Here is an 880764-nt window from a genome sequence, read left to right on the forward strand (position 1 = left end):
TACTTGATCTTTCGGCTGCCTTTGATACGGTCAATCACTCAATTATGCTAGACCGACTCAAAGACATTGGTATTGCTGGTTCTGCCCTTGACTGGTTCCGTTCTTTCCTTAGCAATAGATTATTCAAAGTTAAAATCAACAATAAACAATCACTTCCATTAGATCTAACTTGGGTGTCCCACAGGGCTCTGCCCTTTCACCAACACTTTTCAATATTTATCTGCTTCCGCTCTGCTTCCTCCTTACCAAGCTGAAAATCAAGCAATTACATCTATGCGGATGATATCCAAATTCTCATTCCAATTAAGGAATCGTTACTAAAATCCCTTACTTTTTGGAATAATTGCTTTAAGGAAATCAGTTCTCTCCTTTTCCAGCTTAAACCTAGTTATCAACAAAGACAAAACTGAATTCCTAATCATCTCTCATGAAAAAACCTTCATGTACAGGGAGACAGTTTTTTCACCAAGATGATCAGTCTCAAATTGATAACCAATCTCTACCTAACTTCCCTTCAACAAAACTAGACAACATCATTAAGACCTCTCACGTAAGAGATCTAGGAACTCTCCTGGACAACCAGTGAACCTTAAAAGGTTTGTCAACAATACAACAAAGGAGTGCTTCTTCAAAACTTCAGGTCCTCTCCTGCACTTTTATGATTTCCGTCTGGTTCTACAAGCAATCATACTCACAAAAATCGATTACTGTAACTCATTATTGCTTGGGCTCCCGGCTATCACCATTAAGCCCCTACAGATGTTACAGAATTCAGCCGCCAGGATTTGACCAACTCCAAAAAGAGGGACCATATCACTCCCATTCTCTACAACCTTCACTGGCTCCCTATCAAATATAGAATCCGCTACAAAATGCTGACCATCATGCACAAATCAGTACACAATCTTGCTCCAATCGACCTAACTCACCAAGTTCGCCCAAATAATCCTCACTAGGCCAATGAGAAGAGCTTATCAAGGCACTCTCTTCGTCCCCTCAAGCAAAAACATCGCTAAAGATCAGGGCCTTCTCTACCTCAGGACCCACTCAGTGGAATAATCTCCCTTCGGACCTCAGACAAGATCCTTGCCCAATATCCTTCAAAAAAAATTAAAAACATGGTTATTCAACCTTGCATTTCCAGAATCTACATTTTAATTAATCACTTTCTTTCTTTAAATGCTTTAGGACATTTATGAATATGCATTGTATATATTTTTCACTGGTCAGTTAAAAAGTTAACTGTGTGTTTTGCCTAGTTTTATTATAATGTATGTTCTTAGTTCCATGTATCGCCGAACGGGCAGTTTTCTTGTTCCTTGTAAACCGGTTTGATTTGTATTTAATGCAAGAAGATCGGTATTATAAAAACCAAACAATAAATAAATAAATAAGACTTGGCTCTTCCGACAGGCCTACCCAGAATAATGTCTCCATCTACCGCCTCCCCTTTAACTTCATGAACAGTCCTCATATAAGTGGTACTTAAGTTGTATATAGACTTTTGTAATTAGCCTATCTGTTACCGTTTAAAGTTAATGGTTTTACTTCAATACTTTCTGCACTTTGTAATTACTCTCTCCCCCTTCCCCTCCCTGTTGATTGTATTTTCAGTCTTTTAATTGCAATGTAAACCGGTATGATGTTTGCATACTAATGCCGGTATATAAAAGTTTTAAATAAATAAATAAATTTAATATTTATGCCATTTCTTCATCTCTCCACCCATTGATCCTTTTCACTTTTAAATTCAGTATACCACTTTGGACTTCTTTCACTGATGTATCTGAAAAATGTTTTGTCACCTCGCTTTACCTCTTTGGCAATCCTTTCTTCCGCTTGAATTTTTGCTTTCTGTGATTACTTTCTTTATCTCCCTCAGTTTCCACCAGATATTCTTCCTTGTGTCCCTCTCTTTGGGATTCTTTATATTTCTTGAATGCTGTTCTTTTAGCTTTTATTTTGTCTGCCTACCTCCTTTGAGAACCAGATAGGTTTCATTTTTCTCTTCCTTTTCTTTACTTTTCTAACATATAGATAGTTGCCTTGGTAATTGCTCCTTTTAGTTTGGTCCACTGTTGTTCCCACATCTCTCTTATTTATTTATTTATTTATTTTTATCTTTTATATACCGACATTCTTACATCAAATGCAAATCATACCGGTTACATTAAAAACAGAAAATGCAGGAAATATATTTCCATAAGTCAAATACAATGAACATTTATAATAAAATTTGTTAACAAGCCATAAAAAATGTTAATTAACAAAACAAATGAAAGAATTTTAAATGAAGCACAAAGGGTTGCATGAAGGGGTGCACAAAGGGGAGAACCCCTTTGTCGTGCCCCTTCGGCACGCGGCTCCTGGTGGTGAGGCGCTTTTTCAAACTGCCCACGGGAGCTCTCAGTGACGTTGGGGGGGGGGGGGGGGGGAAGCGTGGTCACACATCTCAGTCACACATCTCTTGTTCTCAGCCTTCTAGTTCTTCCTTCAGGTACATCCCGATTTCATCAAAGTCTATGTTTTGAACTGCAAAACTCGGGTCTTTGTGCTTCTCCTCAGTATCCTATTTGTAATATGAAACCATACCATATGATGATCACTGGTGCTGAGGTGGTCACCTACCTGGACATTAAAGACATTATCTCCATTAGTGAGAACTAAATCGAATATAGCTCCTTCCCGCGTGTGTTCCATTACCATTGGTTTGAACAGAGCAAGGTATCCACTATCTCTCTCTGAAATAGTGAAGAACTGCTTTATTCACTGTAAAATTGAAAGAAATCACTTCCCAAGCATGTTAGAACCAAGTTTTCAACTGTTTTTGTACATATAAGTGAAACCTAAAAGAGTGGTTTTTCTCACTCTGAAATGGTGAATATCTGTTTCTTTCAGAATAAAATAGAAGAAATGAGCTGAAAAGCATTCTATAAACTGTTTTTAGAAGTATTAAATCTTTGTGCATTTAAAGCTACTGTAGTGCCAATAGTAAAAAAGTGTTATTCTCAGTTTGTAAAGCTTAGTTTTGGCCAAAAAGTAAAAGTATTACTTCTCAGCTGTGAACACTGGAAAAAACTGAGTCTTTCAGTCCAAAACAGCTAGAATTCATCTCTCCAGCATGATAGAAAAACTTTAGAACTGTTTAGATCTCTGACGACAACAGCAACTTTTAACTGAAACCTAAAAGTGTTTTTCTCACTCTGAAAATGTGAACTGCTTCAGTGTAAATTTGCAAGATGTCACTTCCCAAGCATGACAGAACCAAGTTTCTGACTGTTTTGTACATCTCTGTTGCAGTCAGGGAAGCTGCAGTCCAGGTGTGAACCCTTGAACCGAACTACCCTGGTTAGAGTAGCTTGGGAGGCGGAGCCACAGGCACGGGTCTTCACCCGGGAACCAGGAAACCCCCAGGAGGAGCCCATAGGGTCCTAGAACCTTGGGACTTAAGAGCCACAGGCACAGGTCCTCACCCGGGAACCAGGAACCCCCCAGGAGGAGCCCGTAGGGTCCTAGAACCTTGGGACTTAGGAGCACAGTAACAGTCTCTATAGAGAAGGCCTGGGCAAGAGTAATCACAGAGTCCAGCAGCAGGAAACAGGAAGGCCCGGCGAGAGCGGGGCAGTAGATAGAGTCAGTAGCCTGCTGAACAAGCAGTAAAGAGCAGGCCCGGGATCCGTAGTATGCCGTGGAGCGGAGCAGACAGGTAACAGGAACAGAGTCTGTAGTGGAACGTAGGCTGTGACCTGCTGAAGGCAGGACCGGGGTCAGTAGCATGCAGAGAGCCAGACCGGGCAGAGAGTAAGGAAGACAAAACCCGAGTCAGGCTGACAGCCAGTCGATGCAGTCTCAGGTGCAGGCCAAGATCGGAGGCTGGCGGCAAGCAGGAGCGGAGTCGGGCACAGCTGAGGTCAGTGGCAGGCGGAAGGCCGAAGAAACGGAGTCAGGAACAAGCTGAGGTCAATGGCAGGCGGCAGGCAGAAGCGGAGTCAGGAACAAGCTTGAGGTCAATGGCAGGGCGGCAGCAGAAGCGGGAGTCAGGAACGAGCTGAAAGTCAACCGGGAAGCAGAACAGCAAGAAACGCAACTAAGAACTACTAACAGTAGCGACCCCTCGTTGCAAGGCAATGAGAAGGCAGATGAACGCCGGTTAAATCAGGCTTGGGGCGTGGCGCAGTTAGCCCAGGCGGGGCCAGACTTTCCGGTGATCCGAAAGTCCATAATGCGCGTCCTCGCGCGCTGGCGCGCGTGGCTAGCAGCGAGATTGACCCCAGTAATGGCGGACGCCCCACGGGCCCAGCAGAGCCGCGGAAGCGGCGTTCCCGGCATCGGATGGTGAGCTCTAAGTTCAGCAAAAAGAGGGGAAGTGGTGGAGACCGCAACAGTAACCCCCCCCTTTACGGCCCCCTTTTGAGTGGACGGGGTTCTCTATGATGGCTCCCGGTGTAACTGATGCAGGAGATCCTGTCTAAGATCTTACGGCTGGGCTCCCAGGTGTTATCTTCATCACCAACATTCCCTTCCCAGGCTAGCAAATACTCCCATCTGCGATTGTGAAATCGGATGTCCAGGACGTCCCGTACTTGGTATGTAGGATCATCATCAACGGTTTGTGGTTGCAGGGTCCGAGGTGTATGGTGATACCGGGAGAGGACCACAGGCTTGAGCAGTGAGGCGTGAAACCACGTTGTGTACTCTGAAGGAAGAGGGTATTCCCACTCGTTCAGCCACTCGAAACGGACCACAGCAACCTTGGGGCGAATCTTCGTGAGGGAAGTCGAAGGTGCAGGTTCTTCGTACTTAGCCAGACTCTATCCCCAGGCTGAATGTGGGAGTCTGGCCGATGATGGCGATCGGCCATCTGTTTAGCCTTCTCGGCCGCTCGGAGAATCTGTCTACGTGTCATGTGCCACAATGCCTGGAGTTGCTGGGCTGTTACTTGAGCAGCGGGTGAGGCACTGGGAGCCTCTAGCAGGAGTGGTGGGTCGTAATGGTTTACCATATACTAGATGGAACGGAGATTTGCCCGTGGCGGCATGGACCTGGTTGTTATAGGCAAATTCGGCCCAGGGTAAGAGCTCAGACCAATTGTCTTGCCTCTCATTAATGAAGGCCCGGAGATAGGTTTTTAGAGTCCTGTTCATTCTCTCGGTCTGTCCGTTGCTTTGAGGATGAAAGGCTGTGGAGAAACTAAGCTTAACCTGGAAGCATTTACAGAGAGCTCTCCAGTAGCGGGCCACAAACTGCGAACCTCTGTCCGAAACGATATCTTGAGGCCGTGAAGCCTGAACACATGTTGGGTGAACAGGTGGGCCAACTCGGGTGCAGAGGGAAGCTTAGGCAAGGGAACCAGATGGACCATTTTTGAGAAACGGTCAACCGTGACCCAGACGACCGTATGTCCCTGGGAGGGAGGCAGGTCAACTATGAAGTCTGTGGCTATATGGGGCCATGGTTCAGTGGGAACCAGAAGCGGGTACAAGAGACCATATGGGGAGCCAGAATTGGGTTTCTGGCGAGCACAGGTAGGGCAAGAAGCCACATACGAGGCGACGTCTCGCCGGATGTTGGGCCACCAGTAATACCGGTTAACAAGCTCCAGGGTCCTTTCTCGTCCAGCATGTCCTCCGATCAAGGAGTCGTGGGCCCATCGTAATGCAGTCAAACGGTCCCGGCGAGAGAGCACTGTGCGGTCTTGAGAGAGGATGGTCATGGCAGAGAGCCGAATCTTCGACTCGTCCAAGATGAATTGTGGTGGGTCAATGTCCTCCTCGGCACAAGAGGTGCGAGACAGGGCATCTGCCCGAAGATTCTTAGCAGCAGGATGGTACTGTACAACAAAGTCAAAACGACTGAAAAACAAGGCCCAGCGGGCTTGGCGGGGGTTCAGTCGTTGAGCCTGGGTCAGAAATTCCAAATTCTTATGATCCGTATAAACGGTGGTAGTGTGCAAGGAACCCTCAAGCCACTGTCTCCATTCCTCGAAGGCGAGTTTTATCGCCAGCAACTCTTTATCCCCAATGGAATAATTAATTTCAACGGCTGAGAACTTCCTGGAAAAGTACGAGCAAGGCAGGAGTTGACCAGTATCAGAGTGCTGGCTGAGAACCGCTCCCACAGCGATGCTGGAGGCATCGACCTCCACGATGAATGGTCGGAGACAGACATCCAAAAGGAAGGCCTCCTTGAAATCGGAAAAGGCCGCGACAGCAGCCTCCGGCCAGTGCTTGACATCTGCTCCTTTCCGGGTCAAGGCTGTAAGAGGAGCCACACGGTGAGAGTAACGTGGAATAAAATGTCTATAAAAGTTCGCAAACCCCAGGAAGTGCTGAAGGGCTTTAAGGCCCGTGGGCTGGGGCCATTTCGTGATGGCGGTTACCTTTTCTGGGTCCATGGAAAAGCCAGCTGCTGAAATGATATATCCCAGGAACGGTAGAGATTTAGCTTCAAACACGCATTTCTCAAGCTTGGCATATAAATGATTGGCCCGGAGGGCCTGAAGGACCTGGCAAACATGCTGGCGGTGGGAGTCTATGTCCTTGGAGTATATGAGGACATCATCCAAGTAGACTATCACATGGGAATGGAGCATCTCTCAAAGAACCTCGTTCATGAGGTGCTGGAAGACGGTGGGGGCATTACAAAGCCCAAAGGGCATTACGAGGTACTCGTAATGCCCATCACGTGTGTTGAATGCCGTCTTCCATTCGTCTCCTGGGCGAATACGTATGAGGTTATAGGCCCCTCTCAGGTCCAACTTGGTAAAGATGCGAGCTCCTTGGAGACGATCCAGTAGTTCCGGGATGAGTGGCAATGGGTAGCGATTTCGCTTAGTAATGGCGTTGAGACCACGATAGTCAATACACGGTCGTAATGAACCATCCTTTTTGCCCACAAAAAAGAATCCAGCACCTGCCGGAGAGCGGGATGGACGAATAAATCCCTTGGCTAAGTTCTCGGAGATGTACTGGGACATCGCCTTAGTCTCTGCTAGAGAGAGAGGATATACACGGCCACGAGGCGGTGTAGTACCGGGAACCAGATCAATGGGACAGTCAAAGGGTCTGTGTTCCGGGAGAATCTCCGCCATCTCCTTAGAGAAGACATCCTGAAAACTTTGGTAAGCCTCAGGCAGGAGATGTGTGGAACAGAGATGCAGAGCGTTGGGAGGACGAGGAAGCCGCAAACAGTGGTCAAAGCAGGCAGAACCCCAGCTAACTAGCTGGAAGTCATCCCATCTGATGACGGGGGAATGCTGACGGAGCCACGGAAGTCCCAGCACCAATGGATGCACGGCTCGTTCCAGGATGAGTAAAGAAATCTCCTTGGAGTGAAATAGACCCGTCTGCAAGGTTACAGGTCTCGTAGAGCGAGAGATAACTCCAGGCAACAGGGTCCCTCGGATCGAAGAGATGCGTAGAGGAGGATTCCTTGGTTCAGTAGGCAGGCCCAGTTGTTTCACGAGCTCGGCTACAATAAAGTTCCCCTCGGCCCCAGAATCGACAAAGGCCCGAATCTGGATCTCCCCACCGGGGTACTTGAGGGTTACAGGCAGAGTGCAGAGAGGAGCGGATCCGGTAGCGCCTAGGTGTAGCTCCTCGGTGTAACCTAGGCACGGGCGTTTCCCGGACGCTTAGTGCAAGATGACAGGAAATGTCCTTTACCTCCACTATAAAGGCAGAGGCCTAGCGAGCGCCGACGGCTCCTCTCTTCCGGAGTAAGTGGTGACCTGCCCAGCTGCATGGGTTCAGAAGCAGGGTTGGCAGCAGGAGAAGTCCTTTGCAGCGGAGACCTGTGTAGGCGTGGCTGACTCCTATTAGCCGACCAAGTCTCTCTGTCACGCTGTTGAAGACGGCGGTCAACCTTGCCTGCAATGTCCATTAAGTCATTCAAGTTCTCAGGAATCTCCCGTCTGCCAGTTCATCTTTAATCCGACCAGCCAGACCTTCAAGGAAGATCCCTTTTAAACATTCCTCCTGCCAAGCCAGTTCCATGGCCAGGGTCCGGAAGTTGATAATGTACTCCGCTACTGGACGTGTGCCCTGTCGGAGATGCAGGAGTTCAGACGCTGCCGTGGACTGGCGTGCAGGGTCATCAAAGGCCAGGCGAAACTGAAGAAGAAACTCCCCACAAGGGGGAAGCCCATTCTAGTGCCTTGCCATCCAGTAGAGAAAAAATATAGGCCACTTTAGCCGCTTCAGTGGGAAACTGGGTTGTTAACAAAGTGAACCGCACTTGACATTGGTTCAGGAACCCGCGGCAGGACTTACTGTCCCCAGCATACCTGCTAGGGGCTGGCAACTGTGTATTGGGAACAGCGACAGATACAGAAAGCCCTTGGCGAGTAGAAGCTTCTAAACAAGAGACCAGTTGATCCACAGTGGCAGCAAGAGTATCAATACAGTGTTGCTGCTGTTGAAGGCGCTGCGCCATTCCAGGGATAGCCTGCAGGCTGGGAGACTCCGCTGAGTCCATGGCCTTGCAAACTGTTGCAGTCTGGGAAGCTGCAGTCCAGGTGTGAACCCTTGAACCGAACTACCCTGGTTAGAGTAGCTCGGGAGGTGGAGCCACAGGCACAGGTCTTCACCCGGGAACCAGGAACCCCCCAGGAGGAGCCCATAGGGTCCTAGAACCTTGGGACTTAAGAGCCACAGGCACAGGTCTTCACCCGGGAACCAGGAACCCCCCAGGAGGAGCCCGTAGGGTCCTAGAACCTTGGGACTTAGGAGCACAGTAACAGTCTCTATAGAGAAGGCCTGGGCAAGAGTAATCCACAGAGTCCAGCAGCAGGAAACAGGAAGACCCGGCGAGAGCGGGGCAGTAGATAGAGTCAGTAGCCTGCTGAACAAGCAGTAAAGAGCAGGCCCGGGATCCGTAGTATGCCGTGGAGCGGAGCAGACAGGTAACAGGAACAGAGTCTGTAGTGGAACGTAGGCTGTGACCTGCTGAAGGCAGGACCGGAGTCAGTAGCGTGCAGAGAGCCAGACCGGGCAGAGAGTAAGGAAGACAAACCCGAGTCAGGCTGACAGCCAGTCGATGCAGTCTCAGGTGCAGGCCAAGATCGGAGGCTGGCGGCAAGCAGGAGCGGAGTCGGGCACAGCTGAGGTCAGTGGCAGGCGGCAGGCAGAAGCGGAGTCAGGAACAAGCTGAGGTCAATGGCAGGCAGAAGCGGAGTCAGGAACAAGCTGAGGTCAATGGCAGGCGGCAGGCAGAAGCGGAGTCAGGAACAAGCTGAGGTCAATGGCAGGCGGCAGGCAGAAGCGGAGTCAGGAACGAGCTGAAGTCAACCGGGAAGCAGAACAGCAGAAACGCAACTAAGAACTACTAACAGTAGCGACCCTCATTGCAAGGCAATGAGAAGGCAGATGAACGCCGGTTAAATCAGGCTTGGGGCGTGGCGTAGTTAGCCCAGGCGGGGCCAGACTTCCGGTGACTGTACGTCCATAATGCGCGTCCTCGCGCGCGTGGCAGCAGCGAGATGACCCAGTAATGGAGGATGCCCCACGGGCCCAGCAGAGCCACGGAAGCAGCGTTCTCGGCATCGGAGGTGAGCTCTAAGTTCAGCAAAAAGAGGGGAAGCGGTGGAGACCGCAACAATCTCTGAGGAGAAAATGCAACTTTTAAGAGAAACCTAAAACAGTGGTTTTTCTCAGTATGAAATAGTGAAGATCTGCTTCATTCACTGTAAAATTGCAAGAAATCAACTCCCCAGCATGTTAGAACCAGATTTTCTCTGAGGAGAAAATGCAACTTTTAGTGAAACCTAAAAAAAAGTGTTCTCACTCTGAAAATGTGAAGAACTACTTTATTCAGTGTAAAATTGCAAGAAATCACTTCCCAAGCATGTTGGAACCAAGTTTTCAACTTCAAGTTTTCTCTGTGGAGAAAATGCAACCTTTAAGTGAAACCTAAAAAAGTGGTTTACTCACTTGGAAATGGTGAAGATCTGCTTCTTTCAGAGTAAAATTGCAAGAAATGAACTGAAAAGCATTCTATAAAATAGGTTTTTAGAAGTATTAAATCGTTCTGCACATTTAAAGCTATTGCAGCGCAAATAGTTAAAAAATGTTACTCTCAGTTTGTAAAAGCTTAGTTTTGGTCAAAATAAAAATATTTACTTCTCAGCTGTGAAAGTTGGAAAACTGATTCTTTCAGTCCAAAACTAGAATTCATATAGAAACAGAAATGACGGCAGAAGAAGACCAAACGGCCCATCCAGTCTGCCCAGCAAGTTTTCACACTTATTTTTCTTCTCATACTTATCTGATACTCTTGGCCCTTAGTAACTTTATGGTTCTATTCCAATTCCACTCCATCCATTGCTGTAGAGAGAAGTGCTGGAGCTGCAATCTTAGTGAAGTATCTAGCTTAATTGGTTAGGGGTAGTAATCGCCATAACAAGCAAGCTTATTATTGTTTGCTTATCCAGACTATGTAATTCAGTCCTTGGTTGGTTGTTGTCTGAATATAAATCATTCCCCCTGCCGTTGAAGCAGTGAGCTATGCTGGAATTGCAGTGAAAGTGAAGTATCAGGTATTATTTGGTTTGGGGTAGTAACCACCGTAACAAACAAGCTACGCCCCGCTTTTTTGTGAATGTAAATCCTATTTTCCACATTTCCTCTTGCTGTTGAAGCATAGCACAATGTTGGAAACGCATTAACCGTGTGTATGTTTATTGAATAAAGGTATTATCTCCCGGTAGTAGCCATCATTCCCGCAAGCTACCCCATGCCTCTTCTCTTCATTCACATCCTCTAGACCAGTGATTTTCAACCTTTTTTGAGCCGCGGCACACTTTTTACACTTAAAAAATCCCGGGGCACACCACCAACCAAAATGGCACAAAATGACACTAAAACAGTACATATTATACATATGTTTAAAAATATAGATTCTAAATGTATCTATACTCATTCAGTGTGAAACCTGGGCCTGTTTCGATGAACACAAAAGGGATATCCTGGCAGGAATGGTGGAAAGACACACACGAAGCTCTTCCTCAACAGTTCTCAGTCTCTCCCTGTTTTTAGTTTTTATGGCAGTCAAGCTTGAGAAGCCCAGCTCACATAGATATGTGGTTGAAAATGGGAGCAATGTCAAAATAGCTTTGTTGGCCAGAATGGGGAACTCCTTGGCAACAGATAACCAAAAACTGTCTAAAGGAAGATCAGCAAAGTTTAGCTTTAAACCGCGATCTTGCTTCAGTTCAATGAGTTCCTCTTGCTCCTTTAAAGTCATGTCCTTTCCAGCAACGGATAATGAACTGTATGGGTCCCTAACCCAGTCAAGGCATTCTGTGAAGGCTGAAGAGAAATAAAACGACAATTTCTCCTCAAGAGTTTTCAAATGTCTGCCAATCACCTCGCACATTGCAGCAGTGTTGCCATCATGCAGTTTCTCGGTGAGCGGGAACATCTGAAGGTTGCCACCCTGAACATGTTGTTGCCAGAGCTGCACCTTTAAACGGAATCCATTCATTTTATCAGTGCTTGTAAGCAGGTTTTCATTTCGGCCTTGCATCCGTGTGTTCAGTTCATTCAGATATTGAAATATATCAGCCAGGTATGCCAGCTTTGTACACCACTCATCACTTGCAAGCAGCTTTGAAAAATCGGACCTCTCGTTTGTCAGAAATATTTTAAGTTCCTCTCGCAACTCATACACACGGGCCAGCACTTTGCCGCGTGACAGCCACCGGACCTCCGTGTGGAGCAATAAGATTTTATGTTCCGCTTCCATTTCTGTACACAAAGACGCAAATAAGCGACATCGCAAAGGTCGCATCTTCACAAAGTTCACTATGGGGCGGATTTTCAGCGCCCTGCTCGCCTAAATCCGCCCAAAACCGGGCGGATTTAGGCGAGCAGGGCCCTGCGCGCCGGTAAGCCTATTTTACATAGGCCTACCGGCGCGCGCAGACCCCGGGACTCGCGTACGTCCCGGGGTTTTCGGAGGGGGGCGTGTCGGGGGCGTGTCGGGGGGCGGGCCCGGTCGACGCGGCGTTTCGGGGGCGTGTCGGCCGCGTTTTGGGGGCGGGTACGGGGCATGGCTACGGCCCGGGGGCGTGGCCGCGCCCTCCGTACCCGCCCCCAGGTCGCGGCCCGGCGCGCAGCAGGCCCGCTGGCGCGCGGGGATTTACGTCTCCCTCCGGGAGGGAGACGTAAATCCCCCGACAACGGTAAGGGGGGGGTGTAGACAGGGCCGGGTGGGTGGGTTAGGTAGGGGAAGGGAGGGTAAGGTGAGGGGAGGGCAAAGGAAAGTTCCCTCCGAGGCCGCTCCGATTTCGGAGCGGCCTCGGAGGGAACGGGGGGAGGCAGCGCGGCTCGGCGCACGCAGGCTATACAAAATCGATAGCCTTGCGCGCGCCGATCCAGGATTTTAGTGGATACGCGCGGCTCCGCGCGTATCTACTAAAATCCAGCGTACTTTTGCTTGAGTCTGATGCGCAAGCAAAAGTAGGCTGTTCGCGCGCCTCTTAAAATCTACCCCTATGCGCACAACATCATCCAACACAGGAACTAGATCTGCTGGTAAGGTCTTTGCAACGAGGGCCTCACGGTGCAAGAAACAGTGGGTAACAAGAACATCTGGGTTTCTTTCTTTAACCCTACTTACAAAGCCTTTGATGCGCCCGACCATGGCTGCGGCTCCATCAGTGCAGACACCTGTGCAGTTTTCCCATGTAAGCCCACTTTTATCACGATATTCCGATGTGACCTGGAATATTACCTCTCCTGTTGATTTTTCTGGCAGTGCCTTGCAAAATAGGAAGTTTTCTCTAATGGCTTCTCCATCCACAAAACGCACATTGGCCAACAGCTGACAATGTCCACTGATATCCGTCGACTCGTCAAGTTGCAAGGCAAATTTCTTACTGATGCGCACCTTTTCCAAAACAACTGTTTCAATGTCAGCAGACATGTCATCAATCCGTCTGGAAATTGTGTTATCAGAGAGAGGCACTTTAGCTATCTCTTTGGCTGCGTCAGGGCCAAGCATCTCATTTACAATAGCTTTACAAGCTGGTAGTATTAATGTTTCTGCCACAGTGTGAGACTTTTTTGATTTAGCTATGAGTTCAGCAACAAGGTAGCTAGCTTTGAGGGCTCTCTCATTTACCTGTGTGCTTTTTCTCAAAAAAGTTGCTTCTTTCTCATTGTTTGTACGTAAGCGTACAAAATACTCCATCGGCTTGTTTTGAACGGAAGAGTGTTTCGTTTGGAGATGGCGTTTAAGCTTGCTTGGCACCATGGCGCTATTGGATAGCTTCTCACCACACACCAAGCACAGTGGTGTTGGTGCTGTCGCATCCCCAGTGAAAGTAAATCCAAATGAAAGATAGCTTTCACTGTATTGCCTTGAGCTCACCGTCTTGTCTTTTTTCTTTTGTCGACCTCTCATACTAGGGCCTTCATCTAGGTCAGAATTGTGTCCAGGGTCCTGTTCGGCATTTGCCTTTTCCATTCTCAAATACTTCTCCATCACTGCTGAGATAGTGTGCGCAGCCACACACTAAAATAGAAGAGTATTACATTATCTGCCACACTTAAAGGACCTCTGCCAAGCATATACTGCAATATAAAGGGGTACAATGAGAAATACTATGGTCATGAGGCCAGAGTACAAGTACCAGCTCGGTGATGTCATTAAGTCGCGCGAGCGTTCAAAGCTCGCGCATGTGTTATTGTACACGGCTCCTACACTGTAGGAAGCGTGACTGCGCATCGTAGGGGAACAAAACACAGGGGCAGGGCCGGTGCAAGGGTATTAGGCGCCCTAGGCAAAACGTCAGCTATGCCGCCCCCCCCCCCCCCGCCTCCACACACAATTAACTTACATTGTGCATTAATGAAAATAACGAAGTCTGTATTTATAACAGAACACTTATTTGACATTTTTATGCCATGTAAACCATTGAGATGATTTGTCTTATCGACGGTATAGAAACTCTTTTATAAATAAATAAATAAAAATATATAAAATAAACATAAACCAAAGCTATACTTGTTGCTCAAACAAAAAAAGCAGACACATCACATAATATTAAATAATTAAAATGGCAGTCAATCAAGAAAAATGAACTTAAAAAGCCATCTTTACTTACCCCCTCCAGCAGCTCTCTTACTCTTCTTCCATGCAGGCTGTAGTACACACCAGAAGCAGCAGTAGTGGCTAAGCTCTATACCAGGGGTCAGGAACCTTTTTGGCTGAGAGAGCCATAAACGCCACATATTTTAAAATGTAATTCCATGAGAGCCATACAATATGTTTAAAACTAAATACAAGTAAATGTGTGCATTTTATGTAAGATCACACTTTTAAAGTACAATAAGTCTCTGAAAATATTACACCAGGCCTTAAGACACCAATACATCTCCTATTAGGAAAACGGACCAAGTCAGGCTGCTATAGAGTCCTACACAGAAACAACACGCCAGCAGAAAACCTCACCTGAATCACGTGCTGTCCCTCACCTAACATAGAATAAAGAGACCAAAACGCATAACAAGAAGCATGCAGAAAAAACTGAATTGGAAACTGCAACAAGCCAGAGTCTCTGTATGCAGTGTAACAAAGGAAAAAAGAAACATCACCCATCCTTATAAAACAAATCAAGAAATATAAAATCATCAGCAGTAAAACTGTACTAACAAAAAGAACATATTTCGAAACAGCTGATGAGTGGAATATCCAATAATTAAAAACTCATATAAAACATTTCCAGATACCAACAAAATATTTAAAAATAGCAGACACAAAGACCCAGTAATGAAAAATAATAAGGATACAAAAATTTTTTTGCTCTGCATACCTGGGAACATTTGATATCCAGGTGTCCTGAGATTGTTCTGAATTAGCAGGAGGTGGGGTGGTTTGCTTGGAACTTTCTCCTCTCTCAGTCACATACCAGCGCTCTCTCTCACACTGGCTCTCAATGACACACCTATACACACATGCTCTCAGTACTCACATATATACATGTTTTTTCTCTCTCATATAGGCTCTTAATTACACATTTACACACATGCTGTCTATCTTTTCACGCTTACACACACACAGGCTTTCAATCACATAAATACATGCTGTCTTTTTCTCTCACACACAGACTCTCATTCACATGCTTACAAACATGTCCTCTCTTTCTCTCATTTACACACAGGCTCTCAATCACATACTCACATGCTCCATCACCTAAACCAGCTGTCAATCAGACACAGACACACATGATCTCTCTCTTACTTATACACACAGGCTCTTAATCATACATACACATGATTTCTCTCACACACAAAGGATCTCAATCATACACACATACTCTTTCACACAAACTTACACATACAGGTTCCCAATGGTAAACTTACATTCATGCTCTCTCTCTCACAGGCAGGCTCTCAATCACAGACATACTCTCTTTCACATACACAGGCTCTCAATCATTCACATACATGCAATCTCTCACTCACACACACAGGATCTCAAACACACATGCTTGCTCGTTCATTCACTATCTCTCTCCCCCACCCCGGGAACTAGCAGCAGCAGCAGCCTCCTCCCAACGCTAACCTCTTCATTTTCAGCCCTCGCGGAGGCGGAGTCCCATCGGCCGCGGTTGAAACTCCATTTTCCTCCGAGCCGCGCTGCAGTCTTCTTCCCGTCGGACACTAGCGTGGCCTCTTCTTCCCGCGCAGGCACCGGCGTGCTCTCTTCTTCCCGCGGCCCGGAAGAGGAAGTGGAGAGCATCGGGTGCCTGCGCGGGAAGACTCCCGCGCAGGCACCCGATGACTCCCGCGCAGGCACCCGGCTGACTCCAGTCGTGCCCGGCGTGCTCTCTTCTCCTCCCCCCCCGGAAGAGGAAGTGGAGAGCATCAGGTACCTGCGCGGAAGAAGAGACCACACTAGCGTGGTCTCTTCTTCCCGCGCAGGCACCCGATGCTCTCCACTTCCTCTTCCGGACCGCGGGGGGGGGGGGGGGGCGGGAAGAAGAGAGCACGCCCGGTGCCGCTGACTCCAGCTGTCCTGCCGCGTTCCGCCCGGGCTGACAGCAAAGGACTCACATGCTTGAAAGCGCGGCTCTCTTAATTTTACCGGGGCAGTGCCGCCCCCGGGAAGCTGGCGCCCTAGCCTAGGCGACCGCCTAGTTCGCCTAGTGCTTCCGCCGGCCCTGCACAGGGGGCACTATAGTTTGGGGAACTTTCCCCGCGGCACACCCGACCATGTGTCGCGGCACACTAGTGTACCGCGGCACACTGGTTGAAAATCACTGCTCTAGACTTTATGGGGCGGATTTTAAGAGCCCTGCTCGCCGGTGCGCCTATTTTACATAGGCCTACCGGCGCGCGCAGAGCCCCGGGACTCGCGTAAGTCCCGGGGTTTTCCGAGGGGGGCGTGTCGGGGCGGGCCCGATCCGCGCGGCGTTTTCGGGGCGGGATGTAGCGTTTCGGGGGCGGGCCCGGGGGCGTGGTTACGGCCCGGGGCGGTCTGGGGGCGTGGTCGCGTCCCGGCGCGCTAGCGGCCTGCTGGCGCGCGGGGATTTACGTCTCCCTCCAGGAGGCGTAAATCCCCCGACAAAGGTAAGGGGGGGGTTTAGACAGGGCCGGGGGGGTAGGTTAGGTAGGGGAAGGGAGGGGAAGGTGAGGGGAGGGCAAAAGAAAGTTCCCTCCGAGGCCGCTCCGATTTCGGAGCGGCCTCGGAGGGAATGGAGGTAGGCTGCGCGGCTCGGCGCGCGCCGGCTATACAGAATCGGTAGCCTTGTGTGCGCCGATCCAGGATTTTAGCGGATACGCGCGGCTACGTGCATATCTGCTAAAATCCAGCGCACTTTTGTTGGCGCCTGATGCGCCAACAAAAGTACGTCAAATTGCGCTTTTTGAAAATCTACCCCTAAGTATCCATAGTGTTTATCCCATGCCCCTTTGAAATCCTTCACAGTTTTAGACTTCACCACTTCCTCCGGAAGGGCATTCCAGGCATCCACCACTCTCTCCATGAAGAAATACTTCTGAGTCTTCCACCCTGGAGTTTTTTTGCAACAGAAAAGCTTTGTCGTTGACTTTGGATCATTAAAACCTTTCAAGTATCTGAAAGTCTGTATTATATCCTCCCCTGCTCCTCCTTTCCTCCAGGGAATACATATTTAGATTCTTCAATCTTTCCTCATAAGGCATTCGATGAAGACCATACACCTTTTTGATCGCCCTTCTCTGGACCGCCTCCATCCTTTCTCTGTCCCTTTGGAGATACGGTCTCCAGAACTGAGCACAGTACTCCAGGTGAGTACTGTGCTCATTTCAAGGGGATAATCACTTCCCTTTTCTTACTCGATATTCCTCTCTCTATGCAGCCCAGCATTCTTCTGGCTTTAGCTATCGCCTTGTTGCATTGTTTTGCTGACTTCAGATTGTTAGACACTATCACCCCCAAGGTCTCTCTCCTGGTCCATGCACATCAGCCCTTCACCACTCATCGAATACATTTCTTTTGGATTTCCACACCCTATATGCATAACTCTGCACTTCTTGGCATTGAATCTCAGCTGCCATATCTTCAACCAGCCTTCCAGCTTCCTTAAATCCCGGCTCATTCTCTCCACTCCTTCCGACGTGTCCACTCTGTTGCAGATCTTAGACAAACCTTACCTTCTAGCTCATCCACTTGGTCCTTCACGAAGATATTCAACAGGACTGGTCCCAACACCGACCCTTGCGACACTCCGCTCATCACCGCTGTCTCTTCCGAGTAAGTTCCATTTACCATCACACATTGTCTTCTGTCCTTCAACCAGTTTGCTATCCAGGTCACCACCTTGGCACTCACTCTCAAGTTTCTCATTTTATTCACTAGTCTCCTGTGCAAGACCATATCAAAAGCTTTGCTAAAATCCAAGTAGATGAAATCTAGCACTCTTCCATGATCCAATTCCTTAGTCACCCTATCCAAAAGGTCTATCAGATTCATCTGACAGGACCTTCCCTTGGTGAAAACATGCTGCCTCTGGTCTAGCAATTCTGCTGTTTGTAGATAGTTCACTATTCTTTCCTTCAAAGACTCCAATACTTTTCCCACCACCGAGGTAAGGCTAACCGGCCTGTAGTTTCCAGCCTCCCCTCTGTTCCCATTCTTGTGAAGAGGATCCACCACCGCTCTTCTCCAATCACTCGGCACTTCTCCCATTTCCAGGAATCTATTGAACAGGTCACTCAGCGGAGCCATCAGCACATCTCTGAGCTCTTTCAGTATCTTGGGATGAACATCATTAGGCCCCATGGCTTTGTCTACTTTCAGTTTTCCTATCTCTTTCCATATATTCTGTTCAGTAAATGGAGTTTCATCCATTCCACTCCCCTCCAGTTTCTTGTTAACTAGCGTCTGTCCTTGTCCGGGGTCTTCTATAGTGAACACCGAACTGAATTATTTGTTTAATATTTCTGCCATTTCTTCATTTGTTTCCGCCCATTGATCCTTTTCCCTTTCAATTTCACTATACCACTTTGGACTTTCATTGATGTATCTGAAAAATGTTTTGTCACCTCGATTTACCTCTTTGGCAATCCTTTCTTCCGCTTGAATTTTTGCTTTCTTGATTACTTTCTTCATCTCCCTCAGTTTTACCATTCTTCCTTGTGATCCTTTATATTTCTTAAACACTATTCTTTTATCTTTTATTTTATCAGCCACCTCCTTTGTGAACCAGATGGTTTCATTCTTTTCTTGGTTTTCTTTACTTTTCTAACATATATAGTAGTCGCTTCAGTAATTGCTCCTTTTAGTTTGGCCCACTGTTCCACATCTCTCGTTTTCTCCCATCCTTCTAGTTCTTCCTCCAGGTACTTCCCTATTTCAACAAAATCTGTTTTTATGAAACACAAAACCCTGGTCTTTGTGCGACTTCTCCATATCGTATTAGAGATGTGAAACCATACCTTCAGCATGATAGAAACAACTTTAGAACTGTTTTTTAGATCTCTGAGGACAACAGCAACTTTTAAGTGGAACATAAAAAAAGTGAAAATGTGAAGAACTGCTTTATTCAGTGTAAAATTGCAAGATGTCACTTCCCAAGCATGACAGAACCAAGTTTCTGAATGTTTTGTACATCTCTGAGAAGAAACTGCAACTTTTAGTGAAACCTAAAAAAGTGCTTTTCTCACTCTGAAATAGCAAAGATCTGCTTCATTCACTGCAAAGTTGCAGGGAATCGCTTCCCAAGCATGTTGGAACCAAGTTTTCAACTGCTTTCTTCATATCTGAGGAGAAAATGCAACTTTTAACTGAAACCTAAAAAAGTGCTTTTCTCAGTCTGAAATAGCAAAGATCTGCTTCATTCACTGCAAAGTTGCAGGGAATCGCTTCCCAAGCATGTTGGAACCAAGTTTTCAACTGCTTTCTTCATATCTGAGGAGAAAATGCAACTTTTAACTGAAACCTAAAATAGTGGTTTTCTCAGTCTGAAATGGTGAAGATCTGCTTTATTCAGTGTAAAATTGCAAGATGTCACTTCCTAAGCATGACAGAACCAAGTTTTCAACTGTTTCTGAGGAGCAAATGGAACTTTTAAATAAAACGTAAAAAAGGGGTTTTCTCACTCTGAAATAGTGAAGATCTGCTTCATTCAGTGTAAAACTGAAAGAAATGAGCTGACAAGCATTCTTTAAGCTTGTTTTTAACTGTATTGAATCTCTGGGCACAGTTAAAGCTTTGGTAGTGCCAATAGGAAAAAAACTGTTATTCTCACTTTGAAAAAACTTAGTTTTGTCAAAAAATAAAAGTATTTACTTTTCAGCTGTGAAAGTTGGAAAAGTGATTATTTCAGTCCAAAACAGCTAGATTTCATGTCCCTAGCATGACAGAATCAATTTTGAACTTTTTTTTAATAGATCTCTGATGACAAAAAGCAACTTTTAAGTGAAACCTAAAAAAAATGGTTTTCTTACTCACATGTGCTTCATTCAGTGGAAAGTTCTCATTGTGCTGGGTGACTCTGTCATCAGAGGCACTAATCTTCCCTCTTAGTGAGGGAAACACTACAGTTAAATGCCTTCCAGGATCATCAGCCAGCAGAAATGCTATTCAAATAGCCAAAGTGATCAAAGAAGAAAGCTAAAGTTGATATTGTCATCCATCTGGGAAAAAACGACCTTGCTAGAAAAAGCATCCAAGCGGTACCGAGAGATTTCCAGTCTCTAGCGAAGCAGATTAGTCACATGGCAACAACCACCGCCTTTTCAGAAGTGTTACCTGTTCAGGGAAAGGGGAAGGAGAGGCTAAGCCATATTAATAGCTTCAATGTATGGCTCAAATCCTGGTGTAAGGAACAAAGTTTTGGATCTATTGGGGGCTAGGGCCGTGTACGGAATAATAAAAAGCTATATGTCAAAGATGGCTTACATCTGTCTGTGGCAGGTAAAAGGATCCTAAGAGATAAATTCAAATCCTATGTCATAAGGCATTTAAACTAGAAGCTAGAGGTGGCAGAAAGAAATTACCCCCAAATACAAAGGAAAGGGTGAAGTGGATAACAAAACTCAACTAAATAAGGCACAAAAGGAGTCCAAGAAAAGCAGTAACCTGAATGAGAAAAGCTGGAAAGCTATGAGCACAAATGCTCGTAGTTTGGGTAATAAAATCCCAGATCTATAAGCCCTAATAGTAGAGACGAACTTGCACATTGTTGCTGTCACGGAGACGTGGTTCACAGAATCTCACGATTGGGATACAGCAATACCGGGTTATAACTTATTAAGGAAGGACAGAGAGGACAGGAAAGGGGATGGAGTGGCTCTGTATTTATTTATTTATTTATTTATTTATTTAAGGTTCTTTATATACCGCCATTCGTTTAGTAACATCATGTCTGTTCACATTCAACAATGTTTAGCAGCAGCGCTAGAACAAACAGAAATTAGCATTAAGAGTTTATAATAGCGATAAGACAGAGCAGATGACAGATTGATACATGGCAGTGCAAACAGGGAAGGGGTAACTGAAAAAACTAAGGTAGCAATAAATAGATAATTACATAGAATAATAGGAGTCAAATTTATAGAGATATTAGTAGGAGCACTTTAGGTAACTCAGAAGGATAAAAACATATTTACAAAACTTAATCGCAGGTAAATGCATGGGGGGAAATGCTGAATCTGAAGTTGGGTACTTTATGTAAAGGCTGTATTTCAGAAACAATATCCAAGCATCTGAGCTGCAAGGAAGATGGGGCAAAGAAGAAGCACTATGGGCCGACCTAACAAAAGATGATGGGGCATCCATTTTTTATTGGAGTGGTTTACAGGCCTCCATATCAAATGGAAGAGCTTGACAGAGATCTGGTTGAAGACATCCAAAAGATGGGAAAGAAAGGAGAAGTGGTGATTGTTGGAGATTTTAATATCCTGGATGTAGACTGTTGAGTTCATGGACCCTTGGGCCGACTTGGACAGATGATGACACACTGTGGAAGGTACACAGTGGGTGTCGAAGCCGGGAGACGGCACAGGCAGGAGACTAGGAGGATCTTCACCACTGGAGACCCAAGGTCCCGAGACCTGGGCCACTTGGACTTAGGAGCGGTCTCCAGCAGGTCAGTTTCCAGAGGATGGAGAAGCAGAGCTGGAACCAGGAGGCCATTTGGAACTTCACCACTGGAAGCCCGTGGTCCCCCGGAGAGGAGCTCGTGAGGACCTGAGCCACTTGGACTTAGGTGAGACCTCCTGGATGAGAGCCAAAGTCAGGAACTAGTGGACGAAAGCCAAAGTCAGGAACTAGTGGATGAAAGCCGGAGAGAATTTTCGAAAAAAGTAGGAACATGGTAGGGGTTTGCTCTTAGTGGATAACTGGCTCAGGACAGCCCCTACCGCAAGATCAGATGCGTCTACCTCCACGATAAACTGACGCTGCTGATCTGGATGGTGGAGACAGACATCAAGAAGAAAGGCTTCCTTCAGCTTCTGAAAGGCACTTATTGCCGTCAGGGACCAGTTCTTAGCATCGGCACCCTTCCTGGTAAGGGCCATAAGCGGTGCCACCATCTGGTATAAACTGGCGATAGAAATTAGTGAAGTCCAGGAAGTGTTGTAGGGTCTTGACCCCTACTGGTTGTGGCCAATCTCGAATGGCCGCCACCTTATCAGGATCCATGTGGAAGCCTGTGGACGAGACTATGTATCCGAGGAAAGACAAGGATTCCTGCTCGAACTGGCACTTCTCTAACTTGGCAAAGAGATATTTGTCCCGAAGTTTCTGTAGCACTTGCCGCACTTGTACGCATTGCGTAGACAAGTCTTTCGAATACCCCAATACATTGTCGAGATACACAATGACAGAGGTATGCAACATATCCCTCAAGACCTCATTCATAAGGTTTTGAAAGACCGCAGGGGCATTGCATAAGCCAAAGGGCATGACCAAATATTCGTAGTGTCCATCTCTAGTATTGAATGCGGTCTTCCATTTGTCGCCGGGTCGTATTCGTACCAAATTATACACACCCCGGAGGTCCAGCTTGGTAAAGACCTTAGCCCCTTGAAGCCGATCTAGTAACTCAGGAATCACGAGCAAAGGGTACCTGTCCCGCCGTGTGATGGCATTGAGGCCGCGGTAGTCGATGCAGGGTCGGAGTGACCCATCCTTCTTGGCCACAAAGAAGAACCCGGCCCCAGCAGGAGAATTAGAGGGCCAAATGAAGCCTCTCTCCAGGTTCTCCTGAATGTATGCAGACATGGCTCGGGTTTCCGGGAGCGACAAGGGATAAACCCGTCCTTTAGGAGATGTAGTGCCCGGGATCAGGTTTATGGCACAGTCAAAGGGCCGGTACTCCAGGAGGAGTTCAGCTTTCTCCTTAGAGAAGACATCTTCATAATCTTGGTACTGTGGCGGGAGTGCCATGTGCGTGGTCAGGAGAGGCACAGTGGGATGAATACCTGTCAGGCAGGAGTCAAAGCAAGACGGGCCCAAGGATGCGATCTGAAGTGTATCCAAGTGTATAACGGGGGAATGCTTCTGCAGCCAGGACAAGCCCAAGATGATAGGGTGAATGGACCTCTCCAATATAAGAAAAGAGATTTCTTTCACGTGTAGGAGACCAGTGCGAAGGAGCAAGGGCTTGGTGCAGGTAGAAATACTCCATGGGAGTAGAGTACCATGAATCAAAGATACCTGGATAGGAGGAATTCGGGGTTGGACCCCAATCTGCAACTGCTGGACGAGGTCTGCGAGGATGAAATTCCCTCCCGTTCCGGAGTCGATCAAAGCCAGCATATCAAAGGTAGCCCAGGGTGTAGATGAGGGTAACCGGTACCATGCATGAGGAGGTATTACCTAGGGTCAGCTCCTCAATGATCCCTAGGTTCTGGTGTTTCCCGGCCACTCACTACATCGGGCGAGGAAGTGCCCCTTGCTGCCACAATATAGGCACAGGCTTTGAGTCTTCTCTCTTCCTGCGAGATCGGACCTCGACCCAATTGCATAGGTTCAATGCCTTGGTCTCCAGGAGAGGCAGATGAGGGGGGTACCAGTCGGGGAAATGTAGACCCCGAGTTATTGGGTTTACAACCGGACCTACCTTCCCAAAAGAGGCGTTGGATTCGGCGGTCCACCCGTCCAGCCAGATTAATCAGGCTATTCAGGTCATCCTGAATGTTCCTCGCTGCTAGCTCATCTTGGAGTTGTGAAGAGATACCTTCCAAGAAGATGCCGTGGAAGTTGTCTTCCCTCCAGTCTAGCTCGGCTGCCAGGGTACGGAATTCCACCGCATACTCGGCAAGAGACCGATTGTCTTGGAGTAGTTCAGTGGTGGCAGTGGGTCTACAAGAAGGCTCGTCGAAGATATGTCGAAAGGCTGAGACAAATAGTTCCAGGTTCCCGAGAAGGGTTTTTTTGCGCTCCCATAGGGTAGCAGCCGAGGCCAGGGGCTTCCCGTCTAGCAAAGAGATAATATAGCTGGTTTTAATCTGATCCATAGAAAACTGGGAAGGCAGTAAATTGAATCGGATGTAGCAGTGATTGAGGAATCCGCGGCAGTACTTCGCTTCCCCTGAGTACCATGAGGGTGCCGGTAGCTGAGTGGGTGTTGCCGGTCTGGGATCAGCCGTGGCAACCTGCGCAGGAGGTACAAGTGCAGGTGCTCCATCAATCCGATTGGCCAGCCTATCTACGGTCACCATCAGAGTATCAAGACAGACTTGTTGCTGCAGATGCTGGGCAATTCCGGGGACGGCATTTAAGCCCGCCACATCCGCCAATGGCCATGGCCTTGCAAACTGTTGAGTTTGTGGAACCTTGGGCCGACTAGGACAGATGATGACATACTGTGGAAGGCACACAGTGGGTGTCGAAGCCGGGAGGTGGCACAGGCAGGAGACTAGGAGGATCTTCACCACTGGAGACCAGAGGTCCCCCCAGGAGGAGCCCGTGAGGACCCGGGCCGCTTGGACTTAGGAGCGGTCTCCAGCAGGTCGGTTTCCAGAGGATGGAGAAGCAGAGCTGGAGCCAGGAGGCCAACTGGAACTTCACCACTGGAAGCCCGTGGTCCCCCGGAGAGGAGCTCGTGAGGACCTGAGCCACTTGGACTTAGGCGAGACCTCCTGGACGAAAGCTGAAGTCAGAAATCTGTCAATGAAAGCCAGAGAGAATTTTCGAGAAAAGTAGGAACATGGTAGGGGTTTGCTCTTAGTGGATAACTGGCTCAGGACAGCCCCTACCGCAAGATCAGATGCATCTACCTCCACGATAAACTGCCGCTGCGGACTTAGACGAAACCTCCTGGATGAGAGCCGAAGTCAGGAACTAGTGGACGAAAGCAGAAGTCAGAAGTCTGTGGACAAAAGCCGAGGTCAGAACCAGTGTACAGAAGTCGAGGTCAGAAGCCAGTGGACGGAAGCCGAGGTCAGGACAGCAACTAACAACTCTTAGATAAGAGAGAACCTTGTTGCAAGGCAAGGGTCTAGCTGCAGGGTTTAAATACCCCTGCAGCGTCGGACATCATCCCTGGGCTGTCCTCCGTTTTCCCATGCTGACCCCTTTAAATAGAGAGCCCCTGTGCGCCAGCATGGCACCGCGGCAGGAGTCAGGCCGGGCCTTACCGACCGGGGAGACGTTCCAGTGGCCCGGGCCAGCCCTGTGGTAGGTGGAGGGACCGGGGCATGGCCTGGGACCCGTAACAGTAGTCCCCCTCCTACGCCCCCTTCCCGGGCGCTTGGGCTTTGCAGGATGATCCAAGTGCAACTGGCGGAGAAGAGCCTTTTCCAGGATGTTAGAGGCCGGTTCCCATGTATTCTCCTCGGGACCGTAGCCCTCCCAGGAAAGGAAGTACTCACATCTACAATGGTGGAAATATACATCCAATACGTCCTTTACTTGGTAGACCGTGTCTTCCTGGGCCGCGGGAGTGGCAGATTCAGGGATCTTGCTGTGGAAGACGGACAAGACCAATGGCTTGAGTAACGTATGAACCCTGAGCGTTGAGGGAAGGCGAAGCCGGTAGGAGACAGCACCCACCCATTCTGTGACTGGGAATGGGCCAATGTACCTTGGAGCCAAGCGCATAGAAGGAACCCTCAGGAGAAGGTGTTTGGTACTTAGCCATACCTTGTCGCCGGGAAGGAATGCAGGAGCTGGATGTCGCAGATGGTCGCGTACCTCTTTGCCGTGACTGCCATGCGTTGATGTTTCTCCCGAGTAGAGTCCGAGACTGTTGGGCTGTGAGTTGGGACTGCCAATGGCAAAGGCAGAGGAGGTAGGAGACATTTCGCATAGAGGGAGGCCTACCAGTGGCCGAATGCCTATGGTGGTTACAGGAGAATTCTGCACAAGGGAATAAAGCCACCCAATCATCTTGTAGATCTCCCACGAAAGCTTGGAGGAAGGTTTTCAAGGTCCAGTTTGTGCCACCGCTTGGCCATTGCCTTGGGGATGAAAGGCGGTCATGAAGTCCAATTGGTCCCCAAATTTCTTACAGAGTGCTCTCCAATATTTATCCGTGAACTGTGAGCCCAGTCGGAAGCAATATGGAGAGGAAGTCCGTGTAGGCGAAAGATGTGCTGGGCGAAAAGACTAGCAAGCTTGGGTGCTGTTGGTAACTTAGTGAGGGGGACAAAGTGGGCCATCTTCGAAAACCTGTTGATCGTGACCCATACCACTGTTTTCTCTTCTGAAGGTGGTAAGTCCATGATGAAGTCGGTCGACAAATGGGTCCATGGTTTGGTGGGGATAGGCAAAGGTTGAAGGAGCCCCCACGGATGACCAGTCAGCATCTTTTGTCGAGTGCAGGTTGGGCAGGAGCTGACGTGAAGACTGACATCTCTCCTGACCTGATGCTACTAGTAATATTCGGTCAGCAGATCCAAGGTCTGAGCGACCCCCAAATGCATTGCGGTCAACGAGTCATGAGCCCATGACAGCACCTTCTTGCGCAGGGGAACCGGTATGACCATCTTACCCATAGGGACCACCTCTGAAGTTGCAAGAAGGACCTTGGCTGGATCAAGGATATAATGAGGCAGATTAGGGTTATCCTCCATTTCTGCCGTGCGAGAGAGGGCGTCAGCTCTAATATTCTTGGAGGCTGGCCTGTACCGGAGGAGGAAATTGAATCTGCTAAAGAAAAGTGACCATCAGGCTTGTCGAGAATGAAGGCGTTGGGCTCGACACAAGGATTCCGTTCTTGTGGTCCGTATAGTGCCGCCACTCCTCCAGTGCAAGCTTGATGGCCAGGAGCTCCTTATCACCGATACTGTAATTTCTCTCTGCCGGAGAGAATTTTTGAGAAAAGTAGGAACATGGTGTCAGAAGCCAGTGGACGGAAGCCAAGGTCAGAAGCCAGTGGACGGAAGCAGAGGTCAGGACAGCAACTAGCAACTCTTAGACAAGAGAGAACCTTGTTGCAAGGCAAGGCATGGGTCTAGATGCAGGGTTTAAATACCCCTGCAGCGTCTGACGTCATCCCTGGGCTGTCCTCCGCTCTCCTGCGCTGGCCCCTTTAAATAGCGAGCCCCTGTGTGTGCCTAGGTGGCAGGGCCAGGCCTGGAAGATCGACAGTCTCCCTCGAGGAGGGAGCACTGTGGCAGGAGCCAGGCTGGGCCTTGCCGACCGGGGAGACATTCCAGTGGCCCGGGCCGGCCCCGAGATAGGTGGAGGGATCGGGGCACAGCCCGGGACTGTAACATGGAGAATCCCTTCTGCAGAATCTAACAAAGGTAGAGAGATAGTGGATGCCCTGTAAGAGGCTCTGTTCAAACAAATGGTAATGGAACCCACAAAGGAGGAAGCTATACTTGATTTAGTGCTCACCAATGGAGATAATGTCTCTAATGTCCAGGTGTCCTCAGCACCAGTGATTATCAAACGGTATGGTTTCATATCACAAATAGGATACGGAGAAGAAGCACGAAGACCCGAGATTTTTTGTTCAAAAACACGGACTTTGATGAAATGGGGAAGTACCTGGAGGAAGAACTAGACGGCTGGGAGAACAAGAGAGATGTGGAACAACAATGGACCAAACTAAAAGGAGCAATTACCAAGGCAACTAATCTATATGTTAGAAAAGTAAAGAAAAGAAAAAGAAAAATGAAACAAAATAAAAGCTAAAAGAACAGCGTTCAAGAAATATAAAGGATCCCAAAGGGAGGAGCCCAAGGAAGAATATCTGATGGAACTGAGGGAGACAAAGAAAGTAATCAAGATGGCAAAACGGAAGATGGAAGATGGAAGAACGGATTGCCAAACAGGTAAAGTGACAAAACATTTTTCAGATACATCAGAGAAAGGAGAAACGTCCAAAGTGATATAGTGAAATTGAAAGGTGAAAAGGATCAATGTGTGGAGAGAGATGAAGAAATGGCAGAAATATTAAACGAACACTTCAGTTCAGTGTTCACTAAAGAGGACCCTGTAGAAGGACCGTCGCTAGTTAACAAGAAACTGGAGGGGAGTGGAGTAGATGTAACTCCGTTTACAGAAGAGAAGGTATGGGAAGAGCTTGCAAAACTAAAAGTTGAAAAAGCCATGGGGCCTGATGAGGTTCAAACCAGGATACTAAGGGAGCTCAGAGATGTGCTGGCGGGTCCGCTGAGTGATTGGAGAAGAGCGGTGGTGTTCCCGCTTCACAGAGTGGGAGCAGAGAGGAGGCTGGAAACTACAGGGCGGTTAGCTTCACCTCGGTGGTAGGAAAAGTAATGAAGTCGCTGCTGAAAGAAAGAATAGTGAACCAGCTAGTCGGAAGAATTGCTGGACCAGAGGCAGCATGGATTCACCAAGGGAAGATCCTGTCAGACAAATCTGATTGACTTTTTTTGATTGGGTGACTAGGGAATTAGATCGAGGAAGAGCACTTGATGTCATCTACTTGGATTTCAGCAAAGCTTTTGATACGGTCCCGCACAGGCTTGTGAATAAAATGAGAAGTGTAGGAGTGAGTGCCGAGTTAGTGGCCTGGATTGCAAACTGGTTGACAGACAGAAGACAATGTGTGATGGTAAAAGGAACTTACTCTGAAGAGAGCGGTGTTAAGCGGAGTGCCACAAGGATTGGTGTTGGGACCGGTCTTGTTCAATATCTTTGTGAGCGACACTGCGGATGGGATAGAAGGTAAGGTCTGTCTTTTTATGGATGATACTAAGATCTGCAACAGAGTGGACACGCCGGAAGGAGTGGAATGAATGAGACAGGATTTAAGGAAGCTGGAAGAGTGGTCGAAGATATGGCAACTGAGATTCAATGCCAAGAAGTGCAGAGTCATGCATATGGGATGTGGAAATCTGAAAGAACTGTATTTGATGGGGGGTGATAATGTCTAATGATCTGAAGTCGGCGAAACAATGTGACAAGGCGATAGCTAAAGCCAGAAGAATGCTGGGCTGCATAGAGAGAGGAATATCTAGTAAGAGAAAGGAAGTGATGATCCCCTTGTACAGGGCCTTGGTGAGGCCTCACCTAAGAACATAAGAACATAAGAAATTGCCATGCTGGGTGAGACCAAGGGTCCATCAAGCCCAGCATCCTGTTTCCAACAGAGGCCAAAACCAAGCCACAAGAACCTGGCAATTACCCAAACACTAAGAAGATCCCATGCTACTGATGCAATTAATAGCAGTGGCTATTCCCTAAGTAAAATTGATTAATAGCCATTAATGGACTTCTCCTCCAAGAACTTATCCAAACCTTTTTTGAACCCAGCTACACTAACTGCACTAACCACATCCTCTGGCAACAAATTCCAGAGCTTTATTGTGCGTTGAGTGAAAAAGAATTTTCTCTGATTAGTCTTAAATGTGCTACTTGCTAACTTCATGGAATGCCCCCTAGTTTTTCTATTATTCGAAAGTGAAAATAACCGAGTCACATCTACTCGTTCAAGACCTCTCATGATCTTGGAGTACTGTGTTCACTTTTGGAGACCTTATCTCCATAAGGACAGAGACAGGATGGAAGTGGTCCAGAGAAGGGCGACGAAAAAGGTGGATGGTCTTCATAAAATGACTTATAAGGAGAGACTGAAGAACCTTGAGGAGAGAAGGAGCAGGGGTGATATGATACAGACTTTCAGATACTTGAAAGGTTTTAATGATCCATGGAAAAAAATCAGTAGAACAAGGGGACTTGATTTGAAGCTCCAGGGAGGAAGACTCAGAACCAATCTCAGGAAGCATTTCTTCACAGAGAGGTTGGTGGATGCCTGGAATGCCCTTCCGGAGGAAGTGGTGAAGACTAAAACTGTGAAGGATTTCAAAGGGGCGTGGGATAAACACTGTGGATCTATAATGACTAGAGGATAGGAATGAAGAGAAGAGCCATGGGGGTGGAGTACTGGAATGGAGGCTACTACCTGATGATTACTACCCTTACACAATAAGCCTTCGCAACTCCAGCATTGCCCTCTGCTTCAATGGCAAGGGGAAATGTGGAAAAGGGGATTTGCATTCAGATAACAACCAACAAGGACTGAACTTCACAATCTGGGTAAACAAAGAAGTATGGGGGTAGCTTGCTTATTACGGCATTTACTACCCTAAACCAATTAAGCCTGATACATCACTTTGAATACATATACAGCACTGCTCTTTGCTTCAACGGTAGGGGGAAATGTGGAAAACAGGTTTTACATTCAGACAACATCCAACAAGGCATTGATCTGTGCAGTCTGGGTAACCAAGCATCGGGGTAACTTGTTCGATGCGTCAGTTACTACCCTTAACCACTAAACCATTAAGCTCACCTTTGATGCAACTCCAACATTACTCTCTGCATCAATGACAGGGGATGGCAGGAAATTTGAATCAAACAGTTACCAACAAGGGCCCTGAACTTGGTGGTAAATGAAACAGATAAGTATGGGAAAATAAGTATGGGAGCTTGCTGGGCAGACTGGATGGGCCGATTGGTCTTTTTCTGCCGGCATTTCTATGTTTCTATGTTCTATGAAAAGCATTCTATAAGCTTGTTTTTAACTGTATTGAATCTCTGTGCACAGTTAAAGTTCCGGTAGTGCCAATAGGAAATGTGTTCTTCTCATTTTGAAAAAACTTAGTTTTGGCCTAAAATAAAGCAAATGTTGCTTACCTGTAACAGGTGTTCTCTCAGAACAGCAGGATGTTAGTCCTCACATATGGGTGACATCACAGGATGGAGCCCTGTATGGAAACCTTTTCTGTCAAAGTTTCTACAAAGCTTTGACTGACACTGGCACACTGAGTGCACTGAGCATGCTCAGCCTGCAATTATCCCTGTGAGTCACAGGTGTCTCCCTCAGTCTCGTCTTATAGCTAAAAGCGCAAGCGAAACTAAAATAAAAGTAAAAACGTATACAGACCCAACTCCGCGGGTGGCGGGTGGGTTTCTTGAGGACTAACATCCTGCTGTCCTGTGAGAACACCTGTTACAGGTAAGCAACATTTGCTTTCTCACAGGACAAGCAGGATGGTAGTCCTCACATATGGGTGAGTACCGAGCTGAGGGTGCCCGAAAGTGCACCAAATGCACCCAAGATGCATGAAGGGCGCAATGACGGGGGTGGAATTTGGAACGGAGGGCATCCTGAAACCCTTAACGGGTTGGTGGAAGGATGTTGGGTAGTTAAACCGAAAAGAATAAGAGAAGATGGGCTGGCCAAGCATAGAGCATGCCTATGCATGGCCAGCATACCTGCGAAGGTATGGAGAGAGCTCCAGGTTGCAGCCTGATAAATATGTACAAGCATCAGCGGCCGAGGGGAAGCTATTGAGGCTGGGATGGACGTAACAGAGTGTGTTTATACATAGTGTTGTAGTGAAATGCCTGCTTGTTGGTAGGAAAAAAGATACAGTCCGTCAATTAGGAGGAATAGGTCTGTTTGCCCACTGGAACTCGCAGCTTGACTCTTGCCACAGAAGGAAAGAGTTAGGTGGAATTCCTATGCAATGTAGTGCGATCTAGATAGAATGCAAGTGCAATATTATTGTCCAAGAAGTGGGAAAACCCTCTAGCTTTGGTGAGAGAGGTGTTGGGAAAAATGGGTAGAGTATATTCTGAGTAAGGTGAGATGCAAGGTCTTAATTAATAGCAGGTAATGGCCTTCTCCTCCAAGAACTTATCCATTCCTTTTTTAAACACAGCTATACTAACTGCAATAACCACATCCTCTGGCAACAAATTCCAGAGTTTAATTGTGCGTTGAGTGAAAAAGAACTTTCTCTGATTAGTTTTAAATGTGCCACATGCTTTCATGGAGTGCCCCCTAGTCTTTCTATTATCTGAAAGAGTAAATAACCAATTCACATCTACCCATTCTAGACCTCTCATGATTTTAAACACCTCTATCATATCCTCCCTCAGCTGTCTCTTCTCCAAGCTGAAAAGTCCTAACCTCTTTAATATTTCCTCATAGGGAAGCTGTTCTTCATTCAGTGTAAAATTGCGAGAAAACACCTCCCAAGCATGCTAGAACCAAGTTTTCGACTGTTTTGTACATCTCTGAGGAGAAAATGCAACTTTTAAGTGAAACCTAAAAAAGTGGTTTTCTCACTCTGAAAAGGTGAAGATGTGCTTCGTTCAGTGTAAAATTGTAAGAAATGAACTGAAAAGCATTCTGTAAGCTAGTTTTTAACTGTATTGAATCTCTGCACAGTTAAAGCTGCTGTAGTGCCAATAGTAAAAAAGTATTATTCTTAGCTTGAAAAACTTAGTTTTGGCCAAAATAAAAATATTTACTTCTCAGCTGTGAAGGTTGGAAAAGTGATTCTTTCTGTCCAAAACAGCTAGAATTCATCTCCCCAGCATGATAGAAGCAACTTTTGAACTGTTTTGTAGACCTCTGATGAGAAAAAGCAACTTTTAAGTGAAACCTCAAAAAGTGTTTTTTTCACTCTGAAAAGGTGAATATGTGCTTCATTCGGTGTAAAATTGTAAGAAATGTACTGAAAAGCATGCTATAAGCTAGTTTTTATCTGTATTGAATCTCTGTGCACAGTTAAAGCTACTGTAGTGCCAATAGTAAAAAAGTGTTATTCTCAGTAGCAGAGGGGTGTGCCCACCATGAGCAAGGGTGCACGGCTGATGCAGAATTGATAGACTAGACCCGAACTGGAAGCTCCAGAGACCTCAGGGAGGTCACAGTTCAAAAGGTCCTCTGGGCAAGACAGGCAGCAACTGTGGGTCTAGTCAAGAGGATGCCGTTGTTGGTTTCCAAGCAGGTTGGTGTGATGGTCACAGTAGGCCGGAAGAGAGTGTCCAAGTGCAGCGCAAGGGTCAAAGCCAGAATATCAGTCCAGGAGAAGTCAGCCAAAACAAGGATCAATACCAGGATGAGTCTGAGCGTTGTCAAGACTAGTGAGGGTCGATTCCAGGTGCCAGACAAGAGAATTGTCAGGCAGGCAGTGGTCAGTTCCAGGCGACAGGCAAGAGAACGGTCAGGCAGGCAGTGGTCAGTTCCAGGCGGTAGGCAGAAGAATGGTCAGGCAGGCAGTGGTCAGTTCCGGGCGTCAGACAGAAGAATGTCCAGTAGGCAGAGGTCAGTCCGAAGAGGTACTAAGAACATAAGAAAATGCCATACTGGGTCAGACCAAGAGTCCATCAAGCCCAGCATCCTGTTTCCAACAGTGGCAATCCAGGCCATAAGAACCTGGGCAAGTAACCCAAAAACTAAGTCTAGTCCATGTTACCAGTGCTATGACAGTGGCTATTCTCTAAGGGCAGATTTTAAATACTTGCGCGAGCGCGTACTTTTGTTCGCGCAGCAGGCGCGAACAAAAGTACGCTGGATTTTATAAGATACGCGCGTATCTTATAAAATCCGGGGTCGGTGCGTGCAAGGGGGTGCACATTTGTGCAACCTGCGCACGCCGAGCCCAGCACGCGCTGCCTGTTCCCTCCGAGGCCGCTCCGATTTCGGAGCGGCCTTGGATGGAACTTTCCCTCACCCTCCCCCCACCTTCCCCTCCCTTCCCCTACCTAACCCACCCCCCCGGCCCTATCTAAATCCCCCCTTTACCTTTGTTGGCAAAGTTACGCCTGCTGAAAGCAGGCGTAACTTTGCGCACGTCGGCCGGCTGCCCCGCTCCGTGGTCCGGTCCCGGGGGCTGTTCCAGAGGCCCGGCCATGCTCCTGGAACGCCCCCGGGCCGAAACCACGCCCCCCCCGTCGCCCCCCGCCGCGCCCCGCCCCCTAAACGCCCGCGTCATCCCGCTACGCCCCCGCCACGCCCCCGCCAGGAAGCCCCGGGACTTACGCGCGTTCCGGGGCTCTGCGCGCGCCGGCGGCCTATGCAAAATAGGCGCGCCGGCGCGCGCAGGGGTTTTAAAATCTGCCCCTAAGTGAACTTAATAGCAGGTAATGGACTTCTCCTCCAAGAACTTATCCAATCCTTATTTTAAACACAGCTATATTAACTGCACTGACCACATTCTCTGGTAACAAATTCGAGTTTAATTGTGCGTTGAGTAAAAAAGAACTTTCTCCGATTAGTTTTAAATGTGCCCCATGCTAATTTCATGGAGTGCCCCCTAGTCTTTCTACTATCCGAAAGAGTAATAACCGATTCACATCTACCCGTTCTAGACTCTCATGATTTTAAACACCTCTATCATATCCCCCCTCAGTCGTCTCTTCTCCAAGCTGAAAAGTCCTAACCTCTTTAGTCTTTCCTCGTAGGGAAGTTGTTCCATTCCCCTTATCATTTTGGTAGCGCTTCTCTGTACCTTCTCCATCGCAATTATATCTTTTTTGAGATGCGGCGACCAGAATTGTACAGAGTATTCAAGGTGCGGTCTCACCATGGAGCGATACAGAGGCATTATAACAATTTTCCGTTTATTCACCATTCCCTTTCTAATAATTCCCAACATTCTGTTTGCTTTTTTCACCACCGCAGCACAACTGAACCAACCAATTTCAATTTGTTATCCACTAGGACACCTAGATCTCTTTCTTGGGGTTGTAGCACCTAATATGGACCCAACATTGTGTAATTATAGCATGGGTTATTTTTCCCTATATGCATCACCTTGCACTTATCCACATTAAATTTCATCTGCCATTTGGATGCCCAATTTTCCAGTCTCACAAGGTCTTCCTGCAATTTATCACAATCTGCTTGTGATTTAACTACTCTGAACAATTTTGTGTCATCTGCAAATTTGATTATCTCACTCGTCGTATTTCTTTCCAGATCATTTATAAATATATTGAAAAGTAAGGGTCCCAATACAGATCCCTGAGGCACTCCACTGTCCACTTCCTTCCACTGAGAAAATTGTCCATTTAATCCTACTCTCTGTTTCCTGTCTTTTAGCCAGTTCGCAATCCATGAAAGGACATCGCCACCTATCCCATGACTTTTTACTTTTCCTAGAAGCCTCTCATGAGGAACTTTGTCAAAACGCCTTCTGAAAATCCAAGTATACTACATCTACCGGTTCACCTTTATCCACATGTTTATTAACTCCTTCAAAAAAGTGAAGCAGATTGTGAGGCAAGACTTGCCCTGGGTAAAGCCATGCTGACTTTGTTCCATTAAACCATGTATTTCTATATGTTCTGTGATTTTGATGTTTAGAACACTTTCCACTATTTTTCCTGGCACTGAAGTCAGGCTAACCGGTCTGTAGTTTCCCGGATCACCCCTGGAGCCCTTTTAAATATTGGGGTTACATTTGCTATCCTCCAGTCTTCAGGTACAAGGACACAGGAACACGAGGAACCGCTGGAACAGTAGACACTGGAACACACGGGGGCAAACTAGCACGCCAATGGTGTTGACCCGATTGCCAAGGCAAGGTCCTGGGGACAGGACTTCACTATTTATACTCTGGTCGAGTGGCATCATCATTGGGCGCCGCAGCCAGGTTTCCCGCACCTGGCCATTTAAAGTGCTGAGAGGTCCGCGTGCGTGCGCTAGGACGCCGAGCCCTGGCACAAGGAGCACTGAAGGCCGGTAGACCCTGACACGCCTGGCGGTGCTGTGTGGGCGCGAGGCACTGGAGCAGCAGTGAGAGAGGATTACCCAGACCAGCTAGAGCAGGGTGAGCAGGCCCGGCGTGGCACTAGCGCGGCCGGGATGTGCAACGGTATCCCCCCCTTCTAGGCCCTCCCCCTTACCGGTCTGGGCTTCTCTTGATGGTCTCTGTGGAATTCTTGGAGCAGGGTCTTATCTTAGATGTTTGTGAGACGGTTCCCAAGAGTTCTCTTCTGGGCCGAAACCCTCCCAAGATAGGAGGTACTCCCAATGACCTCGTCGGCACAAGACGTCAAGGACCTCCTTGACCTGTAGGGTGTCTTCCGGTTCTGCAGTATGTTGTGTAGGAGAGGGAGGCCTTTGGGGAAGGCCAGGAGAGGACTAAAGGCTTAAGCAAGGACATGTGGAACGGTGTTGTGGATTCCCATGGAGGCAGGGAGTTGTAGCTGTTAGGTGACTGCTCCTATGTGTCACAGGATGAATCTAGGAGCTAGCCGTTGAGACGGCAGTCATAGTCGAATGTGCTTGTACTGAGCATGACTTTCTGGCTGGGTTGGAACAGTGGTGCAGCTCGACGGTTGAACATCTGTGAAACGCTTGGCCCACGCGGCTGCTTGGCATAGACTTTCCTTCACTTGATTCCAGAGTCTGCATATTGTTTATGCTGTAGACTGGGCTGCAGGCGAGGGTACACTGAGTGGAACCAGCAGGGGCAAGCGTGGTTGGCGGCCAAAGACTACCGCAAAGGGTGAGACATCATGGCAGAGGTGACATGGGTGTTATGGGACAGTTCTGCCCATGGCAGATTGACCAATTATCTTGCTGAGCGCAGGAATGTTTTTAGGGAACAAATTGTCCCTTTCAACTTGGTCATTTGCTTGCGTATGGTAGGGCCGATGTCAAATTAAGTGTAATGTTGAACTTTTTACAAAGAGATCTCCAATATCTAGCAGCAAATTGAGGTCCACGATTGGAGACGATTTCCTGTGGTAGTCCTTGCAAGCGAAATACGTGGGTGAAGAAGAGTTTAGAGAATTTGTATTTATTATTTAGCTATTTACATTGATCTGTTACCACTTGGTCCTGTTCTCTCCTTTACCTCAAGTTCTAAGTTCCTACAAAGTTAGCCTTGTTATTTTATACCCACTTGTTTGATGTAATTTTCCAATATTGGTTCTGTGTAAACCGAAGTGGTATGTACTAGTACATGAACTCCGGTATATAAAAGCCTTTAATAAATAAATAAATAAATAAAATAGTTCTGAAGCTTTGGAGAATATTAGTATATCGTCGACCCGATTGTCAAGGCGAGGTCCTGGGGACAGGACCTCACTATTTATACTTTGGTCAAGTAACATCATCATCGGGCACTGCAGCCAGGTTTCCTGCGCTTGGCCCTTTAAAGGGCCGAGAGGTCTGCACGCTTGCGCTAGGGGACTGGGCTGATGTCAAAGAGGGCACTGAGCACCGGCGCGAGGAGCGCTGAATGCCGGTAGGCTCTGACAGGCCCGAAGATGCCTGCGGGTGCTGCGGGTGCGAGGCACTGGGAGCAGCAGCGAGAGAGGACGGACCAGGGACGCTGGAGCAGAGCAGGGTGAGGCCTGGCCATGGCACTAGTGTGGCCGGGACGCGCAACAGAAATCACCTCCCAAGGATGCTAGAACCAAGTTGTCAACTATTTTGTACATCTCTGAGGAGAAAATCCAACTTTTAAATGAAACCTAAAAAAGAGGTTTTCTCACTCTGAAAAGTACAGAAGTGCTTCATTCATGGTAAAATTTTAAGAAATGAACTGAAAAGCATTTTATGAGCAAGTTTTTAATGGTGCACAGTTAAAGCTACTGTAGTGCCAATAAAAAAAAAAGGGTTATTCTCAGTTTGAAAAAGCTTAGGTTGGGCCAAAAGTAAAAGTATTTATTTCTCAGCTGTGAAAGATGCAAAAGTGAATTTTTTTCAGACTAAAACAGCTAGAATTCATCTCCCCAGCATGATAGAAGCAACCTTTGAACTGTTTTGTAGGTCTTTGAGGACAAAATGCAACTTTAATTAACACCTAAAAAAAGTGGATTTCTCCTCACTCTGAAAAGGGAAGATGTGCTTCATTCAGTGTAAAGTTGCAAGAAATCACCTCCCAAACATGCTAGAACAAAATTTTCAACTATTTGTACATCTCTGCGGAGAAAATGCAGCTTTTAAGTGAAACCTAAAAAAGAAGTTTTCTCACTCTGAAAAGGTAAGAAATCACCTCCCAAGCATGCTAGCCAAGTTTTCAACTGTTTTGTACATCTCTGAGGAGAAAATGCAACTTTTAAGTGAAACCTAAAGAAGAGGTTTTCTCACTCTGAAAAGTACAGAAGTGCTTCAATCATGCTAAAATTGTAAGAAATGAACTGAAAAGCATTCTACAAGCAAGTTTTTGACTGTATTGAATCTCTGTGCAAAGTTAAAGCTACTGTAGTGCCAATAGTAAAAAAGTGTTATTCTCAATTTGAAAAAGCATAGGTTTGGCCAAAAGTAAAAGTATTTACTTCTCGGCTGTGAAAGTTGGAAAATTCTTTTCAGACTAAAACAGCTAGAATTCATCTCCCCAGCATGATAGAAGAACTTTTGAACTGTTTTGTAGGTCTCTGAGGACAAAATGCAACTTTTATGTGACACCTGGGATGAAATATGGCCGAGGGCATCCTGAACCCCACTGGGCAGGCGGAAGGGTATTGGTACGTCACGTTGTAAATAGGTTGCACAAGACAGACTAGCCGAAGATGGAATCTTGCCTACCAGCTTTGTCTAAGCAATAATGGCCTGTAAAAGTATGGAGAGAACTCCAGGTGGCAGCCCTGCAAATGTCAGGAAGCGGCACCGATCGTAGGTGTGCTACTGAAGTCGCCATGGCCCTCACAGAGTGTGCTTTAACACAGTCTTGAAGTGGAATGCCCGCTTGCTGATAGCAAAAGGATATGCATTCTGCCAACTGGGAGGAGAGAGTCTGCTTACCCACAGGCTGCCCCAATTTGATGGAATGGAAAGAGACAAACAATTGAGTGCTTTTCCTGTGGGCAGAGGTACGGTCTAGGTAGAACGCTAGAGCCCATTTGCAGTCAAAGGTAGGCAGAGCCTGCTCTCCTGGATTGGAATGGGGCCTGGGAAAAAAGGTAGGTAGTATAATGGATTGATTGAGATGAAACTCCAAAACTACCTTAGGCAAGAATTTAGGGTGAGTCCGGAGTACTGCCCGGTCCTGCAGAAGTTTAGTGTAAGGCGGATAGGTAACTAGAGCCTGCAATTCACTAATTCTGCGAGCGGAAGTGATTGCCAAAAGGAAAATCACTTTCCATGTGAGATATCGAAGGTCACAGGTTTGAAGAGGCTCGAATGGTGGTTTCATGAGCCGACCCCAAACTAGGTTAAGGTCCCAAGAAGGGGCCAGAGGACACAAAGGAGGCTTGAGGTGAAGCAAGCCTTCAAGAAGCGTGTTACAAGGGGTTGTACTGATATGGGAACATCCCCGACACCTTTATGGAAGGCGGCTACCGCACTGACATGCATCCTGATGGAGGAAGTTTTTAGACCTGACTCTGATAGGTGCCAGAGATAGTCCAGAAACTTCGTGATTGGACAGGTAAAGGGATCCATTTGTAAGAATAAGATTTTCTCGTGGAAGGCTTCCATGAAACAATCAGGACATAGGAAACTGGTTCAGAAAGGTTAAGTGGCTGAAGGATTAACCTTTCAACATCCATGCCATGAGGGACAAGACTTGAAGGTTGGGGTGGCGTAGGCACCCATCGTTTTGAGTTATTAGAAGCGAGTCCTTTCCCAAGGGAATGTGCCTGCGAATAGAAACATAGAAATGATGGCAGAAGAAGACCAAACAGCCTATCCAGTCTGCCCAGCAAGCTATGCACTTTTTTTTTTTTAAATTTCTCTCATACTTCTGTTACTCTTGGCTCTTAGTAACCTTTTGGTTCTATTTCCCTTCCACCCACACCATTAATGTAGAGAGCAGTGTTGGAACTGCATCCAAGTGAATATCTACCATAGTTAGGGGTAGTAACTGCCGCAATAAGCAAGCTACACCCATGCCTTTGTTTACCCAGACTATGTAACTCAGTCCTTGTTGGTTATTGTCTGTATATAGATCCACCTTTCTACGTTCCCCCTGCCGTTGAAGCAGAGAGCTATGCTGGATGTGTGTTGAAGTGAAGTATCAGACTTTCTCCCCTGCCGTTGAAGCAGAGAGCTGTGTTGGATATGCGTTGAAAGTGAAGTATCAGACTTTCTCCCCTGCCGTTAAAGCAGAGAGCTATTTATTTATTTATTTATAACTTTTATATACCGACATTCAAATGAATATCACATCGGTTTACATTCAACAGGGGTAACAACATAAGCGAAGGACCGGTGAAATAAAAGTTACATCTACCAGGGGTTTCAAGGAACCGGGATGGATATGCATTGAAAGTAAAGTATCTGGCTTATTTAGTTTGGGGTAGTAACCGCCGTAACAAGCAAGCTACTCCCTGCTTTTTGTGAATGCAAATCCTTTTTTTCACACTTCCTCGTGCCGTTGAAGCTTAGAGCAATGTTGGAGTCGCATTAACCATGTGTATGTTTATTGAATAAGGGAATAATCTCCAGGCAGTAGCTGTCATTCCCGTGAGTCACCCACTCTTCATTCACGTCCTCTAGACTTGATGGATCCAATGGATCCACAGTGTTTATCCCACGCCCCTTTGAAGTCCTGAGAGATACTGAAGTATTGGAAACCACACTTGGCGCAGCCAGTGAGGTGTTATCAGGATCATGGTTCCCTTGTCCCGAAGTAACTTCACGAGAGTTTGAGAGAGAAGTGGAAGCGGAGGGAATGCATATAGGAGACCAGTTGCCCATGATAGGGAGAACGCATCTCTTGGCTGATAGTGTTGGCTGCGAGTGAGAGAGCAGAAGTTGTCTACTTTGCGATTTTGAGGTGACGCTAAGCGGTCTATTTGAGGATAACCCCATTGTTGGAAGATCGAGTTCGCTACTGAGGGGTTGAGAGACCACTCACGCGGTTGAAAGGTGCGACTCAGCTTGTCTGCCAACACATTGTCCACTCCCGGCAAGTAGGTGGCCCTGAGGTACATCAAGTGGGAGAGGGCCTCTGCCCATATCTGTGCAGCTTCCTGACACAGAACGTAGGAGCCCGTCCCTCCCTGTTTGTTGATGTACCACATGGCCACCTGGTTGTCCGTCTGGATCAGGATGACTTGATTGGAGAGGCGATCCTGAAATACCCTGAGAGCATATTTGATTGCTCGAAGCTCCAGGAAATTTATTTGGTGTTTGGCTTCCTCTGGAGACCAAGATCCTTGTGTCTGCAGATCGGCCACGTGGGCTCCCCAGCCAAGGTTGGAAGCATCGGTGGTGAGAGTTATTTGAGGGTCTGGATCCTGGAAGGGTAAGCCTTGGAGGAGATTGACCTGGTTTCTCCACCAGGCGAGAGACTGACGCAGTGAGTCAGTTACGTGGACAATGGTCGGCAGGTCCACTGTGACCTTAGAGTCCACTGCATGACAAAATACTAATCAATACACTAAAAGAATTAGGACTCAATAACAAAACAATAAACTGGTTTGAGTCAAACAATAGATGTTTCCAAGTACAAATAAAAAAAACACTTTCAGACAAAGTCAAACTTCAAACAGAAGTCCCACAGGGATCAGCCCTGTCTGCAACACTCTTTAATATTTACTTACTTCCAATATGTCACCTACTAGCAGGACTTGGAATCATACATTACGTATACACAGATGATATACAACTACTGTTACCCATCATAAACACCATTGAAGAAACAATGAAACTAGCCAATATGTATCTTGAAATAATCAAACAGCTCCTAAACCAAATGGAACTGGTAATAAACATCGACAAAACTGAATTCCTACACCTAGAACGAAAAAACATACATCCTATACAACCTACAATCGCAATCAAAAACAATCAAGCTGTGGAGTTAGCAATTAAAGTATGGAATCTAGGGGTAATAATTGACCCTGAGCTAAACATGAAACAACACATCTCACAGAAATTAAAAGAAGGTAACGCCAAACTAATGACCCTGAGAAGACTGAAACCCCTGCTAACGCTAAACAATTTTCGCACAGTTCTACAGGCAATGATATTCGCAAGCACAGACTATTGTAACTCCCTGCTATTAGGGCTACCTCAATCTACGATCAGACTACTGCAAATATTGCAAAATTTCGCTGCTCGAATTTTGACCGGCAAAAAAAAAGTGACCACAATACAGGAACACTTATTGAACTACACTGGCTTCCAATTGAACAAAGAATACAATACAAGGCACTGTGTATAATTCACAAACTAATCCACGACAACAAAGCCGACTGGCTTAACACAGCACTGCGCGTACATTTATTTATTTATTTAACATTTTTCTATACCGACCTTCATGAAAAATTTCATATCAGATCGGTTTACATGTAACAAAGGGTATAACTTAAACAAGAACAATTCACTAGAAGCGGAAGTTACATATAACAGGGGTAGATAACTTGGGGCTAGGCTAGTCAGAGGTAAAGGACAGTGTAACTGAGGAGAACTAGAAAAGGCAATGAAACAAAAGAAATGGCGGCTTAATTATAATGTCTAAACATGGCGAGGCATTAGCCGGTAAAGCAGAGTCCTGTCCGGTTGACAATTAATGGCTTAGAAAGTTAGGGGAAGGCCTGGAGGAAGAGCCAGGTCTTAAGTTTTTTTCGGAAAGTTCGAGGGCAAGGTTCTAGTCTGAGGTCAGTGGGCATATTGTTCCAGATGGTTGGACCTGCTGTAGAGAATGCTCGTTCTTTGGTGGATGATAGTCGCGTGGCTTTTGTTGGGGGGAACTTGCAGGGTACCTTTGTATGCTTCTGTACATGTCCCGCACAGAAACCTGAGATCTGCTAACAAGGTTCTACTAACTGTCCCCTCGGTTAAATCAGCACGCCTCACTCAAGTAAGGGAAAGAGCACTGTCACTGGCTGGTCCTTTGCTATGGAACACCATGCCCTCGAAATAAGGCTGCAGAGAATTTTGAAAATTTTCAAAACCAACCTGAAAACCTGGCTCTTTAAACAAGCTTTTTATAAAAACAAAGAGAAGGAGAAAAACAGTTGAGAGATAAGGATGCACCAAGCAAGCAGTTGTTATTTTTAACCTACACATGCATATTAATGTTAGATTTGAACCACTTAACAGTTTATTAACCAACAGATAGGCTTAACTTAAACACAAATTGAATATGTGCCATACTATGATGGCACATGTTCAATTTGTAATCTATACCACTTATAATTTTCTTTATCGTGCCTTTTATGTAAACCGTTGTGATGGTTTTCCAACTTAATGATGGTATAGAAGAATTTTTAAATAAAATAAATAAATAATTCATGGCCAAGCGGGCCATTGGGGTGACCTGAACTGTGGATGCCATGTGTCCCAGGGGGATGAGAAAGTGGTGTGCAGTCGCGGAATGCTGAGACTGCAGCTGGTGTGCAAGAGACACGAGAGTGAGAGCTCGCTGTCAAGGCAGAAAAGCCTTTGCCTGCAAGGTGTCCAAGTCTGCCCCAATGAACGATAAGGTTTGAGATGGGACTAAGTAGGATTTGTCGTAGTTGATGAGAAATCCTAGCGAAATTAGAGTGTGTAAGGTAAGATGTAGGGACAACAGAGCAGCTTGCTGAGTGGGAGCCCTGATTAACCAATCGTCTAGATAGGGGTAGACGTGAACACCTTGAGTCCTGAGAAAGGCTGCAACTATGACGAGGCATTTTGTGAAGACTCGTGGTGCAGACGCGAGGCCGAATGAAAGCACTCGGTACTGATAGTGCTTGGGGTCTACTAGAAACCTCAGGTATTTGCGATGGGATGGAATTATCGCGATATGAGTGTATGTGTCCTGAAGGTCTAGAGAGCAGAGCCAGTCTCTTCTTTGTAGAAGAGGAAGAAGAGAGCCCAAGGTTAGCATTTTGAACTTCTCTCGCTGGAGGTACTTGTTGAGGGTACGTAGGTCCAGAATTGGATGAACACCCCCCGATTGTTTGGGGATTAGAAAGTATCGGGAATATAACCTTAGGCCGTGCTGAGAGTAGGGCACAGGTTCTATTGCCTTGGACTGGAGGAGGAGGGAGACCTCCTGTTCCAGAAGGATGGAGTGATCAGATGTTCTCCACATCAGTAGAGGTGGGGAGTCCGGTGGAATGGAGAGAAAGTTCAGATGATAATCCTGAGCAATTATCGCCAGGACCCACTGATCTGAGGTGATCGAGTGCTACCTCTTGTTGAAATGGCACAATCGACCTCCCACTGGTATGTGGGGTAATGGAAGCTGGCTACTGTTCTCTATGCAGGAGTCAAAAACCGGAAGCAGGGCCCGGCTGAGGAGCTGCTTGAGGTTTTTGTTTTCGTGTCTGATGAGACTGGGCTTTTTGAAACGGTCTCGTAGAATGGGTTCTAGTTGGTGGCGGGTAGGATTTCTTCGGGTGGAAGAATGACTTCTTAGAGTCTTTCCGGAAGGGCTCTTTTGAAGAGTACTCAGAAGGCATCAGAGAGAGCTGTCTTAGGGTCTCATGATGGTCCTTGAGTTCTGCCACGGTTCGCTGAATCTGCTCACCAAACAGATTATCTCCTACACAAGGCAGGTCTGTCTTGTACTTCAGGGCGAAGGTCGGAAGACTTGAGCCAGGCCCATTGTCTTGCGAGATGGCAGCTGCAGATACCCTGGTAGCAGTGTCAAAGATATCGTAAGATGATCTGATCTCATGCTTGCCTGCCTCAAAACCCTTGTTTACTAGGGTTTGGAGTTGATCTTGAAATTGCTGAGGCAGGGAGCCTGTCAAGTCTTGTATCTGCTTAAATAAGACCCTATTATATTGGGTCATATAGAGCTGGTAAGTGGCAATTCTGGAGATGAGCATTGATCCCTGGAAGACATGGCGACCAATGGCATCTAGAAATTTCTGTTCCTTGCCTGGGGGAAAGGAAGTGTGAGGTTTTGATCTCCTTGCTTTTTTCTGGGCAGATTCTACAACCACAGATTGGTGATCCAATTGAGGTTTGTGAAATCCTGGAGCTGACTGAACAAGCTAGGTGGTGTCAGCTTTCCTGTGGACTGGAGCAACAGAGCCAGGATGTTCCCAGTTCTTTTTGAGGAGATCCAGAAGAACCTGGTGGATAGGGATGGAGGTTATTTCCTTGGGAACATCCAGGAATTGTAGCAACTCCATCATTTGATGCTATCGTACTGTTCCATCTGTAATTGGAAGGGAACCCATTCAGACATCTCCTTCACAAAATTTATAAAGGAAAGGTCCTCTGGAGGAGAACGCTTTCTACTTTCAGTAGATGAAGGTGGTGAAGGCAAGTCATCGGTGTTTGGTGAAGAATCATCAGTCCAGGTATTGTAGGGATCAGCACCTGCTCCTCTAGGGGCTAGAGGAGCACGGGCCGGTGGGATCCCTGAAGGTCTTGGTCTAGGCTCCAAAGGACTTGAAGGAATAACTGGAGGCACCAATGAAGGCATCGAAGGCACCGGCACAGGCATCGATGGATGGCTCGGTGGAGCCGATGGACGTATCGGCACCGATGGGTGCATTGGTGGCATCGACGGACGTGTCAGCATCGATGGCTGAGGCATTGGCAGAACTCCCAATGGAGGGATGCGGATCGGTGTTTCTCCTCCCGATGACAAAGCAAGAGGGGAGGGCACTGGAGCCATCGGTGGCCTGGGGTCCATTGGTGGAAAAGCGGCTATGAGCATTTCCATCCTCGAGAGCAGCAGTGCCAACGCTGTTGGAATCGGGTCAGTGATCGGTTCCACAATCGGTACCGGTGTCGGTGCCGGAGGAACCTGGAATCGATGCATCGCCTTATCGATGGCCTCCAGTTCTTCTCGGAGATCTGGAGCTAGCAGCCCTTGCTCCGGAACAGAAGAACGAGGCAGAGGCATAGCCGGAGGGACTACCGTTAAAGGCGGAGTCACGGCTCCCGATACCCTGTTGGGTGAGGGTTGCCTTGGTGACCTGGTCGCCGAAAAGTTCGGTGCCTTTTCTGGACGGGGTTTCTTCGACGGCGGCTCGGACGATGATTTCGCTCCCTCGATGGTCCGAGACTTTCAATGCCGGTGGCGATGTTTATCTCTACGATCCCCACGATCCTGAGGGGGAGTAGAGGAAGACGTCGATGCCGGCGCGAAGATGACAGTGCCAGTTCTGACGACGTCTATGCAATGGACGGCGTCGGGGTTTGAGCATGGAAGAGAAGTTCCATCTTCTCCATTCTAGCCTTGCAACCTTTTGGTGTCATTAGGGCACATTTGGTGCAGGTTAGGACATTGTGCTCACATCAGAGACACATTACACAGACTTTGTGAGGGTCTGTGATGGACATGGTGCGATTACAGTCCGGGCACCGGCGGAACCCCAACGCCATGGCCATGAAAAAATTGAGCCGCGGTACAGTCGGCGGCCAGTAGGCCACGAGGGCCAAACTCGACGGTAATCGACGGAAAACAGGCAAAAATTACCGGAATACCGCGGCTTGAAAAAGTTGAAGGAGGGACCCCTGTGTGGTAAATTAAATTTTAGTAATTCCATGAGGAAAATTCCTGTCAGGAATCTCTACAGAGCTCCTTAACCACGTGGCTACTGCTGCGCAGAAAAAAGAAGACTAAAGGGGGACCCCTGCTGGCTGCAGGGTTAGTGCCATGCTGGGCATGCCCAGTAGGGGCCAGTCAAAGTTCTGGAAACTTTGACAGAAGTGTTCCGTGATTGGGCTCCATCCTGTGATGTCACCCATATGTGAGGACTACCATCCTGCTTGTCCTGTGAGAACGGGAGCGCTCCCTAGTGTTCCTTCCTTCAGATTCCCAACATCTACATATGGAGTAATTCAGAATGTGGTAGACATTTACGTTAAATCCTACTGCCAGGCTTGCATACTCTGGATTTTAACAACTGAACCATCCCTGCATACTATAGTGTTTTAACAACTAAAACCCACTTTTAGTGTCTCAAAAATAAATGAGGTTAGGGGGAATAAATATTTATTTCGGACTTCAGTTTAGCACCATATACAAATTCTATCAGCAGTTGTGCAGTTTAACAAGGATAACTAATTAAAATGAAATTAGCCTTTCTTAGAGATTTATTTTGTTTCCATTCTCTTATATTAAAGCCATTTTTTGTATTTTCAATGAAACACATATGTATCTTCCTAGAGTCCTTTTCCTGTTGAATACCTATATTCAGGAAATTAAGCAACTACATTGTTTTGGACTAAATGTAGAAATTAAATGCATGCTTTATCGTTGGACTTTGATTCAGTATATCACAGAGTCCCTAATTGATCCTGTGTGATTTGCTCACTCTTCTCTTGCAGGTCTACCGTCCTGCAATGCCGAAATATATCTGAAAAATATCAGCACATCCTTTTTCATTCAAAAACTGATAGAGCTGGCCCAGATCCATGTGATTTCCTCTAATGCCATGCACATCAAAATGTTTTTCTTCAAAGACTGGAAACTTTTTCTGCTTTTGTATTCCAATGGTTAAGTCAGCAGCTGCACCAAGGAAGGGAATGTCTTCTCTATGACGAATTAAAATTCTTTGCCATGTTAACCGTCTGATTCTGAAAACAATATTATAGAAATTCATTAGTTCTTAACATTTAACTTTACAATAAAAAAATAAGATGGTCAAGTCTTATTGTAATATTAAAAATTGGACTGTGAGGCACAACAGATAAGTCTGAAAAACACTCATTAGGGGTAGACATCATTCTTGAGTGCTCCAAATGATACAACTCTTGTCTAATTTAAATAATGAATAAGAAACTGGTAGCAACAGAATATCCTAATGGGAGCAGAAGCAAAGGCAAATGAAAATTGTACCGCTGGAAAACAAATTTAAAGGTGCAGTACGTACTTCTGCTTTGTTTTAGCTTTAAAATAATAAGGAAAGTCAAAGTTCAAGTAGGTGCATTGGACTTATGATATCAAGGGCCTTGTTAAATAATGAGAGGAAAGAGCTCCTAAATCACTTCTGATCCTGTCTGTCCTCTTCTACATATAACTTCTGGTACTGTTCACTTTTTTCTATTCACATCTCTAGGATGTAAGGGACTTAATCAGAGAATTACAGAAGAGGACTATGAAAATGTTCAAGAAAGGAGGAAGTGCAGTTTTGTCTGATGTTTAGGCATTTTTTCTCTGAAATAGACTCAATCCATAAAAGTGATTCATAAATGAAATAAAACAGAATATAATAAACTAAGAACAATTCCATAAGTAGAATCTACTTTCAGCATCTCCTCCACCACCTTCCGTTCCTATATTCTTGGCTCCTTTCTGTTTCCATCAGGTTCACAGTATCTTTTGCAGGTGTGGAAAATGGGACGTGCATGCCAAACTGTGAAATGAGAGGAATGGAAAAGCTCAAACGGAGAACGAATGAGACTTATAAGGATAAGATATAGGTTCCATTCCGTGACTAGTGAAAATACAGGCGGCTTGATGAGTGGATAATCCATGGTAAGCTGACTCAGAAGGGGTTTACCGTTAATCAGGTATCCCCACTCCGAAACGATACACCAATTGGAACAGAGGTGTACCTATGTGGAGGATGTCTGGGGAGCAGAATCCGAAGGAGCAAGAGAAAAGAGTGGTGTAGATAAAAGAAAAAGGGTAATACCCTTTTGTATGCATCATGTGGTAAATCATGCCATTTTGAATGGTAGGATTTATGTGTGGAAGGTTTTGTGACGCTACCAGTACCTGAGAACATCAGTGAGTCTACGATTTGAGACTGACTTGTGAGAAGGCGAATTTGTTACTGGTGTGATAGATTGAGAAGTATGGGAAGCATACTGGTCTCGGCCAGGACGTGGGTCTGAGGAACAGTGAACCCTGTCCCGGTTCAGCATTAGAAGAGTGCTGGCTATGAGAGGCAGCGGAAGAGACACATATAAGAGGCCTTTGATGGATGAAAGGCGTCTATGGGAATGCACTGGAAACATGTGTAGGGAGTAGAATCTGTGCACCGTATGGTTCGATTCAGACGCAGAGGGCAAGTTCGGTTGACCTCAGCGCTAGAAGATTTTTCTCGCTACACATGTATTCCGAGACCATTCGAGAGGATGGAAACCTATATGGAGAAGGTCTGCTAGTGCGTTCAGTAAGTCTCTTAGATAAGTGGCCTGAGGATGCATGGAGTGAGCAAGGGCCAAGGGTAGAGCTGCGCCACTTCCTTGCAGAGCAGCTAAGAGGTTGTGCGTGCTTGTGTGTTGGAAAGCACATTGCCCCTATGCTGTCTGTCTGTATGCACAAAGATTTGTTGCAGAGGCAGTATTGGAAGGCATAAGGGCATAACTGATGGCTACAAGCTCCAGGAAGTTCATGTGAAACTGTGCATGGAGTGAAATAGACGCATATTGGGTTGAGAAGATTTTAGATCAAACTTTACAACCCTGAGTAAATGCGAGCATGAGCAGGATTAGACTAGGTTTTGGTTCTAGATCTGCAATATGGATGAGGGACGAAAGCGGTTGAACAGCTTAGACTCACTGATAATGGAATTTCACTGAATCTAACCCATAGCAGCTTTGGATCTATGAGGAAAGTGCATAGTGAAAAAAAACCCATGGCCCGACAATGACAGAATTGAGGGGCTGAGGTTATGGAATATGCAAGCAGGGACATAGGAATATGCGTGCAGGGACATAGGAATTTATTAGAATGTTTGCGCGGTTGCTGGACAGGAATGTCGTTGTGACTGTGGTGTCCAGAAGTGTTGTATAAGGGATTTATGGCAGTGACAGTAATCCAGGTAGTAAATTTATAGTGAGTCATGAAGAAGTTAGAGCTCCTTGCGTGGACTGACTGTGGTTATGCAGCTGTCTATGCAAGGAAAAGCGTGAATGATGTTGCACTCCGAAGAGAAACAGCAGTCACCGATAGTGATTCAATGAAATACCCCAGTTGCCGAAGCTGGTGCAACCGGCAGAGCTTGGGATTGTAATATTGTTGACTCACCATGAAGCACATAGAAAGATTAGAGGTAATGTACTTACTGCGATATGGAAGCATGGTGACGAGAGATACCATTTTACCTGTGCCTTCTGAAGAAAGTTGGTATTTCTGAGGTCCAGGATGGGCGGAGAGTAACTACTTTCTTTTGAAAGAAAGAATAGTGTAATTAAAACTCCCCAACCCCCAACCCCCCTCCCTCCTGCGCTTTGCAGCGTCTGGGGGAGTGTACAGTGAACCTTGGTACAAAGTGGGGTGGCCGCTCTGATATCCTGCAAGTTGGGAGACCCGGAGGAGTCCAACTGGCGGGGCTGATATAATCTGGATATCATGTAACCTCCCACGGGAGCGTGAGCGGTAAAGTCTTACCCGCATTTCTGTGTGCTGTACAAGGAAACATTGAGACCTGTCGCCAGGCTTCGAGGTGGACTTGCACCTGAGGTAGTATTTGCTGGATCTCGTGTTTAGTAGATCAGCAAATGCATCTGGAACGTCGGTTCTGAATTAGGAACCAGAAGCCAGAGTATTAATCAGTACAGAGTCCCGTTGCTGACAACAGAAGGATGTCCTGATGCAATCCCAAAGAAATGATAGAGAGGTTCTCTTGGTATTGTGGCTAACATACAGGTCTATCCAGTAAAGTGCGGCCGCGTTTACCCCGCTCCTAACCCGCGTTCTACTCACTTTCCGGCCGCGTTAGCCCTTCCTGCGATCCACAACCCCCTTTAACCTACTCCTACTGCGTCCTAAAATCCCCGGGCAACCCCTTCCGCACGCGGCATGTATATTGCATGTAAACGAGCGAATTAGCTATTCCCTAGCATCCAGTAACCCGTGCCCCGACTATCGCTATTTTACCCTGCTGTTTTGCCGCGCGTTTAACCTGCTAACTTACCGCCTACCCTTACCCCTGCGTTAGAGGCAGGGGTAAGGGTAGGCGGCAAGCTTTCCCCCAGCCCCCGCTCACCTGCCCTGGCCGCGTCCATGGATGCTGGTCTCCGGGGCAGCCCCAGTCCTCTCCCCTCCTCCTGAAGCAAAAAAAAAAAAAAGCGAAAAAAAAAGTAGCAAGAGAGAGAGGGGAGAGGACGGGCAATCCTACGCTCGGCGACTTACTTTTGCAGCCCCCCTCCGGACATCGTGGCTTCCCCGTGCCAGTCCCCCTCTCCCCTCCTCCCGAAGCAGGGTGCGAAAAGCAGCCTTGCTCCGGGAGGAGGGAAGAAGCGACTGGCAGTGTAAAGCGGCGAAGCGACTTACTTTTTGCACCCCCCTCCGGACATCGGACGACCTCTCCTGCCTCCAGCTGCTCGCGAAGATGGACGCCTGCTCGGCCGCTGAAGATGTGACATCACATGCCGTGACGCCAAACGTCGTGACGTCACGTCTTCAGCGGCCGTGGAGGCGTCCATCTTCACGAGCAGCTGGAGGCAGGAGAGGTCGTCCGATGTCCGGAGGGGGCTGCAAAAAGTAAGTCACTTCGCCGCTTCGTACTGCCAGTCCCTTCTTCCCTCCTCCCGGAGCAAGGCTGCTTTTCGCGCCCTGCTTCGGGAGGAGGGGAGAGGGGACTGGCAATCCCGACTTCCTGGTATCTGTCATTTCAAATGACATTGAAATGACAGAATACAGCGTGGCCGTGAAGCGTTAGGCTCACGCACCCAGGATACTGTATAGGCACTCTATACAGTAAAATGGGTTGCGCTGGCCTAACGCTTCACGGACACTTCTTAGATGCAGCTTGCATTTGCAAGCTATTTACATACAGGATCGAGCGGTAGGTGAGCTGCACTGTGCGTGCGGCAACCGCGGGTGTGCCGGGCACTAACGCAGCTCTTCCTACTGCTCGTTACTGGATAGACCTGATAGCTGGCAATAGCGATATGTGACACTAATACGGTTCTTGGAAGGTAGATGACCTAGAACTTTTCGAACCATGTGGCCCGAATTAGAGAACACATCTCAATGGGAATGCCGCAGAAGCGAGATTAGAGTACTTACCATCCGGCGTGGATCGCCGAAGGACGAGCCGGTGAAGATTGCTGGCTCCGTGGATTTCAGGAGTCATCGAGGTGTAGCCTGTCGGACATAGATGTCCGTCTCAGCTCTGAAACCTGGTATGGTAGCGCAGATATAGATGAGATAGGCTGGGCTTGGCTGGCGCTACCACAGTAATTTGTGGAGGGCCACAATCCCACACAGATGTCAGTGGGGCATGCCTCGGGAACAGGGGAGCCATTTTTGACTCGTGAACCCAGCCCTTGTCGCAGCGGCTTGATGTCTCATGACGCCAGTGCAGAATTCTTCGGAACTCATTCTGGTGTTTCTGGAGCACCAAGGACTGCCAGCATTGTGCGGAACAGTGGCGATGGCAGTGGTGATGTTGCTCGGCCTGGGCATTCTCCAGCACCGAGAAGGATAGCACCGATGTACTGGATGGCATCGGTGGCGGACGGTCACCGTGTCGGTGACAATGAGTTCCACGGTGCTCGGCCCGGTCTTTCCCCAGTGCCAAGGTGGATGCCCTCGCTGTCTTGGATGGCGAGTGATGACGAACTGTCAGCCTGCCTGCACTGCTCCTGGCACTATGTAGTGTCGTAGGCTAATACGGGGCTTTAATAAGAACCCAAAGCATGGAGCACTGTCTTTAGGCGAGGGCATTACATGGAGGTGCTATGTCGGTATTGATGGTGTTGATGGTGGCTGAAGCGGCCTCGAGGGTATCGTCAAAAATATATATATGAAAAAACATCGATGACCCGGGCAGAGCAACGATAACAGTGACGGAAGCACTGACGGCATCGGTGTAAACATCTATGGAAACGTTGTGGCATCGAATAATCGAAAAAACATCGTTGGCATCAGAAAAATGATACCGGCATCGACGGAGTCGATGACCACATCGATAGGAATATTGAAGACACTGATGGAAACGACGTGGGCGTCGACGGCATCGATGTATGGAGGCGGGCACCAACAGCATCGGTGGCATGGCCAAAGGCATCAACGGTATCGATTGGATCGACTCGGGCACCAATGGCATCGATGCCACCGACATGGGCATTGATGGCACAGACATGGGCATTGATGCCATCGATGGAATCGACATTGGCATCGATGGAACCAACATTGACATCGATGCCATCGATGGAATCGACCCTGGCATCGATGCCACTGATGGAATCGAACCAGGCATCGATGCCATGGACAATGGCATTGATGGAAATGACCCTGGCATTGATGGAAGTGCCCTGGGCGACGATGGCATCGACCCAGGCATTGAAGGCACCGACACAAAGGTGTGCGTCGATGGCATCCACCCAGGCGATGATGGCATCAATGAAACCCAAGGAAAAATCAGTGCCATGGATGAAAACATGGATGGCACTGATAGAAATGATGCAGGGACCGATGGCATCAGTGTACCGCGGGGGAGGGGTACCAATGGCATCGAAGAATCCAGGACAGTCTGAAAGGGGGTACCGACAGTAGCAATGGGGGCATCGACTGAGTGAGGATACCGAAGAAATCGAAGGACCTGAAATCGACAGGGGCCCTGGCGGCAATGGAAACCGTGGAAGTCCCTGTCCCACTAGCGCTAATAACCAGGCAGAGTGTCACAGAGGGACACTCACCAGCTATGTGTGGCTAACTGAAAACATAGGGAGAGGGAAGGCCACAGTCGGTTGGCAAGCCAGGGAGGTGACAGGAACTGACCGAAAAACAGGGCATAGTACTCACTGAGCGTTGAATAAATGTACGCAAAGAGAGACCCGTGCAGGGAAAAAGTGTTTGTGAAGTAAAAGTGTTTCCGTGTAGAAAAAATGTTAGAACTTCTCTCAGAGCTCCTAACCGCTATGCTTACTGCAGAGCGGAAAAAAGAAAACTGAGGGAGACACCTGTGGTCACAGGGATAATTGAAGGCTGAGCATGCTCAGTGCACTCAGTGTGCCAGTGTCAGTCAAAGCTTTGTAGAAACTTTGACAGAAAAGTTTTCCGTACAGGGCTCCATCCTGTGATGTCATCCATATGTGAGGACTACCATCCTGCTTGTCCTGTGAGATTAATATTACCCAGAAGAATGAAAGGATGGATCGGTAAAAATGGACTTTTATTGGAACTTGCCCGACTCTGGCCGAGTTTCGCTCTGCCGAGCTGCCTCAGGGGCTTGTTGAGCCAGAAACTTGGCTCTATATACTTGTGCTGATTTCCTAGGATGAAGGAATATGAGTGAACACACCGAATCCTGGCTTGTCACTTGTAATTCATCAATCACTTGTGTGAACAGTATTGAAGCAATTCTTTGTTGAACTTGCACCGGTCACATACTGCTCTGACAAACACTGCAAGACAGTGTTTGTCAGAGCAGTATGTGACCGGTGCAAGTTCAACAAAGAATTGCTTCAATACTGTTCACACAAGTGATTGATGAATTACAAGTGACAAGCCCGGATTCGGTGTGTTCACTCATATTCCTTCATCCTAGGAAATCAGCACAAGTATATAGAGCCAAGTTTCTGGCTCAACAAGCCCCTGAGGCAGCTCGGCAGAGCGAAACTCGGCCAGAGTCGGGCAAGTTCCAATAAAAGTCCATTTTTACCGATCCATCCTTTCATTCTTCTGTTGTTCGTCACATTGGATCGGTTACCGGTTTGCTTCCTTGGACCATTAATATTACCCATGCAGACGTTGAAACTTAGAGCAGAACCTGGATCATTTTCCTTTGAGAACTCTTTAGCTTTTTCCTACTTTCTGTATATTTCATGCTCTAACAATGACATTCCTGCGTACTGGAGATTTTAGTTCCCACATATCTGTACCTAGGAAATGTCTAAAACAATTCCTCTTTTATGTTCAAGAAGTTATGGGTCACACGCTCATATGAAAGGATAGAAAGGAGTCTGCTATCAAGAGCCACAATTAGCCTCACTCCAGAAGCATGCGTACTATATTTAGGAGGCCCAGTGGCCAAGGACTGTTACTTTTGCAATAGAAATTAAAGCAAATGAAGACGTGGCACTATAGCATAAGCTGGTTTCAACACCATGCTTTCTAATTCAAGTTTGTGCTCTGACACAGATGTATAATTTGAGTGAGATGTCTTTTACATTTTAATTTATTTATTTATTTATTTATTTATTAAGGCTTTTATATACCGAATTTCTTGATACAAATCAAATCAATTCGGTTTACAATGAACTAAGTAGAATATACAATTAACCAATCAACAAGAGATACAGAGCATACAGTTACATTATAACAAGGAAGCCTTAACTTGGAGTAGGAAAATAAAGAAGGGGTGAACGGAGCAATAAATATATAAAATAGAATAAATACTATATACAGTGGAGGGGGCTAGGAGCCAACCTCTCTTTAATGGATATTAGGCATGAAAAATCTGGCAAAATTTTGTTTACAGAGATGTGTGGTGAACAATTCTAGATCAGGCAATGGAGTTTGTGGTGGGGAAGGCTTGGCTGAACAGCCATGTCTTTAGTTTCTTTTTAAAAGTTGTTAGACAAGTCTCCAGTCTGAGGTCCGGAGGCATGGCGTTCCACATGGAAGGGCCTGCTGTAGAGAATGACCGGTCTCTGATGTTTGCGTGGTGCACTAATTTGATTGTAGGAAACGTGTAAAGATCCCTTGTAAGCATCCCTTAAAGGCCTGGCTGTCGAGTGCAGTCTGAGAGGATGAGACAGATCAAGCGGGGTTTGATGGTGGATATTTTATGAATGATTGTGAGAGATTTATGGAGGATCCGGAAGTTTACTGGGAGCCAGTGGAGATCTTTTAGAATAGGAGAAATATGCTCTCTCCGATTGGTATTTGTCAAAATCCTTGCCGCTGCATTTTGTAGCAGCTGGAGCGGTTTAATGGTAGAGGCTGGAAGACCATGCAGGATGGAGTTGCAATAGTCAATCTTAGAGAACAGAATGGCTTGGAGGACGGATCTGAAATCGTAGTGGAATAGGAGCGGTTTGAGTTTTTTGAGTACTTGTAACTTGTAAAAGCACTCCTTAGTAGTGTGTTTTATAAAATGCTTTAGGTTAAGGTGACTGTCGATTAAGACTCCAAGATCTCTGGCGTGTGATATATGTGGAATATTTTGTGATTGGAGAAGTATGGGACTACCTTCTGGAGTAATTAGTAAGAGTTCGGTTTTAGAAGTGTTGAGCACAAGGTTGAGGCTGGATAAGTAGTGGTTTATAGTTTGTAGATGACTTGAAAAAAATTTATTTTTTTCAAGTCAAAAATGTAACTGTTCATGCTTTAACTTTCCTATGCATATATTAATCAATTTTCTTTAATAAGACCCTGCTCATAAGGACGGTAACTTTCAAAGGGGTGTGCAGGCGCACAGTGACGTGGATGCATCAGCCATGCCCAGGACACAGCTAATTTATAACATACAAGCACATACATGCATGTTATATAATAGCTTGGGTGCACATATGCATGCACCCTATTTTGTAATTGGGTGTGCACAGCTACGCATATCTATGATCTGTGCAAGTGGAGGAATTTTATAACCGGCATGCAACCACACCATGACCAGTTTCATCATTTCACCCAGTGTAGAGCTAAGTTTGATAAACTCTCCCTGGTTTAATAGCCTGCATTCCCCCCAGACCCTTTAAACCCCTCAGGGATAGCAATTTTTTTTTAAACTTACACCTCCTCCTTAGCAGAAGTAAAGTTATGTGGCACTGGACCTGGGCACATAAGTATTTGTACACACATCTCTTGGACCCATCCCTGAAGGCTCATGTCTTTCCTAAACCACATCCCTTTTTGTATTGAAGTGAGATATTCACGCATTGGGAGATGTACACCCATGCCCTACATGCATGCACATCTCCCAATTTTAGCTCACACCAGGCTTTTAAAATTCACCTCTAATAGTTTAGCACCCATTTGTACAAAGTATTACTACATAAAATGTAAGTAATAAAAGGCTAACCTTGTCCAGAACTCTTCACAAGTACTCTGTAGGCCTTCTACACAGATAACACCAGGTTTTCCTGGCATACTAAAACCAGACAGGCTCAGCTCCTTGGCCCAATCTAAAATGCTCTTCCTTTTTTGTTTATTGTAGATGTGATGACTGTATATCCACAGTCGAGTGAAAATGGCATCTTTGGGTGCTACAGTACTTGTTTCTGATCCAGAGGAAGGTAAGGGCTCCTTGCTCAAATACACAGCAGCATGATCTTTAATCCATTCTGTTGCACTCAGAACGCAGACATCTCCATTGCAAGTGTTTTCCAAGTATGTATTCAGATCAGCATTTAGTTGAGCCTGCTGTGCCCTGAACAGCAATGGTGATCTAGAGAAGAGTAACAAACAGTTAACATCTGATACAATTTTAATTATTAAAATTATTTATATACCACTTATGTTCAATCCCTAAGATAACAGATAGGATGTGAACTAGTAATGTCCATATGTTAGACAAATACCAAACAGAGGTGGCCAAATAACAATATACAGATGCATATTTCATCTAATCCATAACCTCCAGAATATTCAGGCCACTTTGCTTACAGCTACTCTCTGTACCTAGCTGGCTCACATAAAATTTAAAAGTAAAATACCTATAAAGAGCAGAACATATTCAGAACAGTGTTCATGCACAGATCTATGCTGAGCTTTATTAGTTAGTACAAAGAGAAAATAAATGTTCAGCATCTCCAATGGCAGCACTGACATTATTAATTCTCTAAGCACATCCACTTCAATGGACTCAATTACTCATGTAATGAGCTTGTATACAAACCATCATCCAACGTCTGAGCACAAGTAGAAAATATTAATCAACCTCTTTATTTGGAGGGAAAGTAAGAATAATGGAGGAGGCAATTCCCTTTCAAACAGCAAAAGTGAGTTTGGGATCTGAACTGTATTTTTTTAAGGTTTTCCTGAATGTTTTAAGTGCAGAGAACATATAGCATATCGGTAGGAATCCTGTACATAGATATACACACACCCATTTGTTCTGCATTTCTTCACTCTTAATTTTGTTGTTCGGTGCATGGGATCGGAGAGGAAGAGAGGGAGTCCAGCATTTTCTCCTGCCCTTTGAGTTGCCAGTTCAATTGGAGAGAGATCCAGTGTTATGACCCTTTTTGTCCTCTCCCACCTCACTTAACCCTGTTATTATAGAGACAATCCTCAGCTGGAGCCATACACCAGGGCTCCTTCTGAGACTGCAACAAAAGGCCCTAAATATGGCCACTAGGTGTCACTGTTGAATAATGGATGAGATTCTCTCCCCTCAGGGACTCTGAACGCTGCCTCCACAACATTCCCAGTCCTGACTGACATGCAGAGTGGAGCAAGTGACCTAGGAATCAAACTAGATTCTCTATATGCCAGTGTACAACACTGTCTTGGAGTTACTTGGCCAACCCCTTACTCCTTTTTCATTCTCTTGCTTCTGTTTCTACCTATCACATTTCTCTCTGCTCTCTTTTCTTTCAAGTCCCCCCTTTCATTGCCATTTTCCCTACCAGCCTTCCCCTGTTTCATCCTCTTCCTTCTAATTTCATGGTCCCGGATTCATATCTCTCATGGCTGTAATACAGTGCGACTCTTGTCCATTGAAAAGTAATATTAATACCGGTAGTATCTCCAAACACTATCTCCAGGTTTCCATCATGCCCTTCTTTTCATTCTTTCATTTTTTCTTACACTCTCACAAGTGCACTCCATTGCAAACTTCTCAGACATAAACATTCACAAACCTAATAAAAATCACAAGCCACCAACAAAATATGTCTCTTTATTACAATGCAAAAAATATATTTGTCCCTTCCCAGAGGCAGTCTGGAATCTGGAGTGATGTACTTGCTATTTGGAGTGGCTGGGATGTACTCCTACTCCTAGAGGAGAAGTCCATTAACGGCTATTAATCAAGTTTACTTACAGGTCTATCCAGTACCGAGCGGTAGGAAGAGCTGCGTTAGTGCCTGCGGCACCCACGGTTGCCGCACGCACAGTGCAGCACACCTACCGCTCGATCCTGAACACTAATTTTATGTAAATGTAAACCGCGTCTAAGAAGGGCCCGTGAAGCCTTAGGCCCGCGCAACCCATTTTACTGGATAGAGCGCCTATACAGTATCCTGGGTGCGCGGGCCTAACGCTTCACGCCACACTGGTATCTGTCATTTCAAATGTCATTTGAAATGACAGATACCAGGAAGTCGGGACTGCCAATCCCCCCTCCCCTCCTCCCGAAGCAGGGCGCGAAAAGCAGCCTTGCTCCGGGAGGAGGGGAGAACCTGACAGCGGCGAAGCAAAAAAAAAAAAAAAAAAGCGAAAAACCAAAACCAAAAGCAAAAAGTAAGTCGCTTCGCTTCTTCCCTCCTCCCGGAGCAAGGCTGCTTTTCGCGCCCTGCTCCGGGAGGAGGGGAGAAGCGGCGAAGCAACTTAATTTTGCATCCCCGATCGGACTTACTTTTTTTGCAGCCGTCCGGCCATCTGAAGAAGGTATCGTGGCTCCCCTGCCTCCCGGGGGAAGATGGATGCCAGCACGGGGGAAAGCGGCCCCTGTGCATTCAATTGGCTGCTCAAGACGTGACGTCACATGCAGTGACGCCAAACGTCGTGACGTCACGTCTTCAGCAGCCACTTGAATGCACAGGGGCCGCTTTCCCCCGTGCTGGCATCCATCTTCCCCGGGGAGGGGAAGATACCTTCTTCAGATGGACCGGACGGCTGCAAAAAAAGTAAGTTTAGGCAGGAGAAGTCCGATCGGGGATGCAAAAGTAAGTTGCTTCGAAGCGACTTACTTTTTGCTTTTGCTTTTGGTTTTTTTCGCTTTTTTTTTTGTGCTTCGCCGCTGTCAATTCTCCCCTCCTCCCGGAGCAAGGCTGCTTTTCGCGCCCTGCTCCGGGAGGAGGGGAGAAGTGACAGCGGCGAAGCGACTTACTTTTTGCTTTTGTTTTTTTCGCTTTTTTTTGCTTCGGGAGGAGGGAGAGGACTGGGGCTGCCCCGGAGACCGGCACCCATGATCGCGGCCGGGGCAGGTGAGCGGGGGCTGGGGGAAAGCTTGCCACCTACCCTTACCCCTGCCTCTACCGCAGGGTCAGGGTAGGCGGTAAGTTAGCAGGTTAAACGCGCGACAAAACGGCAGGGAAAGATAGCGATAGTCGGGGCGCGGGTTACGGGATGCTAGGGAATAGCTAATTCGCTCGTTTGCATGCAATATCCATGCCGCGTGCGGAAGGGGTTGGCCGGGGATTTTAGGACGCGGTAGGAGTAGGTTAAAGTGGATTCAGGATCGCAGGAAGGGATAACGCGGCCGGAAAGTGAGTAAAACGCGGCTTAGGAGCAGGGTAAACGCGGCCGCACTTTACAGGATAGACCTGTTAGGGAATAGCCACTGCTATTAATTGCATCAGTACATTGGGATCTTCTTAGTGTTTGGGTAATTGCCAGGTTCTTGTGGCCTAGTTTTGGCCTCTGTTGGAAACAGGATGCTGGGCTTGATGGACCCTGGTCTGACCCAGCATGGCAATTTCTTATGTTCTTATGTTAAGGCAGATCATCAGAATGTCCTGGTGAGGTGAAAAGACAAGGGGAATGCAATTATACTAAAATGCATGAAAGAATAACAAAGGCAGGACACAATTAAAAAAAAAAAAAAAAAGACATGCATCATAATATACACTACTCAGGAAAGACAGAAAGCAGTTAAGCCTCTAAACTAGTAATGCATTTTATTGACTGTATTTTCACTGATGTATTTGTTTATTTTGCATTATGTACCTATTGTAGTTTTGTTAACTGCTGTAACCTAAAAACATAGGCCTTTCCAGCGCAGGCAACAAAGCACAGAAAGGAAATGCTACCACATTCAACATATATACATAGGTACAACAGGGAATTGAGAAGTGGGCAGTCTTATTGTAAATATTGGACAAAATATCATGCACAACCAAGTCCAGTGAACTCAGCAAGGCCACACCAGTGTGTCAGAGACACAAGTCAGACTCATCATGAACCACAAGCGCCAGGTACAGAGAAATACTCACAGGATAGATCTCCTCCATTATCTGCATATAGCTCTCCAGGTCCTAGTACTTCTGGAGGTCAGCTCCTGCTTGGCATTGATAACTCCATGAATATTGAAAGGCAACCCAAATGATGTGAGGGTCTGTGCTAAAAACCCAAGAAGAGAGGCGAGACAGGGTGGATGTATCTTTTTACGTGCCGCGGTATATAAAAAAAAAACCGCTGGATAAGACAGAAACATGTAAATTAATGCATAAGAAGCAAACCTTTTCCAAAGGAAAGCGGTCATGATATTAAGCTACAAAGGGATAGACTTAGGAACACTCTAGGACAGTGGTGGGCAATCTGTTTTTAAACAGGGCTAAACTACTGGGCCAGGGGTTCCCCCTTAGAACTTTGAAAATGAGGAAGAAGAATGGTTACAGTGGCAAGTATGCTGCACAGTGAGAGAACCAAAGTGGCAACCATACCAATAAAAATAATTCAAAACAGTTAACAAACAGGATAACAGCAAATAGTTAAAAACTCATAAAAATGTTCGAAACACCCATATAATATTTCAAAACAGACATCAAATAATACCCATAATTAAAACTGGTAAGGATTTTTAAAAATTCACTGTTCTCCATACCTTTGAAAAGAAAATAGGTTCTTACCTGCTAATTTTCTTTCCTGTAATACCACAGATCAGTCCAGACAAGTGGGTTTTGCCTCCCTAGCAGCAGATGGAGTCAGAGAAACAAAACTTTGCGGGACTGCTACATAACAGAGAGTGCCAACTGCAGTCCCCTCAGTACTGACCTATACCCAAGCCAAGATGTAACCCCAAAATCCCTTTATCGGGCTAACAGGGAAAACTATAGGGTCAGAAACCCCCAAAAACTGGAGCCCAAAAACTCCCAAAAACTAAATTTGAAAAAGCCAAACCATGATCAACAACTGCCCAAATACCCTGAAAGGCAAACCAACTTGAACCATCAGTTGGCAAAAAACAGTCTTTCAGCAGTGATGGGATGGGTCTCTGGTCTGATCTGTGGTATTACAGGAACGAAAATTAGAAGGTAAGAACCAATTTTCCTTTCCTGAACATACCCAGATCAGTCCAGACAAGTGGGATGTACCAAAGCACCCCTAGACTGGGCGGGAACCCAAAAGACCCGCACGCAGAACACTCTCACCAAAGAGCGCTTCTTCCTGCGCCCTCAAGTCCATGCGGTAATGACTGGTGAAAGTTGCAATGAGGACCTTACCGCAGCCCTACATCTCCTGAGGTGACAGCAACTGACATTCTGCCTTGGAAGTGGCTAGCGATTTTGTGGAGTGCACCTTCAGCCCCGCTGGAACTTGACGGCCCTTACAAATATAGTCCTGCAAATAGACGCTTTCAACCAAAGGGAAATGCTAGCCTTAGAGGCCTTCTCTCCCTTCTTCCTGCCCCCATATAGGACAAAAAGGTGATCAGAGTGCCGGAACTATTTGACAGCTCCAGAAAACGCACAGAGCTCTCTTCACATCCAAAAGATGCAGCTCCCTGCCCCTGGGGGAAACATTAGACCACTCTGGAAAAGCCGGAAGGCCTACCGATTAACATGAAAGAAGGACATGACCTTAGACCAAAAGAGGGACCATCCGCAAAGAAAGCCCGTCATGGGAAATCCACAGAAAGGGATTCTTGCAAGATAGAGCCTGTAACTCTGAAACCTGTCTGACTGAACAGAAGGCCATCAGGAACCTACCTTCAGAATCAAAGCTTCAGTGCTGCTCTCCTCAAAGGCTCAAATGTAACCCCACACAAAACTCGCAAGATCAAATTAAGGCTCCAAACTGAGAATAACTTCCGGACTGTAAGTCATAAATGCTTGACCTCTTAATAAACGAACCACGTCAGACGCGAAGCCAAGAACCTACCTCACCATCTGTCCCTAAGAGAGCCCAAAACTGACACCTGAACGCGAATCGAACTATAGGCGAGACCTTTAGACTAGCCCTTTGCACAAATTCCAAGATGAGAGGAACCTCCAATGAGAGGGCTGCACCTGTCTCCGAAGTCACCAAGGCTCAAACGCCCTCCAAACCTGAATATACGCCAAAGTGGCAAGTCAATGAGCCTGGAGAAAACGTGGAAAAAACCTGCTCCGAATAACCGTCCAGGCGCAGCCGCCACTTCTCAAAAGCCAAGCCGCGAGACAAAAGTGATCCTCTCAATCTGAAGATATGGGCCCCTGACATAGCAACTTTGGTAGATGAGCCAGCCGAAGGGATCTGACCACCGCCAGATGCACCAGATCTGCAAACCATGGACACCACGGTCACTCAGGTGCTACCAACACCACAGAACCGGGATGCGCCTCTATATGCCTCAGAATTCAACCGACCAGAGGCCAAGGAGGAACCACATACAGCAGGATCCTCGACAGCCAAGGGCACACTAGAGCATCCAGGCGCACTGAACCAACCTCTCTTCTGCGACTGAGGAACCTCTCTGTATTTGCGTTGAACCGTGTCGCCATAAGGCCCAGTTGGGGAACACACCACCAGGCACAAATGCAGTTGCAAGCCTTGTGGGAAACTCCCATTTCCCCCAGATCCAGTTGCTGCCTGCTGAGGAAGTCTGCCTCTTAGTTTTCCACCCCTGTGACATGCGAGGTTGCTATTTCCTCGAGATGGCGCTCTGCCCACACAAACAAACACTGTGTCTCCAGAGTTACCAGCCGACTATTCGTCCTCCCTTGACAGTTGAAGTACACCACTGTTGTCGCATTGTCTGAAAACACGTGAACCTGCGTCCGTGGTGACCAGCACCTAGGCTGGGGGTTTTAGGTCCATTCCCTTCATCAGATTGCACTGAGACAGCCACCAATAGAAAGCAGACCTGGATTCTCTCAGCAGGGCAACGGCAGATGATATTGTACTGACAACAGGTCCCACCTGGGCAACAGAGCATGCTGCAGAAGTCTCATGTGTGCAAATGCCCATGGAATCAAATCTAACGTAGATGCCATGGAACCAAGCACTTGAAAGTAATCCCAAGCCATTGGGAATGTAAGACAAAGCAGGTGTGTCACCTGTGCCTGCAACCTCCTCACTCGATCTTCCAACAAGACACCCTGCCCTTCCTAGTATCGAATAGAGCCCCCAGATACTCCAAGGATTGGGTTGGAACCAGATGGCTCCTTGATATATTTATGACCCAGCCTAGTGATTGCAAGATGTTCATCACCACTGAAACTACCTCCTGCACTCATCCTCCTACTTTGCTCGAATGAGCCATTTGTCCAGGTATAGAAGAACCAGAACTCCTTCCTTGCTCAGTGCCGCAGACACCACCACCATCATCTTGGTGAAGGTTTGAGGAGTCACCAGTCTGAAAGGAAGGGCCTGAAACTGAAAGAGTTGACCCAGCACTATAAAATGGTCCATCTGAAGATACGCGTCCATCCAATCCAGGGACACCAGGAACTCTCCTTTGCGGACTGCTGCTACAACCATGCGCAGTGTCCCCATACGAAAACGCAGCACCTGAAGGGCCCTGTTCACATTTTGCAGGTTGAAAATGGGGTGGAAGGTACCCTCCTTCTTGGGAACCATGAAGTAAATGGAGTACTTGCCCTGCCCTTGTACCTCCTGCGGCACAGGCACAATGACACATAGATCCAGTAACCTCTGCAGCGTCCACCACACAACCTTCTGCTTGCTGCGAAAGACCACGTGAGACTCAAGAAAGGACTCCCTAACTGGGCACAAAAATTTAAGAATGTTGCCATCTCTTATGACCTCCAGGCCCCATGGGTCCAAAGTAATCCTGGTCCACTCCATGTAAAAGCTGGATAAGCTTCCCCCTACAGCTTCAATGCAGGAGTGGGACACCTTGGCTTCCCTGTGTTGACTTTCCACCACCGGCCCCTTGACTGGCACCATCCCTGGCACCTCTACGGCCTCCACGAAAGGACTGCTGGCAGTTGCCCGATGGCTTCACACACACGGAGGTGGTCCTACCAGGATGAAATCTCCTCAAATCCCTGATCCGTGTTTGAGGCGGAAACACCTTCTTACTAGTGCGCTTATCCTCAGGCAGCCTGTTCCCCTTAGATTCCCCCAATGTCTTCATCAGCTGATCCAAATCCTCCCCGAAGAGAAGTTTCCCTTTGAAAGGGAGATTACACATCTGAGCCTTTGACCACATGTCTGCTGACCAATTGCGCAGCCACAAAAGCCTGCGAGCCGCCACCACCGAGACCATACTCCTGGCTGATATGCGAACCAAATCATATAACACATCGCCTACGTAAGCCACCCCAGCCTCTAAACAAGCTGACTGCAGGGCACCATCTCCTGTCGAAGCCAGATCCTGTGCTTTCTGCACCCCACACAGACAGGCCCTCTGCATCAAGCTGGCACAAACGGCGGCCCAAAGACTCAGGGCAGGGACCTCAAACATCCGCTTTAGGTGAATCTCCAACTTGCGGTCCTGCACTTCCTTCAAAATGGCAGCCCCCACCACCGGGATGGTCGTCTTTTACGTGACCACTGACATTGCAGCATCCACCTTCGGTACCCAGTGTCTCCAAAGTCTCCTCCATCAGGGGATATAGCTACCCAACTTCCTGATCTTCTTAGGTAAGGGGAAGGCACTCGGGGGGTGGGGGGGGGGGGGGAGCCCATCCAGGAACAAACTCACCCCCTTGCTATCCGACTCCTGAGTCACTTTAAACCCCAATTCCTCCAAGCCTGGGGAATAAGAGGGCATAGTTCCACTTTCTTAAATAAATGGACAACTCGAGGATCATCCCCCCCTCCAATATTTCATCTGGATCCAGGTCGTCCTTAGCTACATCTGGTTCCACACCAGGTGCCACAGCCACATCAGTGTATGGAACCACGCCCTGGTGGTCCAAAGGTACATCCTGTGGATCATCCATGGAGTCCCCCCCCATCCCTGGGGTCCACCTCAGACTCCACCCGATGCAGTCCCAGGCGATGCAGTAGGTCCCCAGATGCATCTGCGGCCCTCTTAGGCTTCTTCTGCGCAGATAGGGGAGGCCCGACTCTCGCCAGCTTCCTCTTCACCCCCTTCCTTGCCAGGAAAGCTTTAAGCAAAAATCCCTCAGGGTCATCCATCCCCTGCTCCATGCTGTCGTCAGAGTCCCCCCTCATCAGAGTCCCCTGACCCATAGGAGAAAACGGGGGAGGGGAATCTCTGGGTTCTCTAGTTAAAAAAAGACTCTTGCCTACGGCCCTCCGCGGATCCAGCCATCTTACAGGGCCCCCCCGGCTGCCAATACCGATGTCCCCCCCCGAAGGGCAGAAAATCCACTTCCCCAGTGCACCCCTGATGAGGAACCTTCCTCTCCCGAAGCACAACCAGGACAGAGGGAGTGAGAATTCAAGCGTGTAAACTCCAGTCCACAAGCATGGCACACTTCTCTGCGCGGTTCGTGCGCCACACCATGTGCTCCTGCAGTGATGGCCACCCTGCGGCTTGCAAATCCCGCCGGCCTTAATCGCCACTCTGGTGCACGCCTTTTTTTTTCTTCTTAACAATGCTGTGCCATTTCCCGTGGCGCGGAAAAATCAGCCAGGCACTGCCATGGAAAAGACGGCTGCTCTCCGGCCTCAGCACAGCCCTCAGAGACGCGCGTGAAAACAAAAACGACCTCACCAACTGCTGCTGCGCCTCCCCCTGGCCACTAATGCCGCTCCCCTGGTACACATGCTGACCGGCGCAGTAGTTACCTTCTGTCTGCCGAGGCCTGCAGCCTTTGCTACGTCATGGCCGTAGCTTCCGCCCCCCAGCAACCAGGTGTTTGCCTTTCTGCTCCTTTCTTTCTTTTTTTTTTTTTAACTTTAAAATCACAGATACAAAGGCAAAAAACACACACAGGGGTATTTCCCTGATTCCAGGGGCTTGCAGACAGGTCTTGGAGGCCACACACACAATGTTTTCTCTCACTCACTTTTCTTCCCCTTCAGCAGCAGTCTCTGCTTCAACCCTCATGGCCATCCCAAAAGTGGCCCTGATGAGAGAGCCATGTCAGGCTGCTCCTCCTAATCTAACACCCCACTGGCCATGCAGCAGATTCTGGCAGAACTGTGATGCTCCTCCTCTTCCTGCCCTCTGACCTTGTTGATGATTCTGGTTGGGTCATGTTGCCCTCCCTACAATGGGGGACATCACTACCGGCCACCCACACCTGAGTCGATGTTATCAACAAAAGCCCACAATGTCAAGCCATTGTTGATCTGATTCACATTCAAAAAACCCCCTTTTTTTAATTATTTTTCCTAAGATATTAAGTCATTTGATAGCTCACAATCTGTGAATCTTGTCAATAAACCTTGTTCAAGCAGGAGGTCAGCGGATCTATTGTCTGACCCGAACCAACCTCACTGCTAAAAACTAAAAGAAAATTTTTAAAGAGACGGAGGGCAGGTTTCATATATATGAGTATCAAACCCCAACCAGGGTGTGCTCAATCTTGTGCATATAATCATAAACCGAAGCCACCACCGTCCAAATTTTTTTAGAGAGAACACTCTGTGCAACCAATTCTAATTAAGTCTTCGTATCCAAAAGTGAGAAAAATTTCTATGTTCTACTTTCTTTTGAAAAATTATCAAAACGCAGATGACTTAGCGAAATGTGTTGAAAAAGTCCCGACTTATCTGATGGTGAAAAGCCCTCTTTTGAAAAATTATCAAAACGCAGATGACTTAGCGAAATGTGTTGAAAAAGTCCCGACTTATCTGATGGTGAAAAGCCCGACGTAGCCACGTTTCTGGTCTAGGCAGACCTTTCTTCAGGGGATGTTGTCCTATATAAATAGTAGCCGGTGAATCAAAAGCCGTAAAGTACGGATCAGACTTAATGAACATAAGTCAAAATTGAACACAGGCACTCTGACAGCTCCCATAGTGACACATTGTGTACAGCAAGGACATTTATTTAATATGCTGAAATGGACTGTGATAGACCATGTGCCAATATCTCCGAGAGGTGGTGATCGTGAAAGGTTATTAAATAAGCGTGAAGCTTTTTGGATCTTTACGCTTAAAACCCAGGCACCCCATGGCTTAAATGAAGAGCTAGAATGGCTCTCATTAATCTAAATTCATGTCTATGATGTGTTTTGTTGCATTTCGGAAGTTCAGAATGCAATATTGCATAGGGTCTCAAATTCAATATAGCATTTTAACGATTAGTGAAATGCATTCATTAATTGACGTCATTACGCCCACAGCAACGTACGTTGTAATTGGCAGCTCATTCATCTGTGCACCGGGTTTAAAAACAGAGGGAGTTAGCAGACAGCGTCTCTACACCGCTGAACGCATTCATGGCGTCTGTTTGAAGAAATGATTGATTTTCCGCAGAAGGCTTTTGATTCACCGGCTACTATTTATATAGGACAACATCCCCTGAAGAAAGGTCTGTCCAGACCAGAAACGTGGCTACGTCGGGCTTTTCACCATCACATAAGTCGGGACTTTTTCAACACATTTCGCTAAGTCATCTGCGTTTTGATAATTTTTCAAAAGAGGGCTTTTCACCATCAGATAAGTCGGGACTTTTTCAACACATTTCGCTAAGTCATCTGCGTTTTGATAATTTTTCAAAAGAAAGTAGAACATAAAAATTTTTCTCACTTTTGGATACGAAGACTTAATTAGAATTGGTTGCACAGAGTGTTCTCTCTAAAAAAAATTTGGACGGTGGTGGCTTCGGTTTATGATTATATGCACAAGATTGAGCACACCCTGGTTGGGGTTTGATACTCATATATATGAAACCTGCCCTCCGTCTCTTTAAAAATTTTCTTTTAGTTTTTAGCAGTGAGGTTGGTTCGGGTCAGACAATAGATCCGCTGACCTCCTGCCTGAACAAGGTTTATTGACAAGATTCACAGATTGTGAGCTATCAAATGACTTAATATCTTAGGAAAATAATTTAAAAAAGGGGGTTTTTTGAATGTGAATCAGATTACATAGTGTGATTCCCCCAAAAATTGTTTTGGGTGCTTTTTCATATTTGGTATAAGCCATTGTTGATGACATCGCTGCAAGGCACAGGGAGGCTGGAGATAATGGGGCAAATTGAGGACCAGAAAATGCCTGTCATCGGGCCAGGTTCGGCCCGTGGGCCATAGTTTGCCTACCCCTGCTCTAGGAGAAAGGGTGATGAGGGCCAGGAATATCCTTCTAGAGGAGGTGGTAGCGACAACAACAGGCAACTGACTTCAAAAAAGCACGGGATGTTCCAGATGAAACTGACTTTTTTGAAGTCAGTTGCCTGTTGTTGTCGCTACCACCTCCTCTAGAAGGATATTCCTGGCCCTCATCACCCTTTCTCCTAGAGCAGGGGTAGGCAAACTATGTAATGAAGCACTGGGATATCCTGCACAGAACTATGTATCCTGCACAGAACTATGTAATGAAGCACTGGGATATGTATCCTGCACAGAACTATGTAATGAAGCACTGGGATATCCTGCACAGAACAGCAGTGTTGTGCTCAGGCGGAGTCGTGGACCCTTGGGCCGGCCTGGAGGTTGGTATAAGGAAGGCCGGTAGGTGGAGTTGGTGAGGAATAGCAGAAGTCTTCACCCGCGCGGTGCGGTACCCCCCAGGAGGCACCCGTAGGGACCGACTGCGGGGACTCAGGCGAGAGACGTTCGGGGGTAGCTGGTATAAACTGGAACAAGAGCAAAGGAGGACCAGCAACAAGAGTTCAGAGTCTATGATAATCCCTGAGAAGGGTAAGAGGCCGGATGGAGAGTCGGGCACTGGCTGGCAACAGAGATAGGTGAGCGTGCCAAGCCTAGCGGTCAAGGTCCAAGCAGGGCCAGGGTAGGGGCCAAAGGCCAGCAGGAAAATCAGGAGCAAACCGAGGTCGAACCCCAGGGGTCAGCAGCAAGACAGGAGTCCAAGGTCAGAAGGCAGACCAGGGTTGGAGCAGGGCAGAACCAGGAGCGTCAGGAACAAGCTGGGGTCAAAAGCCAAGAGTCAGCAGCAGAACTGGAGTCCAACGTCAGTAGGCGGACTGAGGTCGAGGCAGGCGGCAAGCAGGAGCATCTGGAACAAGCCGGGGTCAAAAGCCAGGAGTCAGCAGCAGAACTGGTGTCCAAAGTCAGTAGGCGAACTGAGGTCGAGGCAGGCGGCAACCAGGAGCGTCTGGAACAAGCCGGATTCGAGAACCAGGGATCAAGAGCGAGACTGGAGTACAAGCAGCAACTCAAGGCACAGAGGAACTGTGTGAACCTCGTTGCAAGGCAAAGTGAGGAAGTCTTGCGTCTGCTTATATACTGTAGCTGATGAGTGACCTCACCTCGGGGGCGGAGCAGCACTTCCGGGTACCGGGGCTGAAGGACCCAGCCCTCGCGCACGCGCGAGGCCATCAAGATGGGCAGAGTCTGGAGAGGCTTCGGCGGCGTTTCCGTGAGGCAAGGCTGGAGCCATGTGGCTGGACCCCGGCGGGCCAGGCGTCCTTCTCCGTGACAGGAAGAAGGCAAGAGAGCCCAGGCTTGAGTGGAGCGAGGCCAGAGCCGCGCGGGGAGTCCTCACGGGGAAACACAGGAACCATGCTGTCCGGTAGTCTGGAAGCAGGGTGTCCCCCTCCGCGGTCCCCGGGAAGGTAAGAGGCCCCGAGCCCGACAGGGGTGGAGGTGGTCAAGACCGCAACAGTACCCCCCCCCCCCCTCTATGCCCCCTCTTTCGGGATCCAGGTTTCCCGGGATGTTCCAGATGAAATTGTTGGAGGAGAGATTGTCCAAAATGTTTCGGGCAGGTTCCCAGGTGTTCTCTTCATCTCCACAACCCCTCCCAAGCTAGGAGGTACTCCCAACGTCGGTTGTGGAAGCGGACGTCTACGACCTCACGGACTTGGAACGTTGTATCATCAGTCACCGCGGGGGAGGTGACTTCTGGAGGCTTACGATGGTATCGAGAGAGCAGCGAAAAGTGGAAAACGTTATGGATATGCATAGTGGATGGGAGTCGTAGTCGATAGGAAACTAGTCCCACTCTCTCGGCTACATGAAAAGGCCCACAAAACTTGGGAGCAAGCCTTCTAGAAGGCAGTTTGAGGTGGATGTGTTTGGTGCTGAGCCAGACACGATCTCCAGGCTGAAAGGTTGGTGCTGGGCGTCGGTGTCGATCAGCAAACCCGTTTAGTAGTGCGAGAAGCGGCAATCAATTTTTCTTGGATGGTTTTCCAAAGACCTTGTAGCGTTGAGCCGATAGGTGTACCGCTGGAGAGCTTGTGGGAGTAAGCAAAGGTAAACGCGGCTTTAATTGTCGTCCATAAACAACTTGAAACGGAGAATCTCCCGTGGCTGCGTGGGGCCTGATTTTGTACGAGAACTCAGCCCACGGCAAGAGCTCGGCCCAATTATTCTGTCTCTCGTTTGCGAAGGCTCGGAGGAAGGTTGTTTTAAAGAACGGTTCATCCGTTTGGCTTGGCCGTTGCTTTGAGGATGGAAGGCCATGGAGAAGCTAAGCTGGACCTTAAAGCACTTACACAAGGCTCTCCCAGTACCGGGCTGTAAATTGCGGTCCTCGGTCCGAGTCGATATCCACAGGCAGCCCATGCAGACGGAAAAATGTGGCGAGCGAACAACAGAGCTAGCTCGGGGGCTGACGGGAGCTTAGGCAAAGGCACAAAGTGGGCCATTTTAGAAAAGCGTCGACTGTGACCCAAATCACGGTGTTCCCCAGAGAGGAGGGTAGGTCCACAACAAAGTCTGTCGCTATATGTGTCCAGGGTTCCGTGGGCACCGGGAAGTGGTTGTAACAAACCCCAAGGAGCTCCGATTTAAGGGTTTTTGCCTAGCGCAGGTGGGGCACGAGATGACATACGTGCGCACGTCTCTGCGCACGTTGGGCCACCAATAGTAGCGATTCAGAAGTTCGAGAGTTCTCTCCCTACCGGCGTGGCCTCCAGTAAGGGAATCATGGGCCCAAGTTAGCACTTTCTTGCGCAAGCGTTGGGCACAATGGTTTCGGTCTTGAGACTGGATGGTCGTAGCGGCTATGTGGACCTTGGCAGGGTCCAGGATGAACTGAGGAGGATCAATGCCTTCTTCTGGTTCTGAGAGCCTCGACAGGGCGTCTGCTCTGACGTTCTTGCTGGCGGGTCGATAGTGAAGAGAGAAATTGAATCAACTGAAGAAGAGCGACCCACCTAGCCTGTCGAGGGTTCAGTCTTTATGCTTGCGAGAGGAATTCGAGGTTTTTGTGATCGGTGTAGACAGTAATGGGATGGAGTGCACCCTCCAGCCACTGTCTCCATTCCTTGAAAGCTAGTTTAATTGCTAGGAGCTCCTTGTCTCCTATGCTATAGTTACATTCAGCGGGCGTAAATTTCTTAGAGTAGAAGGAGCAAGGTAGTAGTTGTCCCCCAGGAGAGTGTTGACTGAGGACGGCTCCAACAGCGAGATTGGAGGCGTCCACCTCCACTATGAATGGACGTTGGGGATCAGGGTGGCGGCAAGCAGGTGTCAGCAAGGAAGGCCTGTTTGAGATTTTCAAAAGCTTGGATAGCTGTATCGGGCAAAGTCTTAGCATCCGCTCCCTTGCGAGTTAATGCTGTGAGGGGGAGCCACTAGACGTGAGTAATGCGGGATAAAATGTCTGTAGAAGTTGGCAAACCCCAAAAATGTTGCAAAGCTTTAAGTCTGTGGGCCGGGGCCAGTTGAGAAGGTGGAAACCTTTTCGGGGTCCATTTGAAGCCGTAGAGGATACTATATATCCCAGGAACGGCAAGGACTCACAGTCAAACATGCATTTTCCAACTGACATACAAATGATTGTCCTTAAGGACTTGAAGTACTCGACGAACATGATTATGGTGGGACTCTAGGTCCTTGGAGTAGATGAGGACATCATCAAGATATACTATAACATAGGAGTTTAACATCTCTCTCAGTACCCTCATTCATGAGGTTTTTGGAAGATGGCCGAGCATTGCATAGTCCAAAAGGCATTACCCTATATTCATAATGCCCGTCTCGGGTTTTGAAGGCCGTCTTCCATTCGTCGCCGGGGCGAATGTAGACCAAGTTGTAGGCCCCCCTAAGGTCGAGTTTGGTAAACCACTTGGCTCCTTGTATCCTGTCCAGTAGTTCTGGGATTAACGGAAGGGGGGTAGCGATCCTTCCTTGTGATAGCGTTCAACCCCCGATAGTCTATGCATGGTCGGAGGGACCCATCTTTTTTGGGCAACGAAAAGAAGCCCGTTCCGGCAGGCGAGCGAGAGGGGCGAATAAAACCCTTGGCTAGGTTCTCCGTAATGTACTGTGACATAGCTTGAGTTTCTGGAAGCGAGAGGGGGTACACGGGACCCCGAGGCGGAGTTTTCCAGGAAGTACATCGATAGCGCAGTCGAAGGGTTGATGTTGGGGAAGTAGCTCTGCTTTCTCCTTGGAAAATACCTCGGCTAAGTCTCTATATGGGTGCGGGTGGTAGTACCGCAGTATTTAGCAATGAGACTTGACGTGATTGGAGTCCTTTGAGGCAATGAGGTAAAGCAGTACGGACTCCACTGCGCAAGTTGAAGGGTGTCCCACTGGATAACTGGGAGTGACGCTGAAGCAAGGGTAACCCGAGGACGATGGGGTGCACAGCTTTCTCCAGCACGAGAGCGTAATTTCTTCTGAATGAAGAATTCCAGTCTGGAGCATCAGAGGCGTAGTAGATTCTGAGATGATCCCAGGGAGCATGTGCCGCGGATCGATGCGGACACGTAGCGGTGGGTTTTGGGGTGTAGTGGGCAAATTCAATTGCCGTAACCAAGTCGGCAGGATAAAATTCCCTTCTGCTCCTGAATCAATGAAAGCCATGGTGTGAAAATACCTCCGGGGTATATCAAGGTTACTGGAACTGTGGCATCGAGGAGCTAGCCCGCACAGCCAGGAGTAGCCCCCAGAACCTCCTAGACTCGGGCGTTTCCGGACGTTCCTTGCACCGTGTGAGGAAATGTCCCTTGCCGCCAAAGTAGAGGCAAGTCCTTGGGTGCGGCGTCTTGTCTTCTATTTTCTTCTGGCGAAAGCGGGGAGCGACCTACTTGCATGGGTTCCTCTGAGGCGGGAGCGGCAGCGAGCGTCTTGGGCGGAGATCTGGGAAGGCGTGGTCTAGAAGACGTGGGGGCCACTGGTGAGAGGCTTGCGAAATGAACGGCTTTCTCTTGCCCGTTGCTGGAGTCTCCGAGTCCACTCGACCTGCCAAATCGATGAGGTCGTTCAGGTCGTCAGGAATATCTCTTGCAGCTAGCTCGTCCTTGATCCGACTTGCTAGGCCCTCAAAGAAGATACCCTTTAGACTGTCCTCATGCCAGCCCAGTTCTATGGCAAGCGTGCGAAAACTCAATGGCGTATTCCACCAAAGAGCGGGAACCTTGCCGCAGTTGTAGCAGGTCAGAAGAGGCGGTCGCCAAGTGAGCAGGATCATCAAAGGCTTGTCGCAGGTTTTAAAACAAACTGTTCCAAATTGTGCAAGAGAGGGTCACCACTTTCCCCACAATGGGCGAGGCCCAGTGGAGCGCCTTTCCGTCGAGAAGGAGAAAATATAGGCGACTTTTACAGAGTCTGAGGGGAACTGAGCAGGCAAGAGCGAGAAGCGGACGTAGCACTGGTTTGAAGGAAACCCCGGCAGGCTGTGCTACTCCCAGAGAAGCGAGTTGGAGCAGGGAGCTGGGTGATCACTGCTAGGCTTCCAGCTGGCGTTGGAGGTGGAGGAGGAGGCGGCTCTGCAGTGCCGGGTTCCAGTCGAGTGGTTAGCTGTTCCACAGTGGCAGTCAGTGCCTCAAGACACTGTTTTGCTGCTGCTGTAGTCGCTGTGCCATGCCATGGAATAGACTGCAAGCTAGGCCCTCTCCGCCGGGTCCATGGCCTTGCAAACGTTGCGCTCAGGCGGAGTCGTGGACCCTTGGGCCGGCACTGGAGGTTGGTATAAGGAAGGCTGGTAGGCGGAGTTGGTGAGGAATAGCAGAAGTCTTCACCCGCGCGGTGCGGGTACCCCCCCAGGAGGCGCCCGTAGGGACCGACTGCAGGGACTCAGGCGAGAGACGTTCGGGTGGTAGCGGGTATAACTGGAACAAGAGCAAAGGAGGACCAGCAACAGGAGTTCAGAGTCTATGATAATCCCTGAGAAGGGTAAGAGGCCGGATGGAGAGTCGGGCCCTGGCTGGCAACAGAGATAGGTGAGCGTGCCAAGCCTAGCAGTCAAGGTCCAAGCAGGGCCAGGGTAGGGGCCAAAGGCCAGCAGGAAAATCAGGAGCAAACCGAGGTCGAACCCCAGGGGTCAGCAGCAAGACAGGAGTCCAAGGTCAAAAGGCAGACCGGGGTCGGAGCAGGCAGAACCAGGAGCGTCAGGAACAAGCTGGGGTCAAAAGCCAAGAGTCAGCAGCAGAATTGGAGTCCAACGTCAGTAGGCGGACTGAGGTCGAGGCAGGCGGCAAGCAGGAGCGTCTGGAACAAGCAGGGGTCAAAAGCCAGGAGTCAGCAGCAGAACTGGAGTCCAAAGTCAGTAGGCGAACTGAGGTCGAGGCAGGCGGCAAGCAGGAGCGTCTGGAACAAGCCGGAGTTGAGAACCAGGGATCAAGAGCGAGACTGGAGTACAAGCAGCAATTCAAGGCACAGAGGAACTGTGTGAACCTCGAGCAAGGCAAAGTGAGGAAGTCTGGCGTCTGCTTATATACTGTAGCTGATGAGTGACCTCACCTCAGGGGCGGAGCAGCACTTCCGGGTACCGGGGCTGAAGTACCCAGCCCTCGCGCGCAAGGCCATCGAGATGGGCGGAATCTGGAGAGGCTTCGGCGGCGTTTTCGTGAGGCAAGGCCGGAGCCATGTGGCTGGACCCGGGCGGGCCATGGTGTCCTTCTCCGTGGACAGGAAGAAGGCAAGAGAGCCCAGGCTTGAGTGGAGCGAGGCCAGAGCCGCACGGGGAGTCCTCACGGGGAAACAGTAGTCTGGAAGCAGGGTGTCCCCCTCCGCGGTCCCCGGGAAGGTAAAAGGCCCCGAGCCCGACGGGGGTGGAGGCGGTCGGGACCGCAACAAGCAGTTCAGCCCCCAAGTAGCTGCACCATGACTACTTTGTACTTCTAAGAGAGCTCAAAAGTAACCTTCATGGAATGGCGATTGTAAACCAAAACTGTGCTGGTATAATAGCAATAGGCTTCCAAGAGGACGGGGTGATTTGTCTAGAGACACCATAGTTAAAACCCAAACTTGTATAAGCATCCAGAAGCTGGATGTTTTCCAACAGCCTCACTAACCTTGATGGCTGTGGGGACAATTACAAAAATTGGTAATAAGACACAGAAGGAGGCCTGGGAGTTGACTTGATTTAAATATTGGTCTTCTAAGAAAACACAGTTGAAGATGACAAGGCTTGAAATGGCCCTAACCAATGGAGGTGGTGGAGGCCATGGCTGTAGCAGATTTTGGACATGCTTGGGATAGACAGAAGGCAGTAGTGGTAAGAGGATTGAAAGCACATAAAAAAGGAAAATAGAATGGTGTTTGAAAGAACAATATGCACAAATTTGTACACTATGCTGTACATGAGAACTTTTGTACACACAGACCACAAAATACTAAAGAAAACATTGGCAGAGAGCTTACGTAGAAGATTAAGAAGGTGGTGGTGGTGGGGGGGGGGGGGGGGGGGGAGTTGGTATAGGGTTGCATATAGGAATATATATGCATATCTACCAAAAATGGATGAATCTCAACTGCATAGACTGGATGGGCCTTTTTTGTCTTTTCTGCTGTTATTTACTTGCCTGCTCCTAAATCTGTATTCCAATATGCTGGAGGCAAAGTTACATCTCTGAGTCACCTAGTCCAAGAAAAGATGTGGACTGAGTCCATCAAATGCAAAACAAAACATTAGGCTATAGAAAAGATTCACTCAAACTCTAACAAGGTGATAAAGAGCATCAGAGGTTAACAATCTCATAATGCAAACACTGTTCTAGGATTCATGTATCAAAGGGTTTTCCCATTTTGTGTCTATGGGAAAAATGTTTAGTACATTTGGCTCTTATGTTTGATAAATACTGTACGGTTATCTGTATGTAAAGATAAATTACCTGACAGTAATCTCTGGAGGAGCAGCAGGGTAATTAAAAGGATAAGCACAGGACAAAGAAAGCGTCTCCTGAAACATAAAGATAAAGCTGTATAGATGGTGTGTACAGTTTTAAAACCAAATAACATTAATGACATTATACTGTGTTACAGAGAAGCCTAACAAACAGAAGAAAGTTGCCCTACAAAACTATCTACCAAGTTTATTTACAGTATTTAAGATGAAATTATGATTTACCTGATAACTTCCTTTCCTTCTGCTCTACCAGTCCAGAACATATTGGTTCTGTCCCTCATCAGGCAAAGATCTTTTTTTTATGACATCACATGTAAGTATGTCATGAATAGAACCAGTATAGCCAATATACTACTGTCATAGCTAAATCCACAGAACTCTAACAATATCAGAATATTAACTTAAATATAACCTATTATTTAATCAATAATATGAAGACAATTTTTTTTCTCCTATGTTAACCGTTTTCCTTAAAGAAAATGAGAAGCACTCTTTTCGTCAATAAGCAGCCATGATCTTAGGGTTGATTGCCATCTGGTTGCAATGAATGGACTTCTCTTAGCAAGTAGAGTTTTTTTTTGGCTCTACTGAGCATCTGTGGAGGTTCATTAGTCTTTTTCATCTGCACAAAAGCCATGGACAAGATTTCTCTCTCCCAGTGTTTCGCTTCACGGTGTGGTTTTTCTTTTCAAGAGTTTTTCTCTCATTTGCTTCACAGCAGTCCTCGAATGGAGAAAACTACTTACCTATAATTTTTCGTTTTCCTAGTGTAGACAGATGGACTCAGACCAGTGAGTATGTGCTCCTCTGCTTGCAGATGGGAGACGGAGTCAGATTTCAAGCTGACGTCATCCTGGGGTACATATACCCTGCACTGACCTCACTTCCTCAGTATCCTCCTTGAAAAGCCATTGTTGATTATATATTTTGCATAACTTTGTTTTATACTTATTAAACTTGATTAACTGATTCAATTGATTTGAAAAACTGGAGACCGCCAGTGCACTCAACTAAGTCAATGCCGACACCAGCTAACTGAGGGTGTCTTGAACTGAGGGTAGGCAACGGCTTACCAGTATTTGTTTAGTCTTGAGGTTCGCTTTCCCAGGTCCTCCTTCTCTGGGGGCAGCCGTGGGCAGGTAAGTAATTTCTCTATTTCCTAGCATGTAGCCAGATGGACTCAGACCAGTGGGATATACAAAAGTTACTCCCGGTCACTTAGTACTGCCCACTTAGTACTGCCCTTGTGAAGGCTGCGTCTTCTCGGGTCTGAACATCTAGGCGGTAGAACCTGGAGAAGGTGTGTAGGGAAGACCACGTTGCCGCCCGACAGATCTCGGGGACGATAGCAGCTTGGTTTCTGCCCAAGATACTGCTTGGACCCTAGTAGAATGAGCCTTAACCTGTAGTGGTAATGGCTTCCCTGCCTCTATGTAGGCTGCTTTGATTACTTCCTTGATCCAGCGGGCTATGGTTGCCTGTGAGGCTGCTTCTCCTTGTTTCTTCCCGCTGTGGAGGACGAACAGGTGATCTGATTTGCTCATTGGTTCCAATCTTTTCAGGTATCGTACCAGGATTCTACTGACATTTAGGTGGCGAAGAAGGCTTGAGTCTTCAGAGTCCTTATTTTCAACAGGAGATGGTATGGAGATGGCTTGGTTCAGATGAAATTTGGAAAACACTTTCGGTAGGAAGGAGGGAATGGTGCACAGTTGTATGGTTCCAGGAGTGAATCTAAAGAAGGGCTCCCGGCAGGATAGTGCCTGTAGTTCGGAGATAGCCGAGCTGAACATATTGCCACCAGGAATACTGTCTTCAATGTTAAGAGGCATAGTGACAGACAGCCTCCGCTAGGAAGTCTAATACCAGATTGAGGTTCCATTGGGGCACTAGTCACTTTAGGAGTGGCCGAAGTTGCTTGACCCCTTTTAGGAAACGGGTCAAATCCAGATGTGCTGCTAGACGGATACCGTTCACTTCGGCTCTGAAGCAGGAGAGGGCAGCTACTTGGACCTTGAGTGAGTTGAGAGACAGTCTCTTCATCATACCGTCCTGTAGAAACTCCAGGATCATGGGGATTCTGGCTGTCCGCGGGAGTCCTGCGGTCCTCGCACTAGGCTTCAAATATTCTCCAGATACATATGTATGTCAGGGATGTGGAGAACTTGCACACTCATAGAAGGGTGTCAATCATGGGTTTCGAGTAACCGCGCTTCTTCAGGCGAGTCCTCTCAAGGGCCAAACCATAAAATAGAATTGAGATGGATCTTTGTGAAGGATTGGGCCCTGCTGGAGAAGGTCCCTGTGTGCAGGTAGGCACAGAGGGCTCCCGGCAAGGAGTCTTTGCATGTCTGCGTTCCATGGGCATCTTGGCCAATCTGGCACTACTAGTAGGACTAGTCCCCTGTGGTGTTCTATCTTGCGGATGACCTTGCCAACTAATGGCCATGGGGGGAAGGCGTACAGTAAGACTTCCTCTGGCCAGGTCTGGACAAGGGCGTCAATCACTTGGGAGTGTGGCTCTTGTCTGCAGCTGAAGAACCTGGGGACTTGGGCACTGATGTAGGTGGCCAGTAGATCCATGGCTGGTAGGCCCCAGCGATTCACTAACAGTTGTGGTCGACAGCTTCCATTCTCCTGGGTCCAGACTCTCTCTGCTGAGGAAATCTGCTGAGATGTTGTCTTTTCCTGCGATGTGGGAGGCCGAGATCCCTTGTAGGTTTATCTCCACCCATGCCATGAGAGGATCTATCTCCAGGGACACCTGCTGGCTCCTGGTTCCTCCTTGGCAGTTGATGTAGACCACCATTGTGGCATTGTCTGACATTACTCAAATCGCTTTGTCTTGGAGTCTGTGGTTGAATCGCAGGCAAGTTAGTCTGACTGCTCGAGCTTCTAGGCAGTTTATGTTCCATCCTGCCTCTTCCTTGCTCCATTGACCCTGGGCCGTCAGTTCCTGACAGTGGACTCCCCACCCTTGCAGGCTCGCATTCTTGGTGAGCAAGATCCAGTTCGGTGGGGATAGGTTTACTCCTCTGCTTAGGTGGTCTTCCTGTAGCCACCATTGAAGCTGAGAACGTACTTCTGCTGGAAGTTGGAGGCGAATTGAGTAGTTCTGGGACAGTGGGTTTCAGCATGAGAGCAAGGATCGCTGGAGTGGTCGCATGTGGGCCCTTGCCCATGGAACGACTTCCAGGGTTGATGCCATGAGGCCTAGGATTTGGAGATAGTCCCATACTCTGGGGCGCGCATTGGTCATCAATCGTCGTAGCTGTTCCATCAGCTTCCTTCTCCTCGGGGGAGGAAGAAAGACTTTGTTCTCTTTGGTGTCGAAACGGGCCCCCAGGTACTCTAGGGACTTGGAGGGCTGCAGACTGCTCTTGCCAGTGTTCACGACCCAACCGAGCTCCTGCAGTAGGTTCTTGACGTTGCTGGTCACCTGCTGGCTCTCTTCTGAAGACTTTGCCCTGACCAGCCAGTCGTCCAGGTAAAGGTGGTTTAAGATTCCTTCCTTCCTTAGTGTTGCCGCCACGACCACCATGATTTTGGAGAATGTTCTGGGGGCAGTTGCCAGGCCGAAGGGTAGCGCTTGGAACTGGTAATGGTGACCCAGTATCACAAAACGTAGAAAGTGTTGGTGTTCTTGATGGACTGGAATGTGAAGGTAGGCTTCAGAGAGGTCCAGGGAGGTCAGGAACTCCCCTGGTAGTATTCGCAGATGACGGTTGATGTTCTTGAGATCCAAGATGGGCCAGAATGGTCCTTCCTTCTTGGGAACGATAAAATAGATGGAATAGTGCCCCGTATTTTGCTGGGGCGCAGAAACCTGAGTTATTGCCTTCAGGCTGAGTAATCTTTTCAGAATGGCTTCCATTGCCAGTCTTTTGGTATGGGAGTGGCAGGGTGACATGATAAATTTGTCCTGAGGAATGCTGTGGAACTCCAGAGTATCCTTCTCAGATGATGTTTAGCACCCATTTGTCCGACGTGATCTCGACGCATCTTTGGTAAAGAGGGAAAGTTGACCTCCTATTTCCTATTCCCGTGGATGTATCGGCCCCTTCTCATTGGGTGGCACGGCTTGAGCCTGCCCCTTGGTCTGTTGGTTCCGAAAGGACTGGGGCCTTCTGGAGGGACAGGGTGCTTGGACCTGCGAGTTCCTAAAGGGTTTAAAGCGTTGAGAACCTCTGCCTCTGGCTCTTCTGGGCGACGGGCGCTGGGATCTTTTACCCCTGTCTTCCGGTAGCCAAGGCAATGGTGATTTTCCCCAAGTGCAAGGTGTTGCATATAGGGAAAAATAACCCTTGCTTTAGTTTCACGATGTTAGGTTCCATATTAGGAGCTACCACCCAGGAAAAGGATCTAGGCATCATAGTGGATAATACTTTAAAATCGTTGGCTCGGTGTACATAAGAACATAAGAAATTGCCATGCTGGGTCAGACCAAGGGTCCATCAAGCCCAGCATCCTGTTTCCAACAGAGGCCAAAACCAGGCCACAAGAACCTGGCAATTACCCAAACACTAAGAAGAATCTATGCTACTGATGCAATTAATAGCAGTGGCTATTCCCTAAGTATAATTGATTAATAGCCATTAATGGACTTCTCCTCCAAGAACTTATCCAAACCTTTTTTGAACCCAGCTACACTAACTGCACTAACCACATCCTCTGGCAACAAATTCCAGAGCTTTATTGTGTGTTGAGTGAAAAAGAATTTTCTCTGATTAGTCTTAAATGTGCTACTTGCTAACTTCATGGAATGCCCCCTAGTCCTTCTATTATTCGAAAGTGAAAATAACTGAGTCACATCTACTCGTTCAAGACCTCTCATGATCTGAAAGACCTCTATCATATCCCCCCTTAGCCGTCTCTTCTCCAAGCTGAACAGCCCATACCTCTTCAGCCTTCCTCATAGGGAATGTTATGCCGGTATGTGGAACCAAGGCCGACGGCCGCTTACCTTGAGTAGAGGTTCTCGGAACTGGAGGCTCAGCGAGTACGTTGGGTAGAAGACTTCAGATAGTCCAGGTAGACCAACAGCGAGACGGGATCCAGGCAGGGTGATCCAAGGGTCAGGTTGAGAGTAGCGCAATCCAGTCACAGTCCGGTTCGAGGCAGGCGGCAAGCAAGCAGGAACCAAGGCAACAAATCCGAAGGCAGGCGGCAGGCAGAATAATCCAGTAACAGTCCAGGTCAAGGCAGGCAGCAAACAGGAACCAAGGCAACAAGTCCGAAGGCAGGCGGCAGGCAGAATAATCCAATAACAGTCCAGGTCACGGCAGGTAGCAAACAAGCAGGAACCAAGGCAACAAATCCGAAGGCAGGCAGCAGGCAGAGTAATCCAAAGGGCGGTCCGGGTCTGGCAATCAACAAGTAGCAGGAACACAGCAAGAACTCTCCAAACGCAATAGTGGCCGAAGCAACACAGAAGAGGAGAAGCTCCCTTAAATAGACCAAATCTCCCGCGCAGCCCGGCAGCTCTGTCGGCGTCTGATGTCAAAAGGGGGCGTGGCTAAGGCTCCGAATCGCGCGGAGACGCGCCGCGGGAGACGCCAGTGTCAGGAGAACGCCGACTCAAACAGGAGGTAACAGTACCCCCTCTGCAAGACCCTCCTCTCTTCTCCCGAGGTCTGGGTTTGAGAGGAAAACGTTGGTGAAACTTTTTAAGCAAACGAGGGTGCCTGTAAGTTATGAGCAGGTTACCAAGAGTTCTCTTCCGGTCCAAAGTTTTTCCAGGAAATTAAATATTGAAGTTGTCCCCTACACCTTCTGGAATCCAGAATGTCCTTTATTTCAAATTGATTATCATTCTGAATTAAGTGTAGATTAGGTCTTCTCTTCCTGGAGGGCCAAGACATAATTGCAGGTTTGAGTAATGACACGTGGAAAGTGTTGTGAATCCGCAAGGAGGACGGTAAAGAATGTCTATAGGTGACAGCATTAATCTGTTTCTCAATCGGGAAAGGGCCAATAAAGCGAGGAGCAAATTTTAATGATGGCATGCATAAACGAAGATTGCGCGCGCTCAACCACACGAGATCTCCTGCCTTGAGTTGAGGGGCAGGACATCTCATCTTATCCGCTTGGAGCTTCATTTTGGCTGCATTTTGTAATAATAAGGTTCGTGTCTCCACCTATACCTTGGTCATGGATGCGATGGTTGTGTTGGCAGCCAGACAGTTAGAAGACATAGCAACAGGTAATGGAAGTCGTGGATGTCTCCCAAAGACTATAAAAAAGGGAGACCTCCCCGTGGCCTGGTGCAAATGATTATTATGACATATTTCTGCCCAGACCAACAGGGAAGCCCAGTTGTCTTGTCGCTGATTGACATAGGAGCGAAGAAAGGCTTTCAAAGATTGATTCGTCTGTTCTGAGAGTCCATTGGTTTGGGGGTGATAGGCAGAGGAGAATTCAAGTTTGATTTTTAGAAGTTTGCACAGTTCTTTCCAAAATCGAGCCGTAAATTGCACCCCTCTATCCGAGACAATACTGAGAGGAAAGCCATGAAGACGGAAAATGTGTTGCAGAAATAGATGAGCTAATTCTGAAGCAGAAGGTAGACCAGGCAGCGGAATGAAATGAGCCATTCTAGAGAAACGGTCCACCACCACCCAAATGACCGTATTGTTGTTCGAAGGTGGAAGATCCGTGATAAAATCGGTGGCAATGTGAGTCCAAGGTTTCGTGGGAACAGGTAATGGTTGTAACAGACCAAAGGGCTTTCGTCGCGGAGTCTTCTGGGCTGCGCATACCGAACATGATTCTACATAAGCCTTAATATCTTTCTCCCACTGGGGCCACCAATAATGTCTGGACACCAGCTCCTTGGTTCGTGAAATTCCCGCATGCCCAGCTAATTGAGCGTCATGCGCCCAACGAAGAACTTTCAACCGTAATTGTTTAGGAACCACAGTCTTCCCAATGGGAACAGTGAAGGTGGCAGCCAATTGTATGAGTGCAGGATCTATTATGTATCGAGGAGGTTCAGGTATATCTTCGCGATCAAAACTTCTCGAGAGGGCGTCCGCCCGCAGATTCTTTTGGGCAGGTCGGAAATGCAGAACAAAATCGAACCTGCTAAAGAAAAGTGCCCAGCGGGCTTGTCGAGGATTAAGTCGTTGAGCTTTCGCCAGGTATTCTAGATTTTTATGGTCCGTGTAAACAGTCACACTATGTCGGGCTCCTTCTAGTAGATGACGCCATTCTTCAAAGGCCAGTTTAATCGCTAAAAGTTCCCGATCTCCTATGGTATAATTTCTCTCCGCCGATGAAAACTTTCTTGAAAAAAAAGCACACGTTACCAGATTCTCCTCGTCTGTAGTTTGTAGTAAGACCGCACCCACTCCTACTGCAGAGGCATCTACTTCTAGGATAAAGGGTTTGGAGGAGTCGGGGCGCTTGAGACATGTATCCTTAGTGAACTCCTTTTTTAATTGGAGAAAGGCACCGACCATTTCTGAATAGACGCTCCTCTTTTAGTAAGGGCAGTAAGAGGCGCCACTAGAGAAGAAAAATTCAGAATGAATTGTCTATAATAGTTGGAAAAGCCCAGAAATCTCTGTAAAGCCTTTAAACCTATGGGTTGTGGCCAATTCAAAATGGCTTTAAGTTTGCTCAGGTCCATGGATAATCCTTTGTTGGAGATGATATATTTATTTATTTATTTATTTAGCATTTTTATATACCGACTTTCCAATAACAGAGTTACTGATCAATTCGGTTTACATATTAACAGTAACATTGACAAGTAAATGTCTTACAATGAACAGGTTGGTATAACTTGGATAAGTATATATGGGGTTAATAACATTTTAAAAGATACATTGCCTAATGTAGGCATAAGTAAGAGATACAGTGCCTAATGTAGGTTAAATAAACAGTTAGTAATTATAAGAGTGGGATATGATCTTTGACTGCCAAAGTTTACGTGAGCTCTATGGAGGATCTAAATAGCTCACAATATATCCCAAAAATGGTAACTGATCTTTATGAAATACACACTTCTCTAATTTGGCAAATAGTTTATGTTCTCTGAGGCGCTGCAGGACCTGTCTCACATGTTGTTGATGCTGTTGCAGGTTGTTGGAAAAGATTAATATCATCTAGGTAGACAATGACATGAGAATAAAGGATGTCACGAAAAATGTCATTGATCATGGCTTGAAATACAGCTGGAGCATTACAAAGCCCAAATGGCATTATCCTGTATTCGTAATGTCCATCATGAGTGTTAAACGCCGTTTTCCATTCATCTCCCTCTCGTATTTGAATCAAATTGTAGGCTCCTCTTAAATCCAATTTGGTGAAGATTTGAGTTCCTTTAATCCGGTCAAAAAGTTCTGAAATAAGAGGAATAGGATATCTATTTTTCTTGGTGATGTTGTTAACACCCCGGTAGTCAATACAGGGTCTTAACGACCCATCCTTCTTTTTAACAAAATAAAAACCCCGCTCCGGCTGGTGTTGTGGAAGGTCTGATGAAACCTCGTGCTAGGTTCTCCTCAATATACTGTTTCAAGGCTAATGATTCGGGTTCTGATAGGGTATAAATCCTACCCCTGGGAGGGATCTTCCCGGGAAGAAGGTCAATAGCACAATCGTACTGTCGATGAGGTGGTAAGGACTCAGCTTGTTGTTGACTGAAGACGTTCGCGAAGTCTTCATAGGGACCGGGAATACCGGACGAGAGTTGTGTAGTAAGAATTTGACTCCTCTGAACCTTTTTAGACAATTTTGAAAGCAGAACGGACTCCAACTGTCAAGTTGTAAAGAGGCCCAATCCAGTCGAGGTTGATGTGTCCTTAACCAAGGTAACCCTAAGATTATTTGGTTGACAGAGGCTGGAAGAACATACAGCTGAATGCGTTCCTGATGAAGAACTCCGGAATTTAACAAAACGGGTTTGGTAATGTGAGAAATCCAAATTCCCACAGCCTGTCCAGTTACCGAGGTAACTGAGAGAGAAATAGGTAACGGTTCCACAGGTATATGATGGGTTTTTACCAGACCTTCTTCAATGAAATTGCCGGCCGCCCCTGAATCAATGAAGGTCTGAAGTTGAATCGGTTGATCCTTAATGGTAATGGTAACTGGAACTAGTAGTTGGGGAGAGGGAATGGTGGGACCCAGGGAGGCCTCTCCTACCCGACCTAGGTCCAAGAGTTTCCTGACTTGTTGGGACACTTGCTAATGAAATGGCCGGAACCAGCACAATACATGCAGAGATTCCTCAACCTTCGCCGCTGACGTTCCTCAGGAGTTAATCGGAATCTATCGATCTGCATGGGTTCCTCAATGCTCCTGGATGCTTCAGTTGGGCGCGGAGTGACGACAGGTTGCTGAAATGTGGGAGCCAGATGGAAGGTCCTTCGAGTGGCAGTTCGTTCCCGTGCCCTTTCTTAAATCCTTAAATCCAGACGAATGGCTAGTCAAATCAGTTCCTCCAGAGAGTCTGGAGGATCCCTGCCAGCCAGTTCATCCTTAATATTCTCGGCCAGCCCTTGTCGAAATATGGCGGTGAGACTATCCTCACCCCATGCGAGTTCTGCAACCAAGGTTCGGAACTGAATGGTGTATTCCCCCACTGAACGGGAACCTTGTTTTATTTGTAGTAAGTCATTGGCTGCCGAGGTAGAACGCCCAGGTTCATAAAAAATGAGTCGAAATTCGTTCAGGAAGCCATCCAAATTATTAAGAATAGGATCGTCTCTCTCCCACAAGGGGGAAGCCCAAGCCAGAGCTGGACCCTCTAGCAATGACAAAATAAAGGTAGTCTTATCCGATGGAAACGAGGATGGTTGCAATGAAAAGTGCATTTGGCATTGATTAATGAAGCCCCTGCACAATGCTGACGTTCCATTAAATCGTGGCGGAAGCGATAATCGGATAGGATTAGAAGGCACAGTGGTATTCGTTACTGGGAAGGCAGGAGCGTGAGCCAGTGCATCCATACGGGCGACAAGACGATCGAGTACCCCTGTTACTTGATCGAGGACCCCTTGTTGCTGTTGAAGCCAGGAGGCCAAACCTGGAATGGCCTGCAGAGCGGTCAAATCGACTGGATCCATGGCTTCGGCCAACTGTTATGCCGGTATGTGGAACCAAGGCCGATGGCCGCTTACCTTGAGTAGAGGTTCTTGGAACTGGAGGCTCAGCGAGTACGTTGGGTAGAAGACTTCAGATAGTCCAGGTAGACCAAGAGCGAGACGGGATCCAGGCAGGGTGATCCAAGGGTCAGGCTGAGAGTAGCGCAATCCAGTCACAGTCCAGTTAGAGGCAGGTGGCAAGCAAGCAGGAACCAAGGCAACAAATCCGAAGGCAGGCGGCAGGCAGAATAATCCAGTAACAGTCCAGGTCAAGGCAGGCAGCAAACAAGCAGGAACCAAGGCAACAAGTCCGAAGGCAGGCGGCAGGCAGAATAATTCAATAACAGTCCAGGTCAAGGCAGGCAGCAAACAAGCAGGAACCAAGGCAACAAATCCGAAGGCAGGCAGCAGGCAGAGTAATCCAAAGGGCGGTCCGGGTCTGGCAATCAACAAGTAGCAGGAACACAGCAAGAACTCTCCAAACGCAATAGTGGCCGAAGCAACACAGAAGAGGAGAAGCTCCCTTAAATAGACCAATCTCCCGTGCAGCCCAGCGGCTCCGTCGGTGTCTGATGTCAAAAGGGGGCGTGGCTAAGGCTCCGAATTGCGCGGAGCCGCACCGCGGGAGACGCCAGCGTCAGGAGAACGCCGACTCAAACGGGAGGTAACAGGGAAGCTGTTCCATCCCCTTTATCATTTTGGTTGCCCTTCTCTGTACCTTCTCCATCGCAACTATATCTTTTTTGAGATGCGGCGACCAGAATTGTACACAGTATTCAAGGTGTGGTCTCACTATGGAGCGATATAGAGGCATTATGACATTTTCTGTTCTATTAACCATTCCCTTCCTAATAATTCCTAACATTCTATTTGCTTTTTTGACTGCTGCAGCACACTGAGCTGACGATTTTAAAGTATTATCCACTATGATGCCTAGATCTTTTTCCTGGGTGGTAGCTCCTAATATGGAACCTAACATCGTGTAACTACAGCAACGGTTATTTTTCCCTATATGCAACACCTTGCACTTGTCCACATTAAATTTCATCTGCCATTTGGATGCCCAATCTTCAAGTCTTGCAAGGTCCTCCTGCAATGTATCACAGTCTGCTTGTGATTTAACTACTCTGAATAATTTTGTATCATCTGCAAATTTGATAACCTCACTCGTTGTATTCCTTTCCAGATCATTTATATATATAAATTGAAAAGCACCAGTCTGCTGCAGCAGTCAAAAAAGCAAATAGAATGTTAGGAATTATTAGGAAGGGAATGGTTAATAGAACGGAAAATGTCATAATGCCTCTGTATCGCTCCATGGTGAGACCGCACCTTGAATACTGTGTACAATTCTGGTCGCCGCATCTCAAAAAAGATATAGTTGCGATGGAGAAGGTACAGAGAAGGGCAACCAAAATGATAAAGGGGATGGAACAGCTCCCCTATGAGGAAAGGCTGAAGAGGTTAGGGCTGTTCAGCTTGGAGAAGAGACGGCTGAGGGGGGATATGATAGAGGTCTTTAAGATCATGAGAGGTCTTGAACTCGGTTGTTTACTCGATGTGACTCGGTTATTTACACTTTCGAATAATAGAAGGAGTAGGGGGCATTCCATGAAGTTAGCAAGTAACACATTTAAGAGTAATCTGAGAAAATTCTTTTTCACTCAACGCACAATAAAGCTCTGGAATTTGTTGCCAGAGGAGGTGGTTAGTGCAGTTAGTGTAGCTGGGTTCAAAAAAGGTTTGGATAAGTTCTTGGAGGAGAAGTCCATTAATAGCTATTAATCAATTATACTTAGGGAATAGCCACTGCTATTAATTGCATCAGTAGCATGGGTTCTTCTTAGTGTTTGGGTAATTGCCAGGTTCTTGTGGCCTGGTTTTGGCCTCTGTTGGAAACAGGATGCTGGGCTTGATGGACCCTTGGTCTGACCCAGCATGGCAATTTCTTATGTTCTTATGTTGCTGGCTAACTATTCCAGTTCGCTTTCAAATAGGAGAGATCCTTTGAAGGGCATCCTCGTGAGATTTGCTTTAGAGGTCGTGTCAGCAGACCAATTTCACAGCCATAACTGTCTTCTGGTTGCCACTACCGAGGCTACTCCTCTGGCTGAGGTACGCACTAGGTCTGAGCTTGCGTTAGTCAGGAAAGCTGCTGCAGGTTCCATAGTCTCGCCAGTATACATTCCGGAGTTATCTACCTCTCTCTCTCGAGAGGAGCAAACAGGAACGTGCCACCAGCGCGCAGCAGGAGGCAATCTGCAGTGTCATTGCTGTTGCATCGAAGGCCTACTTAAGGATGGACTCCAATCTTCTGTCCTGAGTGTCCTTCAATGCAGCCCCTCCCTCAATGGGACCATGGTGTCCACCTTTGGAAAGCGCAGACATTCCTTGGCTGCTGGTTCCAGAGGGTACAAGGCTTCCAAGGCCCAACCTCCTTTAAAGCTGGCCTCCGGAGTATCCCACTCCAGGTCAATCAGTTCCTGGATGGCCTCCATCATAGGGAAGTAGCATGAGGCTTTGCGAACGGACACCAAGATGGGGTTCTTCTTTGGTTCTGCCATGGGGTCTGTGCCTGGAATACCCAGAGTCTTCAAAGTCTGGGAAACAAGGGCTGGTATTTCCTCCTTGTGGAAGAAACGAAGCATGGTTCAGGCCTGGAGGGATTTCTCCTTCTTCCAGGGAGCCGTCATCATCATCTGAGGTATCTGGGTCCCTGTCAGGGAGACTCTTAGGCGAGGCATTCGAGTAAGGCCAGGAGGATTTTGTGCTTCCGGCAGGGGTTGAGCCTGTGTTGCGGCAGGGGTTGATTGCGCCTGTATAAAGGTTTGCAGCCCCTGGAAAATTTCCAACCAGGAGAAGGTCCCTGGGTCCATGTTAATCCCAGGTGGAGCTGGAGTAGGGGCCCCTGAGGAGCCTTCCTGTGGTGCAGGCATCTCGGAGTTGCCTAGGTCCGGTCCAGACCCATCCTCTGGCAGTGAAGGACCAGGCTTTGGTTCCCCCTGGGCTTCTTCACAAAGCTGACACAGGCAGGACTCCAGTTCAGGCTGCGAGGCTCTTATGTGGCAGGCAATACAAAGAGAGCGCCTTCTGACCTTCTTGGACGCCGGTGCCATTGAATCTATGCTTGGGCGCACAAATTAGTTTCACTGCGTGTGAGAATAGTGCGCCTCCGTAGTTATGCGCATGGTGAGAATTTGTGCGTGGCCATAGATATGCGACCGGAGTGCACTCCGGTGTGTGCGCGACTAACTTGTGCGCACGGTCCAGTTGTGCATGGGGCTCAGATGTTGTGCGCACCGCTGTGCCCGACTCTATGGGATGCGTACAAATTATGCGCATTGGTTGCAGGACTGTCCTGCGCATCAGCTGCAGGACTGTCCTGCGCGTACCGCCAAGGGGAAAAGAAGATGGCACTGATGACCCCTGTGTGTAAGATGGCGCCCCCCCCTTAGGGTCTCCACGTGTTTGGACCCTTGCACCGCATCGGGGCCTAGCCTAACCAAGGCTGCTCAACCCAATCGGTGCTTCCTTTTTACCTCGCCGAAGGCAGAGTCGGTACGGCGATCCGAGCTCTGGAGACCGGAGACCTGAATTTAAAGTTTCCTTCTTACCGCTTGTGGGGGGAGAGGGTTTTACCTTCACCGGTGCTCAGATGTGTACCCGCTGCCTTTCAGCCACTCCAGAGTGGCTGAACCGATTGGTTCAGCCACTCTGGAGGCTAAGTCCACGCCAGGACCAAGGCACACTTCTGAGGGATATCGGCGATCACCTCAGGAATTCTCAACTGGGGGAGGGACCATTAGGTATCACTGCAGGAGAATGGGGCTCGATCTTCTTAAGGTAATATTATCTTTTTGTTGTAATTTTCCTAACACTGTGCTAGTGTATGGGATAGTGTCCGCATCTGGTTAGGAGACGGAGTGATACTGAGGAAGTGAGGTCAGTGCAGGGGTATATGTACACAGAATGACGTCAGCTTGAAATCTGACTCCGTCTCCCATCTGCTAGCAGAGAAGGACATAACCCACTGGTCTGAGTCCATCTGGCTACAAGCCAGATGGACTCAGACCAGTGGGTTATGGAAATAGCACATCTAAAAAAAAAAACAAAACAAAAGGAAAAGTGAAAACTTTTCATCGATGATGTCCACCGCTAAAAAATTAGTAAGCAGTTTCAAAGCCTGTGTGTGCAGGAGGCTGATGACTGTAACAGATATTCACGACGAGTGCTACCGCTGTCTGGGTCCTCAACATGAACAGTCAGCTGGCCAAGCATGTGCCAAAATGTCACTACGAGCACAGAGGAAAAGAACAGATAAAATAAAGGAGCTGCATTAGGTCCAAGGAAACATCAGTCGTTCCTCATCTAGGTCACCAAGCAGTGCGCCGAGCATCAGGTCTTCCCTGATGTTACTGCCTAGGTAACCCGAATCCCAGCACAAATGGAAGGATACATGGGCCTCTCCAAAAACAGGAGAACTGTCGACTCAGGCTTCGACTCACCACAAAGAAGCAAGTGAACTGAAAGCCTGTAGCACTGGATAAACCATTTTATTAAAATGTATTTATCACCTAACACTGATAGCCTAAGCGATATACAAAATAAAACCAAAGGCTCCGACTGCCCACATTGCTTTGGAAAAGCGTTGAGCACTGGTGCATGCCTCAAACAAATTGCAGCATGACAAACGCTTGAAGAAATCTGAGTTGGCCCCACCGATTGTCTTGCTCCTGGTAAATCGGATAGACTGAGCACATAGAAGCATACGGCGCAAATTGCCTTGGATGGGCACCTCTATGCAAGCAGCACGACATGCATCAGATGCACCGAGCACCTTGAAGCATGCAATCTGAAATGCCTCAGATGCATAAGAAGCTAAGTGATATTCTGCTGAATTCACCAGGGCATCGCCCAACCACTCTATCTTTCTCGGAGCAATCTTCGACACACAAGGATCAAAACCAACCATGGGCCTCTAAGATATCCCTCTCAATGGGGAGAACCAATTACGATCCAATCAATGTCACAAATTCTTGCTGCAGCTCTACCAATGTCATATCTCACTATGACATAATCAACACAAACATTTCCAATTCGGAGCACTGAGAGGAGAGGATCACCTTGCTGGTGGCTGAAAGGAATCAGTAAGTTTTGCTTGGGAAATTTTTTTTAAAAGTATTGGGGAGAAGTAAACTATTGGGGTATAAAATTTGGTGTGTTTGTGTGTTTATGCTTTTAATAATCAGTAAGACAGTTAATAAACAGAAGTTAGTGGTTTATTTTTAAATAGTCTGTCAGTAAGGCTGCTAATAAGCAGAAGCTAGTGAGTTTGAATTTCCCAACCCTCCCACCCACCCCTAACTCATCTTTTAATTTATAGGCAGGTGCCACTTTCACACTAAAAAAAAAAAAAAAAATCAGCCTTTTAACTTCACTTCACAAACTTCCCATACCTTATTGAGAGTTTGATCATTCTCCTATAGGCCACTACCAGACATATCACACTAATACATTTAAAGGACGCTAATTAGACACATTCCTACTCCCATAGCAACCTAAAACTTAACTAGGAATTGAACAAATTTGAGATAAAGGCAGCAGTCCAGCAGCAAGAGGGGGGCCTCCCAGTTGTATGATTTTTTACCCACCGGTGAGAAGTTGTACATGTGCATCTGATGCAAAGAGCTCCTGTCAGAGAATGAGTCCGATCTCTGGAGGCTAGAGTGGCAGACCTGGAGATGCTGAAGCAGACAGAGGGGTATATAGATGAGACCTTCAGGGACATAGTAGCCAAGTCCCAACTTCAGACTGGCAGCCCTGTGGTGCTGTCTTGGAGGAAGCATCAACCTGGTGCAGCAGAAAAGCACCTGCTCTCCAGGTGGTGTACTGTCTTTTTGCATCAAGGATGTGTCTACCAGTGCTACTGCCCAGGAGGGAAGGGGTAGGTCGGCCGTCATAGTTGGTAATTTGATTATTAGGAATGTAGATGGCCGGGTGACTGGTGGGCATGAGGATAGCCTGGTAACATGCCTAACTTTTGCGAAGGTGGTGAACCTCATGCGTCACGTAGATAGGATTTTAGACAGTGCTGGGGAGCAGCTAGCTGTCGTGGTACATGTGGGCACCAACAACATAGGAAAATGTGGGAGGGAGGTTCTGGAAGCCAAATTTAGGCTCTTAGATAGAAAGCTGTAATTCAGAACCTCCATGGTAGCATTCTCTGAAATGCTGCCTGTTCCATGTGCAGGTCCCCAGAGGCAGGCAGAGTTCCGGAGTCTCAATGCATGGATGAGACGATGGTGCAAGGAAGAGGGATTCAGTTTTGTAAGGAATTGGGGAACCTTTTGGAGAAGGGGGGAGTCTTTTCTGAAGGGATGGCCTCCACAATCAGGGTGGAACCAGACTGCTGGCGCTAACCTTTAAAAAGGAGATAGAGCAGCTTTTAAACTAGAACAAAGGGGAAAGCAGATAGTTGCTCAGCAGCACATGGTTCAGAGGGAGGTTCTTCAAAGGATACTAATGATGCATGAGAATTAGGGCATCCAGACAGTGAGGTTCCAATAATAAGAAAAGTAGTCCAAGTGCCTGTAATTAAAAACGCACCTGACCTAAAAAATTCCAATTTATCCCTATCAATTAAAAAGCAGAATGAAAATACAAACAAAAAACACAATTTGAAATGTTTGTATGCTAATGCCAGAAGCCTAAGAAGTAAGATGGGAGAATTAGAATGTATAGCAGTGAATGATTACATGGCATCTCAGAGACATGGTGGAAGGAGGATAACCAATGGATTGGACAGTGCTATATCGGGGTACAAATTATATTGCAATGAGAGAGAAGAGCATCAGGGAGGCGGGGTGGTCCTTTATGTTCGGGATGGCATAGAGTCCAACAGGATAAAGATGCTGCATGAGACTACATGCACAATCAAATTTTTATGGGTAGAAATCCCTTGTGAGTTGGAGAAGAATATAGTAATAGGAGTAAACTCCCGTCAACCTGGCCAAGATGGTGAGACGGACAGTGAAATGCTAAGCAAAATTAGGGAAGCTAACCAAATTGGTAGTGCAGTAATAATGGGAGATTTCAATTACTAGAAGTTTAAGAAGTAAGATGGGAGAATTAGAATGTATAGCAGTGAATGATGACATAGACTTAATTGGCATCTCAGAGACTTGGTGGAAGGAGGATAACCAATGGGACAGTGCTATACCAGGATACAAATTATATCACAATGACAGAGAGGAGCACCCGGGAGGCGGTGTGGCACTTTATGTCCGGGATGGCATAGAGTCCAACAGGATAAACATCTTGCATGAGACTACATGCATAATCAAATCTTTATGGGCAGAAATCCTTTGTGTGTTGGGGAAGCCTATAGTAATATTTATTTATTTATTTATTTATTTTGTATACCGACATTCGATCGAAATATCACATCGGTTTCCAGATAACAGGTTGAATAGGGCGAGAACTGCCCTATTTTACATTGTAACAAGATAACAATTAATTAATTAAACAATTAATACAAGAAACATTAACAGCTGAATATACTTAAATGTGGGTATAGAGAAATGGCCTATAGCCTATATACAAAATGTACAATGTGATTTGGTTACGAGTAGAGAGGGGACAGGGAGGAGGGAGTGCAGGGAGGGGGAGAGGGAGGGAAAGGAGGGGGGAGGGGAGGTGAAGGGGGGGGGAGGGGGGGTTATGCGTTAGTGCAGGGTAGTAGTCAAGCGGAGAGGCTTTCAAGAACATGTATTTTAGGATGTTGGGGTTCAGGAGGGAAGGCTTTTAAGAACAGCCATGTTTTGAGCTGTTTTTTAAAGACTTGGGGTGAGGGTTCGTATAGGAGTATACTACCGTCCACCTGGTCAATGATGAGACGGACAGTGAAATGCTAAGAGAAATTAGGGAAGCTAACCAAATTGGTAGTGCGGTAATAATGGGAGATTTCAATTACCCCAATATTGACTGGGTAAATGTATCATTGGGACAGGCCAGAGAGATAAAGTTCCTGGATGGAATAAATGATAGCTTTTTGGAGCAATTGATTCAGGAACAGACAAGAGAGGGAGCAATTTTAGATCTAATTCTCAGTGGAGCACAGGATTTGGTAAGAGAGGTAATGGTGGTGGGGCCGCTTAGCAATAGTGATCATAATATGATCAAATTTGACTTAATGGCTGGAAGGGGGACAGTAAGCAAATCCACGGCTCTCGTCCTAAACTTTCAAAAGGAAAACTTTGATAAAATGAGAAAAATAGTTAGAAAAAAGCTGAAAGGAGCAGCTACAAAGGTAAAAAGTGTGCAAGAGGCATGGTCATTGTTAAAAAATACCATCCTAGAAGCACAGTCCAGATGTATTCCACACATTAAGAAAGGTGGAAAGAAGGCAATACGATCACCGGCATGGTTAAAAGGGGAGGCGAAAGAAGCTATTTTAGCCAAAAGATCTTCATTCAAAAAATTGGAAGAAGGATCCAACAGAAGAAAATAGTATAATGCATAAGCATTGGCAAGTTATCCGTCAACGGCCTCCCAACACACACAAAACCACCCTCCTCACACCCCCCCCCCACACATGCCAAATTTATTTACTTCCCAGGCCCTCACAACACACACAAAACCTGACAGAAGTCCGGGAGGCTCCAGCGGGGAGCCAGGACCAGTCCGGGACACATCTCCTGCACTACGGCCATCGGCTGCCAGCAATCAACATGGTGCCGACGGCCCTTTCCCTTACTATGCCACTCGGGGACACCAATGGCGGCAGTAGCCCATGTGACATAGTAAGGGCGAGGGCCCCTCGGCGCCATTTTCAGGACTGGCAGCCGGCAGACCTTTGCCCTTACTATGTCAGAGGACCTACCGCTGCCATTGCTCCACCCCACTGACATAGTAAGGGCAAAGGGCCGTCGGAACCCATTTCAGTGCTCGCAGCCGACGGACCAACGCCAATACATCGCTCCTGGACAGCTCCTGAACGTCCTCTCCACCGACTGACATTTTTATCAGGTCTCGGGGGGTCTAGAGGGCGGGGGGTGGTAATGAATTTATTGCGAACATCTTGGGGAGGGGTCACAAAAGGGGGGGGGCAGGTTTCATTCATTCAGCAACTCTGGGGGGGGGCAGGGGGGCTACTGTTTTTTGCAGGGCTGGGGGAGGGGGGCAGGAGAGTCTGGGGTGGTTAGTTTAAGAGAACTTTTCTCATAGGTTTGTTTTTTGGGGGAAGGGGGAGGTTCACACACAAATACATACACTAAACTTGCACGATCTCAGGAATGCACCAAAATAGCCCTCCCCAGACCACAAAACAAATTTGGAAGTGCAAATTTGGTTAGGCACTCCCCTATTTGGCTACATAACGTGCATAGACACCCAGGGACAGACCACATGTAGCACCAACAATTTTAATTTCCCAGGTCTTGGGAGGGGGCAGGAGGGTGGGGGGTTATTATTTGATTTAAAGGGTTGGGATTGGGTTGTTTTTTTTGGGGGTGGGGGGGTTCCCACAGAAATAGAAAGACAAAGGTTTTCTGATCTGAAGGGTAGGCAGTAGGCAGGGGGAGGTGACAGTGAGGGGAGGGAGAATGAGGGGGGAGGTGTCAGGGAGGGAGAATGAGGGGAGAGGTGAGTGTGAGGGGAGAGAGTTGGAATGGGGACAGGGGAGGGAAGGGGGGGGGTGAGTGACCAAGGGGGAGGAGGATAAGTGACTGAGGTAAATGAGCAAGGGGAAAGGGGAGGGAGGGTAAAGAACCTGACTCTGCCACTGCAACGCGTGGCCGGGTACCACTAGTATATTTATAAATGTTTCTGTATTATTAATTTATTGTTTTATGTTAATTTATAGTTTGTAATTTTGTTAACTTATTGTTCAATTACTTAATTCTGTCCTATCTTCCGACATCCATGTTTTTACTCTCCCTGTTTTAATGTAACTTCTCTTTTCCACTTATACGTTAATTGGTTTTTCCCTTTGTTCTAATGTAAACCGGTACGATAAGACCTGGTCTTGAGTGTCGGTATAGTAAAAGAAGTTAAATAAAATAAATAAATAAATAAATGATCTGGAAAGAAATACACAAGTGAGGTAATCAAATTTGCAGATGATACAAAATTGTTCAGAGTAGTTAAATCACAAGCAGATTGTGATAAATTGCAGGAAGACCTTCTGAGACTGGAAAATTGGGCATCCAAATGGCAGATGACATTTAATGTGGATAAGGGCAAGGTGATGCATATAGGGAAAAATAGCCCATGCTATAGTTACACAATGTTAGGTTCCATATTAGGAGCTACCACCCAAGAAAGAGATCTAGGCATCATAGTGGATAACACAATGAAAACGTTGGTTCAGTGTGCTGCGGTAGTCAAAAAAGCAAACAGAATGTTGGGAATTATTAGAAAGGGAATGGTGTTGCAGTCTGGGAAGCTGCAGTTCGAGAGTGGACCCTTGAGCCGAACCACCCTGGGTAGAGTAGCACGGGAGGCGGAGCCACAGGCACAGATCTTCACCCGGGAACCAGGAACCCCCCTGGAACCTTGGGACTTAGGAGACACACGTATGGATCTTCACCCGGGAACTGGGAACCCCCCAGGAGGAGCCCGTAGGGTCCCAGAACCTTGGGACTTGAGAGTACAGATAAGCTCTTCACCCGGGAACCGGAACCCCCCAGGAGGAGCCCGTAGGGTCCCAGTCCCTTGGGACTTATGCACAGTGTCAGTCTCTATAGAAAGGCCCGGGCAAGGAGTAGGCACAGAGTCCAGCAGCAAGGGCCAATAGGCCAGGGAGCACAGAGCAAGCGGGAGCAGGGTCAGAGTCAGTAATGTCTTGAATGGTAACTTGCAGGGTGCAATATGAGAGCCAGCAGCGAGTAGGCCTGAGCCTGGCAGGAAGCAGAAGGTAACAAGACCCAAGACAGTCTGGCAGTAGAGAGAACAGTTCCAGCCCAGACCTGCGTAGGACGCTGTCCGGAGGACAGGAGCGCAGCAGCTGCGTTGGAGAAGCCGTGGACTGAGGCAGGCGGCAGGCAACAGCTGAGTCAGGAACGAGCAGAGGTCAGAGGCTGGCGGCAGGCAGAAGCAGAGTCAGGAAAGAGCAGAGGTCGGTGGCTGGCAGAAGGCAGACGCAGAGTCAGGAACGAGCAGAGGTCGGTGGCTGGCGGCAGGCAGAAGCAGAGTCAGGAACGAGCAGAGGTCGGTGGCTGGCGGCAGGCAGAAGCAGAGTCAGGAACGAGCAGAGGTCGGTGGCTGGCGGCAGGCAGAAGCAGAGTCAGGAACGAGCAGAGGTCGGTGGCTGGCGGCAGGCAGAAGCAGAGTCAGGAACGAGCAGAGGTCGGTGGCTGAAGCAGTACAACGGAAGTGCAACTAAGAACTACACACTGTAGCGACCCTCGTTGCAAGGCAATGAGAGGACTGAAGAACGCTGGTTATATCGGGCTTTGGGCGTGGCGTGGCCAGCTCAGGCGGGGTCAGGCTTCCGGTGAGCGTACGTCCATAACGCGCGTCCCCGCGTGCGCGAGGGGCAGCAGCGAGACGGCCCAGCAATGGCGGACGCCCCGAATACTCAGCAGAGCCGCGGAGGCGGCGTTCCCTGCCTCGGAGGTGAGCCCTGATTACAGCCAGTAAGGGGAAAGCGGTGGAGACCACAACAAATGGTGACTAAAACGGAAAATGTCATAAGGCCTCCGTATTCCTCCATGGTAAGACCGCACCTTGAATACTGTGTACAATTCTGGTCGCCGCATCTCAAAAAAGATATAGTTGTGATGGAGAAGGTACAGAGAAGGGCGACCAAAATGATAAAGGGAATGGAGCAGCTCCCCTATGAGGAAAGCCTAAAGAGGTTAGGACATTTCAGCTTGGAGAAGAGACGGCTGATGGAGGTGTTTAAAATCATGAGAGGTTTAGAACAGGTAGATGTGAATCGGTTATTTACTCTTTCAGATAATAGAAAGACTAGGGGGCACTCCATGAAGTTAGCATGTGGCACATTTAAAACTAATCAGAGAAAGTTCTTTTTCATTCAGCACACAATTAAACTCTGGAATTTGTTGTCAGAGGATGTGGTTAGTGCAGTTAGTATAGCTGTGTTTAAAAAAGGATTGGATAAGTTCTTGGAGGAGAAGTCCATTACCTACTTTTAATTAACTTGACTTAGAAAATAGCCACTGCTATTACTAGCAACAGTAGCATGGAATAGACTTAGTTTTTGGGTACTTTCCAGGTTCTTATGGCCTGGATTGGCCACTGTTGGAAACAGGATGCTGGGCTTGATGGACCCTTGGTCTGACCCAGTATGGCATATTCTTATTTTCTTATGTTAATTTCCTTTCCTTTATCAGCTAAGTCACAATTTCACCTTACTAGTCCTTCTACCCCACCAGTCCAAAATATATTGGGGTAGATTTTCAAAGGGTTGCGAGCGTAAGATACGTGCGCAACTCCTGAAAACCTACCCCTGCCTCCCCCTGCACGTGCCGAGCCTATCTTGCATAGGCTCGGCGGCGCGCGCAAACCCTGGGACACACGTATGTCCCGGGGCTTCGAAAAATGGGCGGTCCGGGAGCGGGGGCCGTGGGCGGGCGTAGCTGTGTTCGGGGGCATGGCCGAGTGCCCCGACACAGCGGCCTGTGTCGGGGCCTGGCCAGCCAGCGCGTGCAAGTTATACCTGCCTCGGGCAGGCATAACTTTCTCAACAAAGGTAGGGGGGATTTAGTTAGGACTGGGGGGTGGGTTAGGGAGTGTCAATAATTTCTGGACTCAAAGCCAGGGCAACAAGAACACTTCAACTCAGCAAGAGGTTTAAAATTTAGTTTATTTTGGCTTTGTAAAGAAGAGTCAAAGACAAGTGTTCCTGGGAGATGCTATATGCCCTCTATCTGTAATAACTAGCATCTCAATGAATATATGACATGCCCTGACTTATATAATCAAAATACAGCACTACCGAAGTTTCCAGAATCATGTAACTGCCCACAACCTCATTTACAAAAACACATGATGCTGTTGTCATGACAATCTATCATGTATAGGAAATGCTGGTGAGGACATCCCTCAACTGAGAATTCTTCTAACCCTGTTCATCCTCCCACCATAAAAGTTCCTTTATCAATCTGGCTTTGATGGCCTTTGTTCTTCTGTTCTTCTCTTGATATTCTTTGTTGTGTAAACAAATCGCAAGTCTCTGGCCTGAATAGGAAGCTCAGCATGAATTCCGTTTTCTGGAGCCAGGACTTAATTAAAACTGTAACTTTAAAAGAAGAATCTTTTCACCTGGCTCCTGTCCGTTGAGATATGCATTTGTAAGACAAAAGCTTGCATCCTGGTTTCATGCGAACCCAGCTTCATTGTATTATGAAGTAAATGTTGCCATTGAATAGGCCTCTTCCTGTTGGTGCCAGTAGATCTATCTCAGGGACATTCTGCAAGTCATGCTCAGAAAGGCACTCAAAGTTCATTCACCTCTGACAGGCCACAGTACAGCAGAGGCATCTGGGTATTTTTCCTTCCTAATATTGTGTATCTGATCAATCATATTCTTCATTTCCCTCTTGGAACACTGTTAATGGACATGTGTTCCATCAACCAGTCTTCGATGATGAGCCATGACAAAGGAACTTAAAGTGTGTCCTAACCACTAACCTTGGTATTGATCAGGTGTAGTGCATAGTTGTGTGTCCCTCTAGATTCCTAATTAATATGAATGATACTCCCACAAGCATTCACTAGTTAATCAAACAATAACATCCTAACTAATTTTCACTAGGTAGCTATTAGCTCTATAATGGAGCTATACAAATACCTGCATTATAAAAAGAACCTACTTCATAATAGCATGATCACATATGTTATCTTTCAGAGTCAAGTAATTACATACTAGTGGTATAACATATAAAGATAAGTACACAGAGAGACCAGTATGAAAGTACTATGTTTCTCATATAATACTAGGTATCCTGGGCAAATCTTTTCAAGGAGTACTCTTATTATGAACTACTACCCAGGATAATATTCATTAAAATGGCAAACAGGGATTGCACATTACCAGAAAAGTAAAAGAAACCAATAGAATAGAAGAAAACCAAGAATCAATAGAAAAACTCATACTGTGTTGTGCATACATGATGTGGGATGAATTATAAAAGTGTTGCAAAGCATAAGACATATTCTAGTCATATGCTGCAGTGATGGAAGATCAAATACAAAGGCATATGCATGATAGGCAAAGGCATAGCAAAAGTCCGAAACATCATACTAATTCTGTAGGGTATTTATAGTGCTATCCAGTATTATGACAACAACCTGTAGCAGTGAAAGCCCTCACTGTAGAGACAGTCCTAATTCACTTGTGGCAGTCATATGTCCAAGAGATAATACAGCTGTGGATGGCAAGGTTTCTAAACCAATGTCAGTCGAGGGGTATTAGTTATTAAGGTAGATGATGGCTAATAATACTGCTTCGTCTTCAGATACTTCTAGAGAAGTGGGGCTAAAACCCTCCTTAAATGATGGTAAGTCTAAGTGTAATTGGGAATAATCATAAAAACAAGTAAAAGCTGACACTATGAGAAAGTCTTTAGCATATTATGTGAACTAAAACAAAATAATGTACTTTGCAGAATTGATAAACCATCAATGTGAGTCTTTGCACAGGGAAAGGAAGGAATGTCATACAAATAAAAGACAGAAATAAGGAAAATTATATCTTCCCCTTTGGAATCCTAAATGGAAACAAACTAGCTTATAAACAGAATATTTTAAGTCACAGATAGGGTTTCTAGTAAAAGGGCCAAGATAAGAAGAAAAGAACAATAAACGATTAGTATACTGCAGATCCCCATGACAGAGCTCCTCATATGTAAGGTATGTATTTCTTTCAAGGAGAACAATCTCATAATAAGCATCACAGGCTACACTAGTAAGAAATCTTTGTGAAAGAGAGTGAAACAGTCATTAGGTAAAATCTAGTAAATAGTGTCATAATACAAAGATATTCAAAGACGGGTTCAGCGAAGAAGTTAGAATAAAAAAAAAATAGAATATTGAGATATTAAAGATCAGCAAAGTGATTACCATAAGAGCAAGCTGCAAAACAAAAGAATAGGAATAGCTTATAACTTATGCTGGTGTGGAAGAGAAACATATATAGATCTCCCTCTTGAACCCTGAATTATCATATTGAAATCACACTGAGACACAGCACCCTCTATGTGATCAAAGCAGCTTCCATAGATAAAGATAGAAAAACCTAGTACATATGCATTTAGCTGATTCAGCATATAAGTATTATAAAGTCTAAGACTGGAAAATACTACTTAACTTGGAACATACAAACTAATAAAAACAGCATCACTTCGAATAATATCATTAACTTGAACACCTAAGTGCTGACAGAGAATGAAAGAACCTAAATTCTGCATAAAGTCATTCCCACAGAACAAAGAAAAAAGCAAAAATCAGGTATAAATTGTAAGCCTTGCAGTCCATATAATATGTAAGAACGTCTGTGACCAAGAATAATTTCTGCATTCAGTGCGTATATAGTTCTTTTAGTAGGATTCAGTGATGGCAGAGTAGAATCTCTTAACTCCTTAGATTAGATGCATGTGTTTGAAGTCAAACCTAAATAAAAGTACACAAATCCGATTAAGTAGTAAGAAAATACTATTAGTCACGTACTCTCCTATATTTAATTTGCCAATAATCCCCACATTATTTCAAAACATCATGCAATGGTCCAGACCACAAACATAAATACTCAGACTGTACATTAAAACATATATGTCACAGCACTGACCACATAATGCATTCATTCATTCATTCCTCATTTTACACATGTAACATAGAACAGACAACATGACAAACTTTGAGCTCAAAAAGAAAAAGTACTTGTAAAAAATATAAAAGAATTGGATCGATCCACAAAAGAAAAAAAAACTCAGGATGAAAATTAAAATAGATCTATTCAAAATTGAAAAAGGAATCAAACTGGAAAAAAACTAATCTTCATCTCCCATAGAACAGAGACAGATGTGCTTTGTGCTTGGGTACCTGAAAAGAAATCTAATATATGACAGTTAATATAATGAGTAAAAATAAATTTAAAAAAATAACATTACAGGTTCCTTAAAAGTCAAACTGCTGTTATACCTTAATTCAGAAAAAAGCAGTCATAAAGCTACTTTCCTTTCTATGTTAGTTCACCTCTAGGAGGCGCTGTCCCCTGTGATAAGAGCTACTTCCTTTTACAAATCTAAAATCCCCCTTTTTTTTCTATGCTTGTAAACTCCTACCTCGCTTTCTAAAAGAGAAACTTAAAACAGACAACTTTGCACTTAATTAGAAGTCATTTTACTTTCCATCCAAATATGCATATGTTCCACAAAGTTCATAAGAACATAAGAAAATGCCATACTGGGTCAGACCAAGGGTCCATCAAGCCCAGCATCCTGTTTCCAACAGTGGCCAATCCAGGCCATAAGAACCTGGCAAGTACCCAAAAACTAAGTCTATTCCATGTAACCATTGCTAATGGCAGTGGCTATTCTCTAAGTGAACTTAATAGCAGGTAATGGACTTCTCCTCCAAGAACTTATCCAATCCTTTTTTAAACACAGCTATACTAACTGCACGAACCACATTCTCTGGCAACAAATTCCAGAGTTCACACTACCAAATCCTGTAAATACCCTAAATAAAAATACGAATCATTTCCAAAAGCACAGACATATCAGCTAGGAGTCTGGAAGTCTGCAAAATAAAAGGATGGCACATACTAATATGCATTAACCAAAAGTTTTTCTTACTGGCACACAAAATAGATAATAGGCATTGCTGCTTAACTCTCTGCTGTTCACCGTCTCACAATCTTTCTCCTTTACATATCGTCTAACCAGGCCACAATACAAACGGTCAATACCTGAACTCCCATCAAAATAAACCACCTAATTCATTCCCTTTCTTCTAAAAGTTAGCATCTAATGAGGTATAATCAAAACTGAGAAATATCTATCATCCTTACTGCCGCATAAAGTTCATACATATTAGTGCCTTCTGTTTGTTTCTGTCCTGTGTTTAATTTAAAATAGCTCATATCTGCACACAATTGTTCAAAAGCAAACCCATGATAAAAGATTTAAATGCAACTGACCCACATTTTTATTTCTCTACTTCTACCAAAACATTCTAAATGTCCCACCACACAGCCGTTTGCATATTCATTCTTACCTAACTATATCATCATAAAAAGAAATCTCTTCCCTCTTTAAAATTACGTCATCTCTCATCCCTAATATTCACTTTCCCCATACTTTCAGCACAAATTTCTGTTTTCACATTAAACAGATCAATTCATTAGTCCCTCTTCTATCACCTTTGCACTCCATCCTGTAACATACTCAAACCTCAAACCTCAGCAGAACTGTACAATTCATTTTAAAAGTGACTCATTCCCATGTTTTTTTTTTTTTCTTTCTTCTCAAACACATTCCTAAGGGGGGGTTCACCTCCTCTCCCGCCAAACAACTGTTACACTCAATGAATAGGTTAGTTAAGTGACAAAGCACTTAAACAGATCATTTCATTAAAATGGCATCGCTCTCTTTTGGTATATCTATAGATTGTTTTCCTTTCTATCTCTCTGCCTATGCACCTGACCAAAGAAAAAACAGCCCTTTCCAATGATTAATCAAAGCTGATTTTGAATGGCTTTAAATAAACACAGTTTCATGCTTTCTAAATGTAACCCACTGCACACTGTACTAAGATCTCTTCACAATAAACCCTCATTACTAACACAATTCTAAAAATGTAGATGCCAATATGAGTATCTCTACATTCCTGGTAAGAAAATATGTATTAAAACTAGCTGGACAAACCGACGAGCCACTTGTTCTCCTTCTGCCAGCATTGCTATGTTTCTATGTTTACTGTAAACATAAGATACATTGTAACAAGCAAGGGAGGGGAAAAGAAAAACAGCATAGAACTGAAAGATTCCTTTCTCTATTTAATGAACTGCAGCAATTAATTCAAATGTCCCTATATTCCACACTGCCAGCAGTTCACAAATGTCCAGATTTAAGTTCAACTACAATCACTAAACTTTTTTACAAGGAAACATTGTACACAAAATCTTAACTTATATAAATAGATGCACACAGACAAAAAATAGGCTTCCTTGTTAAAGCTAATCAAAGAAGGAAAAGAAAGAAATTAACCACATGTAACCTGCTGTAAAAGATTAAAGCCGTTAGCACCTTCCTGTACAAACAACAAACAACCAAACTTTGGTAAAAATCCACTAACTAAAAACTCTTTATCATACTAATAATAACTTTCAAAGTTACCCAATTTAACTTATTCCCTCTTCTTCCTTTCGAAGCGACTGTACTGCAGTGAAAAAATCACTCCCGTACTCTCCCAGGTGTAACTTGAAACTGCTACCTAGCCAGAAACCATGCGGTCTGAGGACAAAAGACCCCTGTTGCTACCGAAACCTCTGTTTTTACAACTGTTCATTCTGAAGAGAGCATAACTTAATCTGGATTTTAATCAAATCATCAACTCATGTCCTGTATCCCTAACATATATTAAAGAACATTTTGCAAAAAAAATATTCTGAACCCGATGTACCCTGTACAACAAATAAAATAAAAACATTGATACTTACAGATTTTTCCTTTTTTTTTGTTTTTTCTCGTTACATACTCACAAAATGGATCCTGCAGCTTAAAACTTCATTCCACATCTTCTCTGAACTCATAATACTCCGGGATTACCTCCAGCCCACCTGGGAAACTCATTATCTTTGAATGGAAAGCCAGATTAAACGTTCAAGAACCTAGTATACTTTTGTCCACCAAAAGTAATACTACAGCTAATAATATTTATAATAACAACAGCTATTAAAGTCCCACCTGGGGTGCCAAAATGTCAATAATTTCTGGACTCAAAGCCAGGGCAACAAGAACACTTCAACTCAGCAAGAGGTTTAAAATTTAGTTTATTTTGGCTTTGTAAAGAAGAGTCAAAGACAAGTGTTCCTGGGAGATGCTATATGCCCTCTATCTGTAATAACTAGCATCTCAATGAATATATGACATGCCCTGACTTATATAATCAAAATACAGCACTACCGAAGTTTCCAGAATCATGTAACTGCCCACAACCTCATTTACAAAAACACATGATGCTGTTGTCATGACAATCTATCATGTATAGGAAATGCTTGTGAGGACATCCCTCAACTGAGAATTCTTCTAACCCTGTTCATCCTCCCACCATAAAAGTTCCTTTATCAATCTGGCTTTGATGGCCTTTGTTCTTCTGTTCTTCTCTTGATATTCTTTGTTGTGTAAACAAATCGCAAGTCTCTGGCCTGAATAGGAAGCTCAGCATGAATTCCGTTTTCTGGAGCCAGGACTTAATTAAAACTGTAACTTTAAAAGAAGAATCTTTTCACCTGGCTCCTGTCCGTTGAGATATGCATTTGTAAGACAAAAGCTTGCATCCTGGTTTCATGCGAACCCAGCTTCATTGTATTATGAAGTAAATGTTGCCATTGAATAGGCCTCTTCCTGTTGGTGCCAGTAGATCTATCTCAGGGACATTCTGCAAGTCATGCTCAGAAAGGCACTCAAAGTTCATTCACCTCTGACAGGCCACAGTACAGCAGAGGCGTCTGAGTATTTTTCCTTCCTAATATTGTGTATCTGATCAATCATATTCTTCAGGAGGGGAAGGGAGGGGAGGGGAAGGTGGCGGGGGCCAGAAAAAAGTTCCCTCTGAGGCCACTCCGAGTTCGGAGCGGCCTCGGAAGGAACGGAGGCAGGCTGCTCGGTTCTGCGCGCACAGGTTGCACAATTGTGCACCCCCCTGCGCGCGCCGACCCTGGATTTTATAACATGCGCGCGGCACGCATTGTTGTGGAGCGCTAGGAGAGCGATCCCACTCCTGGGAGATGTGTGTGCCCTTGGGCCGCGGCTCGACGCCAGAGAGGTCTGAAGAGGTGCCGCGGGAGGCATGGAATGCCCGAGCATGGGTTGGACGGAAGCAAGCTGGAGTGAAGACTGGAAGACAGGCCCTCCTCCGGGCCTGCATGCTTCGGAAGACCCAACAACGCTATGTTGGTCTTGTGAACAGTCCTCCGACCGTTCCCAGCCCTTTCGGACCTGCCGCAGGGTACGGCATGAAGCGGCAGGCCGGATGGAGGCCAGGGCAGCGAAGACTGGAACATGGATGCAGACGATACTCAGAAACGAGGTACTGGAAATGCAGACGTAGACTCAGGCACAGGTACTGGAAGTGCAGACGCAGACTCAGGCACGGGTAATGGGAGTGCAGACGCAGACTCAGGCACGGGTACTGGGAGTGCAGACGTGGACTCAGAGACAAGGTACTGAAGGTGCTGACGTAGACTCAGGAACGAGGTACTGGAAGTACAAACGTGGACTCAGAGACAAGGTAGTGGACGTGCTGACGTAGACTCAGGAACGAGGTACTGGAGGAAGAGACGTGGCGTCAGGAACGAGGTATGATGCATACAGGAGACTCAAGGGCGAGGTAGGAGACTGGCAACATGGAGCGCCCTACACAGCCCACCCGTGGGGCTGGTCACGGACCACAACAGGGGTTGCCGCAGGATACCAGGCTTTCAGAGAGTTCAGGAACAAGGTAAGGCTTTCTCAAAGGCTCAGGAACGAGGTGCATGGCTTGCATCATGAAGCGCCCTACTTAGCCCGCACGTGGGGCTGGTCACAGACCACGACATGGCTTGCCGCGAGGCACCAAGACATCTTGAAGACACAGGAACGAGGTGCTAGCTTTCAGGAGATTCAGGAACAGGGTAAGGCTTTCTCACAGACTCAGGAACGAGGTGCATGGCTTGCATCACGAAGCGCCCTACTCAGCCCGCCCATGGGGCTGGTCACGGACCACGACATGGCTTGCCGCGAGGCACCAGAACATCTTGAAGACAAAGGAACGAGGTGCTAGCTTTCAGGAGATTCAGGAACAGGGTAAGGCAGATTGCTGCACTCCTGGCAGCCTATAGCAGGGTTGCTGCGCACCAGCAGCCAAAGGCAAGGGTTGCTACACACCGGCAGCCTAAAGCAGGGTTTGCTGCACACCGGCAGTCAAAGGCAAGGTAAGCATCATCTGAACTGGAACACGGATACCGGATTCGAAGACAGGCCAAGGGCAGGAACAAGAACAGGCAAACATCAGGGCTGGTACATCAAGCAGACATCAGGACTGGAACAGCAGGTAGACATCAGGACAGGATGAGGAGCTCCGACAGAGATCAAGCAACACTAGACCTTGCAGAAGGCTGGAACACGGACAACTCCTGGAGCAAGGATGGTAGAGTCCCAGGAGTGACCAACTCCATGCGAAGGCAAAGTCAGACTGAATGCTGGGCCCTTTAGTAGGGCTGATGATGACAACGCCCAGGGAGGGGCCAGCAGGGGGCCACACCTGGCTGGCCCTAGAAGAGGAGTAGAGAGGCACGCGCCCGCGCCCTAGGAAGCTGGAGAGGCAAGCTGGAAGCTGATGGCGTCCTCCCGGCCACGTGGAGAATCCAAGGAAGCCAGGCAGGCAGTGGGGCAGCCCTGCCCTGAAGGTAGAGAGGTGGCAGGCTGCTAGCAGCTCCCAGCCGCGAAGACTGAAGCAGGAAGGCAGAGGTGAGGTAAGCTGGCTGCAGGCACCGGCAGGGACGGCCTCCCTGCTGGGCGAGAACCCCGGGAGCGGCAGAGCTCGCCGGGGAGAGCCAGAAGCAGCAGCGGGGGTCCTGACCGCGAGGGAGAGCTTGCGGCGGGTTGGCCCCGCTGCAAGGAGCAGAAGGCGGCTGGAGGGGAGCCCGGAGGCCACGGAGAGACAGACGCGGTGGCAGCAGCATCAGCGGCCCGACTGGCCTCATGAGGTAAGAGCCTGCCCGCGCTCCTTGCAGGCAGGATCGCAACACGCATGCATGTTATAAAATCAGGCGTAGATTTGTTTGTGCCAGGTTGCGCAAACAAATCTGCGCCCACGCGCAGGTTTTAAAATCTGCCCCATTGGAAGTACCAAAGCTCATTTAAAAAAGGTTTTGTGGCTGATAATCCTGCTTTTAATACTGAGGCACCAAATGTGGCGTTTTGTCTAGCGTGAACATCCGATCTATACTGCCTTGCAAATGGACTTAAAATTGTCCATGTTGGCCTCCTTGCAAATGTCAAATGGGCCTAAATGACACTTAGCACTGTTAGAGGCACCCTCTCCCTTATGTGAACCACTAAATAATACAAATAACCTCTCTGACTTATAAAAATCTTTAATCATCTCTAGATAACTTAAGATCTCTTTACATCTAAGAACTGTAGACTCCATACCACCTCTACCAATTCCTTTCGTTAAATGCTGGTAGCACAATCTTTTGTTTTAAATGAAAAGAGGTTATCACCTTTGGTAAAAATGAAGGTATTGGTCTTACTATCATTGAATCTCTAGTAAATTTTAGAAAAGGATCATGACAATCCAGCTCAATATTGGGAAAAGCCAGAAGTTCAACTGACTGATTCAAGTGGAAAGCTGAGACAACCTTCGGTAGGAACAAGAGACCCATTCTGAGCGAGACCCCGGAATCAGAAATTTGTAAAAAAGGTTCCCTACAAGAGAGGGCTTGAAGCTCAGATACCCTCCTAGCTGAGCAGATAGCCACCAAAAACACCGTCTTCAGAGTTAAATCCTTTAAGGTGGCCTTCTTAAGAAGTTCAAAAGGGGCTTCACAAAAGACCCTTAAGACTAAATTAAGGTTCCAAGATGGACAGACCAGACGAACTGGGAGATTCAAATGTTTCGCCCCATGGAGAAAAACGCACTACATCCGGATGTGCCGCCAGCGCCGCCTCATTAAGCTTGCCTCTCAGGCATCCCAAGGCCGCAACCTGCACATGAAGGGAGTTAAACAACAACCCTTTGCTAAGACCTTTCTGCAGGAAAGCTAGAATCTGGGCCACCAAGAACGGATTTCCTGCTTGCCACACCAAGATTCGAAGACCTTCCAGACCCAGATGTAAGTTAAGGAAGAAGAGGTTTTCCGGGCTCAAAGCAGGGTGGTAATAACATCCTCTGGATATCCTTTCTTTCAAAAGCCAGGACGCTAGACAAAAGCGATCGGCCTGATAAAAAAATATAGGACCTTGACAAAGCAGGTTCAGAAGATGACTGAGCTGCAAGGGACCGTCCATAGTGAGGTTGATCAGGTCTGCGAACCAGTGTCTTCGAGGTCATTCAGGAGCCACTAGAATCATCCTACCAGAATGAATCTCTATTCTTTGAAGAACTTTGCCCACCGGAGCCATGGAGGGAACACAAAGGAGAAGTTTGTGTGGCCAGGGGAGTACCAGGGTGTCAACCCCTTCCGCTCCATGTTCTCTTTTGCGACTGAAGAAACGCGGAGCCTTGGCATTCATTTGAGTCGCCATCAAATCCAGATGAGGACCACCCCGTCTGCGTGAGATGAGGGACATCGCTTCCAGGGACAGCTCCCACTCGCCAGGGTCTAGCCTTTGGTGGCTCAGAAAGTCTGCTTGCACATTGTCAATCCCTGCTATGTGAGATGCCATCAGCAAGTCAGATGTTGTTCCGCCCAGGTCATCAGCAGCTCCGCTTCCAATGCTACCTTAATCTGATTGAAGACATCCACAGGATAGCAAAGAAAGGAGAAGTGGTGATCGTTGGAGACTTTAATATGCCAGATGTAGACTGGAGAATCCCATCTGCAGAATCTAATAATAGTAGAGAAATAGTAGATGCCCTGCAAGTAGCTTTGTTCAAACAAATGGTAATGGAACCCACGAGAGAAGGAGCTATACTCGACTTAGTGCTCACTAATGGAGATAATGTCTCAGACGTCCAGGTGGGTGCCCACCTCAGCACCAGTGATCATCAAACGGTATGGTTTAATATCACAAAAAGGACACGGAAAAGAAGCACAAAAACCCAAGTTTTGATGTTCAAAAACACAGACTTTGATGAAATGGGGAAGTACCTGGAGGAAGAACTAAAAGGCTGGGAAAACGAGAGAGATGTGGATCAACAGTGGACCAATCTAAAAGGAGCAATCACCAAGGCAAGTAATCTATATGTTAGAAAAGTAAAGAAAAGCAAAAGAAAAATGAAACCTATCTGGTTCTCAAAGGAGGTGGCTGACAAAATAAAGGCTCATACTCATACCAGCCCCCTCAACATGCACCCAGACCCGGCAGCTTGCAAATAACATCGACAGCAATCATCCAGCCTCACCAGCAATCAACCAGCCGCACCAGCAAGCATCCAGCCTCACCAGCAATCAACCAGCTGCACCAGCAAGCATCCAGCCTCACCAGCAATCAACCAGCCGCACCAGCAAGCATCCAGCCTCGCCAGCAATCAATCCAGCCTCACCAGCAATCAACCCAGCCTCACCACTAAGCATCCAGCCTCACCAGCAATCAACCAGCCGCACCAGCAAGCATCCAGCCTCACCAGCAATCATCCAGCCTAGACACCATTCACCCAGAGTGTCCAATACCTAAAGCACCATTTTCAACATTACAGGACTGTTCCCAACCAATTGAGCCACAATAATGCACCTCTGCACCATACCTAAAATCTGGCACAAATTCAGAAAGCACACAAAACCTGCAATTAATAACATCACACGACAACAAAGACTATTACCAATAATGATCTCATCGATAACACAATTCCTAGGACTCTCTTTATTTACCTTAACACTATTCAACGCTCAGTCGCTCTCCAAAAAAATGGACATCCTCAGTGACTACCTCATAGAAGCCAACCCAGATATCTGTGCAATTACAGAGACATGGCTAAAACACACAGATACTGTACTCATAAATCAACTGCCCATACAATCTTACGACGTATTCTCCGTCCCAAGACCCAAAAAAAGAGGTGGAGGTCTCCTTCTTGCAGCAAAAAAATGTCTTAATATTACCTTACAACTTACCAACTCCTCCAACAAACTAGAATTCTCCCTCTTTAAATCTGAACAAATCCAAATAGCTTTAGTCTACGCACCACCAGGAACCTTAGAATTGGATCCCTCTCTACTGATAGAACTTATAGCCAAACACATAAACGCAGACAAACCTGCTATAATCCTCGGAGACTTTAATTTACACGTAGATGCTTCTCCACAATCCATCAACTGCCAAACAGTTCTTTCCTCTCTCAACCATTTGGGCTTTATTCAAATTATCAACAGTTCTACACACAAGGCAGGCCACACTCTGGACCTCATCTTTATTAACGAACCCTTTAACATTCATACCAACCCCACTTGCTCACCAGTTCCATGGTCAGACCACAAAGTTATCCACACAACCCTCAATGTCAACAACCCACCACCTCAAACCACTAACAAAACCACCATCCACTTCAGGAAACCATGCTCTCCAGACATACTCAGTGAAAAGATGTCTGAAGCATTAAAGCAACTAGATCTCACAGACGCAACAACTGCAACTACCTCCTGGATCAATATTAACAATAAAATTGCAGATCAAATCTGCCCAACTACAACCAAAACCATACAACCTACACTAGACAATAGGAAACCTTGGTTTACACCCGAAATTAAATCCCTTAAACAATCTCTTAGAAAAAAAGAACAAAGCTGGAGAAAAAACCCAACCACTTCAACACATGCCATCTATAAATCGCTCCTCAACAACTACAGGAATACAATCCTTAGAACAAAGAAAGAATTCTACGGAAAAAAAATACACCACTTTATATTCGACTCAAAGGCTCTCTTCTCCTACGTGTCCTCTTTAACCAAACCATCTCCGCCTACTATCCCAGACCACCAAGCACTCAACAAAGCAAACGAACTAGCCAACTACTTCAAAACAAAAATCACCAACCTTACCCAATCAATCACATCCAACAGCCTTACCCTAACACACCATCTCACATCCTTGCCGCAACAAACCACAAGCCTGGATTCATTCGAGCTCACTTCTTCACTGGAGATTGAAAACACACTCAAAAAATTCAAACCTTCCTCCCATCCATCAGACCCAATACCTACAAATCTCCTCATCGCCATTCCAAACACCATCTCAAAACCAATTGCAGAAATTATCAACACATCCCTTTCTCAAGGTTTAGTTCCTAACCAGTTAAAATTGGCAATACTGAAACCATTACTAAAGAAACCAAATGCTTGCCCATCAGACCCAGCTAATTTTAGACCCATCGCAAACTTACCACTTATCGCCAAACTGATGGAAAAAATTGTCAACAAGCAACTGTCAGATTATTTGGAAGATCATAACATTCTATCCCCAGCTCAATATGGATTCCGAAAACGCCTAAACACCGAATCGCTCTTACTATCTCTCACTGACACAATCCTCGTTAATCTGGAGAATAAACAATCTTACCTGCTCATTCTTCTGGATCTTTCCGCTGCATTTGATACGGTAAAACACTCTACTCTAATAGACCAACTAGCAAACATAGGGATTAAAGGCACAGCCCTTAGATGGTTCCATTCCTTCTTAAGCAACAGATTCTACAAAGTAAGGATAAACAACAAAGAATCGCATCCAATCCTGACAGAACAAGGAGTCCCACAAGTATCATCACTTTCACCCACCCTCTTCAATATCTACCTCCTCCCTCTCTGCCATCTACTCTCAAACCTTAAGCTTACCCATTACCTCTATGCAGACGACATACAAATACTCCTTCCGATCACAGAATCCCTTCAAAAAACCATCACGTACTGGAACGAATGCCTACAGCCCATCAAAAACCTACTCTCAAGCCTCAACTTAGTACTGAATGCTAATAAAACCGAAATGCTCATTGTCTCCCAGGATCCACACACAATCTCTTCCAGCCTCTCTCTACCAAACACAAACAACTCATTCTCATCTGACGTCAGAGACCTTGGAGCATGGCTTGATAATCATCTAAACCTAAAAAAGTTTGTAAACAATACCACAAAGGACTGCTTTTACAAACTGCAAGTCCTCAAAAAACTTAAACCCCTCCTTCACTTCTCCGACTTCAGGCTAGTACTGCAATCCATCATTCTTTCTAAGCTCGACTACAGCAAACTCCCTGCTTCTAGGTATACCCGCCAACACTATCAAACCATTACAGATGGTTCAGAATTCAGCGGCTAAATTCTAACTAGCACTAATAAAAAAGACATAATCACCCCAATCCTTCGGAACTTACATTGGCTCCCCATTAAACAAAGGATACTCTATAAGGTACTCAACTATCATTACACAAAGCGACAAACAAACTAGCCCCCATCACATTAAGCCTCTGAACTCCAACCGCACACTTCCTCCAGACCAATCAGAAGCGCATACAGAGGAACACTGCATGCTCCGCAATTAAAATCATCATTGAGCAACGAGCGCTATCCTCAGCAGGCCCACACCAGTGGAACACGCTTCCCCAGATCTTAGACTAGAACCCAGCCATCAAGAATTCAAAAAAAGACTGAAGACTTTTCTCTTCCAACAAGCTTTCCCAGACGCTTAATCTTACTGTGACTGACAGACTTCCTAATTACTAGGTATCCCCTATTATGGACACTGTATCAAATACTACTATTAAGAATCTGCAACTGGACAATTATCCTGGAGCCTCAAAAATTCACTTATTTCATATATTTATTTGGCATTGCTTATTTTTATATTTATTGCTACGTTAAATAGTTATACTTCTTATATATAAAATATTATATTTCTTTATTTATTTCCAGTTAAACTATTATCACTTTATTTAGTATTATGTTAAATTGTCAACCAGTTATACTGTTCCATATGTTCTACGGTTCCATGTAAAGCGCCGCTCTCTTTTGAGCAGTTCTTCGTTTTATGTAAACCGGAGTGATTTGTAGTCTCTACAAGAACTTCGGTATATAAAAATTAAAAATAAATAAATAAATAAAAGAACAGCGTTCAAGAAATATAAAAGATCCCAAAAGGAGGAACACAAAGAAGAATATCTGGTAGAACTGAGGGAGACGAAGAAATTAATCAAGATGGCAAAAAGTCAAGCGGAAGAGAGGATTGCCAAAGAGGTAAAGAGGGGTAACAAAACATTTTTCAGATATATCAGTGAAAAGAGAAAAGTTCAAAGTGGTATAGTGAAATTGAAAGGTGGAAAGGATCAATGTGTGGAGAGAGACGAAGAAATGGCAGAAATATTAAATGAATACTTCAGTTCTGTGGTCACTAAAGAGGACCCTGGAGAAGGACCGACACTAGTTAACAAGAAACTGGAGGGGAATGGAGTGATGTAACTCCATTTACAGTAGAAATGTATGGGAAGAGCTGGTGAAACTGAAAGTGGACAAAGCCATGGGGCCTGATGAGAAGTTCATCCCAGAAGACTGAGGGAGCTCAGAGATGTGCTGGCAGGTCCGCTGTGTGACCTATTCAATAGATCCCTAGAAACGGGAGTGGTGCCGAATGATTGGAGGAGAGCGGTGGTGGTCCCGCTTCACAAGAGTGGGAACAGAGAAGAGGCTGGTAACTACAGACCGGTTAGCCTCACTTCGGTGGTGGGAAAAGTAATGGAGTCACTGTTGAAAGAGAGAATAGTGAACTATCTACAGTCGGGAGAATTGCTGGACCAGAGGCAGCATGGATTTCACCATTGGAAGATCCTGTCAGACAAATCTGATTGACTTTTTTGACTGGGTAACCAAGGAATTGGATCGAGGAAGAGCACTCGATGTCATCTACTTGGATTTCAGCAAAGCTTTTGACACTGTCCGCAAAGGAGACTGGTGAATAAAATGAGAAGCTTAGGAGTGAGTGCCGAGGTGGTGGCCTGGATTGCAAACTGGTTGACGGACAGAAGACAATGTGTGATGGTAAATGGAAACTCCTCTCTGAAGAGAGAGCAGTTTTAAGCGGTGGTACCGCAGGGATCGGTGTTGGGACCGGTCCTTTTCAATATCTTTGTGAGCGACATGCGGAAGGGATAGAAGGTAAGGTATGTCTTTTTGCGGATGACACTAAGATCTGCAACAGAGTGGACCACGCCGGAAGGAGTGGAGAGAATGAGACGGGATTTAAGGAAGATGGAAGAGTGGTCGAAGACATGGCAGCCTGACATTCTATGCCAAGAAGTGCAAGTCATGCATATGGGGAGTGGAAATCCGAATGAACTGTATTCGATGGGGGAGGGAGAAAGGCTGATGTGCACGGAGCAGGAGAGAGACCTTGGGGTGATGGTGTCTAATGATCTGAAGTTCGGCGACGAAACAATGTGACAAGGCGATAGCTAAAGCCAGAAGAATGCTGGGCTGCATAGAGAGAGGAATATCGATTAAGAAAAGGGAAGTGATTATCCCCTTGTACAGGTCCTTGGTGAGACCTCACCTGGAGTATTGTGTTCAGTTCTGGAGACCGTATCTCCGAAGAGACAGAGACAAGATGGAGGCGGTCCAGAGAAGGGTGACCAAAAAGGTGGAAGGTCTTCATCAAATGACTTATGAGGAGAGATTGAAGAATCTAAATATGTACACCCTGGAGGAAAGGAGGAGCAGAGGTGATATGATACAGACTTTCAGATACCTGAAAGGTTTTAATGATCCAAAGACAACGACAAACCTTTTCCATAGGAAAAAAATCAGCAGAACCAGGGGGTCACGATTTGAAGCTCCAGGGAGGAAGATTCAGAACCAATGTCAGGAAGTAGTATTCTTCACGGAGAGAGTGGTGGATGCCTGGAATGCCCTTCCGAAGGAAGTGGTGAAGACCAGAACTGTGAAGGACTTCAAAGGGGCGTGGGATAAACACTGTGGATCCATAAATCAAGAGGCCGTCAATAAAGAGTGGGTGGCTCGCCAGAATGATGGCTACTGCCTGGAGATAATACCCTTATTCAATAAACATACACATGGTTACTGTGACTCCAACATCGCTCTAAGCTACAACAGCAAGAGGAAATGTGGAAAAAAGGATTCGCACTCACAAAGTGGGGAGTAGCTGGCTTGTTACGGCGGTTACTACCCCAAACCACATAAGCCTGATACTTCACTTTCACAATGCATATCCAGCATAGCTCTCTGCTTCAACGGCAGGGGAGAAGAAAAACTGATACTTCACGCATATCCAGCATAGCTCTCTGCTTCAACGACAGGGGAAGAAGAAAAACTGATACTTCACGCATATCCAGCATAGCTCTCTGCTTCAACGGCAGGGGAGAAGAAAAACTGATACTTCACGCATATCCAGCATAGCTCTCTGCTTCAACAGCAGGGGAGAAGAAAAAAGGATTCGCACTCACAAAGCGGGGAGTAGCTGGCTTGTTACGGTGGTTACTACCCCAAACCAATAAGCCTGATATACTTCACTTTCAATGCATATCCTGCTTCAACGGCAGGGGAGAAGAAAAACTGATACTTCACGCATATCCAGCATAGCTCTCTGCTTCAACGGCAGGGGAGAAGAAAAACAACCAATAAGGGCTGAATAACACAGTCTGGGTAAAACAAATAAGCATGGGTGTAGCTTGCTTATTGCGGCGGTTACTTCCCCTACTACCCATAACTAATCAAGCTTGATATTTCACTTGGTTGCAGCTCCATCACTGCTCTCTACATTAATGGTGGGGGTGGAAGGGAAATAGAACCAAAGAGCTAAGAGAAACAGATAAGTATGAGAAAAAAATGTGAAGCTTGCTGGGCAGACTGGATGGGCCGTTTGGTCTTCTTCTGCCGTCATTTCTATGTTTCTATGTTTCTACCTAATGACTTCTGGTTCCTCCCTGGCGGTTGATATAGGCTACTGTCGTTGCATTGTCCGACAGAACCTGCACCGCCTGGTTGCGTACAAGCAGAAGAAAACTCTCTAAGGCTAGGCGATTGATGGACCACTGTGCCTCTTCCGTCGACCATTGGCCCTGGACTGATTGTGATTGGCACACTGCTCCCCAACCTGAGATGCTGGCGTCCATAGGCACTATCACCCACTGGGACACCTCGAGGGCCACCCCACATCTCAAATGTCTTCAGACAAGCCACCAACCAAGACTGGACCTGGCGGACTCTGTGAATGGTAAAACCATCTTGAAGTCCTCAGACATCGGATCCCACCGGGATAGCAACGCTTTCTGAAATGGCCTCATATGAGCAAATGCCCACGAGATGAACTCCAGGGTGGACGCCATGGATCCAAGGACTTGCAAGTAATCCCATACCCTGGGCACCGAAGCTGTCAACAGACACTGAACCTGCAATTTGTGTATGCATTCCTCCATAAGGAAGACTTTGCCCACGCGGGTATTGAAGTGTGCTCCTAAGAAGTCCAGACACTGACAGGGACAAAGATGTCTCTTGGCCTGTTGACGACCCAACCTAGAGACTGTAGGCAGAGCAAGACTTTGTCCACTGCCTGCTTGCAGAGAGCCTCCTAATGGGCCAGTCATCCAGATATGGATGAACAAGGACTCCCTCCCTCCGGAGAGCTGCTGCCACCACCACCATCACCTTGGTGAACATGAGCGGAGCTGTAGCCAGGCCGAAGGGGAGGGCACAGAACTGAAAATGCTTCCAAGTATCCTGAAGCGGAGAAACCTCTGGTGATCCTTGTGGATCTCGATATGCAGATACGCCTCCTTCAGATCCAGAGAGGCCAGGAACTCCCCCATGCTGACAGCCGCAATGAACGAATGCAGGTTTCCATCTCAAAACATGGTATCCGTAGGGTCTTGTTCACCTTCTTCAGGTCCAGAATCAGCTGGAAGGATCCTTTACTTTATTTCGTTGTGCCCAAAAAGAATGTCTGGTTCCCCGCTCTGTCTGCGGCACCGGACAATGGCCCCCGGGCTTTGAATGGTCTGATGAACCACTTGAGATTTCAAGGGGGAGCCACAGGGAGAAGTAAGGAACAAGTCTCACAGAGGTCGAGCAAACTCTAAATCGTAGCCCGTGTTCGATGACACTTAGAACCCACTGGACCTAAGTATCTTGACAAATTCCACGTAAAAAAGGGACAGCTTTTCCCTTGACCATAATTTCTCAAGTGCCGATTTTCTGATTAATTTTAGATGCTCCTTTAAGATTTAATATGTTCTTATTTAGTTAAATGTTTTACTAAGTATTTTATGGCTATGATTGTTATTGGAAATTCAAATGTTTTTTTAACTGTGCTATTGTTAATAAGTTGTAAACCGATGTGATGTTTTCTACGAACATCGGTATAGAAAAAACAAATAAATAAATAAGCCGTCCGCCAATCACTGGAACGGAGGAATGGGTCAGCTGTAACTCATTGAGAGGACTTGGATACGAGGGACCCCTGACCAGACCCGTCACGGCTCGGCATGCAACCGCGAAAGGTCTGGGACCTCCCAAAGGTTTGTCTCTGGCCTCTTCCAGGTGTCCTACTCTGGTGGAAGTGCTGCTGGCCCTGGAAATGAGAGCTTATCTTCCGGCAGCTTGTGAACTTTATTGGCCCCTAAGGACTTAATCAGCTGCTCCAGGTCCTCACTGAAAAGAAGCTTGCCCTTGAAAGGGAGCACGCTAAGCCAGGCCTTCGAAGAAACATCAGCCACCCAGTTAAGTAACCCCAACAGCCTCCTCGCTGAGACCGCTGAGGCCATGGTCCTAGAGGAGGTACGAAGAAGATCATATAAGGCGTCCACTCCATATGCTACCGCTGCTTCCAGATGTTCGGCCTGGCCCACCTCCTGAGGTGGTAGATCTCTGGCACTCAGGAGCTGCTGTACCCACCTCAGGCTCGCTTGGATGATAAAGCTACTGCAAATGGCAGCTCGAATGCCGAGGGCCGACACCTCAAATATCCTTTTGAGATGCACCTTGAGCTTTCTATCCTGTAGGTCTTCAGGGCCGCCGCCCGTCACCGGAATGGTGGAGCACTTTGTGACCACCGACACCGAAGCATCCACTTTAGGCACCTTCAAGAGCTCTAGAACCTCCTCTGGGCAAGGGATAAAGCTTGTCCGTGGCCCAGCACACTCTACAAACATTTAGGAACCTTCCTGGGTGGCTCTTCACCTGGTCTGGGCTTACAAGACTTGCCTTGGTGATGCTGACTGGCCAGACAGGCTTTGTGCATTTAAAGCACAGTCAGTGGTGAAACCAGTTGGGCCCCTCAACTCCCCTCCAGGGAATTGGGCTCATCCTCCGAACTGTCATGGAAGGAGTCCTGAGGATTCTCAGGGCTCGCGGCAACCGGCAACAAGTCAGGCGGGAGATCCCCCCACTGCCATTTTAAAATGGCTACCATTCCCACGCTAAGCGGGAACAGATCAGCCGCAAGCTCTGACGTCCCCGCTACAATCCCCACCGCTCCGGGGAGGCACCTTGAACAGATGTCGGATCGGGAGAGCCTCAAGGACGACTCCCCACAGGCCGAGCAACTCCAACCGCACAGCATGGTTGGCAGGAGGAGCAAGGGGGGGGCGCTGAGAGCAAAGGAGAGACCCAGGAGCTGAAAACATGCAAGACTGCACCGCCTTACCCCGATCGTGCACTGCAACGAGACCACAGGAAAACCAACCCTGCCATAATCAATCCTGCCGTTGACGGAAAGCAAAAAAAGGCTGTAGTACCTCCAGATCCTTTTTTTTTTTTTTTTTTAACTACCAGGGCTAGGCTGCTCCGGTTCCAACAGAAGGAGAAAGGAGAGCTAATAGGGCCACCAAACCACCCTCCAGCTATGCCTGCTACCAGGGGGAATTGTCCCACCGGGACCTGCCAGTCCCCTGGAAGGCTCAAAATCCTGTTTGTTCTGCTTGAACTACGAAGGCCCAGCAGATAAGCTGACACTGTAGATCTAGATTTTCTTTCTTGTCTGGCTTTTCTTAGTATATATTTTTTTCTTGGAAAACGAAGATACTCAGAACTGCAGGCTTTGCACCATCTCCATCTGATGGAGACAGAGAAATATAGAGAAATACTGAGGAGATGCAGGTTGCACACCGAACTATGAGGGGGTGCTCTCAAAGTTTTTCTCTGTCTCCATCTGCTGGAAGGGAGGCAAAACCCAGCAGTCTGGACTGATCCAGGTACATACAGGGAATACATAATTTCTGTATAAGCTGAGTTCTGTGCCCCGTAGGGCTGCAGCTCTGTTTTCTTCAGCTGTCACTTCAAGCCTGGATGGAACCCATCTTCGCCAGCCCAGACAACAGTGGGCACCAGCTTGCCAGATACTAACTGTTCTGGGACACATGGCAGCATCCATATATGTGGTCGCACACACGTCTACACATGCATCGCCTACAATAGGGCCTAAAGTCACAATGGATTCAATTCCTTCATCCACTGTCTATTCCAGTTACCTTGACAGACAGTATGAAAAAAGACAACCTGTGGTTGCTTTTTCCGTCAACATTACAGACAAGCCCGCCCCTACAACCCCTTCGACATCAGATAATACTCACCACAGATTTTTTATCCCCATGAGTGGGAACTAGACCAAACAGAGAAGGGCTACCAAAATGATAAGGGGAATGGAACAACTCCCCTATGAGGAAAGATTAAAGAGGTTTGGACTTTTCAGCTTGGAGAAGAGACGACTGAGCGGGGATTTGATAGAGGTGTTTAAAATCATGAGAGGTCTAGAACGGGTAGATGTGAATCTGTTATTTACTCTTTCGGATAGTAGAAAGACTAGGGGGCACTCCATGAAGTTAGCATGGGGCACATTTATTTATTTATTTTATTTATTTAAGGTTTTTATATACCGGCAATCATGAAAACATATCTTGCTGGTTTACATAAAACAGGAGTGCAGTAAGTACATCAAACTGGAACAGAGGTGCCCGAAGGTGCAGTTACATTTAACAAGGGTAGCAGAACTGGGATGAGGAGGAAGAGAGAGATAAATTAGTAACGATAAACAATATACAGCTTAAATACTATGTACAAAAAGGATGGTTGAGGGCTGCTTGCTTTGAGGAGGCGATAGTGAAGTCATTATATTGTGTCCGGGAAAGCTTGCTTGAACAGCCAAGTCTTAAGTCTTTTTCTAAAAGTTAGGAGGCAGGGCTCCTGTCTGAGATCTGAAGGAATGGAGTTCCATAGGAGAGGGCCAGCTGTGGAGGTGGCACGATCTCTCAGTGTAACGTGTCTGGTAGTTTTCGCGGGGGGTACTTGGAGGGAGCCTCTATAAGCGTCTCTAGTGGGTCTTGACGAGTTGTAAATTTGGAGAGGGATTTGCAGGTCAAGGGTGGTGAGTTGATGTATGGTTTTGTATATGACAGATATGGCTTTGTACATGATTCGGAAGTGTACTGGTAACCAATGAAGCTCTTTGAGGATGGGAAATATGTGTTCTCTTTTCCTGGCGCCTGTTAGTAGTCGGGCTGCTGAATTTTGTACCATCTGAAGCGGTTTGGAGTAGGATGAAGTGAGACCTAGCACTAGTGAATTGCAATAGTCTAATTTCGAAAAAATGACTGCTTGGATGATCGTTCTGAAATCTTGAGCATGGAACAGAGGTCTTATCCTTTTTAGTACCTGGAGTTTGTAGAAGCAGTCTTTGGTTGTTTTGTTAATGTACGCCTTGAAGTTCAGCCGATTGTCTATTATTACTCCTAAGTCTCTAACTTGTGTGGTAGGTAGGTTGGTTGGAAGAGTATTGTTAGAAGTGCTGTTCTCAGGAGATATGAGTAGGATTTCTGTCTTGGAGGAATTTAAAACAAGGTTTAGGCTGTTGAGAAGGTGTTTGATTTTTTGAAGGCAAGATTTCCAGTAGTCAAGAGTTTTCGAGTATGTGTCTTTGATGAGGATGATGATTTGAATATCATCTGCGTAAAGATAATACTTTAGATTGAGGTTGGTGAGAAGTTGGCAGAGTGGAAGAAGGTAAATACTGAATAAAGTCGGTGATAATGATGAACCTTGTGGGACTCCTATGGTAGAGTCAAATCTTGTTGATTCCTTGTTTTGGAGTTTAACCTTGTAACCTCTGTTGTTGAGAAAGGTTTTGAACCATGATAGAACGGTGTCGCTGATTCCTATGGATGACAACTGGTTAAGGAGGATGGCATGGTTGACAGTGTCGAACGCTGCGGATAGGTCCAACAAGATCAGTAGCAATGAATTACCTTTGTCGAGACCCAATATGATATAGTCTGTCAAAGAGGTAAGGAGGGATTCTGTGCCTTGATTTTTTCGGAAACCGTGTTGTGGAGCGAAGAGAAGTTTGTTGTCTTCAATGAAGTCTGAAAGTTGAGAGTTCACTAGTTTTTCCATGATCTTGGCGATGAAAGGGAGGTTAGCTATGGGACGGAAGTTGTTAGGGTCCTTCGGGTCGAGGTTAGGTTTCTTTAGGAGAGGTGTGATTGAGGCTACTTTGAGATTGTCTGGGAAGGTCCCTTGGGCTAGAGAGCAGTTGATGATGTCTGTCAAAGATGTGGCGATGGTGTCTGGGATAGATAGAAGCAGTTTGGTGGGGATGTGGTCCGCAGGATGAGAAGTAGGTTTCATTCTTCTCAAGATGGCTTGTATCTCAGTAGAGCAGACAGGAACAAAGGTATTTAGGCTGATGTTTTTGTAGGGAGGGTGTTGGTATGTCGGAAGGGCGGCGGTATTGGAAGGCAGTTGGGTTAGAAGATTGGTGATTTTGTTTTGGAAAAACATTGCGAGTTCTTCAGCTTTGGATTGTGCTAGATTACAGGGGATTTCTAGGGGTATGGTTTGAGTGAGACTGGAGACGTAAGCGAAGAGAGCTTTGGCGTCGAAGACCAGGTTGTGAATCTTAGATGCATAATAATCTTTTTTTGATTTTGAAGTGAGGGCCTTGTATTGGTGTAGTGTGGATTTGTATGAGGAGATGGTGCTGGCACAAGGGGTTTTGCGCCATATCGCTTCTTTCTTTCTTAAAACTAATAGGAGAGAGTTCTTTTTTACTCAACGCACAATTAAACTCTGGAATTTGTTGCCAGAGGATGTGGTTTGTGCAGTTAGTATAGCTGTGTTTAAAAAAGGATTGGATAAGTTCTTGGAGGAGAAGTCCATTACCTGCTATTAAGTTCACTTAAAGAATAGCCACTGCCATTAGCAATGGTAACATGGAATAGACTTAGTTTTTGGGTACTTGCCAGGTTCTTATGGCCTGGATTGGCCACTGTTGGAAACAGGATGCTGGGCTTGATAGACCCTTGGTCTGACCCAGTATGGCATTTTCTTATGTTCTTATGAGGGATGGAAGGCAAGAGCTGTATTCTGCAAGGCCCAGGAGGGAAGGGAGAAGTCTGCCATGCAGGACTTGTGCAAAGGTATTACTGCCCTAGGCGAACTGTACAGCCTTTCGCAGGGCTCCCCAGTTGCACCTTCTACACACACACAATTAAAATTATGAATTTATAATAGATTTTACATGAAAAAGGACATTCAAAGTATAACTTGAGGTAAAAAAATAAATATTACAACATGAATATTATATTTACTTGTACTGATGTGGTGCCAACCAGAAATCCTTTTGAAAAAGTAAAATAAAGACATTTGGAAACCATATGGTTTCCAAACCACACAACCTCGCTCAAGGAGTACCCCAAGGCTCATCTCTATCCTACTACTAACCTCACCTTTCCCACCCATGTTCGGAGCCTCGGCGTATCCATTGACTGTCACCTCAACTGCAAGAAATTCATCAATAATACCCTCAAAGACTGCTTCTACAAACTGCACACCCTAAAAAGACTTAAACCTCTCCTACATCTCAATGACTTCCGCACCATATTACAAGCCCTCATATTAACGAAAATAGATTACTGCAACTCCCTGTTATTAGGCTTGCCTAAAAACACCATACAGCCTTTACAACTCCTCCAGAATGCAGCCGCCCGAATACTCACCAACACCCACAAAAATGATCACATAACTCCGGTTCTCAAACATTTACATTGGTTACCCGTAGCATCTAGAATTGCCTTCAAAGCCCTCACCCTAATACACAAATCTCTTCACAACCAGAACATGCACTGGTACAAAGAACACTTCTCATTTCACAACAGCAATAGACCCACCAGAAAACAATATCTAGCTACATTACACACCCCCTCACCTAAGCTTACTAAACTCCGCACCACAAACGAAAGAGCCCTATCCCTAGCAGGCCCGCTTCTTTGGAACAAGCTACCTACCTCCCTCCGCCAAGAAACTTGCCCAAAAATATTCAGGCAAAACCTGAAGACCTGGTTCTTCAAACACTCTTATACCTAATATACACACATTCACTCTCACCCCCCTCCCGCAGACCTGGGTCTCCAATCCTAGCTCCTCAATTACTTCTACCCCTTATATTCACACAACCACTCTAACCCCACCCCCTACAACTCCTAACCTCTCCCCCTCCCTCTCCCCCCACCTATTTTCCACCTCCTTTTCACCCCCTCCCTCTACTCTAAACTACCTCTTCCCCCTCACCCCCCATAAAGTGAATTTATCAGGACTACATATTGTATATAAAAAACTTATATATATTTATTTATTATTTATTTATTTAATGTCTCTTATATACCGATGTCCGTTTGCACATCGCATCGGTTCACAGTAAAACATGAACTTTATGGGCGAAGCCCTTACAAGGAACAGATAAATACAGTTAACTTTAGGGCATAGCCCTTAACAAAAACCAAGGAAGAAATACATTGGAGGGGGGTATTGATTTACATACTATAACCTATATATATGTATATATATATATATAAATAAATATAAACATAAATATTATAACATTTCAAGGTACCAAAATCAGAGGCAATTCGTAATCCAATATTCAGGCCGAGTTCACAAGTGTGGATTGGGGTTATCCATTTTGGAAGGAATTATGTGATGGGGGGTGACGTAGGGTAGGCTTGCTGGAAGAGCCAGGTCTTTAGTTTTTTTTTGAAAGTGGGTGTATATGACTCCATGCGGATGTCATGAGGTAAGGAGTTCCAGATAGTGGGACCAGCTAGAGAGAAGGCTCTGCTTATGGTGGAGGAGAGTTTGAAAGCATTAATGGGTTGGGAACGTAGGGTTCCTAGGAGAGCTGTGCGGGTGGGTCTGTTGGAGGTGCGAGGGGTGCGAGGGGTGAGTGGAGGGGTGCGAGGGGTGAGTGGAGGGTTGATCCAATTGAGATTGGAGTGTAGCAGACTTTTGTGGATGATGGAGAGTGCCTTATAAAGAATTCGGGAGTGTATAGGGAGCCAGTGTAGAGAGATGAGTATGGGGGTGATATGGTCCTTCTTTTTGGAGTTTGATAGAATACGAGCGGCAGCATTTTGTAAAAGTTGTAAAGGCTTGGTGTGTGAAACGGGGATGCCAAGGAGAAGTGCGTTACAATAGTCTATTTTGGATAGAATAATAGACTGAAGTACAGTACGGAAATCCATGAAATGGAGAAGAGGTCTGAGTTTTTTTATTGTTTGAAGCTTATAATAACAATCCTTAATGATAGAGTTAATGAATGATTTAAAAGTCAGGTGATTATCTATAAGTACACCTAAATTGCGAACCTGTGTGGGGAAAGAGGAGGATGAGTGTGTAAGTGGAATGTCTGGAAGAGGTTGCTTGTTAGATATGATTAAAAGTTCAGTTTTTTTGGGATTTAAAGCTAGATGCATGTCATTAAGAAGTTGGGTGATGGAAGAAAGGCAGGATTCCCAGTTATGTAGGGCAGTTTGGAGGGAGTCGGAAAATGGGAAAATGATTTGCACATCGTCAGCATAAATGAAATGCTTGATGTGCAGGTTGGTGAGCAGGGTGGTGAGAGGAAGCATGTATATATTGAAGAGGGTAGAAGAGAGGGAGGAGCCTTGGGGAACACCCTGAGGCAGACTAATGGGGTCAGATTCTTTATTATCCACAAAGACAGTGAAGAAGCGATTTTGGAGATATGATTGTATCCAGGAGAGGGCATTGCCGGAGATCCCAATACTCCTGAGGATGTTGAGGAGGACATCGTGGTTGACTGTGTCGAACGCAGCCGAGATGTCAAGCATGGCAACCAGATAAGAGGAACCTGAGTCAGTCCCTCTGATGAGAGTATCATGAAGGGAGAGCAGTAAGGTTTCAGTACTGAGATGTTTCCTGAAACCATGTAGTGTGGGAGGGAGGATATTGTTTAGTTCAAGGTGATCAGAAAGACGAGAGTTGACTAGTTTCTCGAGGATTTTAGCTAGGAAGGGGAGGTTAGAAACAGGTCTGTAGTTAGACAAGGTAGCGGGGTCGAGATTGGGTTTTTTGAGTAGTGGTTTCACTACTGCTTGTTTTAGGAAATTTGGGACTGAGCCATGTTCTAGTGAGCAGTTCAGGATATTTGATAGAGGTTTGGCAATTACTTTGGGTATTGAAAGCAGGAGTTTCGAAGGAATAGTTTCAGAGGGATGCGATGAGGGTTTCATCCTTTTAAGGATGTTTTCTACTTCGAGGGAGGAGGAAGAGTCGAACGAGGAGAGGGAGACTGAAGCGCTAAAAGTCGGTAGGCAAATATTTAAGTTATTATTAGAGAATTGAGTTGTGATGGCGGAGACTTTATTTTTAAAAAATTGGGCTAATTCATTGCAGCGATTTTTTGAAGAGTTAGGAATTTGTTGTGTGTGGGAGGGAGAGGTGAGTTCAGCTACCATAGAGAAAAGGGCCTTGGGATTGTATTGCAAGCCATGTATTTTTTTGGCGTAGTATTCACGTTTGGTGTGAATGATGGAATTTCTATATTCATGCATGCGTTGGTAGTAGATTGTTTTATTAGAGGGGGATTGTTGTTTGCGCCAGGATCTTTCAGCAGCTCTAAGTTGTGTTTTAAGATTTCTGAGGTACGGATTGTACCAGGGTTTTCTATTTCTGTGGTTCGGGTTTACAGTTTTTGTTATTTGTGGGCAATGCTCATTGGCAATGGAGAGAGTAAAGTTGACCCAGGTGGAGAAGGCGTTTTCTGGGGAAGAGAGGTCAATTTTTTTTTCTAATTCAGCGCATGCTTGTGAGATGGTATCAGTGGAGCAGGCTTTACGAAATTTAAAAGATAATGGCTGACGTGGTACGGTGGTAGAACTTTGAGGAAGAATAAGTTTAGTCTGGATCAAGTAATGATCTGACCAGGGAACTGCTGTGCAAGAGGGTGGATTGCTGATGTTAATGGGGGAGTTAATAAAAATCAGATCAAGTGTGTGGCCAGCTTTGTGTGTGGGAGAGTTCACAATTTGATGGAAACCCATAGCTTCAAGGGATGATATGAAAGCTTCGCAGGCCGGGGATTGTGGGGAGGTATCAACGTGTAAATTAAAGTCACCTAGGAGGATCGTAGGTATATCATGGGATAGTGAGTTTGCAATAAATTCAATGAGTGGGGATGAGTCTTTCTCTAGAAGCCCTGGGGAGGTATAAATGAGACAGAGCTGGAGTGTGTTGGATTTGAAAAATCCAATTTCGTATTGAATTGGAAGATCGCATTTTTGGGCCAATAGTTGTAAGTCCTTTTTAACAGCTAAGAGGATGCCGCCTCCTCTCTTCTTTTTCCTAGGGATTGAGAAAACATCGTAAGTATCTAAGGGTAATTGGTTGATGAGTGGTGTGTCATGCTGTTTGAACCAGGTTTCAGTGACAGCGCATATTTCTGGTTTCGAATCAGTGGTTTCGAATCTGGTTTCGAATATAAAAAAATTTGTTCCCAATCACGTGTATATATACCTCCTTTAATTGTGGATACCCCCCTATATATCAGAATCTCCCCCTCCCCACCCCTATATATCAGAATCTCCCCCTCCCCACCCCCCCACCCCCGTTTAGATAACCTCTTTCATGTATCACACTTTTATAATTTTACTTATATAATCTAATCTGTTATTTGTATGCTCTGAATGTTCCATATTTAATTATCTAATTACGCAAAAAATTGTAAAGCCTGTTGCTCAGTTCTGTTATATGTAAACCGACGAGATGTTCCCAACGTTCGTCGGTATATAAAAGTTACTAAATAAATAAATAAATAAATATGGTATAAGCCCTCAGAAAGCCATGAATACATAAATTACAATATAGTAAACCTACCATACCAAAACCCCTCTTTCTCTCACACTCACACAAACACACGCGCGCGTGCTTACCCTCCCCTGGAAGTACAAGTGACCGTAGCAACCACTACCTCCTCCAAGCCCCACACCCATTTATTGAGGCTAAGGGGGCTGATGCTGCTCTACCTCCTGCTTCTGAACCTCTTCCTGGTCCATGCTGCTCCTCAATCAGACCCCACATAGGCTTGGTGCTGTTGCTACTCCTCTATCTCCTACTTCTGACAATGGCATGGCGTCTTCTTCTCTGCATGACCCAGAAGAAGAAGTGCTGTGGGGTAGGTCTGCACAGGAAGAAGAGCGCATGCCATCCCTCAACCCCCAACTTGTAGTATTCAAGGCAGCTGCCTAGTGCTGCCACTGGCTATGCTGCTGCATTCCACCTGGGCTGTCAACATTTTCAAGTTCAAGTGGAGAAGTGTTCAGTCTCAGGGGGTGGGACAGAAGGAAGAGCTATTGAGCCACTGCAAGACCGGAAAGCGCAGAATTCTGCCGGTGGCAGATGGTGACACACAAGTTGAGAATTGTTTGCTAAAACCAACTCCATATAGGTATCATCTACTTCAGCACAAACCTCCAGGAATGAGACTTTTTTCCAGCAAAGAGCACTTCAATGCTACTCTTTAGAAAAATTGTGCACAGCTAAGGATTTAAGCACTGTTGCCAACAATTTATTTTATTATTTAGATTTATACTCCACTTTTTGCAGCACTTCAAAGCAGATTACATTCAGGTACTGTAGGTATTTCCCTATCCCCAGAGGGCTTACAATCTATGGGGGTCATTTATCAAAATGCGATAAGGCGTTTTCGCATGCGTTAAGGGCTTATCGCATGCGAAAAGCCCCGTTAACGCATGCGAAAACATGTTTAACGCATGCGATCGCACCATATCATATGGTGCGATGCAAATTCATAAAACAGGAGGAGTTAGGGGCGGAGAGTGGTCTGGGTTAGCCTGTCTGCGAAGAGCTATCGCACAGCCGTAATGCCGATTTTAACTACAACTCTTTGAATTGCGTTAGGCTGTGCGATAGCTGCCGTGACCGTGCGGTAAGGTTTCATCGCCCTTTGTGATGTCTCCCATAAGGCCTATTTCAGGTGAATTGAAGGGGAGAGAGAGAGAGAGAGAGACTGGCCATAATGTCATGGCCCATAGGTAGGTATTTGTATCCCTATGGTAGGCCCACCTAGAAATTCGAGGTGGGGATTAGGTAAGAGTGTAGGGGGTTAGGGGCCACTTTGACATTGTACATGACACCTACGAACAGAACAGTGGTCTCATGAAGATTTGATGACATTTTGAGTGAGGAAACTCACTCCAAGATGAGATTTAGGCAAGGTTCTCTCAACCTAGCTTGATGGACTCTCTACCTGGGTAACATCAAGCTAGATTGAGAGAACACTGCCCAAATCTCATCTTGGAGTGAGTTTCCTCACGGCCATCAAATCTTCACAAAAGACCACTGTTCTGTTCGTAGGTGTCACGTAGAATGTCAAAGTGGCCCCTAACCCCCTACACTCTTACCTAATCCCCACCTCGAGTTACTAGGTGGGCCTACCATAGGGATACACATACCTACCTATGGGCCATGACATTAGGGCCAGTCTCTCTCTCTCTCTCACACACACACACACACACACCCCATTAACAATGGAAATACAACAGGTCGGCACTTATCGCAGAATCTGAAAAGGGTATCGCAATTTGCGCTAACTTAGCTCTTCGCACAGGTAATTAGCGCAAATTGTGATAAATGCTATATTAGCATAAAATACGCCCCTTTTGCTATCGCATGCGGTACTTACCACATTTTCATAAATCCAGGCCTAAGTTTGTACCTGAGGCAATAGAGGGTAAAGTGACTTGCCCAGGGTCACAAGGAGCGACAGCAGGACTTGAACCCTGGTCTCCTGGTTCATAGCCCACTGCTCTAACCACTAGGCTACTCCTCCACTTCTTTTTTTTTTTTTAATTCTTTATTTATGAATTTTCAACTTACAATAAGTATCATTCAACTTTTGCGAAATTCAAAAAACTTTGAATGTCCTTTAAGTATACAAGATATACATAATAATTTCCATATAACAACAACTAAACCATATATATGACATTCCTGTATACAGTTACTAAAACAGTGGGGAGCTCTGAGCAAAAATATATAGATAAAATTAGAAAGTACTCTATATATAACAGAATTGGACTATTCTTCATCCCAACTAATAATTAGATCACGGTAGTATTACCCTCTTTTGAGTTCCTTCGCTCTTCCAGATATTTCTCTAAATGAAGTGGGTCGTAATAGACATATCTAACCCCGTCTACCCTCATGACACATTTACATGGAAATCTTATCGTTATTTGTATTCCATACGTTTTTGCAATATTAGCCAAGGCGATAAATCTTTTTCTTTTTTCTTGCGTCTCCTTAGAGACGTCTGGATATATCCAGATTTTCTGGCCCAAGTAGAGAGAGGATCTCTTTATCATAAAAGCTTTTAAAACTCTTTCTCTATCCAGAGAGTTCTCAAATTTGACCAAAAGAGTTCCTCTTGATTCTACTTGGGCTGAATAAGATGTCTCAATTAACCCAGTAATATCCAGGGATTTATCTGCCTGATCTGAAACATCTAGTTTCTTTTCATTTACAAAATATGCATTAACTACGTGTGGAAACTGGTCAGGTTGCCATGACAAAATATCCTGAAAATAGTTTTTTAATTGTTCCCTAGGCGCAACCACCTTACACCTAGGGAAATTAACAAACCTTAAATTTGTATACCTAACCTGATTTTCTAACACTTCAACCTTTTTACTTAAAACTGTTTCACCTTTAATTATTGAGGCTTGTACCATTTCTACAGATAATAACTTCTCCTGCACTTTTTTGATTTCTACCCCATAGTTAATTACCATGGGGTTTATATTTATCAATACATTTTGCATCTCTTTTATGCTATTATTTAATATTAAAATATTATTTTGTAACGTATTCATAGCACTCCATAAAGTTTCCACAGTCACTGTTTTCTGATTACCAGGAAAAACGTCAGATATTTGGGTTGAAGGGGATATATTAACATAAGCCTGGTCGGCGACATTTCTCAATGAGGGACTTATTACCGATTCTATTGATGATATTGAGATCCTGGGATTAACCAAGTTCTCTACAATCACTCCTTTCTCTTTAAGGGGAAGGATCCCAAGTTCCTTTCCCTGATCTTTATTTTGTAGTTTCATATCGCTAGCTTCCGCCTCCAACAAGCTCATCTGTAACATCGGAGTCCGTATGTCAGATGAGCTAGGATCCCTAGCGATAGTACTACTCCCTGGAGGAGGAGGTGTAGTTGGCGCCCCGGGACTTAAGCTCACTTCTCCCAGTAGAGGTGGAGTTTGCCCTCCTACCTCCTCTACAACGGGATTCTCCAGGGTTACTAAGTCCAAAGGTGAATAGAAGTTTGTCAAAATTGTTTGTAGTGGGGAGGGGTTAACTGGGGTTGAGGCATCCGGGCGAACCCTTCCCTTCCGCTTGGTGTGTGGCATAGGTCTCAATTAGCAATGATTAATTCAACAACAAATTGAAATTTCTACTCACTGTTCCTGTTATAATTCAAATCAATTCAAAAGCGTTCGAGAGACTATCCGAAACTTATATCACCTTCAAAATCAAGGAGGTAGGGCGCCTTCTCGCCTTCGCCGGCCTAAGCCGACCCAAGCCGCTGCTTAGGCAGCGCGTGCCGACGGTGGCGATGCGCCGTCTGCCCACGTTCTTATGGGCAGTCGCAGTCCTCCGACGTCACCAAAGCTCCTCCTTCTCACAGCTGAGATGGGAGGGTCAGGTCCTCACTCCGTGCTTTACGGAAGAGTCTCTGGATGTTTTAAATCAGTTCTTTTCTCCAAAAAGGGTAGGTGATGATGTTCCTCGCAGTCTCTCGCTCACCTGGGCTCCCAAGCAATGCGCCGTCTGCCCACTTTCTTATGGGCAGTCGCAGTCCTCCGACGTCACCAAAGCTTCTCCTTCTCACAGCTGAGATGGGAGGGTCAGGTCCTCACTCCGTGCTTTACGGAAGAGTCTCTGGATGTTTTAAATCAGTTCTTTTCTCCAAAAAGGGTAGGTGATGATGTTCCTCGCAGTCTCTCGCTCACCTGGGCTCCCAAGCAATGCGCCATCTGCCCACGTTCTTATGGGCAGTCGCAGTCCTCCGACGTCACCAAAGCTCCTCCTTCTCACAGCTGAGATGGGAGGGTCAGGTCCTCACTCCGTGCTTTACGGAAGAGTCTCTGGATGTTTTAAATCAGTTCTTTTCTCCAAAAAGGGTAGGTGATGATGTTCCTCGCAGTCTCTCGCTCACCTGGGCTCCCTACTCCTCCACTTCTGATATGAAACTCCACTCCACTCCAATCCTAATATGAAATACTGGATTGTTATCTTGAAATTAATGTCATTTTTGAATGAAATATAGTCATTGCTGAGTAGTCTTTATATTGCTGGAATAAAATCATAGCATACAAATAAAACAAAACCATACAGCTGGTTGAAGGAGGAATGATCATATAGCATACCATCTCTTAACTTTTGTATGGATAGCAATATAATGGAAGTTGCTAGAAGGTACGAGAATGTGAAGAAGATACCGGAATGTGCAAACGAATCTTAAAAACAGACAAAGGAATGGATCCAGCTTCTGCGCATGTCACAAACTACACGAGGAACAGTGTTAATATCCCTAGTAACAAGGCAGGTACATGTGTGAAAAATTTACTAATTGGTCAAGGGATAAGGGGTGGGTATACGCAGACACCTGCTGATTGGCTGAAGGAAAACCCTTATAACGTTGTGCACAGACGTTAGAACAATGGGTAGAGACTGAGCTTGCACCGCTTGATTGTGACTCTCACTGCTCCTAAAGAAACCACGCCTTTCTTTACAATAAATTTCTTAGATTGACTCTTAGAGCTGGTCTTTACTAGTCTTTCTTTACCGAGGTTTTTAAACATATGGTGCCGTGACACTCAGATTCCCAGGAGGCCTTGCGCAAACCGCCGCGGGACGTCTGTCTCAGGTATCGGGCGTGTGGCGGCCGTCCAAGTCTACCATCTAGTACCAGGTGTTACAAGCATGGCTGGTATCGGTAAATAGCACGTGGGAGCGGTGCTTTCTTCAGGGCCCTGCGTGTGGCCGGAGCTTGATTTTGTTTTAATAATCTTACTCCAAGACGTCGGGATCAGGTAAAGTTTTTTTTTTCTATTACAGTTGATTTCTCTATATCTTAGTTTCTGCTCTCTGCCTTGCTTGCCGGCTTCTCAGTTCATTGAGCGTGCTGGGCCCCCACCTTTTTGTAGGCGGGTCCCTGCACAGCGTGGCTAGTCTCAGTGCTCCGTGTTTATTTTATAATTAGTTTTATTTGTTTTGCCTTTGGCTGTATAGCTGGCTCAGCGTGTGCTCCGGCAGTCTCATGATATTCTGCAGGGAGCTAGAGATCACTCTCCTAGTTTATTTCGCGGATGTTTGTATGTGTGCATAGCCCCCGTGGGCTAGTTTGAAAGTTATAATCTGTCTGCTCTGCAATTACGGTTCTGGGGAAAGACTATTCGTTACAGTGCAATTTTCACAATTAGTTTCAGTATGCATTTTAATCCCTTACCGCGCCTCTGTGATTTTAGGAAGCCTTGGTAGTCTTCATTTGGAGTCCGTTCGCTAGGAATTTCTTTGTGTCCAGTGGAGAGGGAAATAGACTCGTGGTTTCAGTGTAACTCCTGTAATTTCCCGGTGTCTTTCAAGTGAGGTGGCCCCCACCTCAAGAATTCTTTTTGTGTCAGGCAGTGCACAGGACCGCGTGCTGCCTGCTGGGAGTTGCAGTCTTAACGTGGCGTGAGTTGGCCCTCCCTCGGCATTCCTTCGTGTCAAGCTCAGTGTGTGCGCGCGCGCGTGCTGTTCTGTGGGCGTTACCATCTTGGAGGTGGTTCGCCCTCACCAGAAAGGGGGAGACCCCTCCTTCCTTACCATTCATGCTGCAAGATCTTTCTTAGTGTTACATGCTTTTCTCTTTATGACACAGTTCTGAAACAAACACAAACATTCCTTTTCTTTCTGTTTATCTAGCGGCATTTCTCTGCTTTGTGCTTGTGACCACGATTTGTTTATTTCAAGCTACTTTCATTTAGTAGTTAAATCATTAGCAGAGGACTTTTTACTTTTCTTTCTTTCCCAGTTCTTTAGGTGATAATTTCCAGCACTATAGTCTAGGCTCGCCCCTTCAGTGGCTGTGCGGAGGAGAAGAGAAACAAAACCTGCCTGAAACCGAAAGCAGGGGGTCCATTGAAGGGGCATCCTGTGGGACGGCCTGACAGGCACAGGAGAAAAGACAGATTCCATTTTCATGAATTCTTAGTTTAGTTTACTTACAGTGTCCCTAAGCTGAGATTAGAATTCTTTTCTTTTTCTACTTCCTGCTTTTCTGAGTCAAAGTGTTGCTTTTGCCATTAGTGTTTTAGCTAAAGAACAACGTGATTTGTTTTCTGCTACTGCTCTATACAGGGGTCCATTATTAGGGTTTATGGGCAGGTACTGCAAGCACATTTGGTATTTGGAACATTATCTGCTGGGAAATTTGAGAAGGTGCTGCAGATTTGCAGAGATTAGTATTAAAGTTTCAAGCCTTGAGTCAGTAAGAATGTTTAGTTTCATTTTACAGTGCAAAAGAAAAAAAAAGAGAGAAATCTTTATCTTGTCAGTACAGGGAATGCAGACAATTGAACCGACATTACTGGAATTATGGAAGAAAAAGGAAGGGAATTGAGATTGCCTTGAAGGAATACGTTTTTGGGACATTGAGAAAGCATACTGAGATTTGGTCATCACACTGGCACACTCAAGGCACATCCCTAAGCCTTTCCTTGCAAATTTAAAATTAATAGTCAAAATTAACAATGTTTTGTCATTTCACAGAGGAGAGAGATTTCCCCAGAAGCAAAGGAGTTATCTCAGTAACAAAGATTCTGTTGCAGGTCTGTATTCTAGAAGGGAAAAGAAAAAAAAATGAGTGGAAGCTGAGTATTAATGAACACAGTGCCTCCTAGAGACGCAGCAATATAAAAGAAATAAGGTAGCTTTATGCCTGCAATTTGCTGAATTAATATCAGAATGTTTAGTTTCAATTGAGCTATAATTTCTCTGACCTTTATGTTGCCAGATTTTACATTTCCCCAGGTTAATCACAGATGAAAGATTTGAAGATTGTTTGAAGATTACATTTTCTCCTTTTTCCCAGTTTTTCATTTTTAAACAGATCTCCTTTTTGATTTTTATTCTTGTTTTATTCTCGATTGATCTAGACTCTAATTATTTTTTCACACACTTTTTGGCCTACTTTTATTTTTGATCAGGGGTTTGAGCTCATCAAAAGAAATAATATGTTACTTGTTGTTTGTTTTCTGTGTTGTGTGTCCTTGCACCTGCAGAGTGAATGAAGTTGTGTGTCATAGTTTAATGTTCTATGTAAATACTGATGGAATTTTCTCCCTGATTAATCCAAATTTGTTTTGCTCTTATGTTAGATTCTGATCAAGTACAATACCTAGTGCTGAATTGAAAGGCTGTGCTTCGATGTCACTGAAGTGCACTAAGCCGAGAGAACTGTTTGCCCCACATGCGTCATTGAATTCAGAGATTATCCCATCCTTATAAATGCATCCCTAGTTGAATCGCCATAAATTTCTGTTAGCCGAGATGTCTGTTCCCTTTCTAGGTGTCCACTTAGGAAGTGGAGTGCGCTCTATTAATGACGATCTAGTACAGGGGTCAGGAACCTTTTTGGCTGAGAGAGCCATAAACGCCACATATTTTAAAATGTAATTCCATGAGAGCCATACAATATGTTTAAAACTAAATATAAGTAAATGTGTGCATTTTATGTAAGATCACACTTTTAAAGTACAATAAGTCTCTGAAAATATTACACCAGGCCTTAAGACACCATACATCTCCTATTAGGAAAACGGACCAAGTCAGGCTGCTATAGAGTCCTACACAGAAACTACACACGCCAGCAGAAAAACCTCACCTGAATCACGTGCTGTCCCTCACCTAACATAGAATAAAGAGACCAAAACGCATAACAAGAAGCATGCAGAAAAAACTGAATTGGAAACTGCAACAAGCCAGAGTCTCTGTATGCAGTGTAACAAAGGAAAAAAGAAACATCACCCATCCTTATAAAATAAATCAAGAAATATAAAATCATCAGCAGTAAAACTGTACTAACAAAAAGAACATATTTCGAAACAGCTGATGAGTGGAATATCCAATAATTAAAAACTCATATAAAACATTTCCAGATACCAACAAAATATTTAAAAATAGCAGACACAAAGACCCAGTAATGAAAAATAATAAGGATACAAAATTCTTTTTGCTCTGCATACCTGGGAACGTTTGATATCCAGGTGTCCTGAGATTGTTCTGAATTAGCAGGAGGTGGGGTGGTTTGCTTGGAACTTTCTCCTCTCTCAGTCACATACCAGCACTCTCTCTCACACTGGCTCTCAATGACACACCTATACACACATGCTCTCAGTACTCACATATACACGTTTTTTCTCTCTCACTTATATAGGCTCTTAATTACACATTTACACACATGCTGTCTATCTTTTCATGCTTACACACACACACAGGTTTTCAATCACCTAAATACATGCTGTCTTTTTCTCTCACACACAGATTCTCATTTACATGCTTACAAACATGTCCTCTCTTTCTCTCATTTACACACAGGCTCTCAATCACATACTCACATGCTCCATCACCTAAACCAGCTCTCAATCACACACAGACACATGATTTCTCTCACACACAAAGGATCTCAATCATACACACATACCCTTTCACACAAACAGGTTTTCAATCACAAACTTACACATACAGGTTCCCAATGGTAAACTTACATTCATGCTCTCTCTCTCACAGGCAGGCTCTCAATCACAGACATACTCTCTTTCACATGTACAGGCTCTCAATCATTCACATACATGCAATCTCTCACACACACACACACACACACACACACAGTCCCCCCCGCGGCCCGGAAGAGGAAGTGGAGAGTATCGGGTGCGTGCGCGGCAAGAAGAGGCCACGCTAGTGCGCTCGGCATCGGCCCGAAGAAAAGAAGACTGCAGCGCAGCTCGGAGGAAAATGAAGAGTTTCAACCGCGGCCGATGGGACTCCGCCTCCGCGAGGGCTGAAAATGAAGGAGGTTAGCGTTGGGAGAAGGCTGCTGCTGCCGCAAGTTCCCGGGGTGAATGAGCGAGCAAGCATGTGTGTTTGCTCGCTCATTCACTCTCTCTCTCCCCCACCCCGGGAACTCTTCTTGCTGCGCACGCACCCGATACTCTCCACTTCCTCTTCCGGGCCGCGGGGGGGGGGGGGGGGGCGGGAAGAAGAGAGCACGCCGGTGCCGCTGACTCCAGCTGTCCTGCCGCGTTCCGCCCGGGCTGACAGCATTTTAAGCCCGGGCGGAGGAGGACCGGGCAGCAGCTGGGTCAGCGGGAAAGTGTGGCGAAACTTGTCTGCGAGCCAGATGCAGCCCTCAAAAGAGCCATATCTGGCTCGTGAGCCATGGGTTCCCGACCCCGATCTAGTACGATCTCTGGTGTCCCTCCCTGTTCCACCCCTCACGGTTACCCAGACTCGAGCTATACTGGGCTTACTTAATTTTTGTCGTTTTTGGATTCTTGCCTTTAGTCAAAAGGCCCTTTTCCTGTACAGTTATCTACAAAACAAGCAAAAGGCTCCCAGCCTGTACATTTCATTGCTCGAGACACATCCCGTCTGAAAGCCCTCATTACCGAGGCTATGCAAGCTAATACCCTATTGGCTTACCAACATACCCAGTCTTTGCACCTTTGGGTCATAGCTGGACAACATACCTGGTCTGCCGTTGGCACACAAGATCAAATGGAAGCTGTTATCTTCCTTTCTGGTAAATTTTCCCCAGTCGAATTAGGTATGACTACTTGCGAAAAAGGAGTGGTCGCCTGCGCTGCAGCACGAGAAAAATTGAATCACTATATTCCTTACGCCACGGTGATTCTTCATACTCGACATGATGTTAGCTTTCTTCTCACTCCTTCCCAAATGTCTTTAACTGCCTCTCGTACTGGAAAGTACAAAGCTATTCTCACCTCCTCTGCTACTACGCTACAGCCATGGGGCAAGACAGTGCCTGCCACGGCTACTTCTTTGGACAAAATACTATCAGCCATGGATCCTTTTGACACTTCGCCTCACACTTGTACCTGGCAGCTTCCCGAACCAGACGACCTTTCTTTACTTGCCACTCCCTGCGAAACTGGAGAATATTGGTTTACTGATGCTGGAGGAACCCTCCTGACGTCTACAGGTTTTGCTGCTCTTCAACTCTTACCTCAATCAGATACGGTTTTGGAAAAATACGTGTTTTCACTCCCCTCAGACACGAGTGTACAAGAAGGAGAATTAATTGCAGTTACATGGTTCTTGGACCACCTGCTGGAACACCATTATCCATTGGTCCCTGTCACTATTTACACGGACTTGCACTACGTTTTTTCTTCCGTACACTAACACCGTCACAAATGGAAGAAGAGAAGGATGACGACAAGTACAGGCACCTCTCTCAATAGTATACAGATATGGCAGAAACTGTTTACATCTCTTGAAGAATTTGGTGGCAGCGGAGAACATGTTGCGACTACATGGGTCAAAGGTCACCAGAAGCCATCATCATTATGGGAAGCGTTGGGAAATTACCTAGTTGACATGGAACTCCAAGGTCTTAAACAGCATCAACAAGACAATATGCCCAACCCCTATCGCATCATGGTAACTACATGTTCTAAAGCAAGAGTTGAAGCACAAGCTACGCACCCTCATGGTCCACTTTGGGAGGATGAGGAAACACCCTTGTGGTATCCAGAAGATGTACCCTCTCCCCTGCAAACTGCTTATCAATTCCAGCAAGAAGCAACTGGTGCTGAAATTGACAAATGGATACGTGCTGGGGCAATGCCTATCAGTCACCCCAGTGAAGATTGTTTCCTGTATACCCATCCATCTGGAAAGCCTTGTTTATCCTTAGCAGCGATCAGACACATTGCCTCCAGTTTACATTTGCCAGCTCATAGGCCAGCCACACAGCTCATGCAAGACTTATTGTCCGCATATATGCCATGAGACCGTACAAATGTATCATATTTGTACAGGTAACATTCCACGAAGAGGGCCCCTTATTAATCCTGGACATATTCCCTGACCGCAAAGTCCAGGCATGGAATGACACTGCGATTTTACGGACATGGGAAGCAGAGAGCTCCGCCATCGTTTCCTTTTGGTTTGCGTTGATAGGTACTCACATTGGATAGAGGCTTTTCCCTGCAGAAGCAAGAGTAGTGATGCGATGGCAAAAGCGTTGTGCCAAGAAATTATACCGTCCATGGGTTTCCACATCGCATAGTCACTGACAACGGCACCCATTTTGCCAACAAGCTGGTGGACACCATCATACAATTACTGGGATGCCACCATCGTAGAGTGGCTATTTATAGACCTCAGAGTAACGGTCTTGTGGAACGATACAATGGTTTATTGAAGACACGACTACAGTTACTGATGGAACAAACTGAGGATTCATGGTTAGATTTTCTACCATGGGCATTGTTGTATTTGCGAAACGCACCTCTGTCCGAATTACGCTTATCACCATTCCAATTTCAGACAGGTAGGATTATGCCTTGGGTAACTCCTAGTTCGGCTATGATGGACCTTCTCCCCATATATTGGAAAAATCTATGTGCTACTCTGACCTACATGCATTCTTTTGCAGGAACCCCAGATGATCAACGAAACGATCTCGATCGTCTTCCATCAGTAAAAGTGGGGGACCTTGTGTGGCGAAAGAATTACACGTATAAGAGTTGGAAAGATCCTGTGTACGTAGGACCATTCCCGGTCTCTGCTACTACCTCGACAGCTGTCAAGCTAGGACAAGTCACGGTGTGGACTCATCTAAGAGACATCCACCCGCAGCCACAACTTACTGACCTCGAACTTGACACAGACTCTGAAGAACAGTTGCCCCCTCCTGACGATTTGGACTGAGACAAAGACAAACTTAAAACGCCGGAATGTTCTACCAACCCCTGTTCTCTCTTTTGATTCCTGGATGTGTGTATTCTGGTTCTGTTTATCATTCTTACCCTCCCTCAGCCTGTTCCTATATTTCCAATTTGGTATTCATGTTCTGTAACCAGTAATAATGGTTTGCTGTTCCTATATGTGGTCCATTTGGATGGGCCTGTTCCTACTGTCTATGTACAATACTGACCCTGATTGTGCAGCATGCATCACCATAACGATAGACGGCATAACCAAAACTTCCACCCTATTGTACAAGTCCCAATACGAATGTGAGGGATTATCACTCCACACGATTACAGCGTATGTACAGCTGGAAATACAATTACTTGCTTTGACCCCACTGAAAAGCCTGTCCAGCAATGGATACAAGTCCATAAAGGAGATACTCTTCAGGGTTTATTTATGGCATCAGCCCCTTTGTCCCCTACTGACGAGCCGGTATCCTTTATTTTTTAAGTTTGTACCCTGCCCGCGTCTTGGGATACGTCCTATAGATGTGGCAACGATTTGGCCTGGCACCATACCTACATGCACAACCACAAGTATGTATGCCCTAAAAAATGGCCATACACTGGTTTTCCTACTTCTCACTGTGCCAAAAGTAAGGCTGACTCTTATTGTGCCTATTGGGATTGCGTGGCCTTCACCACATGGCATACTACTTATAAATTTGCTTCCTTAACGCTAGTACCGAGCCTGTCAAACTGTGCCTTAAATACCTGTAACAAGGTTAATTTTACCCTTTTCAACCCATCTGAATTCCTCCATAAATGGGGTAACATTTTCGGTATCCGAATTTATGCCACAAGAACAGACCCTGGAGGGCTCTTCTATATTCAGAAGGTTACTACTCGTAACAGTCCGTTAGATCATTCTGCTATTTTTAAAGAGTTTTACCAATATGTCCAAGAACCTTTTCCTGTGTCCCCTATCACCCGAAACCTTTTCATTGACCTTGCCAATGCTATTACCACCTCTCTAAATGTTTCTAATTGCTATGTTTGTGGGGGAACCAATATGGGAGATAACTGGCCTTGGGAAGCGAAAGAATGGGATTGGAAAACACCCTATAACGTCTCCAGTGTTCAGTTACCACCCAGATATGGGAGAGCACAATGGGTATTAGCCTACCCCATCGTTGCAGCATGGTGCATTCATAGATCATATACAGCACTACATACTATAGCTATGGGTAACTCCTCTTGCTTGTCGCAATCTTCCCTTACCCATACTGCGAAAGCTCACATAATTATTTCTCATTGGCCTAATTCTTCTGTAACCCCGAACTTTACTGGTTGGGAAATTGAACCTTTCCGTTCCCTAAGAAATGGACTAACTCCCCAGAGCTGGTATGCTCCAAATGGCCTATACTGGATATGTGGTATCTAGCACATACTTCCCTACCTAAAGGATGGTTTGGCACCTGTACTATGGGCACCATTCGCCCCTCATTCTTCTTGATTCCCCTAAAGATGGGTCAATAACTAGGGATGCCCCTGTACAGTACTTATTCAGAATGACGCAAAAGAGAGCTTAAGATAGGTAATTGGAAAGATGACGAATGGCCCCAGAACGAATTATAGCGTATTACAATCCAGCCTCCTGGGCTCAGGATGGCTCTTGGAGTTATAGAACTCCAATTTACATGTTAAATCGTATTATAAGATTACAAGCTGTTGTTGAAATAATTACTAATGAAACTGCTAAAGCGCTGAGAATACTAGCTGCACAACAAAAGGGTTTCCGGAATGCCATTTATCAGAATCGTCTAGCGTTAGATTACATATTAGCTTCAGAAGGAGGTCTATGTGGAAAATTCAATCTCAGTAACTGCTGCCTACAAATCAACGACAACGGTGAATAAATCACCCAAAACATGGTGTCTCTTGCACATGTGCCCGTACAAACTTGGAAAGGACTGGATGTCACTGATCCTTTTGGATCCCTTGGATCATGGTTCTCGAGATTAGGCTCAGGTTTGAAAATTCTAACTGGCTCAGTATGTACCATTGCCTTACTAGGACTAGGACTCAGTGTCTGTTTGTGTTTTACCCTGCCTCTGCATCTGCCTATGAAGATGTCAAGATTGAGTGTCTGAAATGTTGGTAACCCAAACGAGTGCACAAATTATGTTGATCAAGCTGAGGACTTTGAATTTACTGCTGTGGATTCCAATAATACTGATGTATAGCTTCCCCACCGAAAATGAGGTCCATCTGGGAAAAAATGAGCACAGTGGTACGAGGATGGGTAAGTCAGCCACTAAGGAATAGCCTTGGTAAGGCAGGACAACCTAATACAGGCGATGTGCGACGCAGACAGATGTGAAGGGTTCCTAGCGAAACCCTTCAAGGGGGGGAATGTATGATAGGCAATATAATGGAAGTTGCTAGAAGGTACAAGAATGTGAAGAGAATACCGGAATTGCAAACAAAACTTAAAAAACAGACAAAGGAATGGATGCCAGCTTCTGTGCATGTCACAACTACGTGAGGATCAGTGTTAAAATCCCTAGTAACAAGCAGGTACATGTGTGAAAAATTTTCTAATTGGTCAGAGATAGGGATGGGTATACGCAGACACCTGCTGATTGGCTGAAGGAAAACCCTTATAACGTTGTGCACAGACGTTAGAGACATGGGGGTAGAGACTGAGCTTGCATGCACCGCTTGATTGTGACTCTCACTGCTCCTAAAGAACCACGCCTTTCTTTACAATAAATTTCTTAGACTGACTCTTAGAGCTGGTCTTTACTAGTCTTTCTTTACCGAGGTTTTAAAACACTTTCATCAAAACACACTTTTAATATTGTGAGTTATCTTATACCCACATCTTTGCTTGCTTCTTTTATGTTCGTTACCTGTTAAACTTCTGTGTCAGTTCAGGACTGTGGGTCTGACATTTAAAATGCTTGCAGAGCTCTGCCCTCTCTCTCCTATTTGATTAGTCCTTTACTAGCCATCGTGTAACATTTATTCCTTCCACCGTTTGCTATTGCTGTCAGTCCCCCCGCATCCACTTTCTCTTTCTTTCTCTTAGTAGACGTTTATCACTAGAACAAATTAAGTAAGCCAAATGACAACACAAATCTCAAAACCCATTTTACTGTCTTTCATATAATTCCTATCCATCCTCACTTTGTATCATTGCTCATACACTATACAGTTTTGTGATATGCCTTAGAATAAGGAACCATATAAATGCCAATAGCAATGGATAAGCTTTTGTTATTTGGCTTCCAAGTTTTAAGTAAGTTTTAACAGTGGGGATAAACCCAGACTGACTGGCTCAACCCTACCTCTGATGACCTAGCACTAGTTGGAAACCCTGGTCTTGCTCATGGAAAACTCAGAAATTAAAGAAAAGGAGAATACATTACCTCACGCTGCATCAGCAATCTCCAGTTTTACCTTAATTAGGAATTGAATTTTTAAGATGGCAATAAATGAAGTCTGCTTTTCAACATAATCCCTCATTCTGCTAAGGGCCAGGTGATCTGTCACAACAAATTCCTTTTCAGTAGGGAACATACTAAAAGCAGTTCTAATTCAGAAAGCTGGCTCTGCCTCCTCCAGCCCTGTCATGGTTGGTTGTTTCTAAACAGTAGAAAAAAAGAAATGTGGCAAATTAAACGTACATAGAATATAGGCTTATGCAGAATACAATATCAATCTGATGACTGAGTGAGTTAATTTTTCTCAGGCCATGAAAAATAATGGCTAGGTTATTTTTACATTATTTTATTTAATGGTCATCTCACCTTACCCAATGCACTCTAGGGAAGTAACAAACAAATACTAATACAACAACATGAAAAAGAAAATGTTAATAGTATAAACAATAATCCAAATTCAAATCTGCAGCATATTCTAACTCCCCACTTTCCCAGCAGCATACCTCCCCTTTCATGTAAATGCGTCACTAAAAAGCCAGGCCTTCACTGTTTACCTAATAATCTTCTAAATCCTTAAATCAAAAGGCAAATGGCCCAGCAGAAGAAGAAAACGTCTGTATAGGGACCTATGTATACAGATTTTATTTTGGCTGGGCCTTTGTGTTTATTACAAAGAACTAAAATCTTTACCCGAAATGATGTGGCATTTTTTTTTTGCACTAGCTCCTGTTTCTGTTCTTGTAATAAACACTGATAAATTTCCTGAAAAAAATAAAAACTGTAAATGAAGTAAGTATGGGATATAAAAGCAAGTTTGCTTACCGTAAACGGTGTTTCCGTAGATAGCAGGATGAATTAGCCATGCTGTCATGGGAACTGTCTATCAAGGCCCGGGAGGTGGAGTTTCCTTAAGCAGAGATAAAGCTTTGCTTCCTCTGCGGCTACACATGTGTTCCCGCCACAGGAAAGTAATAGATTCTCCTCAGTCTGTAATTAAGCTTAGGCGTAGCCATAGAAGAAAAAAGGTTGACTAACAGGGAGGAGGGTGGGTCAGCATAGCTAATTCATCCTGCTATCTTTGGAAACACCGTTTACGGTAAGCAAACTTGCTTTTTCCCATCGATAGCAGGGCTGAATTAGCCATGCTGTCATGGGAGTTCAAAGCTCCCGATCACGCTATCTTACTTGAGTCATTCTTGTGCGTGATCAGACACTCCTCAACACTCATTATTTCCCTCTCCCTAGTACAGTGTCCCCCCGCCCCCCTACACACCCTCCCTCCCTCACCACCCCATCCTTTTTATGGCTTCCTGATATTCAGTCACCACCTCTCCTTCCCATCGCCACCACCTGCCCCCTTGTACAGTTCCTACCCCACCCCGCCTCCCCTATGCGCTTCATCCCCCACCCCGCGCTACCCCCCACTCTGTCGCCTCTTGTATATAATTAATTTATGTCCAACCTGGTTAACCACATGTAATCTCATTTAATAACTGTGGCGCCCGTTGGCTCTACAGTAAAGTTGTCACCTTTTAACTTCCTATCCTTCCTCCATCTATCATTGTAATTTCCTTTCTCAGTTGTCTGTAAACCGACATGATGTTTTTTTTTTACGAATGCCGGTATATAAAAGTTATAAATAATAATAATAATAATAATAAATAATAAATAATAAGTGGTAGTCGACCCCTTGTTTCATTGTGTAATTCTTCTGTCCTCTTTTTTTTTTTAAGAGGATAAGGACTGTAGTACAGCTCGACCTAACTTTGCATCAGTTATTGATTGTTGGTCTAAGCAATAATGAGAAGTGAATGTGTGAAGAGATGACCACGTAGCCACTTTGCAGATGTATACTGGTGGAACATGGCGGAGATGTGCTATGGATGTTGCCATAGCTCTAACTTGATGAGCGTTTGGAAAAGAAGGTAGATTTAGATTTTGTTTGTCATAACAAAATTTTATACATTGCGCTATCCAGCTAGATACCCCGCCAATATCCGACGCTTGTCAGGTGGAGACAAGATCTAGCACCAAGAGAACACTTTCACTAAGGACAGGCCATGGACAGTTCACAAAGTTCTGCCCCCCATGTTAAATTTTCCTATACTGTGTTCCTTCACATCAAGCGTATCAAACGTAAGTGTGTCCTGCTCATTTCACTTCTCTCGATCAACGTACCTTACAGTATCTGCATTTCATAACCTATGTTATCTAAATGCCTACCTACCATGTTCAACTGCTTTTAGTTTGTTATATTGCATTAATGTCACGGTAGGGCTCCGGTCAGGAGTTGAGAACACCACTAACAGGGGTGTCTCTGGATGGAGAGAGGCAGGGTTGCAGACGAGTCCAGATGCTGGCTGGTGCAGGCAGGAATGAATGAACCCTATGGGCAAGTGGGAAGGTGGAATAGGCAAATGGAGTTTCACACTGACTGGGGATACCTAATATCAGATGCATGAAGGTAAGGGTGAACTTAAGTACTGATACTGCATGGAGGTATGTATGAATGTGAATGCAGGTACAGGTGTACAGGAAACTGGAACTGGGTGCTGGTAAGGATGAATTCAGGAAGCGTGCAGGTAAGAGTGATAATGGCTGGATGTATAAGTGACCGAGAAGAGAAAACAAGACTGACAGAGAACGGTACAGACAAACCAGGACAGCACTGACAATGAACATAAAACACATAGGTCCGAAGGCAGCAGAGCAGGGCAAAGGGCCCGTAGGCCACACACACACCCTGTAAGCAGAGGGCCCGTAGGCCACACACACACCCTGTAGGCAGAGGGCCCGTAGGCCACACACACACCCTGTAGGCAGAGGGCCCGTAGGCCACACAGACACACAGAAGGCAGAGGGCCCGTAGGCCACACACACACACAGAAGGCAGAGGGCCCGTAGGCCACACACACACAGAAGGCAGAGGGCCCGTAGGCCCACACACACACACAGAAGGCAGAGGGCCCGTAGGCCACACACACACACAGAGCAAGGCGAGTCAGGTCAGAAGGCCCGTAGGCCAAACACAGCAAGCAAGGCAATACAGAACAGGACAGAAGGCCCGAAGGCCAAACACCGCAAGCAAGGCAATACAGAACAGGACAGAAGGCCCGAAGGCCAAACACAGGAGGCTAGAGCAGGGAGCCCAAGTGAGCTCGATGCTGAAGCGCCGATGGTACTGCTAGACAGGGTTATAAAGACAAGAGTGGTGTATAGAGTAGACAGGAAGGAAGGAGTGGGCCAGCCAGAAGGACATGCTCGAGGAGGACCTCTAGTGGTGAGGCGGCTACAAAGCAGGCATAGCCGTAACAATTAAGCTATTCACCTGCATCACTCTTATCAATTGCTTTCAGCTGTTAAATTGCATCTCATATACTCCATCTGCACTACTCCGACCAAGTGCAATAATTTGTTTAAGTTGCTTCAATCTGTTCATTTGCATTACAGTGCATGCATCTGCATTAACCTGCTACAATTGCTGTAAAACTGTTTAATTGCATTCTGTGCCCGCATTTCACAATTTGTCCTTCTATCCAATACACCTCTACTAGCACCTCACCCAATAATGCCCCCACACGCTTACCTCTGTCCCCCCTTTTACCCACTCGGACGCCCCTCAAAACTATCCCTCCCCCCCTACAGCCACCACAACACTCAAAAAAGGCGTCTGACCTCCATTCCCATATCCCCCACCTCCCACGCCCTCACCATCTCCCTCATTTCTCTTCTACTCATTAACGCCCAATCCCTAAAACAAAAAACACACCTTATCCACGATATTCTAACTGACTCCAAACCAGAAATCTTTGCAGTAACTGAAACCTGGTTCAAACCCTGCGACACCCCCTCATTAACCAACTACCTTCGGAAACTTATGACATTTTCTCCATCCCCCGAAAAAAGAAAAGAGGAGGGGGCCTACTCCTCATAGCCAAAAAAGAATTCAAGCTCACCTCACAAACCTGCAATATTCCCAACCAGTATGAAGTAGGCCTTTTCAAATCGCAATCCCTACAAATCTGCCTTATATATACCCCCCCTGGTCTACTAGAAAAAGACCCCTCCCCCCTCATCGAATTCCTCACCATCTCCCTCTCTCCCGACATCCCCACGATACTCCTTGGCGACTTTAACCTGCATGTCGACTCCACCCCACAGTCCCCCACATGCAAAGCCTTCATCTCATCCTTAGACGCAATGGGCCTTACCCAACTTATCCACTCCCCAACCCACAAAGCTGGTCATACCCTTGACCTCATTTTCACCAACTCACTCATCAACATCATCCACTCCCCCACATGCCTCCCTGTCCCCTGGTCCGACCACTCCATCATCAACACAACTCTCTCTCTACAAACCCCTCCCATCTCCTCTCCTCCCCAACCTAAATCCTTCCAATTTCGTAAAACCTGCCCTATAGATACCCTGGCCACGGCTTGCTCAAACATCCCAAACCACATTGACCTGGCGACAGCAGATAGTGCTATATCCTCCTGGACAGAAACCACCCAGAAAATCGCCGACAACTTATGCCCAATCATTCAAAAAACAATCACACAAACCAAATCATCTAAAAAACCCTGGTATACCCAGACACTCAAAACCCAAAAAATCCAGCTTAGAGCAGCAGAAAGACACTGGCGCAAACATCCCACCACTGCCACAAAAACCATCTATTACCAACTCATGCATACATATAGAAACGCCATTCAGACAACAAAAAAGGAATACTATGCCAAGAAAATTCACCACCTCCAATTCAACCCACAGGCACTATTTACCCTAGTCTCGAATCTTACCAAATCTAACGTGTCTACACCCCAAGTCCCCTCCACACAGACCCGATGCAATGAAATTGCCCTCTTCTTTAAGAACAAAATATCTAACATCACCGCCAAGTTTACCCCCAACACCAAAAATTCCCCTAACACTAATAGTATAACCCCCCCCACCCCACACACACCCAACATCCTCTCTTCCTTTGAACCCTCATCAACACTAGAAATAGAAAACATCTTAAAAAAGATGAGACCCTCCTCCCACCCTTCAGAAACCATCCCTACTAAACTACTATTCGCTATTCCCAAAACAATAGCCACCTCCCTCTCCAAAATCGTGAACTGCTCCCTCGAACACGGCCTGGTACCTAACTCCCTGAAACAAGCTGTGGTCAAACCCATCCTAAAAAAACCCTCCCTTGACCCATCCAACCTCCGTCCCATCTCCAATCTCCCTTTCCTCTCCAAAATCATTGAGAAACTAGTTAACTCCCGTCTCTCTGACCACCTAGAACAATCCAACATACTCCCACCAACACAATATGGTTTCCGAAAACACCTCAGTACAGAATCCCTACTCCTCTCCCTTACAGATACCATCATCAAAGGAATGGATGCCGGTAACTCCTATCTTATTGCCATGCTAGATATTTCCGCCGCATTCGATACCGTAAATCATAACATCCTCATCAACACCCTCACCAGTATAGGAATCTCAGGTACTGCTCTTTCCTGGATAAAGTCCTTCCTCCAAAACCGCACTTACACAGTCCTCACCGACAACTTCACATCCCCCCCTGTTAACCTCGACTGTGGCGTCCCCCAAGGATCCTCCCTCTCCTCCACCCTATTTAACATTTACATGCTCCCCCTCACAAACCTCCTCTCCAACCTTGGCATTACACACTTCATCTACGCAGATGATGTGCAAATCCTCATTCCCTTCACAAACACTGTACTCACTGCTCTCCATAAATGGAACACCATTCTCGCCTCCATTAACCAACTCCTCACCGACATGCACCTAGCCCTTAACCCGCAAAAAACTGAACTCCTCCTCATCTCCTCTAGACATGCACCCAGACCCTGTCCCTCCACTCTCCAGCCTCCTAACTTTCTCTCAGACACAAGAAATCTGGGTGTTATACTTGACAACCAACTAACCTTCAAGCCATATATCAAATCTATCCTTGGCAGCTGCTATTTCAAACTCCAAACCCTCAAAAAACTCAAACCCCTTCTCTACTTCCACGATTTCCGCACAGTACTCCAATCCCTAATTTTTTCAAAAATAGATTACTGTAACGCACTCCTACTTGGACTCCCTGCCACCCACATCAGACCTCTCCAACTCCTTCAAAACGCTACTGCACGCATCCTCACCAATGTCAACAAGAAAGATCACATCACCCCCACCCTCATTAATCTCCATTGGCTTCCCATCCACTCATGAATCATATACAAGACCCTTACCCTCATCCACAAAAGTATTACTAACGAACATTACAACTGGCTAAACCCACCTTTCATCCCTCGTACCTCCACAAGACCTACCCGCTCCTCCCTCCGTGGAACTCTTATTCCTCCCTCCATAAAATCCACAAGACTCATCTCCACCACTAATAGGGCCCTTTCCCTCGCAGGCCCATCCCTGTGGAACTCTATGCCTCTCGATCTACGTACCGAAACCTCCACACCCACCTTCAAAAAGAAACTCAAAACCTGGCTCTTTCCTCCCAAGCATACCCCCAATCATCATCGTCACCCACCAACACCCTAACCCAACTTCCATCTTGTACCAACACCCCCACCACAGGACCTACACCCTCCCCCTCGAAACAACCGCAAACCCCACATGTAACATCCTGCACATAATAACTTCTCACTTAGTAGAACCCGCACACATCCTCTCACCTCATCCACTGTTGTTTATGCGCTTATTCAATACTTGTATAAAACCTTTGTACATATCACTTGCCCATTGATTCCCTGTACATTTTTTTTTCTTTTTTTTTTTCCTTATGTATCTGTTTTTCACCCTCCCCCTGCCCCCTCCTCTGTCTCGATCACCCCCACCCCTCCCTCCCCTAGTTATTTAGTTATTACTCCGTTACTACGTTTATGTTACACACTGTTCCTTGTAAAGGCTTTTGCCTATATATATTTTGGTTGTAAGTTATCTGTAAACCGGCACGATGTGCAAACGGTTGTCGGTATATAAAACTAAATAAATAAAATAAATAAATAAATAAATGTGCTATGGATGTTGCCATAGCTCTAACTTGATGAGCATTTGGAAAAGAAGGTAGATTTAGATTTTGTTTGTCATAACAAAATTTTATACATTGCGCTATCCAGCTAGATATGGTTCGTTTGGTTATCGGAATTCCTGGTGCGTTAGGGTTAAAGGAAACAAAAAGTTGAGCAGCACGGGGAGCAGACTGTGTTCTGTCTTTGTAGTACCCTAGTGCACGTTTGCAGTCAAGCGTGTGGAGCATAAGCTCTCTGTCGTTTGAATGAGGCTTGGGAAAGAATGTTGTAATTCTATAGTTTGATTTAAATGGAATTGCGATACTACCTTTGGAAGGAAAGTTGGATGAGTTCAAAGAACTGCTTTTTGGTGGAAAAATTGCAGATATGGAGCATAGTGAACTAAGGCTTGCAATTCACTGACTCTTCTTGCATGTTGGTGTTTGAGGTAGTTGTGGGTGGATCCTTGGGCCGGTGGCAGATGACCACGCCCCCGGGGGAAGATCCTGAGAGGGACCACCGGTCAAGCTCAGAGTATGGAGACAGACACACACTAGTTCTTTTATTAAACAGTATATTGAACCACCAGAGGTGGCAGTAGTGAGCTGGAAGTGCCCAGCAGGGCTGTAGTCCCTCAGATACTGGAACAGCGATCCTGGATAACTGAGCTGTAGAGAAACTGAATATAGTGAGTAGGCAGAGTATGCAGAGTTCAGGAACAGAACCTTGATGGTAACACACACACAAGTCTCACTTAAAGGGCTTAGTTTTAGCCCTTTAATTATTTCACCTGTTTTACCCTACGTCTTTTTCTGATTGGCTCTTTTTGAATTCATATGTAGACTTAAAAACATCAGTCTAAAGATGGCGGGTCCTTTGGTTTGCCACATAGATGGTCGATTCTCCAACTCTGTAAGCCTTTATTATTTGAACTGTTTGTTTTGGATGTCGGCGTTTTGGCACTAAATGGGGCAGATTTTAAGAGCCCTGATCGCGTAAATCCGGGTGGATTTACGCGAGCAGGGCCTTGCGCGCCGGTGCGCCTATGTTCCATAGGCCTACCGGCGCGCGCAGAGCCCCGGGACTCGCGTAAGTCCCGGGGTTTTTCGAGGGGGGCGTGGCCGATCGGCGCGGCGTTTGGGGGGCGGGCCCGGGGGGCGTGGTTTCGGCCCGGGGCGGTCCGGGGGCGTGGCCGCGCCCTCCGGAACCGCCCCCAGGTCGCGTCTCGGCGCGCTAGCGGCCTGCTGGCGCGTGGGGATTTACTTCTCCCTCCGGGAGGCGTAAATCCCCCGACAAAGGTAGGGGGGGGGGTTTAGATAGGGCCGGGGGGGGGGTGGGTTAGATAGAGGAAGGGAGGGGAAGGTGAGGGGAGGGCGAAAGCGAGTTCCCTCCGAGGCCGCTCCGATATCGGAGCGGCCTTAGAGGGAATGGCGGCAGGCTGCGCGGCGTGCGCCGGCTACACAAAATCGGCAGCCTTGCGCGCGCCGATCCAGGATTTTAGTGGCTACGTGCGTATCTACTAAAATCCAGCGTACTTTTGTTTGCGCCTGATGCGCCAACAAAAGTACGCGAAGGCGCGCTTTTTAAAAATCTACCCCAATATGTTCTTATTCCAACTTTCAGTGTTTAAAGCCCCTGAGGAAGAAGCCTTCAAAACACCAGTGGTGTCAGGCGTTCAGCAGAGCAGAGCTGACGAGCTCTGGGCTCTAGCTTATGTCTTTGGAAAAGATAAATTTTCTATTCCACAAAAAGTTTTATCATTAAGTTGGAGTTGATGTTATATACTTTCAATGGTTTAAAAACTTAACAAAAAATCTTCAAAAAAAAGTTTGTTTTCCTTAAGAGAACAGCAGTTTGAAACGTAATTGAAAAGGGCTACCCCGTCATTAAAACTGGATGAGCAGTCACACTTGTAATAAGTGTACAATAGTTAAAATGCTGTGGCAGCGAATGTGTACAAAAGCTCATATATGAGCTGATTCCATAAATTACGTTGAACTCCATGGATCCGGCACAACTCAGTGCTTTGCAGACCATACCGGGCCTGGCCCAGCGCATTGTGGAACAGCAAGACGCCTTGGAGAAACTTACTTCAGCGTTTCATCAGCTACACACACAGAAGATTCAAGGCACAGCTTCCAACCAAGAAGGTCAGTTACAGGAGGTAACTTTAAAAACTGCTGTACCACTGGCGGCTCCTATCCGCTTTTCCGGTGAAAATCAGAAGGCCCGGGGCTTCTTAAACCAGTGCTGCATGCACTTTGCCTTACGGCCATCTTTATTTCCAACGGCTCTTTCCAAGACCACCTACATCCTTTCATACCTGGATGGTAGGGCCTTGTCTTGGGCATCTACCTTGTGGGAGCACAAGGACCCCATTTTGCAGGACACAGAAGGATTTATGGACTTGTTTAAATCCATTTTCAACGACCCTGCTCGTACTGCCGTAGCTGGTTCTTCTTTGGTGGAATTGAAGCAAAGCAGCAGATCATTGGCTGAATTTGCCATAGAGTTCAAAACTCTTGCGGCAGAACTTCGCTGGGACCCCAAATGTCTCAAGACACTCTTTTGCAGAGACCTGGATACCCGTTTAAAAGACGAGCTGGCTGCTGGCAAAACACCTGACTCGCTGGACGAATTAATAGCCTTGGCCACTCGGATTGATCATCTGCTCCGGGACAAGGTGAAGGAACTCCGGCTCAAGGTGTTACCTGGGTTGAAACAGGCTAGTGCCATATCTGCACCTCGGATGGTTCCAGTAATTCCTGCTGTAGATAAAGATGAACCAATGCAACTTGGTCATGGACATTTTACTTCCAAAGAGAGAAGACTTTGGAAGAAGCGCGGTCTATGCATGTACTGCGGTCAGCCCGGCCATATTGTCGCTACATGCTCCATTCGTCCGGAAAATGGACGGGCCTAAGTCCTGCAAGAGGACTGTTCTTAGGCCATACCGCGCCCACTCCTCCGCTTTCTCTTCCAGTCTCTTGGACTCACGGACCGGTCATGGTTCAGACTCCTGCCCCGATGGACCCAGGGGCAGAAGGCAACTTCAATCTCAGATGTCTAGTAGAAGACGTGAGGAGTCCCTCCATCAAGCTGGAAGATCCACTACTGTGTCATCTTTTGAAGTGGTCTATGAACGTTCCCCAACACCGCCACTTCCACTCATACTCAGCAAAATTTCTTCCAAAAGATCCACCTGTCATCAATGCAGAAGACAACTTAGAATTCAAAGTCGAAGAGGATCTGGATGTTCGTATGAGGCAAGACTTTTGAATACCTTCTGAAGTGGAAGGTTTCGGCCCCAAAGAAGATTCTTGGGAGCCTCAGACCAATATTCTGGACAAAGAGATGCTTCGTCAGTTCCACCTCGCGCATCCTTCAAAAACTAAGCCTGGTACCCGAAGAGTTAATCGCCCTTTGAAGGGGGGGGTACTGTTGCGACATTCGCTGCCCGACATCTCCACTCCGCCCTCCTCACCTCCTTGGCGACTTCCACTTGCTGAAGTGGAAGGTTGGCTGCTGCGGTGTCATTCTGCCGTCTTCGGAGCAGCTCGACGCTGGAATCCACCATGTTTCACAAGGGCCTAAGGGCGCGCACGCGCGCGGCATGGCCCCGACTGATGTACCAGCAAGGCGCGAACCTCAGGGGCGTCCCTTTGAGATGACATCATCAGTACCCGATATATAAGGTCTTAGAAATCACTAACGAATCGAGTTAGCAAGAGGAAAGGACCAGTTTCGCACTCTCCTAGCTACTCTGCCTCCTCGGAATTACCAGGGGTACCCGCTCCTCGGGGGCCTCGCTCTCTCTTTGTTTTTCATGTCACAGTCAGGAACTGGCACTTGCTCCTCGAGGGCCCATGTTCCCAGACTGGTTGCTGAATACTTACTCTGCCTGGAAGTCATCACTGCCTACTACACCAGTGAGTTACCATCTCTCTCTCAGAGCTTTCCCTGGAACCAGGTACTCGCTCCTCGAGGGCCTAACTCATTCCAACACCTGGACTACTTCTAGAGAATATTGTGTGAGTGTTACCATCAAGGTTCTGTTCCTGAACTCTGCATACTTTGCCTACCCACTATATTCAGTTTCTCTACAGCTCAGTTATCCAGGATCACTGTTCCAGTACCTGAGGGACTACAGCCCTGCCGGGCACTTCTAGCTCACTACTGCCACCTCTGGTGGTTCAATATACTGTTTAATAAAAGAACTAGTGTGTGTCTGTCTCCATACTCTGAGCCTGACCGGTGGTCCCTCTCGGGATCTTCCCCCGGGGGCGTGGTCATCTGCCACCGGCCCAAGGATCCACCCACAATTACCTCAAACACCAACATTGCAGAAGTGACTTCTGTTAAGAATACCACTTTCCAAGTTAAGTATTTTATGTGAGCAGAGTCCATGGGTTCAAATGGTGGCAACATCAGTTGTTCTAAAATTATGTTCAGGGGGGAGACCGGGAAGGAGTGCAGCGAGAGGTTCCTGTGTGGCTGTCTGGAGGAGACCGGAGGCCTGTTGGGGCTGGAGAAACCCCTGAACGCCGACGAGGCAGGCCGAGGACACGCCCCCTGTGACATCATCAAGGCCGACGCCGGAGGCATAAAATTGCCTCCCTGAGATTCCTAACCTTGGGAGACCGGGAAGGATTGCAGCGCGAGGTTCCTGTGTGGCTGTCTGGAGGAGACCGGAGGCCTGTCGGGGCCGGAGAAACCCCGGAACGCCGACGAGGCAGGCCGAGGACACGCCCCCTGTGACATCATCAAGGCCGACGCCGGAGGAGGCTTAAAATCACCTCCCTGAGATTCCTACCTTGGGAGACCGGGAAGGAGTGCGGCGAGAGGTTCCTGTGTGGCTGTCTGGAGGAGACCGGAGGCCTGTCGGGGCCAGAGAAACCCCGGAACGCCGATGAGGCAGGCCGAGGACACGCCCCCTGGGACATCATCAAGGCGACGGCGGAGGAGGCATAAAATCGCCGCCCTACGGGGCGCAGCCGCCGCCGGTGCATCGCCGAAGCCACACACGCGGCTTTGCCCAGGAATATTGGACCTCTGTATCAGTGACCCACTACCCTCTTCATCTCCACCAGGGGATTTCATTAAGCAACGATCCACTCAGCTAAGTACCTCAAAAACTTTATTTTTTCTGAAGTTTTTCTTGTGATATGCCTCACTCTGTCCGCAAACGAAGGGCTAGAGAGAGGCCTATATTAGATCCATTAGCGAGTCCGGTGTTGGGCCCTATGGACGCCTACATCAGAAAGGGAGCTATAATACCAGGTGCTGCTTCACTTGAAGGAGTGCAGGAAGGCACAGCACCCCTTCGTGACTGGGAGATCTCACTATCCCCAGATCAGAGGTCCCCCCCTGAGAATCCTGCAGTGTTAAGAACTGTACCATCTAAGGACACTCTGGCACCAGTAAAAAATGGTGTCCATGATGTAGTTCTAGGGTCAACTATGGATCAAACTGCAGAGATGGCCATAAGGCTATTATTCCGGAGGGGGAGGTTATAGATGAGTTGCTGATGTCTCAGGAGAATATAATAAGTTGTCATGTTCCTGAAACTATTTCAATTGATAGACCATCTGAATTCTCTTTGGAAGTTATATGGGAAGCCTTGGTTGTGTTAAATAAAAATGTCACATTACAATTAAAACCTATAGTGAAAAATATAGAAATATTGGAAACCAAGATTAATAGAGTAATACTTAAGGATAAAGTGAGAGATCAGAAAATTGAGAAAAATGTTCGGGATTTAAAAAAAATATCCCTTCAAAATGAATCTACTAGATAAGGGAGCCCTGACCGACGTGCCGCAAATGCGCAGTAGAGAGCAGCTCTACCGCGCATGCGAGCATGTCGGTCAGAGCGTGCCTGTTAAAATTGGCGCTGGAGGAGCAGTAGCGGCGGCCCGAAGAGCTGGAGCGGCAGCGGCCCGAAGAGCAGGAGCGGCAGCGCCCCGAAGAGCTGGAGCGGCAGGAGCGGCGGCGGCCCGAAGAGCTGGAGCGGCAGGAGCGGTGGCGCCCCGAAGAGCAGGAGCGGCGGCGCCCCGAAGAGCTGGAGCGGCGGTGGCCCGAAGAGCTGGAGCGGCAGGAGCGGCGGTGCCCTGAAGAGCAGGAGCGGCGACGGCCCGAAGAGCAGGAGCGGCGGTGGCGTGCGCGCAAGGGGAGGGATGGACGGAAGGACCCACGGAAGGACCCCCCCAGAGATCTTCCGAGGGGGGAGAGGGGAGGGGGAGAGAGGAGTGACTGAGGGGAGAGGGGATGGGGGAGAGAGGAGTGACTGAGGGGAGGGGGAGAGAGGAGTGACTGAGGGGAGGAGGGAGGGAGGGGTGACTGAGGAGGGAGGAGTGACTGAGGGGAGGGGGGAGAGAGGAGTGACAGGGGGGGAGGGAGGGGGAGAGAGGAGTGACTGAGGGGAGGAGGGAGGGGGACGAGAGGAGTGACAGGGGAGGAGGTAGGGAGAGAGAGGAGTGACTGAGGGGAGGAGGGAGAGGGGAGGGAGGAGTGAACTGAGGGGAGGGAGGAGGTGACTGAGGGGAGGAGGGAGGGAGGAGTGACTGAGGGGGGAGAGAGGTGTGACTGAGGGGAGGGGGAGAGGAGTGACTGAGGGGAGGGGGAGAGAGGAGTGACTGAGGGGAGGGGGGAGAGAAAGGAGTGACTGAGTGGAGAGGGGAGGGAGGAGTGACTGAGGGGGAGGGAGGAGAGAGTGGGGGGAGGTGGGAGGGAGAATGAGGGGGAAGGAAATGAACCAAAAAAAATGTTAATGTAGCCCGTTATTACGGGCTTAACGGCTAGTTAATAATAAAAGAGAACCAATTTTTGACTAGGAAAATGGAAAACTTGGAAAATCAATTACGAAGCAAAAATTTAAGATTGATAAATTTTCCTAAGTCTCCAACTCTATCAGCAAAAGAAATGTGGAACAAATTTGCTTTAGAATTTCTTAAGATCCCACAACAAGCACTTCCTTCCTTAACTCAGATATATTATGTTCCAGCTTGGAAAATTGATTCCGAGAAGGAACAGGAATATCAGTCTGTAATACCATTGAATATCATTGAAATTCTGGAATCCACTAATGAAGAGATGGCTCAACCAGCCACTATGATAATTTCCTTTCTTTTAAATTCAGATAAAGAATGAGTTCAGAAGCTGTTCTTTACGAACATAAAAGAAATATTTTGCCAATTAGATGTTAGAATGTTTCCAGATGTTACAAAAGAAACACAAAGAGAAGAAAAGAATTTCTAAATTTAAAATCGAAATTACTTCAAATGGGTGCACTTTTTAAACTAAAATTCCCATGCAAATGTTGTATCACATTTAAGAAAGTAAAGTATTACTTTTTCCAACCGTCTCAATTAGTGAAATTTATTGCTACTGAACAGATTGAGTTAAATTTAGAGACAGAATAACAACTCTGTAATATAACGTAACCTCTCTGTATACCGAGGATGCAACCCTAGTGTGATCGTTTCTTACTTCTTGAATTTTATTGTAATGTAGATGCCTTAACAATTATTTCTGGTCTGTAATCCCCCATTATTGAGGACTTAGAAATATTTGGTTTTTGCATTAGATTTTCCTCATATACTAGTAGTATAATAGTAGTCATGATTGTTATGCAAACCATATATGTACTCCAAAATATGTTTGATGTATTTTGAAGAAAATTATGAGAAATAAAATAATTTAAAAAAAAAATTATGTTCAGGTTCCACGGAACTGGTGGTTTAACAATTGGTGGGCAAAGATGCATGAGGCCTCTGATGAAACGAGACACCATGGGGTGAGTGGATATAGGCTGATTTTGGTATGGCCTGTGGTAAGCCGCTATTGCACTAAGATGAACTCTGATTGAGGAAATCGCCAGGCCCGAAGCACATAACATATAAAGGTAGTCTATGAGTAGCTCCGGGGAAAAATCCAAGTGGGGGATTTTATTAGATGTGTACCACTTGGCATAGCATTTCCATCCGTAATTGCGCCTAGTTGATTGTTTTCTAGAATCTAACAACATTTGTTGGGCTGTTGCAGAAATGCCTTGTTCTTCTAATAGGACCCGTTCAATCTCCACGCTGTCAAGTGAAGAGAGGTGTGAAGTGGATGAAGAAGTGTACCTTGTTGCTGGATCATAAAATCTGGCCGATTTGGTAGACGGATCGGGTCTGTGATTGAAAGGTGAAGGAGATAACTGTACCATGGCTGTCTTCCACAGTCCCAGCTTCCAGAGGCCCCACACCCTTTGCAGTAGAGGAGGACCGGAAGGCTCATCTGCATACTGCTCCCCAGCATCCCTCGGGAGAGGGGTCCAGAGGTCACCGCAAGCGATCCAGGGATTGACTTCCACAGCCCCAGCTTCCAGAGGCCCCGCACCCTTTGCAGTAGAGGAGGACTGGAAGTGCGCGCTGTTAGGCGCGTGAATCTCAAACCCTTCCATTAACTGAGCGAAGAATAATTTAACGGTGGTTAAAGAGGATTGGTAAGTATAGCTTTCAGAAATTTTTGGGCTTGTAAAAGTTTGGTGAAAGGTGAAATTAAGGGATATTTTCTTTAGAGTTTCTGTGTGTCTGAGGTAATAAGAAAACCAGAGATAGTTAATTCTAGTGTCTGTCTTTCCCACCCAATAAACCAGTGATGGCCAACCTTTTGAGCTCAGTGTATCAAAATTCATAAAAAACCCGAGCATAACTCGGGCGGTGTGTCACTTCTAGAAAAATCCATAATTTTGTGATATTTGTAGCTCTAATTAATAACAAAGTTATAATTTTAATATATGTACTGTATTTATTAATAAAGCAAAACCAAATAATTCTTTACCTTACCTGCTTAGTGACATTTTTGTTGCTGAATTTCATTGGCTAAATCTTCAATTGAAGGTTGGTATTTCGTACACTTCAAGCCCAAGCAAGCGTTACAAACTTCATCTGTCAGTCTGTTTCTTTTATTGGCTCCCATTCATTTTCTCACACTCCCTCCCCATCCCCCAGGCATGCACACATTCATTCTCACACACACAGACCCCCAGGCAGGCACCCATGCATTCACACACATACACGCCCAGGCAGAGTCCCATTCATACACATGCACACACCCCTCTCTTTCTTTTGCCAGCAACCTCAGAACCTCTCTCATTCCTCTGCTGCCACTGTCACTGCTGCCACATGGCTATTGGGGAGGTGCCGATTCCTGCTACTGACACTGAAGTCCATTCTGCTGCCTCCTCTGTGCAGGCCCTGTGGGCTTCCACTTTCTCCATGCTGATCTCGTACATTGTGAGATCAGTAGAGAAAGTGCTATTCTTGCACATTCCCAAAGATTACATGTGCCAATCACTAAAAAGTAATCTATATTTTTTTTTTGCCTTTGCTGTCTGATCTTAGTTTTCTAATTGGTTGGTCACATGCTTTTTTCTTCCCACCTTCTCTTTCTTATTTTTTTTGCCAATTCCTTTTATATTGTCTTTTTTTCTGTTTCTTTTCTCTCCATCTTCTTCCCTCAGGGGAAGAAGATGGAGAGAATGAGTCAGGTTCTCATTCTCACATGCATTTCTTTCTCTCATACACACACAGGCTCTCACTGTCACATGCTCTCTCATACACACAGTTTCTCACTGGCACATGCTGTCTGACTTACACACCCAGGCTCTCTCTCACTCACACATGCTCAAGCACAGGCTCTCACTCTCACATGCTCTCTCTCATACAATCATTCATACACACATAGTCTCTCACTGGCACATGCTGTCTGACTCTCACACACACAGGCTCTCTCTCACTTCCACATGCTGTCTTGCTCAAGCACAGGCTCTCACTGTCACATGCTGTCTCTCATACAATCATTCATACACACACATAGTCTCTCACTGGCACATGCTGTCTGACTCTCACACACAGGCTCTCTCTCTCTCTCACATGCTGTCTTGCTCAAGCACATGCTGTCTCTGCAAACATTCAGTTCCTCACTCTCAAACACAATCTCTCAACTCATCTCATACACGCATACACACACACACACCCTCTACAGACCCTCAGCCTCTCTCTCACCTCTGGGCCTCCTCTTCGCGGGTTGCCGCAGGATGGGCCCTGCAGCGGTCCTGATCTTCTCGGGCCGCGGTGGCCCTGCTACCGGGCCTCTTCCTCTTCTCGGGCCGCTGCGACTTGGAATTTGCGGCGGCCCGTAAGCACAAGTGCTGCTCCTCTTCTGCACGCGCTGATGCTTCTTCTCCTTCCTGCCAACGCGACTCCGGCAACGTTTACTTCCGGGGCCGCACAGGCAGGAAGGAGGAGGAGCATCAGCGCGTTTAAATGCGATCTGTTTCTTCTGGCCGTGGTGACATGAACCTCACCATGGCCCTGCCTATCGCTGCGCTGAATGAGCCTCCCTGTGCCCGGGGGCATTGGGGAGGGGGGTGGAGGGGTCCAGAGGGTGGGGGATACTAAAAAACAAATTTTAAAGGGTCGGTGCAGCCGAAAAAAAAAAAGGCTCGGCACAACCGATAAAAAAAAAAATTCCCCGATAGTCCATGAAACGCTGCGCGTGTCAGCAAAAACGTCTGGGCGTGACACCTCTGACACGCGTGTCATAGGTTAGCCATCACTGCAATAAACCCTTGATTTTTAGACACGAGACATGTTCTCATTAAAAATCAATCAGGGTCTTATCTAATCATACTACTGTATGTAACTTTCGAAAGACAGTGTCTAGTACCTCCTGTGGAGGCCCTTATTGAAAGTTTAATCATCCCCTTGTAGGACACTAGTTGATTAATTAGTATATTTACCTGTAAATTTAAAGTACTCTCATTCCAACTCCCCTAGTATCCTAAACTTAACTAGGAACTCAATAAAGCTAAGATGAAGGCAGCAGTCCAGCAGCAAGAGCTGCTGGACTGCTGCCTTCTTTCCAGTCTTTTGCATTCAGTGTCACATGCATGATTTGTTACCCGCCGGTGAGAGATTGTATGTATACACTCGGTGCAAAGAGCTCCTGGCTCTTAGGGAACGAGTCCGATCTCTGGAGGCCAGAGTAGCAGACTTGGAGGAGCTGAGGGAGACAGAGAGGTACATTGATGAGACCTTCAGGGACTTAGTAGCCAAGTCACAAATCCAGTCTGGCAGCCCCAGTGCTGCCATGGATCAGAAAGGTCTCCCAGCAGGAGAACATCACCCTAGTGTAGCAGGAAGTGATCCTGTAGCAAGGACCTGCTCTCCAGGTGATGTATTGTCCTCTCGCACTGAGGACAAGTCTCCCAGGGCTAATGCCCAGGAGGGAAGGATTAGGCCAGCCATCATAGTTGGTGATTTGATTATTAGAAATGTAGATAGCAGGGTGGCTGGTGGACGTGAGGACCGCCTGGTAACTTGCCTGCCTTGTGTGAATGTGGCAGACCTCATGCGTCACCTAGATATGATTATAGACAGTGCTGGGGAGGAGCCGGCCGTCGTGGTACATGTGGGCACCAACGACATAGGAAAATGTGGGAGAGACGTTCTGGAAGCCAAATTTAGGATTTTAGGTAGGAAGCTGAAATCCAGAACCTCCAGGGTGGCATTCTCTGAAATGCTTCCTGTTCCACGTGCAGGTCCCCAGAGGCAGGCAGAGCTCCAGAGTTTCAATGCGTGGATGAGACGATGGTGCAGGGAAGAGGGATTCAGCTTTGTAAAGAACTGGGGAAACGTTTGGGGAAAGGGGAGACTTTTCCAAAAAGATGGGCTCCACCTTAACCAGAGTGGAACCAAGCTGCTGGCATTAACTTTCAGAAAGGAGATAGAGCAGCTTTTAAACTAGTACAAGGGGGAAAGCCGACAGTTACTCAGCAGTGCATGGTTCGGAGAAATGTATCCTTGAAGGATACTAATGAAACAGGAAATTTAGGGCATCCCAACAGAGAGGTTCTATTAAAAGCAAACATAGTCCATATGTTCCTTGTTCTACCTTTTGCTTAATTGTTAAGAACTTTGATTTTGATGATTTTATTTTTGTAATCTCTTAGCCTCAGGTACAAAAATTTTAGATTGTAAGCCCTTTTAGGGGATAGTGAATTACCTATTGTACCTTATTGTAAACCAATGTGATATCTCTTTTTGAAATGAACATTGGTATATAAAAATCGTAAATAAATAAATAAATAAATATGCCTATACGTAAAAAATCACCGAAGCTAATGATTTCCGAATTATCCCAAACAACTGAAAAGCAGGTTGTTAATACAAACAAAACACACACTTTGAAATGTCTGTATGCCAATGCCAGAAGTCTAAGAAGTAAGATGGGAGAGTTAGAGTGTATAGCAGCAAATGATGAGATTGACATAATTGGCATCACAGAGGAAGGAGGATAACCAATGGGACAGTGCTATATCAGGGTACAAATTATATCGCAATGATAGGGAGGATCAACTTGGTGGGGGTGTGGCACTTTATGTCCGGGAGGTTATAGAGTCCAACAGGATAAAAATCATACAAGAGACTAAATGCTCAGTAGAATTTATATGGGTAGAAATCCCATGGGTGTTGGGTAAGAGTATAGTGATAGGAGTATACTACCGTCCACCTGGACAAAATGGTCAGACAGATGATGAAATGCTAAGAGAAATCAGGGAAGCAAACCAATTTGGCAGTGCAATAATAATGGGAGATTTCAATTACCCCAATATTGACTGGGTAAATGTAACATCAGGACTTGCTAGAGACATAAAGTTCCTGGATGTAATAAATGACTGCTTCATGGAGCAATTGGTTCAGGAACCAACAAGAGTGGGAGCTATTTTAGATTTAATTCATAGTGGAACGCAGGATTTGGTGAGAGAGGTAACGGTGGTGAGGCCACTTGGCAACAGTGATCACAACATGATCAAATTTAAACTAATAACTGGAAGGGGACAATAAGTAAATCTGCAGCTCTAACACTGGGAGGTAGATCTTCAAAAAGTACGCGATTGCGTACTTTTGTTCGCGCACCAGGCGCAAACAAAAGTACGCTGGATTTTATAAGATACGCGCGTAGATCCCTGAGGCACTCCAATGTCCACTCCCTTCCACTGAGAAAATTGTCCATTTAATCCTATTCTCTGTTTCCTGTCTTTTAGCCAGTTTGCAATCCACGAAAGGACATGCCCTCTATCCCATGACTTTTTACTTTTCCTAGAAGCCTCTCATGAGGAACTTTGTCAAACGCTTTCTGAAAATCCAAGTATACTATATCTACCGGTTCACCTTTATCCACATGTTTATTAACTCCTTCAAAAAAGTGAAGCAGATTTGTGAGGCAAGACTTGCCCTGGGTAAAGCCATGCTGACTTTGTTCCATTAAACCATGTCTTTCTATATGTTCTGTGATTCTGATGTTTAGAACACTTTCCACTATTTTTCCTGGCACTGACGTCAGGCTAACTGGTCTGTAGTTTCCCGGATCGCCCCTGGAGCCCTTTTTAAATATTGGGGTTACATTTGCTATCCTCCAGTCTTCAAGTACAATGGATGATTTTAATGATAGGTTACAAATTTTTACTAGTAGGTCTGAAATTTCATTTTTTAGTTCCTTCAGAACTCTGGGGTGTATACCATTCGGTCCAGGTGATTTACTACTCTTCAGTTTGTCAATCAGGCCTACCACATCTTCTAGGTTCACCGTGATTTGATTCAGTTCATCTGAATCATTACCCATGAAAGCCTTCTCCATTATGGGTACCACCCCAACATCCTCTTCAGTAAACACCGAAGCAAAGAAATCATTTAATCTTTCCGTGATGGCCTTATCTTCTCTAAGTGCCCCTTTAACCCCTCGATCATCTAACGGTCCAACTGACTCCCTCACAGGCTTTCTGCTTCGGATATATTTAAAAAAGTTTTTACTGTGAGTTTTTGCCTCTATAGCCAACTTCTTTTCAAATTCTCTCTTAGCCTGTCTTATCAATGTCTTACATTTAACTTGCCAACGTTTATGCTTTATCCTATTTTCTTCTGTTGGCTCCTTCTTTCAATTTTTGAATGAAGATCTTTTGGCTAAAATAAATACAAAGGAAGACAACCATAACCATATTGTTATGCTCAGGCTTGTGAACCCTTGGCTGACGGGAGGATGGTATACCTTTCGGAGGGTCCGTAGGTTCTCTCGTCAGGTGGCGAGGCAGAGCAGAAGACGGGACCAGCTGACCCTTGGCACTGAAAACTGAGATGACTGCGGAGGCGGAGAAAGAAATGGGAAGAGGCGCTGTGTCTTCACCACTGGAAGTTTGTGAACCCCCAGGAGGAGCCCGTAGGGACCCAGACCACTGGGACTTAGGTGGACCTTTGAGAGGTCAGGGTGTCGGTGCAAGGGCTGACTGGAGCTTCACCCTGGAAGCCCGCGGTCCCCCAGGGAGATGCATGTAGGGACCCGGGCCGCTGGGACTTAGGCGGGCCCTTGGAGACGGTAGTCCAGAAGGAGTCCTGGGTCGAGTGCCAGAGGGTCGTCGCTCACCAGTCCGAGGTCACACACCGAAGGATCACCACTTGCCAGTCCGAAGTCACACACTAGAGAATCACCGCTTGCCAATCCGAAGTCGAGCAACAGAGAATCACCGTAAGCCAATCCGAAGTCAGGAACCGGGAACACCAAGACGAAACAGGAACAGGATCCAAAGCTCAAGGAACTCACCGAAGCAAGCAGACTAGACAGCGCTGGAGGACGTTGCCAAGTCACTGGATGAGCAGAGGAAGTCTCCCTTTATACTTCCCCTGCTTAGGCTGCTGAGGAACAGATGAAGCTTGTTAAAGGGATCAGGTCCCTTTAAATCAGTGGAGGAGGCGCGGCCTCGCGCCTAAGGATGGCGGCGGCCATCTTGGATTTTCTCCCACGGAGGAGAGACGCCGCTGGATGCCGCGAGGGGGGAGCAGGACGGCTCCCCCTGCAGCGAACAACACCGGAGGCCGCGCGGGAGCGACGGCCCGGATCAGAGCCCTACCCCAGGGCTCTCGCAGCGAAGGAACGCCGCGGACAAGGTAGGGGGCCGCGGTCATGGCGCGCCAGGGCCGCGGAACACAACAGTACCCCCCTCTTTAGGGCGTCTCCCCGGAGGCCTGGGTTTAGCTGGATGGTCCTTGTGGAACTGCTCCAGCAAATTCCGGTCCAGGATATTAGCCAGTGGTTCCCAGGAATTTTTCTCAGGGTCAAAGCCTTCCCACGCTATCCCATTTCTTCTTGTGTTTCCTCACATCTAGGACCTCTCGAACTTGGTAGGTGAGGTCATCTTCAAAGGCAACAGGTTGCGGGGTCGGAGGCGTGCTGGAAGGCCGTGATAATACCAGAGGCTTCAGTAGGGAGACGTGGAACGTGTTGTGAATCTTGAGAGATGGAGGGTGACGAAGTTGATACGAGACCGCACCTACCCGCCGGATGATGGAAAACGGCCCAATGAATCGTGGGGCCAGTCGCGATGATGGCATCTTCAAGCGGATGCACTGCGTGCTTAGCCAAACCTTTTGGCCCGGCTTGAGAGGCGGGTACGGCCTTCTGTGCTGGTCAGAATATCTCTTAGCTGCCTGGCCGGCCTTGATCAGGGCGCGTTATGTGGATATCCATAGATGATGCAACTCATCAGCAGAGAGTTGAGCTGTTGGAGATGCAACCGTGATGGGGATAGGCAGTGGTGGGTGTGGCTGCTTCCCATACACTATCTGAAACGGGGAGGATCCCGTAGCTGCAGAGATATGGGAATTTAGCGCAATTTCGGCCCAGGGTAGCAGGCTAGCCCAATCATCTTGTTTCTCATTAACATACAGACGAAGGAATTGCTTCAAGGTCTGATTAGTTCTCTCTGCGAGACCGTTGGTTTGTGGATGGTAAGCGGACATGTAATCGAGGGTGACGTTGAACTTCTGGCAAAGAGCCTTCCAGAATTTGGCGGTAAATTGAGGCCCTCGATCAGACAGGATGCTTTTGTGTAGGCCATGAAGGCTGAAGATGTGCTGGACGAACAGCTGGGCCAGCTGAGGGGCAGACGGCAATCCTGGCAAAGGCACGAAGTGCGCCATCTTGCTAAAGCGGTCGACTACCACCCATATTACCGTGCTGCCATTGGATAAGTGGCAGGTCCACCACAAAGTCAGTTGCCACATAGGTCCACGGTTCAGAAGGAGCGGGTAATAGCTGAAGTAATCCTGGGGTCGAACCGGAGATCCTCTTGTGGCGAGCACAGGTCTGGCAGGACTCTACATATGCCCAGACATCCTTATGTACCTTTGGCTACCAGTAATACCGGCGCAGGGTCTGCAGCGTGTGGGATTGCCCTGGGTGGCCGGAACAGCATGAATCGTGAGCCCAAGCCAGCACTTGTTTCTGTAAGCGTGGCAGGACCAGAGTTTTCCCAGGCGGAATGGTTGTGGTAGCCGACAGGAAATATGAGATGGCTCAATAATGTACTTGTGGTCTCCTCAGAACCTCCATTGAATCAAATACCGTGATAGGGCGTCGGCCTTAATATTCTTCCCAGCCGGTCTGTATCGGAGAATAAAATTGAAACGGGTGAAGAACAGGGCCCACTGGGCTTGTCGTGGGTTGAGCCGTTGTGGCCCGATGCAAGTATTCTAAATTCTTATGGTCTGTTGAAGACCGTAAACTGGTGTTGTGCCCCTTCCAGCCATGGGCGCCACTCTTCTAAAGGCCACCTTGATGAGCCAAGAGCTCCTTGTCCGCCGATTGGCATAGTTTCGTTCAGCAGGTGAAAACTGGCGGGAGATGAAGGCACATGGGCGTAGTTTATGGCCTTCAGATGCCTGACTCAGACGGCCCCATACTCCCACCCGAAGATGCGTCTACCTCGTGAAGAAGGGACTTTGCGGATCTGGATGCCGATGCATGGTTTGCTGCATGATGGCCTCCTTAAGGCGATGAAAGGTGGCCTCTGCTGCCGGAGGCCAATTTTTGGGATCCGCGCCTTTCCGGGTCAGGCTGTCATCGGGGCAACAATGGAGGCATAGTGAGGGTAAAGGAGCGGTAATAGTTTGCGAAGCCCAGACACTCTTGGAGTGCCTTGAGCCCGGACGGCTGTGGCCATTCCCGAATGGCGCTTAGCTTCTGCGGATCCATGTGGAATCCTTGGGCTGGAGACCTATATATCCCAGGAAGGAGAGATTCCTGCTCAAACAGGCACTTTTTAAGCTTCGCATACAGCTTATGTTCCCAGAGGCATTGTAAGACTTGGACGACGTGCGCCGGTGAGCGCCAAGGTATCGGAAGAAAATCAGGATGTTCGTCCAAATATAACACCACGCATTGGTACAGAGGTCGCGGAAGTATCTCATTCATAGTGTCCTGGAATACTGCGGGGGCATTACAAAGCCCGAACGGCATCACCAAGTACTCATAGTGGCCGTCAACGGGGTATTGAAGGCCGTCTCCATTCATCACCTTCCTTAATTCGAATGAGGTTGTAAGCCCCTCGGAGGGTCCAACTTGGAAAAGATCCTCGCACCCTATAGCCGGTCAAAGAGTTCAGAGATGAGGGGCAAGGGATAACGGTCCATGATTGTTATAGCTGTTCAAGCCTCAGTAGTGAATGCAGGGGCGGAGTGTTCCATCCTTCTTCCCGATGAAGAAGAAAGTCCAGCCCCTGCGGGGGACTTTGACTTCCGGATGAAGCCCCTCTCCAGGTTTTCTCTGATATACTCACTCACGGCCTGCGTTTCTGCAGGCGAAAGGGCATAGCTGCGTCCTCGAGGAGGCTCAGTGCCTGGGAGAAGATTGATGGCCGCAATCGAAAGATCGATGAGGCGGGAGAATCTCGGCCTTTTGTTTAGAGAACACATCCATGTATAAAGCATAAGGGGCCGGCAGGCCTGAAAGACTGGTGAGGCCGTGGAGCAGCAGACTGGGGACTACGGATTGAAGACATTTTCATTACATTACTACTGCTTGAACCCCAACGGGTCAGCTGTTAGGTCTTCCAAATTCAAACTGGGGACCGTGCTCTTGGAGCCACGGAAGGCCCAAGACATACCGGGTGCATCGAGTGCTCCAGGACGTGGAATGTCATCCTTTCGCGATGAAGGAGCCCGACCCTTAACAGGTAGGTTCTATCATGTGGGTCACACGGCCTGGGAGGGGTCTCCCTTGGATGGAAGAGATGACCAATGGAGCAGGGATGCGGGCCAGAGGAATTTTCAGGTGCTCCACCAATTTCTGCCATTATGAAATTGCCCGCCGGCACCTGAGTTGACCAGGGCTAACGTATGGAATCTCACCCGTGGGTGACGTTAGCCGCCACTGGAACAGTCCAATGGAGGTGCAGACGAAGTTGAGCCTGGGAAGAGGCCTCCTCCTGGTCCTAGGCATGGGAGTTTTCTGATCGCGCAGGGCATGCGGCTATCCGGTGGCCCGCTGCGCCGCAATAAAAACAGAGATCCTTCTTTATTCGCCGATGGCGTTCGCGAGAGGACAACTTCCCTCGTCCCATTTCCATGGGTTCCTCGGCGGGTGCCTGAAGGGCTTCCGATGTGCCTTTGGGCACTGCCGGAAGGTGAAACCTCATTCGGCGATCCACTCGGTTAGCCAACTCTATCACGGCATCAAGACTGTCTGGAAGTTCTCTCACTGCTAGCTCATTCTGAAGGCACGAGGCTAGCCCTTCCAGGAAGATTCCGTACAGGCAATCTTCCCTCCAATTCAGTTCTGCGGCCAGGGTGCGGAATTCCATTGCATACTCGGCCACTGTCAGAGTGCCCTGTCCGCAGTCGGAGCAGTTCCGAAACTGCAGTGGATTTGCGGATGGGTTCGTCGAACATCTGGCGGAAGGCAGAAAGAAACTGACTCAAGTCCTCGAAGATAGGATCCTTTCTCTCCCACAGATGAGAGGCCCAAATCAAAGGCTTCCCGTCAAGCAAGGAAATAATGTAGCTGGTTTTGAGCAGGTCACTGGGAAACTGCGCCGGCAGCAAGGAGAAACGGACCTGGCACTGGCTGAGGAATCCTCGACACAACTTCACATCTCCGGCGTATCGAGAGGGCGCCAGGAGTTGAGCTGGAGTTACATGTTCCAGGTCACCCCTGGAGGTCTGGGTGGTGTGTCGCTGAGTAGCGCGGGCTCCTTGAGCTCCAGGCGGAGACGGCAGCGTAGGATTCATAGGCCCTAATGCCTCAAGATGTTGGGTTAAGCTCTGCATGGTGGAAACCAGGGCGTCCAGGGTTTTCTGCTCGTCCATCAGGCGCTGGGCCATTCCCGGAATGGCCTGGCGAGTGGATGCCTCTGCTGGGTCCATGGACTTGGCAATCTGTTATGCTCAGGCTTGTGAACCCTTGGTCGATGGGAGGATGGTATACCTTTCAGAGGATCCGTAGGTTCTCTCATCGAGTGGCGAGGCAGAGCAGAAGCCGGGACCAGCTGACCCTTGGCACTGAAGACTGAGATGACTGCGGAGGCAGAGGAAGAGACGGGAAGAGACGCTGTGTCTTCACCACTGGAAGTCTGTGATCCCCCCAGGAGGAACCTGTAGGGACCCAGACCACTGGGACTTAGGTGGACCTTTGAGAGGTCAGGGTGTTGGTGCAAGGGCTGACTGGAGCTTCGCCCTGGAAGCCCGCGGTCCCCCCGGGAGGAGCCCGTAGGGACCCGGGTCGCTGGGACTTAGGTGGGCCCTTGGAGATGGTAGTCCAGAAGGAGTCCTGGGTCGAGTGCCAGAGGGTTGTCGCTCACCAGTCCGAGGTCACACACCGAAGGATCACCACTTGCCAGTCCGAAGTCACACACCAGAGAATCACCGCTTGCAAATCCGAAGTCGAGCTACAGAGAATCACCGTAAGCCAATCCGAAGTCAGGAACCGGGAACACCAAGATGAAACAGGAACAGGATCCAAAGCTCAAGGAACTCACCGAAGCAAGCAGGCCAGACAGCGCTGGAGGACGTTGCCAAGTCACTGGATGAGCAGAGGAAGTCTCCCTTTATACTTCCCCTGCTTAGGCTGCTGAGGAACAGGTGAAGCTTGTTAAAGGGATCAGGTCCCTTTAAATCAGTGGAGGAGGCGCGGCCTCGCGCCTAAGGATGGCAGCGGCCATCTTGGATTTTCCCCCGCGGAGGAGAGACGTCGCTGGATGCCGCGAGGGGGGAGCAGGACGGCTCCCCCTGCAGCGAGCAACACCGGAGGCCGCGCGGGAGCGACGGCCCAGATCAGAGCCCTCCCCCGGGGCTCTCGCGGCGAAGGAACGCCACGGACAAGGTAGGGGGCCGCGGAACACAAGAGTACCCCCCTCTTTAGGGCGTCTCCCCGGAGGCCTGGGTTTAGCTCAGCGGTTCTCAACCTGTGGGTCGCGACCCCTTTGGGGGTCGAATGACGATTTGCTAGGGGTCGCCTAAGAGACCATCGGCAATATGGGATTTTTGTCGCTCCTCGAGTCACTCCCTCCCCTCACCGGATGCAGTAAAAAAGTTCATTCTGCGCTCCCTCGCTCCCCAATTGGCCGGTGCTGGGCAAAAGGGGCTTGCTCCCAGCACCGACCAATCGGGCAGCGCACCTTCGCTCCTCGAGTCACTCCCTCCCCTCACTGGATGCAGTAAAAAAGTTCATTCTGCGCTCCCTCACTCCCCAATTGGCCGGTGCTGGGCAAAAGGGGCTTGCCGAAGCAAGCCCCTTTTGCCCAGTACCGGCCAATCAGGCAGCGCGCCCTCACTCCTCGAGTCACTCCCTCCTGCTGTAAATGTTGGAAGAGGGGTAGTCTTATACGGCGAGTATACCACAAACGCTATATTTTAACTGTAAAAGTTGGGGGGTCGTCTTATACGCCAGAAAATACGGTATATACAGTACAGTTACTTAGGCCTATGAACGAAAATAATTTTACGGTTGGGGTCGCCACATAGTGGGGAATTGTATTAAAAGGGTCGCAGAACTATAAAGGTTGAGAACCGCTGGTTTAGCTGGATGGTCCTTGTGGAACTGCTCCAGCAAATTCTGGTCCAGGATATTAGCCAGTTGTTCCCAGGAATTTTTCTCAGGGCCGAAGCCTTCCCACGCTATCCCATTTCTTCTTGTGTTTCCTCATATCTAGGACCCCTCGAACTTGGTAGTTGAGGTCATCTTCAGAGGCAACAGGTTGCAGGGGTCGGAGGCGTGCTGGAAGGCCGTGATAATACCAGAGGCTTCAGTAGGGAGATGTGGAACGTGTTGTGAATCTTGAGAGATGGAGGGTGACGAAGTTGATACGAGACCGAACCTACCCGCCGGATGATGGAAAACGGTCCGATGAATCGTGGGGCCAGTCGCGATAATGGCAGCTTCAAGCGGATGAACTGCGTGCTTAGCCAAACCTTTGGCCCGGCTTGAGAGGCGGGTATGGCCTTCTGTGCTGGTCAGCATATCTCTTAGCTGCCTGGCCGGCCTTGATCAGGGCGCGAGCAGCACCGGAGGCCGCGTGGGAGCGACGGCCCAGATCAGAGCCCTCCCCGGGGGCTCCTGCGGCGAAGGAACGCCACAGACAAGGTAGGGGGTCGCAGTCGTCGTGCGCCACGGCCGCTGAACACAACACATATTAAGGGTAGCAATATTTACAATCTAAACCAAGCAACTGACAAACCCATTACAAAAATTGTTTTTCCTGTGTGAGCAGCTTCCATAATTTAGACGTGCTTTGCTTTTTGGATTGAGCCATAGAAGCAGTCCTGTATTTTATTCACACTGTCTGCACATCAGTATCTTGGACCATAAAAGTGGGGGCCTAGTGTTGGCTGTCATCTGAATCTCATTCCCCTTTTTTCCCCTTGCCATCGAAACAGAGAGTGATTTTACAGTTGTCACAAACTTCAGGCCAGTTGGTTAAGAGTAGTAATCCCTTTGCCTTCTGTTAAGGGTGTTATGGTCCCGGGCCGTGTCCCTGTCCCTCCACTTACCTCGGGGCCGGCACGGGCCGCAGGAACTTCTCTTCGGCCGTCTAGGCCCGACCTGACTCCTGCTGTGGCTCTCCCTTCGCGATGGAGACGCCGCCGACCCGACGTGCTTGGCCCCGCCCCCTAGGCGCGCATGCGCGGGGGCTCGAACTTTTAAAGGGGCCAGCACGGGAAGAGGGAGGACAGCCCTTGGATGATGTCAGACGCTGCAGGGTATTTAAACCCTGCAGCTTGGCCTAAACCTTGCCTTGCAACGAGGTTCACTCTCTTGACTCACTGGTTGCTGCTCTTCGGACTTCTCCTGCTTCTGTTTCCTGGCTTCCGACCTTGGCTCGTCCTCTGACTCCGGCTTCAGCTTCCGTCCCTGGCTTTGACTTCGGCTTCTGAGTTCTGGCTTCCGACCTTGGCTCGTCCTCTGACTCCGGCTTCAGCTTTCGCCCCTAGCTTTGTCTTCGGCTTCTGACTTCTGGCTTCCGACCTTGGCTCATCCACTGACTCCGGCTTCAGCCTCTGCCCCTGCTTGGGCTCCAGACCTCTCGTTTTCCTCAGGGATCCTGTTCTTCATCTGCCTGGAGGTCTTGCCTAAGTCCCAGAGGCTCGGGTCCTCACAGGCTCCTCCCGGGGGGACTGTGGGCTTCCAAGGGTGAAGACTCTTCGGACCTCCTTGGCTCAGCCGCTTCGTTGGACTACCTCTTCAGGGCTTCTATTCTGGTCCTCGGTCGCAGAGGATCTCACCTAAGTCCAAAAGGCCCGGATCCCTACGGGCTCCTCCTGGGGGGGGACCTCAGGCTTCCAGTGGTGAAGCCTTCCCAGGACAACCTCTTCAGCGCCACCTCCCGGCTGTGACGTCCACTGTGGGTCCTCCACAGTGCATTACCACCTATCTCAGCCGGCCCAAGGGTCCACTAATCTAACAGATTGCAAGGCCATGGACCCGGCAGATGCCCCGGGCTTGAAAGCCATTCCGGGTATTGCACAGAGGTTGCAACAACAGCAAATCTGCATGGACTCCCTGATGATGACCGTGCAGAGATTAGCTGACCGGATTGATGGAGCCGCTGCACTCAGCCCCCCGGAACCCGTAGCTGTGGCCGATGTCGGACCGACCACGCCCACACAATTGCCAGCACCCTCACGGTACTCCGGGGATGTGAAGCTATGCCGAGGATTTCTTAATCAAAGTTTCATTCGGTTCAACCTACTGCCAGCCCAGTTTCCCACGGATCGGATCAAGACTAGCTACATTATTTCATTATTGGATGGGAAACCCCTGGCATGGGTCTCTTCACTATGGGAGCGTCAGGACTCCCGCCTAGCTAACCTGGTGCAATTTGTCGCCACCTTCCAACAGATCTTCGATGAGCCCTCCCACGGGCCTACGGCCGCCTCAGAATTACTTCAGTACGCCAAGGTAAACGGCCTCTTTCCGAGTATGCAGTAGAATTCCAGACACTTGCAGCCGAGTTGAACTGGGGGAATGACAGCCTTCATGGCATATTCCTGGAGGGTCTCTCCTCAAGACTCCAAGATGAGCTGGTGGCCAGGGATCTATCGGATGATTTGAATGGTCTCATCGATTTGGCAGGTCGCATGGACTGCCAGATCCAATGCTGGTTCCGGGAGGGGAGGTCCGCTCAGAGACCCGGGAGCTCTGGAACCACACCTTCCCGACCAGTGCCCTCCTCTTCTGCCTCACCGGGAAATCAAGATGCAGAACCCATGCAGTTGGGCTGGGGCCCAATTTCTCAAGAGGAAAGAAGAAGACGTCGTGTCCAGGGTCTGTGCCTATATTGTGGTGGCAAGGGACACTTCCTTGCTCGGTGTGGTGAGCGTCCGGGAAACGCCCGGACCTAGGGATAGTCGGGGAGCTAACCCTACGTAACACCACTTCTGCCTCCCCGTGTACTGTTCCAGTGACCATACTCCTTCCCGAAGGGAACTTTGATACACTAGCCCTGATTGATTCTGGAGCCGGGGGGAATTTTATCCTCGGGGATTTGGTCCAACAACTTCAGAATGGGGTCCAACCTCAAAGACCTCCCGTCCGTGTGCCTTCCATTCATGGGACCCCCCTTCCAGGGACTATTTCTACCTGTACCAAGCCCCTCAGGTCTCCTGAATGTGGAGGAAATCTCGTTCCTCATCTTGGAAAAGTCCATGCATCCGGTCATTTTGGGGCTACCCTGGCTGCGGAAGCATTCCCTGGTGATCCGTTGGGATACTCTCCAGGTTGCGTCCTGGGGTTCGTCTTGCTTTGACAGCTGTTTGACCGAGGTTCCTCGACTTCGATACCTCTCCTGACCGCTCCTCTGGCGCTGCCACTACAATATCAAGACTACATAGATGTCTTCTCGAAAGAGAAGGCTGAGCTCCTTCCAGAGCACCGACCCTTTGCCTGTGCTATCAACTTGATCCTGAGTACCACGCCGCCACGAGGACAGGTATACCAGTTGTCGTTCCCAGAGAAGCGGGCCATGTCCATGTATATCCATGAGAACCTGGACCGAGGGTTCATTAGACCATCTAACTCCCCAGCCGGAGCCGGGTACTTCTTCGTAGCAAAGAAGGACGGGTTTCTCTGACCCTGTATAGATTATCGCGGCCTGAACAATATTACACGACGTGACCGATACCCACTACCATTGATCCCGGAACTACTGGATCAACTACAAGGAGCCAAGGTGTTCACGAAGTTGGATCTCCGTGGGGCATACAACCTGGTGAGGTTTCGACCAGGTGACACGAGGGACGGCCACTACGAATACCTGGTCATGCCCTTCGGCCTCTGCAATGCTCCTGCGGTTTTCCAGAATTTCATGAACGAGGTATTGAGGGATATGTTACACATTTCGGTCATCGTTTACCTGGATGACGTGCTGATATAATCGAAGGACCTGGATTCGCACCACAGAGATGTCCGCAGGGTGTTGCAGAAACTTCTGGATAACCGGCTCTTTGCCAAGATGGAGAAGTGCCAATCTGAGCAAGAGTCCCTACCCTTTCTCGGGTATATTGGGTCCTCCACGGGTTTCCATATGGACCCTGAAAAAGTAATGGCCATCAAGGATTGGCCTCAACCTGTGGGGGTCAAGACGCTTCAACGCTTCCTGGGCTTCGCCAATTTCTACCGACAATTTATACCCCACTACTCCAGGATGGTGGCTCTGCTTACGGCCCTCACCAAGAAGGGGTTCGACGCTAGAAACTGGCCTACAGCTGCGCTACGAGCCTTCCAAGAACTGAAGACAGCCTTCCTTCGAGACACATGTCTCCATCACCCGGACCCCCCAACGTCAGTTCATTGTGGAAGTGGACACCTCCGACATGGCGGTCGGAGGCGTCCTGAGTCAAATATCCGGCAGCGGTAGATCCCTGCCATGTTCCTACTTTTCCTGGAAATTCTCACCCGCAGAAAATAATTATGGCATAGGAGACAAGAAACTTCTGGCCATCAAGAAGACCTTCGAGGAATGGCGCCAATGGTTGGAAGGAGCCCAACACCCCATGATCGTTTATACGGATCTCAAGAATCTGGAATGTCTTTGCCGCGCCCAGCGCCTGAACCCCTGACAGGCTCGGTGGTCCCTCTTTTTTAACCGCTTCAACTTTCTCCTCCGCTACAGGCCAGCATCCAAGAACATCTGGGTGGACGCCCTTTCTCGTATGGCGGAGATGGAAGATACCCCTAATCTGCCACAATACATACTCGACCCAACCAAGGTGCTTCTCGCGGCATCCAACGTGGTTCCTATGGGGAAGATGGTAGTACCAGTTCACCTCCGGAAGAAGGTACTGTCTTAGGCCCATGACTCTCTGACCACAGGTCACCCAGGGGTAGCTAGAACCCAGGAATTACTTTCCGAGTTCTACTGGTGGCCCCAGTTTAAGAAGGATGTTTGGCTCTACATCAGCTCCTGCCCGACCTGTGCTCAACAGAAGACTCCTACCAGCCACCTCTGGGGTCTTCTTCAGCCACTGCCTATCCCCACCGAGCCATGGACCCACTTGTCCCGGCCTTCACTGTCGATCTGCCCTCTTCAGAAGGAAAGACAGTGATCTGGGTTACGATTGACAGGTTCTCCAAGATGGCCCACTTCGTTCCCCTTGCTAAGTTGCCTACAGCACCTGAACTCGCGAACCTGTTTACCCACCACATCTTTCACCTTCATGGACTCCCCCGACAGATCGCCTCGGATCGGGGCTCGCAATTCACGGCACAATATTGGAGGGCGCTTTGTAAAACGTTGGGGTCCAGCTGGATTTCACGACTGCCTTCCACCCTCAAGCTAACGGCCAAGTGGAGTGCACGAACCGGACTTTGAAAACCTTCCTCCGGTCCTTCATGGGTGATTTATAGAATGATTGGGTGGCTCTGCTTCCTTGGGCGAAGTTCTCATACAACCACCACAAACACTCGGCTACCGGCAGTTCTCTTTTCTATATGGTGTATGGGAAACATCTTCGACCTCCCTTGCCCTTGCCGTTGGTAGTACCATCTCCAGCCGTGCAACTCACGGCCCAACAGTTATGAACGCTACCCGACAGAAGCTGCAACACATTGCAATTATCGCTAAGAAGTACGCAGACCGCCTACGATGTCCGGCTCCAGCCTTCCTCCCCAGGGATAAAGTATAGTTATAGTGTTATGGTGAGAGAGGTAACGGTGGTGGGGCCGCTTGGCAATAGTGATCATAACATGATCAAATTTGATTTAATGACTGGAAAAGGAACAGTGTGCAAATCCAAGGCTCTCGTGCTAAACTTTCAAAAGGGAAACTTTGATAAAATGAGAAAAATTGTTAGAAAAAAACTGAAAGGAGTAGCTACAAAAGTAAAAAATGTCCAAGAGGCGTGGTCATTGTTAAAAAATACCATTCTAGAAGCACAGTCCAGATGTATTCCACACCTTAAGAAAGGTGGAAAGAAGGCAAAACGATTACCGGCATGGTTAAAAGGGGAGGTGAAAGAAGCTATTTTAGCCAAAAGATCTTCATTCAAAAATTGGAAGAAGGATCCAACAGAAGAAAATAGGATAAAGCATAAACATTGACAAGTTAAATGTAAGACATTGATAAGACAGGCTAAGAGAGAATTTGAAAAGAAGTTGGCTGTAGAGGCAAAAAACTCACAGTAAAAAACTTTTTTAAATATATCCGAAGCAGAAAGCCTGTGAGGGAGTCAGTTGGACCGTTAGATGATCGAGGGTTAAAGGGGCACTTAGAGAAGATAAGGCCATCGCGGAAAGATTAAATGATTTCTTTGCTTCGGTGTTTACTGAAGAGGATGTTGGGGAGGTACCCGTAATGGAGAAGGTTTTCATGGGTAATGATTCAGATGGACTGAATCAAATCACGGTGAACCTAGAAGATGTGGTAGGCATGATTGACAAACTGAAGAGTAGTAAATCACCTGGACCGGATGGTATACACCCCAGAGTTCTGAAGGAACTAAAAAATGAAATTTCAGACCTATTAGTAAAAATTTGTAACTTATCATTAAAATCATCCATTGTACCTGAAGACTGGAGGATAGCAAATGTAACCCCAATATTTAAAAAGGGCTCCAGGGGCGATCCAGGAAACTACAGACCGGTTAGCCTGACTTCAGTGCCAGGAAAAATAGTGGAAAGTGTTCTAAACATCAAAATCACAGAACATATAGAAAGATATGGTTTAATGGAACAAAGTCAGCATGGCTTTACCCAGGGCAAGTCTTGCCTCACAAATCTGCTTCACTTTTTTGAAGGAGTTAATAAACATGTGGATAAAGGTGAACTGGTAGATATAGTATACTTGGATTTTCAGAAGGCGTTTGACAAAGTTCCTCATGAGAGGCTTCTAGAAAAAGTAAAAAGTCATGGGATAGGTGGCGATGTCCTTTCGTGGATTGCAAACTGGCTAAAAGACAGGAAACAGAGAGTAGGATTAAATGGGCAATTTTCTCAGTGGAAGGGAGTGGACAGTGGAGTGCCTCAGGGATCTGTATTGGGACCCTTACTGTTCAATATATTTATAAATGATCTGGAAAGAAATACGACGAGTGAGATAATCAAATTTGCAGATGACACAAAATTGTTCAGAGTAGTTAAATCACAAGCAGATTGTGATAAATTGCAGGAAGACCTTGTGAGACTGGAAAATTGGGCATCCAAATGGCAGATGAAATTTAATGTGGATAAGTGCAAGGTGATGCATATAGGGAAAAATAACCCATACTATAATTACACAATGTTGGGTTCCATATTAGGTGCTACAACCCAAGAAAGAGATCTAGGTGTCATAGTGGATAACACATTGAAATCGTCGGTGCAGTGTGCTGCGGCAGTCAAAAAAGCAAACAGAATGTTGGGAATTATTAGAAAAGGAATGATGAATAAAACGGAAAATGTCATAATGCCTCTGTATCGCTCCATGGTGAGACCGCACCTTGAATACTGTGTACAATTCTGGTCGCCGCATTCAAAAAAGATATAATTGCGATGGAGAAGGTACAGAGAAGGGCTACCAAAATGATAAGGGGAATGGAACAACTCCCCTATGAGGAAAGACTAAAGAGGTTAGGACTTTTCAGCTTGGAGAAGAGACGACTGAGGGGGGATATGATAGAGGTGTTTAAAATCATGAGAGGTCTAGAACGGGTAGATGTGAATCGGTTATTTACTCTTTCGGATAGTAGAAAGACTAGGGGGCACTCCATGAAGTTAGCATGGGGCACATTTAAAACTAATTGGAGAAAGTTCTTTTTTACTCAACGCACAATTAAACTCTGGAATTTGTTGCCAGAGGATGTGGTTCGTGCAGTTAGTATAGCTGTGTTTAAAAAAGGATTGGATAAGTTCTTGGAGGAGAAGTCCATTACCTGCTATTAAGTTCACTTAGAGAATAGCCACTGCCATTAGCAATGGTTACATGGAATAGACTTAGTTTTTGGGTACTTGCCAGGTTCTTATGGCCTGGATTGGCCACTGTTGGAAACAGGATGCTGGGCTTGATGGACCCTTGGTCTGACCCAGTATGGCATTTTCTTATGTTCTTAAGTACGAAATATCTTCGCCTGCGGCTTCCCTCCATGCGCCTAGCCCCAAAGTACGTCGGTCCATTCCCCGTCACGGAACGGGTGGGGGCAGTTACTTACCGCCTCCACCTCCCACCTACGCTCAGGGTCCACAATGTCTTCCATGTTTCCCTGCTGAAGCCGTTGGTTCTGTCCATCTTCCAAAGGAAGACCCCTGCACCGGCCATGCCTGAGGCACACGAGGATTCAGTCTACCAAGTCAAAGAGGTCCTAGATGTGCGATTCCTCCACAGACGTTGGGAGTACCTCATCTTGTGGCAGGGTTACGGTCCTGAGGAAAATTCCTGGGAGCCGGCCTCCAACATACTGGACAAGGACCTCCTCCATCAGTTCCATTTGGATCATCCTGCTAAACCTAGACCTCTGGGAAGGGGGCGTAGAAGAGGGGGTACTGTTACGGTCCCAGGCCGTGCCCCGGTCCCTCCATCTACCTCAGGGCCAGCCCGGGCCGCAGGAACTTCTCTTCGGCCATCTAGGCCTGACCTGGCTCCTGTCGTGGCTCTCCCTTCGTGAGGGAGCCACCGCCGACCCGATGCGCGTGGCCCCGCCCCCTAGGCGTGCACGTGGGGCTCGAACTTTTAAAGGGGCCAGTGCGGGAAGAGGGAGGACAGCCCTCGGTGACGTCGGACGCTGCAGGGTATTTAAACCCTGCAGCTTGGCCTAAACCTCGCCTTGCAACGAGGTTCACTCTCTTGAGTCACTAGTTGCTGCTCTTCGGACTTCTCCTGCTTCTGTTCCCTGGCTTCTGACCTTGGCTTGTCATCTGACTCTGGCTTCAGCCTCCGCCCCTGCCTGGACTCCAGCTCCAGACCTCTCGTCTTCCTCAGGTATCCTGTTCTTCACCCGCCTGGAGGTCTCGCCTAAGTCCCAGCGGCTCGGGTCCTCACGGGCTCCTTCCGGGGGGACCGCGGGCTTCCAAGGGTGAAGTTTCTTCGGAGCTCCTGGGCTCAGCTGCTTCGTTGGACTACCTCTTCAAGGCTTCTCTTCTGGTCCTCGGTCGCAGAGGATCTCACCTAAGTCCAAGAGGCCCGGAACCCTACGGGCTCCTCCTGGGGGGACCTCGGGCTTCCAGTGGTGAAGCCTTCCTAGGACAACCTCTTCAGCGCCACCTCTTGGCTGCGACGTCCACTATGGGACCTCCACAGTGCATCACCACCCGTCTCAGCCGGCCCAAGGGTCCACGAATCTAACAAAGGGTAATAACTGCTGCTCTATGCAGGTTACCTACCTGCACCCTTTTTTTTTCATTTCCAACCTCCAGTCTTTAGGGATCCACAGTGTTTGTCCTATGCCCTTTTGAATTTGTTTACTGTTTTTGTCCTCACCACCTTTTCTGGAAGGGCATTTCCTGATGTTCGTTCTGAGTCGTCCCCGTCCCCCCCCCGGAGTTTCATTTCATGACCCTTAGTTCTACATTTTCCTTTCTAAAGGAAAAGGTTTGAAGATTATGCATCATTAAAACCATTCAGGTATCTAAAGGTCCATGGGGTCGATTTTAAGACCTGCGCATACATGCACGCGCCAGCGCACGCATGGTATAAAATCCGTTGGCCTGTGCCGGGTTTTAAAATCCACACGCGCATGTGCGGCGGGGAAGGGGGATTTTAGCAAAATATGCATGGCGACGCAATCGGGCCTCCCCCAGTTCCCTACCAGTCCACAATTAAGGAGTGGACTGGGAGGGAACTTTCATATCCCTAACGCTACCCTTCTTTCCTCTTCCCCGACCCGTAACCTAACCCTACCTATCCCTAATTTTTTTATGGGAGCAGAAATAATCTCCCCGTGCTGGCATGTGCTTCCCCGGGACAGCAGCTAATGGTGTGTAATGGGGATGACGTGCGTGGCTGAGCCTATTCTAAAATGCACGCAAGGCCCAGCCACACGCATAACCCCCATTTTTTACACGCGTGGTCCTTTTAAAATCGGGCTGCATATCATATCTCCCTAGGAGTTATTTGCCACAGTGTGCTGAACTCTAGATGATCTGCTCTCTTTACCAAGATCTGCATAATATTTTTACAAAGCTCAAAATTAATTTCCATTTTAAAGAATGGTAGAGTCAAGCTGTTGGGCCGATGCAGTATGGTGCGCTCGGCCGAGCACACTGTTAGCCCTCATTTGGCAGCACGTTTTCCACGCACTATTTTTACCCCTTATACAGTAAGGGGTAATAGTGCGTGGAAAACACGTGTCCAAACCCTCACCCCCCCCAAACTAATAGCGCCCGCAACATGCAAATGCATGTGGATGGGCCTATTAGTTATTGCCGCGCGATACAGAAAGTAAAATGTGCAGCCAAACCGCACATTTTACTTTCAGAAATTAACACCTGCCAAAGGTGAAGCCGTCACCGGGAAAGTGTACAGAAAAGCAGAAAAAACTGCTTTTCTGTACACCCTCCGACTTAATATCATAGCGATATTAAGTCGGAGGCCCCAAAAGTAAAAAAAAATTAAAAATAATTTTAAAATCTGCCCGCGGATTGGAAAACGCACGCTCAATTTTGCCGGCGTCCGTTTTCCGAACCCATGGCTGTCAGCGGATTCGGCAACCGATGCCGGTAAAATTAAGCATCGGCTGTCAAACGCGCTGATAGCCGCCGCTTCTGCCAATAAGTGTCCCTAGCGCCTCCTTATTAGCGCGCGCCCAGGAGAGTGGGCGCTCGCCTCGGAGTGCCGGTTCTCCCGCGCACTTTACTGCATCGGCTCGTGTATGAGGCTCACAGCTGTCAGTCGCAATCCCACTCCATTCCAGCTTGAAATTTACTGTCTATACCTCCTGTCATTCTCTAAAAGGAAGGCAATCTGCTCTAAAAGCACTATGGATGATTTTTAAAGTTACTCTGCGCATTTTAGTACTCTGGCATTGGGAAGAAGTCATAGCTATGAGCATGCAGTGGTCATATAGCTGCTTGTTTGATATTTGAACTTTACCCTTTCTATTAAGTAAGAACGTGATCAAGTTCAGAATCTTCTTGCATAGCAGAGCTTCTACTTATCGTTTTCTACTTGAACAGCATCTCTGGAATGCCTTCTGCGGTACAAACTCAAGGCAGGGGAAAATGGACAGAAACGGGAGAGATGTGGGAAGTGACGGTTCCACTGATTGTGCCATAGAGATTAACAGTACAGAGAACGTCCGGAAACGCAGGCATTGCCGCAACCCTCAGTCTCTATGATTTATAGGCGGGTTAGTGAGCATAAGCACCCTGGGAAAGTAGCGCTCGGGTATTTACCAGAGGTTGCACCTCTAGAGGGAGACCGCGGCCGGGCAACGTCTTTTTCTATACCCTTATAATGCTCGTTAGACTCGTAACAAGAACACTTTTATTGGTCTTGCCTGATGTGGATGATTGCCGAGAAGGCAGGATCGGCTCCACTGTAGTCAGTTGATTGGGAAGCGGTAGAACGCCCCGCCCCCTCCTGGCGTGCCGCTAGCTGGGTAGGTTGTAGCACGGGTCGGCGACAGTTAGGGAGGGATGAGCGCATGAGTTGCACGTGAGTCTTATGGGGCTCTGATTGCGGCTTAAGTTGCTTCCCGCAGCTGTAACCGAGGTAGAAGTCTTCGGGGGCTGGGGTTAGAGGTCGGCCTCTTTACGCGCGTTCTCGTGGGAGTTGTGATTTTTTTTGTTTCTTTCTACGGCGGGCGCTGGATCTTGCATTTTTGTTCTTCAGGCCTGCGAGTTGTGGACGGTCTCACAATGGGGAAGAAAAGAAGCAGGAACAGAATGGCGCAGCCCCCTGAGTGTGCAGATATCCTGGGTACGGATCCGAGTACCCGCCATCCTCACAGCAGCTCATGTCTCTGTTTTTGGCAAATAAAGTACATAGAGCTACTTGTAAGGATTGTACGAACTTAAGTAATGTATAGATCTGGTCAACTGATGTGAACATTTTTACAGTCGCACCATGGCTGTGAATAAATAGCCATTGTGGTGTGGCATACAGTAACAAACATGTTAATGTTTTCATTATAAACATTAACACAAGCAGAAAGTGAAATACAAGATATATATAAGGCCCTGGCAACATGTGGGGACAACAAGCTTTATTTTTTAGAGATTTTCTGCAGTACTAGCCCTATGTTTCTTTACATTCTTAGAAAATATAATTTGTATTTTTAAGCTTTATAGAATTAGATTCATGATAATGAATACAAAGCTTAAATGTGCTTGGATTCAGTTTGCTGCTATTGTTAGCAGCTGAGATGAGCAAGAGATCGCTAAAATTACTTTATAAATTAGAAGGGGGGAAAAAGCAAAAGTAACTAGTAACTTTTTTTTTTTTTTAATTTCAACTAAACATTTATACCATATATTTTGCAGAACCTGTTTGCAGACATATTCGCAAAGGACTGGAACAAGGCAACCTTAAAAAGGCATTGTTGAATGTGGATTGGGACATATGTCAGGATTGCCAGACTGACAACAAAGCAAAATACAATTCAGAAGAAGAACCTGCTGAAAGTTATTCAGTCTGGTTATGTCTAAAGTGTGGTCATCGGGTACATGTGTATATATTTTAATCATTCATCAGCACTTAATTTATTTTAAGATACATATTTGTGACGGTTTACCCTACATGTTAATGCTGTTCATAGTGTAGCTTTTCACAATAAAAAAAAAATCTTCATTGATAAAATTTGTAGAAAGCAGCCAGCATTGCAAAGCTGCATTTTGATTGGCTGGCTGCTATTTTGTAGTTATTCAGAAAACTGGAATTAGTTTTGTGAAAGTTGTAATTAATTGCCATAACTTAATTATAGATTATAGACTTGATATTCTGCCTTTTTCCACAAGTGGCCTCAAAGTGGATTATATTCAATTTAGATCAAACAATTTACAAATCAAATAATGTACCGTGGCGATCATATTTACAGAAGGAATAGCAATGGACTCCTGGGTATGTGACTTCAAGTTCTTACAGGTCTATCCAGTAACGAGCGGTAGGAAGAGCTGCGTTAGTGCCCGGCGCACCCGCAGTTGCTGCACGACGTTTGGCGTCACGGCATGTGATGTCACGTCTTCAGCGGCCGTGCAGGCGTCCATCTTCGCGAGCAGCTGGAGGCAGAAGAGGTCGTCCGATGTCCGAAGGGGGGTGCAAAAAGTAAGTCGCTTCGCCGCTTTACACTGCCAGTCCCTTCTTCCCTCCTCCCGGAGCAAGGCTGCTTTTCGCACCCTGCTTCGGGAGGAGGGGAGAGGGGACTGGCACGGGGGAAGCCACGATGTCCGGAGGGAGCTGCAAAAGTAAGTCGCAGAGCGTAGGACTGCCCGTCCTTTCCCCTCTCTCTCTTGCAGTTTTTATTTTTTGCTTCGGGAGGAGGGGAGAGGACTGGGGCTGCCCCGGAGACCAGCATCCATGGACGCGGCCAGGGCAGGTGAGCGGGGGCTGGGGGGAAAGCTTGCCGCCTACCCTTACCCCTGCCTCTAACGCAGGGGTAAGGGTAGGCGGTAAGTTAGCAAGTTAAACGCGCGGCAAAACGGCAGGGTAAAATAGTGATAGTCGGGGCGTGGGTTACTGGATGCTAGGGAATAGCTAATTCGCTCGTTTGCATGCAATATACATGCCGCGTGCGGAAGGGGTTGCCTGGGGATTTTAGGACGCGGTAAGGGTAGGTTAAAGGGAGTTGTGGATCGCAGGAAGGGCTAACGTGGCCGGAAAGTGAGTAGAACGCGGGTTAGGAGCGGGATAAACGCGGCTGCACTTTACTGGATAGACCTGTTAGTTAGAAGTTAGCTCAGGGCTGTGGTTTCTGGTGGGGTGGTATGTGGCACAGGTTCCCAAACATTTCCAGGGAGATCCCCAGCCAGTCACATTTTCAGAATATCCGTAATGAATGTGCATGTTGTGGAGTCAGTGCATTGAAACTTCTCATTCATATTCATTATGGAGATCCTGAAAACCCACCTGGACTGGGGGCCTTCCAGCTCCAGGACAGATTTGGGAATCACTGGTATATATGAGTGATAAACATTGCTTATGCTAATTCATTGCCTTCTTTTTAATTAAATTACAAACTATTGCACCTATTCAGACTTTTGTCATGGTAGAAATAATATCCCTAATGATAACATCATGTGTATCTTGCTTCTTTCTAGCTGCACACTACTCAAATGTGAAATGTCTGTAGTGATTTCAAATAACACTTACACTTGTAGAAAAATAAATTTGATTGCAAAATAGCATTAAGGTAAAATTTAATTTGATTGAATTCAAATCCTAAAATCTTAACTCCTTTCAGAAAAAATAACTTTAAACTGCAATTTTCTAATTCCCAGACAACCATGTTCAGATGGTGTGATCACATTTTATATATCTTGTTTCTGTACAGAAGAGGTTTAAACAAGCTACTTTAGAACTTTTGTACACCATGTGGAAATTTTACTAAAAAAAGACTCCTTTGCAGACATTAAAAAATGTGTGGGAAAATTTAACTTTCCTTTTCTAAAATGTAAGGGTATGTTTGCATGACCATATTTTCTAACAGTGATCCTCCAAAGGATTTGAAGAAGGTAGTTTTCTGGTTAATCTAATGAAAGGTATTGGCTAGAATTTCCTGAGACTTCTAGTACTATCCATGTAATGGTAATAATTTATTGGCTTATGCTTACATGCATTGCAACATTTCTAATGCATGCTTTTTTGCTATATGCTGTTGACTATTATTGCAGAGTTGTATTTTATTTTTCTTGCTGTCAGGGCTGTGACAGGAATTCTCAAGACCAACATGCCTTAAAACATTATTCTATACCCAGATCAGACTCACATTGTCTGGTTCTTAGTTTGGGAGACTGGAATGTATGGTAAGTTTCTTACTTACATCTACATCTATCTAGGTTCAAGGGTTGATGTGAAGGCCCAGCAGCACTGTGTACTGTGATGTGAGAAACCAGAGCTTTATTCCAGATTTCTGGTCCTCAAGCTGGGTGGGGATGCTGCAGAGGCAGAATTTACTGCCCCTGGTGAGGGAAAGTACTTGGCTGTCTTAGTATAGTGACAGGATAACCAGTCAGGATTGATGCTGGATGAAGCAGAAAAGACTAACAGGAAAAGTCCCAGGTAACCTGCGAATAATGAGTTCTGGTGAGCCAGAAGGATGTCAGGAAAAAAACCCCCATAACAATGAGCAGTAGGAATCCGTTGTGTAATAAAAAAAAAAAAAAAATAAATATATTTTAAATTGATGTGAAGTGCAACCTAAGTTGCAATTTTTTCTAAATTATATACCATATTTTTCGCTCCATAAGACGCACCTAGGATGTAGAGTGGGAAAATTTAAAAAAAAATAAAATAAATAAAATGGTGTGTTAAACCGGCTTTGTTCCCGGGCGTCTGTGCATCTCAAGGAGCAAATTAGGCAAGGGCATAAAATGTTGTTTTTGTCCCCATCCCAACCCTTTACATTTAATTAACTACAACCCCCCCGCCCCCCACAAGACTTGCCAAAAGTCCCTGGTGGTCCAGTGGGGGTCCAGAGCGATCTCCTGCACTTGGGCCATCTGCTCCCAGAATTCAAAATGGAGCCGATAGCCTTTGACCTTACTATGTCACAGGGGCTACCGGTGCCATTGGTCGGCCCCTGTCACATGGTAGGAGCACAAGATGGCGCCGGCTGTCTATTGCTCCTACCATGTGGAGGGCCGACCAATGGCACCTAAGGTAAAAGGGCTATCTGCCATTTTGACTACTGGCAGCCGACGGCCCACGTGCAGGAGATCGCTCCCGGACCCCTGCTGGACCACCAGGGACTTTTGGCAGGTCTTGGGTGGGGGTTTGTAATTTAGTTTTTGGGTTTTTTTTTTGTGGTTTTTTTTTTTTATATTCGCTCCATAAGAAGCACAGACATTTTCCCCCCACTTTTGGAGGAAAAAAGTGTGTCTTATGGAGCGAAAAGTACAATACAAATGACACACATTGTTCCAGATAGTATGTATATTACAAATCACTATGCCTTTTCAAAGTCCTAATTCATTATTCCCTGTACGTACCCAGATCAGACCAGACTCCTGGATTTTGCCTCCCTGCCAGCAGATGAAGTCTGAGAGAGATTTACTGACACTGTACATAACCCAGTGTGCTACCTGCGGTTCTTCAGTATTTGTCTCCAGCAGATGGTAGATGGTGCAAAACCTGCATTCTGAAAGACAAAATTAAAAACTGGAAATGTGAAAATTTGAAAAGTAAGTTACAGAAAGACATGTATTTTTTTTTTTTCCCCTCCCAGGGGGTTGCAAGGTTCTGGTGGGGCTGTCCCCCCCTGGTTTGAGGCAGACTCACCCGGGAGTGCCATGGGGTGGACATCTGGTGGTCCAGATCCCTTATCCCCTATGAGGTAGCAGTAAGACTGGCTGTTAGTTCTAAAGGAAAACAACAAACAGAAGGATGCCACAAAAGCGTCTTTTCCAAATTTAATGAAGGAGACGTGAAATATAATACAAGTGCCCGACTCTGGCCGAGTTTCGCCACCTATGGTGGCTGCCTCAGGGGCTACAAAACAAACATATAAATTATTTAATAACATAAAAATAAATTAAAAACATGAATGATTAAAACATTTTTTAAAAAATTAAAAAACTTATGAAAACACAACATAAATATTAAATAGATAAAATGATAGTAACAATGGAAAAGATAAATCATCAAAATATGTGATGAATCCATAAATAGATAAAATAATGACAATGGAGTAAAATATTAAACATATATAATGAATAAAAGAACACTGAAAACAACACCATCTCAGAATAGACACAACAATACTAAAAAAATTGTTTTTTACTAAAGCGACTTCGATACTAAAAGACTTAATCGGGTTCTACCTGAATGTTTCAAGAACCGTAATCACGTGATGGTCCGGATATTGTCAACACTGTACTTTCATTTCTATTAAAATGTAAAAAGATCAGCTCAACATTCGAAAGAATAAATATATTAATATATAAATGAGGGTCAGCTATATGTTGTATTAGTGTGAGTAAGTATCTTTTAAGAACACAACCTTATCCAAAGCAAAATATTCAAAGGAAAAAAATAAAAAATAAAAAAGGATTGAAACAATGGAAAAAATAGAGAAATAAATAAAAAATAAACCAGCAGGCGCGTATTTTTTATTTATTTCTCTATTTTTTCCATTGTTTCAATCCTTTCCTTTTTTTTTATTTATTTTTTATTTTTTATTGACAATATCCGGACCATCACGTGATTACGGTTCTTGAAACGTTCAGGTAGAACCAGATGAAGTCTTTTAGTATCGAAGTCGCTTTAGTAAAACAATTTTTTTAGTATTGTTGTGTCTATTCTGAGATGGTGTTTTCAGTGTTCTTTTATTCATTATATATGTTTAATATTTTACTCCATTGTCATTATTTTATCTATTTATGGATTCATCACATATTTTGATGATTTATCTTTTCCATTGTTACTATCATTTTATCTATTTAATATTTATGTTGTGTTTTCATAAGTCTGTGTGTTTAATTTTTTAAAAAATGTTTTAATCATTCATGTTTTTAATTTATTTTTATGTTATTAAATAATTTATATGTTTGTTTTGTAGCCCCTGAGGCAGCCACCATAGGTGGCGAAACTCGGCCAGAGTCGGGCACTTGTATTATATTTCACGTCTCCTTCATTAAATTTGGAAAAGACGCTTTTGTGGCATCCTTCTGTTTGTTTTCCTACGGTTTCGCTGGATCGCCTACCCTGCTGTTTTTTGGGTCCTTCCCTGTTAGTTCTAAAGGACATCCTCTGTTGCAGGGAAGTATTATTGCCTTTTTATGAATAAGCGCTGACTCTTCAAATTTCTTTAAAAAAAAAAAAAAAAAAAAAAAGTCCGTATTGCAGAGCGGGCGTTTTTAGCCTGTTTTATTTCTTGCTGCTTGGTTCTCTGGTCTGCCTGACTCCTGGCTTGAATCGTGGTGTTAAGCGCGCAGTGATTGCTTCAGCGGCTATGGCATGCAACCGTTTGTGCCGTGCATGTGGGAGTTCACAGGCCTGACTGAATCGCAGGGGCCTTTATTCAGGGTGTGTTGCAGGTGATGAAGGCACTTTAGAGGCTCTCCTGATGTGGTCTAAAGCGGATGCTGCCTCTGCGTCATAAAAACCGATGCAGAATTCTTTCTAGCTGAGCGTGGGAATGGCAGCCATTTTGAGCCATGCAGCGGGGTCGGTGGCAGTATCGATGGGGCACAGAGGTCTCCAACACTTTCCCTGGCATTGTCTGAGGTTTCCATGGGCTAGGAGAATGGCGTATTTGTGGATTTTCCCCTAAATCAGAATTGTGAGGAAGAGGGAGATGTTCCCCTGGACCAGGATTTGGATGAATCCCTATCTTTTTCTGAAGACTTTGTGCTTTTAAGCACAAGGCCTATTTCCTAGCGTGTAGCAGATGGACTCAGGACCAATGGGTTTAGTGTACTCGTGCTAGCAGTTGGAGACGGATCAGATTTCAATCTGACGTCAGCACCTAGTACATATAACCCTGCAGGAAGTGCAGAAGATCAGTATTTTCCGTCTCCAAAGCAGTTAGGAGCTATCTCACGCTCGCTGAGCGTTCTACCAAACAAATTTAAAGAAATATCCTACCTGAAGACGAGCCCCGCATTCCTGCGGTGATACCCTCGGGTCCCTCCCCCAGTCGAGTTTCCCGAGGTGATTTCCGTGGTCCCTCGGAGGTAAGAACCTCGGTCCGGAGCCGTTCGCGGTGAGGACTTAGCCCTCGAGCGAGACGAGTTTGGGCGCGGCTTAGAGGCGGCGGGCGCACATCCTCGAGCGCAGCGGTGAAGGTAATCATCCTCTCCCCCCCGCAGCCGGAGACCGCCCGGGTCGCAACCGGGAAGCGCCGAAGACAAGGTAAGGCGTACATCCTTTACTTACTGGTCTCCGAGGATCGAGGATTAGCAGGGTCTGCCCACGTGGAGACCCTCCAAGGAGGTCGCCATCTTGCTTGCCTGCTCGCCGTCGCCATCTTGTCTTTGTTCGCTGCCCTCCGCCCGCTCGAGCGCTCAAATAAAGCTAAGTGCTCAAGTAACGGGCACGTATATTAGGCGCCCATTAAGCTAGGCGCCCAAGGATTGGGCGCGTATCATAGGCGGCCAAGGTTTGGTGCGTATTATAGGCGCACATCCTTAGGCGCACGTTAGTAATCCTCCGCGCTTAAGCCTCGCGCACATTACTAAGCGCACATCTACGGCTGGGAGCGCATCGGCGCACATAGATATCCGACGCAATGGATCGCACAAGAGCCCACGCGTCCGCAGAAGCGGCACCTCCAGAGTCAGGCATAATTGCTCTAGGCCTCTGCTCCGCATGCAACCTCAGAGCCGCACAGAGTGAGGAAGCAGACGCCCTAGGAGCTCTAGCCCACGGCCAGTCTCACCCAAGATTAAGTGCTAGCTCCTCAGGAAACACCCCGGACCTAGCAGGCCCCAGTGAAACCATCCCTCAGACGGGGACCCCCAGAGACCTGGCACCCCTCAACTTAGAACCGGCCTCGCTCTCCTGGGTGGAATTATTCAAAGGGATCCACGCCTTTGTCAGGATGCAGTCTGAGTACCAAGCAGACCCATACCCACCGGAAGACCCTCATGCCCCAGGACCCTCGAGGCCTAGGCACAGGCTCCCACCTCCCAGAAGCCCCACATACGGGGAAACGGATTACTCCGAGGAAGAAGTCGAGCCCCTCGAGGAGGGAGAACTTCCCTCGGGGACAGAGCCGCATCAAACCATGAGACGCTTCTTCGTAAAGGAGGACCTCCCGGACCTGGTATCTCAATGCCTATCGGAGCTCGCTATCCCGGGCCAAGGCACCCCAGGGGAACCTAGAATGAACCCCCTGCTAGAGGGCCTCCGACAGACGGCCCACCATTTTCCCCTCCTACAGGCGGCGCAACAGCTAATCGACCTGGAGTGGAATGCACCAGAGTCCTCATTCAAAGGGGGTTGAGCCTTATCCACCATGTACCCCCTGGACCCAGCGACCAAGGAGCTGCTAGCGTGCCTCAAAGTGGACACCATAGTTTGCGCAGTCGCTAAGCGCACCACCATACCAGTGGAGGGAGGGGCGGTCCTCAAGGACGCACATGATTGGCGCCTGGAAGCCATACTGAAACAAGCCTTTGAGGTGGCAGCTATGTCCCTTCAAATTGCGACCTGCTGCACCGTGGTGACACGTTCCTGTTTATCTCAAGCCAGGAACAACACCCCGGGAGAAGACATGGAATCAGCTCTCTCCTTCCTCACAGACGCTGCCTCCGATTTGGTACGCACAGTAGCCAGGGGAGTGTCATCCTCAGTGGCAGCCAGGAGACAACTCTGGCTGCGAAATTGGTCGGCCTACGCCTCCTCCAAGACACGCCTTACAAGAATGCCCTTCAAGGGTTCCCTCCTGTTCGGCAGCGAACTGGAGAAATTGGCCAACAAATGGGGAGACTCTCCATTACCTCATCTGCTAGAAGACAAGTCAAAGAGAAACCAGCGCCCCTTTCCCAGGCCATCCAGAGGCAGAAGCTCACAGCGCTTCAACCCTTACAGGAATACCTACCAAGCACCTCGTCCTCCTGCCAGAAACCAGTCCTTTCGGAACAGGCACAGCAAGAGGGGAACCGGCTCGGGTTCAGGTCCCAGCCGCACACCACAATGAGAATCAGCCGACCCATCCAAGGGAAGAAGCCATAGGGGGCAGACTAACCCTATTCTACTGCAGATGGGTCGAGAGAACTTCGGACAAGTGGGTCCTAGCCATCATCCGAGAAGGGTACTACCTAGACTTCCTTCGAACCCCTCCGGACAAGTTCGTGGAATCTCCCTGCCACGACCCCCGCAAAAGGACGGCAGTTGAGGCTACGCTGACCAGACTCCTCACCCTACAGGCCATAACCCCAGTGCCTTCACGGGAGATAAATTCTGGACATTACTCCATTTACTTCATTGTACCCAAGAAAGAGGGCACCTTCAGGCCCATCCTGGACCTCAAGTCAGTCAACCGACACCTAAGGGTCCCAAGATTCCGCATGGAAACCCTGCGGTCAGTCGTACGTGCAATACAGCCAGGATAGTTCCTCACAGCCCTGGACCTGTCAGAGGCCTACTTGCACATCCCCATCCATCAGGAACACCAGCGCTACTTGCGCTTCAAGGTCCTGAACCAACACTTCCAATTCCGGGCACTACCCTTCGGGTTAGCCACCGCACCGCGGACCTTTACCAAGGTAATAGTAGTGGTAGCGGCGACACTCAGGAAGGAAGGAATCCTCGTCCATCCCTACCTGGACGATTGGCTGATCAGGGCAAAGTCACCGGAGGAGAGCCACCGAGCAACCAACAGTCATAACTCTACTGGAAAGCCTAGGATGTGTAGTCAACACGAACAAGAGCTCCCTACAGCCATCGCAGTCGCTGGAATACCTAGGAGTCCAATTCGACACCAAGGAGGACAAGGTCAGCCTGACCCCCACGAGGAGATCAAAACTGCGGAACAGACTCCAGACCTTGCTGAGCGCCACCCGGCCCACAGCTTGGGATTATCTACAAGTCCTCTGTCTAATGGCATCCACATTGGAAGTGGTACCATGGGCGAGCTCACATGAGACCTTTGCAACTCTCTCCTATCTCGGTGGAGTCCACGATCGCAGAACTACACCGTACATCTACCCCTACCGACCAGAGTGCGGACCCAGCTAAGGTGGTGGCTACAGTCCAACCACATGAGCCGGGGATCAAGAATATCCTCCCCAACCTGGACCCCGCTCACCACAGATGCCAGCCTAAGCGGATGGGGAGCACACTGCGAAGAGCTAACCGCCCAAGGGCGGTAGAACAAAGAAGAGTCGGGGTGGAACATCAACCGACTAGAGGCACGGGCAGTCAGGCTAGCCTGCCTGCGATTTGCCCACAGACTTCTAAACAAAGCGGTCAGAGTGATGTCGGACAACGCCACCACGGTGGCATACATCAACAGACAGGGCGGAACTAGAAGCCAACAGGTATCCTTAGAAATAGCCCCCCTGATGTCCTGGGCGGAAGCAAATCTCCAGGACATCTCCGCCGTCCACATCGCCGGGAAAGACAACACCACAGCAGACTTCCTCAGCAGAGAAAGTCTAAACCCGGGAGAATGGAAGCTGTCCTCCACAGCCTTCAAGATGATAGTGGATCGGTGGGGGACTCCGGAAATGGACCTGCTGGCGAACAGATCCAACACTCAAGTACCCAGATACTTCAGTTGCAGGCGAGACCCACAGTCATAAGGGATCGACGCCCTGGTACAGATCTGGCCACCGGGGACCCTGCTATACGCCTTTCCCCCATGGCCCCTGCTGGGTGCAATCATTCCCAAGATTCGGCGACACAGAGGCCTAGTCCTTCTGGTGGCCCCGGACTGGCCAAGAAGACTACTGGCAGGGAATCCTCTACCCCTGCCTCCACACAGGGACCTACTACAACAAGGCCCCATCCTCCACGAGGATCCAGCTCAATTCTCTCTTACGGTCTGGCCATTGAGAGGGCCCGACTGAGGAAGAGGAGATACTCTGGGTCAGTAATAGATACCCTCCACCGAGCACGCAAGTTCTCCACATCTCTAACGTACATAAGGATCTGGAGAGTAATTGAAGCCTGGTGCGAAGATCACAGCACCAAAAAAAATGCCAAACAGATGATATTATCGAAGCTATAACAGAAGACCTCCATAAATTAGATCTCTCAGATGCCAATACGGCTTGTACCTCATGGCATAAACTCACCAGCTGCATTTCTAATCGACTCTGTCCTCTACTAACGAAAGAAAGCAGCTCTGATATAAAAGATAAAAAACCATGGTTCACATTGGATCTTAGAATGATGAAGCGCGAACTCCGTAAACTGGAGAAGATATGGCGTAAAAACCAAGACCCAACACATCTTCAAAAATTCAAATCTCTACTCAAGTATCATAAAACAACTGATGAAGCAAAGAAAAACTACTACACTTCTAAGATTCATCAGTACCAGTTCAACCCGCGTGCATTATTCCAATATGTTGCTAACATTATTACCCCACCATCAAATAGCAAACCAGAAAATGACGATAAAAATAAATGTGAGAAACTAGCTACATACTTCTATGACAAGGTTTCTAATATCATGGCGCGCTTTACTACACATCATCCTCAGGCATCCCTGCTACCCACAAGCACAATGATCACCTCTCCATCTCTCGCTAATTTTGAAAACACGACTGCATCAGAAATTGAAGCTATTCTAAAAAAGATAAAACCTGCATTGCACCCTATTGATATCATGCCGACAAAAACACTCCTTTCCATCCCTACAAGAATTGCTCCTCCCATTTCCAACATTATAAACAAATCTATATCGACTGGTATTTTCCCTACACAACTCAAGCATGCAATAATAAAGCCCACGCTCAAAAAACCAGGTCTGGATCCATCTGAATCCGCCAATTATCGTCCAGTCTCAAACCTTCCTTTCTTGTCAAAAATCATAGAGAAAGTAATCAACAAACAACTCACTGACTATCTAGATGATAACAGATTACTCTTCCTGTCACAATATGGATTCCGTAAGAACCATAGCACTGAAACGCTTCTAGTATCCCTTTCAGACTCTATTCTAAAAACACTAGATTCTGGACAATCATACATTCTTGCCCTACTTGATGTTTCCTCGGCATTTGATACGGTGAATCATAATATCCTCTTGACACTCCTCTCTCAAATCGGCATCACTGGCACTGCGTTATTCTGGATCCAATCTTTCCTGAAAGACAGGACATAGTGTCAAGTTAGGATCCCAAATATCTAAACCCAGAAATCTTCTACAAGGTGTACCACAAGGTTCTTCGCTTTCATCAACTCTGTTCAACATCTACCTATCCCCTCTCTGTCGACTCCTAGCAAAACTGAATCTCCGTCATTTCATATATGCTGATGACGTTCAGATTCTCATTCCTATCAACGATTCCCCCTCTAATGCACTGAAAACTTGGGAAGCAGCCCTGGCTGAAATAAAAAAGCTTCTCACAGAAAATTTCCTAGCAATAAACACGTCCAAAACTGAACTCATTGTCATCACGCCACACAATAACATTTCCTCTAACTCTTCCCATCTCACAACTTCAGTCCTTCCCCAACTACAGCATGTCTGCAGTCTTGGCGTCATAATTGACAACCATTTTTCCTTAAAGAAATTCATCTCGACCACTATCAAAAATGGTTTTTTCAAACTTCACACTCTAAAAAGAATTAAACCCCTCCTACATCCACAAGACTTCCGGACTGTGTTGCAAGCTACCATACTAACAAAACTTGACTATTGTAACGCTTTACTTTTAGGTCTCCCTAAAAACTCTATTCAACCATTACAGATGCTACAGAACGCTGCAGCACGATTAATCACTAATACCCGCCACCATGATCACATTACACCTGCTCTCATGTTCCTGCATTGGCTGCCTGTAGCTTCTAGGATTATCTTTAAAGTTCTCTCCCTTATTCATAAGTCGGTCCATAACCAAGAGATGCAATGGTTCTCGGAGCATTTCGTTTTTCGTACCTCCAAGAGACCAATAAGAAATATCAATCAAGCTAAACTGGCATCTGCACCAATGAAACATATCAAACACGTTACCACAAGAGACCGCGCTTTCTCCATAGCTGGAATTAACTTATGGAACAAGATGCCCACTGACCTGCGTCTGGAACACTGCCATAAAAAATTCAAGCAAGGACTGAAAACGTGGTTGTTTGAACAAGCCTTCACACTATGATATCTGATTAATCCGAATTGACAATTAATATTCTACCCACATTAACTCCCTGCTCCTTGTCCCTACGACCCTATATTTTTCCCCAAAAATTTAATCCCCTCTCTGTTCTCCCGCACTATCCCTGATTAGGATCCTTCAATTAGTTTCAAAATAATAGAATATTCCTTTGTTCAATTTACGTCCTGTGGCTTCTACCAGCTCTATTATTGAATATTATGCTCTAAAGTTGTTGTGTGTGTTCGTAAATGATTTTTAGATTCTTCCGAAATCATTTTTTTTTTGTATGTAAAACATTATATTAATTTATGGTTTACTAACTGTACTGCCTGTTATCGTATATACCTGTTATCTGTAAAGCCTGTTGCTAATTATTGTTAATTGTAAACCGCGGTGATGTATTTTTACGTACTGCGGTATATAAAAACCCCAAAATAAATAAATAAATAAAACCAATTTCCGCTAAAGTTACCATAATTTTGGAGTTCTTACAGAATGGACTTCAGAAGGGACTGTCCCTCAACTCAATCAAGGTTCAGGTGGCAGCCCTGTCCTGCTACGGTCCCAGGAGCGAGGGCAACAGCATTGCCACGCACCCAGATGTTTCACGCTTCCTGAAAGGGGTCAAACACATTCGCCCGCCACTGAAGTGGCCAGTGCCCCTGTGGAACTTCAACCTAGTTTTGGAATTCCTAGCGGGACCCGCCTTCAGACCCCTCCGGGGCCTATCTCTCCATCTACTAACCCTTAAGATGGTGTTCTTGCTGGCCATATGCTCGGCCCGCCGCATCTCAGAGCTACAAGCGCTGTCCTGCCGTGATCCATTCCTCAGAATCACCCCAGGGATCATCCATCTACGCACGGTTCTCTCCTTCTTACCCAAAGTAGTCTCACACTTCCACTTCAACCAAACCATATCATTGCCAACCATGGAAGGTTTGAAGAAGTCGGAAGAAGGTCGATCCCTGCGCCATCTCGACATCGGCAGATAGCTATCCAGATACCTGGAAATGTCGGAACCAGTACGAAAGACGGACCATCTGTTTGTCCTTCACAGCGGGAAGAAGCAAGGGGAAGTGGCCTCACGGGCAACCATTGCCCGCTGGATCAAAGAAGTCATCAAGGCGGCCTATGTAGAAGCGGGAAAACCACCACCTCTACAGGTCAAGGCCCACTCTACCAGAGCTCAGGTGGTCTCCTGGGCAGAAACTAGATTAATGTCGCCTGCCGAGATCTGCAGAGCGGCAACGTGGTCCTCCATCCATACCTTCTCCAGATTCTACCGTCTGGATGTTCAGGCACGGGAGGACACAGCATTTGCAAGAGCTATCCTAATAGGACCTCGGGCAGCCTCCCACCCAGTTCAGGAGTAGCTTTTATACATCCCATTGGTCCTGAGTCCATCTGCTACACGCTAGGAAATGGAGAAATTACTTACCTGATAATTTCCTTTTCCTTAGTGTAGACAGATGGACTCAGCAGCCCACCCTCGGCTGCCGTTGTACATGGTTGTTCATCAAATCAAGGTAAGTCATGTTTTTCCTTACATAGGGCATCCACCCTGCCGGGTGTCGACGCTTTCCGGTTGAAGATACTGGCGGTCTCCAGCTATAGTCAATCAACCAGTTCAAATAATCAAAATTAATCAAATTTTAACGTTGCACCTAAATTATCAGAGTTAAACTCATTAAGTTAATCAATCACACATATATCCATACTGCTTTGCAAGGAAGAATACTGATCTTCTGCACTTCCTGCAGGGGTATATGTACTAGGTGCTGACGTCAGATTGAAATCTGATCCTTCTCCAACTGCTAGCACGAGTACACTATACCCATTGGTCCTGAGTCCATCTGTCTACACTAAGGAAAAGGAAATTATCATTTCTCCATTTGCCTTGAAAGTCTGCGGGGGCGGGGTTAAGGCCAGCACTAAGGCGGTCTACCTCTAAACCGGTGGCTGAGAAATCTGTTCCTCCCAAGAAGGTCCATCGGGATGGGAGTTCATATGGCTTTTGTGCCTTTTTGCCTCGCCTATGGATGATTTATTTTATTTATTTATTTAAAAACTTTTCTATACCGTCGCTAAGTTTTATATACAATCGCAACTGTTTACAAATAGGCACATAGACTAAGGTAAGTAAACGTAGGATATCTTACATTCTAACAGGTGCCAATAAAGTTTGGTTACAATTTCATAAATAAAATCATTATTTGAGTAATGTTGGTCAAGTCCAGGTATATTATTGAGTTACTATCGCTTTGAAATATTACTTCTTAAAAGTAGGATTGATTAAATTCATTCTCATCATCTGCATTGCCTTGTACTTTCATTCTCTACCCTTCACACTCTTTAGTGAAGGCTTTTTTAAAGAGCCATGTTTTTAGATTTTTCTTAAGTTTTGAGATTATTCTGTAATCTGAGTTCGGGTGGCATCGTGTTCCATAGTATGGGCCCAGCCAATGATAAAGCCCTTTCTCTCACTTGGGTTAATTTTGCTGACTTTACTGAAGGGATTGTTAGTAGTGCTTACTGCTTTGTTTGCTGAGCGGAGGTTTCTTTGTGGAACGTGTACTCGTAAGGCTGTGTTTAGCCAGTCTGCTTCTTTATCATATATTAGTTTGTGTATGGTGCATAAGGCTTTGTATTTTATCCTGTATTCGATGAGTAACCATCGAATACACTGCTAGAGTTTCGGTTATATGGCCCCCTCCTCTTTTTTCCCGTTAGTATTCTGGCTGCAGTATTTTGAAGTATCTGGAGTGGTCTTATCGATGTGCTTGGGAGTCCTAGTAAGAGTGCATTGCAGTAGTCAGTGCTAGAAAAGATAAGTGTTTGCAATACTGTTCTGAAGTGGGCAGGTGTGAGTAATGGTTTTGATCTTCTGAGGACCATAAGTTTTGCGTAGCCTTCTCTTACTTTTATAGATATGAGTTGCTTCAGGTTGATTTCTGGGTCCATTATTACTCCCAGATTCCTTACTTTTTCAGCTAGCTCAATTTTTTGGTTATTTCTTAGGGTTATCGGTGTTTGAATGATTTTAGTATGTTTTCTCTCAAGGTGAAGGAATTCAGTTTTGTCAATGTTGATAACCAGTTCCATCTGGTTTAGTAGTTTGTTTATGTCTAGGTACATGTTAGCTAGACTTAATGTTTTTTCAATTGTGTCGTCTATTGGTAGAATTAATTGAATGTCGTCTGCGTAAATGTAATGTATTATCCCTAGGCCTGCCAGCAGATGACATAAGGGTAGCATATATATGTTAAAGAGGGTAGCAGATTTGGGAGATTCTGATGATTGAGGATCCCCTGGGGAGGTTCCAGAGGGATCCTCACTTAGGGTGCCTGTCCCAGGGACAGGGGCCAATCTGGACATCACGGAGGACCAGTAAGAGGTTCCTGTGGCTGAAGGCGATGATTCAAGGGTCGTGTGTCTTTTCTGCAAAGAAGAGCTTTGGCCCTCGATTTCGCAGGTGCTTCAGGAACTGGGCATCAAGATGTCTTAGGAGGACTCTAATTTGGAGGGAGCAGATCCCGTTTTGGACAGCCTGCATGGTCCAACCAAGGCTTTCTCATTCCACAGGTCAGTGAAGAAGCTAATTCTTTGCGAGTGGGATATGCCAGCGTCTGGTTTGAGTTGGCAGAGCTATGGCAAAGCTATACCCTTTGCTGGAGCTCTTGGCTTTTCCCAAGGTGGATGCCTCTGTCTCTACAGTAACAAAGAAGACCACAAATCTGGTGGTGGGTTTGGCGGCCTTGAAGGATGTGTAGGATTGCAAGCTGGAGCTTCACCTTAAGCACATCTTCAAGGTGTTGGCCCTGGCTATAAGGGTTGCAGTGTGCAGCAGTTTGATGCAGAGGGCTTTCCTGCGTTTGGTCCAGGAATTGCAAGAAGCCCAGGTCTCTTCAGATGTAGCCCAGAAGGCAGAATGTTTGTAAGCCGCTGTGGCATACAGGGCAGATGCCTTTTTATGACCTTATTCGAATCAAGGATCAGTGTCTGCTCGGCGGCTCTTGTGGATGCAAGATTGGTCTGCAGATGTTTGGTCCAAATTGCAGTTTGGGGGGGGGGGGGGCCTCTTCTTTTTAAAGGGAAACTCTCTTGTTTGGAGAGGACCTGGAACAAATTATGAAACACCTGGGAGAGTCCAAGGTTTATAAGCTTCCGGAGGAGAAGCCAAAGAACAGGGTTGGGTTTTTTTTTTCTGGCTCGGGGCAAGTTTCGAGATCAAAGAAGACTTTGGCAGTCCAGAGGTTCTGGGGGCTCCCAGAAGCACTTCTCTGGAAGGCTTCACGCTCCGTCAGACCTTTAGAGGTGGTTGGAGGCCATTCTGAGACAATTCCGGAGCGAATACAGGAGCCTCTTAAGTCCTTGCAATGATGCAGGGCTGGTCCACTCTCCGGTTCCGGGGGTAGGAAGGTATCTGACTCTTTTTGAGGAGGGGACCAAGATTACCATGGACTGGTGGGTGCTGGAGGTGGTAAGAGACAGCTATGCTTTAGATCTTGCTCGTCCCATATTTATTTATCAGGTTTTATATACAGTCATTCGGCTTCCAAATAAAGCCATCATAACGGTTTACAAACATGGGAAGGTTACAGACATGCTAAATTAAGAGACATTTTTGCACAGATTTTTAAGCTTCTAAATAAATCTAGCACTCCGGATTGTACTAAGGGGTGCACAAAGGGGAGTACCCCTTTGTCGCGCCCCTTCGACGCGCGACGCCTGATGGCATGGCGCCGTTTAACGGTCTGAGGCCGGCTGTGCTGAGGGGGGGGGGGGAGATGGGATCTCTTTTCCCTTCCTTCTCAGTTCTGAAGCGATGTTTCTCTTAGACCGTGCTATGTCTAAGGAAGCTGGGCACCATAGTTCCCATGCCCAGAGAGGAACAGGAAGGTAGGCTTATCTATTTTGTAGTGCCAAAGAAGGAAAGGTCACTGCATCAGATTCTGGATTTGAAGAAGGTAAATGTGGCACTCGGAGTGCCTCTGTTTTGGATGGAGACCCTAAGGTCGGTCATTGCAGCTGTGTGCAAGGGGAAATTTCCAGTGTCCCTGGATCTGACAGAGGCATATTTGCATATTGCAATCAGGAAGGATCATTTTTATTTTATTTATTTATTGAAAAGTGTTTGTATACCGTCTTTACAAACAGTGTTTAATCAAAACGGGTTACATAACTAAATAAAAAACAAATGTAAATAAAGATTTAAATTTAAAAGAACATAAAGATTATCAAATTATGAAAGCTCAAAATTACAAAAATATATAATAAAAATCTAAAACAATGAATAGTTTACATAAAAAAAAAAAAAAGAATCAATATATAATAATGTTGTGCCCTGTGTGATGGAGAAGTAGTTATGTTATTTAGTGTGTGATATATGGAAAGCAGATTGAAATAAATGTGTGTTTAGGGATTTTTTGAAGTGTTTGGAGTTGGATATGGATCTTAAAGAGTCTGGTAATGCGTTCCATAAGATTGGTCCAATGACAGAGAATGATCTTTTTCTGGTGATGTCAAGACGGGCCTGTCGTGGTGATGGGATGTCTAAGAGGTTTTTGTCCAGTGATCTTAGATGTCTGGTGGGTTTGTAAATCCGGAGAATGGAACATAAGGTAATTGAATTAGGAGTGTAGATGAGAGAGTGTATAATGGACAGGATCTTGAATTGTATTCTGTATTTAATTGGTAACCAATGTAATGATTGAAGTATCGGAGTGATGTGATTTTTTATGGAAGAGTTTAAGATACGTGCTGCTGCGTTTTGGATCAGTTGAAGTGAGTGAAGTGTGTTATCTGGGAGACCTATATAAAGAGAATTACAGTAGTCAAGCCCAGAAAAGATGAGTGATTGAAGTATAGTCCGAAAATCGTGAAAGAAAAGTAGAGGACGAAGCCGTTTCAAGAGTTGAAGCTTATAAAATGAATTTCTGGTAATTATGGATATGTGTTGTTATAATGAAAGATCTGAATTAATGGTTATACCTAAATTTTTTGCAGATTTGGAGATGGGGATAGTGATACCGTTAAATACTAATTGAGGGGGGGGGGACCTATGGATGAATCTGTAATTGATGAGAGGTGGACTATTTCTGTTTTTTTTGGATTTAGTTTTAGTCTATTGTGAGAGAGCCATGTGTCAATAGTCGTGAGGTATAAAGATACTAAGGATAATGTGTGAGTCCAAGAGGTGTTGTATGGTACCATAAACTGTATGTCATCGGCGTAGATTTTGAATTGTATGTTTAGTGAGGCTAAGATGCGGCAAAGAGGTAGTAGATAGATGTTGAAGAGAATAGGGGATAGAGAAGAACCTTGTGGAACACCCGATGCAATAGAGTATGGTTCAGAAGAATGATTGTTTATATTGACTTGTTGAATGCGATCAGACAAAAATGAAATAAACCATTGTAATACAGCACCAGAAATACCTATAGATTTGAGAATGGAGATGAGAATTTGGTGATCAACAGTATCAAAAGCCGCGGAAATATCTAAGAAAACAATGATGTGATCTGTGTAAGAATCAAAAGCCCGAAATATAGTGTCAAATGAAGTCAACAGAAGAGTTTCAGTGGAGTGACCCTTGCGAAATCCATGTTGGTTTGTGTGTAGTATGTCATTTTCAGACAGATAATTTGATAATTGAGATAACACTACTGATTCAATCAGCTTAGCTAGGGATGTTAATGTAGCAATGGGTGTGAAATTGTTAAGATCAAAATCATCCTTTGATTTATTTTTTAAAATTGGAAGTATGGAGGTTTTTTTGAGGGAAGATGGAAAGAAACCATTTTCTAGAGATTGATTTACTAATAGTGCTAAAAAATTGCTAGCGTGAGGTCCTAAGGCTTTGAAAAAGGTACCAGAACACGGATTGTCAGGTGAGTTAGAGGGGTTTTGTTTTCTGATAATGGTTTGAATAGTGTTTTCAGAAACTGGTGTAAATTCGGACCATGTATAAGTAGATTCAAGGTTATTGTAGGAGGGAAATGGTAGCTTGGAGAGTTGATTTGAAATGTCTGTGACTTTTGATTTGAAATGATTAGCAATTTTATTACATAGAGCCGTGTCAAAAAAGGTAGAACATTCTTTTTGGGTGGTTGTTAGAGTTTTTACTATATTGAATAGTATGTTAGGGTTTCCATTAGCTTTGGCAATTTGATTTGCATAGTAAGATTTTTTTGCTAAATTAATGTTTTTATTATATTGACCTGGTAAGGAATAATATGCATTTTTTGTTTCAGGGGTTTTATTCTTCCTCCATTTGCGTTCTAGTTTTCTAAGTGAAGTTTTTAATGAATGCAAAGCTTTTGTATACCAGGGAGCATTTGTTTTGTTTTTTTTTGTTTGCTTGTATTTTTATTGTTTTTAAAGGAGCAATTGAGTTTAATGAAGAAGAAATAGTAGAGTTCCATTTATCAATGGTTTCCTGAATGTTAGGAGCAAGTGTAGTTGGTAAATTGGGTACTACTGTATCGAGGAAGGTGTCTATGGTAGTGAACTTTCGTTTGACTATGGATTGTGAATCCTTTTTGTTTAATGTTTTTGTATGAGTGATATTAAGGGAAAAATTGATTAAATAATGGTCTGACCATGGTATTGCAGTAATCTTGGTTTTTTCCGGGATATTGGAGAAAAAACTGGAATTGATAAAAACCAGGTCTAAGGTTTGACCTTTTGTATGTGTAGAGGATTGGATAAGTTGTTCCCAGCCCAGGCCTGACATGGCATCCAGAAAAGCATTTACTATGAGTGAAGGGCGTGTAATATGTAAATTAAAATCGCCTACTATTTATTTATTTATTTATTTAGAAACTTTTATATACCGGTATTAGTGGGGACATCATACCGGTTCACATATTAACAAAAGATTTAGAAGTACATTTCAACAGGGGAGGCGAACTGGGCAGGGGGTTAACCTAGAGCAGTAGGGAAAATAGATTAAACAACAAGAAATCAACAAGAGGTCATAACAAGAAGACAACAATGTACATTGTGATTAGATTCCTTAATATAAGGAAAAGGGCGGTCACCTAGGGGGTATGAGCAATAGAGGGAAGGGAGGGTCTATAATGGTTTTGCTTAAGTCGACTGGAAGAGAGGCTATTAGCTCAATGAAACTTGATAAATCAGATTGTAAACATCCTGGTGGAGAGTAAATAATACAGATGTTTAAGAAAAAAGTTGTTATGAGTAGTACTTCATGGCGACCTGAGACAGTGAGCTGTTTTTTTGTAGGTGAGAGTGAGGATTTAATAATGGCTAAAATACCACCACCTCTTCTATACAATCTAGGTTCTGAGAAAGCTGAGTAACCTGATGGACATAGCGAGTTTAAGAGTACAGTATCGGTTTCTGAAAGCCATGATTCCGTTATTAAAAAAAAGTCAGGGTTATTTTTCAGTATTAGATCTGACAGTATTGGGATTTTTTTGCGCACGGATTGTGCATTACACAACATAAATGAGTAAGTTATAACAGACATGGTAAACAAGGTTGATAATACAGTGACTAAGGAGTTTCTAGTACAGAATTTAGAGTTACCTAGGTTAAGAGTCTTAAAAGATTTTCTTGTAGCTGGTATGGGTCCATAGTTTCCGTTGCCAGTGAATGTTGGAATAGACATGATGATTTAGAAGTAGTCTTTGAACGATAAGGAGAATTTGTAGTTAGATAAGTCTCGGTGCGAAAACGAAGGGGCGAAACAAAGGGGCAAGCCCCTTTCTCGCGCGACGCCAGGAGGTCACTGCGGTTTTAAGTGGGTAGGTCGCTCCCCGATGTCATGAAGGGGGCGGGTCTTCCAGCCACTGAACGCAGGAGAAACAGCGTTTTTGATGCATCATCAGCAATTTCTCCGGTTTATGATCCTAGGAGAGCATTTTCAGTTTTCTGCCCTTCTGTTTGGCTTAGCAACGGCTTCACGGATGTTCACCAAGGTCACGGTAGTAGTGGAGGTGGCCTTGAGAAGGGAAGGTGTGCTGGTCCATCCGTATCTAGATGACTGGCTTATCGGAGCAAAATTAGAGGATCTATACCGGCACGCAGTGCAGAAGGTTCTGCAGTGGCTACAGTTGTTAGGCTGGAAAGTGAATCTGGCAAAGATCCATCTCATTCTGTCCCAGGTGTTGTATCTGGGGGCTCATTTTGATATAGACAAGGGAGAGTTTCTCACAAAGGTCATGATTCTGAAACTGTAGTGTCAAGTGGGATGTTTGGGGCTTGCCATGCCCAGGGTGTGGGACTACTTGCAAGTCCTAGGTTCTATGGCATCAACCTTGGAGCTGGTGCCTTGAGCTTTCGACCATATGAAGACTTTTCAAAGAGCCCTTCTCTTCTGGTGGAATTTGGCAGTTTATTTCCCCTTCCACTGGAGGGGAAAGGCAGGAGCAGATTTTCATGGTGGCTACTTCGGGCCAATGTGGAACGGGGGGGGGTAGAATTGGAAGTCCTGAACTGGATAGTCATCGCTACTGGTGTCAGTCTTTGGGACTGGTGGGCAGTGTTAGAATCAGTTGGCACAGGGTCAGTGGTTGAAGAGTGAAGCTTCTTGGTCTATCGATAAGTCAGAGACCAGAGCGGTGAGGTTCGCTTTGCTTGCCTTTCTGCCACTGTTATGTGGTCGACTGCGGCAGCACATATCAACAGGCAGGGCGCGATCAAGAATCGAGCAATAGCTCAGGAAGCCCAGAACTTGATTCTGTGGGTGGAGCAACATTTGGAGATGATAGCGGCGTTGCACATAGCTGGGAGAGAAAATGTTCAAGCGGATTTTCTAAGGCAAAGAATTTTGGATCTTGGAGAGTGGAAGTTGTCTGGGGAGGCCTATGGCTCTCATTCGTGACAGATGGGATTCCCTTCAGATGGAGTTGATGACGACCAGGCTAAATTCCAAGGCTCTACGATTTTACAGCCACCGAAGAAAATATGGAGCGAAGGGTGTAGATGCCCACATGCTGCCCTGGCCGCAGGGAGTTCTGCTCTTTCCCCTATGGCCTCTGATAGGCAAGGTGCTGAGAAGGATAGATAAACATCCAGGGGAAGTGGTGCTGGTTGCATCGGAATGGCCTCACAACTCCTGGTTCCCAGATCTAATCAACATGGCCTTATACGGGCCGCTGAGGTTCACCTACCTATCAAATGTCCTTTGCCAGGGACTGATATTTTCAGATCAAGCGGATCCCATTTTGTCTAGTGTCCTGGCTTTTGAGAGGAGGCAAATTAAGTAAGAGAGGCTATCCTGAAGCAGTGGTTACCACCTTATTGCAGGCCGGGTGTACTTCTACCTCTTTGGCGTATGTAAGGGTTTGGAAGGTGGTGGTGTTTCCTGTGTGTGGCTTTCAGTGTGCATCCTCTTCAGGATTCCATATCTCATGTTTTGTCTTTTTCTTCAGGAAGGTTTGGTCAAGGGGTTGGCCTTTAGTTCCCTGAAGGGCAAATGGCAGTAAAGTGCAGGGCTATTCTCTGTCGGGACACCCAGATGTGGTACACTTTTTTTTTTTTTTTTCCTAGTAAGAGAAGAATTTACGGCCCTCGGTAAGGAAGACTTGCCCTGCATGGAACTTGAATTTGGTTCTTAAAGCGCTATGTGAGGATCCTTTTGAACCACTTAGGGTGACTTTAAAGGATTTGACTCTTAAAGTGGTGTTCCAGGTGGCTATCTGTTCACACAGAATCTCAAGGCTTCAGGCTTTGTCATGTCAGGATCCGTATTTGCAGATCCTGGAGTCCAGAGTTTCGTTGCTCAGTTCCATCATTTTTGCCTAAGGTGGTTACACGTTAATCAAAATGGTAGAACTTCCAGCTGTCCCGAAATTGGACAATTCTGAACCTCATGCACAAAAGCTTAAATGTCTGGATGTAAGGCAGACTCTGGAGGTATCTGAAGGTCACGAATGAGCTCCGTAAATCGGATCACATTCTGTGAAGTGGCCCAGAGAAGGGCTGTCCAGCTTCTAAAGCTTCAATTGCTTGATGTCTTAAAGAGGTGATTGCATCCGCATATATTTCAAAGGGTCGTGTTGTACCTGAAGGTTTGAGAGCTCCTTTCGACGTGTGCTCAGGTGGCCTCTTGGGCTGAAGCTTAGCTGGTTTTGCCTCTGGAAACTTGCAGGGGAGAGACTTGGAAGTCCCTGCACACTATCACAAGACACTATCGCTTGGATATCGGAGTTCCGGCTTCAGGAGGTTTTGGTGAGTGTTCTGCGAGCGGGACTCTCCAGGTCCCACCCAGTCTAGGGGAGCTGAGGTACATTCCAGGAGTCTGGACTGATCTGGGTACATTTTATTATTTATTTATTATTTTTTATATACCGACATTCGATCTCAATTGAGATATCACACCGGTTACATAAACTGGCTCTTAACTGTTTTCATTCCTTTAACACAGATCAGTCCAGACACCTATCCATTGAGATTGGGAGAGTCCGCCATTCGTTCTTATATACTGCAGAGTTGGCAGAAGGTTATTCTGTTCTAGGAGTTGACCTTTTCTTTGATCTGAGTTTTCCAGTTGGTTGGTAAGTCGCCACCCTCCTGTTTTTGTTTATGGTGCTCATCTTTGTGGCTTGGGTACAGTTCAATACTGAGGGACTGCGGGTAGCACACTGGGTTATGTACAGTGTCAATAAAACTGTCTATCTGCCGGCAAGGAGGCAAAGCTCATTTCTGTAGTTCCACAGATCAGAGTCCCGCCAACTGGAGGAAAGGGAATTTTGGGGAATCTGCTCGATCTGTGATTCGTAATTACTCTGAACAATGGCACAGGTTTTGTTAGTCCTACACAGGTTGTTGTGTGGATAAGGTTCACTGTTCCAGTACTATAGGAATGAAAATTAGCAGGTAAAAATCAATTTTCCTTTTCATTGCATTTTTTGTATTATAAAATTAAAAACTGAAAAATGTTGCTTGCTTAAATATTCAATCCCTTCAGACTAGTACTTGGTAGAACCACCTGTTGCTGCAACAACAGATTTAAATCTGGGTAAATTTTCTACCAACTTTGTGTTTACTGTTTGGGAGTGATTTTTTTTTGCCTACTTTTCCTGGCAGATTTGCTCCAAGTTGATTGGATGATGCTTATGGACTGCAATTTTCAAATGTCACAGATTCGATTGGATTGAGGACTTTGACTTAGCCATTGTAGAACATTGACTCTTTTGTTGTTCAACCGCTCCTGTGTTACTTTGGCTTTGTGCTTATGGTCATTGTCCTGATGAAAGGTGAACTTTCTCCCAAGTTGGGTACTTGCCAGGTTCTTATGGCCTGGATTGGCCACTGTTGGAAACAGGATGCTGGGCTTGATGGACCCTTGGTCTGACCCAGTATGGCATTTTCTTATGTTCTTAAGTTGGGGGTTTTTTTTTTTTGTTTGTTTTTTTTTTTTTAGCAGACTGAAGCAGGATGTCTTGCAGTATCTCCCTATATGTTGCACCATCCAACTGTCATTCAGTTTTAACAAGATATCCATTCCCCGCTGAGGAAAAGCATTCCTGTTGGGTTTGTGGAATCTTGGTCGAAGTGGTGATAACTCCTCCCACAGGGAGGGGCCCCGTGGGGAACCACAACGATTGGCTGGACTCTAGTAAGCAGACACTGAGAAAAGAAAGCTTTACTATACTGCTGTTGAGTTGAATCTTGCCCAAGGAATGGACAGTGCTGTAGTTCAGAGATATCACAGTACAGCCCAGACAGTCTGTGTAGTTGATGGTCTCACCCAGATGTAGCAAAGGTCCGGTAGTGTTTCGCAGCGCGGGATAGGCCATCAACCTGAAGGGTGGAATGAGGAGAGCTGGAGCATAATGATACTCAGTCCCAGAGAAGGGCAAACAAAATGGTGGTGGGTCTTCCTCAAATAACTTGTGAGGAGAGGTTGAATGTCTTAAATATGTATAACCTTGAGAGAAGGTGCAGGGGAGATCTTCAAACCTTTCAGGTATCTGAAGGTCACACGATGAAACTACAGGGAGGAAGACTCAGAACCAATGTTAGGAAATATTTCTTCACAGAAAGGTTGGTGGATGCCTGGAATGCCCTTCCGGAGGAGGTGGTGAAAACAAAAACAGTAAAAGATTTCAAAGGGGCATCGGATAAACACTTTGGGTTCCTTAAGGCTAGAGGATGTGAATGAAGAAGAATGCATGGGGGTAACTTGCTGGTGTGGCTGTTACTACCCTTAACCAATAAGCCTTTATACTGTTGATGCAACGCCATCATTGCTCTCTGCTTCAATGGCAGGGGGAAAAGAGGAAAACGAGAATTAGAATCATACAGCAACTGACAAGGACATTGAACTGCACAGTCTGGGAAAACAAGTATGGGAGTAACTTGCTGATATGGCGGTTACTACCCTTAACCAATAAGCAACTCCAACATTGCTCTCTGCTTCAATGGCAAGAAGTAATGGTGACTCAAACAGCAACAAGGGCCCTGACTTTGACAGCCTGGGAAACTGATAATGATAAAGGTGGCTTGTATGGCCAGCACTTACTACCATAAGCTTGCTGGGCAGACTAGATGAACTGTTTGGTCCATTTCCGCCGTCATTTCTATGTTTCCATGAGTCCTGTTTTTCTTCTGAGTTTGTGCTACTCATGCACAAAGCTTACTTGTCCAGGAAAGCTGCAGGGCGGCAGTCATCTTGGCCTGAGGAGTCCTTTGGACTGCAGCCTGGGGAAAGACTTCTTGGCAGACTCGGAGGGTCTTAGGGGTAGCGGCTGGTCCGACTAGTTCAGAGGTAGACTGAAAACTCGGAGAAAGTTGTTCCAGTAGCTGTCGACCCAGATGTGGGTACTGCGAATGCTGGTCATTGCGGAGCCGGATGAAAGGCTAGATCAAGCCTGATATGGAAAGGGACAGTCTTGAGGTGGTGTGTCTCTTCTGCAAAGAACTGCGGCCCCTGATTCCCCATGTTCTGAAGGAGTAGGGAATCAATGTTCCACGAGGAATCTGATAAAGAAGGGGTGGTCCCAGTCATGGATGGCTTAAGGGGTCCAGCAAAAGCCTTTCCATTTCATAAATCAGTGAAAGTTAGTGGTCAGGGAGTAGGACACTCAAGAGTCTGGCCTAAAGGTTGGAAGATGCGATGGCTAAGTGGTATCTGTTGCCAGAAGACATGCTTGAGCTTTACATAAGAACATAAGAACATAAGAAAATGCCATACTGGGTCAGACCAAGGGTCCATCAAGCCCAGCATCCTGTTTCCAACAGTGGCCAATCCAGGCCATAAGAACCTGGCAAGTACCCAAAAACTAAGTCTATTCCATGTAACCATTGCTAATGGCAGTGGCTATTCTCTAAGTGAACTTAATAGCAGGTAATGGACTTCTCCTCCAAGAACTTATCCAATCCTTTTTTAAACACAGCTATACTAACTGCACGAACCACATTCTCTGGCAACAAATTCCAGAGTTTAATTGTGCGTTGAGTAAAAAAGAACTTTCTCCGATTAGTTTTAAATGTGCCCCATGCTAACTTCATGGAGTGTCCCCTAGTCCTTCTACTATCCGAAAGAGTAAATAACCGATTCACATCTACCCGTTCTAGACCTCTCATGATTTTAAACACCTCTATCATATCCCCCCTCAGTCGTCTCTTCTCCAAGCTGAAAAGTCCTAACCTCTTTAGTCTTTTCTCATAGGGGAGTTGTTCCATTCCCCTTATCATTTTGGTAGCCCTTCTCTGTACCTTCTCCATCGCAATTATATCTTTTTTGAGATGCGGCGACCAGAATTGTACACAGTATTCAAGGTGCGGTCTCACCATGGAGCGATACAGAGGCATTATGACATTTTCCGTTTTATTCATCATTCCTTTTCTAATAATTCCCAACATTCTGTTTGCTTTTTTGACTGCCGCAGCACACTGAACCGACGATTTCAATGTGTTATCCACTATGACACCTAGATCTCTTTCTTGGGTTGTAGCACCTAATATGGAACCCAACATCGTGTAATTATAGCATGGGTTATTTTTCCCTATATGCATCCCCTTGCACTTATCCACATTAAATTTCATCTGCCATTTGGATGCCCAATTTTCCAGTCTCACAAGGTCTTCCTGCAATTTATCACAATCTGCTTGTGATTTAACTACTCTGCACAATTTTGTGTCATCTGCAAATTTGATTATCTCACTCGTCGTATTTCTTTCCAGATCATTTATAAATATATTGAACAGTAAGGGTCCCAATACAGATCCCTGAGGCACTCCACTGTCCACTCCCTTCCACTGAGAAAATTGCCCATTTAATCCTACTCTCTGTTTCCTGTCTTTTAGCCAGTTTGCAATCCACGAAAGGACATCGCCACCTATCCCATGACTTTTTACTTTTCCTAGAAGCCTCTCATGAGGAACTTTGTCAAACGCCTTCTGAAAATCCAAGTATACTATATCTACCGGTTCACCTTTATCCACATGTTTATTAACTCCTTCAAAAAAGTGAAGCAGATTTGTGAGGCAAGACTTGCCCTGGGTAAAGCCATGCTGACTTTGTTCCATTAAACCATGTCTTTCTATATGTTCTGTGATTTTGATGTTTAGAACACTTTCCACTATTTTTCCTGGCACTGAAGTCAGGCTAACCGGTCTGTAGTTTCCCGGATCGCCCCTGGAGCCCTTTTTAAATATTGGGGTTACATTTGCTATCCTCCAGTCTTCAGGTACAATGGATGATTTTAATGATAAGTTACAAATTTTTACTAATAGGTCTGAAATTTCATTTTTTAGTTCCTTCAGAACTCTGGGGTGTATACCATCTGGTCCAGGTGATTTACTACTCTTCAGTTTGTCAATCAGGCCTACCACATCTTCTAGGTTCACCGTGATTTGATTCAGTCCATCTGAATCATTACCCATGAAAACCTTCTCCATTACGGGTACCTCCCCAACATCCTCTTCAGTAAACAGGTGGATGCATTAATGTCAGTGGTCACTAAGACCACCACCATTCCAGTGGCTGATTCAGCTGCACTGAAGGATATGCAGGACAGAAAATTATAAGTTCATCTCAAAAAGATTTTTGAGGTGCCTGCGTTAGGCATACGAGCTGCAGTATGCACTGGTTTTATGCAGAAGGCTAGCCTGCGCTGGGTACAGCAATTGCAGGCCATGAGGCAGCTGCATCTGAAGCTAAACAGGTGGAGTGTCGAGGCAGCAGTGGCTTATGTGACTGTCTTGTATGACCTAATTAGAATTTCTTTAAGAATTATGATGGCTGTCTCAGCCAGGTGTCTCCTTTGGTTGAGGTTGGTCGGCGGCTGTCTATTCCAAGTATCAATTGGGAGCATTGCCTTTTAAGGGAAATCTCCTATTTGGCGAGGACTTGGGAGAGACCTAGGGGCATAGATTGCCAGAGGATAAGCCGAAAGAAGGAAAGGGGTCCTTTTTCTGTGCATTCCCGATTCCAGCCTAATAGATTTATACAAAATAGGGCTCCAGCAGGGGCCCAGAGACAAGAGGCTGGGAGAAAGTCTTGGAGTCGGTCCTTTCGCAGGAGAAGAAAACCAAATTGGGATGGCCTTGGCCAGAGTTCTGGTAGAACTAAATCCTTGCAGTGAAGTGAGGACAATCCATTCCTCTGCGTCTGACCCCTTTTGGTTTTTTTTTTTTTTTAAGGATTGGGCCAAGGTCACAACAAAGTAGAGGGTCCCAAGTGTGATAAAGACTGTTACAATTCAGAATTTGCTTAACTGCTAAGACTTGTTTATGGACTCGTGTTCCAGTCGCCAAGAGGAAGGTGGTCCAAAAGACCATAGATCATTTGCAGAGGCTAGGAGCCATCATTCCTGTACCTGTAGGGGAGCAGAGAACAGGAAGGTGATACCAAAAAAGGAAGGATTCTTCCATCCAATTTTGGATTTAAAGAAGGTAAATGTGGCTCTCAAGGTCCTTTCCTTTCAGATTGGTGACTGCTCATGTACCTTCACCAAGATGAATGGTGGTGGTGGTGGTGGTGGTGCTCAGAAGGGAGGGCATATTAGTTCACTCATATCTGGACGACTGGCTCATTAGAGCAAAGCCAGAAATCTTCTGCAGACGGGTAGTGTCTTAGATTCTGCGGCATTTGAGATTCCTGGGCTGAGTGGTGAATCTAGCAAAAAGTCATCTCACCCCTTCTCAAGTTTTGGATTTCTCAGGAGCACACTTCTCTACCAGAATAGAGAAGGTGTTTCTCACCAGGGATCTCGGGCACAAACTACAGATGCAGGTTCACAGTCTGTTAGAAGCTACAGTGCCCAGTGTCTGGGACTACCTTCAGGTTCTAGGCCTTATGGCATTGACTGGAGTTAGTTCCTTGGGCTTTTGCACACATGTGGCCTCTGCAGAGGTCTTTTCTTTCTCTGTGGGATCCATTGTCAGAGCAGTTTCATCTTCCTCTGCCACTAGAGGGGTCTGCCAGGTCCAGTCTTTGTGGTGGCTTGGGCAGGCCCACCTGAGTCGCAGGATGGACATTCCAATTAGGTGATAGTTACCACAGATGCCAATCTCATTGGATGGGGAGCGGCATGCCAGGATTAGTTGGCCTGGAGTCAGTGGTCCAAGGATGAGGCATCCTGGTTTATCATTTAGAAATGAGGTCCGTGCATTTCGTGTTACTTGCCTTTCTGCCTCTTTGAGGTCACCCGGTATGAATCCTGTCCAACAATGTGACTGTGGCTTACATCAATTGGCAAGGGGGATCCAAGAGTCGAGTTGGTAGTTCAGGAGTTTTCACTGGGCAGAGCAACATCTGGTATTGCTAGCGGCATCCCACATAGCCAGGGTGTACAACATTCAGGCAGATTTTCTCAGTCAGCAGTGGCTGGACCCCAGAGAGTGGAAACTGTCAGAGGAGGCAATAGTCTTGTCTGTCACAGATGGGGATTCTCCATATGAACTTAATGGCGTTTCAGCAAAATGTCAAGGCACCTTGTTTCTATAGTCACAGATGGGCACATGGAGCAGAAGGAGTCGATGCCCTGGTTCTACCTTAACCCCACAGGATTCTTCTGTACATGTTCCCCCTCGTGGCTGCCTTTGGGCAAAGTTCTACGTTGGATAAAAAAAATTATCAGGGAGAAGTGATTCTGGTGGTGCTGGAATGGCCACAATGACTCTGGTTTGTGGACCTGGTCAATCTAGCTGCAGAAGGGCCGTTGCAGCTCAGTCACCTACCAAAGCTGCTTCATCAGGGTTCAATATTTTTGGATCAGATGGCTCACTTTTGTTTCGTGGCTTGGCTTTTGAAAAGAAGCCTTTAAGGTATAAAGGATAAGGGGTAAAGCTAGTGCGTCCAACCGCGGGTTAACAGTGCGCTCCGCCGGAGCGCACTGTACTGTATCGGCCTGTATGTATGTTGCCTGTGGACCACCCATAGTCCGTGTTCTCTGCCTGCAGCTACTGGACAGTTCGTTTTAACATCTCACTGAATTTTTTTTAGATGACAATTTTGAAATTTTATGGGCTTAGTTGATTAGCCTTTGTACTCGTTCTGGGTTTACCTTGATTTGCACAATACAAAGTAACCTGAAAGGTATAGCAACAATAAAGGAATGACAATAACACTCTCACATACAATCAATAATCAAAAAGAGCGAATCAATATAACATATATTTATATTTTAATCATATACAAAATTTCAAAAATTTGCTTTTATACAAAATTCAATATCTACATTCACCTATCTATTCAAAATTTAATGTAACCTACAGACACTAACATAACATGCCATACTGAGTCAGACCAAGGGTCCATCAAGCCCAGCATCCCGTTTCCAACAGTAGCAATCCAGGCCATAAGAACCTGGCAAGTACCCAAAAACTGTCTATTACTAGTAATAGCAGTGGCTATTTTTTAAGTCAGCTTAATTAATAGCAGGTAATGGACTTCTCCTCCAAGAACTTATCCAATCCCTTTTCCAAACACAGCTACACTAACTGCACTAACCACATCCTCTGGCAACAAATTCCAGAGTTTAATTGTGCGTTGAGTGAAAAAGAACTTTCTCCGATTAGTTTTAAGTGTGCCACATGCTAACTTCATGGAGTGCCCCCTATTCTTTCTATGAGCCGAAAGAGTAACTAACAGATTACCATCTACCTGTTCTAGACCTCTCATGATTTTAAATACCTCTATCATATCCCCCCTCAGTCGTCTTTTCTCCAAGCTGAACAGTCTTAACCTCTTTAGTCTTTCCTCATAGGGGAGCTGTTCCGTTCCCCTTATCATTTTGGTCACCCTTCTCTGTACCTTCTCCATCGCAACTATATCATTTTTGAGTTGCAGCGACCAGAATTGTACACAGCATTCAAGGTGCGGTCTCACCATGGAGCAATATAGAGGCATTATGACATTTTCCGTTTTATTCAACATTCCCTTTCTAATAATTCCCAACATTGTTTTGCTTTTTTGACTGCCGCAGCACACTGAACCGACTATTTCAATGTGTTATCCACAATGACACCTAGATCTTTCTTATGTGGTAGCACCTAATATGGAACCTAACATTGTATAACTATAGAATGGGTTATTTTTCCCTATATGCATCACCTTGCACTTATCCACATTAAATTTCATCTGCCATTTCGATGCCCAATTTTCCAGTCTCACTAGGTCTTCCTCCAGTTTAGTTAAATCACAAGCAGATTGTGATAATCTGAACAATTTTGTATTATCTGCAAATTTGATTACCTCACTCATTGTTTTTCTTTCCAGATCATTTATAAATATATTGAAAAGTAAGGGTCCCAATACAGATCCCTGAGGCACTCCACTGCGCACTCCCTTCCACTGAGAAAATTGTCCATTTTAATCCTACTTTGTTTCCTGTCTTTTAGCCAGTTTGTAATCCACGAAAGGACATCACCACCTATCACATGACTTTTTTTCTTTTCCTAGAAGCCTGAATCATAAATTATTTTCCTATTGCTGAGTCATAAATTATAAAATATCCTAAAACAAATTGGTCTTTCTCTGCCATCATTTCTATGTCAATCGGCCCATCCAGTCTGCCCAGCAAGCTTCGACTCTTAGTTTCTCATGCTTATCTGTTTCACCAACCACCAACTTCAGGGCTCTTGTTAGTAACTGTTTGATTCAAATTTCCTGTCATTGATGCAGAGATAATGTTGGAGTTGCATCAAAGGTGAGCATAAGCCTTATGTTTAAGGTTGTAACTGCCGCATCAAGCAAGCTACCCCGATGTTTGTTCACCCAGACTGTACAGATCGATGCCTTGTTGGATGATGTCTGAATGCAAATCCTGTTTTCCTTCCCTCTACCGTTGAAGCAGATAGCAGCACTGTATATGCTTTCAAAGTAATAAGCAGCTACGCCCACGATTGTTTACCCAGATTGTGAAGTTCAGTCCTTGTTAGTTGTTGCCTGAATGTAAATCCTCTTTTCCACACTACCCCTGCTGTAGAAGCAGAGAACAACGCTGTGTATGCATTTGAGTGATGTATCAGGCTTAATTGGTTTAGGGTAGTAACCGCCGTAATAAGCAAGATACCCCCATGTTTATTTATTTACCCAGATTGTGTAGTTCACTCCTTTTTGGTTGTTATCCTCTTTTCCACATTTCCCTTTGCCGTTGAAGCAGAAAGCAATGTTGGGGTTGCAATAACCGTGCAAGGGATTTTTTGAGTAAGGGTGATTACCACCAGGTAGTAAACATACCAGCAAGCCACCCCCATGGCTCTACTCTTCATTCCCATCCTCTAGCCTTTATGGATCCCCAGAGTTTATCCTTCGCTGCTTTGAAATTTTTCACCATTTTAGTCTTCTCCACTTCCTCCGGAAGGGCATTCCAGGCATTCACCACCCTCTCCGTGAAGAAATACTTCCTGACATTGGTTCTGAGTCTTCCTCCCTGGAACTTCAAAATCGTGACCCCTAATTCTATTGTTTGTTTTTTTTTCCCCATTGTAAAAAGTTTGATGTTGACCATGAATCATTAAAACCTTTCAGATATCTGAAAGTCTGTATCATATCTCCTCTGCTCCTCCTCTCCTCCAGGATGTACATATTTAGGTTCTTTAATCTCTCCTCATAAGTCATTTTATGAAGACCATCCACCTTTTTGGTTGCCCTTCTCTGGACCGCCTCCATCCTGTGTCTGTCCCTTTGGAGATACGGTCTCTCTCTATGCAGCCCAGCATTCTTCTGGCTTTAGCTATCACCTTGTCACATTGTTTCGCCGACTTCAGATCGTTAGACACTATCACCCCAAGGTCTCTCTCCTGCTCCATGCACATCAGTCCTTGGCCTCCCATCAAATACAATTCTTTCGGATTTCCACTCGCCATATGCATGACTCTGCATTTCTTGGCATTGAATCTCAGCTGCCATATCTTCGACCACTCTTCCAGCTTTCTTAAGTCACGTCTCATTCTCTCCACTCCTTCCGGTGTGTCCACTCTGCAGATCATCACATTCATACAACTATCATACAAACCACATCTCTAAAACCTTCCTGATAGATGTTATCTAAAATGTATTACTGGGACAAAGAGATCAATAATATCCCCCTAGATGACTTTAGGGAACTGTTTCTTTATTTTCCAGGGATTCGTCTTCTGGGATTTTTTTCATAAAGATCTGATGTTTCACATACATTTCTTCACTTACCTTGATTTGGCCAGGCTCCTGTGGATCATGGATCCTGCAGCGAAGCTTGCCAACTGTTTTGAATTTGGCTCACTATTTCGTTTAGAGCAAAAGCCTTTTTTGAGTCTTTGTAACCAGTGAGCACATTTTTATGATAGTGGCATTTCATTATGTATACAGGCTCGTTTAACTGACCCTTTCTATTCTGCCAGTGGTAAGCGCGCTCTCAGAAGCCCCTCTCTCCAAACTTCTCCGTTTCGCTGAAGCGGCATTCTTTTTTTACTGGCTCAGCAGTTGCTCCTTGTCCCTACCTGATGGAACTTAAATCCTCCTCAAAAGGTGTCTGTTACTAAAAAGGAAGTTGTTGTTGGTTCGAGTTCAGTCAAATAGATGACACAAGGTTCTCCAATTACTAAGAAGGTCGTTATGAGCGACAGTTCAGCTGTTGCTAGGACGTGACAGCATTTTGAAGCCACCACATGAGACAGCTGCTGCAAGAAATGGAAGGCTTCATTAAGAAGTGAAGCTGCTCAAGTTTTTCCGGAGGAAGCTCTTATAGAAACATAGAAATGACGGCAGAAGAAGACCAAATGGCCCATCCAGTCTGCCCAGCAAGCTTCACACATTTTTTTCTCTCATACTTATCTGTTTCTCTTAGCTCTTGGTTCTATTTCCCTTCCACCCCCACCTTTAATGTAGAGAGCAGTGATGGAGCTGCATCCAAGTGAAATATCTAGCTTGATTAGTTAGGGGTAGTAGCCGCCGCAATAAGCAAGCTACACCCATGCTTATTTGTTTTACCCAGACTATGTTATACAGCCCTTATCGGTGGTTTTTCTTCTCCCCTGCCAATAAGCAAGCTACACCCATGCTTATTTGTTTTACCCAGACTGTTATACAGCCCTTATTGGTTGTTTTTCTTCTCCCATGCTGTTGAAGCAGAGAGCCATGCTGGATGTGCATCGAAAGTGAAGTATCAGGCACATTTGGTTTGGGGTAGTAACCGCCGTAACAAGCCAGCTACTCCCCGCTTTGTGAGTGCGAACCCTCTTTTCTTCTCCCCTGCCGTTGAAGCAGAGAGCTCTGCTGGATGTGTGAAGTATCAGTTTTTCTTCTCCCCTGCCGTTGAAGCAGAGAACTATGCTGTATATGCATTGAAAGTGAAGTATCAGGCTTATTTGATTTGGGGTAGTAACCGCCGTAACAAGCCAGCTACTCCCCTCTTTGTGAGTGTGAATCCTTTTTTCCACATTTCCTCTTGCTGTTGAAGCTTAGAGTGATGTTGGAGTCACAGTAAGCATGTGTATGTTTATTTAATAAGGGTATTGTCTCCAGGCAGTAGCCATCATTCTGGCGAGTCACCCACTCTTCATTGGCGGCCTCTTGTGTTTATGGATCCACAGTGTTTATCCCACGCCCCTTTGAAGTCCTTCACAGTTCTGGTCTTCACCACATCCTCCGGAAGGGCATTCCAGGCATCCACCACCCTCTCCGTGAAGAAATACTTCCTGACATTGGTTCTGAATCTTCCTCCCTGGAGCTTCAAATCGTGACCCCTGGTTCTGCTGATTTTTTTCCTACGGAAAAGGTTTGTCATTGTCTTTGGATCATTAACACCTTTCAAGTTTCTGAAAGTCTGTATCATATCACCTCTGCTCCTCCTTTCCTCCAGGGTGTACATATTTAGATTCTTCAATCTCTCCTCGTACGTCATCCGATAAAGATCCTCCACCTTCCTGGTCGCCCTTCTCTGTACCGCCTCCATCTTGTCTTTGTCTTTTTGAAGATACGGTCTCCAGAACTGAACACAGTACTCCAGGTGAGGCCTCACCAAGGACCTGTACAAGGGAATAATCACTTCCCTTTTCTTACTCGATATTCCTCTCTCTATGCAGCCCAGCATTCTTCTGGCTTTAGCTATCGCCTTGTCACATTGTTTCGCCGACTTCAGATCATTAGATACTATCACCCCAAGGTCCCTCTCCTGCTCCGTGCACATCAGCCTTTCCCCCCCCATCGAATACAGTTCATTCGGATTTCCACTCCCCATATGCATGACTTTGCACTTCTTGGCATTGAATCTCAGCTGCCATATCTTCGACCACTCTTCCAGTTTCCTTAGATCTCGTCTCATTCTCTCCACTCCTTCCAGCGTGTCCACTCTGTTGCAGATCTTAGTGTCATCCGCAAAAAGACAAACCTTACCTTCTATCCCGTCTGCAATGTCGCTCACAAAGATATTGAACAGGACCGGTCCCAACACCGATCCTTGCGGTACACCACTTAAAACCGCTCTCTCTTCAGAGAAGGTTCCATTTACAATCACACACTGTCTTCTGTCCGTCAACCAATTTGCAATCCAGGTCACCACCTCGGCACTCACTCCTAAGCTTCTCGTTTTATTCACCAGTCTCCTGTGCGGAACCGTATCAAAAGCTTTGCTGAAATCCAAGTATATGATATCGAGTGCTCTTCCTCGATCCAATTCCTTGGTAACCCAGTCAAAAAAGTCAATCAGATTTGTCTGACAGGATCTTCCTCTGGGGAATCCATGCTGCCTCTGGTCCATCAATTCTCCCGACTGTAGATAGTTCACTATTCTCTCTTTCAACAGTGACTCCATTACTTTTCCCACCACCGAAGTGGTGGTTAACCGGTCTGTAGTTACCAGCCTCCTCTCGATTCCCACTCTTGTGAAGCGGGACCACCACCACTCTTCTCCAATCACTCGGCACCACTCCCGTTTCTAGGGATCTATTGAACAGGTCGCACTGCGGTCCCGCCAGCACATCTCTGAGCTCCCTCAGTATCCTTGGATGAATCCCCTCAGGCCCCATGGCTTTGTCCACTTTCAGATTCTTTAGCTCTTCCCATACATTATCTACTGTAAATGGATTTTCCTCTGTTCCGCTTCCCTCCAGTTTCTTGTTGTGTAGAGATGGTCCTTCTCCAGGGTCTTCTTTAGTGAACACAGAGCTGAAGTATTCGTTTAATATTTCTGCCATTTCTTCGTCTCTCTCCACACATTGATCATTTCCACCTTTCAATTTCACTATACCACTTTGGACTTTTCTCTTTTCGCTGATGTATCTGAAAAATGTTTTGTCACCATATTTTATCTCCTTGGCAATCCTCTCTTCCGCTTGACTTTTTGCCAACTTGATTAATTTCTTAGTCTCCCTCAGTTGAATCAGATATTCTTCTTTGTGCTCCTCCCTTTGGGATCTTTTGTATTTCTTGTATGCAGTTCTTTTAGCTTTAATTTTGTCAGCCACCTTCTTTGAGAACCAGATAGGTTTCATTTTTCTTTTGCTTTTCTTTACATTTCTAACATATAGAGCAGTTGCCTTGGCGATTGCTCCTTTTAGATTGGTCCACTGCTGATCCACATCTCTCTCATTTTCCCATCCATTTAGTTCTTCCTCTAGGTACTTCCCCATTTCCTCAAAGTCTGTGTTTTTGAACTGTAAAACTCTGGTCTTTGTACTTCTTTTCCATATTCTTTTAGTGATATTAAACCATACCGTTTGAGCACTGGTGCAGAGGTGGGCGCCCACCTTGACATTAGAGACGATATCTCCATTATTGAGCACTAAGTCGAGAATAGTTCCTTCTCTTGTGGGTTCCAATACCATTTGTTTGAACAAAGATACTTGCATGGCATCCACTATTGCTCTACTGTTTTTAGATTCTGCAGATGGGATTTTCCAGTCTACATCTGGCATATTAAAGTCACCAACGATCACCACTTCCCCTTTCTTACCTATCTTATGGATGTCTTCAACCAGATCTCTGTCCAGCTCTTCCTTTTGATTTGGAGGCCTGTAAACCACTCCAATATAAATGGATGCTCCATCATCTGTTTTTAGGTCGACCCATAGTGCTTCTTCCTTGCCCCAATTTCTCTTAAATGCAGTGCTCTTCACAGAGCACTGCATTTAACCCATAAGTAGCAGCAACGGTGGAATTCTCTTCCAACTTTTTCAATTTCCTGCACTAGGCATGCCAAGCCTTGCAAAACAAGGGAGACTCTGTGAAAGCTGCAGCAAGGTTTGCTTAGTATAGCTCGATGCTAAGTGTCAGAAATAAAGAGACTAAACTTAAGGGGCCAAGCCCAAGTTAACAAGCCAATTTTTACCATTCAGTTTTTGATAGAAGAGGATTTGAATGATAGTTCCTGATCCTAGGAGGAAGAGGATTCTGTCAGGCTATTTCATAGGGAAGAAATGCCTGCCCTAATTTCACAGGTAACATCAGCTCTAAGGCTGGCGGAGGAAAGGGTAGAAGAATACCCCAAATGAGACCTAATTTTAAAAGGTTTATGCAGATTGTTGTCGTCTTTCCCCTCACATTTAGAGATTGAGTCCATGATGTTGACTGAATGGGATTCTCCTGAAGCTGTTCAGACGCCCAAAGCTTTTCAATAAGCTTTATCCACTGTCTATAGAGTCATAGGAATGCTTTCCAAATGCCGGCAGTGGTTACAGCTGTTGCCCAGAGGGGCTGCCTTAAGGGATACCGAGCGAAAAATTGAATGAATTCTTAAACACACATTTTTAGCACATTCCATCATATTAGTCAGCTATATGCACAAGCTATGTGGCAAGGGCATTAACTGAGCTGGATCCAGCATCTTATTGGAAGAAGAGGTGGCTAGATTGGAGTCTGCTACTACCTGTTTGGCAGACGGCTGACACCCTAATATACAAGCTAAGTCCTCGGCACTGTTTGTCAGAGCCAGGAGATTGCTCTGGCTTTGTAACTGGGCTGCAGACACATTTTCCAAGGCTTGTCTGATTAGGTTGCCTTTTAAGAGCAATTATAGTTTTGGCAAGGAGTTGGATAGACTGATGAAAAGTCTAGGAGAAACCAAGTCTCATAGACTACCAGAGGACAGATCTAATCCCAGTTTCTAATCTTTACAAGGATGCAGTCAATATATTGAAGCCAGGAGATTTAGACCTCAAAGAGGTATTCCCAGTGTTCTGCTAAGGGGGAAAAAGAAGGACCCCTTTCTTTCATGGGGCTAGAAAGCCACTTGGAGATTTGGCACGGCTTTCAACCTCAAGCCTGTCCTCGCAGTGAGGCTCAGGGAGTTCACTCCTTTACTTCTCCAATAGGAGGAAGATTACTAGATTATCTGAGTGGATCCAGATAACTTTGGATTAGTGGGTCCTAGTTCCCTGTATGTACCCAGATCAGTCCAGACTCCTGGGTTTATGCATCCCTGCCAGCAGATGGAGACAGAGAAAGTTTTATTGACGCTGCTTCATAATGCCTGGTGTCACTTGCAGTTCCACATTATTTCTCTGTCTCCAGCAGATTGTGGTTAGTGCAGAAACCTACAGTTCTGCAGTCTGGCGAGTTCTTTATTTTTGTGAGCCTTCCTCCCAGGGGTTTTTGGGTCCTGCAGGATCCTTCCCTATTTGGTCGAGGTGGATGAGCTGTTGGTCGGGGACTTTTTTTTTTTTTTGTATGCTCGCTCCGTTGATCCAGGGGTGTAAATCTGGTGGTCCAGATCCCTCCCTTTCATAAGGCTGATTAGGCAGCTGTTGGCTCAGGGCAGGGCTTTGGGCAGCTTGCCTCTCCTGTTTTGAACTTCTGGCTATTTTTTGGTTACAGCTTCCTCTCCTTTAAATTTAGCTGATCTTGAGCTGGAAAGCTCTGTTTTCCATCCTTAGAGGTTTTTTGCCAGTTAGATGAAGCTGTTTTCGAGATAAGGCTTCAGGGCTCCGGCTGATGGCTCTCCTCCCTCTAGTTGGTTGTTTGTCTGTCTGTAGCAGGGGACAGGTTCTTTCACTTCTCCCACTCATTCCAGCGCTTTGAGCTCGGCAGGGGGGCCTTTTCTCGCCATCTAAGCTATGCTCCATGGCTCGGTGTGATGCGGTGCCAGCGTGTCTTAAGCCACTTAGGACTCTGTGCGGCGTGTATTACATAAGAAAATGCCATACTGGGTCAGACCAAGGGTCCATCAAGCCCAGCATCCCGCTTCCAACAGTGGCCAATCCAGGCCACAAGAACCTGGCAAGTACCCAAAAACTAAGTCTATTCCATGTAACCATTACTAATGGCATTTTGGGGGGAGAGGGACCATCAGAGTCCCCAGCAGTCGCAAAACAGAGGAAATGGTGTAGGCTCTCCCATGATGGCTGATTGAGAGAGAGAGGACTGACGGGCATTTTCCCCGAGGCTTTCCCTGGTCCACCCAGGCTCCGTGGAGGGAGGGGGGGGGGGGGAGATGAGGAAACTGGTTCAGATCTGCCTAATTTTGGGTGCTCTAGTGCTAAGGCCATGCAGTTTCCAAAGGTTCTTAGCTCTTGGCTGATTCGTCCCGCTTCAGGATCCTTATTTGGCGCAGCAAGCAGGGCTGGGGTCCCGTCTTGGCCTCTTGTGGATCAGGGCTTGGCTTCTAGACCTGATCAGTCCTGTGGTAACCAGCCTTCCTTGGTGCAGTGTTTTGAGTCCTGTTCGGGCCGATGAGGACTCGGATGACTTGGTTGAGTCGCAGGAGACCCCTGGGGATTCGGGGGTAGTGTTGATGCTGGACCCAGGGGGCTGATCAGGGAGGGGGGTGACCCCAAGGTGCTCCGCTTTTCCGGAAGGAGGAATTTAGGTCCTTTGATCCCTCATGTTCTAGAGGAGCTTGGGCTAAAGGTTCCCCAGGAAAACTCAGGCATGGAAGGGGAAGATTCTGTCCTGGATGAGCCCAGGGGGTCCTCCGAGAGTCTTTCCCTAACGTAAGTCTGTGATAAAGATGGTGGCTCGGGAGTGGGGAGCTCCCGATTCCAGCTTGAGAGTGGGAAGGGCAGTGTCAAAGCTTTATCTTGCCTGAATAGACAGAGCTCTTTTCCCTTCCAAAAGTGGATGCTGTGGCTTCAGCAGTCACAAAGACTATCCCTGTTGCTAGTTCTGCAGCTTTGAAAGATGTTCAGGATCAGAAGCTGGAGATTCACCTCAAAAGGATCTTTGAGGTGTCAGCCCTGAGCCTGCGGGCCCCCATCTGCCCCAGCTTAATGCAAAGAGCTTGCCTGCACTGGATGCAATAGCTTCAGGATGGGCAGGCAAAGTCTGGTAATGAGGCAGCTAAAGCTGAGCACTTGGAAGCCTCTGTTGCGTACGTGGCAGATGCTCTGTATGATTTAGTGAGAATTTCGTCTCTTATTATGGAATCAGTTATGTCAGCCAGGCAGTTATTGTGGCTGGGTAACTGGTCGGTGGAAGTCCCAATTGGGATTGTTGCCTTTTAAGGGATGTCTCTTGTTTGGAGAGGATCTGGAACGCTTGATGAAAGATCTGGGAGAGAATAAGGTGCACAAGTTGCCAGGGGACAATTCTAAGGGCAAGCAGTCTTTTCAGTCTTGTTTGCGGTTTCGTAATGACAGAAGGTCGTGTCATGCGAAAGGAGCCTCAGCTTCGCAGAAGCAGTTCGCTCCTTGAGGCAGTCCTTTTGAGGCAGTCTGTCTCTTCAGAGCTTCCACAGGAAGTGAGGCTACGGGAACTAAATCCTCACAATGAGGGCAAGGCTTGTCCACTCCATCGTTCCCTGTATAGGGGGTTGTCTAGCACGATTTTACGAGCAGTGGGCTTAGATCACTCAGGATCAATGGGTCTTCAGCAAAATAAGAGACGGTTGTGTGTTAGAAATTGCTTGTCCCGTACATGACCTGTTTCTAGTCTCCCCCTGCGGGTCGTTAGAAAAGTGTCGGGCGGTTCGGGAGACAGACAGATTGCAGAGATTAGGGGCAGTGATTCTGGTTCCTCTGGACGAACGAGGCAAAGGTCTATATTCCATTTACTTCATAGTTCCAAAGAAAGAAGGCACTTTCTGCCCAATTCTGGACTTGAAACGGGTAAATGTGGTGTTAAAAGGTCCCGTGACTTTGAATGGAGACCCTGTGGTCTGTAATTGCAGCAGTGCGCAAAAGAGGAGTTCCTGGCTTCTTTGGACCTGACGGAGGCATACATACATATCCTCATTCACTGGGATCACCAGCATTTTATAATGTTTATGGTACTGGGTCAGCATTTCAGGCTCTCCCTTTTAGGCTGGCCACAGCGCCACACACCTTCACCAAGGTAATGGTGGTGGTGGCAGCAGTTCTATGGCGCCAGAGGGTGCTTGTACACCCTTGTCAGGGCAAAGTCTGAAGACTACTGTCACACCGCAGTGCAGAAGGTGATTCATACTCTGGAATCTCTAGGCTGGGTGGTGAATTTGGCAAAGAACCACCTAATTCCGTCTCATACTCTCTATCTGGGAGCACGGTTCGACACACTGAAAGGCAAGGTGTCTCTGACAGAGGAGAGCATGTGCAAGTTACAGAAGCAAATTCGGCACCTATTGACTTTGCAAGTACTCAGAGCCTGGAATTTTTTGCAGGTGCTGGATTTGATGGCTTCAACAGTGGAGTTGGTACCGTGAGCCTTTGTGCATATGAGACTGCTACAAAGGGCTCTGTTGGCACAGTGAAAACGTTATCGGAGGAATTTCATTGGCCTGTGCCTCTCAAAGGTTATGCGCAGGGCAGTCTGTCTTGGTGGCTGCTTAACATCCAATCTAGTACATGGTGTCGATCTGGAGGTCCAAGATTGGGTGATTCTTACTACCGATGCCAGTCTCTCTCTGGTTGGGGAACAGTAGGCCAGTGACAGTCGAACCAGGGCACTTAGTCAGTGGAAGAAGCCTCTCTGTCTATCAATCGCTTAGAGATCAGAGCAGTGAGGTTAGCATTACTTGCTTTTTTTGCCTTTGGTTCGAGGCTGGTCGGTGAAGGTCTTGTCAGACAATGTGACGACCGTAGCATACATCAATAGTCAGGGAGGGACCAAGAGTCAAGCGCTGGCCCAGGAGGTGCAGTAATTAATTCTTTGGGTGGAACAATACTTGGTCCAGATAGTGGTGTCTTTCAACGCAGGGGTTAAGAATGTTCAAGCGGCTTTTCTAAGTCACAGTTTGCTATATCCAGGGGACTGGGAGTTGTTACAGACAGCGATGCAGCTCATCCGAGAGAGGTGGGGCTACCCCATGTGGATCTAATGGTGACTCGTCTCAATGCAAAGGCAGACCGCTTTTACAGCCGAAGACGAGAGTACGGGGCCGAGGGAGTCGACACTCTGGTTTTTACCCTGGCCTTGGGGAGGGGGGGGGGGGGGGGAGGGAGGAATCTGCTTTATGTATTCCTCCTTGGCCTCTGGTAGGCAACGTTTTTTTACATCATATAGAGAGACACCCAGGTGAAGTGGTGTTAGTAGCCCCAGAGTGGCCACGTCGGCTATGGTTTGCGGATCTGGTCAACATGGCAGTGAACGGACCATTGTGCTTGTCATCTTCCGCTCCTTCTTCATCAGGGCCCCATATTTTCAGGCCAAGCCGATTTTTGCTTTTGTCTAGTGGCTTGGCTTTTGAGAGGCAGCATTTGAGACGAAGAGGGTACCTAGGGGTGGTCATTGCTAGTCTTCAGGCTAGACAGAAATCTGCTTCATTGTATGTTCGTGTCTGGAAGGTTTTTGAGGCCTGGTGTATAACTAAAGGAACACAGGCCTTAAAGTCTTCGGTATATCAGATTTTCTTTTCTGCAAGAAGGTTTGGTTAAGGGCCTAGCTTTTAGTTCTCTAAGAGTTCAGGTAGCAGCTCTTGCCTGCGAGGTAAACTTGGGGATTGCCTGATATCTTCTCATCCTGATGTGGTTAGGCTTCTTCGGAGGGGGTTAAGAATTTGTGACCTCCGGTGAGGAGAGTTTGTCCATCCTGGAATCTTAATCTCATTCTCTGAGGTTTGTGTGAGGCATCTTTTGAACCTCTTAAGGATTTGACTCTGACAGTCGTTTTTTCTAGTGGCCATTTGTTTGAGAAGAATCTCTGAATTGCAGGCTTTATCTTGCCGTGATCCATTCCTACAGATTTCGGACTCGGGAGTGTCTTTGTGAACGATGCCTTCCTTTCTTCCGAAGGAGGTCTTGGCATTTCATGTTAATCAGACTGTGGAGCTTCCGGCTTTTCCAGAGCTGGATTCTTCGCGCCTCATGCGTGGGAACTTAAGCTGTTGGATGTCTACAGAGCTTTGAGATATCTCAAGGTAATGCATGAATTTAGGGACCCTTACTTTTTTATATATTTATAAATGATCTGGAAAGAAATACGAGTGAGATAATCAAATTTGCAGATGACACAAAATTGTTCAGAGTAGTTAAATCACAAGCAGATTGTGATAAATTGCAGGAAGACCTGGAAAATTAGGCATCCAAATGGCAGATGAAATTTAATGTGGATAAGTGCAAGGTGATGCATATAGAGAAAAATAACCCATGCTATAGTTACACAATGTTTTAGCTTTAGGTTATAACCTGCTTTCTTCCAATATTATTTATTTATTTATTTATTTATGGTTTTTATATACCGATCTTCTTACATAATATGTAAATCAAATCGGTTTACAGGGAACAGTTGAAAAGCTTGCTTGTGGGCAATTACATATAACAAAGAACTTTTTAGAGTAACATATTGTATAACTTTTTGAGTAACAATTAAACATAAGATAAAAATACATGGCTAAACATGAACATAAGAACAAACTATACATGGCATAAGAAATTCTTATATGTCTAAATCCAGGGGGGGAGAGAAGAATAGAGGGAGGGGGATGGGGGGGTTATATAGTTGGAGCGGAGAGGATGTAATAAGGGTTCGTTGAAGCAGCTTCTTAGAAATCATGGAAATGCTTGGCTGAATAGCCAGGTTTTCAGTTTTTTCTTGAATGATTGGTGGCAGGTGACTTGTCTGAGTTCTGGTGGTAGTGCATTCCAAAGTGAAGGACTTGCTGTGGAGAAAGCCCTATTTCTTAGTGGAGTTTTGGTTTGAGGGATGATCAGGGTGTCTTGGTAGGCTTTTCTGATTGGTCTTGTTGATTTAAAGGTACGGAGTTGATGGGTGAGATCGATAGGTGCTATGTTGTTTAGGTATTTGTGAGTGAGGGTCAGGACTTTGTAGGAGACTCTGAATTTAATTGGAAGCCAGTGTAGATTGTAAAGAATGGGCGTGATGTGGTCTCTCTTGTTAGAGTTGGTCAGGACCCTAGCTGCAGAATTCTGTACCATCTGGAGAGGTTTGATGGTGGAGGCTGGTAATCCGATTAGTAGCGCGTTGCAGTAGTCTATTTTGGTCAGGATAATTGATTGCAGGACGAGGCGGAAGTCGTGAGCGTGAAGTAATGGTTTAAGCTTTTTCAGTACTTGTAGTTTGAAAAAGCATTCTTTGGTTGTGTTTACAAATTTTTTGAGGTTCAGCTGATTGTCTAGCAGAACGCCTAAGTCTCTTACGTGGGATGTATTTTTAAGGCTGTCTAGGATTGGTGTAAGTGGATTTTGATGAGCGGTGTCTTTTTGTTGTTGATCTGTTATAATGGGTGTGATCTCTCTTTGGATGAAGTTATCTTCCTGTGAGATGATGAGGTATTCTATTTTGTCCTTGTTGATGACTAGATTGAGTTCGGTGAGGAGAGTGCTAATTTTTTGAAAGCATTGTTCCCAGAACATTAGAGATAGTTGAATGGATTTCCTTATAGGGATGAGGATTTGTATGTCATCCGCGTAAATCATGTGTTTGATTTTCAGTTTGGATAGGAGGAAGCATAGGGGAAGAAGATAAATGTTGAAGAGGGTAGGGGAGAGAGATGAGCCTTGAGGGACTCCCGTGTTAGAGCTGATTGCCTGTGATTCTTTGTTATTGATTTTCACTTTGAAAGATCTGTTGCTGAGAAATGAACAGAACCAGTCTAGGGCCGTGCCTGAAATACCGATTGCAGCTAATCTGTCAAGTAAGATAGTGTGGTTGACCGTATCGAAGGCTGCAGAAAGGTCGAGGAGAATGAGGAGGTGAGGTTGTCTTTTTTCTGAGCTTAGGAAAGCTGAGTCCATGAGGGATATCAGCAGAGTTTCTGTGTTTAGTGTTTTTCGAAATCCATATTGAGAAGGTGCCAGAATTTTGTGATCTTCCAGGTAGTCCGTGAGCTGTTTATTTACTATTTTTTCTAGGATCTTTGAGATGAAGGGAAGATTAGCAATGGGACGGAAATTCGCTGGTTCCTCTGTAGACAAATTTGGTTTTTTTAAGACAGGTTTCAGTATAGCTTGTTTGAGGGAATCTGGTACGATACCTTGATTAAGTGAGCAGTTAATGATTTCTGCTATGGGTTTCGCTATGGAGTTGGGTATTGATATGAGGATGTTTGATGGTATAGTATCCAGAGGATGCGAGGAGGGTTTGAGTTTCTTAAGAATGTTCGTGACTTCAAGTGATGTGGTCATCTCGAAAGAGTTGAGTGATGCTGAGGTCTCGAAGGATTCCAATCTGGTGTTCTGCTGAGTCTGCAATGGGGTGGTGGAAGAGTTTGGCATGTGAAGTTTTTTGGTGAGTTTGATGATTTTTTCTTCGAAGAAATATGCGAGTTCGTTTGCTTTGGAAAGCGCTTTGTCGTCTGGAAAGGATGGAGGGGGGGGGGTTTGGTGAGGGCGGAGATGTAGGAGAAGAGAGCTCTGGAGCCAAATATAAAGTGGTGTATTTTTTTTGCGTAAAAGTCTTTTTTTGTTTTGAAAATGGTGTTCCTGTACTTGTTGAGTGTGGATTTGTAGATTGCTTGGTTCTTGGAGGTGGGATTTTTGCGCCAGATATGTTCTTTGTTTCTAAGTTCTAACTTGATGGCCTTTAGCTCAGGTGTAAACCAGGGTTTTCTGTTGTCTTGATCTTTGTGTATCACCTTGGTGGATAGAGGGCATGTTTGTTCGGCTACTTTGTTGGTGATGTCTTGCCAAGAAATGATGGCTGAGTTCACGTCGGAGAGATTGAGCTGTAGTAGTTCTTTATCCAGGGAATTGGAAATGGTTTCTGCTGAGCATGGTTTCCTGAAGAGGATTTTGGATTTGTGGAGGGAGGGTGGTGGAAGCTCTGCTGTCTTGAGGTTCGTTGTTATGATAAAGTGGTCCGACCAAGGTACGGGCGTGCAAATTGGAGGGGATGATGGGGCTATGCCTACGTTCACAAAGATCAGGTCCAAAATGTGTCCGGCTTTATGGGTGGGGTTATCTATGATTTGTTTGAAGCCCATGTGTTTGAGAGCGGAGAGGAAATTTTCACAGTTGGGGGAGCGTTTGTTCGAGTCCACATGTAGATTAAAGTCTCCCATTATTATAGCTGGGGAGTCATAATTGATGTTTGGTTATGAATTCTATAGTGGGAGATGGGTCGGCCTCTAATTTTCCTGGGGGGGCATAAATGAGGCATATTTGAAGTTGTTTGGATTTAAAGCATGCCCCTTCAAGGTTTGAGTTTGAAAGGGAGTGTTGCAGTGTTATCTTTAGGTCTTTTTTTGTGGCTAAGAACAGACCACCTCCTCATAAAAGTGGGCACGCCTTAGATTTAATTTTTGCAAACATTGAGATCTCTAAAATACAGAAGCCCGCTATCAATCCAGTTCCTTGGTCTGACCACTTTTTAGTACACGCCAATCTTGCCTTCTCTAATTATGATAAAAGATATGAATAAAAAAAATCTTCCATTACAGAAAACCATATAACATAGATTTACTGGCTGATGAACTAACAGAAGCTTTAACAAATAGTGAAACAAGTAATATTGAATTGGCTACAAATTTCTGGCATACACTATACATGAAATAGCAAATAAAATAAATCCTCAAAAAATAAAAGTATTAAAAGATTCTAAAAAACAAAACCCTTGGTACAATAACGACTTGAGACAAACTAAATTAATACTAAGAAAAAAATGGAGACAATGGCAAAAAACCCAATCGATATTAGATTTAACCAACTATCGAGTCTTTTTAGCATATTACAAAAAAAATGATAAATAAGACTAAAAGACAATATTATAATGCCAAAATTCAAAGATTTGCCAACAATCCTAAAACTCTATTTGATATTATTTCCAAACTCACCAATGATCCATTGAAAAGTGGATCTCTGCCAGAATCACGCTTTTAAGATATTTATTTGATTTTACTTTTCACCATCCAGACACCACACTGAATTTTTCTTAACATACACCTATCATACATCATTTTTATTTTAGGTTTATTTATTGTCTAGCTTTTGATTTATACGTACACACTACCAAGATCGTATCTCCATTTTATTTATTTATTTATTTTACATTTTTATATACCGCAATTCATGTAGCAAAGTTACATATCATTTCGGTTTACATTATAACATTAACACGGAAAAAAGCTTGCGATTACATCAAACAGGTAGATGAACTTGGAACAGGAAAAAGACTTAGGGATGAAAATACAATAAATATTAAACGGTGGAAGGGGGGAGGGGTGGGTGAAATGAAAGGCTGAAGGAAAAGTTAGTGGCGAGCATTAATGAATGGAAGATAAGTGTAATAATTTTAAGTGTATGCCATGTAAATAGTATGTATACATACATACATTACTGTGTATAGTTGTGACATAATATATAGTGATGACCCCTTTCTTATTGAGGTGAAGATTCATTTTGTTTTATAGTTGTATTATGTTTCAATATGATTTAATATCATTTATTGATTTTTTACAATTTTAACTTATAGAGGTCAGATGTACATTTTATTTGTTGTTTCAATTTTATATGTATGTATGTCATTTTATATGTTTTTTATTAGCCCCTGAGGCAGCTCTTTGAGCGAAACTCGGCCAGAGTCGGGCAAGCTTCAATAAAGTCCTGTTTACACCGATCCATTCACTTGTTTTCATTGCTGACAGCCATCTTGGATCGGCTACCGGTTTGCTTTCTTGGACCAATAACGACTTGAGACAAACTAAATTAATACTAAGAAAAAAAGAAAGACCATGGCAAAAAACCCAATCGATATTAGATTTAACCAACTATCGAGTCTATTTAGCATATTACAAAAAAATGATAAGACTAAAAGACAATATTATAATGCCAAAATTCAAAGATTTGCCACACTCCTAAACTGTATTTGATATTGTTTCCAACTCACCAATGATCCTTTGAAAAGTGAATCTCGCCAGAATCACGTTGTGATGAAATAGCTATTTTCTTTAAAACAAAAATGATAATTTGATCAACGCTTTAGAACAACATCCCTCCCAACTATCAATATGCCAAAAAGGGGGTTTAGCACAATGGTCTCATTTTGAATTAGCCACAAAATTTGAAATCGAAAACTTGATAAAAAATATGAATCCTGCTAACCAACCCCTAGACACAATTAACATGTTAACACTTAAACAGTGTATTGAACCAATTAGTGCAACCTTATTAGCGATAGTTAACCAATCTCTTACGAAGGAAGTATGCCAGCCCCATTGAAAAATGCAGTCGTGAAACCAATCTTGAAAAAATCAAACTTAGATCCTTCTATTTTAACTAACTATAGACCTGTTTCTAATTTATCTTTTTTAGCGAAGCTAATTGAGAAAGTGGTAAACCGACAATTAAGTGAACATTTGGAAAACAATGAGATTCTTTATACATCGCAGCATGGTTTCCGTAAATTATTCAGTACCGAGACATTGTTATTATCTTTAACAGATTTGGTCCTTAGAGGATTTGATAGAGGTCAAAGCTTTATTCTTGTATTGTTAGATCTTTTGGCGGCTTCGACACAGTTGATCATAACATTCTTCTTCAGAGACTTCATGATATTGGTTTAGAAAACACCACCCTAAAATGGTTCAAATCATTTCTAGAGAGCAGGACCTTTACCATTAAGATAAAAAATACCATGTCAAATAAGATAAGATTAACAACTGGTGTCCCACAGGGTTCGGCATTATCAGCCACCCTGTTTAACGTATATTTATTGCCTTTATGTCACTTATTAACAGGCCTTGGTTTGACCTATTATATTTATGCTGATGACATCCAGTTATTAATCCCAATAGAAAGTATTCTTGAATCAAGCTTTAAAATGGTAAATATGTATTTGAAAATTATTGGCCAGTTACTTGTACAATTAAAACTGGTTTTAAATATTGACAAATCTGTTTTTATGATTTTAGATTGAATTTTTTTCTTGATTAAAATTTTTTCTATTTCCTAGCGTGTAGCCAGATGGACTCAGAACAAGTGGGTATAGTGTGCTCGTGCTAGCAGTTGGAGTCGGATCTGACGTCAGCACGGGTACATATACCCCCACAGGAAGTGAGGCAATTCAGTAATTTCCGTCTCCAAAGCAGTTTGGAGAGCCTGCACGCTCGCTGAGCGTGTTTTCCAATACTACTTTCTATATTCTACTTACTAAATTTCTACAGGAACATCAAGCCCCGCACTCCTGCGGTGATACCCTCGGGTCCCTCCCCCAGTTGAGTTTCCCGGGGTGATTTCCGTGATCCCTCGGAGGTCTAGGCCTCGGTCCGGTGGCCGAATCGTGGCAGGGATCTAGCCCCCGAGCAAGAAGGGCTTGGGCCAGGACCAGTCTCAACCGAGGTTTGCTGACAGTTCCCCAGGGGCCACCCCGGATCTAGCGGGCAGTCTCGAACAACCTGGGATCCCGGGGGACCTGGTACCCCGACGACTAGAGACCGCTTCCATTTCCTGGGTGGATCTCTTTAAGGGGATCCATGCCTTTGTACAGATGCAATCAGCTTCCCGTCCAGGCCCTGCTGCTGCTGCTCCAGCTGATCCTGCCCCTGGACCTTCGCACCCTTATCGTGGGCACCCGCCTCCGGGCAGTCCAGCTCAGGCGGACCCTGATGGTCTCGGAGGACGAGTCCGAACCCCCCGAGGAGGAGGAACTTCCCTCGGGGATTGAGCCATATCGTACCATGAGGCGGTTCTTTCCCAAGGAAGATCTCTCCAACCTGGTATCTCAGTGCCTGGCGGAGTTGGCTATTACAGGCCCCAGCACTACGGTGCCATCTACGCAGAACCCTCTGCTGGAAGGTCTTCGTCCTACAGCCCGCCATTTTCCCTTCTTGCAAGCAGCACAGCGACTGATAGATTTGGAATGGGCTGCACCAGCGGCCTCATTCAAAGGGGGTTGGGCCCTGACGGGCATGTACACCCTGGACCCGGCAATCAAGGAGATGCTGGCGTGCCCTCAGGTGGACGCCTTGGTGAGCGCTGTGGTCAAGCGCGCTACCATTCCAGTTGAAGGGGGGGCGGCCCTCAAGGAGCCTCATGACCACTGGACGCCATCCTGAAACAGACCTTTGAGGTGGCAGCTCTATCTTTGCGGACCAAGCAGCATAAGAGGGGAGCCGGCTCGGGTTCAGGGCCCGGCCGCGCCTCCCAATGAGAATCAGCCGATCCATCCGGGAGACGGAGCCATAGGGGGCAGGTTAACCCTCTTCTACCCCAGATGGGTCGAGATTACATCGGATCAGTGGGTCCTCGCCATCATTCGAGAGGGGTATTTTCTGGACTTCCATCACCTCCCTCCGGACAGGTTTGTGGAATCTCCGTTTCCAATCCACAAGAAGGCAGCATTGGAAGCTACCCTGGCGAGGCTCCTGTCCTTGAAAGCCATAATCCCATTACCTGCATGGGAAATGGATTCTGGGCATTATCCATTTATTTCATGGTACCTAAGAAAGAGGGCACTTTCCGGCCCGTATTGGACCTCAAGTCAGTCAACCGATACTTAAGGGTCCCGAGGTTTTGCATGGAAACTCTGCGCTCAGTCAAGACCGCAGTACAGCCAGGAGAATTCCTCACGGCCTTAGACTTGTCAGAAGCCTACCTGCATATCCCGATCCATCCGGATTATCAGTGCTACCTGCACTTCAGGTTTTGGGACGCCACTTCCAATTCCGGCTTTGCCCTTCGGGTTAGCCACTGCGCCGGCGGACCTTCACCAAAGTGATCGTAGTGGTAGCAGTGGCGCTCAGACGGGAAGGAATCCTTGTCCATCCCTACCTAGACAATTGGCTGATCAGGGCGAAATCACGAGAGGAGAGCCATCGGGCAACCAACAGAGTGATCGCCCTTCTGGAAAGCCTGGGATGGGTAGTCAACCTAAACAAGAGTTGCCTTCAGCCTTCCTAATCACTGGAATACCTGGGAGTCCAGTTCGACACCCAGGCAGACAAAGTCAGTCTCACCACCAAGAGAAGGTTAAAACTTCAGATGCGTCTCCGGTCCTTGATGGGAGCCAGCCGGCCCATAGCTTGGGATTATTTGCAGGTTCTCGGCCTCATGGCATCCACCCTGGAAGTGGTACCCTGGGCAAGAGCCCACATGAGGTCTCTACAACGCTCCCTGCTCTCTCGATGGAGCCCCTGCTTCCGGAATTACTCCGTGCATCTACCTCTACCAGCTAGAATGCGGACCCAGCTACGATGGTGGTTGCAGTCCAACCACATGAGCAGGGGGTCGAAGATGTCCTTCCCCACGTGGATTCTGCTCACCACAGATGCCAGTCTGAGCGGATGGGGAGCACACTGCGAAGAACTCACTGCCCAAGGGCAGTGGAACAGAGAAGAGTCAGGGTGGAACATCAACCGTCTAGAGGCACGGGCAGTCCGGTTAGCCTGCCTGCAATTTGCTCACAGACTGCGGAACCGGGCAGTCAGAGTGATGTCCGACAACGCCACCACGGTGGCATACATCAACAGTCAGGGTGGAACCAGAAGCCGCCAGGTGTCCCTAGAAATAGCCCCCCTGATGTCTTGGGCAGAAGCAAATCTACAGGACGTCTCCGCCGTCCACATTGCCGGGAAGGACAACACCACGGCAGACTTCCTCAGCAGAGAAAGCCTAAATCCGGGGGAATGGCAGCTGTCGCCCACAGCCTTCCAGATGATTGTGGATCAGTGGGGGATTCCGGACATGGACCTACTAGCGGACAGGCCCAATGCTCAAGTACCCAGATACTTCAGCCGCAAGCGAGATCCGTTCTCTCACGGGATCGACGCCCTGGTTCAGCCATGGCCTCCAGGGACACTGCTATACGCATTTCCGCCGTGGCACCCTTATCCACAAGATTCAGAAGCACCAGGGCCTAGTGCTTCTAGTGGCACCAGACTGGCCAAGAAGACCCTGGTACGCGGACATGAGAAGACTACTGGCAGGGGAGCCTCTTCCCCTGCCTTCTCTCAGGGACCTGCTACGTCAAGGTCCCATCCTCCACGAGGATCCGGCTCAATTCTCTCTTACGGTCTGGCCATTGAGAGGGCTAGGCTGAAGAAAAGAGGTTACTCGGAGCCGGTTATAGATACACTCCTCCGAGCTCGCATGTTTTCAACATCCCTCACCTACGTAAGGATCTGGAGAGTGTTTGAAGCCTGGTGCGACATTCATGGCACCAATCCACATGCGACCACAATCCCTATTGTGTTGGATTTCCTGCAGGATGGGCTTCAGAAGGGTCTCTCCCTCAGCTCCATCAAGGTCCAGGTGGCTGCGCTGTCTTGCTATGGTCCCCGGAGGGACGGCAAGACTATTGCCATGCACCCAGATGTTTCCCGCTTCCTGAAAGGAGTCAAGCACATTCGTCCGCCACTGAAGTGGCCAGTGCCCCTGTGGAACCTCAACATAGTTTTGGATTTCCTCACGGGATCCACTTTCAGACCCCTTCGGGGCCTGTCTCTCTCCGTTCTCTTAACTTTGAAGATGGTGTTCTTGCTGGCTGTGTGTTCCGCACGCCGTATTTCAGAACTACAAGCGCTGTCCTGCCGTGATCCCTTCCTTAGGATCACTCCAGAGGCTATCCATCTTTGCACGGTTCCATCCTTCTTGCCTAAGGTAGTCTCACAATTTCACCTCAACCAAACCATTTCCTTGCCAACCACGGCGGGTTTGAAGAAATCAGAAGAAGGGCGTTTACTACGCCATCTCGACATTGGCAGATTGCTGCCCAGATATCTGGAAATGACAGAAGAAGTACGAAAGACGGACCATCTGTTCGTCCTTCACAGCGGGAAGAAACAAGGGGAAGCGGCCTCTTGGCCCACCATCGCCCGCTGGATTAAAGAAGTTATCAGAGCGGCCTACGTAGAGGCCGGGAAGTCACCACCTCTACAGGTCAAGGCTCATTCTACCAGAGCCCAAGCAGCATCTTGGGCAGAATCTAGGATGCGGTCTCCTGCCGAAATATGTAAAGCGGCGACATGGTCCTCACTCCATACTTTCTCCAGGTTCTACAGTCTGGATGTCCAGGCCAGGGTGGACACAGCATTTGCGAGGGCGGTCTTACGTGGTCCTCAGGCAGCCTCCCGCCCAGTCCGGGAGTAAAGCTTTTGTACATCCCACTTGTTCTGAGTCCATCTGCTACACGCTAGGAAATGTAGAGATTACTTACCTGATAATCTCGTTTTCCTTAGTGTAGACAGATGGACTCAGCATCCCGCCCGGCTGCTGGTATACATGGGTTTCACAGATTCAAGGTAAGCCATGTCACTTTCTTACATAAGAGCGTCCCTTTTGACAGGTGTCGATGCCTTCCGGTTGGGAACGCTGGCGGTCTCCAGCTACTATCAATCGGTCAGGGGAATCCTGTTTCACTATTTCATTGATCGTCAGTACACATATATCCATAACAGCTTTTGCAAGGAAGATTACTGAATTGCCTCACTTCCTGTGGGGGTATATGTACCCGTGCTGACGTCAGATCCGTCTCCAACTGCTAGCACGAGCACACTATACCCACTTGTTCTGAGTCCATCTGTCTACAGTAAGGAAAACGAGATTATCAGGTAAGTAATCTCAACATTATACTAGATGATCAAACCTGTTTTAATTTAACTGATTCCGCTAGAAACCTCGGCCTGATCTTTGATTATGAATTAAATTTTAAAGCTCACATATCCCAAAAAGTCAAAGAAGGTTTTAATAAATTAAGGCTTTTAAAACGTTTGAAACCAATACTTTCTCCATATAACTTTAGATACGTTTTACAGATGTTAGTGTTTTCAGGGTTGATTACTGTAATTCAACAATGCTGGGACTTCCTAAATCCACTACTCGACCCCTTCAGGTAATCCAAAATGTTGCGGCAAGGATATTGACGAACACAAAGAAAAGTGAACACATTACACCAATATTGAAATCATTACACTGGCTGCCCGTGGAATTTAGAATTAAACACAAGACTGTATGATTCATAAAATCATTTACGGAGATAATACGGATTGGTTGAATTCAACTATTAAATTACATTTACCTCAACGAGACCTAAGATCATCTAACAAAGGCCTGTTATCAATACCTACAGTCAGATCAGCACACTTGAGCGAAGTCAGAGAAAGGGCCATTTCAGTAGCTGGACCGAAGCTTTGGAATAGTCTGCCACTAAATTTGAGAATGCAAGATAATCTGAAGAAGTCCAAAAAAGATCTTAAAACATGGTGTTTTTTACAAGCATACAGAGAATGCCCAAGAGTTTTTATAAATCTATAGCAGCTTTTATGGTCTCTTATTTCTAACTTTACTTATGCTATTTTAGTTTTTAAATAATTTCAATTATTTTATTTTTATTGATGTTTTATTGTATTTATTTCTGTTTTCTTAACTGTCTTTAATTTATTATGTAAACCGTTAAGATAGAAGTTTTTGTTCTGGGTAACGGTATATAAAAATTGCACAAATAAATGTTAGGTTTTTTCTATTTTTTTTTTTTAAATTCTTTATTTATTGAATTTCCATTTTTACAAAAATGAAAAACAAATTTGTATTCAATTCCCTTAACAGGATTGAATTTTCATGGAAACACTAGGCTTATAAACTATTGCAGTACAAAATAAAAAACATGATAAACTTTTCACATTCCTAGTTTCCTAGTTCCCTTTAAAGACCAAAAAATTATTGGAGCCTGTTGAGCAAGCCATAAACATAATAACCATACGTAGGTCATATTACAAATAAACAGAAGTAATGCAACATTTTAATAAATCAAACATACTCTTCAATTGGAGGATTCTGGTACTCCATCCTGGGATCTGCGTTCCTCCAAGAATCTTTCTAATTCTAAGGGATCATAATAAACATATTTTGTTCCATCTACCTTCATAAGACATTTACAAGGATTTGTTTTTCGTTTTTGTAAAAATGGAAATTCAATAAATAAAGAATTAAAAAAAAAAAATGTTAGGTTCCGTATTAGGTGCTACAACCCAAGTAGCGATCTAGGTGTCATGGTGGATAACACATTGAAATCGTCGGTTCAGTGTGCTGAGGCAGTCAAAAAAGCAAACAATGTTGGGAATTATTAGAAAGGGAATGGCGAATAAAACGGAAAATGTCATAATGCCTCTATCGCGCCATGGTGAGACCGCACCTTGAATACTGTGTACAATTCTGGTTGCTGCATCTCAAAAAAAGATATAATTGCGATGGAGAAGGGTCAGAGAGGGCTAACAAATGATAAGGGGAATGGAACAGCTCCCCTATGAGGAAAGACTAAAGAGGTTAGGACTTTTCAGCTTGGAGAAGAGACGACTGAGGGGGATATGATAGAGGTGTTTATAATCATGAGAGGTCTAGATCGGGTAGATGTGAATTGGTTATTTACTCTTTCGGATAGTAGAAAGACTAGGGGGCACTCCATGAAGTAGCATGGGGGCACATTTAAAACTAATCGGAGAAAGTTCTTTTTTTACTCAACGCACAATTAAACTCTGGAATTTGTTGCCAGAGGATGTGGTTAGTGCAGTTAGTATAGCTGTGTTTAAAAAAGGATTGGATAAGTTCTTGGAGGAGAAGTCCATTACCTGCTATTAAGTTCACCTAGAGAATAGCCACTGCCATTAGCAATGGTAACATGGAATAGACTTAGTTTTTGGGTACTTGCCAGGTTCTTATGGCCTGGGATTGGCCACTGTTGGAAAACAGGATGCTGGGCTTGATGGACCCTTGGTCTGACCCAGTATGGGCATTTTCTTATGTTCAAGTCTCATTCACCTCATTTTTATGGAGTGGGTTCGAAGAAAGGTACTCTGGCTTCTATGGCTACCATCGTGAGGTGGTTCAAGGAGGCTATTGGGTTGTCATACATTCTTGAGGGACGTCAGGTACATGAAGGTTTGCGGCTCACTCTCCAAGTCGCAGGCAGCCTCGTGGGTGGAGGCTCAGTTGGTTTCACCCCCAGGAAATTTGTAGAGCAGCGACTTGGAAGTCGCTGCATACTTTTGCAAGGCACTATCGTCTAGATATAGGGGATCCAGAGACTGTCATTTGGTGAGAGTGTCTTGTAAGCAGGACTCTCCAGGTCTCATCCTAATTAGGGAGCTTTGTACATCCCAGGAATCTGGACTGATCCAAGTAGTATAGGGAAAGGAAAATTGGTTCTTTCCTTCTAATTTTTGTTCTTGTAGTACCACCGATCAGTCCAGAACTTGCCTGATCTATGGAGGTGGAGAGTCATCCACTCAGCTGAGTGGAGAGTCATCCACTCAGCTGAAATTTATGGATATACCATTTTTCCATGATATAGTATACAGACTTGTTGGGAAAAGTTTTTTTTTCTAAATTTTGTTATGTTTGACTATTTTTTTTGTTTTTTTTACAAGTTTTGCAGTGTCTTCTGCTTGGGTACAGGACAATACTGAGGTGCACCAGGGATTATGAAGCAGTAAACATAGAAATGACGGCAGAAGAAGACTAAATGGTCCATCCAGTCTGCCCAGCAAGCTTCGCATTTTTTTTTTTTTTTCCTCATACTTATCTGTTACTCTTGGCTCTTAGTAACCTTTTGGTTCTATTTCCCTTCCACCCCAACCATTAATGAGAGAGCAGTGTTGGAACTGCATCTGTGAAATATCTAGCTTACAGGCCGATACAGTAAAGCGCGGCTGTGTTTACCTGGTTTTAACACACTTTGGATGCATGTTTTGGACGCGTAAGGCGTACCCGCGATTCAGTATCTGCTTTTACGTGTGCTTACCGCTTGCCGAAAAGGACGCGTATCCATTTCCGCCCGCCGCATGTATATATGTTAATGATCGGATTAGCTATTCCCTCCGATACAGTAATGTGCGCCTAAATTATCGCCCTTTTAGCCAGCTTATTTACCGCATCTTTAACCTGAATATTTACAGCCTACCCTGTCCCTGGCGTTAGATGGGAGCCGCGCCAGGCTAGGGTTAAACTGTACGTCTCTGAGGCTCCGGACATGGACGCCTCTACAGACACCGGAGGGATGGGCATCCGCTAGGCGTCCTGAGGCTCTGGGGGTCCAGCGGAGACATGGATGCCTTCTATGGATAATCTCCCTCCTGCGTCTAGAATAAGGCTGTAGTAGATGCAAGAATACAAACTTGAGAATACACAGTATTGCAGATCCATATATGCACCTGTTAAATAATTTTATGTGCTGCCAGTCAAACTGTACACCAGAGAATCTGTACTGGGAAACTTGGATGTCCGGCCGGGTGCTCAAGGCAGTGGGGCCTACAGGCGGGAAGGTCCATGAACGGAAGCCGCGACCTTGGACGTCCAAGGTCGTGGCGTCCGTTCATGGACCTTCCCGCCTGTACCCAGGCATCCATGATCGGAGGCACCACTGCCTTGAGTGCCCAGCCGGACGTCCAAGGTCGCGGCTTGGACGTCCGGCCGGGCGCTCAAGGCAGCGGGGTCTGTAGAAAAGAACCATCCACTTACCTGGTGGAATGACTTTTCAAATGACAGGTACCAGCGCACCCTGGATACTGTATAGGCACTGCATACCGCTCTATACAGTAAAATGGATTGCGAACGCCTACCGCTTCATTGATGCGCTTTGGATGCTGCTTGGATTTGTCTAATTTGAATACTGAATCGAGCGGTATGTGAATCAAAATATGCGTGCGACAAACGAGCGGGCGCCCGGCACTGCCGCACTGTTATGCGTCCTTACTGTATCGGCCCGTTAATTAGTTAGGGGTAGTAACCACCGCAATAAGCAAGCTACACCCATGTTTATTTGTTTACCCAGACTAAATAATCCAGTCCTTGTTGGTGGTTGTTTGTACAGAGATCCACTTTTCCTTCATTCCCCCCTGGCTGTTGAAGGCAGAGAGGTTATGCTGTATTGCACTGAAAGTGAATGACAGCAGAAGAAGACCAATAGGTTGCATCCAGTCTGCCCAGCAAGCTTTCACACTTATTTTCTCATACCTATCTGTACTTACTACTCCGACCCCGAGTTCAGGGCCCTTATTGGTAACTTTTTTATTAATTCTAATGTCCTTCCACCCCCGCCTTGATGCAGAGAGCAGTGTTGGAGCTGTAATCAAAGTGAAGTATAAGGTTTATTGTTTGAGGGTAGTAACCGACGTATCGAGCAAGTTACCCCGATGTTTGTATACTCAATGCTGCTCAGATCAAATGCCTTTAGATGTTGTCTGGATGTAAATCCTATTTCTTCATTTCCCCCCCTGCCGTTGAAGCAGTGAGCTGCGCTGGATATGCATTCAAAGTGAATTATCAGGCTTAATTTGTTAGGGGTAGTAACTGCTGCAATAAGTAAGCCACTCCCATGCTTATTTGTTTATTCAAACTGTGCTATTTTATTGGTTGTTGCTGAATGCAAATCCTCTTTTTTTTTTTTTTTTTTTCCCCCCCCACATTTCCTCTTGCCGTTGAAGCATAGAGCAATGTTGGAGTGGCATTAACACCGTGTGAACGTCTAGTGAATAAGGGTATTAATCACCAGGTAGTGGCCGTCATTCCCACAAGCCACCCCATACCTCTTCTCTTTATTCCCATCCTCCAGGCTTTATGGATACACAGTGTTTATCCCACACCCCTTTGAAATCTTTCACAGTTTTGGTCTTCACCACTTCCTCCGGAAGGGTGTTCCAGGCATCCACCACCCTCTCCGTGTCAGTGTAACTTTCTCTGTCTCCATCTGCGGGCAGGGATGCATAAACCCAGGAGTCTGGACTGATCCGTGGTGCTACAGGAACGAAAATTAGCAGCTAAGACCCAGTTTTCCTATATCATGTGCAATGGTTGGTTGGTTCCCCAGTTTTTCATTTCCCAGTGTGAGAACATTTTATAATTTCACTGGCTTTTTCACCAAAAAAAAATAGAGGTAATTCATACTATTCTCTTCAAATGAAAAGGTTTACATGCAGTTTGCCCAGTACCTATCAACGAGCAGCGAAAGGGATGTTCCATTTATTTTTTTTTTTTTTATCCCCAAAGGATGGCACCTTTCACCCAATATTAGATTTAAAGGGTGTGAACAGCAGCCTATATGTTCATTGATTCCACATGGAAAATCTCAGATCAGTAATGGCTTCAGTAAGAAAAGGAGTTTTTGACTTCTCTGGACGTGAAAGAAGCGCATTTTCACATTCTGATGAGAGAAAACATCCAGAAATTTCTCCAGTTTTTTTGTATTTTAGGAGAGCATTACCAGTTCAGTGCTCTACCTTTTGGTTTTGCAACAGCATCACAGACCTTTTCATAGGTCATGGTTGTAGTCACAGCCGATTTAAGAAGACAGAGAATTTGCTGCAAAAGGACCTTATTTGGACAATTGGCTGGTTCACAGCAAATCTTATGCGGAGGGTATGGCTTCAACTGACAAAGTAGTTTCTCTGCTTCAGAGACGGGTGGATCATCAGTTTTGGAAAAAGCCAATTAAAACCCTTTCAAAATTTAGAACACTTAAGCGCTTAGTTTAGCACTTTAGAGGGATTAGTAACCTATTATTTTATGATTGAAATTGTATTTGTTTAAGATTGTAAACCGATGTGAAGGTTAGGTCCCTACACTGGTAGAGAAAAAATTCTTAAATAAAATAAATAAATAAATTAAACATCAGAGAAGAGGATCTCAAAGATGTGCTTAAAATTATGGTTTCTATGTTGAACTTAATACCATGGGCAAGGGCTCATGTAAGACCACTTCACTTCAACTAGCGCTGCTTACCCACTGGAAGGTATAGTCTTAGGGTTACTATGTACATCTTTCACAGAGAGTAAGGGAGAGTTTGCATTGGTGGGCCAATTTTAGGAACTTAGGTTTCCTATTGGAGGGCCCAGATTGATTCTCATCACAATAGATGCCAGCTTATCAGGCTAGGGGGCACATTGCCACAGTCCCTGCAAGAAAAGCAGTGGTCAGTAAATAAATTAAAAAGCAGAGCAATCAGGCTGGCCCTTATTCACTTCCAGAATATAGTCAAGGGTCATGCAGTGCACATTCTCAGCAAGAATTCTGTGGCAGTAGCCTTTACAAACAAGAGGGGAAAACCTGAATCAGGGAATATTGGAGGAAACTGATCTTCCCTTTGCTTGGGCAGAGGAGAATTTGTTCAGTCTGTCCTTGGACATTCTCGTCCTGAAATATTATCTCGGCACAAATAGGATAGACTCCGGAGAATGGGAACCAAGTCTGGAGGCATACCAATGATGGTGGGGAAGTCTGCTGTTGGATTTAATGGTGTCAAGAAAAAAAAATGCAAAAGCCCTAAGATTTTACAGTTATCAGAAAGATTATGGCAGTGAGGCCATAGATTTGCTAGTTCAAACTTGACCAAAGGAGGGGATGTCTTTGTTTTTCCTTCTTGGCCACTAATAAGTTGTGTACTGAAGAAAATGAGGTGGTGGTGGTGCCAGATTGGCCTCTCAGATCATGGTTTGCAGATTTTAAGACTGCTAGTCGACAGTCCTCTGCGCCTGCCAGCAAGCAGAGTCTTGTTAACAGGAACCAATTCTGATGGCAGACCCTTCTCATTACTCTACTGCTTGACTCTTGAAAAGGCAAAGCTAATTAAGAGGATACTCTCCTTCAGTTATTAATACATTACTGAAGCCAAAGAAGGTATCCATTTCTCTAACTTAAAACAGAAGATGGAGATGTTTTGAAAGTTATTGCACTGAAAGCAGTTGCTCTCCTTGACATGCTCAAATTTGTGATTTGCTAACCTTCTTGCAAATTGGGCTCAACAAGTGACTGTCTTATTCTCTTAAGGTGAAAGTTGCGGCGACTTCCTGTTTTCAAGGGAAAGTAAGAGGCGTGTTGCTATTGGCTCAAAGATTTTCCTTATTTTCTACAAGGAGTGAAGTGATTTGAGGTTTCAATCAGAAAGAAAGTTCCATGTTGGAATCTTAACTTGGTTATATATGCTGTAACTGTGGCACTCTTTTGAGCCAATAGAACAGGGGTCAGGAACCTTTTTGGCTGAGAGCCATAAATGCCACATATTTTAAAATGTAATTCCATGAGAGCCATACAATATGTTTAAAACTAAATACAAGTAAATGTGTGCATTTTATGTAAGATCACACTTTTAAAGTACAATAAGTCTCTGAAAATATTACACCAGGCCTTAAGACACCAATACATCTCCTATTAGGAAAACGGACCAAGTCAGGCTGCTATAGAGTCCTACACAGAAACTACACGCCAGCAGAAAACCTCACCTGAATCACGTGCTGTCCCTCACCTAACATAGAATAAAGAGACCAAAACACATAACAAGAAGCATGCAGAAAAAACTGAATTGGAAACTGCAACAAGCCAGAGTCTCTGTATGCAGTGTAACAAAGGAAAAAAGAAACATCACCCATCCTTATAAAACAAATCAAGGAAATATAAAATCATCAGCAGTAAAACTGTACTAACAAAAAGAACATATTTTGAAACAGCTGATGAGTGGAATAATCCAATAATTAAAAACTCATAAAACATTTCCAGATACCAACAAAATATTTCAAATAGCAGACACAAAGACCCAGTAATGAAAAATAAGGATACAAAAATTTTTTGCTCTGCATACTTGGGAACGTTTGATATCCAGGTGTCCTGAGATTGTTCTGAATTAGCAGGAGGTAGGGTGGTTTGCTTGGAACTTTCTCCTCTCTGTCACATACCAGCACTCTCTCTCACACTGGCTCTCAATGACACACCTATACACACATGCTCTCAGTACTCACATATCACATGCTTTTCTCTCTCACTTATATAGGCTCTTAATTACACATTTACACACATGCTGTCTATCTTTTTCACGCTTACACACACATACACAGGCTTTCAATCACAATAAATACATGCTGTCTTTTCTCTCACACACAGACTCTCATTCAATGCATTACAAACATGTCCTCTCTTTCTCTCATTTACAACACAGGCTCTCAATCACATACTCACATGCTCCCTCACCTAAATCAGCTCTCAATCACACACAGACACACATGATCTCTCTCTTACTTATACACACAGGCTCTTAATCATACATACACATGATTTCTCTCTCACACAAAGGATCTCAATCATACAACACATACTCTTCACACAAACAGGTTTCAATCACAAACTTAACACATACAGGTTCCCAATGGTAAACTTAAATTCATGCTCTCTCTCACAGGCAGGCTCTCAAATCACAGACATACTCTCTTTCACATATACAGGCTCTCAAATCATTCACATACATGCAATCTCTCTCACACACACACACACACACACGCCCCCCCCCGCGGGCGAGGAAGTGGAGAGTATCGGGTGCGTGCGCGGCAAGAAGAGGCCACGCTAGTGCGCTCGGCCCAAAGAAAAGAAGACTGCAGCGCGGCTCGGAGGAAAATGAAGAACTTCAACCGCGGCCGATGGACGCATTCACTCTCTCCTCTCCCCCACCCCGGGAACTCGCGGCAGCAGCAGCCTCCTCCCAACGCTAACCTCCTTCATTTTCAGCCCTCGCGGAGGCGGAGTCCCATCGGCTGCGGTTGAAGCTCTTTATTTTCCTCCGAGCCGCGCTGCAGTCTTCTTTTCTTCAGGCCGATGCCGAGCGTACTAGCGTGGCCTCTTCTTGCCGCGCACGCACCCGATACTCTCCACTTCCTCTTCCGGGCCGCGGGGGGGGGGGGCGGGAAGAAGAGACCATGCCGGTGCCGCTGACTCCAGCTGTCCTGCCGCGTTCTGCCCGGGCTGACAGCATTTTAAGCCCGGGCGGAGGAGGACCGGGGAGCAGCTGGGTCAGCGGGGGACCGGAAAGTGTGGCGACACTTGTCCGCGAGCCAGATGCAGCCCTCAAAAGAGCCATATCTGGCTCGCGAGCCATGGGTTCCCGACCCCTGCAATAGAACATGTTACTTTAAAAGATCTGACTTTGAAAGTTGTTTTTTTGGTAGCAATAACTTAATGAGGAGAATTTCTGAATTACAATCGTTACCTTGCTGCTTAACATATTTTAAGGTTTAAGAGGAAGTTGGTGGGCTTGAAACTTGTCCCATCATTTTTGCCAAAGGTGATATCAGTTTATGTGAATCAGAAAATTATTTTACCTTCATTTAAAAGAACAGATTACAAAAGGTCAATGGACGCGTTGCAGTTTTTATATGTAAAAAGGTGTATGTTGGGATATTTGGTAACAAAGAATTTAGAAAGTTAGACTGTGCTCTTTGGTGGCCCATGAAAGTGTCTAAATCTTGTCTCTTTGGTGGCCCATGTCTAAATCTATTTCTTGCTGGATTAAGTTCTACTTACTACAGAGAAAGGAAGTTCCAAAGAGTTTAAAAGTGTGCAAGCTTCCTCTTGGGTTGAGTTTGGAGCAGCAAGTCCCCTGAATATTTGTAAAGCAGCTACTTGGGCAACATCGAGTGTTTGCTAAGCTTTATAGGCTTGATGTTTGTCAAGCAGGAATGCCCATTTTGGGGCATCAGTATTGAAGGTGAGTTCAAGATCTACCCACCTGTAATATATGGGCTTTGGTACTTCCCATATGTTTTTGGACTGGTGGAGCATAGGACAAGGAAGGAAAAATTAAGACTTGCTTGATAAGTAAAGGAAAGAAAATTATGTTCCACCAGTCAAGAAGCCCACCCAGGAAGAAAATATAAGTAGCTGCCAATTAAAAAAAAAAAAAAAAAATGTAATAAGGGGGAATTAAACAGAAGTCTGTTAAACTTATGCCTATTTTGGTGGTATTAAATTATTTTTACACTTTTTCTTAAGTGTTTTTTTTTTTTTTTGCTCATCGAGCTCATTAAATATATTTTAATTGTCAAATTTTCTAAAGCATTGTGCTGCAAAAGTTATTCTTAATAGAGATAATCCAGTAGAAGCTCATGGCCAAATCCAAAGTTGGCTTTTATTTTATTTATTTGAAGAGTTTTATATACAGACAACCATTTGCACATCGTGTCGGTTTACATGTAACTTACTAACCAAGGTTATATAGGCATTGCCTTCACATAAAACAGGTAACGAAAAGATGCAATAACAAAGAGACTAGATAAATTAGTGGGAGGGATTCAACTGGGAGGCTTTGACAAAAGTATACTGGCTATGGGTGTTCCGCAGGTGACATACATAAGGATGTACAACTCTGCTTTCAGGAGCTGGATGAGGGACAATACCCTCATGTTTCTTGACTGGTGGAGCATAAGTAAAGGAAAGAGAAAATTATCAGGCAAGTCTTAATTTTCCACATATTTCATCTCTGTAAACTTGGAGCTTTCACAGCACAGGGGTTGAATAATTAACGCAAGCAGCATTTTTCAATTTAAATTTTTTTATTTATTTTATTATTATTATTATTTTTTTTTTTTACAAAAAATGCAGAGAAATAATGAATTTTGACTTTGAAAATTTACTTTGAGTATTTTGGTTTGCAATAAAAATAGTCTGGAACAGTGTAAATGTCATTTGTAATCCACAACTTTTTTTTTTTTTTTTTTTTAGGGGGTCATATTTTTGCAGGCCACTGCAATTTGCTATCATATCATTTAGTACTGTATACATATTTAGAATGGAAACCACAGTTAAGTTCTTTCATAGTTGTGTATACATATAGCCTAGGATTTAATCTTTTGATTTTTGAGCTTTTGATTTGTATATAAAATGAAACAGTGTTTAAGAAAGTGTTCCCTGTACATACCCGGATCAGTCCAGACCAGTGGTTCTCAACCTTTTTTCTGTCGGGACACGCCTGACAGATGGTTCTCACATGAGTGACACACTGACCCCATGATCGTCACGGGGCTAGATGTAAAAGTACAGTTTGCATCCACGGGAACCCCCCTGACCCACAATAATGGATGTAAAGCAGAGTTATGACATTCCCCATACAACTCGCCCTACAAAAAAGATGTTCTGGTGTCATCTCAGTAACAGCAACTCAAACTCCTTCTACTTCCAGGCTCAATGCATGTCCTCTTGAGAAAACACAACAAATAAGACTGATAAAACTCTTACATGCTAGTAAAATATCTCATCTCGGTAACAGACACAGAACCGACCTAACATACTCCCAGGATCTGTAGTAATGCACATAAACTAATCCGCACACAGTTACACCTGTATTATGGAATACACTCAAACAGGAGCAACCCTATCTATGAAAAGGCAACACTATAAATATTAAATCAGGCCCTAAAAACCAATACACCTCTTATTAGGAAAACAGAACTAGCAAGCAGCTATAGATCCCCACACAGAAATAATTGTAAAACTATACTAATAAGCAGAATAAATGTTATCCCAGGACAAGCAGGATGCTAGTCCTCACATATGGGTGACATCATTCACAGAGCCCTAATGCGGGAAGAAACGTCTGGTAAAGTTTCTAGAAGCTTTAACTGGCAGCCTGGGCTACTGAGCATGCCCGGCATGCCATGATATTCCCTGCCACAGGGGTCTCACTTCAGTCTTCTTTTTTCCGCGCTGCTAACGACATCGCGGGTCACAGGAGGCCCTGTGAGGTTTCCTCACAACTTCACAATTTTTTGTGTAAAATTTGCCCATCGCGGGTCTCATACACTCTGTCACCGGCTGGTGACAAATACCTTAATTTTCGCTAAAGAAAATTCCTATCTTCCATCGACGGATGTCGACCGAGAAAACATCAGGCTTCAAAAAGTGCCCGGCCTGCAACCGAACAATGTCCATAACGGACCTGCATACCGAATGCGTTCGGTGCCTTGGAGGAGAACATGACATCGCTGCCTGTTCAAAATGCCAAGAAATGACGGTAAAAGGAAGAAAACTCCGCCAAAAACAAAATGGCACAAATTTTCCAAATTCAATCAGGGCCTTCACCGACGACGTCCACAAAATCATCGCCGGTAGGCCTCACAAAGAAGATACTGATCAAGAAAAGACTACCGGAGGGTTCGGGGGATGCCTCCTCTCCAACACCGTCCACATCGACAAGGTCGGTATCTGAACCATGTTCCAAGCATAAACACAGACGGCATCGATCGATTCTGCCGCCGGAGGAACCGATCCATAAGAAGCAAAGAATTTCCACCACTTCGGTGCCATCGGTTCCAGAATCTATACCGTCGACATCGCAGCAAGTATCAACTCTGATTACTGACTTGACTGCTTTAATTAAACAAATAGTCACTGATGCCTTGCAGCATCAAATTCCGGCGTCATCGCCAATGCCGACCACCGTGTCGATACCGACCACCGTGTCTATGCTGGCGGGATCACCGATGTCTCTACCCTCGATACCGGCTTCACAGCCGATGCCGGCGACTCCACCGATGATGCCGACACTTCAGTCGATGCCGGCATATACGCCGATGTCAGCGATGACTTCATCGATTCCGCTGATGACTTCTTCGATGACAGTTCCATTTTCATTACACGCACCATCAATGTCATCGGTTCCTTCACAAATTCCGATGCCCACGATGCCTGCCAGGCCGATTTCATCGATGATTCCAATATCGATGTTCACCTTCAATACTTCATCGATGCCACCTATTTCACAATCGATGTCTCTACACAATGGCACCGTCTAAAGCACCTGTGCCAAGAAAAACATCTTCCACTCAAAAGTCATCGGGAAAATTTAAGCACTCTTCATTTATAGCTCCAGACACTTCCACTTCTGAAGCACAGTTACATAACATCCTCACTAAGAGGAATCAAGACCTCCTGGCCTCATTGCCCATAGCACCTGGACAAGAAGAAGAGGACAGAGCATTCACCGGATCCTCAAGATCCCTTACAAGGACCTTCAGGGGTTCCTCCACCTCAAAGGCCGGAACCTCCTCAGTATCACCTTCTACTTCTGATACTTGGTCAGATACAGAATCTGAGCATTCCTCAGAGGATTTCTTGTCTGAGACTTCTCCACCTCAAGCCAAAAAGCAGTCACCTCCAGAGGACCTTTCATTTTCCTCTTTTATTCAAGAAATGTCTGAGTCCATACCCTTCCAACTCCAGGCTGAAAAGGATGAGAGGCAGCAGACGCTTGAAATTTTACAGTTTGTAGATCCATCTAAGCACAATCTAGCCATTCCAGTGCATGAAGTGCTATTACAGCTTCAGCAGAGGATATGGGAACATCCATGCACAACCCCTGCTGTAAACAGGAGAGTAGACTCTACTTATCTCGTTCAAGCAGCCCCAGGATTTGAGAAACCTCAACTTCCTCACAATTCCCTGGTTGTAGAATCTGCTCAGAAAAAATCCCGCAGATCCAAGACTCATGCCTCAATCCCTCCAGGAAAGGACAGTAGATTTTTAGATTTAATGGGCAGAAAAATCTACCAGGGAGCCATGCTCAACTCTAAAATTGCTGCATATCAGCTCTACATGACGCAGCACCAGAGGAATCTCTGGAAACAAATTGAAGAGTTTCTACCCTCTCTGCCTCAGCAACAACAGGAGGCAGCACAACAGATTATCCAAAAGGGTTTAGATGCTGGAAAGCATGAGGTAAGGGCAGCCTATGATGCTTTCGAAACATCATCTAGAACAGCAGCATCCGGCATCAGTGCAAGAAGGTGGGCCTGGCTAAAGGCTTCAGATTTACGCCCTGAAGTCCAGGACAGAAGAGTGGGTGACTCGCCAGAATGATGGCTACTGCCTGGAGACAATACCCTTATTCAATAAACATATACATGCTTACTGTGACTCCAATATCGCTCTAAGCTTCAACAGCAAGAGGAAACATGGAAAAAAGGATTTGCACTCACAAAGAGGGGAGTAGCTGGCTTGTTACGGCGGTTACTACCCCAAACCAAATAAGCCTGATACTTCACTTTCAATGCATATACAGCATAGTTCTCTGCTTCAACGGCAGGGGAGAAGAAAAAACTGATACTTCACACATCCAGCAGAGCTCTCTGCTTCAACGGCAGGGGAGAAGAAAAAAGGATTCGCACTCACAAAGCGGGGAGTAGCTGGCTTGTTACGGCGGTTACTACCCCAAACCAAATGTGCCTGATACTTCACTTTCGATGCATATCCAGCATGGCTCTCTGCTTCAACGGCATGGGAGAAGACTGATACATCACGCATTTCCAGCATAGCTCTCTGCTTCAACGGCAGGGGAGAAAAAAAAACTGATACTTCATGCATATCCAGCATAGCTCCCTGCTTCAACGGCAGGGGAGAAGAAAAACAACCAATAAGGGCTGTATAACATAGTCTGGGTAAAACAAGCATGGGTGTAGCTTGCTTATTGCGGTGGTTACTACCCTTACTACCCCTAACTAATCAAGCTAGATATTTCACTTGGATACAGCTCCATCACTGCTCTCTACGTTAATGGTGGGGGTGGAAGGGAAATAGAACCAAGAGCTAAGAGAAACAGATAAGTATGAGAGGAAAAATGTGTGAAGCTTGCTGGGCAGACTGGATGGGCCGTTTGGTCTTCTTCTGCCGTCATTTCTATGTTTCTAGATTAGTAGACCTTCCATGTCAGGGAGATAATTTGTTTGGCATCAAAGTGCAGGATGCCATACAAAAACAGGTGACAGCTCACCAGTTCCTAATCTTACTAGGCCACATGGCTTCAACGGTTCATGTCACTCCTATGGCGAGACTTGCCATGAGAGTAACCCAATGGACTCTTCGATCACAATGGATCCAAGCCATTCAACCACTACATTATCAAATCCAAGTAACCCACCAACTACGCTCCTCGCTACAATGGTGGACAATCAAGGACAATTTACACAAGGGCCTACCCTTCCAAAAACCGGTCCCTCGGATAACATTAACTACAGATGCATCCACCTTGGGGTGGGGAGCTCACATAAACTCTCTTCAAACTCAAGGAACTTGGACAAAACTCGAAGCCACATATCAAATCAATTTTCTGGAACTTCGAGCTATACGTTATGCGCTGCATGCGTTCAAGGACTGCCTTTCACACAAAACTGTGCTGATCCAAACAGACAATACGGTAGCCATGTGGTACATCAACAAACAGGGAGGTACGGGCTCGTATCTCCTTTGTCAAGAAGCTGCACAAATTTGGGACTGGGCCTTGAGTCACTCAATGTTCCTACAGGCTACTTATCTAGCAGGAATTCAAAATATACTAGCAGACCGACTCAGTCGCCAGTTCCAACCACATGAGTGGTCCCTGAATCCCTCAATAGCGACCAAGATATTCCAACGTTGGGGACAACGAACAACAGACCTCTTTGCGTCGCATCTGAATCACAAAGTGGACAACTTCTGTTCCCTACACAAACAGAAGAACCAGCCAGCCAAGGACACTTTTGCTCGCCCTTGGAACTCAGGCCTACTATATGCATATCCTCCAATACCGCTTATCACCAAGACGCAGGTGAAGCTACAACAGGATAAAGGGTCCATGATTCTCATAGCCCCATATTGGCCTCGACAAGTATGGTTTCCCACACTGCTAGACCTTTCAGTCAAGGATCCAATACGCCTGGGAGTAGCTCCCAATCTCATAACTCAGGATCAGGGTCGGTTGCGACATCCCAACCTTCAGTCCCTATCCCTGACTGCATGGATGTTGAAAGCTTAATCCTACAACCACTCAATCTTTCAACCAATGTTTCTCAAGTACTCATAGCTTCACGCAAACCTTCCACAAGAAAGAATTATTCTTTCAAATGGAAACGGTTCACTTTCTGGTGCAAGCAAAATAATATTAATCCCTTCACTTGCCCACGATTTCTCTTCTAGACTATTTGTACCATCTTTCAGACTCTGGTCTTCAGACTTCATCAATCAGAGTACATTTGAGTGCAATCTCAGCTTATCATAACAAGATAGGAGATGCGCCTATATCCACACAACCTCTCGTCAGTAGGTTTATGAGAGGTTTAACTCACCTTAAACCACCAATTCGGCCTCCAGTCACAGAATGGGATCTGAATTTGGTTTTAACAGGATTAATGCGTTCTCCTTTTGAACCCATAGTTTCCTGTGATCTTAAATTCTCACATGGAAGACTATCTTCCTCATAGCCATTACATCAGCTAGAAGGGTTAGTGAGTTACAAGCACTTGTCACGTATGAACCGTATACAAAGTTTCTCCATGACAAAGTGGTTCTCCGTACACATCCAAAATTCCTTCCTAAGGTAGTTACGGAGTTCCATTTAAATCAAACCATAGTTCTACCCACATTCTTTCCAAGGCCTCACTCTCACCAAGGAGAAAGAGCTTTACACACTTTGGACTGTAAACGTGCATTGTCTTTTTATTTGAATCGCACTACATCCCTGAGAAAATCCAATCAACTTTTTGTCTCTTATGATCCAAATAAGCCAGGTAAAGCAGTGGGAAAGCATACTCTATCCAATTGGTTAGCAGATTGCATACAGTTTTGCTATGAAAAAGCAGGCCTTCCTCTCCAAGGGCGAGTAAAGGCTGAATGAGTAAGAGCAATGTCAACTTCAGTAGCACATTTTCGTTCAGTGCCAATCATTGACATCTGTAAAGCAGCAACATGGAGTTCTCTTCACACCTTTGCAGCTCATTACTGTTTGGACAAGCAAGGATGACAAGATTCAGCCTATGGACAATCTGTCTTAAAGAACTTGTTTCCAGTTTAATCCCAGCTCCTTCTACAACCAACCTGCTGTGATCTTCGGCTGCATCATTTCCTCAAACGCATCACTGCTACCTGCATGGACAATGACTCAGCCTCTAGCTTGCTAATCACCCATATGTGAGGACTAGCATCCTGCTTGTCCTGGGATAAAGCAAAATTGCTTACCTTGTAATAGGTGTTATCCCAGGACAGCAGGATGTAGTCCTCACAGAACCCACCTGCCACCCCACGGAGTTGGGCCTCAGACTTTTATTATTTTACTTTGCTAACGCTTATTGCTACATACCAGACTTCAGTGAGACCCCTGTGGCAGGGAATATCATGGCATGCCGGGCATGCTCAGTAGCCCCAGGCTGCCAGTTAAAAGCTTCTAGAAACTTTACCAGAAGTTTTCTCGCATTAGGGCTCCGTGAATGACGTCACCCATATGTGAGGACTACATCCTGCTGTCCTGGGATAACACCTATTACAAGGTAAGCAATTTTGCTTCTCAAAACAGCTATGAACAGAATAACATCCAACAATTAAAAACTCATTAAAAACTATTAAACCTTCTCCAAACACCAATAAAATATTTCAAAAAAAGCAGACACATCACATAATATTAAATAATTAAAATGGCAGTCAATCAAGAAAAATAAACTTAAAAAGCCACCTTTACTTACCCCCTCCAGCAGCTCTCCTACTCCTCTTCCATGCAGGCCGTAGCACACTGCAAAAGCAGCAGTAGAGGCTAAGCTCTATACTCATGGTCCTCTTCCTTAGTGCCCATGTCTCTCACACACACACACACACACCATACCAGTCATGCCCCCAAGACCAGTTTCTGTGTCTCACACACCAATCATCTCCCAGTCTTTGACAAACACACACCAGTCACCTTCCTGAACAGTTTCTCTCATGCCATACACACACACAGGCTTCCCACTCCCGTGTTCTACTTACATATACGGGCTTCTCACTCTCATAATCACTTTCTCTGTCTCACACACACACACACACACACACACCAGTCTCTCACTCCCATGCTTGTTCTCTCCACATGCACAAGCTTCTCATTCCCATAATCACTTTCTTTCTCTCTCACACACACACCAGTCACCTGATCTCTTTCATGCATATACACACACAGGCTTCCTACTCCCATGTTCTTTCAGATATTCAGGCTTCTCACTCCCATGCTCACTCTTCACATGCACAGGCTTCTCATTCCCATAATCACTTTCTCTCTATTACACACACATACACACACACACACACACACCAGTCTCTCTCTCATTTCCATGCTCGCTCTCCACTGCACAGGCTTCTCATTCCCTGAATCACATTCTTTCTCTCACATTCACACACACCAGTCTCTTTCTCTCACACACACAGTCACTTTACCAACCAGTCTCTCTCTCTCTCATGCATGCACACACACAAGGCTTCCCACTCCCATGCTCTCTCTCACATTAATCAGGCTTCTCACTCCCATGCTTTCTTTCACACAAATCCCCCCCCCCCCCCAACACCAGGTTTCTTACTCCCATGCTTTCTCACATACCCAGATTTCTCACTTCCATGCTTTTTCTCTCTCACACACAATCAGTCACTTCCCTGACTAATGTCTCTCACTCTCACATACACATCGGTCATCTCCTTGAGCAGTCACTTTCATTGTCTCTCACATATACACATACATCAGCTCTCTGACCAGTTTCTCTCACTCACACACATGCTGGCTGCTTCTCTCTTTCTCTCAGTCACTTCCTCTCCCCCGCCCCTCCCCGAGCACAAATGGTAGCTGCAGCAGGCCACCTCCTCCAGCCCCCGCAAGCCAAGAAAATAGAATCCCATCGGCTGCAGGAGGCTCATGCTGCTATCTCCTTTCCCGATTACTGTCTGCTTCAATTGCTCGGGGGCCGAAGCTGCTGCTGCTGCTGCTACTTTATCATGCAGCACGGCTCTTTCTCCTTCCTGCACACCGCGTATCACTTCCTGTTCCGGGTCATGGGGTGGGGGGGGGGGGGGCAGGCAGGCAGGCAGGCGCGGGAAGAAGAAAAGGCCAGCCATGGGTGCGACAGCTTCTTTTAGCACTGCTGCCGTTCCCGCTGGACTTGAACGTGTTGATAGCCCGGCGGCAACGGCAGCAGGGAAGAGAGAGCAGCGGGAGAGACCAGGAGCACGCGACACACCAGCCGGTGCTTGGCGACACACCGGTTGAGAAGCGCTGGTCCAGACCATGGGTTAAGCCCCCGTTCCAGCAGTTGGAGACAGACCAGAGTTCTGAGGCTAGCCCATATAAGGACGGAACCCACCCAGGAACCCTCAGTATTAGTCTGTCTCCAGCAGTTGGAACAGCTCACCCTTTGGTTCCCTGTTTAGCTTGCCCTCTCTAGTCTTTCTTCTTCTTCTTTCTCTGGGGCAAGCTCACGCAAGTACATTTACTTTACTTCTTAATTGTTTTAAAAAAAAAAAAAAAGAGAAGTTTTCCTTTTGTCAGTTTTTCTCTGACTAACTGTGTCAGGGCAGATAGTTTTGTCTCCCTCGCTCTTGGGGTTCCTAGGGGGGCTGTGCCCCTTGATATTTCTGTCAGCCTAGGTTCCCTTCCCGGTGACCTAGTGTGGGTGATACTGGTGGTGCCAGTCCCTCTCCCCACTTTACTGCTGCCATGCCCCGAGATGCACATACCTCAGTTGAGCCTTCAGGGATGACTCTCATGCCCCTGCTTCTGTGAATTTTTTTATTTAAAAAAAAAAAAATTAACTCACTTTACAGTATATATATGTGTATGTGTGTGTGTATGTATATGTATATATATATATATATATATATATATATATATATATATATATATATATATATATATAATTTATTTAAATACATAAGAGACAGCAGTTTTTATTTTTGTGTGGAGGGAGCGGGGTTCAATCTCCTGCCCAGCTCCTCGGCGGCTGTTTTTCCTGCTCGATGCCGTGGCCATCTTGTTTAGCCTGTGGAGAGTCGGCCTCCTGGCTCTCCCGAGAAGGGGTCTGTTCTCGGTGCATTTCAGGGGGTGAGGGCTCCTCCATCGAATCACCACCTCTTCGACCTAGGGGAAGGGCTCCCCGACTAATTTAAAAGCCGTTCCCGTCCTGGGAACGTGTGGCTCCGGCAGCCATTTTGGGGATTTCAAAGGAAACTCTTCCTGCTTCCCCGGGGGCTGGGGACATGAAATTCCTCCCCCCCCCCCCCCCCCCCCCCCGATTTGAGCCCGGTTTGCTCTCGGGGGTGTGTGTGTGTGTGGCTTGGACACCCCCCCCCCCCCCCCCCCCCCCCCCCAATTAGTAATCCGGTCTGGCCTCGTTTTTCCTCTGAATTTGTGTTATTAATGCATGATTGTTACCTAGCCAGTTTACAGAGGGAGGTGGGCCCCCCCTCCTGTTTCCCCCCTTCCTAACCCTCCTAATTTTCCAGTGTCTTCCCCTGACGTTCTCCCAGACCCTCAGGGCTCTATTAGGATTCATGTGGACCCCCTCCCCCGGTAGACCCCCCCCCCCCCTTTAGAGGGTGACGATCCCCGGGTCCTGAGTTTATTTCAGTGGGAGGAGCTGGAGCCTCTTATTCCCTTCGTTCTGCAGGAATTGGGAATTGATGCCCCCCCCAGATGACTCTGTGGTGGCGGCGATGACACCAAACACGGACCCGGTCCTGGCGGGACTCAGGGCTTTACCGCATACCTTCCCTTTTCATCCTATGCACCGCCTGCTCCTCCTCTGGGAATGGGAGTCCCCAGAGACTGGTCTTCGTGTTGGAAGGGCTATGGATAAATTGTACCCGCTCCCTGAGGACTGCCTGGACGTTTTAAAAATTGCTAAGGTGGATTCTTCTGTCACCGCTGTGACAAAGCGCTCTACCAATCCCGGTAGTGGGCGCTACAGCATTACGAGATGTACAGGATCGTAAACTTGAATTTTATTTAAAATGCATTTTTGAAGTCTTAGCTCTTTGTGTCCGGGTGACAATTTGCAGCAGTCTCATGCAGCGGGCAAGCCTTAGGTGGATGCAGCAGTTACTCAGCACCCAGGACTGCAGAGGCTGAGCAGGCTGAACGTTTGGAAGGTGCTATTGCCTATGGTGCGGATGCACTATGATTTGCTTCGGGTCCAAGCTAAAGCTATGGTTTCAGCAGTATCTGCCAGACGTCTTCTCTGGTTACGCAATTGGTTCGCTGATACTTCTTCTAAGGCTCAGCTGGGCACTCTTCCTTTTTAAGGGCAAACTGCTTTTTGGTGAGGACCTGGAGCAGCTTATTAAGTCCTTGGGGGAAAACAAGGTCCATAAGCTGCCAGAGGACCATCCCAAACAGTCCAAGTCGTTCTTCCCGACTCATACTCTATTCAAGGGGAATCGCCGTTATGTTAACAGGGCCCGTGAATCCTTTCCCAGGGGAGGGGTATCCAGGCCACAGTCTTGGTCCCATTCCTTTCGTGGCTGTCGAGGTTTCCGAGACGGCCGTCAGCAGTCTACCACCTCTAAGTCAGCTCCCCAATGAGATTCGGCCAGCCCATTCCTCCGCACGAAACTTAGGTGGGCGTCTTTCTCTTTTTCTCGGAGTGGGCCAAAATCATTTCCGACCTTTGGGTCCTCGATGTGATAAAACATGGCTTTTCCTAGCGTGTAGCCAGATGGACTCAGAACGAATGGGTATAGTATGCTCGTGCTAGCAGTTGGAGACGGATCTGACGTCAGCACGGGTATATATACCCCCACAGGAAGCGTAGCAACTCAGTAATTTCAGTCTCCAAAGCAGTTTGGAGAGCCTGCACGCTCGCTGAGCGTGTTTCCAATCTACTTTCTATTTTCTATTTTCTTCTTACTAAATTTCTACAGCAACATCGAGCCCCGCACTCCTGCGGTGATACCCTTGGGGTCCCTCCCCCAGTTGGAGTTTCCTGGGGTGATTTCCGCGATCCCCCGGAGGTTTAAGACCTCTGTCCAGTGGCCGAATCGCGGCAGGGACATAGCCCCCGGGCGAGAAGGGCTCGGGCGTGGCGAAAGAGGCAGTGGACGAGGCAGCGGGTGCATTTCCTCAAGCACGGCGGTGAAGGTACTTGCCCTCTCCCCCCGCAGCCGGAGACCGCCCGGGTTCCAGCCGGGAAGCGCTGAGGATCAGGTAAGGCGTACATCTTACTTTTTGGTCTCCGAGGAATGAGGATCGGCGGCGTTGCCTGCATGTGGCACACCGTGGAGGTCGCCATTTTGTCTGCCTTGTTCAGGTATTGAGCGCCTATGATAGGCGCCTGTCTCTGCTTCAGCGCATATGGGATATCATTGAGTGCATATTGCATACTACTGAGCACATATTGTATATCATTGTGCGTATATTGCTGACCGCAGACTAATGAGCGCATATTGGATAGCATTGAGCATCCATTGCTGACCACTAATGCATATTATTGAGCGCCTGTGGTATTAAGCGTATATTGCTGCCGCATATTATTGAGCGCCTGTTGTATTCAGCGCCTGTTGTATTAAGCGTATATTGCTGCCGCATATTATTAAGCGCCTGTTGTATTAAGCGCATATTGCTGCCGCATATTGTTGTGCGCATATTGTATTTGGCGTATATTCCTCAATGGAACAGAACGCCTCAGCATCTTCAGCGGCGGCGCCTCCTGATTCTGGCATTAAAGCCCTTGGCCTCTGCTCAGCATGCCAGCTTAGAGCCACGCACAGTGAAGAGCCAGACTCCCTTTGTGCCCAATGTGAGGAGGCCGTGGGAGCCTCGGGCCAGGACCAGTCTCAACCAAGGTTTGCTGACAGTTCCCCAGGGGCCACCCCGGATTTAGCGGGCAGTCTCGACCAACCTGGAATCCCGGGGGACCTGGTACCCCGGCGATTAGATACCGCTTCCATTTCTTGGGTGGATCTCTTTAAAGGGATTCATGCCTTTGTCCAGATGCAGTCAGCTGCCCGTCCAGGCCCTGCTGCTGCTGTTGTGGCTCCTGTGGATCCTGTCCCTGGACCTTCACGCCCTTATCGTGGGCAGAACCTCCTGCCTCCAGACAGTCCGGTTCAGAAGGACCCTGATGTTTCACCGGATGAGTCTGAACTCCCGGACGAGGGGGAACTTCCATCAGGGATTGAGCCATACCGAACCATGAGGCGGTTCTTCCCTAGAGGATCTCTCTGACCTGGTATCTCAGTGCCTGGCGGAGTTGGCTATTACACGTCCCAGCGCTACGGTACCCTCTGCGCAGAACCCCCTGCTGGAAGATCTTCGTTCTACAGCCCGCCATTTTCCTTTCTTGCAAGCAGCACAGCAACTGATAGATTTAGAATGGGCTGCACCAGTGACCTCATTCAAAGGGGGTCGGGCCCTGACGGGCATGTACCCCCTGGCACCGGCTATCCAGGAACTGCTGGCGTGCCCTCAGGTGGACGTCTTGATTAGCGCTGTGGTCAAGCGCACTACCATTCCAGTTGCGGGCGGGGGGGGCGGCGGCGGCCCTCAAGGAGCCTCATGACTGGCGACTGGACTCCATTCTGAAACAGACCTTTGAGGTGGCAGCTCTGTCTTTGCGGATCGCAACCTGCTGCACAGTGGTGACGCGCTCCTGTTTGTCACAGGTCAGGAACAATGCTCCAGCAGCAGACATGGAGTCAGCTCTCTCGTTCCTCACGGATGCTGCATCAGACCTAGTCCGGACAACAGCCAAGGGGATTTCATCCTCCGTAGCCGCCAGGAGGCAGCTCTGGATCCAGAATTGGTCAGCCGATGTTCCTTTGAAGACACTCCTCACCAGAATGCCCTTTAGGGGCTCTTTCCTATTTGGCAGCGACCTTGATAGACTGGCCAGCACATGGGGCACCTCTCCAGTACCTAGACTGCCGGAAGATCGGTTCAGAAGGAACCAGCGCGCCTTTCCAAGGCCCTCCAGGGGTAGAAGCTCCCAGCGCTTCATTCCCTATAAGAGTCGCTATCAGGCACCTCGTCCTCAGGCCAGGAATCGGACCTTTCGGACCAAGCAGCGCAAGAGGGGAGCCGGCCCGGGTTCAGGTCCCGGCTGTGCCTCATAATGAGAATCTGCCGATCCATCTGGGGGACGGAGACATAGGGGGCAGGTTAACCCTCTTCTACCCCAGATGGGTCGAGATTACGTCGGACCAGTGGGTCCTCGCCATCATCCGAGAGGGGTATTATCTGGACTTTCATCATCTCCCTCCGGACAGGTTTGTGGAATCTTCATGTCCCATACACAGGAAGGCAGCATTGGAAGCTACCCTGGCGAGGCTTCTGTCCTTGAAAGCCATCATCCCAGTACCTGCCTGGGAAACGAATTCTGGACACTATTCCATTTATTTCATGGTACCCAAGAAAGAGGGTATTTTACGGCTCGTATTGGACCTCAAGTCAGTCAATCGATACTTAAGGGTCCCGAGGTTTTGCATGGAAACTCTGCGCTCAGTCAAGACCGCAGTACAGCCAGGAGAATTCCTCACGGTCTTAGACTTGTCAGAAGCCTACCTGCATATCCGGATCACCAGCGCTACCTACGCTTCAAGGTTCTGGGACGCCACTTTCAATTCCGGGCTCTGCCCTTCGGGTTAGCCACGGCACCGCGGACCTTCACCAAGGTGGTCGTAGTGGTAGCAGCGGCACTCAGTCGGGAAGGAATCCTTGTCCATCCCTATCTAGACAATTGGCTGATCAGGGCGAAATCACGAGAGGAGAGCTATCGGGCAACCGACAGAGTGATCGCTCTTCTGGAAAGCCTGGGATGGGTAGTCAACCTCAACAAGAGTTGCCTACAGCCTTCCCAATCACTGGAATACCTGGGAGTACAGTTCGACACCCAGGCAGACAAAGTCAGTCTCACTGCCAAGCGAAGCTTAAAACTTCAGACGCGTCTCCGGTACTTGATGGGATTATCTGCAGGTTCTCGGCCTTATGGCCTCCACCCTGGAAGTGGTACCGTGGGCAAGGGCCCATATGAGACCTCTACAATGCTCCCTGCTCTCTCGATGGAGCCCCGCTTTCGGAACTATTCCACACACCTACCTCTGCCAGCCAGAGTACGGACCCAGTTACGGTGGTGGTTGCAGTCCAACCACACGAGCAGGGGGTCGAAGATGTCCTCCCCCGCGTGGACTCTGCCCACCACAGATGCCAGCCTGAGCGGCTGGGGAGCACACTGCGAAGAACTCACCGCACAAGGACGGTGGAACAGAGAAGAGTCAGGGTGGAACATCAACCGTCTAGAGGCCCTGGCAGTCCGATTGACATGCCTATGATTTGCTCACAGACTGAGGAACAGAGCAGTCAGTGATGTCCGACAACGCCACCACGGTGGCATACATCAACCGTCAGGGCGGAACCAGAAGCCGACAGGTATCTCTAGAGAGAGCACCGCTGATGGTTTGGGCAGAGGCGAATCTTCAGGACATCTCTGCCGTCCACATTGCCGGGAGGGACAACACCACGGCAGACTTCCTCAGCAGAGAGCCTAAATCCGGGAGAGTGGCAGCTGTCACCCACAGCCTTCCAGATGATTGTGGATCACTGGGGGATTCCGGACATGGACTTACTAGCGGACAAGTCCAATGCTCAAGTACCCAGTTCAGCTGCAAGCGAGATCCGTTCTCACAGGGGATCGATGCCCTGGTTCAGCCATGGCCTCCAGGGACTCTGCTATACGCTTTTCTTCCGTGGCCTCTGCTGAGCGCCATCATCCACAAGATTCAGAAACACTGGGGCCTAGTTCTTCTAGTGGCAGGGGAGCCTCTTCCCCTGCCTCCTCTCCGGGACCTTCTACGTCAAGGTCCCATCCTCCACGAGGATCCGGCTCAATTCTCTCTTACGGTCTGGCCATTGAGAGGGCTAGACTGAAGAAAAGAGGTTACTCGGAGCCCGTGATAGATACACTCCTCCGAGCTCGCAATTTTTTCCACATCCCTCACCTACGTAAGGATCTGGAGAGTATTTGAAGCCTGGTGCGACACCCAATGCACCAACCCACGTGCGACCACAATTCCGATTGTTTTAGATTTCCTGCAGGATGGACTTCAGAAGGGTCCCCCCAGCTCCATCAATGTTCAGGTGGCTGCGTTGTCTTGCTACGGTCCTAGGAGGGACGGCAAGACCATTGCCAAGCACCCAGATGTTTCTCGCTTCCTGAAAGGAGTCAAGCACATTCGTCCGCCACTGAAGTGGCCACTACCTCTGTGGAACCTCAACCTTGTTTTGGATTTCCTCGTGGGATCCACCTTCAGATCCCTTCGGGGCTTGTCTCTCCGTTCTCTAACTTTGAAGATGGTGTTCTTGCTGGTGGTGTGTTCAGCACGCCGCATCTCAGAGCTACAAGCACTGTCCTGCCGTGATCCCTTTCTCAGAATCACTCCTGAGGCTATCCATCTTCGCACGGTTCCTTCCTTTCTACCTAAAGTGGTCTCACGATTTCACCTTAACCAAACCATATCCTTGCCTACCACGGAGGGTTTGAAGAAATCTGAAGGGCATTTAGTACGCCATCTCGACATAGGCAGATTGCTGCCCAGATATCTGGAAATGACACAAGAAGTACGAAAGACGGACCATCTGTTCGTCCTGCACAGCGGAAAGAAACAAGGTGAAGCGGCCTCTCGGCCCACCATTGCCCGCTGGATTAAAGAAGTTATTCGAGCAGCTTACGTAGAGGCCGGGAAGTCTCCGCCTCTACAGGTCAAGGCTCATTCTACCAGAGCACAAGCGGCATCTTGGGCAGAATCCAGGATGCTGTCGCCTGCAGAAATATGTAAAGCGGCGACATGGTCCTCCCTCCATACCTTCTCCAGGTTCTACCGTCTGGATGTCCAGGCCAGGGAGGACACAGCATTTGCGAGGGCAGTCCTACAAGGTCCTCAGGCAGCCTCCCGCCCGGGCTAGGATTAAAGGTTTTGTACATCCCATTCGTTCTGAGTCCATCTGGCTACACGCTAGGAAATGTTGAGATTACTTACCTGATAATCTCCTTTTCCTTAGTGTAGACAGATGCCCAGCTGCCAGTGTACATGGGTTTCACCGATTCAAGGTAAGCTGTGTCATTTGTTTACATAAGAGCATCCCCTTTGCCAGGTGTCGACGCCTTCTGGTTAGGAATGCTGGCGGTCTCCAGCTACTATCAATCGGTCAGGGGAATCCTGTTTTACTATTTTCACTGAGCATCAGTACACACATCCATAACAGCTTTTGCAAGGAAGATTACTGAGTTGCTACGCTTCCTGTGGGGGTATATATACCCGTGCTGACGTCAGATCCGTCTCCAACTGCTAGCACGAGCATACTATACCCATTTGTTCTGAGTGCATCTGTCTACACTAAGGAAAAGGAGATTATCAGGTAAGTAATCTCAACAATGCATTAGAATTTGCCAGATACCTGCCGGATCTCTACCTCGTTTCCCCTTGCGGCCGTTCCAAACAGCCTGCGGTTTGTCACACCTTGTTGACTCTTCAGGAATTGGGGGCAATTCTTCCAGTTTCCGGTACACGAAAGGGGCGCCGACCAGTATTCAATTTACTTCGTTGTTCCCAAAAAGGACGATTCCTTCTGTCCCATTCTGGATCTCAAAAGGGTCAATCAGGCCCTCAAGGTTCCCCGTTTCAAAATGAAACCCTGCGAGCGGTAATTGCATCAGTTCGTCCCGGGGAAGTTCTCGCTTCCCTAGATCTGAAGGAGGCTTATTTTCACATCCCCCATTCGTCAGGAACATCAGAAGTTCCTTCGTTTTCATATCCTAGGTCAGTGATGGCCAACCTTTTGAGCTTAGTGTGTCAAAATTCATAAAAAAGCCGAGCATAACTCGGGTGGTGTGTCACTTCTAGAAAAATCCATAATTGTGATATTTGTAGCTCTAATTAATAACAAGTTATAATTTTAATATATGTACTGTATTTATTAATAAAGCAAAAACAAATAATTCTTTACCTTGCCTGCTTAGTGACTTTTTTGTTGTTGAATTTCGTCAGCTAAATCTTCAATTAAAACACTCTCTCCCCCTCCCACACAAACTCTTACTCCCCTGGATTTTCTCATACACACTCATGCTCTCACACTCACTGGCTCCCTCACATACACACAAACCCAGGCAGGCTCCCATTCATTTTCACACCACTCCCGCTCCATCCTCCAGGCAGGCACCAATTCATTGTCACACACACAGACCCCCAGGCAGGCACCTATGCATTCACACACATACACCCCCAGGCAGAGTCCCATTCATTCACATGCACACACTAAAGGCAGACCCCCCTCTCTTTTGCCAGCAACCTCGGAACCTCTCTCATTCCTCTGCTGCCACTGTCACTGCTGCCACATGACTATTGGGGATGTTACTATTCTTGCACATTCCCAAAGATTACATGTGCCAATCACTAAAAATATATATATTTTTTTTAACCTTTGCTGTCTGATCTTAGTTTTCTAATTGATTGGTCACAGGCTTTTTTTTCCACCTTCCCTTTCTTATTTTTTCCATCTTCCCTTTCTTATTTTTTATTTTTTTTTTTGCCAATTCCTTTTATATTGTCCTTTTTTCTGTTTCTTTTCTCTCCATCTTCTTCCCTCAAACAGTCAGGTTCTCATTCTCACATGCATTTCTCTCTCTCTCTCACACACACACACACACACACACACACACACACACACACACACGCTCTCACTGGCACATGCTGTCTAACTCTCACACACACAGGCTCTCTCTCACTCCCACATGTTGTCTTGCTCAAGCACATGCAGTCTCTGCAAACATTCAGGTCCTCACTCTCACACACAATCTCTCAACTCATGTCATACACGCGCGCACACACACAGACCCTCAGCCTCTCTCTGACCTCTGGGCCTCCTCTTCGCGGGTCGCGCAGGATGGGCTCTGCAGCGGCCCTGCTACCGGGCTTCTTCCTCTTCTCGGGCCGCTGCGATTTGAGTTTCGCGGCTGCCCATAAGCGCAAGCGATGCTCCTCTTCTGCACGCTCTGATGCTTCTCCTCCTTCCTGCCCACGCGGCTTCGGCAACGTTTACTTCCGGGGCCGCGCAGGCAGGAAGGAGGAGGAGCATCAGCGCGTTCAACACGATCTTTTTCTTTGGGCTGTGGTGAAGTGAGCCTCACCACGGCCCTGCCTGTCGCTGCGCCTCCCTGCGCCCGGGGGCATTGGGGGGGGGGGGGGGCGGCTGGAGGGATACTAAAAAACTAATTTTAAAGGGTTGGCGCAGCCGGAAAAAAAAAAAAAGGCTCGGCACAGCCAATAAAAAAAAAAAAAATCGATAGTCCTGAAACGCTAGGCGTGTCAGCAAAAACGGCTCGGCGTGTCACCTCTGACACGCGTGTCATAGGTTAGCCATCACTGTCCTAGGTCAACACTTCCAGTTTCGGGCTCTCCCGTTCGGTCTCGCCACTGCTCCCCGCACCTTTACCAAGTTCATGGTGGTCGTTGCAGCAGCCCTCCGCCGAGAAGGGATTTTAGTCCATCCTTACCTGGACGATTGGTTGATAAGGGCCAAGTCCGTCTCTCTCTGCGCGCTCGCGGTAGACAGGGTCTTAGCCCTTCTCTCATCTCTCGGTTGGATAATCAATTACTGGAATTTTTGGACGCTCTTTTCAACACCTGGATCAGGAAAGTATTTTTCTTTCAGACTCGCGGACAATCAATCTGATAGATCAGTTGAACAATTTTGTGTGTCTTCCTCTTCCCATGGCATGGGATTACCTCCAGATCCTAGGGACCATGGCTTCCTCGATCGATCTCGTCCCCTGGCGTTTGCTCATATGCGTCCTTTACAAAAAGCATTGTTGTCCCGTTGGAAGCCGAAGTCGGAACAGTATCGGGAGATTCTCCCTCTCTCAGACTCTTCCATCGCCAGCTTACAATGGTGGCTCTTCCTGGCCCACCTTCTCAAGGGAATGCCTCTTTTGACTCCCTCTTGGGTCATGGTAACGACAGATGCCAGTCTCTTCAGTTGGGGGGCTGTCTGCCAATCTCAAACGACTCAAGGGTTCTGGTCCCTGTCCCAGTCTCGCTGGCACATCAATCGCCTAGAAGCCCGAGCGGTTCGTCTGGCCCTCAAGTTTTTTTCTTCCTCTGATTCATCACAGAGCTGTCCGGGTTCTATCAGACAATTCTACCACAGTAGCTTACATAAATCGGCAGGGGGGAATTCGAAGTCGTCAAATGGCGTTAGAAGCCAGCAAACCTTTTCTCTGGGCGGAAAGGCACTTGGATCGCCTGGCAGCTTCCCACAAAGCGGGGAAGAGAATGTTCAAGCAGATCGAGATGTCGTCAACATCTCGATCCTGGCAAGTGGGAGTTATCAAACGTAGCGATGGATCTAATTGTGCGCAGGTGGGGCCCTCCTCACCTAGACCTCATGGCGACGCTAGCCAACACCAAGTCTCCTCGGTTCTTCAACCAGTGGAGGGAGCATTGTTCAGAAGGGGTGGACACGTTGGTTCTCCCCTGGCCCTCCGTTCTTCTCTGTGTTCCCACTGTGGCCGTTAGTAGGGAAGGTTCTTCAGAGAATAGAACTCCATCGCGGTCCGGTTATTCTCGTGGCTCCCGAGTGGCCCCGACAGCCGTGGTTCGCGGCCCTGGTGAATCTCTCGGTGGACGGACCTCTTCGTCTCGATCATCTGCCCCATCTTTTGCGGCAGGGTCCCGTATTTTCCGACCAGGCGGATCGCTTCTGTCTAGCGGCATGGCTTTTGAACTGAGACGTTTAAGACGCAGAGGTTATAAAGATGAAGTTATTGCCACCCTTCTCAGGGCCCGCAAACAATCAACTTCCCTTGCTTATGTGAGGGTTTGGAAGGTTTTTGAAAATGTCTGTCTGTGAAGAGTTGGGTGTTTCGGCTCGCTCGCCTTCTGTTGCGGTTTTACTTTCATTTCTTCAGTGTGGTCTTTCGGTCAGCTCTCTGCGTGTTCAGGTTTCAGCTCTTGGTTCTCTCCTGGGCACCATTGAGAGTTGGCCGGTCGCCTCTCATCTGGATGTCGTTCGTTTTCTCAGAGGCGCTAAGCATTTAAGGCTGCCTGTCCGGTCTATTTGTCCTTCGTGGAATTTGAATTTGGTGCTTCGAGCTCTTTGTACGACTCCGTTTGAGCCTCTTCATCATGCCACTCTCAAGGACTTGACTCTCAAGACAGTTTTCCTGGTTGCTATCTGTTCAGCCAGGAGAGTGTCTGAGCTTCAAGCTCTATCTTGTAGAGACCCTTTCTTGCGTTTTTCAGACTCGGGCGTTTCTCTAAAGACTGTACCTTCTTTTTTGCCTAAGGTTGTTTCGTCTTTTCACATTAACCAGTCCGTTGAACTCCCCGCTTTTTCGCCAGAGGATCTCGAGGCATCTGGTAATAGTGATCTCCGTCGTCTTGACGTCAAACAAGTCTTATTGCATTATCTTGAAGTCACTAATGTTTTTCGGGTTTCCGATCATCTTTTTGTCCTGTGGAGTGGTCCCAGTAGGGGGAAGCAAGCTTCTAAGGCTACAATTGCTCGCTGGTTGAAGGAGGCTATTTCTTCAGCCTACAGTTGCAAGGGCCAACCAGTTCCTGAAGGCCTTAAAGCTCATTCTTTACATTCTCAAGCGACTTCTTGGGTGGAGTCTCAATTGGTGTCGCTGCAAGAAATATGTAGGGTGGCTACATGGAAATCTCTTCATACATTTGCTCGTCACTACCGACTCGATGTTCAGGCTCCAGCCTTTGGTTGGCAGGTGCTTCAAGCGGGACTGTCTGGGTCCCACCCTCTATAGGGAAGCTTTGGGGACATCCCATGGTCTGGACTGATCCGGGTACATACAGGGAAAGGAAAATTAGTTCTTACCTGATAATTTTCGTTCCTGTAGTACCACGGATCAGTGCAGACACCCGCCCATTCTTATTCTGTCCGCTCGAATTTTGTTCTTGTTAATATTGCTTTTTTGTTTTTTTCCTTCTTACAGGTTTTTTCTCTATTTTTGTCTCCTGCATCATCTTTCTGGGATTTACTGTTAGGCACTGGAAGCATCTTTACGATGATCAGGGGTAGTTATACAAGAGTGTTTTAGTCACACAGTTCATTCAATTGTTTTGTGTTAAATTATATTTGCTATTTATCCTGGTACTTGCTTGATCTTATACCTTTTCTGCTTTGACAATAGTTATACTGAGGGTTCCTGGGTGGGTTCCATCCTTATATGGGCTAGCCTCAGAACTCTGGTCTGTCTCCAACTGCTGGAACGGGGGCTTAACCCATGGTCTGGAGTGATCCGTGGTACTACAGGAACGAAAATTATCAGGTAAGAACTAATTTTCCTATCTCCTCCATGAAACTTCTACTAAGTCACTTTGATTAATTGGCCCAGCAACTAACTGGTGGTGATGTCATTCAAGACAGTTTTTTATCCCAGTTTTGTCCTGTTCCCTCTCAAGATACGTAGTTGGCTGCAGCACTTCACTTTAGAAGAGAAGTCCTAATGCTACTCAAGCTGGTTTCTGACAACTCCCAATGACATTCCTATACATAAAATGCTGCTAGATGTTCACTTCAGTCCTAACAACGTTTTTGAAAATGTATAAATATATTTACTTTGGTTCTTTTTGAGGCTAAGCAGTACATTTTGCCTTTTCTGGAGTCAGGTGCTACATGTGTGATAATGAAGTCCCATACAGCAGTTCGAATCGATTAGGTCAACTTGTGGACTATATAAAGAAACAAGCTCTCACTGAAACTCCTAGTACAAGTAAGTCATGTCTACAATAGGTGAGATTTTTAATATCAAAATTTCTTCACTAGAACTTATACTTAAGATCTTGTGAATTGGTCATGTGCTACACATCTTCTCATTTGGAAACTGTTCATATTTTTTTCTACAGGTTTTAATAAAGTATAGGTTTTATTCTTTAGAAGCTGTTCGTGTTTGAAGGTTGCATCTAAAACAAGTTTTTAAAATTTCATGCTGTAAAATATATGGTCTATTCTACTTGTCTCACCAATCTAATGACGTGGGCGGAAGCATCCCTGCAAGGGATCTCAGCTTCCCACATCATGGGAAAAGACAACGTCACTGCAGAGAGAGTCTAGACTAGGGGTAGGGAACCTATGGCTCGCGAGCCAGATGTGGCTCTTTTGATGGCTGCATCTGGCTCGCAGACAAATCTTTAATAAAAAAAGTAAAAATCTTAACAAACCCCCCCACCCTCCTGACACCCCCCAAGACCTTCAAAATTAATTTACTACACCCCCCCCCCCCAGACCTGCCAAAAGCCCCTGGAGGTCCAGCAGGGGTCCAGGAGTGGTCCGGGAGCGATCTCCTGGACTTGGGCTGTCGGCTGCCAGTAGTCAAAATGGCGCCGACGGCCCTTTGCCCTCACTATGTCACTGGGGTCGACCAATGGCGGCGGTAGCCCCTGTGACATAGTAAGGGCAAAGGACAGTCTGCTGCCAGTAATCAAAATGGCGTAGACGGCCCTTTGCCCTCACTATGTCACTGGGGTCGACCAATGGCGGCGGTAGCCCCTGTGACATAGTAAGGGCAAAGGACCGTCTGCTGCCAGTAATCAAAATGGCGTAGACGGCCCTTTGCCCTCACTATGTCACAGGGGCTACCGCCGCCATTGGTTGACCCCAGTGACATAGTCAGGGGAAAGGACCGTCGGCGCCATTTTGACTACTGGCAGCCGACAGCCCAAGTCCAGGAGATTGCTCCTGGACCCCTGCTGGACTACCAGGGACTTTTGGCAGGTCTTGGGGGGGCATCAGGAGAGTAGGGGGTTGTAGTAAATTAATTTGGTAGGTCTTGTATGTCTCTCACGGAATTACATTTTAAAATGTGGCGTTCATGGCTCTCTCAGCCAAAAAGGTTCCCGACCCCCTGGTCTAGACCTAGGGGAATGGATGCTGTTGAAAGCCTTCCAGTTTATAGTAAACCGCTGGGGAACCCAGCCATGGATCTCCTGGCAACCCATTCCAACTCCCAAGTTCTTCAGCCGCAGACAGGAACCGCATTCCCGGGGAATGGACGCCCTCATCCAGACCTGGCCACAGGAAGACCTGCTGTACGCCTTTCCCTCATGGCCACCACTGGGCGGGATTATCTGCAAGACAGAACACCACAGGGGCTAGTACTTCTATGGCCCCGGACTGGCCAAGAAGGCCACTTTACGCAGGCATGCGAAGACTTCTTGCGGGGAACCCTCTGTGTCTACCTCCACATGGGGACCTTCTCCGGCAAGGACCGATCCTCCACAAAGACCCAATTCTATTCTCTCTTATGGTCTGGCCAATAAGAGGACTCTCCTGAAGAAGAGCGGATACTCTAGGTCAGTGATTGACACCTTACTCAGAGCACGCAAGTTCTCCATGTCTCTAACTTACATACGAATATGGAGAATATTCGAAGCCTGGTATGAGGACCGCGAGATCCTTCCGTGGACAGTCAAAACCCCCATAATCCTGGAATTTCTGCAGGACAGCTTGAAGAAGGGGTTGTCTCTCAACTCCCTCAAGGTTCAGGTGGCGCGCTGGCCTGCTTCAGAGCCAAGTGGACGGCATCAGTCTATCAATCCATCCAGATGTTTCCTGCTTCCTAAGAGGGGTCAAACAAATCAGACCACCATTAAAGTGGCCAGTGCCCCTATGGAATCTCAGCCTAGTACTAGACTTCCTAGTGGGAGTTTCCTTCAGACCTACTCGCGGTCTGTCACTATGGCTCCTGACCTTGAAGACTGCATTCCTAGTGGCAATATTTTCAGCCCGTTGCATCTCTGAGCTTCAAGCACTATCCTGTTGAGAACCGTTCCTCAGGTTCACACCAGGATCCATACAACTACGCACAGTCCCCTCTTTTCTTCCTAAGGTGGTTTCTCAATTTCATCTAAACCAAACCATATTGCTACAATCTCCAGACTAACATAAGGACTCTGAAGACTCATGCCATCTTTGCCACCTAAACGTCGGCAGACTCCTAGTCAGATACCTGGAAAGATCGGAATCTGTACAAAAGATGGACCACCTATTCGTCCTTCACAGCGGGAAGAAACAAGGGGAAGCGGCCTCGCGGGCAACCATAGCCCGCTGGATCAAAGAAGTAATCAAGGCGGCCTACATAGAGGCAGGGAAGCCTCCACCTCTACAAGTCAAGTCTCATTCTACTAGAGCCCAGGCAGTGTCCTGGGCAGAAACCAAGATGCTGTCACCCACTGAGATCTGTCGGGTGGCGATGTGGTCCTCTATATATACCTTCTCGAGGTTCTACCGCCTGGATGTCCAGGCCCGGGAAGACACATCATTTGCAAGGGCAGTACTAAGTGGGCCACTGGCAGCCTCACTCCCGGTTCGGGAATAGCTTTTGACCATCCCATTGGTCCTGAGTCCACCTGCTACATACTAGGAAATGGAGAAATTACTTCCCTGATAATTTCGTTTTCCTTAGTGTAGACAGATGGACTCAGCATTCCCGCCCATGATTACCCCAAACTCCGGAAACCTCGGGTGACAATCCCGGAGAGCAAGACAAGCATGGGTAAGCCAGGTATTACTCCTAGTTAGACACCCATAGTTGCTGGGTGTCAGTGTTTTTTTGGTTGAGTACACTGATGGTCTCCAATTTGGAAATCAGTTTAACCAGTCCTAGTTAATCAAGTTAGCCAAGTTATTAAGACACACAGGGCCGGAGGAACCGCTAGGCCTGTGCCTAGGGCACTGAGACTTAGGGGGCGCCGCGGCAGACAGCAGAATTTTGAAAGGGCAAAAAGTGCCCTTTCAAAATTCTGCCAGCCCCCGACTCACCCTGTAAACTGTTTACTAAACAAAATGGCACCGGTGACCTTTAGCCCCTGTCACATGGTAGGGGCTACCGGTGCCATTGGTTGGCTCCTGTCACATGGTAGGGGTTGAAGGCCACCAGCACCATTTTGGTTAGTGGCAGCCGAGGTCCCGGGAGCGGCAGATAGCTCCCGGGCCCTCCACTGGACCACCAGGGGGGGGGGGGGGCTGGCAGAATTTTGACAGGGCACATTTTGCCCTGTCAAAATTCTGCTGCCTGCCGCAGCACCCCCTAAGTCCCGGCGCCTGGTCTCCGGGTGCGCCGATCTTCCTTTCTTCGGCCATGTGATCAGCTAGACCGGCTGCATGGAGCTTCTTTCTGTGTGTGTGTGTGTGTGTGTGTGTCAGGCCGATACAGTAAGGAGCGGTAGGAGGAGGTGCATTAGTGCCGGGCGCGCCCACGTTTGCTGCACGCACAGTCCGGATCACCTACCGCTCGATACTGTATTAAAATTGCATGCAAATACTAGCCGTGTCCATGAAGCGCAATCCATTTTACTGTATAGGCGCTTATACAGCACCTATACAGTTTCCTGGGTGCGCTGGTACCTGTTATTTCAAATGACATTTGAAATGACAGGTACCAGGAAGTGGATACAGGAGAAGGGCTAACTGACCCCCTAACTCTCCCTGTTTAATGTAACGCTCCCTGTTTAATGTAACTTTACTTTCTACCTTGATGTTAATTGGTTTCCCCTCAGTTACATTGTAAACCGGTACGATAAGACCTAGTCTTGAGCATCGGTATAGTAAAAGAAATTAAATAAATAAATAAATAAACTCCTCCCCCTCCAGGACTCCTTCCTCTCAACAGGCCAGGCCATCCTCCCCCTGAGCCCCAGCCACCCCCTTAACTTCCCTCAAACTTTCCGCCAGTCCTTGCTCACCTGCCCTGGCCGCATCCATCTCCCGCGCTGACAGCTCCGGAGCAGCCCCAGTCCCCTCTCCCCTCCTCCCGGGGGCAGCCGGCGGCGGCGAGAGCGGCTTCGGCAGCCCGGCGCGGATCGAGCGCTCCCTATTCTCTAAAAGGTAATGCGTGCACGCCGTGACCTCGGACGTCCAGCTGGGCGCTCAGGTCATGGCGTGCGACGTCCGAGGTCACGGCGTGCACGCATTACCTTTTAGAGAATAGGGAGCGCTCGATCCGCCCCGGGCTGCCGAAGCCGCTCTCGTCGCCGCCGGCTGCCCCCGGGAGGAGGGGAGAGGGGACTGGGGCTGCTCCGGAGCTGCCAGGGCAGGTGAGTGGGGGCTGGCGGAAAGTAGGGGGGAGTCAGGGGATGGCTGGGGCTCAGGGAGAGGATGGCCTGGCCTGTTGAGAGGAAGGAATCCTGGAGGGGGAGGAGTTAGGGGGTCAATCAGCCCCTGGGGCTGCTCAGGAGCTGTCAGCGCGGGAGATCGGCATCCATGGACGCGGCCAGGGCAGGTGAGCGGGGGCTGGCGGAAAGTTTGCTTGGTCTTGTCCCGGGGAGTTAGGGGGTCAGGCAGTGAAGCGGGGCTGGCTGGGGCTGCTCCGGAGCTGTCAGCGCGGGAGATGGACGCGGCCAGGGCAGGTGAGCGAGGGCTGGCGGAAAGTTTGCTCGGTCTTGTCCCGGGGAGTTAGGGGGGTCAGCTAGTGAAGCGGGGCTGGCTGGGGCTGCTCCGTGGCCCGTGAAATTTCATCTCGGCTTGCCTGATGCTCCACACTAATGTAGGGGTAGGCGGTAAATTAGCAGGTTAAACGCACGGCAAAACTGCAGGTTTAAAAAGCGATAATCGGGCCGCGCGTTACTGTATGTGAGGGAATAGCTAATCCGATCGTTTACATCTCATATACATGCCGCGGGCGGAAAGGGTTACCCATTGATTTAAAGAGGTGGTAAGGATGGGTTAAAGGGGATAGTGAGTTGCGGGTTGGACTAATGCGGCCAAATTGTGAGTAGAAAGCGGGTTAGAAGCAAGGTAACTGCGGCCGCACTTTACTGTATTGGCCTGTGTGTGTGAGAAAGGAATGGAGCTTCTTTCTGTGTGTGTGTGTGAGAGAAAGATATGAAATTTAATGTGGATAAGTGCAAGGTGATGCATATTGGGAAAAATAACCCATGCTATAACTACATAATGTTGGGTTCCATATTAGGTGCTACAACCCAAGTAAGAGATCTAGGTGTCATAGTGGATAATACATTGAAATCGTCGGTTCAGTGTGCTGCGGCAGTCAAAAAAGCAAACAGAATGTTGGGAATTATTAGAAAGGGAATGGTGAATAAAACGGAAAATGTCATAATGCCTCTGTATCGCTCCATGGTGAGACCGCACCTTGAATACTGTGTACAATTCTGGTCGCCACATCTCAAAAAAGATATAATTGCGATGGAGAAGGTACAGAGAAGGGCTACCAATATGATAAGGGGAATGGAACAACTCCCCTATGAGGAAAGACTAGAGGTTAGGATTTTTCGGCTTGGAGAAGAGACTGTTGAGGAGGGATATGATAGAGATGTTTAAAATTATGAGAGGTCTAGAACGGGTAGATGTGAATCGGTTATTTACTCTTTCGGATAGTAGAAAGACTAGGGGGGCACTCCATGAAGTTAGCATTGGCCACATTTAAAACTAATCGGAGAAAGTTCTTTTTTACTCAACGCACAATTAAACTCTGGAATTTGTTGCCAGAGGATGTGGTTAGTGCAGTTAGTATAGCTGTGTTTCAAAAAGGATTGGATAAGTTCTTGGAGGAGAAGTCCATTACCTGCTATTAAGTTCACTTAGAGAATAGCCACTGCCATTAGCAATGGTTACATGGAATAGACTTAGTTTTTGGGTACTTGCCAGGTTCTTATGGCATGGATTGGCCACTGTTGGAAACAGGATGCTGGGCTTGATGGACCCTTGGTCTGACCCAGTATGGCATTTTCTTATGTTCTTATGTTCTTTCTGTGTGTATGTGTGTGTGAGAAAGGAATGGAGCTTCTTTCTGTGTGTGTGTCAGGCCGATTACAGTAAAGCGTGGCCGCAGTTACCCTGCTTCTAACCCACTTCTAACTCACAATTTGGCTGCGTAAGTCCAACCCGCGATTCACTACCCCTTTACTCATCCTTACCGCTTCTTTAAATCAACCGGTAACCCTTTCCGCCCGCAGCATGTATATGAGATGTAAACGCTCCGATTAGCTATTCCCTCCCATACAGCAATGTGCGCCCCAATTATCTCCTTTTTAACCTGTAGTTTTGCTGCGCGTTTAACCTGATAACTTACTGCCTACCCTTACCCCTGCATTAGTGTGGAGCGTCAGGTCAGAGAGACGAAATTTCATGGGCAAACGACCCCCTCACCCCCCGGGACCCTTACCCTGGCGTTAGTGTGGTGTGACAGCAATAGGCAGACTCCGGTCAAAATCCCCCCCCCCCCCCCCCCGAAGCAGGGCGAAAATCGGCTCGACATGTCATTAAAACAAAAGTAAATAAAGTATAATAAAAGTAAACTTACTGCATGAGAATTTTCTTTGAACAGTCCTCTCTCCCCTCCTCCCGAGGCGCGCACTGCAGCTCCCCTGCCTCCCGGGGGCAAGCGTACGGGCGAAAGTGAATGAATGCACGCCTGTACGCAGCGGGAGCCGGCGGGCGTGCATTCATTCACTCACCTTCGCGGACATGCATGCATTCATCCAGGTGGAGGGAGCCGGCGGCGAAAGCAGCTTCCAGCAGTCCCCGCTGGTGAAGGTGAATGAATGCGCTCCTGTGCGTGCAATTTGCGTTCGCTAATGCACTGCCTTGAGCGCCCAAATTGCACACACAGGCGTGCATTCATTCACCTTCGCCGCCAGCTGCCCCTGGGAGGCAGGGGCGCTGCAGTACGCACCTCGGGAGGAGAGAGAGGACTGTTCAAAGAAAATTCACATGCATTAAGTTTATTCTTATTACTCTTATTACACTTTATTCACTTTTGTTTTAATTTTCGCGCTGCCTTGCTTCGGGAGAGGGGGGGGAGAGGACTCGCAATCCCCCCTGGTACCAGTCATTTCAAACGTCATTTGAAATGACAGGTACCAACGCACCCAGGATGCTGTATAGCGCTCTATACAGTAAAATGGATTGCGCGGGCATAAGGCTTCACGGACGCTTCTTGGACGCGGCTTGCATTTGCAAGCTATTTAAATACAGTATCGAGCGGTAGGTGATCCGAACTGTGCGTGCGGCAAACGCGGGTGCGCCCAGCCGTTAAGCACCTCTTCCTACCGCTCCTTACTGTATCGGCCTGCCAGTGAGAAAGGAATGGAGCTTCTTTGTGTGTGTGTGTGTGTGTGTGTGAGAGAGGAATCTGCCTGTTTAAAAAAAAAAAAAAGAAAAAAAAGAAATGTGATAATACATATACCTCAACTTTTGTGCCGGTAGCGCAACTTTTGAAAAGTTGGATGAAAGATGAAATTATCAAAGTGGGTAGAGACAAATACTAAAGCAAAAAAAAATTAAAAAGTATTTAAAATGTTCATCTCAGCAAAATCACAAATTTAACATACTGATGCCAGGTGGAGTTTTTGGTTGTGTTTTTTTTAAGCATAATTTAAGCATGAAGAGATGGAGCATGTGGCTGTGAGAGGGCATGTGTTATGACTGTCCAAATCCGGAAGTGGATCCTTAGGCCGACCGACCCGGAGGGAACGGTCGGGAGGCAGAACTCACACTGGGTAGACGAAGCTTCACCTGGAAACCCGTGACCCCTCCAGAGGAGCTGTGGGAGCCCGGGTCGCTAGGACTTAGGAGTCTTCACCCTGGAAGTCCGAGGTCCCCCCAGGAGGAGCCCGTAGGGACCCGGACCGCTGGGACTTAGGTGAAGAACCGAAGAAACCCAGGGAAGGAGAGTGAACCGGAGTCAAGGCGGCAGGCAAGCAGAAGTCAGGGTCACGAACCGGAGGTCAAGGCAGGCGGCAGGCAAGCAGAAGTCAGGGTCACGAACCGGAGATCAAGGCAGGCGGCAGGCAAGCAGAAGTCAGGGTCACGAACCAGAGGTCAAGGCAGGCAGAGATCAGGCAGAAGCAGAACCGCAAGAGCAAGCAGAAGTCCAGGAAGCAGGCAAGAATCAAGGTCAGGCAGGCAGAATCCAAGACGGGCAGCAGGAATCAGGAACCAGGTAGACAGAACGGCAACTAGTACTTCAAACCTCGTTGCAAGGCAATTAGAAAATCCCCGGTCCCCGGTTTAAATCCCCTTACCCGGCGTCTGATGTCATAGGAGGCGTGTCAGCACATCCGGGTGCTGACGCTGAAAACGCTGGCCCCTGCGCGCGCGTTCCCCCGACGAGGGGAGGAGTCTTCGGCGGTGTCTCCCTTGTGGAGATGCTGCTGCCATGCGGCCTGGAAGGCCGCGAATCGGGCGCTCTGCGGCGCGGTCCTCGGCGTGGGAGGGAGCGGTAAGTGCACGGTCACCACCCTAATGACCGGAACTGTAACAGTACCCCCCCTTTTATGCCCCCTCCGAAGAGGACCGGGTTTCCCGGGATTATCCAAGTGAAACTGAGTCAGCAGAGACTTGTCCAAGATATTCCTTGCAGGCTCCCAGGAGTCTTCCTCGGGGCCACAGCCCTCCCATGCAAGTAAATACTCCCATCGACGATTGTGAAAGCGCACATCCCGTACTTCGTGTACTTGGTAAACAGGTTCCTCAGGAGAAGAGGTTGCGATATCATCAGGAGTAAGACGATGAAAACGAGAGTACACCACAGGTTTCAAAAGGGATACGTGAAACACGTTGTGGATACGTAACGATGATGGGAGGCGAAGCCTATAGGACACCAAGCCTATTCGTTCAGCCACGGGAAAAGGACCACAGAATTTGGGGCACAACTTGCGAGAGTGACCTGGGAAGTGAAGGTTCTTGGTGCTTAGCCATACCTTCGTACCGGTCAACAATTCTGGTGCGGGACGTCGATGACGATTCACCACTTTCAGTGTCCTTTGAGCTGCTGTGGAGAGTCGCTGCTGAAGAGTCCTCCAGAGTTGATGAAGCTGGGTGGCCAATGACTGGACCACTGGGGATGGAACATCCACAGGAAGTGGAACCGGAGGTCTGAGATGACGTCCAAAGACTATCCGGAACGGTGACTAACCTGTGAAGGAATGCTGGTGATTATTGTACGCGAATTCAGCCCACGGTAGAAGGGAGACCCAATTGTCCCTTTTCTCAGAAATGTAACTGTGAAGAAATAGTTTGAGGGACCGGTTCATTCGTTCGGTCTGTCCATTACTTTGTGGGTGAAACGCGGTGGACAGATTCAGCTGAACTCCAAACTTCTTACACATGGCACGCCAGTAGCGAGCTGTGAATTGAGACCCACGGTCGGATACTATGCTCTGTGGGAGACCATGAGCTCGGAAGATATGTTGTATAAATAGGCGTGCCAATTCTGGAGCAGATGGAAGTTTGGGCAGGGGTACTAGGTGAACCATTTTAGAGAACCGATCCACGGTGACCCAAATCACTGTATTACCCTCTGACGGAGGCAAATCCACCACGAAGTCCGTAGCGATGTGGGTCCAAGGTTCCGTGGGAATAGGCAGGGGTTGTAGAAGTCCCCAGGGCTGACCAACGAGAGGTTTTTGTCTGGCACATACTGGGCAAGACGTCACATATTCGTATACGTCCTGTCGCACCCGAGGCCACCAGTAGTATCGGTTTAACAGAGATAAGGTCCTTTCCCGACCGGCGTGGCCTCCTGTGAGAGAGTCATGGGCCCACTCCAGGACCTTCCTTCGATCACGTCGAGGCACTATCACTCTTCCAGGAGTGGAGATACAGGTGCTGGCAAGGAAGATTTTAGCTGGATTGATGATGTACTGCGGAGGGTCATCCTTTTCTTCAAAGATGGTATTACGGGAAAGTGCGTCAGCTCGAATATTCTTCGATGCTGGTCGGTACTTGAGGATGAAATCAAAACGACTAAAAAATAACGACCAGCGAGCCTGCCTGGGGTTAAGGCGCTGGGCTTGTGAAAGGAACTCCAAATTCTTATGGTCCGTATACACCGTGACCTGATGTTGAGCTCCCTCCAGCCACTGCCTCCATTCTTCGAACGCCAATTTGATGGCCAGGAGCTCCTTATCGCCGATCCCGTAGTTGCTCTCGGCCGGCGTAAATTTTTTGGAAAAATAGGAGCACGGTAACAAATTCCCAGAACTGAAGTACTGGGACAGAACTGCTCCTACCGCCACACTGGAAGCGTCCACCTCCACCACGAAGGGACGTAGCGGATCAGGATGGCGAAGACAGGTCTCCAACAGAAATGCGTCCTTTAGAACTTGAAATGCTTTACAAGCTTCAGGAGTCCAGTGTTGCGTATCAGCTCCCTTCTTGGTTAGGGCGGTCAGTGGTGCTACAAGCCGGGAATATCCTGGGATAAAGTGCCTGTAAAAGTTCGCGAAGCCTAAAAAGCGTTGTAACGCCTTTAAGCCCACGGATTGAGGCCACTTCTTAATAGCAGATACCTTTTCGGGGTCCATACTGAACCCAGTAGCGGAGATGATATACCCCAAAAAGGGCAAAGAGTCCTGCTCAAAAAGACATTTCTCCAGTTTTGCGTAGAGGTGCTTATCCCTGAGAATCTGAAGCACTTGTCGAACTTGACGTCGATGAGTGTTCAAATCTTGTGAGAATATGAGGACATCGTCCAAATATACTATAACGCAGGAGTTGAGCAGATCCCTAAGGATCTCGTTCATTAAATGCTGGAATACTGCGGGAGCATTGCATAAGCCGAACGGCATGACCAAATACTCGTAGTGTCCGTCCCGGGTATTGAAGGCGGTCTTCCACTCATCCCCGGGACGGATACGGACCAAGTTGTAGGCCCCCCTTAAGTCCAGCTTTGTAAAGACTCGCGCTCCTTGGAGCTTGTCTAATAATTCTGGAATCAAAGGTAACGGGGACCGGTTCTTTCTGGTAATAGCATTCAAGCCCCGATAATCGATGCAGGGTCGCAATGAGCCATCCTTTTTAGCCACAAAAAAGAATCCCGCCCCTGCAGGCGATTTGGATGTCCGAATGAATCCTTTGGCGAGGTTTTCCTTGATATAGTCCGACATGGCTTTGGTCTCAGGCTGAGAGAGGGGATACACCCTACCCCGGGGTGGCACTGCACCGGGAAGAAGCTCGATAGCACAGTCGAAGGGACGATGGTGTGGTAGTAATTCCGCCTTTTCCTTAGAGAAGACGTCGGAAAAGTCACTGTACGGATCCGGAAGTAGTGGCCCGGTGTGTGCCAATGGGACGGGTGGAACCACTGTAGACTTAATGCATGACTGGAAGCAATGGGAGCTCCATTGCGTGATCTGTAAGTCCTCCCAGCGAATTACTGGAGAATGTTGCTGTAACCAGGGCAGACCAAGAACTATTGGATGTACTGACCTTTCTAAGACTAGGAACGAGATCATCTCTTCATGTAATAGTCCAGTCTGGAGAGTAATCGGAGTGGTGGCAAGGGAAATGCTACCAGGCAAAGGGGTTCCATGGATGGAGGTAACACGTAGTGGGGGTTCACGGGGTTGCGTGGTTAATTGAAGCTGCTGCACAAGTGCGTGAGTGATAAAGTTACCTCCAGCTCCGGAGTCAATCAGGGCCCGTGTCTCAAAAGAACCTCCTGAGACCTTCAGGGTTACCAGTACTGTACATTGAGGAGCAGCATTGAAACAGCCCAGGAGACACTCCTCCTTCACTCCTAGGCGTGGGCGTTTCCCGGCCGTTCCTTGCATTGAGAAAGGAAGTGTCCCTTTCCGCCGCAATACAGACACAATCCCAATGTCCGGCGGCGGCGTTTCTCCTCTTCGGATAGCGAAGTTCTTCCTAACTGCATAGGTTCTTCGGATGAGGGTTCAGTGGAAGCCCCTGTGGACCGAGGCGCCAGAGTGAGTGGCCTCGAGAAAGCAGGAGCCAGTGGCGACATACGCCGGGGAGGGCATACCTCCCTGGCTCTTTGTTGCAAACGCTGATCAATGCGTCCAGAGAGTTCAATGTGTCAAGGTCCTCAGGGAGGTCTCTGGCGGCCAGAACATCCTTAATGCGACCTGCCAGGCCTTCAAGGAAGATCCCTCGAAGAGCATCATCACGCCAGCCCACCTCTAGTGCCAGCGTGCAGAATTCTAAAGCGTACTCCGCCAGAGTACGGGCTCCCTGCCGGATCTGTAGTAGTTCAGAAGTCGCGGAAGTCTGGCGAGCGGGTTCATCAAAGGCTGCTCGAAAGTTAGCCACGAAGTGATCCAGGTTAGTGAGAGTGGTATCGCTCTTCTCCCACATGGGCGATGCCCAGTTCAGGGCCTTGCCATCCAGCAAGGAAAAAATGTATGCGACCTTGACGGAATCCGTAGGGAATTGGTTAGGAAGCAAAGCAAACCGCACAAAACACTGATTTAGGAATCCGCGACACCCCTTGGCGTCCCCTGCATATCGTGACGGAGCAGGAAGCTGCGTGGGTGTCTGGAGCGTGACGACTGGAGCGGGTGCTGGCACCGGAACTGGTGCAGGGGGTTCGGCATCCATACGGGTAGCCATCCGCTCCACCGTGGCTACCAAGGAATCCAGCACCTGTTGTTGCTGCACCAACCGCTGAGCGAGCCCTGGGATGGCCTGAAGACCAGCGAGATCTGCCGGATCCATGGCCTTGCAAACTGTTATGACTGTCCAAATCCGGAAGTGGATCCTTAGGCCGACCGACCCGGAGGGAACGGTCGGGAGGCAGAACTCACACTGGGTAGACGAAGCTTCACCTGGAAACCCGTGACCCCTCCAGAGGAGCTGTGGGAGCCCGGGTCGCTAGGACTTAGGAGTCTTCACCCTGGAAGTCCGAGGTCCCCCCAGGAGGAGCCCGTAGGGACCCGGACCGCTGGGACTTAGGCGAAGAACCGAAGAAACCCAGGGAAGGAGAGTGAACCAGAGTCAAGGCGACAGGCAAGCAGAAGTTGGGGTCACGAACCGGAGATCAAGGCAGGCGGCAGGCAAGCAGAAGTCAGGGTCACGAACCGGAGATCAAGGCAGGCGGCAGGCAAGCAGAAGTCAGGGTCACGAACCAGAGGTCAAGGCAGGCAGAGATCAGGCAGAAGCAGAACCGCAAGAGCAAGCAGAAGTCCAGGAACCAGGCAGCAGGCAAGAATCAAGGTCAGGCAGGCAGAATCCAAGACGGGCAGCAGGAATCAGGAACTGGGTAGACAGAACGGCAACTAGTACTTCAAAGAAGGAACCTCGTTGCAAGGCAATTAGAAAATCCCCGGTTTAAATCCCCTTACCTGGCGTCTGACGTCATAGGAGGCGTGTCAGCACATCCGGGTGCTGACGCTGAAAACGCTGGCCCCTGCGCGCGCGCGTTCCCCCGACGAGGGGAGGAGTCTTCGGCGTCTCCCTTGTGGAGATGCTGCTGCCATGCGGCCTGGAAGGCCGCGAATCGGGCGCTCTGCGGCGCGGTCCTCGGCGTGGGAGGGAGCGGTAAGTGCCCGGTCACCACCCTAATGACCGGAACTGTAACAGCATGTGTGTGATTGAGAGCTTGTGTGTAAGTAAGGGAGAGCGAGAGCATTGTGTGATTGAGAGAGACTGGCCAGAGAGGTGTCACGTGTGTGTGTGAGAGAGACAAGAGACTGGTTGTGGTCTCTAAGGAAGAGGACTGTGAGGACAGCTTCAGCAGCTACTGCTGCTTCTGGTGTGGCCTGCAAGGGAAAGGAGTAGGAGAACTGCTGGAGAAGGTAAGTAAAGGTGGCTTTTTAAGTTCATTTTTCGTGATTGACTACCATTTTAATTATTGGGTAGTATGTGATGTGTCTGCTGTTTGAAATATTTTATTGGTGTTTGGTAAAGCTTTCAAAATTTGCATGAGTCTTTAATTATTGGATATTCTATTCAGCTGTTTTGAAATTATTGTATTTGTATGATTTTATTATTAATGATTTATATATTTATTTATTTATTTATTTAATTTCTTTTCCTATACCGATGCTCAAGACTAGGTCTTATCGTACCGGTTTACAATGTAACTGAGGGGAAACCAATTAACATCAAGGTAGAAAGTAAAGTTACATTAAACAGGGAGCATAAAACCTGGGCAATGGAAGACAGTACAGAGTTTAAACTAAGAAACAATTAGAGAGAGATAAATATATAAATCAACAAAAACTGTAAGATACAAAAACATAGGTTTATCCTAGGCAGTTATTAGCCTGGTATGTCCAGAGGGAGAAGGAAAGGGTGAGGTTGGGTGGGGGGAAGGGATTGGGGAGGGGTGGGGGAGTGAGAGTCAGTGATGGTTGAGGAGATCCTTCAGTGGTAGGCTTCTGCGAACAGCCAGGTTTTCAATTTCTTTCTGAAAGTTGAATGGCATTGTTCTTGGCGTAAGTCTTGTGGAAGTGAATTCCAATGTAGTGGACCTGCTGTTGAAAGAGCTCGCTTGTGAATAGTGTTGTGGACCGATGATTTGTTGGGGGGGGCCTTGAGCGAACCTTTGTAGGCAGTTCTGATCGGTCTTGCGGAAGTATGTAATTCAAGTGGGAAGGTGAGTTGGAGAGTGGATTGCTGGTAGACTGATTTGTGGATGATGGTGAGAGCCTTGAAAAGTATTCTATATTGGATGGGCAGCCAGTGTAGAATTTTTAGTATTGGTGTGATATGGTCCTTGCGACGAGTGTTTGTAAGGATCCTAGCCGCTGCGTTTTGCAGCATCTGAAGAGGTTTGGTGGACGAAGCGGGCAGACCAAGTAATAGAGCGTTACAATAGTCGATCTTTGAAAACAGTATGGCTTGAAGCACCGAACGGAAATCCTTGAAGTGTAAGAGCGGTCTAAGTTGCTTCAGGACCTGTAGCTTGAAGAAGCATTCTTTGGTTGTGGCGTTAATGAATTTTTTGAAATTCATTCTAGAGTCAAGGGTGGCCCCAAGATCTCTGACCTGGTTTGCTAATGGGATGCTAGCATTATTTGCGAGGGGGTTGTTGTCACAAGGGGAGATAACCAGTAGTTCCGTTTTGGAAGTATTTAGGACCAAATTGAGACTCGAGAGCAGAAGGTTGATGGCGTGTAAGCAGTTGTTCCAGAAATTTAGAGTAGAGATGGGGTCTGAGATGGGGATTATGATTTGTACATCGTCCGCGTATATAAAGTGGGTGAGATTGAGACTATTGAGTAGCTGGCATAAAGGGAGTAGATATATATTGAACAGGGTAGGGGAAAGAGACGAACCCTGAGGTACACCTTGGTTTGATGGAATGGAGTGAGATTCTTTGTCATTTATTTTGACTTTGTAGTGTCTGTTGTTCAGAAAGGATGTGAACCAGAGCAGTGCAGAGCCGGATATGCCTATTTCCATTAAGCGGTTTATGAGGATAGTGTGGTTTACAGTGTCGAACGCGGCAGAGATGTCGAGAAGGGCTAGCAGGTAAGATTGTCCCTTGTCAAGGCCCATCAGGATGTTGTCCGTTAGAGAAAGAAGGAGGGATTCTGTGTTTAGGCGTTTCCTGAATCCGAATTGAGAGGGGTAGAGAATATTGTGGGAGTCAAGGTAGTCTGTGAGTCGGATGTTGACAAGCTTTTCCATTAGCTTGGCTATAAAAGGTAGGTTTGCAATGGGGCGGAAGTTTGCAGGGTCGGCTGGGTCCAGGTTGGGTTTTTTAAGTAAGGGTTTAAGTGAAGCAATTTTTAAGGAGTCCGGGACCGATCCTTGATTGAGGGAGCAATTTATGATGTCTGCCAGCGGTTTAGCAATGGTGTTAGGGATGGTGAGAAGTAGTTTGGTCGGTATTTGGTCCAGAGGATGAGTGGAAGGTTTCATTTTCTTGATTATTGATTCAATTTCCAGGGAAATCCAATATATCTGGATTTTATTGCTTTGTTTCATGATGAATGGTGAAATTAGTTTTTTCCATTGTTACACTGTATAGAGTCTGGCGTGATGCGTTTTACAGTTCAGTTTTTGTCAGCACATTTCTATTTATACTTTGTGGCTTTATTCTGTATTTGGTGAGGGTTTGTGTTCTGCATGCAAAGACTGAGATGAAGCATTCTTCTAGCATGTGGTTTCTCTGTAGGGATCTGTAGTATCTTGGCCTGTCCTGTTTTCCTGATAAGAGGTGTATTGATATTTTAGATTCTGGTGTAATATTTGTGGTATTCTTTTTCATAGGTGGGGTTGTTATTCTTTGAGTGTTGGCAAATAGTACTGTGTTGATACGGGAGGACCATGCCAAAATATATCACAATAGGTATGATGCCATATGAATTCCAAGATGCGAAGTTTTCTTGTCAGCATCACAACAGTGCATGAAATTATCACAACTTGTATATTTATTTTACCTCAGAATGTCATTTTTCATGTAAAATGTTATAAATGCATAATTTAAAATTGTGTATGGGGAGGGGGCGCAGACTGAAAGGTTTGTCTAGGATGCTTTTCGAGGAGAATACTGAAGAGCTAAGCTTCCTGCATGGGTATATGTAGGCTGACGTCAGATTGAAATCTGACTCAGTCTCCCATCTGCTATCCAGTAGTACACTATACCCATTGGTCCTGAATCCATCTGACTACACTAAGGAAAACAAAATTATCAGGTAAGTACTTTCTCCATTGGAGTAGTCATTGAAAGCCTGCAAAAACAGACGAGTTATGAGGGTTTACCTAAATTTAGCAAAGTCTATCTTGATATGAAGACTGAGGGAAAGCAAGTTCCAAAAGCTAGGTAAGAGAAACTTATCTCGCACATCATTTCAAGTGTAATTTATTTAGCAGAAAGAAGGGTATAGAAAAACGCTAAATAAAAATAAATAAACAACTCTAGTTGATAGGAATGAAAGTTTTTACTAGGGAGATATGGACAGAGGACGTTTGAGAAGTAAGAAGGTATGCTCCAATGAAGAACCTTTAAATAAGGAATCTGATTTTAAACTGGATGCGGGAAGAGCCTGGCTACCAGTGAAGGTTATATAACAAAGGAGAAATATGATTGAATTTATTTTTTGCCAAAGATAGCTTTGGCAATGGTGTTGTGCACTGTTTGGAGTCTTCTGGACAATGTCATCAATGTCTAGGAAGAATCTTAAGTCTGATAAGTTGATGTGAAAAATAAAATCTTTGGATGAGGCTTGAAAAGTGGGTGGAGAAGGTCAGGTAAGAATCGAGCCTGATTAACAAGGTGGTGACTGAATCCTTCAGAACTATAAGGAAGCCTGCCTAATAGGAGAGGGGAGGATACTCTGTTTTGTTGCTGATGAATCACATGGCCTTCAAATTAGCTGGGTTGACTTTTTAGCTTGAAAGAACCTAACCAATTGATGACTTCTGTCAAACACAGATTAAATTTTTCCTGGAGATCTGTTGACTTAAGATCAACGTTGGTGACAATTTGGATGTCATCAGCATAGAGAGAACTTCTGAAACTTAAACTCTGGATAAGTGTGGCAAGTAGAGACAAATATAAATTGAAAAGGATGGGAGAAAGCACTGAATCCTGGACAAATTGCAAGTCTGGTACTATTCCAGCAAACTTGATATGTTCTATTTTCAATATGTGATGGATGGGCACACTAGACGGGCCATACAGACTTTTTCTGCTAACATGTTTCAAGGAAGAAGACCATTCGATCCATGGTTTCCTCGGTCTCGGCCCGTTGATTGTTGTGGCTACGAAACTGGTCTGCGGATGTGTCTTCAAAATCCTATTTGGGGTCTCTTCCTTTTAACGGCAAGTTGCTCTTTGGCAAAGAACTGGAGGATATGATTCAGTCTTTGGGTGAGAATAAGGTCCACAGGCTGTCTGAAGACAGATCTCGGTCTAGAGGATCTTTTTTATCCAGATCCCGCTTTCAGGGGGGTCTCAGGTCTAGAACGCCTCGAACGGCCATTTCGTCCTTTCAGCAAAATGCTGCCTGGCCGCATGCCTGGTCCCTGTCTTTTCGAGGTCAGTGTTCCGGTAGACCCGGTACCTCCCAGTCTACCCCAGGTGGAAAATCTACGCAATGATGGGCAGCCGATCCATTCCTTGGTTCCGATGGTCGGGGGCAGACTGTTTTTCGAGGAGTGGACCAAGATCACTTCGGACCAGTGGGCTCTATCTGTGATAAAACACGGCTATGCTTTAGATTGTACACGCCGTCTGCGCTCACAGTTTCTGATATCCCCATGTGGGTACGCAGCGAAGCATGGGGCGGTAAAGCAGATCTTGCGGTGCCTTCTCGCTCTCTGTGCAATTGTCCCTGTTCCCCGGTCAGCTCAACGTCAAGGATGTTACTCCATTTATTTCATCGTGCCAAAAAAAAGAGGGGTCCTTCCTGCCCATTCTCTATTTAAAGCAGGTCAACCGGTGTCTTCGCATTCTGCATGGAGATCTTGCAGTCAGTCATTGCTTCAGGTCGGCCAGGAGAGTTTCTCGCATCTCTGGATCTGACAGAGGCGTATTTACATGTCTGGATCCGAGCGGATCACCAGAAATTTGAGGTTTGCTGTTTTGGGTCAGCACTACTAGTTTCAAGCCCTGCCCTTCAGTCTTGCTACAGCCCCCAGGACGTTTACCAAGATAATGGTAGTGGTGGCGGCTCAGCTCTGCAAAGAGGGGTTGTTAGTGCATCCGTATTTGGACGATTGGCTGATTTGGGCAAAATCGGAAGTACTTTGTCAGCGAGTGATCCAAAGTATACTGCAGTTGTTGACTACGCTAGGCTGGGTGGTGAACATGGCCAAGTGTCATCTTGTCCCTTCCCAATCCTTGGAATTTTTGGGGGCTTTGTTAGACACCCGTCAGAGGAGAGTTTTTTCCTAACATCTGACCGCGTGGTCAAATTGCAAGGGCAAGTGCGAGCGTTACTCTCCAAGCATCCTCCGAAGGTTTGGGATTACTTGCAGGTTCTAGGTTCCATGACTTCAACTCTGGAATTGGTTCCATGGGCTTTCGCTCACCTGCGTCCTTTGCAATCAGCTTTGCTTTCCCATTGGCATCCTGTTTCTGAATAGTTCCACCGGTCCTTGCCGTTGATAGTCCACTCGGTCCAGTCTGGATTGGTGGCTAGTCTCGGACAGTTTGACTCGGGGAGTTCCCTTGCTGGTTCCCGTTTGGACAGTGGTCACCATGGATGCCAGCCTTTCCAGTTGGGAAGCAGTTTGTCTGCGGAAATCTGTGCAGGGTCTGTGGTCCCCGGAGGAGGCTCGATGGTCAATCAATTGCCTGGAGACCAGAGCGGTCCGACTGGCATTACAAGCCTTCCTCCCGATTCTCAAGGGGAAGTCGGTCAGGGTGCTGTCCAACAATGCAACCACGGTGGCTTACATCAATCGCCAGGGAGGTACCAAGAGCCGTCCAGTGGCAGCGGAGCGGAGCGGAATCTACTCAGCATTGAGGCGTCCAACATAGCCGGGGTCAACAACGTTCACGCGGGTTTTCTAAGTTGCCATCTTGATCCCGGAGAGTAGTTGCTGGTGGACAAAGCTTTTCAACTCATCTGTGACAGGTGGGGAACACCTAGCATGGACCTGATGGCGACATTAAAAAAATGCCAAAGCTCTGCGCTTCTATGCCCACCGAAGGGACACAGGAGCAGAAGGAGTGGATGCCCTAGTGCTGCCATGGCCGCTGACGGTACTGCTTTACGTTTTCCCTCCTTGGCCTCTGATCGGCAAGGTGCTCAGGCAGGTAGAGGCACACCCGTCCGAAGTGATCCTGGTGGCTCCTGAGTAGCCGCGCCACCCGTAGTTTGCGGATCTGGTCAATTTGGCGGTAGAGGGCCCTCTGTGGTTCCCGTGTCTGCTGAATCTTCTTCATCAGGGGCCCGTATGTTTCGAACAGGTCGATCGCTTCTGTCTAGCGGCATGGCTTTTGAGAGGCAGCGTGTAAAACGCAAGGGATATTCTGATGCAGTGGTAGCTACTCTGAGATCACGTAAGCCTTCCACTTCCCTGTCTTATGTACGAGTCTGGAAGGTCTTTGAGTCCTGGTGTGTAGCTTGGGAGATTGTGCCCACCCAGATGTCCGTATCAGATGTTTTATGTTTCCTTCAGGCAGGGTTAGCTAAAGGTTTATCGTGCAGTTCCTTGAGGGTGCAGGTGGCAGCTCTGGGTTTGCGCGGCTCCATTCAGGGGTTACCGTTGGCTGTGCATCCTGATGTCTCTTGCTTCCTTAGAAGGGCGAAACATTTACGCCCTCCAATACATCAACCATGTCCGTCCTGGAATCTAAATTTGGTTCTTTCCGCTTTGTGCTCAGCACCATTTGAACCTTTAAATCCGTCAGTGCTAAAGGACCTCACGTTGAAAGTGGTGTGTTTGGCTATTTCCTCGGCTTGTTGAGCTTCAGGCCCTGTCCTGTTGTGAGCCTTTCTTTCGGATTTCGTATTCTGGTTTTTTCCTTGCAAACAGTTCCTTCCTTTCTTCCAAAGGTGTTTCCGCATTTCGTTTGAATCAATCAGTGGAGCTTCCGTCCTTTTCAGATATGGATAGTTCAGATCCACTGTCTAAGGCAGAGCTTTCCAAACTTTTCATGTTGGTGACACACTTTTTAGACAAACATAATTTCGGGACACAGTAATTCAGTCTACTAGCAAACCGGAGGTTAAAGGTTAAACGAATGAAATGTATTTCGACAATTTATGTATGTTTCCTTAAATATATACATAATAAAATGTTTCACGACACAACCTATCTTGTGAAAACCTTTCATTTATATTAAAACTATATAATATTCCAAGATTAATGTTATTGTTCTAATTTATGAGTAACAATAATAAAACAAAGTTATTGTGTTATTCAATTTACCTATTTAATGAGATATACGAGCTTGATTGGATGAACACAGATTTGAATATTTGGTGTTAATAAGAAAGTCCAAAGGGTCTTCTGCATAATTTTAAAAAGCTGGCCAGTTTCACACTATATAATTATTTGATAGCATTCATTCAACTAATTCTATTTGGCTATGAGAGTGAAGTCTGGAATTTATAGGAAGGGACAGAATGTCAATATAAATCCTGCACCTCCAGGTCTGTAACTCTGTGCATCCACTGAAATTCCCCCAAACAATGGAGCTTGGATGTTTCCCTTACAGCTCATCATAGTAAAAGATATTTTCAAATGCTGGTGTCACCTCACAGTAACAGCAACACAAACACCTTCCTCTGCCAGGCACATTGTGAACTAAAATAAAACCTCGCAAAAAAGACACTCAAAATCTATACTGCAATCCCATTGTAACATAACAGTAATAACACCAAGGACTCAAACAACAATACCCCTACCTGTGAAAACGCAAAGGTAAATATTACACTGGGTCCTAGAATACCAATACACCACCTACTGAGGAAACAAAACAAACCCGATTGCTATAGATCCCTATGCTAGCAGAATCTCTCATCATGGTCACACACACACAGAGCAGAGACAGACCCTCACCAAATACAGAATACAAAATAAAGGAGCACAAATTAAACAAAAACTGAAATGGAAACCCCAAGAAGCCAGACTCTGTGTATTAACAATGGAAAAACAGAACCACCATTCCTCATAAAACAAATAAAATAAAAAAACAAAGCATCAGTTATAACAGTAAAACCATACTAATAAAAGAATATTTTAAAACTACTGATAAATAGAATTTCTATTAATTAAAATCATATACATTTTTTACAATTTCCCAAACACCAATAAAATATTTCAAAACAGCACATTTTTCAAATAACACCCAATAATTAAAACTAGTAAGGATTTTAAAAAGCCCCTGCTGTCCATACATGGGAGCTCTTGATTTCCAGTCACCCTGATATTGTCCAGGATTAGGAGGTTATCCTCTCACACACTCACATGTCCATTCTCTCTCACACATACACTGTCACATACATACACATTCATGCTCTTATACCCACCATAACCTCTTGCTCTCACAGACACTGACACACTCTCAGGCTCTAAGACACTCTCTCCCCCTCCACACACAAACTCTTACTCCCCTGGATTTTCTCATACACACTCGCTCTGGCTCCCTCACAAACACACACACCCAGGCAAGTTCCCAATCATTCTCACACACTGAAACTGACCCCCAGGCAGGCTCCCATTCATTTTCACACCACTCCCTCACCATCCCCCAGGCATGCACACATTCATTCTCACACACACAAACATACACCACACACAGGCCGGCATCTATTCTCACACATACAAACCCCAGGAAGACACCCATACATTCTCATGCACTGACACACCCTCAGGCAGGCACCCATGCATTCACACACATACACCCCCAGGCAGACTCCCATTCATACACATGCACACACTAAAGGCAGACCCCCTCTCTTTCTTTTGCAGCAACCTTGGAGCCTCTCTCATTCCTCTGCTTGCCACTGTCACTGCTGCCACATGGCTATTTGGGAGGCGCTGATTGCTGCTATTGGCACTGAAGCCCATTCTGCTGCCTCCTCTGTGCAGGCCCCGTGGGCTTCCACTTCCTCCATGTTGATCTCGTACATTATGAGATCCGCATGGAGAAAGTGCTATTCTTGCACATTACCAAAGATTACATGTGCCAATCAGTAAAAAGTAATTTATTTCTTTTTTTTTACTTTTGCTGTCTGATCTTAGTTTTCTAATTGGTTGGTCATAGGCTTTTTTTGTTCCACCTCCCCTTTCTTATTTTTTTGCCAATTCCTTTCATATTGTCTTTTTTTTCTATTTCTTTTCTCTCCATCTATCTTCTTCCCTCATACATTCAGTCAGGTTCTCATTCTCACATGCTTTCTCTCTCTCTCACACACACACACAGGCTCTCACATGCTTTCTCTCATACAGTCATTCATACAGTCTCTCTCTTGCACATGCTGTCTGACTCTCACACACCCAGGCTCTCTCTCACTCCCACATGCTGTCTTGCTCAAGCACAGGCTCTCACTGTCACATGCTCTCTCTCATACAATCATTCAAACAGTCTCTCTCTTGCACATGCTGTCTGACTCTCACACACCCAGGCTCTCTCTCACTCCCACATGCTGTCTTGCTCAAGCACAGGCTCTCACTGTCACATGCTCCCTCTCATACAATCATTCATACACGTCTCTCTTGCACATGCTGTCTGACTCTCACACACCCAGGCTCTCTCTCACTCCCACATGCTGTCTTGCTCAAGCACAGGCTCTCACTCCCACATGTTGTCTTTCACACACACACGCTGTCACACACACATGCTGTCACACACACTCTCTCTCTCTCTCTCTCTCTCTCTCTCTCTCTCACACATATGCTGTCTCTGCAAACATTCAGGTCCTCACTCCCACACCCAATCTCTCAACTCACTTCATACACTCACACAACTCATCGGGCCCTCAGCCTCTCTCTTACCTCTGGGCCTCCTCTTCACGGGTTGCTGCAGGATGGGCTCTGCAGCGACCCTGATCTTCTCCGGCCGATCGCGGCGACTCTCTGATCTTCTCGGGCCGATCCGCGGTGGAGACCTGCTACCTGGCCGCCTCCTCTTCTCACCCGCTGCAACAATGCTGCTCCTCTTCTGCACGTGGCTGATGCTCCACCTCCTTCCTGCCCGTACGGCTCCGGCAACATTTTTCTTCCGGGGCCCGCGCGGGCAGGAAGGAGGCGGAGCACCTGCGTGACATTTTTCTTTGGGCCGTGGTGACGTAAACTCCACCACGGCCCTGCCGATCTTCCTGCTGTGCGTCTCCGGCACACAGCACAGCGATACTTTACAACTCAGCCGCCAGTGGGATGAGGTCCACCGGCGGCCGCATTGGCTCCCACTTACCGGTGTGTCACATGCACCGGGCTTGCGCGACACACCGGCACACTGCAGGCGACACACTAAGTGTCGCGACAACACTTTGGAAGCTCTGGTCTAAGGACTTAAAGAAGTTGGATGTGTGCAGGACCTTGCTACGTTATTTAGAAGTCACTAATGATTTTCAGTTTTCCGATCATCTGGTTGTGCTATGGAGTGGTCCGAAAAGAGGTAATATGGCATCTAAGACCACAATAGCTTGGTGGCTTAAGGAGGTGATAAATTCTGCATATTTATGTGGTAGGCCTTTACTGATAGGGCTACAGGCGCATTCTACACGTTCTCAAGCGGCTTCCTGGGCTGAATGCTCTCACATTTCGCCGCATAAGATTTATAGAGCGGCTACATGGAAATCCTTGCATACTTTTTCAAGGAATTACAGGCTGGATGTCCAGGCTCCAGGTACGTGGGATTTTGGAGAAGGTGTGCTCAGAGCAATAATACTTAGCTTTAATTTTTATGAAGTTCAATGAATTTCTCAGTTTTAGTCTATGTTGAACATTGTAGCAGAGTACTAGTTTCACCCTCTTTGCCCATATAAATTGTTCTCATAGAAAATGTATTTAAAAGCTTATTTTTTTTATTTTAGTTTCCAAAGAGCAAGAAACCAAAGATCTTGAAAATAAGAAACTGGAAAAAGACAGTAAAAATGAATTGGAGAAGGAAAAGAAATCTGGGAAGGGCAAAGCGGAAAAGGAAGCATTGCTTCCCCCAGGCAGCAGAGGAGTGTTGAAGGGGCTCAGTAATCAGGGGAACACCTGCTTCTTTAATGCTGTTTTACAGGTAATTATGTGAATGTTAGTAAAATATAAAATATTCTGTGAAAATGTATTAAAATGAAGGGTTTTTCATAGTATTCTGATTAAATCTAAGAATAGAAAGGTCAGGAAAGCTCATGTGTGCAGTTTTTTTTTTTAAATAAAAAATGCTATGCAAGTAAGAGGGACACTGCAGATACTGTGGGGGAAGGGAGCAGTACTATGGGAAAGTATTTTGGCTTTTTGGGGTCTACTTATGTGGAAATAAAGGTGACGCAAAAGCATGGCATTAGCTAGGCATATATTTTGTGTTTAAATACACAGGATCTCTGTTTATAACAGCCTTCCAGAAAGTGCTGATGCAGGAGATTACTTTTTTTAAGCAGTGCCTTGTTAGTCTAATTGTGGGATCGATTCTAGATGGTTTTGATGGGCTAACACAGTACTCTGCTTTCTGAACTCTGTTCCATCTTTAGATACTTTCTGAAAGGTTTCTGATGCCCGGCAAAAATTCACTTTTTAGATAAAGTATCGTTCCCTGTACATACCCAGATCAGTCCAGACTCCTGGGTTTTGCCTCTGATGGAGACAGAGAAAGTTTTACTGACACTTATCACAAGGTGCCACCTATCTCTCTGTCTCCAGCAGATGGTGGAGGTGCAAAGTATGTAGTCTTGAGACTGGGGGGAGGGGAAGAAAATTTTGTTAGCTAGTTTGGCTTGCCTCCAAGGGGGTTGCCAGGTCCAGGTGGGGCCATCCCCCCTGGTTTGTGAGGCGGCGAGCAGGGGGTTGGGGACCCTTGTTTGCTCGGTCCCTTCTGAATGGACAGGGTGGAAAACTGGAGGTTTCAGTACCCTCGCCCTAAAGAAAGAACACAGCCTGCTTCCACTCTTTTCAGGGAAGTGCTTCTTGTTCTTTACTTGCGCTGTTTGGTAAAGTTTTATAAAAATAAATAAATGTTTGTGGTAAAATCTCTGAAGTAACCGCAGCTCTGCTTGCTTTTTCAGCATCTGGGTTTTTTATTTTTTTTTTGCAATCCTCAGGAAATCATTTTTTATTTTTAGCGCAGCTCGGCGCCATGATTTCTATGCTGCGCTGCTCTATTTGTGGAGATGAGCATGCGCCTCTCTCGCGAGAGGGCCGGTGTTCCAGATGTCTTTCTGGGTGAGAGAATGCTTCGGGTAAACTTAAAACCTCTTTGGCCGTGAGGCTTCCTGCAGCGAGGCAGCTGGCAGACTACCCCTTCCCCCCCCCCCCCCCCCAGCACGGGAACGGTGGACATTTTGTCTTCTTTCTCCGCTGCCTCGCACTCCATGGAGGGGGAGTGGGATCATCTTCCTTTTCTTCTGACTTTTGTGCTCCTCTTGCATAAGGCTTTTAAAGCCAGGAGAGCCAGGGCTGGGCATGGTGATTCTTTACACTCGAAGCCAGTGAAGAGGGCCAGAACCTCTCTAGCTCCTACAGCTATGAGGATTCAGCAAGTCCCAGGTGCCCTAACATCTTCTGAAGTGGCGGACACCTCCTCGGACGCTTTAGAGGGGGGGGGGGGATCTGCGGGTGCAGGCCAGCCTGTCTCAGATCTGGGGTTTGCTGACCAGGGTCTGTAGAAGGAGATGATCCCAAGGTGGTTTGGTTGTTCCACAGGGAAGAGCTAGATCCCTTAATCCCGGCAGTCCTGCAGGAGCTGGGCATAAAGATCCTGCGAGAGCAAAAGTCTGAGAGGTGTACCCGGTCATGACAGGCCTCTGGGGTCTGACAAGATCTTTCCCTTCTCATCAGTCTTTAGGGAGTGCGATACTCCTAATACAGGCCTGAAGGTCAGCAGAGCCATGGATAAAGTGTATCCTTTGCCAGAGGAAATGCTGGAACTCTTGAAGGTCCCAAATGTTGATGCATCTGTATTCATTTCTATGTTTCTATTCGCTGTTACCAAGAAGAAGACTATTCCAGTTGCCAGTTCTACACTGGCTATCCATAGAACACAGAATCAAATACAAAGCCCTACTAATACATAATGAAAAGGCAGACTGGCTGAACACAGCATTACAGGTACATGAGTCCACACAGAAACCTAAGATCAGCAAACAAAGCACTCTTAACCATTCCTTCAGTCAAAACAGCGAGACTAACCCAAGTTAAAGGGTTTTATCCTTAGCAGGTCCTACACTGTGGAACACAATGCCTCTAGAAATTAGATTACAAAGAGACCTCAAAACCTTCAAGAAAAGTTTAAAAACCTGGCTTTTTAAACAAGCCTTTTACAAAGAGACGGGAGAATAGAAAGTATATAGGAATAGGCAGAAGAGCAACGGCACACAGCACTATTATCAAAATGTGCATATAAGTTTACCTCACAGCTAACTTAATAGTAATACACAGAGCATGTGAATTTTACCTGTGAATAAGTATCTTACAGATATACATGGTCAAGATCTACATCACTAAACAATTGAGAGTTTATTTTTATGACATAATGTAACCGAACCTTTTTGGCACCTGTTAGAATGTACTATAGTACACTTTCACCTACATGAATTTGTGCCTGCATGTAAACCGTTGTGATGGTATATAACTTGACGGTATAGAAAAGATTTTAAATAAATAAAGGACCTTCAGGAATTGGAAACTGGAGGCGCACCTCAAGAAGATTTTTGAGGTGTATGCTCTGGGCATTTGAGCTGCGGTCTGCAGTAGTTTTATCTGGTGTTAGGATTCGTGGACCCTTGGCCAGAGGTGAAGGTTGATGCTACCTGAGGGGGATGGGCCCCACAGGTCCTCACTGGGAGGCAAGGTCAGCTGCAGCAAGGACACGACTATAGGTTCAGTAAAGTGAGAACGTCCTGCGTCACTGCCACGTGATTGTAGGCACCAGTCCGAAGGAGTCTCAGAGCTTAGGCAGGGCTGAAGGTACGATGTACCAGAGAAGGAAGCTCCAAGGCAGAGGTGCACTGGGCAGGCCCCGGGGAGCGCAGAGACAGCATCTCTGAAGGAGTAATGCGGAGACTGTCCCAAGGGACAGGACAGCGCAGCAATAGTCTCTTGATGATGTGGCGACTGCCCCGAGGAGCAGGGAAGTGTAGGGATCTCTGAAAGGCAGTGCTGAGGCACCCCCGAGGAGCAGAGAAGCAAACAGGACCTCTGGTGAGGAGTGCAGGAGCTACCCCGAGGAGTGAGGAAGCCTGGAGACCAGGTCTCCTGAAGGAAGCTCCAGCAGGCCCCTGAGGAGTAGGTACACGAGCCAGAGTCCAGAACCGCAGGTAGAGATCCAAGGCAGGAACCACAGCTCTAGAGACATAGGAACAAGCACCAGTGAGGCGAAGGAACTCGCCGCCAGTCTCCGGTATAGTAAGGTTAGAGGCTGTCCCAAGGAGGGCAGGGAAGCGTAGAGATGGGAATCTTTTGAAGGCAGTGCTGAGGCAACCCCGATGAGCGAAAAAGCGAACCGGCAGGACCTCTGGTGAGGAGTGCCTCTGCCACTCTTCGGGGTCTGCCCAGCGCACCTCTGCCTTGGAGGTTCCTTCTCTGGTGCATAGGCCAAAGGAGGTGCTTTAATATCCCAAGGTGATGTCATCAGTCGGGGGACAGCCCAGAGATTCCCGCCACTGGTCTTTTTCAAATAGAAAAGAGATGGTACATGCGCGCCTAGGAAGGCCTGGAGTCAGAGCGTGGGCCGGTGGCGTCCCAGCTGCTATGAGGAGCAAGGAGGACCAGGAACAGTGTGGCGACAATGGCTGGCCAGAGCCATGAGTTCCCCTGGAGTGGAGGGCCAGGCATCGCAGGATGTGAGTTGAGTCGGCTGCGGGTGGCTGCAGCAGACTGTCATAACATGTGGAGAGCTGGTCTGTGATGGGTGCAGCAGTTGCAGGCTGACAAGTCCTTGTCTGAGCCTGAGACGCATCAGAAGGAGCGGCTTGAAGCTGTGGTGGCCTATTGTGCTGATGCATTGTATGGTCTGTTCCGGACGTCCTCTCGGAAGATGATTTTGGCTGTTTCGGCCGGCAGGCTCCTCTGGCTGAGGAATTGGTCGGCAGATGTCTCATCCAAGTCTCAGGAGCCTTGCCTTTCAAGAGGAAGCTTCTGTTTGGTCGGGACTTGGAGAAAATGATCAAGCTTCTAGGGGATAACAAGATTCATACATTGCCAGAGGATAAGCATAAGCTCAAAAGCTTTCATTCACATCCCCAGTACAGAGGAAATAGGCAATTTCGGCCTACCAGACCATCAGGGAACTCTCAGCACCAGTTCTTGGGGAGGCAAGTGTACTTTCGTGGGAGGAGGCCTGGCAGAGATGGTTTCTCCTAGGGTGGCGGTGGAAGAGCCAAGTCCACCCAATGATGCCAGGCTGATCCACTCTTCAGTTCTTATCATAGGGGGCCAGTTGGCTCTGTTCTACGAGGAGTGGACCAGAATCACCTCAGACCAGTGAGTCCTAAGTGTGATAAGACTACGCTTTAGAACTTGCTCAGCCACTCAGTCTTGTTCCTAATCTTTCCGTGTACTTACGAGGAAAAGAAAATCACAGTAAGAGAAAACAGTTTGTTGCCTTCGCTGGCTAGGAGCCATTGTTCCTGTCCCCATGAAAGAGGCGGGACAGGCCATTACTCCATTTACTTCATAGTCCCCAAGAAGGAGGGCGCCTTTTGTCCAATACTCGAAAAAGGTGAACATGGCTTTGACAGTTCCTCTTTTTCGGATGGAGACTCTGTGCTCAGTGATTGCCTCAGTACACAAAGGAGAGTTCCTGGCATCTCTAGACTTATTTATTATTTATTTAGGACTCTTATATACCGATATTCTTGTAACAAGTTACAAATCAATTTGGTTTACATTGAACCATAAAACTGCGCAAACTAAGGCATTACATTATAACAAGGAAGCCAAAACTAGGGATCAGACACAACGTTAACAGGGTGAATAAATGGGTAAAACAACTTTAGCGGTCTAGCCAAGTCTAGAGCTAAATGTAACTGGCTCGATGCCTAAGGGTGGGACACCGGGCCTTGGAAATCTTAAGAAGTTTGGAATGACTGATTTAAGACCAGCAATGTCCGGGGGGGTGTTCTTCTGGTGAGCAGCATCCCGGCTTCAGTGGTGAAAGCGGCTCTATTGTTGTACTGAGTCAGGGAAAGCTTGGATGAATAACCAGGTTTTGAGTCGTTTGTTTTTTTTTTTTTTTAAATGAAATTGAAGACTTGACCGAAGCCTACTTGCACATAGGCATCTGGCCAGACCATCAAAGATAACTGAGATTCATGATCCTGAGGGAACATTATCAGTTGCCCTCTGCCCTTTGGTTTGGCGATGGCACCCAGGACCTTCACCAAGGTGATGGTTTATTTATTTTATTTATTTAAATCTTTTCTATACCGTCATTAAGGTGGGTACCGTCACAACGGTTTACAGTAAGGCACAAAAAGTAATGCTATTAAAATCTAACAGTTTACACAGGTGCCATAAGGTTCGGTAACATAGTTTTTAATCAATGTTAGTTGTTAATGAGAGTGATCACTATCATGTCCAGGTCAATTCTATAGCATTTTGTGTCTAGGACTCATTCTATAAATGTAGCTTATCCTTTAGTGATGAATTCTATTAAAACATACACCCTTAGTGATTCTTGTTTGTGTGGGTGTTTTGTATCTTGCACTGCAGCTTTCCTTAAGGATGGGGTCTTGGTTCTGTTGTACTTTGGTCATTGAAGCATGGGCCCTTTGTCACTGTAAGAGATGACACCTCCCACAGGGCGGAGTCCTGTGGAGACTTGCAGTGATAGGCTAGCTCAAGGCAGAGATGGACACAGAGATAGCTTTATTGTACTGCAATGTAGATGGTAACCCGAAGAACGGGTGATGATTCCAGCTAGGAGAGGAGACACCAGATGGCAATGTTCCGTCTGTAGGTTGCAGGGTGGAAAAAGCAGTTCCACAGTCTCGCCATTCCGCAGTGCGGGGTAGGCCGAAGATCTATGGAGAGAGAGAGAAGACAAAGCAAGACAGAACTGAAGCGGCAGTACTCACTCTGATGCTGGTAGTTGTAGTAGGAGAGCCCAGAGGAGTGGAGATCTTGGACGAACATGGCCCCCAAGGAGCGGGTACCATAGGTGTCCTGGTAATAGGTAGGCAACCCCAAAGGGAAGACAGGAGCAACGCAAGGGCCCCGAGGAGTGGGTACCTTAGGCGTCCTTGTTGGTAGCAGATAATCCCAGAGGGTAAAGAAGAGCGAGGCAAGGCCCCCGTGGAGTGGATACCTAAGTCGTCCTGGAGCGAGAGTACACAGCGGGAGCGTCTGGTAACGTGGAGCGATCAGCATGGAGGATACCCTGCTAACTCATATTATTTATTTATTTATTTATTTATTTATTTATGGTTTTTATATACCGGAGCTCCTGTATACAATACATATTGCTCCGGTTCACAGAGAACAGTAATAATTACTGCCGGGTGGCAGTTTACATGGAACAGTTTACATGGAACAGTTTACATGGAACAGTTTACATGGAACAGTTTACATGGAACAGTTAACATGGCCATTTACATGGAGGAATCGTAAATGGAGTTTAAATACCCATGCTAGTGATGTCATGCGGTGGGGACGCCCCCGAGGTTTCCCACCATGACGCACGTAAGATGGGGATGCGCGCGCACCCTAGGTGACTCCTGGAGGAAGATGGCAAATGCAATCGCCCATGCCGGCCTGGGGACGCTGGAGGGTTTGGTGTGGAGAAGTGGAGGCAGCCAACTTATCAAAATGGACTGAATCAGGCAGAAAAAAGGTGAACAATAGAGGGCACAGCCATCTGCGACCGGGCGCAACAGGTTCATCCCTACCTGGACGACTGGTTGATTTGCTCAAGTCAGAGTCTCTGTGCCAGGAGGCAGTGGATTTAGTCCTCTGTCAACTACTTTCTTTAGGGTTGATAGTCAAGTCATCTTTCCCCTTCCTAGACTTCGGAATTCCTGGGGGCACATTTTGATACCAAGGTGGGGAAAGTCTTCCTCACCGAAGAGCGGATTTTCACGCTGCATGCTCGGGTCCACAGGTTGTTGGAGAAGCAAGTGCCCAGGGTTTTTGGGCTTACTTACAAGTTCTCAGGTCTATGGCTTCCACTCTGGAGTTGGTTCCATGGACATTTTGCTCATATGAGACTACTATAGTCGGCTTTACTATCCCGCTGAGACTCGTTGTCAGAGTAGTATCTGTTACTTCTCCCACTTATGGAAGTTGCCAGAAACAGCCTCTCGTGGTGGCTCCTTCCGGAGAACTTGAGAAGAGGGATGGATCTCAATATTCCGATCTAGACGATTGTCAACATCGATGCCAGGCTCTCCGGATGGTGAGTGGTATGTCAGAGCCAGTCCATTCAGGGCCAGTGGTCAATGGAGGAATCTCATTGGTCCATCAGTGCAATGTCCCTCATCAGACGAAGGTTGGGCACACCGTGCATGGATCTGATGGCGACTTATCAAAATGCCAAAGCCCTGCGGTTCTTCAGAGTCGAAGGGGGAGCGGAAGGAGTGGATGCCTTAGTTTCTGCCTTGACCGAATGACATCCTACTGTGTGTTTCTGCCTTGCCGCTGGTGGGCAAGGTCTTACGATGCATAGAGGTTCATCCAGACAGTGTGATCCTATTAGCACCAGAGTGGCCGAGGCATCCTTGGTTTGCAGACCTGATCAACCTAGCAGTGGATACCCAGGTATGGCTAGCTCATCTCGCCGAAGCTGCTGCATCAAAGCCCCGTATTTTCCAATCGGGCGGCTCACTTTTGTCTCAGGACTTGGCTTTTGAGAGGCAGCGTTTTGAGAGCCAAAGGTTCTCTTACAGTCCAGGAAGACTTCTACCTCCTTGGCTTACCTGAGGGTTCAGATTCTGTATTTTCTGCAGAACGATTTAGTAAAGGGCTTATCCTTCAATTCCCTCCGAGTTCAGGTAGCAACCCTTGGCTCTCTCTGAGGCAAGGCTCGGTGTTCTAATTTAGCTGCCCATCTGGGATATGGTACGTTTTCTCTGGGGATCAAAACATTTGTGTCCTCTGGTTCGGAAGCCTTGTCCCTCTTGGATCCTTAACGTAGTCTTAAGAGCTTGTGTGCGGCCCCGTTCGAACCTTTGAGACAAGCAACGCTAAAGGATCTCACTTTGAAAGTTTTGGATTTAGGTGGAGCTTCTGGCTTTCCCTAAAGTGGATCCGTCAGCGCCACAAGCAAGGGAGTTGATTTGCTTGGATGTGAGGTGCGCATTACTCCGGTACCTGAAGGTCACAAATGATTTCCGCATTTCGGCTCATCTGTTGTACTTTGGAGGTGGCTCAAGGAAGCAATTAGCTCTGTGTATATCTGTCAGGGTCTTCCTGTCCCGAAGGGGTTCAGGGCGCATTCTGCTTGTTCCCAGGTGGCCTCCTGGGCCAAGTGTCAGCATGTATTACCGCAAGAGATCTGCAGGGCAGCTACTTGGACATCTTTACACACTTTTGCAAGGCACTACCGTTTGTATGTTCAGGCTCCAGGAGCCATGGCTTTCGGTGAAAGTGTGATTTGAGCGGGTCTCTCACAGTCCCACCCTGTCTGTGGGAAATTTTGGTACATCCCAGGAGTCTGGACTGATCTGGGTATGTACAGAAAAAGGAAAATTGGTTCTCACCTGCTAATTTTCATTCCTGTAGTACCACAGATCAGTCCAGAATCCCGCCCACTGGAGGAAAGGGAATTTTGGGGAATCTGCTCAATCTGTGATTCGTAATTACTCTGAAGAATGGTTGTTGTGTGGATGAGGTTCGCTGTTCCACTTTTTCTTGTCCGCTTCCCTCTGCTCATCCAGGAATCTTAATTGGTTTTTGTTCCATTTTGAGCTTGGGTACAGATTAATACTGAGACTGCAGGTGGCACCTCATAAGTGTCAGTAAAACTTTCTCGTTTCCATCTGCTGGAGGGGAGGCAAAACCCAGGAGTCTGGACTGGTCTGTGGTACTACAAGAATGAAAATTAGTAGGTAAAAACCAATTTTCCTATAAAAATAATTGAAGGCATCCAAAGTGAAGCAGAATACAAGAACTCATGCTGACACAGTGCCAGGTGAAGCTGAAGAAATGGAGACACTTTTTCAATGCTAAAAATTCTTGCTAACTTCACCAAAGGTTTTTAGATTAAATTAATTCATCTTTAAAATACATTAAATCACAAAATGTTTAAAAGCCCTGGGATTGCTGAGGCATGCAATAGCACCCCAGCTGACTGTTTTCTAAGTCTTCAGTATCGACATGCTGGTAAGGCTGATGAAGGCAAATTAGATTTCAAACACACAGTAAGCTCAGAAATGTACTTCCCAGTCCTTAAATTGCGGAGCGTAGGTGTAACATCCAAAGTACTTCTTTACCTGTAGACCTTGTAGCTCATTAGGGAATCTTTGCTCTGCCCTGAGGCAGGCCAGTCCACCCTGGTAGGTTTTGCACTTCCACCAGTAGATGGAGATTGGAGACAACTGATTTACTGACATCACTGACATATAACCCTGCCCCGACATAAGCCTGCCAGTATTCTCAGTCTCCAGTAGATGGTGGACATGCATCTCCCTAGTGGGGATTGCAACAACGGATGTGAGTTTCCTGTGGTAAGCCCAATCTGGGGCTCTTCCTAACTTGCGTTTTTGGAGCCTCTGCACCTTTGCCAGGTTTAGGCTCGAAATAAAGAGGAGGAATGGGAGAGCTCAGCAGTGAAGGCTTGTGCCCTCTTCCCCCTCTTAGCCATCGGCCCAATCATGGATTCAGTTGGCAAGATCTGAGATCAGGTTAAAAAAAAAAGTTGGTTGGAGGGGGGCGGTTCTTCCTTTTGGGCCATTCCCCCCCCCCCCCCCCCCCCCCAGGGATGATGCAGTTTATTTCCTTGTTATGGGTTTAAGTGAGTACAAGCCTGGGTAATCAGTGGCAATTATTTATCTGGGCTCAGTGCTTCCAAGTTAGGTGGAGGTAACGAGTCATTCACTAAGGGGCGGATTTTAAATGCCCTGCGCCGGTGCCCCTATTTTGCATAGGCCGCTGACGCGTGTAAGTCCCGGGGCTTTTAAAAGGGGGCGTGTCAGGGGCGGGACCGGGGGAGTGGCACCGGCCCGGGGGCATGGTCGAGGCCTCCGGACCAGCCCCCGGGTCGGATGACGGCGCGCGCGTAGATTTACGTCTGCTTCTAGCAGGCGTAAATCGAGGAACAAAGGTAAGGGGGGGGTTTAGATAGGGCCCGGGGGGGTGGGTTAGGTAGGGGAAGGTGAGGGGAGGGTGAAAGAAAGTTCCCTCAGAGGCCGCTCTGATTTCGTTGCGGCCTCGGAGGGAACGGAGGCAGGCGGCTCGGCGCGCGCAGGCTGCCCAAAATCGGCAGCCTTTCGCGCGCCGATCCAGGATTTTATAAGATACGCATGGCTACGCGCGTATCTTATAAAATCCAGTGTACGTTTGTTTGCGCCTGGTGCGCGAACAAAAGTACGCGATCGAGTATTTTTTAAAGATCTACCTCTAAGTTATGTGTAAAGGTATAATCACTTGTCCACAGTTTGCTTTTCTAAAGATGTTCAAATGCAAAAAAACACATAGTGACATATAATATATTATAATCTTTGTTACAGAGAAAATTTCCCAAACAACTTCTATCTAAAAATTTCAAAAAACAGACCCAAGGAATACCCTCCTAAAAATCCCAACCTATACATTCATACCATTCACACTTCTTTTCACACACACATCCTCTAAAAACCTTGTTTTCCCAACATCTTTTCCTCTATATTAAATTTTTCAAATATTCTCACATTTTCAAAACGAACTTTTCCAGAAAAAATTCCTTGTTGCATTGATTATTTATAACTGTCAAACGATCACATTCTTACTTTATATCAACTGTTTTGTCATTCTCATATTCTTTTCATCCTCCCGATCTTTCTTTCTATGTCCTCTTCATCCTCTCATCCTCTCAACATGTTTCGCCTTTTTACAGGCTTCTTCAGGAGAGCATTGAAGACTTTTTTCTGCTGATCATAAACCTCCAACATTATTCGTTTTTAATGGTATGCCCATACAGGTTTCATCTACAATAATTAACAATTTTACATAAGAAAAATACCTCAAACTTTAACCAAAAAATCATCTTTTCCTAGCGTGTAGCAGATGGACTCAGAACTAATGGGTATAGTGTGCTCGTGCTAGCAGTTGGAGATGGATCTGACGTCAGCACGTAGTACATATACCCCTGCAGGAAGTGCAGAAGCTCAGTAATTTCAGTCTCCAAAGCAGTTTGGAGCTACCTCACGCTCGCTGAGCGTTTTTCCAATTCTAAACGACTAAATTCATAGAAGAATCCTACCTGAAGACGAGCCCCGCACTCATGCGGTGATACCCTCGGGTCCCTCCCCCAGTTGAGTTTCCCGAGGTGATTTCCGTGGTCCCTCTGAGGTAAGAGCCTCAGTCCGGTGGCCGAATCGCGGCGGGGACCTAGCCTCCGAGTGAGAAGGGCTCGGGCGCGGCATAGAGGCAGCCTCGGTCCCGATCCGTTCGCGGTGAGGACTTGGCCCCCAAGCGAGACGAGTTCGGGCGCGGCTTAGAGGCAGCGGGTGCACTTCCTCGAGCGCGGCGGTGACGGTAATCACCCTCTCCCCCCGCAGCCGGAGACCGCCTGGGTCGCAGCCGAGAAGCGCCGAAGATCAGGCAAGGCGTACATCTTTACTTTTGCTGGTCTTCAAAGAGCGAGGATTAGCGGCATCTGCCTACGTGGAAGCCCGCCAAGGAGGTCGCCATTTTGCCTGCCTGCACGCCATCGCCATCTGCCCTGGTTTGCCGCCTCGATCTAGCGTTCAGACCAGACTAAGCGCACAGGCAACGGGTGCGTATGTTAGGCGCCCGAAAGTAATTTGGCGCATATTATATTGTTTAGGCTCATGTTGATGGGCGCACATTGATGGGTGCACATCTTTCACGCATATTACAAGGCGCATACTTTCGGCTGGGAGCGCACCGGCGCATAGAGATAACAGACGCGATGGAGCGTATGAGAGCCCAGGCGTCCACAGAGCCGGCACCTCCAGAATCAGGCATAAGAGCTCTAGGCCTCTGCTCAGCATGCCACCTCAGAGCCACACAGAGCGAGGAAGCAGACTCCCTATGTGCCCAATGTGAGGAGGCCCTGGGAGTTCCAGGCCAGGGCCGGTCCCAGCCCAGATTAATTGCCAGTTCTTCAGGGAACATCCTGGATCTAGCAGGCCGAGGTGAGCAGCCGGGGAACCCTAGAGACCTGGTGGCCCTAAGGCCAGAACCTGCTTCGCTCTCCTGGGTGGAATTATTCAAGGGGATTCACGCCTTTGTCAAGATGCAGTCTGATCCCCGAACGGACCCATACGTACCGGATGACCGTGCCCCTGGACCCTCAAGACCTAGGCACGGCCACCCGCCACCCGGAAGCCCCACTTATGGGGATTCAGATTGGTCTGAGGAAGAAGGCGAGCTCCCCGAGGAGGGAGAACTTCCCTCTGGGATAGAGCCGTATCGAGCCATGAGACGCTTCTTTCTTAAGGAGGATCTCCCAGACCTGGTCTCTCAATGCCTGTCGGAGCTGGCTATCCCGGGCCAAGGCACCCCAGGGGAACCTAGAATGAACCCTCTGCTAAAGGGCCTTAGTCAAACGGCTCACCATTTTCCCCTCCTACAAGCAGCACAGCAGCTTAATCGATCTGGAGTGGAATGCACTGGAGGCCTCATTCAAAGGGGGTCGGGCCTTGTCTAGCATGTACCCCCTGGACCCGGCAACCAAGGAGCTGCTGGCGTGCCCCAAGGTAGACGCCATAGTTTTGTGCAATTGTGAAGCGCACCACCATTCCAGTGGAGGGAGGGGCGGCCCTCAAGGATGCACATGACCGGCGCCTGGACGCCATTCTGAAACGAGCCTTTGAGGTGGCAGCCATGTCCCTATGAATCGCGACCTGCTGCACCGTGGTGACGCGTTCCTGTTTATCACAGGCTAGGAACAACACCCTAGCCTGTGATGGAATCAGCTCTCTCGTTCCTCACTGATGCAGCCTCCGACCTAGTCCGTACGGCAGCCAAGGGAGTGTCATCCTCAGTGGCAGCCAGGAGACAGCTCTGGCTACGAAATTGGTTGGCCGACTCCTCCAAGACGCGCCTTACAAAATGCCCTTTAAGGGATCCCTCCTGTTCGGCAGCGACCCTCGAGAAACTGGCTAACAAATGGGGCGCCTCTCCATTACCCCGTCTATCAGAAGACAAGTCAAGGAGGAACCAGCGCCCTTTTCCTAGGCCATCCAGAGGTAGAAGCTCTCAACGCTTCAACCCCTACAGGACTAGCTACAAGCACCTCGTTCTCAGACCAGGAACCAGTCCTTTCAGACCAGGCACAACAAGAGGGGAACCGGCTCGGGTTCGGGTCCCGGCCGCACCCCACAATGAGAATCAGCCGACCCATCTGGGGGAAGAAGCCATAGGGGGCAGGCTAACCCTATTCTACTGCAGATGGGTCGAGATTACTTCGGACCAGTGGGTCCTCGCCATCATCCGAGAAGGGTATTACCTGGACTTCCTTCGTCTCCCTCCGGACAAGTTTGTGGAATCTCCTTGTCCACCCCTCAAGAGGGCGGCACTGGAAGCTGGAAGCTACCTTGTGGAGGCTCCTGTCCCTAAAAGCCATAATCCCAGTGCCTGCATGGGAGATAAATTCTGGGCATTACTCCTTTATTTCTTCGTACCCAAGAAGGGGGGCACCTTCAGACCCGTCCTGGACCTCAAGTCAGTCAACCGGCACTTAAGGGTCCCAGGATTTCGCATGGAAACTCTGCGTCAGTCCGAAGTGCAATACAGCCAGGGGAGTATCTCACATCCCTGGATCTGTCAGAGGCCTACTTGCATATCCCAATCCATTGGGATCACCAGCGCTACTTCGCTTCCAAGTCCTGAAACAACACTTTCAGTTCCGGGCTTTACCCTTCGGGTTAGCCACCGCACCGCGGACCTTTACCAAGGTAATAGTAGTGGTGGCTGTGTCACTCAGGAAGGAAGGAATTCTCGTCCATCCCTACCTAGACGATTGGCTGATCAGGGCAGTGTCACCGGAGGAGAGCCACCAGGCAACAACAGAGTTATATCTCTTCTGGAAAGCCTAGGATGGGTAGTCAACACAAACAAGAGTTCCCTACAGCCTTCGCAGTCGCTGGAATACCTAGGAGTCCGATTCGACACCCAAGGAGACAGTCAGCCTGACCTCCAAGAGGAGATCAAAACTCCGGAATCATTTACAGACTCTGCTGAGCACCACCCGGCCCACAGCTTGGGATTACCTACAGGTCTTCGGCCTAATGGCATCCACTCTGGAAGTGGTACCATGGGCATATGAGACCGTTACAACGCGCCCTCCTATCTCGGTGGAGCCCACGATTACAGAACTACACCGTGCATCTACCTCTACCGGCCAGAGTACGGAATCAGTTACGGTGGTGGCTGCCAGCCCGGCCACACGAGCCGGGGGTCAAAAAATGTCCTCCCCCAACTACAGATTTATTTATTTATTTATTTAAAAATGTTTATATACCGCCTTTACAATTCAAAAGAATTAATCAAAACGGTTTACAACCAAACATACATAATGAACAAGCTATAAAATAAAACAAATTAAAACTAACATTAAAATAATAGCACAATAAACATTCATGTCCTACGACTTTAAACAGTAAAATTGGATTGAATGTATAATATTATTTCTTATGGGTATTGTCTGTTTGAAAGTAGATAGTGACGTTGTGAGAGATAAGTGAATGTTAATTTTATGGGTTAGAGAATAGGCTTTCTGAAATAAGTAGGTTTTTAGTGATTTTCTAAACTGTTGTGTAGAAGGAGTAAGGCGGAGGAAATCTGGGAGTGAATGCCATAAAACAGGGCCTGCTACTGAAAAAAAAAAGCCCTGAGCGGCTGGGGAGCACACTGCGAAGAGCTAACTGCCCAAGGGCGGTGGAACAGAGAAGAGTTGGGGTGGAACATCAACCGACCAGAGGCACGGGCAGTCAGGTTAGCCTGCCTGCGATTTGCCCACAGACTTCGAAACAGAGCAGTCAGAGTGATGTCGGACAATGCCACCACGGTGGCATACATCAACCAACAGGGCGGAACCAGAAGCCGACAGGTATCCTTAGAAATAGCCCCCCTGATGGCTTGGGTGGAAGCAAATCTCCAGGACATCTCCGCCATCCACATCGCCAGGAAGGACAACACCACGGCAGACTTCCTCAGCAGAGAAAGCCTAAACCCGGGGGAATGGCAGCTGTCATCCACGGCCTTCCAGATGATTGTGGATCAGTGGGGGATTCCGGGCATGGACCTACTAGCGGACAGGTCCAACGCTCAAGTACGCAGATACTTCAGTCGCAGGAGAGATCCTCTATCCCACGGGATCGACGCCCTGGTACAGCCATGGCCTCAGGGGATCCTGCTATATGCCTTTCCCCATGGCCCCTGCTGGGTGCCATTATACACAAGATTCAGCGCACAGAGGCCTAGTTCTTCTGGTGGCCCCGGACCGGCCAAGAAGACCCTGGTACGCAGACATGAGAAGACTACTGGCAGGGGATCCTCTACCCCTGCCCCCTCACAGGGACCTGCTGCGACAAGGTCCCATCCTTCACGAGGATCCAGCTCAATTCTCTCTTACGGTCTGGCCATTGAGAGGGCTCGACTGAAGAAAAGGGGATACTCTGGGTCGGTAATAGTTACACTCCTCCGAGCACGCAAGTTCTCCACATCACTAACTTATATAAGGATCTGGAGAGTATTTGAAGCCTGGTGCAAAACTCGCAGCACCAATCCACATGCTGCTAAAATCCCCATCATTTTGGATTTCCTGCAAGATGGGCTTCAGAAAGGTCTGTCCCTCAATTCAATCAAGGTTCAGGTGGCAGCGCTATCCTGCTACGGCCCCAGGAGTGACGGCAACAGCATTGCCACACACCCAGACATTTCACTTTCCTGAAAGGAGTCAAACACATTTGCCCCGCCACTGAAGTGGCCAGTGCCCCTGTGGAACCTCAACCTAGGTTTTGGAATTCCTAGCGGGACCCGCCTTCAGACCCCTCTGAGGCCTGTCCCTTCGTTTATTAACCTTGAAGATGGTGTTCTTGCTGGCCGTATGCTCAGCACGCCCCATCTCAGAGCTACAAGCGCTGTCCTGCCGCGATCCGTTTCTCAGAATCACCCCAGGGGCTATCCATCTTTGCACGGTTCCTTCCTTCTTACCCAAAGTAGTCTCTCACTTCCACCTCAACCAAACCATATCCTTGCCAACCATGGGAGGGTTGAAGAAATCGGAAGCAGGTCGAATACTGCGTCTCGACATCGGCAGGCTGCTGTCCAGATACCTGAAAATGTCGGAAGCAGTACGAAAGACGGACCACCTGTTCGTCCTTCACAGTGGGAAGAGGCAAGGAGAAGCGGCCTCACGGGCAACTATTGCTCGCTGGATCAAAGAAGTTATCAAGGCGGCCTACGTAGAAGCGGGAAAACTGTGGGAAATATGCGCTTGCCAGCAAGCCATTTCATCAGGGTTTAAACACTAACTTCCCTTCTCCCTGACATTTGCCTGAATAAAAGCATCACTTGTGCTTAAGTCTCTGCCAAGGAGAGAATACCTGACTTCATGTATTTCTCTGGCTTATAATTAATCCTGATAGCCTGAAAGTAGGGGCTGGGTGTTCCCTAGTCAGAGGCAGGACAAAAGTCAGGAGGTATAGATTTCAGCAGCCAATGAAATGATCCGTGCACACCCCCTGAGCCAAAGCCAATAGTGTAGGGACTCGTCTGTTGCGATGGGAAAAGTAGCCAATCATTAATGACAACATCATCTGCCTTTGTATGAATGTACAATAAAGGAGAGCGCCAAAGCGTGCTCCAGCCCCTTTTGCTGCCTGCGATGAAAGCTGCCTCAAGTGTCTTCTTTGCCTCCATACTCTACAAAAACCACCACCTCTACGGGTCAGGCTCACTCTACCAGAGCACAAGCGGCCCCTGGGGCCAGAAACTAGGATGCTGTCCGCCTGCAGAGATATGTAGAGCGGCAACGTGGTCCTCCATCCATGCTTTCTCCAGATTCTACGGTCTGGCGCCAGGCCAGGGAGGACACAGCATTTGCAGGGGCAATCCTAAACGGACCTCGGCAGCCTCCACCCAGTCCGGGAGTAGCTTTTGTACATCCCATTAGTTTCTGAGTCCATCTGCTACAACGCTAGGAAATGGAGAGATCACTTACCTGATAATCTCGTTTTCCTTAGTATAAGGCAGATGGACTCGGCATCTCCCGCCCGACTGCCGATATACATGGGGATTCACCGATTCAAGGTAAGCCATGTTTTCTTACATAGGGCATCCACCCTGCCGGGTGTCGACGTCCTTCCGGTTGAGAACACTGGGCGGTCGCCAGCTACTGTCAATCGGTCAGGTTAATCATGTTCAGTTAATCAATCGGTCAGTCACACATATATCCATAATGCTTTGCAAGGAAGATTCTGAGGCTTCTGCACTTCCTGCAGGGGTATATGGTACTACATGCTGACGTCAGATCCGTCTCCAACTGCTAGCACGAGCCCACTATACCCATTAGTTTCTGAGTCCAGCTGCCTACACTAGGAAAACGAGATTATCAGTAAGTATCTCTCCATTAAATGACATTTTACAAATTTTTACCTGTGTGTCCAAAGAACATTTGAATGCATTTACAGATACATTCCCCGACCTCTCACTCTTCATGTTTCCTCAAAGGAGTTCCCACAGGAAAGCTGTTGCCTACGTATCCGTGCTTCATTCTTTGTTACCTGCAGTGAATTAAATCAAGTAACGTCTCTCCAAAAATCTCTATATTCCTCCCCAAAAATTCTATCCCCAAAAAGGAAGAGAGATATTCAGAAACTTACCAAATTTTCAAGAGGACACCACAAGCGTTCAAACCACTGTACACCATCAAGCGAATCAAAGGGATGGAAGACTCCTCCCCTCCTAACCTCTGAATTCTTTTCAACCAATCAGAGCAACCCAATCTAATATCCACCTCCTTTCCTACTCCCTGCCATAATTTAAAAGGGACTATTACGTTTACATATTCATCAACCAAATTCCAACCATTTTAAAGGGACAATGCTGCACCTCTCCAAACATACCCATCGCACATTTCTTTACTATGACCAAAAACCCAACCACCTAGAAAACAAACGCGATCCAGTCAATTCTAATCATTTAATCCATTTGGCATAAAAGTTTTTTTAAAGAGAAAATCCATCTCTGCTTTGCTTGCAACAACATTTTATTCAAGTTGCCACCGCGTCTGTTTTTTATTTCTTGGATTACAAAAAACCAAAGATCCTCAACCGAATGTCTGTATTCACGCCAATGCTTCACCAACGGGGCAGTTTCTACTTCATTTCGAAATCTACTACAGTGCTCTAAGATCCGGGTTTTGATTTTCCTTGATGTTTTGCCCACGTAAAGCAAACAGCATGGACGTTTTATAATGTACTCCACTGACACAGATTGACAAGTAGTAGCTGTTCTTAAACTTTTTCTCCCCGAAACCGGATGGATAAAAAAAAACTGCAACCGTTAGACTCAAATTTGTACACAGGTGATGTCCCTCCCGTGACACTGTCCAGATTTTCCCTGCATGTCAAAATCGGAATTGTACAAGGATGTCCCTAAGATTCTTAGATCTCCTAAATGAAACAACGGAGGATCTTCCATTCCCACAAAACCCACTGACCAATGCCAATGGCTCTTTTTAACTTGGATCACAATCACCTACCCTATTCGAATAGGGTAGAATGCAACCAAAGATCAGGAATCTAACAGGCTTTCTAGGAGTTAATAAAGGTCCCATTGATGTAACATGCCCTTTTTATAGGCTTTCTAATTACCCGGTCCGGGTACACCCCTGCACTGAATCTCTCCTGCAAATCCTTGGCATGTTTTCTTAAATACTGACACATCGAGCAGATCCTCCTAACCCGAAAGAACTGCCCCAATGGAATGTTTTCTCTGAATACGTTGGGATGGAACTTGGTGAATGCAACAACCCATTCCTGTCAGCGGCCTTCTGATAAAGCTCAGTCACAAAAAAAAACCATCTTCTTAGCCACTTTCATATCTAGGAAAGGAAACCCATTTTGTCTGAATATCACAGGTGAATTTAAGGTTTACATCCTGCCCATTTAAAATGGTGGAAAAATTCTTCAAACTCTGCTCTAGATCCTGACCATATTATAAGGATGTCGTCAATATAACGACAAATCTCACATGTTTGTACCAAAGAGAGGAATAAACAGATTTCTCCTCAAAGGCTGTCACGTACAAACATGCGAGATCTGGGGCCATTGTGGCCCTCATTGCAGTTCCATGAACCTGCTGAAAAAATTCGTTTTTAAAACAAAAAATTTCTAGTGAGAGCAATAGCTTGCCAAATCCACCAAAAATGTGTAGGGACCTTCTTTTCAACCCTCATTTCCAAATCCTCTGTTATCAAACTAATGGTAGCTCCTTGAGGGCTACTGGAATATAGGGATTCAATATCCATAGATATAAGCAAAGTTGATTCTAATCTAACGGGAAGAGAATTTAACACGTCTATTAAATGAGGACTCCTTAATATAACGATCTGGCTAATGGGATGATAATAGAAAGATCGGGAGGATGAAGAGGAATATGAGAATGACATAACTGATATAAAGTGAAGAATGTGATCATTTGACAGTTATAAATCATTGCAACAAGGAATTTTTTCTGTTTGTGGAAATGTTAGTTTTGAAAATGTGAGAATATTTGAAAAATTTAATATAGAGGAAAAGATGTTGGGAAAACAAGGTTTTTAGAGGATATGTGTGTGAATGGTATGAAATGTATAGGTTGGGATTTTTAAGAGGGGTATTCCTTGGGTCTGTGTTTTTGAAATTTTTAGATAGAAGTTGTTTGGGAAATATTTTCTCTAACAAAGATTATGTCACTATGTTTTTTGCGTTTGGAATTTTGTGATGTATTATTGATTTGCCAGTGTAGTTGTATATTTTCTAAAAGATATTGGCATTTGATGTCGGGGCAGGGCTATATTTGGTGGATGTCAGCAATTAGTTGTCTTTCTGCTGGTAGGAGGTGCATAAACCCACAGTGTGGTTTGGCCTGCCTTCCTTAGAGGAAAGAAATTATCAAGTAGAAGTAATTTTAACCATTTGTAGCACAAATGCTTGCAGAATTAATGTGCAATGTGTGTGGGCAGAAAAATGGCTTCAACCAGTGCTTGTTGTTTCCTTGTGTTCCTGGGGGAATTCTGCAACCAAAAAAAATTAAAAATTCTGCACATACAATTTTCTAAATTCTGCACATTTATTTGTCCTAATAACAATATTTTTTGCAAACTGTCATTCTGCATTTCAGTGCAATCCAGTATTTACATTTTTCTCACTTAGCAAGGGTCTGTCGTGCCCTAGGCAGACCAATGTTATTAATGTCCCTCTTACAATGGTAGATATATAGTCATTCTCTTCCCTTCCCCGGCCCCCCAACTCCTCGTGATTAAGCTGTACTGATTCTTGCTGTGATAGCACTCGAGTGGTGGGTATAGCCTGGATTCTGCAGAAGCACAGAATTTCCTCCAAGATTAAATCTGACTAAAAGTGTGAGCAGTGAGGAAACCCATGCATGCTTTTACCCTACTGAGGGTTTTCATTTTTCGCCTAGGACAAAAGCAGGATGGCTGACATCATCAGATGGAGCCAGGCATGGAAAACTTTTTTCAAAGTTTCTAGAAGCTTTGATTGGCACACTGAGCATGCCCAGCATATCCATGGAAGGTCCCCATTCAGTCTCTTCCGCAATGCACTTGCCTCGTGGTTTTGGAGCTCAGCTTCACAAAAAGTGTGGGTTTTTTGTTTGTTTTGTGTTTTTTTTTTTTTTTTCCCTGTTTTTTTCCCCGTCCAAGAATAACGCCGCCCCCCCCCTCTCCGGGTGGTTTTCTACCTTCTGTGCAGTCCCTCTTCCCAATGCATTGCTTTTCTGCGGCCCATTGGCCTCAAACTGCTCACTGTTGTTTTCTCATGGTGGTGTCCAGTTTTTTGCCGGTGCCCAGGGATCACTGGCCAGTTTTGGCTTTCAGGAGATTGGATGCCAGTCTGGCTTTCGGAGATTGGATGCAGTGCATGCAATATCTCATGAATATTCTGAAAACCAGACTGGCCACGTTTCTCTGAAGATTGGGCTAGGGGACACTAGTCCTAGATTGTGTTGATTAGAGATGTAAACATTACTTTTAATTTCATTAGATATTTATATATTATGTCCTTGTTCATTGATTTTCTACATGCAGTTTGAATTTTCTTCATCTTTCTCCTGTTTCCCCGCATAAGAATTTATACCAGACATCAATTCTGAGAGAGCTTTTAAAAGAAGTTAAAATGACTGGAACGACTGTTCAGTATGGAATCGCTGGACATCTTCCTAACTGTATGTAACATTGTACAGCATAGCAAGTGTTAGCCAGTGGTTTCAGATTGTGGACTTTGGTTAATAGAATTCTTTGTTTTGATGATTTTCACGAGGGATCTAATTTCATTTTTGTTTTTATATCCCACTAAATCCAAACCCATAGAAACAATACAATAAGAAAAGGAAAGAATATAACATTAAACAATGCAATACACAAAACCATTTTAAAATGGAATTAGTTACATCCCTCAGACAAAAATGTCCCTCACTGCGTGGCTAAGGGTAGCAAACTAATTTTACTAGGTAGTGTAGTAGCTTCTGGAATGAGATGTTTTGTCTTGTGGTCAGACGACTAAGAAAATAACTCACTGTGTCTTATGTGAAACTGAAAAGATATCTTTTTCTGTATAATATATGCACAAAACAGGTGCTTATGAGAATGTCTGAGACAAATAACAGAATATATATAGTATGACAGCACAAAAAGCAAGAGTAACTTTCCCAGCTAATACTGTATAATTATATACAAAAGCCTAGTGGAAGCTGTCACCTTTTCTGTAAAAGTCTCCAGCCCTCCTAAACTGTGAGTCAGCTAAGCAAGTTCTCAGTTTGGAGACGTCCGTACTGGAGATCTCTATTGGTGCGAGATTTGTAGCATTATCTGTTCAGAATCAGCTCTCAGCGGGAGTCTCTCTCAGACTTTTTATGCTGGGGTTATATGCCCTTTGGAATAGGACATGCACTGTTTGAGATGTCTTTGTATAACTTTCATGAAATATGCGTATGTTCTATAAGATTGTGGACTTCTGGTCTTTATCTTCTGCTCCTAATCACCATATTGTGACCACTAGCTTTAAACCCAACACATTCTGTCCTGGGTAGTTGCCAGATGTTTTAGCTCTTAGCACCAGTATTTATTTTATATAACGTTTTTATATACTGATATTCGTGGGAACATCATATTGGTTTACATATAACTTGCCACAAAAGTACATTGAACAGGGGCGGGGATAAGAGCTTAGAACAAGAACAAGGTAACTATAATTTGAAGTAGCGGCGGCAGAAGTTTTGCTGGTTTAGGGTGGAGCGAGCATTGCAAGTGGCGGCGGAAGATATTTTGCTGGTGTAGGGGGAGACTGGGTGGAGGAAGAGACATATGGCATGGAGAGATCCAGGGTGAAGCACTGGGAGGAGGTGGGAGGGGAATAGGTGGTGTGCAAAAAGGGGAGGGATGAGAAAGGGAAGGCGGTGCGGTAGGGGAAACTGCACATAAAGGTGTAAATGCTGAAGGCACGAAAGTTTAATCTGGGAATGCTTGTTTAAAAAGCCATGTTTTTAGCTTTATTAATTTTTGGGTGCATGGCTCAAGTCGAAGGCCTGGCAGCATGGAGTTCCAGAGGTGGGTCCTGCAATAGAGAAGGCTCGCTCTTTTGTGGATATCAGGTGACAAGTCTTGGGGGAGGGGATGTGTAGGGTGCCTTTATATGCTGTTCTGGTGGGGCGATTGAAGCCCTGAGGTGGAAGGAGTTGTCAAACCAGCATATGTTGTTGTTGTGAATGATTTTATATATGATAGGTTTTTATAGATGATGCGGGAGGCAATCGGAAGCCAGTGTAGTTCCTTAAGTATTGGAGTAATGTGGTCAGTTTTCAAGAGTGTTGGTTAGTACTCTGGCTGCTGTATTTTGAAGGATTTGTAAAGGTTTGATGGAAGAGGCAGGGAGGCCTAGGAGTAGGGAATTACAGTAATCCAGTTTTGTCAGGATCATAGCTTGAAGGATCGTACAGAAATCATTAAAGTGGAGGAGTGGTTTGTTTTTTGGGGTTTTTTTTGAGGACGTGGAGTTTGAAGAAGGAATCTTTTATAGTTGCGTTGATAAATTTTTTCAGGTTTAGTTGGCTGTCTATGGTGACGCCTAGGCTACTTGCATGTTGTTGGAAAGAATTTGGAAGTGCGGAGGGGTTCATGTCAGGGGGATGCTTGGTGATTTTATGTTGAGTGATAATGATGAGATCGGTTTTTGCAGGGTTCAAGGCTAGGTGGAGGTTGGTGAGAAGGAGGTTTATCGCACTGAGGCAGTTCTCCCAGGTTTTAATAGACTTGGATAGGGAATCCTGGATGGGAATGAGGATTTGGACATCGTCTGTGTATAATGAAGTTTGGTAGGCCAAGATCTGTGAGGAGCTGGCAGAGGGGAAGGAGGTAAATATTAGAGTGTGGATGAAAGGGAGGACCCTTGGGTAAGTTGCGTGGGAGTAGATTCAGAATTTCCAATTTTGACTATATAATGCCTGTTCTCTAGGTAGGAGGTGAACCAGTGAAGGGCTGATCCAGTAATGCCGATTTCTGTAAGGCGTCTGATTAGTATATCATGGTTAACAGTATCAAAGGCTGCGGAGATGTCAAGTAGGGCCAGGATGTAGGCGTGACCATGGTCTATTCCTTTGAGGATAGTGTCTGTGAGGGAGAGCTGGAGGGTTTCCGTGTTAAAGAATTTTTGGAAACCGAATTGGCTGGGTGATAGAATGTTGTGTGTTTCTAGGTAGGCTGAAAGTTGGGTGTTAACAACTTTTTCCATGATCTTGGCAAGGAAGGGAAGGTTGGAAATGGGTCGGTAGTTAGAGAGGTCTGAGGGGTCAAGGTTGGGTTTTTTTTAGGATGGGTTTAACTACAGCTGACTTTAATGCGTCAGGAACTATACTAGGGGTTTGGCGATAATGTTAGGGACATCTAGCAGAGCTTTGGTGGGAAGAGTGTTGAGTGGGTGTGAGGAGAGCTTGAGCTTCTTTAAAAATGTTTCAATTTCTGAGGCAGAGGTGGTGTCTAGTGTGTCCATGGCCGTGTTGGGGTTATGGTGGAGGGAGGATTCTAGGGGGGAAGGGGAGGAGAAACGAAGCAGGAGTTTAGCTATTTTGTTGTGGAAGAATAGCACGAGTTCTTCGTTTTTGGCTTTGGATTCCACTTCAGGGATGGGGGGGGTGCTATTTTGGTGAGTTCAGAAACATATGCGAAAAGTGCCTTGGGATTATGTGGGTAATCATGAATTTTTGCTGCATAGTTTGTCATGTTTAGTCTTGAGGATGGTGATGCTATAGGTGTGTAAAGAGGACCTGTATAGGGCAAGTTGTGTTGGAGAGGGGTTCTTGCGCCATTTTCTTTTGAGCAGTCTGAGGTCAAGTTTTAGTTTTTTTAGGAGTGGGGGGTGTACCATGGTTTTTTTTACGTGTAGTGTGTGATTTACTTCCTTGGACGTGATGGGGCAGAGATTATCGGCTATGCTTTTTGTGATATTGGTCCAGGAGGAGAGGGCTAAGTCTGGGTTGGTGAGGTCTAAGTTGTAGAGAGAGTTAGCGAGGGCTGAGGTTAACTCATCTTTATTATAGGGTTTCCTGAAATAAATGTTATTGTTGTGTTTGGGGGGGGAGGGGGAGTTATTGTGGACATCTTTATGGATAATTGGGCTTTTATGAGTGCATGGTCAGACCATGAATGGGTGTGCAGGATGGGGGAGTTGATGAATATGAAATCGAGCGAGTGTCCTGCTTTATGCGTGGCAGCATTGATTTGCTGAAAGCCTATTGCGTTAGTAGAGATTCACAGGATGAAGAGGGAGGGGTGTCTTCTACATGGAGGTTAAAGTCTCCTAGGATGATGGCTGGGGTGTCTGTGTTCAGGTTGACTGTTATGTATTTAATGAGTGGTGACAGGTTTTGGTCAAGTAGGTTTTGTGGGGCATATACTAAGCATATTTGCAGTTCTCGAGACTTAAGAGTCCGATTTCTAGACTAGGCGGGGTGTTGGTGTTTATGTGTATTAATTTAAGGTGATTTTTGGCAGCGATTAGTAACCCTCCGCCTTTTTTTTTTTTTTTTTTTTGGGGTCTAGGTATAGAAAAGAGATCATAAGAGTGAATAGGGAGATGGTTAAGGAGGACTATGTCTGAATGTTTTAGCCAAGTTTCTGTGAATGCACATATGTCAGCTTTACAATCAAGGAGGAGGTCTTTAAGGATGGGGGCTTTTTTACCCAGTGATTGTGAATTGAAGAGGATGATAGTGGCGAGTCTGAGAAGTTGCATAAGAGGGGAAATTGTGATAGGTATGAGTGATTTGCAGTATGCTATGGGAGTGATGTGGAGTGGTGCGTGTTTGTGGGTTCTGTGTTTGAGAATTGGAATGGGGTATATTTCCATGGTAGTTTGCTGTGAGTGGAGGGAAGCGGGAAGATTTCTGGTGAGGCAAGGAGAGCAGGGGTTGATAGAAGGGGTCAGGGGTTGCAAAGATGACGAGTTAAAGAAAAAAAGGGGGGGGGGGTTCGTGATTAGATTCTTAAGTCTTGCTGGTGCTGAGTAAAAGGGGGGGGGGGGGTGCTCAGAAGAGAGTGGCTGAAGGGGTCAGCACGAAGGGGCGCACAAAGTAGTAGTAAAGCTTGTGCTGGGTGACCTTGAAGTTTGCAGGCTTCAAGTTAGAGACAGGGAGGGTAGTATAGCAAAGGAGGAACCTGCCTAACATCCCACAAGCTTGTATTTTCTTTATCTTTTCTTACCAAAAATATGCACAATAATGGACTCTGTTGTACTTTCTGTAATATGAGGGAGATAAAGGTGGGTACCAGAGGAGATTGCAAAGCATAAAGTAGAAACTATCTTCACTGAACACAAAACTACATACAATCCTTATAAACAAATCATAATTTTGACAGTATGTTTCTGTCATAAAGGACACAATTATACACTAATATAGGTAGTTGCATTTAACTGCTCAAATTCTGGATGATCCCTCGAGGAGGGAGGTATTGACATACACTCATGCTGCTCAGCCTCTTAAACCTGAAAAGAAGTGCTACAAATCAAACTGTGGATGCGATATCTTTATTAAACTAACAAAGGATGTTGTAGAAAATAAGTTTTCAAGATCTTGCAGGCCTGGCCTTGAGCACACCCCAATATCATTTTTCAGGCCCTTCCAAATAAGTTTTGGGGTGTTTGAACGTATCATAACTAGCAACTGATTAAATTTAATATGCTTTTTCCTCCTCATTCAGATCAGTCCAGACAAACAGGTTCTGCTCACCAACTGGCATGTGGAGACAGGCTTGCTGATGTCACCCCTTATATGCATCTGTGCTGACACCAGCCTGCCAGTATTCTGTCTCCCACAAACAACAAGACCTTGCAAATTCCCCCTCTAACAATACCAAAAAAACTGCTACTATGGGGAATACATATGATGTGTTCTAATGTGCGGTAGCACTTATGAGTGTAATAACCACATAATATTTTAGCTAATGCATACAGTCTTTAATTTCAAAAGTTTCAAGACGTTTTTTTTTATTATTTTTTAAAATTTTTAATCTTATACTTCAATAATAGTGCTTCGGCACTGGCTTAAGTGATGGTTCACGATGTGCTCGCTCCTTGTCTGTCAACCCAACTCACTCACTAGTGTGAACATCCTATGAGTCGGGGCAGTCTGCCTGACATCGGCCGTGTTTCGACATAATTTGTCTGCTTCAGGGACTTAGGAGAGCATTAGACAAATTCAGACAATGCGACAACCTCAACCGTCAAGGAGGAACCAAAAGTCATCCAGTAGCCTTGGAAGCGGAGATGCTGATGACTTGGGCAGATCAGTATCTAGCCTTGTTGGCGGCATCATACATTGCGGGGACCAACATTGTGCAAGCGGATTTTCTGAGCCGCCAAAGGCTGGACCCCCGGAGAGTAGGAGCTGTCATTAGAAGTGATGACCCTCATCTCATGAAGATGGGGTGCTCCTCATCTGGACTTGATGGCGACTCAAAAGAATGCCAAGGCACCCCGTTTCTTCAGTCGCAGAAGGGGTCGATGCCCTGGTACTCCCTTGGCCAAATGATGTTTTGCTCTGTTTCCGCAATGGCCTCTGATAGGCAAGATTCTAAGATGAATAGAAATTAACCCAGGGAAGGTAATCCTAGTGGCTCCGGAGTGGCCCTGACGACCCTGGTTTGTCGACCTAGTCAACCTTGCAGTGGATGGACCGCTGTGGCCCTGACGACCCTGGCTTGTTGACCTAGTCAACCTTGCCAGTGGATGGACCCCTATGCCTGAGTCATCTTCCAAACATACTGTGTCAAGGCCCTATATTTTTCGACCAGGCAGATTGCTTTTGTCTAGTGGCCTGGCTTTTGAAAGGAAGCAGTTAAGGAAGAAGGGTTATCCAGAAATATTACTACTCTACTTGGAGCTCGGAAGACCTCTACTTCTTTAACTTACGTCAGGGTATGGAAGTTCTTCAAATCTTGGTGTCGCGAGCAGGGAGTCCTTCCTCATCTGTCCTCTGTGGCATAGATTCTGGCGTTCTTACAGAAAGGCCTTAGTAAAGGGTTGTCGTTTAATTTCCTCCTGGTGCAGGTGGCAGCCTTGGGATGCCTAAGAGGCAAGATTCATGGGGCGGCACTGGCAGCACATCCTGATGTGGTGGTTTCCTCCAAGGAACAAAGCATTTGAATCCCCCAGTCTGTCCATTATGTCCGTCTTGGAGCCTTAATTTGGTCTTCAGGGTCCTGTGTGAAGCTCCTTTTGAACCTCTTAAGAAGGCCACCTTAAAAGTTTTAACGCTGAAGGTGGTGTGTTTGGTCTTGATCTGCTCCGCTAGGAGGGTATCTGAGTTTCAAGCCCTCTCTTGCAGGGAACCTTTTTTACGAATTCCTGATTCCTGAGTTTCGCTCAGAACAGTTCCCTCATTTCTACCAAAAGTCATTTCAGCTTTCCACTAATCAGTCAGTGGGACTTCCAGTCTTTCCCAGTATAGAACTGGATGTACCTCACGGTAGGGAATTGAGGTGACTGGATGTCAGGAGGGTCCTCTTGTATTATCTTGAGGTCACTAATGCTTTCGGGTCTCGGATCATCTTTTTGTTCTATGGAGTGGGCACTAAGAAGTGTCATAAAGCGACCATAGCCCGTTGGTTGAAAGAGACCATTTCTTCCATTTTATATTTGTTGTGGACAGCCTGTCCCTGATCATTTGAAAGCACATTTGATCTGGTCGCAGGCTGCTTCCTGGGCAGAGAGCCAAGAAATTTGCAGGGTGGCGACTTGGAAGTCTCTGCACACCTTTGCCAGACCACTACTGTTTGGACGTCCAGGTGCCAGATGTTGACATTTTCGGGAGCAGTTTCATTTGAGCAGGACTCTCAAGGTCCCACCCCAGATAGGGAAGCTTTGGTACATCCCAGCAGTTTGAATTGATCCTGGTACGTACAGGGAAATGAAAATTGGTTCTTACCTGCTAATTTTCGTTCCTGTAGTACCACGGATCAGTCCAGCGCCTGCCCATTGGGAGTGACCAGGATCTTCTTGAGTCCGCTCGATCTGTCATAATGGTATTTTATTTCAGACACGTTACAGGCTGAAGAAAGGTACAGGTTTCTCCTTATGCTGCTCACAGATTTCACATGTACATAGTTCGGTCATTTCTTTCTTGTCCTTTGCTTGACCTACATGTTGAATAGTTGCATATTTTTGCTATGGTAGTATTAATACTGAAGAGATGCAGGTGGTAAACGGATTAAGAGGGGATGCTCTCGAAGTTTTTCTCCATCTGCTGGAAGGGTAACAAAACCCAGCAGTCTGGACTGATCAGTGGTACTACAGGAACAAAAATTAGTAAGAACCAATTTTCCAATGTCCTTTTGTGGATTACAAACTGGTTAAAAGACAGGAAGCAGAGAGTAAGGTTAGATGGTCTGTTTTCACAGTGGAAAATGAAACAGTGGAGTGCCTCAGGGCCTGTACTTGGACTGTTGATTTTTAATACATTTATAAATGATCTGAAAAGGGGTAAGACAAGTGAGGTAATCAGATTTGCAGATGACACAAAATTATGCAGCATAGTTAAATCTCAAACAGATTGTGATAAACTGCAGGAGGACCTTGTGAGGCTGGAAGATTGGGTGTTCAAATGGCAGATGAAATTTAATGTGGACAAGTACAAGGTGATGCTTATAGGAAAAAATGTATAGCTGCTTTAACTACATGATATTAGGCACCAATATTAGGAGTTATCACCCAGGAAAGGTGTCATAGTGGATAATACATTGACGTTATCAATTCAGTGTGCTGTGCCAGTCAAAAAAGCAAACAATGTTGGGAAGTATTAGGAAGGGAATGGCGAATAAAACTGTGGATGTCATAATGCTTCTGTATTGCTCCATGGTGAGACTGCATCTTGAATATTGTGCAATTCTGGTCACTGCAACTCAAAAAAAAAAGATATAGTTGCACTGGAAAAAGTACAAAGAATGACTAACATGATAAAGGGGATGGAAAGGCTAAAGAGGTTAGGGCTGTTAAGCTTGGAGAAGAAACAGCCGAGGGGGATATGATAGAGGTCTACAAAATCCTGAAAGGTCTGGAACAGATGATAAAAGGACTGAGAGGCATTCCATGAAGTCAGCAAGTAGCTCATCTAAAACAAATCAGAGAGAGGTTTTTCACTCAAAGCATATTTAAGCTCTGGAATGTATTGCCAGAGGATGTGGCTACCACACAGGCCGATTTAGTAAACTGCTCGGTAGAGGGGCTTGGGCACGCGATTCGGTATGCAAATCAGGGTCAGCGCTAATAAGGAGGCAGCGGTTGTCAGCGGGTTTAACAGCTGACGCTTAATTTTACCGGCATTGGTTGTCGAACCCGCTGACAGCCACGGGTTCGGAACATGGATGCAGGCAAAATTGAGCGTCCGTCTTCCAACCCGTGGGCCGAAGGCAGACTTTTTTTTATTTTATTTTTTTTATTTTTGGAGCCTCCGACTTAATATCGCTTAATTTCTGCTTTTCTGTACACTTTCCCGGTGCCGGCTGAAATTAACTCCTGCCAAAATTTCTGAGAGTAAAATGTGCGGCTTGGCTGCACATTTTACTTTTTGAATTGAGCATGACTGACTAATAGTCTCATCAACATGCATTTGCAGTATACTTGGATTTTTAGAAGGCATTTGTCAAAGTTCCTCATGAGGCTTCTAGGAAAAGTAAAAAGTCATGGGATAGTTGGTGATGTCCTTTCGTGGATTGCAAACTGGCTAAAAGACAGGAAACAGAGTAGGATTAAATGGACAATTTTCTCAGTGGAAGGGAGTGGGCAGTAGAGTGTCTCAGTGATCTGTATTGGGACCCTTACTTTTCAATATCTTTACAAATGATCTGGAAAGAAATACGACGAGTGAGATAATCAAATTTGCAGATGATACAAAATTGTTCAGAGTAGTTAAATAACAAGTAGATTGTGATAAATTGCAGGAAGACCTTGTGAGACTGGAAAATTGGGCATCCAAATGGCAGATGAAATTTAATGTGGATAAGTGCAAGGTGATGCATATAGGGAAAAATAACCCATGCTATAGTTACACAATGTTAGGTTCCATATTAGGTGCTACATTACCCAGAAAAAAGGGGGAGGTCTCCTCATAGCTGCCAAAAAATCTCTTAACCTCACTCTTCAATCTATCAATATAATTCCCAAACTGGAGATAGGGTTTTTCAAATCTAAGTCGCTCCAAATCCTCCTCACTTACGTTCCCCCCGGACTTTTAGAACAAGACTCCTCTCCTATGGTGGAAATCATAGCCAAATACGTAAAACTATATTCTCCAGCCATAATCCTTGGAGATTTTAATCTTCACATCGACGCCAGTCCTCGATCTTCTAACTGCGAAGCCTTCCTATCAGCCCTTTCAGACATGGGCTTCAAACACATCAACCAACCCACAAATAAAGCAGGTCATACTCTTGACCTTATCTTCACAAATTCCAACCTCATTCCACTGTCACCCCCTCTATGCCTCCCGGTTCCATGGTCAGACCATTTCATGATCACCTCCACCATCAAGTCATTGACAGGATCTTCTGCCCCCCTTCAGACGACCACTTTGTACTACAGGAAACCATGTCCTTCAGAAGACCTCGGCAACTCTCTAATCAAAGAACTTCCTAATCTGGATCTATCTAACCCCAATTCTGCTATTACCTCTTGGCAAACTATTACTGAAATGATAGCTAATAACTTATGCCCACTGTCTAAAAAAAAACTATTGATCCTTCTCGAAAAAATAAACAGCCATGGTTCTCTAAGGAGCTCCGTACCCTGAAGCAAAACCTAAGACGGAAAGAAAAAGAATGGAGGAAGAACCCCAACCCCCATTCTCTAACCATATACAAAGCCGCCCTCCACCATTACAGAACGACAACGCTTCGAACAAAAAGAGATTTCTATGCCCACCATATCCACGATATGATATTCGACGCAAAGGCTCTTTTCTCGTACATATCGGAACTCACCAAAACTGCTCCCCCTACTATTCCAGACGATACAGCCCAATCGAAAGCCAATGATCTGGCCTTATTCTTTCAGAACAAAATCTCAAACACCCTAGCTAAATTACCTACCAGCCCAAACTCACTGTCTCCGGATACCCTCCACCGACCAAACACAGACATAAGCTTGGAATTCTTTGATCCTACCCACACTATAGAGGTGGAAAATCTGATAAAAAGAATGAAACCTTCGACCCATCCTCTGGACCAAATCCCCTCCAAATTTCTGATTCTCATACCAGAATACATCTCCAAATATCTAGCTGATATTATCAACTGTTCCCTCTCACAAGGAATATTCCCAGACACTCTCAAATTGGCCACCCTTAAACCCATACTCAAAAAACCGAACCTGGATCCGGATGACCTCAACAACTACCGCCCCATTTCAAATCTTTCGTTTGTAGCCAAGATCATGGAGAAAATTGTAAATAAGCAGCTTTCAGATTATCTGGAGGACCATAATATTCTACACCTTCACAATACGGTTTCTGAAAAGAACAAATTCACATCTGTTTTGACAAAGGACAATCATTCCTCCTAGCCCTTCTTGACATCTCTGCAGCTTTCGATACTGTAAATCACAATACCCTACTAAACCGGCTATCAGATATAGGTATTGCAGGATCAGCTCTTAGATGGTTCGACTCCTTCCTTAACAGAGGCTATAAGGTAAAAATCAATAACAAGGAATCCTCACACACTAACACCCCATTCGGAGTTCCCCAGGGCTCCTCCTTATCGCCCACCCTGTTTAACATCTACATACTCCCTCTCTGCCATGCACTCTCAAATCTAAAACTTAAGTTCTGTATATATGCAGACGATGTACAAATTTTAATCCCCATATCCAAGTCACTGGACTCAACACTCAAATTATGGAACTCTCATTTACAAACGATCAACCATCATCTTTCAAGCATTAACCTCGTGCTCAACACTTCCAAGACTGAACTATTGCTAATCACCCCAGAAGGCAGTCGCTTTCATAACCAACTGCATTCTAACATACTAATATCCCACACCCGAGATCTTGGAGTCATAATAGATAGTCACCTGAACTTAAAGCAATTTATAAAACATACCACAAGGGAGTGCTTCTACAAGCTACAAGTACTCAAACTCAAACCGCTCCTATTCCATTACGATTTCAGATCTGTCCTTCAAGCCATTCTTTTCTCCAAGATAGACTGCTGCAATTCCATCTTGCAAGGTCTACCGGCTTCTACTATAAAACCTCTCCAGCTGCTCCAAAATGCAGCGGCGAGAATTCTAACAAACACTAATCGGAGAGCACATATCCCCCCCATTCTAAAAGACCTTCACTGGCTCCCAGTAAACTTCAGGATCCTTCATAAATCACTGACAATTATCCACAAAAATATCCACCATCAGACCCCAGTAGATCTTTCACACCCTCTCAAACTGCACTCGACGACCAGATCCTTAAGAGATGCCTACAAGAGATCCTTACATGCCTACAAGGGATACTTACATGTTCCCCCAATCAAAATTGTACACCACTCAAATATCAGAGACAGGACATTCTCTACCACAGGGCCCTCCATCTGGAATGCCATGCCTCCGGACCTCAGGCAGGAAACTTGTCTTCTAACTTTCAAAAAGAAATTAAAGACATGGCTATTCTGCCGAGCCTTCCCCACCACTAGCCCAACAGTCTGATTTAGAACTTTCAAATCGCTTATGTAAATAAACGCTAATCATGCTCACAGGTCATCGTGAGGTTGGCTCCTTGCCTCCCTCCCATATTCCATTGTATATAGTAATTTATCTTCGTTCTCCCCCTCTTTTTTTCCTTATCCCAGTTAAGGCATCCTTGTTATAATGTAACTTTATGCTCCTTTAAATTGTCACTTGTTGATTGGTTGGTTATAGTTCTGCTTAGTTCGATGTAAACCGAGTTGATTTGATTTGTATCAAGAAAGTCGGTATATAAAAGCCTTAAATAAATAAATAAAATAACCCAAGAAAGAGATCTAGGCGTCATAGTGGATAACATATTGAAATCGTCAGTTCAGTGTGCTGCGGCAGTCAAAAAAGCAATGTTGGGAATTATTAGAAAGGGAATGGTGAATAAAATGGAAAATGTCATAATGCCTCTGTATCGCACCATGATGAGACCGCACCTTGAATACTGTGTATAATTCTGGTTGCCACATCTCAACAAAAGATATATTTCCTAGCGTGTAGCAGATGGACTCAGAACTAGTGGGTATAGTGTGCTCGTGCTAGCAGTTGGAGTCGGATCTGATGTCAGCACAGGGTACATATACCCCCGCAGGAAGTGCAGCAATTCAGTAATTTCCGTCTCCAAAGCAGTTTGGAGCTACCTCATGCTCGCTGAGCGTTTTTCCAAATTCTAACGACTAAATTCCATAGAAGAATTCTACCTGAAGACGAGCCCCGCACTCCTGCTGTGATACCATTCGGTCCCTCCCCCAGTTGAGTTTCCCGAGGTGATTTCCGTGGTCCCTCGGAGGTAAGAGCCTCGGTCCGGTGGCCGACTCGCGGCAGGGACCTGGCCCCCAAGTGAGAAGGGCTCGGGCGCGGCTTAGAGGCAGCCTCTGTCCCGGTGAGGACTTGGCCCCCGAGCGAGACTGGTTCGGGCGCGGGTGCACTTTCTCGAGCGCGGTGGTGACGGTAATCACCCTCTCCCCCCGCAGCCGGAGACCGCCCGGGTCGCAGCCGGGAAGTGCCGAAGACAAGGCAAGGCGTACATCTTTACTTGTGGGTCTCCGAGGAAGCGAGGATTAGCGGGGTCGGCCTACGTGGCAGCCCGCCAAGGAGGTCGCCATTTTGCCTGCCTGCTCGCCGTCACCATCCACCCTGGTTCGTCGCCTCGCCTCTAGCGCACAGGCGACGGGTGCATATGTTGGGCGCCCGAAAATAATTGGGCGCATGTTTCATAGAAGCGCACATTGAAGACACCTTGATTCACGTTGATAGGCGCACGTCGATAGGCGCACGTTGTTAAGTGCACATTAGTTGGCGCACATCTTTCGCGCATATTACAAGGCGCATACTCCGGCTGGGAGCACACCGCATAGCGATAACAGACAAGATGGAGCGTAGGAGAGCCCATGCATCGGCAGAGCCGGCACCTCCAAAATCAGGCATAAGAGCTCTAGGCCTCTGCCCAGCATGCAACCTCAGAGCTACACAGAGAGAGGAAGCAGACTCCCTATGTGCCCAATGTGAGGAGGCCCTGGGAGTTTCAGGCCAGGGCCGGTCCCAGCCTACTTGCCAGTTCCTCAGGGAACACCCCTGACCTAGCAGGCCGCGGGGAGCAGCCAGGGAACCCGAGAGACCTGGTGCCGCTAAGGCTAGAACCTACTTCGCTCTCCTGGGTGGAATTATTCAAGGGGATTCATGCCTTTGTCAAGATGCAGTCTGATCCCCGAACGGACCCGTACGTACCGGATGACCCGGCCCCGGGACCCTCAAGACCTAGGCACGGCCACTCGCCACCCGGAAGCCCCACTTATGGGGATTCAGATTGCTCTGAGGAAGAAGGCGAGCCCCCCGAGGAGGGAGAACTTCCCTTGGGGATAGAACCATATCGGACCTTGAGACGCTTCTTTAAGGAGGATCTCCCAGACCTGGTCTCTCAATGCCAAGGATGGGCCAAGGTCTCTCAATGCCCGGGATGGGCCAAGGCACCCCAGGGGGCACCTAGAATGAACCCCCTGTTGGAGGGCCTGTGCCAAACGGCTCACCATTTTCCCCTCCTACAAGCAGCACAGCAGCTAATCGATCTGGAATGGAATGCGCCGGAGGCCTCATTCAAAGGGGGTCGGGCCTTGTCTGGCATGTACCCCCTGGACCCGGTGACCAAGGAGCTGCTGGCGTGCCCTAAGGTAGACGCCATAGTTTGCGCAATTGTGAAGCGCACCACCATTCCGGTGGAGGGGGGAGCGGCCCTCAAGGATGCACATGACCGGAGCATGGACGCCATTCTGAAACTAGCCTTTGAGGTGGCAGCCATGTCCCTACGAATTGCGACCTGCTGCACCGTGGTGACGCGTTCCTGTTTATCACAGGCTAGGAACAACACCCCGGGAGAAGAAATGGAATCAGCTCTCTCGTTCCTCACTGACGCAGCCTCCAACCTAGTCCGTAAGGCAGTCAAGGGAGTGTCATCATCAGTGTCAGCCAGGAGACAGCTCTGGCTACGAAATTGGTCAGCCAACTCCTCCTCCAAGTCACGCCTCACAAGAATGCCCTTTAAGGGATCCCTCTTGTTCGGCAGCGACCTAGAGAAACTGGCTAATAAATGGGGCGCCTCTCCATTACCCCGTCTACCAGAAGACAGGTCAAGGAGGAGCCAGCGCCCTTTTCCTAGGCCATCCAGAGGTAGAAGCTCTCAGCGCTTCAACCCTTACAGGGCTCGCTACCAAGCACCTCGTTCTCAGACCAGGAATCAGTCCTTTTGGACCAAGCACAACAAGAGGAGAACTAGCTTTGGTTCGGGTCCCGGCCGCACCCCACAATGAGAATCAGCCGACCCATCTGGGGGTAGAAGCCATAGGGGGTAGGCTGACCCTCTTCTACCGCAGGTGGGTCGAGATTACCTTGGACCAGTGGGTCCTCGCCATCATCCGAGAAGGGTATTACCTGGACTTTCTTCAGCTCCCTCCGGACAAGTTTGTGGAATCTCCTTGTTCACCCCTCAAGAGGGCGGCACTGGAAGCGAACTTGCGGAGGCTCCTGTCCCTAAAAGCCATAATCCCAGTGCTTGCATGGGAGATAAATTCTGGGCATTATTCCATTTATTTCATAGTACCCAAGAAAGAGGGCACTTTCAGGCCCGTCCTGGACCTCAAGTCAGTCAACCGACACTTACGGGTCCCCAGCTTTCGCATGGAAACTCTGCGATCAGTCGAGTGCAATACAGCCAGGGGAGTTTCTCACATCCCTAGATCTGTCAGAGGCCTACTTGCAATATTCCAATCCATCGGGATCACCAGCGCTACTTACGCTTCAAAGTCCTGAACCAACACTTCCAGTTCCGAGCTTTACCCTTCGGGTTAGCCACCGCGCCGTGGACCGTTACCAAGGTCATAGTAGTAGTGGCGGCGTCACTCAGGAAGGAAGGAATTCTCGTCCATCCCTACCTGGACGATTGGCTGATCAGGGCAAAGTCACCGGAGGAGAGCCACCAGGCAACCAACAGAGTTATCTCTCTTCTGGAAAGCCTAGGATGGGTAGTCAACACAAACAAGAGTTCCCTACAACCTTCCCAGTTGCAGGAATACCTAGGAGTCCGATTCGACACCCAGGAAGACCAGGTCAGCCTGACCTCCAAGAGGAGATCAAAACTCCAGAATCGTCTGCAGACCCTGCTGAGCGCCACCTGGCCCACAGCTTGGGATTACCTACAAGTCCTCGGTCTCATGGCATCCAATCTGGAGGTGGTACCCTGGGCGCGGGCTCATATGAGACCATTACAACGTGCCCTCCTATCTCGGTGGAGCCCACGATCACAGAACTACTCCATCTGCCTCTACCGGCCAGAGTACGGAATCAGCTACGGTGGTGGTTGCAGCCCGGCCACACAAGCCGGGGGTCAAGAATGTCCTCCCCAACCTGGACCCTGCTCACTACAGATGCCAGCCTGAGCGGATGGGGAGCACACTGCGAAGACTTAACCGCCCAAGGGCGGTTGAACAAAGAAGAGTTGGGGTGGAACATCAACCGACTAGAGGCACGGGCAGTCAGGCTAGCATGCCTGCGATTTGCCCACAGACTTCGAAACAGAGCGGTCAGAGTGATGTCGGACAACGCCACCACAGTGGCATACATCAACTGACAGGGCGGAACCAGAAGCCGACACGTATCCCTAGAAATAGCCCCCCTGATGGCTTGGGCGGAAGCAAATCTCCAGGACATCTCCGTCGTCCACATCGCCGGGAAGGACAACACGACGGCAGACTTCCTCAGCAGAGAAAGCCTAAACCCGGGGGAATGGCAGCTGTCGCCCACAGCTTTCCAGATGATTGTGGATCGGTGGGGGACTCCGGGCATGGACCTACTAGCGGACAGGTCCAACGCTCAAGTACCCAGATACTTCAGTTGCAGACGAGATCCCCTCTCCCACGGGATCGACGCTCTGGTGCAGCCATGGCCTCAGGGGATCCTGCTACATGCTTTTCCTCCATGGCCCCTGCTGGGCGCCATTATACACAAGATTCAGCAGCACAGAGGCCTTGTTCTTCTAGTGGCCCCGGACTGGCCAAGAAGACCCTGGTACGCAGACATGAGAAGACTGCTGGCAGGGAACCCCCTGCCTCCACACAGGGACCTGCTGCGGCAAGGTCCCATCCTCCACGAGGATCCAGCTCAATTCTCTCTTACGGTCTGGCCATTGAGAGGGATAGACTGAAGAAAAAGGGATACTCGGGGTTGGTAATAGATACACTCCTCCGAGCACGCAAGTTCTCCACATCACTAACTTATATAAGGATCTGGAGAGTATTTGAAGCCTGGTGCGAAACTCGTAGCACCAATCCGCATGCCGCTAAAATCCCCATCATTTTGGATTTCCTGCAAGATGGGCTTCAGAAGGGTCTATCCCTCAATTCAATCAAGGTTCAGGTGGCAGCGCTATCCTGCTACGATCCCAGGAGTGACGGCAACAGCATTGCCCCACACCCAGACGTTTCACGTTTCCTGAAAGGAGTCAAACACATTTGCCAGCCACTGAAGTGGCCAGTGCCCCTGTGGAACCTCAACCTAGTTTTGGAATTCCTAGCTGGACCCGCCTTCAGACCCCTCCGAGGCCTGTCCCTCCGTTTATTAACTTTGAAGATGGTGTTCTTGCTGGCCGTATGCTCAGCCCGCCACATCTCAGAGCTACAAGCACTGTCCTGTCGCGATCCGTTTCTCAGAATCACCCCAGGGGCTATCCATCTGCGCACGGTTCCTTCCTTCTTACCCAAAGTAGTCTCACACTTCCACCTCAACCAAACCATATCCTTGCCAACCACGGAAGGTTTGAAGAAGTCAGAGGAAGGTCGAATACTGCGCCATCTCGACATCGGCAGGCTGCTGTCCAGATACCTGGGAATGTCAGAAGCAGTACGAAAGACGGACCACCTGTTCGTCCTTCACAGCGGGAAGAAGCAAGGGAAGCGGCCTCCCGGGCAACCTTCGCCTGCTGGATCAAAGAAGTTATCAAGGCAGCCTATGTAGAGGCAGGAAAACCGCCACCTCTACGGGTCAAGGCTCACTCTACCAGAGCGCAGGAGGCCTCCTGGGCAGAAACTAGGATGCTGTCTCCTGCAGAGATATGTAAAGCGGCAACGTGGTCCTCCCTCCATACCTTCTCCAGATTCTACCGTCTGGATGTCCAGGCCAGGGAGGACACAGCATTTGCGAGGGCAATCCTAAACGGACCTCGGGCAGCCTCCCACCCAGTCCGGGAGTAGCTTTTGTACATCCCATTAGTTCTGAGTCCATCTGCTACACGCTATGAAATGTAGAGATTACTTACCTGATAATCTCGTTTTCCTTAGTGTATGCAGATGGACTCAGCATCCCGCCCGGCTGCCGGTACACATGGGGATTCACCGACTCAAGGTAAGCCATGTTTTCTTATATAGGGCATCCATCCTGCCGGGTGTCGACGCCTTCCGGTTGAGAACACTGGCGGTCTCCAGCTCCTATCAATCGGTCAGATTAATCATATTCATTTAATCAATCGGTCAGTCACACATATATCCATACAGCTTTTGCAAGGAAGATTACTGAGTTGCTGCACTTCCTGCAGGGGTATATGTACCACGTGCTGACGTCAGATCAGTCTCCAACTGCTAGCATGAGCACACTATACCCATTTGTTCTGAGTCCATCTGCATACACTAAGGAAAACGAGATTATCAGGTAAGTAATCTCTACATTTATATGTAATCAGTTGAACCAGTTCAAGGTTAATCAAGTGTAATCAAGTATTAAGCAACATATATCCACTCTGGCTTTTCGAAGAGAATACTGAAGAGCTGAGCTTGCTGCACGGGTATATGTAGGGGACGTCAGCTTTGAAATCTGACTCAGTCTCCAATTTGCTATCAGGAGAGCACAATACCCATTGGTCCTGAGTCCATCTGACTACACAAAGGAAAAAGTGTTCAGTTATTAGTGGTTCCAACTTTGCATGAATTTAAGCATCACGATGCTTGTGTGTGTGCTTTTTCTTGCATTGGACCTTTTATGTAATTATCTGCCTATTGAATTGTGCGACGAGAAGGACATACTTTTTAGAAAGTTAAAGCCCTTTATTTTACAAAAACTTTTAAATGATTTTTTTTCAGTCTTGTACTAGCAGTATTCATGTTTTATGATAAATATGTATATTATGTTGATCATTTTATTTATAAAGGTAGTTTTTGTAATCTGCACTGAACAATATACTGGAAGTTGTGGATTATATGAACACTAAAATATATAGATTCTCTTCAGGAAAAAGGATTCCTCCAATCCAAGAGAAATGCAGTAAGGTCTCTTCATCAGCTAGGTTGATCTTGGACTTTCTTGGGCATAAAATAAATAAAATATGGTTCCTATGACTTGTTCACATGTGAGATCTTCAGTGGGGCTTTTGAAACCAAAGGGATCAGTTCTATCAATCTTTATGCCATCAAATCTAAGTGACCCCTGGGATGAGGACCTCTCTTCAGTGGTGATTGAATCCAGAAGTTCTTATGTATTTCACCAGATCAAGTGATGATCTATTAACGCCTCTATCAAATGGCGGGAGGGCTTGTATCAGAACTATAGACACACAAGACTTCTGGTCCCCAGTGGAGCGTTGTCTAATGAAACTGAGCCATGCATTAAGCTCTGAGAACTTTCACTTTTTCTTGGGAAAGAGAATTTTAATAGAGACATTCAGGTGGCCATATTTTTTTTTAACTCTTTATAGGTTTATAAACTTACACCAAAGGAATTTTGTTCAAGAAAAAATATAATCTAAGATCTGATATACATAGTAATCAAAGTTGTAATACAGATCATATCAAGGGGAGAATATAAAAAGAAAAGTAAAAAGAAACAGTGGCAATCTAAAGATTGTAGGCCTTCTGATGGTACAAGTCAGGATACAATAAGCTGATTTTTCTTACTCTGCAAAAAGCTTTCTAGCTGCACAGGATCATAAACATATTTATTCCTTGGAGCTTAATAAAACACAGGGAAACTTCAAAGGAAACATTGCCCCAAGGATAAGTATACTCTGCTTATTCAAAAGAAATATTTAGCATTTTAACTTGGTCTCTCTTACATCGGGGAAATATAGCAATTTTTATGCTCTAAGAAACAAGTATCTTTTTTAGTCTAAAGAAAAGTCTTAATTTCATACATATATCTGCTTCAGAATTATATGTCACTAATAAAATAACTATCATTAATAACATACTAAGACTCTTCTAAAATTTCTGAAATACTCTTATTCAGTGGCTGAACTCTTATCAGGTGTAAATAACCTCAAAAAGTAGGCACATGCTGGAGCCTGCCTGTTGTGCTACGGTTCTTTCCTGCTTCCCTCTAGCCTGAGGAGGACAGCTACATCAGGGGTCCTTGCCAGAGGTACAAAGATAATTGTCCCAGTGAGATTTGAGCCTGCCTGTCGTGCTGCGGTTCATTCCTGCTTCCCTCTGGCGGAGGAGAACAGATACATCAGGGGTCCTTGTCAGAGATACAAAGGCACATGCCCCCTTAAAGAACGTTTCTTTTTATGTGTGCAAGGAGTAATGGGGAAACAAAAGGGAGGGAAAGCTTGCTGGATCCCCACTGTCTCTATTGGTGAGAGGGCCTATGGATAGCCATCTATTCCTGAACATACCCAGATCAGTCCAGAAAAGTGGGTCGTGTATCCCTACCAGCAGGTGGAGTCAGAACAATTAGAACTTTGGACACTGCTACATAATAGAGATGTGAACCGGAATCGGTTCGGATTCCGGTTCCGATTCACATGTGGGTTTTTTTCAATCTGGTCCGATCGCGGTTTTGTTTATCGGCTGCGCCTCAGCCGATAAACAAACACCCACCCACCCCCAAAAACTTTTTACAGGTACCTGGTGGTCCAGTGAGGGTCCCGGGAGTGATCTCCCGCTCTGGGCCGTCCTCCCGCTCCCGGGCCGTCGGCTGCCACTAATCAAAATGGCGCCGATGGCCTTTTGCCCTTACCATGTGACAGGGTATCCGTGCCATTGGCCGGATCCTGTCACATGGTAGGAGCCCTGGATGGCCGGCGCCATCTTGTGCTACTACCATGTGACAAGGGCTGACCAATGGCACCGATAGCCCCTGTGACATAGTAAGGGCAAAGGCTGTCTGCGCCATTTTGAATACTGGCAACTGACAGTCCGAGTGCAGTCGCTCCCGGACCCCCGCTGGACTTTTGGCAAGTCTTGTGGGGGTCAGGAGGGTCCCTCAAGACTTGCCAAAAGCCCTGATGGTCTAGCGGGGGTCCGGGAGCGATCTCCTGCACTCGGGCCATTGGCTGCCAGTAATCAAAATGGCGCCGATAGCCTTTGCCCTTACTATGTCACAGGGGCTATCGGTGCCATTGGTCAGCCCCTGTCACATGGTAGTAGCACAAGATGGCGCTGGCCATCCAGTGCTCCTACCATGTGACAGGATCCAGCCAATGGCACGGATACCCTGTCACATGGTAAGGGCAAAGGACCATCGGCGCCTTTTTGATTAGTGGCAGCCGACAACCCGGGAGTGGGAGGACGGCCCGGAGTGGGAGATCACGGGAGATCGCTCCCGGGACCCCCACTGGACCACCAGGTACCTGTAAAAAGTTTTTTGGGGGGTCGGGAGGGTGAGGGAAGCTAAGGGGTTACTTTTAAAGGGTCTGGGTGGGTTTGGGGTTGTTTTTGTGTGCCGTTTTTCCCACCCTTCCCCCAAAGATAAGGGAACCCCCACGATCAATATCGTGGGGTTTTCCTATCGTTTTGGGAGAGCCCCGATTTCTGACTATTTTGAAAATATCGACGATATTTTCAATCGTCCGAAGCCCGATTCACATCCCTGCTACATAACGAGAGTGCCACGTGCAGTCACTGAGTATTTCTCTGACTCCAGCAGGTGGTAGAGATACACTCCTGCAGTCTTCCTAGTTTCTTAGTTTTTTTTTTTGTTTGTTTTTTTTGGGTTTTTTTTTGTTTTTGTTTTTTTAGAGTTTAAAGATTTTTTTCTTTTGGATTAGGTCGCGTCCTGAGGGGTTAGGCACCTTCATGGGCCATCCCTCAGTGGAAGCTGGGTATCCAGGGGGGTTGGACAACCCTGTCTAGGTCTTGCTTGCTTCAGCTTGGTGGTGGAAGGCCAGGGGCTCCTGACTGCTCCTCACCAAGGCTGCTTTACCCTGCTCTCTTTTCCTCCTGCACTAAATTTGGCTCTGTAAAATTTTTTATTTTTTTTTTTATTTTTACAAAAAAAAGTTTAGCCGGCGGCCATCTTTCTCCTCTGAGGTAAGGAGTCTGTGCAATGGGGGACTGCCGGTAGCGTTTGTTTTGGGAGTTTGGCAGCGTGTTCTTTCAGCTCCCGGGGCTCCGAGGTGTTCCCTGAAGGGAGAGAGGGTGTGAGTTTGGGGGTTGTGCCAAGTTTCGCTGTGTTTTCAGCACTGCCCGTGCTGTTTGGGCTGCCGGCATTGAATTTTTTATTTCTTCCCACGCCGACGGACAGCACGCCTTTTTCCGGCAGCGACTTTTTCCCTCACAGTTCAACCGCGTGGCTGCGCGGTCTGTGTTATGGGCCTTCTCTCAAAATCGCTGGCCTGCCCCGCGTGTCCGCTGCCTGCGCCTTAAGCATAGAAGGCTCGTCGGGGCTTGTCAACCCTTCCTGTGGGGGGGGGGGGGGGGAAGTGCCTTATGCTGCCGAGTGGGGGGGGGTGGAGATTCTCCACCCGTTTTAGTCCCGGGGGGGGGGGGGAGTATCTTGCGGGCGATGTCAGCCCCTGCGATTCTGGGGAGGGGGACCTAGAGGGGTTTTCCCCTGAATTCATTTTACTCATGCACCAGGCCTTTCTAGCTAGAAGGCATGCAGCGCCTAAGAGGATTCAACAGCCAGTGAATCTGTCAGGGCCCCCTGGTAAAAAGACATGGGTTGCGGATCTGCAGCAGCATCTGGGGGAGCAGCTTCACCAGATGGGAGACACCCTCCAGGTGCCACAAGATCCAGGTGTGGGGTTAGGTGCTCGAACAACTCCGGGGGCAGACGCAGTCCTCATTCAGGATCCAGGGGACGTTGATCCAGATGGTGACTATCTCACGCCCGCTGAGGGAAATGATCCCAGCATGGTCCGTCTTTTTAAGCGGGACGAGCTGAGGCCCCTAATTCCCCAGGTCTTGGATGTTCTGGGTCTTAAGGGTTCTCAGGAAGAATCTGACAATGAAGGGGTTAATCCTGTCCTTGATGGCATTCGGGGTCCTACAACCTCTTTCCCGTTGCCCAAGAAGGTCCGCAAGCTGGTAACCCGCGAGTGGGATGCTCCGGATGCGGGGCTGAAGGTTGGCAGGGCTATAGCAAAACTATACCCCATGTCTACAGATGTTTTAGACCTTCTGAAGATTCTGAAGGTGGATGTGGCAGTCTCTGCAGTCACAAAAATGACCACTAATCCGGTAGCGGGGGCTGCAGCTCTGAAAGACACACAAGACTGCAAACTGGAGATCCAGTTGAAGCGGGTTTTTGAAGTTGCCGCTTTGAGTCTTCGGGCGGCAGTTTTGCTCGAGCTTTATGCAGAGTTCATGTGTCTGTGCTGGGTTCAAGACTCTGCTTCCACATCGGGGTCTGGCGGCAATGGGCCGCTACAGGCTGCTCGTCTGGATGCGGGCATTGCTTATGTTGTGGATGCATTTTATGACCTGGTGCGCACTTCGGCTCAAAGTATGGTATCGGTGGTGGCGGCGTGTCAACTCTGGCTGCACAATTGGGTGGCAGATTTGTCCTCTAAGTCCCAGTTTTGTAATCTCCCCTTTAAGGGCAAGCTCCTTTTCGAGGATGACCTCGATAAGTTGGGCAGAATGGTACGAGTGTTCTCCGACAATGCCCTGCTCGGGGAATCCAAAACAATAAATTGCCACAAGATAGATCTTCAAAGAAGGTTTTTTCCTCCTCGAGCCTCATTTTCGAGATTCTCCGCCAGTATAGAGTCGCCAGATATACTATGCCTTCTGGTCCTAAACAAACTACAGGACACCAGCAGTCCTTTCGCAGTGGTTGCTGCTCCGGTAGGGACTCTGGAAACCTCGGTACTGGAAACAGTAAACCCTCCCAATGAATCCACGAGCACCCATTCCGTTGTCGAAGCTGTCTGAGGCAGATTATACAACTTTTACACAGAATGGGCAAGGATTACCTCTGACAGCTGGGTCCTGGAAGTGTTCAGAGATGGCTACGCTCTAGAGTTTTCGTGACCAGTTTGGGAGGTTTTTGTGGAGTCCCGTGTGGCCTCCCACATCAAGTGCAAGGGGGGGGGGGGGGGGGGTGCAGGCGACCCTGCAGTGTTTTCTTGAGCTCAGGGCTATTGTCCTAATTCCAGAGGCACAGCAGGGACAAGGCCAGTACTCGGTTTACTTTGGTCTCAAAAAAGGAGGGCACGTTTTGTCCCATACTCTATCTGCAGAAGGTAAACCATTGTCTTTGGATTCCTCATTTTCGAATAGAGACCCTGAGGATGGTAATGGCGGCGGTACAGAAAGGGGAGTTTCTAGCGTCGCTGGACCTCACGGAGGTGTACCTGCACATCCCAATTCGGTTCAGTCACCAAAGGTTTCTGCGCTTCAAGGTCTTGGGGCAGCACTTACAATTTCAAGCCCTCCCATTTGGACTCGCCACAGCTCCTCGAACTTTCACCAAGGTGATGGTGGTGGTTGCGGCCTTCCTTTTCTAGGAAGGAATTTTAGTCCACCCTTATCTGAACAACTGGTTGATCCGCGCGAAGTCTCAGGACGACTGCGAGAGATCAGTTCGCATGGTGATGTTCATCTTACAGTCCCTCGGGTGGGTCATCAATGTGCACAAGAGTCACTTGGAACCCACCCAAGACCTGATTTACTTGGGAGCTCGGTTCGATACCTTGCCCGGCAAAGTGTTTCTGGCGACAGACAGAGTGACAGTTACAAGGCCAAATCCATGCCCTTCTCTGGAGAGAGAATCCGACAGTCTGGCATCATCTGCAAGTCCTAGGTTCATGGCATCCACCTTGGACTTGGTTCTGTGGGTGTTCACTCACTTACTGTTACAGCGTGCGCTTTTGTCGTGATGGAGTCTGATGTCAGAGCACTTCCACCTACCAATGCCGCTGCTTCCAGAATCCAGAGTCAGTCTGTCGTGGCTTTCAAGCGACAATCTGGAATGGGGGGTGGACTTGGACACTCCGAATTGGCTGATGATCTCCCCTGATGCCAGTCTATCTGGTTGGGGACCAGTGTGTGCAGACAAGTCCGCCCAAGGCCTCTGGTCGCCAACGGAAGGATCCTGGTCTAGCAATTGTCTCAAGATGTGAGCTGTTCGACTTGCCCTGCAAGCATTCCTACCCTGGATCCAGGGCAGAATGGTACGAGTGTTCTCCGACAATGCAACGACGGTGGCTTACATCAACAGGCAAGGCGGGACGAGAAGTCCCACAGTAGCGCTCGAGGTGCGACTCCTGTTTGCCTGGGCGGAGCATCATCTCAGGGGGATTGCCGCTTCTCATGTCGCAGGAGTAGAGAACGTTCAGGCAGACTTCCTCAGCAGGCAACAGCTTGACGCAGGAGAGTGGGAGCTGTTCCTCGAAGCGTGAAACCTAATCTGCGCAAGGTGAGGCGTACCACAGTTAGATCTGATGGCAACACAGGCGAATTTGAAGACAGAATGCTTCTTCAGCCGTCGACGGGAGAGCGGCTCGATGCTCTGCTGTGCCCTTGGCTCACGGGAATTCTACTGTATGCCTTCCCCCCCATGGCCCCTCATTAGTCGGATTCTCCGTCGGATAGAACTCCATCCAGGCAGGGTGGTTCTCGTAGCGCCAGAGTGGCCGCGTCGCCCATGGTTCACGGATCTAGTTCGCATGGCTCTAGAGGGTCCCTTGCAGCTTGTTCATCTGCCGCATCTGCCGCATCTGCTTCAGCAGGGACCCATATTTTCGGATCAGGAGGATCACTTCTCTCTCGCGGCTTGGCTTTTGAGAGGCGACGTTTACACTTGAAGGGTTATTTCGAACAGGTCATTTCCACGCTCCTGCAGGCGGGACACCCAGCCACCTCTATGGCCTATGTTAGTCTGGAAACTGTTTGAGATGTGTGCCACCAGCGTTCTGCAATCCGTTAGTGGATGTCCTGTGGGTCCTGGAATTTCTGCAACTGGGACTCGCTAAGGGGTTACCATTCAATTCCCTTCATGTTCAAGTGGTGGCTCTGGATGCTTTGATTGGAAAGTTTAACAGCTGTTCGCTTGCAGTGCACCCAGATATTGCTCTGTTTCTCAAGGGGGTTAAGCATTTATGACCTTCCGTCCGTTCTGCGTGTCCAGATTGGAGTTTGAACCTAGTGGTTCGGGTACTATCTGGTCCCCCTTTCAAGCCTCTCCACAGAGCTTCGCTGAAGGATCTGACGTTGAAAATGGTCTTTTTGGTGGCCATTTGCTCGGTTCGTCAGATTTCAGAGTTACAGGCGTTGTCGTGACCCTTTTCTTCAGATCTACGACGATAGGGTGTCATTACGCACGGTTCCGTCCTTCGTTCCGAAGGTTGTATCGGCCTTTCATGCCAATCAGACTATAGAGCTTTCTGGGTTCCCTCAGTGGTAGCGGGAGTCCTCTCAGGGCAGAGACCTTCATCTTTTGGACGTGAGATTCATCTTATTGCGGTACCTGGAAGTTACCAATGACTTTTGGCATTCCGATCATTTGTTCATTCTCTTTGGTCCCAAAAAGGGGGACAAAGCATCTAAGGTGTCCATCTCTCGTTGGATTAAAGAGGTCATTTGTTCGTTATACATAGCCCGAGGGCTTCAGGTGCCTTTGGGTCTCTGAGCTCATTCCACTAGGGCTCAGGCTACCTCCTGGGCAGAGTGTCAGTTGCTGTCGCCTCAGGAGATCTGTAGGGGGGCGGCTGTGTGACAATCTATTCACACTTACACGAAACATTACCGACTGGACGTTAAGGCTTCTGATGAACCGTCCTTCGGGGAGAGCATGCATTGTGCGGGTATTTTGGGTTCCTGCCCAGTGTAGGGTGGCTTGGATACATCCCACTTTTCTGGACTGATCTGGGTATGTTCAGGAAATGAAAATTGGTTCTTACCTGCTAATTTTCGTTCCTGTAATACCACAGATCAGTCCAGAGGCCCACTCCTTTCTTCAGAAACCAAAAGACTGTCTTGGTCAGAACCTGCTTAAGTTTTTTGTTTTTTGTTTTTTTTTTTTTTTTTTTATTGTTTGAAGCTCCTTTTTGCCGACATGATTCGTGGAGCAGTTTTCAGCAGTTGTTCAGTCTAGTTTTTGCCAGCGACGAAGTGGTAGTCCGGAAATTTGGTTGGGTGCTACCCTTCGTTATTTAGTTCTGTTAGCATGGGCTTGGGTACAGGTCAATACTGAGTGACTGCAGGTGGCACTCTCATTATGTAGCAGTGCCCAAAGTTCTAATTGTTCTCTGCCTCCACCTGCTGGTAGGGATACACAACCCACTTTTCTGGACTGATCTGTGGTCGAAAATTAGCAGGTAAGAACCAATTTTCATTTTTGACCTGGTAACCACGTGGGTAATAACTTGCATGAGACTTCAGGTGAGGCCTCTCTGAGCCTTATCGCTTCTTCCCCACTGGAGGTTTGTAGTTTTGGGAACTATGAATATTTCTGGAATGCCCTTGGAGGGTTGCCTGTAGACTTACCACCTGCTGAAGGTGGGAGTGTGTTCCTATTACAATCCCAGTCCAGTCGGAGGCTATCCCTAACTGCAGATGTGTGCAGGATGGCACATCATCTGTCAGAGGAATTGATAACAGTTGTTTCCATCTGTGCTCCAGTTAAAATGAATTCTCTTCCGTCTGAGTTAAAAGGAGGTATGATTTCTGAACCAGCTGAAATAACATGGAGGGATGTTTGGAAAATAGTGACTTGAATCGAAGTGAATCTTAATCTATCTATTTCCCAGTTGTCCTCTTTTTTTATTTGGGGGGGGGGGGGGCAGCCTCTGAGTTGGATAAATGGATCATTAGTATTGAGAAACAAAATACCTCATTAACTGAGTCAATAGTGAGCATAGAAGCTGAATTAGTGGCTAATGTTATCTTTATATTCATTATAGAAAATGAGGGAAAAAATGTATGTATACTCAACTTTCCTAAAACCAGGTTAATATCTCTAATTGAGCTGTTAAAGAAATATACTAAAGAGGTATTACAAATAGTTCAGGAGAAAATTGTTCTTTCTAAATGCTTCTATGTCCCCGAGTTTAAAAAGCAAGTAATAGAGGAAGGAAATATAGATGTATTTACGTCATTTAATAGTTCAAATTTATCAATTTTTTTGACTAATTCACAGGACACTATAGTAACAAGAGCTATATGGATTCTTTTTTTTGTAGCTGAAGTAAATAGAGAATTTCCTAGCGTGTAGCAGATGGACTCAAAACAAGTGGGTATAGTGTGCTCGTGCTAGCAGTTGGAGACAGATCTGACGTCAGCATGTGTACATATACCCCTGCAGGAAGTGCAGCAACTCAGTAATTTCCGTCTCCAAAGCAGTTTGGAGCTACCTCACGCTCGCTGAGCGTTTTTCCAAATGCTAATGACTAAATTCATAGAAGACAACGCGCCCTCCTGTCTCTGTGGAGCCCACAATCACAGAACTACACCGTTCACCTACCTCTACCAGCCAGAATGTGGAATCAGACACGATGGTGGTGGCAGCCCGGCAACATGAGCCGGGGGTCAAGAATGTCCTCCCCAACCTGGACCCTGCTCACTACAGATGCCAGCCCGAATGGATGGGGAGCACATTGCAAAGAATTCACTGCCCAAGGGCGGTGGAACAGAGAAGAGTCGGGGTGGAACATCAACCGACTAGAGGCACGGGCAGTCTGGCTAGCGTGCCTGCGATTTGCCCACAGACTTCGCAGCAGAGCGGTCAGAGTGATGTCGGACAACGCCACCACGGTGGCATACATCAACCGACAGGGCAGAACCAGAAGCCAACAGGTATCCCTAGCAATAGCCCCCCCTGATGACTTGGGCGGAGGCAAATCTCCAGGACATCTCCGCCGTCCACATCGCCGGGAAGGACAACACCACGGCAGACTTCCTCAGCAGAGAAAGCCTAAATCCAGGGGAATGGCAGCTGTCGCCCACAGCTTTCCTGATGATTGTGGATCAGTGGGGGACGCCGGGCATGGACCTACTAGCGGACAGGTCCACCGCTCAAGTACCCAGATATTTCAGCCGCAGGCGGGATCCTCTATCCCAGGGGATCGATGCCCTGGTACAGCCATTGCCTCAGGGGATCCGGCTATATGCCTTTCCTCCATGGCCCCTGCTGGGCGCCATTATACGCAAGATTCGGCGGCACAGAGGCCTAGTTCTTCTAGTGGCCCCGGACTGGCCAAGAAGACCCTGCTACGCAGCCATGAGAAGACTACTGGCAGGGAATCCACTTCCCCTGCCTCCACACAGGGACCTGCTGCGGCAAGGTCCCATCCTCCACGAGGATCCAGCTCAATTCTCTCTTATGGTCTGGCCCTTGAGAGGGCTAGACTGAAGAAATGAGGATACTCTGGGCCGGTAATAGATACACTCCTCCGAGCACGCAAGTTCTCCACATCACTAACAGATATCAGGATCTGGAGAGCATTTGAAGCCTGGTGCGAATCTCATGGCACCAATCCACATGCCGCTAAGAGCCCTATCATTTTGGATTTCCTGCAGGATGGACTTCAGAAGGGTCTGTCCCTCAATTCCATCAAGGTTCAAGTGGCAGCGCTATCCTGCTACAGTCCCCGGAGTGACGGCAACAGTATCGCCACACACCCAGACGTTTCACGTTTCCTGAAAGGAGTCAAACACATTCGCCCGCCACTGAAGTGGCCAGTACCCCTGTGGAACCTCAACCTAGTGTTGGAATTTCTAGCAGGTCCCGCCTTCAGGCCACTTCGAGACCTGTCCCTCCGTTTGTTAACCTTAAAGATGGTGTTCCTGCTGGCTGTATGCTCAGCACACCGCATCTCAGAGCTGCAAGCACTGTCCTGCCGTGATCCGTTTCTCCGAATCACTCCAGAGGCTATCCATCTTCGCACGGTTCCTTCCTTCTTACCCAAAGTAGTCTCACACTTCCACCTCAACCAAACCATATCCTTGCCTACCACGGATGGTTTGAAGACGTCTGAAGAAGGTCGAATACTACGCCATCTCGACATTGGCAGGCTACTGTCCAGATACCTGGAACTGTCAGAAGCAGTACGAAAGACGGACCACCTGTTCGTCCTTCACAGCGGGAAGAAGCAAGGGGAAGCGGCCTCACGGGCAACCATCGCCCGCTGGATCAAAGAAGTTATCAGGCAGCCTACGTAGACGCGGGAAAACCGCCACCTCTACGGGTCAAGGCTCATTCTACCAGAGCGCAAGCAGTTTCTTGAACAGAAACTAGGATGCTGTCGCCTGCAGAGATATGTAAAGCGGCGACGTGGTCCTCCCTCCATACCTTCTCCAGAGTCTACCGTCTGGATGTCCAGGCCAGGGAGGACACAGCATTCACGAGGGCAATCCTGAACGGACCTCGGGCAGCCTCCCGCCCAGTCCGGGAGTAGCTTTTGTACATCCCACTTGTTCTGAGTCCATCTGCTACACGCTAGGAAATGTTGAGATTACTTACCTGATAATCTCCTTTTCCTTAGTGTATGCAGATGGACTCAGCATCCCGCCCGGCTGCCAGCATACATGGGGATTCACCGACTCAAGGTAAGCCATGTTTTCTTACAATAGGGCATCCACCCTGCCGGGTGTCGACGCCTTCCGGTTGAGAATCCTGGCGGTCTCCAGTTACTATCAATCGGTCAGCGTAATCCTGTTCATTTAATTGATCGGTCAGTTACACATATATCCATAAAGCTTTTGCAAGGAAGATTACTGAGTTGCTGCACTTCCTGCGGGGGTATATGTACACGTGCTGACGTCAGATCCATTTCCAACTGCTAGCACGAGCACACTATACCCACTTGTTTTGAGTCCATCTGCATACACTAAGGAAAAGGAGACTATCAGGTAAGTAATCTCAACATTGGTGTTGCGCCCATACTTTCAAAGGCAGAAAGTTTGTGGGGTAGTTATGAAGGTATTTCCAGATGTTGCACGTGAGACACAGTTACGTTGGAGAGGGTTCTATCCTTGGTGGCTTATTTTTCTACCTTCATTGATCCCTCGCATCTGGAACTTTTTATAAAGGATAAGTCTAATAATGCTTCTGCTGTAGTGGTATGGATTAGATTGATGGATTCAGGAAATTTAGCTGAAGCTATGTTTGTTTGTATTTTTTCTTCTTCTTAATAGCTCCATGACGTGGACTAGGAGTGTTTGAACTAAGTTTTATGATTTTCCTTTATATAATGAATTTTATAAAACTTAGATCTTTGTTCATCCTCTCTTTCTTTGATAAATTGGTATATCTGAAAATTCCAATAAAGATTAAATTATAAAAAAAAATAGGCAAATGATCCTGAGCGATATTCAAAAATTCCAAATAAAAATTTTGTAACATCTCTAATGGAGGAATTAAAGAAGATCTTGGAAATTTTAAGAACCTCAAATTCAAAGTTTATTGAAAGATTACCCACATTTTCAATTTTTTGAGAAAATATCTTATTTTTGTTGACCAGAAAGACCTGATACTCATGTAATACAGAAGAAACATAGAAACGACGGCAGAAGAAGACCAAACGGCCCATCCAGTCTGCCCAGCAAGCTACGCACTTTATCCTTTTTTATTTTTTTTCTTCCTTTTTCTCTCTCACACCTGTTACTCTTGGCTTCCAGTACCCTCCACCCCACCACCAATGTAGAGAGCATCTCCGGATCTGCATCCAAGTGAACATCCAGCTCAATTAGGGGTAGCAACCTCTGCAACAAGCAGGCCACACCCCTGCCCCTGTCCACCCAGACTATACGATCCAGACCGCGTTGGTTGCCTTCCACACTCCCCCTGCCGCTGAAGCAGAGAGCCATGTGTTGAAAGAGAAGTATCAGACTCTCTCCCTCACTGAAGCAGAGAGCTACACTGGACATGCATTGAAAGCAAAGTATCGGCCCAGCTACACCTCGTTTCCCTGTGAATACAAAATTTTTTTTTTCTTCCACATTACCTCTTGCCGTTGAAGCCCAGAGCCATGATGGAGTCTCATCAACCTTGTGCATGTACACTGAACAAGGGCATTATCTCCAGGTAGTAGCCCCATTTCTGCGAGAGCCACATTAACTATCAACAAATATTGAACAAGCCTAATAATTGGCAATACCTATAGCCTATGACCTCACCGTTAATTTTACATACTCTTACCCACCCTGGTTTTTTTTTTTTTTTGGAGATTGCAGCCCTCCATCCTTCCGCTCCGTGAAGGTGGAACATCAACCTCTGGCATCCCACTCCGTGAATGCCTCTGTGGCTACTTCCGCTCCGTGCAGTGTTTTGCTGCCTCCTCTTTATACACGTCCTCTAGACTTGATGGATCCACAGTGTTTATCCCACGCCCCTTTGAAATCCTTCACAGTTTTGGACTTCACCACTTCCTCCGGAAGGGCATTCCAGCCATCCACCACTCTCTCCATGAAGAAATACTTCCTGACATTGGTTCTTAGTCTTCCTCCCTGGAGCCTCAGCTCGTGACCTCTGGTTCTGTTGATTTTTTTTCCGACTGAAAAGGTTTGTTGTTGTCTTTGGATCGTTAAAGTTTTTCAAGTATCTGAAAGTCTAGCATAATTTTCAACCTACTTATCAAAGTGTTACTTTAACATCAGAGTGTTACGCCACTTAGGTAAATAAAGTTCCAAGGGATGAGAGCACAAGGGATGAAGAGGAGATGACAGATTTTTCAAGATGAGTAATTGCTAATTATACCATATCTAAAGTTGCAGCCGAAGCTGGAACAATGTCCACAGTTGAAGTTAAAGATGACCCAAAATCGGACAGTTACTGGAATCTCCCCAACAGTAGCAGACACAGGTATGGATATCCTCACCAAACCTGCATCACCTCTTGACCCAGGAGACGAGACATCCAATGGCTGCAACAAAGAAGGACCTTTGTGACTCGATAATTCAGCTGAATGGTAGGAGCGGAGGAGGAACCTCCAAGCTCTTGAGGCACAAGAGACTTTGCCCCTGAAAATGAAACATTTCAAGCGTGGATTGCGAAGAGGGGGCAACTGAAGACTTAGAGGGGAAAGCATGGAAGTGTCCTTCTCTGGGGGGATCGAGAGAGAGGAACATCTATCGCGCCTACCTGCTGAGCCTGCTTGGACTGAGACGGTGAGAGGGAAAACAGCTGCAACGGAGAGTGATTGAGCTGGCTGACGTCATCACTTCAGGACCGCGGGATATATAAAAACCCGCAGCTGAGCGGCGCGCAGCAGACGCCAGCGCGCGGCTTTGACCGCCTTCGATTGCCTCTGTCTCCGACTCCCTCTGGTAGACTTTGCCTAACAGGAAACTTTTTTGAGTTTTATATGGGTAAGAAGCGTAAAGCAAGAGTCTATACCTCCTCTCCAGCCCCAAACAATATTGGGCCTATGGATGCCCATGTCAATAGGAAAGTGCCACAAACAGACTGCGAAAGTGCCACTCTTGAAGTGTCCCTGAGTCCGGGCAATGGCCAACTACACCTCCGCAACCTCCAGGAACTACAATGGTGGAAGGAACTATCGAGGACAGTCAAGTAAGTGTGAATAGGGAAGAAGGTCATGCCTTTTCTCCCGAAAGCCCTTCTGATGGAACACAGCAAAGAACTGTAGATAGAACCACACTAGGAGCTCCTTGTAAGAATCTGTTGAGCCCTAAAGAGCCAACAGATATTACGTTGAGAGATTTGTGGAAGATGTTGGTCAGACTGGACTCCAATGTCTCAAATGTGAATGAATCCCTTACTTCTCTTGTAAATGTGAATAAGTCTTCAATTGAAGAACAAGGAAAAAAATTGTCAGAATTAGAATCAGCTATGAAGTCTATAACTGGTAATGTTCATAATATTCAAAATGCTGAAAATATGCATTTTGTAGATAGTTTATCACTACATTCAGAACTTGAAAATATAGAAAATATATTGCGTATTAAAAATCTGCGCCTGGTTAATTTTCCGATAACAAGGTTATTGTCACCATATGAAATGTTTAAGAAAATTTTAATAGAAAATCTTGCATATGAAGCTGATAAGATTCCAACTATATCTAAAAAAATTTATTTTCCTTTACAATTCAGAACTTCACTAGCTGGAGATCTGGAGAAAAGTCCATGGATTTCTTCATTTTTAGAGGAATCTCTGGACATTATAAATAAAAGAACGACTTTATTTGTTTTTCTCTCTTGAGAGAGAGAAGGATCAGGTTTTTGAGAAGTTCTTTAGGAACAAAGAGTGCTCCTTTTGTGTGCAAAGAGTATATATATTTCCTGATGTCTCGAGACCTACACAGGCACGTCGAAGACAATTCTTAGCCCTGAAAAGTAAAGCCCTAGAGATTGGGGGCTACCTTTTATTTAAAGTTTCCTTCAAAATGTTATATTAATTTTCAGGGAAATAAATTTATATTCTCAGACCCCTTACACTTGGAGACATTCCTTGTAGATAAATCTGAGACAGAGAGCTCAGTAACAACTTAATGAGGCCAAAAGAAAAATCTATTGATATCCCCTCTCCTTTCAGAGTTATTGAGTGATTATATGAATTATAATATGATCCCCCCGTTATAATTTCTTGTTCAACATTTGTTTGATTTTCAGAAATGTATATTTGAATTTTTTTTTTTCAATTTATACTTTAGTAAATTTCTCATACATTATTCAATGAAAAGAAAGTAAGAATTCTAGGTTACCATATCTTCAGTTTGAAAAAATAAAAAATAAAATCTATACACATTCCCATTATTAAGTCCACATAATGGGGAGCTTACCTTTTAAGAAAACAAAACAATAAATCATAATATCTTATGAAATTCAGGAGATTCATCATTTTAACCAGTTTACAATCTATCCATTTTCAGGTTAATTACAATGCCTTCAACTACCTTTATCTATAAGATAGGTTTCTAGATGAGAAGGCTCTAAGAAAACAAACTTATTTTTTTGTAGTGTAATGATACACTTGCAAGGAAATTTAAGAAAGAATGTGGCCCCTAGGGCCAACACTCTCTGTTTCATCGAAAGAAATTGTTTCCTTCTCATCTGTGTGTTCCTTGATACATCGGGGAATACTTGAACTAACTTACCACAGAACATAAAACTTTTGTTTTTAAAGTATTTTTGTAGGATCAGATTTTTATCCTGTTCTAATACAAAGGTCACTATCAAAGTTGCCCTAGTGGGAATTTCATCTTCGGAAGCCTCTAAAAAAGATATTAAATTTGGGCTGTTAGCTACTGTGCCTGACACCAGCTGTGTGTATTTAAAGAGCTGCACAGATACAGTCCGTCCCAGCCATTGTATATTCATTCGTGTTAAATCTCCAGTTCTTCCTGTCCTTTATTTCCTGGCTACTCTAGCCCCCAAGTTTTATTCTCCATGTTATTTGTATCTGCGCCTCGGCCTTCTTGTTTTATGGTTCTGTTAAGTTAACCCCTAAGTTTGATGTAAACCGGCCTGATATGAAGCTTGTCATGAAGTTCGGTATAGAAAAATGTTAAATAAATAAATACAGAGACCGGGAGCCTTGCTGAGGAGAGCCGTACCTGCAGGGGAACGAGGGCTAACTGGATTGAGCTGTGAGAAATGTCTCCCGCCCCTGCCTGACGTCATCTGTGCCTGACACCAGCTGTGTGTATTTAAAGAGCTGCGCAGCGCGAGGGCGCGGCTTGGAGGAAACTTTTTGAGGAGGAAGTGCCCTTCTCTCTGAATGGGGGAAAAAGCGGAAAATGAAGCTAGTAACATCAACTCCGGTGACGAAAGAGTTAAGAGGTCCGATGGACACACATTTAGTGCGAAGGGTGAGCCAAACCTCTAAAGAGGCTCCCCAAGATTTATCTCCTTCGTCAGGGGCTACTGCTAGTCCTGCCCAAGGCCAGTTATCCATTAGTACCTCAGGAAGTGTGGGGGTAAATACTTTAAATACCCCCACCCTGGGAGAAGTAATAACATCTGAAGATAGAGAGAAGAAATCTCAGGAACAGACTGCAGTCAGTTCTGGAGGAGTAGAGGAAGAGGTGACTGTGTCAGATCCAGAGAATATATCTCTTGTAAATATCTGGAAGGCAATTACAATATGGAAAGGAGATTATCCCAGTCCATGGCCCAATCTACAGTTTTCTGTAATGAAATTAAAGGGAAACTTGACGACCATGGAAAAAGAATAGATCAGATTGAAGCAACGAATGTTGTATTGAATTCTGATAACTGCATTACAGACTGCAGGGGCCACCTTTGTGAAAGACTCTTTGTTGATATTTAAAAACATGGAGGGGTTGGAAAATAATTTGAGAAGGAAAAACTTACATTTTTTAAATTTTCCCTATACAAGATTATTATCCGCGCAAGAGTTATTTAAAAAATGTTAGAAATATTATGTATTTCAACTGAAGTGCTTATATCAAAGATATATTATTTATCTAATTCTAGAAGAGAAGGGCTAGCCCCAGAAGGTGAAATGGATGTGTTAGTAGTATATTTGAATTTTTTATTGGATGTTGTATAACAAGACTTCCTTTTTTATTTTTTGAAATTATGGAATATATAACAAAAACTTTCAATTAAGTGTAAATTGGAAAAAAAAAAAGTGTCCCCTCCTCTCTTCTTATTTCCCATGATGAAAGAAAGAGAATAAAGGAGGCCCAAACAGAAATCTACTCTAAGGGTTTCATGGCTTCGGTGCACCGGTGTATTTGAAGGAGCAGGAATTCCCTTCAGATGACATCAGCCAGCATTGCTCTCCTCAGTCATCGGAACCACTGGTGAAGGCCTCCAACTCCCACTGCTCACTGTAGGACCAGTGCTTTTGAAAGGGAAGGAGTCCCCGTCAGATGATGTCAGCTGGCACTGCTCTCCTCCATCGTTGGGACCGCTGGTGAAGGCGGCCAGGTGGCCATATTCTGCATAAACAGAGGCGCAGGGGCTGTCAAGCTCTCTGCCAGGAGGCCCTCCAAATCTGGTCATGGACAAGTCAGTCACAGTGCCCATCTATGGATAACTTAGCTTCCAAGAATTCAGAATACGCTAGTGGACAGAGGAGTTCCAAATGATCTAGTGGCTGGGGAAGGTCAATGATAGACCTGTTTGCCTTAAAAGACAACAGAAGTAAGAGTTCTGCTTCATGCATCCAAACAAGTACAGATTAGCTCCTTGTTTGTGAACTAATATTTAAGGCCTGTCTACTTCCCACAAATACTTTTATCTTATTTCCTATTGCAACTTCCTGTGTCAAATGTTTGACATATGCATTTGATTGGTCAAGAGGAATTATTTTCAGGCTGATGCAGTATACTGTGTGCTGGCCACAGCACACGGCTCAACACACGATTGAACGCATGTTTTTTTTTCAAGGTTCTTATTGAAAATATTGTTTTTTACGTTACGTTATGCTTTACACTCCTTGTTATTTGTAAACCGGGTTGATGTGATGCCTATCATGAAACTCGGTATAACAAAAACAATAAATAAATAAATAAATAAATAAATAAATAAATGTTTTGGATGCGTGTCCATAACCCTAGATTCAAAACAGGTTAGCGTGTCCAAAACGTGTTCAACCAAGCACATAGCTAATAGTGCTCATCACATGTAAATCCATATTGATGAGGCTATTAACTATTCCCCCCCCCCCCCCCCCCCCGATTAAAAAAAAAAAAAATGCACAGAAGCTCACTCTTTTACCCTCAAAAATGAACATGTGCCCCGGAGCAGATATTAATTCTTGAGGAGCCCAAAAAGATTATAGAAAAGCAGAAAATACTGCTTCTCCCAGGACAAGCGGGATGGTAGTCCTCATGTGGGTGACGTCACTGGACGGAGCCCTGTCACAAAAAACTTTTCTGTCAAAGTTTCTAGAAAGCTTTGGCTGACACTGGCACACTGAGTGCTCTGAGCATGCCATTATCCCTGTGTCCACAGGGGTCTCCCTTCAGTCTTCTTTTTTCCGTGCTGCAGTTAACTTCGCTTTCAGGAGCTCTATGAGAAATTTCTCACAACTTTTCCTCACGGAAACACTTGGTTTTACTTCACAAATAATTTTTCCCTACACGGGTCTCCCTTCGTGCACATTTCATCGACGCTCGGTGAGTACTGTGCCCTGTGTTTGTTTCTTTCACCTCACTGTTTCCCCAGCTTACCAACTGAACTGCGGCATTATCTCTCTGTTTTCACCCTCTGTCAGCCCCACAATACCTGCGAGTGTCCTTCCTGCAATCCTCCAGGTTCTTCGGGGCTAGAGGGATAGGGACGTCACAGTTACTGTTGCTGCCAGGGCCGCCGTCAATGCCCGCATCGATGCTGTCGCTACTACTGAAGCACCTAATTAATATCCTCGACTAAACAATAAACGCTCCATACTCTGTGTTCTAAACCAGAGCACCATGTACTTCTTGGACAATAAACAGTACCAGGAGCAGTGCTGGCACGGTGACAGTCCATCACCAATTGCCATCCAACATAGCAAGGGCATCTTTCTCTGAGCTGGGGAATGACCGGGCCGAGCTCAGAGGGATACAGCCAGCACTGATATGGATTCCACGTTCGGTGCCAGCACTTATACCGCACTGGTATCAATGTCCATTGAGCCAGTTGCGAAGTGGGCCTGGCTACATGAGTCCCGGGCTCCTCTGTACCCGAGGTGCTCCCCATCGACATCGGTGCCGGGTACTGAGCCACCACAAATTAATGTGGAAGCACCAGGAACGCCTAGCCTGTCTCCTCTAGCTGCGCTACCATACCATCTTACAGAGTTGAGTCGGACGTTTAAGTCCTTCAGGCTGTCCTCGATGCCTCCTGAAACCTACTAACACCAGAACCATTGATATTCACCCCAGAGTGGCACCACCTCCTTGCGATACCTACCAACGACAGCCTAAGTCATTGCCACTCTCATCCTTCTGAGCCTCTGCCACGATGGGCACTTAATATAAGAACATAAGAAATTTCCTGGCGTGAAGCCAGATGGACTCAGAACGAATGGGTATAGTATGCTCGTGCTAGCAGTTGGAGACGGATCTGACGTCAGCACGGGTGTATATATACCCCCACAGGAAGCGTAGCAACTTAGTAATTTCCGTCTCCAAAGCAGTTTGGAGAGCCTGCACGCTTGCTGAGCATGTTTTCCAAATCTACTTTCTATTTTCTACTTTCTACTTACTACAACTTCTACAGCATCGAGCCCCGCACTCCTGCGGTGATACCCTAAGGTCCCTCCCCCAGTAGAGTTTCCCGGGGTGATTTCCGTGATCCCCCGGAGGTTTAAGTCCTCGGTCCGGTGGCCGAATCGCGGCAGGGACACAGCCCCCGGGCGAGGTTCGGGTGAGGCTTATGAGGCGCCTCAGTCCCGGCGTGGACGAGGCAGCGGGTGCATATCCTCAAACGCGGCGGTGAAGGTTTTTCCCCTCTCCCCCCGCAGCCCAGAGACCGCCCGGGTTCCAGCCGGGAAGCGCCGAGGATCAGGTAAGGTGTACGGCTTTTACTTCTGGTCTCCGAGGAACCGAGGATCGGCGGTGTGGCACGCCGTGGAGGGCGCCATTTTGTGGCCTTGTTCAGGTATTGAGCGCTCGTGATAGGTGCAGATCTATGACTAAGCGCATATTCTATTCCTCATTGTGCGTATATTGCTACCCGCTTATTACTAAGCGCATGTTGAATACCATTGAGCGTGTATTGCTAACCGCTTATTGCTGAGAGCATATTGAATGATATTGAGCGTGTATTGCTAACCGCTTATTGCTGAGAGCATATTGAATACCATTGAGCGTGTTTTGCTAACCGCTTATTGCTGAGAGCATATTGAATACCATTGAGTGTGTATTCATGACCGCATATTGCTGAGCGCATATTGAATACCATTGAGCGTGTATTCATGACCGCATATTGCTGAGCGCATATGGCATATCATTGAGCATATATTGTTAGCTGCATATGGCTGAGCGCCTGGTATATTAAGCGCATATTGCTGCCGCATATTATTTTTGTGCGCCTGTTATAGTCGGCGCATATTGCTGATGCATATTATTATTGTGCGCCTGTTGTATTAAGCGCATATTGCTGCCGCATATTATTAAGCGCCTGTTGTGCTCAGCGCATATTGCTGCCGCATATTATTATTGTGCACCTGTTGAATTAAGCATATATTGCTGCCGCATATTATTAAGCGCCTGTTATATTCAGCGCATATTACTGCCGCATATTGTTCAATGGAACAGAACGCCTCAGCGTCTTCAGCGGGAGCGCCTCCGGCATTAAAGCCCTCAGCCTCTGCTCTGCATGCCAGCTTCGAGCCACGCACAGTGAAGAGCCAGACTCCCTATGTGCCCAATGTGAGGAGGCCATGGGACCCTCGGGCCAGGACCAGTCTCAGCCACGATTTGCTGACAGTTCCCCAGGGGCTACCCCGGATTTAGCGGTCAGTCTCGACCAATCGGGATTCCCGGGGGATCTTGTACCCCGGCAATTAGAGGCTGCTTCAACTTCCTGGGTGGATCTCTTTAAGGGGATTCATGCCTTTGTACAGATGCAAACGGCTTCCTGTCCAGGCCCTGCGGTACCTGCTGTTCCTGTTGTTCCGGCTGTTTCTGCGGTTCCTGCGGGGGCTGCGGCGGCTCCTGCGGATCCTGTTCCTGGACCCTCACGCCCTTATCGTGAGCGGGACCTCCCGCCGCTGGACAGTCCAGATCAGTCAGACCAGGAGGTTTCACCGGACGAGTCCGAACTCCCGGACGAGGGGGACCTTCCTCCAGGGATTGAGCCATATAGAACCATGAGGCGGTTCTTCCCTAAGGAGGATCTTTCGGACCTGGTGTCTCAGTGCCTGGCGGAGTTGGATATTACAGGTCCCAGCGCTACGGTGCCCTCTGCGCAGAACCCCCTGCTGGAAGGTCTTCGTCCTACAGCCCGCCATTTTCCATTCTTGCAAGCAGCACAGCAACTGATAGATTTAGAATGGGCTGCGCCGGCGGCCGCATTCAAAGGGGGTAGGGCCCTGACGGGCATGTACCCACTGGCGCCGGCTATCCAGGAGCTGCTGGCGTGCCCTCAGGTGGACGCCTTGATTAGCGCTGTGGTCAAGCGCACTACCATTCCAGTTGAAGGGGGGGCGGCCCTCAAGGAGCCTCATGACCAGCGACTGGACACCATTCTGAAGCAGACTTTTGAGGTGGCAGCTTTATCTTTGCGGATTGCGACCTGCTGCACAGTGGTGACGCGTGCCTGTTTGTCACAGGTCAGGAACAACGCTCCAGCAGCGGACATGGAGTCCGCTCTCTCGTTCCTCACGGATGCTGCATCAGACCTAGTCCGAACAACAGCCAAGGGGATCTCATCCTCCGTAGCGGCCAGGAGGCAGCTCTGGATCCGGAAACGGTCAGCCGATGCGCCTTCAAAGACACGCCTCACCAGATTGCCCTTTAAGGGCTCTTTCCTGTTTGGCAGCGACCTTGATAAACTGGCCAGCACATGGGGCGCTTCTCCAGTACCTCGACTGCCGGAAGATCGGTTCAGAAGGAACCAGCGCGCCTTTCCAAGGCCCTCCAGGGGTAGAAGCTCCCAGCGCTTCATTCCCTACAGGAGTCGCTACCAGGCACCTCGTCCTCAGGCCAGGAACCCGTCCTTTCGGACCAAGCAGCGCAAGAGGGGAGCAGGCCCGGGCTCCGGTCCCGGCTGCGCCTCACAATGAGAATCCGCCGATCCATCTGGGGGACGGAGCCATAGGGGGCAGGTTAACCCTCTTCTACCCCAGATGGGTCGAGATTACGTCGGACCAGTGGGTCCTCGCCATCATCCGAGAGGGGTATTATCTGGACTTTCATCATCTCCCTCCAGACAAGTTTGTGGAATCTTCCTGTCCCACACACAAGAAGGCAGCATTGGAAGCTACCCTGGCAAGGCTCCTGTCCTTGAAAGCCATCATCCCAGTACCTGCCTGGGAAGTGAATTCTGGACACTATTCCATTTATTTCATGGTACCCAAGAAAGGGGGCACCTTCTGGCCTGTATTGGACCTCAAGTCAGTCAATCGGTACAGGTGCCAAGGTTTCGCATGGAAACTCTGCGCACCGTCACGACCGCAGTACAGCCAGGAGAATTCCTCACGGCATTAGACTTGTCTGAAGCCTACCTGCATATCCCGATTCATCCAGATCATCAGCGCTACCTACGCTTCAAGGTTCTGGGACGCCACTTCCAATTCCGGGCTCTGCCCTTCGGGTTGGCCACGTCACCGCGGACCTTCACCAAGGTGGTCGTAGTGGTAGCAGCGGCACTCAAACGGGAAGGAATTCTGGTCCATCCCTACCTAGACGACTGGCTGATCAGGGCGATATCTCGAGAGGAGAGCCATCAGACAACCAACAGAGTGATCGCCCTTCTGGAGAGCTTGGGCTGGGTAATCAACCTCAGCAAGAGTTGCCTACAGCCTTCCCAGTCACTGGAATACCTGGGAGTACAGTTCGACACCCAGGCAGACAGTCAGTCTCACTACCAAGAGAAGGTTAAAACTCCAGACGCGTATCCAGTACTTGATGGGAGCCAGTCGGCCCAGTCGGCCCATAGCTTGGGATTACCTGCAGATTCTCGGCCTCATGGCATCCACCCTGGAAGTGGTACCTTGGGCAAGGGCCCATATGAGACAGTTACAACACTCCCTACTCTCTCGTTGGAGCCCCCGCTTGCGGAACTATTCCACGCACATTCGTCTGCCACCCAGTTGCGGTGGTGGTTGCAGTCCAACCACATGAGCAGGGGGTTGAAGATGTCATCACCTACGTGGACTCTGCTCACCACAGATGCCAGCCTGAGCGGCTGGGGAGCACACTGCGAAGAACTCGCCGCACAAGGGCGGTGGAACAGAGAAGAGTCAGCGTGGAACATCAACCGTCTAGAGGCCCGGGCAGTCCGATTGGCATGCCTTCGATTTGCTCACCGACTGAAGAACAGAGCAGTCAGAGTGATGTCTGACAACGCCACCACGGTGGCATACGTCAACCGTCAAGGTGGAACCAGAAGCCGTCAAGTATCTCTGGAGATCGCACCACTGATGGCTTGGGCAGAGGCGAATCTTCAGGACATCTCCGCCGTCCACATTGCCGGGAAGGACAACACCACGGCAGACTTCCTCAGCAGAGAAAGCCTAAATCCGGGAGAGTGGCAGCTGTCACCCACAGCCTTCCAGATGATTGTGGATCAGTGGGGGATTCCGGACATGGATTTACTGGCGGACAAGTCCAATGCTCAAGTACCCAGATACTTCAGCCGCAAGCGGGATCCGTTATCCCACGGAATCGATGCCCTGGTTCAGCCATGGCCTCCAGGGACTCTGCTATACGCCTTTCCTCCGTGGCCTCTGCTGGGCGCCATCATCCACAAGATTCAGAAACACCAGGGCCTAGTTCTTCTAGTGGCACCAGACTGGCCAAGAAGACCCTGGTACGCGGACATGAGACGACTACTGGCGGGGGAACCTCTTCCCCTGCCTCCTCTCCGGGACCACCTACGTCAAGGTCCCATCCTCCACGAGGATCCAGCTCAATTCTCGCTTACGGTCTGGCCATTGAGAGGGCTAGACTGAAGAAAAGAGGTTACTCGGAGCCCGTGATAGATACACTCCTCCGAGCTCGCAAATTTTGCACATCCCTCACCTACGTAAGGATCTGGAGAGTATTTGAAGCATGGTGCGACACTCATGGCACCAATCCACATGCGACTACAATCCCTATTGTGTTGGATTTCCTGCAAGATGGACTTCAGAAGGGTCTCTCCCTCAGCTCCATCAAGGTTCAGGTGGCTGCGCTGTCTTGCTATGGTCCCAGGAGGGATGGCAAGGCCATTGCCAAGCACCCAGATGTTTCTCATTTCCTGAAAGGAGTCAAGCATATTCGTCCGCCACTGAAGTGGCCTGTGCCCTTATGGAACCTCAACCTTGTTTTGGATTTCCTCGCGGGATCCACCTTCGGACCCCTTCGGGGTCTGTCTCTCCGTTCTCTAACCTTGAAGGTGGTCTTCTTGCTGGCGGTGTGCTCAGCATGCCGCATCTCAGAGCTACAAGCACTGTCCTGCCGTGATCCCTTTCTTAGGATCACTCCTGAGGCTATCCATCTTCGGACGGTTCCCTCCTTTCTACTTAAAGTGGTTTCACAGTTTCATCTTAACCAAACCATAACCTTGCCTACCACGGCGGGTTTGAAGAAATCTGAAGAAGGGCGTTTTACGCCATCTCGACATTGGCAGATTGCTGCCCAGATATCTGGAAGTGACACAAGAAGTACGAAAGACGTACCATCTGTTTGTCCTGCACAGCGGGAAGAAGCAAGGTGAAGCGGCCTCGCGGCCCACTGGATTAAAGAAGTTATCAGAGCTGCTTACATGGAGGCTGGGAAGTCTCCGCCTCTACAAGTCAAGGCTCATTCTACCAGAGCACAAGCGGCATCCTGGGCGGAATCCAGGATGCTGTCGCCTGCAGAAATCTGTAAAGCGGCGACATGGTCCTCCCTCCATACCTTCTCCAGGTTCTACCGTCTGGATGTCCAGGCCAGGGAGGACTCAGCTTTTGCGAGGGCGGTACTACATGGTCCTCAGGCAGCCTCCCGCCCAGGCTGGGAGTAAAGCTTTTGTACATCCCATTCGTTCTGAGTCCATCTGGCTACACGCCAGGAAATGTTGAGATTACTTACCTGATAATCTCCTTTTCCTTAGTGTAGACAGATGGACTCAGCATCCTGCCCAGCTGCCTGTGCACATGGGTTTCACCGATTCAAGGTAAGCCATGTCATCTGTTTCCATAAGAGCGTACACTCTACCAGGTGTTAACACCTTCCGGTTGGGAATGCTGGCGGTCTCCAGCTACTATCAATTGGTCAGGGGAATCCTGTTTCACTTTTCACTGAGCAAATTAACTAACTGTATATAGTAACAAGTGGTACGGACAAATTCTATTAAAAACCAATCTTTATTCTACTATGGTCAAGAATTTAAACAATATTTTTTATATAGAGACGGAAACCTCAGAACTGGTAAACCTTGTTATTTTTTACAATGGTTTTTTAAGAACCAGTAAGTTCGATCATAGGTTTCTTGTTGTCTCTTTTTTATGTTTTTTCTTTAAAAAGATTTTTAGCTTGTATGTATCTTATTTAACATGATTTTCTAAGTATTCGGTAAGGCTTGACATATTGTGTTGGAATGAACTTCCCTTACGGTTTTGTGTTACCGTTAATAGCACAGCCTGTTGTTTTCTTGCTTGTGAATTTCAAGCATATTCGGCTAGTGTGCCATGAATTAACCTTGATGTATATTTAATCCAAGTCTCTTCACTGGGAAAGTTCTTGTGCTTTTTCACATTACAAAAATGTCTTTTGAAAGCGATGTCCGTATCAACTTGAGAGTACAGCCCGGATTAGAACAGGCAGAATAGCTTTTGTGACTCTATGCCTTGAACAAAATGACATAAATTTGAAGAGTTATTACTTTGCTACATTGTAGAAGGCAAAGTAATAAGTCTTTAAATTTATGTCATTTTGTTCAAGGCATAGAGTCACAAAAGCTATTCTGCCTGTTCTAATCCGGGCTGTACTCTCAAGTTGATACGGACATCGCTTTCAAAAGACATTTTTGTAATGTGAAAAAGCACAAGAACTTTCCCAGTGAAGAGACTTGGATTAAATATACCTCAAGGTTAATTCATGGCACACTAGCCGAATATGCTTGAAATTCACAAGCAAGAAAACAACAGGCTGTGCTATTAACGGTAACACAAAACCGTAAGGGAAGTTCATTCCAACACAATATGTCAAGCCTTACCGAATACTTAGAAAATCATGTTAAATAATATACATACAAGCTAAAAATCTTTTTAAAGAAAAAACATAAAAAAGAGACAACAAGAAACCTATGATCGAACTTACTGGTTCTTAAAAAACCATTGTAAAAAATAACAAGGTTTACCAGTTCTGAGGTTTCCGTCTCTATATAAAAAATATTGTTTAAATTCTTGACCATAGTAGAATAAAGATTGGTTTTTAATAGAATTTGTCCGTACCACTTGTTACTAAATACAGTTAGTTAATTTTCCATTTGATATATTAGAGACTAGCTGGTCCCAATTTCTTCGTTTATCACTTTTCACTGAGCATCAGTACACACATCCATAACAGCTTTTGCAAGGAAGATTACTAAGTTGCTACGCTTCCTGTGGGGGTATATATACACCCGTGCTGACGTCAGATCAGTCTCCAACTGCTAGCACGAGCATACTATACCCATTCGTTCTGAGTCCATCTATCTACACTAAGGAAAAGGAGATTATCAGGTAAGTAATCTCAACATTGCCATGCTGAGTCAGACCAAGGGTCCATCAAGCCCAGCATCCTGTTTCCAACAGAGGCCACAAGAACCTGGCAATTACCCAAACACTAAGAAGATCCCATGCTACTGATGCAATTAATAGCAGTGGCTATTCCCTAAGTAAACTTGATTAATAGCCATTAACATTAACCTATGTTTTAATCTAATGTAATTATCTTATTTCTACTACTTCATTTTTCTCCTCTTTCACCCCATCCCTGTTTACATTGCCATGTATTATTTCTTCCTTTGCTCTAATTTAGCGTTGTTATAATCTCCTAATGATCTTTCCTTAAGTTGAATAATTAATTGTAAAGCACTGCCGCTAACTTCTACCTGTTCTAGCGCTGCTGCTAAAATATTGTTGAATGTGAACCGACATGATGTTACTAAACGAATGGCGGTATATAAAGAACCTCAAATAAATAAATTAATTAATGGACTTCTCCAAGAACTTATCCAAACCTTTTTTGAACCTAACTGCACTAACCACATCCTCTGGCAACAAATTCCAGAGCTTTATTGTGCGTTGAGTGAAAAATAATTTTCTCAGATTAGTCTTAAATGTGCTACTTGCTAACTTCATGGAATGCCCCCTAGTCCTTCTATTATTCGAAAGTGTAAATAACAGATTCACATCTACTCGTTCAAGACCTCTCATGATCGTAAAGACCTCTATCATATGCCCCCTCAGCTGTCTCTTCTCCAAGCTGAACAGCCCTAACCTCTTCAGCCTTTCCTCATAGGGGAGCTGTTCATTTCATTTTGGTTGCCCTTCTTTGTACCTTCTCCATCGCAACTATATCTTTTTTGAGATGCGGCGACCAGAATTGTACACAGTATTCTAGGCGCGGTCTCACCATGGAGCGATATAGAGGCATTATGACATTTTCTGTTTTATTAACCATTCCCTTCCTAATAATTCCTAACATTGTTTGTTTTGTTTGCTTTTTTGACTGCTGCAGTCAATGATTTTAAAGTATTATCCACTATGATGCCTAGATCTTTCCTGGGTGGTAACTCCTAATATTTATTTTTATTTATTTAGTGCTTTTTTATACCAACATTCATGACACAGATCATATCGTATCTGTTTACAAAGAACAAGGGAAAATAACGTTAACATAAACACAAGGATAACGAAAGTTACAATAAAACAGGGGTACTCAAACTGGGAGGAAGAGGAGCCAGTGGCAGAGGTAACTCGGAACTAAACAGAAAATTATTTATAACAGTAATGGGGTGCTTTTGCATAGGGGGCCTTGGCGTGCGACTGTGACTGGGGAGGACCCAGATTAAGGGAAGGCTTGTTGAAAAAGCCAAGTCTTGAGTTTTTTTCTGAACGTCAGTAGACAGGGTTCTTCTGAGGTCAGGGGGCATAGCATTCCAGATGTTTGGTGCCGCTGTCGAGAAGGCTCGTTCTTTGGGTGAATGGATAGTGGATTTGGCTGGGGGGGATGTAACTATCCCCTGTAAGCTTCTCTGATGGGTCTTGAAGAGGTGTGGAGTATGAGTGGGTATTGGATATTGATAGGGGTCCGGTTGTAAATTATTTTGTGAATGGTAGTGAGGCACTTGTGTAAGATTCTAAAGGTTACAGGGAGCCAGTGCAGATTTTTAAGGATGGGTGTGAGGTGGTCTCTTCTGTTGGAATTTAAGATTCTCGCGGCCGAATTTTGAAGAATCTGAAGAGGTCTGGTGGAAGAGGTGGGAAGTCCTAGTAGAATGGAGTTGTAATAGTCTAATTTAGAAAATATAATGGCCTGGAGTACAGATCTGATAGTGTAACTACAGCAAGGGTTATTTTTCCCTATATGCAAAACCTTGCATTTGTCCACATTAAATTTCATCTGCCATTTGGATGCCCAATTTTCCAGTCTTGCATGGTCTTCCTGTAATGTATCACAATCCACTTGTGATTTAACTACTCTGAATAATTTTGTATCATCCACAAATTTGATAACCTCACTCATCGTATTCCTTTCCAGATCATTTATATATATATTGAAAAGCACCGGTCCAAGTACAGATCCCTGCGGCACTCCACTGTTTACCCTTTTCCACTGAGAAAATTGACCATTTAATCCTACTCTCTGTTTCCTGTCTTTTAACCAGTTTGTAATCCACGAAAGGACATCGCCTCCTGTCCCATGACTTTTTAGTTTTCTTAGAAGCCTCTCATGAGGGACTTTGTCAAATGCCTTCTGAAAATCTACCGGTTCATCTTTATCCACATGTTTATTAACACCTTCAAAAAAATGAAGCAGATTTGTTAAGCAAGACTTCCCTTGGGTAAATCCATGTTGACTGTGTTCCATTAAACCATGTCTTTCTATATGCGCTATGATTTTGATCTTGAATAGTTTCCACTATTTTTCCCGGCACTGAAGTCAGGCTCGCTGATCTATAGTTATACTTCCGCTTCAGCACCGATCCCTTCGAGACCTGGTCACTAAAATAAGCCAGATGTTCTCAAAAGGTTCTAGGTAATCACATCTTCCAAGAACCATATGGGTGTCACATATTGCTATTTCTAGCCATGTTTGACACAACACCAAGGGAACCTCTCTGTCAGCAACACGGGATTGCTTCGAGATGTCCTCCTGTTGCTAGTAATGGGCCTCTGTACTCTATAGTAACCTGGCTTCCAGTCTCTGAAGTCCAGGATAAACTAGCTGATCTGCCATGCAAAAAGTCAAGCAGACAGTGCTTCAGTGGCAAGCGCACCAAGAGACCTACGACAGCTCTCTACGTTTCTTGCACAGCAGAGAGACCCTAGAACAGGGATGGGCAATTCCAGTCCTCGAGGGCCGCAAACCAGTCGGGTTTTAAGGATATCCCTAATGAATATGTACGTGAGAGATTTGCATGTACTTTGCCTCAGTCGTATGTAAATCTTTTTCATGCACTTTCATTAGGGATATCCTGAAAACCCAACCGGATTGCAGCTCTCGAGGACCTGAATTGCCCACCCCTGCCCTAGGAAGACCTTTTACTGCTCATGCTCTCACCTGATACCAACGGTCGGACAGGCTCCTAGATTCTTCAACCTTGCCAGGCAACAGACGGGCCATTCAACTGAGAATCAGGGCTCGGGGCACCGTTCACTGGGTGCGACAAGGTGGAGGATTTTAATCCCGCTATGTCCTTCTTTCAACAGAAAGCAGGCGATCTCCGCCCATCCTGCACCTCAGTAATCTCAACATGTTTCTTCAAAAAGAAAAGTTCAGAATTGTGCCTCTTGGCACCACGCTTCCCTTACTACAATAAGTGGGTTACCTCTATCCTCTGGTCTTTCTATGTGCTTCATAGTGAGTCAACAACATTTCAATACCAAGTTCACTATTCGAGCTAGATTAGACTACTTGTGTATTTCACCAAATGCCTAGCAGCGACTGCCGCTTATCTACATAGAATAACAGCATTCATGCCTTTCCTTGCTTGTACGACTACCTAATAAGTCAATCTGAGCAACAAGCTAAATTCTCTGATACTATAAATCTTCTAAATTTGCCTGGGATTTATGATCACCTACCTAAAGCCCATATGGAGCAGACTTCCTGCCCAACAACCGCGCAGACATCCTGTCAAATTCTCCACATCTCTGCGTGCATGCAACATATCCTCAGCCCATCAATTCTTTCATTGTTGGGCCACAGGGGTTTTACTATCCTCGTCACTCATGGCCAGTCTAGCCATGAATAAGATTCAGTGGATTTTCAAATTTCAGTGGCTCTAAGCAGTTCAACCACTTTTGTCCCTGATCCATATCACCAATCCAGTACCAAATCCTCCGATGATCTTGGCCACGATCGCATTCATCTTGGGTTGAGGAGCTTGTATCAACACCCTCCAAACCCAAAATGCGTCTACTCCGCTCCATGAACATTTTTACATAAACTTCCTGGAGCTGCTAGCCATGCGTTCTGCTTTTCATGCCTTAAAATACTGCCTCTGACACAAGCCTTTATACATACAGACAGCATGCTGGCAATGTGCTATTCCAACACACAGCCAGGAGGCTGCACAGCTCTAGCCCTGGGCCCTTGCTCACTCCATGCACCTACGACCCTCTTTTCTGATAGGCATATCGAACGCTCTGACAGGCCATCTCTATAGTTGTCTCCATCGTCACGAATGGTCTCTGAATCCATGTGTAGTGAGCAAAATCTTCTAGCACTAAGGTCAACCAATTTTGACCTCTGCGTACGAATCAAACCACAGAATGGATAGGTTCTACTCCCTACACATGCATCGAAATGCATTACCAGGGATGCCTTTGCTCGCCCTGCAACAAAGGCCTCCTATATGTGTCTTATCCAATACTGCACATAAACAAAACTCTGGTGCGGCTACAGCAGGACAGGTTTCCAGTGATTCTCATAACCACGTCCTGGCCTTGACAAGTATGCTCCCCATACATCTCAACCTATCACTCCAGTAACCAATTTGCCTGCCCACCGGTCAGTCGCATAACACAGACTCACTGTTCTCAGGTAACTGGTAACTTCACAACAGCCTTCCACATGTAAATCTTACCATTCCAAATGGTCACGATTTACCAGATGATGTGCATAAAAAGGTATTAGCCCCTTTTTTCTGCACCACTCCATCTCTTAGGCTATCTAGCATACCCCTCGGATTCTGGTCCCCAGACATCCTCTGCACGGGTACACCTCAGTTCCATTTTCACTGTACCACCTGGAAGTAGGGGATGCCCAATTAACGGCTCAACTCCTTATGAGTTGGGGTATCATGACTTCTCTACAGATTAAGCCTCCTCTATGATCACTGATTGCAGAATAGGGCCCACACATAGTGCTTACAAGACTCATGTGTTTCCTTTGGGAGCCTTTGCATTCCTATAACTTTAACATTCTACCATGGGAAATCCTTTCCCTCGTAGCATTCACTTCTGCTAAAAGGGTCAGTGAGTTGCACGCCTTGTTGCATACTCACCCGACACTAGGTTCCTCCATGACAGAGTGGTCCTCCGTACTCACCCTAATATTCTTCTTAAGATAGACGTAGCCTCTCACCTTACTCAGAATACACTCTGCCCATTTTTCCCCAAGGACTTTCTCTCTCTCTCTCTCCAGGGCAAGAGGATTTTCCTCACCTTGGACCTTAAGCGTGCACTTGCATTCTATCTAAACTGCGCTGCACTCCATAGAAAACATACCCAGCTCTTTCCTCCTTTGACAAAGTCAAGCTGCGAGTTCCAGTGGGCAAACACAGTCTGCTAGTCAGTTGGAGAGAATGTATCGAATTCTGCTATGAAAAGCAGGCCTTCCTCTCCAGGGGTGAATGAAGGCACATTCTCTAATGAACATTGGTTCTTAGTCTTCCTCCCTGGAGCCTCAGCTCGTGACCTCTGGTTCTGCTGATTTTTTTCTGACGGTGAGGAAAATCCTCTTGCCCTGGAGAGAGAAAGAGAGAAAGGCAATAGCAAAAGCCAGAAGAATGCTGGGCTGCATAGAGAGAGGGGATATTGAGTAAGAAAAGGGAAGTGATTATCCCCTTGTACAGGTCCTTGGTGAGGCCTCACCTGGAGTACTGTGTTCAGTTCTGGAGACCGTATCTACAAAGAGACAGAGACAAGATGGAAGCGGTACAGAGAAGAGCGACCAGAAAGGTGGAGGGTCTTCATCGGATGTCATACGAAGAGAGATTGAAGAATCTAAATATGTACACCTTGGAGGAAAGGAGGAGCAGGGGTGATATGATTCACACCTTCAGATACTTGAAAAACTTTAACGATCCAAAGACAACGACAAACCTTTTCCGTCAGAAAGAAATCAGCAGAACCAGAGGTCACGAGCTGAGGCTCCAGGGAGGAAGACTAAGAACCAATGTCAGGAAATATTTCTTCACGGAGCGAGTGGTGGATGCCTGGAATGCCCTTCCGGAGGAAGTGGTGAAGTCCAAACCTGTGAAGGACTTCAAAGGGGCGTGGGATAAACACTGTGGATCCATCAGGTCTAGAGGAAGTGTATAAAGAGGAGGCAGCAAAACACTGCACGGAGCGGCAGTAGCCAAGAGGCATTCAGGGAGTGGGATGCCAGTGGCCAGTGGTTGGTGTTCCACCTTCACGGAGTGGAAGGATGGAAGGCTGCCATCTCCAAATTTAAAAAAAAAACAAAAAAACAGGGGTGGGCAAGAGTATGTAAAATTAACGAAGTGTTCATAAGCTATAGGTATTACCAATTATTAGGCTTATTCAATGTTTGTTGATAGATAATGTGGCTTTCAATGCATACTTCATTTTCAATACATATCCAGCATAGCTCTCTGCTTCAACAGCAGGGGAGAAGAAAAACTAATACTTCACGCATATCCAGCATAGCTCTCTGCTTCTACGGCAGGGGAGAAGTAAAACTAATAGTTCACGCTTATCCAGCATAGCTCTCTGCTTCAACGGCAGGGGAGAAGAAAAACAACCAATAAGGGCTGAATAACATAGTCTGGGTAAACAAATAAGTATGTGTGTAGCTTGCTTATTGCGGCGGTTACTACCCCTAACTAATCAAGCTAGATATTTCACTTGGATGCAGCTCCATCACTGCTCTCTGCATTAATGGTGGGTGTGAAAGGGAAATAGAACCAAAGGTTACTAGGAGCCAAGAGAAACAGATAAGTATGAGAAAAAAAGAAGTGTGAAGCTTGCTGGGCAGACTGGATGGGCCGATTGGTCGTCTTCTGCCGTCATTTCTATGTTTCTATGACAACATCGGTACCACACTATCTTTCAGTACCAGTTGCCGACATTTCCTAGGCTGCAACTTGTAACTCTATTCACACATTCGCTTACATATGGAAGTCTATCAAGACTGTCTTGAAATGCTTCCTTCCGCTATATTCCAACTCTTTCTCCAACCACCTGCTGTGATGTCAGGCTGCCTCATCATTGCCAATAGCACCCCAATTATTGTGCCTGTGCATGGGTTATCCGCTATTGGCCTGGTGAAATATGAGTCAGCCTGTAACTTGCTAATCACCCACTTGTGAGGACTACCTTCCTGCTTGTCCTGGGAGAAAGCAGAGTTGCTTACATGGAACAGGTGTTCTCCCAGGACAGCAGGATATTAGTCCACACAGAACCCACCCGCCACCCCGCGGAGTTGGGTCCACATACGTTTTTATTATTTTTATTTTTCGCTCACACTTTTTGCTACAAATGAGACTGAAGGGAGACCCCTGTGGACTCAGGGATAATGGAATGCTGGGTATGCTCGGTATACTCAGTGTGTCAGTCAAAGCTTTCTAGAAACTTTGACAGAAATGTTTTCCGTGACAGGGCCCCGTACGGTGATGTCACCCACATGTGAGGACTAACATCCTGCTGTCCTGGGAGAACACCTGTTATAGGTAAGCATCTTTGCTTTTGCTGTAGTTCTTCCAACTTAATATGGTGATATTAAGTCGGAGGAACCGAAAAAGGAAAAACTTAAAAAAAAAAAAAAAAAAAAGTGTGCTGGTAGTCAGGTTAGGAAAAGGGAAACTCAATAAGTGTCTCTTTTCTTAACCGGTGGTTGTGCACAGGTTAGGGAAAATGGACACTCATAAAATTGAGCGTCCGTTTTTCTAATTCATAGACAGCCACCTCTCCTGGGTGCCCACTGCCGAGGAGGTGCTAGGGGCGCACAGTTTCCCCTGGTGCCTCCTTTTAACCACGGCATCCCATTTAAATAGAACATCGGGCACCCTGGAGCAGTGCATCAGCGCACATTAGAGCAGACGCTCTATCATGAGCACCCATTTTCCGTATGCAGATATTACATTGGCCTGTTTGTATTCTAATTGCCCAAAGGTTGGAATTACACTGACTATCCCAGTGACTGTTCTACATTTGCCATCTGAATCAGGCGTGGTCATTTTCCATATACTTTCTACTCTTCAGCAAGCTGCAACATGTACAATAAAAATATAATCGGGACTTCCTAAGTATTGATTCCCTAACTTGTTTGGAGGTTGAGGAAAGAAACGGATGTGCATAATTGTAGTTACATTAGCTTTCTTAAGGTATTTGTAATGTGTTAAATTCCTACCATAAGTTTCTAGAGTGGTATCAACCCCACTTTTTGCTGCTTCTGAACTTTCTGATCTACACTCAAATAAATTAAATACACACAAATAAGATTATCTGCCTTTTTTATATTCCTCCTCCCAAAAGAAATATCATTCCAGATGTTAGATTGACCTTGGTTACCTTGAGACTAGCCTAGAGCCTCTACCTCTGATGCTCCTAACCCATAGTTCCATGGGCTGGACTGCATGGGACCACTTAAGACACAGGGTGGAGGTCAGTGATATTGGAGCTTGGAGCATAATATTGTCATTCTAAATATAACAAAGGGGGGGGGTGGAATGTAACAGTTAGCTGAAGACAAGACTAGTTGGTGGTGGTGAAGAAACAGATACTAGTACAAGGCAAGACCTTAGTCTGGGTCAAAGGTCAGCATTAAGTTTTGTTTGTGCCTTCTGGGCTCAACTTAAGGAAATCATATGATTTAAAAGAATCCAATCTTATTAGTATCTACCATATAAATGGGCTTGGACCGACGTGCCGCAAATGCGCAGTAGAGAGCAGCTCTACTGCACATGCGTGAGAGCACGTCGGTCAGAGGGGAGCCCAGCGGGCGGCTGTCTTGGAAGCGGCGAGGAGCGGTGGCGGCAGCAGCCCAGAAGGTCTCTGGGGGGGGGTCGTCTTTCTTGTGCACGGGGTTAAGCAGCGGTGGCGGCACAGATACAGAAATGGGAGGTCGCCGGGAGTGTGTCTCTCGCGCGCCTCATCACTGAGCCCGGTGGAGCGGCGCGCGCGAGAGAGATCCCTGGAGACCTACCATTTCTGTGTCTGTGCCGCCGCTGCTTCTTCCCGCGCGCGAGAGAGAGGCCCCCCGGAGACCTCCAATGGCAGCGGTTAAGTGTCAGGTGGGCCAGAGAGAAGAAGAGGGAGTGGAGGAGGGCTAAGGGAGAGGGACAGGGTTATGGAGGAAGTGGGAGGGGAAGGAAGAGGATGTAAGTGGGGAGGGTAAAGTTGTGGAATACAGAAAAAGGGAGTGGAGGAGGGCTGAGGGAGAGGGAAAGGGTTGAGGTGGGAGGGGAAGGAAAGGGAAGATGAGAAGGGATGGAAGGAAGAGGATGTGAGTAAGTGGGAAGGTTAAAGTGTAGAGAAAAAGAGGGAGTGGAGGAGGGCTGAGGGAGAGGGGGGAAGGGAAAGTGAGTGGGGAAGGAAAAGGGAAGAGGATATGACTGAACAAGTGGGAAGGGTAAAGTTCTGAAGAAGAGAAAAAAGAGTGGAGGAGGGCTGGGAGAGGGAAGGAGTTGAGGAGGTGGGAGGGGAAGGAAGAGGATGTAAGTGGGGAGGGTAAAGTTGTGGAGTGTAGAAAAAGGGAGTGAAGGAGGGCTGAGGGAGAGGGGAGAAGGGGAAGGAAAAGGGAAGAGGATATGACTGAACAAGTGGGAAGGGTAAAAAATTCTGGAGAAGAGAAAAAAGAGTGGAGGAGGGCTGGGAGAGGGAAGGGGTTGTGGAGGAGGTGGGAGGGGATGGAAGGAAAAGGGAAGTTGTGGAGAACAGAGCGGCTCTAACCATGCCCATCTGAAGGATGGCATCTCGCCCGTTTTAACGGGCTTAATGGCTAGTATATTAATGGCTAGTATAACATTTCTAGAAAACAGAGGATACAGAGTCAAAATTCATAATAAAGAATCCCAATACCACCCTTCTAATAGAGGAGTGCCGCAAGGATCATCACTTTCACCCACCCTTTTCAATGTCTACCTGCTACCACTCTGCCAACTACTTACAAAATTAAGCCTGAAACATTTCCTTTTTGCAGACGACGTACAGATCGTAATCCCTATAAAAGAATCAATCTCAAAAACAATGGAATACTGGGACAGTTGCCTATTAGAAATTGAACTTCTCCTCAACAGTCTAAACCTTGTACTCAATGCTTCGAAAACAGAATTCCTGCTCATATCACCGGAAAACAATAACACACTTCCTAAACCACCCACACTCCTTCAAACAACCCACCTAAGAGACTTAGGAGCCATCCTAGAGAATCGTCTCAACCTCAAAACATTCATTAACCAAACCACCAAAGATTGCTTCTACAAATTACATATCCTGAAAAGAATAAAACCGCTGTTTCACACTCAGGACTTCAGAACAATCTTGCAAGCAATAATCTTTTCCAAACTAGATTATTGCAACTCATTACTATTAGGCCTCCCAGCTTCTTACACCAAACCTTTACAAATGGTTCAGAACTCTGCAGCCAGAGTCCTTACAAATTCCAGGAAAATTGACCACATTTCACCTATTCTCAAAAACCTCCATTGGCTTCCGATCCACTATAGAATCATGTACAAAACCATTAACATCATTTACAAAACTATCAACCAACACACGCAACTCGACCTAAAAATACCACTTAAAAAATTCACCTCCGCCAGGCCTATCAGGGAACACTACAAAGAGTCACTCCAAATTCCAAAGGCCAAAACCTACCAACATAAATCCTTGAGTCTCAGAGCCTTCTCATCAGCAGGTCCAGCTCTCTGGAACTCGATCCCACCTGATTTGAGACAAGAGCCATGCTCTTTAACATTTAGGAAAAGACTAAAAACTTGGCTTTTCAAAAAAGCATTTCCAAGCCTTGAATAAAACCTCCTCTCACTAGCACTAACTCGTATGCAATAATGGAATGTAAACACGAATCAACCAACCTCAAACCCTCTCTCACTAATTCCTGCTGAATATTTATCATACTATTACCATTCACAACTGTGTCATATTTATTCATTTGATTACCTATGTACCGTTTCATAGTCTTATTTTTTCACTTGCTATTCTAATGTATCAATAGGCTGAAATGTAAATATTGTGCTGTTCAATTTCTCCCCTTCCATCCCAAGTTTATTTTCCTTGTTTTTTGTAACTTTCCCTCTCCCTTTTTCTGATTCACTGTATTTAAAGTTCAAGGTTCTTATTGAAAATATTGTTTTTTACGTTACGTTATGCTTTACACTCCTTGATATTTGTAAACCGGGTTGATGTGATGCCTATCATGAAACTCGGTATAACAAAAACAATAAATAATAATAATAATAGTATATGAAATAAAATAATACTAACCAGTTGGAAAATGATATGCAAACAAACTAACCCCCATTGGTATGTAAGATTAGGAGCAGTGATGAACTTAACTAATTGTAGCAGCTCTAACTGAGCTGGGAGTTTCTTCGAGAACAAGCAGGATGGTAGTCTTCACACATGGGTGACAGATGGGTCCCCAACATGGAAAACTTATGTTAAAGATTCTAGAACTTTGACTAGCCAAACTGGGCATGCCCAGCATGCCCTATACCACATGTCCATGCAGGGTCGCTCTTCAGTCTCTATTTTTCCGTGGAGCTGCAGCATCACTCTTTGAGCGTACTTTGGCTTTTTACCTTCCTTTGGAAAACATTCCAGTTTTTTCAACTTGAATGTAATTTTTTCTTCACTGCATTCACCAGGTCCCTAGAATTCCTAGTAAGGGTTTTCAGCATTTATTGGTAAGTTTTTTTGTTTTTTTTTTTGTTTTTTTTTCTTTCACAGCTGGTGCCCGCATGCCATTGATGCCAGTTGCCATAGATTTTGATCTTGTTTCCAGTTTTAGTCCCATCATGGCTGCATCTGGATTTAAGCGATGCCTGAAGACCATGTCCATTACAGACCTCCATGGGCATCACACGACGTAACTGCTGGGGTTGCCGTAAATGTGCCCAAATGACTCCAAAAGGATGTCGTCTTAGTCTTTGATAAGATGGAGCACCTGTTCAGGTTGAAGAAAACTGAGCCATCGGCATCGAAGGACCATGGAGCCACAAGGGACACTGAGCCATCTACATAAGAACATAAGAAAATGCCATACTGGGTCAGACCAAGGGTCCATCAAGCCCAGCATCCTGTTTCCAACAGTGGCCAATCCAGGCCATAAGAACCTGGCAAGTACCCAAAAACTAAGTCTATTCCGTGTAACCATTGCTAATGGCAGTGGCTATTCTCTAAGTGAACTTAATAGCAGGTAATGGACTTCTCCTCCAAGAACTTATCCAATCCTTTTTTAAACACAGCTATACTAACTGCACTAACCATATCCTCTGGCAACAAATTCCAGAGTTTAATTGTGCGTTGAGTAAAAAAGAACTTTCTCTGATTAGTTTTAAATGTGCCCCATGCTAACTTCATGGAGTGCCCCCTAGTCTTTCTACTATCCGAAAGATTAAATAACAGATTCACATCTACCCGTTCTAGACCTCTCATGATTTTAAACACCTCTATCATATTCCCCCTCAGTCGTCTCTTCTCCAAGCTGAAAAGTCCTAACCTCTTTAGCCTTTCCTCATAGGGGAGTTGTTCCATTCTCCTTATCATTTTGGTAGCCCTTCTCTGTACCTTCTCCATCGCAATTATATCTTTTTTGAGATGCGGCGACCAGAATTGTACACAATATTCAAGGTGCTGTCTCACCATGGAGCGATACAGAGGCATTATGACATTTTCCGTTTTATTCACCATTCCCTTTCTAATAATTCCCAACATCCTGTTTGCTTTTTTGACTGCCGCAGCACACTGTACCGACGATTTCAATGTGATATCTACTATGACACCTAGATCTCTTTCTTGGGTTGTAGCACCTAATATGGAACCCAACATTCAGCTCGATACAGTAACATTCAGTTGAAGATTTCTCGTCTGTAACGAGCTCGCTGCGCACAATTCGGACGCGTAAGGCAAACCAGCGATACAGTCTCCAGTTTCGCGCGTCCGTAGCGCTTCTTAAAACAGACGCGTAACCCTTCCCCACCCGGCATGTAAATGAACGAATTAGCTGTATAATGAAGGAATTAGCTATTCCCCTCCGATACCGTAACGCGCGCTCAGGTTATCTCATTAGTAACGCACTGTTTTGCCGCGGCCGTAACGTGTTAGTTTACCGCCTCCCCCTAGTAGGAGTTAGGACAGTGAGTCTAGTAACAAATCCATCGACACCGCTTAAGACACTCAAAAACAATAAAACACAATAAAAAAAAAAGCGATACAGAGATGATCGAGAAAATGTAATGATGTGGGACACACAAAACCTGTCAGAAAAAAAAATAAAAATTTTTAAATACCTGTCGGAGGGCCGCGTGGGTCCAGGCGGCCGGCGGGGGCGGGAGCCGGGTGGTCGCGTGTTAAATCTAGGCCGCGGGCGGGTGGGCGCCTGTTCCAGGCGGCAGCGGCGGCGGGGGGACACGCGTTAGTTCGAGACGGCCGGTGGGCGGCAGGTGGTCGCGTGTTAAATCTAGGCCGGGTCCGCACAGGCGCGCATTCATACACTGCCGGTGGGGGCTGCCCCGGCAGCCCCCACCGGCAGTGAATGAATGCGCGCCTGTGCGACCCCTGCGATTCGGCGCTCAAGGCAGTCACATGCCGTGACGTCACGGCATGTGACTGCCTTGAGCGCCGAATCGCAGGGGTCGCATTCATTCACTGCCGGTGGGGGCTGCCCCGGCAGCCCCCACCGGCAGTGAATGAATGCGCGCCTGTGCGACCCCTGCGATTCGGCGCTCAAGGCAGTCACATGCCGTGACTGCCTTGAGCGCCGAATCGCAGGGGTCGCACAGGCGCGCATTCATTCAGGCGGAGCCGGCCGCTTTCGCCGCCGGCTCCTCCGCCTGGATGAATGAATGCGCGCCTGTGCGACCCGGCCTAGATTTAACACGCGACCACCCGCCGCCGCCCGCCCGCCGGCCATCTCGAACTAACGCGTGTCCACCCGCCGCCGCCGCCTGGAACAGGCGCCCACCCGCCCGCGGCCTAGATTAAACACGCGACCACCCGGCTCCCGCCGCCGCCCGCCAGCCGCCTGGACCCACGCGGCCCTCCGACAGGTATTTAAAAAAAATTTTTTTTTTTTGAACACTCAGGTTTTTACCTATTTTTGGTATTTTTTTTTTTTCACTTCATGGTGCCTGTCATTTCAAATGTCATTTGAAATGACATTTGAAATGACAGGTACCAGTGCACCCTGGTTACTGTATAGGCGCTGTATTAAGCGCCTATACAGTAAAATGGGTTACGCGGGCATAACCCTTCCCTACCGCTTTAAAGCCGCGGCATGCATTTGCATGCGATTAGAGGAGAGTATCGGGGAGTTAGTGAAGAGAACTGTGCGTGCGGGGAGGAAGGGTGCGCCTGACACTGCCGCACTGTTATTACCGCGGCCTTACAGGATCGACCCGATTGTGTAATTATAGCATGGGTTATTTTTCCCTATATGCATCACCTTGCACTTATCCACATTAAATTTCATCTGCCATTTGGATGCCCAATTTTCCAGTCTCACAAGGTCTTCCTGCAAGTTATCACAATCTGCTTGTGATTTAACTACTCTGAACAATTTTGTGTCATCTGCAAATTTGATTATCTCACTCGTCATTTTTCTTTCCAGATCATTTATAAATATATTGAAAAGTAAGGGTCCCAATACAGATCCCTGAGGCACTCCACTGTCCACTCCCTTCCACTGAGAAAATTGCCCATTTAATCCTACTCTCTGTTTCCTGTCTTTTAGCCAGTTTGCAATCCACGAAAGGACATCGCCACCTATCCCATGACTTTTTACGTTTCCTAGAAGCCTCTCATGAGGAACTTTGTCAAACGCCTTCTGAAAATCCAAGTATACTATATCTACCGGTTCACCTTTATCCACATGTTTATTAACTCCTTCAAAAAAGTGAAGCAGATTTGTGAGGCAAGACTTGCCCTGGGTAAAGCCATGCTGACTTTGTTCCATTAAACCATGTCTTTCTATATGTTCTGTGATTTTGATGTTTAGAACACTTTCCACTATTTTTCCTGGCACTGAAGACAGGCTAACCGGTCTGTAGTTTCCCGGATCGCCCCTGGAGCCCTTTTTTAAATATTGGGGTTACAATTGCTATCCTCCAGTCTTCAGGTACAATGGATGATTTTAATAAGTTACAAATTTTTACTAATAGGTCTGAAATTTCATTTTTTAGTTCCTTCAGAACTCTGGGGTGTATACCATCCGGTCCAGGTGATTTACTACTCTTCAGTTTGTCAATCAGGCCTACCATATCTTCTAGGTTCACCGTGATTTGATTCAGTCCATCTGAGTCATTACCCTTGAAAACCTTCTCCATTAAGGGTACCTCCCCAACATCCTCTTCAGTAAACACCGAAGCAAAGAAATAATTTAATCTTTCCGCGATGGCCTTATCTTCTCTAAGTGCCCCTTTAACCCCTTGATCATCTAACGGTCCAACTGACTCCCTCACAGGCTTTCTGCTTCGGATATATTTAAAAATGTTTTTACTGTGAGTTTTTGCCTCTACAGCCAACTTCTTTTCAAATTCTCTCTTAGCCTGTCTTATCAATGTCTTACATTTAACTTGCCAATGTTTATGCTTTATCCTATTTTCTTCTGTTGGATCCTTCTTCCAATTTTTGAATGAAGATCTTTTGGCTAAAATAGCTTCTTTCACCTCCCCTTTTAACCATGCCGGTAATTGTTTTGCCTTCTTTCCACCTTTCTTAATGTGTGGAATACATCTGGACTGTGCTTCTAGAATGGTATTTTTTAAGAATGACCACGCCTCTTGGACATTTTTTACTTTTGTAGCTGCTCCTTTCAGTTTTTTTCTAACAATTTTTCTCATTTTATCAACATCGGTGGGACGGTCTGTTCCGTCAGCACGGTCTGTTCAGTCAGCACTGTTAACTATTAGAGGCGCTGGAGACTAGCGATCATTGGGCTGAGCTCCTCCAGCTCGAGGATAACAGGTTCCTCGTCATCAGCCTCTGCACCAGGGAAAGGTGGTGCTGGGCATCGAGGGACGCTGAAGAAGCATTGGCATCTGTCTCTGCCATGTACAGTGCCAGACATAGGGATGTGCCAGCTCATTTATTTATTTATTTGTTTTTATATACCGGTGTTCGATTTACATATCACATTGGTTTACAAATAATTTGAAAGGTACAGGAAGGAAGTCCTTTCCTTTTGATAGGTACAGTAAATGATTAGAGAAATGTAATAAGATGTTATAGCAGCAACATGGGTAAAAACAGTGCCAATAATTGAAACCATCGGCATCAATGGAGGAATAGATTGCACTTATAATAGTAGAGTAACAAAAAGGAATAGTTATTATAAATAGTAATATAATAGCAATAATTAGCATTATAGTAACAGAGTAACAGCGATTATCATTAGGTATATTTTGTATCAACGACAGTAATAGGGGGATTATCTTAATGGAGCTGTGATGCTCCCAAAGCGACCCCGTGGTGAGGTGTACCAGTCCTCCATTGATGCCGAGAGTCCGCAACAGTTTCCACTGGTCCTTATGCCAGTGACTGATCCTCTCAGTTCTGAAGAGGATCTAGCCACCAATCCTTCCTTCCAGACAGTGTTGGATTTGGCAGTGTTTGAGGAGGAGCTCAAGCGGTGACTACAGCTGACAGTCGAGCGGGCAGTGTAGTAAATCAGTACTATGGCACTAACTGCACCAGAGCCGGTACCATCCGTCTTGGAGCCGCTGTTGGAGAACTTCCATGTGCTCATTGGCACATGACCGACCCAGCTGGTATCTGTTCTCAGGTTGGCGTTGGTGCCCGTCGGGGCATCGCAGCCTCCCCCTGCTGATATGATGATAGTGGCAGGTTCCTCTGAGGAAGCTCCACCTAGGGCAGCTGAGATGCCGAGGCCTGCAGCCCCCCTGTCCAGCTCTGCCAGTGCCTGCACCTCTGGACAAAGGCTGAGCATCCAAGGCCTCTTCCCTGTACGTACCCAGATCAGTCTGGACTCCTGGGTTTTGCCTCCCTTCTGGCAGATGAAAACAGTTTTGCTGACACTGCCACATAACCTGGTGTACCACCTGTACTCCTTCAGTACTTCTCTGTCTCCAGCAGATTGGTAGAGGTGAAAAACCTGCAGTCTGTAAATTAATAAAAAACAAGTATATAAATATAAATATATATATATATATATATAAGTAAGAAAAATAGAGAGGAAAAAGGAAAGAAGAGGATTTCCTCCCAGAAGGTTGGCAGGTCCTGGTGGTACCATCCCTTCAGGTCCAGAGGTGGACCAGCAGGGGATTGAGGACCTTTATTTGGCTCAGTCCTTTCTCTGCCAGGGGTAGATAACGCTGGGGCCAGTACCCTTAGCCCCAGGAGGCTGTCCAGAGCCTGCTGCCCATCTTCAAGGGAAGTGCCCTTTTAAAGTTTAAAAAAACCCAAAAGGGATGATTCTTTATTTTTTTCTTGTAGGGGGGGGGGGGGGGGAAGATCACAGGCAGCCTGACAGGAGCAAGTCTGATGGCTCTTGCTTTTTTTTTTCTTATTTGGCATCCTCTGCGCAGCTGTCGAGGTGTGCAATCAAGCCATCAGGAACTATGCTGCATGGCAGCCAGTGCTCCACATGTGGTAAGGCGCATATACATGCCACGAACTGGTGTTTCCTAGTGTGTAGCAGATGGACTCAGAACAAGTGGGTATAGTGTGCTCGTGCTAGCAGTTGGAGACGGATCTGACGTCAGCACGGGTACATATACCCCCACAGGAAGTGAAGCAACTCAGTAATTTCCGTCTCCAAAGCAGTTTCGAGCGCCTGCACGCTCGCTGAGCGTGTTTTCCAATACTACTTTCTACATTCTAACTTACTAAATTTCTACAGAAAACGAGCCCCGCACTCCTGCGGTGATACCCTCGGGTCCCTCCCCCAGTCGAGTTTCCCGGGGTGATTTCCGTGATCCCTCGGAGGTCTACGCCTCGGTCCGGTGGCCGAATCGCGGCAGGGATCTAGCCCCCGAGCGAGGGCTCGGGCCTGGCTGAGAGGCGCCTCGGTCCCGGCATGGACTTAGCCCCGAGCGAGACGAGTTCGGCGGCTTAGAGGCAGCGGGTGCATTTCCTCAAGCGCGGCGGTGAAGGTATTTCCCCTCTCCCCCCGCAGCCGGAGACCGCCCGGGTTCCAGCCGGGAAGCGCCGAGGATCAGGTAAGGCGTACATTTCTTACTTTTTGGTCTCAGAGGTACGAAGATCGGTGGCGTTGCCTGCATGCGGCACGCCGTGGAGGTCGCCATTTTGTCTGCCTTATTCAGGTATTGAGCGCCCATGATAGGCGCCTGTATATTATTGAGCGCATATTGCTGAACGCGTATTGTTGAGCGCATATTGTATATTATTGAGCGCATATTGCTGACCGCATATTATTGGGCGCATATTGTATATTATTGAGCGTATATTGCTGACCGCATATTAGTGAGCGCATATTGTATATTATTGAGCGTATATTGCTGACCGCATATTATTGGGCGCATATTGTATATTGAGCGTATATTGCTGACCGCATATTATTGGGCGCATATTGTATATTGAGCGTATATTGCTGACCGCATATTATTGGGCGCATATTGTATATTATTGAGCGTATATTGCTGACCGCATATTATTGGGCGCGTATTGTATATTATTGAGCGTATATTGCTGACCGTATATTATTGAGCACATATTGTATATTGAGCGCATATTGTTATTGAGCGATATTATTGGCAACATAAGCGCCGGCGCCCTGCATTCGCAAGACGCGATGGAACATTTAAACATCCTGGCGTCTCCTGTGGCGGCGCCTCCTGATTCTGGCGTGAAAGCTCTCGGCCTCTGCTCAGCATGCCAGCTTAGAGCCACGCAGAGCGAGGAGCCAGACTCCCTTTGTGCCCAATGTGAGGGGGCCGTGGGAGCCTCGGGCCAGGACCAGTCTCAACCGAGGTTTACTGACAGTTCCCCAGGGGCCACCCCGGACTTAGCGGGCCGTCTCGAACAACCAGGAATCCCGGGGGACCTGGTACCCCGACGGCTAGAAACTGCTTCCATTTCCTGGGTGGATTTATTTAAGGGGATCCATGCCTTTGTACAGATGCAGTCAGCTTCCCGGCCAGGCCCTGCTGTTGCTCCGGCTGACCTTGCCCCTGCCCCTGGACCGTCTCGCCCTTATCGTGGGCACCCGCCTCCGGGTAGTCCGGCTCATGCGGACCCTGATGTCTCGGAGGACGAGTCCGAACCCCCGAGGAGGGGGAACTTCCCTCTGGGATTGAGCTATATCGAACTATGCGACGGTTCTTTCCCAAGGAAGATCTCTCCGACCTGGTTTCTCAGTGCCTGACTGAGTTGGCTATTCCAGGCCCCAGCACTATGGAGGCAGCTACGCAGAACCCCTTGCTGGAAGGTCTTCGTCCTACAGCCCGCCATTTTCCCTTCCTGCAAGCAGCACAACAACTGATAGATTTGGAGTGGACTGCGCCATTCAAAGGGGGTCGGGCCCTGACAGGCATGTACCCCCTGGACCCGGCGATCAGGGATATGCTGGCGTGCCCTCAGGTGGACGCCTTGGTTAGCGCTGTGGTCAAGCGCACTACCATTCCAGTTGAGGGGGGGGCGGCCCTCAAGGAGCCTCATGACCACTGGACGCCATCCTGAAACAGACCTTTGAGGTGGCAGCTCTATCTTTGCGGATCGCAACCTGCTGCACGGTGGTGACGCGTTCCTGCTTGTCGCAGGTCAGGAACAATGCTCCGGCGGCGGACATGGAGTCTGCCCTCTCGTTCCTTACAGATGCCGCGTCCGACCTAGTCCGTACGACTGCCAAGGGGGGGTCTGATCCTCAGTAGCAGCCAGGCGGCAGCTCTGGATACGGAACTGGTCAGCCGATGCTCCTTCTAAGACTCGCCTCACCAGAATGCCCTTTAAGGGCTCTCTCCTGTTCGGCAGCAACCTTGATAAACTGGCCAGCACATGGGGCGCCTCTCCAGTGCCTCGACTGCCGGAAGACAGGTTCAAAAGGAACCAGTGCACCTTTCCAAGGCCATCCAGAGGGAGAAGCTCCCAACGCTTCACTCCCTATAGGAGTCGCTACCAGGCACCTTGTCCTCAGGCCAGGAACCAGTCCTTTCGGACCAAGCAGCATAAGAGGGGAGCCGGCTCGGGTTCAGGTCCCGGCCGCGCCTCCCAATGAGAATCAGCCGATCCATCCGGGGGACGGAGCTATAGGGGGCAGGTTAACCCTCTTCTACCCCAGATGGGTCGAGATTACGTCGGACCAGTGGGTCCTCGCCATCATCCGAGAGGGGTATTATCTGGACTTCCATCACTTCCCTCCGGACAGGTTTGTGGAATCCCCGTGTCCAATCCACAAGAAGGCAGCATTGGAAGCTACCCTGGCGAGGCTCTTGTCCTTGAAAGCCATAATCCCAGTACCTGCATGGGAAATGGATTCTGGGCACTATTCCATTTATTTAATGGTACCCAAGAAAGAGGGCACTTTCCAGCCCGTATTGGACCTCAAGTCAGTCAACCGATACTTAAGGGTCCCGAGGTTTCGCATGGAAACTCTGCGCTCAGTCAAGACTGCAGTACAGCCAGGGGAATTCCTCACGGCCTTAGACTTGTCGGAAGCCTACCTGCATATCCCGATCCATCGGGATCATCAGCGCTACCTACGCTTCAAGGTTCTGGGACGACACTTCCAATTCCGGGCTTTGCCCTTCGGGTTAGCCACGGCACCGCGGACCTTCACCAAGGTGATCGTAGTGGTAGCAGCGGCGCTCAGACGGGAAGGAATCCTTGTCCATCCCTACCTAGACGATTGGCTGATCAGGGCGAAATCACGAGAGGAGAGCCATCTGGCAACCAACAGATTGATCGCCCTTCTGGAAAGCCTGGGATGGGTAGTCAATCTAAACAAGAGTTGCCTACAGCCTTCCCAATCACTGGAATACCTGGGAGTCCAGTTCGACACCCAGGCAGACAAAGTCAGTCTCACCACCAAGAGAAGGTTAAAACTCCAGACGCGCCTACGGTCCTTGATGGGAGCCAGCAGGCCCATAGCTTGGGATTATCTGCAGGTTCTCTGTCTCATGGCATCCACCCTGGAAGTGGTACCCTGGGCAAGAGCCCATATGAGACCTCTACAACGCTCCCTCCTCTCTCGATTGAGTCCCCGCTTCCGGAATTACTCCGTGCATCTACCTCTACCAGCCAGAGTGCGGACCCAGCTACGGTGGTGGTTGCAGTCCAACCACACGAGCAGGGGGTCGAAGATGTCCTCCCACACGTGGATTCTGCTCACCACAGATGCCAGCCTGAGCGGATGGGGAGCACACTGCGAAGAACTCACAGAACAGAGAAGAGTCGGGGTGGAACATCAACCGTCTAGAAGCAAGGGCAGTCCGGTTAGCCTGCCTGCAATTTGCTCACAGACTGCGGAACAGGGCAGTCAGAGTGATGTCCGACAACGCCACCACAGTGGCATACATCAACCGTCAGGGCGGAACCAGAAGCCGACAGGTGTCCCTAGATATAGCCCCGCTGATGGCTTGGGCAGAGGCGAATCTCCAGGACATCTCCGCTGTCCACATTGCCGGAAGGGACAACACCGCGGCAGACTTCCTCAGCAGGGAAAGCCTAAATCCGGGAGAATGGCAGCTGTCACCTACAGCCTTCCAGATGATTGTGGATCAGTGGGGGATTCCGGACATGGACCTACTAGCGGACAGGTCCAATGCTCAAGTACCCAGATACTTCAGCCGCAAGCGAGATCCGTTGTCTCACGGGATCGACGCCTTGGTTCAGCCATGGCCTCCAGGGACCCTGCTATACGCTTTTCCTCCGTGGCCCCTGCTGGGCGCCCTTATACACAAGATTCAGAAGCACAAGGGCCTAGTTCTTCTAGTGGCACCAGACTGGCCAAGAAGACCCTGGTACGCGGACATGAGAAGACTACTGGCAGGGGAGCCCCTTCCCCTGCCTCCTCTCAGGGACCTGCTGCGTCAGGGTCCCATCCTCCACGAGGATCCGGCTCAATTCTCTCTTACGCTCTGGCCATTGAGAGGGCTAGACTGAAGAAAAGAGGTTACTCGGAGCCGGTGATAGATACATGCCTCCGAGCTCGCAAGTTTTCCACATCCCTCACCTACGTAAGGATCTGGAGAGTATTTGAAGCCTGGTGCGACACTCATGGCACCAATCCGCATGCGACCACAATCCCTATTGTTTTGGATTTCCTGCAGGATGGGCTTCAGAAGGGTCTCTCCCTCAGCTCCATCAAGGTTCAGGTGGCTGCGCTGTCTTGCTGCGGTCCCCGGAGGGATGGCAAGACCATTGCCACGCATCCAGATGTTTCCCGCTTCCTGAAAGGAGTCAAGCACATTCGTCCGCCACTGAAGTGGCCAGTGCCCCTGTGGAACCTCAACATAGTTTTGGATTTCCTCGCGGGATCCACCTTCAGACCCCTTCGGGGCTTGTCTCTCCGTTCTCTCACTTTGAAGATGGTGTTCCTGCTGGCAGTGTGTTCAGCACGCCGCATTTCGGAGCTACAAGCGCTGTCCTGCCATGATCCGTTTCTCAGAATCACTCCAGAGGCTATCCATCTTCGCACGGTTCCATCCTTCTTGCCTAAGGTAGTCTCACAATTTCACCTCAACCAAACCATATCCTTGCCAACCACGGCGAGTTTGAAGAAATCAGAAGAAGGGCGTTTGCTACGCCATCTCGACATTGGCAGATTGCTGCCCAGATACCTGGAAATGACAGAAGCAGTACGAAAGATGGACCATCTGCTTGTCCTTCACAGCGGGAAGAAACAAGGAGAAGCAGCCTCTCTGCCCACAATCGCCCGCTGGATTAAAGACGTTATCAGAGCGGCCTTCGTAGAGGCCGGGAAGTCACCACCTCTACAGGTCAAGGCTCATTCTACCAGAGCCCAAGCAGCCTCTTGGGCAGAATCTAGGATGCTGTCGCCCGCTGAAATATGTAAGGTGGCGACATGGTCCTCCCTCCATACCTTCTCCAGGTTTTATCGTCTGGATGTCCAGGCCAGGGAGGACACAGCATTTGCGAGGGCAGTCCTACGCGGTCCTCAGGCAGCCTCCCACCCAGTTCGGGAGTAGCTTTTGTACATCCCACTTGTTCTGAGTCCATCTGCTACACGCTAGGAAATGTTGAGATTACTTACCTGATAATCTCCTTTTCCTTAGTGTATGCAGATGGCCTCACCATCCCGCCCGGCTGCCAGTATACATGGGTTGCACCTATTCAAGGTAAGACATGTCATTTCTTACACGAGAGCATCCCCTTTGTCAGGTGCCGACGCCTTCCGGTTGGGAATGCTGGCGGTCTCCAGCTACTATCAATCAGTCAGGGGAATTCTGTTTCACTAAGGCATTGATCGTCAGAACACATATATCCATAACAGCTTTTGCAAGGAAGATTACTGAGTTTCTTCACTTCCTGTGGGGGTATATGTACCCGTGCTGACGTCAGATCAGTCTCCAACTGCTAGCACGAGCACACTATACCCACTTGTTCTGAGTCCATCTGCATACACTAAGGAAAAGTAGATTATCAGGTAAGTAATCTCAACATTTGTTCCCACTGCCTCTCCGGCGGATAGGGCAGCTTGGGAATGGCCAAAAAAGGGTTGGGGAGGCATCGTGAGACCGCAGGGCTTGCGGGTGATGCCAGAGCAGCAGCAGGCTCCTTCCCGGTTAGTATGGGAATGGTGGCCATTTTGGCTTCCCCCACGGTTGCCTTTGAAGCTGTGGGGGGAGGGGAATCTCCCTCCACCACTGTCCCTGACCGATTGGAGTTCCACGGAGAACTGGGGGGTCCAGGAGCCTCTGTCAGGGGTAGATGAGGATCTCCTGGGGCAGGATCCTGATGATCCTGCAGTTTTTTTTCCTTCCAATTTTGTTCTTTTGATACATAAGGAATATCTTGCCAGGAAGGCGGCAGGGTCCCATAGAAGGAAGGGACCTTCTGCCTGATTTTGGATCTAAAAAAGGTCAACGTAGCTCTCAAAGTTCCTCGTTTTCAGATGGAGACCCTGCATTTGGTGATTGCTGCAGCACCCAAAGAGTTTTTGGGCTCTCTAGATTTGACCTAAGCATACTTACACATACTGAATCATCCGATGCCTGAGGTTCATGATTCTCGGGACATATTTTCAATTTTGCACCCTTCCCTTCTGATTGGCGATGGCTCCGAGAACCTTCATCAAGGTGATAGTTGTGGTGGCGGCAGCAGCTCTCAGGAAGCAGGGCATTTTAGTTCACCTGTAACTGGACAATTGGCTTATTTGAGCAAAGTCAGAGATTTTTTGCAGGTGAGCAGTGGCATTGGTAGTGCAGCGCTTAATGTCCCTGGGTTGAGTTGTGAATCTGTCAGTCGGCTAACTCCTTCTCAGGTGTTGAATTTCCTGGGGGCGCGTTTTGACACTAGGATCAAGAAAATGTTTCTCACCAAGGATTGTGTCGGCAGCCTGCAGAGGCAGGTTCACAACTTGTTGGACAGTGCGGTTCGCAAGAAGTATGGGATTACCTGCACTTTTTGGACTCTATGGCTTCCATGTTGGAATTAGTTCCTTGGCATTTGCTCATATGAGACCTCTGTAGAGCGCATTGCTTTCCAGGTGGGCAGGATTTTTTTTTTTTTGTAATTAACTGTTTATTCACAGGATAACAAAGAAATGCACAACAAGAAATACACTAAAAGCGCTAAGAGTACAGGAAGTGCAACAGATCCACATAATCATCCCTGTCTTCTGTTCAGTACCCATAAATGCCCCCCAAGCCACCCCAACCCCTCCCCCCTTCCCTGGAGAAGAGAAATAATCGAACATATTATGTTGTGCAAGAACAGCATATAAAAGCAATATGTCACGGACCACAAAGATCTTCTAGTGCTTCTTCCCACAAGCACTAACCCACTCCCAGGGACACATACCCGAAATAATCAAATTATAGCAAGTACAAACCACTCTGTGCCATTGGGAAGACAAGATCAGACAAGTACTTGATGTGTCAATTGCCATTTCCGATACCACTTTCAAGGCTCGTCAAATCAGGCTAAGTGGACGTATTTAATTGCAGTCAACTTTTCCATATAATAAACCCAGTGTAAACGTCTCAGCACACTATCAAACAGGGGAATGTGGGCACTCCGCCAATCCCTAGCCAGGGCACCCCTCGCCTTAACAAAAATACATTGGAATTTAGACAAAGTGGCCACAGGGAAGTTCAGGAGCACAATCTGAGGAGACAGGGTCACGAAGGTGTTCAGCACAGCGCACAACCACTCCTCTATCTACCTCCACAGGGGTTGCAGGGCCGAGCATTTCCACTAGATGTGGCAATTAATCACCCATCTGCCAACAATTCCTCCAGCATTGATTACTGCTACTAGGGAACATTTTATACAGCTTGACCGGTGTGTGATACCACCGAAATAACATTTTGTAGCTGTTTTTCAGTATAGAGGCAATTATGGTGCTGTGGCTAGTCCACAGGAAGCACCGATCCCAGTCTTCTGCAGGAATGCCAGACTCTAGATCGTTTTCCCATGCAAGAAGGAATTTGGAGGTATAATCCCGTACCATATTAAGTATACCATAAAGTTGGGAAATAATCGCTCTTATTTTATGTGCCTTATCCACAGATACCTTTGAGCATATCCACCAGCATGGCTTTAGAGTACACAAAATGTCGCAGTTAGCCATAGACAAAGTAATCCATGGGTTCCAGTTGAAACTGAACCTTAAGTTCATCAAAGGGAAGCATGGCGTCTCCGCGCCAGATCTGTCCTAGGGTGGTCAGACCTTTCTTAGCCCAGTGAAAAAACACCTTCCCATCCCTCCCAGCAGGGAAGGCCTCACAGCGGCAGATAGCCGAAGAATAGACATATTGCCTGGGGCCTACAATATGAAAACGCCAGGCTCTCCAGATTGTTATAGTGTGTGCCGTGCATGGGGATAATACAACCATATATGGTGGCTGTTTGCCGGGGGACCAAAATCCTTCTCGCATCCCCTCCTCTATCGTTACCTATTGCTTACGAGTAGTCGTGTTATGAAATTCTACAATCGCCTTAAGCTGGGCTGCAACATAGTATTTGAGAAGGTTAGGAACACCCAGTCCCCCGTTAGTTTTAGGTTGGTACAGGACAGTTCTGGACACCCTCGGGGGTTTCCTTTTCCAAATAAACAAAACTACTTTCTGTTGCAGGGCTCAAATATACCTAGAGGGCACTGGACATGGCAGCGTTTGAAAGAGAGATCCAATTTTCGGTAATAGGGACATTTTTACTGCTGCAATCCATCCCAGCCAGGACACTGTTAGCTGGTCCCATCGTTCTAGCTCAGTTACCAATTTTCTGAACATGTTTGGGTAATTTAACTGGAATAATGTCTCAAAATCGGGTCCAAGCAGAGGGGGGTTCAGCCAGATATTTTATTGCTTTAGAGGCCCATTGGAACGGGAAGAGAGACCTCTAAGCCACTGAACAGCCTCCTGGCTAAGGAAAACAGTCAACAGCTCAGATTTAGCAATGTTAATCTTAAAACCAGATACCTTCCCATAATCCATTATTTTCTGGTCCACAGAGGCAAGGGATTGGTTGGGATTCGTGAGGGTAAATAAGATATCGTCTGCATATAAGGTTATCTTGTGTTGTGCCCCCCCTATAAAGATACCTTGAATTGTTCTGTTCTGCCTAATTCTTTCAGCTAACGGCTCTACCCAGAGAGCAAATAGGGGCGACAGAGGGCACCCCTGCCGCATGCCTCACCGAACTTCAGTCTGCCGAGTAACCCCCATTGATTTTAAAGCATGCTGATGGTGAAGCATAAAGCACCCGGACCCAGCTAAGAAAATGTACATCAATCCCCATCTAAAAAGGTGTCTGAGAAGCTTTATCTACCGTTACCTCTTTGAGAGTTGGCCAGGTGCAGTCTCTCATGGTGGCTTGGTTGGGACCCCTTAAGTTGGGGTGTAGCCTTGGAGGTTCCGAATTGGGTTGTAGTCTCAACCGATGCCAGCCTCTCCATTTATTTTATTTATTATTTATTTAAGGTTTTTATATACCGGCATTCATGAAATGATCACATTATGCTAGTTTACAAATAAACAGGGGTGCAATAATACATCAAAAACAGAAATAATGTGTCGAAGAAAGCAGTTACAATTAACAAGGACTATTGAACTGGGATCAGAGGAAATAAAGATAGTTTAGCAGAGACTAAATTATATACAAGGAGAAAAGGTACAGCTGCTGTGTTGGATATGTTGATGGGAGCTGTGTGTCACTCAGTCGGCACAGGGCTGGTGGTCAGCGTAGGAGGCGTCTTGGTCTATCAGTTGCTTAGAGACCAGCGATGCGGTTCATGTTGTGTGCCTTTCTACCTCTCTTAGACAGATGGCCAGTAAGGATTTTGTCAGACAATGCGACAGTTGTGGCTTATATCAACTGACAGGTGGGTACCAAGAGTCGGGCGGTGGCCCAGGACTTAATACGTTGGGCAGAGCTGCATCCTGAATTACTGGCGGCTTCTTATATAGCTGGGATAAACAATGTACAAGCAGACTTTATCAGGCATCAGCTGGATCCCGGAGAGTGGGAGTTGTCAGAGGAGTTATCCATCGCAAGTGGGGCATCCCCTACGTGGACTTGATCGCAACTCAAAGGAATGCCAAGGCTCCATGCTGCTTCAGTCGCAGACGAGAACACAGAGTGGAAGGGGTTGATGCCTTAGTTCTCCCATGGCCACAGAGGCTTCTCATGTATATATTTCAGCCATGGCCGCTGGTGGGCAAAGTATTACTGCAAATAGAGATTCATCTGGGAGAGGTGATTCTAGTGGTGCCAGAGTGCCTCGGCGGCCCTGGGTTGCGGATTTGATCAATCTAGCGGTGGATGGACTGCCTCGCCTTGCTCATCTTCCCAACCTACTGCACAAAAGTCGTATATTTTCAGATCAGGCAGCTCACTTCTGTCTCGCGATTTGGCTTTTGAGAGAAAGTGTCTGAGGGGGAAAATGATATTCCGATGATGTCATTTTCCCTCTGCTGCTGCTAGGAAGACCTCAACATCCTTAACCTATGTGAGGGTGTGGAGTTATTGAGACTTGGTGCGCAGAGCAGGGGGGTTCAGCTTACTCAAGCATCTGTGGTGCACATTTTGCCCTTCTTACAACTGGGTTTGGTGAAGGAATTGACTTTTATCTCCCTCAGAATCCAGTTGGCGGCATTGGGCTGTCTTAAAGGCAAGATATCTGCCCTAGCTGCACATCTAGATGTGGTGTGTTTTCTCCGTGAGGCGAAGCATTTGCAGTCTCTGGTGCAGAATTTGTGTTCCCCCTGGAGCTTTAACTTGGATCTCAGGGGAGTGTGTACGGCTCCGTTCGAGCCACTTAGGTAACTATGAAGGATCTTACCTTAAGTTGTTTTTTTGGTGGCAATTCATTACGCTAGGAGAATTTTGGAACTACATGCTCTCATGTTTTTCTGCAGATTAGATTCTGGAGTCTCCTTGCGTATGGTTCCTTCCTTTCTTTCAAAGGTGATACTGTCCTTTCATTTGAATCAGTAGAGCTACCGGCTTTCCCAAATATGGACGTGACTGCACCTCACACGAGAGAATTGCACGTTTCAGATGTGAAACAAGCCTTGTTGCAGTATCTTAGTCACTAATAGCTTTTGGCTATCGTATCATCTTTTTGTGCTGTGGAGTGGTGCAAAAAATGGACATAAGGCTTAAAAGTCCACCATAGCGCAGTAGTTGAAAGAAGCGATAGGTTTGGCGTACATATGTCAGGGTAGCCCTGTTCCTGAAGGGTTATGGGATCACTCTGCTAGGTTGCAAGTAGCATCCTGAGCCAAATGTCAGGTTTCACCATGAGATTTGTAGGGTGGCTACTTGGAAGTCGTTGCACACTTTCGTCAGACATTTGTATGTCCAGGCTTCAGATGTTATGGACTTTGGCGAAAGTGTAGTTCAACCGAGTCTCTTGCAGTCCCACCCTGTTTAGGGAAGCTTGGGTACATCCCAGGAGTGTGGACTGATCTGGGTACGTACAGGGAAAGGAAAATTGGTTCAGAGTCCTGCCCAGTTGATGGGAGAAATGGAGAGTCTGCCCAATCTGTTATTGTAAATAGACTGAAGAATGGTACAGGTTTCATTTGGTTTCTTCTGTTAAGGGTGGAAAGGATTGTTCCCATTATGGGGTTCCACATCCTACTGCTTATTTAGGGGGACATTGTATGTGGGGATGTTTGTTTATATTCAGTGGTATCTTGGCTTGGGTACAGGTGGCACACCAGGTTAATGGCAGCTATAACAAAACTTTATCTGTCTCCATTTGCTGGTAGGAAGGCAAAACCTAGGAGTCTGGAATTGATATGTGGTACTTCAGGAACACAAATTAGCAGGTAAGAACCAATTTTCCTTTTGCAGTTTACTGTAGGTTAAAATCACTTTAAACTTCTCCTTTGAGATTTATATGCTATCTTGTCATATTCAAAAAGTGTGCTTTATTTTCTTATAATTCACATTGAAGGGCCTCTGCCAATGTAATAGTCAAGCATGGGTGCCTCCCTGATTTACAAAGAGGAAGTGCAATCATGAATTTTTCACCAAATCTTTCTAATTAAACCACAATATGGGTTCAGCAAAAATAACTTGGATACGGGTCCTCCCTATAGCATTAATGGCCTTGAGGGCATCACCACATTCAGAGAGGAGTCACTGTATTTGAGATAATTATTGGTAGGCCGATGACTACCAGTCATCCTGTTCCAAAACTTTCTACTACTCATATTTTCTCAGGAGTTTCTGAATCATCTGTTTACCTTACAGAAAGTATTGACTTCACACTGGCAGAAAGTTTGAACATTTCTTCCACCAGTGGACTCTGTGCTTACTGAGAGTGTGAAATCAGGTGATTTTGTTTTTCTTCAGATTTTTCAGTGAGAATTTTCTGACCTCCAGGTTAAGGCGGCCCTTGTATGTACTGTAAACTTCTCATTCTGCTGTGGAATTAGGACACCTTATATGGGTACATCTATCACACTGTAAGAAAGTCTACAGTGCTGAGTTAACAGGAAGTACCTAGTCATTGACTTTGTATCCCTGGCCCTTGCTACCACTTAAAGACTTATTCTGGCTCTCCAGGAACATGATATTGCTTCCTCTCCTGATTTGTTTGCACTCCACATTAGCATAGCCATATTTGGACCACATGGGCAGACTTACCTGGCCTATACTTATACATTGCAAGAGTCTCTGAATCTTTCAGATTGTTGGCTTTGCTACCATCTGAAGCCAGATGGCTTTGGGTTTACTCAAATTCCTTTTAATGAATCCTCCATCCTTAACCGAGCTACCTACCTTGCATCCACTGCTGTCTCTGTCACCTATTCTAACCCTTATGCCCTGCCTGTACGCACCAAACAAGCAGGCTGAGAATTCCACACTTTGTATTGATATGACAATGACCAACAAGAATGGGTCTTACTGTGTGATGGAACTTCTTGCATATATGCTTTGATCTTAAACTAAACATGACTGTTCATTTGTACAAGGTCGACAACAAAATGGTGGCCTTTCCAGGAGCACATCCTTCATATTGTTGAGACTTTCAACACAAGTGTCCCACTTATCCTTCATGCTTTAATAGGACTCTGCCCCATTATGATTATGGTGGGGGTAGTGGTTCTGTACTCTCCAGTTGTACCCTATGGAAGCCAGAAACACCATCCAAGAGGACATTTTCCACAGGTTATGGCACAACCTCAGATGTGTAGTGGTAATTACCCTCCTGATAGGTATGCCCCTTCCCCCATGTTCCTGCGTGCCAAGGCTTACATTGAAGCACAAGATTGCTTGGTATTGGGCCTTCCTGTTGTCACCGGAGGAAACACCTCAAAAATCTAACCTGTCACCTCTGAGGTAAGCAGAAATGACAGCTTGTTATCTGTTTGTAATACTTAAGGACTGTTCTTCTTTACACCATGGGGAGCAGTAAAGACTATTTCCTTTAATACTCCTGCTCAATTCTCCTTCGGATATGTCGTCTCTATGTTCTTCCTGAACAAGGATCATCGTAACTGGCTTACTTCTAAGAGAAGACAGCAGGCTCTGCAGGACTTTCAATTGGAAAACTACCCTTTTCATCATATTTTAAGGATTTTTTTTTCCTGGTTTAGAAATGTTTGAACTTGAAAATATTAAAAAAAAAAAAAAAATCTTTGCCACTGTAGAAGTCACTATGAATGAGACAATGAAAATTATAGGATTAATGCAACAAGAGATCAAGTCTCTTAAGCAGTTTTGGATAATCCTGTATTAATAATGATGGAAGCATTAGAAATCAGATGCAGACCATAGATAATTTGCTACTTTACTGACACCAAGAACCTTTCCTGGACTTTTGGGGTTAAGGGAGAATCTTGGGAACTTTTGGTCAGAGGTTATTAATGATGCTTATTATTGTGATTGTATTTCTTCTCATTTTGTGTTTATCAGTTCAAGGTATATTAATGCTATGTAAAAGAAGCATCCCTAAAATAATGCTCTCAGCAACTCTTGCAGTGCCCCAGAACACCTCCCTAAATGAAGAATTTGGTAAATTATGTGCTATGAGTGAACATATATTAGAAGTCTGGTATCCTCCCACTGTTCTGGACTAAAATAGTTAAAATGCTTTAGATCCTTTTCAATAAAGAATTTCAGGGAGATCACGTGATGTGGTGAGCTGGAAAGACGTCTCCCTGGCCAGCTCCAAGGCCCACTCCACACACTGCGCTCCATCCGAGCCCGTTCACTACTAGATCGGGGATTTAAATGCAGAAGGGTGCAGAGCATATGTCCATAATTAAATATATGCAGAAACTGAACTCGCCAATGGTGACTAAGGGCAGCAAAAAGGATAAAGAAAAACCAAGAACGACTCCTCCCAAGATGGCTGCCACCGGAGAGGGTGAGTTTGCTTCAACAACTCAGGGGCTTACTATAAAAGACATAAAGGATGCGATACGCGAAGCCCTTGAAAATAAATTAGATAATATCACGGTACAAATTGGGGAGGTTAAAGAGACTCTAGCCGAATTGACACCACGCATTGAGCACATCGAAAATCGTATATCTAGTATAGAGGATGACGCGATCCAGATGGAGCGTAAGATGGCTGACGCTAGAAACAAATAAAAATACTTCACGAAAAATTGGAAAAACTAGAAAATAGAAACCGCAGAGATAATCTCTGCTTCCTGGGCTTCCCAGAAAGTGTGGAAGAAAAATCTCTTTGCGATCTCTTAGAGGAATGGCTCCCAGAAGCGCTTACCCTCCCACATCTGAAGGGTAAACTCGTGGTAGAATGAGCTCACAGGCTGGGGGTTAAAAAAGACGGCCAAGCCCGCCTGCGCCTAGTAATCGAAAAAATTATGAATTCCGCCCATAAATCAGAACTATGGAGGGCGTCCTGTGGTAAAAAAGTATTAACATTTCAAGGCCATCAAATCCGCATATTTCAGGACTTCTCGGCTGCAGTTTCTGAATTGCGGAAAAGGTTTTCCCCAATCTGCACCCATCTGCACACCCGAGGAATGAAGTTTTCATTACTTTTTCCTGCTCGCTTACGCATTTGGCATGCAGACCAGATGCATACCTTTTGATACGCCAACCTCCGCGCAATCCTTCATTGACAAGCTGAACACTAACAAGGGAAATTAACTATAGAACATGCTCCGGATATGGTAACACATAAGTACACTTGCGAGTTGGGAGGGGGGAGGAAGAAAGGAAACAGAGAAATTCCAATGACAGAAAATAGGGTAACAGATACAGCCTGACTATGGATGCGAATGGTGCCGGCCATGTTTTAGGAAGAAGGGATACGCAAGCACCCCACCAAAAGCTATACTTTCTTTTTAATCTTTTCTATACCTCCAAAATGGTGGTAGGTGACCATACTGATGGATAATGGTGGGAAAGGAAGAACCAGGAAGTGGGAGTGAGTGAATGTTAGGGTGGAGGGGGGGGGGGGGGGGAAGAAGGGGGAAAAAATAATAAACATAAAGAGAGGAGATGGATAGTTTAAACAGCAGAGACAGAGCGAATGGATCTCAAAGGCATTGGGGCAACAACTTTGACACTCCGCACCCAAGCCCACACGAAGGACGAAGTGAAGAGAAAAACGGGGCCTAAATCGCACGCCCGGGCACAGATAGTAACCCACAAGCCTCCGAGCATTAGCACACATGGAGCACACTGTTTCCGTAACAACGGGCAGCCGGGAACAACAAGATCCCGCAGAGCCAGGAGGGGATAAATAACTGGGCTAGACCCAAATAAAAAAAAAAAAAAGGGAGCCCGGAGAAACTGCAGTACGCCTCCGCCAAGAACTTGGGAAAGTGAAATTACCGGGATGCGGGGCCTATATGGGGCGGATGAGTATAGCATGTTGCTCCCTTGGACGCGCTGTGGGCTAAACACGCTCTGTCGGCAGAGGCACGATTCGGCCGAAGCGAACGGGAGAGGGTTCTCTCCGGACATAGTAAGAATTTCAAAGTGAAATATATTTCTGCTTTAAACTTTTGCACTATGAGGTCCCAGAAACAGCGTGAGTTGTCTGGTACAAGATAAGGATAGACAAATGTTTCATTGCTTCCCTTGTGATTAAAAAGGGAGGCTATAAACATAATCTCCCTCAGGATGTTTTCAAGGTTATATCAGCTTTCCCAGAGTAGTTAGGAATGCAAATATCTTCACCCTTCCATCTTCAAACAAAAAGTACCAAGATAAAAATACATTTTATCTTGGTAAGAAAATGTATTTAAAGTGGATTTCTCAGGTTTTTTTTTTTATATCTAATTCTATTATAAGACTGAAGAGGGTACCCCACCTGGTATAGGGCATGCTGGGAATGCCCAGTGTGGCAAGTCAAAATTATAGAAATTGACATGTTTTCCATGTCGGGTCCATCTAATGTTGTTACCCATGTGTAAGGACTAACATCCTACTGTCTTCGGAGAACACCCGTTATAGGTAAGCAATTCTGTTATATCCCAGGACAAGCAGGATGATAGTCCTCACATATGGGTAACGTCACTGGACGGAGCCCTATCACGGAAAACTTTCTGTCAAAGTTTCTAGAAACATTTGACTGGCATACTGAGCATGCCATGATCCCTCGAGCCACAGGGGACTCCCTTCAGTCTTCGGTTTTCCGTGCTGCAGTTAATTCCTCACACAACAAATTTGAGAGAAAAAAAGTTTTAAAAAAGCTCTCATTTCATCCCCTACATAGGGGTCTCCCTGTCTCCACCGGCTGGTGAGTACAGTTTTTTTTCCCCATTTCGTTCTGGTTAAAATACTTTTTCTGTCAGAAAGCCGTCGAAGGCTGTCCGGTCTACATTATGACAACAGGCTTCAAAAAATGTCGAGTGTGTCCTGTGCTTGGGTGAGTCTCACGATGTTTCTTCCTGCCCTCAATGTGCTGAAATGACGGCCAAGGGCAGGAGAGCCCAACAGGAGAAGATGGAACATCTCTTCTCTTCTATATTCAACTTATCCCGTCGACTCAGTCGTCTCCAGCTGGAGCATCTAAAACGTTAGTCGTTCGAAAGCTTTGCACTGACGGCTCCGGAGACGGGCTATCAGTGACCCCGTCCCAGGCATCTGTAAAATAGACATCTGTGCTTGAAAAGTAAAGCACAGTATCTAACTTACCACTGATCGCAAAATTAGTAGAAAAATCCATACAAAAACAGCTTGCTGAACACTTAGAGAATAACAATATCCTGTATCCATCACAACACGGTTTTCGCAAAAACTATAGTACAGAAACGCTACTACTCGCCCTTACAGATAATGAGAGGCTTTGACAGCGGTAAACAGTACATATTAATGATGCTTGACCTATCAGCAGCATTTGATACTGTAAATCATAACATACTACTAAACCTATTAGAAGAAATAGGATTAAGTAACAAAACAATCGAATGGTTCCAATCATACCTAGATAAGAGATACTACCAAGTTCAAATAAGAGACGTAATGTCAAATAAAATAAACCTTCAAGGAGTCCCTCGGGGATCAGCCTTATCGGCCACCCTATTCAACATATATTTACTACCGTTATGTCACCTACTAGCGGGTCTAAGCATCTCACACTACATTTATGCTGATATCCAAATAATCTTACCCATTGATGACACAATTGAAAAGACACTGAACATAGCAAACATGTATCTGGACATCATCAAACAATTACTAAACCAGATGGAATTAGTGATTAACATAGAGAAAACAGAATTCCTACTCTTGGAACGCAAAAACATTGAAATCATCTAAAACCCTATCATACTCAAAAACAACCAAAACATTAAACTTACAGAGAAAGAGAGAAACCTCGTAGTGATAATTGACACAGAACTTAACCTAAAACAACACATATCGTCAAAAGTAAGGGAAGGATACGCCAAACTCATGACCCTTAGAAGACTAAAACCTCTACTTACAACAAATAACTTCCGTTCAGTGTTACAATCTCTAATTTTTGCTAGCACTGATTACTGTAATGCCTTCCTACTTGGATTACCAAACACAACGATTAGAGCACTCCAAATAATGCAGAACACGGCTGCTAGAATTCTAACTGGTAAAAGAGACCACATCACTGAAACCCTAATGGAATTACACTGGTTACCCATCGAGCAAAGAATACATTATAAAACCATATGCACCATACATAAATTAATACATGATGAAAAAGCTGATTGGCTGAATACAGCCCTCTGCATACACGTCCTTAACAGAGAAACCTGAGATCAGCAAATAAAGCTTTACTAACCATCCCCTCAATTAAACAGCTAAACTAACCCAAGTAAGGGATAGAGCTCTTTCCTTAGCAGGTCCTATGCTATGGAATGCCATGCCTGTCGAGATCTGCTTACAAAGAGACATCAAAACCTTCAGAAAACATTTAAAAACATGGCTATTTAAACAAGCATACAACAAAGAGAAGGGAGAGTAGAGCACAGGGAAAAGAAAAGCGATCTGCAGAACACTCAAACACACTACCCCAATCTACACGGGTATATTTCTACATTTAATTTTTAAATATGTTTTAAATATGTTTGCTCACCACCACAGAATAAGATTGTATAAGCTCTCATTTTTTTAAAACCTGTTACAATAAAGAATGGACATGATATAACACATCCAATTATGAGTAATTATAACAACTATGTTACCATAAAGTTTTGACACTTGTTTAGTGATATAATTTATTATCTGTTTCCAATATAAATATTTGTGGCTTATTGTAAACAGTTATGATGGTACCTATCTTAATGACTGTATAGAAAAGTTTTTAAATAAATAAAAGCGTCTGCATCGATGGACGTAGACGCCAGAGGCCTTATTGTTGCCGAGAGAGTCATCACCGAAGAGGTCTCATCTACAAGAGCCCATCAATACCTTCGAGGCCTACTACTCCAAGGCGATCCCCACCAGTAAAGGTGCCGGGTATTGAGCCACCACAGGGACCTGTGGAAGTGCCGATTTACGCCTTCTCTGCCAACACCTGTAGCTGTTCTAACTTCACCAGCTATAAGGGAGGAACTGGACGGTTTTATCCGTTAGGCAGTGAAAGAAGCTCTCTGGGATCTTCGGCCATCGACACCGCTGGAACCAATGCCCATGCCATCACCGATGCTGATACCTATGCCAATTCTGTCGAAGCTCGATGCCCTCATTGGAGCTCTTCCGGTGCAACCATCGGCACCTAAAACTCCGATTCCCGTCGGTAACTATGATGCCTCGGGGGCTTCTCCGCCATCTGAACCCATACCAGGGCCCTGTGGAATTTCTCGGCTGAGAATTTCAATATCTCCATCGATGCCTTTATTTCCTCCATCGATGCCTCCACAGAAACCACCGATGCCATAGATGCCTCTTTTTATACCTCATGCCTTCTCCTTCATGACGCCCTGCATTGGACACTTGGGATGACAGAGACACAGACACTTCTTCAGAGGACATCTTGTCTGAGCCGTCCCCACCTGAAGAAAGGAAAGTCACCCCCAGAGACCTCTTTTACCAACTTTATAAAGGAGATGGCTGATACTATTCCTTTTCAACTAGTATCAGAAGAAGATACCAGGCAGAAGACCTTAGAGGTTCTGCAGTTTGTGGACCCTCCTAAGGGAGGTACTAGCAATCCCAGTGCATTGGTGGACCTGCAACACAGACTGTGGGAACACCCATGTTCAGTACCACCGGTGAACAAAAGAATGGATACCACCTATCTGGTGCAGCACATCCCTGGTTATCAGAGGGCCCAACTCCCACACCAATCTGTAGTGGTACAATCCACCCAGAAAACATCAAAGCGGATACGCCCCCACTTATCGACTCCTCCTGGCAAAGAACAAAAGTCCTTACACTCTAGGAAGAAAAGTTTTTTTTCCAAGGTTCAATGCTGGTCTTCAGGATAGCGTCATATCAATTGTATATGACTTGAGTATCAACGTAACCTCTGGAAACAAATGCAACAGCTTGTGGAGTCTTTACCTCAACAACACCAAGACTCAGTAAATGAGATCATACACAAAGGTCTGGAGGCAGGAAATCACGAAGTACATGCTGCCTATGACAGTTTTGAGACCTCTTCAAGAATAGCTGCAACCGGAATCAGTGCACGTCGCTGAGCCTGGCTCAAAGCTTCTGACCTCAGGCCTGAAGTTCAAGAGAAGCTAGCAGATCTGCCTTGTGCTGGTGATAACCTTTTTGGAACAAGGGTTCAAGACGCAGTAGCACAGTTAAAAGAACATTCTGAAACTCTGCGTCAACTCTCTGCTATCCCACAAGACACCTCATCTGCCACACGTCAGACAGTGAGAAAGGACACCAGGAAACCCTACTACAGACCACGAAGGTACTATCCACCAGTACCCGTGGTAGAGCATCCAGACCAGTGCAGAGATCTCAGCCTAGACAACCGAGAGCTTCTAGGCCTCAGCCTCCTCATCAGGGTTTTGAAAACCTGCCAGAGGACAGCAGCCACTCCACCAACCCGATCCCAGAGTTACCAGTGGGAGGTCGGGTCTCTTTCTTTCAGCCCCATTGGTCAAACATCACAACAGATCAATGGGTACTATCAATTATAACACAAGGTTTCCATCTGGATTTTCTCACAGTACCAAAAGACTCTCCGCCAAAGTCTCTTTGGATACACAAAGATCATATTACTCTTCTGCAAGCAGAATTATCCACCCTTCTGAGAGCCAGGGCCGTGGAACCAGTTCCTTGACATCAGCAGGGCAGAGGATTCTACTCCCGCTATTTCCTCATTCCAAAGAAAACAGGCCTGCGCCCCATCCTAGACCTCCAAAATCTCAACAAATTTCTATGGAAAGACAAGTTCCAAATGGTCTCCTTAGGCACCATGATTCCCTTTCTTCAAGCAGGAGATTGGATCTTCAAGATGCATACGCTCACATTCCAGTATTCCCTCCTCATCGCAAATTTCTGCGTTTCCTAGTGGGGCATCAACATTTTCAATACCGGATTCTACCATTCGGACTTGCCTCAGCATCCCGAGTATTCACAAAGTGCCTAGCCGTGGCAGCAGCCCACCTACACAAGGAAAGCATACATGTCTTCCCTTACCTAGACGACTGGCTCATCAAAACCCAATCACAACAAGGAGCTCTCAACTCTCTCTCAAGCTCACAATCAACCTACTCCACTCATTGGCATTTCTAATCAGTTACTAAAAATCCCACCTCACGCCATCTTGCCTACTGCAGTTCATCAGAGCAGAGTTGAACACATCAATATCAACAGCCTTCCTCCCAAAGGACTCCGCAGAGACACTCTCCACATTAGGGCGATCTCTGCGCACAAGGGACACTGCAACAGCCCATCAGTGTTACCATTTCCCGGGCTGGCGGGGCTGTCCTCCAGGGTCGGCGGGGTTCCACCTCCGTCCCCGCTGTTCACGTGGCGCCGGCGGCGCGTCTTCCCTCTGCACGGGCCCGACGTGTTCCGGGAACGTCCGTGGTCAGGGCCGACGCCGCGGGCAAATCTCGCGCTACTACGCGCCATGGACACGCCCCCTGACGTCAGACGCCGGCCAGTCGCGGTTTGTGCGGGAAAAGATTGAGATTTAAACAAGCTCCCTGCTGAGCCCTTCGCTTCGGCCACAGTGCGCTTTGGTGAGTGTTTTGTCTCTGCCCTGCCTGTCGCTACAGCTCTTGACCCGGACTGCTTCGTGGATTCTTCTGCCTGCTGCCTGCCCTGACCTTGGTCTGCCTTTTTGGATTCCTGTCTGCTCCCTGTTTCCTGGATCTGGTTTGCTCTGGTACTCCTGTCTGCTGCCTGCCCTGACCTGGACTCTTTCATCGGTTTACTCGGTCTGCTGCCTGCCCTGACCAGGACTTATTCATCGGATTACTCTGCTTGCTGCCTGCTTTGACCTGGACTGATACTTTGGATTATTCTGTTTGCTGCCTGCCTTGACCCGGACTGACCCTTGGATTATTCTGTTTGCTGCCTGCCGTGACCCGGACTCCTTCCTTGGATTATTCTGATTGCTGCCTGCCTTGATCCTAACTGACGCATTGGATTCTTCTGCGTGCCACCGGCTCCGACCTGGACTGTAGGATCTTCTGTTCCTGTGCCTCCCAGACTCAAGGTAAGCGGGGTCGACCCAGGTTCCACTTAACCCTCGTAACAGTTGGCCGAAGCCATGGAACCAGTCGACTTGGCCGCACTCCAGGCAATTCCCGGGATGGCCAACCGTATTCAACAGCAGCAAGGGGTTCTGGACCAAGTTACAGGGGTCTTAGATCGGCTGGTGGCCCGAATGGATGCGTTAGCCCATACCCCGGCTATTCCTATAACCAGTACTGCAGCAAGTCCTACACCTATTCGGATTCCTCCTCCGCCTCGCTTTAATGGCACTGCCACACTGTGTCGAGGATTCATTAATCAGTGTCAAATGCACTTCTCGTTACAGCCCACTTCCTTTCCCAACGACAAAACCAGGACTACCTTTATTCTTTCCTTGTTGGAGGGACCCGCCCTGGCTTGGGCTTCTCCTCTTTGGGAGAGGGATGATCCCCTTCTCTCTAACCTGGAGCGATTCTTAAAAGAATTTCGCCTTATTTTTGACGAACCCGGACGTTCTAACTCAGCAGCTAACGAATTACTTCACATCAGGCAAGGATCTCGATCTGTGGGTGAATACGCCATCCAGTTCCGGACATTAGCCTCTGAACTCGCTTGGGGAGAGGATAGTTTGTTGGCAATTTTTCGACAAGGTCTAGCAGAGAACATTAAGGATGAGCTTGCTGGCAGAGACCCTCCTGAAACCTTGGAGGGCTTAATTCGTCTGGCTATCCGACTAGATTTGCGTTTCCAGGAAAGAACACGTGAGTGAGCTGCTTCCCGAAGGACCTTTCGCCTAGCCCCCACTTTTCAGCAGCCGCTTTCGGTTCAACCTGCTGCAGAGGCTTCGAGCTGTACTGAGGAACCCATGCAGATTGATAGGGTTCGCCTAACGCCGGAGGAACGTCACAGAAGGAGAACCAAGAATCTCTGTCTCTATTGTGCGGGCACCGGCCATTTCGTCAATAAATGTCCCAACAAGGCGGGAAACTCTCGGACCTAGGACGGGTAGGAGAGGCCTCCCTGGGTCCCACTGGCTCCTCTCCACAACTACTCCTTCCTGTTACCATTTCATTTAAAGAGCAAGTACATTCGGCCCAGGCATTCATTGATTCAGGAGCGGCAGGTAATTTTATTCAGGAGCAACTGGTTAAGTCTTACCAGATTCCGGTCAAACCTCTAGACATTTCCCTCTCTGTTACTTCAGTCTCCGGGCATTCTGTAGGTATGCGAATCTGCTACATCACCGAACCCATTTTACTTACCACTGGCGTTTTGCATCAAGAACTCATCCAGCTATATGTATTTCCATCTTCTGTCAATCAAATCATTTTAGGTCTACCCTGGTTACGGACTCATCAACCCCTGGTGGACTGGGCTTCATTGCAACTCACCTCTTGGAGTCCTTTTTGCTTTCAGAACTGTTTAACGTCTATCCACAGAACCTCCATCCAGACTACGCAACTCTCTCCTAATATTCCTGCTCCCTATCAAGACTTCCAGGATGTTTTCAGTAAACAACGAGCTGAGACCCTGCCACCTCACAGACCGTATGATTGCGCCATAGATCTTCTTCCGGACAAGATTCCACCCAGAGGGAGGATTTATGCACTGTCAGAGCCGGAATCCGAGGCATTACGGCAATACATCAAGGAAAATTTAGCTAATGGGTTTATTCGACCATCTACATCTCCTGCTGGAGCAGGGTTCTTTTTTGTCAAAAAGAAGGATGGGTCGTTACGACCCTGCATCGACTATCGAGGTCTCAATAGCATCACGAGGAAGAATAAGTATCCAATTCCGCTTATTTCTGAATTATTCGATCGCATTAAAGGAGCCCAAATTTTTTCTAAACTGGACTTACGTGGGGCTTACAACCTGATAAGAATTCGCGAAGGGGATGAATGGAAGACGGCGTTTAACACCCATGACGGCCACTACGAATACAGGGTTATGCCGTTTGGCTTATGTAACGCTCCAGCCGTTTTTCAGGATATGATCAATGACATTTTTCGGGATATGTTGTACTCGCATGTCATTGTTTACTTAGATGACATTCTCATTTTTTCGGAGACCTTGCAACAACATCTACTTCATGTTCGACAGGTGCTTCAACGTCTTCGTGACAACAAATTGTTCGCTAAATTAGAGAAATGTGTTTTTCATGTACCCGAGTTATCATTTCTGGGATATATTATCTCCAATAAAGGACTATCCATGGACCCCGATAAACTGAAGGCCATTCTGACTTGGCCTCAACCTGTGGGCTTGAAAGCCTTACAACGGTTCTTGGGCTTTTCTAATTATTACAGACAGTTTATTCCCAACTTTTCTTCGTTGGTTGCCCCCCTCATGCTGCTTACCAAAAAGGGAGCTCCGACACATACGTGGCCTGCTGCAGCAGTACAGGCCTTTCTTCAACTCAAGCACGAATTCACTAAGGATTTATGCCTCCGGCGCCCCGACTCCACCAGGCCATTTATTCTGGAGGTCGATGCTTCCGCAGTGGGGGTCGGGGCGGTTCTTCTGCAAGCAACCGACGACAACCGCTTGATGACCTGCGCGTTCTTCTCCAAGAAATTTTCCCCTGCAGAGAAGAACTACACCATCGGGGATCGCGAGCTTCTCGCCATTAAGCTAGCTCTGGAGGAATGGCGTCATCTTCTAGAGGGCGCTCGGCACACAGTTACGATCTACACGGATCACAAAAATCTGGCGTATCTGGCTACGGCTCAGCGCCTGAACCCACGACAGGCCAGATGGGCGCTTTTCTTCAGCCGTTTCGATTTTGTCCTCCATTTTCGACCGGCCCCAAAGAATGTTCGGGCCGACGCGCTCTCCCGCAGTTTTGATCTGGATGAGACTCCGGACCCGCCTCGTTATATCATAGATCCAGCTCGCGTTCAGATAGCCGCCACCTTTACTGTTCCGTTGGGGAGAACCGTGGTTCCTAAACGCCTGCGCCCCCGGGTCCTTCACTGGGCTCACGATGCCCGTTTAGCAGGTCATCCCGGGATTGCCCGGACCAAGCATCTCCTCTCCAGACACTATTGGTGGCCCCGCTGGGAGAAGGATGTCAAACGGTATGTGGATTCCTGTCCAGTTTGTGCAGCACAGAAGACTCCCCGACGAAAACCCTTCGGTTTGTTGCAACCTCTACCCATTCCTGCTTCCCCGTGGACTCATGTGGCTACGGATTTCATTACGGATCTGCCAGTCTCTGAGGGTAATACTGTTATTTGGGTAGTAGTAGACCGTTTCTCCCGGATGGCGCATTTCATTCCCCTACCTGGACTACCCTCTGCCTCCCAGTTAGCCCGCCTTTTTATTCAACACATCTTCCGCTTTCACGGTCTTCCCATCAGTATTGTTTCTGACAGGGGGGTACAGTTTACTGCCTCATTTTGGACTAATTTATGCAAACTTCTTCAGGTCAAGCTTGCCTTCTCATCTGCCTACCATCCCTAGTTCAATGGTCTCACTGAACGGACGAATCAATCTCTAAAGACTTTTCTGCGTGCCTACGTTAATCAAAGACAGGATAATTGGGCATCTCTTCTGGTTTGGGCCGAAATGTGCCACAACAATCTCCCGTCTCAGGCCACTGGGAAGTCCCCTTTTTTTGTGGTGTTTGGTAGGCATCCTCGTCTTCCTTTGCCTATTGAAGGGTCCTCCAACTGTCCTGCGGTCAACGCTGCTATTGAATCCATGTCCAGTCTTTGGACGGAGACTAGGGCCTTGTTGCTCCGGAACGCGGCCAAGATGAAAACCCAAGCGGATAAGGGACGGTGCATGGCTCCCTCTCTTCAGGCTGGAGATTCAGTCTGGTTGAGCACTCGCAATCTGCGACTACGTTTACCCTCCGCGAAATTTGCTCCTCGCTTCATTGGACCTTTCCCCATTGAGAAACGGATAAACTCTGTCTCCTACAGACTACGTTTGCCTCCGTCCTTACGTATCCACAATGCTTTCCATATCTCCTTACTGAAACCTGCTGTCATGACTTGGCCACATAGGAAGCGTACGGTCAATTCCAATATAGTTCAAAATGATGATCAATTTGAGGTACAGGACATCCTGGATTCTAGAAAAGTGAAGGGGCAGTTACAATATTTGATCTCTTGGAAACACTTTGGTCCAGAAGAAAACACGTGGGAACCTGCGGGCCATGTGCATGCTCCCCGATTACTTCAGCACTTTCACCTTCGATTCCCTCTCAAGCCCGGTCCGCAGAGGCAGAGAGGGGGCCCTTGCAGGGGGGGTACTGTTACCGTTTCCCGGGCCGGCGGGGCTGTCCTCCAGGGTCGGCGGGGTTCCACCTCCGTCCCCGCTGTTCACGTGGCGCCGGCGGCGCGTCTTCCCTCTGCACGGGCCCGACGTGTTCTGGGAACGTCCGTGGTCAGGGCCGACGCCGTGGGCAAATCTCGCGCTACTACGCGCCATGGACACGCCCCCTGACGTCAGACGCCGGCCAGTCGCGGTTTGCGCGGGAAAAGATTGAGATTTAAACAGAGCTCCCTGCTGAGCCCTTCGCTTCGGCCACAGTGCGCTTTGGTGAGTGTTTTGTCTCTGCCCTGCCTGTCGCTACAGCTCTTGACCCGGACTGCTTCGTGGATTCTTCTGCCTGCTGCCTGCCCTGACCTTGGTCTGCCTTTTTGGATTCCTGTCTGCTCCCTGTTTCCTGGATCTGGTTTGCTCTGGTACTCCTGTCTGCTGCCTGCCCTGACCTGGACTTATTCATCGGATTACTCTGCTTGCTGCCTGCCTTGACCTGGACTGATACTTTGGATTATTCTGTTTGCTGCCTGCCTTGACCCGGACTGACCCTTGGATTATTCTGTTTGCTGCCTGCCATGACCCGGACTCCTTCCTTGGATTATTCTGATTGCTGCCTGCCTTGATCCTAACTGACGCATTGGATTCTTCTGCGTGCCACCGGCTCCGACCTGGACTGTAGGATCTTCTGTTCCTGTGCCTCCCAGACTCAAGGTAAGCGGGGTCGACCCAGGTTCCACTTAACCCTCGTAACAATCAGCTTCTAACTCTGCTGGGCCACATGATGTCTACAGTTCATGTCACTCCCATGGCCAGATTAGCCATGAGAATAACACAATGGACATTAAGATTACAATGGATCCAAGCCATTCAACCACTATCGTCTCCATTACAAATAACCCACCAGTTACGTTCATCTCTCCTCTGGTGGGCAAACACATACAATTTGCGGAAAGGCCTTCCCTTCTAGCAACCAATTCCGCAAATAACTTTAACTACAGATGCATCCACCTTTGGTTGGGGAGCACACATAGACCACCTCCAAACTCAAGGGACTTGGACAAAACGTGAAGCAATGTTTCAAATCAATTTCCTGGAGCTTCAAGCTATACGCTATACTCTACATGCGTTCAAGGACTGCCTTTCACACAAGACTGTTCTTATACAGATGGACAACACAGTAGCCATGTGGTACCTGAACAAACAGGGAGGTACGGGCTCGTATCTCCTTTCTCAAGAAGCCGCACAGATTTGGGACTGGGCCCTGACACATTCCATGTTTCTTTGGGCCACTTATCTGGTGGGCATTAACAGCGTAATTGCAGACCGCCTCAGTTGTCAGTTCCAACCTCATGAGTGGTCCCTGGATCCTTTAGTAGCGACCAGGATATTTCAGCGTTGGGGTCAACCAACAGTGGACCTCTTTGCATCCGAGCTGAATCACAAAGTGGACAAATTCTGCTCCCTGCACAACAGAGAAACCAATTAGCCAAGGACGCCTTTGCTCGCCCCTGGAATTCAGGTCTTCTATACGCGTATCCCCCAATACCACTAATAACCAAAACTCTAGTGAAGCTACAACAGGGCAAAGGGTCAATGATATTCATAGCCCGTATTGGCCTCGACAAGTGTGGTTTCCCATACTTCTCGACTTCTCGATCAGAGAACTGATTCGCCTGGGTACAGCTCCCACTCTCATAACTCAGGATCAGGGCAGGTTGTGCCATCCCAACCTTCAATCCCTATCTCTAACAGCCTGGATGTTGAAAGCTTGATACTGCAACCACTCAATCTTTAGTTACTGTCTCAAGTGCGTGTAGCTTCACGTAAATCTTCCACACGAAACTCCTATCGTTCTAAGTGAGCACAGAAAAGTATTGACCCTTTTTCATGCCCCATTGCATCTTTATTAGACTATCTCTGGTACCTTTTCAGACTCTGGTCTCCAGACCTCGTCAGTAAGGGTACATCTAAGTACTATCTCAGCTTACCATCATACAGTAGGGGATGCACTGATATCAGCGCAACCCCTTGTCAGTAGGTTTGAGAGGTTTAATTCACCTTAATCCCCCATTACGGCTACCAGTCACGGAATGGGACCTTAATGTGGTACTAACAAGACTCGTGCATTCTCCCTTTGAACTCATGGATTCCTGTAATGTCAAATTTCTTAATGGAAGGTTCTCTTCCTAGTAGCTATTACATCTGCTAGAAGGATTAGTGAGTTACAAGCACTTGTAGAAACATAGAAATGATGGCAGAAGAAGACCAAGCAGCCCATCCAGTCTGCCCAGCAAGTTTCACACTTTTGTTTTTCTCATACTTATCTGTTACTCTTGGCTCTTAGTAACCTTTTGGTTCTATTTCCCTTCCACCCCCACCATTAATGTAGAGAGCAGTCACTTGTCACATTCTCACCCTATACAATGTTCCTACATGACCAAGTGGTACTCCGTACACACCCAAAATTCCTTCCCAAGGTAGTTACAGAATTCCCACTTGAGTCAGTCCATAGTCTTGCCCACAGTCTTCCCAAGACAGTCTTGCCTCACAAATCTGCTTCACTTTTTTGAAGGAGTTAATAAACATGTGGATAAAGGTGAACCGGTAGATGTAGTATACTTGGATTTTCAGAAGGTGTTTGACAAAGTTCCTCATGAGCTTCTAGGAAAAGTAAAAAGTCATGAGATAGGTGGCGATGTCCTTTCGTGGATTGCAAACTGGCTAAAAGACAGGAAACAGTGAGTAGGATTAAATGGACAATTTTCTCAATGGAAGGGAGTGGACAGTGGAGTGCCTCAGGGATCTGTATTGGGACCCTTACTTTTCAATATATTTATAAATGATCTGGAAAGAAAGACGACGAGTGAGATAATCAAATTTGCAGATGACACAAAATTGTTCAGAATAGTTAAATCACAAGCAGATTGTGATAAATTGAGGAAAATATTGTGATAAATATGAGGAAATCAATCACGGAAACCTGGTTAAAAAGCTCCGACACCCCCTTGTTGAACCAACTACCGACACATCTCTATGACTTTTCTCAATCCCAAGACTCAAAAAAAGAGGGGGCGGTCTGCTCCTAGCCACCAAAAAAAACTCAATCTCTGCCAGCAACCAGTCAAGACCTCCTCCAAAAAACTGGAACTAGGTCTGTTCAAGTCAAAACATATTCAAATTCTCCTAGTATACGCCCCGCCAGGATTACTAGACTCTGATGCCTCACCCTTCATAGAAACCATTGGTAAACACATCAACATAGATTTACCAGCTATGATACTGGGGTCCTTCAATCTGTATATAGCATGTACATTACTCCTGCTTTTTGTAAATTAACCCTGTACTCCCCTGTTCCCAGCATACTCATTAGCTCCAAGTTACTGCCCTGCCCCTTCCCCCTCCTCCCCCCCAGTTAAAATATCAGTTACAATGTAAAGCCCTGTTGGCTGATTTTGCTGTTGTCTGGAAACCGATGTGATGTCTCGTGCGAATGTTGGTATAGAAAAATGTTAAATAAATAAATAAAAATAAAAGTCGACGCCGCCCCGATTTCTCCCAATTGTGAAACCTTCCTCTCCACACTCCGGGCAATGGGCTTTGAACAAATTATCAATAAATCCACCCACAAAGCAGGACACACACTCGACCTCATCTTCTTAAACTCATACCTATCATACAACAACGTTCCAGACTGCACCCCTGTCCCCTGGTCCGACCATTCCCTGATATCAGCTACTCTCACGACTCAAGTAAACCCTATTCAACCTCAACCTCATTCCACCATCCACTTCAGGAAACCATGTGCCTCCGACACGCTCAGTGAATATCTATCCAAGGAACTCCCTAACCTGGATATCTCCAACCCCAACGCAGCCCTTCTATCCTGGTGCTATATCACGGAGTCAATAGCTAATAAACTTTGCCCCAAAGTGACGAAAACTATCAATTGGACACAAAAAAGAAAACAGCCTTGGTTCTCACCAGAACTTAAAACGGATGAAGCAAGACCTCAGACACAAGGAAAGCATATGGCGGAAGACCGCCAACACCACAACACTATCCGATTATAAAAGCACCATGCATCTTTATTTATTTATTTAGGGTTTTTATATACCGACATTCTCGATATACATATCAAATCAAGTCGGTTTCCATATAACAAAACTGTCGCCGGTAAGGCGTTACATTAAACAATAGACAAAGTATTGAACAGAGAACGTGCAGCGTAACATTAAACAATCAACAAATTATTGAACAAAAGAACGTAGATCAATAAATATTAAATATTAAACGTAAAAAAGATATATAAAATAAAATAACTATGGGAAGAGCATGAGCTGGAAAGCTGATGCTTCAAGAGATGGTTTTTCATAGCAGGTGGGTGGACTGTCCAGATAAGGTCCTGAAGGTCCTAAGGGTATAAAGTCGGTAGTGGACTTTATATTGTGCTATTTTGCTCTTTGACCTGTGTCGATCTTTATAAGATCTCTCTTTAACAAGCAAAAAAAGACTTATGCCAGCAGAATTCATGATATTCAATATGATGCCAGGGCCTTGTTCTCCTATGTATCCCAACTCACTAAACCCTCTGCCCCCACCATCCCAGATGACCAGGCCCAATCCAAAGCAAATGAGCTAGCACACTTCTTTCAGGACAAAATTGCAAACACACTAGCGCTTCTCCCCACCAACCCAATCCCCCCAGCCCTAAACTCCAACACTACATTGCACCTTGGAGCCACCCTCGACTCCTTTGAGCCCACTACCCCCTTGGAGATTGAATCCACCCTTATGAAGTTGAAACAATCCAGCCATCCGACGGATCACATCCCAACTAAACTGCTGCTCCTCATCCCAGGCGCTATCTCAAGAGCTTTGGCTGACAACATAAACTGCTCCCTAGCCCAAGGAATATACCCGGATGAGCTAAAAACGGCAGCCCTCAAACCCCTCTTGAAGAAACCCAACCTGGACACAAAAGAACTCTCCAACTTCCAACCCATATCCAACCTCCCTTTTCTAGCAAACTTCACAGAGAAAGTGGTGAACACAGCCCTCAGACTACCTGGAGGAACACAAAATCCTATACCCTTCACAGTACGGCTTCCATAAATCATCCAGTACAGAAACCCTCCTCGTCTCCCTATCAGACCACATCCTCTTGGGCCTAGACAAAGGGCGGTCATTCCTGCTTGTCCTCTTGGACATCTCAGCAGCGTTCGACACCGTGACCCACACCATCCTTCTAAACCGCCTCTCAGACATTGGATTAACTGGAAACGCTCTCAGATGGTTCAACTCCTTCCTCAACAAGAGGAGCTTTAAGGTTAGAATCAATAACAAAGAATCCCCTAATTTCAAATCAACTCTAGGCGTCCCCCACGGCTCTTCTCTATCCCCTACCCTCTTCAATATCTAGCTGCTCACAAACCTTAACCTAATACACTACCTCTACGCAGACGACGTTCAGATCTTGATCCCTATAAAAGAATCCCTTCCAAAAATGCTTACCTACTGGGAGAATTGCCTTAAGTCCATTAATCGCCTACTCACCAGCCTGAACCTGGTTCTCAATGCAGCCAAAACAGAAATCCTTTTTATCTCTGCTTCAGGTTTGCTCCCTCTGCCCCTCGACCGCCACGCCGCACGTCGCCCACCCAGGCTCAAGTCGGCCCTCCCTACGCGATCGGCGCCGGCCCATCAGGGCCAGGGGAAGTGGACCCGAGACCAGCCTCCCACGAGGCCACCGAGGCGGCCCAGACAAACTCCCTCAGGCGAGGGATTTCAACTCTAAAAAAAACCCAAACAAACCCGCGCAGCCCGGTAAGCCCTCCCCCGGAAGTCCCGATGTCACGACCGGCTTACCAAAGCCCTTTAAAGGGCTCAGACGGCTCCAGGCGTCGCGCGCCTAAGGAGCGCGACAAAGGGGCCCGCCCCTTTGTGCGCCCCTTAGTGCACACCTGAACAGAGAAATTGAAATATCGTACCCCGACTACGTCCAGAAACCAACAGACACCGAACCATAGCAACTCCTTCCACTACCCCCCTCAAACGTGCATCCAACTACTCAACCATCCTCTCCAGCATGCACTCAGCCACGCCAGCATCCATCCAGCCTACAGTCGCTCATCCAGACACGCCAGCATTATTTTTCCAGCCACGCAAGCGTGCACCCAAGCACACTTCCAGCTACTCCAGCGTGCATCCAGGCATTCATCCAGCAACGCTAACATACTTCCAGCCACGCCAGCATTCGTCCAGCCACTCCAACGTGCTGCTAGCCACTCTAGCGTACACCCAGCTATTCCAGCGTCCATCTAGACACTCCAACGCACCTCCAATCACTCCAGCATTCAACCAACCACTCCAACGGATATCCAGCCACTCCAGCACCCACTCTTTATACAACCACACCACAGAACATTCCATCCTCCCCCAGCAACAACATTGTCCTCACTAAACTGTTTCTAGAGCTCATCCTGACCTCATCTAGAAACCTCCAACTCTGTTCCTCCACTCACACACTATGATTCAAGCATTTCCCATCCCCATTCTCCCGCATTCTTTCCTTAGCAGAGATAAACCACCGATTCTCAAGCATCAACGCTCAAAGAGATCATTGATCCCTATCATGACGTCACCCCTTACTCAACTCCTGGGTCTCTCTCTAGTTACCCTATCACTTCTCAATTCCCAATCCCTCACAAAAAAATCTCATATCCTCAATGAGTACCTCCTAGACTCTCAACCTTCGATCTGCGCCATCACGGAAACATGGTTGAAAAACCCAGACACTGCCTTAATTAACCAATTGCCACTACAAATATACAACATATTCTCCATACCCAGACTAAAGAAAAGAGGAGGAGGAATTTTGCTAGCTGCAAAAAAAGAATTGAAAATATCTCATCAACCTGTGATCTCAACGACCAAACTAGAAATTGGGCTATTCAAATCGAACATGCTACAAATCTGTCTTATATATGCCCCACCTGGGCTCCTAGAGTCTGACCCCTCCCCGCTCATCGAAATCGTCACCAAACACATCAACACAGACGCCCCGGCCATCATCTTAGGGGACTTCAACATACATGCTGACTCATCATCTCCTACCCCCAACTGTGAAGCCCTCCTATCCTCTCTCCAAGCCATGGGCTTCAAGCCAATTATAAATAAACCCACCCATAAAGCTGGCCACACTCTGGACCTCATTTTCATAAATGAACCCATCTCGCCCAATACTACTCCCACCTGCACCCCCATCCCCTGGTCAGATCACTCATTGATCACTACAGAACTATCAATAAAGAGAAAACAGACTCCCTGCATTCCCAAATCAACAATATGGTTCAGAAAACCATGCTCAATGGATGACCTTAGCTCAAACCTGGCCAAGGACCTACCCAATCTAGATCTCACCAACGCCGACACTGCTATGTCATCATGGCTAAACATCACTCTCTCAGTAGCTAACAAAATCTGCCCTCTAACTTCTAAAAAAAAATCAACCCAGCTCTTTCTTTTTTTTTAATTTGTAGTTTATTAATTTTTTAAACATTTTACAATGATAAAAAACAAAGAATATTTATGGATTACAAAGGCAATTTCAACCAACATTCAAAGAAAACAATTCTATTTGTAATTCCAATTTTCATAGTCCACATTATAGGGGAGCTTACAAAAAAAGAAAAAAGAAATTATAACTGAAATCACAATATTGTGTTTTTGGAGGAATAACTTTTTTCACCAGTTAATTCACCCCAACTGGAGCCATCAATATGTACTCATCCCCCCTTATCTACTAGAAATACTTCTAGGTGTGCAGGTTCCAAAAAAATAAATTTATTTTTAAGAAAAGTGACTATGCACTTGCATGGGAATTTAAGAAAGAAAGTGGCCCCAAGGCCAATTACTCTCTGTTTTAGTGCTAGAAACTGCTTACGCCTCAACTGAGTACTTCTGGAGACATCCGGAAATATCTGGACCTTTTGGCCACAGAAAGAGAAATCCTTGCTTTTAAAATAACTCTGAAGGACTAGATTTTTATCTTGCTCTAAAACAAAGGCCACTAAAAGAGTGGCCCTCGTTGAAATATCATCCACAGATGCCTCCAGAAAAGCTGTTAAGTTGGGACTATCTGTGGTGATAATATCTAGTCCCCCCTCCCGTGGATCCTCCTCTCTTTTCATACTAGGCAGGTAATAACATTTAGATAACAAAATATCTTTTGGAATACTCAAAACTTCTTTAACATATTTTTTAAACATTTCTTGACCTGAAATCAGTCTAGTATTAGGAAAATTCAATACTCTCAAATTTTTATTTCTCATAAGATTTTCAATCCCTTCTAGTTGCTTATAGATCATTAGGGAGTCCTTCATAAAAGTGGTCCCTGATGTTTGTAATGACACTATTTGTGTTGAGGTAGTTGCACTTGCTGTTTCCAGCTGTTCGATCCTCTTACTGTGGGCATCCAATATACTTCTAGTCTCCTTGGTAAAATTGGTTGATTGTACCATGGACAAAGATAGCATCTTTTCCATTTTATTGACGGCTTTCCAAACATCCATCAAAGTTATTTTATCAGGATCTGGTATCTCTGTCTCTAATTCAATAGGCAGAGATAGTTCTTCCTGTCTAGATGGCGTACTCCCTCTAATGGCTGGAGATATTAACACCAGTTCTGGGTTAGCAATATTACTAGCCCCATTTTCTATAGAGGGAGTGTTGGAGTCCTGGTTTTGGGCAGGGCTATTAGAGGCTCCGGAAGAGAAGGAAATATCAGGTATTACCTCTCTTGAGGTCTGACTAACCCGTCTGAGTATATGTTGGTCCATCGGTCCTCTGATCGTGTTTCCAACGGGAGTCGACGCCATAGGTCTTATTTTCCTCTTTTTTCCCATTGGTGGCTGAATTCAGCGGATTCCTTCCAGGAAACAAAAATTCCCCTTTGGCGCGCCCCTTTGGCGCGCGGCTTCGGCAGCGCGCCGGCGGCTGCGCGCCACTGCACACCGATTTAAATGAGTGCAGGAGGCAGGGAAAGATGACGTCACCGGAATCAGCTGTGTTCTCAATCGGGGCTGGTCCCTCTCGCCCGAGCGCTTTTCAGCGCGGCTCCTCCGTCGGTAGGGCTCCCGTCCTCTGCCGCTGCACACCGATTTAAATGTGTGCAGGAGGCAGGGAAAGATGACGTCACCGGAATCAGCTGTGTTCTCAATCGGGGCTGGTCCCTCTCGCCCGAGCGCTTTTCAGCGCGGCTCCTCCGTCGGTAGGGCTCCCCAACCCAGCTCTTTCAAATAAGAAACCTTGGTTCTCTACAACTCTAAAAAATCTCAAACAAGACCTACGTCACAAAGAGCAACGATGGTGCAAAGATCCCTCACCCTCCCTTCTAGCCAATTATAAAACCGCTATGAGCATCTACAGGATCACCTTACTTCGCACAAAGAGAGATTTCTATGCCAAAAGAATACATAGCTTCATGTACGATCCAAAAACACTATTTTCTTATGTATCAGCCCTCACTACACCAGTCACACCATCTGTCCCAGAAGAAGCACAAAACAAATCCACAGAACTGGCTCTATTCTTTGAGAAGAAAATTCACAACCTACTAGCACCACTGAATAATGCGAACACCCAACCTCCACCCATCTACAAACCATCCCCCTCTTCTCACAAACCACTTCTAGAATCATTTGAACCCACATCTTCCCTGGAAATTGAATCTTTAATCAAGAAAATGAAGCCATCGTCACATCCATACGATCAAATACCCACCAAACTCCTGCTTACAATCCCAAACATCATAACCAAACCACTAGCAGACATCATAAATTGTTCCCTGACACAAGGATACGTTCCAGACTCTCTTAAAACTGCCTCTCTAAAACCTTTACTAAAGAAACCTAATCTGGATCCAACCAACCCTTCAAACTTTCGCCCCATAGCAAACCTTCCCTTTATCGCCAAACTAATGGAAAAACTAATCAATAACCAACTCACAGACTACTTAGATTCCTATAACATCCTCTTTCCGTCGCAATATGGTTTCCATAAACACTTAAACACGGAAACGCTCCTACTATCTTTAACTGACAACATCCTAATGGGTCTAGACAAAGGCCAATCCTACATTCTGGCCCTTCTTGACATCTCAGCTGCGTTCGACACGGTAAACCATGCAATCCTCATCAACCGCCTAATGGAAATTGGCATCACAGGCTTGGCACTTAAATGGTTCGAATCATTCCTCAATAATAGGAAATACAAGGTGAGAATAAATGATAAAGAATCCCAACCCATACACTCCAACCACGGCGTCCCACAAGGATCCTCGCTATCTCCCACTCTGTTTAATATTTATCTGTTACCTCTATACCAGCATCTAGAGAGCCTCAACCTAACTCATTTTGTATATGCAGACGATGTACAGATCTTAATCCCTGTCACGGATCCCACCACTAGCTCCCTACACTTCTGGAATAACTGCCTCAGCTCCATCAATAGTCTACTCTCAAGTCTCAAGCTTGTCCTTAACACCTCCAAAACAGAACTTCTATTCATCTCTCCTAAGGTCAACAACCCCCTTACTCTCCATCTCTCACCATTTGTAAACCACGTGAGAGATCTAGGAGCCATGCTTGACTCCAGAATGAACCTCAAAAAATTAATTAATACCACCACCAGGGAATGCTTCCATAAGCTTCACGTCCTGAAACAAATAAAACCTCTCCTTCACTTTCAAGACTACCGGTCAGTACTACAAGCGATACTATTTTCTAAGATAGACTACTGTAACGCGCTCCTCCTCGGACTTCCAGCCGCCTCAACGAAACCACTACAGATGCTGCAAAATGCCGCAGCAAGGATCCTTACTAACTCTCGGCGCAAAGACCACATCACACCAATACTAAAAAACCTACACTGGCTACCTATAAACCACAGAATAATGTTCAAGACCTTAACCATCATCCATAAAAACATATATCACCGATCTACTCTACAACTCAAAATACCTCTCGAACTTCAGGTGTCCACAAGTCCGATCAGATCAGCTTTTAAAGGATCGCTCCATGCCCTCCGCTTAATCCACTAATCACACTTCCATCCAGAAACGAACCTTGTCCATGGCCGGACCATATTATTGGAATCTTCTCCACCCAGAACTTCGACAGGAACAATGCCCGTTTTCCTTCAGAAAGAAACTAAAAACGTGGCTGTTCACCCAAGCCTTCCCTTAATGGACACCATTCTAACAGCACAGCTATGCAATCCTTTCCCACTTATCCCCCCCCCCCCCTCCTTCATTCGCGACTGCAGTGTGAGAGACCTATAGACTTATTTATTGTTTAAGCTTGTTACATTCGTTCCTATGTGAAACTTCGTTATGTTAAAACTTAGTTATTTATATCTTATTTTGTTAATCGTATGCTTTTGCTCTCTACTCTCCCACTCTGTAAACTCCCTGTTCATTGTAACTATCTTCATAGTTTATTGGTTACCCCTCGTTTCAATGTAAACCGGTACAATAAGACACTAGTCTTGAGTATCGGTATATCAAAGGTATTTTAAATAAATAAAAATAAATAAATCCCCCGACCACTCGGACAGCACCGATCAGACAGTCCATAACCCCCAGACCACGCAAGTAAGAGGCTTAGGAGTAATTCTTGATAACCATCTGAAGTTAAAGAAATCAATCAACAACATCACCAAGGACTGTTTCTATAAGCTTCAAGTTCTGAAAAGACTCAAACCCCTTCTTCATTTCCAGAACTTCAGAACTGTTCTCCAGTCAACACTTTTCTCTAAAACTGACTACTGCAACACTCTCCTCTTAGGGCTCCCGATCTCCACCACCAAACCAACAGAATGCAGCAGCCAGAATCTTAACCAACACTAACCGGGGAGCTCATATCACACCCATACTCCGAAACCAGCACTGGCTGCCGATAATATACAGAATTTTGCACAAGGCACTCACCATAATAATAATAACATTTCTAAATCCCTCTTTATGTCCTATCCTCGCTTCCTCCTTCCCCCCTCCACCCCTCCCCCCTCTTTCCCTTTAATCTATATTTTACCGATTAAACTACTTAGTCTTTACTCTGTTAATTATTTATACACTAGTTCAAAATTATTATTAACTTGTTATTTGTACTACGTTTCTCTTTTCATAGTTATTTTATATTAGTTCATAATTATTACTACCATGTTCTATGTACAACGCTCTGACATTTTGTTTTGTTTTACTGTAAACCGACGCGATATCCTTGGATGAACGCCGGTATATAAAAACTATTAAATAAATAATCCACAAATCCATCCACAATCAGCTACCTCTAGACCAGAGCTTTCCAAAGTGTGTCGCGACACTTTAGTGTGTCGCGCAAGCCCGGTGCACGTGACACACCGGCAAGTGGGAGCCAATGTGGCCGCCGGTGGACCTCATCCCACTGGCGGCTGAGCAGTAAAGAATCACTGTGCTGTGTGCCGCAGACACACAGCAGGAAGATCGGTAGGACCGTGGTGGAGCTCACCTCACCACGGCCCGAAGAACAAGGTCACGTCGAAACGTGCAGATGCTCCTCCTCCTTCCTGCCCACGCGGGCCCAGAAGGAAAATGTTGCCGGAGCTGCACGGGCAGAAAGGGGGAGGAGCATCAGCCGTGTGCAGAAGAGAGGAGCAGCGTTGTTACAGCATGCGAGAAGATGAGGAGGCCCGGTAGCAGGGCCCCCACCGCGGATCGGTCCGAAAAGATCAGGGCCGCCACCGCTGCGATCGGCCCGCGAAGATCAGGGACGCTGCAGAGCCCGTCCTGCAGCGACCCGTGAAGAAGAGGCCCAGAGAGTGTGTGTATGAGATGAGTTGAAAGATTGGGTGCGTGTATGAGGTGAGTTGAGAGACTGGGTGCGTGTATGAGGTGCGTTGAGAGATTGGGTGTGGGAGTGAGGACCTGAATGTTTGCAGAGACAGCATGTGTATATATGTATATATCCATAAATGTATATATCCATAAAGAGTCATTACTGCACAATGTAAATAAGTTACCTCTGTAAAGATTTTTACTCCTGTCTATTCTTGTCTCCTTCCTACCCCAGTTATACCACCCTGTTTTATTGTAACTTTTGCTTCCTACTCACTTGTTAAAAGAACAAAGTTTTGTTTCTGCACCCCCTGTTATTTGTAAACTGGCATGATATGATCTTATCATGAATGCCGGTATAGAAAAACCTTAAAATAAATAAATGTGAGAACCTGTATGTGTGTGAGAGAGACAGCATGTGATAGTGAGAGCCTGTGCTTGAGCAAGACAGCATGTGGGAGTGAGAGAGAGCCTGGGTGTGTGAGTCAGACAGCATGTGCAAGAGAGAGACTGTATGAATGATTGTATGAGAGAGAGCATGTGAGAGTGAGAAGCCTGTGTGTGTGAGAGAGAGAGAGAGAAAGCATGTGAGAATGAGAACCTGACTGAATGTTTGAGGGAAGAAGATAGATGGAGAGAAAAGAAATAGAAAAAAAAGACAATATGAAAGGAATCGGCAAAAAAATAAGAAAGGGGAGGTGGAACAAAAAAGCCTGTGACCAACCGATTAGAAAACTAAGATCAGACAGCAAAGGTAAAAAAAAGAAATAAATTACTTTTTACTGATTGGCACATGTAATCTTTGGTAATGTGCAAGAGTAGCGCTTTCTCTATGTGGATCTCACAATGTATGAGATCAACATGGAAGAAGTGGAAACCCACGAGGCCTGCACAGAGGAGGCAGCAGAATGGGCTTCAGTACCAATAGCAGCAATCAGCACCTCCCCGATAGCCATGCGGCATCAGTGACAGTGGCAGCAGAGGAATGAGAGAGGCTCAGAGGTTGCTGGCAAAAGAAAGAAAGGGGGTCTGCCTTTAGTGTGTGCATGTGTATGAATGGGAGTCTGCCTGGGGGTGTATGTGTGTGAATGCATGGGTGCCTGCCTGAGGGTGTGTCTGTGTATGAGAATGTATGGGTGTCTTCCTGGGGTTTGTATGTGTGAGAATAGGTGCCGGCCTGTGTGTAGTATATGTGTGTGTGTGTGAGAATGAATGTGTGCATGCCTGGGGGATGGTGAGGGAGTGGTGTGAAAATGAATGGGAGCCTGCCTGGGGGTCAGTTTCAGTGTGTGAGAATGACTGGAAGCTTGCCAGGGTGTGTGTGTTTGTGTATGTGAGGGAGCCAGAGAGAGTGTGTATGAGAAAATCCAGGGGAGAAAGAGTTTGTGGGGGTGTGTGTGTGGAGGGAGAGAGAGTGTCTTAGAGCCTGAGAGTTTGTCAGTGTCTGTGAGAGCGAGAGGTTATGGTGTATGTATGTGACAGTGTATGTGTGAGAGAGAATGGACATGTGAGTCTGTGTGAGAGAGGATAACCTCCTAATCCTGGACAATATCAGGGTGACTATAAATCAAGAGCTCCCACGTATGGACAGCAGGGGCTTTTTAAAATCCTTATTAGTTTTAATTATTGGGTGTTATTTGATATATGTGCTGTTTTGAAATATTTTATTGGTGTTTAGGAAATTGTAAAAAATGTATATGATTTTAATTAATAGAAATTCTATTTATCAGTAGTTTTAAAATATTCTTTTATTAGTATGGTTTTACTATTATAACTGATGCTTTATGTTTCTTGATTTTATTTGTTTTATGAGGAATGGTGGTTCTGTTTTTCTATTGTTAATACACAGAGTCTGGCTTCTTGGGGTTTCCATTTCTGTTTTTGTCTAATTTGTGCTCCTTTATTTTGTATTCCGTATTTGGTGAGGGTCTGTCTCTGCTCTGTGTGTGTGTGTGACCATTATGAGAAATTCTGCTAGCATAGGGATCTATAGCAATCTGGTTTGTTTTGTTTCCTCAGTAGGTGGTGTATTGGTATTCTAGGACCCAGTGTAATATTTACCCTTGCTTTTTCACAGGTAGGGTTATTGTTGTTTGAGTCCTTGGTGTTATTACTGTTATGTTACAATGGGATTGCAGTATAGATTTCGAGTGTCTTTTTTGCGAGGTTTTATTTTAGTTCACAATGTGCCTGGCAGTGGAAGGTGTTTGTGCTGCTGTTACTGTGAGGTGACACCAGCATTTGAAAATATCTTTTAGTATGATGACCTGTAAGGGAAACATCCAAGCTCCATTGTTTGGGGGAATTTCAGTGGATGCACAGAGTTACAGAACTGGAGGTGCAGGATTTATATTGACATTTTGTCCCTTCCTATAAATTCCAGACTTCACTCTCATAGCCAGATAGAATTAGTTGAATGAGGCTATCAATAATTTTATAGTGTGAAACTGGCCAGCTTTTTAAAAATACGCAGAAGACCCTTTGGACTTTATTAACACCAAATATTCAAAAGCTGTGTTCATCCCATCAAGCTCATAATCTCATTAAAGAGGTAAATTAAATAACACAATAACTTTGTTTTATTATTGTTATTCATAAATTATAACAATAATATTAATCTTGGAATATTATATATTTTTAATATAATGAAAGGTTTTCACAAGATAGGTTGTCGTGAAACATTTTATTATGTATATATTTAAGGAAACATATGTAAATTGTCGAAATACATTTCGTTCGTTTAACCTTTAACCTCTGGTTTGCTAGTAGACTGAATTACTGTGTCCTGAAATTGTTTGTCTAAAAAGTGTGTCACCAACATGAAATGTTTGGAAAGCTCTGCTCTAGACCTTCAGATCCCATTCAAACTACACACATCCGCAAGACCCAGCAGCGAAGCATATAAAGGAACCCTTCAAGTCCCACCAACTAAATCCACGCGTCTAACTTCCACAAAAGAACGTGCATTCTCCACAGCCGGCCCAGTCATCTGGAACAACTTGCCGACTGACCTAAGAGTGGAACCCTGCCTTCTAACATTCCGAAAACAACTTAAGACCTGGCTTTTCCACCAAGCCTTCCCTTAAGATCTAATATATCAACATACTTCTCACTCAGACACAGCTCAATTGGCTAGACTCTGGTCCAGCCCCATATGTATTCTACCTCTAGTTTTTGCTATCCTTTTACTTCCTGGCTACTTTAGCCCGCAAGTTCAATCCCCCTGTTATATGTAACTGTGCTTTGGCCTTCCTGTTATATTGTTATTTAGTTAATCTCTAAGTTCCATGTAAACCGGTTTGATATGAATCTTTCATGAATCTTTTGATATGAATCTTTCATGAAGACTAATAGCCACTGCCATTAGCAATGGTAACATGGAATAGATTTAGTATTTGGGCACTTGCAAGGTTCTTATGGCCTGGATTGGCCACTGTTGGAAACAGGATGCTGGGCTTGATGGACCCTTTTTCTGATCTAGTATGGCATTTTCTTATGTTCTTAAGACCTCACTCTCACCAGGGTGAGAGGGTTTTGCACACCTTGGACTGTAAACATGCACTGCAGTCCATAGGAAATCCCCTCAACTTTTTCTTTTGATAAAAACAAACCGGGTAAAGCAGTGGGCAAACATAAGAACATGCCATACTGGGTCAGACCAAGGGTCCATCTAGCCCAGCATCCTGTTTCCAACAGTGACCAATCCAGGCCATAAGAACCTGGCAAGTACCCAAAAACCAAGTCTCTTCCATGTTACCATTGCTAGTAATAGCAGTGGCTATTTTCTAAGTCAACTTAATAGCATGTAATGGACTTCTCCTCCAAGAACTTATCCAATCCTGCACTAACCACATCCTCTGGCAACAAATTCCAGAGTTTAATTGTGCGTTGAGTAAAAAAGAACTTTCTCCGATTAGTTTTAAATGTGCCACATGCTAACTTCATGGAGTGCCCCCTAGTCTTTCTATTATCCGAAAGCGTAAATAATCGATTCACATCTACCCGTTCTAGACCTCTCATAATTTTAAATACCTGTATCATAGCCCCCCTCAGCCGTCTCTTTGCCAAGCTGAAAAGTCCTAACCTCTTTAGTCTTTCCTCATAGGGAAGCTGTTCCATTCCCCTTATCATTTTGGTAGCCCTTCTCTGCATCTTCTCCATCGCAATTATATCTTTTTTGAGATGCGGCGAGTAAAAGCGCACTCAGTGAGAACAATGTCAACCTCAGTAGCACACTATCATTCAGTACCAATAGCTGACATATGTAAAGCTGCAACGTGGAGTTCTCTTCACACCTTTGCAGCTCATTACTGTTTGGACAAGGAAGGAAGACAAGATTCAGCTTATGGACAATCTGTCTTAAAGTACTTGATTCCAGCATAATCCCAACTCCTTCCACATCCAACCTGCTGTGATTTCAGGCTGCCTCGTTTTTTCCAACAGTACACCAGTTGTTATGCCTGTTGCACAAGTTGTTTGCTGTTGGTCCAATACACGAATGACTCAGCCTGTAGCTTGCTAATCACCTATATGTGAGGGCTATCATCCTGCTTGTCCTGGGATAAAGCAAAATTGCTTACCTTGTAATAGGTGTTATCCCAGGACAGCAGGATGTAGTCCTCAAGAAACCCACCCGCCACCCTGCGGAGTTGGGTCTGATACGTTTTATTTTATTTTTGCTAACGCTTATTGCTACACACGAGACTGAAGGGAGATCCCTGTGGCTCGAGGGATCATGGCATGCTGGGTATGCTTAGTGGGCTTAGTATGCCAGTCAAAAGTTTCTAGAAACTTTCCATGATAGGGCGCCGTCCACTGATGTGACCCATATTTGAGGACTACATCCTGCTGTCTTGGGATAACACCTATTACAAAGTAAGCAGTTTTTGTTTTACTCTACATTGTTTTGTAAGCTGCTCCTTATAAAATATCTTATAATTTATTTTTCTCTTAACTGGATTAAAGCCTGGTTATTTATTTAAAATTTTTTCTATTCCGTCATTTAGTGGTATACCATCACAATGGTTTACAGATAGGCACATAAATAAGTTTGGTTTGGTTTATAAATTAACTAGTAGGTGCCAATAAATTTTCGGTTACATGAATCAAATAATATACGTTATATGGATCCTGGATTGGAAATTCCAGTTATATGATAGAATATCCATACATAAGATTTATTTTATTTTATTTATTTATTTAACAGTTTTTTTTATACAGACCTTCATAGTAAATAACCATATCGGATCGGTTTACATTTAACAAGGGTATAACTGGAGTAACAATTCAAGTGCAACGAAAGCTAAACAATAGGTAGGAATAAGTCAAAGTTACAATCAACAGGGAAAGAGAACTTGGAAGCTTGCAACAAGCTGGAAAGAAGATAAGGCAGGAGATAAATATACAGTGTTACCATAGAGCGTACAGGTTGAAGCTTAAAAGGTGCTTTAACCTGGAAGTGTCTGATATACTGTACTCTCTTAAATTAATACTTAGGTATGAGAAAAAAATAATAAAGCAAGGATATCTGCTATTTGGTGGCTTTTAACCTTGTGTAGGAGTTTTTTCTTTAGTATTCCTTACTCCTCACTCTCACTTTGAAAAGCTTTTTTGAAGAGCTATGTTTTTAAATTTTTTTTGAAGAGTTTTAAAGCTCTCATTTATCTTATTTCAAGTGGCATTGTGTTCCATAATATTGGACCAGCTAGGGATAGTGCTCGCTCTCTCACTTGCGTCATTTTAGCTGTCTTTACAGAAGGTATGGTTAGTAGAGCTTTATTGGCTGATCTGAGATGTCTCTGGGGGACATGAGGTCGTAGTGCAGTATTTAGCCAATCAGTATTTTCCTCATAGATTAGTTTGTGGATTGTGCATAGTGTTTTAAATTGCACTCTGTTCAATTGGCAGCCACTGTAATTAGGCAAGTGTTTGAGTGATGTGATCCCTTCTGCTTTTTCCAGTTAGTATTCTGGCTGCAGAGTTCTGTAAGATTTGTAGTGGTCTTAATGTTGTATATGGTAATCCCAGGAAAAGAGTGTTACAATAGTCTGTGCTAGCGAAAATATAAGTGCTTGCACAACAGTTCGAAAGTGTGCTTGGGTTAATAGGGGTTTTAGCTTTCTAAGGACCATTAGTTTGGCGTAGCCTTCTCTAACTTTCAATGATATGTGTTGCTTAAGGTTGAGTTCATTGTCTATTATTACACCTAGGTTTCGGGCTTTTTCAGTTAGTTCCTCTAACTGATCCTTTTTAAGTTTGATAGGATTTTGTATTAATTCAGTGGTTTTTCGTTCAAGGTGTGTGAATTCTGTTTTATCAATATTAATTACCAGTTCCATTTGGCTTAGTAGTTGTTTAATTATATCTAGGTACAACATTGCTAAGTTTAGTTTTTTTTTCAATTGTTTCCTCTACTGGTAGAATTAGCTGAATGTCGTCAGCGTATTTGTAATGTATGATGCCTAGTCCTGCCAAGAGGTGGCATAGAGGCAGCATGTAGATATTAAATAGTCACCGAAAGTGCTGACCCCTGGGGGACCCCAGTCTTTAGCTTGATTTTGTCTGATATTGTGTTTATTTGTACCTGAAAAAATCTATTGTTTAGGTAGGATCGAAACCATTCAATTGTTTTGTTTTGTAGTCCTATTTCTTCAAGCCTTTTTAGTAGTATGTTATGGTTTACTGTGTCAAATGCTGCTGACAAGTCTAGTAATATCATAATGTAGTGTGTTCCGCTGTCAAACCCTTGTAGTACATTATCTGTTAGAGAGATTAGTAATGTTTCGGTGCTATAGTGTTTTCTGAAGCCATATTGTGAGGGATAAAGTATGCTGCTGTTATCTAGATGTTCTGCTAGTTGCTTTTGTACCGTTTTTTCTATTAATTTAGCAAGCATAGGTAGGTAGTTACTTAAGACATTTGGGTCACCTGGGTTTTTTTTTCTTCAGTATTGGTTTAATTATTGCACCTTTAAGAAAGTCTGGCATTAGTCCTTCACTAAGTGATAGGTTAATTATTTTTGCTATAGTGTAGGAGGTTATATCAGTTAGTTTTTTTATGTCCATGGTGGGAATGGTGTCTATTTTATGTGGGGCGGGGTTCAAATGTTTTATCATGGATTCCACTTCGCTCTGGGATATCTTGTCGAATGTGCCCCTGGTGTCACATCTCTTTTGTGCATCTTAATTTCCTGCTTAGTTAAGATCGGAATCTTCACTTTTAGGTTAGTGATTTTATCTGAGAAATATTGTGCTATTTCATTGCATTTATTTTCTTGTGGGGTTTGGGGGCGCCTCTGTTTTATCATTAGTCAGATTTATTACTATGTTAAATAGTGCTCTCGGATTGTTTGTAAATTTCTCAATTTTTGCGCTAAAGAATTGTTTTTTTGTGTTGAGAGCAGGCTTTTTAGATTGTTCTGATATATTTTCTTTACCCTCTGTTTTTTGAATTTATTGGAAAATTTATATTTTTAATATTGTATTTTGTTTTGATTTCAGTTATTTCTTTATTTTTCACTGTTCTTTTAAATTCTTGTTTTATGATTGTAAGACACTTTCACGTCAGGCGATTAAGAAATGATTAAACTAAAATCTGTTAATAACAATTTATTTTTTTTTGTTCATACCCCAGATCAGTCCAGGCAAGTGGGTTTTGCATCCCTACTAGCAGATGGAGGCAGAGTGCCACCTGCAGTCCCTTAGTATTTGTCTCCAGCAGATGATAGAGAGTAAACCTGCAGTCTTATAGTTTAAAAAAAAAAATAGAAAAGTGTTAGATGATTTGAAGACAGAGCTCCCAGAGGATTTAGGTTCCTTTGTGGGCCATCCCTCTGGTTGAGCAGGAAGAGCAGGGGGTTGGAAATCCCTAACCAGGCTCAACCTTTGATTCCAGGGGGAGGGAAAGCCAGGGGTCCTGGTGCCCTCGCTCCCACTGAGGCCTTCTCACCCGGTCTGGCCGGCTGCAGCTTCCAGGAGTACCCAGAAACAGGAAAGTATAACTTGCTTTTAGTTTTCCTGGGTTGCTCAGGAAGCTCTCTTTAATTGAAGTAAAAAAAGAAAAAGAGAGAGGCCTATTTCTCTGTTGGCTCGGCGTTGGGGAGAGTAGGGAACAGCACTGCTCGTGCTATTTTTTTCAACACCCAGAGCTGGGATAGCGGCGGTGGCTTTCTTTTCTCCCCCTCGAGGTTATTTTTAGCTGTGGGCCACGTCCTTCACTATTCCGGCTCCCGCTGAGCATGGGAAAGCCTGTTGGGCCTGCGGGGGGGTGGGGGGTGGGATCTCGCCTCAATGTGTGGCTGTTCTCTGCCTCTAGAGGTGAGAGAGCTTCATCTCAGGGGGCAGGCGTTGCATACGTGCTGCAGACCCTGCACAGGAGGCCCCAGGGGGAGTGAAGGAGACTGTGGCCATCTTAGCTCCACGTGGCAGGAGCCCTGCCATGGATGGGGAAGGCAGGGACTTCATCCCCTCCCCCCCCCCCCACCCACACACACTTTCTCCAGTGCACCAGGGGAGAAGTGAAGCAGACCCAGGGGAGGATCTGGCAGCTGCAGAGCAGAGAGAGACCATGTCAGATTTTCCATGGATTTTGTTTTATTACTGCATGAGGCCTACCTCGCTAAGAAAGAGCTGGTGGGTAAGCGGCCAGCCATACAGAGATCCCAAGGCAAGGCTAGGAAGTATCGAGTTGATGCACCTCCAAAGTTGGGGGAGGGGGCATTTTGCATCTGCTGGGCCTGGATCGATCGCCAGGGGAGGAGGATTCCTCAGAGGGGACCCACAAGTTGACCAGGGTGCGGATCCTGTGGCTGGTCTGATGGGTGGTGACCCGGATTCAGATAATGTCCCCCTGATGAAAGAGGATGACTCAAGGGTGGTCAAGTTATTCCATAAGGAGGAGTTGTGGCCTCTCATCCCTCAGGTTCCGGAGGAGCTGAGGATTAAGGTTGCACAGGAGGATTCAGACAACGAGGGGGTAAACCCGGTGTTGGAAGGGCTGCATAGACTGCCGCAGGCATTCCCTATTCCAAAGAAAGTGAAGAAGCTGATCGGGAGTGGGATTTCCTGGCAGCTGGATTGAATGTGTCCAAGGCTATGGCCAGGTTGTGTCCCCTGCCGGAGGACATCTTAGAGCTGTGAAAGCTTCCAGAGGTAGATGTGGTGGTGTTGGCAGTGAAAAAAAAATTACCTTTCCTGTGGCAGGGTCGGTGGTCTTGAAGGATGTCCAAGACCATAAGCCGGTGATCCTGTTAAAGAGGCTATTTGAGGTCTCAGTTCTGAGCCTTAGATCTGAGGTCTGCGTGAGTCTAATGTAGAGGGCTTGTTTGTGCTGGGTGCAGAAGGCATAGGAGAAGGCCGCTGGGACATCTGCTGATCCTAGTCAGGATGCTCGGTTGGAAGTGGGGGTGGCCTATATGACTGATGCACTTTATGATATGCTTCACACTTTGGCTAGGAATATGGTGTCGGCGGTAGCCATGCAAAAACTCCTGTTATGTAATTGGTCAGCGGATGTTTGCTTTGAAGGGGAGATTACAAAGCTGTGCTTTTGAGCAAAGTTGTTGTTTGGGGAGGACCTGGAGAAGTTGATGAAGCATTTGGCAGATTCTAAGGGAAACAGATGGCTAGAGGATAAAAAGAGAAATAATCTCCTGCCTCGCACTTGTTTCTGTGAGAAGTTTTCGATCCAGCAGAGGTTCTTCTGGATCCACGTAGAAGCAGGGTTTAGGAAGACAGTGTTCGGGGAAGTCAGCAGTAGATCAACCAATGATGGTGCAGGACAGGGTTCCAGAGGTACGGTCCACTCCTCCCTGGTGGCTGTCTGAAGAAGGTTATCCCGTTTTTACGAGGAGTGGACCAGGATCACTTCTGACCAGTAGAATGTGGTAAGGGATGGCCTCACCTTAGAATTTTCACAACTCCTTAGAGGCCTTTGTGGTATCCCATTGTGCTTCGCCCGTCAAGCAGGCAGCAGTGCAGGACTCTTCTGCAGCTGCAGTGATTGGAAACCATCCCGGTGCCGCAAAGGGAGCAAGGTCAAAGAAGGTATTCCATGTACTTCGTGGTCCCCAAAGAGGAGGGCTCATTTCGGTCCATTCTATACCTGCAAAGAATCATGTCCTTGCGCGTGCCACGCTTTCAGGTGGAAACGTGGACGGTGACTGCAGCGGTGCGCAAGGGGAAGTTCTAGCCTCCTTACATCTAATGGAAGCATATTTCCACATTCCCATCAGAACAGACCATCAAAAATTTCTTTGCTTCACGGTGTTAGGAGAGCATTTGCAGTTTCAGGCTCTTCCCTTCTGGATAGTTATGGCACCAAGAACATTTACCGAAGGAGGTGTTGTGGCAGCGGCCCTTAGAAAAGGGATACTAGTACATCCATACCTGCATGATTTGTTTATTGGGGCAAAGTCACAGTTCGGTGAGTGTTAGAGCGCTTGAGGTCCCTGGGCTGGGTGATAAACCTGGCGAAGAACCATCTAGAACAGTCTCAGTCATTGGATTATCTGGGAACACATTTTGACACCTACGTAGGCAGGGTGTTTCTTACCCCAGAAAGGGTGATCAAGTTCATCGTAGGTGATTCGCCTGTGCGACCTGCTGGTCCCCAAGGTCTGGGATTATCTTTAGGTGCTAGGATCCATGGCTTCTACACTGGATTTGGTGCGGTGGGCTTTTGCACATATGCATCCTCTTCAGCAGGCACTCCTGTCCCGTTGGAATCCGTTATCGGAGAAATTTCACTGCAGTTGCCGCTCCAGGAGGAATCCAGGTCCAATCTCTCTTCGTGGCTGTCACGGCCCAAATTGGAGAAAGGGAGTGGATCTGGAAGTTCCGGACTGGATGGTAGTGACCACAGATTGCCAGCTCAGTGGTTGGGGAGCGATGTGTCAAGGATCTGCAGCCCAAAAGTAGTAGTCTCTGATGGAAGTGTCCTGGTCAATCAACCGTCTGGAAACAAGGACGGTCCAGAGGGCGGAGTTCTGTCCTCGGATTCGGGGACGGATGGTACATGTGTTCTCAGACAGTGTGATGATGGTGGCCTATATCAGTCAACAGGGTGGAACGAAGAGTCTCCTGGTGACTCGGGAAGTTCACAAACTTTTTGCCTAGGTGGAACTTCATCTAGCAGCATTTGCAGCTTCTCATGTGACAGGTGTGGAAAATGTACAGGCAGATTATCTCAGCAGACAACAGCTGGACCTAGGAGAATGGGAGCTGTCAGCGGAGGCCTTTGTGCTCATTCGGAGCAGGTGGGATGAACTCCAGTTTGATCTCATGGCAACGAGGAAGAATACCAAGACGGCCAAGGTTTTTAGCCACTGGAGGGAGTTCAGCTTCATGAGGATAGACGCCCTAGTTCAGCCATGGCCAGGAAGGCTCCTGCTATGTCCCCTCCCATGGCTGCTCATAGGTCGGGTGCTGCGCCGCATCAGGAAAGAGTGATCCTGGTAGCACCTGAGTAGCTGTGCCATCCATGGTTTGCAGATCTAGCAGCAGATGGGTCCATCCAGTTTAGTCACCTGAGGGAAGTGCTTCATCAAGGACCCATCTTTTCGGAACATTCTGTCTAGCAGAATGGCTTTTGAGAGGTGGCATTTCCATTTAAAGGGGTATTCAGAGCTGGTGATTTCTACTGTTCTGCAGGCTAGAAGATCCTCTACATCTTTGGAGTATATATTAGAGTTTAGAGAGTTTTTGAGTTCTGGTGTGGGGTCCATGGCATTGATCCTTTGCAGGTGAATGTTGCCCAAGTCTTGGGGTTTTTTTTTGCAAGAGAGCTTGTCAAAGGGTTTAGTTTATAATTCTCTCCGAGTCCAGGTGGCAGTCTCAGGGGAAGGTTACAAGGATGACCCTTGGCTTCTCATCCAGATATGTGTTTCCTTAAAGGAACAAAGCATTTGTGGCTGTTGCGACCATCTCTGCCCGACGTCTCCACTCCGCCCTCCTTACCTCTTTGGCAACTCTCTCCTGGGTTAATGGAAGTTTGGCTGCCGCAGCGTCATCTTGCCGACCTCCTCCGGCATTCCTGGACCGGCTAGAAGCTGCCTTCTGCCATATTCTCCTGAGGCCTAAGGGCGCGCGTGCGGCGCGGCCCCGACTCAAGTACCAGCAGTGGCACAAACCTCAGGGGCGTCCCCCTGAGATGACGTCATCATCTTTGGATATTTAAATGTCTTTCATTTCGCTAACTAATAGAGTTAGCAAAGGGATTCATACCTAGCTGCCTCCAGGAATCATTGCGGATGGGATTCGCTCTCCACCTACCTTGCTACTCTGCCTCCTCGGACTTTACCGGGGTACCAGCTCCTCGGGGGCCTCGCTCTTTTACTTTTCAGGTCACAGCCTGGAACCGGTACTGGCTCCTCGAGGGCCCACGTTTCCGGACCTGCTACTGAATATAACTTCTGCCAGGAAGTCACCGCTGCCTACAACACCAGTGAGTTATCATCTCTCTCTCAGAGCTTTCCCTGGAGCCAGGTACTCTCTCCTCGAGGGCCTACTTCATTCCAGCTCCTGGGCTGTTCTAAGAGACTACAGTGTGAGTGTTGTTATCTAGGTTCTGTTCCTGAACTCTGCATACTCTGCCTACTCACTATCTCAGTTTCTCTACAGCTCAGCCTTCCTGGGATCGCTGTTCCAGTGCTTGAGGGACTACAGCCCGGCGGGCTCTTCCAGCTCACTACTGCCATCTCTGGTGGTTCTCAAGAACTGTTTAATAAAAGAACTTGTGTGTGTTTGTCTCCCAACTCTGAGCCTGACCGGTGGTCCCTCTCGGGATCTTCCCCCATGGGCGTGGTCATCTGCCACCGGCCCAAGGACCCACCCACAACTATCACGAGTAATAACAGCGGCCTCCAGTCCGTAGGATGTCAGTCCTGGAACCTTACCCTGAAGTCTGTGTTCCTGGTGGCTATTTGTTCAGCAAGACAAATTTCAGAGCTCCAGGCCTTAATATGCAGGGAGCCCTTTTTGCGGATTTCAGATGATGGTGTTTTATTTCATACTGTTCCTTCCTTTTTGCCAGGGTCGTGTCAGCTTTTCATGTTAGCCAGTCGGAGTTGCCAGGGTTTTCACAATTGGCGTCCGATTCTCCATATGCAAAGGAACTTCATTTTTTGGATGTGCGTCTGGTTCTCCTAAGATATCTCAAGGTGAATAATGGATTTTGGAGATCAGACCATCTCTTGGTGTTCAGTGGACCAAGGAAGGGTTGCAAGGCGACTAAGAGTATGATTACTCATTGGTTGAAAGAGGCGATAGTTTCGGCCTATATTTGTAAAGGTCGGTCAATCCCTGAGGGATTGCGGGCTCATTCCACTAAGGCACAAGCAGCTTCCTGGGCTGTGTCAGTTGGTATCTCCGCAGGAGATTTGTCTATCAACAACGTGGTCCTCTTTGCACACTTTTATTATACATTACTGTTTAGATGTCAGAGCCCCAGAGAAGGTCTCCTTTGGTGAAGATGTGCTGCGTGCATGTCTTTCGGGATCCCACCCAGTGTAGAGGAGTTTGGGTACATCCCACTTGTCTGGACTGATCTGGGGTATGAACAGGAAAGGAAAATTGGTTCTTACCTGCTAATTTTAGTTCCTGGAACACCACAGATCAGTCCAGACTCCTGTCTCATTACAATTATAAGTAATGTTTTTGAAAGACCTCTGCTGATTCTGGATGTTGCTGGTGATGCAGAATTTTTGTGCTGCAGAATTATAAATAAAATTTTACATATTTCTCAGTTTTTTTGAGACTCTAATTTCATTTTCTTGGCCCTAGTTCAGGGGTCAGTTTGGGAGAGATCCTTGGAATTTGAGGTTAGACATCTTGGCTTGGGTACAGATCAATAATAAGGAACTGTAGGTGGCACTCTGTTAAGTAGCAGTGCTTGAAAATCTTTTATTCTCTGCCTCCATTTGCTAGTAGGGATGCAAAACCCACTTGTCTTGACTTATCTGTGGTATTCCAGGAATAAAAATTAGCAAGTAAGAACCAATTTTCCTTTGATTAAACAAGAACACATCTTGATATGAAATGTCACGTTCATCAAGGATGGGGGAGGAAACAAATATTAGCTATACTGCTGGATAAATGAAGTAGAACTAGTCCAGACTGGTTTCTTGAAGTAGTATAATTATGATGTAAAACTAAAACACTAGTCAAATTATATTTTACTGAGTATTAGGGATGTGCATTCGTTTTTCACGAATTAGAAAATATCAACGTTATTGTCTAATTCATTATTGTTTGGTAGCCCCGAAAAACAAAACATTTTGCCGAAAATTCGGCAAAATTCATATTTCGTGTTAGTGCGCACTAATTCCAATTATTGCGCACTGTTTTCTGGCTAACAAATTCCTCTGAATTGATACTTTTTACTTTTTAAGTTGCATTTTTTTTAATGTGCACTAACATTTAGTTACAGCGCACTAACACATACTTAGTGCACTGTAAGTTCTATTAGGGCACACTAACGGGTCTTAATGCGCATTAACATCTAGCTAGTGCACACTGTCTAGTTCGGTGTAGTGTGCACTAACTGGTTGTTAGTGCACACTAGCACACCGTCAAATTGCTGAAAAAAATCAAAAATGACCCGTAGGAAAACAAATTTTTCCACAAAGCGCCTGACCCGAAAGCTTAAAACGAAGCACATATCTACTGAATATATGTAAAATCTGTGATAAACCAAATCTTTGTTCTGTAGGAACCGTTAGTGGTTAATCTTGAGCAGATACCAGGACCACTTACTACAGCTGTGTGTCAATTTCTTACTGAAATGCAGGAGACAAAAGAAGCAACTGTAACTCCTAAGGAACTCTTCTCTCAGGTCTGTAAAAAGTAAGTATCTACATGTATCATATGAGGCGCTAAAATGTTTCAGTAAGTGAAAACTGTTGGAGATTTTTTATTGTGCCTATGACAGTCAAATTTAAATTTCAAAGTAAAAAAAGGCTAAAAGAAATACCAGACTAGCCCTTGTTTACAGCTGTAGACCATTGCTTTGCAAGTATTATGTTGCATGATCTCTTTCCCTTTCCTGGCCAGCAGAAAGAGCAGTGTTTTCTTAGCTGTCTCTGCTAGCCATTTCCATTTTGACGTGTGACAGTGTGGGACCTACCAGCATTACATATTCAAGCCTCTGGTTGAAGCTGCCTGGCAGTAGAGCAGCGCTTCGCTTCGTACCTGTGCTGCCTTCTCTAGTCAGAGGGAGAGAGGATAGTAGAAATGGGATTTTAAAAAAAAATGGAATGTGTGGGCCGGCTGAAGGAAGAATAAAAGTCAGGAAGGAGTATATGAGAATAGCAGGGGTGAAGGAGAGGTGTGAAAAGAACATAGAACGAGTGTGAAAATATCACCTAGGGTGGGGGGAGAGGAGCTATGTGATTTCTAATGAAAATATGCCATCGTGAGATTTTGGTTTGGTATGCCGCAAGGATCCAGCCAACTTAAGTGCTATGAAATGAAGGCCGAGAGAGGCTACTGCTATAAAGCATTTTGTGTTTTGTCTTCAGAGCAGTACGATTTAAAGGATACCAGCAACAAGATAGCCAGGAATTGCTTCGCTACTTACTGGATGGCATGAGAGCAGAAGAAATACAGGTCCACTTTTTTTTTTTTGAATTTTTTATTAATTTTTTTTTTTTTTTAAGTTTACAGTTTTATTTCTTGATATAGATTGACAGTGGTCCTTGGCTAAGGACATATACCAGGGCTCTAAATCCAATCAAAAAATAAATGGAGGCAGGAAGGGCTGACAAGGTGATATCTTTGGGAAGCTCAGCAGCAGGGAGGAGCCATTTGCTGAGGTCAGAACATTATTCTCTGGTTTGGGGATAACTATTGAAAGAATTCTGAAGTAAATTTTTGTAACTTTTAGAGAATAAGTGCTGCAGTCATTAAAACACGGAAGGATTCTGCTGAGAAAATAGAAGAGGAGGAGCTAAAAAAGAAAATGAAAGGTAACTATATTGCTAGAGCTATATGTGGATTAAATACTCTTTCACTTAGGAAATGACAGTTCCTGTTCATACCCCAGATCAGTCCATTCAAGTGGGTTTTGCACCCCTACCAGCAGATAAAGGCAGAGAATAAAAACTTTTCAGGCACTGCTACTTAACCAAGAGTGTCACCTGCAGTCTGGACTTAGTTTAAAAAAAAAAGACATGGTTAGGAAAAGAGAAGAAAAGAAGTGAAGACTGGTGCTCCCAGAGGTGTTAGGTTCTTTCGTGGGCCATCACTCTGGTTGAGCGGCGGGGTTGGTAATCCCTGGCCAGTTTCGACCTTTGATTTCCAGGGGAAAGGAAAACCAGGGGTCCTGGTTCTTTTGCTCCCCTTGAGGCCTTCTCAACTGCCCTATCAACTGGACCCAGAAGCAGGAAAGTATATCTTCAGTTTTTATATTTGGGTTGCTAGGTGACTGTCTATTTTTTTTAAGTGTAGTGCAGGCCTTCTTTTGGCAGTCAGCTGAGCAGTGAGAGTAGCATCTGGGTGAGAAGGGACGCGTTCGCAGCTTGGCTTCAGTACTGGGGCCGGGACAATGCTGGTAACAGCATCTTAGTTTTTTTCTTCACACCTCAATGGAGCCTTGCTATGTATCTGCTGTGCCTCTAGAGGTGAAGGGGCCTCTGCAGAGGGCTCAGGAGGCGGACGCTGCACACGCTCTGCAGGCCCCATCCAGGAGGCCTGTAATGGATAGGGAGTTCAGAGACACCCCTCCTCTGCTTTTCCAGTACAACATGGAATCTGGAGAGGATAGAGAAGAGGCAGGGGAACCAGGAGAGTACCTGGTGGAAAAGGAAGACAGTGAGTGTTATGGGATTTCCGCAGATTTTGTTGCAACTTTTGAGGCCTGTCTTGCTAAGAAAGAAGCAGCAGAAAACGGTCAGCCACCCAGAAGTCCCAGAGCTCAGCTAAGAAGCCTCGAGCTGAGGCGTTCCCCCACCCCACCCCTCCACCCCAGGTTGAGAGGCATTCTTCACTTGCTGGGCTTGGGATGTTCAGGAGTGGAGGAGAACTCTTTGCAAGGTTCAGAGGAAGACTCTCCTCAGGAGGATTCGTGAGATGTCCAGGGTGCTGATCCTGCTGTTCCAGTGGGCAATGACTCTGATGCGGAAGGCATTCCTCTAGCGGAAGGGAGCTATTCTAGGGTGGTGAGATTGTTCCATAAGGAGGAGTTGTGGTCTCTCATTCCCCAGTGACATGGTGTCTAGGTCCCCTGTACCTCTTTAAAAAAAACCCCAAAAAAAACCCCAAACATGACTTCTGCTGCATTTTTTTTTTCTTTTCTCTCCTTCATTGACATGGCATATTTATCAGGCTGGGAAGATAACCAATTCTTTAATAGATAAGACCTTCACCATTATTGTAGTTTAGGCTGGCAAAGCTTCCAGAGCTGGGGTTGTCATTGGCAAAAGACTTCAGATAAAAAAAAGAGTTTTCTGCTTTTAAAAACTTAGAGACACATGGCTATTGCAAGCAGTATTTACACATCTAGTCATTAGGAGTTTAAATGCTAAATGCTTATGAGTTTATGGCATTTCTTTACTTATGAATTGAAAGTAGAAGTATGTAATCAGTTTCTCTTCTGCTAATAAAATAGATAAATGCTTCTAATTCTAATTATTTATTTAATTAGTTGAATAATGGTAATGCAAAACAAAACACTCAGCTAGGCTAAGCATATATGATGCAAACTTATATTCATTTATCTAACGCTAATGAAATTTTATAGCTAAATCTCCTGGCCATGTAACCTTACTTATATACACTGAATATTGGAAATTGTGATTTTAAGTAAGAAAATACAGAAGGCCATGTGTCTGAGAGATGGCTTGACCTATATTAAAATAAAATCAGTACTTAAATATTTGGACCATGAATCCGTGAATTTTCAACAAGTAAAAGGTATATATACAATGCGGTGTAAGCACTCAGGCTGCTATACTATCCAGAGTACGGTATGCTCAAGATCCTGGCAAAAGTAATCATATATGGTAAGAAACCATCTTTTATATCTGTTTCTATGACATGACTTGATCAATTAAATACTTTCCTCATGTAAAATAAAAATCATATTATCCCAGGACAAGCAGGATGCTAGTCCTCACATGTGGGTGATGACATTGATGGAGCCCTATGCGGGAAAACTTTCTGTAAAAGTTTCTAGAAACTTTTGACTGGCCCTGTGAGGCCACTGAACATGCCCAGCATGCCATGATATTCTCTGCCACAGGGGTCTCTCTTCAGTCTGTTTTTCCGCGCTGCTCCCTGAGTAAAAACTTTTTTTTCTCATTTTTTCCTCATTTCATCGACGGCTGTAGATAGAAAATAACTACCAGTTTTAAAAAATGTCCTGTCTGTAATAGGACAATGTCCATTACAGACCCACACCTCGAGTGTGTCCTTTGTTTGGGAGACAAACATGATGTCTCAACCTGCCCTAAATGTGCAGAGATGACTCCCAAAGGAAGAAAACTTCGCCAAGAGAAGATGGAACATGATTTTAACCTACAGCTTCTGCCTTCTCCCTCAACATCAACAAAATCTTCTCCGGCCCAGTTTCAAAAAGAATAATATTGAAAAAACGTCATCCAGAGGGGTCTGGAGATCATCCATCGCCATCGACTGTATTGACAAGGTCAGTAGTCAAACACAGTCACAGACATCGGCATACATAGACTCCAGCGGCGCTTCTCTCCCCGGAGGAACCGAATGCTAAGTGGCTTAAACTACAGGAAATACTGCTACCCTCGACGCCGGGGCCTTCACCTTCCAAAGAAATACCGATAGTCGAACCTCCACAGGGCTCTGTAGAAGGGGTATCTATGCCTCCACCGCGTTAAGCTGCTCTGCCTGCACCAGCTGTTCCACAGGAATTGTCTGATTTTATCCGGCAAGCGGTGCTCCAGGCCCTTAAAGGAGCAGATGCCTATTCCAGCACCGATGCTGGTCCCTGGACCGATGCTGGTACCATTACCAATGCCGGTGATTGCACCGAAGCCGGTGACTACACTGCCGATGACTCCGATGCCGGTACCTATACCGATGCCGACGATTCAGTCTATGACTGTGCCTACACCGATACCAGCCAAGGTAACACTGGCACGACCATCGATGACACCGACGCTATCTTTGATTCTGGCCCCGATACCATCGATGCCAATCTTACCTGAAGAACCTGGACATCCAGAACTGACACTCTATCAGCTCTTAATGAAGAGATTTGATGAGGTAGTCTATGCTCTTCCTCCCAAGCCTCAGAAAGAGCAGCCTGAAGGCATACCCTTCGATGACCCGCAACCAGGTCCTTCGGGAATTCCTCGTCCACCTAGACCTTCTCCACTTTCTTCACCTAGAGAAGATCCATATGATACTTGGGACGATGGACAAACAAGACACCTCATCTGAAGATTTCATGTCAGATCCTTCACCTCCAGACCCAAGAAAGAAATCTCCACCAGAGGATTTGTCATTTACCAATTTCATACAGGAAATGGCTGACACCATACCTTTCACTTTGGTTACAGAAGATGATTCAAGGCAACAAACGGAGGTTCTCCAATTTGTAGACCCTCCAAAGCAAGTAGTGGCCATACCGGTCCATGATGTCCTCCTGGACCTACAACATCGGCTTTGGGAGCATCCATGCTCAGTGCCTGCTGTAAATTAAAAAATGGACACAACATATTTGGTGCAGTCTGCTCCTGGGTACCAAAAGTCACAGCTTCCACACCAATCTGTTGTGGTAGAATCTGCACAAAAGAAGTAAAAAAGAATCAGACCACATTCTTCAACTCCCCCAGGAAAAGATCACAGGTTCTTGGATTCCCTGGGAAGGAAGGTTTAATAAGGAGCCATGTTGAATTCTAAGATATCTTCTTACCAATTATACATGACTCAATACCAAATAAATCTGTGGAAACAGATGCAGGAGTTTATACCATCATTGCCACAACATCAAGAAGCAGCCCAGGCAATTATCCACAAAGGGCTGGAGGTGGGCAAGCATGAGGTCCGTGCTGCCTATGATGGCTTTGAAATAGCATCCAGAGTGGCTGCATTGGGTATAAGTGCAAGACGTTGGGCATGGCTTAAAGCAGTGATGGCTAACCTGTGACCCGCGTGTCAGAGGTGACACGCCGAGACGTTTTTGCTGACATGCGCAGCGTTTCGTGGACTATCGGGAATTTTTTTTTTTTATCGGCTGTGCCGAAGCTTTTTTTTTTTTTTTATCGGCTGCGCCGACCCTTTAAAATTAGTTTTTTAGTATCTTTCCTCCCCCAATGCCCCCGAGTGCAGGGAGGTTCATGCGGCGCAGCAACAGGAAGATAGACAGGGCTGTGGTGAGGCTCACGTCACCACGTCACGAAAAAAAAAATAGCGTTTAAACGTGCTGATGCTTCTCCTCCTTCCTGCCGAAGCCGCGTAGGCAGGAAGGAGGAGAAGCATCAGCACGTGCAGAAGAGAAGCAGCGCTTGCGCTTACGGGCCGCCATGAATCCCAAGTCAAAGAGGCCCGGTAGCAGGGCCGCTGCAGAGCCCATCTTGCGGCGACCCGCGAAGAGGAGGCCCGGAGGTGAGAGAGGCTGAGGGTCTGTAGAGGGTGTGTGTGTGCGTGTATGAGATGAGTTGAGAGATTGTGTGTGGGAGTGAGGTCCTGAATGTTTGCAGAGACAGCATGTGCTTGAGCAAGACAGCATGTGGGAGTGAGAGAGAGCCTGTGTGTGTGTCAGACAGCATGTGCCAGTGAGAGACTGTGTGTATGAATGATTGTATGAGAGAGAGCATGTGACAGTGAGAGCCTGTGTGTGTGAGAGAGAGAGAAAAATGCATGTGAGAATGAGAACCTGACTGTGTGTTTGAGGGAAGAAGATGGAGAGAAAAGAAACAGAAAAAAAGAGAATATAAAAGGAATTGGCAAAAAAAAATAAGAAAGGGAAGGTGGAAAAAAAAGCCTGTGACCAACCAATTAGAAAACTAAGATCAGACAGCAAAGGTAAAAAAAAAAAAATTACTTTTTAGTGATTGGCACATGTAATCTTTGGGAATGTGCAAGAATAGCACTTTCTCTATGCGGATCTCACAATGTACGAGATCAGCATGGAGAAAGTGGAAGCCCACGGGGCCTGCACAGAGGAGGCAGCAGAATGGGCTTCAGTGTCAGTATCAGCAATCGGCACCTCCCTAATAGCCATGTGGCTATTGAGAGGTTCCGAGGTTGCTGGCAAAAGAGAGGGGGGGGGGTCTGTTTTTAGTGTGTGCGCATGTGTGAATGGGACTCTGCCTGGGGGTGTATGTGTGTGAATGCATGGGTGCCTGCCTGGGCGTCTGTGTGTGTGAGAATAAATTGGTGCCTGCCTGGAGGATGGAGCGGGAGTGGTGTGAAAATGAATGGGAGCCTGCCTGGGTATTTATTTGTGTGTATGTGAGGGAGCCAGTGAGTGTGAGAGCATGAGTGTGCATGAGAAAATCCAGGGGAATAAGAGTTTGTGTGTGGGGGGGGGAGGGGAGAGAGTGTATTAATTGAAGATTTAGCCAATGAAATTCAGCAACAAAAAAGTCACTAAGCAGGTAAGGTAAATAATTATTTGTTTTTGTTTTATTAATAAATACAGTACATTTAATTAAAATTATAACTTTTTCTTATTAATTAGAGCTACATATATCACAAAATTATGGATTTTTCTAGAAGTGACACACTACCCGAGTTATGCTCGGTTTTTTTTATGAATTTTGACACACTGAGCTCAAAAGGTTGGCCATCACTGGCTTAAAGCCTCAGACCTCAGGCCTGAAGTCCAAGAAAAATTGGTTGACCTCCCATGTCTTGGTGATAACCTTTTTTGGTTCCAAGGTTCAAGATGCAGTTGCTCAATTGAAAGAGCATACAAAAACCCTGCGACAACTTTCATTGATTCCTCAGGATCCGGCCACACAGTCATCTCATAGGCCTCAAAGAAAAGAACCTAGAAGACCCTTCTACCGACAGAGGCGGTATTACCCTCCAACATCTAGGAGCAGATCTTCTAGGCCGCAACAAAGACCTCAGCCCAGACAACCTAGGGAAGCTAGGCCTCAACCTCCACCACAGACGGGACCGACTGGCTTTTGAGATTTTTCCCAGAGACCAAAGCCATCTCTCCAATCCTCATCCACAGCTTCCAGTAGGAGGTCGAGTATCCTCCTTTTACAACCATTGGGTGCAAATAACAGGCCAATGGGTACTCGCAATAATATCTCGATGTTACCAACTCAATCTAAGAACATAAGAAAATGCCATTCTGGGTCAGACCAAGGGTCCATCAAGCCCAGCATCCTGTTTCCAACAGTGGCCAATCCAGGCCATAAGAAACTGGCAAGTACCCAAAAACTAAGTCTATTCCATGTAACCATTACTAATGGCAGTGGCTATTCTCTAAGTGAACTTAATAGCAGGTAATGGACTTCTCCTCCAAGAACTTATCCAATCCTTTTTTAAACACAGCTATACTAACTGCACTAACCACATTATCTGGCAACAAATTCCAGAGTTTAATTGTGCGTTGAGTAAAAAAGAACTTTATCCGATTAGTTTTAAATGTGCCCCATGCTAACTTCATGGAGTGCCCCCTAATCTTTCTACTATCCGAAAGAGTAAATAACCGATTCACATCTACCCGTTCTAGACCTCTCATGATTTTAAACACCTCTATCATATCCCCCCTCAGTCGTCTCTTCTCCAAGCTGAAAAGTCCTAACCTCTTTAGTCTTTCCTCATAGGGGAGTTGTTCCATTCCCCTTATCAATTCCTCTCAATTCCAAAAGATTCTCCTCAGAGACCTTTTTCCCTAAGCGAAAATCACATAATTCGACTAAAAGTAGAATTATCCACCCTTCTGAGAGCCAGGGCTGTAGAGACGGTACCCCGGACTCAGCAGGGCAGAGGATTCTATTCCCGTTATTTCCTCATTCTAAAGAAAACAGGCGGCCTACGTCCCATCCTAGACCTCAGAAATCTCAACAAATTTCTGAAGAAAGAAATGTTCAGGATGGTTTCTCTAGGCATCATGCTTCCACTTCTTCAAACAGGAGATTGGCTTTGTTCTCTGGATCTTCAAGATACTTACGCTCACATTTCAATATTCCCCCCTCATTGCAAGTACCTGCACTTCATGGTGGGTCATCAGCATTTCCAGTACAGAGTACTTCCCTTCGGACTCTCCTCTGCTCCCAGAGTATTCACCAAATGTCTGGCAGTAATAGCAGCACACTTACACAAAGAAAGTGTCCATGTCTTTCCCTATTTAGACGACTGGCTCATCAGAAGTCAATCTCAACAAGGAGCTCTGGCTTCTCTCAGTCAAATAATTGCTCTACTTCACTCCATGGGATTTCTCATCAACTATCAAAAGTCCCATCTCATTCCATCTCACCTGCTTCAGTTCATAGGAGCAGAATTGAGCACCATCCTCTCAAAGGCTTTTCTACCCGAGGATGGAACAGAGACACTTTCCCCTCTGGCAAAATCGATTCATTCAAAGAAACAAACAACAGCTCATCAGTTTCTAACCTTACCAGGCCACATGGCCTCCACAGTTCATGTCACTCCTATGGCATGGTTAGCTATGAGGGTAACTCGATGGACTTTAAGAGCACAATGGATCCAAGCCATTCAACCACTATCCTCTCCAACTCAAGTAATCCCCCAACTCCGTTCATCTCTACTTTGGTGGGCGAACAAGGGCAATTTGCGTAAAGGCCTCTCCTTCCAGCAACCAGTCCCACAGATAACTTTAACTACAGATGCTTCAACTTGGGTTGGGGAGCTCACATAAACAATCTCCAAACCCAAGGTACTTGGACAAAACTCGAAGCAACATTCCAAATCAATTTCCTGGAACTTCGAGCTATACGTTATGCTTTGCATGCATTCAAGGACTGCCTTTCACACAAGACTGTTCTGATCCAAACGGACAACACAGTAGCCATGTGGTACATCAACAAACAGGGAGTTGCGGGCTCGTATCTCCTTATTCAAGAAGCCGCTCAGATTTGGGGCTGGGCCCTGACACATTCCATGTTTCTCCGAGCATCTTACCTGGCAGGCATTCACAAAGTAGTGGCAGATCGACTCAGTCGCCAGTTCCAACCACACGAATGGTCCCTGGATCCCTTAGTAGCGACCAGGATATTTCAACGTTGGGGGCAACCTACAATAGACCTCTTTGCATCACACCTGAATCACAAAGTGATTCAGGAAAACTAACTGAAGTGTAAATCTCTACAGGAACTGTTTTGTACTAATTTACCTTAGAAGCACATTATAAATTAGAAGGGAAGAGCTCAGTAACCCACATTCCAGTGGGAACACTGAGAGGAAAGGATCACCTTGCTGGTGGCTGAAAGGAATCAGTAAGTTTTTGCTTGGGACATTGTCTTTTTTTTTTAAGTATTGGGGCAAAATTAACTATCTGGGAATATTATTTATTGCGTTTGTGCCTTTAATATTTATTTATTTATTTAAATTATTTTACTATACCAATACTCAAGACGCGGTCTTATCGTACTGGTTTACAATAGAACAGGGGAAACTAATTAACAACTATATAGAAGGTAAAAGTTACATCAAAATAAATACAAAATAAATACATAAATACATAAATAAATACAAAATAAATACATAAATTATAGTTCTGTTTTTAAAAGATTCTACTTGTTTTATGTTCAAATATTTATATACTTACCTTTGTTAAATGTATAACGCTTATATAACCCTGTTAAATGTATAACGCTCCGGCGTAAGTTCCTGTTCACTGTACACCGACGTGATATCTTTGAGCGGCGGTATATAAAAAATTATAAATAAATAAATAAATCAAACAGGGAGCGAAAAACATGGGAGCTGGAGGACAGGAAAGATATTTTTAAATGATAACAACTGAAGAGTGGTAAAATGGTTATTGAAAACAATGAAAAACAAAAGAAAGCGATACATACTCAGCTAGATTAAGCTCGGCTGTAGGTTAATCTTAGGCAATTATTCACAATTATTCATAAATCTTGTGGACGGGGGAAACATGGAGAGGTAAGCAGGGGGGGAGGTGGCATGGCAGGGACGGGGGGGAGTCAGGGTGAGAGTCAATGTGTTTGATAAAAGGTTCCTTCAACGGTAAGCTTGAGTGAACAGCCAGGTTTTCAGTTTCTAGTCAGAAACTAGTTAATAGTCAGAAAGGCAGTGAATAAACAAGTTAGACTGTTTGTATTTTTAAATAGTCAATAAGGTAGCTAGTAAGCAGTAGGTAGTGTGTTTATTTTTAAAAGTCTTCAGAACTGAGTGTTCTGCAGACTTTTAAAGAACTGAGTGTATTTACAAATTGAGTGTTTGTATTGAAAAAAACAAACACAAAAAAAAAAACACAACCCAAAATGTAGCCAGATGCTAGAAATAAGCTAGGAGCAGTGTATACGTAAGTAAAAAAGTTGAATAGTTCAGCTCAGTTACTCACCTTGGAAAGGTGTTGAGGTAGTGTGATTGGGTTTGAATAGGGACCAACATTTGTTAATCAAGAAATCAGTGAGTCACTCTGGCTGACTAACTGAAGTTAGTTAGTTAGTTATTTATTTATTTATGGTTTTTATATACCGGAGTTCCTGTATACAATACATATCACTCCGGTTCACAGTTAACAATAATAACTACTGCCGGGTGGCAGTTTACATGGAACAAATCTTGGAACAGAAAACAGAAAATTTGGTCTAAGTAAATAAGAAAAAACAAACTAACTAGGTTCAACTATAAACATATAAATAAGGCAATTTATAATCTTGGATAAATAAAGCATAAGGATAAATACATTAGAACAAAAGGACAGGGTTTGTTTTGTTTTAGATCTTAGCTCTCTGGGAATGCTTGCAGGAAGAGCCAAGTCTTTAGTTTCGCCTTAAAAGTAGAATGGCACGGCTCAAGGCGGAGGTCTGGTGGAAGGGAATTCCAGAGGGACGGGCCCGCCGTTGATAGAGCGCGTTTTCTCAGGGAGGATTTTGCGGGCTGGGTAATCAATCTGTTTTGGTATGCTCTTCTAGTTGGTTTATCGGAAGTATGTAGTTGCAGCTTGAAGGTTAAGTTGAGTGGGGATATGCTATGAAGGGCCTTATGCATCATCATGCTGCTTTTGAACTGTATCCTGTATTTAATGGGAAGCCAGTGAAGGTGCTGGAGGATCGGGGTGATGTGGTCTTTTTTTTTGGCGTTGGTGAGAATTCTTGCTGTGGCATTTAGTACCTGTGGCAGTTAGACTGTTTGTATTTCCCAACCCTCCCACCCCTAGCTCAACCCTTAATCTATAGGCAGGTGCCACTTTCACAAAAAAAAAAAAACAACCCCAAAAAAATCAACAAAAACTTTATTGAGAATTCGATCAGACCCGGGTAGGCCACTACCAGACACATAGTGAATTCACTGATAACATTTAAAGGATGTTAGACACATTCCTACTCCCATAGCAACCTAAAACTTAACTAGGAACTGATCAAAATTGAGATGAAGGCAGCAGTCCAGCAGCAAGAGGGGGGCTTCCCAGTCTTTTGCATAGTGTCACATGTATGATATTTTACCCACCGGTGAGAAGTTGTACATGTGCATGCGATGCAAAGAGCTCCTGGCTCTCAGAGAACGAGTCCGATCTCTGGATGCTAGAGTGGCAGACCTGGAGGAGCTGAGGCAGACAGAGAGGTTTATAGATAAGACCTTCAGGGACATAGTAGTCAAGTCCCAACTTCAGACTGGCAGCCCTGGAGCTGCCTTGGAGGAAGACGGTCTCATGATTGGAGAGCATCAACCAGGTGCAGCAGGAAAGGATCCTGTAGCAAGGACCTGCTCTTCAGGTCCTTTCGCACTGAGGATATCTCCCCAAGGCCTACTGCCCAGGAGGGAAGGGTTAGGTCGGCCATCATAGTTGGTGATTTGATTATTAGGAAAGAGGATAGCTGGGTGGCTGGTGGGCGTGAGGATTGCCTGGTAACATGCCTACCTGGTGCGAAGGTGGCAGACCTCACGCGACACCTAGATAGGATTTTAGACAGTGCTGGGGAGGAGCCGGCTGTCGTGGTACATGTGGGCACCAACGACATAGGAAAATGTGGGAGGGAGGTTCTGGAAGCCAAATTTAGGCTCTTAGGTAGAAAGCTTAAATCCAGAACCTCCAGGGTAGCATTCTCTGAAATGCTCCCTGTTCCACGCGCAGGTCACCAGAGGCAGGCAGAGCTCTGGAGTCTCAATGCATGGATGAGACGATGGTACAAGGAAGAGGGATTCAGTTTTGTTAGGAACTGGGGATCCTTTTGGGGAAGGGGGAGTCTCTCTTCTGAAGGGATGGGCTCCACCTTAGCCAGGGTGGAACCAGACTGCTGGCGCTAACCTTTAAAAAGGAGATACAGCAGCTTTTAAACTAGAACAAAGGGGAAAGCTGACAGTCGCTCAGCAGCGCATGGTTCGGAGAGAGGTATCTTCAAAGGATACTAATGATGCATTAGAATTAGGGCATCCCGACAGTGAGGTTCCAGTAATTAGAAAAATACTCCAAGTGCTTGTAACTGAAAACTCACCTGAGCTAAAAAAATTCTAACTTATCCCTATCAATTAAAAAGCAGAATGAAAATACAAACAAAATACAAACTTTGAAATGTTTGTATGCTAATGCCAGAAGTCTAAGAAGTAAGATTCTGTCCATTATGCACACTCTCATTTACACTCCCAACTCTGTTACCTTATGTTCTATTCTTCGAATATACTAACCTGCTAGGCACTTAAGATCACTGGACAAAAACCTTCTAGATATTCCATCACCGCGACAGGCCCGTCTTGATATCACCAGAAAAAGAGCATTCTCAGTCATTGGTCCAATCCTATGGAACGCACCACCGGACTCCCTAAGATCCATATCCAATTCTAAACATTTCAAAAAATCCTTAAAAACACATCTGTTTCAATCTGCATTCCATATATCACTTACTAAATAACATAATCTCTCTTTTCCCATGCTTGCAAATAAAATGGCGTGACATTATTATATATTGATTTGTTTTACATTAACTAATTATTATTTTTAGATACTTTTTTATTTTCAATTGATCATTTTTGTAATTTTATGCTTTTTTATAATTTTGTTTTTTAATTTCTTTGTTTACATGTATTTTATTTAGTTATGTAAACCATTTTGATTAAACATTGTTTGTAAAGACGGTATACAAATACTTTTAAATAAATAAATTAGAATGTATAGCAGTGAATGATGACATAGACTTAATTGGCATCTCAGAGACATGGTGGAAAGAGGATAAACATTGGGACAGTGCTATACCGGGGTACAAATTATATCGCAATGACAGAGAGGAGCAGCCGGGAGGAGGTGTGGCGCTTTGTCCAGGATGGCATAGAGTCCAACAGGATAAACATCCTGCATGAGACTAACTACAAAATTGAATCTTTATGGGTAGAAATCCCTTGTGTGTCCGGGAAGACTATAGTGATAGGGGTATACTACCGTCCACTTGGTCAAGATGGTGAGACGGACAGTGAAGCTAACCAAATTGGTAGTGCAGTAATAATGGGAGACTTGAATTACCAAAGGAGACACTGGTGCAAGACAAATCTTATAACCACCAAAAGTTTCAATATTTCTCACAGGACAAGCAGGATGGTTGTCCTCACAAATGGGTGACATCGAGGATGGAGCCCACCATGGAAAACTTCTGTCAAAGTTTAAACAGAACTTTGACTGGCCCCTACTGGGCATGCCCAGCAAGGCACTGACCCTGCAGCCAGCAGGGGTCTCCCTTCAGTCTTCTTTTTTCCGTGCAGCAGTTGCCACGCGGTGAAAGGAGCTCTCTTACCACGTTCCTGACAGGAATTCGGTATTTTTCTTTCCGAAGAAAATTTGCCCCTCAGGGGTCTCCCTTCGACAAATTTTTGTCACCTCCGCGGAAACCGGTAAGTTTTTTGCCTTTTTTCTTCGACTACCGTCGAATTTGGCCCTCGAGGCCTGTTGGCAATTACCGAGCCCGCGACTAAATTTGGCCTTAAGCCATGGCGACGGGGTTCCGTCGATGCCCGGATTGTACCCGGACTATGTCAATCACAGACCCCCATAGGGTTTGTGTTTTGTGTTTGGGTAGTGAGCATGATGTCCTGACTTGCACCAAATGTGCCCTAATGACACCTAAGGGTCGCAAAGCCAGGATGGAGAAGATGGGGCTCCTCTTCCATGCACCCACCCCAACGCCATCGATAGCATCGACGTCATCGGAACCGGCACCGTCGAAGTTGCACCACCATCGTCAACCCTCCGGTGACCGTCCACCATCGATGACTTCTCGGCCGTCGACTCCTGTCCCCTCCCCGGATGGGCGAGGAGACCGGAAGGACAAGCATCGCCATCGACGGCACAAGTCTCGGCCTGTCGAGGATCCACAGTCATCGACCTCTGAACAAGCCGAGCCACCGACTAAGAGGCCTCGTTCAGACTTGGCACCGTCCACGTCTCGTTCGCAGGCATCGAGGAAACCCTCACCCTCTCGGGGTGTGGGAGCCGTGATCCCACCGGTTACGGTGGTCCCTCCGGCTCTGCCTCAGCCTCCCTCTCCCGTCGAGCCGGGTATTGTTACCCCTGGTCTCCGGGCAGAACTGGACCGGCTGGTCCAGGAGGCCATCGAGAAAGCGATGCAAAGATTCCAACCTCCATTGGCACCATCTCCGGCACCGATTCCGGCACCGCCACCGGCATCGACCCCGGCACCGACTCCGCCACCGAGGAAGGAACCGACCACCGAACCTTTGGTGGAAGCGCTGGCACCGCTACTACAACGTATGGAGGCACTTGTACATGCCCTCCCATCGATGATTCCAGTAGCACCGACAGCGCCATCGTCTCCGACTGGATTTTCATCGGCGGGAGAAACACCGTTCCTGATTCCCCCTTCCGGGGTGGTCCCATCGGTGCCTTCTCGTATATCTCCACCGATTTATCCTTTGGCTCCATCGGTTCCAAGACCGGCACCGACTCCATCGGCAGCACCGAAACCCTCGATGCCGTTCCCAGTACCGATTGTACCACCGGTTCCTCCAAGGTTTCCTTCGATGCCTTCGGATCCTCAACCAGGTCCATCGGGGCTTCAACCCCCAAGTGATCCCTATGATACCTGGGGTGATGATACATCTTCTGACACAGATTTACCATCACCGCCTTCTCCTACAGAGAGTAGAAAAAGATCTCCTCCAGAGGATCTCTCCTTTATTAATTTTGTAAAGGAGATGTCCGAAATTGTACCTTTTCAGCTGCAATCTGAGACCGATGACAGACACCAGATGATGGAACTACTTCAATTTTTGGACGCTCCAAAAATCATCGCTTCCATCCCCATTCACCAGGTGTTTCTCGATCTCTTAAAGAAAAACTGGGAATCTCCTTCATCTGTATCACCAGTTAACAAGAAGGCTGACTCCACATACCTTGTCCAGTCAGCACCAGGCTTTCAAAAGCCTCAACTGGATCATCGCTCTGTTGTGGTGGAGTCCGCACAAAGAAAAGCCAAGCGTCTCAAGCCACACTCCTCCACTCCGCCGGTCAAGGACAATAAATTCCTAGACAGTGTGGGACGGAAAGTGTACCATGGAGCTATGCTGATTTCTCGCATAGCCTCATATCAACTCTACATGACGCAATATAACAGAGCCATCCTTAAACAGATGCAAGATTTTGCTGACACATTACCTGACCAATACCAGCCACAGCTTCAGGCCCTTCTTAACAAAGGGTTTGAAGCGGGGAAGCACGAGATCAGAACAGCTTATGACATCTTCGATGCCTCCACAAAGGTTTCAGCTACTGCCATCTCGGCCAGACGTTGGGCTTGGTTAAAGTCATCCAACCTTCGCCCAGAGGTCCAGGATCGTTTAGCGGATTTACCCTGCTTAGGGGACAATTTGTTTGGAGAACAAATTCAGCAAATAGTAGCTGAATTGAAAGATCACCACGAGACGTTGAAACAACTTTCTTCTGTTCCGTCTGAGGTTTCCTCCAAACAACCACTTAAGAAGGACTCTAAGAAGTCGTTCTTTCGGCCACGTCGTTACTACCCTCCCATCGGCCAGGCCTCGTCCAGCTCGATCCTCTACTAGGCCTCAGCCGCGTCAGCCTAGGAAACAAAGGCCTACTGTAGCCCCTCCTCCTGGGCCTGCGGCTGGCCTTTGACTCCCCTGTAGGGAACACATGCCAAACCCCTCTTCCAGACATTCCTGTAGGAGGTCGACTGTACCATTTTCTACGACCTTGGTTGCAGATCACCTCAGATCAGTGGGTGCTAACAATTATCGCACAGGGTTACCACCTCAACTTCATAACTCTTCCGGCAGACTCCCCGCCTCTTCAAGCGTGGAGTCTATCCACCCATTTGGCTCAATTACAACAGGAAGTATCTCTTCTTCTGCAATCAAATGCTATAGAACCCGTTCCTCCCTCTCAACGAGGCAAGGGATTCTATTCCAGATACTTCCTAATACCAAAGAAATCAGGGGGACTACGTCCCATTTTGGACCTTCGAGCCCTCAACAAATACCTTCAAAAAGAGAAGTTCAAAATGGTAACCCTAGGCGCGCTGCTCCCTCTGCTACAAAGAGGGGATTGGCTGTGCTCTCTCGATCTCAAGGACGCTTATACCCACATTGCGATCACACAATCCCATCGCAAATATCTGCGGTTTCTCGTAGGCCACGACCATTATCAATACCGTGTCCTACCTTTCGGTCTGGCTTCTGCCCCACGAGTCTTTACCAAATGTCTCGTAGTGGTAGCAGCATTCTTAAGGAAGGAAGGTGTCCACGTCTACCCCTACCTGGACGATTGGCTAATCAGGGCCTCCACCCAACAGATAGCTCAATCCTCCCTAAAATTGACAATTCAAACACTCCTTTCCTTAGGGTTTCTTGTCAATTACGAGAAATCTTGCTTAGTCCCATCTCAAACCTTATTCTTCATTGGAGCAGACTTGGACACCTTACAGGCAAAGGCTTACCTTCCTCTTCAGAGGGTCCACACCCTAATGTCCCTGGCTCGCCAGCTCCAGTCTCAGAACACTGCCACGGCTCGCCAGTTCCTCATTCTCCTAAGACACATGGCATCCTCGGTTCAAGTCACTCCCATGACCCGACTAGCCATGAGAGTAACACAATGGACTCTACGACACCAATGGATTCAAGCTTTTCAGCCTCTGTCCTCCATAGTCACAGTCACACAAGCGCTGCGCCTATCCTTAACCTGGTGGACGACTCAGGTCAACCTCCTTCAGGGCTTACCTTTTCTTCCACCGGATCCGCAAGTAATCCTAACCACCGACGCTTCTCACATCGGTTGGGGAGCCCATGTGGACGACTTTCAAACCCAAGGGTTGTGGTCCAAAGAGGAAGCCGAACACCAGATCAATTTCCTGGAACTTCGAGCAATCCGCTATGCGCTCCGCACTTTCAAAGATCATCTCTTTCATCAGATAATCTTAATCCAGACGGACAACCAAGTGGCCATGTGGTACATAAACAAGCAGGGAGGCACAGGCTCCTTCCTTCTGTGTCAGGAAGCTGCGCAGATCTGGGCGGAAGCCCTCTCCCACTCCATGTACCTCAGGGCCACTTACCTGCCGGGAGTAGACAATGTATTGGCAGACCAGCTGAGCCGTGTCTTCCACCCACACGAGTGGTCACTCGATCCTCTGGTAGCGACCTCTCTGTTTCACAAGTGGGGTTCTCCCCGCATAGACCTCTTTGCGTCCCCTCAGAACCACAAAGTGGACGATTACTGCTCTCTCATTCGGAGCCAGCACTCTCAGCCGAGGGATGCATTCTCCCTCAAGTGGACAACCGGTCTGCTCTATGCATTCCCTCCACTCCCTCTTGTGTCAAGGACTCTCGTGAAGCTACGCCAGGACGGAGGAACCATGATCCTGATAGCACCTTACTGGCCACGCCAAGTATGGTTTCCAATACTCCAGGATCTCTCCATCCGCAGGCACATTCCTCTGGGAAAGGACCCGCATCTGCTCACTCAAAACGACGGATGCCTCCTCCATCCCAACCTCCAAGCCTTGTCCCTGACGGCATGGATGTTGAAAGGTTAGTCCTTCAACCATTTAACCTTTCAGATTCCGTTTCTCGGGTCCTGATAGCTTCACGAAAGCCTTCCACAAGAAAGTCTTACTCATACAAATGGAAAAGGTACACATCATGGTGCACTTCTCAGTCCCTTGATCCCCTTTCCTGTCCAATCTCCAAATTCTTGGACTATTTATGGCATCTCTCTGAATCAGGTCTTAAAACCTCTTCTATCAGAATGCATGTCAGTGCGGTAGCCGCCTTCCATAAGGGTATTAGGGGTAATCCTATTTCAGTGCAACCCCTAGTAACACGCTTTCTTAAGGGCTTACTCCATCTAAAGCCACCCTTGCGTCCTCCGGCCCCATCCTGGGACCTTAACCTGGTTCTTGGTCGTCTAATGAAACCTCCTTTCGAACCTCTGCACTCCTGTGACTTGAAATATCTCACTTGGAAAGTGTTATTCCTTTTGGCTGTTACTTCAGCTCGCAGGGTTAGTGAATTACAGGCCCTAGTTACCTATCCGCCTTACACTAAGCTCCTGCAGGACCGGGCGGTACTCCGCACTCACCCTAAATTTTTACCTAAGGTAGTTTCGGAGTTTCATATCAATCAATCTATCGTACTACCTATCTTTTTTCCCAGGCCCCACTCAAACTCTGGAGAGCAGACCCTGCATACCCTAGACTGTAAACGGGCTCTAGCTTTTTACCTAGACCGTACAGTTTCCCACAGGAAGAGCACTCAATTATTCGTCTCTTTCCATCCTAATAAGTTGGGACAACCTGTGGGTAAGCAGGCTCTTTCTTCCTGGTTGGCGGACTGCATTTCTTTTTGCTATCAGCAAGCTGGCATTCCTTTTCAAGACCGTGTTAAAGCACACTCTGTGAGGGCCATGGCGACGTCAGTGGCACACCTTCGATCGGTGCCGCTTCCTGACATCTGCAAAGCTGCAACCTGGAGTTCTCTCCATACTTTTGCAGCCCATTATTGTTTGGACAAGGCTGGAAGACAGGACTCCATCTTCGGCCAGTCTGTCTTGCGTAACCTTTTTCCACCCTGATGTACCAACACCCTTCCACCTACCCGGTAGGGTGCGGATGCCCTTTCCCAAATTTCTCCTCAGTTGTTGTGCCTGCTGCACACCGTTGGGTACATTTGGTGCAGGTCGGGACATCCTCAGCTCGGTACTCACCCATTTGTGAGGACAACCATCCTGCTTGTCCTGTGAGAAAGCAAATGTTGCTTACCTGATGTAACAGGTGTTCTCACAGGACAGCAGGATGTTAGTCCTCACGAAACCCGTCCGCCTCCCCGCGGTGTTGGGTTCGTTTTATTTTTACTTTCTAGGCACTGCCTGTAGCTTTGAAAATCAGACTGAAGGGAGACCCCTGCTGGCTGCAGGGTCAGTGCCTTGCTGGGCATGCCCAGTAGGGGCCAGTCAAAGTTCTGTTTAAACTTTGACAGAAGTTTTCCGTGGTGGGCTCCATCCTCGATGTCACCCATTTGTGAGGACTAACATCCTGCTGTCCTGTGAGAACACCTGTTACATCAGGTAAGCAACATTTGCTATATCTTTTATTATAGTTCCAAAAAGTGAGATGTGTCAATATTATAGAGGCAACTCCGTAACTCATATACAATGAATTATGACGGTCCCCCGACACGGTCCTGTGTTTCGCTAGGCTGCATCGGGAGGGACCATGAGTACAGTAAATCTATAATATAAGAGAAATATAAATCAAATATAAAAATGTGGTGGAACAGGCTACTTATCAAGATCCACAAAGCAGTACACATACCTTTAAAAGTGATACCCAGAGCGCAAGCGCCCTCACAGGTGAAAGCCATTTAAAAAAGGAAAAAGGCGCGAAAACGGTAACTCTCGCGAGAGCTGTCAGAGCCAGCAGGCCCCGGTGGATCCATTCAATCAGTGAACACAATTAACTCAATAAAAAAGATTCCATTCAATCTCTTTGTTAAGACCATTAGGGGAAACTGTGTCTAAAGTAAAGATCCATCTCTGTTCCCTCCGACCAAGGATCTCGGGGAAATCACCCCCCCAAGGGGGGCGGTGCACCACCTCGATGACCGTGAAGGAGAGATCAGAGATGGTATGGCCACATTCAGACCAGTGAGAAACCAGGGGCTCATCCTCTCTATGCAGGCGAATGTTAGAACAATGTTCTATCATACGGGTCTTTAACATTCGCGTTGTCTTGCCCACATAGAGAAGTGGGCAAGGGCATTTAACAATGTATACAACACCTTTCGTCAAACAGTCAGAATCTGATCGTACATATCGTACATCCCGTAACCGGCCAGTTACGGGATGTACAAAGGCCGAGGTAGTCTCTGTGTGGCTGCACATGGTGCAGTGACCACACGGACTATGAGTCACATCAGTATTAAGTGAACTGTCAGATACCAGTGAAGCCATATGAACCAAGCGGTCCCGCAAATTTTTGCGATTCTGACTATTTGACGAAAGGTGTTGTATACATTGTTAAATGCCCTTGCCCTTGCCCACTTCTTTATGTGGGCAAGACAACGCGAATGTTAAAGACCCGTATGATAGAACATTGTTCTAACATTCGCCTGCATAGAGAGGATGAGCCCCTGGTTTCTCACTGGTCTGAATGTGACCATACCATCTCTGATCTCTCCTTCACGGTCATCGAGGTGGTGCACCGCCCCCCTTGGGGGGGTGATTTCCCCCGAGATCCTTGGTCGGAGGGAACAGAGATGGATCTTTAGACACAGTTTCCCCTAATGGTCTTAACAAAGAGACTGAATGGAATCTTTTTTATTGAGTTAATCGTGTTCACTGATTGAATGGATCCACCGGGGCCTGCTGGCTCTGACAGCTCTCGCGAGAGTTACCGTTTTCGTGCCTTTTTCCTTTTTTAAATGGCTTTCACCTGTGAGGGCGCTTGCGCTCCGGGTATCACTTTTAAAGGTATGTGTACTGCTTTGTGGATCTTGATAAGTAGCCTGTTCCACCACATTTTTATATTTGATTTATATTTCTCTTATATTATAGATTTACTGTACTCATGGTCCCTCCCGATGCAGCCTAGCGAAACACGGGACCGTGTCGGGGGACCGTCATAATTCATTGTATATGAGTTACGGAGTTGCCTCTATAATACTGACACATCTCACTTTTTGGAACTATAATAAAAAATATATATTGAAACTTTTGGTGGTTATAAGATTTGTCTTGCACCAGTGTCTCCTTTGACTTGCGGATGTGCAAGGTTTTGCTTCTTCTTTATTTAGACTTGAATTACCCCAATATTGACTGGGTAAATGTATCATCGGGACACACTAGAGAGATAATGTTCCTGGATGGAATAAATGATAGCTTTATGGAGCAATTGGTTCAGGAACCGACGAGAGAGGGAGCAATTTTAGATTTAATTCTCAGTGGAGCACAGGACTTGGTGAGAGAGGTAATGGTGGGGCCGCTTGGCAGCAGTGATCATAATATGATCAAATTTGATTCAATGACTGGAAGAGGAACAGTGTGCAAATCCAAGGCTCTCGTGCTAAACTTTCAAAAGGGAAACTTTGATAAAATGAGAACAATTGTTAGAAAAAAACTGAAAGGAGCAGCTACAAAAGTAAAAAATGCCCAAGAGGCGTGGTCATTGTTAAAAAAAAAAAAAAAAAAAAAAAAAAATATACCATTCTAGAAGCAGAGTCTAGATGTAGTTCACATATTAAGAAAGGTGGAAAGAAGGCAAAACGATTACTGGCATGGTTAAAAGGGGAGGTGAAAGAAGCTATTTTAGCCAAAGATCTTCATTCAAAAATTGGAAGAAGGATCCAACAGAAGAAAATAGGATAAAGCATAAACGTTGGCAAGTTAAATAAGACAGGCTAAGAGAAAATTTGAAAAGAAGTTGGCTGTAGAGGCAAAAACTCACAGTAAAAACTTTTTAAAATATATCTGTAGCAGAAAGCCTGTGAGAGAGTCAGTTGGACCGTTAGATGATCGAGGGGTTAAAGGGGCACTTAGAGAAGATAAGGCCATCGCGGAAAGATATTAAATGATTTCTTTGCTTCTGTGTTTACTGAAGAGGATGTTGGGGAGGTACCCGTAATGGAGAAGGTTTTCATGGGTAATGATTCAGATGGATGAATCAAATCACGGTGAACCTAGAAGATGTGGTAGGCCTGATTGACAAACTGAAGAGTAGTAAATCACCTGGACCGGATGGTATACACCCCAGAGTTCTGAAGGAACTAAAAAATGAAATTTCAGACCTATTAGTAAACATTTGTAACCTATCATTAAAATCATCCATTGTACCTGAAGACTGGAGGATAGCAAATGTAACCCCAATATTTAAAAAGGGCTCCAGGGGCGATCCGGGAAACTACAGACCGGTTAGCCTGACTTCAGTGCCAGGAAAAATAGTGGAAAGTGTTCTAAACATCAAAATCACAGAACATATAGAAAGACATGGTTTAATGGAACAAAGTCAGCATGGCTTTACCCAGGGCAAGTCTTGCCTCACAAATCTGCTTCACTTTTTTGAAGGAGTTAATAAACATGTGGATAAAGGTGAACCGGTAGATGTTGTATACTTGGATTTTCAGAAGGCGTTTGACAAAGTTCCTCATGAGAGGCTTCTAGGAAAAGTAAAAAGTCATGGGATAGGTGGCGTGGATTGCAAACTGGCTAAAAGACAGGAAACAGAGTAGGATTACATGGACAATTTTCGCAGTGGAAGGGAGTGGACAGTGGAGTGCCTCAGGGATCTGTATTGGGACCCTTACTTTTCTTTTTTTTTTTTTTTAGTTTAAATTTCTTTTATTATGTTTTCAAAAATCAGACAGAAACAAATAACAGAAAATAGCGCCACATTATGCATCAGTAACAGAAAATGTTCAGCGAAACCATAAACATGATACAGCATCATAATCATAGCAATATCCGAATGCGCATTACCAAAATTATAAACCAAAGTCCGAGACAGAGAGAAAGAAAAGAAAGAATAAGAAAAAAGAAAAAGAAGAGGAAAGAAGAAGAAAAGAAAAGAGCGAAGAGCACCTGAGGAAGCACTGAAGAAAGATACAGAAGTACCGGAGATTACTGGTGAAAAATGGAGTAAGGCCAAGAGAAACATTATAGAGAGTTAATGTAGACGTCAAGCGGTTTCCATACTTGAGCCCATTTACCAAGACGACCAAATTTAACAGCCATAGCTCGTTCATACTTAGTATAGAGACAAACCGTATTCCACCAAAGAGGTTCCGACAGCAGATCACTCCGTTTCCAGTTTGACAAAACATTATGCTGCCCAATAGTGAGGAGGAAATCTAATAATTTCTGTTGGGGTAGTGGGAGGTGTAAGTCTGGGTGGGCTCCTTTGAGTACCACCATGGAGTAAGAGATAGGAAGGCGCAACTGTAAAATGGAAGAGATTTTGTCCCAAATCTGATTCCAAAAAGTAAGTGTAAAGGGACAATCATATAACATGTGTGATAGTGTCGCCTTAGGGGCAGCACATGACCAACATTGATGCGAGCTGAGAAGGCCGGCTCGGTGGAGTTTCCATGGGGTCCAAGTAATTCTATGGAGTGTAAACAAAGAGGACTGTGTCAAACTGGAAGAGAGGGAAATGCGGGAGGAGACCTTCCAAATGTAGTTCCACATTGGTACAGTAATTTCAAAACTGATATCAGAGGACCATGTCGCCCTAAGAGTGGAGGATGGGACCCCAGAGAGGCGACCAATAAGTTTATAAAGGCGTGATGCTAGATGTCCCAAAGTGCCATATTTTTGATAAAATGTCCATAAAAAAGGGACCTTTTCTGAGCAGGAGGAGTACAATTTAGTATCCCGTATAGCAGCTTGCAATTGCCGCCAAGCAAATTGTTGGGTCAATGGTAAGCCAAATCTCTTATGTAAATAAGCGAAGGATACTAGCTTCCCAGCCTGCGCCACTGAGGAAAGTGTCCAAATATTACAGCGTTGCCATATGGGCCAGGATGGAGGAGCATCTCCAACTTTGATGAGGGGATTACGCCATAGGGGGGCTAAGCTGGAAAATTTCCAGCCAGCAGAAGCAGCTGGTCTCCTAGCATCCATGTCTGAAAAGGCACGGTGCAGTGAGCGCAGTATAGGATTGGAAAAGACAGAAGGAGATGGGGCCGTCCCTGGAAAACAATAGGTAGGCAAAGGATCCAATAAGGTGCGTTCAATTAAGAGCCAACGCGGGAGGTCGACATGCTCCCGTTCAAAATCAAAATAATGATAACCTTGTTGTAGCATAAAAGCTAAATGATAAGAATGGAAATCCGGAAAATTCACTCCACCCAGTTGCCTATCCCTCTTGAGTTTGCCGAGTGCAATGCGAGGAGCCTTATTATTCCAGAGAAATTGGGTTAAAAGTCTATCTACTTGCTTATAAAAATCAGCAGAAAAAAAAAACCGGGATCATACTCAAAGTGTAGGTAATTTTTGGGGCCAATATCATTTTGATGGTGTCAAGCCTACCCCACCAAGTTAAGTGGAGGGGGGACCATCTTAAAATGAGATCTTTAATGGTTCTTATAATGCTGGATTCCCCAGAAACCATCGTCTCTTGGGGATCAGTGAAAAAAAGTATCCCTAAATATTTGAGTTGCGTGGATTTCCTTTGAACAGGAAGGCTATTATAGTCCAATACAGAGGCCAAGTGATTAAGCGGTAACAATTCAGTTTTATGCCAGTTGATTTTATAACCAGACAATGATGAGTATACCGAAATTAAAGCAAAAAGGTGTGGGAGTGAACTTTCCGGTTCTTGTAAAAACAAAAGAACATCATCCGCATAAGCAGAAAGTTTAAAAGTGAACGATCCAACAGAGACCCCTTGAATATGTTCAGATTGTCGAATTGCTGTGAGGAGAGGTTCCAAAGCCAGGTTAAAGAGTAGAGGCGAAAGGGGACAACCCTGCCGAGTACCTCTATGGAGGGAGAAAGTCGGGGAAATTTGTTGATTTATGTATAGAAATGCCTGAGGAGAGGTGTATAAAAATTGTATCCAGGACAAAAAAATAGGGCCAATTCCATACCACTTCAGGGCGGCAAGTAAAAAAGGCCATTCTACACGATCAAAAGCCTTTTCGGCGTCTAGTGATACAGCCACCGTTGGAGTAGAGGAAGAAAAAGCTGCTTGTTGAATATGCATGAACAATCGAGTATTGTTAGTGATCAGGCGGTTCTTAATAAAGCCAGATTGATCGGGGTCAACTAAAACTCCCATAACTCGGGAAAGCCGGGTAGCCAAAATTTTTGTGAATATTTTGTAGTCCGTATTTAAAAGGGAAATAGGGCGATAATTTGCTATAGATGTCTCGTCTCTACCAGGCTTTGGAAGGACCACCACGCAAGCTTGTGTGAAAGAGGAAGCAGAGTCTTTATGAAGAAGAAAGGAGGAGAAGTACTCATGTAGATGGGAAGTCAGATTCTTCTGAAAAAAGCAATAAAAGTCCGTCGTGAAGCCATCAGGTCCAGGGGCCTTTTTCAATGCCAAAGAATTGATCGCAGAAGCTATCTCAGCAGGTGTTAGCGGTGCATCCAAGGATTCCAGTTGTGCAGGAGATAGACTCGGATGTTGAAGTTGTGCGAAAAAATCTTGGAACATTACAGGCGTAGGTGAGACTTCTGATTGGTATAGATGCGCATAGAAATCACTGAAAGCTTGTAAAATATCCGTATCCTCTGATAGTAAGTCGTTAGAGGGAGAAAGAATCTGCGATATCTGTTTCTTTTCCGATTTCTTCTTTAAGTAGGACGATAACAGATGACCACATTTGTTATTACTCGCGTAGTATTGTGCTTTCATGTGCGAAACATGAAGTTGGACTTGTGAGCTGAGCAAGGTATTATATTGATATTTAGCTTTGACCAATGCTGCTAAAGATACTGAAGATGGGTGTCTAATATGTTCTGACTCAAGGGACGCCACTTCCTGATGCAAAGTAGTTAGGGCCTCCCGTCGTTGCTTAGACCGGCGAATAGAGAAGCTAATAATTTCCCCGCGGATTGTAGCCTTGAAAGCTTCCCATACTGTGGCTGCCGAAACTTCTCCCGGCCTATTGTTATGAAAATAGTCAGAAATTTTTTCTTCCAAGAAAGGCTTGAAGTCAGGATCTTCTAAAAGAGAGGAGTTGAAACGCCACTGTCTGTGTATCAATTGAGGATAATGGAGATTACAAGTGAAAGAAATGGCAGCATGGTCAGACACCACAATAGGATATATGCGCGTATCCAAGACTCTTGGTAGCAAAGATTTATTAATGAGAAAAAAGTCTATCCGTGAATATGAAGAATGAGGGGTGGAGAAGAAGGTGAAATCTTTCCCAGTAGGATTATGCAATCGCCAAGGATCCACCAAGCCATATGTGGAGATAAGATGTTGCAAAGTTTTGGTGGATTTGGAAGTAGTAAGTTTAACAGCGGACTGTTTGTCTAGAATAGGATCCAACGGTTGATTAAAGTCACCTCCTATGATGTACGATGTAGAGTCTAACTGAAGCAGGTTCACAAAGACTTCCTGAAAAAATTGTGGTGTATCAAGGTTTGGGGCGTAAATATTGAGGATAGTAAATTGTTCATTCTGGATAGTTAGGCGTAGCAAATTCCACCTGCCATCTGGATCCGCCAATTGATCTGAAACCACCGCAGTTAAGGCTTTATGGAGAAGGATAACAGTGCCTCTTTTTTTCTTGACCGCTGCACTGAAGTATACGTGTCCTACCCACTGTTGTTTAAGCTTTAATGCCTCAGTTGCGGAGAGATGAGATTCCTGTAAAAGCGCAATGTCCGTTTTGAGGGACTGAAGATATGTAAGAATCTTCCTTCTCTTAATTGGATGGGAAAAACCGTTGACGTTCAAGGAAACTATTTTGAAAGACTGAATACTAGTCGCCATTAGCGCATAGATAATAGACAGGCCAGCCACATAATGTACTTAAACAACCGGTATACATTTGAGTATATATAAAAGAGTGCAAAAGCGATTTCCCAGGTGCGGAGAGAGTAAAAGACAAGAGAAAAAAAACATAAGTACACAAATCGGTCCATCAATACCGTAGGAATGTACTGAGGCAAAAATAGAGAGGACAGTGTTAATTCACACTGGCTTCACGTAGAAAGTAAAACGGGCCTCAAGGCAGGCCAGGGTGACGCCCACATCCCTCGCTCCCAAAACATGATTCCGCGCAAATATAGGGATCACAAAGGGAACAAAAACATCGCTTATCATACGGGCAGCAGGCACACTATTAGGCCAGCAAACTGAGTAAGCAGGTACCCTGTTATACCTGTAGTCCAAAGGAGACTTTAAGGAAGCTGGCAAAAACAAAACGACATTCAGGTCACCATAGAAGCTGCAAAATCAGAGGAAGATAAAAATTCCTCCAGGACTTGTGGATCCTGAAAAATTTGAGTTTTATTATTTAGGGTGACCCTCATTTGAGCAGGATACAGTAAGCCATATCGCGCCCCCAAGGCTTGTAAACGTGGCCTCAAACTCAGTAAGGCTTTGCGCCGGTGAGCGGTAGTTTTGGCCAAGTCAGGGATAAACAAAATGGATTGCCCTTGATATGTAATTGGGGCTTTAGCGCGAGCCGCAGCAAAAATCTGCAAAACCTGTGGATACCGCAAGACTTTGAAGATGATAGGTCTCGGGAACTTAGAGTGCCTCACGGGCCTAGAAGGTATACGGTGGGCCCGTTCCAGCTCTAGTGGTTGCTCAAAAGTCAATTGCAAGCAGGTGGGAATCAGGGTCCCCAAAAAAAACATGAGATCGGTACCTTCTGCTCCCTCCGGAATCCCTAATATTCTAATATTGTTGCGGCGATTTCTATTAGATAATTCTTCCACATCAGTTTGGAGCTGCGCCACAGTTTTTGTGAGTTCCGGGAGAGATGCGGTTGTAAGGAGCAAAGAGGATACTTGCGTTTCTGTGTCGTCTAAGCGCAATTGAAATCCATCCATCCGGGCAGATAAGGTTTGCAGGTCTGTGCAAATCGCAGTAGTGTTTTCAACATTAAGTTGTAGCATGTCCTTCATTTGCTTGAGTTCCGCTAATACCAACTCTGCCGACGCCATATTTTTCCCCGGATTGATCTTGTCCGGTGTGGGGGGATCTTGTTTCTGTCTCTTTGTGCCTGCAGCAGAAGCGAATGCCGCTTCAATCTTCCCCGTTTTAGTCACTGCCATGTTCAGAGAAAAATTGGTCCCTCGGTAGCAGAGAAAAAAGAATTAGAATTCGACCAAAAAGAGCTTTTTGGGAGCGAGGGTGCACGGAGCTTTAGGTGTGGGCGGCCATCTTGTGCGCTGCTCAGGAGCGCCCCCCGGGACCCTTACTTTTCAATATATTTATAAATGATCTGGAAATAAATATGTCAAGTGAGATAATCAAATTTGCAGATGACACAAAATTGTTCAGAGTAGTTAAATTACAAGCAGACTGTGATAAATTGCAGGAAGACCTTGTGAGACTGGAAAATTGGACATCCAAATGGCAGATGAAATTTAATGTGGATAAGTGCAAGGTGATGCATATAGGGAAAAATAACCCATGCTATAATTACACAATGTTGGGTTCCATATTAGGTGCTACATCCCAAGAAAGAGATCTAGGCATCATAGTGGATAACACATTGAAATAGTCGGTTCAGTGTGCTGCGGCAGTCAAAAAAGCAAACAATGTTGGGAATTATTAGAAAGGGAATGGTGAATAAAACAGAAAATGTCATAATGCCTCTGTATCGCTCCATGGTGAGACCGCACCTTGAATACTGTGTACAATTCTGGTCGCCGCATCTCAAAAACATATAATTGCGATGGAGAAGGTACAGAGAAGGGCTACCAAAATAAGGGGAATGGAACAGCTCCCCTATGAGGAAAGACTAAAGAGGTTAGGACTTTTCAGCTTGGAGAAGAGACAGCTGAGGGGGATATGATAGAGATGTTTAAAATTATGAGAGGTCTAGAACAGGTAGATGTGAATCGGTTATTTACTCTTTCGGATAGTAGAAAGACTAGGGGGCACTCCATGAAGTTAGCATGGGGCACATTTAAAACTAATCTGAGAAAGTTCTTTTTTACTCAACGCACAATTAAACTCTGGAATTTGTTGCCAGAGGATGTGGTTGGTGCAGTTAGTATAGCGGTGTTTAAAAAAGGATTGGATAAGTTCTTGGAGGAGAAGTCCATTACCTGCTATTTGTTCACTTAGAGCAGGGGTCGGGAACCTTTTTGGATGAGAGAGCCATGAACGCCACATATTTTACAATGTAATTCTGTGAGAGCCATACTAACTACAACCCCCCCACCCTCCTGACTCCCCCAAGACCTACCAAATTCATTTACTACAACCCCCTACTCTCCTGACGCCCCCAAGACCTGCCAAATTAATTTACTACAACCCCCCATCCTCCTAAACCCTTCCCCCCAAGACTTGCCAAAAGTCCCTGGTGATCCAGCAGGGGTCCAGGGCTCGCAGACAAATCTTTAATAAAAAAGTAAAAATCTAACAAAACCCCCCACCCTCCTGACGCCCCCCCAAGACCTCCAAAATTAATTTACTACAACCCCCACCCTCCTGACCCCCTCAAGACCTGCCAAACGTCCCTGGTGGTCCAGCAGGGGTCCGGGAGTGATCTCCTGGACTTGGGCTGTCGGCTGCCAGTAGTCAAAATGGCGCCGACGACCCTTTGCCCTCATTATGTCACTGGGGTCGACCAATGGCGGCGGTAGCCCCTGTGACATAGTAAGGGCAAAGGGCCGTTGACACCATTTTGATTACTGGCAGCCGACGGCCCTTTGCCCTTACTATGTCACAGGGGCTACCGCCGCCATTGGTCGACTCCAGTGACATAGTGAGGGCAAAGGGCCGTCTGTGCCATTTTGACTACTGGCAGCAGACAGCCCAAGTCCAGGAGATCGCTCCTGGACCCCCGCTGGACCACCAGGGACTTTTGGCAGGTCTTGGGGGGGTCAGGAAGGTGGGGGTTGTAGTAAATTAATTTTGGAGGTCTTGGGGGGCGTCAGGAGGGTGGGGGATTTTGTTAGATTTTTACTTTTTTATTAAAGATTTGTCTGTGAGCCAGATGCAACCATCAAAAGAGCCATATCTGGCTCCCGAGCCATAGGTTCCTGACCCCTGACTTAGAGTATAGCCACTGCCATTAGCCAGGGTAACATGGAATAGACTTAGTTTTTGGGTACTTGCCAGGTTCTTATGGCCTGGATTGGCCACTGTTGGAAACAGGTTGCTGGGCTTGATGGACCCTTGGTCTGACCCAGTATGGCATTTTCTTATGTTCTTATGTTCTGCGCTCTGCACAGACAAGATCACCAACTAGCCAAGGGTGCCTTTGCTCGCCCTTGGAACTCAGGCCTTCTATACGCGTATCCTCCAATACCGCTCATAACCAAAACTCTAGTGAATCTACAACAGGACAAGGGGTCCATGATACTCATAGCCCCGTATTGCCCTCGACAGGTATAGTTTCCCACACTTCTAGACCTCTTGATCAGAGAACCAATTTACCTGGGTGTAGCTCCCACTCTCATAACTCAGGATCAGGGTTGGTTGTGCCATCCCAACCTTCAATCCCTATCCCTGACAGCATGGATGTTGAAAGTTTGGTTCTACAACCAATCAATCTTTCCACCAATGTATCTCAATTGCTTATAGCTTTACGTAAACCTTCAACACGAAAGAATTATTCTTCAAAATGGAAAAGGTTTACTTTGTGTTGCAGCCAAAAGAACATTGATCCTTTCTCCTGCCCCACAACTTCTCTACTTGACTACTTATGTCATCTTTCAGACTCTGGTCTCCAGACTTCATTTGTATGAGTACATTTAAGTGCAATCTCAGCTTACCATAACAAGATGGGAGATGCACCAATATTTATTTACTTATTTATTTATTTATTTATTTTTAATTTTTATATACCGAAGTTCTTGTGAGAATTACAAATCACTACGGTTTACATAAAACGATGAACTGCCCAACAGAGAAAGGGGCTTTACAATATCCATACAGAGAAAGGGGCTTTACAATATCCATACATCCCCTTATCAGTAGATTTATGAGAGGGTTAATTCACCTCAAACCACCAATTTGGCCACCAGTTACAGAATGGGTCCTGAATTTGGTCTTAACAAGACTCATGTGTTCTCCTTTTGAACCCATGAATTCCTGTGATCTTAAATTTCTCACATGGAAGACAATCTTCCTCATAGCCATTACATCAGCTAGAAGGGTTAGTGAGTTACAAGCACTTGTCACGTACTCACCCTATACAAAATTCCTATGTGACAGAGTGGTTCTTTGTACGCATTCAAAATTCCTACACAAGGTAGTTACGGAATTCCACTTGATCCAATCCATAGTGTTACCCACTTTCTTTCCAAGACCTCATTCTCACCAAGGAGAACATGCTTTACATACCTTAGACTGCAAGCGTGCGCTAGCATTTTACTTAGACCGCACTGCAGTCCACAGGAAATCCACTCAACTCTTTGTATCTTATGAGCCAAACAAACCAGGAAAAGCAGTGGGTAAACATACTCTATCCAATTGGCTGGCAGATTGCATACAGTTCTGCTATGAAAAAGCAGGCCTTCCTCTCCAAGGGTGAGTAAAGGCACATTCAGTAAGAGCACTGTCAACTTCAGTAGCACACTATCGTTCAGTGCCGATTCTTGACATCTGTAAAGCAGCAACATGGAGTTCTCTTCACACCTTTACAGCTTATTACTGTTTGGACAAACAAGGACGACAAGATTCAGTTTACAGACAATCTGTCTGAAAGAACTTGTTTCCAGTTTAATCCCAACTCCTTCTACATCCAATCTGCTGTGATCTTCGACTGCCTCATTTTCAACAATACTTCACTGTTTCACTAAAAATGACTCTGCCTCTAGCTTGCTATTCACCCACATGTGAGGACTAGCATCCTGCTTGTCCTGGGATAAAGCAAAATTGCTTACATATTGCTTACAAAATTGCTTCATATTCGATTCAAAAGCTCTTTTCTCCTACGTCTCCTCTTTAACCAAACCATCTCCTCCTACTATCCCAGACCACCAAGCTCTCAACAAAGCAAACGAACTAGCCAGCTACTTCAAAACAAAAATCACCAACCTTACTCAATCAATCACATCCAACAGCCTTACCCTAACACACCATCTCACATCCTTGCCGCAACAAACCACAAACCTGGATTCATTCGAGCTCACTTCTTCACTGGAGATTGAAAACACACTCAAAAAATTCAAACCTTCCTCCCACCCATCTGACCCAATACCAACAAATCTCCTCATCGCCATACCAAACACCATCTCAAAACCAATTGCAGAAATTATCAACACATCCCTTTCTCAAGGTTTAGTTCCTAACCAGTTAAAATTGGTAATACTAAAACCATTACTAAAGAAACCAAACGCTTGCCCATCAGACCCAGCTAATTTTAGACCCATCGCAAACTTACCACTTATCGCCAAACTGATGGAAAAAATTGTCAACAAGCAACTGTCAGATTATCTGGAAGATCATAACATTCTATCCCCAGCCCAATATGGATTCCGAAAACGCCTAAACACCGAATCGCTCTTACTATCTCTCACTGACACAATCCTCGTTAATCTGGAGAATAAACAATCTTACCTGCTCATTCTTTTGGATCTTTCCGCTGCATTTGATACGGTAAAACACTCTACTCTAATAGACCAACTAGCCAACATAGGGATCAAAGGCACAGCCCTTAGATGGTTCCATTCCTTCTTAAGCAACAGATACTACAAAGTAAGGATAAACAACAAAGAATTGCACCCAATCCTGACAGAGCAAGGAGTCCCACAAGGATCATCACTTTCACCCACCCTCTTCAATATCTACCTCCTCCCTCTCTGCCATCTACTCTCAAACCTTAAGCTTACCCATTACCTCTATGCAGACGACATACAAATCCTCCTTCCGATCACAGAATCCCTTCAAAAAACCATCACGTACTGGAACGAATGCCTACAGCCCATCAAAAACCTACTCTCAAGCCTTAACTTAGTATTAAATGCTAATAAAACCGAAATGCTCATTGTCTCCCAGGATCCACGCACAATCTCTTCCAGCCTTTCTCTACCTCACACAAACAACTCGTTCTCATCTGACGTCAGAGACCTTGGAGCATGGCTAGATAATCATCTAAACCTAAAAAAGTTTGTAAACAATACTACAAAGGACTGCTTTTACAAACTGCAAGTCCTTAAAAAACTTAAACCCCTCCTTCACTTCTCCGACTTCAGGCTAGTACTGCAATCCATCATTCTTTCCAAGCTCGACTACTGCAACTCCCTGCTACTAGGTATTCCCGCCAACACTATCAAGCCATTACAGATGGTTCAGAATTCAGCGGCTAGAATTCTAACTAGCACTAACAAAAAAGACCATATCACCCCAATCCTTCGGAGCTTACATTGGCTCCCCATTAAACAAGGATACTCTATAAGGTATTCACTATCATCCACAAAGCGACAAACAATCTAGCCCCCATCACATTAAGCTCTCAACTCCAACCGCACACTTCCTCCAGACCAATCAGAAGCGCATACAGAGGAACACTGCATGCTCCGCAAATAAAATCATCATTGAGCAAACGTGCGCTATCTTCAGCAGGCCCACACCAGTGGAACACGCTTCCCCCAGATCTTAGACTAGAACCCAGTTATCAAGAATTCAAAAAAAGACTGAAAACTTTTCTCTTCCAACAAGCTTTCCCAGACGCTTAATCTTACTATGACTGACAGACTTCCATCCCTTAACTATGGACACTGTATAAAGTACTACTTTTAAGAATCTGCAACTGGACAATTATCTGTGAGCTCAAAAATTCACTTTAAAAAAAAAAAAAATTCACTTTATTTCATATATATATTAGGCATTGCCTATATTTATATTTATTGCTACGTTAAATAGTTATACTTCTTATATAAAATATTATATTTCTTTATTTATTACCAGTTAAAATATTATCACTTTATTTAGCACTATGTTAAATTGTCAACCAGTTATACTGTTCCATATGTTATACGGTTCCATGTAAAGCTCCGCTATCTGTTGAGCAGTTCTTCGTTTTATGTAAACCGGAGTGATTTGTAGTCCCTACTAGAACTTCGGTATATAAAAATTAAAAATAAATAAATAAATAAATACATTGTAATAGGTGTTATCCCAGGACAGCAGGATGTAGTCCTCATGAAACCCACCTGCCACCCCGCGGAATTGGGTCTGATACATTTTATTATTTTATTTTTTGCTAAAGCTTATTGCTACATACGAGACTGAAGAGAGACCCCTGTGGCAGAGAATATCATGGCATGCTGGGCATGCTCAGTGGCCTCACAGGGCCAGTCAAAAGTTTCTAGAAACTTTGACAGAAAGTTTTCCCGCATAGGGCTCCATCAATGATGTCACCCACATGTGAGGACTACATCCTGCTGTCCTGGGATAACACCTATTACAAGGTGAGCAATTTTGCTTTCTTTAAAGAACATATCTCAGACTGAGTTATTGAAATGGCTTTGATCTCATAAAATAATTAACTGAGCTCAACATAATGCCATCATCTCTGAGGAGCACTGATGTGTTAAACTGTGATATGGGGTTCTAAGGTAAAAGAATAACCCTTAAGGGAACTCCTTATTAACCTTTCTCTTACTTGGAGCTACCTATCAGAGCAGAACTGAAATAGTTTGGCACCCCAAATGTATGTATTTTTATTTATTTAGGAATTTTTATATACCGACATATACTTGGATTATCACATCTGTTTACAAATAACATGAACTTGGCATATTAGCGCTTTACATGTAACTAATCAAATAACAAATAACTGCAAAAGAATGAAATGAACACTTAAACTTAGCATATATCGAATGACGAGAACTAGTTACAGAGTTTACATAGGAGATATACAAGGAACGGGTTGTAGGGGTGGGGAGATGAGGGGGACCACTTAATACTCAAAGTTCCCGGTATGTACCCGGATCAGTCAGGACTCCTGGGTTTTGCCTCCCTTCCAGTAGATGGAGCAGAGAGAGTTTTAGAGGCTCCGTCTCATAATCCGGTGTGCCACCTGTTACTCTTCAGTATATCTCCAGCAGATGGAAGTGGTGCAAAACCTGTGGTTCTGTACCTGAGCCTAGAAAAGAAAAAAAGAAAATAATTTCTGTGCAGAGAGAAACGGGTCTCCCTGGGGGTTGTGAGGTCCTGATGGGACTATCCCCCCTGGTTGTAGACAGGAATGAGCAGGGGTTGAGGGTCCCCATCAGTGTGCTTCTCTGTGCGCCAGGGGTGATAGCTGGGGGACCAGTTCTCTCTCCCCCTTTTTTCAGCCTGCAGACTCTGCCAACTCTCAGGGAAATATTTTTTGTATTGTTTCTCGTTCCCTGCCGGTAGTCGAGAGTTAAAAAAAAAAAAAAAAAAACCGAGGGAACCAAGCAGGGGCTCCTTGTTGCAGGAGCGATTCATCGTGGGGGGGGGGGCCCGCCCATGCGAGGGATCGCACTTTAGGCAGTGAGGTTTTCCACGATCTTCAGCCCTCCATACCCCCGGTGTCTACCTGGCACTCTAGGCGGGCCTTGCCATATCCTAGTTATGCCCTGTGGAAGCCGATGCTCCACGTGTGGGGAGCGACTCCCGAGCCGCGCTTCAGTGGGACTTTGCCGTGACTGCCTCCACGGAAGGGAAGGACCTTCCGGCTCTCCCATGGCGGCTCCCGGCAAACAACGCATTGCCGGGCTGTTGCCTGCTGTCTGAGTCTGATCCGTTCCCTCTTAATGTGGGAACGGTGGCCATCTTAGGAGCATTTCGTGTAGCGAAGAAGACAGCGATAGGGGGAGGGGATCCCCCCCCCCCCCGAGGCTTTTTCTTGCTGATTCAAGCCCTGATGGGGCCTGGGGGGCCTCGGGTGAAATTTCCGACGAGGATCAGGACCTGCTCATTGGAGCTGCGAAGGGGGCCCTCCGGGTTTTCTCAGGAGCTTTTGTTGATGCATCAGGCCTTTTTGGCCAGCCATGCCCACAAGAGAGGGGCTCCTGGGATCAGTTCACCAGTGGACCCTTCTAAGAAACTACCCAGGAAGCCGGAGGCCTCTCTAGCTGTTCGGGTCTACAAGATGCATACTCCCGGGTGCCGACGCTAGAGGGCTTGGACCTGGCTGATGGTCGTGATACCTTTTTCTCCTCCCCCCTTAGGGACTCCTGATGCCGGGGATGAAGGGGGTCAGGGGTTCCTCTGCAGGGGGATGAGCCTAAGGTGATGCACTTGTTTCAACGCGATGAGCTGGCCCCGTTTAATTCCTCGTTCCCTGGCAGAGCTGGGCAATTGCACCCATGGTGGCAGATCAGACACACTGGATCCGGTTTTGACGGGTTTACAGGGTCCGCCTGCGACTTTTTTCTCTGCATGAGCTGATGAAGCAGCTTATGATCCAGGAGTGGGACACTCCGGAGGCGGGCCTCAGGGTTGGCAGGATGATGGACAATATCTATCCGTTACCAGAAGATATGTTAGAGCTGTCGAAGGTTCCGAAAGTGGACGCATCAGTCTGCAGTCACGAAGTGGACTACCATTCCAGTCGCTGGGGCAGCAGCTTTGAAAGATGTTCAGGATTGAAAATTGAAGGTGCTCCTCAAATTTAACTTTTGAGGTCTCTGCTCTTGGCATCTGAGCAGCAGTCTGCAGCAGTTATATGCTGCGGGCAAGCTTACGGTGAATGCAACAATTGCAAAGCACCAAGGATCTCTCGCCCCTGGAGGCACAGTAGGCAGAGAGGTTGGAGGCGGCCGTGGCTTATGGTGCCGAAGTCCTGTATGATGACCTTCGCACTTCCTCCAGGACTATGGTCTCAATGGTTTCAGCTCGGAGGCTTTTGTCGCTCCGCAGTTGGGCGGCTGAAGGGAAGGGAAGTTCTTTTTTGGAGAGGACCTGGAGCAGCTGATAAAGCATCTGGGGGATAACTAGGTGCATAAGCTCCTGGAGGACAAACCTCGAGCTCACAAAAGTTTCCCGACTCGTCCTCACTTCCGGGGTCAGCGACTCTTTCGTCGGAGCAGGGCACCAGGCGCAGGTCAACGCTAGCCCTTAGGTAGGTCACAGTCTTGGTCTCGGTCCTTTCGAGACCGCAGACCAGCCAGGGAGGGCACCTCCCAAGGTTCCAGTGGAGTTAAGCCCCCGTGCAATGAGAGCGCGCCTGCCCATTCCTCTGTTCTGCTCATCAGGGGCCGATTGGCTCTTTTCTACCAGGAGTGGGCCCACATCATGTCGGACCAGTGGGTTTTAAGAGTGGTAAAACACGGTTATGCATTAGTTTGCTTGTCTGCTAAGAAACCTGTTCCTGGTGTCTCCCTGTGGCTCCCTTGCAAAGCAGCAAGTAGTGCAGCATACTCTCCAAAGGCTCCCGGAGCTTGGGGCTATCGTTCCTGTTCCCGTCAAGGAGCAGGTTCAAGGAGGGTACTCAATTTATTTCGTGGTACCAAAGAAGGAAGGAACCTTTCGACCAATCCTGGACTCGAAACAGGTGAACCGAGCCTGAAGGTGCCCCGGTTTTCGAATGGAAACTTGTTCCGTGATCGCGGCAATGCGAAAGGGAGAGTTCTGGCGTCTCTGGATCTAACGGAGGCCTACTTGCATATAGACATCCGCGAACCTTCATCAAGGTCATGGTCGTCGTAGCAGCTGCTCTGTGGAAGAAAGGGATCTTGGTCCATCCCTAATTGGACGACTGGCTGATTCGGGCAAAATCGGGGGGAACTGTGAGGTGCGTCAGTGCTCCTTCGACTGCGCTCTCTGGGTTGGGTTGTCAACCTAGCCAAGAGTCACCTGTCTCAGTCTCAAGTTCTGGAGTTTCTGGGGGCCTGGGCAAGGTTTTCCTTTCAGAGGAGAAGATCTTCAAGTTGTGTGTTCAAGTTCAACACCGTTGCAAGCCAGAGGGCCCAGGATCTGGGACTATCTACAGGTTCTCGGCTCCATGGCTTCGACCTTTGAACTGGTCCTTTGGGTGTTCACACTCATGAGTCCCCCTCCAGAGTATGTTGCTTTCCTGCTGGAATCTCTTGTCGGAACAGTTTCATCTCCAACTCCCTCTTCTGGATGTCGCCAGATCCAGTCTCGAGTGGTGGATGGCTCAAGGCCACTTGGAACGCGGGGTGGACCTCGAGATTCCGCAATGGATAGTGGTGACCACTGATGCCAGTCTCTCTCCAGGTAGGGAGCTGTATGCCAGTCACAAATGGCTCAGTTGTTGGTCCTTGGAGGAGGCGTCTCGTTCAATCAATCGTCAGATACGCGAGCAATGAGGTTAGCTCTCGAACGGCTTCTACCACTACTGCGCAACCAGGCTGTCTGAGTCTTGTCGGACAATGCGACAACTGTGGTCTTCATCAATCGAAAGGGTGGTACCAGGAGCCGATAGGTAGTACTCAAAGCGCAGATACTGATGTCCTGGGTGGAACGTCATTTGACGATTATAGCGGCAACAGACATTGCAAGAACCACCAATGTAGAGGTGGATTTCCTCAGCCATCACCAGCTGGACCCCGGAGAATGGGAGCTGTCTGGCAGCACTATGGACTTGACCTCTCTCATGAAAATCTGATGGCAACTCGCTTGAATGCCAAGGCACAGCGATTCTTCAGCTGCAGAAGAGAGCACGGGGCAGAAGCAGTGGACGCACTTGTGGTTCCATGGCCTCTGAGTTCTCCTTTGTGTTTCTGCCGTGGCCCCTGATAGGCAAGGTGATGTCACCCATATGTGAGGACTAACATTCTGCTGTCCTGTGAACATTTGTTACAGGTAAGCAACTTCTGCTTTCATTTACCTAGACGACTGGCTCATCAAAATCAGTCACAACAAGGAGCTCCCAACTCTCTCAAGCTCCCAATCAACCTACTCCACTCATTGGGATTTCTAATCAATTACCAAAAATCCCACCTCATGCCATCTCACCTACTGCAATTCATCGGAGCAGAGTTGAACACATCAATATCAACAGCCTTCCTCCCAAAGGACCACGCAGAGACACTCTCCACATTAGCACGATCTCTGCGCACAAGGGACACTACAACAGCCCATCAGTTTCTAACTCTGCTCAGCCATATGACTTCTATAGTTCGTCACTCCCATGGCCAGATTAGCCATGAGAATAACACAATGGACATTAAGATCACAATGGATCCAAGCCAGTCAATCACTATCATCTCCAATACAAATAACCCACCAGTTATGTTCATCTCTCCTCTGGTGGGCAAACACATACAATTTGCGGAATGCCTTCCCTTCCAGCAACCAATTCCGCAAGTAACTTTAACTACAGATGCATCCACCTTCAGTTGGGGAGCACACACAGACAACCTCCAAACTCAAGGGTCTTGGACAAAACTCGAAGCAACGTTTCAAATCAGTTTCCTGGAGCTTCAAGCTATACGCTATGCTCTACGTGCGTTCAAGGACTGCCTTTCACACAAGACTCTTCTTATACAGACAAACATGGTAGCCATGTGGTACCTGAACAAACAGGGAGGTACAGGCTCGTATCTCCTTTGTCAAGAAGCCGCACAGATTTGGGACTGGGCCCTGACACACAATACGTCTCTCTGGGCCACCTATCTAGCAGGCATACCCAACGTTGTTGCAGATCGCCTCAGTCATCAGTTCCATCCCCATGAATGGTCTCTGGATCCCTTCGTAGCGACCAGGATATTCCAACGCTGGGGTCAGCCAACCATAGACCTCTTTGCATCCAAACAGAATCACCATGTGATGCACACAGAAATGTATTGACCCATTTTCCTGCCCCATGTCATCTTTATTAGACTATCTCTTGCACATTTCGGACTCTGGTCTCCAGACTTCCTCGGTGAGGGTACATCTGAGTGCCATCTCAGCTTACCACAAAGGAATAGGGGATACCCCTCTATCATTGCAACCCTTAGTCAGATTTATGAGAGGTTTAATTCACCTTAAACCCCCATTACGGCCTCCAGTCGCAGAATGGAACCTTAATGTAGTACTAACAACACTCATGCGTGTTCTCCCTTTGAACCCAAGCATTCCTGCGATGGAAAGTTCTCTTCCTAGTAGCCATTATATCTGCTCGAAGAGTTAGTGAGTTACAAGCACTTGTCACATACTCACCCTATACCAGGTTCCTACATGACAGAGTGGTCCTATGTTCTCACCTAAAATTCCTTCCCAAGGTGGTTACGGAATTCCACTTGAATCAGTCCATAGTCTTGCCCACGTTTTTTCCAAGACCTCACTCTCACCAGGGTGAGAGGCTTTTGCACACCTTAGACTGTAAGTGTGCACGTGCATATTACCTAGACCGCACTGCAGTCCATAGGACATCCACTCAACTCTGTTTCTTTTGATAAAAACTAACCGCGTAAAGCAGTGGACAAACAAACTCTCTCCAACTGGCTTTCACACGAGTTCTGCTATGAAAAATCAGGCCTTCCTCTCCAGGGACGAGTAAAGGCGCATTCAGTAAGAGCAATGTCAACCTCAATAGCACACTATCATTCAGTACCAATTGTTGAAATTTGTAAGGCTGCAACATGGAGTTCTCTTCACACCTTTGCAGCACATTACTGTTTGGACAAGGAAGGATGACAAGATTCAACCTTCGGACACTCTATCTTAAAGAACTTATTTCCAGTATAATCCCAACTCCTTCCACATCCAACCTGCTGTGATTTCAGGCTGCCTCATCTTTTCCAACAGTACACCAGTTGTTGTGCCTGTTGCACAAGTTGTATGCTGTTGGTCCACAACAAATATGACTCAGCCTTGCTAATCACCCATATGTGAGGACTATCATCCTGCTTGTCCTGGGATAAAGCAAAATTGCTTGCCTGTAATAGGTGTTATCCCAGGACAGCAGGATGTAGTCCTCACGAAACCCACCCGCCACCCCACAGAACTGGGTCCGATAAGTTTTTTTTTATTTTATTTTTTGCTAACTCTTATTGCTACATACGAGACTGAAGGGAGACCCCTGTGGCTCGAGGGATCAGGGCATGCTCAGTGGGCTCTGTGTGCCAGTCAAAAGTTTCTAGAAACTTTGACAGAAAGTTTTCCATGATAGGGCTCCGTCCAGTGACATCACCCATATGTGAGGACTACATCCTGCTGTCCTGGGATAACACATATTACAGGTAAGCAATTGTGCTTTTTCCTGCCTCAGTTAACAGGTGTGAACAGGTTGCTAGTGAGTCTTGGATTGCAGGAGATCCTTTTTCAGAAGGGTATTTCCCAGCTACAGCAGTTGAGGTGGCTAATTTAAATTCTAATCAGTGTAAAAATGAAATCAGATTAATGAGAAGTATTATAAGAGATAGAAGGGCTGTATTAGGCACAGCCACTGTAATACCAGGTGCTGGAAGAACTGGATATCAAGGTCATGTAGGAGGATTCGGACAACGAGGGTGTGAACCCGGTAAGGACGAGCTGTGTGGACTGCCAAAGGCAGTCCTTTGCCGAAGACCTTTGCCGAAGAAGCTGATTGGGAATGGGATTTTCCCGAGGCAGGTCTGAAGATGGTCAGGGCTATGGCAAGGTTTTATCCTTTGCAGAAAACTCTTTGGATGTTTGGAACATAAGAAATTTCCATGCTGGGTCAGACCAAAGGTCCATCAAGCCTAGCATCCTGTTCCAACAGAGGCCAAACCAGGCCACAAGAACCTGGCAAAGCTTCCAATGGTGGATGCAACTGTATCTGCTGTGACCAAGAAGACGACCGTTCCTGTGGCAGGGTCGGCGGCACGAAAATATGTCCAGGACCAGAAGCTAGAGATATTGTTAAAAAGGCTGTTTGAGGTCTTGGCTCTGAGCCTTAGAGCTGCGGTCTGTGCTAGCCTAATGCAGAGAGCTTGTTTGTGCTGGTTGCAGAAATCACAGGGAAAAGCCTTCGGGGACCTCAGCCGATTCCAGCCAGGAGGCTCAGTTGGAGGTGGGGAGTGGCCTATGTTGCAGATGCCCTGTATAATATGGTTCAGACATCAGCCAGAAATATGGTGTCCACTGTAGCCACCCAAAGCTGCCTGTGGTTATGTAATTGGTCAGCAGATGTGAGGTAAAAAGTGCAGCTTTGTAATCTCCCCTTTAAAGGAAAGCTGCTGTTCGGGGAGGATCTGGAAAAGCTGATGAAGCATTTGGCGGAATCAAAAGGGAACAAATTGCCCAAAGATAAAATGACGAAGAAGACAGTCATAACCACTTTTTGGAAGCTTCCAAACCTCCATTGTGCGCTCGCTTTCAGGAAATAAACTTTCACTCCAACAGGAGTTCTTCCAAATCCACGCAGAAGCAGGGTTCAGGAAGGAACACGTAGGCCAGCCAGAGGTAGCTCCTGACAGGGTTCCGGAGGTGCTATGTCCTTCCAATGAAGGTGAGCTGGTCCACTCCTCCCTGGAAGCTGATGGAGGAAGGTTGTCCCGATTTTATAAGGCATTGGACCAGTGGGTTCTGGAAGTGATAAGGGACTGCTATGCCTTAGAATTTTTGCACCCCCATCAAGGTGTGGGTGCACATCACCCGTCAAGCAGGCAGCGGTGCAAGACACGTTACTAAAGCTGCAGCGCTTGGAAGCCATCGCCCCAGTTCCTCGGAGAGAACATGGTCGAGAAAGATATTTGGATTACTTCATGGTTCCCAAGAAGGAGGGTTCCTTTCGGCCCATTCTAGATCTGCAAATGGTCAATGTGTCCTTGCATCTGCCACATTTTCGTTCGGAGATGCTGCAGATGGTGATTGTACAACGGTGTGCAAGGGGGAGTTTCTCACATCCTTGGATCTAACAGAAGCATACCTGCACATTCCCATCCAATCAGACCATCAAAAGTTTGTTCTTCGTAGTGTTAGAAGAGCATTTTCAGTTTCAAGCGCTTCCCTTCAGCCTGGTGACCGCACCAAGAAAGTTGACGAAGATGATTGTGGTGGTGATGGCAGAAGGGGAAGAATCCTAGGTCATCCGTACCGGGACAGTTGACTCATTCAAAGTCAGAGATGGAGTGTCTGTTCCATTTGAGTTACGGAGCGCCTAAGGTCCCTGGGTTGGGTGATAAACCTGGCAAAGAGCCTCCTGGAGCTATCTCGGTCATTAGAGTATCTGGGGATGTGATTCGACATCCAGTTAAGCAAAGTGTTTCTTACCCCAGAGAAGCTGATCAGATTGCAGTTGCAAGTTGTTCAGCTGCTGAATCTGTATGTTCCCAGAATCTGGGATTTATAAGTGCTAGGTTCCATGGCATCTACCCTGGAATTGGTGCCATGGGCCTTTGCTTACATGCGGCCTCTCCAGAAGGTGCTCCTGTCCTGTTGGAATCCATTGTCGGAGGAGTTTCAGCTACCATTGCCATTCCAGGGTGAATCCAGATCCAGTCTCTCATGGTGGCTGTCGTGTCCCAATTTGGAGAAAGGAGTGGATCTACAGGTTCTGGACTGGGTGGTTGTGACCACAGATGTCAGCCTTAGTGGTTTGGGAGCAGTATGTCAGAGATCGGCAGCCCAAGGGCAGTGGTCACTGGTGGAGGCATCCTGGTCAATCAACCGTCTGGAAACGAGAGTGGTTTGCAGGGTGTTACTTCTGACTTCCTCGGATTCATCAGCATGTGGTGCGCATGTTCTCGGTCAATGCAACGACAATGGCCTACATAAGTTGCCGGGGTGGAACGAAGAGTCGTTTAGTGGTTCAGGATCAGGAGCGATTTGCCTGGGTGGAGCGATACCTAGCAATATTAGCGGCTTCACGTTTATTTATTTAATAGCTTTTATATACCGTCATTAAGTAAAATACCATCATAACGGTTCACAAGAAGGCACATAAAACATTAGGTCATTACCAAAAATACTAAAAACAGTTAAAGTGCCAAAATCTAAAAATCAATTACAAAGCTTTGTTTAATATAAATAACTTCAAATAAACTCTTCCTTAAAAAATTAAAATATTTAAAACATTAAACATTAAAAAACATTAAAATTAAAAAGTATAAAGGGGGAGCTATACGCCACGAGGCAAGATGACTGCTTAATCCTGCAGCTCCCGCATACCCTCACCTCATTTATTTATTTTATTTATTTAAGGGTTTTTATATACCGCGGCACGTTTGGAACATCACCTCGGTTTACAGTATAACATAAAGCAGCAACAAGCTTTACAGAAAAAAAACCAAAAACCATGTATACATAACTGGTAGCAGGCATAAAATATAAGTACTTGGATAAAACTTAAATATTAAACCATGACTGCAAGATGAGCATAAATACAGATTATCATCGATACTGATGAGTATAAATACGGATAAGCATAAGTGAAGCTAAGCAAGTCTATGATTTCACTAGCAACGTGGCTTTAAATAACTGTTAGATCTAGCTCTAGCAATTCATTAAACTGGACTGATGACCACGAAGAAAAAAAACAATCTCCAGAAATTTTCCTTTACTAGAATGCGGCAGAAATGAAAAAAACAGGTCCTGACATAGACTACATGGCGGGAGATGGATCCGAAACAGAAGCACCGATTCTTTCACCGCAAACTGCGCCGGAATTTGTCCCAACTCTCTCTAATTGCCTACTAAATCACTCTTAAGAGAGTGGTTTATAGAACTGCGCACCGAGATGAAACAGCATAACGAAGATCTGTTAACATCCTTTTCTGAGCTAAGGGAAAATTTCATGGCTCTAGGGCACAGAGTAGATGAGCTCGACCTCAGAGTGTACAGCCACGATTCTGCCATAAATACCTTAACAAAGCAGAAACCCACGTGGAAATCGATTACGTTCTCTGAAAAACTAGAAGATTTAGAAAACCGGACCCGGCGTCTCAATATTCGGCACCGAGGGATCCCAGAAATAACAGGTTTTTCAGATAGTATGGCCACCGTGAGATCTTTCTGTGCCTTCCTCCTTGCACAATTACCACCTGTGGCCGAGATGCCTGGGGATCTGGAGGCCTCCTCTCTCAAAATTGAGTGAGCACATCGAGCCCTAGGGGTGCGCCGGGACAACAGACCGAGAAATATAATTTAAAATTTTCTCAGCTACGTTCAGGAAGAAACCATCCTGGCAATAGCGTGCAAAAAGAAGCAATGGGAATGGAATTCCCTTGAAGTCTCTGTTTTTCAAGATCTCGCCGCAAGTACTTTTTTTTTTTTTTTTTAAGATTTGAACTGAGGAATATCACTGCGGCACTGCGGCGTGCAGAAATAAAATATTGGTGGAATTTTCCCTTCGCCTTAACTTTTCAAACAGATGGCGCAACCTTCCGATTGAAAAATGCAAACGAAGCCCTTGATGTTTTTTGTCAGGCTGGCCTTGAGCTTCCTCCACTTGCACAGGTGGAGATGACTTCTAGCCCACGTGCAGACGTGGCTCCAAAATGGCAGCGAGTAGAGCGACCGAAAAGGCGTGCGGCTCAACAGCCACCAACTCAGGATAATTTATCAGAGCAGGGATGATCTAAACTTAAGCCGTGAGCTACCCTGCATAAGGAAAATTCTTCGCATTATAAGACTGAGATGTGAACTATGTACAGAGTTTAATACAGCGTTGTGATTGCTTATAAGAAAATAGTTATGAGGGATGTTGCTTAAAGTTTAATGTTCAATTATCTGTTTGAGGTGGGGGATGAGATGTTTGTCTTGGGTGATGTGCTCTCCTAGGACGGAATCCGTGAAGAAGGGGTAACGGATTACAAAAAGAGGGGACTGTACTCTGAATAGTAGGGGAGGAACAGAATGCTTAAATATGGTACTATGCAGTGATAGGCTCTTTATATGCCAAAACTTCCTTAAATATTCAGGTTGATGCGAGCATATCAAGTAGCTGAATCAGTTTCTGATCTTTACATTATCTCACCAACATACAGTACATAAGAAATGATTCATATTGCCACATTTAATGTAAAGGGCTTAAATACCCACAGAAAACACTATTTGCTCCTGAAAGATTTGAGAAGATTGAATATTACTGTAGCCTTCTTACAAGAGACTCATATTCGAAAGACATGAACATCTGCTTTCCTTGAAGGAATATCCACATGTGTATTTAGCAGCAGCAGGGAAACAGAAACATAAACATAGAAACATAGAAATGACGGCAGAAGAAGACCAAACGGCCCATCCAGTCTGCCCAGCAAGCCACGCAGTTCATCCATTTATTTCTTTATTTATTTTTTTTTCCCACCCTTTTTCTCCCTCCACCCTTTTTCTCCCTCCCACCCATCCCTATTGGCTTCCAGCACCCTCCGGCCCCAACTCCCTTCCACCCCTCCTCCATGCAGAGAGCAGCGCCGTATCCGCATCCCAGTGAACATCCAGCTCAAACGGGTAGCAACCGCCGCAACAAGCGGGCCACACCCCTGCCCCATACTCCTACCCACCCCTGCTTTGTTTGTTTCTTGTTTTAGTTTTTTTTGGAGATGGCAGCCTTCCGTGAAGGCAGAACACCAACCACTGGCCACTGGCATCCCGCTCCGTGAATGCCTCTGTGGCTACTGCCGCTCTGTGCAGTGTTTTGCTGCCTGAAGGTGGAACCCCAACTACTGGCCACTGGCATCCCGCTCCGTGAATGCCTCTGTGGCTACTGCCGCTCTGTGCAGAGTTTTGCTGCCTGAAGGTGGAACACCTACTGGCCACTGGCATCCCGCTCCGTGAACGCCTCTGTGGCTACTGCCGCTCCGTGCAGTGTTTTGCTGCCTCCACTTTATTTACGCCCACTAGACTTGATGGATCCACCGTGTTTATCCCACGCCCCTTTGAAGTCCTTCACAGTTTTAGACTTCACCACTTCCTCCGGAAGGGCATTCCAGGCATCCACCACCCTTTCCGTGAAGAAAGAGAATAGATATGCTGGGGTGGGGATTTTAATTTCTTCAGCAATCACCTATGATACCTTGGCACAAGTAATAGATGATAAAGGAAGATTTGTCTTCCTTAAAATCAAATTGGGAAAGTCTATCTACTCATATCAGTTTATGCTCCTAATTATGATCAGGCAATTTTTCTCCCATGGATTAAACACGTTCTAAAGTATGGGGAGGGACACATAATCGGGGGGGGACACGACTTCAACCTTACCCTTAACACTGAGTTAGATAATTCCTAACCATAGTAGTGTTGCGTCAGTCGCTGCTCGACACACTCACTCTGCCCTCTCTACCTCTGTGGCGACTCCCTCTGGGTCTGACGGGCGGCTGCAGCTGCGGCATCTCCATGTCGTCTCCCTCCGGTGTCCCTGGACCAGCTCGATGCTGCGGATCCGCCATGTTGCCTGATGACGTGCGCGCTCCGACTTAATGTACCAGCAAGGGCACGAACCACAGGGGCGTCCCCCTTAGCTGACGTCATCCGCTTCCAATATAAAAGGTCTCAGTATTCACTAACTAATCGAGTTAGCAAAGACATGAACTCTGATACGAATTATTCCAAGCTACTCTGCCTCCTCGGACTTACCAGGGGGAACCCGCTCCTCGGGGCCTCGCTCTCTTTTCTTTATTTCAGATTGCAGATAGGAACCGGTACTCGCTCCTCGAGGGCCCATGTCCTGAATACTCTGAAGATTCTCTACTTCCTGGAAGCTATCGCAGATACAGACATTTGTGAGTTACCATCGCTCTCTCAGAGCTTTCCCTGGAACCAGGTACTCGCTCCTCGAGGGCCTAACCCTTTCCAGCTACTGAGCCTCTTTAAGACCTTATGTGAGACTGGTTATCTAGTTCTGGCTATGAACACAGCATACCCTGTCTACTTACTATCTATAGTCTTTCTACAGCTCAGCCACCCTGGGATCGCTGTTCCAGTACCTGAGGGACTTCAGCCCTGCTGGGCATATCAGCTCACTACTGCCACCTCTGGTGGTTCTACTAACCTGTCTAATTAAAGAACTATCTGTCTGTCTCCATAACCCAGCCTAGCCGGTGGTCCCTCTCAGGATATCCTCCTGGGGCGCTGTCATCTGCCATCGGCCCACGGATTCACCTATCTACCTTCCTCTACAGCTGAGTGCCCTCTCCAAGCACTCTGCTGGTACAGATTGCTACTCCTTCCATCAGGGGTCTTCAGCAACAGTTCATAACAGATTATCTACTCCCTTTACAGGAACTGAGCATATCAGATTGCTAACTCCTCCTTCCACAGGAGTAGATTCACATCAAGATTACTATCTCCGCAGTCTATACCCTAACAAGATTGCTAACTCCTCCCTCTCATGGAGAAGAGCATTACAGATTGCTAATTCCTCCCACCAAGGGAGCTGATTCATTACAGATTGCTAACTGTAGTTAATTGGTTTCCCCCTGTTCTATTGTAAACCGGTACGATAAGACCTGGTCTTGAGTATCGGTATAGTAAAAGAAGTTAAATAAATAAATAACTCCAGTGGATCTGGCTTTAAATTGGAGAAGCAGTACTACTGGGAATCCAGCTTAAGGTATGGAATGTCAGTAACCCATGGACCCGGCATACCTCTCCGCTTTGCAGGCTATACTGGGCCTGGCTCAATGCATCTCAGAACAGCAAGAAACCTTGGAGAGACTTACTGCAGCATTCCATCAGCTTCACACACAGAAAATACAAGGCACAGTTTCTACACAAGAAGCTGTCCCACTGGCTGCGCCTATTTGCTTCTCCGGAGAACTCCAGAAGAAGTGGGGCTTTTTGAACCAGTGCAGCTTGCATTTCACCTTACAACCTTCATTGTTTCCCACGGGTCTCTCTAAGACCACCTACATTCTGTCGTATTTGGAAGGGAGAGCCTTGTCGTGGGCATCTACCTTGTGGGAACGCAAGGACCCTATTTTTCAGGACATAGAAGGATTTATGGACTTGTTTAAATCCGTTTTTGATGACCCTGCTCATAATACTGTTACCGATTTGCTTTAGTGGACTTGAAGCAAGGCAACAAATCATTGTCTGAATTTGCCATAGAATTCAAGACTCTTGCAGCGGAACTTGGCTGGGCCCCGGATGTCTCAAGACTCTCTTCTGCAGAGGCCTGGATACCCGCTTGAAAGACGAGCTGGCTGCTCGCCAGACACCTGACTCGCTGGAAGAATTAATAGCCTTAGCTACTCGGATTGATTGTTGGCTCCGAGACAAAGTAAAGGAACTCCGGCCCAAGGTGTTAACTGGGTTGAAACAGGCCAGTACCCCTGCACCTCGGATGGGTCCAGCAATTCCTGCTGTTTGATAAAGAAGAACCGATGCAAATTGGTCGTGGTCACTTGACCTCAAAAGAGAAGATTTCGGAAGAAACGTGGCCTGTGCATGTACTGCAGTCAGCCCGACCATGATGTCTCTGCATGCCCCATTTTGTCCGGGAAACAGACAGGCCTAAGCCCCGCAGGAGGACTGTTCTTGGGCCTTACTGCATCCTCTCCTTTGCTCTCTCTCCCGGTCTCCCTGACCTATGGACCAGTCATGGTTCAGACTCCTGCCCTGGTGGACTCGGGGGCAGGAGGCAACTTCATTACTAGATGTTTAGTGGAATACTTGAGGATACCTCTCATCAAATTAAAAGATCCACTACTGTTGTCTTCCATTCATGGGGAGCCCTTGCCAGGCGACGTGACTTGCAAGACCGTATCAGTTATGCTTCGCACCGGAGCACTCCATACGGAAATAATCTCCTTCTTTGTATTAGAAAAGGCCATGCACCCTATCGTCCTGGGGTTACCCTGGCTGTAAGTGCATCAACCCCAATTTGACTGGGCATCCCTGGATCTCTCACGATGGGGCCCAGAATGTCATGGGAAATGCCTCAACGAAGTCTTGTCCATCATTTGCATGCCTACGACTCCAGCGATGCCAGGACTGCCGCCTGATTATGCATCCTTCGAGGATGTATTCTCCAAAGAAGCGGCTGATATTCTTCCTCCACATAGATCCTATGACTGTGCCATAAGACTGAAACCCAATTCGGAACCACCAAAAGGACGGGTGTACCCTCTCTCAGCTCTGGAGAATAAAGCAATGTCTGACTACATTGAAGAAAATCTCCAGAAAGGGTTTATTCGACCATCAAAGTCACCAGCCGGTGCAAGCTTTTTCTTTGTAGGGAAGAAGGATGGTACCCTACGTTCATGTATCGACTATCGAGGTCTAAACGAAATCACGATCAAAGACCGTTACCCCTTGCTGTTTGATAGGCTGCAAGGGGCCAAGTTATTTTCAAAACTTGACCTGAAGGGGGCCTACAACCTCATCCGCATTCGAAGTGGCGATGAATGGAAAACTGCTTTTAATACGCGAGACGAAAATTTCGAGTATCTTGTAATGCCATTCGGGTTGTGCAATGCACCCACTACATTCCAGAATATGATGAATGACATCTTGCAGGACCTGCTATACAAGAACGTGGTGGTCTACCTGGATGATATACTAATCTTCTCCCAGGATGTGGAGACCCACATTGCAGATGTCAAGCAAGTACTCTACCGTCTCTGTGAACAGCGGCTGTACGCCAAAGTTTCGAAGTGTGAATTTCACAAAGACTTGGAGCTTTTTCTAGGCTACATCGTGTCTAAGGAGGGTTTTCAAATGGACCCCCACAAACTTGAAAGTATCCAGAATTGGTCTCAAACCACCAGCCTGAATGCTTTTTGAGGAGATTCCTGGGGTTCACCAATTATCGCAGCTTTATTAAGAACTATTCTTCTTTGACTGTACCCTTGACTGCGATGACCCATAAGGGTGCCAACGCTTCAAAATGGTCACCGGAAGCCATTTCCGCGTTCGAGAACTTGAAGACTGCCTTCTCCACAGGACTGTGCTTGCGGCATCCAGACCCCAATAGACCCTTTATTCTCGAAGTGGATGCTTCGGATGTGGGGGTAGGGGCTGTGTTGAGCCAAGCGGGAGATTCCAAGACCTTACGAACTTGTTCATTCTTCTCAGGAAGATTTTCTCCAGCCGAGAAGCTATAAAGCTTGCATTTGAGGAATGGCGGCCATGGCTCAAAGGCGCTCAACATCAAATAACGTCTTCACGGATCATAAAAACCTTGACTATCTCTGCCACGCACAGCGTTTGAATTACAGACAGGCCAGGTGGTCTTTATTCTTCAACCGTTTTGATTTTGTGCTTAAGTATCGACCTGGAGATCGAAACATTAGAGCAGACGCGCTGTCTCACTCCGTTTCACTCAGAAGGATGTGCCTGATGAACCACAGCACATAATAGATCCAAAGCAGATATCTCTAGCAACCAGCCAGTCTGTTTCCGCTGGTGATGCTACCATCTCTCATCCAGCATCATCTACTGGAGAGTCATCTTTAGAATTGGATTTTGGACATTCTTCAACATCACCACTTCCACTGAATTCTTCAGTGACGTCCACAGCAGCTCCACCCATTGCTGCTGATATCATCAATAACATTCTGAAAGATTCTTCCAGATCTCAAGATCCATCTGTTACCATTGCAGAAGACCAAATAGAATTCAAGATCAAAGAGATTCTGGACGTCTGTAACAGAGGCAAGAATTTTCAATACCTATGATTTGGGAAGGCTTTGGCCCCGATTTGATTACTTGGGAGCCTCAATCCAATATCTTGGATAAAGAGATGCTTCATCAGTTTCACCTCGCGCATCCTTTGAAACCTAAGCCTGGTACCCGAAGAGGAGATCGCCCTTTGAAGGGGGGGGGTGCTGTTGTGTCCGTTGCTGTTCAGTGCCCTCATTCCGCCCTCTCTACCTCTGTGGCGAATCCCTCCGGGTCTGATGGACGGCTGCAGCCGCGGCGTCTCCATACAGTCTCCCTCTGGTGTCCCCCGGACTGGCTCGACGCTGCGGATCCGCCATGTTGCCTGATGACGTAGGGCGCGTGCTCCGACTTATGTACCAGCAAGGGTGTGAACCACAGGGGCGTCCCCCTGAGCTGACGTCATCTGCTTCCAATATAAAAGGTCTCAGTATTCGCTAACTAATCGATTTAGCTCGGACATGTTCTCGAATTTGTCCAAGCTACTCTGCCTCCTCGGACTTACCAGGGGTACCCGCTCCTCGGGGGCCTTGCTCTCTTTTCTTTATTTCAGAGTGCAGATAGGAACCGGTACTCGCTCCTCGAAGGCCCATGTCCTGAGTACTCTGAAGATTCTCTACTGCCTGGAAGCTATTGCAGATACAGATATTTGTGAGTTACCATCGCTCTCTCAGAGCTTTCCCTGGAACCAGGTACTCTTTCCTCGAGGGCCTAACCCTTTCCAACTACTGAGCCTCTTTAAGAGCTTATGTGAGATTGGTTATCTAGTTCTGGCCATGAACACAGCATACCCTGTCTACTCATTATCTATAGTCTCTCTACAGCTCAGCCACCCTGGGATCGCTGTTCCAGTACCTGAGGGACTTCAGCCCTGCCGGGCATATCAGCTCACTACTGCCACCTCTGGTGGTTCTACTAACCTGTCTAATAAAAGAACTATCTGTGTCTGTCTCCATAACCCAGCCTAGCCGGTGGTCCGTCTCAGGATATCCTCCTGGGGCGCTATCATCTGCCATCGGCCCAAGGATTCACCTATCTACCTTCCTCTACAGCTGAGTGCCCTCTCCAAGCACTCTGCTGATACAGATTGCTACTCCTTCCATCAGGGGTCTTCAGCAACTGTTCATAAGATTATCTACTCCCTTTACAGGAACTGAGCATATCAGATTGCTAACTCCTCCTTCCACAGGAGTAGATTCATATAAAGATTGCTATCTCCGCAGTCTATACCCTAACAAGATTGCTAGCTCCTCCCTCTCCTGAAGGAGATTCCTATCAGATTCATAACAAGTAGACAGAATAAGAACACCTCTGGGGAAAAAAGCTAGGGCACTTTTAAGCACCCTTATGAAAGAATGGCATCTGGAGGATGTTTGGCACCATCGAAATCCCACTTCTAGAGCTTATACCTTTTTCTCTAAACCGCACAACTCTTACTCTCACATAGATCTACTGCTGGTAGATACATGTCTAATTTCTAAGGTCAAAATCCAAAGGAACAAATTAACAAGATTCTGCCAAAGTATATTTATATCACGACGAGTGCAGAATAAGTGTCACTTAGTCCACAGGTGTCTTCCAATATATTTATTATAATATCTTCATAATATTACAAAGAGCGGCAACTCCGTTCTGTGTGTTCTGAATTACAGCATATTAGGTCCCCCGACACGGACCCGCGTTTCGCCATGGCTGCTTCGGGAGGGATGTAAATTTCACACAATATCTGTTAATAAATATAAAACAAGGACTAAGTGCATAAGGCCAGCTAACCGACAACAAGTTGGTAAATGCTAAGTATACACATACCTGTATATATCTGAAACAAAGTATACACATACCTGTATATATCTGAAACATCATTTAACAAGGAGCGCAAGGTAAAATGGAGTATTGGGGCTTTAAAGCTGTCGAAAAAGGTGCCAAACTGTTCCACCAATCAAAAACCCGAAACCCCCGAACCAATCAGGATGAAGGACCTGTGTGACTTAGGTAAATAAATGCCATTCTATTTCTTTGTTCAATCCCCGAGGGGAGATAGTATCCAATGTGTATATCCATCTCTGCTCTTTACGTGACAGAAACTCAGAATGATCCCCACCACGAGATGGATTAGCCACCACTTCCAGAACAAAGAAAAACAAATCTGTAATTGAATGTGAAAGGCATGGCCATGGGGGCAACCATGGCCCCAAGTTTGGCGTGCCTATATGTATCTGATTTTGAGACTACCTTTGTTTCCCTGTACGTACCAGGATCAGTCCAGACAGCTGGTTATGCCTCCCCTCCAGCAGATGGAGTCAGAGAGAAAACTGAAAGCACCCCCTAGATATACTGGTGTGCCACCTGCGATCCCTCAGTATATTCTCTGACTCCAGCAGATTGAGAGGCATAACCTGCGGTCCTGCCCTGGTCAGTGTGTTAGTACTGGGGAAAAAAAAAAAAAAAGGGAAAATTTTATTAGACGGACAAGATCATTTGGTTTCTTTCTCTCTGTCCTGTCTGTTTTGTGTTGGTTTGTTTGAGCGCAGCGCGGTTTTGGGCTCAGTGTGGGGCAGGCACATAGGGTACTACCCTATGAATGTTCCCGGGCTAGACGGTCCTTGAGGCTGGGGGAGAGCTTACCGGTGGGCCGGTCACCCTCCTCCCCCCCAATTCCAGGGGTCCCGTCCCTGAAGGGGGTTTAAAAAAAAAAAAAAAAAGGCTGTGTCTTTTCAAATTTTGTTTGAGCCACTTCAATCCTGTTGGAAACAGGCAGTGGGTTTGTTCTTTTCCACCCCGGCCTGCCAGAGCCTCTACGGACCCCGGAGGGGGTGGCTTAGTCACCCGGCGCGCTGGGCTGGTGAGGGGTTTTCACTCACCTCGGTTTTGGCGCCTTTTTCTTTAGGGCTCCATTTTCTTCCCACGATGCCGCGATCTTCGGCCTATGTGGCCTGTGCTGGAGCGGGGGTGCGACTCTCCCGGGAGGGCCTCTGTCCCCGATGTCTCCCCGGGGACGAGGGACCCTCCCGGGGGCCGAGCACTGCCCGCAGCGATCTTTTATTGCCTTCTTCGCCGTGGCATCGCGGCGCTTCTTTCAGCCGTTCTCCGGCCCCTCCTCCCTCGGGGAGGAGTGCGGCGGCCATCTTGGCCACGTGGCAGACAGACTCGGAGGCATCGGAGGAGGAAACCTCCCCTCCTCCCTCTCCGGGTGAGCGAAACCTGCGGTCCCCGGCCGATTTGGGAAGCCCCCACCTCCCCCCTCCCTCAGGGGCCATTAAAAAGAATTTAAAACGGTCGGTGCCTTTTTCTTCCGATTTTGTGCTTTTGATGCACAAAGCATTTTTACAGGCTGAATCAGGTTGGGAAGCAGAGGTCCCTTCTCCCCCCAAGGTCCCTAAGCCTACTTTGCCCCAGGGAAAACCGACGGGCGTGGGGTCCTCCGGGGCCAGTGTCTCCCGCCCGCGGGGGGGGGCTGGCTGAGGGCACAGGGGACGCGGAACCTATTCTGGGTCCCCAGGAGCCTTCGGATTCGCTAGCAGCGGATGAACAGATGCCCGTTGAAGGGGATGACCCCCAGGTGCTGAGTTTATTCGGCAAGGAGGAGTTAAGCACCCTTATCCTCCATGACTTACCGGAGCTTGAGCTGATGGCACCCCCCCCCAGGACGCTGACACTTCCACAGGGGATATCGCTATGGCGGGGCTTTGGGCCCCTCCTCAGACCTCCATCACAAGGTGTTACAGATTGTTTCAAAGGAGTGGGAACTACCAGAGTCTTCCCTGAGGGTCACTCGAGCTATGGAAAAGCTATATCCCTTGCCTAAGGAATCTCTGGATCTCCTTAAGACGCCTGCGGTGGACTCGGCTGTCACGGCGGTGGTTAAACATACGACTATCCCTGTTACGGGGGGTATAGCTTTGAAAGATCTCCAGGACCGTAAGCCGGAGATATTGTTGAAGCATATCTTTGATGTGGCAGCTCTAGGCGTCCGGGCAGCGGCGTGCAGCAGCCTCGTGCAGAGGGCCAACCTGCGATGGGTTCAGCAGTTGCTGACCATGCAGGAGCTTCCTCCGGGTGAGGCTGAGCAGGCTAATTGCGTGGAAGCCGCGGTCGCTTATACAGCGGATGCCTTATATGATTTGTTGCGCACTTCAGCTCGCATTATGTCATCGGCGGTTTCAGCTAGGAGGTTGCTGTGGCTCCGTCGTTGGTCGGCGGATGCCACCTCCAAAGCGAGGTTAGGTTCCTTCCCCTTTAAGGGCAAGTTACTCTTTGGTGAGGAGCTAGATCAGCTTATAAAGGTCCTGGGCGACAACAAGGTATATAAGTTGCCGGAGGATAAGCCGCGTCCATCTCGGGCGTTTGGGAACGCTAGGGCTCGTTTTCGAGGTCAAAGGCGTTTCCGTGCGGGAAGAGGTGGTGCTTTTCCCCAGCGGCAACAGGCAACGAGAACCCAGTCCTGGTCTCCTTCCTTTCGCGGCAGGAGGCCTCCACGTGGAGGCGCCTCACAATGTTTCGCTGCCAGCAAGCCCGCACAATGAAGGTGCGCAGGCCCATTCCTCCGTTCCCGTTATCTGAGGTCGGCTGTCCCGGTTTTGGGAGGAATGGGTCAAAATAACTTCGGATCAATGGATCCTCGACGTGGTTCGGTACGGCTACGAGTTGGATTTTGTACGTCCCCTCCGGGATCTCTATATGGTATCGCCGTGCGGCCCGTGGGAGAAACAAATGGCCGTAGCTCAAACGCTCGATCACCTACAGGCTCTGGGAGCAGTGACTCCGGTCCCGCCGGACCAGCTCCGGACGGGTCGATATTCCATTTACTTTCTGGTTCCCAAAAAGGAGGGCACCTTCAGACCAATCCTGGATCTCAAGGGAGTAAACAAGGCCTTACGAGTGCCTCGCTTTCGGATGGAGACTCTACGGTCTGTTATTGCGGCCGTCCACAAGGGAGAATATTTGGCTTCTTTGGACTTGACCGAGGCTTATCTCCACATTGGAATCCGAGAGCGTCATCAGCGATACCTGCGGTTCAGCGTGCTAGGGTCCCACTATCAGTTTTGTGCCCTCCCTTTCGGCCTGGCCACCGCGCCGCGAGTGTTCACCAAGGTGCTAGTAGTGGTCGCGGCTTCTCTCCGTCGGCAAGGAGTACTCGTGCACCCTTATCTCGACGATTGGCTCATCCGGGCAAAGTCGCATGCGGCAGTTTCCCTGGTAGTGCGTCAACTTCAGTCGTTGGGTTGGGTAGTCAACTTCGCGAAGAGCAGACTCGAGCCGACCCAACAATTGGAGTTTTTGGGCGCTCGGTTCGATACCTCGGTGGGCAAGGTTTTTCTTCCTCATCAACGCATGCTCAATCTCATGGCACTGGTGCGGCGCCTGTTGGCTCTCGTGACTCCCACGGTTTGGGATTATTTACAGCTCATTGGTCATATGGTATCTACTATGGAGATGGTACAATGGGCTTTTGCGCATATGCGGCCTTTACAGAGAGCACTTCTATCTCGTTGGGATCCCAGATCAGAGGATTACGGGATGGAACTCCCTTTACTGGAGGAGGCCCGCTCCAGTCTCTCCTGGTGGCTCACTCCAGACAACCTGCTCCAAGGAGTGAACCTGGAACCCCCATCTTGGATGGTGGTGACGACGGATGCCAGTCTCTCCGGCTGGGGGGCGGTCTGCCAATCCCGAGCTGTTCAGGGTACCTGGTCAGTGCGCCAGTCCACTTGGTCCATCAACCGCTTGGAAACCAGAGCGGTACGTCTGGCCTTGCGTCGCCTCCTTCCCATGGTAAGCGGACGGTCGGTACGAATTCTGTCGGACAACGCGACCACAGTGGCGTACATAAATCGACAAGGAGGCTCAAAAAGTCGTGCGGTAGCGACAGAGGCGGCGTTGTTGATGGCGTGGGCGGAACGCCACGTGTCGCGCCTAGTGGCCTCCCACATTGCCGGCGTGGACAACGTTCAAGCGGACTACCTCAGTCGACAACATCTAGATCCAGGAGAATGGGAGCTTTCATCAGAGGCAATGTGTCTCATCACTCGGCGGTGGGGGACTCCGCACTTGGACCTAATGGCGACTCGGACGAATGCGAAGGCGGCGCGTTTCTTCAGTCGAAGAAGAGAGCACGCGTCGGAAGGAGTGGATGCACTGGTACTTCCGTGGCCCCGTCACATCCTTCTGTACGTGTTTCCACCGTGGCCCCTGGTGGGGAAAATGTTACGACGCATAGAGTCCCATCAAGGTCCGGTGATTCTCGTGGCTCCGGAATGGCCGCGTCGTCCGTGGTTCGCGGATCTCGTCAACCTGGCGGTGGACGGTCCTCTACGGCTAGGTCATCTTCCCAATCTCCTGCGTCAGGGTCCGGTAGTTTTCGAGCTGGCGGCTCACTTTTGTCTGGCGGCTTGGCTTATGAGCGGAAGCAATTGAGGAGAGGTTATTCGGATGCGGTGGTGCCTACCTTGCTTCGGGCGCGTCGGTCTTCTACTACGCTTGCTTATGCTAGAGTTTGGAAGGTTTTCCATGATTGGTGCGCCGGTTTGGGTATAACACCTAAACGTTCGACCGTTCCTCAGATCCTCATGTTCTTACAGGAGGGCCTGAGAAAGGGTTTGGCGTATAATTCGCTTCGCGTCCAGGTAGCGGCTCTGGGATGCTTGAGAGGTCAGGTGGAAGGGTCTTCCCTTGCGTGTCACCCAGATGTAGCTCGGTTCTTGCGCGGTGTTAGAAACTTGCGTCCTCCTCTTCGGCTTCCCTGTCCTTCCTGGAACTTGAACTTGGTACTCCGGGGCTTGTGTGTGGCCCCGTTTGAGCCTATTCAGTCGGCTTCGTTGAAGGATCTGACCCTCAAGACGGTTTTTCTTGTGGCTATTTCCTCGGCTCGGAGAGTGTCGGAGCTCCAGGCTCTTTCTTGCAGAGAACCGTTCTTGCGTATTTCTGATTCTGGTGTTTCCTTACGAACCGTGCCTTCCTTTTTACCTAAGGTGGTCTCGGCGTTTCATGTCAACCAGACGGTTGAGCTACCCTCCTTTTCTGCAGAGGACTTGCGGTCTCCTCAAGGTAAGGACTTACGGCGTCTGAACGTCCGGCGAATTCTTCTGCGCTATTTGGAGGTTACCAATGATTTTCAAAAGTCGGATCATCTCTTCGTGTTGTGGAATGGGCCCAAGAAGGGTCTTCAGGCATCTAAGGCTACGATTGCCCGCTGGTTAAAGGGGGCCATTGCATCCACGTACATTGGCTGCGGTAAGCCTGTTCCGGATGGGCTTAAAGCTGATTCGTTGCGTGCTCAGGCGACTTCGTGGGCAGAGAATCAATTGGTCTCTTCCCAGGAGATATGTAGGGCGGCCACTTGGAAATCTTGGCATACGTTTGCCAGGCATTATCGCCTGGATGTCAGGGGTCCGTCCTCACAGTCATTTGGCAGCAGCGTGATTCGAGCGGGACTCTCAGGGTCCCACCCCAGTTGAGGCGGCTTGGGTACATCCCAGCTGTCTGGACTGATCCTGGTACGTACAGGGAAAGGAAAATTAGGTTCTTACCTTTGCTAATTTTCGTTCCTGTAGTACCATGGATCAGTCCAGACGCCCGCCCACGGTGTTCTGGGAGTCCGCTCGTGTTCCATTTTTATCCTTTACATTACAGTTGGTTTCCACACCACAGATGAAGTGTGCTTTTTCACTGTACAATTGTCATTGTTTTCTGTTGACTGTACAACTTTGGTGTTCTATTTGTTTGTCTGTGTTTAAGGAGGTTACTGTTTGATCTGGCCTCTAGGTTGCACTGCATTCAGTTGAGTTGTGGAAATTTATTGGGGGTGGCATTTGCTATGGCTCGATTCTTACTTCTGCCTTGATATCACATATACTGAGGGATCGCAGGTGGCACACCAGTATATCTAGGGGGTGCTTTCAGTTTTCTCTCTGACTCCATCTGCTGGAGGGGAGGCATAACCAGCTGTCTGGACTGATCCATGGTACTACAGGAACGAAAATTAGCAAAGGTAAGAACCTAATTTTCCTTTATCCCTCAGAATGGTCCCAGTTTATTTGTGGCTACGTTACATCGATGATGTCTTTTTAATTTGGTCAGGTACGGATGTTCAATTCTTCATGTTTATGGATTGGCTCAATAATTGTAATACACATTTACAATTTAATTTTGACAATCCTACACAAATTTCATTCTTAGATGTAGTTGTTAGATGTAGTGAAAATGCATTTTGTACCACGATCTTTAGAAAAAAGACTGACCGGAATACATTGTTGAATTTTGCAGTTGCCATCCAAAACTATTAAAACACAATATACCTACGGGTCAATTCCTTAGGTTGCGGCGGCTTTGTACTTTGAAAACAGAGTTTGTACACAAAGCTAAGCAGATGGCACAGCGGTTCAGGGAGAGAGGGTACCCTTATAAAGTGGTGAGAAAAGCTTTTAAATGTGCCTTGAATGTTAATAGGGATTTGTTATTTTTACCCCATACTCCTTCTACTGCTGTTGTGACTAATTGTATGTTGCCCTTTTCCATCTCTAGTAAATCAGTAACGGACATCGTCCGGAAACATTGGAATGCCCTTGCTTTAAATTGGATTTTTCAGGGCCCCTTGAGGTTTACTTACCGCAGGGAACGGAACCTTAAAGATATGTTGATTCATTCAGAAACCCTGATCGGATGTCCGTGGGTCTACATGAGCCGTGTGGGCAATGCACGGTCTGTACACACACTGATTCCATGTCTAGCTTTTTTCATACTTGGCAAAATAAAACTTATCAACTGAGCGGGAAATCTAATTGTACCACTCAAGGGGTAATTTACGTCATCCAATGTCCCTGTTCTAAATTATACATCGGTAAGACATCACACATGGTGAAGACTAGGATTATGGAGCATCGCTCCAATATAAAACATTCTCGTGAGAATACTCCATTGGTGGATCATTGGATACAGCATTCACATTCAATTACAGATTTGTTTTTCTTTGTTCTGGAAGTGGGGCTAATCCGTCTCGTGGTGGGGATCATTCTGAGTTTCTGTCACGTAAAGAGCAGAGATGGATATACACATTGGATACTATCTCCCCTCGGGGATTGGACATAGAAATAGAATGGCATTTATTTACCTAAGTCACACAGGTCCTTCATCCTCATTGGTTCGGGGGTTTTGGATTTTTGATTGGTGGAACAGTGTGGCGCCTTTTTCGACAGCTTTAAAGCCCCAATACTCCATTTTACCTTGCGCTCCTTGTTAAATGATGTTTCAGATATATACAGGTATGTGTCTACTTTGTCTCAGATATTTACAGGTATGTGTATACTTCGAATTTACCAGCTTGTTGTCGGTTAGCTGGCCTTATGCACTTAGTCCTTGTTTTATATTTATTAACAGATATTGTGTGAAATTTACGTCCATCCCCGAAGCAGCCATGGCGAAACGCGGGTCCGTGTCGGGGGACCTAATATGCTGTAATTCACAACACACAGAACGGAGTTGCCGCTCTTTGTAAATATTATGAAGATATTATAACAAATTTAGTGGAAGACACTTATTCTGCACTCGTCGTGATATAATTTCTAAGGTCACCAATAGTGAGATCGAACCAATCACCTGGTCTGATCATGGCCTGGTTTGGGTAGAATTGAAAATTCAAGAGGGACATGGGGGACAATCATTTTGGCATCTCAATGCCTCTCTACTCAAACAAAAAGCATTTATCAAAAAATTAACAGCTCACTTCACTGAATTTTATCAGCTTAATAGCAACACAGTAACCTCACAGAGATGTCTATGGGAGTTCTCCAAAGCAGTGATCAGAGGACACTGTATAGCTAAAGCAGCGGCTGATAAGAAGGAAAAGGAGAGTCATCGTCTTTCTCTTTTGAAAGAAATCGACTCCCTCACTAATCAGCATTTTAAATCCTAATCTGCAAGAGTTTATGAACAACTTAATGAGGCTAGGTTTAACTTAAATACACTAGATGATACTTATAATCTTGAAAGGGTTAGGCAAAAATATTATGAGGGAAGCACACATAGCCCAAAGTATAATCACAAAAATAAGAGATACTACTGGCAAACTTACTACAGACCCCACAGGCATTAGAAAGTGCTTCACAGATTTCTATGCTTCATTATACAGCTTTAATGTCAAAATTCAAGACGCGGATATTACAGCGTATTTGGCTACCATGGAGCTCCCCTTGCTATCCCCAGAACAGCAACAAGCTTTGGATCGTCCTATAACTATTGAGGAAGTAAAAATGGCGATTAAATCTCTTAAAAATGGCAAATCGCCTTGATTGGATGGACTTCCTGGAGAGTACTATAAGGCAGTGGTTCTCAACCTTTTTTCTGTCTGGACACACCTGACATATGGTTCTCACATGCATGACACACTGACCCATGATCGTCATGGGGCTAGATGTAAAAGTACAGTTTGCATCCACGGGAACCCCCCCTGACCCACAATAATGGATGTAAAGCAGAATTATGACATTCCCCGTACAACTCACCTTACAAAAAATATATTCTGGTTCTGGTGTCATCTCAGTAATGGCAACTCAAACTCCTTCTACTTCCAGGCTCAATAGCCCTACTTATGAAAAGACAGCAGTTTATCACCAATGCATGTCCTCTTGAGAAAACACAACAAATAAGACTGATACAAACGCTTACATGCTAGTAAAATATCTCATCTCGGTAACAGACACAGAACCGACCTAACATACTCCCAGGATCTGTAGTAATGCACATAAACTAATCCGCACACAGTTACACCTGTATTATGGAATACACTCAAACAGGAGCAACCCTATCTATGAAAAGGTAACACTACAAATATTAAATCAGGTCCTAAAAATCAATACACCTCTTATTAGGAAAACAGAACTAGCAAGCAGCTATAGATCCCCACACAGAATTGTAAAACTATACTAATAAGCAGAATAAATGTTTCAAAACAGCTATGAACAGAATAACATCCAACAATTAAAAACTCATAAAAACTATTAAACCTTCTCCAAACACCAATAAAATATTTCAAAAAGCAGACATCACATAATATTAAATAATTAAAATGGCAGTCAATCAAGAAAAATAAACTTAGAAAGCCACCTTTATTTACCCCCTCCAGCAGCTCTCCTTCATGCAGGCCATGGCACACACCAGAAGCAGCAGTAGAAGCTAAGCTCTATACTCATGGTCCTCTTCCTTAGTGCCCATGTCTCTCACCCACACACCATACCAGTCATGCCCCCATGACCAGTTTCTGTCTCTCTCACACACACACACCAGTCATTTCCCAAACAGTCTTTGACACACACACCAGTCACCTTCCTGAACAGATTCTCTCATGCCATACACACACACACAGGCTTCCCACTCCTTGTTCTACTTACATATATGAGCTTCTCACTCTCATAATCACTTTCTCTGTCTCACTCACACACACACACACACACACTCACTCACCAGTCTCTCACTCCCATGCTTGTTCTCTCCACATGCACAGGCTTCTCATTCCCATAATCACTTTCTTTGTCTCTCACGCAAACACACACAAACACACACCAGTCACCACCTGATCTCTCTCATGCATACACACACACAAGCTTCCCACTCCCATGTTTTCTTTCAGATATACAAGCTTCTCCCTCCCATGCTGTCTCACACACACACACACCCAGGTTTCTCACTCCCATGCTCACTCTCTTCACATGCACAGGCTTCTCATTCCCATAATCACTTTCTCTCTGTTACACACACACCAGTCTCTCTCTCATTTCCATGCTCGCTCTCCACTTGCAAGTCTTCTCATTCCCTGAATCACATTCTTTCTCTCACATTCACACACACCAGTCTCTTTCTCTCACACACACACCATCACCTTACCAACCAGTCTCTCTCTCATGCATGCACACACACACACAAAAAGGCTTCCCACTCCCATGCTCTCTCTCACATAATCAGGCTTCTTACTCCCATGCTTTCTTTTACACACACACACACACACACATACACACTGCCCCCCCAACACCAGGCTTCTTACACCCATGCTTTCTCCCATACCCAGATTTCTCACTTCCATGCTTTTTCTCTCTCTCACACACACATCAGTCACCTCCCTGAGCAGTCACTTTCATTGTCTCTCACATACACACACATCAGCTCTCTGACCAGTTTCTCTCAATCACATACAGACAGGCAGGCTGGCTGCTTCTCTCTCTTTCTCTCACTCACTTCCTCTCCCCCCCCCCCCCCAGCACAAATGGTAGCTGCAGCAGCCTCCTCCTCCAGTCCCCTGCAGGCCACGAAAGAAGAATCTCATTGGCCGCGGGAGGCTCATGCTACTGTCTCCTTTCCCGATTATCGTCTGCTTTGATTGCTCGGGGGCCAATGCTGCTGCCGCCGCTGCTATTTTTCCACGCGGCACGGCTCTTTCTCCTTCCCGCGCACCGCTCTGTGTATCACTTCCTGTTCCGGGTCACGGGGGGGGCAGGCGCGGGAAGAAGAAAAGGCCAGCCGCAGGTGCCACTGCTTCTTCTAGCACCGCTGCCGTTCCCACTGGGCTGGAACGTGCTGATAGCCCGGTGGCAACGGCAGCAGGGAAGGAAGAGCAGTGGGAGAGACCGGGAGCACGCAACACACGTGCCGGTGCTTGGCGACACACTGGTGTGTCGCGACACCAGTTGAGAAGCGCTGCTATAAGGCATTCTCAGAGAGCTTAGCCACGCATTTAGTGGACCTATTCAACTACATCCGAGATGGAGGTACTTTTTATGCCCAATCCAATACCGCTGGTATCACAGTGTTGCCTAAACCAACTGTACTATGTACAGTTGGTTTAGGCAACACTGTACATAGTCACTTTCAATGGCTCAACCATCCCAATTAACTGCCATGCCATAAATCTAGGTGTAACCATAAATACAGACTTATCAATGAAACAACAAATTTCCTCCCTAACAAAGAAATCATTCTACAAATTACAGCTTCTGAAACGTCTTCGTCCTCTTCTTTTCTATCGTGATTTCAGGACTGTTCTAACAATCTCTTATATTTTCTGGTCTAGACTATTGTAACGCTCTATATCTAGTCTATCTGACTCATCAATTCACCCGCTACAATTAGTTCAAAAATAGTGCAGCTCGCTTATTATCCGGTACCCTCCATTCGCAATCACATTACACCTATCTTACATTCCCTTCACTGGTTACCCCATATAAAATACAGGATAAAATAACAAAGTAATCTCAATCATTCATAGTTTAATTTACAACTCTACAATCCACTTGGCTTTGCACCTTACTCCTCCGCATTTACAACCCCACCCGACACTTAAGATCACTTACTCAAAATCTCTTAGACATTCCATCACCACGACAGGCCAGATTAGATATCACCAGGAAAAGAGCTTTTTCTGTTGCAGGACCATCTCTCTGGAACTCTTACCCAACCCACTCCGTTTAATATCAAAATCCTCATCATTTCAAAAAGGCTTTAAAAAACATTCTTTTTTCAACAAGCATTTAACATTCCCACTAAACATCTCCCCGATCAAAAATGAAACTCCATCCCCTAAATTTCTCTCATCAGATACATATTACATTATCGTCTCTCTTCTGTTAACCCATCCATGTTCTTTCTAGGACATTACAATTCGATAAGTTGCTACCCCCCCCTCTCCTCCCCCCCTCCATCCCTTTTACCCTCCCTACTCTTTACCCACGGCATGTTACCATTATTATTATTTTGTTATTTAATAATTTGTTTTAGCTAACATTTATCTAGCTATTTAGTTAAATTTATGTATTTTAAGTTTATTTTAGTTATATTTTATTTTTACTTTATTTTAACATATTGTAAACCGTTTTGATAAAATTTTATTTTAAAAAGCGGTATATAAATACTTTTAAATAAAATAAATAAAAGTACAGTGGTTTTTTCAACTGTTTTTTCAACACTGTACATAATACAGTGGTTTTTTCAACTGTACTATGATTTTGAGTTCAAACGTTTCTTGTATTTATACTGTATCTACACTATATTATAATATTACTATGTTCAATTGGCATTCTGTTCTATTGTTCCATGTAAAGCCCCTACCCCTTTTTTGGGCATTTCATTGTTTTATGTAAACCGGAGTGATTTATATTTCTTACAAGAACATCGGTATATAAAAATTAAAAATAAATAAATAAATAAATAAACCAGGCAGAGATCTCACATTATGCGGCTCATATTGGCCAATATCTCTATTCAACCAAGATTTAAAGCTAATGGCAAGGATATTAGCACTAAGATTAAATCATTATTTACCCTCTTTAATCCACTCAGATCAGGTGGGTTTTGTGCCCCAAAGAATGGCTGCAGACAATGTGAGGAAAATTTTAGATTTAGTATGGTGGGCAAAAAGAGAGAATATACCAATTACACTCCTCTCCATCGATGCAGAAAAGGCTTTTGACATGGTCATTGGCCTTTTTTGTTTCAAACTCTGATCAAAATGAATTTTGGCCCCTTCTTTTTGCAATGGCTTTCTCAATTATATGCCAGATCACATGCCATGGTCAAGGTGAATGGCGGATATAGGGACAGCTTTGGTATTTACAGGGGGACCTGACAGGGATGTCCGCTCTCCCCGCTTTTATTTGCCATATTCTTAGAACCCTTTGCAACTAAGGTTTGGGAGTCATCCTCCATACTGGGGATCCCATTAGGGGACTATAATTTCAAACTTTCCCTAGTTGTGGACGATAATATGTTTACCTTAGCGGACCCTAATCATTCTTTAACAGGAGTAAAGAACTAGTGCTATTCAGCAATGTCTCGAGGTTCAAGGTAAACTTTGAAAAATCTGAATTATTAAGCATAAATTTAAATCGAATAGATATCCAAAACATTACTCAGACCTTTCCTTTTCGTTGGGCCAAAAAGTCGCTTAAATACCTGGGAATTCATATTAACGCCAACTTAAATGAGCTCTATAATCTTAATTATATACCTTTATCAAAAACCATAGACAAAGATTTGGACAAATGGCATAAGGGTTCATTTACATGGCTAGGGCGCATAGCTATAGTTAAAATGAACATCTTACCCTGATTTCTATATTTATTTACCACACTGCCCATATTACTGCCATCTGCTTTTTTGCAGAAAACACAAAAGAAAATTTTAGATTTTATATGGCGGCGTCAACCACCCAGGGTAGCCAGGCGCGTTTTATATCAAAATAAACAAGGTGGATTAGGAATGCCTGATTTCCAAATTTACTATGCTGCTGCCCAAATCAACGCTGTAATTGATATAGCCAGGGTGTATATTCCCAAGCAATGGGTCCAAGCAGATCAAATTATGATTGGACTGATGCCGATAGGATCCCTTCCATGGCAACCTCGACAGACATGGCAACATACAAATTTGTATACCTTGGTCACTAAGGACCACTTTGGTAACCTGGGACAAATGGAAGAGAAAGATAGTGGGGAATTATTCTTATTACTACCAAACTCACTTGTATCACAATACAGACTATCGGTCACCAATCTGAGATTTTTCAGGTATGGAAATTAGCAGGTATTACTGCCATTGGCAGCCTCTTTCAAGGAAGTGAACTAATGACAGTGAATCAATTAATGGATAAATATACACTATCGCCGACAGGTTTTCTTGCCTACGCGCAAGTCAGGCATTTCATTAAAAAGATTGATAGCCAACAGACACTATGAGGTACCTGGTGCCTTTTTGAGAACATGTGCCTTATAGCTAACATATTAACTAAAGGAGTTTCAAAAATCTATCAGCTCTTAAATATAACAGATTCTTCCACCTTTAATCATCTATCAAAATGGGAAGTGGATTTTGGAGAAACTATATCCCCTAAGATGTGGGAAGTTATTTTCCATAACGTAAGCAAGTGCTCTATATCAGCAAGGCTGCAAGAACATAGCTATAAATTACTTTATAGGTGGTATCTAGACCCTGAAAAATTACATAAGATTTTCCTTACAATACCTTCCACATGCTGGAGAGGCTGTGGTGATACTGGCTCCTTTTTCCATATTTGGTGGAAATGTATAAAGATTCCTCCCTTTTGGCAAATAATCACACCATGGATGAATCAATTATTCCAAGTGTCCTTCACACTAACTCCACTAATAGCTTTACTAAATGGCCCTATAGATACCTTAACCTAAATATCAGCAAAAGCCGCCTGCACAGTCATTGCTCAGCACTGAAATCTGTAGATGTCCCAACTCTGCAGGAGGTAGAGGCCAAACTTCAAGTTCACCGTTGACTAGATTTGACAGCCCTACAACATGATCGGGTGGCCTTCCATTTCAAGGTTTGGCAACCACTATGCGGATAAGCTTATAAAGGCTATAAATCCAATATGCTTAATAGTTACTGTTCTCACTTTCTTTTGATAATCCCAGGAACCCAGGGAAAAAACTAACTTATGATTTGTGGGGAAGGTGACAGGAAATGAAACTCCTCTCAGGATGTACCATTATGTAATGTTCTGTATACTATTGTGTGATACCATGGGGTAGATTTTCAAAAAACGTGAATAGGCGTACTTTTGCTGGCGCATCAGACGCAAGCAAAAGTACGCTGGATTTTAGTAGATACGCGCGGAGTCGCATGTATCCGCTAAAATCCTGGATCGGCGCGCACAAGGCTATGAATTCTGTATAGCCGGCGCGCGCCGAGCCGCGCAGCCTACCCCCGTTCCCTCCGAGGCCGCTCCGAAATCGGAGCGGCCTCGGAGGGAATCCTCTATTCCCTGTACGTACCTGGATCAGTCCAGACAGTGGGTTATGTCCCCAATCCAGCAGATGGAGTCAGCACAAGCTTTGAGGGGGCGTATCCATATATACTACTACCCCCTCTGCAGGAGTTCAGTATCTTCTGACTCCAGCAGATGCGAGTAGGGGAATCAGGCTTCCCCTCCTTTTCCTTTTTCTTCACTTTTCTTGCTTGATTATGGCTTGTTGTTGTCTTTTTCTGTGGATCAAGTTTGTATCAAGTTTGTATTAAGTTTAAAAAAAAAAAAAAGGCAGAGTTCTTTCAACTTCTGGGGAGTGGCTTATCTTCCTTGTCTCTTCTCTGCGGCCTTGCTGTTTATTTCTCGTTGCAGCCAGGGGTAAGTTTGTTTTTCCTTTGTAGTTTTTTTTTCCTTCACAGCTCAGCCCCCGGTGCCCGCGAAAGCCGGTGGAGCCGGCCTCTTCGCTCTTTACTCCCTCACCCGCGGCCATTTTACAGCTCCTCATGGGCTGCTAAGCCATTTAGGGAAAGATGTCTGGGGCGGGTCGTGTGGCCGGGAAGGCCCCCCCGCGGCACCCTCCTCTATTTTCGGACAGCGGGCAGTGCGGGCCGACTGGGCCCTCCCGCAGCGGCGCTTTTGTGCGCGTGGCCCCCCCCGTGGCTTTTTCTTTTCTCCTACAGCGATCCCGATGCCGCGGCCGTCCCGCTGAGCGGCCTGCGGAGACCCGGGGTCCCGGATTTCCCGGGAGGGCATCTGTGCACGATGCCTTCCCAGGGGGGAAGGTACCTCACAGTCCCTGACTGATTTCTCTTTTTTGCCCGAGCGGCGCGGGCCGGCCACTCCGCCATTTTTGGCGGGAACGGCGGCCATTTTACATTGTGAGCGCCCTGAGGCGCAAGCCACGAGGGGGAACGGATCCCTGGAGGCCACGAGGGAGAACGGATCCCTGGAGGACTCTACCAGCGGGGGTGTTCCCCCGATTTTGGTGCAGGAACCAAGCACCCAGAGCCAGGGAGCAGGAACCAAGCCGCCCCCGAAGCGCACCCGAGCAGGCCGGGGTTCTCTCCGGAGTTTATCCTGCTCATGCATACCGCTTATCTGCAGGGGCTGGAAGCACCTGTGGGACCCCCCCCCCCTCCTAAGATCCCTCGGATGTCGCCCTCGACGCCGGCCCCCCCCGACCCTCCGGGAGTGGGGGCCTCCCGCCTTCCTACCCGGGTCCGATCCACGCCCGCGGCAGTGGGGGCGGTGCCAGACCCAGCGGGACATGGACTTGACCTCCCGGACGGGGGGACAAGGGGACAGCACGCAGGAGGGGGATGATCCGCGTACCCTACGCCTCTTCCAGAGGGAAGAGCTGGACGACCTCTTCCCGCAGATCATCCAAGAATTAGATTTGGACCCGCCACCAGACCCGCCTGCCCCAGTAGCTCCCGCTGTCGTCACTTCAAGGAAGGGAGATCCTGTCCTGGCGGCAATCCGGCTGAGGGCTCGGGTTTTTCCCATTCATGACTCGTTTTTACAACTTCTCACCAGGGAATGGGACACCCCGGAGGCCTCCCTGAAGAGCAGCCGGGCTATGGAAAAGCTGTACCCGCCTCCCCCGAAGATTCTGGACCTCATCAAGGTCCCAAAGGTGGACTCCGCAGTGTCGGCGGTCACGAAGAGGACGACTATCCCAGTGACGGGAGGTGCGGCGTTGCGGGACACACAGGATCGTAAGTTGGAAGTTTTCCTTAAGCGGGTTTTCGAGGTCTCACTCCTCACGTCTCAGAACCTGCCGTCCGATGAGGCTGCCCAGGCAGATCGGCTAGAAGCTGCAGTGGCGTATGGGGCGGACGCCTCGTACGACCTTTTTCGGGTCCTCGCAAGATCCATGGTTTCGGTAGTGGCAGCACGACGACTACTGTGGCTACGCAATGGGCGGCTGATACGTCCTCTAAGTCGAGTCTGGGCTCTCTTCCCTTCAGGGGCAAGTTCCTCTTCGGGGAGGATTTGGACCAGATCATCAAGTCCCTGGGGGAGAACGCTGTTCATCGGCTGCCGGAGGATAGGTTTCGACCATCCAGAGCATTTTCTTCTTCTCGGACCAGAGCCAGAGCGCAACGGCGCTACAGGGGATACAGACAGGCGGGCTCCCGGTCATCCGCCCCCAGGTCTCAGCCCTGGTCGTGCTCCTTTCGCGGGCGTCGGCCCGCACGCACTACTCCCGGAACCGGGAACCCCTATACCAAGTCTTCACAATGATGCAAGTCTCGCCCACTCCCCTGTCCCCAGGATTGGGGACCGACTAACGTATTTCTACGCGGAGTGGGCACGGATCATCTCGGACCAGTGGGTCCTGGATACCATAAAACACGGCTACGCATTGGAATTTGTCCGCCCCCCGCACGGAAGGTTCATCTTTTCCCCCTGTGGCTCGGACCTCAAGAGAGGAGCGGTGCTGCTGACTCTGGACAGACTCCGGGAGATAGGCGCTATTGCGCCCGTGCCCTTCGGAGAGGTGGGCTCGGGCCACTATTCCATCTATTTCGTCGTACCAAAGAAGGACGGTTCCTTCCGGCCTATCCTAGACCTCAAGGAAGTCAACAAATCCCTTCGAGTCGTTCGGTTCCGCATGGAAAACGCTCCGGTCAGTGATTGCGGCGGTGCATCGGGGGGAGTTCCTCTCCTCCCTGGACTTAATGGAGACCTACCTGCACATTCCCATCTGCCCGGACCACCACCGTTTCCTTCATTTCAAAATTCTGGACCAGCATTTTCAGTTCACGGCTCTCCCGTTCGGATTGCGGCAGCGCCGCGCACCTTCACCAAGATCATGGTAGTCGTGGCGGCAGCTCTCCGGAAGGAGGGCATCCTGGTTCATCCTTATCTGGACGATTGGCTCCTCCGGGTGAAGTCATTCGATCATGGACGCTCAGCGGTGACTCGAGTAGTACGGTTTCTACATTCCCTGGGATGGGTAGTGAACTTCACCAAGAGCTCCCTCATGCCCTTGCAACGCTTGGGTTTTTTTTGGGGGCGACCTTCGACACCCTACTGGGCAAAGTTTTTCTGCGCCAGGACAAAGCTCAATCCTTGCGGGATCACACACGACGGTTCTCTGCGTTACCAGAGCCCACCTCCTGGGACTACCTGCAACTCCTGGGAGTGATGGGGTCCACCATCGACCTTGTACCTTGGGCTTTCGCGCACATCAGGACCTTACAGTGGGCGCTCCTCTCCCGTTGGAAACCAGTATCGCAGGACTACCAGATGATTCTCCCGCTCCTGCAGAATGCCAGGGACAGTCTGGGCTGGTGGTTGGATCCGCCGAACCTAGCCCGTGGCGTGTCCCTCGATCTGCCAAATTGGGTGGTGGTGACCACCGATGCCAGTCTAGCAGGCTGGGGTGCAGTCTGCGATCGAAGCGCCACGCAGGGGACGTGGTCCACGGTAGAGGCGAAGTGGTCAATCAACCGTCTGGAAACCAGAGCGTTCCGGCTAGCTCTGCGACATTTCCTCCCGCTTCTTCGGAACCGGGAAGTCAGAATCCTATCGGACAACGCTACCACCGTGGCCTACATCAACCGACAAGGAGGCACGTGCAGCCCGCAGGTCGCGCTCGAGGCGGCGCTGCTGATGCAATGGGCGGAGCGTCATCTCGTCCGGCTAGCGGCCTCGCACATCGCTGGTGTGGACAACGTCCAGGCGGACTTCCTCAGTCGTCAACTGCTGGACCCCGGAGAGTGGTCTCTCTCCGACAAAGCGATGCAACTTCTCGTCCATCGGTGGGGGGCCCCCCACTTGGATCTGATGGCGTCCGCTCTCAACGCCAAGGCTCCACGCTTCTTCAGTCGCCGGAGAGAGCGCGGCGCGGAGGGAGTGGATGCCCTGGTCCTCCTGTGGCCGCCACATCTTCTGCTCTACGCTTTTCCACCATGGCCCCTGGTGGGCAGGATGCTCCGCAGAATAGAAAGCCATCAGGGGACCGTGGTTTTCGTCGCCCCGGAATGGCCCAGGCGACCCTGGTTTGCAGACCTGCTACAGCTGGTGATCGACGGGCCAATCAGGCTGGGGCACCTCCCCCAGCGCCTACATCAGGGCCCGGTATTTTTCGAGCAGGCAGAACTCTTCTGTCTTGCGGCCTGGCTTTTGTGAGGCGCCGCCTCTGGCGTTGGGGCTACCCGGAGGCGGTAGTATCCATGCTATTGCGGGCACGAAAGACATCGACGTCGGCGGCCTATGTTCGAGCTGTGGTGTACCAGCCAGGCCACGAGACCCGCTAAGGCTTCTGTACCTCAGATCCTTCAGTTTCTACAGGCGGGGGTGGAAAAAGGGCTCGCCTATAATTCACTACGGGTTCAGGTGGCCGCCCTTGGTTTGCTGTTGAGCGATGGGGGCTGTCTTCTACAGTATCCTGACATTGCTTGTTTTCTCCAGGGTGTCAAGCATATGCGTCCTCCGTTACGGGACCCTTGTCCCTCCCGGAGTCTTAACCTTGTGCTTCGCTCCCTGTCGGGACCACCGTTCGAGCCGCTGCGCAGCGCAACGATAAAGGATCTCACTCTCAAGACTGTATTTCTTGTGGCCATCTGTTCCGCTCGACGCATCTCAGAGCTGCAGGCTCTGTCGTGTAGAGAGCCCTATCTCCGTTTCTCCGACTCTGGAGTTTCGCTTCGCACCGTTCCCTCCTTCCTTCCGAAGGTGGTTTCTGCATTCCATGTGAACCAGACGGTGGAGTTGCCGTCCTTCTCTTCCTCAGAGCCGAAGTCTCTCCATCTCTTGAATGTCAAGCGCACTCTGCGCCTCTATCTGGAGGCTACAAATGAGTTCCAGACCTCTGACCATCTCTTTGTACTCTGGGCCAGTCCTAAGAAGGGGTCTCAGGCTTCGAAGACTACCATTGCCAGATGGCTGAAGGCCGGCATTGCTGCTTCCTACATTGGGTCGGGTCGGACTCCCCCACCCGGAATCATAGCGCATTCTACACGTTCTCAGGCGGCTTCCTGGGCGGAGGTTCGCTCGGTATCCTCGCAGGAAATTTGTAGGGCAGCCACCTGGAAATCGTTACACACGTTCTCGAGGCACTATCGTCTGCACCTCGCCTCTTCAGTCTCTGGACACTTTGGCGAGCAGGTTCTCCGAGCAGGCCTCGCAGGACCCCACCCGATTTAGGGAAGCTTGGGTACATCCCACTGTCTGGACTGATCCAGGTACGTACAGGGAAAAGAAAATTATTACTTACCTGCTAATTTTCGTTCCTGTAGTACCATGGATCAGTCCAGACGCCCACCGCGTTTGGGTTCTTGATCCTGCTCAGCTCTGCGCTACTTCTTGCTCGCAGTGTTCTGTGTCTTCACAGTCGTTTCTTTTCGCTGTTTTTCACAGCTCCCTACAAGTTGGTAGGATGTTTGCAGTTACTTGTTGCGGTTACAATTGTTTTCATTATCTGTTTCCACAAACTTGATCCTTCGGGGGTTTCTACTCTGGCTTTGATATACTCGATACTGAACTCCTGCAGAGGGGGTAGTAGTATATATGGATACGCCCCCTCAAAGCTTGTGCTGACTCCATCTGCTGGATTGGGGACATAACCCACTGTCTGGACTGATCCATGGTACTACAGGAACGAAAATTAGCAGGTAAGTAATAATTTTCTTACGCCCTCCCCTCACCTTCCCCTCCCTTCCTCTACCTAACCCACCCGCCTGGCCCTGTCTACACCCCCCCCTTACCTTTCTCCAGGGATTTACACCTCCCGGAGGGAGAAGTAAATCCCCGCGCGCCAGCGGGCCTGTTGCGCGCCGGGACGCGACCTGGGGGCGGGAACGGAGGGCGCGGCCACGCCCCCGGACCGCCCCGGGCCGTAGCCACGCCCCCGTACCCGCCCCCAAAACGCTGCCGACACGCCCCCTAAACGCCGCGACGACCGGGCCCGCCCCCGACACGCCCCCCTCGGAGAACCCCGGGACTTACGCGAGTCCCGGGGCTCTGCGCGCGCCAGTAAGCCTATGTAAAATAGGCTCACCGGCGCGCAGGGCCCTGCTCGCCTAAATCCGCCCGGTTTTGGGCGGATTTAGGCGAGCAGGGCTCTGAAAATCCGCCCCCATGGATATAATAGCTCTCCAAGTGGTATTTCAAGATCAGAAGTTCATTGACATTGTGATCTTAAGACTACTATGATTCATCCTCAGCCTGTGACGGAAGTCTCCGAAGCCAGTACCATAGTTTGAAGATTGCAAGATGGACAAGCAGGAAAGGGGTGGGTGGGATAACGGAACAGGAGAGAAGATACCACAATACAGACTTTTGTTTGGGATGCTTAAGAATTGCTACTTTTGATATTGTTTTAGCAACTGTTTAATTCCCAATATGTTATGTACAATAGCATTGCACTGTATTGAATTTGAAAATATTAATAAAATTTAAATTAAAAAAAATTAAAGTATAAGAAAATAGTAAACAAATACTAATACAAGCCATAATCCTATTAATTTTTTTAGGAGCTAACGTGCGCAGCCTTTCATTTCTTGTTTTTATTTTCATTGCCAAATGCTTGTTTTAAAAAGCCAGGTCTTTAACATATCTTTAAATAACTTGTAGTTTCTTTGAACTCTTAACTCTAATAGTATAGGGTTCCACAACTTATGCCCTGCTAAGGACAGAGCTCGATCTCTAACCTGCGTCAGTCATGCTGTTTTCATTGAGGGAACAGTTAATAAAGCCTGATTTGCAGATCTAAGATTTCTTTGCGGCACGTGCAGGCGAATAGCAGTGTTAAGCCACTCTGCTTTGTCATCATAGATGAGCTTATGTATCAAGCATAATGCTTTATATTGAATTCTTTGATCAATTGGTAACCAATGGAGGTCTGCCAATGTAGCTGTGATATGATCCCTTCTCTTTCCTATCAATACTCTTGCTGCAGAATTCTGCAGTATTTGAAGTGGTCTCAATGTGGTATAAGGTAGTCCCAATAATAAAGCATTGCAATAATTGATACTTGCAAATATGTTTGTAGTACTGTTCTAAAATTAGCAAATGTGTGGACAATGTGCAGGTGGATTCTCAGCAGGCAACAGCTGGATCTGGGAGAATGGGAGCTGTCAGCAGAGGCCTTTGCCCTCATTTGGCACAGCTGGAGCTCATCCCAGTTCAATCTCATTGTAACTCAGAAGAATGCCAAGCTGATCAGATTTTTCAGCTGCTGGAGGGAATTTCTTTGAAGTATCAATGCTCTGGTACAGGCGTAGCCCGTGAGACTTCTGCTGTATGTATTTCCCCCGTGGTCACTCGTCAATTGGATGCTGCGACGCATCGAACAACATCAGGGAAGAGTGATCCTGGTGGTGCCGGCATGGCCGTACTAGCCATGGTTTGCAGATCTGTTTCAGCTGATAGCAGACTGTCCTGTCCGGTTAAGCCACTTGAGGGCTCATCTTTTTGGAGTAAGCGGCTCGCTTCTGTCTAGCGGCCTAGCTTGTGAGAGGCAGTGCTTCCGCTTGAAGGGGGTATTCAGAGCCAGTGATTACTACTCCAGGCTAGAAGGTCTTCTGCTTCCTTGGTGCATATTTGAGTCTGGAGAATGTTTGAGACTTGGTGAGGGGTCCATCTCGCTGATCCTTTGCAGGTGGACATTGCCCAGGTCTTGGGCTTTTTGCAAGATGACTTGTCAAAGGGTTTAGCCTATAATTTTCTCAGAGTCCAGGTAGCAGCCTCGGGCTGTTTCCGTGTGAGGTTTCAAGGGCGGCCACTACCGTCTCATCCGAACATAGATTTTCTTATATCCATAATACTACCTTATATAACTATTATTTGTATCTAGCTAGTTATCTAATTAAGCTGTTATACTGTATCAGGACATCATAAGGCTTGCCTTAGACCACTAGTTATATGTAAACTGATGTGATATGGCAAATCGAATGTCAGTATAGGAAAAATAAATAAAGGAGCAAAGCATTTGCATTGTCCGGTTTGTAGGATTTTTCAGTCTTTGAATCTTAATCTGGTTCTTCGGGTACTGTGTGGGCCTCCTTTTGAACCATTAAGGAGGGCATCTTTGAAGGACCTCAACTTGAAAATTGTTTTCCTGGTGTGATTTGTTCAGCTAGGGAAATTTAGGAGCTACAAGCCTTATTGTGCAGAGATCTTTTTGCAGCTTTTGGACAACGGAGTTTCGTTGTGTACGGTGCTTTCCTTTTTACCTAAAGTCATGTCGGCCTTTTATCTTAGCCAGACTATGGTATTACTGGGCTTTCCGCATCTGTTTATTTAACCCTGTTAAATGTATAACGCTCCGGCGTAAGTTCCTGTTCATTGTACACCGACGTGATATCTTTGAGCGGCGGTATATAAAAAACTATAAATAAATAAATCTGACGTCTGGTTCGCCCCATTCAAAGGAGCTTCATCTTTTGGATGTGCGTCAGGTCCTATTGTGGTGTCTCAAAGTTACTAATGACTTTCGGAGGTTGGACCACCTTTGCCTTATTCAGTGGACCAAAGAAGGGTTGCAAAGCAGCTAAGAGCACGATTGCAAGATGGTTGAAGGAAACAATTATTTCAGCCTGTATTTGTAAGGGTTGATTGGTCCCGGAAGGGCTGCGGGCACGTATTACTATGGCACAAGCAGCCTCTTGGCAGAGTGTCAGTTGGTTTTTCCACAGGAGATTTGTCGAGCAGTGACTTGGTCTTTCCACACTTTTACTAAATATTACTGTTTGGATGCTAGGGCTCTAGAGGAGGCCACGTTTGTTGAACGTGTGCTGGTCTTTTGGGTTCCCACCCAGTGTAGAAGGGCTTGGGTATATCCCACTTGCTGGACTGATCTGGGGTATGCACCAAAATCACAGAACATATAGAAAGACATGGTTTAATGGAACAAAGTCAGCATGGCTTTACCCAGGGCAAGTCTTGGCCTCACAAATCTGCTTCACTTTTTTGAAGGAGTTAATAAACAGTGGATAAAGGTGAAACCAGATTAGATATAGTATACTTGGATTTCAGAAGGCGTCTTTTGACAAAGTTCCTCATGAGAGGCTTCTAGGAAAAGTAAAAGTCATGGGATAGGTGCGATGTCCTTTCGTGGATTGCAAACTGGCTAAAAGACAGGAAAACAGAGAGTAGGATTAAATGGGCAATTTTCTCAGTGGAAGGGGAGTGGACAGTGGAGTGCCTCAGGGACTAGTCTTGGGACCTTTACTTTTCAATATATTTATAAATGATCTGGAAAGAAATACGACGAGTGAGATAATCAAATTTTGCAGATGACACAAAATTGTTCAGAATAGTTAAATACAAGCAGATTGTGATAAATTGCAGGAAGACCTTGTGAGACTGGAAAATTGGGCATCCAAATGGCAGATGAAATTTAATGTGGATAAGTGCAAGGTGATGCATATAGGGAAAAATAACCCATGCTATAATTACACAATGTTGGGTTCCATATTAGGTGCTACAACCCAAGAAAGAGATCTAGGTGTCATAGTGGATAACACATTGAAATCGTCGTACAGTGTGCTGCGGCAGTCAAAAAAAGCAAACAATGTTGGGAATTATTAGAAAGGGAATGGTGAATAAAACGGAAAATGTCATAATGCCTCTGTATCGCTCCATGGTGAGACCACACCTTGAATATTGTGTACAATTCTGGTCGCCGCATCTCAAAAAAGATATAATTGCGATGGAGAAGGTACAGAGAAGGGTTACCAAAATGATATAGGGAATGGAACAGCTCCCCTATGAGGAAAGACTAAAGAGGTTAGGACTTTTCAGCTTGGAGAAGAGACAACTGAGGGGGGATATGATAGAGGTGTTTAAAATCATGAGAGGTCTAGAACGGGTAGATGTGAATCAGTTATTTACTCTTTCGGATAGTAGAAAGACTAGGGGGCACTCCATGAAGTTAGCATGGGGCACATTTAAAACTAATCGGAGAAAGTTCTTTTTTACTCAACGCACAAACTCTGGAATTTGTTGCCAGAGGATGTGGTTAGTGCAGTTAGTATAGCTGTGTTTAAAAAAGGATTGGATAAGTTCTTGGAGGAGAAGTCCATTACCTGCTATTAAGTTCACCTAGAGAATAGCCACTGCCATTAGCAAATGGTAACATGGAATAGACTTAGTTTTTGGGTACTTGCCAGGTTCTTGTGGCCTGGATTGGCCACTGTTGGAAGCAGGATGCTGGGCTTGATGGACCCTTGGTCTGATCCAGTATGGCATTTTCTTATGTTCTTATGTTTTTAAAGGAAAATTGGTTCTTACTGCAGAAGTTGAATGAGTGATTCAGAATTTGAACAAAGTTATACATAGCTTAAGCTATTTTGAGAGCGTAAGTTTTTTTTTCATTATCCTAAGTTGAGGGTTCAGTTTTGATGGGGGGTTCCAAGTATTCCTTAGCTCGCTCTAGAGGGAGAAATCCTTAGTTTGGGAAGTAGTCACCTTGGCTTGGGTACAGGTTAATACTGAGGGGGACTGCAGGTGGCACTCTGTTAAGTAGCAGTGACTGAAAAAGTTTTATTCTCTGCCTCCATCTGCTGCTAGGGATGCAAAACCCACTTGTCTGGACTGATCTGTGGTATTCCAGGAATGAAAATCAGCAGGTAAGAACCAATTTTTCTTTCCAGACAGGTTTATTTTTTATTTAGTTTTGAATTCAGTTTGGTGTAGCCACAAGATTGGCACTCATTCTGGGGCAGTCTGAACAGATACTTCAAAGATTTACTTGGAATTTGAGGGTGTACTCTAAAGTCAGACTAAGGCATAAGTGGGAGAAGTTTACAACCTTGAATCGGTCCTGTGATTATCTTGAAGTCTTCCTTATTCATTGCTAAATCTCTTCTGTAGGTGATGAAAAATGGATGTCTGTGAACATGATGAAGTGGATTTGATAACTTTTTTTCTTTTTTCCACCAGAGTATGAAAAGAAAAGGGCAATTCCAAACTTTGTGGATCGAATTTTTGGTGGTGAACTGACTAGTACAATTATGTGTGAGGAGTGCAGAAGTGTAAGTGAGTCCGTGCATGGATAATTCTCTAATAGTTTTATTTACAAATGGAAGCTACTGCTCACAAACCAACTGCAGTGATGCAGAAGTGGCAGAGATGTGATGGAAGAAAAAGACTATATGGCCTTTCTAGTCTGCCCATCTGCCCAACTAATTTAGCTTTATAGTTCCTGTTCCTCCCTCAGATCTTCTGTTTATCCCATGCTTTCTTGAATTCAGATACTGTTTTTATCTATAACACCTCCACTGGGAGGTTGTTCCATACATCTGTTACCTTGGCTGTAAAGAAATACTTCCTAAAATTACGCCTGTCATCCTTATCCTATACCCTTGTTTTAGAGCCGCCTTCCCATTGAAAGAAGCTTGCTTCCTGTGCATGAAACATTTGAGATATTTAAACATCGCTATCATATCTCCTATATCTCACCTTTCCTCTAGGGTATATATGTTCAAATCTTTGTCTATACCCATAAGCTTTAAAACAAAAACCACTGGTTTGAAAGTCCAAGATAATTAAAATGTTCCTGTTCAGTTCCCAGATCAGTCCAGCCACAAAGGTATTGTTCGCTATCATCAAATGGAAACAAAGAAGAAAAGCTTTACTGACACCGCGCTACTTATATTAGCATTCCAATCGCAGTCCCTCATCTGTCTCCAGCAGATGATAGAAATGTAAAACCTGCAGTCTATAGTAAAAAAAAAAATGTTTTAAATGTTCAATTGGAATTGTACTCCCTGGAGTGTTAGGTTCTGGGAAGGACCATCCTTCAGGTTGAGTGGGCAAGCAGGGATTGGTGACCCTAAATTCCACCCCCCGCTGCTCACCCTTGACTCTCAGATAGTGCTGGATGTCGGCGACAGCAAAGTATCCCTTCAGCTTTTCTTTTCAGTTGATTAAGCTTTAAAAAAACAAAACAAAACAGAGAGAAGGCGAGCTCTTAGTCTCATGTTGGGAAAGCAGTCCGGTGTGGCTCAGGGAGCAGTTCGGGGTCTGGGTGAAGTGGCAGCAGGCTTCGTGGAGTGACTGGGGATCAGTTGGACACCATGGAGCTGCAGTGGGGTGACCAGCAGATAGCGCCAACAAAGTCTGCAGGAGCAGGCAGTCAGCATGGTAGCAGCCGTGGAGTCAGTGAGACGCTGCCATGCTTGTGGAGATAAGATGCGACTTTCCTCATCAGGACTGTGCAAGTAAGTGCAGGTTCAGTGGGGAAGACTGTTCCAGCACAATGACGGCAGTCGTTGAAGGGAGGCTGTCCCAATTGGTAGTGTCTGGTAAAGCTGCTCTCTCCGGCAACACAGGAGCGGCAGCCATCTTGGAATCTGTTCCTGCGTCTCAGGAGACAGGGAATGGGCCTGCTTCTCTTTCCTTCTCCCCAGCCATGTCTGATCGAGAGAGTGCCCGAGAAGATTCAGAGGGTGCTGAGGAGTCCCTGGGAGGTGATTCTGACTCTGAAGAGGATTTTTCAATGGAACTTAGGTCTTCAGCACTGCCAAATTGGTTAGCTTCCCTGATTTCTCTAAGCATTTCATCATCTGTCTGACCATTTTGTCCAGGTGGACGGTAGTATACTCCCAACACACATGGGATTTCTACCCAAATAGATTCCACTGAGCATTTAGTTTCTTGTATGAGCTTTATCCTGTTGGACTCTATAACCTCCTGGACATAAAGTTCCACACCCCCACCAAGTTGATCCTCCCTATCATTGCGATATAGTTTGTACCCTGCTATACCACTGTCCCATTGGTTATCCCCCTTCCACCAAGTCTCTGTGATGCCAATTATGTCAATCTCATCATTTGCTGCTATACACTCTAACTCTCCCATCTTACTTCTTAGACTTCTGGCATTGGCATACAGACATTTCAAAGTGTGTGTTTTGTTTGTATTAACAACCTGCTTTTCAGTTGTTAGGGATAATTCAGAAATCATTAGATTCGGTGATTTTTTACATATGTTTGCTTTTAATGGAACCTCTCTGTTGGGATGCCCTAACTCTCCTGTTTCATTAGTATCCTTCAAGGATACATTTCTCCGAACCATGCACTGCTGAGTGACTGTCTGCTTTCCCCCTTGTTCTAGTTTAAAAGCTGCTCTATCTCCTTTTTAAAAGTTAGTGCCAGCAGCTTGGGTCCACTCTGGTTAAAGTGGAGCCCATCCTTTCGGGAAAAGTCTCCCCTTTCCCCAAAGGTTTCCCCAGTTCCTTGCAAATCTGAATCCCTTTTCCCTGCACCATCGTCTCATCCACGCATTGAAACGCTAGAGCTCTGCCTGCCTCTGGGGACCTGCACGTGGAACAGGAAGCATTTCAGAGAATGCCACCCTGGAGGTTCTGGATTTCAGCTTCCTACCTAAAATCCTAAAATTTGGCTTCCAGAACCTCTGTCCCACATTTTCCTATGTCATTGGTGCCCACATGTACCACGACAGCCGGCTCCTCCCCAGCAGGTGCCATTTTCACAAAAAAAACCCAAAAAACACCAACTTATTGAGAGTTTGATCATTCCCCTGTAGGCCACTACCAGACATATAGTGAATTCACTAATACATTTAAAGGACGTTAATTAAGACACATTCCTACTCCCAAAGCAACCTAAAACTTAAGTAGGAACTGAACAAATTTGAGATGAAGGCAGCAGTCCAGCAGCAAGAGGGGGGCTTCCCAGTCTTTTGCATCGAGTGTGAAGCATCGAATGTCTTGCCTCACAAATCTTTTTTTTACCTGCCGGTGAGAAATTGTACATGTGCATGCGATTGAAAGAGCTCCTGGCTCTCAGAGAACGAGTCCGATCTCTGAAGGCTAGAGTGGCAGACCTGGAGGAGCTGAGGCAGACAGATGTATAATGAGACCTTCAGGGACATAGTAGCCAAGTCCCAACTTCAGACTGGCAGCCCTGGTGCTGCCTTGGAGGAAGAAGGTCTCATGATTGGAGAGCATCAACCTGGTGCTGCAGGAAAGGATCCTGTAGCAAGGACCTGCTGTCCAGGTGGTGCATTGTCTTTTCGCACCGAGGATATTTCCCCAAGGCCTACTGCCCAGGAGGGAAGGGTTAGGTCAGCCATCATAGTTGGTGATTTGATTATTAGGAATGTAGACATCCAGGTGGCTGGTGGGTGTGAGGATCGCCTGGAAACATGCCTACCTGGTGCGAAGGTGGCGGACCTCACGCGTCACCTAGATAGGGTTTTAGACAGTGCTGGAGAGGTGTCGGATGTCCAGGTACATGTGGGCCCCAACGACATAGGAAAATGTTGGAGGGCAGTTCTAGAAGCCAAATTTAGGATCTTGGGTATCAAGCTTAAATCCAGAACATCCAGGGTAGCATTCCGCCGCATCGGAAATATCTGTGCTTCGTGGTAGTAGCCCAGCAATGTTTCCAATACAGGGTTCTTCCCTTCAGGCTTTCCTCCGCACCTCGGGTCTTCACAAAGTGTCTGGCAGTGGTGGGAGTACACTTATGCTGCAGGGGAGTACATGTCTTCCCATACCTAGAAGGGGAGTACATGTCTTCCCATACCTAGATGATTGGCTCATCAGGAGTTCCTCGAGGGAGGGAGCCCTTCAGTCCCTGACCTTGACAGTAGGGCTCCTCCAATTGCTGGGGTTCCTAGTCAACTTCATGAAATCTCAGCTGGATGCCATCCCAGCGGCTCTGTTTCATCGGTGTGGATCTGGACACATGGTGGCCAAGGCTTTCCTTCCCAGCGATCGCATAGCCACCCTGGCTGGTTTAGCCAGGTCCATTCGTCGCTGGCAGATGGCCTCAGCTCGACTGCTCTTGAGGTTGCTGGGTACATGGTGTCCTCGATGCACGTCACCCCAATGGCCTGCCTGGCCATGAGAGTTACGCAGTGGACACTGGTCACAATGGCACCAAGCCTCTCAGGAACTGTCGGCATTGGTCCGGATAACTGCTTCAGCTCTCCCTTCGCCTGTTGAGCACAAGAATTCAACTTGAGCAAGGGTCTTTCCTTTCAGCCCCCTGCTGCCCAGGTGATCCTGAGCACGGATGCATCCAACCTAGGCTGGGGTGCCCATGTCAATGGCCTCCGCACCCAAGGGGTGTGGTTGAAGCCCGAAGTGAGATGCCAGATAAACTTCCTGGAACTCTGGGCGATGCAGTTTGCGCTCTATGCATTCCAGGACTGCCTGGTGAACAAGGTTGTCTTAATTCAGACGGACAACCAAGTGGCCATGTGGTACATGAACAAACAGGGGGACATAGGCTCTTATCTCCTCTGTCAAGAGACAGCGCAGATCTGGGCCTGGGCCCTGTCATGTGCCATGACCCTGCGCGCGGTGTACCTGGCAGGGACGGAGAATGTGGTGTACCTGGCAGGGACGGAGAATGTGGTGTACCTGGCAGGGACGGAGAATGTGGTGGCGGACTACCACGAGAGGTCCCTGAACCCCTCTGTGGCGAACAAAATCTTCCACCAGTGGAGTCAGCCGACCATGGATCTCTTCACGTCCTCACAGAACCACAAGGTGAGTCGCTTCTGCATAGTGTGTCACATATATGATTTTTTACCCACCGGTGAGAAGTTGTATATGTGCATGTGATGCAAAGAGCTCCTGGCTCTGAGAACAAGTCCGATCTCTGGAGGCTAGAGTGGCAGACCTGGAGGAGCTGAGGCAAACAGAGAGGTATATAGATGAGACCTTCAGGGACGTAGTAGCCAAGTCCCAACTTCAGACTGGCAGCCCTGGTGCTGCCTTGGAGGAAGAAGGTCTCATGATTGGAGAGCATCAACCTGGTGCAGCAGGAAAGGATCCTGTAGCAAGGACAATGCACCACCTGCTGTCTAGGGGGTGCATTGTCCTTTTGCACCGAGGATATCTCCCCAAGGCCTACTGATGAGGAGGGAAGGGTTAGGTCAGCCATCATAGTTGGTGATTCGATTATTAGGAATGTAGACAGCTGGGTGGCTGGTGGGCGTGAGGATCGACTGGAAATATGCCTACCTGGTGCGAAGGTGGCGGACCTCATGCGTCACCTAGATAGGATTTTAGACAGTGCTGGAGAGGAGCCAGCTGTTGTGGTATATGTGGGCACCAACAACATAGGAAAATGTGGGAGGGAGGCTCTGGAAGTCAAATTTAGGCTCTTAGGTAGAAAGCTTAAATCCAGAACCTCCAGGGAAGCATTCTCTGAAATGTTCCCTGTTCCACGCGCAGGTCCCCATAGGCAGGCAGAGCTCCAGAGTTTCAATGCATGGATGAAACGATGGTGCAGGGATGAGGGATTCAGCTTTGTAAGGAACTGGGGAAACTTTTGGGGAAAGGGGAGACTTTTCCGAAAGAATGGGCTCCACCTTAACCAGAGTGGAACCAAGCTGCTAGCACTAACTTTTAAAAAGGAAATAGAGCAGCTTTTAAACTAGAACAAGGGGGAAAGCCGACAGTCACTCAGCAGTGCATGGTTCGGAGAAATATATCCTTGAAGGATACTAATGAAACAGGAGAGTTAGGGCATCCCAACAGAGAGGTTCCATTAAAAGCAAACATAGTTCATATGCCTATATGTAAAAAATCACCAAAGCTAATTATTTCCGAATTATCCCAAACAACTGAAAAGCAGGTTGTTAAAACAAGCAAAAACCACACTTTGAAATGTCTGTATGCCAATGCCAGAAGTCTAAGAAGTAAGATGGGAGAGTTAGTGTATAGTAGCAAATGATGAGATTGACATAATTGGCATCACAGAGACTTGGTGGAAGGAGGATAACCAATGAGACAGTGCTATATCAGGGTACAAATTATATCGCAATGATAGGAAGGATCAACTTGGTGGGGGGGTGTGGCACTTTATGTCCGGGAGGGTATGGAGTCCAACAGGATAAAGATCATACAAGAGACTAAATGCTCAGTAGAAATCCCATGTGTGTTGGGTAAGAGTATAGTGATAGTATATTCCTATTGTCCACCTGGACAAAATGGTCAGGCAGATGATGAAATGCTAAGAGAAATCAGGGAAGCAAATCAATTTGGCAGTGAAATAATAATGGGAGATTTCAGTTACCCCAATATTGACTGGGTAAATGTAACATCAGGATTGCTAGAGACATAAAGTTTCTAGATGTAAAATGATTGGTTCATGGAGCAATTGGTTCAGGAACCATCAAGAGAGGGAGCTATTTTAGATTTAATTCTTAGTGGAATGCAGGATTTGGTGAGAGAGGTAATGGTGGTGGGGCCACTTGGTAACAGTGATCTCAAAAAAGGTATAGTTGCAATGGAGAAAGTACAGAGAAGGGCAACCAAAATGATAAAGGGGATGGAACAGCCTCCCCTATGAGGAAAGGCTGAAGAGGTTAGGGCTTTTTAGCTTGGAGAAGAGACGGCTGAGGGGGGATATAATAGAGGTCTTTAAGATCATGAGAGGTCTTGAACGAGTAGATGTGACTCGGTTATTTACACTTTCGAATAATAGAAGGACTAGGGGGCATTCCATGAAGTTAGCAAGTAGCACATTTAAGACTAATCGGAGAAAATTCTTTTTCACTCAACGCACAATAAAGCTCTGGAATTTGTTGCCAGAGGATGTGGTTAGTGCAGTTAGTGTAGCTGGGTTCAAAAAAGGTTTGGATAAGTTCTTGGAAGAGAAGTCCATTAACTGCTATTAATCAAGTTTACTTAGGGAATAGCCACTGCTATTAATTGCATCAGTAGCATGGGATCTTCTAGGTGTTTGGGTAATTGCCAGGTTCTCGTGGCCTGGTTTGGCCTCTGTTGGAAACAGGATGCTGGGCTTGATGGACCCTTGGTCTGACCCAGCTTGGCAATTTCTTATGTTCTTATCATAACAGGATTAAATTTAAACTAATAACTGGAAGGGGGACAATAAGTAAATCTGCAGCTCTAACACTAAATTTTCAAAAGGGAAACTTTGATAAAATGAGGAAAATAGTTAGAAAAAAACCTGAAAGGTGCAGCTGCAAAGTTGTGTTCAACAAGCTTGGACATTGTTTAAAAATACAATCCTAGAGGCGCAGTCCATATGTATTCCACACATTAAGAAAGGTGGAAGGAAGGCAAAACGATTACAGTCATGGTTAAAAGGTGAGGTGAAAGAGGCTATTTTAGCCAAAAAAAAATCCTTCAAAAATTGGAAGAAGGATCCATCTGAAGAAAATAGGATAAAACATAAGCATTGTCAAGTTAAGTGTAAAACATTGATAAGACAGGCGAAGAGAGAATTTGAAATGAAGTTGGCCATAGAGGCAAAAACTCATAATAAAAACTTTTTTAAATATATCCAAAGCAAGAAACCTGTGAGGGAGTCTGTTGGACCATTAGATGACCGAGGGGTTAAAGGGGCTCTTAGGGAAGATAAGGCCATTGCAGAAAGACTAAATGAATTCTTTGCCTCCGTGTTTACTAATGAGGATGTTGGGGAGATACCAGTTCCGGAGATGGTTTTCAGGGGTGATGAGTCAGACGAACTGAACGAAATCACTGTGAACCTGGAAGATGTAGTAGGCCAGATTGACAAACTAAAGAGTAGCAAATCACCTGGACTGGATGGTATGCATCCTAGGGTACTGAAGGAACTCAAAAATGAAATTTCTGATCTATTAGTTAAAATTTGTAATCTATCATTAAAATCATCCATTATACCTGAAGACTGGAGGGTGGCCAATGTAAGCCCAATATTTAAAAAAGTCTCCAGGGGCGATCCGGGTAACTATAGACCAGTGAGCCTGACTTCAGTGCCGGGAAAAATAGTGGAAACTATTCTCAAGGCCAAAATCGTAGTGCATATTGAAAGACATGATTTAATAGAACACAGTCAACATGGATTTATCCAAGGGAAGTCTTGCCTAACTAATCTCCTTCATTTTTTTTATGTTAATAAGCATGTGGATAAAGGTGAACCGGTAGATGTTGTATATTTGGATTTTCAGAAGGCGTTTGACAAGTCCCTCATGAGAGGCTTCTACGAAAACTAAAAAGTGATGAGATAGCCGATTTCCTTTCGTGGATTACAAACTGGTTAAAAGACAGGAAACAGAGAGTAGGATTAAATGGTCAATTTTCTCAGTGGAAAAGAGTAAATAGTGGCGTGCCTCAGGGATCTGTACTTGGACCGGTGCTTTTCAATATATATATAAATGATCTGGAAAGGAATACGATGAGTGAGGTTATCAAATTTGCGGATGATAGAAAATTATTCAGAGTAGTTAAATCACAAGCAGACTGTGATACATTGCAAGAGGACCGTGCAAGACTGGAAGATTGGGCATCCAAATGGCAGACGAAATTTAATGTGGACAAGTGCAAGGTGTTGCATATAGGGAAAAATAACCCTTGCTGTAGTTACACGATGTTAGGTTCCATATTAGGAGCTACCACCCAGGAAAAAGATCTAGGCAGTGGAGAATTTATTTATTTTTATTTATTTATTTATTGGTTTTTATATACCGACATTCATCCAAGATATCACATCGGTTCACAGCATAACAAAAACTTACGCATGTAGGGCGTTTTACATAGAACAGGCATGGGTAGAATGGACATAATAAACGGCAACTATAAACGGCAACTGGGGGTGAGAGGAGAACTATATAGAGAAGAACTATGTGCAGGGGTTAAGGGGGTCATTTTCAAAGGAGTTACGCATGTAAATGTGACATGCTATCGTAGCAATTTTCAAAAGCTATTTACTCGAGTAAAGTGCACTTACTTGAGTAAATCCTATGGACAATTCAATGGCATATATTGTAGCAATTTTGAAAAGCCCACTTACTTGAGTAAAGTGTATTTACTCGAGCAAAAACCAGTTTTGCTCGAGTAAATGCTTTTGAAAATCTGGCCCTAAATGCATTGAACTGTGAAATTATATATGTAACGGACAGTACAAAGGTTGCATATGCGACAAATGTGGAATGCTAAAGCTAAGTGTGGTATAAATTGCTGATAGTATATCCGAATGAAAGAAAGAGATAATTAAAGGATAATACTTTAAAATCGTCGGCTCAGTGTGCTGCAGCAGTCAAAAAAGCAAACAGAATGTTAGGAATTATTAGGAAGGGAATGGTTAATAGAACGTAAAATGTCATAATGCCTCTATATCGCTCCATGGTGAGACCGCACCTTGAATACTGTGTACAATTCTGGTCGCCGCATCTCAAAAAAGATATAATTGCGATGGAGAAGGTACAGAGAAGGGCTACCAAAATGATAAAGGGAATGGAACAGCTCCCCTATGAGGAAAGACTAAAGAGGTTAGGACTTTTCAGCTTGGAGAAGAGACAGCTGAGGGGAGATATGATAGAGGTCTAAGATCATGAGAGATCTTGAACCAGTAGATGTGACTCTGTTATTTACACTTTTGAATAATAGAAGGACTAGGGGGCATTCCATGAAGTTAGCAAGTAGCACATTTAAGACTAATCGGAGAAAATTCTTTTTCACTCAACGCACAATAAAGCTCTGGAATTTGTTGCCAGAGAATGTGGTTAGTGCATTTAGTGTAGCTGGGTTCAAAAAAGGTTTGGATACATTCTTGGAGAAGTCCATTAACGGCTATTAATCAAGTTTACTTAGGGAATAGTCAGTCAATAAGGCAGCTAGTAAGCAGTAGGTAGTGTGTTTATTTTTAAAAGTCTGTAAGGCAGCTAGTAAGCAGAACTGAGTGTTTGTATTTAAAAAAAACCAAACCACAAAAAGTAGCCAGAAGTTTGAAATAAGCTAGGAGCAGTTTATACCTAAGTAAAAAGGTTGAAAAGTTCAGTTACTCACCTTGGAAAGGTGTTGAGGTAGTGCGATTTGGTTTGAATAGGTACCAACATTTGTTAATCAAGAGAGCAGTGAGTCACTCTGGCTGACTAACTGAAGTTAGAAGAAAGAGATCTAGGCGTCATAGAAACATAGAAATGACGGCAGAAGAAGACCAAACAGCCCATCCAGTCTGCCCAGCAAGCTTCACACATTTTTTTTTCTCATACTTATCTGTTTCTCTTAGCTCTTTGGTTCTATTTCCCTTCCACCCCTACCATTGATGTAGAGAGCAGTGATGGAGCTGCATCCAAGTGAAATATCAAGCTTGATTAGTTAGGGGTAGTAACCACCGCAATAAGCAAGCTACACCCATGCTTATTTGTTTTACCCAGACTATGTTATTCAGCCCTTATTGGTTGTTTTTCTTCTCCCCTGCCGTTGAAGCAGAGAGCTGTGCTGGTTATGCGTGAAGTATCAGTTTTTCTTCTCCCCTGCCGTCATAGTGGATAACAGATTGAAATTGTCGATTCAGTGTTCTGCGGCAGTCAAAAAAGCAAACAGAATGTTGGGAATTATTAGAAAGGGAATGGTCCATAAAACGGAAAATGTCATAATGCCTCTGTATCGCTCTATGGTGAGACCGCACTTTGAATACTATGTACAATTCTGGTCGCCGCATCTCAAAAAAGATATAATTGCGATGGAGAAGGTACAGAGAAGGGCTACCAAACTGATAAGGAGAATGGAACAGCTCCACTATTTATTTATTTTATTTATTTATAACTTTTTTTATACACACGTTCCTGTAAAAAGATACAAATCACATCTGTTTACAATGTAACTACAACATTTGCTCAAGGGCGATACAGAGTAGGGATGTGAATCCTTTTTCCAAGATTAAAATTATCGTCCGATAATGTTAATATCATCTTAAATTGTTATAGAACACAATACAATAGAAATTCTAACGATTTATCGTTAAAAATCGTTAAATCGTGTTAGTGCGCACTAACGGGAGTTAGTGCGCACTAACTCCCAGTTAGTGCGCACTAACTCCCGTTAGTGTGCACTAACAGAAAATGATACAAATTGACACTTTCCAGGTCAGTAAAGGTCACTTAGGAATGAATATGTGTTCCTATTGGCTGGCTGTGCTCTTATCTATTGATGTTACCAAGGTTCCCACTGAGGTGTAATGGTTGGGGGGATGTGAAATGGAAACAGTTGGAAGCTTGACAAAAAAAGTAACGTTATGATCATCACTCATGTGACTAGAACTTGTTTGTTTATTATTTTTGTTATTTTTGTTAGGAAGCTCCCCCCTGTCTGTGAAGCCAGCCTCTCACTAGTAATTCAGGGAAGGAGCTGTCTCACCCTTCACCATCCCCCCCCCCCTCACCAACACACCATTCACTGGCTGGGACATGGGGAGGGGAGGAGTGAGGGTCAGGCAGCTCCCTCCTGTCTGTGAAGCCAGCCTCTCACTAGTAATGCAGGGAAGGAGCTGTCTCACCCTTCCCCATCCTCCCCCCCCCCCTCACCCACACACCATTCACTGGCTGGGACATGGGGGAGGGGAGGGGTGAGGGTCAGGCAGCTCCCTCCTGTCTGTGAAGCCAGCCTCTCACTAGTAATGCAGGGAAGGAGCTGTCTCACCCTTCACCATCTTCCCCCCCTACCCACACACCATTCACTCGCTGGGACATGGGGAGGGGAGGAGTGAGGGTCAGGCAGCTCCCCCCTGTCTGTGAAGCCAGCCTCTCACTAGTAATGCAGGGAAGGAGCTGTCTCACCCTTCACCATCCTCCCCCCCCCCCCTCACCCACACACCATTCACTGGCTGGGACATGGGGAGGGGAGGAGTGAGGGTCAGGCAGCTCCCTCCTGTCTGTGAAGCCAGCCTCTCACTAGTAGTGCAGGGAAGGAGCTGTCTCACCCTTCACCATCCTCCCCCCCCCCTCACCCACACACCATTCACTGGCTGGGACATGGGGAGGGGAGGAGTGAGGGTCAGGCAGCTCCCTCCTGTCTGTGAAGCCAGCCTCTCACTAGTAATGCAGGGAAGGAGCTGTCTCACCCTTCACCATCCTCCCCCCCCCCCTCACCCACACACCATTCACTGGCTGGGACATGGGGAGGGGAGGAGTGAGGGTCAGGCAGCTCCCCCCTGTCTGTGAAGCCAGCCTCTCACTAGTAATGCAGGGAAGGAGCTGTTTCAGCCTCACCATCCTCCCCCCCCCTCACCCACACACCATTCACTGGCTGGGACATGGGGAGGAGAGGAGTGAGGGTCAGGCAGCTCCCCCCTGTCTGTGAAGCCAGCCTCTCACTAGTAATGCAGGGAAGGAGCTGTCTCACCCTTCACCATCCTCCCCCCCCCCCCCCTCACCCTCACACCATTCACTGGCTGGGACATGGGGAGGGGAGGAGTGAGGGTCAGGCAGCTCCCTCCTGTCTGTGAAGCCAGCCTCTCACTAGTAATGCAGGGAAGGAGCTGTCTCACCCTTCACCATCCTCCCCCCCCCCCCCTCACCCACACACCATTCACTGGCTGGGACATGGGGAGGGGAGGAGTGAGGGTCAGGCAGCTCCCCCCTGTCTGTGAAGCCAGCCTCTCACTAGTAATGCAGGGAAGGAGCTGTTTCAGCCTCACCATCCTCCCCCCCCCCCCCTCACCCACACACCATTCACTGGCTGGGACATGGGGAGGGGAGGAGTGAGGGTCAGGAAGCTCCCCCCTGTCTGTGAAGCCCAGCCTCTCACTAGTAATGCAGGCAGGATAGGGCACTGCATCAGGAAGATCACAACACCCCTGGTGTCAGGGTTAGGGCACTGTGTGCAGGAAGATCACAACACTCCTGGTATTAATAGGGATAGGGCATTGTTGTGTACATGAAGATCACAACACCCCTGGTGCCAGGGTTAGGGCACTGTGTGCAGGAAGATCACAACAGCTCGGTATTAATAGGGATATGCACTAGGGCACTGTGTGCAGGAAGATCACAACACTCCTGGTTTTAATAGGGATAGGGCACTGTGTGTACATGAAGATCACAACACCCCTGGTGCCAGGGTTAGGGCACTGTGTGCAGGAAGATCACAACACCCCTGGTATCAGGTTAGGGCACTGTGTGCAGGAAGATCACAACACTCCTGGTATTAATAGGGATAGGGCACTGTGTGCAGGAAGATCACAACACCCCTGGTGCCAGGGTTAGGGCACTGTGTGCAGGAAGATCACAACACTCCTGGTATTAATAGGGATAGGGCACTGTGTGCAGGAAGATCACAACACCCCTGGTGCCAGGGTTAGGGCACTGTGTGCAGGAAGATCACAACACTCCTGGTATTAATAGGGATAGTGCACTGTGTGTACATGAAGATCACAACACCCCTGGTGCCAGGGATAGGGCACTGTGTGCAGGAAGATCACAACACCCCTGGTATCAGGGTTAGGGCACAAGTTCTAGTCACATTGACTGATCACATTACTTTTTTTGTCAAGCTACCAACTGTTTCCATTTCCCATCCCCCATATCCTGTCAGTGGGAACCTTGGTAACATGAATAAATAAGAGGGCAGCCAATAGGAATACATATTCATTCCTAAACTGACCATAACTGACCTGAAAAGTGTCAAATTGTATCAATTTCTGTTAGTGCGCACTAACGGGAGTTAGTGCGCACTAACGGAAAAAACGATTTTTAACGATTTTTCAACGAAATAATCGTGCCTAACACGATTTTCTTCTCCTGCCACACGATTTCAATCGTTAAGACGATATGGCACACGATTCACATCCCTAATACAGAGAACAAGAGTGACAATTAACTGTGGAAAGGCTCATAACATACCAAATCATAAACTAAAATGTCATCTCTAAACAAATGAGATGATAAATGAGAGAAACAATCGAAACAATGCACTGGACTATGTACTCCACACGGAGTGTCAGCTTGAAAGAGTCAGGCTGAAGTGAGGGAGAATTAAGTGACTGGGAAGGCTTGGCTGAATAGCATTGTTTTAAGTTTTATTTTTAATGTAGATGGGCAAGGCTCTTGCCTGAGGTCTGGAGGCAATGCATTCCATTGATGGGGTCCTGCTGTCGATATGGCGCGCTTTCTTAAGGATGTTTTCGCTTGAGGGGCATACAGAGTGTCTTTGTAGGCACTTCTGATAGGTCTAGATGAGGTATGTGGTCTAAGTTGTATATGTGTGTTGAGAGATGTGAGGTTGTGTTTCGCTTTGTGTATGATCGTGAGGACTTTGAAGAGAATCCTGGATTTGATGGGTAGCCAGTGGAGGTTCTGGAGGGTGGGGGTGATATGTTCCCTTTTTTTTGGTATTGGTGAGAATCCTGGCTGCTAAGTTCTGAACCATTTGAAGAGGTTTGGAGTTGCCGGGAGACCGAGAAGAAGGGAATTGCAGTAGTCTAGTTTCAAGATAGATATACAATTCTGGTTGCCGAATCTGAAAAAAGATATAATTACGATGGAGAAGGTTCAGAGAAGGGCTACCAAAATGATAAGGGGAATGGAACAGCTCCCCTATGAGGAAAGACTAAAGAGGTTAGGAATTTTCAGCTTGGAGAAGAGACGGCTGAGAGGGGATATGATAGAGGTGTTTAAAATCATGAGAGGTCTAGAACGGGTAGATGTGAATCGGTTATTTACTCTTTCGGATAATAGAAAGACTAGGGGGCACGCCATGACGTTAGCATGTGGCACATTTAAAACTAATCGGAGAAAGTTATTTTTCACTCAACGCACAATTAAACTCTGGAATTTGTTGCCAGAGGATGTGGTTAGTGCAGTTAGTATAGCTGTGTTTAAAAAAGGATTGGATAAGTTCTTGGAGGAGAAGTCCATTACCTGCTATTAATTAAGTTGACTTAGAAAATAGCCACTGCTATTACTAGCAACGGTAACATGGAATAGACTTAGTTTTTGGGTACTTGCCAGGTTCTTGTGGCCTGGTTTGGCCTCTATTGGAAACAGGATGCTGGGCTTGGACCCTTGGTCTGACCCAGCATGGCAATTTCTTATGTTCTTATGTAAGGCCATGGCAAAGAATTTGCAAATTACTTCTTGCTGTTGCCTGGTAGCTCGAGTTGGTTTGTATCTCTCTCAAGATGCAAGGAGCGGGATCTGATGGCAATTTTTGATGGAACCAGGAGTCACATTCTTGGCCAATGCTGACTGTTACTTGGTGCAGATGGCCGCTAGAGGGGTGGCTTACATGACAGCAGCTAGGTGCCAACTGTGGCGGCAAAATTGGTTGACAGACACTATTTCTAAGTTCAGTCTCACAAGATTACTCTTTTATTCAAAGTGCATTGGAGAAGATGAAGAATAACTGGGGCGAATCCAAGGTTCCTCAATTGCTAGAGAAAAAGGTAGCATTGCATCCTTTTGTGGTGAGGGGCCTCTCCAGAGATTCCTGTGGGTTTCTTCCTTACTCAACGTTCTCGTCCCTTCGGAATATCTCATTCCTTTCAGCCTAAGAAGCCTCGTAAAATGCGGGCTCCGGGGCTGGAGTATCCCGATCTTCACAATGGTGTGGGAGCTCACCTACTGGATCAGGAGATAGGCAGGTGTCTATTTCTTTTATCAAAGGTGGGCACAGATTGATGGACCAGTGGGTCCTGGAAGTGGTAAGAGATGGCTATGCTCTAGAATTTCTCCAAATTCCTCCAGATGCATTTATGGTCTCTCCATGCAATTCTATACAGAAGAGAGTGGCAGTGGTGGCTACATTAAAGAGGCTGTTGAATTTGAAAACCATAACTCCTGTTACCAGATTGCTATAAAGTACAGGGCATCATTCCATTTTTTTTTTTTTTTTTGTTGGCCTGAAGAAGGAAGAGGGGTCATTTCGGCCCATCCTGGATCTGGAGGGAAACAGTCTATATTTGTGTGTGACTCATTTCAGAATGGAAACTCTACGTTCTGTAATAATGGCAGTTCAAATGGGAATTTCTCATGTCTCTCAATCCATCAGTGTCCCATCTATATATTCCCATTCACCAGGAACATCAATATTTCCTATACTTTGCCGTTCTAGGATGTTGTCACCAATTTCAGGCCCCTCTTCTTTGGGCTGGCTACTGCACCTAGGATCTTGTCCAAGGTCATGGTGATGGTAGTGATGTGACTGCGCAAGGAGGGCATTCTGGTCTGTCCATATCTGGATGACTGGTTGATTCAAGCCAGAAGTGAGGATGAGAATCACTGGCTCCTTGCTTCAGGAGCTAGGCTGGATGATGAACTTGGCCAAGGGCAGTTTATGGCCATGTCAGACGTTAGTGTTTTGGCGTGCATTTCGATATGGAGCTGGGGAAGTGTTTCTACTGGAGAATCACATTCAAAAGTTAGGCTCAAGTTCAGTCCCTGAGCTGAGCTATTTGCCCGATGGTGTGGTCTTACCTGCAGAACTTGGGATCAGTCGAAGCCACATTCCCCTGGGTGAGGGCACACATTCAGCTCCTTCATTACACGTTACTTTCGCAATGGAATCCGCAGACGCAGGAGTATACAGTGAGACTCCACTTGCCTTTGGAGGTGAGCGTCCAATTGCACTGGTGTTAAAAGTGGATCATCCCAAGAAAGGGGTTTCATTGGAGACATCGGACTGGTTAATGCTCATGACAGATGTGAGCCTTCTGGGTTGGAGGGGCTCATTGTCAAGAGTTTGTCGTGCAAAATCGGTGGAATGCCGAGGAGTGGCAGTGGGCCATTAATCAGTTGGAAGCACGTGCAGTTCAACTGGCATGCCTGTGGTTTGCCAAACATCATGGATAATGTCTGACAGTGCCATGACATCGGCCTACATCAATCGTCAAGGTGGAACCAAAAGTCAACAGATGTCAGTGGAGGTAGATGTGCTCATGATGTGGGCAGAACAGCATCTCCAGGACATATCCACCTCTCAGATTGCCAGGAAGGATAATGTAACGGACGGTTTCCTCTGCAGGCAGGTCTTAGACCCAGGAGAGTGGGAGTTGGCAGACAAGGCCTTTCAATTCAGTGTCACGCTGGGGTCGTCCATACCTGGATTTACTGTTGAGCTCCAACACGATGGTACCATGGCTCTTCAGTCACAGAAGAGATCAGAGAGCACTGGGCATGAATACTCTCATTCAGTTTTGGCCGTGGAGCAGGGTGTTTATATATCTTCTCGCCATGGCCAATGATAGGCTACTGGTGCCTATGAGACCTTAATCTGGTATTGGGTTTCTTGGTGTTTCCTAGATTTTGGCCTCTACATCATCTTTCCTTGTGGTTACTGATTTTGAAAATGTTTTTTTCTGGTGGCGATCTGATTGGTGAAGCATATTTCTGAGCTACAGGCTCTTTCTTGCCATGGACAGTCTCTGAGAATAACTCTGGGGACGTACAGCTTTGGACTGTACCTTTCTTTTTACCAAACGTGGTATTGGAGTTTCATTTGAATCAGTCTGTTTTCCTATCCACACTGGACAGGATTAGAGATGAGCGGCATTATCAAATTGCATGCCTTGGATGTCAAGTGGTATCTGGTGCAGTACTTGAAGGCTACTCGCTCACTGAGGAAGACTGACTGCTTGTTCTCCATGGTGGAGGTAAACAAGGAGAACCTGCGTCATGGGCTTATAGTAGTCCGTTGGGTTAAAGGGGGTCATCACGACTGCCTATGTGGATGCAGATGTCCCATTGTCTAGTCAGGTCAGGGCACATTTTACTAGAGCTCAGGTGGTCTCATGGGCAGAGATTATTATTGTCTCCTGTTGAGAATTGTTGGGCACCAACATGATCCTCCCTACATACATACTTTCTCCAAGTATTACAGTTTGGATGTTAAGGCTCAAGATGATATGGCCTTCGCGTGCGGTGTTGACGGGAGCACAGGCAGCCTCCTACCTGTTTTGGGAGTAGCTTTGGTACATCCCTCTGGTGTGGATTGACCTGCCTGAGTGCAGCAGAAGGTGAAATTACTTCTTACCTGATAATTTCCTTTCCTCAAAGGAAAGCAGGCCAATCCACAACTATCTACTTTGGTTTGATTTCAGTTCATCATTTGGGGATGATTTAGAGTGTTCCTCATTATGAGTGATTTGACGGACAGGTAATTGGAAAAACCAGTTCCTAAGATCAGATGATGTTAAATGTTTACTGAGCTAGTTCTTCCCAGTTGGCTGGAAGTAATGAGTTTTTGACTGTTAATAGTCATATTTCAAGTATAATCAGTTTGTCCACAGTTTGGTTTTTCTAGAGATACTGGCAAGCTGATGTCAGAGCAGGGCTATATTTCAGTAATGTCAGTTTTTTCCATCTCCTGGTAGGAGTGCATAACCCACTGGTGAGGATTATATATATATACACACACATATATATGTGGCAAATGGTTCAACAGCTGATTGGTTGGTGAGAGACTGACACACACACAATGATGATGCCGGTAAACACAGTATATAAAATGTCTAAATATTTTGTAAACCATTGTGTTCTTCATTTGGAATGACAGTATATACATCTCTAAATAAACAAGAAGACTAGGTGTCTTCTTATTTGTGTTGTCTGTCATATTAGGGCTTCTCAGCCTGACCTGGTTTCTAACTTGTCAGTGCTGCTCGGATGCTCAGGGAGAGTTGTCTTCCTCGGATTTTGCTAAGCCTGGCTCCTCCCATCTGATGATGGGTTGGTCACGGCCTTGGCTGAAGGGATGCCAGACCTTGGTTCTCCCATGATTGGCTCCTCCGCAGGCGAGGGCAGTTCTGTAGGACCAGCTCCAGTTCCTTCTGGGCTTGGTCTGGATCCGGTTGCTTTTTCTTGGGTGGAATTTTTTTCAAGGCTTACAAGCTTTTCTTCAGGCCCACTCCTCAGCTTCGCACATTTCAGACCCTCAACCCAGTGATTCCTCCCTCCTCCAGTCCTATGCTTAAGCGCCAGAGCTCATCTCTGATCCCTGCAGATGTTCCCAACAGGAATCCAGATGGCACTGATGATGAGGTTGATCTTTTTCCCCTGAGCGAGGGGGAAATTTCTCCAGGACTGGAACTGTATGGAACCATGTTGCCGTTCTTTCATAAAGATGAACTGCAGGCCCTGATTTCCCAGACTTTGAAACAGCTGGGTGTCTCTGGTTCGGATGCCATGTCTGAGCTGAGGAAGAATCCCATTTTGGTTTCCTTATGTAAAGCCTCTTTTTTTTTCCCCCTGTGATGGATACCATTCAGGAATTGATTAATCTGGAATGGGACGCCCCAAAGGCCGATTTCAAAGGGGGTCAGACACTGGAAGGCCTGTACCCCTGGATCTGGCTGTGAAAGAGTGTTCGCTTTTTCCCAAAGTGGATGCACTGGTATGTGTAGTCTCTAAGTGGGCAACTATCCCCCTAGAGGGAGTAGAGGCCTTGAAGGATGCTTGTGCTGAGGTGATTATTAAGCAAGCCTTTGAGGCAGTGGCAGTGACTTCACAAATTGTTTCCTGTTGTGCAATAGCGGTGCGATCTTGTCTGCTTCTCTCTCAGGAGGTTGAGTCTGGAGAGAATTCCAGAGCAGTTATGGAGCCCACTGCCATCTTTTTAGTAGACGCAGGCTGTGATTTGGTCCGTACCTCGGCCAGAGGAGTGGCTTCGGTGATAGCAGCCAGGCGTCAACTCTGGTTGCAAAATTGGTCAGCTGACGCAGCCTCCAAAGCTAATCTTACCAAGATGCCCTTTAAAGGGTCACTCTTGTTTGGGAGCAAATTGGAGAAACTGGCCAATAAGTGGGGTGAATCTCAAGTTTCTCCATTGTGGAAGATATACAATGCCCCTTTGTTATGAGGGGTCATCTCCAGGGTTCGAATCTGTTTCGGCCCATCAGAGGGTTGACCTTTCAGCAGACTCGGCCTTTCGATAGGTCTATCCTTTCATCCCCGACAGCCCAAGAGAGGAGTGGGCTCGGGTGGCAGACCTTCCCGAGCTTCCCAATGAAGGTTTGCTTACCCCCCTTCGGGAACAAGAGATAGGGGAATGTCTCTCTTTTTTTATTTTAAATCAGAGGTGGGTCGAAATCACTTCGGACCAGTGGGTCCTGGAGGTGATACAAGAAAGATATGTACTGGAATTTCACAGTATTCTTTGGGACTTGTTCATGGTATCCCTTGACACTCACCACAGAAGAAGCAGGCACTGGAGTTCACGCTTCAAAGGCTCCTCAGGCTGAGGGCTGTGGTTCCAGTGCCTACATCTCAAGGTATGGGGCAATATTCCATTTATTTTGTTATGCCCAAGAAGGAGGGCTCCTTTCGTCCCATCCTGGATCTCAAGAGGGTCAACTGTCATTTTGAAGGTGACTAATTTTTGCATGGAAACCTTACACTCTATGATAATGGCAGTGCAATCGGAATTTCTGACCTCCCTGGATCTGTCAAAGGCTTACCTTCATATTCCCATCCAATTGGAGAACAGCTTTCTGCGCTTTGTGGTGTTGGAACGCCATTATCCGTTTTGGGCTACTGCTCCCAGAACATTTAACAAGGTTATAGTGGTTGTAACAGTGGCCTTGTGAAGAGAAGGGATCCTGTTGCACCCATCTTTGGACGACTGGCTGATTCGAGCCAAGTCTCAGAAAGACAGCCACCTGGTGACACACAAGGTGATCTCATTGCAGGAACTTGTTTGTGTGGTGAACCTGACCAAGAGCAATCTTCAGCCATCCCAGTCGGAGTATCTGGGGGGTCCAATTCGACATGGGGCAGGACAGATTTTCAGATTCAGAAATTGATCTCAAGTGCGTAAGTTGGTGAAAACCATATGCCGAAAGGAGTGTTCCTACCTACAGGGGCTCGGCTTGATGGTGCCGTGGGTGAGGGCGCATATGCGTCCTCTTTAGCCCTTTCTGCTGTCTTGTTGGAACCCGCAGTCTGGGACTATGTGGTTCATCTCCAGTTGCCAGTGGAAATCTGCTCCCACCTCCAGTGGTGGTTGCAGGAGGATCATCTAAGAGAGGGAGTTCCCTTGGACTCTCCTCCCTGATTGGTAATCACGACAGATGCGAGTCTTCACTATTGGGGGGGCGGGGGGGGGGGCTCACTGTCTGGAGTTAACAACCCAAGGGCATTGGAATGCCAAAGAGTCCCACTGGAACATGAATCGCCTGGAAGCCAGGGCAATATGGCTGCCATGCTTGCAGCTCAGCCACAGGCTGCAGGATCAAGCAGTTCGCGTGTTTTCTGATAACACGAAGACAGTTGCCTGCATCATTCGCCAGGGAGGAACCAAGAGCCAGCAAGTGTCGCAGGAAATAGGCCAGCTTATGGAATGGGTGGAAGGTCACCTTCAGATCTCAGCCTCTCACATTACAGGAAAAGACAACTAAGAGTGGACTTTCTAAACAGGGGAGAGTCTTGACCCAGGAGAATGGGTGTTGTCAGCTGAGGCGTTTCATCAGATTGTGGATCGCTGGGGCCTTCTGTTCCTAGACCTGCTGGTGACTATTTGCAATGCTGGCAACTCCTCATTCAACAGTTGCTGGAGAAATCCGTGGTCCCTGGGAATTGATGCTCTCATACAGGTCTGATCAGAGGACAGATTGATCTATGCCTTTCCTCTGTGGTCCTTGCTGGGCAGGATAATTTACAAGATTGAAGGCCATGGGGGCTAGTATTCCTGGTGGCACCGGAATGTACCAGGCGTCCATGGTATGTGGATTTGTGAAGGCTCTTGGTGGAGACCTCCCTTCACCTTCTGCCGCACAGGGATCTGTTGTAGCAGGGACTGGTTAAGAACATAAGAACATAAGAAAATGCCATACTGGGTCAGACCAAGGGTCCATCAAGCCCAGCATCCTGTTTCCAACAGTGACAATCCAGGCCATAAGAACCTGGCAAGTACCCAAAAACTAAGTCTATTCCATGTAAACATTGCTAATGGCAGTGGCTATTCTCTAAGTGAACTTAATAGCAGGTAATGGACTTCTCCTCCAAGAACTTATCCAATCCTTTTTTAAACACAGCTATACTAACTGCACTAACCACATTCTCTGGCAACAAATTCCAGAGTTTAATTGTGCGTTGAGTAAAAAAGAACTTTCTACGATTAGTTTTAAATGTGCCCCATGCTAACTTCATGAAGTGCCCCCTAGTCTTTCTACTATCCGAAAGAGTAAATAACCGATTCACATCTACCCGTTCTAGACCTCTCATGATTTTAAACACCTCTATCATATCCCCCCTCAGTCGTCTCTTCTCCAAGCTGAAAGTCCTAACCTCTTTAGTCTTTCCTCATAGAGGAGTTGTTCCATTCCCCTTATCATTTTGGTAGCCCTTCTCTGTATCTTCTCCATCGCAATTATATCTTTTTTGAGATGCGGCGACCAGAATTGTACACAGTATTCAAGGTGCGGTCTCACCATGGAGCGATACAGAGGCATTATGACATTTTACGTTTTATTCACCATTCCTTTTCTAATAATTCCCAACATTCTGTTTGCTTTTTTGACTGCCGCAGCACACTGTACCGACGATTTCAATGTGTTATCCACTATGACACCTAGATCTCTTTCTTGGGTTGTAGCACCTAATATGGAACCCAACATTGTGTAATTATAGCATGGGTTATTTTTCCCTATATTCATCACCTTGCACTTATCCACATTAAATTTCATCTGCCATTTGGATGCCCAATTTTCCAGTCTCACAAGGTCTTCCTGCAATTTATCACAATCTGCTTGTGATTTAACTACTCTGAACAATTTTGTGTCATCTGCAAATTTGATTATCTCACTCGTCGTATTTCTTTCCAGATCATTTATAAATATATTGAACAGTAAGGGTACCAATACAGATCCCTGAGGCACTCCACTGTCCACTCCCTTCCACTGAGAAAATTGCCCATTTAATCCTACTCTGTTTCCTGTCTTTTAGCCAGTTTGCAATCCACGAAAGGACTTTTTACTTATCCTAGAAGCCTCTCATGAGGAACTTTGTCAAACGCCTTCTGAAAATCCAAGTATACTATATCTACCGGTTCACCTTTATCCACGTGTTTATTAACTCCTTCAAAAAAGTGAAGCAGATTTGAGAGGCAAGACTTGCCCTGGGTAAAGCCATGCTGACTTTGTTCCATTAAACCATGTCTTTCTATATGTTCTGTGATTTTGATGTTTAGAACACTTTCCACTATTTTTCCTGGCACTGAAGTCAGGCTAACCGGTCTGTAGTTTCCCGGATCGCCCCTGGAACCCTTTTTAAATACTGGGGTTACATTTGCTATCCTCCAGTCTTCAGGTACAATGGATGATTTTAATGATAAGTTACAAATTTTTACTAATAGGTCTGAAATTTCATTTTTTAGTTCCTTCAGAACTCTGGGGTGTATACCATCCGGTCCAGGTGATATACTACTCTTCAGTTTGTCAATCAGGCCTATCACATCTTCTAGGTGGTGGTTCGTCACAAGGATCCAACTCTGTTCTGTCTTATGGTTTGGCTCTTGAGAGGGCTCGCCTGTTGAAGCGTGGTTATTTCTCTGTAGTGATTGACACCTTACTTTGTGTTCGCAATTTCTCCATTTCCTTGGCTTATGTGCGGGTTTGGAGAGTGTTTTGAGGCCTGCTGTGAGGAGCCTGGTTTTCTTCCTCGTTCAGTTAAGATCCCACTCATTCTGGTCCAAACTTAGATTGTAAGCCCTCTGGGGATAGGGAAATACCTACAGTACCTGAATGTTATCAGCTTTGAAATGCTGAAAAAAGTGTGAAAAGCGGAATATAAAAATCTAAATTTAAAAATTAAAAAAAAAGTGCAAGTTGTGGCTCTTACCTGTTTCAGGGGCCAGGTGAATTGTGTTTTATTGTCATCTCACCCTGATGTGATCCGTTTTTTGAAGGGAGTGAAGCATCTTAGGCCTCCCTTGAGGTTGCTGGTTCCCCTGTGGAGTCTTAACTTGGTGCTGGATTTTTTGGTGGGCCCTACATGCCAACCGCTGTGTAGCCTTTCCTTGTGGTTGTTGACCTTGAAGACTGTGTTCCTGGTGGGTATATGTTCAGCGCATTGAATTTCTGAACTGCAGGCCTTATATTGCCAGGAGCTGTTCCTTCGGGTGACTCCACCCTTCGTGCCCAAGGTAGTCTCAGAATTTCATTTGAATCAGTTCATCTTCTTGCCATCCCCGGATAAGGTCAGAAAGATGGAGGAGTATAGTCTCTTGTGCTCCTTGGATGTCAGACTTGTGTGGTATCTGGAGATTTCTGAACCTTTTCAAAAGATGGATCGCCTGTTTGCTCTCCCTGGCGGGAATAAGCAGGGCACTCCAGCTTTGTGGGCTACCATAGCTCACTGGATTAATGAGGTAGTCACGGCCACGTATGTGAATGCTGAAATGCTCCATGAAATGCTGTTGCCTACTCCATGAAATGCTGTTGCCTACTCAAGTTAGGGCTCATTCCACTAGGGCTCAGACAGTGTCATATGTGGAGGTTAGTTTGTTGTCTCCCGTCAATATCTGCCGAGCTGCGATGTGGTCCTTCTTACACACTTTTTGCACATGCGGTGTTGACTGGACTGCGGGCAGACTCCCACCATATTCGGGAATAGCTTTGGTACATTCCATTGGTCCTGAGACTATCTGTCTACATGCTAGGAAATGGAGAAATTACTTATCTGATAATTTTGTTTTCCTTAATGTAGACAGGTGGACTCAGCTTCCCAACTTTGGCTGCCACATGTATGTCAGTAGTCCTCCTGTGGGGCTCTGGATCCCAAGTGAATTCTGGTAAGTGTTCATCTAGTAGGAACTAGGATGGTTGGGGTACCTAGAATCTTTCGCAAGTTCAGTGTTTATGGTTGGTTGAGAACAGTTCTGGTTACCTGTTTTTAATCATGTTTTAATCAAGTGTTTTTTTTTTTTGCTAAGTTTTTTTTTCCACATTTGCTTTTGAAGAGAATACTGGCAGGCTGGAGTCACTGCAGGGCTATATATACTGGGACGTCAGCTTCTTCCATCTGCTGGCAGGGGAGTATAAACCCACTGGTTCTGAGTCCATCTGTCTACACTAAGGAAAATGAAATTATCAGGTACGTAATTTATCCATTGTGAGTGCAAAAATTCCAGATGTTCCTATAGGGACATGAGCAACCCTGCTCTTAACTATCTAACATAGACTGTCAATATGAAAATTAAAATTATAAACTCAGTATGGGCAATAAACAGTTTTATCTGGTTCTGGATGCTAGTTGTTCATTGTCTTTTTTTTTTTTTCTTTCATGCTAAATAGCAATCCCAATCAAAAAGGAGACATACAGTAATCCAAAAGAGCTCTATGTGATGAGGGTGAAAGGCTGTTTTGCAAGGACCAAAACAGGGACCTTGGAGTGATGGGGTCTAGCAATCTTAAGATGGTGAAGCAATGTGACAAGGCGATAGCTAAAGCCAGAAGAATGCTGGGCTGCATAGAGAGAGGAATAACCCGTAAGAAAAAGGTGATAATCCCCTTGTACACGTCCTTGGTGAGGCCTCACCTGGAGTACTGTGTTCAGTTCTGGAGACCGTATCTCAAAATGGACAGAGACAGGATGGAGGCGGTCCAGAGAAGGGAGACCAAAATGGTGGGGGGGGGGGGGGGGGGTCTCCATCAAATTACTTATGTTAGGTTGTAGGACCTAAATTTGTATACCCTGGAGAAGAGGAAGTGCAGGGGAGATATGATACTGACCTTCAGATATCTAAAAGGTTTTAATGATGCAACATCAAAAAACTTTTCTGTTGGAAAGAAATCAGTACAACTAGGGGTCATGAAATGAAACTCCAGGGAGGACGACTCAGAGCCAGTGTCAGGAAATATTTCTTCATGGAGAGGGTGGTGGATGCTTGGAATGCCCTTCCAAAGGAGGTGGTGAAGACAAAAACAGGGAAAGAATTCAAAGGGGTATGGGATAAACACTGTGGATCCCTAAAGACTACAGGATGGAAATGAAGAAATGAGTGCATGGGGGTAACTTCATACTGTTGTAACTCCATCATTGCTCTCTGCTTCAACGGCAGGGGGAAAAGAGGAATCGGATTCAGACAGCAACTAACAAGGACCCTGACTTAAGGTCTGGGGAAACAAACAAGGATGTGGGTAACTTGCTGATGAGGCTGTTACTACCCTTAGCCAATAAGCCTGATACTTTTGATGCAACTCCAACATTGCTTCAACAGCAAGAGATAACGGGGAATTGGACTCAAGATAGCAATAAATAAGGGCCCTGACTTTTACAGTCTGAGAAACTAAGTATGGGTGTGACCTGTATGGCACGGTGGGCTTACTGGGCAGACTGGATGGAGCACTTAGTCTTTATCTGCCGTCATTTTCCTGTTTCAGTAACCGAGATCAGTCCAGACAAGTGCATCCCAACCAGCAGATGGTGGCATAGAATAAAAACTTTTGAGGCACTGCTAGATAACCGAGAGTGCTACCTGCAGTCCCTCTGTATTTCTCTGTCTCCAGCAGATGACAGAGGTACAATCCTGTAGTTTGAGATAAAAAAAAAAAAAAAGGAAAATTAGGTTAGAATTAGGACAGAAGAGAAGCAGAAGATTTGAGGAGACGCTCCCTGAGTTACGTACCTTCGTGGGCCATCCCTCAGATTGAACCGGGCGAGCAGAAGGGATGTGCATTCATCGGCCATTCGTTTCATTCATTTTGGGCCATGTGTTTATATCTCCCGATCGGCATGTACATGCTCAAAACTTCCTGTGGACGTCCACATGCATGGACCACCGGTTTTGAGCATGTACATCCCATTTGGAGATATGTGCACAGTGATGGAAATGAATGGCCTAAAAAAACCCAAATGCACATTCCTAGTGAACTGGGGATTGGCAATGCCTGATCAGCTTTAGCCCGCAGCAGCCAGGGGTCTGAAAACCAGAGGTTCTAGTTCCCCTTTTCCTCCTAAGGTCTTCTTCCCTGAAGTGTCTCCAGCAGTAGGAAAGTAATTCTTCTGTCTGCGTTCCTTCTTTTTGCTAGCACTGTCTTTAAAAAAAAACCAAAACAAAACAGCTAGCAGCTGAAGGGCCGTCAGATGGGCTGTCACACAGCAGACCATCGGGGAGGAAGAGGCTGAGTATTTGCTGCTCTCTAGAGCTTCAGACAGTGTCTTTTAGCCAGGGGAAGCTTCGGGGCAATGCACTGAGTGGATGGTTCGTGCTATGCTTGTATTGATAGTGTTTTCCGAGCTAGGCAGTCTCAGCCGCGTGCACGCATAATGGTGCCAATGCAGTCTCTCAAGCGCAGGAAAACATGCCGGGTCTGTGGCTCCAATCGCATGTGGCTCAATTCAGCCGCATTCTACTAGGAGTGTGCTGTGAGAGGGGAAGAAATCTCCACAGGATTTGCTGGAGCTAGAAGGGTCACTCATTCCCCCAGCCCAGTGGGGGAAACTCTGGGAGATGACTGCTTGACAAGCAAGAAGACAGCCTGCAGCAAGAGGCAAACAGTGTTTCAAGAGCCCAGAGACTCGCCTCCCCAGCTATCCCCTGCAGTTCAGTTGGAGAAGACTCAGGGGAAGGAGAGTCAGTTGGAGCAGCCCATCCCAGTTGGAGGGGATGGGAATGTGAAAGATTTTTCTACCGATTTTTGTCCTCCTTTTGCACAAGGCCTCTCTGGCCAAAAAGAGTGCTTGGAAGTAAGCGGTCCCTGAGTCAGCAGCCTCAGATTCTCTCTATGAGACCGAAGGGGTCCCCATCTAGGTTGGCCAAATTGGTTTGCTTCCCTGATTTCTCTTAGCATTTCATCTTAGCATTTGTCTTAGCCTACATGCACCCAGAATTGACTTCACAAAGTACAGAAAGAGCACAAATTGTAAATATGGAGACAAACTGGAATGGAAAACCAAAACAGCCACTCTGCATGCAGGATCTGCAATAATGCACACAAACTAATCAGCACAAAGTTACACCTGTATTACGGAACACACTCAAACAGTAACAATCCAAGCTATGAAAAGGCAACACTACAAATATTAAACCAGGCCCTAAACACTAATACACCTCCTATTAGGAAAACAGAATAAGCCAAGCTATTAAAGATCCCCCACATAGAAATAATTGTAAAGCTACACTAATAAATGTTACAAAACTGCTGATGAACCGAATAATATCAAACAATTAAAAACTCATAAAAATTATTTTAAATTGTCCAAATATCAATAAAATATTTCAGACTAGCAGACACATCACATAATACCCAATAATTAAAATGGCAATCAATCAAGAAAAATTAACTTAAAAAGCCACCTTTACTTACCCTCTCTAGCAACTCTCCTACTCCTTTCCCTTTCAGGCCAATAGCACACACTAGAAGCAGCAGTGGCTGCTGAAGCTCTGTCCTTGCGGTCCTCTTCCTTAGGGCCCACAACCAGTCACTCAGTCTGTTTCACACGGACCAGTAACCTCCCTGACCAGTCTCTCTTCCTCACACACACCAGTCACCGCCCTGACCAGTCTCTCTTCCTCACTCACACCAGTCACCTCCCTGACCAGTCTGTCTCTCTCTTTCTCACACACACACACACCAGTCACCGCCCTGACCAGTCTCTCTTTCTCACAGACATACCAGTTGAGAATCGCTGCTCTATTTACTTTGTGATTCCCAAGAACGAGGGGACTTTTTGGTCCATCCTCTACCTGCAAAAAATCAATGCATCACTGCCAGCGCTGTATGGAAACATTGGGAACAGTAATAGCTGCAGTCTGTCGAGCTTTTGGCCTCATTGGACGTACCCATATGCGCAGATTATTAAAAATTTCTTTGGTTTATGGTGCTGGGCCAGCATTTCCAGTTTCAAGCCCTTTCTTTCAGATTAGCAACAGCTTCACAGACTTTCACAAAGGTGATGGTTGTGGTAGCTGCGGTGCTCCAGAAAAAAGGAGTTCTAATTTATCCATAACTGGACGACTGTCATGTGTGAGTGAAGTCAGAAGAGAAATATTGTCGGTCTATTCGGAAGATACTGGAGATGTTGCGGGCTCTGGGCTGGATGGTGAACCTAGCCAAGAGTCACCTAGTCCCGGCCCAAACTTTGGAATACCTGGGGATGAGATTTGACACTGGGCTGGGTAAGGTCTGTCTTACCTCAGAGAGGATTGTGACGCTGCAGGCGCAGGTGAACTGGCTGTTGTGGATGCCCATGCCCAGGGCCTGGGATTATCTACAGGTTTTGGGTTTTATGGCATCTACGTTTGATTTGGTGCCATGAGCCTTTGCCCATATGCATTTGCTCCAAAGGGCATGTCTGTTGGAATCTGTCGGAGGTGTTTTCATCAGCCCTTACCACTGCAGGATGTTTTCAGAGCCAGTTTCTTGTGATGCTATTGCAACACAATTTGAAGAGGGAAATGGATCTGGAGGTGCCAGACTGGGTAGTGATGACCACAGATGCCAGACTCATGGCCCAAGGGCTGTGGTTGCCAGAAGAAGCTTCCTGGTCTATCAATCATTTAGAAACAAGGGTGGTGCACAGGGCGCTGGAGGGACTCCTTCTGCAGGTCTGGGGGCGAATGGTAAGAGTGTTTTCGGTCAGTACAACAACAGTGGGCTGTAGCAGTCGGCAGGGCAGGATGAAGAGCAGAACTGTGGCTCTGGAGGCTCACTAGTGTGCCTGGGTGGAACCATAGCTGGACTGGATTGTGGCATCTCATTTGGTCGGAGTGGACAATGTGCAGGCAGACTATCTCAGCAGACAGCAGTTGGATCCAGGAGAATGAGAGTTGTCGACAGAGGCCTTGGACCTCATTTGGGCCAGGTAGGGCAATCCCCAACTAGATCTGGTGTTGCACAGCAATGCCAAAGCGCAGCGGGTCTTCAGTCGCAGAAGAGAGAGGGGCCGAAGGGATCGATGCTTTGGTAGTTCCAGGGCCAACAGGGATTCTGCTGTCCGTGTTACTTGGCTGCTTATAGACCGAGTGTTGAGGTGCATAGAGCGACATTCAGGCAGGGTAATTCTAGTAGTGCCAGATTGGCCATGGCATCCATGGTTTGCAGATCTGATTCATCCAATTGGCTTATCTGCCAGGCCTGCTTAGGCAAGGGCCTATTTTTTGGATCAGGTGGATTGCTTTTGTCTTGTGGCTTGGCTTTTGAGAGGAGGTACTTAAGATCTCAAGGGTACCCGGAGTCTGTTTTAGCTACCTTGCTGCAGGCAAGAAGGCCTTCCACATCGCTGGCTTATGTCAGGGTGTGGAGTGTTTTGAGTCCTGGTGTATGGAGGAGGGCCTGGCTCCGCTATGGGTAGATGTTCAGCACATCTTGGTCTTTTTACAACAGGGCTAGTCAAAGGCTGTGTCCTATAATTCGCTTCAGGTACAGGTAGCGGCCTTTGGTTGCCTTCGGGAGAAGTTGCAGGGAAAACCTATTAGCTTCTTATCCTGACGACATACATTTTCTTAAGAGGGCCAAGCATTTATGGCAGTCAGTAGGGGGCACTCCATGAAGTTAGCAAGTAGCACATTTAAAACTAATCGGAGGGGGTTCTTTTTCACTCAGTTCACAGTTGGGCTCTGGAATTTGTTGCCAGAGGATGAGGTTAGTGCAGTTAGTGTAGCTGGTTTAAAAAAGGGTTGGATACGTTCTTGGAGAAGTCCATTAACTGCTATTAATAAAGTTGACTTAAGGAATAACCACTGCTATTACTGCATCAGTAGCATGGGATCTACTTAATGTTTGGTTACTTGCCAGGTACTTGTAGCCTGGGTTGGCCACTGTTGGATACAGGATGATGGGCTTGATGGACCCTTGGTCTGACCCAGTATGGCAATTTCTTAATTTCTTAGTATGAAGGATGTATCCCTTGTGAGGGCTGTGTTGTCCTCTGTTAGAGCCTTTGTGTAGGGCAACACTGAAGGGCCTATCCTTGAAAGTGGTGTTCCTCGTAGCGATTTGCTCCGCCAGAAGGATTACAGAACTTCAGGTGTTGTCTTGCTAGGAGCTGTTTTGATAGATATCAGCGGATGGCATTTCTTTGCAGACTGTTCCCTCATTTTTGCCAAAGGTCATTTCTTTGTTTCACATCAACCAGATGGTGGAACTACTAGCCTTTCCAGATTTGTCAGCAGAGGGGAAGCGCATGCGTAGGAGCTTCATCTTTTGGGTGTGTGGCAGACCCTGATGCATTACCTTAAGGTCACTTGCAGTTTCTGACGTTCGGATCGTGTTGTTGTCTTGTTCAGGAGCACAAGCAAAGGAGCTAAGGCGTTGAAAGCCACTATTGAAGTGCTTAAAATGCGAAAAGCGGAATATAAAAATCTAAAATAAAAAAAAACAAACTATTGCTCGGTGGTTAAAGGAGGCTATTATGTCAGCCTTCATTTGTAAAGGTTGTAAGGTTCCAGGGGATTGCGGGTGCATTCTACTAGAGCGCTGGAAGCCTCTTGGGCAGAGTGTCAATTGGTGTTGCTGCAGGAGATCTGTTAGAGCAGCAACTTGGACGTTGCTTCACACTTTCACCAGGCATTACTGCTTAGATGTGCAGGCACCAGAGGAGGCAAGCTTTGGGGATAGCGTTCTGTGAGAGGGTCTTTCGGGTTCCTGCCCAGTGTAGGGGAGCTTGGATACATCCCACTTGTTTGGACTGATCTGGGGTATGAACAGGAAAGGAAAACTGGTTCTTACCTGCTAATTTTCGTTCCTGGAATACCACAGATCAGTTCAGAGATCTGCCACTAGATTCTGAAAGACTGATATGGTTACAATAGGTGTTTTCTGCAGAGCTTATTTCTGTATATACTAGTTGGACTGAAAGGTTTTTGGTTCCTTAGAGGTGAGGGCTCCGCTTCAAAGTGCTCCAACCCTAGTTTTCGTGATCGCCCTAGTGAGGGGGAAGTTGTTAATAAATTTGGGAGTCTGCCTCTACTTTGGCTTGGATACAGGTCAATACTGAGGGACTGCAGGTAGCACTTTTGGTTATGTAGCAGTGCCTGAAACGTTTTTATTCTCTGCCTCCACCTGCTGGTAGGGATGCAAAGTCCACTTGTTTGGACTGATCTGTGGTTTTCCAGGAATGAAAATTAGCAGGTAAGAAACAATTTTCCTATCTTTAGGGCTTCAGCTACAATTAAGAAATAACCTTTTTTTCTTTTAAGGTGTCTTTGGTTCATGAGACTTTCCTGGATTTGTCTCTGCCTGTTTTAGATGATCAGGTAAGTTTTCAGAGCTTATTTGGATAAAAATGGAGATTGTCAAATTAAGCAGTAAGACACGATAGTGAGCGTTGATAATGGGAATTATTCACTCTCCTCTCATGCCAAATGTCACAAGAGAGTACAGTGCTGTTATGCAAGAGGATGCAACTAATTGCTACATATGCTCTTTTGAATTGCTATAATGTTGTTCCTTATTCTGCTAGCCTAGTCCAGAAACATGAGTTTATGCCACCCTGCCAGCAGAGGGAGGCAGAGCACAGCTTTTCAAGTGACGACATGGCTGGTATTAGAAGTGGTACAGCCCAATCTCTTGCCAGTATTCTGACTCCAGTTGATGATGGCATATGCTGGACTGGTACAGCAGGATTCTTAGGCTCTCAAGGGTAGGTTTTAGGCCTTCCATGGTTAAGAAAACTGTTCCGCTCAGTGGCCATCAGTAAGTGTGCTGACTACCCTGGTTAAAGTGAAGTCTTGAACATTTATTTATTTATTTATTTATAACTTTTATATAACGACATTCAAATGGATATCACATCGGTTCAAATACAACTGGGGAACCAAAAAACTAGTAGTGAGAAAGGAAGGATAAAGTTACAATTAACAGGGGGTCATAAGGAACGGGGAGAGAATGCGGAACGGTCTAAGGGACCCAGTGAGAGTAAAAGCAGGAAGGATACAGCAAATTTACAAATTTGTTGAGATAGCAACTATATTACAAAATATATTTACAAAAACTGTATGACAGTCAAAAGGCCTAGTGGTTGCAGCAAATTGTTATGACAATGTATAATGTTTGGGTTTACCAGAGATAGCTATAGGAATGTTAGGAGGATAAAGGTTAAATGGATGGAGAAATGGAAAATGGTAGGGGTGCAGAGACTGGGATGGGATTAAGTGAATGCTTGGTTGAATAACCAGGTTTTTAACTTTTTTTTAAAGGTGTTTGAGACTTTTAGGGCAACAAGCTGTTTTCTTCCCCCACCTGAGCAAGCTGTGGATTGGGGGTCCTAGGGTATTTTTTGGTTGAGCAAGTCTTAGGATGTTTCCTGGTGCTGTTGAGCTCAGAGATTTTATGGGGTGCAGAAGAGCCTCTCAATTTAGTTTGTTTTTTCATTCTCTCTCTCTCCCCTCACCCCCTTTTCTGAAATTCTCAGGCTTTTCTCTGGTGGCTCAAAGGCAGAGCACTAGTCTCCTGTCCCAGCATGCCATCAGTTCAGGGCCAGCTAGTTTGTCTTTGTCTTTATTATTTATAAATCGCCTACTGCCGAAGCACTATGGGATCTTCCAGGTAATAGCGAGCTGGATTGGTTACTGTCTGAAACAGGAAGCTGGGCTAGATGGACCTTGGTCTGACCCAGCATTCCGTTTTTTATGTTCCCCTTGGATGTAATTGGACTAAAGCTGCCAGTGTGGCCAGGGGAGGAAGAGGAAGAAAACAGCAAGAGTCTTTTCTTTGTTCTGCTGCTCGCTGCTGCAGCTCCCTTTCTCAGTGGCTCTAGAGAGAAAAGCAGGAGCATGGTTGCTCTGCTTTTACCTGGCCTGCCTACCTGCCTTGGGTGGGGGAGAGTGGGCCTAGGCAGTCACAGGAGTCTGGGGTGGGGGATGTAATTGTTCTGCAGAGGCTGGATCTTGTGTGGTGGGAGAGTTGGTTTCTCTTTTTCTAATAATATGAACTGTCAAACCAGTGTTGTTGCTGTGGATGATGCTGGGGGCTGAAGCGTCTTGAGAACAACAGGCTCCTCTTGTGATTTCCCTGCATTTGCAGTCTCTTGTATCGGGGACCAGTGCTGATGGAAGATCCAACTCCATTATGTCTTACTGCCTGGACCTTGAAAGGGCTTGTTTGCACAAGAAGGGATATCTAGTTTTAGTGACTTCTACCATGCCGAAGGTCTGTAAGACTTGAGCCACTTTGACATAGTCTCACCCTGGCACAGTTATTTTGACCATCCTCACTTTCTTGCAAGAGAGGCTTGTAGGGTAGAAGAAGACTACAATAGATTAAAAGACTTAATTTATAATCTGACAACATGAATTCATTAATTTTAAGGGAGCAGTTGCTTACACTTTTGTGAGGTAATCAATCAGTTTTATTGTAGCAGCATAAGTATACAAGGTTTAATGCAGTACAGATTTCTTTTGTTTTTGTTTTACAGAGCAAAACATTGTGATGAAAGGTAAACAGAATTTATACATTATCTCCAAGCCAACTTTGCACTTGCTAATTATGCAATTGCCAAACTAATTTATCCAGCTGAAAGGTAATTAAGCCAATTTTATCTCACCCTTAGCCATTGTGGATCAAACTCCTGAAGAAGTCCAGGGTCTGCCTCAACATGCCATGGGGATAATCCAGCGAGAGTCCCCTTGCAGGCAGATGACAGAACCCCCAAAGGTCTCACAGACATCTTTTTGAGAGATCAGCAGGAATAAAGTAAAAAAGTTCTTAGCTTTAGTTCTTTCAAGGGATCATCGCAAGACTACTGCTTCTCAGTCACAGAGAAAGTTGCTGAGCCTGAAACTCAGTCTTGCAGATTTAGTGAACTGCAACAGTCAAAGTTCTGGGAAAGAAATCCTTTAGCAGAGGTTCTTTGGGGAAATCTTTGGCATAGAATCTGCAGTCTGTGTAGTTCAGAGTCCTTTTCTTTGTTTGGAGCCTCATTTCCTGTATCTACCCAGATCAGTCCAGACTCCTGGGTTTTGCCTCCCCTACAGCAGATGGAGACAGAGAAGTTTTGACGGACTTCGCCATATATACCAGGATGCCACCTACAGTCCGTCAGTATTTCTCTGTCTCCAGCAGATGGCGGATGCAAAACCTGCAGTCTGTAAGCATACTTAAAGTTGGATTAGGGTTTTCGGGTCTCGGATCATCTCTTTGTGCTCTGGAGTGGCCCCAGAAGAGGTAACATGCCTTCAAAGTCCACTATTGTCCGATGGTTGAAGGAGGCTATCAATTCTGCATATTTGCTGAGGAGTAAGCCTTTACCCAAAGGGCTTCGTGCACATTCTACTCGTTCTCAGGCAGCATCGTGGGTGGAATGTCAGCAAATTTCGCCACAGGAGATTTGCAGAGCGGCTACCTGGAAATTGTTACACATTTTTGCCAAGCATTACCGGCTGGATGTCCAGGGCCCGGGTGCGGGCGGATTTGGAGGTGGTGTGCTAAGAGTGAGCCTCTCCGGATCCCATCCCAGGTAAGAGAGCTCTGGTACATCCCAGGAGACTGGACTGATCAGAGTACGTACAGGGAAAAGAAAATTGGTTCTTACCTGATAATTTTTGTTCCTGTAGTACCATGGATCAGTCCAGAGTCCTGCCCATTTGGCATTTGCAGGTAATGGAGAGTCCGCTCTTCAGCATTTCTTTTGTTTAGTCTGCAGATTCATTTTGTTTACCGTGTCTCACGGGTTCTGTTCCCACTTGGGGGTTAGTGAACCAGTTTAAGTTGTTAGGTTACTGTATATAATTAGTTTTCCTAGCGTGTAGCCAGATGGACTCAGAACAAGTGGGTATAGTGTGCTCGTGCTAGCAGTTGGAGACGGATCTGACGTCAGCACGGGTACATAAACCCCCACAGGAAGTGAGGCAATTCAGTAATTTCCGTCTCCAAAGCAGTTTGGAGAGCCTGCACGCTCGCTGAGCGTGTTTTCCAATACTATTTTCTATTTTCTATTTTATTTTTTCTACTTACTAAATTTCTACAGGAATATCGAGCCCCGCACTCCTGGGGTGATACCCTCGGGTCCCTCCCCCAGTTGAGTTTCCCGGGGTGATTTCCGTGATCCTTCGGAGGTCTAGGCCTCGGTCCGGTGGCCGAATCGTGGCAGGGATCTAGCCCCCGAGCGAGAAGGGCTTGGGCCGGGCTGAGAGGCGCCTCGGTCCCGGCGTGGACCTAGAGGCAGCGGGTGCATTTCCTCAAGCGCGGCGGTGAAAGTATTTCCCCTCTCCCCCCGCAGCCGGAGACCGCCCAGGTACCAGCCGGGAAGCACCGAGGATCAGGTAAGGCGTACATCTCTTACTTTTGGTCTCCGAGGTACGAGGATCGGCGGCATTGCCTGTATGTAGCACACCGTGGAGGTCGCCATTTTGTCGGCCTTGTTCAGGTATTGAGCGCCCATGATAGGCGCCTGTATACTATTGAGCGTATATTGCTGACCGCATATTATTGAGCGCATATTGTATATCATTGAGCGTATATTGCTAACCGCATATTATTGAGCGCACATTGTATATCATTGAGCGTCTTTGCTGACCGCATATTATTGAGCGTATATTGTATATCATTGAGCGTATATTGCTGACCGCATATTATTGTGCGTATATTGTATATCATTGAGCGTATATTGCTGCCGCTTATTATTGAGCGCATATTGTATTAAGCGTATATTGCTGCCGCTTATTATTGAGCGCATATTGTATTAAGCGTATATTGCTGCCGCATATTATTGAGCGCATATTGTATTAAGCGTATATTGCTGCCGCATATTATATTAAGCGCATATTCTTCGGCGCTGCATTCGCAAGCCGCCATGGAACATTCGAACACCCCGGCGTCTCCTGCGGCAGCGCCTCCTGATTCCGGCATGAAAGCTCTCGGCCTCTGCTCAGCATGCCAGCTTAGAGCCACGCACAGCGAGGAGCCAGACTCCCTTTGTGCCCAATATGAGGAGGCAGTGGGAGCCTCGGGCCAGGACCAGTCTCAACCGAGGTTTGCTGACAGTTCCCCAGGGGCCACCCCGGATCTAGCGGGCAGTCTCGAACAACCTGGGATCCCGGGGGACCTGGTACCCCGACGACTAGAGACCGCTTCCATTTCCTGGGTGGATCTCTTTAAGGGGATCCATGCCTTTGTACAGATGCAATCAGCTTCCCGTCCAGGCCCTGCTGCTGCTGCTCCAGCTGATCCTGCCCCTGGACCTTCGCGCCCTTATCGTGGGCACCCGTCTCCGGGCAGTCCGGCTCAGGCGGACCCTGATGTCTCGGAGGACGAGTCCGAACCCCCCGAGGAGGGGGAACTTCCCTCGGGGATTGAGCCATATCGTACCATGAGGCGGTTCTTTCCCAAGGAAGATCTCTCCGACCTGGTATCAGTGCCTGGCAGAGTTGGCTATTGCAGGCCCCAGCACTACGGTGCCATCTACGCAGAACCCTCTGCTGGAAGGTCTTCGTCCTACAGCCCGCCATTTTCCCTTCTTGCAAGCAGCACAGCAACTGATAGATTTGGAATGGGCTGCACCAGCGGCCTCATTCAAAGGGGGTCGGGCCCTGACGGGCATGTACCCCCTGGACCCGGCAATCAAGGAGATGCTGGCGTGCCCTCAGGTGGACGCCTTGGTGAGCGCTGTGGTCAAGCGCACTACCATTCCAGTTAAGGGGGGGGGGGGGCGGCCCTCAAGGAACCTCATGACCGGCGACTGGACGCCATCCTGAAACAGACCTTTGAGGTGGCAGCTCTAGCTTTGCGGATCGCAACCTGCTGCACAGTGGTGACGCGTTCCTGTTTGTCACAGGTCAGGAACAATGCTCCGGCGGCGGACATGGAGTCAGCTCTCTCGTTTCTCACGGATGCCGCATCCGACCTAGTCCGTACAACAGCCAAGGGGGTCTCATCCTCGGTAGCTGCCAGGAGGCAGCTCTGGATACGGAATTGGTCAGCCGATGCTCCTTCGAAGACACGCCTCACCAGAATGCCCTTTAGGGGTTCTCTCCTGTTCGGCAGCGACCTTGATAAACTGGCCAGCACATGGGGCGCCTCTCCAGTACCTCGACTGCCGGAAGACAGGTTCAAAAGGAACCAGCGCGCCTTTCCGAGGCCCTCCAGAGGCAGAAGCTCCCAACGCTTCACTCCCTATAGGAGTCTCTACCAGGCACCTCGTCCTCAGGCCAGGAACCAGACCTTTCGGACCAAGCAGCATAAGAGAGGAGCCGGCTCGGGTTCAGGGCCCGGCTGCGCCTCCCAATGAGAATCAGCCGATCCATCCGGGGGACGGAGCCATAGGGGGCAGGTTAAACCCTCTTCTACCCCAGATGGGTCGAGATTACGTCGGATCAGTGGGTCCTCGCCATCATCCAAGAGGGGTATTTTCTGGACTTCCATCACCTCCCTCCGGACAGGTTTGTGGAATCTCCATGTCCAATCCACAAGAAGGCAGCATTGGAAGCTACCCTGGCGAGGCTCCTGTCCTTGAAAGCCATAATCCCAGTACCTGCATGGGAAATGGATTCTGGGCATTATTCCATTTATTTCATGGTACCCAAGAAAGAGGGCACTTTCCGGCCCGTATGGGACCTCAAGTCAGTCAGCCGATACTTAAGGGTCCCGAGGTTTCGCATGGAAACTCTGCGCTCAGTCAAGACCGCAGTACAGCCAGGGGAATTCCTCACGGCCTTAGACTTGTCAGAAGCCTACCTGCATATCCCGATCCATCCGGATCATCAACGCTACCTACGCTTCAAGGTTCTGGGACGCCACTTCCAATTCTGGGCTTTGCCCTTCGGGTTAGCCACGGCGCCGCGGACCTTCACCAAGGTGATCGTAGTGGTAGCAGCGGCGCTCAGATGGGAAGGAATCTGTGTCCATCCCTATCTAGACGATTGGCTGATCAGGGCGAAATCACGAGAAGAGAGCCATCGGGCAACCAACAGAGTGATCGCCCTTCTGGAAAGCCTGGGATGGGTAGTCAACCTAAACAAGAGTTGCCTACAGCCTTCCCAATCACTGGAATATCTGGGAATCCAGTTCGACACCCAGGCAGACAAAGTCAGTCTCACCACCAAGCGAAGGTTAAAACTTCAGACGCATCTCCGGTCCTTGATGGGAGCCAGCCGGCCCATAGCTTGGGATTATCTGCAGTTTCTCGGCCTCATGGCATCCACCCTGGAAGTGGTACCCTGGGCAAGAGCCCACATGAGGCCTCTACAACGCTCCCTGCTCTCTCGATGGAGCCCCCGCTTCCGGAATTACTCCGTGCATCTGCCTCTACCAGCCAGAGTGCGGACCCAGCTACGATGGTGGTTGCAGTCCAACCACACGAGCAGGGGGTCGAAGATGTCCTCCCCCACGTGGATTCTGCTCACACAGATGCCAGTCTGAGCGGATGGGGGAGCACACTGCGAAGAACTCACCGCCCAAGGGCGGTGGAACAGAGAAGAGTCAGGGTGGAACATCAACCGTATAGAGGCACGGGCAGTCCGGTTAGCCTGCCTGCAATTTGCTCACAGACTGCGGAACCGGGCAGTCAGAGTGATGTCCGACCGCCACCATGGTGGCATACATCAACCGACAGGGTGGAACCAGAAGCCACCAGGTGTCCCTAGAAATAGCACCCCTGATGTCTTGGGCAGAAGCAAATCTACAGGACATCTCCGCCGTCCATATTGCAGGGAAGGACAACACCACGGCAGACTTCCTCAGCAGAGAAAGCCTAAATCCGGGGGAATGGCAGCTGTCGCCCACAGCTTTCCAGATGATTGTGGATCAGTGGGGGATTCCGGACATGGACCTACTAGCGGACAGGCCCAATGCTCAAGTACCCAGATACTTCAGCCGCAAGCGAGATCCGTTCGCTCACGGGATCGATGCCCTGGTTCAGCCATGGCCTCCAGGGACCCTGCTATACGCCCTTCCTCCGTGGGCCCTGCTGGGCGCCCTTATCCACAAGATTCAGAAGCACCGGGGCCTAGTTCTTCTAGTGGCACCAGACTGGCCAAGAAGATCCTGGTACGCGGACATGAGAAGACTACTGGCAGGGGAGCCCCTTCCCCTGCCTCCTCTCAGGGACCTACTACGTCAAGGTCCCATCCTCCACGAGGATCCGGCTCAATTCTGTCTTATGGTCTGGCCATTGAGAGGGCTAGACTGAAGAAAAGAGGTTACTCGGAGCCGGTGATAGATACACTCCTCTGAGCTCGCAAGTTTTCCACATCCCTCTCCTACGTAAGAATCTGGAGAGTATTTGAAGCCTGGTGCGACACTCATGGCACCAATCCACATTCGACCACAATCCCTATCGTTCTGGATTTCCTGCAGGATGGGCTTCAGAAGGGTGTCTCCCTCAGCTCCATCAAGGTTCAGGTGGCTGCATTGTCTTTCTACGGTCCCAGGAGGGATGGCAAGACTATTGCCACGCACCCAGATGTTTCCCGCTTCCTAAAAGGAGTCAAGCACATTCGTCCGCCACTGAAGTGGCCAGTGCCTCTGTGGAACCTCAACATAGTTCTGGATTTACTCGCGGGATCCACCTTCAGACCCCTTTGGGGCCTGTCTCTTCGTTCTCTAACTTTGAAGATGGTGTTCTTGCTGGCGGAGCTACAAGCGCTGTCCTGCCGTGATCCCTTTCTTAGGGTCACTCCAGAGGCTATCCATCTTCGCACGGTTCCATCCTTCTTGCCGAAGGTAGTCTCACAATTTCACCTCAACCAAACCATATCCTTGCCAACCACGGCGGGTTTGAAGAAATCAGAAGAAGGGCATTTACTACGCCATCTCGACATCGGCAGATTGCTGCCCAGATATCTGGATATGACAGAAGAAGTACGAAAGACGGACCATCTGTTCGTCCTTCACAGCGGGAAGAAACAAGGAGAAGCGGCCTCTCGGCCCACCATCGCCCGCTGGATTAAAGAAGTTATCAGAGCGGCCTACGTAGAGGCCGGGAAGTCACCGCCTCTACAAGTCAAGGCTCATTCTACCAGAGCGCAAGCAGCATCTTGGGCAGAGTCTAGGATGCTGTCGCCCGCAGAAATATGTAAAGCGGCGACATGGTCCTCCCTCCATACCTTCTCCAGGTTTTACCATCTGGATGTTCTGGCCAGGGAGGACACAGCATTTGCGAGGGCGGTCTTACGCGGTCCTCAGGCAGCCTCCCGCCCAGTCCGGGAGTAAAGCTTTTGTACATCCCACTTGTTCTGAGTCCATCTGGCTACACGCTAGGAAATGTAGAGATTACTTACCTGATAATCTCGTTTTCCTTAGTGTAGACAGATGGACTCAGCATCCCGCCCGGCTGCCGGTATACATGGGTTTCACCGATTCAATGTAAGCCATGTCATTTTCTTACATAAGAGCGTCCCCTTTGCCAGGTGTCGACGCCTTCCGATTGGGAACGCTGGCGGTCTCCAGCTACTATCAATCGGTCAGGGGAATCCTGTTTCACTATTTCATTGATCGTCAGTACACATATATCCATAACAGCTTTTGCAAGGAAGATTACTGAATTGCCTCACTTCCTGTGGGGGTATATGTACCCATGGTGACGTCAGATCAGTCTCCAACTGCTAGCACGAGCACACTATACCTACTTGTTCTGAGTCTATCTGTCTACACTAAGGAAAACGAGATTATCAGGTAAGTAATCTCTACATTGGTTTGGTACCATTCTGCTTTGTGACTGACGGACTGTAGGTGGCATCCTGGTATATATGGCAGAGTCCGTCAAAACGTCCGACTCCATCTGCTGGAGGGGAGGCAAAACCCAGGAGTCTGGACTGATCCGTGGTACTACAGGAACAAAAATTATCAGGGAAGAACCAATTTTCCTTTGCCTATTCAGTTCCATAGGATCCAGTTGTTGATCTTGATTGGATGTTACCAACATCTAGAACAGCGCTTCTCAACCGGTGTGTCGCTAAGCACCGGCAGGTGTGTTGCGTGCTCCCGGTCTCTCCCGCTGCTCTTCCTTCCCTGCTGCCGTTGCCGCCGGGCTATCAGCACATTCAAGCCCAGTGGGAACGGCAGCGGTGCTAGAAGAAGCTGTGGCACCTGCGCCTGACACCCCCCCCCGTGACCTGGAACAGGAAATGATACACAGTGTGGTGCGCGGAAAGGAGAAAGAGCTGTGCCGCGTGTAAAAGTAGCAGAGGCGGCTGCAGCATCGGCCCCCGAGCAATCAAAGCAGCCGATAATCGGGAAAGGAGACAGCAGCATGAGCCTCCCACGGCCGATGGGATTCTTCTTTCTTGGCCTGCGGGGGCTGGAGGAGGAGGCTGCTGCAGCTACCATTTGTGCTCGGGGGTGGGGAGAGGAAGTGAGTGAGAGAAAGAGAAAGAAGCAGCCAGCCAGCCTGTGTGTAAGTGAGAGAATGTATTTGATTGAAAGCATGTGTATGATTGAGAGAAACTGGTCAGAGAGCTGATGTGTGTGTTTTATGAGAGAGACAATGAAAGTGACTGCTCAGGGAGATGACTGATGTGTATGTGAGAGTGTGAGACATTGGTAACGGAGGTGACTGATGTGTGTGTGTGTGAGAGAGAGAAAAAGCATGGAAGTGAGAAATCTGGGTATGTGAGAAAGCATGGGAGAGAGAAGCCTGTGTGTGTGTGTGTGCATGCATGAGAGAGAGACTGGTTGGTAAGATGACAGTGTGTGTGAGAGAAAGAGACTGGTGTGTGTGAATGTGAGAGAGAATGTGATTCAGGGAATGAGAAGCCTGTGCACATGGAGAGCGAGCATGGAAATGAGAGAGAGTCTGGTGTGTGTGTGTGTGACAGAAAGTGATTATGGGAATGAGAAGCCTATGCATGTGAAGAGAGTGAGCATGGGAGTGAGAAACCTGGGTGTGTGTGAGAGACAGCATGGGAGTGAGAAGCCTGTTTCTCACAGGACAAGCAGGATGGTTGTCCTCACAAATGGGTGACATCGAGGATGGAGCCCCAACCACGGAAAACTTCTGTCAAAGTTTCAGGAACTTTGACTGGCCCCTACTGGGCATGCCCAGCACGGCACTAACCCTGCAGCCAGCAGGGGTCTCCTTTCAGTCTTCTTTTTTCCGCGCAGCAGCAGTAGCCACGCAGTAGAAGAGCTCTTAACCACGTTCCTGACAGGAATTTCAAACTCTTAGTTTTGAAGAAAATTTGCCCCACAGGGGTCTCCCTTCGACAAATTTTCGGTCCGCGGAACTTCGGTAAGTTTTTGCCGTTGTTTGGTCGACTTCCGTCAAATTTGGCCCTCGAGGCCTGTTGTCAGTCGACAGTCCCGCGGCTAAATTTTTGGCTTTTCGCCATGGCGTCGGGGTTTTGTCGGTGTCCGGACTGTACCCGAACTATGTCAATCACAGACCCCCATGGAGTCTGTGTTTTATGTTTAGGGAGGGAGCATGATGTTCTGACTTGCACCAAATGTGCTCTAATGACACCAAAGGGTCGCAAAGCCAGAATGGAGAAGATGGGGCTCCTCTTCCACGCTCGTACCCCAACGCCATCGATTGCATCGACGTCATCGGAACCGGCACCGACAAGGTCTCATCATCATCGACAACCCTTCGGTGACCGTCCGCCTTCGGTGACCTCACGGCCATCGACTCCCGTTCCTTCCCCTGATGCTCGAGGGGATCGAAAGGAGAAACATCGCCATCGACGTCATAAGTCTCGGCCTGTCGAGGAATCGACGTCATTGACCTCCGTACAGACCGAGCCACCGCCAAAAAAGCCTCGATCAGAGGTGGCACCGTCCACTCCTGTTTCGCAGGCACCGAGGCAACCCTCACCCCCTCGGGGTTTGGGAGCCACGATTCCACCGGTGACGGTGGTCCCTCCGGCTCAGCCTCAGCCTCCCTCTCCCGTTGAGCCGGGTCTTGTTACCCCTGGTCTCCGGGCAGAACTGGACCGGCTGGTCCAGGAGGCCATCGACAAGGCGATGCAGCGATTCCAACCTCCTCCGGCACCGGCACAGAGGGTGGAACCGGCCACCGAGCCGATTGCAGCAGCACTGGCTCCGTTGCTAAACCGGATGGAAGCGCTCATGACAGCCCTTCCACCGGTGATACCTGTGTCACAGACACCGGCAAGACCGCTGTCACCGACAGGTTTTTCATCAGGTGGAGAAACACCGTATCGAATTCCCCCTTCGGGGATAGTTCCATCGGTGCCAAGTCGTCCCTTGCCACCGATTTTGTCCTCGGGGGCGATACGCACCTCTGCTCCACCGAGGTTTCCGATGCCGGCACAGATTCCATCGAGACCGACACCGGTTCCTTCGGTGCCCGCACCGATACCAACACCGATTCCATCGAGGATTTTCTCGATGCCCTCTGTGACTCCAACCAATATTTCGGAGCCTCAACCTGGGCCCTCAGGGGTTCAGCCCCCTCGAGGTCCTACAACTCATCACCAAGATCCTTATGACACTTGGGGTGATGATACCTCTACTGACACCGATGATTTGCCTTCACCACCCTCTCCTGCAGAGAGTAGAAAGCGTTCTCCCCCTGAGGACCTCTCTTTCATAAATTTTGTGAAGGAAATGTCAGAGTTGGTTCCTTTCCAACTCCAATCTGAACAAGATGACAGGCACCAGATGATGGAATTGCTCCAATTCCTGGATGCCCCTAAAATCATCACTTCTATTCCCATTCATCAGGTTTTTCTAGACCTCCTTAAAAAGAATTGGGAATCTCCTGGAACTGTTTCCCCGGTCAACAAAAAAGCTGACTCTACATATCTTGTACAGTCAGCTCCTGGTTTTCAAAAACCTCAATTAGACCACCATTCCGTAGTCGTAGAATCAGCTCAAAAGAAAGCTAAACGACTGAAGCCACACTCTTCCATGCCTCCTACTAAGGAAAACAAATTCCTAGATAGTATAGTTAGGAAGGTATATCAAGGAGCTATGCTGATTTCCAGAATAGCTTCTTATCAGCTTTATATGACTCAATATAATAGGGTCATCCTGAAACAGATGCAGGAATACACGGATGCCTTGCCTGAACAGTTCCAGCCACAGCTTCAATCCCTCCTAAATAAAGGATTTGAAGCTGGGAAGCACGAAGTAAGAACAGCTTATGACATCTTCGATGCTTCCACTAGAATTTCTGCCACAGCCATCTCAGCCAGACGCTGGGCTTGGCTTAAGTCATCTGACCTGCGACTAGAAGTTCAGGAAAGGCTATCTGATTTACCCTGCCTAGGGGATAATTTGTTTGGTGAGCAAATTCAACAAATTGTTGCTGAATTAAAGGATCATCATGAGACACTTAAACAGCTCTCATCTATTCCTCCTGACTTGCCTTCTAAACAACCGTTTAGGAAGGACTCCAAAAAGTCTTTCTTCCGGCCACGAAGGTATTATCCCCCTTCAACCAAGTCTAGGCCTGCAAGGTCTTATCGTAAGACTCAACCTCGCCAGACACACAAACAAAAGCCAACAGCAGCTCCACCACCTGGCCCTGCTGCAGGTTTTTGACTTTCACCTGGAGAGCATTTACCAAACCCCTCTTCCAACTATACCAGTAGGAGGACGGCTGTGCCACTTCCTAGGAAGGTGGCAACACATCACCACAGATCAATGGGTTATAACAATCATTGCACAGGGTTACCACCTCAACTTCCAGTCTCTCCCTCCCGACTCCCCACCTCTGCAGGCGTGGAGACACACCGATCACTCTGCTCTTTTAGAGCAAGAAGTTTCTCTTCTCCTACAATCAAACGCTGTAGAACCCGTTCCTCACTTACAACAAGGGCTAGGGTTCTACTCCAGGTACTTCCTGATCCCAAAAAAGTCGGGAGGACTTCGTCCAATCCTAGACCTTCGGGCTCTCAACAAGTACCTTTACAAGGAGAAATTCAAGATGGTAACCCTGGGCTCGCTACTCCCCCTACTACAAAGAGGGGATTGGCTATGCTCTCTAGACCTGAAAGACGCATATACCCACATTGCGATCACACAATCTCATCGCAAATACCTGCGTTTTCTGGTAGGCCAAAACCACTACCAATACCGAGTACTACCTTTTGGCCTGGCATCCGCACCACAAGTCTTTACCAAATGTCTCGTCGTGGTAGCAGCATTCCTCAGGAAGGAAGGTGTCCACGTCTACCCCTACCTGGACGATTGGTTAGTCAGGGCCCCAACCCAGCAAATGGCTCGGTCCTCCCTGACTCTAACAATTCAAACATTACTTTCTCTAGGGTATCTTGTCAATTACGAGAAATCCTACTTAGTCCCATCTCAAACCTTATCCTTCATTGGGGCAGACTTGGACACCTTACAAGCAAAGGCCTACCTTCCTCATCAAAGAGCAATAGCTCTTGTGTCCCTAGCTCGCCAGCTGCAGTCTCAACACACAGCCACTGCTCGCCAATTCCTCGTTCTCCTGGGACACATGGCCTCCTCAGTCCATGTAACTCCCATGGCTCGTCTGGCCATGAGAGTCACACAATGGACTCTAAGACAACAATGGACTCAGGCTCTTCAGCCTCTGACCTCCCTTGTTACAATCACAAATGCACTCCGGCTGTCTCTTGTCTGGTGGACAAATCAATTCAACCTCCTACAGGGCTTGCCCTTTCTTCCACCAGATCCCCAGGTAATCCTCACCACCGACGCTTCCAACATCGGTTGGGGAGCCCATGTAAACAATCTACAGACTCAAGGATTCTGGTCACTAGAGGAAGCCAAACACCAGATAAATTTTCTGGAGTTGAGAGCAATCAGTTATGCTCTCAGGACTTTTCAAGATTGCCTTTCGAATCAAGCAATCTTAATTCAGACAGACAATCAGGTGGCCATGTGGTACATCAACAAGCAGGGAGGCACAGGCTCCTTCCTTCTGTGTCAGGAAGCTGCGCAGATTTGGGCAGAAGCCCTCTCCCTCTCCATGTACCTCAGGGCCACCTATCTGCCGGGAGTACACAATGTACTGGCAGACCAGCTGAGCCGTGTCTTCCAACCACACGAGTGGTCACTCAATCCTTCGGTAGCGACCTCTCTGTTTCACAAGTGGGGTTATCCCCACATAGACCTCTTTGCGTCCCCTCAGAACCACAAAGTGGACAATTACTGCTCTCTCATTCGGAGCCAGCACTCTCGGCCGAGGGATGCATTCTCCCTCACGTGGACAACCGGTCTGCTCTATGCATTCCCTCCACTTCCTCTTCTGTCGAAGACTCTCGTGAAGCTGCGCCAGGACAGGGGAACTATGATCCTGATAGCACCGCACTGGCCACGCCAAGTGTGGTTTCCCATTCTTCAGGATCTCTCCATCCGCAGTCACATTCCTCTGGGACAGGACCCGCATCTGCTCACTCAAAACGACGGATGCCTCCTCCATCCCAACCTCCAAGCCTTGTCCCTGACGGCATGGATGTTGAAAGGTTAGTCCTTCAGCCATTCAACCTTTCAGATTCCATTTCTCGTGTCCTGATAGCTTCACGAAAGCCTTCCACAAGAAAATCTTATTCATACAAATGGAAAAGGTATATATCATGGTGTACTTCTCAGTCACTTGATCCTCTTTCCTGTCCAATCTCTAACTTCTTGGACTATTTATGGCATCTATCAGAATCAGGTCTAAAGACCTCTTCCATTAGAATGCATGTCAGTGCGGTAGCCGCCTTCCATAAAGGTATCGGGGGTGTCCCTATTTCAGTACAACCCCTTGTAACACGCTTCCTTAAAGGCTTGCTTCATTTGAAGCCACCTTTACGTCCTCCGGCCCCATCTTGGGACCTTAATCTGGTTCTTGGTCGCCTTATGAAGCCACCATTCGAACCTCTCCACTCCTGTGACCTGAAATATCTCACATGGAAAGTGTTATTCCTTTTGGCTATCACTTCAGCTCGCAGGGTTAGTGAATTACAGGCCCTAGTTACCTATCCGCCTTACACTAAACTCCTGCAGGACCGGGCGGTACTCCGCACTCACCCTAAATTTTTACCTAAGGTAGTTTCGGAGTTTCATATAAATCAATCCTTCATACTACCTATCTTCTTTCCCAGGCCCCACTCCAACTCTGGGGAACAGACTCTGCATACCCTAGACTGTAAACGGGCTCTAGCTTTTTATCTAGACCGTACAGTTTCTCACAGGAAGAGCACTCAATTATTCGTCTCTTTCCATCCTAACAAGTTAGGACAACCTGTGGGTAAGCAGGCTCTCTCCTCCTGGTTGGTGGACTGCATTTCTTTTTGCTATCAGCAAGCTGGCATTCCTTTCCAAGACCGTGTCAAAGCACACTCTGTGAGGGCCATGGCGACTTCAGTAGCACACCTTTGATCGGTGCCGCTTCCTGACATCTGCAAAGCTGCAACCTGGAGTTCCCTCCATACCTTTGCAGCCCACTATTGTTTGGATAAAGCTGGAAGACAGGATTCCATCTTTGGCCAATCTGTCTTGCGTAACCTTTTTCCAACTTGATGTACCAACACCCTTCCACCTCCCGGTAGGGTGTGGATGCCCTTTACCAAATTCCACCCCAGTTGTTGTGCCTGTTGCACGCCGTTGGGTGCATTTGGTGCAAGTCAGGACATCCTCAGCTCGGTACTCACCCATTTGTGAGGACAACCATCCTGCTTGTCCTGTGAGAAAGCAAATGTTGCTTACCTGATGTAACAGGTGTTCTCACAGGACAGCAGGATGTTAGTCCTCACGAAACCCGCCCGCCACCCCACGGTGTTGGGTTCGTTTATTTTATTTTTCGGCACTGCCTGTAGCTATAAAAACAAGACTGAAGGGAGACCCCTGCTGGCTGCAGGGTTAGTGCCGTGCTGGGCATGCCCAGTAGGGGCCAGTCAAAGTTCCTGAAACTTTGACAGAAGTTTTCCGTGGTTGGGGCTCCATCCTCGATGTCACCCATTTGTGAGGACTAACATCCTGCTGTTCTGTGAGAACACTTGTTACATCAGGTAAGCAACATTTGCTATATCTGAAAGAGAACATGGGAGTGGGAAGCCTGTGTGTGTGTTTGCATGAGAGAGATCAGGTGACTGGTGTGTGTGTGTGAGAGAAAGGAAGTGATTATGGGAATGAGAAGCCTGTGCATGTGGAGAGAACAAGCATGGGAGTGAGAAGACTGGTGAGAGTGTGTGTGAGACAGAGAAAGTGATTATGAGAGTGAGAAGCCCGTATATGTAAGTAGAACACGGGAGTGGGAAGCCTGTGTGTGTGTATGGCATGAGAGAAACTGTTCAGGAAGGTGACTGGTGTGCGGGTCAAAAGACTGTTTGGATGATTGGTGTGTGAGAGACAGAAACTGGTCATGGGAGCATGACTGGTATGGTGGATGTGTGAGAGACATGGGCCCTAAGGAAGATGACCATGAGTATAGAGCTTAGCCACTACTGCTGCTTCTGGTGTATGCTACGGCCTGCATGGAAGAGGAGTAGGAGAGCTGCTGGGGGGGGGGGGGTAAGTAAAGGTGGCTTTTAAAGTTTATTTTTCTTGATTGACTGCCATTTTAATTATTTAATATTATGTGATGTCTGCTTTTTTTGAAATATTTTATTGGTGTTTGAAGAATTTTTAATAGTTTTTAATTGTTGGATGTTATTCTGTTCATAGCTGTTTTGAAAAATGTATTCTGCTTATTAGTATAGTTTTACAATTATTTCTGTGTGGGGATCTATAGCTGCTTGCTAGTTCTGTTTTCCTAATAAGAGGTGTATTGGTTTTTAGGGCCTGATTTAATATTTGTAGTGTTGCCTTTTCATAGATAGGGTTGATCCTGTATTCCATAATACAGGTGTAACTGTGTGCAGATTAGTTTATGTGCATTACTACAGATCCTGGGAGTATTAGGTCGGTTTTGTGTCTGTTACCGAGATGAGATATTTTAACTAGCATGTAAGCGTTTGTATCAGTCTTATTTGTTGTGTTTTTTCAAGAGGACATGCATTGAGCCTGGAAGTAGAAGGAGTTTGAGTTGCTGTTACTGAGATGACACCAGAACCAGAATATCTTTTTTGTAGGATGAGTTGTATGGGGAATGTCATAATTCTGCTTTACATCCATTATTGTGGGTCAGGAGGGTTCCCGTGGATGCAAACTGTACTTTTACATCTAGCCCCGTGATGATCATGGGTCAGCGTGTCATGCATGTGAGAACCATCTGTCAGGTGTGTCCCGACAGAAAAAAGGTTAAGAGCAACTGATCTAGAAACACAGGATTGATGGAATGCAAATGTTAACTGAGTCCAGATGCATATGAATATTCTCACTCGGAGAATAAAGTTCATCAGCAGACATGTGCCGAACACTGCGCATTCATAGCTGGTTTCATGGCTGGATACAAAATTTTCACCAAGGGCATGTTGACAGTTCTTGTCCAGGGATCTCCTCTCACATTGTGAGGTGCTGACAGATGTCTGATATAGAAGAACAATCACAGTCCCATATGAAGTTGCCAAGATCATCATGTGACTGAAGATTCCATCTTTGTGTTTGGCCTGCCTTTTTTTTTGTTCAGTCTGCAGGCCTGAAGTTCAGTTAAGCACATCCTTGTTTAGGGTCATTGTCATTTATCTTATAGGCTGTGGATAAGGAATTAGCCCTAAATCCCCTAAAGGTTGAGGGGGCTATGGCAGCTTCTTATCCGGATATGGTTTGCTTGCTTCGAGATGTCAAATGGATTTGTTCTTCTTTCAGGGCTCTGGTGTCCTAGAGGAATCTTAACATGATCTTTAATGTACTTGTAGGTTCCCCCTTTGAGTCTCTTAGGCATGTGTCTTCAATCTCTGAAGGTGATATTTTTAATGGCCATTTGCTCAGTTAGGGACATTTCGGAATTGAAGGCTTTGTCTTGCAGGTATCCCTGTTTGATTTTCTTAGCGGAGGCATTCTTCCTTTCACCTAGTACCATTTTTCTTGCCTAAGGTCGTCTGAACCAGACAATTTCTCTAGCACTTTCCCTGTACGTACCAGGATCAGTCCAGACTGCTGGGTTATGCCTCCCCTCCAGCAGATGGAGTCAGAGAGAAAACTGAAAGCACCCCCTAGATATACTGGTGTGCCACCTGCGATCCCTCAGTATATTCTCTGACTCCAGCAGATTGAGAGGCATAACCTGCGGTCCTGGCCTGGTCAGTTTGTTGGTACTGGGAAAAAAAAAAATTGGGGGACAAGATCAATTAGACTCTTCCCTTCTCTTGCTGTGGTTATTCTTTTCTTCTGTCTGTTTTTTTCTCTCAAGGGAGAGTATTTGTTGCACAGTGCAGTTCGGAGCTTAGAGCGAGGCAGGCACAGAGGGCACTGTCCTCTTAAGTTTCCCGGACTAGTGTGTCCCTGAGGCTGGGGGAGAGCTTATCGGTTTGCCGGTCACCCTCCCCCCATTTTCCAGGGCTTCAGCCCTGAAGGGGGTTTAAAAAAAAAAAAGTTCTTGCTCTGGAGCCACTTAAGGCCTGTTGGGGACAGGCAGTGAGCTCTTTTTTTTTTTCTTTCAGCCCCGACCTGCCAGTGCCTCTACGGACTCCGGAGGGGGTGGCTGGTTCACCCGGCCCGATTTGCTGGTGAGGTTCCCTCACCTTATTCTTGGCGTGCTTTTTTCTCTGACAGCTCCATTCCTGCCGCGATCTTCGGCCTGCACGGCCTGTGGGGGGGTGGGGGCACGACTCTCCCGGGAGGGTCTCTGCTCCCGATGTCTTCCCGGGGGCGAGGGACCCTCCCGGGGGCCGAGCGCTGCCCGCAGCGATTCTTCTCTTTCCTCAGCGTCGCAGCTCCGGGCAGCCGTTCCCCGGCCCCTCCTCCCTCGGGGAGGAGAGCGGCGGCCATCTTGGCCACGCGGCAAGCAGACCCATCAGCATTGGAGGAAGAAACCTCCCCTCCTCCTTCTCCTCCCGACCTGAGCCCGCGATCCCCGCGAGATTTGGAGGACCCTCGAGCCCCCCTCCCCCCAGGCTCCATGAAAAAAGATTTAAAAAGGTCTGTGCCATTTTCTTCCGAGTTTGTGCTCTTAATGCACAAAGCTTTTTTGCAGGCAGAGTCTGGCTGGGAGGCGGAAGGTCCCTCTCCCCCGATTGTCCCCAAGTCTTCCTTGGACCAGGGGAGCCCACTGGGGCTGGGGTCCACCGGGGCTCATGTCGCCCGCCCGCGGGGGGGGGGGGAGGGACTGAGGGTTCGGGGGACGCGGGGGCCGCTCTGGATCCTCCGGGGGCACCGGATTTGCTGACAGCGGACGAGCAGGGATCCGAGAGGGGACGACCCCCAGGTACTGCGATTATTTGGGAAGGATGAGTTAAGTTTTCTCATTCTCCATGTCCTGCAAGAGCTAGAGCTGACAGCTCCGCCTCCGAATGCGGACACTTCTACGGGGGATATTGCTATGGCAGGCCTTCGGGGCCCCCCCTCAGACTTTCCCCTTCCATCCCAAAGTTTTGCAGATTGTCTCAAGGGAATGGGAGCTGCCGGAGGCTACGCTGCGGGTGAACAGAGCTTGGAAAAACTATATCCTTTGCCCGCGGAATCCCTGGATCTTTTGAAGACGCCCACGGTGGATTCGGCTGTCACGGCCGTGGTCAAGCACACGACTATCCTGGTTACAGGGGGAATAGCCTTGAAGGATCTCCAGGATCGCAAGCTGGAGGTCTTGTTGAAGTGCATTTTTGACGTGGCGGCCTTGGGTGTCCGGGCAGCCGCGTGCAGCAGCCTCGTACAGAGGGCCAACCTGCGCTGGGTCCAACAGCTACTGACCGCGCAGGAGCTTCCTCCGGGTGAGGCGGAGCAGGCAAATTGCGTTGAATCTGCAGTCGCTTATACAGCGGATGCTCTATATGATTTGTTGCGCACCTCAGCTCGCATTATGTCCTCGGCAGTTTCCGCAAGGAGGTTGTTGTGGCTCCGTCGTTGGTCGGCAGACGCCACCTCCAAGGCGAGATTAGGTTCTTTCCCCTTTAAGGGCAAGTTGCTATTTGGCGAGGAATTAGATCAGCTCATTAAGGACCTGGGAGACAACAAAATTTACAAATTGCCTGAGGATAAGCCTCGTCAGTCTCAGTCCTTTGGGAATGCCAGGGCTCGTTTTCGGGGTCAAAGGCGATTCCGTGTGGGAAGAGGTGGTTCCTTTCCCCAGAAGCAGCAGTCCACAAGGTCCCAGTCCTGGTCTTCTTCCTTTTGTGGCAGGCGGCCTCCGCGGGGAGGGGCCTCGCAAGGTTTCGCTACCGGCAAGCCCGCTCAATGAAGGCGCGCAGACCCATTCCTCTGTTCCTTTTATCGGAGGTCGGCTGTCCCGGTTCTGGGAGGAGTGGGTCAAAATAACTTCAGATCAATGGGTTCTCGACGTTGTTCGGCATGGTTGCGAGTTGGATTTTGCATGTTCCCTCCGGGATCTTTTTATGATATCGCCGTGCGGTCCTCCGGAAAAACAGCTGGCTATAGCTCAAACCGTCAACCACTTGCAGGCTATGGGAGCGGTGGTCCCGGTCCCGCCGGACGAGATCAGGACGGGTCGGTATTCCATATACTTCCTGGTTCCCAAAAAGGAGGGCACCTTCAGACCAATCCTGGATCTAAAAGGTGTGAACAAAGCGTTACGCGTGCCTCGTTTTCGGATGGAGACGCTACGGTCTGTTATTGCGGCCGTCCACAAGGGAGAGTATTTGGCTTCTTTGGACCTGACCGAGGCGTATCTCCACATTGGAATCTGAGAGCGTCATCAAAGATACCTGAGGTTTATGGTGTTGGGGTACCATTACCAATTTTGTGCCCTTCCATTCGGGTTGGCGACCGCTCCGCGAGTATTCACCAAGGTTCTCGTAGTGGTTGCGGCTTCCCTCCGTCGTCAAGGAGTTCTTGTACATCCCTATCTCGACGATTGGCTCATACGGGCAAAGTCGCAAGCGTCCTGCAAACGGGCGGTTTCCTTGGTGGTGCATCAACTTCAGTCGTTGGGTTGGGTAGTCAACTTCGCGAAGAGCCGACTCGAGCCGACCCAACAGTTGGAATTTTTGGGCACTCGGTTCAATACCCTGGTGGGCAAGGTCTTTCTTCCACATCAACGCATGCTCAATCTCATGGCACAGGTGCGGCGCCTGATGGACCTTCCCACTCCTACGGCTTGGGATTATTTACAGGTCATTGGTCATATGATCTTAAATACCCTCGCCCTCCTTCCTACAAATACAATTCCTCTCAAGTCAGGAGAGAATTCCAGTTCTCTAAATAGACCCAGTTTTGACTGTTTCGAATCAATCTCCACTAAAGAGATCGAATCCCTTCTAAAAAGACAGAAACCATCTAGCCATCCGGCTGATAATATTCCATCGAGACTCCTGCTTCTCATCCCAAACTCGATCTCAGGACCTCTGACCAGCATCATAAACAGCCTCCTAACCCAAGGAAGTTACCCAGACAGTCTAAAAACCGCTTCACTTAAGCCCCTCCTCAAGAAACACAATTTAGACCCAAATGTACTAGCTAATTTCAGACCCATCTCTAACCTCCCATTCGTCGCCAAACTAACGGAGAAACTGGTAAACACACAGCTTTCTGATTATCTGGAAGATCACAAGATCTTACACCCATTGCAATATGGTTTCCGTAAATCACGCAACACTGAAACCCTCCTCATTTCACTAACAGACCATATTATTATGGGGTTAGACAAAGGACACTCCTTCTTACTAGTCCTATTAGACATCTCGGCGGCCTTCGACACCGTCAACCATACCATCCTATTGGATCGCCTAGCAGATATCGGCATCTCCATATCTGCTCACAACTGGTTCAAGTCCTTCCTCAGCAATAGGACTTACAAAGTCAAAATCAACAATAAAGAGTCACCCCTAACAAAATCTAACCTTGGCGTACCACAAGGATCTTCTTTATCCCCAACCCTCTTCAACATATACCTCCTCCCCCTCAGCCAACTGTTAACAGATCTCAACCTAATTCATTATCTGTACGCAGACGACGTACAGATTCTAATCCCCATAACAGAATCAATCTCGAAAGCGCTCACCGATTGGAATAACTGCCTACTATCCATCACCAGTCTACTCAACAGCTTAAACTTGGTCCTCAATGCCTCTAAGACAGAGCTTCTCCTCATCTCCTCAAACGATAACAATATCTCCCAACCACCACCACTAAACTCTCACATCACCTGTAAGCAGGTTAGAGATCTTGGGGTGATTTTAGACAACCGACTAAACCTAAGGAAAATGGTCAACACAACAACTAAAGACTGCTTCTTCAGATTACAGGTCCTAAAACAACTTAAACCACTCCTATTCTTCCATGACTTCAGGACAGTTCTCCAAGCGCTACTGTTCACCAAAATAGACTACTGCAGCGCCCTTCTACTAGGACTCCCCAAATCCACTACCAAACCTCTGCAGATGATTCAAAATGCGGCAGCAAGATTGTTGACCAGTACCAGCCGCTGCGAACACATCTCACCCATACTCAGGAACCTTCAATGGTTACCAGTGAATTTCAGAATTCTATACAAATCAATCACCTTAATCCACAAAACCATCCATCATCAACTTCAACTTGACCTGGAAATACCATTCAAACTCCACTCCTCTAACAGACCAACTAGAGATATTTACAAAGGCACTCTCAATGTCCCCCCCACTAAAGCCACACGCCTCGCTACGACCAGAGACAGAGCCTTTTCGATAGCAGGCCCATCTATCTGGAACAGCATCCCATCAAATCTCAGACTGGAGCCTTGCCTTTTAACTTTTAGAAAAAGACTTAAAACCTGGCTCTTTCACCAAGCCTTCCCTGACCACCAGTCAATTACTAGTTGGCGTTCATTCCTACCCGGTCTGGCACTCTGTTTTCTCGTATAAAATGGACTCTGAGGGAGGACGTGATGACGTCACCGGCGAGCACGGCGGCTTAAGCAAACGCTCCCGGCTCGACCCTGTACTTTTTTGCATTAAAACGCGGCGCTCATAACTTTTTATCTTCGCTATTTGCCGCTCTCGACCCCCCGAGGTTTCGTGATGGCGGGGAAGAGAAAAGCTGTTAATTTAAAGCAATTCTCCTATGACAAAACGGAGCCTGAGGCCGGCGCACCAGCGGAGGAGCAGGCCCTTGTGGGGGAAATGGCGTCTGAGCCCGATCATGCGCTTCCACAGACGCTCGATGACTTACCTTCGCGTTCGGAGCTCCGGGAGTGGTTTGTGGAGCTCCGAGCAGATATGAAACAACACAAAAGCGAACTGCAGTCCCTCATAACGGATGTTAAAGAGGATTTGGCGGCCCTGGGCCGCCGGGTCGACGATTTGGATAATCGGATGGACAGGCAGGAGGAACTCATGCGGTGCACAGGAGAGACTCTCAGAGCTGGCAGCGTGGAGCGCATGCACCTGGAAGAAAAGCTGGAAGACCTAGAAAACAGGTCACGACGCAATAATTTGCGTCTACGGGGCATTCCAGAGACGCCAGAATTTTCTGACTGTAGGGAGGTTGCCATACGCTTGCTTCGCTTTATAATGCAGTCGGCGTCCCCTGCCAGTTCTGAGGGGGAACAATCCTCATTTACTTATAATATTGAACGAGCGCACCGCGTGCAAGGACCCCGCACAGGAGATCGGCCTAGAGATATACTGCTTTGCATGCAAGTCTTCCGGGAGAAGGACAAAATTTATTTAGAGTCCAGGAAGCAACGAGAATGGGTGTGGGAAGGCCATAAGGTGAGCATTTATGCGGACCTGGCGGCCTCCACCCTTCGTAAGCGGTTCGAGCTGAGGGCTGCAACATCAGTGCTGCAGGGGAAGTCGATTCGCTATAGGTGGACTTTTCCCTTTGGGCTTCTCTTCACAGTAGCCGGAGTCTCTTACCGGATCAAGAATCTTGCAGAAGCAAAGGAGGCGTTCACTAAAGCTGACATCTCTAATGATCTTCCTACCAGCCGTCCAGAGGAAATGCCGTTTCGAATGACTGCCACACCGGGATGGCAAAGAGTGGGCAACAATAAGCGCCTGGCGCGACAGAAGTCTAATCTCGCTCACCACTCTCGAGAGCCAATGTCTGATTCATGACTTCAAAGTGGCTGGTTATTGCATAATGTATTAAGATTATGAGTTGCATGATTTTTTCCTAAGTACAGGTTGTTTATCTCATAGCGCATGTACTAGGCTGGCTTTGTTCTGTTCTCAATGCCTTTTTTCTTAGCCCCATGTAGACCCAGCTTGGGCAGTGCGCGAATCTTTGTTCATTACTTAGCCGGATGAGCTTTCTGCTTTCTGCTCTATGGTACGATCACGTTCTCAGCATACAGGTATCCAGGGAGTGGATACAAATGGTCTGGGGGGACTGGGAAGGGTGGGGTTTTATTCCATGGGTTCACAATGTTTCTTGCTGATTGGACTACAGGTGTCAGTGTCTTGGAGAGATTGGAGGGCATATGCTGCTTTGGACTGGAGGTGGGGAAGGGAAAATTATGAATGGCTTTGAGGGTATGGTCCCTTAATGTTAAGGGCCTTAATTCTCCCAAAAAGCGACAATTACTACAGAGAGATTTACAACAACAGAATGTTTCCATCGCTCTAATTCAGGAAACTCATATGCGCAAGCGCCACGAAAGGTTATTACAATTCGCTGGGTACCCTCATGTATATTTGGCGGCCAGCACTCGAGGCAGTAAATATGCTGGGGTGGGTATTTTGATTGCCAGATCTGTCACGTACGACTATATTTCTCATATCGCAGATCCTGGTGGAAGGTATATTTTATTAAAGTTAAAATTGGCCCAGCATATATATACGATTATTAATCTTTATGCACCAAACACGGATCAGGGGTCTTTTCTACGATCCCTCGCTGACAAGCTGCATCCCTTTGTTGAAGGGCGGATTATCTGGGGGGGTGACCATAACCTGGTGCGCAATGCGCGGCTAGACACTTCCCACCGTACAAAAACCGGCAGCTGGACTGCCTCATCTGAGTTATCTACTGTATTGTCTACATGGGGTTTGGTAGATATTTGGAGATCTCGCAATCCCTTCTCCAGAGTGTATACCTTTTTTTTCTCACCCCCACACTTCGTATTCCAGAATTGACTTCTTTTTAGTTGATAAGGGGTTACAGAATCAGGTCCTGGATGTGGGTATTGGTGATATTACCTGGTCAGATCACGCCCCTGTGTGGGTAACATTGACACTCGCCCCTGTAGATAATGGGCTGCGCTTCTGGAGACTTCGAGAGGATCTATTGGGGGACGCAGAGCGGGTCAAACTGGTTAATGAATACCTCCGGGAGTACTTTCACCAGAATGAGGGTTCGGTGTCAGACGCCGGATCGCTCTGGGAATGCTCTAAGGTGGTCATCCGCGGTAAACTCATAGCGTTAGCTACAGCGGAGAAAAAGCAAAGGGAACACCGTAGGGCAGAACTACTCGGTCAATTGCACCGGCTGGCCCGCCAACATGCACTTTCCCTGAATGCTAATACACTAAAACAGTTGGGGGCTGTTCGGACAGAACTTAATTTGCTCGATGCTGCGTGGGTTGCCCATGCTCTGGAACGCACAAACCAGAGATTCTTTGAAGGTTCCAATAAAGCAGGGCGCATTCTAGCTTGGCAGTTAAAGCAACGAGCTCTGCAGAATAACATAGCCCAGATTAAAAACTCAGAGGGGAAGTATGTTACCTCTAATATAGAGATTAGGGAGTGTTTTACTAAATTTTACGAAACCCTCTATAAAAGGGATGACACCATTCATGATCAGTCTGTTGAGCAATACCTTCAGGCTTTGGTGCTCCCTGACCTAACAGTGGACCAACAGGGCATTTTAGATGACCCGATTAATTTGGCAGAGGTTCAGACGGCTATTCGAGACCTAAAGGCCGGTAAAGCACCAGGCCTTGATGGCTTTTCGGGGGCGTACTATAAGAAATGCAGTACAACCCTTCTTACTCCTCTAGTGAATTTTTTTAATAGCTTGCGTGAGGGCGCTTCCTTACCACCACACACTAATACAGCGGGCATAACGGTACTAGCCAAGCCTGGTAGGGACCCCACCCACTGTAGTTCCTACCGCCCAATCTCTCTAATTAACCTCGACCTCAAGATATTGGCACGGGTCCTAGCGGCCCGCCTTAACTTAGTTTTGCCAGGGTTAGTGCACAGGGATCAGGTTGGGTTTATCCCGCAAAGAATGGCGGCCGATAATGTTCGCAAAGTTACTGATACTATGTGGTGGGCCAGGAAGCAGGACATCCCGTTGTTATTATTGGCCATCGACGCAGAGAAAGCGTTTGACCTTGTGCATTGGGACTTCTTATTCGCTACTCTGCAGAAAATGCATTTCGGGCCCATGTTTATAAAATGGATACGGGTACTTTACCATCTGCCCGCCGCACGCATAAAGGTCAATGGGGGTTATGGGGGTGCGTTCCCAGTGCAGCGGGGAACTAGACAGGGGTGCCCATTGTCGCCCTTGCTATTTGCCCTTTTCCTGGAGCCTTTTGCGGAGCGAGTGCGTACCTCCCCGCAAATTACGGGTGTTCAAATGGGGGATTTACACCTGAAACTCTCGCTTTTTGCGGATGACATCCTCATGACTATTACCAACCCCACCACCTCTCTGCGGGCCATTACAAATGAGATTCAATCCTTTAGTGCGGTGTCTGGTTTTAAGATTAACCTTGATAAATCCGAACTCCTTAATGTATCGGTTGATGCCGGCACAGTCAGGAAGCTACAACAGCAGTATCCGTTCCGATTAGCTGCCACCTCTCTTAAATATTTAGGGGTTCACTTAGGGGCCAACATCAATGCCCTCTATAACCTCAACTATATTCCCCTGCTAGGGAAAATAAGAAAGGATTTACAGGTTTGGGATAGCGGTCGGCACTCTTGGATGGGGCGTGTAGCCATTGTTAAAATGAATATTTTGCCCAGATTTTTATACCTGTTTATTACTCTGTCTATATATCTCAGCTCCGCTCTCCTGAGGTCTTGGCAAAAGATCTTATTCGATTTTATTTGGCGCAAGCGACCCCCGCGAATTTCTCGTCGGCTATTATATTTGCCCAGGGATCGGGGAGGCCTTGGAATGCCTGATCTAGAAAAGTATTATGTGGCGGCTCAACTTTTGGTTATTCTGGATAGTCACAGGGTGTCCACTGCCAAACAGTGGGTAGCGCTTGCTGATCACATTATAGGAGGGATGCCATTATCGGCTCTGTTTTGGCAGCCCCGTTTCACGTGGTTGAACGCAGAACTCCTCACACCATCCACACATACCACCATGAGATTATGGGCTAAGTGGAAGAAGCTTGTGGTAGGAGCATGCCAATATTTTTACTCTACTCATGTATCTCATCTGATTAACTTCCCAGCTGGGCATTATACCCCTGCCTTTCGGAATTGGTATGCCCGAGGTCTTACCAGGATTGAACACTTTCTAGGGGGTGGTGTGGTTTTAACCTGGCCGCAACTTCAGAGTACGTATCAGTTGCCCGCTACGGACTTCCTAGCCGGCTATCAGATCGCTCACTTCCTAAATAGTGCGACTGTCTCTCCCTCCATAGCACAGGGTAAAACTTTAATGGAACACTATTGTGCAGACATTGATAAAAAGAGGGGAATGGTCTCCAAGCTATATATTCTTCTCTCCGGGGGTGATACGAGGCCTTTTCCTCACACTCAGGCCTGGGAGAGGGATCTAGCGAGGGTCATTACGGTTGAGGAGTGGCTACAAGTATACACTACTGTCAAAAAATGTTCTATTTCGGCGAATGTTCAGGAGAATTGTTTTAAGATGGTTACCAGGTGGTATTTGACACCTCTTACCTTGCATAAACGTTACCCTAATCTTAGTGCTATGTGTTGGCGTAATTGTGGGTCTCAAGGCGACTATCTACATATGTGGTGGACCTGTCCCATGGTACAAACTCTGTGGTCCCAAGTGGCTCATTGGGTGGAACATATCTTGCAGGTCACGGAGCTCCTCAATGCTGGATTCATGTTAATCAATTTACCACACAAAGAACTGACCAAGCCACAAGCTCTATTGTGTCAACAGGTATTTATTGCAACCAGGATGGTACTTGCACAACATTGGAAGCAGTCGATAATTCCTGCCCTTCCACGTATTCAACAAAAGGTTCATTACTTGTGTCGAATGGCGGCGATAACTGCAGAGATTCATCACACTAAGTCTACTTTTCAAACCACATGGACACCGTTCCTGGACTGGGAACAGTCTGTTTCTGATTAGTCTTGATCTACACCGGGTCCATGACTCTCTTTTCCTTCTGGCCTTGGCAGACTCCGTCTATCCTTGACTTCGGGAGTCCAAGATGTGACAAGTCTTTCTCACTATTCATAACTACGAACTCATGGAAGAGGGTGGGGATCCGGGGGTAGGGGGTGGGGGGTTAGGGGGGGAAAGTGGTCATGGGTAACGTTTCTAATGTCTGAAACTGTTGAAAGACAACAGATTTGCCTTTTTGTTGTTCTGTTGGTCTTGACTGTTTGTTATTCTTTCAACTTAATAAAATATAAATTTAAAAAAAAAAAAAATGGACTCTGAGACGTTCAGGTTATAGCACTGTTTAAGTTTCTTTAATTTGTTCACTCTATGGTAACAATACTTTACCGGCCTTTCTTCTTTCCAGCTTGTTGTAAGCTTCCAAGTTCTACCCCCCTGTTGATTGTAACTTTGACTTATTCCTACCTATTGTTATCTTTTGTTTACTTGAATTATTACTCTAGTTTTCCCTTTGTTAAACTGTAAACCGATCCGATATGGTTATTTACTATGAAGGTCGGTATAAAAAACTGTTAAATAAATAAATAAATATGGTGTCTACTATGGAGATGTACTGTGGGCTTTTGCGCATATGCGGCCGTTACAAACAGCGCTTCTTTCTCGGGATCCCAGATCCGAGGATTATGGCCTGGAATTGCCCTTGATGGAGCCGGCCCGCTCCAGTCTCTCCTGGTGGCTAACTCCAGGCCATCTCCTGCAGGGAGTGGACCTGGAGCCTCCGTCCTGGATAGTGGTGACGACGGATACCAGCCTCTCCGGCTGGGGGGCGGTCTGTCAGTCCCGAGCAGTCCAGGGCACCTGGTCAGCGCTCCAGTCCACTTGGTCCATCAATCGCTTGGAGACCAGAGCGGTACGTCTGGCCTTGCATCGCCTCCTTCCGATCATGCGCGGCCGAGCAGTCAAGATTCTGTCAGACAATGCGACCGCAGTGGCGTACATAAATCGGCAAGGCGGCACAAAAAGTCGGGCGGTGGCGACAGAGGCGGCATTGTTGATGGGCTGGGCGGAACAACATTTGTCGCCCATCGAGGTCACCCACATCGCCGGCGTGGACAACGTTCAGGCAGATTACCTCAGTCGGCAGCATCTAGATCCAGGAGAATGGGAGCTGTCGGCAGAGGCGATGCATCTCATCACCCAGCATTGGGGGACTCCACGCTTGGATCTGATGGCGACTCGGCTAAATGCGAAAGCGGCGCGTTTCTTCAGCCGAATACGGGAACACGGGTCGGAAGGCGTGGATGCGTTGGTGCTCCCGTGGCCCCGTCGCCTCCTTCTTTACGTGTTTCCTCCGTGGCCCCTGGTGGGGAAAGTGTTACGGCGCATAGAGGCTCATCAAGGTATGGTGATTCTTGTGGCTCCGGAATGGCCGCGTCGCCCGTGGTTTGCGGATCTCGTCAATCTGGCGGTCGACGGTCCACTACGTCTGGGTCATCTTCCCAATCTTCTCAGTCAGGGCCCTGTATTTTTTGATCTGGCAGATCACTTTTGTCTGGCGGCCTGACTTATGAGCGGAAGCAGTTGAGGAAGAGAGGTTATTTGGACGCTGTTGTTTCGACTCTCCTTCGGGCGCGCAGGTCTTCCACTACGCTTGCTTATGCTAGGGTTTGGAAGGTTTTCCACGACTGGTGCGCTGCGCTAAGTATTTCGCCCAGGCGTTCGTCCGTGGGTCACATCCTTTCGTTCTTGCAAGATGGCCTGAAGAAGGGTTTGGCGTATAATTCGCTTCGAGTTTAGGTAGCGGCGCTGGGCTGCTTGAGAGGCAAGGTCGAGGGGTCTTCCCTTGCAAGTCACCCTGATGTTGCACGGTTTTTGCGAGGTGTTCGGAACTTGCGACCTCCTGTGCGGGTTCCCTGTCCTTCCTGGAACTTGAACTTGGTACTCCGTGGCCTGTGTACGGCACCTTTTGAGCCTATTAAGACGGCTTTGTTAAAGGATTTGACTCTCAAGACGGTTTTTCTAGTGGCCATTTCCTCGGCCCGTCGTGTTTCGGAGCTGCAGGCTCTTTCTTGCAGAGAACTGTTCTTGCGTATTTCCGCATCAGGAGTCTCCTTACGGGACCATACCTTCCTTCTTGCCTAAGGTGGTTTCAGCATTTCATGTTAACCAAACGGTAGAATTGCCTTCTTTTTCGGAAGAGGAGCTGCAGTCTTCTCAAGGTAGAGACTTGAGACGTTTGGACGTCCGTCGGGTTCTTTTGCGCTATTTGGAGGTTACCAACGACTTTAGAAGGTTGGATCACCTTTTTGTATTATGGAGTGGACCCAAGAAGGGACTTCAGGCGTCCAAGGCTACAATCGCACGCTGGTTGAAGGGCGCTATTGCGTCCACGTATATTGGCTGCGGTAAACCTGTTCCTGATGGGCTTAAGGCTCATTCATTGCGTTCTCAAGCGACTTCGTGGGCAGAAAATCAATTGGTCTCTTGCCAAGAGATATGCAGGGCGGCCACTTGGAAATCATGGCATACGTTTTCCAGGCATTATCATCTGGATGTCCGTGGTCCGTCTGCACAGTCCTTTGGGAGCAGCGTGATTCGAGCGGGACTCTCAGGGTCCCACCCCAGTTAAGGTGGCTCGGGTACATCCCAGCAGTCTGGACTGATCCTGGTATGTACAGGGAAAGGAAAATTAGTTTCTTACCTGATAATTTTTGTTCCTGTAGTACCAAGGATCAGTCCAGACGCCCGCTCACAGTTCTGGGAGTCCGCTCGTCTTCAATATTCTTCACTTGCAGATTATATTCGCTGCGTTTGGAACAGTTTCCATGGTAAGTTTGTCATTCTTTAGTGTTGTCCTGTACACTCTTTGGTGTCATACTTGTTATACCTGGTTTTCTATGTCATCAAGGAGGTTTCTGTTTGATCTGGTCACTGAGTTTAAAAAAAAAAAAAAAGAGGAAAAGAAATTCTTTGGTGGCACTGTCGGAAGTGGTTAATTCATTACTTCTGTTTTGATATCGCATATACTGAGGGATCAGAGGTGGTACACCAGTATATCTAGGGGGTGCTTTCAGTTTTCTCTCTGACTCCATCTGCTGGAGGGGAGGCATAACCCAGCAGTCTAGACTGATCCTTGGTACTACAGGAACGAAAATTATCAGGTAAGAAACTAATTTTCCTTTTTGCAAAAGAGGAATATCTTGGGAAGAATAGGTCCCTTTACTGCTTAGAGAAAGGAGACCAAAACGTTAAAGGGGTTGAAACATTTCCCTTATGAGGAAAGGCTAAAGAGGTTAGGACTGTTCAGCTTGGAAAAGAGACAGCTGAGGGGGATTTGGTAGAGGTCTACAAAATCATGAAAGGACTTGAACATGTAAATGTAAATCTGTTATTTACTCTTAGACAATAAAAGGACTAAGGGGTACTGCATGAAACTAGCAAGTAGCTCATTTAAAACAAATCAGAAAATTATTTTTCACTCAGTGCATAATTAAGTTCTGGAATTCAATGCCAGAGGATGTTGTCATGTCAGTTAATGTAACGGGGTTTAAAAAAGGTTTGGATAAGTTCCTAGAGGAGAAGTCCATAAACTGCTTTTAATCAATAAGGAATAGTAGCTTGGGATCTGTGTAATGTTTGGGTATGAACTAGGGCTTGAATACCAGGTGGAGCAAGGTTATGAAGTGTCTTAAAAATAAGTGTGAGAATTTTAAATCCTACTTTTCACTCCACCAAAAGCCAATGGCGACTGGCTAACACTGGAAATGAAATTTAACATGGACATGTGCAAAGTGATGCATATAGGGAAAAATAACCCTTGCTGTAGCTACACAATGTTAGGTTATTTCTCCTAGGACAAGCAGGATGGTAGTTCTCACAGATGGGTGATGTCAGTTCCCTGTACGTACCCGTATCAGTCCAGACACCTGGGTTCATCTCCCCCTATCAGCAGATGGAGAGAGTAAAAAACCTCGCTGACACCGTATCTAAGCAACCATGCCACCTGCTGTTCGTCAGTATTTCTCTGTCTCCAGCAGATGGCAAAGGCTGTTAATTGACTAATTTTTTTCAGCTAATTTTTTTCTTTTGAGCCTTCCTCCCGGGGGTTTCTTTTATTTATTTTTTCCTAGTGTGTAGCAGATGGACTCAGGACCAATGGGTATAGTGTACTCCTGATAGCAGTTGGAGATGGATCAGATTTCAATCTGACGTCAGCCCTAGTACATATACCCCTGCAGGAAGTGCAGCTCTTCAGTATTTTCCGTCTCCATAGCAGTTAGGGACTCTACTCAACGCTGTGCTAGCGTGCATAATCTTACCAAAGAAAACCAAATTAAGAAGAAAATCTTACCTCTATAGACGAGCCCCGCTCTCCTGCAGTGACACCCGTTGGGTCCCTCCCCCAGTTGAGATTTCCCAAGGTGATTTCCACGATCCCTCAGAGGTAAGCCTCGGTCCGGCAGCCGCACCTCAGTGGGGACCTAGCCCCCAACATCGGGTGAGGCTGAGAGGCAGCGGGTGCAACCTCGAGCGCAGCGGTGAAGGTATTTTCCCTCTCTCCCCACAGCCGGAGACTGCCCGGAACGAAACCGGGAAATGCCAAGACAAGATAAGGTAGAAATCTATTTAAAAGTCTCCAGTCTCCGAAGCTCGAGGAGACTCACTGGTCGCCAGCCGGGACCAGTGCCGCCAGGTTGATCGGCCCTAGCAGGGCTAGACCCCAGTCAGATCCAAGGGCCCTCCCATGTGGAGACCCTCCAAGGTGGTCATCATATTGTTCGTGTGGTCGCCGTCACCATTTTGGCTCTGTTTGCCGCCCTGTCCACCATTTCGATCCGTGTGCACAGAGGCGAGCCGTGCGCACAAATACCTTGTGCGCACAACGTCGCACGCACAAGTACCAGGACCACAAGCGACGCGCCTAGCCACGCGCTTACTGTGCCAGGCGCATAATTTCGACCTGTGCGCACATCTCCCTGCATGCGCGCACCAAACCTATGCGTGCAACTTCGACACACACCGGAGCGCACAACTGTATTGTACGTGCACAAGCCATGGCACCACCGGAAAATAAACTCAAAGCTTAGGGCTTTTGCCCAGCATGCCACATTCCCTGTACGTACCAGGATCAGTCCAGACGGTGGGATTATGCCCGCTGTCCAGCAGATGGAGTCAGAGCAAAACTTCCCAAGGTATGGGACTATCTCCAAGTTCTCGGCCTCATGGTATCAACCCTGGATGTCGTTCCCTGGGCAGGGGCCCACATGCAACCACTCCAGCGCTCTTTACTGTCATGATGGAACCCACTGTCCCAGGACTATTCAATTTGCCTCCAACTACCAGCAGAGGTACGTTCTCAGCTTCAGTGGTGGCTACAGGAAGACCACCTAAGCAGAGGGGTAAGCCTATCCCCACCGAACTGGATCTTGCTCACCACAGATGCGAGCCTGCGAGGGTGGGGAGCCCACTGTCAGGAACTGACGGCCCAGGACCAGTAGAACAAGGAAGAGGCGGGATGGAACATAAAGCTCCAGCAGTCAGACTAGCGTGCTGCAATTCAGCCACAGAGTCCGAGGCAAAGCGATTGGAGTAATGTCTGACAATGTTACAACGGTTGCTTACATCAACTGCCAGGGAGGAATCAGGAGCCAGCAGGTGTCTCTAGAGAGAGACCCTCTCATGGCATGGGTGGAGATAAACCTACAAGGGATCTCTGCCTCCCACATAGCAGGAAAAGACAACGTCTCAGCAGACTTCCTCAGCAGAAAGAGCCTGGACCTGGGGGCATGGATGCTGTCGACCACAGCCTTCCAAATGATTGTAAATCACTGGGGCCTCCCAGCCATGGACCAACTGGCCACCTCTTTCAGTGCCCAAGTTCCCAGGTTCTTCAGCCGCAGACAAGAGCCACACACCCAAGGGATCGACGCTCTCGTCCAGACCTGGCCAGAGGAAGACTTACTGTATGCCTTCCCCCTCCATGGCCACTACTGGGCAAGGTCATCCGCAAGATAGAACACCACAGGGGACTAGTCCTACTAGTGGCCTCAGGTTGGCCAAGACGCCCATGGTATGCAAACATACAAAGACTCCTTGTGGTGAGACCTCTGTGCCTACCTCCAAACAGGGACCTTCTCCAGCAGGGCCCGATTCTTCATGAAGATCCATTTCTGTTCTCTCTTACAGTCTGGCCCTTGAGAGGACTCGCCTGAAGAAGCGCGGTTACTCAAAGGCCATGATTGACACCCTGCTTCGCGCGTGCAAGTTCTCAACATCTGTCATTCATATGGATCTGGAGAATATTCGAAGCCTGGTGCAAGGAACGTGGGATACTCCCTCGAACGGCCAAGATCCCCATGATCCTGGAGTTCCTACAGGATGGTATGAAGAATGGGTTGTCACTCAACTTCCTCAAGTTCCAAGTGGCAGCGATCTCTTGCTTCAGAGCAGAAGTGAACGGAATCCATCTAGCAGCTCATCTGGATTTGACCCGTTTCCTAAAAGGGGTTAAAGCAACTTCGGCCACCACTAAAGTGGCCGGTGCCGCTATGGAACCTCAATCTGGTATTAGACTTCCTAAGGGTCTTCCTTCAGATCATCGTGCGGTCTGTCACTACACCTCTTAACATTGAAAACTGTATTCCTGGTGGCAGTATGTTCAGCTCGTCGCATCTCCAAACTACAGGAACCGTCAGGAACCATTCCTTAGGTTCACTTCTGGAACCATACAGCTGCGCACCGCCCCTCCTTCCTACCAAAAGTGGTTTCCAAGTTTCATTTGAACCAAGCCATCTCCCTACCATCTCCGGATGAACATAAGAACATAAGAAAATGCCATACTGGGTCAGACCAAGGGTCCATCAAGCCCAGCATCCTGTTTCCAACAGTGGCCAATCCAGGCCATAAGAACCTGGCAAGTACCCAAAAACTAAGTCTATTCCATGTAACCATTGCTAATGGCAGTGGCTATTCTCTAAGTGAACTTAATAGCAGATAATGGACTTCTCCTCCAAGAACTTATCCAATCCTTTTTTAAACACAGCTATACTAACTGCACGAACCACATTCTCTGGCAACAAATTCCAGAGTTTAATTGTGCGTTGAGTAAAAAAGAACTTTCTCCGATTAGTTTTAAATGTGCCCCATGCTAACTTCATGGAGTGTCCCCTAGTCTTTCTACTATCCGAAAGAGTAAATAACCGATTCACATCTACCCGTTCTAGACCTCTCATGATTTTAAACACCTCTATCATATCCCCCCTCAGTCGTCTCTTCTCCAAGCTGAAAAGTCCTAACCTCTTTAGTCTTTCCTCATAGGGGAGTTGTTCCATTCCCCTTATCATTTTGGTAGCCCTTCTCTGTACCTTCTCCATCGCAATTATATCTTTTTTGAGATGCGGCGACCAGAATTGTACACAGTATTCAAGGTGCGGTCTCACCATGGAGCGATACAGAGGCATTATGACATTTTCCGTTTTATTCATCATTCCTTTTCTAATAATTCCCAACATTCTGTTTGCTTTTTTGACTGCCGCAGCACACTGAACCGACGATTTCAATGTGTTATCCACTATGACACCTAGATCTCTTTCTTGGGTTGTAGCACCTAATATGGAACCCAACATCGTGTAATTATAGCATGGGTTATTTTTCCCTATATGCATCACCTTGCACTTATCCACATTAAATTTCATCTGCCATTTGGATGCCCAATTTTCCAGTCTCACAAGGTCTTCCTGCAATTTATCACAATCTGCTTGTGATTTAACTACTCTGCACAATTTTGTGTCATCTGCAAATTTGATTATCTCACTCGTCGTATTTCTTTCCAGATCATTTATAAATATATTGATCAGTAAGGGTCCCAATACAGATCCCTGACGCACTCCACTGTCTACTCCCTTCCACTGAGAAAATTGCCCATTTAATCCTACTCTCTGTTTCCTGTCTTTTAGCCAGTTTGCAATCCACGAAAGGACATCACCACCTATCCCATGACTTTTTACTTTTCCTAGAAGCCTCTCATGAGGAACTTTATCCACATGTTTATTAACTCCTTCAAAAAAGTGAAGCAGATTTGTGAGGCAAGACTTGCCCTGGGTAAAGCCATGCTGACTTTGTTCCATTAAACCATGTCTTTCTATACGTTCTGTGATTTTGATGTTTAGAACACTTTCCACTATTTTTCCTGGCACTGAAGTCAGGCTAACCGGTCTGTAGTTTCCCGGATCGCCCCTGGAGCTCTTTTTAAATATTGGGGTTACATTTGCTATCCTCCAGTCTTCAGGTACAATGGATGATTTTAATGATAAGTTACAAATTTTTACTAATAGGTCTGAAATTTCATTTTTTAGTTCCTTCAGAACTCTGTGGTGTATTCCATCCGGTCCAGGTGATTTACTACTCTTCAGTTTGTCAATCAGGCCTACCACATCGTCTAGGTTCACCGTGATTTGATTCAGTCCATCTGAATCATTACCCATGAAAACCTTCTCCATTACGGGTACCTCCCCAACATCCTCTTCAGTAAACACCGAAGCAAAGAAATCATTTAATCTTTCCGCGATGGCCTTATCTTCTCTAAGTGCCCCTTTAACCCCTCGATCATCTAACGGTCCAGCTGACTCCCTCACAGGCTTTCTGCTTCGGATATATTTAAAAAAGTTTTTACTGTGAGTTTTTGCCTCTACAGCCAACTTCTTTTCAAATTCTCTCTTAGCCTGTCTTATCAATGTCTTACATTTAACTTGCCAATGTTTATGCTTTATCCAATTTTCTTCTGTTGGATCCTTCTTCCAATTTTTGAATGAAGATCTTTTGGCTAAAATAGCTTCTTTCACCTCCCCTTTTAACCATGCCAGTAATCGTTTTGCCTTCTTTCCACCTTTCTTAATGTGTGGAATACATCTGGACTGTGCTTCTAGAATGGTATTTTTTAACAATGACCACGCCTCTTGGACATTTTTTACTTTTGTAGCTGCTCCTTTCAGTTTTTTTCTAACAATTTTTCTCATTTTATCAAAGTTTCCCTTTTGAAAGTTTAGCACGAGAGCCTTGGATTTGCACACTGTTCCTTTTCCAGTCATTAAATCAAATTTGATCATATTATGATCACTATTGCCAAGTGGCCCCACCACCGTTACCTCTCTCACCAAGTCCTGTGCTCCACTGAGAATTAGATCTAAAATTGCTCCCTCTCTCGTCTGTTCCTGAACCAATTGCTCCATAAAGCTATCATTTATTCCATCCAGGAACGTTATCTCTCTAGCGTGACCCGATGATACATTTACCCAGTCTATATTGGGGTAATTGAAGTCTCCCATTATTACTGCACTACCAATTTGGTTAGCTTCCCTAATTTCTCTTAGCATTTCACTGTCCATCTCACCATCTTGACCAGGTGGACGGTAGTATACCCCTATCACTGTAGTCTTCCCTGATACACAAGTGATTTCTACCCATAAAGATTCAATTTTGTATTTAGTCTCATGCAGTCTCATAAGGACTCTGAAGACTCACGCCTTCTTCGTCATCTAAACATCGGCAGACCACTGGTGCAATACCTGGAAAGATCGGAACTGGTGCGCAAAACGGATCGCTTGTTCGTTCTTCACAGCTGGAAGAAGCAAGGAGAAAGGGCCTCGCGGGCGACCATAGCCCGCTGGATCAAGGAAGTAATCAAAGCAGCCTACATAGAGGCTGGAAAGCCCTTACCTCTGCAGGTTAAGGCTCATTCTACTAGGGCCCAAGCAGTTTCTTGGGCAGAAACCAAGCTGCAGTCGCCTGCCGTGATCTGTCGGGCAGCGACGTGGTCCTCCCTACACACTTTCTCCAGGTTCTCCCGCCTGGATGTTCAGGCCCGAGAAGACGCAGCCTTCGCAAGGGCACTACAAAGTGGGCCACAGGCAGCCTCCTGCCCTGTCCAGGAGTAACCTTTGTACATCTCACTGGTCCTGAGTCGATCTGGCTACATGCTAGTAAGTGGAGAAATTACTTACCTGATAATTTTGTTTTCCTTAGTGTAGACAGATGTACTCCGCATCTCACCCACGGCTGCCCCAGAGAAGGAGGACCTCGGAAAATGAAACTCGAGACTAAGCAAATACAGATAAGCCGTTGCCTACCCTAGTTCAGGACACCCACAGTTATCTGGTGTTGACGTTAATTGGTTGAGTGCACTGGCAGTCTCCAGTTTTTGAAATCAGTTCAATCAAGTTTAATAAGTTAATCAAGTTATTTAAGCAAAGATATATCCACCATGGCTTTTCGAAGAGAATACTGAAGCTAGGGTTACCTCAAGGGTATATCTAGAGTGACGTCAGCTTTGAAATCTGACTCAGTCTCCCATCTGCTAGCAGAAGAGCACATAACCCACTGGTCCTGAGTCCATCTGTCTACACCAGGGGTCGGGAACCTTTTTGGCTGAGAGAGCCATGAACACCACACATTTTAAAATGTAATTCTGAAAGAGCCATACTAACTACAACCCCCGCCCTCCTGACACCCCCCCCCCCCCCTCCCAAGACCTGCCAAAAGTCCCTGGTGGTCCAGCAGGGGTCCAGGTCTCGCAGACAAATCTTTAATAAAAAAGTAAAAATCTAACAAAACACCCCACCCTCCTGACCCCCCCAAGACCTGCCAAAAGTCCCTGGTGGTCCCTGGTGGTCCAGGAGCGGTCCGGGAGCGATCTCCTGGACGTGGGCTGTCGGCTACCAGTAGTTAAAATGGCGCCGACCGCCCTTTGCCCTCACTATGTCACTGGGGTCGACCAATGGCGGCGGTAGCCCCTGTGACATAGTAAGGGCAAAGGGCCGTTGATGCCATTTTGGGTTGTAGTAAATTAATTTTGGAGGTCTTGGGGGGCATCAGGAGGGTAGGGGGTTTTGTTAGATTTTTACTTTTTTATTAAAGATTTGTCTGCGAGCCAGATGCAGCCATCAAAATAGCCACATCTGGCTCACGAGCCATAGGTTCCTGACCCCTGGTCTACACTAAGGAAAACGAAATTATCAGGTAAGTAATTTCTCTATTTTTTTTCTTGGTCTTCCCTTTTTTCCACTATGATTTATGAAAAAGGTGTGAATATTCCTTTTTTTTTCCTGTTGTGATATATCATACAATGATATATCACTTTTTTCTCATATATTTCTGGTACAAGAGATTCTTGTGTTTATATTGTAAAATCCAAATAAAAATATAGGGAAAAAAAAGTTCTAGAAACTTTGACAAGTTTTCCATGCTGGGCTTCATCTGATGATATCACCTATCTGTGAGAACTAATATCCTGCTGTCCTAGGAGAACACCTGTTACAGGTAAGCAGCTCTGATATCTTAGAGTTACTACTCAGGAAAGAGATCTAGGTGTCATAGTGGATAATACATTGAAATCGTCGGCTCATTATGCTGTGGCAATCAAAAAAGCAAACAGAATGTTAGGAATTATCAAGAAGGGAATGGCGAATAAACAGTGAATGTCATATTGCCTCTGTATCGCTCCATGGTATCTCTCCATGGCAATGTCATATTGCCTCTGTATCACTCCATAGCCCTTAGCCCTATTAGCCCTGTTATCTGTACCCTCTTGTTTGATGTAATTTCCAACTTTGGTTCTATGTAAACCAACGTGATATGTACTAGTACAGGAACATCGGTATATAAAAGCCTTAAATAAATAAATAAATGGTGAGACCACATCTTGAATACTGTATGCAATTCTGATCGCCGCATCTCAAAAAAGATATAGTTACATTGGAGAAAGTGCAGAGAAGGGCAACCAAAATGGGCATGGAACGGCTGCCCTATAAGGAAAGCTAAGGATGTTAGGGCTGTTCAGTTTGTAGAAGAGACAACTGAGGGAGGATATGATAGTTCTACAAAATAATGAAAGTACTTGAACAAGTTAATGTAAATTGGTTATTTACGCTCTCATATAATAGAAGGACCAGGGGGCACTCCATGAAGTTAGTAAGTAGCTCATTTAAAACAAATCGAAGAAAATTCTTTTTCACTCAACGCAGATAACATTCTAAGAGGTTTTGATAGCGGTAAACACTACATTCTAATAATGCTGGACTTAGCAGCAGCCTTCGACACAGTGAACCATAAAATACTGCTAAATAGACTAGAAGAAATAGGATTGCACGGCAAAACATTAAATTGGCTCAGTTCATTTCTAAAGAATAGGTTCTTCCAAGTTCAGGTCAATAACGTTCTATCGGAAAAAATCAATCTCAAAACAGGAGTACCGCAGGGATCAGCCCTGTCGGCAACCCTCTTTAACAATACATGCTGCCCTTATGCCATCTACTTGCAGGACTCTGAATCATACATTACATCTATGCAGACGACATTCAACTAATCCTACCCATAGAAGACACATTAGAGAAAACAATAAATCTAACATGTTCCTAGACATTGTAAGGCAACTACTAAACCAAATGGAGCTTGTGATTAATATTGATAAAACTGAATTTTTACACTTAGAACGAAAAATACTGAAATCAGCCAAACCCCAATAATTCTCAAAGACAACCAAAAGATTGAACTAGCTGAAAAAGTACGTAACCTTGGTATAATAATGGACCCTGAAATCAATCTAAAACAGCACATATCACTGACAGTAAAAGAAGGCTATGCAAAACTAATGATACTCAGAAGGCTAAAACCACTACTAACACCAGATCATTTCAGAACTGTACTTCAGGCACTAATCTTTTCCAGCACTGACTACTGCAATGCACTTTTACTAGGTCTCCCAAATACAACATTACGACCACTTCAAATACTACAAAACACAGCAGCCAGAATATTAACTGGAAAAAGAAAGAAGGACCATATAACTGAAACTCTAGTGGAATTACATTGGCTACCCATAGAACACAGAATAAAATACAAAGCCTTATGTACCTTACATAAGCTAATACATGATGAAACATCGGACTGGCTAAACACAGCACTACAAGTACACGTCCCTCACAGAAACCTTCGATCAGCAAATAAAGCACTCTTAACCATTCCTTCAGTAAAAACTGCAAGACTTACCCAAGTAAGAGAAAGGGCCTTATCACTAGCAGGCCCCATACTTTGGAACACAATGTCTACAGAGATCAGATTTCAAAGAGATCTCAAGACATTTAAGAAATGCTTGAAAACATGGCTTTTTAAGCAAGCATTTTATTAAGAGACTGGAAAATAGAAAACATTAAGGAATTAGGATGAAGAGCACCGACGCACAGCACTTACAAACATACAGTAGAGGGTTCTATGAACTCTACATCACTATAAACTTAATTATAAAACCATAAGAGCACATTTTTCCAGCAAACAGTACCTTCCTGGTACACTCGGTCAAGACCTTCTACACTAAGCATTTGATTGTAGTTAATGATTTATTGTTACCGAACCTTTAACGGCACCTGTTAGAATGTACTATAGTACACGTTTTCTCAAATTAAACTTATGTGCCTACATGTAAACCGTTGCGATGGTAGATAACTTAGCGATGGTATAGAAAAGATTTTAAATAAATAAATAAATAAAATAAATAGTTAAGCTCTAGAATTCATTGGCAGAGGATGTGGTTACAGCAGTTAGTATAACTGGGTTTAAAAAAGGTTTGGATAAGTGCCTAGAGGAAAAATCCATAAACTTCTATTCCCTGTACTTACCCAGATCAGTCCAGATACCTGGGGTTTGCCTCCCTTCCAGCAGATGGAGTTTCGCAGACACCGCCTCTTAACCTGGTGTGCCACCTGCAGATCCTCAGTATTTGTCTCCAGCAGATGCAGGAAGTGCAAAACCCGCAGTTCTGTACCTAGTAAAAAGAAAAGAAACATTTTTTGGAGGAATATCCTCCCGGGATTTGGCAGGTCCTGGTGGGACCATCCTTCCTGGTTTTAGAGGAAGACAAACAGGGGTTGGGGACCCTTAAATACTCATGGATATATGCTGATCCACCCGGAGGGGTTGGGGGGGGGGGGGGGGCGGAAGTAGCAACAGGTGGTCCAGTTCCCTCACCCTCAGGAGCCTGAAGAGAAACCTCTGCCACCCTTCAGATAAGCTTTCAGATTGCTTACCCTTTTTGTTTCTTGGTTTGTAAAGTTGCTTTAAAAAAAAAAAAGCCTTTTTCTTTTTGGTTAGATGTGTGTTTTTCTGTGAAGTTATCGAGGCCGTTCGAAGTCAGTGGCATAAGGGTTTCGGTGTGGTACGATTTCAGGTATTTCTCCCACGTGTGCTACTGCTTTGGCGTGTTCGCAGCTGTTTTCAGCCATGCTCGAGGCCGGCAGATGTGTGCTACATGTGGAGAGAGTGCCGCACTCCTCTCAGGCCGGCTGCTGTCACCGATGCTTCTCCAAGGGGTAAGGCACTTTGGCAGGGACTGTGGCAGCTTCTTTGCAGTGGGGGTCCAGTAGGCTTGGAGCTGCCACACAGGAGGCCATTGCTCTGTTCCTACTGAATGCAGGAACAGCAGCCATTTTGGATTCTTTGTTGGCTAGGGCACAGCAGGGGGAAGGGATCTCCCACCTGTTCTCTCTCCCGCTGATTTGTTCGTGGAGGAGGCTCGGGGGGGGGGGGGGGTCTATAGGAGCCAATCGGGGAGGATTTGGAAGGTTTCTCCCCCTTTTCACTAGAATTTGTATTATTTATTTATTTATTTATTTATTTATTTATTTATTTAAAGGATTTATATACCGGAAGTTCCTGTATAATATACATATCACCCCGGTTTACAAGGAACAGAAACTATCGCTTCATTTAGCGGTTTACATTGAACAGATTAATCAAAGAACAAATTAGTATATATTGCTAAACAGTTAATAAATAACATGCGAGTTAATAAATAAAATGGTTATATGTTTGTCAACATGATTATATGTATATATGATTATATAATAAATAAATAACATGATTATATGATAAGTACAATTCAATATTGATCTCTTCAGGAAGTTATATGCTAGGGGCTGGGGAAAGAACGAATAATTTGAAAATGTCTTTCTTCCTGCTCTTAGCTCTAAGGGAATGCTTGTTTGAACAACCAAGTCTTAAGTTTCTTTTTAAATGTAGCGTGGCAAGGTTCAAGGCGAAGGTCTGGAGGTAGCGAGTTCCAGAGTGAAGGGCCCGCTGTGGATAGTGCGCGTTTCCTCAGAGAGGATTTCGCCGGTTGGGTGATTAGTCTGTTCTGATACGCACTTCTAGTCTGTTTCACGGATGTGTGTAGCTGAATTTGAAACGTTAAGTTGAGAGGAGCGATGTTATATAAGGCCTTGTGTATCATCATTATGGACTTGAATTGGATCCTGTATTTAATCGGAAGCCAGTGGAGATGATGAAGGATTGGGGTGATATGATCTCTTTTTTTGGCGTTTGAGAGAATTCTTGCCGAGGCATTCAGGACCATCTGAAGTGGTTTGGTGGTACATGCTGGTAGGCCTAGGAGGCCTACCAGCATGCACCACCATATTACTGATGCATATTACTGTGCATATTACTGATGCACAAAGCTTTTTTGGCCCATCAGGCCACGTGGCAGACTAGTTCTAGGTGGAGGACAACAGAACCCCCCCCCCCCCCCCAGAAAGAGGCCCAGATTTTTGGAGGCTGCAGGGGCCAATAGGGTCCAGAGGGTCCTTGATCTTTCTGGGGTCTGGGGCCACTGAGGAGCGGTCCTTACTATATGTACTGTGATGTCAGCTTTGCTCCATCTCCATGTGCTGGTAGAGGTTCATAACCCACTTGTTCTGGATCCACCTGTCAAAACTAAAGAAAAGGAAATTATCAGGTAAGTAGTAATTTCTCATTTCTCCCTTGAATTTTCCATTTAAGCCCACCCTTCCCTCATCAGTTTTATAATTGAATGTCATCTGAACAAAAGCTGAGATCTTTTAATGAAAGAAATGACTTAAAGTTTTTGAATAGTGGTATCTTCTGTGATCCTTATTTCTGAAATTGCTTCTGAGCAAGGAAATGAGCCCAGCCATGTTTATTCTTCATGGTCCTTAATTTGTCTTCCATTCTCTAAAGATGAGCAACTCACCAAGTCTCACAAAGGTCAAGTGACTGTGCTTAGCACCCAATGGACAGATTTTGCCTATTCCAGAAAGCTCTGGACAAAAGACTTTTCACTACCTACGCACAATACTTTCCATATTATTGCAGTCCCATGGCTGCCCTCAATTTGTCTTTTAGGAGATCCAACTGTCTGTTTTTTGTATGGTAGTCTTTGCAAGGAGGTGGCAGCATCAAAATCATCTTTGGCATCCTACATCACAGAGAATCTCTCTTCAACATACTTGCTAAAGGGCCTGCAGATTCAAGAGTCACTTTGTGATAATTCAGAGCTCAGGTTTCCTCAGGGGTGGAGTCAACTGCGGTTACTCAAGATATTTTATAACTTAACTGCAAAGTCATAAAAATTAATTCAGTGCGGGGTATGTAGAAATATAAAACAATGCAATAATTTGCATGGTAGCTACTTGGTCATCCTTACATTACAGAGGGGATGTGAATGCTAAGATAGATACAGCTTTCGGGTCAGGCATTCTTCAGGCAGCATTCTCTTCCCACCTACATTAGAATGGGATTGGGTACTTCCCATGCATCTGGACTGATCTAGCAGGATAAGGGACAAGAAATTTAGTGTTGCCTGTAAATTTAAGAACATAAGAAATTGCATGCTGGGTCGGACCAAGGGTCCATCAAGCCCAGCATCCTGTTTCCAACAGAGGCCAAACCAGGCCACAAGAACCTGGCAAACACTAAGAAGATCAAATGTTACTGATGCAATTAATAGCAGTGGCTATTCCCTAAGTAAACTTGATTAATAGCAGTTAATGGACTTCTTTTGTTTAAATCCAGCAGAACCCACCCCAGGATTTCAGTGGCTGTGGTTATATGAATGTTAAGCTGTGAACTGGCTTGAATCCCCTGATTAGGCGGTATAGAAACTTTAAATAAATTAAAAAAAAGTTTGCCTCACCTTGTCTGAGAGTTCTTTGGTTTTGCAAAAGTCGTGTCTTTCCTCCCCTTCTTAGGGACGACTCAAGGCTTAATCTCAAATCTATTTTTTGTTCTTTGCTTCCCCTTCTTTCCCACTGATTTGCAGAGGAAGAGTTTCTTGGAGGGATTTTTTTTTAGTTATAATTTTAGGCTTTATAAGGGGTTTGTTGTACTTTATTGTTCTGTCATAAGATTACTGTGCTGTATCACTTCTAATATAAGTGATATCGCTGGAAAAGCTGTGGTCTATCTTCATCTGCTGGCAGGTAGGCATAACCCACGCTTCTGGACTAGTCTGGCAAGATTCAAGGAAATTAATAGGTAAGATTCAATTTCTCATTATTTGGTGAAAAGTGGCAGATCCACTAAAGTTGAATGTAATGAGTAGCCCCCTGGCTAATTGGTGCCATGCTGACATCTGTCCCCTTTAATAATGAATGTTATGTTCTTTATTAGAGCCTTTAGAGCATTAGCCTTAAGGCATTATCTAGTATGTCAACCTTTTTTCTTTGTATAAGTGCTGGAAGTTGCCTCCCTAATAAATAATGGAATCCTTGAGTCCAAAATGTGTAGTTTGCAGTTACTTGAATTGTTTCCTTGAGATGGCTGCCAGCCATGCCTCCTTGTCATGTTTAACACAGCAGTCGCAAACAGAAAATCATGCAAAGACGACAGAGCTTGCTCACTTTAATTCTTCTTAATGAAGCTCATTTTAAGCATCCACATGGCATAAAATAAGTTTAGATATCTTACTTAAAAACTGTATTTGACTTGCTTAAAACATGTGGCTTTCAAGTTCTGTTTAGAATGCTCTTTAATGTTTTCATCTTATTTAAGTGGTGCTGGCAGATCTAACAAGTGGCACACTAAATGTACTGATTTAGGGCCATTCAATTTAAAAGTATTTCTCCTAGGATGGTAGTCCTCACACATGGGTGACTACATCGGATGGAACCTGCACGGAAAACTTATGTCAGAGTTTCTGGAACTTTGACTGAGCTGTTAATCTGGTTTTTCTTAAATGAACAGCTTAGGCAGTCTTCTTACAATTAAAGAACTTTTATTATAGATAGGCGTAAAAGGAAAAACTACAGAAGCCTTGTTTAAAAGCAAACATAAGAACATAAGAAAATGCCATACTGGGTCAGACCAAGGGTCCATCAAGCCCAGCATCCTGTTTCCAACAGTGGCCAATCCAGGCCATAAGAACCTGGCAAATACCCAAAAACTAAGTCTATTCCATGTTACCATTGCTAATGGCAGTGGCTATTCTCTAAGTGAACTTAATAGCAGGTAATGGACTTCTCCTCCAAGAACTTATACAAAGAGTTCTGTAGGTACTGGGATCTAGTTGCTGCCTGCTGCCAGAAAAGTAGCAGAAAAAGATGCCAGCCAGATGTTTCCCTGTAGAGCACAGCTTTATACAGTTCTTCTTTCTCACACCAATATTTCCTCCTTGTTATTATATGGTATTGCTTCCTGTTCTTTCTTTGTTCTATATTCCTGCTTCCTGAGGCACTCTCATCACAGTGCTTGATATATGCATGTTACTTAGCTTCTCCCAGGACAAGCAGGATGGTAGTCCTCATATATGGGTGACATCATCAAATGGAGCCCTGTCACAGAACACTTTTGTCAAAGTTTCTAGAACTTTTACTGGCACACTGAGCATGCTCAGCATGCCATCAACCCTGTAGCTACCAGGGGTCCCCCTTCAGTCTCTTTTTTTTCCTGTGCAGCATTTGCCTCGTGGTTTAGGAGCTCTGAGAAATTTCTCACAACTTTCCTCACGGAACTATTTGAAGCTTATCTTCTTAAAAATCCCTCAAAGGGGTCCCCCATCGTGCTCCGTTCCCTCCGACGCTCGGTCAGTGTTTTTTCCGGTACTTGAGGTCTGTTCCCAGTGGCTTACAGCTTCGGGGCCCGAAGGTCACGGACCGCGCGCCCGCCAATTTTTGACATGCAACCAGGTTTAGAAAATGCCCCAAGTGTCCGAGAACTATGTCCATAATGGACTCGTATGAAGTCTGTTTTGTGCTTAGGCCCCACATACGACATTCGTCGATGACCTAGTTGCACACAAATGACCCCCAAAGACCATCGCGCTCACCAGGACAAGATAGAGCAGTTATTTGCTTCTAAACAAACTGCTCCATAGACGCCAGTTCAAACACCACCGACCGTGGAGGGTCCATCGACCTCTGAGACGATTCGCCAGGAACATCGAGGACAGGGTGACCATCCATCACAGACTCGATCGAGGACATTGGCGTCAGAGTCCTCTGTGCTGGGGAAAGTCCGGACCGAGCACCAAGGGAGACATCGACACCAGCAACGACGAGCGTCCCCGACCGGTGCAGGCACCGATACCGCAGCGGCATCAACTTCCATCAAGCCGCCTGCAAAGGAGGGCCTGGGGATAGGAGCCCCCATCCTCCTCTGGACCCAAGACCCCTAGGCGTTCTTCACCGGTGCCGGGCACTGAGCTTCCACGGGCCTCTGTGGAAGCTCCGGTGACGCCTAGCCTGCCTCCTACCCCGATTTCCATGCCACCTATTCTGGCTTCCCAGGAGGAATTGGACCGCATGGTCCAAGAGGCAGTGCTGAAAGCCTTACGAGGCTTCCAATCGCCACCGGCGCGGGCCCCCATGTCGGCCCCGCAACCAGCTCCATTGATGCCTTCTCGCCCTCTCGGCTTTGGCATGCTTCCTCCACTGGGAGAAGGGGAAAGTCCATATAATCCATGGGACGATGCATCCTTAGATGATTCATCACGGACATCCGAGGATTTGCTCTCAGAGCCGTCACCGCCGGAGGAAAAGCGAAGATCTCCTCCAGAAGACCTCTCCTTTGCCAGTTTTGTCAAAGAGATGTCTGAGACTATTCCATTTTCACTGGTTACGGAGGAAGATGTTCGCCATAAGATGTTGGAGATCTTACAATTTGTAGATGCTCCAAAAGAAATAATAGCAATACCGGTACATGAAGTTCTTTTGGACCTCATGAACCACCTGTGGGAACATCCAGGTACAATACCCCCAGTCAATAGAAAGACACATGCTACGTACCTGGTTCAATAAGCCCCAGGTTTTCAAAAAAGTCAGCTGCCCCACCACTCTGTAGTCGTGGAATCAGCTCAGAAAAAAGCTAAACGATTGCGTCCACATTCCTCTGCTCTTCCAGGTAAGGAACAGAAGACATTGGATGCATTGGGATGAAGAGTCTTCCAAGGGTCCATGTTGATTTCGCGAATTGCAGCATATCAATTATATATGACCCAGTATACCAGAAATCTCTGGAAACAAGTCTAGGAATTTGCGGAGACATTGCCTCAACAACAACAACAAGAAACTTTGTCCTCCATCCTACAAAAAGGAATGGAAGCAGATAAACATGAAATCAGAGCTGCCTACGATTCTTTTGAAACAGCATCCAGAGTCTCGGTAGCGGGCATCAGTGCTAGATGCTGGGCCTGGCTTAAGGCCTCAGACCTACGTCCAGAAGTGCAGGTCATACTGGCAGATCTACCCTGTATCGGAGACAACCTATTCGGGGATAAGATCCAGGACACAATGGCCCAATTAAAGAACCATCATGAGACCCTGCGCCAGTTGTCAACTGTCTCCCCAGATATTCCCTCTGTAACCCGCAGGGTCACATGTAGAGAACCCAGGAAACAATTTTACAGGCCATGCAAATATTACCCTCCTGCATCCCATGCACGACTGGCTCGGGCACCTCAGAGGGGACATGTACGCCAAACGAGAACATCTAGACCACAGCCAGCTCTCTTTTCCAGAGAGCAGAAGCCATATTCCAGTGGGGGGCTACCTGCGCCACTTTGCAACAAATTGGCATTCAATTACCACAGACCAGTGGGTATTGTCCATTGTAACCCATGGTTACCACCTACATTTTTCAAAAATACCCCTGGAGCTGGGGAGACCACACAGGAAAACTCGAGTCAGAGCTCCCAACCCTTCTGTCGGTCAGAGCCATGGAACCGGTTCCATCAAATCAGCAGGGAAAGGGGTTCTACTCCAGATATTTCCTAATTCCAAAAAAGACCAGCGTCCTCCAGCCTATTCTGGACCTCCGTACCTTGAATACGTTTCTTCACAAGGAACAGTTCAGAATGGTATCCCTGGGCACCATGCTACCTCTACTTCAAAAAGGGGATTGGCTCTGCTCTCTGGAGCTTCAAGACGTATACGCCCATATTTCGATCTTCCCTCCTAATCGCAAATATCTGCGATTCGTGGTGGGTCACAGTCACGACCAATACAAGGTACTACCATTCAGCCTAGTCTCGGCACCTCGAGTCTTTATGAAGTGCTTGGCAGTCGTGGCTGCACAGTTACTCAGCAGAGGCATATATGTGTTTCCATATCTGGACGACTAGCTCATAAAAAGCCAGACAAAACAAGGAGCCCTAGACTCTCTCCGTCTCACCATAAGGCTTCTAAATTAATTGGGATTTCTAATCAGTTACCCCAAATCCCAGTTGACACTGTCTCATCTTCTCTCCTTTATAGGAGCAGACCTAGATACGATACTGTCCAGAGCATTCTTACCCAATGACTGTGCGACTACACTGTCCAACCTTGCCAGCTTTATCCGCCATCGAAAACGATCCTCAGCTGGCCAGCTACTCAAGTTGCTCGGCCACATGGTATCTACAGTCCATTACCCCTATGGCACGCCTTGCCATGAGAGTGATCCAATGGACTCTGAAATCCCAGTGGCGACAAGCTACTCAACCGCTGTCGTCCCTGGTACACATAACCAGCCAGCTTCATCTGTCCTTTGCCTGGTGGACACACAAAGCCAACTTACAAGAGGGTCTTCCTTTCCAGCAACTGGCTCCTCAGGTGACCTTAACTACAGACGCCTCCAACCTAGGTTGGGGAGTCCATGTCCAAGGCCTTCAAACTCAAGGGACTTGGACAACAGCCAAAGTGACCCATCAAATCAACTTTCTGGAGCTTCGAGCAATGCGGTACGCCCTTTATGCATTTCAGGACAGCCTCTCCAACAAAGTTGTCCTGATTCAAACAGTCAACCAAGTTGCAATATGGTACCTGAACAAACAGAGGGCACGGGCTCTTATCTGCTCTGCCAGGAGGCGGCGCAGATTTGGGCCTGGGCCCTGTTGCATTCCATTCTTCTGCGAGCCACCTATCTAGCAGGCACTCAGAATGCACTGGCAGACCACCTCAGCTGACATTTCCAGCCCCACGAATGGTCTCTGGATCCCTCGGTTGCAACCAGAATCTTCCACCAGTGGGGTCATCCAACCATCGACCTCTTTGCGTCCAGTCAGAACCACAGTGGAATGCTTCTGCTCTCTGCACAGGGACCTGCAAGCACCAGTCAGGGATGCCTTCGCCTGTCCCTGGAACAAAGGCCTGCTTTATGCATATCTTCCGATTCTGTTAATAAGCATGACTCTCTTGTAAAGCTACAACAGGACCGGGGCTTAATGATTTTCATAGCCCCGTACTGGCCGCACCAAATCTGGTTTCCCATGCTTTGCGACCTCTCTGTCCAGGAACCATTTGCCTGGGCACATCACCCAACCTCATAACACAGAATCACGCAAGTTACGCCACCCGAACCTCCAAGCCCTCTCTCTGACGGCCTGGATGTTGAAAGGCTGATACTACAACCACTCAACCTTTCAAGTGACGTATCTCAAGTCCTAGTAGCTTCACGGAAGCTTTCCACGCGGAAATCCTACCGCTCTAAATGGAAGAGATTTAACTTGTGGTGCACACAGAAGGGCTTGCATCCCTTTTCTTGCCCTACATCGAGTCTGTTAGATTATCTCTGGCACCTCTCGGAATCTGGCCTCCAGACGTCATCTATCCGAGTGCACCTTAGTGCCATCTCGGCTTACCATCAAGGAATAGGTGATGCCCCGATAACGGCTCAACCCCTGGTGAGTCGCTTCATGAGAGGCTTATTACATCTTAAACCTCCTCTGTGGCCACCGGTCGTGGCATGAGACCTCAAAGTGATACTTGCACGGCACATGCACACTCCTTTTGAGCCTTTGCACTCCTGAGAACTCAGATACCTTACATGGAAAGTGCTTTTCCTAGTAGCCATCATGTCTCACCCTACACAAGGTTCCTCCATGACCGGGTGGTTCTTTGCACTCACCCTAAATTCCTTTTTAAGTGGGTAACTGATTTCCATTTAAATCAGTCCATAGTCTTGCCCACTTTCTTTCCAAGGCCTCACGCTCACAGGAAGTCCACTCAACTCTTTGTATTTTTTGATAAGAAAAAACTTGGGAATGCGGTGGGCACACTCAGTCAGAGCAATAACATCAGTAGCACACTACTGTTTAGTGCCGATTGCTGGCATCTGCAGGACTGTGACATGGAGCTCTCTCCACACCTTCGCACATCTTCACTACTGCCTGGACAAAGCTGGATGTCAGGATTCCGTCTTTGGCCAGTCTGTCCTAAGAAATTTGTTTCCAGTGTAGGAACCCAACTCGTCCTACCTCGACCCACTGTGAATTTCAGGCTGCCTCACCTTGCCAACAGCACCCCAGTTGTGCCTGTTGCACATCTTGGGTACTGCTTGGTAGGGATGTGAATCGTGTCCTCGATCGTCTTAACGATCGATTTCGGCTGGGAGGGGGAGGGAATCGTATTGTTGCCGTTTGGGGGGGTAAAATATCGTGAAAAATCGTGAAAAATCAAAAAAACGTAAAATCGCAAAACCGGCACATTAAAACCCCCTAAAACCCACCCCTGACCCTTTAAATTAAATCCCCCACCCTCCCGAACCCCCCCCCAAATGACTTAAATAACCTGCGGGTCCAGCGGCGGTCCAGAACGGCAGCGGTCCGGAACGGGCTCCTGCTACTGAATCTTGTTGTCTTCAGCCGGCGCCATTTTGGAAAATGGCGCCGAAAAATGGCGGCGGCCATAGACGAACACGATTGGACGGCAGGAGGTCCTTCCGGACCCCCGCTGGACTTTTGGCAAGTCTTGTGGGGGTCAGGAGGCCCCCCCAAGCTGGCCAAAAGTTCCTGGAGGTCCAGCGGGGGTCAGGGAGCGATTTCCCGCCGCGAATCGTTTTCGTACGGAAAATGGCGCCGGCAGGAGATCGACTGCAGGAGGTCGTTCAGCGAGGCGCCGGAACCCTCGCTGAACGACCTCCTGCAGTCGATCTCCTGCCGGCGCCATTTTCCGTACGAAAACGATTCGCGGCGGGAAATCGCTCCCTGACCCCCGCTGGACCTCCAGGAACTTTTGGCCAGCTTGGGGGGGGCCTCCTGACCCCCACAAGACTTGCCAAAAGTCCAGCGGGGGTCCGGAAGGACCTCCTGCCGTCCAATCGTGTTCGTCTATGGCCGCCGCCATTTTTCGGCCCCATTTTGGAAAATGGCGCCGGCTGAAGACAACAAGATTCAGTAGCAGGAGCCCGTTCCGGACCGCTGCCGTTCCGGACCGCCGCTGGACCCGCAGGTTATTTAAGTCATTGGGGGGGGGTTCGGGAGGGTGGGGGATTTAATTTAAAGGGTCGGGGGTGGGTTTTAGGGGGTTTTAGTGTGCCGGCTCACGATTCTAACGATTTATAACGATAAATCGTTAGAATCTCTATTGTATTGTGTTCCATAACAGTTTAAGACGATATTAAAATTATCGGACGATAATTTTAATCGTCCTAAAACGATTCACATCCCTACTGCTTGGTCATTCGTATGGCTCAGCCTGTAGCTTGCTATTCACCCATATGTGAGGACTTACCATCCTGCTTGTCCTGGAATAAAGCAGAGTTGCTTACCTGTAACAGGTGTTCTCCCAGGACAGCAGGATATTATTCCTCATGAAACTCGCCCGCCACCCCAAGGAGTTGGGTTCGATAACCTTTTCTTATTTTATTTTTCGCTCATACTTTTGCTACAAATGAGACTGAAGGGGGACCCCTGGTGGCTACAGGGTTGGTGGCATGCTGGGCATGCTCAGTGTGCCAGTCAAAGTTCTAGAAACTTTGACAAAACCGTGCCAAGGCTCCATCTGATGATTTATTTATTTATTTATTTAACAAATTTTATATACTGTCATTCGGAAATGTCAAAATAATGCCATCATAACGGTTTACAAAATATAAGGGGGGTTAAACAAGGGTTTCAATCATATGATATCACCCATATGTGAGGACTAACATCCTGCTGTCCTGGGAGAACACCTGTTACAAGTAAGCAGCTCTCTATATCTAAATAGAATCTCTTGATATGATTAGGGTTAAAAGGTCTTAGACCCCTGCATAGGAAATGATAGGAAATAGTATCAAAGGCTTTGCATACAGGCTGTTATTTCCTGAGAGCTTTGAACTGTATCTTTCTTATTCTCACAGCATACTGAGCATGTCCAGCATGCCCTATTCCATGCATGCAGGGGTCCCTCTTCAACTCTTTTTTTTTTTTCTCCCACGGAGCTTTCACATCGCAGTTGAGTGACCTCGTGGCTTTTCTTTTAGAAATTGCCTTTGGAAATTTTCCACTGTTCTTTTCGGGTTTTCTTGCAATTTCATTGAATGTGGGTCCTTCTCTGTTCCCTTTAGTGTACCCTCAGTCAGGTTTTTCAACAGTTCGGTAAGTTTATTTTCACTTCCGTTCCTCTTGTGGTAGCGGTGCCTTGGTGCTCACTGGCGTCAACAGCCAGCCGTCGTCTCTAGTTTTCCTTTTCTTTTCATTCATGATGGCCTCGTCCAGTTTTTGTCTGTGTCCCCAGTGTCCAAGGACCTTGTCCATCATGGATCCCCTTGAGGTGGGTATCCTATGCCTATGGGCATCCCATAATGTCCAGGGTTGCTGCATGTGCGCCTAGATGGAAAAACTCTTCGGGTCAAGGAAGTCCGAGCCATCAACTTCGGCATTGGCAGCATCGGCACTGATGGTCCTTGGAGCTGTACCGATGGACACCAAGCCGTCAACATTGGTAGGGCCATTGGTTCTGTCAACGCTGTTGGCTGACTGGGGCGCCAGAGACCAGCCCGTCTCGGTCTCTTCCAGGTCGAGGATGTCAGTTCATAGTTATTGTTCTCAGCCCTGGGGAAATATCGGGCCAACCCAGAAGGAAGCCAAGGAAGCATCAGCACCAGTCACCCTCTATGCATGGTGCCGGGCTCTGGGAAGGTGATGCCCCAAAGTGACTCCCGAGATAAGGAGTGTCCATCCTTCATTGATACCGGGGTTCCGTGATGGTGTCCACCAGTCCTGGTGCCAGTCGCCGATCCACCTCAGGGATCCGAGGAAGATTTGACCACCCCTTCTGCCTCTTAGTCTGTTTTGGCATCGGCAATTTTTGAGGAGGAACTGAAGCAGAGTCCAGCTTGTGATGCAGCAAGTGTTGAAGGGCATCTAACCATTGGCACAGACTGCCAGTGCCAGCACTCACCCTGCTGGAACTGCTCAATGTGCTTATCAGAATGTTACTGACTCAAATGGTGCAGTTTCCCAGGATGCCATCTATGCTTGGCGGGGCACAGATGCTTCCCCCCAACTGAAACATAGAAATGACGGCAGAAGAAGACCGAACGGCCCATCCAGTCTGCCCAGCAAGCTACGTACTTTATCCTTTTTTTTTTTTATCTTTCTCTCTCCCACCTGTTACTATTGGCTTCCAGTACCCTCCAGCCCTAATTCCCCTCCACCCCACCACCAATGTAGCGAGCAGGGCCGGATCTGCATCCAAGTGAACATCCAGCTCAATTAGGGGTAGCAACCGCTGCAACAAGCAGGCCACACCCCTGCCCCATACTCTTACCCACCCCTGTTTTGGTTTTTGTTTTTTTTTTTTGGAGATGGCAGCCCTCCATCCTTCCGCTCCGTGAAGGTGGAACAGTGCTCATTGATGGTTTCTCCTCAAAGGAATCTCCATTGAGGTCGGCAGGGACACAGAGGCCTGCAGCCCCTTGTCCAGCTTTGCCAGGGCCAGCACCGGTGCCACTGATGCCCGTGCCTCTGGTCGAATGCCAAGAACCCAGGGCCACATCCCATGTGGATAGCAGTGAGGATGCGATCCTGTATGACCCCTGGGGGGATGACACTGCGTTGAGTGAAGGAAGTCTCCTCCGGAGGACTTGATCTTCGCAGGTTTTGTGTGGGCAAAGGTGGAGGCCATCCCGTTTCAATTAATAATTATCATATCCTGTGAATTCTCACACTTATCCCACCCCAATTATTCTAACCATAAGGTGGACTGTATTTGGCCTTCGTTCTCTCCTACTGACATAGGTACATCATCTCGTGTTCTTCATAAGACAATTTCTTTTTCTCCATTTAATCCTTGCCACGGACTTTACCTAAAAGAACTCACTACACTAATATACAATTTTCTTGTTAATTTAATAAATCAGTCTCTCAGTAGCGGTACTTATTCTGATCACTTCAAAATGACTTTGATTTTACCAATCCAAAGATTTACGTCCTATCGCATCTCTTACTACATTAGCCAAAGTAATAGAATCTATTGTTCTTCATCAACTAAACAATTACCTTTATGACAATGAGCTGTTACACCCAAATCAGCATGGCTTTAAAAAAAAAATCATAGCGCCGAGACCTTTCTATTATCCTTTGACACCTTACTGAGAGGCTTCGACTCAGATTATATACTGGTACTCCTTGACATCTCGGCAGCCTTCAACACATACTTTTAGCAAGATTAGTCTATTGGTATCTCAGATACGGTTCTTAGCTGGTTGACCTCTTTTCTCACCAATCGTCAATGCCAAATAGATATTGGCCCGTTCTCTTTGACTCAATATTCTATTCCATCAGGCGTTCCACAAGGTTCATCTCTTTCCTCCATTCTCTTCAATATCTACCTTTTATGCTATTTGTTAGACAGCTTAAATGTTCAATTCAAAATATACACAGATGACATTCAGTTTTTCGTTCCTTATTCGAAGTCCTGGTCCAATATGCTATCTCTATACATTAATACCATAAAAGCTTTCACTTAATCACTTGAAACTCAATACTTCAAAAATCAAAATAATCCATTTATCATCCATTCCGCTATCCAACTGCAGCCCCCCTACTCACTTAGATCTCAATGATACACTATTACCTATCACTTCAGAAGCCCGCAATCTAGGCGTCATAGTTGACTCCATTCTTTCTATGACCCACCACATATCACTGATAGTAAAAATCTATTTTTTCAAATTGCATATGCTAAAACAACTTTGACCATTATTACATCAGGAAGACTTCAGAACTATTTTGCAATCTCTAATCTTTAGCAGCCTCGATTACTGTAATGCCCTGTTTCTTGGTTTACATCATAATACAATTCGTCCCCTGCAGCTAATACAGAATACAACAGCTCGCATCCTCACCGGCAAATCGCGCAGAGACCCCATTTCACCAGTACTCTACTCGTTACATTGGTTATCCATCGAATACCGAATAAAATACAAAATTATTTCCATTATCTATAACCTCTTAAATGATGATACTTCAGCCTGGCTTAGTTCACAACTCAGGATCTATAGACCTACTAGAACCTTACGCTCAGCCCATAAAAACCTACAAGTACCTACTGTTAAAATTGCCCGGCTTGATAATCACGAGACAACATGCTTTCTCTGTGGCTGGCCCTCAGCTATGGAATTCAATCTGAGACAACATAAGACATCTTGACAACAGGAAAGAATTTAAAAACTTTTTAAATGCGTATTTAACATCGATGAAACTACCTAAACTTTCGTTCTGCCCAGATGCTTTCTTTTCCTTTTAGTCTGTCTTCTCTTACCTTTTTTTAATGAATGTATTTTTCTCTTAATTTTATTATTTATCTGTAAAAAAATTTTATATTTGACATTTTATGTACATTTATTCTGTAAATTGTTTTGATTACACCCCTGTATAAAACAACGATATATAAAACATTTTAAATAAAACAAGTTAATAACTGAGGAGGATGCCAGGCATAAGATGCTGGAAATCCTCCAGTTCGTGGAGGCTCCCAAAGAGATTGTGGTGGTCCTGAGCACAAGATGTTTAAGGAGTTGCTGATCTGGAAGCATCCCCTTCACAATACCTCCCATCAACAGGAAGGTGGATGGGGTTTACCTCATCCAACAGGCTACCAGATTCGAGAAGCGACAGCTGTCGCACCAATCGGTAGCGGTTAAATCCACTCTTACGAAAGTCAACCCATGCCTTGGTGCCCCTGGCAAGGATCATAGAGCAATGGACACTCTTGGGAGGAAAGTGTTCTAAGTGGCCATGCTCATTGCCCACATTGCCTCTTACCAGCTCTATATGAGCCAATACACCAGCAACCTCTGGAAGCAGGTGCAAGAGTCGGCTGAGTGACTGCCTCAACAGTAGCAAGACCCTTTCTTATCGCTGGTGCGTCAGGGTCTGGAGTGGAAAACACAAGGTTCATTCAAACTATGATGATTTCGATGCGCTACGAGAGTGTCTGCAGCGGGAATCAGCACCCGCAGAATGGCATGGCTGCGGGCCTCAGGTCTCCAACTGGATGTACAGGAAAGACTTGCTGACTTGCCGACTTGCCTTGCACAGGAGAGAATCTCTTCTGCGATAAAGCGAGGGACACGGCCTAGTTGCAGGATCACCATGAGACCCTCCAGCAGGTCTCCACCAGCACTTCAGACCTGCCCTCCTTAGCCAGGAGGTCTGCAAGACAGGGTCAGCATAGTCTTCCTAGGCAACAGAGAGCTCCCAAGCCCCAGTCAGCTCCTCAGCCAAATCCTGGGACAGGTTTTGACTGGATCGTAGGAAGCATAAGCCTGTACCAGAGACACTGGACCCTCCCCATCAGGGGCAGGCTATGGTTCTTTGAAGATCGGTGGCCCAGTATAACCTCAGACCAGTGAGTTCTGTCCATTAAGGGTACCAATTAAACCTATTGGGTGTCCCACCAAATTGCCCCCCATGCCAGTTTTGGGAGCCAATAGTGATTCAGGAAGTACTGTTACGGGAGCTATCTGCCCCCTTAACAGCTAGAGCAGTCGAACCTGCCCCACCAAAGCAAAGAAGGCAGGGATTGTACTCCAGGTACTTCTTGATTCCAAAGAGAACAGGGAGACTCTATCTCATCTTAGACCTGAGTGCCTTGAACAAATTTCTCAAAAAATAAAAGTTCATGATGGTTGCACCCTGATTCCCCTCCTGCAAAAAGGGAGCTGACTATGCTCCCTCGATTTAAAAGACGCATACACTCACATCAAGTTCTTCTCAGGTTACAGGAAGTATCTTAGATTTTTGGTGGGAAAACAGCGCTTCCAGTATAGTGTTGCCGTTCAGGCTAGCATTGGCCCCACATGTCTTCACGAAATCTCTGCTCGTGTTGGGGGCACACCTCCACAGACTGGGAGTGCATGTTTTCCCGTACTTGGACAATTGGCTGGTCAAGAGCACCTCAGATAGGGGCCAATCAGTTCTTGCACTTGAGCATCCGGGTGTTGTAGTCACAAGGGTTCGTCATCAACTACCCAAAATCTCATCTCAGCCTGTCACTTCAATTGGACTTCTTAGGAGCCCTGCTAGATACGGCTCAGGCAAGAGCCTTCCTGCCATGTACCAGGTTGTCCATAGCGGTGATTCAACAGAGCCAGCAGGTTTCAGCTCAGCACATGTTGGTGCTGTTGGACCACATGACCACAATCGTCTGTTACTCCCTTGGCATGCTTACACATGTGCAGAGCCCAATGGACCCTGAGATCACAGTGGTGGCCAGACCAATCAGAGCCTCTGGGCACACATCACAGGCTCTCCAGGACTTTGTCCTGGTGGAGGTTTCTCTCAAATTTGGAACAGGGAATATCTTTCCAAAATCCCCCCACCTAAATTGTCCTAACCACATATGTGTCCACCTTGGGATGGGGAGCTCTTGTAGAGGGGCTCCACACCCAGGGCCTAGGCGCCACCCAGGAAGCATGGTGTCAGATCAACTTCCTGAAGCTCCAGGTGATTAGATGTCCAACAAAATTGTCTTGATACAGACAGACAACCAAGTTGTGATATGGTATGTCAACAACAAGGAGACATAAGGTCGTACCTACTGTGTCGGGAAGCGGTCCAGATCTGGTACTAGGGCCTGTCCAGTGGGATGATACTTAGGGCCATGTATCTGGCCGGAACAGAGAATGTAATAGCGGACAGCTGAGTCGTGCCTTCAGACCCCATGAGTGGTCTCTGGACCAAGGGGCAGAGAACCGGATCTTCCGCCTTTGGGAAAACCCAGATGTGGACTTGTTTGCGTCCCCCTGCACCAGGAAGGTGACTCAGCTCTGCTCCCTGTACAGGTCAGATGGCAAACCAGTCTCAGATGCCTTTGCCTGACATTGGGGCAGGGGTCTTCTGTCCACGTATCCTCCAATTCCTCGGGTCACGAAGACACTCTTGATGGTTCGCGAAGACCAAGAGACTATGATTCTCATAGCCCCTCATTGGCTGAGACAGATCTGGTTTCCACTCCTTTGGGGGTTGTCCATTTGGAGACCAATCAATCTGGAGACTTTCCCAGATCTCAACAAACAAGATCAGGGCAGGCTGTCACTCACAGCCTGGATGTTGAGAGGTTAATTCTGAAGTGGAGGAGGTTTTTCATGTAGTGTGAGCAGAAGGCCTTAGATCCATTCTCCTGACCCACATCTACACCTCCTACACCTATCGGAGGCTGGCTTGAAGGCCAACTGTTAGAGTTCATCTCAGTGCAGTTGGCGCATACCACAGAGGTGTAGATGGTGCACCCATCTCTCTACAGCTGATAGGTTTTGGTTGTTTTTTTTTCTTCTTGGAGGGCCTGCTTCAATTGAAGTCTCCCCTATAGCCGCCCACTGTGCCTTGGGACCTGAACATGGTGTTAGCTCAGCTGATGAAAGCTCCTCTTGAGCTGCTGCACTCCTGTGACCTGAAGTACCTGACTTGGAAGGTCATATTTTTAGTGGTGGTCACTTTAGCATGCAGGGTCAGCAAGCTCCAGGCCTTAGTGACTTATCCACCTTATACCAAATGTTACCATGATAGGGTGGTCTTGTATTCGTACCCTAAGTTCCTGCCTAAGGTGGTGACGGATTTCCATCTTAACCAGTCAGTCATACTGCCAACATGCTTTCCCAGGCCCCATTTGCAACAAGGCAAACGAGCACTGCACATTTTGGATTGCAAGAGAACCTTAGCCTTCTAACTGGATTGGATAGAAGCCCATAGACAGTCCACCCAACTTTTTATTTCTTTTGACAGGAATAGGTTGGGAGTTGCTGTTGCCAAATAGACACTATCCAATTGGCTAGCAGATTGCATTTCCTTCTGTTATGCCCAGGCAGGACTGTATCTTGGACATCATGTCAAGGCTCAATCTGGTAGAGGCATGGCAACCTCGGTACCCACTTGTGAGCAGTTCCTGTGGAGATCAGCAGGATTGCGATGTAGAGTTCTCACCACCTATTCGCATCATACTATTTATTTATTTATTTATTTAATATCTTTTATATACCGACGAACGTTGGGAACATCTCGTCGGTTTACAGAGAACAGAACTTAGCAACAGGCTTTACAATTATCACATGATTATAAGAGGAACAGTAGTTATAATAATTATAATAACAATAACATATAAATAAGAGGGTGGATTATACAAGTAATAATTAACTAGGTGGGATACAGGATAGGGGTTACCTAAATAAATAAAAAGGGGGGGGGGCAGGGAGGTTCTGATAATTTGGGATGGACTACATACTACTGTCTAGGGATGGCCGATGTGATAATAGGTTTGGCCAGTCTCTTTGAGGTGTAGAACCCAACGCTCCCTGCCTGGGAGGGAGCAGCCTGTAGCTAGTGATTCACCCATGTGTGAGTACCACCATCCTGCTTGTCCTAGGAGAAAGCAGATTTGCTTACCTGTAACAGGTGTTTCACTAGGATAGCAGGATGTTAGTCCTCACAAAAACCGGCCACCACCCTGCGGATTTGGGTTTCTCCTATTTTTTGTTTTAATTTTTTTTCGTAATTCTGTATAACATAGAAGTGACGGCAGAAGAAGACCAAACGGTCCATCCAGTCTGCCCAGCAAACTTTCACACCTATTTGTTTTCATACTTATCTGTTACTCCGACCGCTGAGGTCAGGGCCCTTATTGGTAACTTTTTGGTTCCAGTTCCCTTCCACCCCCACCATTGATGCAGACAGCAGTGCTGGAGCTGCATCAAAGTGAAGTATCTAGCTAATTGGTTAGGGGTAGTAACCGCCGTAATAAGCAAGCTACTCCCATTTGTTTACCCTGCCTGTGCAATTCAGTCCTTGTTGGTTGTCTGAATATAAATCCTCTTTACTTCATTCCCCCTTGTTGTTGAAGCAGTGAGCTGCACTGGATATGTATTCCAAGTGAAGTATCAAGCTTAATTGATTCGGGATAGTAGCCGCCGTAAAAAGCAAGTTACACCCATGCTTATTTGTTTACCCAGACTATGTAATTCATTCCTTGTTGGTTGATGCTGAATATAAATCATCTTTTCTTCATTCTCTCTGCCATTGAAGCAGAGAGCTATGCTGGATGTGCATTGAAAGTGAAGTATCAGACTTATTTGGTTTGGGGTAGTAACCGCCGTAACAAGCAAGCTACTCCCCTGCTTTTTTGTGGATAACGAGACTGAAGAGGGACCTGGTGTGGATGCATAGAATAGTGCATGCTCAGTCAGAGTTCCAGAAGCTTTGATATAAATTTTCTGTGCTAGGCTCCATCCAGTGATGTCCCCCATTTGTGAGGACTAACTGCTGACCTAGGAGAACACCTGTTAAATATAGCATCTTAAGGATTATGCTGGCATTTGTACTATTTTTATATCTGAATGTTTTTTGTTTAATAGGATGATAAAAAGAGTACAGGCCAAAAAAATGTAAAAGTTATTTATGAAAATAAAAATGAGGAAGATGAGGATGGCTATATGAAGGGGAAAATAGATACCCCCACTGCTCCAAGTAAGCATATGCAGAAAAAAGCAAGGAAGCAAGCAAGGAAACAAGCCAAGGTGAGCGATGAGAAATAAGGGATCAGAGCCTTTGCCGTGATGATATAATACATGTCAACCACAATAGCACTTTTGTCTGCTCATTTCTATGTGCTTTAAGGACATGCTGCTCCCATATCTTGATTTTTTATTTAATGTACCATTCTTCACTAAGACATTTCAGAATGTTATGTTGACTTTGGTTATGCATGGCATGGCTTAATGTAATCTAGAGAGAATTTCTATATGAATTGTATTTCTGAACGGGCCATGTGCTTATTACTTTGCTTATTATGTTATTATACGCCTTATTGTTTGTCTTAATTTAATAGAACTTGCGGCAACAACAAAAACTACAAGAGAAGCTGCTTCATTTGAGTGATGTCTACCAGAACTATAAAGAAGAAACATCACAAGAAGGAACCAAGAAAATGCAACAAGAGGCTAAATCTTCAAACCAAGATGAAGAACTTGGCATAAGCCAGACAGATTTAAATCATGAAAAGAATATAGTATTTATGCTAGGGGAACAAAAAAATGGAAGTGGTTCAGAAGAAGAAATGGAGAGTAAAATGAATACTGAAAATACTTTGGCAAGCTTGTATTCCTCTACTGAGAGAGGTAGTAGCTTGGACAGTGTTGAAGAGGACATTGTCAATGCTATTAATAAGCTAAATCTTAGGTCTGTTCTTGAGCCTAGTGATGCTCATGTAAGCATCTTTGAGAGCCAGACTTCAGGAAGAAAGCTCTATGAGATAGTAAATGAGAACACAGGGATGGCTTTTTCCAGTCTTGCAGAAAGAAAGAATATAAAAACATGTGAATGCTCAGTTCAGAGGTGCTTGTATCAGTTTACTCAAAATGAGAAGCTCAGCGAGAGCAACAAATTGCTGTGTAATGAATGTACACGAAGGCAGCTGAGTGAGAGAGGTATGTTCATCAAGGAGCCTCCACACCTTTATTCCCATTGTTAATCCAAATACTTCCCAATGCCATTTCCAATTGTAGGAGCTCAGATCATGCAGCTACCCTTGGGTATACATTTCAGGTTTCTGAACTACATGATGGCTTTCAGAGGAGAAGGAACAATGGCATCATCAATTTTCCGCAGGTAAGCAGGTTGAATTAGCCATGACTTTGGGGAACGTCCTCAGGTCCTCCAGGTGGCGGAGCTTTCTCAAAGCACACAGAGCTGTGCTGTCTGTGCCCATGTGGGAGTATCTCCCATGTGACTCGCATCCTGCCTCAGTCTTGTTCTTGCCGTGCTGTTGGGTGCACGTGGAGCTTTCTCTCTCACTTTATTTTTGTTATTAATTTATTTACCTTCATTGTTTGAAGGAAGATTCACAACAGATGGTGGAAGCTGGGTCTGTGCTGCTTGTGTCAGACCAGGTGTCGTTGAGTCCACTCCAGGGCCCAGATGGGACTTCCCTGAGAGCGAGGACAAAGAGGGCCTCTTCGGCAAGGCCCTCTTCGGCAAGGCCCTGTGGTGAGCCGGGGACTCAGTTAAGCACCCCATGCCGGTTCAGAGTGGAGCATCGTGGAATGTCCAGTCACCCGAAGCATCCATGTGCTTTTTCGCTGAACTTGACTCATTGGTTCGCCTCATCGAAGCCGAGGCTGCCACGTGCTTCATCAGTGCGATGTGTCCGATGCAGCAAGGCATTTGCGTTGAAGTGACTGGCTGAAGCCGGGTCATCGGCTCATTCAGCTTCGGGTATCTTCCCATTTGGGGATCCTAAGTTGCGTACCTCCCATCGCTGGCACAGAGGTGTCGCGACCTGATTGAGATGCAGGGGAGAGTTGCCAAAGTGCATAGACGTGCAGAGTCTATGCTGGAAGTATGCTGACCTGTGGAGGCATTGCTCCAACATAAATATAGGCAAGGCCTAGGAGGCCGGCCAGTAGGTGTAGGTGGACTTTCCTTGTTAGGCCTCATCGGAGGAGAGCATCGCCAGTTGCTGAGATGACTGGCACTTCTGAGATAGAGAAACTCTTCCCGTGCAAGCCTAAGGGGACTATGTTGAAAACTGTCTGACCGAACACCTCTCTGATCAGGATGACAGAGTGGTGAGGCTCAGTCCATCTTACTTACCCACATGGGATTGAACCATCCTCTTGCCTAAGAAGGAAGAATATGTTTCTTCTGTCCAGCACATTGGTCATGTCAGTTGAGGTTGCCTGACCCCCAAGGTGGAGGTTCATGGCATATTACGATCATTTCGGATATTGACGAAGCAATGTTAGTTGCAACTGGGGCACCAGTGATCCTGATATCTCGGCGCTCCGTTTTACTCAGGGGATAACTGTGCCAACTGTCTCCCAGAGCCGCTTAAGGCAGACGCAGAAAGCGACTTCACACGTTTGATCCCAAATCTGCCCAACCTTCTGTGACCGCTGCGTACACTCAAGTCTAACACTCAAGTCTAGCACTCCCAACTGGGGTGTCCTTCGAGATGAAGTGCCAGGGCTCCGGGTCCTAGTGCATCCTGTCTTGCTCCAGCAAACATAAAGCATTCTGCTGCTGTGCTGAGGCCACCAAGACAGCAATTGCGGCATCTTATCGCACCACGAGGAATGCGCGCGTAATGGACATTCACGAGCCACCATGTCTTACACATTTCACTGCTGCTGCTAGAGGGTAGAGAGGATCGACCCATCCTCTGTAAAGGATAAGTGAGAGACTGTCCACAACCACTAGTTAGGTGGATCGCATCATTGGAAACTGGAAGAGGCGGTACACTGCCCCCAGGGGGCGCAGACTCCTCCAACCTTCCAGCTTGGGACTCCCCAAAGTCATGGCTAATTCAGCCTGCTTATCTGCAGAATAGAGCAAGTTTGCTTACCGTAAATGTTTTTTTCCGAGGATAGCAGGATGAATTAGTCGTGTAATTCCCACCCAACTCCCTGGACAATCTCGTGTCTGACTCCGTCTAGAGCTTGGATAACACCGAGACAGGATAGGAGTCACATGGGAGATACTCCCACAGCTTTGTGCGCTTTGAGAAAGCTCTGTCACCTAGAGGACCAGAGGACATTCCCCAAAGTCATGGCTAATTCATCCTGCTATCCACAGAAAACACAGTTTACTGTAAGCAAACATGCTCTTCTCTGAGGACAAACAGGACAGCAGTCCAACTACATCGGATGGAGCCTGGCATGAAAAACATGTCAGTTTCTAGAACTTTGAGGCTCATTGAGCATGCAGTATTCAACACATCTACACAGTGTGCCCTCAGTCTCTTCTTTTCCGCAGAGCCTTGCATTTCGCGGTTGGGTGAGCCTCACTTTTTGCACAGGTTCTTTGTGCTTTTAAAATATATTTTTCTGCTTCTCTTTCAAAGTATTCCTCACCTGGTCGATGTGGGGTCTCCCCAGTTCTCCTGTTAGCATCTTAGGTGGTTCTACTTTTTCGACAAGTTTCTTTTCACTGCTGATACCCCCGGGACAGTGGTGCACTCTGTGCCTGTTGGCTATTGAAGGCTACCACCATCAATTTCAAACTCGCATCCCTTTTGTTTCATTTTGACATGTCCACTTTTGGGTTTCAAGTGATGCTTCAGGTATACAAGGACCATGTCTGTCATGGACTCCCATGATAGATGAGTCCTCTGCCTTGGGGCATCACACGATGTCTGGGTTTGCAGCAATTGTGCCAGGATGACCCCAAAGGGACGCAAGATCCGGCTCAACAAGGTGGAGTGCCTCATTGGGCTGGAGAAAACCTATCCATTGATATCGACATCGAGGGACCTTGGAGCTGCATTGATGAATACCAAGCTGTCGACATCGGCAGGGCCACTGGCTCCATTGATTGTCATCAGCTGAAAAGACGCTGGTCAGTCTCTTCCAGGTCAAGGATGTCAGGTTTGTTGTCCTCTACCTTGGCACCGTGGAAAAGATCAATCCAGGCATCAGTCCCCATCTATGCACAGTGCCAGGCACGGGGATGCATCAGCTTCTGTTGTGAGGCCCTGAAGCAACCCCATGGAGAGGAGAGCCAGTCCTCCATCGAGGCCAGGGGTGCCCCAGGTCTCCATTGGTTCCATTGCCAGCCACCAATTCTCTCAGTTCTGAAGAGGATCTGGTTACATCTTCTGCGTCACAGCCTGTTTTGGTATTTGCAATGTTCAAGGAGGAGTTGGAGCGGCACATGCAACTGGGCATGGAGAAGGTAATACACGGCCTTGACGTCTGAGCACAGACACCGGCTCCATCGCTCCTCGAGCCACTGCTGGAATTGCTACGTGCTTATTGGTGTATTACTGCCTCAGCTGGTGGCATTGATGTCCTACAGGGCATAGCCTCCGCCACCAGCCGATCCAGTTCTCCTGGTTCCTCCCAGGAGGAAACACCCCCCCCCCCGATACAGAGATGGCACCAGGGCCCAGGCCAAAAAAGCCAGCTGCACTGGTGCCTGCACTGGTCGGGGCTGAATGCCTAGGTGTCCCAACACCAGTCAATGACAGCGGAGATGAGGGCACCTATGATTCCTCCGTGGCTTCTGATGATGCTTTGGATGGCCTTCCCTTGGAACCATCTCCTCCAAGTGATCAAAGGAAGTCCCCGCCAGAGGACCTCTCCTTCGCAGGCTTTTTTCGGGTGATGGAGGCTAGATATCCTCCATTACTTGGAGCCTGCCAAGGAAATTGTGGCAGTCCTAGTACCCAAGATCTTTGAGGAATTACTGATGAGAATGTGGGAACACACCTCACTTGCCTTCTGTGAATAGGAAGACTGACACAATTTATCTTGTCCAAAAGGCTCTTGGATTCAACAAGCATCAGCTGCCCCACCAATTGATGGTTGTCTAATCTGCTCTCAAGAAGGCCAAATGCACCTAGATGCAATCCTCTGTGCCCCCAGGGAAGGATCACAAAGTGATGCACGCTTTTGGAAGAAAGATGTTTCAGGGCGCTATGCTTACTACCTGCATAGCAGCCTATCAGCTCTACATGAATCAATATATGTGGGGCATCTTGAAGCAGGTGCAGCACATTGATGAGAAACTGCCTCAGCAGCAGCAAGAAACCTTCCAGTCGCTGGTGCTTAAGGGCTTGCAGTGTGGGAAACACAGGGCTCTTGCAACCTATGATTTCACGATGGTATCAAGGATCACTGCAGCGGGAATCGGCACCTGCAGGTCTGCATGGCTGTGAGCCTCAGAGTTCACATCAGAGATGTAGGAACAACTTTCTGACTTGCTGAGTACAGGAGAGAATTTCTTTGGAGGTAAAGGAGCAGTGGCCCAAATCCAGGACCACCATGCACCCCTACAACAGCTCTCCACTGGCATACAGGACCCGCCCTTCTCAGCTAGAAGACCGTCTAGTTTTGGACCAAATTTATTTATTTATTTATTTAGCATTTTTATATACCGACTTTCCAATAACAGAATTACTGATCAATTCGGTTTACATTCTAAACAATAACATTGACAAGTAAATGTCTTACAATGAACAGGTCGATATAACTTGGATTAGTACATATGGGGTTAATAACATAAGTAAAAGATACAAATAATTCCTCCTTCCAACTGCAGAGGTAATACTCTCTGCTGCCTCATTCCCGTCAGCAACGCCGCAGATCTCGTGGCCGTCCCAGGCAAAAGAGAGCCCCAAAGACCCAGCTGGTGCCTCAGTTCACTTCTGGGATGGGGTTTTGACTGGATCACAGGGCACATAACCAAGTGACCCTTATCTGGGACAGTGGACCTGCTGGTTGTGGGAACTCGTGGCCCTCCTGCCAATTTCTCCCCCCGAGGGGGAGATCTTCTCTTTCTTAACTGTCAGAGCAATCATATTCATTCCACTAGGGCAGAGAGGGTGGGGATTTTATTCCATGTACTTCCTGATACCAAAGAAAACGGGGACACTGTCCCATCCTAGATCTAAGGGCCTTGAACACATTCAGATTCAAAAGAAAAGTTCCAGATTGTTTTCCTGGGCACCCTGTCCCAGGGTATCCTGGGCATCCTTCTTGCAAAACTTGGACTGGCTATGTATGCTTCCTGGATCTAAAGGATGCTTACACTTATATGGCGATCTTCCCAAGTCATAGGAAGTCTCTCCGATTTGTGGTGGAAAAACAGCACATCCAGTATCATGTTTTGCCATTTGGGCTTGCGTCCGCACCACATGTCTTTACAGAATGCCTAGTGGTGGTGGCAGCACACCTTTACAGCATGGGATTTCACTTTTTCCCATACCTGGACAATTGGCTGTTCAAGAGCACCTCTCAGGCGGGGACCAACAAGTCCAGGCGCTCAGCCATCAAGGTGCTGGAGACATTAGGGTTCATTGTCTACCCCAAGTCCCATCTCAGCCCATTACCACATTGGATTTCTTTGGAGCCCTGCTAGCAAGGCTCAGGCCAAGGCCTTCCTGCCCCCGGCAATGGGCCATTGACCTGATAACCATCAACCGAGGCAGGGATTCAACAGAGCCAGAGTTGAAAGCCTGGCATATGTTGAGGTTGTACGGCCACATGGCCAAAAAGGTACATGCACTCTCTTGGCATGTTTACACATGCGAAAGGCCCAATGGACAAATAGGTCACCGTAGGGCCAAGCCACTCGGGACCTCCAGGATTTCATCCATCTCTCTGTCCTGGTGGTGGGAAATTTCAGATCTGGAAAGAGGAGTGTTCTTTTGAACTCCTCCCCCCGCCGCCCCCCCCCCCCCCCCCCCCAAATTGTCCCTATCATGGATGTGTCCACCCTGGGTTGGGGAGCTCAAGTAGATTGACTTAGCACACCAGGGCCTAAGGTCTGTCCAGGGATGTCTTTGTCAAATCAGTTTCCTGGAGCTCTGGGTGATCAGGTACACACTCTGTGCTTTCAGAGATCAGCTGCCTAAAAAAATTGTTCTGATACAGGTAGCACATTGCCACTTGGTTGTCCATGTCAATAATCAGGAAGGAACGGGATCGTACCTTCTGTGTCATGAAGCGGTCTAGATCTGGACGTGGGCCCTTTCCTATGGGATGGTGCTCAGGGCCATATACCTTCCGGAATGGAGAATGTAATTGCGGACAGACTGCCTTCAGACCCCACAATTGGTCTCTGGACCAAGGAGTGGCAAATCGGATCTTTTGCCTCTGGGGAAGCCCGCATATGGATCTTCTCTAAGCTTCTTGGAATAGGAAGTTTCCTCAGTTCTACTACTTGTACAGGACACACAGCAAATCAACTTCAGACGCCATCACCCATCATTGGGGTGAGGGTCTAATGTATGTGTAACCTCCAGCTCCACTGGTAGCAAAGGCTATAATCCTTATAGCCACTAATTGGCCAAGACAGGTCTGGTTTCCACTCCTCCAAGAAGATGTCCATCTGGAAACTGACATCCCCAGATCTCATCACACAGGATCAAGGCAGGTTGCACCATCCCAACCTCTAAGCCGTGTGGCTCACAGCCTGGATGTTTGACACTGCAACCACTCGATCTCTCAAAGGATATCTCTGGTCCTAGTGGCTTGTAGAAAGTCTGCATTAAAAAGTCCTACAGACTGAAGGTAGAGGAGGGTTTTACGTGTGGTGCGAGCAGAAGGCCCTAGATCCTTTCTTCTGCTCCACACAAAAGCTGCTTGACTACCTTCTACACTTATCAGAAGCTGGCTTGAAGACTAATTCTTTAGCGTTCATCTAAGCGCAAGTGGTGCATACCACCATGGTGTAGATGGTACACTTTCTCTGTACAGCCTATAGTTGAACGGTTCATGTGGGGTCTGCTTCAGTTGTCTTGGGACCTCAGTGTGGTCTTACCTTAGCCCTGAGGTACTTGATTTGGAAAGACAAAGTTTTGGTTGCAGTCACTTCAGCACATAGGATCAGCGAGCTCCAGACCTTATCCACTTTAACACTGTTTTTTCATGTCAGGGTGGTCTTACATATGCACCCTAAGTTCCTGCCTAAGGTGGTGTCTGACTTCCATCTTAACCAGTCCATCTTCCTGCCAACATTCTTTCCCAGGCCCCATTTCACACCAAGGCGAACAAGCCCTGCACAGTTAGGCTAAGGCTCTTTTGCAGTCCAATCTGGAGCAGTCCACACAACTTTGTTTTGCTTGATAGGAATAAGTTGGGCATTTGCCGCAGCCAAGCAGACGCTTTCTAATTGGCTGGCAGACTGCATCTCCTACTGTTATACCTAGGCGAGACTGCATCTTAAGGGTCTTGTCAAAGCTGCGACAGGGAGCTATCACCAGAAAACTATAGCCCGGTAAGCCTGACTTCAGTGCCAGGAAAAATCATGGAAACTGTTATAAAGAGTAAAATGACAGAACATTTAGATAGACATGATTTAATAGGACATAGATGACCTGATAGATGAGTGAATTTGGATTTTCAGAAAGTGTTTGACAAGGTCCCTCATGAGAGGCTTCTAAGAAAAGTAAAAAGGGATAGGAGGCGATGTCCTTTTGTGGATTGCAAACTGGTTAAAAGACAGAGAACAGTAGGATTAAATGATCTGCTTTCACAGTGAAAAAAGATAATCAGTGGAGTACCTCAGGGATCTGTACTTGGACTGGTGCTTTTTAATATATTTAAAAATGATCTGGAAAGAGGTTCGACGAGTGAGGTGATCAAATTTGCAGATGACACAAAATGATTTAGTTAAATCATAAGCAGATTGTGATAAATTGTAGGAGGACCTTGTGAGACTGGAAGATTAGGCGTCCAAATGCAGATGAAATTTAATGTGGACAAGTGCAAGGTGATGCATATAGGGAAAAATAACCCTCGCTGTTACGCAACGTTAGGTTCCATATTAGGAGCTACCACCCAGAAAAGAGATCTAGGCATCATAGTGCATAGAAATTGTCGGCTCAGTGTTCTATGGCGGTCAAAAAAGCAAACAATGTTAGGATTTATTAGGAAGGGAATGGCGAATAAAACTGTGGATATTGTCATGCCTCTGTATCGCTCCATGTTGAGACCGCACCTTGAATACTGTGTGCAGTTCTGGTTGCCGCATCTCAAAAAAGATATAGTTGCACTGTAGAAAGTATAGAAAGGGCGACCAAAATGATAAAGGGCATGGAACGGCGCCCCTATGAGGAAAGGCTTAAAGAGATTAGGGCTCTTCAGCTCAGAGAAGAGACTGCTGAGAAGGAATATATGTTAGAGGTCTGCAAAATCATGAAAGGACTTGAATAAGTAAATGTGAATCGGTTATTTTACTCTTTCAGATAATAGGACTAGGGCGTACTCCATGAAGTTAGCAAGTAGCATTTTTAAAACAAATTGGAGAAAATTCTTTATCACTCAATGTAAGTGTTGCGTTCATGCCTCTTCTCGCCCCTTGCTCCACCCTCTGTACCTTGGGAACGACTCCCTTCGGCTCTGATGGACAGATGCAGCTGCGACGTCTCCCTGCCTCTTGGTCCCGGTGTCCCCAGGCTGGCTTGATGCTACGGATCCAGACTTTGTACCAGCAAGGGTGCGAACCTTGGGAGTGTCCCCCGTAGTGACGTCATCCATTTTCACTTTAAAAGGTCTTTGTTTGCTAACCTCTAACGAGTTAGCAAGGAACTCCAACAGGACTTGCTTCGGCAGTCCACGATACTTGCAACAACGATCTGAGTCAGCCAGGGGAATCCTTCTCCACTGCTTGGCCTTTTCAAATTTACCAGGAGTACCCGCTCCACAGGGGCTCCGCTCTCTCTTCTTGATTTCAGATTGCCAAGACGGGATCCAGTACTCGCTCCTCGAGGGCCTACATCCCTGAATAAGAAGACTCCTCATTGCCTGGAAGCGATCGCGGACGTGAACACAGTGAGTTCTATTGTACATAGGAATCGGTACTCGCTCCACCAGGGCCTACATTCCTATAGCTCTGAAGACTCCCTTCCGTCCAAGACGTTATCGCAGGTACAGAGATCGTGAGTTACATTGGCAAGATTCCAGATAGGAACCGGTACTCGCTCCACGAGGGCCCATGTTCCTAGAATCCTTTACAGACTCTTCTACTCTAGAAGCCATTTCATATACAGCTATTGTGAGTTCTTATTACAGACTGTTAGAGGAACCAGTGCTCGCCTGCGGCTCCTGTTCCTGAATATACTGAAGACTCTGTGGCATAGAGTCCATTGCAGACATCTAACTATTGTGAGTGTACCATCTTGTATCCAGTATACCCTGTCTACTCACTACTTCTAGTCTCTCTCTCTACAGCTCAACAACCCAGAGATTATAATTCCGGTATCAGAAGGACTTCAGCCCTGTCGGACACAGCGACTCATTACTGCCACCACTGATGGTTCAGCTTCCAGCCTAATAAAGAGCTATTTGTGTTTATTTCATATTCTAGCCTAGCCAGTGGTTCCTCTCAGGATCTCCTCCTGGGGGCGGTCATCTGCCATCAGCCCAGGGATTCACCATTTCCTCCAAGTGGTCATTTCTTACACTACTGTCACTCTGTGGGAGCCAACCACTACAGACCACTAACACTGCTTACGGAAGTATTATATATAGAGCTAACTCCTCTTTCTATGGGACTTGCCAGCAGCCAATATATAACAGATTACTACTCCATAGCGGAGACATGATAGATTGCTATCTCAGTAGCAAAGTACAATATATCTATTGCTAGCTCCTCTCCTCAGAGGAATATCATTGAACAGATTGCCAACTCCTTTTCCTTGGGGAGTTGAACCATATCAGATTGCTACCTCCTTCCCTTACAGGAGCATCCAACAGCAGTTCATTAACAGATTACTAACTCCGCCCTCCTGGTGGGTAAGCACTACAGATAGCTAATTCCTCCCCTCTAGAGGAGCAGATGTGGTTAAGGCAATTAGGGTAGCTGGATTTAAAAAAGGTGAAGTCCATAAACTGCTATTAATAAGGAATAGCCACTGCTTGTTACCAGCATCAGTAGTTTGGAACTTTTTAATGTTTGGGTGCTAGCCAGGTACTTGTGACTTGGATTGGCCAGTGTTGGAAACAGGATACTGGGCTTGATGGACCCTTGGTCTGACCCAGTATGGCATATCTTACATTCTTATTCACATCACATTATTGTTTGGATAGGGATGGCTGACGCAACAGCAAGTTTGGCCAATCTGTCCTTTGGAACTTGTTTGAGGTTGGTCATTTTTTGTTGAGGCTGCCCGCCCCCGTTACCAACAAAACTGGTTGTTGTGCCAGTTGGCACTTATTTGGGTGTTTTGTTGGTCCCCTTTTATGTTTTTAGCTAGAGATTTACTGAGGTATGAGGACTACCATCCTGTTTTGTCCTCTGAGAAAGCAGAGTTACTTACCTCTAGCAAGTGTTCCTCAAGGACAGCAGGATGTTATTCCTCATAACACCCACCCGCCACCCCACGTAGTTAGGTTTCCACTATTTGGGGTTTTTCTCCTTCATTATTTTATTCTCTTGAATTCTGATATAAGGCAGAGGGGAGCCCGCATGGACACGTGGTATATTGCTTGCATGAGTATACCCACTGAAGCTCAAAGTTCTAGAATCTTTGACATACGTTTTCTGTGCTGGGCTCCATCTGATGATGTCACCCTTGTGTGAGGACTGACATCCTGCTGGCCTCTGAGAACACCAGTTATATAGGTAAGCAAGTCTACTTTACAGCTGGCTCATTGGAGAGCCAAGCCAGAGAAATGTGACTGAGTCAGTGTGTCGTGCACACATTAACATTTTGGTTCCTAGGAATTGCCTGCCCTTGGTGTCCTCATCAATAGTCTTTGTAAGAGGCAGTGAACAGATTGCAGATAATTCTTCTCTTGGTTTATGATGGTTTCTGTTACTAGTGTATTGTAGTTGACGAATCTATTAGTATTGAGTGAACTTAACCAAAGTAGTATTCAATTAAGGAAAACAGATTTTGGAGTCACTATATAACTTCTTACTATATAACTTTCTTAGCTTCATCAGTGTAAGTGATATGCATCCAAATTAAATCTGGCTTTAGTAATTCACACTCAGTTTTAATACATCAACTTTCACTGCATTTTAACAGCAATGAAAACAAACTCTAAATTCAGGGCTGGTCTGGTGACTTAAAATGTCAAATGCTATACATTGCAATGGAGAAGTTCCCAGGTCTGCTGGAAAGGCAGCCTTCACAGTTCCCAGCAGGGAGGTTTATCACTCAAAGGTGACACCTAGTGGCCAGATTCAGGGCCCATGATTGCAGAGTTCCAGAAGGAGCCCAGGGTGGGTAGTTTATGAATGAAGGCTCATAGTACCAGATCTTGACTGCTTCCTAATGAGTTCAAGGAAACTGCTAGGCCAAAAACAAATTATTCATTGTGCCAACTGAAGTAATACTTTGAAGTATCTTTTTTAAAGAGCAGAGTAATTGTATGGCCTAATTAGCTAACTAATTTAGCTTTACACTGATTGCTGGAGTTTCTAATCTCTGTGCTTTTTATCTGCAGGTAAAAAGAAGCATGTTTACACTAGTGCCATAAAGCAGATGCTAATTTCTCTTCCCCCTCCAATTCTTACTCTTCATCTAAAGAGATTCCAACAGGTAAAGTAATTCAAGGCCTCAGTTTTCCTGCTAGACATTTTTCAGAAGGGATCTATTTGTTTTATGTAAAAATTATTGGTTACAGTTTGCAATACTAGAAAATATTTTCTTCATATTTACATCCTTGTAATGTCTTTCCTAATGTTCCTCATTGGTTTTCTTTCAGATTCTACACAGTATTTAAGCATCTGGTCCTCACTTAAAAATGCTTTCAAGGCTGGCCCTTTTTCTGTTCTTATTTATAGTTTACTCTGTTCCATGTTCTTTCTACTTTAGATCCCGCCTACTTCTCAACACTCCCTTCTACCACAATTTCATTAAAACAAGCTAATTCCTGCTAAATGCTCCCACTTTAACATTTTTCCAGTACCACCTTTTGGATTTCCTTTTCCTTAGTTCCTTGCCACCTCTTTCCCTAGCCATGCAATGCTTTGTACAGGTTGGTTGTTCCCTGTGGGTACCCAGATCAGTCCAGACTCCTGGGTTTTGCCTCCCCTCCAGCAGATGGAAACAGAAAAAGTTTTACTGACACTGCAGTCTGATTTAAAAAAAAAAAAAAGACGAAAGAAGCAATTTAAGCATGCCTCCCAGGGGTTTTAAGGTTCTGGTGGGGCTATCCCCCCTGGTTTGTGAGGCGAATGTGCAGGGGGTTGGGGAGTGATTGCTTGGTACCTTGGCACTGGTGGCTCCAGTTTCTGCACCCTGAAGGAGGATCAGAACCTGCTGCCAATCTTTCTAAGGGAAGTACCATTTTCTTTGATATTTAATTTGATTAGAGTTTAAAGAGAAAAAAAAAGTTTTCCTGAAGGGCAGTAGGGCAGTCATGGTATGACTGGTCCCCCCTCACAGACGATCAGGCGGCTCAGTGTTTTTTCCTTTCTCCGGGGTGCTTCTTGTTTTTGGTTGCAGTGGACGACCCATTCCTGCTGAGCGCGGAGTCGGCAACCATTCTGTCCACATTCTCAGCTGCCTCGTAGCCCGTGGAGGGAGAGGGGGATATCCCTCCTCTGTTGTCCCCTGCAGCTAGAACCTCTGGGGGAGATCGGGATGCTGCAGAAAATCATGCTGCTGCGGCTGAGGACTCTCAGGGGGATTCAGATCCTTCTTCCAACTTCTCCAATTATGTGCTGTTACTCCAAAAAGCTTAATAAAGCCAAGAAAGCCAGAACTGCGGAGGATCCGCAGAGCGTTGTAGGCCGGCAAAGAGGGCCAGGACCTCTCAGGCTCTGGGGCCACTAGGATCCGGCGGGTCCCAAGGGCACCATCGACAGCTGCGGACAATTCCTCCGAAGTCTCGGATGTGGAGGACTCATGCGAGCTGGACCCACCTGGGTCCAGTGCTGTGTTGGCGGACCAGGATCCAGCTCAGGCTTTGTCCAAAGGGCCTGTGGTTGAGGGGGATGATCCCAAAGTGGTCCTGTTGTTCCACAGGGAGGAGCTAGATCCCTTGATTCCTAAAGTTCTGGAAGAACTAGGTTTAAAGGTTCAGCGGGAAGAGTCTGCTATGGAAGATGTGGACCTGGTTCTGACTGGTCTTCGGGGCCCAACAAGATATTTTCATTTCCATCATTTGGTCAGTTCCTTGGTGTTTAGGGAGTGGGATACTCTCGACACAGGCCTGAAGGTCAGCAGGGCCATGGACAAGCTATACCCCTTGCCAGAAGAAACACTGGAGCTTCTGAGAATCCCTAAGATAGATGCCTCATGTTCAGCAGTTACCAAGAAGGCAACCATTCCAGTAGCTGGTTCCACAGCTTTGAGGGATCCTCAGGATAGAAAGTTGGAAGCATATCTCAAGAAGATTTTCGAGGTGTCTGCACTTGGCATTTGAGCGGCTGTGTGCAGCAGCTTCATGTTGAGGGGCGCTGGGTTCAGCACTTACAAGCTGACAAGTCCTTGTCTGATTCCGAGATACAGGAGGCGGAGCGGCTGAAAGTCGTGGTAGCCTGAGGTGCAGAAGCATTGTATGATCTTATCAGGACCTCCTCCAGAACCCTAACTTCTGCGGTTTCAGCCCCCAGGCTCCTCTAGTTGAGAATTGGTCAGCTGACATATCGTCCAAGGCACAGCTAGGGGCCTTGCCTTTTAAAGGGAATTTGCTCTTCATTCGGGATTTGGAGGAGATGATTAAGCTTCTCTGCGAGAAGAAGTTTCACAAATTGCCTGAAGATAAGCCGAAGGGGAAATGCTCCTTCCTAGCCCATTTCTATGCAGGAAGAAATAGGCATTTTCGACCAGCCAAGGCCTCTGGTAACTCCCAACGACAACCCTCTGGGAGGCAGCCGTTGTGGAGCCAGCCCTTTCGAGGGAAGAGGCCAGGAAGAGATGGCTTTTCCCAAGGAGGCTGCAAATCTGCCCGGTGATGCCAGGCTGGTTCGCTTCTCAGAGCCAACCATAGGAGGCCGATTGACCCTGTTCTACGAGAAGTGGACCAAGATTACTTCAGACCAGTGGGTCTTAAGTGAGATAAAACCAGGTTACGCTTTAGAATTTGCTCGTCCACTAAGAGACTTGTTCCTGGTCTCCCTGTGCACTTATGACGAAAAGAAGCGTTGTCTTCACAGGCTGGGAACCATTGTTCCGTCCCCATGGAAGAGCAAGGGACAGGCTGCAATTCTATTTATTTCATAGCTCCCAAGAAAGGTGAACACGGCCTTATGGGTTCCTCGTTTTCGCATGGAGGCTTCGCGCTCATCGATTGCCTTGGTGCACAAAGGGGAGTACCTGGCGTTGCTGAATTTGACCGAAGCATATTTACATATAGGCATCAGGCCAGACAATCAAAGATATCTGAGATTTTATGTTCTGGGGGAACATTTCCAGTTTTGCACTCTGCCCTTCGGTTTGGCAACTGCTCCCAGGACCTTCACCAAGGTGAAGGTCATGGTGGCGGCGGCTCTACAGAAGGACAGGTCCTGGTTTACCCCTGTCTGGAAGATTGTTTGATCTGGGTGAAGTCGGAATCCTTTGCCAGGAGATATCAGACCTGGCTGTTCAACGTTTGCGATCGTTAGGATGGATAGTCGATCTGTCCAAGAACCACCTTTCCCTTTCTCAGATTTTGGAATTCCTGGGGGTGCGTTTCGACACCCAGGTGGGGAAGGTTTTTCCTCATCGAGGAACTGATTTCCAAGTTATAATCGCAAGTTTGCGGTTTGTTGAGGAAACAGGTCCCCAAGATCTGGGGTTATCTGCAGGTTCTCACCGGTTTTCCCCTCCCCAGGGGAAGACAAGCTTATAAGGCCAAGCGTACAGCTTTAGTCTCTAGACGATTGATGGACCATAGCGCCTCCTCTGTTGACCACTGGCCCTGAATGGACTGGCTCCGATACACAGTGGTCTCATATGAGACCACTACAGTCAGCTTTGCTAACCCAAAGGGGACCCACTGTCGGAGCAGTTTCATATTCCTCTCCTACTTCATTCCATAAGTGGAATGGACCAGAGCCAGTCTTTCATGGTGGCTACTTCCGGAGAAGTTGAGGCGAGGGGTGGACCTCGAAATCGCACTCTGGACAATCGTCACCACTGACGCCAGCCTCTCTGGTTGGGAGCTGTGTGTCGGAACCAGTCCATTCAGGGCCAGTGGTCATCAGAGGAGGCGCTATGGTCCATCAATCGTCTAGAGACGAGAGCTGTACGCTTGGCCTTATAAGCTTTTCTTTCCCTGGGGAGGGGAAAACCGGTGAGAGTGTTGTCTGACAACTGTGGCGTACATCAGTCAGCAGGGGGCCACCAAGAGCCGAGCGGTGGCTCAGGAAGCTGGAGCTCTGATCAACTGGCAAGAGCAGCATCTATCGTTGCTGGCGGCCTCTCATATAGCAGGCACAGACAATGTGCAGGCGGACTTTCTAAGCCAACAACAACTGGATCCCGGAAAGTGGGAGTTCCCTGTACGTACCAGGATCAGTCCAGACGGTGGGTTATGTCCCCCGTCCAGCAGATGGAGTCAGAGCAGAGTTTGAGGGCGTGAGCTCAGTATCTTTCTGACTCCAGCAGATGAGGGTCGGGGGAACCAGTAGCTCCCCCCGAGTGACAGGGCCTGGCATTTGTTCTTTCATTTCTCTCTCTTTTCTTCAGTATGTCCCTGTCTTTTTCTTCAGCCATTTTGAATCTTTAAAGTTAAAAAAAAAAAAAAAAAAAAGTGTTTCAATTTTTGAGGAGGCGTGTTTCTTTGCTCTGCCTTCTCGCTTCTGTGCCTCTCTACTCTTCCGTTCGGGGTAAGTGGAAGGTTTTTTGTCTTTTTCTCTCCACAGGTTTTTTTTTCCTTCTTCTTCGTGCGGTGCCCCGTGGATGCCGGTGGTGCCGGCCGCTCCTCGTGTCGTCGGTGGGGCCCGCAGGCCTTGCCCGCGGGTGTCTGCGCTGCGGCACGGGGGAGTCCCCCCGGCGACTCCGGACCCCCTTCGGCGGGTTGTGTAGGCCATCTCAGGCCCCCCCGCGGCACCAGCCCGTTGCTCAGGCCCCCCCGAGGCTTCTTTCCCGACGCTCCTCATGCCGCGGCCGTCGAGGTGCGAGGCCTGCGGCGAGCTGGGGACTCGTTTCACGAGGGAGGGGCTATGCGATCGGTGCCTCCTCGAGGGGGAAGGCACCTTGCAGTCTTCCGGCACGATGTCAGACCTCCCTCCTCTCCAGCCCGGGCAGCGCGGGCCGGCCACGTCGCCGCCATTGGCGGGAACGGCGGCCATCTTAGATGGGCAGCGTGAGGCGGACGGGCTTCCAGATGGGAGAAGGATGCTTCGGGATAGCTCTCTTCAGAATTTGTCCCTGGAGGGGGATTTGCAAGACCGGGGGTCTCAGGAAGGTCCCTCCCCAGGGACTCCAGTCGGCTCTTCGTTCTTCTCCCCTGAATTTATCTTGCTGATGCACAGGGCTTATTTACAGGGACGGGGAGACCCCCCCTTGGGGCCCCCTCCCCCCAAGGCTCCCAGAATTGATGGTGTTCCTACTTGTTCGCCTGATAGGCATGGCTCTGTCCCGGGAACCTCCACCGTGCCACCCCGACGTGCTACGGGGGCGGCTTCATCAGCAGGAGGAGACTCCCCGGATCCCCCGGAAGCACACCCGGATGGCCAGACGGATGGGGACGATCCTCGGGCCCTACGTATTTTTCAAAAAGAAGAGCTGGACGACCTCATCCACCATATTCAGGAGCTAGACCTCGATCCTCCGCCGGCCCCTCCGGCCCCTGTGGTCCTTGCTGCTCTTCGACCTAGAGCGAGAGCTTTCCCCATCCATGAGTCTTTCCTTCAGCTCCTCACCAGGCAGTGGGACACGCCCAAGGCGTCCTTGAAGGTCACCCGTGCCATGGAAAAACTGTACCCGCTGCCGGAGGATTTCTTGGATCTCATTAAGGTGCCCAAGTTGGACTCAGCGGTGTCGGCGGTGACCAAGAGGACGACCATCCCGGTCACGGGCGGGTCGGCCCTGCGGGATTCGCAGGATCGCAAACTGGAAACTTTCCTTAAGCGTGTTTTTGAAGTCTCCGCCCTAGGGATGCGGGCCGTTATGTGCAGTTCTCTTGCACAGAGGGCCAGTTTACTCTGGGTTCAACAACTCCTCACTTCTCAGGATTTGCCACCCAAGGAGGCCGTTCAGGCGGACCGCCTGGAATCTGCCATAGCGTACGGGGCGGACGCTCTGTATGATCTCTTTCGAGTAATGGCGAGGTCCATGGTGTCTGTGGTAGCTGCCAGACGACTCTTGTGGCTACGGAACTGGGCGGCGGATGCATCCTCCAAGTAGAGCCTTGGCTCCCTCCCCTTTCGGGACAAGTTTCTCTTTGGGGAGGACCTGGATCAGATCATCAAGTCGCTGGGGAAAAATTCGGTACATCGACTTCCTGAAGATAGACAGCGCTCCTTCCGGTCTTTTCCCTCAGGTAGAACCAGGGCCAGGGCGCAGCGGCACTACAGATCTTACAGACAGCCTGGCTCCCACACACAACCGACTAGGTCCCAGCCCTGGTCTCGTTCCTTTCGCGGGCGTAGGCCCGCACGAGACTGCTCTGGGCAGGAGAACCTTCCCGCAAAGTCAGCTCAGTGATGCCAGAGGAACCCACTCCTCACCCCCCCGCATCGGGGGACGCCTCACGGAATTCTACGAGGAGTGGGCAGATATCTCCACAGACCAGTGGGTGCTGGACACCATAAGGGACGGTTACGCTTTGGAGTTTGTCCGCCCGCCGAGGGACAAGTTCATTTTTTCTCCCTGCGGTTCAGGTCTCAAGAGGATGGCGGTCCAACAAATGCTAGACTGGCTGCAGGAAATGGGGGCCATAGTTCCCATCCCCTTCGGCGAGGTGGGCTTGGGCCATTATTCCATCTACTTCGTCGTTCCCAAAAAGGACGGTTCCTTTCGGCCCATTCTAGATCTGAAGGAGGTAAACAAATCCCTGAGGGTCAGCCGGTTCCGCATGGAAACTCTTCGGTCCGTGATTGCCGCAGTACACAAGGGAGAGTTCCTTGCCTCCCTGGACCTGTCGGAAGCGTACTTACACATCCCCATCCTTCCGGCTCACCGGCGGTATCTCCGCTTCAAGATCCTCGGACAGCACTTCCAATTCAAGGCTCTACCCTTCGGCTTGGCGACCGCCCCTCGGACCTTCACAAAGATCATGGTGGTGGTAGCGGCGGCCCTTCGCAAGGAGGGTGTTTTAGTGCATCCCTATCTGGATGACTGGCTGATTCGTGCGAAGTCCTTCACACACGGTCAGACCTCAGTGGCCAGGGTCGTGCAAGTCCTCCGTTCACTGGGCTGGGTGGTGAACCTCTCCAAGAGTTCCCTCGTGCCCTCGCAACACTTGGACTTCTTGGGAGCGAGCTTCGATACCCGGCTAGGCATGGTGTTTCTCCGCCCGGACAAGGCCCAATCGTCGAGGGAGCACGTGAGTCTGTTTTCTGCCCTGTCGGAACCCACCGCCTGGAATTATCTGCAGCTCCTGGGAGTGATGGCCTCCACCATCGACATGGTACCCTGGGCATTTGCACACCTGCGACCGTTGCAGGCATCTCTTCTCTCCCGCTGGAAGCCAGTCTCGCAGGAGTATCAGGTGATTCTGCCTCTCCCACCATCTGCCAGGGAAAGTCTGGATTGGTGGCTGGTACCCTCGCATCTGGCTCGTGGAGTCTCCCTCGAGGTCCCCAATTGGGTGTGGTGACCACCGATGCCAGCCTCGTGGGATGGGGCGCCATCTGCGAACGAAGCGCCACGCAGGGGACTTGGACGCCTGCGGAGGCGAAGTGGCCCATCAATCGCCTGGAAACAAGGGCAGTGCGCCTTCAGCGTTTTCTCCCCCTGGTTCGACACAGGGAGGTAAGGATTCTCTCGGACAACGCCACCACCGTGGCATACATCAATCGGCAAGGGGGGACAAGAAGCAAACATGTCTCCCTCGAGTCAACGCCCCTGATGGAGTGGGCGGAGTGCCATCTTGTCCGGATCGCGGCATCTCACATCGCCGGAATAGACAACATTCAGGCAGACTACCTGAGTCGACAACAGCTGGACCCCGGAGAATGGGCTCTCTCCGACGAGGCAATGCATCTCATCGTCCGCCGTTGGGGGACTCCGCACCTGGACCTGATGGCGACTTTCCTCAACGCGAAGGCTCCGCGCTTTTTCAATCGCAGGAGGGAACACGGCGCGGAGGGCGTGGATGCCCTAGCCCTCCCATGGCCTTCAGATCAACTGATCTATGTTTTTCCTCCTTGGCCTCTGGTAGGAAAGGTTCTCCGCAGACTAGAACATCATCGGGGGCCCGTAATTTCTCGTCGCCCCGGAGTGGCCCCGTCGTCCATGGTTCGCAGATTTGCTTCAGATGACGGTGGACGGCCCGCTTCGTCTGGCTCACCTTCCGCGTCTTCAACACCAGGGACCGGTATTTTTCGAGCAGGCAGAACTCTTCTGTCTTGCGGCTTGGCTTTTGAATGGCGCCGCCTCCGCCGCAGAGGCTATCCGGAGACAGTGATCTCAACTATGCTGTGGTCCCGTAAGCCTTCCACCTCCGTGGCCTATGTTCGAGTCTGGAAGGTCTTCGAAGCTTGGTGTTCCGAACGAGGGACCCGACCCACGATGATTCTTCAATTCCTACAGGATGGCCTGGATAAGGGTCTCGCCTATAATTCGCTCCATGTCCAGGTGGCAGCGCTGAACGTTTTGGTGCAGAAGGACTGCTCTCTTCCTCTACAGCCGGATATCGCACGTTTTCTGAAGGGTGCTAAACACCTACGGCCACCGGTCAGGGACCCTTTCCCTTCCTGGAGCCTCAACTTGGTGCTGCGGACTCTGTCGGGCTCACCGTTTGAACCACTTCGTGGGTCCACTATTAAGGACCTGACCCTCAAGACGGTTTTTCTCGTAGCCATCTGTTTCTGCTCGCTGCATATCGGAGCTACAAGCCTTGTCTTGCAGGGACCCGTATCTTCGTTTCTCTGACTCAGGAGTCTCACTTCGTACGGTGCCTTCCTTCCTCCCGAAGATGGTCTCGTCCTTCCATTTGAATCAGACGGTAGAACTCCCAGCGTTTGCTCCAGAGGAATCAAGGTCTCTTTGTCATTTGGATGTCAAGCGTGTTCTGCTCCGCTACCTGGAGGTTACAAATGACTTCCGGGTATCCAATCACTTGTTTGTTCTCTGGTCAGGTCCAAAAAGGGGATCTCCGGCATCGAAGACGACCATTGCACGCTGGATAAAGGACGCCATTTCATCGGCTTATATTGGAGCGGGACGGAACCCGCCTCGCGGCATTGCAGCTCACTCTACGCGCTCACAGGCGGTGTCCTGGGCGGAAACCCGCGTTGTCTCTTCTCAGGAAATTTGCCGTGCGGCGATTTGGAAATCGTTGCACACCTTTTCCAGACATTATCGGCTACACCTGGCGCCGCAGACCACGGGTCACTTTGGCGATCAGGTACTCCGAGCAGGTCTCTCAGGATCCCACCCAGATTAGGGAAGCTTGGGTACATCCCACCGTCTGGACTGATCCTGGTACGTACAGGGAAAAGAAAATTATTCCTTACCTGCTAATTTTCGTTCCTGTAGTACCATGGATCAGTCCAGACGCCCACCGCTCTGGGTCTTTCGGTTCCTGCTCGGGTGCTTACGTGTAGCTGTCATTCTGTCTTTTCAATTTCTTTGCCTTTTACTTATTGCTGTTCACAGCTCCTCACAAGTTGGCTATTTTGCGGCCTCGTTGGCCGTTTCCAATTCTATTCTTAGTCTGTTTTCCTTCATGGTTACAGTTTTTGATCCAAAATGTTGCTTGTTCTATTTGGGCTTTGCTATTCGTTATACTGAGCTCCAGCAGAGGGTGCACTGGTCTATATGGTGACGCCCTCAAACTCTGCTCTGACTCCATCTGCTGGACGGGGGACATAACCCACCGTCTGGACTGATCCATGGTACTACAGGAACGAAAATTAGCAGGTAAGGAATAATTTTCTTTTGTCAGAGGAAGTGATGTCCTTAATTCAGCGCAGGTGGGGTTCACCGTGGATGGAATTATTGGCAGCTTATCACAATGCCAAGGCCCCTACGATTCTTCAGCCGAAGACTGTAGCGAGGAACGGAAGGAGTGGATGCCTTGGAGCTTCCTGGGATGCTGGATGTCCTGCTCTGTGTTTCCGCCTTGGCTGCTGGTGGGCAAGGTCTTGCAGTATATAGAGGGGCATCCGGGTGATGTGATTCTTGTGGCACCAGAGTGGCCGAGACGTCCGTAGTTCGCGGACTTAATCAACCTAGCAGTAGGTGCTCCATTGAGATTAGCTCATCTGCCGAATCTCCTGCAACAGGGGCCCATTTTTTGGATCAGGTGCATCGCTTTTGTCTAGCGGCCTGGCTTTTAAGAGGCAGCATTTAAGGAAAAAGGGTGACTCAGAGGAGGGAGTTATCAATACTCTTTGTCTAGAAAGACTTCTACCTCCTTAGCATATGTTAGGGTCTGGAGAGTCTTAAGTCCTGGTGCATGGAGCAAGGAGTGGATTCTAGGCAAGCCTCTGTTGCTCAGGTTCTTGCCTTTCTGCAAAACGCTTTGGCTAAAGGGTTATCCTTTAATTCCCTCCAGGTTCAGGTGGTGGCCTTAAGCTGTCTTCAAGGTGAAGTGTGAGGATGTTCGCTAGCTGCCCATCCGGATGTGGTCCGTTTTCTTCGGGGAGTCAAACATTTGCCTTCTCCAGTTCAGAAACCGTGCCCTTCTTGGAGCTTTAACATAGTCCTGAATGGCATGTGTGCAGCCCCTTTTGAGTCCATATGGCGAGCAACCATATAAGATCTCATGTTGAAGGTGGTTTTCTTGGTGGCTATTTGTTCGGCTCAACGAATCTTGGAGCTTCAAGCCTTTGTCGTGCAGGGAGCCCTTTTTGAGAATTTCGAATTTGGGAATGTCCTTACCGACAGTTCCTTGCTTTCTGCTGAAGGTAGTATCATCATTCCATATAAATCAATCAGTGGCACTCCCGTCTTCTCCGGCGTTAGATTCTTCGGTGTCCCAATCAAGAGTTGCGTCTCTTGGACGTGAAGCGTGCATTGCTTCGCTACCTGAAGTTCATGACCGGCTTCCGTTTGTCAGATCATCTTTTCGTGCTTTGGAGTGGTGCAAAAAAGGGTCATAAAGTGTGTAAAGCTACAATTACGAGTTGGCTGAAAGAGGCGATTGGCTCAGCATATATTTGACAGGGTTGCTGTGTCCCGGAGGGACAGAATACAGTTCAAAATCCTAACCATTATACATTCTCTTATTTATAATTCTAATTCTACCACCTTATGCTCTCTTCTTCGTATATATAAACCTTCTAGGTACTTAAGATCAATAAATAAAAATTTGCTAGACATACCATCACCTCGACAGGCTCGTCTAGAAATTACCAGAAAAGAGCATTCTCGGTCGCTGGCCCGATCTTTTGGAATGCATTACCAGATTCACTAAGATCCTTACCCAACTTAAATCACTTCAAAAAATCCTTAAAAACACATTTCTTCCAAATTGCATTTAAAATTACACCTACTAAATAATTTAATTTTGCAAAAACTACACCTTCAAAAACAATTCAAATTATCATTTTCAGCTCAACCATATGGCACCATATTACCATCTTTTAGTACTACATTAGTTGTTTTTGTATTTTTAATAGTTTGTTTTTAATCTTTATTGTTTTTATAAGCATGCTTTTTCTAATTTTATTTTTTATGTCTCTCTAATTTTTATTTTTTAGAATGATACTTTTGTACACCGTTTTGATTAAACATTGTTTGTAAAAGCGATATAAAAACATTTTTAAATAAATAAGGGCGCATTCTACCCATTCCCAGGAAACTTCCTGGGCTGAGTGTCAGCAAGTTTTGCTGCAGGAGATCTGTAAGGCGGCTACTTGGAAATCATTACACACTTTTGCCTGGCATTACCGGCTGGAAATCCAGGCCCATGGGCTTTGGTGAGAGTGAACTTCGAGTGGGATTTTCACACTCCCACCGAATTTATGGAAGCTTTGGTACATCCCAAGATTTGGACTGATCTGGGTATGTACAGGGAAAGGAAAATTGGTTCTTACCTGCTAATTTTCGTTCCTGTAGTACAACAGATCAGTCCAGAGTCCCGCCCTTTGGTGGAAGAGGAGATTCAGAGAGTCCACTTGATTTGCTGTTTTTTTGTAATTGCTCTGAAGAATGGCACAGATTTTGTTAGTCTTACATAGGGTTTGATATGGGCAAAATTAACACTTCCTGTTTTCCACTTCCCACTGCTTATTCGGGGAAGGTTTGTTAATGTTTAGGTATTTGCTGTTTTATTTGGCTTGGGTACAGAAAAATACTGAGACACTGCAGTAGGCACCTCATATTAAGTGGCAGTGGCAGTAAAACTCTGTCTTCATCTGCTGGAGGGGAGGCAAAACCCAGGAGTCTGGACTGATCTGAGGTACTACAGAAACAAAAATTAGCAGGTAAGAACCAATTTTCCTTTTTTTTTTTTACATTGATTTAGAGGTGCTATATGAAAAGTAAAGGAAAAAATATAATGGCAGAGGGCAATACAGCTAAACATGTTTTAACCTTACAGAATTTGACACATCTTTAACTAGATATATTACAACTTCTGTAAAGAGATTTCACTGCCACTTCATATACCTGTGTATATAGCAAGCTGCTTTTGATTTTAACCTTTTATTAATCATTTCTTTAGCACATGCCAGATTTTCATAGTGCTGCAGAGAGCAGAGCTGCTTACCTGTATCAGGTGTTCTCTGAGGACAACAGGATGTTAGTCTTCACACATGGCTGACATATCAGTTGGAGCCTTGACACGAAAAATTTATGTCAAAGTTTTTAGAACTTTGACTTGCCACACTGGGCATGCCCAGTGGTTCTCAACCTTTTTTCTGTCGGGGGACACCTGACAGATGGTTCTCACATGCATGAAACACTGACCACATGATTGTCACAGGACTTATACTCTGTATCTACAGGAGCCACCCAAAAATGGATGCAGAACAGAACTAGGACATTCCCCCTTCAATTTACCATACAAAAAAGATATTTCTGGAGTCATCTCAGTACAGCAACATAAAACTCACTCTCCTAGCAGGCGCAATAGCACTCCTTATGAAAAACAGTAATTCCCTGAACGTACCCAGATCAGCCCAGACTGCTGGGTTATGCCTCCCTTCCAGCAGATGGTGACAGAGAAAAAACTTGAAGGGCACCCCTGTAAGTATGGTGCGCCACCGGCAGTCCCCTTCAGCAGATGAAGGTGGCAGAACATGCGGTCTTGGTTGCTTGATTCTTAAAAAGGAAAAAAAAAAAAAAGAGGTTCAGGAATCCTTAATTTGTTTGGCTAAAGCAAAGCTATTGTTTAAAAAATAAAAAGCTGAGCCTCCCGAGGACACGTTTCATTTCTCCTTGCTGGTAGGCCTGCCGGGGGCTCCTCTTTGCTTCTGCAATCCCAGAGCAGCTGACCGGTGAGTGACTGGGGGGGATTTACCGGTGGGCCGGTCCCTCCCCCCTTGGCCCAGAGACAACTGCGGGTTGTGCTCTGGTGAGGCCAAGCGTGTTAGTTTCCCGATTTTAAAAAAAAAAAAAAGAGAGAATTCTGAGGCAGTACTGCTCTCCTTTGGCCTCCCAGGCTCCGGCGTTCATGTTGGGTGGCCTTCTCTCCTTTAGAGCGCAGTGATGCCGTGCGCCTCGGCGTGTAGTTTCTGCGGGGAGCTGGCAGTGTGGCTCTCCCGCGACAACCTCTGCTCCCGGTGTCTTCCCAGGGTCGAGGGCCCATCAGCAGCAGCAGCTGGCAGAAGGGGGGGAGGCAGGCAGCTCTGACCCATGGTACGGGCAACCCAATGCTGCCTCGTGGTGCTTGGCCTGCCCCGCGGAACGTGGGAACAGCGGCCATTTTAGTGGCTGCGGGAGCTGATGCAGATAGCTCGGCAGGGGGAAGGGATCTCCCTCCTCAGCTGTTTCCGCATGATTTATGCCCCAAGTCTTCCCGCAACTTTTTTCCCACCTCCCCTTCTCCTTTGGGAACCCCCCCATGTGGGAGAATTTAAAGGGTCAGCCACCCTTTCCTGCTGATTTTGTTTTGCTGATGCATAAGGCTTATTTAGCTAGCCTTATGCCCACGGGGGATCCAGATCCTCCTCCAGGTCGGCCTGGGGCTGGGCTCTCTCCTCCCACGCAGGTTCCTAGGCCAGATCCTCATGAGGTATCCCGAATTTGGGTGGTTCGGGAAGGGTCCGGTTCCGGGGACCAGGGAAATTTTACGCTAGCGGATCTGCTTCAGGCGGACGTGGATGACTATTCCGAGCGTGTGGCGCCGGTGGAAGGGGATGATCCTCGGGTCCTTAGGCTCTTTCGTAGGGATGAATTGGAGCGGATGATTCTGCATGTCCTCGCGGAGTCGGGCATACCAGCTGGTCAGGTGCCTCAGGATCAGGGCACAGTGATTCCGGTGCTGTCTGGTCTTCGTCCCCTGGCTAGGACTTTTCCTTTTCATTCTATGTTGCTTCAGCTGATGTTTCAGGAGTGGAATACTCCGGAAGCTAGTCTTCGCGTAGGCCGAGCTATCGACAAATTGTGCCCGCTGCCGGACGACTCGATCTCCTTAAGGTTCCTAAAGTTGATGCAGCCGTATCCGCAGTCACGAAGCGTACAACTATTCCAGTAGTTGGGGCTGCTGCCTTTAAGGACCCTCAGGATCGTAAGCTTGAGGTACTTCTCTAACATATCTTCGAGGTGTCTGCTCTTGGGGTTAGAGTGGCTGTTTGCAATAGTTTGATGCAGCGTGAGAGTCTCCAGTGGGTACAGCAGCTCCTGAGTGCCAGGGATCTTTCCCTGTAAGAGTCAGAGCAGGCTGATCATTTGGAAGTGGCGGTAGCGTATGGGGCGGATGCCTTGTACGATCTCCTTTGTACGTCTTCGCGCACTATGGTTTTTGCGGTGTCGGCCCACAGGCTTTTGTGGTTCCGTAATTGGTCGGCTGATGTTTCCTCCAAATCACAGCTGGGAGTTTTTCCATTTTGGGGGGAAATTCATTTTGGGGATGATTTGGAGCAGTTCATTAAGTCCTTGGGGGAGAATAATGTGTACAAGCTCCCGGAGGATAGGCCAAAAGCTGCTAGGGGTTTTGGCCCTTCCCGTTGGTATTTTATAGGACAGCACCGTTTTCACCAGTCTAAACCAGCTCCTTTGGCCAAAGGCAGACATCCGGGAGATCGCAGCCTTGCTCGTCTCTTGCGCGATCTGTTTCTTGTGTCTCCCTGCGGATCCCTGGAGAAAAGGCGCCAAGTGTCTGACGCTTCGTCAGTTGTTAGACCTAGGAGCGGTGGTCCCGGTTCCTTCGGACAAACTACGGACCAGCAGATATTAGATTTATTGTATGGTTCCGAAGAAGGAGAGGTCCTTCCGTCCGATTTTGGATCTAAAGAAGGTCAACAGAGCTCTGAGTGCCCCATTTTCGCACGGAAACACTACGTTCCGTATTTGCCTCTGTCAGCGGGGGGGGGGGGAGTTTTAGCGTCTCTCGATTTGACTGAAGTGTACCTGCACATTGCAATTCGGAAGGACCATCTGCGGTATCTCTGGTTTATGATCCTCGGCAAACATTACCAATTTCAGGCCCTTCCCTTCGGCTGGCTACTGCCCCCTGCACCTTTTACCAAGGTGATGGTGGTCGTGGCGGCGGCTCTCCGACGCAAGGGGATCCTCGTCCATCCCTACTTGGACAACTGGCCCATTCGAGCGAAATCACAGGAACTCTGCAAGGCGACGGTCACCAAGGTGGTGCAGATTCTTCGCTCTCTGGGGTGGATCATCAATGCGGCAAAGTTGTCCCCTGCCCAGGTACTGGATTTTTGGGGGGCGTGGTTTGATTCTCGGATCAGGAAATTCTTTCTTCTGCAGGAACGAATAGACAAGCTTATTGCCTCGGGTTCAGCATCTATTGTCCCTACCAGTTCCCAGGCGTGGGATTACTTGCAGGTGCTTGGTTCTATGGCGTCTACTTCTGGAGTTGGTCCTGTGGGCCTTCGCTCATATGAGGCCGTTGCAGAGGGCTTTGCTCTCACATTGTGACCCCAAGTCGGAGGATTTTCAAGTTCCCTTACCGCTCCTGGAGCCAGCCAGGTCCAGTCTAGCTTGGTGGTTGAGCCCCGAACACTTGTCTCGGGGGGGGGGGGGGGGGGGGGGGGGGGTAGAATCTGGAGGTCCCTCAGTGGGATCATTGTGACGACTGACGCCAGTCTTTCCAGTTGGGGGGCAGTTAGCTTGTCTCAGGCGGCGCAAGGCCAATGGACGCAGCAGGAAGTACAATGGTCCATCAATCGTCTGGAAACAAGGGCGTTACGATTGGCCTTGCAGACATTCCTGCCGCTAGTTCGTCGTCAGTCGGTGAGAGTGTTCTGACAGCACAACGACTGTAGCATACATCAACCGGCAAGGAGGAACAAAGAGCCATCCCGTGGCTACGGAGGCAGTTGAGCTCATGGCCTGGGTGGAAATACATCTGCTCAGGATAGCAGCTTCTCACATTGCCGGGGTAGACAACATTCAGGCGGATTTTCTGAGCCGTTAGATTGGATCCCGGAGAGTGGGAGCTGTCCGGTGAGGCGTTCTTGTTAACTCATCGGTGGGGGATTCCCCGTTTGGATTTAATGGCGACTCGGGGGAATGCCAAGGCGCCGCGCATCTTCAGTCGCAGAAGAGAGCACGGAGCGAAAGGAGTGGATGCCCTTGTCCTTCTGTGGCCTCACGACATTCTGCTCTGTGCATTCCTTCCTTGGCCCCTGGTAGGCAAGGTCTTGAGAAGATTAGAAGCCCATCCAGGGGTGGTGGTGCTGGTGGCTCTGGAATGGCCTTGGAGGCTGTGGTTTGCGGATCTCCTCAAACTTGATGTGGATGGCCTGCTCCGTCTGGGTCATCTTCCAAATCTCCTGAGGCAAGGTCCAGTAGTTTTCGACCAGGTGGATCGCTTTTGTCTGGCGGCTTAGCTTATGAGAGGCAGCAGTTGAGAAAGAAGGGTTATCCGGATATGGTGATTTCCATCCTTTTGCAGGCTCTCAAAACTTCCATCTTTCTTACGTATGTCTGAGTCTGCAAAGATTTTGACTCTTGGTGTAGTAGGTCGAAAGTTTCCCCTAGGCGAGCCTCGATAGTCCACATTCTAGCCTTCTTGTAAGAGGGTTTGGCGAAGGGGCTAGCTTTCAGTTCTCTAAACGTTCAAGTGGCGGCATTAGGCTGTTTGCCAGGAAAGGTGGAAGGAGTGTCCATAGAGGCTCATCCTGATGTGTTAAGTTTCCTTTAAGGTGCTAAGCACTTGAATCTGCCACGTCGGGGCTTTTTGTCCATCCTAGAATTGAATTTGGTCCTTCGGACATTGTGTGAACCTCCTTTTGAACTGCTCAAGCGCGTTTACTCTGAAGGACCTTACGCTCAAAACGGTGTTTTTGGTGGCTATCTTCTCGGCTCAGAGAGTTTCTGAGATTCAGGCTCTATCTTGTCGTGAACCTTTTCTTAGGTATCCGATTTTGGTGTTTCCTCAGAACCATGCCATCCTTTCTTCCTAAAGTTGTATCGGCCTTTCATGTGAACCAGTCCATTGAGTTGCCTGCATTTCCGGATTTGGATTAGAATTCTCCGCATGCACATGAATTGAAGCAGTTGGATGTCAGCCGTGCACTGCTGCATTACTTGGAGGTCACTAACAAATTTCGCCTGTCGGATCATCTTTTTGTCTTGTGGAGCGGTCCCAAGAAAGGGCATAAAGCTTCCAAGGCTACCATTGCCCGGTGGTTGAAGGATGCTACTGCTTCAGCGTACATATGTCACGGGCGAGCGGTTCCAGATGGTCTTCAGGCTCATTCGCTTCGTTCTCAGGCTGTGTCCTGGGCAGAAAGTCAGTTGATTTCCCCCCAGGACATCTGTAGGGCGGCGATTTGGAAATCTTTGCATACCTTTGCTCGGCATTACCGCTTGGAGGGCTCCCGACTCAGAGAGTTTTGGAAGTGGTGTGCTTTGATCAGGGCTTTCTAGGTCCCACCCTAAGTAAGGCGGCTTGGGTACATCCCAGCAGTCTGGGCTGATCCTGGTACAGGGAAAGGAAATTTGGTTCTTACCTGCTAATTTTTGTTCCTGTAGCACCACTGATCAGCCCAGACGCCCGCCCAGTTTTCGATCCACTCAAGAGTTTTAATTTGCTGTCACGCTATGGAGCAGGACAAAGATTTCACAAGTGCTCTTATTTTGTACATAGTTGATTCTCATAGGTTTGGTTTGACCATTTAAATTTGGATTCCTTTTACCAATTTGATTTCCTTTTCGGCTTTGATACTGATTATACTGGAGGGGGCTGCAGGTGGCACACCATACTTACAGGGGTGCCCTTCAAGTTTTTCTCTGTCTTCATCTGCTGGAAGGGAGGCAAAACCCAGCAGCCTGGGCTGATCCGTGGTACTACAGGAACGAAAGCAGGTAAGAACCAATTTTCTTTTTACCACCAATACATGTCCTATTGAGAAAATACAACAAATATTGATACAAATGCCTACATGCTAGTAAAATTACCTCACCTCAGTCACACACATAGAATCAACCTTCACCAAGTACAGAAAGACCGAAAATTTACAAATATGGAGACAAACTGGAATGGAAACCCAAAAAAGCCACTCTATTCAGTTGCAATGTGAAGAAGAAATGGAAACAGAAATATAGCACCTAACAACTCCCAGGATCTGCAATAATGTACACAAACTAATGTGCAAAACGTTACACCTGCATTATGGAACTCATTCAAACAGTAACAGCCCTATCTATGAAAAAGCAACACTACAAATATTTAACCAGGCCATAAACACCAATACATCTCCTATTAGAAAAACAGAACAAGCCAAGCTGCTATAGATCCCTATACAGAAACAACCTTGCAGAATACTCTTACCTGGGTTACACACTCAGAACATACAGACCCTCATCAAATAAGAACATAAGAAATTGCCATGCTGGGTCAGACCAAGGGTCCATCAAGCTCAGCATCCTGTTTCTAACAGAGGCCAAACCAGGCCACAAGAACCTGGCAATTACCCAAACACTAAGAAGATCCCAAGCTACTGATGCAATTAACAGCAGTGGCTATTCCCTAAGTAAACTTGATTAATAGCCGTCCAACAAATTCCAGAGCTTTATTGTACGTTGAGTGAAAAAGAATTTTCTCCAATTAGTCTTAAATGTGCTACTTGCTAACTTCCTGGAATGCAGCCTAGTCCTTCTATTATTCGAAAGTGTAAATAACCGATTTATTTATTGGAGGACGTAAATGCTTTACTCTTCTGAAGAAATGTGAAATGGCTGGATGAATTGCCAGCGACCGACTGTGAACTCTGCCCCTTAAGGCACCTAAGGCAGCCACCTGAACCCTAAGAGAGTTGAAAGCTAAACTTTTGGCCAACCTCTGTTGCAGGAAGTCCATCACCTGGGGAATCTCCATTCACAAAGGATCTCTGTTGACAAAGGATCCATCAAGTTAATGTTTCTTTTTCCATTGTTGCACTGCTTCTTGCTGTTTCCAGTTCAGTTTTTGTCTCCACATTTCTATTTATACATTTCTCAAGTAATATAAAATAATTCTAAAACTAGAATAAATATCATAAATGTTTCAAAACTGATAAATAGAATAACATCCAACCATTAAAAACGTACAGAATTATTAAACATTCTCTAAACACCAATAAAATATTTCAAACAGCTAATACGCAATAATTAAAATGGCAGTCAATCAAGAAATATAAACTTAAAAAGCCACCTTACTTACCCTCTCCAACAACTCTCCTACTCCTTTCCCTTGTAGGCCAATAGCACACACCAGAAACAGCAATGGTTGCTGAAGCTCTGTACTCATGCTCTTCTTCCTTAGGGCCCATTTATTTATTTATTTATGGATTTTATATACCGGGAGTTCCTGTATACAATACATATCACTCCGGTTCACAGTTAAACGGTAATAACTACTGCCGTGTAGCAGTTTACATGGAACAAATCAGAAACTTGATCTAATAAGCATAAGCGAAACTAACTAGTTACAACTTTAAACATATAAGTAAGGCAATATAAATCTTAGCTAAATAGTGTAGAGAATAATACATTAGAACCAAAGGACCAGGGTTGTTATGGGTTGTTATATCAGTTTGTTCTTAGCTCTCTGGGAATGCTTGCAGGAAGAGCCAAGTCTTTAATTTCGCCTTAAAAGTGGTATGGCACGGCTCCAGGCGGAGGTCTGGTGGTAAGGAATTCCAGAGGGACGGGCCCGCGGTTGATATAGCGCGTCTTCTCAGTGAGGATTTTGCGGGCTGAGTAATCATTCTGTTTGGTATGCACTTCTAGTCGGCTTGTCCGAAGTATGTAGTTGCAGCTTGAAGGTTAAGTTGAGTGGGGATATGTTATGAAGGGCCTTATGCATCATCATGCTGCTTTTGAACTGTATCCTGTATTTAATGGGGAGCCAGTGAAGGTGCTGGAGGATCGGGGTGATGTGGTCTCTTTTTTTGGTGTTGGTGAGAATTCTTGCTGTGGCATTCAGCACCATCTGGAGGGGTTTTGTAGAGCAGGCAGGAAGTCCTAGCAGAAGTGAATTGCAATAGTCTAGTTTCGGGAGAATGATGGCTTGGAGTACTGTGCGGAAGTCTCTGTAGCGTAGAAGTGGCTTTAGTTTCTTTAAACACAAGTCATCTCTCTGACCAATCTCGCTTTCTTCCAGGACAAGCAGGATGGTAGTCCTCATAGATGGGTGACATCATCAAATGGAGCCCGGCATGGAATACTTTTGCCCGAATTGTGGCATACCAGTTGTACATGAACCAGTACAACCATAACCCCTGGAAACAGGTCCAGGAATTCGCTGAAGGCCTCCCTCAACAGTTCCAGGAGGGCTTGGGATCCATTATCCAGAAGGGATTTGAGGCCAGAAAGCATGAGATGAGGGCAGCCTACAACGTTGACTGGCACACTGAGCATGCCACTAAACCCACAGCCATGCGGAGTCCCCCTTCAGTCTCCTATTTTCTGTAGTGCTGTTGCCTCTCGGTTTGTGGAGCTTTTCATTCTTTTCCTTCAGGGAAGAAATATTGTGTTTTTTTTTCCGCCTGTTTTTTCCCGCCTCCATATCCCCTGTCGCGGACTGGTTTCTCTGGGGTTCGGTAGGTACTTCATTCGCGTTGTTGCAGTCTGTTCCCGAGCGTCTCCCTCCAGGTGGCCAATGGCCATTGATCGCATGCTGGCTTTTTTCAATGGTGACCCCGATTTTCGGAAGTGCCCATCACGGACTCATATAGCGTTGCGTCCTGTGCCTGGGGGCCTTCCCACAATGTCTGTCTGTGTCCCAGCTGTGCTCAGATGACCCCCAAAGGCCGGCACACCCACCTGGACAAGATGGAGCACTTGTTTGGTTCCAGGCAATGGGCTCCATTGACTCCAGTACCAGGAACGTCAAGTCGTAGGGATCGATCTGACTCGGGACCTTCGCCGCCCCACCAGGATGATCAAGGGCTGGAGATCGCCCTTCAGCATCTGGCCATTCGAAGGCTTCTGGATCATCTTGTTCGGTGCTGGAGAAGGACTGGGCCGAGAATCATGGGAAGCATAGACACCGCCACAGACTGTCTTCACAATCCGGTGTCGGCACCGATACTGGAGGGACATCAACTCCGGCCGAGCCCCCTTCGAAGCAGCCCCAAGGTGAGGAGGCCCCGTCCTCCTCCAAAACCGGGAGCCCAGGGCATTCCCCCACCAGCTTCGGTGTTGGTCACTGAGCCCCTATGGAGGCTCTGGTGACGCCCAACCTGCTGCCTCATAGGTCTGTCTCACCACACCCGCATTTTGGGAGGAGTTGGACCACGTGGTTTAACTGGCAGTGCTAAATGCCCTCCAGGGTCTCCAGCAGCCACAGACGCTGGCTCCCATACCTGCGCCGGAACCGGTGCCCTCCATGTTAGTGCCTTTGCTGGAAAGGCTAGACGTGCTGTTCGGTGCCTTACATGCGCAGCTGGTGCCAGCGGGCCCTCCGGTGCCCCATCCGCCACCGGTCCGTACCTCTGACACGATTCTGAGTCCGGGTTCCTTGGAGGAGGAAGATGCAGCTCCATGCCCGCCACCAATGCCGGATCCCATTCTTGGGCCCTCAGGCCTCCTGATGCCCTGCCGTCCATCGCAGGTCCTGGTGCCCTCGATGCTGGTGCAGCCATTGTCTGTTCCCCCTCACCATCTGTGCCCGCACCATCTGGGGTTTGGCCTTCCTCCTTGACCCAGTCAGTTTACTGGTGAGGAGGAGGCCCCTTATGACCCCTGAGGGGATGCTTCCTCCGAGCATTCCTCGGAGGTCTCAGATAATCTTCTGTCGGAACCTTCACCTCCAGACGAGAGGTGCTGCTAGCCTCCTGAGGACTTATCCTTTGTGAGCTTTGTGCGGGCAATGGCAGCAACCATCCCCTTCCAGCTTTTAACGGAAGAGGATGCACGTCATAAGATGTTGGAGGTCCTAAAATTTGAGGACATTCCTAAGGCGGTGGTGGCTGTTCCAGTACACAAGGTCCTCCTGGAGCTCCTCTAAAGATTATGGGAGTTCCCGGGCTCTGTGGCTCCAGTCAGCAGGAAGACAGATGCCATTTATTTAGTTCAGCAGGTGCTTGGCTTCCAGAAGAGCCAACTGCTTCACCATTTGGGGGTAGTAGAATCAGCCCAGAAAAAGTCCAAGAGGGCCCGCCCTCACTTCTCTGCCCCTGCGGGGAAGGACCACAAAGCCTTAGGCAACCTGGGCCGGAAAGTTTTCCAAGAGGCCATGCACATCGCCCGAATTGTGGCATACCAGTTGTACATGAATCAGTACAACCATAACCCCTGGAAACAGGTCCAGGAATTCGCTGAAGGCCTCCCTCAACAGTTCCAGGAGGGCTTGGGATCCATTATCCAGAAGGGATTTGAGGCCAGAAAGCATGAGATGAGGGCAGCCTACAACGTTTTTGAGACGGCGGCAAGGGTCTCAGCAGCCAGTATTAGTGCCAGACACTGGGCCTGGCTGAAAGCCTCTGTCCTCCACCCGGAGGTCCAAGAGAAGCTGGTCGACCTCCCCTGTACAGAGGAGAACCTGTTTAGGGACAAAATCTGGGATGCAGTGGCTCAGCTAAAGGATCACCATGAAATCCTGCATTAATTGTCTATCACCTCGGACCCCTCTTTGGCGACCCACAGGGCACCACGTAGAGACTCCAGGAAACCATTCTACAGGCAACGGAAATATTACCCTTCGGCCTTACGTGCTGAACTGGCTTGGACTGCCCCAAAGCCACCCCCGCCAGCAGCAAGTACCTCGGGCTCAGAAAGCTCCTCAGCCTTGCCCTGCGGCTGGATTTTGACTGGCACAGAGAGCAACAGCCTCTAACCCCAGTGTCCGCGCTGTCCAACCCACTGGTCAGGGGCCAACTCTGCCTATTTGAGAAAGCTGGACCGCCATTACCACTGATCAATGGGTATTATCCATTGTAAAACGGGGTTACCGCCTGAACCTTCTCAAGTGTCCCACCAGACTCCCCTCTCTCCGGCATGGAGCCTTGTGGAACACGCACTGACCCTCAAGTTAGAACTCTCAGCCCTGCTACGTTCCAAAGCTGCTGCTGCTGCTACCACCTCAACCTTGCCTCATCTCCCCAGTCTAACGGGCCTTTCGCCACTCTTTGGTCCCTTTGAGAGAGGAGTGCCGAATGGCTCCCTGATGTTCCTGCCCGCTACAGCCCCATCGCCACTTTGTTGGGCTGTAAGCCACAACCCCTGATGATGTCACCGGAACGGGGGGGGGGGGGGTGTGAAGAGCAGCGCAGGACGCCGGAGGCGCCATGCGCGTGAAGGAACATGACAAAGGAGCTTCTTTGAGCGCTCCTTCGTGCGGTCCAGGACTCTAAATCTTTCCTAAATTATGCTTTCGATGTTCTTCGTGACTTAATTCCTGTTTTGAGTACAGTAGATATGGTGATCTCTCAAATACTAAACTTAAAATGTCACATAGACCACCTTGTCTAGGTCATATCTCTCCTTCTGTTGTCTTGAGTTCTACTTTTGTAGATGCCAAAATTGTTAACACTCAATCCATTAGAAATAAATTTCAACTAATTTATGACTTGATTCTCATGGAAAAACCAGATCTTTTTTTTTTTTTTTTTTGTATCACTGAAAGTTGGCTCCTTGAATCTGATTTGGTCACTCTAAATCAAATTAGTCCTCCTGACTATTATTTTGTTTCTCAGCCACGCTGTAAGGAATTCCAAAATCTTAGTGGGAACCTTATGCAAGAATTCTAACTTCTTTACACTTCAGATTTTCCATTTGTCTTTCTTACTGTCCGCCTAAATTATTACAATCAAACGTCTTTGTTTTTTGAACAACTGCTGTTAGCAAAAGTCAATTTGAATGATATCATTACTCTGGGAGACTTTAATTTGCCATTCAATTCTACTTCTCAATCCTGTCAGGTAAACTTATTTACTGATATCCTTTCTTCTCTAGGATGGTCACAACTAATACATGGTCCCACTCATAGATTAGGGCATACATTAGACCTTGTTTTTTTAAACACATCTAGCTTACAATACTTTACTCATTCTCTCAAGTTCACTGATGTTCCATGGTCTGACCATTCTTTAATTAGCTTCTCCATTTAGTGGCCTAAATGGAGAAGCTAATTACCTGGACTTAAGAGGTAATCCTCTTAAGTCTCATTCACAAGTAAGGAGAAGTTTTATTGACCCTTCCAAATTCCAGGATGCTTTATCTCCACTGTTAGAATCCTTGTGTTCTGATGACTTACGGCTCGATACTGTAAGGCCGCGGTAGAAACAGTGCGGCAGTGTCAGGCGCACCCTTCCTCCCCGCACGCACAGTTCTCTTGACCTAGCGCCTGATACTCTCTTCTAATTGCATGCAAATGCATGCCGCGGCTGTGAAGCGTTAGGGAAGGGTTATGCCTGCGCAACCCATTTTACTGTATAGGCGCTTAATACAGCGCCTATACAGTAACCAGGGTGCGCTGGTACCTGTCATTTCAAATGTCATTTCAAATGACATTTGAAATGACAGGCACCAGGAAGTGTAAAAAACAAAATTTTTAAATACCTGTCGGAGGGCCGCGTGGGTCCAGGCGGCCGGGGGGCAGGTGGTCGCGTGTTTAAATCTAGCCCACGGGAGGGTGGGCGCCTGTTCCAGGCGGCAGCGGGGGCGGGTGGACGCGCATTAGTTTCAGACGGCCGGCGGCGGGAGCCGGGGGGCGGGTGGTCGCGTGTTAAATCTAGGACGGGTCGCACAGACGCGCATTCATCCAGGCGGAGGCAGCCCCCACCGGCAGTGAATGAATGCGCGCCTGTGCGACCCCTACGATTCAGTGCTCAAGGCAGTCACATGCCGTGACGTCGGGCGTCGTGACGTCACGCCTTGAGCGCCGAATCGCAGGGGTCGCACAGGCGCGCATTCATTCATCCAGGTGGAGGCCTCCGCCTGGATGAATGCGCGTCTGTGCAACCCGGCCTAGATTTAACACGCGACCACCCGCCCCCCGGCTCCCGCCGCCGGCCGTCTGAAACTAACGCGCGTCCACCCGCCCCCGCCGCCGCCTGGAACAGGCGCCCACCCGCCCGCGGCCTAGATTTAACACGCAACCACCCGCCGGCCGCCTGGACCCACGCGGCCCTCCGACAGGTATTTAAAAATTTTTATTTTTTTTTTCTGACAGGTTTATGTGTCCCACAGCATTACATTTTCTCGATCATCTCTGTATCGCTTTTTTTTTAATTGTGTTTTATTGTTTTTGAGTATCTTAAGCGGTGTCGATGGATTTGTTACTAGACTCACAGTCCTAACACCTACTAGGGGGAGGCGGTAAACTAACACGTTAAGGCCGCGGCAAAACAGCGGGTTACTAAGGAGATAATATCAGCGCCCGTTACAGTATCGGAGGGGAATAGCTAATTCCTTCATTATACAGCTAATTCGTTCATTTACACATCATATACATGCTGCGTGCGGAAAGGGTTATGTGTCTATTTTACGAAGCGCTAAGGACGCGTGAAACTGGAGACTGTATCGCTGGATCGCCTTACTCGTCTGTATTGTGCGCTCCCAGCACGTTACAGACGGGGAATCTTTAACCGCACGTTACTGTATCGACCTGATAGGTATGTTGATGATTGGACGGATCATGTTATCATTGCTCTTGACAGTATTGCTTCTCTTAAGCATTTACCTCCAACGAGAAAAAACCTCAGCCTTTGCTCACCCCTACCTTGATTTCCTTGAGGAAATCATTAAGGAAGAGTGAGTGGATCTGGTCTAAAACGCCCTCTTCAGCAAATGCATCTAATTTTAGACTTCTGTTGTCTAAATATCAATCTGAAACTCTCAACTCAAAAAAAAACAAAACCCTACTACGCGGATAAAATTAAGCAACTAGGGAACAATTTCAAAACATTACTTCGTTTTGTTAATAATCTTACTAGGGATCATAAACTAGAACAAGTGGGAAAGCCGACAGTCACTCAGCAGTGCATGGTTCGGAAAAATGTATCCTTGAAGGATACTAATGAAACAGGAGAGTTAGGGCATCCCAATAGAGAGGTTCCATTAAATGCAAACATAGTTCATATGCCTATATGTAAAAAATCACCAAAGCTAATGAATTCCGAATTATCCCAAACAACTGAAAAGCAGGTTGTTAAAACAAGCAAAAACCACACTTTGAAATGTCTGTATGCCAATGCCAGAAGTCTAAGAAGTAAGATGGGAGAGTTAGAGTGTATAGCAGCAAATGATGAGATTGACATAATTGGCATCATAGAGACTTGGTGGAAGGAGGATAACCAATGTTACAGTGCTATATCATGGTACAAATTATATTGCAATGATAGGGAGGATCAACTTGGTGGGGGTGTGGCACTTTATGTCCGGGAGGGTATAGAGTCCAACAGGATAAAGATCATTCAAGAGACTAAATGCTCAGTAGAATCTATAGGGGTAGAAATCCCATGTGTGTTGGGTAAGAGTATAGTGATAGGAGTATACTACTGTCCACCTGGACAAAATGGTCAGACAGATGATGAAATGCTAAGAGAAATCAGGGAAGCAAACCAATTTGGCAGTGCAATAATAATGGGAGATTTCAATTACCCCAATATTGACTGGGTAAATGTAACATCAGGACTTGCTAGAGACATAAAGTTCCTGGATGTAATAAATGATTGCTTCATGGAGCAATTGGTTCAGCAACCAAAAAGAGAGGGAGCTGTTTTAGATTTAATTCTTAGTGGAACGCAAGATTTGGTGAAAGAAGTAAGTGGTGAGGCCACTTGGCAACAGTGATCATAACATGATCAAATTTAAACTAATAACTGGAAGGGGGACACTAAATTTTAAAAAGGGAAACTGATAAAATGAGGAAAATAGTTAAAAAAAAAAAACCAAAAAAGTGAAAGGTGCAGCTGCAAAGGTTAAAAGTGTTCAACAGGCATGGACATTGTTTAAAAATACAATCCTAGAGGCGTAGTCCATATGTATTCCACGCATTAAGAAAGGTGGAAGGAAGGCAAAACGATTACCGTCATGGTTAAAAGGTGAGGTGAAAGAGGCTATTTTAGCCAAAAAAAAAATCTTTCAAAAATTGGACGAAGGATCCATCTGAAGAAAATAGCTTGACAATGCTTATGTTTTATCCTAAGTGTAAAACATTGATAAGACAGGCGAAGAGAGAATTTGAAATGAAGTTGGCCATAGAGGCAAAAACTCATAATAAAAACTTTTTTAAATATATCCAAAGCAAGAAACCTGTGAGGGAGTCGGTTGGACCACTAGATGATAGAGGGGTTAAAGGGGCTCTTAGGGAAGATAAGGCCATTGCAGAAAGACTAAATGAATTCTTTGCCTCCGTGTTTACTAATGAGGATGTTGGGGAGATACCAGTTCTGGAGATGGTTTTCAGGGGTGATGAGTCGGACGAACTGAACGAAATCACTGTGAACCTGGAAGATGTAGTAGGGCAGATTGACAAACTAAAGAGTAGCAAATCACCTGGACCAGATGGTATGCATCCTAGGGTTCTGAAGGAACTAAAAAATGAAATTTCTGATCTATTAGTTAAAATTTGTAACCTATCATTAAAATCATCCATTGTACCTGAAGACTGGAGGGTGGCCAATGTAACCCCAATATTTAAAAAAGGCTCCAGGGGCGATCCGGGTAACTATAGACCAGTGAGCCTGAGTTCAGTGCCTGGAAAATTAGTGGAAACTATTCTCAAGATTAAAATCGTAGATCATATAGAAAGACATGATTTAATGGAACATAGTCAACATGGATTTACCCAAGGGAAGTCTTGCCTAACAAATCTGCTTCATTTTTTGGAAGGGGTTAATAAACATGTGGATAAAAGTGAACCAGTAGATGTAGTGTATTTGGATTTTCAGAAGGCATTTGACAAAGTCCCTCATGAGAGGCTTCTACGAAAACTAAAAAGTCATGGGATAGGAGGCGATGTCCTTTCGTGGATTACAAGCTGGTTAAAAGACAGGAAACAGAGAGTAGGATTAAATGGTCCATTTTCTCAGTGGAAAAGGGTAAACAGTGGAGTGCCTCAGGGATCTGTACTTGGACCGGTGCTTTTATATATATATATATATATATATATATATATATATATATATATATATGATCTGGAAAGGAATACGACGAGTGAGGTAATCAAATTTGCGGATGATACAAAATTGTTCAGAGTAGTTAAATCGCAAGCAGACTGTGATACATTACAGGAGGACCTTGCAAGACTTGAAGACTGGGCATCCAAATGGCAGATGAAATTTAATGTGGACAAGTGCAAGGTGTTGCATATAGGGAAAAATAACCATTGCTGTAGTTACACGATGTTAGGTTCCATATTTGGAGCTACCACCCAGGAAAAAGATCTAGGCATCATAGTGGATAATACTTTAAAATCGTCGGCTCAGTGTGCTGCAGCAGTCAAAAAAGCAAATAGAATGTTAGGAATTATTAGGAAGGGAATGGTTAATAAAACGGTAAATGTCATAATGCCTCTATATCGCTCCATGGTGAGACCACACCTTGAGTACTGTGTACAATTCTGGTCGCCGCATCTCAAAAAAGATATAGTTGCGATGGAGAAGGTACAGAGAAGGGCAACCAAAATGATAAAGGGGATAGAACAGCTTCCCTATGAGGAAAGGCTGAAGAGGTTAGGGCTGTTCAGCTTGGAGAAGAGACGGCTGAGGGGGGATATGATAGAGGTCTTTAAGATCATGAGAGGTCTTGAACGAGTAGATGTGACTCGGTTATTTTCACTTTCGAATAATAGAAGGACTAGGGGGCATTCCATGAAGTTAGCAAGTAGCAAATTTAAGACTAATCGCAGAAAATTCTTTTTCACTCAACGCACAATAAAGCTCTGGAATTTGTTGCCAGAGGATGTGGTTAGTGTAGCTGGGTTCAAAAAAGGTTTGGATAAGTTCTTGGAGGAGAAGTCCATTAATGGCTATTAATCAATTTTACTTAGGGAATAGCCACTGCTATTAATTTCATCAGTAGCATGGGATCTTCTTAGTGTTTGTGTAATTGCCAGGTTCTTGTGGCCTGGTTTTGGCCTCTGTTGGAAACAGGATGCTGGGCTTGATGGACCCTTGGTCTGACCCAGCATGGCAATTTCTTATGTTCTTATAAAAAAAAACAAAACAGTATTTCTTTCAGATTCACTTTCAGCTGATGCCTTCTTGAAACACTTTTCCTTAAAGCTAGAGAATCTTAGTCTAATTTTCTCTGTCACATCTTGGTTTCACAACTCTTTTTCTTTTCATACTCTTGTTTGAGCTTCCTTTGAAGAGGTTTCTTCGCTGGAAATCTCCTGTGTTGTGTCCTTCATGAACAATGTTAACTGTTCCTTATCAAATGCCCCCATTTTAGCATTAAAAGCCATAAAGGATGTACTTACTCCATCTCTAACATTCATTGTTAGTAATTCGCTTCTTTCTGGATCTGGTCCTGTTCATCTTAAGAAAGCAATAGTTAAGCCTCTACTTTAAAAAATCTAATTTTGATGCATCTGATGTATGCAATTACCGTCCAATTTCCTCCCTACCTTTTGTTTCTAAAGTCATAGAATGTGCAGAACTATGTCAATTTACAGATTTTTTTTTTTTTTTTGGAAGACAATGAGATCTTAGATCCCCATCAGTTTGGTTTTCATCGATCAATGAGTTCTGAACTTTTACTAGTATCTCTGATTGACAATATTAAACGGGGACTTGACAGTGGCCACCAATTTTTTTTTGTTTCCCTGGAAATATCATCAGCTTTCGATATAATATATCACAAAATTCTGCTATACAGTCTTCACGAGTGTGGCATTTCGGGCAGTGTTTTGGGCTGGTCTTCTTCCTATATTAATCTTTCTCAACAAATGAAATTCAGTCAATTATCCAAAGTTCATCATTTAAACTCCGGTGTTCCTCAAGGCTCTGCCTTGTTGACTATTCTATTTAATGTTTATATAGATCCTATCACAAAACGTCTTGCTAGTATATCAAATCGACTAGAACTGGAAACGAGTCTTGCAGCAGAATTGAGAAGAAGTTGTAAAGGGCGAAGAGAACTGTTAGGAAGACCTAACAATAGACTATTGCAATAGTCAACATGGGGGGAAAATAATTGCATGTACAATAGTATGAAAATCAGGATTATGTAACAAGTGATGTAAACCGGCCAATAAACATAGTTTCCCTGTACGTACCAGGATCAGTCCAGACGGTGGGTTATGTTCCCCGTCCAGCAGATGGAGTCAGAATAAAAACTCGAGAGGGGGCACTATATAAGCCCCTCCCCTTTCCTCAATCTTCAGTATTCTTCTGACTCCAGCAGATGTGAGCAGGGGACTCTGCGGTCCCCAGTGCAGGAGATTAGGTTTTCTAGTTTTCTGTTTTCTTTTGCCTTTTTCTCATAAAGGGATCAAGTAAATAAGTATAAGGTATAATTTTGAAACAATTTAGTTTTCTGAGGTGACTCAGCAGGTTTCTGCCTTTTGAGTTGTGAGGTGCTTGCTGCCAGGTCTGTACCTCGTTTCTTTCATCCCCCCCCCCCCCCCTGTTTTTTCAGGGCACCCTTCTTTGGGTATTGGGGGAGTGTTGGGGAATTTTCTTGTGTTAAAAAAAAAAAAAAAAAAAATGTTTTCCTCAGGTTTTCTTGTTGTACTCTCTGTATTCGGGCCGGACCCGGGGTGCATACTAGTGGTGCTAGTCACTCCCCCTCCCTCCCCCGTTATTTTAAATTAGTTTCAGCCGCTACCGACCCACGGTTCGCAAATCCTTCTCCCGGGACCGTTGGACACCGGGAGGTTTAGTCCTTCGGCGCTCTCTCTGAGTCGGTGGGGGAAGGGTGGTCTGTGTGCCCGCGTCGTTTCTGCAGTGCGAATCACGCGCTCTTTTTCCTGTCGGTCCTTAAAAAAAAAAAAAAAAAAGCCGAACAGACCATGCCACGCTCCTCTGAGTTTTCTGCCTGCGGCAGCAGGCTGGTCAGCTCTCACAGGAGGGCCTCTGTGACTCCTGCATTTTTGAGGGTGAAGTACCAAAGGACAAGAGGACGAGTCCGCGGGTCCTCGCTGTGAGGACTGCGTGTCTCGAAAGCGGCAGGCCCCGTTCCCTCTGAGCGCGGGAACGACGACCATTTTGTTTTCAGAAGGGGAGGAAGATACTGAAGGCCCGACTCCGGTGTTGCCCTCTGGCTCTGCGCCACTCCCTGGCCCGGAACCTGGCAGTCGTGGAGGGGAGCATCAGGATAGGTTTCCTCAGGGACCTCTGGAGTTTTCGCCCGAGTTCGTGTTTCTTATGCACCGGGCTTTCTTACAGTGCAAGTCTCAGCCCTTGGAGACTCCTGGGGGACTCCCTCCTCCCAAAAGGGCGCGTCTGGGATCGTCCCTGGAGGGGTCTTCTTCCCAGGATAGGGCGTTACCTCCCGCAGGCCCCAGTGGGTGGCCCCAGCAACCCCCCGACAGGGGACCCGCTCCCGGATGCAGAGGATGACCCCACGTTCACTTCTCAGGTGGAAGGGGATGACCCAAGAGTCCTACGAATTTTTCAGTATGATGAGCTGGATGATCTAATTCCTCATATTCTCCAGGAAATGGATATTGATGCTCCCCCAGAACCGGTAGCAGCCTCTTGTCAGGGCAGAAAGGGGGACCCTTTGCTGGCAGGCCTTCGTCCTCTGTCGAAGGCGTTTCCAACTCATCCCACCTTTTTGCAACTGATCTCTAGAGAATGGGATTCACCGGAGGCCTCTCTCAAGGTCAGTAGAGCAATGAACAAACTTTATCCTCTGCCAGAAGATTTTTTGGAGCTCCTCAAAATTCCTGCTGTGGATTCCGCAGTTTTGGCCGTAACTAAGAGCACTACCATCCTGGTCACGGGCGGTACAGCGCTCAAGGATCTCCAGGACAGGAAGTGGGAGGTTTATCTCAAAAGAATCTTTGAGGTTTCAGCATTGGGCCTCCGAGGGACCATCTGCAGTTCTCTTGCACAAAGAGCGGGACTCCGATGGGTTCAACAATTGCTCATCTCCCAGGTTCTTCCGGATGCTGAAGCTCAGCAGGCGGATTGTTTAGAATCCGTGCTCGCCTATGGAGCAGATGCCTTCTATGACCTCCTTCGGGTCCAGGCCCGATCGATGGTCGCTGCGGTCTCGGCCCGTCGGCTTCTGTGGTTACGAAACTGGTCAGCGGATGCCTCTTCCAAAACACGCTTAGGCTCGCTTCCTTTTAAAGGTAAGTTTCTCTTTGGAGAGGACTTGGACCAGATCATCAAGTCCCTCAACGAGAATGCGATTTACAAGCTTCCGGAGGACAGGCCGCGGACATCTAGGTCCTTCAGCTCCACCAGGTATCGCTCACGTACTCAACGACGATACAGTCCTCCCAGACAGCAGCAACAGCAGCATCAACAGTCTCGGACTTCTCCTTTTCATTCGCAGACCTGGAACCGGTCCTTTCGGGGCCGCAGGCCCGGCAAGGGAGGACAGCCCCAGGGTTCTTCCTCAAAACCCCAATAATGCCAGGCTGACCTGCGATCCGATTCCCAGACTGGGGGGTCACATTGCCCGCTTCTACGGGGAATGGGCCCGAATCACATCGGATCAGTGGGTCCTGGATATCTTAAGACACGGCTACGCCTTGGATTTTGTCCGCCCGCCCAGAGACAGGTTTCTTTTCTCTCCCTGCGGCTCTTTTCTCAAGAGACAAGCAGTCCGGCAAACTCTCGACCGTCTTCTCTCTTTGGGGGCAATTACCCCAGTATCTGCTGCCGAACTGGGTCGGGGTCATTATTCCATTTATTTTGTGGTGCCCAAGAAAGAGAGCAATTTTCGGCCCATCCTGGACCTAAAGACTGTCAACCAGTACCTCCGGGTCCCACGTTTCCGCATGGAAACTCTACGCTCAGTGCTGGCGGCGGTCCACCCAGGGGAATTCCTCGCATCCTTGGATATAATGGAAGCTTACCTGCATATCCCAATTCACAGGGCGCACCACCGTTATCTTCGTTTCAAAATTCTAGGACAGCATTTTCAGTTTCAAGCACTCCCGTTCGGTTTGGCGACAGCTCCACGGGTTTTTACAAAGATTATGGTGGTTGTGGCCGCAGCCCTGCGCCGAGATGGGGTTCTGGTGCACCCTTACCTGGACGACTGGCTTATCCGGGCAAAATCTCGCACCGAGGGGGTCCAAGCGGTCAGCAAGGTGGTGCGATTACTTCGGTCCCTAGAGTGGATCATCAACTTTCCCAAGAGCAGTCTCTCTCCATCCCAGTCGTTGAATTTTCTGGGTGCGCGCTTCGATACCAATCTGGGACAGGTGTTTCTAAGCGAGGACCGGGCACATGCCTTGCGCGAACAGATCCTCCAGTTCCAATCTCTCCAGGCACCCACAGCATGGAACTGTGGGTGCCTGGAGAGGCCCCACAGTGGGGGCCTCTCCAGGCACCCACAGTTGGGTCCAGGCCTCTCCACCCCATGGTGGAGGCCATGGACCCCAGTACCTGTAGGTAGTTCCATGCTGTGGGTGCCTGGAGAGATTGGAACTGGAGGATCTGTTCGCCTAGTCCCGTGGGCGTTTGCGCATCTGCGTCCTCTTCAGTGGGCCTTGTTATCCCGTTGGAAGCCAGTGTCGCGGGAATTTCAGGAGGTTCTCCCAATACCGACTGTTGCAAAGCTCAGTCTCCGCTGGTGGCTGGTTCCTCGCCACCTAGAACGAGGGGTCTCCCTGGAGGTCCCAGACTGGGTGGTCGTCACCACGGACGCAAGTCTGACCGGCTGGGGAGCGGTCTGTGGTGCGGATTCCATTCAGGGCACTTGGACAGCGGAACAGTCCCGGTGGCCCATCAACTGTCTGGAAACGAGAGCGGTGCGCCTGGCGTTGCAGGAGTTTCTTCCCTTGGTCCGCCATCGGGCGGTCAGGGTCCTATCAGACAACGCGACCACGGTATCATACATCAACCGTCAGGGGGACACAAGGAGCTGTCACGTCTTGCTGGAGGCGGACAGACTGATGCAGTGGGCGGAGGTCAATTTGAGTCGTCTGGCAGCCTCTCACATTGCGGGCGTGGACAATATACAGGCGGACTTCTTAAGCCGACAGCGCTTAGATCCCGGAGAATGGGAGCTTTCCGAGGAAGCGATGAGTCTAATAACCTCCCGCTGGGGGACTCCTCACATGGACCTCATGGCCACGGCCGCAAATGCAAAGGCCCCTCGATTCTTCAGCCAACGAAGAGAATACGGGGCGGAAGGAGTCGATGCCCTGGTTCTACCGTGGCCTCGGAAGATCTTACTTGTATGTCTTCCCTCCGTGGCCCCTGGTGGGGAAGGTTCTCCGTTGCATAGAGAGCCATCCAGGTCCAGTCATTCTAGTGGCACCGGAATGGCCCCGACGGCCCTGGTTTGCGGACCTTCTTCATCTAGCGGCGGAGGGACCCCTGCGGCTCAATCATCTCTTCCACCTACTGCGACAGGGTCCTATATTTTTCGAGCAGGCAGATCACTTCTGTCTTGTGGCTTGGCTTTTGAGAGGCGCAAGTTGAGACGCCGTGGATACTCCGAGGGAGTGATTTCCACTCTCCTAAGGGCACGCAAGACGTCTACCTCTGTCACTTATGTGCGCGTCTGGAAAGTCTTTGAGGTATGGTGCCAGGAGCGTTCTATTCGTCCGGTCTCTGCTTCGGTGACGCAAGTCCTTTCCTTCTTGCAGGCCGGTCTGGATTTGGGGTTAGCCTATAATTCACTTAGGGTACAAGTTGTGGCGTTAGGGGCTTTCCTGCACAATGGGCAGGACTCAAGACTGTCGGCTCACCCAGATATTGTACGTTTTCTGCAAGGTGCTAGCCACCTGAAGCCACCCTTGAGGCCGCCTTGTCCGTCTTGGAATCTTAACTTAGTACTTCGTATACTGAGCGGGCTGCCTTTCGAGCCTCTTAGGTCGGCTTCTATCAAGGATCTCACCCTCAAGACAATATTTCTGGTGGCTATCTGTTCGGCCCGTCGTATTTCAGAGCTTCAGGCGTTGTCTTGTCGGGAGCCATATCTTCGCTTTACTGACGAAGGAGTCTCTTTACGCACGGTCCCGTCGTTCTTACCAAAGGTGGTCTCAGCCTTCCATATTAACCAATCTGTCGATTTGCCTTCCTTCGCTTCGACGAAACCCAGGGAACTCTGCAAGCTTGATGTCAGAAGGTGTCTCCTTCAATATCTATTGGTCACTAACGAGTTTTGTCTCTTGGACCACTTATTCGTACTCTGGTCTGGTCCTCGGAAGGGTCATCTGGCCTCCAAAGCAACTGTTGCCCGTTGGCTCAAAGGGGTGATCTCAGCCGCATATCTTGGGGCCGGGAAAATCCCTCCAATTTCTGTTCGGGCACATTCACTTCGGTCCCAGGCGACTTCCTGGGCGGAAAGTTCTTCGATATCTCCCCAGGAGATCTGCAGGGTGGCCACGTGGACGTCTCTCCACACCTTCGCGCACCACTATCGTTTAGATGTCCGGGCGCCAGGTTTGGATTCTTTTGGGGATAGAGTCCTTCGAGCGGGGCTGTCTGTGGCCCACCCACAGTAAGGGAAGCTTTGGTACATCCCACCATCTGGACTGATCCTGGTACGTACAGGGAAAATAAAATTATTCCTCACCTGCTAATTTTCGTTCCTGTAGTACCATGGATCAGTCCAGACGCCCTCCCTGTATTTTACGGGGGTTTTCTCTTCTCAGTTGGGATTGTTGACTCCGCTCGAAGGTCAGTCTTTCTGTTATTTCTCTCTGTTTCCTGGGATTTTTTCCAGTGTTAGTTATGGTTCACGTTCTGTTGGCAAGTTCCCTCTGGGGTAATGTTTAGTCAAATTTCACTTTTTTGGCCTTGTTTTCGGGCTTCTCTTTACTTGATCCCTCTATCTCCTCTCTTGTTGGCTTTGCTAGTCTAGTTTACTGAAGATTGAGGAAAGGGGAAGGGCTTATATAGTGCCCCCTCTCGAGTTTTTATTCTGACTCCATCTGCTGGACGGGGAACATAACCCACCGTCTGGACTGATCCATGGTACTACAGGAACGAAAATTAGCAGGTGAGGAATAATTTTCTTTTATAAAAGCCGGCTTTGATGATTGATTTAATTTGAGATTGGAATGACAGTGTTGCATCCAAAAAAACACCCATACATTTGATGGGGGAATTCAATGCAAAAGTGAAGTTGTCAAAAGAAATTGTCATGTTGAGAAATAGAGTGAGGCCTATGAATTAGCAAGAGTTCAGTTTTTGCAGTGTTCAGTGACAGTTTGTTCTGATGCAGCCATTGTCTTATTGAGGACATACAAATTTGCAGATGGTCTATGGTATCCTTCCAGGCAGGATGTAATTTGATGAATATCTGATGAAAATTTGATGAAACTGAATATCATCAGCGTAAATTTTGTACCCATCTACTGACAAATTGTCACGGGAACGGCGGCCATTTTGCCTTCCCCATGAGGGGAAGAAGAGGAGCTGGCTGCAGGGGGAGGGGAGATCCCTCCTACACTGTCGCCTCCTAATTTGAGCCCTGTGTGGTCTACTGACCTAGGGGCCTGCCTCTCCTCTCGATATGGCCCCTCCCCCGGGGGGGGGCCTTAAAGAGACAGTCCTTTTCTTCTAAGTTTGTGCTTCTAATGCACAAAGCTTTTTTAGAAGCGGAGTTGCAGGAGCCGGTACCTCCTCCACCCAAGGTCCCCAGGCCATCAGGGGTTGGATACCTCTAGGGGTCAGTCTGGTTGGAACGCCATTAATCCCTCTGGGTTTTCAGCTCCAAATCCACTGGGTCCTGGGGCGCAGGACCTTCTCCTTGGGAATGGAGACTGATATGTTGATGAGGCTGCCCCAGTGGAGGGAGATGATCCCAGGGTTCTTAGGCTGTTTCAGAAGGAAGAGTTGGAGCCTTTGATTTCCAAAGTGCTGGAAAAGCTGGATATTGAGGCACCGCATCCTAGCACTGAGGTCTCCAAAGGGGATCCGGTTCTCTCGGGACTTAAAGCTCCTCCGAAGGCTTTTCCATTTCACCCGATGTTGATGCAGCTGGTGACACGGGAGTGGGAGACTCCCGAGACCAGCGTCCGTGTGGGACGTGCTATGGAAAAGCTCTACCCTTTACCAGATGATGCCATGGCAGTCCTTAAGGTGCCCAAAGTAGATGAGGCAGTCTTGACTGTCACCAAACGTGTGACCACCCTTAAGAATCTTCAGGATCGGAAACTGGAGGTCCTTCTCAAGTGCATCTTTGAGGTCTCGGCCTTATGCATTTGGGCGGTGGTGTGCAGTATCCTCATGCAAAGGGCGACCCTTGGATGGATACAGCAGATGCTTACCATGCAGCAGTTGCCTCCGGCGGAAGCTGAGCAAGCTGATAGTATGGAGGCAATGGATGCTTGTATGATCTTCTGCGGGTGTCGTCGCACAATATAGCGTCTGCTGTTTCGGCCAGAAGGCTCCTGTGGCTACGCAACTGGTTGGCCGATGTTTGCCCAACTGAGTCTTGGAGACCTGGAGGCCCTTATTAAGTCCTTAGGCAAAAACAAAGTGTACAAGTTACCGGAGGACAAGCCTATAACTCCTAGGACCTTTGGTTCGGCTCGCCCTAGGTTCAGGGGCCAGCGCCGGTTTCATCAGGGCAGACTTGGCCATCTTCCTTTCGAGGCTACAGGCCTCCCCGGGACAGGAGTCCTCAGGGATCTTCCGGGGTTAAGTCCTCACAATGAAGGCCCACTCCTCGGTTACTGTGATAGGTGGCCGCCTCTCTCTCTTTCTCGAGGAATGGGTCGAGATTACGTCTGACCAGTGGGTGCTAGGCATCATCGAACATGGTTACGCTTTGGATTTTGCTTACCCGCTGCGGGACCTGTTTCTTATGTCTCCCTGTGGGTCTCACGTGAAGCGAGCAGCGGTAACTCACTCTGCATCAGCTGGAAGCCCTGGGGGCCATTGTCCTGGTCCCTCAGGAGGAGATCAGAACTGGCAGATATTCCATATATTTCGTGGTCCCCAAGAAAGGAGGGCTGCTTCAACCCAATTTTGGATCTCAAGAAGGTGAACAAGGCACTCCGGGTGCCTTTTTTTCGCATGGAGACCCTCCGCTCAGTCATTGCGGCCGTCCACTCGGGCAAATTTTTGGCTTCTTTAGACTTGACAGAGGCCTACCTTCACGTAGGGATCAACGAGCGGTATCGCCAGTACCTCAGGTTCATTTAGGCGAGCATTACCAGTTCCAGGCCATTCCGTTGGGATTGGCCATGGCTCCCTGCATATTCACCAAGGTGATGGTGGTTGTAGCGGCGGTGCTACAGAAGGAGGGGATTTTGGTACATCTCTACCTGGACAATTGGCTGATCAGAACGAAGTTGGAGGAGCTGTGCAAAGCGGTGGTTCAGTCAGTGCTCCGCCAGCTACAATCTCTTGGGTGGATCGTCAATTACGCCAAGAGTCGGTTGATTCCGTCCCAGGTTCTGAACTTCCTCAGGGCTTGGTTCGATACGACAATAGGCAAGGTCTTCCTCACGGAGGAGCAGGCCACCAATCTGGTGGTGCAGGTTCGTCGGCTATTGTCCCTTCCATTACCCCGAGTGTGGGATTACTTGCAGGTGCTTGGTTCTATGGCGTCTACTCTGGAACTAGTCCCTTGGGCCTTCGCCCATATGAGGCCTTTGCAAAGTGTTGCTTTCTCGTTGGGATCCGAAGTCGTAAGAGTTCCAGATCCGATTGCCGCTCTTGGAACCTGCCTGGTCCAGTCTCCAGTAGTGGTTGATTCCGGGCCCCCTACTGCACGATATGGAGCTGGAGGAACCTCAATGGGTGATAGTGACGATGGATGCCAGCCTCTCCGGTTGGGGAGCAGTTTGTCAATCCCAGGCTGCTCAGGGCAGATGGACGGGGCAACAGGCGAAATGGTCCATCAATTGCTTGGAAACCAGGGCAGTGCGCAATTTTCTTCCTTTTGTTCGCCATCGGTCGGTGCAGGTGTTGTCAGACAGTGCAACAGCAGTGGCTTACATCATTCAGCAGGGAGGTACCAAGAGTCTTCCCATAGCCGCAGAGGCCGACCATCTGATGGTTTGGGCGGAGCGCCATTTAGTCCGTCTGGCGGCTTCTCACATACCCAGAGTCTACAACATTCAGGCGGATTTTCTCAGTAGTCAGCATCTGGATCCCGGATAGTGGGAGTTGTCCGAGGAAGCCATGGGCCTCCTGGCTCGACGGTGGGGTGTGCCTCGCCTGGACTTGATGGCGACCCAGAGAAATGCAAAGGCGACTCAGTTTTTCAGTCGCCGATGCCCTCGTCCTCCCGTGGCCTCGCAAAATCCTGCTTTGTGTTTCCTCCCTCGCCCTTGGTGGGCAAGGTTCTAAGGCGCATAGAGATGCACACGGGGCCAGTTATCCTCGTAGCGCCGGAATGGCCGCGGCGCCCGTGGGTCGCGGATCTGGTCAATCTGGCAGTCAACGGCCTGCTTCGACTCCATCATCAACCGAATCTTCTTCGACAAGGTCCAATATTTTTCAATCGAGTGGATCACTTTTGTCTAGCGGCCTGGCTTATGAGAGGTGGCAGTTGAGGAAAAGAGGCTACCCTGATACAGTTATTTCAACCCTCCTGCAGGCACGCAAGAAATCCACTTCTCTTGCTTATGTTCAGGTCTGAAAGGTTTTTGACACCTGGTGTAGCAGGGTGAATATGTCCCCATGGCGTGCTTCCGTTATACGTATTCTAGCGTTCTTGCAGGAGGGACTGAAGGAAAGGGTTAGCGTGCAGTTCTCTTCGGGTGCAGGTGGCGGCCCTTGGATGTTTGCGGGGAAAGATTGACGGCGTCTCCCTCGCAACTCATCCAGATGTGTCACGTTTTTTGAAGGGCGAAAAGCATCTGAATCCTTCGGTTAGACAGGTCTATCCTTCGTGGAGTTTGAACCTGGTTCTCCGAGGCTTGTGTGGTCTTCCCTTCGAGCCTATCAAGCAGACTACCTTGAAAGACCTGACTCTCAAGGCAATTTTCTTGGTGGCTATCACGTTGGCTAGACGTATATCGGAGCTTCAAGTGTTGTCCTGTTGGGAGCTCTTTCTCCAGATTTTGAACAGTACCCTCCTTTCTGCCGAAGGTAGTCTCGGGGTTTCATTTGAATCAGACAGTGGAGTTACCTTCGTTTACTCATTTGGATCGCGATTCTCCTCAAACTCGCGAATTACATAGGTTGGATGTGAAATGGATCCCACTTCGCTATCTGGAGGTTACCAATGCCTTTCGATTGTCTGATCACCTGTTTCTCTTATGGTGTGGCCTGAAGAAGGGACAGAAAGATTTTAAGGCTACCATTGCCAGGTGGCTGAAGGATGCCATATCTTCGACTTACATCGGGCTTGGGCGTTCAGTACCAGATGGTTTAAGGGCGCATTCAATCAGGTCCCAGGTGGCGTCTTGGGGGGAAAGTCAATTTGTCTCGCCACAGGAAATTTGCAGGGCAGCTACCTGGAAATCTTTACATACCTTTGCGAGGCATTACCGTTTGGACATCCGGGATCCCACCCCATTTAGGATAGCTTGGGTACATCCCAGCGGTTTGGACTGATCCTGGTACGTACAGGGAAAGGAAAATTGGTTCTTACCTGCTAATTTTTGTTCCTGTAGTACGAAGGATCAGCCCAGATTGACCACCCTTGGAGTCTGGAGAGTCCGCTTGGTATCGTTTTCCTTTTCCAGAATATTCTCAACGAGGTAGCATTCAGGTTGCTTATAGACATGCTCCCTCCATGTACATAAGTTCCACATTATGCAGTTTCCTTTTTTCTTAAGTGGTTTGATACAGCCTTTGGTTCTTATGTTATAGCAGAATGAAAAATATCATAACCTTTGATATGGGTTATACTGAAGGATCGCAGGTGGCACACCAGTGTAAGAGGGGGGTGCCTTTCAGTTTTTTCTCTGACTCCATCTGCTGGAAGGGAGACACAACCCAGTGGTCTGGACTGATCCTTGGTACTGCAGGAATGAAAATTACAGATAAGAACCAGTTTTCCTTTAATGACTGGAAGAGGGACAGTAAGCAAATCCATGACTCTCGTGCTAAACTTTCAAAAGGGAAAATGAGAAAAATAGTTAGGAAAAAACTGAAAGTAGCAGCTACAAAGGAAAAAAATGTGCAAGAGGTGTGGTCATTGTTTAAAAAAAAACAAAACTTTCCTAGAAGCACAGTCCAGATGTATTCCACACATTAAGAAAGGTGGAAAGAAGGCAAAACGATCACCAGCATGGTTAAAAGGTGAGGTGAAAGAAGCTATTTTAGCCAAAAGATCTTCATTCAAAAATTGGAAGAAGAATCCAACAGAAGAAAATAGGATAATGCATAAGCATTGGCAAGTTAAATGTAAGACATTGATAAGACAGGCTAAGAGAGAATTTGAAAAGAAGTTGGCCGTAGTGGCAAAAACTCACAGTAAAAACATTTTTAAATATATCCAAAGCAGAAAGCCTGTGAGGGAGTCAGTTGGACAGTTATATGATCGAGGGGTTAAAGGGGCACTTAGAGAAGATAAGGCTATCGCGGAAAGATTAAATGATTTCTTTGCTTCTGTGTTTACTAAAGAGGATGTTTGGGAGGTACCCGTACCGGAGAAGGTTTTCATGGGTAATGATTCAGATGGACTGAACCAAATCATGGTGAACCTAGAAGATGTGGTAGGCCTGATTGACAAACTGAAGAGTAGTAAATCACTTGGACCGGATGGGATACACCCCAGGGTTCTGAAGGAACTCAAAAATGAAATTTCAGACCTATTAGTAAAAATTTGTAACCTATCATTAAAATCGTACATTGTACTTAAAGACTGGAGGGTGGCTAATATTTTAAAAGGGTTCCAGGGGCGATCTGGGAAACTACAGACCAGTTAGCCTGACTTCAGTGCCAGGAAAAATTGTGGAAAGTGTTCTAAATCTCAAAATCACAGAACATATAGAAAGACATGGCTTTACTCAAGGCAAGTCTTGCCTCACAAATCTGCTTCACTTTTTTGAAGGAGTATTTATTTATTTATTTATTTAATTTCTTTTCCTATACCGATGCTCAAGACTAGGTCTTATCGTACCGGTTTACAATGTAACTGAGGGGAAAACCAATTAACATCAAGGTAGAAAGTAAAGTTACATTAAACAGGGAGCATAAAACCTGGGCAATGGAAGACAGTGCAGAGTTTAAACTGAGCAACAATTAGAGAGAGATAAATATATAAATCAACAAAAACTGTAAGATACAAAAACATAGGTTGGTCCTAGGCAGTTATTAGCCTGGTATGTCCAGAGGGAGAAGGAAAGGGTGAGGTTGGGTGGGGGGAAGGGATTGGGGAGGGGTGGGGAGTGAGAGTCAGTGATGGTTGAGGAGATCCTTCAGCGGTAGGCTTCTGCGAAAAGCCAGGTTTTCAATTTCTTTCTGAAAGTTGAATGGCATTGTTCTTGGCGTAAGTCTTGTGGAAGTGAATTCCAATGTAGTGGACCTGCTGTTGAAAGAGCTCGCTTGTGAATAGTGTTGTGGACCGATGATTTGTTGGGGGGGGGCCTTGAGCGAACCTTTGTAGGCAGTTCTGATCGGTCTTGCGGAAGTATGTAATTCGAGTGGGAAGGTGAGTTGGAGAGTGGATTGCTGGTAGACTGATTTGTGGATGATGGTGAGAGCCTTGAAAAGTATTCTATATTGGATGGGCAGCCAGTGTAGAATTTTTAGTATTGGTGTGATATGGTCCTTGCGACGAGTGTTTGTAAGGATCCTAGCCGCTGCGTTTTGCAGCATCTGAAGAGGTTTGGTGGACGAAGCAGGCAGACCAAGTAATAGAGCATTACAATAGTCGATCTTTGAAAACAGTATGGCTTGAAGCACCGAACGGAAATCCTTGAAGTGTAAGAGTGGTCTAAGTTGCTTCAGGACCTGTAGCTTGAAGAAGCATTCTTTGGTTGTGGCGTTAATGAACATGCCCCATACAAGAACATGCCCCATACAAGAACACACAATTGACATGTCTCAAAAACACAAACAACCCTGGTATACACCAGAACTAAAAAGCATGAAATCCAATTTAAAAAAGCTCGAAAGAGCGTGGCTCAAAGACCCTACCACCACCCAACTAAATAAATTTAAATCCTACATGCACTCCTACCGAATTACCATCGACAAAACCAAAAGAGACTTCCACTCACAGCGCATACACCACCTTCAATTCAATCCTAGAGCCCTATTCCAACTAGTAAACAATTTAACTAAACCTTGCACTCCATCCATACCAGACATAGACAACCAGACAAAATGTGAAGAACTAGCCCTATTCTTCCACAATAAAATCAGCAATATCATGTCACGCTTCCCCCCCAAGCAAACATCCAAAGATACTACACAACACCAATCCAATACTAATCTCTCATCATTTGACACCACCTCATCCCTAGAAATAGAATCTATCCTTAAAAAAATCAGACCCTCTACACACCCTACAGATACCATTCCCACAAAACACCTCCTCACCATCCCCGGCATCATCGCCAAACCCATCTCAAACATTATAAACAAGTCTATTGAACTTGGCAGTATCCCTAAAAACCTCAAGCATGCTATTGTGAAACCTATACTTGGAAGACTTCCGGCGATGACGCGAGGGAGACGGAAGTGAAGGGGGAAAGCTCCGTGGCTCCGCTCCCCTGTATCTGCAAATTTTACCTTTTAAAAATTGCCGTTTCGCCGCACTGACTACGCAATCGAGGGCTGGAAGTGGTGCCGCACAGCTGAAAGACCGAGCGGACCCGCGGGTGATGCGCAGATCGAGTGCCCGGAGCAAGCTTGAGCGCCGACCGCACCGACCGCGTGTAGCCAAGATGGCCGCGGCAGCCCAGCCTGGAGAGCCCCTACTTGCTACGGTCACCGAGGAGGCCCTGCAAAAAATCTCGCAGCGAGTCACGGAAGCGCTGGATGGCCGCCTCTACAAATTACAAACGGCGATGGAAGATATAAAATCGGCGGTGGAGGGCCATGCGAAGCGCCTGGACACCGCGGAGGGCCTTCTTTCAGACCTGGGGGACCGAGTGGCCACGACGGAGCAGCGGCTGGTGGGTCTGCAGGGCAGGCAGCAAGAGCTCTTGGCTCAGATGGAGGAACAGGAGGACAGGGGACGCCGGAACAACCTGAAAATCATTGGCCTCCCAGAGGAGGTGAAGGAAGGGGACCTTAAGGAAATTGTCGAGCAGTGGCTCCCGCAGCAGGTAGGCCTCCTACTGCCTGGAGATGGGATCCAATGTGAGCGGGTACACCGCGTGGGGCCCATGCGTGATGGCCTGGGGCGCCCGAGACCGGTCATGGCCAGGATCCTTAATTGGGACCATAAGACTCGCCTTTTGAGGTCATATCGCCAAAAGAAGGAGGTGGAATATAAGGGCCACAAGCTGTTGTTATTTAATGACTTTTCAGCCGCCACGGCGGCGCAGAGGAAGGCGATGGCTCCGGCCTGTACGGCACTCTATCAGCGTGGGATTCGCTTTGCCCTGCTCTACCCAGCTAAGCTGCGTGTCCAGCATGAAAATAAAACCTTGTATTTCAACTCTAGGGAGGAGGCTGAAAGATTCGTGGCGAGCCTTCCCTCTGCGGCTGGAGAATGAGGAGCCTAACCTTTGAGGCCTGCATCGCAGTTGGGAGGGCCTTTTTCTTGTCCTTTTTCTTGGTTTTTTTTCTCTCCACCGACCTCAATGTTTCCAGTTCTTGTTACGTGGAACTTCGTTGTTGGATTCTCACCCGCTATGGTTCAGAAGTCTGGATCGTGGGGTTTCAGTGATGAGACCGGGAGCCTCTTGTTCCGAGAGGTTGGGCTTCTTGCGGGGAAGGGACTTTTACCCCACTGAGTTTTTCCTAGGTGCTTCGGGGCCTAATATATACGGATGGACTTTGTGGACTTTATTAGCTTTTACCTGATGGCCGTCATGGAGGTATCTGCTGTTGGGGGGTGGGGATCCTAGGTGGGATTGAGCATTTACTGTTTAGGGTTAGCGGCAGCGGCAGGGGGGGAGCGGGGCAGGAGATGGGAGTAGGAGAGAACAAGGGTGTTCCTATGGCGCTTATTGGTTTGAGCCCTAGGGACCGCGGGGGGAAACTTATTTTGTTGGCGTGGATGTGTTGTATGTATGTGTGTATGAGTGTTCAGGGATGGGGGGGGTAGGGAAGAGGACTCAGGGATTTTGGTTTATGCATATTCTATTGCTGACACGAGTATGGATTGCAACTTCCCCTCAAGGCCTAGGCTGGGAGGCCGGGAGGGATTCCAACACTTGGGGCGGGGGGAGGGGGCGGCTTCGGCTAACCCCTCCCCTTTTTCACACTGGCTATGTCCCTGCTATAACGTAATGGAGCCAGTTAAAATTGTTACTATGAATGTGGATGGTATCCACTCCCCAATTAAGCGGACCAAATTATTTGCATTATTTAAACGTATGAAAGCGCAGGTAGCGCTCTTACAGGAGACGCATTTGGAGGACGCGGAACACGCCAAATTAAACAGAGATTGGGTGGGTCAAGCATATTATTCGTCCTATAATAGGCGCCAAAGGGGAGTTGCCATTCTTATTCACAAAAATCTACCGTTTCAGCTGGAACGGATTTACCAGGATGTGGAGGGTCGATATGTTTTAGTGGCGGGCACCTTGTACCAACAACGTATTGTTTTTTGTGCTGTTTATGCCCCTAATGTATATTCCCGGGGGTTTTTTGTGTCCCTGATTACTCTCCTGACCGAGTTTTCGGGCTACAGTCTTGTAGTGGGCGGGGATTTTAATATAGTGGCCAACCGTCAGCTCGATCATGCACCCTCCAAGCTCACTTCCCGAGGGGAGGATACGGAGGGGGTAAACTTGCTTTGTCATGAGCTCCAATTGCTGGATATTTGGCGTATCTTACATCCGCAAGAGCGTGATTTCACTCACTTTTCTCACCCGCACAACGTATATTCTAGGTTGGATTATTTGCTTGTCTCTGATCAGTGCTTTGCTAAAATACGGGAGGCTAATATAGGGACTATTGCATTGTCTGACCATGCCCCAGTGACCATGGTTCTGCATTGGGGGCTCACGGTTCGACCCCCGCACTCATGGCGCATGCGGCCTGATCTCTACTTAGATAAAGAATTTCATGTGTACTTGCAGGCCTGCTGGAAGGACTATGTAGAGCACAACACGACCCCGGAGGTTACCCCATCGACTGTGTGGGAGGCGGGGAAAGTGGTCATGCGCGGGGCCATTATTGCGTATGTGGCTAAGAAAAATAGACGCTGTAACGCCGAAATTTTGAGGCTTACGGGAGCTCTTAAAGCGGCCCAAAGCGCTCATATGGGGGCTCTGTCTGAGGAGGCTAAAGCCCAATTGGATCGGGCGCGGGAGGCTCTGAATAGTTTGCTGCATCAGCGGGCTTCTAAATCCCTTAGATTTTACCGTTACCAGCTGTATAAGTATGGTAACCGTGCCAGTCGGCTTATGTCCCATCTGGTTCGACCACGAGGCCAGCGGGCCTCGATTGTGGGAATTAAAGATAGGAATGGGGTGCACCACACAACTCCGCAGGGTATAGCGAATCGGTTCTTAGAATATTACACGACCCTATATGCCTCCCAGCCAATGGATAAGGGCCTCGCTGATGCGATGTTTGCGGACTTACCTTGGCCGCAGTTAACTTTTGACCAGTTAGAAATGCTGAATAGTCCAATCACTACTCAAGAAATCTATGCGGTTATCAAAAAGCTTTCCCTGGGCAAGGCGGCGGGCCTCGACGGGTTGGGGTCTGAATATTATAAAATACTGAGTTTTGGGGTGCTTGAGCCTGTGCGCGCGTATTACGCTGATCTACTCCATACTGGTCACATAAAGCCGGCCTCCAATCAATCTGTTATCGTAGTTTTACCTAAGCCTGGGAAAGATTCTGCGGAGGTGGGCTCTTATCGCCCAATATCGCTGCTCAACGTAGATGTCAAAATCCTGGCTTTGGTTTTAGCTGCCAGGGTGTCTCCCGTCTTGCCCAGCATCATTCATGAGGACCAAACTGGGTTTATCCAGGGTCGTCAGGGGGTGAGGAATGTGAGACGTTTGATAGCCGCATTAAGCTATCAGGCAGAGGCTGAAGCACTGATCTTGAGTTTAGACGCGGAAAAAGCGTTTGATTCGCTTTCATGGGAATACCTGTTTTGGGTGCTACACAAATATGGGTTCTCTGGGGCGTACCTCAAATGGCTCCAGGTGCTCTATCAACAACCTAGCGCCACTATCTTGATTAACGGTCTGCCCACTGGGGCTTTCCCAATCTCTCGGGGGGTGCGGCAGGGGTGCCCCTTATCTCCTGTCTTATTTGTTATGGCATTGGAGCCTTTGGCCATTTGTATACGGCGTGCAAAAGACATTGGTGGTCTAAGTTTGGATGGGCATCCCCTGAAGTTGGCCATGTTTGCAGATGACCTGTTATTATTTGTGGGGAACCCACGTACCAGTGTACCCGCCATCATTCAATTATTTGACAGGTTCCATTTGGTTGCGGGTCTAAAAATAAATTATGATAAGTCTGAGGCCCTGCCCTTACATGAGACCCTTTCTGCTACCTGGGTGGGGGAGTTCCCCTTTCGTTGGGCCGCTGGCAAGCTTAAGTACTTAGGGGTAGTGATCCCGCGGGACTTAAGGCAGTTGCACTCCTTAAATATAGCTCCCTGCATTGCCAAGTTCCAGGATCAATTGGGGTTGTGGAAAATGTTGCCCCTCTCCCTTTTTGGCAGGGGCGCCTTGGTAAAAATGGTGTTGCTGCCTAAACTCTTATATATTTTACACATGCTCCCTTGCTGGTTGACGGTAGCCGAGGTGCGCCGCCTCCGCTCTGCCATACAAACGTTTTTGTGGCGGGGACGACGGGCACGCTTGGCCTATGTGGCTATGGAATACCCGCGGGAATGTGGGGGGTTGAATTTGCCGGATTTCCGGCTTTATAACGTGGCCTGCCAGATGAGGTTCGTGGGGGAATGGCTAACGGGGTCCTATCGTTACTGTGATGCGGGGATGTTGGAGCGTATGTCTACCCCGGGGTCTCCACTGAATCTTATTCAAATGAGGGTGGATCAGCGTAGGGTAGCGTCTTATCCTGCTGTTCTGTTAACCCCGTGTATCAAAGCGTGGCGCTGGCTGCGGAGAAAATATCGGTTATCGGGTGGGCGATCTCTGCTGCTCCCTTTTTTAAATAATGTGGAATTTCTCCCTGGGCGTGATTGTAAAGCAGTCTTTCGTTACTGGGCAGAGCAGGGGGTGCTGTTTGCCTTTCATATGTATGATCCTGTTTCAGGTATTTTGCTGGACTTTGCTGCGCTGGCGCGGACCTTCCAATTGCCTGCCAAACAATTTTTTGCCTATCTCCAGGCCCGCCATTACTTGACTGCCTTTGCTTGGACACGTCAGGCGCTTGAAGCTGAAATACGGTTTGCTAATACCGTTTTTGACACGGCGTTTCTCCGGAACACCATCACCAGCTGGAAGAGACTGGGACAGAAGCTTGGGGATGCTGCTCCAGTGCAACGTATGGCTGTTCGGTGGTCCACAGTATTGGACTCTCCGATCACGGAGAGGCAGATGTCCAGCTGGTGTCGGGACTTAAATAAGCTGTTACCTGATCTCAGTCTCCGGGAGCTTCAGTTTAAGCTTCTTCATGCCCTTTATTATGATGATGTTCGGCGGTTTCGGATGAAGTTGGCTACCTCGCCTACCTGCATTAAATGTGAAGCTGCTGATGGTACCTTGGTGCACCGCTTGATTTCCTGCCCATCACTGCAATCCTTTTGGCAGACAGTGCTGGAGGTGGTGGGGAAATGCATAGGTGGGTCCCTGCGACTTCATGCCCGGATGCTAATTTCCAGTATGTCTCCTCGACACTTACCTGGCAGCTGTGCTAAGGCCCGTTTTGAGAGGGTTGCTGTTTTGATGGCCTGTCGCACGATCCTGGCTGGCTGGACAGAGCCGTTGCTTGCGCCTACCCTGGCCGCCTGGTTTGGAAGAATGGCCTCTTTGGCGCAATTGGAACGCCTGGACTACTTGGCGGGCAAGAGGCGACCTGACTCCATGTATTGTGCTTGTTGGGATATTTGTTTTACTACTTTCCCCAAATCGTTGCAGGAGGAACTATGTCGCAATGGGTATACTCTAAAGTGGTCCTCTAAGGTGCAGGGGCAGGGGAGGGGGGGCAGTAAGGTGTGAATGTTGGATGAATGAGTGGGGTTTGGGGCAGGGGGGTTCGGGTTCTGGGAGGGGGACCTAGGGGGAGGGGGAAAACGAAAAATTGGGCTGGGCAGTGCCGAGTTTTGCTGGTTCTACCATGTTTGTATTGTTCTACTCATGCACTTACGTATTGTGTTTTACAAGTTGTATGGTGTTTTTGCTGGTTGTCTCTGCCACCCTGGCTAATAAAAACTATTTTGACAAAAAAAAAGAAACCTATACTTAAGAAGCCATCCCTTGACCCCTCTGATCTCACCAATTTCCGTCCTATTTCCAACCTCCTACTTATCACAAAAGTTCTTGAGAAAGCTATAAACAAACAGCTATCAGACTACTTGGATGAAAACAATATCCTCGCCCCCTCACAGTTTGGCTTTCGCAAACATCATAGCACAGAGACCTTACTCATTTCACTCTCCGACCAAATATTGAAAGGTCTTGACAAAGGTCATTCACACATACTCATTCTCCTAGACATATCCGCTGCATTTGACACCATAAAGCATCAAATCCTATTAGAACGTCTTAGCAGCATTGGTATCTCAGGCCTGGCTCTACAATGGTTCCACTCATATCTAGCTGAAAGACAATTTAGCGTACAAATGGGAAACTCAACCTCCAAGCCCCACAACCTCTCTCAAGGAGTACCACAAGGTTCATCGCTATCGTCCACACTTTTCAATATATATCTCCTCCCCCTCTGCCATCTCCTTGCTAAACTTGACCTTCCGCACTTCATATATGCCGATGATGTGCAGATACTTATTCCGATTAAAGACTCAATACACAAAGCCATTGAAACCTGGAAATCTGCCCTCTCTGATATTAGCAGCCTCTTATCTAACAACTTTCTCGCCCTCAACACTACTAAAACTAATATCCTACTAAGATATTTTTCAATCAGCTGTACTTTAATAACTAGCAGAATGTCATATAATCATGTTATAATGCTAGAGTTATTCTCCTGAGGTTGGCCTCAAGCCCCTTCTCTCTGTTATATCTCTCTACTTTGATTATCTGTCTCTTCATTTCCAATTCCTAGTTACTCACCCTTGTTATAATGTAACTTTTTACTTTCTGCTCACAATCTGTCTCCTCTTTTGAGGTTTGACTAGTTACTGTTAATGTACTATCGTTCTATGTAAACCGAGTTGATTTGATCTGTATCAAGAAAATCGGTATATAAAATCCCTAAATAAATAAATAAATAAATAAATAAAACAGAACTTATCCTAATATCACCCCCCAACATATTCCCCACCCTCCTTATGACCCCCACACAAACACACAACAATGGCCCTGCCACTGACCCCACCTTCCCCACCCATGTACGAAGCCTCAGCGTACTCATTGACTGTCATCTCAACTACAAGAAATTCATTAATAACACCCTTAAAGACTGCTTCTACAAACTGCACACCCTAAAAAGACTCAAACCTCTCTTACATCTCAGCGACTTCCGCACCATATTACAAGCCCTCATATTATCGAAAATAGATTACTGCAACTCCTTGCTACTAGGTTTGCCTAAAAACACCATCCAACCTTTACAACTACTCCAAAATGCAGCTGCCAGGATTCTCACCAACACTCACAAATATGATCACATAACCCCTGTACTCAAACATCTACATTGGTTACCCGTCGCATCTAGAATTACCTTCAAAGCCCTCACCCTAATACACAAATCCCTTCATAACAACAACATGCACTGGTTCAAAGAACACTTCTCCTTTCACAACAGTAGTAGACCCACCAGAAAACAATATCTAGCCACACTACACACCCCCTCACCTAAGCTTACTAAACTCCGCACCACTAACGAAAGAGCCCTCTCCCTAGCAGGACCGTTACTTTGGAATAAACTACCCACTTCCCTCCGCCAAGAAACCTGCCCAAAAATATTCAGGCAAAACCTGAAGACCTGGTTCTTTAGACACTCATACACCTAACATTCACACATTCACTAGCCCCCCCCCCCTCCCTAACTCCTAACCTCCCTCCTCCCTTCTCCCCCCCCCCCACCCCCTTTTTCCTTCCCACCCCCTAACCACCCCTTTCCACCTTGCCTAACAATTAGCTTTCTACTATGCTTCCCGGAAAGCAAATTTATCAAGACAGCTTTCTGTAAATAAGAACATTTTTACTCACAAACGTGTATATATTCCCTGACAACCATTGTATATACAAATTTATACCTCCTACAAATGTTGATATCAATCATATCTAGCAGAATCTCCCTGCCCCTCTTTTGACTAACCACTATCATGTATCCCACTTAGTTAATTATTACTTGTATAATCTTCCATATTATTCGTATGTTATTGTTTTTGTTATTATTGTTATTTCTACTGTTCCTATTATAATCATGTGACAAATGTAAAGCCTGTTGCTAAGTTCTGTTCCCTGTAAACCGATGAGATGTTCCCAACGTTCGTCGGTATATAAAAGATATTAAATAAAAATAAATAAATAATGTAGATAAAGGTGAACCGGTAGATGTAATGTATTTTGATTTTCAGAAGGTGTGTGACAAAGTCCCTCATGAGAGGCTTCTAGGAAAAGTAAAAAGTCATGGGATAGGTGAAGATGTCCTTTCGTGGATTACAAACTGGCTAAAAGACAGGAAACAGAGGGTAGGATTAAATGGACAATTTTCTCTAGTGGAAGGGAGTGGGCAGTGGAGTGCCTCAGGGATCTGTATTGGGACCCGTACTTTTCAATATATTTATAAATGATCTGGAAAGAAATACAACAAGTCAGGTAATCAAATTTGCAGATGATACAAAATTGTTCAGAGTAGTTAAATCACAAGCAGATTGTGATAAATTGCAGGAAGACCTTGTGAGACTGGAAAATTGGGCATCGAAATGGCAGATGAAATTTAATGTGGCCGGTTAGCTCAGCAGGATAGAGCATGGTGCTAATAGCGCCAAGGCCATGGGTTCAACCCCCATACTAGCCAATTTCTTAGGCCTCACCTGGAGTACTGTGTTAGTTCTGGAGACCGTATCTACAAAGAGACAAAGACAAGAAGGAAGCAGTATAGAGAAGGGCGACCAGGAAGGTGGAGGGTCTTCATCGGATGACTTACGAGGAGAGATTGAAGAATCTAAATATGTATTCCCTGGAGGAAAGGAGGAGCAGGGGTGATATGATTCAGACTTTCAGTTACTTGAAAAACTTTAATGATCCAAAGACTACGACAAACCTTTTCCATCAGAAAAAAATCAGCAGAACCAGAGGTCACGAGCTGAGGCTCCAGGGAGGAAGACTAAGAACCAATGTCAGGAAGTATTTCTTCATGGAAAGGGTGGTGGATGCCTGGAATGCCCTTCCGGAGGAAGTGGTGAAGTCTAAAACTGTGAAGGACTTCAAAGGGTCGTGGGATAAACACTGTGGATCCATCAAGTCTAGAGGACGTGAATAAAGAGGAGGCAGCAAAACACTGCACGGAGCGGCAGTAGCCACAGAGGCATTCACCGAGCGGGATGCCAGTGGTTGGTGTTCCAGCTTCACGGAGTGGAAGGATGGAGGGCTGCCATCTCCAAAAAAAAAAACAGGGGTGGGTAAGAGTATGGGGCAGGGGTGTGGCCTGCTTGTTGCAGCGGTTGCTACCCCTAATTGAGCTGGATGTTCACTTGGATGCAGATCCAGCGCTGCTCTCTACATTGGTGGTGGGGTGGAGGGGAATTAGGGCTGGAGGGTACTGGAAGCCAATAGTAACAGGTGGGAGAGAGAAAAAGATTTAAAAAAAAAAGATAAAGTGCGTAGCTTGCTGGGCAGACTGGATGGGCCATTCGGTCTTCTTCTGCCGTCATTTCTATGTTTCTATATGTTTCTATGTAATGTGGATAAGTTCAAGGTGATGCACATCTTGCTATAGTTACACCCATGCTATAGTTACACAATGTTAGGTTCCATATTAGGAGCTACCACCCAAGAAAGCGATCTAGGCGTCATAGTGGATAACACATTGAAATCATCGGTTCAGTGTGCTGCAGCAATCAGAAAAGCAAACAGAATGTTGGGAATTATTAGAAAGGGAATGGTGAATAAAGCGGAAAATGTCATAATACCTCTGTATTGTTCCATGGTGAAGACCGCACCTTGAATACTGTGTACAATTCTGGTTGCCGCATCTCAAAAAAGATATAGTTGCGATGGAGAAGGTACAGAGAAGGGCAACCAAAATGATAAAGGGGATGGAACAGCTTCCCTATGAGGAAAGGCTGAAGAGGTTAGGACTGTTCAGCTTGGAGAAGAGACGGCGGAGGGGGGGGATATGATAGAGGTGTTTAAAATCATGAGCGGTCTAGAAGGGGTAAATGTGAATCGGTTATGTACTCTTTTGGATAATAGAAAGACTAGGGGGCACTCCATGAAGTTAGCATGTGGCAAATTTAAAACTAATCAGAGAAAGTTCTTTTTCACTCAACGCACAATTAAACTCTGGAATTTGTTGCCAGAAGATGTGGTTAGTGCAGTTAGTGTAGCTGTGTTTAAAAAAGGATTGGCTAAGTTGTTGGAGGAGGAGTCCATTACCTGCTATTAATTAAGTTGACTTAGAAAATTGCCACTGCTATTGCTAGCAACAGTAATATGGAACACACTTAGTTTTTGGGTACTTGCTAGGTTCTTAATGCCTGGATTGGCCACTGTTGGAAACAGGATGCTGAGCTTGATGGACCCTTGATCTGACCCAGTATGGCATGTTCTTATGTACCCTGCGCACGGGGGGAAAGGGGCCAGCCGTGAATATCTTCACCCACTCCTGGAGTTCTGATCTCCGATTCTGCTTATAAGTACAACCGGACCGAGACTCCATGATCCTCATAACCCTGCACTGGCCTCGGCAGGTCTGGTTTCTGATCCTCCGCGACCTGTCAGTCCGGGAACCCAGCTACCTGGGCTCCTCGCCCAACCTCATCACACAGGATCGGGGCTGTCTGTGTCACCCGAGCCTCCGGTCGATGGCCCTCACGGCCTGGATGTTGAAAGGCTAGTGCTGCAGTCCTTCAACCCTTTCGGACAATGTCTCTCAAGTCCTGGTAGCTTCTCGTAAGCCTTCCATGCGGAAGTCCTACCAAGTGAAGTGGAGGAGGTTCTCGTCCTTGTGTGCGGAGCAGGGTCTTGACCCTTTCACTTGTCCCACACCTAGACTTTTGGACTATCTCTGGCGTCTTTCAGAGTCCAGGCTACAGACTACCTCAATCCAAGTATATCTGAGTGCCTACCATCGCGGAGTGAGCGACACTTTGATCTTGGTGCATCCCTTGTGGGGTGCTTCCTGAAAGGCTTACTTCAGTTGAAGCCTCCAATATGTCGATCTGTCGTGGCCTGGGACCTCAACATAGTGCTGGCGTGGCTCATGCGGCCTCTGTTTGAGCCTCTTCGCTCCTGCGAATTGAAATACCTCACCTGGAAGGTTATCTTCCTGGTAGCAGTAACCTCCACTCGCAGAGTCAGTGAGCTACAGGCCCCAGTTACCTATCTGCCTTATATGAGATTCTTCCACAACAGGGTGGTGCTGGGCACTCACCCTAAGTTCCTGCCTAAGTTGGTGACTGATTTCCACCTGAATCAGTCCATCAAGTTGCCCACCTCTTTCCTGAGGCCGCACTCTCATCCAGGTGAGCGGGCTCTGCATACCTTGGACTGCAAGCATGCTCTCACTTTTTATTTGGCGCACACAGCAGCCCATAGGCAGTCCACCCAATTCTGTTTCTTTTGACAAGAATAGACTTGGAGTTGTGGTGGGCAAGCAGACCCTGTTCAATTGGTTGACAGATTGTATCGCTTTCTGCTATGAGCAAGCAGGCCTCCCACTCGGAGGTCAAGTGAAAGCGCACTCAGTGAGGGCCATGGCAGCGTCAGTAGCCCACTTCCCGGTAGTCCCTATTGCTGAAATCTGCAAAGCCCATTACTGTCTGGACAATGATGGTCAACAGGACAGTGCCTTCGGCCAGTCTGACCTCCGTAACCTTTTTCAAGTGTGAGAACCCAACTCTCCCTACCTAGGGCCCAGTATGTGGTTCAGACTACCCCAGTTGTTGCCAACAGCACCCCTGTTGTGCCTATTGCACCTTATTTGGGTGTCTGTTGGCCCTGTATGTTCCAAGGGCAGCCTGCCAGCTAGGTATTCACCAATTTGTGAGGACTACCATCCTACTTGTCCTGGGAGAAAGCAGAGTTGCTTACCTGTAACAGGTGTTCTCCCAGGACAGCAAGATGTTAGTCCTAAAACAAGACCCACCCGCCATCCTGCGGAGTTGGGTTTTTCTGCATTTTGTTGTTTTATTTTTCACTCGTCTTTTTATGGTTTGATAGGAGACTGAAGGGGGACCCTGGGTGGCAAAAGTATTCCGTGCCGGTCTCCATCTGATGTCACCCATCTGTGAGGACTAGTAAAGAAAAGACTGGACACAACTGGATAGATATACAGAAAACTAATAAAAATCAATAAGGAACAGTCAAAATAGGAAAACCTTTTGTCTTCTCCAATAGCCGTAGAGGATTAGGAGTAGTAAGACAAGGGAGAGCTACAAAGTGAAAAAATGTTTTAAGAAAACATACTGTAACATGCAATAATAGGATTAATAAGGATTGCAACCATTAATTACTGAGGAAAGAAATTCTGATCAAGAAGGGAATGGTATCTATTACAGCATATGTTGCTACACATTTGCTTGGATATCTAAGTAAAACCCAGAGAGAGAACCTCCTGACGCATTTGAAGAAAAAGTTTCCTTCTTTCATGAATAGACTTAACGTCTGGATAGATCCAAATGTGGCTCCCGTTAAAAAAGTTTTATCCTGTATGAAACCAATATTCAATTGCTAAATCTCTTGAACTTGTTTTTCAACCACCACAACTCTAGACTGAATTCCTTCTTTGGGAATATACTTCTGGAAGTTCTGATACTGACTTTACAAGTATTTCTGGGGGACTACTGGGCAAAAAAATTTAAAATTCTGCGCACAAAACCTTAAAATTCTGAAAACTTTTATATTGGTCAAAATAACAGTTTACATGACAGTCTTTAAGTAATTACATTTTAAATTAATACAGAAAAAACATTACTTGATGCAGAATTTTAAATATTTTGAGCCGAATTTCCCTAGATATTCACTGTAAGTGTCCCACTCGCTCTCCCTACTCCCCTGGCCACTTTGCCCTCTCAGGCCCCAACTCCTCCACCTGCCAGTATCTCTCCCCTCCAACTCTAGGCTCAACCCCTTCCACTCTATCGCCAGTCCCAGAGTTTGACCTCGTTCTCAGTACTGCCCCTCACACAGGCTCCCTCTGTCCCTCCCTCTCTCGCACACATGCTCCCTCTCTCTAGTACACATACACACACCCTCATACAGGCTCCCTCACTCTCTCGCGCACACACACACATCCCCTCATACAGGGCCCTCTCTCTTGCATACACACCCAAACAAGCTCCCTTTCTCTCTCTCACATACATCCTCACGCAGGCTACCTATGTCTCTCTCTCACGCACCCCTTCACACAGGCTCTGTCTCACACATACACAATCCCTTCACACAGGCTAGCACCCTCACATGCACACGATCCTTTTTTCATACACACAAGCTCTCAATCTCTCACACACATACACACTCCTTCACAATCTCCTCATATATTTATTTATTTATTTATTTAAATGATTTTATATACCGACTTCCGTTTGCACATCGCATCGGTTTACAAAGTATAAAATAGGCATGGCCTTTACAATGAACAGTAGGAACAGTCAACAAGAATATATCAATAAACCAAATACTTTAGCTGATAACTTCAACTAGGGGTAGCTTACGTTAGGAGAGGGGGATAAAAATCACTAAAGGAGAGGCTATGTACAGGGTTCAAATAATAAGTTCGTTACAATTACTGATTCTGAAATTGGGATTGAAAATTAGGGAAGAACGGGAGGCCTGACAATTGTGAGGAGGTATTTTTTAACAGTAAGTAACAGAAGGGGAAGATTTAGCATGAGAAGATAGCGATGGGTAGGCTTGTAGGAAGAGCCAGGTTTTGAGTTTTTTCTTGAATTTTGGTGTGGAGGTTTCCGTGCGTAGGTTTGGGGGCAAGGAATTCCAGAGGGTGGGGCCGGCAAGTGAAAGGGCTCTATTTGTGGTAGCGATAAGTCTTATAGATTTTATAGAAGGGGCACAGAGGGTTCCATGGAGAGCAGTGCGAGTTGGTCTTGTAGAGGTGCGAGGAAGGAAGGGGGGGTTTATCCAGTGGTAATGCTCATTAGTAATACTTTTGTGAATAAGGATAAGGATTTTGTAGAGGATACGAGATTGTATAGGAAGCCAGTGGAGATCGATCAGAATGGGAGTGATGTGGTTCTTCTTGTTGGCATTTGTAAGGATACGTGCAGTGGCATTTTGAAGAAGTTGTAAAGGTTTGATGTAGGAAGTAGGGAGGCCAAGAAGGAGGGCGTTACAGTAATCTATTTTGGAAAATATGATAGACTGGAGTACAGTATGGAAATCAGAGAAGTAAAGTAGAGGTTTGAGTTTTTTAAGAGTTTGCAGCTTGAAGTAGCAGTTGCTGAGGATAGATTTGATGTAAGGTTTGAAGGATAGGTGATTGTCAAGTATGACACCTAGGTTTCGAGAGTGGGTGGGGAAAGTGGAAGAGGGGAGGGTGGAAGGTATAGGTGGTGATGAGTGTTTGGAGGAGATGAAAAGGAGTTCAGTTTTTTTGGGGGTTAAGAGATAAGTGCATATCAGTTAGGAGCTGATTAATGGCAGCAAGACAGGTTTCCCATTTTTGAAGAGCGGTGAGAGAGGAATTTGTGAAGGGGCGAGGATTTGCACATCATCTGCATAGATGAAGTGCGTGAAACCAAGCGTAGAAAGAAGGTCGGTAAGAGGGAGCATATAAATGTTGAACAGGGTAGAGGAAAGGGAAGAGCCTTGGGGGACACCACAGTCGAGATTTATAGGGAAGGATTAAATATTGTCAGTGGTGACTTTGTAACAGCAATTTTGGAGGTATGATTTTATCCATGAGAGGGCTGTACCGGAGATCCCTATACTGATGAGAATGTCGAACAGGATGCTATGATTGACGGTGTCGAAAGCGGCTGAAATATCCAGCATAGCAATGAGGTAGGAGTTACCAGCATCCATTCCTTTGATTAGAGTATCTGTGAGGGAGAGGAGTAGGGTTTCCGTACTGAGGTGTTTGCGGAAACCATATTGTGTGGGTGAGAGTATATTGTATTGCTCTAAGTAGTCTGAGAGACGGGAGTTTACCAGTTTCTCAAGGACTTTGGAGAGGAGATTGGAAATAGATCTGAGGTTAGATAGGTTGGTAGGGTCAAGAGAGGGTTTTTTTAGGATGGGTTTAACAACAGCTTGTTTTAAAGAGTTGGGGACCAATCCTTGTTCTAAGGATCTGTTCACAATTTTGGAAAGAGGTATAGCTATGGTTTTAGGGATAGATAGTAAGAGTTTTGTGGGAATGGTTTCAAGAGGATGGGATGATGGTCTCATTTTTTTTAGGATGTTCTCTATTTCGAGAGATGAGGAGAGTTCAAAAGATGATAGTGAGGCGGACGTGTGAAAAATGGGGAGTATTATTTTGTTAGTGTTCGGGGAGAACTTGGAGGTGATGTTGGATACTTTATTTTTAAAGAATAGAGCTATTTCATTGCAACGTATTTGTGTGGGGGGTTCCTGGGGTAGTGTTAAATTAGGTTTAGTGAGATTGGATATTAAGGTAAACAGGGCCTTAGGATTAAATTGTAAGTGATGAATTTTTTTGGCGTAATATTCTTTTTTTTATTTTTTGGATAGCATTTCTATAGGCATGCATGAGTTGGTAGTAGATAGTTTTTGAGGCAGGAGAGGGGTGTTTTCGCCAACGTCTTTCAGCTGATCTAAGGTGGATTTTTTGGTTCTTGAGTTCATGGGTGAACCACGGTTTTTTGTTTGTATGGCTAGGAGTGATAGTTTTTTGTGAGATGGGGCAGTGTTTGTCTGCAATATTGAGGGTGATATTAGTCCAGGAAGAGACTGCGTTGTCAGCTGACGTTAAGTCAAGACAATTGGGAATGTCAGAGCAAGCTGTGGTGAGAGTGTCTAGGTCGCAAGTCTTACGGAACTGGAAGGTTTTAGGATGGGAGAAGGTAGAGGGGGGTTGCAGTTGAAGTGCGTGTGGTTTTTATAATGGAGTGGTCAGACCCAGGGGACAGACAGGCAGGCATGAGGGGGGGGGTGAATGGTGTTGATGGAAGGGTTGGTGAATATCAGGTCTAGGGTGTGTCCGGCCTTGTGGGTCGGAGAATGTATGATTTGAGTGAAGCCCATAGCTTCTAGAGATGAACACTTCGCATGGTGGGGATTGTGGTATAGAATCAATATGGAGGTTGAAATCGCCAAGGAGGATAGTGGGAATGTCAGGAGAGAGTGAGTCGGTGAGGAATTCGATAAGAGGAGAGGAATCTTTCTCTAGCAGACCCGGAGGGGTGTAAATCAGGCAGATTTGTAGAGAGTTTGATTTGAAGAAGCCTACCTTGTATTGGTTGGAAATATTGCATATTTGCGGTGTGAGTTTAAGTTCTTTCTTGGCAATTAGGAGTAATCCTCCTCCTCTTTTCTTTTTACGAGGAATAGAGAAAATATCATAGGTATCAACGGGGAGTTGGTTGATAAGGGGAGTATCAGAGTCCTTAAACCATGTTTCGGTTATGGCACAGATTTCTGGCTTGGAGTCAGTTAGGAGATCATGGAGTAGGTGAGTTTTTTTTTTGCAGAGATTGAGCGTTGATGAGGATGAGTGATATAAGGGATAGGCTAAGGAGTTGCGTGGAGGGGGATATGGGAATAGTGGTAAGACGCCTTTTTGGAGGAGTGGGAGGGAAGGCGAGGTGGAGAGAAGGTTTGGAGGGGTATCTATTCTGATAAGGGAATGAACAATGTGTGCGGTGGCATAGTTGAAGGACGGGCAGCCAGAAAATCACTGGGGGAGACTGAAGAAAAGGCAAAAAAAAAAAAAAAGGTAAGTACAGCGTATATCGTTTATGTTACCAGGCTCCCTCTCTCTGAAACCCACACTCAAGCATTCCCCACTCTCTTACCTCCCATGCTCGCTCTCACCCTCCCCTCTCCCCTTTCTCACACCCCTCTCCCTCTCCTCTCACCCACACACACATTCTCTCACCGGGGCCTTTATCTTCACCGCGAGCAGAGCACACTCCATTTGCTGCACACAGGGGCCTTCCATTTTTGCTGCAAATGGCACGCACAGGCCTTCATCTTCGCCGCGAGCAGAGCACGTCCCGCGGCACACACAGGCCTTAGTCTTCGCATGCTCCATTTGCGGAATGCCGGGGTCTCCTCTGTGAAAATGGCAATTCTGCGCAGGGGGGGAATTCCGCGCTCCGCAGTAGTGCGGAATTCCCCCAGGACTACACAAGTAAACCAATATCTGTAGCACAAGCATTAATTGTTGAGTCCACCCTCACCAAAACTGACCACAACGAGTCCACAGTAATTAAAGCTGGTCTTACCAAGAGTTGAGGGAGATGACTCGAGGAAGAAACAGAAGAAATCACCTTAGGTTTAGTATCAGATATAGGAGGCTTAATGGTAAAGCTTCTCTAAACCCTCCAATTTTGCTGGAATCCACGCCAGGCAAAACTACTCCGGCCGCCCCCCAACCTTGAAGATCCAGCCTCCTCATTTTCCCGCGATGGCTGTGACTCTGCTACATCAGGACTGCCTGGCTGAGGTGGTGGAGGGAGTAGATATGAGGGACTGAGACTTGGAAGTCCAGTGGTGCCTGCACTACCTCGCTAGGCTCCACAACAGACCTTGCATCCCGTATCTCTGACATTCAATTGAGTATAGAATAGTGTTTGCTGGACAGAAGTAGAAGGTATGGAGGGGTACTGCCTGAGTTTCCCCTTCCACTTCAGAGCCATAGTAAAGAAAATGTTTGAACAAGATGAGATGCCAGCAATGTTGCAGCCTAGCAAGCAGCCATCTTGACTCTACACCCTACCTCGATTTTCACTTTTTTTTTTTTTTTTTATAGTGGGGGACATTTTGACATAAACCTTCAATGTGTGAGAGGCAGGACAATCTATCAAACAAAGCATCTTATGAAGTAGCCAAAGAGAGGGCCCCCTTTGACACTACTGGCCTAGAGGATGAGGTGTTCCCTCTGATAATACATCTAGCCTGGCTTCTCAAATACACTGGGAACAACTTATGCAACTAAATACTCTTCCTATTCTCTCTCCCTTTTATCAAACCTATGCTTTTCCATCCCATCCTATTCCCAACCCAATCCCCCTCCAAGCTGGCTTTTCCTTCACCTTCCATATACTTCTCAAAAGGCTTTCTGCAAGTACTGCTTAGGTATAGTTGTTCCATTGTCTTCTGGTGCAGCACAGCAATCAGTGAATATGAGCCACACAGTATCTGAATTGCAATGCTATTCTCACAGTCTCTCAAGAACAGCCCAGGAGGTTGGGCACTGCACAGCTCAAACTTGCCAAGAACTGCACTGTCAGAAGAAAACAAAGCAGAGTTGCTTACCTGTAACAGGTGTTCTCCAAGAACAGCAGAATGTCATTATCGGACTGAGCCTCATTGAGCATGCTCACACATACAGTATAGCATGCATCCTCACAGGGTCCTCTTCAGTCTTATAATATAGAATTCAAGAGAAAATAATAAAGAAGAAATCCAAGTAGTGGAAACCCAACTCCACGGGGTGGTGGGTGGGTTTCATAAGGGCTAACATCCTGCTGGTCCTGTGAGAACATTGTTACAGGTAAGCAACTCTGCTTTCTCTGTTCCAGTCAGATACATGGCCCTAAGCATCATCCTGTGGGAAGAGGGCTCATGACCAAATCTGAATGGCTTCCTGTACCTCCCTGTTTGTTGACATACCACATTGCCACTTGGTTGTCGGTTTGAATCAGGACAGTTTTGTTGGATAACCAATCTCTGCAATCCTATAGCGAGTACCTGATTGCCGGGAGCTCCAGGAAGTTGATTTGATAAAAACGTTCCTAAGCAGACCATAGTATCTCTTGTTGCTGCTAAGGCAGTTGCTCAGCAACGTCCTGCACCTGCTTCCAGATGTCCTACATATATTGGCTCATGTATTACTGGACTTATCAGCAGCATTTGACACAGTGAATCACAAAATTATTTTTTTATTTTATAATTTATTCTTTATTAAATTTTAATAGTTACATCAAGCAATGCTCTACAAATATGTATGACAATATTTAAAGCAATCTTTTTCATGTCCAAATATAAGTAATCATTATTGTTATACATAAAACATAATTGGGGGAGAATATTACCATATGTTTAAGGCAAATTTATTTATCTAGTATAGTCCCTTTTATCCTACTTGGGACTTCCATTAGACAAAAAATTACAATAAATGGAGAATGGAGTATCTAAATTTCTTGAAGGCCCTTTACCTCTAACCTTTCAATTTCAGATACTGATTTATCCAATAAGAATGTCTCTAAATGAACCGGATCTGTAAACCCAAATCTTTTCCCTTTGTAATTTATATAACAAAAACAAGGAAATTTTAAAAAGAAAGTTGCCCCCAGAGCCACCACACGATGTTTCAATGCTAGGAAAGTTTTTCTCCTTGCTTGGGTGGCTCTGGCAACATCCGGAAAAATTTGGATCTTATGTCCACAAAAAGAGATATCCTTGTTGGTAAAAAACTTTTGAATAGTTTATCTTTGTCCTGTTCTGATATAAAGGAAATAAAGAGAGTCACCCTATTCTCAATTTCCTAGCGTGTAGCAGATGGACTCAAAACAAATGGGTATTGTGTGCTCGTGCTAGCAGTTGGAGACGGATCTGACGTCAGCACGGGTACATATACCCCCACAGGAAGTGTAGCAAATCAGTAATTTCCGTCTCCAAAGCAGTTTGGAGCTACCTGACGCTCGCTGAGCGTGTTTCCAAATTCTAACGACTAAATTCATAGACGAAACCTACTGAAGACGAGCCCCGCACTCCTGTGGTGATACCAGGCGGTCACTCACCCAGTTGAGTTTCCCGAGCTGACTTCCGTGGTCCCTCGGAGGTAAGAGCCTCGGGCCGGTTCGCGGCAGGGACCCAGCCCCCGAGTGAGAAGGGCTCGGGCGCGGCTTGGCCCCCGAGCGAGACGAGTTCGGGCGTGGCCTAGAGGCAGCCTCGGTCCCGGCGTGGACTTGGCCCCCGAGCGAGACAAGTTCGGGCGCGGCCTAGAGGCAGCGGGCGCACTTCCTTAAGCGCGGCGGTGAAGGTACTCACCCTCTCCCCCCGCAGCCGGAGACCACCCGGGTTGCAGCCGGGAAGCGCCGAAGACAAGGTAAGGCGTACATCTTTACTTGGTATCCGAGGAAGTGTGGACTAACTGGGCCTGCCTACGAGGCAGCCCGCCTAGCAGGTCGCCATTTTGCCTGCCTACTCATCTTCTCCAATTAAGTGTACGTTGCTTGCTAAGCGCGCGCGATAGGTGCACGTTGTTAGCGCACGCGATAGGCGCACGTTGTTCGCGCACGCTATTTGGATACGCGCACTTTCTAAGACGCTCGTTTATAGGCGCACATTTATAAGACGCCCATTATAGGTGCACGTTTATAAGACGCCCGTTATAGGCACATGCTGTTAGGCGCACATCGTTGGGCGACACCGCATTTCAGGCGAATGGAGCATAAGAGAGCCCATGCGTCCGCAGAGCCGGCACCTCCAGAATCAGGCATGAACGCTCTAAGCCTCTGCTCAGCATGCAACCTCAGAGCCACACAGAGTGAGGAAGCAGACTCCCTATGTGCCCAATGTGAGGAAGCCATGGGAGTTCCAGGACAAGACCGGTCCCAGCCCAGCAGTTCCTCAGGGATCACACCGGACTTGGCAGGCCGTGGCAAGCAGCCGGGGAACCCGAGAGACCTGGTACCCCTGCGGCCAGATCCGGCTTCGCTTTCCTGGGTGGAATTATTTAAGGGGATTCACGCTTTTGTCCAGATGCAGTCTGCTCCTCGTATGGGTCTTTCCGTCCCGGTTGATCCGGCCCCTGGACCCTCGAGACCTAGGCGCGGCCACCCGACAGCCCCGATTATGGGGATTCGGATTGCTCCGAGGAACATGAGGAGCCCTCCGAGGAGGGTGAACTTTCCTCGGAGATAGAACCATATCGGACCATGAGACGCTTCTTTCGGAAAGAAGATCTTCCAGGCCTGGTCTCACAATGCTTATCGGAGCTGGCCATTCCGGGCCAGAATGCCCCAGGGGACCCTATAAAGAACCCCCTGCTAGAGGGCCTGCGCCAAACGGCTCACCACTTTCCCCTCCTACAAGCAGCACAGCAGCTAATTGAGCTGGAATGGAAGGCACAGGAGGCCTCATTCAAAGGGGGTCGGGCCTTGTTGGGCATGTACCCTCTGGATCCGGCGTCCAAGGAGCTGCTGGCGTGCCCCAGGGTAGACGCCATAGTTAACGCAATTGTGAAGCACACCACCATTCCAGTGGAGGGGGGAGCGGCCCTCAAGGATACGCATGACCGACGCATGGACACCATTCTGAAACAAGCTTTTGAGGTAGCAGCCATGTCCCTTCGGATCGCGACTTGCTGCACCGTGGTGACGCGCTCCTGTTTATCACAGGCAAGAAACAACACCCCGGGAGAAGACATGGAATCAGCTCTCGCTTTTCTCACTGACGCAGCCTCCGACCTCGTCCGTACGGCAGCCAAGAGAGTGTCCTCCTCAGTGGCAGCCAGGAGACAGCTTTGGCTACGCAATTGGGCGGTTGACTCGTCCTCCAAGACACGACTCACAAGAATGCCCTTTAAGGGTTCCCTACTGTTCGGCAGCGACCTCGAGAACTGGGCTACTAAATGGGGTGCCTCTCCATTACCCCGTCTACCAGAAGACAGGTCAAGGAGGAGCCAGCGTTCTGGTTCTAGACCATCCAGAGGTAGAAACTCGCAGCGCTTCAACCCCTACAGGACTCGCTATCAAGCACCTCGTTCTCAGGCCAGGAACCAGCCCTTTCGGACTAAGCACACCAAGAAGAGAACCGGCTCGGGTTCTGGCCCCGGCCGTAACCCACAATGACAATCAGCCGACCCATCCGAGGGTAGCAGCCATAGGGGGCAGGCTAACCCTCTTCTACTGCAGGTGGGTCGAGATCACTGCGGACCAGTGGGTCCTCGCCATCATCCGGGAAGGATATTACCTGGATTTTCTTCGGCTTCCACCGAACAAGTTTGTGGAATCTCCTTGCTCACCGATCAAGAAAGCGGCACTAGAAGTGACCTTACAGAGGCTCCTGGCCCTAAGAGCAAAAATCCCAGTACCTGCAGGAGAGAGAAATTCTGGGCATTATTCCATTTATTTCATAGTACCCAAGAAGGAGGGCACTTTCAGGCCCGTCCTGGACCTCAAGTCAGTCAATTGACACCTACGGGTCCCCAGCTTTCGCAATGAAAACTCTGCGGTCTGTCAAGAATTCAGTACAGCCAGGGGAGTTTCTCACCTCCCTAGATCTGTCGGAAGCCTACTTGCATATTCCAATCCATCGGGATCACCAGCGCTATTTACGCTTCAAAGTCCTGAATCAGCACTTCCAGTTCCGAGCTTTACCCTTCGGGTTAGCCACTGCGCCGCGGATCTTTACCAAGGTCATAGTAGTAGTGGAGGCGGCACTCAGGAAGGAAGGAATTCTCGTCCCTCCCTACCTGGACGATTGGCTGATCAGGGCAAAGTCACCGGAGGAGAGTCACCGGGCAACCAACAGAGTTATAGCTCTTCTGGAAAGCCTAGGATGGGTAGTCAACAAAAAGAAGAGTTCCCTACAGCCATCCCAGTCGCTGGAATACCTAGGGGTCCAATTCGACACCCAAGACGACAAGGTCAGCCTGACCTCCAAGAGACAGTCAAAACTCTGGAATCATCTGCAGGTCCTGCTGAGCGCCAGCCAGCCCACAGCTCAGGATTACCTACAAGTCCTCGGCCTCATGGCATCCACTCTGGAAGTAGTGCCTTGGGCGCGGGCTCATATGAGACCATTGCAATGCGCCCTTCTATCTCGATGGAGTCCACGATCACGGAACTACACCATACACCTACCTCTGCCGGCCAGAGTGCGGAATCGGCTACGATGGTGGTTACAGCCCGGCCACATAAGCCGGGGATCAAGAATGTCCTCCCCAACCTGGATTCTGCTCGCCACAGATGCCAGCCTGAACGGATGGGGAGCACACTGCGAGGAACTCACCGCCCAAGGGCGGTGGACCAGAGAAGAGTCAAGGTGGAACATCAACCGACTAGAGGCACGGGCAGTCAGGCTTGCATGCCTGCGATTTGCCCACAGACTTCGCGACAGAGCGGTCAGAGTGATGTCAGACAATGCCACCACAGTGGCATACATCAATCGACAGGGCGGAACCAGAAGCCAACAAGTGTCCCTAGAAGTAACTCCCCTAATGATTTGGGCAGAAGCAAATCTTCAGGACATCTCCGCCGTCCACATTGCCAGGAAGGACAACATGACGGCAGACTTCCTCAGCAGAGAAAGCCTAAACCCGGGGGAGTGGCAGCTGTCACCCACAGTTTTCAGATAATTGTGGATCGATGGGGGACGCCAGCCATGGACCTATTAGTGGACAGGTCCAGCGCTCAAGTTCCCAGATATTTCAGCCGCAGGCGGGATCCTCAAGCCCAGGGGATCGATGCCCTGGTACAACCATGGCCTCAGGGGATCCTGCTATACGCCTTTCCTCCGTGGCCCCTGCTGGGCACCATTGTACACAGGATTCAGCGACACAGAGGCCTAGTTCTTCTAGTGGCCCCGGACTGGCCAAGAAGACCCCGGTATGCAGACATGAGAAGACTACTGGCAGGGAATCCTCTACGCCTGCCTCCACACAGGGACCTGCTGTGGCAAGGTCCCATCCTCCACGAAGATCCAACTCAATTCTCTCTTACGGTCTGGCCATTGAGAGGGCTAGATTGAAGAAAAGAGGATACTCTGAGCCGGTAATAGATACACTTCTCCGAGCATGCAAGTTCTCCACATCACTGACATATATCAGGATCTGGAGAGTTTTTGAAGCCTGGTGCGACTCTGACAGCACCAATTCACATGCCGCTAAGATTCCTCTCATCTTGGACTTCCTACAAGATGGACTTCAGAAGGGTCTGTCCCTCAGCTCCATCAAGATACAGGTAGCAGCACTGTCCTGCTACGGTCCCAGGCGTGACGGCAACTCCACTGCCAAACACCCAGACGTTTCACGTTTCCTGAAAGGAGTCAAACACATTCGCCCGCCACTGAAGTGGCCTGTGCCCTTGTGGAACCTCAACCTAGTATTGGAATTTCTAGCGGGATCTGCCTTCAGGCCCCTTCAAGGCCTGTCTCTCCGTTTGTTAACCTTGAAGATGGTGTTCTTGCTAGCCGTATGTTCAGCACGCCGCATCTCAGCTACAAGCACTGTCCTGCCGTGATCCATTTCTCAGAATCACTCCAGAAGCTATCCATCTTCGCACACTTCTATCCTTTTTACCCAAAGTGGTTTCACACTTTCACCTCAACCAAACCATATCCTTGCCTACCACGGAAGGTTTGAAGAAATCGGAAGAAGGTCGAATACTACGTCATCTCGACATTGGCAGACTGCTATCCAGATACCTGGAAATGTCAGAAGCAGTACGAAAGACGGACCACCTGTTCGTCCTGCACAGCGGGAAGAAGCAAGGGGAAGCGGCCTCACGGCCGACCATCGCCCACTGGATTAAAGAAGTTATCAAGGCAGCCTACGTAGAGGCGGGTAAACCACCGCCTCTACAGGTCACGGCTCATTCTACCAGAGCACAATCGGCCTCTTGGGCAGAAGCTAAGCTGCTGACGCCTACAGCGATATGTAAAGCGGCGACGTAGTCCTCCCTCCTTACCTTCTCCAGATTCTACCGTCTGGATGTCCAGGCCCGGGAGGACACAGCATTTGCGAGGGCAATCCTACACTGTCCTCGGGCAGCCTCCCGCCCAGTCCGGGAGTAGCTTTTGTACATCCTATTTGTTTTGAGTCCATCTACTGCACGCTAGAAAATGTTGAGATTACTTACCTGATAATCTCCTTTTCCTTAGTGTATGCAGATGGACTCAGCATCCCGCCTGGCTGCCGGTATACATGCGGATTCGCCGTCTCACGGTAAGCCATGTTTGCTTATATAGGGCATCCACCCTGCTGGGTGTCGACGTCTTCCGGCTGAGTACACTGGCGGTCTCCAGCTACCATCAATTGGTCAGGGTAATCCTGTTGATTAATCGATCGGTCAGTTACAAATATATCCATAAAAGCTTTTGCAAGGAAGATTACTGATTTGCTACACTTCCTGTGGGGGTATATGTACCCGTGCTGACGTCAGATCCGTCTCCAACTGCTAGCACGAGCACACAATACCCATTTGTTTTGAGTCCATCTGCATACACTAAGGAAAAGGAGATTATCAGGTAAGTAATCTCAACATTATATCCAAGGACTCCTCCAAGAAGGTTGATATCCCCAAACTTGGAGGAGACTCCTGGGCACCACCCGGAATATTCCTCTCCTTTTTCTTTCTAAAATAATATATTTTAGACAAAATAGGAAATTCTTCATCTTTATACATTAATACTTCCCTCAAAAATTTTTTAAACATTTCTAAAGGGGACAAAAGACGAGTTATTGGAAAATTTACTAACCTTAGATTTTTTTAATCTCAAAAAATTTTCCATGCGCTCAAGTTCCTTGTGAATACTTAAACTATCACACACAAAAGTATTTTCTGAAGACTGGACAAGTTGCATTTTCTCCTTCAAATCAGATATATCTTTTTCACACTTTAAAACTTTTGTCCCTTGTTCATTAATTTTCTCTGTATTAACATTTATCACAGCTGACAATGATCTATTCATAGTAGTAATATTATTATCCAAATTTGAAATTGCTTTCCACAAATCAGATAAAGTAACATTGTCAGGGGGCAAATCCGTGACAATGCTATGGGTAAGAACTGGAATAGGATCAACAGTTAACACACTTAATAAAGGGGTAGATTTTCAAACCGTGCGAATTGGCGTACTTTTGCTGGCGCATCAGGCGCCAGCAGAAGTACGCGGGATTTTAGTAGATACGCGCGTAGCCGCTAAAATCCTGGATCGGCGCACGCAAGGCTATCGATTCCGTATAGCCGGCGCGCGCCGAGCCGCGCAGCCTACCCCTGTTCCCTCCGAGGCCGCTCCGAAATCGGAGCGGCCTCGGAGGGAACTTTCTTTTGCCCTCCCCTCACCTTCCCCTCCCTTCCCCTACCTAACCAACCCGCCCGGCCCTGTCTAAACCCCCCCTTTACCTTTGTCGGGGGATTTACGCCTCCCGGAGGGAGACGTAAATCCCCGCGCGCCAGCGGGCCGCATGCGTGCCGGGACGCGACCTGGGGGCGGGTACGGAGGGCGCGGCCACGCCCCCGGGCCGTAACCACGCCCCCGGGCCCGCCCCCAAAACGCTGCCGACATGCCCCCAAAACGCCGCACCGACCGGGCCCGCCCCCGACACGCCCCCCTCAGAAAACCCCGGGACTTACGCGAGTCCCGGGGCTCTGCGCGCGCCGGTAGGCATATGTAAAATAGGCGCACCGGCGCGCAGGGCCCTGCTCGCCTAAATCCGCCCGGATTTAGGCGGATTTAGGCGAGCAGGGCTCTTAAAATCCGCCCCAAAGATTTTTCAATCCCTTGATTTTCTGCTTGGGATACCAAGCTTACTTCTAAGGGATTAATTCCTACCAGTTCTGTAGCCAGTTCAGTGGATGGACTCTTACTTGGCTGTGGTGGTAAGACAGGGCCTTCCCCAGGACTTAGGGAAGCCAACGATGAGCTCCCCAACACATCCTCATTAGGATCAACCCTTTAACCCTTTGTCTTACGACATGTTGATCCATTGGGCCAGTGCATTGTTGGGGCACTGGTGATGACGTCAATGTCTTTGCTTTTCTCTTCTTCCCCATCCACGATAAGAGTTTTCACAAAGACAGACTTCCTGGCCAAACACCCAAACTCACCTGGACTAAGCCGCGCGGCTTAGGCGTCGCGCCGGCGGCGTCACACCGCCGCATCATGGACCGATTTAAATTCCGTGGCCATGCTCCCTGTGACGTATGCGGCAGCGTCCCTCTCTGCCACTGATGTTAAGATTTCAAGGGCTTCTCTGGGCGGTGGGAGCCTACAGGTTTCGCCACAGGTGGTAAGAAAAGAAAATCCTTTTTTCCGCCGGGTCGCTCGGGGAGAGGTGACAGACAGCCCCTCCTTCTCCTGCTCTCTCCCTGAGTCTATGACGCACCACGGACCGATTTAAATTCCGTGGCCACATCCCCTGTGATGTATGCGGCAGCGTCCCTCTCTGCCACTGATGTTAAGATTTCAAGGGCTTCTCTGGGTGGCGGGAGCCTGCAGGTTTCGCCACAGATGGTAAGAAAAGAAAGTCCTTTTTTCTGCCGGGTCGCTCGGGGAGAGGTGGCCGACAGCCCCTCCTTCTCCTGCTTTCTCCCCCAAATCACTAAATTCTAATAAAAAGATTTGAAGAAATAGAACTACATGGTAAAACAATCACATGGTTCAGGTCATATCTAAATAACAGAACATTTCAAGTACAAATTAAAAACACTCTATCTGAAAAAATTACCTAAAAACAGGAGTTCCACAAGGGTCGGCACTCTCAGCGACTCTTTAACATATATCTATTTCCACTGTGCCATCTCACAGGACTAGGAATCGTACACTATGTTTACGCCGATGACATTCAATTAATCCTACCAATTGAGGACACTATTGAAAAAACAATAAGTATTATGTATCTAGACATAATAAAACTACTAAACCAAATGGAGCTGATAATTAACATCGATAAAACTGAATTCATACACTTAGAAAGAAAGAGCATGAACATTACACAAACTCCAATAATTTTCAACAGTAACCAAAAAATTGAATTAGCTGAGAAAGTACACAACCTCGGAGTAATAATTGACACAGAGCTAAACCTCAAACAGCACATAACACTAAAGATTAAAGAAGAGTATGCTAAACTCATGATACTCAGAAAACTTAAACCATTACTATCACTACCAAACTTTCGCACAGTGCTTAAATCACTATTTGCAGTGATTTAAGCAAATATCAGTGCAGATATCAGTGATTTGCAAGCACTGACTACTGTAATGTTTTACTACTTGGTTTACTCTACACTACGATAAGACTACTGCAAATATTATAAAACTCCGCAGCTAGAATTCTCACTGGAAAAAGTAAAAAAGATCACATCACAGATACACTTGCCGAACTACATTGGCTACCCATAGAACAAAGAGTTCAGTTCAAAGCTCTTTGCACAATACACAAACTAATCCATGATGAAAAAGCAGAATGGCTGAACACAGCACTTCGAGTACACGTCCCACATAGAAATTTAAGATCAGCAAACAAAGCTCTCTTAACCATTCCATCTGTGAAAACAGCAAGACTAACCCAGGTTAGGGAACGTGCACTGTCCCTAGCCGCTCCCGTATTATGGAACACTATGCCCCTTGATCTAAGACTTCAGAGAAATCATAAACTTTTCAAAACACACCGCAAAACCTGGCTCTTCAAACAAGCCTTCAATAAAGAGAACGACGCAAGCAAATAAATAAGGATAAGCGGACATAGAGCACCCAGCTCACAATCTCCAGATACTACCTGGAAATTATTTTATCCCTCTGATAATTGTAGTCAGACAGGTTGAATAGCAATAAAACATATAATCTCCCATGAGAATTTCATTAATGTAAATTCCACGTCATAAACCATATTATACTTATTGTGTTTTTGTTACCGAATAATAATGGCACCCTCTATGTAATGTATGATCTATATTTTCTTTGATATATGTGCCCTATTGTAAACCGTTATGGTGGTAAATAACTTAATGACGGTATATAAAAACTTTTAAATAAATAAATGTAGAGTGGTAGGTTGCTATGCGGCAATAAGCATAGCACCCTGAAATGCCTTTCTCCCAAGAGCATCCATTGCTCTGTGATCCTTTCCTGAGGGCGCTGAAGAATGGGTCCAAGAGCATTTGGCCTTCTTGAGAGCGGATTCGATGACTATTGATTTGTGGGGCAGCTGACGTTTGTCAAATCGCAGGGCCTTTTGGATGAGAGAAATCATGTCTGCCGCCTTGTTCACAAGAGGGCACTGTGAGAGTGTTCCCACATCCTCAGCAGTAACTCCACAAGGATCTCATGTACTGGGACTGCCATGATCTCCTTGGGGAGGCTCCACGAACTAGAAGATATCTAGCATTTTGTGCCTGGTTTCTTTTCAGTCAGCAACTGAAATGGGATGGCCTCTGCCTTCACCCAAACAAAGCCTGCGAAGGAGAGGTCCTACTGTGGGGACTTCCTTCAATCTCTGGAGGAGATAGATCTGAGGGGAGACCATCCCAAGCATTATCAGAGGCCACTGAATAGTTATCCTCTTAGGGGTCATAGGTACCCTTGTTTGCATTGTCATTGACAAGTAATGGGACCCTAAGGGTTTGGCCCCCAAAGAGTGGTACAGGCACAGATGGAACTGGTCATGTTGGCCCGGGCCCTGGTGTCTTCTCCAGCATTGGGGGGGGGGGGGGGGGGCTGCTTCCTCCAAGGAACCGGGGATGACAACTAGATTAGCAGGTAGCAGAGCCCCACAAGACAGTGCTGCCCCGGGAACTGACCCTGGCTGAGTCAGTAGCACACCAATAAATGCAAGCAAGGATTCCAGCAGCAACTCGAGGAGTGACTGCCGTCAATCCTGTGACACTGAGGTGCACATCGCCATCTTGACCACTACCTGTACATGCCTCTAATTCCACCTCATATTACTGGTGCCAAAACTGGCTGGGGTGCAGGAAGTATAACCACATCCTCTTCAGAACCGAGAAGAGGATCGGTGGCATACCCCCAGCATCAATGGAGGACTGGCTCTTCTCACTGCAGGATCGCTTTGGGGGCATCACAGCAGAAGCTGGTGCATCCCCTTGCCCGGCACCGTGTATAGACGGAGACCGATGCTTCTTCGGCTTTCCTCGATGCTTGGATCTGTCCTTCCCCGGTGCCAAGGTCAACTAACTAGACATCCTTGACCTAAAGGAGCAAGACGATGGATGGTCTCTGCTTCCCTCTCAGCTGATGACTACGACAGAACAGATGGCCCTGTTGATGTTGATGGCTCAGTATCCATCGATGCAGCTCTGATGCCTCCAATGTTGACTTATCAGTCTTCTCTGGCTGGATCTTATGTGCCTTCAGGGTCATCCTGGCACGCTTGCTGCAACCCTAGACATCATGCGATGTCGCAAGGCAGAGGATACATATCATGGGGTCCATGATAGACATAGTCCTCGTACATGTGGGATACCACTTAAAGCCTGAAGTGGACATGTCTCGAAATAAAAGGGTTGTTAGATCGAAATAGATAATGACAGTAGTCTATGGCTGGCAGGCAGGCATCTGTAAATGTTGAAAAACCTGTCTAGGATGCTAACAGGAGAACTGGAACGACCTTGCGACAACTGTGTGAGGAAGCAAAAATATTTAGGTGAAAAAACACACTTTATGTAAAGTAGGCTAAAAAGTTGGCAAAGTGTGGCTCTCACCTGACTACGAGATGGGCTCCATAGAAAAGAAGAGACTGAAGGGGACTCCACGTGGACATGTGGTATAATGCATGCCTGAGCAGGTTCAGTGACGCTCTAAGTTCAAGAAACTTTGACATAAGTTTTCTGTGCCAGGCTCCATCCATGGGTAAATATTGCCTTCTTGTTGTCCTCGGAAAAAACTGTATACTGAGGAAAGAGTCTGGGAGCTGCACTTAGGGTTGATGGAAACCCCATTAGTTCTCAGAACTTAGACTATGAAGCCTCGTTCAACCTGTTAATTTTCTTTCCTTGAGACCTACAGACTAGTCCAGACAAATGGGTTATGGGCCCTGCTAGCTGATGGAGATGGAGAACAAGCTTTCATGCTGACTTCACTATATAGTACAGTGCAGCCAAGGAAACCATCAACTTACTATTGTCAAAACTAACAAAACCTATAAAATCAACTTTCAAAATCTAAACCCACTTAAATTCTTCCTCTGTAATCATTTTTTATCTTAAAGAAATTCTTCCTAATTCAAATGCTCTGCAGAGAAAAACTGCTTTTCCTTCCTCAGAAGAACAGGACATAGCACTGAAACAGGAATATAAGGCAAAGGCAAGAAAAATGCTTGATTACATAGGGAGAGGAATGGTCAACAATATAAAAAAAAATGATATTGCCCCTGTGTAAGGCTCTGTTGAAACCTCATTTTCAATACTGGGTACAATTCTGGAAACCGCAACTTCAAAAATACAGAAACCAGATAGAGTTGATCTAGAGGGGGCTACTAAAATGGTCAGTGGTCTTTGTTTTAAAGCATATGGGGACAAATTTAAAGATCTTAACATGTATACCCTGGAGAAAAGAGAGAGGGTAGATATGATAGAGGTATTTAAAATACCTCAGAGTTTACGTGCACAGAGGGGCAGTCTCTTTCAATGTAAAGGAGTTTCTAGAATAAGGGGTCAGAGGATGAGGATGAAAGGGGTAGGAGTAATCTTAGGAAATATTTCTTTACAGAGAGGATGATGGATGCATGGAACAGCCTCCCCATGGAGACAAGGATAAGAATTCAAGAAAGCATGGGATAAAGACAAGAGAATCTGAGGGAGTGGCTAAAGATTATAAATCTCTACTGAAGGAGAACCACCAACTCAGGAGCTTAACTTGTAAGTTGCACCAGACCAGATACCACTTCCATCTGCTGGAGAGAATAGCACTGATGGTTTTTCCTGGGCTGAATCAGACTATGAAGTGAAGTCATCATGAAAAAGTATTTTGTCTCCATATGCTCCAAATGGTAGGGAAACATAACCCATTTGTCTGAACTGGGCTGGCAAGACAGTAAGGAAAGGTGAAATTACTACTTCCCTGATAAATTCCTTTCCTCTAATGAATCCACACCAGCGGGTTATGCACTCCTACCAGCAGATGGAGATGGAGTAAAATTGACTCGCTGACTTCACTGATGTATAGCCCTGCCCCGACATCAGCCTGCCAGTTTCTCTAGAAAAGCCAAACTGTGGGCAAACTGATTTTATTTATTTATTTATTTTTATATACTGGTGTTCGATTTTACATATCACATCGGTTTACATTCCAACAAAAAATGCAGGAAATCAAGCTTTTCCTTTGTCAATACATTGAACAATAATAAACATGGAAATTGTTAACAAGGGAGATAAAAACAAGGGAATGGTTAACACTAAGGGTTGCACAAAGGGGAGTGCCCCTTTGTCGCGCCCGCTGGCTTGGCGCCTTTCAACGGTCCGGCTCCGATTGCTATGACGGGGGAGGGGGCGGGTCTCACAATCATGGCTTTCCCCACAGTATTCTCTTCTCAGTTTCAAAGGCAGTTTTTTCAATTTTTTTTTCTTTTCTACCTTGGATGTTAGATGTTACAAGGTGTTCAGCACTGGAAATATACTTGAAATATGACTTAACTGTCATCACTCATCTGCTTTCAGCCAACTTGGAAGCAATGAGCTCAGTAAAACATTGTCAACTAATCTTAGGGGCTGGTTATTTCACTTACCAGACTTTCAAGTGAAGCAAAAGAAATAACACTCTACATCATCCAAGAATAAAGGACGAACTAAAATCTAGTTGGCAGCCCAGGGTGGGTTGTGGCTTGACCTGCCTTCCTTAGAGGAAAGGAAATTATCAGGGAAGTAGTAATTTCACCTTTTTCTGCACTCAGGCTGGCCAATCGACACTGGTAGGATGTACCAAAGCCACTCCTGAAAAGAGTGGGAGGCTGTCTGCGGTCCCGTCAACACTGCACATGCAAAAGCCGCGTCCTCTTGAGCCATCCAAGCAGTAATGCTTGAAAATGTATGTAAGGAGAACTATGTTGCTGCCCCACAAATCTCAACAGGAAACAACAACCGAATCTCCACCGCCTGAGTTCCCTGTACGTACCTGGATCAGTCCAGACACCTGGATTTTGCCTCCGCACCAGCAGATGGAGACAGAGCAAGATTTGACAGGCTCTGCCACATATAGCAGGGTTCCACCCACAGCCTCCCAGTCTTACTCTGTCTCCAGCAGATGGTACAGGTGCAGAGTCCACAGCCTCTGGGATCCCTGGTGGGGAATTTTTTGGTAATTTCAGTTTAGTTTAGTCAGGACCGGTTCCTGGTGTTGGTTTTTTTGGGTTTTTTTGAAGTTTTAGTTTTCTTTAAAGTTAAAAAAAAAAAAAAAAAAGGGAAGAAAACCAGTCCCTCATCGAGGGAGCCTCCCAGGGGGGGGTGGACGTTTCTGAGGGGACCTTCCCCCCGTGGTCGAGGCCGCTGCTAAGGGTCGAGGACCCGGCCCCTTCTGGTTAGCAGTGTCGGGGGTGATACCGGGGAGCCCGGCTCACTCACCCCCCACTGGAGCAGGAGTCCAGTACCAGGGACAGCGAATGGCAAGTAAAAAAATGTGTTTGTTTTTTGCCAGTCTGTGTGCGCCGACTCTCTGCTGCCTCATTTGCGGTTTGTTTTGTTTTATTAGTTTGTTAATCCGCAACTCTTAATTGTATTTCTTGGTCTCATATTCCCAATCGTTAAATTTACAGCATGCTACACCAATACCTTTTAAGTCAGATGTAACCTCAGCTTTGAAGTCTACAAACCTTGAAGATGTAACCGTTAGTTCTTGTAGATTTAAACATTATTCTGAAGATGTAAACTTAGATTTTGAAGACTGTAATCTGTAAGCATTTGTATTCATTGTAAGAATTTGTATTTATTATTTAGCTATTTACATTGATCTGTTACCACTTGGTCCTGTTCTCTCCTTTACCTCAAGTTCTAAGTTCCTACAAAGTTAGCCTTGTTATTTTATACCCACTTGTTTGATGTAATTTTCCAATATTGGTTCTGTGTAAACCGAAGTGGTATGTACTAGTACATGAACTCCGGTATATAAAAGCCTTTAAATAAATAAATAAATAAATAAATAATCGCTTTCCTGGTGTTTTCCAGCGGAGGGGGGAAGATGCCCCGGGGGTCTTCGTGCCGTGCGACCGTCTCTGTTCAGACTGTGTGCCGGGCGGCGAGGGTTCATCCGATCCAGGTCGGGGGGGGGGGCCGGACGGACGGATTCGGGCGCCTCTTTCATCGTCGTGCGCCGGACCGGGTGCTGAAGGAGTTGAAGATCCATTCCCGCTCAGCGCGGGAACAGCGGCCATTTTAGGCTCCTTCAGAGAAGCCACACGGTCAGCGCTGGGGGAGGGGATGCTGCCTCCCATGCTATCTCCACAGCAGCTGCCGCCCCGGGGGGGGGCGCCCCGGGGGGAGCTTCCTCTCCCTTGCAGGAGGATAGCCCGGGGGAGGCTTCCTCTTCCTCGGAATCTTCTTTTTCTTCAGACTTCGTGCTGCTGATGCACAAAGTCTTTAAAGTCAAAAAAGCAGGGAAGAAGTTGGCTCCTGGGGGGCTGGGGCTGCAGCCAAAGTCCTAGAAGCGGCGGAAAAGGAATAGGTTCCGGAGAGATTCGGACCTGCCAAAAGATAAAAGACCATTGCGGTCTGCCCCACAGGAGACTGACACGGAGTCCACATCTCAGGATGAGACGAATCCACAGGTGAGGCCCCTGGGGGGGGGGCCGTTGAGGCGAATGTGGAAGTAACGGGACAGTCAGGTACCAGCAAAGGAACTCCAGCGATGGAAGGGGACTACCCAAGGGTGATACGTCTCTTTAAGAAGGATGAACTGGCACCGCTCATCCCAGCCATTCTTCAGGAGCTCGGCATAGACGCTCCGCCGGCGGAGTCCTGTCCAGGAGCTAAAATGGATCCAGTCTTGTTGGGCCTTAGGGGTCTTACGGCGTCCTTTCCGTTCCACTTCTCGGCGATGGATCTTCTCTTCCAGGAATGGGACACTCCGGATTTGGACCTGAAGGGTAAACAAGGCCATGGACAAACTATATCCTCTCCCAGAGGACACCTTGGAGCTTCTCAGACTACCTAGGGTGGACGCAGTGGTGTTGGCCGTGACAAAGAGGTCCACGATTCCAGTGACAGGGGCTACAGCCCTTAAGGACTTACAGGGCAGGAAGCTGGAGCTTCAGCTTAAGAAGGTCTTTGAGGTATCTGCTCTGGGTGTCTGCGCGGCAATATATAGTAATTTTGTCCTGGGGGCGGGCCTTCGCTGGGCTCAGCAACTCCAGGCCAATGCCGATCTCTCGGAAGGAGAAGCTGCTCAGGCGAGTCGACTGGATGCGGTGATCGCTTACAGCGCAGATGCGCTGTATGACCTCTTGCGCACGTCGGCCAGATCCATGGTCGCCGCATTTCAGCGCACCGTCTCCTTTGGCTCTGGAATTGGACTGCGGATGGTTCTTCCAAGGCTCACCTGGACTCCCTTCCCTTCAAAGGAAAGTTGTTGTTTGGCAAGGAGTTGGATGATATGATGCAATCGCTCGGAGAGAATAAGGCTTATAAACTTCCTGAGGACAGGCCTCTGCCTCGGGGTTCGTTTCCCAATAGGACTCTGTTTCGGGGGAACAGGAAATCTCGTCCTGCGAGGTCTTCCATGTCGTCTTAACGTACCAGCTCGTCCCGGCAACCGTCTTGGCCTCAGTCCTTTCGTGGCAGAAGATTCGGCAAACAAAGTGGCCCTCCATCAGGGACAGGGGCTAAGACTTCGCAATGAGATTCGTCCGGTCCATTCCTCTCTGCAGGTTTCTCACCCAGCGCCAACTGTGGGAGCCAGACTGGCGCTGTTCTTTGAGGAATGGACCAAAATAATGTCAGACCAGTGGGTCCTCACCGTGATAAGTCAAGGTTACACTTTAGATTTTGTACAGACTCCTGCAGACAGGTTCTTCGTCTCTCCCTGCGATTACCGAGAAGCGAGAGGCGGTGCAGGGAACTCTACGACGCCTGCAGGACTTGGTGGCAATAATTTCAGTTCCTCCCGAGCAACAACGCAAGGGCCGATACTCCATTTACTTCATAGTCCCCAAAAAGGAGGGGACATTCAGACCGATATTAGACTTAGTGTCAACAATTGTCTTCGGATACCACACTTCAAAATGGAGACAATTCGGTCGGTTGTCGCCTCAGTCCGGCCAGGCAAGTTTCTGGCCTCTCTGGATCTCACGGAAGCATATCTCCATATCTGCATCCAGCCGTTTTACCAGAGATTCCTCAGGTTCTGTATCCTGGGCAACCATTATCAGTTCCGGGCTCTCCCTTTCGGCCTCGCCACCGCTCCCTCGTATGTGGCGGCACAGCTCCAGAGAGAGGGTTTCCTGGTGCATCCCTACTTGGACGATTGGCTGATTCGGGCAAAGTCCGAGCTACAGTGTCAGACAGCGGTCAGCCGGGTTCTTCAGCTCTTGCGATCTCTCGGATGGGTGGTCAACCTTGCCAAGAGTCGTTTGACTCCTATTCAGTCCTTGGAGTTTCTGGGAGCTCTATTCGACACGAGGCAGGGCAAGGTATTCCTCACCAAGAAATGAGTGGTCAAGCTACAGAGTCAGGTGAGGCACCTATTGTCCCTACACATGCCTCAGGTAAAGGATTATCTGAGGGTCTTGGGTTCCATGGCGTCCATGCTAGCTTTGGTTCCCTGGGCTTTCGCTCATCTGCGTCCTTTACAATCCGCATTGCTGTCCCGCTGGAGTCCTGTGTCAGAGCAGTTCCATCTACCGCTACCGCTTCCGCTTACAGACCAGGCGAGAGCCAGTCTCCACTGGTGGCTGGTATCGGATCATCTGACGTGTGGAGTGTCCCTGATCATGCCCGACTGGACGGTAGTCAGCACGGATGCAAGTCTCTCCGGCTGGGGAGCGGTCTGTCTGGGTCGGTCGGTGCAGGGACAGTGGTCCAAGGCACAATCTCAGTGGTCCATCAACCTCCTGGAGACCAGGGCGGTGGCTCTGGCCCTGCAAGCCTTCCTTCCAATTCTTCGGGGAAAGGCGCTCAGAGTCTTGTCAGACAATGCAACTACAGTGGCATACATCAATCGCCAAGGAGGGACAAGGAGTCGACTAGTTGCGACGGAGGCGCAACAACTGATGAGCTGGGCGGAGCGGAATCTCAGCAACCTTGCAGCATCTCACATCGCCGGGGTAGACAATGTTCAGGCAGACTTCCTCAGTTGGCACCATCTAGATCCCGGAGAATGGGAACTAGCCGACGAGGCGTTTCAACTCATCTGCGAGCGGTGGGGCACACCACACATGGACCTGATGGCCATCTTCCAGAATACAAAGGCCCCACGGTTCTACAGCTGGCGCAGGAAGAGAGGGGCCGAAGGGGTTGATGCACTAGTTCTTCCCTGGCCCACAAACATGTTGCTGTACGTGTCCCTCCCTGGCCCTGATAGGCAAGGTGCTTCGGCGCATAGAACTTCATCCAATGGACGTGGTTTTGGTGGCTCCGGAGTGGCCGCGGCGTCCGTGGTTTGTGGACCTACTGAACTTGGCGGTCGAGACCCCTCTTCGATTTCGGGAGTCTGCGGCTCTTCTTCATCAAGGCCCCGTCTGTTTGGAGGAGGTGGATCACTTCTGTCTCGTGGCATGGCTTTTGAAAGGCAACGCTTGAAGGATAAAGGTTATTCTGATGCGGTGGTAGCTACGTTATTGAGGTCAAGGAAACAGTCTACGTCCTTAGCTTACGCTTGGATCTGGACAGTGTTTGAAGACTGATATGGGGATCCTGTAGTGGATCCCACGCGGGCTTCGGTTTCTTCAGGCAGGTCTTTCTAAAGGTCTCTCTTGTATTTATTTATTTATTTATTTATTTATTTATTTATTTATAACTATTTCTATACCGAAGTTCAGGTAACAGAGTTACTTATCACTCCGGTTTACATTGCAACAGATATAAATATTAAACAATGACAACAAGTGTCTTACAGAGAACAGGGAGAGAACAACTTGGATAACATAACTGGAAACAAGAACATTACAAACTATTAATGCGAAACAAGTCCATGGAGAGGGAGATTAGCTATTGGTGTCTACAGTCTGTGGGAGTTGAGGAGTACTTAGTAAGTTATGGGAATGTAGTTCCCTTCGGGTTCAGATGGTGGCTCTGGGTTGTCTGAGGTAAGGTTCACGGAGTGTCTTTGGCATTACACCCCGATGTGGCGCGTTTTCTTCGGGGGGCTAAGCATTTAAGTCCTCCGTTTCGCCATCCTTGCCCGTCCTGGAACCTTAATTGGGTGCTTTCGGCCTTATGTTCTCCGCCTGTTGAGCCTATCAAGCGGGCGACGTTGAAGGATCTTACGCTGAAAGTGGTGTTTCTAATTGCGATTGCTTCGGCTAGGCGAGATTCTGAATTGCAGGCTCTGTCGTGTAGGGAGCCGTTTTTGCGGATCTCGGATTCGGGGGTCTCTTTGAGGACGGTTCCTTCTTTTCTGCCAAAGGTGGTGTCTTTCCACTTGAATCAGTCGATTGAGCTTCCTTCGTTCCCCGAGGTGGAGCGGGCTGATCCTAGAGCACGGGATTTACGGAAACTGGATGTCCGCAGGGTGCTGCTATAATATCTCAAGGTTACGAATCCCTTCCGTGTGTCTGACCATCTTTGTGTTGTGGAATGGTCCAAAGAGAGGAGGTGCGGCGTCGAAAACTACGATAGCTCAATGGCTCAAGGAGGTCATTGGGTCTGCATACTTGCAACGTGGGAAACCTGTTCCCGTGGGTCTTCGGGCTCATTCTACGCGGTCTCAGGCCGCTTCTTGGGCGGAATCTTCTCAAGTGTCTCCTCAGGAAATTTGCAGGGCAGCTACTTGGAAGTCGTTGCATACTTTTGCAAGGTATTATCGTCTGGATGTCCATGCCTCGAATTCGGGTGGTTTTGGTGAGGGAGTGCTTCGAGCAGGACTCTCTGGTTCCCACCCTCGGTAAGTTGGCTCTGATACATTCCAGGTGTCTGGACTGATCCGGGTATGTACAGGGAAAGGAACATTAGTTTCTTACCTGATAATTTTCGTTCCTGTAGTACCACGGATCAGTCCAGCAACCCACCCATGTTTGTGTGTATTCTGAAGTAACAGAGTCCGCTCGTAGATTCATTTACCTAGATATTCGTTATATTATCGTTCATTCCTTTGGTTCTGAGAGTTCTGTTCCAGTTGGGGGTTTGGACTTGGCCTTTTTATGCGAAACATAGGTAGTTTGGTTGGTTGGTTGTTCCACTCTGCTTTGACATTACGTAAGACTAAGAGGCTGTGGGTGGCACCCTGCTATATGTGGCAGAGCCTGTCAGATCTTGCTCTGTCTCCATCTGCTGGTGCAGAGGCAAAACCCAGGTGTCTGGACTGATCCGTGGTACTACAGGAACGAAAATTACACTGGGCAACAAATTTTCACAAAAGTCATGTTACTGAAATGAAATTAGTCAATTCTTATAAATTTCCATGTGCTAAACATGATTGTGACTGTGAAAATGCAAAATTGGCTCTAGTTTTTTTGTATTATGCAATAATATAATTACATCTTGAATTGTATGCCAATAGTAGGAGACCTACGGTTAATACCGTTTGAAAAATGAAGTCATAGACTATGTCTTAGATTCCTTTGCTTGTCTCTTGTACACATGTTCGGGAGCATCTCTGCGGAGTGTCCAGCAGTGGTCAGCCAGCATGAATATTTCAAATGCTCACCCTTTCTGACTGGGCTTCATATAGTACACTGCTGACGTCAGCTTACTCAGCAGCAGCATGGCAGTAGAACTGCATTGCATCAGAAAATGATGTAATAAACTCTGGATGATGTGTGCATGATGGTATTATGCAATATGATGCAATATTACATCATTCTAGGCTTATTTACAGTCCTATTGGATAAATTTACATGACTAAACATAGAAAGTGAACTATATTAAATATCTTCAAAACAAGAGTCAATAAAAACTTTTCATGGTCATATTCGTGTTTAGCACATCAAGATACTACAGAGTAGGACCTTTTTAGGTTAGTAACACTTTCATTGTTGCCCAGTGTTATCAGGTAAGAAACTAATTTTCCTTTCTAGTGGAATGAGTTCTGACCTGACTGGGTAATTGCACTTCTGCATCCACAAAGGTGGTAGTGATAACCTCTTTAACCCAATGGGCTACAGTTGCCCTCAACACTGGTTTCCCTTGTTTATCTCCACCATGGAGCACAAACAGTCTTACCTTATGGAGTGAGTAACCTTTAAGTACCGCACCAGATGCTACTTGATATCCAAGGCATGCAACAACTGAAAATCCCAGTCTGGGTAGGGACATAGTCTGATTTCAGTAAAAAAGAAGGTATGGTCCTAAGCTGTACCGCCTCCGGAGTTATCCGCAGAAACAGCTCACAAGAAAGAGCCTGTAGCTCGGATATTTGTAGTGCTGAACAGATCACCACCAGAAAAAACAGTTTTCAAGGTGAGCAGCGGCAAGGAGAGATCACAGCAGCCAAAATATAGGACCCGCTAAAAAAGGAAAACCAGATCAAGGTCCCAAAGAGGCACTGGTAAATGCAAGGGGAAGACATAGATGTTTGACTCCCTTCAAGAACCTGGACACATCTGAAGATCACAGTTTTTGTTTTTTGTTTTTGTTTTGTTTTTAAAAAGCAAGGGTAGGTGGGTGGGTAGAAGGGACATGATGAGGTAGGGTTGACTTCAGGGTGGCGACCACTTAATCTAATTGGGTAAAAACTGCAAGAAGTCAGGATTCTGCTACATAGTCTCTCTAAAAGAAAAGTAGGAAATGGGAACTAGATAGTATGGTTTACTTTTTCATAGACTGCCTTAAGAAGTATTGTAGCAGGGCTGCAGAATAAAAAAAACCAAAAACTGCAAACTAATTTAGGTAAAAACAAAGTGGCATTTATTTATTTTATTTATCTAATATTATATACCGTCATTCGGTTTTTTTGCCATCATGACTTTTTCTTTTTCTTATCTGAAAAGCAGGTAGCCAGCTGCAGGTGGAATCTCAAGACCATAAAGGTTTATGGCAATTAAACTAACCCTAGTTATTTTAAAACTTCAAACATCTAACGATGACTAACCAGCATAAGTCATATCCTTTTGGGTAGATAATCCATACAACAACATGCACATTGATTTTAAATGTGATGGTATTTTATATCATATCTTTCTTAGGCTGGATTTAATCTGCGAAAAGTCACCAAACATGTACAGTTTCCAGAAGTGCTAGACTTGGCACCCTTTTGTACACTGAAGAGCAAGGTAAGCATGTCCACCAGCATTTCAAATACCTATTTTAAGGGCTAGCCCAGTGATTCTGAGACACTGCCATGTGGAAGGACTCTGAATTGGGTCTTTCGCTTCCCAGGTTGGCTGAGGTTGGGGATTTTGCAGAGGTGGTATTCAGAACTCCTGGGGCGGTGGAGGAATGTCTATCAGCTGACAACTAGTGGCTTTATATAGGGCTACAGAAGGAGCTCTAGTGCATGATCCTTAACCCAGGATTGTTGTAATGGCCAGACTAAGTATATGGAAGAGGAGAGATAAAATAGAAAAATCCACAGGTAGTTGTGAATAGATTTATCATGCCAGGATCCCCCAATTGAGTTGAAAGTACAAGGAAGCAGGAGGAATCTGCTACATCAGATCCATTTAGTTGACTAGGTATCTAAATGGATTGTAGTTTATTGCTACATAGAGGGCCTGAGTTTGAAATGTATTGCTTATGTAGATGGGGCAATAACCATATGTTACAACTAAATAAGGGGCTGCCAAATCCTGTTTCCCTGTAAGTACCCGGATCAGTCTACACAGAGGGTTGAGCCTCCTGTCCAGCAGATGGAGACAGAGAAAAACTGAAATGGTATCCTATATCAGGACAGAGCCTACCCTGCATCCCTTCAGTATTTCTCTGTCTGCCAGCAGATTCAGACAGCTGAACCTGCAACTCCCTTCCTTCTCTTAATTCCTTTATTCCTGTGAGGTTTTTCCTTCTCCTGTGTGGTGTTTGATCAGATCAAGCAAGTATTACTTTAATAATCTAAAAAAAAAAAAAATATTTTTTTTCAAAACTCCTGCTTCAGGGAGACAACTCTGTCTCCCAGCTCTTTGGGGGTCCTTTGGGGGCTTACCCCTTGTGATACAGCCTAGGATCCCTTTCCCGGTGACCTGTTTGTCTGTTGGGGCGATACTGATGGTCCAGTCACTCCCCCTACTTGCCTAGGCTGCCTTACAATATTTAACAGGGATGTTCCTTTCCTCTGCTATCACTAAAGTTTTTATAAAAACAAAAAAAAAAAAGGTGAAGTAAGAGGGGACTCCCGAAGGCAAGAGACAAACAAATTCAGCACTTTTAGTGCACAGACAGCAGCACAGCAGGGTTCCATCGCCTGCCTCTGCTGCTTGGGCAGCCGGCTCAGCTGATTTTTTTTTTTTCTCTCCCGCGGCTTTTATTTAACTTCATGCCGCGCTCTAGTGCCTGTCTGGCCTGCGGAGGAGCCTGCGATTCGGCTCTCCCGCGAGAGTCTGTGTTCTGACTGTTTGCCCAGTGGGGAGGGTTCCTCCATGGGGATGACGCGATCTGCAGCCTGGGGTCAACCACCCAGATGCGTGATTCGGCCTTCCTCCTCACAAAAACCATGGGAACGGCAGCCATTTTGTGGGCAGTTCTTTCTGCAGACTCTAGATTGCAGGGCTCAGCTGAGCCTGGTTTAACCGTTTCACCTCCAGATTTGAGCCCAGTCAGAGTGCAGGAGGGGTATTTTGATCCTATTCTCTCCCTCCCCCCCCCCCCTTCTCTACCTGGGAGTTCTAAACCTCAGTTTTCTACAGAGTTTGTGCTTTTAATGGACAAATCTTATCTGGCTAGCCTTCAGGAAGAAGAGAACCCTCTGCCCCCCCCTCCAAAAAAACAAATCCCTCGGGAGCCTGCTCCGCAGCTGCCTCCTGTATCAGAGGGACAGGGCTCAGTTAGGGTCAGGGTGGTGCTGGATCCTTCGGCCCCCCTGGACCCCCCTCAACCGGCGGCAGACCCTGATCTCGATCAGGACCCTGACTCCCCCCCTGGGTCCTCCACTCAAGGGTGATGACCTGCGGGTTCTATGTTTGTTCCAAAGGGAGGAGCTGGATCCTCTCATACCCTTCATTTTACAGGAACTGAGGATTGAGGTGCCACTGGATGATACAGTTACCGCCGCCATGCCAGCTAACATGGACCCGGTCCTGGCAGGACTTAGGGCTCCTCCACCTACGTTCCCATTTCACCCTATGCACAAGCTGCTGCTCCTCCGGGAATGGGAGTCTCCAGAGGCGGGGCTCCGCGTGGGTAGGACAATGGATAAGCTCTATCCCCTGCCTGATGAATGCCTGGACATGCTTAAAGTGCCCAAGGTGGATTCTTCTGTCTCCCCAGTTACCAAGCACACCACCATCCCGGTGGTGGGAGCCATGGCCTTGAAGGATGTTCAGGACCGCAAGCTTGAGCTTTATCTCAACCCCATCTTTGAAGTCTTGGCCTTAGGAGTCCGGGCGACAATCTGTAGCAGTCTCATGCAGGGGGCAAGTCTCAGGTGGGTTCAACAATTATTCAGCGCCCAAGACCTCCCGTCTGCAGAGACGGAGCAGGAGGGCCCGATTGTGTATGGGGCGGATGCCCTTTACGATCTTCTCCGGGAGAAATTGGGCGGCGGACTCTTCTTCTAAAGCGCAGTTGGGCACTCTCCCCTTCAAAGGTAAGTTGCTTTTTGGTGAGGACCTTGTACAGTTTATTAAATCTCTCAACGAGAATAAGATTCATAAGCTGCCGGAGGACCGCCCGAAACAATCTATGTCCTTCTTTCTTTCCCGCTCTCGCTTTAAGAGGTCAGCGCCGGTATAATAGCAGAGCTCGGGGTTCTTTTCCGAGAGGCACCTCCTCCAGACCCCAATCCTGGTCTCATTCCTTCCGGGATGGTAACCCACAACACCCGTCCACAAAGTCCTCTTCCCAATGAGATACGACCGGCCCATTCCTCCGTTCCAAACTTAGATGGACGGCTGTCCCTGTTTCTCAAGGAATGGGTCAAGATTACAACAGATCTGTGGGTCCTAGAGGTGATAGAGAAAGGTTACACGTTAGAATTTGCTCAGGACCTACCGGATCTTCACTTAATCTCTCCTTGCGGAAGTTGAAAGCGGCCAGCGGTCGACCAGACTCTGAGCAGGCTACTAGAGCTCGGTGCCATAGTTCCAGTCCCGGTGGAAGAACAAGGGTCCGGCCAGTATTCAATCTACTTCATCATTCCCAAAAAGGATGGTTCCTTCTGTCCAATCCTGGATCTCAAGCGAGTCAACCCGGGCCCTCAAGGTTCCCCATTTTCGAATGGAGACCCTGAGGGCGGTGATAGCGGCAGTTCGCTCTGACGAATTTCTGGCATCGCTCGACATAACTGAGGCTTATCTGCACATCCCGATACACCACGACCATCAGAAGTATCTCAGGTTCGATATTCTGGGACAACACTTCCAGTTCCGGGCGCTCCCGTTCGGCCTCGCCACCGCGCCCCACACTTTTTCCAAGGTCATGGTGGTGGTGGCGGCTGCTCTCAGTCAGGAAGGAGTCCTGGTCCACCCTTACTTGGACGATTGGCTCATCCGGGCCAAGTCCGGATGAGCCAATAATAGATTTTTTGATTATTATCCATTCATTATATTCGATATGTTCCATGTAAACCGCCTCCCCGGCGATAGTTATTTCTGTTAAATGTGAACCGGAGTGATATGTATTGTATACAGGAACTTCCGGTATATAAAAACCAAAAATAAATAAATAAGTCGGAGACTCTGCAGGCTGGCAGTCACGATTCGACACAAGAGTCGGCAAGGTTTTCCTGCCAGACACTCGAGCGCTCAAATTCAGGGAGCAAGTGCACAACTTTCTCTTGCTTTTGCTACCCACAGCCTGGAATTACCTTCAGGTCCTGGGGTCCATGGCTTCCATGATCGATCTGGTTCCTTGGGTTTTTGCGCATATGCATCCATTACAGAAAGCTTTGCTGTACCGCTGGAAGCCGGTGTCAGAACTGTTTCGGACGCCCCTCCCGCTCTCAAACTCTACCATCGCCGACATGCAATGGTGGCTTTCGCTCACTCACCTTCTGAAGGGGATACCTTTACAGACTCCCCAGTGGATCATTGTGACGACGATGCCAGCCTCTCCGGCTGGGGAGCGGTTTGCCAAGCTCAATCTACTCAGGGGTGCTGGACCCAAGTTCAATCCCGCTGGCACATCAATCGCTTGGAGGCCCGAGTGGTTCATCTGGCTCTCAAGGTCTTTCTCCCCCTGATCCGGCGGAAGGCGGTGCGAGTGCTCTTGGACAATGCCACCACGATGGCCTATATCAATTGGCAGGGGGGTACCAGAAGTCGCCTGGTGGTTCTGGAAGCCAGCAAGCTGTTTGCCTGGGCAGAGCATCACCTGGATTGTTTGGCAGCGTCTCACATTGTGGGGAAGGAGAATGTTCAAGCCGACTTCCTCAGTTGTCAGCGCCTAGACCCAGGGGAGTGGGAACTGTCCAGAGCGATGGATCTGATCATCAGCAGGTGGGGTCCCCCCCACTTGGACCTGATGGCCACTCTGAACAATGCCAAAGCCCCAAGATTCTTCAGCCGCAGACGGGAGCACTGCTCGGAAGGAGTGGATGCCCTGGTTCTTCCCTGGCCTCGAGACGTTCTCCTGTACGTGTTCCCTCCTTGGCCCCTAGTGGGAAAGGTAATCAGAAAAATAGAATTTCATCCGGGACCTGTAATCCTCGTGGCTACAGAGTGGCCCCGCAGACCGTGGTACACGGATCTGGTGAACCTAGCGACGGACGGTCCCCTGCGTCTCGGCCACCTTCCTCGTCTTCTTCGTCAGGGTCCCATATTTTTTGAGCAGGCGGATCGCTTTAGTCTAGCGGCCTAGCTTTTGAATGGCGGCGACTAAGAAGGGATATAAGGAGGAAGTTATATCCACTCTGTTGTGGGCCCGTAAGCCTTCTACCTCTCTGACCTACGTTTGAGTTTGGAGATTTTTTGAGAATGTGTGTACCGAGTCTGGAGTGCCAGCTCGTAAGGCTCTGATATCTCTGGTCCTCTTTTCTCCAGAATGGTCTTTCCAAGGGTTTTGTCTTTCAACTCCTAACAGGTGCAGGTTTCCGCTCTGGGGTCCTTCCTGGGTAGCGTTGATGGTGTCGCTTTGGCTTCTCATCCGGATATCATTCGCTTCCTCAAGGGGGCCAAGCATTTGATCCGCCCGTTCGGGCTACCTGTCCCTCGTGGAGTCTTTAACTTGGTACTTAGAGGCTCCTTTTGAACACCTCAGGCGGGCAACACTTAAGGATCTAACCCTTAAGACAGTTTTCCTCATCTCTATTTGCTCCGCCAGGAGGTTATCAGAGCTTCAAGCTTTATCCTGTAGGGAACCTTTTCTCCGTTTCTCGGACTCAGAGGTCTCCCTCAAGACGGTTCCGTCCTTTCTGCTGAAGGTTGTGTCTTCTTTTCACGTCAATCAGTCAGTGGAACGTCCTACTTTTTCTTCTGAGGACATTGCGAACATGCCTGGTGGTGACTTTCGGCGTCTTGATGTTAAACGAGTGCTGCTGCGCTACTTGCAAGTTCAAACGAGTTTCGGGTCTCGGATCATCTCTTTGTTCTATGGAGTGGGCCATAAAGAAGAAACAAAGCCTCTAAGGCCACGATTGTGCGTTGGCTGAAGGAGGCAATTGCATCGGTGTATATTTGTCGGGGTCGGATGGTCCCAGAGTGCCTAAAGGCCCACTCTTTGCGTTCACAAGCTACTTCTTGGGCGGAGAGTCAGTCGGTCTCTCCACAGGAAATCTGCAGAGCAGCTACTTTGGAAGTCTCTGCATACTTTTGCTCACCATTATCGCCTGCTAATTTTCGTTCCTGTAGTACCACGGATCAGTCCAGACTCCCTCCCGTATACTGTCTGTTATGTCCGCTCGAAGTCCTTTTCTTTTCTGTTTTTTGGATGCCTCGATTCTCTATCATAACTTTAAGGCACCGGAAGCATCTATTAGATGATTATGCAGCTATATATATTTTGAAGAGCGTTTTTCTTATGGAGTTTTGAATGGTTCAAATTATCAGTTACTTGTTGTTTGCTTGATCTAATGCTGGTTATCTTTCTAATTATCCTCTTTGATAACGTTTATACTGAAGGGATGCAGGGTAGGCTCTGTCCTGATATAGGATACCCTTTCAGTTTTTCTCTGTCTCCATTTGCTGGACAGGAGGCTCAACACACTGTCTGGACTGATCCGTGGTACTACAGGAATGAAAATTAGCAGGTAAGAACCAATTTTCCTTTTCGTGTGCCGAAACAGGCTTCTAGGATTTCCATAATGAGTATTCAAGAAATTTGTATAAATGTGATTCAAGAACCAGTTTAATGTGCATATGTTGGCTATCCTGAAAACCAGACCTGTTTATGGACAGTTTGCCTTAACTTTTCTAATATGTTTGTTTGAGATGCACTTAACAAAAGGTCATCTAGCCTGAATGTAGCAAGCCTAAGTAGTATGATGGATTAAAGTCAAAGGTTGATATTTCCTTTTCATTTGCCAGACCAGACCAGATACATGGTTTATGGCCCCTATGAGTAGATAGAGTATACTTGAAAGCTGAATACTTCATGGGTCCCAGTATATGGTAATGTATATCTGCATTAGATGGTGGGCAGGCATACCTATGTGGCCCTATAAGGTTTGGCATTGAGACCAAATGGAAAGTAAAATAGGACCTAAATGTTAAGTGGGGCGATGTGCCTGACCTTGCCCCAATGGAAAACAGAGTTGTGCAAGGGGCTTCCGTTATAAACATAGGGCCTTGGACCCTTGTTTGGCGGTGATAGCTGGCTTGCTGGACTTTTTCTCTTCCACCATTCCCACATATACACACACACTCAAACCCCCCTTCCAGCTTTTGTACACACTCCCTGGGCCATCAGTGCAAGATTAGTGGTTTGATTTTCTCCGATTTCCTGCAGAGCAATAAAGTTGAAAAAGGAAAAAGAAAAACATAGAAATGATAGCAGAAAAGGACCAAATGGTTCATCCAGCAAGCCTATAGCAGCATCTTAAAGTGGTCAGCAGGCTGGAGGAACATCAGTTCTTCACTACCACAAGCCAGCTAAGTAGAGCAGGAGCACATTAGTCAGCAGGGAAGTACTATGTTATGGACTGCAATGTTGTGTGGCTTGAAGCAGCTGGTGTGCTGCTGTGGTAAGTAGGAAACAAGTGAAGGTAAAAGGGGGATTCTGCCTTCACATCAGAGCAGATGGCAGCAGGGTGGCCTTTACAGAATGGCCTTCCTGTGAATGGAGAAGCAGCCCCAGTGGAAAATGGCCACTTGTCAGGGCTAGACTGGCATAGCAGGACTGATGGAAAATAAATTAACAGGTAAGAAAATTTCTCATTTCTTCCCTGAATTTGTGCTGTTCTGCACCAGGCTGAAATGCAGAGCTGGACTGGGATCCTCCCCAGAGCTTCCCTCTCTTCCAGAATACTCAGCCACAAAAGCGGGGAAGAAGCATCACAGAAGCAAGGAGGAATGAGATCTTCTCTTCACCCAATCAGGCCAGTCCATCACATATGGGGTATGCACGCCAACCAGCTATCTGATGCCGCTCATACATCTGCACTGACAGTCTGCCAGTAATCTCTGACTGCAGCAGATGGTGAATGTGCTTAATGATGCTGTGGAGGTAGTTTCACTGACTAGAATGGCTCTAAACTGTTGAGTTGACAGCTGTGCTCCCTCTGGTTGAGTGAGAACCTCTGGAAGGAATTGAAAGAGGGAGGGGGGGAGTGCTACAGAGGTGAAGGATCGATTCCTCTCCTTCTGTAGGGATAGGGAGATCTTCCAGGAGGACAGGTGCTTTGGGTTCCTGGGAATTTTTTATCTTTAGGACAAGCAGGATGGTAGTCCTCACACATGGGTGACATCATCGGATGGAGCCCAGCATGAAAACCTTATGTCAACGTTTCTAGAACTTTGACACAGCATGCCTTAATCCAAGTGGATTACCTCTTCAATCTTTCTCCCCCCCCCCCCCCCCCCCCACAGAGCTTTCGCCTCATGGTAGAGTGAGCTCGTGGCTTTTCCTTTGAAATTGCCTTTGAAAACTGTTTTCACTGTCCTTTTTGGGTTTTTCTCATGAATTCATTGAACACAGGTCCCTCTCGGTTCCCTCTAGTAGTTTCTTCTGGAGCAAGCCGAATGGTAGTCCTCACACATGGGTGACATCGGATGGAGCCCGGCATGGAAAGCTTCCTAATAACTGGAAGAGGGACAAAAAGTAAATCTGTAGCTCTAACACTAAACCTATAGTACACTTTTACCTACATTAAATATGTGCCTACATGTAAACCGTTGCGATGGTATATAACTTAGCAGCGGTATAGAAAAGATTTTAAATAAAATAAATAAAAGGGAAACTTTGATAAAATGAGGAAAATAGAAAAAAAACTGAAAGGTGCAGCTGCAAAGGTTAAGTGTTCAACAGGCATGAACATTGTTTAAAAATACAATCCTAGAGGTGCAGGCCATCTGTATTCCACACATTAAGAAAGGTGGAAGGGAAGGCAAGACGTTTACTGTCATGGTTAAAAGGTGAGGTGAAAGAGGCTATTTTAGCCAAAAAAACATCATTCAAAAATTGGAAGAAGGATCCAGCTGAAGAAAATAGGATAAAACCTAAGCATTGTCAAGTTAAGTGTAAAACATTGATGATAAAAAAAAAAAAAAGGCGAAGAGAGAATTTGAAATGAAGTTGGCCATAGAGGCAAAAACTCATAATAAAAACTTTTTTAAATATATCCGAAGCAAGAAACCTGTGAGGGAGTCGGTTGGACCATTAAATGACAGAGGGGTTAAAAGGGCCCTTAGGGAAGATAAGGCCATTGCAGAAAGACTAAATGAATTGTTTGCTTCCATGTTTACTCTTGAGGATGTTGGGTAGATACCAGTTCCGGAGATGGTTTTCAGGGGTGATGAGTCAGACGAACTGAACAAAATCACTGTAAACCTGGAAGATTTAGTAGGCCAGATTGACAAACTAAAGAGTAGCAAATCACCTGGACCGAATGGTATTCATCCTAGGGTACTGAAGGAACTAAAAAATGAAATTTCTGATCTGTTAGTTAAAAATTATCATTAAAATCATCCATTGAACCTGAAGACTGGAGGGTGGCCAATGTAACCCCAAAATTTAAAAAAGGCTCCAGGGGCGATCCGGATAACTATAGACCAGTGAGCCTGACTTCAGTGCCGGGAAAAATAGTGGAAACTATTCTCAAGATCAAAATCATAGAGCATATAGAAAGACATGGTTTAATGGAACACAGTCAACATGGATTTACCCAAGGGGAAATCTTGCCTAACAAAATTGCTTCATTTCCCTACGGAAAGCTTTTTGCTACTTTTCAGTACTGGAAGCCATTCAGGAGTTGATTGACCTGGAATTGGATGTCCCAGAAGCAAGTTTTAAAGGGGGACTAGCGTTAGACGCTCTATATCCGCTGGATCCGGCAGCGAGAGAACGTTTGTGTTTCCCTAAAGTGGATGCTCTGGTCTGTGTCGTTTCTAAGCGAACTATCCCAGTGGAGGAAGGAGCAGCCTTAAAGGATGCGCCCTGGTAGCTCGTTCGTTCATGCTTCTCTCTCGGGAGGTGGATGACTCCAGGGTGAATTCCAGAGCGGATATGGTACCCGCTGCCGCCTTTTTAACAGACTCAGGCTCGGATCTAGTCCGTACGTCAGCCAGAGGCGAGGCCTCCGTGGTGGCAGTCAGAAGACAGCTATGGCTGCGGAGTTGGTCAGCAGACGCAAAAGACAAATCTCACAAAGATGCCTTTTAAAGGATCTCTTCTCTTTGGAAGCAAATTGGATAAGCTCGCCAGTAAATAGGGTGAATCTGCAGTTCCCCCAGCTACCAGAAGATAAGAAAAAGCAGTTATAGTGCCCCTCGCCTATGAGGGGTCCCCAACATTTTTGCCCCTACAGAAACTCGACATTTCAGAGGTCTTGGTCCTTTGGGAGAGGTCTCAGTCTTTTGTAGTCGACAGGCAGGCTCGCGTTCAGGTTCATCCTGAACCTCCCAATGACATTTTGCCGATCCACCCACGGAACGAGGATATGGGGGTTGACAGTCCCTCATCTACGAGCGGTGGGTCGAGATCACTTCGGACAAATGGGTACTGGAAGTCATACGAGAAGGACATGCACTGAAATTTCACAGAACTCCTTGGGACATATTCATGATATCTACTTGCCACTCTCAGCACAAGAAGCAGGCAATGGAAACTTCCCTTTTAAGGCTCCTCAGGATGAGGGCTATAATCCCAGTACCTGCTCCCCAGGAAAATATGGGGAGATATTCAATCTATTTGATTGTATTCAAGAAGGAATGCACTTTTTGCCCCATCTTGGACCTCAAGACTATAAACAGACATCTACAAGTGAATCATTTCTGCATAGAAACCCTACGCTTCGTAATAATGGCTGTACAGTTCTTAACCTTCCTGGACTTATCAGAGGCCTACCTACATATTCCATTCCAGGAAGAATAATTGTTTCCTTCACTTTGCAGTCCTGGGTTGCCATTATCAATATTGGGCAGGGCCCTTTGGCTTGGCCAGCACTTCAGAACATTTTCCAAGATTGTGGTGGTTGTAACGACACCTTCGAGAAAAGAGGGAATCCTGATGCACCCGTACTTGGATGACTGGTTGATCTGGGCAAAGTCCATGAAAGAGTGTCTCCAGGTAACCAACAGGGTGACCTCCCTTGCTTCAGAAACTTGGGTCATAAACCTGGACAAAAGCAGTCTCAAACCCTCTAAGTCCTTGGAATATCTGGGAGTCCGGTTCGACACCAAGCAGCGCAAGGTCTTCCTTTCGACCATGTGGATAAGGAAGTTGATGTCCCAAGTGTGTCTGTTAGTTCCACACCATCGGGCACATTGTGCACATTATCTCCAAGTCGTCTGATGGCGGCAGACCTGGAAGTAATGCCGTGGGCGAGGGCACACATGAGACTACTCCAGTGCTCCTTACTGTCATGTTGGAACCCGCAGTCTCAAGAATATTTGATTCGCCTCCATTTGCCAATGGACGTATGCTGACAGTTCGACTGGTGGATGCAGGAAGCTCATCAGGGAAAGGGCATTCCCTGTCTTCTTCGAACTGGCTGGTCCTCACAACAGACACGAACCTCCGGGGCTGGGGAGCTCACTGTCAGGAACAGACGGCCCAGGAGCATTAGACCAAGGAAGAGACCCTCTGGAACATAAACTGCCTAAAAGCCCGGGCAGACAGATTGACGTGTCTACAATTCAGCCACGGACTCCAGGGACAAAGCGGTCCATGTAATATCGGACAACGCAACAACAGTAGCCTACATCAACTGCCAGGGTAGAACCAAAATCCAGCAAGTGTCGCAGGAAATAGTCTCCTTATGGAATGGGCGGAAATACATCTACAGATGATCTCAGCCTCCCACATCGCAGGAAAAGACCATGTCAGAGTAGACTTTCCAAGCAGGGAGAGTCTGGATAGGGAGTGTGGGCGTTGTTGGCCAAAACCTTTCAGCTGGTAGTAGTTTGCTGGGGTCTCCTGTCCATCGAACTGCTGGCTGCATCTTACAATGCAAAGGTTCCACGATTCACCGTGGTCCCTGGGGATCAACTCTCTCGTTCAGACCTGGCCAGAAGAGGAGATGGTATATGCCTTCCCTCCCTGGCTCCTGCTGGGCAGGGTCATTAGCAGAATCTAGCACCACAGGGGATTAATCCTACCAGTAGCTCCAGATTGGCCCAGACATCTGTGGTATGTGGACATGCAGAGACTGCTGGTGGAGGACCCCCCTGTGCCTTCCACTTCTCAGGGACCTGCTACAGCAGGGTCTGGTCCTTCACGAGGATCTGACTTGATTCTGTCTTACAGTCTGGCTCTTGAGAGGGCTCGTCTGATGAAACGAGGATGTTTGGCGGCAGTAATTGCCACCTTACTCCACGCGCAGAATTTCTGAACGACCCTAGCATATGTGCGGATCTGGAGAGTATTTGAGGCCTGGTGTGAGGAACGTGGTGTTCCCCCCTCAGGCAGTCAAAATCCCACTAATTCTGGATTTTTTTACAGGATGGCTTAAATAAAGGTTTGACCCTTAACTCCTTGAAGGTCCAGGAAGCGAGGTGAATGGAAATCCGCCTGTCGGCTCATCTGGACGTGGCTCATTTTCTGAAAGGGTCCGGCCACCCCCTAGGGTTGCTGATTCCCTTGTGGAATCTTAATCAAGTATTGGAATTTTTGGCAGGGCCCTCCTTTTGGCCGCTGCGCAGTCTTTCCTTGCATTTATTAACCTTGAAAACAGTGTTCCTGGTGGCTATATGCTTGGCACATCGCATCTCTGAACTACAGGCATTGTCATGTTCCTCCGGATGACTTCAGGAGCATTACAGCTTTGTACCGTTCCATTCTTCTTAAGAACAAAAGAAATTGCCATGCTGGGTCAGACCAAGGGTCCATCAAGCCCAGCATCCTGTTACCAACAGAGGCCAAACCCAGGCCACAAGAACCTGGCAAGTACCCAAACACCAAGAAGATCCCATGCTACTGATGCAATTAATAGCAGTGGCTATTCCCTAAGTAAACTTGATTAATAGCAGTTAATGGACTTCTCCTCCAAAAATGTATCCAAACCTTTTTTGAACCCAGCTACATTAACTGCACTATCCACATCCTCTGGCAACAAATTCCAGAACTTCATTGTGCGTTGAGTGAAAAAGAATTTTCTCCGATTAGTCTTAAATGTGCTACTTGCTAACTTACTGGAATGCCCCCTGGTCCTTCTATTATCCGAAAGTGTAAATAACCGATTCACATCTACTCGTTCAAGACCTCTCATGATCTTAAAGACCTCTATCATATTCCCCCTCAGCCATCTCTTCTCCAAGCTGAACAGCTCTAACTTCTTCAGCCTTTCCTCATAGGGGAGCTGTTCCATTCCCTTTATCATTTTGGTTGCCCTTCTCTGTACCTTCTCCATCGCAACTATATCTTTTTTGAGATGTGGTGACCAGAATTGTACACCGTATTCAAGGTGCAGTCTCACCATGGAGCGATAGAGGCATTATGCCCAAGGTAGTCTTGGAGTGTCATTTGAATCAGTCTGTTTCATTACCATCCCTAGATAAGCACAAGGACACGGAAGAATTCTGCCTTCTCAGTCATTTGAATGTCAGTAGGCTTTTGGTGCAGTATCTGAAAGTTTCAGAACAAGTCCAAAAGACGGACCCACCTGTTGTCCTTCACGGTGGAAGGAAGCAGGGTGAACCAGCTTCGCGGACTACCATAGCTCGCTGGATTAAGGAGGTGGTCACGGGAGCCTAAGTGGAGGCAGGAAAGCATTTCCACTAGGGCTTAGCCAGTCTCATGGGTGGAAGCTAGAATGCTATCTCCTGTTGAGTGGCGGCGTAATCCTTCTTGCACTCCTCCTCCAGGTTCTATCACTTGGATGTTCAGGCCCGACAGGACCCAGCCTTTGGAAGGGTGGTGGTAACCAGACCGCTGGCAGCCTCCAACCCCGATCGAGAGTAGCTTTTGTACATCCCACTGGTCCTGAGTCATCTGTCTGCACTAAGGAAAACAAAATTATCAGGCAAGTAATTTCTCCATTATTACTGCACTGCCAAATTGGTTAGCTTCCCTGATTTCTCTTAGCAATTCATTATCTGCCTGATCATTTTGGCCAGGTGCATGGTAGTATACCCGTATCACTGTACTCTTACCCAACACACATGGGATTTCTACCCATATAGATTCTACTGAGCATTAAGTCTCTTGTATGATCTTTATCCTGTTGGACGCTATGCTCTCCCGGACACACCCCCACCAAGTTGATCCTCCCTATCATTGCGATATGATTTGTACCCTGATATAGCACTGCCCCATTGGTTATCCTCCTTCCACCAGGTCTCTGAGATGCCAATTATGTCTCTCATCATTCACTGCTATACACTAACTCTCCCATCTTACTACTTAGACTTCTGGTATTGACATACAGACATTTCAAAGTGCGTTTGTTTGTCTTAGCAACCTGCTTTTCAGTTGATAGGGATAATTTGTTCTCTAGCTCAGGTGATGCTTTACTTATAAGTACATAGACTACTTTTGCTTTTATTGGAACCTGTTGGGATGCCTTAATCTCTACCCACCGCAAAACATTGCGGTGGGTAGAGATTAATCAGGGAGAGGTAATTCTAGTGGCACTGGAGTGGCCTCTGCAGCTATGATTTGCAGATCTGGTCAATCTAGTGGTGGACGAGCCATTGAGGCTCACCCATCTACCAAAGCTTCTACACCAAGGTCCCATATTTTCAGATCAGGCCGCTCACTTCTGTCTGTTTAAGAGGGAAAGGGTATTCCGAGGATGTTGTTTCCACTCTGCTGCAAGCTAGGAAACTTCCACGTCCTTAGCGTATGTGAGGGTAAGGAGAGTTTTGGTGCGTGGAGCAGGAGGTTGAACTTACTTGAGCATCTGTGGGACACATTCTGACCTTCTTGCAATGAGGACTGGTGAAGGGTTTGGCCTTCAAATCCCTCAGAGTTTAGGTGGCGGTTGTGGACTGTCTTCGAGGCAAGGTGTAGGGAGTGGCTCTAACTGCACAGCCTGATGATGTGCGTCTTTCTCCTGGGTGGGTGGAGGGGGAGGGGAATGAAGCGTTTGCGTCCCTCTTAGAGTCTTAACTTGGAACTTAAAGGGATGTGTGTGACTCCATTCGAGTCTCTTAGAAGGGCAACTATGAAAGATCTCACCCCAGAAGGTGGTTTTGCTGGTGGCACTTTATTCTGCTAGAAGGATTTCAGAACTTCTGGCTTTGTCATGTAAGGATCTCTTTTTGAGGATTACAGATTAGAGTCTCATTGCGTGTGGTTCCTTCCAAAGGTAGTGTCATCTTTCCTTTTGAGTCAATCAGTAGAGCTTCCGGCAGCACCTCATGCAAAAGAGTTGAGACTCTTGGATGTAAAGCGGGCATCATTGTGGTATCTTAAGGTCACTAATAGCTTCTGGCTGTCTGACCATCTTTTTGTGCTGTGGAGTGGTGCAAAAAAGGGTCATAAGGCTTCAAAATCCACCATAGCATGTTGGCTTAAGGAAGTCATAGGTTCGGAGTACATCTGTCAAGGTCGCCCTATCCCTGAGGGTTTAAGGGCTCACTCTTCTCTGTCTCAGGTGGCGTCTTGGATTGAATGTCAACAGGTATCACCTGAAGAGATTTGTAGGGCAGCTACTTGGAAGTCATTGCACACTTTCTTCAGGCATTATCATTTGGATGTCTAGGCCCCGGAGGACATGGGCTTTGGTGAAAGTGTACTTCGAGCAGGACTCTCCCAATCATACCCTGTTCAGGGAAGATTGGGTACATCCTAGGCATCTGGACTGATCTGAGTACGTATAGGGAAAGGAAAATTTAGTTCTTACCTGCTAATTTTTGTTCCTATAGTACCACAGATCAGTCCAGAGTCCCACCCAGTTGACAGGATAATTGGAGAGTCCACTCGATCTATTAGTGTAATCGGACTGAAGAATGGGTAAGGTTTTGTTTAGTTGGAAAGATTTTTCCATTTTAAGATTCCATTTCCTACTTCTCCTTCAGGGGGGGACATGATTGTTATTGGTAGTTATGTCCATTAGTATCTTGGCTTGGGTACTGGTCAATACTGAGGGAATGCAGGTGGAACAGATTATGTGGCAGTGTAAGCAAAACTTTCTCAGTCTTCATCTGCTGGAAGGGAATCAAAAACCAGGAGTCTGGACTGATTTTGTCCTACATGAACGAAAATTAGCAGGTAAGAACCAATTTTCCTATAATTGACAAAAGCTAAAAATACCAAATGTTTTAGTACTACTGCAATAACTTGCTTTATTATAGAAGGTAGGAGTCTCTTCCGTGGCTGAGAGAAACAGATTATGCCTTTAGAAATGGGCTTCTTTAATTTCAACATGCAATCATGTGTAGGCCTAGATGTAACCTTTACAACTAGAAATATATTATGTTTTTATTAATTGGGTCTCATATGCATACAGCAGTAGTTAGTTTGAGGAAGTTATACATGTACTTTATACTTAGATACTCTGACAATTCAGGGAATCTGTTGCAGAGCGTTGCTGAGGGTGAAACACGAGTACTGTACTCTCTGTATGGCTTAGTTGAACACAGCGGCACTATGAGATCTGGGCACTACACCGCTTATGTCAAAGTCAGAACTGCCAATACATCTCTGTCTGACCTTGTCATGCATGAAATTATGCCTCAAGGTAAGTAAATTGTTTAACTCTGATTTAGTTAAAGATGTCCAAGTAAGTTAAAACTACAGAATCCCTAGTTCTGGCTATATTGGCTCAGTGGTAGTGCTGCATACTTCCATTCAAAAGTGCTGGCTTGAGTTATGGGCTAGCTGTGGAAGCTCTTTGTAGGGGGGAGGAGTAACCGCATCTATTGTCTGGATTTAGAGCCCGTGTTCCCTGTACGTACCTGGATCAGTCCAGACAGTGGGTTATATCCCCCGACCAGCAGATGGAGTCAGAACAGAGTTTGAGAGCGTCAGCATATAGAGTAGTGCCTCTGCTGGAGCTCAGTATTCTTTGACTCCAGCAGATGTGAGTGGGAGGGATCCACTAGCTCCCCCAGATTGGCAGGGTTTCTTCATTTTTGGTTATTTCTTTCTTTTTCTCCACAGTATTTCCCTGTCTTATGTTTCTCTTCATTTTGGATCTTTAAAATTAAAAAAAAAAAAGACTTTTCAATTTTGAGGAGGCGTGTGTCTGTGGCTCTGCCTTCTCTATTCTGTACTCCTTTCCTCTTCCGTTGGGGTAAGTGGAAGTTTTTTGAGTTTCTTTCTCCACAGGTTTGCTTCTTTTTGGTGGTGCCCCGTGGATGCCGGTGGTTCCGGCCGCTCCACGCGTCGTTTGTGGGTCCCGTGGTTCGCAAGCTCCGCCCGCGGGTGTGTGCTCAACTGAAACGGGGGTTTTCCCCCGCATTTCCTGGACCCCTTCGGCGGGTTGTTAGGGCCATTCCAGGCCCCCCCCCCCCCCCGCGGCACTAGCTCGTTTTTGGGGCCCCCCCCCCCCCCCGAGGCTTTTTTCCCGGTGCTGACATGCCGCGGTCCTCGAGGTGTGAGGCCTGCGGCGAACCGGGGAATCAATTTCTGAGGGAGGGGCTTTGTGAGCGGTGCTTCCCCGACGGGGAAGGTACCCTGCAGTCGTCCGGTGCGATTTCGGACCTGCCTCCTCCTCAGCCCGGGCGGCGCGGGCCGGCCACGACGCCGCCTTTGGCGGGAACGGCGGCCATTTTAGAGGGACAGCGTGAGACGGACTCACTCCCAGATGCAGACAGGATTGGTTGCACTGGCTCTCAACAGGCTTTGCCCCAGGCGGGGGGTTTGCCCGACCGGGGCTCCCAGGACGGTCCCCCCCCCCAGGGATTCCAATCAGCTCCCTGTTTTTCTCACCTGATTTTATTCTGGCAATGCACATGGCTTATTTGCAGGGTATGGGAGCGCAGGCACCGAATCCCCTGGGGGCCCCTCCCCCCAAGGTTCCTAAACTTGCTGTTGGTCTCACCGCCTCGCCCATTATGCCTGGATCCCTGCCGGGTCCCTCTCCCGTGCCACCCCGGCGTACCACGGGGGCAGCTTCGCCGGTGAGAGACGACTCTCCGGAACCCCCGGAGGCGCATCCGGATGGACATACGGAGGGGGACGACCCTCGAGCCCTACGGATTTTTCAAAAAGAAGAGCTGGATGAACTCATCCACCATATTATTCAGGAGCTGGACCTCGACCCACCTCCAGATCCGCCGATCCCTGTGGCTCCTGCCGTCGCCACCTCTTCTCGCAAAGGGGATCCAGTACTTGCCGCCCTCCGTCCTAGGGCAAGGGCTTTCCCTATCCATGAGTCCTTCCTACAGCTTCTCACCAGGGAGTGGGACACTCCCGAGGCGTCCTTGAAAGTCACACGCGCCATGGAAAAGCTATACCCGCTCCCTGAGGATTTTTTGGATCTTATCAAGGTGCCCAAGGTGGATTCAGCGGTGTCGGCAGTGACCAAGAGGATGACCACCCCGGTCACGGGTGGAACGGCCCTGCGGGATACGCAGGACCGTAAACTAGAAACCTTCCTCAAGAGGGTCTTCCAAGTCTCCGCCCTAGGTATGCGGGCCGTGATGTGCAGTTCGCTCGCGCAAAGGGCCAGCTTACTCTGGGTACAGCAGCTTCTCACCTCTCAGGAGTTGCCCCCCGAAGAGGCCGCCCAGGCGGACCGTCTGGAATCTGCCATAGCATACGGGGCGGACGCCTTGTATGATCGCTTTCGCGTAATGGCGCGGTCCATTGTTTCGGTTGTAGCAGCCCGACGGCTCTTGTGGCTTCGCAACTGGGCGGCGGATGCTTCCTCCAAGTCGAGCCTTGGCTCCCTCCCCTTTCGGGGGAAGTTTTTATTTGGAGAGGACCTGGATCAGATCATCAAGTCACTGGGGGAAAATTCGGTGCATCGGCTGCCAGAGGATAGACAGCGTTCCTTCAGGTCATTTTCTTCCGGTAGGGCCAGGGCACAGCGACGTTATAGGTCTTACCGGCAGTCCGGTTCCCAGACACAGCCGACAAGATCCCAGCCTTGGTCTCGTTCCTTTCGTGGGCGGAGGCCCGCGAGAGAGGGTCCAGGGCAGGGAAATCCGCCCACAAAGTCCTCCCAATGATGCCAAAGGAGCCCACTTCTCACCTCCCCGGATCGGAGGCCGCCTCATGGACTTCTACGAGGAGTGGGCAGTTATCTCCACGGACCAGTGGGTGCTGGACACCATAAGAGACGGTTACGCCTTGGAGTTTGTCCGCCCCCCGAGGGACCGGTTCATCTTCTCCCCCTGCGGTTCGGATCTCAAGAGGATAGTGGTTCAACAAACACTAGACCGACTGCAGGAAATAGGGGCCATCGTCCCCGTCCCCTTCGAGGTGGGCTTGGGCCACTATTCCATTTACTTCATCGTTCCCAAAAAGGATGGTTCCTTTCGGCCCATCCTGGACTTGAAGGAGGTAAACAAGGCCCTCAGGGTCAGCCGGTTCCGCATGGAGACTCTTCGATCAGTGATTGCCGCAGTGCACAAGGGAGAATTCCTCGCTTCACTGGATCTCTCGGAAGCATACTTGCACATTCCCATCCTGCCTGCTCACCGGCGGTATCTTCGCTTCAAGATTCTCGGTCAACACTTTCAGTTCAAGGCGCTTCCTTTCGGTTTGGCGACCGCACCTCGGACCTTCACAAAGATCATGGTAGTGGTGGCGGCGGCCCTCCGCAAGGAGGGTATCCTAGTACATCCATACCTAGACGACTGGCTGATTCGAGCGAAGTCCTTCTCACATGGTCGACCTCAGTGGCCAGAGTAGTACAATTCCTACGCTCTCTGGGCTGGGTGGTGAACCTTCCAAAGAGTTCCCTTGTGCCCTCGCAACACCTGAATTTCTTAGGAGCGAGCTTCGATTACCGGCGGGGTATGGTGTTCCTGCGCCAGGACAAGGCGCAAGCCCTGAGGGAGCACGTGTCTCTGTTTTCGGCTTTGGAAGAACCAACCGCCTGGAATTATCTGCAGCTCCTGGGAGTAATGCCCTCCACCATCGACATGGTACCCTGGGCGTTTGCACACCTGCGTCCACTGCAATCCCGTTGGAAACCAGTCTCCCAGGAGTATCAGGTGATCCTGCCGCTTCCACCATTAGCCAGGAAAAGCCTGGATTGGTGGCTTGTCCCCTCGCATCTGGCTCGGGGAGTCTTGCTCGAGGTTCCCAATTGGGTGGTGGTGACCACCGATGCCAGCCTCGCGGGATGGGGCGCCGTCTGCGAAAGAAGCGCCACGCAGGGGACTTGGACGCCAGAGGAGGCAAAGTGGCCGATCAATCGCCTGGAAACGAGAGCCGTGCGTTTCGCTCTCCAGCGTTTTCTTCCCCTGGTGCGACACAGAGAGGTGTGAGGATCCTCTCGGACAACGCCACCACCGTGGCATACATCAATCGTCAAGGGGGGACAAGAAGCAAGCATGTCTCCCTCGAGTCAACTCCCCCTGATAGAGTGGGCGGAGAGCAATCTCGTCTGCATAGCGGCCTCTCACATCGCTGGGGTGGACAACGTTCAGGCGGACTTCCTGAGTCGTCAACAGCTAGACCCCGGCGAGTGGGCTCTCTCCGACGAGGCAATGCATCTCATCGTCCGTCGTTGGGGGACTCCACGCCTCGATCTAATGGCGACCTTTCTCAACGCCAAGGCTCCACGCTTCTTCAGCTGCAGAAGAGAGCGTGGCGTGGAGGGGGTGGATGCCCTCGCCCTTCCGTGTCCGTCGGATCAACTGCTCTATGTTTCCTCCTTGGCCTCTGGTCAGCAAGGTTCTCCGCAGATTGGAACATCATCGAGGGACTGTAATTCTCGTCGCCCCGGAAAGGCCCCATCGGCCATGGTTCGCAGATCTACTTCAGATGACGGTGGACGGCCCACTTCGCCTGTCCCATCTTCCTTATCTTCTGTGTCAGGGGCCGGTATTTTTCGAGCAGGCAGAACTCTTCTGTCTTGCGGCCTGGCTTTTGAACGGCGCCGTCTCCACCACAGAGGCTACCCGGAGACAGTGATCTCAACGATGCTTCGTTCCCGCAAGCCTTCGACCTCCGTCGCTTACGTTCGAGTTTGGAAGGTCTTCGAAGCCTGGTGCTCCGACCGCGGGGTCCAAACCATGGAGGCGACTGTCCCGCTGATCCTTCATTTCCTACAGGATGGTCTGGATAAGGGTCTCGCCTATAATTCGCTCCGGGTTCAGGTGGCGGCCTTGAATGTCTTGGTACAGAAGGACTGCTCTCTACCCCTTCAGCCGGATATCGCACGTTTTCTGAAGGGTGCCAAACACGGCCACCGGTCAGGGATCCTTTCCCTTCTTGGAGCCTCAACTTGGTGCTGCGAACGCTGTCGGGCCCTCCTTTTGAACCCCTGAGGGGGTCCTCCCTCAAGGACCTGACCCTCAAGACAGTTTTCCTGGTAGCCATCTCTTCTGCTCGCCGGATCTCAGAGCTCCAAGCCTTGTCCTGCCGGGACCCTTATCTGCGTTTCTCCGACTCCGGGGTTTCCCTTCGTACGGTGCCATCCTTCCTACCAAAGGTGGTCTCGGCCTTCCATGTCAATCAAACGGTGGAGCTTCCAGCGTTCACTCCAGAGGAACCCCGGTCTCTCCGGCTCCTGGACGTCAAGCGTGTGCTGCTCCGTTACCTGGAGGTTACCAATGACTTCCGGGTATCCGATCATTTGTTTGTCCTCTGGTCAGGACCGAGGAGAGGTTCTCAGGCATCCAAGACGACTATTGCGCGCTGGATAAAGGACGCCATCTCATCGGCTTACATTGCGGCGGGGCGGGTGCCACCTCGCAGCATGTCGGCTCATTCCACGCGATCCCAAGCGGCGTCCTGGGCGGAATCTCGCTCCGTTTCCTCCCAGGAAATCTGCCGTGCGGCGACGTGGAAGTCGTTGCACATTTTTTTCGAGACATTACAGACTACACCTGGCGCCTCAGTACACGAGTTCTTTTGGCGATCAAGTTCTCCGAGCAGGTCTCTCAGGACCCCACCCGGTTTAGGGAAGCTTGGGTACATCCCACTGTCTGGACTGATCCAGGTACGTACAGGGAAAAGAAAATTATTCCTTACCTGCTAATTTTCGTTCCTGTAGTACCATGGATCAGTCCAGACGCCCGCCACTAGGGGTTTCATTAGGTCCTGCTTGGATTCTTCCAGGTAACTTTCATTCTGTTTGTCTCTGATTATTGTTACTGTTCACAGCTCCTCACAAGTTGACTGTTGGTGGTCCCGTTGACCGTTTGTTTACTTATATCTTTCTCTGTTCCTTTTTGGGGACGGATCTGGATCCAAAATGTTGTGTTTTGCTTTTGGGCTTTGCTATGCGTAATACTGAGCTCCAGCAGAGGGTGCACTACTCTATATGCTGACTCTCTCAAACTCTGTTCTGACTCCATCTGCTGGTCGGGGGATATAACCCACTGTATGGACTGATCCATGGTACTACAGGAACGAAAATTAGCAGGTAAGGAATAATTTTCTTATAGCAGAATTCAGGTAGGAGCTAAGGACTTTCGCTGCATGACTGAACAGAAATGATTGGAAAGGGGAAAAATCCCTGGGTATTAGGGGATGAAGGCTGATAGGCCAATCCGCCCCTGGATCCCATTGGGGGATCGGGCATCCCCCGGTGGGCCGGTCGCTCCAGTCACGTGGTCTGCCGTGCGCGGCCGTGACGGAGCCGCGCTCGGCAGACCACGTGATGCGTCCTGGGCTGGCCTGGGCGACGAATCCCCGGACCGGTCTTCCTCGGAAATCCGCCGCTGATGGGATCAGATCTGAGCTTCTGGTTCCATTTGAGCTGGAAGGCCAAAAGTAACAGGAGGAAATTGCCAGACTCTAAAGTTTGTTTTGGATTTGAACTCAAGTTGCTAAGGGTGAAAAGGTTTTGTGAATTAACCTAAGCTTCCACCCAAAGGGAAAAAATACACCCTTTTAAATTAGGATTCCTGTTCGTACCCCAGATCAGTCCAGACAAGTGGGTTTTGCAACCCTACCAGCAGATTGAGGCAGGGAACCAAAGACTTTGAAGCACTGCTACATAAGAGTGTGCCACCTGTAGTCCCTCAGTATTTCAGTCTGGAGTTTAGAAAAAAAGTATTAGGAAACTATTTAGGACAAGAAGAAATGCTCGCTTAGGTTCCTTCGTGGGCAATCCTTCAGGTTGAGCCAGGGATTGGTGATCCCTGGGCAGCTTGACCTGCAGCAGTTCCAGGGGTTTTGACAGCCAGGAGTCCTGGCTCCCTCTGAATCCCTGAAGGCTTCTTCCCAGAAGAGTGACCAGCAGCAGGAAAGTATCCTGATGTTTGTCTTCCTGTTGGTTTTGTTCTGTGCTGGGCTGCTGGCTATTAAAGAGTTTTAAAAAAAAAAATGTAGAGGAGGTGTGGAGCTGCAGCACTTCAGGCTTTCCTGGCAGGCCAGAGCTGGGAAGGGAGCGTTTCGGAAACCATGAGTGACAGCGGGCTGCTTAGGGACTCTAAGGCTGTGCTGATCAGTGTTCCCCTTGCATTATCGCGTGCCACAACCACTTGGGGTCACTGTGCTTTTAAAAGCAGGCCCGGCGAGCTCTTTAAGCACCCTTCGGTATTTCAGGAATTAGACCAAGTGTTTCATTTTGAACGTGCTCAAGTTTCCTCCTTGTCTGCTTACTATAAATATCTACTCCATAAGGTGCGGCTGGATGTTTATTTCCTTTTGGAAGCCCGCTGGAATCGAGATGGGGACTTTACTATTACACAATATATTTTGCGCAGGTGTTTTCGGTGTGTAGCCAGGATCTCTACCAACATGTATTATAGGGAGTTACAATTTAAATTTTTATGCCGTGCATATATGTCCTCTCAAGTGGCACATCAATTGACTATAGCATAGTCAGCACACTGCACTCACTGTAATGCTACAGTAGGTACCTTCTCATGTTTTTTGGTCCTGCCCTATGGTACGCTGTTTTTGGCGCCGGGTAGCAGACATGGTGGACATATTAGAAATAGTTTTTCCAGTGTCCCCTATGTGGCTTTTATTTGGCTGTATTTCCCCTATCCAGATTCAGGATCCTGGCTTGCGCCTGCTGTTGCAAAAAGCTTGTCTAGTTGGGAGAAAAGTGATTTTTGTTGGTAAGGTGGTCTACTGAAGCACTGTCTTTTTTTTGGTCTGGAGGAACCACTTTCATGCTCTGATGACCATGGAAAGTTTGGTGTCTCAGGAATCTCCTCGTCAACGGCGAACATTTCTTTCGGTATGGAACTTTTATCTTCAGCACCTACCTCATCGAGCTCGCAGTCTCGTCATGAATGATTGATTCGATGCCTATTTGACTGCTTAGAGAAGAACTTACGATGGCTACTTCACGCTTGGAACTCATCTCACATCCTTGGGTGGAGGGGGGGGGTAGGGAAGGACAGAATCTGGGAGGGGGGAGGGTTAAGGAGGGGGCCGGATGCATTGGGATATGTTGTTTGTGAATGTACAATGTTTGGTTGTAGAATGGAGGAAGGTCAGTACCACACCTTTCTTCTTGTTATATCATTATGGAAAAAATAATAAAATTGTTGAAATATAAAAAAGCAGGCCCGGTTACATGTGCACAAAATGGCACCGGAGCAGGTTCTCAGCGCGGGAAAGGGTGTTGCTCTTGCAGCTTGCCCCAGGGGGATGCCGTGATTGTGCCTCGGACAGTGAAGAGTCCTCTGGGGGGAATGAGCCCAGGCGAAAGGCCATGCGGTCTCGGGGGAGGGGGGGACTGCAGGGGGTCTAGAGGGCCTTGCAGGCAGAGGAAAAGGGTCAACCAGGAGGGACGGCTGATCTGGAGCCCAGAGATTCCCCTCCCCCATTATCGCCTGTGCTGTCATTGGGACAGAAGTTGGGGGGGAGGGGGATCAGGTTTGCCTTGGGCTGGATGAAGAGGAGGATGCGGGGTTTTCCATGGATTTTGTTTTTATGCACAAAGCATTCCTGGCCAAGAAGAGTCTGGGGGACTAAGCGGTCTGCGGACCATCAGTCTCATCCCACTGCAAAGGCAAGAAGGACCTCTTTGACCAAGGGGTCAGGAAACCACCTGTGTCACCTGGGCCTGGTCCACCATGGAGAGGCTGGTTTGGAGGACTCTGACCTGGATGACCCAGGTAAGGACCCAGAGGTCACTCCTGGGGTGGATTCTGTGGACCCAGCAGATCCCGATTGGGGTGTGGATAAGGACATGGCAGATCCAGAAGAGGTTCCGGTAGCTGAAGGGGATGACCCTTATGTGGTTGAGGCTGTTCCATAAGGAGGAATTGAAGCCACTTTCTCCTCATGTCATGAAGGTGCTGGGTATTAAATTGGTCGAGGAGAAGTTGGATCATGAGGGAGAGGACTCCAATCTTGGATGGTCTTAAGTGTTGTCCAACAGCTTTTCAGTTTCCTAAGAAGGTGAGGAAGCTATTAATCCGGGAATGGGATTTCCCAGAGGTGGTCCCGAAGGTGGCCAGGACTATGACAGTAGCATAGTCCTGGCCACCTTCTCAGGGTGGCCATCTTCCGGCTGGATGGGCTCAGGCCCATCCAGCCTGAAGAGGCCTGTTGGAGCAAGGCCATTGTGGGATCCCATCCCCGCGACGGCGAAGAGGCAGACCTCAGAAGAAGCAAGGCCGTTGCGGAATCCCATCCCCGCAACGACGAAGAAGAGTGCCTAGCTGCAATGCCACCTCAGGATCCCATGATGGCGAGGAGGAGAGCCAGAGCAGTAAGGTCACTCCGGGATCCCATCACCGCGCCTGAAGTAGAACTTTAGCTGTACCTTATGAAAAGGCCCTGTGTGTGTGTGTGTGTGTAGGTGAGAATGGGAGCTTGCATGTGGGTGGGTGAGAATGGGAGCCTGGGGGGGGGGGGGGGGGTGAGAGAAAGAGAACTTGTGTGGGTTGGTGTATGATAGAGCATGTAGAACGAGAGCTTGTATGTATAGAAAATGTGAGCTTGGGGGGGGAGGGGAGAACATTTGAGAGTCATAGCTTGTGTACACGCACTGGAGAAAGTGGCAACCAAAATAAGTGGCATGGAACGGCTGCCCTATGAGGAAAGGCTAAGAAAGTTAGGGTTGTTCAGTTTGAAGAAGAGACAACTTAGGGGGGGATATGATAGAGATCTATAAAATCATGAAAGGACTTTAACAAGTTAATGTTATTTACTCTCTCAGATAATAAAAGGACTAGGGGGCATTCCATGAAATTAGCAAGTAGCTCATTTAAAACAAATCCAAGAACATTTTTTCACTCAGCACATAAGTTATAGAATGCATTGCCAGAGGATGTGGTTACAGCAGTTAGTGTAACTGGGTCTAAAAAAGGTTTGGATAAGCTCCTAGAGGAAAAATCCATAAACTGTTGTTAATTAATAAGCAATGGTAACTTGAGATTTTATTTAATGTTTGGGTTCTTGTCAGGTACTTGTGACTTGGATTGGCCACTGTTGGAAACAAGATACTGGGCTTGAGGTCTGACCCAGTATGACACATCTTATGTTCTTGTGTGAGAGAGTCGGTGAGAGAGAGAGAGAGAGGGTGTATGTGAAGGAGGAAGGGAAGTAGACAATAGGAAGAGTCACTGAAAAGGAATTAGGAAATGAGCAACAAGGGAAAAATAGGAGAAAAGAGACCGGGACCAACTGATTAGAAAATACAAAGATCAGAAAAAATAAAAAAAATATATATATATTTTGATATTTTAACAATTTGAATATGCTATCTTTAAGAATGTGTATTTCTTATATTTTTGTATTTTGCTCTTTCTTCAGTATTCCACTGTTCAGAGTCTAGTTTCTCAGGCTTTCTATTTTTGTTTGCATGTTTCTGTTACTAATTTGTAGTCTCTTATTTCTATATTTTGCCTCTGTGTGACTGACGTACAGTATTTCTGCTAGCATGTAGTTTCTCTATAACAGTCCAGCTTGTTCAGTTACTCCAGTAGGTGATATGTTAACATTCTAGGGTTTGGTGTAGTATTTGCATTGCAGCTTTCTCATAAGGTTGCTGTGGTTTGAGTGCTTAGAGTCAGTGCTGTGACTGTGTGATATGGCAAGGTTCTAGACATCTTACTTTGCAGGAGTTTGTGTTACTTCACAAAACAGCAGTGGAGGGATATTTTTTGCTGAGCTGACACCAGAATTTAAATATTTTTTTCATCTTGGTTGTAATGTGAATTGTCCTAGCTCTGCCCTGCCCCTGTTCTAATGATTGATATTTTATTTTCGTTACGATGATTTCTGGCTTTCTACAAAGAGGATTCATAAAATAATATTTTAATTTGTTTATTACATGATTGATTGGATCTGTTTTCTTTGCTTTTTTACATTATATACTTGTGCATTTATAAACTGCAATAAATATAAAATACAGATTAATAAGAATTTTAATTATGGTAAGTGCTTGAAATAATTGAGGTAAAATGATTTAAATTTTCATGCATGATGCATAATAGCTGTTGCAGCCTACTTAGAAAGCCATTGTAGGGTGCAGTATATGGCTTTATTTATCAATAAGAATACAACTAGTAGGGCTCAGACCTACATGCCTACAGCCCACCCAAAGAAATCAGTTCTGGCTATGCCACTGGGCTATGCCAAATTTATATCCTCTAACAGAGGAAGTTCTTCATCTAGTAGAGTTGCCCAAGCTGGATGCTTAGGTTTCGGCGGTCACCAAGAAAACTATCCCGTTTGGCAGGGTCGGCGGCTTTAAAGGACACACAAGACCGTAAGCTGGAACTTCACTTGAAGCAGATGTTCAAAGTCTCAGCTTTGAATCTTTGAGCTGTGATCTGCAGTAGCCTCACGCAGAGGGCTGTGTTTATTAATGAGGATGTTGGGGAGATACCCGTTCCGGAGATGGTTTTCAAAGGTAAGGAGTCAGATGATCTGAACCAAATCTCTGTGAACCTAGAAGATATAGTAGGCCAGATTGACAAACTAAAGAGTGGCAAATCACCCGGACCGGATGGTATGCATCCCAAGGTTCTGAAGGAACTAAAAAATGAAATTTCAGATCTATTAATTAAAATTTGTAACCTATCATTAAAATCATCCATTGTACCTGAAGACTGGAGGGTGGCCAATGTAATCCCAATATTTAAAAAGGGCTTCAGGGGGGGATCCAGCAACTATAGACCAGTGAGCCTGACTTCAGTGCCGGGAAAAATAGTGGAAACTATTCTAAACATCAAAATCACAGAGCATGTAGAAAGTCATGGTTTAATGGAACACAGTCAACATGGATTTACCCAAGGGAAGTCTTGCCTCACAAATCTGCTTCATTTTTTTGAAGGGGTTAATAAACATGTGGATAAAGGTAAACCGGTAGATGTAGTGTATTTGGATTTTCAGAAGGCATTTGACAAAGTCCCTCATGAGAGGCTTCTAAGAAAACTAAAAAGTCATGGGATAGGAGGCGATGTCTTCATGGATTACAAACTGGCTAAAATACAGGAAACAGAGAGTAGGATTAAATGGACAATTTTCTCAGTGGAAGGGAGTGGACAGTGGAGTGCCTCAGGGATCTGTATTGGACCCTCTGGGGTCAATGGTGTCTACCTTGGATTTGGTGCCTTGGGCCTTTGCTTACATGTATCCTCTGCAGGGGGTGGTGCTGTCGTGGTGGCATCCATTGTCTGAGGAGTTTAATCGACTGTTGCTGCTACTGGGGGCCTCCAGGTCCAGTCTCTCATGGTGGCTGTTTCAGCCAATCTTGGAAAAGGGGATGGATCTGGAGTTTCTGAGCTTGGGTGGTGGTGACCATGGAATCCAGCCTGAAGGGTTGGGGAGTGGTCTTCCCGGGACAGTCAGCGCAAGGTAAATGGTCACCAGCAGAAGCAGCATGGTATATCAGTCATTTGGAGATGAGGGCGGCGCACAGCGTTCCTTCCACTGATCCAGGGTCAGGTGGTCAGAGTGGTTTCAAACAATGCCACTACAGTGGCGTATATTAATCGGCAGGGGTGGAACGAAGAATCATGCGGTGGCCCAGGAAACTCAAACCTTTTGTCTGTGCGGAGCTACATTTGAAGGGGATATCCGCTTCTTGTGTTGGGAGTGGGCAATGTGCAGGCGGACTATCTCAGCTGGCAACATCAGGGCCTGGGACAATGGGAGCTGTCTGTATAAGCCTTCGATCTTATCTGATCCCATTGGGGTAGTCCAAGCCTGGATCTCATGACGTCCAGGAATAATGCAAAGTGTTAAGGTTCTTCAGTCACAGGCGGGAGGTTGGAGTTGAGGACATATATGCTCTGGTTCTTCCTTGGCCCTCAGGGATTCTTCTGTATGTGTTTCCCCCATGGCTTCTAATAGGCCGGGTTTTAAAATGCATCAAGAGACATCCGGGCCAAGTGGTTCTGGTTGCGCCAGAGTGGCCGCATCGCCCGTGGCTTACAGATCTAATTCATCTCGGAGTGGGCGGGTCCCTGAGATTGGCTCATTTACAGAGGCTGTTAGACAAGGTCCTATTATCTCGAATTGAGTGGATCACTTTTGTCCTGCAGCTTGGCTTTTGAGAGGAGACATTTACGATTTAAGGGTTACTCGGAACCAGTGATTTCCACTTTGCTTCAGGCTAGGAGGCTGGCCACGTCTATGGCGTATGTCTGGGTGTAGAGAGTGTTCAACAACTGGTGTGTGGAGGAAGGTCTTGACCTATTGCGGGTGGGTATTCCACAAGTGTTGGCCTTTCTGCAACACGGCCTTTCCAAGGCCTTGGGTTGTCAGAGACAAGCTTTGAGGGAGGTCGTTGGCTTCTCAACCGGATGTGCTGAGGTTTCTGAATGGAGTCAAGCATCTGCGTCTGCCGGTGCATAGGTTATGTCTGGTGTGGAGTCTGAACTTAATCTTATGGGTGCTTTGTGGACCTTCATTTGAGCCATTGAGGAAGGCCTTGTTGAAGGACCTCACTCTGAAGGTAGTTTTTCTGGTTTCGATTTGTTCAGCTCGAACAATTTTGGAACTGCAGCTTTATCCTGTAGGGAGCCTTTTCTGGGAATGTCGTTGTGTACTGATCCTTCATTCCTTTCTAACATGGTTTCCTCCTTCCATCTGAATCAAATGGTAGAGCTTCCTGCTTTCCCGAATTGGACAGCCGAGTCGTCTGAGTCCAGGGAGCTCCATTTCTTGGATGTTTGTCAGGTGCTGTTGCGTTATGTAAAGGTCACCAACAGTTTTTGGTAATTGGATCATTTGCGGTGTTTGGAGGTGCAAAAAAAGGGTTGCAAAGCCTCCAAGGGCACAATAGCACATTGGCTGAAGGACGCGATTGTCTCAGCTTACGTGTGCACTCTACTAAGGCGCACGTGGCTTCTTGGGCTGATTGATTTCACCACAGGACAGTTATAGAGCTGCAACGTCATCTTTACACACACTTTTTTCTCGCCATTACCGGTTGGATATTCAAGCTCCAGGTGAAGCGTTCTTTGGCGAAAGTGTGTTGTGTTGGCATCTTTCATGGACCCGCCCAGAGTAGGGTTACTTTGGTGCATCCCACTGGACTGAAATGGGGTACGAACAGGAAAGGAAAATTTGTTCTTACCTGCTAATTTTCGTTCCTGAAGTACCCCAGATCAATCCAGAGACCCATTCTTGTTTATTTTTCCTTTAAGGAAAGTCCGTCTTATGTCACACTTTCTGGGAAGAACTGTCAGATTGTACATATTCAGAGCCTTCAGAGGATGGCCTGGTGGTTTTGTTCTCCCTTGGATTGTTGGTGGCTATGCTATGTTAAGGGATTTTCAGTCGTTCTGGACTGCAGGTGGCGCACTGGGTTATGTAGCAGTGCCTCAGAGTCTTTGGTTCTCTGCCCTCCATCTGCTGGTAGGGATGCAAAACCCACTTCTCTGGACTGATCTGTTGGTACTTCAGGGCGAAAATTAGCAGGTAAGAACACATTTTCCTTTAAAAACAGTGGAAATGTGGATGGCAGCACATGGCATGTCAGTAAATGAAAAGAATAGTGATGTAGTCCTGTTTAAGTTGTGAGAACAGAAGACAACTGAGTATAATTTCCCAGCAGTTATCTTTTATACTGCACTAACATTAGCAAGCTGACCAAGTAATAATAGCGCCTAACATTTCTAACACTAAAGCCATAATGTCACTGTTTTTTTTGTTTTGTTTTTTTTAAACAGGGTCAAGCACGGAATCACTGAAGGGGCAGTGGTTCCACATCAGTGATGCACATGTGCAAGCTGTGCCCACCACGAAAGTGCTTAGCTCACAAGCTTACCTCCTGTTCTATGAGAGAATTCTGTAGCATTTGGGTCAAGGTCCTAAAAATACTTTTATAGATGCTGAAAAAAATAATTGTATAGCAGATAAAGATTACATGTAATAATGATTAAAAGCTACAAAACCTCAGTTATATATATCATGCTTTTGGAAGTATCCAGAAAGTGCATTTTAATAATGTTTTTGTTCTCTCCCCCCCCCCCCAAAATCTAAAGATTATTTAAAAGCATATTGCCAGGGTTGATACAGTGGAAAATATTTGAAAAAAGGAATCTATAGTAGTAATTTTAGAATGTTTGTTTTAAGGGTGGGATGGTGATAACTTTCTAAAAAGTTAGACTGTTTGAGCCTTGGCTATATGCTGTTTCCAGTTGGAATGGTAACAGAATGAGCCATGTTTGTTCTTGTACTATAGTTGAAAAAATGAGAATGACTACCATTTACTTACAGCTGATATGGTGTCTTTTTATATATTTTTGATCAATATTTTACTTGTTAGGTATTCCCTTGATTTGGAAGTGTTTCAGATCTAGATTTAATATTTCTTGGAGAGATGGTGGCTTGCCCCTCATGTACACAGAATCAGCAGTCTCTTCAAGTTTCCAGACTTAACAGCAAAACTGAAACTTTTACTGCATTCATGCAGACGATAAGTATAGATAAGAACATAAGAAAATGCCATACTGGGTCAGACCAAGGGTCCATCAAGCCCAGCATCCTGTTTCCAACAGTGGCCAATCCAGGCCATAAGAACCTGGCAAGGGCAAATGAATTTTATTTGTACTAGGGGCTCTTTTCTGAGGGCCCCTACAGAAAAGCTACATCTTCTCAAGGCCAGTATTGGAAGGAGGCAAGGAGAAGAAAACAAAATTGAGGAGGGTAGGGTAGGAGAGAGACAGCCCAAAAGGTGACTGTACCTGGATAATATTGGAGAGGCTACACTCAACAGGGCTGAAATGAATGTACTACATACTCAATGGCACACTGCCCCCGCCCCCCTCCCCCAGCAGCAAGAGCTTGGGTGTGCATTTTCTCCTATGACGAGCAGGAAGGTAGTCCTCACATCATCATCATGGAGCCTGGCTGTCAAAGTTTTTAGAAATTTTAGCTGGCACACTGAGCATGCCCAGCATGCCACTATCCCTGCATCCATGCGGGGTCTCTCTTCAGTCCTTTCTTTTCTGCAGAGGTGGAGCTCGTGCTGATTGTTTGTCGGAAAAAGTGAGTTTATTCTTCGCAATTTTTTTCTCATACTTTTTTTCCTGCTCTGGATCTCACTTCGGTTCCCATCGGCTGCTCTCGGTCAGTGAGTTTTTCACTTCTCTCGTATCTGCCGGTCGTCATGCCCTTGCGGTCTGTGCACCTTATGATTGACTCAGGCTTTCGCTCGGAGGTGTCACACAATGTCCGCAGCTGCAACTTGTATGCTCAGATGACCCCAAAGGGTTGCTGGGCTAGTCCACCAGGGAAAGACCAGGCAGAGCACCGTGAGAGATCCTGCAAACATAGACACTGGTCCCTGTCTGCACGCAGGACCAGGCATGTGAGGACCATGATGCTTGTCGCCCTGCCGCTTAAGCGGCCTTAACACGAAAAGGCACCATCTTCCCTCAATGTCTGTGGTCCAGGGCCGTCCACACCCATTCTGGTGCCGGACATCAGCCCTCCTGAGAGCCCCGAGGAGGATTTGGGCTCAACCCTCCCCTCAGCTTGCCCTCCCGTCGGAGGCATTCAAGGCGGAACTGGAGCATCGGGTGTGCCTGGAGGTGGACCTTGCTTTGCGGGAACTGGAGCTGGCGCTTCCACCACCAATACTGCTGCCTTCCCCGATTCCGGTGCCCTCGCAGACGCCTTCAAGGCTGGTGCCTGCGCCAAAGCACTGTGGTGACTGGGCTGGAACCATTGTTGGATCGCCTTGACATCCTCCCAATGCAGTTGATGCCGGCACTTTGTGATCTCTCTGTGACCTGCCGGGCACCAAAACGCAAGGCATCAGAGTTGGTCCTCGTGGGGGATTTCTCAAGAGATGAGGGTCCATCTGTGCCATGCCTGGCGCTTCCCGGGCCAGGGCCTCCCTGCGCCTGCATCTAAGGATATGCCCGGAGCTCCACAACCCTCCTTTCCGGCTGGTCTCAAAGAGCCTGAGCGCCTTACGACCCCTGGGGTCAGAATACCTCTGACGCTTCATCAGTGGATTCCGATGACCTTCTGTCAGATCCTTCCCCTTCGGAGGAATGCCGGGGTTCTCCACCAGAGGACTTGACCTTCGCTAGGTTTGTCTGTGATATGGCTGAGGCTATCCCTTCCAGCTCATTAAGGAAGAGGATGCCCGCCATAAAATGCTTGAGATCCTCCAGTTTGTCGACGCCTTGGAGGTCGTCATGGCAGTGGCGGTGCATGAGATTTTCCTGAAACTGCTCCTGTGGCTCTGGGAATGCCCTCGTACAACAGGATGTGAGCTTCGAAAAGCGTCAGCTTCCCCACCAGTTGGTGGTTGAGTTGGCCCTCAAGAAGGCGAAGTGATCAAAAACCCATGCATCAGCCCCTTCAGGTAAGGACAACCAAGCATAGGATGCTGTGGGTAGGAGAGTGTATCAGGGCTCCATGTTGGTGGCCTGCATTGCCTCCCACCTCTTATACATGACCCAGTATACCCACAACCTCTGGAAACAAGTCCAGGAGGTGGCAGACGGCCTGGCGCAGCAGCCCCAAGAGGCTCTTATGGCGCTCATTCAGCAGGGCCTTGAATGTGGTAAGCACGAGGTGCATGCTACCTACAATGTCTTTGAATCAGCAGGGCATGTAGCAGTGGCGGGTATTTCTGCCTGCCATCTAGCCTGGCTTCGGGCCTTGGACCTTCGCCCTGAGGTTCAAGATTGGCTGGCTGACTTGCCTTGCACCAGCAATAATCTTTTCAGCGACAAGGTCAAGGAAGTGGTCGGGCAGCTGAAGGACCACCATGAGACCCTTCACTTGTCCGCCAGCGCCTCAGTCTCAGCGGCCTCTTCCAAACGTTCATCCTGGACAGGGCTGAGGTGACCTTTCTATAGACTAAGGAAGTATTTCCCGTCTGCCCCCCGCTCCAGACTGCAGCAGGTGAGCGCCAGGGGTAGATCCCGTCAACAGCGGGGCCCACAGCCAGCCCCTCAGGCCAGTCCCACTACGGGGGTTTGTCTGGCAGTGAGGGGACGTATGCCAATTGCCTCTTCTGGTGCCCAAGGACCCGCCGTTTGGGGGCTGGCTCCTCTTCTTTGCAGACCAGTGGCCGTCCGTGACATCGGATCGATGGGTCCTGTCCGTCATTCATCGTGGCTAAGGGCTGAATCTAGTGGAAACTGCCCTGCTACAAGCCACAGCAGTGGAACCTGTTCCTCAGGGGCAGCAGGGTCAGGGTTACTTTCTGATTCCAAAGAAAACAGGAAGCCTCCAACCCATTCTGGATTTGCGGGCCTTGAACAGATTCCTAAAAAGAGCACATCTCCCCAATCCTTAAAGATTTACACTGGCTGCCAATCCATTTCAGAATTCTTTATAAATCAATCACCATAATCTACAAAACTATCCAACAAATCGCTCCTCTCATCCTACAAATCCCTTTCATAAAGCATACATCCTCCAGACCCATAAGAGAGTACTACAAAGAGTCTCTGCAGGTACCGCCTTCCAAAACTTCCCTCCACATAACTTACAGAGACAGGGCTTTCTCCACAGCAGGACCCACTCTTTGGAACTCCATACCAACGGAACTAAGACAGGAACCTGCTTCCCGACATTCAGAAAAAGACTCAAAACATGGCTTTTCAAACAAGCCTTCCCAGACTCAGATTAAACCCAATTTTCTCCGACAAACAACCTCCAAGCAACAACTTTCTTTTTACAACCATCCTGGCAACCTACCCTAAGCATTATCAACATCCAGAATTTAATTACTTCTGATCTCTTCTTTCTTGTTAAAAACTACATCTATGTGAACTGAACAATTCATTGTAAATCACACACTTCCCTTCTTGGAAATTCTACCATTTTACGGGTTAATATACTATGTTAAAGTTACTATCTTCTCTTCTTCTTGCTCCTAGTTGTACGACTCCTTGTTTTATTGTAACTGCATCTATAGTATGTTTAGTACATATTATCTCGTTCTCTGTTCCGGTTATCACCCCATTGTTTATTGTAAACCGGCTTGATGTGATATTTTCACGAATGCCGGTATAGAAAAAATCTAAATAAATAAATAAAATAAATAAGATGGTATCCTTGGGCACCATAATCCCCCTATTGAACCAAGGGGACTGGCTTTGCTCCCTCGACCTAAAGGATGCGTACGCCCACATCATGATCCTCCCAAGTTACAGGAGAGGTACCTTTGCTTTGTGGTCGGGCTCCAGCATTTTCAGTACCACTTGCTCCTGTTCTGCCTCGCCTTTGCGCCACTGGTTTTCACAAAATGCCTAGCTGTGGTGGAGGCTTACCTATGCCAGCTAGGGGTCCAGGTGTTTCCATACCTGGACGACTGGCTGATCCAGAGCAACACACGGGCTGGAGCACTACAGGTGCTGTACAGTACTGTTCAGGTCTGGGAGCACCTGGGTGGTTGTTTTTTTTTTTTTTTGGTTTTTTTTTTATAAACTACCTGAAGTCAAATCTCCGCCCGTCATCGTGGCTGGCTTTCAGCAGGGCCATGCTGGATGCGACACAGGCCAAGGCCTTCCTGCCACACAACAGTGCACATGCCCTGGTTTCCCTGGCAAAAAGAATTCAACAGAGCCGGCTAGTTTCGGCACGATGTATGCTGCAGCTTCTAGGACATATGGCCACGACCGTGCTTGTCACTCCTTTTGCCCATCTACATATGTGCCAAGCCCAGTGGACCCTGTGCTCCAGTGGCAACAGGCCACCCAGGGCCTTCAGGTCTGCATCCAGGTGTCCTCCTCAGGACTTCCCTGATTCAACCTGGAACAGGATATTCCCTTCTGAGCATCCATGTCTTGGGTTTTGCATACTATGGATGTGTCCCACTTGAGTGGGGAGCTTACATCGATGGCCTCCTTACCCAGGGCTTCTGGACCACGCAGGAGGTGCAGTTCAAGATAAACCTCTTGGAACTGAGGGTGATCCGGTATACCAGATCCTTCCTCCTTTGTCAGGAAGCAGTGCAAAGCTGGAGTTGGGCGCTGGCGCAGGGGATGTTTCTGGGCCGTGTATCTGGTGGGCGCAGAGAACACCATAGCGGACCAGCTGAATCTCACCTTCCAGCCCCACGAGTGGTCCCTGAAACAGGAGGTAGTGGATCAAATTTTCCGTCTCTTGGGGACGTAGACTTGTTCGCCTTCCCCAGCAACACGAAGGTGCCCCAGTACTGCTCTCTGTCCAGGTCACCTTTGCCGAACACTGGGGGACAGGCCTCCTGTATGCCTGTCCACCTCTTCCATTAGTGACAAAGACTCTCCTGAAGCTTAGCCAGGACCGCGGGTCCATGATCCTTGTTGCCCCTGCATTGGCCAAGGCAGGTATGGTTCACGCTTCTGCGGAAACTTTCCAGATGGAACCCGATCTATTTGCGGATGGTTCTGGACCTCCTCTCTCAGGTTCAGGGCAGGCTGCTCATGGCATGAATGTTGAAAGGTGGATCCTACAGCCCTTGGACCTTTCAGAGGATGAAGCCGTCCACCAGGAAGTCTTATGCCTTAAAGTGGAAGAGGTTTACCATACAGCATGAGCAGAAAGGCCTCTACCCCTTCTCATGAACAGTCCGACAACTCCTGGGCTATCTGCTGCACCTCTCAGAGATGGGACTCGAGACCAACTCCATTCAGGAGTGCCATAGGTGCTTACCACCAGGAGGTGGACGGTTCCCCCATCTCTGTGCTGCCTATCATAGGGTGGTTAATGTGGGGATTGCTTCAGCTATGACCTCCACTGTGGCCCCCTGCAGTTACTTGGGACCTGAACCTGTTGTTGGGCCAGCTGATGGTACCCCCGTTTGAGCTGTGGTGCTCGTGTGCTCTCAAGCATTTGACATGGAAGGTCGTCATCTTGATAGTGGTCACGTTGGAGCACAGGGTAATGAGTTGCACGCCTTAATGACTTATCCACCCTACTCTAGGTTCTGCCACAACAGGATGGTTCTGCGCATGCACCCTAAGTTCTTACTGAAGGTAGTTAAAGATTTCCATCTTAATCCGTCTGTAGTCCTACCTACCTTTTTCCCCAGCCTCATACCAGCCCAGGAGAGAGGGCGCTGCACACACTGGATTGTAGGAACGCCTTGGCCTTCTACCTGGACTGTACGGTGGGCCACAAGCTCTCCACCCACCTGTTTGACCCCCAGCCGGCTGGGTAGGACTGTTACTAAGCAGACTCTTTCCACCTGGCTAGCGGACTGAATCTTTCTGCTATGACTAGGCAAGACGGCACCTAGTACAGCAGGATGTTAGTCCTCACGAATCCTGCCCACCGCCCCGCAGAACTGGGTTCTCTTCGTTGGTTTGTTATTTCATCATATCTACATACATGACTGAAGAGAGACCACGTGGATGCAGCGATAGAGGCATGCTCAGTGCCAGACAAAGTTTCTAGAAACTCTGACAAGTTTTCCGTATTGGGCTCTGTCTGATGATGTCATCCATGTGTGAGGACTAACATCCTGCTGTCCTAGGACACCACCTGTTAAAGGTAAGCAACTTTGCTTTATCTCTGGTTATTCCTGGAGGAATTTTTCAAACCCTGTGTATAAGAGTTATAGTGAATAAAAATGTGGGATGCAAAAAATACTCTCCAAAAAAAACCCAATTGAGCCTAATTTGTACTTATGCTAAATATGGACCCACTGTTTTTCCAGTTCACCTTTACTTGTTCATTAAAGCAAAAGGTCTGTTCTTTCATTAAATATGTGACTTTAACAAATATTTAATGTCATTTGTTATAATGGTTCTTCTACCTCCTCACTCCCTTTTCCCCCCAACTTTTGGCTGTCATTGTTTTTTTGGAATCCCACTTTTATTTACTATTTAATATGGCCTGTGGATTGTGGGGAGTTTCTATTCAATATTCTGTGCATTCTAGTACAGATTAAAAGCTCCACTGCTAGAGACTGGAGCTGAAGCTACTAGCCATTCAATGGCCTGATGCAGAATGGCATCTAGCGGGAAATGTTTCATGGATTTTAACTGGCAGCATAAGTTATCTCCCCTCAAATTTGTTCCAGCAGCCTCATTGCTGATCTGGTGATACCACTGCCATGAAAGTGAATTGCATTTTAACTATTATCCCAGGACAAGCAGGATGCTAGTCCTCACATATGGGTGACATCACTGACGGAGCCCTAAAGCGGGAAAGCTTTCTGTCAAAGTTTCTAGAAACCTTTGAGTGGCCCTGTGAGGGCACTGAGCATGCCCAGCATGCCATGATATTCTCTGCCACAGGTGTCTCTCTTCAGTCTTCATCTTTCCGCGCTGCAGTTCGCATCGCGGTGTAGGAGCCATTAAGAACTTCTCAATACTTTGGTGACTTAAGTCATATATTCTCAGATATTCCCTATTACAATTCTCTCAAGGGGTTTTTCTTCACCGGCTGGTGAGTACCTCGGTCTCATTTTCTTCTCCTTAGGAGAAAATTTTTTCCTCACAAATTCCCGTTTTTGCCCCGACGGCCGTCGATCACAATATGGCTACCAGTTTTAAAAAACGCCCAGTATGCGCCCGTAAGATGTCGCTTACCTATCCGCATCTCGAGTGTGTGATATGTCTCTGAGAAAATCACGACGTAAAGAATTGCCCGCAATGTGCCGGATGACGCCGAAAACAAGAAAGTCTCGACTGGAAAAGATGGAACATTTGTTCCATCTTCAGTTAATACCATCGCCTTCGACGTCATCAAAATCGTCTCCGGCCGGAGCAACAAAGCGCTTGCTGCTTAAAAAATCCACCCTGGGACCGGCGGGGGATCAATCATCGTCCTCGTCCACATCAAAATCCGTTGACCCGCAAAAGTCGAAACATAGGCATCGACATCGAAGGTCATCAACGACTAAATCCACGTCCCAGGATCCATCGACGGCAAAGCGGCCACGTTCGGAGGAAACCTCGGGGGTCTGGGCCTCATCCTCCCATCTCGACACCTGATCCCCCTGCAGGGCCCTGCAGCGGATCCAACGCCTCAGCCTTCGCCACCGCTTACAACTGCTCTGGTACCATCAGTTGTAACGCCGGAATTGTCTGATATCAAATAAATATCATCAGACAAGCGATATCACAGGCTTTGAGGGAACAGCTAATTCCGACGGGCTCGTCGATGCCGATGCTTCCAACATTGATGCCGGCAATTTTGCCAATGCCGGTGGGACCACCGATGCCGGTGTCCACAGTGACGCCGAGAACGCTAGAGGAGTCGACGTCGACACCAAGAATAACCACATCGACGTCGATATATGCGCAACTACCATCGACTACTCCCGTATCGATGCCCATGTTGCCGCCTCCATCGGGAAAAAGGCCGCTCTCGACGTCGACGCCAACATCCGTGCCTTCGAGGCAGACACCGATGGATGATGATGATGTTCATGACCTACCATCCTTCCAACGTCTACTTCAAAGGTACCAGGATGTCATAGACACCTTGCCCAAAAAGCCTGGGGAACATATTTTTCCACCTACTCCCACTGATGACCCATTACCAGGTCCATCAGGACTACATTTTCCACCGAGATCCACAACAAAACACACTCACAGACAGGAAGAAGAGGATTCCTGGGATTGCCAAGATACAGAATCCTCTTCTGAGGACTTCATGTCGGATCCCTCACCTCCAGAACCCAGAAAGAAGTCCCCACCTGAAGACCTATCTTTCTCCAATTTCATCCAAGATATGGCAGACACCATTCCTTTTAAATTGGAAGCAGAACAGGACTCAAGACAACACACTTTAGAAGTCCTGCAGTTTGTGGATCCACCCAAACAAGTTTTGGCCATCCCAATACACGAGGTGCTCTTAGACCTGCAACACCATATCTGGGAGCATCCATCCACAGTGTCATCTGTAAACAAAAGGGTGGATTCATCTTACTTGGTACAATCAGCTCCAGGGTACCAAAAGTCACAACTGCCACATCAATCTGTGGTAGTTGAATCTGCCCAGAAAAAGTCAAAAAGGATCCGCCCTCATTCCTCCACCCCACCTGGCAAGGATCATCATTTCCTTGATTCTTTGGGAAGAAAGATCTATCAATCTTCAATGCTAAATTCCAGAATCTCTGCATACCAGCTGTACATGACACAGTATCAGAGAAATTTATGGAAGCAGATGGAGGACTTTACAAAATCTTTACCTGAACAGCTTCAAGAACCTGCACAAGCCTTATACATAAAGGCCTGGAAACAGGTAAACATGAAGTGAGAGCGGCCTACGACAGTTTCGATACTGCCTCCAGGACTGCAGCTGTGGGCATCGCTGCACGCAGATATGCATGGCTCAAGGCCTCTGACCTCAGGCCTGAGGTCCAAGAAAAACTTGATCTTCCATGCAAGGGAGATAACCTGTTTGGGGAAAAAGTTCAAGAGGTAGTCCAACAACTGAAGGATCACACAGAGACTTTGCGTCAATTGTCCCAAATACCTCAGGATCCTTCCACACAGCCTCCTCGTCGACTTCCCCGCAGAGAAACAAGGAGGCCTTACTATAGGCCACGCAGATACTACTCCCAAACATCTAGGGGTAGATCCACTAGGCCTCAACAGCAACGTGCCCAAACTAGACAACCCAGGGCACCTCATACTCAACCTCCACCTCAGACAGGCCCTGCGTCTGGGTTTTGAGATACAGCCCAGAGAACAAGCCACTCCTTTAAACCCTCACACACAACTTCCAGTCGGTGGAAGAGTATCCCATTTTTACACTCACTGGAAAACAATAACAACAGACCAATGGGTGCTCTCTATAGTTGCTCAAGGATACAAACTAAATTTCCTGTCAATTCCACCAGAATTTCCACCGAGAGCCTTCCCACAACAAGAGTCTCAACTAATTCCTCTACAAGCAGAATTATCCACACTTCTGAAAATCAGGGCAATACAGTTAGTGCCCCAATCTCAGAAGGGAAGAGGATTCTACTCCCGTTACTTCCTCATTCCAAAGAAAACAGGAAGCCTAAGGCCTCCTGTTTTCTGCGTGGCCTATAGTAAGGCCGCCTTGTTTCTCTGCGGGGAAGTCGACGAGGAGGCTGTGTGGAAGGATCCTGAGGTATTTGGGACAATTGACGCAAAGTCTCTGTGTGATCCTTCAGTTGTTGGACTGCCTCTTGAACTTTTTCCCCAAACAGGTTATCTCCCTTGCATGGAAGATCAACAAGTTTTTCTTGGACCTCAGGCCTGAGGTCAGAGGCCTTGAGCCATGCATATCTGCGTGCAGCGATGCCCAGCGATGTCCTCTTCCCTTCTGAGACCTAAGAAATCTGAGACCTAAGAAATCTCAACAAATTTCTAAAGAGAGAAAAATTCAGGATGGTTTCCCTAGGCACCATGCTTCCTCTTCTTCAACAAGGAGATTGGCTTTGTTTTCTGGATCTTCAGGATGCTTATACTCACATCCCAATATATCCTCCTCATCGCAAGTACCTGCGCTTCATAGTGGGTCATCAACATTTCCAATACAGAGTACTCCCTTTCGGACTTGCCTCTGCACCCAGAGTGTTCACAAAATGTCTAGCAGTCATAGCAGCACATCTACGCAAACAAGGTGCTCATGTCTTCCCATACCTAGACGACTGGCTCATCAGAAGTCAGTCTCTACAAGGAGCTCTCGATTCTCTCAATCAAACAATTACAACACTACATTCAGTGGGTTTCCTGATCAGTTATCAAAAATCCCATCTCACACCATTACAACTGCTTCAATTCATAGGAGCAGATTTGAACACCAACCTTGCAAGAGCTTTTCTACCAGAAGATCGTGCAGCAACAATCTCACTGCTAGCAACCTGGCTCAGCTCACAAACACAAGCAACAGCTCACCAATTTCTAACTTTACTAGGCCACATGGCCTCTACAGTTCACGTTACACCCATGGCACGTTTAGCCATGAGAATAACACAATGGACTTTAAGATCACAATGGATCCAAGCCATTCAACCACTACATACTCAAATTCAAGTAACCCACCAACTACGTTCTTCTCTACTATGGTGGATGAACAAGGAGAATTTGCGCAAGGGCCTACCTTTTCAACAACCAGTTCCACAAGTAACTGTAACTACAGATGCATCCACCTTGGGTTGGGGAGCTCATATAGACAATCTCCAAACACAAGGAACTTGGACAAAGCTCGAAGCAACATTTCAGATCAATTTCCTGGAACTTCGAGCTATACGTTATGCTCTACATGCCTTCAAGGACTGCCTTACACACAAGACTGTTCTGATCCAAACGGACAACACAGTAGCCATGTGGTACATAAACAAACAAGGAGGGACAGGCTCGTACCTCCTTTGTCAAGAGGCAGCTCAGATATGGGGTTGGGCCCTGAACAACTCCATGTTTCTCAAGGCCACTTATCTGGCGGGCATTCACAATGTAGTGGCGGACAGACTCAGTCATCAATTCCAACAACACGAATGGTCCCTGGATCCCTCAGTAGTGACCAGGATATTTCAACGTTGGGGACAGCCAACAGTAGACCTCTTTGCATCACATCTGAATCACAAAGTGGACAACTACTGTTCCCTATACAATTTGAACAACAGGCCGGCCAAGGACGCATTTGCTCACCCTTGGAACTCAGGCCTACTCTACGCGTATCCTCCAATACCGCTCATAACCAAAACTCTAGTGAAGCTGCAACAGGACAAGGGGACCATGATACTCATAGCCCCATATTGGCCTCGACAAGTATGGTTTCCCACACTCCTAGACCTCTCAGTCAGGGATCCAATTCGTCTGGGAGTAGCTCCCACTCTCATAACTCAAGATCAGGGTCGGTTGCGCCATCCCAACCTCCAATCCCTATCCCTGACAGCATGGATGTTGAAAGCTTGATCTTACAACCACTCAATCTTTCATCCAATATATCTCAAGTGCTTATAGCTTCACGTAAACCTTCCACACGGAATAGCTATGCTTCCAAATGGAAAAGATTCACTTTGTGGTGCAAGCAAAACAAAGTGAAATCCTTTCACTTGCCCTACAAATTCTTTACTAGACTACTTATACCATCTTTCAGGATCTGGTCTCCAGACTTCATCTGTAAGAGTACATTTAAGTGCAATCTCCGCTTACCATAACCAGGTAGCAGATGCACCTATCAGACTCAGTTATATGCAATGTTATATGTAAGGGTTCTGCCCAATGGTTCCTGTTTAACTGTAAACCGATACGATGTGTGAACGGTTATCGGTATAAAAAAGACATTAAATAAATAAATAAATAAATAAAATATCTCTACATAATCTCTTGTCAGCAGGTTTATGAGAGGTTTAACTCACCTCAAACCACCAATTAGACATCCAGCCACACAATGCGATCTCAATTTGATTTTATCAAGACTTATGCGTTCTCCTTTTGAATCCATACATTCCAGTGAGCTAAAATTTCTTACATGGAAGACTATTTTCCTCATAGCCATTACATCAGCTAGAAGGGTTAGTGAGTTGCAAGCACTTGTCACATATGAACCTTACACTAAGTTCTTACATGACAGAGTGGTTCTCCGTACTCATCCTAAATTCCCCCCCAAAATAGTCACGGAATTCCACTTGAACCAATCCATAGTTTTACCCACATTCTTTCCAAGGTCTCACTCTCATCAAGGAGAAAGGGCCTTGCATACCTTGGACTGTAAGCGTGCTTTATCCTTTTATCTCAACCGCACTGCAGCCCACAGGAAATCCAATCAACTCTTTGTTTCTTATGACCCAAATAAACCGGGTAAAGCAGTGGGTAAACATACTCTATCCAACTGGCTAGCAGATTGCATACAATTTTGTTATGAACAAGCAGGCCTTCCTCTCCAAGGGCGAGTAAAAGCACACTCAGTAAGAGCAATGTCAACTTCAGTAGCACACTATCGTTCAGTGCCAATACTTGACATATATAAAGCAGCAACATGGACTTCTCTTCATACCTTTGCAGCTCATTAATGTTTGGACAAGCAAGGAAAACAAGATTCATCCTGTGGACAATCTGTCCTAAAGAACTTGTTCCCAGTCTAATCCCAACTCCTTCTACAGCCTACTATGATCTTCGGCTGACTCATTTCAACAACAATACTTCACTGTTGCCTCAATACAAAATGACTCAGCCTCTAGCTTGCTAATCACCCATATGTGAGGACTAGCATCCTGCTTGTCCTGGGATAAAGCAAAATTGCTTACCTTGTAATAGGTGTTATCCCAGGACAGCAGGATGTAGTCCTCACAGAACCCACCCGCCTCCCCGCGGAGTTGGGCCTAATACCTTTTATTATTTTATTTTTGCTAACGCATTTCCTACATACGAGACTGAAGAGAGACACCTGTGGCAGAGAATATCATGGCATGCTGGGCATGCTCAGTGCTCTCACAGGGCCACTCAAAAGTTTCTAGAAACTTTGACAGAAAGCTTTCCTGCTTTAGGGCTCCGTCAGTGACGTCACCCATATGTGAGGACTACATCCTGCTGTTCTGGGATAACACCTATTACAAGGTAAGCAATTTTGCTGTATTCTTACCTCTCCTTTGTTTTGCTCTCATAGTCTTCCTTATCTCCTACCTGCAGAAAAGTAAAAATGGAATCCCTTTTCATGCCATTTTGCACAAACAGAAGCAAAATACAGAATATTTTACTGGTTTTGACTTAACTCCTGCCACTGAAAGAAATTTTGTGTCCATTTTCGCTGTAGCCAAGCAGAACAGTCAACCACACAAGTGGTGATGTCATCACGTGGCACCAACAGGGAAAAGTTATCTGAACTCAGAAAGACCAGTAAGTTCTTTCTGAGCATGCACAGACATATGCACAGACATTCCTGTATAGCTCCCCGGTCTTAGCTCCCCGATCTATGTCTTAGCTCCCCTATGAGGAAAGGCTGAAGAGGTTAGGGCTGTTCAGTTTGGAGAAGAGACGGCTGAGGGGGGATATGATAGAGGTCTTTAAGATCATGAATCGGTTATTTACACTTTTGAATAATAGAAGGACTAGGGGGCATTCCATGTAGTTAGCAAGTAGCACATTTAAGACTAATCGGAGAAAGTTCTTTTTCACTCAACGCACAATAAAGCTCTGGAATTTGTTGCCAGAAGATATTAGTGTAGTTAGTGTAGCTGCATTCAAAAAAGGTTTGGATAAGTTCTTTGAGGAGAAGTCCATTAACGGCTATTAATTAAGTTTACTTAGGAAATGGCCACTGCTATTGATTGCATCAGTAGCATGGGATCTTCTTAGTGTTTGGGTGATTGCCAGGTTCTTGTGGCCTGGTTTGGCCTCTGTTGGAGACAGGATGCTGGGCTTGATGGACCCTTGGTCTGACCCAGCATGGCAATTTCTTATGTTCTTAATGTTTGTGCGAATGGATGTATTTTTGCTGTCTTCACTGCTTGTCAAATATTTATTTGCGGATTTCTCTTTTTTTGGTCACATCTTCAAAATAAAACTATTAATAAAATAGCTTAGATAGAAATTTTAATTTTCAAAATTGAGGTAGAGTTGGCTTTGGTTCTCCAACATGTTGGAGAAATTGGTCTTTAAGAGATGCCCTGGCTGCATTGGAATTAACAGACCACCATGACAGGTATGTTGAGTCTGGACCCTGCTCACAATGTGCCAAATTCTACTGCTTGCACCTGCATGACCCTAGGGCCCAAAGACTGAGAAGTGATATACTTCAAGAATTTTTATAAGTCCCCCCCCCCTTTTTTTTTTTCATCAAGAGGAAATTAAGGGACATTAGCCAAAATGAGAAGAGACTGTCCTCTCCTTTTCTGCATCATGATTTGGCACAGTCTTGCAATAGGCATCATTCCCCTCCCAGTAAAGAAAGAGAGACCTTGTGTTCTTTGGTTCCAAGGGATATTGAAGCTGTGCTGACAACATTCATAGGGAAGGACAAGAAGTCCTCTGGACATAGACCGATTCTATCACCTGAATTTTTCTAGTGAAAAAAACAATTCCTGTACATACTCAAATCATTCCAGACCAGTGGGTTTTGCATCCCTACTAGCAAATGGAGTCAGAGAACAAAACTTTGGACACTGCTACATGAGAGAGTGCCACCTGCAATCCCTCAGTGTCTCCTCTCTGACTCCAGCAGATGGCTGAGATGCAAACCTGCAGTCTAGGACATAGTTAAAAAAATAGATAAATAAAAGCTAAAGTTAGACTAAGAATAGGAAGAGTTAGGTTAGCTTGACTTTGCTCCCTGAGGTTGTTAGGCACCATCGTGGGCCATCCCTCAGGTGGAGCCTGGTGTCTTGGTGGGGGGGGGGGGGGGGGGTTGGATACCCTTGGCTGTGTTTCGCCTGTGTCCTACTGAAGGGCCTGACATCCAGAAGCTTCTGGCTCCCTTGGCCTCCAAAGCTGTTACCAAGATTCTTCTGGTCCTGCTTCTTCTCTGAGGTTTGGACAGTTTAAAAAAAAGAAGTGAATCACAATGTTGAAGTAAACAGGCGAGTCAGGCAGGACCCAGCCGGGGCAGTGGATAGTGCGACCTGTCGAGGAGTGAGGGGCAGTGTCTGTTGTGAGGGGGTCGGCAGGCCGGGGCTCCGGGCGGGTTCAATGGCAGGCGCGATTTCTAGCCCGGAGGAGGGGGTGCCCTCATTCCCCTTGAGGCGCGTGTGCTCTTTTGCGTTCCCGCAGTGTGGGAGACATGGATGGGCCAGCAACAGCTAGTCGCAGGGGCTTTGGGCAGCCGCCGGTATCCCAAGTAAGGCTGCAATGGTAAGGGCTGCTTGAGGGATTTTTTTTTACCGTGAGGCTGGTCGCATGGTGCCCAAATCCAAGATGGCCAAGCGCACAGGAGAGAAGTTAGATGCGCATTCCCTCTGTGCTGCCTACATGTCTGGCCAGAAGGGCCCCTCATGAGTGGGCCGATTCGTTAGACTTGGCCTCCGATTGGCTGGGACGGCTGCCATTTCCACGGAAACAGAGGCCCCTGTTGGGGGGGAGGGGAGGAGAGGAGCTTGGTTATGCTGCTGAGGAGGAGGGGAGGAGGATCTGCAGCATGGTATCCCTCGGGGAGGGAGGATCTGTAACGTGGTACCCCTTGGGGGGGGGGGAGGAGAAGCCTGCAGGCTTCTCTCCAGAGTTTGTGCTGCTTCTTCATCAGGCTTTTAGCCAAGCAAAGAGCCGGGGTGAAAGGGGCCGCAGAGCAACCTGTGGACAAAGTAGGCAGGGGTTCTAAGCGGGTTTCCCAAGGTCCTCCAGACATCCTTCCACGCCTGGGCCTCCACCCAGCATGTGGAGACACGACCTTTGGGGAAGACGTGCAGGCCTGCAGCAGGGTGACCCTCCAGACCCTCAGAGGACGGATCTGGATGCCGATAGCTCCTCCGACCTGGGAGATGGCTCCAAAGATGACCCGACCTTGGATGAGGGTCATGACCCTTGAGTCGTTCGTCTTCAAATTGGAGGAGCTGCATCCCTTGCTTCCCCAAGTTCTGGAGAAGTTGGGGATTAAGATCTCCCAGGAAGAGTCCAATAGTTAGGGGGTCAAGCTGGTGCTCAATGGTCTGCGAGGACCGATGACTGCCTTTCCACTGCCCAAGAGATCAGGAAGTTGGTTATCCAGGAGTGGGACTCCCGGGCTGCCTGTTTGAAGGTGGGCAGAGCAATGGCTAAAATTTATCCCTTAGCGCAGAAGACTTTGGACCTCTGTTGCAGCAGTCACTAAGAAGACAATCCTGGTGGCTGGGACGGCTGCGTTGAAGGACATGCAGGATCGCAAACTGGAAATTCAACTGAAGCAGTTATTTGAGGTCTCGGCCCTAGGTCTGCGTGTGGCGGTTTGTGCCAGCATGATGCAGTGGGCTTGTCTGTGTTGTCTGTGTTGAGTCCAGAAGGAGGGTGCTAAATTTGACTCTTTTCTTGCAGGTGGCCCACCTGAAGGCGGGGGTCACCTATGTGGCAGATGCACTGTATGACTTAGTCCGTTCCTTTGCACGTTCCGTTGCGACCCGCAGGCTTTTGTGGTTGCGGAACTGGTTGGCGGACTGGTCGAGGCGCAGCTTTGTAATCTCCTCTTTAAGGGAAAGCTCCTGTTAGGGGAGGATTTCGACCAGTTGGTGAAACTGTTGGGGGAGACTAAAGTCCATAGGTTGCCGGAGGATAGGAGACTGTGTAAGAAGGTGTTCCCATCCCGAGCTCATTTTAGAGACTCGCGTAAGTTTTGCTGCGGTAAACCTGTTCCTCCTCCCTTGTCCAAGCCGAGCCCCGGTCGTCAACAGTCCTTTCTTGGGGGCTGTCGGATGTCCAGAGATGACGCAGGCCAGTGGTCCCCACCCCTGCATAGAAGCTGTAGGAGGCAGATTATCCAACTTCTACAAGGAGTGGGAAAGAATTACCTCAGACCTTTGGGTCTTGGAGGTGGTCAGGCATGGTTACGCTCTAGTGCCTGGTCAGAGATGTCTTTGTAGGGTCTCATGTTTCATGCGGCAGGAGAGAAGTGGTATGGGCAATGCTACAGAAGTTACCCGACCTGAACACCATTTGTCCTGTCCCTCCTGCGGAACAGGACTCAGTGTACTTCATAGTTCCCAAAAAGTAAGGCAGAAGGTAAACAGGTGCTTGCGAGTTCCCAGGTTTTGAATGGAAACACTGCACACGGTGGTTGCAGCAGTGCACAAAGGGGAGTTCCTAGCGTCTCTGGATCTGACGGAGACGTATCTGCACATTCCGGTCCGCCAAGACCATCAGAAGTTCCTAAGGTTCAAGGTGCTGGGTCAGCACTTTCAGTTTCAAGCTCTTCCCTTCGGTCTGGCCACAGGACTTCGCACGTTTATGAAGGTGATGGTGGTAATGGCAGCGGCTCTGCACAAGGAAGGAATATTGGTGCACCCGTATTTGGACGATTGCCTCATCCAGGCACAATCTTGGGAGGACTGCGAGAGGTCGATTCAGGGAGTAATGAGCACATTACGGTCTCTGGTTGGGTCATCAATCTGCAGAAGAGCCATTTGGTACCCACGCAACGACTTGTGTATCTGGGAGCACTGTTCAATACTCAGGAGGGCAAGGTCTTTCTGGCGACAGAGTACTGAAATTGCAGGCTCAGGTGAAGTGCCTACTTCGAATGAGGGAACCAATAGTTTGGGATTATCTCCAATTCCTGGCTCCATGGCTTCCACTTTGGAGTTAGTTCCTTGGACCTTTGCTTACATGAGGCCTTTACAGCGTGCACTGTTGTCCAGGTAGAGTCCTGTATCAGAGCAGTTTCATATCCCCTTGTCTCTTCGGGATCCCAGGCTCAGTCTCTTGATGGCTGTCGCATCGCAATTTAGAGAAGGGGGTGGACCTGGATCCCCCAGATTGGGTGGTGGTCTCTACCAGTTGGGGAGCGGTCTGTCTAGGCAGTTGGGGAGCGATCTGTCTAGGCAGGATTTCTCAGTCACTCGCCTGAGGCAAGTGACAGAGGAATCTTGGTCCATCAACAGACTCGAAACCAGAGTGGTTCGCCGGGCCCTTCAAGTGTTTCTGCCCTTAGTCAAGGGTCCGATAGTGCGCGTATTGTCCCAACAACGTGACGATGCATGAGTACATCAACAGGCAAGGGGGAACAAGAAGCCCTGCGGTAGCACTGGAGGCGCATCGGTTGTTTGCCTGGGCCGAGCTTCACCTAGGGGGTCTCGCCACGTCGCATGTCGCGGGGGTAGAGAACCTGCAGGCGGACTTTCTCAGCAGACAGCGATTGGACCCAGGAGAGAGGGAGTTGTCCTCCGAGGCATGGAACTGCATTTGTGCCAGCTGGGGCACTCCCCAGTTGGCTCTGAGGGCGACGCGAACCAACTCAAAAATGGAGAGGTTCTTCAGTCAAAGGAAGGAGAGCAGATTGGTGGGGTTCGATGCTCTGGTGTGTCCGTGGCCTACGGGAATCCTTTTATGTCTTCCCTCTGTGGCCTCTTATAGGCCGCGTTCTAAGGCGGATAGAAGTGTATCACGGGACGATGGTGCTTGTAGCATTGTAGTGGCCCAGAAGTCCCTGGTTCATGGATCTGGTGTGTCTGGCGGAGGAAGGTCCTCCATGGCTGGCCTATCTTCGCTGACTGCTTCAGCAGGGGCCCATATTCTCGGAGCGGGAGGATCACTTCTCTCTCGTGGCTTGGCTTTTGACAAGCGGAGGTTACGCCTGAAAGGGTATTTGGAGCGAGTCATTTCCACGCTTCTTCAGGCTAGGAGGCCTGCTACGTCAATGGCATATGTCAGGGTTTGGAAGCTGTTTGAAGGGTGATATCTTCAGAGGAAGCTGAGCCCTGTGGCGGTAGAAGTGTCACAGATCTTAGACTTCCTGCAGCAAGGGTTAGCTAAGGGCTTGGCGTTTAATTCGCTTCGAGTGCAGGTAGTGGCCTTAGGCGCCCTTCGAGACTGTTCTCAGTCAGAAGCTGGCGGCACATCCAGATATTATCGGGTTCCTTAAAGGCATGAAACATTTGCGTCCGCAGGTGCATAAGTTGTGCCCTGATTGGAGCTTAAATTTGGTTCTCAGAGTGCTCTGTGGGGCTCCGTTTGAGCCGTTGAGGAGGGCATCATTGAAGGATTTGACTTTTAAGACAGTATTCCTGGTGGCCATATGTTTGGCAAGGAGGCTTTCGGAGTTATTCCCTATTGATTAATAGTAGTTTATGGACTTCTCCAGGAACGTATCTAAACCTTTTTTAAACCCAGCTATACTAGTTGCCTTAACCATATCCTGTGACAATGAATCCCAGAGTTTAACTGTGCATTGAGTGGAAAAAGAATGTTCTCTGATTTGTTGTAAATATGCTACTTCCTAACTTTACATAGTGTCCCCTAGTCCTTATTCCAAAAGACTAAATAATTCAACCTGTTCAAGTTCTTTCATGATTTTGTAAACCTCTTTAGCGTTTCCTCATAAAGGAGTCATTCCATGCCCTTTATCATTTTGGTCATTCTTCTCTGTACTTCATCTACTGCAACTCTATTTTTTTGAGCTGCAGTAACCAGAATTCTGCACAATATTCAAGGTGCAGTCTACCCATGGAGCAATACAGAGGCATTTGACATTCTCTGTTTTATTCGCTATTCCCTTCCTCGTTCCTAATGTTTGCTTTTTTGACTGCACACCTAGATCTTTTTCCTGAGTTACCACCCAAGAAAAATATCTGGGCATCATAGTTGATATTAAATTGAAGTCGTCGGCTTAGGGTGCTCGTTTGTTCCCTTTGGCTGAGGATTGACTATGGACTACAGTGTTAAAATCTTGCCACCTCTTTCCTGTTGGGTTGAAATTTGAGCTTTGTTTGGGCCACTCGAGAACATTCACATTGCTCTTACTCAGCCACAGCATTGTTGCTTTTACTTTGTGTTTAAGAGCATTGTCCTTTTGAAAGGTGAATCTTCCCCATCTCAAGTCTGTAGTAAACTAGGTGGTTTTCTTCCAGGACTTTTACCTGTCTTTTGCACCATCCATCTTTGCCTTGCTACAAGCATCCTCACAAAATATACTGTCACCACTATGCTTTACTGTAGAATTGATGTTAGCAGGCTAATATGCTGTTTGTTTTACACCACGCACTGCTTAGCATTGATACCAAAAAGGAAAATTTTAATTTCTTATAGTCCCACCAGCCCAATCAGGATGCATGAGTTTAGTATCTCTAAACCAGTGGTTCTCAACCCTGTCCTGGGGACCCCCCCAGCCAGTCGGGTTTTCATGATATCCACAATGAATATGCATGAGAGAAAATCTGCATACACTGCCTCCATAACATGCAAATTGTTTCTCATGCATATTCATTGTGGATATCATGAAAACCTGACTGGCTGGGGGCGTCCCCAGGACAGGGTTGAGAACCACTGCTCTAAACTCTTGCATCTGGATTGGAGATAGAGAACAACTGGAGCTCTGCCATCACCCTATATCTGGTCTCATGCAGCCACCTCTATTCTCTCTCCAGCAGATAATAGACAGCTAACCTTATGCAGCTATGACCTGCAAGAAGAAGAATTGGGTTATAATTGGAAAGACTTACAACCCCACCCCCATTTGAGAAGGACATGGGGGGGGGGGGAGAGTCAATGGCCCGAAGCTGTGCTGGCCCTTCGGCTCAGGGGGAGGAGGAGGGGGATGAATGTGAAGTCCATAGGCTTTGATTCTTTCCTTCCACCTTGTGGTGAGCAGCAACTAGAGGTGCAGGTTAAAAAGGGAGCTTTGCCTGGCAGGCAAACACCTGGAGAGCCACCCTTATATTGCAGGAATAAAGCCAAGTTAAAAAAAAAAAAAGTCACGGCTGTTTGTCAAAAATTTCTTGATCATTAATGCTGTAGCTCTTAAGCTATGACTATTCAGTTTCTTAGCCTTGGCAAGGGTGATACTCAGCTACTCTACCCACCTGCTCTGAGGAGCATCTTTGCCAGATTAGAGAATCTGATCTGTGGATGTGTTATGGTGGTTCTGATCACTGTTCCTTGTAAGGATTTGGTTGCTGTGAGCAAACATTTTTGGTTACTGTACCTGGGGAGGGCTACTTACTTTGCAAAATGCTCATCAATTTATAAGCAAAACTAGCAGTTGGAGCAATGAATTGTCTCGTTCTGAGCACTGCAGAAGCTATGGAGGTGCTGAGGGATATGGTATTAGATGTTGGCTTGGCCCTCAGAAATATATATTCCAAAATAATGAGTTCACTACAGGTATTCTACACTTGTACAATTACACACAATATACCCATTGTTATCATTAAATAAACTTAATTCTTTATTACAACTCACTTATAAAATACAAGATTTGCGATTTTGTATATTGAATCAGATAATATTAAAAAGAGGTGGTAATATTTCTAAGATGTTAACGCAAAAAGAACAGCATTATATTTTCCGCTGGGGAACGGTGGAACCATTTGGATTAAATCAGGATGTAGAATAGAATGCGTTCATTTAACATATAAAGGTTGTCCTAATCAATATGTTAATGGCTTAGGTGTGTAGTACAGAGGGCATAGACAAGAATAGAGAGTACTGTGGAATGGGGGGATGGTCCTAAGTGTATCACATCTAGGACGTATATGACGTGAATGTGGAGAGAGATTTAAAATGGGCAGGATATAGGGTCAATGCGCAGCCGCGGCATTTTGGATGGAGAAGGTAGATTATTTTGAGTAAGTGGAGCCAGGTCAGTATTTGTATTTGAATTTTGGAGGTGATTAAATGGTTTTTGGGTTCATAATTGGAAATATTGAATTATATATCCTTTGAAATAGCTTGGTGGCTTTATGATGAAGTTGTTTGGTGACAGTGCATAACGGCTTTGAGAAAGTGGAGTAAGACATCACAGGTTAGTATTTTAAATTTTAAAAAAGTTTTTGGTCCTATTAAACAGTATTAAGGTTGTAGTGTGGATATGTTTAAGGTAAAACATATGATTAAAATCTTTCTCAGAATGAAGACAGGTGAATGAAAATGTTTGGAACCTTTTGCGGTAGAAAGGTGTGGTGGTGTTGGATATGGGAGTGACTAGAAGAATCATATTATTAATGGTATAAGAATATTTAAGAGGGTTTTTGAGATGTTTGAGTACATTAAATAAGGGTGTGTTGAATTGGATTTGTTTTATTTTATAAAAATAGAGTGAAGGTCTTGATGGAACCGTTTGCGGTAGAAATGAAGAGTGAGGGTTGGAAGCAATTGAATTTTATTGGAAGCACACTTGAATAACAGGACTGGAAGTGCAATTTCATATTCCCCATATGAATACAAAGTGATTGGTGATACAGAATCGTTGGATGTGATGGAATACTAAAGAGCGATTATAAAGCTGATCCCCTGAGGAAACCATCGGTTGAAACAGGAGTCTCCTGTCGGGAGAATTGGGAGAAAGTTTTTGAAGAAATAGTATAGTAGAATTGAGAAATATGTGATTGGGAGGGAACATTTAAGTTGTATTATATATGAAAAAGAGTATCACAAATTAAATAGGGTATTATAAATTAAAGGGTAGAGGAAATTTGTGGGAATAAGACATTATGTAAAAGTATTTAAATGTATGTAATAAATATAGTGCTAATAGTAAGTTTTTGACATATATTTAATATGTATTGTCTGTAGGGATGAATGTGTGGTGTGAGTGGATATAATATAGGTAATGTCATGTATGTTTTTATAAGTGAGTTGTAATAAAGAATTAAGTTTGGCCCTCAGAAAGCCATAAGAGAACAATTACAATAGAATAAACTTTCTATTTCAAAAGAGCACCCCTAATTATGAAAAGACAACACTTTCAAATATGAAACCAAGCTCTAAAATATCAGTGTATCCCCTATTAAGAAAACAGAACAAGCCAAGCTGCTATCAATCCTACACAAACTACATGCTAATAGAATACCTCACTTCAGTCACACACACTGAAAACACTCTCACCAAATATAGACTAAAGAGATCAGAAGGTAGAAATAGAGGGGAGAAGCAAAATGGCTGCCCTATGAACAACACACCGAAAACGCTCTTAACCTTGGAAGAGTAATTTCCATTTATTGCCTCGAAGCCTCATACAAAAGCGTAAGGCTAAACTCAAGGAAGTAGAGCCTACACAAACTAAATAGCCAGAGATGGTTCAGAAGACAATTGAGGACTGTTTTTCGGCAACCCCCATTCAGATGCCCGGAGCGACTGCTGCTGTGGAGGAGCACCAGGAGCAAGGCACTCCTATGGCAGAGGAGATCTCTTTAACCCCGGGAGCGCCGGCAACACCTACACCTCTGGGAGCGGTCCTGGATGTAGATGCTCCAGAAATGGAGAGGCTCCGAGAGAGCACTGAGACATGGCTAACTGAAGAAGAGAGAGTCGGGAGGATTGGAAAGATTTCTGGAATCGCAGAGGAGTTACAGGCCGCTGTGAGGACGCCATCTTCTAAACATGGTAAATTTACTTACTTCAACCCCAGAAGGACTGAGGGAATTATCTTCTGGAGCCCTCGAAGCAGTGAGTCCACGATCCAAAGAGGGAACATCAAACACCCTGAGCGGTAAGATTAAGATTACAAACCCAATGAATATTACATTGGATACATTATGGAATGCGATAGTGAGGCATGAGGCAGCGATAACGCTGACTGATGTAGTAATGGAAACAAACAGAACTCTTAAGAAGAACTCTGATTTGGTAGAACATCAAGAGCAAAGAATATCAGAAGTGGAAATAAGACTGAATAAAATAGAGAAAACACAAATCAACTTAATTCAGTCTGAATCAATGTATAGTAAAAAATTGGAATATCTGGAGAATAACATGGAGTTATTGAATTTGTGGATTCTAAATTTCCCTGTTATATCACAGATGGCACCGATTGAACTGTTTAAGGACTATGTTTGTCAGTCATTTAAAATGCCAGCTACCTTTATTCCTATAGTGAGCAAAACCTTCTATTTACCTCAGAATAGAAGGGTCCAAAATCAAGATTAGCAAGACGACATGAAAGAAGGAATATCTATAAAGGAAATCGATCTGAATTTGACTTTGTCTGAATTTTTTCAAAATTCACAAGATATGGAAGTAACGCAAAGAAAATTTACATTTCAATCAGACAGAGATAATGTACTAAAATTCTTCTTTAGAGCAAGAACATCGCTATTGCATATTTTATGTAAGTGGAGTTGCAGAACTATCCCAGACCTCACAAGGGCTACACCGAGTAGGAGGAAGAAATATTTAGCATTACAACCTGATGTTTTGGCTAAAGGAGAATTTTTCCTGCGATATCCGTGTATTGTGAACTATAGGAATGCCAAATATGTATTCCAAGAACCAGAACAGTTAAGGGTGTTGATGACCACCTAGTAAACCGGCTGTGAAATAGAGGCGGGGTTTATATTCAGTGGCCTACTTTTATTATTTCAGTATATAAACGCTCAAATATTTGGCTTCTCCCCTGTTTACCTTTGTAATATGTGGGTTTATGTGATCATTTATTTGAGAATTTTGATTTTTCTTACACTTTATATATAACTGTAATATTACCCATATTTCACACAAGATGATTTCTTGTAATTATGTTAAACTGCATTAAAAAAAAAAAGTAGAAATAAAAATGTGCAGAGAGATTCTGTATCCAGTGCAACAATGGAAAAACATGTTGCCATTCCTCAAAGCAATAAAATCAAGAAATATAAATATCAATAGTAGTAAAGCCATACCAATACAAAATAATAAAATAGTTGACAAATAGAATATCCAATAATTAAAATAATATATAAAATATTTCTAAACAGACAAATAAAACTAAGGATTAAAAAAAAATCATTATCTCTAGTAGGCAGAGAGAAAGTGGGGTAATTGTGCATATATTTTAACTTCACGCATGCTCGCACACCCATGAACACACACATTGTCTCATGCTGGCAGTTGTAGTCCAGGTTCCCTCACCAACAAGAGAGGCAACCGTCTTTGTTACTTCAGCCTCACTGTGTCCATCACAAGCATAAAAATCAATTAGTGCCACCAAGGATCTGTAGCATCTTGACCTCCTCTTCCCCCCCCCCCCCCCCCATGCTCCCTTTGCACCAAGCCCAACAGCACTGCACAATGCACACTTCTCCCCTTTCCAGTCCCCCAAGCAAAGGCCAAGGTTCAACAACTGCCAATAATTAAAAGCTCATTCCAATTTTTAAATTTTAACAAATATATTTCAAAAGGCAAAGAGAATTTAAAAAGAAGCTTACTGTGGAAGCAAAAAAAAAAAACTCATAATAAACTTTTCAGGTGCTTTCAAGGTAAAAAGCCTGCAGGGAATCAGTTGGAGCATTAGATGATCAAGGGGTAAAAGGGGCACTTAGGGATGACAATTCCATAGCAATGATTTCTTTGTTTTGGTATTCACTGAGGAAGATGTAAGAGATATCACCTTTGAATATCATTTCTGGCATGGGTATGATTCAGAGGAACTGAAGCAAATCTCAGTGAACCTGGAAGATATACTACAGCAACTTGACAAACTAAAGAATGGCAAATCGCCTGGACCAGGTGGTTGGTATCCCAGAGTGCTGAAAGAACTGAGAAATGAAATTGCAGACCTGCTATTGGAAATTTATAAACTATGATTATAACATAGTCTATGGTACCTGAAGACTGGAGGGTTGCCAATGTAACGCCAGTTTTTAAAAAGGGATCAAGGGGTGTTCCAGGAAACTACAGAACAGTGAATCTGATGCCTGTGCCAGGCAAAATGATAGAAACTATCATGAACAAAATGGCTGAACATATAGACATAGTTTAATGAGACAAAGCAAACTGATTTAGCAGGGAAGTCTTGCCTCACAAATTTGCTACATTTGTTGAGGGCATAAATAAAGATGGATAAACGTGAGCCAGTTGATATAGTGTATCTGGATTTCCAGAAAGCATATGACTAAAGTCCCTCATGAGAGAAATGGGAAAAAGTAGTGAGGTGAGAAAATTTGGAGATGACATAAAATTTTTCAAAAGATGTTAAATCGCAAGAGGATTGTGAGAAATTGCAAAGGAAAATACAAAATTGGGAGACTGGGCATGCAAATGACAAATTAATTTTAATATCCACAAGTGCAAAGTGATGCACTTAGGGAAGAGTAACCCAAATCATGGCTACAAAATGCAAGGTTCCACATTAGGAGTCACCACTCAAGAAAAGGATCGAGGTGTCATTGTTGAAAATACATTGAAATCTTCTGGTGTGCAGCAGCCAAGAAAGCAAATAGAATGTGAAGGATTATTAGGAAAGGAATGGAGAATAAAACAGAATTTCATAATGCCTCTATTGCTCCATGGTGCAACCTAATCTTGAGCATTGTGTGCAGTTCTGGTCACATCATCTCAAAAAAAGATATAGCAGAACTAGAGAAGGGTGACCAAAATGATGGAACAATTCTCCTATGAAGAAAGGCTAAAGAAGTTAGGGGGAGATATGATAGAGGTCTATAGCATGAGTGGAATGAAATGAACAAACGTTAATCAGTTTACTCTTTGAAAAATACAAACACCAGGGGACACAATGAAGTTACTAGGTAATACTTTTAAAAGTAAGAAAATATTTTTTTTACTCAACACATAATTAAGCTCTGGAATTCGTTGCCAGAGGCTGTGGTGAAAGCTGTTAGTGTAACTGTTTTAAAAAAGGTTTGGACAAGTCCCTGGAGGAAAAGTCCATTAACCATGGGCACAGAATGCTGGGCTTCATGGACCCTTGCTCTGAACCAGTATTGCATATTTTATGTAAGTGGAGTTGCAGAAATCCACTGCTTATACTTGGGATAAGTAGCTTGGGATCCTGCCAGGTACTTGTGTCCTGGATTGGCCATTGTTAGAAAAAAGATACAGGGCTTGATGGACCTTTGGTCTGATTCAGTATGACAAGTCTTATGTTCTTAAAAACAGACACATCAAGTAATACCCAATTATTATAACTAATAGGAATATAAAAAAATCTTCTGCCATCCAACTTGGGAACTTTTGATTTCCAGTCACTCTGAGATTGCTGTGTATTAGTGAAGGAGGATGAGTGCTTTTATCCTCTTATTCTCTGGTACACATACATGTTCATTCTCTCAAATACTCATGCACACACCACTCTGGCTCTCATACATACACAGGCTTAGCTGCCAGATCGTAGGCTGGGATGGCCAGCTCCAGTCCTTGAGAGCTACAGTCAGGCTTGGTTTTTAGGATATTCACAATGAACATGGATGAGAATTTAGATTGCATAGTCTGGGTAAACAAATAAGCGTGGGAGTAGCTTGCTTGTTGCAGCAGTTACTACCCCCGAACCAATTAAGCCTGATACTTCACTTTGAATACATATACTGTGCAGCTCACTGCTTCAATGGCAGGGGGAATGAAGATAAGAGGATTTACATTCAGACAACTACCAATTAGGATTGAATTGCATAGTCTGGGTAAACAAATAATCGTGGGGGTAGCTTGCTTGTTGCGGCGGTTACTACCCTGAGCCAATACTTCACTTTGAATACATATACAGCACAGCTCACTGCTTCAATGGCAGGGGGAATGAAGAAAAGAGGATTTATATTAAGAAAACCAACAAGGACTAAATTGCACAGGCTGAGTAAACAAATAAGCATGGGAGTAGCTTGCTTATTGCGGCGGTTACTACCCCTAGCCAATTAGGCTTGATACTTCACTTTTATGCAGCTCCAGCACTGCTCTCTACATCAATGGCAGGGGTGGAAGGAAAATTTGAACCAAAAAGTTACCAATAAGGGCCCTGACTTCAGCAGTCAGAGTAACAGATAAGTATGAGTAAAATAACTGTGAAAGCTTGCTGGGCAGACTGGATGGGCCGTTTGGTCTTCTTGTGCCATCACTTCTATGTTTCTATATTTGTCTGACAAAGACCTACCTCTGAAAAACTATGCTTCCTCAGATCTTGCTATCCATCAGCTTCCAGAAATGGCACTATCCTCTGTTTTAGCAGTGATTCCATCAATTTGCTCAGACTAACCGGCTGCAGTTGCCAGTCTCCTTACTTTCACTTTTGTAAATAGGGATCACTTACATCCACTGCCAGTTCTCCGGAACTATTCCCCACTCTAAAAAAGCATTGAAAAGGTCAGCCAGTGGGGCTGCCAGAACTTTGCTAAGTTCTCGTAATAGCCTTGGATGTATGCCATCCTCTCCCATTACCTTATCTACTTGTTTAGTTCCCAGAGAAGTGCTCACAGACCACACATCCAGAACACTGGAATCACCCAGCTTCTCGCTTACCTCTGATACAAACAGTGACAAGCACAATGGTAATAAACTAAAGAGTTGTTATTAAAGAAAATGTATAAGATTTAACAACTGTGCATTGCAGCAGGCAGGGGAAGAAGAAATGGGATTTCATAATATTTACTTTCCATTGAATTAAACTGCAGGATTAAGCACTGCCACTATGTGACAGCTCTAAGTAACATTTCACAGTCCGACCTCAGCTGTATAATCTCTCTTGCTTTTAACCAACACAGAGACAGCAGCAGTATCATCAACTGTCTCTTCAGATGAACTGCTTCAGCAGCAGCTGCTAGTGATTATGAAATTTTTCCACCTGCTGTCCAGTAAAATGAGTTTTAAATGATAAACATAACATTTACAGTCAAACTACTGCATCACCACAATCCCCATAGGACTTTAACCTGTGTTGGTCTTCTATTTGACCTTCTATTTGACCTTACTAGGGGTTCCAGGTTTTAGGACATAATGCATTCCTATAGGGTTTGCTCTGCAAGGAGAATATCAGAATTGCAGGATCTCTCCTGTAGGAACCATTCTTGGTTCTGACAAAATCTGTATTCATAACTACATTGTTCTCTGTTTCAAGTACATTTGACGGGCTTATTATCAACTGCTGGCTAAGATGATGCCACAGAAACCCCTGAGGCTTACTAACTGTACTTATAAGTCACAAATACCTTCAGAAGATTAGATCATTTGGTTGCTCTGTTTTCTGGCCAGAAGAAAGGAGAGGCTGTACTTAAAGGGACCATAGTCATCTTGATTTAGAAGACTGTATCTTGAGAATGTATAGGGTCCTAGAAGTGCTACCAGCTCTTTTGACAAGGACGCAAGAATGTTCAAGGACTGAGTATCATCTGATACCTCCAGCAGTGATCTGTAAGTCAGCCACCTGGTCATTTTTTTTTTTTTTGAAACTTTTTTTATTGGTGTACATTAGAACAGATAACAAGAACATCAAAATAATTTTCAACTGTTTCCCCATCTTCCCTTACCCTCTCCCACCCCCGCCCTTCCCTATAAGTCCAAACTAATGATCTCCATTACAGCAGTTGGTCAAGTTCCTGTTGGTGCTGCTTGCACGGTTGTGTCCTCAATGGTGTCTGAATCTGCGTGCCATGGGTCCTGGCTGATGCCTGTGTGAGGAGCTAAATTTTGTTTAAAAGCTGACCAAATTAGTACTGTATTTATAGACATCCTTGGCATGGCAGTAGTCAGAATGGCATGCTCCATGGAGCAAAGGCGCAGCATTCGCTGGAACCGGTGTTCGTAACTAGGGCGTCCAGCACTTATCTAGGTAGCCAGGATGATTTTTTTCCCCACCAGACCCGCTTTAGTAAGGAACAACTGTTCTGGAGTTGTTAAATGTAATTGGGCCGTGGAGTGCAGTCCAAAGAACCATAATGTTGGGTCTACGGGTAGAATTTTAGTGCAGAACTTGCATATCTGACCCCAGAAATGGGCTATGACTCCACAGTCCCAAAAACAGTGATAAAAATTACTGTCCTCACGCGAACACTTTGGACATTGGAGTTTGTAATCCGCATTTGCTGCGCCTGTGAGGGGGTGATGTAACTCTGCCAAAGAAATCTATAACCAGTTTCACATAATAAGACATTTTCAGACACAAACAGCAAATCTGTAAAGCAATTCTGAAATTCAGTAATCGTAAGTGAGAAAAGAGGCCATACCGCCCATCTTTGGTGGAAGGGATCTAAGACATTTATATCCTGTAAACGTACAATCTCTTTGTAGTAATGAGATGTAGTAGGCCTTTTATTTTTCCCCGTTTGTACTAAATCCTTAAGCTTTTGGGTTTCTATAGTCTCTACTAGTTTAGGCTGTAAAGCCCGTATAAAGTGGTGGACTTGGAAGTATGCATAATGATCTGTGTTTGGCAGAGCATAATGTTGTTGGAGTATAGGAAAAGAGAGTATTGCTCTCGTCGCTCTATCATACAGATCAGTTATAAGGGTCAAACCTTGTGTATCCCACCGATGAAAAATTCCCCTTTGCTTGCCAGGTAGAAAAAGGTCATGACCAGTAATGGTGGAGTCAGCCGGGTCGGAACTTTCACAATTTTACATAACATTAGCCAGGCTTTTCTACACGTGCGTAGAAGCTCCTGTGCTTTAAGGTGGGGAACCAGCAGGATGTCTAATTGTAATAAGGGGTTTAATGGGTTTCCCCATACCATTCAAGAAGGTAGTTATACGGGGTGAACATTGACGTGGAGAACAGCCAGTCCCGAACATGCCGAAGGCTGCATGCCAGATTGTAAACAGCTAAGTCCGGGCAATCTAGACCCCCCCCCCCCCCCCCTTAGGGCAGGAAAGAATTTCCAAAGTTAATCGGGCCCTCTTTCCCTTCCACAGAAAGGATCTTAAGGCCTGGCGTATCTGGTTATGATTGTGTTTTGTGATCCAGAGGGGTGCCATTTGTAGGACGTACAACCACTTAGGGAGCAAGATCATTTTAAATAGTTGTATACGTCATGTCAAGGACAATGGTAATGTTGTCCATCTTTGTAGTGTGGATAAAGTATGGGTGAGCAGAGGTTGTATGTTAACCCTATACAAATTGGTGGGGACCCGAACGCCTAAGTTTTTGAAACTTCCCGTTACCCAGCGAAGGGGAAAAACACCTGGCCATGCTGTGTGTATATCCCCTGTGATATCTATGGCTTCGGACTTATTGTAATTGATTTTGAGGCCCGCAAATTTACCAAAATCATCCAGTAATTCCAGTACCACCGGGAGTGATCGTAGTGGCTGTGCAACAAATACCAAAAGATCGTCCGCAAAAGCGGGTATTTTAAATATCTGTGTGGGGCCGCCAAACCCCTTCACTGCTCGGCAGGCATCAATCTTCTGCAAAAGCAGGTCTATATAGAGTATATATACAAGAGGTGAGAGCAGACACCCTTGTCGGACCCCCATTTGAACCTGAAATACCGCGAATAGACAACCATTGGCCAATATATGGGCCGTCGGGTTGTGGTATAGGAGGAAAATATAATTAAGGAAATCACCCTTAATGCCAAACCGTTGTAGTACTAAATATAAATAAGGCCAGGCCACGTCTTTTCAGAATCGAATCCAATGGCCAAGGCCAGAATGTCTTGATGTTGACAAATATGTTGGGCTGTTAGAAGCTTAATTATGTTAGCGGTCGGATTTCTCCCCCTAACAAAGCCAGTTTGATGTCGAGATTATCAAAGTGGGAAGGAAAACATTCAAACACTCTGCCAGAATTTTGGTTAAAATTTTTAAATCGCAATTGAGCAAGAAGATTGGTAGATTACCCAGGGCAAGTCTTGCCTCACAAATCTGCTTCACTTTTTTGAAGGAGTTAATAAACATGTGGATAAAGGTGAACCGGTAGATATAGTATACTTGGATTTTCAGAAGGCGTTTGACAAAGTTCCTCATGAGAGGCTTCTAGGAAAAGTAAAAAGTCATGGGATAGGTGGCGATGTCCTTTCATGGATTGCAAACTGGCTAAAAGACAGGAAACAGAGAGTAGGATTAAATGGACAATTTTCTCAGTGGAAGGGAGTAGACAGTGGAGTGCCTCAGGGATCTGTATTGGGACCCTTACTTTTCAATATATTTATAAATGATCTGGAAAGAAATATGACGAGTGAGATAATCAAATTTGCAGATGACATAAAATTGTTCAGAGTAGTTAAATCACAAGCAGATTGTGATAAATTGCAGGAAGACCTTGTGAGACTGGAAAATTGGGCATCCAAATGGCAGATGAAATTTAATGTGGATAAGTGCAAGGTGATGCATATAGGGAAAAATAACCCATGCTATAATTACACAATGTTGGGTTCCATATTAGGTGCTACAACCCAAGAAAGAGATCTAGGCGTCATAGTGGATGACACATTGAAATCGTCGGTTCAGTGTGCTGCGGCAGTCAAAAAAGCAAACAGAATGTTGGGAATTATTAGAAAGGGAATGGTGAATAAAACGGAAAATGTCATAATGCATCTGTATCGCTCCATGGTGAGACCGCACCTTGAATACTGTGTACAATTCTGGTCGCCGCATCTCAAAAAAGATATAATTGCAATGGAGAAGGTACAGATAAGGGGAATGGAACAACTTCCCTATGAGGAAAGACCAAAGAGGTTAGGACTTTTCAGCTTGGAGAAGAGACGACTGAGGGGGGATATGATAGAGGTGTTTAAAATCATGAGAGGTCTAGAACGGGTAGATGTGAATCGGTTATTTACTCTTTTGGATAGTGGAAAGACTAGGGGGCACTCCATGAAGTTAGCATGGGGCACATTTAAAACTAATCGGAGAAAGTTCTTTTTTACTCAACGCACAATTAAACTCTGGAATTTGTTACCAGAGGATGTGGTTAGTGCAGTTAGTATAGCTGTGTTTAAAAAAGGATTGGATAAGTTCTTGGAGGAGAAGTCCATTACCTGCTATTAAGTTCCCTTAGAGAATAGCCACTGACATTGGCAATGGTAACATGGAATAGACTTGGTTTTTGGGTACTTGCCAGGTTCTTTTGGCCTGGATTGGCCACTGTTAGAGACAGGATGCTGGGCTTGATGGACCCTTGGTCTGACCCAGTATGGCATTTTCTTATGTTCTTATAAGGAGGGTAGCTGTGGGTCCTTTTCAGATTTTGGAAGAACTGTGATATGGGCCTCATTGAATAGAGCCGGGAATTGCTCTTGTTTCAACCCAGCTGTATAGTAGTTAGTCAAGGGCATGCTAACGTGGATGTGGAGTAGCTTATAGAAATCATAAGAAAACCCATCTGGGCCTGGGAACTTCCCTGCGTGGGTGGCCGTAATAGTCTGCAAAACCTCATAGTTCTGTATTGGTCTGTTCAAAAATTCAAGTTGGGAGGCCATCAAGGTTGGCATTTGGAGATCTTGAAAAAAGGACTCCTCATCGGTGTGGGCCCTTAGCGGGTCCGATGTATACAAAGTATTGTAAAATTGTCGGAAAATTTCACATATTTCTTTTTCTTTGGTTGTGTGCCCCCCAGTTTGGGTTTTTTAAGTAGTTATGAAGGACCTCTGCCGTTTGATCTTCGTGAGATTTGCCATTAGTCTGCCAGGCTTGTTTCCGAATCTAAACAGGTTTTGCTCCCCTTTTTGCAAGTAATGGCATGCTCGAGTGTCTAAAAGAGTGTTTAAATGTCCCAGTACACCATAGTACTCTGTTCTATGAGTATCCGAATTATGTTGATTCAGCTGCTCCTTATTGAGTTGTTTATTGCGGAAATGAACATATGCTATAATCTCCCCGCCTTTCCCGTCTCCCAAAAAAGTAGGGGTTATCTACATGTTGGTTATTTTTTGCAAAATCTTTCCATTTTTCGTGGAGCAGAGTCTGAAATGCAACATCATCTTTGAGAAAAATGGGGAAGCGCCAGAGGCATGCTTTCGAAGTGTGTATATTCGGAGTGAGGGTGATAGATATTGGGGCATGATCCGATACCATTTGGGGTTCAATGGTTGCCTCGGCTATTCCAAAAAATTGGGTTTGAGAAGTGAGAATATAGTCTATACGTGACAGCGTGCTGTGGGATCTCGAAACATGCGTGAAGTTGTGTTCACTAGGGTGAAGTGTACGCCATACATCAATTAAACCCAATTGGTGGCAGAGATATGCTACGCCTTTCTTCTTCTTCTTCCCTGTTTTCAGGAATTGTGGGGGAGATTTGTCAAGAGATGGATCCAGGATACAATTAAAATCCCCTGCTACGTATACCCTTCCTTGCCCATGTGTATTTACTAAATTGCTCAGTTGAACGAAAAACTCATGGGAGTAATCGTTTGGTGCATAAAGGTTATTTATTTATTTATTTATTTATTTGTTTGTTGATTTTTATATACTGACCTTCCTCAAATGATATCAAGTCGGTTAACAATACGACAAATACATCTCAGTACAGTACAATTACATCTCGATTGAATCACAATAAAAATAAACCTAAAATATGCAAACATTAAAATAATAAAACAAGCATAAAATTAATTCTTAAAATTAGTTCCTAACACAATTCTATGCATTTATGCACAATCTTGTCAGCTAGTTCTAACATTAATCTCTCAGAATTTCGCAGAATTACTTGGCTCTGAGGATTCTACCCTCCCCTTCCTAACAGGAGTGAAGGCTGATTGCTATACTTTGGTATATAAAAGACTCGAAATAAATAAATAAATAACCCTAAATTATAAAATTTATCCTTTTACTAATAAAGCTAGAAACTAAAACACTTGCTAAAAGTTGTATCTTAATAAGCTGTGGAAGTTGTCAACTATTGACTCCATTTACTTCATTAAAAGCCTGCTCAAATAGCCAGGTCTTTATTAATTTTTTAAACTTCTGAATACTTGGTTCTGTTCTAATGTCAAGTGGTAGTGTATTCCAAGTTTTTGGGCCAGCCAGGGAGAGAGTCCTCTCTCTGACTGAACTCAAATGTGCTATTTTTGGTGACGGAATCGTAAGTAGAGCTTTTCCCAAAGATCTTAAATTACGAGCTGGGGTATGAATACGAAGAGATGCGTTAAACCATTCAGTATTGCTGCAATGTCCTGTTTTATGTATTAATAGGCATTTATATTGAATTCTTGACTGAACTGGCAGCAATGCAGCTCTCTCAAAACAGGTGAAATGTGGTCATATTTCCTCTTATTGGTCAGTAAGCGCGCTGCTGCATTTTGTAATAGTTGCAAGGGCGTAAAGATGAATTTGGAACTCCCAACAAAAGGGCATTGCAATATTCCAACTTCGGTGAAATAAGTGCCTGTAACACTGGCACATAAAAAAGGTCTCAATTTTTCAGGATTTGCAGTTTATAAAAGCCATCTTTATTTATGGCCTTTATTGAGGCTTTCATATTTAATTCAGCATCCAAAATAGGGCCTAGGTCTCTTGCTTCATACTTGATCTTATAAGGTGGTGGAAGGGATTTAATTTCTGAATCTATCTTCTCTGTTACTTTATTACTCATGTATAGTATTTCTGTTTTAGAACTGTTTAGTGACAGAGACATATGGGATAAGAGTTGTTTTATGGATGTGAAATATACTTCCCATAATTTCAGGGTTAGATTAAAGTGAATCATTTATGGGTAATAAAATTTGGACATCGTCCGCAAATAAGTAATGGACCAATCCTAATCCTGCTAAAAATCTGCATAGCGGAGCCATATATACATTAAAAAGAGTGGGGGACAGTGAGGAGCCCTCTGGGACCCCAGTCTGTCTCCACTGTTGTGCCCAGTTTTACTTTAAAAGATCTATTAGTTAAAAACGATCTGATCCAGGCAAGCGTTGTATCTTTCAGCCTGATTTCTTGTAGCCTTGCTATCAGGGCTTCGTGATTGATGGTATCGAACGCCGCTGATATATCCAGTAAGATTAGTAGATATGATTTATTTTGGTCGCATCCCCTTTGGATCATGTCGGTCAAGGAGATTAATAGAGTTTCTGTATTATGAGATTTTCAAAAACTGAATTGTGAAGGAAAAAGCAATTGTTTTTCTTCAAGGTAATCCATTAGCTGTCGATTGACCACTTTAATAATTTGGCCACGAATGGGAGTATTGATAAAGAACAATAATTAACCATGGCTTCAGGATCTAGTTGACTTTTCTTCAAAATGGGCTTACCTACGGCACCTTTCAAAAGATCGGGAAATATTCCCTCTTCTAAAGATATATTAATAATCTCTGCCAGCGGTATAGCTATGATATTTGGGGCTGTTTTCAGGACCTTTGTTGGAATAACATCCAGGGATGATTGGCTGGATTGATCTTTTTTTATAAGATTGCATCCTCAAAAGAGCACCAGGCAACTGACGGGTTACAGGGAAGTGATATATTTTGATGGGGTTGTTTTTTTAAATCCTTTACTATCATCTGAACAGATGGTCGTTAGTGTATTGTTCCACGTTCCCACCAATATGATATAGTGACCCGCCGGGTCTGATCACCTGATAACCTGGAAATTTGCGGTCTTACCAATGAGAATTGCTACCCTGCTTTCCGATGTATCGCCGCAGCATAAATACAGGTGCCCACCCACTCTCTGTGTAGTTTTTGGCTCTCTGTGTCTGTGTGATGGGTTTCTGTAGACAGGCCACCTCGTTCCGTAAGTGTTTAAGGTGGGACAGCACCTTCTTCCTCTTTATCGGGGTTCCCATACCATTTACATTCCACGATATAAGTTTAGACATATTGGATAGTTAATAGGGTGTCAAGGGAGCGAGAATATACAATTTTAAGGAGAGATGCCCCCAGCCTGGCAACTCCCCTTATAGGCATAGTACCCAACCTTATGAAAAAACATTGCAGAAAAGGTATCACCACTTGGAACCACTTTATCAGAAATATTGCAATCATATATCTGAGATCATACAGTCCCATTACTTGATCGCTCTTCCCCCCCCCCCCCTCCCTCTGCTATCTCCCCTTCTCCCCCCCCCCCACTTGTGAACAAGACCCCCATTAGGAGGTAACCAGGTCATATTTCCTGTGCCCGGTGCCATACTCCCCTAGAATCCATGGTACGCCGTGTCCGTCATTGGTGAAGAGAGAGGGTGCGGAAGTGCGGGCTAATAAGACATCAGGAGCTCTGTGTGCCACAGACTTACCACCCTCACTAGGGTCATTCCATTCAGTTCTTCTTTGTGGTCGGATGTCCTTTAGTAGGTCTCCTTCTGCTCTCCTTCCGCTCAATGGTATAAAGCATATGGTGTACGTTCACACTATCATAGCTTCCTGGGTTCCCCTGTGGGGAGCTTGTCTTTCACTTCCAGTTAAGGCAAACATTTAGCGCCAGTCCTCAATCTGTCCTCTAGGTCCAAGGCAACAATGAATGGATGTGAGAGCGGCAAAAGAAATAAGAGTCAGCCTGTAGAAGGGCTGTGGTATCTTGTATGCCTCTCTCCAGTCACTTGTGCCATATCCAGTGTACTGGGTATTTTCCCCCTCAGTCTGTCAGGGCGTCCAAGTAAGCTTTCGCTGCATCTGGCGCTGTAAAGGTACGCTGGCTGTTCTGATGCCATATTTTTAAGGTAGCCGGATATTGTAGGGCGAATTTTATCTGTTTGGTATAAAGGTGGGTACAGATCTGAGCAAATCCTTTACGCTGCTCTGAGACCCGTACCGAGTAATCTTGAAAGATCCTGATTTAAGTGTCTGGTATCTGATTTCCTGTTTTGCCCAGTACGCCCTCCAGATTTAAATTTTCTGCGCATAGTTAAGGAGTTTTGCGATTACTAAACAGGGCCTGGTCTCTATATCCCGTTTGGCTCCCAGCCTATGCGCTCTTTCGATAGCGAGCTTCCCCTGCAGACCCGGGAGTTCCAGCACCTCCGGCAGCCATGTATCTAGTAGGGAAGCTAGTTCTTGCTCCCCCACGGTCTCTGGAAACCCCAAGAATCTTAGATTTGATCTTCGTGCCCGGTTCTCCAGGTCATCAAGTTTCTCAGTAAGTTCTTTTATGCCCTTACCATATACATCCAGGGTCCGTGAATGACCGGCGATATTTATTTTATTTATTTATTTAGTCAATTTTATATACCGACATTCAAGTTCATTTCACGTCAGTTTACAATGAGAGAATTTGCAATAGCACCATTCCGCATATTCATTAACAAAATTGTGATTAAGCCTTCCATATTACATAAACATTAGTCTTAACTAAAACATATTAAAATATCATTCTAATCAGTAATTCTTAATTTAATTAAGATCATACTAAAATACTACTTAGATTACATAACTCCTATAGAAATAAGGTAAAAATCACATTATCTAAAAGAAATAAAATCAGCCTCCCCTCCACGTGATCTAGCCACGATGTTAAATCGTTGAGGGCTGTTCGGACCTCCATCAGCTGGCTGGCTATGCCGGCTAGTTTGTCTAGGGTCGCCCGTATATTATCCTCGATCGCGGCGAGGGTGACCCCTGCTGCTCCTGCGGCCTGTTCCGGGTTGGTGTCTTGGCCGGTCGCCATTTTGGGATCGGGTCCCTGGGTCTTATCTTTATCCTTTTGGTTCCTTTGGCAGCCATTATCGGCGAAGAGCGCTGCATATATCTAACTATGGACATAAGCTGAGCCTCTCCCGATCTTTTTTTCGCGGCAGCGTACGGCTAAACGGGTATAAATGCGGTTTGGATGGGTTGTAGGCACTCTTGAGCCACGGATTCAGCGTCTTCCCTGACTCACCACATCACGTGACCTCCACCTGGTCATCTTTTCTTGTCAAAGAGGATGCCATTTGGGATGGTCATCCTGAGGGCAGGCTGAGCTAGGTTACACATAAATTAGATGGTTGAATAGATGCCATACATAGGTATTGCCTCAGGTGGGGATGAAACTCTGTTTACAGAAAAGAATGTATGGGAAGAGCTATATACCTCATCTGGCCCAATGTCCTTACATTGGGCCAGATGAGGTATATATCCCTGAATACTAAGGGAGCTCAGAGATGCATTTGTGGGTCCTTGGAAAGACCTGTTCAACCTGGAAGTGGTGCTACAAGATTGGAGAAGAGCGATGGTGGTCCCGCAGGGAGGAGGCTAGATTAGATAGAAACTACAGGCCCCACGTAGCCTCACCTCTGTGGGAAAATTAATGGTCACTATATACAATCTGGTGGGTTGTTCAACCCAAGGCAGCATGGATTCACCAGGGGAAGGTCCTGTCAGACAAATCTGATTGATTTTTTTGATTGGGTGACTATAGAATTGGATCACGGAAGAGCACTCGCTGAGGTTTACTTGGATTTTAGTAAAGCTTTGATACAGTCCTGCATAGGAGAATTGTGGAACAAAATGCTTGGGAGTGAGGGCCAAGGTAATGGAGTGAATTGCAAACTGGTTGCATGACAAGAGTCTGCATGTAATATTAAATGGAACCTACTCTAAAGAAAGAATGGTGTTAAGTGGAGTGCCACAGGGATCGGTTTTTGGATTCATTCTGGTCAAAATCTTTGTGAGCGACATTACAGAAGGGATAAAAGGGAAAGTTTCTCTATTTGCGGATAATAAGATCTGCAACAGAGTGGATATGCCTGAAGGAGTAGAGAAAATGCAAAGTGATTTACGAAAGCTTGAAGACTGGTCGAGGATTGGCAGCTGGAATTCAATGTCAAGAGGTGCAGAGTCATGCATCTGGACTGTAGTAATCCAAAAGAGCAGTATGTGATGAGTGTGAAAGACTAAAATGCATGAACTGGGAGAGGGGACCTTGGGGTGATAGTGTCTGGCAATGTGACAAAAGGTGATAGCTAAAGCTAGAAGAATGCTGAGCTGCATAGAGAGAGGAATTAACCAGTAAGAAAATGGAAGTGGTGATGATGCCCTCGTACAGGTCCTTGGTGAAGCTTCACATGAAGTACTACATTCAGTACTGGAGGCCCATATCTCCGTGGTCCAAAGAAGAGTGACCAAAATGGTATGGGGTCTGTATCAGAAGACTTATGAGGAGAGGCTGAAGGATCTGCATATATACACCCTGCAAAAGAGGAAACTTGGAAAATATGATAATTATGCACCTACTTTAAACTTTTTCCATTGGAAAGGAAACAGTAGAACTAGGACTCACGAAACTAAACTCAGAACCAATGTGCATTGCCCTTCTGCAGCAGGTGGTGAACACAAAAACAGTTAAACAATTCATAGAGGCATGGGATAAACAATGTGGATCATTAAAGGATGAAGGACAGAAATGAAGAAAAGGATGCATGGGGCTAACCTGCTTGGGTGGTGGTTACTACCCCTAATAATATGCATGGGGATTACTACCCATAACCAATAAGTCTTGATGCTTTTGACATAACTGCTCTCCACTTTGACAGCATGGGAGGGGGAGGGATATTGGATTCAGAGAACAACCAACTCGGGCCCTGACTTTTATGGTCTGAGGTACTGATACACAAACATAATTTATTTATTTATTTATTAACTTTTATTTACCGACATTCGTGAAGCACATCATGCCGGTTTACAAAGAACTCAGATGAGATACAGCAAAACAATATAGCAGTATAACAAAATAACTTTATAAACAATGTAATATAATATTACTAACCAAAAGAATAAAAGACAGAACTGAACAAAATAAAACAGTACAAAGGCATTACAAAAGGAACCAATGGAGCAGAATATTTAAGGGGGAGGAAGGGGGGGAGAGGAGGGGGGGGAGAGGGGAGGGTGAGGGTTTAAGAGGGGAGTGGGAAAAGGGGGGAAGAGGAGAGGGAGGAGAGAACCAAAGTTAAAAGGAATTAAAAGGGAGAGAATACATAAGACTTAATACATAAGACTTAAGAGAGGTATCACTTAAATAAGTAGAGTTGCGGAAGGAATCGGGAAAAAGCACAGGACTGCTTCAACAGCCAAGTTCAAAGCAACGGTAGTCAAACAAACTTGTCTGAAATTTCAAGAAGGCTCCTCAACCTTAAAAAAGTTATTTGTTAATGTATAGGCTTGGGAGTAACCTGCACGGAGTGGCAGTTACTACCGTAAGAAACTTGCTAGACAGATTAGATGGACCATTTGGTCTTTTTCTGCCATCAATACTATGTTACTTTGATAAGGAAAAAAATGTGGTCTGCCTGCCTAAATGTTTTTTAATTGAGTCCTACCAGACTAGTCCAACCGTCTGCCTTGCTTAAGCCTGGCTGCCTAGCAGAAAGTCTCCACTGTTGCATTTCATTTTCCTACAGGCCGATACAGTAAATAAATTTATTTAAATTAGGCCTGGCCGGTTTTTTAATAAATTTATAAAAAGAGGCGCTAGGGACACTAGCACATCCCTAGCGCCTCTTTTCGGACAGGAGTGGCGGCTGTCAGTGGGTTTAACAGCCAACGCTCAATTTTGCCGACGTCGGTTCTTGAACCCGCTGACAGCCACGGGTTCGGAAACTGGACGTTGGCAAAATTGAGCGTCCAGTTTTCGAGCTGCGGGCCTATTTCAATTTTTTTTTTTTTCGGGACCTCTGACTTAATATCGCCATGATATTAAGTCGGAGGGTGCACAGAAAAGCAGTTTTTACTGCTTTTCTGTGTACTTTCCTGGTGCCCGGAGAAATTAGCGCCTATTAGTTTTGGGGGGGGTTGGACGCGTGCTTTGGACGCTTTACCCCTTACTGAATAAGGGGTAAAGCTAGTGCGTCAAACGCGCGCCCAAATGCCAGCTAACAGTGTGCTCCGTCGGAGCACTCGCCCTGTCAGAGAGCACTGTACTGTATTGGCCTGCAAGTTACATACTTTGAGTTATAGTTAAGAAATGTTAACTTCCTCTTCTGATGGAATACACAGGGATTAGTAAACCAGTGGTGGTCAGTTACCGAAATAGCCCAAGCTCATAGTGGGGAAAGAAAAGTTATTCTGTTGCTTTGAAATGGGAATACAAGAGGGAGTCGGTTGGACCATTAGATGACCAAGGGGTTAAAGGGGCTCTTAGGGAAGATAAGGCCATTGCAGAAAGACTAAATTATTTGCTTCTGTGTTTACTAATGAGGATGTTGGGGAGATACCAGTTCCGGAGATGGTTTTCAATGGTGATGAACTGAACCAAAATCACTGTGAACCTGGAAAATGTAGTAGGCCAGATTGACAAACTAAAGAGTAGCAAATCACCTGGACTGAATGGTTATGCATCCTAGGGTATTAAAGGAACTCAAAAATGAAATTTCAGATCTATTAAAATTTGCAACCTATCATTAAAATCATCCATTGTACCTGAAGACTGGAGGGTGGCTAATGTAACACCAATATTTTAAAAGGGCTCAGGAAACTATAGACCAGTGAGCCTGACTTCAGTGCCTGGAAAAATAGTGGAAACTATACTAAAGATCAAAATCACAGAGCATATAGAAAGACATGGTTTAATGGAACACAGTCAACATGGATTTACCCAAGGGAAGTCTTGCCTAACAAATCTTGCTTCATTTTTTTTTAAGGTATTAATAAACATGTGGATGTAGTGTATTTGGATTTTCAGAAGGCATTTGACAAAGTCCCTCATGAGAGGCTTCTAAGAAAACTAAAAAGTCATGGGATAGGAGGCAATGTCCTTTCATGGATTACAAACTGGTTAAAAGACAGGAAACAGAGAGTAGGATTAAATGGTCAATTTTCTCAGTGGAAAAGGGTAAACAGTGGAGTGCCTCAGGGATCTGTACGTGGACAGGTGCTTTTCAATCTTACCTTATAAATGGGGCGCTGACCGATGGCCCGCAAATGCGCAGTAGAGCACAGCTCTACTGCGCATGTGCGGGCAAGGACGTCGGTCTTAGCCAGCGTAAAAAAACAAAAAAACATGCGGCGGCGGCGGGTGGCAGCGGCGATGGCGGCGTTGGGTGGCAGTGGCGATGGCGGCGGCAGCGGCGATGGCGGCATCGGGCGGCAGCGGCGGCGGGTGGCAGCGGCGGCGGCGATGGCGGCGTCGGGTGGCAGCGGCGTCGGGTGGCGGCGGCGGCGATGGCGGCGGGTGGCAGCGTTGGGTGGCAGCGGCGGCGGCAGCGACGGCAGCGAACGACGAGGAGCAGCGGCGGCCAGTAGGGAGGGAGGAGAGAGAGGGAGGACTGAGTGGAGGGAGGGAGGGAGGAGTGGGAGGGACTGAGTGGGGAGGGAGGGACTGAGTGAGGGAGAGGAAGGGACTGAGGGAGGGGGAAGGACTGAGAGGGGGGAGGGGGGAGGGGAGGAACTGAGTGAGAGGGAGGGAGGGGACTGAGGTGGGAGGGAGGGAGGGACTGAAGTGAGGGGGAGGGAGGAGGAACTGAGTGAGAGGGAGGGATTGAGTGAGGGGGAGGGAGGGGGGAGGGGACTGAGGGGGGGGGGAAGAGTGAGGGGAGGGGGAGAATGAGGGAGAGGTGAGAGACAGGGATGTGAGTAAGTGGAAGGGTAAGAAGTTGTGGAGCAGAGAGAAAAAGGGAGTGGAGGAGGGCTGAGGGAGAGGGGATGGGATTGAGGACAGGGTGGGGAATGACTGAGGGAAGGGGAGAGAGGTGGGAGTGACTGAGGGAAGGGGGAGGGAGGTTGAGAGTGAGGGGAAGGAGGCAGTGGGAGACAGAGAGTGAGTAAGACTGAGGGGTGGGAAGGGGGTGAGTGACGGGAAAGGGAATGAGGGAGAAAAAGTGTAGGAGGGTGCTGTTTTCGAAATGCGACCGAAACAAAAATGTAATGTAGCCCGTTGTGGACGGGCTTAACGGCTTGTATATTTATAATGATCTGGAAAGAATACGATGAGTGAGATTATCCGATTTGTAGTGATACAAAATTAATTCAGAGTAGTTAATCACAGCGGATTGTGATAAATTGCAGGAGTTCCTTGCAAGACTTATTTATTTATTTCAAACCTTTTTTTATACCGGTATTAGTGTGAACATCACATCGGTTTACAGTATAACAAAATGAGTAGAAAATACAATTAAAAAGGGAATAAACAGGTGGGCGAAGAGAAACGCGGGAAAGCAGCATAGAAAGATAGTACAACTGGTGTAGAGTTCTTAACATAGGTAACTATTGGAACATATCATGTTGGATAACATCATGAATGCTAGTTTTTATATACATTATATACATTATTAGAACATAAAGATCACAGTGTACAATGGTAAAAGAATATAATAGATGGATATAGCAGGGGGGTTTGCTAGTTAGGAAATGCCTGTTTAAATAACCAAGAAGGAGTGTTGAGGGCAGGGTATTCTGTAGAGTATGGAGGCAAAGAACACACTTGAGGCAGCTTTCATGGCAGGCAGGTCAAAAGGGCTTGAGCACAATGTAGCGCTCTCTTTTATTGTACATTCATACAAAGGCAGATGATGTGTCATTACATGATTGGCTACTTTCCCATAGCAACAGACAAGTCCTTACACTATTGGCTTTGGCTCAGGGGGTGTGCACGGATCATTTCATTGGCTGCTGAAATCTATACCTCCTGACTTTTGTCCTGCCTCTGACTAGGGAACACCCAGCCCTACTTTCAGGCTATCAGGAATAATTATAAGCCAGAGAAATACATGAAGTCAGGTATCCTCTCCTTGGCAGAGACTTAAGCACAAGTGATGCTTTTATTCAGGCAAAGGTCAGGGAGAAGGGAAGTTAGTGTTTAAACCTGATGAAATGGCTTGCTGGCAAGCGCATATTTCCCACATCTCACCCTTTCTGTTTTTGTTTAGGTAGCTCAGTAAAGCTTTAGACCCTTACTGAAATCTGTTATGTCTTGGTATGGGCTGGAAATAGGGGAAGGGGGATTATGGAGAGAAGAAAGCTGATTCGGCGTGGTGTTGCCAGCTGCCGATGAGCTCCTGAATCTCCATATCACCCAGAGCTGGTGCAGGTGGTGTGCCAACGCTGCAGGCTCAAGATTCCCTATTAAGCAGCATACAAGACATCTTTATATCTGGGCTGAGAGCAAGGTTTCAGTATGGATATGAGGTTGGGTATGCACTGAATACAGCAGCACAGGCAAATAATTAAGACAATTACAGTAATTATAATAGAAATCACTCTTTTGAGACCAGAAATATCAGGGAGCCAGGACCATAGCCAGTCCCATGGAGAAGTAGGTATTCTGCCTGAAAATGGTGCATCAGCAACCATGGTTTCTATCTGCTCTATGGTATGTGTGAGGTTTGCTTTATAGTCTGATATGTACACACAGCAATGAGATCCAATTAATGCACAAACACCATCATTTAAGGCTAAAATGGTTTCTAAGGTATAGCTGTTCTGTAATGCTACTTCTCTAATCTGAGAGACTTTTGTTGTGAGTAGTTTTAATGCAACGACTGTCTGATTAAATAGGGCAGTCGTCCAGTTAGCTAGGATGTGTAAGTCCCTGTAATTCATAGCTGTTCCCATTGGAGGAAACAGGCTTCTAGCTACCTGAGTTTCTGTAAACTTTTCTATGGGATTATTTATCGCCTCCCTTTTGTTACGGAGCCTTGCTTTGGGTAAATTTTTGACTGCATAGTAAGAGGGGAGGATGTAGCCTAGAGTGCATCTGTCTCTCCATCTTGGGGAAATGTACATATATGCTCTACGCCCACATAACATCCATATGTTTCCTAACAGATTAGTGGACATGTCATTGGTTATCATTTGGGCTATATAACTACAAAAGGTAAATCCTTCATCCCCTCTATACTTTCTGTACCTGCTTGGGTCTCCCACTGCACATCCTGAAATCTGCCAATTGCATACATATATGTGGTATAATTATGTAAGTGTTCAGTGATTAATACAAAGGTTCGGTTACAATATGGATATTTCCCACCTGAATTCCCTTTCCCATCCCCTGTATCATAGTCCCAACAAAGAGCGGCAGTCTCTTGAATACAGCTACCAATGTGTAGTGTGGTATTATTAACTGGAGAGTTAATGAAAACCTCTCTGTAAAGGATAATTAGTCCATACTGTAAGGTTAAATGGTACAGCATGCATCAGTAGTTCTCCGCAGGCTTGGGTTGGCATGTGTGTGCAGATCCAACAGTCTGTTCGATTCAACAGGTGTGAAAAGTTCTGTGCATCGAGGATGTATATGTTGTTCTGTCAGAGTCCTTGTTCTGAAATCGCCATAGCTGGAGAAATAAGGCAAAAGATGAGGGTGCAGAACACAATTGTTAATGAGTTGGCATTCACCGTGCCACACCACTTTTAAGGCGAAATTAAAAACTTGGCTCTTCCTGCAAGCATTCCCAGAGAGTTAAGAACTAACTGATATAACAACCCATAATTACCCTGATCCATTGGTTCTAATGTATTTTTTTTCTCTGCACTACTTAGCTAAGACTAAATTGCCTTACTTATATGTTTAAAGTTTGAAACTAGTTAGTTGGTTTGCTTATTCTTCTCATATCAAGTTCTGATTTGTTCCAATGATTTGTTCCAATGAAAAAATTTGTTCCATGTAAACTGCCACACGGCAGTAGTTATTACCGTTTAACTGTGAACCGGAGTGATATGTATTGTATACAGGAACTCCCGGTATATAAATCCATAAATAAATAAATAAATAAATAAATTCAGGCAAGAAAAAACGGCTAATAAGTTCTCTGGAGTTTTCTCAAGGCCTTGCTGTTCTAAGAGTTTGTGCAGATTGGTTGGATAGGGCCTTGATCTGTCCCCAGGTCATGTGGTGCTGCTTTTTGCAAGGAGTCCGGTCTCTGTCCTTCTGAGGGCTGTGGAGGCTCAGGGAGAAGTTTGGGATCGGGTCCTGTAGACCTGGACACCTTTCCATCGTTCCACGGCTTCATATACCTGTGGAAGCAAGCAGAGAAACATATCCTCGTTCCCCATTTTAAGGGAACGGGACCGTACCAGACATTAAATATTCTATACAAAACTGATGGCTGTGGGTGACTAACCCTAGTCCCATAATGATTACTCATGGCTGTGTTCTTATGTGAACCTGATATGTTTAGATGATTTAAACAATACTTTGTTCAGGGGGAAAATCCAGGGGCAATCCCCCCTTTTTCTTTTTGTTTGGTCCAGAGCTCTTAAGGTTATGATTGGCTCTCTCCACAATGGCTTGCCCTGTGGTGTTGTAGGGGATGCCAAATAAGTATTTAATGTTCAATTATTGACAAAATTCATGCAAAGGAATGGCTGCAGTAAGCAGGGCCATTATTAGTTTTCATAACATAACCCCATTATCAAGAAAGTTTTTATGCAGTGATCAATTTTCATTCAGTAAAATAGCAATAAATGTAAATAAATCGTTTAAAGGAAAAGTCATTTGCTGTAAGCTGAATCAAATGACAAGTATATTAGACAGTACATTAAACATATGTTACACAAGACTGACATATATTCATATTCATTCATCCTGCAAATATTTCTTGCATCAAGACAGACAACAGATAACACATAATATGAGCTAAAAATCTTATCAAAAACAAAATTAGATCAAGGATCAAAAGTCAAAAGGCGTTAGAGAAATGTTAAAATAAACTGCAAAGTGTTCACCTTCACATCTCCTCATGGCAGGAAGGCTGTAAATCTGGAAAATATTAAAAACTGGCATACAGCAAAAAATTTATTAAGGTAAGGATAAAAGTGAAATTCTTACTTTTTTAACCTTGAAGAAATCAATTCCATTATTCAATTTAATAAAATCAATTTGGATTTGCAAGAAAAGGCTTGGGAGGGATTGCTTTAGATGTAGCAACCTCTGTCAGTAAAAATTTTAAGGTTCAGAATTCTGTAAAAATTTGTGAAAAAGAAAATAAAACTGAAGTGTCCTTAATACAGAAGGTCTGTAGGCCTGAAAAATAAAAACTATTATACAACAGAATTATTAAAACAATAATATAATATAACTTGTAGAATAACATAGCGCCTCCTAGTGGAGACACCATCATTACTTTATAGATTGCAACTATTGTTCCAGGTTGCAATCAATAATACTCTGAGCTTACTTTCAATGTGGAATATCAGAATAGAATTTCTTCATATAATTATTAGAATAGGAAATTAAACACGCTGTTCGCTCAGCTCTGTCTGCTGCATGCTAAAGTGACTGTAACTACTATTAATCTGTCTGAGTTATAACATATATAAACTAGAGAGAGAAACTGCAGTACTAAGTCCAGTTTTTTTTCTTTTCAAAAGTTCTCCCTCCCTCCCCCATGAGTGGCAAGCAAGAGTTACAGTAAAGGGGGGGAGGAGCAGTGTTTCTCAAAAGAAAAGAACTGCACCCAAGGAATTAATCCTTCAGTCAATAGGAACTTGAAGATAGCATTGTTTAACAATAGATAACATCGACCATAGACAATGGCTTGGCAAGTACTTGCTGATTCCTTGCAGACAGATTCTATTTTAATTTACTTTTGTCCTGAAAGGGAGAATCACAGTAAAAATATAAGTTCTGTGTGCTGGCAATTCAAGCTATAAACTTAAATCTCAGAGAAATGGAGTCATTTTAAATGTGAGCCAAATAAACTTTGCAAAAGGGAAACTTTCACATTTAATTTACACAGTAATTGTTCAAATTTCAGTACAGTTTTAACATAAGGTTCAGCATTCACTTTGTGGGGGAAAATACTCTCAAAGTATGCAGATTTTTTGTAACTGAATTCAAAGACTAATAGAAACCATTTTTTTTCAAATCTGTACTGTTTGTTAAGAGAAACCATTTTTTTTCCAAATCTGTACTGTTTGTTAAGAGAAACCATTTTTTTTTTCATAGTGATATTTTCTTTGCTTGTAACGCAGGAGTCTAATTAAATCCTTTTTTTCATAATGATATTTTCTTTGCTTGTAACGCAGGAGTGCAGCTGCTTGGCCCCAGGTCTTATACGCTGATTTCTTTGAAGACCTGGGGGCATAGCCACTGCTCATGGCACTCAACTCTATTGCTACCACACCTAGTTCTTTGTTTCTTTCTGTAATGGGAAAGGCTTGAATCCCTTTCAATAATTCCTCTCTTGTGAGATTTCCATGTTCTAGGTGAAATCCCATGCTGACCACGGCACATAAATTGTTACCGGGAGCAGTGGTTTGAGATGGTAATTTACCTGGACAAATTGGTGATGCAGAATCAATGACTGTCTCAGGCAATGGCAATTGGGGGTACAGGGAGAGGTTGGTGGTTGGTGGGGGAAGAGCTTGCAGGCAAGATGGAGGAAGGCTAGTTTTTCTGACCTCAGTGTTTTCTATTTCCTGGGGCCTTTTCTCTGAGGTGGACGCAGAGGAAGCCACAGGAGCCATGTGAGTGTGTGTCCCCAGATGTTCTATTTCATTTTCTGTCCCCCTTTGTTCATGGTTCTTTTCTGTGATGGGGAAGGCTTGAAGTCCTTCCAACAATTCTTTTTCTGTAAGGTTTTCTTTCTGCTGAAGTTCAATGCTAATCACCCCACCCAGGCCAGGTTGTGGCTCGATTGTTCTCAAGGGTTGCTTTTCTAAAGAAATGGGGAAGGTGTGAATGGGCTTGGGTGTCGGTATGGAGAGCTGATACAAAGAATTTGCTGTCTCTGAGGAAGACTGAGCATAAGATGGTGGAAGGGTATGTCTGCCTGCTTCTAAAAGCACATGGTTTGAAACTGCTGTCTTTAAACTTTTTTTTTCTATGTGTTCGATGGCCTCTGTACATTTTTGCCAGATTAATCTTTGCTTTATGGGAGCTCTGGGAGCCATATGAAGACAATTGCCGATTAAAATCCATTCTTGGATATTCAGAGTTCCCGCCTGTGAATACCAAGGGCAACGGCAAGCTATTTCACTTATTAATTTTTCTAAGTCCCCCAGGCTGACTTGTGCTATTTTTCTTCTGGTGATGAAATAATGATTATTGATTATTTCTGCAGCTCCCTGGCATGTAGCCTCTGCTGTACAGTCAAATCACTGCCCATGCTTACGAGTGTGGGGAACAAACTTGCTGAGAAATACTTTAAAAATTACTAAGAAGTACTTTTTTAAAAATATTACGATTGCAAATCTGTTGAACGGTACGTACCTAGGCTATGACCAGCCGAAATAAGCATGGAGTTTATCATCACGTTCCCACAGTATTCCAACGTGAGGGGCCTGCGATAGTAAGGGCACATTCCCTTGTGGTGGAAAGGTGTGCTGTTTTTAGAGAGGGCACGTGAAGGGTTCCTTTGTTGATTGTTCTAGTGGGACGATTAAGGTGTGCAGAGGTGAAAGGAAGGTCAAGCCAGTTGGAGTGGTGGGAGTAAATGGCTTTGTGGATGATAGTGAGTGTTTTGTAAAGAATGCGAGAGGGGATGGGGAGCCAGTGGAGGTCTTTGAGAATGGGGGTTATATGGTCTGTTTTACGGGCATTTGATATGACTCTTGCCATAGCGTTTTGGAGAGGTCTTATTGTGGAGTACGGGAGACCCAAGAGTAGAGAATTGCAATAATCCAGTTTAGATGTTAGTGTGGTTTGGATCACTGTCATGGGAGTGTAGTAAGGGCTTGAGGTTTTTTAGTACATTAAGTTTAAAAAATCCTTCTTTAAGGATGGAGCAGACGTATCTCTTGAGATTTAGTTGTTGGTCCAGGAGTACTCCAAGGTCTCTTACAACTGGTTGCGAGGAGATGAGCTTGAAGGCTGGGTCAAGAGCAAAGGGTGGTTTAGGGGTGGTGTGGTGGGAAATAAAAAGTAGTTCGGTTTTTGTGGTGTTAAGTGCAAGGTGGAGATTGGTGAGGAGAGAGTTGATAGATTTAAGGCAGGTGTCCCAGTGCGATAAGGCATCTGTGATAGAGGAGTGGATTGGTATGATGATTTGCACATCATCGGCATATAGGTAGAATTTTAGTTTGAGATCTGAGAGGAGTTGGCAGAGCAGGGTGAGGTAGATATTGAAAAGGGTGGAGGAGAGGGAGGAACCCTGAAGACCCCATGTAAGAGAGGATAGTGGGCAGATGTGGCATTACCTATTTTTACAGAGAATTTTCTGTTAGAGAGGTAGGAAGAGAACCAAAGAAGGGCTAAGCCTGAAATGCCAATATCTTTTAATCGGGTGAGGAGGTGGTGATGGCATATGGTATCAAATGCGGCTGAAATATCGAGGAGGGCAAGAATGTAGTTGTTCCCTTGGTCCATGCCTCTGAGGAGGTGGTCGGACAGAGTGAGGAGGAGGGATTCCGTGTTAAAATGTTTACGGAAGCCAAATTGTGCGGTGTGAAGGATCTTGTGGTCTTCAAGGTAGGTTGGACAGTTGTGAGTTGACAACTCTTTCCAATTATCTTGGCTATAAATGGGAGGTTTGAGATGGGGCGAAATTAGCAGGGTCCTTTGGGTCCAGAGAGGGTGTCTTTAGAGGGGTTTTGCACCACTGCTAGTTTGAGTGTGTCTGGGACTATGCCTGTGGAGAGGGAACAATTGATGATGTTCAGATATAGATTTTAGCAATGGAGGTCGGAATGGAAAGGAGTGCTTTGGTGGGGATGGTGTCTGAGGGGTGGGAGGTAGGTCTAAAGCTTTTTAGGATAGATTCAACTTCTTTGTCTGAGGTACGCTCCATAGTGCTTAGGGGAGGCAGGGGTTGGGTCAGCCCTGATGGTGTGGGGGTGCAGAGGGGGTTGGGTGAATCTGGAAGAGAGGTTCGCTATTTTATTGTGGAGAATTGTGCCAGTTCTTCACATTTAGCGTGTGCTTCAGAGTCAGGAATCGTGTGTGGGATAGATTTGGTAAGGCTTGAGACATAAGGAGAAGAGTCTTTGGGGTTATATTACGTATTGGTGGATTTTTAAGGCATAGTGTTTTGTGTGGTGATTCTGTAGCAGGATGAACGGCTGATTTGTAGCTGGAGGTATGCTGGGGGGTGGTGTACTTGCGCCATATTCGCTCTTTTTGTCTGTTTATTGTCATAGTTTTTAACTCATGAGGGTACCATGGGTTTGAATGTTTAGAGTCAGAGTTTAGTATGCGTGTGGAAGCTGGCAGAGTTTGTTGGCTACTCCAGTGTGAGATTGTGCCATGAAGAAAGGGCTGCATCGGGGTTGGTACAGTCAAGGTACAGATTGCTAATGCTGAGATGAGATCATCAGTGTGTTGCAGGACTTTCGAGAGATTATGGTGGAGTTCTTGTCAGTGTTGCTTAGGGAAGAAATTGTTTAATGGAGAAGAGGGGTTTCAATAAGGAAGTGGTTCAGACCAGGGGACAGGTGGCAGGAAGGGGTGTTGACGGTTGGAGACCGGGGTTGGTGAAAATCAGGTCTAATGTATGTCCAGCTTTATGTGTGGGGGATGTAATGAGTTGTTTGAATCCTAATGAAAGGAGGGAGTTTAGAAGGGTGTCCACAATGAGGATGTTAGCGGAAGGGAGTCCGACATGGAGGTTAAAGTCTCCATTGCAGACAGAATAAAACAATTCCTTTGCTTCGGTGTTCACTAAAGAGGGACGACAGAGATAGCCGGTCTGGAGAAGGTTTTCATGGGTGATGATTCAGATCAACTGAAGTTAGCATGGGGCACATTAAAAACTAGATCGGAGAAAGTCTTTTTTACTCAACGCACAATTAACTCTGGAATTTGTTACCAGGGGATGTGGTCAGTGCAGTTAGTATAGCGTGTTTTAAAAAAGGATTGGATAAGTTCTTGGAGGAGAAGTCCATTACCAGCTATTAAGTTCACTTAGAGAATAGCCACTGCCATTAGCAACAGTAAACATGGAATAGACTTAGTTTTTGGGTACTTGCCAGGTTCTTAGGACCTGGATTGGCCACTGTTGGAAACAGGATGCTGGGCTTGATGGACCCTTGGTCTGACCCAGTATGGCATTTTCTTATGTTCTTATGAACCAAATCACACCGACCTGGAAGATGTGGTAGCCTGATTGACAAACTGAAGAGTAGTAAAATCACCTGGACCGGATGGTATACACCCCAAGGTTCTGAAGGAACTACAAAATATGAAATTTCAGACCTATTAGTAAAAATGTGTAACCTATCATTAAAATCATCCATTTTACCTAAAGACTGGAGGGTGGCTAATGTAACCCCAATATTTAAAAAGGGCTCCAGGGGGCGATCCGGGAAACTACAGACCAGTTAGCCTGACTTCAGTGCCAGGAAGATAGTGGAAAGTGTTCTAAATATCAAAATCACAGAATATATAGAAAGACATGGTTTAATGGATCAAATTCAACATGGCTTTACCCCAAGGCAAGTCATGCCTCACAAATCTTCACTTTTTTCCAAGGAGTTAATAATACACTACATCTACCGGTGAACCGGTAGATGTAGTGTATTTGGATTTTCAAAAGGCATTTGATAAAGTTCCTTATGAGAGGGCTTCTAGGAAAAGTAAAAAGTCATGGGATAGGTGGTAATGAATTTTCATAGATTACAAACTGGCTAAAAGACAGGAAACAGAGAGTAGGATTAAATGGACAGTTTTCTCATTGGAAGGAGAGTGGGCAGTGGAGTGCCTCAGGGATCTGTATTGGGACCCTTACTTTTCAATATATTTATAAATGATCTGGAAAGAAATACGACGAGTGAGATAATCAAATTTGCAGATGACACAAAATTGTTCAGAGTAGTTAAATCACAAGAGGATTGTGATAAATTGCAGGAAGACCTTGTGAGACTGGAAAATTGGGCATCCAAGTTGCAGATGAAATTTAATGTGGACAAGTGCAAGGTGATGCATATAGAAAAAAATAACCCATGCTATAGTTACACAATGTTAGGTTCCATATTAGGAGCTACCACCCAAGAAAGAGATCTAGGCGTCATAGTGCTTTGTGCTTCATTTACTATTTTTTCTTTTACGTTTTCTGTTAAGTAACCTTTTTTCAAGTTCCTACCTTATGCCTTTGTTAACAATTTTATTATAAATGTTCTCTGTATTTGACTATGGAAATATTTTTTCCTGCTTTTTCTGTTTTATGTAAACCGGTATGATTTGCATTTTAATGTAAGAATGTCGGTATATAAAAATTATAAATAAATAAATAAATAAATAGTGGATAACACATTGAAAACGTCGGTTCAGTGTGCTGCGGCAGTCAAAAAAGCAAACAGAATTGGGAATTATTAGAATGTGAATGGTGAATAAAATGGAAAATGTCTCTATCGCTCCATGGTGAGACCACACCTTGAATGCTGCATACAATTCCGGTTGCCGCGTCTCAAAAAAGATATAGTTGCAATGGGGAAGGGCGACCAAAAAACACCTCCCCTATGAGCAAAGACTAAAGAGGTTAGGACTTTTCAGCTTGGAGAAGAGATGGTTGAGGGGGGGGATATGGTAGACGTGTTTAAAATCATGAGAGGTCTAGAACGGGTAGATGTGAATCGGTTATTTACTCTTTCAGATAATAGAAGGACCAGGGGGTATCCATGAAGTTAGCATGTGGCACATTTAAAACTAATCTGAGAAAGTTCTTTTTCACTCAACGCACAATTAAACTCTGGAATTTGTTGCCAGAGGATGTGGTTAGTGCAGTTAGTGTAACTGTGTTTAAAAAAGGATTGGATAAGTTCTTGGAGAAGTCAATTACCTTCTGTTAATTAAGTTGCCTTAGAAAATAGGCACTGCTATTACTAGCAACAGTAATATGGAACAGACTTAGTTTTTCGGTACTTGCCAGGTTCTTATGGCCTGGATTGGCCACTGTTGGAAACAGGATGCTGGGCTTGATGGACCCTTGGTCTGACCCAGTATTGCATGTTCTTATGTACTCGGCGCATAGTTAAGCTCTGGAATTCATTGCCAGAGGATGTGGTTACATCATTTAGTGTAACTGGGTTTATAAAAGATTTGGATGAGTTCCTAGAGGAAAAATCCATAAACTGCTATTACGGTAATTAATAAACAAAAGTAGCTTGTGATTTATGCTTTACCTAATGTTTGTGTACTTGCGACTTGGATTGGCCACTGTTGAAAAAAGGATACTGGACTTGATGGACCATTGGTCTGACCCAGTATGGTATATCTTATGTACCTTCTCTCTTGCTGACCTTTTCAATATCAGTCAAGTTCAACCATCTCAGAAACTTCTGACCTCATGTGTTGTAATTTACTAAACAATTAAATATAAGTCAAGTTACATGTCCAAGAAAATACAGCTATAAAAAAACTCTTTGTTTTCCGCAGATAAGCAAAATTGGATTAGCCATGTATTATGGGGATCTTTCTCCGGTCCTCTAGGTAGCAGAACTCCTCACAGCACACAGAGCTGAGCTGTGTGCCTGCCTGTGTATATAACCCTCCCTGCCTGCTTCAGTATATAACCCTCCCTGCCTGCTTCAGTCTGCTTCAGTCTGACTGTTTCTCCATGCTGCATGGTGAATGCAGAGTCTCCTCTCACCCTTACTTATGTTTATTTGCAGAGAAGAAGATTGGACTACCTCGATTGAATGGGATCCTTGAGGGCTTCATTATGGAGGACTGGATCTGGGTCCTGCCTCCAGGCAGAAGGTGACCCCTGAGGCAGCTTCTTCGTCCCAGCTCCAGCTATTCGGCTTCCAAGTCTTGGAGTGAAGAAAGGGTTAAAAAGGCCTGAATCCTGCGGGACTAGGACTCCCCTCTCATGAGCTGTGAAGCTGATACCTTTGATTAAGTCCTCCTGCATGCTCCTAACCGGGTTACCCAGGAGCAAGGTCTGACGGCTCCTCCCTGGCGGAATGATGCGTTAATGTCGATAGACCCCAACGCTGATGCCTCCCCAGATGCTGGTGAGTTGATGCTTCTTCATCCAAGGCATGCCTGATGCCTTCAAATGTGGGTGTGCTAGCCAATACTGGCACATCCAGGAATTATATGGAAGCAGACACGCCGATACATCCCGTTGGCATGTATCCTTGAGAGGAATGGGATGGAATGGAAGAAAATTCCCAAGGAGCGGGCACACTCTGGATGCAGGGCCAGCTCGAGGAGCCCTCGGAGGCTGCTACAATTTGAACTAGAGTTCCTCTACCTCCTAGGTGGGAGTTGGTAATGAAAGGAAAAGCCCAGGGGGAGGCCAGGTGATATCAGGCCTGTGTAGTTGGCCAAAGTCAGCCATCATGTCGCACATGTAGTACAGGAGGAGGTGTTGGACCGCAACTCCAAGCGAACAGGGCTACAACCATGCAAGTCCCACCAGGACATCTGGAGCAGTTCCCTCACCTGGAAATCTTTCTCATTCCAAATCGGATGAGACACATCCCAAAGGAAAAGCCTTGAGGATACTCCAGGTGCAGGAACACTGCAGAAGTAACCACGTTCCCTTCTTAAGCAGTACTGTATGAAATGCTGACTGACAACATAAGAAATTGCCATGCTGGGTCAGACCAAGCATCAAGCCCAGCAACCTGTTTCCAACAGAGGCCAAACCAGGCTACAAGAACCTGGCAAGTACCCAAACACCAAGAAGATCTCATGCTACTGATGCAATTAATAGCAGTGGCTATTTCCTAAGTAAACTTGATTAATAGCAGTTAATAGACTTCTCCTCCAAGAACTTATCCAAACCTTTTTTGAATCCAGCTACACTAACTGCACTAACCACATCCTCTGGCAACAAATTCCAGAGTTTAATTGTGCGTTGAATAAAAAAGAATTTTCTTTGATTAGTCTTAAATGTGCTACTTACTAACTTCATGACATGCCCCCTAGTTCTTCTATTATCCGAAAGTGTAAATAACCAATTCACATCTACTCTTTCAAGACCTCTCTTGATCTTAAAGACCTCTATCGTATCCCCCATCAGCTGTCTCTTCTCCAAGCTGAACAGCACTAACCTCTTCAGCCTTTCCTCAGAGGAGCTGTTCCATCCCTTTTATCATTGTGGTTGCCCTTCTCTGTACCTTCTCCATCACAACTCTATCTTTTTGAGATGTGGCTGTTTCCTGTCTTTTAACCAGTTTGTAATCCACGAAAGAACATGTCCTCCTATCCTATGACTTTTTAGATTTCTTAGAAGCCTCTAATGAGGGACTTTGTCAAATGCCTTCTGAAAATCCAAATACACTACATCATTTATCCACATGTTTATTAACCCCTTCAAAAAAATGAAGAGATCGGGTATCCCAACCTGAGGGGGGCAGCTGCGATGAAAGACCCAGCGCAGACCTGCAGGAAGGAGGAGACTATATCAATGGAAGAGGTGAGAGATCTGTGTCGTGCCCTCTCCCTTCCGAAGTAGCCTTGGCTATGGAATCTGTAGTTAGCCATGGTGTGAAGGCTTTTGAGGATTGCTCAGGGAAAATAAGTACTGTGTTGTTTCAACTGGAAACATTGAATAAGAACTTTCAAGGACATAAGCAGGAAATATTTTGGAAAATACAAAATATAGAGACTGATCTCAATCAAGCCAAACAGGTGTAGGCAACCATCATACAGGACTAATGCTATTAATAGAAAATTTGAAAATATTGAAAATAAAATGAGGCATTTGAATTTGAGGGTACTAAATTTCCCCAGAGTGATAGGAGAAATTGCCAGGTTTCCTTGAAGTTTTGGAAATTCCCACAGAGCAAATCCTACCCCTGGATAAGGTATACTTTCTACCTAACCAGCAAACTCAAGTGGCTCCTAATGTGTTAGAAAATCTAACAGTTTTTCTAGAAACATCTACATATGAAGTAGCAGAAAGATCAACTCTATTGATATCCTTTTTCAATTAAAATGATTTGGGAATAATCATGCGTGCCTATTTCAAGAAAATAAAGGTTGTGTTTATGGGATCTAATGTGAGAATATTTCCAGATCTAACTAAAATAATGCAGTTGAAAAGGAAATATTTTCTAGCATTAAAACAAGAAGCATTGGCAGTAGGTGCCTCTTATTATCTCAGGTTCCCATGTAAATGCGTTGTAAAATTTGAAAGAAACAACTATATTTTTTTTCCAACCTGAACAACTCAAAAGCTTTATCGAGGCCAAAAAAGTATCGCTGCAGTTAGGCAGTGGTTAAATGTAGTATAATAAGATGTAAAATCTGTTTTCAACAAGTCGTCTTTTTCTCTTTTTTTTTTTTGTTGTTATTTCCTGAATTCTCCTTTACTTTGCATGTACTCTGCCCCCCCCCTCCCCCCCAGTAGGGGTCTAACGGGTTAAGATTAATAACTGAATGTATTGCTTGGATAGCTGTTTCTTTATGATTAGATTTATTTTCAATTGTCTTAACCATATTTCATGACAAAGTGAATGCTTTGTGTTGCGTTCGTGCCTGTTCTTGCCCTCGCTCCACCCTCTCTTCCTCTGAGGTGACTCCCTTCGGGTCTGATGGCTGCCGTGGCTTTTCCTCGCCGTTTCTTCCTAGAGTCCCCGGGCTGGCCTGACACTGCGGATCCGCCATGTTCCAGATGACGTAGGGCGGCGCGCACGCTCCGAAGTTTGTACCAGCAAGGGTGCGAACCTCGGGGATGCCCCCGAGGTTCGCACCTACTTCCAACATAAAAGGTCTGTGCTTACGCTTACGGATAGAGTTAGCATGGGGGTTTGATTGCAGGGATCCTTCTGACCTGCTTCATCCTCAGCTGCTCTGCCTCTTCGAACTTACCAGGGGTACCCGCTCTTGTTTTCAGATTGCTAAGACGGGATCCGGTACTCGCTCCTCGAGGGCCTATGTCCCTGAATGCTCAGAAGACGAAGCGATCGCAGACGTGAACATTGTGAGTTTCCTTTCCAGTCGCATCTAGGAACCGGTACTCGCTCCTCGAGGGCCCATATTCCTAGAACTGAAGACTCTCTTCTGTCTAAGATGCTATTGCAGGTACGGAAGATCGTGAGTTATTACAGATTGCAGATAGGATTGGTACTCGTTCCTCGAGGGGCCTATATTCCTAAAACCTTCTGAAGACTCACTTCTATTTTCAGAAGCTATTTCATATACAGATATTGTGAGTTCTTATTACAGTCTGCCCTAGAAACCATTACAGAGATCATTAGCTGTGAGTTACCATCCCTCTCTCAGAGCAGTCCCTGGAACAGGTACTTGCCCCTCGAGGGCCCTAACTCTCTCCAGCAACTGATCTTTATTATAATCTATGTGAGTGTATCATCACTTCTGGTTCTGTTTTCAGCAATACCCTGTCTACTCACTATCATATGAGTCTCTCTCTCAGCCAACCTGGTGATTGCAGTTCCCAGGATCTGAGTGACTTCAGCCCTGCTGGGCATATCAGCTCACTACTGCCTCCTTGGTGGTTCTACTACCTGTCTAATAAAGAACTATCTGTGTCTGTCTCCATACCCCAACCTAGTTGGTGGTCCCCCTCTTGACATCCTCTTGAAGGTGATGTCATCTGCCATCGACCCACGGATTCACCATTCTACATTAGTGCTATAACAAACTGGCTACCTTTCAGTCTACCCTGAACTGTTGCTACATCTCTTCTTCCTCAGGAACTGTATCATAACCATTTGCTACTTCCTAGCAGGAACCATACAGAGGCCTACACCTCCCTCAGGGAGACTCTCATATATCAGGTTGCCATTCTGTACGGAGATTCATAACAGATACTATTTCCTCCTTTCTGGAAGAACAGATCTTTGCCCTCCTGGCGGTGAAATCGATAACAGCTAACTCCGCCTCCCTGGTGGGTTGATCGACAACAGATTGCTAACTCCTCCCCGCTGGAGGAGTAGATCGACAATAGATTGCTAACTCCACCTTCCTGCCGGGTTGATCACTAACACTTTGTATGTTGTGTTTAAAAATTAATAAAGAGAAAGTTAAAAAAAAAAAAAAAGAAGATTTGTTAGGATATTAGGCAAGACTTCCCTTGAGTAAATCCATGTTAACTGTGTTCCATTAAACCAGGGGTGGGCAAGTCCGGTCCTCGAGGGCTGCAACCAGTCAGGTTTTCAGGATACCCCTAATGAATATGCATGAAATAGATTTGCATACAACTGAGGCAGTGTATATGCAGGTCTCTCTCATGCATATTCATTAAGGATATCCTGAAAACTCGACTGGTTTGCGGCCCTCGATGACCGGAATTGCCCACCCCTGCATTAAACCATGTCTTTCTATATGTGTTACGATTTGATATTTAGGAATGGTTTTCCAGTCAGCACTGAAGTCAGGCTGACTGGTCTATAGTTTCCCGGATCACCCCTGGAGCCCTTTTATATATTGGGTGGTTACATTGGCTACAAATTTTAACAGATCAGAATTTCATTTTTTAGTTCCTTCAGTTTCGTAGGATGCATACCATCTGGTCCAGGTGATTTGCTACTCTTTAGTTTGTCAATCTGGCCCTACTAAAATCTTCCACATTCACAGTACTTTGGTTGTTAGTCTGTCTCATCACCTTTGAAAACCATCTCCGGAACTGGTATCTCCCCAACATCCTCATTAGTAACATAGAAGCAAAGACTTCATTTAGATTTTAACGCCTTAACGCCTTAATCATCTAATGGTCCAGCAGACTCCCTCACAGGTTTCTTGCTTTGGATATTTTTTTGTTTTAATATTTTTATTGACTTATGAAACAGTAACAGCAGATCAAAAGAACAAATAATCACATTTTTCAAAACTTATATCGGTCACCCATCTAGCATAAACAGAATACAAGTAGCTGTTTAAGGCAGTCAAACAATTGTCCCCCCAGAAGTGGTTCTGCCAAACCGGTGGTACAATAATAACGAGAGAAACACAGCAGGCTACATTGGGCTACCCCTCCCCCCAAAGTTGAGAATTACGTCCATTAACATAAACAACTAGGGTCAATAAACACCACAATAACTTTAGCATGGGTATCAGTACAGTGTGAGTCTGTGAGCAGACAGAATATAAAGAATTACTCTGTAGGCAAATCATGGAGAATGAGGCCCTGAGCCATAGGTGTTAAAGAGAGCAGATAAACTTCCCATCGTTTTAAAAAATACCCTCCTTGGCTGGAACCACTCAATTTTAACTATATACATGTCTGATGAATTAGGTTGCGCAGCTGCATAAGTGTAGGTGAGTCATGAGAAAGCCACTTCTATAGTATACATTTTTTAGCCAGTATTATCACCATTCGGAACCACCATTTATTATACTTATTACAGAATGGGATACCCAGAGGAAAAACATGTTATATGATAGGTGAAAGTGATGCTACACAGAGTAAGTAGATATTTATGCACCTTGCGCCGGAACAAATCGATACATGGGCAAGACCAAAATTGGTGCCATTTAGGACAGCATCCCGTTCCCCTATTCCCAACTTACTAGCTGTGCCGCTCAATGTAGAAATTTAGAAGGGAAATTGGTTGTTTCCTGGCGTGTAGCCAGATGGACTCAGAACAAATGGGATAGTATCCGGTGTCTAGCAGTTGGAGACGGATCTGACGTCAGCACGGGGTATATATATCCCCACAGGAAGCCGTAGCAAACTTAGTAATTCCGTCTCCAAAGCAGTTTGGAGAGCCTGCACGCTTGCTAAGCGTGTTTTTCCAAATCTACTTTTCTTTTCTACTTCTACTTACTAAACTTCTACAGCATCGAGCCCCACACTCCTGCGGTGATACCCTAAGGTCCCTTCCCCCAGTAGAGTTTCCCGGGTGATTTCCGTGATTCCCCGGAGGTTTAAGTCCTCGGTCTGGTGGCCGAATCGCGGCACAGACACAGCCCCCGGGCGAGGTTCGGGTGAGGCTTACGAGGCGCCTCTGGTCCCGGCGTGGACAAAGGCAGCGGGTGCATATCCTCAAACGCGGGTGGTGAAGGTATTTGCTCCCTCCCCCGCAGCCGGAGACCGCCCGGGTTCCAGCCGGGAAGAGCCGAGAATCAGTTAAGGTGTACGGCTTTTACTTCTGGTCTCCGAGGACCCGAGGATCGGCAGCGTGGCACGCCGTGGAGGGCGCCATTTTGTGGCTGTGTTCAAGGTATTGGTGCCCGAGATAGGCGCAGATCTATGACTAAGCGCTTATTGCAGAGAGCATACTGAACTGTATGGGCGTGTATTACTAACCGCTTATTGCTGAGCGCATACTGAACCATGTTGAGCGCGTATTGCTCACTGCTTGTTGCTGAGAGCATTTTTGAATGTCCTTGGAGCGTGTATTGCTAAAACCACTTATTGCTGAGCGGCATACTCAACTGTATTGAGCGTGTATTGCTAACCGCTTATTGCTGAGCGCATACTGACCTGTATTGAGCGTGTATTGCTAACCGCTTATGCTGAGCGCATACTGAACTGTATTGAGCGTGTATTGCTAACCGCTTACTGCTGAGAGCCTACTGAAATATATTGAGCGTGTATTGCTAACCGCTTATTGCTGAGAGCATATTGGATACCATTGAGCGTGTATTGCTAACCGCTTATTGCTGAGAGCATATGTCTACAATTGAGCGTGTATTACTGTCCGCATATTGCTGAGCGCCTATGGCATATCATTGAGCTCATATTGCTGCCGCGTATTATTATTGACCCAAAAAACACAAAGGAAGGCGATCTATAAAAGCCGTCAGGATGAACAAAGGAATAGATGCCAATAGTCTTATAAAATTCCTTTATTGAAGTGGAGACACAAAGGTTTGTGTCTCTTCAATAAAGGGAATTTTATAAGACTATTGGCATCTATTCCTTTGTTCATCCTGCGTATTATTATTGTGCGCCTGTTGTATTAAGCGCCATATTGGCTGCCGCATATTCTTATTGTGCGCCTGTTGGATTAAGTGCATATTGCTGCCGCATATTATTATTGTGCGCCTGTTGTATTCCGCGCATATTGCTGCCGCATATTATAAGCGCCTGTTGTGCTAAGCGCATATTGCTGCCGCATATTATTGTTGTGCGCCTGTTGTATTAAGCGCATATCGGCTGCTGCATATTATTAAGCGCCTGTTGTGCTAAGCGCATATTGCTGCCACTTATTATTATTGTGCGCCTGTTGTACTAAGCGGCATATTGCTGCCGCATATTATTCAATGGAACAGAAAGCCTCAGCGTCCTCAAGTGGGGGACCGGGCATTAAGCCCTCGGCCTCTGCTCTGCATGCCAGCTTCGAGCCACGCACAGTGAAGAGCCAGACTCCCTATGTGCCCAATGTGAGGGAGGCCAGTGGGACCCTCGGGCCAGGACAGTCTCAGCCAAGATTTATGCTGATAGTTTCCCCAGGGGCTACCCCGGATTTTAGCGGTCAGTCCCGACCAATCGGGGAATCCCGGGGGATCTTGTACCACCGGCGGTTGGAGGCTGCTTCAATTTCCTGGGTGGATCTCTTTAAGGGGATTCATGCCTTTGTGCAGATGCAAACGGCTTCCCGTCCAGGCCCTGTGGTTCCAGTTGTTCCCGTTGTCCCTGCGTTTTGCGGTGCCCGCTGTGGTGGCGGCTCTAGCAGATCTTGTTCCTGGACCAATCACGCCTTTATCGTGAGCGAGACCTCCAGCCGCTGACAGTCCAGATCAGGAAGTTTCACCGGACGAGTCTGAATTCCCGGACGAAGGGGACCTTCCCCCCGGGATTGAGCCATATAGAACATGAGGCGTTCTTCCCTAAGGAAGGATCTCTCGGACCTGGTGTCCTCAGTGCCTGGCGGAGTTGGGATATTACAGTGCCCCCTGCCCTCTGCGCAGAACCCCCTGCTGGAGGTTCAGAAGGTCCTACATGCCCGCCATTTTCCATTCTTTGCAAGCAGCACAGCAATTGATAATTTACAGTGGGCTGCGCCGGCGGCCAGCATTCAAGGGGGTCGAGCCCTGACGGGCATGTACCCATTGGCACCGGCTATCCAGGGAGCTGCTGGCGTGCCCTCAGGTGGACGCCTTGATTAGCCGCTGTGGTCAAGCGCACTACCATTCCAGTTGAAGGGGGGCGGCCCTCAAAGAGCCTCATGACCGGCGACTGGACACCATTCTGAAACAGACTTTTGAGGGCGACGCTTTATCTTTGCGGATCGCCACCTGCTGCACAGTGGTGACGAGTGCCTGTTTGTCACAGGTCAGGAACAACGCTCCAGCGGCAGACATGGAGTCCGCTCTCTCGTTCCTCACGGATGCTGCATCAGACCTAGTCCGAACAACAGCCAAGGGGATCTCATCCTCCGTAGCTGCCAGGAGGCAGCTCTGGATTCGGAAATGGTCAGCCGATGCGCCTTCAAAGACGCGCCTCACCAGATTGCCTTTAAGGGCTCTTTCCTGTTTGGCAGCGACCTTGATAAACTGGCCAGCACATGGGGCGCCTCTCCAGTACCCTCGACTGCCGGAAGATCAGGTCAGAAGGAACCAGCACGCCTTTCCGAGGACCTCCAGGGGTAGAAGCTCTCAGCGCTTCATTCCACACAGGAGTCGCTACCAGGCACCCTTGTCCTCAGGCCAGGAACCAGTCCTTTCGGACCAAGCAGCGCAAGAGGGGAGCAGGCCCGGGCTCCGGTCCCGGCCGCGCCCCACAATGAGAATCCGCCGATCCATCCGGGGGACGGAGCCATAGGGGGCAGGTTAACCCTCTTCTACCCCAGATGGGTCGAGATTACGTCGGACAGTGGGTCCTCGCCATCATCTGAGAGGGGTATTATCTGGACTTTCATCATCTCCCTCCGGACAAGTTTGTGGAATCTTCCTGTCCCACACACAAGACGGCGGCATTGGAAGCTACCCTGGCGAGACTCCTGTCCTTGAAAGCCATCATCCCAGTACCTGCCTGGGAAGTGAATTCTGGACACTATTCCATTTATTTCATGGTACCCAAGAAAGAGGGCACCTTTCGGCCTGTGCTGGACCTCAAGTCGGTCAATCGATATTTACGGGTCCCGAGGTTTCGCATTGAAACTCTGCGGTCCGTCAGGACCGCAGTACAGCCGGGAGAATTTCTCACGGCGTTGGACCTGTCAGAAGCCTACCTGCATATCCCGATCCATCCGGATCATCAGCGCTACCTACGCTTCAAGGTTCTAGGACGCCACTTCCAGTTCCGGGCTCTGCCCTTCGGGTTGGCCACGTCACTGCGGACCTTCACCAAGTGGTCGTAGTGGTAGCAGCGGCACTCAGGTGGGAAGGAATTCTGGTCCATCCCTACCTAGACGACTGGCTGATCAGGGCGAAATGTCGAGAGAAGAGCCATCGGATAACCGACAGAGTGATTGCCCTTCTGGAAAGCTTGGGCTGGGTAATCAACCTCAGCAAGAGTTGCCCACAGCCTTCCCAGTCCCTGGAATACCTGGGAGTACAGTTCGACACCCGGGCAGACACAGTTAGTCTCACTGCCAAGAGAAAGTTGAAACTTCAGCAGCGTATTCAGTACTTGATGGGAGCCAGTCTCTGCAGGTTCTCGGTCTCATGGCATCCACCCTGGAAGTGGTACCTTGGGCAAGGGCCATATGAGACCTCTACAGCACTCCCTGCTCTCTCGCCGGAGCCCCCGGCTACGGAACTATTCCACGCACCTACCTCTGCCGGCCAGAATACGGACCCAGTTACGGTGGTGGTGGCAGTCCAACCACATGAGCAGGGGGTCGAAGATGTCTTTATTTATTTATTTATTTATTTATTTTTGGTTTTTTTATATACCGATCTCTTGCATGGATGCAAATCAAACCGGTTTACAGTAAACAATTCAACTTGCCAAGTAGCATTACATGGAACAATATAATAGTGCTTACGAGCATTACATTCAACTTGCCAAGTAGCATTAAATGGAACAAAGAACAAGGAACAGTATAATAGTTCTTACGAGCATTACATAGAATACTAGTAACAAATTAAACATTTGAACCTTTAGAGACCATTTGTGACAATTCTTATAGCGAATTTGATTAGATGTGCCTTAATTGATAAAAACGGAAAACAAGGGGAAAAGATTGATTGGGATTTACACGAAAAGGGGAAAGGGAGGAGGGGGCATAAGAAAGAAGATGTAATAAATAGGGACGGATAATGGATGAATTTATAACAAATAGAATCAATTAAAAATGTCCTTGGATAGTATATATTGGGTCCTTCAAGGAAATGCTGACTAAATAGCCATGTTTTCAGTTTTTTCTGAACGAGATCTGGCAGGAGTCTAGTCTGAGTTCTGGTGGGAGGGGTGGGTGGGTGGGTGTCTTCACCCCACGTGGACTCTGCTCACCACAGATGCCAGCCTGAGCGGCTGGGGAGCACACTGCTAAGAACTCGCCGCACAAGGGCGGTGGAACAGAGAAGAGTCAGCATGGAACATCCACCGTCTAGAGGCCCGGGGCAGTCCGAATTGGCATGCCTTCGATTTGCTCACCGACTGAAGAACAGAGCAGTCAGAGTGATGTCCGACAACGCCACCACGGTGGCATACATCAACCGTCAGGCGGACCAGAAGCCGTCAAGTATCTCTGGAGATCGCTCCACTGATGGCTTGGGCAGAGGCGAATCTTCAGGACATCTCCGCCGTCCACACATTGCCGGGAAGGACAACACCACGGCAAGACTTCCTCAGCAGAGAAAGCCTAAATCCGGAGGGGACCTGGCGGAACATTGGAAACTTGGCTCATGAAGGAACTTGCCCTCAATGCAAAACACGGAGCATTAAGGATAGAACGGGCTCATCGACTGGGACAGAAACAAGCTAATAATCCCAGGACTAAAATGTTAACTCTGCACTAATTCCTTACTAGTCCTTTTGAAAGGTTCAGACAATTACAAAATAATTCAGAATAGGTCAGGGGTTGTTGGTTTTCATACCTCTGTGTTTGAGGTACAGGGGACCCAAATACCATGTCATAGGCAGTGGTACTGCAACACTTAAGGTCCCTGGGATGGTGTTGTGAATCTGTCAAAAAGTCAGTTGATCCCTTCTCAGGTTTTGGGGGCATTTTTCGACACAAGGATCGGGAGAGTGTTTCTCACCAAGGAGTGGATAGACAGGCTGCAGAGTCAGGTTCACAGCTTGGTGGAAGTGGCTGTTCCAGGGTCTGGGATTACCTACAGGTTCTTGGTTCCATGGCTTCCATGTTGGATTTGGTTCTTTGGGTGTTTGCTCATATGAGACCGCTGCAGGATGTGGTACTTTCCTGATGGGATCCGTTTTTGGAGCAGTTTCATCTACCATTCCCTCTTATGGAAGTAGCCAGGTCAAGTCTCTCATGGTGGCTTGGTTGCAACCACTTTAGCAGGGGTGTAGCCTTGGAGATTCCAAACTGGATAGTGGTTTCAACCAATGCCAGCCTCTCCAGCTGGGGGGCTGTGTGTCAGACACAGTCAGCGCATGGCCCATCAGTCATTTGGAGACGAGCATTGCAAGCTTTTCTGCCTCTGTTTCGAGTTGGCCGTTAAGGGATTTTTTCAGACATTGCATCCGGCAAGGTGTAACCAAGAGTCAAGCAGTGAGCTCTAGAGGCCAAAGAGCTATTTCACTGGACGGAACAGAATCTGGAGTTATTGGCTTCTTCTCGCATAGCTGGGATAGACATTGTTCAAGCCTGATTTCCTCAGTTGTCAGCAGCTAGATCCTGGGGAGTGGGAATTGTCTGAAAAGGCGATGCAGCTTATCCATCGCAAATGGGGTACTCCCTGCTTCGACTTGATGGCGACTCAAGGAAATGCCAAGGCCCTTGCTTCTTCAGTTGCAAGAGGTAACATGGAGCGGAAGGGGTCGACGCCTTGCATGCTCCCATGGCCACAAGGGGTTCTCCTGAATGTGTTCCGCCCTGGCCGCTAGGAGGCAAAGTGTTGTGGCGAAAAGAGTTTATCCAGAGAGGTGATTCTAGTGGCGCCAAGAGTGGCCTCGTAGCCCTGATTTGTGGATTGATCAATCTTGCAGTGCCAGTCCACTGCATCTTGTTCATCTTCCCAACCTTCTGCATCAAGGCCCCATATTTTCAAATCAGGTGGCTCGCTTCTGTCTCAACAGCTGGCTTTTAAGTGGAAGCGTCTAAGGGTTAAAGGTTTATCCCAAGGATGCCATTTTCCATTATGTACCGGCTAGAAAACTACTTCAATATCATTGGCCTGTGGCAGAGTGTGGAGTCTGAGTCCTTGGTGCGCAGAACAGGGAGTTGATTCCTACTCAGCATTCATAGCGCAAATTTTGAACTTTTTATAAAGGGGTTGGTGAAGAATTGGCCTTCAGTTCCCTCAGGGTCCAGGTGGTGGCTTTGGGCTGTCTTAGAGCAAGATTCAGGAGTAGCTTTTCAATGCTGCTCCACCAAGGGGAGGAGCTAGCAATTTGTGTAACACTCCTTAGGCGGAGTTAATGATCTGTTGTGGGTTTGGCTCCCACAGAGTGGCAGTCTATAATACCGTGCTCTAGTAGTGTAAGGAATAAACACTTAATGGAAATTGGTGAATCCTTGGGCCGATGGCAGATGACAGCGTCCCCAGGAGGATATCCTGAGAGGGACCACCGGCTAGGCTGGAGTATGGAGACAAACACAGATAGTTATTAGACAGAAAGTAGAACCACCAGAGGTGGAAGTAGTGAGCTGATGTGCCCGGCAGGGCTGAAGTCCTCAGATACTGGAACTGCAATCTCTGGGTTGCTGAGCTGTAGAGAGAGAGACCATAGGTAGTGAGTAGACAAGGGTATGCTGGATACACTCACAATTGTATATATCTGTAATGGCTTCTATGCAACAGAGAGTCTTCAGTATATTCAGGAACAGGAAGCCGTAGGCGAGTACTGGTTCCTATATGCAGTCTGGAATAAGAACTCACAATATCTGTGTATGAGATGGCTTCTGGAATAGAAGAGAGTCTTTGGAGGGTTTTAGGAACATAGGCCCTCGTGGAGCGGAGTACCGGTTCCTATCTGCAATATGAAATAGTAATGCACCAGATATAGATATGCGATAGCTTCTGAGATAGAAGAGAGTTTTTGAAGGGTTTTAGGAACATGGGCCCTCGTGGAGCGAGTACTGGTCTCCTATCTGCAATAATAACTCACAAGCTCTGTACCTGCTATAACGTCTTAGACAGAAGAGAGTCTTCAGAGATTAGGAACATAGGCCCTCGTGGAGCGAGTAGTTGGTTTCCTATTTGTAATAGAACTCACAGTGTTCACATCTGCGATCGCTTCCAGGAAGTAAGGAGTCTTCTGAGCATTCAGGGACGTAGGCCCTTGAGGAGCGAGTACCGGGTCCCCGTTCTTAGCAATCTGAAATCAAGAAGAGAGAGTGGGGCCCCCGAGAGAAGCGGGTACCCCTAGGTAAGTTTGTGGAGGCAAAGCAGCGGAGAAAGAATTCCCCCTTGCCTAACTCTTTTCGTAGTTGCAAGCAAAGTTGGAAGTGGATGACGTCACTATGGGGGGACGCACCCCAAGGTTCTATGACCCTTGCCGGTTACAAAATTCTGGAGCGCGCACTTGCCCTTACGTCATCAGGAACATGGCAGATCTGCAGTATCAGGCCAGCCCGGGGATTCCGGGGAGAAGCGGTGAGGAGAAGGCTGCGGCAAGCATCTGTCCATCAGACCCGAAGGGAGTCGCCACAAAGGTAGAGAGGGGAGGAGCGGAGGGCGAGAACAGGCACGAACGCAACAGTAGCCCTAGCCTCACACCGAGAAGTGGTGGCATTTTCTCTAGGGTGTGAAGCATTTGAGGCCTTTGGTGAGGAATTTGTGATCTCCCTTGGAGCCTTAAACCTGGTTCTCCAGGGTTTGGGTAAGGCTCCATTTGAACCACTTTGAAGGGCAACCTTGAAGGATCTTACCTTTGAGGTTGTTTTCTTGGTGGTGATATTATTTTATTTATTTTATTTTGAGATTTTTATATACCGCGGTACGTATAGATCTACATCACCTCGGTTACATTGAACAATAACGTAGCAACAGGCTTTACATATAACAGGTTATACAGTAAGTAAACGATAAGTTAGTAACAGGCTTTACATATAACAGTTTATACAATAAGTGAACAATCCAAAGCTTCATGTTTTACATCAATAACATTTTCCAGAGACCGAACTATAGCTTCTGTAATTATCATTAAAAATTAAAGTTTAAGCGCAGCTTAACTGAAGCCATTAATCTGTTAAAGGCAGGGTCCAAAGTCAAGATCGAGTTAATTCACATAATAACACAATGGGAAGGATGGGAAAAAGATGAACAGAGGGATAAGCAGAGTAAAATAAATAAGTGGAGAAATGAAAAAACATGGAGCATGGATGGCATAGAGGTAGATATATCAGATATCGGAAAGAAGAACATGGCGTAGGAGAATGATTATACAGGACAACTGAATTTAAAGTTAGTTCTTGATCATTGATAGAAAGCTTGTTCGAACAACCATGTTTTGAGGTTTTGTTTGAAAGTTTTGTGGCAGGGATCAAGACGCAAGACCAAAGGCATATTGTTCCAGATGTTGATACCAGCTATAGAGAATGAACGTTCTCTTGTGGATACGTGTTTGATGTGTTTGAGTGGATGGGAGGTTAATTTCGCTTGGTGGATATTTCTTATTGGCCTATTAGATGTGCGGAATATAAATTGATCAGAAAACCATTGCATCTCTTTGTTATGAATAGATTTATGGATGAGAGAGAGTACTTTAAAAGTAATCCTGTAAGATACGGGAAGCCAATGGAGAAACATGAGCGCTGGGGTTATGTGTTCGTGTCGTCGAGTATCAGTAATTAAGCGAGCAGCCGCGTTTTGCAGCATCTGCAATGGTTGAATTGTGTTTTTTGGTAGACCTATAAGTAATGCGTTACAGTAGTCTAGTTTTGGTAGAATTGTGGCTTTCAACACTGTCCGGAAGTCCTGAGCATGTAAAAGAGGTTTAATTCTTTTCAGCGTCTGTAACTTAAAGAAGCCATTTTTGATTGTAGACGAGATGAAATTCTTTAATGAAAATTGTCAATCATAACCCCAAGGCTGCGGACATGCTGCAAATGGAGACAGTCTGCTGTTGGGATAGGAGCGGTGGTGTTCTTGTGTGGCGTGATGATGAGGAGTTCGGTCTTGTTAGTGTTTATTGCGAGAAATTTTTCCATGAGTAGATTTTTTATGTCAGCAAGGGCCGCATCCCAAGTTTTCAGGGCGTTATCCAGTGAATCATTGATTGGGATGAGGATCTGTACATCATCGGCGTATATGAAATGACGGAGATCCAATTTAACCAGAAGTTTGCAAAGGGGAGATAGATAAACGTTGAATAGCGTGGATGACAGTGAGGACCCTTGTGGGACACCTTGTGATAGATTTCTGGGTTTTGAAGTTTGGTGTCCCATCTTAACACTGTATGTCCTGTCTTTCAGAAAAGATTGGATCCAGCATAATGCAGTGCCAGTGATGCCAATTTGTGAGAGGAGAGAGAAGAGGGTATTGTGGTTTACAGTGTCAAACGCCGAGGAGATGTCAAGAAGCGCCAGCAGATAAGAGTGACCAGAATCCATGGTTTTTAGTACAGAGTCAGAGAGGGACACAAGCAGGGTTTCAGTGCTATGGTTCTTCCGGAATCCATATTGTGAGGGGAAGAGTAACTGATTTTCGTCTAGAAAGTCTGTGAGTTGTTTGTTTATAACTTTTTCTAGGATTTTTGACAATAACGGGAGGTTCGAAACTGGCCGATAGTTTGCCGGTTCAGAGGGATCTAGGTCAGATTTTTTGAGAGTGGGCTTTATTATGGCGTGTTTGAGTTGCGTAGGAAACACCCCCTCTGTTATGGATTTGTTGATGATGTTAGCAATAGCAGGGGCAATTCTAGTAGGAATGGCAAGGAGTGTTTTTGTTGGCATGATATCTATTGGGTGTAAGGCTGGTTTGATTTTTTTTAGTATTGCTTCAATTTCTGATGCCGTAGATGTTTCAAAATTTGAGAGTATGGGTGAAGAGCTTGTTGTATTTGTGGGCAATGGGCTTATCGGCAGAGAAGGAGCGGTAAATCGAGCCATGATATTAGTGATCTTGTCCTGGAAATAGGATGCTAATTTCTCGCATTTATTTTTTTATCCTCATTTTCAGAGTAGATGTTAATTGAAGGGGGGATAATGTTAGCAATGTATTGAAAGAGAGCACGTGGATTGAATTGGTATTGATGAATTTTTGTTGTGTAGAAGCTTTTCTTGGCTTCATCAGTTGATTTACGATACTTGTGGAGAAGTGATTTGAATTTTTGTAGATGAGCTGAGTTTTGGTTTCTAAGCCATTTTTTTTTCCATTTTACGGAGTTCGCGTTTCATATTTCTGAGGTCCGTGGTGTACCATGGTTTTTTATCCTTCCTCTCAGAGCTGATCTCTTTTGTAATTAGAGGGCAGAGTCGATTAGCAATGCAGCTGGTGAGTTGATGCCAGGTCAGACAAGCTGAATTGGCATCAGTGAGATCTAATTTATGGACATCTTCAGTGAGCGCTTCAATGATGTCTTCCATTTGGCATTTTTTTCTGAATTCAATAGTTTGATATTTAGGGTGTGTAGAATGGTGATTACCGTTAACTGAACAGTTAGTGTCTATCCGGTAGTGGTCTGACCATGGTATGGGTGTGCATTGTGGGTGTTCCGCGATGATTAGAGAGTTCGTGAATATCACATCCAGAGTATGGCCTGCATTATGCGTTGGGCCTGAAACAGATTGTTTAAATCCAATGGCCATAAGAGTGGAGAGAATTGCTTCACATGCTGGTGTAAGAGGGGAGCGATCAAAATGTAGGTTTAGGTCGCCTAGACCTAGATTAGCTCACTCTTCTTATTTCTTTCCAGATCATTTATAAATATATTGAAAAGTAAGGGTCCCAATACAGATCCCTGAGGCACTCCACTGCCCACTCCCTTTCACTGAGAAAATTGTCCATTTAATCCTACTCTGTTTCCTGTCTTTTAGCTAGTTTGTAATCCACGAAAGGACATCGCCACCTATCCCATGACTTTTTACTTTTCCTAGAAGCCTCTCATGAGGAACTTTGTCAAACGCCTTCTGAAAATCCAATTACACTACATCTTCCGGTTCACCTTTATCCACATATTTATTAACTCCTTAAACCGTCTTTCTATATGTTCTGTGATTTTGATGTTTAGAACACTTTCCACTATTTTTCCTGGCACTGAAGTCAGGCTAACCGGTTTGTAGTTTCTCGGATTGCCCCTGGAGCCCTTTTTAAATATTGGGGTTACATTAGCTATCCTTCAGTCTTCAGGTACAATGGATGATTTTAATGATAGGTTACAAATATTTACTAATAGGTCTGAAATTTCATTTTTTAGTTCCTTCAGAACCCTAGGGTACCATTGGTCCAGTTTGTCAATCGCCTACCACCTCTTCTAGGTTCACCGTGATTTGGTTCATTACCCATGAAAACCTAATAATCGAATCACCAACTATGACGGCCGATCTAACCCTTCCCTCCTGGGCAGTAGGCCTTGGGGCGATATCCTCGATGCGAAAGGACAATGCATCACCTTGCTACAGGATCCTTTCCTGCTACACCAGGTTGATGCTTTCCAATCATGAGACCTTCTTCCTCCAAGGCAGCACCAGGACTGCCAGTCTGAAGTTGGGACTTGGCTACTGTGTCCCTAAAGGTCTCATCTATATACCTCTCTCTCTGCCTCAGCTCCTCCAGTTATAAAGGTTTTTTAACAATAGCATCTCCTAGTCTGCCTCACTTAAATTGCATCAGAGAGAGAGAGAGCCCTGTCATTGGCCGGACCCAAATTATGGAATGCTTTACCATCTGACTTAAAGCTTGATAGTAATTTTCAGATGTTTCAGAAGAACCTAAAAACTTGGTTATTCCAGCAGGCATTCGGTGAGCATATATGATATTTAAGGTCCCACAGGTTTTTAAACCATTTTCTGTCTTAATTTATTAACTGATGTATTTTTACATTAATGACATTTTATTTTCCTATTTTAACTGTATTTTTATTGTTATGTATTTTTGTATGTGATATTTTATGAGGATTTTTTAGTGTTATTTATGATTCTTAAATTTCTGTGAACCAGTATGATTTTTTTTTTAACTATATTGGTATATAAAAAACAAAATAATACATGTGAAACTGAAAACATTTTTTTTACTCAATGCATAATTAAGCTCTGGGTTTCATTGCCAGATGATATGATGAAAGCTTTTAGTCTAGCTGCATTTAAAAAAAGATTTGGCCAAGTTGCTGGAGAAAAGTCCATTAACCATTAAGGTAGATTTGCAGAAATCCACTGCTTATTCTTGGGATAAGCAACTTGGAATCTATCTACCCCTCGGGATCTTGCCAGGTACTTGTGACCTGAATTGGCCACTGTTGGAAACAGGATATTGGGTTTGTTGGACCCTTGGTCTGACCCAGTCTGATAAGCCTTAAGTTCTTATAGCATCCTCTTCTTCCTTAGCTGGGATCACTTTCAAATCCTTCCCTTTAAAATAGCTTAGGTCTCTTTCAGTAAAGATGACTGATGCTATAGACAGGCGTGATCTTTCCTCCTCGTGATTGCACTCCTCCCATCTGGGACATTTCTCCTACCTCTAGGGCCAAGTGTCCTGGAAGAGGAAGGCTCTAGAAAGGATTCCAATGTAGTTCCCTGGTGTAGGAGCAGCATAATTTCAGAGGAAAAGGAGCAGACCTTCTCTCCCACAGGAGCCAAGGACCTTGTCAGCAAGGGATAGGCAGCTACCCATGGTTGCAAGATGAATTAAGAGGGTCTAGCTCTGCATCGAAACATTGTGCCACATGGCTGTCATTCAGACAGTGGCTGCTTCCCACTTGTGGGAGGGCCACTAAAAGACCGCCTCACTGCCTCTTCCTGCTCTGATGCCAAGGCAGGGTTCCCATTTCTGCTGGTTTCCTGCTCACCAGTGGGATTGGCTACTTGTGCACCAGCTGCTGCAAGCCGCAGTGTGTCTGAGGCTGGCCACCTGTCCAAAGACAGCTCCCTGCTTCTTTACTTGGTCCTCTAGTTCTCTTGTCACCCAGCTTGCACTAACTCAGATCTGATACTCCTCCAGCCTGTTGTCCACTCAGTCTCTCCATACTACTTCATTTATTTTTTTTTCTTTCAGTGAACTTTGTTGGTCTGCAAACAATCTGTGCAATTGCAATTCTAAACCTGCAGTGATGGCCCAGAAAGAGTGCCTGGTGAGTGGAGGAAGAGAAGAGGTAGAAGGGAGAGGATCTGGCCAGCTGTCATCCCCAGGCTAAGGCTCTGGGTCCTGTATCTGTCCCAGAAGGCCCCATGCACCACTCACTCCTCAATTGGCAGAGGCCTTCTTTCCTTTGTCTAGCTTAATCAGCCAAACCTCTCACAGCATTGCAGAGCTTGCCTACCATCTGCTGGAGACAATACTAGAGAGATGCACTTCAGCCAAACCTCACACCATTGCAGAACTTGCCTACCATCTGCTGGAGACAATACTAGAGAGCTGAGAGCTACATGGGTTTACAAAAGAAGTAGTCAGCAATTGGTTCTGTTTATCTGCTGGTAGGGGTCAATACATGCTTCATTTGGTCTGGTGGATGAAAAAGAAGCTCACTTTGGTCTCATTGGTCCACAAACCTTCTTCCATGTGTTAATTTATGAACTATGCAGCAAAGCTTTGTCTTTTCTCTAACAGTGGCTTCTTCCTTGCCACCTTCCCATTCAGACCATGTTTGTGGAGTAATCTTGAAATTGTTAAATAGACATTTTGCCAGTCTCAGCCAGAGACTGCTGTAGTTCTTTAAAGTACTCTTCCTTATCATCCATGCCAGACCAATGGCTTATATCCCCCTGCCAAAAGATGGAGACAGAGGGGAAAAAACAAGACTTGAGGCTGACCACTCCCCCCATGGTCTGGTAGCCCCAGACCATGCTGATGGTCTGGGGCTACCATCAGCATGTCTGATGGTAGCCCCAGACCTACTTGGATCTACTTGGAGACCCTTAATTCTGGGCCATAATTTCCTGCAGCTGTTGGATGAGTAATGAAAGGTAGCAATTTGTAGGAGGATCCCATTTTCCTGAGTGCTCTTACCCCCACCCAACCACGACCAATTTCCTCTCCCTAACAGTTTCCTGCTACTTTTAACTGTTGGAGAGGGATCTCATAACAAAGACATCTGGTATCTATATTCCCTTCCCATAGTAGATAATACATTGAAATTGTCTGCTCAGTGTGCTGTGGCAGTCAAAAAAGCAAACAATGTTAGGAATTATTAGGAAGGGAATGGTGAATAAAATGGAAAATGTCATAATGCCTCTATTGCTCTATGGTGAGACCAAACCTTGCGTACTGTGTACAATTCTGATCACCGCATCTCAAAAAAGATAATGTTGCAATGGAGAAGGTACAGAGAAGTATGACCAAAATGATAAAGGGGATGGAACAGCTCCCCTATGACAAAAGGCTAAAGAGGTTAGGGCTGTTCAGCTTGGAGAAGAGATGGCTGAGGGGGGATATGATAGAAGTCTATGAAAGGTCTAGAATGGGTAAATGTAAATCGGTTATTTACTCTTTTGAGCAATAGAAGGACAAGGGGGCACTCCATGAAGTTAGCAAGTAGCACATTTAAAACTAATAGGAGAAAATTCTTTCACTCAACGCACAATTAAGCTCTGGAATTTGTTGCCAGAGGATGTGGTTAGTGTAGCAGGGTTTAAAAAATGTTTAGATAAGTTCTTAGAGGAGAAGTCCATTAAATGCTGTTAATTACGTTGTCTTAGAGCACTGGTTCCCAACCCTGTCATGGGGAACCCCCAGCCAGTCAGGTTTTCAGGATATCCACAATGAATATGCATGAGAGAAAATTTGCATACACTGCCTCCACAACATGCACATTTTTTCTCATGCATATTCATTGTGGATATCCTGAAAACCTGACTGACTTGGGGGGGGGGGGGGGGGTGCCCAAGACAAGGTTGGAAACCACTGTCTTAGAGAACAGCCACTGCTATTACTGGCATCAGTAGCATGGGATCTACTTAGTGTTTTGGTTCTTGCCAGGTACTTGTAGCCTGGATTGCTGTTTCCAACCCTTGGTCTGACCTAGTATGAATGCCATTTCTTAGGTTGTTAAGGCCTGGTGTTGCAACATCTAGTGGGATTGTGTTTATCTTTTAAGACCACAAGTGATAGACAAAAGCACAACATTTAGAGTCCCCTATCATTGAAATTCTGAGTCCTTGTTTAAACAAACTCTCACTTTTCTTTAGTATCTCCCCAGGCAATTATATGCAATGGCTTTGTAACTCAAGCTCTTCTGCACTGGGTCCAGCATTCATGATGACCTTCCCCACAGAACAATGTGCTGAGCATGGGGACTTGCAGCTCGTGGATGGATTAACTGCTGATGAATCGTGCACAGCAGAGGAAAGTTATGCTAGGAGCTCCTTCAATCCAATCCCCCATGTGGCCTGGTGCAGGCTAGTTCAAGAGTTAACTCCAAGAATTGTTTATGGCATTTCTCCCTGTTATTAGGTGAGATTTTAGCAGGCTTAAAATACAGAGTCTCTGTCGAGGAGCTACCTTGCTGTTTGTTTATTTAAACAATTTATATTCTGCTGATCTAGAAGTCTCAGTGGATTACAACATACACAAAAATATTTAACATCAATACTCCAATGGAAGCCCAAAAGAACATGAAGCAGCTACCATTTGCTATATCCCTTCCCTTCTACAAACAGACCGCAGCAGATGAACCTGGCTTCCAGCAAAAGCATCCTTCTTGTGAACAATTCCAGTCTGAATTATTGCTGGGATGAATTGTGGTTTGTTGAATGTTTTCTTTAAATTCTAAATAGTCTTTAGTAGCTGACAATTACCAAGTATAAATTGCACTTCTTGGCCCTTACTGAAACTTGGCTGCACAATGGGAAAAATTGTCTTCAGGCAGTTTGTCACAATGATTATTACTTCTATGCTAAGAATAGGGCAGATTGAGTAGACATGGCGGAGGTGTGGCTGTGATCTTTTCCAATTTACTTTATATTACTGAGATTGAATTTAGACCCTTAAAATGGATTGAAGACCTGTTGGTTAAAGTTGAATTAGACTCTGCCCTTTGGATTTTGGTTTACAACCCTCGTGGTAGAGACTTTCTTTGTCTGAAACTTTGGAACTTCTGGCAGAGTTTACCTCCAAGTTTGACTCCTCACTTGTGCCAAGATACTTTAATGTACATGAAGACAAACCCAGTGATTTGGCTGACCTGGATTTTTTGCAGATTTTGTCTGATCTTACTCTTACCTAGCATGTTGGCCTCATGCATAAAAAGGACACACTAGATTTGTTTTTTTTATGTGGGGAAAATTCATTTCTATGGGTGGACAGATCATACACCTCTTGTTTTGCAAACATAGTTTATCTAAAATTGCTAGAAATTGTTTGGCAATTAGGTCATGCCATAACTTTCAAAATACTGATAAATTAGTGCTGCTGGAAAAATCCCAGCAGGAAACTGCTGATTTCACAGATATGTCAACCACTGGCTGATATTATAAACTGCTCCCTTTCCCAAGGATCAGTTCCTGATAATCTGAAACGTGCTTCCCTTAAACCACTACTAAAGAAACCAAATCTGGACCCCACTAACCCTACTAACTTTCGTCCCATCGCCAACCTCCCATTTATCGCTAAACTCATGGGGGTAGATTTTCAAAAACCGCGAATAGGCGTACTTTTGTTGGCGCCAACAAAAGTACGCTGGATTTCAGTAGATACGCGCATAGCCGCTGAAATCCGGGATCGGCGCGCGCAAGGCTATCGATTTCGTATAGCCGGCGCGCGCCGAGCCGCGCAGCCTACCTCCGTTCCCTCCGAGGCCGCTCCGAAATCGGAGCGGCCTCGAAGGGAACTTTCCTTTGCCCTCCACTCACCTTCCCCTCCCTTCTCTACCTAACCCACCCGCCCGGCCCTGTCTAAACCCCCCCCTTACCTTTGTTGGGGGATTTACGCCTCCCGGAGGGAGAAGTAAATCCCCGCGCGCCAGCGGGCCGCTAGCGCGCCGGGACGCGATCTGGGGGCAGGTCCGGAGGGCGCAGCCACGCCCCCGGGCCATAGCCACACCCCCGGGCCCGCCCCCAACACCCCCCCGACACGCCCCCTCCGAAAACCCCGGGACTTACGCGAGTCCCGGGGCTCTGCGCGCGCCGGTAGGCCTATGTAAAATAGGCTTACCGGCGCGCAGGGCCCTGCTTGCCTAAATCCGCCCGGATTTGGGCGGATTTAGGCGAGCAGGGCTCTTAAAATCCGCCCCATGGAGAAGTTGGTCAACACCCAACTATCAGACTAGAGGATCATAAGATACTCTTCCCAGCTCAGTTTGGATTCCGTAAAGCACTAAACACCGAATCCCTCCTAATCTCTCTCACAGACAGCATCCTTATGGGATTAGACAAAGGACAACCGTTTCTACTGGCTTGGCTCGACATCTCCGCTGCGTTTGATACCGTGAACCACGCAATCCTTATCAACCACCTCTCGGACATGGGCATTTCAGGAACTGCCCTTAGTTGGTTCAAGTCCTTCCTAAGTAATAGAAACTACAAGGTTAGAATAGGCAACAAAGAACCTCACACCATCAGCTCTACACTTGGAGTCCCTCAAGGATCATCCCTCTCCCCTACTCTCTTCAACATTTATCTCCTACCTCTCTGCCAACTCCTCGCTAATTTAAAGTTAACTCATTTCATCTATGCAGATGATGTACAAATCCTCATCCTGATCACAGAATCCATCTCCAAAACCCTCACCTTCTTGAACAGCTGCCTTCAATCCATCAACCGCCTCCTCTCCAGCCTCAGTCTAGTCCTCAACACGGCCAAAACCGAGCTCCTTCTCATCTCGCTGGACGACAACAACCCCCTCTCATCAACCTCCCCTCCTCCGCTACAATCTCTATGGCCCAAGTGAGAGACCTGGGCGTTATATTGGACAACCGTTTAAATAAAAAAAAAATCATCAACACAACAACTAAAGAATGCTTTTATAAATTACAAGTTCTGAAAAGGCTTAGACCTCTCCTCCACCTACACGACTTCTGCACAGTTCTCCAAGCTACCTTATTTTCAAAAATCGATTACTGTAACTCCCACCTACTAGGCCTCCTCGCTACCACCACGAGACCATTACAGAATCTCCGGAACGCTGCCACAAGGATACTAACCAACTCTAACCGAGGAGATCACATCACCTCCATCCTTCGGAACCTGCACTGGCTCCCCATTAATTTCAGAATCCTTCACAAAGCCCTCACCATCATACACAAGTCCATCCATAACCAGTCCTCCCTAGTACTAGATATCCCGCTTCGTCTACACACTTCCACCAGACCGATCAGAGCAGCGTACAAAGATACCCCTTCATGCTCCACCCTCCAAGTCCTCTCACCACGCTTCCATAAGGAAACGTGTTTTCTCCACAGCTGGTCCTTCACAATGGAATGCACTACTCCCAGGCCTACGCCAAGAACAATGCCAGCTGACTTTCAAGAAAAAACTTAAGACTTGGCTTTTTAAGCAAGCATTTCCTTAAAATGACTATAGAACTGTAGACTGTAGAACCCTCCCTGACCTGCGTTACTGCTCAGCCTTACTTCCCGTCCGTCCGTCCCCCGTCCCCCCCATTAACCCCTTGTCTACCCTCGTCTACCCTTCTGTCAACCCTCGTTATACCCTTCCCCCCTCCACATCCTCCCTGTCCAGGGTACCCTGCCCTCACCCTCTCTCACGTGCTAGGTCTTACCCCCCTCTCGTGATTCCTCAACCCTGGATACTTAAGACACTGAAGATATAAGTTATATCGTTTTATTGCAATTGTGGTTACATCGTTGTTTATATTGTTTTATATTGCTATATCTTTATATTTTATATTGTTATTTTTTTTATATGGCTTTGTATCCCTCGGTCCCAAGTAGCCCATTCTCGCCATCTCCCCTGTTACCCTCTACTTTTCCCTACCCTAGGTTTTGTTCATAATTGCTATACTCTACATGGTTTTGCAAAAATGTTAATTCTCTGTTTCCAACCAAGTTTTTACCCCCTGTTTGATGTATTTCTCTTGTGTTTGATGTAAACCAATGTGATATGACGGGTCATGAACGTCAGTATAGAAAAAAAGAATAAATAAATAAATGTCCTTAGATCAGCAAGTGGTGATCTGGAATTATATATTGAGTCATTAGAAGAAGTTGTCTTAAGAAATTGAAGTGTTCAAAATTTTCTAATACTTGGTTTCACTCTGGCCTTTTGGTATTCATAAGGCAGGTTCACCACTGTGAAAGTGGCATAAAGAGAAATCCTCAGGAAATATGCTTATTTGTTAAGCAGCTATTTTATCTTACAAGCATGAGGTCAAAAAAAGAAGAGATTACATTGCAAAGTGAAATTAGCTGAAACAGACCAAAACAACTTTTTCTGTTGTATGCCAGATGTCAGGAATGTCTGCACCTGTTCTTCCATAGTACCATATTAGTCTGCAGAAAAATTGGCTAATATTTCTCCAGCTGAAGATCCAGAAAATAGTCTTTTCCAATTACTCCTCAATGTGCAGAGGACCAACTTGTGTTTCTCAAATCCAGTTGCAATGATTCTTTGATGTATTTCAGTGATCAATTAACTGGTCAATGAATGAAAAAGATTGTGACATTTTTAAATAGTTCTAATTCTGATCTGGATCCTATGCTTTTGTTTTTGGTCAAAGATAAGGAATTGGGATTAGCCAATATTTGATACTTTTCATAAATTCAAGTTATCTACTGGTCAAATTCCAGCTGCTTTAAAGATTATGGGTTTGTCCAATTATTAAAAAAAGCTTGGATGCTAGTGATCCTAAGAATTATTTCTGTCTCAAACATACCATTTGTGCTGAAAGTAATAGAAAAAGTTTTCCTTCTCCTGATTTTGTAAATAGTCAATGCATTGCATCCAAAACAGACACTACAGGTGTTCGCCAAATTTCAGTAAAGAAACATCTCTTTTGTCACCGATGAATGAAATCAAGGTAAATATTAATAAGGGAAAAGATGTAATGGTAGCCTCTATTGACATCAGGGCAACTTTTGACACAATTTATTTATATTTATTTTGAGGATTTTATATACCGAAGAACGTTGGGAACATCTCATCGGTTTACAAGAAACAATGTGTAGCAAACTGCACTTTACAGAGAAACTTGAACCAAATATACAATAAAGAACGAAAACATAATATTTCTAACAGATAGATTCCTCAATTAAATTACAAATGTGCATCAGTTTAACAAAAGAAGGAGAAATATGATATTTATTTATTTAAAAGTTTTTATATACCGAAGATCACAAGTACATATCGCTTAGGTTTACAGATAACCAGAATTAGAAATACCATGGGCATGGTGTACATGGAACAATACACATTAAACAAATAATACAAATGTAAATTATATAATAATAGTAATAATGTTAGTAATAATAATAATAAAATAATAATAATGAAATAATAATAAAGTACAATAGAACTGTGAGCATTCAACAAACAGGGTAAACAGAGTATGTGGAGCAATGAAGAATTATGCATAGAGGACAATAAATATGTATGTTACAGTTAAGGTAGCATATAACTTTATTTTTAGCTTGGGATCTTTAGGTGAAGGCCTCCGTGAATAGCCAGGTTTTCAACTTTTTCTTGAATGTCCGTATGCAAGGTTCAAGGCGAAGGTCCGATGGTAGATTGTTCCAGTGAGTGGGACCAGCTACTGAGAAGGTGCGTTTTTTCATTGGGGCCTTGGTCAAGGGTACATAAAGGGTACCTTGGTACGTTGTTCTAATTGGTCTGGATGCTGAGTGAAATCAGAGAGGGCAGCTTAATTCGAGTGTGGTTTGTGAGTATATGGTTTTGTGTATTATGGTTAACACTTTGTATAAAATTCTAGACTTGATGGGGAGCCAGTAAGTATCTTAAGTATAGGAGTGATGTGTTCACTTCTACTGGTCTTGGTTAGGATCCTGGCTGCTGAATTCTGTAGCATTTGTAGTGGCTTTGTGGTGACCGCTGGAAGACCAATTAGCATGGAATTGCAGTAATCGATTTTGGAGAATAAGATTTTGGAGAATAAGACCCTTTCTGGTCCTAGTTATTATTCCCTGTTTTTTGTAACTTTCTCATGTCCTAATTATTGTTTTAATATTTTTTAAGTTTCACACTATATTTAATGTTGAATTGGGAAATGTTTATCACTATGTTACTCCCTGCCTCCACACACATGTTAATTGTAAACCAGGTTGATGTGATTCTTATCATGAAACTCGGTATAATAAAAATAATAAATAATAAATAAATAAATAAAAGATAGCTTGGAGCACTGTGCGGAAGTCATGGAGATGGAGAAGAGGTTTCAAGTTTTTTAATATATGTAGTTTGTGAAAGCATTCTTTTGTTGTGTTGTTGACAAATGTTTTTAAGTTCAGCCAGTTGTCTATGGTTACTCCAAGATCTCTTACGTGTGTGGTTAAGCTCATTTGAGTTGAAGGGGAGTTTTCATCCTGAGTTATGAGCAATAGTTCAGTTTTTGAAGTGTTGAGCACTAGGTTCAGACTGGTGAGAAGTGTGTTTATGGATTGTAGGCAGTTGTTCCAAAAATTCAGAGTTTTTGTTATTGATTCTGAGACTGGTAGCAGAATCTGGACGTCATCGGCGTAAATAAAATGCGTAACCTTTAGGTTAGTGAGAAGTTGACAGAGGGGTAGAAGATAGATGTTAAATAGAGTAGGGGATAAAGATGAGCCTTGAGGGACTCCGAGAGTGGCTTTGACTGGGTGAGACTCTTTATTGTTTATTCTAACCTTGAATATTCTGTTGTCGAGGAATGACTTGAACCAGTCCAGAGCCGTTCCTGATATACCGATATCTGATAGACGGTTGATAAGTATGGAATGCTTCACCGTGTCAAAGGCCGCTGATATGTCAAGTAGGGCCAGCAAGTAGGGGGTCTTTTTATCAAGGCCTGTGTAGATTCTGTCTGTCAGTGAAATCAATATAAAGGGAGAAGAAAGGAGGGAAATATTTACAAAAGAAAGGCATGGTTAGATAATTAGATAAAGAGATAAATTACAATAAGTAGGACGCGTGATGGAAATGTTATCAAGCAAAAGCTTGCTTGAAGAGGTAGGTTTTTAGATTGTGTTTAAATTTTTTTGGGCAGGATTCCTGCCGTAGATAAGGGGGGAGTTTATTCCAAAGGGCAGGCCCAGCTAAAGATAGTTCCCGAGCTTTAGTGGAAGCAAGTTTGGATTGTCTGGGTGAGGGAGTAGTGAGGGTAGCCCTGTGTTGTTGCCTTAACGGTCTGCTTGAATTGTGAAAGCTGAGGTGATCGGAGAACCAGTGCATGTCTTGGTTATGGAGGGTGAGAGTTTTATAGGATATTCTTTCAGCGACAGGTAGCCAATGCAAGTTTTTAAGAACAGGGGTGATGTGGTCGCTTTTTTGAGTGTTTGTTAGAATCTGTGCAGCAGCGTTTTGTAGAAGCTGTAGAGGGAGTAGTGTACTTTTGGGTAAACCTAGCAGTAGGGCATTGCAATAGTCGATTTTGGATAAAATGAATGCTTGCAGGATGGTGCGAAAATCACTGAGATGCAGCAGGGGTGTGATTTTTTTGAGGGAGTGCAGTTTGAAATAACAGGCTCTGAGGGTGTTATTGATATATTTTTTAAATGAGAGATGGCTGTCAATAGTGATGCCAAGACTGCGCACCTGTTGGCTAAAAACAAGGGCGGAGTTAGGGCTGCAGGAAGGTTGCAGTGGAGGGGGAATGTTTTGTAGAGAGATGTGCAATAGTTCTGTTTTATCCGCATTGAGTGCCAAAAAGTTGCTTGTCAGGAGTGTGTTGATCGCTGATAATGTGGAATTCAAGGTCTCAATAGCTTTTTGAAGAGTGTCTTTTACAGGTATGAGAAGTTGCACATCATCAGCGTAGATGAAGTACGGGAGACCTAGATTGGCTAAAAGATTGCATAAAGGGAGAAGGTAAATGTTAAACAGGGTGGAGGAAAGGGAGGAACCTTGGGGTACACCCTGTGGCAGTGGAATGGTTTTGGAGGTGCAGTTGCCAATTTGAACACTGTATTGCCTATCTTGCAAGTAAGATTGGAACCATTGTAGTGCAGTACCTGCAATGCCAATATCTGAAAGGCGTTGCACCATAATTTCATGATTAACAGTGTCTAAGGCGGCTGAAATGTCCAGGAGTATCAGGATATGAGAGGTGCCTGAATCCAGGCTTTTGAGAATGTAGTCAGACATAGTAATAAGCAGGGTTTCAGTATTATGGCGTCGCCGAAAGCCATATTGTGAGTGTGAGAGCAAGTCGTGTTCGTCTAGGTAGTCGGATAGCTGCCGATTGATAGCCTTTTCAAGGATTTTCGCAATAAATGGGAGATTAGAAATGGGGCGGAAGTTGGTAAGGTCTGAAGGGCTTAGTGAAGGTTTCTTTAAGATAGGTTTAATAATGGCATGTTTCAGCTTCTGGGGAACAACACCAAAAGTGATGGAGAAGTTAATAATATTCGCAATGGGTTTGGCGATGATGTGAGGGATCGTGAGTAGGGTTTTAGTCTGTATAGTATCAGACGGATGTGTGCAGGGCCTCAATTTTTTTAAGATAGCGTCAATTTCCATAGCGGAAACGGTATTAAAAGCAGGGAGCCTTGTAGTATTGGTAGGTACATAACAGTCAGCGGAGACTTGGCTGTTAGGGAAACGTGCTAGAATGTTGCAGATCTTTGTGTTAAAGAATGCAGCCAGGTCGTCACATTTGCTCTGTTCGTCCGTGACCTGGAAGCAGTTGGGACTGGACTTAGTTAAGGAGTTTACCAACTCAGAGGGCCCGAGGATTGAATTGAAGGTGATGAATTCTAAGGGTGTAGAAGTCTCTTTTTGCTTTATCAATGGCTGCTCTGTATGCATGAAGGTGAGTTTTGAAGGTGGCACGTAGATTGGAGGTAGGGTTTTTTTTGCCATTTTCTCAAGGCTGCATTTCATATCTTTTAGCTCTCTAGTATACCAAGGTTGCTTTATATTTCTGACTGGGTCTATCAAGAGTGATTGTATGGGGCAGAGTTCGTCAGCAATAGTATTGGTGAGAATATTCCAAGAGTTGAGGGCAGTGTTTGCATCTGTAAGGTCAACTTTATCAAATTCTTGTGTAAGGGCTGCTACTAGGTCCTCTTGCTTGCAACTTCGTCTGAATTGCAAGGATTTTTTGTGTGGTGAGGGTGTAAGTGAATTGCTTATGGAGCAGGAGATGTCTATGCGAAAGTGATCTGACCAAGGGATGGGGGTGCAACTGGAGGAGTTGGCGGTGATTAGGGAATTAGTGAATATAAGGTCCAGGGTATGACCTGCTTTGTGTGTAGGAGTAGAGACAAGTTGTTTGAAGCCTAGGGCATCTAATGCAGAAAGAATAGCTTCACAGGAGAATGAGAGCATTGTTGCATCAACATGGATGTTGAAGTCTCCAAGGATGATTGCTGGGAGGTAAATGTTTATATGCTTTGTAATGTATTCAATTAGGATGGAAGGGTTCTTTTCAAGAAGGCCGGGTGGGGCATGGACAAGGCAAAGTTGAATATTGGAGGCAGTGAACAGGCTGATATCCAGTTTGTGTGGTGGGGTAATGGGTTTGTGTGCGATTTTAAAGGCCTTTTTGGCAGCTAGTAGTAGGCCGTCTCCTTTTTTTTAAGGTCGGGGGATAGAAAATAAATCATATGTTTGTAAGGGTAGTTGATTGATAAGGGCAGTGTCTGAATCCTTTAGCCAAGATTCTGTGATGGCGAGAATGTCGGGATTGTGATCACTGAGAATGTCGTGAATTAGAGGGGTTTTTTTGGAGATGGACTGTGCATTAAGTAGGAGGATAGTGAAAGTAGTGATACCAATGAGTTGGGTGAATGGAGTGGTCATGATGGGTACCAAGTTTCTGTGTCTGACCGGTGGTGGTTCAGGGGGGGGAACCCTAGTATGATGATTAATGGTTAGGACGAGGAATGAGTGCATGATGAAGACAGAATATCTTAAAGGAAACAGGCAGTAAAAAAAAAAAAAAAAAAGATTAAGTGCGCTGGAGGGAATGGTTGGTGTGGGATATGAGTGAGGCCCTCGTATGGGGGGGCGGAGGGGTGGAAGTTATTACAACAAATTACAAGGTACAGATATAATGCATGATAGAGAGGTTATACTTAATGTGAAAGTCAGTTGAACTGGATGGAGACCTTTCCAGGGGCACAGCGGGTGGGAGATGTTCTTGTTGCAGTTGCGAGATGGAGTGAGTAGAAAAACTGCAAGGTACTTTCTTATGATCGGTCCATTCCAATGCAATCTGTTGATTTTCTGTTGGTGAAGGTGCAGTTGGCGCACGAAGGGGCGCACTAAGGGGCAGGCCCCTTAGTTCGCGCTCCTTCGTGTGTGCGGCGCTGCGGATAAAGTTGCAAATTTAAAGGCTTTATTGGGCCTTCCTCCCAGGCGCCCACGTGGACACAGCTTCGGTCTCTGGATTGGAGGAGGTGGAGCTCAGGGAGGGAGTGGGCGGCGTAAGGCGTCGCTCAAAGGGGAGGCTTACTTTGTAGGAGTTGATTCAGAAATTCTTGAGCTTTTTCTCTTTCTCTCTCCCGTTGTGGTGTTCTTTTCTTTTAATTTCCCTTTTGGTACGGCTGGGGCAGGATCGGAAACGTTCTCTCTCACAGCGATTCACAGCAGGTTCACAGCAATGTGCTTTTCTCTTTCAATTTTATGCAGCAGCGTCCCTTTCTCTCTCAGCAGCATCCTTCTCTCTCTCGGTGGCTCGCTCACTTTTTGCTGCCCGTTTAGACGGGGGGGTGGGGGGAGAACGGGGGGGCACCAAGCCCAACTCCGGATGGGAGCAGAAGCCAAAAAGGGAGAAAGATTTTAGCGCGCCCAAGTTTAAAGGGCTCTTTGGGCCTTCCCCCCAGGCGCCCACGTGGACGCAGCTCCGGTCTCCGGATTGGAGGAGGTGGAGGTCAGAGAGGGAGTGGGCGGCGTAAGACGTCGCTCAAAGGGGAGGCTTACTTTGTAGGAGTTGATTCAGAAATTCTTGAGCTTTTTCTCTTTCTCCCGTTGTGGTGTTCTTTTCTTTTAATTTCCCTTTTGGTACGGCTGGGGCAGGATCGGAGATGTTCTTTCTCACAGCGATTCACAGCAGGTTCATGGTCAATTGTTCACAGAACAATTGACCCTGTTCTTTTGTTACCAAATCTATATGAGCTGGGACTATCAGGGATGGGTTGGAAGTGGTTTAAATCTTTTTGAAGGATTGCAATTCATGGTCAAGTGGGGTGATAAAATAGCTTTCCTGACGTGTAGCCAGATGGACTCAGAACCAATGGGATAGTATCCGCGTGCTAGCAGTTGGAGACTGATCTGACGTCAGCACGGCAGCGATTCAGTAATTTCCGTCTCCAAAGCAGTTTGGAGTGCCTACACGCTGGTTCAGCGTGCTTTCCAAGCCTACTTTAATTTTTTTCTTTTTCTCATTCTAGATTCTACTTTTCTTCTCTACAAACGACTATCGAGCCCCGCGCTCCTCAGGGGACGTTTCTGTCACTCCCCCCAGTTGAGCTTCCCTCAGTATTTTCTCTGACTCCAGCAGATTGAGAGGCATAACCTGCAGTCCTGTTCCTACAAATTTCATCTGTGACGTTCAGGTTTTCTTTTGGTCTTTCTCCAAACCCTGACTGGATCAACTGGTTTTTACTCTGTTTTAGAAAAAAAAAAAAAAAGAGTAATATTTAATATAGTTCTGACAGAAGGTGTAGTTCCTTTGGTTTTCTTCAAGTAGGTTTTCAAGGCAGGCTTGGCAGGGCATTGCCCTGATGCCACATGCCTGGAGGTAATCCCTAGGGACCAGGGGGAGAGTTTACCGGTGGGCCGGTCACCCCCCCCCCCCCCCCCCCGTTGAAATTGTTCCAGAAGTCAGAGACTTCTGAAGGGGGCTGTGCTTTCTTGGTAGGACTGTAGTTTAAAAAAAATATATATATAGATGCAGCAAAAACTGAGGAGTGACTGCCCGTCAGTCCTGTTGGTGACAGGCAGGGTGCAGTCCCGTTCAGCCCCGGCCTGCCATCCTTTGTCCCAGGGCTCCGGAGGGGGTGGCTGGCTCACCCAGTGCGCTTCAGGAGTTAAACAACTTACCTTCCTTGTTTTGGCGCTCTTATTGCAGCATGCCTCGATCTTTGGTCTGCATGGCCTGCGGGGGCGCAACTCTCCCGAGAGGGTCTCTGCTCCCGATGTCTTCCCGTGGGCAAGTGACCCTCTTGGGGGCCGAGCACTGCCCGCAGCTCGTCTTCTTCGCGGCCGAGGAGAGGTCTTGCCGTGCAGTCGTCTGCCCCGCCTCCCTTGGGGAAGGAGGCGGAGGCATTTTGGAATCGCTGCCGTCTGAAGCGTCAGCGTTGGGGGGAGGAGGAATCCCCTCCTCCCTCACAGCCAGTTTTAAGCCCGCTGGAATCGCCCGAATTAGGAGACCCAACCCGCAGGGGCTGCGCTGAAAAGGTCGGCGCCATTTTCTCCTCAATTTGTGCTTTTGATGCACAAAGCCTATTTGGAAGCGCAGGCGGGCTGGGAGGTCACCGGGCCTTCTCCTCCTAAGTTACCCAGAGCAGCCCCAGATCAAGAGAAAGTGGGGAATTGTTGTCCCCGTCCACAGGGGTGTGTGGGTGTTCCGGAAACTCCGGCTCCGGACTCTGCTCCGGATATTCCTGATACCAGCGGGGGGGGGGGGAGGGGGTGGATTTGGACGGGCAGGCCGCCGTGGAAGGGGATGATCCCCAGGTCCTTCGAATATTTGGCAAGGACGAGCTCAATTATCTGATTTCCCACATTTTGAAAGAGCTGGAACTCTCTGTGCCAAATCAGGAAGCAGACACTTCCCTGGGGGATGTAGCGTTGGCAGGTCTCCAGGACCCCCCGCAGACGTTTCCTTTTCATCCCAAGCTGTTTCAGATTGTTTCTAAGGAATGGGAACTTCCGGAAGCTTCTTTGAGAGTCAGTAGGGCTATGGATAAGTTGTACCCCCTACCGCCTGAGTCCTTGGACCTTCTTAAAATTCCCAAAGTGGATTTGGCGGTCACGGCCGTGATAAAGCATACTACCATTCCCGTGACCGGGGGCATAGCGCTGAAGGATCTCCAGAATCGAAAGCTGGAGGTCGTATTGAAGCGCATTTTTTAGGTCGTGGCGTTAGGGGTCCGGGCGGCGGTCTGTAGCAGTCTAGTGCAGAGGGCCACTCTCCGCTGGGTCCAGCAGTTGCTCACAGCCCAGGAGCTTCCACCGGCTGAAGCGGAGCAGGCTAACTGTGTGAAAGCTGTGGTCGCATTCACGGCGGATGCCTTTATGATCTCCTGCGGACTTCCACTCGCAGTATGTTGGCTGCTGTCTCAGCCAGGCGGCTACTTTGGCTACGGCGCTGGGCGGCGGATGCTTCGTCTAAGTCACGTTTAGGTTCCTTCCCCTTCAGGGGGAAGTTGTTGTTTGGGGATGAGTTGGACCAGCTCATCAAGGACTTGGGGGACACCAAGGTTTATAAGTTGCCCAAGGACAAGTACCGACAGCCACCATCCTTTAGTAGTTCCAGAGGCCGGTTTCAGGGCCAACGCCGGTTCCGGGGAGGAAGGGGCGGTTCCTTTCCCCAAAGGCAACAGGCGTTCAGGTCACAATCTTGGAATCCTTCCTTTCATGGCAGGTGGCCTCAGAGATTGGGGTAAAGAACTGCGAGGAGCCCAAACAAAGCTTCTCAATGAAGGCGCGCAGGCCCATTCCTCCCTTCCTCGCATCGGGGGTCGGTTGTCCCTATTTCGGGAGGCATGGGTCAAAATAACTTCGGACCAGTGGGTTCTAGACGGTTACGCATTGGAATTTGCTTGTCTGCTCCGGGATCTCTTTCTGGTGTCGCCTTGCGGTCCTCCGGAAAAGCAGCTAGTCATTACACCGACGTTGGATCGGCTGCGGGCCCTGGGGGCGGTAATCCCGGTGCCATCTGCGGAACGTCAGACGGGCCGGTATTCCATTTACTTCGTGGTTCCAAAGAAGGAAGGCACATTCAGACCGATCCTGGATTTGAAACAGGTCAACAGGGCATTGCGCGTGCCACGTTTTCGCATGGAAACGCTGAGGTCTGTTATTGCGGCCGTCCACAAGGGAGAATATTTGGCTTCTTTGGATCTAACAGAGGCGTATCTCCACCCTGGAATCCAGGAGCAGCACCAGAGATTCTTGAGGTTCACGGTGCTGGGGGGCCACTATCAGTTCTGCGCCCTTCCGTTCAGATTAGCGACTCCCCCCAGAGTTTTCACCAAGGTTCTGGTAGTAGTGGCAGCCTTTCTCCGCCGTCAAGGGATATTGATCCATCCCTACCTCGACGACTGGCTCATCCGAGCGAAGTCAGAGGCCTTGTGCAAGCAGGCGGTTCGGTTAGTGGTGGATCAACTTCAGAGGCTCGGTTGGATAGTCAACTTCGCAAAGAGCCATCTGGAGCCGACTCAGCAATTGGAGTTCCTGGGAGCCCGGTTCGATACCTCGGTGGGCAAGGTATACCTGCCGCATCAGCGGATGGTCAATCTGATGACGCAGGTGCGTAACCTATCAGACCTACCCCTGCCTACGGCCTGGGATTATTTACAAGTCATTGGACATATGGCTTCTACTCTGGAAATGGTACCTTGGGCTTTTGCGCATATGCAGCCTTTGCAAAGAGCGCTTCTTTCTTGCTGGGATCCCATGTCCGGGGACTAAGACATGTCGCTACCATTGCTGGAACCAGCCTGGTCCAGTCTCGCGTGGTGGTTGAGCCCGGACCATCTTTTGCAGGGGGTGGACTTGGAGCCCCCACTTTGGATAGTTGTAACGACGGATGCCAGTCTATCCGGTTGGGGAGCTGTATGTCAGTCCCGAGCGGTGCAAGGCAGATGGTCCTCTCATCAAGCCAAGTGGTCCATCAATCAATTGGAGACCAGGGCGGTTCGTCTGGCCTTGCGTCAGTTTCTTCCGCTGGTGTGTCTTCGAGCGGTGCGAATTCTATCGGACAACGCGACCACGGTGGCGTATATAAACAGGCAAGGAGGTACAAAAAGTTGCCCGGTAGCGACCGAAGCATCGTTGTTGATGGCATGGGTGGAACGCCATTTATCCCGTCTCGCGGCCACTTATATCGCGGGAGTGGCCAACGTTCAGGCGGATTTTCTCAGTCGCCAACATCTAGACCCAGGAGAGTGGGAACTGTCGGCAGAAGTGATGCGTCTCATCATTCGACGATGGGGGGTTCCGCACGTGGACCTGATGGCCACTCGGCTAAACGCCAAGGCAGTGCGCTTCTTCAGCCGACGGCGAGAGCACGGCTCGGAGGGCGTGGATGCACTGGCGCTTCCGTGGCCTCCTCGCATACAGATTTATGTGTTTCCCCCGTGGCCGCCTGTGGGAAGAATATTAAGACGCATAGAGTATCATCAAGGTCTGGTGATTCTCGTGGCTCCGGAGTGGCCAAGGCGCCCGTGGTTCGCAGATCTCGTCAACCTTGCGGTGGACGGGCCCCTGCATCTGTGTCATCTCCCGAATCTTGTTCGGCAGGGCCCGGTATTTTTTGATCTGGTGGATCGCTTTTGTCTGGCGGCTTGGCTTATGAGCGGAAGCAACTGAGAAAGAAGGGTTATCCAGAAGTGGTGATTTCTACCCTCCTTCGGGCGCGCAGGTCCTCAACTACCTTAACTTATGCTAGAGTATGGAAGGTTTTTGATGCTTGGTGTGGTGATTTGCAGCTTCCTCCCTGGAGGGCTTCTGTAGGTCATATCCTTACATTTCTGCAGGATGGCTTGAAGAAGGGGTTGGCCTGTAGTTCTCTTCGGGTTCAGGTGGCGGCTCTGGGCTGTCTGAGGGGCAAGACTGAAGGTTATCCTCTTGCAGGTCACCCAGATGTTGCTCGTTTTTTGCGTGGGGTTAAGAATTTATGTCCCCCTGTAAGGACTCCGTGCCCATCCTGGAGTTTGAACCTGGTTCTCAGAGGTCTTTGTGCTGCCCCATTTGAGCCTATTAAGTTGGCTAACTTGAAGGATTTAACTCTCAAGATGGTTTTTCTGGTGGCCATTTCTTCCGCACGTCGCATTTCAGAACTCCAAGCGCTTTCGTGCAGGGAACCGTTTTTGCGTATCTCAGAATCCGGGGTTTCCTTGCACACGGTACCTTCATTTTTGCCCAAGGTGGTATTGGCCTTTCTTGTCAGACGGTGGAATTGCCTTCCTTTACGGAGAAGGAGCTCCGCTCTCCTCAAGGTCGAGATTTGAGGCGTTTGGATGTCCGACGAGTGCTCCTGAGGTACTTGGAGGTTACTAATGACTTTCGAAAGTCGGATCACTTGTTTGTTTTGTGGTATGGACCCAGGAAGGGTCTGCAGGCCTCAAAGACGACTGTCGCCCGCTGGTTGAAGAGCGCCATCGCGTCCACGTATATTGGCTGCGGAAGGTCTGTTCCGGAAGGGCTTAAGGCTCACTCTCTGCGTTCGCAGGCGGCTTGTTGGGCTGAAAGCCAGCTTGTGTCTTGCCAGCAGATTTGCAGAGCGGCCACTTGGAAATCCTTGCATACGTTTGGATGTTCGTGGTCCATTGACAGAGTCCTTTGGGAGCAGCGTGCTCGAGCGGGACTCTCTGGGTCCCACCCCATTTAAGGCAGCTTGGGTACATCCCAGCAGTCTGGACTGATCCTGGTACATACAGGGAAAGGAAAATTAGTTTCTTACCTGATAATTTTCGTTCCTGTAGTACCAAGGATCAGTCCAGACGCCCGCCCAAGTCAGTTAAGGAGAGTCCGCTAGTCATTCTATTTGTTCGTTCTTTGCAGTGAGCTCATAATTTCAAGGGTGCTGCAGATTATATGGTAAGGTTTATTTCTACTTTAATATATAGGGTGACAGGTTTGTTTTCTGTCGTTAGGCAATGTTACTACTTGATCTGGTCAGTGGTTGGCCTACAAAGTTTGGTTTATTGGCAGAAGTGATTATTTCGTTCCTTCTGCTTTGATATCGAATATACTGAGGGATCGCAGGTGGCACACCAGTATATCTAGGGGGGTGCTTTTCAGCTTTTCTCTGACTCTATCTGCTGGAGGGGAGGCATAACCCAGCAGTCTGGACTGATCCTTGGTACTACAGGATACGCCCCTGTTTCCAATTAGAAAGAAAGATGATAGTTGGCGAATGGTACAAGACTTACATCAGCTTAATGAGTTAACAGGGCCAATTCATCCCAATGTTCCAAATCTTGTTACCCTTCTCCAGAATTCCATCATTCATCCCTATAAATCTACAATTGATTTATCCAATGCTTTCTTTTTGTATTCCTTTGAGTCAAGAATCGTGACCCTGCACGGCTTTCCAGTGTGGTGCTACTGCTTACCAATGGACCCGCCTTCCCCAAGGGTTCCGTGACAGTCCCACTATTTTTAGTACCCATTCACAAAATTGTTAGAATCATTTGTTCAATCTCTGCCCCCATCTGTGACTATGCTACAATATGTTGATGACATCTTACTGACCGCTGAAACTGAAGCTCTTTCTATTGAATACACCAAACATTTACTCCTCAGATTACATACATTACAATACAAGATAAACAGAAAGAAACTCAGAATAGCCCAACTTACAGTACCCTTTCTAGGAACCCAACTCACCCTCACAGCTAGAATTCTAAGCAAAGATATAATTGCTGCTTTAGCTGCTTTAGGAAATCCTACAACAGTCACAGCAGTTCACGCCATCCTAGGTCTGCTTAATTACTGCCGTTTGTGGATCCCTGCTTTTAGTGAGAGCACTCTTTTTGTATGCCCATTCAAAAGGAATTGAGAAATCCCCTGTATGTTTACCAGAAGAAGAAAAAGAATTATTGAGTCAACTTATTTTAGACTCTTGCGCAGTCCGCCCTTTACAGTATTTTGATTCCTCTGTCCCAGTAGATTTATGGGTAACCCATGGCTGCCATTCATGGGCAGCAGTAGGAATGCAGAGTGATTTACCCATCTTGTACCTTTTGGGAAAATTTTCTATGGTAGAGTTAGGAGTGTCAGCTTGTGAAAGATATTGTGGCTGCAGCTGCAGCTCGAGATAAGCTACAACATCAAATTCCATATTTTTTTATTTATTTTATTTATTTGTTATTTTTATTATACAGAGTTTCATGATAGGAATCACATCAACCCGGTTTACAATTAACAATGTGAGTAAAGGCAGAGAGTAACAAAGTAAAGAACATTTCCCAATACAAGAACAAATATAGTATGAAACTTAACAAATATTATAACAATATTTTGGATGTGAGAAAGTTACAAAAAACATGGAAAAATAACTTGGATATGAAAGGGGAGGAATTGTAGAACGACTATATGCGGAAGTTAACTTACACACTACCCATGATGTAGCCTTTTTGTTATAATCATCCCAAATTATGCTTACAGCATCTCGCACAGGGAAATACAAAGTGTTGTTACTTAGTTCACACACTTCCTTAAAGGTATGGAATAAAAATACTCTGCCCCCCCGCCCCCCGTGATTGCTTTAACTGAAGTATTAGAAGGACTCCCCCAGACACCACATGCATGTTAAACAGTAGAACACCCTGACTCTTTGAGATTACAGACACGAGGCCCTGTCACAAGGCATTTATTACTTTACTGATGGAGGAGGTGGAAAAGGAGGAGGTACGAGTTTTACCAAACAAAGACCAACACATTCACATGCCTTTGCTGCCCCACCTGTCAGCGCAGGAAGCAGAATTTTGTGCTGTTACTTGGGCATGTACACGGTACTTGGAACAACATGCTACAAAAAACCCTGACCTACAGGTTAAAATTTACACTGACTCACATTACATATATGCAGCTCTACACACATACCGTCGAAAGTGGCAGAGAAGAGGAATGCTTTCTAGTTCAGGCGCCACTTTGGCATCTTTACCCTTATGGCACAAACTGTTCACTACCCTACACACACTTTCTGACAAGGGACGAACAATAGCCTTAGTATGGGTCAAGGTGCACCAGGACCCTTTACTCTCCTGGGAAGCATATGGCAACAACTTAGCTGATCAAGTGGCTACTGCAGCCCAAAGAGTGCCTATGTGACCACAAGAGCACAAGCTCAGAGAGACACCTCTAACATAGCCCAGTCCTGTTTATGACTTGGACAAAATACAATATCCACAATTCTCAGATGACATTGACTCAGATAGCACAGAGGAGGAATTTACAATCCATGATGAATATTCTCTTACACACGCTTTGGCATTACAACAACTTCACATCCAACAGGAATTGCATTCATGAATTGCAGCAGGAGCTAGTATACACGTTAGAAGAACATGATGGAGTATTTTATGTACATCCTTCAGGAAAGTTGTGTCTCCCTGCCCTAGGCCTTAGAAAGTTACTGCCTTACTTGCATCTCCCTGCTCACGTACCTGCCACACAGTTAGCCAGTCGTCTTCATGAGCTTTGGTGGACACCAAGACTTACTCAAATGTGTCATGACTATGTTTCCCATTGTGTGATATGTCAAACTGCTATCCCCAGACGAGGCCCACATGTGAGCCAGGCCATATTCCCAAACCGTCAGGCCCAGGCCTGGAATGGCATTGCGACTTTACTGATATGACTACCCGTGTGGGGCCATACCATTATCTTTTAGTCTGTGTTGATGCCTACTCCCAATGGATAGAGGCATTCCCTTGTAGGAAAGAGACCGGAATTGAAATGGCAAAAGCCCTCTGTACACATATCATCCCTCGATTTGGTTTTCCAAATGTAATAGTTACTGACAATGGATCTCATTTTCATAATCATTTCCTTAATACCCTTGTTTCAACTTTGAAGTGTCATCACAGACGAGTTTCTGTATAATCAACTGACTAGCAATGGCCTGGTAGAACGGTGCAACGGATTTTTGAAGACCCGACTTCGAATTCTCAGTATGGAATTGAATGATTGGATCACTTGCCTTCCATGGGCTTTGTTATACCTGCTACAAGCCCCTACTTCAAAGCATAATTTGTCCCCTTTTCAGATTTGTACAGGACGCCCCATGCCATGGAAATCCCTAACAGAGATGGTACAGCTGGACAACTTCCCCATATACTGGGCCAGTCTTCAACACGCTTTACAAATAATTTCTTGTTCTTTTTCAGATAAAGACCCTGAGAAGGGCCCACCTAAACTTCCTATTGCCATTGGAGACTTGGTTTATCGACAGCACTTCACTCACAAGACTTGGAAAAATCCAGTATACCTGGGACCCTACAAAGTTGTTGCTGCCACTCCCTCCGCTGTTTGCCTGGAAGGAGACACTGTTTGGACGCACATAAAGGACATTAGACATTAGTCAAAGGACATAATGCTATTCTTGTATGTATTTTAATGTACATGTGCCCCCTGATGATTGAGCTTCCCATTGGACGAGCTCCCTTCCAAGGATAGACTAACCTATGGGTTTCAAGGTATCCAAGAATTAGTTAAGACTCTACCTTCCCACATTACCAATTGTATTATTTGTACTCCTCATCCCAAGGCCGTATCCCATATCCCTGCTATCACCTTACCAGTTCAATTATGCCATATACAAGGATTTAACAACTGTGGCCAACAAAACATTTCTCAGGACCTGTTAGCTGGGAAAACATGGACACAATATTTAGGCAACACTGTACACCCCTCCACTGACTGCTGATCTACCTAGACATGGTTATCTTTAAGAACATAAGAACATGCCATACTGGGTCAGACCAAGGGTCCATCAAGCCCAGCATCCTGTTTCCAACAGTGTCCAATCCAGGCCATAAGAACCTGGCAAGTACCCAAAAACTAAGTCTATTCCATGTTACCGTTGCTAGTAATAGCAGTGGCTAATTTCTAAGTCAACTTAATTAATAGCAGGTAATTGACTTCTCCTCCAAGAACTTATCCAATTCTTTTTTCAACACAGCTATACTAACTGCACCAACCACATCCTCTGGTAACAAATTCCAGTGGATTGGCCACTGTTGGAAACAGGATGCTGGGCTTGATGGACTCTTGGTATGACCCAGTATGGCATGTTCTTATGTTCTTAATTCAACTTTCGTTAGATAATATTAACTCTACTTATCCTTTAACAAAAACTAGATTAGATGCACTTAGTTATACTTCATGGTTACCCTTTGCTCAACCCGTAGTAGTTGCTGAATTAGGAATGGCTATTAGGCGATTGCAATCAGTATTACATGTAGTGGCACACGTGCTAGGAATTGCATTGAAAGCTTTGCAACACTCTGTCGTATAACAGACATGGCTTAAATTATATACTAGCAGCACAAGGTGGCTTATGCACTATTTTAAATAGTTCAGAATGTTGTACTGTCATGGTAAATTATTTTAATATTGTTCACAATGCTATGCAAAAGATACAAGATTTAGCCAGACTTCAAGTTAGTGATTTTGAAGGAGGCTTATCAGTGCCCTGGTGGGACACTCTCTCTTCCTGGTTCTCTAGTTTAGGCAATCACCTGCGAGGCCTGGTCAGCTTTGCTATTGGATTCTTTGCCCTATGCCTACTGTTATGTTTCTGTCTCCCCTGTATTTGCTCATGCCTGCAACGATTTCTACCAAAGATGCCTTCCACTCCTAAGATTATGGTTTCTCAGAATAACTTTGTGCCAACTCACCATGCTGAGCCACGTGCTCCTGAAACAGAATCCCTTATGTAAACCGATGGTAGAAACAGTATGCTTAGCAATGACGGGTAAGATTCAGGTAGCCTACCACTAGGATGGGTTATACCAGCAATCTAAGACAGCCAGATATGGGCCATCCGGAGTGAAGAATTATTAGGAATAATTCTTCAAGAGGGGAATGAGAACAGCCTGGATTAAGTAATAAAATAAAAGAACAACTCAAACCAAGTGAAAGAAGGCATTTCTGTTAATATGAGCAAGTAACCTTGAGCAAGAAACTGAAACAGTTGGTGTAGAAAAATTGCCCACATCTCAAGGCCTGAACTGATGAACAGAGGAGAAGAGATTGTACCAGATAAGGCACCTGGCAAACTTTAGTCTTAGCCATGGTTTAGACCAGAGCTTTCCAAAGTGTGTGTCGCGACACTTTAGTGTGTCGCCTGAGGTGTGCTGGTGTGTCGCGCAAGCCCGGTGCACGTGACACACCAGCAAGTGGGAGCCAATGCGGCCGCCGGTGGAACTCATCCCACTGGCGGCTGAGCAGTGAAGTTTCGTTGGGCTGGGCTGTGCAGGAAGATCGGCAGGGCCGTGGTGGAGCTTACGTCACCATGGCCCGAAGAAAAAGATCATGCAGGTGCTCTTCCTCCTTCCTGCCCACGCGGCCCCGTAAGAAAAATGTTGCCGGAGCCGCACGGGCAGGAAGGAGGAGGAGTATCAGCCGCGTGCAGAAGAGGAGTAGCGGGCTGAGAAGAGGAGGAGGCCCGGTAGCAGGGTCCCCACCACGGACTGGCCCGCGAAGAACAGGGACGCCGCTGCCGCGGATCGGCCCGCGAAAATCAGGGACGCCGCTGCCGCGGATCGGCCCGTGAAGAACAGGGACGCCGCTGCAGAGCCCATCCTGCAGCGACCCGAGAAGAAGAGCCCAAAGGTAAGAGAGAGGCTGAGGGCCCGTAGAGTGCATGTATGAGATGAGTTGAGAGATTGTGTGCGTGTATGAGATGAGTTGAGAGATTGTGTGTGGGAGTGAGGACCTGAATGTTTGCAGAGACAGCATGTGAGAGCCTGTGTGTGTCTTTGAGAGAGACAGCATGTGCCAGTGAGAGCCTGTGTGTATGAATGATTGTATGAGAGAGAGCATGTGACAGTGAGAGTCTGTACTTGAGCAAGACAGCATGTGGGAGTGAGAGAGAGCCTGGGTGTGTGAGAGTCAGACAGCATGTGCAAGAGAGAGACTGTATGAATGATTGTATGAGAGAGAGCATGTGAGAGTGAGAGCCTGTGTGTGTGTGAGAGAGAGAGAAAGCATGTGAGAATGAGAACCTGACTGTATGTTTGAGGGAAGAAGATAGATGGAGAGAAAAGAAATAGAAAAAAAAGACAATATGAAAGGAATTGGCAAAAAAATAAGAAAGGGGAGGTGGAACTAAAAAGCCTGTGACCAACCGATTAGAAAACTAAGATCAGACAGCAAAGGTAAATAAATAAATAAATAGGCACATGTAATCTTTGGTAATGTGCAAGAGTAGCACTTTCTCTATGCGGATCTCACAATGTACGAGATCAACATGGAGGAAGTGGAAACCCATGGGGCCTGCACAGAGGAGGCAGCAGAATGGGCTTCAGTGCCAAAAGCAGCAATCAGCGCCTCCCAAATAGCCATGCAGCATCAGTGATAGTGACAGCAGAGGAATGAGAGAGGCTCCGAGGTTGCTGGCAAAAGAAAGAGAGGGGGTCTACCTTTAGTGTGCATGTGTATGAATGGGAGTCTGCCTGGGGGTGTATGTGTGTGAATGCATGGGTGCCTGCCTGAGGGTGTGTCTGTGTATGAGAATGTATGGGTGTCTTCCTGGGGTTTGTATGTGTGAGAATAGGTGCCTGCCTGTGTGTGGTGTATGTGTGTGTGTGTGTGTGAGAATGAATTGGTGCCTGCCTGGGGGTCTGTTTGTGTGAGAATGAATGTGTGCATGCCTGGGGTATGGTGAGGGAGTGGTGTGAAAATGAATGGGAGCCTGCCTGGGGGTCAGTTTTCAGTGTGTGAGAATGACTGGGAACTTGCCTGGGTGTGTGTGTTTGTGTGAGAATGATTGGGAACTTGCCTGGGTGTGTGTGTTTGTGTGTATGTGAGGGAGCCAGAGAGAGTGAGAGCATGAGTGTGTATGAGAAAATCCAGGAGAGTAAGAGTTTTGGGGGGGGGGGGGGGGGGAGGGGGAGAGAGTGTCTTAGAGCCTGAGAGTGTGTCAGTGTCTGTGAGAGCGAGAAGTTATGGTGGGTATAAGAGCATGAATATGTATGTATGTGACAGTGTATGTGAGAGAGAGAATGGACATATGAGTATGTGTGAGAGAGAGAGGATAACCTCCTAATTCTTGACAATATCAGGGTGACTGGAAATCAAGAGCTCCCACCTATGGACAGCAGGGGCTTTTTAAAATCCTTATTAGTTTTAATTATTGGGTGTTATTTAATATATGTGCTGTTTTTAAATATTTTATTGGTATTTGGGAAATTGTAAAAAATGTATATGATTTTAATTAATAGAAATTCTATTTATCAGTAGTTTTAAAATATTCTTTTATTAGTATGGTTTTTCTATTATAACTGATGCTTTATGTTTCTTGATTTTATTTGTTTTATGAGGAATGGTGGTTCTGTTTTTCCATTGTTAATACACAGAGTCTGGCTTCTTGGGGTTTCCATTTCAGTTTTTGTCTAATTTGAGCTCCTTTATTTTGTATTCTGTATTTGGTGAGGGTCTGCCTCTGCTCTGTGTGTGTGACCATGATGAGAGATTCTGCTAGCATAGGGATCTATAGCAATCTGGTTTGTTTTGTGTCCTCAATAGGTGGTGTATTGGTATTCTAGGACCCAGTGTAATATTTACCCTTGCTTTTTCACAGGTAGGGTTATTGTTGTTTGAGTCCTTGGTGTTATTACTGTTGTGTTACAATGGGATTGCAGTATAGATTTTGAGTGTCTTTTTTGCGAGGTTTTGTGTTAGTTCACAATGTGCCTGGCAGTGGAAGGTGTTTGTGCTGCTGTTACTGTGAGGTGACACCAGAATTTGAAAATATCTTTTAGTATGATGAGCTGTAAGGGAAACATCCAAGCTCCATTATTTGGGGGAATTTCAGTGGATGCACAGAGTTACAGACCTGGAGGTGCAGGATTTATATTGACATTCTGTCCCTTCCTATAAATTCCAGACTTCACTCTCATAGCCATATAGAATTAGTTGAATGAGGCTATCAAATAATTATATAGTGTGAAACTGGCCAGCTTTTTTAAATTACTCAGAAGACCCTTTGGACTTTCTTATTAACACCAAATATTCAAAAGCCGTGTTCATCCCATCAAGCTCATATATCTCATTAAAGAGGTAAATTGAACAACACAATAACTTGTGTTATTCATAAATTAGAACAATAACATTAAACTTGGAATACCGTATTTTCCGGCGTATAAGACGACTTTTTAACCCAAGAAAATCTTCTCAAAAGTCGGGGGTCGTCTTATACGCCGGGTATCGTCATATAGGGCACACCTGCTCTCTGACCAGTTTCTCTCAATCACACACATGCTCTCAATCAAATGCATTCTCTCACTTACACACAGGCTGGCTGGCTGCTTTTCTCTCTCTCACTCACTTCCTCTCCCCCGCCCCCCAAGCACAAATAGTAGCTGCAGCCCCCGCAGGCCAAGAAAGAAGAATCCCATCGGCCGCGGGAGGCTCATGGTGCTGTCTCCTTTCCCTATTAGCTGCTTCGATTGCTCGGGGGCCGATGCTGCTGTCGCCGCTATTTTTTCATGCAGCACGGCTTTCTCCTTCCCGCGCACCGCACTGCCGTTGCCACTGGGCTATCAGCACGTTCAAGCCCAGCGGGAATGGCAGCGGTGCAAAACAAAAAGCTGTGGCATCCACGGCTGGCCTTTTCTTCTTCCCGCCCCCCTCCCCTTTGAACCGGAACAGGAAGTGATGCGCGGGAAGAAGAAAGAGCCGTGCCGCGTGAAAAAATAGCAGCGGCGACAGCAGCATCGGCCCCCGAGCAGTCGAAGGAGCTGGTAATCGGGAAAGGAGACAGCAGCATGAGCCTCCTGCAGCCAATGGGTTTCTTCTTTCTTGGCCTGTGGGGGCTGGAGGAGGAGGCTGCTGCAGCTACTATTTGTGCTCGGGGGGGGGGGGGGGGGAGTGGAAGTGAGTGAGAGAGAGAGAGAAGCAGCCAGCCTGTGTGTAAGTGAGAGAATGCATTTGATTGAGAGCATGTGTGTGATTGAGAGAAACTGGTCAGCGAGCTCATGTGTGTGTATATGTGAGAGACAATGAAAGTGACTGCTCAGAGAGATGACTGATGTGTATGTGAGTGTGAGAGAGAGAAAAAGCATGGAAGTGAGAAATCTGGGTATGTGAGAAAGCATGGGAGTAAGAAGCCTGATTATGTGAGAGAGAGCATGGGAGCGGGAGGGCTGTGTGTGTGTGCGTGCATGAGAGAGAGACTGGTTGATAAGGTGACTGTGTGTGTGAGAGAAAGAGACTGGTGTGTGTGAATGTGAGAGAAAGAATGTGATTCAGGGAATGAGAAGCCTGTGCACGTGGAGAGCAAGCATGGGAGAGAGAGACTGGTGTGTGTGTGTGTGAGAGACAGAGAAAGTGATTATGAGAGTGAGAAGCCCGTATATGTACGGTAAGCAGAACACGGGAGTGGGAAGCCTGTGTGTGTGTATGGCATGAGAGAAACTGTTCAGGAAGGTGTCTGGTGTGTGTGTCAGACTGTTTGGGAAATGATTGGTGTGTGAGAGACAAAAACTGGTCATGGGGGCATGACTGGTATGGTGTGTGTGTGTGTGTGTGAGAGACATGGGCCCTAAGGAAGAGGACCATGAGTATAGAGCTTAGCCATTACTGCTGCTTCTGGTGTGTGCTACAGTCCGCATGGAAGAGGAGTAGGAGAGCTGCTGGAGGGGGTAAGTAAAGGTGGCTTTTAAAGTTTATTTTTCTTGATTGACTGCCATTTTAATTATTTAATATTATGTGATGTGTCTGCTTTTTTGAAATATTTTATTGGTGTTTGGAGAATGTTTAATAGTTTTTATGAGTTTTTAATTGTTGGATGTTATTCTGTTCATAGCTGTTTTGAAACATTTATTCTGCTTATTAGTATAGTTTTACAATTATTTCTGTGTGGGGATCTATAGCTGCTTGCTAGTTCTGTTTTCCTAATAAGAGGTGTATTGGTTTTTAGGGCCTGATATACGGCATTTGTAGTGTTGCCTTTTCATAGATAGGGTTGCTCCTGTTTGAGTGTAAAATTATTTTTTTTCTTAAAAATATGTATTAAAAAAGGGGGGGGGGGGGCGTCTTATATGCCGGAAAATACGGTATTATATATTTTTAATATAAATAAAAGGTTTTCACAAGATAGGTTGTGTCGTGAAACATTTTATTATGTATATATTTAAGGAAACATACATAAATTGTCAAAATACATTTTGTTCGTTTAACCTTTAACCTCTGGTTTGCTAGTAGACTGAATTACTGTGTCCCGAAATTATGTTTGTCTAAAAAGTGTGTCACCAACATGAAAAGTTTGGAAAGCTCTGGTTTAGACAGTTTCAGTAACTTTCCATTCCAAATAAGGAATATTCCCGGAAAAGAAAAAAAAATAAAACATTGCCAGCAATGCATGTACATAACAAATCAATATGCCATGTAGAAATTGAGCAGACTCTGAAGCACGTCATTGTTAGACTGTTTCGACTGCTCCCAAGAAACTGACTGTTTTTTCTTGCATTCTTATAAGAAAATTATTCCTTACCTGCTAATTTTCGTTCCTGTAGTACCATGGATCAGTCCAGACCGTGGGTTATGTCCCCAGTCCAGCAGATGGAGTCAGCACAAGCTTCGAGGGGGCGTTCCCATATATACCACTACCCCCTCTGCTGGAGTTCAGTATCGAGTATATCAAAGCCCGAGTAGAAACCCCTTCTGGATCAAGTTTGTATGAACAGACAATGCATAATGATTGCAAACACTCAACAATTAACGGTAAACAGCCTACCAACTTGTAGGAAGCTGTGAAAACATCGAAAAACTGCATAAACCAGAGCAGAGTGATAGAGAGCGTCGAGTAGAGCCGAGCAGAAAGAATACCCAAAACGCAGCGGGCGTCTGGACTGATCCATGGTACTACAGGAACGAAAATTAGCAGGTAAGGAATAATTTTCTTTTCCCTGTACGTACCAGGATCAGTCCAGACCGTGGGATGTACCCAAGCGTCCCTAAATCGGGTGGGGTTCTGCGAGGCCTGCTCGGAGACCCTGCTCGCCAAAATGACCCGAGACCGAAGAGGCGAGGTGTAGCCGATAGTGTCTGGAGAACGTGTGTAATGATTTCCAAGTTGCTGCTCTACAGATTTCCTGAGTCGAGACCAAGCGAGCCTCCGCCCAGGAGGCCGCCTGAGAACGTGTAGAATGAGCGACAATGCCCGGTGGGGGCATCCACCCCGCACCAATGTAGGAAGCGGCAATGCCCGCCTTCAGCCATCTTGCAATGGTCGTCTTAGAGGCCTGAGACCCCTTCTTAGGCCCGGACCAAAGCACGAAGAGATGGTCAGAAATCCGGAACTCGTTGGTAGCCTCCAGATAGAGACGCAGAGTGCGCTTGACATCCAGGAGTCGGAGAGCTTTCGGTTCGGAAGAAGAGAAGGACAGCAATTCCACCGTCTGGTTCATATGGAATGCAGACACCACCTTCGGAAGAAGGGAGGGAACGGTGCGGAGCGACACTCCAGAGTCGGAGAAACGTAGATAAGGCTCCCTACACGATAGAGCCTGCAGCTCCGAAATGCGGCGAGCGGAACAGATGGCCACCAGGAAGACAGTCTTGAGGGTGAGATCTTTGATCGTCGCACTGCGCAGTGGCTCGAACGGTGGTCCCGACAGGGAACGAAGCACAAGATTGAGGCTCCAAAACGGACAAGGGTCCCGTAACGGAGGCCGTAAATGCTTGACCCCTTTGAGGAAACGAGCAATGTCAGGGTGCTGTAGCAGAGAGCCGCCGTCACTCAACAGCGAGCCCAGGGCGGCCACCTGGACCCGTAGGGAATTATAGGCGAGGCCTTTGTCTACCCCCGCTTGCAAAAACTGGAGGATCTGAGGGACGGAAGCCTTAGTGGGTCTCGTGTCCTGGCTGGCACACCACAGCTCGAATACCTTCCAGACCCGAACATAGGCCACCGACGTCGACGTCTTACGCGCCCTCAGCAACGTGGATACTACCGCCTCCGGGTATCCCCGGCGCCGGAGGCGGCGCCTCTCAAAAGCCAGGCCGCAAGACAGAAGAGTTCTGCCTGATCGAAAAATACCGGACCCTGACGTAAGAGTCGGGGAAGGTGTCCCAGTCTGACTGGTCCGTCGATCACCAGCTGCAGCAGGTTCGCGAACCAGGGTCGCCTGGGCCATTCCGGGGCAACGAAAATCACGGTTCCCTGGTGGCTTTCTATTCTGCGAAGCATTCGGCCCACCAGAGGCCACGGTGGAAATGTGTAGAGTAGCAGATGTGGCGGCCACGGGAGAGCCAGAGCATCCACCCCCTCTGCGCTGCGCTCCCGCCGGCGACTGAAGAAGCGTGGAGCCTTGGCGTTGAGGGCGGAGGCCATCAGATCTAAGTGAGGGGCTCCCCACCGATGGACGAGAAGTTGCATCGCTTCCTGGGATAGAGACCACTCTCCGGGGTCCAGCAGCTGACGGCTGAGGAAGTCCGCCTGAACGTTGTCCACACGAGGTGACGCTCTGCCCATTGCATCAGCAGCGCTGCCTCTAGCGCGACCTGCCGGCTGCGCGTGCCGCCTTGTCGGTTGATGTAGGCCACGGTGGTAGCGTTGTCCGAAAGAACTCTGACCTCCCGGTTCCGGAGAAGCGGCAGGAAATGTCGCAGAGCTAACCTGACCGCCCTGGTTTCCAGGCGATTGATGGACCACTTCGCCTCCAGCGCGGACCACGTCCCTTGCGTGGTGCTTCGATTGCAAACTGCTCCCCAGCCGAGAAGACTGGCATCGGTGGTCACCACCACCCAGTTTGGCACGGCTAGGGACACGCCGCGAGCCAGGTTCGACGGCTCCAGCCACCAGCCCAGGCTGTCCCTGGCGTTCTGCGGGAGCGGGAGGATCATCTGGTAGTCCTGCGAGATTGGTTTCCAACGGGAGAGGAGCGCCCACTGCAAGGGCCGGAGATGCGCAAACGCCCAAGGTACCATGTCGATGGTAGAACCCATCACCCCCAGGAGCTGGAGGTAGTCCCAGGATGTAGGCTCCTGTAACGCAGAGAACCGCTGTATATGATCCTGCAAAGCCTGCGCCTTGTCCTGACGCAGAAAAACTTTGCCCAGCCGGGTGTCGAAGGTCGCCCCCAAAAAGTCCAAGCGCTGCGAGGGTGCGAGGGAGCTTTTGGAGAAGTTCACTACCCATCCCAAGGACTGTAGGAACTATACCACCCTGCTCACCGATGCTTGGCCCTGGCTGAAAGACTTCGCTCGGATGAGCCAATCGTCCAGATAAGGATGGACCAGCACGCCCTCCCTTCGAAGTGCTGCCGCCACGACTACCATGATCTTGGTAAAGGTCCGCGGCGCCGGCGCCAGGCCGAACGGGAGAGCTACGAATTGGAAGTGCTGGTCCAGAATCTTGAACCGGAGAAGACGGTGCTGATCCTGCCGAATGGGAATGTGCAGGTAGGCCTCCGTGAGATCCAGGGAGGCGAGGAACTCCCCCTGATGTACCGCCGCAATCACCGACTGCAGCGTTTCCATGCGAAACCGGACCACCCGGAGGGACTTGTTGACCTCCTTGAGATCCAGGATGGGTCGGAAGGAACTGACCTTCTTTGGCACTACGAAGTAGATGGAATAGTGGCCCGAGCCCACCTCTCCGATGGGCACGGGCGCAATAGCACCTATTTCCAGAAGCCTGTCCAGCGTTGCCTGCACCGCCCGTCTCTTGAGCGCCGAACCACAGGGGGAGAAGATGAACCTTGCCTGCGGCGGGCGGACAAATTCAAATGCGTAGCCGTGTTGTATAGTGTCCAGGACCCACTGGTCCGAGGTGATCTGCGCCCACTCCTGATAGAAGAGCGCCAGCCGACCCCTGATTCTGGGAGCGGCGGAGTGGGCGAGCCTGACATCATTGTGAAGCCTTCGGAGAGGGGTTGCCTGCTCCGGGGGCGGTGCGCGCGGGCCTTCGCCCGCGAAAGGAACGCAACAAGGTCTGGGGCCTGGCAGCGGCGGGCCTAGGGTTCGATGGTCTGTAGTTCCGGTAGCGTCGTTGTGCCCTGGCTCTGGTCCGGGAGGAGACATACGGTCTCGAAGGCCGATATCTATCCTCCGGCAGACGATGTACTGCGTTCTCCCCCAAAGACTTGATGATCTGGTCCAGATCCTCCCCAAAGAGGAACTTGCCCCTGAAGGGAAGGGAGCCCAGACTCGACTTGGAGGACGTATCTGCCGCCCAGTTGCGAAGCCACAGCAGACGCCGAGCCGCCACTACGGACACCATGGATCTTGCCAGGACCCGAAACAGGTCATACGAGGCATCCGCCCCGTAGGCCACCACCGCTTCTAGCCGATCCGCCTGAGCGGCCTCATCGGCGGGCAAAGACTGCGACGTGAGGAGTTGTTGTACCCAGAGAAGACTAGCTCGCTGAGCGAGCGAGCTGCACATCGCCGCCCGCATACCCAGGGCGGAGACCTCGAATACCCTCTTGAGAAAGACTTCCAACTTGCGATCCTGCGCATCCCGCAAGGCCGACCCGCCCGTCACAGGAATGGTCGTCCTCTTCGTGACTGCCGACACAGCGGAGTCCACTTTGGGCACCTTGATGAGTTCCAGGAAGTCCTCAGGCAGGGAATACAGCCTCTCCATGGCCCGACTGACCTTCAGGGACGCCTCCGGGGTATCCCATTCCCTGGTGAGTAGTTGCATGAACGACTCATGAATGGGAAAAGCCCTGGCCCTCGGTCGAAGGGCCGCCAAGACCGGATCACCCTTCTTAGAGGATGTTACTACAGCGGGAGCCACTGGAGCGGGCGGGTCCGGGGGCGGGTCGAGATCCAATTCCTGTATGATCCGTGGGATGAGCTCATCCAGCTCTTCTCTCTGGAAGAGGCGCAGAGTACGCGGGTCGTCCCCCTCAGGCATTCCATCGTCATGTCCCAAATCCGGACTCACGGGGCCGTGCCCCACCGGGACCGCCGTCGCCCCCCCTGCGGGTGGTAGAGGGACCCGGGGGGGAACCGGGGAGGCCCCCGGCACCCCCGGGTCAGGGGGATTCGATGTTGAGGGCCCCAACCTGGGCATCTTCGCTGGGGGAGGTCCCGCAGGGGCTTCCAAGCCCTGGAGATAGGCAGAGTGCATAAGCAAAATAAACTCTGGGGAGAACCCCGGCCTGCCCGGGGGGTCCCCGAGGGAGGGGGTGCCGTCGTCCCCTGGGCTTGAGAGCCCTGCTGTGGCAACAGAAACGGTGGAAAAATTTCAGCACAATCCCCATCTCCCTGCGCTGCCTGCGTTTCCTCATCGCGGTGAGGACTCAAAATGGCCACCGTTCCCGCCATAACAGGCAGAGTGGCCGGCCCGCACCGCCCGGGCAACTCCTGAAGAAAAGAAAATTCACTGAGGCACTGCGAGGTGCCCTCCCCCCCGGGAAGGCACCTAGTGCAGATGCCCTCGCGGGAAATCCGGGACCCCGGCTCGCCGCAGGCCGAACAGAGCGACAGCCGCGGCATCGGGTCTCCGGGCGAAAAAGTAAAAAATTAAAAAATTAAAGCCTCGGGGGGGGGGGGCCAATAGCAGGGGGGAAGAAACGCGGGGGGGGCCCGTCGGCCTGCGCTGCCCGCCTTCCCGGAGCGCGAGTATGTGCCGCGGGGGGGCCTGCACGGCCGTGCTGCCCGCCGAAGAAAAGTTCCTCGCTGTCAGCTGCAGCCGACCACGCGGCGCAAGAAACTGTTCGGGGGAGAGGAAAAAACCGCGGAGAGGCCGGTCCCACCGGCTTCCGCGAGGCCCCACAAAGCTGAAAAGAAATCTTAAACAGAAAACCAAACTTACCCCCGGACCAAACAAGCACGCGGGAGACAGCACAGAAGGAGGAAAGTGAAAGCCACGCCTCCCCAAAAATTGACAGGTTTTGTTTTTTCTTTTTTTTTTTATAGGTAAACTTGATCCAAATTGCAACCAAAGACAGACAGAAATCAGAGGAAAAGCAAAGCAAAAGAACTGAATCCTTGCCAAATTGGGGAAACTCCAATTCCCCTACTCGCATCTGCTGGAGTCAGAAGATACTGAACTCCAGCAGAGGGGGTAGTGGTATATATGGGAACACCCCCTCGAAGCTTGTGCTGACTCCATCTGCTGGACTGGGGACATAACCCACGGTCTGGACTGATCCTGGTACGTACAGGGAACTGACTCTTATTTTCCTACTTTACTTAATAAAGATTATTGCTTAGGCATATAAGGCTGAGATATTTCTTTGGTTACTGGCCATATAACCCGAGAGGTATGGTCCTTGGGATGTAAACACAGGAGATAAGGTCCCTGGATGAACACAAACCTGGGAGATAAGGTCCCGGTCCCTATTTGAACACAATGTACCTTCCTCTGCCTGCTTCTTCTGCAGGGAGTGGTAAGGAGACTCCATGAACACATCCCAAGGAACACTGTGAAACTCCATTGCATATTCCTTCTCATCACCTTCAGGACTGACTGATCCGATGTGATTTTGACCCACCTCTATCTCCTGTTCCCAGAGGTGGGTCAGCAAACCTTCATTGGGAGGTTCCACTACCCGAGCCTGCATCTCTTCTGGGTTGTCAGGGAGGAAAGAACTGAGTCCTCTGAAAAGTCGCTCCTCTTTAGGATTGAAAATGCTTGGATCTTCTAGTACGACCTCTCATGTTAAAGGAGCACTGTGCCTGCTTCCCATCTTCCTGCAAATAAACCCAGAGATTTTCCCCACTTACTGGCCAGTTTCTCCAACTTGCTGCCAAACAAAAGCGAGCCATTAAAGGGCAATTTGGTGATGTTAACCTTGGAGGTCACATCAGCCAACCAATTTCTCAACCATAACTGATGCCTGGCCACTTCTATCGAAGCCACCCCTCTGGCTGAAGTGCAGACCAAATCACAGCTCGCATCTGCCAAGAAAACAGCAGCTGGTTCCATAACTTCCCAGAGTCATCAACCTCCTGGGAGAGAAACAAACAAAAGCAAGCCACCAAAGAACAAGAAGCAATCTGCAAATTCATTGCCACTGATTCAAATGCTTGCTTAAGGATAGTTCAATCTTTTTCTCATGAGCATCCTTCAAGGCCGCTCCTCCTTCTACGCTTGGAGATTGCACACACAAGGTGCATCTACCTTCAGAAAACGTAAGCGCTCTTACCACTGGATCTGGGGCGCCCACTGAAGTTCAATCAATTCTTGAATGACCTCTATCATGGGGGAAAATACAAGAGGCTTTACGCAAGGAAACCAAAATGGGATTTCTCTTTGGCTCAGACACTGAATCTGCCCCAGGAACTCCAAGCATTTTCAAGGTCTGGGAAATCAGAGCTGGCAGTTTATTCTGAAAGAACTGTAACTTAGTTCTATATGTTTCTAATCCGGGGGAAGGGGAAATTTCACTATCCTCAAGAGAGGCAGGATCAGCATAATTTGAGCCATCCTGATCTTTAGCCAGAGGTCCTGCTGCTGCTTTAGGAGTACTCTGGCACTTAAGGTCTAGGCAAGGTTCCTACCTGTGCCTCTGCTCTAGGAGCATTGGACAAGGCCAAGGACTGAGCCTGAAGAAAGGATTGCAACCCCTGGAAAAATTCTACCCATGAAAAAGTAAAGTATCCAGACCAGAAGTACCTGAGGTTTACTCACTGAGCTATCTTCCCCACTGAGGAACCAGTTAGGGGAGTTCCAAAAGCAGGCACCCCACCTGAGTCTTCACTAAGCCTGGTTCTTCCCAGCCATATGTGAGCCTGGGTAAAATTAGAGGAAGACAATTATCCATGAGCCTTCAAACAGCACTGGCACAAATTAGAGGGCACTCCTGGCTGAGACGCCCGAATATGACAAGCAGTGCAAAGATAAAGACGCTTAGACTTCTTAAATACAGGTGCCATTGTCAACACTGCGCTGAAAAGTGGCTGAAGAGTGCGTCCAAGCTGTTTTACTTTTTTTTTTTTTTATGCGCGCTCAACCTAGGCGCCCAAAAATTATGCATCGAACACATGGCGCACACACCTAGGTACCTAAAAAATAAGCACGCAGAAAACTTAAGTGCATAGATAAGCGTGTGGCCACTACTGGAGAGATTACTTACCTGATAATCTCGTTTTCCTTAGTGTAGGCAAATGGACTCAGAACTAATGGGTATAGTGTGCTCGTGCTAGCAGTTGGAGACGGATCTGACATCAGCACGTAGTACATATACCCCTGCAGGAAGTGCAGAAGCTCAGTAATCTTCCTTGCAAAAGCATTATGGATATATGTGTGACTGACCGATTGATTAACTGAACATGATTAACCTGACCGATTGGCAATAGCTGGAGACCACCAGTGTTCTCAACCGGAAGGCGTTGACACCCGGCAGGGTGGATGCCCTATGTAAGAAAACATGGCTTACCTTGAATCGGTGAATCCCTATGTATATCGGCAGCCGGGCGGGATGCTGAGTCCATCTGCCTACACTAAGGAGAATGAGATTATCAGGTAAGTAATCTCTCCATTTCCTAGCGTGTAGCAGATGGACTCAGAACTAATGGAATGTACAAAAGCTACTCCCGGACTGGGTGGGAGGCTGCCCGAGGTCCGTTTAGGATTGCCCTTGCAAATGCTGTGTCCTCCCTGGCCTGGACGTCCAGACGGTAGAATCTGGAGAAGGTATGGATGGAGGACCACGTTGCCGCTCTACATATCTCTGCAGGCGACAGCATCCTAGTTTCTGCCCAGGAGGCCGCTTGTGCTCTGGTAGAGTGAGCCTTGACCCGTAGAGGTGATGGTTTTCCCGCTTCTACGTAGGCCGCCTCGATAACTTCTTTGATCCAGCGAGCAATAGTTGCCCGTGAGGCCGCTTCTCCTTGCCTCTTCCCACTGTGAAGGACGAAAAGGTGGTCCGTCTTTCGTACTGCTTCCAACATTTCCAGGTATCTAGACAGCAGCCTGCCGATGTCAAGACGACGCAGTATTCGACCTGCTTCCGATTTCTTCAACCCTTCCATGGTTGGCAAGGACATGGTTTGGTTGAGGTGGAAGCGTGAGACTACTTTGGGTAAGAAGGAAGGAACCGTGCGAAGATGGATAGCCCCTGGGGTGATTCTGAGAAACGGATCGCGGCAGGACAGCGCTTGTAGCTCTGAGATGCGGCGTGCTGAGCATACGGCCAGCAAGAACACCATCTTCAAGGTTAATAAACGGAGGGACAGGCCTCGGAGGGGTCTGAAGGCGGGTCCCGCTAGGAATTCCAAAACTAGGTTGAGGTTCCACAGGGGCACTGGCCACTTCAGTGGCGGGCGAATGTGTTTGACTCCTTTCAGGAAACGTGAAACGTCTGGGTGTGTGGCAATGCTGTTGCCATCACTCCTGGGGCCGTAGCAGGATAGCGCTGCCACCTGAACCTTGATTGAATTGAGGGACAGACCCTTCTGAAGCCCATCTTGCAGGAAATCCAAAATGATGGGGATTTTAGCGGCATGTGGATTGGTGCTGCGAATCCGGCTTCAAATACTCTCCAGATCCTTATATAAGTTAGTGATGTGGAGAACTTGCGTGCTCGGAGGACTGTATCTACTACCGACCCCGAATATCCCCTTTTCTTCAGTCGAGCCCTCTCAATGGCCAGACCGTAAGAGAGAATTGAGCTGGATCCTGGTGGAGGATGGGACCTTATCGCAGCAGGTCCCTGTGAGGGGGCAGGGGTAGAGGATCCCCTGCCAGTAGTCTTCTCATGTCTGCGAACCAGGGTTTTCTTGGCCAGCCCAGGGCCACTAGAAGAACTAGGCCTCTGTGCCGCTGAATCTTGTGTATAAGGGCGCCCAGCAGGGGCCATGGGGGAAAGGCATATAGCAGGATCCCCTGAGGCAATGGCTGTACCAGGGCGTCGATCCCGTGGGATAGAGGATCTCGCCTGCGACTGAAGTATCTGGGTACTTGAGCGTTGGACCTGTCCGCTAGTAGGTCCATGCCCGGAGTCCCCCACTGATCCACAATCATCTGGAAGGCCGTGGATGACAGCTGCCATTCCCCCGGGTTTAGGCTTTCTCTGTTGAGGAAGTCTGCTGTGGTGTTGTCCTTCCCGGCGATGTGGACGGCGGAGATGTCCTGGAGATTTGCTTCCGCCCAAGCCATCAGTGGGGCTATTTCTAAGGATACCTGTCGGCTTCTGGTTCCGCCCTGTTGGTTGATGTATGCCACCGTGGTGGCATTGCCCGACATCACTGACTGCTCTGTTTCGAAGTCTGTGGGCAAATCGCAGGCAGGCTAACCTGACTGCCCGTGCCTCTAGTCGGTTGATGTTCCACCCAGACTCTTCTCTGTTCCACCGCCCTTGGGCGGTTAGCTCTTCGCAGTGTGCTCCCCAGCTGCTCAGGCTGGCATCTGTAGTGAGCAGGGTCCAAGTTGGGGAGGACATTTTTGACCCCCGGCTTGTGTGGCCGGGCTGCAGCCACCGCCGTAACTGATTCCGTACTCTGGTCGGTAGAGGTAGATGCACGGTGTAGTTCTGTAATCGTGGGCTCCCCCGAGATAGGAGGGCGCGTTGTAACAGTCTCATATGAGCCCGTGCCCATGGTACCACTTCCAGAGTGGACGCCATTAGGCGTCCACTCTGGAAATGGTACCATGGGCACGAGTCTGTAAACGATTCCGGAGTTTTGATCTCCTCTTGGAGGTCAGGCTGATTGTCTCCCTGGGTGTCGAATCGGACTCCTAGGTATTCCAGCGACTGCAAAGACTGTAGGGAACTCTTGTTTGTGTTGACTACCCATCCTAGGCTTTCCAGAAGAGATATAACTCTGTTGGTTGCCCGGTGGCTCTCCTCCGGTGACTTTGCCCTGATCAGCCAATCATCTAGGTAGGGATGGACGAGAATTCCTTCCTTCCTGAGTGACGCCGCCACCACTACTATTACCTTGGTAAAGGTCCGCGGCGCGGTGGCTAACCCGAAGGGTAAAGCCCGGAACTGAAAGTGTTGTTTCAGGACTTTGAAGCGTAAGTAGTGCTGGTGATCCCGATGGATTGGGATATGCAAGTAGGCCTCTGACAGATCCAGGGATGTGAGATACTCCCCTGGCTGTATTGCTTCGGACTGACCGCAGTTTCGATGCGAAATCCTGGGACCCTTAAGTGCCGGTTGACTGACTTGAGGTCCAGGACGGGTCTGAAGGTGCCCCCCTTCTTGGGTACGATGAAATAAATGGAGTAATGCCCAGAATTTATCTCCCATGCAGGCACTGGGATTATGGCTTTTAGGGACAGGAGCCTCCACAAGGTAGCTTCCAGTGCCGCCCTCTTGAGGGGTGGACAAGGAGATTCCACAAACTTGTCCGGAGGGAGACGAAGGAAGTCCAGGTAATACCCTTCTCGGATGAGGACGAGGACCCACTGGTCCGAAGTAATCTCGACCCATCTGCGGTAGAATAGGGTTAGCCTGCCCCCTATGGCTTCTTCCCCCAGATGGGTCGGCTGATTCTCATTGTGGGGTGCGGCCGGGACCCGAACCCAAGCCAGTTCCCTCTTGTTGTGCCTGGTCCGAAAGGACTGGTTCCTGGTCTGAGAACGAGGTGCTTGGTAGCTAGTCCTGTAGGGGTTGAAGCGGTGAGAGCTTCTACCTCTGGATGGCCTAGGAAAAGGGCACTGGTTCCTCCTTGACTTGTCTTCTGGTAGACGGGGTAATGGAGAGGCGCCCCATTTGTTAGCCAGTTTCTCGAGGTCGCTGCCGAACAGGAGGGATCCCTTAAAGGGCATTCTTGTAAGGCGCGTCTTGGAGGAGAAGTCGGCCAAACAATTTCGTAGCCAGAGCTGTCTCCTGGCTGCCACTGAGGAGGACACTCCCTTGGCTGCCGTACGGACTAGGTCGGAGACAGCGTCAGTGAGGAAAGAGAGAGCTGATTCCATTTCTTCTCCCGGGGTGTTGTTCCTGGCTTGGTATAAACGAACACGTCACCATGGTGCAGCAGGTCGCGATTCGTAGGGACATGGCTGCCACCTCAAAGGCTTGTTTCAGAATGGCGTCCAGGCGCCGGTCATGTGCATCCTTAAGGGCCGCCCCTCCCTCCACTGGAATGGTGATGCGCTTCACCAATTACGCAAACTATGGCGTCTACCTTGGGGCACGCCAGCAGCTCCTTGGTTGCCGGGTCCAGGGGGTACATGCTAGACAAGGCCCGACCCCCTTTGAATGAGGCCTCCGGCGCATTCCACTCCAGATCGATTAGCTGCTGTGCTGCTTGTAGGAGGGGGAAATGGTGAGACGTTTGACGAAGGCCCTCTAGCAGGGGGTTCATTCTAGGTTCCCCTGGGGTGCCTTGGCCCGGGATAGCCAGCTCCGACAGGCATTGAAAGACCAGGTCTGGGAGATCCTCCTTAAGAAAGAAGCGTCTCATGGTTCGATACGGCTCTATCCCCGAGGGAAGTTCTCCCTTCTCGGGGAGCTCGCCTTCTTCCTCAGAGCAATCTGAATCCCCATAAGTGGGGCTTCCGGGTGGCCGTGCCTAGGTCTTGAGGGTCCAGGGGCAGGGTCATCCAGTACGTATGGGTCCGTTCGGGGATCAGACTGTATCTTGACAAAGGCGTGAATCCCCTTGAATAATTCCACCCAGGAGAGCGAAGCAGGTTCTAGCCTTAGGGGCACCAGGTCTCTAGGGTTCCCCGGCTGCTCACCTCTGCCTGCTAGGTCCGGGGTGTTCCCTGAGGAACTGGCAATTAATCTGGGCTGGGACCGGCCCTGGCCTGGAACTCCCAGGGCCTCCTCACAATGGGCACATAGGGAGTCTGCTTCCTCGCTCTGTGTGGCTCTGAGGTGGCATGCTGAGCAGAGGCCTAGAGCTCTTATGCCTGATTCTGGAGGTGCCGGCTCCGTGGACGCATGGGCTCTCATACGCTCCATCGCGTCTGTTATCTCTATGCGCTGGTGCGCTCCCAGCCGAAAGTATGCGTCTTGTAATATGCGCAAAAGATGTGCGCCTATCAACGTGCGCCTAAACAATATAATATGCGCCCAATTACTTTCGGGCGCCTAACATACGCGCCCGTTGCCTGTGCGCTTAGTCTGGTCTGAACGCTAGATCGAGGCGGCGAACCAGGGCAGATGGCGACTGCGAGCAGGCAGGCAAAATGGCGACCTCCTTGGCGGGCTTCCACGTAGGCAGACCCCGCTAATCCTCGCTCTTCGGAGACCAGCAAAAGTAAAGATGTACGCCTTACCTGATCTTCGGTGCTTCCTGGCTGCGACCCGGGCGGTCTCCGGCTGCGGGGGGAGAGGGTGATTACCGTCACTGCCGCGCTCGAGGAAGTGCACCCGCTGCCTCTAAGCCGAGCCCGAACTCGTCTCGCTCAGGGGCCAAGTCCTCACTGCGAACGGATCGGGACCGAGGCTGCCTCTATGCCGCGCCCGAGCCCTTCTCACTCGGGGGCTAGATCCCCGCCGCGATTCGGCCACCGGATCGAGGCTCTTACCTCCGAGGTATCCAGCATAGCTCTCTGCTTCAACGGAAGGGGAGAAGAAAAACTGATACTTCACGCATATCCAGCATAGCTCTCTGCTTCAATGGCAAGGGAGAAGAAAAACTGATACTTCATGCACATCCAGCATAGCTCTCTGCTTCAACGGCAGGGGAGAAGAAAAACTGATACTTCACGCATAACCAGCATAGCGCTCTGCTTCAACGGGAGGGGAGAAGAAAAAAGGATTCGCACTCACAAAGCGGGGAGTAGCTGGCTTGTTACGGCGGTTACTACCCCAAACCAAATAAGCCTGATACTTCACTTTCAATGCATATCCAGCATAGCTCTCTGCTTCAACGGCAGGGGAGAAGAAAAACTGATACTTCACGCATATCCAGCATAGCTCTCTGCTTCAACAGCAGGGGAGAAGAAAAAAGGATTCGCACTCACAAAGCAGGGAGTAGCTGGCTTGTTACGGCGGTTACTACCCCCAAACCAAATAAGCCTGATACTTCACTTTCAATGCATATCCAGCATAGCTCTCTGCTTCAACGGCAGGGGAGAAGAAAAACTGATACTTCACGCATATCCAGCATACCTCTCTGCTTCAACGGCAGGGGAGAAGAAAAACTGATACTTCACGCATAATCCAGCATAGCTCTCTGCTTCAACAGCAGGGGAGAAGAAAAAAGGATTCGCACTCACAAAGCGGGGAGTAGCTGGCTTGTTACGGCGGTTACTACCCCAAACCAAATAAGCCTGATACTTCACTTTCAATGCATATCCAGCATAGCTCTCTGCTTCAACGGCAGGGGAGAAGAAAAACTGATACTTCACGCATATCCAACATAGCTCTCTGCTTCAACGGCAAGGGAGAAGAAAAACTGATACTTCATGCATATCCAGCATAGCTCTCTGCTTCAACGGCAGGGGAGAAGAAAAACAACCAATAAGGGCTGAATAACATAGTCTGCGTAAAACAAATAAGCATGGGTGTAGCTTGCTTATTGCGGCGGTTACTACCGCTAACTAATCAAACTTGATATTTCACGTGGATGCAGCTCCATCACTGCTCTCTACATTAATGGTGGGGGTGGAAGGAAAATAGAACCAAAGAGCTAAGAGAAACAGATAAGTATGAGAAAAAAATGTGTGAAGCTTGCTGGGCAGACTGGATGGGCCGTTTGGTCTTCTTCTGCCGTCATTTCTATGTTTCTATGAGGGACCACGGAAATCACCTCGGGAAACTCAACTGGGGGAGGGACCCGAGGGTATCACCGCAGGAGTGCGGGGCTAGTCTTCAGGTAGGATTCTTCTATGAATTTAGTTGTTAGAATTTGGAAAAACGCTCAGCAAGCGTGAGGTAGCTCCAAACTGCTTTGGAGACTGAAATTACTGAGCTTCTGCCCTTCCTGCAGGGGTATATGTACTACGTGCTGACATCAGATCCGTCTCCAACTGCTAGCACGAGCACACTATACCCATTAGTTCAGAGTCCATCTGCTACACGCTAGGAAAGGCATCGTTTAACATGGATGTAGACTACAAGGCCCAACTGTGCTTCCAAAAAATGGGCGCACAACCTGGACAGACAGCTAGACATGCTGGACAATCTTGTAGAGGGCAGCCTTAGCGTGCAAGATGCCCTTGTGGCCTACCATGCGGCACGCGGTGAAAAGCCTCGAAGCAGGGACTAACCTGAGGCTGCCCACATTCCTCGTCCTCCCAGAATGGGACAAATGTCAGATTGGCGCACTAAGCACAGAGACCTGGGGAGGAGGAAGCCCTGCACAACAAAAAACCCCCTCCTAAATGTGTAATTTATTTTTTAAGCTTACCTGAGCTAAGCCTTACCTGGCTGAGTCCAGAGGCTGAGTCCAGAGACGGTCTCCAACTGCGGGAGGGTCCAGCTGCGGGAGGGTCATCGCTGGGCTCAGCTTCCTGCACCCACTGCCTTTCAGCTGCTCAAGCAGCTAAGTCCACACCGGCTAAAAAATCAGCTAACGGACCAAGGCACTCATCTGAGGGACCACAGAAATCTTATGTTCTTAAATCATCTCAGGAATTCTCAACTGTGGTAGGGACCATTTGATATCGCTGCAGGAGAGCGGTGCTAATATTTCCTTAATTCTCTTTTCTTTTAAAATGAAGCAATCCCCAGTGGGGAGATGAATGTGCACCATTTGCTGGAGACTGAGAATACAGGCAGGCTGATATCACTGCAGGGATATATATATTTATTTATTTATTATTTATTTAAGGTCTCTTTTATACCGACATCCGTTGACACATCGCATCGGTTTACAAAAAACAAAAACATTTGGGCGGAGCCCTTACATATAACAGCGGAACAAGATTAACTTTTGGGCGGGGCCCTTACATATAACCAATAGAGTACATTAAACAGGGGGGTGAAAACTAGATATAAATATAAATCAATATGAGTAAACCAACTATATACACAGATAGGAGAGTTCAAAGTACAAAAAACAGCAGGCAAATTCTTAGTCTTAAATCGAAGGCGTTCATAGTCATAGCTCGAAGAGTATATATTATAGAGGAATTCTCTAAAGGGGAAATTCTAAGTGGTGGGGGGGGATATGGAGTAGGCTTGCTGGAATCAGTTTGCTGAGGTGGGGGGGGATATGGAGTAGGCTTGTGAAATCAGTTTGCTCCATTCTTCATCTGCTGGTAGAGGTGCATAACCCACTTGTTCTGGATTCACCTGACTGAACGCTAAGAAAATTTAAATTTCACCTTAGGCCTCAGTGAACTTTCACAGCAGTTTCCTTAACTCAGGGCTACAGATACTGGAGAGCAGTCTGATCATAGTGTCTTGGTGCCAAACTGTATCTACTTTATAATGATGGACCTCACAGTACCCCAAGGGATATTAAAACACACTGAAATTTCCTTATAGTCTTCTCACAATTTGTACCTTTTTTTTGTATAAACATTTTTATTGGTGAACTGCAAGAAAAGTAATATACAATTCAACTTATGGATCACATATCATTATTCACCAGAATTGTAGTAATTCTCCCTCCCCACCCACTCCTCCCTCCTGCACCATCCATTTAAAGTGTCCAGATTCTGAACTGTCCTTATAGTTAGTGCTGTGGAGTGGTCCTTGCACCAGTGTCATGTCATCTTTAAGCTGTTTGTTCCTCCAATCTCCAGCGTCGATAATCGTCCCAAGTCCCATGAAACCTGCGCATAGAATGTTTTTCTGCCGTTAGCTTATTCATTGTGCAGACAGTGTCCAATCTCTTTATCTGATGTGTAGATGGGCAATGGGGAGACTTCCAGTTGTATGCTAACCCCCCCCCCCCCCCCCCTTTGTCTCAGATAGTTGAACACCTTCTGTAGGTAGGATACAATATATGGGGCAAAACATTTATAAAATTTAGCCGTAAGTCCATCAGGGTCAGGGGACTTTCCTATTTTTAACAATTTAATCACGCTTAGGATTTCCACTGAGGGTAACTCCTCCTCTAGTCCCTGTTGTGCTTCAGGCGATAAGGAGGGGAGGCTTATGGATTCTAGATATTTATTAATAGCCTCTGGTTGTATAGTAGTCTCATGGGTATAGAGCCTACTATAAAAGGCTAGAAACCACATCCGGATTTCTTGTATTGCTAGTCAGCATCTGGTCTTGGTCATCCTTAATTTTTGCTATAGAATTTTGATAAGTCACTTTACGGCCTGCCGTGTTGCCAACTTCAAAATATTCTTGCTTCATTATATGCAAGAGGTATACCATTTTAGCAGACTCTAATCGCAGGTGGTCTTCCCTAGCTTTAGTTAGCTTAGTTAATATGTTTTGTGATCCCCTTTTTTGATGCTCATTTGCTAGTGTTGCGATTAGCTGTCGCAATTCTTGAGTGGCTTGATGGATCGTTTTTTTTTATATATGCAGCTCTGGAGATTAGTAAGCCCCGGAGATAAGCCTTCAGAGACTCCCATACCACTGGCGGGGAGGCACTGCTGGTGTCCTTAAGCTCTAGGAATTCCTTAATCCATGTAATGAGCAAGTTGTTAAATGGGTCATCGGTTAGTAAGGAATCATTGAGTCTCCAGCAACGTACTCCTTTGTCAAATAAAGTAAAGGTAATATCTAGTGTCACAGCTGCATGATCAGACCACGCTGTAGAGATTATATCTGGGTGCAAAAGATAGTTAAAGACAGCTTTATCGGCTAGAAAGAAATCAATTCCGGAGTGAGATTAGTGGGCCATTGAGTAAAAAGTATATGATCTGGAGGAGCAGAAATGCATCCTTCAAACATCCATTAAGTACCAAGAGTCCATTAGTTCTTTCAGGGCATGGCGATTTGCTAAAGGAGTGGCAACGGTACCCTGCGACGTGTCTACACGTGGGAATCTAGCCAGATTAAAGTCCCCCCAATGATTAACTTTCCCTTGCAATGGTTTGAGAGAACTTAGTGTAGGCCTATAACTGCTAGATACAAGATTCGCTCATTCCTTTCCCCCCCCCCCTTCGTGACCCCCTTTCCATTTCAACACTTTCCCACAAATCACACCACACTTTCTTTGGAGTAATAAAGGCCGCAGTTTATTCTTATATTAACCCGAGCCTCGCCAAGTACTTATAACATCATATAACAATCCCCCCCTTTCCCCCCCGTTCGGATAACAGTCCAACAGCGCCCCCCACCGTTTCCAGTGGTAGAGCATCCCCACATAAACAGTCCAACAGTGCCCCCCACCGTTTCCAGTGGTAGAGCATCCCCTGTAAAGCCTCCGAGCATCGGCCCCCCTCTTGCTCTTTGGCAATCTCGTGCAGCAGCCCCCCCCGCACTGCACAAGATTCCCCCCCCCCTTTGTAAACTTAACACCACAATGCAATAAACAACATTTGAGGCTCGGGTTTACCGCCATAAAACAATAACGACGTTAGTTGTCATTGTTTCCCCCAACTGCGGTCCTCATATTACCAACTACCCTTGTTAAACCCTCTTGTATCGTAGTGTTAAACAAATCGATACCTATATCTGAGAGATGCACTCCGTCTGAACGAAAATACCCTGGGATCACCTCCCAAGCCCACTCGTGTCTCACCCAAAAACCCCCTTGCCTAACTACCCACTTACCCACCTGTGTATTTAACTTTTTAACCCCCCTACACCATAAATGAGACTGCAGGAATTTAAAACGAACAATGATGTCCGACCACCCCCAATGTGTATCGGGCATGGCGTTCATCAAAGTACCGAAATCCTTCTTAATCTTAACGATCAAGTCCTTACAAGATCCTGCTCCCACGTCGTTGCCCCCCAAATGAATAAGCACAATTTTAGGAAGCTCCAGTTGTAATGCACGTTGTTCCACCAGGGATAACAAGTTGTCCCATTTCATCCCTCGATGACTGAGCCATACGATCTTCCAACTCCTCTCTTCCAACTCCAAGTTCAGCCCATACGGTCTATGTTGCGCTCTATTCGCGGCCCAATGGATAAAAGAATGGCCCACGACCCAGACACATTCTTGCTGCCCCCGCACTGACTTTCTTTCTGAAAAGAACACATCAGAATGAATACCCACACCACAAATCACTTACACCTTTAATCCGTGTCATCCCTCCCTTCCCTAAAGGTAAGTAGTCATATTTTTTTTTTTTTTGACCAATAAGCATCCACTCTTATTTCTCCTGCCGCACGTAAGACTGAAAAGCCTTTGATTTCCATCTCCCTATGGATTGTATTGCTCTATCCGGCAATCCTCCTTCGGCTGCCGAAGTTGCTGCCCCTATCCGGAACGAGTGTGACGTGAAATGTCGTCCCTCCCAACCTAAACGCCTCAAAGCTTTCTTCAAAACTTGAACGAACTGATAGACCGTCACCGGCCATCCATCCCTATGAACCAAGAATAACCCATCTACCGCGGGTCTCACTACTATGAACCTCGTGACATACCCCACTGGACACACGCACTCGTCTTCTGCAGGAATTAATCTAATTAATTGGCCCCTACCATGTTGATCCACCTTGGACCGATGGATACACATGGTAACTATCCCGTCACCTACCCAGACATTTTGAAACTTCAAACCCCTATCCCCAGCATTAAATTTGGAAGATGCTACCAACTCTCCTACCCGCATAGCTCCGAAAAAAGCTAGTATGAACGCTGTCCGAAACAACAGCACCTCATATTCAGACCAGCAAACCTCTGGCAAACATTCCACTATCATCTTGAGATCCCTGTACCTTATGGGGAGACGCATGTCGGGCAACGCGCCTTGCTCCCGTTTCCAGCCCCTTAAAATTCTTTTAATCAAAAAACTATTTCCCGGATTTCCCCATCCATATAACTTCTGAAAAAAGGAAAATCCCGTCAAGTGCGCCCGTACCGCCGCCAAAGAATAACCGCTAGTCTTGGCCCACAAAATAAATTGAACCAGCTGATCGTCCCGTACCCTTCCTCTGTGCCATCCTTCTCCCCTTAAATAGCTCCCTACCACCCCATATCCTCTCACATATGCCCTCCAAGTGGACTGCGCCAGTGACTTCCGAATCAGCATCCAAGCCTGCGACCCAACCGCCACAGCTGATCTGGCAACTTCTCTCCCACGTCCTTCGCTCCAGGCGCCGCTCTTCGGAATTCCTGCCACTTGCAACGAGAGAGGGCATCGGCTATCACGTTTAGTTCCCCAGGCACATGTCGCGCACGAATGGTCAGATTCAACTGTAAACACCAAAATACCAATTCCCGTAATAATTCAGATACCCTAGGGCATTTTGCAGACTGACGATTAATTACCTGTACCACTCCCAAATTATCACACCAGAACAACACTCGTTTGTTCGCTAATTGCCCTCCCCATAAATATAATGCACCACAATCGGAAATAATTCTAAAAAAGTAATATTCTTTGTCAATCCCTGCTCCTTCCATTCCTCAGGCCATTGCTCCGCGCACCACTGTCCCCGAAAATATGCGCCAAATCCAATCCCTCCTGCTGCATCAGTATACAGCTCCAACTCCGCATTGGAAACCTCATCCTGTTGCATAATGCAAACTCCATTAAAAGAAGCCAGAAAAGCCTCCCACACTCCCAATTCTTCTTTTATTCGAGACGTCACTCTAATGAAATGATGTCCACTTCTAATGCCCATCGTTGCGCTGGACAACCGTCGAATAAAAGCCCTACCCATAGGAATCACCCTACAAGCAAAATTCAACACACCAATCAGGGACTGCATCTGACGTAACGTCACCTTCTTTAACTGCTTGGTAGTCCCTACTAACCTTTTCAACGTGTCTAACTTATCCATGGGTAAACGCGCTTCTAATGTTGTGGAATCTAATTCTATCCCTAAAAACACCAAACTAGAAACTGGGCCCTCCGTCTTTTGCACCGCAATCTGTACCCCAAAATGGCGTGTTACCTGTAGAAAACCATCCAAGAGCATCTGACATCTATCCGTCCCCTCCTTGCCAACAAACAAAAAATCATCTAGATAATGCAACATACCCCCACCCCCCGTGCATTGTTCAGCTGAATGCTTCGAAAAAAGCACAAGACACTGAGCATCCCATCGGCAAGCATTTATCCACATAATACCGCCCTTCAAATCGGAAACCCAGTAACGGAAAACAGGCCGGATGAATAGGTAGTAAGCGAAACGCTGACTCAATATCCGCCTTTGCTAGCAACGCACCTCTCCCAGCTGCTAACACTAAGCTGACCGCTGTATCAAATGAAGCATAACTAACTGAACAACAGCTCCGCGGGATATAATCATTTACTGAACTACCAGCAGGATGCGATAAATTCAATATAAAACGGAACTTCCCCTGTTCCTTTTTTGGTATAACAGCCACCGGAGACAAGTGCATATTAACAATCGGCGGATCAAGAAAAGGTCCTCCCACCCTACCCATCTGGATTTCTGCCTCTATCTTCTCCCTTACTAAATGTGCATGCGTACTAGCCGACTGCGCATTCCTGCCGGTACCCCCAAATCCTGGACCTTCGTAAGGAATCACAAAACCCACCTTAAACCCTTCCCTTAAAAACTGTGCAACCTGCTTATTCGGATACCTCTCCAACCAAGGGGTCATCGCCTTCACCGACACTGGAGAGTCCGCCGCCCTAAGCAAGGTATTACACCTTTCCCCCTTTACCTGGTGTTCCACTACCCCCTTGACCGCATTTAAGAGCTGAGTGTCCCCCTCCGCAAATTGAGCACACGTGTCTGAATTTGCAGTCGGGAAACAAGCAAACTGCCCTGTTAAATCGCCAACAGGTATCGTTTCCCGCCCCTTTCGCCTTCCCGCCTGACGTGTTGCGAAGGGCTTGACCTCCTGTACGAAAGGACTGACCCAACCCACTATTGAACCCTGCTCCCCCACTACCGCTCATACCTGCACTTCCCATACTCATAGCCTTGCTCCCGCTGGTCCCTTTGTACGTCATTTGTGTTAACCACAAATTGATATCTTGGGCCGCCCAGGACATCCCCTTGTTGCCTGCCATCTTGTCCCTAAATTTTTCATCATAGTTGAGCCATGCCCAACCTTCATAATCCCTGAACGCTCCGAGGATACTATCAGCATATGATAGCAAAGCTCCATATTGGGAAGCGTCATAATGCCCAACTACACTGGCAAGCCTCAAAAATCCTCGTACCCAGTTCACTATATTTTTTGCCACCTTAACACCTTTTGGCTTAGAATGCTTTTTCTTGTCTTTTCTCTTACTCCTCTTAACCCTCCTCCTCCCTTCAAGCAATCTAAATATATTCACATAACGTCTCTTCCTAATTTTCCTGCGTAGCTTCCTCGGGACCCCTTCCCATAATTCTGCCAATGTAGCGCTAGCTGCCTGACCTACCCCATGCAACGGCCCTTCCTCCAGAACTTTCCTGTACTTGGGACCCGAATCCGAAGAAAACTCGGAGGACTCAGAATCTCTGGAAGAGGAACTGGAAGGGGAACTAGACCTTTTCCGTTTGGACGCCCTTTACTGCGCCTAGGCATAAGCCCTTTCTCACCTTCACCAGCATACGCCCTGCTCCTTCGCTCCTCTGCACGTTTCCTTCTGCCGCTGTCTGATCCACCACACTCCGGCCTAGGCGATTCACCGTGAAAATCGCTCTCTCTCCACGCTTCCTGACTTGAGGTCCCCGGCAACGCATCATCCCCTGGATCTGGAAGGAAACACTCCTCTCTCCCCCCCCTGACTCCCGCCCCCCCATACCCACGGAAACCCGTCTCCCTAGGATGATGCCCTGCATCCTCCCTGTCTTCCCTATCCCCCGCCTGATCTGCATGCCTGCTGGCAGAGGCCCCGGTTGCTGTGGCGGCCGCACACTCCCCCAGCCCGGCCGAGCGCTCGCTCCAGGCCGGCCATCCTCCGAAGCCCTCCCGTTCTAGACCGTGCCTGGCAACGAGGTGGGAAACCGGCCTCTCGCTGGGAGGCGCACTGGAAAGTGCAATATACGAACCCCCAACGCCGCACGGGTTATGCCGCAACAACCCCCTACCCCTGACACCCATAGCCCTGCTGGGTTCCCTACCGCTGGTACTCCTGCGCCGGGGGGGAATTGGAGGAACTGGGGGGGGCTCGCTAATGCTCCCCCTTATCATGCCGAACCCTTCAGGATCCCCAAAGCTTTGCATACTCACTTTGCTGACGTCCAGAGTTGCCCTGCGTCCTGCATGGGTGGTCAGGCCCGGTACTGCACGGCTGCCGCGCGACCTGGTGGAGCCGGAGGCAGGCAAGCGCAAACGGGGCTTGCCGCTAGGAAGCGAGCCAGGGCGGCCTCTCGCGCCGGTTCCGCGGAGGCCCGGAGCCCCGTGACCACGGGGGCGCGCCCGGAGCGGGCCTCTGGGGGGCGTGGCACGAAATTCAGGGCGACGACTGGCAGAGGGCGCCGGGAGGGCGAACGGGAGGCAGGCGGCCGAAGGGGGAGGAGCGCGAGCAGCCGGCGCGGAGAAGGAGCGAGGGGGGAGGGGCTCCCGCCAACAGGCATGAAGCTGAAATCGAGGGCGGAGGCATTGAGGGAGACTTCCGCGGCGAACGGCGCAGCCGCGGAGCCAGGGAGGGGGGGGGGAAGGCCGAACCCGGGCCAGCGTCTGCCGACTCCGGGCCGCTCTCGCCGGAGTCAGCCGGCATAAGGCCTGAGGGGGGAGGGGGGGATACGGGGGGCGACGCAGGAAGGAGCGAGCGAGGTAAAGAAGGAGCAACCCGGCCGCAGGAGAGCGCGCCAACGCGAGGGAGCAGGCGAGGAGGAGACAGAGAGGCCAGGTCAGAGGCAGTGGGGGGGGAAGGCGGGACCGCCCGGCAGGAGCCGGGCGGAGCTGGGGCCCTACCCCGATCCCTGGGCTTCTTAGGCATACCGGATAACTAAGCGGCAATGCCCCAGATGAATTTAGGTAATTTGTAACGGGACGGGCTGGGGGAACTGGGTGGAGCTAATACTATTGTGGTTTTTTTTGTTTTTTTTATATGCCGCCGGGGGCTTCCTATGAGGTAAACTATCAATGAAATTATAGCCAAATAACCCTCACTACTCCTATGTCAACTAGCAATGAAATTCTTGGCTGGATTGATTCTATTTATACATTTAAATATCAAAATTACTCTGCTTACCCCACCCTGCACAATAGCAAGCCTCAACCTGCTGCCTCGGTCATTCCTCACCGACTGGCAGTTATTTCCCCCCTCCTTTCCTTTTTCCTCCCTATCCGCCAATCCCGCTCTCCTATTTGAATTCTACCCCCCCCCCCATTGGCTACTTTTTTCCTCGCTCTCCCTCCCCTCCCCCTTTTCCTTCCTTCCCCTTTAACCTAATGTCCCGCCCTTCCTTTCTCTCTCTTGACTACAGTTATGTCCGCAGGGCAAGACAGGAGAAACTTTCCTTGTTCCTGGTTGGGAGCATAAACATTGACAATCGTATATTCTGAGCCCTCTACCTGAATTTGAAGTAAGAGATACCTACTGAGAGGATCCCTAATGCAAATGCCCAGATCAAAAACTAGCTGCTGAGAGATTAATATACAAACCCCAGTGTAGTTTAAAAATTTAGAGCACGGCGTGAAGAACTGGTGCAGGTACTGTCTGTTTTTCAAGAGAGATTCGTATCTGCTTTTTAAGTGAGTTTCCGGAAGGAAAATGATATCCGCTTTTTGGAAACCTGCCTCTTTAAAGAGTGTCATTTAAATGGTGTATTAAGCCCCTTAACGTTAAGGGACATCATACGAAAAGTAGCCATATGTACACCAGTATCAGGGGCCCTTCTTCTTGACACACGAAGTCACTAGTTAGTTTTAAGGCATACTGGAGAGTATACCAAACTACATGGTACCCCTGCCATAGTCCCATGTATCCGACCCAAAACTGATGGTTTCATCCCTGGACTGCCATAATGGTTGCTAGGTGCAAGGATTTGGACCGGAGAGCTGCAACCCTGATATAGTATAAATGTTGTGCAGGACCCCAAAACCATATTCCCTCTTTTTCCCAACCTTTGACTGCCCTGACCTCCAGGCAGCTCAGAATATCCCCAATGCAGAGAGGAAACGCGTGCCATGAGCAGGTGTACACCGGCTAATTCTAAACAATATAACACAGGAGCATGATTCTAACTGGTGATACATGCCGAAATTGTTATCACATAGATTTACATCAACTTGCAAATGAAATAACTTATCAACAGAAAAGAACTTTACCCACGGTATATGGTAGAAAGTAGTAAGGCAAAACCTATCTGCAGATGAGATAACTGGATCTCAGAATAGGCATCCAGGCATGAATTTATCAGGTTTTGTCCTTATTTGTTGCCAGTGTATCAGAGTGTCTTTGGAGCCGGTTATTTCTGGAATTTGCCCATTGCCATCTGTGGTGTTGGGCTTTTGGGCTGGATTTTTTTTTAGTTCCGGAGGGTTGCCCCGATGGTGCTGCAAAGCCACAGTCTTTTAGATGTTTGATAGCATCTGCCATATTGAAAATGCGGGCAGAGACTCCCCCCCCCAAGGTATACGTCAGGCAGAAGGGGTGCATCCATTTGTACTTTGTTTTCCTTCCTGAGGAATGCGGTCGCCTCCTTCAGGTCTTGTCTATTTTGAAGGGTGGCTTGAGACAAGTCTGCATAGACAGATTTCCTGGTTTTCTCAAGACCACCTCATTTGTTTCCTGGCCGCCCCAACTACGCCTTCCCTTTAGGCTGTAATCGTGAAAGCAGACAATGATATCTCTAATCTATCCATTGCTGGGAGCTCGCAAGGCTCTATGTGCCCTGTCGAATTTTATGGAAAGGTGGAGATCATAGTTGGGCTCAGGAGCTGTATCCAATAAAAATGCACAGAACCTGTATATGGTGTCAGCCCAATCTTTATTTGCTTCTGTTTCATGAAAGCCTCTAAAGCGCAGATTCCTTTTCCTGGCCCTACTTTCCAGGTCCGCTAATTTAGCATATGCATGTTCATATTGTCCGTCTGTAATTCAGATCTTGAAGTTGCTTATGGAGTCTTCCTGTGCTTCAAAAGTCTAATATCTATCTCATCTACTTTGTGGCCCATCATTGTAAGCTCCTCCTGGAATGCCCCCCAGCATGGTTTGCATTTCCTTCTTGTACTCTTTTAAATCGCGAAGACTGCAAAACCAGTCCCGAAATTATGACCTTGTGGGAGTCTCCTCCAAGGTCACGTTAAAGGCGTCCGCCATCTCAGCGTCTTCAGTCCCAGATTCAGGACACGCAGCTTGCACAGCGGTCTCGGCCTCCAGGTCTTCCGACAACCGATAAGAAAACCTCTGCTAATCTAGAGTTTTCCATTTTGCTGCCATCGCCCGATCAATCCGTGGGGGTTCTTATGTTATTTAGCACTTTTCGGCAAATTTTGCACGGGATGCAGCTCCCGTTTTGAACTTTTGAAAAAAGTCAGCAACAGAGCTCGCGACTCAGCCAGCCATCGAGCCCAGTGACATCACTTCCTCCCCCAATTTGTACCTTTTTAATAACCTTAACCCTTATTCTTTTTGCAGCTCCTTGTTCGGCATATTTTGACTTTTGCTTCAAATTTACTTCATACAACAGAAACATCTTGATTCCTCAACCAGGAGATTTCAAATCAGCTCAACTATTGTGATTGGACAGGTGGGCTCTTTTTGAATCAACATGGGTCGAGGCAATTTTTTTTGAACTGGAGCTAGTTTAGGTTTGTTAGGACAAAGGTTGTGAGAACTTTAGTTTTAAGATATTTTTATAATTTTTCTTTCACAATGAAAGTGAGTATGTTGTGTAGATCAGTAAAACTACTTCAGTGCATTTTAACTGGAGAAATTACTTACCTGATAATTTCGTTTTCCTTAGTGTAGACAGATGGACTCAGAACCAGTGGGTATAGTGTACTCCTGATAGGAGATGGGAGACTGAGTCAGATTTCAACGTTGATGTCAGCCTACATATACCCATGCAAGAAGCTTAGCTCTTCAGTATTCTCCTCGAAAAGCAATTGTGGATATATGTGTGCTTTAATAACTTAATTAACTAGGACTGATTCAACTGATCCCAAATTGGAGACCGCCAGTGCACTCAACCAAATAACGCCGACACCTAGCAACTATGGGTGTCATGAACTAGGGGTAATACCTGGCTTATCTGTGCCTGTCTTGCTTTCTGGATTTGTCACCCAAGGTTTCAGGATTCGGGGCAGCCATGGTCGGGATGCTGAGTCCATCTGTCTACACGAAGGAAAACAAAATTATCATAAGTAATTTCTCCATATTCTAGCATATAGCAGATGGACTCAGGACCAATGGGATGTACAAAAGCTACTCCCGAACAGGGTGGGAGGCTGCCCGTGGCCCACTTAGTACTGCCCTTGCGAAGGCTGCATCTTCTTGGGCCTGGACAGCCAGGCGGTAGAACCTGGAGAAGGTGTGGATGGAGGACCATGTAGCCGCCCGACAGATCTCGGGAGGCGACAGCATCTTGGTTTCCACCCAGGACACTGCCTGGGCCCTTGTAGAATGAGCCTTGACTTGTGGAGGTTTCCCTGCCTCTACGTAGGCCGCCTTGATTATGTCTTTGATCCAGCGGGCAATAGATGCCCGCGAGACCGCTTCCCTGTTTCTTTCCGCTGTGAAGGACAAATAGGTGGTCCATCTTTCGCACAGATTCCGATCTTTCCAGGTATTGGACTAGGAGTCTGCCGATGATTAGATGGCGAAGACGGCGTGAATCTTCTGAGTCCTCCTGTTCGTCTGGAGATGGCAGCGAGATGGTTTGGTTTAGATGAAACTGAGAAACCACTTTCGGTAGAAAGGAGGGAACAGTGTGAGATGTCTGTGTCCCCTAAGGGGAGGCTTTTATCCGGAAGAGGCATGTCTCGGGGAGGCCACGAGGGGCCTGGAAGGTTTTGGTCTTCTGGTGGAGACTCTGGCTGTGTCACCGGAGGCACCCTTTGAAGAATTCCACCCAGGAAAAGGTTCCTGGGTCTATATTGAGTCCAGCAGCGTTCCCAGAGGGGCCAATCTGAGAAGGGTCCGAGGCGGGGATAGAGAGATCTGGGGTATTATCATTGGTGGAGCCGGATTCCTCTACTGGCAAGAGGGGGCCTTGCCTAGGTTCCCCCTGAGCCTCTTTGCACTGTAGGCCCAGGGCAGCAGCCACTTCGGGTTGCGCAGCTCTCAGGTGGCAGGCTGGGCAGAGGGCTTATCCCTTGGTTTGTGCGTGTGGAGTGCCTTAAAAACTCGTCTGTGCGCATAGGTGCGCGCACCGGGAGGCTTAGTTGTGTGCAGATGCTGTGCGTGCAGGATTTAGAAGATGTGCGCACCGCTGTGCGCATAAGAACATAAGAAAATGCCATACTGGGTCAGACCAAGGGTCCATCAAGCCCAGCATCCTGTTTCCAACAGTGGCCAATCCAGGCCATAAGAACCTGGCAAGTACCCAAAAACTAAGTCTATTCCATGTAACCATTGCTAATGGCAGTGGCTATATCGGCGCCCGGACCCGTCGGGGTAAGGCCAGTCATCTCCCCCTTGCCCCCGGCGAATCCGGCCACCGATCTCGCTGCCTAGCCGCTCAGCCGCCAGCCGTGCCGCCCTTTCAACGCGGCTCTAAGTCCCGCCTACCTGAAAAAAACAAAGAAGCTGCCCTCGCCCAATCAGAGGCCGAGAGGGACATTTAAATTACTCCTTCTCAGGCGCCGCGCGCCTGCGTCGCGCACCGAAGGAGCACAACAAAGGGGCTTGCCCCTTTGTCTCGCCCCTTCGGCTCAGCCCCGAGTCTACCCCAGGATCTTCGATTCCTCCTCAGCCGACTATCTATTTCAATCTCTATCAGCACAACAGCGTCTTCAGCAACTTTACAAAGCCTCAGACCTCATACATCAAAATACAGCCACCATCATACATCAATCTCTATCCACCCGATACAGAACCTCTCAATCTACTGCTAGATAGCTCCACCCAATTCTTACTCTACACCTGCGCTAATCACGCCAGCTTCTCCTGAGAATCCGTGGAATAGCCAGATTTTTCATCTGACCCTACAGAGGAATTTACTAATTGATCCTATAAAGGAAAAAGTTTTATTTGCATTCACCCAGCTTTTTCCTCTAACTGCATACTACCTGTATTCGTTCAGCTTTTGTCTAATTTACAGCATCCCCAGCTTCTAGTCTCTACAACTAACCTCATGCATACCTATAATATCCCAATCATTCAATACAGAAGGAGAAGCTCCATAATTATCTCCACCCACAACTTACAAAAAAGAATTATTCCAATCATGACCTCACCTTTAAATCAACTACTTGGCCTCACACTACTTTCAGTAACCCTTTTCAACGCTCAATCTTTAACAAAAAAAACACACATCCTCAACGATTATCTCCAGGATTCAAATCCAGATATCTGTGCTATTACAGAAACCTGGCTAAAAGATACTGATACTGCTCTAATCAATCAACTTCCTATTCATAGCTATGACTTCTTCTCCTTCTACAGACACAAAAAAAGAGGAGGTGGCCTTCTCCTAGCCACCAAAAAAGAACTCAAACTATCCTCTCATACCATCAAGACTGAGTCTAAATTGGAATTGGGACAGTCAAATCAAAACAACTACAAATTCTACTAGTCTACGCTCCTCCCGGAGTTTTAGAAACGGACCCTTCGTCACTCATAGAATCCATTGTGAAACATATCAATTTAGACCTCCCATCTATGATCTTAGGCGACTTCAATCTTCACACTGACGTTATACCTCGCTCCTCAAACTGCGAAGCGTTCCTCACCTCCCTCAGTGCCATGGGATTCATGCAGATCATTAATAGCCCTATGCATAAAGCAGGACACACTCTGGACTTAATTTTCATCAACTCTAATTTCTCCTGCACATCTGTACCATCTTGCACACCAATCCCCTGGTCAGACCATTTCTTGATAGAATCCTCCTTTTCCATAAATAAACAGACTCACACTTCTCATCTCCTTTCTACTATTCAATTCAGAAAACCATGCCCATCGGAAATACTTAGTGATCAGCTGTCTAAGGAACTCACGAACCTAGACCTTTCTAATCCTGACTCAGCCCAAACTTCCTGGCACAAGATCACAGAAACGGTTGCTAACAAATGGTGCCCAACAGTCTCTAAAACAATCAATCCTACAAAAAAAGGTAATCAACCCTGGTTTACCCCTAAACTAAAACAGATGAAACAGGAGCTACGCCACAGAGAAAATATTTGGCGAAAAACACCCAACTCAACTACCTTGTCTAAGTACAAAGGCTTTCTACATCACTATAGGACCTCTATTCTACTAACAAAAAGAGAATTCTACGCCAACAAAATTCATCATTTTCAATACGATGCCCAAGCCCTGTTCGCATACGTCACCCAAATCACAAAATCAACTCCTCCACCCATCCCAGACGAACAAGCTCTATCTAAGGCTAATGAACTTGCTTTATTTTTTCAACAAAAGATCCTGAATACGCTCGCCCTTCTTCCACCAAATACTCTACCCCTTACCTCAGACAAGAATCCTCAATCAAGCAAGGGAGCCAAACTCGAAAGCTTCGAATCAATTTCTGTCAAAGAGATTGAATCCCTTCTAAAAAGACAAAAACCATCTAGCCATCCTGCAGATAATATTCCTTCAAATCTCCTGCTTCTCATTCCAAACACGATCGCAAAACCTTTAACAAGTATCATAAATTGCTTTTTAACCCAAGGAAGTTACCCTGACAGCCTAAAAATCGCGTCACTCAAACCCCTTCTCAAGAAACACAATCTAGACCCTAATGTACCTGCCAATTTCAGACCCATCTCTAATTTGCCATTTTTAGCCAAAATAACAGAAAAGCTGGTAAACACCCAGCTTTCAGAATACCTGGAAGATCAAAATATCCTACACCCCTCACAATATGGCTTCCGCAAAGCACGCAGCACGGAAACCCTCCTTATCTCACTTACAGATCATATTATAATGGGTCTTGACAAAGGCTACTCCTTTTTATTAGTCCTGTTAGACATCTCCGCGGCGTTTGACACCGTCAACCATTCCATTCTCTTGGATCGCCTAACAGACATTGGTATCTCAGGATCTGCCCATAGTTGGTTCAAATCTTTCCTCTACAATAGATCCTTCAAAGTTAAAATCAACAACAAAGAATCGCCATTAACAAAATCCAACCTAGGCGTACCACAAGGATCTTCCCTTTCCCCAACCCTTTTTAATATTTACCTCCTACCCCTTTGCCAATTGCTATCCGACCTTAATTTAATTCATTATTTGTATGCAGACGATGTACAGATTCTTATACCTATTACAGAATCTATTTCAAAAGCACTCTCCCACTGGAATAACTGCCTTATATCTATCACTAACCTCCTCAATAGACTAAATCTGGTCTTTAACTCTTCGAAGACAGAGCTCCTCCTCATCTCTGCAAATGAAGAAAATATTCCCATACCATACCCTCACAACGCATTCATCACACATAAGCAGGTGAGAGATCTAGGAGTAATTCTGGATAACAGACTAAACCTTAAGAAAATGGTTAATTCTACATCCAAAGACTGTTTTTACAGACTCCAGGTTCTGAAACGACTCAAGCCACTTCTTCTTTTCAAAGATTTCAGAACAGTACTCCAGGCGTTGTTATTCTCCAAGATAGACTATTGCAGTGCCCTCCTCCTTGGCCTACCCAAATCGACCACTAAACCGCTTCAGATGATACAAAATTCTGCAGCGAGAATTCTGACTAACACCAGCCGAGGAAATCACATCTCACCCATACTCAGAAACCTACATTGGCTACCAGTAAATTTTAGAATCCTCTACAAAGCAATCACCCTAATTCATAAATCCATCCATCACCAACTCCAACTCAGCCTTGAAATACCCTTCATAGAAACATAGAAACATAGAAATGACGGCAGAAGAAGACCGAATGGCCCATCCAGTCTGCCCAGCAAGCCTCACACATTTTTTCTCTCATTCTTATCTGTTACTCTTAGCTCCTTGTTTTATTCCCCTTCCACCCCCACCATTAATGTAGAGAGCAGTGATGGAGCTGCATGCAAGTGAAATATCTAGCTTGATTAGTTAGGGGTAGTAGGGGCAGTAACCGCCGCGATAAGCAAGCTACACCCATGCTTATTTGTTTTACCTAGACTATGTTGTACAGCTCTTGTTGGTTTTTTTTTTTCTTCTCCCCTGCTGTAGAAGCAGAGAGCCATGCTGGATATGCATTGAAAGTGAAGTATCAGGCACATTTGGTTGGGGTAGTAACCGCCGTAACAAGCCAGCTACTCCTCGCTTTGTGATTGCGAATCCTTTTTTTCTTCACCCCTGTCGTTGAAGCTATGCAGGATATGCGTGAAGCATCAGTTTTTTGTTTTTTTTGTTTTTTTTTTTTTTCCCCCTGCCGTTGAAGCAGAGAGCTATGCTGGAAATGCGTGATGTATCAGTCTTTCTCCCATGCCGATGCAGCAGAGAACCATGCTGGATATGCATGGAAAGTGAAGTATCAGGCACATTTGGTTTGGGGTAGTAACTGCCGTAACAAGCCAGCTACTCCCCGCGTTTTGAGTGCGAACCCTTTTTCTTCTCCTTTGCCGTTGTAGCAGAGAGCTCTGCTGGATGTGTGAAGTATCAGTTATTCTTCTCCCCTGTCATTGAAGCAGAGAGCTATGCTGTATATGCATTGAAAGTGAAGTATCAGGCATATTTGGTTTGGGGTAGTAACCGCCGTAACAAGCCAGCTACTCCCCTCTTTATGAGTGCAAATCCTTTTTTCCATTACCTCTTGCTGTTGAAGCTTAGAGCGATGTAGGAGTCACAGTAAGCATGTGTATGTTTATTTAATAAGGGTATTGTGTCAATAGCCATCATTCTGGCGAGTCACCCACTCTTCATTGGTGGCCTCTTGACTTTATGGATCCGCAGTGTTTATCCCACGCCCCTTTGAAGTCTTTCACAGTTCTGGTCTTCACCACTTCCTCCGGAAGGGCATTCCAGGCATCCACCACCCTCTCCGTGAAGAAATACTTCCTGACATTGGTTCTGAATCTTCCTCCCTGGAGCCTCAAATCGTGACCCCTGGTTCTGCTGATTATTTTCCTACGGAAGAGGTTTGTCGTTGTTTTTGGATCATTAAAACCTTTCAAGTATCTGAAAGTCTGTATCATATCACCTCTGCTCCTCCTCTCCTCCAGGGTGTACATATTTAGATTCTTCAATCTCTCCTCGTACGTCATCCTATGAAGATCCTCCACCTTCCTGGTCGCCCTTCTCTGTACTGCTTCCATCTTGTCTTTGTCTTTTTGTAGATACGGTCTCCAGAACTGAACACAGTACTCCAGGTGAGGCCTCACCAAGGACCTGTACAAGGGAATAATCACTTCCCTTTTCTTACTTGATATTCCTCTCTCTATGCAGCCCAGCATTCTTCTGGCTTTTGCTATCGCCTTGTCGCATTGTTTCGCTGTCTTCACATCATTAGACACTATCACCCCAAGGTCCCTCTCCTGCTCCATGTACATCAGCCTTTCCCCCCCCCATCGAGTACAGTTCATTCGGATTTCCACTCCCCATATGCATGACTTTGCACTTCCTGGCATTGAATCTCAGCTGCCATATCTTCGACCACTCTTCCAGTTTCCTTAGATCCCGTCTCATTCTCTCCACTCCTTCCGGCGTGTCCACTCTGTTGCAGATCTTAGTGTCATCCGCAAAAAGACAAACCTTACCTTCTATCCCATCTGCAATGTCGCTCACAAAGATATTGAACAGGACTGGTCCCAACACCAATCTTTGCGGCACACCACTTAAAACCGCTCTCTCTTCAGAGAAGGCTCCATTTACCATCACACATTGTTTTCTGTCCGTCAACCAATTTGCAATCCAGGTCACCACATCGGCACTCACTCCCAAGCTTCTCGTTTTATTCACCAGTCTCCTGTGCGGAACCGTATCAAAAGCTTTGCTGAAATCCAAGTAGATGACATCTAGTGCTCTTCCTTGATCCAATTCCTTGGTTACCCAGTCAAAAAAGTCAATCAAATTTGTCTGACAGGATCTTCCCCTGGTGAATCCATGCTGCCTCTGGTCCATCAATTCTCCAGACTGTAGATAGTTGACTATTCTCTCTTTCAGCAGTGACTCCATTACTTTTCCCACCACCGAAGTGAGGCTAACCGGTCTGTAGTTGCCTGCCTCTTCCCTGTTCCCACTCTTGTGAAGCGGGACCACCACCGCTCTTCTCCAATCACTCGGCACCACTCCCGTTTCTAGGGATCTATTGAACAGGTCACACAGCGGACCCGCCAGAACATCTCTGAGCTCCCTCAATATCCTTGGATGAATCCCATCAGGCCCCATGGCTTTGTCCACTTTCAGGTTCTTTAGTTCTTTCCACACATTTTCTACTGTAAAAGGATTTTCATCTATTCCCCTTCCCTCCAGTTTCTTGTTGTTTAGAGATGGTCCTTCTCCAGGGTCTTCTTTAGTGAACACAGAGCTGAAGTATTCGTTTAATATTTCTGCCATTTCTTCGTCTCTCTCTATACATTGATCATTACCACCTTTCAATTTCACTATACCACTTTGGACCTTTCTCTTTTCGCTGATGTATCTGAAAAATGTTTTGTCACCATTTTTTATCTCCTTGGCAATCCTCTCTTCCGCTTGACTCTTTGCCAACTTGATTAATTTCTTTGTCTCCCTCAGTTGATACAAATATTCTTCTTTGTGCTCCTCCCTTTGGGATCCTTTATATTTCTTGAATGCTGTTCTTTTAGCTTTAATTTTGTCAGCCACCTCCATTGAGAACCAGATAGGTTTCAGTTTTCTTTTGCTTTTCTTTACATTTCTAACATATAGAGCAGTTGCCTTGGTGATTGCTCCTTTTAGATTGGTCCACTGCTGATCCACATCTCTCTCGTTCTCCCATCCTTTAAGTTCTTCCTCCAGGTAGTTCCCCATTTCCTCAAAGTCTGTGTTTTTGAACTGTAAAACTCGGGTCTTTGTGGTTCTTTTCCCTATTATTTTAGTGATATTAAACCATACCGTTTGATGATCACTGCTGCTGAGGTGGGCGCCCACCTGGACATCTGAGACATTATCTGCATTAGTGAGCACTAAGTCGAGTATAGCTCCTTCTCTCGTGGGTTCCAACACCATTTGTTTGAACAAAGATACTTGCATGGCATCCACTATCGCTCTACTATTTTTAGTTTCTGCAGATGGGATTTTCCAGTCTACATCTGGCATATTAAAGTCACCCACGATCACCACTTCTCCCTTCTTACCTATCTTATGGATGTCTTTAACCAGATCTCTGTCCAGCTCTTCCTTTTGGTTTGGAGGCCTGTAAACCACTCCAATATAAATGGATGCTCTGTCATCGTTTTTTAGGTCGACCCATAGAGCTTCTTCAATACCCCAACTTCCTTGTAGCTCAGTTGCTTGGATGTTGTTTCTGACATAAAGAGCCACACCTCCCCCTTTTCTATCCTCTCTGTCCTTCCTTAACAAGTTGTAGCCTGGTATTGTTGTATCCCATTCATGAGATTCTGTGAACCATGTTTCTGTGATAGCAATAATGTCCAATTCTGCCTCAGCCATTAGGGCCTGCAGATCTGGGATTTTATTTCCCAAACTATGAGCATTTGTGGTCATAGCCTTCCAGGTACTCTCTTTACGGTTATTGCATTTCCTGGACTCCTTGTGAGATATTTGTTGAGATTTGTTATTCACTTCACTATTTCTTTTTGCGGTAGTGCCACTGTTGACAGAGTTTTCCATCTCAATTAGATTTTTTTTTTGCTTATGGATCTTTAAATACTGCATGCATTGTGTTTTCTCTCTCTTTTCTGGTAATACTGCAATGCTTTTCTCAAGAACTTCTTCAGTTTTTATTTTAGAGAAGGCTTGTTGTTCTTTTTGCATTTGGTACATTGTGTGTCTCCTCATCACAGGTCTAATTCTACCAGAGCCAACTGTATTCCTGGTTTTTAAAGAATTTCCTGATGACCTGTTTGAGTGGGGCGGTATACCTGTTGGCTGCTCTTCTGTCAAGAATGGGTGACTGTGGGTCCTACCTGAGCCTAATGGATCTCCTTTTCTTGACTCCTGGTTTGTTTGTGGTATTGGGGAATTATTTTCTGAGTAATGCAATGTGGGTGTAATTCTTTTAATTGAAGCTAATTGATCTTTAATCACAGTCAGCTCCATTTTCAAGGACGAGAGTTGTGCACAAATTGGGCAAGCTCTAAGTTTCCAGATGCTTTCCCTCAGAATAAAGGCTCCACAGCAGTTACATTGGATAGTCCTCATCTTGGTAATTTGTGGCTTTATTTCCTTGACTGTAACCAATGTACTAATTTATCTTGCTGCCAATGGTAATCTAGGCAGTCTTTATTAGAAACAAGCCCCAGGGGTGGGTGGGTAGAGGGGTAGGGTGGGAGGGAGTCAAACAATTTAGCCTGGGACAAGCTGGGTAAAGCAGGGCACTACTGGACTGTTGTCTTTGCCTTTTGGTCAATTCTTTTTTTAAAAAAAAACAGTCTTTATGCCCCAGTTTTTTAGTTGTGCCAGCTAACCCCAAACTAGAGAGATTTTCCCAGTTTAAAAGCTGATAGCTTTGCAGACAGGAAATAATCAACAGAAGCTTTCTACACAAGCTTCTACACAAAATGAAACAGACTAGAAAGAAGTTAAAACACAGGCAGTAAATAATCACAGAAGCTTTCTACACAAGCTTCTACACAACTTCAGATCAATAAGCAAAAAGAAGTAAAAATAAGCAGAAAATACTTAGCCAGAATGAAGATTTTGCAATGCAGTTAAACAGTTCCACCAGAGAAATCCCTTAGCATGTGCTCAGGACAACAATGGCTAACAATGGCTCCCTTCCTTGCTCTGATTACCTTGCACAGGTCTGAGCCACACCCAACAGGCCAATTAGAGATAATCATAAAGGTACTTTGAATTACCCCCCAACCAAAGCTTCACGTCTTTCCTCAACCAAAGACCGAGCTTTTTCAACAGCAGGTCCATCTATTTGGAACAACATTCCTTCAAGCCTCCGATTAGAACCCTGACATGGCTATTCCACCAAGCCTTCGATGATCCTCCAGACAACCCTTAATCTTCTCTTTCCTCACCTGGACGTAGAAGATTAAAGTCCTCCAACCATTCAAACAAAGAACTCTGGCACTCACTGATTAAAGCATCTTTTGCTCTAATCTAAATTCCTTTTTGGTTTATGCTTCTTTAATTACTTTTTGCCTTTAACTTTCTTCCAGCTCTTAAGCTTCCCAAGTTTTTACTCCTTGTTAAATGTAACTTTACCTTATTCTCTTCTCTTGTTAATTACTTTTATTTATTGCTTCAGTTATACCCTTGTTTTATGTAAACCGATCCAATATGGTTTATTTACTATGAAGGTCGGTATAAAAAAGTGTTAAATAAATAAATAAATAAATAAATAAATATTCTCTAAGTGAACTTAATAGCAGGTAATGGACTTCTCCTCCAAGAACTTATCCAATCCTTTTTTAAACACAGCTATACTAACTGCACGAACCACATTCTCTGGCAACAAATTCCAGAGTTTAATTGTGCGTTGAGTAAAAAAGAACTTTCTCCGATTAGTTTTAAATGTGCCCCATGCTAACTTCATGGAGTGCCCCCTAGTCTTTCTACTATCCGAAAGAGTAAATAACCGATTCACATCTACCCGTTCTAGACCTCTCATGATTTTAAACACCTCTATCATATCCCCCCTCAGTCGTCTCTTCTCCAAGCTAAAAAGTCCTAACCTCTTTAGTCTTTCCTCATAGGGGAGTTGTTCCATTCCCCTTATTTTGGTAGCCCTTCTCTGTACCTTCTCCATCGCAATTATATCTTTTTTGAGATGCGGCGACCAGAATTGTACACAGTATTCAAGGTGCGGTCTCACCATGGAGCGATACAGAGGCATTATGACATTTTCCGTTTTATTCATCATTCCTTTTCTAATAATTCCCAACATTCTGTTTGCTTTTTTGACTGCCGCAGCACACTGCACCGACGATTTCAATGTGTTATCCACTATGACACCTAGATCTCTTTCTTGGGTTGTAGCACCTAATATGGAACCCAACATTGTGTAATTATAGCATGGGTTATTTTTCCCTATATGCATCACCTTGTACTTATCCACATTAAATTTCATCTGCCATTTGGATGCCCAATTTTCCAGTCTCACAAGGTCTTCCTGCAATTTATCACAATCTGCTTGTGATTTAACTACTCTGAACAATTTTGTGTCATCTGCAAATTTGATTATCTCACTCGTCGTATTTCTTTCCAGATCATTTATAAATATATTGAACAGTAAGGGTCCCAATACAGATCCCTGAGGCACTCCAATGTCCACTCACTTCCACTGAGAAAATTGCCCATTCAATCCTACTCTTTGTTTCCTGTCTTTTAGCCAGTTTGCAATCCACGAAAGGACATCGCCACCTATCCCATGACTTTTTACTTTTCCTAGAAGCCTCTCATGAGGAACTTTGTCAAACGCCTTCTGAAAATCCAAGTATACTATATCTACCGGTTCTATTGTGCACATGGGCCTATTGTGCACAGTGCACATGGGCCTATTTGTGCGCACTGCACCGATGCATGCACCGCTGTGCACACAAGTAGTTTGTGTGGACAATACGGCGGTCAAGGGGGGGGGAACGGTGCCGATGACCACGCGGGCAAGATGGCGACCCCCTCCCCCCGGAGAGTCTCTACGTAGGAGGACCCTCGCACCGGATCGGGGTCTAGCCCGGACGGGGCTGCTCAACCCGATACAACAGACACCGGA

The 880764-nt window shown here is 46.8% G+C and overlaps 2 protein-coding genes and 1 long non-coding RNA gene across 4 annotated transcripts; 2 read left to right on the forward strand and 1 right to left on the reverse strand.

Annotated features, from left to right (window-relative positions):
• Positions 1-46488: 46488 nt before the first annotated feature.
• On the reverse strand, positions 46489-183759 carry RWDD2B (RWD domain containing 2B). Of its 2 annotated transcripts, none has more exons than XM_029578723.1 (5): positions 183628-183759; positions 144335-144520; positions 76579-76646; positions 56437-56802; positions 46489-47089 (listed from the first exon to the last, which is right to left on the reverse strand). In XM_029578723.1, exons 2-5 carry the CDS (start codon positions 144452-144454, stop codon positions 46843-46845), a joined length of 801 nt encoding a protein of 266 aa, XP_029434583.1. In that variant the 5' UTR covers positions 144455-144520; positions 183628-183759; the 3' UTR covers positions 46489-46842. The 2 variants fall into 2 exon arrangements, with proteins under 2 accessions (XP_029434583.1, XP_029434582.1); XM_029578722.1 differs by lacking the exon at positions 183628-183759 and adding an exon at positions 183222-183398.
• On the forward strand, positions 183733-741509 carry USP16 (ubiquitin specific peptidase 16). The gene is made up of 19 exons (XM_029578724.1): positions 183733-183785; positions 183963-184049; positions 184613-184791; positions 186987-187090; positions 271924-272027; positions 296458-296651; positions 318025-318072; positions 406167-406226; positions 435592-435725; positions 436400-436487; positions 436765-436846; positions 515208-515299; positions 547108-547164; positions 609917-610078; positions 610390-610987; positions 622457-622551; positions 707168-707254; positions 723192-723348; positions 737828-741509. The coding sequence occupies exons 2-19, from the start codon at positions 183989-183991 to the stop codon at positions 737950-737952; spliced, it is 2427 nt and encodes an 808-aa protein (XP_029434584.1). The 5' UTR covers positions 183733-183785; positions 183963-183988; the 3' UTR covers positions 737953-741509.
• A 10009-nt stretch (positions 741510-751518) lies between these two features.
• Positions 751519-763048, forward strand: LOC115076784. The gene is made up of 3 exons (XR_003852865.1): positions 751519-751876; positions 760321-760394; positions 760687-763048. It is a non-coding gene; the product is annotated as an uncharacterized LOC115076784 (long non-coding RNA).
• Positions 763049-880764: the final 117716 nt, after the last annotated feature.

Source organism: Rhinatrema bivittatum, chromosome 15, assembly GCF_901001135.1.
Source record: "Rhinatrema bivittatum chromosome 15, aRhiBiv1.1, whole genome shotgun sequence".
Taxonomy (NCBI): Eukaryota; Metazoa; Chordata; class Amphibia; order Gymnophiona; family Rhinatrematidae; genus Rhinatrema; species Rhinatrema bivittatum.

Coding starts and splice junctions, on each gene's coding strand:
- RWDD2B (XM_029578723.1), bottom strand. CDS start 144,454: ATGTTCCCTACTGAAAAGGAATTTGTTGTGACAGATCACCTGGCCCTT. Junction 76,647..144,334: donor AAATTCAATTCCTAATTAAG/GTAAAACTGGAG, acceptor TTTATGTTTCAG/GAGACGCTTTCTTTGTCCTG. Junction 56,803..76,578: donor CCTCCAGAGATTACTGTCAG/GTAATTTATCTT, acceptor ACTCTTCTCTAG/ATCACCATTGCTGTTCAGGG.
- USP16 (XM_029578724.1), top strand. CDS start 183,989: ATGGGGAAGAAAAGAAGCAGGAACAGAATGGCGCAGCCCCCTGAGTGT. Junction 318,073..406,166: donor AGCTTTTAAAAGAAGTTAAA/ATGACTGGAACG, acceptor CAACTCAAGCAC/GAATTCACTAAGGATTTATG. Junction 610,079..610,389: donor AAGCAAGGAAACAAGCCAAG/GTGAGCGATGAG, acceptor TTAATTTAATAG/AACTTGCGGCAACAACAAAA.